The 847,620-nt window shown below is 51.5% G+C and overlaps 307 protein-coding genes across 307 annotated transcripts; 173 read left to right on the top strand and 134 right to left on the bottom strand.

Annotated features, from left to right (window-relative positions):
• Nucleotides 1-3,267: 3,267 nt before the first annotated feature.
• PtrM4_026060 (uncharacterized protein) lies at nucleotides 3,268-5,241 on the bottom strand (the record flags this gene model as incomplete). The annotated part of the gene is made up of 1 exon (XM_066103686.1): nucleotides 3,268-5,241. The coding sequence occupies one exon, from the start codon at nucleotides 5,239-5,241 to the stop codon at nucleotides 3,268-3,270; it is 1,974 nt and encodes a 657-aa protein (XP_065965888.1).
• Nucleotides 5,242-12,746: 7,505 nt separating this feature from the next.
• On the bottom strand, nucleotides 12,747-16,379 carry PtrM4_026050 (uncharacterized protein; the record flags this gene model as incomplete). Its single annotated transcript, XM_066103685.1, has 4 exons — nucleotides 12,747-13,621; nucleotides 13,674-13,850; nucleotides 14,318-16,097; nucleotides 16,149-16,379. The coding sequence occupies 4 exons, from the start codon at nucleotides 16,377-16,379 to the stop codon at nucleotides 12,747-12,749; spliced, it is 3,063 nt and encodes a 1,020-aa protein (XP_065965887.1).
• A 2,046-nt stretch (nucleotides 16,380-18,425) lies between these two features.
• Nucleotides 18,426-19,368, top strand: PtrM4_026040 (glycoside hydrolase family 61 protein; the record flags this gene model as incomplete). The annotated part of the gene is made up of 4 exons (XM_001932358.1): nucleotides 18,426-18,489; nucleotides 18,549-18,756; nucleotides 18,922-19,049; nucleotides 19,100-19,368. The coding sequence occupies 4 exons, from the start codon at nucleotides 18,426-18,428 to the stop codon at nucleotides 19,366-19,368; spliced, it is 669 nt and encodes a 222-aa protein (XP_001932393.1).
• A 1,133-nt stretch (nucleotides 19,369-20,501) lies between these two features.
• PtrM4_026030 (Protamine-P1 multi-domain protein) lies at nucleotides 20,502-20,889 on the top strand (the record flags this gene model as incomplete). The annotated part of the gene is made up of 2 exons (XM_066103684.1): nucleotides 20,502-20,745; nucleotides 20,861-20,889. The coding sequence occupies 2 exons, from the start codon at nucleotides 20,502-20,504 to the stop codon at nucleotides 20,887-20,889; spliced, it is 273 nt and encodes a 90-aa protein (XP_065965886.1).
• Nucleotides 20,890-21,140: 251 nt separating this feature from the next.
• PtrM4_026020 (uncharacterized protein) lies at nucleotides 21,141-21,575 on the top strand (the record flags this gene model as incomplete). The annotated part of the gene is made up of 1 exon (XM_001932357.2): nucleotides 21,141-21,575. The coding sequence occupies one exon, from the start codon at nucleotides 21,141-21,143 to the stop codon at nucleotides 21,573-21,575; it is 435 nt and encodes a 144-aa protein (XP_001932392.2).
• A 985-nt stretch (nucleotides 21,576-22,560) lies between these two features.
• Nucleotides 22,561-23,274, top strand: PtrM4_026010 (uncharacterized protein; the record flags this gene model as incomplete). Its single annotated transcript, XM_001932356.2, has 1 exon — nucleotides 22,561-23,274. One exon carries the CDS (start codon nucleotides 22,561-22,563, stop codon nucleotides 23,272-23,274), a length of 714 nt encoding a protein of 237 aa, XP_001932391.2.
• A 1,168-nt stretch (nucleotides 23,275-24,442) lies between these two features.
• PtrM4_026000 (YSH1, exonuclease beta-lactamase fold involved in RNA processing) lies at nucleotides 24,443-27,417 on the bottom strand (the record flags this gene model as incomplete). Its single annotated transcript, XM_001932355.1, has 2 exons — nucleotides 24,443-27,161; nucleotides 27,272-27,417. 2 exons carry the CDS (start codon nucleotides 27,415-27,417, stop codon nucleotides 24,443-24,445), a joined length of 2,865 nt encoding a protein of 954 aa, XP_001932390.1.
• A 3,615-nt stretch (nucleotides 27,418-31,032) lies between these two features.
• On the top strand, nucleotides 31,033-32,852 carry PtrM4_025990 (putative c6 transcription factor protein; the record flags this gene model as incomplete). Its single annotated transcript, XM_066103683.1, has 3 exons — nucleotides 31,033-31,468; nucleotides 31,520-31,606; nucleotides 31,669-32,852. The coding sequence occupies 3 exons, from the start codon at nucleotides 31,033-31,035 to the stop codon at nucleotides 32,850-32,852; spliced, it is 1,707 nt and encodes a 568-aa protein (XP_065965885.1).
• A 6,839-nt stretch (nucleotides 32,853-39,691) lies between these two features.
• PtrM4_025980 (CcmA, ABC-type multidrug transport system, ATPase component) lies at nucleotides 39,692-43,765 on the top strand (the record flags this gene model as incomplete). Its single annotated transcript, XM_001932351.2, has 3 exons — nucleotides 39,692-40,946; nucleotides 40,993-43,026; nucleotides 43,083-43,765. The coding sequence occupies 3 exons, from the start codon at nucleotides 39,692-39,694 to the stop codon at nucleotides 43,763-43,765; spliced, it is 3,972 nt and encodes a 1,323-aa protein (XP_001932386.2).
• Nucleotides 43,766-45,397: 1,632 nt separating this feature from the next.
• PtrM4_025970 (MdlB, ABC-type multidrug transport system, ATPase and permease component) lies at nucleotides 45,398-47,300 on the bottom strand (the record flags this gene model as incomplete). Its single annotated transcript, XM_001932349.2, has 2 exons — nucleotides 45,398-45,865; nucleotides 45,912-47,300. The coding sequence occupies 2 exons, from the start codon at nucleotides 47,298-47,300 to the stop codon at nucleotides 45,398-45,400; spliced, it is 1,857 nt and encodes a 618-aa protein (XP_001932384.2).
• A 1,151-nt stretch (nucleotides 47,301-48,451) lies between these two features.
• On the top strand, nucleotides 48,452-49,566 carry PtrM4_025960 (uncharacterized protein; the record flags this gene model as incomplete). The annotated part of the gene is made up of 2 exons (XM_066103682.1): nucleotides 48,452-49,512; nucleotides 49,560-49,566. The coding sequence occupies 2 exons, from the start codon at nucleotides 48,452-48,454 to the stop codon at nucleotides 49,564-49,566; spliced, it is 1,068 nt and encodes a 355-aa protein (XP_065965884.1).
• A 909-nt stretch (nucleotides 49,567-50,475) lies between these two features.
• PtrM4_025950 (uncharacterized protein) lies at nucleotides 50,476-51,418 on the top strand (the record flags this gene model as incomplete). The annotated part of the gene is made up of 2 exons (XM_066103681.1): nucleotides 50,476-51,353; nucleotides 51,412-51,418. 2 exons carry the CDS (start codon nucleotides 50,476-50,478, stop codon nucleotides 51,416-51,418), a joined length of 885 nt encoding a protein of 294 aa, XP_065965883.1.
• Nucleotides 51,419-51,877: 459 nt separating this feature from the next.
• Nucleotides 51,878-57,353, top strand: PtrM4_025940 (uncharacterized protein; the record flags this gene model as incomplete). The annotated part of the gene is made up of 3 exons (XM_066103680.1): nucleotides 51,878-52,309; nucleotides 52,390-53,539; nucleotides 53,692-57,353. 3 exons carry the CDS (start codon nucleotides 51,878-51,880, stop codon nucleotides 57,351-57,353), a joined length of 5,244 nt encoding a protein of 1,747 aa, XP_065965882.1.
• A 1,175-nt stretch (nucleotides 57,354-58,528) lies between these two features.
• PtrM4_025930 (ProP, Permease major facilitator superfamily) lies at nucleotides 58,529-60,331 on the bottom strand (the record flags this gene model as incomplete). Its single annotated transcript, XM_001932347.1, has 5 exons — nucleotides 58,529-58,681; nucleotides 58,738-59,199; nucleotides 59,251-59,570; nucleotides 59,622-60,121; nucleotides 60,171-60,331. The coding sequence occupies 5 exons, from the start codon at nucleotides 60,329-60,331 to the stop codon at nucleotides 58,529-58,531; spliced, it is 1,596 nt and encodes a 531-aa protein (XP_001932382.1).
• Nucleotides 60,332-62,924: 2,593 nt separating this feature from the next.
• Nucleotides 62,925-63,367, top strand: PtrM4_025920 (uncharacterized protein; the record flags this gene model as incomplete). The annotated part of the gene is made up of 2 exons (XM_001932346.1): nucleotides 62,925-63,185; nucleotides 63,245-63,367. 2 exons carry the CDS (start codon nucleotides 62,925-62,927, stop codon nucleotides 63,365-63,367), a joined length of 384 nt encoding a protein of 127 aa, XP_001932381.1.
• A 2,979-nt stretch (nucleotides 63,368-66,346) lies between these two features.
• Nucleotides 66,347-67,963, top strand: PtrM4_025910 (CypX, Cytochrome P450; the record flags this gene model as incomplete). The annotated part of the gene is made up of 1 exon (XM_001932345.2): nucleotides 66,347-67,963. One exon carries the CDS (start codon nucleotides 66,347-66,349, stop codon nucleotides 67,961-67,963), a length of 1,617 nt encoding a protein of 538 aa, XP_001932380.2.
• A 742-nt stretch (nucleotides 67,964-68,705) lies between these two features.
• PtrM4_025900 (Herpes-BLLF1 multi-domain protein) lies at nucleotides 68,706-69,664 on the bottom strand (the record flags this gene model as incomplete). The annotated part of the gene is made up of 2 exons (XM_066103679.1): nucleotides 68,706-68,720; nucleotides 68,765-69,664. The coding sequence occupies 2 exons, from the start codon at nucleotides 69,662-69,664 to the stop codon at nucleotides 68,706-68,708; spliced, it is 915 nt and encodes a 304-aa protein (XP_065965881.1).
• A 1,197-nt stretch (nucleotides 69,665-70,861) lies between these two features.
• Nucleotides 70,862-71,458, top strand: PtrM4_025890 (uncharacterized protein; the record flags this gene model as incomplete). The annotated part of the gene is made up of 1 exon (XM_001932343.1): nucleotides 70,862-71,458. The coding sequence occupies one exon, from the start codon at nucleotides 70,862-70,864 to the stop codon at nucleotides 71,456-71,458; it is 597 nt and encodes a 198-aa protein (XP_001932378.1).
• Nucleotides 71,459-71,680: 222 nt separating this feature from the next.
• Nucleotides 71,681-75,390, bottom strand: PtrM4_025880 (Superfamily I DNA and RNA helicase and helicase subunit; the record flags this gene model as incomplete). Its single annotated transcript, XM_066103678.1, has 3 exons — nucleotides 71,681-72,195; nucleotides 72,279-72,352; nucleotides 72,404-75,390. The coding sequence occupies 3 exons, from the start codon at nucleotides 75,388-75,390 to the stop codon at nucleotides 71,681-71,683; spliced, it is 3,576 nt and encodes a 1,191-aa protein (XP_065965880.1).
• Nucleotides 75,391-77,862: 2,472 nt separating this feature from the next.
• On the top strand, nucleotides 77,863-78,852 carry PtrM4_025870 (DUF3827 multi-domain protein; the record flags this gene model as incomplete). The annotated part of the gene is made up of 1 exon (XM_066103677.1): nucleotides 77,863-78,852. The coding sequence occupies one exon, from the start codon at nucleotides 77,863-77,865 to the stop codon at nucleotides 78,850-78,852; it is 990 nt and encodes a 329-aa protein (XP_065965879.1).
• Nucleotides 78,853-79,138: 286 nt separating this feature from the next.
• PtrM4_025860 (uncharacterized protein) lies at nucleotides 79,139-79,478 on the top strand (the record flags this gene model as incomplete). Its single annotated transcript, XM_066103676.1, has 2 exons — nucleotides 79,139-79,249; nucleotides 79,299-79,478. The coding sequence occupies 2 exons, from the start codon at nucleotides 79,139-79,141 to the stop codon at nucleotides 79,476-79,478; spliced, it is 291 nt and encodes a 96-aa protein (XP_065965878.1).
• Nucleotides 79,479-81,248: 1,770 nt separating this feature from the next.
• On the top strand, nucleotides 81,249-82,457 carry PtrM4_025850 (DoH domain containing protein; the record flags this gene model as incomplete). The annotated part of the gene is made up of 4 exons (XM_001932340.2): nucleotides 81,249-81,297; nucleotides 81,357-81,584; nucleotides 81,640-82,184; nucleotides 82,296-82,457. 4 exons carry the CDS (start codon nucleotides 81,249-81,251, stop codon nucleotides 82,455-82,457), a joined length of 984 nt encoding a protein of 327 aa, XP_001932375.2.
• A 732-nt stretch (nucleotides 82,458-83,189) lies between these two features.
• PtrM4_025840 (HET domain containing protein) lies at nucleotides 83,190-84,485 on the bottom strand (the record flags this gene model as incomplete). The annotated part of the gene is made up of 1 exon (XM_001932339.1): nucleotides 83,190-84,485. One exon carries the CDS (start codon nucleotides 84,483-84,485, stop codon nucleotides 83,190-83,192), a length of 1,296 nt encoding a protein of 431 aa, XP_001932374.1.
• Nucleotides 84,486-85,328: 843 nt separating this feature from the next.
• On the top strand, nucleotides 85,329-86,489 carry PtrM4_025830 (SOG2 domain containing protein; the record flags this gene model as incomplete). Its single annotated transcript, XM_001932338.1, has 2 exons — nucleotides 85,329-85,553; nucleotides 85,602-86,489. The coding sequence occupies 2 exons, from the start codon at nucleotides 85,329-85,331 to the stop codon at nucleotides 86,487-86,489; spliced, it is 1,113 nt and encodes a 370-aa protein (XP_001932373.1).
• A 1,066-nt stretch (nucleotides 86,490-87,555) lies between these two features.
• Nucleotides 87,556-88,142, top strand: PtrM4_025820 (HHT1, Histones H3 and H4; the record flags this gene model as incomplete). Its single annotated transcript, XM_001932337.2, has 3 exons — nucleotides 87,556-87,565; nucleotides 87,788-87,925; nucleotides 87,979-88,142. The coding sequence occupies 3 exons, from the start codon at nucleotides 87,556-87,558 to the stop codon at nucleotides 88,140-88,142; spliced, it is 312 nt and encodes a 103-aa protein (XP_001932372.1).
• Nucleotides 88,143-89,841: 1,699 nt separating this feature from the next.
• On the top strand, nucleotides 89,842-91,573 carry PtrM4_025810 (PotE, Amino acid transporter; the record flags this gene model as incomplete). Its single annotated transcript, XM_001932335.1, has 5 exons — nucleotides 89,842-89,926; nucleotides 89,976-90,168; nucleotides 90,216-90,302; nucleotides 90,355-91,205; nucleotides 91,254-91,573. The coding sequence occupies 5 exons, from the start codon at nucleotides 89,842-89,844 to the stop codon at nucleotides 91,571-91,573; spliced, it is 1,536 nt and encodes a 511-aa protein (XP_001932370.1).
• Nucleotides 91,574-91,870: 297 nt separating this feature from the next.
• Nucleotides 91,871-92,648, top strand: PtrM4_025800 (uncharacterized protein; the record flags this gene model as incomplete). Its single annotated transcript, XM_066103675.1, has 2 exons — nucleotides 91,871-92,569; nucleotides 92,646-92,648. 2 exons carry the CDS (start codon nucleotides 91,871-91,873, stop codon nucleotides 92,646-92,648), a joined length of 702 nt encoding a protein of 233 aa, XP_065965877.1.
• A 593-nt stretch (nucleotides 92,649-93,241) lies between these two features.
• On the top strand, nucleotides 93,242-95,473 carry PtrM4_025790 (Tymo-45kd-70kd multi-domain protein; the record flags this gene model as incomplete). Its single annotated transcript, XM_001932333.2, has 1 exon — nucleotides 93,242-95,473. The coding sequence occupies one exon, from the start codon at nucleotides 93,242-93,244 to the stop codon at nucleotides 95,471-95,473; it is 2,232 nt and encodes a 743-aa protein (XP_001932368.2).
• Nucleotides 95,474-97,414: 1,941 nt separating this feature from the next.
• On the bottom strand, nucleotides 97,415-97,591 carry PtrM4_025780 (uncharacterized protein; the record flags this gene model as incomplete). The annotated part of the gene is made up of 1 exon (XM_001932332.2): nucleotides 97,415-97,591. The coding sequence occupies one exon, from the start codon at nucleotides 97,589-97,591 to the stop codon at nucleotides 97,415-97,417; it is 177 nt and encodes a 58-aa protein (XP_001932367.2).
• A 2,147-nt stretch (nucleotides 97,592-99,738) lies between these two features.
• On the top strand, nucleotides 99,739-100,599 carry PtrM4_025770 (Glutenin-hmw multi-domain protein; the record flags this gene model as incomplete). The annotated part of the gene is made up of 3 exons (XM_066103674.1): nucleotides 99,739-99,867; nucleotides 99,921-99,965; nucleotides 100,021-100,599. 3 exons carry the CDS (start codon nucleotides 99,739-99,741, stop codon nucleotides 100,597-100,599), a joined length of 753 nt encoding a protein of 250 aa, XP_065965876.1.
• Nucleotides 100,600-102,260: 1,661 nt separating this feature from the next.
• On the top strand, nucleotides 102,261-104,092 carry PtrM4_025760 (FAP multi-domain protein; the record flags this gene model as incomplete). Its single annotated transcript, XM_001932330.1, has 4 exons — nucleotides 102,261-102,586; nucleotides 102,640-103,300; nucleotides 103,365-103,933; nucleotides 104,005-104,092. 4 exons carry the CDS (start codon nucleotides 102,261-102,263, stop codon nucleotides 104,090-104,092), a joined length of 1,644 nt encoding a protein of 547 aa, XP_001932365.1.
• Nucleotides 104,093-104,358: 266 nt separating this feature from the next.
• PtrM4_025750 (IMS multi-domain protein) lies at nucleotides 104,359-106,503 on the bottom strand (the record flags this gene model as incomplete). The annotated part of the gene is made up of 1 exon (XM_001932329.1): nucleotides 104,359-106,503. The coding sequence occupies one exon, from the start codon at nucleotides 106,501-106,503 to the stop codon at nucleotides 104,359-104,361; it is 2,145 nt and encodes a 714-aa protein (XP_001932364.1).
• A 1,012-nt stretch (nucleotides 106,504-107,515) lies between these two features.
• On the bottom strand, nucleotides 107,516-114,716 carry PtrM4_025740 (AAA-27 multi-domain protein; the record flags this gene model as incomplete). The annotated part of the gene is made up of 3 exons (XM_066103673.1): nucleotides 107,516-110,851; nucleotides 110,942-114,572; nucleotides 114,628-114,716. 3 exons carry the CDS (start codon nucleotides 114,714-114,716, stop codon nucleotides 107,516-107,518), a joined length of 7,056 nt encoding a protein of 2,351 aa, XP_065965875.1.
• Nucleotides 114,717-116,318: 1,602 nt separating this feature from the next.
• On the top strand, nucleotides 116,319-116,556 carry PtrM4_025730 (uncharacterized protein; the record flags this gene model as incomplete). Its single annotated transcript, XM_066103672.1, has 2 exons — nucleotides 116,319-116,328; nucleotides 116,378-116,556. The coding sequence occupies 2 exons, from the start codon at nucleotides 116,319-116,321 to the stop codon at nucleotides 116,554-116,556; spliced, it is 189 nt and encodes a 62-aa protein (XP_065965874.1).
• Nucleotides 116,557-117,218: 662 nt separating this feature from the next.
• Nucleotides 117,219-117,997, top strand: PtrM4_025720 (uncharacterized protein; the record flags this gene model as incomplete). The annotated part of the gene is made up of 2 exons (XM_001932327.2): nucleotides 117,219-117,280; nucleotides 117,325-117,997. The coding sequence occupies 2 exons, from the start codon at nucleotides 117,219-117,221 to the stop codon at nucleotides 117,995-117,997; spliced, it is 735 nt and encodes a 244-aa protein (XP_001932362.2).
• Nucleotides 117,998-119,754: 1,757 nt separating this feature from the next.
• Nucleotides 119,755-120,396, top strand: PtrM4_025710 (uncharacterized protein; the record flags this gene model as incomplete). Its single annotated transcript, XM_001932326.2, has 2 exons — nucleotides 119,755-120,026; nucleotides 120,126-120,396. The coding sequence occupies 2 exons, from the start codon at nucleotides 119,755-119,757 to the stop codon at nucleotides 120,394-120,396; spliced, it is 543 nt and encodes a 180-aa protein (XP_001932361.1).
• Nucleotides 120,397-124,707: 4,311 nt separating this feature from the next.
• Nucleotides 124,708-126,066, top strand: PtrM4_025700 (cAMP-independent regulatory protein pac2; the record flags this gene model as incomplete). Its single annotated transcript, XM_066103671.1, has 2 exons — nucleotides 124,708-125,731; nucleotides 125,807-126,066. The coding sequence occupies 2 exons, from the start codon at nucleotides 124,708-124,710 to the stop codon at nucleotides 126,064-126,066; spliced, it is 1,284 nt and encodes a 427-aa protein (XP_065965873.1).
• Nucleotides 126,067-126,965: 899 nt separating this feature from the next.
• On the top strand, nucleotides 126,966-128,949 carry PtrM4_025690 (UhpC, Sugar phosphate permease; the record flags this gene model as incomplete). The annotated part of the gene is made up of 7 exons (XM_001932323.1): nucleotides 126,966-127,208; nucleotides 127,259-127,292; nucleotides 127,346-127,534; nucleotides 127,586-128,119; nucleotides 128,179-128,556; nucleotides 128,646-128,826; nucleotides 128,898-128,949. 7 exons carry the CDS (start codon nucleotides 126,966-126,968, stop codon nucleotides 128,947-128,949), a joined length of 1,611 nt encoding a protein of 536 aa, XP_001932358.1.
• A 326-nt stretch (nucleotides 128,950-129,275) lies between these two features.
• PtrM4_025680 (DUF1524 multi-domain protein) lies at nucleotides 129,276-129,982 on the bottom strand (the record flags this gene model as incomplete). Its single annotated transcript, XM_001932322.1, has 2 exons — nucleotides 129,276-129,533; nucleotides 129,605-129,982. The coding sequence occupies 2 exons, from the start codon at nucleotides 129,980-129,982 to the stop codon at nucleotides 129,276-129,278; spliced, it is 636 nt and encodes a 211-aa protein (XP_001932357.1).
• A 1,851-nt stretch (nucleotides 129,983-131,833) lies between these two features.
• On the top strand, nucleotides 131,834-133,021 carry PtrM4_025670 (SPS1, Serine-threonine protein kinase; the record flags this gene model as incomplete). The annotated part of the gene is made up of 5 exons (XM_066103670.1): nucleotides 131,834-131,958; nucleotides 132,011-132,315; nucleotides 132,365-132,442; nucleotides 132,488-132,603; nucleotides 132,653-133,021. The coding sequence occupies 5 exons, from the start codon at nucleotides 131,834-131,836 to the stop codon at nucleotides 133,019-133,021; spliced, it is 993 nt and encodes a 330-aa protein (XP_065965872.1).
• Nucleotides 133,022-136,351: 3,330 nt separating this feature from the next.
• Nucleotides 136,352-138,028, bottom strand: PtrM4_025660 (CwfJ domain containing protein; the record flags this gene model as incomplete). Its single annotated transcript, XM_001932320.2, has 2 exons — nucleotides 136,352-137,957; nucleotides 138,015-138,028. The coding sequence occupies 2 exons, from the start codon at nucleotides 138,026-138,028 to the stop codon at nucleotides 136,352-136,354; spliced, it is 1,620 nt and encodes a 539-aa protein (XP_001932355.1).
• A 176-nt stretch (nucleotides 138,029-138,204) lies between these two features.
• On the top strand, nucleotides 138,205-143,727 carry PtrM4_025650 (uncharacterized protein; the record flags this gene model as incomplete). The annotated part of the gene is made up of 2 exons (XM_001932319.2): nucleotides 138,205-139,595; nucleotides 139,647-143,727. 2 exons carry the CDS (start codon nucleotides 138,205-138,207, stop codon nucleotides 143,725-143,727), a joined length of 5,472 nt encoding a protein of 1,823 aa, XP_001932354.2.
• Nucleotides 143,728-147,158: 3,431 nt separating this feature from the next.
• On the bottom strand, nucleotides 147,159-147,892 carry PtrM4_025640 (uncharacterized protein; the record flags this gene model as incomplete). Its single annotated transcript, XM_066103669.1, has 5 exons — nucleotides 147,159-147,259; nucleotides 147,325-147,452; nucleotides 147,528-147,584; nucleotides 147,636-147,659; nucleotides 147,753-147,892. 5 exons carry the CDS (start codon nucleotides 147,890-147,892, stop codon nucleotides 147,159-147,161), a joined length of 450 nt encoding a protein of 149 aa, XP_065965871.1.
• Nucleotides 147,893-148,960: 1,068 nt separating this feature from the next.
• Nucleotides 148,961-150,334, top strand: PtrM4_025630 (TNG2, Chromatin remodeling protein, contains PhD zinc finger; the record flags this gene model as incomplete). The annotated part of the gene is made up of 1 exon (XM_066103668.1): nucleotides 148,961-150,334. One exon carries the CDS (start codon nucleotides 148,961-148,963, stop codon nucleotides 150,332-150,334), a length of 1,374 nt encoding a protein of 457 aa, XP_065965870.1.
• Nucleotides 150,335-150,423: 89 nt separating this feature from the next.
• On the top strand, nucleotides 150,424-152,352 carry PtrM4_025620 (uncharacterized protein; the record flags this gene model as incomplete). The annotated part of the gene is made up of 1 exon (XM_001932316.2): nucleotides 150,424-152,352. One exon carries the CDS (start codon nucleotides 150,424-150,426, stop codon nucleotides 152,350-152,352), a length of 1,929 nt encoding a protein of 642 aa, XP_001932351.2.
• Nucleotides 152,353-154,106: 1,754 nt separating this feature from the next.
• Nucleotides 154,107-155,131, bottom strand: PtrM4_025610 (PRE1, 20S proteasome; the record flags this gene model as incomplete). Its single annotated transcript, XM_001932315.2, has 4 exons — nucleotides 154,107-154,463; nucleotides 154,521-154,661; nucleotides 154,720-154,941; nucleotides 155,000-155,131. The coding sequence occupies 4 exons, from the start codon at nucleotides 155,129-155,131 to the stop codon at nucleotides 154,107-154,109; spliced, it is 852 nt and encodes a 283-aa protein (XP_001932350.1).
• Nucleotides 155,132-158,259: 3,128 nt separating this feature from the next.
• Nucleotides 158,260-160,539, bottom strand: PtrM4_025600 (Atrophin-1 domain containing protein; the record flags this gene model as incomplete). The annotated part of the gene is made up of 1 exon (XM_001932314.2): nucleotides 158,260-160,539. One exon carries the CDS (start codon nucleotides 160,537-160,539, stop codon nucleotides 158,260-158,262), a length of 2,280 nt encoding a protein of 759 aa, XP_001932349.1.
• A 934-nt stretch (nucleotides 160,540-161,473) lies between these two features.
• On the top strand, nucleotides 161,474-163,661 carry PtrM4_025590 (uncharacterized protein; the record flags this gene model as incomplete). The annotated part of the gene is made up of 3 exons (XM_066103667.1): nucleotides 161,474-161,489; nucleotides 161,804-163,335; nucleotides 163,392-163,661. The coding sequence occupies 3 exons, from the start codon at nucleotides 161,474-161,476 to the stop codon at nucleotides 163,659-163,661; spliced, it is 1,818 nt and encodes a 605-aa protein (XP_065965869.1).
• Nucleotides 163,662-165,656: 1,995 nt separating this feature from the next.
• Nucleotides 165,657-166,467, top strand: PtrM4_025580 (Cupin-1 multi-domain protein; the record flags this gene model as incomplete). Its single annotated transcript, XM_001932312.1, has 2 exons — nucleotides 165,657-166,128; nucleotides 166,247-166,467. The coding sequence occupies 2 exons, from the start codon at nucleotides 165,657-165,659 to the stop codon at nucleotides 166,465-166,467; spliced, it is 693 nt and encodes a 230-aa protein (XP_001932347.1).
• Nucleotides 166,468-167,351: 884 nt separating this feature from the next.
• Nucleotides 167,352-169,407, bottom strand: PtrM4_025570 (Zn-clus domain containing protein; the record flags this gene model as incomplete). Its single annotated transcript, XM_066103666.1, has 6 exons — nucleotides 167,352-168,281; nucleotides 168,369-168,506; nucleotides 168,555-169,042; nucleotides 169,091-169,237; nucleotides 169,296-169,304; nucleotides 169,353-169,407. 6 exons carry the CDS (start codon nucleotides 169,405-169,407, stop codon nucleotides 167,352-167,354), a joined length of 1,767 nt encoding a protein of 588 aa, XP_065965868.1.
• A 1,487-nt stretch (nucleotides 169,408-170,894) lies between these two features.
• On the bottom strand, nucleotides 170,895-172,446 carry PtrM4_025560 (Nfo, Endonuclease IV; the record flags this gene model as incomplete). The annotated part of the gene is made up of 3 exons (XM_066103665.1): nucleotides 170,895-171,888; nucleotides 171,936-171,972; nucleotides 172,047-172,446. 3 exons carry the CDS (start codon nucleotides 172,444-172,446, stop codon nucleotides 170,895-170,897), a joined length of 1,431 nt encoding a protein of 476 aa, XP_065965867.1.
• An 800-nt stretch (nucleotides 172,447-173,246) lies between these two features.
• PtrM4_025550 (KsgA, Dimethyladenosine transferase (rRNA methylation)) lies at nucleotides 173,247-174,273 on the top strand (the record flags this gene model as incomplete). Its single annotated transcript, XM_066103664.1, has 2 exons — nucleotides 173,247-174,187; nucleotides 174,267-174,273. The coding sequence occupies 2 exons, from the start codon at nucleotides 173,247-173,249 to the stop codon at nucleotides 174,271-174,273; spliced, it is 948 nt and encodes a 315-aa protein (XP_065965866.1).
• Nucleotides 174,274-174,645: 372 nt separating this feature from the next.
• On the bottom strand, nucleotides 174,646-175,359 carry PtrM4_025540 (uncharacterized protein; the record flags this gene model as incomplete). Its single annotated transcript, XM_066103663.1, has 1 exon — nucleotides 174,646-175,359. One exon carries the CDS (start codon nucleotides 175,357-175,359, stop codon nucleotides 174,646-174,648), a length of 714 nt encoding a protein of 237 aa, XP_065965865.1.
• An 815-nt stretch (nucleotides 175,360-176,174) lies between these two features.
• PtrM4_025530 (Exo-endo-phos domain containing protein) lies at nucleotides 176,175-177,636 on the top strand (the record flags this gene model as incomplete). The annotated part of the gene is made up of 2 exons (XM_066103662.1): nucleotides 176,175-176,606; nucleotides 176,650-177,636. The coding sequence occupies 2 exons, from the start codon at nucleotides 176,175-176,177 to the stop codon at nucleotides 177,634-177,636; spliced, it is 1,419 nt and encodes a 472-aa protein (XP_065965864.1).
• Nucleotides 177,637-178,165: 529 nt separating this feature from the next.
• PtrM4_025520 (TAF61, Transcription initiation factor TFIID) lies at nucleotides 178,166-180,166 on the top strand (the record flags this gene model as incomplete). The annotated part of the gene is made up of 3 exons (XM_066103661.1): nucleotides 178,166-178,934; nucleotides 179,277-179,839; nucleotides 179,909-180,166. The coding sequence occupies 3 exons, from the start codon at nucleotides 178,166-178,168 to the stop codon at nucleotides 180,164-180,166; spliced, it is 1,590 nt and encodes a 529-aa protein (XP_065965863.1).
• A 1,739-nt stretch (nucleotides 180,167-181,905) lies between these two features.
• Nucleotides 181,906-183,264, top strand: PtrM4_025510 (uncharacterized protein; the record flags this gene model as incomplete). The annotated part of the gene is made up of 1 exon (XM_066103660.1): nucleotides 181,906-183,264. One exon carries the CDS (start codon nucleotides 181,906-181,908, stop codon nucleotides 183,262-183,264), a length of 1,359 nt encoding a protein of 452 aa, XP_065965862.1.
• A 542-nt stretch (nucleotides 183,265-183,806) lies between these two features.
• On the top strand, nucleotides 183,807-184,493 carry PtrM4_025500 (uncharacterized protein; the record flags this gene model as incomplete). The annotated part of the gene is made up of 1 exon (XM_066103659.1): nucleotides 183,807-184,493. One exon carries the CDS (start codon nucleotides 183,807-183,809, stop codon nucleotides 184,491-184,493), a length of 687 nt encoding a protein of 228 aa, XP_065965861.1.
• A 962-nt stretch (nucleotides 184,494-185,455) lies between these two features.
• Nucleotides 185,456-187,915, bottom strand: PtrM4_025490 (uncharacterized protein; the record flags this gene model as incomplete). The annotated part of the gene is made up of 6 exons (XM_066103658.1): nucleotides 185,456-185,515; nucleotides 185,572-186,988; nucleotides 187,086-187,582; nucleotides 187,618-187,634; nucleotides 187,700-187,816; nucleotides 187,882-187,915. The coding sequence occupies 6 exons, from the start codon at nucleotides 187,913-187,915 to the stop codon at nucleotides 185,456-185,458; spliced, it is 2,142 nt and encodes a 713-aa protein (XP_065965860.1).
• A 77-nt stretch (nucleotides 187,916-187,992) lies between these two features.
• Nucleotides 187,993-189,564, bottom strand: PtrM4_025480 (uncharacterized protein; the record flags this gene model as incomplete). The annotated part of the gene is made up of 4 exons (XM_066103657.1): nucleotides 187,993-188,862; nucleotides 188,911-188,988; nucleotides 189,039-189,464; nucleotides 189,514-189,564. 4 exons carry the CDS (start codon nucleotides 189,562-189,564, stop codon nucleotides 187,993-187,995), a joined length of 1,425 nt encoding a protein of 474 aa, XP_065965859.1.
• Nucleotides 189,565-190,064: 500 nt separating this feature from the next.
• PtrM4_025470 (GTPase SAR1 and related small G protein) lies at nucleotides 190,065-191,181 on the top strand (the record flags this gene model as incomplete). The annotated part of the gene is made up of 6 exons (XM_001932303.2): nucleotides 190,065-190,114; nucleotides 190,291-190,363; nucleotides 190,448-190,467; nucleotides 190,595-190,657; nucleotides 190,789-190,860; nucleotides 190,908-191,181. The coding sequence occupies 6 exons, from the start codon at nucleotides 190,065-190,067 to the stop codon at nucleotides 191,179-191,181; spliced, it is 552 nt and encodes a 183-aa protein (XP_001932338.1).
• A 1,960-nt stretch (nucleotides 191,182-193,141) lies between these two features.
• Nucleotides 193,142-193,911, top strand: PtrM4_025460 (RCR multi-domain protein; the record flags this gene model as incomplete). The annotated part of the gene is made up of 3 exons (XM_001932302.1): nucleotides 193,142-193,191; nucleotides 193,443-193,562; nucleotides 193,617-193,911. The coding sequence occupies 3 exons, from the start codon at nucleotides 193,142-193,144 to the stop codon at nucleotides 193,909-193,911; spliced, it is 465 nt and encodes a 154-aa protein (XP_001932337.1).
• A 552-nt stretch (nucleotides 193,912-194,463) lies between these two features.
• PtrM4_025450 (TyrS, Tyrosyl-tRNA synthetase) lies at nucleotides 194,464-195,880 on the bottom strand (the record flags this gene model as incomplete). The annotated part of the gene is made up of 2 exons (XM_001932301.1): nucleotides 194,464-195,528; nucleotides 195,584-195,880. 2 exons carry the CDS (start codon nucleotides 195,878-195,880, stop codon nucleotides 194,464-194,466), a joined length of 1,362 nt encoding a protein of 453 aa, XP_001932336.1.
• Nucleotides 195,881-196,611: 731 nt separating this feature from the next.
• PtrM4_025440 (Cupin-1 domain containing protein) lies at nucleotides 196,612-197,491 on the bottom strand (the record flags this gene model as incomplete). The annotated part of the gene is made up of 2 exons (XM_001932300.1): nucleotides 196,612-197,109; nucleotides 197,162-197,491. 2 exons carry the CDS (start codon nucleotides 197,489-197,491, stop codon nucleotides 196,612-196,614), a joined length of 828 nt encoding a protein of 275 aa, XP_001932335.1.
• Nucleotides 197,492-198,516: 1,025 nt separating this feature from the next.
• Nucleotides 198,517-199,437, bottom strand: PtrM4_025430 (Nucleo-P87 domain containing protein; the record flags this gene model as incomplete). Its single annotated transcript, XM_001932299.1, has 1 exon — nucleotides 198,517-199,437. One exon carries the CDS (start codon nucleotides 199,435-199,437, stop codon nucleotides 198,517-198,519), a length of 921 nt encoding a protein of 306 aa, XP_001932334.1.
• An 877-nt stretch (nucleotides 199,438-200,314) lies between these two features.
• Nucleotides 200,315-204,651, top strand: PtrM4_025420 (coatomer subunit alpha; the record flags this gene model as incomplete). The annotated part of the gene is made up of 8 exons (XM_066103656.1): nucleotides 200,315-200,344; nucleotides 200,741-200,790; nucleotides 200,841-200,937; nucleotides 200,995-201,261; nucleotides 201,311-201,707; nucleotides 201,840-204,040; nucleotides 204,090-204,591; nucleotides 204,647-204,651. 8 exons carry the CDS (start codon nucleotides 200,315-200,317, stop codon nucleotides 204,649-204,651), a joined length of 3,549 nt encoding a protein of 1,182 aa, XP_065965858.1.
• Nucleotides 204,652-205,157: 506 nt separating this feature from the next.
• PtrM4_025410 (Phospholipid:diacylglycerol acyltransferase) lies at nucleotides 205,158-207,227 on the bottom strand (the record flags this gene model as incomplete). The annotated part of the gene is made up of 3 exons (XM_001932297.1): nucleotides 205,158-205,306; nucleotides 205,395-206,799; nucleotides 206,886-207,227. 3 exons carry the CDS (start codon nucleotides 207,225-207,227, stop codon nucleotides 205,158-205,160), a joined length of 1,896 nt encoding a protein of 631 aa, XP_001932332.1.
• A 500-nt stretch (nucleotides 207,228-207,727) lies between these two features.
• PtrM4_025400 (ARE1, Acyl-CoA cholesterol acyltransferase) lies at nucleotides 207,728-209,825 on the top strand (the record flags this gene model as incomplete). The annotated part of the gene is made up of 3 exons (XM_066103655.1): nucleotides 207,728-208,643; nucleotides 208,691-209,296; nucleotides 209,353-209,825. The coding sequence occupies 3 exons, from the start codon at nucleotides 207,728-207,730 to the stop codon at nucleotides 209,823-209,825; spliced, it is 1,995 nt and encodes a 664-aa protein (XP_065965857.1).
• A 1,622-nt stretch (nucleotides 209,826-211,447) lies between these two features.
• On the top strand, nucleotides 211,448-213,179 carry PtrM4_025390 (CaiC, Acyl-CoA synthetase (AMP-forming)-AMP-acid ligase II; the record flags this gene model as incomplete). Its single annotated transcript, XM_001932294.1, has 2 exons — nucleotides 211,448-211,484; nucleotides 211,534-213,179. The coding sequence occupies 2 exons, from the start codon at nucleotides 211,448-211,450 to the stop codon at nucleotides 213,177-213,179; spliced, it is 1,683 nt and encodes a 560-aa protein (XP_001932329.1).
• A 362-nt stretch (nucleotides 213,180-213,541) lies between these two features.
• PtrM4_025380 (WD40 repeat protein) lies at nucleotides 213,542-215,080 on the top strand (the record flags this gene model as incomplete). Its single annotated transcript, XM_001932293.1, has 1 exon — nucleotides 213,542-215,080. One exon carries the CDS (start codon nucleotides 213,542-213,544, stop codon nucleotides 215,078-215,080), a length of 1,539 nt encoding a protein of 512 aa, XP_001932328.1.
• A 3,239-nt stretch (nucleotides 215,081-218,319) lies between these two features.
• On the bottom strand, nucleotides 218,320-219,306 carry PtrM4_025370 (bZIP transcription factor (Atf21); the record flags this gene model as incomplete). The annotated part of the gene is made up of 1 exon (XM_001932292.1): nucleotides 218,320-219,306. One exon carries the CDS (start codon nucleotides 219,304-219,306, stop codon nucleotides 218,320-218,322), a length of 987 nt encoding a protein of 328 aa, XP_001932327.1.
• A 2,969-nt stretch (nucleotides 219,307-222,275) lies between these two features.
• On the top strand, nucleotides 222,276-225,973 carry PtrM4_025360 (Smc, Chromosome segregation ATPase; the record flags this gene model as incomplete). The annotated part of the gene is made up of 2 exons (XM_066103654.1): nucleotides 222,276-225,143; nucleotides 225,194-225,973. The coding sequence occupies 2 exons, from the start codon at nucleotides 222,276-222,278 to the stop codon at nucleotides 225,971-225,973; spliced, it is 3,648 nt and encodes a 1,215-aa protein (XP_065965856.1).
• Nucleotides 225,974-227,123: 1,150 nt separating this feature from the next.
• On the bottom strand, nucleotides 227,124-230,153 carry PtrM4_025350 (uncharacterized protein; the record flags this gene model as incomplete). The annotated part of the gene is made up of 1 exon (XM_066103653.1): nucleotides 227,124-230,153. One exon carries the CDS (start codon nucleotides 230,151-230,153, stop codon nucleotides 227,124-227,126), a length of 3,030 nt encoding a protein of 1,009 aa, XP_065965855.1.
• A 316-nt stretch (nucleotides 230,154-230,469) lies between these two features.
• On the bottom strand, nucleotides 230,470-232,096 carry PtrM4_025340 (uncharacterized protein; the record flags this gene model as incomplete). The annotated part of the gene is made up of 2 exons (XM_066103652.1): nucleotides 230,470-230,775; nucleotides 230,840-232,096. 2 exons carry the CDS (start codon nucleotides 232,094-232,096, stop codon nucleotides 230,470-230,472), a joined length of 1,563 nt encoding a protein of 520 aa, XP_065965854.1.
• Nucleotides 232,097-232,121: 25 nt separating this feature from the next.
• On the bottom strand, nucleotides 232,122-232,352 carry PtrM4_025330 (uncharacterized protein; the record flags this gene model as incomplete). Its single annotated transcript, XM_066103651.1, has 1 exon — nucleotides 232,122-232,352. The coding sequence occupies one exon, from the start codon at nucleotides 232,350-232,352 to the stop codon at nucleotides 232,122-232,124; it is 231 nt and encodes a 76-aa protein (XP_065965853.1).
• A 5,001-nt stretch (nucleotides 232,353-237,353) lies between these two features.
• PtrM4_025320 (uncharacterized protein) lies at nucleotides 237,354-238,864 on the top strand (the record flags this gene model as incomplete). The annotated part of the gene is made up of 3 exons (XM_001932289.2): nucleotides 237,354-237,449; nucleotides 237,525-238,313; nucleotides 238,370-238,864. 3 exons carry the CDS (start codon nucleotides 237,354-237,356, stop codon nucleotides 238,862-238,864), a joined length of 1,380 nt encoding a protein of 459 aa, XP_001932324.2.
• Nucleotides 238,865-241,259: 2,395 nt separating this feature from the next.
• On the bottom strand, nucleotides 241,260-243,325 carry PtrM4_025310 (Metallophos domain containing protein; the record flags this gene model as incomplete). The annotated part of the gene is made up of 4 exons (XM_001932288.1): nucleotides 241,260-242,398; nucleotides 242,448-242,759; nucleotides 242,813-243,077; nucleotides 243,137-243,325. 4 exons carry the CDS (start codon nucleotides 243,323-243,325, stop codon nucleotides 241,260-241,262), a joined length of 1,905 nt encoding a protein of 634 aa, XP_001932323.1.
• A 2,598-nt stretch (nucleotides 243,326-245,923) lies between these two features.
• PtrM4_025300 (clathrin light chain) lies at nucleotides 245,924-246,898 on the bottom strand (the record flags this gene model as incomplete). The annotated part of the gene is made up of 3 exons (XM_001932286.2): nucleotides 245,924-246,388; nucleotides 246,544-246,800; nucleotides 246,859-246,898. 3 exons carry the CDS (start codon nucleotides 246,896-246,898, stop codon nucleotides 245,924-245,926), a joined length of 762 nt encoding a protein of 253 aa, XP_001932321.1.
• A 424-nt stretch (nucleotides 246,899-247,322) lies between these two features.
• On the top strand, nucleotides 247,323-248,795 carry PtrM4_025290 (CTD-bind domain containing protein; the record flags this gene model as incomplete). Its single annotated transcript, XM_001932285.1, has 2 exons — nucleotides 247,323-247,420; nucleotides 247,550-248,795. The coding sequence occupies 2 exons, from the start codon at nucleotides 247,323-247,325 to the stop codon at nucleotides 248,793-248,795; spliced, it is 1,344 nt and encodes a 447-aa protein (XP_001932320.1).
• A 270-nt stretch (nucleotides 248,796-249,065) lies between these two features.
• On the bottom strand, nucleotides 249,066-250,667 carry PtrM4_025280 (Hsp90 co-chaperone Cdc37; the record flags this gene model as incomplete). Its single annotated transcript, XM_001932284.2, has 2 exons — nucleotides 249,066-250,589; nucleotides 250,644-250,667. The coding sequence occupies 2 exons, from the start codon at nucleotides 250,665-250,667 to the stop codon at nucleotides 249,066-249,068; spliced, it is 1,548 nt and encodes a 515-aa protein (XP_001932319.1).
• A 1,602-nt stretch (nucleotides 250,668-252,269) lies between these two features.
• On the top strand, nucleotides 252,270-253,113 carry PtrM4_025270 (Glyco-hydro-61 domain containing protein; the record flags this gene model as incomplete). Its single annotated transcript, XM_001932283.1, has 3 exons — nucleotides 252,270-252,652; nucleotides 252,703-253,013; nucleotides 253,070-253,113. 3 exons carry the CDS (start codon nucleotides 252,270-252,272, stop codon nucleotides 253,111-253,113), a joined length of 738 nt encoding a protein of 245 aa, XP_001932318.1.
• Nucleotides 253,114-255,107: 1,994 nt separating this feature from the next.
• PtrM4_025260 (uncharacterized protein) lies at nucleotides 255,108-255,353 on the top strand (the record flags this gene model as incomplete). Its single annotated transcript, XM_066103650.1, has 1 exon — nucleotides 255,108-255,353. The coding sequence occupies one exon, from the start codon at nucleotides 255,108-255,110 to the stop codon at nucleotides 255,351-255,353; it is 246 nt and encodes an 81-aa protein (XP_065965852.1).
• A 1,415-nt stretch (nucleotides 255,354-256,768) lies between these two features.
• PtrM4_025250 (PotE, Amino acid transporter) lies at nucleotides 256,769-258,805 on the top strand (the record flags this gene model as incomplete). The annotated part of the gene is made up of 8 exons (XM_001932282.1): nucleotides 256,769-256,957; nucleotides 257,007-257,181; nucleotides 257,229-257,451; nucleotides 257,503-257,618; nucleotides 257,665-257,794; nucleotides 257,845-257,892; nucleotides 257,947-258,261; nucleotides 258,313-258,805. The coding sequence occupies 8 exons, from the start codon at nucleotides 256,769-256,771 to the stop codon at nucleotides 258,803-258,805; spliced, it is 1,689 nt and encodes a 562-aa protein (XP_001932317.1).
• Nucleotides 258,806-261,860: 3,055 nt separating this feature from the next.
• PtrM4_025240 (uncharacterized protein) lies at nucleotides 261,861-262,183 on the bottom strand (the record flags this gene model as incomplete). Its single annotated transcript, XM_001932281.1, has 2 exons — nucleotides 261,861-262,072; nucleotides 262,156-262,183. The coding sequence occupies 2 exons, from the start codon at nucleotides 262,181-262,183 to the stop codon at nucleotides 261,861-261,863; spliced, it is 240 nt and encodes a 79-aa protein (XP_001932316.1).
• A 1,002-nt stretch (nucleotides 262,184-263,185) lies between these two features.
• PtrM4_025230 (glycosyltransferase family 20 protein) lies at nucleotides 263,186-266,180 on the bottom strand (the record flags this gene model as incomplete). Its single annotated transcript, XM_066103649.1, has 3 exons — nucleotides 263,186-263,412; nucleotides 263,462-263,743; nucleotides 263,795-266,180. 3 exons carry the CDS (start codon nucleotides 266,178-266,180, stop codon nucleotides 263,186-263,188), a joined length of 2,895 nt encoding a protein of 964 aa, XP_065965851.1.
• A 963-nt stretch (nucleotides 266,181-267,143) lies between these two features.
• Nucleotides 267,144-269,190, top strand: PtrM4_025220 (TRF4, DNA polymerase sigma; the record flags this gene model as incomplete). The annotated part of the gene is made up of 3 exons (XM_001932279.2): nucleotides 267,144-267,745; nucleotides 267,801-268,542; nucleotides 268,594-269,190. The coding sequence occupies 3 exons, from the start codon at nucleotides 267,144-267,146 to the stop codon at nucleotides 269,188-269,190; spliced, it is 1,941 nt and encodes a 646-aa protein (XP_001932314.2).
• A 409-nt stretch (nucleotides 269,191-269,599) lies between these two features.
• On the bottom strand, nucleotides 269,600-270,418 carry PtrM4_025210 (Ubiquitin-protein ligase; the record flags this gene model as incomplete). The annotated part of the gene is made up of 5 exons (XM_001932278.2): nucleotides 269,600-269,739; nucleotides 269,794-269,977; nucleotides 270,047-270,076; nucleotides 270,178-270,223; nucleotides 270,375-270,418. The coding sequence occupies 5 exons, from the start codon at nucleotides 270,416-270,418 to the stop codon at nucleotides 269,600-269,602; spliced, it is 444 nt and encodes a 147-aa protein (XP_001932313.1).
• A 762-nt stretch (nucleotides 270,419-271,180) lies between these two features.
• Nucleotides 271,181-272,304, bottom strand: PtrM4_025200 (CaiA, Acyl-CoA dehydrogenase; the record flags this gene model as incomplete). The annotated part of the gene is made up of 3 exons (XM_001932277.2): nucleotides 271,181-271,227; nucleotides 271,275-271,384; nucleotides 271,433-272,304. The coding sequence occupies 3 exons, from the start codon at nucleotides 272,302-272,304 to the stop codon at nucleotides 271,181-271,183; spliced, it is 1,029 nt and encodes a 342-aa protein (XP_001932312.2).
• A 758-nt stretch (nucleotides 272,305-273,062) lies between these two features.
• On the top strand, nucleotides 273,063-274,398 carry PtrM4_025190 (Exo, 5'-3' exonuclease (including N-terminal domain PolI); the record flags this gene model as incomplete). Its single annotated transcript, XM_066103648.1, has 4 exons — nucleotides 273,063-273,161; nucleotides 273,211-273,225; nucleotides 273,261-273,827; nucleotides 273,877-274,398. 4 exons carry the CDS (start codon nucleotides 273,063-273,065, stop codon nucleotides 274,396-274,398), a joined length of 1,203 nt encoding a protein of 400 aa, XP_065965850.1.
• A 2,087-nt stretch (nucleotides 274,399-276,485) lies between these two features.
• On the bottom strand, nucleotides 276,486-277,635 carry PtrM4_025180 (uncharacterized protein; the record flags this gene model as incomplete). Its single annotated transcript, XM_066103647.1, has 3 exons — nucleotides 276,486-276,621; nucleotides 276,735-277,038; nucleotides 277,092-277,635. The coding sequence occupies 3 exons, from the start codon at nucleotides 277,633-277,635 to the stop codon at nucleotides 276,486-276,488; spliced, it is 984 nt and encodes a 327-aa protein (XP_065965849.1).
• Nucleotides 277,636-278,764: 1,129 nt separating this feature from the next.
• On the bottom strand, nucleotides 278,765-280,179 carry PtrM4_025170 (Tymo-45kd-70kd domain containing protein; the record flags this gene model as incomplete). The annotated part of the gene is made up of 2 exons (XM_001932274.1): nucleotides 278,765-279,529; nucleotides 279,586-280,179. 2 exons carry the CDS (start codon nucleotides 280,177-280,179, stop codon nucleotides 278,765-278,767), a joined length of 1,359 nt encoding a protein of 452 aa, XP_001932309.1.
• Nucleotides 280,180-282,368: 2,189 nt separating this feature from the next.
• PtrM4_025160 (uncharacterized protein) lies at nucleotides 282,369-282,596 on the top strand (the record flags this gene model as incomplete). The annotated part of the gene is made up of 1 exon (XM_001932273.2): nucleotides 282,369-282,596. The coding sequence occupies one exon, from the start codon at nucleotides 282,369-282,371 to the stop codon at nucleotides 282,594-282,596; it is 228 nt and encodes a 75-aa protein (XP_001932308.2).
• A 792-nt stretch (nucleotides 282,597-283,388) lies between these two features.
• Nucleotides 283,389-284,611, top strand: PtrM4_025150 (epimerase, PhzC-PhzF protein; the record flags this gene model as incomplete). Its single annotated transcript, XM_066103646.1, has 4 exons — nucleotides 283,389-283,413; nucleotides 283,452-283,823; nucleotides 283,887-283,929; nucleotides 284,065-284,611. 4 exons carry the CDS (start codon nucleotides 283,389-283,391, stop codon nucleotides 284,609-284,611), a joined length of 987 nt encoding a protein of 328 aa, XP_065965848.1.
• A 1,561-nt stretch (nucleotides 284,612-286,172) lies between these two features.
• PtrM4_025140 (Gag-spuma domain containing protein) lies at nucleotides 286,173-287,351 on the top strand (the record flags this gene model as incomplete). Its single annotated transcript, XM_001932271.2, has 3 exons — nucleotides 286,173-286,471; nucleotides 286,525-286,610; nucleotides 286,663-287,351. 3 exons carry the CDS (start codon nucleotides 286,173-286,175, stop codon nucleotides 287,349-287,351), a joined length of 1,074 nt encoding a protein of 357 aa, XP_001932306.2.
• A 906-nt stretch (nucleotides 287,352-288,257) lies between these two features.
• Nucleotides 288,258-288,530, top strand: PtrM4_025130 (F-box multi-domain protein; the record flags this gene model as incomplete). Its single annotated transcript, XM_066103645.1, has 1 exon — nucleotides 288,258-288,530. One exon carries the CDS (start codon nucleotides 288,258-288,260, stop codon nucleotides 288,528-288,530), a length of 273 nt encoding a protein of 90 aa, XP_065965847.1.
• A 494-nt stretch (nucleotides 288,531-289,024) lies between these two features.
• PtrM4_025120 (uncharacterized protein) lies at nucleotides 289,025-289,307 on the bottom strand (the record flags this gene model as incomplete). Its single annotated transcript, XM_066103644.1, has 3 exons — nucleotides 289,025-289,114; nucleotides 289,172-289,252; nucleotides 289,305-289,307. The coding sequence occupies 3 exons, from the start codon at nucleotides 289,305-289,307 to the stop codon at nucleotides 289,025-289,027; spliced, it is 174 nt and encodes a 57-aa protein (XP_065965846.1).
• Nucleotides 289,308-289,615: 308 nt separating this feature from the next.
• PtrM4_025110 (clathrin binding protein) lies at nucleotides 289,616-292,094 on the top strand (the record flags this gene model as incomplete). Its single annotated transcript, XM_001932269.2, has 6 exons — nucleotides 289,616-289,692; nucleotides 289,747-289,767; nucleotides 289,824-289,955; nucleotides 290,007-290,644; nucleotides 290,693-291,261; nucleotides 291,312-292,094. 6 exons carry the CDS (start codon nucleotides 289,616-289,618, stop codon nucleotides 292,092-292,094), a joined length of 2,220 nt encoding a protein of 739 aa, XP_001932304.2.
• A 1,125-nt stretch (nucleotides 292,095-293,219) lies between these two features.
• Nucleotides 293,220-294,710, bottom strand: PtrM4_025100 (PgpB, Membrane-associated phospholipid phosphatase; the record flags this gene model as incomplete). Its single annotated transcript, XM_001932268.1, has 3 exons — nucleotides 293,220-293,533; nucleotides 293,582-294,177; nucleotides 294,274-294,710. 3 exons carry the CDS (start codon nucleotides 294,708-294,710, stop codon nucleotides 293,220-293,222), a joined length of 1,347 nt encoding a protein of 448 aa, XP_001932303.1.
• Nucleotides 294,711-296,948: 2,238 nt separating this feature from the next.
• PtrM4_025090 (Atrophin-1 multi-domain protein) lies at nucleotides 296,949-298,853 on the bottom strand (the record flags this gene model as incomplete). The annotated part of the gene is made up of 1 exon (XM_001932267.2): nucleotides 296,949-298,853. The coding sequence occupies one exon, from the start codon at nucleotides 298,851-298,853 to the stop codon at nucleotides 296,949-296,951; it is 1,905 nt and encodes a 634-aa protein (XP_001932302.1).
• A 326-nt stretch (nucleotides 298,854-299,179) lies between these two features.
• Nucleotides 299,180-300,385, bottom strand: PtrM4_025080 (uncharacterized protein; the record flags this gene model as incomplete). Its single annotated transcript, XM_066103643.1, has 1 exon — nucleotides 299,180-300,385. One exon carries the CDS (start codon nucleotides 300,383-300,385, stop codon nucleotides 299,180-299,182), a length of 1,206 nt encoding a protein of 401 aa, XP_065965845.1.
• Nucleotides 300,386-300,433: 48 nt separating this feature from the next.
• PtrM4_025070 (acetyltransferase) lies at nucleotides 300,434-301,679 on the bottom strand (the record flags this gene model as incomplete). The annotated part of the gene is made up of 3 exons (XM_001932266.2): nucleotides 300,434-300,872; nucleotides 300,995-301,410; nucleotides 301,474-301,679. Coding segments are annotated over 3 exons (1,061 nt in total), but the record flags the coding sequence as incomplete, so codon positions are not given.
• Nucleotides 301,680-302,303: 624 nt separating this feature from the next.
• PtrM4_025060 (uncharacterized protein) lies at nucleotides 302,304-303,611 on the top strand (the record flags this gene model as incomplete). Its single annotated transcript, XM_066103642.1, has 1 exon — nucleotides 302,304-303,611. The coding sequence occupies one exon, from the start codon at nucleotides 302,304-302,306 to the stop codon at nucleotides 303,609-303,611; it is 1,308 nt and encodes a 435-aa protein (XP_065965844.1).
• Nucleotides 303,612-303,720: 109 nt separating this feature from the next.
• Nucleotides 303,721-305,367, top strand: PtrM4_025050 (Membrane-bound metallopeptidase; the record flags this gene model as incomplete). Its single annotated transcript, XM_066103641.1, has 1 exon — nucleotides 303,721-305,367. The coding sequence occupies one exon, from the start codon at nucleotides 303,721-303,723 to the stop codon at nucleotides 305,365-305,367; it is 1,647 nt and encodes a 548-aa protein (XP_065965843.1).
• A 242-nt stretch (nucleotides 305,368-305,609) lies between these two features.
• On the top strand, nucleotides 305,610-306,642 carry PtrM4_025040 (solute carrier family 25 protein; the record flags this gene model as incomplete). The annotated part of the gene is made up of 3 exons (XM_001932264.2): nucleotides 305,610-305,796; nucleotides 305,875-306,199; nucleotides 306,258-306,642. The coding sequence occupies 3 exons, from the start codon at nucleotides 305,610-305,612 to the stop codon at nucleotides 306,640-306,642; spliced, it is 897 nt and encodes a 298-aa protein (XP_001932299.1).
• Nucleotides 306,643-306,978: 336 nt separating this feature from the next.
• Nucleotides 306,979-308,651, bottom strand: PtrM4_025030 (RNA-binding protein (RRM domain); the record flags this gene model as incomplete). Its single annotated transcript, XM_066103640.1, has 5 exons — nucleotides 306,979-307,112; nucleotides 307,163-307,811; nucleotides 307,875-307,918; nucleotides 308,178-308,252; nucleotides 308,303-308,651. The coding sequence occupies 5 exons, from the start codon at nucleotides 308,649-308,651 to the stop codon at nucleotides 306,979-306,981; spliced, it is 1,251 nt and encodes a 416-aa protein (XP_065965842.1).
• A 2,320-nt stretch (nucleotides 308,652-310,971) lies between these two features.
• PtrM4_025020 (CaiC, Acyl-CoA synthetase (AMP-forming)-AMP-acid ligase II) lies at nucleotides 310,972-312,677 on the top strand (the record flags this gene model as incomplete). Its single annotated transcript, XM_001932262.2, has 2 exons — nucleotides 310,972-311,997; nucleotides 312,057-312,677. The coding sequence occupies 2 exons, from the start codon at nucleotides 310,972-310,974 to the stop codon at nucleotides 312,675-312,677; spliced, it is 1,647 nt and encodes a 548-aa protein (XP_001932297.2).
• An 899-nt stretch (nucleotides 312,678-313,576) lies between these two features.
• Nucleotides 313,577-315,630, bottom strand: PtrM4_025010 (YTH1, Cleavage and polyadenylation specificity factor (CPSF) Zn-finger protein; the record flags this gene model as incomplete). Its single annotated transcript, XM_001932261.1, has 3 exons — nucleotides 313,577-315,097; nucleotides 315,147-315,268; nucleotides 315,318-315,630. 3 exons carry the CDS (start codon nucleotides 315,628-315,630, stop codon nucleotides 313,577-313,579), a joined length of 1,956 nt encoding a protein of 651 aa, XP_001932296.1.
• A 783-nt stretch (nucleotides 315,631-316,413) lies between these two features.
• PtrM4_025000 (uncharacterized protein) lies at nucleotides 316,414-317,082 on the bottom strand (the record flags this gene model as incomplete). Its single annotated transcript, XM_001932260.1, has 1 exon — nucleotides 316,414-317,082. One exon carries the CDS (start codon nucleotides 317,080-317,082, stop codon nucleotides 316,414-316,416), a length of 669 nt encoding a protein of 222 aa, XP_001932295.1.
• Nucleotides 317,083-317,353: 271 nt separating this feature from the next.
• On the top strand, nucleotides 317,354-318,184 carry PtrM4_024990 (uncharacterized protein; the record flags this gene model as incomplete). The annotated part of the gene is made up of 2 exons (XM_066103639.1): nucleotides 317,354-317,650; nucleotides 317,690-318,184. The coding sequence occupies 2 exons, from the start codon at nucleotides 317,354-317,356 to the stop codon at nucleotides 318,182-318,184; spliced, it is 792 nt and encodes a 263-aa protein (XP_065965841.1).
• Nucleotides 318,185-318,837: 653 nt separating this feature from the next.
• On the bottom strand, nucleotides 318,838-319,365 carry PtrM4_024980 (uncharacterized protein; the record flags this gene model as incomplete). Its single annotated transcript, XM_066103638.1, has 1 exon — nucleotides 318,838-319,365. The coding sequence occupies one exon, from the start codon at nucleotides 319,363-319,365 to the stop codon at nucleotides 318,838-318,840; it is 528 nt and encodes a 175-aa protein (XP_065965840.1).
• A 1,028-nt stretch (nucleotides 319,366-320,393) lies between these two features.
• PtrM4_024970 (uncharacterized protein) lies at nucleotides 320,394-322,413 on the bottom strand (the record flags this gene model as incomplete). Its single annotated transcript, XM_001932257.2, has 2 exons — nucleotides 320,394-321,431; nucleotides 321,478-322,413. The coding sequence occupies 2 exons, from the start codon at nucleotides 322,411-322,413 to the stop codon at nucleotides 320,394-320,396; spliced, it is 1,974 nt and encodes a 657-aa protein (XP_001932292.2).
• Nucleotides 322,414-322,588: 175 nt separating this feature from the next.
• Nucleotides 322,589-324,445, top strand: PtrM4_024960 (uncharacterized protein; the record flags this gene model as incomplete). Its single annotated transcript, XM_066103637.1, has 1 exon — nucleotides 322,589-324,445. One exon carries the CDS (start codon nucleotides 322,589-322,591, stop codon nucleotides 324,443-324,445), a length of 1,857 nt encoding a protein of 618 aa, XP_065965839.1.
• A 777-nt stretch (nucleotides 324,446-325,222) lies between these two features.
• PtrM4_024950 (uncharacterized protein) lies at nucleotides 325,223-325,811 on the top strand (the record flags this gene model as incomplete). Its single annotated transcript, XM_001932256.1, has 2 exons — nucleotides 325,223-325,696; nucleotides 325,749-325,811. 2 exons carry the CDS (start codon nucleotides 325,223-325,225, stop codon nucleotides 325,809-325,811), a joined length of 537 nt encoding a protein of 178 aa, XP_001932291.1.
• Nucleotides 325,812-326,092: 281 nt separating this feature from the next.
• On the bottom strand, nucleotides 326,093-327,419 carry PtrM4_024940 (uncharacterized protein; the record flags this gene model as incomplete). Its single annotated transcript, XM_066103636.1, has 3 exons — nucleotides 326,093-326,197; nucleotides 326,253-326,630; nucleotides 326,670-327,419. 3 exons carry the CDS (start codon nucleotides 327,417-327,419, stop codon nucleotides 326,093-326,095), a joined length of 1,233 nt encoding a protein of 410 aa, XP_065965838.1.
• A 1,467-nt stretch (nucleotides 327,420-328,886) lies between these two features.
• Nucleotides 328,887-329,474, bottom strand: PtrM4_024930 (uncharacterized protein; the record flags this gene model as incomplete). Its single annotated transcript, XM_001932254.2, has 1 exon — nucleotides 328,887-329,474. The coding sequence occupies one exon, from the start codon at nucleotides 329,472-329,474 to the stop codon at nucleotides 328,887-328,889; it is 588 nt and encodes a 195-aa protein (XP_001932289.2).
• Nucleotides 329,475-331,152: 1,678 nt separating this feature from the next.
• Nucleotides 331,153-331,924, top strand: PtrM4_024920 (uncharacterized protein; the record flags this gene model as incomplete). The annotated part of the gene is made up of 2 exons (XM_066103635.1): nucleotides 331,153-331,214; nucleotides 331,276-331,924. 2 exons carry the CDS (start codon nucleotides 331,153-331,155, stop codon nucleotides 331,922-331,924), a joined length of 711 nt encoding a protein of 236 aa, XP_065965837.1.
• An 88-nt stretch (nucleotides 331,925-332,012) lies between these two features.
• PtrM4_024910 (uncharacterized protein) lies at nucleotides 332,013-332,699 on the top strand (the record flags this gene model as incomplete). Its single annotated transcript, XM_001932253.2, has 1 exon — nucleotides 332,013-332,699. One exon carries the CDS (start codon nucleotides 332,013-332,015, stop codon nucleotides 332,697-332,699), a length of 687 nt encoding a protein of 228 aa, XP_001932288.2.
• A 672-nt stretch (nucleotides 332,700-333,371) lies between these two features.
• On the bottom strand, nucleotides 333,372-334,400 carry PtrM4_024900 (uncharacterized protein; the record flags this gene model as incomplete). Its single annotated transcript, XM_001932252.2, has 4 exons — nucleotides 333,372-333,401; nucleotides 333,857-333,946; nucleotides 334,029-334,142; nucleotides 334,209-334,400. The coding sequence occupies 4 exons, from the start codon at nucleotides 334,398-334,400 to the stop codon at nucleotides 333,372-333,374; spliced, it is 426 nt and encodes a 141-aa protein (XP_001932287.2).
• A 407-nt stretch (nucleotides 334,401-334,807) lies between these two features.
• Nucleotides 334,808-335,872, bottom strand: PtrM4_024890 (uncharacterized protein; the record flags this gene model as incomplete). Its single annotated transcript, XM_001932251.2, has 3 exons — nucleotides 334,808-335,536; nucleotides 335,583-335,731; nucleotides 335,788-335,872. 3 exons carry the CDS (start codon nucleotides 335,870-335,872, stop codon nucleotides 334,808-334,810), a joined length of 963 nt encoding a protein of 320 aa, XP_001932286.2.
• A 3,083-nt stretch (nucleotides 335,873-338,955) lies between these two features.
• On the top strand, nucleotides 338,956-339,915 carry PtrM4_024880 (uncharacterized protein; the record flags this gene model as incomplete). The annotated part of the gene is made up of 2 exons (XM_066103634.1): nucleotides 338,956-339,880; nucleotides 339,911-339,915. 2 exons carry the CDS (start codon nucleotides 338,956-338,958, stop codon nucleotides 339,913-339,915), a joined length of 930 nt encoding a protein of 309 aa, XP_065965836.1.
• Nucleotides 339,916-341,863: 1,948 nt separating this feature from the next.
• Nucleotides 341,864-342,714, top strand: PtrM4_024870 (uncharacterized protein; the record flags this gene model as incomplete). The annotated part of the gene is made up of 2 exons (XM_001932248.1): nucleotides 341,864-342,027; nucleotides 342,078-342,714. The coding sequence occupies 2 exons, from the start codon at nucleotides 341,864-341,866 to the stop codon at nucleotides 342,712-342,714; spliced, it is 801 nt and encodes a 266-aa protein (XP_001932283.1).
• A 1,329-nt stretch (nucleotides 342,715-344,043) lies between these two features.
• Nucleotides 344,044-344,425, bottom strand: PtrM4_024860 (zf-met2 multi-domain protein; the record flags this gene model as incomplete). The annotated part of the gene is made up of 3 exons (XM_001932247.2): nucleotides 344,044-344,193; nucleotides 344,284-344,350; nucleotides 344,409-344,425. The coding sequence occupies 3 exons, from the start codon at nucleotides 344,423-344,425 to the stop codon at nucleotides 344,044-344,046; spliced, it is 234 nt and encodes a 77-aa protein (XP_001932282.2).
• Nucleotides 344,426-345,224: 799 nt separating this feature from the next.
• PtrM4_024850 (Arabinose efflux permease) lies at nucleotides 345,225-346,358 on the top strand (the record flags this gene model as incomplete). The annotated part of the gene is made up of 2 exons (XM_001932246.2): nucleotides 345,225-345,332; nucleotides 345,420-346,358. 2 exons carry the CDS (start codon nucleotides 345,225-345,227, stop codon nucleotides 346,356-346,358), a joined length of 1,047 nt encoding a protein of 348 aa, XP_001932281.1.
• A 329-nt stretch (nucleotides 346,359-346,687) lies between these two features.
• Nucleotides 346,688-347,857, top strand: PtrM4_024840 (ECM4, glutathione S-transferase; the record flags this gene model as incomplete). Its single annotated transcript, XM_001932245.2, has 3 exons — nucleotides 346,688-346,793; nucleotides 346,899-347,650; nucleotides 347,705-347,857. The coding sequence occupies 3 exons, from the start codon at nucleotides 346,688-346,690 to the stop codon at nucleotides 347,855-347,857; spliced, it is 1,011 nt and encodes a 336-aa protein (XP_001932280.2).
• A 237-nt stretch (nucleotides 347,858-348,094) lies between these two features.
• On the bottom strand, nucleotides 348,095-349,727 carry PtrM4_024830 (DDOST-48kD multi-domain protein; the record flags this gene model as incomplete). The annotated part of the gene is made up of 3 exons (XM_001932244.2): nucleotides 348,095-348,514; nucleotides 348,565-349,397; nucleotides 349,583-349,727. The coding sequence occupies 3 exons, from the start codon at nucleotides 349,725-349,727 to the stop codon at nucleotides 348,095-348,097; spliced, it is 1,398 nt and encodes a 465-aa protein (XP_001932279.2).
• Nucleotides 349,728-350,048: 321 nt separating this feature from the next.
• Nucleotides 350,049-350,444, top strand: PtrM4_024820 (uncharacterized protein; the record flags this gene model as incomplete). The annotated part of the gene is made up of 2 exons (XM_001932243.2): nucleotides 350,049-350,241; nucleotides 350,398-350,444. 2 exons carry the CDS (start codon nucleotides 350,049-350,051, stop codon nucleotides 350,442-350,444), a joined length of 240 nt encoding a protein of 79 aa, XP_001932278.1.
• A 329-nt stretch (nucleotides 350,445-350,773) lies between these two features.
• On the bottom strand, nucleotides 350,774-352,172 carry PtrM4_024810 (uncharacterized protein; the record flags this gene model as incomplete). The annotated part of the gene is made up of 2 exons (XM_001932242.1): nucleotides 350,774-351,880; nucleotides 351,945-352,172. 2 exons carry the CDS (start codon nucleotides 352,170-352,172, stop codon nucleotides 350,774-350,776), a joined length of 1,335 nt encoding a protein of 444 aa, XP_001932277.1.
• Nucleotides 352,173-352,984: 812 nt separating this feature from the next.
• Nucleotides 352,985-354,049, bottom strand: PtrM4_024800 (RTA1 domain containing protein; the record flags this gene model as incomplete). Its single annotated transcript, XM_001932241.1, has 2 exons — nucleotides 352,985-353,725; nucleotides 353,786-354,049. 2 exons carry the CDS (start codon nucleotides 354,047-354,049, stop codon nucleotides 352,985-352,987), a joined length of 1,005 nt encoding a protein of 334 aa, XP_001932276.1.
• A 1,645-nt stretch (nucleotides 354,050-355,694) lies between these two features.
• PtrM4_024790 (uncharacterized protein) lies at nucleotides 355,695-355,958 on the bottom strand (the record flags this gene model as incomplete). The annotated part of the gene is made up of 2 exons (XM_066103633.1): nucleotides 355,695-355,817; nucleotides 355,884-355,958. The coding sequence occupies 2 exons, from the start codon at nucleotides 355,956-355,958 to the stop codon at nucleotides 355,695-355,697; spliced, it is 198 nt and encodes a 65-aa protein (XP_065965835.1).
• A 1,407-nt stretch (nucleotides 355,959-357,365) lies between these two features.
• Nucleotides 357,366-358,337, top strand: PtrM4_024780 (uncharacterized protein; the record flags this gene model as incomplete). Its single annotated transcript, XM_001932239.2, has 2 exons — nucleotides 357,366-357,384; nucleotides 357,529-358,337. The coding sequence occupies 2 exons, from the start codon at nucleotides 357,366-357,368 to the stop codon at nucleotides 358,335-358,337; spliced, it is 828 nt and encodes a 275-aa protein (XP_001932274.2).
• Nucleotides 358,338-358,684: 347 nt separating this feature from the next.
• PtrM4_024770 (uncharacterized protein) lies at nucleotides 358,685-359,308 on the top strand (the record flags this gene model as incomplete). The annotated part of the gene is made up of 1 exon (XM_066103632.1): nucleotides 358,685-359,308. One exon carries the CDS (start codon nucleotides 358,685-358,687, stop codon nucleotides 359,306-359,308), a length of 624 nt encoding a protein of 207 aa, XP_065965834.1.
• An 824-nt stretch (nucleotides 359,309-360,132) lies between these two features.
• On the bottom strand, nucleotides 360,133-362,231 carry PtrM4_024760 (ArgS, Arginyl-tRNA synthetase; the record flags this gene model as incomplete). The annotated part of the gene is made up of 4 exons (XM_001932238.1): nucleotides 360,133-360,752; nucleotides 360,812-360,939; nucleotides 360,991-361,274; nucleotides 361,323-362,231. The coding sequence occupies 4 exons, from the start codon at nucleotides 362,229-362,231 to the stop codon at nucleotides 360,133-360,135; spliced, it is 1,941 nt and encodes a 646-aa protein (XP_001932273.1).
• A 776-nt stretch (nucleotides 362,232-363,007) lies between these two features.
• PtrM4_024750 (CAP10 domain containing protein) lies at nucleotides 363,008-364,882 on the bottom strand (the record flags this gene model as incomplete). Its single annotated transcript, XM_001932237.1, has 1 exon — nucleotides 363,008-364,882. The coding sequence occupies one exon, from the start codon at nucleotides 364,880-364,882 to the stop codon at nucleotides 363,008-363,010; it is 1,875 nt and encodes a 624-aa protein (XP_001932272.1).
• A 5,345-nt stretch (nucleotides 364,883-370,227) lies between these two features.
• PtrM4_024740 (Velvet domain containing protein) lies at nucleotides 370,228-370,813 on the top strand (the record flags this gene model as incomplete). The annotated part of the gene is made up of 2 exons (XM_066103631.1): nucleotides 370,228-370,672; nucleotides 370,740-370,813. 2 exons carry the CDS (start codon nucleotides 370,228-370,230, stop codon nucleotides 370,811-370,813), a joined length of 519 nt encoding a protein of 172 aa, XP_065965833.1.
• Nucleotides 370,814-372,822: 2,009 nt separating this feature from the next.
• On the top strand, nucleotides 372,823-373,615 carry PtrM4_024730 (DUF4360 domain containing protein; the record flags this gene model as incomplete). The annotated part of the gene is made up of 2 exons (XM_001932235.2): nucleotides 372,823-372,999; nucleotides 373,082-373,615. The coding sequence occupies 2 exons, from the start codon at nucleotides 372,823-372,825 to the stop codon at nucleotides 373,613-373,615; spliced, it is 711 nt and encodes a 236-aa protein (XP_001932270.1).
• Nucleotides 373,616-376,622: 3,007 nt separating this feature from the next.
• On the top strand, nucleotides 376,623-378,428 carry PtrM4_024720 (uncharacterized protein; the record flags this gene model as incomplete). Its single annotated transcript, XM_066103630.1, has 2 exons — nucleotides 376,623-376,971; nucleotides 377,275-378,428. 2 exons carry the CDS (start codon nucleotides 376,623-376,625, stop codon nucleotides 378,426-378,428), a joined length of 1,503 nt encoding a protein of 500 aa, XP_065965832.1.
• A 1,017-nt stretch (nucleotides 378,429-379,445) lies between these two features.
• Nucleotides 379,446-383,241, top strand: PtrM4_024710 (PntB, NAD-NADP transhydrogenase beta subunit; the record flags this gene model as incomplete). The annotated part of the gene is made up of 6 exons (XM_001932233.1): nucleotides 379,446-380,191; nucleotides 380,240-380,333; nucleotides 380,380-380,442; nucleotides 380,657-382,799; nucleotides 382,849-383,151; nucleotides 383,201-383,241. The coding sequence occupies 6 exons, from the start codon at nucleotides 379,446-379,448 to the stop codon at nucleotides 383,239-383,241; spliced, it is 3,390 nt and encodes a 1,129-aa protein (XP_001932268.1).
• A 436-nt stretch (nucleotides 383,242-383,677) lies between these two features.
• On the top strand, nucleotides 383,678-384,120 carry PtrM4_024700 (uncharacterized protein; the record flags this gene model as incomplete). The annotated part of the gene is made up of 2 exons (XM_001932232.2): nucleotides 383,678-383,819; nucleotides 383,918-384,120. 2 exons carry the CDS (start codon nucleotides 383,678-383,680, stop codon nucleotides 384,118-384,120), a joined length of 345 nt encoding a protein of 114 aa, XP_001932267.1.
• Nucleotides 384,121-384,558: 438 nt separating this feature from the next.
• Nucleotides 384,559-386,509, bottom strand: PtrM4_024690 (PHD-finger motif containing protein; the record flags this gene model as incomplete). The annotated part of the gene is made up of 4 exons (XM_001932231.1): nucleotides 384,559-385,187; nucleotides 385,234-385,463; nucleotides 385,521-385,802; nucleotides 385,947-386,509. 4 exons carry the CDS (start codon nucleotides 386,507-386,509, stop codon nucleotides 384,559-384,561), a joined length of 1,704 nt encoding a protein of 567 aa, XP_001932266.1.
• A 1,317-nt stretch (nucleotides 386,510-387,826) lies between these two features.
• PtrM4_024680 (KatE, Catalase) lies at nucleotides 387,827-389,817 on the bottom strand (the record flags this gene model as incomplete). Its single annotated transcript, XM_066103629.1, has 5 exons — nucleotides 387,827-388,870; nucleotides 388,924-389,010; nucleotides 389,066-389,143; nucleotides 389,224-389,482; nucleotides 389,531-389,817. The coding sequence occupies 5 exons, from the start codon at nucleotides 389,815-389,817 to the stop codon at nucleotides 387,827-387,829; spliced, it is 1,755 nt and encodes a 584-aa protein (XP_065965831.1).
• Nucleotides 389,818-392,168: 2,351 nt separating this feature from the next.
• On the top strand, nucleotides 392,169-392,696 carry PtrM4_024670 (uncharacterized protein; the record flags this gene model as incomplete). The annotated part of the gene is made up of 2 exons (XM_066103628.1): nucleotides 392,169-392,177; nucleotides 392,223-392,696. The coding sequence occupies 2 exons, from the start codon at nucleotides 392,169-392,171 to the stop codon at nucleotides 392,694-392,696; spliced, it is 483 nt and encodes a 160-aa protein (XP_065965830.1).
• Nucleotides 392,697-393,612: 916 nt separating this feature from the next.
• PtrM4_024660 (Nexin-C domain containing protein) lies at nucleotides 393,613-394,128 on the bottom strand (the record flags this gene model as incomplete). Its single annotated transcript, XM_066103627.1, has 1 exon — nucleotides 393,613-394,128. The coding sequence occupies one exon, from the start codon at nucleotides 394,126-394,128 to the stop codon at nucleotides 393,613-393,615; it is 516 nt and encodes a 171-aa protein (XP_065965829.1).
• Nucleotides 394,129-394,285: 157 nt separating this feature from the next.
• Nucleotides 394,286-396,860, bottom strand: PtrM4_024650 (PX domain-containing protein; the record flags this gene model as incomplete). Its single annotated transcript, XM_001932228.2, has 2 exons — nucleotides 394,286-396,248; nucleotides 396,295-396,860. 2 exons carry the CDS (start codon nucleotides 396,858-396,860, stop codon nucleotides 394,286-394,288), a joined length of 2,529 nt encoding a protein of 842 aa, XP_001932263.2.
• Nucleotides 396,861-397,145: 285 nt separating this feature from the next.
• On the top strand, nucleotides 397,146-397,604 carry PtrM4_024640 (thioesterase family protein; the record flags this gene model as incomplete). Its single annotated transcript, XM_001932227.2, has 1 exon — nucleotides 397,146-397,604. One exon carries the CDS (start codon nucleotides 397,146-397,148, stop codon nucleotides 397,602-397,604), a length of 459 nt encoding a protein of 152 aa, XP_001932262.1.
• A 1,963-nt stretch (nucleotides 397,605-399,567) lies between these two features.
• PtrM4_024630 (dynein) lies at nucleotides 399,568-401,300 on the bottom strand (the record flags this gene model as incomplete). The annotated part of the gene is made up of 4 exons (XM_001932226.1): nucleotides 399,568-399,708; nucleotides 399,759-400,882; nucleotides 400,933-401,088; nucleotides 401,141-401,300. The coding sequence occupies 4 exons, from the start codon at nucleotides 401,298-401,300 to the stop codon at nucleotides 399,568-399,570; spliced, it is 1,581 nt and encodes a 526-aa protein (XP_001932261.1).
• Nucleotides 401,301-401,922: 622 nt separating this feature from the next.
• On the top strand, nucleotides 401,923-402,575 carry PtrM4_024620 (RNA-binding protein (RRM domain); the record flags this gene model as incomplete). Its single annotated transcript, XM_066103626.1, has 2 exons — nucleotides 401,923-402,498; nucleotides 402,570-402,575. The coding sequence occupies 2 exons, from the start codon at nucleotides 401,923-401,925 to the stop codon at nucleotides 402,573-402,575; spliced, it is 582 nt and encodes a 193-aa protein (XP_065965828.1).
• Nucleotides 402,576-403,005: 430 nt separating this feature from the next.
• PtrM4_024610 (uncharacterized protein) lies at nucleotides 403,006-404,148 on the bottom strand (the record flags this gene model as incomplete). The annotated part of the gene is made up of 1 exon (XM_001932224.1): nucleotides 403,006-404,148. One exon carries the CDS (start codon nucleotides 404,146-404,148, stop codon nucleotides 403,006-403,008), a length of 1,143 nt encoding a protein of 380 aa, XP_001932259.1.
• An 804-nt stretch (nucleotides 404,149-404,952) lies between these two features.
• PtrM4_024600 (uncharacterized protein) lies at nucleotides 404,953-406,729 on the top strand (the record flags this gene model as incomplete). Its single annotated transcript, XM_001932223.2, has 2 exons — nucleotides 404,953-404,979; nucleotides 405,032-406,729. The coding sequence occupies 2 exons, from the start codon at nucleotides 404,953-404,955 to the stop codon at nucleotides 406,727-406,729; spliced, it is 1,725 nt and encodes a 574-aa protein (XP_001932258.2).
• Nucleotides 406,730-407,818: 1,089 nt separating this feature from the next.
• Nucleotides 407,819-408,306, top strand: PtrM4_024590 (uncharacterized protein; the record flags this gene model as incomplete). Its single annotated transcript, XM_001932222.2, has 2 exons — nucleotides 407,819-407,902; nucleotides 407,962-408,306. The coding sequence occupies 2 exons, from the start codon at nucleotides 407,819-407,821 to the stop codon at nucleotides 408,304-408,306; spliced, it is 429 nt and encodes a 142-aa protein (XP_001932257.1).
• A 1,675-nt stretch (nucleotides 408,307-409,981) lies between these two features.
• PtrM4_024580 (uncharacterized protein) lies at nucleotides 409,982-410,284 on the bottom strand (the record flags this gene model as incomplete). Its single annotated transcript, XM_001932221.2, has 2 exons — nucleotides 409,982-410,071; nucleotides 410,162-410,284. The coding sequence occupies 2 exons, from the start codon at nucleotides 410,282-410,284 to the stop codon at nucleotides 409,982-409,984; spliced, it is 213 nt and encodes a 70-aa protein (XP_001932256.2).
• A 2,082-nt stretch (nucleotides 410,285-412,366) lies between these two features.
• On the top strand, nucleotides 412,367-414,649 carry PtrM4_024570 (Fungal-trans multi-domain protein; the record flags this gene model as incomplete). Its single annotated transcript, XM_001932220.1, has 4 exons — nucleotides 412,367-413,228; nucleotides 413,286-413,415; nucleotides 413,543-414,061; nucleotides 414,109-414,649. 4 exons carry the CDS (start codon nucleotides 412,367-412,369, stop codon nucleotides 414,647-414,649), a joined length of 2,052 nt encoding a protein of 683 aa, XP_001932255.1.
• A 54-nt stretch (nucleotides 414,650-414,703) lies between these two features.
• Nucleotides 414,704-416,015, bottom strand: PtrM4_024560 (indoleamine 2,3-dioxygenase family protein; the record flags this gene model as incomplete). Its single annotated transcript, XM_001932219.1, has 2 exons — nucleotides 414,704-415,654; nucleotides 415,707-416,015. The coding sequence occupies 2 exons, from the start codon at nucleotides 416,013-416,015 to the stop codon at nucleotides 414,704-414,706; spliced, it is 1,260 nt and encodes a 419-aa protein (XP_001932254.1).
• Nucleotides 416,016-416,362: 347 nt separating this feature from the next.
• On the top strand, nucleotides 416,363-417,832 carry PtrM4_024550 (Kynureninase; the record flags this gene model as incomplete). The annotated part of the gene is made up of 1 exon (XM_001932218.2): nucleotides 416,363-417,832. The coding sequence occupies one exon, from the start codon at nucleotides 416,363-416,365 to the stop codon at nucleotides 417,830-417,832; it is 1,470 nt and encodes a 489-aa protein (XP_001932253.1).
• Nucleotides 417,833-418,601: 769 nt separating this feature from the next.
• Nucleotides 418,602-418,907, bottom strand: PtrM4_024540 (uncharacterized protein; the record flags this gene model as incomplete). The annotated part of the gene is made up of 1 exon (XM_001932217.2): nucleotides 418,602-418,907. The coding sequence occupies one exon, from the start codon at nucleotides 418,905-418,907 to the stop codon at nucleotides 418,602-418,604; it is 306 nt and encodes a 101-aa protein (XP_001932252.2).
• An 838-nt stretch (nucleotides 418,908-419,745) lies between these two features.
• On the bottom strand, nucleotides 419,746-419,901 carry PtrM4_024530 (uncharacterized protein; the record flags this gene model as incomplete). The annotated part of the gene is made up of 1 exon (XM_066103625.1): nucleotides 419,746-419,901. The coding sequence occupies one exon, from the start codon at nucleotides 419,899-419,901 to the stop codon at nucleotides 419,746-419,748; it is 156 nt and encodes a 51-aa protein (XP_065965827.1).
• Nucleotides 419,902-420,677: 776 nt separating this feature from the next.
• PtrM4_024520 (Mito-carr domain containing protein) lies at nucleotides 420,678-422,250 on the top strand (the record flags this gene model as incomplete). The annotated part of the gene is made up of 2 exons (XM_001932216.2): nucleotides 420,678-420,731; nucleotides 420,781-422,250. The coding sequence occupies 2 exons, from the start codon at nucleotides 420,678-420,680 to the stop codon at nucleotides 422,248-422,250; spliced, it is 1,524 nt and encodes a 507-aa protein (XP_001932251.2).
• An 831-nt stretch (nucleotides 422,251-423,081) lies between these two features.
• Nucleotides 423,082-424,717, top strand: PtrM4_024510 (uncharacterized protein; the record flags this gene model as incomplete). Its single annotated transcript, XM_066103624.1, has 3 exons — nucleotides 423,082-423,318; nucleotides 423,384-424,439; nucleotides 424,496-424,717. 3 exons carry the CDS (start codon nucleotides 423,082-423,084, stop codon nucleotides 424,715-424,717), a joined length of 1,515 nt encoding a protein of 504 aa, XP_065965826.1.
• Nucleotides 424,718-427,027: 2,310 nt separating this feature from the next.
• Nucleotides 427,028-434,171, top strand: PtrM4_024500 (AccC, Biotin carboxylase; the record flags this gene model as incomplete). The annotated part of the gene is made up of 6 exons (XM_001932213.2): nucleotides 427,028-427,204; nucleotides 427,279-427,449; nucleotides 427,518-427,612; nucleotides 427,674-432,535; nucleotides 432,586-432,743; nucleotides 432,795-434,171. 6 exons carry the CDS (start codon nucleotides 427,028-427,030, stop codon nucleotides 434,169-434,171), a joined length of 6,840 nt encoding a protein of 2,279 aa, XP_001932248.1.
• A 643-nt stretch (nucleotides 434,172-434,814) lies between these two features.
• On the top strand, nucleotides 434,815-435,435 carry PtrM4_024490 (ABM domain containing protein; the record flags this gene model as incomplete). The annotated part of the gene is made up of 2 exons (XM_001932212.2): nucleotides 434,815-435,003; nucleotides 435,238-435,435. 2 exons carry the CDS (start codon nucleotides 434,815-434,817, stop codon nucleotides 435,433-435,435), a joined length of 387 nt encoding a protein of 128 aa, XP_001932247.1.
• A 319-nt stretch (nucleotides 435,436-435,754) lies between these two features.
• PtrM4_024480 (uncharacterized protein) lies at nucleotides 435,755-436,438 on the bottom strand (the record flags this gene model as incomplete). The annotated part of the gene is made up of 1 exon (XM_001932211.1): nucleotides 435,755-436,438. One exon carries the CDS (start codon nucleotides 436,436-436,438, stop codon nucleotides 435,755-435,757), a length of 684 nt encoding a protein of 227 aa, XP_001932246.1.
• A 1,326-nt stretch (nucleotides 436,439-437,764) lies between these two features.
• On the top strand, nucleotides 437,765-438,301 carry PtrM4_024470 (uncharacterized protein; the record flags this gene model as incomplete). Its single annotated transcript, XM_066103623.1, has 2 exons — nucleotides 437,765-438,119; nucleotides 438,171-438,301. 2 exons carry the CDS (start codon nucleotides 437,765-437,767, stop codon nucleotides 438,299-438,301), a joined length of 486 nt encoding a protein of 161 aa, XP_065965825.1.
• Nucleotides 438,302-438,453: 152 nt separating this feature from the next.
• PtrM4_024460 (uncharacterized protein) lies at nucleotides 438,454-438,819 on the top strand (the record flags this gene model as incomplete). The annotated part of the gene is made up of 1 exon (XM_066103622.1): nucleotides 438,454-438,819. The coding sequence occupies one exon, from the start codon at nucleotides 438,454-438,456 to the stop codon at nucleotides 438,817-438,819; it is 366 nt and encodes a 121-aa protein (XP_065965824.1).
• A 2,475-nt stretch (nucleotides 438,820-441,294) lies between these two features.
• On the top strand, nucleotides 441,295-442,161 carry PtrM4_024450 (uncharacterized protein; the record flags this gene model as incomplete). The annotated part of the gene is made up of 1 exon (XM_066103621.1): nucleotides 441,295-442,161. The coding sequence occupies one exon, from the start codon at nucleotides 441,295-441,297 to the stop codon at nucleotides 442,159-442,161; it is 867 nt and encodes a 288-aa protein (XP_065965823.1).
• A 29-nt stretch (nucleotides 442,162-442,190) lies between these two features.
• Nucleotides 442,191-444,233, top strand: PtrM4_024440 (uncharacterized protein; the record flags this gene model as incomplete). The annotated part of the gene is made up of 1 exon (XM_066103620.1): nucleotides 442,191-444,233. The coding sequence occupies one exon, from the start codon at nucleotides 442,191-442,193 to the stop codon at nucleotides 444,231-444,233; it is 2,043 nt and encodes a 680-aa protein (XP_065965822.1).
• A 749-nt stretch (nucleotides 444,234-444,982) lies between these two features.
• PtrM4_024430 (uncharacterized protein) lies at nucleotides 444,983-445,558 on the top strand (the record flags this gene model as incomplete). Its single annotated transcript, XM_066103619.1, has 1 exon — nucleotides 444,983-445,558. The coding sequence occupies one exon, from the start codon at nucleotides 444,983-444,985 to the stop codon at nucleotides 445,556-445,558; it is 576 nt and encodes a 191-aa protein (XP_065965821.1).
• Nucleotides 445,559-446,576: 1,018 nt separating this feature from the next.
• On the top strand, nucleotides 446,577-447,445 carry PtrM4_024420 (BTB domain containing protein; the record flags this gene model as incomplete). Its single annotated transcript, XM_066103618.1, has 3 exons — nucleotides 446,577-446,620; nucleotides 446,674-446,800; nucleotides 446,855-447,445. 3 exons carry the CDS (start codon nucleotides 446,577-446,579, stop codon nucleotides 447,443-447,445), a joined length of 762 nt encoding a protein of 253 aa, XP_065965820.1.
• Nucleotides 447,446-448,380: 935 nt separating this feature from the next.
• PtrM4_024410 (uncharacterized protein) lies at nucleotides 448,381-451,491 on the top strand (the record flags this gene model as incomplete). Its single annotated transcript, XM_066103617.1, has 1 exon — nucleotides 448,381-451,491. One exon carries the CDS (start codon nucleotides 448,381-448,383, stop codon nucleotides 451,489-451,491), a length of 3,111 nt encoding a protein of 1,036 aa, XP_065965819.1.
• A 107-nt stretch (nucleotides 451,492-451,598) lies between these two features.
• Nucleotides 451,599-453,530, top strand: PtrM4_024400 (uncharacterized protein; the record flags this gene model as incomplete). The annotated part of the gene is made up of 1 exon (XM_066103616.1): nucleotides 451,599-453,530. One exon carries the CDS (start codon nucleotides 451,599-451,601, stop codon nucleotides 453,528-453,530), a length of 1,932 nt encoding a protein of 643 aa, XP_065965818.1.
• An 835-nt stretch (nucleotides 453,531-454,365) lies between these two features.
• PtrM4_024390 (uncharacterized protein) lies at nucleotides 454,366-456,246 on the bottom strand (the record flags this gene model as incomplete). Its single annotated transcript, XM_066103615.1, has 1 exon — nucleotides 454,366-456,246. The coding sequence occupies one exon, from the start codon at nucleotides 456,244-456,246 to the stop codon at nucleotides 454,366-454,368; it is 1,881 nt and encodes a 626-aa protein (XP_065965817.1).
• A 191-nt stretch (nucleotides 456,247-456,437) lies between these two features.
• On the bottom strand, nucleotides 456,438-457,265 carry PtrM4_024380 (uncharacterized protein; the record flags this gene model as incomplete). Its single annotated transcript, XM_066103614.1, has 1 exon — nucleotides 456,438-457,265. The coding sequence occupies one exon, from the start codon at nucleotides 457,263-457,265 to the stop codon at nucleotides 456,438-456,440; it is 828 nt and encodes a 275-aa protein (XP_065965816.1).
• A 155-nt stretch (nucleotides 457,266-457,420) lies between these two features.
• Nucleotides 457,421-459,514, bottom strand: PtrM4_024370 (uncharacterized protein; the record flags this gene model as incomplete). The annotated part of the gene is made up of 1 exon (XM_066103613.1): nucleotides 457,421-459,514. One exon carries the CDS (start codon nucleotides 459,512-459,514, stop codon nucleotides 457,421-457,423), a length of 2,094 nt encoding a protein of 697 aa, XP_065965815.1.
• Nucleotides 459,515-460,449: 935 nt separating this feature from the next.
• PtrM4_024360 (BTB domain containing protein) lies at nucleotides 460,450-461,318 on the bottom strand (the record flags this gene model as incomplete). The annotated part of the gene is made up of 3 exons (XM_001932208.1): nucleotides 460,450-461,040; nucleotides 461,095-461,221; nucleotides 461,275-461,318. The coding sequence occupies 3 exons, from the start codon at nucleotides 461,316-461,318 to the stop codon at nucleotides 460,450-460,452; spliced, it is 762 nt and encodes a 253-aa protein (XP_001932243.1).
• Nucleotides 461,319-462,335: 1,017 nt separating this feature from the next.
• On the bottom strand, nucleotides 462,336-462,911 carry PtrM4_024350 (uncharacterized protein; the record flags this gene model as incomplete). Its single annotated transcript, XM_001932209.2, has 1 exon — nucleotides 462,336-462,911. The coding sequence occupies one exon, from the start codon at nucleotides 462,909-462,911 to the stop codon at nucleotides 462,336-462,338; it is 576 nt and encodes a 191-aa protein (XP_001932244.2).
• Nucleotides 462,912-463,660: 749 nt separating this feature from the next.
• PtrM4_024340 (uncharacterized protein) lies at nucleotides 463,661-468,811 on the bottom strand (the record flags this gene model as incomplete). The annotated part of the gene is made up of 1 exon (XM_066103612.1): nucleotides 463,661-468,811. The coding sequence occupies one exon, from the start codon at nucleotides 468,809-468,811 to the stop codon at nucleotides 463,661-463,663; it is 5,151 nt and encodes a 1,716-aa protein (XP_065965814.1).
• A 992-nt stretch (nucleotides 468,812-469,803) lies between these two features.
• Nucleotides 469,804-470,734, top strand: PtrM4_024330 (BTB domain containing protein; the record flags this gene model as incomplete). Its single annotated transcript, XM_066103611.1, has 3 exons — nucleotides 469,804-469,847; nucleotides 469,910-470,036; nucleotides 470,090-470,734. 3 exons carry the CDS (start codon nucleotides 469,804-469,806, stop codon nucleotides 470,732-470,734), a joined length of 816 nt encoding a protein of 271 aa, XP_065965813.1.
• Nucleotides 470,735-471,625: 891 nt separating this feature from the next.
• On the bottom strand, nucleotides 471,626-472,617 carry PtrM4_024320 (uncharacterized protein; the record flags this gene model as incomplete). The annotated part of the gene is made up of 5 exons (XM_066103610.1): nucleotides 471,626-472,120; nucleotides 472,183-472,194; nucleotides 472,272-472,334; nucleotides 472,390-472,424; nucleotides 472,485-472,617. 5 exons carry the CDS (start codon nucleotides 472,615-472,617, stop codon nucleotides 471,626-471,628), a joined length of 738 nt encoding a protein of 245 aa, XP_065965812.1.
• Nucleotides 472,618-473,517: 900 nt separating this feature from the next.
• On the bottom strand, nucleotides 473,518-479,584 carry PtrM4_024310 (BaeS, Signal transduction histidine kinase; the record flags this gene model as incomplete). Its single annotated transcript, XM_066103609.1, has 3 exons — nucleotides 473,518-473,781; nucleotides 473,832-473,945; nucleotides 473,996-479,584. 3 exons carry the CDS (start codon nucleotides 479,582-479,584, stop codon nucleotides 473,518-473,520), a joined length of 5,967 nt encoding a protein of 1,988 aa, XP_065965811.1.
• A 964-nt stretch (nucleotides 479,585-480,548) lies between these two features.
• Nucleotides 480,549-482,473, bottom strand: PtrM4_024300 (uncharacterized protein; the record flags this gene model as incomplete). Its single annotated transcript, XM_066103608.1, has 2 exons — nucleotides 480,549-480,721; nucleotides 481,714-482,473. The coding sequence occupies 2 exons, from the start codon at nucleotides 482,471-482,473 to the stop codon at nucleotides 480,549-480,551; spliced, it is 933 nt and encodes a 310-aa protein (XP_065965810.1).
• A 750-nt stretch (nucleotides 482,474-483,223) lies between these two features.
• On the bottom strand, nucleotides 483,224-488,019 carry PtrM4_024290 (CcmA, ABC-type multidrug transport system, ATPase component; the record flags this gene model as incomplete). The annotated part of the gene is made up of 9 exons (XM_066103607.1): nucleotides 483,224-484,012; nucleotides 484,069-485,689; nucleotides 485,779-486,092; nucleotides 486,146-486,772; nucleotides 486,829-486,952; nucleotides 487,004-487,015; nucleotides 487,069-487,202; nucleotides 487,253-487,520; nucleotides 487,571-488,019. 9 exons carry the CDS (start codon nucleotides 488,017-488,019, stop codon nucleotides 483,224-483,226), a joined length of 4,338 nt encoding a protein of 1,445 aa, XP_065965809.1.
• A 578-nt stretch (nucleotides 488,020-488,597) lies between these two features.
• Nucleotides 488,598-490,902, top strand: PtrM4_024280 (Fungal-trans domain containing protein; the record flags this gene model as incomplete). The annotated part of the gene is made up of 5 exons (XM_066103606.1): nucleotides 488,598-488,609; nucleotides 488,675-488,698; nucleotides 488,894-490,199; nucleotides 490,257-490,413; nucleotides 490,461-490,902. The coding sequence occupies 5 exons, from the start codon at nucleotides 488,598-488,600 to the stop codon at nucleotides 490,900-490,902; spliced, it is 1,941 nt and encodes a 646-aa protein (XP_065965808.1).
• A 440-nt stretch (nucleotides 490,903-491,342) lies between these two features.
• On the top strand, nucleotides 491,343-493,019 carry PtrM4_024270 (AtoA, Acyl CoA:acetate-3-ketoacid CoA transferase, beta subunit; the record flags this gene model as incomplete). Its single annotated transcript, XM_066103605.1, has 4 exons — nucleotides 491,343-491,402; nucleotides 491,458-492,123; nucleotides 492,226-492,822; nucleotides 492,888-493,019. 4 exons carry the CDS (start codon nucleotides 491,343-491,345, stop codon nucleotides 493,017-493,019), a joined length of 1,455 nt encoding a protein of 484 aa, XP_065965807.1.
• A 311-nt stretch (nucleotides 493,020-493,330) lies between these two features.
• Nucleotides 493,331-495,025, bottom strand: PtrM4_024260 (FK506-binding protein 2 precursor; the record flags this gene model as incomplete). The annotated part of the gene is made up of 3 exons (XM_001932200.1): nucleotides 493,331-493,963; nucleotides 494,023-494,615; nucleotides 494,668-495,025. 3 exons carry the CDS (start codon nucleotides 495,023-495,025, stop codon nucleotides 493,331-493,333), a joined length of 1,584 nt encoding a protein of 527 aa, XP_001932235.1.
• A 645-nt stretch (nucleotides 495,026-495,670) lies between these two features.
• On the bottom strand, nucleotides 495,671-497,367 carry PtrM4_024250 (RhaT, Permease drug-metabolite transporter (DMT) superfamily; the record flags this gene model as incomplete). Its single annotated transcript, XM_066103604.1, has 3 exons — nucleotides 495,671-496,512; nucleotides 496,560-496,912; nucleotides 496,961-497,367. The coding sequence occupies 3 exons, from the start codon at nucleotides 497,365-497,367 to the stop codon at nucleotides 495,671-495,673; spliced, it is 1,602 nt and encodes a 533-aa protein (XP_065965806.1).
• Nucleotides 497,368-498,310: 943 nt separating this feature from the next.
• Nucleotides 498,311-499,436, bottom strand: PtrM4_024240 (Mo25 domain containing protein; the record flags this gene model as incomplete). The annotated part of the gene is made up of 3 exons (XM_066103603.1): nucleotides 498,311-498,514; nucleotides 498,562-498,834; nucleotides 498,885-499,436. The coding sequence occupies 3 exons, from the start codon at nucleotides 499,434-499,436 to the stop codon at nucleotides 498,311-498,313; spliced, it is 1,029 nt and encodes a 342-aa protein (XP_065965805.1).
• Nucleotides 499,437-500,173: 737 nt separating this feature from the next.
• On the bottom strand, nucleotides 500,174-501,472 carry PtrM4_024230 (SPS1, Serine-threonine protein kinase; the record flags this gene model as incomplete). Its single annotated transcript, XM_066103602.1, has 5 exons — nucleotides 500,174-500,203; nucleotides 500,258-500,413; nucleotides 500,461-501,231; nucleotides 501,267-501,356; nucleotides 501,407-501,472. 5 exons carry the CDS (start codon nucleotides 501,470-501,472, stop codon nucleotides 500,174-500,176), a joined length of 1,113 nt encoding a protein of 370 aa, XP_065965804.1.
• A 700-nt stretch (nucleotides 501,473-502,172) lies between these two features.
• PtrM4_024220 (fes-CIP4 proteiny domain-containing protein) lies at nucleotides 502,173-505,084 on the top strand (the record flags this gene model as incomplete). The annotated part of the gene is made up of 6 exons (XM_001932197.2): nucleotides 502,173-502,208; nucleotides 502,261-502,353; nucleotides 502,406-502,491; nucleotides 502,541-503,695; nucleotides 503,744-503,864; nucleotides 503,912-505,084. The coding sequence occupies 6 exons, from the start codon at nucleotides 502,173-502,175 to the stop codon at nucleotides 505,082-505,084; spliced, it is 2,664 nt and encodes an 887-aa protein (XP_001932232.1).
• A 2,233-nt stretch (nucleotides 505,085-507,317) lies between these two features.
• Nucleotides 507,318-508,607, top strand: PtrM4_024210 (uncharacterized protein; the record flags this gene model as incomplete). Its single annotated transcript, XM_001932196.1, has 1 exon — nucleotides 507,318-508,607. The coding sequence occupies one exon, from the start codon at nucleotides 507,318-507,320 to the stop codon at nucleotides 508,605-508,607; it is 1,290 nt and encodes a 429-aa protein (XP_001932231.1).
• Nucleotides 508,608-510,340: 1,733 nt separating this feature from the next.
• On the bottom strand, nucleotides 510,341-511,885 carry PtrM4_024200 (PRP3 multi-domain protein; the record flags this gene model as incomplete). Its single annotated transcript, XM_001932195.1, has 1 exon — nucleotides 510,341-511,885. The coding sequence occupies one exon, from the start codon at nucleotides 511,883-511,885 to the stop codon at nucleotides 510,341-510,343; it is 1,545 nt and encodes a 514-aa protein (XP_001932230.1).
• A 390-nt stretch (nucleotides 511,886-512,275) lies between these two features.
• On the top strand, nucleotides 512,276-512,461 carry PtrM4_024190 (uncharacterized protein; the record flags this gene model as incomplete). Its single annotated transcript, XM_001932194.2, has 1 exon — nucleotides 512,276-512,461. The coding sequence occupies one exon, from the start codon at nucleotides 512,276-512,278 to the stop codon at nucleotides 512,459-512,461; it is 186 nt and encodes a 61-aa protein (XP_001932229.2).
• A 401-nt stretch (nucleotides 512,462-512,862) lies between these two features.
• PtrM4_024180 (uncharacterized protein) lies at nucleotides 512,863-515,832 on the top strand (the record flags this gene model as incomplete). The annotated part of the gene is made up of 1 exon (XM_066103601.1): nucleotides 512,863-515,832. One exon carries the CDS (start codon nucleotides 512,863-512,865, stop codon nucleotides 515,830-515,832), a length of 2,970 nt encoding a protein of 989 aa, XP_065965803.1.
• Nucleotides 515,833-518,419: 2,587 nt separating this feature from the next.
• PtrM4_024170 (uncharacterized protein) lies at nucleotides 518,420-519,642 on the bottom strand (the record flags this gene model as incomplete). The annotated part of the gene is made up of 2 exons (XM_066103600.1): nucleotides 518,420-518,838; nucleotides 519,132-519,642. The coding sequence occupies 2 exons, from the start codon at nucleotides 519,640-519,642 to the stop codon at nucleotides 518,420-518,422; spliced, it is 930 nt and encodes a 309-aa protein (XP_065965802.1).
• Nucleotides 519,643-522,280: 2,638 nt separating this feature from the next.
• PtrM4_024160 (uncharacterized protein) lies at nucleotides 522,281-523,252 on the top strand (the record flags this gene model as incomplete). The annotated part of the gene is made up of 2 exons (XM_001932191.2): nucleotides 522,281-522,370; nucleotides 522,794-523,252. 2 exons carry the CDS (start codon nucleotides 522,281-522,283, stop codon nucleotides 523,250-523,252), a joined length of 549 nt encoding a protein of 182 aa, XP_001932226.1.
• A 751-nt stretch (nucleotides 523,253-524,003) lies between these two features.
• Nucleotides 524,004-524,655, bottom strand: PtrM4_024150 (60S ribosomal protein eL27; the record flags this gene model as incomplete). The annotated part of the gene is made up of 4 exons (XM_001932190.2): nucleotides 524,004-524,185; nucleotides 524,234-524,429; nucleotides 524,484-524,505; nucleotides 524,648-524,655. 4 exons carry the CDS (start codon nucleotides 524,653-524,655, stop codon nucleotides 524,004-524,006), a joined length of 408 nt encoding a protein of 135 aa, XP_001932225.1.
• Nucleotides 524,656-524,888: 233 nt separating this feature from the next.
• PtrM4_024140 (WD40 repeat protein) lies at nucleotides 524,889-526,335 on the top strand (the record flags this gene model as incomplete). Its single annotated transcript, XM_001932189.2, has 3 exons — nucleotides 524,889-525,473; nucleotides 525,524-525,775; nucleotides 525,832-526,335. 3 exons carry the CDS (start codon nucleotides 524,889-524,891, stop codon nucleotides 526,333-526,335), a joined length of 1,341 nt encoding a protein of 446 aa, XP_001932224.1.
• A 360-nt stretch (nucleotides 526,336-526,695) lies between these two features.
• Nucleotides 526,696-528,004, top strand: PtrM4_024130 (MhpC, hydrolase or acyltransferase (alpha-beta hydrolase superfamily); the record flags this gene model as incomplete). The annotated part of the gene is made up of 4 exons (XM_066103599.1): nucleotides 526,696-526,868; nucleotides 526,924-527,206; nucleotides 527,268-527,598; nucleotides 527,997-528,004. The coding sequence occupies 4 exons, from the start codon at nucleotides 526,696-526,698 to the stop codon at nucleotides 528,002-528,004; spliced, it is 795 nt and encodes a 264-aa protein (XP_065965801.1).
• Nucleotides 528,005-533,059: 5,055 nt separating this feature from the next.
• PtrM4_024120 (GlcD, FAD-FMN-containing dehydrogenase) lies at nucleotides 533,060-534,662 on the top strand (the record flags this gene model as incomplete). The annotated part of the gene is made up of 3 exons (XM_001932186.2): nucleotides 533,060-533,519; nucleotides 533,577-533,974; nucleotides 534,024-534,662. The coding sequence occupies 3 exons, from the start codon at nucleotides 533,060-533,062 to the stop codon at nucleotides 534,660-534,662; spliced, it is 1,497 nt and encodes a 498-aa protein (XP_001932221.1).
• Nucleotides 534,663-535,610: 948 nt separating this feature from the next.
• Nucleotides 535,611-536,671, bottom strand: PtrM4_024110 (uncharacterized protein; the record flags this gene model as incomplete). Its single annotated transcript, XM_066103598.1, has 2 exons — nucleotides 535,611-535,623; nucleotides 535,668-536,671. 2 exons carry the CDS (start codon nucleotides 536,669-536,671, stop codon nucleotides 535,611-535,613), a joined length of 1,017 nt encoding a protein of 338 aa, XP_065965800.1.
• Nucleotides 536,672-537,180: 509 nt separating this feature from the next.
• Nucleotides 537,181-537,657, bottom strand: PtrM4_024100 (uncharacterized protein; the record flags this gene model as incomplete). The annotated part of the gene is made up of 1 exon (XM_066103597.1): nucleotides 537,181-537,657. The coding sequence occupies one exon, from the start codon at nucleotides 537,655-537,657 to the stop codon at nucleotides 537,181-537,183; it is 477 nt and encodes a 158-aa protein (XP_065965799.1).
• A 27-nt stretch (nucleotides 537,658-537,684) lies between these two features.
• On the bottom strand, nucleotides 537,685-538,220 carry PtrM4_024090 (uncharacterized protein; the record flags this gene model as incomplete). The annotated part of the gene is made up of 2 exons (XM_066103596.1): nucleotides 537,685-537,893; nucleotides 537,947-538,220. The coding sequence occupies 2 exons, from the start codon at nucleotides 538,218-538,220 to the stop codon at nucleotides 537,685-537,687; spliced, it is 483 nt and encodes a 160-aa protein (XP_065965798.1).
• A 551-nt stretch (nucleotides 538,221-538,771) lies between these two features.
• On the bottom strand, nucleotides 538,772-540,032 carry PtrM4_024080 (uncharacterized protein; the record flags this gene model as incomplete). The annotated part of the gene is made up of 2 exons (XM_066103595.1): nucleotides 538,772-539,305; nucleotides 539,388-540,032. 2 exons carry the CDS (start codon nucleotides 540,030-540,032, stop codon nucleotides 538,772-538,774), a joined length of 1,179 nt encoding a protein of 392 aa, XP_065965797.1.
• Nucleotides 540,033-549,313: 9,281 nt separating this feature from the next.
• On the top strand, nucleotides 549,314-551,386 carry PtrM4_024070 (KilA-N multi-domain protein; the record flags this gene model as incomplete). The annotated part of the gene is made up of 4 exons (XM_001932181.2): nucleotides 549,314-549,575; nucleotides 549,622-549,810; nucleotides 549,862-549,994; nucleotides 550,042-551,386. 4 exons carry the CDS (start codon nucleotides 549,314-549,316, stop codon nucleotides 551,384-551,386), a joined length of 1,929 nt encoding a protein of 642 aa, XP_001932216.2.
• A 1,519-nt stretch (nucleotides 551,387-552,905) lies between these two features.
• PtrM4_024060 (SAC6, Ca2+-binding actin-bundling protein fimbrin-plastin (EF-Hand superfamily)) lies at nucleotides 552,906-554,763 on the top strand (the record flags this gene model as incomplete). The annotated part of the gene is made up of 4 exons (XM_001932179.2): nucleotides 552,906-552,928; nucleotides 553,001-553,211; nucleotides 553,260-553,687; nucleotides 553,743-554,763. The coding sequence occupies 4 exons, from the start codon at nucleotides 552,906-552,908 to the stop codon at nucleotides 554,761-554,763; spliced, it is 1,683 nt and encodes a 560-aa protein (XP_001932214.2).
• Nucleotides 554,764-555,697: 934 nt separating this feature from the next.
• Nucleotides 555,698-556,629, bottom strand: PtrM4_024050 (uncharacterized protein; the record flags this gene model as incomplete). Its single annotated transcript, XM_066103594.1, has 3 exons — nucleotides 555,698-555,754; nucleotides 555,801-556,133; nucleotides 556,192-556,629. The coding sequence occupies 3 exons, from the start codon at nucleotides 556,627-556,629 to the stop codon at nucleotides 555,698-555,700; spliced, it is 828 nt and encodes a 275-aa protein (XP_065965796.1).
• Nucleotides 556,630-557,209: 580 nt separating this feature from the next.
• PtrM4_024040 (uncharacterized protein) lies at nucleotides 557,210-557,662 on the bottom strand (the record flags this gene model as incomplete). The annotated part of the gene is made up of 1 exon (XM_066103593.1): nucleotides 557,210-557,662. The coding sequence occupies one exon, from the start codon at nucleotides 557,660-557,662 to the stop codon at nucleotides 557,210-557,212; it is 453 nt and encodes a 150-aa protein (XP_065965795.1).
• Nucleotides 557,663-561,793: 4,131 nt separating this feature from the next.
• PtrM4_024030 (ChiA, Chitinase) lies at nucleotides 561,794-563,952 on the top strand (the record flags this gene model as incomplete). The annotated part of the gene is made up of 2 exons (XM_001932176.1): nucleotides 561,794-561,876; nucleotides 561,924-563,952. The coding sequence occupies 2 exons, from the start codon at nucleotides 561,794-561,796 to the stop codon at nucleotides 563,950-563,952; spliced, it is 2,112 nt and encodes a 703-aa protein (XP_001932211.1).
• Nucleotides 563,953-564,317: 365 nt separating this feature from the next.
• Nucleotides 564,318-565,760, bottom strand: PtrM4_024020 (DUF1682 domain-containing protein; the record flags this gene model as incomplete). Its single annotated transcript, XM_001932175.1, has 3 exons — nucleotides 564,318-564,684; nucleotides 564,741-565,596; nucleotides 565,691-565,760. 3 exons carry the CDS (start codon nucleotides 565,758-565,760, stop codon nucleotides 564,318-564,320), a joined length of 1,293 nt encoding a protein of 430 aa, XP_001932210.1.
• Nucleotides 565,761-567,279: 1,519 nt separating this feature from the next.
• PtrM4_024010 (uncharacterized protein) lies at nucleotides 567,280-568,122 on the bottom strand (the record flags this gene model as incomplete). The annotated part of the gene is made up of 1 exon (XM_001932174.2): nucleotides 567,280-568,122. The coding sequence occupies one exon, from the start codon at nucleotides 568,120-568,122 to the stop codon at nucleotides 567,280-567,282; it is 843 nt and encodes a 280-aa protein (XP_001932209.2).
• A 1,593-nt stretch (nucleotides 568,123-569,715) lies between these two features.
• On the top strand, nucleotides 569,716-570,714 carry PtrM4_024000 (Lipoprotein-2 multi-domain protein; the record flags this gene model as incomplete). The annotated part of the gene is made up of 2 exons (XM_066103592.1): nucleotides 569,716-570,526; nucleotides 570,584-570,714. The coding sequence occupies 2 exons, from the start codon at nucleotides 569,716-569,718 to the stop codon at nucleotides 570,712-570,714; spliced, it is 942 nt and encodes a 313-aa protein (XP_065965794.1).
• A 3,070-nt stretch (nucleotides 570,715-573,784) lies between these two features.
• On the top strand, nucleotides 573,785-575,695 carry PtrM4_023990 (Tymo-45kd-70kd domain containing protein; the record flags this gene model as incomplete). The annotated part of the gene is made up of 1 exon (XM_001932172.1): nucleotides 573,785-575,695. One exon carries the CDS (start codon nucleotides 573,785-573,787, stop codon nucleotides 575,693-575,695), a length of 1,911 nt encoding a protein of 636 aa, XP_001932207.1.
• Nucleotides 575,696-578,662: 2,967 nt separating this feature from the next.
• Nucleotides 578,663-579,529, top strand: PtrM4_023980 (uncharacterized protein; the record flags this gene model as incomplete). Its single annotated transcript, XM_066103591.1, has 1 exon — nucleotides 578,663-579,529. The coding sequence occupies one exon, from the start codon at nucleotides 578,663-578,665 to the stop codon at nucleotides 579,527-579,529; it is 867 nt and encodes a 288-aa protein (XP_065965793.1).
• Nucleotides 579,530-580,053: 524 nt separating this feature from the next.
• On the bottom strand, nucleotides 580,054-581,571 carry PtrM4_023970 (Band-7 multi-domain protein; the record flags this gene model as incomplete). The annotated part of the gene is made up of 1 exon (XM_001932169.1): nucleotides 580,054-581,571. One exon carries the CDS (start codon nucleotides 581,569-581,571, stop codon nucleotides 580,054-580,056), a length of 1,518 nt encoding a protein of 505 aa, XP_001932204.1.
• Nucleotides 581,572-582,748: 1,177 nt separating this feature from the next.
• PtrM4_023960 (uncharacterized protein) lies at nucleotides 582,749-583,459 on the top strand (the record flags this gene model as incomplete). The annotated part of the gene is made up of 1 exon (XM_001932168.1): nucleotides 582,749-583,459. One exon carries the CDS (start codon nucleotides 582,749-582,751, stop codon nucleotides 583,457-583,459), a length of 711 nt encoding a protein of 236 aa, XP_001932203.1.
• Nucleotides 583,460-584,282: 823 nt separating this feature from the next.
• Nucleotides 584,283-585,505, bottom strand: PtrM4_023950 (NGG1p interacting factor 3; the record flags this gene model as incomplete). Its single annotated transcript, XM_001932167.1, has 2 exons — nucleotides 584,283-585,342; nucleotides 585,444-585,505. The coding sequence occupies 2 exons, from the start codon at nucleotides 585,503-585,505 to the stop codon at nucleotides 584,283-584,285; spliced, it is 1,122 nt and encodes a 373-aa protein (XP_001932202.1).
• A 241-nt stretch (nucleotides 585,506-585,746) lies between these two features.
• Nucleotides 585,747-586,222, top strand: PtrM4_023940 (BolA, Stress-induced morphogen; the record flags this gene model as incomplete). Its single annotated transcript, XM_001932166.2, has 2 exons — nucleotides 585,747-585,942; nucleotides 586,047-586,222. The coding sequence occupies 2 exons, from the start codon at nucleotides 585,747-585,749 to the stop codon at nucleotides 586,220-586,222; spliced, it is 372 nt and encodes a 123-aa protein (XP_001932201.1).
• Nucleotides 586,223-586,367: 145 nt separating this feature from the next.
• On the bottom strand, nucleotides 586,368-588,497 carry PtrM4_023930 (component oligomeric golgi complex 6; the record flags this gene model as incomplete). The annotated part of the gene is made up of 2 exons (XM_001932165.1): nucleotides 586,368-588,158; nucleotides 588,207-588,497. 2 exons carry the CDS (start codon nucleotides 588,495-588,497, stop codon nucleotides 586,368-586,370), a joined length of 2,082 nt encoding a protein of 693 aa, XP_001932200.1.
• Nucleotides 588,498-588,857: 360 nt separating this feature from the next.
• PtrM4_023920 (APG9 domain containing protein) lies at nucleotides 588,858-591,622 on the top strand (the record flags this gene model as incomplete). The annotated part of the gene is made up of 2 exons (XM_001932164.2): nucleotides 588,858-589,660; nucleotides 589,708-591,622. The coding sequence occupies 2 exons, from the start codon at nucleotides 588,858-588,860 to the stop codon at nucleotides 591,620-591,622; spliced, it is 2,718 nt and encodes a 905-aa protein (XP_001932199.2).
• A 433-nt stretch (nucleotides 591,623-592,055) lies between these two features.
• Nucleotides 592,056-592,831, bottom strand: PtrM4_023910 (60S ribosomal protein uL16; the record flags this gene model as incomplete). Its single annotated transcript, XM_001932163.2, has 3 exons — nucleotides 592,056-592,247; nucleotides 592,302-592,727; nucleotides 592,784-592,831. 3 exons carry the CDS (start codon nucleotides 592,829-592,831, stop codon nucleotides 592,056-592,058), a joined length of 666 nt encoding a protein of 221 aa, XP_001932198.1.
• Nucleotides 592,832-593,736: 905 nt separating this feature from the next.
• Nucleotides 593,737-594,388, bottom strand: PtrM4_023900 (60S ribosomal protein eL30; the record flags this gene model as incomplete). The annotated part of the gene is made up of 4 exons (XM_001932162.2): nucleotides 593,737-593,774; nucleotides 593,828-593,891; nucleotides 594,104-594,153; nucleotides 594,208-594,388. 4 exons carry the CDS (start codon nucleotides 594,386-594,388, stop codon nucleotides 593,737-593,739), a joined length of 333 nt encoding a protein of 110 aa, XP_001932197.1.
• Nucleotides 594,389-594,826: 438 nt separating this feature from the next.
• PtrM4_023890 (MCM2, ATPase involved in replication control, Cdc46-Mcm family) lies at nucleotides 594,827-597,496 on the bottom strand (the record flags this gene model as incomplete). Its single annotated transcript, XM_001932161.1, has 3 exons — nucleotides 594,827-595,069; nucleotides 595,117-597,344; nucleotides 597,394-597,496. The coding sequence occupies 3 exons, from the start codon at nucleotides 597,494-597,496 to the stop codon at nucleotides 594,827-594,829; spliced, it is 2,574 nt and encodes an 857-aa protein (XP_001932196.1).
• A 442-nt stretch (nucleotides 597,497-597,938) lies between these two features.
• Nucleotides 597,939-599,750, top strand: PtrM4_023880 (zinc finger protein Mlo2; the record flags this gene model as incomplete). Its single annotated transcript, XM_066103590.1, has 3 exons — nucleotides 597,939-598,027; nucleotides 598,080-598,134; nucleotides 598,182-599,750. The coding sequence occupies 3 exons, from the start codon at nucleotides 597,939-597,941 to the stop codon at nucleotides 599,748-599,750; spliced, it is 1,713 nt and encodes a 570-aa protein (XP_065965792.1).
• Nucleotides 599,751-600,432: 682 nt separating this feature from the next.
• On the top strand, nucleotides 600,433-600,867 carry PtrM4_023870 (uncharacterized protein; the record flags this gene model as incomplete). The annotated part of the gene is made up of 1 exon (XM_066103589.1): nucleotides 600,433-600,867. The coding sequence occupies one exon, from the start codon at nucleotides 600,433-600,435 to the stop codon at nucleotides 600,865-600,867; it is 435 nt and encodes a 144-aa protein (XP_065965791.1).
• Nucleotides 600,868-602,827: 1,960 nt separating this feature from the next.
• Nucleotides 602,828-603,550, top strand: PtrM4_023860 (uncharacterized protein; the record flags this gene model as incomplete). Its single annotated transcript, XM_001932158.2, has 2 exons — nucleotides 602,828-603,038; nucleotides 603,093-603,550. 2 exons carry the CDS (start codon nucleotides 602,828-602,830, stop codon nucleotides 603,548-603,550), a joined length of 669 nt encoding a protein of 222 aa, XP_001932193.2.
• Nucleotides 603,551-605,629: 2,079 nt separating this feature from the next.
• PtrM4_023850 (Phosphoketolase) lies at nucleotides 605,630-608,307 on the bottom strand (the record flags this gene model as incomplete). The annotated part of the gene is made up of 5 exons (XM_001932157.1): nucleotides 605,630-606,378; nucleotides 606,431-606,647; nucleotides 606,694-607,476; nucleotides 607,528-607,947; nucleotides 608,008-608,307. The coding sequence occupies 5 exons, from the start codon at nucleotides 608,305-608,307 to the stop codon at nucleotides 605,630-605,632; spliced, it is 2,469 nt and encodes an 822-aa protein (XP_001932192.1).
• Nucleotides 608,308-609,137: 830 nt separating this feature from the next.
• PtrM4_023840 (DesA, Fatty acid desaturase) lies at nucleotides 609,138-610,894 on the bottom strand (the record flags this gene model as incomplete). Its single annotated transcript, XM_001932156.1, has 2 exons — nucleotides 609,138-610,650; nucleotides 610,701-610,894. The coding sequence occupies 2 exons, from the start codon at nucleotides 610,892-610,894 to the stop codon at nucleotides 609,138-609,140; spliced, it is 1,707 nt and encodes a 568-aa protein (XP_001932191.1).
• A 567-nt stretch (nucleotides 610,895-611,461) lies between these two features.
• PtrM4_023830 (Phosphomannomutase) lies at nucleotides 611,462-613,219 on the top strand (the record flags this gene model as incomplete). The annotated part of the gene is made up of 1 exon (XM_001932155.2): nucleotides 611,462-613,219. The coding sequence occupies one exon, from the start codon at nucleotides 611,462-611,464 to the stop codon at nucleotides 613,217-613,219; it is 1,758 nt and encodes a 585-aa protein (XP_001932190.1).
• Nucleotides 613,220-613,401: 182 nt separating this feature from the next.
• PtrM4_023820 (uncharacterized protein) lies at nucleotides 613,402-614,295 on the top strand (the record flags this gene model as incomplete). The annotated part of the gene is made up of 1 exon (XM_066103588.1): nucleotides 613,402-614,295. One exon carries the CDS (start codon nucleotides 613,402-613,404, stop codon nucleotides 614,293-614,295), a length of 894 nt encoding a protein of 297 aa, XP_065965790.1.
• Nucleotides 614,296-615,450: 1,155 nt separating this feature from the next.
• On the top strand, nucleotides 615,451-618,834 carry PtrM4_023810 (uncharacterized protein; the record flags this gene model as incomplete). The annotated part of the gene is made up of 2 exons (XM_066103587.1): nucleotides 615,451-618,709; nucleotides 618,830-618,834. The coding sequence occupies 2 exons, from the start codon at nucleotides 615,451-615,453 to the stop codon at nucleotides 618,832-618,834; spliced, it is 3,264 nt and encodes a 1,087-aa protein (XP_065965789.1).
• A 2,517-nt stretch (nucleotides 618,835-621,351) lies between these two features.
• Nucleotides 621,352-622,364, bottom strand: PtrM4_023800 (ProP, Permease major facilitator superfamily; the record flags this gene model as incomplete). Its single annotated transcript, XM_001932152.1, has 2 exons — nucleotides 621,352-621,845; nucleotides 621,932-622,364. 2 exons carry the CDS (start codon nucleotides 622,362-622,364, stop codon nucleotides 621,352-621,354), a joined length of 927 nt encoding a protein of 308 aa, XP_001932187.1.
• A 2,305-nt stretch (nucleotides 622,365-624,669) lies between these two features.
• Nucleotides 624,670-625,117, top strand: PtrM4_023790 (uncharacterized protein; the record flags this gene model as incomplete). The annotated part of the gene is made up of 3 exons (XM_001932151.2): nucleotides 624,670-624,816; nucleotides 624,875-624,982; nucleotides 625,049-625,117. The coding sequence occupies 3 exons, from the start codon at nucleotides 624,670-624,672 to the stop codon at nucleotides 625,115-625,117; spliced, it is 324 nt and encodes a 107-aa protein (XP_001932186.1).
• A 387-nt stretch (nucleotides 625,118-625,504) lies between these two features.
• Nucleotides 625,505-627,612, top strand: PtrM4_023780 (SWI-SNF-Ssr4 multi-domain protein; the record flags this gene model as incomplete). Its single annotated transcript, XM_066103586.1, has 3 exons — nucleotides 625,505-625,567; nucleotides 625,620-625,883; nucleotides 625,933-627,612. The coding sequence occupies 3 exons, from the start codon at nucleotides 625,505-625,507 to the stop codon at nucleotides 627,610-627,612; spliced, it is 2,007 nt and encodes a 668-aa protein (XP_065965788.1).
• Nucleotides 627,613-629,375: 1,763 nt separating this feature from the next.
• Nucleotides 629,376-630,746, top strand: PtrM4_023770 (HflC, Membrane protease subunit, stomatin-prohibitin protein; the record flags this gene model as incomplete). Its single annotated transcript, XM_001932149.2, has 3 exons — nucleotides 629,376-629,666; nucleotides 629,785-630,392; nucleotides 630,458-630,746. The coding sequence occupies 3 exons, from the start codon at nucleotides 629,376-629,378 to the stop codon at nucleotides 630,744-630,746; spliced, it is 1,188 nt and encodes a 395-aa protein (XP_001932184.2).
• An 898-nt stretch (nucleotides 630,747-631,644) lies between these two features.
• PtrM4_023760 (Acyl-transf-3 multi-domain protein) lies at nucleotides 631,645-632,978 on the bottom strand (the record flags this gene model as incomplete). Its single annotated transcript, XM_001932147.2, has 2 exons — nucleotides 631,645-632,327; nucleotides 632,384-632,978. The coding sequence occupies 2 exons, from the start codon at nucleotides 632,976-632,978 to the stop codon at nucleotides 631,645-631,647; spliced, it is 1,278 nt and encodes a 425-aa protein (XP_001932182.2).
• Nucleotides 632,979-634,772: 1,794 nt separating this feature from the next.
• Nucleotides 634,773-635,216, bottom strand: PtrM4_023750 (uncharacterized protein; the record flags this gene model as incomplete). The annotated part of the gene is made up of 1 exon (XM_066103585.1): nucleotides 634,773-635,216. The coding sequence occupies one exon, from the start codon at nucleotides 635,214-635,216 to the stop codon at nucleotides 634,773-634,775; it is 444 nt and encodes a 147-aa protein (XP_065965787.1).
• A 190-nt stretch (nucleotides 635,217-635,406) lies between these two features.
• On the bottom strand, nucleotides 635,407-636,892 carry PtrM4_023740 (Myosin-tail-1 multi-domain protein; the record flags this gene model as incomplete). The annotated part of the gene is made up of 3 exons (XM_066103584.1): nucleotides 635,407-635,413; nucleotides 635,443-636,515; nucleotides 636,563-636,892. The coding sequence occupies 3 exons, from the start codon at nucleotides 636,890-636,892 to the stop codon at nucleotides 635,407-635,409; spliced, it is 1,410 nt and encodes a 469-aa protein (XP_065965786.1).
• Nucleotides 636,893-637,412: 520 nt separating this feature from the next.
• PtrM4_023730 (OST3-OST6 domain containing protein) lies at nucleotides 637,413-638,487 on the top strand (the record flags this gene model as incomplete). Its single annotated transcript, XM_001932145.2, has 2 exons — nucleotides 637,413-637,763; nucleotides 637,846-638,487. 2 exons carry the CDS (start codon nucleotides 637,413-637,415, stop codon nucleotides 638,485-638,487), a joined length of 993 nt encoding a protein of 330 aa, XP_001932180.1.
• Nucleotides 638,488-638,981: 494 nt separating this feature from the next.
• Nucleotides 638,982-641,311, bottom strand: PtrM4_023720 (uncharacterized protein; the record flags this gene model as incomplete). Its single annotated transcript, XM_001932144.1, has 3 exons — nucleotides 638,982-640,780; nucleotides 640,829-641,189; nucleotides 641,246-641,311. 3 exons carry the CDS (start codon nucleotides 641,309-641,311, stop codon nucleotides 638,982-638,984), a joined length of 2,226 nt encoding a protein of 741 aa, XP_001932179.1.
• A 2,560-nt stretch (nucleotides 641,312-643,871) lies between these two features.
• PtrM4_023710 (SfcA, Malic enzyme) lies at nucleotides 643,872-645,751 on the top strand (the record flags this gene model as incomplete). Its single annotated transcript, XM_001932142.2, has 4 exons — nucleotides 643,872-644,025; nucleotides 644,074-644,186; nucleotides 644,241-644,665; nucleotides 644,716-645,751. 4 exons carry the CDS (start codon nucleotides 643,872-643,874, stop codon nucleotides 645,749-645,751), a joined length of 1,728 nt encoding a protein of 575 aa, XP_001932177.1.
• Nucleotides 645,752-647,795: 2,044 nt separating this feature from the next.
• PtrM4_023700 (Metaviral-G domain containing protein) lies at nucleotides 647,796-648,437 on the top strand (the record flags this gene model as incomplete). Its single annotated transcript, XM_001932141.2, has 3 exons — nucleotides 647,796-647,861; nucleotides 647,911-647,964; nucleotides 648,021-648,437. The coding sequence occupies 3 exons, from the start codon at nucleotides 647,796-647,798 to the stop codon at nucleotides 648,435-648,437; spliced, it is 537 nt and encodes a 178-aa protein (XP_001932176.2).
• Nucleotides 648,438-648,954: 517 nt separating this feature from the next.
• On the top strand, nucleotides 648,955-649,500 carry PtrM4_023690 (HMG17 domain containing protein; the record flags this gene model as incomplete). The annotated part of the gene is made up of 3 exons (XM_001932140.1): nucleotides 648,955-648,990; nucleotides 649,042-649,095; nucleotides 649,153-649,500. The coding sequence occupies 3 exons, from the start codon at nucleotides 648,955-648,957 to the stop codon at nucleotides 649,498-649,500; spliced, it is 438 nt and encodes a 145-aa protein (XP_001932175.1).
• Nucleotides 649,501-651,032: 1,532 nt separating this feature from the next.
• PtrM4_023680 (Patatin) lies at nucleotides 651,033-652,824 on the bottom strand (the record flags this gene model as incomplete). The annotated part of the gene is made up of 2 exons (XM_001932138.2): nucleotides 651,033-652,248; nucleotides 652,298-652,824. 2 exons carry the CDS (start codon nucleotides 652,822-652,824, stop codon nucleotides 651,033-651,035), a joined length of 1,743 nt encoding a protein of 580 aa, XP_001932173.2.
• A 1,273-nt stretch (nucleotides 652,825-654,097) lies between these two features.
• On the bottom strand, nucleotides 654,098-655,240 carry PtrM4_023670 (ApbA, Ketopantoate reductase; the record flags this gene model as incomplete). Its single annotated transcript, XM_001932137.2, has 3 exons — nucleotides 654,098-654,265; nucleotides 654,312-654,979; nucleotides 655,045-655,240. The coding sequence occupies 3 exons, from the start codon at nucleotides 655,238-655,240 to the stop codon at nucleotides 654,098-654,100; spliced, it is 1,032 nt and encodes a 343-aa protein (XP_001932172.2).
• Nucleotides 655,241-655,697: 457 nt separating this feature from the next.
• PtrM4_023660 (60S ribosomal protein eL42) lies at nucleotides 655,698-657,424 on the bottom strand (the record flags this gene model as incomplete). Its single annotated transcript, XM_001932136.2, has 6 exons — nucleotides 655,698-655,772; nucleotides 655,822-655,887; nucleotides 655,938-656,038; nucleotides 656,089-656,164; nucleotides 656,668-656,767; nucleotides 657,054-657,424. 6 exons carry the CDS (start codon nucleotides 657,422-657,424, stop codon nucleotides 655,698-655,700), a joined length of 789 nt encoding a protein of 262 aa, XP_001932171.2.
• Nucleotides 657,425-657,676: 252 nt separating this feature from the next.
• PtrM4_023650 (uncharacterized protein) lies at nucleotides 657,677-657,790 on the bottom strand (the record flags this gene model as incomplete). The annotated part of the gene is made up of 1 exon (XM_066103583.1): nucleotides 657,677-657,790. One exon carries the CDS (start codon nucleotides 657,788-657,790, stop codon nucleotides 657,677-657,679), a length of 114 nt encoding a protein of 37 aa, XP_065965785.1.
• Nucleotides 657,791-659,395: 1,605 nt separating this feature from the next.
• On the top strand, nucleotides 659,396-659,563 carry PtrM4_023640 (uncharacterized protein; the record flags this gene model as incomplete). The annotated part of the gene is made up of 1 exon (XM_066103582.1): nucleotides 659,396-659,563. The coding sequence occupies one exon, from the start codon at nucleotides 659,396-659,398 to the stop codon at nucleotides 659,561-659,563; it is 168 nt and encodes a 55-aa protein (XP_065965784.1).
• Nucleotides 659,564-661,195: 1,632 nt separating this feature from the next.
• PtrM4_023630 (uncharacterized protein) lies at nucleotides 661,196-662,134 on the top strand (the record flags this gene model as incomplete). The annotated part of the gene is made up of 4 exons (XM_001932133.1): nucleotides 661,196-661,247; nucleotides 661,296-661,379; nucleotides 661,435-661,774; nucleotides 661,828-662,134. 4 exons carry the CDS (start codon nucleotides 661,196-661,198, stop codon nucleotides 662,132-662,134), a joined length of 783 nt encoding a protein of 260 aa, XP_001932168.1.
• A 2,047-nt stretch (nucleotides 662,135-664,181) lies between these two features.
• On the top strand, nucleotides 664,182-664,363 carry PtrM4_023620 (uncharacterized protein; the record flags this gene model as incomplete). Its single annotated transcript, XM_066103581.1, has 2 exons — nucleotides 664,182-664,274; nucleotides 664,328-664,363. The coding sequence occupies 2 exons, from the start codon at nucleotides 664,182-664,184 to the stop codon at nucleotides 664,361-664,363; spliced, it is 129 nt and encodes a 42-aa protein (XP_065965783.1).
• Nucleotides 664,364-665,005: 642 nt separating this feature from the next.
• Nucleotides 665,006-666,748, top strand: PtrM4_023610 (UBN2 multi-domain protein; the record flags this gene model as incomplete). The annotated part of the gene is made up of 1 exon (XM_066103580.1): nucleotides 665,006-666,748. One exon carries the CDS (start codon nucleotides 665,006-665,008, stop codon nucleotides 666,746-666,748), a length of 1,743 nt encoding a protein of 580 aa, XP_065965782.1.
• Nucleotides 666,749-666,969: 221 nt separating this feature from the next.
• Nucleotides 666,970-669,501, top strand: PtrM4_023600 (Dimer-Tnp-hAT domain containing protein; the record flags this gene model as incomplete). Its single annotated transcript, XM_066103579.1, has 1 exon — nucleotides 666,970-669,501. One exon carries the CDS (start codon nucleotides 666,970-666,972, stop codon nucleotides 669,499-669,501), a length of 2,532 nt encoding a protein of 843 aa, XP_065965781.1.
• A 282-nt stretch (nucleotides 669,502-669,783) lies between these two features.
• On the top strand, nucleotides 669,784-672,707 carry PtrM4_023590 (uncharacterized protein; the record flags this gene model as incomplete). The annotated part of the gene is made up of 2 exons (XM_066103578.1): nucleotides 669,784-669,933; nucleotides 669,954-672,707. 2 exons carry the CDS (start codon nucleotides 669,784-669,786, stop codon nucleotides 672,705-672,707), a joined length of 2,904 nt encoding a protein of 967 aa, XP_065965780.1.
• A 541-nt stretch (nucleotides 672,708-673,248) lies between these two features.
• PtrM4_023580 (Patatin) lies at nucleotides 673,249-675,326 on the bottom strand (the record flags this gene model as incomplete). Its single annotated transcript, XM_066103577.1, has 3 exons — nucleotides 673,249-673,263; nucleotides 673,368-674,212; nucleotides 674,321-675,326. 3 exons carry the CDS (start codon nucleotides 675,324-675,326, stop codon nucleotides 673,249-673,251), a joined length of 1,866 nt encoding a protein of 621 aa, XP_065965779.1.
• A 1,213-nt stretch (nucleotides 675,327-676,539) lies between these two features.
• Nucleotides 676,540-677,541, bottom strand: PtrM4_023570 (Tymo-45kd-70kd multi-domain protein; the record flags this gene model as incomplete). Its single annotated transcript, XM_001932130.2, has 1 exon — nucleotides 676,540-677,541. The coding sequence occupies one exon, from the start codon at nucleotides 677,539-677,541 to the stop codon at nucleotides 676,540-676,542; it is 1,002 nt and encodes a 333-aa protein (XP_001932165.2).
• Nucleotides 677,542-678,741: 1,200 nt separating this feature from the next.
• PtrM4_023560 (Inp1 multi-domain protein) lies at nucleotides 678,742-680,558 on the bottom strand (the record flags this gene model as incomplete). Its single annotated transcript, XM_001932129.2, has 2 exons — nucleotides 678,742-680,225; nucleotides 680,282-680,558. The coding sequence occupies 2 exons, from the start codon at nucleotides 680,556-680,558 to the stop codon at nucleotides 678,742-678,744; spliced, it is 1,761 nt and encodes a 586-aa protein (XP_001932164.2).
• Nucleotides 680,559-681,215: 657 nt separating this feature from the next.
• Nucleotides 681,216-682,560, top strand: PtrM4_023550 (EI24 domain containing protein; the record flags this gene model as incomplete). Its single annotated transcript, XM_001932128.2, has 5 exons — nucleotides 681,216-681,303; nucleotides 681,374-681,480; nucleotides 681,528-681,700; nucleotides 681,747-682,146; nucleotides 682,198-682,560. The coding sequence occupies 5 exons, from the start codon at nucleotides 681,216-681,218 to the stop codon at nucleotides 682,558-682,560; spliced, it is 1,131 nt and encodes a 376-aa protein (XP_001932163.2).
• A 529-nt stretch (nucleotides 682,561-683,089) lies between these two features.
• PtrM4_023540 (acetamidase-formamidase) lies at nucleotides 683,090-683,877 on the top strand (the record flags this gene model as incomplete). The annotated part of the gene is made up of 3 exons (XM_066103576.1): nucleotides 683,090-683,164; nucleotides 683,223-683,530; nucleotides 683,589-683,877. The coding sequence occupies 3 exons, from the start codon at nucleotides 683,090-683,092 to the stop codon at nucleotides 683,875-683,877; spliced, it is 672 nt and encodes a 223-aa protein (XP_065965778.1).
• Nucleotides 683,878-684,076: 199 nt separating this feature from the next.
• On the top strand, nucleotides 684,077-684,623 carry PtrM4_023530 (acetamidase-formamidase; the record flags this gene model as incomplete). The annotated part of the gene is made up of 2 exons (XM_066103575.1): nucleotides 684,077-684,308; nucleotides 684,430-684,623. 2 exons carry the CDS (start codon nucleotides 684,077-684,079, stop codon nucleotides 684,621-684,623), a joined length of 426 nt encoding a protein of 141 aa, XP_065965777.1.
• Nucleotides 684,624-687,667: 3,044 nt separating this feature from the next.
• On the bottom strand, nucleotides 687,668-688,484 carry PtrM4_023520 (Redoxin multi-domain protein; the record flags this gene model as incomplete). The annotated part of the gene is made up of 5 exons (XM_001932126.2): nucleotides 687,668-687,699; nucleotides 687,754-687,919; nucleotides 687,972-688,017; nucleotides 688,137-688,254; nucleotides 688,304-688,484. The coding sequence occupies 5 exons, from the start codon at nucleotides 688,482-688,484 to the stop codon at nucleotides 687,668-687,670; spliced, it is 543 nt and encodes a 180-aa protein (XP_001932161.1).
• A 1,101-nt stretch (nucleotides 688,485-689,585) lies between these two features.
• On the top strand, nucleotides 689,586-691,740 carry PtrM4_023510 (HSF1, Heat shock transcription factor; the record flags this gene model as incomplete). Its single annotated transcript, XM_066103574.1, has 6 exons — nucleotides 689,586-689,653; nucleotides 689,708-689,780; nucleotides 689,836-689,979; nucleotides 690,051-690,944; nucleotides 690,993-691,182; nucleotides 691,229-691,740. 6 exons carry the CDS (start codon nucleotides 689,586-689,588, stop codon nucleotides 691,738-691,740), a joined length of 1,881 nt encoding a protein of 626 aa, XP_065965776.1.
• Nucleotides 691,741-692,605: 865 nt separating this feature from the next.
• PtrM4_023500 (GCD1, Nucleoside-diphosphate-sugar pyrophosphorylase) lies at nucleotides 692,606-694,863 on the top strand (the record flags this gene model as incomplete). The annotated part of the gene is made up of 4 exons (XM_001932124.2): nucleotides 692,606-692,683; nucleotides 692,731-692,787; nucleotides 692,835-694,143; nucleotides 694,190-694,863. The coding sequence occupies 4 exons, from the start codon at nucleotides 692,606-692,608 to the stop codon at nucleotides 694,861-694,863; spliced, it is 2,118 nt and encodes a 705-aa protein (XP_001932159.1).
• Nucleotides 694,864-695,217: 354 nt separating this feature from the next.
• On the top strand, nucleotides 695,218-697,344 carry PtrM4_023490 (ankyrin repeat and IBR domain containing protein 1; the record flags this gene model as incomplete). Its single annotated transcript, XM_066103573.1, has 5 exons — nucleotides 695,218-695,235; nucleotides 695,403-695,673; nucleotides 695,722-696,262; nucleotides 696,311-697,197; nucleotides 697,313-697,344. 5 exons carry the CDS (start codon nucleotides 695,218-695,220, stop codon nucleotides 697,342-697,344), a joined length of 1,749 nt encoding a protein of 582 aa, XP_065965775.1.
• Nucleotides 697,345-701,358: 4,014 nt separating this feature from the next.
• Nucleotides 701,359-701,769, top strand: PtrM4_023480 (uncharacterized protein; the record flags this gene model as incomplete). The annotated part of the gene is made up of 1 exon (XM_001932122.1): nucleotides 701,359-701,769. The coding sequence occupies one exon, from the start codon at nucleotides 701,359-701,361 to the stop codon at nucleotides 701,767-701,769; it is 411 nt and encodes a 136-aa protein (XP_001932157.1).
• Nucleotides 701,770-702,902: 1,133 nt separating this feature from the next.
• Nucleotides 702,903-703,239, top strand: PtrM4_023470 (uncharacterized protein; the record flags this gene model as incomplete). Its single annotated transcript, XM_066103572.1, has 2 exons — nucleotides 702,903-702,992; nucleotides 703,048-703,239. The coding sequence occupies 2 exons, from the start codon at nucleotides 702,903-702,905 to the stop codon at nucleotides 703,237-703,239; spliced, it is 282 nt and encodes a 93-aa protein (XP_065965774.1).
• Nucleotides 703,240-703,623: 384 nt separating this feature from the next.
• Nucleotides 703,624-708,177, bottom strand: PtrM4_023460 (UBN2 multi-domain protein; the record flags this gene model as incomplete). Its single annotated transcript, XM_066103571.1, has 1 exon — nucleotides 703,624-708,177. The coding sequence occupies one exon, from the start codon at nucleotides 708,175-708,177 to the stop codon at nucleotides 703,624-703,626; it is 4,554 nt and encodes a 1,517-aa protein (XP_065965773.1).
• Nucleotides 708,178-709,253: 1,076 nt separating this feature from the next.
• PtrM4_023450 (uncharacterized protein) lies at nucleotides 709,254-709,699 on the top strand (the record flags this gene model as incomplete). The annotated part of the gene is made up of 3 exons (XM_066103570.1): nucleotides 709,254-709,364; nucleotides 709,419-709,488; nucleotides 709,536-709,699. The coding sequence occupies 3 exons, from the start codon at nucleotides 709,254-709,256 to the stop codon at nucleotides 709,697-709,699; spliced, it is 345 nt and encodes a 114-aa protein (XP_065965772.1).
• Nucleotides 709,700-710,334: 635 nt separating this feature from the next.
• Nucleotides 710,335-710,598, bottom strand: PtrM4_023440 (uncharacterized protein; the record flags this gene model as incomplete). The annotated part of the gene is made up of 1 exon (XM_001932120.2): nucleotides 710,335-710,598. One exon carries the CDS (start codon nucleotides 710,596-710,598, stop codon nucleotides 710,335-710,337), a length of 264 nt encoding a protein of 87 aa, XP_001932155.2.
• Nucleotides 710,599-712,540: 1,942 nt separating this feature from the next.
• Nucleotides 712,541-713,480, top strand: PtrM4_023430 (BTB domain containing protein; the record flags this gene model as incomplete). Its single annotated transcript, XM_066103569.1, has 3 exons — nucleotides 712,541-712,584; nucleotides 712,650-712,779; nucleotides 712,839-713,480. 3 exons carry the CDS (start codon nucleotides 712,541-712,543, stop codon nucleotides 713,478-713,480), a joined length of 816 nt encoding a protein of 271 aa, XP_065965771.1.
• A 1,097-nt stretch (nucleotides 713,481-714,577) lies between these two features.
• On the top strand, nucleotides 714,578-714,745 carry PtrM4_023420 (uncharacterized protein; the record flags this gene model as incomplete). The annotated part of the gene is made up of 1 exon (XM_001932118.2): nucleotides 714,578-714,745. One exon carries the CDS (start codon nucleotides 714,578-714,580, stop codon nucleotides 714,743-714,745), a length of 168 nt encoding a protein of 55 aa, XP_001932153.2.
• A 636-nt stretch (nucleotides 714,746-715,381) lies between these two features.
• Nucleotides 715,382-717,187, bottom strand: PtrM4_023410 (subtilase-type proteinase psp3 precursor; the record flags this gene model as incomplete). Its single annotated transcript, XM_001932117.2, has 2 exons — nucleotides 715,382-716,614; nucleotides 716,825-717,187. 2 exons carry the CDS (start codon nucleotides 717,185-717,187, stop codon nucleotides 715,382-715,384), a joined length of 1,596 nt encoding a protein of 531 aa, XP_001932152.2.
• Nucleotides 717,188-718,160: 973 nt separating this feature from the next.
• PtrM4_023400 (beige-BEACH domain-containing protein) lies at nucleotides 718,161-726,206 on the top strand (the record flags this gene model as incomplete). Its single annotated transcript, XM_066103568.1, has 5 exons — nucleotides 718,161-720,771; nucleotides 720,819-721,724; nucleotides 721,771-725,873; nucleotides 725,931-726,116; nucleotides 726,174-726,206. 5 exons carry the CDS (start codon nucleotides 718,161-718,163, stop codon nucleotides 726,204-726,206), a joined length of 7,839 nt encoding a protein of 2,612 aa, XP_065965770.1.
• A 1,457-nt stretch (nucleotides 726,207-727,663) lies between these two features.
• Nucleotides 727,664-729,765, top strand: PtrM4_023390 (Fungal-trans domain containing protein; the record flags this gene model as incomplete). Its single annotated transcript, XM_066103567.1, has 3 exons — nucleotides 727,664-727,794; nucleotides 727,843-728,625; nucleotides 728,679-729,765. The coding sequence occupies 3 exons, from the start codon at nucleotides 727,664-727,666 to the stop codon at nucleotides 729,763-729,765; spliced, it is 2,001 nt and encodes a 666-aa protein (XP_065965769.1).
• A 2,662-nt stretch (nucleotides 729,766-732,427) lies between these two features.
• Nucleotides 732,428-733,624, bottom strand: PtrM4_023380 (uncharacterized protein; the record flags this gene model as incomplete). Its single annotated transcript, XM_066103566.1, has 1 exon — nucleotides 732,428-733,624. One exon carries the CDS (start codon nucleotides 733,622-733,624, stop codon nucleotides 732,428-732,430), a length of 1,197 nt encoding a protein of 398 aa, XP_065965768.1.
• Nucleotides 733,625-736,230: 2,606 nt separating this feature from the next.
• Nucleotides 736,231-737,898, bottom strand: PtrM4_023370 (uncharacterized protein; the record flags this gene model as incomplete). The annotated part of the gene is made up of 2 exons (XM_066103565.1): nucleotides 736,231-737,163; nucleotides 737,467-737,898. 2 exons carry the CDS (start codon nucleotides 737,896-737,898, stop codon nucleotides 736,231-736,233), a joined length of 1,365 nt encoding a protein of 454 aa, XP_065965767.1.
• A 570-nt stretch (nucleotides 737,899-738,468) lies between these two features.
• On the bottom strand, nucleotides 738,469-739,515 carry PtrM4_023360 (uncharacterized protein; the record flags this gene model as incomplete). The annotated part of the gene is made up of 3 exons (XM_066103564.1): nucleotides 738,469-738,775; nucleotides 738,823-739,271; nucleotides 739,330-739,515. 3 exons carry the CDS (start codon nucleotides 739,513-739,515, stop codon nucleotides 738,469-738,471), a joined length of 942 nt encoding a protein of 313 aa, XP_065965766.1.
• Nucleotides 739,516-741,844: 2,329 nt separating this feature from the next.
• On the top strand, nucleotides 741,845-742,096 carry PtrM4_023350 (uncharacterized protein; the record flags this gene model as incomplete). The annotated part of the gene is made up of 1 exon (XM_066103563.1): nucleotides 741,845-742,096. The coding sequence occupies one exon, from the start codon at nucleotides 741,845-741,847 to the stop codon at nucleotides 742,094-742,096; it is 252 nt and encodes an 83-aa protein (XP_065965765.1).
• Nucleotides 742,097-742,299: 203 nt separating this feature from the next.
• Nucleotides 742,300-744,231, top strand: PtrM4_023340 (metal-dependent hydrolase protein; the record flags this gene model as incomplete). The annotated part of the gene is made up of 1 exon (XM_001932114.1): nucleotides 742,300-744,231. The coding sequence occupies one exon, from the start codon at nucleotides 742,300-742,302 to the stop codon at nucleotides 744,229-744,231; it is 1,932 nt and encodes a 643-aa protein (XP_001932149.1).
• A 2,246-nt stretch (nucleotides 744,232-746,477) lies between these two features.
• Nucleotides 746,478-747,684, top strand: PtrM4_023330 (BTB-POZ domain protein; the record flags this gene model as incomplete). Its single annotated transcript, XM_066103562.1, has 4 exons — nucleotides 746,478-746,590; nucleotides 746,637-746,772; nucleotides 746,830-747,307; nucleotides 747,677-747,684. The coding sequence occupies 4 exons, from the start codon at nucleotides 746,478-746,480 to the stop codon at nucleotides 747,682-747,684; spliced, it is 735 nt and encodes a 244-aa protein (XP_065965764.1).
• Nucleotides 747,685-748,183: 499 nt separating this feature from the next.
• Nucleotides 748,184-749,184, top strand: PtrM4_023320 (WD40 repeat protein; the record flags this gene model as incomplete). The annotated part of the gene is made up of 2 exons (XM_001932112.1): nucleotides 748,184-748,440; nucleotides 748,488-749,184. The coding sequence occupies 2 exons, from the start codon at nucleotides 748,184-748,186 to the stop codon at nucleotides 749,182-749,184; spliced, it is 954 nt and encodes a 317-aa protein (XP_001932147.1).
• Nucleotides 749,185-749,734: 550 nt separating this feature from the next.
• On the top strand, nucleotides 749,735-751,314 carry PtrM4_023310 (ProP, Permease major facilitator superfamily; the record flags this gene model as incomplete). The annotated part of the gene is made up of 2 exons (XM_001932111.2): nucleotides 749,735-749,926; nucleotides 749,983-751,314. 2 exons carry the CDS (start codon nucleotides 749,735-749,737, stop codon nucleotides 751,312-751,314), a joined length of 1,524 nt encoding a protein of 507 aa, XP_001932146.1.
• A 1,427-nt stretch (nucleotides 751,315-752,741) lies between these two features.
• Nucleotides 752,742-752,906, bottom strand: PtrM4_023300 (uncharacterized protein; the record flags this gene model as incomplete). The annotated part of the gene is made up of 2 exons (XM_066103561.1): nucleotides 752,742-752,805; nucleotides 752,860-752,906. The coding sequence occupies 2 exons, from the start codon at nucleotides 752,904-752,906 to the stop codon at nucleotides 752,742-752,744; spliced, it is 111 nt and encodes a 36-aa protein (XP_065965763.1).
• Nucleotides 752,907-754,846: 1,940 nt separating this feature from the next.
• On the top strand, nucleotides 754,847-755,882 carry PtrM4_023290 (uncharacterized protein; the record flags this gene model as incomplete). The annotated part of the gene is made up of 3 exons (XM_066103560.1): nucleotides 754,847-754,880; nucleotides 754,904-755,084; nucleotides 755,132-755,882. The coding sequence occupies 3 exons, from the start codon at nucleotides 754,847-754,849 to the stop codon at nucleotides 755,880-755,882; spliced, it is 966 nt and encodes a 321-aa protein (XP_065965762.1).
• A 696-nt stretch (nucleotides 755,883-756,578) lies between these two features.
• On the top strand, nucleotides 756,579-757,364 carry PtrM4_023280 (Herpes-BLLF1 multi-domain protein; the record flags this gene model as incomplete). Its single annotated transcript, XM_066103559.1, has 2 exons — nucleotides 756,579-756,705; nucleotides 756,754-757,364. 2 exons carry the CDS (start codon nucleotides 756,579-756,581, stop codon nucleotides 757,362-757,364), a joined length of 738 nt encoding a protein of 245 aa, XP_065965761.1.
• Nucleotides 757,365-757,639: 275 nt separating this feature from the next.
• PtrM4_023270 (DUF3984 multi-domain protein) lies at nucleotides 757,640-758,480 on the bottom strand (the record flags this gene model as incomplete). The annotated part of the gene is made up of 2 exons (XM_001932108.2): nucleotides 757,640-758,286; nucleotides 758,393-758,480. The coding sequence occupies 2 exons, from the start codon at nucleotides 758,478-758,480 to the stop codon at nucleotides 757,640-757,642; spliced, it is 735 nt and encodes a 244-aa protein (XP_001932143.1).
• Nucleotides 758,481-759,644: 1,164 nt separating this feature from the next.
• Nucleotides 759,645-760,451, top strand: PtrM4_023260 (uncharacterized protein; the record flags this gene model as incomplete). Its single annotated transcript, XM_001932107.1, has 1 exon — nucleotides 759,645-760,451. The coding sequence occupies one exon, from the start codon at nucleotides 759,645-759,647 to the stop codon at nucleotides 760,449-760,451; it is 807 nt and encodes a 268-aa protein (XP_001932142.1).
• Nucleotides 760,452-760,772: 321 nt separating this feature from the next.
• Nucleotides 760,773-761,409, top strand: PtrM4_023250 (Filament-head multi-domain protein; the record flags this gene model as incomplete). Its single annotated transcript, XM_001932106.2, has 2 exons — nucleotides 760,773-761,215; nucleotides 761,274-761,409. The coding sequence occupies 2 exons, from the start codon at nucleotides 760,773-760,775 to the stop codon at nucleotides 761,407-761,409; spliced, it is 579 nt and encodes a 192-aa protein (XP_001932141.1).
• Nucleotides 761,410-763,839: 2,430 nt separating this feature from the next.
• Nucleotides 763,840-766,590, top strand: PtrM4_023240 (uncharacterized protein; the record flags this gene model as incomplete). The annotated part of the gene is made up of 1 exon (XM_066103558.1): nucleotides 763,840-766,590. The coding sequence occupies one exon, from the start codon at nucleotides 763,840-763,842 to the stop codon at nucleotides 766,588-766,590; it is 2,751 nt and encodes a 916-aa protein (XP_065965760.1).
• A 194-nt stretch (nucleotides 766,591-766,784) lies between these two features.
• PtrM4_023230 (uncharacterized protein) lies at nucleotides 766,785-767,681 on the top strand (the record flags this gene model as incomplete). Its single annotated transcript, XM_066103557.1, has 1 exon — nucleotides 766,785-767,681. The coding sequence occupies one exon, from the start codon at nucleotides 766,785-766,787 to the stop codon at nucleotides 767,679-767,681; it is 897 nt and encodes a 298-aa protein (XP_065965759.1).
• Nucleotides 767,682-767,886: 205 nt separating this feature from the next.
• PtrM4_023220 (uncharacterized protein) lies at nucleotides 767,887-768,834 on the top strand (the record flags this gene model as incomplete). Its single annotated transcript, XM_066103556.1, has 1 exon — nucleotides 767,887-768,834. One exon carries the CDS (start codon nucleotides 767,887-767,889, stop codon nucleotides 768,832-768,834), a length of 948 nt encoding a protein of 315 aa, XP_065965758.1.
• A 273-nt stretch (nucleotides 768,835-769,107) lies between these two features.
• PtrM4_023210 (F-box multi-domain protein) lies at nucleotides 769,108-769,968 on the bottom strand (the record flags this gene model as incomplete). The annotated part of the gene is made up of 1 exon (XM_001932105.2): nucleotides 769,108-769,968. One exon carries the CDS (start codon nucleotides 769,966-769,968, stop codon nucleotides 769,108-769,110), a length of 861 nt encoding a protein of 286 aa, XP_001932140.2.
• A 345-nt stretch (nucleotides 769,969-770,313) lies between these two features.
• PtrM4_023200 (uncharacterized protein) lies at nucleotides 770,314-772,433 on the bottom strand (the record flags this gene model as incomplete). The annotated part of the gene is made up of 2 exons (XM_001932104.1): nucleotides 770,314-770,681; nucleotides 770,732-772,433. The coding sequence occupies 2 exons, from the start codon at nucleotides 772,431-772,433 to the stop codon at nucleotides 770,314-770,316; spliced, it is 2,070 nt and encodes a 689-aa protein (XP_001932139.1).
• A 779-nt stretch (nucleotides 772,434-773,212) lies between these two features.
• Nucleotides 773,213-774,791, bottom strand: PtrM4_023190 (CypX, Cytochrome P450; the record flags this gene model as incomplete). The annotated part of the gene is made up of 2 exons (XM_001932103.1): nucleotides 773,213-773,827; nucleotides 773,883-774,791. The coding sequence occupies 2 exons, from the start codon at nucleotides 774,789-774,791 to the stop codon at nucleotides 773,213-773,215; spliced, it is 1,524 nt and encodes a 507-aa protein (XP_001932138.1).
• A 651-nt stretch (nucleotides 774,792-775,442) lies between these two features.
• PtrM4_023180 (uncharacterized protein) lies at nucleotides 775,443-775,961 on the bottom strand (the record flags this gene model as incomplete). The annotated part of the gene is made up of 1 exon (XM_001932102.1): nucleotides 775,443-775,961. One exon carries the CDS (start codon nucleotides 775,959-775,961, stop codon nucleotides 775,443-775,445), a length of 519 nt encoding a protein of 172 aa, XP_001932137.1.
• Nucleotides 775,962-780,171: 4,210 nt separating this feature from the next.
• Nucleotides 780,172-780,789, bottom strand: PtrM4_023170 (BYS1 domain protein; the record flags this gene model as incomplete). The annotated part of the gene is made up of 2 exons (XM_001932101.2): nucleotides 780,172-780,257; nucleotides 780,312-780,789. 2 exons carry the CDS (start codon nucleotides 780,787-780,789, stop codon nucleotides 780,172-780,174), a joined length of 564 nt encoding a protein of 187 aa, XP_001932136.1.
• Nucleotides 780,790-783,087: 2,298 nt separating this feature from the next.
• On the top strand, nucleotides 783,088-784,197 carry PtrM4_023160 (TehA, Tellurite resistance protein and related permease; the record flags this gene model as incomplete). The annotated part of the gene is made up of 1 exon (XM_001932100.1): nucleotides 783,088-784,197. One exon carries the CDS (start codon nucleotides 783,088-783,090, stop codon nucleotides 784,195-784,197), a length of 1,110 nt encoding a protein of 369 aa, XP_001932135.1.
• Nucleotides 784,198-784,595: 398 nt separating this feature from the next.
• On the top strand, nucleotides 784,596-784,843 carry PtrM4_023150 (Protamine-P1 domain containing protein; the record flags this gene model as incomplete). The annotated part of the gene is made up of 2 exons (XM_001932099.2): nucleotides 784,596-784,792; nucleotides 784,840-784,843. 2 exons carry the CDS (start codon nucleotides 784,596-784,598, stop codon nucleotides 784,841-784,843), a joined length of 201 nt encoding a protein of 66 aa, XP_001932134.2.
• Nucleotides 784,844-785,112: 269 nt separating this feature from the next.
• Nucleotides 785,113-807,142, bottom strand: PtrM4_023140 (EntF, Non-ribosomal peptide synthetase module protein; the record flags this gene model as incomplete). The annotated part of the gene is made up of 7 exons (XM_066103555.1): nucleotides 785,113-794,996; nucleotides 795,048-802,524; nucleotides 802,580-804,011; nucleotides 804,066-805,537; nucleotides 805,590-805,780; nucleotides 805,920-806,549; nucleotides 806,665-807,142. The coding sequence occupies 7 exons, from the start codon at nucleotides 807,140-807,142 to the stop codon at nucleotides 785,113-785,115; spliced, it is 21,564 nt and encodes a 7,187-aa protein (XP_065965757.1).
• A 4,087-nt stretch (nucleotides 807,143-811,229) lies between these two features.
• Nucleotides 811,230-816,186, top strand: PtrM4_023130 (MdlB, ABC-type multidrug transport system, ATPase and permease component; the record flags this gene model as incomplete). Its single annotated transcript, XM_001932097.2, has 10 exons — nucleotides 811,230-811,454; nucleotides 811,507-812,035; nucleotides 812,093-812,319; nucleotides 812,377-812,656; nucleotides 812,708-812,941; nucleotides 812,992-813,779; nucleotides 813,844-814,556; nucleotides 814,609-814,724; nucleotides 814,780-815,398; nucleotides 815,448-816,186. 10 exons carry the CDS (start codon nucleotides 811,230-811,232, stop codon nucleotides 816,184-816,186), a joined length of 4,470 nt encoding a protein of 1,489 aa, XP_001932132.1.
• A 681-nt stretch (nucleotides 816,187-816,867) lies between these two features.
• Nucleotides 816,868-818,031, bottom strand: PtrM4_023120 (uncharacterized protein; the record flags this gene model as incomplete). Its single annotated transcript, XM_001932096.2, has 3 exons — nucleotides 816,868-817,652; nucleotides 817,717-817,911; nucleotides 817,965-818,031. The coding sequence occupies 3 exons, from the start codon at nucleotides 818,029-818,031 to the stop codon at nucleotides 816,868-816,870; spliced, it is 1,047 nt and encodes a 348-aa protein (XP_001932131.2).
• Nucleotides 818,032-818,658: 627 nt separating this feature from the next.
• Nucleotides 818,659-819,492, bottom strand: PtrM4_023110 (uncharacterized protein; the record flags this gene model as incomplete). Its single annotated transcript, XM_066103554.1, has 1 exon — nucleotides 818,659-819,492. One exon carries the CDS (start codon nucleotides 819,490-819,492, stop codon nucleotides 818,659-818,661), a length of 834 nt encoding a protein of 277 aa, XP_065965756.1.
• A 1,192-nt stretch (nucleotides 819,493-820,684) lies between these two features.
• Nucleotides 820,685-822,355, top strand: PtrM4_023100 (ProP, Permease major facilitator superfamily; the record flags this gene model as incomplete). The annotated part of the gene is made up of 2 exons (XM_001932095.1): nucleotides 820,685-821,168; nucleotides 821,220-822,355. The coding sequence occupies 2 exons, from the start codon at nucleotides 820,685-820,687 to the stop codon at nucleotides 822,353-822,355; spliced, it is 1,620 nt and encodes a 539-aa protein (XP_001932130.1).
• Nucleotides 822,356-822,725: 370 nt separating this feature from the next.
• PtrM4_023090 (uncharacterized protein) lies at nucleotides 822,726-826,538 on the top strand (the record flags this gene model as incomplete). The annotated part of the gene is made up of 2 exons (XM_066103553.1): nucleotides 822,726-823,407; nucleotides 823,660-826,538. The coding sequence occupies 2 exons, from the start codon at nucleotides 822,726-822,728 to the stop codon at nucleotides 826,536-826,538; spliced, it is 3,561 nt and encodes a 1,186-aa protein (XP_065965755.1).
• A 597-nt stretch (nucleotides 826,539-827,135) lies between these two features.
• On the top strand, nucleotides 827,136-829,397 carry PtrM4_023080 (SGA1, Glucoamylase and related glycosyl hydrolase; the record flags this gene model as incomplete). The annotated part of the gene is made up of 2 exons (XM_001932093.1): nucleotides 827,136-829,133; nucleotides 829,191-829,397. 2 exons carry the CDS (start codon nucleotides 827,136-827,138, stop codon nucleotides 829,395-829,397), a joined length of 2,205 nt encoding a protein of 734 aa, XP_001932128.1.
• Nucleotides 829,398-830,082: 685 nt separating this feature from the next.
• PtrM4_023070 (uncharacterized protein) lies at nucleotides 830,083-830,409 on the top strand (the record flags this gene model as incomplete). The annotated part of the gene is made up of 1 exon (XM_001932092.2): nucleotides 830,083-830,409. The coding sequence occupies one exon, from the start codon at nucleotides 830,083-830,085 to the stop codon at nucleotides 830,407-830,409; it is 327 nt and encodes a 108-aa protein (XP_001932127.1).
• Nucleotides 830,410-831,325: 916 nt separating this feature from the next.
• Nucleotides 831,326-832,441, top strand: PtrM4_023060 (AdhP, Zn-dependent alcohol dehydrogenase; the record flags this gene model as incomplete). The annotated part of the gene is made up of 2 exons (XM_001932091.1): nucleotides 831,326-832,232; nucleotides 832,287-832,441. The coding sequence occupies 2 exons, from the start codon at nucleotides 831,326-831,328 to the stop codon at nucleotides 832,439-832,441; spliced, it is 1,062 nt and encodes a 353-aa protein (XP_001932126.1).
• A 317-nt stretch (nucleotides 832,442-832,758) lies between these two features.
• On the top strand, nucleotides 832,759-833,748 carry PtrM4_023050 (mitotic spindle checkpoint component mad3; the record flags this gene model as incomplete). The annotated part of the gene is made up of 1 exon (XM_066103552.1): nucleotides 832,759-833,748. One exon carries the CDS (start codon nucleotides 832,759-832,761, stop codon nucleotides 833,746-833,748), a length of 990 nt encoding a protein of 329 aa, XP_065965754.1.
• Nucleotides 833,749-833,961: 213 nt separating this feature from the next.
• On the top strand, nucleotides 833,962-836,686 carry PtrM4_023040 (SPS1, Serine-threonine protein kinase; the record flags this gene model as incomplete). Its single annotated transcript, XM_066103551.1, has 3 exons — nucleotides 833,962-834,340; nucleotides 834,390-834,661; nucleotides 834,917-836,686. 3 exons carry the CDS (start codon nucleotides 833,962-833,964, stop codon nucleotides 836,684-836,686), a joined length of 2,421 nt encoding a protein of 806 aa, XP_065965753.1.
• Nucleotides 836,687-837,158: 472 nt separating this feature from the next.
• Nucleotides 837,159-838,876, top strand: PtrM4_023030 (PAM multi-domain protein; the record flags this gene model as incomplete). Its single annotated transcript, XM_066103550.1, has 5 exons — nucleotides 837,159-837,332; nucleotides 837,380-837,610; nucleotides 837,665-838,123; nucleotides 838,171-838,326; nucleotides 838,394-838,876. 5 exons carry the CDS (start codon nucleotides 837,159-837,161, stop codon nucleotides 838,874-838,876), a joined length of 1,503 nt encoding a protein of 500 aa, XP_065965752.1.
• A 1,849-nt stretch (nucleotides 838,877-840,725) lies between these two features.
• On the top strand, nucleotides 840,726-845,061 carry PtrM4_023020 (MIT multi-domain protein; the record flags this gene model as incomplete). The annotated part of the gene is made up of 4 exons (XM_066103549.1): nucleotides 840,726-841,050; nucleotides 841,158-842,062; nucleotides 842,129-844,799; nucleotides 844,874-845,061. The coding sequence occupies 4 exons, from the start codon at nucleotides 840,726-840,728 to the stop codon at nucleotides 845,059-845,061; spliced, it is 4,089 nt and encodes a 1,362-aa protein (XP_065965751.1).
• A 1,178-nt stretch (nucleotides 845,062-846,239) lies between these two features.
• On the bottom strand, nucleotides 846,240-846,764 carry PtrM4_023010 (uncharacterized protein; the record flags this gene model as incomplete). The annotated part of the gene is made up of 1 exon (XM_066103548.1): nucleotides 846,240-846,764. The coding sequence occupies one exon, from the start codon at nucleotides 846,762-846,764 to the stop codon at nucleotides 846,240-846,242; it is 525 nt and encodes a 174-aa protein (XP_065965750.1).
• Nucleotides 846,765-846,964: 200 nt separating this feature from the next.
• Nucleotides 846,965-847,252, bottom strand: PtrM4_023000 (uncharacterized protein; the record flags this gene model as incomplete). Its single annotated transcript, XM_001932087.2, has 1 exon — nucleotides 846,965-847,252. The coding sequence occupies one exon, from the start codon at nucleotides 847,250-847,252 to the stop codon at nucleotides 846,965-846,967; it is 288 nt and encodes a 95-aa protein (XP_001932122.2).
• Between the last annotated feature and the right edge of the window lie 368 nt (nucleotides 847,253-847,620).

Raw genomic sequence — 847,620 nt, 5'->3', positions numbered from 1 at the left:
ACCTCTTCTGAGATACCCAGGCCCTTTGGCTCTTCTGCAACAGCCTTGTCCTCCCTGGTTGGAGGGGCCCGTGTTGTCGCTGTAGGTGACATCGAAGGGAGAGCGAACGAAGGCTTCCCATCATCAGTGAAGAGCGAAGTGCGGGGAGTGACTTCCTCCTGCTGTACGGCGGGAGCTTTCTTAGTCTCAGCCACAGACGTACTGGAGGCTGAAGGGAACGAGAAAGGCTTTCCCTCGTCAGTGAAGAATGCAGTCTGCGGAGTAATGGAAGAGCTTCGGTGGGTAGCATCAGGGACTTCCTTGCTGGGAACAGCAGCATTCTTCTCTGTCTCAACCTGCAATTGCGGCTTAGCCTGCGCATCTTGAGAGTCCGGAACAGGCGAAGCAAGCCGAGCTTCCACCTTGGAACTCTTCCTCGAAGACACAGGAGAAATGGATTGTCTTCGCTTGGCAGCCTCTTCCCTGGCAGCTGCCAACGCGGCAAGGACTACAGACTGGGGTTTGGGTGAGGTAGGGGGCGAGGGTGTTGGCGAAGGCGCTATCTTCTTGCCCCAACCGAGTTTGCCCCATATACCAGAGCCCCAGCTCGGTGACGCCGAGTCAGATTCGGCTGCAGAAGATCGACGTCCTTCGTCGCCAATGCTTCGGGGTGCCCCTGAGGCACCGGCTGTGCTGGGACGATCATCTGTTGTTGGCTTGGCTGATCGTAGGGCAGGCTCAGCCGGGCTCTTTGCCTTGGGTTCCTCAGCAGTGGCGACGGGCACGTCTGTCCTGGTCTCCTCCACCTTGGCAATTGGCACGCTCGCCTTCGTTTCCTCGACAGGCACATCGGTCTTGGTCTCCTCAAGAAGCGCAATAGGAACGTCCGTCTTGGTATCCTCAACGGGCGCAACTGGCACATCCACCTTGGTCTTCTCGACAGGCACATCCGTCTTGCTCTCCTTGCTCTCCTCAACACCCGCAACCGGCACCTCCACCTTAGCTTCTTCAACAGCCTTAGAAGTAGTAGGCTCAGCCACAGTTTCCCGTGGTACCTCAGCAGGAGCTGCTGGCGCATCTTCCTGGACTAAGAAATCCATGACATTGACCCTGTCTTTCTCGCCAGCATCGTTGAATGCCGGCTCGAGGACTTTGCGCGTAATGGTGTCTTGCTGTGATTCTGACTCTGGCAGGATCCGGTCTTCTTGCAAGTGGATAGGGACTTGGGGTTGTGGCTCTCGTGCAGACAAGATCTTGTCGTCCCGCAAGTGGGCAGGGATTTCGGCTTCGGGCAGAGATGCTGGCTCAGGCTCAACTTGTTGACTGGCTCGTTTTCCCTTCTTGCTCTTCTTCGCCTTCTTCGCCTTGGGTGTGACAGCGACGTCTTCTTCAGTGACTGGCTCGACAATCGTTTCCAGATGAGGCTCAATCAAGTCCTCCAAGTCCCTGGGTGCCTCGGCAGCAAGGTCTACTACCTGCTCGGGATCTTGCTTTCGCTCTACGACAGGTTCCGCTGTTCGCAAAGTCTTCTCTGGAACGTCCTCGAAGACAGCACGCCTGACCTCAGTATCTTGGTCTCGCTGGGGGGCGGTGCTGTCGAGGACCTTCTGTCGAAATTGCTTGGCATCAGAAGGGCCAGCAGCAGATGAACCAACAAGCGTAGTCGCATCGGTGACGCAAGAATCAGCAACAGACTGGCGTCGGTTGTTCGTCCACTCGTCGTCATCGATCAAGGTTGGAGAACTTTGGACAGGCACTGCCTCCTCTTCAACTAGAGAAGATGCCAGAGTCCCGGAGATGCTAGTCTTCCTGCTCTTCTTGTTCTTCTTGGTCTTACCCTTGCCCTTGCCCTTTGGCTCAGGTACAGGCTCAGCCTCAGCTGCGATTTCAATAGGCTCGGGTGCAGGCTGCTTCTCCTGGATGGTTGGCTCTGGCACAGACTCAGGCTGTTTCTCCTCAACAGCCGGTCGAACCTCCTTAACAACATCCCTAGACTTGCGTGGAGGCGAAGAGGGGCGTGATAGAAGAACAGTAGCAGCGGCAGCAGTCAATCCGCCAACCACTGCACCAAGAGCAGCGTCCTGAAGTCTCGACGAACTCGACGGGGGAGAGTCTCCACGGCGAGGCGTACTGATATCCCGCATCATGCTGTCATCAAGAGGAGCACTGGTCTCCAAAGGCGTTGAATTTTGCGGAGACGTTAATGTTGACATGAAGTCGTCAGTGGAGGACTCATACTGCTCAGCTCTGGCGGTTTCCAAGGCGGCAGTGAGAGAGTCATAGTTTGGACCGACTTTCTGCGTTTGCGGTGCACCCGCAAAATAATCAGACGCCTTTGGTGTAGCTTGACCAGATTCCTCGATTTCTTGGATTTCGCGGTTGGCGAGTTCGGGGTGTTGAAGCTCCGGTCCATATCGGGGTGAGATGAGGTCTGATACGACACTCAAAGGATCGAGATGTTGCTCATTGGAGAAGGGGTCAGGTCGCTCATCGGGCGATTCCTGGGCAGACTCAAACTCTCCATCTGACTCAGTGCCCGATGCCACTGATGGAGTGGTGCTGGGTGGTAGAGGCGGTAGCGCTTCCTGAAAATCTCCGGACTTGCGGTTGCGTTCCACAAGATACAATGGTCGAAACTCACGCGACGACTTGAATTCGGTGGAGTGAGACTTTGCATGCCGATGAGCACGTGTCGGTGATGGGACGGGAATAGGGCTTGTCACTTGAGGAGCCTCGCCGGAGAAGTCGCGCTGGCTGACAGAGGGACCACTGGGTTTTCGAAAGCGAATGGGGACAGCAGTGGATGACAGTCTTCTTTTGGCCAAGTCTGCTATAGGGCGACTGAATTCGGGTGATCGGGTTGGAGAGCTTGGCCGTGACAACGGTAGAGGTGGAAGCTCATCCGGGAAGGCTTCTAACAGCCAAGGCTGTAGACCTGTGAGACGAGTCAGTAGCGCGCGGCTGTCTTCGAAAGACAACTCAGGTGTCTTGGGCCGGTCAGCGTCAGCGGAGGCCTCAGCGGAGGCGGTGACGCGGGTGTTGTCGGATGTCGTAAGCGGGGATTCGGGCCGACCTCCCGGGATGATGCCACTACCCTTTTGAGCCTCAAGGACAGGCTCACTTGCGGGCAGTGGACTTGGAGCGGCTGCGGCCACTGCCCGATCGTCTAAAAAAGACGGTTGGTCTTGTTCTAGTTGTTCATCGGCATGCGAGGGCGGGGTTCGAGCGTTTGAACGATCCTAATACACAACATCAACATTCATTCTAATTACATTGCGAACAACGATGCTATCGCACATAGGAAGAGCGATGTACCTTGTCATCATACGCATCCTCCCTGTCTCCATCTCCTCTTTCACTGCGACTGCGACTACTCCTCTTCTCGCGTCGACTACTGCTAGAGATCGTGGAGCGCATATCATCATCGTCTGAGCCGTACGTAGAAGCGCGATCTGACCGATGCTTCCGTCTACGATGTTTGCGTTCCTCATCGTCGTCGTCCCTCGATTTCGATGACTTGCTGGCTGCCTCAGCCAGGTTTTCCCTTGACTTGCTGCTGAAGAGACCCAGCAAACCACTTGGTCGCTTCTCCCTCTCCTTCTCTTTCTTTGGACTGCGCTCCTCGTCGTAACCTGCGATTGAGGATACTACGGACTTGTTGTCGTCAATATCGTGCTTCGAACGTCTCCGAGAATGCTTGTGCTCGTCATAGCCATCACCATGTTCAGATGCTGCAGATGAGCGGGACCTGTGCTTCTTCTCTGACGGCGAAGCATCCCTCTCGCTCTCTCGTCTTCTGTGTTTACGCCGGCGCTCACCGTTAGCGTCAGAGCGAGCTTCAGAGTATGTAGATCGCGTGTCCCAGTCATCCCCAGCGTCCTCGTCTTCATGGCGACGATGTCTTCGCCTACGTTCGCCGCCCTCTTCGCCATAACCGCGGTCATGGCTCTTCTCACGGGTCTCAGATCTGGCTTCTCGGCGTCTGCGACGTCGCTCCTCGCGGTCAGGGTCGTCGTATTTGAAGCTCAAGGAAGCGATTGAGCCTACGTCGTCGTCATCAGCAATGCTGCGCATAATGTAGTCCTGCTCGTCGTCGGATTTGCTTCGGACATAGGAGTCGTCTTTGGCGCGGGTGTTTGAATCGCGTGGTCGGGTCCTTTCGTCTGAGCCTGCTGAGTGAGATCCATCCGAGTCTTTCTCAGAGGCATCCTTGCGTGCAATGTCGTCAGGAGCGTAATAGCCAGAATCGGCTATGCTGCGAGAGGCGGTAAGCTCGGAGGTTGTGAACGGAGGAACGGTCGTGAACGGAGACGCAGTAGGCACCTTCGGGGCTTCGACGAATGGCTGATAGGTGGAAGCATCAGATTGCGAACGAGTGGTACGAGCGTTCATGTAGTCATCGGATTTCACCTCGGTCCTGAGGGGAGATCCAATCGTTGGAGACCATTTGCCACTGCTATGCCTCTTCTGGTTCTTCGGTCTAGGTGTCTTGTCGGCCAACTCCTCAATACCCTCGAATGCATAGCTAGGGATTGTCACGTTCTTCTCGTGCTCTTTGAGTGCGCGAGAGCCATTGGCTGGGGGAGGGGCAGGCTTCTCTACAGACGCCAGATTCTGTCTAGCACGTTCGAGGTCAGAAGTCATCCTGGCTTGGTCCTGGCTCATCGTGGTGCCCATTAGTGCAGCAAATCCACCTGTCATGGCGGCAGTGACGGCCTTAATAGCACTGCTTTCCTTGTCTTGTGATGTGCTTCTTGCCGGGGTGTGGTCCCGAGCTTGATCTACAGATCGCGAAGGCTCAGAAGACCGGCTTGGCTCGGCGTATCGTGAAGGATCTGGGACACGAGTGGGTTCTGCAGAGCGGGAAGGTTGAGTAGAACGAGATGCGTCGGTGGAACGAGTCGATTCGGGGGAGCGCTGAGAGTCGGAGTAACGAGTTGATTCAGGAGATCGTTGCATATCGGAATAGCGAGATGACTCCGGGGAGCGCTGCGAATCAGACCAGCGAGTGGACTCAGGAGAGCGTTGAAGTTCGGCAAAGCGCGACGGCTCACCATTTCGTGAAGGCTCACTCGGTCGAGGTAGTTCGATATCCCTGGGATCGCGTTCGATGGACCGCGACGGTTCAATGTCTCTCGGGTCGCGTTCGATGGATCGCGATGGTTCAATGTCCCTGGGGTCACGTTCGATAGCTCGTGATGGCTCAATGTCTCGGGGATCGCGCTCGATGATGGGGCTGTGAGGTGGGCTGATGTCGCTCATCTCCCAGGTATCCACACTAGCTCGCTTTGACTTGGAGGATGACGACTTCTTCTTCTTCTTGTCCTTTTTCTCCCTCTTGCTGACCTTGAGCTCGGACTCAGACTCCCTGCTCTTCTCCTTGCCCCTCTCTGAAACTACGGCAGGTTCCGGCTCGCCCCGTCGTGTGACTACAGTCTCGTTAGTACCCTTTGCCTTCTCCTTACCCTTCTGCTCCTTCGCCGCTGAAGAAGCTGAGGCCTCTTCAGCAGGCAGCTCAGATATTGGCTCGTCATCAAAGCTACCGGGGATGTGCATTGGCAAATCCTCCTCAAGCTCGCCTTCAATAAAGCCAGGTCCGACTGCGCTTTGCTCTGGTATCCTCCACATCTCGTGTACTGGTCCAGGCTGATAATATGCCGTCTGCACGCTGCTTACTGAGCGCGCAGGCTCAGGCTGGTAGTAGGCAGTTTGGACACTGCTAGACGATGGTGCAGCAGAGTAGGCAGTCTGGACACTGTTGGTTGATGGCGCGGCAGAAATGGTTGATGCGGCAATTGTGGAAGGCGCCTTGTTGGTGTCGGAGAACGGGTTGCTAAGAGTAGAGGGAGTAATAGGATCACCATGCCTGTAGTCAGCTTCATCAGGCTTCTCTCGCGAAAGAACAGCTGCAGAGGTCAAAGCCGCGGCTGCAGTAGCTGCTGCTGCAGTGGCCGCTGCGGCGGCGGCCTTCTCCTGCTTCCTCTTCTCCTTCTTGCTGCTCTTCTTTGATGCGGCACCTGCGACACTGTCCCATGTCGAATCATCCTCTTCGCGGATGTACTGCGTGCTCGGGGCGATTTCCTTTGGCTGAGGAGCTGTAGGCGCCTCCGGGGGGTAAGGCATGTACGTAGGTGGTGCTTGTTCGGACTTGGGTGGTTCACGTTGGATAGTGGCTACGTCAGGCGAGTAATTGGACTCTGCACGCCTGAGATCGCCATCCGAGACAAATTGTTCGCGATAAGACTCAGGAGTTGGCACATCGAAGTGATGAAACTGGTTCTCACCCCAGCTCACCCGAGACCTGGCGCGATTGAAGTCAGGCTCTTCTTCAGTCTCTCGGATACGCTGAATAGGTGGTGCTGGGGAGACAGACGCACTGCGCACAGATGGCGCACGGCTACCTGGAGGCGTGGGCATGATGAGGTTCAATGTCGGTACAGGGGGCGGTTGTTGTCTGGCAGACCGACCGTCTTTTGTAGCAGTGAAGGCATATGAAGGTGGATATGGCGGGACTATGGGCTGGCTCGTAGGGTAGTCTTCGTGCGCATAGTAGGTGTGTAGGTCCGGAGCTCCCTCGTTGGGATTCGGAGCGTGAACTTTGGGCAAGTTGTCGTTGTGTAGTAGTTCGGCTGGTGCAAAGAACTCGGCCTGAGAGATTGGCTTTGCGGAGTATCTATCCTCCCAGTCGCGTAATACTTCATTTACAGCCTCGCGAGGTGGTTCCTTGAACATGTCGGGGTTGAAAATGTCGTCATCGAATATGTCTTGTTCGACCTTGCTGGGCTCGATGGTCTTCACATTGGCCGCCTCGAGCTTCTTTGCAGACTTGGATCCGCTTGTCTTTGAAGAGCTCGTCTTGGAAGAGCTGGCCTTTGAGGAACTACTCTTTGAAGATGACGATTCGCGCTTCCAGCCACGCTCACGTTCTTTCTCGCGCTTCCGTTCACGCTCCTTCTCCTTTTCCTTCTCTTTCCTCTCCTTCTCCTTGTCTTTGTAGGAAGAGATGGCTGCTGTCGCGATAGCAGCAGCGGCACCGGCAGCTACAGCACCAGCGATAGAAGACTTCTTGGTGTCTGGTTGGAAGACCTCCCGTTCGCGCTCCTGCAATTCCTGCTCCTTACGCTGCACGACGGTGGCAGTCGAGGCGATTGAGCTTCCAGTGGGTTGTGATTCAAGCTTCCGTGCTCGGTCGCTTTCGTATCTGCTGGAATACTCCTGTGCTTCATGTTCCCGGCGTCGACGCTCCAGGTCCTCTTGGATCTCGGCCTCGCGCCTCGCGGCCTCGGCGAGCTCAGCCTCTTGTTGCTGAGATTCGCGACGTTCTCTCCGCTTTCGCTCCGCCTCAGATGCCTCAATGGCAAGCTGACGCTGGTGCTCCAGGTGTGCCAGATGTTCCGCGCGCCTTTGACGCTCCCGCTCTTCGGCTTCTCGAGCTGCACGCCCATGTAAGTCATTCTGTTCACGACGACGCTCTTGTTCAAGCTTAGCTAGGCGTTCGATCTCCATAAACTTGCGTGCCTCTTCTTGTTGACGTTGCAGTTCACGGCGTCGTCGCTCGTCTTCCTCGCGTGCCGTGTCTTCGAGGCGAAGGAGAGTTAGACGACGGTCTTCTTCAACCTTGCGGGCCTCCTCCTCTCGAAGTTGCTGCTCGATTCGCAGACGCTCTTCTTCCTCCCGTCGGACAGCTTCTTCTCGCCGTGCCAGCTCTTCACGTCGCAACGCCTCTTCTCGTCGAGTCAGTTCTTCTCGTCGCAGAGCGTCTTCTCGACGTGCCTCTTCATCGCGTCGTTGCTGTTCTCGTCGGATGCGTTCATCCTCCTCTCGTCGTGCCTCATCCTCTCTTCGCTGCTGCTCGCGGCGACGGTTGGCTTCTTCTTCGAGCCTATCTTGCTCCTTGCGTCGCTCGCGTAGCTCTTTTTCAGCTTGCTCCTGAGTTAAATTGAAGCGTACATTGCTCGATGCGCTAGGCGGACGGCTAGGCGGACGATCAGCGTGCTTGAGTGCGGAGACTGCTGCGGCACCAGCAGTTGCGGCAAGGCCAGCGAGAGCCGCATCTCGTTTCCAAGATGTTGTTTGAATGGGCGAAGAATTAGCTCGGCGAAATGTGGGGTGTTGAGGACTTTGGATGATGATGTTCTGGACTTGGGATTGTGCTGGATAGGGAGGTGGGAAAGGCGATGTAGAGAAGACAGGTGGACCTGCTGGGGCGGTATAGCCTGTTTGAGGGGGTGCTTGCGTGGAGTAGATAGTTCCGGGAATCTGATGCATTGGCTGCGGCTGCTGGATGCTGATGGGAGCGGGCCCTGAGGTCGCCAGAGGCTGCGAAGTCGAGATTGAGCTTGTGCGTCGTGCATCGAATGATGCATTAGGATCGATGGGTGCGACAGGATAGACTGATTGCAACGTCTGGGCGCTGCTCGACTCGCTGTCATGGTGTGTATGGCTCGTACTAGTTACAACTGTCGCGCTTGTCAATGCACCTGCGGCACCAGCTGCAGTGGGTCCGATGAGAGAGGTACTGGCAATGTTGTCGTAGAGATTGTTGGAAGACCTCCTCTTCTTATTGCCGAAACCCCAACGCCATCCCCACTTCTTCGTACCCGAGTCATCAGACGCAATTGACTCTTGGCTCTTGGTCTTCTTCAAGGTGTAGTCACCGTACACAAGACCGCCATCGCTGGCGGAATCGGAGGTACCATCGTCGGGCAGGTCCTCCCACTCATCGTCGCCGAATCGCGAACCAGGCCGAGAAGAAACGCTACCCTTGCGGCTGAGGCGGTTCTCCTTGACTGTAACCACCTCGTTGCGTTTGCTCTTGCCAGCTTTGGCTGCGGTGATAGCTGCTGCAGTGGCGCCAAGCCCAATGAGCGAAGCCTTCAAGCGGTCATCAGAGTTGCGTCTCTTGACTGATGATCGCCTGCGCCTCCTGACATAACCAGTGCCGAACGCCATCTCAGAGTCAGACGAGGACGCTGAGCCATTGCCGAAGTTGAAGAACCCCTTCTTCTTCTTCTTGAGGCTGTTTTCCTTGGAGCGCTTCTCTTTCGGGGGAGGCGCGGCGAAGAAGCCTCCCAGGAAGCCACCTTGAGATTCGTGAGTATCGCCAATCTCGATGACGGAGGCGCCAGAAGTCGAGCTGCGTGATACTTTGCGTCGGAGTTGCTGGGACCTTCTCCTCTTGCGCTCATCATCACTGCTATCTCGGCGGGGGTGAAGCACTTGGACTCTCTTGGGGGACTTGGAGCGGCTCGGTTGCTTCTTCGTGGCCGCTCCGAAAGCAGCACTCGCCAGGCCTGCACCGATAGCAGCACCAATCAAGCCAGACTTCCCGTGCCCTGAGTTAGAGCTGGAGCTGGAGTTTGATCGCGAATGTCGGCGACGAACCTTGTGGTCCCGGCGGTCCTTCTTGTCATTTGTAATACCGACGGACATTTGGGACATGCGATCGGCAGAGCGACTTCGATGACGGATCGCAGCTTGGCCATAGCTATAGCTCTTGCGTTCGGCTGATCGGCTGCGGCTGCGGCGCGATACGCGAGAACGTCCAGACTTGATGCTGTACGTGTCATCGAAATCGTCACGGCCCGCGGTTAGCACGGCCTTACCAACCTTTGCGAGGCCGATGCCCCCAAGGCCAGCAGCTACCCATCCTGCCGCACTGGTGGAGTTCTTCTTGCGTCTCTCCTCACCCGAGGAGATAGAATTGTAAGACTTCTTCTCTTTCAGGTTGTAACGAGATTGTTTCTCGATGCCGCCCGAGAGACGCATGTGCTCGTTGGAACGCCTCTTGTAGTAGTGGTGCTTTCGCGGAGCATCAAGCACAGAGGAACGAGGGTCAAAACAGCCCCTGCAGACTCCAATGTACTCTGTGTACTCCTCCATCTTTTGCACATCCTCGTAGTCCTTCCACCAATCGACAAATTTGGAGACAGGGCCAGTGTGTTGATGATGCTGGGCCATGCCGCCTGAGATGTACGGGCTTGGCGTAAGACCGTTGTGTTGCCCAGGTATGGTTCCATTTGCCGAAGAGTGGTTGTGCGACGTACTGTGCACATGGGAATGTGAGTGCGACTGGGAGTGGGAGTGGGAGTTATGGTGATGTAAGCCATAGGCCGCCAGTCCGGCAGCACCAGCAGCATACAGCCCGGCAGCGCTGCCAGACGAGTGCTTCTCGGGCTTGCCTGGCCGAGGTGGCTTAGGTGGAGGCACGTCGTCGTCGCCATAAGGAGGCTCGACGTAGGGAGGGAATTGGGCGCTACCGTTTGTAGCAGTATTAGAAGCATTATGACCTTGCCCGTACATGCTGTAAGATGATGTAGGACCAGCCGGGGTATTATTAGGGTGTGATGAGTATGAGGTAGAAGGGCGAACATTCGACGTGCTGCTATAGCTGGTAGAGTGTTCATGATTAGAAGAGCTGTGGCCCATAGCATATCCAAAGGCGGCCCCGCCAGCCATGGAAGCAGCAGAGCCATAGGTGCTAGACTTGTTAGGCCTCGAGGAGGATGCAGGTCGCGGTGGCTTCTGGGGCGCAGCCGTGTCGTCGACAAAGGCGCCAGGCATGGATGAGCTTGAGGGTCGTGGGGGCCTGGATGAAGGAGGGTCCATGCTGGAGGTGTAGAAGTCTGCTGCAGCGCCAGATCCAGTGTCGGGGACAGGATTGGCATGCGCAGAGGCGGCGATGAGATGGGGAGTATTGTGGTTTATAAGAGGACCTTGCTGGGGTCTAATACCAGGCTGGTCATGCACAGACTGGCCTTGGTCTCTATAGTAGTCGGAAGCCTCTCCATATGGCTGGCCACCCGGTAGAGCACCAGACGCATAGTGCACCGGGTCCTGGCCAGGGAATTGGCTCTGCACGTGGCTCGACATTCCTTCGGTATGGTGTGGGACGCTGCTTCCCACTGGCAGAGCGCCAGACATCATGGGCGCTCCTGCCTGGCCAGGAAACTGCGAGAAGCCGTCGCTGCCAGTCTGGCCGCTGAAGCTGCGTTGGGTGCCCGAGCGGGGGCTGTCACCAGTGTCGCCCCTGTAACTGCTCGACTGCGACAGGCTGCCGGAGCGTTCGGAGCGCGTCGTTGAGCGTCGCTTCTCCACCTTCCTGTCCTTGGCCTTCTTTCGGTCTTTGTCGTCGCCGCGCATGGTCGAGGTGGTGGATTCGGCGTAGCTGCTTCGGCGGTCGTCGCGACGTCGGTCATAGTTCTCTGGGTCGTCGTAGAGGTCGCTGTTCGTGTTTGTGTTTGGGTTCGTGTTTGTTGTTGCCCGTGAGCGCGGCATCTCATCAAAAGCTGTCGCAAACGACACTATCGATGAACCCGCCGTTTCGCGTCGTGTGCTAGGAGGCTTGCGGGTCGACGTGGAGGAAACTACAGACCTAGCCTCACCCGTCTCCCGATCGCGCTTCGAACGCGTGGAGTCGCTAGTGCGGCGGCGGCGACTTTCTTCGTCCTTGGAGCTGTTGGAGGCAGCAGAACTGCCCGTTAACCTGCTCCACATGATGAAGAATCAATCGCAGCGGTGGTGGTGCGTTGGAATTAGGGTGCACTGCTGGCAATGGGTTGGGCGCAAATGAGGCCAATGTGGTCGAGGTATGCTGGGTATATCGCTGTAGCCGCTGGCAAGTGATAGAGAATCGTTTAAATCGTCATGTCGTGATGATATAATACAGAAACCCGATGCTGAGAAGCCAGACACGCATGCGCTCAATGCCAACAAACAATAAAAGGCAGCCTCTCGCCGACTGAATCGCGAACGATGGTGTGGTGGAGGGCAGCTGAGGTGCTCGGCTTGAGCGTAAGCCCCAGCAGCCGAATGAGCTGGCGGCAAGGGTTAGCTCGGTGCACAAGGCCTAGAAACGAGGCTGGTCCAATGGTAGGCTATGAGCAAATGCTCCATCGGGCGGATCTACTGGGGCCCTTTTGCACCCACATCCATGCACTGTCCTTCTGTTCGTCTCGTCGTTCATGGCGTGGAGTCTTTGGTGTAAGCTAGCTAGCTTACCCTCTAGCAACAGGCCACCTAGCTACGGTACGATGACCTGCACAGAGAAATGTGCCAAGCGATCGTCGCACAATGTCCTCTTTGGCCGCCATACATATGCAAAGATTGATTTCTGTCCATCACATGCATCTCGTGCATTATCATGGTTGTGAGTGTGTGTGCGCTAAGCCCACGGAATTTCGCCGACCCTGTTCCTTGCACGATGACATTCAAAATAAATAATCCTAGTTGTTTGACCCACCGTGAAGAATACCTACTGCATCCAACAAAGGTGCTCACATCACAAAAATAACTAGGCGACTCGATGATGCACATTTTCATAATTCAACACTTGTGCGGTAGTAAAACCCTATCTGTCTATGGCTCACCTATCCATTAGCACTATTCCTAGCCCGTCGGTGGAGACTACTCCCCACTCTTTCTTCGGACCTCGTCGGAAGGATGCCTTCAATCCGTTTGTCCACCTGATTTTTCCCCAAGTCTTCCTCCGAACAGTCGCCAAATATAAGGGGCCCTGGGAACGCAACCCCGAATTTACTGAAACAACTGAATAGTTAATCCCAATTCGAGCCTTGACGCTCTTGATCCTTGTGTTGCATAACCTGCAGAATGCTCCCAATGACAAGGTCGAAATGTACAATGTTCTTTCCCGCCTAGAACAACTTACAGAGTAATTTCTGCATACTCAATACCGAAATTATGTGCTCTCACAACTATGCTTCCTAACTTTCCAAGAATGAGAAGAACATAGTTATTTGGGGGCTCAACTAGGGCCGGCCACCTGCCATAATCGCTTGCCGAATGGCAATGATCTGATTGCGGTACTCTGGGGTCAATGCGTCGATTTGCTGCTGCGTCAAGGCCATGACTTGAGCATATATAGCTTGTTGTTCCATGGCAGGTGCTTGTTGTTGTTGTGGAGGCTGCGTGTATGGCTGGGGGGCTTGAGGTTGTGGGGGAGTAGGCGCGACTTGTGGTGGGTACCCAGCGTAGGGCATCGGTGGTCGCGTAACTTGTGGTGGAGGCTGCTGGACTTGCTGAACTGGTGGGGCGGGCGCGACTGGAGCTGGCGCAGCCGAAGTCTCGACGAGCGACGTCAAAATTGCCGGATCAACCAACTGCAGCAGAAGAAGCGACTGGAAGATGGCATAGGCTAGCTGAGGCGCCTGCCGCAGTAGCTCCGTCGCCTTGGCCGGGTCCGTCATGACGAGGCCCTTCATCTGCGAGAGGATGTCGAGTAGCTGATCGGGAGGCAGTGTAGAGAGGGTGCGCGAGATGGCATCGGGGCAGGTGAGGTTCGGTGGCAGCTCAACGCCCGGTGGGAGAGGGCCGAGTGCGCTTGAAGGTTGCGCCGCTGCTGGTGCTGCCTGTTGTCCGTTCATGGCTGGCGGCGCGCCCTGGTCGCGATTCGAAGGCGCGTTGTCGCCAGAGCCGCTCTCGTTGGACCAGTCCACCCTCAGCTTCCTTCCCATGAGATCGTAGTCGTTGAGGTTGCGCACGGCTGATGCTGCCGCGTCGGCGTCGGCGAACTCTGCAAAGCCAAAACCCTTTGGTCGACCTGTTTCCTTATCATAGACCAAGCGGAAGTTGTTGACCTGTCCGACGCGCCCGAGTGTCTCGATAATAAGTTCCTCTGTACCGCCTGTTTGCTTTGTTAGCAATGCGGCCACGCGTGAGACATGGGGACAGCCTACCATAGGGAATATTGCCTATGAATACCACCCGGCCCGCTTTATCGTTGGGTGCCATGGCGTTGTGAGTGTCGAAGATAGAAGCGTCTGGATTTGGTGTGAACGTTGCTCTAATGTTCGAGAGTTGGAGGAGAGTGATCTTTGAGTGTTTCTTCAATGCGTCGATGCTTCCTACCTTAGCTGGTAAGTTAGCGCGGAGGGTCCGGGCGCGTGCACTACCGGTACGCCCTTGCCATTTCGGGAACTTCTACCAACATTCACCACAGTACACCAGACTCAGAATTGTTGACTTGTCAAAGCATACCCAAGATTTGAACTGGTTCGATTTGTTAGGCATGTTTGGCGACTATAGTGACCTTTTTACACTGGAACGTCAATATGTGCAACAACCGTCGCAGCAGCACCCGGCGCCCACGTAGTTGGTAATGATGTAGAACTTGAGTAGGTTTGAGTGACATGGTGGAGATTCAGAAGGAGCATTGATCCGTTTTACACACTGTCTGATTATCTTCTACCTATGTGTTCATATTTATCTTGTATTTCTGTTTATACAAAATTCGTACTTCAATCAAGAGTCTTGCTCTATATATCGCTTACATATCCAATACGTGCTTACAGCTTCGCCGTCTTCGGTGCACAACACTGACCATTCTCACCAACAGTTGCAGTAACGCTGGGCTGTTGGTGCTGCTCGCTCAGCAGGTTGCTCTTGTTAAATGCTTGTTCGCTGGGTGGGACATCGAGAGCGGGGTTCTTATCGAAGAAGTTGACTGGCTTCAGATGAATACTAAGCACCTCACAGGGCATAACCGGGAAGTCCTCGACCCTGGGAATGTGGTTGATGCCGGCTTGCACATACACGACCAGATCCGTGTCCTTGACATTCTCGTTCCGCTCCGCCCATGATCGGACACCAGTTCCGCCACGTGATTGGTTCGTGTACAAACCACCTGCGTACAGCTCTCCATCCTTGTGCTTGACGACGTAGATGTTGTGGTCAGAGAATTCAGCTCGTTTGTAGTTGAAGCTGTCCTTGTCTGACAGGATCTTCTGGAAGGGTGGAGCTTGGATCTTGTAGGCGACTGCCTTGCCGTTGACGGGGTTTCGACTGTTAGGGTTGCAAATCTTGAATGAGCGGTTGTTGTCGTAGTCAATATCATAACCACCTGATTTCTCAACAACAGTCTCTTTGACGTAGTAGCCGGTACCATGTGGGTTCCACTCTGATCGTGGCATGGCAAATGCCTCGTCGTATACAAGGCGGTTATCGTAGCCGTCGATCATGGGGTCGATTCTTAGCGAGAAGATGTGCTGATGATGCGGCGCAAGTGTGCCGGGATGAACGACCGTGCCGAAGGGTACCTCAACACCTTCATCAATGGGCTGCGTCGACAATATGCCGGTGGCCCTGATTTCATATTCCAGCTCTCCTGCCTGGTTGAAGATGAAAGCCAGAATGTATTCGTAGTTGCTCACGGTGATGATGCTTTGAAGGACCAGTTCCCGGCTGCGCGCGACTACTGCGCGGCCCGTGCGGTAGTTGGTGTGCTTGAACCCGATGCCAGCATCCTGCTCGTGGATGCATACAACGTTGGGCATATCCAGTACTCCACCCTTATCGTCGGATAGCACAGAGCTAAGATAGTAGATGGAGCCCAGGCAGTCGCATCCCAATTTGAGATTGTTCGCCATGATACCGGCACCAGCATCGCCCAAGTCGAAGGCGCTTTTCTTGAAGTATGGATGACGCGGGTCCGCATACGGAATGTTCATATCGCTCAAGCTCAGTCGGTAGAATAGATTACGGTTGTCGTATCTGACATCGTACAACACCATACCCTCACGTTGGTTGAAACCGACCCGGAAAGTCCACTTTTGCCATGAGATAACGTTCGATGTACCCTGTTGTTGAACTTGGAAGCTGGCACCTTCCGGCTGAACTACGTTCAATGGCTTAAGATCGGTTCGTAGCTTTTGTGCCTCGGGTATGTATTCGTTGGGAGGCTGGATCTTGTACTTTCCAACCGGTTTGATAGTGTTGTCGGCGCCAGTCGGTAGTATATCGACACGGATGACCTTCATGGTCGCGGTGCTTACAACTGGAGAAATTGGCAGTGGCATGGCGTAGTGGTTTGAGTCGGCTTCTGAGGGGTTCATTGGGTCCCTGAGGTACAGGAAGCACTGGTATAGCCTTTCTTCGTCTCCAATGCCATCTGATCCATAGATCCATGGGTCGCTGATGACTACTGTACCTTTGGGAAGTTCAAGCTTGGCAATTTCTGCTTTCACCTTTTCGTCTTCGAGAGCAACTTTTTCGATAGCTATGATTTCTTCACCATCTCCGTTTGCATGTATGAAAGGTCCCAGAAGAACATTGCGGTCCACGCGCCCAGAGGTCAGATCTACGATGGCCTCGTGGAATTTGTTCTGAGCGCATTAGCCGGATATCATTCCAAGCACTGCTGAATTTTGACGTACAGTGTTCCGAATGTAGTAGTTGATGAAAGCCTTGCGTGAGATAGCAGGCAATGGTTTGCCATTATGTTCTGCCTCCAGATACTTCAGCACCTCGGTCTTCGGTGGTTCTTGTAGCGTGATGGCTTTATAGTACAGTTCTGTGTGAGCTGGCCATGAAGCCTTGATGATCGCCGCCGCATTTTTTATCTCTGATGCCGACAGCGGGGCGAGAGGGTGCGAAGATGCAGACATTTGGTTCCGCGGCACTGGATTGGTTGCGATTGGTGTAGATATGGATATCACCGAGATGCGCAGAACGGAGCGTATTCTGTTCTGAAGGTTGACAAGCTTAAGAAGAGCAAAGCTTATCAGAAATCATTTATACTGCTACGATGCTGTGACGCCCCAGCGCTCCAACCTAATACAGCATTCTTTGTGATAAGAAGTGGATCTGGCATATCTTCGGATACGGATATTCGCATGGACCTACTGAGTTGGTGCTAGATATTTGGAGACGGTCCACAGGTCTGACGCGAAGTGGGACTATGTCACGTGAGCTACCCCGCTCTCCAGTGCGCTTGCGGCTGGGATACCAAGTGGGGTTCACGTGGCGAGCTGCCAACGCCTCCACGTGCTGTTCGTGTACATGCTCGCAATCTTCATCGACCAAAGGCTTTTCTACACGCGATGCGAAGATGATGATTGTACAACGACTGTCTGGTTTTCAGTAGCACCACTTTGTGTAGGTAAAAACTTACTTCACCATACTTTACAATCACAACTTGACAACAATGCAACTTACTTATTCTTAGGGTACCGCGCCAGTATCGAAAGCCTACCTGGATGGTAACGGGGGGTCGGATGATCCGCTCGCGCTCCTCAATCAACCGAAGCTACGTCTACGACAACATAGCAAAACGTAAAACATTCAAAAGCCTATCGCTTATCGATGACACCTGGGCGACCCACGATGTTTGACACTCATGGAGATTTGCGCGCTATGATGCTCCGCAACAGAATCGCCGTCCAATTCTGAGAAAAGTCGCGCATTTTGGCCGCATTAGTCAGCCTTTGCAGTTGTGATGAGCAGGTAGAAAGACCCGGATTCATTGCTATGTCGCATACACTGGTCCGAACTGATCATAGTGTTCGGTCAATCGACCATCGTCGCACTTCCGGGTTATCTAGGACATCCACCACCGTCATTCTGGAGCACGAGAGAGTCAACCAAGGACAACTGCCCAGTAGAACAATATGAAAAGGATGAAAGGAAGATGATGATGAGCATGAAACAATGGAGAATTTGTCAGGACACAGTGCAACGGTGAAGAGAGTCATATGTTTTGAGTCGTGGAGCCTCATGGGAATTGCAGGATCCTACAACTTTAAGTAATGAGCATCTTCGTGGGTACAATCAACACAGACTTTCACATCCCTTTGTACATGGTTGTTCGAGCGCATGACTCGGCCTGAAACACCCACTCCGCGGCGGCTCCTCAACCAGTGACCACCACCTTCTGGAACACTCGCGACAAGCCTCATGTTCTATTGTAGTACATGCGCAACCAAGGCTCTGGTGGATTTGACAATCGGTCCATCTTTCCTTTTTATCATCGATCGCTTAGACTTACGCCCTAGCTTGGCCCACGTCAATATAAACATATTACCGCCCATATTAATCAATTCTAAGCGTCCAGCGTTGTACTGATCCATCGTGCGGGCCAATCCAATCCTGCAACCCGGTAGATCCACAAACGACTCTCGCCTCCACCCTTCTCATTCGCTCGAGATTTTGCTTTGCTGCATGCAAGACCCAGAGCCGACAGTAGTGGACGGCAGACACTTCCTATGCGATATTACCTGCCATACCATCGCACATAGCCTTGCTTGCTTTGTCATAAGGCGACGCCTCTAGGAGGAGATTTAATGAACAGCCACCGGAAACAAGTATGCACAGTCTGCATATCGACTCATGATCCGGGTTCGTTGCAGACACACTGTACCCCGGAGTACCAGTCCTGTGACGCTTCTTCATTTCGAGTTTCACACTTGACCCAATCACGACTGGGCGTCTACCCAAACGTGGAAATCAGGACGGAGCACTATAGAACTGAATGCTCTAGTGCGGGATGTCAAGAACGACGCAATATGGAATTGGGAGCCGCCTGAGTCCTTGGTTCCTTGTAGAGGAATATATAAGGTCAAGAGGAGATTCTCTGGTAACCTCACAACACTCATCGGCTTCTCTCATTATCATCTGCCAACTACAATCAGTCTCTCATTCAACAATCTACAGACATGAAGTGCTTTGCCGTTGCCACCGTTGCTCTCGCGGCTCTCACCGAGGTCGCCTCAGCTCATTGTAGGCTCCACCTCCAAAAGAAATCCAAAAATTGCGATGAAAATGCTGACATACTCAAGATATCTTCCAGTACCTTACTGCCAACGGTGCTAAGGGTGGTCTGTTCCAGAACATTAGGCCTGTCCCAAACAACAGCCCCGTTACAAGCCTCTCTAGCAACGACCTCCGCTGCAATGTAGGCGGAGGCAGCGGCAGCAGTACCACCACAGTATCAGTAGCTGCTGGATCTTCCGTCTCTTTCACGGCAGACCAGGCGGTATATCATCAGTCGGTTCCCCCTCTCATTGTTCCTGTTGTCGTAGAAACCTGATACTGTTCGCGCACGGGCCACAATAGCGCAAAATCGAGGGCAGCCGGGCGTCAGGTTTCCTATGATATCCTCCGTGCTATTAAGATGTAGAGCTGATACTAACATCATCTTTCTTCGTTTAGGGGACCCACATCCTTCTACATGACCAAGGTCAATTCCGCAGCTTCCGCAGACGGTTCAAGCGACTGGTTCAAGATCAAGGAGATTGGACCTACTTTCTCCGGAGGCCAGGCCACCTGGGATCTTTCGAGTAAGTCGAGCACTTGGATTCGATCTGAATTATCACTAACATGATCACAGCCACCTACTCCGCCACCATCCCTTCCCAGCTCCCCGCTGGAGAGTACCTCCTCCGCATCGAGCAGCTCGCTATCCACAATCCTGGGTCGACACCACAGTTCTACATCTCGTGCGCACAGGTCAAGGTCACTGGCAGTGGCTCTGGCAAGCCCTCGCAGGTCGTAAAAATTCCCGGGCATATCAAGGCCACCGACCCCGGCTACACTGCCAACATCTACAGCAACTTCAACAGCTACACTGTGCCAGGACCCAAGGTCGCCACCTACTAGGTGCGCTTTGAGCTCAAGTATAGTGGTTGACAAGAACCTCCCGAGGTCAGTGTCGACACTGAGCTCCTTGTCAACCGCAGCTTGTTGGACTGCGAAGCCTGTGGCTTTGTTTCACTTCGATGTATATAGATCATTCCCCTTCAGATCATTGAGCTGAATTACATACCATTTTCATATCCTACTATGAGCTTTTTCGTCCTCTCACTTTTTTGCTTTGATCTGCTCTCGTTGTGACCTGAGGCAGCAGATACACTCGCTTGTGAATTTCCACCAGTCAAACGACTCAGTCGCATCCAACCATCCATTACTGCATTTTTCACCACTTTTTTCCGCTCACTTCGTCCACTCGCTACCTCACTGTTTGTTGATACCGACAGCAGTTCTTCACCATGCGCACAGTCGTGAAGCTCTGTTAGGTGACGATATCAAAATCGTTCCCTATCATCGTTTGGTAGGTATCGTCTGGGAGCGGTGATTTTGGGGGTCGTGTGAGTCGTTGGGAAGTAAGGTATCTTCTCCTTCTGATGATCGCTGCTGCTTCATCCACAACATTCACCATCATGGAGCCCAGCGAGGTTATCCCAACGCTTAGCGGTCCAGCGCTAGCAAACGGCATAGCCATTCGTCCTTTCACAGACTCATACGCGCTCCCTCGACTGATTGAACGCTTGAAACACGCGTGCCTTAAGCCCACGGCCGGCGTCAAAGAAGAACGACTGCAACTCATCGAGTGCGCAGTCGTGAATACCCACCGAAACTTTGATGACAAGTCAACGATCAAGCACTGTTTGCGCAAAAACGATACATGCAGCGGTGGTTGACGTGTTCACTTGTCAAACATGTCGCTTGTTCATCACGCCCATCTTCACGGATCATCTCGTTGTCCATCGCCATCCTCAGCAGCGGCTCACACATATAAATGGCTGCCCCAGCACCCCCTCTGCTAATAATTATCTTACACACATCTTCCATTCTCACTGCATCCGGCTATCAAGACAACTTTCCATAGCCTCTACTTCCCCCCAGTGCCTCTCTACCAGTCTACCTACCCCTATCTTTTCAACCCCCCCCTTCCTTTTCCCTCTCCCCTCTCCCTCTCTCCCTTCCTAAATTCACCCCCCTCCCCCGCTCCAATGGCTGCCGGTCCTCCCCTAGGCAACCCCTGGAACGTCAATGTCGGGAACAATCCCAACATCAACCGCGAGCCCCCTCCTCCCCCCATCGGTGCTCCCGCTCCTCAAGTAGCACCTCCCGCCGCCGCAGCTGCCGGCGGCGCTCAAGTAATCGTCGAGCAGCAGCAAGCCCCGATTTACGGGCCTCCCCTTCAAATCGGCATCGGTGGACCCGGCTTCGGTGTTGCCCCGGGCATGGGATTAGGTGTGTTCCCACCCTTCCCCCAGCACCCCATCGGCATGATGGACCCTTTTCTGTTTCCCGGCTTCGTCGGCGCAGGTCCCGGGGGTGGTCCTTTGGCTCCGATCCGCGCTGGCAGTTTTCTACCAGGAGCTCACGCTGGGATAGGGTTCGGTATACACAACGCCGGGATTCCCTTCCCACCGCCGCCGCCGGGCGCTATCGCGGGTATCGTGCCGCCATTTGCTCCTGCGGCGCCGCTATGGGCTGGTGGTGGTTTGGCATTTGGAAATGTGCCTGCTGTTGGGGGTGTGGGTGTTGGTATGGGTGTTGTGCCCGGGATGATGGGGGGTGTGGGTATGGGAGGTATGGGTATGATGGGTTTTGGAGGTGAACACCAACACTTCCGCCCTGCTCCCATGTTCCACGATGGCAACCGTGGGTACCCAGCCCAGCCCGCTCAAGAAGATGTGGGTCAGATTCCTGGGGGCATACCGCCTGGAGTCATGCTCTGCGAGTCTGCCGAGCACACCATCTTCATCCGCATCACGGGCAATATCTGTCCGTGGTTGTCTCCTGGTACGACGCTCGCGTTTGAGCCTCTTGCTGCCGGGAGTGCTACCGGTCTGAATCGAGTGATTCAGATCTGTAATGACGGTGTTTCTGAGGATGAGTTGGAAAATTGCGCGGTGACGGAGTGCATTGAGTTGGGGAGCGGGCTCTGGGAGAAGGGGCAGACATTTAAGTATAACGATGCGGTTTCTAGGGTGCTGACAATGAAGGATGCTGGGTGGGATAATACGAGGAACAGGAGTGGTGGAAACACGCTCCATCTCTGGGGGCATAGGGTTTAGATGGGGTATTTGGGCGTTTGGGTGTTTGGCTGTATGATAGTGTGACTTCCGACAGTCCGGTCTCACTTACGTTTTCCTTTTTCTCTTTTCGTGTTTGTTGGATACATGTACTTTTTTATTTTGCTTTCTATCTTGAATTCCTGGTCTTTGGTACCCGACAGTTAGGTCCAGCCTTGCGTGTATCTCTCTCACTAGTCAGGATGTAGAATACATGCACAGTTCTAGTCTTATATCTCTTACCTGGGAACCATGGTGTTTGGCAACCAGATATCTTAACCTCAACACGAAAAAATATACAAACAACCCAAAAAAAGAAGAGCATTTGTCTACTACCTTCGGGCTCGGGCTTATAGCCCGACATGCGGGCGAGCGAGGCAGCACAGGAGTACCTATCTATCAGTTCATATCACGGTGCATCAATTCATTCGTTTCATGATCTTTGATGAAGCTGTCAAAGCCCATGAAGCAAGCGAACTGCATTTGGATGTTGCCTCTCTCCGCTTCGCGCGGACTGTATTGATACCCTGTTTTGAAAGATAGCATACGTGTTGCAATTCATCAAATTGGACGCAGGGGAATGTTGTTTGGTGTTGGGCCCACGCCGTGAACAACAAACTTGACCCGACTGACAAGCAAACCGCATCCATTCACATACAGAGACTTACTCGTCAACTCATCCATTCACCACACCCACCAGCTCACCTACTAACCCCCTATGCGCGCAAAATACTCAACGATTTACCTGCCAGCCTTTCTTGCATACGAACTGTATCTACTAACTCACCTGCTAACCCTCTTATACGTAAACCTATCTACTAGCTCATCTGCTATATCTGCGAATCTAATACTGGATCTATTCATATGTCGCATTTATTCAAATATCTGCTGATATATAAGCCTGCTTGCTGATCTCCCTATTGACTTATCTACTAGTATCTCTATCAGTACATCCATCAACATAACCACTACCAATACTATACCAACCATGTCTTCATATGTCCCCACCGACAACCCCCAGCCTTTGGCTTTTCGGCTTCCCACCCAAGCCCACATTAAAGCCTATCGAGCGCATGGGCCGCCTCCAAGCGGTTATTATATGAGACGCCTCCCGGGGAGACAGGGAATGTTCTATAACGCGGACGAGTCTGTCACCACCAACCAGGGTGGTATGAGCGACCTCCACCCATGCTCACATACTCGCATGAACGCCAATCCGGACCAAAAGTTCAACCCTGAGCCGAGCTTCCCTTGTGTACGCGCAACTGGGTTCTTCCATCCACCGTGGACTTATGAAGCGGGGCAAGTCCGATGGAATTACCATAAAAATGGCTGGGCACCGGCACTGGCGGAGGCTCTGGTCAGCAAGGGTATCAAGACAACAGCAGCCAAGCTCGAACAGATATACGAGGGTTTGAAGGATAGTAGTATCTACAAACACGAATCATCATACGTTCTTCATCAGCCCGCCGATAGGGACACAGCGATCTTTCAAAATGAGTGGGCTGCATCTATGGTAGCTAGATGGGGTCTTGAGAGGCCCTTCAGCATGATTACCGTGTGTCCCCTTGTCCGTGCGGATGGCATCGGTTGGGGTCGCATTTACGATACGCATAATCGACCACCGGTCTATACGCGATGGTCTACTGGCGAACAAGGTACTTGCGAACCCCCTGATATTAGGGTGTCTACCTCGGCATGAGACCACGAAGGGTCGAGAATCATACCTCAAAATCGCAGATTGGTATAGCTTGGAAACGACATCACAGAATCCAACCTTTCGCCGAATGTGGGATGATCTATGGAAAACGTAAGTTACCACTTTCTCTATCATACGCCAAGATAATACAGTAGCTTACATACTTTATAGTTACGGTACGGACGAGATCGTCGAACTCATAAGAGGCTGTCAGTTCAGCCCAGGAGAGAAAGTCACATCGGTCTTTCTCTGGTGCCTTGTTCGACTTCATCGGAGAATTGCTCTGGGTAATCAGATTTCCGACGCGAACCTCGGGTCTTGGATCAAGCAATACGGAAATCATCTTTCGAGATGCGGCACACCCTACAATCCTGCAGGTCGCACGTTCGCCTTCGATCCAAGCAAACCATACAACGGTATGAGCTTCACATACAACACCTTGACCGCATGGCTCTTGAACCCGCGGTTTGGTGACGATCGGAGGAAGTCTCAGTTCGTGAAAGAATGGGACGATGAAAACAAAGATAAGGCGTGGTTTACTTTCCGAGAGCGGATGAAGGCAGCCTCGAAACCTTTTTTTTGAGCTCTATGTATACCATAGGAAAAGCGGGGGGGGGGAGGGTCGTGGGTGCACAGGTAGGTAGGACTCTATGGGACGGGATGATATCCTCGTGGTCTTGTATCATACCTAGGTAGTTTCAGATAGCCCAATGAGAAGAACATAACATTGTGATTTCTCAATCATGGAATAATGACAACTAAGCATAAAAAACACATGGTGAATGGTGGTGGCGTCTGGACCAAGATCTTCTGGCTATGGTAGTCGTACACAGTATGGATGACATTGGCACAGGCTGACTCCTTAGCTTGAGCTCTTGGTATTTGGTTGGTATGGTAAATGTGTTTGACGTCCGACAGTTTGGTTTGGTTTTGTTTGTATCACCCTCTTGTGACGGTTGACGGATACATACACGGTTCTAGTTCGGTCTTTCTTACTATCGACTCGTGGTATGCGCCAGCCATCTCACATACAACCATAGAATTCTCATCTGGGCACTATCAAGTATTGTCATTTCACAAGAGCTCATGGGAAGTTGGAAGGGGACATCAAATCAAATGATCATATTCCTTGATTAGACAGGAAAACCCCTCCTACACCCATACCACACACCTAACCCCCAGCCACCACAGCCAAGCCCTCATAAATCTGTCTCCTGACCCTCAAAAAAGTAGCAGCATCATTATTCCTCGGATCCAAGTTTCCATACGCCCCACCATCAATCTCAATCTGGCCCGTCGCTGTCTTGCGTACGGCAACACTGCCATTGATAACTAGAATACCATCACCCCGATACTCCGCTTGCATTCCATTCGCCGTCATCAGGCGTCTCAAATCTGCAAGCCTGAGATCACCAACGTGAAACGGCTGAGCCACTGATCGTACCGCCGTAGCCATATTAGTAGGCACGACATCCAAAACAGGGGTGTTGTCGTTTTTATCGCTGGAGACGGGTATGGCCGGAGCGTCTAGTCTAGCCTTCTTTTTCGCGGGCGTGTCAGCCTCTTCCGTGGTGGTGGAGGAGGAGTGGGGTTCTAGTCTTGCGGCTGCAAGACGGCCGGTGATGGCTACAACGCCCATGCCACGGACGTTTTGCCAGCGGAGGTTGCGGACCATGTTGCGGCTGAGCTTGACGGTCCAGGCGTTTGTGTCGACGCTGGCGTCTACAAGGGTGCCGATGGTGGGTGTGAAGATGTCGATGGCGTTGGCCGAGTCGTTGTTTGCGTTGAGTGCTAGACGGCTGATTTCTGCCAGCTCGAGTGTTTCGCTGGCTTCGCCGCCGATGAAGATGAGCTTGCGTGGACGGATGAGTGGGATTAGTGATTGAATGGTGCGGCGGTCGTGGAGGCCGGAGAAGTCGACAAAAGCGATTCGGCACCGGATTTCCAGGGTTGAAGATTCGATGATGACTTTGGCTGGGCCTTCGACCTTGTCTGGGCCGTCTTCCGGTTCGCTGTCTGACTCACTCTCCTCGCCTTCTCCCCCTTCGTGGTCTTTTCGCCTTTTTTGGTTGGCAGTCGCCTTGGTGTTGTCGGCAGTGTTGACGAGGTCGTCCCATCTTCTCTTGAGACCGACGGCATTCTCCTTCTTAGTGCCATCACCACGAAGAGCCTCACCTGCTGCATTGTCCCGTTCCTCAGCGCGCGCAAAGTCTTCTGGGCGAATAAGATCACCAAAGTCATCTGTACGGCGCTTCTTCGCCTGGAATGGGAACATCCTCTCCTTGCCCTTCTTCCCCTGTACTTCGTAGTCGTAAACATTTTTGCGGCGAATGAGCACATTGACGCCCAGCTCTGCATCCGTCATACCAAGCTTATTGCGGGCATGTTGGAGGGCAACAGTTGCGTTCAAAGCTTTGCCTCGATATCCGTCCCCTGAACCCTCCGAACTCTCTGATTCGGTAGACGACCGGTCGTCAACAACATCCGCAGAGGTTTCAAGCATTGCTGCATTGTCACCGCCCATGGTAGTCTGCCGTTGCCTCTGACTTGCGAGAAATTGCTGGTAGAGTGGGACCTCATCACCTTGAAGGGCGACAGTTCGTACCGTGTCTAACGGAGCCTGGTTGCCAGACGCATCAATCACGGTAGTAGAAGGCGCGTCTTCTCCCGGCGATGCATTGCGCTGATTCCATAGATCCCAAAGATACCTGCCAAGTCCCTTCTTCTGAGAGCCCAGTTCGCCTGATCGCTCTGTAAGGATAACCAGGTTCTTCTCGTCAGATGCTAAGCTTCGGATAGCATCCTTTGAGAAACCCCACTCAAGTGTTGCGTCGCTTGCAAGGATCACACGCGGTCCAGCACCCGCAAGCATACGAGCTACTCGTGTCTTGCGCTCCAGAAGTGTTATGTGTCGGAAATCGAACGGGACCTTGGCTACTCGCTCCTCCTCTTGCCCTTCTTTGGTTCGTCGGTCCTGGTCGGCTGCACTGGCCTCGAACTCTTTCACGATGCCCTCCTCCATCCACTCCAACATACTTCGTACATATCGCATTGTCGCTCCTCCTGTCCGACTAGCAAGGTAAAGTTTTGTGGTACTCAGTGGACCGCTACCATCCCCTTCAGTTACTTCGCGCTCCCAAGTATCTTCGAGAAGGTATGCCAATTCCAAGATACGGGCACTTGAGTCCGAAGGAATCAAAACAGTTCCTCCATTGCTGATCGTATTTCGTATCATCTCAAGAAGAGCCTCGTCTCGCTCGTTGGGCGACCTAGCTTTCTTGACCATACCTGTGTTTTTAGTACTGCAGATCAAGGCAGTTGGGTGGCGCAACTGTTCCAGAACCTCCGAGCCACCGGTACCAGGACCTCCAAGCCAAGCAGCACCAGAAAGGACATGCTCTCTAGCTTGGTTCCAGTCGACGGCGTAGACGACCGACTCCATGCCATGTTGTATATGCCATATTGAGCCCCCCAATGTATGTCCAGCACTGTATGCAGTAATGGTAAGGCCGTTGAGAGGAGGCGAGTGTGGCGATGGAATAGGCTCGTGTGGTTGTGAGTACCGCAGAGGGTTTATACGGGCGAAGTAGTCGGCGATCTCTTGCGATGTCGGCGCCTGCAGAAGAATGTTTGGGTTATTCCCACCTTTGAGAGCTGAAGAGAATGAGTATGCAGACTCATTGAGAGCTTCAGTTGGTATTATCGAAGATGCAAGAGGCGTGGATTCGTAGAGGTCCTGTAGGAGCGTTCGGCCGAGCGATATGACGGGGTTTGTAGCGTATACGGGTATTCGCGTGAATAAAGGAAAGTTCTTGCAGCAGTGGACGTAGGCGCCGAGATGCGCAGTTGTTGCGTGGGTGAGCAGGATGAAGGAGATGGTGGGGACATGTCTGGAGGTGAGGATTAGTTGTATTCTACGTATAAAGTGCTTCTACGGAGGATCATGCATGCGCATGTAAAGCGAAGAGCCAATATTGTCCATGCCCAAACTAAGACCTACCTCTCAATCTCCTTTAGTTTCTCTACGTTGAACTGCTCATCCCACCCGACATCTATGAGGATCTGTATGCCACCATCGAACTCCAATAGTGACTGCGACGCGGGCGAGGAGCTCTGCGCGCCCAGAAGAGGTGTGAAGTTGAACATTGCGACAGTTGCTAGTTGTGGTGTAGGTGACTCTTACCCTCGGAGTGCATACTGATTACTTGGTGTTCATCTTCTTTGATGCTCAACATGCGGAAGCGTGACCTGACGCGTCAAAGCGCGACCTCGGCCGGAGAAAGGTTAGTCCGATACCTTCACTAACTCCCTAAAAGTCCACCGGAGCGCCGCACACAACAAAAGCCCGCAGTCCGAAAGTGATTAGAGAGATCATCGTCTCGCTTCACGGATCTTCTTTGTTCGGGCTTTTTGGTAATATAAAGTTAGTCGTAAAGTATCGCGGTGCTGCATCGGACATACGCAGCCGTCCAGCACGGAGAAGACAGCACATGTCGCGAAATCCACCACAGGCAGATTACTGACGTTGATTACTGGGATTGTGTGATGACAGCAACAATGCCATGTCTTCTCTTTACCTAGGTAGTCGATCATCCGCGCGTGCATCTGGTGGGAAAGCTAGAGCACGACGGCTTTCGCAATCCACGGACAACAACAGGGATCGACGGCCAACAACACAGCCGGTGGATTGCATGGTCCTCCCAGACGTGCCTATCACACGACGTTGTTCCAGGCAAAACCACCCTTGAACAGTTTCGTCGCATGCAGCAGTCGAGGGACAATGAGGTGTTGGCATCCAAGGCGGGTCGTCGGAACATGGCCGGCTGCACAAGTACCCAACCCGCTGCAAACATGTAGCACTCGCACAACGCATTCAACAAACCTCATCCCCGGCCGTGCAGCAGCACGCTCTGATATACCCAGTTCCCACTTGGTATTAACTAGTTCCTATTAACTAGTTGTTAGCAACTTGAGTAGTAGACACGACAACGACGTCATGACGGCTCTTAGGCCCGCCAGTGGTTCGCCCTGAGACAACGTTGCCAGATGCTAGCTTTGCAGCCAGCCCTGCGCCAGACGCCAGAAGTCTCTGGAGCAACGATAGCTCGTCGACTACTACCAATGCAGCCATTTGCAGCCATATGCAGCTCTCGTCTGCGTCGCCACAGCTGGCGAATGAGACACCTTGGCGATCCAAGGTGACCCCGCAGCTAAGACAAGCCCGCTAGTTGCTGCAAGTCATTCGTATCGTCCCCCTTCGGATGCATGTGGCCGTCCTTTTTCCTTACCCAGCTCTGCAAGAACAGTCTAATACGCGTCGGCCGTGCTCGTCGCCGCTATCAATACGCAGGGACACACGATTGTCTCCTTGGCCCAGCTTCATCTGATCATGCTGGGGACGGTCACAATACTTTGCGGTAGGGATGATACGTCATGCTACTCGTCACCCGCGCCCAAAACAACGACTTATTTCAAATTGGAAACGGCAAGATCGCGCTGCTGTGGGCCGCCAGGCTCCACAACGCGATGACACGGCGGAACCTAGACATGATACCGTATGCCGAATCATGCTGGGCAATTGGCCTTCTGGGCCTGATTCACGGATATGAATCGGTCCGGACGCTTCAAAAATTCCTCCCACCATCAACGAGGCATGGGATGATGCCCGAGTGTCCGTCGACTGCTAGAGGATGAGCCTAATCACACACACAATGCAAAAGGTTTGCGCAAGGAGAGTCGGGACGTGATCGCGCTCAGCTCAAGCTCAAGCTCTGTCAATGCTCTCGGCTGGGTCCGAGGTCAGGGTACTGCAGAAACCCGTATGGAGCCAGTGCTGAGAGCGTGCCATTTTGTGCCCGTCGCCGTCGTCCCGCTCCGGCCGCAAAGTAACCACAGATCTTCCAGCACGCAGGGAACGGGCATTGCATCGCGCCAGCTTGACAATCTTGAAAATGACAAAAGCATAAAAGTACAAAATCAAACGCTATGCCTGACGGACCTGCGTATCGGTAGAGGCAGGTACATGGTTCGCCAACCAGCCCGAAACAGTGGATAGTTTACTGACTGTACAGTCATGTTTCCCTGGCCTCGTGCTGACAGGCGTAGAAATTGCGGGGAGTGTGCATGCGAGCTTACAACAAACTTTGTCTGCCCGTTGCTCACTCAACCTACCAGGGCGGCTGACAAGGTGAGCATCGCCATGGCTCACCATCCCTGTCTTGTGTGGCTTTTGCTGGTCGGGTTCGCGGCATGTTATGATCGGCTTTTTCAGGTTGCCCTCAAGAACGCTCTAGAGCGGCCGCTATCGCGTCTGATTCGAGCGGACTGCAAGTGTGGAGAAGTAGTGTCGTCAGGTCACACACCCAAGACATAGCGGACATGTAGCACCATGTCCTGGGCGTCTGAAAGTGGGGCTGATTGTCGACTAGGGACGCCTCAAGTGTCGCATACTCACTAACCACTTGTGTGCGCGGCCGTGAATTGATGGCGTTTTCAAGCTTGTATGGTGACCATAAGCAGCAGATCGGGGAGGCCAAAAGCATGGCGAATCGTGTAGGCAAGACAGTTTGGGTGATGCTTGCAACAAGAGAGGCAAGAATACAGCCTTCAAGCACAGCCTGCAGCATTCCCCGCCGTAAAACCTGCATCACCACTACCAGCTTCGACGCTGCCATCGGGGCAGCCAACGAGAAGCACGGAGCGGCTAGCAGGCGTCCCAAGATATGAAGCCGCTCGAAAGCGATTCATGCACCATTCGACACACACACTAGCAACATCACGTTTCAATGCTCCATGAAGTTTACCATCTCCCGACCAACTAGCGCCCCCATCGGCTCCTGTTAATGAAGCCACTTGCAGCGCTCGCTACGTCTGAAGCTGTCGTCAACACTGTTCTCTGCATGCCCGGTGCTCGACAACCTCGTTCGGTCTACTCACTGGATTCAGTCGTCGGCGGCCCAGAATAATGGTTACAGCGGGACCAGTGGATTACTTCTAGGATTATCCTCCATTACCAGTATTAGAGGCGAATTGGTGCTGCTGCTGCAACGCTACTTTAACTCACTATATCCTCTCGCCTCTACCTGGCTCCGCAACCTTGCTGCGAAGCTACCCGGCCTGCACTTTAATACCTAGTCGATAAATCCCACCCGTTGGAGCAGATCCCTTCGCACACCTTTCATCGCCCTCTCCGCACCCCTAGGCTGCCCATCTCCTGCTTGGCCTTTTTTTGACATCGACATCCACTGGCTCTCTCTCCCACACTCACTGTCCACCATCAACACCCAGCACACCAAACAGGTCGTTTCGCCTATCCCTGCCTCCGCGGTGTCTGTGTTCAGCTCAGCCGTTCATCTCGGAACCACGCAGTTTTGCCGTTAGTTCGATCCGAATCTTATTGGACGTCCCGCAGCGCCCACGACTCGCTAACGACGCATTCCCCCGCTCTCACGCAACCTACCGTGCGATCACTCGAGCCATCAGGAGCGGACCGCTTGGACCCTTCTGCGACACGCTCGAAGACTTTCGCTGGAACGGCTTCCGCGTCGTCCCACATCTTGCACGTCCTGCTTAGCATTGACAGGCGGGAGTACAAGATAGCCCCTGCTTGCCACTTCCTGCATTAGACCGTGCCGAGCTCAGACACAGCCAAAGGAGCATACCTCTTTCGTACCACCATCAAGCGCTGAACACTCGAAACTTCGTTCAATGCGCGCCTCTCCCTTCCAATAGTCCTCCACAACAAAACACACTCTGGACCGAATGGTCTCGCCCGTTTCTTTCGGCCCTTCGCCGCCAGGCGCGCACACCCGCTTGAGCACAAGCTCATCGCCACAGCCCTCCATGTCGTCCGCTAGCGACTCCCCATTTACCACTCCCAACTTCGACTCCAGCATATTCAACCCCTCCGACACACAATCTGAAGAGCGGACAGAGAGACGGACGGCTTCGCTCGAGGTCGTGCCCAAGCTTGAAGAGACCGAACTTCAATTGGCCGATGTGAAAGAGGAGCCCTCCCCGGAAGATACGCCCATCTCCCCCACCGAACCCGTGCGGATACGTCGTGCCCGTGGCAGGCCCAGGATACACCCTCCTCGCTCGCCCACTACTCTTGCAAAGCAGGCCAAGGCGCGATCGAAAACGGGGTGCACGACATGTCGGAAACGGAAGAAGAAGTGTGACGAAACCAAGCCATTCTGTAATTCTGCCCCCCGTCTGTCCGCATCAAGTAAGAGCTAACGGTGATCAGGCTTGTCATGTCAAAAGAACAACATCCACTGCGAGGGTTACAAGCCCGTTGAGATATGGAAGAGTGGAAAGGAACGGGCCGCAGAAGGTGTGTGGTTCTGCTCCGCCAGTTTGCTTTTTTGTATGTGGGCCAAGCTAACAATCCAACAGCCCGGAAGCGAAGTCTCGACGTCAAGTTCGAGCTTCCGCCGCTCATGGAAGGCGTAGAGAACGACCTCGACCGTGACCTCCTTCAGCACTTTGTTAGCCGAGCCAGCGCCGTCCTCAGCTTACACGGCGACAAAGCAACCAACCCATTTACCAAGATTTTGCTACCCATGGCACTCCAGCACGAAGGTCTAATGCATTCAGTACTGTGCCTGTCAGCTTCGCACATGTATTCTGTCAGCCCCTCACAGGAATACGAGGACAGACAGGCCTTCCACCGAGGCAAAGCACTACAGCTTCTCAAGCACGATCTCGAGCGACAAAAGGCCGGCGAGGGAGGTGTAATGGTCTATGAGGACTCTAACGTGGCTCAGATACTACTGCATCTTCTGCATTCAATATGCGACGGCAACACTTCGGGCGAGTATCGTATGCACATGATCGCCGCAAAGCAGATCGCGATGAACCAAAAGTCATCCAATCCAGAGTTCCAGACCCTCTTTGACGAATTTTTCTACTACCACTGGATAGCAAGTCAGATCACTTCCCTGGATGGCACAGAGGTTCCCATGATGGATGACTTCAACCTTCCTTTTAAGATCAGCCCGGAGACGGCCGGACTAATCGGCATATCGGACGGCCTCTTTGGTTTCATCTCGAAGATCAGCAACCTGCGACGCAAGATACGCTCTCGTATTGATGAAAAGCAGGAACCGATCATGGACTACGAGGCCTTGCTTTCTGCTCATGCCATCGACACTGGTCTTCGCGGATGGGTATGCCCTCACACACCTGGATCCCCTCTATACACAATCTCGATGCTCTACCGCCAAGCGACGTGGGTCTACCTTTACCGAACGACCAAGGACTCGAAGCCCCACCCTTTCATCAAGAGTGCAGTCGATGACGGCATTCGATACATCAACGAATTACCCGCAGAAGGCTGGGTGCAAAGTAACGTTTTACTACCCTTGTTTCTTATTGGGTGCGCCGCATTTGAGGAAGAGCAGCGCGTCGAGATCAATCGCGCATTCAGCGGTCTCATTGCCTGCACCGGTCTAGGCAACATCGGCTTCGCAAAAGAGGTGGTTGACGAAGTATGGGTCAAGATGAATAACAACGACCCCGACTCGTGGGATTGGGAAAAAATTATCAATGCGCGTGGATGGGACTTCCTGGCCACATGATGTAATGGTCTCACCTTCTCGGATATCTTTCCATTACTCAGTCAGAACGATGGCGAAATACCTTCGCGTTTGGGCCTGAGTATGGGGCGCCCTGTCATCACGTCGGACGCCGCCGAGCACATCAGGGTCGGGGTAGGGGTCGCGGCAAAGAGGGTCTTGTCTTGGGTGCACAGCTCTTATGACGAGTACAAACTGTCGGCAAGAGGCTGAAAGTGCGCAACGCACCACTTCGGCATTACACTCGGCATTAAGGCTACTTATTCAAACAGTGTTATAACGGGCGCAAAAAGGAGTCATGAATCTTTGGTGGGTCGGCGGATGGATCTAAGGCTCGGACCGGCAACGACGCACTACGGCCTTATGATCAGGCTACAATATTTCGGTTGGGGAGCTTTCCCCTATAACACAGTTATTGTGTTGGGTTAGGATTATGGGAAGTTATGGTTACTGGAAAAGGGTGCTATTCATCTCTGGCTTGTTCTTCACTTTAGTGTTTTTGTTTACTAGGGCTTGTATATTTTTTTTCGTCTCATGTTGTCATTGCAGGTGGTTTATTCTTGCAATGGGCTGGCAAGCAACTGGGCTTTTCTGGGGACACAATGCGCGTCGGTGCAAGGTTACGCATCTCAACCCTGCATCTACGAGGGTGATGGGTGAGGCATAATCGTCGTACACATGGCCTCCCAGCACTTGTTGAATTAGGACCGACTGCGGGCAGGCATAGTTTTTCTTTCGGCTGCGATGACGACACGTATGTATGCATAGCAGGGGGGAGGGTTCACGGCGGCGCGGGAAATGCAAGCCTGAAGGCATGTCCGTCTCCACTCTTGTTCACTTAATTCTGAACGGCTCCGCAATTGCACGCAATCAACCACGATAGGTAACAGTACTGGGACAGTACCTCGGTCTGATAGCGGCTGAGGCACAGTTTACGCTTACTGTTTACTGTTGTTTATTATACGAACCCCCGTTACGCACTGTGCCACACGACAGCGTCTAGACTCTGTACGACAAGTATTGTTCCTCCAATCCGATCAAAAGCGGCGTGCGTGTTCGCGTGGAAATGCAGCTCTGTCCCGCTTGCCGTAAAGCAAGGAAACATGTTTTTAAATTTGGTTGTTCTCGCAGATAGCAACAACCGTGGGCAAGGACGAACACGGCGTCTTACAGCAAAACAGACAACAACAAAAACATGCAGCCACCGCTCAAACAAGCAGCGTGCATTTACCCGGCTCGACTGTCCCGGCGATCAAGGCTCCTGCCCTCCAGTCAATCAATCCCGTTGAGCGACGCCGCAGGAAAGTCGGGGCGGAAATGTCCCAGTCCCTTTCTTCCCAACGTCTTGCGCACGTTTTACTCTTAGCCACGAGCGTCTTTTTGTTGGTCGTTTGTTCTCGCTCACTCGAATCAGAAATGCACCGCACGCGAGAAAGAGGCCGCACAAGGGCGCACAAGGCAGATCTGCCCAGGGAACTAGGGTCCATCATCGGCATTGGCGTGGGATGTTGTGACGATTGTGTTGCTGCGCGTTCCAACCACAACACACGACTCAGTGCAGGCGGAGCAGAGCAGGGGGGTAAGGCGCAAAAGCTGCAAGGGAGGGGGCATGCGAGCGAACGAACCAACGACAACATGGGGCGCCGCTTTTCTTGTGGTTGCGGGTAACCTTGTCCGTCGCATCCGATTGCGTCCGGTATACTTTCCCTGGACAGAAGAGCGAGATGACGAAGCCGGCTGTGTGTGTCCCGGGTGCCCGAATCGCACCTCTCCCCCGCTATGCGATGATACGTGAAAGAGCAGATTGGCAACGGGCGTTTAAGTCGGGCCTTTTGCGCGTATGTGATCATCTTTGCTTTGCATGTGTCTGTGATATGTGTGTATGTCGGCCGTTTTTTCTACCCCCCCACGCGTGTTACTTGAAAGGGAGGATATGGGATTTATGACAGAGGGGGTTCGGTCTTGATCCGGTGGGTATGGGCATTTTGTTCAGTTGTTGTTTGGCTTTGCTATTCAGGGAACATTTCTTAATCTTACACATCAAAGGATCCTTTCCTTTAGCGACTCGGGTTAAGCGATTCATCGCTCCCGATACTTCATTCTTATCTTTTATTTGCTTTTGCCGACCGTTCAGGTACCTGGCACTAAAAGATCTCCAAACGTTGTGTAACTATTGGACCCCCCTTCCTTCTTTCCCCTAGAAAAAAAAATTAATCCTTGTTGTTATCATCTTCGCAACATTCACTATGTCCCCGGGTATCGAGCGCCACGACCATCTCGGAGACTTTTTTTCTTGTTAAAGATTTTTCGAGGGGCCTGTGATGTGACAGACCCTACCTGTGTCACACATAACAAGCATTTCCTTTTATGAAAAGGAAAAAGAAATCTCGATCCGTTAATGAACCTTGCACATACCCTGTAGCCGTTGTGACATAACACAGCATGCAATATAGGTAAGTAGACAAGACCCATGCTGCGCATCGAATATCACCCAGGAAAGGAAAGTAGAATCAGGGAAAATTAGTCGCGCGAGAGTTGACGTTAAGCCATCTGTGGTGATTCCGGCGACCACGAACGAGAGATGATGCCGAACGACGAACGACGTCAAGATATTGTGAAAGCATCACCGCAAGGCGAATACAAAAAATCATTTAATGCCCCGACGCGTGACCCAGTTTTCCCAGTTCCGTCCCCCACAACGCAGCGCCGTCTTAATATTCCTTCCCCCAATCTCGATTTCCCCCGGACCAAGCCTCCCGATGCGGTATCATGCCATCACGTTCTCTCACATGGGCAGTCGTAACGAGAGCACGCCTTGCCGATGTGAACAAGATTAAAAAAAGAATCGTGTATTACTGATCAATCTCGGCCGCTCCAAAGGGTCAAAATCTTCTTATTCCCGCTTGGCAAGCCACAAACTAACCTATCAACGTTACACACAGACCCCTGTCCCCTTGATTTCAGAAAAAAGAGCGATACACCTTCCTCACACTTCTCAGCCCCACGAATCGCGTATTATTGCCCGTGGCGGGGACTGCGTGCTCGATACGGGGGTGGGTATGCCGCAATCTAAGCCTGGAGATACCCAAGGTTGAGGGCGAGACGGGAGATGCTTTGGTGGCGCGGGGGCTGGATGAGGCTATTTGTGTGCGCCGATGGTGAGGGACATACGGTATACCACGGGATAAGATCTATGGTGCAGACGTTGCAAAGCAGCGCAGAGTCGAGACCTCTGAGCCCGCGATCATGGACTGGGGGCTCGGACGCACGGTGCCTGCATACATGCATACGTGCATGAAGAGCATGAATAGGTAGGTACGGCAGGCCAGGTCTTTTCGTCACGATCTTGCTGCGGGCGTTGTGATGCTGTGAGCAGGATGCACGATAGGGTTTTGTGACAGGGCTAGCATATTGGCATTTCGGTTTTAAGCAAAGGCGAGTAGTTGAGAAATGAATAAAGGTAGTAGATGGCGTAAGCGCAGGATGAGAAAATGGCCATGGAAAGGGTCCCATTGGCTCGTGAAGTTTGGATATGGATTATTGAAAAATGTGTCTCACATCGGTGTAAGCAGGGCTGCTGGGTGAAAAAGGGTTGCCACAAAACTCACACATCCAGACCGCGAGGCAACCCATGGACAGGGCAACGCGTGGCCATATCTACGTACGCAAGCCTCGATTGCTTGCGTCTTGCGTCTTGCCATGGCCATCTAGGTGGTCGGTGTGGGAAAACGTGATTGATTCTCCATGCGAACTAGATGCGAGCGATTATGGTTCTGCTTGTGGTTGGCTGTAGGCCAGGGTCTGGAGGGCATATTGGGGCGCACCTGCAGCTGACAGGTGGATGACACAACATGTGGTGATCAAGCTATCAATTACCCATGGAAGACAACGATGAATGGTCGGCTGTCAGCATTCCATGCATTAGGCAGTCGCGTGGCTTTCGGTTGGGGTCTCCGTACGCGATGCTTGGCCGTTGTTCAACGGTGAAAAGAGGGTGTAGGGCTGACACAATCCTCCAGCTCAGGTGACACTTGTTCAGACGCGCCTTCGTTGACCGGCGTGCTTGGCTGCAAGCGAGCGAGGCTGGCGGAACGCATGGTGTGGATAAGTTTGTCGCGGACAATTAACTGCAATCGCGTAAGATATCGTACATTACCTGTCGGCCGTGCAAAACCCACGTATAGGATGATACCCGGGCCTGAGAATCCAAGAATCGCCAAACCCCGATCATGACATGGGTGCGAGATATCTGACCGGCAAAGATTGAGAAAAAGCAGGAGCCGCAAAACAGGAACTGTGCGACCATCACCAGCCCCACTGCCACAACCCCCCCCCCAAGGCGGAGACATTACCCCTTGAGAATTATACACATCAAACTATGCTTTCAAGTCTCGTCTGTATTGCAATCGTAAAGTGGAGGCGGAGAGAGGGGGGTCAGAAATCGCATTGACAGGCTGGAAATCGGACCCGCAAGACCCCTCTCAATCATCCACACCCAAAACTCGGGGTCTCCTTCTTGCGCAAAGGCCAGCAGCCGAAACGATATTGATCCTTCCCCAAGATACCGGTGTGCCTGGCCCTATACCTGGTTGGCATAAAATCTACTATCGGTCATGCACGGCCAAGGCAGCGCAGATGCGGCTGGTACTTGTGGCTTTTGAGACAGCATGGCATTTCAACATGCACATGTTTAGCCTACCATGGGAACTTAATCTTTTTTTCTCTTCTAGAACCGTTTCCGTTCGGCTCCTGGTGCCGTGGCGAATTGGGCCAACGAGGTGGGATGAATGTCACCTCTGCAGCGGTACATCATCCCGCGTGGTTTGTCCCTCCCTTCCACCCGCAAATACGAACGTCGCGGGATTAGGAAACTGGGGACACGTCGACCAGGTACTCTTCGGCCCTTTTATTATGTCGTGTCGTCAACCAAGAGGGACGCAAAATCGGGAAATTTCCCCGGCTGCGAATCATCGACCTGGTGGGACCTGGGTTGTCAATGTGAAAATACTGGACTCTATTATGTCCGTTGCTATCACCTTGACTGGAGAGCGGAATGAATCTCCCACCCAATGAGATGAAATGTCACGGAGAAAAGGGTGAAATGGGGCACGCCTTGACTTTTGAAATGCAGGGGGATGGGGATAGGCCAAGCCAGACGAGGCCGCCAGTCAGCCAGCCGTTTATCGATCAAAAACCAAAGAAATCTGCCGAGGCTGTTTGGCGTGAGGTGGATTGTGGATATTACCACCCATCAAGGCAAGAGAAAACCTTGTTGGAATCCTCCCGCTGCCGCCATGGTTTCCCTTAACGAATGACGGCAAACCATGTTGCGCCCCACTGTTGTCGTTCCAGGAAGGGCCACAAGATCTCGGAAGCCATGTGGGGGGGCCCGGATGTCGTTGGTGCATGATCGAAAGCTTAAGTGGGATGGCTTGCGTGTTCGTGCGTTCCGAGAAATACTCGTAGGGAAGGCCTGGCCCAGAGAATGGTACGGGAGTGTCTTATGAAAGATGGGGGGCCCGCTAGTTGAACTGGCTGGTGGGCTGTGTTCGCTTGCATCCATGCGGCGCATGCGCTAGTGATGCAACATGATGGAGGCGCATGCGCGCTTGTGGATGAAGCTACTCTCCTGCTGCTGGAATTACCTACATTTTTCGGGAGAAACTTGATAGATGCCTGCTTCGAGTCTCCAGTGTAAAATTTGCTTGCGGGTACTTAGACGCCCTTATCATGTCGCACATGTCCTTCTTGCTGCTCGAGCAGACTTCGGATACTCCCCTTCCCGATGCAAGTTTGCGGCACGGTATCGCTCCACTCATTCATTGCGTTGCTTCATCGATGGGTACCGTAGGTACAGTAGCACCCGGGTGTCGTAAGATACTAAACATACTAGTGTAAAAAGGCCACTGTAGTCGCCAGGCATGCCTACTAGGCGCTTACCAACACTGTCAAGTATGTTATGACACCCAGGTGGTAGTGTCAGGCTTTGTTCACCGGATTACTAATGCATCACCAATGCCTAGCTTTTGACACATTGGACCCTTTGTCTTCACCTTCTCTTGTCGTTTCGGTCCCTTCCGGACTTCATGAATCGTTCAATCCGGGGTTGATACAACTAAAGCCTCAGAAACAGTGCGCCATGGGAAAAAGAGTCTGGTCTGCTGCACAGGATATTGCGCAGGAGTGCGCGCTATCCCGAATGGGCAGAACGTACATGGTGTGGCTGGAACGTGCTTCCTGTTCCACTGCCAGAAAGTTTGGATTTTCAACGGCATTCAACGGTTTAATTGAGTTGAAGCCACTACAAGGCTGCTAAAGTAAACTGCGTAGTATCATGTGAACTGCAGTTTCATTAGAGTCCAGACGTCTTTCTGATCTTTTGTTGGGATGCCAGTGTCTACACCAACTTGAGACTTGCACGATTCGGGCACCTGGCCAAGCCCCACATGCACTTCGGTTCGCAACCGAGGCAAGCAGTTACTGGGTTGCAGTCCGTGTCGTCCATAGAGCTAATATAACCATAGCCTAATAGCAGATTGACACTCGAGATCAGTAAAAGAAAGCTACCATATTCTTTTTGTCTCTAAAACCGCTGAAATCATAAACTTTAAAAGATGAAAAGATAAGCAATGTACATGTTCGATAGTCCAACAAAGACTAGGTCACCCTGTATAGTGATTGCTTGTTTTAAACATCGACATATTAGTACTAGCCGAATATCCTGCGGTGGCGGGTGAAAGGATCTAGGCGCGTTCAGCTGGTGGGTAACTTTCCGTCTCTTACTGCTTCGCGCTTTCCTTGTTGATTATGTGCTGTTAAGGTTGAAGCTGCAGACGCTCACCATGGGGCCGCTAGCAAAGAGTGAGACGGATGTAAAAGACCCGAGTAAGAATGAGGAATTGCAAGTGGAGGCGTCGCCCAACCCGGAACCTAGAGAAGAGGAGGCGACACGTGCAGCGCCACTCCACCGCGGCTCCACGAACATATCAACAAACGACGATCACGGCCTTTCCCTACGCGAAGTAGACCCTGTGGCTGTCCGACTCGAACATCTCTCAGTATCTGTTGATGAATCGCCAAATGCGCTATCGCGGATATTCTCAAAGCAAAAAACGCCACCCAGCCACAGCCATGTCAAAACTATACTCAATGACATATGTGCAGATATGCCAGCCGGGAGTCTTACCGCCATCATAGGAGGAAGTGGCAGTGGGAAAACATCCTTGCTGAATTCTATGAGCGGTCGCATCCAAAGCAACAATCGGCTCATCACATCGGGTCGGACATTGTTCAATGGAAGCGAAGATGGATCACAAGTGCGAACCGCGTATGTTATACAACAGGATATCCTGTTGCACACTCTCACTGTTAGAGAAACTTTGACATATGCTGCGCAACTCCGACTTCCATCAACTGTCAGCGCGAAGGAGAAGAAGCAGTTGGTTGAAGACGTCATCTTGGAATTGGGGTTGAAAGAGGCAGCAGACACGAGGATCGGAAACAACGAGCATAAAGGGTGTTCTGGAGGAGAGAAGCGGAGAACGAGTATTGGCGTCCAATTGCTGTCGAACCCTTCTCTCCTTTGGCTGGACGAACCAACTAGTGGTCTGGACTCTACGAGTGCCTTCCAGGTGGTTAAAACATTGCAAACCCTAGCTAGGCAAGGGAGAACAATCATAGTCACAATTCACCAGCCACGCTCGGAGATTTGGGACCTTTTTGACAATGTCATTCTCCTATCGAGAGGAAAGCCCGCGTATGCCGGTAACGCGAAAGAGTGCCTGCCATACTTCGCAAAACTCGGGCATGAGATGCCGCCCTTCACAAATCCAGCAGAGTACTTAATCGACGTCGTCAGTGTCGACAATCGGAGTGCGGAGGCAGAAATGGCTGCTCAACAACGCGTCGGTCGGGTGATCGAAGCTTGGAGAGCAAATCCCCAAAGCGGCTTCAATGAGAAGGATGGTTCAAGGGCTCCGAGTACCGCTCTCACCAAGTCCCAAAGAAAGGAAAGGCGGGCCAACCATACCTCATTCATACAGCAGACCCGGGTGCTCACTGTGCGAACTTGGACTGTGACGATTCGCGATCCTATGGGTAAGACAAATACGACCGTAGTTGAACTAGATACTGACCACATCAGGCATGTTTGGTAGTCTTTTTGAGGCCGTTAGCATGGCAGTTATCACAGGATGGATCTTCCTACAGCTCGACGGCTCACTCTCTGGCATACGATCCCGACAAGGAGCACTGTACAACGCAGCTGCGCTCCAAGGCTACCTGATCCTTCTCTACGAGACATACCGACTGACCACCGACATCCAACTTTTTGACGAAGAAGCGCGACAGGGTGTTGTCAGCATACCAGCATTTCTCATCTCCAGGAGACTGGCTCGAATCCTCATTGAAGATATCCCAGTCCCTCTGGTTTTCTCACTAATCTACTATTTCTTCTGTGGCTTTCGTGCAGACGGAGCCCAGTTTCTCACTTTCTTCAGCATCATATTGTTGCATCATTATATCGCTGTTGCCTATGCTATGCTATGCGTTGCAGTCTCAAGAAACTTTGCCGGCGCCAGTCTGGTTGCTAATCTGGGGTATACCCTGCAGTCGATGGCTTGTGGCTACTTCATCCAGTCGAACACAATACCAATTTACGTTAGATGGACCAAGTGGATTGCGTACGTCTTTTACGCTTTCGGGGCTCTTTGTGCCAATGAGTTCACTGGTGCGTTCTACGACTGTCCGTACGAGGGTGGACGATCAAACCTTGCTTGCAAAGAGTACGATGGAGATTTCATCATGCAGTCTCTGGGCTTCCCGAAGAATTGGATCTGGAGGCCCATTATGGCGCTTCTCGGTTTCGCCATTACCTTCTACATTGGCGCTGGTCTGCTGCTGAAATTCTGGAACGCAGAAATCGCAATGGCGCGTGCCAGGCCATCGACTGTGGACGCTTCTGCTGGCAAGGAGAAGATGAGCGAGCGACCTGCCGAAAACGTTAGGACCATCGACATTCGCTTGAATGGGTATGCGATGGACGTGGAAAAGCGGTCGTTGCGGAAACGATGGACGAAGCCTATCCTCAAGCCGCTCACTGCGGACTTCCAACCTGGATCCTTGAATGTAATCATGGGGCCTTCGGGTTCTGGAAAAACATCACTGCTCAACAGCATGGCAATGCGGCTCAAAGACGACACATGGACGCGGTACAAGCTATTTGGTTCTATGACCTACAACGGGTTGATACCCGCGCGAGAAGTCGTACATTCAATTTCTTGTTATGTTACTCAAGATGATGACGCCCTTCTCGCATCCCTAACAGTACGCGAAACGCTCCGCTACGCAGCCGGCCTACGTCTACCAAAATGGATGACGAAGGAACAGAAGACCCAGAAAGCTGAGGAGGTTCTCCTGAAGATGGGTCTCAAAGACTGTGCAGACAATCTCATCGGAAACGATATCATCAAGGGCATCAGCGGTGGCGAGAAACGTCGCGTCACCATCGCCGTCCAGATCCTCACCGAACCACGCGTACTCCTCCTCGACGAGCCGCTGTCAGGACTCGATGCCTTCACAGCGCTGTCTATAATGGATGTGCTGCGCGGTTTAGCACAAGAAGGCCGCACGCTCATCATCACAATCCACCAGCCACGAAGCGACCTCTTCAGTCACTTTGGCAACATTCTACTTCTCGCTCGCGGCGGCCACCCCGTCTACGCCGGCCCAGCCAAGGACATGCTACCCCATTTCGCCAGTCTGGGCCACGAATGTCCACGACACGTTAACCCCGCTGACTTCGCCCTCGACCTCATCACCGTTGATCTCCAGCATGCAGCCCGCGAGAGGATCAGTAGACAAAAAGTCCGCAGTCTAATTGAGTCATGGAATGCGGATCGGTTCCCCATCGCGCGCACTGGCTCAATTACTACGCCTGCAGAGCTAGGAAGTATGGCACGCGAACCATCGTCCTTTGCTACAGCTTATTCCATCCTAATCCGGCGTGCGATCAAGAACATGTTCCGCCAGCCCGAGATCCTCATTGCGCGTATTATGCAAGTAGTAGGCTTAGGACTCGTTCTCGCACTCTACTTTTCACCGCTCAAGACGGATTATTTCTCCATCCAGAACAGGATGGGTTTCTTGGTAGAAATCGCGCCTTTGTACTTTGTTGGCAGTAAGTTTATGCCTGAAGACGTGTTATTTCCAGATGTACTGACTGACTCGAAACAGTGCTTAACAATGTCTCTATCTACCCCATCGACCGCGACGTCTTCTACCGCGACTATGATGACGGTATCTACGGCGTCGACGCTTTCTTCCTCACCTACATCTCCCTCACCACGCCCTTTGAAATAATAAGCTGCCTCATCTTCTCCGTACTCGCTGTCTTCGCCGTCGGCCTAGAACGCAATGTACAAACGTATTTCATCATCAGCTTCAACGCCTTCTGCATCACCAGCTGCGGTGAAAGTCTCGGTATTGCATTCAACACCTTCTTCACGCATACCGGATTTTCCGTAAACTGCATGGCCGTCTTCCTCAGCGTCGCGCAGATCATGGGCGGTGTCTTGTCGCTCGATGTACCCCCGTTCTTGCAGGCGTGGAACCATCTCTCGCCTGTGAGGTGGGCGATTGGCAATATGGCGCCGTTTACGCTGCGTGGTTTGAAATTCACATGCGAGGACTGGCAGAGGATCAATGGACAGTGTCCCATACAGACCGGGGAGCAAGTGCTTGATCTGTACAACTTGGACAAGAACCCGGAGATGAATCTCATGGCGCTTGGTATATGCGCAGTCGTGTATAGGTTTTTGGCGTATGTTGTTTTGAAGATGGTTAAGGAGCGGTGGGTTGGGAAGGCGTGGAAGAAATGTGGAGGGTGGCGGAAGAAGAAGAATCCAATTGAGATGTAAAAAGTGACTGGCTTTGTAGATAGAGGGGGTTTCCATGTTGACATGGTCCACGGAAGGAAATATGACAAACTACGGTTTCTCATGCGTATCGAACCAAGCCTAGTACATTAAATTCATGGCATTGAACTTACATAGAGCTGGCGTCATGGAGTAATTGCAAGTATCTATCTTGACAGTATATATCAAAAGGTAAAACCACACGTAAAGTCCCGTACTCGTCCTTGATACCCTAAGAAGAACAAAAGCTTCGGGTCACACGTATCGGATTGTCTGAAACTATTTCAACCACTTCACTGACATCACTTCCATCCAAACCCGACATCAACCCAACTCTGCTCATTCATACTTTCCACTCTCCTTAACCAAACCATCCTTCTCATTCTCACTCTTCCCCCTCCCCGCCCACTCAGGCGCCTCATCAACCCCATCTTCCTCAGCCTTATCCCCCTCCTCCTTAGTCTTATGCACGCTACTCGGCAGATGCTCCGCGGGGCTATACACGGTAATCAACTCGAGCGGCTCCTCGCCCTGAGTCACAAATTGGTGCTGCGTCCCCGCCGGCACAACAACAACGTCGCCGGCTTTTACTTGTTGGTTTTTTCCCGCGACGGTGGCCAGGCCGCGGCCCGATGTGAAGAGCAGGATTTGATCGACCGTGTGGACTTCGTCGCCGATTTCGCCGTGAGGTGGGATTTCCATGGCTACGAGCTGGCCTGGGGGGTGGGTGTTAGAGTCGTAAGGGAAAGGGAAGGGGATGGAGGGCAACGCACTGTATAGCCCGGTGTGTAGGACTGTTCTGAAATCTCCAAAACTCCTCTTTTCACTCAGGAGACCTGCGAAGTGTACCATTTCGTGCTTTGGTGGTGCATCTTCCCTGTTTCCGACTTTCTTGTACGCGTCCATTTTCGGGTTTGCTGCTGCTAATCTACCAGTGCTGCTGCTGAAGCTGCGGAGTGGAAATGCTAGGCGTTTGGAGCTCAATTGCAGGAGGCAAGATATGGTTTTAAGCATTGAGTATTTTATGAATCAGCTGTAGGCTTTTGGGGAGCGGGGAAGGTAATATAGATATGAGGTTTGCTTGTTATGCTATGCAGCGTCAGCATAGAGTGCGTGAGGTTCTAGACGCATGACGTCACCATCGCGTTCATCGCGATGCTTTGCATGTGTTGTTTAGGCTTAGTTGTCATTATGTCATGATTGTAACCACTACGTATGGCGTGGCTTCCATCTTGTATAATTGGGACAAAGAACATTGTTGAGGGGGGAAGAACATTCGATTATGGGTGTTAAACGCTTGCAAAGCGCCTGACCCTTGGATAAAATACAGAGTTTCAATGCTGTGTGATGCCGTAACTAGCTACGGCAAGCCGACTGAGAGTTCAAGCTCATACCTTCAGCGGATTGTTCTATGAACATTCCATGCCACCACACATCCATTCTAACATGAGATATTGCTGGTTTGGAAACGCAGCATGGTTCTATACCAAACATATGCTGGACTCAGCCGCTATCTGGTAACAGTGGGGTTGCATACACAGTATCCAGTAGCTCCGTTCGTTAAGGCACGGAAGCCCGCCCTATATCGCCAATACGACTTTTCTGGTATAACAAGTAAAAAATATCGGCGTTTATCTAGCCACGATTGCGGGCCGCAACCTCGTCCTTCTCTTCATCGAGCTCTCGTTGGATGTCCTCCTCATCAGTGGGCTGCGGCGCCTTGACATCCTTTGCAGGAACATCGCCTCCGCTCATTTGCCACTCCATAAGCTTGTTGAAGGCGCCCTCTGGGTTGGAGCTGAGCTGCTCGTAGGTGCCTTCCTCGGCTACTCTGCCATCAGAGTCGATGCAAATGATGCGATCGGAGCGCTTGATGGTCGACAGACGATGGGCAATGCTAATAGTAGTGTTGTTTTCCTGGAGAAGCTTATTCAGAGCTTGGTTGACAAGAGTCTCGGACTCTGCGTCAAGGGCACTGGTAGCTTCGTCGAGGATGAGAATATCGGGCTTTTTGATCAGTGCTCGTGCAATAGCAATGCGTTGCTTTTGTCCACCGGAGAGTTGTGTACCCCGTGCACCAGCGTGGGTCTCAAGGCCGTCGGGCTACACTCGTTAGCGACATACTACCTATACAGAAGCTGATACTTACGAAGTCGCTGATGAACTGGCAGTTAGCCTTTCGCGCAGCAGCCACTATCTCGGCGCGAGTGGCGTTGGGTACACCATATGCGATGTTTTCTGCGATGGTTCCGGAGAACAACACAGGCTCCTGACCGACATAACCGATCTTTCTCCTCAATTGCTTCGCGTTCAAGGTGGTAATATCTCTCCCATCAATCGTAATGGTACCTGTGTTCGGAACGTAGAAGCGCAAAAGCAGGCTGGCGACTGTAGACTTTCCAGCTCCGCTAGGGGCTACAATAGCGACATTGGTACCCTGTTCGATCTTGAAGTTCAGGTCCTTGAAAATCGTAACAGCTGGTCTGGTGGGATAGCTGAAGGATACGTTCTTGAACTCAATTGGGCCGCGTGCCGACTTGACTGGTAGACCCTTGGTCGGCGAGATAGTCGGATTGCGATCTTGAAGCTCAAAGAGACGACTGGCAGCTCCGACGCCCTTCATCATTTCACCGTAGAAACCAGACAAACCAACCATACTTGAACCGGCGTAAACGGTGTACATCAAGAACGATGAAAGCTCACCAATAGAGATGACACCGTTCTTAACCATGTTGCTACCAACGTAAAGGATAGAAATGATTGTCAAGTTACCCATGAGTCCTGTACTGCCGTAGAAAGTGGCAGCTACTACAGCTTCTTTCTTTCCTAGGGCGAATATCCTCTTGATCTGACGATTATAACGCGACGCTTCTTGAACCTCACCAGCAAAGGCTTGACTGGTCCTGACGTTGCCCAATCGCTCTTCAGCGATCTTGGTCAGGGTTCCCAGGTTCTTTTGAATCTTTCGACTGAGGTTCCGTAAAGATCGACCCGAGAAGAAGGCGACGAGTGCTACAGGTGGAGCGATCAAAGCGAGAATACCGGTAAGCTTGAGACTGACGAAACCCATCATGGCGAAACCAGCTGCACCGCTGACTAGCGCACGCAGCCCATCCGACAAGTTCTGTGTAATGCTCTTTCCAACAATAATAGTATCGGAACCAAGGCGGGAGATGAGGTCTCCAACCCTGTTTGCGTCAAAGAACTCGGCGTTTTGGACAAAGGTTTTGCGGTACAGCTGCGATCGTAGACGTGCAACGATACGCTCTCCGACGATTCGTAAAATGATGATACGACCAAAGTTGAAAGCAGCGCCTGTTGTCAGGACACCGGCTAGAGCGAAGTAGAAGACAGCGGGGGTCATTCCGAAGAGCAGTCCGTCGGTATTCTCGGTCGAAGTTGCGGCGTCCAGGATTTTACCAATTGAGAAGGGTACAGATAGAGAGATACCAGATCCGATAATCAAGAATAGGAATGCCCAAGAGAGCGTCCCCAATTCGGGACGGGCGATCTTGATCAACCTCCAAATTTCCTTCATACCACCCGGTGTGCCTCCCGAGCCCGAGCCATCCTTACTGAGCTTCGCACTTAGGTTGACTTGTTTTGCTTGTGTTGCCTTTTCCGACTTTGCGAAGCCTTGTTCCTCGGCCTCGGCCTCGCCATCGTGCTCTTCCACGTCCACAATGCCCTTTTCCTTGATCTCATCCCTGTAAGACTTGCGCTGTCTTAAAGGTTTTGTATTGCTAGTAACCTCGGCCAATAACCGCGACACGGTGAACATTCGAATTGATTGTTGTATGCCATGGTGGCGGATAGTGCCCGCAGTTGCGGATCCGAGTATTGACGGCGGGGGGAAAATATATGCTGCGGCGGTATTTGGCGACCCTCTATATAACGAGGGCTTGGATATCGGACTTGAAGCGAACGATCTCGATGTCGCTGGAGTAATCGTCGAGATGCGCGACAGTATTTGGGAAAACAGAGCTCCGTTTCCCGGCCCATGCCAGGCCTTTCCGGAGAAAGCCAGCGGCGTGCGCATGGCTTAAAAAAGGTAGACGACGACGGCTACCGGGTTCCAAGGGTCGATTGGGCCGTTATTGAGTCATTCGACATGGCGAGAGGTGGGTTGGCGCGAGAGAAGACGACGTCGGAGATGTGATCAAAAGTTCGGCTTCGCTGATGACGACAGAAACGCCGCGTTAATCTGGCGCCGACACGTGCCGCGGCAATTCCGACACCTTAGGATACTCCGGAGAAGGCGTAACTTCAACACGCTTTGAGCCTTGCGCGGTGTCAATTACTGTCAAACGTCGTTTGTGTTTGGTTATGTTTGCAATGCACGACGTCATCAATTCGGGGGTTGCCGCAGCACATTGCTCTTGCGGTGCCGACACTTGTTTCCCCTCTCTGACCAATGCACTAGTTAATACGACACAACACATGCAATAGACAAACAACTGTTATATGCCATGCCATTCCATATAGATCAATTTTTCGGAATAGAGTCAGACAGTATGCGATATCCAACACAGCCACAGCGATGACGGGTATGCGATTGAGTCATCCTTACTCACGCGATTGGAGTCATCGCACTTGTCCTGCGTTTTATTTACAAGAGCTGTAGTTTTGCGCATGTTTCGGGAAATACTACCAACCATCTATTATAGGACCGTAGGACTATTTACTACCATGTCATCAGCCCCCTCCCCAATCCATCTGGATGGGACCACGCTCGAAGGTGGCGGCCAACTCCTCCGCATAGCCATCGGTCTCTCAGCCCTCACTAAAAAGGCCATCGCCATCACGTCCATCCGCGGCAAGCGTCACGGCGGCGGCGGCCTCAAAGCCCAACACCTAACCAGCGTCCAGTGGCTCAGTTTAGCCAGCAACGCGCAAACTATTGGCGCAGAACTAAAGAGCAAGGAATTAACTTTCACCCCCAATGCCCTCCACACCCCCAATGCACAATCTCAAGCACACATCCAAATTCCTCAAACCACTCCCGGAAGCATAACCCTCATCTTACAAGCCATTCTCCCCTATATCCTCTTCTCCTCCTACCACTCCTCCCCAGTCTACATCACAATAACCGGCGGCACAAACGTCTCAAATTCGCCGTCCATAGACTACACAACCCAAGTCCTGCTTCCCATGCTCAAACTCATTGGCATTCCACCCATCTCAACCCAGCTCCACTCCCGCGGCTGGTCCCAAGGTGCCCCCGTACTCGGCAGCGTGACCTTCACCATCACCCCCCTCCAAGCCCCTCTCCCTGCCTTCGACCTCACCACCCGCGGCGCCATCATCTCCATAAAAGCAACGATACTCGCTCCAGCATCCAGCGAACAGAATTTCCGCGATGAACTAGGCCTCATGTTCGAGAAGCGTGGATCCCATTTCTTCGACACTGAACAAACCCCAAATATCGAAATATCCTTCCAAGACTCCCACCACGAGAAACGTTTCTATATTCTCCTCGTAGCCAAAATGTCCTCTGGCATAAAACTAGGCCGCGACTGGTTGTATGACCGTCGCGTCCCCTCTTCCTCCTCCTTCTCACACATCCCCGCCATGATAGCAAAAGTCTCGTCGGACCTACTCGCGGAAATCGAACATGGCGGCTGTGCGGATGAGTGGATGAGAGACCAATTAGTCGTTTTTCAGGCGCTGGCCAAGGGGGAGAGTAGGGTGGATGGCGGATATAGGGGTGCGGAGAGGGTGGAGATGAGTCTGCATGCGAGGACTGCAGTGTGGGTTGCGGGAGAGGTGGCGGGGGTGCGGTTTGATGAGGAGGGAGGGTGTAGGAGCGTGGGATTTTATGGTGGGGTGGTTGAGGAGGAGGAGGTTGATGGGGATGGGAAGGGGAATAGGGATGATGATGAGGGTGGGTTGGTGGAGAAGATGAGGAAGTTAGCGGTCTCTAAGGAGGATGTTTAAGCTGCTATGTTTGGGGGCATTTGTGGCATGTAGGATTCTTTGAATCGGTGTAGGAAGCCGTTTTTGGTATGATGATATAACTAGATTACCATCTTACCCAAAACTAACCCCCCTCCCTTCTTTACTCACTCTTGTATACACTATCCAGTATCTACTTAGCAGGACTACAGATGATTAAGAATTTCTCATCTGAAGTAGCCCATCAGCAGCTCAGCGAGAGCTGGGTTACTCGCTTCATCAACCGACACGAGATCCATCTTATCTCAAAGTAGACCACCGCCATAGATCGTACGCGCCACCTGGCTGATTCTGAGTCGAAATACCGTCTCTACTTCGAGCTACTGCATCGAAAGATCACTGAATACCACCTTGAGGCTCGAGATATATACAATATGGATGAGAAGGGCTTCTTAATTGGCTTAATAGGTAGAAGCAAGAGGATCTTTAGCAAACGCTAATGGGATAAGAAAGAGGTTAGAGCATCTCTCCAGGATAGATCACGCGAGTTTCTGACACTCCTGGCCTGCTGCTGCACCGATGAGAGCTCATTACCTCCAGCCATCATCTACGCAGCTGCAAAAGGAGCTATACGATCAAGTTAGGTAGAGGATATTAAGGTAGGAGAGCATAAGGTCTTTATCTCATCATCTCTAACAGGCTAGTCAAACGATAACGTAGGCCTAGCTTAGCTTGAGCAGGTGTTTGATCGCTGTACAAAGCAACGATTAGGTAGATAGAGATTGCTTATCCTTAATGGCCATGGATCTCACCTCACGATGGAGTTTATTAAGTACTGCGATCGCCATAGGATCTTCCTTATAATCCTTCCTCCCCATTCGACTCATACGCTCCAGCCGCTAGATGTAGTGCTGTTCAAGCCACTCTCTCAAGCCTACTCTAACGAGCTCACCAACTATCTACATAAGGCTCAAGGCCTCGTTCCAATTAAGAAAGGAGACTTTTTCCCGCTCTTCTGGAGCGCCTGGAGATCCTCCTTCGTGGATAACCTTATATTGAAGGCCTTCGAAGCTACTAGGATCTGGCCAATAGATGCTAACGTTATCCTTCGTAGATTTACCAGCACACCAGAAGCTGAGAGAAGCTCATTATCAGGGCTCTCTAACAATGATTGGAGAAAGCTTAATCAGTTAGTCCGAGCTGCTGTGAAGGATACCCAACAAACGGAGTTTAAAAAGCTGCGTTTAAGCGTTCACCATCTCTCTGTACAGAATGAGCTTTTAAAGCATAAGAATGAGGGCTTAAAGGAGGCTCTTCAGCACAAGCAGAAGCATAAGAAGAAGAGTAAAGTCCTTGACCTTCAGCAGCGCCAGGAGTATCACGGTGGCTCTGTCTTCTGGTCTCGCAAGTTGCGTGAGGCTCGAGCTAGAGAAGCAGTACGGGAGCGAGATGAGATAGAGGAGAAACTCCAAAAAGCACATGCCAAGAAGCAGCGTGAGGAGGCTCAACTGCAGCGTCAAGTTGAGCTCGAGCAGAAGCGTGTGGAGAGAGAGAGACTCAAGGAGGTAAGGGAGAAGGAGAGAGCCGAGAAGGCAGCTGAACGCCAACGCCAGAAGGATGAGAGAGACCGTGCTAAAGCTCTACAATCATCCCAAAAGGGAAAAAAAAAAGAGAGCCTCGCAAGGAGCCTCATCAAGTATCAAGCGTCAAAAAGAGATTTGAATGAGCCAGCTGGTGCTCAGCCTCGTGAGGAGCCATTAGCTGCTCCACCAAAGTTCACCTTGCCTCTTGTTACTTTTTCGTTTCTCTCTCTAAAAAGCAGTTACTGTACTGCATCGATCAAAGGCGCAAGCCACGAAATACTAGAATATTGTAGGAAAACGGCTTCAAATGGCGGGAGTCCTTTTCACGAACATGTATATAGGCAGGACATCACTCCCCTTAGATACAAAACACCTAGGAATAGGTTCCACGAGGCAAGTGCGACAACACTATAAGACCACGGCGGGACCCGCCCGAATACCCTATGGGAGGTTACAGATAGGGCGTTAAACCACAATCAACATCAACATCAACCAAAGTTCACCTCACCGAACACCAACTTTTAAGGAATTTGGGACCCTTATAAAATTATACGATTTTTACATCATTTTAACGGCACGGCGGCCTGTAACTACCTCAGCTAAATAACCGCTTTCTGCTCTCGCGGAGGTGGTTAGAATGGCTAATGTAGAAACTCCAGAGAGGGCGCCACGGAGTGCCCAACCCCCCCATACACGATCAGAGGAGCCTGAGAGCCCTATTAATACTGACCTGCGCGGCAACAAGAGGAGGCAGCGAGCACATACTCGTGCTGAACCTTCTATCGGTAGCACTGCGCCCACCTCCTACAATCAAGCTGTCTCTGAAGCGGTCCGCCAGCGGATTCAGGCAGCCCAAAAAGCTACAAACCTCCACCACTCCATCATAACGGATCTAGCGACAGCTGTCGACAGATGCCTTGGGAAGTACACCGACCCAGACGGAGCCCGTGTGGCTAAGGACCTTCAACAGAAGGTGCTAAGGGCTATTAACACCTCCCTAATCACGCCCCTAATCACGCCCCCAAACTCAGGGAGCGACTCTGACACTACGCACCGCTCCTGGGCGGACGTAGCTAGGACCCTGAAAAATCCAACCCCCCAGCAAGGGGGGCCGCTACGACGAAAGCGGCCACGGCTGCCCCAAAGCAGCTAGCTCAAACTCCTAGGCGACCTCTAAACACTGACAACCGTATCCTTATAGCGGTTGGAGCGGAGGCTCGGCTCCAACGGGCATCACCATTTGCGGCCCGCATGGCTATTGTAAAGGCGATTAAGGAAATTACCCCCTCCGACATACCTACGGCAAAACATATCAAGACTGGCTGGGCGATTACGCCCCGCAACGACAAAATCAAGGCCCTGCTTATGGGGCAGGAGAATCGCGAACTCATGATCCGAGCGGTAGAGGGCGAGAGCGCAAGACTACCTGAACGATGGGTGAACTATGCAGTCCAGGGCGTAGAAAGCTCATACCGCACTATCACAGGGGAAAGTATACCCACCACAATAGACGATATAGTCAGCGAAGCTCTGTCCCAGACAGGGATCGAACCGGCGAGCTGCCGGCCCTCCAGACATGGACCCACGGAGGGAAGGACAACCTGGATTATATCTTTCACCAGACCCGTACGATCGTTTCGCCTATTTGGGACGGGCGACTACGCGCACGAGATAAAGAAGAACTCACCTGCAATGCTGCACGACCCAGGCTGCCTAGGGTACTGCAAAACCAGCCGCTGCACAAGGCCAGCCCGCTGCACGACATGCAGCAAAACAACGGCAACTCACCAGGGACCACACGGAGAACAATGCAAAGACACACCAAAGTGCGCCAACTGCCACGGCCCATTTCCAGCAACCCACGACAAGTGCCCAGCAGCCCCAACGAGGGCGAACGGCCGACTCATCCAACCCACAAAGGGGGAACTAAAAGTCATTAGGGAGGCGGGTGACCGTGCTTCTGAGGCAATGCAGCCAGCTAGAGGAAGACAGACAGGCAGCACGGTCGAAACCTCCATTGAAATCACGGACGGCGACATAGCTAATACTACTGAGCCTGTGGGAACACCTACGGACGCAAGTAAAAGAAGCCGACAAGACGTAAACAACCTAAACACAGCCACTGTTAGAGAGCCCGCAACCACCCTAGGGACTAGGAGGTCTAAGAGAACAGCTGCAACTACGCAAGACCTCAACCTAGCGCGAATGTCTGCTAGAAGCGTGCAGCCTAGCACCGCTGACCAAGACCCTAATACGTCATCGTCTGAGCACGCTGACACTGAAATGAGCCTCGGATCTAGTGCGTAATGAGGGCACAACCCGCAAATTCACCCGGCGAAACCACGCCACACCGACACAGACAAATGCAGGTATGCTGGGTGAATGTGGCCAGAAGCTCGCCTTGCCACATTACAGCCTTAGAACGTGCATGGGAAGCAGACATAGACATAGTATGCATCCAAGAACCCTTTACTCTCACTGGAACCCGGACCTCTACACACCCAGGATTCCATATGATATCGCCAGTGATAAGCTGGAACAACCCCACAACGTGGGGAACTGACCGACCACGGGTGCTCACCTATACCCGTAAGAGCCCAAATATAAGGGCTACTCTTATACACCCACGCATCAGCCGGGATGTGCTATGGATCGAGGCCAACGGCTACCGCATATTGAATGTTTATAGGCAGCCACAGAATGACTCGACATTTCAATACCTCACAGCTTTAACGCCACCCCGTAACTGCCTTATAGGGGGTGACTTAAACGCCCGCCATGAACTTTTTGAGCCCGGCTCCACGTCGGCCAATAGGGGGGCAGAGATCGCCCGCTGGGCCACTCAGAACGACATACCCTACATCGGCGAGGCAGGTAACCCAACACATCGGGCGGGACACGTGCTAGACGTATCCTTCTCAAATATACCCTTCGCTAGAACGACAGTCCGCGAAGATATGTATACAGGGTCAGACCATTTCACCCTAGTGACTGTCCTTCCAAGCCGAGGGAGAGCGGTGCTAGAACAGCATCACTACCGGGTCCACGAGAGAAACATAGATAGGTTTGCCGGGCTAGTTCAACTCTACACAGTAGGCGTACAGCCAATTAGCAATAGCGCCCCAGCGGACGTAATCGACGCAAGCATAGCTAGAATCACCCAAGCTATAGGAGATGCAATGCACGCGGCGGGAACACCAAATAGAGAAAAAGGCCACTCCGCCCCATGGTGGACAGAGGACTGTAGAGTGGCGTATAAGCGGCATATCCAGGAAAAGTCGGACTATGGCCAATCCCCCTCAGAAGCCACCCGTGCGTTCCTAGCTACGGTACGAAAAGCCAAGAGAACGTACTGGCAGCAGCGCATAGACGGCTGTAATAACGACAAAGATCTATACAAGCTAGTAGGCTGGCATAAACTATCATTCGACCAACGGGACACCCCACTTGTAATCGAAGGTAGGACAATCACAGCACCACTCGAGAAAGCTGAGGCACTTAGAGAGGCAATCCTCGACCGTTTTTCGGCGGAGGACGACCTCCTAGAACCACCGCCTCTTGACAACGACCCGCAAACCACGCCACTACCATGGGACACATACATATCGATGGAGGAGACTGAACGCTACGTGATTGGAGTATCTAGCACCTCCCCAGGACCCGATCAGGTGACCGTCCGACTCCTAAAGGCATGCTGGGAACACATTAGACACCTAGTGCTAGGCATCTACCGGGCGTGCATGGAACAAGGCCACTACCCAGCCGCCTGGAAGACGGTAGAAGTGGCCATGATACCCAAAGTCGGGAAGAAGGATAAGTCCTCACCCAGATCAATGAGACCAATTGCCCTATCGTCCTGTCTAGGGAAGGGACTCGAGCGTATCATAGCAAGGCGCATAGCACACACAGCTATGGCTTTTGACATCCTAAGCCCACAGCACGGTGGAGCGCTGCCAAAACGCTCTGCGATGGACCTGGCGACCGCATTCACACACGACGTGGAGATGGCTTGGTCAAGACACGAGCATGTCTCTATGCTCACGTTAGACGTCCAAGGGGCGTTTGACGCGCTACTGAAAAACAGGCTACTACACCGAATGCGGCAACAAGGGTGGCCACCCCTACTCCGGAAATTTATCCAGAACTTCCTGTCGGAAAGGAGGGTGCGAGTACGCCTAGGCAATGTCACTACACCTGTACATCGAGTGGCCTGCGGCACCCCGCAGGGATCGCCGCTATCACCGGTCCTATACACCCTATACCTAGCTGAACTACTCAACCAGGACCGAAAACTCCGGTTCGGGTATGCCGACGACATCAACCTATACCGGGTCTCCCACTCTTTAGACGAGAACGTCGCACTGCTAGCAGAGGACCTCAAATCTATCAATGAATGGGGAGCTGCGAACAAGATCACGTTTGCACCAGAGAAACGGGAGCTGATCCACCTCACGCGCCAGAAAGGACTACATGCGCCGCCAATCCAATTGGAAGATCAAACAATTCACCCTATAGCCCCTGCGCAGGGGGGAAGCCAGACAGCGCTGCGCTGGCTTGGGGTGTGGTTTGATAGGGGACTAACTTTCAAGAAGCACGTCGCAGAAAGGGCGGCGCAAGCTAGGAAAGTAGCGAACCATCTCCGGAGCCTCGCCAACACAGCCCACGGCCCTCCAGCAGGATCGCTACGCAAGGCAGCCATAACATGTATCCTGCCCATACTACTATACGGAGCCGAAACATGGTACGAGGGCAGGACGAAGAACCCACGAATTGCAAGGGTTTCCCGTAAACCCACGGTCAGCACTAGGGTAGGCTGGCACCTAACCACGATAGATCAGGCACTAATAGCAGCCACGAAGGCAATCCTCCCTGCGTGGAGGACAACACCAAACGCAGTACTGCTAAGAGAAGCTGCGATGCCGTCGGCACAGGTGGCGCTAGAGGAGGCCAAGCTCCGCTTTGCAGTTCACCTACGCACAATAGACGACAAGCACCCACTTACTAATAGAACTACACTGCCACTAGTCATACGAGGACGCGCAGCGGGCAACCGACGGATACCAAGATCGAAGGTTCAGCGCGTAGCACAACTGCTACCCGCCACACCCCGAAACGTCCTAGCCAGCCCTCACTTTTCAGACGGGTCGAGGCAGGATCCAACGCAAGGGCAAGGAAAGGACATTGCTGCCCAGAATTTCACCATCTGGTGGGAGTCTCTTGGACAAGAGACAATCACTGTCTTCTCAGACGGGTCTGAACAACAAATCAACGGTACAAGGGTGGTCACTTACGGGTACGCTATATACCAGGGCCAGGCCGCCGTGGCGACTGGACAAGGCTCACTAAATGCCCTTAGCCACGTCTTCGATGCGGAGGCTATAGGCGCGTGCAGAGGACTCAAACACGCACTACAACTCTCACTGCCTAGCCAGAGGGAGATCGTACTTTGCATAGACAGCACTTCGGTAATATGGGGCATACGCGGAACCGCCCCTACCTCCTCCCAATGGGCGTTCCTCCAAATCCATGGAGCTATGGAGGCCTACAACGTGAAAACGCGGTGGGCGCCGGGACACATGAAGATTGTTGGAAACGAGCTCGCCGACCAGCTGGCTGACAGCGAGGCCAAAGACCCGCACCAGCCATACGGCATGGCCGCCTCCCCCACAAGATCCGGTATACGAACAGTAGGCCGCCGCCTCCTCGAACATACAAGGGACACTTGGTGGCAGGATAAGAGCAGTAGGCTATCAGCATGGTACACGCAATGGCAGCTGCCATACGATACTAGGCGCACGCCCGCAGCGCTATGGCTACCCCGAAGGATACTCGCGAAAGTCCTTATGATACGCTCAACGCATGGCGACTTTGAATGGTACCACCGAAAATTCAACCACGAGGATACCTCGAAATGCCTATGCGGCAGGCCCAAGACGCCAGAACACCTAGTGTTCTGCAAGAGAGCCACAACACACTTCAAGAAGTGGCCTCTACGCCCCATCGTGCCCCCTCGCACAAGACAGGAAGGCCTAGCGTACCTCGCGCAATTAATAGACCAGCCACAAGAGTTCGAGACCTTCGTTAAGGTAACGAACTCCTTCTATAACGAGTGATTTCTATTTTTGAATTTCACAAAGACCCGCTGAATTCCTTGGCATTATTCAGTGTAGGATTCGCGGCAAAACGCCGCATAGATGCCACAACCCACACGCTCTCTTTTAAAACTTTCATTGTATCTTAAATTGCCTCTTGTTACTTTTTCGTTTCTCTCTCTAAAAAGCAGTTATTGTACTGCATCGATCAAAGGCGCAAGCCACGAAATACTAGAATATTGTAGGAAAACGGCTTCAAATGGCGGGAGTCCTTTTCACGAACATGTATATAGGCAGGACATCACTCCCCTTAGATACAAAACACCTAGGAATAGGTTCCACGAGGCAAGTGCGACAGCACTATAAGACCACGGCGGGACCCGCCCGAATACCCTATGGGAGGTTACAGATAGGGCGTTAAACCATAATCAACATCAACAACATCAACAACCAAAGTTCACCTCACGAGGCCGTAACGTTAAGCTTCCGAGTAAATATAAGTAGTACAGATTAATCGCAAGCATCTAATTACTACTCTTCTGCAGTGTCTCACAATAATAGCTATTGTACGTGGCTTAATAGCCTTAATTTTGAAGTAGTGGATATGGTGTTCGGCGATCGTTGCGCGAATCCGATCGTTCCGCGCACGGGCACGTTAGTTAGACCAAGCTTCCCGCTCAGCTCGCACCCGTACATAGGAAGATCTCTCCACCCAGCTCTTGCTCACTACTAATCAAATATCATATACTTTGTTCGTTACAACGACAGTGATATTCGACACCTTTGCCGTGTCAACAGTTTCCTAATGTGTTTTTTTACTATCTGTTGAAACAAAGACGGTGAGTGAGTACACGAGAAAAGTAACGGATAAGTGGGGCGGCTACTTCCTTCTGTCATGTAAGCGTTCGCTCAGAGCTAAAGTCATGGGTTGTACCATAACACACGCGATATACTATGAATCTTGGGTGCACGGCTGACACAAAAGAATGTTCAAGTGTGTTGTTGGGGCGTAGAAAACGCTACAACACAGTGGGTGTTATGCCCAAATGGATTCCATAAAAAGGATGATCGCAACTCGAATCATCACTCGGCGTGAATAGATCTCTCTAAATTAATGCGTCTTTTATCTACCACAATAAATATCTGATTTGGAGTCTACCAGACAGCGAATAAGAGCTAGGGTATACATATATAGCTTAAACCTCAGTCCTCTCCACGCGCGGACCCTTGTCGTCGCCAAAGTTGTCAAGGCGGTCCTCGATGATACCTTTCTCAATAGCGTGCACATCGACATGCGCAACAGCATCATCGCCGTCAAAGATACGCGAGATCTCCTCGAGTGTGGGTCCCTGGAAGCAAAAAAGGTTAGCGGATACATAAGTGTACTCTGTGCATGTTTACGTACCATAGTCTCAGGGTAGACAAAGTAGACAAAGACGAGCTCGACAGCGACCCAGAGGGTGTAGAAGAGAGCCAAGTTCCAGTGCTTGGGCAGGTTCTCCCATGCAATGGGGTTGGTCTGGGAGCCGACGGCGAGGGCAGCCTGGACGGTGATGTTCATGATCATGAGACCCTTTGCACGGAGAGCATATGGTAGAATCTCAATGGCGTAGGCGACGAGAAGACCAGACCAGGCTAGGGCATAACAGACACCGAAGAGCCAGACAAAGGGGATCTGGGCGTAACCTGCAGAGGAGTTTGTGTTGTTGGAGTTCTCGTAGATGGCGCAGGTGATGGTCCAGCACACGAATGAGACGAGCATGCCGATGGTGGCGCCGAGGAAGAGTGGACGACGACCGACTTTGTCGATCAGGGTGGCTGCGTAGACGGATACGATGAGGTACAACAGGCGTTCACCGCCAGAGAGCTATTCGTAATGTTAGCAATGTTCTATGAGAAATACGGACTGGTATCTTACAGCCATCTTCTGGTCTTGACTTGTGATGCCGGCGCCGGTGTAGACCAAGTTGATGTAGTTGGAGAAGAGCGCATTGCCAGAGTACTGCGAGATGATACCGAGGGAGATGAGGATGGCCAATCGCCATCGATTACCCTTGGTCCTGAAGAAGTCCATGTAGCTGCTGTTGGTGTTGGCATCGACTTCCAGACGGATCGTGTCCCTCATCTCTGTAAATTCGAACTGAACCGTAACGTTGTTTCGGTCTCCACCGGCATGGTAATAAGCGAGAGTTTCCAAAGCCTCCTCGTAGCGTTCCTTGGAAATCAACCAACGTGGACCTAAATTTCTTATCAATTTAAAGGCTCGGCAATTGTTTTGAGGTTACTCACTTTCAGGGACCCAGAAGATAAATATCAGCTGGAGAAAAGATGGCAGTCCCTGCATGAGGGTGATGGACCTCCAAGACCACTCGTTGTCGGCCTGAGACGTGCCCCATGCCACCCATGCCACAAAGACAGCTCCCAAATTCCAGAGACAATTGTATACGGCTGTAAACATGGCACGATGTTGCGGATGGCAGATCTCAGTGAGCAAAATTGGCGAACACATTTGTGCAAATGAGTTACCGAAACCGAGGATAAAACGACCGACCATGTAAAGTTTCCATTCGGTAGAAAAGGTCGAAACGAGAGCACCGGCGATCATAATTAGACATCCAGTTGCAATGGGAATCTTGCGTCCGAGCCATTGGGTGTAGAAGGGGACCAAGAAGAAGCTGACAATGGAACCAATGTTGTACATGTTGTTCATGATACCGAGGCGACCCCCGGTAGGCTTGTCGAAGTAGTTCTCCCACCGAGCCATTTGCTGCGACGAGTTCATCATCATACTACACAATCATCAGCATCTTCTACCGCTGTCAGGATGTAGTCACCTACCCATCGTAACCAGTAGTGGCAGAGGCGATACACAGGACACAGGAGTGCCAAAACAGCTTGCGCATGTTGGGGTCCCTGTACCAGATGACCTTCTCAAACTCGGGCGCGTCATCGCGGACAGCGTTGTTGCCCTTGGGGGCACCGACAGCCATACCAACCATGTCGAATGATAGGCAGGTTCAAACAAAGTAGGACTTGGATCGACCGGGTAGCGGCGACGGTCAGTTTCGCACGAACTGACAATGAACGTGTGGTCTTGGAACAATGCACGCCCGGCGCCCTGTATTTATACTCAACCCACTTTGTTAGATGCGGCACTAAGTATCAAGCACATCAGAACGGCCATCATACCCCGGACAACTCGACAGACATGGGTGCAGCGACGTGCAGGACCCACGTCGGAGAGCGGGTGTGAAAAGCACCAGTAAAATCGTGGTTGGATTTCTCCACCAAGCCGCCCGTTGGCACAAGGCCCGAAGCACCGCTGGAGTTGCATGTGCTAGACGGTAATCTCCTGCATTATCAGCACTAGCGGTTGGTGGTCAAAGCTGATACTTCGACCACTGATATCCCCATGGGGCAGTCGTGGCATTCTTCCAGAAGCTCGCACGGGTCCACTGAGGCATGTCTCACTCTAAATCCTGGAGCTCATCGTGTACCAAGACTGCCCTGAATTCTGGGAGATTCTCCATGTGCAAGCTGAAGATGAGTAGACTCCAAAGTCGAATATTTCGAGAGTAGCATCATGCCTAAGCAAGGCGACCGGTTTATGTTGAGACATAAGCTCGCAAACGTCTGATTGGTTAGACGGCGCCCACGTACATTACTGCCGCAGAAGAAAACACAGAAGAAGACCGTCCCAGCAAAGGGCGGCTCACAACAATTCATTGGTCGCTGTCCCACCGAGCCTGTTCATAAGGCTGGTACGTCCTGTAGTTTGGTTCGGATTCGTTTCTCCTTGGTCTTTTCCCATAACAGGCGACTCGTCCCGCGGGTGATCTTCTTTTGCACCAGGTATGCCTCGACTTCGTGTTCAGTCATTCGGAGGACCAACCGCAACCCAGACTTGCAGTAGTTTAACCTTTTACGATGCTACCAGATGCCAAGTTGGATAAATGGGCCTGTATTCCGGACCTGACACCTGGTGACGCAAGCACCAATAGGCGCCATCAGCAACATCGAACCTGGACTGGATTTCGGCATCGACGAGCGTCTAGAAGATGTAAGCGATGTTCAATACGAGTCCGAATGCCCGCGAGGGGCGTGATAGACAAGCGACGATCGCCACACGAGGTTGATGCGTTCAACCGACTTGGCAGCAGGTTTGAGTGCTGACAGCTGCCACCAGCGTGAGGTCGGTACAGTACTTTCTTTCTCTTGAGGGCAGCATTTCAACTGAAAATCTTCAGAGATATAGATCCTTAGACAAAGGCAATACCGATCTCGGTATGCGCGGATGTTCGGGGTTTAAGTTAATATGGATACGCGCGGAAAGGAGTCGTCTAGTGGGGCTGTAGACGCTAGGCCACAAATTGTCGCAAGACCTTCCGCCTTTTCTAATCTCGTAGCGATCTCAGTGTTGGTACTCATATCATCATGCCCTTGCCATACTGCATCAATGGTGTTCTGAAGCAAAGCCGATGGAAAAAGACCAGACGGCAAAGACGGATATCACCAAGAGTCTCCAAGAGTCTTCCGGTTTGAGGGTGTGCCACATGCTTGGCTGCGCGCCGAAATACACACAAGCGACGTCGGGCTGAAAACGTCTTTGGTGTGAGCATGGCGAGACTAGCAGAATGTCCCATATACGGCGATTCGTTATATTAGCCGGCAAATGGCTGACAAGATGGCTTGGTGTGGTCAGATGACAAGGACGTCGTCAAGCTTTGTGGGGATGTGTAAGCCGGAAAGACGGTGCGTGGGTGAATGAGGGCACGAATAGGACCGATCAGCCTCTTCAATCTGGAACTCCCGTGTATCACCTGCTCTATCAGTATCCGCTAGGACTCCTTGCAAGATGCGGCACGGTGCGTCTTGGTGTGAGACTCTTGTTGGACTACTACGAGAAGAGTGGGTGCAACTTGAACTGTGGCGATGTTGAATCCCATGGAGTAATCCCAACTACCGGCAACGTTCCCGACATGCTCAGACACATGATTGTTGGATCACATATTTCAGTGTTCTAGTGCAATCAACAGCGCATTCGCCGCATCAGGATAACGTCCGTGGTAATGCAGCAGCGCCGACAGTGGTGCATCAACTATTTTCCGGTGTGAGATAGATATAAGGACAAACCAATCGGCCAATTAGTTCTCTCGACGATCGTACAGCGCGAGTTTTCCAAGGTCGGATGATCCCTAGTGTACACAGGGGTGATGCTGCACCGAATATTGCACCCGGAACGTTGACAAGTACATTTTGCGTACGGTGAGGCCAATGTTTTAGTGTTATCCGGTTGATTTCCCTCAAAAAGGTCCTGTCAGCTTCGGAACGCGGTGGCCCACTAACTTGTTGTTGACGGACCGGCATATTCGTATTCCTGTTCCATCAACGCATACCGAGAGATTCGGCCCGAGGAAGCCGAAAGCTTAACCATAGTAGATAAGGTAGCGGTACAGAGGTGCCTTTCAAAAGTTCTTGCTAGCGCCACGCTGGCAGCTGGTCTATTGGCCCGACTTTCTTGGCAAGAATCGGATTTTTTTTTAAGCTGGAGATGGCCAGTATACTCGTTCTCTTGGTGTTTCTAGATATATCATGGCTCCAAACACAGAGCTCTCTACTCGTGCCTTAATTGTCACTTTAAAGTCACCTTTTGGTGGCAAATCAACCACCCAAATCAGCGCAATTACAGAAATTTCACCACGTACAATTGACGCAATCTATGGTAGAGCCTGCCAGCGAGGCTTTGAGCCAAATGCACCTATGATTAAGCTCCTCTCAGAGCACCTTGAAGACGCTCCTCGTGCTGGTCGCCCTCGAAAGCAAGAAGCTGTCCACAAAGCTGCCATTGAGAAAGTACGCCGCGATAGGTATGGACGAGAGAAGAGCTGTGCTGATATAGCTGGTGATCTTAGTGTTCACGGCTACAACGTGTCCTCCACTACAGTGTGGCGAGTCCTCAAAGCAGCCGGTTACAAGAAGACGAAGCCAACAAGGAAGCCTGGGTCGACGAAGAAGATGAAGCAGGAGAGGCTTAATCAGTGTCTTGCCCACAGAGACTAGACTCTAGATGATTGGAAGAACGTTATCTGGTCTGACGAGACCTCTGTTGTGCTTAATCACCGTCGTAGTGGCTATCGCGTCTGGAGAAAAGCAGATGAGGCATTTACAAAATCTGTAATTCGGGAGAGGTGGAAAGGGTACTCTGAGTTTATGTTCTGGGGCTGTTTTTCTTATGATCATAAGGGCCCCTGTTATGTCTGGAGACCTGAGACAGCTTAGGAGAAGTGTCAGATATTCACTCTTATCTGGAATACTGATAAAAATTGGTAATAATGATGATGGGTAGTGATGATTGATTGTGTTGTTGTTCTGTCTACGGTTGTGGGCTCACCTAGGGGGTGCCAAGCCTTCCTGTGATCCGATTGGCTCTCACAGATGCTGGGTCGCACTAGTCAGACCTGGCGTCTGTACGCTCTCATCTTCAACAGTGCTATTATCTGACAAGAAGAGAGAGGTAGCTCTTCAGATTACAAAGATGAATGAGGTCTTAGAGCTAATTATGAGAGAGGAGTGAGAGCTTATAACAGGCGTAAAGAGGATAGGATTAAGAAATAAGCCTGGCAGATCTCCTCAATGGAGATGGATAAAAGAGACTGGCAAGCTGACTCGTGATGGCGGTAGTAGTGGATTGACTGGTGGCGTTACCAGACTCAAGTTCTTATCCCAAAGCTTCTCCCCTTTGCTAAGGAGTGCCAGAGAGAGAGACCAGGTACTCTTGTTCAAGAAGACAAGGCTCCTTCACATGCTCACTATGCCCAACGTCTAGTATACGAAAGGGAGAGCGTGGAGAAGCTCCTCTGGTGTGGCAATTCACCAGATCTTAACGCTATTGAGCCAGCCTGGTCATAGTTGAAAAGGAGAACAACAAGGAAAGGTGCTCCAAAAAACAGAGCAGAGGCATCAAAGATATGGCAGGAGGCTTGGAGAGATCTCGCACAACCACAAATACAAGCTTGGATAGAGAGGATTCCATTTCATATTCAAGAAATAATCAAACTTGATGGTGGCAATGAGTATAAGGAGGGTAGGAGGGACAGATCTGTCGAGGTTTCGGCATTACTTCGGTAGTAGTCAAGACATCCCTGTCAGCAAGAACTTTTGAAAGGCACCTCTGTACGGACGCTTGTCTAAGTCGAATCAATAATCACAGGTTGGAAATGTCGCTGTTGACGCGACCGTAGGTCCTTGCATCCGTCGGCTTCGCCTACCGACGAGACTCGCTACACACGTTAGCGTCTGACCTCAATAGCATTCCAGTTGCTGGCGTCATCATCGTGTTTCATGTAGGTTACCGTTTACCCAAGCTCAAAAGGGTTTCCGGCTTCCTATTCCGATCAACGGACATCAAACAACAGCCGCTAGAATCTACTTATGTCGTTCAGACTCGTATCGTAAATGGGGACCACGACCACCACCCGTCCTAAAGAAGTATATGCCCTTGAGCACAGAGTCCTTTATGATTCTGAGTGTTGTCGGAGACCTGATTTCTGAAGGCTGAAAGATTCTTTCTCAGGCCGTTCAAGAAACACTGAGTTCACAACGCCATCTTCGATGGCATAGTGGAGGAAGGCAACACCGCTATTGAGTTTTTTGTGAGCCTGTTGAACATTTCTTCCTCTTCATTTTTCCAATCTATTGTAGCATCAACATGTATCTCTTTCAAGTCTGGGCTGGAAACCGTTGGGGATCCCGGCCCGTGTTCAGATGTCAGTTGCTCCTGGGTGGCTTTACTTCAGCCCGTATCTGTGAAAGGAAGGCCTTGCAGAGTCAGGAGTGTCTGACACATTATTAATAGCGACTTACTAGTGACTATCATAGCGCGTATTATGCAGGATCAGAGCTTAGATGTAGAGTATAGGATGGATAGTCGCCATTTTTTGCTAGGCAATTGTGTGTCGTCTGAGTACAAGGTTGATCAAAACGTCTCAAAGAGGTTTAGACAATGGAAAGGACTCAGAAGTTCCATAGAAGCCGCCGAGAATAGATTGATCACAGGTAGTTGAATCGAGATCTTTCGAACCGGGGCCTCCGACAAGCTTTCTCTTGGTGTCGAACGATCTCCCGTTGGAGTAAAGTGGCGATCTTCAGAACCCATGGCCCTAGTTACTATGATCCTTGAGGTCTATTGAGATGACCTGAAAAGTGCTGCAAGTGTTCATGTCCGTAAAAATCCGAACAACAGACTTGTCGTTGGCAATCCGCAAGGCATAGACATGTTATGATATGACTGTGCCAATGCGCGTAAGCTTTTGTAATATAAGAAAAAGGATAATGATACAATCAAGCGGAGCCAAAGGGATATATGGTAAACGAGTCTGTTCTCTAGTTACCCGAAGAGAAAGTGCACCAGGCGCTTAAACACAATATGCCGCCTGGAGGCGCAGTGCAACTACCCGTTATCGATATGATTAGTAAATTAATACACAATATTTCTTGCTGGCTCTGGAAGTCTGGAGTTCGATGTGTAGTGTACTGGATTGCAAAGATGTAGCGAGTATCGGTGCTTGTCTGTAAGTGTAGGGTTTGACGGATACGTCATTCAAACTTCCCCAAACTCGAAGTTTCCCCACATGGCGCTAGTCCGGGTAAATTGCTTAGGTACCCCAAGCCCTCCTCCTCGCCAGCCGTTACATCAGCCACCAAGTTATCTCACGATGGATGTGCTGGCTAATCTCCGGGGCTGTTTTTTGGGGGTCGAATACCACATGATGGAGAAGATAGGGAGTCCGTAGGCGGTGGTGTGGAATTAGCATGGCGGACGAACAAATGGGACCCCGCAAGCTCCTCCCGCAGTCCACCTGCATCTCGGAACGACACCAGCGAACAAGTTCAATTGCCGAACGTCACGTTTGGTGCTGTAGGATCGCCTATATCCGGTATTGGTAGGTGTATATCGCCCTCTTAGACCCTCACCAGCCTCAGCATTTTCGTCTCTGTTAAGCAGCTTTGTTGACATGGCACTAGAATCCATCCATCCCCTACCGTCCTATGTACCGCTTTTGGCTGTCATCGCCGCAATCTTCTTAGGGATTATTCAAGATATTTGGCTATGGCTACGAATGCCTCCAGGTCCGATGCCGCTTCCGTTCCTCGGCAATAAGCTGCACCTTCCCAAGTCGAAGCCATGGATCAAATTCCAGGAATGGTCCAAGACATATGGTCCCATCTTTACGATATGGATCGGGCGCAAACCAACAGTCGTCATATCGGACCCGAACGTCGCTGCTGAGCTGATGGAGAAGCGGAGTGCAAAGTACTCGTCGCGCCCGCCTATGATAGCAATGGGAGAAATCCTATGGGACAATGCAAGCATACTGGTCCAGCCATATGGCAAGGAATGGAGTGTGAGGAGAAAGCTACTCCACCAGGCCGTGACACCTAGTGCACTGAGATTATACAAGCCCGTACAAACAGCAGAGGCATCGCGACTATGTTGTCAGCTACTGGAAAGCCCGGAGAACTGGGAGAAGCTCCTCGAACGTTTCACCTCCAGCATTGTCTTCTGTGTCGCATATGGCCATCGCATAGACTCTTTGAACGCCGAGGTTATACGCCAACGCTTCGAGTTCATGCATGTAGCGGCATCGCTCAATGTACCTGGCAAATACCTTGTTGAGTCGTTCCCCATCTTGAAGCACGTTCCAGACGTTCTAGCTCCATGGAAAGCAGACATCAAAGCCAAAGGTAGAAAAGAAGCTGCTGCAAATATGGCTCTCGTGGATCTGGTGCGGTCTGACCTTACACGAGCAAAGAGCCAAGGCGATGATATCCCCGACTCGCTGTGCAAGCTATTGTTGGAGTTGCGGGAGAAGGAACATATTCCGTTGTCAGACCGCGACTTTTCTTACATTCCCGCATCGCTCTTCGGCGCAGGATCAGACACTACAGCCTCAACACTCTGCACTGCCTTTCTAGCGCTAGTCACGCATCCAGAGACCCTCCACGCCGCGCACAACGAACTCGACGCCGTCGTCGGCCCCGACCGTAGCCCCGACTTCACTGACGAATCGCATCTTCCGTACATCCGCGCTCTGGTCAAAGAAGTTCTACGTTGGCGTCCCGTCGCCGTTCTCGGAGGTACACCGCACGCCTCCACCGAAGACGACCACTACGAAGGCTACTACATACCCAACGGAACCACCATCCTGGGAAACTCCTGGGCCATCAACCTAAATGAGGAATACTACCCCAACGCCCACCACTTCGACCCCACCCGTTTCCTAGACGACGCACTAGCCCAACGCTCAAAAGCCCCAACGCCGCTGACAGGGAAACCCCATCCTTCGAAATCAGGTCACTCGTCGTTTGGATGGGGTCGACGTATTTGCCCTGGGGCTAACCTAGCGGAGAATAGCCTTTACATTGCACTGGCGAAGACGCTTTGGGCATTCGATATCCAGCCTAGGAAAGGTGTTGACTACGATACTTTTGCGTATACTGAGGGCTTCAATATTCGGCCGCAGAAGTTTGTCTGCGATATCAAGGTTAGGAGTGAGGCACATAGACGGGTTTTGCTGAGTGAGTTGGAAGATGCTGAGGCTGTGTTGGGGAAGTTTACGCCGTTTGAATAGTAAGAAAAGCAACTTGGCTGAGAACTGTCAGCAATAAGAATTCATTTCCTCAAGACTGTCGCCCAAGTCGTTCTTTTTGCCTTGCCAACATCGTTCAAGACTTCCAAGAAAGCCCTCTTAATATCAACCTATCCGACAAAAACAGGCCTTAGTACTGAAATTAATCAAGCCTTTGACAGCATGAAGGATCATGCTTGTCGAACGAATCTATATATCGACCCCGTGTTTCTATGATTAGCGTACCAGAGGAAGTAGCAAGTATTTATTGCAGGGACAGGTGGTCATGCACTGCAGATAGATCTACCGATCTTCCGATCTTCGTGCTGCGTGTGGAGTGATGTTTGCAACGGTTCTTGTAGAGTTTTGTAGGTTCAGAATCTTCTCGTTATATTCTCGTCTCGTGTCGTGTCGTGTCAAGCTGTCGATGTGACTGTGACTATGCTATGGTATGCTATGTGTCCAGACGTAACCAGACGTAGTAGGTAGTTCAGCGAAGGCCTTCGCTTTGCCCAAGGGAATCCTGTATCCCGAACGCCCAAAATCACAAGCCGATATCCAAAGGCCGTGACCAAAAACGCCATCGCAATGCAAAAACAAAAAAGTCCAATGCTGTCCTCATCGTGATGCTCACGCCCCAAAAGCAACAGCAACACCCACCGCCAACACCACCGCCAGTAAACTCCCCCTCTCCTTCGCACCCCCACCCGTACTCTGTCTCAACGGCTGCGCACTAACACTCTTCCTACCCACGGCGCTCCTGACCCCATTAACACGATCCACACTCTCAATCGCCGGTCCCACGTTGAAGAAGTCCACCAGCACAAAGTTCGCCGGCTTGCCATACACACCCGTACACTCGCCCAGCGCATCACCCAAGCTGCCAAAGCCAGTCGCAGCATTCGTAACATTGACATAAGTCTCATTGGGCGACTGAATGCCAAACAACTGAGTACTGTACAAAAAGTGGTTTTGCAAGAACATGCGACCGGAAGACTGAGCAGCAGAGGGCGTACCAAGGTTGGTAGGACGATCTGGGTTACAAGAGTAATTCGAGGGATTCGTATTTTCAAACTCGTTTTCGAACACGAACGTGAATTCATCCATAAGATAAGGATATTGAGTTGATGGTTGCGACAACGACGCCACAAACGTCATGAGTCTTGTATTATTGCCGATGAGGGCGTCGAGCGTAGGCCATGTTTGAGGTAGAGTGGTAGTGGACGGCGGTGTGTAAGCTAGTTTATCGATACCAGAGTCCCGGAATATAGGACCGAGGTCGTTGGGAGTGGCGTTGTCGGAGTTTACAAGAAGCACGGTTACGATGTCGCGCGGGTTGGCGTCCATCCAGGTTTTTATCTCCGTCAGCCAGGAGCCTAGGCTGCCGGCGTCGAGCAGGTTGCAGCTGCTGTGGCAGAGGTGCCATGCTTCGGCGCCGCTTTCGTTGGTCTTGTGGACTTGGGCGGAGAGCAGGCGCACGCCCGAGTCGAGTTGTACGGTGGTGTTGTAGTAGTGGTTTCCGGATGTGGAGAAGGAGGTTTCTTCGTTGCGGAGGAAGGGTGAGTCGTGGGCGCCGAGGTAGGTGATGTTGTTGTATGCGCGATTGCATAGGTCGGGCGAGTTATTGCAGGCGTTTTGTGCGGAGGTGAATGTGGAGAGGAAGGGTAGGAGTGCAGTGGCACGGAGTAGGTTTCTTGAAAACATGGTTGTTGTGTAGTGTGATGTGATGTGATGTGTGGGTAAAGTGTTTTCTTTTTCGTGACGTTGCCGTTCAGTCAAGGACTGTTGTAGTCGTAATCGTTACTGTCGTGAAGTTCGTCTACCAGAGGAAATAAAAAAGACCAAGCAAGCCACAGTCTTTCTATCCAAAACGTCGAGATTATGGTTTGTGATATAGTAGAATTACCAAGAAAAACTGCAAAGAATAAAAGCACTGTAAACATTCTTAACAGGCTGGGAGCCACCTGGACTATTATACTACCACGCAACACGTCTCAGCCTTGTGTCTCCCCAAGCCGGCATATCGTAATCAATGGCAGTAAGCTGGGCAAAAAGTGGCGCCAGGACGCCTCCACAGTGTGCCCAGTTCGCCCTTTGTGCGTGCTGGGAGTGGAGCCTGCAAATGGGTCTCGTTCAGCACAGCCCACCAGGCCGCGCAGCAAAGAGTAGAAGCGCAAAGAGTTTCAGGTGTCGTCAGCACCCCGGCTGAGGCAAAGCTGCCCAGACGCCACCGAAACAAGGGCTGCTGCACAACTGATGAATAGCCTGAAGACTGGCATCTAAGAGGGCTGAATGTTTTTTAACGAGTCGTCTCCAAGAACCCCCAAGACACGACTGAGTGACGCGTCTAGCGGCGGGATCTTGCATGGTGATGTCAGGTGGTCGATAGTCTTGTGGACCCTGTGTGGTTGCTGAGCCGCGAAGGACGTCTATGTTTAGGAGTGGCGGCGCGACGGACGGCTTGGCCTGTGCGTACATCGTACATCTCGGCTGGGTTGGCTCCCGGCAGCGGTAGCGGCGATCTTCCACATGTCAGCCCTGTCGCCTACATGACTGTTAACGGGGACGGAACTGTAACATGGATCAAATGCCATTGTACCTACATGCCGTTATGAAGCATGTAGCGCCTTTTGTCATCCCTCAACGGGAGGGAGCAAAAGAAGTCCGAGGCTGCAAAGACTGCCCAATGTTCTGATCGGCGTTTCTCCAGCCACAAATTACCATCAGGTCCAAGGTTGCCCTACCAACCTCACAAAACAGAGATCGACAAATCATCATCGTCAGCCTCCTTACCCACATATCCTCCCCATCTTCCACGCGTCTTCCTCCACAGTTATTGCAAAACCCCAGCCAACAATCAGACCACACGCACAACCTCAACAGCCATCCCATATCCTCGCCATGGCAACCCTCCGCGCACCCTCGTCCCTCCCCACGACCGCCGCCTCACCATCCCTCACACCGCCCCTCCTATCATGGCTGTCCGGCGTCTGGAACGTGACGCACTCGACGCTCCCCATGTGGAAAAAGTCGCGCAACGTGCAAATCACGTACAACGCCATACCCTCGACGTCACCTGCGCAAATCGACGACCTAGTCACGTATCAGAATTTGACTTCTGACAAGGTCAAAACTGTAAAGGGCGTTGATAAGCCGTTCGAAGTGCCGAACACCGAGGCTGCGGGAGAGGCTGACGGGAGTGAGAAGGCGAGCTTGGGCTACAACTGGAGGGGCAAGGGCTTGCTCATGATTGCGACGAGCAAGTGGGAGATTCTGGGTTATGGCGATGAGGAAGGCACGGGGAATAGCTGGGTTGTGACATATTTTGCCAAGACCTTGTTTACGCCCGCCGGTATAGACTTTTATTCGCGCAAAGGTGCTTTGGCGCCGCAGACGATTGAAGACATCAAGACCGGACTCAAGGGCCTGGGTGGTGACCTTGCCAACTTGGCGGAGAACATTTTTGAGGTCAAGATGGATGAGGCTAGGACGGGATGAACGTACCAGAACGGACATGGTACAAGAAACACCTGAAATAAGTTTGCACGTTGAGCGAGATATACCCTGGGACATGGTTTTTATTGGAGTTGACTTCGAATGGTTCGCCAATCTACCTTGTATTCGTTGCTTAACGCCACCATTTGATCTCCCCAAGTTCCAACCTTATATCATTTCATGTGATGGACTCTACTCATCACCCACCTTGCACCCATCGCCCGACTAGTCAAGGAGATTGATGTAGGTGCTCTTAGCGACGTTCGACACCGCAGGATCCGCAGACGAGCGACGCACATCGTGACGTTCCTGTACGGGCAGAGGCTCGAAGTCGAGATCAAGCAGCAAGTTGGTGTTCTTGGATACAGTTGCCTTCTTCTCCGGAGATATTTGAATAAGCTGTTCGCCTGCAGAAGAAGGTCCAGCTGCTGGGGTAGAAGACCGAATCTGTGCACGGTAACGCGCTTCTTGCTCTTTCCTCATCTCGAAGACTCGCTGATCATCTTCTTGAGCACCTCCGTTTACGTACGGCTCCCATTGCTCTGTGACACGGTCTACCAGTGGTCCAGATGCCATGCGCGGCGTGCGTGCATCCGTGACGGGCGCAGATGGTCCGGGCCTCAAAACCATGTCTTCGAGCACAGCATTACGCGTATTAGAGCGCGGGGCGCGAAACGATGTCGCTCCATTCTTTGCTGGTTTCAGAGTTGACTTCACGCCGCCGCTGCGACGCTCGCAGACTGTGCATTTACATGGGTCACAACATTCCGCTATAAAATATCAGCAAAGTCATCATCTGTGCTTAGCCCAACTGGATACGTACCAACACAAGGATGACCGCAAGCTTCCACACGCTTGGAGCATTTTTGTGTACAGTTGATCATGTCATGCTCAAACCTAGCATGACGTTAGCTTCGTAGCTCAAAAGTATCTGATGAGCAAACTTACGGATGGCACGTAAATGGACACCGATGTCCGCACGGAAGCGATCCTTCACACTTCTTGTCACAGCCACCTTTGATAAGGTCGAAGTCTGATGGATATTCACACCATATCTTTTGTCCGTGGTTGCTGCATACGAGCGGCAACCGGTACCCTAGGCGTCTCTCTTGGCCCGTCGTCACTGGAGACTTCTTGTTTCTGTACATGATGTCAACGACGGAGGCCCAAGTGCCGCTCTCGCATGCAAGAAGCTCTGCGTTTCCGAAGATGTAGAAGCCTCGTTTGGCTCGAGAAAGGGCCACACAGGCGCGATTTTCAGAACTCAGAAAGCCAATCGAATGGTTGCGGTTCGAGCGTACCAAAGAAAGCAGCACAATGTCGTTTTCTTCTCCCTGATAGCTGTCGACCGTAACGACCTGTATACCCGCGACTGTTCGCAAATCGGGCAGCTTCCTCAGCTCCCGGTTTATGTGTTTGCGCTGACCGTTGTAGAATGTCAGAACTGTGATCTTGGTCGCATCGACACCGTTCAGCACCAAGTAGTTGAGAAATTGAACTAGCATCTGAGCCTCCATAGTGTTCACTGCCGACATGTTGGCGTCCCGGGACTCTGGCCATTCGTGACAGAAGAAGAAGCTGTTGTTTCCACCCATACCTTCGACAGGTGGGCGATTGCTAACATCCTTCACCATCTTATGATCCTTCAATGTATCCTCATAGATCGGGTACAAGAGACGACGTATCTCGGGTATCATACGGCGCTGTCGTGTCAACGTATCAAAGGCAACGTCGTTCGAGACAAGGCGCTCGAAAAGTGATAAGTTCAAGAAGTACGGCTCGTCTTCAAAGGCGCGCACTTGAGTGTGCGGTCGCAGCTGCTGATGGTCGCCAACCAAGACAAGATGCTCGAGAGTAGGAAGGCAAGCGACAGTAATCGGTGCTTCAAGAGTCTCGGCTGCTTCCTCCACAACACAGATACGCGGGCGAAGACCTGAGAGCAAAGCGCGGTATTTTGCAAGACCGGTAGTTGTGCAGCCAATGATGCGTGCCTTGCGCAAAACGCAAACATCTTCTTCCCACTGGCCAACCTTGCGCTGGTCAACGGTATCTTGGTACTGCTTGCAGATCCCGCGGACTGCAGCCGTAATTTTCTTCTTGACTTCCCGCTTGAAATAGTTGTATACGGCACCGCGGCTGACTACTGGAATCGTGTACATATCGTCACTCTTGCGCAACATGTCTTGTATGTCAGCGTTGCTCAAACCTTTGCCGGTACCTCTGTAGTTGTCGCTGAGGAGGGTGACCTGACCGCGAAGCGCCTCGATGTCGTCGTCGTCCTGTGCAACTGCTTCTGCTTCCAGCTCCTTGAGTTGTTCCACTTCGAAGTCCTCCTCCTCCTCATAGCCCCAATCGAACTGATCCGGTCCGATGGGTCGATCACAAGGTGCTATGCATCTGCCTAGCCATTGCTCCATCAGGATTCCAGGGTTTTCGGTAGCAGATATACCCATGGTGCACTGTGACTCCATCTCGAGCGATGCTGCTTGCTCCTCCGTAATTAGATTGAGACTCAACAAGAGCTTATGATCAAGTGGGCCCTTGTTTGCCTCTAGCGGTGCGAGCAGCAGCTGACATTGAGCTGTAAGCTTCCTCATGGCTATATTAGCTTGCACCTTCAGACTGCCCGGCTGCTTTTGCTGAGATATTGCCGAGCGGACCTCGAACAGTGTTCGCTTCTTGATTTCTTTGTCCTTGCTTCTTCCTCCCAGTCGGATGTAGTTTGGCTCGAACTGTGATGTATGGCGAAGCAGCTGATCCAGTGCGTGGTTTGTTTGAGCCGTCACGATGACAGGCGAATCCTCTTTGCGTAAGTTGTCCCGGATAATCTGCAGCGCAACAACAGACACGAATGTCTTTCCGGTTCCAGGGGGGCCTTGGACGATGGCCAACTCGCTTGTCAACATACGCTTCAGAGCTTTGCTCTGCGATCGGTCGAGCGAGTGCGAGGACATGGTTGGCCAGTCCTCCAAGACGTTCACATTCTCATATTCTGCGCTTTCCTCCATGCTCACGAGGGAGCTCAGATTGACATACGGGTTGTGTTTGATATATGCCGGGGGCTCAACCTCCTTCTGAGCATACACGAGATACTTGGACAGTGGAAATGTCTCTCGCATCATGTGCTGAAGAGCTAATAGCGTATGTCGGCTCGCCTCGAAGAAGCTTGTGCGACACTCCACCATCATATATTTGCGCATGGGATCAATTTCTTGGTCCTCGGGACGAGCAAAGAAGAGATCAATCTCGGGTGGATTTTGCTCAAGCGCGGATAGAGGGCGTGCTGCAACGATGGCAAGAGCGCACTGGGTCTGAAAGGCATTATCGGTAGGCGATAGCGCGACGAGTGTGCCTGTGACTAATCTCTTCGACTGCTCCCATCGAACGTGCTTTTTGACGCGGCCAAGCGAGAACGCGACGCGTGTTGCCAGGCCTCGCGGCGAGAAAACAACCGAGGTGATGTATACTGGATCGTATACGCCGATGCCTTGGTTGTTGTATTCGGCCTCGTCCTTGAATGGGTCTGCGCGGAACTCATCTAGAGCCTCTCGCAGTGGACGGATCGCATCTTCGCGTAGAAGCTCGTATGTTGTTCTGAGGTAGTCTTCTTTGTTCTCGTAAGCACCTTCGATCTTGTGCGGGCGGATATTCTCTTCAATCTCGATCAGATTTTGCTCGCTGTTGCTAAAGTCGGACTTTACACATAAGACTTCTGAAGATGTCGGGATCTCGGGTTTTCTAAGCCAAGCACCACTAATGACAGGCTTCTTTGCCAGTTGTAGATAGTCGCGGATGTCCTGGTTTGGGCGCACAGGTTCAGACGCAGGGACATTGTCGTTGGGAACTGAACTGCCCGTGAAGGGAGTGGCGCGACAGAATCGCTCGCTCAGGTCTGCATTGACCTCACCACCTACTATATCATTAGAACTGCGCATATTGAGGGTATCCAGAAATAAGCTGTGTCCAGTGCTTGTCAACGTATTGCATGAGGTATTTGCAGCGTCGGTGGCAGCGGAGGAGCTCCTTTCATGCCGATAGAGGGCAGGGCTAACCATGATGCTCGGTGTCTTGCAAGCTTGCGTACAAGTTACGAGATGTCGCTTGTGGCCTAACTCGCGGGTCTCTGGAGGCAGCCGTGCCGTTGCTGCGACCGCCCGATCGATTGGCCTTGTTTGACCTTCGACCGCGACCCATGAAAATTGGCTCACAGTTGTCTGATTGCTGAGACAAAGTGAGTGTGTTAGTGTGGAACAAGCAGAGATAGACGATATCCTTAAAGAATGTCGAAGCTGTTGTCGTGGTTGTTCAGCGCGACACTGGTTGTCGTGGTCAAGCATAAACAAGCGGTCACACAAGCTACGGGCTAGGGCAAGTGCGGGCCAACAACAAACGGGCCAATGGACAATCGGAGTAAGTAAGCATGAATTGGACGGAAACTTCCAAGACAGTCATGATTGTGATAGACAGCATGCAAGTATTTGTTGATGCAGAAACATTGCCGTGCAAGCCCGTACAAGCAGCCGACAGGACAAGAAGCCATACATAGGCGACAATAGCGAAATGACATGCAGAAGGGAAAATAGCTGTAGGGATACATTGAGATGAGATAAGAGACACTGGGTTTGGACAAACAACTCGTTCATGTCTGAGCGAGCCGTAACAGCATAATGTTAGCGTTCAAAGCAAGTGTGCCGTGTCATCAGGTAATATAAAATCAACAGTAGCGGCGAGTAAAAGCAGAGGGGGACTAATTCTAAGACTTGAATGAAGACTGGACAGATGTAAGAGATTAGTTACACGTACTGCTTGTTGCATTTAAACACACAAACACATGGATGCAAGCTCCAGAGGAAGGAGCAGAAGACATGTCGTGTCTCAGACCAAGACAACGATGTTCTACATATTTAGTGTTGATTCACTACGGTGGCTGCACACGAGATGTTCTCCGCATCTATACATCAATTGTATTCCCCATATCATACGATCTCAGTCTACCCAGGGAGATGTCGTGCAGGCAACTACCTAGGTACTCATGTGGATACGTGTAGTTGGCTCGGGAAGTGTGGATCTAACTATTCTTAGCGTATTCCAATAGTCGCATGTTACATGTTACAATCCAGGTAGAAACGTGAAGAAGGTACTAGGCTGTCTTTGCAGCATGGTTCGGTACTTGCCAACCCTGGGCGATTGCGCCATCCGCACCCCGAGTCTTCCTTCCCTCCACACTTGACTTGCGGTAGATAGTACGACTCGGAGGGTTTTACTGCGGGGCGTGCTTTGTTGGTTTTCTCAGAGCCAGTCCGTGCCGGGAAAATTGCAGTCTGAGGGAATATGCCCAACGACGTCATCATGCAGGGAAGACTGGGCGAGGTAAAGCGCACCGGGGGTGGCCGGTCTGGAAATCAAGTCAACGGCCTTGTAGGTAGCTAGGTATACCATGGCTGTCATATACTGTGCAATGTGAAAAGGAAGTCCCAAGAGACGGAAGTCGCGCCGAGGAAGCAAAACTTGATATGTAGTTGCAAAGCGGGCCGTCTCGCACATGGCATGGCGAACAGTTGGGCTCGAAGATCTGGTGAGGAGACCAACAGCAGAGCCTCGAGGCTGCAGATCAGGCCGCTGTCTCTCCAGTCAGTAGAGTTGGGCCCATTTTTCCACAGTGGTAGTCTACCCGAACCCGTCGTTTGGTCAGGTAGCGACTACTGTACGTGTAATGACTGTAGTGCGTGCGTAGTGGCTGAAGCTACCGAGTTTCTATGCTACAACACAACACACGTAGAGTTGCAGCCTGGGAAAAGAACAATTAAGCTTCGAGTGACATGCTGTGGCATGAGGGCTTGCAGAGTCAGTGGTTCTAGCCCCACGATGCGCCCGTGAAAGTGGTGCTGAGCGTGACAAATGACACATGACAAAAACTCAGGTCGGGACGACACATGTCTGCCCTCTGTGACGGGTGCAGCAAGCAAAACGCTCCTGTTCACGTTCACCCCCGGCGATTTAGGGCCTGGCAGCTTCTGCGAACTGGGCCAAAAGGCGCAGCGGCTTCTGCGGCCATTGGGCAGGAGGCCTCCTGGTGATCTGGGTCGTGGTTCTAGTGCAGCGGTGCAGCATGCAACTACGTCATGGCAAAAGCGCGAGACTGTGCCCGACCTTGGTCTTGCTACCCACCCCACTACACACACCGGGCATTCGACTGGGCGGGCCTTGTTGATAACGTCAGGCCACACGGCACAGAGTTATTCTTCTTTTACCCTCAGTTACCCTCCTCCTCCCTTCTTCCACTACTGCTTGCCCGTGCCCCTTCCTTCACCCACCCGCCATATCTGCTGAGCCTTCTGCTGAGAGCGGTACATTAATCACCACCACTACTCTCCCCAGCACGCCTTTACTTGTTGCTGTCAAGCACAATGTCGTCGCGGCGCTATCCCACTGCTGAGCTCTATGAGGAGCGTGAGCGCGATTTCTATCGCAACGGAAACCGCAGCGAGCGCAACTACGAGGAACTTGACCTCGAGCTGCGCCGTGGCTCTGGTCCGGATCCTCGCCGCAGCGCCCCAGACTTCTTCCGCGAGGACTACAGCCGCCCAACCGCTGGAGCGCTTGCACTGCGGCCCCGCGACGAAGACAACTTGTCCAGGGCAGGACCCCGCAGTAGCCGCACTTTCGACGATGACGTACGCTCCGTTCGCAGCCGACCCCCACCCCCACCCCCTGCGTCCACTGTCCGGGATGTAGAGCGCGACGACATCACAATTAGACGTCGTGAGCAGTCGCGAGGCCCTCCTGCTCGTGAAGTCGAGCGCGAACGCGAAGACATCATCTTCCGTCGTGGTGATGGCCCCCCGGTCCGATCAGTCAGCCGACCCGCCCCTCGTCAGGTGGACGACGACGACGTACGCTTCCGGGGTCGTGGAGGCGACATCGACTTCCACGCTTCTCGCAGTGAGGTCAGCCGCCACGGTAGGGACGTGTCTGCTGAGAGGGGCTCAATCCGCTTCCAAGAGCACGACGGCAACTTTGAACTTCATGCAAAGCGCCGAGAATACAGCCGCGATGGCAGAGACTCGAGCAGAGAAAGGAGTTCCCTGACGATTAGAGGTCGTGACAGGAGCCTTCCACCCCCATCCCGTCACCGCGGAGACCTGGTAGCCAGGGAGCGTGAGGAGTTTGTCATCCGCCGTCCGCGCGCCGAGTCCCCGCCCCAGAACAACCGCGAAGTCGTAAGAGACGAAATCATCATCAGACGCAAGGAGGAGCGAGCCCCTTCTCCCTCTCCATCTCCATCCCCGCCGCCTCCACCACCGCCGCAGGTGCCAGAACCAGAAATCCGCCCTCCTATTATCCAGGAGATCATCACCCACCACAGGCACATCGATCATGGTGAGTCCCGTCACTGACCAAATTCAAGCTCAATTCAATCCTAACTGTTGTGCAGGTGTCGTTAGGGCCCGTACTCCCACCCCGCCTCCCCACCAGCGCCACCATCTCCTCCCCCGCCACTAAATGAAACTCTCGAAATTGAGATCAACCGCAGAGAGTAAGTTTGCGCACCTCATGCTATGAGCCTCCGCTAATAACTCTAGAAGTCACAGCCGTGGACGTGGAAGAAGCAATTTCGATGAACTCGATATTGATATCAACTTCAACCGTGACCAGGGATCGGTGAAGCACCGGAAGAAGGACATGTGGACCGAGATCACAAAGGACCTGGTAATCCGCGAAGCCATTGACTCGATGGGCTACGCATGTGAAGAGACAGATGACTTTTTCTACGTGATGGAGTATCTGCAATACGTAAGTTGCCCAAGCTACGTCCGCTAGGCAGTGTACTAACTATCCACAGGAGGATGTATTGCACCTTGTGGAGATCTCTGATGAGATTCGCCGAAAGCGCAAGAGCCGAATCCGGGAGATTGAGGTTGAGCGCAAGTCGATCCATAACTCTCGCCCCCAATCAGCTTACGATGACCGTTACTACGAGCACGAAGTATCTTTCGACAGCCGTCGCAGTCGGTACCGTTAGTGCGCTTTAAGCAACCTTTTCGCCCGGCTTCGTTTGACGCTGGAGTTACACATCAATACTGGAGAGACAGAGAGTCCCGCATTGATGCTGCGTCTGCGACAACCCAGTGCGTTTGTCTCGGCGAGCGAATCCTTCAATCCGACCAGCGCACTTTGCAATGTCTCTGCATGTCCGACAAACGTTTACCGTCTTCCAGCGCGCTTGTCGGGAAAAGTCTCAATTTGACACCAAACGACTCAGAAGATTTCTACATTCTACAACGAGGACACGGCCTGTATGCACTAATGAATATGATGATTACGACTAGCATACCCCCGAGGGAGGACGAAAGAGGTGGTTTGTGTTTTCTTTGAGTTGCCTTTGAATTCTCGGTGGAACACGATTCTTAAAGGGATCGATGGGATCTCGATCCGAGTGCGATGGTGGCGTGGGGAGGGAGGTACATGATTCTTTTTCTTTACTTTTTTTCCACAATCGAATACAATCAATTATTGGCGTTACCGTGCGAAAATCTATGCCGTGTGTATGTGTTTTCCTGTTTTGGTATATAACTATCAATAGAAAAAGGCTGTGAACTTATGATGACGTTTGTTGGGTGATGGTGGGGTTTGCAAACTGCTTTTGGTGTGGGGGCAGTGTGCATGCAGCGAACGCGAAGCAAGGGTGGCACCAAAGACCAAAGTCTCAACGATCAGACCACAAGTTCATTGGCATCACTCCCTTTTTTGGCTCATTTTACCGCCCAGCCCCAGCCCCAGCCCATTATGCGCTTTCGGCATATACTCCAGTTGCAGTGCAGTCCAGCCCAGCCACGCCGCAGCGCAGTCCCGCGACCGGAACACGATAGTCTCCGGTTGGTCTATGTGGGCTGGAATTGGTTTGGGGCTGAGAAAAGGGCAAAGCGCATTACACACATGGGGCGCATCCTGTGCCCAAAAATACACTCGCTCTCTTGAAGCGAACGCGAACAAAAGTCCCGCTTACCCCGCTTGGCATGTTCCCCCTGGCTTGTCACTGGATTGGACTTTGCATTGCATCTGTCAGACTGTCGGACTGGGGGGGGGGCAATCATGCAAATGATTCGGGGGCGAAAGATGAAACGTAGTGTGCGAGTGGTGTTAAGCGCCCTTGGGTTACGGTCGCTTGACTGGCTAGACAGCAAAGTATTGGTAACGTACAGTAGGTAGGTAAATGGGGAGATGCGAAGGGAAATAGGAAAGGCGTAATGGGGGCAAGCGCCCGCCCCGCTTGTCGTTTGTTAGCGAGCGAAGTTGCTAGGTAGAGGATGTGAGTCGGCGTTTTGTTTCGTGTCGTTCGGGGAGGTGAGAAGTGAGGTGAGTGGCTTTGATGGGGCGACCGGCCCTGCTGTTACTAGGGTGCTGAGATGTGTGTGTGGATGGGTGGGTTTGGTTATAAGGTTAGGATGCTGCGCGTCAGATGGCGAGGGAGGCGGTTGCGTGTGGGTAATACAGTTTTAAACTCGATAACGTTGTACCCTCTTTTGGAGCCTCTTTTTTTAGGCTTTCTCGCTTCTCGCTTCTAGTCTTGTCTGAGATTCTGTTTTCGTTGCTTTTGTGTTGGTTTTCCCTGTTTTTCTGCTTTCCTGATTTCCTCTGGCTGGGTTTTGAGGTCGTACGCAATCTGGGGTGAAAGCCACTCCCGTCCTGCTTACTTTCAAATCTTGATTCCTTTCCGCTCTCAACTCACGGCGAGAAATTGGTTTACTATATGCGCTGAGTCTACCTGTTGTTTGCTTTCATTTTACAAACCATGAGCTTGCTGCGACAAAGAGTTGGGGGTCTGGTTGCGCTGCTAGGATGTAAGATTTCAGGAGAATATACTGTACTTGCTTTTTGTTTGAACTGACGGTTTCAACAGTCTTCGCAACGCTCGTCAGTGCACAGAATATCACTACCAACAACACTGCCGCATCGACTTTTTACCTTGCCAAGACGGAGACGCAGTTCTCCGTTAACGTTGCTGATGACTCGGATGATGTCTTCATTTACTTTGCCAGTCCAGCGTATTCATGGGTTGGGGTGGGGTTTGGAGGGAAGATGGAGGATAGTTTGATGGTGATCATGTATCAGAATGCTGACGGTAACAGTATGTCATTTAACAGGAACTTCAGGAGAGAAACGCATCATTAACATTCCACCAGACGTAACAGTGTCGCCACGAATCGGCTCAAAAGCCTCAGAACCATCTTTCAACTCCTCAATCAACTTGACTATTCTGCCTGGTACAACCGTCACCAACGACTCCATGCTCGTCCTCCGCGCAAAGTGCTCAAACTGCCGCTCCTATATCGACACAGAGTCCACAGCGCAGCCCATGATCTATGCATTCGGAAAAGCTCAAAACCTCAGGTCCAACTCGCCTTCAGCCCATCTCCAGCGACACATCCAATACGGCCATTTTACCATGGATATGACAGCTGCCACGGGCGCAGGTGGCGTACCAGCACAAAGCAACGCGCTCAACGGCGTAGGCGCAATGAGCGGCATGGTTCGTGACCACGACCGCGCCAATCTCGCACACACCATCCTAGGCTGCTTGGCTATATTTTTGCTTTGGCCGCTCAACGTGCTGGTGGTGGCGTTTTTCAAAAACATCAAGATTCATATTGTGCTCAGTGTGCTTATTGTGGTTTTTCTGCTCGTCAGTTTTGTGCTGGGTGGTGTGACTAGCAGTCAGTATACGAATGTAAGTGGGAAGAACAAACTTCATGTATCCCTCTTCCTCCATCTCGAGGCGAACCATCTCTCTCTCAAAAACAAAACAAAAAATGCAGATAACTAACAAAACTCCCCACAGTCCAAAGCCTTCAACACCCCCCACCAAATCTTCGCCATCCTATCCCTAATCCCCCTCCTCGGAACCACCCTCCTCCCCACCCTCACTCGCCTCTCCCCCCAAGAACCTGCGCCCTCTCCACGCCCCCCCTCGCATCCGCCTCTTTCCTCCTACTCGTCCTAACCGGCGGCCTCGGTCTCCACCTCTCCGCGCAACCCACCGCCATAATCCTCGTCTACACCGCCATATCCCTCGCCGTCGCCGTCTTCCTCTTCATCCTCCAATCCTGCATCCGCAAGCGGGGTTCCGCCCACGCCCGCGCGCTACGCCGTCGAAAACCCGAGCTGAGCACCGAAAGCGACCGCGTAGTTATGCTGGGTGCGATGGAAGAGCGCGGTGGTGGTGCAAGTGGGCATGCGAGCGCGGCTAGTTTGAGTAAACCGGCGGCGTTCTTTGGAGCGCCTGTTTCGTATAGTTATAGTGTTGTTAGTCATGCGGGTCAGGACCAAAGTGCGGAGTTTGGGGCGCATGGGCAGAGGAGTCCAAAAGGCTCCTCGCATCATCATTATGGGGGTGGGACTATGCCTGGTCCGCAGTATTTGCTTAATATGCATCCTGGGGTGCCGGTGCAGGTTAGTCGGATGTGAGAAAGAGATGGACAAGGTTGGGCGGGATTTGGGTCATGATGTTATGATTAGCATTGGTGTTTTGAGGAGTTTGACTGTGCTGGGTTTTATTGTGTTTGTGTTGGAGATTGCCTTTGAGATTCGAGAGATACCAGAGATACCATGAGTGCATTGGGTTGGAGTTTGGGGGATATTGACAGCAATGTATGAGCAAAGACTTGATATGAAGCTATGTCGTTGGCCTTGTTACGCCGCATGTTCATGTCCAAGCAGAGCCTGAATAGAGCTACTATGTCTTTGGCACTTGGGCCCAACCGGGGATCTTCTTTCGAAGATAAACGGTTTGCAACGTATCCTCCTCCGTGAATAGTACGCGACTTTCGATCCCCTTATTGCGCAGGGCCCCGTAAGTCTCTCGATTGGTCGTTGTGAAAACGACCCCCGCGTTTGAGATACGCGCATACTCTGGTCTGGGTGGCGAGATTTGTACGAGGAAGATACCAGGGCGACATCGTTTAAAGGCTGGATCAGGTCCATCGTACTGGCATCCGAGCATGGCTACAAACGTCTTCCCTTGATAATCATGTCCCCATATAGTCCCATACCACGGATGGTCATAACGCTTCAAACGCAGCTTGATGTGAACGCCCAGATTTGTGAGAGCATACGACTCCCTTGCATAATCTTCATCGAGCCTACGCTTGTTCCATATGCGTGAGGTGTCAAACTGTCGAGGCCAGGCTGCGAATATTGAGGACAACTCCGGTGCAGGCCGGGAGCGGTCATCGGGGCGCCGCAAAGTATTCCAGACGAAAAGGCTATTGTCCGCGCTATCCTTCATGATCTCCTCTTGAAGTCGAACAAAGGCCTTGTCTCCTTCGCCATAGAGAAGTGGCATGTTGACATCAAAGATTCCCATCAAGGAGTAGGCCATATCTTCAGGTCGCGTGGTTTTACGGTGAGTCATCCAGCTCATCCGCTTGGCTATGCTTTCGTCCTCCATATTGCCAGTCCGAAGCACATCTGCGCTAATGCCGGTGATACCTTCTATGGTCCTGCACAACTGCATCTTGGTACCAATGTACCTCCAGGTATCATCATAAAATCGGATCTTGTTTGGTGCAAGGAGCTCCTGTAGCGTCCACCCGCGCTTGAACCATCGCGACTTAGCCACCAACGTCCTATTCATCTCTGCGTACTTCTGCGAATCTTCGTCCTCGGTTGGATGGGAATACCCAATTACGTCGGCAAGATACGCATAGCACACCCATGCCTCTTTGTACCAGCGAAACATACTGTTGATTGCTTCGCTCAGCTCTGAAGAAGACGTCTTGTCGATGCAACAAGTATCCACCCAGACGTATTTTAGATTATCTTTCACCGCTTGTTCGCATGCCTTTTTGATTTTCCAGTAGCCGGATCCGATTTCCATAGAGGTGTCTTTAGCTCCCAAGGATGGATCTGCAAACTCCTGCAGACTAACTTCGGTCGGGCCCCATGTGTGCGATAGAATGGCATATGCCGGTACGTCATCGTCAAACACAGCGGTACGAAGTTTAAGTGAAGCAGCCTCGATCAATCTCATTGTTTCGAATAGCACTATGCGCACGATAGCAGTCTAGCTATGGCATAAGGCAGTCGTCTGGTGGGGTTTCGATCGATTCTCCAGGCGGGGGCTGCCTAGTCAGCTCGCTGTGAGATCCCGGGTTGTCATTCAGGCGCCACATGTTCCAGAACAGGAATGTCGGCCTATCCCGTTACAGCTGACACAGTAAGGCATACCAAACGATGCTATTGCCTGTGCAGAGAGAAGTGAGATGCAACAAACGAAATCGATTCTGTTTTGTACTTGCAGACACCGGAGAACAATGCCGCCTGAAGCTTTTGACATTGTTATATCATGGAACCGTGTCAATAGCAACAATATTTGGTGCAACGGGCGCATATAGGGGTATAAGGCTTTGAGTGTAAAACTTAATGTTTACTTAACTATGTGTTTCTTGAACATTCGTTGACGAGAATAGACACGAGATCTCCCGCAAAAGGTCCGAGTGTGCCCCCTCATGTCAGACTCGGGGTCAGACGTTCGCGACAGCTACCTGCGCCTGCTGGAGCAATGCGAAAGATGCGCAGACGTTACATGGCAAAAAAAATGTGTGTGCTTTGAAGAGTATGGTAGTGATGTCCCGTTGAATCAACGCGCAAATCTCCGTCTGGTTCATCGAGCGTTTCATACGCCGCACGATGCATTGATGGTTCAGGGTCCAACCACGCACACGTGACAGATGACGCGGCGGCAATCGTATTAGTCCAGGCTGAGGCACTGCCTCTTTGTTTCCAGACTTCCCTCTCACTTTGTTTCTACCACATCTCTTCGTCTTTCATCGACCTGATTTCGACCTGTTTTTCCCTGCACACTCTCTCTATCATGTCTCTTACCAAGCTGGGCGTTTTCGCAAACCTGGCGCTGGCCGCCAGCGCCATGCTTATCCCCTCGACCATGACTGCGGAGGATCTTGGCGATGATCATGCTTTCGAAACACTTGCCATCAACCCACCGCAGCGGTCCGTAGCGTTAGAGTGTCCTGGCTGTGCTTTTGCGACTCGAGAAGGAGACTCTCTCAAGTGGAAGGCTAACGCTGGCAATGCATTCGTAAGTTCTCCCTATATACACTACAGCCGCGTATGCTAACATGTGCAGCGCCTGGATTTTGACGTCGGAGCTGATCAACATTCTATTAAACTCGACAACTACCAACTTTTCCCGCCTTCGTTCCGCCTTCCTTTCCAGCCCTATCACGTTACTCAAGTCGGCCCTGGCTCCGAAGAGGGTCTGCGCCTGAGTGTCACCGGCTATGAGTTCCGCTTCGACGGTTCAGAGACCATCTCGGAAGCGGGTACTGAGCTCCTCCCCATGTTGTTCCAAATCACATCCGTTGAGGGCACACCTGTCAACCCTCCAGCGCTCCAGATCAATGTGCTAAAGGACTTGGACGGCCGTCTCATGATTGCATCCTTCAACGAGGCTCAGATTCAGCCTAGCCAGGCCACACCAACGGAAAATAACAAGGAGTGCAAGGAGTGGCCGCTCTACTGCAAATGGAAGAGCATTATGGAGGACCGCATCCAGCAGCTCAAGCACATGGGTAGGCCCAAGCCCGGCTGCCACAAGCGACCACACCATCCCGCACCTCATCCCGGCAAGCCCATGGAGCACGATTCCCCTGTTGGCAAGCCGCCGCACCGATTCTCCCGCCCCGGTAAGCCTTACCACGGGGGTCAGAGCCATCACGGTCATGTCCACTTCTCCACGGCCGCTCACCGTGCCTTCTTCACCGTCTTCGTTCCCATTCTCATCGGTATCTTCGCCGGTACTCTCACATACCTCGTCGGCATGGCTCTGGGATGCCTCATCGCTATTACTGTTGCCAAGGTCCGCGGTCAAAGCTACCAGCCTGTCGCCCTTGACGAGGAGTATGCTGAAGATGTCGAGGCAGCAGAAGACAGCGACGAGAAGGAGCCGCTTCCAGTCTACGAGGCTCCCCCAGTCTACGAAGAGGCTGCTGTCAAGGACGATGAGACAAAGTAGAGTGTATTGTAAATTGTAGTGTGAAGATGATTTCCTTAGAGTTGCCAGTTAGATTACAACATGACTTTTGTTCATAGTTTAAGCAGTCGTTGAGATGGCTAGCACGTAAGATGTATTTTTTATGTAGATAACATGACCAAACTGATTTGATACCCCTTAAGATGATCAATCTTTCGCTGTGCAGACTGAATTGTGACTTGGCGGCTGTTTGACATTGCTGTCATCTGAAAAGCAAAAGCTTAGCGGTAACAAGCTTTTCTTCTTTTCTCATACGCTTCCTAGGCTTTAAGTAGCAGTATTCGTCAATCCTGATGTATAGACTTCAATGAATAGCCACATTGAACAGCCGGCAATAGCATGTAGGACAAAGCAGGTGGTCCCTCCCTGAAGATTTGAATAATCAATCATTCCCATATCGATAGCGAGAGTGATTTACATCATGGATGAAGCGACAGTAGTCGATATGAGTTGTCAGACTACGCAAAAGGCCATGTTGCGGTGAACGCGTCGTAAAGGCGGGGCGGGAGTGTTGGGCAGTTCGATTCGCGATGCCGAGTATATGGAATGATTTGATTATATGAATCCTTGGGATATACATTTAACCCTCTGAAAGTCAATAAGCGCAACGCACAGCATGCCAGCGCCACTGACGAGCATGCACGCGAAAGTTGACGTTGGTGTTCTGGTCGCGTAGGATTCCAAAGTTCCGCGCACGGGCCACGGCTGACACAGTCGCAATTGCCCGCAGCCCAGCTTGCCTCCAAGCTCAGGGCTGGTTTGGAAGTGCTGCTTTCCAGGCTTTTGATTTTCCGCGCAATTGTGAAGCGCCATCGCCTTTGATTTCATGTTCCTGCCCGCCCCAACCCGGCTAGCGCCACCTGTGTGATCTCGCGCCCGCTCCCTCGTCTATATAACTGGCCCTCCCGCGCCTTTGGAGTTTTCACTTTCTTCTCTTTTCGCAACCCCCAGCTTTAACCCAAATCTCACCCACTTTTTGCTGCAATCAACGCTCAACTGCGTTGCTTACTCCACACCCACAAACACACCCCACTAACACTTTAGCAACATGACTGGACGTAAGTACTTCTTTCTTTCTTCCTTGTTCTTGTTGCTGCGCTCGCGTTGCTGTCGTCGATGCAGCTGCATGTGGCGATTAGGCGCGCTTGGTGTTGAGGCTCAACGCGTCGCCCCACTAATGCGCCGCGTATCACCACCAAGCCTCCCGCCAGCACACCATTACGATGGTTACACTGCATCGTCTCATCACGTCGTCACAATATGCTAACGTCTCTATCTAGGCGGCAAAGGTGGCAAGGGTCTCGGCAAAGGCGGTGCCAAGCGTCATCGCAAGATCCTCCGTGACAACATCCAGGGTATCACCAAGCCCGCCATTCGACGTCTCGCTCGTCGTGGTGGTGTCAAGCGTATTTCAGCTAGTAAGATGCTCCCTTCACATTGTCGCATCAAACCAAGACTAACATGCCCGCAGTGATCTACGAAGAGACCCGTGGTGTCCTCAAGACCTTCCTCGAGAGCGTTATCCGTGACGCTGTTACGTACACTGAGCACGCTAAGCGCAAGACCGTCACCTCCCTCGATGTCGTCTACGCCCTCAAGCGCCAGGGCCGTACCCTCTACGGTTTCGGTGGTTAAATATCTCGTCTTCTCATCACCACGCATGGACGCCCGGCACCGACGGCTTCTTCGGGATTCTTGGTCAAGGGTGGCCAGCATGGTCGCACATTGTTTATGGATATGATTTGGTCACGGCTATCGGTCTTCACGGCGTTATGTTTGGGTGGTGTGGAAATGATCAATATGAAGCTTGAATCTTCACTTGGCTAGTCAAAGTCAATACATACACGTTCTGTGCTATCATCACGCTGATGTTCACCATACTTTATTGTCATATACCCGTGGCTGTCTTCAATGTAACTGCTCGTCATCATCCTCCCATCTTCCCTTCGCTATGCCAAATCCCCATGTCCTATCCAACTCCCAACTGCCTCTTCTACATCCTTACAATTCCCAACAACACCAAACAACCCCCCTTCAACCTTGACACTCTCCAAACTCCACCTCTTCAACTCATCACTAACACTCTCCACCCCATCCTCCAGCACCAAAACATCATACCCGCGATCACTCGCCTCCCTTACCGTACTACTCACACACGCATCAGCCGTAACCCCACAAACAACCAGATTCCTCGCCCCCTTGGCCCTCAACACCAAATCCAACTCCGTATGCGTAAACGCGCCTCGCCCCGGTTTATCAATCACTACTTCACCCGCCAAGGGCTTCAGTTCAGGGACAATATCATGCCCCTCATGACCCCTCACTAGCAACCGGCCCAGCGGACCCAAACTTCCTATATCGGCCCCGTTTATCCGGCTACGGTGCGCTTCCCGGCTGCTAACTGTTGCCAGCGAAGCGTCATGGCCTTCGCGCGTGTGCACGACGGTGAAGCCTGCGTAGCGGAAAGTAGAGAGGAGGGATGTGAGACGCGGGATTAGAGGGGCGAAGCGTGTGGTGCTGTAGCCTTGGGAGGAGAGGTAGCCGCCGGGGGAGAGGAAGTCGCGTTGCATGTCTATTATTATGAGGGCGGTTGTGGAGGGGTGGAGGGTCGAGTTGTGTGGCCAGGCGTAGGGGGTTGTGGTGGGGATTTGGGTTGTCATTGTTAGTGGTGGATGGGAGGGGAGGGGAGATGGAGTGAGGTTTTTTTATTGTATCGTTTGATTTAATTTTGAAGTGTTTTTTGGCGTTGAGTAGAAATTAGTAGTTAGTAAAAGTGGTTACCCAACTGTTGGTTGATTAAAGGTGTTCAGGTGTCCCGGCCGAGTCTGTGGTTCATTGTCGAGATCGGCAAGTACGATTCTCTACTTCTTCGGAAGTTTTCCCTCAGCACACTGTCATCTCTTTTACATCAACACCTCCTCGTACACGCATTCTCAACTTACCCCGCTGACCTCATTCTACCAACGAAGAAATGTTCAAAGCCCTTGAACCTGAAGATGCCGCTTATCTCCATTGCCGAACCCCACTTCTACGCAACCCCGGTCTCTTTCCTTCCTATCTTGACCAATGCCCTCCACACACTCGTATTCCGATAAGAACTGCTGAATTATCTGCGGAACCGGCACCATGACAAGTATAGCTGGAACGACCAGTTTTGTTATCAGTTATGGTGCAGGGCCCGCTCCGGCCGGCAATGGTGTATGGAGGGTCCACGGCTCTGGGCGATAGATCGACAGTATGAAATAGTCCTCTCCCCGGCTTTCTGGGTTCTTTGGTGCCCTCAAGTATCGTCGGTCCATTTTCCATTCGATATCTCGAGTGCCAGTTGGTAAATATGGCATCTAGTCCGGTGGAAAAGAAGGTGCTGGACGAAAGTAATAGCGACGATGATGTGCTTGCGCAGTTGGGTTATACCCAGGGTAGGTTTGACCCAAGTGTTCTGTAAATAACATGCTGATGGCTTTGTAGAGTTGAAGCGTAGCTTCAGTCTTCTGGGAATGGTCGGCTTCTCTTTCAGTATTGTCACATCTTGGACGGCTCTCTCGGGTGTTCTTATCATTGGCGTTGAATCTGGAGGCCCGCCGGTCATGATATGGGGTTGGCTCTGTGTCTGTTTAGTTACGCTTGCGGTCGCCTATTCTATGGCTGAGATGTGTAGCGCGTAAGATTCCTTTTCTCATATTTGGTACTGTATACTGACTGTTCAAGGTATCCGGTTGCTGGCGGACAGTATAGTTGGGTAGCTATTCTGGCTCCTACTCGCTGGGCCCGATCGATGAGCTATCTCTGTGGCTGGTGAGTATAAACTGGTCGCATACTTTTTTTCATGTTGTACTTACTTCGCAAGGTTCATGTTGATCGGCATCATATGCATGGGCGCTGTGAACAACTTTGTCGCAACAAACTTCATCCTAGGTATCGCGCAATTGAACTACGGTTTCACCATAGAGCGCTGGCACACGGTCCTAGTTGCTTACCTCATCACTTTCCTGGCAGCGATGTCGAATATTTACCTACCGCATATTCTCAACAAGCTTTCCAAGGCCATCTTTGTCTGGAACCTGCTCTCGTTTGCGGTATGTCTAGTTACTATACTGGCTACAAACGACCACAAACAGTCTGCGAGCTACGTGTTCAGCGATTTCCAAAACTTCACTGGATGGAATGCGCCGTATGCAACTTGTTTGGGACTTTTGCAGTCGGCTTTTGGCATGTGCTGCTACGATGCTCCATCGCACATGACGGAAGAGATTAAGAATGCTCGGAAACAAGCACCGCGAGCCATAGTCATGGCAGTGTACATTGGCTTTTTCACCGGTACCGTTTGGTTAATCGCACTTTGTTTCTGTATCGGCGACCTCGAAGCGACAGGCTCTACTGCGACCGGAGTCCCCGTCATCGAGATCATCTTCAACTCGACTGGTAATGTAGCGGGCACGTCTACGTTGGCATCCATGATCGCCATCATTGCCACTGTTTGCGCCAATTCGCTCATGGCAGAGGGATCAAGAGCTGTATATGCATTTGCTCGCGACAACGGGCTCCCCTTCTCCGAGGTGTTGAGCAAGGTGTCCTCGCGATCCGTACCTGTATACGCTGTCATCTTGACAGCGGTCGTGCAGATGGCGTTCAATTCGATTTACTTTGGTACCACGACTGGTTTCAATACCATTATTGCTATCGCTACACAAGGATTCTGTAAGCGGAGACTCTCTCACATCTAGTTGATGAAACTGACATACAAAGATCTCTCTTACCTCATGCCTCTTCTTTCCCGCATCCTAGCTCACTTCTCCGGAAAGAAAACACGCCTTGAGGGTCCCTATTCGCTCGGCCGCTGGGGTATCGTACTCAACATTATCGGATTTCTGTATCTGGCGTTCATCTGCGTTGTATCCAACCTTCCGAGTGTCACGCCTGTGACCAGCGAGAACATGAATTATACTTCAGCGGCAACGGGAGTTGTTATGTTGATTAGTTTGATTTTCTGGATCATGACTGGGCGCAAGAAGTTCACTGGGCCCGCGGATGGGAATTTGCTGGATGTGGGGACACATGTGGCGTAGGGAAGATGAAGACTTCGATCCTATGTGATTACGGAGTGAGATATACAATATTCTTTGCAAGTTTTATACGGAATTTGGGAGTGGGAATGTTGAGTAGCTTGGGCCGGTGATGTCATTACTGCCTGAAGAAGTTGTGGATTCGCTGCCATACTACGATAGCGCAGGGGTCATGGCCGTTTACTACAGAATTCCGAAACCTAATTTTGTGCTATCGATTAACTACCGCACAATCTCACATACCGTTACCAGCTCCGCTCTCCGATTCTGCGGCAAGGCCACACTCACCAATACGCCGCGATGTCAAGCAAAATTGCACAAAAACGCGCAAAACAGCGGCGTCGAGATTTGATGAAACAGAAGTCACGCATATACAATCAAGTCGAGCCTCGTATATTAAGACCATCAGCTAAGAAACGGCTAAAGCTCGAGCGCTCTCGCAGGCAATGGATCTTCCCGTGGATGATAAATCCAGACTATCGTCTCGGACAGACGTACCCTGCAGCCAGCCTACTAGGTCTCCCCACGGAGTTGCGGCAGAGGATATTTCACGAAGCATTTGACATGAAGGAGCTGAGTACACGTGCGCGCGCGATATGTCCGACGCAGGTACCCATAAAGAGCATACGAAAGTCACAAGAAGCTAAGCTACTGGAGACAAAGGACCCAAATAAGGGCTTGGAGGTTCACCAAGCCAAATACACCATGGCGATTCGTCTGCGCGTTGGGGAGTTCAGCTGTGTGTCGGCTCTGATCCGTCGGGATATGGAGTACGTGAAGCGGATATGGCTGCGGGATTTAGAAGGCTATTTCAGGCTGAAAGACGTGAGAAGCAAGTATGAAGCAAGCTTGGACGCATGGCTGGACAAAGTTAACCATAGAAGCCTGAATGTGAAGGGCAAGGAAGTCACAGTGATTAAGGCTAAGGACCAGAGAGCGTCGGTCATACGGCCTCAGAAGTGCTGGAAATGCACGGAACGGCACGTGAGATACGATGCGGTATGCCCGATGACCAGACACGATCCAGAAAGATGGAAGAAGTTAACCAAGAAGATGGCAGGCTGGAGGCCCTTAGTAAGTGACACTTCTCTGTTCGAGGGCACGAGGATAGTGTTTGGCGACGACTATGAGTCCTGGATACGTAGTTTTGAGGTTTTACACAGCATCATGATAGTTACATGATGGCCTATTAATGTAGATACCATGCTGCTCAATCCATGTATCCTATCTGATGTAGTGTACTTGAACGAGCCTCTTTCACCTAGTGAAAGTGAGTGTGTGTCTGTACTAACCAAAGTGGAGCCTATTCTGCCTAATGTACAATAGCTGCATAGTTACAGAGTGTAAGTGAGTCTTCCTATTCAACAGTAGCATTTCACTGGCAGTTGCAGGTTCTTGGGTAGTACTTCTTGATGCTCCGTTCTGCCTTTCCTCTTCTCTCTCTTCAGAATTATTCACACCAATTCAACTTTTGCCCCCTTACCAAATTCCAACCAACGACATACCCAGGCCTATCCGACTTGGAGAGGGTTCAGCCTTTTCCTTCGGGATGGATGTGCCATCCAACCCCTTGCCCGTGGGAGAGGGTGGTGCTGGCGCCGCTCTCTCTCTGAGCGCGGACGTCTTCCCGCCCCCGCCCGAGCCTAGCGCCGGAAGCGGCCTCTTGGCGCAATGGGCAGCGGCCGCGGCGGCGCCAACAAAGAAGTTGTCCGCAACTTTGGAGGAGGCTCGTCTCTCCAAGGTGAGCAAACACCAACCCCCATGGAGGATGACAATTGGGATCGTGCAGTTGCGCTTGAAAGCGACAACAAAGATCTCAGCCGAAAAAATGTTGCACTCAAGAACGAAAATGCTAATTTGGAAAAGGAGCTACGGGAGACCAAGCACCAGCTCCAGCAGAGCGACGACCAGCTCAGCCAGCTGAGGGCAAAGCTCGAGGTCCTTGAGGTCCAACACAAGAGGACGGTTGAGGACCTGTCTGACGAGAAAGCCGCTCATGTGGACGCCAACACCACCATCGACCGCCTCTTCGCTGAGAACGAGCGAGCACAAGCCGCTCGCCAGAGCGCCATCAAGGAGCGAGATGACGCGCTTTCACAAAGCCTTACCCTCCACCAGCAGCTCGGAGACATCACAGCACAGTGGCAGGACCTGGACGAGAAGAACAACCAGCTGATGGAAGAACTGGAAGCTACGCAAGAAATCGCAGATTCGGCTGCCGAGCTCGAGCACGACCTGAAGAAGCTGCGCGAGGAACACATTGACCAGGATCGCGAGATTCTTGTCAAGAATGAGCGCATCGAGAACCTCGAGCAGCAGATCCAGAAGGCGAACAAGCGTCTCTTGGAGATGGCGGATGAAAAAGCTCGCGCTGCTGCTGCCTCTCCCACCGACGACAACCGCCATATCGGCTCCCTTGGCGACTCTCTCGAAGACGAGCTGTCCGGTCTAGACAGCGAGTCGTACTACGAGCCTGAGTTCAACGAGTACTCCGCTATCACCGAGATCAGCACCCAGCCCATTGAGCCCGCTCGCGCTCCGCCCTCGTCCATCCACACACAAGAAGCCTCCAGCGTTGCGCCTGTCGCTGCACCTGCACCCACACTGACTGTCTACGTCGGGGATGCCGCCAACACTCAGCCCATCCAGCCCACTCGCGCCCCAGCTTCCACCGTCCACGTACAGGAGGTTGCCAACTATGCGCCCGTCGAGCCCGCACGCGCTCCAGCCTCCGCGATTACAGAGTACGAGTCGATCAGCGTTGCGCCTGTTGCTGCACGCATTCCCACACAGAGCGTACACTACAACGATGCTGCGAGTACCACACCCATCGAACCTACTCGCGCTCCCTCTACCATCTTCGAGCAAGAGGTTGCCAGCTTTGCACCCGTCGAGCCTGACCGCGTTCCCTCTGCAGTCACCGAATACGAGGTTGCTAGCTTCGCGCCTGTCGAACCCACGCGTGCACTCTCCACCGTCACCGAGCACGAGATTGCCAACTTTGCGCCCATTGAACCCACGCGCATACTCTCTACCATCACCGAACAAGAGGTTTTCAGCTTTGCGCCTATTGAGTCTCCTCGCGTTCTCTCTACCATTGCTGAGTACGCGGGTGCCAGTACTGAGCCTGTAGAGCCTGCCCGCGCTCACTCCACCTTTACCCAACAAGAGGTCGTTAGCGTTGCGCCGGTGCAACCCAGCCTTCCGACGCTCTCATTGAGTATCGCGGAAGCTGCTAACACAAGTCCGAGGGTTCGCCAGATCACGACAACAGACTTGTCTACCCAGACCGTTGAGCCTCAACAAACGCCTGTTAGTACGCGAGGCACCCAGACTAGGTCCATCACACCTTCGGTGCCCAACAACTACATCGATTCCGTCATGATCACTCATGAGATCGAGCCTGTCGCACAGTCGGTTATAACGTCCTCGCCTACAGCTAGCACTAGCGTTCAGACCGAGCAGACGGACACACAGTCGGTTGTAACGTCCTCGCCTACCACTAGCATTGGCGTTCAGACCACCGGGGAGTCGGACACCGAGGAGACGGTCATTATCGAGAATCCAGTCGTCACTTCTCCCACCACGGTCAAATTGGGTAAGAAGCGCAGCTCCCTCGTCTGGTTCTTCGGAGTGCTTGACGTTATCCTCAGCATCTACTGCTTTTACATCTTTTCCGAATTGGCCTACTGGAAGAACGCAAACGGTTATGGCTTCGGCGACGGCTACGGCAATGTGGCTAGCCGCAGCGGCGCTTTCGGAAACGGCCGTCATCTCTTTGGCATCCCCCTGGGCATGACCGTCGGCAACTCGTGGATCTCGGAATCTGTCGCCAGACACATGTCAGCTGCCATCTCTCGCATCGAAGACTGGGCTGGTATCGCGTATGAACCTCACTACTGAGTTGAGTTCACCGCCCTCCCCCCGTCTTCCCGACATTACGATTTACGTCCTCAACGCTATGAACGCACCAACCAACCACATCCAGATTGGCCACTACTACCCTTACTATTGCCTTTTAATCATTCCAATCCCCTTTCTGTCTACAAAATTGCATGGTCACTTGGGAAAGCATCATCACGGTGTTTGCTTTGATCCATCCCTCCTGTTTTGCTTGCTTGCTTCTTTCCTAGTTCACGATATAGACTGATTTGCCGCTTACCGCCATACACGTATGAGTGGGAAAGGCCTCTTGTTCTTTTTTACGATATGAAACAAAAAACGGTGGCGTCCTTTTTTTTTCTCACTCTGAAAGCTTCGGCTGTTCATGTTTACGATTACACACACACACACACACAGAAACTGGTTAACGAGATTTATATACCCTTTGTCCCCTTTATACCCCAAAATACCCGATTGAGATTTATTTTTGTTCTTGCGCGTCTGCGAGCGTGCCTGCGTTGCGTGCGAGCAAGCGGTCACAGGCTATGAGAAATGGCTGATGTGTCATGATAGAACGGATTGATGTTCTTTCTTTCTTTTTGTGGTTTGGTTGAGATGGTTGTGTCTTTTCTGGTCGAGTAGGTTGGGTACTTGGGATATCGGCTTGGACAGGGACATTTACTTGATCATGTACCTCCAGCTGCCTTTGCTCACTGACGGGCCTGATGGTGGAAAGACGGATATGCATTGTCCTTTTTTTTCTTCTCACGAAATCGCACATGAATGGGTGGATGGATACTTTTAGATAGACTCTTCAGTATGATGATGATTTATTGCCCCCACGCTCAACGTTCAGATGGTACATATCTTGACTTGACTCCTTTCTTCCCACGTGATAAGATGCGTACGTGCGGGCGTGATTACATACGAGATATCATCGACGTCACCAACAACCTTTCTTGCATATCACCGAGTAAGCAGTCTTGGATCAAAGCGAAGCAGTCATGTTGAGACGTCACTAACAGCCTTTTGCATATCACCGAGTAAGCAGTCTTGAATCACAGCATGCGGAGAGTTATATCGGGACGATAATGCAACCATGTTTAATTCGTTCATCTTCAGGTACCATGTATCCGTTCCGCGCAACACGCGGCATCCGTCCATGACCGTATCCCCATCCATGTCGTTTGCCATGGCCTCAGGCATGCATCCGAAACACACCTGACTGATGCCTCAGGCCGCATGAATCGTGTATGTGTGTGAGACGCGTGTTGCCTCTCTTCCGAGCCAAGTCAGACGTCACGAGATGGCCGAGGTAAAGACACGTGGGAGGATATCGACGAGGGAATAGTATGCAGCGGGTTGCACTCGTCCGGGACTATGGTTGATGCAGGGACAGCGCGTGCCGCCTCTACGGCAAGGTAAGTGTGCAGCCCAGTCCCCTTTTGCTTTTTCCGACGCACTGCCCAATCCTTCGTATCCTGTGTTGATACCTGGGCATCGTGTCCGGAGCTTTGAGCCCGTCGAGTCGTTGCGGAGCCGCCCATGGTCCTTGAGCATCATTTGCGGCCAGCGTTGCGGATATCCGTTGCAGCAGCCGTTGGATAAATCACGACGTCTAAACTAAGCCTCTACTACGTCAGCGTGTCAGCATACTGGACGATCTTGTGGGTGTAGTCGCCATAGGCTGGGGGCGGTGTCATGTCACGGCAGTAACTTGAAGGGTCAGCGATCGTCGGTTGGGCAGCCGATGCTGGGGAAACTCCAGCTAGCAATGCTTTGGCGTCCGAGGTATTTAGTACCTCGCCCGTCTCTTGACATTGAGTGCGCGCATCTATTAGCGAAGCTCTGCTACTCTTGTAGTGCTGACCAGAGTCGCACATGGCAGGTAGGGTCGACACATGTCGGCAGCTTGGGCAGCCGATGACCAAGAGATATACAGGTCACCCCACCCCCTCATATCTAAAAAGCGGTCACCGGGAGCATTCGGGCCGCTCGCGATGCAACGGAAGCATCAGTGCCCAAGTAGGTAGTCGTGACGGCCCTGCAGCGGCAGACTAGATCCTTACGCGCGAACTGGCGGAAGAATGCTCGGGCGACAAAAGTACCGCGGTAGAGGTGGGAGACGGTCTTGAACATAAGGTTCCCCAGTGCGTGGGTCGATATAAGGATCGGAAGGTGGGTCCTGCACATGACGAGGTGGTTGGAGTGATGAACCTTGTGTACGCCTCAAGCGCGGGTGTTAGTTCCACAAGTCGTGGTTGAGATGGACAACGAGTGGAAGAAGGGAGCGGACGACAGAGCTGGCTTAGGCGTAATATGGGCTGCAGGTCTGGCCGGGCCCAGAAAGGCGTTGTTGTACGATAGTGATAGTGATAGTGATAGGAGAGGCCGCCGGGCTTGGGCTGATAGCTGTGCCGATGCTCCTTCTCTTTTTGCCCCAGCTACAGCAACTCCATGGTTCAGAGGGCGAGTTAGTAGGATGGACATGATTAGTAGTAGTGAGCAAGAGTAAGAGGCGATCAAGTACTTGTGTCAGATGCTGGCAGCAATAGCAGGTTTGGTGGTAGGTAGGGAACCCTGGGGTAGGACCCTGTGGGTGTTGTCAGACATGGGCGTCCTGACTTGGGCAGCACGGCAGCTGCGCGTCATCGTCGCTGCGGCTGCGGATCAGGTGCGGTGACACGAAAACACGTGCTGGTGTCGCTGGGCCCACGGGTGCCTGACGACGATTGCGGTGCAAGATGCGGGCGGTAGTATGGGCAGCCAACTAATGAGAAGCAGCCACGAGGGGGAGCAGAAGCAACTGTCTTTTAGGCCGGGGCAGAGGGAGAGGTTCCCATAGGCAGAGAGACATGAAGAGGCAAGAAGATTTTGCACGCTTCGAGCATAGGGTGTGTACGGCTGTTGCCATCTGAGGAGGTCTGTTCGTTGTATGAGATGGCATGCTGGTGTCGCAGGCTGGGGGGGGGGGAATAGAGAGTCGGTGAAGGGCGTCTGACGTTCAGCCGGTCAGCTCTGGCCACACAAACGTCATGGCTGGCCGAGATGGCCGACCAGGGAGAAGCTTGGTTGTTGTTGGGTTTTGGCGATGCAGGCCTCACCGGAGGCGTGGGAGCAGCTATCGACAGTTTGCAACGCGGTGAAAAATTGTCCTCGGCTAGGCCCGACAAGGCCCTGGAGCCCGCCTACAGATACAGCCCCTCCCCACGACGCCACACTGACAGACGCCTGCGCGATGATGGCGGGAAGCAAAGTCGCCAGCCATGTCGCAATGCCGTCGTCCGCCCTTGTTAGAGGTCTTGGCTACCAACAGCATCAGTAGCAGGAGCATCATGGCCATGATGATCCATGACCGACGCCCGCTTGCGACTCGTTCGCTGCATCAGTCAGGCAGGCCTTGGGCGCGCGCGGTTGATGCCCAAGCGGCGCCACCAGCGAGGGCTGTCCCCACACACTCGCATCGCCCACTTGTGCGCTTGCTACCCAAATCGCGCCAGAAGCTCGAGCTGGCCTTTTTCTATGGGGTCCCAATGCGCTTCCGAATAACTAGATCGGCTGCCGTCGGTACGCTGCTTGTTTTCGTCTGATCTTTTCTCCCTCCGCCGCCGCTGCTCCATCCCTCCCATCCAGCTGTCTATATCGCTCTCGCCATTCCCATCCATTCCCGTGAAACCAGCGTCAAGCGTCACTACTGTCAGCCCTCGCGTGCTTTGCTGCCCGACACCAACGGATTGACGTGCATCCAGCCTGCCGCTGCCCTGCCTGTCACTCGTCCGCCAATCAGCTCCCCGCACCCACTGCAGCCATACTTCAGCTTCAGACACTGAGACGAGTCTTCAACAAGTACTCATCCCTTCGTCCGTCCCCCAGACATCTATCTGCAGAGAAGCGCACATAGTGTCTCCAGCATAGTCCTGTATACCTCCAGGTACCTGTCGTGAAGCGCGATAGAGATTACACCCCCACCAGGAAGCTGCATCCCATCAGCTACCACATCCCAAAAAGGGTCGCCGGCAGCCACGCCGTCAAGGTCCACTCTCTGTCACAGGCCGCACGCCCCAGTGCCCGTATATTGGTCAATACCCCGCCCCAGTCTTGCCTCTCTTCCACCTTCCTCCTGGATCTCCTTGGACACCATAGCCCCAGGACACACAGACGCCTGCACTGTTTCCCGGACCGTAATCTTGGTGCTTGTCTTAGCTTCCCTAGCTTGGCCCGTTTTTTGGCATTAACATAAGCCGCATTTTTTATTTACTGTCTCCCTCATATCCCTCTCTGTAGCCATGTCGCGCGCAAATCAGTGGTTCGTGCCCGGCGACGGTATTGCGAGAGAAGTAATCACGGCCGACATCCAGCGCTATTTGGGCCCAGATGCGCTCGTCAGGCCTGGCACCGGCACCGGAGAGTACCAGGTCCGCACATCTTTCCTTGATGCCACACGTACGGAATACTAACTCGCGCGCAGGGCCAACCAGGCTACTGGATAACAGCATACCGCACTCTGACTTCGGTAGGTGGCGAGTCTCGCAAGTAGCTCGCGCAACACGCTAACCAAACTCCCGCAGCAAATGATTCAGGACTTGAAGATGGATTCGCAACGTTGGCAGCAGGAGCGCCAGCCTGGCGAGACGGGACGTGGAGGTAGCCATAGTCCTCAAGTCCGCACTACTAAGGTATCAGGGGGCCCTAACGCTTCATTAGTCGCTTACCAGGACTCGCGCACACATGCTGCTCGCCAGCATTGGGGTCCAACAAAACCGTATGAACACGGCGCGCCGCATGCGGCCGCGGATCCCTATGATCAGCCTCCTCGTCAGTCGTCGACGTCGTCTAGAGCGACGACGTATTCGTCTTCTGGCTATGCTAGCAGTGACCCCCACTACACCACCACCCCAACCACGTATGGAGCTTCACATCCGGGCTACCAGGCCGCATCCGCTGCACCCAGGACTCAGCCAGCGGACCCATACTCATCTTCTTACCAGCAACCCAGTGGAAGGGAATACCCCGCCCAGGCTGGCTACTCTTCTTACCCCGCGCAGACCACAGATCCCTACGGACGACAGACGGCACCTCCCACGCCCCAATATGCTGCTCCAAGGTATTTTGGTTACTATGACGAACCCTATTTGGTCTATCGCTAAGCCCCAGTAGTACTCCGGCAGCCGCCCCAGGCTACTACATTGCTTCGGATGGTCGTCGTAAGTGCATTGCGTCGTCCCGGCATCCTACAACTGACACTCACCCCCCCAGAATATCCATTATCGCAACAGCCGCAATCGTCGCGCAATCAACCCTCGGGCACCTCTAGGTACAGTACCAGATAGAGAGCCTATCAATCTTACCAAAACCTCATTGTTCCTGCGTCGATGTATCGAGCCCAGAGATACCCTTTCCTTCCCTGTCTGGATGGAGCTCTGGAGTCTGGCCACCCTAATATTGTAATGGACCATCTTCTTCCTTCCGGGGCCCGTAGGCAGTTTACCTTTACCAAAAGCATCCGGATAGAGTCCTTTCCCTCGGATCTCAAACACGGACCACAAATTCCAGCCTGGTTGTACCCAAGGAGCATTGACTATCCGGGTTTTTTCTCTTTTTCTTTTTTCCTTTTTTTTGCTCACTGCTCATGTACGTTATTCTGCAAGATTGGGTCTCATTTCTTGTTTCTACCGGATCTATGCTTGTCATATGCGAGCCATTTCTGCCATGGACATTATCGCCCTGACCAGGACTGATACCACTGGTGGTCATCACAATGCTTTTGCATCAATTTCCGGAAACTGCTTTTCTTGCAATGTATATACCTGCGACACTGGGTCGTTGCTTCACGAAGCCATGTTTATGAATCAACGGTTATCTGCGCATGCACAGCGTGCGTGGGAAAGGAAAATGCCAATACTATCTGTGCAATATCAACTTCTCTGTCGCAACTAGATTGTGCAATCCTCTTTGCTTTCCTAGTCATCATCAAGGTACTCGCCACAGCGTACGAAACATACTGACTCGACAATGTTTCTACCCGCCGATCGACACGACCGCTACGGTTGATCATCTTGCGCCATTTTTTCTCCGATAACGTCGCCGATCGTATGCCGATGTTCGAGCTGTGCCTCATGTAATGTTATCAGTCTGTTTCATTGTGAGTGAAACGGCTTGCAGCATTGACGATGGATCGAGTTCGTTGAATACAAGGTGGAAAGCGGCTATATTGCATATGCGCGTGAAACCATGGCTCTGCTAGTCATGTGCTTCAAGGAACATGGAAGATGGTGAAGTCAAGTGAGTGATTAAGATCTGCATGATGAAGCTTGTGGCATTTCTGCTATCACGGCAGGTGTAGCGGCTCGGCCCTTCCAGAAGCGACTTGTGTTCGCGCGAGTGGAGTTGGTCGCAGGACGGGCTGCTTCTAAGGGACTTTAAGCTCTGCACACTGCATCATCAGGGACATTTAGTGGTGGACAGTTGGTCATGTTATCTGTCACCGCTAATCCTCACGAGTCAGTATGTCACTTTGCCCTCGGATGTGTAGTCCCGCAGCATTCTTCCATTAGCGGCCTTTACCCGGGCCATAAACTCTAGAACTAGGCCGTACTTGCCATCAACGGGCAAGTTGTTTATCTACCTCGCCCTATTATCTACCGAACCCCTCAACTTCAGCAACTTCAAGTAACGCTCCGGACATACTCCCGTATTGTTGCGCTTGGCCGCGCTGTAGACCCGTGCCGCGTGACCAAATAAACATGGTAGATGTCGCTGCCATGTCGTGTGCGAAATTCTGCACTTTCCACTCGTTGCGACGTTCGGTATGATTGCTTTCGCGAGGTTTTGGGTCGCTGCGACGTTGTTGGCGCAGCATGTGTGCACGGGCCGGACTGTGTTTGGACGTAATGCGACCGAAACATTCGCAGATGGGTTGCTGCGCGAGTCAATGGATTGGATGGATATGTACTATGACAGCGAAAGAGGATATCTATACAGTCTGGAGGCCAAGGCACTGACGCATGAGACGAGGGCCAGTGTGTGGTATGCAGCGGGTTTACTGGCCAGAAACGAAAACGACGATGTTGAGCAAGCGGTCAAGATTGTGAAGAATGTTATCGGAGGCCAGTTCAAAAATGAGAGCCAGCAGTGGTATGTTTTGTAGTGCCACAGGCTGCTGGTGTTGATGCTGACACCACATCGAGGTTTGGCAACTACCAAATTTATCCCGAGGAGCCTACGGTCGGCAGCGAAGCCTACCCTGCCAAGATGTACAACTCTTGGGATCCCAATTGGCGCGGCTTCGTGGGCACGACTTTTGTCTTGATGTTAGAAGAGTTTCCGCATCTTCTTCCCAAGGATGTGCAAGATTACATGGTGGAAAGTCTGTTCAACACCACCATTGGCGATAGCTACCGCGTTGGCGGCGTAGATGGCGATAACTTGTATCCCGCATACAGCAACCCATCCATTATGCGCGCCTTTGTCTCTGGCTACGTAGGCCGCCGCGTAAACGACTCAAACATGACTACGGCCGGTGAAGCCTACGCCAAACAAGTCATTGATCTGTTTACCCGCGACGACACATTGTCTGAATTCAATTCTGGCACCTACGCAGGAGTGTCTCTTTGGGCACTTACGCTCTGGGCGAAATACATGCCACGGGATAGTCTAATGGGCGAATACGGACCACAAATGATACGCTCCACATGGACAAGTCTAGGCCAGCTATACAACGCCAACCTGAAAAACGTAGCCGGGCCCTGGGACCGCGCCTACGGCTTCGACATGAACCGTTATCTCAGCATCCTCGCACTACAAATGTGGACAATTGTCGGCAAGGAAGCGTCGCCCATGCATCCCAAAGTAAGTTATTCCTCTTCCAACACAAACATGGAGAAAATCTGATTGAACTAATACTTCCATCCAGCCTTACGCAATGGGCCACAAAGATGACTTCGCAATCGGCCCCCTCATCGCTATCTTAGCACCATACCACAATACCCTCGTCCCCGACGAAACACTCTCCGCTCTCACAACCTTCCCCGGCACCCACACCGTCCACACAACCGCCTTCTCACCCCCCTTCGACACCTATCCCCGCAACATAACCGCCTACCTCTCCCCCAGCCTCACAATCGGCGCAGAATCCTTCTCCGAAAACGTCATTGGCGGACCCGCCAAGAACCCCAATTCCTTCAACCCGGCCGTTGTGCAGTGGAGTCGTAAAGATGGAACTGTCGGCTGGATGAGCTTGTACGCGCAGGTTTACGCACTGGATGTGGTTGTTGGGGAGGGCAGTTTGGAGTTGAGTTATCCGCAGGGGAATGAGACGAGTGCGTTTTCCTTCCTCGTGGGGACGAATGGGTGGGGTGGGAAGAGGGATGTTGGTGGTTGGGCGGATGTCGAGGGTGTGAGGGTTAATGTTAGTGGGTCGGTGGATTTGGAGTATGGGGTTGGGTTTAATGGCATGTTTGGGGGGGAGGGAGAGGTGATTAAGTAAGTTTTGAGTTTCTTTTTTTCTTTTTACGACCGACAGAGAAGGAGAGATTTGCTAACATCTGGACTAGTGACTTCGAGTTTTGGAACTTCACATATAAGATGCTGGCAGGGAGTAAGGAGGTGCCGAGGGTGAGGTTGGAATTTGAGGTTGTGTAAATCTGTGGGCTGGGGAATAAGGAACGAGAGAAGGTATAGATGAGGGTATGTATATATAACGATTACGATATACCGACATCTAAGCTTGTATGAATCAGGCCTAAACAAAGATTGTGCGGTCCTTGTTAGATGCCCTAAACTACCTCCACGTAAGTCCTATCATCTACACGAACATAAATCCATATCGACATTCATACATAAATTTCATAATAGCGATAAGTACTCATTCTAACATAAACATGAACATAAATATGAATATACAAACCTCATCCCCCCCTTCCAAACGCCAACCTAGCCTGTCCCTTCTCCACCCCACTCGCACCCCCAGGCGGCCTCCCCCTACCCCTCGATCGCTTCCCCGCACCACCCCCCTTTCTCGCAGACTGCGGAGGCTGAGCAGGAGTAGTCCGTTCTTCCTGGCGCATCTCCCTCGACAGATCGAGCGCGAAGTGATAGTCGTCATGTTCTGGTTTCTCAACTGGGGGGAGGTGGATGTTGCATCTTGGGCAGAAGAATGTTGGTGCGGAAACTGGCTGTGGCTGTGGTGGTGGGGGCGGGATGTTTGATGTACGGTGAAGTTGACCTGAGGGAGGTGTATCCACGGTATTGTCTCCGTCACTGCAATGCTTTCGTAACGGCGGTGGTGGTGTAATCGGTCTCTCCACACCATCAAAATCATACCGCTGTTCCTGAAACCCCTCCTCCCCCTCCCCCTGTTCATCTTCCTCCATCTCGCCCCCGCTTTCCTCGCGCGTAGACTCGCTGTGCGCTTTCAGTAGTACCGCTCTCGCAGCATCAAAGTCTTTCTTCTTATCATCTCTCGGACCGAAGAAATTCGCAATGTTGCCTTTTGTTCTGCGTTTCTTGGCCGGTGGCTCGCCGCCGCTACTTGCACTTCGCCCTATCGCCGTCATCATCGTCGACGACATCATAGCTTTTGCCTCTTCGCCGCGGACGAGGAAGCCGCCGATGCCCTTGTTACCCGTGATGCCGTCTTCGAAGCCGCCGACACTGAGGGAGAGGTTCGAGCAAGGCCAAGCGCGGCCGTCGACAACGACTTGGGCTAAGAGGTTCTTTGCAAGGTCGAAAAGTATGGTTTCGGAGAGCGGTTTGCCTTGTGGTATGGGAGCCTGACGACTCCTTGTTTGAGCACCCTGTCGGTGGTGCAGGTTTATGCTTTTGGGACGGCGCTTGTTTTCCAAGACGCCTTCTTCGACGCAGCGGGAGAAGATGTCTGCGACGAAGATGCGGAGCCAGCGGACGCCTTGCTCGAAGGAGTGGATAGCCGGGCGGAACGACTTTGCCGAGAGCATGCTTTTGATTTGGGTACGTGGGTTCACTTCGCTGTTGTCTTCGCCGCGGATGATGGAGTGGATCCATGTGCCGGTGTCGTCGCCTAGTCTCTTGAGTTGGTCCAGTGGTTGTTCGACGAGATCTCTGACTTTGTCTGTGCCGAACATGGCAACCACTTCATCACCTAGTTTGCCGCCCAGCATACGGATCTTGGTAAACTTCATATCGGAGAGGAAGTGCTTGACTGCGCGGTTCCGGATCACGGTCTGTTGGTTGGGTTTCTTGTATCCAGAACCTAGTTTCGATAACATCTTGTTTCGTGCAATGCCCCCGGAGCATGTATATCCCAGTGTATCTTTGATATGCTTTCGTACGTCTCGCACAATTTCAGACGCAATCACCATGCACACATCATCCCAATCTGGATCTCTATCCTCTCCGTCTTCCTCGCCCGTCTCCACAAGCGCATCAGCCGCCCAATCCAAAACCGTTGTAGGCACCTTTGGCAACCGCTCCGTCGGATCATCATACGGCGCCGGCCCTCTCAACTCGGGATATCTCTCCAACAATATCGTATGCACCTGCGCACTAAGATCCATAAAAACCTCATCAATACTCGCCTTCTCAACCCGTTGATCCTTATCCGGCAAAATCTCCTTTATACACTTCAAAATTTTGCGACTCTCCTGGCGATACGGGTCCAAGCTAACTTTATGCGTCGCCATGTCCTTGAAGCTATTCTCGTGGTACGCCCATGTCTCATCGCCCTCCTTCCACGTCGCAACATGTTGTAGAATCAGCTCGGGACATTGCTTCAACGCCTCGGTAGACGTGACATGGCGGCTGAGGCCGAATGCGCGCGCGGGGTAATTTATAGCGATTAAGCCCTGCCATTGTTGGACTGCGAGGGGCTTTGATGGATCGATGCCGAGGCGGACGGTTTCGCACTGCGCGTAGAAAGCATCGAGGTCGACGTGTGCGATTACGCGGAGGGGCGTCTGCGGACTGCAAGTTTTGAGCTGGTGGAGTTGTTTGTAGGTGAAGTTTGATTTGGGGATGCGGCGCGGGGACGTGATGGAGAATTGCGACGAGTCGAAGTTGGGGGATGACGACGGCATGATGCGTGTTTAGTCATACGATGTCATGATCAAATAGCATAACAAGTACAGTAGGTTGATTAACGTGCTATATGCGATATCACATCGTGGAAACAGACACGCCATACAAGCGCGACCTGGCGCGTGTTCCCGCGATCCCGTGCATGCGCGTCATTCATCTTTATGATCGCGCTAGCCGAATGTAGGTAAGCAGATCTAGAGACTACTAAATCTTTTGTATCCAAAAGTCGCCAAGTGTAGAAGAAAAACTATTAATTGTTATACACCACTAACAATGATTGCTATACACATTAGACATACCTAATAAGGGGCTGACACTGATTGTTATACTCAAGTTACTCCTAAAGAACCTGAGCTGATACGCATAAAAAACGTTGACACCATCCCTCCTCAACCACCATTATCTCACCTGGGGCCACGCCCTAGTACTCCTGTGTGGGGACACCGCTTAGCACATACAACCACGGCAGGACATCACATCAGAAAAACAAACATGCAAAGGAAAACGCAAGTCAACATCATGAACGAAAGAGATTTGTTATTACACTCATATACTGAGCGTCCTCTGTACAGGCTTACGGCCGTAATAAACAGGGACATGAGAAGTAGCCGCTTTACGCCAGCGACCAATTGAATCGAGATCCAGGCCCAAACGCCAAACAAGACAAAAAAAGACACCCGTCGGGGAATGTAACGTCCAGACGCCCCCATATCCAACCGATAATCGTGACACTCATTCATACCCGTCTTCGCCATTCATTACCCGTCCTCGTTCACGCCATTCAGTCATCATTTGTAGGCCAAAGCCAAATCAACTCCGTCATGTGTGCAAACCACCGATCATGTGTCATGGTCCATTTGCTCCTGCCCTTGTCAAGCTCGACGACGTATTCATCAGCGATGCCAACTCTTAAACCCCAGAGGGGGCGAGTCAAAGCTTCAAACCGACAGATGCGGAGCGAGACAAAGAGCATAAGCGTTGTACATAACACTAGACACAACCGAGTGATGTCTAGCCAACAGTGCTTGCCTCCTCCTCAGCTGCGCGTCGGAAGTAGTCGGCGTCCACCAAAGCACTGTTGCCGAGGTCGGCAGTAGGCAGGTCGATACCAAGGCCCGAATCGCTAGGTGGAGCATAGCTGTCCTTCATCTCTTCCCTGACAGCGTCGACCGCGCGAACGATATCTGATTCTGTTGGTAGGTCGACCTCGCTGTCTGCAGTAGCGGTCGAGATCTCGGACGCATTGACATCAGATGGCTCAATGATAGCTGTAGGCTCCTCATCTTCAGAGTACTCGGAGCCTTCGTCAATGGGCTCTTCACCTCGAGCGGCGGATTGGGTAGAGCGGGCGCCATATGAAGTGCGGCGGTCGTGATCAATATCGCTGCCGGTCATGTAAGAGGAGCCAGAAGCGTAGGTGTATTCACTGCCAGTGCCACCGTAGCTGGAACGCCCGTCATAGCCGGGTGTCTCGCCGTCGGCGTCGTTCTCATCGTAGCGGCTGCCAATGCTATAGCGGCGCTCGGTACCGGTCTCACTCTGTATATCTTCCTCGATGATAGAGTGCGAGAGAGGTGCTGAAGCTTCATGTTCGTCTTCTTCGGGAAGCACATCATTCTCCTTGTTGGCAGCAGCGGCATTAGGTCGAGTACCCCAAGAACCCTTTCGCGAGTAGTTGCTTGTCTTCACCGAATGGCTGCGCTTGATTGCGTTATTGCCGTTGGTCGCGGTATGGGTAGTAGGGTATGCCTGGGCTCCAGTGGGTGCGTTGCCGCTGATCTGACTGAGCGACAGGATACGACGTTGTGCAGGGTTGGCGGGTGCACCGGGGCGACGGATAGCAGGACGAGGTTTGAGCGCGAGAGACAGACCATTCGCTGCGGTACTTGGAGGTGGCATCGCCTTGCTGTCCTCGTCTGCAGCGTCTGCGTTCATACGCTTCTTGAGCTTCGACCCGCCCTTCGTCATCATAAGAGCGCGGGAATGATCCATGATACCGTTCAGGATGCGACGCTCTAGTGCATCCGCTTTGGTATCCATAAAGTGCAGCTCTTCTCGACGGATTTCAAGCGCGGTATGGAGAGAGGAGACTTCGCCTGTGAGTCGAACCTTTTGGTTGGCCAGGTTTTCGCGTTCCGCTTGAAGGCTAGCGACAGCAGCCAAAAGCTGGTCCTTCTCTTCCTTGAGCTCAAGCATGGTACGCTCCTTCTCTTCTTGCAACTCAGCCATGACACGTTCCTTCTCTTCCTTCAGCTCTTGTACAACTCGGTCCTTCTCAGCCTTCATTTCCTGAAGATCTGTGAAGAGTTGCTCCTTCTGGGTAGCCTTCTCTGCCCGAAGGCTCTCCAGGTCAACTTCTAGCTGTTCTTTCTGAGTCGTCCTGCGCTCAATGAGCAGGGCAAGCTCCTCGGCCTCGCGTTCCTTGGCGTCGTTACCGTCGGTGATGAACTGTGTCTGTTTTGCGACGAATTCGCTCAGCTCAGTCGCAGTCACCTTGACTTGAGCATGGATCTCATCCAGCTTCTCGAGGTTACCGATCGCCTTACCCGCCTCATCAGCATGGCCCAGGAGCTTGTCAAGCTTCTCATGAACAGCACCATCGTCGTAGTTGGGCGCTGGTTCGATGGCAAGCAGCTTGTCGAGTTTCTCCTGCACAGCGCCATCGTCATAGCTGGGCGGTGCTTCAATCGCGAGCAGCTTGTCAAGCTTCTCCTGAACGGGCGCGTCATCGTACTTCTCTGGCAGCTCGATCGCCGGTGGGGGAGCAGGCAGAAGCTTGGGCAGATTCTCAAAGTGGGCTTGCAGCTCTTCGGAACGAGCCTTGGCCTCCTCAGTCCATGCTCGAGCGTTCTCATCCGCCTCTTCCTTGGACTTTTGAGCGTGTTCATAGTGAGCCTTGACGAGAGCTTCGATTTCGTGTAATGCCACCATGAACTTGGGGTGATACTCCGTGACGTTGTCCTGGAGACTGGTAAAGATGGTCTCGATGTTCTTGATCTCGTCACGTGTGTGTGAGTGCTCACCCTTGTCGTCCAGCTTCTGCTCTTCAAACTTGGCAATTGTTTCGAGCTTCTGCTCCTCGAGTTTGGCGATGGTCTCAAGCTTCTGCTCTTCAAGCTTTTCCAGCGTTGCAAGCTTCTGCTCTTCGAACTTTGTCAGAGTCTCGTCGACCTTGCCGATGACGGTAGTGGAGTCGGTAGAGAACTGAGTGGTAACACCCTCGAATCGATCGTTCATACCGGCTATCGTAGCACCAAGTGTGTCGATGGTCAAGCGAAGTTCGTCGGCCGTAGTCTTGGTGTTCTCGAGCATCTTCTCCTGCTCCTCAGCCTTCTCTTTCATGACCTTGGCAAGCTCATCCGCCAAAAGTTGAGCATCGTCGTACTTGGCCATGAGCGTGTTGAACTTATCCTCCAAGCGTTCTGTAAAGTCCGCAACGATTGCATCCTTGACCTCGTCATGCTTTTCAAGGTACAATGCAGACTTCTCTGAATGCTCGTTCTGCATGCCTGCGATAGATCCGTGGGCACGCTCGAACTCCCTTGTGAGAATCTCCATCAACTCCTTCACATCAGCAGTAACGTTGCTTGCACCAATGGTTTCCTCTAGTGCCTTGAAGGAAGCTTGAAGGTTCTCGATCGGCCCACCTTCGATGAGGTTGGTCTTGATTTCGTCCCTCATCTCGTCCAAAGCCGTCTTGACACCAGTGATGTCCTCCACGATCTGGGTAGCCTCCGCTTTGCGTGCATCAAAGTTACCTGCCGTTCTGAGAATGTCTGCTTCGTAGGTGTCCTTCATTTTCTCATGGCTATCGCGGAAGTCGTGGATCAAGCCAGTGAGCTGTTCCATTTCAGCCTTTGAGGCAAGCTCCTCAGGATCTGGGATCTTCAAATCATCCAGCTTGACCTTGAGATCGTCCACAAGCAGAGTCACAGCATCGATGTCTGCCTTGGTCGCCTGTGGGTTGGCCTCATCTTCCGGTTTGGCAGCCTTCATCTCGTCTAGAGCAAGCTTGATGTCGTCCGCAATCACCTGGATGACTGTAACGTCGGCCTTGGTTGCACCTTCGTCTTCGAACTTCTTGGCGAGTGCCTCCAGAGCCTCGGACGTAGTCCTAACAACGAGCTCAACATCTTCTAGGTTCTCCTTGGTGACAGCAGTTGCAGGATCCGGTAGGACTAGTTCCTCAATCTTGGCCTTTGTGTTCGCAAGGAGTGTCTCGATGGCGTCAGTATCCTCCTTCTTGGCAAAGCCTTCCAGAGCAGGTGGCGAAGTCTCACGGTCCTGCATAAGCAGCACGGCGGCTTGAACATCCTTCAGAAGCTCTTCGATAGCAACGAGATCTTCCTTCATCGCTGATCCTGTGGCAGCGACGGCTTCTGACGGCGCGGCAGCGGCAGCGGTAGAGGTTTGCATGTTGGCGTCCATGGCATCCACCTTCTCCTGGATCTGAGTCAAGATGAGCTCCATCTTGGCCAGATCAGCAGATTGTGCTGGTTGCAGTTGTGGCGGCTCCTCTTGCGATGCTTCTTCAATAACCTCCCGCGATGTAGATTCTTCACTGTCCGGAACTCCCGCTAGAGCAACTTCGTTACCTGCTGGAGCGCCATCCTCCTCGACAGCCACCTCCTGCCTAGTGCCTTTGAGCATGTCAATATCCTCACGCAGGGCGTTCAGACCTTCTTTGAGGGTCTCTAAGATCTCGTGTGACACGCTCATGTCGACAGGCTTCTCGGCCATCTTGACGACATCGGCTCGAAGCCCTTCGATTCCTTCGTTCATCGCGTCGATGATTTCACCAGTAGCAGACATTTGGCGATCAGGGTTGGTCTCGAGCTTCTTGTCAAGATGTGATTGCAAGTCATCAAGACCAAGTTTCAGAGCCTCCAGGACTTCTTCCGTGTCAGCGCGTGAGTGTTGTCGGGTCAGGTCATCAGAATGGCGCAGCTGCTCTAACTCGCCACGGAAGGCCTCTAGGATTTCTTCGTTGAGGCCAGCGGATGTGAGGTTAGCCTTGATCTCATCGAGAGCAGTCTTCATGACCATAACCATCTCGGTCTTGTCCTTGTCGCCGGCAGGCACAAGAGCATTACCGAACGATTCCCTCAACGACTCAAGCTCTGTACGAATTAAAGCAAGATTGTCCTTTGAAGTAGCCTCTTGTGAGGTGTTCAAGCCTTCGAGTAGCTCTCGCACAGCGTCAACGATGCTGTCTTTGTCGGCTGTAGCACCTGACTGAACGAGGGAGCCACTCAGGCTCTCTTTGAGGTTTTCGAATTCCTCCTTCAGCGAAGCGAGCATGGCGTCGTTGGGTGTGTTTGCAGACTCCTTCTCAGCGATGAGAGTATGTAGACCGTCGAAGCCGGCTTGAAGTTTTTCAAGGATATCATTCTTGTTGCTAGAAGTGTCACCAAGGACAACCTCCTTGAGCTGATCGAACTCATGTTTAATAGCTTCGCTGATATCATCGGTGGAGTCGGTATCATCCTCGGCTCGGAGCGCAACTTGCGATTTCATCTCCTCAAAGCCAGCGGTGAGGGCAGCCAGGATCTCTTCGTTGCCCTTGGCAGACGGCAAGAATTGAGTGCTCAACTTTTCGTGAAGGTTCTCGAATTCCGACTTGAGGTATGCGACCATGTCACCGCGGCTCCAGGCCTGGTCACCACGTGGACCCTCAGCAACATAGCCCTGAACATCTTCGCGTAGCTTATCAAGCTCGGTCTTGATGTGATCAATCATCTCGCCGTCTTGCGTGATCTCCCGAGGTTGATTGACTGACCCTTGGAGTTCAGTTCGAAGACTTTCCAGTCCTTCGCGAAGTGCTGTGAGAACCTGCTCGGTATCCTGTCCACGATCGGAGGAGATGCCTTCGAACCTGGCGTGGGTGTCATCAAGTATCGACTGTAGACGCTGCATGACTGCTTCGTTGTGGGATTCAGTCGCTGCTCGAACAGCATCTCCGATGGTCTCTGGGGGAAGCTCGAGGTTTACGGGTGCGGAACCGTGTTCAGAAAGCGCGTTGCGAATGACCTCCTCCAGCAGTTCTCTGGAAAGAGCATCAGCCGGTGGCTGAGTGCTAAGAGCAGGCTTCAGCTCCTCCAAAGAATCTCGAACAGCCATAAGAATCTCTTCGCGAATCTCATGAACTTCGTTGATTGGAGGCGGTAGTTGAATCTTCTCTAGGGACTCGTGTAACATGGTTTCGATTTCCTCCTTTGTGACAGCACCAGAGCCGTTGAAGTCTTGGAGGCCTTCGCGGAGACATTGCAAGATTTCGTCACTGCCGAGACCAACCTGCTGTACTTCGATACTCGGGTTCAACTCAACGCCGTCGTAAGCTTCACGCACTGCGCTGATGATTGCCTCCTTGTCCAGTGCAGCTTGAGCAGATGGTTGGTCCAGACCGCGCTCCGCTAGTGCCTGCTTGACAACGTCGTAGACCTCGTTGTTATCGACAGTGTTGCGAGTCACAACAGAAGACATGGACTGTCGTCTTCGCTCGCGCATGACCTTGTCCATGTGCTCCTTCAGGTTCGCAAGACCCTCCTGGACGATGGCGTTGATGTCCGCGGTGGCCTGACCAGACTCAGCTTCGGTTGCCCTAGCCTGTTCGGCCTCCTCAACCTTGCGGGCAAGTTCACGGCCCATGCCTAGAACCTCGTCCCTCAGTTCTTGGACAAGCGTCTTGGTGGCCATGGTAACACATCCGGACTCGGCGACACTGTCCTTGATCTTCCGTAGGAACTTCAACATCTCCTCGCTCACGAAATCGGCAGCCTTGGGGCTGGCATAAGCCGCCTTGCTGTCAGCCGATAGAGTTCGTGTGAGCGCGCCCGATCCTGGCGATGGCTGAAAAGATGCCGATCCGGGTGGGTGCACCATTGAGCCCTGCTTGACGAACTCGGCCAGTTCAGCCACCTTCTTGGCTGTCTCTCCAGTGGCCTTGTCGACCAGCTTTTGTAGACTCGCAACCAAACGCTCCTGGCCATCCTTTGTCACCATCTCGCGGATGATCTTCTCCAACATGGCGACACTAGCGGCGCCCTCGACTGAGTATGGGTTCGGGCTGCCAATTCGTTCATCCGCCCAAGGACTAGTAGATGTCATTCTGGGGAAGGTGAACTGCTTTGTCGGGGTCATGTGGGGATCTTGGAGATTGAGGCTGCTAGACCGGGAGGTGTCTGCGTTGATGGCGGCGTTGGCGGCTGCTTGCTGCTTTTGTGACATAGTGGATAGGAGGTCCTTGAGTGACTTCCGAATGTCCTCATCGCGTGTGTTGGTGGCTTCCTTCAGGCTGATCAAATCAGTTGCATTGTCCTTACTCCGCCGGCTCAACTGTGACATGTCTTTCTGCAGACTGGACACGATGTTGTTGATGCTGAGAAGCTGGCTGGAGATGTTATCGAACGAGTGCGGTGGTGGCGGCCCGTGAACTGGCGCGGAAGCTGGTGTGGGCACCGGCGGCGACCGTGGTGGTGTTCGTGCCGTATCTTTTGTGACGTTGGACAATGGCGGATCAAGAAGGTGCTGAGGAATGGACATGGTCTGTAGGGCCATCATGGTTGCAGACGGCGGTGTGTTCTCGCCCAAGATGGCCCTGTTGCTGGGCCTTAGGGCAGGTGTGTCTTTGATCTCGAATCGCGGAGCCGGTGAAGGCGTAGTATCTTTTCCGAAGTAGTCCCTCTCGAAGTCGCGCGAGATGGGTCGCCCTCCCCTACTCGACGGCCGGTCACGGTCTGGTGAGCGCTCGGGCGACCGATCCAGGAAGGGCCGCTCAGGCGAGCGGTTGTCGAGATAGCTGCGTAGATCGCGAACGCTGCCTGGCTGTAGTGACTGCATGCGCTTGTGTGTTGTGCCTTTGATCAGAGACCGCTCGGTCGATGTGAGCTTCTGTGGCATAGGATTAGTAGTGTATGAGCTTGCAGGTAAGCTCTCTCGCGCCTTCTCCTCAAGCGCCTTCGCCGCCTGCATGATGGCTGCGGATGTGTTGGGACGTGTTGTCAGGTTTGGCGAGCCTGGATTGATAGGCAATGGCGGAGGCGCCCGGTCAGGATCAGCACTATCCCACCTGAAGCTATGTCAGTCACATATGGCTATATATTTTACGGTGGGGAAAGACAAACATTGGAATCATCCGGTCAGACGAGAATGAGTGCGAGTGCCGGACGAGCTCCCGGTCGCGCGAGACTTCTCGGGACTCTGACGAAGACATTGTGATGTGGTGGTGGTGGAGAGGATGTGGTCAGACCAGTTTGTGTATCTCGGGTGGAGTGGGGTGCCTGGTGGGAGGATGGGAGAGCGGGAAAGTGCCCAAGGCAGGTGGAGGGCGGGAGATAATTTCGAGTGCACAGCTGAGGCTATCTTGGACGCGAAATGCTTCAGCGATCCAGCGCAGGGTATATAATACTTCGTGATATTCGTGAGGGTAGAATGCGTGCGAAACTGAGCTTGGTGGGCGGCTGCCGTGTTGATCAATAGTGTTGGGATTTGTTTACGTGCACTGACCAATAGGCGATGACGATGGCGGCGCGACTGCCAACACAGCCGTCGCTGGGGCAGCGACGGCGCGAACGGGATGGACCCAGTTGTAGGATTGCGCCAATTAGATGCGAACATGCCATTCGCAGCGGTGTAGGACGAATAATGCCGCGGTCAAGCAAAGGTCCTGAACCACAACAGGGCAATAACTTCCTGTCGCCCTGCTGTCGTTCCTGCAGGTCCAGTAGTCATGTGTCCTGAACCAGCGGGAAAAGTACAATGCGCAACCACAGTATCATCGCTAGTTATACAAAGACACGTCCAGTTTGGGAAGAGCATATCCTACAGAGTCGATGCTTGCGTCAATTGGGGCTGGAATACACAGGGCAACAGTGTCCCGGGCCCTACCGCAAGCTGTTTGTACATCAACACCAAAACTACACGCCATATCATGCTGAAGGGAGAGTCTATGAATAACATCTGGGTACATGGATAGACCAGGGGGACACGCATCCCGTTCGGCGCGACACTTACGCGGATCTAGACACTATAGTTTCGTTGTTAAGACATGATCGTGGGCAGTAATCAGTCGCGATACACAGACGACCTGATATGAACCATCGACATCAACTCTGCGACGCAGCACAAAGAGGTGACAATCGGCCTAAACAGAAGGAAAAGGCGCAACCCAGGTAAGAGATATAGGGTTGCTGCTGTGTTCACGATGGAAACCCAAGGTCCAGGGACAACCTTGGGAAAACAGAGTATTGAAGCAATTGAAAGATGGTAGCGAGTACGCTGCCAAAGAAAAGGCGAAAGGTTGTGGAACGACAACAAGAGACTGAAAGATCACATCTGCGGGCGTGACCCTCAGAGGAATGAGGGCGCGACAGATGTAATTCGATGACTGATACCACAGTAGGCCATAGTGGTAGGTGAGAACGAGTGCCTTCGAGCTATATAGATAGTGTCTTTGCTGTATCTTTCGAAAAGGAGACATGAGGGTGTGGGACCTCCACGATACGAGGCGTTGATGATATGTGGGGTAGATAATGCAGGGGCGACAATTTCTACAGCAGAGATCTTCACTTTTCAAATTGCGCAGCACGTGGTTACACTGCAACGCCAATGGGCCGACGAAAACTCTTCGTGAGCTTGTCCATGCTCTCTTGAGGAGATGTCTCTTTGACATTGAAACTGAGCTTCTTACTGAATACGACCAAGGCTATGCGGCGATTATCAATTGGTGGAGTGGCTTGATCTTTTCGATACAATCAAAACCTCATCATAATACTAGGTATCAACAAGGTGGGGTATCAATGACATTCAATTGCGCATGGACCTGTGTACGTACGCGTCCATGCTCCCATGACTGCTAACAGCTGTTTGTTTCAGACCTTACGCTTCCCGGAGCTGTCGTCATCCCTAGTGTCGACGATCGCAACGCTGTTATCGAAGTTGAAAGCTTTGAGGCTAGGAACCTCATAGGGAAAGTGAAAGACCAGCGTCATAATACGAAGCTTGCATTCGACCAGAGCTCACCCACGGAACACGCTGTGTCTCATCCATGGTGATCACCTCCACTTCAAGTGTTTTCTAACGGTACACGAGCCGAAGTACGAAGATGCACGTACTAGAGAACATGACCAAGCTTCTACGGCAAGTCCCTGACCACGTGCTTACCAAATTAAGGTTATGACGTCGGATGCCATTATTGGCGCCATGTCCAAATCAGACAATACACGAACTCCCTCTTGAGCTTTATTTCCCCTTTTCACACGTCTCCATCCACCCAGCGAAAAAACTTCATATCTTGCTGGCGCATATTTCAACACCAACGATAAATGTGAAGTGATAGGCATGCGTTTGATGAGATTTCCCCACTCATCGACCAACAGCGCTCATGTACGGAGCCTTGATGGCCGATCAGCTCTGAACTCGTGCTGACAGCTGCCCTGACTCTCGGCTAACAATCCCGTTCGTCGCGATCGACTGTAGGTAACGGCAGTGAGACGGAGATTTTCAAAACCTCAAGGAAGGAGAGATCTACCATGCCCCTGATAATCGCTTCATCCAGAAAGTGCTTATATTCAGCCTCACAGCGCTCTCACCAGTTGGACACGAGTTCAGTCATTCGCTCATTCACTCATTCAATCTTCTTCTAATATCTCAATCTATACCGATCCATTACAGCAAACGACTTCGAAATCGCAAGCTATTACACTCTTTTACAATCATGAGATTCATTCAGACACTCGGTTTCGTCTCTTGCGCTTTCGCAGCTGCTCTTCCAGTCGAGTAAGTTTTCTTTCTCACCATCACTGCATTTCTAATATTTGTAGCTTTGAGAGGCGCGATGTTGCAGGCCAAGATGTCGCAGGAACAGTTGGCAAGGTCGTTACTGTTCCCGGTGCGGTTGTCAATGGAGCATCCGGTGTGCTTCAGCGCGATGCGCCAATTGTAGGCGATGTCCCAACCGCTGCTGAGAAGGTCGGTGGTGTTCCCGGAAAGGTCGTCGGCACTGCTGGCAACGTGATTTCACGCGACCTCCCCGTTGTTGGCGACACTCTCTCCAGCGTGGAGACGGTCCCCGGCTCTGTCGTTGGTGGCGCTGGCAACATTGTTAAGCGCGACCTCCCCGTTGTTGGCGACACTCTCTCCAGCGTGGAGACGGTCCCCGGCTCTGTCGTTGGTGGCGCTGGCAACATTGTTAAGCGCGACCTCCCCGTTGTTGGCGACACTCTCTCCAGCGTGGAGACGGTCCCCGGCTCTGTCGTTGGTGGCGCTGGCAACATTGTTAAGCGTGACCTCCCCGTTGTTGGCGACACTCTCTCCAGCGTAGAGACGGTCCCCGGCTCTGTCGTTGGTGGCGCTGGCAACATTGTTAAGCGTGACCTCCCCGTTGTTGGCGACACTCTCTCCAGCGTAGAGACGGTCCCCGGCTCTGTCGTTGGTGGCGCTGGCAACATTGTTAAGCGTGACCTCCCGTTGTTGGCGACACTCTCTCCAGCGTAGAGACGGTCCCCGGCTCTGTCGTTGGTGGCGCTGGCAACATTGTTAAGCGTGACCTCCCCGTTGTTGGCAACACTCTCTCCAGCGTGGAGACGGTCCCCGGCTCTGTCGTTGGTGGCGCTGGCAACGTTGTTAAGCGCGGTATCGACAGCATTCCAGTTGCTCCCCAAGTCATCGACGGCGTTGTCGCGCCAGTTGTAGCAGCACCTGGCACCACCCTCGCCGACGCGATCCCCCAGTAGAAGTAAGTCTACCCTTCAACTACAAGCGATACTCAGCTAACAATGGCCTTTAGGAAACGTCAATTGATCCTGACCAAGATCACTATGTCCTGGAACCACCCAGTACAAGGCTGTATGATTCCCCGAGATGATACGAGACAAGCGACGCCCTACAAGATTCCTCGATGACCTGTGTCTGGGATATGTGGGGGATTCTATTCGTCCAGGTGATAGGAGATGTTCTTCCATAGCCCACCGTGTTCAACGCCGCTGTCCTGATAGCGCATCTCTTAATAGCACTATTTCATTCTGCATGTTTTGACTGTTACTCCACTTGTGGCTGTGCTGCTATATATTTCCATCTTCCTCTTCGTACCTGAACATTGACCCTGCCCTTACTATGCAATTATTGCTCTTTGACTCTGCCTTTGTTCCAACACTGATGCCGACTCAGCTCCCTGTGCCATCTGATAGACTAACAATGGCCTGAATTAAGCCAAATAGGCTTTCCCAAGTTTTGAGTAGATCCCAGATGTAGAAAAATGCAAGAAACTGTTGTAGTTTACTATGCTTATCGTACCCCAATTACAACTTTCCTCAGTGGTCCGATTCCACATATCCACCTCCTATAAACACTCTACGGTCCTATTCCAACAAAAAAAAAGCATCATCCTGATCCTCATCGTCGATCGTGACTAGCTCTAACTATGCCCCGCCTTTGACACCTCACATCTGTCCATCCCCCAATGATGCCTGCGAACAAATCCGTCTTCCCACATGGAAAGAAAAACCATGTAGTTCGGGTACATATATGTAGGTGCCGACAAGTTAGGAAGTAGTATTGCAAAACAAGTATAATCGAAGCCATGTCAAACAGCGAAGACGCGACAATTCTGCCTGTCGCTCCATGACGTTGAGAAAAAGCAATTCTCCCGCCCAAAAGACGATAGCGTACAACCCACCAAAACCCCATATCCCAAACTACCACCACCTCTGCAGATCGCATCGCGTCACCCATCACCACGACAACCGCAAGCTGAGCACCGTACTTACGTATTCGGACCTACCACCCAGGTACAGTAAGCCTGATATATACCCCGAGCCCACATTAATATCCCGATCACGATCACTCGATTACACCCGTAAACCACCACAGCTTGCGATCGAAGTCGAGATATCTCGGCGGTATGACGTGAGATGTATGCCGGAGTGTAACCGATGGGATTTCATTTTCGTTCGGGTAGAAAGTGAAGCAAGGGAGGGAGGGTTCGGTGTGCGTGAGTGCTGTTGAAGAAGAAGGAGACGGAGGATGTGGGGTTTGGGTGAGACTGGGTGTGGACGGGGGTAATATGCCGTGGAGTAAGGATGACAGATAGTGTTGAGGGGTGGGTTTCCCATGTCCGGTCTGGGGAAAGAAAAAAGGTCGGATGTATAAACCGACACCACTAAGCATCCGGAGCATACTTGGGATGGAAAAGCTACAATAAAGCTATACAACCCTCCCCATCCCATGACAAACCAAACGCACACATATCTACAATGAAGTTCTTCAACCAACTGCCCGAACTAGGCTCAGCCCTATCCCTCTTCGGCGAAGCAACCACAACACCATCTACCAGCTTATTCAACATCACAGCCCTAACAGCCGCAAACAACGCCTCACGCCTCGAATGCTGGCAGCTAACCGCCGCGCCCGTCCTAGGAGGCGGCGGTGTAAACTACGCCCTCGGCGACGCCTTCACCCAAGCGAGATTAGGGATAATTCCGCCGAACACGACGACAGGGACGCTATCTAATGCGCCCAGAATACAGTACGTGTCTGTGATTTCTCCCATTCCTCCACGCCTCATTTCTCTGCCCAACCCATCTTGAAATGAGGACGGCCATGAAAACAATCTAAACCAACCAAGATACACAATCTTCCTCTCCGGCCTCGCCTACGTTCGCACCCCCGACTCGGGTCTGCCGAACCATCTGAACGAAGTCTACATCACGGGCGGCCGCTACGGCATGCTCCTTGCAGCCGACGTCAAACAAGTCGCGCACAAGGGCCACGTCACCACGTTTCCGGGCCTGCAACGCACGCTTATTGCGCAGTTTCCCGTGGCGGGCAACAAGGTGCCTGAGCATACTTTGGTGCACGAGGGGCCTTGTACGGATGCGGATCTTGCGGATCTGTAGATACGGATGTTGGAGGCAGTGAGGGAATAGAGAGAGAGGATAAGCATCAGGGACGGGGACGCCGGATGAGAAGGGATTGATCGGGTAGATTGAATTTTGAGGTCGCACGGGTTAGATTGGGTTCCAAGAGTTCCGTCTAAGAGATTGGCGAGAGATCTTGGTGTGGAGGGAGAGCTTGGGGGTCCCGGGTCGGATTATTCTCCGTCCTGGCATCATTATCCCTTTTTCTTGTTGGTTAAAGCAAAGGGAGACATCTGCTTGGAAGGCTTGGTATTTGCCTGTGTCATACTTAGATACAGACCGAGCGAGATGATGCTTGCGAGTTTGGTAATAGCGCGTCGCAAGTATGGCTCGGATAGAGCTTTGATATATGACGCAAATGACGGCAGAATGCTGTGACTACAGCAGCACATACGCGCGTCTGGAAGTGCAGTCACCGATTCCAACGCACATGATACAAGACAGCCGTCCCCATGGGGATACGTGCGGAGAGTGATACGCAAGCCACGTACGAAACAGCCGACGTCAACTACCGTATAGCATGATCACGTGCACATTACTCGCAAACATATCCAGGCGGAGCGGTGTTGTTCATCGAGCATGTTTCAGGCTCTCCGCCCTCCGCCCATGGTTCCGCCAAATGCCGTCAGAATATGAAACGTGGTCCGCTGATGATGTGCTCAAGGACTGATCGACGAGTCAAACAGGCTTGGTTTCGGCGCAAGGGTTGTCAGCATGCGGAGCGGGAATACGGACTGTCGGAGTATCATAAGTACGAAAGAATTGAGCTTATGCACGCGCGCGAGTTTCCTGGTTACAGCAGTCAGAATGGAATCGGCAGATTGCTGCCTGCTGGGTGAGCTGGTCGGGAAGTTTGGCTGAGGTGAGCCGTGAGCTGGTTGGAACAAACAATACATGCGCGGAGTAAATTCTAGTGGGAGACCCTGGTATACGACATACTTTGCAGATCATGCGAAACGCCGGTCCGTAAAGCTTATGTGGCGCATGCAGGGCCTATCTGGTATCTGGTACTGCAGAGCCTCTCTCTATCGGCGACGTCCCTGCTTACGGATGTCGGAGGGTGTTTAATGCAGGCAGGTGTTGAGGTGTGATCCATATTACTACTGCATGGTTGGGGGGCGAAGAAGAAGAAGAAGAAGAAGAAGAAGAAGAAGAAGAAGAAGAAGAAGAAGAAGAAGAAGAAGAACAGATAGCTTATCAGCCTGTGCCGCAAGCCTCATCAATTCACTATAGGAGGCTTGGCGCGTTGAGAGGCGGAGAGCTTGGTATACACCCACAACGGTCGGTGCTGCAAATTAGCGATCGGCGCCAATCAAACAGCCTTGGTGACCACAACGCGAGTCCGCATCTCGGCACTACAATGGACATGTGTTGCATAGGGAAAAGGCAGCACTCTGGGCTATACGGATAAATTGAGCCGTCAGGAGGAGTTGAGAGGAATTGTCGGCTCATCGAGGATACTATGCTAGTACGATCGGGCGCTATCGGGCCAACGCCATTGCTTGGCCTACCTTAATTTTTCCATCGGTTCCGGGCAACCCCTCAAGTTGGGGGGCTAGGGGCTTGCTATGGCACGGTGCGGCAATCCGATGGCGTAGTTCTGGACTGGTGGTACACAGCACGTGGACCTAATACTAGCCCATGACCTTCGCATTCGCAACGGCAGATGGCATCAGGCACAAAGAGGCAGTAGCAGGCGAAAGTCGCAAGGGGACACATTGCATCGCCACCTAGTGGATGTAGTGTGGACTTGCTGTTGCGTGCTTACTACCTAGGTTGTCGACCAGCTGATCATTGCTGGTTTGGGAGGGTGCGGTTGGCCAAATCCCAGGGTTGAGCGGCGGGTCAGAAATTATGCTTAAGTGTTGCGCCAACCTTATCTTCCACCTTGCAGATGTAAGTGAGTCGACTGGAAAGCTCGTGTTGATACCTACCTACACGGCGTACTGTGCATTCAGCGACAACGGAGAGCGGCAGTTGTCGGGCAGAAGCGTGATACCAAGTGTGCTAAGAGGGTCAAGAAGTAGGCGTGTTGTGGAACGGGTGAAATCCTGATTTCCTAATGCGAAACATGCGGATTGGAGTGTGGAGAAGCCAACGCTGGGCGGACATGACAAGTCGGATGACGCGGCTTTGGACCGAATTTGCTGATAAGAGAAGAAGCGGCCGTTGCCATGAGCGTGGAGCTGGACAAGACTTGGCTAGTTCTCAAAACAGATGCTCTTTACTGCTTGGCAGGACTGAAAATGACCTGCGCCAATCATGTCCGACTCGGCCCTTTGTCTCTCTCGGGCAGCTAGGAGAGCAAGGATGCCTGGACCGGTGCCATGTTACAGAAGGTAAAGTGCCGTAGTCTGCTGGCTTTGGCAGTGTGCGGTTCCTAGACACAAATGGTTTGGTGGACGGGTCCGGCGGGTACAATGATGTGCTGCCTAGTTTTTCCTGGTGGGACAAACATGTTTGTAACCTTGGCAATGTCTCATGGCGGGTTGCAACCAGGTGAGCTGGCAAGTTGGCGGCTGGCGGAACGCTGCGGACGAAAACAAAGGGTGAGCTTGGAAGCGGGAATCGTGACGAGCTCCGACGGCCACTTCTCCTTGGTGGAGGCGGGTGTGCCACGGTCTTGTGATACCATCGGCCTGGATAGCTCGGATCGCCGTAGTACGCACGGAGGTAAGCTTAAACGATTGACACCAGGCTTAATCAAAACTCGTGGCCGAGCGGCTAGGCGAATGGGCTGAGAAGTAGCAAGCACTGAATTACGTTGCTGTGGAGCTGAGCAGACGCCTGTTGCACAAGCTGAGCGCCAGGGCTGGCTAGCTGTTTGCAGCTGTCTTGGAGGGTGAAGACACGACTACCGTGTTATTCTTACCCGGAACCGAGGAAGCTCCTTTCTTCCGCAGCCGTCAGCTCCAGGACTGGGAATTGGGGCCAAACGAAATGCCCGTCTCCAAGGCCGCCGAGAGGGGCAGTAGCGTGGACAAGTATTGTGTAGAGACTTGGGCCAGGGGCCAAGTATGCCATGACTGCGGTAGAGTGGTGCAGGAGGGCTCCGCGCCCACACGGACTTTTTGCTACGCCTTGGCTCTGCTTGGTACAATGAATGTAGAGGCGCCAGCGACAGCCAAGCAGGACAACTGACGGACGGGCTGTACCACATAGCGAAGCCTTGGGAGGTGTCAGAGCTGGGGTGCAAGTGGGCCCGCCAAGGCATCGAAGGCTTGTCGAAAATAAAGATTTGTTTAGAGTTGTCCGGCACACAAAGCTTGGCTGATGGCGACCAACGCCGCTGGGCGCTGCGGCGTACTGGGCATGCCGCTAATCATCACGATTGCAACTCAGGTGGGCAAGGCACAACGTACAACGTAGCATGTCCAGGTGGGGAGTCTGTATCTTGGCAGTCACTGCTACCGAGAAATTCTATGGCTATGTCCGTCCATGCAGCGTATAGGCCGTCGACGGCGGCACCGCTGGAACGGACGGCCAGTGAGCAGCTACAGCGAGCCGGGGTCGGTACAAAGCTTGTCGCGGCTGCTTGTGGGCCTTATTTCGCTATCAGACGCCACTCCACGTCTCGGCGGCGATCAAGAAGCACCACCCCAGCGCCGAGAAAGGGCCAAAAGACATTCCTGGAAATCCTGGGTCCCAAGCCTGCACCGCCCGCCCGAGTACATGAGGGCAGATGACTGCTCATGCCTTTTGTAAACTTTTGCGCCCCGAACCATCCTTCCCGGCCACCATCCCCAGCGCTGCCCACCGCCTTGCTTTCCTTATAGGAACACTCGCTCGAGTCTGCCTAACTTACTACACCCCACATATACCCGTCGTGTTTGCTTGCATCGACCCATCTCGTCACAGTCACACATCCTCTCGTGAGTTGCCTTTATTTCTGTTTGTGTCTCCGACTCGCTTTCCTCGTGTCATCACCGGCCTGCCGTTCGGTCGTATGCCATGCTCAGCCAACATCATGCGCACTCTTACTTTTCCGAGCTTGCCGGAAACCCCTGCATACATGTCATCCTTCTCGGCGACTACGACAGTCGCGCAGCACGCTTTGTAAGATTATTATAACAGCACAATTTTCTTGTCCCCACAAGGAGGTCACAACAATTGCTTTTCTTTGGCGCCCGCCCCGCCGCACCATAATGTGGATATGCTTCGGCTAACACAAGCCTTAGACACCCAATGAGGCATTGACCTTGTAATCTCCTTACGCTACCAAAACCAAATACTACGGTTGCTGCTATTACTACAACCGTCACCCATCTTCTACACATGAGCCCTATCACAATGGAGACCTACCACGGACACGTTCGCACGCCCAATGATGCCATCATTCTGTTCGAGGCCTGCCGTATTGGAATATTACCGCGAGTTCAGCGTCGCCTGTCAGAGAAAGAGCGCCAGCAAATCAAGTCTGGCTCAGTATTCGTATGGGACGAGCGCGAGGCTGGCATGAGGCGGTGGACTGACGGAAAGTCATGGAGTGCGAGTCGCGTATCAGGTAGCTTCCTCACGTACCGAGAGATGGAAGGCAAGAGGGGAGGAAGCGCAGTACCGGCAGCTCCGGTAGCCAAGAGGGCGTCAGGAAAGTCACCCGACGGCTCATCAAACGGAGACTCAGAAGGCGAGGGACCAGATGGATACAGGTACAAGCCAGACGGCCTGATGAAGCAGTCTTTCAGCATCACCACACAGAGCGGACAGCACCTCCACCTCATCAGCTACTACTCGCGATCAAATTCCAACAACCTCCCGCAACCGGCCAACGACGCGCAACTGCGACACATCCGCCCACCAAAGAACATGTATCCAGAGTCAGCAGTCAACGAGACCCAGACCGTGCCTGCCGTCACCCGCGGCCCAATGCCTGGTTCACCATACAGCGCACCTGGACACAGCATGCCACCGTCTTCACCATATACGCGCGGCGGACCCGTTGCGCCAATGTACGCCGTCCCTGTATACCCACCGACTCCGCCCAACGGCACCTCACCGCTGCATCCGTACTATCCGCAACATCCCTACTTCTACCCCGGCCTCATCTATGCACAGCCTCAATATCATCCACAAGCGCACGTCTACGATCGCCCACCGCAACATCCTCACGCCCCCCAAGCCCATCACCCAATGCTGATGCAGCACCCTGCCTACGCCGCGCATGCTGCCCACGCTGCACACGCGGCGGCTCAACAGTACATGGCGCCTTCAACACGCGCTCCATCTACTGCTGAACAAGCGCAACATTCACATCTCCAGCGTGCTAGTGTAGTCGCGCCTCCCCCAGCACCCGCACAAGCAATTCCTGAGCAAGGTCCACAACTCCCGGCCATCAACGGTGCTGCTGCTGCTGCTGCTGCAGGAAATCCAAACAAGCCACCGACGCCAGAGCCTTCCGACAAGTCAGAATCTCGCGCGCCCGAGTCAAATGGCCCGGCAGCACAGCGCCCCCTCCCGACACTCGGTTCGTTGTTGAACGGTGACAGCCAGGACAAGGACAACCAGACCGGCAGCCGTTCTGGCAGTCGCAGTCCGAATACTGCAACGAGATTCCCTCGCGATCTTGCACCGGAGAGACTTGCCAAGAACAGCACTGCTGCTGACAGCAGCGCGCTTAACAAGCTCAATAGCGTATTCGTCCGGTCATAGTAATCTGATTGCGATGGCATCGACCGACTTGCGCATTCTGTTTTCTTCATTCCTCTTCTGATGCATAACCCCTTCTTCTCCTCTGCTCTTTTTCTTTCGAGTATGTGAGCGTTATTGGAAGCATTTACGAACTGCATATGTACGGAGTTTAGGTACCATTGGGATATGGGCATCATGAGGAGCCCCGGGATGGTTCACAGCATTGGCCGAGATCCGGCCTGGAGTTTTACGGCACCTGTACAGCTGTGTCATCATGGACCTATAGGGTATAACGCTAGTATCTAGTCCAGTATTTGCCATGAAAAATCATACCCTAATTTCATATCATGCGGTTGGTTCTGTGTCCATCACTTTAAACTTTTAGAGTTGGTTTCATGCTTAATGTCTAATCGTACCGTGCGCGATAAGCTCAACCAAGCTTTGACATCATCATCACCAACATCGCTTTGCCCCCATCCATCCACTTCCACTCAACAAGCATAGCCAAGACTGACTCCTCGGTTGCTTTTGTTGCGCATCGTGACAGCCGTATCTCATCACCGCATATCTCCGATCTTTCGGAACCAAACGTGCCACAGACACTGCAATGCAGCTTCCTATTGCGGAAGTCTCACTGCCTATCGTGCTACCCCGTTGGCCTATCTTCTCCTGCCGCGGATCAATGCGAACTGTACCCCGCAGGGTGCAGGTGGTATCGCACACGGACAGGGTTCTTATCAACTAGCACGTCAATGGCGTGTGACGGTTATGATGCCGGCTTTCCACTTTTGACGTTTTTGACATTAGACTTGGTTCTGTGGAGGCTATATGAAAGCCATTGGCAACTTGGCGCAGGTCTACTGCTACTCTCTCATAGATTTGCCATTGTGATAGACTGGTGGTGACGCTATTGAAACGCTATGGCTTCTGCTACTGAGCGACCGAGTCCATTGACGGACGTTGAGAAAGAGACGGTGGTTGAGAACAACAGCGCGGGCATCAAGAAAGTTATGCCGAAAGGTCTTGAGGAGAAACTCCTGAAGCATTCGCACGATGCAGATGCGGCGATGAAGGCGTATGAGGGCATGGAAGGCCAGGTCATTGAGTTGACCGAGGAGAAGAACCGAGCGCTTTTGAGGAAGATTGACATGCATTTGATGCCTGTGAGTCTGGAATACCCTAGATATCAAACACCTGTCTGACCAAAGTCCAGATCATGTGCATTGTATATGGCTTGAATTATCTTGGTATGACATATCTCAGCTTTCATATTAAACATCCACTTACTATGTTGCCCAAGACAAAACGACCCTTTCCTACGCCAGTATCATGGGACTCCGACTCCCTCCCTCCGAAAACAAACTAGCATCTGGAATTGGCCTCAAGGGAGACGAGTACTCTTGGCTCGGAAGCATGTTCTACTTTGGATACATTGCGTGGGAATACCCTACAACGCGATTACTCCAAGTTCTCCCGCTAGGGAAATACTGTAAGCTATTCCTTGCTTTTGTAAAGACTGGCACCCACTGATGCACCAAAGCCGCCTTTAACATCATAATGTGGGGTCTCGTACTCTCCTGCTTCGCAGCCGTGGAAAACTACGCCGGCGCAATCGCCATCCGCTTCTTCCTCGGTGTCTTCGAAGCAGCAGTTACCCCTGGCTTCGCCCTGTTCACTTCGCAATGGTACACGAAGAAAGAGCAGGGTTCCCGCACAGGCATCTGGTTCAGTTTCAACGGGTTCGCGCAAATCTTCGGTGGCTGCATCGCCTACGGCATTGCTGTCGGATGCCGAAAGACTGGCACTACGCTTGAGCCGTGGAAAATCATCTTCCTCGTTACTGGGCTGCTAACAACGTGTCTTGGATTCTTGTTCCTCTGGATTGTGCCGGACAACCAGTTGAACTGCAGGTGGCTGAGTAAAGAGGATCGGCTGCTGGCTATCGAGCGCATCCGAGTTAATGCGCAGGGTGTGGGTAATAAACACTTCAAGTGGTATCAACTAAAGGAGGCGCTGATTGACCCATTGAGTTGGGCATTCTTCTTCTACGCCCTTATCGCTGATATACCAAATGGTGAGAACCCTTTTACCCTCGCTTCTTACCCCCAGCAAAACAACTGACAACAAGCAAAGGTGGCATATCAAACTTCTTCTCTCAACTTATCGTTGGCTTCGGCTACACTCCCGAGCAATCCCTTCTCTACGGCACCCCCGGCGGAGCCGTCGAAGTCGTCTTCCTCATCGCCTGCGGCTATGCAGGCGACAAGTATGGATATCGCATCCTGATTTCCATGATTGGTCTCTGCACTGCTATGATCGGTATGATCCTCATCGTTGCACTTCCCCTAACAAACAACTCTGGTCGTCTGGCTGGGTACTATCTCACACAGGCTAGCCCAACGCCGTTTGTCGCGCTGCTGAGTTTGATCTCGAGTAATGTGGCGGGGTACACGAAGAAGACGACTGTTGCGGCTATGTATTTGATTGGGTATTGTGTGGGGAATATTATTGGTATGTGTTTCTCTCAAGATTCCCTCTCCATCTTTTGTCGTTTTTTCCTTTGGTTGGAGGAGTGGAAAGCTGACACTCAAGAAAACCAGGTCCCCAAACCTTCCGCCCATCAGACGCCCCGCGCTACGTCCCCGCAGAAGTCACAATCATCGTCTGCTGGGGCGTTTGTCTCGGTATCCTCGCCTTTATCCACTTCTACTGCGTCTGGCAGAATAAGAAGAAGGCGCAGATTCGTGAGAGCCCCGAGTATGTGAGACTGGAGAACCAAGAGTGAGTCTTACTTTGTTTTGCGAGTTCTGCTTGCCGTGTGTAGATGATGGAAGCTAATGGTGTTGTTACAGGTGGCTTGATCTTACGGATAAGGAGAACCCGGAGTTCATCTATACGTTGTAGATTGGGAGGATGTATATATTATTAGGTGGTGGTGGTGGTGGTGTTGTTGCATTTGCGTGGAGGTCTTTTGCGAATCTAGAGGTGGTGCTGTGAGGAATGATACCCTGTGGATGTGTGTGTATGGACAGGTCAATAGAGAGTTAATTGTAGCTCCTTTTCGCCGATTGTACACGTGATTTTGCATGTTGAAGCCATTGCACTATGCTTTCCTTTCAATCACCCTACAAAACACGCTCACTGGAACCATGACATACATTAAAAACGTCAGCATATTCGTTTACATATTTGCTAACCTAAACAACCCCAACCTCCATCATTCACACAAACTACGACGAGCACGTTGCCAACATACTAGTCAACGCACTCTTCTCCGCACTCGTAATCGTCAAAGAATACACGCTCTTCACTTTAATCCACGCCTTACTGTAAGTGCAGTAGTAGCTCGTTAGCGGCGGCTTCCAGTCCTCAGGACCCTTGTCGCCCTTGGCCTGGTTCACATTGTCGGTTACAGCAAGCAGTTGGGGGTTAGTGAGGTCGTTTGCGAAAGCTTGACGGCGGGCTGTTGTCCATGCTGCGGCACCGGACTAGGGGGGTTTTGTTAGTTGGGGTTTTTACTTGAATGGGAGAGCGTGGTGGTAGGAATGGGAAAACATACCTTCCAAGCATTGCTCAACGGCACCATATGATCGATATCAACATCGCTGGCGGCAGTCCAAGAACCGCCGTCGTAGGGACTAAGCCAGTTTCCAGAGGTAGAAGCGCAAGCATCGTTTGTAACGACGTTTGTTCCGTCGCGCTTTAGCACCGTCTCGCGCGTGTTGCAGGTGCCGGATTGGGTGATCCAGTGAGGGAAAAGATCGCGGGAGTAACCATCTTGGGGACCTTGAGCGGCAACGGTGAGGCCGGCGAGGAGCGTGGTAGCGGTTGCTTTGGTGGGGATGTTTGGAGGGGCGCGGGCTTCGAGGCTGACGGGTGCAGGGGCGGCCGAGACGAGAGCGGCCGAGGCAACGGCGATGAAGATTGATGTCTTCATGATAGCGAATGTATGTGATAGTAGGTAAACTGTAAATGTGATGATGCTCTGGCCGTATCCTCTCTTTTACTCGACTGGCGTTTGCACTGCTTATGTACCTTACCTAGGTACTCACGTTCCTTCTCCCTTCGGCCTCTTTCACAGCCCTCTCACAGTCCAAACACCAATAATACGCACCACGCGCCCTTCATCTCTCCGCTGCTCCATTGTCCATTACCCCAATTACCCACCAAGTGCTCATGTCCGGCCACCATCGCGCTTCACGACCCCGAAACAGGCAGGTCAAGAAATAAGCCAAGTAAGTGACACCACGCCCATCCACTCATACCCAGTCCGGGCATTAACAGTGCTGCGGTAGTACCTGATCGGCAGCGTTTACACTTGCCAGCAAACCCCAACATGTGGTATATGCCTTCCTTTCGTGGGCGACGGGGCCGACCTATCTGCATGAGCGTAGAGAGATGACATGCAATGGCACTGGGAACTAGGAAGCTAGTAGGAGGCGTAAATTACTTTTTGTTACAAACAGAGTAGCTTCATGCTCGCAGGTGCTCTTATCTCGGCGTCTGATAGGGTGCGGGGTGAGATTGGCCTAATACGACGATCATCTTAATCGGGCTGGTAAGACATGAAACCCCCAATGGGCGATTTTTGTTCCCTTGCGGTCCGCTTGAAGCGTCGGAGATCCTTCCACAGATGAGGGATGAAGCGATAGGCGAATGATGGATGCGAGATGGCCAACGTGAAGATTGCGGTCATGGGTGGAGACAGCTGATAGTTGGTTAGTCTTGGTGGTCAAGCTGCCGAACTAGCTTCCGGCCAGCGCATCGCAACTTCGTTTTCCATCAGCCCGCCTTCTTCTCAACGCTCCGCTATATCATACTCTTCGGTAGTATTTGTAATCGTGGCTCTAGATGAAGCTTTCAACGCTCAGGTTTGAGCTGTACCTTAGAGCGTTGATATTATGCTGTAGTTGTGCGATCTCCGCTGAAGCTTGGATGGCATGCATCACTCTCTTTGCGACTCCCTGTGGGCTTCCAACTTACCTAGGTACTTGCACATAAATTAGTCCACGCGAACTCCAATAGACAAACGGTCGGATAGTGATGGTGATGCGCACACTTCCGAGCCTCAACCAAGGAAGGATTAGAAGCGGCCTACCGCAAGCGTCACGCCATATGCATTCTGTTGGCATCGCGTTATACTTTGAGCATAAGGAATGGGAAGTACTTGTAATACGACACCGTACAGTAGGACTGGTCCCCGCCGGTACATTTGCGCGGGCTGTGATTTATCGTTGTAACCATTCGTTCTGTACATGCACAAATAGTTACCTTCCGTCCTCCGAAACCGCCTCCCGTTCAAAACCAAAGAGTAATCCAGTCAGAACGCCTTCCAGGAAAAGGAAAATAATTGATACAGTCTTCGTTAGCAGTTTCAAGCGAGAGTTAGGTAAGCTCTCTAGCACTAACTATGAGTAGCTAACGTTTTCGCAGATGGAGCGACCCTTGGTAGGTAGTTAGTCACTGATACCCAGGTAGTAAAAGATCCATGCATACAAATGATACAACTAAATATCCTCAGGTAACGATTCTTGGGAGTACGTGCTCTGTCTCCAGACTGTCCCACGTTATGAGTGAAGTGGCGTGGTGTAGATCACAACATCGGCGACACGTTGGCTCCAATGTTTGTCTGCCAAGCCAACTGAATCAGGTTAGCTGCGCGGAGAACATGACTGTTAGAAAACAAGGGAAAGCACATAAATGCCAGACTGACAAATGACCTTTCTCACAGCACCCTAGGGTTTTGCATGTAGATGAACCTTTGTTTCCCTCTTCTAATCTCACGATCATGGCTCTACGCGTCGGACAAATTCTCAAAGGAGCGAGAGGAGTGTATGAGTTGCTGTATCCGATGAAGGGCTCGACTGTCTTCAAGGCTAAAGTGCTATCCAGCTCTTCACTACATGCAGACTGGTAGGGCTAAAAAGTGCTATCAGATCGTAGTAGTCGCTCACCGTCCTCTCAGGGCTGTTGTAAAGACCGCAAACACCGATCTGGAGAAAATGTGCCTCAAACGCGAGCACCGCAATTACAGGATTCCCGCAATTGCATCAAGCCCACATATCCGAGCGATGTACGACACCATACACTCAGAAGAAGAACATCATCAAGATGAAGAGCCATCATGCCTTGTGTTTGAATGGATGAACCAAGACTTGCATTCCGTGCCACCGCCTGAGTTTCGAAGTAATCCAAAGCTGCCTAAAGTTGTATCCAAGGCGGTTCTGTCGGCTCTTGATGTTTTCAAAACACTGAATGCCGTTCACACAGGTAAAACTGCCTCATACTGGCGTCACAAATAGTTACTGATTTCAATCAGATATTAGCCCAAACAACATCTACCTTAGCGACGCCCATGGCGTTTCTCCGGTGGCTAAGCTGGGGGACTTGGGAAACCGTAAGTGTAAACCGCATCTCTGCAATCGGATCTAATATTCTCTAGTGATTAGAGATGGATCGGTAACGCAGCGTACCCAGTGCCTACCGTGTCGAGCGCCAGAGGTTTGGCAAGGTCATTCGTGTCGACATACCTCAGATGTTTGGTCACTCGGAGTCACAGTCAGTACAGACAGTCTGCATCTCAAAAAACGATGCTAATCCAGTACAGTTGACAACCAAATCATCACCAGAAATTCTTTTCGGCGCAGCTGATAAAATGATACTAGACCACACCGAGGCGTGGTGCATTGCAAAGATGATACGTCTCATGGGCGGCCCCATAGGCCAACCTATCGATAATGAGACCTACCAGGATGAGTTTGCGCTTGCGGAACAGCTAGCCATCATGGATCATCCGAGTGATGGCACGAACCTCATCAGTAGAGACTATTGGCGTAAGGAACTGGAGAATATTCCGGACCCCCCTGTCCCACGGGACCTGCTGGACTTTATCGAATCTATACTGGTAATCGACTCGGAGAAGAGACCTACGGCTGCAGAAGCATTGATGCACCCATACTTGCGGACTGAAGTCTAGGGGAAGCATTGCTCTTGCTAGACACCATTGCCACTTGAGCAAATGGCAAGATGGAGACGTCCAATTCATGGCCATCCACAGGGCCTCTCATTCAGAGAGTATCATATTTGTATATTATGTAGTGATATGAGATGATTAACTCTTCTCTAGAATAGAACAACAGACTTTTGTAGTGTTGAGTCAGCCTTAGTTTCATCAAGTTACATTGTGATTGCGTTTAACAGAGTTGTGTTACCACCAGCGCTGCTTGCTTGATGACATACACGATACAGAGATAAGATGATCATTTTGTATCATTATCACAGTTATAACATCTAATCCAATTGTGATTGCATCATAACATCACTCATTGGTGGAAATTGACTTATACGGAATCCGTGTATCAAACATGTCGATCATAGTTCTAAATTAGTAGGATTGGTTATCACTACATAAGATGGGTCACCACAAGACCGATTTATACAAAAAGCCCCTGGAGTGGCTCCTCCTTCGCCAGCTGAATTCAGGTTAGCTTACTCGTGTCATGCTTTTTCTTTGGAGCTCACCTGTTGCTTATCCGGGTCTTCAGTAACATGCCCTACGGCTATGTGATTTCCTGCACTATCATGCACAAGAACTGTGCTGTGCATATTTTTATCATCACTTATGTGAGGCATGGATCTGTCTTGATCAGGAAATGAAGTTATACATGGTTGTAGTATACTCACGTAACAATAATTTCATGGGCCGCGCTTGCATGGCTTGATGAGAGGAGTGTGTTGTTTCTCAAAGCCATTTCCACCTTGTCTATTGTCGCTTTAAGCAGCTTCGGCTCAATTGCACTGACTACACGTTGATATCCAGCATTTTCATTTTTCTCAGGAATGTAGATAAAGTATGATTTGCTGCCGGATTGGACCTCCCTCTGGAAGAGTTTTTGAGTAATTCTAGCTACGGCTGTAGTTCGGTTCATTGTAGCTCGGTTCAGGGATATGAAGGCTGTCTGAATGAGTTGTGACAGGAATGGCTGAATATGAGGTGAATGACTTGAATAGGACAAGAGTTTGTGAAAATAACTTGAAGCTCAGCTGTTTGGTTACTAAAACTGGTCGAGGACATCGCCAATTTGTAGTTGCTACACCCACTGCATACATACTGCGTCATAAACACTCCACGAAGTCATCAGGCTTGATCAGCATGTGTAGTGTACATGTCTGTGTTGACTCATTTGGGGGATAGTTGGAAACTTTGCGTATCTACTTAGATAGGTAGTCAACCTTGAAATCGTCAACTATGACTTGACGTTGTGTGTGTCGCACAGGGCAGCGTTCGCCCATAAATTGTTACATACCCTCGTAGATCAACCTTCTCAAACGTATGACTTGTACTATTGCTGGACGCTCGAAGTTACTCCTGCGCCAGCCAAACAATCTAGGCCCGTATACCAGTGCACCGGAGTAACGATCCACTTTCACCTCCCCGGCATTCTTATGCCACTGCCATCACATTAGCGGCAATAAGCTGTTGATCGTTGAGGAGGCGTACAGATCGCAAAATAACAAAATCCATGCTGATCTAAAACTGGGGCCGTATGTTGGTTTCAGGAGACAGTACTAAGCTCAAGAGGATGCACTGTAAGTACCTCTTTGGTCAAAACAATCAGAATCGTGGGGCTCTGAGTCTTCTTTGAGGTGTTCTAGACTTGCAAGGTGACGCGGAACGCACCCGAGACAGCTTCCAGTGCGAAATCCAGATAAGTGACAGTAAGACCGGATCAGGGTAGATCCGTCAGCGCTCCTTTCTCTTAGACGATGAGCGTAATTTCCAGTAGAAGTTCAGTAGACAAGGCCTGCTAATGAAGAAGGCCAACTGTTAGGGTAGTACGTAGACTTATTTCTACGAAGTTAGAGCTTCGCTGTAGTCGTTTCAAAACGATGGTTTTAGGTGACTCATTAACTCGGCTGTGTAATGAAACTTCAAGTCGGTATCAGATTCAGTGTGCGCCATGTGTGTCACTAGAGAGATTTTCTTTGACACAAGATATCGTAAGCCTTTTTTTAATCCTTGCTCGGTGTTGGACAAGGCCTGTTCTTAGACAAGGCTGTTGTTGGAGTTGGTGGACAAGGCCCTTTCTTGGACAAAGCTGTTGTTGGAGTCTTTAGATAAGAATTGTTGTTAGTCGAAGCTTCTCCTTAGTCAAAACTGTTGTTAGTCAATGCCTGTTGTTGATGGTGTCGGCTCAGAACTGCGACAGCCAAGTGAGTATCTGCCGTTGTTCTGTCAACTTCGCCAGAGGCCATTGCTCTCACTTCTAGCCCTTCCGCGATATATAAACGGGCAACATAGTGAATGCATTTGCGGAAGCTCGATAGTGCATGTGCGTTCCTACAATACGTGACAAACATACATAGGTAGGAGGGGAATTTGCGTATGGTATCGCGTGATTCATCCAATCTCCCTTCCAAAAACTCAAACTTCAGTGTCAATACTAAAAATAAAATGCGCTATAAACGGTCGATTTCGCTGTTTTGCTGAATTTCAATGGAGTCTGCGAGGACAAGCAAGGCTTTGCAAGCGACAGTGTCCTATTAATAGAGTTAGGCGAAGACGTAGAATCTTGTTAGAAGACCGTTCCAAAAACTTTAGTGTATTGCAATAACAATTTGGCGAGAAGAAGTCGGTAGATTGCAGAATACTAGCTATAGGTCATAATATAGATAACAGACTGAAGCTCGATGCGTTATATAAGAGTCTATCGTGAGATACAAACCTGCGAACTTAATATGGTAATTTTGGGCCTGCGGAAGCTCATACAGAGCTGTGGACGTCGTGATTCTCTCTCTTGCGAATGTAGCTTCTTCATGTAAGTTGACAATCTCATCAATCCCCGAATATAGAATACTAAGAGGAAATAACAGGCAGTCACATCGATGATGACGAAAAGGGAATACAGATAACGATCCAGGTCTTGGCAATTTGGAGTTAAGCTTCTCCAACTCAAAGCTTGGTATGCCAACCCTTTAGTGCCGTCATGGACACTTTGAACAAAAACTACCGTTTCGAGTAAATCCGCCCCAATTTCGGAGTCTTGGAACCTTGGCTGAAGGGCTCCTCGGAGTCACAGCGACGCTTCATTGGATGTGGCAAAGTATAGGCGAGGTGTCAAATATTTCTCGGGGTACAAGACTGGGTATATGTTGACGATATGGATATGTCATGCTAGCTCTAAACCCGGTATATACTTTCTCAGTACGAATGTGGTACATGTCGTACATGCGGTATTGGTAGTTGAAGAGAAACTGGCTATTGTAAATTTTGCGGCAAGCCGGTCGCGGTTCAAGATAGCGGGTATTATGCGGCAAAGTCGAAATCCTTGAACGCCTCTTTGAACTTTTCAACATCCTGCTCTTCCTGAGCTTGCGTTTGTCCACAATCTTTCCAATCAACGCGGCGATCGAGCCTCAGCAGCTTTGCCAATACCTCCCGTCCAAACTGGTTATGGAACCGTATCTCCTCATTGAAGCGCATGACGTAGCTTGTTTGTTTATCGGGATCATCATTCGGGTTCCACACCAAAACCCTGAAGAAGTCGCTCGTCTCCTCGAAGCCGTCACCGACATCCTCCTTTTGAAACTTTGGCCAATGTAGATTTTCCGCTAATGCCTTGAAAGCGGCTTCCACCAACCCCTTGCTGATCAGATCTGCGTTCACTGGGAGGTATTGCCAGTGCGTATGCGGTAAACTGGATTTACTGACTTCCCAGGTGACAGACCCATATTCCTTGTCTGCCACAGAGTTCAGCATGCTGTTCATTGAGCGTCGGTATTTTTGCATTTCAGCGTAAGTCGCACGGCGTTCTTCTTCTTCCATCGAACCTAGCGTCGGCTGATGCGTAAAAGGAATAATGAGCATATGACAAGGGAAGCCAAGTTTGGCAAAGGTTTGTGGTGTCGGTAGAGGGCCCTTTGCCGTGGTCAGGTATGAGTTTTCGCCGATAGAGGTCACGAGATGAGTGGCAATGTTCTCGTTTGCCAAACAGAAGAAGCACTCTGACGCCGTAATGGGTCCGCGAGGCTCACCCTTGCGCCTCTTGTTGCCTCTTCGACCGCGATTACCATCGTCATATACTAGATGCTGCTCACGATGCTCCGGTGCTGCCCGCTTTTTCTCTGAGAGCGTCACCGGGCAAGCCGTCGAGCCTGCTGGTGGTGAGACTGGATGGCTCGCTGAAGGCTCAAGCGAAAAGGCATAAATCCACTTCTGCTTGTTAGGGTTACCGTAGGAGGCCAAGCTAATGAAGCGCGTTACCGGATAGAGGTTATCAGTCCCATCACTTGGCGCATGGAAGAATGGCTCTCGCTCGTAAAAGGTGCCCCCAGAAGTCGAGAAATGGTACTTGGGCTTTAGTATTACATCCAAGTCCGCGATGCATTGCTGTGTTGTTGGCTCTACGTCAGGGTTGAATTCGACTTTGGAGCGTTTTCGTATATCTTCTGGCCATTCGTTGGTGATGAGAATGTCCGCTGTAGTGGCTCCTCTCAGAATCTTGGCATCAGTCTCGCTGTAGAAGGGCGGGTACTTGTCCTTGGACTGGCCGGCCACAATCTTTGGATCTAGCCGTCCTCCTAGTGCAACTATGCGAATCCCTTCTGACGTCTTCATAGTCGTCCGCTTACCAAGGAAGAAAAGATTGTGACACAGCTCATCGCTCGATGATTCTAACTTTTCAACGACTGCTGGTGGAAGAGGATGGTTGCCAAGAGCGAAGTATGTCGGAAGTGGTACATCGATTTTGCCGTCAATGAGCGACTGCACATCATCGGCGCCCTCGGCCTCATGTGAGGGCGCAAACAAATCACCTGCAACAAGTGCGAAAGCAAAGTTGTTCTTTGCTTGCAATGCACCCAGCTTCTGGAAGACGGCCTTGAAATGACCACTGACGTCACCAACGACCACGCTGAACGCGTCAGTATTATACAAATCAAATAACTTTCAATTGTATGTCGTCACTTACATTTTGGAAGCCATGCTGAGAGATAACGTTGATGTTGTGAGCTATGCAGACGCGTGGTGGTGAGGATGATTGATAGGCGCGTCGGAGACCTCGGTGGTGCCAGGGTCCAACTTTTTTGTTAGCGCGTGAATTTCTAGTGGAACATCGAGTGAAGATGCAACCACCGCAGGCTTCAACACCACTACACACTATGGCCGCCATGTCACGAGGCACTACCACAAAGGCCGCTACAAAGCCGAATTCTAAAGTAACAAAGTCGATGCGCCCACAGAAACGAGTCAAGGGCGGTACCGAATCGACGAAAAACCATGTCTTCAAAGGCTTCACCCAGCGCATTGCGCAGCTCAAGATCGAACCCGTCCGCCGCGGTCGCAGCACCATTCTCGACGATTCCGAGCTCGAATCGACCTTTTCGTACTTTCGCGACTCATTCATGGAATGGAGAGAACTCAACATGTCCGAAGCCTTCACTACCTTTGCCCGCAAAGTTGCGCCACTCTGTGATAGCCTCCCCCAGGTGCTCCACCACAGCGATCGCATATTCGAATTGTTGGTGGAATACATAGAGAAGGGCGAGAAATTCAGTCAGGAACCTCTGCTAAGCCTTATGGCGCATCTTGCACACGACCTGGGCGAGAGGTTCGAGAAGCATTTTGAGAAAGCAGTCAAGACGGTGTCACATCTGGCAGCGACACATGCCGATGTTGAGGTCATTGAGTGGGCTTTTGGCTGCTTGGCATGGTTGTTCAAGTACCTTTCGAGGCTGTTAGTACCCAACCTACGGCCCGTTTTCGATCTCATGTCGCCTTTACTGGGTAAAGAGCGCCAGAAAGCTTTTGTATCTCGATTTGCGGCCGAGTCGCTCAGCTTCCTGGTCCGTAAAGCGGGTGCTGGCTACCACAGAGACAAGACGCCACTCAGGTCAATAATCAAGCATATATCAGATCAGCTGAAGGACCAGCAAGAGTCTGCGAAAGACTACGCCTTCCAACAGGGTCTGATGTATCTCTTGACTGATTCGCTAAAGGGCGTGGGGCGTGGGTTTCACTCGAGCGCTACAGCAATCCTACAAGAGCTCTTGTTAGAGACAACAAACGAGGAGCATCTACAGTTCCGGATCCCGCCTCTCGAGCCAGTCCTTGTTGGAGTTCTCACGGCCGCTATACACCACACGGATGCAGAGAATTTCGAACCCCTTTTGGAGGTATTTCTTGCCGAGATAGAGAAGGTGTCATCCGATATGCGCTATGCAGGCTTATCATCTCGCCTGCTATTAGTTGTTTGCGGTGTGCGTCAGGGTGACCGTATAGACGACTGGAGGCCCGTCCTGAATACCATCAGTCATTTAGTTGGCTCCACGAAGACTACAACCAATCTCGATCCTGTTGATGCGTGGGAGTTGCTCTCCGTCACATCCGTTGTCTTCCAGTATTGCACACTGGATGCAGCAATTCCTCATGAAAAGTTGCTCAAAGACCTCACTCGGAGTCAATGGGAGCCTTACTTTCTACCATTTTGCAATCTGTTTGCTGGGCTAGGGGTAGATAGGTTTAGGACACTGCTACTCATGCACTTCAAGAGGTGCGATTTTACACGCCCTCTAATTTTGTTTATATGCTGATGTTTCTCTAGCTTCGTCGCTCAAAAAGCCCACGAGTACGGCTCTCAATTCTGCGCTATCCTTCCTCAGCTCTACCAAAGCGGTGCACTTGCCAGTGGTACTTTACAGCCTTCCGACCGCTGGCAAACAACCTTGACTGAGCCCTTCGACAAGCTCGTTGAACCAGGACACGGTGACTTGGATCACGAGACTTTCTATTGCAACGCTCTACTGGACACCATAGAGACGCTACGCATAGCTGACGATAAGACGCATGGGATCTGGGATGACTTGGCAAAGCTTCTAAAGAATGCCGTCGAGATCGACAAAGGAAACCCTCTGTACACTGTGGATAGGTTCGCCACCGGAAGTGGTTTTCAGTTCCTCGTCAAGAAATGCGACAATAGCGACTTGTTGATCAGTCTCTGGCCTACTCTATGCGAAACTTCCGCTATCTATGGCCACTCCATTTCCTATTGGCACGCGCTACTGGATTTGTTGAAACGGGAAAAGGCGAAGCTCGATATCACAGGAGCACACATGGAGCCTCTCAAGCGAACTCTCATGCGCTGCTTGGCGTCCCCATCGCATGATCTCAGACTCACAGCTATATACGCGCTGCAGCTCGTTGCGGGGCAAGAGGAGGAGCTGCAGGACATATTGTCTGTTGCAATGTTGATCGAGCAAACACCACCAAACCTCGAAACACAACGATCCATCGCCATGCGTGTTGGACAACTCGCGAAGCTGTATCCGAATGTATGCTCCAACGAGTGGATAGGTGAGGCCACCCCCACTTTCTGCATGGGACTTCTGCATGTACGCCTAGCTTCAGTATGGGACGACAGTTGCGCGGCATTGAAAGCCATGTGTGACACAAAAGAGGGAGAAGGTTTTGTCACGCAAATCGTGTTCGAGTGCTTGACTGCTGTCAACACCGATGAGAGCGCAGACACCGGAGCGCAAGCCGCTTCCTCACAACGACCTTACGCTACCGAATTCGAATGTACCAACCTCATGCAGCTACAAGAGCATGTAGCCAACATCCAAGCACAGTCCGAAAACATAGAGGAGCAGCTGGAGGTCATATTCAAGGAGAGACATGCCGATGTGCCTTTCCACAACCCTTTCAGTAGGACCCAAGCCCTAAAGGTATTGGGATTTCTACCACATATCGCGGAAAAACGCTCGCGACTCCTGGTTCCAGTACTACTCATGTGGGCTTTGGACCGCCCTACAACGGATAATGTCGGTTCAGAAGAGGAAGAGTCTGTCACATCACAAGGTCGATGGTCAAGGAAAGATCAAAAGGCAATGCTTTCGATCTTTGCAAAGTTCAACAATCCCAAGGTTCTCTATCGAACGGATGAGGTCCGCGAGGCCTTGCTTGTGTTGTTGAGCAATGGAGACGTCGAGATTCAAAAGGCAGCACTAAAGGCTTTGCTCACTTGGAAAGATCCTACAATCGCTACATACCAGGAACAGCTACTAAACTTGCTCGATGACGAGCGGTTCCGAGACGAGCTTCCCATCTTTCTCAGCGAAGGAAAGCTTCACGATTCTGACGTTGGGCAAGTACTGCCCCTCATTCTGCGGCTATTGTATGGCAAGATTATAGCTGGGAAACGGGGTCTTGAGTCGAAGAGGAAGGCCGTCTTCGTCGGACTGAAAAACAGATTTGGCGACGATGCCATACACCAGTTCTTGCAAATCGCCTTCGGACGTTTGAGCCGTATTTCGGTCTTGAAGGACTCTGCACTGGATCAGGAATTGCTGGAGAAAGATCTAGTCGACGCACGCAAGCAGGTCGGAATGCTGAACCTGTTGGATGACTTACTCACCACCTTCGCAACTACCTTCGCTCCATTCACCACAACCGTCGTGGACCCCATCTTGTACTGCGCGATCAAGGCCTCACGTGACCTCTCAACCTCAAGCGACCGCGAAGGCGACGAAACCCGAACGATGCAAACGTCGCTGCTCAAGACTATACGGCAGCGAGCTATCCAAATTCTGGGTAGGTTGTTTGAGAATTGCCCGGAATTTCATTGGAAGCCATACGTTGGGATCCTCGTCCAAGAACTGGTTGAACCCAGGCTTGAACAGTTACCTATTGAAACAGCCCAGTCCGCCTCCGCTCTTCTACGGCTCCTTGCATCATGGTCGAAATCGTCTCTCACAGCTCCCTTCTTGGTCGAGTTCAACCCAGCGATCTTGTCCAAGGTCATTGAGTGTTTGGAAGTGCCGTCCGCTAAAGACGAGGTAAAATGTTTCGTTCTAGACAACATTATACGAAGCATAGTATCTCTTGTTGTGGTAGAAGATGAGACCCCGACAACAGAGTCCAAACTTCTCAAGAACCGCATCCATACGGATATTATTCAGCCATACTCGACTGCTATCATCCATCAAGTCGGCCAATTACTTCGGCAGAGCCCTGGAAAGGAGCTACTCGAATCTGGAGTTCAGACGGTTGCAGACTTGGCTCCCCATGTGGTGGGTGCTACAGAATCGCGCAGCATGATCGAGATTGCCACTTTCTTGTTACGCCAGCCTTCGAAACGTGTGAACCCACGCACAAAGCTGGGCTTGCTCAAAATTCTCCACGAGTTCATCCAGCGCTGTGATGATGAGAGCTTGAGCCAGCTGTTCGAAACAGTCTATGATGCTGTTTGCCCGATGTACTCGTTTGTTCAGGATCGGACAGCCAGAGATTTACTCTCTGATGTTCTCCAAGCTCTTGCAGACACCAACAGCGAACTCATGGTCGTTGTCAGACTCTGCCGCGATCTTAACTCCTTCGCCAAGGGGCGTCTCGATGAGCCGGACTTTGAAAAGCGGTCGCAAGCATTCAACAACATCAACGAAGAGGGCTATCGATCCTACACTCTCATGCAGTGGAAACCATTGGTTTACAATATGCTCTATCTCATCAAAGACAACGATGAGCTTAGCATCAGAGTGAACGCATCCTTTTCTTTGCGCCGCTTCAGCGAAGTCTCGTTGAGCGATGAGTTCAAGACTTTTGTCTCGACAGCCGTCCTACCTGGAATCCAGACAGGTATGCGGGAGACATCAGAGCTTGTGCGGGTCGAGTACCTTGCAGTTCTTGAACATATCGTCAAGACACACTCTGAGTGGGCCCCCATAGCGGATTTGCATGTTCTTCTATCAGAGGACGATGAAGCGTCGTTCTTCGGCAATATTTTGCACATTCAGGGCCATCGCCGTCTGAGAGCGTTACGTCGTTTGGCTGCTCATGCTACCCATCTGCGAGGTACGAACGTCTATCAGATCTTGATACCGCTTCTCGAACACTTCGTCTTCAACAAAGGCGATGATGAGGCCGCGGATAGCCTTCTAGGAGAGACGATCAAAACGCTCACAGCGTTGACCGAGCGCTTGGAGTGGCCACAATTCCGTTCTTTGCTGAAACGGTACATTGGCTATCTGGCCACCAAAGAAGACCTCCAAAAGCCAATCATCAGGTTGATTGCAGGCTCTATGGATGGATTAAATAGAGCGGGACGCGCCAAGGGTTATATCGCTGCCGTTCAAGCTGAGCAAGACAGTCACAGCACTTCAGAGCCTGTTGAAGCTTCAGATGCTATGGATATTGACGAGCCTCTATCAACTTTGGCAAAGACCCTTCCACAACAGGAAAAGCTCAGCAACGATCTCATCAACAACTTCCTGCCGGACTTGACCAGCTTCTTACACAAGAAAGACGAAGCGACGGTCAGCCTACGAGTGCCTATTGCGATCGCGATTGCCAAAGTCCTTCTCGTGCTCCCACCACTGGAGATTGAAAACCGCCTACCTGGAGTCCTTCTTGACATCTGCTACATCCTGAAGAGCCGCGCTCAGGAAGCTCGCGACATGTCAAGAAACACGTTGAGTGAGATTGCTATGCTCATGGGGCCTGGCTACCTTGGGTTTATTCTAAAGGCGTTGCGAACTGCTCTTCAACGAGGTTACCAACTCCACGTTCTCTCATTCACGCTCCATACTATCCTGGTCAAGCTTTCCGAGCAGACGAAGCCAGGTGATCTCGACTACTGTCTCGCAGAGGTTGTGGACGTCGTAAGTAGCGCTATTGTATTAGCAGTTTGACGAATGTATACTGACCTTTCCCAGATCATGGACGACACTTTCGGCGCAACAGGCCAGGAGAAAGACGCAGAGGAATACATTTCCAAGATGAAGGAAGTGAAGAGCAGCAAGAGTTTTGACTCCATGGACATCATAGCAAGATCGGCTACACCCGCGCACATCATCAAGCTTGTTCTTCCGATCAGGTCGCTCTTGATTGAAAAGCTCAACGCAAGGATGGTTCAGAAGATCGATGAACTCCTGCGACGTATCGGGTTGGGCGTCCTCCAGAACCCTACAGTCAACAACAGAGATATACTGGTCTTCTGCTACGAGCTCATTCAGGAGGTCTACGCGGCGAATACGTCTACCGAGAAGAAAGCGAAGATCGATCCCAAGAACAAGCGCTACCTGATCAACAACAAGGGTGCGGCCAAGTCCGGAGCCAGACTGAGCACCTCCTCCTATCTCTACAAGATGATCCGCTTTGGTATGGATATCCTTCGAACCGTGATGCGCAAGCATGAAGAGCTCCAGACCCCACAGAACTTGGCTGGCTTCCTGCCGATTATCGGTGATGCCATGGTGCAAGGACAGGAAGAGGTTCAGGTCTCGGCTGTTCGTCTCCTCACAACCATCATTAAGGTTCCAATGACCGAGTTGGACACCAACTGCCCCGTCTATATTGATGAGGCGATGCGCGCTATCAAGGGCGCCATGTCGTCCAACACCGAGCTCGCACAAGCATCGCTGAAGTTGGTCTCGGCGGTTTTACGCGAGCGACCAAATGTCCAAGTCAAGGAACGCGACATTGGCAATCTTCTCAAACGTATGATGCCTGACTTGGACGAACCGGACCGTTCCGGAGTCACGTTTGGGTTCCTCAAAGCTGTCATGAACCGGAACTTTGAGGTGCCTGAGATATACGAGGCCATGGACAAGGTTGCCGAGATGATGGTCACGAACCAGACAAGATCTGCGCGTGACGTTGCTCGCACTCACTACTTTCAGTTCCTGACATCTTACACACAAAGTGAGAAGCGCTTCAAGAAGCAGATTGAATTTCTTCTCAAGAACTTGCGATACGAGCATGTCGAGGGTAGACAATCCGTCATGGAAGCTCTGGATCTCATCATCGGCAAGGCCCTACCCCGGTTCCCGGAGAAGGCACAGTACGAATACCACGGGCTCATGTTCCTGCCACTCATCAATACTGTAGCCAACGACGATTCGGGCAAATGCCGGGAGATGGCCAGTCTGCTTGTCAAGAGGTTATTCCAACATGCCAGCGACAAGCGACTGCAAAGCTTCGCGGCTGATCTCAAGAGTTGGCTGGAACAAGACGACAACGTAGGCCTGAAACGACTTGGCATCCAGTGCTGGGGCTTCTACTTTGAGGCTATGGAGGACGATGAAGAGCCGAAAGAACTCTCATATGTCCTTAACCGAATAGACGCGATCATTGACGAATGCCTCAGTCGACGGGACGACGACGACTGGGAATTGTTGTACTACTCCCTCATCCTGTTGTCTAAAGTGTGCAAGAAGTACGCAGACACAATGTTCTCTTCGAGCAAAGACAGCCTCTGGACTGCAGTCCAGGCTAGCACAACCTACCCGCACATGTGGGTTAAGCTCAAAGCTGCAGAGTTGTTGGGCACGTACTTTTCTCATCTCGGCATATCGAACAAGGACACCGGTCTCGAAGCTCTTCCATTGGAAGGTTCTGGTGGCTTGCAGCTCGCGGAACAGAACATGACGCAGCTATGCAATGCTTTCTTGCGAAACCTGCTCAACCCAGAGGTCTCGGAACAACTTTGTACGCAGAGTGTCAAGAACATTGCCTTCCTCGCTCGCTGTCTAGCCGTCAACGGGGCAAAGTGGCACTGGCAAAAGACGGGTGACGACGACGATGACGAAGAGGTGGAAGGTACCGTGGCAGCAACAGCCGACGCAGGCGAAGCCTCAGATGCCGAACAAGAAGAAGACTTCGCCGGCTTCTCACCTCCCCCCCAACGCACCAAACCCCAAGCCCCCACCTCCGCCACCCCGCCAACAGCCATCCACCGCCTAACCATTCGCCTCTCCGGCATCCTCCGCAAAGACAAATCCACCATGCCCGCCAAAACATCCATCCTATCCCTCTTCGACACGCTCTCCGCAAAATCCCCCCTCGACCCCTTCGCCTCCTCGCTTCCCCATCTCCTCACCACGCTCTCCACGCTCGCTACCACAAACGCCACAGCACCCCGCTCAGACGCGCACAGGGCCCTTGGCGACAAAGCCACAGAAGTCATGAATACGCTGCAGAAACGACTGGGTACGCAGGAGTATCTGAAGATTATGGCGGAGGTAACGAAGGGCTTGAGGGAGAGAAGGGAGGAGAGGCGGAGGAAGAGGAAGGTTGAGGCTGTTGTTGATCCGGTTAAATGGGGCATGGAGAAGAGAAGACGGCATGATGTTAAGAGGGTTAATCGGAAGGAGAAGGGGAGAGAAGAGAGGGGGAAGAGGAGGGGGTGGTAGATGCATGTGGTATGCATTTTGTGGCGTTCAAGGCGTTTGTGTGAGAGAAAAGTTCAATTAGTATGGTTGTTCAGCTGGGAGACGAAGTATTCTCTAGACTTCGTAGTATGTCGTAGTGTAAATTGATGAACTTATGATATAATTATCCGCGACACACGATATTTATCCCTAGTATTTCTGTGCATACATCACGGGCATGAATGGTTACAGGGAGGTAGGCTGTGTCGGTGGCGTAAGTAGGGCGATCACGGAAGGACTTCGGGCCTAGAGAGACAGAGGTACGTAAGGCCTTTTAGAGAGCAAGTGAGCTGTCTCTCTCCGCAAAATAAGCCGCGTAAGCCATCTCAAAGCTGTGCTGTTTGTTGTTCAGATACATCATGCAAAGCTTCAGATATAATTGAGAGAAGAGAGAAATCATCTTTGATATTCCTCGTCGGCGCTTAAAGTTGCTTTCCGACAGTTTCCAAAGTGTGTCTGTTTAGATGAACGAGATAAAACCCAGGGGCCTTTGATGCAATCTGATTAAACGACCATAACGTCCTTATGTGGGCAAAACCAGTTTCAATCCTCGGGCTTGAAAAAAAGAGTAAAGCAAGCTGGGCCCAAGAAAATGTGCAGCAAAAAAACCCTCATCGTTCGTAAACGGGTCATGACCTCTTAACGCCGTGTGCCGACTTCCATATGCCCTTGAGCGATTGCTTGACACCACGCCAGTCGCAACTGCGGCAGGAGGCGGTGGCTGTAGTAGTCATCGGGGAAGGGGTGCCGGTCTTTTCCGCTGAAATCGAATTGGTCGTCGTCGAGGAGCGCGTGTCGCCGCCGCGGCTCGAAGAGCGTCGGGAAATCACGCTATCCGTCTTGAGGCCCACAGGAGTCTTGTCATTGCTTCGCTCGCGCGATGTCACCTGTTCCTGAGGCCTCTCGCACCCCTAATCAATGCCATGTTGTTTTTTGAGTTTTTCTAAGTTTTCTTGGCGTTCGGCGAGATCACTCGCGGCCTTGAGCATCTTATCTGGCTGGTGATATAATACTGCGATAACACAGTCAGCGAATGATGCTACACGACATGGGTAGCGGGTGACATGGTGCACGTACCGACGAGATACCTATTCTGGAAGTTAAAGCCGTTCAGCTTGTCGCACGCCGACTTTGCGTCCATTACGTCTTCATAGACAACGAAGGCTGTGCCCTTTGTGTTGTTGGCGATGCCCTGGCGGATTTGGCTGCAGTGTTGTTAGTGGCTGAGGTGACAGCAGAGGCGCGCATGCGCTGGCGCATGGGAGGAGAAGACGACATACCGGACTGGGCCGAACTTGCCAAAGAGATCGAAGAGTTCAGCTGGGGTGACGTTGAAGCTGGCGGGTTGTTAGAAGAGATTCGCGACGTGATGTTGACGTGCCACTGACCTCAGGTTCTTCACGAAGAGAGCTCTACAAATGTCATGTTAGCGCATGGGTCGTGTGAGTTTGGCCGTCATAGCCTTGCCCTGGCTGGGCACGCGATGCGGAGAAGGACGGACGCACCGGTTAACTTCCGGGGCCAATTTTCCTCCTCGACTCATACTTTGGCGACTGTAGTGGACGGTAAAGGACGGGCTGCTGGGGTTGAAGTCGACGGGCGGCGTGGGGGGAGAGTGGAAAGTGAGCGTGTCGACGGTGAACATGCGGCATCTACCTATCCACGAACGGCGATGGGGGGTCCGAGCGTCGGAGCCACGTGATGGCAGCAAGAGCGACGTTGGCCGCACCTCGAGCCGGGAGTAGTTGCTGAAAAAGGGAGGCATGAGTGTAGACAGTGGAGGAAGACGAAGAAGACGAAGAGAACAGCAAGCCGGCCACGGTGCGTGAGGCGGCCATGGTGGCTTCTATGTAGTATCTTGACTTTCCAAATCATTACAGTAGAGCGCTCGAATCGGAGACGCGGGCTTGCAGCGAATGAAGGCGCTCAACCCTCCACAGGGCTCCCCCAAGCACCAGCATTGCCCACAGTCTGTATTTGCGCCTGAGGCTCTGTTTCACACCATCGCAACTCTTCTCTTATTCTTGCATGGTGCGCTGTGGCTGAGGTGTTCGCGCTGGTGTCCCCGAGCCGGCTTGTTGGACGGTGATTGATTGTCTGCGGCCGCGACATTGGGAACATTCCCTATACAATTCCCCGCGACATCTCCTCGACCATCCACCACCACACTCCCTCGACACTCGTTCGCTGTCCACGGCGCCACTGTCGCTCCGACGCAGGATATGCTCGCACCCGCCTGCTCCTCCGCCCGTCTCTCCGCTGTCTCTCAAGCCGCCCCATAGCCGCGCTGCGAACGACGCCAGCCAGAGCCAGAGTACCTCGCACCCCCGAGGCCCCAACTGCATCCACGTCCGCAGCCACCACCACCATGAGACGAGTTACATCTTTCAAGCACGAGTACCGGCAAGCTTCGGCGCGCGCCGCCACCCCGCCGCCGCCCATCTACGAGCCTCTGTCCCCAGTCCTGCAACCGACGGAGCCCTCGAGGGCGCACCCCGCCGGCACAGCCAATACTCGCACCGCGTCGCTATCACGCCCCGGCAATGGCAATGGCCCTCCAGTTGCGCCGTCTGCTCTCGGGAAGAGCACGCGCACAGCTGGCGGACAGCCAACGCCGCCGGTGACGTATGAGCCAGCTTTGCGCTCCGCACAACCTCCGCCGCACTTTTCCCTGGCGCAGCCATCGCCCATTGAAGCTCTGGCAGACGTCGCCATGATATCGCAGCATACAAGTCCGGCCTATGTTGGCCTCTCGCGCCCTGCCAACCAGCTGCCGACGTCGCCCATAGCCGGCTCCCTCCCCATCGGCGAACGCGCCCCAACGCAAGCCTTTGCGAGAGACCCTACATATCCTTACACCGACCGGCCTGCAAAGAGGGCACGCTCCGAGGTCTACGGCTCTCCCCAGTACGGCCAGGCCCACTCGAGACCGGCCACTAGTCACATCTCAAACCGACCCTACAACGTCGAGCAGATGGTAGATAGCGGCAGCCGCATGCACCAAAACACCGGCGACCCTAGCGACCGCCTATCTGATGCCCAGCTCCTGCTAGACTTCTTCAACGTCTCGACCCAGACGGCACACTCACCACCTTCGACGGCAAAGCGGTGGAGCGTGTCCCAATCAGCCCCAGCAGAACAACAATCTCAGCAAACACCACAAATGCGCGACCCTACAAGCCCGTATCCAGCACCTTTGCCACCGTCTGATACCAATGTCCAGCATACCCTGTCCGCCGCTGCAGAGATGAAACTCCCTTTAGAGACATCGCCTGACGTAGCTCCGACCGACCCGACCGCGCAAACACAGACACCTTCCGACGAAGCAACACACACAGCTGCACCGCCGGCAATGCAATCTTCTGCTCCACCAGAAGAGCCAAAGGCAAAAAAGCAGCAGGGCTGGCCAAAAGGAAAGGCGCGGGGAGCTCGTAACTCCACTGCAGCCGCAACGTCGAGCAGACGAAAGAAGACGACACCCAAGCCAAAAAACACGCCTTCTGCAAGCACCGCTGGCGCCTCAGACCAAACCCAATCGCCCTTGAGCCTCCCCACCGAGCAGTCGGCAACAGTCCCACCGCAAAGCTCACTCGCCCCAGCCACCCTTGCCGAATACGCGCATACCTCACCCACACAAGCCCGTCGCCACTCCTTCTCATCACCCAATCTACCACTCCCGAACAACCAATCACCGCCGATGGATTCGCGTGCCAAATCACTTCCTCTTGGTGCGCAAGCAGTTCCATCTGCGTCCGTCAATACAGTCAGCCAGCCAGCGAACGCTACAACCGAACCAGAACTCATCTGCGCCGCCTGTAATTCCTCCGAATCAGAAATCAAAGTCGGTGATGGCGAGCAGTGGATCGGATGTGATGGCTGCAAAGAATGGTACCACTACCCTTGCGCTGGTTTCAACAGCGAGCGAGAGGTGCGGGAGGTAAACAAATTCTACTGCGAACCGTGTAGACCCAAGTTTGGTGAAACAACGAGTAGGTCTACCGACGCACATTGGGCTTATAGTTCTAACATGGTCCAGAGGTTCGTAAATCCGTCAGAGCCCACACAACTGTTGACTACGCTGGTCTAAACGAAGGCGTGTTGAAGACGTCGGACGATAACCCTGAACACCATTACATCTCGGCGTTCAAGAATGGGGATATCGAATTTACTCCCGAGATGTTTGCGCGCGTGCCGGCCGAGCTCATCACCGGCGATTTTCTCGAGAAGATGAATGGGTTTAAAGAACCTATCGTAATACCTGGCGACATGAATCCTCGGCTTGGGACGTTGGCTGAGGATCAAGTGATGGACGACTTTGTGGAGGACAACGACCAACAGTCAGAGGGTTCAAAACTACAATTCGAATACGAGACGGTTGCGGACGATGGCCAGGACAGCCTCGACATGGTTATACCCCAGGGATTGACCGTCCGGCGCGTGGCAGAACTATATGGCCCAAACGAAACTGTGCCTGTCATCGATGTCAAGGCTCAGGAGGGCGAAGGCAAGAAATGGACAATGAATAAATGGGCCGACTACTACGAACAACAAGGCGAAAAGCCCGTGCGAAACGTCATCAGTCTGGAGGTGTCCCGGAGCCGGTTAGGGAAGCTCATTCGACGGCCCAAAGCCGTTCGCGAAATGGATCTCCAAGACTCTGTATGGCGGGAAGACGACAAGTTTGCTCCACCACCAGTACAGTTCTACTGCTTGATGTCCGTCGCCGACTGCTTCACCGACTTCCACATCGACTTTGGTGGTTCTTCAGTCTACTACCACATTGTAAAGGGCAAGAAGGTCTTCTTCTTCATACCGCCTACAAAGCAGAATCTCAAGAAGTACGAGGACTGGTGTCTTTCGCCGAATCAAGGTCACGACTGGCTCGGCAAACAAGTCAAAGAGTGCTACAGAGTCGACCTGTACCCTGGAGATACGATGCTGATCCCCTCTGGTTGGATTCATGCTGTCTGGACACCCGAAGACAGTCTCGTCATTGGAGGCAACTTCCTGACCCGCATACACTATGGCATGCAGATCAAGATCTTAGAGATTGAGAAGAACACCAAAGTCGCTTTGCAGTTTCGATATCCTTACTTCCAGAAGATCATGTGGCTGACAGTCATCAAATACCTGGAAGAGGATCCCGTTCCTGGTCCGGTTCAAGAGCTCCTGCAGAGTGGCGAGCAGTTCAAGCGGTCCATTCCCATCTACTGCGAACCTGATAGATTTGGGCACAACTCACATCTCGGCACACAGAACTACAACAGGCGATACTACTCCAAACATGAGCTAGAGGGGCTCACCGACCTTGTTAACTACATCTGGAGAACTGTTCTCATCGTCGAGGGCAAAATCGACGTCCCACAGAAGACCCGGACTGCTGTCAATAAGTCAATACCGAAAGGCCACGGCGAGCCTCTTGTACTAGCTCGACAATTTGCAATGTGGATTGCTTGGAAGCGTGGGAACGAGACCATTCTCACCTGGGCCTTTTCCGATGCTTCTCTTCCGGAAGTAACGGAGACTACCGAGAAGAAGCTTAGTGCTGCTCAGGTGAAGAGACTGGAGCGAGAGTCGATTCATGAAGCCCTCCGAGGAACAGCCGAGCGGTCTTCAGCTCGTATCAAGGCGTCTGATGTGGTCCCAGAGCCTTCGCCTCCTGTGGAGGTGGAGAACTTCAACAACTTCGACATGGTACCTGTCACTTCTGGTCCACTGACCGGATTTCTCCGCCCGTCAGCAAACAACCCACACATCACAACACCGAAGACGTCACAGCTTGGGCCAAAACGTGTTGCTTGTGACGCCTGTAGGAAGCGGCGGATACGATGCAAGCACAAAGATGAGCTCATTGACACATCGAAGCCAGGCATGCACACCATCGACCTTTCTGGCTCATATGGTATATCTGTTAAACGTCGACTGAGTGATCATTCGATCGCGGACAGCCTATCAAATGTTGCCAGCGGGCCGGTGAACGGTGGTCCTATCATGGCCGACGTAAACGGAGACCCATATGCGCTCAAATCTGGGAGAGTCAAGGCTTGTGCTGACTGCCGGAAGAGCAAGGTAAGAATGACCATATTGAATGAAGACAATGGCTAACCATCGTAGCGTCGTTGTATACATGACGAATACGGCAACGTCGATCCAATCAAAGCCAACGAGATCCCTATTCCGAGAGGATCAGCCTCCAAGAAGCGACGTGTCAGCGACGAGGACTCTGGGACAGGGTCGAAACGGATGAGACACGAATCTTCATACGACGATGAATACTTGAACGGCGACATGCACGGACGTCATTCTCTTCCAAACCAGTTTAGTGGTGGCTCTTCTTTCCTCCAGGATATCGCCTATTCCGCCCAGCAAGCACTCGATCAAAGCCCCGAGAACGAGGATCTAGTACCCGTCGACCCTGCCCTCCAAGCATATACAAATGGGGACTACAACAACATGGATATGGCACACTCCTATCAAGGAAATGGGGACTCCGTCATGTCGTCAGTCGAGTATCCGCCAACCGATCCCATGCTCATGGAAGGCATTGAGCACACAGGACACAATGGCGCAGCACACGGTCCCAGCGTGGAGGCCATTACTCCTGGCCCCCCACCCCACAATAACACTTCACACCACACAAACGGCTTCGCATCAAAGCCCACAGCAGAAAACCACGCCGTCCGCCATCCTTCTTCACCAGTTTCACCCCGACAAATCTCAGCTGCCACCCCAACCACAACCACAACTACCCACAACAATAACAGTCCCTACATAACCTCGCCCGCAACAAACAATTACAACAACTTTACCACAAACTCTGACTTCCCTCCTCCGCCCATCACACCTACCCTATCCTCCTACAAAGCCCGCGCCCAGCAACAACAACAAAACTCGTCTTCGGCCCGCAAAGCCAGCCGCACCCCTTCCCGCGGCGGCCGCAACAGCAAAACCCCAAAATCAACGCCCGGTGGCCGACGCCCCGATAGCAACGGTATCAAACTCGAACACGGCATGAGTATGGGCACGGGCGTGGGCATCAATATGGGTATGTTGGGTATGATTGATCCGAATCTCGATCAAGCGAGTTTCGACCTCATCAAGCAACTTCAACAAGAGGATCTGGGTTTGAGGAGAAGGAGTCGGTGATGATCGTTGTCATTGTCCCCGTCGTCTGCCACTGTCCTCCTTTGGGCTTACAGCTCTTTTCTTTTATATGTGGACTTCTTACCTACCATTCATGGCTAAAGGGCGTTTTGTTCTTGTTTCTTTATTTTTTCCACTACAAAATCTTTTCAATCTTTATCGGTATCTTCTTCTTCATTTCACTACAGCCAGCGCATGGGGGGGGGGGGGGGGTTCCGCGCGGCGTTTTTCTTTTTTAACACTTAAATAATCCGGAAGGGGAATGGGGACCTTGCTTGCTTATACCCAAGTTTGGCAGGCAGACGGGCACGTATGCACGCACGCAACACTGGGAGTAGTGTAAATGTCACACATCTTTTTATTTCCTTTCACATCATCTTTGCGGGGGTTCGTCTTTTACAGGATGGGGGTGAGCTGGCGTTTGCATGTGTGTGCCAGCATGGACTGCGCACATGCAGTTGTTGATATTTCTTGCATGTGTTTTAAGTTTCTCAGGGTGCCAGTCGGGGGGTTATAGTGCTGCTGTGATAATGCAAGCAAGCAAATGAAGATATTGTTCAAAAATTCACTAGCCATCTCATATGCAGATTCGAAAAGGTTGACATGTATGTGTTGGGTCATTTCATTGAAGCGTGTCTATTCATTCATGACTGGTAGAGTAGCATATGTCCACTGCATGTCTCACTGAGCAAGTCTTTCTCCAATCCATCACACACCTAATCCAAGGCGCTAGTAACGTTTGAGAACTCGCCCTTATTAAGCTTGGTATCCCAGAAGATGGGGTTCGTGTCATTGAAGCCATGCTTGACCCAACCATCCTCCTTGACATGGTACAAGTTGATGAAACCACCCGAATAGGCATCTCTGTGAGTAGCAGCCAAGATACTCCTTCGGCCAAGCTCGAGCGCCTCGTCGTCTTCAAGTTCGTACTTGTAGGATGCATCAAGCACACCGTATGCGAATGTCTGACCGGAGCCGACACAGAAAAGGTTGCCAGCGAGACGTGTGCCGTCGCTGTCGATGTAGTAGAGAGCGGGGCCTTCTTGCGGGGTTACACCAGCGCACATGGTTCCCTGGGGTTTAGCATGTTAGTGAAAAAGCTCAAATGGGATAGAGGACGAAGAACTCACCATACTCAGGCCCATGCCCTTGTACGAGTAGACCAGGTTGGCTAGGATCTTGGACGCCGCAGCGACGGAGATACGGCGCTTGTGTCGGAGCTCGTGAAGGCGACATTGCATTCCTAGGTATGCGAGCCAGTACTGACAGTCCTGTTATATGTCAATACATATCCTTCTCGCTTTGTAGTATAATCTTGTATATACGTACAGCAGCGCCACCAGCCATGGTCCCCAACAAGCAGTTGTTGATCTCAATGACCTTCTTGACCGTCTGACTCGCTATCCAGTTTCCAGCCGTGGCTCGCGAATCCGTGGCTACGATGATGCCGCCCTTGAAACGGAACGCGAGCGTTGTGGTACCGTGGGCAATCTTGATGGGGCAGTTGGGATTGGAGTAGTCGTCCGTCATTGCGCGTAGCCATGATGCTGACTGTCGTTCTTATTAGTATCCAAAATTATCCCAACTACACAGAGCGTATAGGGCGTACCTGGGCGACTGGTGGGAGGGCAAACTTGAGGGATAGCTCTGGGGTGCCGCTGTGGAGCTGCAGTTGCTCATCCTCTGATGGGCCTTCCTCCGTGTACGCGGGCCGGCTGTACTGCGAGACTAATGAATCCATGGCTGCGACTGTGTGTTGTTGGCGGTGGCTCAGAACGTCTCGAATTGAAGCAGTCGCCGTGGGGTCGTGTTGGTGGTCTAGAGTGGTGATGTGAGCTCCAAGCTCCGGCGTTGTCGGTAATGCCAAGCCCAGCCGCGTCCTAGCTGTTGCCTTCACCTGTCGCTGTCCTTGAAGGCACTAACGCTAACAGCACTACAACTCTACAAATCTGTAAATGGTCTTTTGACTATCAACCCTGATATGATGTTGAATACAGCTTCTTCGGGTCGTGTTGGAAGTATGTTTACGTCTGCCTTGTTTAGTGTTACTCTCCCCGCCTTCGTCATGCGTGAAGGGACAGTCTGATCCAAGACTGCACGTTTTCATACATATCACTGCTTGTCGCATTAATTACAGATATCATCACAAGAAAGAGAAGGGAAAACGGTATCTTATTGACTATAGAAGGACAAAAGTCTTTGTATACACTCCTGCACCGCCATGGTCCTCCGGGATAACACAAAAACCACTGTGACGTGGGCGCATCGTACAAGAAAAACAAGAGAGGAAAGACTTACGGACGGCTCTATTACGTCCCTACATACGTCACCAGATCCTTTACATTCCTTCCTCGTAAGATGAAAAACAGGTGTTGCGGCTGAAAGCGTCACATGGCCGCCGTTGAAACTCAAGGTCATTCAAGACATCGCGCCTGCCCACGCGCATCTCCACACCTCACCAGCCTCCGTCACTCGACCTGACGGACCCTAAGAAAAGTGTGCATCACCTATATGCAGGCACCAGCACAATCATGCAGGCACCGCTCTCACCCACCCTGTCTCATTTGTCCATTTCTCTATATGTACAGGTGCGGCCCGCGTGCAGTACCGGCGCTGCGTGCGTGATGGTAGCGAATGACTGCGGAGGGCGCAGAGGGCTCTCTCGGGGGCGGTGGTATATACGTCCAAGGACGCCATGATAAGATGGAGCTGAGAGAGGGCCCTTGATCATACGTACACTGTGTTTCTGTTTGGGTTAAGTATCTGCCCGTGCCTCGTAGTCATTGTCTGGTCTTCTTTCACATACATCTGAATGCCCCGTCACGAATCTTCTCATTCATATTATCACCCCTCACGACCACCCTCAAGTTACACCCCCGCCTTCTCTCGGTCTGCGTACCACCGTATAGCTCCACCAGCACGCCTCAGTCCCCTCCCAACCCGCATCGACTCTGGCGTCGCAATCACGCCCCCGCGTAGTAGTCATGTGCTGGTTCACCCTCACGCCCGCCAAAGGGAAGCGACAAGCTCATCGTACCTCAAATTCTTCATGTGTGGAGGACATCGTGCGCGTGCATCGTAGCCCAACCTCCCCTCGTTTCACCGACACACGTGTCAGGATGCCCAACATGTCACTCGACATACAAGACAACCACGCGCTTCTACACCCCCATCTCCAACATCAACACCGCCACCCACACATCCATCCATTGCTTTCCCATCCCATCCATGGACACCACCACCACCATCCACACCTACACGGTCACAACGCCCTAGGCTTTGACTTTGAGAACGTAACGGAAATCAAACTTGGCGGCCCAGGACGTAGGAGATCCTCTTCTCCACCACCCATGTCCCTCCAGCCTCGCGAACCTACCAGGTCTCCACTGTCGTCACCTCCGCCTACATTACCAACCCAGGAACCAACCTACCACACCCAGGTTGTTATGCCTTCGCCTCCTCTTCCTGGCGCCAGACAAACCACACGTGCAGTCCTTCACAGACAACACCAGAGCCGTGCTAGACTGCGCAGGGTAGCCGGTTACGAAGTTCTCGGTAAACAGGTGCCATGGGATTGGGACTGTGTCAGTAGTACGGTCGGTAGCAGTGCGGCGCCAGGGGGAGGGCGATGGGTTAGGAACAGAGCGAGCAATCTGAAGTATCCACCCTTTGGCAGTATGGAACGTTGGCTTTGAGGCTTTTAGGTTACATTTCTTGTGGCGTTGATCGGCGTGGTTGGGCGTTTGTTTATCACGGCGTTGGTTTGGGTAACCACAGATTGATTCTCATTCATTGCTTTATGTTTGTCTTGTTTTATTGTGTTTTTCACGCGTATATCCGGTATGCAGGCGTCGTTGTTCTTTGCAATATGGTAGGTAGTCAGACTGTATCTTTCCTTGGTATCTACCTTTAGCTGAGCTTAGTTTGATTCGCGTTTGGATTCACCAACGGTAGCGTAATGATCCGGTAGATTAATGTTTCTCTACCAAGAACACACTAGGTTCCCATTTCTGTTTCCCCCGCTAATTTCCCATCGGAGTTCATGCCTTAACATACTCATCTCATCTCATCTCGGCTTCCAACCCGTCAGCTCGGATCCCAGAAACACATTGTCCCCCTACCCGTGCGTTCCTCCCGATACCCGGCCTTTCAGGCGAACATTCAGGCACCTACCATGCTCAACTTCTCACACACAAGCTCGCCATGCAAGTAGTGTTGCTGTTGCAACCTGGACCTCCTTTGCCACCAACGAAGCCTGAGGTGCTGCAGATTTGTCACCCCCATTCTGGGGGGCTTACCCGGTTTCATGCCTCTTTCTGCCTCAGGGTGAGGCGGCGGTGGTTTTGTCAGCGCATGATTGCTCGACAGCCAAGGCTCATGAGATGGTCGTGCGATGATGACATTCTTCAGGCGTATGCGGTCACCAAGGAGAAGAAAATGGGGATGATGATGTAAGGTGTATCTCTGTCAAATTCTGGTGCTATGGTATCAAAGATTGAAGGGGTATTTCTGCTACTACTACAGTGTAAAAAAGGACAACTACATACAGCAACTGGCGTCTGCGTTCTGTGACATGGAAATATAGTGTACAAGGCGATGATGCTAAAAAAAATACCATAAAAAGCTCGCTCTCTCGGGGCTCGCCCCAGTGAAAAAGTTCGGCATCAAGGTTTTGTGCTACAAAACCAAAAAAAGTGTGGTGGTAAAAACACAAAAAGAGAATGGATGGTCCCGCGGAATACTTCCTGCCATCGCTGTGTGATGTCTGTAATGATCGTAAATGTAAAATGAAAAAAAAAGAACGCCGGGGTAGTCTCATTATTGATCCTTTCTAGTCGTAAGGTCTTCTCGCTTCTTCCCCGTCTATCATCAAAATTTTCCTCCGTTGGGTTGTAGTGGTGCTGGTGGCATGGGTGGTGGTACCCAGGAGGAGGGCTGTCTTGTACCTTCTCGCGGGAACAGGCCGTATGTGTTTGCGACTTCTGCAGTGGTGCCGCCGTTTGGCCAGTTGCCGATGCTGCTGACTCGTTCTCTCCGGGATGGTTGTCGGCTCAGGTTTCCGAATGAATCTTTCCTGTTGCCCAAGCTGCCGAACCGAAGAACTTCAGGACGGTCAAGATCAAACGGATCAGATTGCCGAACTGTTCGGTAGGTGCCCGTGACTGGCGTGTACATGTTCGTGCCACGTCTGCTGGGCCCAGGCTCACCGAAATACATGTCGGAATCCCGCGACGCGAAAGTCGACATCGCGTCAAAGCCAGGCACTGCCATGGAAGAGCGATTGCGAGTATGTCTCGATAAGACCGCCTGTGTGGGTAGCGGTGGTACCTTGGATAGTTCCCGGAACGGGTCGTAAGTGCCGTACAACGATTGTGCAGCATTAGAGCTTAGTGTAGAGAATGAGCTCATTGTGCGTTGATGGCTGTGATTTGACACTCCTACCCATGCCGGTTGCGCTCCCGGTGGGTCAAGGATAGACGCAAACGGATCCCTGGCTTCCGGCTCGACAGTAGGCGGAGGAACGCGTGGTGTAACAGGCGCACTGCGCGGGTCTGGGTTGAGTACCAAAAGCGTGTTTGGATTCGGATCGGCGAATGGATTGGGTGAACCCGTGTCCTCCTGAATTCCAGGGAATCGGAAACCTGAGAGACTGCTTGGCTTCTTGCGTTGGCCATTTTCCTCATTTCTCTCCGACCCTGCACGGTTGAAAAAGCCTTGTGGTTCGCTGATCGATCGCGCGCGACCATTGGATTCTCTGGAGTATAACGAGCCAACACTGTTGTGTACCTGATGTCGTTGATAGGGATTGCTCATCGGTCCAGCCTGGTTTCCCTTCATCCTCGCAAAAATCGATGTCACTCCAGTGGGTATCGCCTTCAGCTTTGTCACAAGCTTTGGGCCCTCTTGCCTCTTTTCATTCCATCTTACTGGCTTCGGCTTTCGTTTCCGCAAACAAAAGAACAGTAGGGTACTAATCAAAGCCAAAACAGCTAAGCCACCGAAAACACCCCCAATGATTCCTCCTGCATTTGCACCGCCACTTAACGTCAGGGGGCCGTCGTAACTGGATCCCTGATCAGGTGCAATTAAACCTCCAGCTACGCCCCCTGAGGGTGTGGGTGTGGGTTTGGGGTTTGATCTAAACCGGGAGGAGGATGACTGGTCTGGGTCTGCCAGGGCAGGCGAGTTTGTAATCGATGTTTGTGGTATTGGTCCAGTTACGGCAGGGAGTGCAGCATTCGATTGTACTGATGACGGAGCATTGGATACTGCCGGTGGTGTAAAGAGAGCTGGCGGACTCAAGCTCGCCAGGAGTGAAGTGGGGTCCGCTACTGGTATTATGTCAGAGCTGATTGCTACTGCTGCTGGTGCTACAATAGTGGGGATAGGTGGGGGCTGCGAAGTCTCCACCGATGGCACAGCAGCAGCCGTCACTTTGGCTTCTGGTATCCGTTGCAGAGACGTCGTTATAGGGCTTGAAGACGCCGGCGCAGCAACTAGAGCAGCAACTACTGGGTCGGAAGACGTCGCTGCTGCGTCTGGAGACGTTGCTGCTCGGTCCAGAGACGCTGCTGCTGGAACTGGAGACACTACTGCTGGCACTGAAGACACTGCTGCTTCCACCGCTGCTGCTGGAGACACTGCTACTACTGGAACGGGGGACGGCGCTTCTGGGCTTAGAGAAGCCGCTGCTGGGCTGGGGGAAGCAAAAGCAAGCGGTGTTATCCGCGATAGGGGTGTAGGAACCGAAATTATCGTACCTGTCACCGAAGTTGCCACTACATCTGTTGTCGACGGTAATGGTGATGGTGGAGGCGGTGCAGGTACAGCGCTAGATGGCTGTGCTGGTGGTGCTACTACTGCCGCCGGTTGCGTGGTTGTTGAAGATTCGGCTGGTGGGAGAGGAGGTGGGGGAGACGGCGGCGGTGGAGAGGAGGATGCTGCCGCAGTCGTGGTTTGTTGTTGTTGTTGTGGTGGTGGTTGCTCAGCAGACGCAGATGAAGTGGCTTCGGTAGGATTCACGGCCGCTGGCTCTTGTGTAGTCGAAGTGGATATAGTTGTTGATGTGGATATGACCGCAGTTCGAGCGCGGGAACGAGTACATCGTCTCCCGCTTACGGTCGTGATGGAATCTGGCGGGGAGGCCATACAAGCAACGGCTTATGGAGAGAAAGGCCGTCAAAGGCTCGAAAAAAGACACGAAGAGAAGAGACACCAAGCGCCGTGAGCGCTTTGAGCATATTAAACTGGGAAACTGAACACAGCGATAACGCGATGCTGAATGAAAGAATATCGAAGAGAAATGTTAGCAGATGTTCGAAGACCGACCGGGAGGTGGTCAACCGTTGGCAGCGTGTGGTGCGCTTGTATTCCTCTGAAACGTGGGCGGCTTCATGTTGCGCTTCGAGCAACACACATGAAGCGTAGTAGGCCTCGCAGTCTAGGGCAGCAGCGGCAGGGCCGTCTCATCCGAGAAGCGTGGTAACGGACAGGCCAGGTTATTGGCCATTGTGGTAATCATCGCGATGTTTACATTAGTGCGAGTGATGACTGTCGGGCGGTGCCGTGAGGGATGAGGCTTCTAGAGGCTTAGCAGCCAAGGTGCGAGGCAGGACTGAGGCACGTGATGCAGCTCCGACGTCTCGAACACGGAGCGCTTTCGAGCGCTTTGGGCCTCACATATCTGTACAGGTATCAGTGAAGCACATCCCCAGCCCTGATGCGATTCAGTTGATGGATTCGAGTGAAGCTAGCTGCACCTGACAGTTGTCAGGGGGCTAGCGCATGGAGAGGCTGAGTCTGCCGAACAGCCTACGCTGAGTCTATCTTCAGCATAGCAGCTGTCAAAGGTTTCAATTCGATTGTCAGTTGGAGTCGACCCTTATGCAGCGCAGCGCTACCGCGCGCTCGTCGACGGTCATGGCAGAGAGGAGCTGGCGCCGTGTGGAGACGCTGCTACGCTGGGTGCGCACGTCCAGTCTGGCTATCCGCAACCTATCTCGCTCGACCTCCTCGACTCTGCATCGTCGATTCGCACACCTTGCCCGGGTCCTTGCAACGCCTGTAGCACAAGCAAGCAGTCATGTTTAGTTTCAGCGGTAAGTGTCCTCTTCGCTCGCTCTCCATCTCCCTCTTCCATCGTGAGCCCCGCCATGTCGTATGCCGAGGTCATGATTGCGCGTTTCAAGTCACCTTCTATCGCCTTCCGCATTGCGAGAACACCCCGACCATATATGCATTATGTTTCAATGCTGTTCCCTCCCAACGGCTTATACTACGCCGTGAACTCCTGTGCAGAACGGGGGTTCGTCGAGTTTTCCTCTGGCCTGTTCGTGGACATTCCACACGTGTTTCGTCTGAGACATGTGTGCACGTGCAATATAGTCGCTGATATAGGGCTATCCGGCCATAGGAAACCTACTTGCGGGGCAACATGATACGCAGAAACAAAGGACGCCGCCGTCGAAACCCACGCCAATCAAGTTTCCCGTTCTCCAGCCGCCCGAGCCGTCAAACTCCAAACCGCCAGATTCATGGACCCAGCCAGGTGTCAGCATCTCTCGGCACTTTCTACGCTTGAGAAAGCCATCTGATGTCGATAAAGACACATTGGCATTACTCAATGTCACGTTTCAGCCCGAATGCGATATCGAAACCTTGTTATCGTCGTTGCCACACGGCAAAGATGCGTTTCTGCCCCCAACGTCTTGGTTAGAGTCCCCTGAAACTGTGCCCGGTCCTCCAGAGTCCATGGCTACGCTTCTATGCAATGGGAGAAAGTTACCCGATCAAAGAGAATTCCATGCTCGCGCAAGAGAATTGCTGTTTACGAATACCGATGCATTTACCTCACTTACACGTAAAAGCAATACAGGCCAAACGCCGCTCCGGCTGGCACACTTTCGAAAATTCTGGGAAGGCCTGGATAACTTGGCGTATTATTGGGACACTTCTTTAGATGAATATCTTCCACCCGTCCCAGAGGCTGCCAATGAATGTGAGGAAACATCTTCAAGGTCCTTGCCTGATCCCACCCAAGACCAGGGCCAGGAAGCTGAACGAGATACCGGTGACGAGCCCCGCAAAAAGGCCAAAACCGCAGAGACTGCCAAAGAAGAAACCTCAGTTCAGGCCCAAAACATTAATGGCCCCAGTAATACATCACCAAATGCAGACAAGCTGCCGACTGTCCAGAGTCGGGTGATTCCGGCTAGGGCTGCACCACCCAAGACCCCCTGGGCTGCAAACATGGAGTCTCAGGGTAAGCCACTTGATCTTTCAAACGGCTCTTACCGTGGATACCGGATCGGCAATGGTGCTGAAATGCCCGACCAGTATCGTATCGACTGCGTGCGGGCTTTCGTGGAGCCCATTGCGTGGGCGTTTGGTGTAACATTGTCACCACATCGCCGACCTCCCGTCCTTACTATCGAGCGGGTTCGGTTTCCTGTACGTATGAGCTCTGTGGCCTGGCGACAGCCTCAGGACCGGACGAAAGCAAGACAGGGCTGCATGGAAGGCCCAGTACTGGGTGTACAGTGCAGAGCAGACGTCAACTTTGGGGCAACGGGAAGGCTAGACGCCCAGTCTACGCTTGATGCTGTGCGAGAACTGGGTGGGCTGTTGTTACTGGCACAAGAAAGAGCTAGAGAAGGAAAGACAGAACGAAGAGGTGGCGAAGGCAAATGGTGGACAGCAAAAGAGCGTTGGGGTGGAGGCCCCGGTGGGGAAGTCGGTGAAGCTACTGGGGCCACGGAGCTAGCAAAGGAAGTAGCATCCAAATTAGAAGAGAAGCCTGTTGAGAGAAACCGAGACGGATCTAAAGCTCGTCGCAGGCCAACACCATCTGAAGTCTGGAAGACGCTTCGGCCGGGCAACCCACTTTGGGACCCAAAGGTTACATACGAAGCTGTCGGGAAAGATAGAAGTGTTGCGTGGGACAACGTAAGGCTCCGTACAACAGTTTTAAAAAACGTAGATGCGCTGATCCGTCACTGCAGGTCTTCATGGTCTCGTCATTGAACCACCACATTAGCCTGTTAAAACTCTGCATACATCCGGCCTATCTGGACTACATCACCGAAGGAAAACTCCCTGAACATAGCCCATCAGACCCTGACTGGTGCTCCCCGAAGCTATCGAGAACGAGATGGTTTGACTTATTCAACGTCGACGACCGTGTCGAAGCTATGAGAGGACTGTGGGGCATCATATCTTATCTCATGCGTGCGGATGACAAGGGTCATAAAGACACTGCAATGAACGAATGATGAAAGAGCATTTTCGTTTTGCTTTCTTCCACTCGGAGGCGGCCAGTCAGGGCTACAGTGCGGTTTCAAAGGACATCAACCTCGAACACTGCATTTCAGAGACCACTTCGGATTGTCGGGCTTGTCAGGCCATCAGAGCTGGACTACAATTTGATGATAATCGAAACCCGGCCACTTCCACTCGCCAAACTATCCCATTTGTCAATACCTATGATTCATGTATATGCGACGCTGGGCTAGAATTATCAGGACTAAACAGTTCCATGTCACGTTCGTTTCGAAGACGAATGCCGGGCTGCGCCCGCATTGACTAACCCGAACAGAACTTTATCTGCGACTACGACTCCGCAAGAATTCCTTTATTTAGCGTAGGTCGATTTACCTCATGTACGTATATGTGCACCAACACACACAGGATATTGCGCGACAATGCAAACGTTTTCTTCTCGCGTTGGCGTCTGGCCAACCAACCCTGAGACACCGATGCACAGTGGCCCAAAAAGGCAAAGCTTCTGAAACGGGGCGACAACGTGACCATTGGGCCCTGGATGCACGCACATCTGTGCCGCCCTTGGCCGGCACTCAATGCCGGCACCAATTGCGCAGTCTTTTAGTGCAACAGTATCACTAAGAATATAAACATCTCTCCACCAACAGGCTTTGTTATGCTTCGCCTCGTTCAGTATAACTGTGGCGCTTTTAGTCAGTCTGTACCTAAGGGGCGCCTGACGCAACGACGTAAGGCGTCTGCCAAACTATCAATGCTCCTAGCTGCTTGACGGTAGGTTGGAAACTCGCGGGCAGCACAGATTACGACTGAAGTCATTGCACAATCTCATATCGTGGGTACACTCGAATCGATAGCAACCATAGGACCATCAGGCAGTACTCACAGGCACCATGCCGTGGCACAAGATGGGATCTTCTTCGGAGTATCTACTTGGAATAGTTGAGGTGGAACTTTCATCACATATTTATGACCCCTCTTCGTTACAAGTATCTTCGCACGAACAATGACACGGACCGATGGACGTTGCAGAATACTACACAGCAATCAATCACGGCTGGTTTGAGTGTGCTTGTGCTCTGCTCGCTTGTCCCCAATTCCTGGTCTGGTCCTGATGCTCGCATGGTATGGAGTGCGCGCGTCGATCCGCAGACCGGGTTTGCGAATAGATCAAAAGTACCAAGGTACCTAGGTACATGCGTAAGAGCAGGAACACTCGGCATTGGAATGATTTCACAATAATACTCCCGTTTGTTTGTTGAGGTATGTATAGCTAGATGCTTTAAGAAGCGACAGTACAAGTCCAGGTTCCCATTATCAACGAGAACACGTCGAAAACATGTCACAGCACAAGAACGGGGCATATTGAATAGAGCCCGATAACACCGCCCCAATGACCGATGAGCCCTTCCTAACGACGCCTTCAACGGAGCCAGAGTAACAGTGGCTTGAAACTGCGACGAGCAAACGACGGGAGAGCGGTCAGCAGCCCAACCCTCTTCACACCCCATTTCTCATTCCTATACTACTTTGAGCCTCAGCCTCTCCTGCAGCCCAGACCTATATAAGCATGATCGGATGCGTGGCTTGCATCAAAGGGCATCGAAATTCGATAAATCTTCATTTGCTTACTATCCAGATCCACAACTACGCCGCTTACTACTACTTGCTACTTCCATACATTAACTCACACCTTTCTACAACTCCGCCCCCACAAAAAGTCAGGAAGCCTTAAATTCGGCTCCGCCTTGCAGATACGATCGCTTATTTTCCCCGATTCCTGAGATCTATCGTGGGCTTCTTTGGGACATTGCGTCGAAGCCGCTTGCTCTGCCAGCACACTTCTCTCGTCAACTACACGTGTACTGCTTGACTATATATTGAGCTTCTGTTCCCCCCGTTCAAAACAACATCTCATACAAGATCAACTCGCCTTCATTCCCACTCCCTTCTCTACCATCTTGACTCCAACCAACCCAACCACAACCATGATCTCCCCCATCATCATCCTCACTACCTTCCTCCCCTCCCTCCTCGTTGCCGCCAACTCTGCAGCCTCTAAGTCACGCACCCTCAACCCAGAACTCAACGCCGCTCTCAAGAACGCCGCCACAACCTATGACCGCAACGCCCTTCTCTCCGCCCCCGAAGATTGGTACTACGACTTCAACCAACACCCCAACTTCAACAGCCCCACGGGCGCCGTCATAAACGCTGATGCCGCCACCTTCCCCGCCGTCACGGGTCTGGGGTCCAGCGTCGCTCTGCTCAAACTGGCGCCGTGCGGCATGTTGCCGCCGCACTTGCACCCGCGCGCCACTAACATGGTAACTGCGATTACGGGAAACACGACGACGTACATGATTGGTGAGAATGGCGTTACTATGCGCAAGGTAGATTTGACGCCCTTGATGGTTACCTTGTTTCCCCAGGGTAGCCTGCATATGATGCAGAACAATGGTACGTTTTGACCCTGTTTTCTCTGCTCTTTCTCCCTCAACAAATGTCCCTCACTATTTACTTCAAGTCAAAACTTGGTTAGTCGGTTGTTATACACATATTGACCAACACGATATAGATTGCGAACCCTCCCTCCTTCTCAGCTCCCTCAACAGTGATGACAGTGGTACACTGAACATCCTGCCCAGCCTCTGGATGGTGCCTCAGGACATCATCGATGCAGCTTTCGGTGATGCTTCCATGGACAAGGATAATATGGGCAAGGGTATCCCCGCTGTCGGCACCGGTGCTATCATCGGTAGTGCAGAGTGCAAGAAGAGGTGTGGAATCTCGAACTGAGTGGGGACTTGAGATGGCATGAGGCTGTGCTGTAGTAGTGTGGCGTGGCTCTGGGCAAGGGGGAAAATAACTGCCAACGGCTGTGTTATTCTTTCTTTGTTACGGGCAGTGCTTCTATTTTGCTTTTTGCTTCTTCCCTTCTTTCTATTTCTGTCGTTTAACCCATGCGTTGGGTTTTTCCTGCTTTTCTCCCTTTCTTGCTTTCTACCATGAACGCACGCACGCACGCACGGGAAGAAAACTTGTTTTTTGTTGGAGTCGTTGAACATTTTTTATTACGCGGCATATGTAGGTATCCAACACGGAGAGAAGGAAAAAAGAACGAGAATGAAAAAAAAGCCGAGGATGACCTTGCTTTACAAATCTTTTTCTCCGTAATCTTCTCCTTTCTGGAATAATCTTGCATCCATTGTGCGTCCCACCTCACCTCACAAGGACTACGCCCCGGGCCGCCTGTCCGCCTGATGGTGGGGCGAGACCGCCTCGGCAGCGTGGTAGAGTTGATGCGTAATACATCCACAGTAAGCAAGTTGCCTAATTCAGACAATGTTTTGCACGCCCTTTGTAGTGAAGATGGTGGGGCAAGAAGGAGAAGGTCTTGTAGAATAAGCGCTGTGGCTTGCCCTACCCCGACGGATTGGTCGTAACGTGGAGAAAATGGTCAGCCTCTATACCACAACATGGAAGCCATGTGGTCTTCGCCCCCACGGTACACACATGGCCATGACGCCTATATTGTAGCCGCATGCAAGTAAGACATATTTCCGCTGCGTACCGACATGCTTGATCCGCCACGGCTTCCATACGCCCTTTGGTGTTGGAATCTCGCACGAGTGGTCGTAAGGGCGCTGGTTGCCTTGATGGATCCTTCTGCTATACCGCGTTCAGCGCGCATCTTCGGAGACTCTGACATGTGGGAAAGTAAGATCGGGCCCCTCACCCGCCAGCTTGGATGACATGTGGGCGATGACTTCGTCCGACCATCGGAACGCATCGACCTGATGATAGTCCAGAAGAGAATTCAAGCCTCTTACTATCCACTCTTTTATCTCGGGCGTGCAGAATTCGTATGCGACAACGAAGCTCAAGCCCGTGTGAAATGCGCCTATTGGCCTGCTATCCCAAGCATCCTCCCATGTTTTACATATTTCGAGAGCCATCGATCGACATTCAGATTGTAGGTCGTAAATTGTGGGGTCGAATGGCGGAAGCAGTCGCATGAGGACTTTGTTGGTCAAAATGATGACGGACCAGAAACAGTTGTATGCAGTCATGTCGCGCCAGTTTTTGAAATGGTAAGATGTCCGCAGAGGACTATCTCTTTCTCTTGCCAGGGTCTTGGTGACAGTGGTTCCGTTGTTGAGCTTCGCATTCAAGTGATCACCCAGATTGCATAGTGCCTCCTTGAGGTTCTGAACCTTGCATAGCAGGAGTGTCCGTGCAGTGACCCGTGGGCAGGTAAATGAATTCGTGTGGAGCGGGTATGAGGTCTCGATGGGCTGTAGGTCGTCTGCAAAGTCGACGTCATCGTAGGATCCAGTGGAGTAGTCAAGGGATGGCGGAGTGTGGGACGTCTCTCTGAAAACTTCGCCGCTGGAACCCATGTCGAAAGTTGTCGATTGCAGAGGCCCGAATTTATGTTGGTCGCCCAAGTCTTTCAGTTCGTTGAAGATACCCGGCAACTCAGCCATGTATTGCATCAAGTCGGTGTTCAAGCAGTCGTCGAAGCTAAGCCCGGTCTTGTCGAAAGCAATCTCTTGCCATCCAGGGGAAACAAGGAAACACGGTTTGCGCTCGTATATGCACGTAATAATCTATCACTATGTTAGTCAAGCACTCCGTTGCCACTTGAGTGCAATGGACGATGACGAAAATCTTGTTGCCCATGGGTGGGTACTTACTATGCCACCTCTATTGAAGCGCAAGATCTCTTTCGTGAACGCGTCTCGGTACTGCCCAGGACCTTGTATCTCCATCAATCGACCTGCGCCACCTACGTGGGTCAGATACCGGTTGCCAGTCCTTGGGCCAGCGAATGCCTATTCGTATAAGCAGTTGTCGCGATTGAAACGTCATCAAATACCCACCTCGACTAGTCCGAGAAGTACTGACGCGCAGAGCGTGTTGGCGGACATGCCCACTTGGGGGTCTTCGAGGCATGATTGCAGTGTCTTGATGGCGCGAATGTACAATTCGGGCGAAACAATTTCGTTTGCTGTTTTCTTGTAGATCAGCGAAGTGTGTACGTTCACAAGTACGGCTACGGCTGCGTCAAGGGCTGAGTTATGGCCGATCCTTGCCGGCACTTCCTGGATGAAAGGGCCAAATACGGACATACGATGACCCGTACCGCCAGTTGTAGTTGCTGCTATCAAGGCGCGAGCCAGTTGATGATGCTGCGAGGGCGTTGGATACCTCAGGAAAGGGGATCTCGGTGGACTCAAGCTTGCTGATGTTGCTCTTGGGGATTTTTTGCGCGGCACTGCCGCCCCGTGTGAGATCCTGAACTTGTGAACGACCGACCCATTTTCAGCGAATTTCTCATTCAGTTGTGTTAGTTGTCTATCTCGTTGATCTGCCACTTGAGTCAGTACCAAGTTGCCTATACCTGAAGGTGGCTTACCAGGTGGTGTGGTGACGTCTTCTACGACGGCATTCGGGGCGCCAGCATTCAATCTGGGCCCGAGGTCTCTGAAAGTGTGTCGCGCTGGAGGACCCGGGCAGGACTTGCCGTTCTTTTGGCAGTTCAAGCAGTTTGGCCAAGTTTCGTCTTGTTCGTCATTAGTCAGGACGTTCGAGTCGTTCCGATTATGTGGAGCTAGCCTTACCGCACTCTTCTAACAGTTAGGATATGTTCACACGAGAATCAGAGGCGGTGTACTCACTAATTTTCCGTTTCCGGCAAATGAAGCACCCAGTACTCTTTGGGACACCGACCATACTTCGATGGTACCGCACTTATCTGAAGGTTGTTCTACGCAAGATCGACGATGTGGTATATGTTGGGTAGAAATTGTGGAAACAGGCACACCATAAGGAGCTGACGTCAAAGCCTTCACTTTTTACGTACGTCAGTTGCTATGTAACATTTTGTTGTACGTTGCCATGTGTGAAGTATGTAGGATTCCCGCCTGCGCTACGCTCCTTGGGTAGGATCCCATAACGTGGCTGCGGACAAGGCTTAGGCCGAGAGAAACTTGTCCCTGGCGCCGCCAGACCGGCGGTGGGCGTCTGGCTCCCTGTGAATCTCGTCAACTCACGTGTTCGCGGCATACAACCGAATCAGGCTAATGTGTGCGCACGTATGTGGTGTAGACGATTGGTCAGAGCCCCATATGAGGTCGACATGGTAATAGTATTTCTCGGAAGGTGTTTACGCTCCAAACAGAAGCCGCCTTGCTTTCTATGTATGTTGCATATGCCGTCAGATCGTATATGCAACGTGTGTGTAAGAGCGATTTGGAAAGGCAGAAAGGGTGACAAGGGACTGCCAAGCTACAAATAACGCGAGGCGCCGCTTCCCTAGAGATGCGTCAAACCGTCTACCAACGCCCAATATCCATCGTGTCTCCCATAAGTCGACAGCAGCGCTGACTCCGTATGCTTACTGTTCCCTTCTGATGTTGCAGTTTTGAGCATGCGACATTGAGCGCAAGCGATATTCTCGTGTATTTTCACTGTATTTTCCTCCACACATGAACAGTCATACAGTCACACGAAGCATTAAACTCGACACGGTGGCAGACGCTGCTCTGCTCACCGCTTACTCCGAGACATTTGGAATTACAAATGAGTGGTTTGTTGGCCGGATTTTAGCATTCTGTACGCTATCAACTACTGTACAGCCCCGAAACTCTACGGCTGTAGCTCCAACGGTATGAGGATGCAGCCTTGACTATCTCCTAGGGCTGATTGAAACATGGACGATGACTGGTTTCTTGATGAGCCACCTACGTCTTCTAGACCCAAATGGATCATAGCTGCGGATATGGCGGAAGCCTACCGCTTGCTGGAAATGTTATTTCCCATGTCATCTCTCAATACCATTTCCCATATACGGCATCTAGCCCCTGTTAGCCTGCAAGCCTGCAAACACCATCGCTGGGTGAAGCTAGTACAAGGCGGAATCCGTCCACCTTATTCTCAAGCCCGATTGTTAGCGCACTTTGTCATCAAATAGATACTGCATTGTTTATAGCTAAACTTTTGTGATTGGACCGGAGGCATATAGCTCCCATGAATATGTCTACAGGTGATGCCTCTCAGATGATGGACGTGGGGTATCATATGCAAGGCCCGTATGCAAAGCCGAATGCCGTGCCGTACTAAGAACTGCAGGAAGAAAAGATGCCGAAATCTTCGGCAAAGAAAGAGATACCAGAATGAACCGACACCCGCTTGAACCGCGTTGCCCTGCCGCTGAACCCTTATTCCTCATCGCCATCTTCCTCGCTCTCCACCTTCTTCTTGCTTGCCTTCTTGGTGGCTCTCTTGGGCTTGGCGTCCTTGATAGCTTTCCTGTTGACCTGATCTCCAATGCGCTCGCGCTCAGTCGCGCCTTCCTGCTGAAGACGTGTATCGAGCGCCTTAAACTCATCTGATTCAATGTCCATACCCACGAGGCTCTCGAGCATCTTTATCTCTCGTGCCCAGCTGCCCTTGTCCTCCACTTTCTTGCCATCAGCATCCAGTGTGTCACAGGGTGTCTCGAGGACCATGGGGAGACCATGGAAGCGCTCGTCGTTCATCAGGTTGTGGAAAGCCTGAAGACCCAAATAACCGGTGCCGATGCGGGCGTGGACATCGCGGTGGCTGGAGAATGGAGCCTTACTGTCGTTGACATGGAAGGCCTTGAGGTACTCGAGGCCGATCTCCTTGTCGAACTTGTCTATTGTCTTCGCGTAGGCCTCTGGGGTGCGCAAGTCGTAACCAGCTGCGAATACGTGGCACGTGTCCAGGCAAACTCCAACGCGGCTCTTGTCATTGACAAGCCTGATGATGGCAGCGATGTCTGTAAAGTTACCACCGATGGTGTTACCTAGGCTCGCCATGGTTTCCAAAACGGTCACGACCTTGCCAGACGCCGGATCTGCATGAGCTTGGTTGATGTTTTCTGAGATGGTGATGATCCCCTCCTCGCGAGTTGTAGCGTTGGAGTTTCCGGGGTGAAAGTTGTAGAGTCGGATGCCTAGCCTGTGGCAGCGAGACAAGTCGTTGAGGAAGGAGTCATATGATTGCTTCTTGTGTGCTGGGTCAGGGTGTGCTAGGTTGACGAGATATGAACCATGTGGCAGGCAACACTCTGCAGCATTGATCTTGTGATCTTCGCACCACTTGACAAAGAAATCGACGTGCTCTTGGTCGATGTCTTTTGACTCCCACTTGCGCTGATTTTTCATGAACATGGCAAAGGCGTTGGCACTGGTAAGGTCAGTTTTGGCCACTAGAGGGAGTGTTAGAGGACTTACCCGATGTATATGGTGTTGATGATGGCATTGTGTACGCCTAATTTGCCATTGTCGACACCATGTTAGCCAGGGTTCCATACAATAGATTAATCGGGCTAAGATGATGCTTACCACCTGCGATGCTGACATGAGCGCCAATGCGGTGCTTGGTGTTCTGCGTGCGTTGCTCAAGCGGCGGCAGGATCTTCGCATGTTTCGTCGCGGTGGAAGAGGCCTTCTTCGCCCTAGTGGTCTTTGCCTTGGCCTTGACTTTGTCTTCGACGACTTCGTCTGCGACCTCGTCCTCCTCAACAGCTGGTTTCTTGGCTGCGGCACGCTTTGGACGCGCAGTTGTTGAGAGAGACGAGGTCTCTTCCACCTTGACCTTCTTGTCTTGCACGGCGGGCTTTGCGCCCGCCTTGCGCTTCCTGCCGCCGCCCGTGCTTGGCTCCGGCGCTGTCTCAGCAACCGGAGCCGATGTGGTGTTGTCCGAAGACATAGCTGCGCGAGAGCTAGAGAGCTTCTTGGCCATCGTGTGCATAGTCAGTGTGTCGTTGGTTGGCGAGTTTGCGGGCGAGGTCGATGATGGCGTACGGAATCGTGTGGAAAGGTGACGGAGGAATCGAGGCGAGGGACCGCTTATATAGGCAACAAGAGAGTTTGCACACGGGTATCCGCGGTGTGCTTCAGTTGGGTGGGGTACTATGAAGTGAAAGATAGTCGAGGTGCTCGTCTTAGCGGGGTTTGTCGATGACGTGCAGACTGGTGAGGCCAGGCACGACGAGGTAATGTTCTGGTACAATTGCGCGGTAACTGAGGGATCAGGGGCAGTGGAGCATGATGTGGTTGTATGAGGGCGGTGACGGTGCGGGCGTTTGCTCCTACTGTTCAGTGTGGAATGGGAACGCGTTGTCGATGGCAAATGTATCAGGGAGAAACGAGGATATGTAACATCCAAAAAAGAACGACTGAGCGACAAAAGCAAACTATGAAGAGAAATATTAACAAGTGGTCGGCCCATACAGCAAACTGGAAGAAATCGAACGGTGAAGGAGGATGTATGATGAAGGTCGCAAGGACGTCATTTACAGTAGCGCTGGACGCGAAGTCGCGAGCTCACATGTCCCCGCGATAAATCCGCAACACCAAAAAATTATTCCCCACATCCTACAGCCTGCGCGAACCAGGCGCAACTTCACAACACCTTCGCACGCCACAACAATTGCGTATCCAGCCCATTCAAACTTCTCCGAAAATAGCCTTCTCTCCTGACACCCATCCGGACTCCTGACTTTACTACACCAGAGCCCATAAGCTCCCCATCCTCGCACGATGCCAAAAGCAAAGCAAAAGCGCACCAAAGGCGCCGATAAAGATGCCTCGCCTTACGCACGCCCGACGTCTGCCAAAGCCTCAGCCGCACACTCAATCTTCAAGATGGACAAAGACCTCGGTCAACATATCCTTAAAAACCCTGGTGTCGCAACCGCCATTGTGCAAAAAGCGCACCTCAAGCAAAGCGACCACGTCCTTGAAGTCGGACCAGGAACCGGCAACTTGACAGTATTGATCCTCAAAGCAGCGAAGCAAGTCACAGCCGTGGAAATGGACCCTCGAATGGCGGCCGAACTCACAAAGCGAGTGCAAGGCAGCCCAGAAGAAAAGCGTCTCACAATCCGCCTAGGCGACGTGATAAAAGCCGAACTCCCACGCTTCGACGTCTGCATAAGCAATACGCCGTACCAAATCAGTTCGCCTCTGGTCTTCAAGCTCCTCGCTCTGCAACACCCCCCGCGCTGCTGCATACTCATGTTCCAGCGCGAATTCGCCATGCGCCTCTTCGCACGCCCCGGCGAAAAACTCTACTCCAGACTCTCTGTAAACGTGCAGATGTGGTCCAAAGTCAGCCACGTCATGAAAGTCGGTCGTAACAACTTCAATCCGCCTCCTCAGGTCGAATCGAACGTCGTGCGCATCGAGCCCAAGAATCCAAGGCCGCAGATAGCATATGAAGAGTGGGATGGCTTGTTACGCATCTGCTTTGTGCGTAAGAACAGGACGCTTCGTGCGTCGTTTTTGGGTACGGCGGCTGTGTTGGAACTCCTGGCGAGTAACTACCGGTTGTTTTGCGCGCAGAATGATATCCCGGTTGACGATACGCCGCTTGATCCGAGTGAGATGGTGGAGCCGGAGACTATGGAGGTGGATGACGAGTTCAATGGCTTCTCGGATCCAGATGACCCAGATGATGAGTTGCCTGACTTCTTCAAGCAGTTGCAGGCGGAGAAGAGCAAGAGTAAGAATGGAGTAAATAGGAAGAGGAAGGGTAGGGTTAGTGAGCTGGTGAGGGAGAAAGTGAGGAAGGTGCTTGAGGATGATACGCAGTTGGCGGATAAGCGGGCAAGGTTATGTGACGAAGGTGACTTTTTGAAGTTGCTGTACGCGTTTAACCAAGAGGGCATACATTTCAGCTAGGCTAAAGGATAGGAGAAACGGGATATTGCATTTACGATGGCGTTTGGGGATACTTTTACACGAGCATGACGGAGTTGGGGTATACCAAAAAGGGCATGCCATTGGGTTTCATTCAATACTGGCATATAGCGATACACTATCAAAGCGAGAAAAACAATAAGATGCTAACGCTGGGTATCTAAAACTACATCACATCTGATGTCCTCTCTACCAGCGAGACATCTAGTCTCTCTGATGTCCTCTCACCGTGAGACCTCTAGTCTTCAGCAAAAGGGTTAGGCGGAAGAGTTTCAGCATCATAGCCATTGGTTTCCCCTTCCGCGATGCCGTTTGGGACTTCGCTTTCATGTCCATTCTCCTCCCCGTTTACCTTGGGCTCTTTCGGTCTCCACAGCCTGACTGTGCGATCCAAGCCCGCACTGGCAATCAAGCGCTCGGTCGGGTGCGTGTCTACGCTCAGGACAGCTTCGGTATGCCCCTCGAGCCGTTGTAGGATGTTCTTGCTACTCACATCCCATATCACGACCTGATTGTCCTCACTTCCCGACGCTATGAAAGCGTGCTTCTGTCCTGGAACATCGCCATACGTGCCAAAAGCACCGGACAGTGAGTAGCTCTTGTTCACATGTCCTTGATATGTCTTGACGCATTTGCCCTTTCCATCAATGTAGTTCCATAGCCGCATGCAGGAGTCTAAGGTCCAGGCCAAGACGTACTTTCCGTTGGGACTAAAGACGACCGAGGAGACGGAGGCATTGTCTTCGTGGACGAGGGTGCGTAGACATTGGCCTGTGGCTGTGTCCCAGACACGGATTAGGCCGTCGTGTGAGCAGGAAACAATCAAGGTGCCGTCGCGGACAAAGTCGACGCCACCGACTGGGTCGCTGTGAGCGGGTAGGGAGCGCATTACTCTAGCGGCGCGTACGTCCCAAAGGTAGACTGCTTCATCGTAGGACCCAGAGACAAGCATATTGCCCTTGGGACTGAAGGCTATGCTGTAGACATAATTATGGTGTCCAATGAATGGCGTTGGATGTGCGAGCCCGGTATGTGGATCCCAGAGCCGTATGCTCTTGTCGTCTGAGCCGCTCGCCAAGATCTTCGAGTCGGGAGACCAGGATATTGTGCTGATTCCGGCGAGGTGGCCTTCGAGCGTGTGTTCGAGAGCGCCTGTTATGGCATCCCATATCTTGATTGTGCAATCGGCGGATGCAGAGGCGATGTAACGTCCGTCGGGGGAGAACTTGATGCAGGAGACGGCCTTCTTATGGCCGCGCAAAATGAGCGTAGGTGCATAATGAAGCGAAGTGGGTTTCTTGTGTTGATGTCGCCGGGAAGAGGGCGGGGAGCTTGAGCGACGTGAACGTGATCTTGACCTTGATCTTGAGTAGGAGCGTCGTCTTTCTTCATAGTCCCGTCGGCCATCCTCGCTGTCGTCTCTGCTGTACCGGCGCGCGGGCCGTTCCGCTATTCTATAACTTGGGGACACATTGAGAGGGCTACGAGATGCTGATCGTTTGTGTGGTCGTTCATCATCGTATTCGTCATCGTCGTCGCGTCGTCGTTTGGGAGAGGTGGGTTGTATGTCGTCCATATGTATGTCGTCCATAATTCAATGTAGGGATGTATCGTGTTTGCGTAATGCACCAGGAAAACGCGACGAATCGGCAATACGAAAGTTAGCGTGCAGGCGGTGAGAGCACCCCTGTAGCATCCCAGGTACTATTTCCCTAGTTGCATCATCCCTACTCTACGTATTCACTCGATCTTGAATTAACTCTCACAATGGTTTTAGAGGCCTCTCAATCTCCCTCTAGTTTGAGGGTCATATCTCTCAATTGCTGGGGTCTCAAGTTCATCTCTACCCTCCGCAACGAACGTCTCACAGAAATTGGAGTTCAGATCGCCGCTGCAAGCCCCCGGCCAGACATTGTCGGCTTGCAGGAATGTTGGACACAACAAGACTACAATGTTATTCGGGAAAAGACACAACACATACTGCCCTACGGAAAGTTCTACCACAGCGGAATCTTCGGCGGTGGGCTTGTTATACTATCACGATGGCCAATTATCGAAAGCAACATGGTGCGGTATCCACTAAATGGCCGGCCTGCTGCATTCTACCGTGGAGATTGGTTTGTAGGTAAGGGCGTCGCATGCGCGAGGATACAAATGGGGCCTTCGCCGAGAGATATTGCTGAAGTGTTTTGCACACATGTATGTTCCTCCTCCCCTATATGGTTCCGTGCTGACTGGATAGCTCCACGCCCCATACGAAGCAGAACCGCACGACTCCTACATATGTCACCGGACAGCACAAGCATGGGAGATTACCAAGCTTATGCGAGGAGCAGCCGAGCGGGGACATCTCGTCATTGGCATGGGCGACTTCAACATGGTGCCCCTATCTCTCGCGCACCGCATCATCGAAACGCATTCACCTGTCCGAGACGTATGGCGCATACTCCACCCCGAGTCCTCGATTGGCGCCGCCAAGGATAAAGTCGAACAATTACGCGGCGTACCGATGCCATCTGCGCAGTTCAACATGACCGTAAATGGAGCGACGTGCGATAGCGAACTGAACTCGTGGCGGTGGAACAAGCAACAGCAGAAGCGTCTTACCAAAGGTGAGAATGTGCAAATAGATCCTGCCGTGCCAGACCCGAACGCGAAGCGACTTGATTATGTCTTCTTTAGCAGCGGAAGATACCACAATCCAGAGACAAAGGAGGAGACTGCAGAGTGGGAGCTCAAGGAAGCAAACGTAGGTATGGAGATGCGCCATCCCACGCTACACTGCTCGCTCAGCGATCATTTCTCCGTGGAGGCAACCTTGACGAGGAGTGTTGTTGCGCCCTCCGCCGTTGAACTGCCTCCTTCGGCACTACCTGAACGCTACCTGCCCATTGAGATCTACGACGAGATTTTGGCGACGACACTCAAGTACCAAGTTCGGGAACGTATACAGCGTAAGCTACGCATAGGCCACTTCTTCTACCAGCTATCCGTTTCCATCGGGTGTCTCATCGGCGTATGGTGGGCACCGAGGAACTACGTTGCCTTCATACTGATGCTGTTGAGCACTGTCGGGCTCAGCGTAGGCGTCATTGATGGATTGATGGGCTTCTTGTTTGTTGGTAGTGAGATCAGAGCACTCAAAGAGTTTGAGTGGGAGGTCAGGAATACCAGAGAGCGGGCACTGGCAAAGGCAAAGGCGGCAAAGACGAGCTCGGAGGGGAGATGAATGACTGTGATTAACAATAGATAGATATAGGAACAGGCGCAGTATAGCCTGTCTTTAAATCATTATATCACTTCTTCCATTCCACTGTGTGACAGCGGATTCCAGGGTATATGAGAGGACCGGAGGGGACTTGTCTCTTACTTATCCAATATGTGTTGGCTAAGCTGTCCAGCAGCACAATGGTGACAATTAAAAGATAATCTCAATTTTTTATCTTGTCACTGTTGGCATATTCCGATTTCCGGGCTCGGGCAAACAGAGTGGCTTCAATGTTTGGTTGGAGGACGCGTGCACGTGCTGGGTACCGGAACGAACGCGACCTTTGAGGGTTGTAGAAGGCTTGGCCCGTCCAAACCTCATCCTTCTGCTCATCACACCTCACGCGCGGAACCCTCCGCCCCTGCACGCCTCTTGCTTCGATTATACCAAGTACGCGACTCGAAGGCCACCATATATTTGCCAAATTTCGCATATAGGCCGAATACCCTAAGTCGCACGGCTCGGAAACCCGCAGCCTGCAGCCGTCACCATGGCCGATTCGCAGCCACAGCAGGCCAGCGGCGGCCAGCAAGCCCAACAGCTGCTACGACCCGACGATATACTCAAGCTGCAGTGCCTTCCCGATGACGAGAAGCAAAAGTACCGCTTGATTATGCAGAACTTTTGGACCATCTGCAACCAACACCAGCAAGGCAGCCCCGAGAACACCAATGCACGCCAGAAGCTGGCAGAATGGTCGCAGAAATTCATCACGCGCGAACGTTCATTCCGCGCCAAGATGAAAGCACAGCAACAACAGCGAAACCAAAACCAAGGACAGGCCGGCCAATCGAATGCGACGGGCCAACAGAATCAGAACGCTGCTAAGCAGGAAGGCGCACAGGCTCTTAACAGAGGTGCTGATGGCGTCGCAGGACCGGCTAACCAACAAAACCAAGGACAACAGCCTCCTGCCCAAGGCCAGAACCCAGGCCGCGGCCAAGTCGATCCTGCCATCATCAAGCACGTTCAGGAATTCCCCATGCAGGGGCCCATGAATGGACCTGCGCCCGGGACACCCGAGTACGAGGCCAAGATAAAAGAATACAGGACTGGCTATCTCAACATGCTGGCTAAGCAGGCCTCTTTGGGCGATAACAGGCGCAAGCTTCTCCAACAGCTGAGTGACCGGCAGGCCAAAGGAGAAGAGATACCCCAGGAACTGCTTTTGATGAGGGCTAAGTTCGAGAAGGAGCATGCTACTATGGCGAGCCAGATTGAAAAGTTTAGGAGCATGCAGAAGTCATGGAAGGAGGAGCGTGAAGCCGGAGGCCAGGGACAGGCGCAACCTCAAGGCCCGAATTCTGCCCAATCACCACCACAGCAACAGCAGCAAACGCCGCAGCAGCAACAACCGCAACCACTCCAAAGGCAGATGTCGCAGCCTGGGCAACCGCAAGTGAAAGAGGAGCCGCAAATCAAGATTGAAGGCGGACTTGCACCGCAACCTCAATTCAACATTGGAAACCAACAGCAGGCGCCACCTCAACAACACAATCAGCAACTCCCACCTTCACTCCCGCAGCAGCAACAGCAACAGCAGCAGCAGCAGCAACTACAGCAACAGCAACAACAACAAGCACAAACACGACCCCCGCCAGCGCCTCACTCGCAAACGATGCCTGCCAACCAGATGCCGCAGTTTGCACAAGGACAACAGCAGCAGAACTTTCACCAGCAACAGCGCCCTCAGATCAATCCCATGCAAGCCAATCAACACCAGCAGAGCCACTCGCCGCATCCCCAATCGGCCACATCGAACGCGCCAGGTCCGCCAGTACCGCTGTCTCACCAAGCCGCTGTGAGCGCCGCGAACCGATCGTACACCGACCCTCAGCGCACAAATACACCTATGCAGCAAGGCGGACAAGGCGGCAACTTTGGCAACCGTGAGCGTGAGCAGCTCAACAACCCCAAGATGCCTATTCCGCGCCATCTGAACGTGGCTCAACCGCTACCTGTGCATATGGGCCAGGCTCGACCAACCATGGGCGGTCCCACCAACGGCGCACCAGGACCAATGGGTCAGCCCGTCATCCCGCGTCCTCCACCCTTCCAGCTCGAAGGTGAAGGCGACCGCGTGCTCAGCAAGCGCAAGCTAGACGAGCTCGTTCGCCAAGTCACAGGCGGCTCAGAGGAAGCCCTAACCCCAGAAGCCGAAGAAGTAAGTTTCTCCAGTCCTAATCATCCAATTCGCCGCTCTTTTTCTAACCATACATTTCCTCTTTTCCAGGCTGTCCTCCAACTCGCAGACGACTTCGTCGACAATCTCATTAGCAACGCTTGCAAGTTGTCTAAACTCCGTGACTCGCCTCAACTTGACATCCGCGATATTCAGGTCATCCTCGAGCGCAACTATAATATTCGTATTCCCGGTTATGCGTCGGATGAAGTGAGGACTGTGCGCAAGATTGTGCCGGCACAGGGTTGGGCTGCTAAGATGAACGCAGTCAATGCTGCCAAGGTCATGGGTGGGAAGACGGACTTCTAGGCTGGATTCCCGGGGTGATGTGTGGGGGGAGGTTGGGAAGGGAAGGAAGTCGGCTTATGGCACTGATGGCATGTGCGGGTAGCTTGAACTATGCAGGTATTGAACGTAACAAGTCAACATGTCTAGTCTGGCTAGCTCTAATGATGGAATTGGCGAATCTAAGGAGTGTCGGGGTGGATGGTATGGGGATACGATGGCGGAGCGCATTATTCAGTTCTTCTCTTTGTGGCATTACACTCTATTTATTCCATCGAATGATTAAATGTGAGAGTGACTTTCTTCTTAGACTTGTTTCTTTCTGACTTTTCTTTCCATATGTTTTTTGGGGACTCGGTGTCTTTGACTTGCTTGTATTTGTTAAACATGGATAATGGATATCACAGTTGATGACTAGGGGGGATGAAGGGTTGTTGTGATGTCATAGCAAAGTATATGTTTGAAGACGACACTGCATAGAATCTGTCCAGGTTTCTCGATAATTGCGTGGGCTTTATTACTACATTCCGTGGGCTTTATTACTACATTCCGTGGGCTTTATTACTACATTCCGTGCAGTTTCTCTATGTTTTGAGTCTATCGGGTGAGCTTAGTGGCTACTGGGTGTTGGAGACGGGGGGGGGGGGGGGGGGGGCTGTGCTGGAACTGTGCTGTCGTGTGTCTAAGAAGGAGTTTATGATACTCCGGACTTATGCTTTGTGTGTTGTGTAGACGGAATATCCTGTTGGTAGGTTCACGTCTCTCTGTCTTACATTGTTCTACGCCGTAGAGTCATGTCCGTGTAGGTTTTAGTCTACTGTATACAGATATTAGCCTGACAGCAACTAGCGTTGCGGCCTGTAGGAGACATACTCACTTGGAGGGTAGAGGCTCTGCCTTAATGGATCAATGTCTTATTGTTCTGTTTCAGTGGAGAGACGGTAGAAGACAGTCATAGTTTCATACTGTCTTCTACCTACTCGAGCTATATTGCCGTGAAGGGGGTCTCGTGCATGTCTCGTCGCACTTTTTGTCGGGTTGATGGGCATTCACGTTCACGGTTGTTCATTGCGTATAGCTTATCAGGCCGCTACGAACGTGTAGTAGTGTGTCGAACCGTCTTTCATCTTCTTGTCTAGCCCCTCTAATGCGAGAAATATTATGAATGTCCTAGACTGTTGTCTTTGCATTGTCTTGATCAGCCGTGAATTTTTGCCCTATAGCGGTTATAATGGGCCTTGGAATTTCCCCTCATATGTCATCTTTACATTCGGTCATCGAGCAAATCAACTTCACACCACTACAACACGCACTACTTTACACTTTAAAACTACCATGACGTCCCAAAGGCCAAAGAGATCGAGAACGCAATACTTTTGGAAGAAGACCAGTTCGTAGAACATCACGCTACCGAATCCGGTCTGCAAATGCCCGTGGTGGAGAGTTTGAGGCATTTTACGGTGGTTACGCAAAGCAAGTCCAAACAAGTGACGTCTCGCACGAGACAGCAGAGATTAAATTCCCAAAATGGGATTCTTCAGCTCTCTGATAGGCATGCAGAAACCCTGCCCAGAAAACGAGTAAGGACGGCGGCGAAGACAAGCAATCCTGAGCCATCAAATCACCAAATACATCAAGCTACATACTCCGATGAAGATACGGAGAAACCGCTCACCAAACAATTAAAGACTACGGTTGAGAAGCCTAAGTACAAAAGTTTTTCTAAGACGGGTGAGGTTGTTCCCACCTTTGAACCTCCTATCATGGATTCCGGTGTCGACGCTGTTACTGTTGGAGAACCTTTAAGTTATTCTGCCCGCTCCAAAGAAGTGTTTAGCGGATCCAAGATCAAAAATTTCTGCGCAAGTACACCAGGAGCCTTTCGAGCGGCTGAACGCCTTAACTGTACACTGAGACTTTGCGTTCTCTTGTGCGAAGATCATGTGAAAATCTGTGCTTCATACCAACAAGATCTTGATGAAGCGATGAGACTCTTGGATCCTTACGTCGAAGACCTTGAGGTCACCGACTCTGCTGATGTCCATCAACATCGCGTAATGTGCTACACGAAGGCTCGGTGCCTGCGACCTGGCCATCCAGCCAAGGCTGATGATTACGCAAAAATAAGCTATTACTTCGACTGTATGAGCTATCTCGAAGAGACGAAACCTCCAGGTCATCCTAAGACTCCTAATGATACCAGAGTCATTGCTCACTGGCATCTTCCTGGGGAGAAAGATGTAACTCAACCCAAAGAGCATGATACTGCAAGCTACGCCAAGTACCTCCACGAATCCAAGAGATTTCCTAGCGATGAAATGGTCGTTGAGACCAAAGAGCAATTCTCAGATTTCCACCACAACAAGGCAGGTCTATACGGTCCAGATGATTTCTGTATTTACTGCCAGACTTGTCATTCAAAGCCTACTTTCTGGCATGGAGGCAAGAAGTTCCAGTTATGCTACCATATCTCTTTCACGAGTGGGGGGCAAGCGAAATGCAAATACCTGAAATGGACAAATTTTGTGGAGGTGTTAGAGGAAGACAGTACCATCAAGTTCGATTTGACCGAACCCGAAAACTGTCTCGCAAGGATGTGCATCTATTGTCATACTCTAAAGCCCCCAGAACATTGGAAAGGTAAAGACAAAATGTGTCAAACCGGGCTGGATAGGGGCTACCGATGGAAGCATGGCCTCGGAGCAGAGACTAAGAAGGTGATTCGTTGCGACCACTGCAATAAAGAATTTGAGGAAGAGATTTTCGACAAATACCACTCAGACGGTTTGGAACAGCATGAACGTTGCCCGCGTTGTCACTTTCTCTACCTGAAAATTCACACAGACTATCACCATGGTGACACGCAATGCTACGATGTAATTTCGGCACCAGAAGAATCTCGCATTGTCTTGAAGGCTCGACGTGTTCCATGTTACAAGTGCGGCAAGGGAACTCTGGATTTCGAAAAGCATTTGGAGGTGTGCGACAAGAAGTATTGCAACAGATGCGATGAACATAACATCAGCCCAGAGGATTACGACTTGAGACACGGTCATCGCTGCGACAGGCATCATGCCCTGAATGCCATAAGTCCAACCTTAGTTCAGCTGAGTTTGAGATGAGTCACGGCAGAAATTGCCACAAGAGAATTTGCCACGGTTGCAATTACAGTTTCCCACTCGAAGACATATTAGAGCACAGTGAAAGTTGCGAGTATTGCAAATGCCGAACATGCAACCGCAGATTCCTCTTAACTGATATTGAAGACCACAATTTTCCATGCCAAGAAGCTCTTAACCGCGCGAGAGCTGAACTGGAGGGTCAGGGAATGTGCGCCTGGTTACCTACCTTGAACGCAACTCGCTGTACAAGCCGCCCTTGGGAAGGCAAACCATATGCTCCTAGTTCAGTTCATGGGGGTGCGAACAAGGATTTCGGCTTTGGAATGTCTGAGAACTACCCACCTGAAAGATCAACATTACGAAACGTCTTTAGTGAGAAGCTCCCAAACCGACTGCGGGAAACGTGTCTCCAAGGTGAACATCCGGTCATCGATAAGCTGGCCTATAACTGGATTCACCATTCTGAAAGGGTCGCAATCGCAGACATAGAGTGTGGAGATATCTCTAAACCATGGGGGTCGACCTAAACGTATCAGGTATGCATGAAGAATGCCTTAGGTGAATTCATTATCGAACCGACAACCATAACGCATGAAGGGATTTCAAAATCCACTCTGTTCTATGAGCTGAACCAAAGGGCTGCCAACAACAAGTCATTCAATGTCTTCAATCATTTCGCTAAGTTCTATGGCCCACCAGACAGCTCAGCTATCGGAATCCATGGGAAATGCGGCACATGGAATGATGTTGTCGCAGATTTCGAGAAGTACGTTGAGAAGCTCAAAGGTCCTAAAGAAATGTTTGACTTTCACGAACATTCATCGAATGACATAGACGGCTTGGGCATCCTCGCTGGCTTTGAGTCGGTTGGCAAGGGTGAGCTTTTAAACTTTCTTCCCGATCGATACAGAGGCGTACCTAAGGGTTGTTCGGCAGCCTTCGGCCTCAAAGACGAATGCAGGTCTCTGATGTGGTGGCGATGGGTCAGAAAAGTTTTGAAACTTGACGGATCTACGCCTGATCAACCAAAATTGCATTGCAAGTTGACAAATCTCTTCCAAATTTTCTATGAAAATTTGCAGCACTTGGTTCATACAGCACATACGGCGGGTTCCGACACAGAGATAGCCAGGCTTGTGCTCGACATCTTCTTCCGTGCTTGGCTAGGCATGCCGATGTTTGTCCAGGCAGACGACAAAGAGAAGGAGGTCAGGGAGCGGGGCGGATGAGTCTACATGCAGGATGGTCTGGGGAAAGAGGGTTCGAGAAAGTGTGGTCGGAGGAGAAAATATGCTAGGCAGATGAGTCTAGTCAATGAATTCATGGGTCATGGCAAAAGTCGGACAATAACTATGCACGTGAATGTGAAGGTTCTGTTTATCTGATTGGAAACATGAGACAACATATCACTTCCTCTGGGGTCAGATTTGGACCGCAGAGACACAATGTGCAGCGTATGGAATGACTAAGTCCAGCCCGTTTGGGAAATTTCACATACCCAGCTCTTCAATTTTGCCCTTGCTACCTGACTGGACAATTTCTTAAAAGAGAACTCTAGGTTTAACTAGCCGGTGACCTGATTTTGAAAGAAAACCTCAATCAAGGCCCCATAATTCCCGAAAGACGTAACAACGGGGGAGAAAGATGAGTTCGTAAGGCGATGGTGACATAGGTTGACGCATACATGGATAATAGCGAATGCATAAGGTCAATTTTCACGTAGATATGAGGATTGTGAACGGGACATACTAGATGACTGATATGCGAGAAGATGCTAGATGCGCGACAGTTGCAAGGTGCCAAGGCAACACCCATCTTTGACGTATGCATAGAATATACCAGGTCCGCCTTATCGCTCTACAAACGAGTGTGAGTGCTATCAAAAGCCAACTAACAAACCCGGCAGAGTACACGCAAGACAGTGTCAACGTCACACAACAAGCCGCTAGAAATTTGCCAAAAGGGCAAAAAGTGCTGGCCACGTACACAAAGAGTCGTAACAAAGAGGTGATGTGGGCATACAAGATCTTGATTTTGGGCTGCATCCACGCCCCATACGCCAGTCAATGCTTGCTAAAACTACAAATTTTTCACCACACATGAACGCCGAACCGATGCGCAAACGTTACCATTGTAAACTCCATGACTCAATCATGTCATGCACTCCACGAAGGAGTATATAGAAACCATTCTACGGGCTCACGTTGAACTTCATCCTGATGCCCATCGAACTCAGCTCTACGTCCAAGTACTGCAGTAGTAAGTTAGTAATTGTCTCACATGCAAGTTGGAGAATGGGAAACATACCTTGAGCACACCAGGTACCGCGACAACCGCGACATCATCACCCCCTACATACCGCATCCCCTGTGCGTCCATCCATACGTCGGCCTTGCTGGTCACCGCATCAGCCAGCTTGGCACACCTCCTGCAGCGAATCGTGATGTCCTTGCCACCCTTGTCCTTCTTACGGCTATACTCGCTGACCGTCGGTGTCGTGCTAAGGAATGAGCCGCAGCTGCGGCAGATGGCAGCTTTTGTGTAATCGGAGCAATTCATCATGCGGTCTTGGAGGAGGAAAGCTGTGCCGTGCGCAATCAACGCATCGCGCTCCATTTCACCAACTCGTATACCACCACCCTTCTTACGTCCCTTGACCGGTTGGCCTGTAGTAGGGTTGACCGGTCCAGTAGTACGGACTTGGAACTTGTCGTTGATCATGTGCCTTAAACGTTGGTAGTAGACTACGCCAATGTAGATATCTGCGTGCAATTCCTCGCCAGTAAACCCCGAATACATGGGTTCATTTCCGTAATAATTATAACCGGCTTTCATGAGCTGTTGACCAAAGTGATCCACTGCCGTGTTCTGCTCATCGAATTGGAAGGGCGTCGCGTCTTGAGCCATGCCGTGGAGTGCTCCAGACTTTCCGGCTAGCGACTCGATGAACATGCCAATCGTCATTCGTGAGGGAAAAGCGTGGGGGTTGATTATAACGTCGGGTTGGATACCAGTCTCTGAGAAAGGCATATCGGCCACAGAAAACTTCTGCGAAACGACTCCTTTTTGGCCGTGTCGAGACGAAAACTTGTCGCCAACAATGGGAGAACGTGGGATCCTGAGCTTGATAGATAGCTTCTGGCAGGGCTGTGTTCCATCCTCGGAGCCGATGATGCGGACTTGTTCAACATAAGCAACTTCGTCCTCTTTGTACTTGAAGAACTGCGTCTGTCCATCTTTGTTGGTGTAGTCATCCATGGCTGTGTCGTACGAAACGGTGTGCCAGGCTGCGATAACATCACCAGACCGTAACATCGTTCCAACACGAGGCAAACCATCTGCGTCGAGAGTTTCTTTGGGCTTAGATTCCACTAGACTGTCAGGGGCGAACCCAAAAAGTTTGGTCACCGTCCGTTTCGACCGGTTTTTTCGGCTTCCTTCCTCTAAATCGAGGATCTTGGTTTTGTAGACTGTTCCATGGCCGAAGCCCCTTTCGTGGGCCCCGCGAGACAACACAAACCCGTCGTCCATGTCGTATCCTGTGTAGGATATGACAGCTACAACAGCATTCATGCCATTTGGGAAGTTGTCCAAACCATATTTGTTATGCAGGGGAGGACGGGCAATCGGGGTCTGACCAGTTTGTAACCGGTAGGCTTTGTTATCTGTCCGGTAGTCCAAAGAAGTGGCGGGCGTACCCATCGACTGCTTACCCATTTGACACCTATATGCTGTTAGTCTGTACCTAGATTTCAGTTTTCTATGCAACTCAACTCTGCTAGCAGTCAGTATATTATATAACGCGCAGGGAAGGGTATAACGAACGGTATAAGTTTCTGGGGGATTGGTTGTAGTCCGAGAAGGGCGTCTGATTGCTCACAATCGACAAGATATTCGTTGGGTCAAATTCAACATGTGTTGAGTCGCCAGATACGATCTCGGCATCTGTGCACGATATGGACATGTAGGGCTGCTCAAACGGACCTACGTAGTCCAGCTTGTTGAGAGGTAGGTACTTGACAGGTCGATACATCCTTGCGCTTTGCGAGAACATGTAGACACCTGGGTATTGTCCGTTGTTTGAGTTGGGAACATAACCAATCTCCAGTTCCAGGGGTACACCGTGCGAGCCTTCTACTTTCCAGTAGCGGAGCGTATCGCTGACGACCTTGGCTTGCTTAGGCGAGCAGAAGCCCAGGACTCTGCCGTCCAGCTGTACGACTACGCTTTCATCAAGAGAGGCGGAGGAGTCACGTGAGACGCCCAATTTCGCAACAAGCTTGGGAATCGCCGAAACATCAACATTTGATGTAGCAATCTTGCATTTATGAGCAAAGTGATTCAGCAGCCCACAGGGTGACCCATCGGGGCTGTGAACGGGGCAAACGTGAGGGACGTTAGTATAATGGTGGTTCCGGGGAAGGAAATAACATACTGAACCCCCAAGACTCGGGTAAAAGTTTTCTGACCGTGGTTGTCTTGAGCTGAGCAAAGAAGGCACCTCTGTGTACCATACGGAAGTGGGAAATAAACCTATAGAAGTTAATGCGTTCTATAAAAGTCAGTACAAGTCAAGCGAGGACATGGTGGTGGCGAAAGAAGCATTCGAACACATACCAGCGACCACGGTATATCCGCTTGTTTGTTGCATGTCCAGGCCACTAGGCGACACTAGATTGCCAGTACTATCCTGTCAGCGAATAGTCAGTAGTCAGTAGTGTAAATGGCTCACCTTAGAAAGTAAGACATTGCATCGCCAATGTTGTTCTTTGTTCGACGGAGTATTTTTGAGGTCCAGTCCCGTCTAAAGTCGTCCGAGACAATGGGCTTGTACTCTGTTTTCCGGCCCCATTCACGCAGAGCCAACTGGAAGCTGTTGAGCCATTCCTCTAGTCTCTCCTTTAAGATCATGCCGTACAATTGTCCGCCTAGTAGAATCTCCTGGCTCTGGACAGCATCCGGGTTGTCGACAGTGCACTCTCCTTCGACCAAAGAGTAGAGCTTCCTGGTCATGAAGAGGAGCATTCGAAACTTGTCGGCATCCTGGGCGGGGGTAACCGCTACGCAACCAAGATGAGGCAGTACAATTTTCCGAAGAAATTCCGTACCACCGTCAAAGTCGCTAATATCTGGAGGTAGCTGGAGGACAACTTTGAACTTTTGGCCCAAGAAAGCTCGAGTCTTTGCCTTTGTGTGTAGACCATAGACTTTGAAGGTACGTAGCAATAGTTCGACACGATCTGAGACGAATTGCTTCTCTCGAAGACCTTTTGAGCCAGCTGCGCCCACAAGGCCCTCGAAAATCTCCCGATCGTTGGTCTCGACAAGGGCTTTCATGATCATGACCAGGGGGACTAGGTACTCTGACTTGCGCCACGAGAAGCGGAAGTTTACGTTGCCATCATCAAGGTAGTGTAAAGCGTTCGTTTGCGATGTTTGGTCGGGTCGCATCGATCTGATTTGTATACCGTATTGAGTGTAACCGGGACCGCGGTTTGTGAAGGCACCGCGCTTGATAGCCATTGGGTAATTGCGGCGGTTTACCTGCAAAGGGCGGATCATTTTTTCGTTTCCGTTGACGATAAAGTATCCTCCACACTTGTTGAAGTTAGTCTCTCGTCATCTATAAGTTCATAAGTGGCATACCTCTTCACTTTCCTCCTTTGACTTGACCAGTGCGGCGGGGGATAAGCCTTCAAGATGGCATCGGTTGGATCTCAACATCTGCGGAGAGTTAGTTATGCAGGCCACCACTGGTACTAGAACCAACTAACAATTGGTACGGATCCCAAGTCAGCCATTTCTTCCTGCCAGTCGCCCTGGTTGATCCTCCACTGGAGTCGCGCGCGCATCTTGCCGCGGTAGGTAGCATGTCGTTCTCGTGCCTCTGAGGGTAGGATGTTGCGGTTCTTGAGAGCGACCTTGTTGGTGGATGGCAGGGCTGGCTTGTCGAGGAAAACATCCTGTATACGCAGAGAGAGTCGGTTGCGTGCGCCTGCCTCTTCGGGTGCTGCGTATGGGTTGCCGTCGAGAAAGATCTTGGTGCCAATATCCTTGATACCCTCGCTCAGCTGGCCGCCGGCACAGAAGATGGCGTTGAAGGATTCGGTATGGGGCGCGACGGCTTCAGCTAGCATGGGAAAGGCGGTCTCGTCTCTGGGTGGGTTTCGGAAAAGCTCATGCCGGCGCAGGGTATCAAACTGGAGCGGATATTAGAGGTTGCAAGAGCAAGATGCAGAAGGAGCCTACTTTGGTCGACCACTGCGGCCGTGGCTGAGTTGCTACTGTGGAAGGCGCCATGGTTGCCGTTTGCGACTTGAGGTGCAATTCGGAAACGGAAGGCGCAGCGCACACGGGTACGCGCAATATAAAAGTGCAGCGTGCGAGGTTTCACGGTGGGCAGGCGGCGGCGCGATTGTAGAGTTGCGATCAAAGCCAATCTCGAACTTTTTCGTTAGACCTAGGCCGATAGCCCACCCCTGTCTAGCGCCCTGGCCAAAGTCACACGCCGCCGCGGCTCCATCACTGTGCTGCAGCGTGAACCACTCCTGGCTTTCGTTAGGGCGGCACAGCTCTGCTTCTTTACTTCCTCACGGCATTGCCAGCACCTTTTGCATCTGCTTTTACTGTTGAGCGTTGTCATTTTGCTGTTGTTGCTACCAAGCCTACGGCGATCACGCCTATTACATGCCCCGCAGCAAGGATCAAGGTTCCCAGACTTCCCTCCATCGCTCATCCATCGCCAGCCCTCACGACCAGACAACACCAGCACCGAGTCAGCATCTACTGCGACCACGGCCATGGCGAATCTCTTCCGCCGCATCTACGACTGGCTGCTCCGCCTGTTCTGGTACGCCTACCTGTCTACCTATTCCTTTGTCAAATGCGCATGACCTGATGCCTGCTGCGCTACTTGATACCTCTCTTGTATCCTGTTTTCGTCACCGAAAAAGCAAAGTCACGGGCGACGGCGGCGACGACGACTACGATGACCAGAGATGGATGCTGACTGCTCTCACTCTACAGGGCGACCGAGATGGACATCACCATGATCGGTTTGCAGAATGCTGGCAAGACTTCACTCCTCCGAGTTCTGGCGGTGAGTCCCTTCTCGATGCGGAAAGACCGTCCTGTGTCGACATGCTTGATCCGGATCAAAACAAGCTGACGGATTGCCACCTAGGGAGGAGAGTTCACGGTCGAGTAAGTCTACGTCGGTGCCGAGTTGCGCAAGCCAACGGCGACGTTGTTTCATCCGTGTCCCGATGCTACTGCTTCGCGCAACCATGAGACCATGATAGCGGGGTCCATGCGCTGACATTGGTCCTAGCTCCATCCCCACCGTGGGCTTCAATATGAAGCGCGTCCAGAAAGGTCATGTAACCTTGAAGTGGTGAGTACTTTTGATGTTCTCCCTGGTCACGCATGTCCGCCTCTTGCAGCGCCAAGCCGTTTGGAGCCCGCCTTGCGGGGTGCAGCGTCATCTACTAGGCCCAAGGCGCATCTGCTGACCAGCGGCAACAGTTGGGATCTCGGGGGCCAGCCTAGGTTTCGTTCCATGTGGGAGCGGTACTGCCGTGGTGTAAATGCCATTGTGTAGGTTTCGCTTGCACGTCCTGGCTGCCCGTCGCTCATTGCAATAGGTTCATCGTCGACTCGGCCGACAAGGAGGCCTTGCCAGTCGCTGGCGAGGAGCTGAAGCTGCTCTTGGAGAAACCTGCCTTGGAAGGCATCCCTCTTCTCGTGCTGGGCAACAAGTCAGACTTGCCCAACAAGCTTTCCGTCGACGAGCTGATCGAGGCCCTGGACCTGAAGTCGGTGTCCCACCGAGAGGTGAGCTGCTACGGCATCAGCGCAAAGGAAGAGACCAACCTCGACGCTGTTCTCCAGTGGTTGATTGCCCGTGCCAGCAAGTAAGATGTTGTGGTGTTCGTATTTCGATCCGTCGATAACGTGACTGGCGAGCTCTCGTCGACCACGTGTCGCGCGCGACCTCGATTTGGTGTTTTCCGCAAATTCACGACGCCGATGTGCCTACGTTCTCACGAATAACGGTCGTCAGCCTTCTACGACATCTTTAATGATTCTTACGACTTGATGGAAGAAAAGACGGGCAGATCGCTCTGCAGGCTAGCGATGGCCATTCCAGTTCCCCAGCTCGACACGTTTACTCCCTTTCATATCTTTATTACGGCGAGGGCCCATGTCCCTATCATGTATCATCCTCTTTGTTTCATATTCCAGCCAAGATGTAGCAGTTAAGAAAAGACGAGAAAGGGCGGGTCCAGGAATGAATTGATATGTTTGGTTGCGCATGCTTGGTCTCTTGTCTGGCTCCATTGGGAGTAACCTGAGGTTCGCAGCGACACAATGCCATATTTATGTTTGTCTTGTCTTGTTGACTAGTGCGGGTTTGGTCCTCGTGACGTTGAAGCGCCTCATGTGCAGGTGCGCCTTCTAGTCAGTCGTCGCTTGACCGCTGCTGACGGGCTCGAGTGCAATTGCGCGCAGGCGCTGCCGTGGTTGCGGGTTGTGTGCCAAAACCGAGTCCTCGTCGCGTTCTGGTGTAGAAATCCCGTGTCGCACAGATGCCAGTGCGGATTGAGATGGCGGCGCGGCAGCAGCAGCATGCGCCAGATTCGGCCACGGAAATGACGGCGTTTCGAGCGGAGAGAAAGGGGAGGAACGATCAATGCACACAAAAGAAAAGCGACGAGGACAAATAACTAACATTTTGCAATCCGCTGGCAGCAGTGGTGGGACCCAAGCAAATCCATGCCATCAACAATTGAACAACTCATCCTGCATTAGCGTCTCCCAGGGAATCATGAACACGAGCGTGTTGATTGGCCATATGTGTGCTTCGCGATCCACCCCCCTGTTCGTCGAAGGATGCTGGAAGGGCAGCCGATGCAGGAAGAGCTGGAGGGGTCAAGCGGCAAGGCGAGGAATTCACGATTGCGGTGGTCGTGGCCGGGGAGAGGGGAACTTGTGGCGCACCAGTCTAGCTATGTGGCTTGAGTGGAGGTTTCGACCGTAGTAGAGCATCTCTCGCATGAGTAAGTACCTCAACCCATCGTCGTAACATGTCTACAATCACATGCTGGCCGTTCATATCCACCACTGCTCTAGAACAACAACTCACTCGACGGTCCTCTATCGATAATATTGCCTACGTATCCTGAACCAAATGTCTTGTGTAGATCTCATGACCCAGAGGCTGAGGATCACCTGGGTTTCATGAAATACTTAACATACTACGTCTATCAAGGCCACTGTAGTCGCCAAACACGCCTATTAGATGCTTCCCTATAATGCTAATAGGCATGTTTAGCAACTATAGTGGCCTTTTTACACGAGTATATCAAGTATCTTATGACACTCGGGTGGTTGACGAGTGCGATGGGCGCAGCACAAGGCACCGGACCGGCTTCCTCAATGATGACGCCGAGCATTCCTTCTGATTGACCTGATCACGTCGCTTACTCATGAAGCGGCGAAATTCTCTCATCCGCGCATACCCCATGTAGACCAGCGCAAACACTCTCGGTACCGGTACAGGTACCGCGTTGGCCATCGTGGCTGCGCCTCCCCAGCGCATCCGCAGTGAACCTAGAAGTTTCGCGTCTCTCCTCTCAGCCCAGGATATAAGGAAGCCACCGGTCGCCATCATTCCTGCACTCCGCTTTATCCGTCCAAGCCCTGCATTTCTTGGCTGTGGCTCAGCTCGCAACACATCCTTCCCCTCTCAAGCCTATCTCGTCATAACAGTTCTCCGCGTGTCCCACATCGATCCTCTTCCCTCTCAGCTCGCCTTCTCACTCGCGAATTCATCGATTTGGTCACCCACTTGCATCAGTAATTGGTGTTCAACAAAATGCATCTGCAGGCTAGACAGTACTACGGCGATTATTATGACGATGACAGGTATGTATGTTGTGGGTTGCAGTTTCATTGTTCTGTTTCTGCGCGTGGCGGTGTTGGTAGCCCGGTTGTTTGCGACAGTCGACGTCACAACGTCACTGGGGCTGCGCATCAATCGGCATCTTTCGATACGCTGCTTTTGTATTTGGTCGCACTGTTCCTTCACCAAACAACTTGTCTTAGCGCTTTCCTCTTTGATTCAACTTTCCCACAATTATCAACCATCACCCACGATTCTAACACACTATGGCTAGGTGCTACATTGACAGAAATGGCTATGAACGCTGCCGTAACTCCACATGGAACAACTGGGCTCGATGGGTTGTTCTCGTCATTGTCGTAGTCGGCTTCTTGCTCCTCTTCGTTCTTTGCTCGTAAGTCACCTCTGCGCATCCGTTCGCGATGCATCGTCTAACCTTCACCAACAGCTGCCTGACCGCTCGTCGTCGTCGCAAGGCCGGCCGCCAGCCTTTCTACGGCACAGGCTGGGCTGCGCGCCCCGGCGCCTACAACAACCACCAGAACGCTCAACCTTACTACAACCCCAACCACCAGCCCGCCCCGCCTTACTCGGCTACCCCGAACAACAACTACTACGGCGGTGGCGCAAATCAGGGCTACTACGGTCAGCAGAATGGCGTTGAGCTTCAGCAACCGCAGCCGACATACGGTGGCCAACCAGAGTATGCACCACCACCTGGCCCACCCCCAGCCAAGGTCTAGGTCGTCCTCCAGAAAGACTCGTTGCCAAACGACGACGACGACTTCGAAACGAGTATCCTCATGGCTGGACTCGATCAAACTGGAACAGCGTTGGACTTTTTTTACTTGGCGTTGATAATCGTAAGCAGGGATTTCCTTGGGCACGCGCGATACCTCTTCATGTTTATGTTTTTCACGTACATGCTTCATGTGAAGCATTTTTAGTCTACGACGATATCTTTAGCTGGTAATCAAAACTTGTTGATTAGCAATCGTTGTGTTGTTGTTCACTGTGTGCCTGTGATGATACCTGTGTTTCGAGAGTGACGTTATTCTAAGGCGAGAGTGAATGACGGGGATCCTGGCATATGCATTAACATATAAGTGGGTTAGCAACTGGAAATAATATGGCACGTGCTTGTCTGGTGGCTCTGTCAGCGATGACTTAATGGCAGTTTCTTATTCATGTTTGTTTAAAACATCCATGCATGAAATGCTTCAAGACATGATCTTCTTGCTACAATTCGTCTACTTCAGGCGAAACATGGTCTATCTCTGACCAATGCGACTCATCTACTTCTTCTCTTCCAAACTCAAGTTCTCAATCGCCTTCTCACCGCCCTCTGTCCCCACATCCACCATGGCTTTATCCTCGCCCTCTACATGCCCATCAGGCTTCGCCTCTACATTCCGCTTTGGGTGGAAGGTGCCCTTGTCCTTGACCTTCTTCTGTTTCTTGACAACTGGTGGTGGGGGGTAAGCCTTTTGCTCAATCTCCTTCCACTCCGGGTTCGCCTGGAACTCCTTTTGTACGGGGTCGAGTAGGGTAATGAGTGCTTCTGTGACGGCGGGCTTGAGGTCTTGTGGTGTGAGGATGTCGTTTCGGTAGTCTTCTTGCATCTGTTTGATGTCGGTGTAGGTGAGGGGTTCGGCGTCGCGGCGCTTGACGACGAATTTGGGTTCGCCGTGGATAAGATGGCCGGCGGGGAGGAGGACGTATTCGACGAAGCTGAGTACACCGTTTTCTTCCACGACTTTGGGCGCTGCCTGGGCCTTCTTGAGTTTGCGCTTGACTATATCTGCATCGTCTAGTACGTCGATCTTGGAGTCAGGGTCGGAAGCGCTCATCTTTCCACCTTGCAGACCGGGAACCATGGGGTTCATCAAGTGTGCTCGCTCCTTGTAGCCGATCTTAGGTAGGACATCCTTTGCGAGCGCGAAGATCTTGCGCTGATCCACGCCACCGAATTGTACGTCTACATCGAGGTACTGCTCGTCGAGGGCTTGCATGAGCGGGTAGATTAGTCCACTCAAAGGCGCGTTCTCCGTCTGCTTGACGACTTCCGCGCCTGCCTTCTTCGCGGCAGCCTCACTTGTTATACTTGCCAACCTCAGCAAATCCATGGTGTAGTCGGCGTTTAATTCGTAGCTTGAACCCAGCACAAACTCCAGCTTGTCAATGGGAACCTTGACAGCCTTGAGGAGTGCGGTAATGGTGAATCGGTAGTATTCGGCGCGGAACTTGACGAGCTCAATCGGCGCTTTCAGGTTGTCGAGAAAGCCGTGAATATCAGCGAGCAGAATCTTGACGTGACATCCTGCGGCGAGGAACTGTGCGAGCTTGAGAATAGGTACGAACTATGAGAGCACGATTAGTGGTGCACGCGAGTGTATCCCAATTGTAGTTACATACGTAACCGCAGTGTGGCCGTCCTGTCGTAGCAGTTCCCCAGTAGACTTTCAAATGACCCTTTTTTTTTAATGCCTCGTCCATGATTTCTGGGTTCAAGACCTCGGCGAGGTTGACCTTGATCAGGGCCATCTTCTCCTCTGCCGACATGTTCGCGCCAGGTTGGACGAATGATGCATCTTGGGCTTTTCGTAATCTTGCTTTCGCGTCCTTGAGCTGTGTTTGTGCCTCTTCAACTCTCTTCTCAATCGCGGCGATTTCCTCCTGGATTGCGACGGGGTCCGCTGTTGTGTCGGCCATGGTGGGGTACAGAGGGCCAGATGTAATATCAATTGGCCGCAAAAGACACACCAGGTGTAAACTGAAGTCGCAAAATGAAGGGAAAAAGCAGGGATAGCGAGTTATATCCGTTTCAAGCCCAGTGGGATTGCGAGCCTTTTATGTGGCGCGCGAGTTGAATGTGTCGAATGCGGGGCCGGAACAGTCACCAAAAACAATTGCCAGGGTCCAGTGCCTGCCGCGCCACACCTTGTGGCTAGTGACACCCTCCTTCTACCTGCACATCAATTCAGCCCAATGCTCTGATCAAGTACATGCATAATGAATTGTATGTACTGGGTACTTTATCTCCACCAGGGCGTTCATCTCTTACATCTTCCCAAATGCATCTCTGGGACATGTCCCTTCATCATCATGGCAACGATGTGCAGGAGGTAACTTGCGTAGGCATAACTGAGGAGACATGCACTGGAGGTAATCGTGCGGTCCTCTATGATCACTGATAGTAGTGGAGAGTGAGACGATGTGAGATAGCACACAATAATGACGAAAAAGCAGTGTTTTCTGTCGCATCTAACGAATGTATAAACCAGAAGCAAGAAAGTCTAACGAAAGTGTTCAAAGAACCAAATCAGTAATCAAAGTGAACCAAGCACACAGAGAATGTAAGAAACGCCGTCGCTATGTCCCGAACCGAATATGCCATGTCTTCATACCATCACTTATCTCCGCCCAATGATGTTGTCATCAGATTAGTACTGCGAGTCCTTGGACTTGCACTTGGACATGCAAGCGTCCATACCGCTAGCCAAGTTGGCGGGGATGTACTTGCGGAACTCCTCAATGTTGAGACCATTAATGGAGCTGGGAAAGCCGAGAGTAGCGTTGACGACATCCTTGTTGAGAGCAAAGAAGTTCTGTGCGACCTGGCTAGTACCTGGGTCCTCGGAGTTCAATGTAGCGACGAAAACAGCATTTTCGCAGTTGTTGTTGAACTGAAAGTGGATTGAACCTTGGGGAAAGACGGTGCCCTGGAATTTGTTTAGGTAGCCGGAAATTTCGGGGTTCTGGTTGGGCTGGACGAGGTTGTTTTCTAGAACGTAGCCGAATTCGAGATTGCTGCCTTCTACTAGCGTGAGGAACTCAGTGGCGCGGGGGTGGACGTGAGGTGTGTTGATGCTGCAGGGACTGAGGAATCCAACAGTAGTGCTGATACCAAGATCGGTGAGGATGGGAAAGCTCTCAATGTTCTGGAAAGTACATTAGTCGAAGTTGGGAGCTTTGCAGTTTGCGCTGACTTACGGCTGCAACAAGAGCTCCATTTTTCGGGCTGTTGGCTGACGGAGCGCCACTTTCGAATGGAAAGACAACCATCTTCCTCAACGCATCACCTGTGAACAGGGTTTGTCCTCCATTTGTGAGAAGCCTTTGGAAACGCTTGATTGCTGTAGGCGCTGTAAAGAGATCCCTGAAAAGCTGGGCTTGGTCGTTCGAGGACGTTTCAGCGGGTGGAGCACTGGAAGTGGTAGTGGCATATGCGTCAGAAACTGAATGGGAGGCCTTGGCTTGGGGAAGGGCTTGGACGGTTCCGAGAGCAAGAGCAGCGACGACGATGTTGGTGATGGTGAACATGTTTACTGATTAAGACGTGAAAGCTTGAAGTATTATGAAGCAAGGAGATAATGGAAATAGTAGAGGGAAAGATGAGACTGTAGTATGGTTTACTGATTGTGAGTAAGGAGATGGTTTCTTCAATCATGCTCATCGACTGCATACTTATACCGCTGTTCTTCTATGCTTTCTCTCTCATGTCAGCCTGGATACCTGTTCCAGGCGGTAAGTGTACGATCCGATCATGGCTGTACAATCCTAGTCTGCTGCCGACTAACATTATTCTTATTTTGGCAAAGGATGCTCTCTGATTAGATGTCGCAGAGCTGAGAATACACAATGACCAAAATCGCGTCTTTGTTCCAGGCCTCCAGCCCCACGGTAGGCGTCGTGGGTGGCTGTGTGACTCAACACTCCTGGGAAGAACACAGGCCGTTCAACTGACGGTAATTACTGGTTTCTTCTTGCATATGCTGATGATACTCAAACGAATAGCCCGAATTTCGTTTGCCCGCGATAACCTGTCGATGCTTGCTTACCTGAATGACATAAGTTTCTCGGGATGTTCGTCTTGCACGAAGGTCAGACTGTTTGGTGGGCACGTGGGCTATCAGCGAGGCGCAAGATGCGGATAACAACCATCCGCGGCGGAGGCCTGTCCTTCCGCAACCTATGTTGGCACCATGTGGAGTTGGTAGCGCGTGCTTGGTAGTGAGCGTTGAGATGCTGATGACGCCTGGGCCTTCTGCTTAGCGAAGAGACTCCAAAAATAGCCCTGAAAGCCAGCACGAAATTACCGCCCTTGAACAAACAAGCGCCAGCATGTTTTGGACGCGCAGACGATCAGGTTCACCAATAGAGTGATCATGTTACGTTTCGTTAGACGCTGAGCAATATGAGTGTAAAAACAGATCGATTAACAATCCAAGACACGCCATGCTAAAACAAACAACATAATTACAAAAACCCTCGCTGATGAACGCCATTAACAAAGATTATGCAAACCCAAATTGAGACAGGACGCGTCTTAAGAACAATATACGCGTCTATTCCGACTCGTACTCAATGTCCATGTCATCATGTCCTCTCCAGAACGGCAGCTCGTCGAGAGTGAAGGCATCATCGCTAGGGATGGACGGCGGGCCTTTCGAGTGCAACACAATTCCTTCGTCAGGCTCCTCCACTTCCGCAATGTTGTTGGTGTTGGAGAAGCCTCGATCCTCAAAGATGAGTGACTCTCTTCTCGGGCCACGCACGCGGCGTCGAAGTCGTCGAGCATTTTGGTCAATATCGTCCAAAGGATCGTTGTCGGAGTAGCTGCTGTCACCTTCAACACTTTGGCTATGGCTGCGCTTGAAGATTCCTGCACTCCATCGCTTCTTCTTTCGTAGGTATATACGCGCTCTTTCCTCGTCCTCGGAAGAGTCTTCTTCTAGTTGCAACTCGTTCATTCTGGCTAGCACTTCTGCCTTTGCGCCACTCTTGTCACTTTTTGCATCCTCGCAATGGTCTGGCCGTAGGATCTCTACATCGCAATCGTAGCCTGGGTCGCTGTCCAGTTCTTCGAGTATGAACTGAGCTCTTTCTACCCGGCGTACAGGCCTCTTATCTTCTTGTTCGCTTTCTTCGCCGGACTCGTTTTCATCATCGGAATCACACTCGGATTCGGTCACGGACTCAGTCCCCTGACGAGTTGTGGCTGCGTACGCTCGCTCCGAATCTGACGATGGATGCGAAATTGGCTCGCATGATTGTGGGCGGGTGAAGTTAAAGTGGTGGTTGTATCCAGTTGGTTCGATGAACTCCAATGGCGGTGTCTGTACGAACCTACCCATGCGCTTGTATACGGGTGAGGTCTGGTGTGTTTGCGGCGGGCAGAAAGTGCGTGTGCGAGAAGTGGGCGTCATGGGCGGTGACTGCAGGTGGTCGATGACAACGTCGACCGGCGACTGGGGGTGCGTTGCCATAGCCAGGAGGGTGTTGTGGTGATTTTACGGGGGAAGTGCGTCAGGCTTGGTTGCAGCCAATTGCGAAGGCGTACGTATCAGTGGCCCTCTCTGTAATGTGGTGCTGATATCTCGATATCTCAGGGAATCAAAGTCCGACGGACGTGTCTAATCTTTGAAATGCGGAAGAAGAGTTGCGTCGACTGTATCATTCTGGAGGTGGCCCGAGAGTGTTTTACTGGGATATCTGAGCGGCGAGCTCGAGCGGAAGGGTGGAGAGTTTTAACAAGTCGGACCCTGCAACGCCTTGGCTTATCGTGCAGGTGGAATTGGAGTACTATAGGCAGCAATGCAGGAAATGTAGCTTGCAGATCGGTCAAAGCCACCAAGCGCAGTCAGTTCGGGTGCAATGCGTATGTGGTGATCGAATAGGGATGTGGAAGGAGAAGAAGAGTACTGGAGGAGGTATGAATTCCCTGCAAAGTGAGAAATGTGCGCGGGACAGTCGCCAATTATCACCTGCGTTTCAGCAATGAGCTGTCCGGCCACGGAGCGGGTCTGCAGCGTTGCTGCCTTTCCATGTGCAGCATCGCGTTCCCTCCATGACTCCGATGCTGGCTACGATATGTGGTCGCGAACGATTAGTCGCGACAAAGACTCGGGCAATCTACCTTGCGTCAGGCTGGACAGTTGCCCAATAGGGACGGCGCTCAAAATTATCCTGCACAGGGCGGGTAGGGTAGTGTTGGCACTACGACGGCCAGCTGGCACGGAGTCGCATTGGTGACTCCTGCGGGGCATCGTTGCAGCACGCCAGACCGGGGCAGCCGAGCCCACGCAGCGGAGGCAAATTTCAACTCATGCGGCCTCGGAGGAGCAGGAGGCTCTGTTGGCGACAATGTTTGCGGGAAAATGCGAGGTTTCTGAAGTGAAACATTGGCGTCGTCCGCCCTGGAATAGGTACCAGGTGTTATGGAGGAGTTGATGTCTCGTCGTTCTCACGTGATCATAGTGGGGAGTTGACGCTAGCGGCCCGATGTGGATAGGCGTGCCCTGAGCTTAATCCGAATTGATGTTGCGTGGCATATCGAACATTGGACAGAGCAGCAGTACCGCAGACAGTTAGTAGTCAACACCGTGTTTCGTGCCTCCCTACCTTCGCCCGGATATTTCTGCCTGCGCTGTTCTAGTATTGAGGCCACGCTAGACGATTGTGAAGCTGCGGCTTCGTCCTCAATTCCGCAATGGCGTCGTCTCCCTCCATGTTGACCAAGGCAAGCACCTGCCTAGCAATGCGCCTCCACCACCAGCTAACAGCGGGTAGTTTGAGAGCAAGAGTTCACGAGCCAAAGGCATAGCTTTCCATCCCAAGAGGTACCTACACTCTTCCGGTTGTTGCTCCTTCCCTCGCTGACCGCCTTCAGACCATGGATCCTTGTGTCGCTGCACTCTTCGACTATCCAACTATGGGACTACCGCATGGGCACATTGATAGATCGCTTTGAAGAGCACGATGGTCCGGTAATATTACAGTCGCGCCCACCTAGTTGGGGATAATCGCTAACGGAATTGGCCCAGGTTCGCGCGGTGGACTTCCACAAAACTCAACCTCTATTCGTATCCGGCGGCGACGACTATAAGATCAAGGTCTGGTCTTACCAGACTCGGCGATGCCTCTTCACACTCAATGGCCATCTGGATTATGTCCGCACGGCCTACTTTCATCACGAGCTACCTTGGATATTGAGTTGCTCGGATGATCAAACCATCCGCATATGGAATTGGCAGAACAGGTCACTTATCTGTACCATGACGGGCCATAATCACTACGTGATGGCAGCATCAGTACGTAAATCCTTTTCCAGAGGTCGAGGTCGCTGCTAACATATTTTAGTTCCATCCGAAAGAGGACCTCGTGGTTTCCGCCTCACTCGACCAGTCGGTTCGCGTTTGGGACATATCTGGCCTACGAAAGAAGCACTCGGCGCCACAAGCAATGTCGTTTGAGGATCAGATGGCACGCGCCAACCAGAACCAGGCAGACATGTTCGGAAACACGGATGCCGTGGTCAAATTTGTTCTTGAGGGACACGACCGTGGTGTGAACTTTGTCGCATTCCATCCCACACTGCCATTGATCGTCTCCGCCGGCGATGACCGCCTCGTGAAACTGTGGAGAATGTCAGAGACAAAGGCTTGGGAGGTGGACACATGTCGCGGTCACTTCCAGAACGCGTCGGCATGTCTGTTCCACCCGCACCAGGATTTGATACTCTCTGTGGGAGAGGACAGTAAGTCTTCCAGCCAGTGTATGTCAGGCAATAGCTAACAACTTGCGGAAACCATCCGTGTTTGGGATCTCAATCGCCGAACCGCTGTCCAGTCTTTCAAGCGTGAGAATGACCGGTTCTGGACAATCGCAGCGCATCCCGAAATCAACCTCTTCGCCGCTGGTCACGACAACGGAGTCATGGTATTCAAGCTGGAGCGCGAGCGACCCGCATCTGCCGTCTACCAGAACAACCTATTCTATATCAACAAAGAAAAGCACGTACGGTCGTACGACTTCCAGAAGAACATTGAGGCTCCGTCTATGCTGTCTTTGAAGAAGTTGGGAAGCGCTTGGGTACCTCCACGAACACTATCATACAACCCGGCAGAGAGATCCATTCTCGTTACGAGCCCGGCTGACGGCGGAACATATGAGCTGATTAACCTTCCACGCGACGCTTCTGGTGCGGTAGAACCAACGGACACCAAACGTGGATCGGGTAACTCCGCTGTATTCGTCGCTAGGAACCGATTTGCAGTCTTCAATCAGTCCAACCAGCAGATCGATATCAAGGACCTCAGCAACTCCACTACGAAGACTATCAAGCCTCCCACTGGAACCACCGATATCTACTTCGGTGGTACTGGCAACCTGCTTTTGATTACACCTACCACCGTTGTGCTATATGATATCCAGGCCAAGAAGAATCTGGCAGAGTTGAGCATCAACGGCGTCAAATATGTTGTGTGGTCATCAGATGGATTACATGTCGCGCTCCTGAGTAAACACAACGTCACTATTGCGACAAAGAGCCTCGAGCAGGTCAGTACTTTACACGAGACTATCCGCATCAAGAGCGCAGTCTTTGACGATACCGGCGTTCTGCTTTACTCAACCCTCAACCACATCAAGTACAGCTTGATGAACGGCGACAACGGAATCGTTAGGACTCTCGAGCAAACTGTTTACCTTGTGAGGGTCAAGGGCCGCAACGTATACTGCTTGGACCGCGCAGCGAAGCCGAAGATTCTCCAAATCGATCCCACTGAATACCGATTCAAGCTGGCTCTTGTTAAGCGCAACTACGATGAGATGCTGAACATAATCAAGACTTCGAGCTTGGTTGGACAGAGCATCATTTCTTATCTTCAGAAGAAAGGATATCCCGAGATTGCTCTTCAATTCGTCCAGGATCCTCAGACGCGGTTCGAGCTGGCTATTGAATGCGGTAACCTCGAGGTTGCTGTTGAGATGGCCAAGCAGCTTGACCGACCAAAGCTCTGGCAGCGACTGAGTACGGAGGCGCTTGCACATGGTAACCACCAAACAGTGGAAATGACCTACCAGAAGCTTCGGAACTTCGACAAGCTGTCTTTCTTGTATCTCACAACAGGTGATCAGGACAAGTTGAAGCGTATGGCTAAGATCGCGGAGCACCGCGGAGACATGACGGCTCGATTCCAGAACGCACTCTACTTAGGTGATGTGCAGAACCGGATAGAGATGTTCCAGGAGCTTGATTTGTACCCACTCGCCTACGCCACTGCCAAAGCCCATGGACTCGATGAACAAGCTCAGTCGATCCTGGAAGCTGCCGGTGTTTCTGAAGAACAAATCAACCTGCCCTCCATAGGTAGTCCTCTCGCACCCCCTAAGCCCATTGTACCGACCCACAAGGCGAATTGGCCAACACGTGCAGCTTCTTCAACTGTATTTGAGAAGGCTCTCCAGGGAGAGGTTGAGGGCGTTGGGTCCGAGGAACCAGCAGCTAATGGCTACGGCGATGAAGACCTAATGGGCGAGCCAGAAGCCAACCATGCTGTAGCTGATCTCGGTGGCGACGAGGAAGACGACGTTGGCGGATGGGATATGGGCGACGATGGTGATGTAGAAGCCGAGGATGATTTCGTTGAAGTTGAGGGAGCCGAAGCCGGTGCTGGTAGCAGCGAAGCCGATCTCTGGGCACGTAACTCACCCTTGGCGGCAGATCACGTCGCTGCAGGCTCATTTGATACTGCCATGCAGTTACTGAACCGGCAAGTTGGTGCTGTCAACTTCGCGCCTCTCGAGGAACGCTTCCAAGAAATCTATCAAGCGACGCGAACATTCCTACCGGCCACACCAAACATGCCATCGTTGGTCAACTATGTCCGGAGAACAGTGGATGAAACCGACTCACGCAAGATTCTGCCGATTATACCGCGCGACTTGGAGTCTATCCTCGCCACCGACCTAGCGGCTGGCAAGCAGTGGCTGCTCAAGAACAAGTTGGAGGATGGTGTTGCCGCTCTCAAGAAGTTATTGCAGCTTCTCATGGTCAACGTCGTCTCCTCGCAGGCGGAATTGTCTGATGTAAGCTCTAGATGCCATTCCGTCGACGTATCACTAACATGTCATCCAGGCTAAGAAGGCGATCAATACTGCTACTCAATACATATTGGCAATGTCTATCGAGCTTGAGCGCCGCAAACTTCTAAATGGCGCCACGGACATTTCTGGTCTATCTGACGCGGACAAGAAGCGCGCCCTCGAACTCTCTGCCTACTTCACCGTTCCTGAGCTGGAAGGCCCTCACAACTCGATCCCGCTTTCAGCGGCCATGACATTTGCCCAAAAGAACAAGCAGCTCAACACGGCTCTTAACTTCGCCAACGCTCTCCTCGATCGCACTGGCAACGCAAAAATGAAGGAGCAGGCCAAGCGCGTCAAGACTATTGCCGAGAGGAACCCGTCCGACGTTATTGAGATCGACTTTGACCAATTCGCCGACTTTGACATTTGCGCTGCCAGCTACACACCCATCTACAGCGGCATGCCATCGGTTACGAGTCCGTATAGCGGTGCCAAGTACCACGCAAGATACAAGGGCACGGTGTGCAGGATCGATGGCATCACGCAGATTGGTGCGCCGGCTAGTGGGTTGCGGCTTGTTGGTTGAGGTGTGGTTGAGGAAGGTAGATTGAGGAAATTGGTAGTATGGCGGGAATCAGGTGCATGCTTAGCGATTGGTAGCTTTATCAGCGTTGGGTCGGGACAACTCTTACAGGAAAAGAAGGGAAAAGTGGGCCGGCGCTTGGTGGAGGAGAAGAAGAAGTGTATGCAGCTTTGTCAGACACAGCGAAAGAACCGGAAATACGATAACGAGTTATAATTTGTTCATTCGCGGATTCTATCTATATTATGTCACCGAGGTGATGTTGCTGTAGAAGACGGTTGATCTTGAGGATGAGAAGATGAGAGAAGGTTAAGCAAAGCCAGTCAGCAACCCCCGTTGGTCTATGGTATCATTCCACCCTTCCCAAAAAAGATATTCCTAAGCCACCGAAAAAGCCCAAACCCGTCTCGTTTATCATAGGTATACGTGTATTTATGCGTGTCCATTCTGCAAGCGCCGCTGCTAACAATAGTTTTCGTGTGTGTGTCTAGGGTGTTCCGAGCAGCGGTGTTCCAACCTGCTACTACCAGTGAATCACTCTTCTTCCTCGTATATCTTGACTTTCTCGGCATACTCGCGGATGTTGGAGTGGATTGTTTCTTGGATCAACTCGCCTCTACCGCCGGCGACTTGCAAGATGAGGTCGTTGAGGGACATGCGGCCGAGGATGTCTACGTGATCCGCTGGGTCGGTTTTAGTATGACATGATCTATGCACGCATGTGGCTGCTAGATGGCTAGAGGAGAATTAAAAGGAGAAGGAAGGACATACCAGTATTAGGACCGCCCCTAGGACTGAACCTATCAGGTTCATGTTTCATCTCAAACGTAGTCACTTTCACGCCGGCGGGATTGTAACGCTTCATTTTCCAGCCTTTTGCGCACATGTAGCCTGAGCTGAGGAGGTTGACGGTACCATCGCCTTCGCCCATAACGACGCCGTGGTCGACATTTCCTTGGGTGTACATTGTGTCGAGGGTGACGTTTAAGCCGCTGAGGGGATCATCGTCTGAGCGGTAGTAATACGCACGTTCTGTATCCTTGCCGATGCCGTAGAAGCAGTAGATCTTTAGACTGGGAGCCAGCGGGAGACGCGACTCTAGCGGGTTTGCCCACTTGGCGGGAATGAGTTGGTTGTCTTCGACTTGCTTGGTTGTGTGCGCTACGCCGTGGGAGTAGGAGGTTTGTATCATTTTCTTGAACCAGGGCTCGGTGTTTCGGAATAGGAAGGGCAGGCTCTCTTCGACGGTAACGTTCTTCTGCGTAAGCGTCGAGTTTGAATTGCGGAAGCGGATGAAGGGGCCAAAGGTGATGTTTTGTCCTGGTAGGTCATCAGGGGCGCCGTTCTCGTCGCCCCAGACGGCGTTTCCGCCCATAGGGAGCATAGAGGAGAGACCTGGCATGGCGCGGAATATCTCAGCGCGCTCGTACCGACTAAGGAAACGCTCGAGACCGTAGACCGCAAAGGCGTTGAGTTGAGCAGTATCTTTCATCTCGCCAGACAAAACGGCGGGCATGTCTTTCAATGCACCGAGCATGCAGCCTGAGATGTTGATCCAACTCTCCACATGGTCTTCCACCCAGCTTGAACCGCCATTGCCGTATCCCTCTGCTTCCACCCAGTGAAGGAAGTAGTATAGCACTTGTGAGCCCATGGAGTGCGAGAGGAGGACGACTTTCTTATCCGAAACGCGAACGGCGACTTCGATATGCGACTTGAGACGGGTAAAGTATTGGTCGCGAATCTCGTAGTTCATGTACGACATGCGCCAGTCGTAGGCCGCTGTGAAGGCGTTTCCGGGATCGTAGCCTATGGTAGCGAGGTTCTCAAGAATCTTGTTCCATATCCAGTAGCCCGTTATGAAGAAGTCTGCTGCGTCGAATCCTTGCGCCGCTCTCAACTTGACGCCAGGTGGATCAAGACCAGTGTCCTTGTCAAGCATGATGTGTCGCTTCCATTGGACCTTGTCAAGCACCAAGGCGCGCATCATGGTCCAGGAACCCCATAGCCGCTTGCGGAAGTATGGTCGCGACAGTTCTTCGGTGCCCCAGGACTCGAGACCTGTGGAGATGACGCCGGGGATCATGATGACGGGGTGTTTGGCCTTGATACCCTGTTTCTGGGCATGTAGACCGACGGCGAAGGAATCATAGTTTACGGCGTCTCGTTCTGTTTTCTACAGAGTTGGCGACGTCAGCCCTCATTCCTCTACTTTCTTTTTCTAGGTGCGCATTGCCAGCGCTTTAGCCATAGGTAGCATACCTGCAATTGCTGTGCGCTCTTAACGAAGTTATCGGGCAGAGCCTCCATAATGCTCTCCAGATTCATGTTCTCCAGACCAGTCAGATCGATCATATCATTACTGCTGGCGAAGAAGCCCGCGAGCAGCAGGCCAAACAGGCCACCCAGCCCAAACACCCACACATTTCTCCTCTTCTTGTGCTTTCCCTTTTGCTTGAGCGTCTGCAGTTGCTCAGTCGTAATCAGCCTCACATTGGGCGGACGTTTTCCGTCCGGTCCGGGCGAAGGTTCGCGGGAGAGGTCGGGCGTGGTATCGTCACCTCCGCTGCCTCCGCCGCCAAAGCGACGTCTGAGAAACGACATGTGCAGCGTTTCGGACGATCAGGGTAGGTCTGCTGCTGTGGTAGCTGAGTGCCGGCGTGCCACGACAGAATTCCTGTTATCTCCAAAGTCTCAGCGGACCCTACATGTGACGGAGCGATCGGCACAGGGATACTGCGAAAGGCGTTGCTGCGCTGTGAATGGTGCCAAGCCGGGGGTCCTTCTCCTCCGCAACCCTACGGAAATCGCATCGCGCCCTGCGTCCCATCCTGGACCGGCCAGGGCAAGCAAAAGATATGTCGGCTCGATCGAGGCGTGTCGGCTCTCCCGGATGCCGACCGGATGTGTGTGCTGACTATATCTTCACGGCTCATAAGGCCCGAACATGCACAAGTCATCTGCGTATTTAGAGGCCGTGAGTTCCGATACTTCCGTTGTCATCGTTAGTTAAGTAAGACGTTCAAGGCGCCCACCAACGCCACCAGTTCGCTGCATAAGCCAACCGTCCAGACCGACATCATCCGCGCTTGCAAATACCGACCATGGCATGCGACACCCGCCCTGAGCTGCAGACTGAAAAGACCGAGCTGACGTCATTGGACGTCGAAAAGTCGGTCTTGTCACACGCGCTCCAGGGGCTCTCGACGCGACCGCCACTAACCACGCAAGAAACCTGGACACCACATGCTTCGCCGGGGTCCCTGGATGTAGACGGTGCAACTGCACTGAAGCCCCAGGAAAAGGAACACGTGGAAGATTCGCCGAGCCGGAGCACGACAGCTATACCATCCGAAGATAGCGGCTCAGAAACACAGTTGGATGTTCCAGCTGAAGACCGTAGAAAGAGCATTCAAATTGTCCTCGAGCAGTCAGGAAAGAGAGGAGAGTACGTTTTCACATCTAAAGATCCAGTCTTTCAGGATGCGCTGCAATCTGGCATTCGGCAAGAGGCCGAGAAGCTCCTGGGAAACGAGAAAATCAAGAATAAGCCAAGAGACTTGATCTTCACGCAGCAGTTTACGACTTTCGACCGCCAGAATTCATCTGCTGCTCACTCTCCTTTTCGTGGCTTTTTCACGCTCTTCTGGATCGCCATGGGCTTCATCCTTACACGAGTTGCAGCAGGAAACTACCGGACCAAAGGCTCCATCTTTGGAGATGCTGAGATCCTGCACTTGATGGTTGACAGAGATCTCTTTGTCATGTTGACCACGGATGTTGCAATGTGTGCGGCCAGCAGCTTCGGCTTTTTTCTGCACAAAGCCATCGCTAAGGATTACTTGACATGGAATGGTTCAGGCTGGCTGATACAATCTCTATGGCAAACCTTCTTTACACTGATCATCATTTGGGTCACGTTTTGGCGACATTGGCCTTGGACTCATACTGTATTTATCGTCTTGCATGTCTTCGTTTTGTTGATGAAGCAGCATGCCTATTCATTTTACAATGGCTACTGTAAGATCCCAGCACCTACGATGACGAATCGAACTGACTGTTAGTAGTATCACAAGTGTATAGGAGAAGGAATATACTGAAAAGCAAATTGGATCAGCTAGATGCTACCAGTGCGCAAGAAATGACCGACCAGGCATCGCCCACCGCCGAAACGCTGACTGCAACTGGTATCGACAATCCCAACGAGGGCGACTTGACCCGACGAGTAAGCTCAGGCCCCAAGTATTCAACCAACCTCTCGAAAGAAAAGTCCGAGATTGCCTCTATCGGCCAAGCCATCGAGGCCGGAAAGCCACTTGACGAAGAACAAATTGACGCCTTCCGACGTGTCTTGAACACCGAAATCACCATTCTCGACGAAGAGCTCCGCGGAAAATGCACGACAACAGATAACGTCTACCCCAACAACCTGACAATGGCCAATTTTATTGAATGGACATGTCTCCCTACACTCGTCTACGACCAGGAATACCCTCGCCAAGAACGAGTCAATTGGTGGTATGTTGCCGAAAAGTCGGTCGCTACTTTGGGAGTTATCTGGGTCATGATCATCATCTCGCAAGCGTACATCTACCCAGTCGTTGTAGAAACTGTGAGGCAAAGGGATGCTGGCATGTCCCTTGAAATGCGATGGAAAGAATTCCCATGGGTTGGTAAGAATTACTCCTCTCCCTCAACCGAATGCTTGACTAACAACTCTGCTTAACAGTTTCCGATATGCTATTCCCGATGCTTCTCGAACAGCTACTCAGCTGGTACGTCATCTGGGAGTGTCTTCTCAATGTGCTTGCCGAAGTCACGCGCTTTGGCGACCGCGGTTTCTACGGCGCCTGGTGGAACAGCGTATCGTTTGATCAATACGCGCGCGACTGGAACCGCCCTGTACACAACTTCCTGCTGCGCCACGTCTACCATTCGTCAATATCATTTTTTCACCTGTCTAAGATGCAGGCGACGTTCTTCACCTTCTTTCTCAGCGCGGTGGTGCATGAGATTCTCATGTTTTGTCTATTCAAGAAGGTTAGAGGCTACTTGTTTGTGTTTCAGCTCTTGCAACTCCCGCTGGCGGCGTTTAGTAAGACCAAGTTCATGAGGGGTAGAGATACCCTGGGGAATATTTTGTTCTGGTTTGGTATGTTTATTGGACCTAGTGTTATCACTAGTTTGTATCTTATTGTGTAGAACCATCCAGTGTATTTATCTTTGGATATAGGCGGTCGGTCAGTTGGAATTACATAGTATCGCAAACGATTTAATGATATCAGGTATACAACCCATCCCAACTATTCAATTACTATGCTTGACTATGCTCTTTACCCTCCTTTTCTTCTCTCAGAACTTCCAACACCCTCCTCGTAACCCTATCCCTCTCCCCCACATCAACCCTCCCATACGCCTCCTTCGCCTGTCTAAAAACTTCCTCCTCCCACCCAGCCCCAACCTCAACTTTCCCAGTATCCGCCCAACACTCCTGCACCGTACCCCCAATATTCTTGAAAAAGCCCTCTAAACCACCCTCCCCACCTCCAGCATGATAACTCTTAAACGGCCCCGCCACCGCCCACCTCGGCCCCATACTACTCTCCACAATAGCATCCAGCTCACGCACATCTACAACGCCCTCATCGACCAGATGAATCGCCTCGCGCAGCAGTGCAAACGCCAAACGATTCGCCACGAACCCCGTAGTTTCCTTTTTGAGATGAATAGGGACTCTACCACAGGCTTCCCAAAACGCGCGCGTTCGCTGGATAACCTGCGCAGAAGTATGAGGCGAAGGAACAAGTTCGAGCAGCGGCATCACATGCGGTGGATTATACGGATGAACAACAAGCACCCGCGACTTATCAACCATATCCTTCGCTTGCGCCGAGGCGAGGATACCGGATGTAGAACTCCATAACAACGCATCTTTTAGCGCGTGTTCTTCGATTTCAGCCCATAATTTGCTTTTGAAGGCGAGGTTTTCTGGCCCGGATTCTTGGATTATGTGTGCGTTTTGGACGGCGGCGGGGAGGGTGGTGGCGATGTAGATGGAGGAGATGGTGGAGGCGGGGGCGGAAGGGGGAAGGTATTGCGGGAGGGTATTGGATATGTAGGTGGAGAGGTTTGGGCGCACGTCGTAGATTGTTAGTTGTGAGGGGGAGGGGAGGTGGGTGAGGTGGAAGGCGGCGAAGGAGAGGCCGATTGTGCCGGTGCCGATGAGGGTTATACGTAGGTCTTTATTGGAAGGGAGGGGAGGAATTGTGTCTTTGGGGGGGTTTTCGGAGTCGGACATGTTGGTTTGTTCGTCTTTTGGTATCTTGTCTTGGTGAGACATGCGATGCTCCGCGATTGCTGTCTGGACTTCCATTACCTAGGATTCCTGAACAACTTCACGGTGATATATAAACTCTTTCTATGAATCGATCTACCTTGTGATAAAGAAGCGGCTCTTACATACCCCTGTTCAAACGTCTAGATGTTATCCAGAAAAAGACGTTAGAAGGCGTGGCGATCTTGTCTATTTTGGAGAGCTCGGTAGTTAGCTCTGTCAACCCCGCCTTGCCATTGCTTCCCCGCCCCAAGATCTACCGAGTATAGCGAATCCGATTAACATGGAGATGGGCGCGCCGAGGAAGGACGTTAGCGCATGCTTCATAGTACTTGCGGTGCCGCTTCTTTTGACGATCAATCCTTTTCTACATCATATCCTCGCGTTTTGCACTGTTGATTGTGAATCAACTTCATCTCAATCTCAACTTCATCTTGTAGGTGGTACAGTCGGATAACCACATCCGAGCAATTGGCGCATTGGCTTCAAGATGGTTATTTTCAAGTCGCGACAACCACCCATTGACTGTTCGTCTCCCTCTTACGCAGCTGAAAGAGGTGTAGCTGACCACCATAGTACCAACCGACCTCACGGACTGGGATTGGCTTTTCGACTCACTTTACTCACCCATCAATAGAAATCCAGCAAACGAGCTTGCGGGTTTTCAAAATGCCCTTACAAAAGAGCGTGTGGATTGGGCCGATGTAAAGAAATACTCCACATTCATTTCCACCGCCTTAGTCAAGAAGTATGGGCTCAAAGAGGGAGAAACTGTTGCGCTGTTTAGCCAAAACACAGTATGGTACCCGGTAGCCATGTTTGCGGGCCTACGTGCGGGAGCGAAAATCAGCGGTGCGAGTCCAGCGTACAATGTTGAAGAGATGACTTTTGCGCTCAAGACGGCGGATGCAAAGTTTTTAATGACTACACCTGGAAGCATGGAAATTGCGGCGGCAAGCGCAAAAGCTGCTGGGTTGCCACAGTCCAACGTGTTTTTGCTCGAGGGCGAACTACCAGGCTACACCACAGTACAAGATTTGATCCGCATGGGCGAGTCATATGGCGAGCCCGGGCAGTCACCTGCCTTCAAGCTTCCACCAGGCAAAACCAACAAGGATGTCTGCGCCTTTCTTTCCTTTTCCTCAGGCACGACTGGACTACCGAAAGCTGTCATGATAAGCCATCAGAACGTTATAGCGCAATGCCTTCAGGTACAGCAGATCACGCCAAAAACGCTGAAGAAGGTAATGGCTGTGCTACCACTGTTCCACATTACTGGCCTGATCCATCAAATGCATCTTCCAATTCTGCTCAACGCCGAAGTCGTCATGCTCCCGCAGTTCTCAATGGAGAAGATGCTAAACGCCGTTGTCGAATACAAGCTCACTGAGTTACTCTTGGTTCCTCCAATTATCATCAGACTCGTGCGCGACCCGTTAGTCGACAAGTACGATCTCAGCCACATCGAACGATTTTCCTCTGGCGCGGCTCCATTGTCTGAAGAGATTCTTCAGCAGCTCCAGAAGAAGTTTCCGCATACTGGTTTCAAACAGGGGTATGGGATGACGGAGTCGAGTTCTTGCATCACTGCGCATCCACCAGAAAAGTACTCCTACAAATACGCCCATTCTGGTGGTGCCATTGTAGCTTCCACTGAGGTCAAAATCATCAAAGACGATGGTACTGAAGGCGATGTTGGTGAAGATGGCGAAGTGCTCGCTCGCGGACCACAAGTTGTGATGGGATACCTTAATAACGAGAAGGCTACATCAGAAACCTTTGACGCAGAGGGCTTCCTTCACACTGGCGACCGCGGCTCCATCGACGAAGACAACATGATCCACATCACCGACCGCATCAAGGAGCTTATCAAAGTCAAAGGGATTGGTGTTGCGCCAGCCGAACTGGAAGACTTGCTTCTAGGGCATCCAAAGGTCGAAGATGTGGCTGTTATGAGTGTTAAAGACGATTACTCTGGAGAGCTACCCAAGGCTTACGTTGTGGTCAAGCCTGGTTTGCAGGAGAGTACGTCTTTGGGCAAGGAGATTATTGCGTATGTCAAGGAGAAGAAGGTTAGATACAAGTGGGTCAAGGAAGTGGAGTTTATCAATGAGATACCGAAGAGTCCGTCAGGTAAGATTCTGAGAAGAATCCTGCGTGACAAGGAGAAGAGTGGCAAGTTCGGACTTGTTGTCAAGGATGAGGTGAAGGCAAAGCTATAGATATCGAAGAGTCACGTGGTAAAGTATGAGAATTGACAAGCTTCTGCATACAATGATTTATGGTTCAACTACAAGTAGCATCCAGAGATTAGTCATGTAATGAAACGACCGAAATGGAAGCTTCCATGTAAAGAGATGATACTCTCGTGTTCCAGCGTGGATTACAAATGACGTGTGTGTGGGGTCGGCGCTGTGCCCCTCCGACAGGGTCCCGAACAAAAAAGTTCCTCGTCGAAGTTCTAGTTTGGCATTTCTAAGCACAGCAGAGACTCATAAACGATCGCGCGGGCAGCAGATCGTATCTTTCACACTTTTCTCCATATACCACCCACTACGCGAATCAAATCCCAAACGCGCACAAGATGGCCATTCCCAACCCCACTTCGAACCAGCCCCAGCACGACGAAGACGACATCGATGTGCATGATGTGGACAACACACTAGACGCCGAGGAAGCAGACGAGATTGTAGAGGACGATGGCGACGTGCCAATGGACTCAGACGACGAGGGCGACGAAGGCGGTCAGGAGATGGAGATGGAAATCAACCTGCAAAACGACTCGGTTGCGCATTTCGACGAGCACAAGAGCAGCATCTTTTGCATAGCGCAGCATCCAGTTCACCAAGAAATTATCGCGACGGGAGGTGGTGACGACGTCGGTTATGTCGTTGATGTTTCAGCAGCAGCCGCGGCGCAACCGAGCAGTGACGGACAACCCACCGAGCGCGCGGGACTGAAGAGTATATTCACACTAGACGGGCACGAAGACTCTGTGAATGCCATCACTTTCACTCAGCCAAAGGGCCAATTTGTCGCAACAGCTGGTTTGGACGGCAAACTACGCGTCTGGCAGGGCGTGCCCGATGGCAAGAAGTGGAAGTTTTTGGCAGAGGCACAAGAGGTAGAGGAGATCAACTGGATCGCCTCTAACCCGTCGCCTGATCACCCCAATGTCGTCGCACTCGGCGCAAACGATGGCTCAGTGTGGGTTTACCAGATCAATACAGAAAAGGGCAACGAACTGCAGGTCCTACAGGCATACTACCTTCACACTGAGACCTGTACAGCCGGTATATGGACGCCCGACGGTTCGCTGTTGGCTACCATTTCCGAAGACTCAAGTCTGTACGTCTGGGACGTTTTCGGCGACGCAGCATCCCAGGGCCTTACGGCGACAACTGATTCACAAGCCGTCGTTGGCCTTACGGGTCATGATGAGCGTTTCCGCGTCGAAGGTGGACTATACTCTGTCGGTATCCCACCATCAGGTGCCTTTATTGCAGTCGGTGGCCCAGAAGGCCAAATTCGCATCGTCGGTCTGCCCCGTCTCTCTCTCACTGCACCTGCACAAGCATCGACATCCTCGAGTGGTGGAGGCGCAAAGAACAAAGCTGGTGGTGGAAAGCAAGCCGGTGCAAAGGGAGGCGCATCTTCAGCTGGTCAAGCTGGACAGATCCTAGCAAGTCTGCAGGCAGGAAGCGACAACGTTGAATGCCTCAGCTTCTCCTCCTTACCCCTTACCCTCATGGCGGCCGGCAACGTTGACGGCTCCATCACCCTCTTCGACACCGCACATCGCTTCGCCGTCCGAAGACGGATAGACGATGCACACGCAGACGAAGAGTCACCACAGGCTGTTGTCAAGCTCGACTTTGTCGCGAGAGAAGGCCCAGGCGGTTGGTTACTGACAAGCGCTGGTTACGATGGTGTTCTGAAGCGGTGGGATACACGGGGCGGAACAGCTGCGGCCGGCAAAGGCCTCGTCGGCGAGTGGAAGGGACACCGAGGTGGCGGCGAGGGAGGAGGCATCATGGCCTTTGTGCAAGGAAATGGCGAGGCGGTCGTCACGGCTGGTGATGACTATGTTGCGCTCGTCTTCAAGACGCCCATCTCACAGTAGACACAGTGGACAAAACTATCTAGCTCCTTTTGAAGAAAATATATACCCTTTCACGAACATCATCGTCTCTTCTTTTTCTTTCTCGTCATTTCAGCTTTCCAATGTTTGTCACCCTCTTTTCCAGCTAAGCATGGATCCTCCTGTGGCTATCTTGTCACCCTACCCCGGTCTGCAAGGAAAACATGGTACAACCCACGGGTAAGATAAGCACCCGTTCGGTCTTCTCAAAAAGCAAAACAGTGCATGCCTGTCCATTGAGTACAGGGCAGCCCCTTTTACAGACATCGACACTTTTTCTTCACCAAAACATTACTGTTTTGGGTCGTCTTGGCAGACTGCATTGTGTGGTTGAGCTATTTGAATTGGAAAGTGGTACATGGTAGACTTTTGTGCGTGCATGCGTGCGGGGTTATGTGAGGGGGGAGTTAAGGGATTGGACTATGTGCTACCACAGAACCAGCTGGTGGGTAAGCGGGGGTTGTGTGTTTGTTTGTTCATCATTTTGTATTGCTACGGTTGTTGACGTTGTTAGACGGCAAGGGCAATAAAACACAGGCGGGGTAGAAGGTTCCTCTCTCCAATTTTGGAGTCATACAGTTTTCTCCTTTGGGGGAAGAGAAAAGTACATGGCCAAGGGAGTGTGTTGCATCGCATTTGCGCGTGGGTTGCGCAAAGACCCTGCAACGGGGGGAGGAGTAAAACACCGTCATCGCAGAACCGCCACTCCCCCTGCTCCCAATCCACTCTCCAAATTCTCTGCTTGATGAGTTGCAAGGATACGCCGAACGAAGGAATGGGATTACGAGAAAGCGGGAAACGCGCTTGAACCATAATTGCCAAAGGAATAAGGCTGTCGTCGTCTGCTGCTGCTATTGTGGCTATTCCTATCTTGGCACAATCAGAAAGCATCTCCGTATCTGCATGTGAACGAAGAAAAAGATAAACCCAACACTATGGGTCTGTACCACACCCGCGCACATCATTGCCTGTCTTGAATGCCACGACCTGAGATGTTGATGTTTGCGTTCCTCAGCCGTTCGCGAGAGATGATTGGAACGCGGGAATGGTCTCCGGATATGGTTCCCTTGCTCCACGCGAAGGTGCAAACATGGCGCGCCTTGCATAGGAGGCTGGCCGTGGTCGTCGTGAAGTTGAGGCATCCGATTGAATGTTTGATAGACCATGTCGTGGCGGATCGTGCATAGTTCCAGGCTAGATTCATGCAACTGTAGCGTTGGCGTTGGCGGTTGTTTAGTGGGTGAGGGGGTGTGGGAGCGTAACTATTTCCCCGTTCCCCCTCCCCTGGATTCCCCGCTTATTCCGAGTCCTTTGCTTGGCTACAGAGGATGCGTTATGACGAAGGATGCTCGCTTTTTTTCTGGTAAACCGGTATCGCGATCTGCAATCTACAATCTGCTACCACGGTCTTGCTTACTGACTAGGCGACGTTTTTCTGCGCCCCGCTGTTGGGAGTCGGGGAGTGGGAGGCGTGTCTCGAACCCTACTCGCAAACGGGAAGTGATGACTACTACAGTGGCTAAAGAGCGAGGTGACGGGACCGTTGCTGAACTTTATTCTGGCTGCAGTTGTGGCTTGCAAGAAGGTTTTCAGGGGTTCTACTTTGGCGAATCTTTCCGGGGCCAATCGGATTGTACGAGGCGCAGGTGTCGAAGGATTGTATTTGCATCGGAGAGGATCGAGAATAGATCGAGTGAGTAGTGGCCATGGGGATCGCTCGGAGTTTTGACATGGGTGACGGTGATTATTGTTCGTATTGCCCCTTCAGGCCCTCTGGTCGCAGTGGGGTTGCCAATCTAGAAGAATGATGCAGAATAGGGCCGTTTCTGCCATGACGATTTACATCACTCCCGTCGACTATCGTATGACTTGCATGATGACGCTTGCCTAAGCCGGGTCGAGCGTGATTCAGGTTTAGAGGCTACACCTCGGCCTTTCTGCGATCAGCCATTTCTCTCCCAACACATGTACTTTGGCGGGTGGAGTTCAGTGCAGGAATTTTCTCTTGATTACGCGGCTCGATACCATGGTTATTTATCACATGTAGATGGGGTTAAGCCTGGCCGCTTGCTTCAGATTACATCTCGTATATGTACAAGGAGGAAACTTCCAGCAGCAGTGACGCAAATGGCGGACTAGAACGCGGGGGAAGAATAAACTCTCCGCAATCCATGTATCTCCATGCGCAAGGGGGCTGTATTCCCGTTGGCAATAGACGATTCAACAATTTTATTGGGGTTTAGAGCGGCTGACATGTGGAGAAGGACTATTATGTCAGCTGTAGTCAGTCAGGGTGGCTGATGGATTGAATGCCTAACGATAGACTATGCAAGTCTCCCATCAAAGGCGGCTGAATTTCTTTAGTCGACTTAACTAAATCGGACGTGTTTCCCTGAGTCCAATGAAAAGAGCGGAGTCTCACGTCACATCTGTCATCGGTAAACTTGACATGGTGAGATGTGGGGACGCGCAAGTATGTAGGCGAGGGATTCACACAGCAACCCCCGCGAGCATGCGTATATATGCCCTGCATACTAGAGATTTGGGAAATGAGTGGGGTTGAGCATGAGCTGCGATAGGGACACTTGCATCAACGAAACATGGGGAAAGCTCTGTGTTGGAAGGCCTTGTACGATCGTACGGTGAATAACAGTAGCTAAGGTAATCTTGTGTATTGGTATTCTGGTGTATGATGATTCTACGAATGTGGGGGCTACGAAGGTATACATAGCGTTGGGTCCGAGTTGGGCCGAAGTAGGATCGAGGCGGTACATTGGGCCTTATTAGGCGACACACCGTGTGTATGCCGACACTCTGAAAATTATTGGTTTGATATGATGAAATATCTGAAAACTCATGCATGTTGTAATCATTTTTTCGGATCGCATACGTGTACCTGAACTGTACATTTTTATCACCGTGAACTTCTGTTCCACGGTGTCGCTCAAACGCCAAATCATCAAGGTCGTGGCCACTGCGGTGGACATTACCAGCCCAGACCGGTCATTGCAGCAAGAGGGAAGAGAAGAAATTGGGGAAAAAAAAGTTTTTTGGTAGCTCGAAGTGCAGCAAAGCTCCCGGGGTATCGTAGAATCATTGGAAGAAAAGGAGCAAACGACCGCATAGTTGATCTGACCCTAATCAAGGCCTAGTCAAAACCAAAGCGGTGGTATGAATCATAATAGGAAAGCCTTGATCGCAAGGATGTTCAAGTTGGCTTCCTATGCCTCCAAGTCGTCCATGTCTTCGTCAGTGAAGTCCTTGAGAAGCTCTAGACCTCCAAAGTCGTCGCCATCTGCAGAGCTCAGGGAACCCATGCTAGGCTCGCGTGTCTGCTGGGTGTTGTTGAATTGGGTGTTGTGGTTGATACTGTTGTTGCGCGACGATGACGCGTTACGCATGCCCGGTGGAGGAGCTTCCATGCCAAGAAGATTTCCCGCACAACGAGCCAGGTATTCGTCAACGGCCCAGAAGCCACAGCCGGCGTGGAGCAGCACTTCGTTCTTGAGGCTGAGGACTTCCTCACGCAAGACGGCAACATTCTCCTTGAGCATCTTGTTCTTGGACGAGAACTCGCGAGCGCGGTCTTCAAGGCTGTTGATGTACTCCTTCTTTCGCTGCCTGCACTTGTGGGCGGCGACGCGGTTCTTCTCGAGGTGAGTCTGGCGGGCGGATGAGACTTGGAAGGGATAACCGTCAGCGGTGTATGCTTGAACCATCTGAGGCTGCGACTTGGGCCTACCCCGCTTGCGCTTGGGTGGCTGAGGGTTGGTGTCAGCGTTGTCTTCTTGTAGTGAAAGGGCAACACTTGATAGGGAACTCTGATTGGTTGAGGTGCGGCTAGTGCGCTGTCGCTTCGGGGAAGGCTCCTCAGGCGCCGCCGCCACTTGGCGCGGAGAGGCGGTTTGCTTGGACCAGGGTGATGTCTCATTTCGGAGCTGGTCAACGGGGATCGAGGCTTCGCGGTCGTTGCGGACAGGGTGTTGTGGCGACAACTCTTCAGGCGGGGTGACTTGGCCAAATCGCTCCATGCTGCCATTGGTAAGAAGAGATGGCGGAATGGCAAAGGCCTGCGAGTTTGAGCCAGAGGACGGATTGCTCAAGGCCGCCGCCCACTTGTCCTGAAGCTGGTTGATGCTGGGGTGCTGCATAGCAGTGAAGGCCTCGCCAGCCCAGTCGAACAAGGGATGGTGCTGAATATCCGTCATGGTGGGCAACCAGGTCTTGTTTTTAGCAATTGCAAGGCGAGTGAGGTTGATGTGGTGGGGAGAGGTGGTGTGAGAAGCTGAGGTGGCTGAGAGCAAGCAGTTTGTTATATGGGTGTGGGAGCGACAAGGGTGGAGCAGATGTCCGTCGGATCGGAGCAAAGTTCCGGAGTGTAGAAAGAAGAGCGAGGGGTTTAAAGCAGGTAAGAGGGAAGGTGGGCTAAACATGGGAATTCAAACATTGGGGCCCTCGGGCAACATGCGGAACTTGGGAAAGCGATTGCAATGGACGTGGACAGGGATTGACTCGGGCGGGCCGACGTCTGGTTGGCGGACCGTTCACCGGGTGACGTAGCGCGACTGCTGCATCGGCGATGAGGGCTGCAATCACCTTCCAGGCCAGGTAGCCATGGCCGAACGCCATCGTTTGCCTGCAAGTTTACGATCTTGATGACGCACCGTGCTGCGACACTTGGCTAGCCCGCTTTGGTACCCGCCGCCGTCGCTGCTCCTCCTCGGCAGCCTGCTCGGCTCTCTGATCCTGCGCCTGGCCAAACAATACCCTGCGCATCACCAGCTGTCGCCTCCACCTCCGCCCTGGCAGCTGGCCTAAACAGCGACCAGCCTTCTTCCGAAGACTACATGTCGTTGTGGTTGCTGTGACAGACGCCAAACTGTAATCCCCTAAAAGGGAACACTAGACGTAATTTGCGCCCAGTGAATATGACGCACTAGAGTGGCTACTCCGCGGCACCGTTGGCGCCATGCCTAACCACCCACATCCCTGTCACATTCCTCACAGCCATGGCGACAGGAACCTCGGGAGCGCCGTGACAGATGCCCCCGACAGATGCGATGCGCATGCGCCCCATCAGATGGCCGTTGTCGTTGACGCCCAAGGGCAGCTGTTACCATACCATCGGCGCCATCCAATTGCCTCGCATCATCACTTGTCGTCCTGAACCCCATCCAAGCTTTACCTTATACTTGCCCGTGCTGCGACTATGACCTCCAATCCGCTTGACCCCATTGCGAAAACCGATGCTTCTGCCACACAAATAGCGCACGCCAACAGCAAGCCCATCATGCTCCACTATCATGGAGAGCGCAGAAAATGCTGGTATTGGTATTGCGCTTGTCGATCACTAGATATTAGCCTATGTGGACGAGACCCCACGACAGGCCTAGGTAATGCTGAAATCGAGAGGGGCTGATCCGAAAATCACCTGGTCGCATCGGAAAGTTGAAAGAATCCCATGTTTCTGCTTAGAAATCCGATCAAAATCCCCCAACTCTCATCTGCCGCTTCCTTGCTAGCTTGCGTCGTTGCACCTTGGGCCGCCGCCCATGTCAAGGAATGAGGCCCGAATCGCCCTCCCACTCCTATCACCTAACAGTGCGCTGGTCGTGATGCTGATCACCCGAACCCAAAGCTTCTTTTCCAAAATCATCATATTGCAGTCTTCACTTCTACCGTATGGCGCAGCCTGCGACAAAATAAAAGCGGGGACATGACTTAGCATTACTCCAGAACCACGCAAAAGCAACGTGAGAATATACTAACTTATTACTATGCGACTCCTTCATACTTTTACTGTGGCTTACCATTTTACCCCAAAGCCATCACCTAGCTATGCTGCTGCGAGAGCACCTGCACTTTGGCAGGGCTAGCAGCCGCATCGCCAAGAAAGTCCTTACCCTTACTTGCCCGGGGAACATTTCCACAAAGTGGCGAACAATCCTTCCAAACCATTGCCGTATTGCTATCTTCACGGTACGAGCCAGCCCATAGTTATGGGCCCAGGGTTGGACTGCACTCCTTACTTCTTTTGTTCACTACGGCTGCATACTTGCTGCCAACGTCGACGTGCAGGTCGAGACGGTGCGCACTGCCTCGTATGCATCGCTACCACTCCTACACCGCAGCCCGTGTCTGTCTGCGAATTGCCGGTACATGCATGCTTCAGCCATGGGCTTCAGTCTCTCGTGGAGGATTGGCTAGAACTAGATCCGTGACTAATGAATTGATTGATCAGCGGGGTTGGTGAAAACACCGAGAAGTGCTTTGCGTACTTTTAGTTCGGCTTAACTATGTCACGAACCGAAAACACCATCTGAATACGACACGGGAAATAGTCAGGCTGGGCTAAGGAATTGAAACCTGGCCCAAGTAAACTTCTAGACAATTGTTTTTGGGGAAGCCAAGCTTGACTGGGCATTGTCATGATGCAAACATCACACTGCGAAGCTCATAGTTTTTCAAGTCAGAGTCTTGCGAACACGAGCCTCATTGCACTCGCCAACTGTTTAGGAAGCATTTCGCATGAATCCGCAATATCACAATTTCGTTTCTCTTCACCCGCGCAGAGGCTTTTGTCGTTTCTGCATCTTAGTCGAAGCCGAGGCAAATATTCGATACGTGATTTGCATGACATTGATCATATCTTGGTTTGTGGAACGGGTACCCGAGCTGGGGTGGCGGGGTAGGTAAAGACATGTGCTCCGATATCTCATCATTGTTCCGTTGGAAGAACAGCAGTACAATAATGCCATTATAGCCATATTTTGACATGGAAGATGCAATATATGACTGGAAGATGCATCTCTCAGATGCGCAAGATAAGGAGAGACGAGCAAACATAGCATTGAGGGTCAGCGTAACTGTGACTAGGACGATGAGATACATCGTACGGGTGTAAAGCAGAAGAATAGCTCGCGACGTCATGCCCCAGCATTCGACGTAGACATGTTGGAGAGGCGGCTTGGTCTGAGCGTCAGGCTTGGCGGGAAAGCGCGACGCGCACCGCGTCGTTGGTGCAACCAGTGGGTAGACGCATCCCCATCTACGCCTTCGACCACAAGCCCCCCGCCATGTGCTGATAAGCACTATCGCGATCGCATTCACATTCTACGCGCGACCGCAAACAGTAATCCGTCAATCCTACCCGCTACAATCGCTCGAAACCGCCGCGATGGGATACATCAAGCAGATCACGATCCAGGGCTTCAAGAGCTACAAGGAGCAGTTGCAAATCGAGCCTTTCTCACCCAACTGCAATGTAGTCGTCGGTCGCAATGGTTCCGGAAAGAGTAACTTCTTCGCCGCTGTACGTTTCGTACTGGGCGATGACTACCACAACTTGGGCCGCGAAGAGCGGCAGGCCCTGCTACACGAGGGTTCTGGCTCGGCTGTCATGTCAGCATATGTCGAGGTGTGCTTCGACAACACAGAGGACCGCTTCCAGACGGGCAAGCCAGAATTCTACTTGCGCCGGACGATTGGCGCAAAGAAGGACGAGTACTCAGTCAACCGCAAGAACGCTACCAAATCCGAAGTTATGCAGATCCTCGAATCTGCCGGTTTCTCGCGATCAAACCCCTACTACATTGTACCCCAAGGTCGTGTGACGGCACTTACCAACATGAAGGACTCTGAGCGATTGAAGCTGCTGAAGGAGATATCCGGTTCCAATGTGTACGAAGAGCGCCGCGCAAATAGTTTGAAGCTGCTCGCCGATACCGACAACAAGTGCGCCAACATTGACGGCGTGGTAACCACAATCAACGAGCGTTTGGACGAATTGGAGGGCGAGAAGGAGGAGCTGGAGGCATGGAGCCGGAACGACAAGGAACGCCGGTCGTTGATGTACACATTGAAGTCACGCGAGGAGGCCGATCTCGAGGCCGCTATTGAGAATATCGACCAGCTTGAGAGTCACGGCCGTGAGATGAAGGAAAACAACGAGGCGGCCTTTGTGCAGACCGAGGCAGAAATTGCACAGATCGACACGGATATCAATAAGCGGAGAGGTGACTTGGATGTTCTCCGGGAGGACCGTGTGCAGTCGGAACAGGAACGCAAGTCGGCAACACTGGAGAAGGCGAAGATCGAGCTCGAGCTCAAGGCGCTGCAGGACAACCAGTCGGTCGCCCAGCGAACGAAGAAGACGCGCGATACACAAATAAAGTCGCTCCAGCAGCAGATACGAGCACGAGAGGCAGAGCTGAAGCAACTGCTACCCGAATACAACGCAAAGAAGGAGGAGGAGGAAGCCGTCAGATCACAATTGTTAGAAGCTGAAGGCCAACAGAAGCGGCTCGAGGAGAAGCAGGGTCGTACTGCTTTCTACACCACCAAAAGGCAGCGAGACGAAGCATTGCGCGCCCAGATAGAGGAAGCAAATGACGACCTTAGCCGCCGCAAGGCTGTTCTCATGCAGACTAGCGAAGAGATCACTCAACTGGAAAGCGACATCGAGCGTATTGAGGGTGAGATTGCCCATCTCAGATCAACCATCGAGAGTGAAGGTGATGCCAGCGTTAATCTCGCGGCCAAGGTCGAGCAAGCCAAGGACGCCTACAAGGCTGTACATGACGAGCAGACAAACCTCTACCGCGAGGAAAACAGGGTCAACACTCAACTTACAAACTCCCAAGCCGAGCTCCGAAAGGCGGAAAGTACATTTTCTCGGCTGCTCGACCATGGCACCAGTCGTGGACTTGAGTCATTACGTCGCTACCAGAAAGAAGGAGATCTGGAGGGAGTTCATGGCACTATCGCCGACCTACTGGAAGTTAATAATGACTATCGGTCTGTCACAGAAGCTGCTGCTGAGGGTGCTCTGTTCAACGTGGTCGTAGACAACGACGAAGTGTCCAGTAAACTCATCGACAGACTGATCAAAGACAAGGGCGGACGTATCACTTTTATTCCCCTCAATCGTATTCGGGGACATGATATGAATCTACCTGCCACGGGCGATATGCAACCACTGTTGCCGAAATTGAGGTATGACCAACGATTCGAAAATGCCTTCAGCCATGTCTTCGGTAAGATCGTTGTCTGCCCTGATTTGACTGCTTGCAAGAAGAACGCGAAGCAGTACAACGTTCGCGCGTATACTCTGGATGGAGATAATGCTTCGCGAAAGGGCCAGTACCGAGGAGGTTACCACGATCCGTCCAAGTCCAAGATCAGGGCTTATCAAGCTCTCGCCGAAATACGCACGCAATACGACGAATTACTGCAACGTAAGCGCGAAATTGCAACAGAACTTGAACAGAAGCGTCAGCAACTCACTGCAGCTCTAAGTGAGGTCCGTAGGCGGGAGCACGAGAAGGACAAGGGAGAAAACAGCTATGCACCCATGCGTGAAGAATTGCGGCTCAAGCAGAGGACCCTCCGAGAAATTCAGGAGAGCCTTGCAAGGAAGCGAATGACCGCTTCGACACTGCAGTCGGCAATCAATCAGCTTGGGGCACAGCAGAGTGATTGGGAGGCGGAGGTGGCTTCCAAGTTCGAGAAAGCGCTATCGAACGACGAGGAGCAAATGCTCACTACATTGCGGAGCACTGTTCAAGATCTGAAGCGACAATTTGCACGTGCAAAGGAGGAGCGAGCTGCCCTGGAAACTCGCAAAGTCGAGGCTGAGCTTGATCTCAACGAGAACCTACAGCCAGAACTCGATAACATCCAGGCACAACAAGGGGGTGTGGGTGGCTCGACTAGCCAGTCCGCGCGTTTACGCGAGTATGAGCGCGCACTAGACGATGTGAATCAGACGATTACAAATCTCGACCTACAGATCCAGGAGACTGATGCTCAGATTGAAGAAATACGGGCTCAGTTGGGCGAGCTGGAAAACTTAAGAAACGAGAAGGAGGCTACCAATCGGCAGCTCGCTAGGATGATGGCAAAGCAAGAGCAATCCATGTCCAAGAAAGACTCAGATCGCAGTCGTCTCACCGATAGGCTGGCTGAGGTAAAACGAGACATTCGAGACCTGGGGACTCTTCCAGAAGACGTGGATCGAAAGTACACCAAATGGGACACCACAAAGGTAAGTTTCATATGGTTATGATGACAGTGCGCATACTGACATACCTAAAGGTGACCAAAGAGCTTACCAAAGCCAACCAAGCCCTCAAGAGCTTCGCCCACGTCAACAAGAAGGCGTTTGAACAATACGAAAACTTTACACGCCAACGCCGCACCCTCACCGAACGCCGCGCCGAACTAGATACCTCGCGGAAGTCGATCGAAAACCTCATCGACGTGCTGGACCAGCGCAAGGATGAAGCCATTGCCCGTACCTTCAAGCAAGTTGCCTCGGCCTTTGGCGAAGTCTTCCAACAACTCGTACCCATCGGTCGCGGCCGTCTCATTATCAACCGAAAGTCCGACCGCGACGCCCGCCGCGGCGGTGGCGACGACGCCTCCTCGGACGAAGAAGAAGAAGCGACACAAGGCAAGAAGAGCAAGGTGGAAGAATACACGGGCGTCTCCATCGCCGTATCCTTCAACAGCAAGCACGACGAGCAGCAAAAAATCGGCCAACTCTCCGGTGGCCAAAAGTCTCTCTGCGCCCTCGCCCTCATCTTTGCTATTCAAAAATGCGACCCCGCGCCTTTCTACCTCTTCGACGAAATCGACGCCAACCTCGATGCGCAGTACCGTACCGCTGTCGCGCAGATGCTCGAGAAACTCAGCGGCCAGGGTGGCAAGAACAAAGACGGTGGTGGCCAGTTCATCTGCACAACTTTTAGACCTGAGATGGTGTATGTGGCTGATCGCTGCTATGGAGTCAGCTACTCGAATAAGACGAGTAGTATTGATGTTGTGCAGAGGGAGGATGCACTCAAGTTTGTGGAGGGAATGCAGAAAACTTAGATGTGAAGGGGAGCTGTCTGTCTGTGGGAATGAATGAAAGGGATATAGGATGATATACAATGCCTGATCTTCGTGGGAGGAATGGTATTGATGGTTGTATAGCTACTGAATGGGAATTACCGGAGTTTTCTCTTACGAATGAAATCATTCTTGTTTCTGTCTTATTCAGTGTCACTGTTGGTTGTGTTATGATATTTCAGTGAATACTGGGCGAGAGTGTGCTGACCGAGGGGTCTCCTGGTGCCAGGAATATTGGGCTTTGGATGAATGTTATGCAATGGCGTTTCATCCTGGATTCCTATCATCCATAGTGCTTTACTGCAGCGTCGTTGTAGTAATATATACAAGTCCCAAAGTAAACGCTCATTTCCCTCACCAGAAGTTTCCTTCAGTTGACTCAGCACATATCCACGGTAAACATGATATGATATAGCCAATGGCGGTTCTTACTATTTTTAAACCTTAGTGGCCTTGCACTGAGTACGTTGAGAGTCTCAGAGTCATCGTTATGTCGCATACGATGATCTGAAGCGATCATGGTGTGGTATGATATATATACTGCGAACCACAACACAGTACCAAGAACCTCCCGCAACAAGTACTTTTCAACCTTACAATTGCTTCATGATCACGGAGAGGGAAGAGGCTGTTCACCCTTTTCAAGATGATGTAACTCTGAAAACGTATCTCACCAATGAACCTATGCTTTCACAAACAGCTCTCCAGGCTATCTAGTGTACTTGCACGCAGGGGGGAATAGAGTCGATCGACCAGCTTGGACATGAAATGTTTTGGGCTGCAACCCGTGTTCGAGTGAAAGGCTAATCAAACTATCTAGAAGCTGATCCCCGCCAAAGTTGCCCTCGGGATAGTAGTAATGTTGGAAGGTCTATAGCACTAGTGCTGAAAGGAAATAACGATAACTAGGAATGCATTCTGTTCGGTGATGGTGATTTATTACGAACACAGCTGCTACGAAGGTATACCTAAGCTCTGCGCAAGGTGGGCCGAAGTCGGGCCGAAGTGTCCAGCAGCCGACGTCTCTACCGATACTCACGATCCGACACTGGAAGTCTTTTCTTTCTGGGTAGCTAGTAACTCTGCTTGTATCGGTAGTGACAGTATGTGTTGATGGTAACTGTGTGTAGCATCAACCATCAAAGCTTGTCGGCCTCTGCACCCATCCCTCTACTCGGACTGTCAGCTTATTGCCGTCAATAAAGCGTTCAAGAGCGCGGTTTGGCGATGCCTTGGTGAAGGCGTCTGCAGGATTGTCTTCACCATTGATCCAGCGGATCTCCGTGATCTCGCGACGCTCATATGATTGGCGCAGCGCCATGATGTCGATCATGAGACGCTTTTCCTTCGTCGTCCCAAGCTTTACTAGGCACTCGTACAAGGAGTACGAGTCTGTACAAATAACCAAGGGAATTGCAGGTAGTCTAAGTCGTTCTGTAACTATCCTCAGCGTGGTTGCAACTGCAATGCCTATGTCAAAGCCGTTGACCATGCCGTAGATCTCTGAGGCCAGTACGCTCCGTGTGATGCGCTTGCATTTTGTAGAGCTGTAGTGGATCACGTTGCCCTGTATTGTGAAGGTGTTGACGTCAATAGACTCGTTGACGAGCATAAGGACAAAGCCTAGCTGTGAGCTGAGGTCCTTGTTGTTGGCAAAGGAGCCATCCACAAAGACCATCAACTTGGCCTCCATAAGATTGACAGTGACGTAGCGCAGGCCACGATCGAGATTCTCCATCTGCCATTTCAGGCGTTTGTTGAGTGCCTTGATGTCCTCGTCTGATGGTTGCTGAGCTTGAGCAGCGACGGACAGGTCAAATGACGCCTCTGGTTGGCATGTTGATGCGATGTACGCTCCGCGGGCGCGCTGCTCGGTGTACTGTTGCGCGCGGTCGGGTGCCCTGATATCCACAAGCCTGATCCTTCCTCCTTGTCCTTTCTGCCTAAGGGTCAAGACTCTGCTGGCGTCCATCGTGAGTGTACATCCATTGAAGTCTAACTGCACTTCTGGTGTCAGCCTTGCTTTTGGCTTTGACCTGAACTCTGCCTTCTGGATCTTCTTCTCTTCACGTGACGAGAACGCTGGTGTCCCGAGCATGAGAGTGTCGTCTGTCTGCATGCCAACGATGCCGAAGATGCCTGCGTCGTCTCTGTTCGTGATCAATAGGCATGGGTCGTACGTCGATGTTGCCATGTCCAGTTCCTTGCAATGGTGTCCGTGATACGTTGTCCACCAGTGGACTCCTGCCTCAGCGATTCCATACAGCGGCTTGATCACATGGAGTAGCGTGCCTTCTGGATATCGATGGACTAGCTCAGTAGGAAGATGTGCGAGTATCGTCCTCTTCAGGGCTGTCTGCGCCTGGGGATACGCCTGCGTAATGTCACGGAGCTCGATGTTCATTCCGCGTTGTACCATCTCGGGCGCCAGCGACATAATCAGGCGCTGGCTACATCGCTGTATGGTTGGAGATTGCGTCAGAATAGTCTCCTTGCCGTGGTCCTGGTAGCCTTGGATAACTAGGCGGGATTTCTCATAGGGCTTGGTTGTCTTTCCCTTGACCTCACGTACTAGGCGTGACTTGAAGATCCGGATCTTGCTGTGTAGCCTCTCGTCGTATTGCTCAAATTTAAAGACTCCACGACCTACGAGGTCGCTGATCTCTTGGTCATCAGACGCTTCAAAGGGGGCGCCTGAGGTTGTGATCACTCCATCGTTACGTAGCTTGATAGCTAGCTCAAGATCGTCCTGCTCCTTCTTGGTGATGTACGCGTGCGCCTTCCGCTTGTTCTTTGACCCTGGAGGGCGGCCTCTCCTGCGTGGTTGCACTGCCGGTGGTACTGCTACCGGCTCATGCGGCTCATTCGGCGCGTGTGGCGCATCGGGGTCGCTCCAAAGGTGGTCCGGTCTGTAGTATGGCTTGACGACAGTGGATCTGAATGTCGTTGGACCATTGACCATGTCAACAGTGACGTTGTGGCCATCTGTACTGGCGATCTTGTACGGGCCATTCCAGCCATCACTCTCTCTCCATACTAAGACTTCGCTCTGGAGTGGGAGCGCGAGCATGTCTGCAGTGGCTGGTCCATTGCGGGTGTTCAAGGCGTCTGCAACTTGGTGCTCTGCCGTGATCTTGCGTAGGGCTTTCGTCGCCTTTTGAATAGCCTCGCTGCGCTTGACCATTGACGGGGATGGCGGTGACTCTGCAGTCATTCGTGGGTACGCTCCAAAGACCAGTAGCGTCGGGACTAGTCCATCGGGGCCAGCAGTATCGTTGACAGCCTTCACAGCCATCTGGAGAATCGCGTCGTCGGACATAGTGTCAGTGAGTTCTGCATAGAGTATGTCCCATGCGCGGCGTAGAGGTGCATGGTACCTCTCAGTTTTGCCGATAGACCAGTGCGCCTCCGTAGGTATTTGCTTGCATGTGACTCCCATGATCTTTGCTTCTGCGCGGAACTCTGTGCTTGCAAAGTTAGTGCCTGCGTCATGCGTGATAATGTCTGGTGGTCCTTGATACGTGTCGATCCATAGTATCCGCAGTGCTTGCCATGTTTCTTTAGCTGAGATAGCGCTAAGGAACCTCGCGCCTTGAAACGCTGTTGAGGAATCGACCACATGCAGTACAGGTTTGTTGCTCAGGTACATCACATCCACCAGGATCTCATAGTTGAAGTGGTGATCATCCTTGAGAGTGAATTTGAATCGGCGCGGTGCGGAGCTGTGGAGCTGGCAGTGGTGGCAGAACTTAGTGACTTCTTCTAGGGTTCTTTCTTCGAAGTCGTTATGGCCAGCATCCTTTAAGAGCTTAACAAGTCGCGTGACAGCTGGGTGTCCAAATCGTCGATGGAGCCGTCGCAACTCTGTCTCTGTCAGGAACACAGTTGCTCTCTCTCTTTTGTTCAGATGGAACCAAGGATGTCCCCATTTGCGAATTACAGGGATGTGTACGTCACCCTGGACTAGCTCATCTGTGGTGTTGTTAAAGTAGACCTTTAACCTGTCCATGTCTGCAAGGCACAATAAGAATGGTGTAGGTGCGTCAAGCACCTCAAAGTTGATCGTCCCAATGTCTGTAGAGACCTGTGCAGTGCCAATAGATGATGTAGCCTCGCCCTTGCCGAATTTGATAGATGCCTTTCCTGCTGTAGACGTATCCATCCTAACTGTAGGATCTTCCCTTGTGAGTGCAAGGTACTGCTCCTTGCCAACTGTGGATACGTTGGCAGCGCCTGTATCCGGTAGGATCCCTTGGTACACAGATCTTGTGTAGCGGTCTTCAAGCAGGAACTGTGACGCTGGCGCTGATGGCGCGTCTTGGCGGTATACGTCGTCGCCAGAGATGTGGTGCAAGAACGCCTGATCTGCAAGGCATTGCTCCGTGAAAAACTGCTGTTCAAGGTATGCTTCCGCGACGTCGTCATCGTCGTCATCCTCGCAGTCTTCCTCCTCTCTCCATCCTCTCTGATTGTACTGGCTAGTGTGCTCGATCCCTTCGTATTCTGCAAGATGTACGGAGAAGTCCTTGGGGGCTGTGTACCTGTAAAGTATAGCGTAGAGAAGAACTGTGTACGGGCAGCCTTGCGCTCTTCGTCTGTGTGGTTGGTAGACCAGCATCCTTCCTTCTGGCAAACAAAGCATTTCTTCCTCCAGCGAGGCTTAAATCCTCGTCCGTTGTCGTCGCGCTGCTCGCCTCCTCGATATGCTCCTCTAGATCCGCCTCTGAATCCTCCTCCACCTCGAGATCTACCTCGGATTCTTCCATTGCCGTTGTATCGGCGATCTAAGTAGTATTGGTCCTCTGTGACCATCTGGGTAGTGTGTTGCCGTGCAAGGTGTGTCTCAACTGCAGAACGTAGGTCTGAGAAGAGTCCTTCACAGATTGTGGCTGGTTTGAACAGTGCCATCTCAAGCTCTGGTACTCCTCGGCAGGCATTGATGACAGTGGTACGTAGGGCATCCTCGCCCTCAAAGTTCTTGCCAAGGGCACGCTGGCATAGCTGCAGCTTGTCAAGCAGGATCTGCAGAACCTCGTGTAGTCCCTTGTCGGGGTTCTCTGTGCGGGTGCGAGCGAAGGTTGTAGTCGTCCAGTCTGTGTAGTAGTGCTGGTGATGGACGTCATGGTCGAAGTGGTTTTTGATTGCCATGTACGCATCAGCAAAGCTGTCATCTCTCTCTACAACCTGTATGTAGAATGTCTCTGCACGTCCGGTAAGGATACGGGGAAACACTGCGTGAAACTGCTCTTCTTGGATATCTACCTGCCAGCAGATGCTGAAGAAGATCTTGATCTTATCGTCTAGGAGATCGTACGCATTCCCTGTATACTTGTTGCTATTGTCCCATAGCTTAGAGAACTGCGTGATCGTATTAGCGTCGAGTCGATCGTTGCGGGACCATCGCGGCGGTAGCGTCTTGTACGGGTCGTATGGTAGTTCGGGTGGTCTGTTAGGGACGCGGTTCGTTGGCTGTTGCGGAAATGGCGTGACTTCGCGATATGCAGTCGCTGGCGGCCGTGTCTGTAGTTGCGCACGCCCTTGTTGCGGCTGCGCGGCCTGCTCCCACAGTTGTCGATGCTGAGGCCCTTCTAGCGTACCGCTCATGTGTAGCGGCTGTTGTGGCTCTATTGTTTGGGAACGGCTCTGGACGCCTTGTCTCACTCTATACTGCTCTTGTTGCTCGCCCTGCGACGGTCGTTGTAATTGCGACGGCTGTGGTACTTGCGGTGGCTGTTGTAATTGCGGCGGTTGTTGTAATTGCGGCAGTTGTTGTACTTGCGGTGGTTGTTGTACAGCTGGATAGACTGTGTGCTGAGTGTCCTGTTGGCGTTTATTGCTCTGCTGGCGCTGGTACGCTTCGGACTGTTGGTCGAATTTCATGGCTCGAAACTCTGCTGGTTCCCATTCAAGAGTATTCTCTATACCTAGAATGTTGTAGAGAGAGTCCGCCACCCTGGCGTGATTGTTGCCAGTGTATACTCCCCGGTGTCGTAGCACACTCTTAAGAGACCTTAGTGTACCACGCTCAACCTTGCTAAATAGCTCCTTCGTCCATCCTTCAAAGTCCCATTTGTAGTCAATGAAGAGGTCATCGTCCCAGGCCATTGACACATTGTAGTCGTGGATAGCTTTAGCGACCCACGTTGTTGCGTGTCTCATTTGCGTCCGCCGGTGCGGGTACACCCCAGAGAGCTGTATTGATGACCTTGAGTGCAACTGTGTATGGACAGTTTTCCATAAGTTGTTCCGCGGTAAATTTGGCCCATGGTGAGTCTGAGAGGTGTTCTGATTGCTCATTCTGTAGTTGATTCTGAGCTTCAGCAGAGTCTGCAGAGCTTATTTCGCTTTGGTTATCCGCCATCTTGCTAGCGGGTGTTGACGCGTTGTCGGTGTTGTTGTCTCGCTGGTTGGTCGTGCCAGCGCTTGTTGTTGTACGTGATCGGATCGTCCGGAGACGCTCGTACGGTTGAGTTGTATTGCGTTGCTGACGCGCTCTGTGTTCGCGGATTAAGCTAAACCAGCAGCTGTAGAGGGAGGTTAAGAGTGCTTTGTGTTATCTCTGCCTCGCTCTGTTCTTAGCACAGAATCTTCTCCCGGGAGTATAACGTCGTGCGTCAGGGAGTTCGTCGAAGATGCGGTCTGTCTCTTCTACCTTGCTGTCTGTGATCGCCTTAAGCAATCACTGATCAGTGTTGGAAGGTCTATAGCACTAGTGCTGAAAGGAAATAACGATAACTAGGAATGCATTCTGTTCGGTGATGGTGATTTATTACGAACACAGCTGCTACGAAGGTATACCTAAGCTCTGCGCAAGGTGGGCCGAAGTCGGGCCGAAGTGTCCAGCAGCCGACGTCTCTACCGATACTCACGATCCGACAAGTAACGTATTTAGTCTTATGCCACTCGTATCCCTACATTTCGGCGAAAGACCAAGCCATCTAACAGTCTAGTTTCCGGAATCGCAGTTCATTGTGGGTCGCCATCATTTCTCTCGCCGACCAAAACACTGAGATGGAGAGGGAGGGACCAGCAAGACGACGAGCTGAGGAAACGAAAGAAAAGAAAAAAAACTTACACGCTGCACCTGACGAGCAAACAATGTTCCAAGCACGCAGACTTTTTGTGACGTGGACTCAAGAATCCAAAGCTAACCCCGGAGTCGTTAACGGTTATTAGGCACGTTTACCTGCATTGATAGCATTGCTACTTGAACCGTTACCCTAACCAAGATTATCGTAGTCGTGACTTGACATCGAGATGGCAGCTAATATGAACAGAGATCAAACAGCTCGATGCAGCAAAGCACATGTTAGTCACCAACAAAAGCTTCCGGGGCTGAAGCTCATCCGACCTTATCCGTGGTCAGCGCTTGTAAGCAACAAGAATACTAGGTGATTTTTGGGTGAATAAGCGCCTGCAGTTACTTGCCAAGAGCTAAGAACAAGAGCTATCCTTTGGCCTAGGCCCTTGAAAATCACATGGTCGATAAGTCAGGTGGCAGTCGACATGGTGTTGCACAGTCATTCACCAACGTCAGCGCAGCTCCTTCTTTTGCAAAGGGATGGATCTTGTACCTTGCAACAAATTTCGTGACGATCGAGCTTGCTGCCGTGCATCGTGTTATGCAGTGTAACTTCAGCAGGTTTGGTGAGATTGCAAAATGGAGCAATTCGTGTCGAGGATCGGATGTTACTATTATGAATCGTTTGGGCATTATTTATGCTAGTCCGGATAGATCACTAGTGGTAACGTCGCTTCCAATAGTCCAGGTAGCCACCCGAGGAGCAGGCCCCACATGCACTATGTCCACGTTGACTCCAGAAATGCTTGTGAGTGTGTTCGACAATAGCGCATCTCCCTCATCGAGATCTCTACTGTTTGGGAATGAACAGAGCAACACTAGCATCGGGATTCGGTAGTGAGCGGTAAACCTCCGATGTTCGATGGCGATACATTGATTCCAATACAAGTGCGCTATTTCCCGACAGGGTTTTGGTGTTCCAGCGCTCGAAGCATGCCGTGGCTTGCCTCTGCTGGCTCGATCGGGGGCAATGCAGCGCAACCAACAGTAAAGGTGCAGCCATGCGCATATATGCGCAACCCATTGTGTGTATTTTCAGATACTGTGAGGCTTGCAATATAGTCCCATCCTGTGGTACTGCGATGCCAAGTATTATGCGAGCTGCACTGAAGTATGCAACGGTAAAGGCGTCGCGGAAATGCATGGCGCCCGAAGCGTCTTCCTAGACGAGGAATATGTCCGCAAGCGCAGCCTCCTCTGTATATTCAAGCCAAAGTGACTCAACGTCCATCTTGATGATCGTGTATGCATTATGATTAAGATGTTGTTCTGCCACGCCATGTTTGTGCGCAAAATAGACTTCGGCCAATGTTGAGATGTAGCCCATAAGCCTCTGAAACATAGGCAGCTGAACGTACTCCAATGTTCCATACAAAATCCGCTTCGCTTCGACGGGAGTCTCCTTCCCGTGACCCGCTAAATGGAGAAGCAAGAGTTGTGTCCGTAGATGGTAAAATAACTGGCACAGGACACCATGTGCACCGTAACTTCATGTTTAGATCGCGGGCGTGAAAGAAAATGACTGTACTTTCGGAGAGCTTGCCCATATAGCTTCAAGAAATGCTGCTTTATTGCTATATCGGCAGCCTCAACTGCACAAAACGCGTATGCTGTGGCCTGTATCGCTAGCGTGAGGGCCTCGTTGGTGCCATCTGCTGACAGAACGGGTAGGCTATACAACCAGGTTTTTCGATTTCGTACATCTCTCTCCTCGCCATCGGAAGTAAAGTAGGCCAAAAAGCGTTCGTAGAGTGACTCCATCACCGTTGCTCGTGGAGAGATCCGGTGGATTAGCAGGCTGTTCGGATACGCACAGTCCTGCGTAAGAAATGCTCTGATCTCATGCGAAGGGTTCGATTTGCGCTTCTGCATACCGTACTTTGCAATGTTTGTCATATCTACAAACAAGGGTCCATCCGACAGTCCAAGTCCAAGATTCCCGGCCGGTGCGGATGCACATGAGGCATTGCGGAAGCGTTGCGACGCATTTTATGCGTTTCTTTCGACATTCTGCGCAGGACTTTATCCTTGTAAGCATTTAGACAGTGTGATGGGGCAGTGTTGGAAGACAACGCATGATGAAGATGGAATGTGATCGTGATGTCGTGATGAGAAGGAAGCCTCGGAAGTCCGGAAATGGAAAATTCCGCGCGGATCGCTAGCCTAACGCGGCGAGCTAGCAGTAATTTCCGTTCATGGTAAAGCGTGCTTCCAGGTTGACCCTTCTGCCAGAGCAGAGCGTACATCCATCATCGCCAACGCCCAGTTTTGGTGGACGAAAATTGGTCTTCGCGGTTGTTGCAGTGTAGGAATAAGTTGCAAGCGTATGGGCTCTTTCTATCCAAGGGGCAGGGAACGGGTAGTGCCCTAGGCTACGGGCAAGGCCGACATTTTGTGACGCCATTGCCCGCTAGTTATGAGCAGAGTCGCTGACTTAAATAAGTCCCCTTCAGGAAACAATCGTCTCTAAACCAGTCAGCGCGCGTCATTCCGACCCGCAGAGCTGGTATTCTAACCACGTAGTTCGCTTCTAGCTCCATGTTCTGCTCTAGGTAGCTAGGAAGCTCATCGAGTGTCGCTCTTCGTTGTAGATCTACGAGTGTCGTAACGAGTATGTACAGACACAGTATGTGCTTCCGCAAGATAGGTCAAGAGATGGTTAGTGAAGATTTTAACATGTTCAAAGGCCAGCAAAAAGGTACGTCTACACTGTAAAACCCTTGGTCATAGAGTGCCGTGGATTACGAACATCGGCATACACGAAACGTGCATGGAACTGTGGGGGGGTTGTTGAAGGATGACGTTGTGCGATTAGAAAATACCAAAAAGCCCCAGCCGTATGCTTTGTGCATAAGCGGCTTCTGTCACTCTCGATGGATGAAACTAGGCAAATGATATCAATCGAGTCGCGTAGTAAGGAATCGTCATGTTGAAGAGTATGATGAGTCCCAAAGCGACATAGTAAAGTAAATTATGACGTGGGCGCGCGCACCTACCCAGTCATAGCAAGAAGTAGGACGACACTTTGGCTACGCCTTCAAATAGTGCATCGCCCAAGAATTGCCGCATATATGCTGAAGATTTAGTACTCTGTGTTTTATCTTTCTTTTCGTCTGTACATTGTGTGCTGCCATGTCTCGGAGCCGGAGGCGTCGCCTCGCAGCCGTCTTCCGCGGGGCTCCTCGCCGCCCTGTCTTGGATCGCGATCCCGACGGAAAAAACCTGATCAAGAAGCGCCGGGTAGTCGTATGGAGGGGGTTTGCTGGTGCCCTGTCGATGTAGAAACCTCGAGACGATGCCGTCCTTGATTACGAAGGAGCTTGTACTTGTTGAGTGTTGCTCTAAAGATTCGGGTACGCGCGTTTGCAAACAACAGCGGCATATCTCAATTGTTTCAAGGCAAAATACTGTACATACATTTAGCGTACTGTGTACTAAATTGTCAGACAAGGTAAAAAACCCGACCTCGTTCGTGGTGATGAATTGAACAGCAACGGCGCGGACGATCTGATTGGCGCGTGTATATCCGCCTATCAATTGTTTGACAGGCGGTACCCTCTCTGTTCATCCTCCAACAGTACTAAGGGTTCAAGCGACAGCTAGTCTTCTGTTTGCCGCCTGTGGATCTGCTCCGACTCGTTTGAACATAGTCTCCCGGCACCATTGTTGGCCTGTCTTCCCTGCATCAACAGTCTGATCGCATCAGAGGGTCTCAGCACACCCTTTCCGCCTCGTACACCCTCCAAAGAGGCCTACCCATCCTCAGCACATGAACGGATCGATCTCTTGGGGACGGCTTTCCGCGCGAGCTGCATCTGCACTGGCTGTGCGGGTCTCCAACTGGCTTCCAATCACAGCCAGCCTTCACTATGCAGCAAAGTACGCCTGAACCTTCCAGTCATGGACAGGCTAGAAAGATCGCGATCCAGAATCTGGCGCCGCATAAAAGTACCGAATTGTCAGAAAGATACGATAAAGAGGAACGCGTGTCAGTGTTCTCTCACCCCACACTAGTCGGCACCTGGGCATGCTAACATCTCTGCTTAGAGCGAGAGCCTGCAAAACCTGTCGCAAGCGGAGTATACCGCCCTTTAATTTTTGTACCCGATCATTCTTGTTAATGTCTTCCAGAAGTCAGGTGTTCAGGTGGCACGCCGCGTTGCGCCAATTGCGAACGAAGCAATCTAGTCTGTGTGTACGATCCAGCACGGAGAGATCGTCTTGGAGAGTAGGCACCCAAAAGCCCATCCTCTTCAGCTTACAATCTAATATTATAGGGCAATGCGACTAAATGAGAACCTCGTTAGCTTGCTCAAAGACCTTGAGGGCCGCGTTGACGAGGCGGACAAGAAGATCATCAACGAAGCATTACAAGACGTGCGTACCCCTTGCTCACCTGCCACCCTCAATGCATGGCACAGAAATAATCAACTAACTTTGGCTCTGGTATAGGTAGAGGAGGATCTAGTCTCTGTCGGATCCGTCCATTCTGTCAGGACCCTCGGAAAGAGACTGCGTGAGCAATCTTCAGTTGGGAAAGAGCCAGAGAACGCTGATCATGGAGAGGCTTTTGTGACCGCATCTGTCGGGTCCAACGAAGATCTTGACATTCTCGACGAGGACCTGATGCGAAACCGTGAAGCTAGAGAGACCGGCTATATTGGCCAAAATTCCGAGGTCCAGTGGCTGCGAAGCGTCCAACGCCAGGTAGAGCGTGGTAATACGGACCCTCATGGTCAGCGGCGCGGTCCGCCTGGTGCGAGTCTGGGAGCTATTAATGAAAGATCCGACGCTTTACATGAACGGAGACAAAACTCTAGACCAGGATCCATGCGCCACGTCACAGATGCAACCTTTTATCTGGACAGCGACGACATTGAAATCGACATCGCCGTGGACCCATACGAGATGCCAAATCCGGGCACTGCCGAGAAGCTCTTCAACTGCTACAACGATACCGTACATGGCACCTTCCCACTCATGCCCGCCAATTTCGAGGATCAGTTTTGCCGTTACATCCAATCTATACGGAATCAGCGCCCATACCATGTTCCGCCCAAGTGGCGTGCGACAATGAACCTGCTATTTGCGATTGGCGCGAAATACTCTCACCTTACCGGCGCCGAATGGAGAGGTGATGAGCGAGACCATTTAATTTATATGACGCGGGCCGTTCAGCTCCTCGGATTGAAAGATACCATGGCCTTCATTGCAGCTCCCAATTTGGACCGGGTTCAAGCCGTAAGTCTCTGGTACTCCTTGATATTCTTTCACGTACCTGACACAACAAACTTCAGACAGGTACATTAGCGTTCTACTTTCTGGTTATTGGCCACGTGAGTAGAGCTTGGATCATGATCGGGATTTCCATCAGACTCGCTCTGGCGCTTGGCCTACATCTGCGTAACGAAGATCCATCGTTGGATGAAGCAAAGCGAGAGCCGTTGGTGAAGCTTTGGTGGTGTTTACACTCAATAGAGTGTCTCGTATCCTCCATAACAGGCCGCCCCCCTGTCATCGCAAACGAAGATTGTACAGTATCTCATCCACAGACCACGGGTAGGGCACCAGATCAAGACAGTAGTGCTTCCCGACAAGCTTCCCGCATTCGTACGAGCTATAGTCCGCCACGAACAAATGCGAGCAGCAGTACTTTTGAGTCTGGCAGGCAGAGTACTGGTGAAAGCCACTACTTCGTTACCTACATCGACCTGACGCTCATCTCACAAAAGGTTCTTCTCAACCTTTACTCGCCGCGAACTGCTATCCAATCTTGGGAGGTACATATATAGGGCTTCTTTTATCAACTTTGTTGCTTCGCTTAAGTTTCCGGTGACTATAAGGACTCGCTGACTCTATCATCAATAGCACATCCAGACAAAAATCACGCAGCTGCTCAAGGAGCTTGAAGAATGGTCAAAGTCTGCCTTACCACCCGAGGATCACCGTACCAGTAGCTGGTCTCACAGACCCGACCTCCATCGCGAACGCTTCCTGCTCAAGATGTACTATTGGAGTACAATGATTCTCATAACCCGACCATGTCTTTGCCGAATTGAGCGACGCATAGCATCAGAGAGTGAGAGATCCGTTAACTTCAATGCAAAGATGGCTGAAACTTGCGTTTATGCCGCTCGACAGATGGTAAGGCTGCTGCCTGATCAACCGGATACTGGCTTCATATACTCACAAGGACCGTGGTGGGACGTGGTTCATAATAGTAAGTGGCAATATCTGAACGATAAGCAAGTCTGGGGTAACAAAAAGTCCACTAGTCATGCAAACTATGGCCGTACTGTTGCTTGAGATGGCCTACGAGGGCAAGCATCTAGCAGAAGAAAAAGCTGATATCATCACGTCTATTAAGAAGATGATACGTTGGCTCAGAGCGATGCGAGTCAATGACCCTGTCGCTTCTCGGGCTTACGACGTTGTTTACAAGATCCTAAACACATGTGCACCAGCTCTACGAGAGCAGGTCAAGGAGCTCGTTGCTGATGACCAAGATCAAGCTCCTCAGCCTCCACATTCTGCACACTTGCGAAACTCCACGCTACGGTCGCAACCAGATCTGTGGAATACACCTGATGTCACTGATTTTCTACAGGAAGCGTCGCAAGGTCTAGCGCTGCCGCCTTTCCAGCAGCAGTTTGCTGGCCCCCTGTACCCCTATCATTGGTCTGAACATCAGTCGACGTCTTTCGCTTTCGGTAACCCCTTCGTCACCAGCTTCGACCAGGGTACTCCTCTCGTCGATATGCAGAATTTATGGTGGCATTCTGCATCCCCAGCTAATCTGGGATTGGACCCTTCCGAGTTGGTCCTCTCTCAGCAACAGCAGATGCAACAGCAGATGCAGCAACAGATGCAACAAACCGAATTTGCAGAACGACTGGACAGAAATGGGGAATTCGAACAAGCACCTCAATAGGAGCGGTAGACACGGTCTTCTGTTTGTGAGTGCTTTGCGGTTTCGGTAGTCAAAATCGATGGTTTGGTTTCAACAAGACGCCTACCCATATACCTCGCGTTTCTTTTCTCTTGGCGGACACTCGCTGTCGCTTGTTGTGTGAGCGGAGCAATTGTATGACATGTGTTCGCAATGTCTAGTGTAGACTAGAATTTCCGAAAAGGCCCCGATGACAACTAGATAGCATAACGTTTCCCTAAACTCGGCCTACTGCCTAAACTCCCAGAATGCAAACTTTTACTCTGTCCCCCCAAACCACTACTCTAGCATGCTCTCAAATGATGGTCTGCCGAAGCTCGACACCGACTATATGTTGTGTCAGTTCTCGGCGTCGTTGGCTTCTAGATATGGCAAAGGCCAAGGACTTACTTCATTGGACGACATAGTCTTGTAGAAGATAAAACCTCGATACGCGGGATCATCCTACAAACTTCATCTCAAACGGCCTGTCCGATTCCAAGACCATGGGCAGTATTTACGTACGTTTGTGGGACATCCAGAGCTCAACACACGCGCCAAGTTGCGATATAGCGCCACGGCGCCTTCCCATATCGATGCCATGATGCTTGTTGCTGATCGCTGGGTTGTTTGATATGAACCAGTCCGCGGATAACGATCTTAATAAGAAGACTATGGAGACAAGCGTTGCAGGTTAGGTTGCAGAACGTAGGAAGATCATTCTGGGGTATCCCTCTCGGTGTTGTACATGTTGACGCTGATGAGGTCAGACTGAAGTAACATTGAAAGGATTCAGGAAGGGGCGCGGAGGATAGAACTGCGACCAATCAACTGGCCGCAGGGCGCCTAAGTGTGGCAGCGTGATGGTCAGTGCATTACACCTTGTTGTGTTCCTATCAGGTTAATTTCCGGCGGTTTGGTATCGGTGCGAATGGTGGGGTTGGCGACTGGCGGGGGTTTCGTGTGCGTGGTGGGTTCTGCGGTATGCGGCCAAGGAAGCTAAATCTGGCTAATTTTCTTTAATCTGACTTCTCTTGGACCTTTTGTTCACGCCTGGGCGATAGATATACAATCTTCTTCATGGGTTCTTTGATGATATACCTTGTGGGTGGCCCACCGCTATCAGACTCTTGCCTAAGTCTCGCCAGTACGCACATTCGGCCAACATACCGTAAAATGGCCACATCACACTAATTGCACACGCAAAGAAAAGTAAGAGTAATGTGATAAATTACTTCTAAAAGCTAGTGAATGAGCCACTACGAAGTGCCAATACCTTTCCCTACCGGACAGTTCGGTACATCTGCTTGCCAGGCGATTTTTGCATATGCTGGCAGGTAACTGTTAGTGGTAAAGCTCTTATCCATATAGTAGGACACCTGCCCTAGTGAGAAATCGCCGCCAACATCGGGTGTGTTTAGAGCATTGACAATGTAACTCGCAATGAAGTCCAGGAACACAAGGTCAACCGTCTTTGGCATGGACCCATCAAGCGGGAAAGAGGCGTTTGCCTGGAGGTCGTTTGGTTGCGAGTAGTTTGGAATGGGGGAGTGCACCGTGTCGTCGCCATCAGTACCGAAGTCGTCTTGGGTGATGTGGCCTGGGTTTGGAGCAGTAGATTGGCGACGGATGAGACGGCCACCTTGTTTCGAGCGGCGGGTCATTCCATCATAATGGTGTGTAAGTAGAGGATCAATACAAGTATCTCGGTCTGCGAGGATGGGGCTGAAACCGAAATCGGCGGTGCTGATATCTCTCTTCTTCTTTTGGAAGGGGCCCGCGTTTAGTATGGCAAGAACTTTCGAAGCCTGCTCATAAGGCACGTCTGGAATAAACTGAAACGCGTCTTTGAACGGAGAGACAATGAATGAGTCGTCATAGGTGAAAGGTCCCTGGGCAAGATCGAAGCGGACACTGCCCGTGTTTATAATGATGAGTCGTGGAGTGTCCTTGCGGGTCTCATTCACAGCAACCGTAGCTAGTGCAGTTTGTAAAAGTCCAAATATGTTGCCTTCAGCCATGAATGGCTTGCAGTATTGGCAATATGTTGCTGGCGCACAACCGTAGAGATCGGTCAGGTTGAGCTTGGCGCGCTCTGAGGTAATCTGAGAGCTCACGCTGAGGCCTTTTGAAGTATCTAAGTCAGTGTAACGCTGGCTGCCAACAGCATGATAGGCGAAAGTGTTCCGGTTCCAGTCAAGGTATCGACGCGCATAGCGCATTGTGGATTTTGAGGTAGACATTGGCAAAGATGCGTTAGCGGACACAGTACCAGTGCTAACAGGTGCTACCGCGCTACGTGTGGGATTAGGGACGCCCTTGGGGTTGTGGGGTGCTTTACAAGTGCTTGAATTGATTCCAGACATTGCGAGCCAGCCAAGAGTCTCGCAATAACGACCTATGTCATTGTCAGTTATGCAAAAAACGACAAGGTCACGATTACTCACCAGATTCAAGCCCAGTGGCTTTATTGTCATATACTGTAAAATCTCGGATGTGTGTGTGTCCACCAAATGCTTGGATAGGCACGTCTGGCCTCATGCTTCGAATGGCCTTGAACACGGTGCCCATAGTGCTAGTGGCTGCAGCCGTTCGCACAGGGTTGTGTCCTGTGATCAAGAATAGGTCGATCGACTTTGTGTAGTTCACGGCTTGTTGAAACCATGGCTGCTGGATCATATCGGCGGCTTTAGTGACTTTGGAGACGTTACTGTTGCCGGCGAAGTCAAACAAAACACCAAAGGCCATGATGCGGAGGCCTTATCGCTGTTAGTGACATGTCATATATATAAGAGAAGTATGCTCTGTATACCTTGTTCAGTAGTAAAGTAACGGTAGTGATGTCCGATATACTCAAACTGACCCGTAGCTGGATTAATGATCTGCACATTGCTAGTGAGGTACTTCTCTCCGTAGACTTTGGAGAAGTTGCTAAAAGTCTCGTAGGCAATCTCAGTAACGTATAGCTCATGGTTTCCAATAGTCAATATATCGTAGTCGATGTTCTCAAAAACGGCATTAGAGATATTGCCGTTGGGAGTGGATGCATCACTCAGTCCGGCGCCATCATGCAGATCCTATCGCCGGGTTAGTGAGCTTGTTATTTCGGAGTCGAACATTAACGGTAACCACTCACACCTGTATCAACCAAAAGTAAGTCAACGCCGAGCTTTCGCGCCTTCTGCTTCATATGTTTTGTGAAACTGACGTAGTCCCCCCAGTCGGCGCCATAGTTCTGTTCCTTGATATGCCCTTCTAGCCACCCGTGGGTATCAGTGGTGTGCAAGAAATTAATCTGACCCCATTCAAGGGGACCTTTAGGCATTGTAGTCGCGTTTTGCGCATCAGGTTGCATCCTTCGAACGTTCCTCGTAAGTACTATGTCGTCCTTGAGCGGTCCATAGCAGCTGTCGTCGCCTCCACATGCCGAGGCCGACGCCAGTATTGACGCAAATGCACTGAACCTGAAGAGCTGCATCGTCAGAAAAAGAATTAAAGAACAACTATCCATGAACCGTAACTAAAGTGAATGGTTAAGTTCTTATACAGCCCCGAGATGCAGGTACGCGTACGACTACGTACTCGGTTGCGCCACCAACCTAGACCGTGTCAGACGGAGATAAACATATGGGGATGGGCAAGATGGCACGTGTGACCGTCATTGGAGAAGAAGATAAGCTTTGTACAAGATCGCTGTCAAGTCTCTCGTGCCAGTGGCCAAAAGCTTGTTCGAGGGCATCTCCTTCCTGATGGGTGACAAGCGCGCCTACTAGCGTTCCGGAAATCCGGCCAGGGCGCCATCGCACCTCTCCGATAGATTCTTCGAGAACCTCCTGCATTTCAAAGGCCCTATTCGCCAACTTTTCCGGGCTGCTGCTTGTGGTGTATTTGTGCGTGTGCGGACGGGTTCCTTTCAGCACTGGGGACCATGGGGAAATCGACATGTTACGTACGTACAAACCCAAGATACTACCGATAAATGCGATCTTCGGCGAAGACTACGTCATTACATCACAGCCTCTTTGCTACTAAAGAACATCTCAATTTATGTTACGGAAAGCCTGTACCTACACCTTCGGAATTGCGAAACATCTACACTGAATCAAATCACTACCACATGATTCCGTATATCTATGGCGAAGTGTACGCCTCCTTAACAATATCGCAACGTTTGAGCATCTCATCAGTTTAAGACATCTGGTCCTATCAGAGCAAGGTCGGAAGATCTAATACTATGGTACGGGATGCTACGCGAGATCAGTGCCACGCAAGTGTCCTCCTATGTAAATGCAATGCTCGCTATTGAGCCTATGATAGGTTGCAGTATTGACATCTGGTAGAGTAATGTTCACTTTAACCATGGGAATTTTACATATTTCGTATACGGCGGACCTTTGGTTTTCTTTTGAGTCTGTTTATCTTGGGAATTTCAATAAAAATCTCACAACAAAAGCAAGCATTTCTAGGTCGGCTGTCGAATATATCATCGACCACCACATCTCAACGATTCACCAGACTGTATAACTCAACATACCTATGGCCATGCCAGGTGAAGAACGCACCGGTCCAAATGATGCCGTTATCAGGACTAGACTACAACCCTTCTCAAACGCCATGTGGTACAGGAACCCACACCCCTCTAACCTCGTCATCCGTTACGGCACTTATGGTGAGATGGAATTCAGGGGCCACCAACTCATCCTCTGTTCCGCAAGCAAACGGTTTATGAACGCGTCTCAGGACTGGAAGGAATATAGAGAACAAACTATTGTGCTCTCCAGCGACAGCCCCGACAGCCTTGGAGTACTATTTGAGCATGCCTACACACAACAATATAAGAAACAACAGAAGGAAGAGGCATTCCGAGCCGCAGTGAGAAACAGTTTTCCCAGCATATGCGCGTCTTTGCCATAGCGGACAAGTACCAGGCAGGAAGCTTAGAAGCATATGCTTTTAGGAACCTAGAAGACGTTGTGGACGATTTTACGCTAATGCATCGTCATATTGGGGAAACTGGCGAATTCGTTGCCCCTGTGTTCTACAGGTGGATGGACAAGGAGATATACTACTATGCGGACGATTACTTTCCAGCGTTGTACGAAGCATGTCCACCATCAGCTGTCGATGAGAAAGCAGAAGGAGCCGCGGGCAGCCCATCATCAGTTCGTAACCCTGTCCAGATATCTTCTTCTCCGGACGTGGAAGAGGAAGAGGAAGAGGAAAAGAAGAAAAAAGTAGGGATACTTGACCCAAGCCACCCTGTCGACCGTACCAAGAGTCTCCTGATACAAGCAGCTGTCAGAGTCTGGGCTGGTGATGAGAGTCCGCTTGAACGTCAAGATCTCATAACTATAGCAGGGGAGATTCTGGAGGTTGACAGGGATCTGTCCGTTGCAGCATTACAATCATTATCGCTGTTGCCTGTTAGGGAGGACGAAATTGAAGTGGAAGGTTGATGGTCGTGTATTTTCCTTTCTGGGTAGATTACTCGGTGTATGATACAGGCAATAATTCACTGGGCTATTGGTCACAGATGTTCATATCGTGGAGTAGTACCTGTGAAGCATAACTAATATCTTCTGGAAGACATTGGTAGCATTCGTGATGTTGTGCTGCATAACCACTACGCAAGCTGTGAAAATGCACCATCAAGGCATGCTCTCAACAGCCTCCGCAACTCCGTTGGTAAAGTCAGAGTCTACATGAACATTGACAACCTTCTCAAGGCGCCCTAATACAAAAGAGGCATGAGGGCCCAATGTAAATCGAGTGGTATAAACGCCATCCTTGTATTAACAAAGCTGCATGAAGTAACGTGCAACCTATCCATGAACTCCGAGCCACGGCCAGCGACGTTGGAATATGCCAAAATCATCCCCTGAGCCCCGTACAGATCATGAAGTGCCCGTCATGTGTAGCCACCCTAGTAGCCAGTTGCACCGGGTGCCTTTTCGTCCTTCTTCAGACTGAGCAGGAGCTCCCTGAACCTCGCCTTCTCGCTGCCTGAGGCTCCGCCCTTGGTGCCCTTTCCACTCAGATCAACGAGCTTTGCGATGCGCTCCCAGCTCGTACCGCCAGCAGTAGTGTCGTCCCGGTTTGCGAGGAACTCCTCAGCCTCTTGCCGTGTCTTTGCAATCTCCTTGTCCTTCTTGTTGTTGTAGTTCTCGTAGAAGTCGTCAATGTTCTGCTGTGCCTCTTGGATGGTCCTCTGCTTGCGCTCGGCCGAAACTTGATCGCGGTGTTGAATCTGGAGGTCACGGCGTTCGCGCCATTCCCGGATAACGTCAGGCTCTGGTGAGTCTGATCGCTGGGGGGTGAATGAAGGTGCGGGTTGGCCGGGAAGGAAAGGCAGACTTGATCCTGTGATGGTGCCACCTGGAGCCATGTGCTGTTCAAGTCAGTACGCTGCGGATATTCATTTCCTTCATGATGCAAAGCTCGCAATCGCAATTCGTGCGCCTCCGGATTGCATATACAGTGATTCCCAGCGCAAGCCTCATTTCACAACACGTGTAACGATCAAGAAAGCAGTGCAGTGCTTACATCATTGGTCGTGTCAATGGCAGGGAAGGAGCTCTCAAAGCCGCTCATCTCCTGGCTGCCAATGTTGGCCTGGCTGAAGTCTCCACCCAACAGGTCGTCGTCACCGTCCTCGACAGTAGCCACCCTGTCGTTTTCTGAAGCAAACTGGTCCGCATCGTCGCCGAGAAGAGCGCGCTCACGTGAGAGGAAATCGTCGGCATCGTTTGAGTCGCCTACAAGTTCGAAGCCGGCTGCATCACCGCGCGCCTCGGTTTGACCTGGCTATGTTTAGTATTGCATGCGGAGATGCTTCGGGCATGCAGCTGTTGCGCTTACCAGCGTCAATTTCGTCTAATGACGGGAATCGGTCGGCCATTGTGTATCTTGGTGTGTATGTGAGATGAAGTTGGGGGGGGGCAGAGATTAATAGCAGCGACAATGGTTTGCTTTATAAGTGTCTTGTTGCGTCGAGCATAGTCAACATGTGTGACGGCCAGGAGCTGTCTTGGCGCGCGCCGAGCCACGTTTAGCGTACGGCTCTTAGCGTCCCCGGCTGAGCTCTCTCTATGGACCTAATCTTGGAACCCACCTCCGACTCTCTTTCTCTTTCTTCCCTTCACTTCAGCAATCCAAGTCATCTCTCCACTATATTTGCAAGCGCTGGTCTAGTCAGGTGCACCCTGGAAACGCGAATCTCACCTTGTTCTGCTAGAATTACTGCTGCACGTTGAATGTTCATACTGGTCGCGTGCGACAACCATCTGCATTAGCTATCACAATTATTCGTGAAGAACGTGAGAATGGCTTTTACAGAGGACAGCCTCAAGGCGAAGCTCTCGTCACTCAATGAGACGCAAGAGGCCATCTCCACTGTAGGCCAGTGGATCCTCTTTCACAGGTAATACTCCCCATCCTTTGTCTAGGCCCAGTTGTGAAGATTGCGCCTGCTTGTACAGCATGTTGCTTGACCGACGCAAACTGCATTTCGCGCGCTTTGTGATTGCACACTAACTTTCTACGCGTATAGACGACATGCCGAGCGCATCGCCCACGTATGGCTTCAGCGCATGAAAGAATCGACGCCGAACAAGAAGCTTGTCCTGATCTACCTCGCCAATGAAATCTGCCAAACCTCCAAGATGCGCAAGAAGGACGAGTTTCTGCGAGCCTACGAACCCATCCTCGCCGAGGCGACCACGGTAGCCTACAAAGGCTCTCCCCACGAGATACAGAACAAGATTCGAAGGGTCGTCGAAGTCTGGCGCTCGCGACAAATCTTCAACCAAGCCGTGCAGCAAGCCGTCGAAAAGTCGATTGACGAAGTAGACCGCTCCAAATCGTCTACGCGCAAGCCGGCTCTTGGTGGTTCGCTCTTTTCAGCTTCAACTGTCCCTCCTGAGCTCACTCCAGTCGCGCCTCTCGCAACCACTCTGCAAAAGGCTGATGTCGCGGCCAAGCCCGCCATCACGACCGCAAACCAGGACTACGAGAAGCTGACGAACCCAAATGCCGCCATTCCGTCCCCTCCTATGCATGCCGCCGGTCTCGCTGCACTTTGCAAAAAGCTTGCCGTGGCTGAAGGCGCCGTCGCACAAAGCATCCAGGCCCGCAAGGCGCTCATCACTGGCCTCGAACAACTCCTGCAGACGAACAAGTTGAAGTTGGAACAAGAAGAGGCGCAAGCTGCTGATCTAAAGACGCGCAAAGATGCCATAGAGAGCCGGAAGCGCGCAGTAGAAGAAGCCATTCTCAAGGGCTTGTCAGCGGCTGAGCAGAATAGGATCTCAACTGCGCCTTTGCCTGTCGCTACAACTTCGCCAGTTGCTGCGACATTTGCGCCTGCCCAAGGACGGCCCGAAGTCGAGGAACTCACGCCTCCGCCCATGGAATCCTTTACCCCCACCGGATCACCACAACAAACAGCGGCAGTCAGAAACAATCCCGTGCCTGATATTGGCAATGATGTCATGCCTGAGCCCGCAGCCCATACTGTCGTACCAGAGACAGCCCCTGCTCCGGCACACCATACCACGCAACCAGAATTCGCAACCGCAATCGGAGAGCCGAACCAGCACATAGCCGCAGACCTCCTCAAGAGCCTACAGCATGCGCGACCTGGAGCGGACGGAGGAGTATATGGACAACAGCACGCGTACGATGGCGCACATAAGAAGAGGAAGATGAGCAGGACTGCAACAGATGACGATTTCGCGGCGTTTGCGGGCGATAGGGATATGGCAGGTATTGACGACAACTTTGCAGAGTTGATCTAAAGAGGGGTGGCTTTACTGGTTGTACATGGTTTTTATCGTTAGCCTATGTCATGCACTCTAGGGATCAGTTGCATACGATAGATGGATATGTTCACGGCTTGTTCGGAGTTTCCATCACACCTGTTGGACAAAAGGAGACGTTTGTACGATATTAGAATCTTGGTCGTTCCAAGATACCATTAGGCATAATTTACATTTGCAGCTTTCATCTCATACGGTTCTGCCGTTGCCCGTCCTACATTTTAGTTTCATCTGAGACAGACATGCAGCTCACTGCTGACTCGGCATCTTCCTGTTCTTCTCAATTTCCGCCATGACGCTCTGGCCCTCCTCTGTTGTCGCATCAATAACACCCTCCTCTAGACTTAACATGCCTCCTTGACCCAATTTCTCCACTACCTCCTCAGCTTCATCTACACTCATCTTAGCCAGCACCTTGTTCACCTCGTCCAGCTTCCCACTCTCGAGCGCCCTCTGCAGCCCTGGTGGGAACGACTCAAAGATCTGTCTCGCCTGCTCTATTGCCGCCTTCTCCTCGGGGTCCGTGGCATCACACTCTTTGGGTGGGACAGAGATGTTGATCTGGGTATTGGGGTCTACGGCGTGGAGTTGGATCTGCTCTACGCCCGCGCCTTCGGATTGCGGGTTCTCAGCGCGTTCCTTGAGGATCTCGGCAGCGCGCGTCTTGATGCGGTGATATGTCGAGTCAACGTCGTCGTTGAACATCTTGCCTGCTTGGTGGTCCTTCATTTGAATGCGCTTGAAGAAGAGCTCGACACCCTGTCTGCCGCCCAATTGCCTGCAGTACTGCAGTAACAGGCCCTGGTGTACGCATTGCCGAGCGTGTTTAGGCTTGCCGTCCAGTTCAGAGTTGAATGCTTCTACAAGGAGGCCGTCTGTTTCCTTCTCGGATAGGATCTCAGGGTGTGCCATGAGGAACTGCAGGCAGGCGTACCAATCCCCAACTTTTATCTTGGCGAAAGACTGTGCGAGTGGGGATGCAGAGATGTCTTCGTCATTGTCGTCAGCTGCGGCTCCTGTGGCGCTTCCTTCCTCTACGTCGGCATCGGCGCCTGAGGACTGGCCTGTGTCTGATCCGGTGGCTGCGGGCCTCTGCGGGTTGTTGAGTAATTCGACGGTGGATTCCTTCTTGCTAGATGACGGAGCTGCTGCCTTTTTCTGCTCTTCTTCTGCTTTCTTGACATTAGAGTAACTGAAACCGTCGTGTATGTCATCACTAGTGATGTGCTTCTTGTCTTCCTTCTCTAGTTCCGCCAGCTTTGCCAGTAACTGCTGCTGGAGATCTTGTATGCGCGCCTTTTCCTTCTCCAGTCCTTGTATGAATAGGTTGTACCGCGGCTCCTCGCTCTTCTGCTCGTCAATATCCTTCTTCACCGCGTCCACTAAACTCGCCATCATCTGCGGGTATGTAGGCTTATCCTTGATATGCTCATGCACACCCTCTGGTGGTGGCGGCGGTCTGTCTGAGCCTCCGTCTTTGTCGACCTTCATGTCCATCATGCTCTCCATCATCGCCTGGAATACGAGCTGGTCGTCGTTTGCGCCATTGCCCTCGGCCTGCTTGTCCTTGTGCGACTTGAGCGCTGTTAGGAGACGGTCGACGCGCTCTGTGAGCCCATCGTTGATGATGCGCTCGTACTTGAGTGTCTTTATCTGGTGGCGGCGCTGGTCGCGCTCTTGGTGGATCTGGGCTTGTTTGGCGCGAATGAAAGATTTCTTGTCGACATTTGGGTGTACTTCAATGTCGCTATCGTCTGATAGCTCGAGGGCGTCCTTTGGGCAAGTTAGATGCTGTTGTAGCTACTTGGGGTTGCAAAGTCAACTTACCCATTTGCTGTAATTGATCACCATTTTGTTGGAGAGCGGTTCATGTGCTAGAGGTCAATGTTTGTGTTGTTATTCGAGCTTGCACTATGTTTGGCTTGATTGCGGGGCTCCAACGTGAAAGTGGCATGTCGCGTTGGGTCCACCGCGTCATCGAGAAGATTCGACCAACTTCATCTTCACTCCACCTTCACTCCACCATCTTCGGACCAGCTGAACTACCTATCCAATCCCCATACGGGGCTCCTACGATAGCTGTCGCATTGCACCTCTCTGGCTAGCCCTTATCCCTTCTCTGGCATTGCTCGCTAGTCAAGAAAGGCGCCTAATCTTGTGGCGCGGTCAATTCACTCCCCCCATCGATAAGTCACTTTCATATTCTCACTGTATCCCATACTTGTTGAGCATTATCCGTCAGTGCAGCCATGGTCACGGTCACGATCGCTTTGCTACTTCTATAACTATCGTGACAGCCGCATCTTACCTGTACACATTGCCGGAAAGTAGGCATCTCGGATTGTCGCAGTAAAAGGTGGGCTTTCGGAAAGGCAGGAAATATGACATACAAGTGCGGGTGGCGCGAATGCAACGCTGAGCCAGACTTGTGCAAGAGGTAGAGGTTGCGACTGCCCTCATTTGGAGAACGGTGGACAACATCCGATTCCCGGCACCTCTGCCATACCCACATGATCCTCCGGCTTCTGAGTAATGCTGGTACGGACGAAGGACACAACGGTACCCGTTCTTGATTCCCGATGAGAGACATCTCCCGCTTGGAAGCCTATGCTTGCCTGTGGAGCTAAGGTCTTGTCCAGCGCATCGCAATCTAAAGTCGCGCCTCGCCGCACCATCTTCTGCAGTTATATGATCAAGCATTTGACCTCGTGGTCTCTGTGCTATAAACATGAGCGGCAACCCGGCTTCCCTCTATATGACCTACAAATTAATTTCTCCGATGATACAGGATTAAACTGCCCGTGATAGCAAAAGCGATCACGTGTGGTGGCAAAGACAAACGGCCTCGGGAGAACCAAGCGCGTTCGTGGTGTATTGATTGCAAGGAGTGTCTTGCGCCATGTTTCGAGCTACCACCATGACGTCTCGTCGACGCTTTCGATTCATCCAATATTCATGGGCCACCTGCTCCGACCAAATGACGTCTGCCAGGAGTGTTTACCATATGCTCTCATTTCGCTTACTTCAGATACTTCCCTCACGGGGATGTCGGCATCCTGATTGATCCCCAACCTGACACAATGCGCAAACAGTGGGGTTCCCAAGAACATCATGTCCGTTAGCGCCATGTTTAATCTACGCGCCCTCCTTTCATAGTCATGTTCTGGACCAGGCAGCCATGGCATGTTTCAAGCCTGTTCTATTGTACGTGCAGCACAGCATGCCTGTATCATGGAGTAATTGCGACCGAGGACGCGTAGGTATTTGTGTACTATAAGACCTGCAGCCTCGCGCAATCTATTCCGGCATCCAGGTCACTCAGTACCGATCGCACCAAATCCAGCTACATTTTGTCTAACTTATATTCGTTCATTTCTCCAACTCAATACTCTCATTACGCAGGATCGTATCTGTCAAACAGTCTTTTACCTGCCCAATCAAACATTCACAACAATGAAGTACATTGCCTCCGTCTTCGCGTTCGCTACCGCCGTTGCTGGCCATGGATATGTGGATAATGCCACAATCAGCGGAATAGACTATACTTTCTACCAGCCATACACAGACCCCTACACTACCGGAGTAAAGCGTATCTCGCGTCCCATCCAGGGCAACGGACCTGTCCAGGACGTAAGCATCTCTGATATCCAATGCGGTGGGTATGCTACTGGTGGCATCAATGGCTCGAAGCCTGCTGCTCTCCACGCTGAAGCTGCTGCTGGCTCCAACGTCAAGCTTTACTGGACGCTTTGGCCTGACAGCCATATGGGTCCTACGATTACCTATATGGCAAAGTGCCCTGATACCGGCTGCCAAGACTACATGCCAGAGTCCTCGTATGTCACACAAGCTCCTCATGTCATGTTTGTAACTAACGCTCTGTCAGTGCTGTCTGGTTCAAGATCCAAGAAGAAGGGCGTCAAGGTACCTCAAACGTCTGGGGTTCTGACGCCCTTAAGAAGGTTGGCGGCTCTGTCACCTACACCATCCCGAAGTGCATATCTTCGGGTTACTACCTCGTCCGCCACGAGATCTTAGCATTGCACGCTGCATACCAGTACCCTGGTGCTCAATTTTACCCAGGCTGCCACCAGCTTAAAGTTACTGGCGGTGGCAGCACCAAACCCACTGGCCTCGTTTCGTTCCCTGGTGCTTACAAGGGTTCGGATGCCGGTGTCACTTATGATGCTTACAAAGGTAAGAGCCTTCTTCTCTTGCCCATGTCTTTGAGAATGTTACTAACGTATGATCAGCTCAAACCTACACCATTCCAGGCCCCAAGAAATTTACTTGCTAGATGAGTGAATGGTTGGCTGACTGCGCCGCTCGAGCGAAACATTTCGTTGTATATATTTGATTTGTATATGTATTTTAACATGAATAGACGTCTGCATCACTCATTAGTCCCCACATTCCCCTATCCGTATCCGTATTTTCCGATCCCCAATCGCGCATGCATGAGTACGTAGAACACGAGGTTGTGATGTTGGGGTTCCTCAGATGACCCTGCTCAAAGCGATATCGGGATGTAGTCCTCGAGCGGTATGAAGTGCCGATTTGCTTTGCACATGTGCCCATAAACAGGGCTGAAGGGCGAGTTGCGCATTGACTGCGCAAAGTATCTGATAACGATGATATCTGCACAACATCTCATGTAAATGGAAATGGAACAGCAATCATCGAAGAATTGGTGCCTAACAAATCACCGAGAAACGCCAATCTGCACCTATCACGTGTCTATTTTAAGCCAAGCTTTGCTTGTTAGCTCCATGTCAAGATACCAACATACGCTTACGGATATCTTCCACCTCGCCGGCTCCCACTTCCCCATCCACCGCTTCTACTCGGCGTCGTCGAGGCATGAGTCCAGATGTAGTAATTCTTTACGATTCTCTTATAGATGATGCACGTGCCTGGTTGTCTACTGCTATGTATTTGGTGGACTATTGTCGGTAGTTCCATGCCGATTTCGGGCCTTCTCTCTTTCATTCTTTCCTTTTATACGCTTAGGAAGGAACAAGCGGATCAGCAAGCCCGCGGTGCTTGTGCGTTAAAGTGGCGCGTGCATGCAGATTTTGGGGTATAGTATCTGCGATCTTCCCACTGTAACGCTCATGTGATTCGGATATTTCTCCGCGTCCCCCAGAAGCTTGCTCATCACGGTTCTTGTTATTGTTGCAGTGTCTGCGAATATTGGGGCTGCACACCGCGTAATTGACGTCGGGCGTAAGCTACCATGGCTTAGGGCTAGCTCGAGTGTGGTGTCTTTTCTGTTCTGATTGGTAGTAATGGATTGATTAGCAACCGTTGGGGTTCGTCAGTGATGGAAAGGTGCATGAGGCCCGCCTTGCAAGCTTCTATTCCACGATCGGTAGCCAACCCCGTGCCTATCAGATGCCATCAACTATTCTTCTGGTGTATGCGGCAAGAACCATTTCCGGTCAGTTGAAATAATTGCTATTGCGTCTCGAGTAGTAGTACATACGGTACACCGCATGGAGGTGGAAGAAGTAGACCATTGGGCGACGCACCAATGTCACGCTGATCGGCAGGTCTAGCGGACGGGTCCGCAACATGGTCTCGGCACTATTGTGAAACCACCGAATGCCAGAGGCATCTTCTGGAAGATCCTTTGGAGTAGTTCCGCGAGTCAGTGCAGCACCCCAGTACCAAGCGAAGGGCGCGTGTGGCTTGGGGGCCGGGCTTGCTGGGATCCCAATCCCGTAATAACGTCGGCGGTATTTTAATGGAGCATGGCTAGTCAGCCCGCGATTAGAACTTCGCACTTTGTGATGTGAAGAGGGAGCGGTGCAATGGAGTCGGGCGCTGCAGCTAGTAATGCGATGATGCCCACAGTGGGCCACTAATATTTGGTTCTGGTCCTCTTCCGACTCCACCTCTGAGCTGCAAACTGACAATATGAGTACTAACATGACCGACCAGAGGCATCATGATAAGCGTAAGCTGTCCATGTCTTCGAAAGTGTTGCTTTAAGCGATGTTGGGGGAAGTCGATGCATGCAAGGATGACCATGCCTTGACGCAAGATGGCCTTCCGTTATACCCGAGGAAGTTCGATGAAGATTGGGGACCCAATTCTCCTAGAGTTGGTCCAACGGCTACCGGGCATATCCAACTCTGTGTCAGGGCAGGCTTACTCAATTAGGACGAGGCTAGGAATGAGGTCATTCTTGGATAGCCGCACGCTTCCACCGCTCTTTTGGATGTTGCCAACACTCACGATATCCGGCGAGGGGTTGACCTTGTCTGACTCTCATCGACAGCGGCCAAGATGGTCATCTGGGCAGCTGCATTACTAGGCGGCGGCGCTGTAGCGGAGCAACCGCCCCCCCCCCCCCCGTGGCAGATCACGGAGACATGGAGCCGTGCTAGGTACTGTATAGAAAGGATCAGAGACGTGTGGCGCGCATCAAAAGCCTCAGACTGGCTGGCTGCTACTTGTGACGTGGGAAAAGGCGCCAGAAGAATGGTAGAAGAGGAGGCGCCCCGTCAAGGAGAGTCGTCGGGATCGTGTTGAACGTGCATTGGCTGTTAGGGTACCGGTACAAGCAAAATGCATGTGTGTGGTGGTGCCATTGCAGGCATCTTGTTCGCTTGCGCTACTTGACTAGGAAATATAACGCCGTGCGCCTCTTACTACGATAAGCTGCTCGTGCTCGTGTTGGTGGGTGTCCTTCTTTGCACGACCGACAACGGCATCGAGGCGCACGTCTTGCCCATGCTTCAGTTCATCACGATTGCCGTTTCAGGCAAGGCCATTTCCAATACTCATGGCGTCCCGGCCGAGACCAGCCGTTGCGACGCGAGGAGCCGCACCCAGACTCGGGTGCGGTAAGGGGCCTGCTAGAGAGTAGCGAAATTCCTGATATCATACTCCCAGACAGAAGCCTCACTCCTCGGCCAGTATCACAGTAGCCGCGCCGGCCAATCAAGCTCGTGGTCCTCACCGCCTGGACGAAGTTTTTCTTACGAACAGTCAGGGGGAAGCGGTTGCAGCCAGGAGGCCCGTAGTCACGCCCGAGTCGTATCGCTCAAAAGCTCACGCAAGGCAAGCCGCAGCTCTCATTCATGTGCGTCATAGCTTCCGACGATACGAAGCCCTGGACGGACACGACAGCAATGTGCCATCTGCATGGCGGGCTGTCTCAATCGAGGGCGTAAAACAGCTCGGCATCCAAGCCATCGCACCATTGCTGCTGCTGCTGTGTTGCAATTGTAGTTGTGGCTGATGAGACTATTTCCAGCGCCGTGCACCTACCCCCCCCCCCCCCCAGTCCAAGCAAATGCGAGGTAGGTAAACGGCCCGCCACTCTGGGTCACCGAAGCGGCATCATTCCTGCATGGCTCGAGCACTCTAATCCCTTCACACGTTCGGCACCAGCAGTCGGGCGCAAATGACAGTACCGCAAATCCGCGATCGCTGCCTCGCCTCTGGGATCTGCCGGTCTAGGAACTGAGGCTGATTGCTCTTCATTCGCTGCATATCCGCTCTCGTCCCACTCCTTGCTTGCCTTTTCCCACGTTCACGCCTCCAGCAAGCACACTCCGCACGTGTCATCATGGCCACACATCTCAAATTACTACCCTGACAAGTAGGTCGCATCTCGCATCTCGCAACTTGATATTACTGGGTCGTCTTGCCATTGCCCTTTGCAGGGTTGCCAATTATTGAGCGAGGACATGATAAAGATCACTTCATGTCACCCGTGCTTCTTCCCCAATTCACCCGACCACACATCCCTTCCATTCTAAGTATCCGCTCCCCGGTACCTGGGTTTGTGGGTCTACGCCGTTGCTGTCAATCCTCCTAGTGTGTCTCCGACGGCGGCCCACCACCGCCTTGTACATCCTTCTATTTCCCTCGTACATCTCCGTTGCGAGGACCCTTTTTGTTTCTTCTCTTCCCTCATGCTCACCTGATCATCATTGACCATGGTTATCAGTTCAGACTCCAAAAACGCCGGTTTGAGTGCCACGTCCGTAGACGGGAGCGCACTCCAACCTTCCATCTCCAGTCGATCCAAGGCAGCAGAGGCAGCTGGCTACAATCAGAACCAAACCATCATGGCAACAATCGCAGATGACGATGACCGCCTACTCGTGCGCATTGGATACACACCTGTAAGTTCCTTTGCCTCACTACCCAGACCTTGTCCAACACCATCTCCAGGTTCTGCAAAGACACTTCTCAAGATGGTCTACCGTCTCCTACGCCATCTCTATCCTGGGTGTCTTAGGCTCAGTTCCCGCTACTTTTGGAGCTCCCATGAGCTCTGGAGGCCCAGCCACAGCAGTATGGGCCTGGTTCATTGGTAGCGTCATGGCATACTGCATAGCCAGTTCAGGTACGTGCTCTAAGTCGATGTATACCGACTCGGCTAACACTCCACAGTCGCGGAGTTGGTTTCCGCATATCCCACAGCTGGAGGCATGTACTATGTTACAAAACACGTCGTGCCACCCGAACACGTTGCACCTTGGGCCTGGATCATTGGATGGTGCAACTTCCTAGGCCAAGCAGCTGGTGTTGCTAGTCTGGCGTATACAATCTCCCAAATGATATTGGCAACTGCAGTCATGCACACCCTAGACGATGGGGTATCAACTTTCGAGCCGTAAGAGCCATTGTACTTACCTAACCTGCACTCACTTACCGATCAATGCAGGAAAGCGTACCAGACGGTTCTTCTCGCTATCTTTGTGCTATGCATGTTTGGCACCATTTGCTCTTTCCCAACAAATTGGCTTCATCGCATCATCCTATGGTTTGCACCTATCAACAGTATGTACAACGCGACTCGTTTCGAACATATTCTGACAGCCAGCAGTCATTGCATCAATCTGCATTTGTATCGCTCTACTCATTCTCACACCCAACAAACAAAGTGCACAATGGGTCTTCACAACAGTCACGGATGGTTCTGGCTGGCAAAGCAAGGGCTTCTCATTCCTTCTCGGGTTCGTGTAACTCAGCACGTGTATGCCGACCAGTTACTAATCATAACTAGCTTCCTGTCTGTCGCGTGGACCATGACCGATTACGACGGCACAACTCAGTAAGTCAGCCTTACAGTCTTACATAGGATTCAACCCTAACCGACGTTACACAGCATGTCGGAAGAGACCCACGATGCGGCCATTCGTGGCCCAGTAGCGATCCGAGCGGCGATCCTTGTTTCCGGTATCGTTGGCTGGATGCTGACAATAACTTTCTGCTTTTGCATGACAGACCCCGACGCGATCATGGCTACGCCGACCGGTCTTCCGGTTGCCCAGATCTTCTTCAATGCTGGCGGCAGGACGGGTGGGACCATCATGTGGTTCTTTGTCATGCTAGTTCAGTTCTTCACCGGTTGCTCAGCCATGTTGGCAAATGCGAGAATGGCCTGGGCTTTTGCTCGTGATGCAGCTTTTCCATTTTCGGGGTGAGTTACTCGGTCTAAGTAACGCTAGTGGAGTGAGCTGACAATGCATAGTTTCTGGAGCAAGGTCAACGGATTCACGCAAACCCCAGTAAATGCAGTGTGGCTCGTCGTAGTCTTTTGCAGCTGCCTCGATCTCATCGGCATTGGAAGCACTCTAACGATCACGGCCATATTCAACATCACCGCACCCGCCCTGGACATTAGTTATATCGCAGTCATCATTGCACACCGATGGTATGAAGGCACTGTGGTCTTTCACCCTGGACCATACACGATGGGCAGATGGAGCAAACCGGTCAACGCGATTGCAGTAACATGGGTCATCTTCATCAGTGTCGTCCTCTTCTTCCCGACTGTCAAGCCAGTAAGACTAGACAACATGAACTACGCCATCTGTGTGGCTGCCTTTATCGGTCTTTTCAGCACAGTGTGGTGGTATGCAGGAGCGAGGAAAAAGTACACCGGCCCCCGCACAAGCGACACTATCGACATGCTTCCACCCGAGGATCCGGAGGACATTCTTAGCGATTACGACCGCCCTTAGTGCAACGACGCAGCGTCAAGGTTGCAACCTTGCATGTATGCACTTGCGACACAAACACAAAATACAACGACTTTTACGAACTCAACCACCTAGGGGCATAATATTGATAGACGGCGTTCGGTCGTCAAGGCGTTTACAGAAGATGGTCATTTGTAACATTTTTTTCTTTACAGAATTGCCTACTGTTCGATATTTTGCTCATCCAAGGCCGTGGCCATGGCAGCTGACCAAAATGGAATTTCGAGACGAGCTTTACCTTTTTCTGCGCAGAGATACCTATAGATCGAGAGATACCCAATCGAAAGATACCCGCAGATTACCCAATACATGGCTTTAACTTTGCGTCTTCGATTTCCAGCCTATCACCCCTCATATTCTCGGTCTTGTGCTTGTAATAGGAAGCCTCCCCCGCTCCCCACTGCTAGCAGCGCATACTCATGGCGGTAGTCCACTAGCGTGTTGTATGCAATGCGGGTGAGATCTGGGCCGCATGCGCGTACGTAGTTGCCTCGCGGCGACTCTCCAATCGCCAGTTACATGGCTGCGTTCACCTTTTTACAAATTGATCGGCGTTATCACCAGCCCATTGCCAGTCTCTACTACACAATTTCCAGCATCCCTACGCTTGCAATGACACTTCATACTTGCAGAAGTTAGTGATGTAACTCGAGGCGGCATCTTGAGCCGTACGTCACTCAAGTTTAGCCTAGTAGGAAGTCGCGCTTGTACCCGAAAAGTAGTAGTAAGTAAGGCCGAGCAAGTGGCAAAAGTGAGACTGACTGTGATCTGCATCATCCTTCGAACACGTCGCACAGCCAAGCAAATAGAGCAAAGGGCGGAGTTCCTTGCCTAAGGGGTGAGTAAGATAATCTACAGCAGTATACAAGTTTCTGGCGGAGATACCGAAGGGACCGCCATAGCCGCACTTGATTGATCGCCCTTGGCTCTTGTTGCCCCCTGGTCAATTCAAACCTGGTATATCGCCTCACTGGGTGACAGTCGGTGCCAACGCAGAGGGAAGCAAGCGGGCAGGCTGGATACGCAATACTTGATCGAACTGCATTGTTTCCTTCTCCCCGATAGCCGCCACCTACAGCATTGCGTATGAGTAGATGGAAAGGTGAACTGGGGGCGGAGAAAGAGAAGCAGGATATGCGGCCAATAGCAGTGGAGGCCCCCCAGGTTCAGATTAAACATATCCACGTCCACGGTAGAGGATACAGAGACACGTGTTTAAGAACGACGAAGTCGGATATATTCCCCGTCGATCAGGAAGAAGAGATGATGTGGGCAGCCACATTTGATTATGCAGTAGACGCTTCGCTGATGGATATGAAGTCACAAGAGTGGAGAGTACCGAAATTAATAGTGTGCCTGCTGTATGTATGGCGACTCAGCGATCTGCGCTTATCAAGGGAAAGAGCGTAAATGCCACATCTCACAACTTCCACGCTGGCATCCTTCCTAATCTGTGATATGGAAATAGTGACGGTGAGGTTGTTCACTAAGACCGGGCCGGTGGAATGCAGGTGCCGGTGAGTGATGCCCAACGCTCAGGTACGTATGCAGTCTAAGACTATAAGAAGAGGAAAGAGCGGTGGTAGGTTCTTTCACTTACAGCATGGCTCCTTCCTGCTTCTTTCATGTTTTCATGATATCAACAGCGACAACAACGAGAAGAAGCCTCCATCTTTAGCGTAACCACGATAACGCACTACAATCATGCCCATACTCCAAGCAACTTAGACAATAAACATTATAGAACACAGGGAAGAGACAGTGTACCGTGGATCGAGTTTTCCATGTTCTCTTGAAGTGGAGAAGGCGTGAAGACCTGGCCACATTGCAGTATTGGAACAGGAAGGTACGGTACAGGATGCCAGCTAAAGCACGAGCCGTAGTCGCGACAAGCATATACAGTGTTATACGCATGGGACCCACCCTGGACTCGACCACGCTTTTCTCTCCCGCATTTCCAAGAGGATGGTCGGTAATTACCTCTTCTCCTTGTCCTCATTCTACAACCATCCCTCGACTTCCCACGTGAGAAACGACGGAAACACCGTGCGTTGTATACATAATTAATGCTCACACAGTCCGGGAGCGATACGACATACGTGCAACGCGACTTGTAAATCTGGACGATCAAGTCACATGCGGGCATGAGATGCACACATGTTATGTCACGTTATACTGAGAACTTGTGCAAGCTTATAGCAATACTAACGTAGATATCCATTAGCGCAACCAGACCATCTCTACGCTTAGTCTACGCTTGGCATACGTCAATCCATAGAAGCGCACATGACGGCATAAGCTCCGATCAGTAGATCCGCTTTGCATCAGGCAGAAGGCGCTGAGCGTGCACATTACGTACAAGACGAAAAGAGGTGAGCTACATAGTGAGCAAGCACCAGCACCAGCAAATCGAAGCATCAAGAACGGTGTTGTAGTTTTACAAGTTTTTATTCAATATGTAGATTCGTGTAGACTGCTGAACTACGATGACTAGCATCTCAGCCTGAGTAGAAAAAGCAAAAGCAAAAAAACAAGGGTATTCTCGATAGTTGCGCAACATGCCATGAATACATGTTCATCCAGGAAAGGAAAGTGTCGAAAGATAATAATAAGAAATAGTTAAGCTTGTATGTCAAGTGTGTAAAAACATATCGACGTCAAAGTCAAAAGTTCTTGTCCCCTTTACGACCGTTCCCTTTGTTTTCGGTATGCGTCGTTAATGGTATGTTTCTGCCGTAAATGTCGTTGCGTTGGTGATTTGTTTTGTTTTTGTGCACGGCCTGGGCTAGTTATAGTGGTGAGGCTGGGTTATTTTGCCTCATTCCACTCCTAACATGCGCCCAACTTTTGTTGTGTGCGACCTCGAGTAGCAGAAACATGGCGTGTAGCGCATCATCGGTCGTACAATGTGTCTCCTGTATTGGACACTCCCGGCTCCGGCGTTTTGTTGTTCTCAAGCCGGTCACCCCTGGACCAGACAACCATTTATTGTTGATGGTTACAGCGCAACAGCCTTCAGCTCATTCAAACAGGTAGTCTATGACCGCCCAGTGCCGGTGCGCGCCAGCTCCTTTATACGTATCGAAGGCATGACACTGAAGCGCTTGCTACCGGCCGAGTTGGTAGACTTTGCCGAAGGAGGCGCAGAACCATAGATGTATTCGCCGTCGACGTAGTGGGCAGCGCTGATGAACGTCGTGCGCTTTTCGCGGCGAGTGTAGCGCTGTTCGAGACGGTAGAGCTCTAGGCCTAGAGAAAAGCAATTATGTCAATTGATGATCACAGGGCAGTAAGGCACCAGGGCCAGGGTGATGAAGCGAGGTAGGACCTACGAGCTTGCATTTTCTCAATGAGACCCATGGTGTCTTGTGTAAAGTTGGTTTGGGTAGGATGAGCCGCGTGCCGAGAATTTTTCGTGTAATGTTGGAGTAGTACCAAGCGGCGAGGTGTCTCGTAGATATGGCACAAGTGTAATGTCGCAATGTGTGAAAAAGCTAGGTCCCTGTACGGATGATGCAGATGAGGTATCGGGTTGTAAATAGATACACGCAATGTATTCGCGTCCTTATTAAGCGCTTCACTTGAGTAAGATTGCTTTTTCCAGATGTTTTGCTTCTGAGAGTAGTTTGAAAACGAGTGTAATGGTTCCAGCGCGGGAGGGGAAGGGGATAGGTAGAAAGGAGCGGAATGGCTGGTAAAAGACGGGTCCAACGACAGCGGTAGTAGTTCCGGTCCAGAGCGAAGGAAAACCCCCGGGTACCGTCGTTGGGGCGGGACAAATGCTAGGCGTTACAGGTTTCATCTGCATTGGCAGTTCTCGAAGCCTAGGTCGTATCAAAAGAGTCTAGTTAATCCGATAGGCTCAAACGGACCAAACCTAGAAGAGTTATACTGCCGGTGTCGCGGAATCGTCGTACTGGTACTGTTATTATTCCCTAGCTTGCTAGCTAGACCTCTGCTGCGGGAATTAGATAACCTTCCCGCTTCTCCAAGAATCGCTGCGAACCAGTGGACATGAAATATTACGCAATGTTTCTGACGTCCCGTATTCCCAAGACGCTGGTGTCAACTTAGGAAGGTCATCCGGCTACCGAGTCATTTGCTCACGTGGTGCAGGGATGTCAGGCTCAAAGCCCAAAATGTGCCGACTCCACTAGCTTGGCAACGAAGCTCGCTCCAGGGGCAACTTGTGATATTTGAGATAAAGCAACATCACAAACTGAAAGACATAGACATTGCCATTTGGAAAAGAAGATTGTGCTTTATGGAGGGCCAATGGCTTTCCTGAGCTAAACATTGGATTTAATATAGGGACTTGATCGTTAGAAAGCATCCATCATGTTACATGTCAGCGTCGTACATCTACTGGCCTGCCACTAGCCGAGACTCAGGAACGGTCCCGTCGACGACTGCAATTGCACCAACATTACCTGCATCAGCTGAACCATTCAGCAATGAAATCACAGAGATAACATCCGAAGGTTCGACTAGATGCCAGCTTGCCAATGTTTGTTTCGAGCTGGCGCCAACAGTGACCGAGAAGACATGATCTGTCGGTAGTTTGGACTGTCGCAGCGAGCGGAACATGTCTGCAAATGATTAGCGAGTGAACTGAAGATTTGGAAGTGAGACACTAACCTTCATCTGTAAAGTCATCGCCCATGCAAAGCACAAACTCGGGTGCGTTACCAGTACCTTCGCCATATTCCTGTACAAGCCTCTTTGCAATCTCGCCCTTGTTGACAAACCTTGGGCGCACCTCAAGGTTGGCTTTGCCAGTCATGACCTCAACATCGTGTTTCTTAGCGACAGTCCTCTCGAGCTGCTTTTGACATTCTCGCGCTTGAAAGGCGCCATACTCGGGATCAGCTCGCCGGTAGTGCCAGGTCAATGCGATCTTCTTGCGCTCGACAAAGGAGCCTATATACTTGTTAGCATTATTTCCTTGGAGTGGGGTTGGCTCCAGCTTACCTTGAGTCCTCTCTGTGTAATGTTGGAAAACGTCAAGAACTTCGCTCTGCCAGCTCATATCGGTTGTCTCAGTCAGGTTCTCCCAGTCCTGACTGCGCGGATGCCGCATAAAGCTGCCATGCTCAGCACTAAGGCCAAGCTCAGGAATGTGGCCCATCCATTCGTCTAAGAAAGCCTGATCTCTACCACTGATAATCCATACGGCATTGGTAGGGTCTGCTGCTAGAGTCTTGAGAGTTCGAATGACTCGGTCAGACGGGATCGCTGCCGAAGGATCTTTGACGATTGGTGTTAGAGTGCCGTCATAGTCGAACATGAATAGTCGCTTGGTAGCCTGCCGATATTGGAAGAGGAGCTTAGCCCGGTCCAGAGCTGGTGTAGCAAACGACTGGTCAAAGGATGCTAGATTCGTCATCAGGCTCTTCAGGTAGTTGTTCGTCCAAGCCTGTACATTGTTCTCTACAACATGCTTGTAAAGTTCTGCGTGGTACTTTGCGCGTTCTTCGTCACTCTGATTCAGAGCATCGTGAATCGCATCAGCCACTCCACCCATATCCCAGGGGTTGATGTGCCTGGCACTGCCTAGAGAGCTCGATGTACCGGAGAATTCGGAGAGAATGAGTGGGCCGTGATTATCCTTCTGGCAAATGATGTATTCCATACTTGTCGTGTTCATACCGTCACGTACACTGGTAATGAGTCCGATGTCTGCAATCCGAAGTAAGGCAAAGTACTCTTCGCGAGAAAGGTACTGGGGAAAGTGGCGAACAGGTGTAAAGTCCAGTGTACCATAAGTGCCGTTGATCTTCGCCGCTAGATCCGAGATCTTGTTGACCACCTTTTCTTGCGCACCATCGCTTCTATCGGTGTGAACGCCGCTAGGACTGGTAACTTGAATGAGAACAACTTTTCCGTGCCACTCTGGGTACTTCTCAAGAAACAGCTGGAACGCCTGGAGTTTCTGGACAACTCCACGAACAGCATCTAACCTGTCGCGACCCACGATGAGCTTCTTGCCTGCGTACATCTCTCGGATTCCTTTGAGTTTCTCGTCGATTTCTGGGTCGCCAAAGGCCTGTCGTTGCGTTGATACAGCGTTGATGCCGATGGGAAAGACATCAACAGCTACGTGGGCACCATAGGCATCGACGCCTTCCGAAGAGGAGTCAAAGCCCAATATTCGAGTGCAACAAGATGAGAAGTGTCGCGAGTAGCTGTATGACTGGAAACCAATCATATTGGCACCCAGTACGCCCTCGAGAATCTCTTTTCGTCTGCTCAGGCATCTGTAGAACTCGCTGCTGGGAAATGGGATATGAAGGTAGAAACCGATATAGATGTTTGGAAGGCGTTGGCGGAGTAAACTTGGCAGTAGCATCAGGTAGAAGTCGTGGACCATAACAATGTCACCGGGGTTGTAGATTTCGAGGATCCTATCCGCGAATAGCTTGTTCATACGGTAATAGTCTGCCCACGACTTCCGTGCAGCGCGGCCATCGGCTGGTTCGTTCTGCTTGTAGTGGAAGAGAGTGTAGAGCTCGTGTTCAGCGTATGTCCGCCAGTGACTTTGGTTCTTCAATATGTATTCATCTTTCCCATCATCCACCTCATCGACCAGCCAAACTGGTACGATCTTGCCACCGTGGTCACGTTCGAGCTGTTTCTCTAATCGTGCTCGATCCTGGGGGCCGATACGGAAGCCATTGGGAGCCTGCGCTGCCTGGGCCGGACGCTTGGGATCCACAGGAATAGGCGCTGCAGCCTTGTTCATAGGCGCCTGTGTAGCCGCTACAACTGAGGCAGTCTTTGCATGTGAGATCTCGCCCGTCCAGCCTACAAGGGTATGATTCCATGGAGACGAGCTCGAGGCTAGGTAAGAGAAGGAATCAAACAAAGCAGAAGTCCCTCGTCGCGGATCCAGCTCCCAGTCGTTGCCTGGCGAGTAGCCGATGGTGTAGGGAATAGCGAAAGTTGCGCTGATGACACGGCCACTCAGATTGAGCCCAGGATGCGCGGCGCGCGGGTCCAAGTCTGCTAGATCATGCGTGCCGTCAAGGCCTTGAGTGTTCTTCAACTTACCATGGGCTTCCTCGCCGCTCTGCGCACCTGCTGCCTGCTCAGTGGACGCGCTTGCATGATCGGCTCTCTGTTGGTTCGAGAAATACGAGTTAGCGCTCCACGAGGGCCCAGGTGTGGCAGTCTCTGGATCAAAGGGTAGGTTGTTGGTGTTCTTTGTGTTTTTCTCGTCGAAGTAGGCCGTCTTGCCTGAGAGGTGGACGCCGGGCGTGACGGGTACATTGGTCACATCGGGATGAAGGGCAGGATGTGCGCTGATGCGGGATTCGAGTTGAGGCCTTTCGGTTTTGTCATCCGTAGGAGGGGCCATGGCTCACGCAGGCTAAGTGTATGCGTCGCACTACATGAACGCGTTAGATACTTGTAGGCGAAGAGAATAGAATGGCAGTCAAAGGCATGGAAGGTTAGGTGGTTGGAAAATAGCGCATCACTATGTGTAGGCACAGACCAGTATAGAGTGAGTGTCGAATCTCACTTGGTAGGTAGAGCTGCTGCTGCTGCTGCTGCTCTCTTGTTGGAGGGTGCTGGAGAAGGAGCTACAGGCAGGGGCAGTACGTACCAAGCGTCTTGCGCTAAGCTGTCACAAAAGCTGGAGGAATTGTAGCTGCCTAAAACGAAGGGTGTAGGCTCAAAGAGAAGACTGAGAAGACGGGATGTGTGTCAAGAAGCTCATAGAAGCCCAAGGAGGGCAATGGGGGAAGAAAAGCTGGCCGTGTGGTGGGATAGTTCATGCCCCACTAAGCATTGCTGTGACGTTGGGAACCGAACAGCAACAGCTCGGGCTTTCTGCAACAAGGTTGGCAGCTGGCTAGCAGCGCCGCCTACAATCTCGTCGACCTTCCACGCGCTTCGCTCACTGACCGCTCTGCGAAGTTTTGTTGAGACTGTCAACATGATGTCAGCCGACTCTCATATCGGACGAGCGTGTGGGCCTCTTGAGCATGTGCCGCAAGTGGACCGACGTGGACGGCCTCTGGCGCCTAGGCCTGCCGCAACATAAAGTTCGCAATTTGGCGTTTTCACACATGCCATTTCACATTGAGACAGCGCATCTGACGTTCCAACATTAGCATATGCCAAAGGCGGGCCCGCCAGTAGAGCAATTGGCAGTTCAGCATGGCCGCGGGGGTCTCTCTTTTCTCCGCTGTAGCTCAAAGTAGACTAGATGCTTGGCACTTTATATCGCGAAGAACCATGCATGCATGCATGCACAGTGAGCAAAACCACCACCACCTGGATTGTGTCGCGAGTTGTCGCCATTACAGGCGTCCTCATGCAACCCTCCCATACGCGCCTAATATGTCGCGCCCATAACCGCTATGCCCCGTCGGCTGTGTTATGGCATCACTTCGTCCTCTCCAGCTTGCCGACCACCCCTCGTCAACGTCTGCTTTCCACAGTGACAGAAGCAGCACAAGCTGGCACCAGTGCCAATTTCGATGATGCAAATACCAAGGAAACGCTCATAGAGCCCGGAGGGACCAATGGCTCCCAACAAGCAAACAATGAGGGCGGACATGTCGCCGTACAACCAAGCGGGGAGCCAGCAGAAAACCCGAGTACGAAGCCAGCAAAGGGAACGAGCACAACGTCACCAAAGAAACTGCCGGTGAGGAGGATGACCACAGTCAAAGGCCGATTCCTAGGCTCCAAGCAGGAAGCATCGGTCGCGAAAAACAGTCGTGCGCAGAAGGACAATCGAGAACAGTCGCTTACTGGTCCAGAGAAGCTGCTGGCCAAGACGAGGCGGGCGTTCAGTGAGTCCAAGGAGTACGAGGGTGTTGCCGTGATGCCCATAGTACCGACTACGCTCATCAAGGAGAGCTGCTTGCCGTGGTGCGTAGATCGGGAAAGGGTCACTTCAGGCATGAATAGGTACTTACAATTCAGACCATTTGGACCGAAGTCGCACACTAACAAGATCTGCTAGACTTGACATGGAAATCGATAAATTCTACAAATACTCTAGACCAACTCAACACGAACAGAATGCTCGAAAACACGTCATCGACCAAGTGCGAAATCACGTACTAGAACGAGTACCCAAGCATCACATAGATGTCTTCGGGTCACAAACAACTGGCCTCGCTCTTCCTACATCAGACATCGACTTCCGGTTGCGCAGCCAACGCCAGGTAGAGGACCCTAAGCTAGCGATATGGCCACCCCCGGAAGACGAGAGGAGAAAATGTGTAGCGACGCTAAGGGATTTGTTCTACAAAGTTTTCAAGAAAAAAGGATACTACATTCTAACTGCGCTCCGTCACGCTCGATACCCCCTCATCGTCGCGCAAGACCAACGATCAGGCCTCGATGTCCAGATTGTTTTGGCAAACGATACGTGGTTATCGAGAGAGATAATGGCAAAGTACATGCAGGAGATACCCTACCTACAGAAGCTGTTTTGTGTCATCAAGACCATTCTCAACGTTCGCGGTCTGTCGGACGTCTTTCGGGGAGGCTTTGGATCATACTCGCTGTTCATGATGGTAGTGGCCAGTATCAAGCATATGCCGCATCCGCGGAATGATGCTGCTGGGGCTCTCATGAACTTCCTCGAGTTCTGGGCTAAGTTTGACACGAAAACAAAGGGTGTCTCACTTAAACCTGTCGAATACTTCGACAAGATAGCGTACCCTGTACGCACCGATACAGCCAACGTCCAGATCAAGGTAAATTGACCTAATGACAGTCATGTTTTCAGTTTGCTAACATTCGCTCAGAATGGAGAGATAAAGCCCCTCCCCGATTACATGCTCTGCCTCCGCGATCCTGCCGACCCAACGAACGATCTCGGCCGTAAAGGCATAGCCATCAAGCACGTCCAAGCCACGTTTGCGCATCTACATAGAACTCTGGCACAAGATGTGAAGCAGAATACACGCATCTCCCTGCTCACACCTCTCGTCGGCACCTCGTATATGCTCAACCTTCGGCGTCGCGAAAAACTCGAAAACTACGGTCAGCACCTGTCTAAGCAAACGCGGGTATCACTTGCTCAGACAGCAAAAGCGATTAGGGAAGCGGATCGGGTTGTAGAAAAGAAGCAGGAAGTCGCTGTACATACTGAGGATAAAAAAATGCCTCAAACAATGGCAAGGGAGGGACAAAATGAAGGACCCCAGGAGCCTGCGAAGGTGATGGAAGAAGTCTTGCAAACAGAGGCACAAAAGACGACGTTGTCCGAGGAGAAGGCTACCATACCGCCTTCTTCAGACGTGTCTGCAGTCAGAGCAGTAGCAGATGGTAGTCAGCAACCAGGGCAGGGCTCCGCTGAGAATGCCACAGCTCAAGCAGAAAACAATGTAGAGAGACCATGATCTCTTCTCGCCACGGCAAAAAGCTATAACAAGCCACGACATGTAACAATATCACCTTGTAAAGCACATGGTATGCCATAGAGTCGCATCTCCTCATTGATCGAATGTAATTACATATGGACTCGAAAACTCTTGACGTATGCAGGGATGTGTGACTTGTTGGTTAGCTGATGGCAACCATTGCAGTCAAGAATAAGGACAGGAAGAGAAATAAGCCTGTTCTGCTAAGAGTGATGATAGCAAGTACTATAGAACCCCTCCAGCATGCATGCTGTAGTGTAGAAAACTCCCATCATCCATCATACCGTCAAAGGTATGCTCTTGATAACCGACCGCCCTCACACATTCTTCTTGTCGTCTGTCGCATCCTAACGAAACCATGCCCTGTCGCTTTCTCACGTATGCTTGTCTAGATGGCGTACTTCCGGGTCCACTCGCGGGCCGTCGATTCGTAGCGGGACCGGTCGGTCTTGTAGACATGTGCAATCTCGGGAACCAGCGGGTCATCAGGGTTCGGGTCTGTCAGCATCGAGCAAATACTCAAAAGCACTGTAGGAGCGTCAGCAACAGGCCTAGCACACTTGGTATTCAGGAGAGTCGTACCCTTCGAGATGGTCAGAGCAGGGCTCCACTGGTCTCGCAAAATGTCCAAGCAGATGCTACCGTTGGAGTTGATGTTTGGGTGGTAAATGCGGGTGGTGAAGTTGACCTTCGGGGGCTTGAAGGGGTAGTCGGTGGGGAAATGGATCGCTAGGAAGAATACACCGCCGGAATATGGTGAGTCGCCCTGCGCATGTTAGTTATTGGCACGGTGTAGAGGTTTTCCCAGGATGAAAGTGCGGGTGTGCACACGTACAGGGCCCATGATGGTTGCTTGCCAGTGAAACTACCGCAAAGTCAGCATGTTTGGTTCGTGTGTTTTCTTCACCTGTAGCCATATCGGCAACAAAGCCTCAGCCGCAGGCGTCTGGGACAAGGGTGACGTACTAAATCATCTCCGATAGGGCCAGCCGAGCAAGAAGAGGGAGGATCACTGCAGGTGCCATGTCAGCCATATATTTCCCTCGTCATGGTGTTATGAGTCTTGGGCGTTGGGCGTCCACGTTGTAGCGCCCCGCAACCGGTCGCTGTCATGCGAGCAAAAGAACGAGTCTCGCAGTTGGTAGGGCAGATATATCACATACCGACCGAGATCAGTAAGCTCCTTGTTGATGCGCTTGAGAGCCATGGCTACTGTGTGGGAGTGTGGGTATTGTGTGCTTCGGGGTCGCGGTTGTTGCGGTAGAGAGAGTTGGTGTTGAAGAGTTGAAGTGGGATGTCTGCACAGGCAAGGCGGTTAGTTAGTTAGCGGGGGGTCCAAAGAAAGCAAGTGCGGCGTATCAGCGGATGGCGCCTCCGCCACGCTTCACATACCTCTGACGACGGGTGAGAGACGGTAAAGCGGTAAAGCTGGGTGTGAAGGAGCGGTCCAGGGCAGTGCAGGGGCGAACCCATTTATCATGTGTCGGGTCCAACCGCAAGAGGCGAAAACAATCGCTGGCCACAAAATTCACCGAGCGTTTCTTACTCAGGTGCCCAGAAGCCGCGGCCGGTGGCAACCTACAACACGACTAGGGGACATGCGTCAAGGCTGACATTCACAGCTGCCGTGTCCTTCTACATGGTCACCAATACATTGGTCAGTACACTGACGTCCGTAAGGGTGGCGGCGGGTAAGGTGCTTGGGCAATCAGACGTGACACTTGCCGCGTTCGAGACAGCCTGAAAGGCGTGCATCGGCCTTCACGGTTTGATATGCATATGCATTTGCTTCTAAAAAAACATCGCCTGTCCATGAGGCTTGCAGGCGCCTACAGCGTACGGGCTTACTATGATTGGATGACGTCGCTAGATACTTTTGTTGGTAGTACAGCAACAGCAACTCATGATAGCTTCCTCACCAGGCGGACCGACCTCACAGTGACTCTCACCTTAAGACCTTTTGTAGCAATCAGCAGAAGGCCTGTAGGCCTGTGATTGCCCGGCCAAGGATCAACGCTATAGTGTGTTAGTGGAGCCCGTCATAATAACGTACTCAGACTCACAGTGGATGTCGCTCTGGCCTTCGTACGTCTGCGTCACAAACAGATTCGCGACATGTCTACCGATGCCATACTCATCCGAGACCGCGTTGCCGCCAAACACTTCCTGCAGTCTATTCATAGTCAGTATCGTCCTGAGCAAACGGCTTGCCACAACCTACGTTCTGGCGTTGATCAAGGCTCGATCACAGTTCTGCCTCTTGATCATGGAGATCATCTCTGGGGCAGCCTTGCCCTCATCCTTGAGCCGTCCGACTTGGTGGGCTGCTAGAATACCATACGCAGCGTCTGTTGTAGCGTCTGCCAGCTTTTTCTGCACAAGCTGATACTTGGCAATCGGGTTGTTCTTGAACTGTCTACGCTCCAACGCATACTCGCGCGTTCTTGCAATACAGTCTTCGAGTGCGCCAATTGTACCCCAAGCAATGCCATATCTTGCCGAATTTAAACAGCTGAAAGGTCCCTTCAAACCCTCAACATCAGGAAACATGTTGGCCTCTGAAACAGGACATTCATCCAGCTGGATCATGCCCGTGATCGACGCTCGAAGACCGTTCTTGTGCTTGATTGGTGGGGTTTCAAGAGTACCCGGAGGGCACTGGTCACGCTCAACAATGAAGCCCCGGATCTTGCCTGTGCTCTCTAGCTTTGCCCATACAAGGAGAACATCAGCAATGGGTGAATTGGTGATCCATGTCTTTGATCCAGAAAGCGAATAGTACCCCTTCCTTGTGGGATGCGGCTTTGCGACTGTCTCCATGGAGCCTGGGTCTGATCCGTGATTCGGCTCAGTAAGACCGAAGCAACCTAACAGTTTGCCCTTGGCCATCTTCGGGAGAAGACGTTCCTTGAGCTCCTGGGATCCAAACTCCTCAATGCCTCCCATGGCGAGCGAGCTTTGCACAGAGTACCCAGAACGATAACCCGAATCGACTCGCTCCACGGCCCTGGTGATCAACCCAGCTGCGACACTGCTGACGCCGGCACACTCATAGCCCTGTATCGTGGCGCCTAGAAGGCCTAGCTCGCCCATCTCTTCAATGATTTTTCTGTCAAAGTTCTCATTGCGATATGCCTCTGCAAACGTCAGCTGGCTGCACAGAGCAGTCACAGTGTGTTACGTGCCCAAGACTCTTGGAAGCATCCTTTCCTGACAATATGATTCGGCTGTTTCCGAGATGGCCAACTCTTCCTCTGTGAATAAGTTGCTTGCATTCAACGGGTCCTTCCAGTCAAAGGACACAGGAGCATGCAAGTATCGCTTTCCGATAGCCGCGAATCGAACTGGAGTGTGTGATTGCCTTGAGGCATGTCTGGATACTGATCGGAGCATGTTGAATATGGTGAATAGATGCACAAGTTCTTGGAAAACTGGGGATTGTTATATCCGGAGAGAAGGAGAAGATATCCGTAATTGGACGATGTTGGCCTCGGAACCCCCACCATAAGTTAGTGACAACCGCGGCTCCGAGGTGGCAATAAGTCAAACATGATCACGTAAAGTATGCGACAAGTGCTCATCTATGATGAGATGTGGGGTATCCCAACTACGCCTGGCACCCATCTGGAAGGCCCTTGCAGCCTGCAGAGCCTCAATAAGCGATCATAGGGAATGTGTGGGGTAGAGGTGCCAAGAAATGCAGGATCGTGATTACGCGCGACGCGTCGTGACGATCACTGCCGTCACTTTCTCCAGCCTCCACGCGATTGCCTTTCTTCTACGCTCCACGCTCCAGACGCCTAAACAAGCCCGAGAATCATCCCATAAGCAGCGCAACAAAGAAAGCCAAGATGGGTATCAAGCACTTGTATCAGCTCATTGAGGAGCACACGCCCGAGGCCGTCAAGAAGGGAGAGATCAAGAACCAATTCGGTCGCAAAGTTGCTATAGTATGTCCAATATGTTTCGCCGTGTTGTATCGATTACTAACATACATAGGATGCGTATGCACATGTTTTACCCGCCGTCGTTCCTTAGCCCTAACACAGTGTAGATCTATGAGCATCTACAGCTTTCTCATTGCAGTCCGATCCGATGGCCAACAACTCATGAGCGAAACGGGTGAAACGACATCACATCTCATGGGTCTCTTCTACCGCACCATGCGCATGGTCGACAATGGAATCAAGCCCCTATACGTCTTCGATGGCGCGCCGCCCAAGCTCAAATCTGGTGAGCTTGCGAAGCGATTCCAGCGCAAGACTGAAGCACACGCTGCGGCCGAGGAAGCAAAGGAGACGGGTACAGCAGAAGATGTTGAGAAGTTCTCGCGGCGGACAGTCAGGGTGACGAGAGAGCACAACGAGGAGTGCCAGCGCTTGCTTAAGCTCATGGGCATCCCATACATTGTCGCGCCAACTGAAGCTGAGGCGCAGTGCGCCGCGCTGGCAAGGGGAGGAAAAGTCTATGCTGCGGCATCAGAGGATATGGACACTTTGACCTTTGATACGCCAATTCTGCTAAGGCATCTGACCTTCAGTGAGCAGCGCAAAGAGCCCATCCTGGAAATACACTTGGACAAGGTGCTTGAAGGCTTGCAGATGGAGCGGAAGCAGGTACGACAAATCAGTACTCACGAACCCATGCCATGCTAACTCTATTCAGTTCATCGATCTCTGCATTCTCCTCGGTTGCGATTACCTTGATCCCATCAAGGGCATTGGCCCCAGTACCGCTCTAAAACTTATCCGCGAGCACAATGATCTGGAAGGAGTTGTCGAACACATCAAGTCCCAATCGTCCAAGAAACTCACCATCCCTGATGACTGGCCTTTTGCCGATGCGCGCCTCCTCTTCTTGGAACCAGATGTTCGCCCTGCCGATGACCCAGAATGCGACTTCAAGTGGGAAGCCCCAGATGTTGAAGGACTGGTCAAATTCCTTGTCGAAGAGAAGCACTTCAATGAAGACAGGGTGCGCAATGGAGCAGCCAAGTTGCAAAAGAACATGAAGACGGCACAACAGAGCAGGCTGGAGGGCTTCTTCAAGCCGATTGAGAAGACGGCTGAACAAAAGGCAACATTGAAGCGCAAGGCAGATGAGAAGCTCGAAGAGAAAAAGAAGAAGCAAAAGGTAGATGCAAAGGCCAAGAAGCAGGCCAAGGCCAAACCGAGGACTGCTGGTTAGATGCGGTCGCAAATAATGAGTACATATCAAGCTTCGGGAGCGCACAATGGCGTTTATGGGGACAGTGATACCAGTCACTTATGGCGTTTGGGGCGTGTTCGCATGTGAATGGTGCTCTATATGGAGGACACATCACAAGGTTGAAACTGTGTCGCTACATAGGGGAGGTTATTGTTCTTTCCACAGAAACGTACATGAATTTCCATGAAGAGTTTTAGAAAATAACAATTTACTCTACTAATTAGCTGATTGACTTGCGTTGACCGCCTTTGCCCTTACCTCTGATGCCCATCTCCACACATATGGCCATTTCTTCTCCGAGAAGAAACACGATCCTCAACCATAGGAATTTTGCAAACCACCATTCCAGCCTCGCCAAGCCATATTAGTGCCAAGCAAATGGAAATCAAATACTGAAATCTCAAAACACCCATCGAAAAATCCTGTGATACCTTTGTCGCGAACTTTGAGATAGCCCACGTTTCCGGAGAAAGCCGATAACCGTTACGTTCCCCTTTTGCGGAGAAGGGCGAAAACGACGATGCGAACCAAAAATAACGAAAGCGAAAACCATCAAACCACCACTGACATATAAACTCCTAAACTCAACTTTTAATATGTAAATTCCCACATGCGGGTGGGGGCAACGCGAGTCGCCGTCGCGGCTGATGTACATCCCGCCCGCCAACGGAGACAGAAGCCGCAGTTCTGTTATGGTTTTGCCATTGGCATTGGTATTACTTTGCATTACACAGGCACACAGGCACACGCACAGAATCTCGTGGCTGGAAATACAGAGGGACGGACCCAAGGTCAGAACCGGAGCCGGATCTAGAACTGTTGATAGAGTTTGGAAGACTTTGTGCGTGTGTGGATGTGAGTGACGCCACCTACCTTGCTTGACCCTAGCTAGCAAGGTTGATATTCCTTCATCCTACCAGTTGTTGCATCGGCATGACATTCAGGCAGGCAGCCAACTTGCCGCGGCCATGCCGAGGTGTAGCCGCGGGGGAAGTGATTACCAAGGTCATGTAAGCAGCATCACAAAGTTCAAAAAGGGATCCCTTGAGAACGGATTGCGCCATTTGTGCAAAGACCATGGAATGCGGAAGTCCCCGCGCACGGAAAACAAGCTAGCACGTGTGGAACTTTAGCGGTTCCCATCTTTCACTTTCCTACTACCTATTTAGGTAGGTACTGTAGGTGGTGCCTGGCATGTACATATGCCCTACTGTACCTCCTCCACACACGCTCACGTGGGCGCCTCGGCCTCGTGCGAACCAAACTTGAGGCACAACAGGCAAGGGAAACAGATGCCCTTTTTGGCCGATGGGCGCATTTTTACGCTGTTAGGCTGGGGATTTAATCCAAGTAGTCTGTCTTGTTTACCTGGTTCCGCTTCTCCCTCAGCTTGCGTGTAAGAGAAATGCTGGTCATGGCGTCCCATACTTTCTGCAAGTTCCTCACACAAGCGCAAACGCTAGAAGAAACATGGCATGCTAGCACCGTCGACGTTGCTCTCTGCGGGGGATTTATCGGCTGTTTTGTTGGTTATTGCTGGGACAATCCAGGAACACACTACGAGACAGAGAGGGAAAAGGATGCAAACATTTATGGCTTGGTACTTAAACAATGGTTGATACTACATCATCTACTAAGCAACACGGGAGATGGAGATAGGTTATGGCGTGAGGGAGGCGGATTGATTAGTATCCGCAGTCGCGCCATTTAAAGTTTGCGTAGTCGCATCAGGGTCCAGACGTGAGCTCGCTGATCAGGTTTGGGGGCCCGTCGCAAACTATGAACCCTTTATTCCTGATCCCTTCCCCGCGCGCTGAGCCCGCTGAACCATGGTTTCATCTGCAGTAGAGGGATAGACCTAGTTTCGTGATGCTGCACATCTCGGTCGATATTCTGCCAAGGGCTGGGGATTTGGACAACGTACGTTTTTTAAAACTTCAGGAACAGCTCATCTTCTTCGCTTTCGTCTTAGGCGTGTTGCTGTCCCCGCCGACGTCGGTGGCGTGGGGTTTCAGCTGGTGGTGATGTCGTAGGATGTTAGAAGGTATTGCGAATGGAACCTTGCTTTATCCTTGCTCTTTGTTAGAAGGAACACCACCGCGCATCATGCCTGCAATGCTGTTTTGGCCTTTCGGTGTGAGCCTCAGTGGCGAGTACCGCGATTCAGTGAGGCGTCGTCCTGCCTTGATACTGTCCAGGACCCTGCATATGTCAGTAACAACGTCACGGCCGGTGTTGTGCATAGATTCCGACATGGGCTGGCTGCAAGTCCAAGTAGTTACCAATACGAAACACTAAAGGCACGCAAAACTTACCATTCTGCGTTGATGAACTTGACAGCCTTGCCACCTGACCTAGCAATCTCCTTTTGCATTTTAGTGGCAGCCAAACCACCATCTGCACCGCCGTTTCCGGTTACCGTCCCGAGTATGACATGCGTCACGGTTCGTCGTCCCAAAGCGATAGAGTGTCTGGCACCGTGTGCTGCTAACAGTTGCTTGAGTTTGTGATCCGAGACTAGGGGCGCCGTCGAGCCGTTGATATAGAAGCAGAGGCCTGTAAATATCTGCTTCTCCACGATTCCTGATGCGGCTACTGAGATACTAACTTGAGATCCTGCTGTGCACTGTTATTATTGTTGTTGCGTCTGTGCAGTGAGGTTGCAGATATACCTTGCTCGTCAGTATGGTCGTCGTTTGATAATGGTTGCTCATGTTGCATTTCAGTAGTCTCGACGTGACTATCCTGTGGCAGGTTCCAGCTCGCCTTGTTGTTGGAAGCCCATGCTTCTGCAAGGCTCTGTTGGCCCCCTGTCCTGAGGCTCTTTGCATCCTTCGCCCAAGTACCATTGACGTTGCGGCCATGCTTGGCAGAGTCGTCACTCCCTGCGCCCACGGTGTCGGCCACCCTCTTACCCCCGTCTATACCGGCCCTGAATTGCTCTACAAGCTTGAGATTGCGCGAGGTGCGCCACTCGGTAGAGCCAGAAAGGCGATTTTCCGCGCGTTGATGGCCTGTACCAGAGCTGTTCCAAGGGTCGAAGAAGGTACGTCTGGGCGGTGCCGCGGCAGATGGGGCCGTCTGACGGGGGTTGGCGAACTTGGGCTCACATGTCGAAGATGGGGGTACTTCGGACGGGGGTGGTGTGGGTGATCGGCTTCCAGTAACGCGCGCATCGCGTGGAGCTTCCTTGGGGTTCGGTTTGCTACAATCCATCTTGCACTCGCACGCTTGGTGAAGATGCAGCAGGTATTGCTTCGAGGTTAGTCTCGGGCGTCGCTGCAGGTGTGATCCGACAGAGAGCTGCAGTTTGCGCGTGCTCGCCTACGTGCTCGCCTACGTGCAGGCTGGTGACTGATTCATTGTCCATTGACGTTGCAACGGGCAGCAGACGGTGACGCCCCAAACGGCAAGGTGTAGCGGGGGTCGACTTACCCTCGTGTCGTGGTGCAGATGCATGTGGTAACAGGAGCGCGTTCGGTTGACAAAGTGATTAAAAACAAAGTTTGCGTCTGCCAGGGTTGCTGATTCATTCTCACTCGACTCTCAAAGAAAACAAACTTTCGCATCGATAAAGCACTGCAACATCGATGTGAAGAGAGCTGTCGTTTGCGCAAAATGCACCCTCGATTGGATGTCAAAGCACTCGGTACTGCTTGCCACCCGCTTTGCGGGTGATCACCACTGTGGCGACGCCGCCAATACCAGTCTACGCAACTCTGCAAGATACTGAAACGCATGTGTGATTGTGATATTGATTTTGATTATCCATTACTCGTCGAAGAACGGCCAAAACTTCCGACGTAGAAGCGTATCCCGAACCAAGCCAGGCTGCCCGTGCCCACGAATATGTACAGAATACGAAAACAAAGAAAAAGAAAAAGAAAAGGAATATGCCTCCCAAAATAGTCGTATACTACGCCATGGCCCATGCTCCTGTTCCTGAACACCATGCTTTGCTTGTCATGAACCACATAAACAGCGTGAAAAAATGGAGAATTTTGACCTAGAAGGTAATTACTTCGAATAACGCCCGCTAAAGTGGAGAAGCTATACAATGACAGCGGCGGCTAGAAAGTCGGCCTGTCCTCGTAGCCTGGAAGAGAAAAAAAAAGATGGGTATTTCAATGAATCAGAGACAATGTTAGGCGTGCAAGGTTTCGCTGCATGCCTGGTCCTCGTCGATTGCGTATCACGTGCCGCATCGGCCCGAAACCCGCTTCTGGACTTTCCTTCCGGGTCAGCATCGGAGATGCACCATGCATGTGATATGCTTGGTGGACGTGGGTAAAAGGCGCAACTTGTCGGGATGTGGTGGAACAGTCATCGAGAGCTCATGGGCTACTCATGTTTGGGCGCTGGTGTTGCGGCTGTGTGAAGACTCGTACATCAGGCGATGCTTCTTCATCTGGTCGGCGTCAAAGGCCGCGTCGCTGGCCTTCCGGCTGGCGAGGGATGCTGAGCTGCCGTTGCCAAACTTGATACTGGCTAATGATCGGGCCTTCTTAAGCGATTTCTTTCCCGCCGGCTCGCTTGGGTGAGGGTTGAATTGCGTAATCTCTTCAACTTCTGGTCGGGGCTTGACCCGCATGCGCTTGAACTCGCGGGTGATCCTCTCCAGCTTGCTGAGGCCCTTGGTCGATGGTGCGTAGTGCTGCATGGGCTCAGGTGCTTGCTTCTCATGGACACTGGCGACTAGGCTGGGCCTACGTTCGGAGCCAAAACTGACACCAGAGTCGTGCTTCTTGTCTTTTCCTAGGCCGTTCATGTAGCGGTCGAATGACTCCGGTCCGTGGGTCGACATGCAGTCTTGAATCATGTTCTGTGCAACGCGGAGATACTTGTCGACGATACGCTGGACAGATGGCCATCCGGTCCGATCCTCTGGGCGCTTGTCCCGGTTGATCAAGGGTAGTAGGACATCTGGCCCCTTCTTCTGCACTTGGCTGATCATGTCAAAGAAGATCTGACGTTCTTCCTTCAGAGCTTCATGGTTCAAGTACTGCGAGGGAAGCTGAGTTTGGCCATGGACGGGGGGAAACAGAGTGTTGAGGTAGCTGATGCAGTTGAGCTTGTTGAACTCGTCGTCTGAGAGGTGGTTGATCATGATCTGTCGAGTGCTGTTAGTCCATGTCGACCGTTAATAGTGGAGAAGAGAGAGCTTACCCAACGGCGAAGCCCCACCCAAATCTGCGCGTAATACGATTCAGCTTTTCGGTTCTTGCCCTCAAGGTTGTTGATCCAAAGAGCGATGCCGGGTGCCTTTTCCGCCACACAGGCCATGTCAGCATCCCAGGTGTCCCTGTGCACGTCGAGCGCCTCAAATGCTGTAGCCATCTCCCGACGCCTCCGCGTCTCCAGATCCTTGAGATAGTCTAGTGCGGTGAGGGCTTGGCTCCAGTCGACGTCGGCGGGCTCGGGCATGAAGGTGCGGGTGACAAAGTTGACGATGAAGGCGGGTGGGAGCGCGCTAGTTCGCGTGGGCAGCGCCTTTAATTGGTTCATGAGAGACGATGTGAAGCTCATGGTGGCGGCTTCGGTGCTGCTCCATGCGAATGATCCGGTAATGGGCGAGCCGCTAGGCGACTTGCTGAGGCCTTTGGGGAAGGGCTGGGCGCGGTCGACACGGTTGAGCTCGTACATGGTCTTGAGCGGGATGTCGTAGCTGCCGGGATACTGCAGCACGTGCTCGAGGATGTAGGCCATGGACGAGCTGGTCGACTCATCCGACGAGCTGCGAGAATGATTTGAGGGGGTCATGATGGTGGCTGCTGTGGGGGGATGGCGTCGCGGGTCGACGAGATGATGGACACGTCTCGATGAGCCAATCGACTCCCGCGCGAGGTGGTCGAAGGCTTAGCGGTTGATACGGGCGTCAAAGTCGAATGCGGGCTGGGTCCAAGCGTTGTAGAAGATGAAAGCAGGTCAGGTAGAGGAGCTGGCGGGCGAGCGAAAGTGTCGAGGTGGCTGAGGGCAGTGGGCAGGTGTATGTAGTAGTGCAGTGTAGTCCGGGTGGTGGGGGGTGGGCAAAACAAATGAAGGACAAACGCGACCGTGCAGTGTCGAGTAGCTGGTTATCGACTGGGGAATTGTGAAGGAGCCGCGGGCTGGAACGGGCAGACAACGGGTAGGTATACAGAAAGGGTTTTGCGTTTCCTCTAGCTAACGCTTCTTCTCAGCATCCCTGCACCAGGCCCGTGATGGCCGGCTACGCACTTGCATAAGTGGCGTCAGTGACAGGGGTTTCCATCTTCCCCGAGCGCCAGTGACCAAGCCAGCCTAGGCGGGCGTCGACTTTCTGCGGCCTGGCAAGGAGCGCGCGAGAGGGCGCGAGAGGTCGCAGACACTTGCACGCTTGCACTTGCGCTCGAGTTCGTCGACTGATGCCCACACTGCCTCTTGCGTCCAGCTCCACGCCGACCCCGCCCCGGTCTTCCCACAAGGCCTCTCCCTGCACTGTACCCTCCTCTGCCCTGGACCAATGTTGCACGTACATGATGCTGCTCACTGCAACTACGTAGGTAAGACGCAATTCGTAGCTGGATTACACACTTCGCCCTGTTCACGCCTCACGGTGCCGACGAGCAGCCATGGCTGCCGGACCCTGAGACGTCACCCTTCACTGCGGCCCAAGCGACACCCTCACGGCCAAACATGGGGGGGGGGAGGGCCAGCGGCGCATGTGGCACGAGCTAGAGGCTGCGGAAGCCCGTCGTCGTTCCGGGAGCCTCCTTCACTGAGTCGTGAGTCGTGCCTCGATGTAGGTAAGTTATTGTTTGGCCCAGTCGACGCCCCCCCTTACCCCCCTCCCAAAGTGTCCCACCTAGCTGCGAACTCCACATGGATACTCAACTGCAGCAATGCTGGGCCCGTTCTTCCGCACTGCCAATAGGACCTCTGCGATAGCTGCACCTGCGAACACGCCAGGGTGAGCCTGTACTCCCTGAACACCACGCCCGTCACCTTCAGAAATAAGGGGCTGCCTCGATGCTGATCCTTGATGACGCTGCAAAAACTCTATTGGCTTGCAAACATTGCTGCCACTGGCCAACTCTACCCCCAAATTCTCTCCGTATTCAGCACGTCGACGACGTACGTGTAGAAATCACTAGCGAATCACGTCGAGGCCCGCCGTTGATCATGAAACCTCACAGAGTTGGCTCTCGCAGCCTAGACTTTCTGCACACGACGAGCTGCAGTCGTGCGAAACCCATCACTGCCAGCACGCTGCCCTCGTCCAGGCGCGCTGCGAGACGCATGTCCTGCGCCTGCCGCTTACGACACGGCTGTCAATCTCACTCTACACGAGAAAAAGCATGAGGAAACCGCGCCACGCCCCTGGCATGTTGACCACTGACTACTGCTGCATTTCACCGTTAAGACCCGTCGGCGGCGATGGGCGCATCGTCGGACCGAGTCCGATAGGATTCATTGACTTTGCTAAGGCTCGGCCCAAACTCTTCCACGCTGCACGGCAAATAAGTACACTTGTTGCTGCATCATGGAGCGCATGACGGAAACCACTTGACAGAGACTACGCAGACGATCGGTCTTGTAGTTTGCTTAGCACATCCTTCTCTTGGCCTGAAAATCACGCACCCGAGATTGTCTCATTTCATCGATCCAAGTGTGCGATCCTGTTGCGAATCATCAGATAAACGAGTCTTTGGGTCCAGCAAGTACTGGCCGGAGCCTCTCCATCCCATCTCGCCTAAGCTCGTCGCCGTCGCATGGCCGACCTGTACCTGCGTTGTACCTGCGCCTCGGAGAAAGCCTTTGTCAATAGCAAGGCCGCCTGCCGGCGACGGGCACCAGTGCATGTAAGACCATTCAATATCACACACGCAGAAGCCCACCTAAGAAACGCTGTGTGCGCATATGATTCAATAGAGCCCGTTAGAATAATCTCCGTGGCGATCTGCTTGGACCTGGCAGCCAGACCGGCTAACATGCTCGTCGTCTCCACACCCAAACGTCCCGGCTGGACTGTTCTGACTCGTCGCAGCCCAAAAGCCTACTCCTTGGGGGGCAACATGATCCTTGCAACGGGAATCATGCGCATTGTAGGAAACGTTGCGCCACCCGAGCTGACCCTGCCCTCATGCGAACAGAGGTACATATTGCCTTGGTCGCTCGCCAAACTCATGACACCGCGCGATAGCATCGAGCTGTCTTAGTCGCTTTCGCTTTCGCAAGGGCTGGACAAATGCCCCTCACAATCGTACTAACTTTAGGTTGCAGACATTTGTCGTGATTACGTAGCCATTGTGTGCCAAGCTTTCCATTTGATCTGGCCTTCTCCGCAGTGGGAGAACTGCCAGCTTACAGCCGCTGGACCTGATTTTCTGGCGAGTCTGTCCTGTTCGGGCATTAGCAGCCGTGGGTCAGCCTTGTTGCTACGATAATCCTTGGTCTACACACGTCTCCTGAAGACTACATGACAATACAGCCATTATACGAGGGATAGCGTCATTGCTGACCTTGAAGCCAAGCCGCGTGTATGTACTCGGTCAAGCCGATGTCCAACGACACGTCTTGTCGAGCTAATAGCTCTTGGCGTCTCGCGAATGCCGACCACGAGCTGAACAGAATCTGATGAGAAATCTGGGCATGAAATTTGTTGCGAAACACGACAAGGCCGGTGTGGGATAGTTGAGACAAAGTTTCGTTTGCGGCCTTGCTCCTATCACCCGTGGTTTCTGGGGTTGCCCGACTTCCATGTTATTAAACATGCAAACCCAGCGCATGGCTCGAAACTCCTACCAACCCTTACCTTCAGCCCTACTGAAAGGCGAGCTGATACAGTAACGCGAGTGTCAATCTAGCTGCAAGGTGCAAGGCCTTGAAGCGAGAACACGAGTCTAAATTTCATGTACTATCTGTCATGGCGGGGTAGCAACAACCTCCAGCGTCGGATAACTATGCCATCTTTGATGAGTCATCAGGGTCATGCGTCTACAAACCAAATAATGTCGGACAAGCTATGCTTGCCCGGTAAGTCACCCAAGAGCGATTCTACTACAATCCCTTAGCCATGACATCATCTTCCAAGCTGGAGTTTGTGACCCTGGACGTGTTCACGGCCAAGCCGTATGAAGGAAATCCACTGGCTATTGTGCGAATCCCGAATGGCCACATTCTCAGCCAGGATCAAAAGCAGACAGTCGCAAGAGAATTCAACCTCTCAGAGACAACATTCTTACACGAGAAAACTACAGCCACCGAAGACGATGAATGGACAGTCGATATCTTCATGACGACCAAAGAACTTCCCTTCGCGGGTCATCCGACAGTAGGCACAGCATGTTATGTTCTCGGAAGAACTGCTCGGGAGCGCGGTATTGAAAGTGGCACGATGAATGCACAGTTCAACTTAAAAGCTGGGAAGGTAGATCTGGAATACGGTTCGTGACTGCCAACTATGATCGAAGACGGGACCTGTGCTGACTTGTTACGCCAACGCAAAGACGTGGCGAAGATGACGGTAAAGGCAGCGATACCCCATGACGTGTATGTTGATCTATTCGAATTCCGTTCGTGTAATTGTGGTTTACTGGTGGAAGATTGCGTCAGACTGATGACTACGATCTGCTGTCTGTATTAGCAACGTTGAATTCAACAACCTAATCAAGCTGACGACTATAGCCATGTTCACAAGAAGAGATGCAGCAAGAATGAGATTTTGGCGTGGCAGCCTCAACTGGCAGAAGCTTACCAACAAGGCAAGACCCAGGCTCACAACGACTTTCCAGTTGTCTCGATTGTCAAAGGCATGACCTTTGTTCTAGTCGAACTAGAAAATGAAGAGGCGCTGAGCATGGTATCGCTGGCTGGACAAGCTCTGGTAGTCGACGGCTTGAATCCGGATTGGTGCGACGTGTTGACCGGAACGTACTTTTTCGTGCGAACGGGGAAGGGCGAGGACGGAACAATAAGACTGAGGACAAGAATGATCGAGGGGGCTTTGGAAGATCCAGCGACCGGAAGCGCCGCTAGCGACCTGGCAGCTTATCTCTCGTTAACAGAAGGTGGGAGCAGTGAGACGTTGAGATACGAGATAACACAAGGTGTGGAAATGGGACGACGGAGCGAAATCTTAATCGAGATCGACTTAACACAGGATCGGAACATCTCTAAGCTTTATCTCAAAGGCGGTGCCGTGGAGGTGATGGAAGGGCGACTGACCATCTAAATTTGAAACTGATGGATGTGGGTCGATCCGAGCGAACGCGTGTCTACATTTCATATCACAGTCACAATTCGAAATCATATTGTACTATACTTACTCCTGCCGGCCAGCCTCTCTGATTACTGTCTGGGAAGTGGAACTCGAGAAGTTTCCGCGGATGTTGGTTACAGATGTAGATCACTGCGCCTGACGACGCACCTTGCCTCAGGCAAGTCGTTGTACCGAGCCGTATGGGGAAATTCTGATTCAGTAATCATGTAATCATCTGGGATGCCGGCGTGCCGAACGAGTAGCGGGGTTTGACGTGAGGTGTCTCAGGCTGCTATTACCGAGGGCACGTTCTTACAACGTGTAGTGAAAGGGGCATATGCACTCGGCCGACGAGGCAAGAGATACCATACGGATACACGGCCGTTTCGCGGGCGCCCTAGATGGGGTCAACTGTGTAGTGGCGGCAGATTCGCAGGCATCCACTACGGAACCCGCAAGGTGTCGTGAAGGAGTGTCCAAGATGGCACGTGGGCAGACACAAGCATTTCCAAGACCTCAGTCCCAGGTATCCCATACCGTAGATCGGTGGGGATCCGGAGTGAAGAGTGCCGTCATGCGATTGTCTGCGTGACAAGCGTATCTCGGGCCACATAGAGCGACGCACCAGTGTAAGGCAGCACGCAAGTTTGGTGGTTAACGGCCCTTCCGTGCTTGTCATCTGTGACACCCGTCAGGTCGAGACAATGACAGCATGAACTAGCCGATTTGGGTGCCCAGAGAGGGCTTTCCAAAGTCGATTCAGTGAGGCTCTTGAGGGGGGGGCGTGGGTCACAGAGTGGGCCACCTATAGTTTCCCAATTTCCCCGCTGGTAGGGTGTGTTGGTGACCGGGTAGATCGGGTCAAATCGCACATTCCTGCCGTGCATTCGGTCGCTGCATGGCGCATAGTAAGGCATCATGAGGGTTTGAGTAACCAATCCTCAAAATTTAGGACGATCCCCGAAAGTGACAGCCACGAGGCGGCCGCTAACTGCATTGGACTATGGCGTGTCCGGTTGCGGCTAGCACGAACGGTTTTCGCGGCACTCTTTGCTTTACAACCCCAGACCTCACACACCAACTGTTTCTTGGATCTCCTTCTCAATGCTTCACATACTGGCATTCCCAAGAGTATTCCATGAGAGCCTCAGTCAATAGTTGAGCGCCAATTGATGCGCGCGCTCCGTGCGTACTACCAGCCATGCCGGTACTGGCAGGCTTGAGACGTCTCTGCCTTCATCGCCGGTTTCATGCCCAAGGAACCACCGGCCGCGTTGCCAAGTAGAGATTTTGCCTCTCCAATCGCCAAGGACTTAAGGCAATGTATTTCCTCCAGATAGTTTTTTTCTCACTATCATCAGTCGCTTGTTCCATCACACACCGGGTCTCCAGTTTTGGGTTACATTCCTTTCTCTTTCCTCTAATTCTTCATTCAGATTACGTTGAACGTATCTGACCTTTTTTTTGTAATCCACCGCCAGCCGGAAGTCACTCTTTTTTACAACCCCATAACTATCTATTCTAAGACTTCAACATGCGCTTCTCAACTATCCTCCCTATGCTGCTTGCAGCCGGTATCGCCAATGCCCAGGTCAACGGACAGAACAATGGTCAAAACAACGGCCAGAACAACGGCCAGAACAACGGCCAGAACAACGGTCAGAACAACGGACAGAACAATGGACAAAACAACGGTCAGAACAATGGTCAAAACAACGGCCAGAACAACGGACAGAACAACGCTCTGTGCCTCAACCCCAACAATGTCCAGGCGAACAGCAACTCTGACGGTCTCGGAGACAACGCAGAAGCAGGCCAGGCTGCTTCCGCTACGTAAGTTACCAACATGTCTTTACGTCTAGTACTATCACTAACTACTTGATCAGGGACCCTGCCAACTTCATCAACTTCTGCACGGGCAAGACACTGACCAACGGTCTTCAAGTCAGGGCGGGTTCTTGTAACTCCATTGGTAATTTTAGCCTCAATATTGCTATCGAGATCATTTGCTAATCAATTCACAGTCATGGGAGATATTCCTGCTGTCGGCAACATGGTGTCTACCATTTTCACCAACCCCAAGAACGGTGACACCGTCGGTGAAAACTCAGCCATTACCTTCTCTGTCAAGATCAACAACTTGGTGGCTGGGTCCTTCACCAACCCCGACAACACTTACTACGCCGCTCCCCAGGCTCTGTCGGGCGGCAATGTCGTCGGTCACACCCATATCACCGTTCAGGACATGGGTGGCAATGAAAACCCGCAAAACCCCCTTGATGCCCAGACTTTTGCTTTCTTCAAGGGTATCAACGATGCTGGTCAGAATGGCGTTCTCTCTGCCGATCTCGCTGCCGGTCTCCCTGCAGGTGTCTACCGTGCCTGCACTATCACTTCTGCTTCCAACCATCAAAACGTAATCATGCCCGTTGCTCAGCGTGGTCCCCAGGATGACTGTATCCGATTCACTGTTGGTAACGCCAACAACGGTCAGAACAATGGTCAGAACAACGGTCAAAACAATGGTCAGAACAACGGTCAAAACAACGGACAGAACAACGGACAGAACAACGGTCAGAACAACGGCGGCCAGAAGGGCGCACCCGGCGGAAGGCCCCAAGGTCAGAGGCAGAAGGGACGCTCGCCCGGCTTCGGTGGACGCCGTGGACGCTTTGGACGCCGCAGCTTCGCCGAGCGTGAGTTTGTTGCTTAAACTTTTCAATGACGCATGGAGGATATATGGGTTGGCTTGAGGTTTCGAGGTGATGCATGCTGTAATGGTACTTTCCTCTTTGATGACAACATGGCCTTGTGGGTAGCATAGAACGTTCTTCTGTCCCTAGAAGGGAATGGAGGGTCACTCTACGGAGGGTTGAAGCGGAGCGCTTCACTGGACTGGTTTCTGAGGGCGCTATTTCTTTTTTTCTTCTCAAAGTGCTCAGGTACAATTCACACATTGTAAAATTATTATGTTTATGAACCGCATCATTTTGTGCCACGCAATGAATTTCCAAATACCTTTTTCGCTCAGAGCTGTTGCCGTGATTGTTGTTCCTCGCTCAGCCTTGGGCGCCGTCACGCATTGATGCATTGAAGGCACCGAAACACAGATGTCTCAGGAACCCATGTGACGATCAGGCACCCATATGTAACAGCCTGGTATCGGGTGCCGTTGTCGGTAAGACGCAAGATACGGAAATCCTGCCTTTCCGGCCTTGGCCCGTCGTCACCAGTGTGTGTAATTGCATAGGCATGATGACAAGGGGTATATGTGCGGTAAGTAGTGCGATGACCAGCCGTGCGCTTTAACTCAAGAATCTTGGAAAACCAAGCGCATCCAGGACACGTCAGAAGCCGCTAGTAGCACCATTTGGCAACGCAAGTTCTTGATACAAGTGCAAGTGCAAGTCAAAGGCTTAGGCGTGGCGTACGATTCGATCTTTATCATGATAGCGTCAAGCTGGTCCATGCATCTGTGCATCTGACCACGCTATGAACGAGGCCGCCCATGATGACTCATCTATCATCGGAAGCTGAAGTCGTCCATGATACAGTCTATGAGTTCACAAGAGAATGAAAAGGCTCGCAACAGCACGACGGTGATAATTCCATATTCACCATGGACGCACGGAATGACAAGCACGACTTCACCACCACGCAGTCAACAGCGCCGACACTTCCCACCGAACTGTGGTTGCAAATTCTGGAACAAGCGGATACGCATGATCTCTGGGTGAGTGTGCGCCAAACTTCGCGAGCGTTCAAAGACTACGTAGAGCGGATATTTGTATCGATGCATCTTCCTGAACTATCAAACTCGCTAGCACTTCCACGTCGCGACCCGATAACGGGTGAGCTTAGATGGCCTGGCGAGGCCATACCCCGGGGTTAAATAGTCTTCTCGTTCGATAAACTGGCTACCAATCCACAGTATGCAGTTTTGAAGTCGCCAGAGTCAGTCAGGAAGGGAGAGGATATGAAAAGTGTCGACGAGCTTTATCGTACCGGTGTGCTGCCAAAGGAACGGCTAGAGGAAGCGCCGCAGTGGATCAAGATTGGCCGGAACCACATGAAAGGCTCCTCCTGGTTTGGGGTGGGAAGATTCGAATGGGATGAGGAACGGAAAATTTGGACGTGGGAGGTGAATTGGAGGAAGCAGTTGACGCAATTCTTCCAAGCGAAGGGTGTTGTAAGACTGAAGAGGGGGTCGAGGTGGGATAGAAGTGCGTGACATATTCGGATGCAACGGGCCGGATGTCTAGATTCGCGATGTGCTAAAGTTTTTGAGATGGTTTCTCTTGGGAAGAGAAGCAAGAAGTAAGAAGCTTGGTAGCATTCGTTCCACTACACATTGGCAACTGATGTTTCGTGTCATGGTGGCTTATTTCATGAACCGATGGCCTTTGCAGAAGTCATACGTTGCGCTATCAGACTAAAGGCAGCAATGGATGATATGAAGATGGCAAGGTTGTAGAACTGTGGCTTTGTCAACTCGGAGTTCTCCTTGGGTTGCGCCTAGGTGTAAGAACATACAGCCTTCCTTGAGTAGGCACTCTCTTCTGCCTCACTGCGCGCTTCCACAAACAGCCGGCGAAGATTCGGTAGATTGGACGGCTATTATTTTGTGTAAGCATATCAAGCCAAAATGACCATTTCTCGAACTCACCATGTTGAGCTATGTGCAACGCCAGGGCGAGGGGTGGAACCGGCGAAGCATTGGGCTAGATGTATACGGCGCACGGACCGCCATCATCAAGGTGGCAGTCGCGAAGCTCCGAACATCGACGTGTCCAGCGTATTACTCTGAACGCCGTCGCTTGACTTTTTACAAAGACAGCAATTCCCCAATTTTTGCCTAAATATCGCCGAGACACTGCAATACCATCGTACCGAACCGACCGAGGACGTACCTCACACCTCGCAAGCCGGAGTAAGAGGGGTTTGGCTGAGTAGTCGGCCTACGGGGTTCCCACAACCATGGCCGTCAACAGGATAAGAGGCGCATTTGCGCCACCGCGCAAAGGAGAGACATTTGAATTGAGGGCAGGTCTGGTGTATGATTGGCCCCGAGAAGCAGTATAGCAGTACACGACTAACCGTCTTCCCAGGTCTCAATATGCTTACGAACGGTGAGCGCACACAACCATGCGATGATGCACTTTCGGAGATGCTAAGACTGCGGTAGGAAAGAAGCCATTCAGAAGACCATCATGTCCATGACGCTGGGCAAAGATGTGTCGGCACTGTTTCCTGATGTACTCAAGAACATTGCAACCGCCGACTTGGATCAGAAAAAGCTCGTATATCTATACCTCATGTACGTATATTGCGCACTGTTTCGAGACTAGAGACTGATTGCATGCACCAGGAACTATGCAAAATCGCATCCCGACCTCTGTATCCTCGCCGTAAATACTTTTGTACAAGACTCGGAAGACCCAAATCCCCTTATACGAGCATTGGCGATTCGGACAATGGGCTGCATTCGTGTGGATAAGATGACCGACTATATGGAGGAGCCTCTGCGGAAAACGTTGAGAGACGAGTCGCCATATGTCAGGAAAACAGCGGCCTTGTGCGTAGCTAAACTCTTCGATCTCGCGCCCGCCATGTGCTTGGAGAACGGCTTCCTCGAACAGTTGCAGGAACTAGTTGGCGACCCAAATCCCATGGTAGTCGCAAACTCGGTCACAGCCCTGGTCGAGATTCAAGAAGCAGCCCCGGAAACAAAGGCCCTCGTCATTACGTCGCAACAGCTCAAGAAGATGCTTTTGGCGCTGAACGAGTGTACAGAATGGGGTAGGGTGACTTTGCTCACCACTCTGGCCGACTACAAGGCAGTAGATATCAAAGAGGCAGAGCACATTTGCGAACGAGTCGTTCCACAGTTCCAGCACGTCAACCCCAGTGTGGTTCTTGCAGCCGTCAAGGTCGTCTTTCTACACATGCGAAACATCTCTCCCGAGATGATGAAGTCGTACACGAAGAAGATGGCACCGCCGCTAGGTAGGTGTTTTGCTTTCCAATATGCAAATTATTGCTGATCCAGTACAGTTACACTCGTTTCGTCTGCACCAGAAGTACAGTATGTCGCGCTACGGAATATCGACCTACTCCTCCAAAAGCAACCCGATATCCTTAGCAAAGAAATGCGCGTCTTCTTCTGCAAATACAACGATCCACCATATCTCAAGATGACGAAACTGGAGATCATGGTACGGATAGCCAACGACAAAAACGTAGATCAGCTACTAGCAGAACTGAAGGAGTACGCTATGGAGGTAGACATGGACTTTGTGCGACGTGCCGTCAAAGCCATTGGACAAGTTGCGATCAAGATCGAAAGCGCGAGCGAGAAGTGTGTCAACACACTGCTTGACCTCATCAACACCAAGGTCAACTACGTCGTCCAGGAAGCGATCGTGGTCATCAAAGACATCTTCCGAAAATACCCCGGTTACGAAGGCATAATACCGACACTGTGCCAGTGCATAGATGAGCTGGATGAGCCCAATGCGAGAGCATCCCTTATATGGATTGTTGGAGAATACGCAGAGAAGATCAACAACGCCGGCGAGATATTGTCAAATTTCGTGGACACCTTTGCCGAAGAATTCACTCAGGTAAGCATGCAACTCCAAGAGACTGATCAACATGCGCTAACTAATGATAGACACAACTCCAAATCCTCACAGCTGTTGTCAAGCTTTTCCTAAAGAAACCAGATCAAGCCCAAGGCTTAGTGACCAAAGTCTTGCAAGCTGCTACTGCAGACAATGACAACCCGGATATCCGAGACCGAGCTTATGTCTACTGGCGACTGCTTTCCAGCGACCCACAGATTACCAAGGACATTGTACTTTCCGACAAACCACCAATCACATCCACAATACGCTCACTACCCCCTCAATTGTTGGAGAGTCTGCTCACAGAACTATCAACACTGGCATCAGTCTACCACAAGCCACCAGAGGCCTTCCTCGGACAAGGCCGATTCGGCGCAGAGGCAATGCAACGGGCTGCGATCGAGGAGCAACAAGAAGAGGCACGAGAAAACCCGATCGCTGCAGCCGCAGCAGCAGCTGGCGGACAAGCGCCAACAAACATGGAGAATCTCTTGGACATTGACTTCGATGGCTCGGCTCCTGCTTCGATGCAAAAGCAACCTGGCTTTGGAGCTTCCGGTTTGGAGGGCCTTGCAGGTACCCCACAACGTGTTGGATCCCCGGCTGTCAATGCGCCTGCGCCGGCACAATCAAACATGGATGATTTGATGGGTCTGTTCGGTGACGGAGGAGGAGCGGCCCCTGCTCCAAGCGCACAGATGGGCAACGACGATATCATGAACGGGTTTGCAAGCATGAGCATGGACACCAACCAACCTCCACCAGCGACGCAGCAATTAGGCGGAGATCAAAGCAAGAAGAGCAACCAGGATCTACTGGACTTGTTTTGATTGGTGATTGGCATGGGCGGTGGCATGATGATTTGAGTAGTGTCTGATAGGCAAAAGTATACTCTAGGTGAGTTTATGCTGGCGCTGAAAGAAGGACGTGTGGGTATGATAGCAAGCATGTATACCAATTGAAAGCTAGACCAAGGGTTTGGATGAACAAGCACATGATGGAACTAAGCTGGATTGAGGCTCGTATTTCAGCTCTTGAGACTAGCCAAATAGGATGATGATAACCATGGGATGATTCCGATTAAAGCGGCCAGTCTCGGTCTGAGTAAGCCGGGCTAATAAGCAAGCACTTGCATGAGCACGCCTGAGTGCCATGTCAGCACCAACAACATCAGCCGCAGCAGTATGACATGCATTAGTGGTAAAGGCTAGCATAGGACGCAGTCACAAGCCACAGCGGGTAACATGTTCAAGAGCTATTTCGATAGATTACTTCATTCAAGCATTTCCATTCCATTAAGCATTACACTAGTAATAATATATCCCTTTCCAGTGGTGGCAGGCCTCCAAGGAGAAAAAAAAAGAAGAGCAAGTTTGGGGCCACTGATCCACCATAAACATTTCCCAATCAGCCCGAGTCATGCAAGTGATACACATTTCATCCCAACCCATATCACAAGAGGTCATGAGACTCCCAAAACAAAACGTCTCCTCTATGCAGAAAGCATTCAGCCGCCTATTACAAGTGCGACAGGTTTGAGAGGAAGAAAAAAAAAGGCGGCTGAGCGCGGGAAGCGAATGTATACAACACAAATGGTACTTTTGCAAGTTGCCAGAATGGGCCAAAGTAAGAGCGATCGACTTGGGTATCAAAATAAGAGAGAGGGGGTTACAATAAACCACGCCGGTAAAGCGCTACGAAGGAGGTCCACGAGGATATAATGGTTGGTGGGTCCTGAAGGTGGTGACGATGCATGTATCGTCTGATGCACTCTGTGCCGATGCCAGGGCTCTATGCCGTGAAATCCATGGCCGATTGATGGATCGCTGAAATGCTTCGCAAACAAAAACTCCGTTCCAATGCAGGGGTCGTAAAGGCCGTCACCTGGGGGTGAGAGGTGAAGTGCGAGTTTAGGAATGAGTATGGATGAGGCGGAGATATAGATAGTGTAGGTCTTAATCCTTGCGGACCGTGTGTTCCGTATCGGACCCAACGGTGTCGCCTTCCCAGAGGCTTTGGCTGTCGTCGGTGGGCGATCGAGCGCCGACCGGGCTTCGTCCACCAGTGGAGTAGGATGACGATGAGCCACTGGCCCAGTCGTCCGAATCCGAGTGAGGCTGGAATTCCTCGTAGATGTCGAGCATGTTGTAGCCAGCACCGTCCATGGGGTCGCCGACCTCGACGTAGTCGTAGTCCCAACGGAACTCTTTGTCAGATTGCGGGCGGGGGAGAAACTTGGCTCGGCCGAAGAAGTAGCAGATACCGGCAACTGATGGATGTTAGCTGAGACTTGTGGAAAGAGGAGATGGAGACATACGCAGACTGCCAGCGACCAGGTCAACGGCGTAGTGGTGGGAAAAGTACATGGTCGACCACCACAGCCACATGGTGTAGCCAACGTAGACGGGGAACAGCTTGGGGAAAACGTGTCCCATAAACAACGTCTCGAGAGTGGCCCATCCTGAGTGCAGGGAGGGGAAAGCGCCAAAGACCATGGGCGAGGCGAGGAAGGTCGAGGTGTAGATGTCGATGCCAGTGAGCTTGTCAATGGCCTTGAGACCTGCAGCATCTCCGGGAATGCTGTAGTTGGCGGGGGCCAATCCGTACGAGTTCTCGTACCATGGCGGGGAGCATGGGAAGACGATCTGAATCAGCACAGCTGTGATGTTCATGTAGCCGAAAGCACGAGCCCAGATGGGAAGGGTGCCAGGAGGACCCCAAATGAACATGCATGCGCTGACGATAACAGGCGAGACATAATGTACGACACCGTAAGGCAACCAGGCAAGAATGTCAAGAACGGTGTGCTTATGGGCGGACAAGATGTTGCTCAGGTTGGCACCGTAGAGGATGTTCTCGAGGGCGGGAAGCACGCGAACCCAGATAGCAGGGCGGTAGTCTGCGGAAATGTATCTAGGGTGGAATTAGCACTAGCTCGTGGTACCGTGTCGCAGCCCGTCTGAACATTTTCAGATGAAACAATCGTGCAGACAGCCGAACTATACGTACTTGCAGCTAGAGAAGAGAAATAGCCAGGTAAGTGTGGGAAGCAATGGGAGCAAGAATTGGCGGGTGATGGGCAGGCAGAGGCCAGTCATAAGCAGCGTCGCGATAAACGTCTTTGCAAACGGGCCCGGCGCCTCGCTCACGGAGAGGGAGAAGATGGCGACAATAGCCAGAAACAGGTACTGAGCATCGTATATTGACCACGAATGGGTGCGCAGCGAGCGCAGCGTGTCCGAGGGGGAAAAGGACGTCTCGAGCGAGGCAATGGATGATGTTGGCGTCTGGCGACTGCGTATACGCGACTTGGTGGCCCTCCACTTGCGGCGGACGCGGTGGGGAATAAGACTGGGCAAGGCCGACAGGCCCGGGACATTTGAGCGTGAGAGCATATCGGAAGCGGCGCCGTTGTCGAGAAAGGCGAGGTAACTCTTGTTCGTCATGGTGAATAGGATAGGGCGAGGCTTTGGCGGCGTGTCGGGGGGATCGTCTGTGGCGTAGGGGCGTTGGGGGGGGCAAGGGCGATAGACACACGACCAAGAAGCAGCTGGAAGCGGACGTGGTCTTGTCTATCAGAGAAACCAGCAGACGGTGGGCGAGGCGGACAAAAGAGAAAAAGACGAGCGGAAGAGGACGGTGGACAAGAGATTATGAAAGAGCGCCGTACATGATGGAAGCTCCGGATGGCTGAGGCTTGCACAGCGCCGTGGCCGGGGGGTCAAGTTAGTTAGGCCCGCGACGTGAGCGGCTATGACGGGGCGGGTTACGCTCAATCTCGTTTGCAGTACCACCCGGACGCATCAAATGTTTCCGCCTCGCCAAAATATCAAATATCCAATATCCATGGATGCGATGCTATAACTAGATATGGCACTGGCACTGACTATACCTACTTTGCACTCATGCTGAGCAAACACTGCTCTAATATGTAGCACGACATTCTGCTTCCATGTATCACAAAGACGACACCCTTGACCATCGGTATGCCGGGGCCCTACCGTAAAGGCCTAAACCCTCTCTTTTACGCGACCCATATCTGCAAAACCGGTCATGAACGAACCAAGTGCAAGAGTGATGCAGCAGCAGTGCGTTAGCTGCTTTTTAGCCCGCCATGACATCAACATACCGCTGGCCGCATCGCGCCGTCAGGCGACTCCCAGCGACACGTCGGTATTGCACCCCTGCCGATGATGAGTACGCGATACGGGCATCAGATGCCTGAGCCTCATTGCTGTGTGTCCTGCCGACAAACCAAGTCTCACCGAACTAGCCCCAGCCTCAAGGTACACGGAACATGCGACACCACCTGCACCTTTTTGCTCGTCTGCCTTGGCTTGGCTAAACTCTCTTACCCCCAATTACCAATCACGCCCCATTACACCGCACCCAAACAGAGCCCTCCCACCGCTGACTGTGTCGTTATCATATCCTCCGCATCCGCTTCCGCTCACATTCATGTCCCTTGTAGTCTGAATAGGCGCCCTCGGCATCTCCAAGCATCCGCTCGCCGGTCGCCGTGGGTCGCGCCCCCTCGCTCTCGCACGACTTCTACTCCGGTTCCCACACGGACGCCGTCTGGGTTTTTTCTTTCTTTCCACACTGCCAATGGGTAATTTCCTTTTTACTGCTCCATTACACACCACCGTTCCACCCCCGTCCATGCAGCTCGCGGCTTTCGGCCTTGAAAAAACGGACCATCGGACGAACCTAGCCTCCACGCCCTGCCCTGCGCTTGAACACCACAGCTGCCCTCTTCACATGCAGCTTAGTCGCCTGTAACATGGCATTTCAAGCGTTTGCCTAAGCGCTAACACGGAAATCTCGGTGTGACCAGAAATTCAATAGAAAAATTTCCTTTGCAGCTTCTACTAGCCGGGAACCCGCTTCTGCCCCCAAGAGTCGCGAAGACGTGAACATCGCAATTTCTTTACTCCTATCCTGACTCTGCTCGCCGCATGAGGTGTAGGGCGAGAGATGCCATGTGCAAATCCCGCTCACCATGCCCTTTCCATGCGAGAAAGCTGGCCCCCCAGCAACAACCTTGCTTTGTCCCCCCAACAACGTGCTGAAAGGACCTGGTCGTCGGCCGTTGCCTGTCACACTTGAATAATACACGACTGCAAGCCCATGTTTCACACACTCAGGAACCGTTCCACCTAGACTAAGCTTCGCCATGCCTCGTCCCACATGCCCAGTCTAGACAACTCTCTTCCTCCGTCTCCGTCTTACTGCCCCCGCTCCGCAAATTTACTCTCAACCCTCATCCGGGCCCGAGCGCGAAGCTTGCACACGCGGGAGTCGGCTACTTTGTTTTGTTTGCGGTTGTCACTGTTAGTATCGCTACCACTGTCACGCGAGGTTAGATTTGCCGATCATGATATGTCCCTGACACTCCCTAAAACCCATCTCGGGCACCTCGGAGTCGGTGGGAAACTCCGTCCAACAACGCATGATATTCTTCGTCTTCTGATGCCGACTTTCTAAAACTTGGCCTGCAAACAATTCTCTGACTACCGTACTGCTCACCACCCATGCCCGGCTAAATGCCGTTATCAAGTCCAAACAAACATAACTTGTGGAAGCGAACAAAACTTCTTCATGCATGCTTCACATCACACTAAGCACTAACGTCCACACCGCATATCTTCATTCGATACATTCAGCCATGCATATCCATCATCCTATGGCGTGTCAATGAGATCTTCCAGGAATTGATCCAGTCCGATAATCGTGAACTGTTCCGCCCATTTGGCTCTGAACTGCCTCTTCCTGTATCCGCTATTGATCTGCTGTCCCCAGCTGATCAGTTCGACTTTCCAGCCCCGCTTCAACGCACGCTCAACATGTGCAAGGAAGCCATCCGACATTTCCGCCACCGCTCCATCGCCCGTTGCCAATACCATGGTGCTGGGCACTTCGCAATCAATAATGCTTTGGCACATCTTCAAGTGAAGAATCTCGTCAACACCTTGCTCAACCCATTTCGGGGCTGATGGTGTCTTCGGAGTCGGCGCTCCCGTTTCAGAGTCGCTGCCGCTGCCGCTGCGTAATTGAGTAGCTCTGTGCCAGCCCATCTTCTTGACGTCGTTGAAGAATTTCTTCTTCTCTGAATCTTCGCGGACAATCAGCACTTGCTCTTGCATAACACTGTCGTAACCGACTGCTTTCGATGTCTCAACAAGCTTCGCTACATGTGGAAGGGGGTTAGCTTCGCGGTGTGAGCCAGCAAAGAACCGCTTTGCAACAGGTCGACGCCGCTCCATCAACAACGCAAGGCTGTCAAAAGACATGTCATAAGAGTTGTGCTGCAGCCCATGGTACCGAAGCATATCTTTGAGGCCAATTATGATATTAGAGGCGTCAACGAATACATGCAGCCCATGACTAGACGATCGCTCGTTGAGGAGCTGCATCGGCGCCAGCAACCACTTTCGATCCTCAGGGAACGTGTTCAACAGCTTGTGAAGCAAATTGAAATGACGGTCTACTTGAGATCTAATCGTGACTGGTGGTCGCCTTCCGCTAAATGAAACAACATTCGGAGTTAGTGTAGTAGGTAGCTGTACAGCCAGTGCAGGCTGAGAAACGGTCCTGGGTAAAGTAACAGGTCGAACAGTTCGCGGCACAAGTCCATGGTGTATTGGTGTAGTATACTGAACCGGCTGTTGCAGTTCGGCCAGTACGTATTGAGGCGGTGCTAGAGTGCCAAATGTCGTGTACTGGGGGTGGTTTGGTGCTGGAGCAGTAGATGGGACGACAACGGGCACTTTCTGGGGTTGCTGAGGAGTCTCGGGCTGTGGTGCGGAAGGTCGCTTCAGTATGCTCGGGCGAGCTGTAGGTGTCTTGGGTTGCAGAGCCTCAACTTGCAGTGCACAAGGTCGCTTCAGTATGCTTATACGAGCGTCGGTCGTCTTGGGATGCTGCGGCTGATCACGATAAGCATCGGTCGAGTCTGATTCTAGCGCCAGACTAGGAGTCGTGGGCTTGAGTTTTGCGCCTACGTTGGATCGTGAATGTGCTCGGGATGTCTTGCATGGTGTTTCTGGCGCATCGATGTCTGTCTTTGGGGTGTTGACAAGCTCGCTCAGCTGCTTCCGCATTGAAGCGCGTTGCGCTTGGCGGTCTATCTGCTCCCGATCCTCCGCAAGCTGATCCAAAGTCTCTTGTATAACCCGTTGGCGAGCTAATTCTGCTTCTATTTCTTTCTCGGCGCGTCTGCGGGCCTTCTTGCGCTGAGTCTTTGTCAAACCCGTGTTGTTGGTTGCCTGTTCTTCCACCTCCGGTTCATGCTTGGCAGGGGTACGCGGAGGCTGGAGGACTGGAGACGGCAGTAAGACATCGTCCGAGTTACTCAGTTCGGAGTCGGGGTCGAGTGGTGGTAGTGGAGCTGGAGCGTCATCCGTAAAGCCAAGGCTCTCGAACAGCTTGGAGAAGCTTCCTAGCCGTACTCCTCCGTCTTGCGATGCGGAAGTCTCGGCTGGTGCCGCAGGCCGAAGTGCCGGGGAGCTGGTGTCATGGGCGCCCGAGTCGATCAGATCGATAACGGAGCTAAAGTCCCAGCCGGTGTCGAGAGACTGCAAAGGCATTGGAAATATGAAACTCGTGAGGTGGCAAAGTTGCCTGTCGTGTGTAGAATGGTCGTAGGAAGCCGAAAGATGCTAATTTTCTGGAGCAACTGAGAGGTATTAGTAACTGCGCTATGATTTGGGGCCAGATACCGAAGCGCCTCGTGAGATAGCCTTATGGGACTATGCGAGGCGGAATAGGAGCGCTGGCAAGACAAGCAGGAAGCCAAACATACCGTGTAACGTGGTTCACAAGCGAGTGGCCACCCCAACACCAGCGCAGCGCACGCGCGGCGACATAGCGCAACACCACAACAAATTACTGTACTATACGCAATAGGATATTATTATTCAGAAGCATCACTACTATCTTCATCCTCTATCTCTACCTTGCAGGTGCGGGAATTATGCCCAATCTCGCTGCAACGGCCGCAGCGCCTCTCTGCGCGCACCCTCTTCGCAGGCGTCTCGCCATCCTCACGACTACCACCCTCCTTTGCAGCAATTAGGTCAGATACCTCACCAACTTTCAGAGTCTCCTCTACACGTACATACCGCCTTTTACGGGTCTTACGCTTTGTAAGCGTGTCAACAGCGTCTCGCAGGCGGCCCATTTCCTCCTGCACCAACACCATATTATGAGCTATCTGCTGAGCGCCTTTGCTTAGCTGCTTAACCTGCTCATCTAATGAACTTGCTGGTGAGCCCCGATAGTTTTGTATGCGATTTCGAATCAGCGTAGATTGCGCCTCTATCTCGCGGGCGTTGCGCGGTGTTTGCGCCTCCCAGGCGACAGTACCTGGTGCAGGTGGCGTTGGCATACGCAGCTGTACATCAAGCTTTGATAACACAGCGTCTGGGTTAAAAGGGACTAGCCCAGCACCTCGAAACCCTGCGCAGACATTCTCTGGTGTAAGTGTCTTCTCAAAAGCCGTTTTAAAGGCTGGTAGGAAGGTTTCTTTGTTGATATGGTGGATGCGGCTGCGTGCTAAGAGCGAGATCCCGTCGCCATAGTGGCGCTTTAACAGCGAGTAGGGGACTACGTCAAGAGGCTGCAGGAGGTGCGACGAATGAGGTGGCATGCAGAGGGCGATAATCTTGTTCTCCTTGCAGTAGTCCTGGAATTCTATCGAGCAGTGGCTCTCATGGCCGTCAATGATGAGCAGCCTGTATGCCCCAGCAGAGAACGCCTTCGTATGGGCGTCGAAGTGCTTAAGCCACGCCAGCGCGAGGTCGTTGTTGATCCAGCCAGTAGGAGAAACGTCAATAACCCAGTTGCGAGGTAGATCAGTGTACCAGGTAGAGATAAGGACCTTGCCCACGAAGATGAGGAAAGGTGGGATAACACGCCCCGTCGCAGCGACGCCTTGTACCAGGGTAACCCACTCGCGATCGCCAGGTTGTAGTTTCTTCTGTTTCCCAGGTTTCTCTGAGCCTGTAACAACAAGCTGAGAGGATATCTTGCCCATCATGAAGCCAGACTCATCAAAGTTCCAGGTGTCTTCATCCAAATACCGTACTTCGCCTTTACCGATTGAACCAGGCTGAACCATGGCCGGATAATCGCTGGGTCTTCGCAGGCAGCTCGCTGGCAATCATACGGACGGCTCCATCGCGTTTGCAGCTCTGGTGTACGCTTGATGAAGTTATCAACCCAGTTCTTGCCTGTAGGCTTCCCACCACGCTCCCTTAGCAGTCTATCCGCCATATCTTGTACATGCGCCTTTGAGGGCGGTATTCCACGTGAACTCTCTTCAAGTACACGCTGCACAATTGCCTCCTCCTCTAGTTTTGTAAGGCGCTTTGAGTTCGGCTCGCAGTCGCGTCGAGAGCGTTGTCCGGCGCGTCGCCGGCGTACGGTCGTTCGGGGGACGTTGTAGATTGCTGCAGCACGTTTTACACTTGGAACCTGGTTCGATGTAATATCAGAGATCGCTAGGATTATATCTCCTTCAGTATAAGCTTGTTGTACGTTGCGTTGTTGAGACATAAGATAATATTGCTGCGCGTGCGCTGCGCTGGTGTTGGGGTGGCCACTCGCTTGTAGTGGTCACTCGCTTGTGAACCACGTTATAGGTTATTTGTGCAGAGCTGCAACCTCAGGTACAGCATATCGTCATTCGAACTGGCATGCGTTAGGCGACCAATTTCCCACTACGGACCCTTATCTTCGACCAGATCTTTCGTCATGTGCAGAATCCTAATACTCTCCCCGTTAGGACAGCTAACTACATCCTCTCTGCCGCTCCTGGCATATCCACACTTTTCGTAAAGCGCCACCCCACTCAGCGTAGCACCCATCTCCAGTCTCGTAAACCCTGCCGTCTCGCCCTTTTTACCCTCTTTGGCGCGCGCCTCGCAGTACCGCATCATCATGGTCCCCAGCCCGCGGCGCGCGAACGAGGGAGAAGTGAAGATGGCGCGGATGCTGGCACGGTCACAGGCCGGGTTGCGCTTCTCTGGCATACGCAGGGGCGAGGGCGCAGAGTCGCCGCCGTACAGCGTTTTTCTAAATGACCATCCACCGCATGCACATATTGTCTCAGGCTGTGCGACTGGGTGGAGGATGAAGTATGTTCTTTTGCGGAAGTTTTCAGTTCAGGTGTTGCTTTGGTGGGGGGTGGTAGACGCCTTAACTTACTGGTCATGGATTAACACGGAGTCGGGGCCGAAGAGATAGCCTATTGAGCCGTCGAGCTCGGCTTGTGTGTAGTACCCTTTTCCTAGTGCGCGCAACGAGTCTCCGATCATTTGTTGGAGGGAAGGTATGTCGGCTGGTGTTGCGATGCGGAACGTGTATTGTTGAGTTGCTTCTTGGGCTTTTGCGTCGGCTATTGGGTCGTGCATTGTGTGAGAAGGGGTGGAAATTGAATTGACAGTGAGGTTTCAAGGTGTATGTTGATCATGGATACTCTGTAGTTGCAATGGTGGAATCTTTGGAAACTTGGATGTTCTACGACTAGACCGATATCGCGGTGTTCTTTCCGGACCTACCTATCGGCTATCGTAACAACTCAGCTTACCCGTCGGAAACCACATCATCTACGGAGGTGCCTTTTAAAAGTTTTGTCCCACGCTAATCTCGGTGCTTCGGCTCAACTCTTCTTGGCATAAATCTGACCTCCAACAAGCTGAATAGCTATACGATTACTCTGTATCTGTTGGTTGGCTTTGCACTAAGTGCGTAAAGGGAAATAACGATAACTAGGAATGCATTCTGTTCGGTGGTTCTGATTGATTGTCTACGAACATAGCTGCTACGAAGGTATACCTAAGCTCTGCGCAAGGTGGGCCGAAGTCGGGCCGAAGTGTCAAGCAGCCGACGTCTCTACGGAGGTGCCTTTCAAAAGTTATTGCTAGCGCGGTAGATCTATCGGCCCGATATTTCTTGGCACAGTCAGAGTTTTTGAAGCTGAAGATAGCAGTATCTTCGCTTTCTTTGGTGTTTCTCAAAGGTTAGTTATACTAGTAATGGCTCCTCGTTCTCACACAGACTCATTCACACGTGCTATAATTGTTACTTTAAAGTCCCGCTTTGTGGGCAAATCAACGAGCCAGATCAGCGAGATCCTGGGTATTTCCCCACGCACTATCGACGCTATCTTCAGCCGAGCCTGCCTTCGAGGCTTTGAGCCAAATGGACCAACCCTAAAGGTTCTTCCTGAACACCTTGAAGATGCTCCTCGCTCAGGCCGCCCACGTAAACAAGAGGCTATCCATGAACCTACTGTTGACAAAGTACGCCGTGACCGTTATGGACGAGAGAAGAGCTGTGCTGACATAGCTGGTGATCTTAGTCTCTACGGTTACGACGTCTCTCCTACCACGGTGTGGAGAGTCCTCAAGGCAGCAGGATACAAGAAGACGAAGCCGACGAGGAAGCCTGGGTTGACGAAGAAGATGAGACAAGATAGACTTACCTGGTGTCTCGCTCGTCAGCACTGGACTCTTGAGGACTGGAAGAACGTTATCTGGTCAGATGAGACCTCTGTCGTACTGAACCACCGCCGTGGTGGGTATCGGGTGTGGAGAAAGGCAGATGAGGCTCTTACAAGATCTGTGATACGAGAGAGGTGGAAGGGATACTCTGAGTTTATGTTCTGGGGCTGCTTCACGTATAATTACAAAGGTCCCTTTCATGTATGGAGGCCAGAGACAGCCCAAGAGAAGAGAGAAGCAGCTCTTAAGATTGAAGAGATGAATAAGATCCTAGAGCCTATTATGAGAGAGGAGTGGGAGCTTACTATAGGCATGAAGAGGATAGGCTTAAGGAATAAGCCTGGTAGAGCTCCTCAATGGAGATGGACTAAGGAGAATGGGAAGCTCACTCGTGGTAATGATAAAGGTGGCATTGATTGGTGGCGGTATCAGACTGAGGTTCTTCTCCCGAAGCTTATCCCCTTTGCTAAGGAGTGTATGAGAGAGAGGCCAGGTACTCTTGTTCAAGAAGATAAGGCTCCCTCTCATGCTCACCAGGCCCAGAATATTATCTATCAACGAGAGAGTGTGGAGAAGCTCTTCTGGTGTGGTAACTCACCTGATCTCAACGCTATTGAGCCAGCCTGGCCATGGTTAAAGAGAAGAACTACCAAGAAAGGAGCTCCAAAGAGTAGAGGAGAGGCCACAAAAGCATGGGAGCAGGCCTGGAGTGATCTCCCACAGTCACAGATTCAGGCATGGATAGAGAGAATTCCTATCCATGTTCAAAAGATTATTGAACTTGAAGGTGGGAATGAGTACAAGGAAGGCAGAGGCCTGCCAAGAGTTCGTGGAGACTGATCTGTCTGTATTTCGGTAGTTTCTCGGTCAAATAGGAGACCCCCCTGTCAGCAATAACTTTTGAAAGGCACCTCTGTACCGATACTCACGATCCGACAGTATCGTTACTATGTCTCCTAATACTGATTCTTACACCCGTGTCTTAATTGTGACGTTAAAGTCACCTCCTGTACGCAAGTCTACGTCACAGATCTCAGAGCTGACTGGTGTTCATCCTCGTACGGTCATCTCAAAGTGGACCAGCGCCATGGATCGTACGCGCCACCTGGCTGATTCTGAGTCAAAGTATAGACTCTACTTCGAGCTGCTGCATCGAAAGATCACCGAATACCACCTTGAGGCTCGAGATATATACAATATGGATGAGAAGGGCTTCTTGATTGGCTTGATAGGCAGAAGCAAGAGAATATTCAGCAGGCGTCAATGGGAGAAGAAGGAGGTTCGAGCATCTCTCCAGGATGGATCACGCGAGTTTCTGACAGTCCTGGCCTGCTGCTGCGCCGATGGGAGCTCGCTGCCCCCAAGCCTCATCTACGCATCTGCGAAAGGAGCTATACGATCAAGTTGGGTAGAGGATATCAAGGCAGGAGAACATGATATCTTTGTCTCATCATCTCCAACAGGCTGGTCAAACAATAACATTGGTCTAGCTTGGCTTGAGCAGGTGTTTGATCGCTGTACAAAGCAGCGATCAGGGAGATGGAGATTACTCATCCTTGATGGCCATGGATCTCATGTCACGATGGAGTTTATCAAGTACTGCGATCGCCATAGCATTCTCCTCATGATCCTTCCTCCCCATTCGACTCACACGCTCCAGCCGCTCGATGTAGTGCTATTTAAGCCACTCTCTCAAGCCTACTTCAACGAGCTCACCAATCATCTCCATAAGGCTCAAGGCCTCGTCCCAATCAAGAAAGGAGACTTCTTCCCACTCTTCTGGAGCGCATGGATATCCTCCTTCACAGAGAACCTTATATTGAAGGCCTTCGAAGCTACTGGGATCTGGCCGATAGATGCCAACGTTATCCTTCGTAGATTTGCCAGCACGCCAGAAGCTGAGAGAAGCTCATCGTCAGGGCTCTCTGATCATGATTGGAGAAAGATAGATCGATTAGTTCGAGCTGCTGTCACTGATAGCCATCAGTATGAGGCAAGAAAGCTGCGTTCAAGCGTCCACCATCTCTCTGTTCAGAATGAGCTTTTAAAGCATGAGAATGAGGGCTTAAAGGAGGCTCTTCAACACAAAAAGAAGCACAGGAAGAAGGGCAAAGCTCTTGACCTTCAACAGCGCCAGGAGTATCACGGTGGCTCTGTCTTCTGGTCTCCTCGCAAGTTGCGTGAGGCTCGAGCTAGAAAAGCAGTACGGGAGCGAGATGAGACGGAGGAGAAACTCCAAAAAGCATGGGCCAAGAAGCAGCGTAAGGAGGCTCAACTGCAGCGTCAAGTTGAGCTCGAGGAGAAGCGTGTAGAGAGGCAGAGGCTCAAAGAGATGAGGGAGGTTGAGCGAGCTGAGAAAGCAGCTGAACGCGCGCGCAAAGTTGAAGCTCAACACCAGAAAAAATATATCCAACAAGCTCAACAACGCAAGCGTAAAGCCTCACAAGTACTCTCACCAAGTAACAAGCGTCAAAAACGCGCTGGCGCTGCTCACGCTGGTGTTCAAGCTGGAGATGAGCTATCTGCTACTCCAGCCAAAGTCACATCACGTGGCCGCAACGTCAACTCCCACAAAAATATAGATAGTACAAGTTGATCGCAAGCATCTGATTACTGCTATACTACGTTTTTATTAATATTGAGCTATTATGTGGCGTTGTACAGCCTCATTTTTGAGATCGCTAAGATAGTGTTCGGCGTGCACGAGATGAATCCGTGCACGAGGTGCACGGACACGTTAATTCAAACCTCGGCTGTCCATCCCTCGACTACCCTTACAATCCCAAACCAACAATGTAGCCCCTCGACCCCCATCCCACCTAGCCTCTCCAAATCATCATGTCCGCCGATTTCTGGGCAGGCTATGTATCCGGCGCCGCTGGAATAATAATTGGCAACCCACTTGACCTCATAAAAACGCGACTCCAAGCCGGCAAGGCCGCCCAAACCCTCGAAGCTACATCCCCCCTCCCTTCCCCAACATCCTTCAAAGGGAACTTTGAAAATGCCGGATCCCTAGTGCGAGGTAAGAATCGACCAAAGCGATGAAGAGGGAAAAAAAGGGAAACTACAAGAAGCTAACGAGCAAACCGGTTCAGTATAGGCGCAACAGCACCGATACTCACCTACGGCGCGCTCAATGCCCTCCTCTTCGTAACATATAACCGCACACTCTCCCTACTCCACGAGAACCCCTCGTCGCCGACCAACTTTTCAAAGGTCTTTCTCGCTGGCGCAACGGGCGGTCTTGCGTCCTTTGTCGTCAGCGCGCCTACTGAGCTTGTAAAGTGTCGGGCGCAGGTCTCTACCCATGCGGCAACAACGTCTTGGACTATAGCGAGAGATGTGTGGAGATCGGAGGGAATCAGGGGGTTATACTATGGTGGTGGTATAACTAGTGTGAGGGATGCGGTGGGCTATGGATTCTAGTGAGTCTGCGAAGATGGGAGTTGGAGAATGAAGAATCGGACCGCTGACGAGGGATAGTTTCTGGTCCTATGAGCTGTCCAAACAGGCCTGGAGTTCGCCAAATGACTCGGATAGAGAAACGGCTATGAAAGTGCTGTTGTGTGGTGGTCTGGCCGGGGTGATTACCTGGGCCTCTATCTTTCCGTTGGATGTCATCAAGACGAGGGTGCAGACTCAAATTCTACACGCACCGGCAGCACAGAGTGAACAGGGCCTGCTATTGCCAACAGAGACGCAATGGAAGCGATTGAGTTCAGTCGAAATCGCAAGTTTAGCATACCGGACAGAGGGTATGGGCGTATTCTTTAGAGGTCTTGGGATATGTAGTGTACGAGCTTTCGTTGTCAATGCCGTACAATGGGCCGTATATGAATGGACGATGAAGCTACTGCAGCAGCCATAAAGCTTCTCACGTCCTTCAATATTCAAAATGCACGAACATAATCACGATATCAGAAGGACCGGTTGTGAACCCATGAGATCTCCATGCGATCTGAAGCTACCTCTTGACAGCTAGCCATTTTCCCTAGACAATGAAATTTTGTTCCGCAGTATCCCCGTTGATCAGAAAGCTTGAGCAAATTATTCTCAACCCTCTTCTCCGAGGAGAGACTCGAAACATGAGATCAAAGAACCTCGTAACATGACGGCGCTCATAAGCGGAACACACATATAGTTCGCATGAACGAACTAGCAAATATTTGCCACGTCAAGGAAACTCCGTATACCCGAGACCGGATTACATGATTTGATCCTGAGTCAAGCCACCTGTGTGCTCAGTACCCTCCATGGCGTCGCCGTTACCCAGATTAGTGTACTTGACATAGGCCAGGCCCAGGGGTCTGCCACCGTACTGATAACCGGTGAACTTGGCTGGGAGTTTGTTAGCATATGCATAGTATTTGGGGTGGCAGAAATCTTACCAATAGAGGTTTCTGCGTCTGCAGCCTTCTCAAATTCGACAACACCAGTTCCACGAGAGCGGCCGTTGGGCTCATACTGAATCTCAGCGCGCTCGACCTTGCCGATAGTAGTGAAGAGCTCGACGAGATCCTCGTTGCTAGTCGACCAGGGAAGGTTACGGACGTAGATGGTGTTACTAGGCTCTCCACCTGCGGTAGCATAGTCTGTGAACGGGTTCGGTGCAGCAGGAGCAGCATTGGGGTCGAAGGCAGGGCCGCCAGGAGCACCACCACCGTATCCAGCACCACCGCCATAGCCTCCACGACCGCCGAAGCCGCCACCGAAGCCACCACGGGCACCAAAACCACCACGTCCAAAGCCTCCACCAAAGCCTCCACGACCGCCAGCAAATCCGCCACGGCCGCCGAAACCACCCTGAGCACCGGCGAAACGGTCCTCACGAACCTCTAGGTTTCGGCCCTGCCAGTCATAGCCGTTGAACTGGGTAATGGCATTGCGTGCGTCCTCGGGTGTCTCGAATGCAACGATGCCGGAGCCCTTAGGACGGCCGTCAGGCGCGGTGTGGACGTCAGCGCGAAGCACTTGACCGTTGTTGGCAGCCTGACGAAAGAGGTCTTTCAAGTCTTGCCAGCCTACGTTATAGGGAAGCTATATAAACATGTTAGTAAACGTGACCAAATACTAGAAAAGGTTAGAAAACGGGGTACAAACGTTGGCAACATAGACCTGTCGTCCAGCACCGGCGCCACCAGCAGCTGGGTGACCGCCAAAACCACCTCCATAGCCGCCGCGTGGGCCCATTCCACCGCCAAAGTCTCCGCGACCGCCGCCGCCGGGGGCGCTGAATCGAGGCTCGGCCTCTCGGTCTTCGCGAACGTATACGAGGCGGCCCATTAGGTTCTGGTTGCTGAGCGATGCAACGGCGTTCTGCGCCTGCTCCCGGGTCGCATATTCCACGATACCACAGCCCTACACCCAAGCACGGGCCAGTCAACCTCCATCCTTCTCACGAACAAGACAAGCCATCTTTTGTTACCTTTGACATTCCGTTGGGAAGCAGCAAGACATCTGCAAAGAGGACTTCACCAGCTGTTTTCCACGTTAGCCCAACTCTTGACGCGGCGCAATGGATGCCGTACCTTGACGCATGAAATCCTTCAGGTGGTGCCACTTGACATCGTATGATAAGTTTCCCACATAGACGCGACGGTCTTGTTGCGAAGAATCCCTAATACTTTGCATCATCTCGCCCTTGTTCTCGACAGGTCGCGATGAGCCTCCTCGACCGGCACCGTAAGACTGATAACCACCTGCCGCAGCTTGGGCGCCACTGTTTGGAGAGCGCGAGCGACGTTCTGTGCGACGGTAATCCTCACGGCTGCGCGAGCGGCTGCGGGGCGAGTAAGAGCGTCTGGAGCGTCGCGGTGAGCGAGATCGACGACGAGGTGAGCGGTCGCGCTGGTCATAGTTGTCAGTTTCGTACGACATGATTGCAAATGTAACAGAGGCAATCGGCCGAGACGATGAGGCTGATTGAGGTAGTCGTATGGAGATGCGAGCTGTTGGGGCTCGCGCGTTGATGAGGTTTGAGAGAGGATGCGCGAGTGGACGAGTAAGTAGCAGCTCGGAGCTGGGAACAACACGCCGCCGCACGGCAGTTGCCGCCCTCACGTGACCTGGTCGCACCCACGACCCTGTGAAGGTTCGAGTGTGAAGGGAATTATTGCCCAAGGTTTTCAAGCGTAGGCAGCATCAAAGACGGAAATCGATGATCCCGCCCTATGCCCGTATACCGATCTAGGCGCCAGGATCCAGCCTCACTACTCGCTCCCCACAGCCCACTACTCACTTGACGGCGGCTCCGATGCGTATGACAGAAGAAGAAGGGACGGCAGTACTTACTCGGTCACTTGGACGATATGTATCCCCTGTAGAGTCTGGTGGGCAAGTGTCAGCGAGCAAGGAGAGTCGGGTGCAAGATGTGAGGTGAAAAAAAGCAGGACCGTGATGGCGCGCGGAAGACGGATGGCGACTTGGGGGAGGGGGAGTCGGGGGGCACTTACCCATCCTGTGGATTAGAAGTAGCTACCGGTGACACTTGCTTAAGGCCGGCTTCCCTGCCAGCTGAGACGGCCTGTAGGACCCAGTTGTGGTGCAGATTATCACGCTGCAGAGAAATTACCCTTCTTCCGCACACACCTAGACGATGACGCCGTATGGGTCCTCGAAAGTCCAAGCCTCCCCACGGCACAGCACTCGGCAGCCAATGGCGATGCAGAAGCGGACACGGCGAGCTGGAGGGACGACCCAGCTGTCCGGGTGGTCAACGGAGGTCGAGGTTGCAAGACCGATTGGGAGTGCGTACGGTAAGCCCCTGGGTCGACTTGGTGCTGTCGTGAGATACAATAACGGCTCTAGAAGCGGTGATAGCCTGGCACACTCCGCGGTAATTTCGTAGCCAAGTGCGGTCAGGGAGAGTAGCGGCAACCGGCAAAAAACCTCTCTTTCCAAGTGAGCACCCGGATGGGGTGAGCAGGATGATAATAGATGGTGGGTCTTCTCGCACGCAGTCGCAGTTCGCGCCTTCCATGTTCCCACCCTTCCGGTAGGCCGTGCGCCCGTGCGGGAACGGTTCCCTTAGCCGCGCCACCCCCCAAGCAATTGCGCTGCCCTGTGAGGTGCTTTACTGTATCATGCACTTTGATATCCGCTTGCATATGAATGCAAATTTCTCCGTACCCAGAGCCGCTTCGGAACGGATAGGTGAATTGACCCACGGCCCGATCACGCAGCCTCGACATCGACGTGCAAATGGCGTGTGGGGCCCCAGTCTTGGGTACTGTACTGCTCCATCGTCAGATCGCCATCATCGATCCGAAACTGTGCCCAGCCGAAGCCGTATAACCACTACGCAGGCCACGACACCCGTCTTGTATGACCGGTTCACCCGGAACATTGCTCTGGCTCGACTGTGTAGCGTGAGCCGATCAAGATCAACCCGTGCTCTTCGCTTTTCGCGGTCGTAGACACGTTTCTCCAACGCGTGTCCACCTTTCGCATCTCCCGATCGGTTGACACACACTGGCTGAATGCACGTGGGGGTAAGCATCATCAGCAGACTTCTTATCACCCCTTCAGCTTTGTTCGATATCACAGGCATGATATTCAAGCGAACAAGAAAAGAGACTGTCATTCATCAGGACTTCGTAAGCACTAAAGGATTCCGATGGCCTGATCACGTGAAATATTCACTCGCGCCTTGCGTGTTTGAAAACACGATATGAGAGGAGAAATTCTAGTAATTGAGTAGAAACAATTTTTACTAATTACTTTTCAGTCAGTTTCCATCATGAGCTTGCGAGCACGCCTACATGTAGTTGCTGCTGGAAGCCGAGGTATGTGACGCATCAGAGGCGACTAATCCAAAGCTTGGCTACCTGCCTCTTTGGGACAACGACCACAGTTTATCCCAACTAAGCATCTACGATGATATCATACTTCGACAGTTACTCTTTTCTCTTTCACGGAACGCCTATATTCCGTCTACAATAAAATCAAAAGTCAAATCCGAGCAAGCAGTCTTTCGCCGAGGCTTCTCCGTGCATCGGGCCTACTACCATACGCCGAGGTACCCCGCAATAAGCTGACTAGCTCCCGCTACACTACGTACGCCTCCTTCCAACTATCGACCATCTCCTTTCGCTACCACGTGCAGTACTATATAGCTGCCCAATCATATTGAACCATCTCCGAACTTTTTTGCACCTTTTCATTTGCCTGCCCGTCACATATAGCATACAAGTACAAGATGCCTACCAAGTCGCCTTATCCTGACGTGGAGATTCCCGATGTGGACCTCTGGGGTCTGACGTTCGATCGCAAGGATCGCGAATTTTCCGATGACAAAGTCATATACCGTGCGGTCAAATCAGACCGCAATTACACCTTCTCGGACGTAAAGAAGGCCGCAACACAGTTTGGCATTGGGTTACGGGATCTCTGGGATTGGCAGAAAAATGATATACTGGCATTGTATACACCAAACGACATCGACGTCCCACCAGTCATCTTCGGAACTTTCTACGCAGGTGGCATTGTTACACCTGCCAACCCCGGATACTCCAAGGATGAATTGGTTTACCAACTTAAGAACTCAGGGGCCAAAGCACTTGTTACCACTATGGCGTTTCTCGACACCGCGGTCCAGGCAGCGAAGGAAGTCGGTATTCCGGATGAACGTCTGATCCTGCTAGGTCCTGAGAAGCACAGTGCAAACAGGTACAAGCACTGGACTGCCATTGTGAAATCGTTTGGAACGCCAAACTATCGCAGAAGAAAGGCCGACCCTCAAGACCTCGCATTCCTAGCATACAGCTCTGGAACTACCGGACTGCCAAAAGGTGTCATGCTCAGCCACCGCAACATGGTATCTGACCTCCTTCTTGCAAAAGGAGCGATCGGGAAATGGTACTCGTCAGAAGACAAATTCATAGGCGTGCTTCCGTTCTTTCACATCTACGGGCTCATGGCGCTAGTGCTACAAACGATACACCGGGGTATTGAGCTCGTTGTTATGCCAGGCTTCGACATGAAGACGTTTTTGGAAACAATTCAGAACCAGAAGATCACCTTTGTATACGTCGCGCCCCCCATCATCGTGCGCTTGTCCCGCGACGCAATGGTGGAAAAGTACGATCTCTCGTCCATAAAGATGATGACAAGCGGTGCCGCTCCTCTCACAAAAGAGCTCGTCGAATCCGTGCACAAGAGACTGAACATCAAGATTACCCAAGCATACGGTCTCAGCGAAACAAGCCCCATGACACATGGCCAGGTACGCAACCACCACATCTACCCCTTCTCTACAATTCACTAACCCACCTCACCCTCCAGCCCTGGGACGAATGGTACTCCTCCGTCGGCAGCGTCGGCAAGCTCCTCCCCAACATGCACGCCAAATACATTGCCGCAGACGGCACAGAGCTAGGTCCCGGCCAAGTCGGCGAGCTCTGGATGTCCGGCCCCAACATCTTCAAGGGCTACTGGAAGAACGAAGCGGCGACAAAAGACGCAATTACCCCCGACGGCTACTTCAAAACCGGCGACATTGGCTTCCAAGACGAAAAACACAACTTTTACATCACCGATCGCGTCAAGGAACTCATCAAATACAAGGGCTTCCAGGTTCCGCCTGCAGAGCTCGAGGGCAAACTCATGGAGAGCGACTTGATCGACGATGTAGCCGTCATTGGCGTCAATGATGAACAGCAGCATACAGAGATTCCTAGGGCGTATATTGTCGCATCCAAGCGTGCAGGAGCGGGCGAGAAAGAAGCGCGGGCGATAGTCGAATGGATGAATAAGAAAGTGGCGAATCACAAGAGGCTGAGAGGCGGCGTTGTGTTTGTGGATGAGGTGCCCAAGAGTGCGAGTGGCAAGATTTTGAGAAGGTTGTTGAAGGAGAGGAGTAAGACGGATGTGCCAATGGGTGTTTCGGCAAAGGCGAAGTTGTAAGATTACAAGGCCAGTTTTAGAGGTTCCTTGGGTCCGAAAGTGTGAGGTGTAGATAGTAGTAGTAGATCTCGTTGTCTTGATAGAATCTAGAAGCGCGACACTTGATAAAGGAAAGATACGCTACATCTATAATCTTCTGTACGGACCCTACACCCAGGTGTTATAAAATACTGGACATAGCAGTGTCAAAAAGCCACTGTAGTCGTCAGACTCATCTATTGGGTGCTTACCCACACTGTCCAGTATTTTATGTCACCCAAAACATTGGTTCAAGTTCGCATTGATCATTCACACCACAAACAGCAAACACCACTAATACTCACATCTACGCTTGGCTCTTGTAATCACTCAAGATGTTTTGTAAGTATCAAGTATATATGTACAGTAAACTAAACTACTAATCTTCATTTCATATCCATCGTAAATGCTCATGATAAGGAAAATGTTTCGATCCACGTAGATCTGGAGAAGGCCCTATCGCGAAAACATGTCGCTGACTTGATGTATGTGTGCAGTTGAACTCCGTTGTCCGTAGATTGTTAAAAAAAAAGAAGGAACGCACAACTCCTTTGAAAATGGTGCAGGGATAGATGGAAAAGAAAAAGGGCGAGCAGCACATCGCGTACGATGTGCCTAGTCGTGCCCGCTTGAATATCCGAAGCCGAAGCCTAAAGACTTTTTTGTATATGCCGAGCATCAAATGTTGCTTGAAAAATTATGAAAATTATGGGTCCACGTAAAAGAGTGAATGGCCCGTATGCAAGTCGCCAGAAACGCTAAAGATTTCCACCCGATTTTGAACATGTGAGAAAGCCACGTTTTCGACTTACGGCTTTACCGCGGGTAAGAGACATTGGTATCGCAGAGAGCCGCAAATAGATAGGCTTAGTTGTGTAGACTTAAGCGTTGTTGCTCCAAGGTCCTGATTCTTTTCCGAGACCTGAGGTACCATTGGCGCGATGGCTGCCAACAGGTGCGAGGTTGGGGCTGCCCTTACCGCCCCCACTACCCCAAGACAAGCCACTCAAGCGCTTGTTGCTTGTGCTTGAAGTAGTAGATGCGCCGTCTCTGCTCTTGTTGAGGTCTTCTTCTTCTTCCATACTGAACAAGCCCTGCTCTTCTTCAATCCTCTCACGATTAATGCTGCTGCTGCTAACAGCACGATCCATTCCAAGACGTCCGCTCGAACTGCCGATACTAGAGGCAGAGGTGACGCGGTTGATGCCTGGATGAACGGGGTTGCTGGTAATGCTGGGCGGCTCATTGGATAGACGGGTACGCTGCAATTGCTGACTGATCATGCTCATTGACGCTTGGCGGGGAGGGGAAGCGAGGTAGGAACTTGTATCACCAGTTTGGGGACGGTTCATAGCGCGCAGTGAGGGACTGGCTCCAGGGTGGAGGGTCGAATTACGAAGTGGTGAGCCAACATGCCCGAAAGCCGACTGCCCGGGCAAAGAACCAGATTCAAATCCGGAGTCGTACGTGGGTCCTCGTGGCTTAGCCCACATGGACTGGAAACGTGATGGCGAAGCGGTAGCTCCGGACGGTGATCCATATTTGAGGTCTGATGCCGTCGGAGAGACACCAAGCCTGGATTGCGAAGCACGGTGTGAAAGCGAGCTCTCATGTTCGCCTTGGTCGCGCGAGAAGCGGCGCATCTTTTCCTGGGGTGTAAGTAAATCGCTGAGCGAGTTCGGCAGAAGATCCTCTTCGAATTTGCCAATCATGTCTGTCTCGTCCCATTCCTCGTCCTTGTATGTTGGTCGTGCACCTACACTCGATGACATGAGACCGCGGGAGCGGTTCGCAGCAAGTTCAGAGTGCAGCATCCTCCTTCCATTGGGTTGCTCTACAGATTCCGGGGGGGATGAGCCCAGGGCTCCAATTCCTCTCCGCAGACCATCACCAAATGCGGAGTCGTGGAGGTTCCGCAGTGCGGGAGAATCGGCTTGGTATGAGGATGGCGGGGAGTTTGCGAGGAACTTGGCTGGCACAGACGAGGCCATGGGACCATAGCGCGCCATGGTGGAGATACCTTGGCTGTCAAAAGAAGCCGGAAGCTGGACATCCATGACACTGAGACCCTTGTGTGTCGGCGATATAGGCAGGCGGCCGTTTTCATTAGGCGGTGAGCCGTAGTTGGAAGCGGGATGGGATGAAAAGGTGGTGTCGATGGTTGGGATCATATCATACTGGTTCTTTTGGTTCACGTACTCGTCCTGCATGGCGTAAGGATAGCCTGGCTGCATGCCGCCCATATGTGCCTGCATGGTGAGTAGCGAGCTATTCATGGGAATTTCTTGGTGATGGGGAACGTTCATTCGGCTGAAGTGGCCACCAGCATTCCCGCGGTTTACGACGTGACCATTGGGAAGAATATGAGCCAGAGCGCATTTCTGGCCAAATTTGCAATTTCCCTGAGCATGTGATGAGTGAGATTTCTCATGGTGCTAGCGTGCATCTCACCTTTGTGAAGTACTTGCAAGGCGCGCGCTCCGTCAGCGGTTCATCTGAGTGGAGGAATGGACAGGCCTTTCCAGCCTGGCAGGCGCCTTGTCGGTAGAACTTGCAAGGTACATGAGACGTATCTGGTCAAGTCAGCATACGGCGGTGCAGTATTTGCACACCTGGGCCTACTCTTGTTGTTTGGCGGACTGCGCGGGCCGGCGAAACCCATGTCGCGCAAGTTTGCTCTATGTTCGTTGACGCGTCCACCTGGCACTGCCATGGGCCCATGGCCGTTTGCGCCTGCCATTGCGCCGCTGGAGAGTTGATGACGGAGATCGCGTGAGGTGCGGCGTGAGAGTTGGGGCGAATTTGTGGGAAAAGGCGCGGTTGGCGGGTTTAGCTGGTGGGAGAAAGGTCCGTGTTGGAGATGTGGTGGTGGGGGCTCTTGGTGGGGTTTCTCTACGACGTCTGAGGGAAATTTCGAGGGCGCAAAGGCAGCCATGGCTCTGCACAAGTAGGCGCGGGCCTCTCGACCTTAGTCAGCGGCCTTCCCTCGGCCGCAGTGAGAGAATTCTCTCTGAAACTGGAGAAGCCGAAAGAGACTGCTATCACCCGTGAGTATGGCAAGCTTGCAGGTGAAGACGCTAGGCCGAGTGCGGTAAAGACTAGAGTCGGCCAGGCAGAGAAAGTCCGGGTCGCTTATGGCGGGCTACAGGACAAGGACATGGAATTCAACGAAAACTGAGTGGTTGCAAGGCGAATAAGACGTGCAGCTGGGACTGGGAAACGAGAAGAGGGAAATCAAAATGCAAGAAATGGCGCCGAATAAGAGGCTGCCTATATTCCAGTGCTGCTGCTGCCTCAGCGGTTCCCGCGTGATGAATGGTCTTGGCCGCGTGACGCCATAAACCGGACCCTGGATCAAGCTCGCAGCACCCAAGTCGCCATACACGCACGCTACGCGTCCTGCCTTCCTATCTCCCCCGCCCTCTTGGCCTCCTCGGGTCACATGCCACCTTGACGGGTGAAACACCAGCCGGTCCACCACTGCCGTCACTACTATGTTGCCCAATCAACTCCTCACTCCTCGTTGTCATTCTCGGGCCTAGCCGTCACCGCTCATTAGTCGAGTCACCGGGGACTACCATCATGGTCATCTGCAGGTACTCTCGATAACCAGTATTTCCATTCTAGACATGTTGTGCTGTTACTATGAAATACTATACTAAATCCCATATCACCCACTCTTGCCAATCACAAACTTCCATGTCCATTCCTCGACACTCTAGCTATGTCCAATGCGCAGTATGCCCGCCGAGCATGTGTTGTTGTACCACTCCATCTGCAGATTGTCCATCATGTGCACCTGCGGTATATTCAGGTTGTATGTGTACGCCTTGAACTGGATGCCCGAGAGTGCCTGGAACTGGTCGCTGAAGATGATCTGCGTCAGCCGACAGTTGATGTAGCCCCAACATGCTGGAAGTGTTGCATTCTGTTCTGCAACAAGGACCTCCCTCTGAAGTGTCGAGTCATAGCGATAGCCTGAAATCCGTAGCGTGCAAGGTGTGAGACCATTCAAAGCACATCCGAAATATGCAGAGTACGCGTTGAACCAGTACGCGTTCACTGGAGCCCGTGGTCCAGCACCGAGCTCGCCTGGCAGCAGCGTGCCTGCAAATGGAGTGTTGGGAAGGAGAGTTCCGGTCAAAGGCAAGAACATGGCGATGTTGGGCTGCGAAATAGAAGCATATGGCTCCCACATATCGGGTATGTATGTGTATCCGTTGGCGTAGAAGAGGTGATGATAGGGGTTGTGCATGCCATTGGCGACAAGTAGGACTTGATCGTCATCGCCGACAACTGTGTCGTCAAAAGTGAGTGTGAAATTGCCGGACTCACCGCAGGATGAAGGCCCAGGTGCACTTGGAAGTGCCACTCTTGATGTCGCCATTCCTGTATTCTGTGTCTGTGTCGGCCTTAAGAGCGTGGGAATGATTTGGCGCTTCGCTAATTCTGTCTCTGTATGGATGCCTCCGTTGGAAATTGGACTCGCCGCCTTCTTTGGAAATCCCGATCTTGGGGAAACAAGTTGAACTGACGTCAAAGTTGACAGTGGCGTTTGTCGTTCAGTCCGTGTCGTCAGTGATAAAGTCGCAAGATCGGATGGCAATGGCCCAGTCACAGTGGGGTAGGTACCTGTCCAATACGATACTGTCGTCAAGATGGTGGGCGACGGGAAAACGAAGCTGATTGCAGTATCTCCGTACGAGATTACCTTTGTCATGACACGAACCAGAGCCAAGGACGTCCCGTTTGAGCCCGAAGGGGTTGTTGATGGGAATGACGGTGAAACAGACAAGGGTGATGTCAATGTCGAATCCAGGGTGCTTGAAGATAGAATCATAAAGTTGGGCAAAGAACTAGTCGCTACCATGTCTGATGAAGAAGAAACGTTCGCGCTGGGTATGAGAGTGGCGAATGTGGCCGAGGAACTAGGAATGGTGGCGCTGCTCGAAGGCGTAATCAAAGAACTTGACGACGTAATTGAGGAACTGTAGATACTTGAGTTCCGGCTTGGAGAACTCAAACTAGTCGACAGATTTCCCGCAAAGGACGACCCTGAACTCGGCAAAGGCGTCAGCAGAGGCAGGGTAGCCGTCAAGCTAGGAGATATGGATATTGAGGTGGAAGGCTCCATGAGCGATGTAGATGGACTGCTCAGCAAGCCACTCATCGAACTAGAAGCCTCTTCGGAAGTCGTTGGCAAGACGTCTGATGTTGGCGGCGGAATGCTCAGACTATCAGACAAGGATGTCAGAGTGGGCGTTTCCAGGTCTGCTGTAGATGTATCTATCGCACTTGATATGGGTATTCCGGCTAGATCTGAAGATGAGATTGGCGAGATAGGACTCTCAGATGGTGTCAGACCCGGTGATTGCTCTGTTGATATGCCCGACACGCTCAGACTACCAGGCTCTGTAGAAGGCCTCTCCAACGAGATTGTAAACTCATCGGTTCGCGTGGGCGTGAGAGAAGTAACAGTCGTTGACTGATTTGAGAAAAAAGAGCTCCAAGACAATAGAGGTGTTGTACTTGGCTCTTCAATCTCGTCTGAACTAGTGTCGATTGTCGGAATTGAGGTGGTGGGTAGGATAGGATTGGACGTCAACTCGACAGGAGAGGATAACGGATCATTCACGGTGATTGAGGTACTAGTAAGTGCCGTAGATGAGTCGTCGGGTACAGTTGACGTGAACGTTAAAGGGACGCTTGACGTGCCTAACACATCAGTTTCGGTGGGTAGTCCGGGAGACAAGGCAGAAGATACTGTGGGAAGCGCTTCGTTGACCGAACTTGTCGAATCGTAAGGTGGGATACTTGTAATTGCGGTCGGCAAATCCAAAGACGATTCTGAAGCAAAACTGCGCGTGATACTGGGTAGAACTTCGGAAGAGATATCAGAAATCGTGGGTGAGGAGATCGAAGCAGAACTGATCGGGCCACTCGGAAGTTCGGGAACCACGGATGCACTTGAATCAAAGCTCAAAAAGACCGAGGTTGATACAGTGGACGTCAACAATGTAGACACTGAGCCAGAAAACACACTGCTGATTACGCCGGTGGACGGAGGATACGGTGGGTAGGGTCTCTGCGGCTAATTGAAAAGTCAACGTAAGCTCGAGACCAACAGTGGTGGCGTGACAGGCTACAGCAAACTTACAGATGATGGACTCAACGAAGGAAGGGGGACAGTAGTATCAGGTCTGCTCATGCTGAGTGAAACCATGGTAGAGCCGGAGATTAGCGGCACTGTCAATGATGACGAAAGTCCCGGTATAGACAAGTCAGGTGAGGTGTAGATTTCCGTCGAGGATACAGAAGATTCGCCTGGAAATGATGATCCTGTTGCCGATAACGAAGAGACAATAGGGGTTATCTCTGGTGTTCGCGTGATGAGAGTACTGAAACGACTGGGTGGGGCGATGCTGTTTAGCCAACGTGTTGTACTGTTGACGACAGAGAAGTAGTAAGTACCTCGAGCTGGGTTCGTAGGAGAAGCAGCGACAAGTGAGACGGTGATGATGGGTCCAGGGACAGTAACGTAGACGACACTGCAGTTGCCATCAAAGGCCTGGGCGACAACACCGGGCAAGGCCTTGAGCACGAATTCGAGTGCAATATAGCCTGCGAAGATAGTTGCGATGAAGAAGATGACTGTGACGACAAGATCCATGGAAGTACGCGAGTTGTTCCAGCTGTGCCGTACTAGCTGAACAGTTGTACGGCATGGCCACGAGCTCAGCCAGCAGTTCCAGCAGTTCCGTGCTAGCTGAACAATTGGAAGGCATGGCCACGAGCTCAGGACCCTGGAAAACGAAGTAGCAGTGCCTTCCCAAGCACTGGAAATGAAGGAAATCCACTTGTTTCTCGTGGGTGGTATTTGTAATGTAGATGGCCTTCCGTCTTCCCTGAGGCATGGATGCATCGGAAAGTTGACCGTGATAAAATCCGTTGTAGGGAGCCATGCAGCAAGCGAATTGCCAGATGTAGGGAACCAATAGTCAAGCGAAATGCCAGACGCAGAAGGAGCTGATGTGGATGGCGTATTGCTTGTCTTTGGAGGGGCCGACCGTACGAACGTCTTGCGAGACTTGGCCTCGATTAACGTCGATCTAGAAGGGTCGTCAGCATCAGAACCGTTGTTTGTAGAAGTGTTGTGGGGTTTTGACCTGTCCCTGTTTCGCATCCTGTTGGCCATCCCGATGAAGAGAAGATGTTGGTATACTATTATATAGCGTCGAATATATGGGTGGTAGGCTGTTGTGCAAAGATCGTAGTTTGCGATGTGTCCAAAAGTGGTGTTGTTGTTGTTGTTGTGATGAGAGAAGAACAGCTGCAAAGATGGGACTTTTATTTCTCCAAGTGATAAGAGTGCACTTGCCATGGCTGAAGTGGTAAACAAAGTGAGCATAGACAATCGATCAGAAGGGTGGGAGCAACGTGACATGTTTGCACAAAACGGGAAAGAAAGGTATGCTTCGTCGTCCATGCATTCTCTCTCGGGAAGTCGCAGTCATGGCCGCAGCAAGTACGGACCCGTGGCTTGCACTTGAGAATGGCAAGCTTTTGGAAGCACAGTAAGAGACCGAATATTGAAAAACTTCACAAGTTGAACAGAAAAGGGTAGAGGGCAGCTCTGTATATCAAAGCCTGAGCCTGGTGTAGATAATATTGTTTAGTCGCTTCCCGTCAGTTCCAGTTCTATGCCCGTATCTCCCACATCCTGATATGACCGGCTTCGTTGGCGACAGCTAATTGCGCTAGACTGCCCTCTCTTTCTTCCTCTTCGCTTGGTCTCCCCCACGCCACCGCTGTAATTCTTCCAAGGGACGTTTTTTGAGTTGGCCAATTCTTGAAGACGGTGGCCGAAGGTAAATGAACGAGCCTCATTGCGTTATTCTTCCACCGACTCGCCATCGCCAGGACCTGGCCATCTGCTGTGAAAGCAAGATGTGAAATCGGTGTCGTCAGATTTTGTAGGTCCCTTAGTGGTTTTGGTGCTTTCGGAATGCCGCCGTTTGAGTCTGCCTGGGAGCCATCGATGGAAGGATTGTTTTCGCACCATGCCCTGCGATCATAGACGTTGACCACACCGCTTGAGCTCCCGATAGCCACCCATCGATCGCCACCTATCCAGTTCTCACGCCCACTCCTGCCACCAAGCGCGATGACGGTAGTGCCAACGGCGCCATCATCAGTCCATCTTCCCACGATACCGTCTTCGATACTCCACTCGGTGACTTCTCCGTTCTTGCCCACAATGCTCATACCTTTCCCGTCACCCCACCACGCAAAGTCTGCCACACCGCCTCTCGACTCGATCCGGACCTGTGACGTCCACTGCAGCGTTTTGGCATCCAATATGTTGATCACTCCGCCACCTTTTCTAGAAGACCCACGAAGGGCCATGTAACTACCGTTTGGTGATAGTGAGAAATACTCCATTGTCCGTTGTTCGTGTTGATGACCATATACACGCGCAACCTTCTCTACTCTGCCCGTTGTGATATTCCAGACATGGAAGTAGCGGCGTCGAGCGCCGAGGAAAATGCGCGAGTCAGATGCAGAGGGATGGAAAGCGGTTGTGATGAGAGGAGTGCGCTTGATATGCAGTGAAGTAAGAAGAGGGTTTGGGTTCGGCGGGTTAGGGTTGACATGATGAAGATACAGCGTGGAGCTGGGGCCGGAGGAGAGGAGTAGCGGGTAGGTTGGATGAAAGGATAGAGAGGTAATAGCCGACTAAAGTTTGTTAGCTAAGCAATGATTGATGTCTCGTATTACTTACTGGCCCAGCTTTCGCGACGTCCTTGAGTCGCTGGATGTTGATGGAGCCTGCCTGGAGCTTCCTCCGCTTCGCTGTGCCTCTGGAGGTACGGGACAGGATATCCGCATCCTTGAGAAGTCTGGCAAGCGGTTGAGTAGACAAGTCCTCATCTACATCCATATCGCTCGCGGACTCATCATCGCTTTCATCCTCATTCATTGTTCGTCGTCGCTTCTTGTTTGTCATGCCTGTCGCATGTACCGCCCAGTCCGGCGTCGGGTATAGCCTCTCGTACTGCTTTCGCAGTCTTCGCGCGTATTCCTTGCCGTTAACCATGTCGTCATCTGTCGTTTCGCGTAGTTTTTTCAATTGAGGCACCGAAGCCAAGCTGACCACGAGCCTCTCGTCATCGCTGTCTTCCCAAGCGGGTTTGCTGTCTTCATCATCTGATTCAGTCGCCTTGACGGCAGCCACAGAGCCTGCGGGCGCAGCAACTGGACCTGAATCGAAGAAGAATATGTCTTGATCCGCCACATTATCGAGTTCTTCAGCTCCGGAGTCTTCTGATACATCGCCATATGCGCCGGACGTAGGATCGAGCGAGAACTTCTCTAAGCCTTCTCTAAACCCGTCCGAGTCGCCAAAAATCATGCGCTCAAGCTCTTCTTCTTCGGCGTCTTTGGGCAAAACAGGCTTTTCTTTTGGCTTCTGTTCCAGCTGAATGTCCATGCTGTCTGAATCGCTCTCTTGCTGAGCCTCGCCATTCACGTGCTCCTCATCATCTGTACCGAAACCTTCGAAATCATCCTGTGCTTCCTCGACCTGCTGCAGTGCGCCTGCCTCTGCATCGCTGTTTCCGGCCTCGAGATCCGCCTGATGCTTTTCCGCGCCGTTCGTTTTGACCGTGTATCGCTGATGGCCACCAGACTTATGTGGAACTGTTGTGACGGGCGCCATTGTGGTAAGTCGTGAATCTGAAGAGGTGCAGGCGGGTCGTCGCAAAACTAATGTCAAGAAAATTGTTGCAGGGATTAACGTGTCCGTGCGCGTGATGCGCGGATTCGCGTGATGCGCGGGGAACACCAAAACACGTCAAACCCCTTCACCTTCAACACACGTTAACTCCACCAATATGGACCCAATTCAAGCTGCGATTGAAGATATTGAAAATCTAGAGCCAGGAGAACAGTTCTCGTATACTAAAATTGCTGCTAAGCATGGTGTTGTGAGATCTACGTTGACCCGAAGGCACCAGGGCCAGACAAGCTCAGAAAGAGACAAGAACTTCAACCAGCAGAAACTCAACCCACAACAAGAGCTAGAGCTTGTGAGATATATCGAAAAGCTCACAAAGCGAGGCATTCCTCCTACACGAGAGATGATCAGGAATTTCTCATCAGAAGTAGCCCATCAGCAGCTCAGCGAGAGCTGGGTTACTCGCTTCATCAACCGACACGAGATCCATCTCATCTCAAAGTGGACCAGCGCCATGGATCGTACGCGCCACCTGGCTGATTCTGAGTCAAAGTATAGACTCTACTTCGAGCTGCTGCATCGAAAGATCACCGAATATCACCTAGAGGCTCGAGATATATACAATATGGATGAGAAGGGCTTCTTAATTGGCTTGATAGGCAGAAGTAAGAGGATATTCAGCAGGCGTCAATGGGAGAAGAAGGAGGTTCGAGCATCTCTCCAGGATGGATCACGCGAGTTTCTGACAGTCCTGGCCTGCTGCTGCGCTGATGGGAGCTCGCTGCCTCCAGCCCTTATCTACGCAGCTAAAAATGGAGCTATACGATCGAGTTGGGTAGAAGATATCAAGGCAGGAGAACATGAGGTCTTTGTCTCATCATCTCCAACAGGCTGGTCAAATGATAACGTAGGCCTAGCTTGGCTGGAGCAGGTGTTTGATCGCTCTACAAAGCAACGATCAGGTAGATGGAGATTGCTCATCCTTGATGGCCATGGATCTCACCTCACGATGGAGTTTATTAAGTACTGCGATCGCCATAGGATCCTCCTCATGATCCTTCCTCCCCATTCGACCCATACGCTCCAGCCGCTAGATGTAGTGCTGTTCAAGCCACTCTCTCAAGCCTACTCTAACGAGCTCACTAACCATCTCCATAAGGCTCAAGGCCTTATTCCAATCAAGAAAGGGGACTTCTTCCCGCTCTTCTGGAGCGCCTGGATATCCTCCTTCACAGAGAGCCTCATATTGAAGGCCTTCGAAGCCACTGGGATCTGGCCGATGGATGCCAACGTTATCCTTCGTAGATTTGCTAGCACGCCAGAAGCTGAGAGAAGCTCATCGTCAGGGCTCTCTGATCATGACTGGAGAAAGCTCGATCGGCTAGTACGAGCTGCTGTTAATGATAGCCATCAGTATGAGGCAAGAAAGCTGCGCTCAAGCGTTCACCATCTCTCTGTGCAGTATGAGCTTTTAAAGCATGAGAACGAGGGCTTAAAGGAGGCTCTTCAACATAAAAAGAAGCACAGGAAGAAGGGCAAAGCTCTTGACCTTCAACAGCGCCAGGAGTATCACGGTGGCTCTGTCTTCTGGTCTCCTCGCAAGCTGCGTGAGGCTCGAGCTAGAGAAGCAGTACGGGAGCGAGATGAGACGGAGGAGAAACTCCAAAAAGCACGGTCCAAGAAGCAGCGCGAGGAGGCTCGACTGCAGCGTCAAGATGAGCTCGAGGAGAGGCGTGTGGAGAGGCAGAGACTCAAGGAGATGAGGGAGCTTGAGCGAGCTGAGAAAGCAGCTGAACGCGCGCGCCAGAAGGAGGAGAGAGACGCTGCTAAAGCTATACAACTACCCCAAAAGGGAAAGAGGAGAGCTTCAGCAGCTACCTCATCGAACAACAAGCGTCAAAAACGCGTTGAGGCTGCTCGCGCTGGTGCTCAAGTTCAAGAAGAGCCTCCAGCTCCTCCATCAAAGCTCACATCACGTGGCCGCAACGTCAACCTCCCATCAAAATATAGATAGTACAAGTTGATCGCAAGCATCTAATTACTCCCCCTCTATAAATTCGTATAATAACAGCTTATATACGTGGCTTAATAGCTTCATTTTTGAAGTAGTGGATATGGTGTTCCCCGCGCATCACGCGAATCCGCGCATCACGCGCACGGACACGTTAGGTACCCGGCCGCGGCAACGGGCCTAGCGAGGCCGCCATCATCACCTCCTCTATCACCTCCTAGCAACTATCCCCTGCTTCAGCCCGGGCCGGTAAAATCTGTCCCAATTTGTCTCCATTTTGTTGTTTAGAAATAGCATAGTTTCCTCCCGCCCGGTGTCCAGTCAAGATTCGTCCAGAGTGTAATTAGTCCTGCAGCAAAGCCACCTCGTTTGCTGCAGGGCCCCCAGCTTGTACTTAAATGTACTGCTATGTCGCGCTCTAGCCGCGACAAATTGGTGCCCTACGAGGAGCGCCCTTTTACTGGGGAGCGTATGTGAGAAGGGCACGTGATCCTATGCTGGAGATCACACCCTCTCTACAAGGGTATCTTCTCCACGCTGCCATTGACCTCAACTCCGATTCCGATTCCGATTCCGATGCGGCAAGGCTGGCTATGACTGTTCCCCAAACGATTGTGGATACATAAGTGCACCCAGCGTCTTTTGGATAAATTTGCAGCATAGTCAGTCACACAGCATTGATGGTGTACTGACAATCAGCAAACGCGTTTGCTTGCTTCCTTTTCCGCATCTACTCCTGCACGCAGTATTAAGCACTTCTTTCGTCGTATTACCAGGAAGATGCCTGACCCGAATCTCCAGATCTCGCTCCTCAAGCCTGAGGAAGCGGAGCAATATATGTGTTTACGGCACGAAGTCTTTCGCCCGACAGTCAACAAGATTCTTTACGCTCGCGGCGAGCCTTCTCAAAAGACGCTCGATGCTGTGACTGAAGACATCCGTGAGGGTATCGTCAACAGAGGAATCCTCTACCTCAAGTGCATCGATACCTCAACTGGCGAGATGATTGCTGGTGCCCGTTGGCGTTATGTCAAGCCCACAGAAGAGGGCGCCAAAGAACGGACTTGGGAGGAAGTTGATGCTGGGTTAACCGTCCCTGAGCCATATGCCGAGAGCGATCCTGAAATGTTCAAGGCTTTATTCGCATTGTTCAACGCAAACAAGCGGGAGATACTTGGGAGACAGCCATACTACGTTCTTGATACGCTGGTCACACTCGAGAGACATATGAGGCGGGGAGCAGGTAGCATGCTCGTGCGTTGGGGTTGCGAGAAAGCGGACGAAGCACACGTGAAATCTTTTCTAGAAGCCAGTCCCATGGGAGCACCGATGTATGCGCGTCACGGCTTTGAACCAGTCAAAAAAGTAGATTTGGACTTGACCAAGTGGGGAGGCAGAGAAAAAATGAGTTTCATTGTGAGTCATTCAATCAAAATAACGCTCGACATGCTAGCTAATGTGAGTACAGCTTATGGTGAGACCTGCAAAATAAGAACTCTAACAGAGAGCAAACACGGATATCGATTTGAAGTAGAGCAACCAAAATACACGAGCCTACGCTTTTTAACCTATCATGTATCACAGTCCGTATGGAAGTATTCGCCAATGCCATGGATTGCATGTTGTGATAGATGTTGTCGCAGCCTGAGTTCAATTCGCCGCATTGTTGACACTCGAGGGAATACACAACCCAACCAGCTCATTCATGCCATCCTCGTGACCGTCATGGAAGATACGCAACGTTACATGACCATTCTTCAGGTGCGTCCGCCTCCAACACTTGCATCTCACCCCTCCAGACCGCAGTTACCTGGACACCAACTTCATTGGCGTCATGCACGAAGCCGATAGGAAGTGCCGGTTGAAGATCATCTCGAAATATCAACGTGACCTTTTCCAGACTCGGCAGAGCATATTCGTCTTGAGCTGCTTGCGAAAAGCCCGCTTGTAGCCAATCACATACTTCTACATCCACTTGTGTGATACAGAGTTCCTGCAGTGACCGGGGTAGAAAGGTGACAGCTTGTCTCTTGTCCTCGTTCTCGTCATAGTCTTCTGCGTATGGATTGGCGATAATCGCAATCTTTGGAAGAAGAAGAGACCGCAGTCGACTGAAAGGTTTGAGATTCCACATAGGTCTGACGCCCATGCCAGCAGAGGCATACCAGTTGGCTGGCAAGGAAAGCTTCTGTAACTTGTCTTTCACCGGCTAAAGTGCACTGCGCACCTCATTCAGGAAGTATTGATCGATTAGTCTCATTCCAAATGTCTCATTGACATCCTGGGGATCACGATCCATTCTAGGCTCTGGAATCATTGCGCCCCATCGATCAAAACGAGGAGCACATTCCGGATCTGTACCTTTGCAGGGTTCTATGGCAATTGTCGCGATGTTCGGTACCATGAATTTCAAGAACGACCGCGGACCAGCCAATGTTCGTGTCGCAGTACCGAAGTGCATATCCCGTAGTAGTGGAACGTTCAACTCAACGATCAGGGTGCGCACGTTTGGTAGAACCGAACTGGTTGCCAACCAATCATCCCTGGCTGCAAAGAACATTATGTCTAAAGTCAGCTCAGTTAACGACGCCGATGGCAGCATAGTAAGCGGTATGCGGGAAGTGACGTAGATTGACTTGATCGAGTCGGTGATGCTGAGAGCCATATCAAATGCAGCATAGTTGGGTTTTTCATTCGGTGATCGATGTCGGCCACGCGGGTCCAGGTCCTCAAACTCCGCATATGGAGACATAAGCTCCAGTGATTCAAGTCGCGGTATCAGACAGAGAAGAAAGGCGCTTAGATCGACTTCTTGATAGCGCTCTAGCTCTCTACCCCAGAATGTCCGACCAAGCAAAGGCAAATTAGATCGGTAGACTTGGTCAGATGCTATCTTGAACACATCATAATAAGGATTCTCCGGGTGCAGGTTGGGCTCATTTGCTGTCCAGACCAACCTTCTATCCGGGATCCACATTCTCAGGGACTTTATGCGAGCTGCGAGATCCGGCCGGTGAATGAGAGTACGAGTCAGCCGCGCCGTGGAAGATGTAGGATATTGGAAGAAACCGATAACCTTGTGTAGTGATGGAGTCGGAAGAGATATGTCGCGGTATAGCACGCGTTCGACGATCGAACTGAAGCGTCGGCAAACGAGAGCAAGGTTTAACAATGCAGAAAACTCCCGAAGATACTTAATATGAGGCCAGCTCTGCAACATGTAGCGACCATTTCGCGTGCCTTGACGGACTAGGGAGCTGTAGCGACCTACGGATGTACCTTCGAGTGTGTGCACTACTGTCGAAGGTACTAGGTGTGAGGCTATAGTTTCAAGCAACTCATTTGGAAGTTGCAGCATTTCTGGCGCTTGAGAGATAGCGGGATGGTATTTGATGCCTTCCATTTCATTGACGGGAGAACTTGATTTGACGATTTCCAGCAAGGAGGACTCCGGTATATCGCTCCTACGGTTTCTAGACCTAGAGGGCGCCATAGTTGGGCTGTTGTGTTGCGCTATGGTCGAGGTGATTCATAGTAGGTACGCAAGAAATACGTTGCGGTTCAGCGACCAACCCAAATGAGCTAATTCACTCACAAGCGAAGAGATCAAAACATCACCTGTGATCCAGCTGGCCTGTCACGCGTACCCTGGATCGCGCCAAATCTTTCACTTATGACCAACTGTCCGTGATTTACTATCTTCGTTTCTTCCACCCAAAGAGCCACCCGCCCAAAACTACCGCACCTAACAATCCTTCAAACATCTATAGTGACCCATCAACTTCGGTGTCGCAAGTCTACTCGGACCCTGGGTTCTTCGAATTAAGATGATGTTGTTACACTGTACGTCGCTCCCATACCTATAGAAGCTTGTTTGATCTACATTGAGCCAACGAACAACCAGTGATTAGTACTCAGACATAATAATGCGGATAGAAGGATACCTTCTACCTATCAACACTTTTTCTGTCTCTTCGCAGTTGTGGTATTGGTATCTACGCGCATTCTGTCGCTTGCAATCTTCTTGACAAACAAAATAATAAACAAATTTCCTCTAAAATGCTTACACCACTGAGGGCTGCCCTGGAAATCGAAATATCGAGTTATAATACAATATATTTAATGGTCGAGTCTCTCTGTATAGTCGTCGACAGTTCTGTTTCAGTAAGTCGGCCCTCTGATTACAAGCACTTGTCAGATCACTTTAGCAATTGAGAAATGAGACTTATGATGGAATCAAGTAAGGTGTTTCACTATTAAAGATATATGCAAGAAGTACCATTTATTAATAGCAGGCTCTTCCACCGCAGTGCTTTTTCTAATATCAAAACAGGAATGAGTCAAGATGCTAGGATATCACCTTGTACTCATGATCTCCTTCATAGCCTCTTTTTGCTATGCCTTACTAAAGCCGTAGTAGCATACAGATTATCTCTCGCTCGAGCTATTGCATCCCTTCTGCACCATCTACTCTCACATCCTTGAACAAATACCACCCGGTGCAAATAAGGAAGCCACCCAATTGTAGGATGATTCCTAGCATGATGCCGAATCGGATGGGGAGAACAGTGGTCCAGTCTACTGAATCGGGGTTCATCCGATGCAGACTCATTGCATGAGCGATGATGAGCAGGGTGAAAATAACTAGACATAGGCCAAACACGCGAGCATGGCGCCATGGATAGCGTCGAACAATGCTTCGAAGGGCCCTCTCCTCGCTGGTGATTCTGAAGACATCCGTCGAGATCGGATGCGCTCCCTTTGAACGCCCAGAATGCTCGTCCTTGTGGAAGTACCAGGCTATGCATATGACAAGGCCAATTTCGACTAGGAAGGAACCCAACAGAAAGGCGAAAACGTCCGAGCAGGCGACGGCCCAGCCTGGAAAGGGATCCATCCATACATAATCGAATGCGTGAGAGAGGGTGAGGCCGCCACAAAGAATTAAATATAGGCCAGGTATGTAAATGAAGCGCCACGGGATGCGATTGAGGACCTGCGGTAACACATTGTTTGTTGATGTGCCGTTCATCTTCGGATGCGCAGCAAATGTTTGTATGCTGTCCAGCTTGTCACCATGGTAGTTGTTTTAAGCACCAAGAAGACCCTAAGCTTCGTAGTAGGGATCTTGATTTGCACAAGGCAGAAACGCTAGGACACCGAGACATGCGCATTAGGCCAACTAACTACGTCATCTGTAGCCGGGGAAAATGTGGATACACGGCAAGTACGGCAATGGTACATGTCATAACGGGTCAACGGGTAGAGCGGCATACTGCATTCCCGAGACTCTATCACTCGCATACGAAGGATTTACACTTAAAATAAGAGATGCCAAGCTATGCAGTATGTGCCGCCTCTCGGTGATGGAGATGCTGATTTTAGCGTTGCCTGGGTATGCTCGACATGAACTACATACCTCCTACGTATAGTCACCTAACAATGACAATCGCACAAGGCAGCGGCCCTATAGCTGAAGGCGACGATTCTCTATGCCTCCAAGTAAACTCAGCCAGTTATTGAGATCAACGAATGGGTGATCATTCATCCGAACCATCAACATTAGGCCCCCATGACTGCACCATGTCAAACTTAATACACCCAACCTGTGCCCCTATCATACTACGCGCCGGATAAGTAGAGCGCGATGTTGGACGCCATGTGGGTCGTTCTGCCCACAGCATTCATCAACACTCTACTACTTTATCCCTATTTGCTCACGACATCGCACTTTTTTCCAGAAGCTTGGCTAAACAAAAAGCAAGGCTAGAGACCGAGGGATAAGATTGTAGGCTCTAAAGCTTGAACGACCTAGCCGATACCAACCTTGGAAGCCAAGACTGCAAGTGAAGAACGATACTGGAGCAACAGGCACGCGGGTAGTAAGACATGCACACTATGCTAGTTTTCTGCGCAGATTGATTGTCAGAGCTTGGGCCGATGGACGGTGGGGTGAAGAAACTAGGGCGGGGCGTATATGTTGAGTGCAAGCCTTGGCATCAACTGGATCGCGACTTTGGGGGCCAGGGCGTAAGGTACCTCATCTAGAGCATGTAATTTTGTGGGGAGATATGAATGAATCCATCGTATAGTCGCCATAACAATCAGTCTACTGAGACACTAAGGCCGTCTACCTCTTCCTACTGGGCACTCTCTACGTAGGTAGCTGGTGCATCACACGATCGCGATTGTGCCTCACAGGGGCGACTACCTAAGTAGGGGCTGGTATGTATGTTCTATCCTCAACCTCGTGGGGACACGGCTATGCGGGTGGTGAAGGTTGCATCGCGCTCGTTGCCTTAGACGTCATAGCGAGGGATACGCGAGTCGCCGCAGTGAGTTTGCAGTTGGAAGGAGTAAGGAGGCGTCCTTTACTGAACAGAATCTACAGTAATCGCAACAGAGACGGATACGCGGATGGCTAAAGTGGGGTTGTGGTCGTGAAGGAGCAAGGAAAGGCTTCCTCACTGATCGAGAAACACCAATTACTGCAACAGACTGCATGTGAATCAGGCCTCCACGGCTGTGTTGGTATCTGATGGCTACAGAGAGGCATAGCTGTGGTACATGGGAGACAAGAGGGGGATATCAGACAGACGCCTTTGAGAGGTATAAAGTTAGCACTGTGCCCTCAATACATCGCCATCACAACAACCTTAGAGCCTTACCAACAAACAAGAAAAACTACAGCTCTTCAGGCGTCTTCCAAGATGCAACTCTTTCTACCCTTTCTGTTAGCTGCCAACACAGCCCAGGCAGTCAAATTATCATGGTCAGTAATGTTTAACCCCAAATTGCCTATGAAACACAGACTGACTTCACACCGGTGTTAGGTACATAAGCAATGGTTGCCACGGAGAACGTCTTACGACTGAAAGACACTATTCGGCTACAGAGTGTATGACGCTCGACTATACTCGAGACATGGCCCGGTCCGTGACGACGGCATTCAACAATCCCGAAGACGACATTTTGCAGGTCGAACTCTACAAGGACAATGCTTGTACCGAGCTGTACGAACTGCAAAGTCAGCTCACCTGCATTGCAAACGACGACAACAATTTCAACAGTTATCGGGTCACCTTCCGCGGAGTCGTAGCCGCCAAACGCAGCCCCCAGCAAATTCAACGAGAGATTGATGAGATGATGGGATCGGAAGTCAGCCTCGAGGCAAGAGCCGACGACGAGTACTTGGGACCTCCTAAAAAGTACGACATCTCGTTGGCCAATACCTCGGATGTTCAGATAGCCGCTATCCCCTACAACCACCCCTACATTGCCGCTAGTTATTGGACAGTCACCCATGGTCTATCCTATTTTTCCCTCGTAAAGGGGTGTCAAGGTCAGAGATGTCAACAAGCAAGTCAAGCTGGCTTGATTCTTATCGATTGCAGATCACAGACCATTCTCTGGGACGTGCCACTGTGCACGAGCCTCTATATTGTCTGTGATCTGCAATCGATAAGAATCAAGCCAGCTTGACTTGCTTGTTGACATCTCTGGTCAAGGTGTAGGAGGAGCTGGTCCTTGGAGCCAGGCCACCTGCGCAGCATCCATAACCGTCACTGCGATGTCCTTTATTGCATCCACGTTCAGCATCTACCAGGGCTACAGACACCGCATGGCCACATTCCGTGGAAGACAGGTTGAATTGGGTATGCGCCCAGGGGTGGCGCGAGGTCTGGATGGAGGAGACAAGACAATATTGCTCTCGCATGAGGAGTATATGGAGTCTGTTTTACATAGTTATGGGGTTACAGGCAAACATGTTGGGCTTCATAAGCGTGGCGAGAACGCTCACACGGAGATGCCGGCTTACCAATTCACCGGTCCTGACGGCAATGACTTCATTTACACCATCCATGGCGACGACAACGGCGAGGTTAGGCACACACTTTCTTTCGCATCAGACGCCAAAATCGTCAAGCGCGAGCCCGGCTACGAAGGTGTTGTAGTCGACGGCGGGCTCGATATTCAGGCATGCCAAAGGACAGGATCCAACAAACAATGGTCGGATATTCAGAAGTCGGGCGCATACTTGTACGACTTCTTTTATGACGACTTCACTTGTCTTATCGACCCCAACGAGCTTCTTTCCGGCAACTATGTTTCTGTCGATCTCATGGACGACCATGGCAACTCGCTCATCACGGTTGGTATGTCGCCGTTCAAATCGAGCACCGATGAATACAACGCGGATGAAAGACGAGCCTGCGACAATGATCCATTTCATTTCTCGAGCTCATGCGTATACTGACGACTTTCACTGTTGCTTCTGATGCTGGATCAATGTATACGGATGGGGACTTTGCTGCAGCCTGTGGCCACGGGGTCAGATACGAGATGGGTGGGAAGATATAGAACAACTTTACACTCTTTCAATGTTGTTGAATTAGGAGGAAGGCTTATATTATACGCATTTTCGAGGACAGTTGTCGTTTGAGCAGGTAGCTGTGTCGTGTTGGAAGATCTTAATCGGAAGCCATGACATGACATTATTTTGCGCCAATGTGAATGATGATGATGATGATGATGATGATGAAGAAACTGCACTCCTGTGATCATAACTGGAAAGTGTATCTTATGCGAAAAGAGCATGTAGTATGAATGAGAAGTACGAGGCTTGTGTCTTTTGCGACAAACGTGCGGATCTAGATGCGATTGTTACCAGTAATTGTTAGCAATCAAGAGGATGCGTCGTTTGAACACCCTTCGGTCATTTCCTATCGTCTAAATGTTCTCTAGTTCTTGCGTCTTTTCCTGAATCGTATAAAATCCCGATTTGCAAGCCTTCTAGCAGATGAAGAATATGAGGGGCGGAGGCGGAGGAGATTACGACCGTTAACCCACCGTTACCCTCTCGGACCCCGGGCCAATAAGCTTGCCCGTTAGGGTCCAGTTTCCAGAAATACCGTTTTCCACGGTTTTCTCAAACCTGCCGGATGCGGTATATTGGCCCCTATCCAGTTAGCATTGGCTTTTAGGTCAGCACGCTTGCGAGCCGCGTTCGATGGTATTTATCTTTCTACCCGATGCGGCATGTTGAGCTTAGCCAATAAGCAGCTCACCATTTTTAGGTTACAGTTTGCAGCATTTTGCAAGGTGCGCCGTCGAACAGTATCTTGCTTCCCATAATTCATCCGCTGTTGAACTTTATCCATTCATCCACTAATACAAGACAATGCACTGCGACAGAAAACACGCCTAGCCCACTGCCACCGCACTCATACCCATCTTATATACCCCGAGAATGAAACCAAAAACACTGTTACTGAGACCGAGCTATTTGCCGTCTTCTGCGTCATCATATTCTGCTTTTACAGACTCTTCGTCTGCTTTCGCTTCCTCATCTTCCTCCTTGTCTCCTGCCTCGTCGCTCCTCGCACTTGGCTCAACGTCATAATCCGGTCTCACCATTTCAATGTCCTTTTTCTTTAAGGTGGCTTCGATGAGTGGCGCGGCAGCGAGAAGAGTGTTGTATTGGTCGATCGTGAGAGATATACCCTATAACGTTTCATCAGTCAAGTTCGGTGTATATATGTGTGTGTGCGAACGGGGTGTACTGTGGCGAGTGCAAACCACATACCTTTTTCCCTGGCCTCATCTCCCCGGAATCAGTACTGTAGTACTCCCGTATACTAACAAGAGTGTTTTTGTTGAAATCGCTGACCGTGAGGCGTCGCTTGCCGCTTGTGTTGAGCTGTCACTTCTTTGTAAGCCCCTTCTTGTCTTCGCTCTAAGCTCGGCCATTGTGAGGGCGGCTTACAGCGACATATACATCTCCGTTATCATCAGTCTCGAGTTTGGGTATCACAAGAGTAGAATCGTCCTCCTCGTCGCCCTTTGCTTTCTTGCTCGCGCGCGGCGCGCTATCATCTTCGTCTGGAGAGGAGCGTTTCTTTGCGAAGCCTTTTTTGAAGCCACCGCCTCGGGCACCACCGCGTTTGAAGCCTGCCATGGTTGGAAAGATGGACGGGAAGAGGGTAGGTCGATATTGGGCGAAAAGTGTCAATTGCAACGATGACGCAGGGCGGCCGTATCACGCTAGAGAAACGCGCTAGGAACGCAGTCACCTGATCAGATAGCGAACGCGATTTTGGGAAATCACGAACATCTGCGCACCAAAGTTGGTTTGCTTGTGTCGTTTATTTTCTACGTAGTATACAGTGTTGTAAAGCGAGTGACTGCGTTGTAATAGTGTAATAATAATTGAACGGTAATAAGTTCTAAACAGCGTGTCCTATCTCCCTCTTCGCATCGAGAGAAGGTACTTCGCTGAGTTCGCTCCATGGCCTAGAAGGTCGCCACTGTTGCGCTTTCTCTGGCCGCTCTAGAGTCAAGGGCACTGACATTTCCTTATCATCCTCAAAGGAAATTCTGCCTTCCTGACTGACGACTGTGTCCGAGCGTCCCATCTCCCACAGTTGTCAACAAGCAAGTCAAGCCGACTTGATTGTTATCGATAGTGGCAAACAGACCATAGGGATAACCGTGCACGAGGACACGTCCCATAGGATGGTCTGATCCCTTATCGATAGAGACTTGATTGAGACTTGACTTGCTTGTTGACAACTGTGCCATCTCCAGGTTCCTACCCACCGAGTCTCGCCTTTGCTGCCTCTTTGGCATTTTCTCGGTTTTCTCTGTCAGATCATTTGGTACGTACATGGTTGGTACGCGACTGCGCGACTGAGGTGGTAGCACGGCCGCGTACCCGTAGCCCATACCAAGTGCTGATGCCGTTGGTTCAAAAGAGCAGCTCTCCCTTTCTTGGAGACGGCAGCATGCGGCAATCACTGCCGTGATGGATGTCACTAGGAGCAGAAACCATCCGGCTCCGGCTCCAATAGCGTGACCACGGCTGAGATCCACAAGCACTGCCCACCTCAACAGGTCGGGCTGGCCTCCTGCCTCAAGACGCGTCTTGGTGAAAGCGTCAAGGTCCATGGTAAAGCTCAGGGAAACTCCGAGCGCAGCACCCATAGCACACATACACAGGAACTCGAGGGGGATGAGCACGGCCGAGGGTATGCGCTGGCGATTGGACATGGTTGCCAAGACAATGATGATACCTCCCAGCGAAGCAAAGGCAGCCTGTACTGTTAGCGCTATAAGCTGGACAGATAACTCAAAAACATACCGTTGCAATCGATATCCATAACCTTATGATGCCCTTTACTGATAGAACGAAGAACTTTTCCCACATGCGCCCCATCCTCTCTGATTCCGGATGAACCGTCTCAATGACTGCGGTACTGCGAGCCCTAATGTCACGAGTAATGACAATTGCTATATCACGTTGTCAGTAACTTCGGTCTCAAAGGTCAAACATTCGGAGTACTTACACCATGCGCCCAGCCCAACAGTTGCCAAAGCCACAAGAAGGGCGAAACCCCTTATAAATAACAGTGTCCATCTTCCACATCCCATAATGAATCACGAAGCATACAAAAATACAAATTTGAACGTAGGGAGCGTTTAGTACAAGCACAGTCCTGCTGGCAGCAGCTTCCAGAGCGCTAGAATAGAAGTAATGGAAGTTTCAACGAGTGAAGAGCAACAGAGGCTCAAGAGCGGTAGAGCATCCTAGGTCGACGTCACGATGTACTTGAGTACGGCACCTCGGAGCCCGCATGTCTTGCTCTGATTACTTGTGCAGGACAAGTGGGGTGGAAACAACTGGGTGGCTGGGTGTGCCTGAGCAGGTAGGCAGTAATGATTCAAGGGAGCGGGCATGTAAGCGCCACACCTCTTCCGCGCAGTTTCCTGTTCGCAAGTACGTATGTATAGAGATGTAAAACAGCAGATCAGCCTCTCTTTGATACCCCCTCGCTCATCTCGTGGCATATTATTCAGGCGTTCGAGCAAGTGAAGCCTGATAATTGGCTAGCAAGACCGAGGATTATCCCCGGAATTCTGTCATCCCGGCTTGTTATCAGGCATTGACAGTTTTGACGTCCCTAAAAACTGGGAATTGCCGGGGAATGTCAATCTCTCCACGTGGGACTTGGCCATGAGACGGACCTGAAGCACCAGGATCATGAGGCTGAAACAGCGGTCAGACAAGGCCAGGCTTTCAGGCTTCCGGAACATTCCGCCTTGTGATAGCTAGTATCAGCGATATGAGAATTATATAAGCTCGTGAGGCTGAATGCCAGCAAGGTCTTCTTGGACATCATGCGCTGTCTTGTATGCATAGAGGTTTCTTGTGAGTAAGTTTCTGGAGCCGGGGCCGACAAAGGAATGTGGAGACAATATAACCCTACGCGCATACGGTAATACGAACAGTACGTACACGCAACATCATCATTGGCATTTGATGCTAGAACCGTTGCTGCGTATGTGTGATGTGCATGCAAAGCGTGGCGAGGGGTACAGAAACTGTCCTTGGAAAGCCAGATCCAGACAAGTGTCAGCGGAGCGCGCCACTGCATGTTTGGTTCGGCAGTCTAGAACGAGCAGCTCGGAAAAGAAAGAGACAGGTATCGCGTGCGCTTCAAGGAACAAACTTCTTACAGGAGGATGCCGAGTGTCAGGGAGCGAAGGAACTCGTACGAGACCCTACGTACCTGAGTAGCTAGACTCTTGGCAAGCGCCCATGGATCCATCTGCCTCTACCCTGCCCAACGCATACGTAAGGTTAGTTCCCACTAACGTAATCATTTCACGCACCAGCGACTTGCCGTAAACCATTGTTATGCATACGCTCCGTTCTTCCGGCTGCGTCTCACAGCTTCTGGCTCTTCCCGAGGTCGCCTATTACTTATCAGCCGCGCGGTTTGTTAGACCCTGGTCACCACCCCACCGTACGCAGCTGTTCTCACATGTGCACTATGACCGCCACGATGCAGCTAAAAGATTGGCTGAATGAATGGCTTTCAGCTCCGAAATACTTTGGCTGGCCGAACAATGTTCAGCTGTAAACGTGACCGCTCTTGCAAATCTACTCGCTCGTGAGTGTTGATCAGTGTGAGTGAGCACAAAACGCCTTGACACTGTGCCCGAACCTCGTTGTCCAACCTTTTGAGTCGCTGTCCCCAATACCCCCTCGTCTCTTGAAATATACGAAAAGCTCTCGAATCTGACACTGTCCCTTGAAATCCAAGACGATAGGCTTAACGCGTACGCCCCCAGTCGAGAACACTGTGCAAGCTGACTTGGTGCAAGCTACGATGCCTCGATCATTATCGCCGTTCAGTCGTCTTCCTAACGAACTGATGTTACAGATATGCGATCATCTCGAGCCATGCGACTTATGGTTCAGCGTACGGCCCATATCCCGCTTGTTTGCCACATGCGCCAACGAAATCTTGGTACGAAAGACGTTTGCTCAAGACCACATACACTTCTCATGGTGCTGCTTTTGGTGCAGTCTTGGGCCCTTGTCGCTAGACACGGTACTCAAAGACGTCATTCCACTTTTCAGTGACAAAGCGAAAGTGCACATGAGCTGCATGGGCGATAAAAGCGTCATTGCCAAGCTGGTTCTGGGGCATATGTCTGGTATGGTTCTGCACTGCGAGCAGAAGATCCGTTTCCGCATCGGGCAGGAGGGCGAGGTTGAAATGGGTGCCCAGGAGCTACAGAAGGGCGTGCAGCTTCTATCTCGCGACCTACAGCTGCGTCAATATAAATCTATGGCTGTGTATTTCACGAGGCTGGAGAAGGAAAAGAGAAGATGGCGTGTTGCTGCAAATGTCTCGTTCTTTACGCACGTCCTAGGCATCACTGTGACTGTGGCTGCTCTTCTGCTTGCCATTGTTGCCGTGCTGGTTGTCTTTTGTCCCATTTTTGAAGCATGGAGAATGGGGAAGGCGTTATGCAGCATGGCCATCAGCCTGGTACGAGCTTTTTTGTGGAAGGGGCCGATGACTGGACAAAGAGATGGAAAGACACGTTGATGCGGTTGTGCACCCTTACCCCCTTGCCCCTGATTGTGGAAGAAGTTCCGGACGTCGAACAAAAAAGCAAGCCCAATTTCTGCTAGGACTCACTTTGGAAGATGGTTATGTCAACTCTAAGAACCGTGCGAGTCCAACTTTCGCTGTGGAACACGGGCCAGAAACGCATTAGTTGAATGCTGCCCCATGGGAAATTGCACAATGCTGTCTAATCACGGGAGTCATCAAAACAAGCTCTCTGACCACAACGCACTTTTCTGGTTGCCATGCAGGGCTGGATGTTTTGGTTGTTCCAGAGGGTCCAGCCTACGGCTAGATGGACAAGAACATGGTACCGTCCCCATTTCAAGCAGCCAAACAACGGTTATCTGCAATGCACTTCCGAGTTACCCAATATTCCATATAATCATCACAATCACTATCGGCTCCTCTTGAAGTGCGAAACGGTACGACGTTTCCACGCAAATATACCTGCGTCTTTGTCAGTTTTTATTTGATTAAACGAGCATTTCCAACACCAGTCTCTGTTATCTTCATTTGTCTCATATCCTCAAAGCCTTCATCAAAACAAACCCCGAAACAATCAATCTGTAACGCTACATTATCGCGGACATGGCAATCTCCAAGCGCGAATCCCGTCTCCGGCGGTGGACAAAGAAACTCGGCGGCTGCCTTCGACACTGGGAACCTTACCTCATATACAAATCCAACTGCCTAGAGATCGAGAAGACTAGCCCTCAGCCTTCATACCGAGCCAAAAGCCAGAATTCCCCCCGCAGCGTTCTTTTCGGTCGACGAGAACAGCCTCCCAGGAAATCAAAAAGCGAGGGCTCGACAGTGCAGGACATAAGTACAATGCGGGCTTTACCTTCTATAGGGAGACTCGGAAGGAGCGCACCACCAGATGTTCCCGGTAATCGAACTATTCGGGTTGTCGATCCGAGTAAGAGCTCATTGCTGCTAGGACGTGCCTCGTATAACAATACTGTCGAATCAACACATCAGCAGACAGGAATACTGCAAAAGCAGCCACACGGCGTACTGCCATGGAAGGAGTCTTTCCAGATCCAAAAGGCAATCAATCGAACAATGCCTCAACACCCCACACATAAGCACGACTCGGCAACTGATTTAAGCCTCCGACCATTCCAGACCAGTCCACGCGAGGCACGAAAATGTCATGGGCCTCCGAAGCCTCCACCCAAGCCTGCTACTGGCGCCCGAATCTGCCACCGACGACCGATCAAACCCCAAACCGCGTTCACTTCATCCAGTACCATTACTGGATGGGACCAAGATTGGGAAAAACCGCTTCATCATCGCATCGGCGACACCAAAGCGATATGGAAGACTGGATCGCACCGCGTTATGGTCAGGAATAAGGACAGTATACGACGTTTGGAGTCAGACAAGACAACACGAGGAAAGGTGAAGGGGAGAATGGTATCGGATAAGAGGCAAGCGTCACAAGTGAGAAGCATAGAAAGTATCGAAGAGATGGCGGAAGAGGATAGGCTAGCATACGAAGAGTGGTCTGGTGAGTATATAAGGTTCCTGACTCTCTTAGAGTAGGAGCGCTGATATCGGTCGCGCAGGTATCGCGACACAGATTGCTGCCGAAGGTCCAGATATCCAGGAAGTGCGATCTGTCTCGTACTGTCACAGATAGCAACCGCTTGCTAGGCCACTGATAATGGATAATTGCCTGTATATAACTTGCTTGTAAGGTGGTCTGATAGTTATGATTTCAATGTTTTTACGCATGTCTCTCAATGTTACGTTTTGCGCTGTTTCAATCAGCTTTTAGGGAAATTCTTGGTTGACGACACATTCGAGATGGCATTTACAGGACGCCTATGACGCCATAAGTGGTGACTAGGCGACCACACTGAGGTTTCGAACGGCATTGCAGCGGCATTTCCTTCCGTCCTTCTTTTCCGCGTGTGGTCTATGAGAAACCTACAACCGATAACCTTGTACTTAGTAGTTCAGCATCAGTCCACAGGTAGTCAGACATACTTTTTCCCGGAAGCCGCGAATGGAAAACACTCGGTGGGTCTCCCGGACCACAGTATTTGCTTCTTTTGGAGAAGTTGGGGCAGCGCTAGTTTTGATGGGACCTAGAAGCTCCAAAAGCAACAAGCTTAATGCTTTATACGGATGTCCGCGCACGGCCAGGCCAGTCCCTGCCTTAGAGCCCGGAAGTTGCACCGATCAAGGCGATACTGCCACGTACTGTCGTGTTGGTGTGAGGGGGAGAGGACGCACGTATCGGGTGGCGGCCAAATCAACGAAGCATTGTAATGTTGGTGGATGTGGGACCTGTAGTAGAACCGAGAAACATGCAGAGCCTTGCATCTGTTGACTTACCTGGGCTCTATTATTGTTGACAACTACCCCGCGTATCTGAAATATATCTTTTCTTTCATTCACTCTCGCGTTTGATTAGCACGAATATGCTGGGAAAGTCATTATTGAGGCTTTTTTGTCTCCCAAGGTCCGACGAAAAGCCCCCTAGTCGCTTCTACCATGAGGATCAGCCAACCATATCAGACGAGGCTGATGCTTCGCAATCCAGCGCGATAAATTCCCACCAACATCCCATGCGATACCTGCCTCATACAGTAATCAGATCTGACCTGGGCTACCGAGATCACAGATTCACACTTCAGTTCAATCGATTCCTTGCTGAGGACCCATCTATCGCCGTGTTCTCGATCGATCAAGAAGCTCCCGTCTCAAGTACCTGGCGCGATGAACGATCCCGCAACCACTGCCGCCTTAACTCCAAATACGGTCGGGCACGCCTCCTCTTAACTGGACGTTCACACTGCAATGCCACAATCACCGTTGGGAACGGATGGCCATTTGGGGTATCTATGAAGGGAATTCGGTATTGGAATGTTGAAGATGGGGTTCTACTGGTGGATTGGAGTCAATTATACGCAGGTTACTTTGCGCAAACAGAGAAGAGGTCGACCAGGAAGAAAGACGCGAAAGGCGTAGAAATTGATCGGGGTATGGAAAGAAACACATTGGAGTCTGATTCGGAAGGAACTCGGAACATCTGTGGTGGAATCGTTCCAACAACACATGAAGAAGTGGTCATGGCCCATAAGCACACCGGGAAAGATAGCCACAGTAGTTTGCGTTGGAAAAGGGTACAACAGGAGTCGAAAGATGCAACCGGTGTGGTCAAGAGACAGGTAGACGAAAGGTGGAAGATACACAAACGGGTGGAGTCCTTCGTGTGCTCGCCCGGTCCAATATGGAGGACTTCTGGTTATCAGCAGCTGGGATAACAATATTTTTAAACCCCAAACGAATCAAATCAAGTCAATTTGGAACTGAGGAAGTTGTTGCCACTCTTATGATGACGTACGTGTAAAGTCCGACGCGTGACGCGTGCAACGTTCGCTCCTCCCATTTAGCGACAAAAAAGTCCAAACCCCCGCCATAGCCCCGCCAAAACTTTCGCGCGCACATTTCCTCGCTCAATCTATATACCAAAGTCGCCAACATGTCCGGCTGTGTTGTTTGCAACAAGCCCCTTGAGGTAGAAGTAGAGCGGGACGAAGACGATGAGTATGAGGGAGGAGCGTCATCATCTGGCAAAGGCCCTGCAGCAGCAGCAGAAACCTACCCAGACGATGTTCAACTCATCTGCGGTTGTCACTTTCACTGGTATGCTACTCGCTATAACAACTGAATCTGTAGCTAATTGCACACACCAGGGATTGTCTCCTCTCAGCGTACGAGATAACGTCGTGTCCCAATTGCTCCAAGGAAATTTCTACCATGGGCGATGGCGTACAAAAGGTTCTGTGCAGGCTGAACAACGAGGGCGGAATCCAAGAGAACCTCGACATCCTACCTCTCCTCACCGAAGAATCGTACCTCAAAGCATACCCCGAAGATCGAAAAGCGCGCGCATTCCTCGAGTTCTGCCGTGAAGGCGACTACAAAGCCGTGATTGATATGCTGCTCGATGACGATATGGAGGAAGACGAAGAAGGAGATGTGGAGATGGGCACAACCGACCACCCGGAGAAGGAAGTCGGTATCGATAGGCTGCTGAGATACCAGGACCCAATTGGCGACATGCAGTCCGGGCTACATGCCGCGGTACATGCGCAGAGCAGGGAAGTCGCTTGGTTGTTGCTGCTGCTAGCAAGCAACTATCCTCTGCTTGAGTTCCCTCCACAGGTCTTCCAAGAGGCTGAGGCTATGGGTATCATGAGGGGACTGACAGAGGACAAGGTCGATATCAGGAGCTTGAGGGATGCGAACGGCAAGACTGCTGAGGACATCGCCAAGGAGGTGGGTGGAGTATGGGTGGGATGGACAGGCAACAACCGATTGGCGATTTGAACATGATGAAGGCTCAAGCTATGCGCTGCGGCAACCTCTGGCTCTTGCCTTTCGCTATAAAGCCTGAACAAATCCCTGTCAGCGACATGAGGAGTGTGTTCGGGAGATAGCTGGAGCCTTTATATGCTATGTCACGACATGCAGGTACTCACAACCAAAAAGTTCTTGGAAATCAAGAGTAGTCAATACCCAATGTAGTCATCAAGGCTGCACTACCTTTCAATGTACAGATTTCTTATTCATGCACAGATGCAGTAGACTAGTCTGTGAACGCCTTTCATGGTGTTTCCTCTGCGTTGAAAAAAAGTAACTAGCGGTCGTGTAACGATCGAGACTGCACCATTAAATAAAGATGGACGATAATGGCCTAGCAAAAATAGCTTATGAATGTCTTCCAAAACAGCAAAAAGAATAGTTCGAAGAATCCTGAGCAAGCTCAGGCACGTTGTCCCCTTCGTGGATCGAACACGATACCTCCAGATTTAATGACCGAAGACTTCAGTCTGGCGCTCTCCCAATTGAGCTAAGGAGACGATTGTAATGGGCTTTGATAAAAGAACACGAAGTAATTACGTATATAAAGGTACATAATCCACGGAGAGCAGGCTAGCAGTAGTCTGGAAAGTCAGGAATACCAATACGAAAGGAAATGGCGCCGTGTGAAAACCCTGTTGCGTGGTGGATAGACATAGTGGGGGAAGCGGGGTTCAGGTGGATTACGGAATTGCCGAAGTTTGGCGGGTCGGAGAAACGCAGGTAGCACAGGGGTCTCACCGAACTCTACACCGTAGTCACACGAACCTAATTACCATTTGTGATGTTGGTGTTGACCAAGTACAGAATACGATTTTATGGTGGGATAGCCGTGTCTGCGTCATGTGCAAGTACTCGAGCCAGCCCTACATGATCGCCAAGATATAGACACAACCAGTAGTTACCCGGATACTTTGGAATTAAATTGAAAGTGTAACCAGCGAGCACGAAAAAGTTGTCTTGGCCGTGGGGTTGGTACTCGACTGTGATACATGTCAGGCCGTGGAGGACCATGCGGTGACGCGAAAACAAACACCCAATGAGTACGACATGGATCACCAATAAAACGGAAGCAGTCAAAGTAGACTTGGATTCTTCGATTGCTACTCCATGCGCCTAAATATTACACCATATCCACATCGTCGTAGACAGTCGTCCCCATCGTGAACTCCCCGCTCCCCTCGCGCCTTCCGATTATGGTATCTCGTGCTCGTGTAAAAAACCAAACTTCGCCGTTGAAATTGTTGTTCGCTCAGAGATTTGGTCTCTCCGTCGTCTGCGCAAAAGATCGATTGCTTATTTGACAACACCTTCGTCGGCGTTGAAGCAGACACTAAAGTCTTTGCTGTGCTTGTTGGTGGCGTGGTCGGTGAGCATCTTGCGGCTGGTGGTGCCCTGGAAGGTCTGGAAGCAGGTCTTGCACTTGATCGTTTGTGCGGCCGCGTTCTAGATTCACATCAGTAATTTGGCCCAAGACTGAGAAGGGCTCCTGGAACGCGAAGTTGCCAGATCGCCCAGATAAGAATATTGACATACGGCTTTCAGCTGACTCTTTGCCTCCTTAGGACCTGCGTCTCCCTTACGATCCCGTTTCTGTTGTGCTCTGTTTTTTTAAGTTAGTGTATACTCCTCTGTGACGGTGTAGCAAGGCCGTGGCATACTTGGCTCCGTTACCCATCTTGTAAGTTGGTGATAGTCGGTCGCTGAGAGTTTTAGTGATCGGATACGTGTACTGGAATCGAGAGCGATTAGATTGCAAAGGAAACTTGTGTAAACGCCGCAAGATTATTTCGGAGGGGGTCTGGTCCAGGCCGCCCGTAAAGGCGGTCAGGTGACCGTTACTCCGATACTAGTCCATAGTCGGTTAGACCTCCGCGCTATCATGTGAAGATTATCTTCGAAGCGCGACTACTGTTACACCCCAACTCCATCACTGGAAGGCCATCTCGCACCTGCTCCGACAGTGTCACTTCAATCTTGTATCACGTTACTTCCGGTAATCTGTGTATGTGATGGTAGTGACTATCCGCGATGACTATCCACCTAGGTACTGTTGCAGGTTTGAGGCAGACGGGACCAGGTAGCGTCTCACTAGCCAGTCTGGCAAGGGTAGTCTGGCAATCTGGTCTGTCATCGAGATGAACCATTCCTATGGAATGCCGCAGTATATCTTGATGGTAGTGTTTGTTGCTCATATTCAAGGATCATCGCTTTGCGCGTTTCTCTGTCAACATATTTCTTCATCACTCGGTACTGTACAACAAGCTTGTATTCGTGGTGTCAGCATTTACTTCGAAAGCTTTTCTTCTTTCATATTCGCTTTTCTAAGTTACAGCAATAAACCTCTAACCCATTCTTTCTGCAATTCTGCAATAATTCATTCTCCCAAAATCATGGCCTACATCCACAACGAGCCAGGCCAAGGCCATGATCATGCCCACGAACATAACCATAGTCGCTTTCAGGTCAGCCGGAAGATGCGTCTTCGAGCTGTCATCGCCATTTCGTTTTGCTTCTTCGCAGCTGAGATCTCCGTTGGCTTCTACACAAAGTCTTTGGCACTTGTCGCTGATGCCTTCCACTATGTGTGTATTTGCCCTGGCAGTAGTTGGACAGCATGGATCTCCTACCAATGCTGTACACCTTGTTCACCTTACTGACGCTAGTTTCAGCTCAACGATCTAATTGGCTTTATCGTCGCCTTGGTAGCCGTTCAACTGACGGAACGCGAGAATTCACCAGCAGATCTTTCTTTCGGATGGCAGCGCGCTTCGCTTCTCGGTGCTTTCTTCAACGGCTCCTTCCTAATCGCTTTGGGCGTTAGTATCGCTTTACAGGCCATCGAACGCTTCATCTCGATCGAACACGTCCAGAATCCGAAATTAGTGCTAATCGTTGGATGCGTCGGGCTGGCCCTCAATGTCATCAGTGCCTTGTTTTTGCATGAGCATGATCACGATCACGGATCCAGCGACAGTGGCGATGAGGAGACCCTATCATCCTCATCTACACATGCGAACCACCTGCATATAGGCACAAAGCCCAGGAAACATGGCATGGATCTTGGGATTCTCGGTGTTCTTATTCATGTCATTGGCGACGCCATCAACAACATCGGTGTCATCATCTCCGCTGTAATTATCTGGTTCGTCAAGTCACCAAACCGCTTCTACGCCGATCCGGCAGTCAGCATGTGGATTGCCATTATGATCCTGCTCTCTGCCATCCCGCTCACGAAGAACAGCGGCAAAATCTTGCTGCAGTCCGCCCCAATAGGTGTCAAGATTGACGATATCAAGCACGATCTGGAAGCCATCCCAGGTATTATGAGCGTGCACGATCTGCATGTGTGGCGTCTGGACCAGAAGAAGGCAGTTGCGTCTGCGCACATTGTGGTCAACGACCCGGACATTGCAAGCTTCATGAAGAACGCTAAGATTTGCACTGAATGCCTGCATGCCTATGGTATCCATTCTGTGACACTTCAGCCTGAGCTTCCGGTACCTTCGGGGGATGTCGAAGAGAACACGTCTACTACTTCAGCTACGAGTACGGAGAAGTGCGGGGTACCATGTGGGGAGCTTTGCGAAGAGTTCAAGTGTTGTGCTTGAACTCGATAATCCCATGAAGAAAGTAATGAGTAATGTCAAATAGGCAGAGTTTCCAGTATCCAAGCAAAGCACCAAGTGACTTTAGATGTGATTCCGCAGTGATTGCACAGACTTACCAATGGCAGCTAGAGAAGCTCCGCAGCAGCAACACCCCACCTCGGCCCTCAGCTGAGCTCCACAGTCCGAATGTCCGTGTAATGTTAATACATACCAATCGTTACAAGACTGGGTTTAATCACTCTTTCTCTACCCCTCGTCTTGTGTCTCGGTTTGTACAGCGCGCCTTTTCTCTTTCTCGGTGGTCTCTTTCATCCCACTACAAGTTCAACATGCCGCAAGAAGTTCACAAGTACGGAACAGATGATGGCTGGCACGGCATCATTCAAGAAGGCGGAGAGTTTCCACCAGAAAAAGACAGATACCACCTCTACATAGGTACTTTTTCCAATCCGCCTCTGTCTTACCCAGCACCATAACTCTCTACCATTCTCACCCATCCATCCCCTCTAGTAACCCAAACTAACTCTCCCTACCACAAAGGCCTCTTTTGTCCCTTCGCCCACCGCGTAAACCTCGTCCGTCTTCTCAAAAACCAATCCCCCTACCTACCCATATCCATCGTCCGACCCTATCCCAAAGGCGAGCCCGGCTGGCGCTTCGACGACGGCGCCTACCCTGCCGCAACACCCGACCACCTATTCAACAGCCAATTCATGCACCAAATCTACTTCCGCGACGACCCCGCCTACAAGGGGAAATATAGCGTACCGCTCCTCTGGGACAAGAAAGCCAGTAGAATAGTAAACAACGAGAGTGCGGAGATGTTGCGGTGGCTACCACAGGCGTTTGATTCCTTGCAGAGACAAGAAGAGGGGGGTGGTAAGGAAACAACCAGTCTATCTTTCTATCCACAGAGTCTAAAAGAGAAGATCGATGAGGTGTATCCCTGGCTTACAGACCACATCTGCAGCGGCGTGTACAAGACTGGTTTCGCACCGAATCAGGAAGTGTATGAGAAACATGTTGTTCCGCTCTTCGCGGCACTCAACAAACTCGAGGCGCTCATACATGAGAACGGTGGCCCATATATCCTCGGCAGCGAAATTACGGAACTAGACCTCCTGGCTTATCCGACCATTGTCCGCTTCGATACAGTGTATGCGCAGCATTTCAAGACGAATCTGGGGAGCATACGGCATGATTACCCGGTGCTGAACAACTGGCTAAAGGGGCTGTATTGGTGTGTGCCTGGTTTCAAAGAATCGACGGATTTTAAGCATATCAAGGAGAATGTGAGTGTATATGGGGTTGAGAGTCGATGGAAAGCCTGCTAACGGTGGTGATAGTACACAAAGAGTCATGGCGAGATCAACCCGCTGAGTATCACGCCGTTGGGGCCGTGGCCTGATGTTGAAGAAGGGTATGAGGTAGATTGGAGTAAGTTGAAGCCTGGGAAAGTAGGACACCCGCAGGTGCTAGATGCGCAAAGCAAGTTGTGAGGAGGCGAAGGGAATGGCTTTGCTTTGTTACTGATGCGGATGAGCAAGCCCGGAAAGTGAAGTTATTATGGCGAAACTATCAAAGATATCATTTTGATAAAAGCTTTTGGGTTCTTCCCATGTCCTAACTCCATAGTATACATACCACGCATCGCCCATGGGGGTATTCCGGCTTGCATGCTGCAGGCCAACATCGAAGCTATCATCCTGCGAATCGTACAATTAACCATCATTCCTTTACTGTGTCTTCTTGACAGACTTGACACTAGGCGCGCTGTACAACCAGAGCGCTACAAACGCCAACCAACCCAGCACTGTGACCCAAATACCGCCGATCCAGACCCACGCACCGCTAATCTCGAAACTCCTTGGGTATTCATCGTGCGCAAAGTGCCTGACAGTGACCTGTCTCTTCTCATCAATGTTGGTGACAAAGGGGCGGCGGTAGTTGACGCGGAAGTTGAAGATTCCGTGCTGGTCGGGTGTCCTGAACGCGACGCCATAGATAGTCGCGTTTGCGGTTTGCGCAACAGGAGAGAGGTTGAGGCGTTGGAACGGCGAGAGCATGCTGAACTCGAGCTGGATGTTGTCCTTCTCGACGGGCTCGAAGGGGACGAGGCGGTCGTTTTCGTATTCGGAGATTTCGACTTGGAAGTGCTAAATATTGTCAGTAGTTACGCTGCATGGGCTGATGGGTGTCAACTTACAACATCTGTCTTGATGCGATAGATGGTGGGGTTGTTCTCCGGGATAGCAGTGCTAGTGTTCAGCTTCTTGCTCTCACCGTCGTCTTGGTAGTGGAGGAATTTGCCAATCTTGAGCACACCCGCCTCCTTGAAGGTCCAAGCAGACAGCTTGTGCGCAAATTCGCGGTTGCCAGTAGTAATGGCCTTGTCGCCCAACTTGGCCTTCTCAGCGAACCACTTGTTCTGCAACATCTCAGCTGAACCAACAACCGTCAAGCGCGCTGCGTTGTTCGCCTGCATTGAGGAGACGAGGTTCAGTTGCTCACCGACCGCAAATGGGTCTTCTACGCCATCAGCCTCGTCCTTGGGGTTGTAGCTGTATGCGGTGCGGGGAGCGCGGAGAATGGGCGCAACGAGGGGCGACTCGTTTCCGAGAGCCTGACCGACGGCGCTTGGTACCGCAATGTATCCATCACCAGCGAAGTAGTTCTTGACGTCGGGTCTGAGTGCCTTAGGGAATGGAAGCAAGAGCACATTATGCTCTTCCTCTGCTGATGCCGAATCGTAGTTGAAGTGGTCGACTACCAATGCGCCCTTGTCGGATGGGATGCTGATGTCGAGCTCGAGGAGCATTGCAGTGACGGCAGTAGGAGTGGCGTGTTCGCTGGAAAGGGCAACCATGATGTTTCCCTCGTGCTTCATGAATTCGAGCAGGTTGTTCGCGGTGAGGGCAGGGCCGAGGCCTTTGGACTTTGCGGGTAGGAGGAGGACATGGTCGTATGCTCGCTCGCCGTGCTTCAGAAGGGATAGTTTGCTCTCTTTTGGCGATTCGATTGTTGTTGTAAATCCCCGGGCTGCAGGTAGTTGTTAGTGTTGTTCAATGCGAAGGTTGGATCGATCAAGCGTCATCTCGTATGTAAGACCAAGTTGCAAGTTCATGACTTCGCATCTCTCCCAGCAACTCATTCTTGAACCAATGCCTCCAATTGCAACCGAAACATGCTTCCCCTCAGAATCCGAAAGAAATGTATCAACTTACACGTCAAGTCCTCGAGAAACACACTATACTTCTCCCTCTCAGCCTGCTCCTCCAGCACAACCAGCAACCGGTTGCCCGTGAAGCTCTTGGCCTGCACCACCACCGACCAAACAAAGGCGACAGTAATAGAAAGTAACCACCTCATCTTGTCAAGGATTCAAAGTTGGACCGGTTAAGCTATCGGGTGTTCTTACGGGGAGGACACCATACGTATGCATTTGCCAAGACCATCGGGCCCGGAAAATCGCTGCACGCCGATTGGAGTGGAGTAGGTAAGCTGCCGACCAGCTACCTCACCCCATACCCTCCTCCGGCCGTGAACTTGCGATTGCGACGCTAGACCGAGGCATTGAGCCCCAACAACACCGTACCCAGTATCCCGCCGAAGAGGATAACAAACGTACGCGCAAATTCGACACCGCTACTGACACCCACCCGCTCACAAACTCGCAGCAACACCGCCATCATGTCTGTTCCTCCCTCCCCGCTCTTCTTCAAACAGCCAGTACGCTACCTCAAATGGGCCTCTATCCACAAGCCGGCATACTTCTACTCCATCATCATCGGCTGCGCGGGTCCGGTCATGATGGTTACGGTTCCGCCGATTCGGAGATATATGGGCGAGGAGCAGATTGCCAAGATTCCTATGACATACCCAGGTACGTTGGATAGTAGGCGCAATTGGTATGGATGAGAGCAGGAATTTGGGAGCGCGATTTGGATTCAGATGCGAGAAAAAGGGGGGATGGAGGGTGGACGTATGCGATGCATGGCTAGAGGGGTATAGCGGAAGAGCTTTTACTGACTTTGTATAGTACCCAAGGGACCAAGGCCGAGACCAACAGGATTTGACGACGAGTAGGGGAAGCTGGAGGCGGATTCAGGAGAACAGATGATACTTTTACGATACAAGGAGAAGCGGAGTAAAGGTAGCAATAGGTGCCAAGTCAAAGCATCATGTATAGAGCACATTTTCTTTCTGTCAATACACCACACATCATCGTATCCGTCAGACTATATCGAAGAGATGGAATTTTATCTACCAAACATGACCCTGGATGCCTTCAAACTATTTCCGGGGCAGTATTCATCAGACTATCAGATACCCAGAAGTGCCTCAACACCTTTTGCCCCAGCCCAAGTCAGTATATCCGAGTACCGCCGGACAACTACTGAGATGCCCAGTGACACCTAGTCAGACCTCCTACGCTTGTGGGTGCCGACATCAACGTCATCACCGTCGCTGTCATACATGCCCTCGGCCATCCTCTCCTGACTCACCCTAGCTGTGTTGAGGTTCGACCTCGCGACATCGTTGCCACCAGGCTTGTACACACGCTTCTGCGGCTTCACCGTGGGACCCTCCATCTCTTTCACCCACGGACAGTCGGCCTTTGGGAACTCGATGCACGTAAGATACGTGACTGGGAACCGATGAATATCCAACTGGCAATTAGATTTGAGAATCTTATGCTGGTCCACCAAATCCTTCATGCATTCCTTGATCTCGAGCAGATGGTTTTCCAGCACGTTCATTGCCTTTTTGGTCATTGGAAAGCGCGTGTGGAATTGGTTGGTGACTGACTTGTCCATGTAGGCGTCACCGGCTGCGCCGATCTGCTTGTAGAGTCCGTATCCCAAGTCGTCGCCGGTGATACCGCCTCCCATAAGGAGACGCTGACCCACCCAGTGCCGGAAGAAGGTCAGTGCCATCCAGACGAGGATGTCTTTGGCGTAGGCCTCGCGCTTGATAGGCAGCTCGTCCACAGGAAGACGGATGTGGCCGGGGTAGTGTGACATGATGCCTAGCTCCAGTGTCCTGCACTTGTCAATCAACACAGAGTGGTACTTCTCGATGAGCGGGCGTAGACCAGGAACAACAGTCAGGTACGGGTGCGTGGTGTCATCTTTTTCGTAGGTCTTCCAGTTACCGACGAGATGGATCATGCATTCCCGGAAGATCAGCTCGCTGCGGATGCGGTACCCCATCTCCACCCATGCGTAGGGGGCGCTTTGGATGGCCCGGAAAAGTTCCTGTCCGTGCTTGAGAAGTGCGACTTCGATCGGGTTGCGGATCAGTCCTGTGCAGCCCAGGTAGTCACCGATCTGGAGCAGTTGGTAGCAGTCGGAGAGGGCGGCAGACATGTCGGAGTCGTCGATAGAGAGCTCCTTGTTGTAGAAGGCGTAGAAGATTGATTCATAGTAGGTGAAGATCTTGTGCGCCTGTGGGACACGTCCGTTTTCGTTGACAATGAGACCGTTCCTGTTGTCGGCTCGTTCGCCATGTTGGGTCAGTTCCTATTCACGCGTCAGTGCTTTGCTTCTCATGTTGGCATAAGAAGGCGAATGCGCAGCTGCTTACCACAAGCTCGAGACAGCCAGCAGGACACTGCTGGGAAGGTAGAGCCTTGAGTTCGATCATCCAGCGTATCTTGACGCCAGCGTTTCTCGCACGATTGCTGAGCTTGGCGGCGTTGGGCTCGGTCAACATGTCTGCAAAAAGAGTAGAGTTGCGCGCCAAAGTCCCAGAGTGGAACTTGTAGCGACGGTTATGGCCAATGATGACCTCTACATCTTCTGCTTGGTTCATGTTGAGGTGCGATATAGGCAAGGTATAACAGTGTGTTGTTGGCTACCGAGAGTGTTGGCGCGACAAAGTGTGCTTACTTGAATAGATCGAGTGAGGTGGTAAAGGGTTGGAAGAAGTAGGTGGAGTGGAAGAGTAGAGGGTTGGAGGAAGTAAGTGGAATGGAAAGCTTACATACCCGATGGAGCGTAATAAAGGCCTTGAGTTGATTAGGCAACTCTGTTCGGGAGAGCGGCCTGTAGGCGGAGGTAAAGGCACCCCAAACAGCACGTGGCTAGCGTCACCTGGGAGTCACACGAACACCGGATAACCCTGAACATCAAAGCGAGAGACATTTAAGTACTTGAATTCGATAGGAGCCCCCATGACTATCGAGCCGTTGGCAAACGTAGCACCGAAGTCCTTCACGTGTGTAGTTGCCGCTCAGAATACGACCTGGCACGAATGATGTAGACGGCATAGGAATTGCAGTACTCAAATGATCTTTTTATAATGTTGTAGTATAGATAGACTTTAAACAATTTCTAGTACAAGGGCAATGTTTGACACTTCGTCAGGAGTGTGAACATTCAAGCTAGTCCGCTTGGATTTCGTATCTGCACCCACAAGATTGCACCAAGTTTAGTGATCATTGTCCGATCAAAATGAGATACATTGAAAATGTCTAGAAGAAAAAGGACAGTATACAGAACAAAGTATATAGCGGGTATAATGTAATATGCATATCAGCTGATGTCTTGAGCAGGAGCTACACTAGCCGTGTTGCTCACTGACTCTTCTCGACTTTCACCTCCAGCACCAAATTCCGGGTATCATCACGCTCTATACTTTCCGTCTCTGTTGTTGAACCCAACCAATTCAGTGTGACTCTCATCTCCACCATGAAGTACCATGCCAGCATTCCTCGTTTTGCCATACCACGTCCTCTGGCTCGGTTGCACAACCCTCGCATCAATAGCATCCTTGAAGCACATATCCGGATGGCACAAGTTCAGGAGGAGTACCGACGCGACAATGACTGCACCCTCAAGTCCAATGAAGTACTTCTGTGAAGTGGCAAGATAACCCTCCCAGCCCTCGCTTAATTCGGCGACACGGAACACGCATCTTGTGAAAATGCAAAGAGTGGAGATTGTTAGGGCAATAAGGAAGGCGTTAAACGGCCAGGAGCGGCGAAGCCTCGCCTGCTGCTGATTCGGGGGAATCTGTCCAAGGTGGGTACGACCGCTGTAAGTGCGCCAGGCGAAATCGACAGCAATTATGATGAAGAGGAGCAGTGTTACAACTTGGAAGCTTAGACCGGCGATCATTATGCGATTGCCCGTTATCGGATTTTCCCCGTTGTGTGTTGCGACACTAGCCATACCCCCACCCGAAGCTTGCAGTATGAGAGAGATCACGTCGCAGGGAATGAAGATCCGCGGATATGAAAGGGGCTTGATGCGCGAGTGTTCAGGGCCAACGGTAGTGACGATGCGCGCAAGGCACAGATAGATACCGGCAGCGAGGAAGGCCGGACCGATGGTCAGACATATGATCTGAATGAGAAATGCGTTCTAGCTGAGGTCAGCTTGTCCATGCTAATCGTCGTAACTTTAGTCCTGTCTTGCACACACCTCGTCAAACATATCTTGACTTGCTAGTATGCGTCCAATATAGCCGACAACCTCGAGAGCGCAACCCGAAATCATTGCGATGCTGAATCCCATCCATCTCCTTCCTATAATGCCCTGTACCAGGAAGAGAAGCATAGATAGGCCAAAGAGCGCAGTAAAGGTGACATTGGTGCTGAATGAAGGTCGGTAGCGCCAGTACGAATACTCTATCGGGCAGTCCCACGATGGAAGGTAGCATGGAGCATCGATGAAACCGTAAATCATGGTCGGCAATGGTATGCAGTATCCGAATGTATCCGAGGGTTATTAAGATGTTTTGTGTGAAAGTAAGGAGGCGATTATTGTATGCCTAATGTCGATGCTATGCGATTCGGTAGTGCGACCACAGGTGAATGACGGTAGCGAATCGACCCTTGGCCAAACACCTGCGATGCTGACGCAATAATGAGAAAAAAACCAAGAGACTTTGAGTGGGGTTTTGGAGATTAGTTACTGTTAACCAAGGGTCCATGCGAAGGTGTCGCGGCCTGAGTGAGACAGAGGGGCTTGCGCGGGTCAAAACCCGAATGTAAACAAAGAAAGTTAATGTACGAGCTCTTGCATGGGCAATCTAGGAACGAGATTTGCATCCGTGATCAAAGGTGTACGGCTCCACTGACCTTGAACCCATTCCCCCTCAAGGGTTGGGGCACACTAGTATCTGAGCCACCGTAGTAAGGGTCCAGAGTCTCGAATGATAACTCATTTCGTAAGGCGTGTTGCAGATATGAATTCCCCAAAGAGAACGGGCCTCTGAATGATCCAATTCACGAGAAATACTATCTCTTTTGGTGAATTAGATCCGCACTAACAGCTAAAAGACTCCAGTTTTCAAAAGAAACGAGCATTTGCATGGAGCGTTTTAGAGTGCACAGACGTCCTCTTCTCACACTTTCTTTTCCAGCTTAGCGTATCGTCATGATCCATGGATGCGGGTGTGGACGGTAGGGCCAGTCCCAATAGCTGGCGCATGCTGATCGACTAGATGCGGTAAGGACTACAAAGCGCACCGCCAACGCGGCGCAGCGAATACCCGGGGAGCTAATCGAAAGGGATGTAATGGGCGTTGTTGAGAAACCAAGCAAGCATAGGGGAATCTCTTCATGCTCTAACAAGTGAAGACATTCTATCGTTACCTTGATCTGGTCACTACAAGCAAGAAGCGGAGACAAGAATTTAGTAATCTGCAGAACGTCAGTTACGAGAAACGAAGGATTTATCGCTGATAGTGGAACGGGGGACTGCCCTTGGTAGTGCAGGAAGAAAGTACTTAGGGCTCGGAACCCCAGAAATGTCCGTCACCCCTGCAGGACATAAAACGCCCTCTCAACGCACTGCTGACTCAAACGATCCCGCAAGCTACCGCCCGTTCTCTTCCCGGCCGAAATAATGGTACATAAACGCCAAAGAATCCAGAAACAGTTCAAATGCCCTGTGTATTAGTCGGACATAGACCTCATTTCATGATGCGGCCGAGCAATTAGTAGTTGGAGAAGGTGGTGGTGGTGGCCCGAGTCGTGTATTCTCAGCTACAATGCGAGCAAAAGCGATGCCTACGCCTTCGATCACGGCAAGAAGAACGGCGCACCCGATAGCATTATTGCGGATAGCTCTTGCACCGCCTCGTACGGCAAGAGCTCCACCAGTCAAGAAACCTCCGAGAATGGGATTCCAAGGATCGTCCTTTTTTCTAGCAGGGTATCAGCAAACATTGGATAACTATATAGCGTTCAACCCCGAAAAGACTTGTACGAAGAGTCTCCACACCTGATGCCTTTTACAGTACAGTCAAAGGTGCTGAAGAGCCCACCCCAGACTCCAAAGTTGCCGCCGAGGACAGGCGCTCGCGTTTTGAGGGCGACGATGGCACTTATGCGTCGTTGGCCATGCGGAGAGTTCCTGTAAAAGTTATGAGAGTGCTTTCAGTTTCAGGAGTACCGAGGCTGGCGTACCGGAAAGCCTTGACGGTATGCCAGAGAGCTCCTCCAATTGCCTACACGTCGTTAGCTGCATGAATGACGTAGCAGCGGTCAGCAATCGATTAGAAGCGACGACGTACCCCCATGCAGAAAGCGCCTCCAAAGTCCCTAAGCGCGACCCATGGGCAAGGGTCCCGGGTGTGGTCCATGGACATTACAGAGTGTCATGTCATGAAGCTTAAAGAAGTGCATCGATGTTGTGCAAGTGTATGCGGGGTCAGGAGCTCTCACAAATGCAGGTACGAGCTGGGATGCCGGAGCATGGCAGATCCCATCACCAAGCCCATGCTGCGGCGTTCTTGGTGCCTGGACGGGCTGCAATGCTTTTTCTGTGCGCGAGCTTCTAGTCTAATACTTGCAGGCTTCACTGAATCTTAACACGTCTGTCAAGTCTTTGTTACACGTACTTTACTGCCACGCATCGCTCCCGTTCCTGACCAATATGGGACATCGGTATGGTGGTACCGGCTTCCGCGCTGAGGCTATATCTCCAATATACTTCTCCAAGGTCAAAAGATACGGAATATACCGCAACTTGCTTCGGAAGAGAGGTCCGTAGGTTCCATGGCGAGACTTGCAAATATCGGCAAGATCCTGATGCCACGGAGAAGTAGTCACACATGGCCTCTGCTTATCGTGTTGAAGCATGGCCAGTGCCAGTGCAGACGGATCTCTCCGGGGGCTCCGATGTCGACACGACACACCGAAAGACTCGGCCTCTTGAAGCGAATGAAGTCTGAGAAGGTGGAGAGTTCCAAGAAGCTTGAGACGAAGAATGCCAAAGAACAAGGCGGGAGAATAGCAGGCTGCGTTGCCATTTGCTGACATGGCCAAAGCCATTACCAATCCCCTGTCGGATCTAGCGCCACTCAGCACGTGCTGCCCGGGCGGCCATTGCACCGCGCATATCGACGACGACCTCGGTGACAAGTGTGCATCTACTCACTCATGTGCATCGTTGTTTCTCTCTGCCTTGTTGTTTTTCAAGATATCGTGTTTACAACTTGGTCTGCTTGGTTATAGAAACTAGGCCAAGTCACTTCTTTGGCGAGCTTCAAGGCCACATCACTGTGCCCAAAGTACGTGTGTGGTCTTAGCGCGGGTGAACCCCAATCCCACGACATCTTCGGCATTGACGCATCCATCATCAGCGTATACACTGCTTGCGACCACTCGCCAGGTTTATTCTTCCACAGTCTCCGTCTTGTTGGAACATTAATCTTGGACCCGTTGCTAGCTATATCTTGTTAGTGTCGATTCCGAGGAGCAATAGAGGGGTCTTCCGCTAACTGGCCACCAGTACCCCGTCCCTCACACAAACCCGCTCGAAAAAGGTGCGTAGGGTTTCCGATACCGCAACACCACATTTGGACGCGAGATCAGCGCGGAAATTTGTCCTGGCCAGCAGCCCGACGTTTGCGGTAAACTCTGTGCACGCGCAAGTACTAACGCGGCTACGACAGGCACGGCAGAAGACCAGCTTGGCTACAGTTGGAGTGTTAGGGGAGTCACTACCCCTCGCACTGTCTTGGAGATAGGAGGTTGGAGGAAGAACTGCCACTATGGCAGCGGCGACTGCGGGTAAGTAAGGGAAGTCGTCGTGGCTTGTCCACGGTGCTCTTCACCCATTTCCTTTTTGGCACCACAGGACCAGTTCCGACATGTTTCGCATGAGCTTGCTCCCTGCACTCTCCATATATCTGACATCGCTTCTTCCCTTTGCAGGCTACGAGTGGAACCGCTCTTCGCCGCTGCGCTCTTCACCCGACACGTCGTCCTCCATGTACCCCGACCGGCCCATTCGTCCTCTGCCCACCCGTTCTCTGCGCGCGCGGCTCTCTCCCGAGCAGGCTGAGACGATAGTGTATCCGCACAACCCTCCCCCAGCCGTCCCGCTCTTCAACTACCCCTACACGGCCGAGGAGCGCGTTCGCCCCCATCGCACGGGGGCCAACGACCACCATGCTTGCCACTGCGGACACACACATTCCGAGGTGGAGAGCGAGGAGGAAGAGGACGAACGGAATGGGCCGATGCCTTCGTCGCCGAGCTACCAGTACAGCAGACACGCGTCTGGCAAGCCGGCGGCGGGCGTGACGGGTGCCTATCGCAAGCCAGGTTCGCCTTCGTCTTCGGTAGATGGCTATGAGTCATTCGAGAACACAAACAACAAGAAGAAGCGCAAGATCCCGAACATGGGCAGCAACGGCTCACACCACGCCAGTCTCTCAGCGGACCTGGCAAGCGTGGGTGTCGCACACGCTCACGAGACAAGCGCCATGGACGAGGCGGACGGCGCTGGGCGGTATTGCGGCTCAGCGCCCTCGACACCGCAGCACAACAGCACAACCCCTTCCGGAACAGGCATCTCGGGCGCAGGCAGAGGGCGTTTCGGCCGCCCTGGCTCGGGACGGCCAGAGAGGCGAGTATTGGCCAATTCGACCAATCTCGCCAACGCCCAGGCAAACAGCAAACGTACGGTGGCACCTCGGGAAATCATACGTCTTTTTGCTAAAAATGAGTCCGTGCGCTGACTATTTGTTTTCTAGGACCCCCGGAGCAAAGCGGCATCATCTCGACTGCCATTGCCAACGCCCAAGCCACCCCGCCACCCCACGGTAACGAGAACGTGAGCCTGCTGCAACAGGAAGCCGCAAAGCAGAGCGCGAACAAGACACAATTTACCTTTACCTGCGGCTCTGATTCGGCCAACAAGATGGTCTGGCCGGGCCAGGAAAATGGCCAGTATCCCCATCCCCCAGGCGCCTACCCCAGCACTGCAGCTGCTCCTGCGCCACACGCCCAGCCTGCTCGCGCCCGCCCTCCCGTCCGCCCAGATGCTCCAATGGTGTCTACTCAGGGCACCCAGACCAGCCCAATCATGAATGGTGCAGGAGCATACCCTCCCCCGCCCCTTCCCAATGGCACTGCACGTCGGCCAACGGGCCCCCCACCACCACAACAGGTTCCCCCGCCGCGGAAGCCACGTCGTAGTGCGACCAAATTGTACGAGTACGCCGCCCGCAAACGTCGTATCCAGCAAGAGTACGCCAATTTTCACAACCCACCAAGCCAGCCATGGATCTGCGAGTTCTGCGAATACGAAGACATCTTCGGTCATCCCCCGATGGCTCTGATTCGACAGTATGAGATCAAGGACAGGAAGGAACGCAAGCGTCTGGCCGAGAAGCGACGTCTGCTGGAGAAGGCCAGGATGAAGGGACGCAAGGGCAAGAAGGCGAGCAAAAAGGCGCAGAACAATGCCAACAACGCTCAGCACAACCAGAACCCCCCTCCTGGTGGCTACGACCGCCGCGACGACGAAGGTTCATTAGACCCTCAAGACGAGTATTACGATGACGATTACGACGACCAATCCATCACTACTTGTCCCCACGGCTGCCAGCACCATGTGCACCCCTCCCATCCACCTCCGCAGAAGGTGCCGGGATTGCCTCCGGGCGATCCCCGAGTGGGAGGGCCGCCCGTGACCAATGGCGCCTAACAAGTGGACGAGATGGGGTGGGCCGTCTGCGTTCTTGCATTATCTCTTCTAGTATTGTCCTTTCGCGTCGCTTTCATGGTTGGGCTTGTTGCAGCTGTTGGTCGTATCTCGAGGCGCGGGTTCAAGAGAATAATCGAGGTTAAGAGAAGCAAGCAGATGTAATGCTTGTAGTTACGACACTATCTCTTCTCTCGTCCTACAACCTAGCGCCACGGCCGGTCGCATTTCGATGATCCAGTTACGATGAGTTTTTCCTATGTTTTCCCAGCGTTCTAGCATTTTTTTCAGCATTGTCCCGGAGCCCCTGTACATTCGGTTGTTTTCAACCAAACGATACGATCATGACTCATCCGAACCCCCTCGAACGAAATACCACCAACCCCAAATATCAACAAGACAACCCCACTCTAAAAGAAAAACAAATCCTCTGCTCAAACACCTGCCAAAATTGTACATCAAAGTACACGACACACGGTACAGTCAGTGTGGAGAGACGAGACGATATTAGGATCACCCCCTGATCTGAATACTTGAGTCGTTGTAGTATTCAAATAGTTGCGCAAAAACTCTGTTTGGAGACTACAATGAGCCAAATATGCTGCTATACCAGGGCAAAAATCATCTGACTAGCATCACACAACACGGTTTTGGTAGCTCAGACTATATACATATATACGTAGTATAAGAAAATGGACGAAGCTTTCGTCTCATCTCGACTGTTTGCTATATGTTTATTCATCGTGTATCATGTGGGTATACGCCATCACTACACATTTTTCCCGTACCAGTCATGCAGAAAACCCCATGTTATCGCGCCGGGCCCCTTACATTCTCTCCACCGGGCTCAACCCAAGCACCTTCATACCATTATACAACACCTGTCTGGCAGCCACATACAGCGCCAACCTAGCAACCAAGACGTTCTTCTCACTGCCCACAACCTGCAAGTGATCATAGCTGCTGCTAAGCGCGTGCGCCATCTTAAACAGGTACGTAAGCACAGTTGTCGGTTCCTGCGTCTTGAGCGTATTGACAAAGGTATCTGGCCACGACGCCAACTGGCGGACCAACTCGACAGCCTTGTCTTCCTTTAGCAGACTGAGATCAGCAGCGGAAGCGAGATCGATTTCCTCAAGCGAGCGATCTGCGTCGACGGCTTTGCGGTAGATGGAGCAGAGACGGGCGTGGGCGTATTGTAGGTATGGACCTGTGTCGCCTTCAAATGATGTCATACGGTCCATGTCGAAGGTATAGTTGTTGATGCGCTTGCCCTTCATATCTTGCACCATGACGGCTGAGATACCCAGTGTGTCGGCAGTCTTTTCCGGATCCCTGACTTGGGCGTATTTTGTCTCGTTTGTTCGCATCACTTCGTGCATTTTGTCGCCTACGTCGCGGAGGATGTCGTCGAGGAATTTGGCGGTGCCTTTTCGGGTTGACATGCCTGTGGTCAAGGAGTTAGCAACAGTTCAGATAGAGAGAAGGGTAGCTGGGTGGACGAACCGAGAACCATGCCGAAGTTGATGTGTTGGCACTTTTCGGAAATGTCCTTTCGGCCCATGAGCTCTTCGATCTTGAAGAGTTGGGCGAGATGCAGATCTTGTTGTGAGGCGACGACGTAGATCATTTTACTGGAGGTAGATTAGCTTGTGTTTCTACGAATGCGTGGACGTGATTCATACTCGAAGTGGTACTTTTCGACACGCTCAATTGCAGCGCCGATATCTCGGGTCAGGTACAATGAAGTTCCGTCCTTCTTCTTGATAACTGCTTTACCCAACTTCTTGGAGTGCGGTGTCAGATCGACAATGACGGCACCTTCAGAGTCTTGACAGACACCCTTCTCCCACATAATCTTTGCGGCAAGCTCCATGCTCTCGTCTTTGACTTGTGATTCTCCGCTGTAGTCATCATAGTGAATATTCAATCGAGCGTACGTCTGCTTGTACTTTTCGATCGAAAGGTCCTACGCAAGTCAGTCTACAACTTCTACGTGTATGTTTGATCTACTCACCCTGAAGCGCTTCCAGATACCGAGTGCCTTGGGCTCGCCATCGACCATACCCTTGAAGTATTTCCTGGCCTGCTCATCGATGCCCTCGGCCTCAATCTTCTTGATTTTGTTCTCCTGCTCGGACGCATCCTTGCCCTCCTCCTTTAGCTTCGCAGCCTCTTCCTTAAGCGCCTTCATCTCTTCGGCCTCCTGATGCTGTACATTGCTGACCTTGACGTAGATGTCGTATAGATGCCCGATAGGGTTCTTTACGAGCTCTTCCTCGTTGCCGTATAGGTCGAAGCCAATAGCAAGCACGCCATATTGCTTTCCCCAGTCTCCGAGGTAGTTCATGCGAACGACATCCCATCCTGCACGCTCATATATATTTGCAAGGAAACCACCGATGATTGTACTTCGCAAGTGGCCGGCATGGAAGGGCTTTGCGATGTTTGGGGAACTGAATTCGACGATCATCGTCTTTGCGCCGGAGGAGGGGTCGACAGGGTTCTTGAGCCCAAAGTTCTTGTTGAAGCCGTAGTCGTCCTTGGACTTGATAACCATGGGTACAACAAGAGAGGTGAGAGTTTCAGGCTTGAAGAAGAAACCAATCGAGGTGTTTGTGACAATTGGCTTGTTTACCAGCGGCGACTCCGGGAATGCGTCTGCCAGCTCTTGTGCATATGCCTTCATGTCCTTCTTCTTCTGTCGAAGCGCTGGGACCGCCAGCTGCAGGTCACCATGTTCTGGCTTTGCCGTCCATGCCAGTGTAGGGTATATTATGTGCTTGTCCACGCCTGATACTTGCGACAACAGCTCCGTGATGTGCGATCTGTAGATATCGAACGGGTTCAGCGTGGGGTATGTGTTAGGTTCTTGCGGGACCTTGTCAAGGCCGAGCGTAGCCAGAGTGTTTGTGAGGTCCTCCATGCTGGTTGCTGAGCGCGCCGACGCGTCGAGGCTTCGGAAGGGCGATGAGTTAATCTGGGAGAAATGCCGGAGCGACTGGAGGCTTGATGTGACCTTCGCACTACTACACTCGTGTATCACAGGGTGAATAGATTTATATGACCGCTGCTGTAAGTGTGGGCGCAATTTGCAGGGGGGTTTATGAAGGGTAGACACTTGTGGGGTGTACTTAGAGGTAGCGTATGACTGTGTGACGCCACTACAAGGGAGTCTCTGAGTCAAAGGAAAAGTATGAGTCGCCAGCGGTCTCGACAAACAAGCGTTAGTAGAATTGATAAGTCTGGCGCGACAAATATTTACCAGGCCTTGCTGCATACCAAATGTGGGGTAGCTGCGATGCGTCAAATGGTTCGGGAGTGATGCTTTCAAACCGCGCTAGTACTAAAAATTTGGAGGGGCAGTCAAAGGGACCGTTGCTCTCCGTCTTTCACTCCGAGGATGAACCGTATACCTCATGCAATCCATCACGACCAAGGTGTCACGGCATCAAGCATGAGGCTCGTATCGGCACACCCCGCCTAGCTCGAGTCTTGTCCTTCTAGATTTTGATACATGCATATTATATCGTACAGGGCAAGCAGATGCTCGTGCTGACTTGGCTGCACGTCGCCGCCAGTTATGCAGTACGACATATGCTCGCAGGTAGGACCGTGTACAGGCCGAGTCAGATGCATCATTGTACATGTGTGAAGACTAGTCGGGCTTGCACCTACTACAAATTCTTGTCGCCATTTGAGCTATGCTCTCAAGTCCTCCACGAAGCCCAGTCGTTCTCTGTTGTCATCGCAAAGCCTTGCATACTCCAAAAGTAGGCGAAACGTGTATACATGCATATCCTCTTTGCGTAGTACCTTGTTCGCCCATTCCTGGCCCCGAAGCGCTATCTTCTTAGCTGCTTCATCGTGGGCGCCGTTGGATACCACCATGTGGCTGTCTCCAGTGCCTAAGAAGTAGTCTAGTATGCCGTAAACATCAACGTATGAGTTATCCATCGGTACAAAGTGCAGCCATGGTATGATACGGTCGTCGTGCCACTCAGAGTAGATGGTCGCTTTGATTGGTACTGACGTCGAACGGAGATATGCAAGGTAGCGTCCCGAGAAAGAGTTGCCGTCAATGTCTGGAAGAAGCTTGTACTTGTACTGTTCTGACATGGGGACCTTGTCGACAATTTTGAGATAGGGATTCGTGTAATCGCAGTTAGGCTTGTCGGTCCGTGGCCAGCAGAGCATGTCTGTGAAACCAACATTGGCAATTTGATTGAGCCAGCGGCCTAGATTCATGTGTTTTGTTGCACTGAGTTGATAGGTCGCGTATGATTGCAGATTGAATGTTCGACCTTTTGCCACGGCATCGGAATCTGTTTCGACTTTATCCACATAAGTTCCATTCAACATGGTAACGAAGCGGTGTCGATGGAAGCGAGTCCAGTTTTCTTCCTTGTTACGACCTCCGCTGGCAACACCTCGCCACACAGTACCCGATACCTTGGCTGACCACTCGCCGCCATGCGTTTGTGAGTCAGAGTAGTCTCCCCCACTAAAATTCTCGGATAGGTAGGCAGCTGCTGGTATAAGAATATCTGAGTTGAGCTGCAATTTTGATTCACCGAAAATGGGAACCAAAGAGCGCGTTGTCGATATCGATATCGGTTCAATGAATGTGCCATGTGACTCTTGCAGATGTTTTTGCTGACAAGGGTCTCTGGCATGAGTCCAGTTTTGAATATAGCCCCGATATAAGTGAGCTGGGTAAGCTGATTGTATTGGTGGAGGCCCGGTGAAGTTCGTGGAAGCTGCTTGATAGCGGGCTGGTGAGTCGGGTGCGCATGCGATCCGCGCCATGTCCCAATAAGGTTCTTCTTCTGGCCCTAACCATTCCACATGAGACAGCCTAGACACTTGATTTGAGGCGTTCATGCTGCTATATCGTGAAGAGACCTTGTCATAGGCAAGGAGCTTCTTTGTTTGGCGTTCGCTTTGGAGGTATCTGCTAGCATCTTCCCAGGGTACGACCACGCGACTCTCGTCCATGATATTCATAGCCATGTCCAAATCCGGAAGTAGGTGCGCGATGCTCTCGATCATCTCTAGCCATGCATCCATGCGTCCTGTTGCAGTCCCCTGGTCGTGTTTCTGAGTCATGTAGGCCGACCCGTTTCTTATAGAAATCCGATGTTCAAATTGCCTTGCAAAATCCCGCATACTGCTTGCAGGCGCTCCCCAGAATGGGGCCAGATCAACGTGGATCTGATCAAACAGCTCTTCAATGACGAGCGCGCCATTTTCCTGGGCATATTGGAACCAGAGATCGAAACCCGGCGGCGGGTGGCGACCACGCTTTTGTCGATACGCTTTTGTCGCCGACACCAGATCATGCGTATACCCTGACATCAGCTCATTAAAGCTACTCTCTGCTTCCGCTATCAGTCTGTGAATGGGGTGGCTGCGCCCTGACTCAGGAACGCTTAGCGCGGTGCGATGTGAGGGCTGCAAGGGAGTGCGGATCTGCCAGAGCGTCACCATGCCATTACAAAGAAGTAATACACCCAAGCCGAACACAATGTAGGCAGCATTGCGATGACCCATGTATTGAGCGCATCTTCGGAACATGCTGGTATGTGGATTCATATAACGATTGAAAGAGTGCAAGCTGCGTGGCTACAAAAGAAGAACCCTGGCGTGATTACGGTGAATACATTTCTGATTTCAGTCGATATTGTGTGAGAAGTGACGTTCTGCTAAGCTAGAGCTCCCGGAGATCCTAGAGGGATGCAACTGCTCTAGTCACGCGACGCAAACGCCGGGTTTGTCATCAACCCACGGGGAAAGATCCACCAGCATTACGTTCAGTACAGTCCAGAATTAGAATAACCCAACAGTATACTACAGCTGGACCTCATCTTGGTAGATAGAGCTTCGAATTATATAGATGGTTATTTTGCTTTCGATCCCCAAGATTGACGCTTCTCGCATGTCCTGCTGAAGTTATTGCTTGATAGCCTCCGAGATGCATCCGGCACTATGGAGAACAGGAGTACGCACGAGGTGAGAGGGATAACAAGTGGCCATCTATACGTGCCCCCAGCAGCTCGGCAGATCGTCCATACGCATGTAGCCCAAAAGGATTCCAAGTACAAGCTTCTTCCGTGTAGCACTCAACACGCGCGGTCAGATCCCTGTGTTGTGTATGACGACCCTTCTACTGAGCTCCTTTCGATAGACTCGCCGTGTGTCAGAGCGCGTTGCTGTGTACCGCCGTCTCTCGGCGAACGTGATACCCACAAGCCATAGGAAGCCTCTCAATACTCACGCCCTCGTGCTGCCATGCACGTTAGTCCTTGCGCTAACCGAAACATGTTGGCGGACAATTACAAATCACAAGTACTATAGTCAGACGGGTATATGCGTGTAAGTACTCCTCAGCTCGCATGCGAATGCGAACATGTAGCGTCGTCCGATTTGGGGGTTGTGTTCAAAAAGAGCCCAAGAGTGTATGCGCAAGCAGAGCGGTGACCACTAGACTCAGATTCGTGGATGGAGACGCCTCTCTGATCAAAAAGACTAGGTCGAGTCGTCCGCAAATATCAGGCTTTCCACATAATCTACTCAAGATCGCTATAGTATCACTCATATTCACGTATGTTGCGCGATTCCCTTCATTATGTTTCGAGACACGCTATCACAACCAAACAGCTTCTTCAAAGATGCGATGCGTGTTCTTCATTTGAGAGCCTCACGAATTATGGATCAGATTCTCACGACCGTTTGAACAACTTGTCTAGACAGTACGCCACGACTATGATGATTCAAGGCGTCTTAAAGTTACAAACCTCAAAAGCGAAGCGAAAAGTGAAGTAATAAATAGTGTTGTAGATTTTAACAAGAACTAGCTGCTTTGGCTGAGAAGGTTACCGGGTGTTGCGAGTGCCGGGTCTGGATACTGTCCGAGATGCGGCCTCTTTCGTTTTGGGAGCTTGCGCATGGCGAAAGTTAGTGGCGAGATCGGACACATACGCAGTTGGATATCGGCCGGTCAGACCACCCTGGTACCTGAGATTGGTTCCCTGTTTGAATGACCTACCTAGGCGAATGGCAGGGTCCAAATGGTACTAGAACAGCGGCGGTGTGTGCAACGCCGTGTAACCCATTCATTTCCGCACCCACTACGATTCGAGACATGTGCACATGGAGAGCCCGAAGTTGTGTTCATTGTAGCGTCACCTCGCTCCCAGTACCGTGGTTCAACATATGCAAGAGTGTTTAGGCAGATCTGACGCGGGTCAAGTCTAGTATCCTTGCTGCATATGAGACAATTATCCAGATGCAGACAACGTGGGAACCGTGTTCTTGACGGTAATGAGTGATCGACCGGTTCGGCCTCGGCAGAAGTCGCGTTGTAACTGACTCGTTTGACAGCTGCCTTGCTCAAAAGCCCACTTTGTACGAAACGCTTGCTGGAAACGCTTAACAGCTTCACTGCCGAAGAATGAATCTGATGCCGTAATGTATTCGAAAGTGGCAATGAAGCCATGGGACATTTGTGAAAGGCCAGACAAGAGGCGGCTGATGTAATCTAGAACCTGGAAAAGGATGAGACGGAAGTAAAGTAGACGCAGGTATCTGGAAGAAGGAGAACAAAAGTGGGACATGGGAGATGTTCAGTAATTTTCCGCACCACGAGTATACCGGCAATCATAGATCGCCGGTTCCCGTGATGGAGATGCAGCCCCATTGTGTGGTTTCGGCCGCCGCATGCCGCTTCCGCAAAAGCGTCCACCCTCTTGGGCAAGTTGATATGACAGGTCATTTCTTCAACAGGAACCATTGCAGCGATGAGCTGGGAATATCCATGTCGACATGCCACTTCGAAAAGCCACAGATGTGGGTCCTACCAGATTTAGCAACCAAGAGGCGTGCACGACTTGGGTGGCTTTCACTGAGGGGCTGGGTAACCTCGAGCCTAAGCCGGTGCGCTGAATGGCCTGTGGGCCCTTTTTTTTTGCCGCCAAATACTTGATAGAAGAATTGAGTAAGGCCCGGTTTCATGGACATATTGGTAAGATGGAGCACTGGGAGTTATGGAGGCGAGCGAGATCGGAACTATACCCGAAGAGGCAGTCCGAAGATCAAAATGTTCCCGGAATGGTCGCGTCAGACCTTGTGCCAGGAACTCGGAACTTCAACGGCTCATGTCAGGTCTTGTGGTGAAAACATGCAGAACCAGTGCGCGTAACAACGTTCGGAAACTTGGACCGGGGAGGCTGCAGAATCTGGCGTACAGAGTGGCTCGCAATATCCATGGAGCGAGTCAGCCGAACAAGTGTCCAAGGCTTGCTGGCAGCTGACTGATGTCATTTCCGTTGGAATGCCGTATACACTGTGCACGCAGCCGTCGGTCGAGCTAGGATCGGCTCGCACATAACTTACCGCAACTTTGCCAGAGATTGGTTTGCGGAGAAGTTCGGTGAGTGCGAGCTGGGGCACTGGGGAAACAGATGGCCTCAACACAGATGGGAGTTCCTGTGATCCGAGGTGGCTTTGACAGGGCGTTGTAGAGGCGTTGGCTCAGCTGTCTTTGTGTGTTCCTGATGTAAGATGTGCTTTCGTTTTCTTTTTCTGCGTCGAGGGGGACGCCGTCAGAGGCAGCGGCAAATGTGGTACAAGTCAATCCAGGGCCACGGCTCGGTAATTGGCCGTCTCGCCGCCCACGCTGCGATACCATGATGTTGGGTATGTGGTCGTGCCTCGGATCGGCAATCGGGACGATACTAGGCGCATAGAGCATCAGACGCTACTGGCTGGAAAGGGTGAAGCCCAAGACCGCCATGCTCGACGGGCGACATGTCCATGGCGGCTGCACTAAGTCGGTGCACGCATCGACCAGCACAAGGCCGGTCTGAATCACCGGGCTGCTGGAAATGATGAAAGTAGGTGGAAGCGCGTTCAGAATGGGCAAGACAGCGCTCAAGCCAATAGCGGAGGGCGGCAGGCCCTGGGAGGCAGCTGCATCCCACTCCAAGAGGCAAGAGCGCTTTGGAAGCCTGCAATGTAGGGACTTTGTATAAGACGGCTTCCTCACCGTCTCCAGTGTTTGGCCAGTTGACTGCATGAAGCAGACAGCCGCTCACAACCACACAGCATTGGTTTGCGACTCCTCTGCCGTCTGAGACAGTGACCATATCCTCTCATCATCCACATCCAACGTCGACGGCGTTCCGGGACCGCACATCAGGCTTGCTTCGACCCGTGTGCATTGTATTGATAGCGCCTGATATCGACACGGCAGCCAGAAAAGGTACGTCGCATCAACTTGGCCGCGTCCAGAACGTATGGTCCACGCAGGATGAGGGTCCATTGGCGGTACTCGGTCAATGCAATCACAGTGATGGGTGGTGGGTTGGGGAGGGCATACGTCGCTTCACTGTGGGGAAAGCATGGCTAATATACAAAAGCAGCATAGGAAAGTCACGTCACGAAACCTTTGTGACAAACCGAACGCCTTCCAGAGCGTCTTGAAGGGGGGGCCCTCGCTGCCGATAATTGTTTGCTGCAACACGGCATCACTGCGGTTGTTACGAGACACACGTATCGCGGGCATTGCCGCCGTCCAACTTTGCACCACTACATCCCAAAAAGCGGTACACCGGCATAGCGTGAAGCCGACTCAGAGAAGCAAGAGCAAAAGGATATCCAAGCATTTTCGGCACACGTTGCAAGCAAGGCAAGCGGGTGTGTGACTGAGGCAGAAGGTGAGCAGTTCATTTCGCTTGGTTGCTCGTTCCATTCCATCCTTAATCAGCATCCCTGTCGCCACATGGCCCACCGGGTTCCTGTGACGCATCACTTTGCTCATATCAACCTGCAACACCATGTGCTGCATCATTCCCACACGTTCCGCGCTGTCTATCCTCTTTCTGCCGTTTGTCATGGAACTTTGTCTCCATTGCTCTTGTGTACCGCATGTTCCGCATGTTCCGCATGTTCCGCGCATGGACGAGGGCTCCTTCGTTACCCCAAGGCCACCAATCATACGCCCTGACGCCCGCATCTCCACCGAACTCGCGGGCGTGTGGGGCCCGGCCAAGGGTCCGAGGGATACCTTCAAACCTCACCTCTACCTATATCCTTCACAATATTACTCGTTGCCGCCTTCGCGCTCAGTACCGTACAGCCCATGAGAGATTAAAGGGCCCGAGTATTGGGCTCAACCGCCCCAAAGAGACCATCCTCATCCTGATCGAGCGGCCGCGGTATGCGCAACACGAGGAGCCTTTGACGACAAGTCTGACTCGTGGCTTGGGTTCATTTCCTATATCTTCGCTATCCAACATCGCCTGATTATAACCTCATGGCGTCACTACATACTGCCGTCTACGCAACTTCCTTTACTTTTCATCCTTGACTTCATCCACACCTTATCTATCTTCTCCTCGTCTCCAATTCAAGTCTTTGCACTCATTCCACATAACTGCCCGGCCGAAACTGGCTCAACTAACACTCTTTTATGAAACTTTGCTAAGAGAAACAGGTTCAGCCTTCCTCAGATGCGAAGGGGCTCACGCCAAGGACGAGGTAGAGATCACCATCGCAATCGAAGCGCATCGTCTAGGAACAGCACGACAAACACACCTTCAGCATCGCGAGCTCGATCAATATCGCGCCGCACTTCATCCCAAAACACCCAAAGGCACGTGTCACTCAGAAGGTCCGCCCGGATCGCAGAGTTACATAACGGAGAAACAGGCTGCCAACTAGCCGACACCATACCCTCGATGGCTGACGTTGCAAGGCCGAGGGCGCTAGGAAGTAGGTCCGTTCGCTCACGGCATCATTCTGGAAACTCCCGCAATTCAGGACGGTCAAGATCAGGCCAGCACTCTCTATCGCCTGAGGATATACGGTACGTCATGGACATCGTGGTGCAGCCGCCCCGGACCGCTCGGGTCGGCCAAACTATGCCTGGATCTATCGTCGTGCGATTGCGAACCATCAACGCCGATACCGACGACGCTGTTGCAGACTCAACCAACCTTGTCGCAGTCGCAGCCTTGGTTCCTGGTCCTAACTCTGCAGTACCAGCAGACCCCAACGCTCTCAACACTCTGCTTACAGGTAGAGTTTTCGACTCAATTCATCCCTTCAACGACGACGAAGCTGATGGATTCATCGCCTCAATGGACATGGCCGACCCACAGGGCGTGGGCTACATGCGCTTTCCGGACCTAGTCATCCGCCAGGCTGGTACCTATCGAATACGCATTACCCTCATCCGAATCCGTAACTCGGCCTCAGATCCTCCAGTTACATCCGCGGGCAATGGTCTGGCTGTACATGTTGTCGACAGTAATCCGATTGTTGTCAATGGGGGCGGGTCAGGTTCGAATATGGCTGTATACAATGGTAAGTACATGGTGGCAACTTATTGATATTCTTCAGCTTCCTGATACTCTCTTTTCTTGAGTCACAGGGGACGGCGATATTGACGACGGAGGATGGCTAGAGGTCCTACGTTCTCTCCAGGATCGCCGCAGGTCGCGGTAATTCCATGTTCCACGTCTCAGCGTGGGTGGTACTCTGTACAATGGATGTTTTATTTTGTCGGAAGTCATGGCAAATATGCAGTTGTTTTGGTTGCATGTGGGTGTACCACGTTGTAGTATTAGTGGACAGTGTTGGACTGAAGTTGGAGTTTGGTTGCACATGGGCTGCATGGATCTGCAGGCGTGATGCGAGGGACACATGTTGTACCACTCTGGATCTACTATTGTTAGCTATTTATGTCTAGCGCGAGTGGGAAACTATAGAGGCATTGGTACTCGCACCGTTTTCAGTTATACAAGAATGCCTGCATTGCACTGGTTCAGCATCACTGGATCCGAGGCTTTTTTTGCTGATCCCCCTCAGGTCTATCTAGACTCTTTCCGTTCTAGGAAAATATCCTTCGCCTACCGTTCTCAGTCTCATGCCGTCACCGTCTTCTTCCAATGTGAAAGCTTAGGGTTGCAATTCGTCTCTACGATGATTACATTCAACGCGATATATTTCGGAGAGCAATGTGAGGGTCTCCTGGTAAGTATGTATTATAGAAGAAAAACGACATTGGCGCTGGCCAGAAAAGGACATCGTCTCTAAGATGGCAGTACAAAGACGAAATGAGCGGTTATCTGTATACCTTGCTTACGATAGAAACTACAGACAGTATACACCGTACGGTTGTATTCGGGTGGCTCTTTCGCGGCCACATCCATATAGCTCAGGCCACGATTCAGATACTCGTAACGCCTCTTCTTCCTGCCAAGAGAGCAGAAGCAATCTGCGAGTGGAAAACAATAAAGACAGCTGACCGGTTGTATGTATGACGGCAACATGAAGCACCATGACTTCGTATATTACATTATCCGGGAGCAAGACCCCTACTAAAACCCGAACCCTAGGGTGAAGCGAAACGAACTATGGATGGATTAATGTACCCTGAAATTGCAGAGAAATTGATGATACACACGACGAGTGGAGCATTCTCGGTTTTACACTCTATATACTTTGCTCCTCAAGCATGGAGGCTTAGATCACCGTCTGGCTGATGATCCCGGCTAAACCCTGTAGACTGATCCGAACATGGCGAACGCGGGTTCGTCAAACGTATATTACCCAATTAAGCGACCCATGCACCGAATTCCCATATTGCGGAGTAAATTACAACACACTAGTCTCGACCATGTTCTGTAAGCAACAAGATCCTGATTCTCCATGTTTTGATAGGTCGCTTTCTAACACACGTGTTGGTTTGCAGTACAATTTGGTTACCGCCTATTTAATCACCTGATCCGCACTCACATCTGCTTCCTAGTACCGCTTTATTGCATCGGCCTTGCTGAGAGCTATTTTGAGCATGGCAAACGGCGGAACAGCGCTCTCATGCAGGTCCAGAGCCTCTTTGCGGGGCATAATGACTTGATACCAATATACATCGTACAGAAACTTTTCGTATTCTCACTATAATGCTTCTGTCTCGCCTTGGCCGGACGTCGCATTAACGCCACTACGGAAAAGTGAAGAGCGGGTACCATTTTACATATGATGCTTGAATGTTGATCACCATGCGCGCATGGCGCTCATATCCTACAGATGCAGTTGCTCTTTGTCATGAGCTCGTATTCTGGGTAACTTCCAGGCCACGTCTGCGGCTCGGATCAGGTCGCTTCATCTAATCAACTACCACGTAACCCAGTTCAATATTTAAATATCGTGGTCTTAATACACAGGGCATTTTCGTAGAGCTAAAATTGGAAGACGACCTTACTGCTTTAGTGACTATGTTGCCTCCAGACTACTACCTCGAGGATGCCGATGTAGGAGCGAGACTGAGTAGCAGGGTGCGGAAAGGCACGGGAATATACAACAGGCAGATTGCATAGAATTGTTGGGACTTGAAAGTATGGGTATAAAGATGATGTGATTTCCCTCATGCTGCTAATCATCCCAGATCAGCAGCCTTGACTTTCAACCCTCACTTCGGCACCACAAGAAAAATCTTTGTCTAAGCAGCAAATATGCACTCCAAACTCATTACCTTCCTCCTTCCGGTCCTTGCTGCGGCGAACCCTGTGCCTGCAAGCGTTTCGGCCAGTGCTCCTTCTCCGGATCAAATCACTATTGTAGACACGAGCTACTCTGGTAACGGCTGCCCTCAAGGCTCAGTGTCTACAAGTACATCTACCGACAAGACTGTAAGTCTAAATTTTGTTATTTCATCTCAAGCAACACACTCACTCTCAATCCAAATCCACTCAACTCACTTATATCCACCAGGTCGTAACCTACGGCTTCGACCAATTCCAAACCTACATCGGCCCCGGCACCACGCCCGCCGACCGCTCCAAGAACTGCCAACTCCACCTCAACCTCAAGTATCCCGGCGGCTTCCAATATGCCGTCGTTGACGCCACCTACCACGGCTGGGCACGCCTCGACGAAGGCGTAACCGGCTCTTTCATCACCACTTACTACTTCTCGCAAGATGCAGGCACCACGCAAACTACGCGCATGTCTGCCGTCGGCGGCGGCGCCCTCGTCAACGGCCAAGTCTACACCAAGACAGATAGCGTGGAGACGACGGCGACTATCTGGTCGCCCTGCGGCCAGAATGGCATCCTTAACATCAACAACAGGATCTCGCTGACTAACAAGAAGAGCACCCAGGCGGGCGAAATGAGCAATGATGATGCGACTGTGGCGTTTACTCAGCAGTTGCATGTTGCCTGGAGGGCTTGCACACCTACTTCAGGCTCAGGCTCAGGCACGATTGGCATTGGGCACTTGGACTCTGCGCTCAATTTCGAGTAAACTGAGACGACTAAGGAATAGTGTATGTGGCTGGTGGGGATGGTAGCGATATTTTTTTTCTTGTCCCGATGGTGGAGGGTGGTGCTGGGGACGGTACGGGGGTGGCTTGGCGGGTATAAGTAGTTTTTATGAAATACTTTTTTTCCCTCGCGTCGGCCCTTTTTCGCACGTGGACACTTGTTACTGGTGTTGGTACTTTGTGTTTGTTTGATTAATATGTATGCGCCTTTGTCCGTTGAAGTTTACTTGCTGTGGCAATATAACTTGCAGCCTTCATAGTCGCTCTTAGCTTCTTGTGTGCGCATGTGTCGGCCGAAGGTAATTCGTACTTTTCCCACGAAAGTTTGATGGCACATTTACTGTGGCAATGTAACAGTGGGTTGATACTCGTTGTTAGAAGACTTAATCTGTCACTCCGGGCTCCACTTTGATCATAGGGCTTTTGATCCTAGTGTTATTCACACGTGGATGTACTTATTTATTTCGGCACTTAAGCACCCCGGGTTACCAGCACTAATACATCTAACATACTATGTATGATAGTGTGTACTTTTGCGCAAATCTCAAACGACCCCTCACTAATCATGTACAGTCAACAGTGAGGTCATACAGCGTCAGTCGCCATGAGCGCTACAGTTACTATCTCCACATATGATGCGCATGTTGCAAAAGTCTACAAGTTATTTAGATCGAATCTTGACTCACTGTTTCCACCTACTAGCGTATCTTGCAACCCCTTTCAATCGACAAAGCGGAATGTGGGGGGTTCGGAATGTCCAAGTCATTGCTCCTCAAGTTACTTGGCTATCGGTATATACTCGTATCTATCAGAAGACAGTCGGAAGACTGCAACCTAGGCTCCCTGTCACCAACAAACCTTGCTATTGTTAGTTGATATTGGCGAACTCCTCTGTTTCGGACAGGAACCCTGCTACCATCCAAGCGGAACTCGGCCCTATCGGCACCGTACACTCGCCCGGATATAGTGACCGGGAAGGTCGAAGTGTGTCTACTGGCGGAGCTATTCTTAATTCCCACCTGTATTGGTAATAGGAGTGGCTGCATACAGTATGGTATTTGCCCCAGAAATTCAGGAACGCGCATCCGATCCAGTCTAAGCGATGCGTTACACGACTCGTGAAAACAACACGACACAAGCGCATCTTCCCAATTTCATCCGGCGCACGCTGTGTCCTGCAAAAGTATGATCTAGCTACAGTCTTTGGTAGATCGTGAATGCATGTCGACATCAGAAGGAAGACTGATGATTACCAAGAATGAAACAAAATACGAACAAGTAACATTGTTACAGAACTGACACATGGGAAATACTTTTGCTAAGCTTGGTGACAGAGGACAGCCGCTGACAGAACAGTAGTAGTTGAAGGGGCGATCAACCTGAAGCATACTAGACAAACCTTGCGTCACTAGCGTGGATCGACCGAGCCGTTTAGTGTCCACCTTCTGGGCTTCGGTACGACCCACACCAGGTCTTGTTTTCCGTTTCTCCTGGCTGCGGAGCGGACACAACCGACAAAACTTGCTCTGCTTGCCGGTGGTTCCGCAAATGCACGATGATGCCACCTCAGAAACGAGGCTCACAGACGATGCAAGTAACTAACTAAACGACTCCCGGACGCCTCAGTCCACACCCGTAGTTAGATTTCAGCACGGAGTCGGCATCGGCAGGCACGTGGGCAACACACCACTATCGACTGCTTTTTGAAGCATGGTCAAATTCGGCCTGACACCGCAAACCATAAGCTTCTCGCGGGCTGAGAAGAGCCGTATGCGCATCGCGTACTTGTGTGGACGTACGAGATCCTCGGAGAAAAAAGGCTGGTACGGGACCCTGGCATGAGGGCGCCCATGGTACGCAGTCATGCCCTGCAGGACCTCTGTGACGTCCGTTGCCCATACTGCAGCGTAGAGCACATGTTTGCCATCCTTCACGGTCCCAAATGCGCATGTCAGCCCAATCATGTAGCTACAGACCTTGTGAATTCATTCTGCCGGCTGCACCTTCTCCTCGGTCTTGCATGGCATCGACACAAATCGGGATTTAGTCTAGCACCCGCAAATAAAGCGTTATGGCTTGTTCTGGCGTGAGGCATTCCCTCATTATCACCCCATGTGGTATCCATGTCCAGTTCAACCAAGGCTCGAATGCGCATCAACTCCGCTTGGTCGAGCCTCGAAGGTTCAACGCTGTTCGAACGTTCGCGTATACATCGTACCCTAACGAGCAGATCTGTACCTCTCCAAGTATAGATCTTTTTTCCCCTGAGGAAAACTATTGATACGACAAACAGCCGGCGACGAACTAAGAGTATTAGTGGCGCTTTAGAACACCAGCGTGTGGTCCACAGTCAGCTAAGCTTTCGCTTACCGAGCCGCCCCTAGCCATAATGCAAGGTCCCAGAACAAGACTTTCAGGGTTGCATGGACAATTTTGGATGATCTACACACCATCTAGGTACCATTTCTTTGTATCATGGAAGACTTGATGGTATTGCCGTTACCGGACTGACTTCTAGACATTCATGGTCAGCACATCGTCTGCGGTCCGCTATCGCTATACGACAGCGCATCACGAACTATACCCGGTTAATACTATCTTGCGCCAGATCGGGAAAGCCAATGACCTCGAATCAGTGCTAGTCTTGCTGTACCTGCAGGTGTTATGCACGTTCCGGGCGTTGGCGAGGGTGACAGTTCGTCCGGAGCTAGGGTAAAACTTGGTGGACTATTGTTTCCAGGTACACAGCCGCCGACTCTAGTCATGCAGACGGTTCGAAGATACCGCCGATGATTTCGTCTCCACATGGCAGCACGATCTCAAATCTTCGCCTAACGCCGAGGCGAGTAGGGCCAGGCTGTGCGAGGCCTGTTGTATATAAGAGTCTTTGGCCAACTGCTCAGTAACTCATCATCACACTCGGTCTTTACCACTCGGTATCTAATACTCACAGTCGCTTCATTCTAATTTCTACACAATCTTTTGATAATGCGTTCCTTCATCATCATCGGAGCTGCTGCTCTCGCCGCAGCGTCTCCCGCACCACAAGGCATCGACTTCAACCAACTCAATGCCATCGTCAACAATGGCCCCAAGGGTCCCCCAATGGGTGTAGTTAGCCAGTCGGCTTACCACCAGGCCGAGGCTCAGAACAAAGCCGCTTCCGCCGTCACTGGTGTTGCTACTGCTAAGCAGGCCAAGAGGGATACTTCTGCCAACCTCGAGTCTCGCAGCCCTACCTTCTGGGGATTGTTCGGCTCTCCCTCTTCTGGAGGTTACGGTTCTTCAAACGGAGGCTACGGAAACACACCTCCCCCTCCCCCTCCAGCTGGAAACGGTGGCTATGGCAACACACCTCCTCCTCCCCCTCCTCCTCCAGCTGGAAACGGTGGATACGGAAACACACCTCCCCCACCTCCCCCTCCTCCAGCTGGAAACGGTGGATACGGAAACACACCTCCCCCACCTCCCCCTCCTCCAGCTGGAAACGGTGGATACGGAAACACACCTCCCCCACCTCCACCTCCTCCAGCTGGAAACGGTGGCTACGGAAGCCCTGCTCCTGGTCCTGCTCCTGGTGGTCAAGGTCCTGCTCCCGGTCCAGGTCCCGCTCCTGGCCCAGTTCCTGCTCCCACCCAAGGCTCAGGCCCTGGTTACGGCTATGGAAGTGGTTACGGAAGTGGTTACGGAGGTGGTAACTCTACCGCCCCTACAAACACCGTTGTAGTCCCAGCTCAGACTCCTTCCCCAACACCAACACCAACACCCGCTGCTACTACCCGAACCTTCAGCGCGGGCGAGAGCACCAACTTGGCTCCTTCATCCTGCACACCAGTCAGCTGGACAAACACTTTCGCTTTCACCTCCGCCCCAGCATGCGCTACAGCGATCGAGGTCGGTACTTTCTGTGGATTTATCAACCCCGAAGACCCATGCGCTGCTCAGCCCAACGCCTACGGCCCATCTCAAAACTCCCCCGATACCGCCGAGGCTTTCAAGAGCAACTCTGTCTACCATGAGCTCGCGACTTCTGCCAAGACTCCTTCCGGTTACGAGCAGGCTTTCTCAGACTTGAGCGCCTCCGTTTCTGGCAGCGGCTACCTTGGATACTACGAGCTTGAGAGCTACGACACTGCTGCGTGCGCTGCCAAGTGCGAGAGCACTGCCACCTGCACTGGTTTCGACCTCTTCATTGAGCGTGACCCTAAGTGGAACCCGCGCCAGTGCTCTTGCACCAAGCCCGACTCTGTCACCCGCTTCAAGTGCACTCTCTGGGGTCAGGATGTTACCAAGGCGTCTGCTACCAACAACGGTCAGGACCAGGACGGCTTCGAGGTTGTCATTGTCGGTTCCAACGGATACAACAAGAAGACCTACACTCCTCCTACTCCTCCTTCTTGCAGCAAGCCTCAGTCGTGCGGACACAAGCTTCACAACCAGCAGCCATACTGCATGGGTCAGAGCACCTTCCCCGGTCCTTTCGACCCTTCGCTCTGCGCGGCATATGCCCAGAAGCAGAACTCTGTCAACCGCAAGGGTGGCATCATTGGCGCCTTCCTTTCCATGTTCGGCATGAACAAGGGTGGCTGCGTCCAGTTCCAGGCTGCTTACCTCGAGAAGGACGGTGTCGGTTTCGGTACCCACTGCCGTCTTTTCACCAAGAAGTTCGTCGCCGCACAGGCCAACCTCGAGATCAACACTGCTGGATGGGGATGCCAGAAGTCCTTCACCTTTGACCTTGACGTCAACGCCAGCTTCAACTGGGGCGGATTCTCCCTGAAGCGCGAAGAGTAAGCTTTGGCTACTCGCATCTCCATGACTCTTTTCTTCGATGATGTTGCATGGTATCGCAGACCTTTCTGCATTTCTTCATTACATAACATTTTCTTGGCTTTACTTTGGGCACCAAAAGCTCGCTGCAGAGTCACTCCTTAGCACATTTTAGCATACCATTAGACATAATGTAACGATCTTTGACTTCAACTTATTTGCCACGTGTGCGATATGAACTACTTGACTTGGTTCTTGAGATGCCCCTGGCTAAGCCAACTAACTAAGCAGAGTTAGTGGACGGAATTCCAGCATTCCACGCGGCCTCAATAAGGAAGGAGATTGTGCAGGTGGGGTCCACCGGTTGCCCCGCAGCCCGTGATCATCGAAAGCGGGCCAGGGAACCACGCATTGATCACATGTGATGCTATCTAGATAATTATTACCTTGGTGGTAGTTATAGCTATATACTTCTAGTCAAAGACTCTAAACTGTATTTTGTCGCCACGGTTAAACCACCAAGATGGCTTGTGTACACAGATATTCTGATGAGGGGGTGGAACCAAAGTTCGCGTGGGTGTTAAGGTTGTCGATAAACTCAAGTCATTATCTCATCCGCGTGCTGGTTGAAGTCGAGCGAGGATGTCATACTATTACTGCGTCTGTTACGGTCCAGACAGGGACTATAGCTACTAGTTTTACAAAATATCTGCACATCATCCGTTACACCACCTGAAGGCTTCATCACAAACCGGAAGCACGGGAGCAGTTTCCAGGGTCAAGAAACGTGGGGTAGCATCAAGTGCGGGGAAGTTGACGCCCATGCCCTTCATTCGGTAATGACGGGAGCATGCGGCCCAAAGGTACCGCAATATGTACCACCAATGCCTCACATCCCGTGGCATTTTGTGGTGCTCCCTCACACAGCGTTGAACTTTCACCAGCTCGCCACCTATAACTTCTTTTGTCAAATATCATTAATCGCCAGCAGATGCGGGTGCTTGGCATCTTCCCTCTTTGCCCGCCCTCCTTTGAGACAGCATGAGTACTCCAGCCAACTGTCTCGGCGGCTACAGGGCGCTTGCCGCTCGACCGTTGCGGGGCAGTTTCTTTGCTCACCTAAGGCCACTGTGTGCTTTCACATCTGTGTCGAGGTTGACGACTCTCTGTGACGATCGCTCGAGGCATAACAAACCTCATGAACGCACTACAGTTGTTCGGAACATTACCCGCACGCACCCGCCGCTGCTGTCCCTGCAGCCGCATGTCTCGCAGGTCACCGCTGTTGCGCGTTACGCAACCCATGCATCAGCTTCGGAGCCGCACGACGAGGAGCTACCTAGCACACCGCCGTTTACGGCTGGCCCCTACGCAAACCTGACCATTGGTGTCCCCAAAGAGAGCTACCCGGGCGAGAGACGAGTTGCCATTACGCCAACCAATGTCAAGTTGCTGCTCAAGAAAGGCTTCTCGCGTATCTTGATTGAACGGGGAGCTGGCGCCGAGGCTTCCTTTTCTGATGAGGCTTATGAGCAGGCGGGCGCCACCACTGTTGATCGCAGAAATGTTTTCAAGGAGAGCGACATTTTGCTCAAGGTTCGAGCTCTTAGTACCGAAGGAGAGGATAGCGAGGTGGATGCTATTCGAGAGGGCGCCACTATCATTTCCATGCTGTACCCGATGCAGAACAAGCCAACAGTGGAGCGTATTGCTTCCCGTAAGGCCACTGCATTCGCAATGGACATGATCCCTCGCATAAGCCGCGCCCAAGTTTTTGATGCGCTGAGGTATGTTGATTCCCGCGGCTTTGCGAAAAGCATGACTGATGAAACCAGCTCCATGGCGAATATCGCTGGTTATAAGGCTGTCTTGGAAGCATCGAACCACTTCGGCCGCTTTTTAACTGGTCAAGTTACTGCTGCCGGAAAGGTAAAAGATACTTATTACAATTCAGATACTGTGCTGATTTACATAGATTCCACCCTGTAAAGTCCTTGTCATTGGAGCTGGTGTTGCGGGCTTGAGTGCTATCGCTACTGTAAGTGTCTCCCTCTCAATCTATGGCCGAGAAACATTGAGCAAAATGTGTCCTGGCGGACGTCATCCAATTACGAGGCTACTCCTTACAGCCCTGGTACATGTACTTTGAAGATCACCTGACTTTTTTGATTGATGGAGCTCTGCCTAGAGATACGTCTCAGCAATCTCAAGCACCCTACATATTCCAAGCATATATCCTAACATTGAAATAGGCTCGTCGCATGGGCGCAATAGTTCGTGGTTTTGACACTCGCTCCGCCGCACGTGAGCAGGTACAATCTCTTGGCGCTGAATTTATCGAAGTCGAAATCGCAGAAGATGGTTCCGGAGCCGGTGGTTACGCTAAAGTCATGTCTAAGGAATTTATCGAGGCAGAGATGAAGCTCTTCTACGAACAGTGTCGAGAGGTCGACATTGTGATTACCACCGCTCTCATCCCTGGTCAACCTGCCCCGAAATTGATCACCAAAGCCATGCTTGGTGCTATGAAACCTGGCTCGGTTGTTGTGGATCTTGCAGCCGAGGCAGGAGGGAACTGCGAAGCTACTGTCCCGGGGAAACTGAACAAATACGAAGGGGTGTCAGTAATTGGCTATACTGACCTGCCTTCGCGTTTGCCCACTCAGTCTTCCACGCTTTACTCGAATAACGTCACCAAGTTTCTACTTTCCCTGACTCCCAAGGACAAGAGAGAAAAGTACTACGACGTCGACCTCACAGATGAAGTTACTCGCGGTGCCATCGTTACCTACGATGGCAAGATACTACCTCCTGCTCCTCGACCTGCTCCGCCTCCAGCGCAAGCCAAGGCTGCACCATCGTCTGCCGATCAAGTCGCCAACGTTGTCGCCCTAACACCATGGCAGACACAGTCTCGGCAGGTCGGAGGCGTCACAGCCGCCATGTCTACCGCACTAGCTCTCGGAAAGTTCACTGGACCACTGTTCATGAGCAATGCATTTACCTTCGCCTTGGCCAGTCTGATCGGATACAGAGTCGTATGGGGCGTTGCACCTGCTCTCCACTCTCCACTGATGAGCGTGACAAATGCCATCTCTGGTATGGTCGGTATCGGTGGTCTGTACGTTATGGGTGGTGGCTACTTCCCCGAAACTATCCCGCAAACGCTTGGTGCTCTGTCGGTTTTGCTCGCCTTCGTCAATGTATCGGGTGGCTTTGTCATCTCTAAGCGAATGCTGGATATGTTCCGCAGACCTACAGATCCTGAGGAATATCCATGGCTTTATGCTGTCCCCGCGGTTCTGTTTGGTGGTGGCTTCGTTGCGGCAGCCTCAACTGGCATGGCTGGTTTGGTCCAAGCAGGCTACTTGGTGAGCAGCGTACTTTGCATGACTAGTTTGTCTGGTCTTGCATCCCAGGCTACTGCTCGGCGTGGAAACTTCTTGGGTATACTCGGTGTCTTCTCTGGTATTCTTGCTTCTTTGGCTGCCGTTGGCTTTTCTCCCGAAGTCCTCACGCAATTCACAGCGCTGTCAACTGTCGGAGTTGTGGCTGGACTAATGATTGGAAGAAGGATTACACCAACTTCCCTGCCACAGACAGTCGCAGCACTACACTCTGTCGTCGGCCTAGCCGCGGTGTTGACGTCTATCGGTTCCGTTCTCGGCCACACTGGCGATATCTCGACTCTTCACATGGTATCCGCCTACCTCGGTGTTCTCATTGGAGGCGTGACATTCACTGGATCCATCGTCGCTTTCTTGAAGTTGGCCGCGAAGATGAGCTCGAAGCCTTTGGTTCTACCTGGTCGTCATCTTATCAACAGTACACTCCTCGGTGCGAATGTTGCAACTATGGCAACATTCCTCGCGTATGCCCCCGGCGCTCCTATGATCGGTGCCGCATGCCTTGTAGGCAACGCAGCTCTCTCTTTTGTCAAAGGTTATACTACCACTGCTGCTATTGGCGGAGCAGACATGCCTGTCGTCATCACTGTCTTGAACGCATACTCTGGATTTGCACTGGTTGCCGAAGGCTTCATGCTGGACAATCCGCTACTGACCACCATTGGAGCTCTTATTGGAGTATCGGGATCCATTCTCTCGCATATTATGTGCGTGGCAATGAATCGATCAATCACTAATGTGCTGTTTGGCGGCATAGGCGGTCCAGCCGTAGAGCAATCCAAGATCGAAGGCGAGATTACAAAAACTACATCTGAGGAGACTGCCGAAGCGCTGTTCAATGCTGAGAACGTCATTATCGTAGTTGGATATGGCATGGCAGTGTCGAAGGCGCAGTACAACATCGCCGACTTTGTCAACCAACTTCGCTCCAAGGGTGTCAACGTCCGCTTTGCTATTCATCCGGTCGCAGGAAGAATGCCAGGACAACGTAAGCAACTTTTCTCTTATACCACTGCACGTCAACTAACGTATTATAGTCAACGTGTTGCTAGCTGAAGCTTCCGTGCCGTACGATATCGTCCTCGAGATGGATGAAATCAACGACGATTTCCCAGATACTGACGTAACGCTCGTAATCGGAGCAAACGATACTGTCAATCCCATCGCCATGGAGCCTGGCAGTGCGATCGCAGGTATGCCAGTTTTGCACGCCTGGAAGAGCAAACAGGTGGTTATCATGAAGCGCGGAATGGCGAGCGGCTATGCCGACGTACCGAACCCCATGTTCTTCATGGAGAACACCAAGATGCTATTCGGCGATGCTAACGAGAGCTGCAACGGTAAGTTGGTCCCGCAAACGGAACGAATGTGCACTGACGAATACATTAGCTATCAAACGTGCGCTAGAGGAGAAGATCAAGGGATTGTAGTTGGTAAGTTGGGTTGACAGTGTTGTATATCTCGCACATTCCGTAGAGCCTGATCATATACGGTGCCTTCAAAGTGCTTTCAAAGAAGGCCCAAACTTCATGAATGTTCGTAAATGCGAATCACGTGTTTTCCTCCCATGCAAATTAAAACCCCTCGCGAAATAAAAAAGCGGGGCAAGCTAAAGGCAACGCGCAACGCGTTCCCGTCCGATCCTAGTGCCGATGACGTACATTGCAATACCTAAGCCAACCCCCCCATGTGCGGCAGGACAAGGTCTGCGCAAAAAGCCTGGAAACTTGGAATAACGGCTATACAGACATCTCTAGCTCCTCTTTCCCTTACTATACACTATACGAAACTCACGTTCAGAGAATATAATTCAACATCGTCGTCGATCAACAGTGGAAAGCAGTAACACTACCAATATCATCAACCATGTCTCTTCCCCTCCTCTTCACTCTCCCACCCTCCAATCGCCACGAGTTCCTCCTTCTAGACACCACTACTAAACCCACGCTCAAATCGCTGAACGCGCAAATCACTTCCATAGCGGCGTCGAGTCCGAATTGCGCTGAATGTACGCCTGTCCATCCCCTTCTGCTATCCCTTTTTCTACAAGCCCCTCGCCTACCCTCTCTCCTCCAGCAAAGAATGCAAACTTATGACCAAACACAGTCATGGCCAAGCACAAAGCTGCCGATGGTCCCAAGGAGATAATCCACGAGTTCAAGATTCACTGGGACACCAAGACGCGCGACGCAAAGATATGGCCCGAGTACACGGTGCTGACGGATGAGAATCTCGGTGCAGTATCAGAGTTGCTGAAGACGAACCCCGTCATGGGTGTGTTGGAGATTAAGATGGGCAAGGCTGAGTAGGGAATGGCACAAAACAGGATAATGTAATGATGTGTTTCCAACGAATATAGTATTGGAGAAACCTAGCTTCTTACGTGGTTGATCCCAGCGAATATCAGCTTCATAACATCCGATCTTTTGGTATACATTGACACGTTGTGTGTTTGTTGCAGACCGCGAGCAAGTTTGCTTCAGCGGCCATGAGGAGTCATTTTAGACTTGAAGCCCTACGTACAGTTACATATGAAAATATCCAAGACCAAAGTCGTCGAGGGGGACATGAAGGTGAAGTATGCTCAAGATGGAGCAAAACGAAGTGGAGGGTATCCGTGCCGCAGAAAACAAGTAAAAAATCCCGAGTAACGCCGTCCCAAAGAGAAATACTGCCAGTATGGATCATGGAGGTTCCAGTACGCCGTGTTTGTAGTAGAGAGTATGAGCAAAATTGCACGGCCAGAGTCACTTCGGCGACTTCTCAGTCGGCTCGGATATAAGCTTTTGCCAGTGCGCTAGATCCCGGCTCAATGAATCCATCATCTGAGTTGTGCTTAAATTCTTGAAAGATGCCAGATCCGTGTCGTCTTCTTTAGACTGCTCTTGGTTTGAGTCTCCGTTGGCCATAGTCGTAGCAGGTTGTACAGCAAGAGCAAGAGTTGTGTGCTTCACACCTGAAGCCATCTCGACTTGCCGTTGCGCTATGTAGCTCTGCATAGCTCCGGCCGGGCGTCTTATATCGTTCCACGAGAGCTTCTGTAGCCGCCAATTCTTCTTGGCAGGCTTATACCCAGCCGTCCCGTCGCTACTGTCGTGATGACCGTTTGTGGCGCCATTGGTGGTGGTCGCTTGTGGTGACTGCGCAGCATCGTTCTTGGGCAAGGTACCATTGGTTGCGGGTACGGTGTCCCTCGAGTATTGGTTTCGTCCAAGCCGACCACGTGCCTTCTGCGGTGGACGCCCTCCTCTTCGTGGTGCAGGCGCAGGCTTGAGATCTGCGGTGGGCGGCTCGGGCACCGTGGTTTCGGTCGCTAACGGAGCCATGGGGGGCTCTTCTATGGTGGCTGCAGGCGTGGGTTCGGCTTCTTCTGGATCTATGAATTGTCAGATATGGCTCTCCAATGGTGTCTGGCAGCTTACCGTCTCCCTTTCTCCGCTCGGCGCGCCCTTTTCGTCGCGATGCAGCTTCGTTCCTGTGGCTCTCGCGCTCCTTTTCACGTTGTTCCTTTTCCCGCTGGCTTTTCGCCGCAGCGCCACGTGGCTTTTGTTTTGGAGCAGATGCTTTTGTGCTGTCGTCCTCTGATTCAATGACTGGCGAACCACTGGGGGACCTAGAGCCAGTACGCTGTCGTTTGATCTCTGGTTTTGTCCTTTGCAAAGTTTGTCAGTTGACTGTCAAGCGGCGTGGAGGACAGACAGAGACTCACTCTTCGCTATCGTCGCGACTCCGCTTCTTCCGGTTGCCGTTCTCAGAAGCAGGGGCACCTTGATGCTTGCTCTCTTCGATGACTTTCCGTAGCACTTCATCTTCGTCGTAGGCAGCACGACTGTTCATAGTCGATCGACGCTTGCCGAATGAGTCCACGCTCGCCCTGTTGTTGCGATCCTTGTCCTTGCTCGAGTGTCCATCAGATTCTCTGGAAATGGACGATTTTCGGTTCTTTCCCTGTTGTTGATCGTATACAGGTAGGTAACGGGAGTACTTTTGACTGTTGCGATGAACTCGTTAGCCACCAATGACTTGCAATTAACAGGAGTATGCAACTCCCAGAGTGCAACCGTGTTCTCCATGGGGTAGATGAAAGGCGCGGGGTAGCGCGCTCTGAATATGAAACCGACGCTTGACTACGTACCCTTTAGGACTCGTTGTGACCTTGTGTAGGTCTTTCCTGCACTCCTCGCAAAAGTACTCGTCAGGGCTGGCGGCTTCGTCCATGATGCCCACGCATCCACCGTGCTGCCAGACCTTGCAGACATCGCATTGAATGAACAGACCACCGAGTTCGTCAGTTTGAGTATCTGGATCTACCAGAGCTGAACCAGGCTTGCCAGCGTCTGATGGTGGTCCCGGGTACTCTTGGTAGCCACACACGCATCGGGTGATCTCGTCTTCTTCTGCGATGTCTTCGTCCAACTCGTCATCGAGCTTCGCGGACTCATCTTCGTCATTGTCGTGCTCGCGTGTTCGTCGGCGTGTCAGCGGTGGCTCAGGCTGCGCACCGTGAGGTGGTTCTTCGGGCTCCTCCGAGGAGAGCGAGTGTGGGGTGGACGACTTGGGTGGTGATGTCTGTTTGGCGTTGACTCTCGACGCACGATCCGTACGCGCTGATGAGACAGACGATGACGAGTTACTGTGCGTTGCGACGCTGGGTGGGGGCTGCGTAGTACGAGCCCGCGATGAGCGTCGCGGCGACATTGTTCCTATTGCTATCGCGTCTTTGTGACTATGAATAGTAGCTAAGCGGTATGTGAGGAGGAGTGAAGTTCGCGAGGTCGATGGTGTCGGGTGCGCTTGGAAGGGCGTGCGGTCGTGCGTGGTGCGAAGCGGGAAGAAGGACCAAGTGGAGTTGGCAGTGTATTGTTCTGAGAGTGAGATAATCGCAGTCAATGGCAGTACGGCTGGTATCGCGCAACAGCAGCTCTTTGGTGAGCGAAGCCGGCGTGTCCTTGGGCGCAGCGGCGACGCAACAGGTGCGGAGAGAGAGCGGGCCAAAAGCTACGAGCTTTAAAGAGCGACGACGGGATGGATTGACGATTGGAAAAGAATGCCCAGGTGCGACAGGAACATGATCTGACTTCGAGTGGGCGACGGGAAGGTTGTAACGGGACAATGTTATGGGAGTGACGGAGCTGCCAGGACTCGATTAAAATCACTCCTCACGCCTAGCGGGCAACGCGATTTGGGGAACGAAACGCCAGCCGTAATCCACGTCACGTGACATGATTGCATCCGGGGCCTTGTACCCTCCCATGGCGACTGTGCGTGCGAAGAGGCTGTCGGCAAGTCGAAAAGATATAAACTCAAGAAAGAATAAACTCCAAAATTCATCAATAAGGTCCCTTGGGCGTCCTGAGCAGAGATTCGGTGAGGGGCACAAGGTGCTGGATGGTGACAGAAGTTGCGATCCGTTGCCGATGAGGCAGGCGCGCTAGCTCGGGAGGGGTCCCCCCGTCACCAATGGCCCCTGTTTCATTTCCATCGCAGGCACAACAAACAGCAACCGGTATATATACAGGCATTTTCTCATTTCATCCAGTGTAGATAACAGTCGAGCCAGCACCGAAGTACTGCTGATGATCCGAACATCCTACTAGTCAAGTTCGTATCCGTGTCGCCAAGCAATCGGTCCTCGTGACCCATCGCAGGGACATGGATCGAGGCAAACCCCTCACGGCAAGAAAGTGCTATACCCTCTGAGTACTAGAGGTATATCGGCTGTTTATGTGGTTGTGTAATGTAGAAACGACAGTGCGTGGATAACGCCGACTTTTCCTATGACGAGGTCAATAAGTGGCTGGGATGTGGGGGCGGAGTCAACAAGTGTCAGCGCAAGAGCCACATGGTGATAGGACCGAAGTAAACTAGGTATTGTCACTACCCTGAAGCGTCAGACTTGTAATTATGCGTACAATCCACAAGAAACTTTGTCCGGAGTCTTAGTTACCGTCATGATCATTATTACGTACATTCGCTAATTGAACAAGCAATCACCTATATCTACTACCATTAACCCTAAGCTTTTCCCTCAATGATCTCCTTGTGTGTACCCGCAACAGGTGCACCATTGGTTTTGTTCTTCGCAGCGTACTTTGCAGATATGCCAGTCATACCATTAGCGACCTTGTTGTCATCAGACTTGGCCATGCCGTTGTGTGTGCCGTTGAAGCGTAGCTCAGCGATGCCCGGGTAGCCCTTGACGCCAGTAGCCTTCTCCATACGGGAAGCAATATCTTCAGATACCTCTCGGTAGATGGCGATCTGGCGTTTGATGATTTCCTTGTCTGTAACAGTCGACATGTGGCCAGAGATGTTCTTGATCCATCGTTCACGGGCCGGCTCATCGAAGACCTTCTCCCATAACGCGCGGGGTGCGTTAAAGTCCTCGGGGTGGATGCTTGACAAGAAAGTAATCGCTTCTCCTGTGAAGTCTCCGTGAAGCTTGTCGAGATCGACGGTTCTCTCCTTGAAGGAGATGGGCTGAATTGAAGAGAGATAGTTGGGACGCGAGCCCTGGTTGTAGAACGCCATGTTGCCGTCCCGCTGGAAGTTGCCCATGCGGTAGGCAGTTCTGGGGGCATTGATTGGCAATTGTTGGTAGTTGGCGCCAATACGGTGGCGATGGGTATCAGGGTACGAAAACAAACGAGACTGTAGGAGGGGATCTGCACTTGGCTCGATACCTGGAACCAGATGCGCTGGGTTGAAGGCAATTTGCTCAACCTCGGCGAAGTAGTTTTGTGGGTTCTCGTTCAAGAAAAACTCTCCGACCTTACGGAGTGGGAACTGAGATTGAGGCCAGACGTGTGTCATGTCGAATACGTTAAGCTTCTGCTTCTCCCAGACTTCCTCGGCCTCCTTTGCGGTCATGGTCTGGAACATGACATCCCATCCCGGGAAGTCACCCTTCTCAATGGCCTCGTAGAGGTCCTTTGTCGCGTAGTCCGGGCCGTAGTTGAAAGAGTCCTCTTGGGTGACAAAGTCGGTACCCTGCTTGCTCTTGAAGTGGAGCTGAGCGTATACCCAGTCTCCATTCTTGTTCTGAAGTTTATGGGTGTGCTGTAGAGGTGTTAGCTGACTGAGGGGAAAAAGTTGAATATCTCTGTACGTACACCCCAGTATCCGTGCATGAATCGGCTGCTCTTCGGGATTCCCCTGTCTCCGAAAAGGATCATGAACTGATGGGCACTCTCTGGGTTCTGGTGGGGCAGAAGGTTAGTAGGTCGACAGCACACAACTGGCACTGACGCTTACCTGCGACGCAAAGTCCCAGAAGTTTGTGGCATCATCCGCGTGTGTAAGATGGGTTGCTGGGTGTCGCTTCTGAGTATGCTGCGATAATGTTAGTATATGTCGTGTATTGGGATGGAGTTGGACTCGTGTTGAGGAATACGCGTGCTGGTAATACGTACAATGAAATGAGGAAATTTCGCCGGGTCTCGCATAAAGAAAGTGGGGGTGTTGTTTGCCACAACATCCCAGTTGCCTTCTTCAGTGCGGAACTTGACTGAGAAGCCCCTGGGATCGCGAGCCATGTCGTGCGAGCCAGTTTCACCACCAACCGTCGAAAACCTGACGGAGATAGGGCAACTCTTTCCGGCCTTGAAGATATCTGCCATGCAAAGGTCCTCCAACGATTCTGTAGTCTTATACGTCCCGTGTGCACCGTGTCTACGTTTTGTGAGTTCAAGTCATGACTTGATGGAGTGATGTGCGTACCCATTTGCATGCACTACACGCTCTGGGATACGTTCACGGTCGAAATGTGAAAGGAGATCAATAAGGTGGTGATCTTGAAGCAACAGTGGGCCGTTTTCGCCCACTCTCTGGGACTCGTATGGATGAGGGTATGGAACACCATTCGCGGTAGTGTAGATGACCTCCTCGGAAGATGCATTGCGGTCATCAGCATAGCTGCGGAACTGGTCGCCAGTCTTCTCTCCAGTGGGGGCGTGCTGACCACCGCCGTTCTGGTGGCCATTCGTTCCGTTGGTGTTTCCGCTCATGTTGAATTTATATAAGATGGGTATTGTAAAGAAAAGAGATATATGTGAACAATTTCCAGAGGCATGGAAACAAGTCTTATATGAATCCACACGGCTACCACTCTGCAGTGACTTCGATGCTGGAACGCATCATCAACTTACTAGCTAGGCATAGCATGCTCAAATGACGCTTAGAGATTTGGCAATCCAGGCCTACACTCCGACGCTTCTCGGGCTAGCCTAGGTCTCCCGTTGCTTAACCGCAAAACTGGACCTGTGTGCCGCCAAACTTCGTCAGTGGCGACGTTGGACGACATTGACAATGACATGGTGGTGATTGGCTCAGTTCGCCGATTTGATCTGTTATCATCGGTCGGTACGCCGTTTTTCAGATCCTGATGTAAGCAGTCCATGCGTGGCCAGACGCAAGCTATTTCCAAGGCAAAAACTACCAGTAACGCAACGCGACTGTGACGCGTTGTGGATGTTGTAGCAGTTGATGCAGCCAATGGACTTTTGTCTTGCTATCGGGCCTTTTCTGATGGTCCCAGTCCCATTGTTTGTGGATGACATCACCTGGCAGAGTTTATCCTCAGAACCATCGGCACTCAAGCTTTTACAAATCCTGGGGAACATCGGCAGTACCAATTTGAATCATAGACCTTCCTCTTGTAATCATCTGACGTAATCCCGTGCGTTAGCATACTGCATAGACCGAGGCGCCAGTTTTCTTTGAGCCTCATCGCGATCTGAAATCGGAGGCGGATGGGATTTCCGGACTAGGCCTTTCACAGCTGAGCGGTGGCGCCCACACATGCGCGACGCAGGATTCGCATACAGCGCATGAGCACAAGTGCATCCACAGTAGCATGCGAATTAAACATTAAACAAGCGGGCACCTGTTGTGGCGAATATTTCCAAAAGTCCCTCACCTCCCGAGGTCCTCATCAGAATACATAGGCCTTTCAGTATCCAAAAACTTCCGAACAATCCTGCTCAGAGATTTCATTTAGCGGCGTGGTCAGCTATACTAGACAAGTTAAAACGTGGTTATGATCACAGGTACGACACGATGAGGGTGCAGGTGTGCTACAGTTGCGCATGTTGCTACGAACTTTGAGTGGTGGGGGCAGCTTCTTCAACCAGACCTCGGGACATAGGAACAATTCACAAACACCATCTCAGCAACCAAGCATTGTCTCTCGCCCTACTACCCATCAATAACACCATTGCGTGGCCATTTGCGATGTTTTTCGATTTCCGGAAAAGATCGTCGCACCGTCCTTTCCAAGCGTTTTGTCCAGATGGCTTGCTGCAACCATCAGCGACGCTCTTAAGCAGTCTGCTGACGCCTTCCTAGCACGCATCGCGGGCATTACCCCACAAACTCCCCCGAGGCCCTACGAATGAATCGTACCGGCTTCTCTCGTTCCACGAGTGCGCATCGTCGGTATTGAAAGCAATATCGGCAAGTCTTATAATCCCGGGTCATCCGCAGCTACGGTTAATATGGCCTTTATCAGCCATTGGCTCTTATCACGGACTTATATGAGGACACGGTTCTTGCACTCTTGAATGCCGGAACCTAGGCGATTTTCTTCCTGGGCTTTAACCCTGATGTGCATGTGCCCATGACTAGTTTGGCTGATGGCCGCTCCCGGTGGTCGGATTGCGGAGTGCATATATACAGCGGCGGTCGGGAATGGTGATGTGTTTATTTCTGTGAGCTTTTGGTCTTCCCTATCGAATAAAATTAACATAGAAGATCCGCACGTCAAGGCTTCTGTCGAATCGATCCCGTGGTAGACTTTCATTTTGGCATAGCATCTTCAAGATGTTCGTTACACCAGTCTTTGTCAATCGGAACGTGTCAGTATTTCCGTTGCAGACCAACCATCGCTATTGCTCACCAACTCAGACTCGATCCCTCAGTTTACCGCTCAAAACGCGATAGTGTGCTTTCTATAGTGTCGACGGCATCGTCCGAGGCATCATTTGGCTGTCTTGACCGGACTTGTTCCACCAGTTCGAACGCCTCCGTATCCACAGCAGCCTCCTCTAGACCTGCGTCAAGTGATATCCCACGTCCTAAACATCGAAAGACATTTTCGACTAGTTCGATAGGTCGGCGATTTCTGCAGAAAAGTAAACCGCAAGAAAATAAACGCAAAAGCGAACCAGCCCCGACCTCGGTTCCAGTAGAAGTCCCTACAGTCCCTGTATCTGTTCGTATTGAGAGTTCTCCATCGTCGCCTACTACAGAAGGGCCATGCTCGGACCTTGTTGTGCGTTGCAAAAGCGACGTGTATCACGTTGACCGGGTGATCATGTGCTACCATTCGCGCTGGTTTGCGAGAGTTTGCGCAGTCGTCATGTCTCCAGTAAGTTCGTTCAATCCCTTCCACCAACTACACTAACACCCGCAGAAATCGCCAAAAGGTATCATTGATCTGAGTGCAGACGACACCTCAGCCGTCTCAGCACTGATGCAGTACTGCTATCAACTCGACTACACAGACCACCTTGTAAGCCTAGACAACGATGTACCCGAGGAGGTTACCCTACGTTCTCACGTCGACGTATTCATGCTCGCAGAACGCTACGGCGTTTCCGGCCTGAAGAAGATTGCACTCCAGAAATTCGAGGACTTTGCGACCATGGTGCTGATGGTTGATGGAAATGAAGAGCAGATGCGACATGCGATTCGTGCAATGTATTCGCCCAGTCGGAGAGCGAATGTGGACGATCTCAGGAAGGTTGCTGTCAAGCTTTGTGCGAATCACGTGCAGGCGTTCATACACGGCACTGGCAAGACCATGGCTTTGGTGTACGAACTTATGGATGAAATGCCGGAGTTTAGAGCGGAACTTTTTGAAGAGATGGCGTTGCGTTGGAGATGATGGATGAATGTGCGAGGGGCTGCTTCGACCCTACTTCCATTATCAGTGTACACGCAGGCAGTGAGAGCCACATGGTGACCCCGACAGCCCATACACCAAGGATCGAATTCCTCGGTACTATCGTGAATCTACACCCATATGAGGCTTTAAAGACACTGAATTGCCCGAGATATGGGAATAATGCGCGAGTACTTACAGCCAAGGTGGCAACCGGATGCCCGTTTTCACAATCATCGCCCTCATCAGGCAGCCGTCTGCGTCATTCAAAGGACCAGATCACAATTAACATCTCCAAATCCACCAGCGGCGTCCAGAACAACCGAGTTCCCCCACGACAGCCCGAGTTCGTGAATGAGCCACCAAGTCACCGAGATTTCGCAACCATCCAACATAACCGCGGTACCCCTCCGTGGAAGAATGTTTCACACTACTTCATCACACATTCTAGCCTCGGCGTGGGTGGTCCCAACCTCGACATAAACACCACGGACGGCAAATATATCGACTTATATGCCGCCAGCTTCGAAGGGGGGAGAGGAAAAACATGGCCGTAACTCTACGAGACTGTTGTGTTAGCTGTATGGGATGTTGTTGGATGTTGTGAAAGAAGTGTAGGGTACAATGCCAGACGGGTCGATGGGCTGTATGCGGCAGTTAAAAAGCTGGTTTAGAACCGGTTGAATATGCTGCGTCATCTCCACAACCTGCAGGCGTTGATGAGAGGACTACTGTACCAGTGATGATGTACACCATCTTCGCAGTACAGGACGGAGACTGGTTGGAAGTGAAGTGTGGGGACACGACAGACAGATGTGTGAAAAGGAGAATAAAACGCAAAATACCGAGCACACAATACGGACAGAAAATAATCTTGATATTATTCATCACAAATACAAACAAAATCTAGTATTTTCACTTATTGCGTAATAGCCCTCAATCCCTGAAGCACAAGACCAAACACCACACCCCTCGCAACCCTCGTATCCTGCAAACAATCAAACACCTTGCCCAGCGCCTCACCGCTAGCAGCCTGCCCCATGACACTGGTAAGTGCCTGAGGCATACCGCGTTCTATTAACAACTTCCTAGCTTTAACTCGTAACTTCTCTTTCTCGTCTTCCGGCATCTCCTTTGGCCAGCTCTTTAATTCTTCCTCTGTTGGGAGGCCCGAGGCGCGGATCTTGCGGATATGATATGCGAGACCAGCGTCGGAAGTGTTGTCATCGAGTACGGTCGTTTGCATGAGTGATGTGATGGAGGAGAGTTGCGGGTTTCCTGGGCGGAGGAGGTAGGTTTTTGCTGCGTTGAGAAGGGTGCGGCGGAGGGTCCAGGCGGAGGATAAGGTGTAGAGTTCGTTTATGACGGCAAAGATTAATTCGATTAGGACAGTGGTTTCGGGCTCGGAAAGCGGTGTGTGGGTGACGATTGACATGCGGTTCTTGGGCGGAGATTTTATGGGCGAAGACGTGATTGAGGTGGCTGATGTACGACGGGGAAGAGATGGCACAGAGTCTGTTGATGTGCGAGACGGCTTTTGGGCCTGTATTGTGTCGGGGACGCTGCGAGGAGCGCCGTAGTCGTCGGAAATTTCACTGGGCATGGGGGGGTAGATTGAGGATCTGATCACCACCCATCATCGGACTGAGTTCTTCGATCTTTTCCCGTGTTCCTGGTGCGCGACTGTTACTCCGTGAGCCATATCTGGAAGACACACTAGATCGCTTGCCATCGCCGTCGGGGTTATATGAGGGTCGGCGCTCCATTGGAGCCTCGCGGCCCGGTTGCTGATCTATGACAGGTGAGTGAGGATCGCGTAATGATTCTATCGACGTCCGTTTGCTCGCTAAATTTGTTACTAGAGATACGGTGCTCGGGGAGCGGATGTGTGTGGGTAGCTCGGAAACAGTCGACTCTGCTCTGCTCTGTCGTGTGGTTGTGCGGCTTAGGGGAGGACTTGATGTGTTAGTAACACTGGTGATAGAGTCGCGCTGCTTCCTTCCTCCTAACGGTGCTACTACGCTTCCTATCGCACTCGAGACACCACCGAATAGTGCTTTGCCACCACCAGCCACTTCTTTGGGTGCCTTTGAAAGCGCGCCCAACATACCTTTGCCTACGGTATCAAATGTCTGACCAGCCCATCCGATACCTGGGAAGCCGCTGTTCGGGGTCTTTCCAGAACCAAGCTCTTTGTCCAGGAAGCGCTTCATGCCTTCGCTTTCAGCAAGAGGCTGGTACTGCACTGCGTCATTGAGGTATCTTTCGAGCTCTCCGCGAAGAGATGCTTTAGTGTGGCCTTTCCATGAGGGCAATGTAGCGTGAGCTTCACTGAAGGCGGCACTACCGGTAATGGCTGCTATCCGACGGATGACTTCATGCAACGTTTCAAACTCAGTGTACTTGCGCGCTGTCATCCAACCAGGATGATGACTCGACTTGGGCTCAATCTGTATGAGGTATTCTGCCATTGGCTTGCTTTTGATAGTGCCCTTCTCTCCGGGCATGCTATCATCGAAGATGGACATTGTGGCGTTGTGCAGGGTCAATGGTGGTGGTTTCTCGGCAGGACTCGGGTTGTCCATCAACGCAGTAGGTGGTTGTGGTAGCACGAGCTGATCAAAGCTGGTGAATGCCTTTTTAGCTTCTTCCTTTGGTGGCTCCTCGGACGCTCTTGTTGGAGATGTTGGGCCAGCCTCTGACATGGATTGTCTTGAAAGGACCGAATTTCCCATATCTGTGTCGCCATGTGCTTCACTGCCCGAGGAAGATGGCGTGACGATGCCTTGGGTGGTGCTTTCCGACTGATCGTCGTTTAAAGTCAACGTAGACGAACTTTGCTTCTGCTCCTCCTTCAAACGCTTTGCATCTTCCTCGGCTATCATTTGGCTCAACAGCTGGGCTTCGCGCATTGCATCATCCATCGCCTCTTGAGCTTTGCTCATGACACGCTTGTGTTCCCTTCTCTCAGCTGCGTTCGCCCCCTCTGAGCCTTCGGGGAAATCTACGCTCTTCCTCGCGTTCCGTATTTGCCCACCCTCAACGCCAGCATCGATGGCACTCAGCAACTCTGGTTCGCCGTCTTCCAAAAGTTGCACAATCAACCCGTTGATGAACTCAGGCTTGGAGCAGCTCACAACGATCATTTCGAGTACCAGCTTGGCTACTACCTGGTGTAGAAACGTCCTGGCTGGTATGCAGTTGTACGTCTTCGGGTCCAGATAGTTCTGCAGAATGTCCTCCGCTGCCACACTGAATTGCTTCATCTGGTAGTCTGGGTCAAGGATGTTGGCCAGAGTGCTGTCGCGCTTCATCTTGAGATATATATCCACCGCCTCGGTAGGGGCATCACCCGGAGAGGCTTGTATAGCGGTCGCAATCTCCTGCAGCAGTATGATCATGAAAGATGACGAGCGCGTCACGAAGTCAAGGAAGTTATCGGCTGGTCGCTTGCGGGAGAGGTGAGCAGATATGGAGAGGATGAAAGCGGTAAAGGTCTGGCGGCACGAGTCTGGAAAGGTATGGTCGGTAGGTAGTAGGGGGGCGTACCACCACCTGCATTGTATTAGATAAGTATCTAGACACTGTGTGGAGGACATACTTGACATAGTCACGCATGACTGCGTCCGTCAGCTCATTCAACGCCGCCGCCGTCTCGGTCTTGAACTCGGAGTAATCGAGCTTCTTGCCTGAATACAGCTGGAGGTTGAGGTCGAAGCTGTCATCTTCCTGACTATTCTTCTCTTGTGCCTTGGTGTTGCGCCAGTCGAGCACTCTCTGCGCAATATCGGCGGCTAACTCTCGCTTCTTGCTCTCGCCCGCTCCTGTCGTCTCCTTCTCGCCACCATGGTATCCTTCCCATGTGGCATGGAGTACCACGCCGCCCACAACGCCTATAAGGACCAGCCCTACGCGTCCGAGAATGAGATATGTGCCTGCGCCCAGTCCGGCGAGACAGGCCCCAAGTGTCTCATTGCTCGCTGTCGCCAAAAAGTGGAGGGTGCGATCTGTGAGGGCCTTGATGTCGAGTGAAGGCGCATTCGCGTCGGTCTTGAATGGATCCGGGGACACGAAACTACCACGGTCATCGCTATCGCGTCGCGCGTCATGATCTTTGTATGTTGCGGAGTCGCGCGGACTCGGGGGTGCCTGCACAGGGTCGCTCATGGTGGTTGTATGTACGCCAACATTGGGGTTTGCAGCACTGGAATAGGTCCTGAACTGCTGTGAAGCATGTTCCAGCGTGACAGTGGATATGTGGCGTCTATGTGTGCTGACACTGGCGTAATGGCCGTTTCACAGGTGCCGCTTGCTGATCGCAGAGGCCGCGGAATAGTAGCGCCGATCCCGCGGTGAGGCTCTAGATAGACCCTTCTCCACACTAAGCCCGACTTTTTCATCCCGTCCAAGTTCGCACTCAACACTCGCTACCACCACCCCGCTCTACTCATCATGGCCAGTGACGCTCCCAACGACCCTGAAATCCTCACTTATGTCGAAAACTATTGGCTAAGCCGCAAGCCTAGCAGCCCCATCTACCAATTTCTGCTCGACGATATCAAGCTGACGTACGCCTCCAAGGGGGTTGTGCGTGCACAGCTACTCCTTACTAAAAACCATGTCAACACACATGGTAGTATACATGGCTCCGTCTCTGCGACGCTGATTGATTGGGTTGGTGGCGTGGCTATTGCCGCGTGGGAAAATCGGTCCAAGACTGGGGTTTCCACGGATATCCACATCTCATATGTGAGCGGCGCGAAAGTTGGTGATACTATAGAGATTGAGGGCAAGGCTGGCAAGGTGGGTGGTACCCTTGCGTTCACAACGGCGACGATATGGAAGCTCGAAGATGGCAAGCCTGGTCCTATTGTCGCAACGGGTTCTCACACCAAGTTCATCAAGATATGAGCTGTCTTTTGTTTTTCTCCAACGCCATCTTCTTTGAGGTCTCGTCCCGCTCTCCATGGACGATCGAACTCCACTCGGATCGCGGAAATTGACTGACCCTTCTGCTCCCCTTCCGTGTCTAGCCTTTCGGCGACGACAGCATGGAGATGTGGGAGGGTCTTACATATCACATAGACGATCAATATGATAGTTTAGGCATCACACTTTTATCAAGCTTCCCATGCCAAGCAGTCGTGTGTTGTATTTCTATTTTTGGTTTCACGCCGTTGCCAAGCCCCTTGTATAGACTACGCGTTCGGGCTGGAGCATCTCTTGCCGCGAGTTTGTACTATCATTTGCGAGCGGCGCTTATGGGTTCCTGAGCGTCGGAGTTTGTGTCAATGCAATACCGATCATCTGCATTGTCGCCTTGCAACCCAGACTCAAATCTATGAAACCGAACACGGTTCCGGACGATCAACGGTATCAAATACCTTGGCACCCAACGTAGAGACTCAAATTTAGCAACAAGGCTACACGAGCTACTCTAGATGCGTTTGAGGCAAAGATAGATCGACAGTGTTGTAAAGGAAATCTTCAATTGTACTGCACCGACTGTCCGGTAGTGTCACACCAACCACAAATCCCTCAGTGTAGACCCATACACGATGTGACAGAGACAGTATAAGAGATTGAGTCCCGAACAACCTCAGGCTTCCAACTCACAACTCACAACCCACAAACCCTTTCTCTCCAGCAGTCAAAGCAGCCACTCGCTTCATCGTCTACCCAACCTCTACACTCGTTCTATCTCAAGCAACAACGCTGCTTCCAATCCTTCTCTACCAGTCCTCCAAAAACGCCAATACCCTTTATCAAAAAGCTTTGAACCAAACCAAACCTCCCCACAATCACAACCTTCACAACCACACAAAACAATGGGCTGCGCCCCCTCTCAAATGCGCCGCTTCGACGGCACAGGCGTCACCTGGGAAGAAACACCAAAAACAATCCGCCCCGTTCGCATAACACAACAACCTGCCCAACACCCCGCCATCTCAGTCAACCCAATCCGCCCTTTACATCAAAGACAACGCCAAGATAGTGCATATAGCGACATGGACGGCAGCACAAAAGTAGGCAGTTTACGCCGGTGTGAGAGTTGTGAGGGGAGTGTTAGTGGGGGTGAGGTGGGAAAGATGGGCATGGCGGGAAGGGCAAGTACTACGACTATTAGTGCGAATTTGCAGATTGTTAGGAATAAAGCTGGATGATAGAGGGGGTTAGGCGTTGGAGTTTCGGGGTCTATTGAAGTTCTTTGTGAATATTGGAGGGTTTGGCAATGAATAACGAGTGAGCTTTCAGAAGTTGCGGTGTGTGTTGATATAGTATGAAACGCTTTTACTTCATACCCTGAAACCCATGCTACTCACTTCAAGTACTTGTCGATACTGTGAATTAGCTCTGCCGTACGTGGAAAGAGGAAGGAAACGTGTGAAGCGTATGTTATGTGGAGTGGGTTATGCGTTTGAGTAAGATTGATTGACTACAAATTCATTCAAAAAGTTAAGAATAAAGGTGAAGACTTACACCATATAAGCATATGAAGAACATGTGTCGAAAGGTAGGATGAGGTGACAAGAATATGGTATCAACTTCATACAAGACAGCATCCGTCCTCGACCACAAAAGCCCACATCACAAGAAATAGAAAAAGCATGTCATACAAACATGCACAATATTAGGTCGAACGTGAAAAAATTGTATTGTAGACCGAAATACACAGTGGGTATAGAGCCATGCTGATGACGACGATCACTGGACCAATAAAGGGTAATTCTTTCTGCCACCACGAGCGGTCTCGGCAAAAACAGTTGAATGAACAATGGGAAGATATTTGCGTGGGTGGGAAGAATAAAAGAATGCCACCCAGATACAAAGATACAAACCCGGAAAGGGGCAAGTTCAGGTTGGCGACTTTTATTCAACCCCGTGGAGTGCTTGAAGGTGTCTTGTTGACTAGACTTGAGAAGAACGACCGAAGTTTCTCGTTGTCGTTGATGTTGGTATCTTGCGCTTTCGCGGGTGGAGTCTCTGGCTCGTCTTGTCGGTTTGTTTGTCGGTCCTGGATAGATGTTAGTAATGTGGTGGTAGTAAGATGGTCATCTAACGTACCTGCAGCCTCTTCACCATTTCATCGGCATTTACTTGAATACCACCCATGTTGAACTGAATAGGTCCAATGTGCTCTTCGACCACCCCTGAAGCTTCTTCGGTCCAGGTCCTGCTAGTTGACGCATCTTGTTCTTTGCGCGCAGCTTTCAGGGCAGCTTCGTTTTCATCTTCTCGTCTCAGATGTTCCAGGACATTGACCTGCTCAGCGAGGAAGGCTTGTGGATCTTTGCTTGTCACCTCGAGTCCATTGGCTTGTTTCGACAGGCTAGACAGGGCGTAGTCGGATTCCGGGTTACGTATCGTTTGTTCGTAGTATGCAGTTGCTGAAGATTCGTCCTCCTCTTCTGCAACAGGTGTTGTTGCGCCATTTGTCTGAGCTTCATCTTCTACAGGCGCTGGTGACTGGGCAGTGGTTGGTCGCAGATGCTGAGGAATATCAATATCGACGCTCCACTTCTCGCTGATGCCTTCGACATCGAATCCTTCTCGCAGGATACGAATTTTGGCCCATGAATCCCAGTTGGGGGGTACCAGTACCCGATCGCGATCTGTCACGTTGTGTCGCAGTTGCTCTTGCTGGAGTAACGACTTGATGCCAAGGGTGGAATGAATGAGGGTCCGTAATGAGCCTGGTGCTGTGGGCATAGTATATACCAAGCTTGAACCGTGCTTGAGAAGGATAGTACGCATATACTGGAGTATGAAATCAAACTCCTCCTCTTTCCATCCCCGCTCCTTCTCAAGCGTCTCAATCTTGTCGGCGTTCTGACAGACAACACACAGGGGCACACCAAGTGGTTCGTCCCATTCTCCAGGTCCTAGCGGTATCTTCACATTCTCCATGCTGCTCCCTTCGGTTGTCAGGTTGCGCCCTTTGTCTTGTAATGTTTGAATATTCTCCTCCAGGGCCACCTTGGAAGCGTCATCGAGTGAGACAATAAGCGATCGCAGCACACGGATCCAATCGCGAAGTTGGCGGATCCATAGCCATGGGTGGTTCCAGTCCAGTAGTATGACGATGAGCATGTGCGGCAGGGTTCGGGGGTTTAGGTAGGGCTTGATGAGCGGGGTGAAGGAGGGCGAGGGGTTTGCCAGCAGATAGAGCGAAAGGCGAGCAAGTGTATCTTATCCTGTTAGCGACCACCACGGAGCATAGCAGATTGACAATACACACCCTCATGATCCGTATCCAGGACATCTTGATACGTGTATCCTAGGGCAAACTGATTGGCAATTGGCGGCTTCCGGCCTCGGTCTGGCGGTCTCCGGTTGTTTGCCGTGTCCGTCGATACTGACTCAAGAAACTCTCGCTGTGTTTCTGGTGTTCCGCCTGCCCTCGGCCGTTAGCTTGACTACCCTTGTAACCCCTGTTGCGGCCTTACCCAGTACTAGGAGGCTTTTCTCTGGTAGTCGCTTTCCGCTCGAGATGTTGTCCAGCATGGGCTTCCATATCTCCTCTCTATCTGCATCTCTGCTGCCTGGTCGGTCGTGGCCGCCTGGTGTGCGCGTGGGGAAGTTGGGTGTTCGACGCGTGTTGGCCATTGCGGAGAAGATGCCGAGTTTTGATTGTCGCGTGTGATGCGGCGCGCTCTCGCTTGGGTGACGGTGTCGTGAGGATATGCAAACAATGTGCGACGGCAGAGGGAGGCGCAAGGCGGCGCCGAGTGAATGGCTAGTAGTGGGGTTGCGGTGTGCTTGTTTGGTCCTCACACGTCTTCGCTGGTACCTTTTCTGCAGGGATCTTGCTCCTGGCCAAGCCCGAGCTTCAAAAGTTCCAGTGCGACTGCGATGTCAGTCTTCACCTCCGAGCACACGACGCCTACAGACGATACGACGAGCCTCAGATCGGTACTAATCGGGCAGATGACTGTACCTATACACTTGCCCATCAGCAGCCTTTGTAGCCTACAGTCAACGGCGTCACATAGTTACGAACATATCGATATCAAGAACAGACACGAGGACCATATCATTACATCACGAGATTACCATTCCTCAGGTTCCATTTTAACAAGTACATAAGTCGCAAAAGCCCCACGCTGAAGCAACCAACACCATGCAAGGCTAGAGCTTGCCAAGCCACCACCCAGACGTGCCTTCTTGACGTCTCGTACGCGCCTTCCTCACATCTCTCACTCCACCAACCTACTCAACACACACCACCATGAATTCGATCCGCGCCATCCAGCAGCTGAACAAGCGCGAACTTGAAGCCGGGATAAATCCAGAAGGCTCATGGCATACCGACTACCGCGACACAGCCTTCATCTACATCGGCGGCCTTCCTTTTGAACTTTCCGAGGGTGACATCATTACCATTTTCTCCCAGTATGGCGAGCCAGTTTGGATCAAACTTGCGCGTGACAGGGAAACAGGAAAGTCGCGAGGGTTTGCATGGATCAAATACGAGGATCAGAGGAGCTGCGACTTGGCTGTTGACAACCTGGGTGGAGCGAACATTATGGATCGCATAATCAGGGTGGACCATGCGCGCTACAAGCCCAAGGACGACGAAGACATGAGGGACAACACCATGGGCGAGCCCGAACTCCTCGACCAAGGCGACGAGTCTGATGGCGAGAGAAAGAAACGGAGAAAGACCGAGAGTGACAGCGATGAGGACGACCGACCGTTGCTTCCTGAAGAGATTGAACTCGGCAAGCTTATGGACAAGTTGGACGAGGACGATCCTATGCGTGACTCTATAATCAAGCGCCAGCAGGAGAAAGTGGACGAAGCCGTTAGGAAATTGAAGAAGCAAAAGCAAAAGGAGAAGGAGAGGGTAAAGCGGAAGGATAGACACAGCCGGAGAGATAGGTCAAGAGATCGGGATCGGCACAGGGACAAGGACAGGAAGAGAATCAAGGAGGGGGAAGAATACAGAGATCGCCGCCACCGCTCAGATAGAACTCGGGATAGGAGCGAAGACTCTAGAGATAGGCGCGACCGGCATCGAAAGCGTGAACGAAGGCGATCACACTCAGATGAGGACACAAAGCCCTCGCGTGCAAAGGGCTCGCGTTCGCCGCTTCCTTATCGGGCTCGTTCACCTTAAAGCTGTAGATTCTCAGGTATAATTACCTTTTCATATAAAGCACTTCGTGAGGTCAGACGAATAATCCAGAATACATTGAAAGCAGTCATGTATTCTTTAACGCTAAGTCAAGTAATGTACAAGCATGGCTAATAAGCTTTTGTGTACGTATAGTACTCCTACCACATCTTCCGAGCGCTGAAAACCCTCACTCTACTCGGTTTTCTCTGTCTGGCCCTCTCCAGCCTTCTTCTCCTCCTCAACCACAACTTTCTTTCCTACCGTCATGTGGTGAAAAACCCGCCATCGCTTGTGAACATACACATTAACCTCCCTACCCCTCGCTCTGTATCCCCGAACCAACCACTTTGCAAACTCATCCATACACTCCAGTGTCCTCTCCTCCTCGTCCCGCGGGTAAACCCTCTCCAGATACACGTTCTTCATCGACTCATGCTCCAGCATCGGCCGGAAATGAAAGAAATCCAGAAAGTCCTCTAGCTCCCTCGGCTGCCTTGTATCAAAGTCCTTGACTAGCCGACGCCAGTGAAAAGACATTGCTATCGTATCCAACTGTCCACACTCGAGCATCAAACAGATGTCTGGGTTCTTCTCATCGACGACCGGGCCGACGCAATGCTCATGGTATCTGCTCGCATGGGGGAAGTCTAGCTTCCTGATCACCGCGAAACCCTCTGTCGTCTCCAAACCGTTAGCTACAATGCGCGGAAACGTCGCCAAGCAGTTTGCGAACCAAGTTACAATCTTAAATAGCTTGGCTTCCTCATATTTGAAGATAAACCACTCTGTTGACTGCAGCATACAGATTGTCACTTCGCCCAGCACCTGCTTGTTGGTGAATGCAAGTACAGGGAGCCACGGTGCGTATTTGGCGGTCGGGAGCTCGCTCTCGGACTTGCGGTCGCAGATGGTGAGCTCAGACGGCCACGTCCACATGCAACAGGCCTTCCCAAAGTGGTCGGTGTGTAAATGCTTCTTGAGTTTGCCCTCTATACTTGCGGCTTTGAGGTACTCGGTGTACATCTTGAGGCGCAGTTCCGCAGGGAGGAGCAGGAACTTGCGGAAGCTGACGGTGCGCTGGTAGGTGAAAGTTATAGCTTCAAAGGCGTTAGTGGCGAGGTGGAGGAAGGCGAGGAGCGTTTCGTCGTACACGGGGTACACGGCTTGCGTTGTCATGAAGCCGAGCCCCGATGCGAAGATATCTCGGACGGGGAGGAAGTCTATGGGTATGACCTCCGGGGTCCAGTCGTCTTTGTAGTCGGAGACAGCGAGGGACTCGTAGTCGGGGTTGCAGGCCCAATCGGGCTCAAAGTCGTCAGAGGTCCAGCCCGACATCTTAAGTGACTGCTAGAAACGCTCAAAGTTTTGGGTGCTTCTGCTTTTATTACGATGGAATGCGATTGCTGACAGCCTTCAGCTCAGAAGAAACGTGATAGCTGAGTAGGGACTCAGGTGCAGAAACGAAGTAGAGAACCAGTCCAGCACTTGTTTATGTTTGTGCAGGCAAGCGTTACGTTGCCGCTAGCACCAAAGCGCACTAACCAGGAAGTTGACTTAGTGTAATTCACTCGGCCACTTCTTGACAGTGTACGCAAAGACGAAAGCGTAGACCCGCTCTCCTCACTCAAATATGGCGCACTATCCTCTTCTCCCTTTAAAGCAAGTGAAATTATAGTGCACTAAATGACTCTTGAGAGTCATTTAGGCAGGCAGTAAGCCCTTGATCTTTCCAAAGAGAGTACAATACTACGCGCCCCAAAAGAGCGATCATACGCGCACCAAAAGAGCGATCATACGCGCACTAATGGAAGGACTGAGCTGCTAGCGTTTTTTTTTTCGGGCTAGCGGTTCTCCTAGATTACAAATTTGCTGCGTTGATGTAATAATCATTTGAGGTCTTTTGGGTGCGGTGGTTTGGGGTGCCTCGTCAACTGAACTATGGTACCACAGGAGTTTTACCATATTAGCGTCGTTTTCACGAATGTCTAAAGAACCTATTTCTATAGGGATATCTTTCTTTGCTACTATCATCAAATCCCTGGTTCATCCCTACTAGTATACCGAACAACTTTTTCATTAAACAACCTTGTCATTAAGTAGCCTTGTTATCGAGAGTAATTGAAAACATCTACCGCTACAATGAAGGTTATCAGGCATACAGCTTGCGTAAGTATTTCTTGTTTCTATTGGTGATTTCTTCAAGACTAACATGTTCTAGGCGGAGACCAAGAAGACAGCCGTTAGTTCTTTCTGCGAAAACGACTGCGTTTCTGTTACGGCTACCGTACACGACCCAGTTCAAGATGCTATCCTTCAGGCTGCGTTTCAAGAACTCTCCGACATCGCTAGTGAATATATCACTTACAGCAATGATTATGGGTCAGTGTCAGACTGGGATACTCCTGTCGAAGACACCCTCCGGAACCTAAGGAACGCATACACAGCTTCCGTTCACAAGACCCCAGAGGATACAGTGTTCTTCAGCATGATGAGGGGCAATCTAAGGGGTATGCGACATGCCTACAACCCTTCTCCATTAGATCCTCGTGAGCATCAGTACATCCCCGGTGTTCTCCAAGGCGTGTATGGTTACATGGGATATCAATCGATCGAGAAAATTGCATTTGAGAGCATGAGTAAAGCTTTTGTGAATACATACGGTCTCTTCCAGCACCAGCGTGGCCGTTGCCCGTACTTGGATGACAAAGAGGAACAGTGCACATGCGAGTGGACTTACAACTCGGATATGCCTGTCATGGACATTTTGGAGTGCCGTGACATCCCGAGGGCTGTTATCTTCATGCACGAAGCAAAGAATTACGCGCCGATTGACAAGGTTGTATTCTGGGACTTGATGGACATGGTGGAGGAGTATTCCACATACAGCAACGACTTTGACAACTGGAACGATCCAGAGGTCGCGGCGTTCCGGGAATTCTCCGAGGTGGTCAACTACATATCATACGTATGTCCTGACTGGTTTCCAAAGTTTACCCAGCTCCCTACTGAACTTCGTGAACTCGTTATCCACGAGTATGCCCTTCTCGAGCAAGGTGCTGGTCGCTTGAGAAAACACCGGCACCACAACGGCTTTCGCAACCCGTGCTGTATGTGGCAGTACCCATATGAACTCATCGCGTGCGACAACCAGGAAACCTCTGTGTTCTCCAAGCCAGAGGCTGGACGCTGTCCGCAGGGCTGGTTGCCAAACCTTGCGTCTGTAAGTCACCAGATGCACGAAGAGGTTTTAGTGCTCATGCTTCAGCGCACTAAGCGTTACGACTTGAGGTATCACCACATGAACAAAGACTTTAACATGGCGACTTGGTTTCGCCAGTTCCTCGATGCGATCCCGGGTGGTCGTGGAAAGTTCGCCGTCAAGCACCTAAACTTCCCGCATATGCACTGGTTTAATCACCAACAGGGAACTCACACCTTAAGCAATTCGAGCTTCGAGTTAGCTGTCGCCTGCAAGAACCTTCGACAGCTCGATATGACCTTCCATGTTGACAAGATCTCTATTTGTAACCAGTCGACCCAGTTTGTTCGTCACTCTCGTCCTCTTGCATCAATCATTAACAAATTCATGCTGGAGACGTTGTTTGGTTGCGAAAATCTGGCGGAGATCTACATCGACGGCATCTATAGGCAACCATATTACGGAGGTAAGCCAGCTCATCTGAACGTGCTAGAGGATCTCGGCAAGTGGCTCATGAAGGGCTTCCTTGTCCAGCGCAGCCCTCGACGCGGAATTCGAGTTGAGCTCGTCCGTCGGTGGGGCTATTGGATGGGCCGTGTCAACGGTGATCAGGTTACACTAAATGCTAAGGACATGGCAGAGGCGGACGCACGCATCCGGTTCAGGAAGGCTTACATTGCATCTCTTACATTGCCTGGATCAGCTGCGATAATCTAGATGGCTCTGAATGTTACGGTTTCTGGAATATTAGGGATGAATTATCTGGTCTAGGTTCCGTGGGCATGTACATGCGCTGTAATGGAAACGGACTTTTTGTCTATCTGAATGTTGTTTTAACTAAGACTTTTCAGTCATAGTTATATACCTATATAGCGAGGAACTCTTATATATGATTTGTTTTCCAACGCGCCTTCAAGGTTAAGTACGAGCTTACCGTTGCACCTGGGTGTCATAAAATACATGACATATTAGTGCACGAAGGCCACTGTAGTCGCCCAACACGACTATTTAAGTGTCAAGCTACAATGCTAATAGGCGTGTTTGGCGACTACAGGACCTCGGGAGCCTTTATACACTAGTACGTTGAGTATTTCATGATACCCAGGTGGATATATTCTCTTGGTGACGTCATCGACTGCAAACTACTTGTTAGTGAGAGCTGTTGTAGACCTCGGGATGTATTCATGAGGTTATGTGTTCCGATGTCCAAATTGAGTACGGCTCAGTTACAATCACATGGTGAGAAGAGGATCTTGGATCGCCGCCATTAGAGTGGATTTTGGGGGTCTTAGAAAGATAGCTCAACAAAGAAGCGCAGAAAAAGCAAAGACTAGGAAAATGCCCATACCCTAATGACGCGACGAGATGGGAAAACAGCCGCCGAGTTACAAATTTCTATGCAGTGAAGGGGGCTTACAGGATAGGCTTAAGAACGACAACTCGAGATGGCTGTCGAAGTGTCTAGAGGCTCGCGTTATCGTGTTTGAAGTTGGAGCCCTTGACCAATTAGCGTCGCGATAATGAAGCTGACACCATCACTAGCGGCATCATCCCTGCAAACCTGGGGTAGTTCGAAAGCGGCCATTGAAGTGCATAAGAGCTTGCGCAAGCCAACAAGCTGATACACCGCTTTATCACTAGTGATACCCCTCTTCGCGTCTTCCCAACTCGTTGTCTTTGTCACAAACACCCAAATATACCAAATACCAACTTCAAATCCCACTCCATCACCAACACCCAACCATATACCAACCCAACTTCATATTTCATCAACAACATACCATACCAACCTCATATTACATCAACATGGCATGCCCTGTCATTGGCTCGACGAACAGCACTCTCCCACCTAACCATCCCTCTGTGGATCTCACAAAGGATGGGCAAATTGTACGTATACGAGTGAATGATGAAAACACATCAAGTATCACTAACAGCTATACGAACAGTGCCCAATAGTTGGTGCACGGTCGGAACATCATCATGACCTTCACGCACATCCTCCTGTGCCTACCAAAGATACCACGGCCACGTCGTGCCCCGCGCTCAAGAACACCCTGAACGAGCCGAAAGCAAAGGAGATGGACGACGTCGTTTGCCCGATAGTCGGTACCGCCACAAAAGTTCTCCCACCCGATCACCCTGATATGCTGAAGGCGAATGCCGGTGATGTTTGCCCGGTAACGAAAGCTACTGTAGGACATCATAAAGACAAGGTTCAGGTACATCCGAGTGTAGCGGGTGCTTCGGAAGGGGCTGTTTGCCCGGTTACAGGAAAGCAGCAGCTTGCATAGGGTATTGATTCGAATCAATTCGATGTCATGTCTCTTCCAGGTGCACATGAAGATTATGTCCTATGTTTATGATCATCTTGATATCCTCATACATACACTCCACCAGGTACTCTTGTGGATCACCGGGGTGTCATGAAATACTTGATATACTAGTATAAAAATCCCACTGTAGTCGCCAGACACACCTATTAGGCGCTTACCCACACTGTCAAGTATTTCATGACACCCAGGTAGGATGATGACGAACTCGCGCCACGGCCAAAGAAGCTAGGTCGATCCTCTTCTTCCTCTTTCTTCCCCGCTGGCGCTACCACACGCTTCCGGCGCGGTTTATTCTCGGGTTGCGGTATTGTCGCCACCGGAGCCAACATTTCCTGGTATTTTGCCAGGTCATCGGCGTATGTGGCCGATTGTTATTAGAACTAGCATCATCGTTAATGATAAGATACTGTCCAATCGAGCATTGGGGAGGGATAGTAGCGTATAGATCTAAAATCCCAGGTACAAAGCGTGGATACATATAGTACTGATGGGATGGTGTCCTGCATTGGTTCCTGGGGCCACTCTGATTGAGACTTTCACTCGCCCAGTACTATGCTAAGATATGATATAGGATTCGAGAATATCCTTTAATGTGCCATTAAATTCATTTAGAGGTGGAATAGCATGCACTAGTCTCGTAACAGCCCCTTTGGCCAGCCAGTCCTCTACGGCACTGAGACACAGGCATATCACTGGCTCGACAGATCCCAATGCTTTCCTCGCGACCAAAAATTTTGGCTCGTCGGCTATAGACTAGGGGTGGAACTGCGCATACCAATCTGGTCACTAGTGAATTATTCATGCCTAAGTCCTCCCGATCTTTATTTTGAATCTATACAACAGATTACAGATTTTATATTTTGCAGAACCACGTCGAACTTACTCCTAGAAAACAAACATCGCCCCGCCTTAAATACCGCGGTCTCACAGACGGGTCACAAGCTTTTGTATATTAGCAAGAGATTTATCGCAATAAGGAACATACATCTCTCGGCCGGGTAGCAAAAGCGGCACTGGTCGACCGACATCTCTTTCTACAGCCGAGGAAGTACAAGCACGTCGTAGAGGAATCATCAGTACGCGTCGAATAGGAAAGGTGGGCCGCACGATCACATACTGGCGATGGAACACATAGCCAGGATTTACATACGTACATACGTATATACCTGGAACCTGAATTTATGCCTATGAGCCACTGGAGCTATGCAAGACACATGATGACACTGATAACATGACGAACGGCAGTGCGTTGTTACTTCGCAGCTAACGTATATTTCTCAATAATAAATAGATAGTTTAGCATTAAACACTATGATGATATACCCTACCAATATTCCTTTACAATGGATAGGTTTTGGGGGGTATGCCGCACTCAAGGACCTATACTAAAGACAGTGCTAGGTGTACAAGATTGTATTCGATAGAGAGCTAAGCTCTAAGTCCCATGGCTATCTATATACTTGGAGTGAAGAAACAATATTGCGATTGTCTGATTGGCAAGTAGCTCGGGTAAGGGGAAACCAAGGTCATAGAAGAGGATAAAGGAGCAAAGGGCTCTAGTCTATCCACCGAAGGTCTCTATTCAGATCTTGAGCACTGGATGAACTCTGTTAGCACTAGAAGCGTAGTAACTCTATTGAAGTGAGGTACATACGCAGTAGATCTTGTCCTTTTCCGATTTCAAAGAGCAGTCGTTTCCTGCTGGCCCAGCGTCCGTCGTACACTTTAGAGCAGTTAGCAAGATGGAGCGCTACTAGAATCGCATGCTGTATCATTGCGAAGTACTGGTATGTAAATTTAAGAAGATACGTACCCTCCATACCCAAGGCTCATCTTGGTTTGGGTCACAAATATATCCGTTGATGCCGTCATTTTTACAACTCGCGGTCACGACGACAGCGAATGTAGATAGAATTGCGATTGAAAGAATCTTCATGGCGTAGATATGGAAGCAAGTGTGTCCCTTGATAAAACAATGCTGGAATGAAAAATGCTGAGGTATTTGGAAGATAGAAAGTTGCTTGTAGCAATTGCATATAGTTATACCTCCGCGCGCTTTCTTCGGGTCTATTCACGCACTACTAAGCGAGGTTTCGAGTATAGCGCTGCGTAATCAATCAGGGTAAGTAGAGCGCGTGTTTATGCTGAGTCAGATCCATCTTTAGTATAGCTCCTCAAGCCCTTCACCGCGTCAGCGGTGAGAGCATAGTGACACGTAATCAATCAGATTAGATCGCGCGTTCATAATAACCAGATTCATCTTAGGAGATCTCCCTTTGTCAGACGTCTCTCCACCACCCAACCGACAGACAGACATGTGTCTTCAAGAACGAGCCGGGGTGTCGCCGAATTGCCAATTACTGCTCGGGATCGTGTCTGGAACAAGCGAGATCGTCCCCCGATGCTGGAACACTTGACAAAAAGTCCTCAACTGACCCGCTCTCGTTGCTTCTCTCCCGAAATATCACCCGAAATGTCAGAAAAAACAAACCCCGCAAAGTCCGTTAGTATACTATATTGCCTGCTCCTGCACAAAAAGGTATGTGAGACCGTTACATGACGTTACAAGTATTGATATTCTAGACAGAACGGACGCCAATTGGAGAGCATTTGAGGTAAAAGAGCTTGCTGCTTACGCATGGCCATAGCTGTGATAGGGGGATCATTCTAGTACGCCAGGTAGGGAAGCATAGGAAGGTCTGTTGGGAGAATTTGGTGCCGAAGAAGCTTTAATCTCGCACTGCTACATAACCGATTCCCATGAATGGATTTAGTCTGGTTAATCTAGTTTGAGTTGAATTTAAAGTATGCCTTCCCTATCAACGTAGGTTGATGTCGACTAACTCCCGTTCTCCACTGTAACATTAGGCACAAGCCAACAACACTTCAATGTCATTGAAAATCTCCGGGTCAACCATCTCATCTATGCCACCATCGCCATCTGGCGTGAAACCAAGCAGGTTCTCGGGCACTATCCATGTGTAAGCACAGTCTGGCCATGCTTTGTAGGATCTACAGAGGGGTGGTTAGGTGGAGTTATTAGTTCTGGTTATTAGATACAAAACCGAAATGTTGATGGAATATGAAGTTGGGTTGGGATGTTTTCGAGTATCGGCATAACTACATCACTTTGCACTCTCAGCCCTGAGATTCACTTCTGTAGGCCTCCGCCGTGGTGGCGGCCCCTACTATCCTAGTTGGCTCAGAGAGCTTTGTCGCGTAAACTAGGCTACACGTATTGACGTATCATTCTTCTTACTCCGCACTGTGGAGTTCACAATCCTCTACCCAGATCAGGTTACCAAGTTTATCATATCTCTGAAAAGTCTTGGACACAATCACGCATTTGCAGCAATACGGCGACTGGATTTCTTTCTCTTTGAAAGGCACTAGACGGATGCTGCGAACGGAAACACATGTGATCTTTAGCATGCTGATTCAGGCGAAGTTACGTCGTGACGCGTTCGTATTCATAGCCGTGCTGTTGATGTAAAGTCCCCCACGTCACAAGCCATGTCATTAGCCCACCACATATCAGAATGTCGGGAACTCCTGGGTGACATGAAATACTTGACATCCTAGTTTACAAGAGCTACTGTGGGCGCTAAATGAGCCTATCATGAATGAAACAGTGGGGGTTATCCACACTGTCGTTTTCATTCCATGGCATCCCGATGGGAGCATGATTGCGAAGTGACTGATAATTGACAGTCCTTAGGCAAGACGTGTATTTTGCAGGTACAGCTTCCAAGGTGATAATGACGACGCGAGGTTCCAATTTGCTGTGGCGTCCATCGCCGTGGTGAATATACCGCACATGTCAGGTGTACGTCATACATGTGCTGTACTGAAAATTAATGTGTCAGGCCACGACGGATGTCGGCTGCGGAAGAAAAAGGATCGCGATGACCGTTGACGCCGAGGCTGAGCAAATGCCAAGCCTACTGCCAACCGCTGCGCCTTCCGTCGGATCGGAAAAGCAACACGGAACTGCCAACCACCACACCTGAATCTTGAGATGCCCGAGCCGGAAGCACGATCGGAAAAACGTCGCCGCATTGATCGCGTTACAGCAGCTTGTGATCTTTGCAAAAAGAGAAAGGTCAAATGCGATGGAGAGCAACCATGCGCGTATTGCACACGGAAGGATCGCGCGTCTACGTGTGTGTTTAGTGGTCCAACGCGCCTTCCTAATGAGCAGCGCACACCTCGATCCCGTGTTCCTTCAGTGGGCCGAACACCAAACCTTCGCGAAAATATCGAAGAGGAAGATGGAAATGGTACCTCGCTTTCTCCCACTTTAAGTAGAGAAGATCAACAAGGAGATACAGCAGTGCCTTTGGAAGGCCGCATACTGCGTGACGCTCAGGGAAAACTCATCTTTATTGGCGACTGCGCTCCACTGTCCTTCTTGCAAACAGTAAGGCATCTCATCACGTCTGAAGTTGACTCAGGGGTTGCTGTCCAAGCTGCGCGAGACCCCATCATCGAAATAACCCGACCGGAATCTACAGATCCACAGCAGTGTCCCTCGATCGACCCAGATGAAGTGGATATGCTAGTCAAGGAATATGTTACTGCCACTGGCGGCCTCGTTCAATTGTTCCAACCCGAGGACTTGGCACCCGAGTTGAAGAGTTGGGCAAATGGCCGTCGGTTAAGCTCAGATGATGCTGCATCAGCCGTTTTCTATCTTGTACTTTCTATTGGCGCACAAGAGCAGTTCGAAGACAAGGCAGAAGCTTGGTTCAGACGTGCTCGGGACCTGCTCCTAAAGTACATGTGTAGCAGCATGAACGTTTCAACCGTTCAGGGGTTTACACTCGTCGCGGTCTTCATGCTCAGAGCATCACAGCCGAATGGCGCGTATTTATACTTTTGTATGTCATTCTTAGCATTGGACTATTTGCTGGCCCTCACTGACGATTGAGGCATAGCTTTGGCTGCGCGTGCCGCGTATGCGATTGGTATTCACCGAACAGAAGTTAACGCTTCTTTTGGTGGAAATATCAAAGTAGTGAGAGATCGCATCTGGAAAAGTCTACGAGTTGTGGATCAGCTTATAAGGTAAGTTGATGCCAGATAGAGGTTGCGACGCATCAAACCACCAGTTTCTCTAAAATGGTGCTCTCATAGTGCCTCAACTTGATGTCGTTTGAGGATATACACTAACTACCTTGGCCTAATCATATAGTAACGTTCTAGGTCGACCTCCTTCAACGTCCGATGTTGATTGCACCGTCAAATATAACGCCCCAGAAGAGCCGCTAGTCGACTTTAGCGCAAATGTGCTGGATGCTAGCGTTCAGATCTTCATGATCATCGAACGCGTAGTCGTCGAGGTGTATTCTCGCAAGCGCATATCCTTACGGATCGCCGATTATGTCTCGAGGCAGCTGAAGAACTGGGCGTCGAAATGGCTACGAAAGCTTTCGGATATCACCAACAAGCAAGACGCCCGTGAGGCTGCAGTTGGTGCTTGTTCCACACTGTGCTCTTATTACTACGGAATCATGTTACTTACCCGACCCTTCCTCATATACGAGCTATACGAGTACATAGGAACTTCTTTAAGAAGCGGGGGAACACAGGCTGACCATCAGGAGAAGCGCAAGTATGCAGACGCGGCACTCGATGCTGCTGCGACACTCGTGGATACTTTGCTGGTACTGATCAATGCAGACCAGTTGCCTCGCAAGATGCCCCTGATAGTGTAAGTTGAGCTGCACTTCACAATCAAACAGGGCTGATTAGTAATAGATCCTGGCTTTTTACTGCTACACTCGTTCTGACGGTGGGGATCATGGGCAACTCCGGCCTCACGTTAGAGGATAGTTGCAAGGATGCAATTACCTGCATGGACTATTTTGGTAGGGTTGACCCTCACGCCCGTCAATATTCGCAGGTTGCCCAATCTCTACTCAAGATCACCACTGCGCATGCAAAGAAAAGAGCACTGCACCTGCGCCGAAAACGAAAGGAAGCTTCCTCGGAGCTTTTTGGTTTATTGTCATCTGATCAAGCTCTTAGAGCATCTACGGCAAATGGCGGCCAACTACGGCGGAGTTCTGAGACCTTAGGCACCCGGGACTCTGCCCAGCGCAACCTCCCCGCTTCGGCGTCACTTGATTGGACTATCTACGATGCGGACTTTTTCGCCTTGCCGTGGGCGAATGAAAACGACCAAGGCCTCCAAGATTTCCTCCAGCCGGGCACCCATAACCTTGAGGGCGCATCAGTGGCCGACATACCTCTGTTTCCCATCTATGACCAACATACGGGGAGCGGCTTGTTCCCGTAGTCCCATGACAGGTGTAGAAAAGTTCTAAACTCTATCCTAAAATTCTCTCCCCATTCAATGTACGACTTTCGTTTCGCTGGTCTCGTCCCGAGAAGTTCTTAGGAAGGGGATAAGCTTGGTTCCACCAGTCCCAACCAATTCTTGTGTCTTTGGCTTCTCGGCGACCATCTTAGTGGAGGCGGATGCGATGTCCCTTCTCTTTATCGCAGTAGTTGGCTTTCCCATGCGGCTTGGTATGATGATGTACCTGGTTACTAGTGCGATGTGTTTGTCGCGGAAAGCGCTAAGTGCCGCGATTGCTTCATTGAAAGCCGAAAGGAGGTCCCTGTTCTCTGGATGGCAATCCACGTAGTTGCGAATATTTGCAATCGCCTGCACGTCGTCGAGGAATCTAGCGTGGGGCCCTGGCATATAGCCACGCATCTCTGCATGGAAGCCACCGCTTCTGGAGTGATCCACCGATAGAACGGCATCGAAGAATTGTAGTAATGACGACTGACCATTGGAGCCACCTCGATACATCCGCCACGAACCTTTTCCGTCGCCTTCATCGTAGAACACCCCATTTGGTAGTCCTGCAGCACTCATGTTCATGCTGCCACTAAGAAAGGGACGAATCTCATGGTAGAATACTTGTGCGTCGCATCGCTCGTCCATGCGTTCCAGAAGCTGACCAATACTCTTCATGCCACTTTCGAAGTACTGCAGAGCACGAATAACAGTCTCAGCGTCGTTGAGCTCAGCCGCTTCCATAGCACCAAGCATGGCTTCAATCAATGGCCCGGCCCTTGCCTCCATGGCATTGGAGATTATAAAGAACCACGATTCGTCATCACTGCCGGTTGCAGTGTGCAATGCGATCATGTTTTCTGGTTGCGTCAAGTCGGCGTCGTCGCTAAGCGGTGTCCAGTTCCATAAGTTTAGTGCTGCGTATGTGGCGACTGGGTGGACCTCGAGACGCTCAGCAGTCTGGAGGAAAGGCACAGAGATTGCAGGAGGTAGTCGCTGCAGCTTCTGTCAGCATCCGTGATGGTAGTACTTGAGTACGGTCACGTACTTGTGATGGCTCGGGGCCAGTCCAAATATATCCCTGAGCTATAACCGCCAATAGCGAATGGGCTCTTTGCCACTCTGCTTCGCTAGAAAGATGCGAGGTTTCGAGGACTGGCAGCTCGTCTACCCATTCTCTTATCTGCTGCCTCTCGATAAGTACTGGGAGATGTTCAACGATCCTCTCCCAGGGTCGGTAATAGCCATGCGGTAATTGGCGTAAAGGTGGCTCAGCAGGTAAGAATCCGTTCTTTGAGATACCATACTGATGGAGTGCGTCGCGTGAGGGAAGGACTGGAATTCTATGAGGACTCATCGTGAAGGATGTACCAAGGAGGCTCTCTGGGGTTTACGCCTTGTTTTGATATGGCGAAACCCGCATTTATGCGCCGATAGCAGTGACCCACTTTCATGTGGTACCTATAACAATCACAAGGTTGACGGATAGTTGTCGGATCGACCCGACGGAACTTCGTCCGTTGGGCCGAAAGCTTGGTGATTTAGCGCGTTCCGTTCCGTCGGATGGATATTTTGAGTGTCAACGCGTCATTCGAAGTGCAATTTATATATCTTAGTCTCCCAACGTGTCCTTGGAAATTTGATTAAGAATCTCGACCAAAACTTGTCAAAACACCATCTACATCAACTCATTTCATATTACCAATGGACCTGACCAAGGCTGTCGAACAGCTCCGGCAAGGGCAAAAGCCGCAATGGCCGGCGACCTGCGAGTCATTGGAGTTTGCGCAATCTCTCGATGCGAGTAAGGGAATTTCGTCAACTCTCCGCCAGAACTTCATTGTACCGAGCAAAGCGCAAATTCGGCGGAAAACTCTCAAGGACGACACTCAAACGGCGCATCCAGCATCAAATTCAGAGGATGAGGCGATCTACTTCTGCGGCAATTCTCTAGGTCTGCAACCAAGAGCTGTGGGCGAGCACCTGAACGCATATCTCAAAACATGGGGTTCAATCGTCGTTGGTGGTCACTTTACCGCCCTTGAAGACTCCCCTCTCACACCCTTCCAAGACATGGCGGCTGCGTGCTCAAGCAAGATGGCAGACATTGTAGGTGCTTCGCCCTCGGAAATTGTCGCAATGAACACTTTGACCATCAACCTGCATTTGATGATGGCAGCCTTTTACAAACCAATGGAGAAGAAGCACAAGATCATGTGCGAGTGGCGGCCTTTTCCCAGTGACTGGTACGCCATCGAGTCACAGATTGAATGGCATGGTCTTGACCCAAAGAAGAGTATGCTGCTAGTGGAACCGGACGATGGGCATATCATTACAACAGACAACATCCTCAGACTCATTACCGATAATGCCGATGAACTTGCTCTCATCATGTTGCCCGGTATCCAATACTACAGTGGCCAGCTTCTCGACATCCCTACCATCACCGCACATGCACGCAAACACAACATCACCATCGGATGGGATCTAGCACACGCCGCCGGTAACGTCGAACTCAAGCTCCACGACTGGGACGTTGATTTTGCCTGCTGGTGTACATACAAGTATATGAACGCTGGTGCCGGTGCTATCGCGGGTGCTTTCATCCACGAAAAGCATGGCAACAATGACCACTACAAGGGGCTAAAGGGCTGGTACGGCCACGACAAGTCCTCTCGTTTCTTGATGGACAACAAATTCGTCCCCACACCTGGCGCGCAAGGCTTCCAATGCTCCAACCCCTCAATCGTCGATCTCACATGCCTGGCCGGCGCCCTCAGCGTCTTCGAGAAGACCTCAATGGCCGATCTTCGCTCAAGATCACTACTCCTGACCGCATATGCTGAGCATCTTCTTTCCCAAATAGCCGCACGCAACTCAACAGACGGTGCTTCTCCCTTCCAAATCATCACACCCTCAGATCCTCGTTTCCGCGGCGCACAGCTTAGTGTTCTATTACCAGAAGATATCTTCGATGATGCGAGTGCGGCGTTGGTTGAGAATGGTGTTGTCTGTGATAAGAGGAAACCTGGTATCATCCGTGTAGCACCTGTGCCATTGTACAATACATTTGGCGATGTGTGGAGGTTTATGCGGGTATTTGAAGAGGCGATACGGGAGAAGAGGCAGGAGAGACATTCACAAACGATGCCGGCGGTTGAGGCGCGGCTATAAGTTATGCTATTTGGCTTGGGTTTGAGCAGTTGTTCGAGTAGAATTGTATAGTCATTCTGAATTCATTTTCATGAGTACAAAGAAGCGTTGTGCAAGAGGACGGAAACGCCTAGGTGACATGGATAATTGACAGTGAAAGTGTGGGTAAGCCCTTTTATCCCTAATACTATGGGTATATCTGGAGCCTACTTACAGGGGCTTTTATACACTTGCACGTCAAGTATTCCATGTAATTCAGGTGCGAGCAAGGACTTTCTCCGTTGTTTGTGTCAGCTAACCTTTTGAGCTGGCCTTTGCGGTCTAGCTCGGTAACACAAAATTAGAGTTGAGTGCTTGTGTCTAGGAACGAGATTTTGGAAGAGTTGAAAGAGGGAGAGGTGCAGGAATGGGGCCAGATACAGGGATAGGAGAAGAATCGAGTGTATTGAAAACGTATAAATGGGAGCATACGATATCAGCATCCAGAAAATGATTTATTTTGTATTGGCTACCGTGATTGCAAGTTCTCATCCCAATTTAAAGCGATGTAGTCATCGTGGACGAAAAGTCTACATCGACAATCTATGTGCCGGCTCAATTTTAGCAAAGCTGCAAAGTCCAGAAGAGCATCCCTATTTCACAGCCAGCATTCATACAAAGGAACTTTTAACTCTCAAGGTCGTATTATACAGACCTGAATGTTGAACATGGAGAATAATTCTGTTCCGGGAGGGTATACGGAAGGCCGGGCACTAGACTTGGGTCTCATCAAAGCATCTCTTCAACTATTTCAGAAGTTGACAACGAGGAAGTGCCAGGAACACCAGTATGTCCCCCGCAGTCCTTCAGCCGCTCGCATCAAGTCTTTCTCTACGAAATTCTGAAAGCGGTTGCGGTTGGTCGGGACTCCCTTGCGAAGGAAGTAGAACTTGATGCTGGTGTTGCCAACACTCCACTTCGTAACCACGTTGGTTATGGTTCCCTTTAGCTCATTGTCGTTGTTGATGTCTTGGAGACAAAGGAGGAGGAGAGAACGGACGCAGAGATGAATTTCGACAAGAGGGTTGGAATCTTGCTGTTGGAAGTAAGTGTGCATGTCGTGCACACACTGTGGGGGGGAGTTGGTCACGCGGAAGGTAGATACGCAGGATGTGTACTTCTCCTTGGAAAATGGCAATGGGGTCCTGAGTCTCCTTCGTGGTCTGTCTACCACTTGCGTCGGTTGAAATGGCAATGTAAACAAGAGCGGTACCAGGTGGCGCTGTTTCTTGGGCTTGAGTCTGCGGAAGGAGTTAGGTTGATAGGCGATGCGGGTAGAGTACCGGGACCGAGTGGATTAGACAAGGATGGGGTTGCAGGTGCGTTCGAAGAGGAGGTGGGAGCATCAAGGTCAGTCCGCAGGCTCCCAAAGCCCCATGTTGGTTCGGAATTGGTACTTGAGGTGGAGTTCATGGATGCCCAGAATGAAGCCATTGCTTTAATCAATGACTATTTTGTCATTTTCTATGGCTGAGTTATTAGCAATTTTTAGGGGCTGGTGAGCGTGAGGTGGGTGGGCGTAGTAGAGACAGATTGCCTCAATAAGGTAGTGGGGGGCGCGCACGGTCGCTTTTTCGTAGATGAAAGTGAAAGTGAAAATGGAATTAATAATGAAATACAGAGAGCGGAGTACCACGTCTGACGTTCACCAACGCGCTAAAGGCTTAATACAAAGTGATGTCGCACAGTTGCTATCGACCCAGTGGGGCATGATTAAGCGGGACTTAATTGATACGTAGTCTGCTTGCTACGTCACTGGTACTATGGTTCAGTCGACCCGAGGCACCCAAAACTACCCCGTCCAAAAGTCCTCAGAAGATTACATCGACGCAGCAAATTTGCGATCCAAGCTGTCTGCTTACTACAAGAAGAGCGTGAGAGTGAGCACCAGCACGCTATTGGAACATATGACTGAAGCTGAATTGATAGTTCCTACCCCAAACCTTGATAACACAACAAAATTGTTGAGCGAGTTCTGCGAGGATAACGAGAAGTATCCAGAGTAATACAACGAATATAGACAATAACAAGATGGACTGGTTTCCGCTCATGTTTTTGTTCGTTGCCTGGCTGAAAAATAAGGAAGCTGTCAATTGCGCAAACGTGAGCTTATTGACCCAAATCCACGTGTCAGAAGATCGGGTCTAATAGAATGGCATGGCACTGATGTGCAACCATTTGCATATCACAAGCCATTTCTCTAGTTTACTTTTCGAATGTAGCCAGCGTGTGAATCGATGGAGATCCTTCTCGCAAGCGAGTCTTCCTACGTCTTATCAAAAACTGGCTATGATTCTTCTCGGAGGATACTTTGAACTGCGATCAATACCCATGATAGATTCTCGCAGTCCCTTTGAGTACTCCTTTTGCTACAAATATTGCCGTGACGCGTGCCGTCTCTGAATGCAGTGAATCGAGCTCGCCGGCGTCGTTTCGTGCACCGCGTCGCTCGCTCGGTACATCGCGTGTGCGCAGAACTAATGCGATACTCAATACGAGGTATCGCGGGCGGCGACGACAGTCGGATGCAACTACGGGCTCTCCCGAGCGGGTTGAGGTGGTGGGGAGTGTGCTCCAGGTGGTGTGGTTGGGAAAAGGTAGGGAAAGGCATCTTCACAAGCGAAAGCTGTGGGCATGTTAGCTCGGCTATCCACTGGAGCTCTGGCCTCATCCGAGCGCCCCAAATGACGTCTGGCACTGGTAACACAAGGAGCCCGCAGTACATCCGCCTCCGCAGGCCATGAGTGCCTTCCCCGCGTTTGGAATGCTTATATACTACTACTATTTCCTTGCATCTTAAGGCGTTTCTTTTCCATTATTATCAACCATGGCTTCTAACGGCAGTTCCGACAAGATGAACTACATCTATAACTCGCAGCTCGTAAGCTACTGACATGCGATCGACATCTCTATACTAACTCCGCGTCTAGGATGCCTTCACGCTCTACCACATATCGCACGAGAAAGACCATCACAGCGCAGTCGGTCCTGCACTCCCAGCGCTTGGCCATGCGACATCAGGTGCTCTAGGAACGGCGATATCGAAGCTCATAACATACCCTCTCGACGTCGTCATCACGCGCCTACAGGTCCAGCGACAACTACATCACGATGATAAGCACCCACACTACAACGGACTCTTGGACGCCATCGAGAAGATATACGAGAGGGAAGGCGGCCCAAAGGCTTTCTACAGTGGTGTGTTACAGGAGACACTCAAGGGCGTCGCAGACAGCTTCCTGTTCTTTCTTGCATACTCCTATGTGCGACAGAAGAGACTTGATGCACGCGACAATGGACGAAGTCTGCCAGCGCTGGAGGAGATCGGTATTGGTGTAGTCGCAGGCGCTTTCTCCAAGCTCTTCACTACACCGATTCAGCAGATTGTCACCAGGAAGCAGACAGCAGCAATGATGACGCAGGACTCAGCAACCGACATACCACCCCTGTCAAGTACAAGAGATATTGCAGCAGAGATCAGGCGCGAAAAGGGCATACAAGGCTTCTGGTCAGGATACTCTGCCAGCTTGATCCTGACTTTGAATCCTTCGATTACGATGCTGCTGCACAAGGCCCTGCTACGTCTGTTGGTACCAAGGGCCAAGCGCGACAATCCTGGAGCACGGGTTACCTTTTTCCTGGCAGCCATTAGCAAAGTTCTGGCCTCGACCGCCACTTATCCCTTCTCGCTCGCAAAGACGCGTGCGCAAGTGTCTTTACAGAAGCCCACATCTGGCACTGGGGAGACGTCGGACAAAGAGAAGTCGGGGGATGCGCTGAAGTCAAAGGCTTTGCAAGCTAGACAACGAACTGTCTTCAGTACCATCTTGCGCATTGCACAGACGGAGGGAATGTGGGCTCTTTACGAGGGGTTGGGAGCTGAAGTGTTGAAAGGCTTTTTCTCTCATGGTATCACCATGTTGATGAAGGACCGCATTCATGCTGTCATCATTAGTCTGTACTACATGGTGCAAAAGGCGTTGGAAATGTACCCTGGGCCCAAAGAAATGGTGAAAAAGGCAGCGGACGATGTGCAGAGTAGCGACGCTTATGGGAAGAGCATCGAAGTGGTCGGAAATGCAACCGAGTCGGTCAAGAATGTTGTAGCAGAGGGCTCACAGCAGGCGCAGGATCTGGTAGAGAAGAGCAAAGACGCTGCTGGTGATGCATACTCAAAAAGTGCACAGACCGTAGAGACGGCAGCAGAGACGGCGTCGTCGACAGCCCAGGATATGTACAACAAGGGTAAACAAATGTTTACCCAGAGCCAGGATGCTGCTGGTGAAGCCATGGAGAATGCCAAGACTGCAGCGAGCGATGCGTCACAGCAGGCTAGGGATGCCGTAGTGGATGCCAAGGTCAGAGATATCAACGGCCCTGATAGCGGCATCAAAGAGTAGGAGTAATATTTAGTAATAATCTGGTTGGACAAAAATTGTACATATACCCCTTTATCTGAAATACAAATGCCGTTCATCTGGATGTAATTACCTCGGTGGAATCTGAAACGCTGTACACGTGGTGTTGGGCATTTTGCGGGATGGTTTCTTTTTGGCAGTATTTTGAGGGGAAAATGAGTCAATAGACGAGTCTGTGCCCAGTAAACAAGGCAGTGTCGTCATGTTTGTATATCTGGTGGCTGAGCAAAGAGGCTATTCACCATCAAGGTTTGCTTGTGTGGGTGCGCTGTCTCTCTCTGCGCTGGCGTTTGTGGGGATGTCTGGCTGCGGCACGTTCCATGTGTCACACTCGGTGGCTGGAGGCACCTGCCCGCGTCGACCTGGTTGCCCTGGAGAGTCAGTGCGCTAGCCATCGGGCTCCGCGCCCGCAGTGCCTCCATCAACAACCACTGCTGGCGACACACAACACTGCACGCCGCAGTCCCGCGGCCTACTGACTACTAACCATCATAGGGACAGGCCGTATATTTATAAGCCTACAAGAAGCGCGCGCAGAGGCGGCCGGCAACTCTGAACTGGCTTGGGCGCATCCATTTGTCGACAACACACCGCATACGACAAAGTGGAAATTGTCAACCTCCGACAAGCACAGCAGGAGCAATCCGCGCGCCGCCCAGCAGTTATCGCATTCGGTGCGGTAGGCGCTGGTGACGATTCCACGACAGCGCTTTCTTTCGCAGTATCATTCCGACGCCTCGTCACGACACCCCGCCTGGTCCAATCCCCCCCTGATCATCAGGAGCGATTCACCGTCGCGACCACGGACCCACCATGGCAGCCGACGACAGTCACCCCTCGCCGGCTCGTTCAGGATGGGCCAGTCTAGAGGAGGAGCTGGCCTATTATAAGTCGCAATATGAGACGTTGGAAGTGGAGCTGCAGGAGTTCCAGGCATCCAGCAAGGAACTCGAGGCCGAGCTAGAGCGCGATGTCGAAGAGAGCGAAAAGCGGGAGCGGAAATTGCAGGAGAAGGCAGAGAAGTTGGGATTTGAGGTGGAGGAGTGGAAGGTTTGTGGCCCCCGACACGTTGGCGCGTATCTGCGCCTCTAGAACAGCCACTAACAAAGTCGCAGACCAAGTACAAGCAAAGCAAGACGGAAGCCAACAATGCGCAGAACACTCTGCAGAAAGAGATTACCAGCATGCGCGAGAGCCAGCGCGCTCTTCAAATGCGCCTACGGGACATTGAAGTACAGAGCGATGATTTCGAGCGCCAGGCACGCCACCAAACATCCTCCCTAGAGGACGTCGAGTCAAAGTACAATGTGGCGATTGAGCGGACGGTAATGCTGGAGGAGGAGATCAAAATCGGCGAACAGGAGCGAGAAGCGTTGCGGATAGAGACACAGCGACTTCGAGATGAACTGTCAGATTTGCGGATAGAGGCGGAAATTGTGCAGGAGAAGCTGCGCATAGCAGAGGAGACGATTGAGGGCCACCACCAGCGCAAGGTATCTAATCATGTCTCTGGTGATGCCCTGAGACCACGCTCTCCCGTCTCCGAGGCTTCAACCTCAGCTACTAATCTTTCTTCGCCAACGGCCGCCTCTACCCCGCCGCACTCGAAACCAGACGTCCCGCACCCAGACACAACGCCTCCTTCTCCACCCCTGTCTGATGCACCCATCACAACAAGACATGTGCCCTCTACGCCCATGTCTAGGCGCAAAAACTCGGTTCCCCCATTGGATCCCGGAACCACACCTCGCGCCGGTCTGTATCAGCGCGCCCCGCGCCATTCGCGAGGTCCCAGCGTGTCGGGGGTATCGAGACCAGGTACCAGTGCCAGTGGGCGGGCAACGCCTTCTATACGGACGTCTGCTCTAGCTTCACGAGGGCCAAGGCCAAGCTTTGGGGCTGCCGCACCACCGGCGACTCTGCCAAGATCCGGATCACTTTACCAGATTCGCGGGCTAATTGGCAAGATGCAGAAGCTTGAAGAGCGGGTCCACTCGGCGCGATCCAAGCTTCCTGCACCGACGAATACACCGCCGAAAGCCAGTCCACGGAATGGTAGCGCCATGGGACATCACGGTGGTGTACCGAGCACGGTTACCGTGAGAAGCGGCAGAAAGCGCAGCTCGCATGCATCGGCGGCTTCGTCCGTTAGTGGTGCTTACGAGTCCGGTGTAAGCCGGCTGTCATTCGGTCGGTCAACTTCTTCACGAGAGCCTACCAATAGCAGGCCAAGCAGTCGAGCATCAATGTCGTCGCAATCGACACCAGCAAGACCAGGGAGCAGAGGCAGCAACCGGACGCCCCTTGGTCATTATCAGTCTTCGTCAATCAGTGGGATGGATCCCCGGATGCCGAGGTCACGCAGCTCCATGAGCGGACAATCAGGCGGACATGGTCACTCGCAGTCCTTTTCAAAGTCGCTACGAGAAAGCGACACTGGAAACCATAGCGACGGAAGCGGCGCTACTACTCCATTGGCTCGTCGACTCACCATGGAAAAGTCAGGGATCCCTATGCTGAGCGGAATTCCGAGGCGACAGAGCGCATCGCGGAGGCCAAGCGCCAACTACGACGGCGGAGAAATGGGTCCCCCTGCAAGGCCACGCAAAATGTCAACGCAGCCTGAAGAAGAATCTTACTAAGGCTGTGGCGGCGCCGTGCGAGGGCCTGGGTGGAAGAAGCTGCAGAGGCTTGTGCATGCACTTTTCGTCGTTTCTGGTATATGATTTTACGGCATTATACCTCATGCATTCTGGAGTTTGGTGCGCCATGGACGCAGGCACTGTGTTCAGCCTACTGATTTGATTGTGATTGGAATTCAAGGATGGGCATGCAGTTTGGAGCACCTTTGCACATAGTTAGAGGCCGGATGGCGTGGGGAGGGCAAACCCTTTGGGGTACTTACATACAGTATTACTGATAGCTTTTTTTTTCCTTTGTTAATGAATATACCCCGATCACACGATGTCAACGGCTCGTTTGTTCCTGCACCTTCAACGTCTGGGTTGCCCTTTGCGGACCAACTTCTGCTTTCGGTATGCATTTCGAGAATCTGGGGTAAAGTGCATTGGCGTGGGCGTGGTGTTGTCGCGCAAGAAAATCATCGTACGATTCTGATGTCAAAACTGCGGGACTGGCCGCACACGCAGCAGTGCACGCACGCGAGACCCTGGATCTCGGAATGCACGTCGGAATCTTAGCTCGCACCCATTCTCTGGGGAAGGGGTTTGCTTGTCAGTTCAGTAACTTCAACAACGTCGCTGTCTCGCATTGCACCTGACCCGCCATAAGCAAAGGCGCTAAACAAAATGGAAGCTTCTCGAAATACACACCGCCAAGGCGCACATCGGCACAAGACGAATGGAATCCGCCGCTACTCAAGACGGTAGTTTATTCAGGCGTCAGACATGTTGCAATGTTGCTACTCCGAGACGCTCGATATACTCCGACAGCGGCCGCATTTGATGGTGATTGGGTGGCCGCGACGGACTCCGAGGTCTGACCTCGGGGGCGGAGACCCGGCCATCATCGATTTTTGGGTGACATTGTCAATTTTGCGACAGTGAGACAGTGGCTGCCATCCATCTAGTGCTGGTGTGTATCATAGTGTCCGTGTTGGTGGGTAAAGAGGCCACTCATGATGGGCGGTGGGGAGATGGACGGTGCGAGGCAGAGAGGCTAGGGCCTTGTAGAGGCTGAAGTGCACGAGGTGGACGAGAGGGGTCAAGATGGTATTGCCAGGCTGAAGCGCAAAGATGCGTGGGATTATTGTATTCTAACGGATCAACGGCAATGCAAAGTTCTTGACCTGCTTTTGCTGAGAGATAGCGGGAGCTCAACGCTCACCTACATGCGTTCGGGTGTCCCGCGGGAGGGGACTAATGCGGAATTGCTCCCAACAGGCCTTTTGTAGACATCGCGGTGACGAACGCGGCCCACCATCTCTTACGCGTTCACTTGGGATGAACAGTTTGAGTGAACACGGTGTTTGTGAGCATGAGTCGGCTCGATGCTCAAATGGGCCTGAGAATCGATCGTGTATAGACAATCGGGTTCCGAGCGGCTTTCCGATCTTCGTGTCCAGGTACCGGTGGCTTCGACTCGGACAAACAGGGGAACGGTGGTGCAGGGACTCTACCCTCATCGGCACATTGGCGGTGCACAACTTCGGCTCAGCTCAACAGCTCTTCGGGAAGTGCATTGGGGCGTTCCGCAAGGTTCTTGATAAAGATTTTAATACATACTCCCGACCGCTAGGCTCCAGGCTGCTTGTAATCTCTCCTTCCCTCCCACCTCGACCGCTTATACCTGCCATCATTCCCACATAAGCATTGGGGGTCGTATCTCACATACGCACTCTAATCTCGTCTCGAACATTCCATCTGTTTTTGCTGTGTTTCCTCCCGACACCGCAACAAACCTTTGGACACGGGTACTCACTGAGCATTGCTTTTGAGCAGGCTGCTACACCGGAACTACAACTCTAATCGACTAATTCTCCTCGGATCCTCCCACCGATAGAGACGCGAGAGAAGCAAGTCAAAGCGCTGCAAAAAGTACGCAAAGTTTTGCAGAGCACCGACCGTCGTCAGGGACATACAAAGATCTACGTCCACACTAGAGGCCGAGCTCCATCTTGCCCTTACCAGTGGAAAATTGACCGATCTCCCACCGAACCACAACCCAACTTTCCCCTCTTCCTCTCCCTTTTTCTCTCCACAACTTGATCCCCTGGTGCATGGGACTTCCAGTAAACACAATGGCCGGAGCTGCAACCAACGGAGTCAATGGGGATGACAATGGCGCCCCGAGCTCATACGCAGCCAAGTACGATCTTGCTCCGCATTTCATCGGCGGCAACAACCTCCGCGTAGCATCACCAGGCAAGGTCAAGGACTTTGTCGCCGCGCACGATGGGCACACGGTCATTACAAATGTAAGAGAAACCTGCCAGCGCCCGAATTGGGGCGTGGCGACGGCGCGCAGGCTGAAGCTAACTATGTTCCCTAGGTTCTTATTGCGAACAACGGTATCGCCGCCGTCAAGGAAATCCGCTCTGTGCGAAAATGGGCATATGAGACTTTTGGCGATGAACGGGCGATTCAGTTCACCGTCATGGCCACGCCTGAGGATTTGCAGGCGAACGCCGAGTACATCCGCATGGCGGACCAATACGTTGAGGTGCGTCTTTGCTCATGAAGCCTAACTTGGGCCACGGACCGCAGAGTTAACTAACGCACGTTATGCAGGTACCCGGCGGTACCAACAACAACAACTACGCCAACGTGGAGCTTATTGTCGATGTAGCCGAGCGGATGAACGTGCACGCTGTGTGGGCAGGATGGTACGTACACATCGCAATTGGAACGTATAGGCAACGACCAATGGCTAATCTTCGCATGTAGGGGACACGCCTCGGAAAACCCAAAGCTGCCCGAATCGCTCGCCGCCTCGCCCAAAAAGATCGTCTTCATTGGTCCCCCGGGATCTGCCATGCGCTCGCTTGGTGACAAGATCTCGTCCACAATCGTCGCACAACACGCAAAGGTGCCATGTATTCCATGGTCAGGAACAGGCGTCGACGAGGTGCAGGTTGACTCCAACGGCATCGTCACAGTCGAAGACCACATCTACGAGAAGGGCTGCACAAAGTCATGGCAGGAGGGTCTCGAGAAGGCCAAGGCTATTGGCTTCCCCGTCATGGTCAAGGCCTCAGAAGGTGGTGGTGGCAAGGGTATCCGAAAAGTCGAGCGCGAGGAGGACTTTGAGCAGCTGTACAAGGCCGCTGCCTCGGAAATCCCTGGATCGCCCATCTTCATCATGAAGCTTGCAGGCAGCGCCCGCCATCTGGAAGTCCAGCTGCTGGCTGACCAGTACGGCAACAACATCTCCCTGTTCGGACGTGACTGTTCGGTACAGCGTCGTCACCAGAAGATCATTGAAGAGGCACCGGTAACAGTTGCTGGCTCAAAGATCTTCCAGGAGATGGAGAAGGCTGCCGTCTCGCTCGGACGGCTAGTCGGATACGTCTCTGCCGGTACCGTTGAGTACCTTTACTCGCACTCTGACGACAAGTTCTACTTCCTCGAGTTGAACCCTCGTCTCCAGGTCGAGCATCCCACCACGGAAATGGTAACGGGCGTGAACCTCCCAGCCGCCCAACTCCAGATTGCCATGGGTCTCCCATTGCACCGTGTGCGCGATATTCGACTACTATACGGCGCCGACCCCCACGCCAGCTCTGTGATTGACTTCGACTTCTCCACCGAAGGCAGCGCCAAGAGCCAGCGTCGCCCTACTCCCAAGGGCCACTGCACAGCCTGCCGTATCACCTCAGAAGATCCCGATGAGGGCTTCAAGCCTTCCGGTGGTACCATTCACGACCTCAACTTCAGGAGTAGCTCCAACGTTTGGGGTTACTTCTCCGTCAGCTCCGCTGGTGGTATCCATTCCTTCTCGGATTCTCAGTTCGGCCACATTTTCGCTTATGGCGAGAACCGCCAGGCATCACGGAAACACATGGTTGTCGCGCTCAAGGAACTGAGCATTCGTGGTGACTTCCGAACAACCGTCGAATACCTCATCAAGCTGCTCGAGACACCTGCTTTTGAGGACAACACCATCACAACTGGCTGGCTCGACGAGCTCATCTCCAAGAAGCTGACTGCCGAGCGACCGGATACCATGATTGCCGTCATTTGCGGTGCCGTTACCAAGGCTCATGTCGCAAGTGAAGCATGCATTGGCGAGTACAAGGCAGGTCTGGAGAAGGGTCAGGTTCCATCGAAAGATGTGCTCAAAACCCAGTTCCCCATTGACTTCATCTACGATGGTTTCCGATACAAGTTTACCGCTACCAAATCGACCATCGACAGCTTCACACTCTTCATCAACGGAACCAAGTGTTCCGTCGGTGTTAGGGCGCTTGCCGATGGTGGTCTTCTGATCCTGCTCAGCGGCAAATCTCACAACGTCTACTGGAAGGAAGAAGTTGGCGCTACTCGTCTCTCTGTTGATGGCAAGACATGTCTTCTCGAACAAGAGAACGATCCTACTCAACTCCGAACGCCATCCCCCGGTAAGCTTGTACGTTTCTTGGTCGAGAACGGCGAGCACGTCGACAAGGGTCAGCCCTTTGCCGAGGTTGAGGTCATGAAGATGTACATGCCTTTGATCGCTCAGGAAGCAGGTATGGTCAACCTTATCAAGCAGCCAGGAGCCACTCTCGAAGCTGGTGACATCCTCGGTGTCCTAGCCTTGGACGATCCTTCCAAGGTCAAGTCAGCTCAAAACTTTACTGGCCAACTTCCCGACTTGGGTGCCCCGCAAGTACCAGGAGCCAAGCCACCGCAGAGGTTCGTCTACTTGTACTACATTCTCCAGAACATCTTCCAGGGTTTCGACAACCAAGTCATTATGCAGAGCACTCTCAAGGAGTTGGTCGACGTCCTCCGGGATCCCGAGCTGCCTTACGGCGAGTGGAATGCCCAGGCTTCTGCCCTTCACGCACGTATGCCGCAGAAGCTTGATGCAACTTTCTCTCAGATTGTCGACAAGGCTCACAGCCGTAACCTAGAGTTCCCTGGCAAGGCCCTCAACAAGGCCTTCCAGAAGTTTGTTGAGGAGAATGTAGCCAAGGGTGATGTTGCAATCCTCAAGGCTGCATTGGAGCCCCTTTCCGATGTCATCAACCGTTACTCTGAGGGCCTCAAGGCACACGAGTACAGTGTCATGATCAAGCTTCTGGAGATGTACTGGGCCGTTGAGTCGCTCTTTTCGTCTCGCACTTCGCGTGACGAGGAGGTCATCCTCAAGCTCCGTGACGAGAACCGCGACAACATTATGAGCGTTGTCCAGACTGTACTTTCCCACACCAAGGTCGGCGCCAAGAACAACCTAGTCATTGCTATCCTGGACCTCTACCGACCCAATAAGCCTGGTGTTGGAAACATCGCCAAGTACTTCAAAGAGACCCTCAAGAAGCTCACCGAGCTTGAGTCTAGGCAGACCGCCAAGGTCTCGCTCAAGGCCCGTGAGGTCCTCATTCAATGTGCCATGCCTTCGCTTGAGGAGCGTACCTCGCAGATGGAGCACATCTTGCGCTCTTCTGTCGTTGAGTCCCGCTATGGCGAGAGCGGTTGGGACCATCGTGAGCCCAACTTCGACGTCATCAAGGAGGTCGTGGACTCTAGGTACACTGTCTTCGATGTGTTGACTCAGTTCTTCGTCCACACTGACCCATACGTCGCCCTTGCTGCTCTTGAGGTGTACACTCGCCGAGCCTACCGTGCGTACCATGTCCAGAACATCAACTACCACAACGAAGGCGAGCAGCAGTGCTTCCTCTCTTGGGACTTCATCCTCCGCAAAGTCGGCGAGGCAGAATACGGCCTTGCTGTCGAGCCCTCAGAGCCTGGTACCCCCAGCACCCCAGGATTTGAACGCCCTCCTCGCATTCAGTCACTCAGTGATATGACTGCTTGGAACAACCGTTTCGAGGGCGAGCCTTCTCGTAAGGGCGTTGTTGTTCCTGTTGAGTACCTCGATGATGCGGACGAGCTTATCAGCAAAGCCTTGGACATCTTCCCCAACGTCGGCAAGGAGAGGAAGGGCGGTATTGGACTGAGGGAAGGCCTTACTCTGAAGCGCACTCCCACCACCGGTGCAAACGAGCCCAAGCACACCGACGAGCTTACTGGTGTCATCAACGTTGCTGTTCGCGACATTGAGGGCAACGATGACAAGGAAATCCTTGAGCGCATCCTGCCCATCGTCGAGGACTACAAGACCGAGCTTCTTTCTCGCCGCATTCGCCGTATTTCTTTCATTTGCGGTCACAAGGATGGAACTTACCCCGGATACTACACCTTCCGCGGACCCAACTACGAAGAAGACGCTAGTATTCGTCACGTCGAGCCTGCTCTTGCCTTCCAGCTTGAGCTTGGCAGACTTTCCAAGTTCGACATCAAGCCCGTGTTCACAGAGAACCGCAACATCCACATCTACGAGGCTGTGGGCAAGGGCGCCGAGAGCGACAAGCGCTACTTCTTGAGGGCTGTTGTCCGATCGGGTCGCCTTCGGGAGGAAATCCCTACCGCCGAGTACATGGTGTCGGAGACTGATAGGTTGATGACTGATATTCTAGATGCTCTGGAGATTGTTGGCACTTCGCAGGCTGACATGAACCACATCTTCATCAACTTCTCGCACATCTTCCCTCTTAGCCCTACGGAGGTTGAGGAGGCTATTGGTGGATTCTTGGAGCGCTTTGGTCGACGACTCTGGCGTCTTCGTGTCACCGGCGCTGAGATTCGCATCATCGTCACTGACCCCGCCACTGGCATCCCCTACCCTCTTCGTGTCATCATCACCAACACCTCTGGATACGTCATCCAGGTTGAGATGTACGCTGAGCGCAAGTCCGAGAAGGGTGGCAAGTGGCTCTTCCACAGCATTGGTGGAACCACCAAGATTGGTGCATTACACCTCCAGCCAGTTTCCACTCCTTACCCTACCAAGGGTGCTCTCCAACCCAAGAGGTACAAGGCTCATCTCATGGGTACTCAATACGTCTACGACTTCCCTGAGCTCTTCCGACAGGCGACAGAGAACAGCTGGATCCAGGCTATTCAGAAGCATTCCCACCTTCGCGACAAGCAGCCTGCAAAGGGAGAGTGTCTGGAGTACTACGAGTTGGTGCTTGACGACACTGACAACCTGGCTGAAGTAAACCGTGACCCTGGTCAAAACAACATTGGCATGGTCGGTTGGATGGTCACTGCTAAGACACCCGAATACCCTCGTGGCCGCCGCTTCATCATCATCGCCAACGATATCACCTACAAGATTGGTTCGTTCGGACCTGCGGAAGACAACTTCTTCCACAAGTGCTCAGAGCTTGCACGTAAGCTCGGCATCCCACGAATTTACCTTTCGGCCAACTCTGGTGCTCGCATTGGTCTGGCTGAGGAGCTCATTCCCCACTTTTCCGTTGCATGGAAGGATGCCAGCAAGCCCGAGGCAGGTTTCGAATACCTGTACCTCACACCTGAGAAGTACGGGCACTTCGTCGATGGAAAGCGCAACGATGTCATTTGCGAGAAGGTCGAGCAGGATGACGAGACGCGCTACAAGATCACCACTATCATCGGTGCTGAAGATGGTCTAGGTGTTGAGTCGCTTCGTGGCTCTGGTCTCATTGCTGGTGAGACGTCGCGGGCTTATGAGGACATTTTCACCATCACCTTGGTCACTTGTCGCTCAGTCGGTATGCATTGCATTCTCAAATTCTACAGCCTATATACTAACAGTTGCTAGGTATCGGTGCCTACCTTGTCCGTCTCGGCCAGCGTGCCATTCAGATTGAGGGTCAGCCGATCATTCTCACTGGTGCACAGGCCATCAACAAGCTTCTCGGTCGTGAGGTGTACACCTCTAACCTCCAGCTTGGAGGAACTCAGATCATGGCCAAAAATGTCCAGTAGTCCTTTAAACTTGGTTTAGATTCTTAGCTAATATTTTTTTAGGGTGTTTCGCATTCTACTGCTGATGACGACTTTGAGGGTGTCTCCAAGATCGTCCAGTGGATGTCATATGTACCCGACAAGAAGGGCAGTCCTGTTCCGATCTCGCCGTCGGCCGACAACTGGGACCGAGACATCACCTACTACCCCCCTGGCAAGTCTGCCTATGACGTCAGACATCTCATTGCCGGAAAGGATGATGAGGATGGCTTCCAGTCTGGTCTCTTCGATCGCGGTTCGTTTGTGGAGACTCTTGGTGGCTGGGCTAAGACTGTCGTCGTCGGCCGTGCTCGTCTTGGTGGCATCCCTATCGGTGTCATTGGCGTTGAAACCCGCTCGGTTGAGAACGTCACCCCTGCTGATCCCGCCAACCCCGACTCCATCGAACAAGTCACATCCGAAGCTGGTGGTGTGTGGTACCCCAACTCTGCTTTCAAGACTGCACAGGCAATCAAGGATTTCAACAATGGTGAGCAACTGCCGCTAATGATCCTTGCCAACTGGCGTGGTTTCTCTGGTGGTCAGCGCGACATGTACAACGAAGTCCTCAAGTACGGTTCGTACATTGTCGATGCTCTTGTCAAGTTCGAGCAGCCCATCTTCATTTACATCCCCCCCTACGGCGAACTTCGTGGTGGATCATGGGTCGTTGTCGATCCTACCATCAACCCGCAATTCATGGAGATGTATGCTGATGAGGAATCGCGTGGTGGTGTCCTTGAACCCGAAGGTATCGTGGGCATCAAGTACCGTAGAGAGCGTCAACTCGACACCATGGCTCGCAACGACCCCACCTACGCTGAGCTCAAGCGCAAGCTGAACGATAAGACCACACCTGAAGCCGAACTTCAGGGCATCAAGGCTGAGATGACTGAGCGCGAGAAGAAGCTTCTGCCCATCTACGGCCAGATTGCCATTCAATTCGCCGATCTGCATGACCGCGCCGGACGTATGCAAGCCAAGGGCGTCATTCGCCAAGCTCTTCAATGGCAAAACGCTCGCCGCTTCTTCTACTGGCGTCTTCGCCGCCGTCTCAATGAGGAGTACATCCTCAAGAAGTTTGCCGCGGCCGCCTCGCCAACGCATGACAACCCCATGGCCAACCCGCTTACCCGTAGCCGTGGCTTCGAGATGTTGAAGCACCTCGCCAATGTCCCCAACTGGGAGACTGACGATATGGCCGTTGCTACCTGGTATGAGGACAACAGGCCGCTTGTTACCGAGAAGATTGAGCAACTCAAGACTGATGGAATTGCGACGGAAATTGCGCAACTCATGCGCAAGGACCGCGAAGGTGGATTGAAGGGTGTAATGAGCTTGCTCAGCACACTGCCTACCACCGAGAAGGAGGAGGTACTCAAGATGCTCAGCCGGGCATAGTGTATGTGTATATGCTTTCATTCGCTTATGACATGACATGACATGATATGGCATGTATCTTGGTGGTGTTTATTGGGAAGACAGTGTAATTTTAGCGTGTGGTTTGAGGCGGTTTTATATTTCCCCTTTATAGTCAGAGACAGAGAGTAGTAGCATTGATGAGGGATCAGAGAGGTTGTTGGGAGGCACCTCTTTAGATCTTTTCGATATGTTCAACGAAATATACAAGTTCACAATCATTCCATGGCTTATCATTTCATTATTTCATTGTGTGGGGTGAGCAGAGGGTCAGTAAGATATATACGACGGAGCACACAGTCATCGGCACTACCTCGTTCCTTGCAGTGGTGAGTAAGCCGGCCTATCCTTATTCCGGTTTAACAATGTCCGTCGACAGGGAAGCGTGCGCATCTGCGAGCTCCACCCCACTAGCCACCACCAGCTGCGGGGTTCTACGTCACTAGACCGCAAAAAAAGTATCATCAGCCGCAAACTTTGACCTCACGTCTCTTTATCTTGTTCCTTTTACACATCCCATTCGATCCTATCTCGCAGAATTCTAACATCTACACATCCCACCTTCCACACCACACACGACCAACTCAGATAAAAGAAAGAAAACAGAAGCCAAGAAAAATTCAAAATGGTCTACACAATTGTCGTCCACCTCGTCGCTAAGGCGGACCAGGAGAGCATCGATAAGCTGGCCGCGAAACTTAAGGAAGCGAGCCAGGTGTATAGTCAAGATAAAGAGACGTTGAGTTGGTTTGTTATGCAGGATACGAAGGAACCGAGGAAGTTTTGTATTGTGGAGAGGTATTTGAAGGAATCGGTGAGTTTAATCATTTCTCTTTTTGGGTGGAGAAGACGGCGAGCGAAACGAGAAGAGAAGAGAAGAGAAGAGAAGGATTTTTGTTATAGAAGGACATTCTGGGGAGACGAGAAGGGAAGGATGCTGTCTTAAATGTGCATGCCTACATCCTCTCTTTGCTTCCTCCACAGCGACTTGTCTCTGTCTTGGTTTGTGTTGTTTCAGGTCTAGCAAACTAATAATAACCCCTCGCAGTCTCAGGAATACCACCTCAACAACCCCTACTGGAAGACTTTCGACCCGTATGTCATTCCGCTGCTAGATCAGCCAATGGACTTGAGGCGCTTTGAGGAATTGGATACGAGTGTTCCGGGTGCGGGTGCGCATTACCATGAGGATGCTGTTAAGACAGAGACGAGCTTGGGGGATATGTATAAGGGAACCGATGCTTAGATGATGGTGGGGTTAAGAGGGTCAACCCCTATTTTGAGATTGCACGCCGGCTCCACCTCGCTCGGATCTGACATATTACCCATTATTTGAATCACTTTCAATTAACCTGTTCCAAAAATTTGACTTATCTAATTCCCTCTTATGGCCACAAGCACGATCACTTGCATTGTGGGTAAGCACCTAATAGGCGTGTTTGACGAATACACCGGCATTTGTCTAAGAGTATGTCAAGTATTTTATAACACCCAGATGCGATTCCGGTTGGCGTACTAAACTAGAAGTCCATCGATGACATGGTTTAAACCTTCCCCCCCCCCCTTTACTTCTTCACCCGTATATCTATGCCAGCGTTGTACAGCGCAAATCCAATCTTACGCATCTCATCATCGTAGTCTGAGGCTACATCAGGAGTGCCATCACTAAGGTCCATCTCAACCAGCTTGACATTGGGTAGCAAATCACGGTACCTCAGAATATCACCTAGCCACGCAATGATATGGTAGCTCGGGTGAGACATGCAGAGATACTCCAGAGTTGGCGGTAGAACATCCAGCGGGCTGGATGCAATGCGGTAGATGTGAAAGGGTTCCCCATATGTCCTAAGAGTGAAAGCCCCCTGTGGAATACAGAGACGCTTCAACTGAGTGAACTGTTGCAATGTCCGCAGCGGAGCACGAAAACTAGGGTGACCACTATGTTCAGTGCCTGGGCAGACCAACTCCAGGTACTCGAGTTGAGGGGCTATTGTTATCAGCTCGTCGGTAAAGTGGGAGAAATGTATACCCGGACCACGTATCATGCCCTTCTTTTCCATCTTGAAGATCCCGGTGTATTGCTGGTTGCAAGGGTCTCGCTCCACCCAAACAGCTTCTTCACTCCATGGGGTGTATTTGACGACTAAGCTCTTGACATTGGGAAACTGTCCAAGCAATGAAGAAAGAGGGTCGAAGTAGCCAAGATGATCCTTGAGCTTTGTCGTACAACGGATCGTCAGGGATTTCATGTTATGAGTGGGTGTATCAGGGGCGAGTTGACGTATGTCGCGGGTGCAATCGATATCTAGGTGTTGGAGCTTAGGTAGAAAAAACCAGGACTTGTCTAGATGGATCATTGGAATAGACAGCGAAGTGAGCTCCGGGAGAAGTATACGATGAAATACGTTAGGCAAAGTCTCCGGTAGAAGTATACAATGAGGTGTGAGGTAGAAACATGTTGGAGAAGTTGATCGTCGGTCGACACAGCCAAACCCATAAATCATGGACGATGGACAAGTGTCGAAGCATTGGCGCCATGAAGAGCAGCAGACCCATGCAAGCACGCCCGTGTTGCTCCATATATTCGCCAAGTTCAATGCTCTGGACCTGGAGCATGAGAGCTGGCCGACGAGTTAGAGTAGATAGAATCGAGGGGAGAGAGTGGGGCGAGTATTTCGATGAAGAACCTCCTGGGCAGGTCCACGTAGTCGTCGCGCAGTCAAAAACAAGCACTTGTTATCTAGTGAGCCGAGATACGAAGCGATTTGGAGTAGCAACTCATCCGGGCAGTCCATGAGTCGAGCCATGGCTGCGCAATATCCAAGACTGTTCGAGTTGTCCGAGTTCCGAGTTGACTGAGTGGAGGTTGTGTGGAGAAGGTCGGTATCGTGGGAGAGGACGAGGTTGCGAGGTGAAGTTGTGTGGAGGAGTTGAGTACGGTGGGGAGAGAATGAAGTTGCGCTAATATGCAAGCAGGAGGAAGCGGCGCTTCTAGGTGAACGAGACAGAAGACTCACGTGAGTCGCAGATCTGCAGACGCTTAGACCCTCTATACCTTCACACTGTATGGATAACTGTTAGCTTTCACATATGACCTGTCTACAGTTGTGCAATGTTTTTTTGAGAGTGAGATTGTCTTAACTTGACAGGTAGATGATGATTGATATAGTATCTAAACAGCTAAATCTGTCGGCCATAGGGCTTATCCCTTGGCTCCTCCTTAGGCAACCAGGCAGCCACCCATTTACCCGCTAGTACCTTTACGGCCTAGCTCCTTCACTCCCTCTTCCCACTGCGTATATAGACCTCTTTCCGATAGCTCTAATACGACATGATTCTCCCCAACCTTGACGCTTGACAAAATCTAGTGGATTGGCACAGGAGCAGCCAACGTCTGTCATTGTGCAAGGTCTTGTCTGTGAAAGTACACTTTCACAAAATTTCCTGCCGTGGCATTATACACAAACGATCGAAAGCCCCCGGAAGCTTATAATCGCCCATATTTTTCCTCAGAATGTCTTCAAACCACCCGAACAACCAAGGGAACAACCCGGACTTCGAAAATACAGAGCAAAATGTCGATTTCTCTCAAGGAGAACCGGCACGAAACCCTTACAGCTGCCCAGAAGGAGACACTCGAAGAACTTCGCGAGACTAGTGTTCCACGATACCTTTTTCGTGGTTGGCACTACGGCAGTGGTGGTGGGCCCAAAGAGACCATCAACAGTACCGAAGAGATCATCCCACATGGATCAATGAACGATCGGGAGGGTCATGACTTCTACGAACTGCAGGAGTCCGAGCTGAAGAGCATGTTGGAGTGCCATTACGATGGTAAGACAGACATTCCTTCCGAGATCAGCTCATGGGCAGCGTCGCTCATGATGATTATATTTTTCGCAAAGCGACAGCAGAACCTAGGATACAAAGGTGTGCACATTGCTCTCATTGATACACACCAGTTGGCTAACGATGTCCTAGTATGGCACGCACCACACCTGAACCAGGAGTTCGAAGGATGCATCCATGAGTACTTCGCACATGGTCCGATCCGTGGTCCAGGGTACAAGGCGGTACCATATGACCTCTTGGAAGAGCGAGGAGTGGAGTAACTGTTTCCCGAGCTGTTGGAGGTTCAAGACGACGACATGTGGGGAGACGACAACCGCTCCGCCATGTTTTCCGAGGACTGCACAGGCTCTCTCTCACGAAAAGCGACAAGGACTCGCTCCACTCAATCGCCGAACTCTTCGAACTTTTCGAAATGCCAGTCGCTACTGCACTCGCATGCGCACGACCACGGCCATGGTGCTACGTCAACATGCCTGCACGACTGGATGCTGCTTCCCGCAAGGCGTTGGAAAGAGAGGCTGTGTATTTAAATATACATTACCCTCAGCCTGCCGATGCTCACACTGCACACTGGCTTCTTAGGGGATCCGTCTTGACAGGGCCTACACCCGATCAGGATTTCCCAGATGTGCGGCAGTGGATCGACCTGCTTCGAGTCATGGCCAAGAAAGTCCATGAGCGAGAGGTAAAGGCGACGATGCGCGGGAAGAAGCGGAAGGAGATGGAGGATGAAGAGGATTGGCGTCCCGCTCGAAGAAGGAAGACGCGAGCCAAGTGATCAGAGTACTGTGCATGTGCACGACTGCCTGGGTTCTGTTAGCTAGGATATCTCACTGCTGGTTTCTGTATTCGACTACTGCTTTGTTGTTTTGTTAATGAAAAAATCAATTCAAACTGTTTTGTAAACATATTGTTGCTGCTGCTGATAATACGTACGTGAGGATATATAACTTCTAGGTGATGATTTTCAGCGCCCTAGCGCTGACCATAGTGAATGTGACGCGTATATATTTGAAGATGCTCTATACTCAAAAGGAAAGATAAGTTCCCTTTTGTATCTAGGTCTATCAAATAACGTCTCAAAAATAAAGTTTGATGTTTAGAGTTTGCCAGATAGGTTCCAGTTGCATGTTTGAGTTTTTCGCAAAGGTTCCAGTTGCTTGTCTAACGATGAGACATCGCCCTTGGATTTCCAGATGGTTCAATCGGACGTTGTTGTGATGGCAGATAAAAGATTCATCTGCGTCGGGTAAGGCGATTGACACGATGAGTCTGGGAGTAACTAGTTTAATCCTAATACAGAAGTTAATAGGCACAGCCTTACACAACGTTACATGCGGAAACAGCATCTCGTTTCCCTCAAAAGACCATGTCATCAACTAATAGCTTTTCTTTTTTAAACCATCAACCATTTTGACGAGCATAATGAACATGCTATCGAATCAACTGGTGTAGCGATTACAGCAGAGGAGCCCCTGCTGCAGAGGGGATCCTCATGCATGTTACGTGACCGCAGGAATGTTGAATGCGATGGGTATCCAGGAGGATATAGGTATTTTACGAAAGATCGGTTAGTGTGTGTCTACAAAGCCCCATCTACTCCACGGAGAAGGAAGAAGGGGCGCGATAATGTGACCACAAGGCTATGCATATATTGAGATGCACTTCTGCAGTTGGAAATAGACTCAGATGTCTGGGCAAGTAGGATTATGCGTAAAGTACACGTAATCAGGAAAGGTAGATCAGTGGATGAAGTGATACACGTTGGAAGAGTTGCAAGGTTCGATGTGGCCAGTCAACTCGAATTTCCAATGTAACACATTCATCTATTCGATTGCTGAACTCTATTACCGAAATGAAGACGAGAAGTCTGAACAAGCTTGGCTTGAAGTTGGAAAGAGTTACGCTTCTCACCTAACCTTTGGCAAAGATTTCTCGACGCGAGCCATACCTATTGCTGTGAACAACTTGACGCCCAAATTCTGGGACGTATACGTAGTAGCCTGGAGTCTTTCATCTAGAGTTGAGCCGCAATGCATAAAAATCATAATTCAAAGCTCTCTGCAAAGCCGTGGAAGATATACAGGTGCAGCGGAGCCATATTGCAATACTAATACAGCTCCACAGCTCCCGGTCCACGACAATCAACGCGAAGACAATTACAACCGGTTCTTGCACGGGGTAGATGACGCCTGATGCATATGATCGATCTGGTACCAGCCAACTTGAAATTAACTACTTAGGTTGCTTTGCGATTAAGTTTGAACAAACTTCTTCATACGCTAAAAGCAGCTCTGCCCTTGTTTATTGATGGAGAACAGTGTATAAGGGTAGTATCTTGACTACTTATATTGTCATTGTGATTGTAAAACAGCATTATGAATATCGTCTAGAAAGCCTTTATATTACTTATATATACCTCCATACATTTGATTTAACTGCAGTTGATTTTAGCCTAGGTGTAGCAAATCATGTGCCTGATTTGGCGTCATCTGAATTCTTCTGCCAAGATGGCGTGATCGACACTGGATGGTCTCTGAGTGGGTTCTCACAGTATTGGTGGCTTTATTAAGGAAATATATATCCCTCATACCGCTATGAAATGGTGCTGGCGCCTGAGTTAGGATGTTGTTGTGGAACTGCCGCGGTCGGCCTTTCACCTTCACCTGTCATCGGCTTTCCGGCACTGTGTATGTCGGCATACACACGGTGTGTCGCCTAATAAGGCCCAATGTACCGCCTCGATCCTACTTCGGCCCAACTCGGACCCAACGCTATGTATACCTTCGTAGCCCCCACATTCGTAGAATCATCAGACACCAGAATACCAATACACAAGATTACCTTAGCTACTGTTATTCACCGTACGATCGTACAAGGCCTTCCAACACTGATCAGTGTTTGCACGGCAGTCACAGACAGTTAGGTTAAGAAGAGATAGATTCTTTACCCCGCGCGTTCCCTAGATTGCCTATATCAGCAAGGCGGAGTTATCTATGCTAAGCTCACTGTTAGCTATATCAGGCGTCGTTCGTGGCTAGCGACCGACCGTTACAGCCGTATCAGAAGCGTTCCAAGACGCCGTCTATACACGCGCCAACCGACCGGTTGAGATTTGACCCGTGTACAACCCACGACCACCGACGCATCTCTAGCGAACGCAGCTAGCGCAACAAGCGTCAACAAGAACACAATAGCAGGAGAGAGAACATCATCGGAAAGAGCACCGGTAGCCAGGACACCGGCAGTAGGAATGGCGAGCAGTAGTAGAAGAGTGGTACCCACACTAGAGGCGCTACTAGGGACCACAAACATAAAACCAAGAGAATGGCATCACATCGATCCAGAGATTTGGGAGGACAACGTTGAAGCTCCAGACGATGAGGTAGGGATTACTACAGCAACAACGTACATTGCGCGTGCGATTGCGGACTATACAGATCGACCAACAGCAGATGAAGAACTCTTTTGGGAGTTCCGTCAGGACTTTGAAGGATGGACAGAGGCAATGTTCCTACGTGCCCAGCCAATATACACAAAGGAACTAAAGCGGATCCTCCGCTTTAAGGGAGTGTATACTGGCCGTATTAATATGGCACCTAGTGAGTCTCTAGCTAGGTTATTACGCATGGAGGAGTACCTAGAATGGCCTCAGGACGTATTCCAGTCGGCTGTGTTTGACACACGATCAGCTGCGCACATGTTGCAAGAGCGGGCACTACGGCAACAACGCAGTGAAGGATCAGTACAGTCCACAGATAGGAGATTATCAAGCCAGGCCCAGAGCCGAACCCAAACGCCTGTAAGGACAAGAGGCCGAGACGTAGACAGTCGGCAAACCCGCGATCAAGACCAGACCCACGCCCGTGTGCAAGGACGACAGGAGACCGTTGAGGAAGAACAACAGATTCAGGACCAGCTGGCAAAAACGATTGAGAAAGCCCAAAACCAACCAATCCGAAGCCAGCCTATAGAGACAACTGAATCCGCACCGCAGCCAGCCTATCAGCGCGTCCAAAGTCAGCAACCTCCCCTCACCTACAACAACTTCGACCGATTCCGCGAGTATACACCAGCATACCCCGGATATCCATGGATTCACCACCATCTCCCTCGATAACCCATCGCGCGGAGGCAATCCAGAAAGCGATGAGGGCGCTGCGGAAGGCTGCAGCGGAACATGCGGTGAGCAACGCACTTGGTACCAGGAATGGGCCTACTACAGACGGGGTACTGTCACTGCCTCTTCAGAGTGAGGTGATGGTATGGCGCGAGAAGAATGGATGGCAAGGGCCGTATAGAGTCATCGATATGAAGGACCACGATGTTACTGTAGACATGATCAACGGCCCAACGACGTTCCGATCCACTGTCGTAAAACCGTACTATCGCGATCTGACTACAGCGATAGACGGCGCAGATCAAGGCACAGGTGGATCTCCGACCACAGACGAAGCGATTGCTGATGAACCGCCACTACCGGTACCACCGGCGGAAGCCACCCAAGCGGCTCAGCCGCGCAAGCGGGGCCGCCCACCTGGATCAAAGAACAAGCCCAAGGTGCAGTACCTGTCGGAGAAGGAGGAGGACGATTACGCCCTGGCCGTCAAGCTACGCAATGACGGCGTGATTAACGTCCCGGGCGCTCCATTCGAAGCATCCGATCAGAAGGAGATCGACGACCTCGTCGGCCGTGGAGTATTCAGTTTTGAGCTGTTTGATCCAACTCTACACGGCGGGTATCGTATCTTCAAATCGCGCATGGTCCGCGAAGTCAAAGGCAAGACCATGGTCCCGTACGAGAAATCACGCCTCGTTGTTCAAGGTTACAATGACGAGGGCAAACACGAGATCCTGACGCAGTCGCCAACCATCCAACGAGCCAGCCAGCGCCTGATTCTAGCCCTAGCGCCTGCATTACTCGATGAGGGCATGGTTGTGGAACTACGAGATATCACGCAAGCGTACCCACAGGCACAAACAGAGCTATTCCGCACGGTTTTAGCGCACCTCCCAAAGGAGCTTATAACAAAGTATCCCAAGGGAACAATTATTCGCGTAATCAAGCCACTCTATGGAATCGCGGAAGCAGGAGTCCACTGGTTTGCTACGTACCAAGGACACCACTGCAAGGAGCTCGACATGGCTACATCAACGTATGACCCGTGCCTCCTGATCACGAACGGGAGACGGGAAGCGTTTGGAATAGTGGGCCTGCAGACAGACGATACTCTCGCGATTGGGACGCCTGCATTCTCTGGTGCAGAAGACGCTGCGCTCCAGAAAGCCAATTTTCGAGCTAAGCCCAAGGAGAGACTGTCCAAAGAAGTATCACTCGAGTTCAACGGATGTACTCTAACGTTGCGCGGAGACACGATTCTACTTACGCAGAAGGGACAAGGTGCCAAGATCGAAATCATTGATCCGAAGGCAGCAAACCGAGCACAGAAGTACATGGAGCAGCGCGCGCGTGGCGCGTACATTGCGTCGATATGCCAACCTGAAGCATCGTTCGATCTTTCCGCGGCTGCGCAAATACAACAACCTAAGGACACAGAATACGTGAAGCTTAACCGCCGGCTGCAGTGGCAATCTGAGAGCATACAACGAGGCCTGCGATACGTCCCTCTCGACCTCGCTACAGCAAAGCTGGTAGTGTTCACAGACGGATCCTTCGCGAACAACCAAGACCTTAGCTCACAGCTAGGGTACCTACTTATCCTTGCGAATGAGTCGAGTCGACAAGACAGCACGTTTGATATTCGTGGTAACGTAATCCATTGGAGTTCGACCAAATGCAAACGCGTTACCCGGAGCGTTCTTGCCTCAGAAACGTACGGCATGGTTAGCGGTGTCGACATCGCTATCGCTATCCTAACAACCCTCAAGATAATTACAGGACGCCTAGGTCTACCACCGATCCCACTTATTGTGTGTACGGATTCATACTCCTTGTATGAATGCCTCGTCAAACTCGGAACAACTGCTGAGAAGCGACTGATGATCGACATCATGGCGCTTCGGCAGTCATACGAGCGTCGCGAGATCACTGAGATCCGCTGGATCAACGGAGAGGACAACCCCGCGGACGCATTCACGAAAGCAACACCAAATCGCGCGTTAGAACGTTTCATCGAAAGCAACAAGCTGTCAATCCGAGTAGAGGGATCTGTGCAGCGACCTACGGAGTAGGCACATATGCCTATTTGGAATCCCTCTCATTGTGCCCTTTTTAGAAGACCCGTTTTTCCTTACATCAGTCGTTACAATAAGAAAAGATTGCCAGTGTCGGCATACACACGGTGTGTCGCCTAATAAGGCCCAATGTACCGCCTCGATCCTACTTCGGCCCAACTCGGACCCAACGCTATGTATACCTTCGTAGCCCCCACATTCGTAGAATCATCAGACACCAGAATACCAATACACAAGATTACCTTAGCTACTGTTATTCACCGTACGATCGTACAAGGCCTTCCAACAGTGTAACACCGGCACAAAGATTTTTCCGGTAAACGTAGCAAACTTTTCACCTGTTTCTCGACTACGACTTGCATTGATCATTTCATACGCGTTTGACAACACCCACGTGCAATCATGGCACAAGCTATGCAGCGCACCGAATTGATGGAGAGGCAAGTCGATGAGATTACCTGCGACACGATTGAATGAGCTGACCATATCTCTAGCTTCCTCACTTCAGGCGATTACTCAGATCTTGTCATAAAATGCGGGAATGAAACTTTCAACGTCCATAAGGTCATTGTGTGTACGCAAGTCGAATTTTTCGCCCGCGCGATAAAGTTCGGTGGCAAAGTATGACGAATCTTTCATGAACTATATGAAGCTATCCTAAATCGAAACAGGAGACACAAGAGAATGTTATCGACCTTCCGGACGACGATCCCTAGGTGATCCATTTTCTCGTTCGATACCTGTACATGGGCCAGTACGACAACCAACTGTCAGATCCTCCAAGTTCTACGCCTGATGCACCACTCAAGCACCCGAAGCTTGCCATGGTATTCAGCGATATCCACAACGAAAATCTTGACCGCAAGTACACGTACGAATTTCCGCACACCTGCGAGCGAGATCACACGGGTAATTGTGCGACGATTTTGCTGTGCCCACACCACCTTTGCGACTACCACTGCAGAAATGACTGCCAAGGGTTTATCTGCAATCTTTGTTACATCCCGGAACCTGTTGCGCTAAACTGTCTCATTCACTCCAAAATGCATACGATCGCCGACAAGTATGACGTCGTTGGTCTGAAAGAGCTTTCACGAAAGCTCTTCACGCTCTCGTGCAAAGCTATTTGGAACGATGATGCCTTTCTCAGCGCTATCAGCCATGCATTTTCCACAACATTCTGTGAAGATCTAGGCCTTAGAGATCCTATTATGGAGGTCATCTCTAAACATATGGAGCTTATGCATAAGCCGGAAATGCAGGCCTTGATGCTGGAGCACGGAGATCTTGCGATTGGTGTCTTGCTTAAGAACACGGAATAGTTTGCACCAAAGGCCGAGGAAGAGGAGAAAACTGGGGGGGGGGGGGGGAGGAGGGGGAGGAATAAGAGTAGGAGGAGGATACAGCAAGTTGTATCGCAGTGCATGGCTTTCCGGCATGATCTCGCTCAAGTACTAGCCTTGACACAGAAGAGTGACGATGGAGGAATACAAAACGGCTTTGGCGAAGAGTGAATTGCAGGAGACTGGCAGCCTATGATGTTCCAAATGAAATGAGATAATATCCCACATTGTCCTTTCGCATTGTGAGTTTGTAGTCTCGGTGACAGAACCCCCGTCGAAGTGAGCCTTCTCAACTGCGCAGCGTGTCCTATGTGTTCAAATGCAGCAATGGATAGTTATATAAAAGTTGGCTTCCAGGTAAAGTTCTACGTTGGGGAAGGTGGAAACCAATGGGCCTGCACCACATGCAAGAGCAGCCTAGTCCCGCTTCCACGCCACCTTGTGGCACCATGCCAAGCCAAACACCTCGAAAGTATCACGACACAGAATTTTGCTAGGAGGATCACATCCATTCTCATGAAAGTTATATGCGTCATACGACCTTGGAAAACCCGTGAACTGGAGATCTTGGTTGCATGAGCCACGTAATTCTTCAGTGAGTAACTTCAATGTTCCAAGGCTAAGTAGACTGCTTCTCAATCACCATAAGCTACCCCGCAGTAGTTATCCCCGTATGTGAAGCTAATTCATTTTTGAACTCTAGTAGTTGAGACTGTCGTTTCCCAATCGCGAATAAGCTAAGCTGCTTGTCTTGTACAACTGGCGCTAATCAAACTCGGGGTACATTTCGCTGCCTTCTTCTACGTCGTCGCGTAGCGACATCAGCATCCGGCCTGATTTGAAAGTCCTCGTGGAAGTGATATCACCCTCGCTTTGTCCCCCGACCCACGGAGACTCGGAGTAGCCAGTAACTACCGGTACCGCCCCGTCGTGAGAATAGTCGTCGCATGCTTCTCTACCACACTACCAGATACAGATATTCCACCCGACCGCCAAAATGGCTGAAGCTGCACGCGAACAGCTCCTCGCGAGTTTGAAAGGGTAAGAGTCATTCATGGCTTTGCGCTGAAGAGCAGTTGGCTAATGGAATCTAGCTTGCTCGCTTCAGGTGCGCATTCCGATTTTACTATAACCTGCGGTTCGGACTCGCACAAGGTTCACAAGAACATTGTTTGCTGGCGTGCGGACTTCTTTGCTCGGGCTATCAAGTTTGGGGGCAAGGTAAGCACTTATAACTAGCTTCGCGCGGGCACAGACTAATCTGGATCCTTAAAGGAAACCCAGGGAAGCAATGTCGATTTACCTGAAGATGAGCCAGCCATCGTCAAGCTCTTACTCCAATACATTTACGAAGGCGAATACGATCCTTTTCTTTTGGACAAGGATACAGATCTTGCTGCTGCTTTATACTCTCCGTCAATGTCTCCTACATGGGGCAAGACACAGAGACGAAAGGAAAAGCTGATCGTGGAGCGAAATCTACGTGCAGAGCAACTTGCAGGGCTCCATACCGCGCCAACAGACTCTTCCACTCCTACAACTGGTTCCGAGCAGTTACTCACTCATGCCAAGATGTACGAGATCGCCGAAAAGTACGATGTCGTGGGCTTAAAAGACCTTGTTAAGGAGAAGTACGACAGGGCATGCTCAAAGTATTGGAACGCGCCTTCTTTTGCCGCCTCGGCGTATCACGTTTTCTCAACCACGCTAGAGCACGACAAAGGCCTGCGCGACATCGTGTTCAAGACTATCGCCACACACATGCAAACACTCGTTAAGAAGCCGGAGGTCGAAACCTTGCTCACTGAATTCAACGGGCTGGCATTTGGTTTGCTCAAGATGAAAATTGACGAGGGTTGGAATTGATTCATTGTTCGGATGTTTGAGCGCCGTAAGGAGGGCGAAATGATGGATAGCAGAACAGTTGCATAAACTGTAATTGACAGTTCCTCGCTGTAGACAAGCAATTGTCTGAAACAAGAGACGATAGCTTACATCTACACTTCTTTCTAAATGACTACCTTATGCATATTTGATATCACAAGTGAAGCATCTTCTAGCTGCCGTGGCCAGGAAAAGATGATATTGAGCAGATCGTTCTGTCGAAGCAAATATAAAGAAATAGACCAGCGATTACCTTACCTTTAACTAAGCAAACGGGATATTAGGCAAATAAGAAAGAAAGCACTAGGGATAGTAATGAATAAACAATAAATAGTAGACAACAAATAATAAGCCATAGTGTCGGCATACACACGGTGTGTCGCCTAATAAGGCCCAATGTACCGCCTCGATCCTACTTCGGCCCAACTCGGACCCAACGCTATGTATACCTTCGTAGCCCCCACATTCGTAGAATCATCAGACACCAGAATACCAATACACAAGATTACCTTAGCTACTGTTATTCACCGTACGATCGTACAAGGCCTTCCAACACTGATCAGTGTTTGCACGGCAGTCACAGACAGTTAGGTTAAGAAGAGATAGATTCTTTACCCGCGCGTTCCCTAGATTGCCTATATCAGCAAGGCGGAGTTATCTATGCTAAGCTCACTGTTAGCTATATCAGGCGTCGTTCGTGGCTAGCGACCGACCGTTACAGCCGTATCAGAAGCGTTCCAAGACGCCGTCTATACACGCGCCAACCGACCGGTTGAGATTTGACCCGTGTACAACCCACGACCACCGACGCATCTCTAGCGAACGCAGCTAGCGCAACAAGCGTCAACAAGAACACAATAGCAGGAGAGAGAACATCATCGGAAAGAGCACCGGTAGCCAGGACACCGGCAGTAGGAATGGCGAGCAGTAGTAGAAGAGTGGTACCCACACTAGAGGCGCTACTAGGGACCACAAACATAAAACCAAGAGAATGGCATCACATCGATCCAGAGATTTGGGAGGACAACGTTGAAGCTCCAGACGATGAGGTAGGGATTACTACAGCAACAACGTACATTGCGCGTGCGATTGCGGACTATACAGATCGACCAACAGCAGATGAAGAACTCTTTTGGGAGTTCCGTCAGGACTTTGAAGGATGGACAGAGGCAATGTTCCTACGTGCCCAGCCAATATACACAAAGGAACTAAAGCGGATCCTCCGCTTTAAGGGAGTGTATACTGGCCGTATTAATATGGCACCTAGTGAGTCTCTAGCTAGGTTATTACGCATGGAGGAGTACCTAGAATGGCCTCAGGACGTATTCCAGTCGGCTGTGTTTGACACACGATCAGCTGCGCACATGTTGCAAGAGCGGGCACTACGGCAACAACGCAGTGAAGGATCAGTACAGTCCACAGACAGGAGATTATCAAGCCAGGCCCAGAGCCGAACCCAAACGCCTGTAAGGACAAGAGGCCGAGACGTAGACAGTCGGCAAACCCGCGATCAAGACCAGACCCACGCCCGTGTGCAAGGACGACAGGAGACCGTTGAGGAAGAACAACAGATTCAGGACCAGCTAGCAAAAACGATTGAGAAAGCCCAAAACCAACCAATCCGAAGCCAGCCTGTAGAGACAACTGAATCCGCACCGCAGCCAGCCTATCAGCGCGTCCAAAGTCAGCAACCTCCCCTCACCTACAACAACTTCGACCGATTCCGCGAGTATACACCAGCATACCCGCAACGTCCGAAGGGACTGAGCGTTCCCCCAATTGTGCCCTCTGGTGAAACAGACCCGTACAAGGCAGTTCCACCAATCGAGTTTGGCAATGAGAAACTGGATCCTAAGACGATCAATGTCTTCGTGAAAATGTGGGACCGAGACAAAAAGTATACGGGAAAGCCGTACGACCTCCTAGACGATAAATTGAAGATCTTCTACAGCATCTGTTATCACGCAGACATCGAGCCAGGGCAGTTCCATGCAGTCTTTCCACGGATTCTCGACGGCCGCGCAGAGGAGTATTACCTCCACTTCGTCGATCAGCGGATGGATACGTTCTTGACTGCCTACACAAAGCTCAAGAACCACTTCGACACAGACGTCAACCACGGCCATTACTACGCGGACTGGACGACGACATCGTTTGTCAAAGTCCGCAGGGAGAACCCCGAAAAGAACCTCCACGAGGTCCTTGACATCATGCTGGACAAGCTCCAATTGTGTCAAAGAGCACTTGGACAGCAGTACATGGGAGAATACGCGCTCCGAACGACTGTAATCACAGCATGCCGAGGCGTGAAGGAGCTCGAGATGGCACTCTACAAGCCGTCTCTAGAATGCGAGGTTCTGTTTGGAGATCTGCGATCGTCAATCGAAAACTCACTCGCCATGACCGTCTCCGTCAACTTCACTGAGGCGGATACGGATAGCCAGTACTACTTGGATCGTCGGTACAACAACAACAGCTCTGGAAGATTGCGAGGGAATTACAACCCTCGCGGTGGACGCAGCGGATTCACCCGCGGACGCGGTGGGCTTCAGCACCGCTCTGGAGTCAACACACAAATCGACAAGAAATGTTACGTCTGCGGCAAGACAGGCTGTTGGTCCACAAACCACACGCTTGAAGAAAGAAAACGCTCAAAAGCGCAGTACATCACACACTGCGCGATTACGGGAGAGCAAATGGAGTTTAGCACATTTCTCGTCGCGTACGAGGGGGAAGAAGTCGACCAGTTCTTCCTAGAGGAGCAAGACGAAGATGATGAGGACCAAAGATTGGCAGTTAAGTACCTCACAGATCAGGCCTTTTTGCACCACGTGACTGGAGAAGACGTCTACAGGTGCAAGGAGCCTATTACGCCCGCAACGCAGTTCCTTATCGAGGATCGATACTCGCGAATCACGTACCAAGGCATTCTTCCTGACACTGGTGCCTCAAATGTATCGACAGCCGGAAAGGAGCAGTTCTGGGCGCTCCAAACTGAGGACCCCACCGTAACTCTAGATACGTCTACTGCTGGAAACGCATCTGTGCAATTTGGCAAAGGAAGCGTCACTACTTCGATTGGAACCGCACATGTATCGACACAGATTGGAAAGATCAAATTTGAGGTCTTGAACGCACCCACCCCGTTTCTCCTCTGTCTGAAAGACATGGACCGGCTCCACGTGTACTTCAACAATACTACGGACCAGCTGGTACAAGGAAAAGCTACCTTTCCAGTGATTCGCAAATGGGGACACCCGTGGTTCCACCTAAGCAAGGCAGAGCGCGCGCGCGTATTCCTTACGGAGACTGAGCTCCGACGCTTACACCGGAGGTTCGGGCATCCAGCCGTCGAACGGCTGATACGATTGCTCAAACGCGCAGGACACGAGGACGTGGATGAACGGCTGCTCCGAGAGATCCAAACGTTCTGCCATCACTGCCAAGCGCATGATCCAGCGCCGCGCCGATTCAAGTTTAGGCTGAAAGATGATCGGGAATTCAACTTCGAGATCCTCGTAGATGTGATGTATCTGAGTGGGAAACCAGTGCTTCACGTGATCGATTCGGCTACAACATTCAACGGCGCGCGATTTCTACCGTCTATGAGCGCGAAAGACACCTGGGAAGCACTCCGCCTGCTCTGGATTGATACATACCAAGGGCCGCCAGATATCGTCACCCACGACGCCGGCACCAACTTCGCGTCAGTCGAATTCAGATCAGAGGCGAAGATCATGGGAATCACATGTAAACAAGTGCCAACCGAGGCCCATTGGTCTATCGGCAAGGTAGAAAGATACCACGCACCGCTCAGACGCGTGTACGAGATCCTGAGGACAGAGCTTGACACTGGCACCAGCGACGCCGCAGTGTTGCAGATGGCAGTCAAGGCCGTCAACGACACCGCAGGCCCAGACGGGCTCGTACCCACGCTGCTCGTCTTCGGTGCATACCCCCGGATATCCATGGATTCACCACCATCTCCCTCGATAACCCATCGCGCGAGGCAATCCAGAAAGCGATGAGGGCGCTGCGGAAGGCCTCAGCGGAACATGCGGTGAGCAACGCACTTGGTACCAGGAATGGGCCTACTACAGACGGGGTACTGTCACTGCCTCTTCAGAGTGAGGTGATGGTATGGCGCGAGAAGAATGGATGGCAAGGGCCGTATAGAGTCATCGATATGAAGGACCACGATGTTACTGTAGACATGATCAACGGCCCAACGACGTTCCGATCCACTGTCGTAAAACCGTACTATCGCGATCTGACTACAGCGATAGACGGCGCAGATCAAGGCACAGGTGGATCTCCGACCACAGACGAAGCGATTGCTGATGAACCGCCACTACCGGTACCACCGGCGGAAGCCAACCAAGCGGCTCAGCCGCGCAAGCGGGGCCGCCCACCTGGATCAAAGAACAAGCCCAAGGTGCAGTACCTGTCGAAGAAGGAGGAGGACGATTACGCCCTGGCCGTCAAGCTACGCAATGACGGCGTGATTAACGTCCCGGGCGCTCCATTCGAAGCATCCGATCAGAAGGAGATCGACGACCTCGTCGGCCGTGGAGTATTCAGTTTTGAGCTGTTTGATCCAACTCTACACGGCGGGTATCGTATCTTCAAATCGCGCATGGTCCGCGAAGTCAAAGGCAAGACCATGGTCCCGTACGAGAAATCACGCCTCGTTGTTCAAGGTTACAATGACGAGGGCAAACACGAGATCCTGACGCAGTCGCCAACCATCCAACGAGCCAGCCAGCGCCTGATTCTAGCCCTAGCGCCTGCATTACTCGATGAGGGCATGGTTGTGGAACTACGAGATATCACGCAAGCGTACCCACAGGCACAAACAGAGCTATTCCGCACGGTTTTAGCGCACCTCCCAAAGGAGCTTATAACAAAGTATCCCAAGGGAACAATTATTCGCGTAATCAAGCCACTCTATGGAATCGCGGAAGCAGGAGTCCACTGGTTTGCTACGTACCAAGGACACCACTGCAAGGAGCTCGACATGGCTACATCAACGTATGACCCGTGCCTCCTGATCACGAACGGGAGACGGGAAGCGTTTGGAATAGTGGGCCTGCAGACAGACGATACTCTCGCGATTGGGACGCCTGCATTCTCTGGTGCAGAAGACGCTGCGCTCCAGAAAGCCAATTTTCGAGCTAAGCCCAAGGAGAGACTGTCCAAAGAAGTATCACTCGAGTTCAACGGATGTACTCTAACGTTGCGCGGAGACACGATTCTACTTACGCAGAAGGGACAAGGTGCCAAGATCGAAATCATTGATCCGAAGGCAGCAAACCGAGCACAGAAGTACATGGAGCAGCGCGCGCGTGGCGCGTACATTGCGTCGATATGCCAACCTGAAGCATCGTTCGATCTTTCCGCGGCTGCGCAAATACAACAACCTAAGGACACAGAATACGTGAAGCTTAACCGCCGGCTGCAGTGGCAATCTGAGAGCATACAACGAGGCCTGCGATACGTCCCTCTCGACCTCGCTACAGCAAAGCTGGTAGTGTTCACAGACGGATCCTTCGCGAACAACCAAGACCTTAGCTCACAGCTAGGGTACCTACTTATCCTTGCGAATGAGTCGAGTCGACAAGACAGCACGTTTGATATTCGTGGTAACGTAATCCATTGGAGTTCGACCAAATGCAAACGCGTTACCCGGAGCGTTCTTGCCTCAGAAACGTACGGCATGGTTAGCGGTGTCGACATCGCTATCGCTATCCTAACAACCCTCAAGATAATTACAGGACGCCTAGGTCTACCACCGATCCCACTTATTGTGTGTACGGATTCATACTCCTTGTATGAATGCCTCGTCAAACTCGGAACAACTGCTGAGAAGCGACTGATGATCGACATCATGGCGCTTCGGCAGTCATACGAGCGTCGCGAGATCACTGAGATCCGCTGGATCAACGGAGAGGACAACCCCGCGGACGCATTCACGAAAGCAACACCAAATCGCGCGTTAGAACGTTTCATCGAAAGCAACAAGCTGTCAATCCGAGTAGAGGGATCTGTGCAGCGACCTACGGAGTAGGCACATATGCCTATTTGGAATCCCTCTCATTGTGCCCTTTTTAGAAGACCCGTTTTTCCTTACATCAGTCGTTACAATAAGAAAAGATTGCCAGTGTCGGCATACACACGGTGTGTCGCCTAATAAGGCCCAATGTACCGCCTCGATCCTACTTCGGCCCAACTCGGACCCAACGCTATGTATACCTTCGTAGCCCCCACATTCGTAGAATCATCAGACACCAGAATACCAATACACAAGATTACCTTAGCTACTGTTATTCACCGTACGATCGTACAAGGCCTTCCAACACATAGTTAAATAATAAATTATAATTAGCAAAGTGTTGGAAGGCCTTGTACGATCGTACGGTGAATAACAGTAGCTAAGGTAATTGTCAGATATTCACTCTCATCTGGAATACTGATGAAATAGGTAATAATGGTGATGATATTGATTGTTGATTGTTTGTTGGTTCTGTCTACGGTTGTGGGCACACCTGGGGGGTGCCAAGCCTTCCTGTGATCCGATTGGCTCTCTCAGATGCCGGGTCGCGCTAGTCTAACCCAGCGTCTGTACGCTCTCATCTTCAACAGTGCTATTATCTGACAGTAATCTTGTGTATTGGTATTCTGGTGTATGATGATTCTACGAATGTGGGGGCTACGAAGGTATACATAGCGTTGGGTCCGAGTTGGGCCGAAGTAGGATCGAGGCGGTACATTGGGCCTTATTAGGCGACACACCGTGTGTATGCCGACACTGGCAATCTTTTCTTATTGTAACGACTGATGTAAGGAAAAACGGGTCTTCTAAAAAGGGCACAATGAGAGGGATTCCAAATAGGCATATGTGCCTACTCCGTAGGTCGCTGCACAGATCCCTCTACTCGGATTGACAGCTTGTTGCTTTCGATGAAACGTTCTAACGCGCGATTTGGTGTTGCTTTCGTGAATGCGTCCGCGGGGTTGTCCTCTCCGTTGATCCAGCGGATCTCAGTGATCTCGCGACGCTCGTATGACTGCCGAAGCGCCATGATGTCGATCATCAGTCGCTTCTCAGCAGTTGTTCCGAGTTTGACGAGGCATTCATACAAGGAGTATGAATCCGTACACACAATAAGTGGGATCGGTGGTAGACCTAGGCGTCCTGTAATTATCTTGAGGGTTGTTAGGATAGCGATAGCGATGTCGACACCGCTAACCATGCCGTACGTTTCTGAGGCAAGAACGCTCCGGGTAACGCGTTTGCATTTGGTCGAACTCCAATGGATTACGTTACCACGAATATCAAACGTGCTGTCTTGTCGACTCGACTCATTCGCAAGGATAAGTAGGTACCCTAGCTGTGAGCTAAGGTCTTGGTTGTTCGCGAAGGATCCGTCTGTGAACACTACCAGCTTTGCTGTAGCGAGGTCGAGAGGGACGTATCGCAGGCCTCGTTGTATGCTCTCAGATTGCCACTGCAGCCGGCGGTTAAGCTTCACGTATTCTGTGTCCTTAGGTTGTTGTATTTGCGCAGCCGCGGAAAGATCGAACGATGCTTCAGGTTGGCATATCGACGCAATGTACGCGCCACGCGCGCGCTGCTCCATGTACTTCTGTGCTCGGTTTGCTGCCTTCGGATCAATGATTTCGATCTTGGCACCTTGTCCCTTCTGCGTAAGTAGAATCGTGTCTCCGCGCAACGTTAGAGTACATCCGTTGAACTCGAGTGATACTTCTTTGGACAGTCTCTCCTTGGGCTTAGCTCGAAAATTGGCTTTCTGGAGCGCAGCGTCTTCTGCACCAGAGAATGCAGGCGTCCCAATCGCGAGAGTATCGTCTGTCTGCAGGCCCACTATTCCAAACGCTTCCCGTCTCCCGTTCGTGATCAGGAGGCACGGGTCATACGTTGATGTAGCCATGTCGAGCTCCTTGCAGTGGTGTCCTTGGTACGTAGCAAACCAGTGGACTCCTGCTTCCGCGATTCCATAGAGTGGCTTGATTACGCGAATAATTGTTCCCTTGGGATACTTTGTTATAAGCTCCTTTGGGAGGTGCGCTAAAACCGTGCGGAATAGCTCTGTTTGTGCCTGTGGGTACGCTTGCGTGATATCTCGTAGTTCCACAACCATGCCCTCATCGAGTAATGCAGGCGCTAGGGCTAGAATCAGGCGCTGGCTGGCTCGTTGGATGGTTGGCGACTGCGTCAGGATCTCGTGTTTGCCCTCGTCATTGTAACCTTGAACAACGAGGCGTGATTTCTCGTACGGGACCATGGTCTTGCCTTTGACTTCGCGGACCATGCGCGATTTGAAGATACGATACCCGCCGTGTAGAGTTGGATCAAACAGCTCAAAACTGAATACTCCACGGCCGACGAGGTCGTCGATCTCCTTCTGATCGGATGCTTCGAATGGAGCGCCCGGGACGTTAATCACGCCGTCATTGCGTAGCTTGACGGCCAGGGCGTAATCGTCCTCCTCCTTCTTCGACAGGTACTGCACCTTGGGCTTGTTCTTTGATCCAGGTGGGCGGCCCCGCTTGCGCGGCTGAGCCGCTTGGTTGGCTTCCGCCGGTGGTACCGGTAGTGGCGGTTCATCAGCAATCGCTTCGTCTGTGGTCGGAGATCCACCTGTGCCTTGATCTGCGCCGTCTATCGCTGTAGTCAGATCGCGATAGTACGGTTTTACGACAGTGGATCGGAACGTCGTTGGGCCGTTGATCATGTCTACAGTAACATCGTGGTCCTTCATATCGATGACTCTATACGGCCCTTGCCATCCATTCTTCTCGCGCCATACCATCACCTCACTCTGAAGAGGCAGTGACAGTACCCCGTCTGTAGTAGGCCCATTCCTGGTACCAAGTGCGTTGCTCACCGCATGTTCCGCTGAGGCCTTCCGCAGCGCCCTCATCGCTTTCTGGATTGCCTCCGCGCGATGGGTTATCGAGGGAGATGGTGGTGAATCCATGGATATCCGGGGTATGCACCGAAGACGAGCAGCGTGGGTACGAGCCCGTCTGGGCCTGCGGTGTCGTTGACGGCCTTGACTGCCATCTGCAACACTGCGGCGTCGCTGGTGCCAGTGTCAAGCTCTGTCCTCAGGATCTCGTACACGCGTCTGAGCGGTGCGTGGTATCTTTCTACCTTGCCGATAGACCAATGGGCCTCGGTTGGCACTTGTTTACATGTGATTCCCATGATCTTCGCCTCTGATCTGAATTCGACTGACGCGAAGTTGGTGCCGGCGTCGTGGGTGACGATATCTGGCGGCCCTTGGTATGTATCAATCCAGAGCAGGCGGAGTGCTTCCCAGGTGTCTTTCGCGCTCATAGACGGTAGAAATCGCGCGCCGTTGAATGTTGTAGCCGAATCGATCACGTGAAGCACTGGTTTCCCACTCAGATACATCACATCTACGAGGATCTCGAAGTTGAATTCCCGATCATCTTTCAGCCTAAACTTGAATCGGCGCGGCGCTGGATCATGCGCTTGGCAGTGATGGCAGAACGTTTGGATCTCTCGGAGCAGCCGTTCATCCACGTCCTCGTGTCCTGCGCGTTTGAGCAATCGTATCAGCCGTTCGACGGCTGGATGCCCGAACCTCCGGTGTAAGCGTCGGAGCTCAGTCTCCGTAAGGAATACGCGCGCGCGCTCTGCCTTGCTTAGGTGGAACCACGGGTGTCCCCATTTGCGAATCACTGGAAAGGTAGCTTTTCCTTGTACCAGCTGGTCCGTAGTATTGTTGAAGTACACGTGGAGCCGGTCCATGTCTTTCAGACAGAGGAGAAACGGGGTGGGTGCGTTCAAGACCTCAAATTTGATCTTTCCAATCTGTGTCGATACATGTGCGGTTCCAATCGAAGTAGTGACGCTTCCTTTGCCAAATTGCACAGATGCGTTTCCAGCAGTAGACGTATCTAGAGTTACGGTGGGTCCTCAGTTTGGAGCGCCCAGAACTGCTCCTTTCCGGCTGTCGATACATTTGAGGCACCAGTGTCAGGAAGAATGCCTTGGTACGTGATTCGCGAGTATCGATCCTCGATAAGGAACTGCGTTGCGGGCGTAATAGGCTCCTTGCACCTGTAGACGTCTTCTCCAGTCACGTGGTGCAAAAAGGCCTGATCTGTGAGGTACTTAACTGCCAATCTTTGGTCCTCATCATCTTCGTCTTGCTCCTCTAGGAAGAACTGGTCGACTTCTTCCCCCTCGTACGCGACGAGAAATGTGCTAAACTCCATTTGCTCTCCCGTAATCGCGCAGTGTGTGATGTACTGCGCTTTTGAGCGTTTTCTTTCTTCAAGCGTGTGGTTTGTGGACCAACAGCCTGTCTTGCCGCAGACGTAACATTTCTTGTCGATTTGTGTGTTGACTCCAGAGCGGTGCTGAAGCCCACCGCGTCCGCGGGTGAATCCGCTGCGTCCACCGCGAGGGTTGTAATTCCCTCGCAATCTTCCAGAGCTGTTGTTGTTGTACCGACGATCCAAGTAGTACTGGCTATCCGTATCCGCCTCAGTGAAGTTGACGGAGACGGTCATGGCGAGTGAGTTTTCGATTGACGATCGCAGATCTCCAAACAGAACCTCGCATTCTAGAGACGGCTTGTAGAGTGCCATCTCGAGCTCCTTCACGCCTCGGCATGCTGTGATTACAGTCGTTCGGAGCGCGTATTCTCCCATGTACTGCTGTCCAAGTGCTCTTTGACACAATTGGAGCTTGTCCAGCATGATGTCAAGGACCTCGTGGAGGTTCTTTTCGGGGTTCTCCCTGCGGACTTTGACAAACGATGTCGTCGTCCAGTCCGCGTAGTAATGGCCGTGGTTGACGTCTGTGTCGAAGTGGTTCTTGAGCTTTGTGTAGGCAGTCAAGAACGTATCCATCCGCTGATCGACGAAGTGGAGGTAATACTCCTCTGCGCGGCCGTCGAGAATCCGTGGAAAGACTGCATGGAACTGCCCTGGCTCGATGTCTGCGTGATAACAGATGCTGTAGAAGATCTTCAATTTATCGTCTAGGAGGTCGTACGGCTTTCCCGTATACTTTTTGTCTCGGTCCCACATTTTCACGAAGACATTGATCGTCTTAGGATCCAGTTTCTCATTGCCAAACTCGATTGGTGGAACTGCCTTGTACGGGTCTGTTTCACCAGAGGGCACAATTGGGGGAACGCTCAGTCCCTTCGGACGTTGCGGGTATGCTGGTGTATACTCGCGGAATCGGTCGAAGTTGTTGTAGGTGAGGGGAGGTTGCTGACTTTGGACGCGCTGATAGGCTGGCTGCGGTGCGGATTCAGTTGTCTCTACAGGCTGGCTTCGGATTGGTTGGTTTTGGGCTTTCTCAATCGTTTTTGCTAGCTGGTCCTGAATCTGTTGTTCTTCCTCAACGGTCTCCTGTCGTCCTTGCACACGGGCGTGGGTCTGGTCTTGATCGCGGGTTTGCCGACTGTCTACGTCTCGGCCTCTTGTCCTTACAGGCGTTTGGGTTCGGCTCTGGGCCTGGCTTGATAATCTCCTGTCTGTGGACTGTACTGATCCTTCACTGCGTTGTTGCCGTAGTGCCCGCTCTTGCAACATGTGCGCAGCTGATCGTGTGTCAAACACAGCCGACTGGAATACGTCCTGAGGCCATTCTAGGTACTCCTCCATGCGTAATAACCTAGCTAGAGACTCACTAGGTGCCATATTAATACGGCCAGTATACACTCCCTTAAAGCGGAGGATCCGCTTTAGTTCCTTTGTGTATATTGGCTGGGCACGTAGGAACATTGCCTCTGTCCATCCTTCAAAGTCCTGACGGAACTCCCAAAAGAGTTCTTCATCTGCTGTTGGTCGATCTGTATAGTCCGCAATCGCACGCGCAATGTACGTTGTTGCTGTAGTAATCCCTACCTCATCGTCTGGAGCTTCAACGTTGTCCTCCCAAATCTCTGGATCGATGTGATGCCATTCTCTTGGTTTTATGTTTGTGGTCCCTAGTAGCGCCTCTAGTGTGGGTACCACTCTTCTACTACTGCTCGCCATTCCTACTGCCGGTGTCCTGGCTACCGGTGCTCTTTCCGATGATGTTCTCTCTCCTGCTATTGTGTTCTTGTTGACGCTTGTTGCGCTAGCTGCGTTCGCTAGAGATGCGTCGGTGGTCGTGGGTTGTACACGGGTCAAATCTCAACCGGTCGGTTGGCGCGTGTATAGACGGCGTCTTGGAACGCTTCTGATACGGCTGTAACGGTCGGTCGCTAGCCACGAACGACGCCTGATATAGCTAACAGTGAGCTTAGCATAGATAACTCCGCCTTGCTGATATAGGCAATCTAGGGAACGCGCGGGGTAAAGAATCTATCTCTTCTTAACCTAACTGTCTGTGACTGCCGTGCAAACACTGATCAGTGTTGGAAGGCCTTGTACGATCGTACGGTGAATAACAGTAGCTAAGGTAATCTTGTGTATTGGTATTCTGGTGTCTGATGATTCTACGAATGTGGGGCTACGAAGGTATACATAGCGTTGGGTCCGAGTTGGGCCGAAGTAGGATCGAGGCGGTACATTGGGCCTTATTAGGCGACACACCGTGTGTATGCCGACACTATGGCTTATTATTTGTTGTCTACTATTTATTGTTTATTCATTACTATCCCTAGTGCTTTCTTTCTTATTTGCCTAATATCCCGTTTGCTTAGTTAAAGGTAAGGTAATCGCTGGTCTATTTCTTTATATTTGCTTCGACAGAACGATCTGCTCAATATCATCTTTTCCTGGCCACGGCAGCTAGAAGATGCTTCACTTGTGATATCAAATATGCATAAGGTAGTCATTTAGAAAGAAGTGTAGATGTAAGCTATCGTCTCTTGTTTCAGACAATTGCTTGTCTACAGCGAGGAACTGTCAATTACAGTTTATGCAACTGTTCTGCTATCCATCATTTCGCCCTCCTTACGGCGCTCAAACATCCGAACAATGAATCAATTCCAACCCTCGTCAATTTTCATCTTGAGCAAACCAAATGCCAGCCCGTTGAATTCAGTGAGCAAGGTTTCGACCTCCGGCTTCTTAACGAGTGTTTGCATGTGTGTGGCGATAGTCTTGAACACGATGTCGCGCAGGCCTTTGTCGTGCTCTAGCGTGGTTGAGAAAACGTGATACGCCGAGGCGGCAAAAGAAGGCGCGTTCCAATACTTTGAGCATGCCCTGTCGTACTTCTCCTTAACAAGGTCTTTTAAGCCCACGACATCGTACTTTTCGGCGATCTCGTACATCTTGGCATGAGTGAGTAACTGCTCGGAACCAGTTGTAGGAGTGGAAGAGTCTGTTGGCGCGGTATGGAGCCCTGCAAGTTGCTCTGCACGTAGATTTCGCTCCACGATCAGCTTTTCCTTTCGTCTCTGTGTCTTGCCCCATGTAGGAGACATTGACGGAGAGTATAAAGCAGCAGCAAGATCTGTATCCTTGTCCAAAAGAAAAGGATCGTATTCGCCTTCGTAAATGTATTGGAGTAAGAGCTTGACGATGGCTGGCTCATCTTCAGGTAAATCGACATTGCTTCCCTGGGTTTCCTTTAAGGATCCAGATTAGTCTGTGCCCGCGCGAAGCTAGTTATAAGTGCTTACCTTGCCCCCAAACTTGATAGCCCGAGCAAAGAAGTCCGCACGCCAGCAAACAATGTTCTTGTGAACCTTGTGCGAGTCCGAACCGCAGGTTATAGTAAAATCGGAATGCGCACCTGAAGCGAGCAAGCTAGATTCCATTAGCCAACTGCTCTTCAGCGCAAAGCCATGAATGACTCTTACCCTTTCAAACTCGCGAGGAGCTGTTCGCGTGCAGCTTCAGCCATTTTGGCGGTCGGGTGGAATATCTGTATCTGGTAGTGTGGTAGAGAAGCATGCGACGACTATTCTCACGACGGGGCGGTACCGGTAGTTACTGGCTACTCCGAGTCTCCGTGGGTCGGGGGACAAAGCGAGGGTGATATCACTTCCACGAGGACTTTCAAATCAGGCCGGATGCTGATGTCGCTACGCGACGACGTAGAAGAAGGCAGCGAAATGTACCCCGAGTTTGATTAGCGCCAGTTGTACAAGACAAGCAGCTTAGCTTATTCGCGATTGGGAAACGACAGTCTCAACTACTAGAGTTCAAAAATGAATTAGCTTCACATACGGGGATAACTACTGCGGGGTAGCTTATGGTGATTGAGAAGCAGTCTACTTAGCCTTGGAACATTGAAGTTACTCACTGAAGAATTACGTGGCTCATGCAACCAAGATCTCCAGTTCACGGGTTTTCCAAGGTCGTATGACGCATATAACTTTCATGAGAATGGATGTGATCCTCCTAGCAAAATTCTGTGTCGTGATACTTTCGAGGTGTTTGGCTTGGCATGGTGCCACAAGGTGGCGTGGAAGCGGACTAGGCTGCTCTTGCATGTGGTGCAGGCCCATTGGTTTCCACCTTCCCCAACGTAGAACTTTACCTGGAAGCCAACTTTTATATAACTATCCATTGCTGCATTTGAACACATAGGACACGCTGCGCAGTTGAGAAGGCTCACTTCGACGGGGGTTCTGTCACCGAGACTACAAACTCACAATGCGAAAGGACAATGTGGGATATTATCTCATTTCATTTGGAACATCATAGGCTGCCAGTCTCCTGCAATTCACTCTTCGCCAAAGCCGTTTTGTATTCCTCCATCGTCACTCTTCTGTGTCAAGGCTAGTACTTGAGCGAGATCATGCCGGAAAGCCATGCACTGCGATACAACTTGCTGTATCCTCCTCCTACTCTTATTCCTCCCCCTCCTCCCCCCCCCCCCCCCAGTTTTCTCCTCTTCCTCGGCCTTTGGTGCAAACTATTCCGTGTTCTTAAGCAAGACACCAATCGCAAGATCTCCGTGCTCCAGCATCAAGGCCTGCATTTCCGGCTTATGCATAAGCTCCATATGTTTAGAGATGACCTCCATAATAGGATCTCTAAGGCCTAGATCTTCACAGAATGTTGTGGAAAATGCATGGCTGATAGCGCTGAGAAAGGCATCATCGTTCCAAATAGCTTTGCACGAGAGCGTGAAGAGCTTTCGTGAAAGCTCTTTCAGACCAACGACGTCATACTTGTCGGCGATCGTATGCATTTTGGAGTGAATGAGACAGTTTAGCGCAACAGGTTCCGGGATGTAACAAAGATTGCAGATAAACCCTTGGCAGTCATTTCTGCAGTGGTAGTCGCAAAGGTGGTGTGGGCACAGCAAAATCGTCGCACAATTACCCGTGTGATCTCGCTCGCAGGTGTGCGGAAATTCGTACGTGTACTTGCGGTCAAGATTTTCGTTGTGGATATCGCTGAATACCATGGCAAGCTTCGGGTGCTTGAGTGGTGCATCAGGCGTAGAACTTGGAGGATCTGACAGTTGGTTGTCGTACTGGCCCATGTACAGGTATCGAACGAGAAAATGGATCACCTAGGGATCGTCGTCCGGAAGGTCGATAACATTCTCTTGTGTCTCCTGTTTCGATTTAGGATAGCTTCATATAGTTCATGAAAGATTCGTCATACTTTGCCACCGAACTTTATCGCGCGGGCGAAAAATTCGACTTGCGTACACACAATGACCTTATGGACGTTGAAAGTTTCATTCCCGCATTTTATGACAAGATCTGAGTAATCGCCTGAAGTGAGGAAGCTAGAGATATGGTCAGCTCATTCAATCGTGTCGCAGGTAATCTCATCGACTTGCCTCTCCATCAATTCGGTGCGCTGCATAGCTTGTGCCATGATTGCACGTGGGTGTTGTCAAACGCGTATGAAATGATCAATGCAAGTCGTAGTCGAGAAACAGGTGAAAAGTTTGCTACGTTTACCGGAAAAATCTTTGTGCCGGTGTTACACTGTTGGAAGGCCTTGTACGATCGTACGGTGAATAACAGTAGCTAAGGTAATCTTGTGTATTGGTATTCTGGTGTCTGATGATTCTACGAATGTGGGGGCTACGAAGGTATACATAGCGTTGGGTCCGAGTTGGGCCGAAGTAGGATCGAGGCGGTACATTGGGCCTTATTAGGCGACACACCGTGTGTATGCCGACACTGGCAATCTTTTCTTATTGTAACGACTGATGTAAGGAAAAACGGGTCTTCTAAAAAGGGCACAATGAGAGGGATTCCAAATAGGCATATGTGCCTACTCCGTAGGTCGCTGCACAGATCCCTCTACTCGGATTGACAGCTTGTTGCTTTCGATGAAACGTTCTAACGCGCGATTTGGTGTTGCTTTCGTGAATGCGTCCGCGGGGTTGTCCTCTCCGTTGATCCAGCGGATCTCAGTGATCTCGCGACGCTCGTATGACTGCCGAAGCGCCATGATGTCGATCATCAGTCGCTTCTCAGCAGTTGTTCCGAGTTTGACGAGGCATTCATACAAGGAGTATGAATCCGTACACACAATAAGTGGGATCGGTGGTAGACCTAGGCGTCCTGTAATTATCTTGAGGGTTGTTAGGATAGCGATAGCGATGTCGACACCGCTAACCATGCCGTACGTTTCTGAGGCAAGAACGCTCCGGGTAACGCGTTTGCATTTGGTCGAACTCCAATGGATTACGTTACCACGAATATCAAACGTGCTGTCTTGTCGACTCGACTCATTCGCAAGGATAAGTAGGTACCCTAGCTGTGAGCTAAGGTCTTGGTTGTTCGCGAAGGATCCGTCTGTGAACACTACCAGCTTTGCTGTAGCGAGGTCGAGAGGGACGTATCGCAGGCCTCGTTGTATGCTCTCAGATTGCCACTGCAGCCGGCGGTTAAGCTTCACGTATTCTGTGTCCTTAGGTTGTTGTATTTGCGCAGCCGCGGAAAGATCGAACGATGCTTCAGGTTGGCATATCGACGCAATGTACGCGCCACGCGCGCGCTGCTCCATGTACTTCTGTGCTCGGTTTGCTGCCTTCGGATCAATGATTTCGATCTTGGCACCTTGTCCCTTCTGCGTAAGTAGAATCGTGTCTCCGCGCAACGTTAGAGTACATCCGTTGAACTCGAGTGATACTTCTTTGGACAGTCTCTCCTTGGGCTTAGCTCGAAAATTGGCTTTCTGGAGCGCAGCGTCTTCTGCACCAGAGAATGCAGGCGTCCCAATCGCGAGAGTATCGTCTGTCTGCAGGCCCACTATTCCAAACGCTTCCCGTCTCCCGTTCGTGATCAGGAGGCACGGGTCATACGTTGATGTAGCCATGTCGAGCTCCTTGCAGTGGTGTCCTTGGTACGTAGCAAACCAGTGGACTCCTGCTTCCGCGATTCCATAGAGTGGCTTGATTACGCGAATAATTGTTCCCTTGGGATACTTTGTTATAAGCTCCTTTGGGAGGTGCGCTAAAACCGTGCGGAATAGCTCTGTTTGTGCCTGTGGGTACGCTTGCGTGATATCTCGTAGTTCCACAACCATGCCCTCATCGAGTAATGCAGGCGCTAGGGCTAGAATCAGGCGCTGGCTGGCTCGTTGGATGGTTGGCGACTGCGTCAGGATCTCGTGTTTGCCCTCGTCATTGTAACCTTGAACAACGAGGCGTGATTTCTCGTACGGGACCATGGTCTTGCCTTTGACTTCGCGGACCATGCGCGATTTGAAGATACGATACCCGCCGTGTAGAGTTGGATCAAACAGCTCAAAACTGAATACTCCACGGCCGACGAGGTCGTCGATCTCCTTCTGATCGGATGCTTCGAATGGAGCGCCCGGGACGTTAATCACGCCGTCATTGCGTAGCTTGACGGCCAGGGCGTAATCGTCCTCCTCCTTCTTCGACAGGTACTGCACCTTGGGCTTGTTCTTTGATCCAGGTGGGCGGCCCCGCTTGCGCGGCTGAGCCGCTTGGTTGGCTTCCGCCGGTGGTACCGGTAGTGGCGGTTCATCAGCAATCGCTTCGTCTGTGGTCGGAGATCCACCTGTGCCTTGATCTGCGCCGTCTATCGCTGTAGTCAGATCGCGATAGTACGGTTTTACGACAGTGGATCGGAACGTCGTTGGGCCGTTGATCATGTCTACAGTAACATCGTGGTCCTTCATATCGATGACTCTATACGGCCCTTGCCATCCATTCTTCTCGCGCCATACCATCACCTCACTCTGAAGAGGCAGTGACAGTACCCCGTCTGTAGTAGGCCCATTCCTGGTACCAAGTGCGTTGCTCACCGCATGTTCCGCTGAGGCCTTCCGCAGCGCCCTCATCGCTTTCTGGATTGCCTCCGCGCGATGGGTTATCGAGGGAGATGGTGGTGAATCCATGGATATCCGGGGGTATGCACCGAAGACGAGCAGCGTGGGTACGAGCCCGTCTGGGCCTGCGGTGTCGTTGACGGCCTTGACTGCCATCTGCAACACTGCGGCGTCGCTGGTGCCAGTGTCAAGCTCTGTCCTCAGGATCTCGTACACGCGTCTGAGCGGTGCGTGGTATCTTTCTACCTTGCCGATAGACCAATGGGCCTCGGTTGGCACTTGTTTACATGTGATTCCCATGATCTTCGCCTCTGATCTGAATTCGACTGACGCGAAGTTGGTGCCGGCGTCGTGGGTGACGATATCTGGCGGCCCTTGGTATGTATCAATCCAGAGCAGGCGGAGTGCTTCCCAGGTGTCTTTCGCGCTCATAGACGGTAGAAATCGCGCGCCGTTGAATGTTGTAGCCGAATCGATCACGTGAAGCACTGGTTTCCCACTCAGATACATCACATCTACGAGGATCTCGAAGTTGAATTCCCGATCATCTTTCAGCCTAAACTTGAATCGGCGCGGCGCTGGATCATGCGCTTGGCAGTGATGGCAGAACGTTTGGATCTCTCGGAGCAGCCGTTCATCCACGTCCTCGTGTCCTGCGCGTTTGAGCAATCGTATCAGCCGTTCGACGGCTGGATGCCCGAACCTCCGGTGTAAGCGTCGGAGCTCAGTCTCCGTAAGGAATACGCGCGCGCGCTCTGCCTTGCTTAGGTGGAACCACGGGTGTCCCCATTTGCGAATCACTGGAAAGGTAGCTTTTCCTTGTACCAGCTGGTCCGTAGTATTGTTGAAGTACACGTGGAGCCGGTCCATGTCTTTCAGACAGAGGAGAAACGGGGTGGGTGCGTTCAAGACCTCAAATTTGATCTTTCCAATCTGTGTCGATACATGTGCGGTTCCAATCGAAGTAGTGACGCTTCCTTTGCCAAATTGCACAGATGCGTTTCCAGCAGTAGACGTATCTAGAGTTACGGTGGGGTCCTCAGTTTGGAGCGCCCAGAACTGCTCCTTTCCGGCTGTCGATACATTTGAGGCACCAGTGTCAGGAAGAATGCCTTGGTACGTGATTCGCGAGTATCGATCCTCGATAAGGAACTGCGTTGCGGGCGTAATAGGCTCCTTGCACCTGTAGACGTCTTCTCCAGTCACGTGGTGCAAAAAGGCCTGATCTGTGAGGTACTTAACTGCCAATCTTTGGTCCTCATCATCTTCGTCTTGCTCCTCTAGGAAGAACTGGTCGACTTCTTCCCCCTCGTACGCGACGAGAAATGTGCTAAACTCCATTTGCTCTCCCGTAATCGCGCAGTGTGTGATGTACTGCGCTTTTGAGCGTTTTCTTTCTTCAAGCGTGTGGTTTGTGGACCAACAGCCTGTCTTGCCGCAGACGTAACATTTCTTGTCGATTTGTGTGTTGACTCCAGAGCGGTGCTGAAGCCCACCGCGTCCGCGGGTGAATCCGCTGCGTCCACCGCGAGGGTTGTAATTCCCTCGCAATCTTCCAGAGCTGTTGTTGTTGTACCGACGATCCAAGTAGTACTGGCTATCCGTATCCGCCTCAGTGAAGTTGACGGAGACGGTCATGGCGAGTGAGTTTTCGATTGACGATCGCAGATCTCCAAACAGAACCTCGCATTCTAGAGACGGCTTGTAGAGTGCCATCTCGAGCTCCTTCACGCCTCGGCATGCTGTGATTACAGTCGTTCGGAGCGCGTATTCTCCCATGTACTGCTGTCCAAGTGCTCTTTGACACAATTGGAGCTTGTCCAGCATGATGTCAAGGACCTCGTGGAGGTTCTTTTCGGGGTTCTCCCTGCGGACTTTGACAAACGATGTCGTCGTCCAGTCCGCGTAGTAATGGCCGTGGTTGACGTCTGTGTCGAAGTGGTTCTTGAGCTTTGTGTAGGCAGTCAAGAACGTATCCATCCGCTGATCGACGAAGTGGAGGTAATACTCCTCTGCGCGGCCGTCGAGAATCCGTGGAAAGACTGCATGGAACTGCCCTGGCTCGATGTCTGCGTGATAACAGATGCTGTAGAAGATCTTCAATTTATCGTCTAGGAGGTCGTACGGCTTTCCCGTATACTTTTTGTCTCGGTCCCACATTTTCACGAAGACATTGATCGTCTTAGGATCCAGTTTCTCATTGCCAAACTCGATTGGTGGAACTGCCTTGTACGGGTCTGTTTCACCAGAGGGCACAATTGGGGGAACGCTCAGTCCCTTCGGACGTTGCGGGTATGCTGGTGTATACTCGCGGAATCGGTCGAAGTTGTTGTAGGTGAGGGGAGGTTGCTGACTTTGGACGCGCTGATAGGCTGGCTGCGGTGCGGATTCAGTTGTCTCTACAGGCTGGCTTCGGATTGGTTGGTTTTGGGCTTTCTCAATCGTTTTTGCTAGCTGGTCCTGAATCTGTTGTTCTTCCTCAACGGTCTCCTGTCGTCCTTGCACACGGGCGTGGGTCTGGTCTTGATCGCGGGTTTGCCGACTGTCTACGTCTCGGCCTCTTGTCCTTACAGGCGTTTGGGTTCGGCTCTGGGCCTGGCTTGATAATCTCCTGTCTGTGGACTGTACTGATCCTTCACTGCGTTGTTGCCGTAGTGCCCGCTCTTGCAACATGTGCGCAGCTGATCGTGTGTCAAACACAGCCGACTGGAATACGTCCTGAGGCCATTCTAGGTACTCCTCCATGCGTAATAACCTAGCTAGAGACTCACTAGGTGCCATATTAATACGGCCAGTATACACTCCCTTAAAGCGGAGGATCCGCTTTAGTTCCTTTGTGTATATTGGCTGGGCACGTAGGAACATTGCCTCTGTCCATCCTTCAAAGTCCTGACGGAACTCCCAAAAGAGTTCTTCATCTGCTGTTGGTCGATCTGTATAGTCCGCAATCGCACGCGCAATGTACGTTGTTGCTGTAGTAATCCCTACCTCATCGTCTGGAGCTTCAACGTTGTCCTCCCAAATCTCTGGATCGATGTGATGCCATTCTCTTGGTTTTATGTTTGTGGTCCCTAGTAGCGCCTCTAGTGTGGGTACCACTCTTCTACTACTGCTCGCCATTCCTACTGCCGGTGTCCTGGCTACCGGTGCTCTTTCCGATGATGTTCTCTCTCCTGCTATTGTGTTCTTGTTGACGCTTGTTGCGCTAGCTGCGTTCGCTAGAGATGCGTCGGTGGTCGTGGGTTGTACACGGGTCAAATCTCAACCGGTCGGTTGGCGCGTGTATAGACGGCGTCTTGGAACGCTTCTGATACGGCTGTAACGGTCGGCAGACTCCGCAACAATCAATCGATTGACATGATTGATTCCTATATAGGTTAAAGAATTACTTCATTAGGCAGCCTTTAACCTAGATAGGAATCAATCATGCCGATCCGATTGATTGTTGCGGAGTCTGACGGTCGGTCGCTAGCCACGAACGACGCCTGATATAGCTAACAGTGAGCTTAGCATAGATAACTCCGCCTTGCTGATATAGGCAATCTAGGGAACGCGCGGGGTAAAGAATCTATCTCTTCTTAACCTAACTGTCTGTGACTGCCGTGCAATCACTGATCAGTGTTGGAAGGCCTTGTACGATCGTACGGTGAATAACAGTAGCTAAGGTAATCTTGTGTATTGGTATTCTGGTGTATGATGATTCTACGAATGTGGGGGCTACGAAGGTATACATAGCGTTGGGTCCGAGTTGGGCCGAAGTAGGATCGAGGCGGTACATTGGGCCTTATTAGGCGACACACCGTGTGTATGCCGACACAAAGCTTATTATTTTATATAGTTATGTTGATAGCTATACATTTTAAGTGATTCAGGTCTAATAATATATTAGGAAGTACACTACCTAGTTGTAATATAGCCTTGTTTTCTTGAACTGATAATGAATCTATCCCTTTCCTTGGTTCTTCTTTCACCCTCTCCACGCTATCGTCTTGGCGTGCAGCGCCCCGGAAAAACTCCTGCCGCTCTACCCCCCACCTACTATTTATGGTGCCCTTTCTCTTCCTCTTCCTCTTTCTCGTTGTCGCACGCAGCAAAAGCGCTCGTCAGACAACATGGCGGAAGCTTCTAAACAACAGGTCTTGACCACAGTCAAAGGGTATGCTCATCTCTCCAATGCTTGTTTCTATTCTATGAAATCGCTCGCTAATCATCGAACAGCCTCCTCGAGTCTGGGGCTTACTCGGATTTCGTCATCACATGTGGGGCCGACACACACAAGGTTCACAAGGCCATTGTTTGCACTCAAGTAGACTTTTTTGCACATGCACTTGAGTTTGGTGGAAAGGTACGTGTTGGAAATAGTGCGGACGAGAAGGATTATGACTCATTCGACGAAAGGAATCAACACTTCACAAAGTTGATCTACCCAGGGACGATCCGGAAGCTGTGAAGCAAATGATTCAGTACCTGTACAAGGGCGAGTACGATCCGGTCCTGCCTGATACGGAGTCAACAAAAACCGAACGATTTCCTATGGACGAGACAAAGAGTATGACATATCACTTCTCAGGAAATACCTTTACCTATGCATTTCCGCATACTTGTACGTCCGTTTGGGGTACGGATGTCTATGTGTGTTCGCATCACACCTGTGGCTCAGCCCCGAAGACAGACTTTGTTTGCGAAGAATGCGATCCATCACTGGCCTATGTTCCTCTCAATGGCACCTCCGACCAGCTTCTTCTTCATGCGAAGATGTACGAAATCACAGACAAATATAATGTCGTCGGTCTCAAAGATCTAGTCGTAGAGAAGTTTAGCCGGGCATGCAAGAACTTCTGGGACGATGACAACTTCCCCGTTGCGGCACATCATGCCTTTTCTACCGCTCCCGAGGACGACATGGATCTGCGCAGCATTGTCAGCGCAACCATCGATGCCCATATAGAGCTGGTCGACAAATTCGCTGTTATTGACCTTATGCTTGATTTCAGCGAACTTGGCGTGGGAGTTCTCCGGAAGAAGGTTAAAGACCATGGTTAGGGCAAGAGGGGGTATTCAAGTTCAGTTGGGTAGGCATGGATGCGGACATAGCTTGTCCTATGATCTAGTTCTGAGAAGATGTGTAAAAAATCTGGATGAAGATCTACGGCTAGACTAAAGATGCTTGTATAGCTAGGGTACAATGCTCAGTTGCAGCTTAGCAACGTGACATGCAGTTCTCTGCTCAAGGCTTTGAATAAAAGAGTCACACATCTATTCACCTATTCCACCTTCCTCTACCTAGCCTTCTAGTTAATACAACAAACCACCTTGGAATACCACCCACAAACATGAATAAACAAATACAGTGACATCTCAGCTTCAAAATCACTAGCCTACTGCCTGTCGTAGCTTGTAACACATCTTCCATCAAGTCTTGTATTTTTCCTGTCTTCTGAATAAACAAGACTTGAACAAGAAATTACAACATAGCAACCAGTGAAAAAGGGACTAAAGTTATTCTTTCCTACTATACTCGTAGATAAGAAGGTTACTTACACAAGCAGGAAACAAAGCCATCATGGATGTATTAGTAAAGCTTGAAAACACTGAGGGTGTGACATGCCTGTTCTCTTGAAGATGACATGGGGAAAGAAAGAGCTGAAAGATTAAAAGGCTCAAATCACGTCGACATACGCAGGCCAACAAGAGGAAACGCTCACTAAAACGCATTAGTTTAGAGTTCGATATGGTAAAGTGGAGCAGGGAATAGCTGAAGTTATTGAGGTAGCGTCAAAACATGTCTGTCATTACTGTATCAACATCACAAACGCCATAAGAGCGGAATGCCATCTACAAAAAGCCCCCCACGCAATTGCCCTATCCTATTTTACCCACCCTTCTTCCGTCATCCACTCGTCCTCTCACACCACACTCCAATCCCACAACCCCTCAAGCCCTTCCAATCCCAAACTTGCTCAACCGAATCCTCGGCACAACACCTACCAGCACCAACACACTAGCGACGATAACCGCCCAATGCTGAATATGCGCCACATACAAACTATACGTAGTCCACGACGACGCGCAGATAGTAGCCAAGCCAAGTGTCGCAATAATATAACCGCCCATCCGATGATACTTGTAGATGCTCTTCGCCTTGTCCACACTACCATACAACTGCGGCACATAATACTGCGTAAAGCCCACAATAGCCTGAATATACACCAACACGTAAAACGCGAGACCCAGACGCGCGTGCGCAGAAGCAAAGTGTTCGTGACCGGGACCCGCCTTGTTAATCTCGATGATGATAAGGCCGGCCGTAAGGGCCGAGGCGCCCACGACGTGGAAGAGGAAGTGGGCAATGGTGCCGGAGCGCTTTTGTTCGGGGGTATGCGTCGGTTGCAGGATGAGGGCTGCTTGGATGGCGAGGAGGAAGCCGGCCTAATAGGGTATCAATGATACGGTTGTCGCGAGGGGAACTCTAGGGTACTGTTTTGGCTTACGGAGTTGAGGAGCTGTGGCCAAGGCAAAATACGCGGTTAGCGGGTGTGGTCGTCACAGGGGGGTATCAAGGGGTGGGGATGAGGCTTACGGGATGCCAGGAGAAGAAGATGAGCTTATGGGAGAGAATTGCTCCCCAGACTATGGCTGCGAGCTGGGTGACAAGTTAGTATGGGCTGTGGTGTTGGCAATCGGGGGATTGCGCTTACGATCCATATTCCTGCCTGCGCAATGGGAGCAGTGCCTATAGAGGGTGTTAACTTCGTTCTGTCATATTCTCCTCCCGAAGCTTAATATTACACACCAATCCACAGGTTGTGGTAGAGAGGCTGTCCCTCCACCTGGCTGGCATCTCCTCTTCTGCCTAGGAGCGGTTCCTCTTCACTCTGGCCGCGCGCCGCAGTGGCATTTGGTGGTATTCCTGTCGCAGAAGCCATGGTCGAGGCGCAGTTTGTGACGCGGCAACAGATGTGGCGGGTGTAAAGACAGTGACAGACAGTGAAAGACACAGTGTCAGCGCGCGCCTGGTGTCAGAGGAGGTGTTTCGGGGTGGCCCGGACTTTAGGTTATTGTGAAGCTTAGGCCGACGATGACGACAATTAGACCCTTGTACATATCCGCCAATCAGCATCCACGCGCATGTCAGATGAGGGCTGAGAGCAGCCCCGCGGAGGAAGTGGTGATGTTTGCATCGTGTGTTTCCGAAGTGGAGAAGACGCTTTTCGACATGCCATGCCTGTCTAGCGCACCCATATCGGCTATGTGAAGCCATCTTTACGTCGATACTCTTTTCTCGCATTACTCGGTCTTAGTAGGGTGAGTATCAATAGGAATTGCTAGACTTAAACTGTGATATACATTCGTCTCATCTGCACATCTATCGTACAATCCTGCGTTCGCGATCATCACCTCCAGCCCCACATGCAGCGGATATATCCAATGTTTGTAGTGCTGCCCCACCCGTCATCCCCGTAATCCCATGGTGAAGTACCTAATTATTTCATAGCAGCAAAAGGGGAATCATTTCTTCGCTCGTCCCCACCTATCCGTACGCCTTCAAAATGCCCAATGCGTTCATCCCAAAATAAAAATATTACATCTCGCCAGACAGCTTAGATGTGATTCAAAGAAAAAGAATAAAGAACCCTGAATATCCTGTGGTAGCGACGCCCCCGTCTAGTGTATCCATAGTGATACGTGGATAACGACCCTGCCCAGACTGCCCAGAAGCATGTGTCGTGTCTCTAACTGCGCCGTTCGCTGATGCAAGTAGGAGCAAAATCGGGGGCCATGCCTCGATATAATGTACGTGTGCGTGAAGATAAAACCGACTCCTCTCACTTCTTCTTCATGAGAGCAGGCTGCTTCGATGGATCATCCGGGTCCAGGAATTTGGTCATGGCAAGAGAGAGTTCCTTGAACTCCACCGGCTTAGTGACATAAGAGTTGAAGCCCGCTTCCACACACTTTGCGTACACGTCCCCGAGGACGTTGGCAGAGAGCGCGATGATCGGGTGGCGACGGTACCCATGCTTCTTTTCCCATCGCCGGATCTCTTTGCAGGCTTGATACCCATCTTTGTTGGGCATATGCAAATCGCACTGGGATTGTTAGTATGAAACACGTGAAGCAAATGCCACCAGATACTTACAAGTACGATTGAATAGTAGCCCGGCGGTTTGGAGAAGATGGTTTCAGTAGCTTGAACACCATCGAGTACAGTCTCTGTTTCGATGTCGATCCTAGCAAGGAACTTTAGGATCACCTAAGAGAAGTCAATATCGGAAGATACGTGGAGATGACTGCCAATCTTACAGTTTGGTTGATCTTATTGTCTTCGACGAGGAGAACTTTGTGGTTCTTGCCACCGACCCGACGCTTGAGCTCCTCAAATACAAGCTTTTGGCTGACCACAACTTGCTGCGCACTATCCTGGTTGCGATCTGTACTGGACTCACGCTCCTTCTGGGGGTCGAATATGATGGCGAATTTGGACGGCTTCAGTGGTCGGTAGATAAATTGCAGACGACGATCGATGTGGAGCTGATCATAGTCGTAGTGCGGAGCATCCCTCATGAGTTCTTTCTTCTGCGATGGATCTGATACAACGACTACGGATGTATTGCCATATGAAGTAGAGCTGAAAATCTGATCCATAATCGCATGTACTTCGGCCGTATCATGCAGCACCAGAACAACGTGAGTGAACAATACCGGGTTATCACCACCCATCATTCTTTGCGCTTCAATGTTGCTTGACTGCCCGGTTACCTGATGAGGTATGCCTTGGGGAAGCGTGTTTTTGATGTGTCTGATTGTAGCTTCCCTACTATGCTCCAGTGGACACACCACAAGAATAGAGTACATCGGAGGCTGCAGGGCACTACCGAGTGGTGAAAGACTGCGGTGCGGTGAAGATTGGCGGGCCGTCTGTTCCGATTCAGTAGACCCTGTAGAGTAGCCGGAGGGATGTTGCCTTTCGCTATCCGGTCGCTTGGGAGGCAGTTCCAGGTTGATATTGGCGTCCGGGGAGGCTTTGACCTGTTGCATATATGATGACGCTGATGATCTTTCTGATCGCACACTTGATTGTCCAGTGAGTGCAGCACTAGTTAGTGAATGGTCAGAGCTTCCAGAGGACAGCGAAGGCGAGTCACGTGAGCGCTCAGAGGCCGACGAACTGTGAATCGGAGATTTGACAGGCTCGCTCTTTTCAGATGACAGGCTCGATACGCGTTTGAGTTGCGTGTACCCAGGCGTCTGTGATTGAACAAACTTCTGTAGAGCCGATGGCTGCGGAGGTTGTGGTGGTGCTGATGGAGTAATGAGTGGAGTCTCAAACGCTGGCGTTCCTGGCGTCGACACAAGCGGCTTGGGATAGTCTTCAGCAGTGGGGAGTCCGAACTTGATCGTGAAGAAGAAGGTTGAGCCTTTGCCTGGCGCGCTTCTAGCGTCCATCCTGCCTCCATGTAGTTCGACAAATTGCATGGAAATGGCCAAGCCAAGGCCTGTACCACCATGTTGTCTAGTACTGCTGGCATCAATCTGGCTAAACCTTTTGAAGAGGTACTTAGCCTCAGCATCAGTAAAGCCCTGTCCTGTGTCAATGACTTCGAATCGAACCATCGTCTCGTTCTCCTTCAAAGGCGGAGAACGATCCGGTGGCTGAACCTTGCAGCGTATGAAGATCTCCCCACGCTCTGTGAACTTGATTGCATTGCCCACCACGTTGAGAAGCACCTGCCGAATGCGGAACTTGTCGCCCTTGACCTCTGCTGGCACACCTTCCTCAACGAGATAATTAAGCTCAAGACCTTTCTGAATGGCAAGTCCCATGTTCAGGTCGTTGACTTCCTCAAGCAAAGACGGTAAATGAAGCCATTCCATCGAAAGCTTGATCATACCCGCTTCGACCTTGCTCAGGTCGAGAATATCGTTGATGAGATTGAGCAAGCTATCGGTACTAGCCTTGATGATGTTGACGTGCTCTAGTTGCTCGGCGTTGAGAACGCTATCGAGAAGGAAGTTGACCATGCCAGAGATACCGTTCAGTGGGGTTCGGATTTCGTGGGACATGTTGCTCAAAAACTTGGATTTCGCGTCCATGGTCTCCTTCAGAGTTTGCTCGAGTAATTTGTGGTCGTTGATGTCTGTAGCCGAGCCATACCATGTTTCCTCGTTGTTGTTCTCAGCCAGCGACTTCTCCAACAGAACCCTTACCAGGTGCCACCTGTAATCACCATCTTTATTGCGAAGTCGGACTTCGGTAGAGTAAGACGGGCGTCCATGAGCGTCCTTGACGACCCTTAGTATTCCCGTGCTTGCCAGTTTCGAGAGCTTGGCCTGTGGCATATCCATCCTGTCTGGTGCCGAGCCACTAGGACTAGTTATGGTTCTCTCTGTCTCTGATGAAGCATCAGAAGAACTGGAGTCGTGTTGCCCGTGGTCAGATGGTAACGTCGTGGGTACGTTCGCTACACCATGTTCGTCTAGCTCCGGAAGCTTGCACTTGATGACATCGTCAGGGTGCACGTGTTCCAAGAAGCCGTTACCCAGGGCATTAGCCTCACTTTGGCCAGAGAAGGAGATCCACTGGGAGTTGCAAAAGGTCAGGCCTCTACGGTCGGAGACGACGAAAACGATCTGAGGGCTTGAGTTCGCCAGTGCGCGATACTTGGCTTCAGAAGCCGCCGTCTCCTGTTGACGGGCCGAGTTCTGTTCAGCGAGATGTTGCTCATGGAAATCCATGTTAGTCCCAATCCAGTGAACTATCTGTTGGCGTTTGTTCTTGAGTGGTGCAACGCGAACATAGAACCACCGATAGCATTGATCAAACCGTTGGAGCCTAACTTTCTTCTGGAGCTGTTGGCCTGTCCTCAAGGATCGACTCCATTCCTCCAGATAAGATCCACGGTCCTCTGGGTGCATGGCATCCCACGGGTTTTGCAGGACTTGGCCAGAAGTCTGACCTCGATATATCAAGAACTTGGAGTTCACCCAGGTTATGACGCCAGTGGTTGGTGCGGCAGTAAATATCTGCACGGGCAATGAGTCGATGATGGTCCGAAGCAAGCTTTCAGAAGGAGGTGGCATATCGACATCGCTGATAGAAGAGCGTCTGGCATGCGTCTGGGAAGCTTGAGGTCGTCCTCCTGGCGTTGTCGCAGCCGGTAACGATTGGAAGGATGAAGTAAAATCCGCCCCGTACGAGTGTAAGTAGGAATGGTTACGGCTAGAAGGGTCTTGCAGTGGAACGCGGCGTGCGCTCAACGTATCTTCCTTTTCATTACGTGACTTGGAAGTATCCTCGCCAACTTGCTCAGCTACAGGGTTCATAGTGACGCGTTTTGTGGGCCGTTTGTCTGTCTTCCGTGCACATTGGTCTTGTGCGGACTGAGTTAGTGACTTGGTATATTGTTTTCTGGCATCAAAGTAGCTCTCGACCGCTTCACTGCCGGCAAGATGCCCAGGCGTGCTACTAACGGATTGCTTGCTAGAGAACCCCAGCGAAGTAGCGTCCCATCCGGGTGTCCCTGCAATAGAACCGCCCGGGCTATGCTTGGAACGGCCAGAGTAGTCGGAGGGACTAGTGACGCTCCCCGCTGCAGAGTTTGTTATATCTTCAAGATCAAGATGAAGCAAGTCGTCAAGACTATCGGAATCTGAGGGCATATTGATACCTCCTGTCGTGCCGGTAGTCATACGTCGCTGTCGTATAGAGGCGACCTGGGCTTGTGCATTGCTGAAATGCCAGGCATTGGAAAAGGACGTTGCCAGATGAGGTCCAAGATGCTTGAGCGAGTTGGTCAAGTTACGTGGATATGGCACAATGGGCGACAGGATGGAAAGAATTGCAATGGGCGCTTTTCTCACAAAATCCTCTCTGTAGGACGACGAAGCGCCCATAGACTGTTCAGATTGTCTCCTGGTCATAGAGGGGGTTTGGGAAGGAGTGGATACATCTGGCGACGACATTACCTGCGACAGGGTGGGGTGTATCAGCGGTATGTGTGTGACGGTGCTAGCCTTATCAATGCCGATGGCTTCGACCATGCCATAATTTGTGTAATCCTGCGGAGAGCGGGATGGATTGAACGTGTCTTCGTCAACGCTGCCGGTCGTAAAGAAGGGGTTGGCGTCAGCATCGTTTTGGATAGCTGGCGAAGGGGCAGGTGATTGTGCCCATGGCGAACTTGGATACTGTTCATACTCTTCATAGTGCTGAGGTAGTCGAGGGTCACCGAAGCCAAGATTACGACCACGAGCATTTGTTGCTTTTTGAGCTTCCTGTGCCTGGGTTCCGGCAGACTTGGGCTGGTCTGACTTGTCCTTGGATAAGTCTTCTTTGGAGGTGACCATTGAAGTCGAGTAGTCTCTAGTCAACGTAACCAGACGTCCCCTCTCCAGAACACGGTTAACTCCAGTGTTGTCTATCAACGCGTCCGGTTCGTGGTCGAGAGCACGGAGTATGTGGTACACGGCACTGGGCGGTGAAGGGTCACCAATACTGGAAAATTCTGGGTCACTGAAAGACGGACCTCCGGTTGGAGTCGACTCTGCAAGATTGGGTGAACTGCCGTCAAATGAGGCCTGTGAGACTTGTCTCAATGGGTGTTCTGGCCTTGAGCTGGTGTGAGGGGCGTGGCTTGCAGCCCTCATTGGGCCTCTTGGTCGAATTGGCTGCGAGGGCGTCGGGGTGTCTGGCGACATGGGCTTCTGGCGTTCATGGCCAGCAAAGGAATGGTGCGAGAACAGCTTCGGTCTCCGTTCCGGGATCACTGTCGATGGTGGGGTATCGAAAGACATGTTTTCCCGCAGACCTGGCGTCTCGGACTGTGGGTTCCTCGATTGGCCCATTGCTTCCTGGTAGGTGGCAGCATGTGGACTGCCATCACTCGCCGTCGCAGTGAAGGTGGTCTTCTGGCCCCAGGGCACATTCTCAATGTCGGATGCGTCCGCTGGTACTGCTAAGGTGGCGCGCTCTGCTCCGTAGTGATCGCGCATTATCGAAGTGACGGTCGTCCACCATGCTGCAAGGCCAGGCTCGGCGCCCAAATGCAATACAATGTCGTAGAGATTGGGACTGGGGAATCGTGGGTCTTCGGCATCAGGGCTCTGGTAATTGCGGCCTGCGGGGGCAAAGGGTGTGCTTGATGCCGCAGGCGTGCTGCTCTCGGAGACGATGCGCTCTTTCGGCATTGCGTACTCTCTCGGCTGGCCTCCCATGACGGTGGGCGACAGGCTGGTGAAGGGCATGTGGAAAGCCGAAGCCCATCGCGGTGTGTTTGGCACAGTGGGGAACGGGTAGGAAGGCGTGCGGACGGCGTGGGCGGCAGGTGTGGGCGGCATGCTTCCGCGGATGGTCCTCGCGGATTCAGTCGACTCAGTCGAATTAGTAAAGTTGGTCGGCAGTGGATGTGGACTGGGGCTGGGACTGCTAAAGGCACCCTCAAGCGTGGGTGAAATGCCTGGCAGCGGCTCTTCCTTTATGGGCGAAATGCGACGAGAGCCCAGAGCGGCAACTGTGGGCGTGTTGGACGAAGTTCGCATGCGCGCGCGCTGCTGTTGCTGCAGCATCTTCAATTGTAGGCCGCGCAGGCGCTCCACCTCCATCTCATCAGGCGAGGCTTTGCCCAGTGGCGCATCGTCGCGGCTCTCCCTGCGTGGTCGGCCAGCCCCGTCCCCGTCAGCGGGCTGGCTCCCTTGGTCGCTCATTTCGGTATCCGTGGCTTCATCGTCGGTGGTGTGGGCGGCGTCTGGTGCGCGGGGCTCGGGGTGCTGGGTGTGCGACTGGTATGTTTTTGCATCGCTGGCGGCAAGTCTCTGCAGTGGCGGGCGCGCCGTGGGTGGCGGCGCACTATCGTCTCTCTTGGAAGTAGGAGAGGGGAGCGGGGCCTTTGTCATTATTGCATTCCCCAGTTCTCCTACAGAAAGCGCAGGTAGTATCGTGTTGGGCTCTCGGCACTATGGTGCATAGATGGACAACAGAGGCTATGACGTCGCAGTCGGTGCTCCTAACAGGAATGGACGGTGAAGAGGCCCTCGCACCATGAACAATGGACAAGTCAACAACACGCTTTAGTTACGACGGATGGGATTTGAGGCTATCCAGGTGCCAGTGCCAGCAAAGGCCGAATCCCCCCGTGCGCAGTCGACACAAGCTGGGAGGGCTTGGTGAGTAAGAATCAGATGGTGGGCTCATGCCAGGATTCAGGATCAGGATCAGGATGGGCCCTCGTCCTTGACCACCATGCAGACCGGCCTGGATAGACTTACAAGAAGTTGGAGGAGCACACACCCACACGCAAAAGACAGTAGCCGCTGCGACAGGTGATTTGGATGGCGTGTGAAGCTTACTGGCGCCGGAATCCGTCTTGCTCCTGTCTCATTAGAGCATCCCGCCCTGGGCGAAATTGACTGTTGGCGAACCGGCGGCTTCGCTATGACGCCTCTTGGCGCCGACGTCATTCCAGGGACTTCGCGTAGTGCGTAGCCAGCCGCACCTTCGGGAGCCTAAGCCGAGAGCGCCATGGGCGATCAATCCTCACTCAACCCAAGCACCTAACACATGACCCGGCCATGCACCCATCGCCCCATCAAGCCTACCCAACTACCAAAAATACTGCTTCGACTTTCATTCCTTGCTTGCGACACTGCACCTGCACTGCTTCTTCTGCCTCGCTAATGTCAAGCGGGATGCCACGTTGTCCCGATTGGCTGGGCACCCCTACCTAAGTTAGCGCGGCGGGTTTGCTATACCCTCTCGATCCGGCTAGCCTCAAACTCCTTCTTCTGGCAACCACGACAGAGGGAAGCTTTCCAAGACTACCGCATTGGCCAGCTACACTAAAGAGCCTCACTAATGCCATTACACTTGTCGTTGTCGACATTGACATTTCGCATACCGCTTCATGCCCATTAGCCTGTTCTGCCATGTCCCGGTCCGATTCCAATCCCACAACTGCCATGGAACTATTTCTCGTGCGATCATGCTGGCAAGCGTACCCCCTGGTTGGATCTTGCGGCTTCCGCGCTTCTGCTCTAGCAGCTGTCAGCCCGCCGCTGCAGGGCGCTCTTCCAAGAAAACGTGGTGCGTTTTTTTTTTCAACACAACGTGCTGCGGCGCCTCCCAGTGACATGCCATAGTACCGACCACTCAAAATGTAAAACTAAAAAATCCCAGCACACATGTCAACGTTCAACAATATCAGCGCACGCACGTGGGAACATGACATGTAACCCCACCATCCGAACACCCCACCCACGTCAACTTACGTGCTTCGACTACTAAGTCTGGGTTACTCGTGTTCTGCCTTGTAATTCGCACGTCACACGGGATCACTAGTCATTATGATGTACGATATATTCCCGAGGGCGGCAGGACGATCCGTGGCGATCACCATTGGCTGCATCTAATCAGGTACCATGGCCTATCACGAATACACCTCGATCCACAGATAGACCGGAGTTTACGCGCCCCAGGTTGGAGGGAAAAACAAAATCCCTCTTCTTGGGAACTGGTGGTGTGGGCGGCTGCTTCTTCGAAAGAATATTCCGGATCGCCGATGGCATGGGCCGTATCGGATGTTATCTGGAAAACACGCCACTTTCCATGCTACGCAGTGCGGCTGCAGACACCAGCCTTACCCCTCGCAGAAAAGCAATCAGCCGCGGCGTATGCGCAAAACTGTTTACCGACAACGTCATGGTATGTGAGACATTATCTTGATCGACTGATATATGGTATCATGGGTTTCACGATAATGTAAGCAACAAGGTGAAGCTTGTACAAGGTCGAACAGACTAACCAAATGACCCCCACGCCAAACATGAAATCTAAGTCCAAACCGACACACATACACATAGCTATTCATAAACACGCTAACCACTCACACCACACAAGCTCCATACCATATTTCCCCTAAACCCACCCGTACAAACCTTACTCGGCTCTCCCTCCCTTGTCCTATCAAACATATACATATCCGCACACTTCCCCTCGCACTTGAACCCTTCACACGTCACATTCGCACCTTCACTCGGCTCAAATTCGAGCACCATTCCCCTCCGATATCCCGGACACCACTCAGTCTTGCGACGATAGTCCTCCTCCGTAGCAGTCAAATCTGTGCCGTTGAAATCAGAACGTTGCCCGCAGTCCACCTCCGATACATCACACCAGGTTAGCGCCTTATCCGGCTCCACTGCAGCCTCAATAGTCCGGGCGTATTCAAGCTGCGATATGTTGCCTACATATGGACCGTTTGTCCACCCGAGCTTCATTGATATGCCCTGACCGAAGAGCTTATCGGTGGCAGGGTCGTAGCCTGGCTTCTCATCGGCAGCAATATAGGTATTGCGAAAGGCTTCAGTGTAATTCTCGCCCGGTGCGATGTGGTGCTGGATTAACTCTTCTTTGGCACCATATCCAGTCGAGTCATTACGGGGGCCACTGAGACGCCATCCACCAACGGATGTGAGGATGAATGTCTCATTACATTTGTTGACGATAACTACGTTGCCCCATTTCCACCCATCATCGAGGACAGGCGGATCGAAGTCGTAGCTTGACGTCTGAGGAGGAAGGTCGCGCCCGGAAATAGGTTGCTGGTACCCGTACGACTCATATTGGGGTATATAGTTATCAGAAGATGTTTGATCGAGTGTGTTGGGTGCATGTACCGGTGATGCGTGGATTTCTTGGACTTTCTCCGAGATTTGTATGCCAAAGAGAAGAAACAAGCATAAGAACAAGGTCCTAGCATTTTCGAGTGAATTGAACGCGGCAGACATTGTGAACGCTGTAGATTCTGATATGCGTGGCTATGTGGTAAATCGATGTGCTGTCATCCTCGTTAGAATCAATCATCCACCGTACGAACGTCAAACACTCACAAGAAGCAATAGTCCACGTAGCACCGTCTTTCTATTCTGTACTCGGCAAAATACACAAGAGTGTAAGAGAAACATATTCATAATCTTCGTGTTAAATACTCCCCATGACCACCGGAATGAGTCTTCTACAGGTATGACTTGTAGAGACTCACAACATGGTGACGCTCGGTGTGAAAATTGACTCGCATCGCCAACAGTGACACATGTTGACTCGGAGTCGTGGCGGGTATACCATGTATTCTCTGTGAATCCTCGCCAGGTTGCTGTCTGTGCGGAAGAGTCACATCGTCATCTCATCTCTCGAAATAAGTCCGGATGGTATTTTGGCTGAAGGTGTACCTGCGAGAAAGAGAAGTCGTTGGAGGAGGTGCGGGATGAGTAGCGAACTGCTCGGTAATATCAAATTTCCTAACATTCATCACACAGCAGTAATTTCAGATGCAAAACATGGGGTTGGTTTGACTTGGGAAATGAACAAAGTAATCGTTTGCCTAGACTGAAATATGCTTCGACGGGAGACGAAGGGATTATTGAAATATTTTGAAGAAAATGGGTCGATTAACCACCCTAATTAAACTACACTAACATGCAACCATGATCGCGAGTTGAACTCACGTCACGTTTTATTATCACCCCACCGTAGCCACTCTACGCCTTCTTCGCCTTCTTGCCCTTCGGAACACGCGCAAGCCAGTATAAGAAAATGGCCGCGGCAATGTTGACAACACTGTACACCCAAAGCAAACCAAAGTCCCTCCAGCGAGTATTCCAATCGACGTTGAAGCTCTCCAAGAACTGATTCGTATTGTCCATGGGGCAAAAGTCGCATGTGGCCGTCGCTTGTGCATCACGAAGGTACCCGCCATTCCCGTTTATGTACTCCTGCATGTACACACCGCAGGTCTGTCCCTGGGGTGGTAGAAAACGCTGAAACTCAGTTTCAGTGCAGGTCATCCCTGCCTGGCCCAATGTCGCGCTCAAAAAGCTCGAAACGAGGTAAGTGAAGGGATCAACGCGATACATGAAGATCCAAAACTTTGGCATCTCGTCGCGTTTAACGAGGATACCGCAGAATGCATAAAGCATAACGGACATGATGGTAGCTGTGACGCTGGCTATCGACTCGTCTGGCGCTGCGGCGATCAAGAGGTGGGCAAAGGTGCTTGCGAAGATGAAAACGGCGACGACTAGGAGGAGGGTGTGGAAACCGCGAATGGAGACGCTGTCGGTGACTTCGGCGTTGCGAAAGTAGCCAGCGGGGTAGTACCAGACGAGGAAGCAGGGTAAAGCCACGGCGGCGTTCCATGCCAGTTCAATCAAAATGTTCGAAAGAACAAATGCCTGCCAGGCGTACGTCTTGGATTGTCGTTCGCGTGCTTCGTAGAGGGTTCGCTGGGAGATCCACATGGGCAGGATTTGGAAGATGAGCTGAGTGACCTAGAAGTTTTATTAGCATACGTCTTTCGAGTTGAGAGGGCTGGGGTTATACTGACCACGAACAAGAAGATGAAGACGCCAAACAGTTGGTTCTGGAGGCCTTGGATTGTGTTTTCGCTGTTGAACAAGGACATGCCGATCAGAAGTGAGCATCCGACAGTGAGGACTGCTTTGGAAAAGATGTAGCTTGGTGTGCGCCAGTACTGCTGACCACATCGTAGTGCGACGGCCATCAGTTGATCCTTGAAAGATGCAGCAAATTCCCGATGGCTGACATTGTCCGCGACTGCAGAGGGCTGGTTGGCGAGTTCCCTCAGTCTGGCCAGCTCCGTCTGAACGTTGGCATATTCCGGGCTGCTCTTCCAAACAGAAGGCCAGTCAATCTCAGCCTTCGTACCAGGCGCTGCACCAATGGCCCCCAGCATGTACTCGGCAGGGTTGGTGCCAGGGGGGCATTCTGGTGCGCCGGCGCGGGAAAAATACCCCAGAAGTGTCTCGGAATTGGCACCAATGTCCCCAAAATAGACAACCTTTCCTCCCCTCGCGAGCAAAAGGAGACGGTCAAATCGTTGGAAGAGGAGCGATGATGGCTGGTGGACCGTGCATAAGATGGCTTGGCCATCTTTAGTGAGCTTCTCCATAAGATCGCAGATAGACCAGGAGGTTTGACTGTCGAGACCGGAAGTAGGTTCGTCAAGGAAGAGGAGTAATCTTGGACGAGCGGCAAGTTCGACTCCTATAGTGAGCCGTTTACGCTGTTCGACATTGAGCCCGGACCCGGGAATACCGACAACCGCGTCAGCGTACGGCTCCATATCCAGTAGTTGAATGACATGGTCTACATAAGCCAATCGCTCTTCGCGCTTGTACTCTGGTGGCTGCCTCATCAAGGCGGAAAACTCCAAGGCTTCTCGTACAGTAGACGTTTCGAGGTGGATGTCTTGTTGCATGCAATAGCCTGTCTGTCGCTGGAATGACTCATCTCTCTCGCGACCATCAACCAGCATATTGCCGCCAATGACACCCATGGTAGTGCGGCTTGCGAGGACATCGAGAAGTGTGGTCTTGCCTGCGCCTGAAACACCCATAAGAGCCGTCAGGGTGCCTGGTTTGATAAACCCATCAACGTCGTCGAGAATAGTACGAGTTTCACTCCCAATCTGGACTTCGTATCTGACTTTCTCCCAGTGGAAAACCGAGACCTGCTTCTGTTCTCCTTGATCCGACTTGGTAGTTGAAGTGATTTTCTCGCCTTCGTGAGCAGTCGCACCACCTCCCTCTGCATCTATGCCCTTGCGCTTGGCCATGGCCTTCATCTTGGAACGGCGGAAGATGAGAACCTCGCCTTTAGAGCGCTCAGATGCAACCAGTTCGGTCATGAGCAAGTGAGCAAGGAATAGGAAGGTGGTGATTGCCAGGATGAGGCCGTAGTTTGACCAACGTCGACCGTACGAGTATTGAAAGGAAGTCTCGACGTATGCAGTTCCATCAACGAAGTCGAGCCCAGGTCTCGAGCCCTTCGTAGCGCATACGCGCTGCTCTGGAGCGACATTGTCGTATGAAGGCCCAGAGGGAATGAAAGTCGAGCAGGGGAATGATCGGTCATTGAACTCATTGACCATAATGTTTTGGAACCCATAGAACACCGGGTTGATATATCTAAACCAGGCAATCCATCTAAGATTGTTAGCCGGAACTCACGTGGTAGCGGCCACATTGCGCAATAGCCAATAGGAGAAAAAATATGGGAACTAGGGAGAACTTACCCACGCATGTACTGCACTGGGATGGCAAAGCCGGTGTAAAGGGCGATACCAACCAAGAAGACGGAGCTGGGCGCAAGCGCCTGTGCCATGGTCTTTGACATTGAACCGAAAAGGCGGAAGAACATGCTCATTGACATGCCCGTTGTGAATCCAACCAGTAGGAAGTAGAAATAGGGCCCAGGCTCTCGACGCAAGTTGGCCATAAAATACATAGTGGTATTGACGAGAATCGAGTTCGCAATCTTGTAAGGCATGTCGACAATCATGGAGCTCATCGCCTCGGCGCTGGGATGGTAAAGGGCATAACGGTTGTGCTGTACCAGTTGTCAGCTTCAATTTTCCAGGTTACGGACTGGAAAGAACTCACCTTCTCGACAATGGTCCGCTTCGCGTACAGAGTCATAATCTCCATCAAGCTGCCAAGAGCGTTGATTAGAATGACTATGAACAAGACTGACCCTCGACGAAAGAATGAATCTGTGTTCTCGGGCAGATTGAAGAAGATACTGGCCACGATGAGGGCCTCGAAGAAATTGAGGATCAGCATCGTCAAAGGGATGCTAGGGTCGCCCTTGAGCCTCTGGATGTCTCTCCACATGCAGAGGCGCGTCTGCGCCATGTAAGAGAGAGTGAATGGAGATTTCTGACGTTGGTTTTTCGACTTTTCCAGGCTCCTTGAGAGAGCAAATTGCTTGTAGGTTTCACCCTTGAGCGGGTAGGCCTGGTGGTAGTCGTCGATTGCACGCAGGAGCTGTGCCCTTTCAGTGCTCTCCTTCCAGCAGCGAGCGAAATCGTCTGATGTTCGGGGCGTCTTGTTCTCATAGCCCGGTCTGATCCGACGCTCGGCAGCTGATGTCATTGAGGTGAGAAAGTCTGGGGTCGTCTGGTTGGGAGGACATTCGAATCCAAGGCGCTGGAAGTATTCGCGTGCTTCTTGCGTAGGTCCAAAGTATATTTGTCGGCCTTCGTACAAGACGGTTACCTTGTCAAACAGCTTTTGAAAGTTAGCCATATTCTCAAGCCAAGTGATTGACATGTCTGGAGACTAACCTCGTAAGCAGCTTGTGGGGCTTGATAGATGGCAACAAAAGTAGTTGCACCAAACACATCACACTGTGTTCGAAGGGTCTTGCAAAACCCAATTGCGTTCGCAGAGTCTAACCCACGAGTTGAGCTTTCATCTGGTCAGCTGCAGTACATCTTGTATGTTCAGTTCTCAACTCACTTGTCCCATGCCCTAATTCATCTTGTTAGCATTGTTCGTTGTCTTGTTTTGCTGTCTTGACTTACTGCAGGGATGCAAAGCTCAGAGTAGCTTCAGCGATGGTGACCCTCTTGCGCTCGCCGCCACTAACTCCGCGTACGAAATCATCGCCAACACGCGTGTTGTTTGTGTGGGAAATGCCGTACATTTTCATCACAACCTATGCGAAACGTCAGCGTGTGCCATGCGACATGAATTTGACAAACTGACATCGCGGAGGTGTTCAGCATAACGCTTTGAAGTGACACCACCGGGTATAGACCGTGGTGCGCGAGCTTGAGCTGCGAAGTAAAGTGTATCACCAACACTTAGTTGGGGGAAATGTGCGTCAACCTCTGCGGTGTAAATGGCTTCTCCTCGAAACGAAGTGTGCATGTCTTTTGGAGGTATGCCCTGGTAGTTGAGATAGGATTCTGGACTAATTTCGAAGCCATGAGTTTCGCCCATAATAGCCTTGAGAAACGTAGAGCAGCCGGAACTAGTTCAGGTAAGTCGAATGCTGCAGTGTTGAGTGGGAATGACACTTACCCAGGCGGTCCGAGGACGCAAAGTTGCTCTCCTGGAAGGACAAGGCCGTCTAGATCTCGTAGAATATCAATCTTTTGCTGACCCCTGCCAAATAATGAAGGAAGCTTCAAGAAGATGTTGCCTACTGTCGACTGGAAATCGGTGGGCGATCCCTTACCCCACACATTGAGGCCTTTGAAGGCAACACCAGCGACGCGAGCAGCCGTGTCATCGCTACTATACCGTAGGTCGTAAAACGATTTAGCCCAGGCTCTCGCAGAAAATGTCTCGCTAGCAGGATCTAAGAGATGATTCCGGTCTTCAGCAAAAGGGGATCCAATGTTGTGTTGCTCAGATTGTTCTGTGAATATGCGAGCGAGATGATGAACCTCACGGTCCTGCTGTGTTTCATCTTGGAATTCGTCTTTGATCTCGTCGTTGGTGCCAGATTGGAAACTCTGGGCTGACATGGCTCTCAATAATGTGGATGTCTGAAGATGCTGTAGGCTGTTTTTCGACTTGGAGAACGCTTCTGAGAACGAAGACTAGGATTTGAAGAAATTAAATTTATAAGATATAAGCGCAGAGAACTCAGCGAACATTATCTGTTGAACATTATGGCCGTTTCAAACAACGGCGCGTGCGTTGTTGCTGTAGGGGTTGAAAGCCCGAAAATCCATCATCGTAAGCCATCATAACTCCGTGGTGGACACTCCAGACCCCTCCCAAGAACTATATGTGCTGTTGAATAACACTGGACAGCCGAGGATGCGACAGTGAGACCGAGGATGAGACAGTAAGCAGGAAGTGCGCAAACAAAAAGCTGTCCGAACATCCGGCGAGTCAAAGCGTCCGGTGTTTCGGCGAAAACCTCAGGGTCCGGCTTGCCCCCAACTTGGTCACAGCATTCACCGCAGGAACGCATACGCATCTGGGGTTATACAGTCTAGGATTTGCAGATAGTTTCCCCGGATTCTTGGTGGTGCATAACGTTATCTATTCTTGCTGAACCTTTCCCGCTTTGGGCTGGATTCGCACAGGGATCGATATGAAGCTTGCCGTAAGTGGATGTCCGCGATAACGATAACTACCTAGATAGTACCTACATGCTAACATCACTCGCAGTGCACTCGCTGCAAGCGCAAGAAGGTATGCGCATGTCTTTTTGTAACAATCCTCCGTCGCCTACAGAGTAGCACGAGTGGCTTAAATGCGCCTCTGTTGAGCTAGCTACGTTGCATGAACATGGTGTGAAGACATCTAGGCTACCCGAACGCAACCACACCTTGTTACCGCGGTTGTTATGCTCGTTTTCATGAGCTACATTATTGACATACGTGGCAGATCAAGTGTGGTAGGAACGAACCAATATGTCAACAATGCATTGCAGCGAATGCAGAATGCCAATATGTGGAACGACGCCCAAGACCCCGAGGATTGGGGAAACACAGAAACGCTATCGAGCATCTACAACAGCGACTAGAGCTACTCGAAAAGCAGACCAGCAGCACGAGTGACGAAGACACTCCCTCTGTCTCAACGTCAGAGCCAAGACCAGGAACTGCTCAAAGCAATGCACTCCCACCATGGCCAGAGACGTCATCAGGTGTAGATGATGGGCAGGAGTCATGGGTTTATCGACTAGCTTCAGCAACGAGACGGCACTTCCAAACTCAAGCAACTCCAGCTGCGACGCCGGGCCAGACGCCTCGAAGCGATCAGGCCCGTGACCGCATCGATAGCTCCCTGGTGTTGCTGAACGAGGCTCTTGATGACCTGGGCAATCTGAGACTTCGCACAGAGGCGCATAATGTAGTACTTGATCTATCTCCTACAGAGGCACGAGCGTATATTGACTCATTTGGAAATCTCAAGGATGCCATGGCCGTGCCAGGCGTCTTTGCATTCTCCACGATTGACATCAAATTTCTTCGAGCGCTTCCAGAGATGATAGATTCACCCCATATCGTCGTAAAGTCAGGAACGCGCGTCATGTACTACAACGCATTGTACTACGGGCTTCTTGAAGAACTTGGCCCAGGACATTCCCTAACAACGAAAGCGTACATGAAAGTCCTTGAGAGCGTACCAGCCTGGCTCGAAGACACCGATATGACAGACCTGGACGGGAATACTGCTGCCCTGACTGCATGGACCGCGATTAACAATCACGACTATCAGCTGGCATGGAAGTTTCATTGTAAAAGCATATTTTATCTTCGAGCCAGAGGTATAGATCAGCTCGACGTCACGCCGACGAGGAGTTTTGAGGAAGAAGCTGAGAGAGTTGCGCACCGGTATCTTTACTGGCACATCTTATCCATTGACATGATGTTTCAGTTGTTTTTTGGGAAGCCCGCTATGATGCGGTGGTCGCCTAACAATGTCCGGCCACCGGATTTCTATCGTGATACAGACGCCTCAGCGGCGAAAATCACCACGACTATTGTCTGGATACGGATCACACGTCTAGCCACAGAAACGCTTAATCTTGCCAGTAACACAAAGGACAATATTGAAGGTGTTGCCCTTGAGGTTGACAAACTCTGTCTTCAACTCGAAGGCATTATGGCCGAGTGGAAACTAGAAAGGCTTATGGACGACGAAGACATATCAAACGACTACCGCTGTCTCATTATAGATGCTGTTAGTATGTGTTATCTGTTTTTGTTCTTGCCATTATACACACGGCTAACGTTGATTCAAGTGACTATATACGCTATCATCATCGGTATGCAGAGACTAGTCCAGAAGACCAGACCAGGAGCTAGAACACTCCACGCTGCTCGACGAATTGTGACTCTTATCATCGAGTTCTATGCGAGCCCGACCCTGACCAACAGGTCTAGGACTGTTTGCACCCAGTAAGGCGATTGGAAATTTATCAGTACAATTGCTAACAGCGAGCCAGTTTTATGACATTTTTCCCCTTCTGTGCCATCTTCACTCTATACGAGCACATCATTGCCTGCCTTGAGCCCGAAGAATGTGATAGCGACATCCAGGCCCTAGAAAACATGGGGCTTGCCATGGCGCAGATTTCGACTGAACGCCCTGGCTTTGTGCCATTTGCGAAAACAATTGATGCATTGAATAAAGTATCGCGCATTCTACTGGAGGAGAGACGCTTGGCAAGAACGACGGATGTAGTAAGACAAGTCGACTCTGGCGCTATGGAGGGCGTGGATCTCCCTTGGGCAGGATTTGATGCTTTTCAAAATCTTGTCGCAACCGAGTTACCAGACTTTGATCTATCGACTTTCCCACCGCTCCCAGACTACTCCATGGATGTGGAAGGAGATTTCTATCCCTCTGGCTTTTTTAGAGCCTTGGAGAATGATTTTATGAGATAAATTTGGTAGTTTGTATTATTAGAAACTGGGTTGTTTTATGGGAAGGACTAAGATAGGTTGTAGCAATCAAGCCCATGGACGTGTTCCGGGGCCGACGAGGATAACAATTCCGTCACTTGCCTGAGTCAGCCTCGCTACCCAATCACCATGCGCTTCCAACGGCCTGGCCCGTGCGCGAGCCAGCGTTCTCCGCAATTCAGGCGCTCCAAATTCCTCCACATTCCGCGCCGGCGCAGTTCCGTTCGCCGTCCATACGTGCCGATGCAAACCATACTAACGTATCCCGAGGTCGCGCTGCCCAGTGTTTGGGATACAGATAATACGGAGGACCTCCACATCTCTGTTCTTATAATTCTTTGGGCCCCTTCTCTTTGGTCTCTGTAAAGACGACATTGCATTGTTTGTGTTCTACTACAGGTTCTTGATATACTTCGCCCAAGATGCCGTCGATATCCCTCACCCTCCGCACAGCGCGTACTTTTTCGCGAAGCACCACAAAAGTACTATCCACTCCAGACTTCTTGAGGCTTCTTGGGCAAACATTGACCCTGTTAGACATATCTTAACCTCTCTCGCTCCTTCTCGTCATCGCTTCGTCGCAATGAGATCAACAAGGTGTACCCAAGCGCTGCAGCCGCAATTGAAGACATGTCTTCCGACAGCACGCTTCTGTGCGGTGGTTTCGGACTCTCAGGTGTCCCAGATACGCTTATCGAACAAGTAAAAAACACCCCACACATTACCGGCCTAACCGCCGTATCCAACAACGCCGGCGTTGTGGGAGGAGGTCTGGGTTTACTACTAGAAAGCAAACAAGTCAAGAAGATGATTGCAAGCTACGTAGGCGAGAACAAGGTTCTCGAGCAAATGTACCTCACAGGAGAACTAGAGTTGGAACTCACACCCCAGGGAACACTAGCAGAAAGATGTAGAGCAGGCGGTGCCGGCATCCCCGCATTCTACACACCCGCCGCCTTTGGCACCGTCGTCCAAACAGGAGAACTAGCACTCAAGCATAACGGCGATGGCACCGTCGCCCAATACTCGACACCCCGCGACGTCAAAGTCTTCGCGGGCAAGAGCTACATAATGGAAGAAAGCATAAAAGGCGACTACGCCTTCATCAAAGCCTACAAAGCCGACCGCCTAGGAAACGTGCAATTCCGCTTCTCCGCCCAAAACTTCAACGGCGCCATGGCCCGCAATGCCAAAATCACAATCGTAGAAGCCGAACACATCGTCCCCGTCGGCGATATCCTCCCCAACGCCGTCCACGTCCCCGGCATCTACATCGACCGCGTCATCCAATCGACCGCAGAGAAGAAGATTGAAAAAGTAGTAAACGCAAAAGACCCAAACGAAGCCCTCGCTGCCGACCTCGGCAAAGGCGACACGGCATCGAAACGCGAACGCATCGTCCGTCGCGCCGCTAAGGAATTCAAAAACGGCATGTATGCAAACCTAGGTATCGGCATGCCCATGCTCGCCCCTTCCTTCGTAGACCCCTCAGTAGAAGTCCAATTGCAGTCTGAAAATGGTATCTTGGGTCTAGGCCCTTACCCGCAAAAAGGAACAGAAGACCCAGACCTCATCAACGCGGGTAAGGAGACGGTTACTTTACTCCCCGGTGCTTCGTGCTTTGGGTCTGAAGAGTCGTTCGGCATGATCCGTGCTGGTAAAATCAATCTCACTATCCTCGGTGCGATGCAAGTTTCCGCACATGGCGATTTGGCGAATTGGATGTTGCCCGGCAAAGTCAAGGGGTTTGGAGGCGCCATGGATCTGGTTAGTAATCCGCAGATGACCAAGGTGGTGGTTACTATGGAGCATACGGATAAGAAGGGGAGGCCGAAGATTTTGAAACAGTGTGAGTTTCCGCTTACGGGCAAGGCGTGTGTTAGTCGGATTATCACGGATTTGGTATGTTGCTTCTCTCTTTCGTTGTCATTTTGTTTGGGTTCGCTCAGGGACTAACGCGTTTGCAGTGTGTATTCGACGTCGATTTTACTCAGGGTCTGACGCTCATTGAGCTCGCGGATGGTGTTACCGTGGATGAAGTGCGGTCCAAGACGGGTGCGACGTTCAAGGAAGCGGCTGAGATTAAGCCCATGTTGTAGAACGTGGATGTGAATATGAATATGACGCAGATTCCCCAGTTAGACAAAAGAAGAATTCACTACATTGAATTCGAACGTTATAAGCGCACCACAGGAATCTATCAATAACAGGAGTTTTGTAGGTAAGCGGTAAAAGCATGTATGTATATCCATGTTCTATACACAAAAACAGGTGGCGCGCCGACCCAACACAAGGACACTCTCATGAACGCCTCTACCAATCTATGCCTACTGCAATGATGACAACAACAACAACAACAAACACTAAAATACCTCAACTCCCCGAAAGAAGAAGAATCCATGCCCCCAATCTACTCCGTCCGCGTCTTACTCCCGACCCCATCAACAGCCGGATCATACTCTGCGCCCCTCTGACTCTTAACACTACTCCTCTTGGGCAAGATTGAAGGATTAGCCTCCTTAAGCGGGGCCACCTCGGAAGCCTCAATATCAACATCACTCTCATCGTCATCAATACCCGCCTCCCTCCTCCTACGCTGTCTCTCCAACCAGTCCTCATTGTCCTCGTCCTCACTGTCGTCTTCGCCAACAACACCGTACCGTCCTTCACCCTCACCAGACCCATGCTCAGGATCCTTGATGAAGTTGTCGATGATCCAGTACTGCAAACCATTCATGACGAGCGGGAAGATGAACATGACGAAAGTGATTTGCAACGCAGTGTTACCCTCTGTCCAGCGGAGTGCCCAGTCGCCGACCCACGCGATCCAGGGCAAGAGGGCGAAGATGGCCAAAACGCAGAGTTTCATGCCAATGAGGCCAAGGAAGTAGATGACTGATTGTTTGAGCCACCAGGTTGCGCGGGGCGGGACACCGTAGTTTCCTGAACGAATTGATTCGGGGGGGTTAGCGAGGGGCGTGTGGGCGAAGGCCGCGTGGAGGATTTTAAGGAGCAGGACGAGGATGGGGATGCCGAGAGTGGTCTGTGAATCATAGTTAGCATATCATTCTTAGCCATTTGGAGAGAGACGTGTTGACGTACATCGATAGCCAGGTTCAGCAGATAGAAGGAGCAGGGGTTTGGCTGCTTGCCTTGCTCGTCTGTTACGGTGTACTGTGGAGACGTGCTCGAAGTAGTTGCTACGTCGAATTTACCAGAAGACAGCATGGACATGAGCACGTTTGCGAGATGCAAGAGCACGGAGCCAAAGACCTGCTTGGATACATCGAAGAACCAGATCTTCATCGGGCGGCGAGGTGACTCTCGTAGTCGCTTGACCGCGAGAGATGAGACGGCAAGGAGCCCAAGCGCACCCTGTACGAAGAGCGCAAAGTCTCCAAGCAAGTTGCACTCGCCTTTGCCGTCCTCGCCGTCCAAAGGGCTTCCCTGAGTGACCGCTGAGCCAGTATGGTCAGGCTCAGCCTTGGTAGCTTGGGTCTCTTGCTGAGCAGCTGGCGAGGACGATGTAGGGCTAGGTCTATCTACGTTATCAGGCGCGGCTTCCTCGTTGGCGGCATTCACGTTATCGTCTGTAACCGACGGGGTTGGAGTCGCCTGCGCAGTCGGTGTAGATACCACGGGTTTCGCAGGTTCTGCCTTGACACCGGCGATGCCCAAAAGCTCCGTCTCGAATACTGCCATATGTCGTCAGATAAGGATTCAGCACATTGCCACACTCATACATACCCAGTGTCGACCCAGCAGGTATTTTAGTTCCCCTAGCTGTGTCTCCATACGCCAATTCCGGTGGTATAATCAGCTTCCTGCCCTCTCCAATGCACATGTCCAATAGACCCTTATCCCATCCAGCGATGACCTGGCCGGCGCCAAGTTTAAACTTGAACGGTGAGCCGCGATCATAGCTAGAGTCAAACTTGCTTCCATCCAGCAGCGTGCCCTTGTAGTGCATCGACAGCAAATCGCCATTTTTCGACTTGCGCGTGCACTCGACAGCTTTGGTGACCTGGATGTCGACGTCTGCTGCAAAGGCCAACGAAGGGAGCAGCGCCAGCGGGAGCGCCAGCAGCGTAGTGAGGGGCCGCATGGCGGCAAGTGGGCGACTCGACGGGACGATGTGTAGGTTGGTGGGTGGAAGTGAAGGCGAAGTTGGAGATGTCTCACCAGGCAGGCAGCGATATGGTACACGAGGGGCGACTCGTGCTACTTAAGCCACGATCAGGCTTGTGGCCGCAGCACGTTCGGACAGGCGTGAAACACCAGGGGTGTGAAGGCGAAGGCACTGGCACGCTTGTGCGAGCCGGGTGATTCTCTAAAATAGTGCAACTCTTGTCAAGGAATGACGGCAAAGCGATTGATGGAGAACTGACGGTCAACGCCAGTGTTGTAGCTGCAGAGTGGCAGCTGTCCAACCCAGGTGCATGGGGGATGGCGGCCAAGTTGCCCATCTCCCGCTTCCCTGTGCCGATCACTCACCCTGATAGCCAAGACGATTTATTTCACCGTGTAATAACCGCATCAGAAATAAAATGCACTACCATTTGCTGCGCCTATTTGTACGCGTTTCCACAAATCGTGGAAACTACGAAGTTGCAAAATAAATTTCTGGTAATACAAAGCGAGTGTCTCGCATTCTGTCATCAAAATGCCTCCAAACGCCACTGATGCTACAAATTGCGGGAAGATAGCCAAACCGCACGCTGGCTTCACAACTATGCTAGACACATGCACGCTATTCATGGTCTTCTGGTCTCTTCAACGGACTCGTTCGAGCCGGACTTTCGATGACCGAAGCTCCAGCTAGTCCAGGTGCGAGTTGGAGACTATGCCGTACGATGCCTTGTCCTGGTCGTACTACAATGCTGCCTCTCCTATCGCGTTCCAACGGATCCACGGTACGGACGGGTGCATACTCTTCCTGATTCTGGAGATGCGCATTCATCCGTGCCTCCTCCCTCATCTTCTTAATCTTCATGTAATTGTATGCCGCGATACTTCCAATCGTGACGACGAGCCCAGTCAGGTTGATGGGCGTAAGCGGATCTTCGAAAACGAGGTTCGCGGTTCCAATGGTAACCACCTCCTTGAAAATGCCGCAGATGCTAAGGGTGACGACCGACGTCCGCTTCAACAGAGCGAACTCGGATGCCGTCATAAGGAAGGCTAGGACGCCTGGGAACAAGAGAATGCCAATGCCGAGACCAGTGCCCTTTGATTCGAAAAGTTGTGAAAGGCCTTCCAAAAGCGCGGAGAAGCCTTCCACGGGTATCGCGAGAATGAATATGCTGATAAACATGACAGGAGCGAGGAAGAAGATGGAGGAAAACGGGTTTGCGGTTGCAGGGTTACGGAGGAGCAGAATTTGGGTCAGGGACCATCGGAAGCCGGATGAGCATGCCGAGACCATGACAAGAATAAAGCCGAGCGTGTGAAAGGCCGTCTCGCCGGCGACCATCATGACGACACCGGCCGTCATTATGAGGATGATGAAGACGAGCCTCCATGAGGGTTGCTCGAGACGGAAGAGGAATGCGAATATGAGCACGAAGCCGAGGGCAGACGATTTGCACATTGCTGTTCATGTTAGCCAAGGTAGCGTTTTGCTGTAGATTAACCCTTACTGAAAAATGTCAACGAGATGAACTTTAGACTCGTGTTGCCCAGGCCGATATCCATACCCGTGGCTGCACCACACGGCCCGAGTCTGCTAAAGTAGAACCACTTGGTCATAAGTGGCTTTTTGGGGTCTATCGGCTCTGCACGTGCGCCAGGGGCGTGTGGGTTGAGGGAGTCGTGTCGCGGTCGCAAGGAGGGTATGAGGAATAGGACCAGCGATGCGAGCGTAAACTGAACGATCATGTGTAGACATGTTGTGAAGAGCGGAAAGGGGAAGATGTTTTTGGCCTCGCCGTCATCCTTGGCCTCCTTGAACATCCATTTGTTGTAGACTGAAATTGAGATGGAGAAGAGATACCTGAGTGTGTGAGTAGGTGGCCAGTAAGGGGTAATTTATATATCTTACCACAAACTAATCAGCACCGAGTTGACCAGCATCGACCTGATGAGGTTCTGGTCGGCCAGTTTCTTCTCCTCCTTTGTGTAGCTGTCATCGGGCACGATCCGCTGGTCCAATAAGGTGTTCCTCCTCTTTCTCCGTCTCCGTCTTCTTCGGTCTCGCTTGGTGAGGCCCGTCTCCTCGTCATCCTCGAGGCCGTCGGCACTCATGTCGTCAAGTTCAAGGTCGTCGCTGTCGCTGCGCGAGTCGGAATCGGAATGGTCAGTGTCCTCTGAGGAGCCGTCTTCGCCCTCTTCGGCAATATGATCCGAAGGACGTTTCCGGTGCTTCTTCTTCAGGTCGTTTTTGGTGGGTAGAGTGGCGCCAGCGAGGGAGGTGGATCTTCGTCGAGCAGCCGGGTGCTCCTCCGTCATTGTAGGGTTGGGCGGGTGGATGAGTTTGGCGAAGTCAGGGCGGAGCGAGACTCGAGGGCCCTCGGTGCTGTCGTGGTTGTCGTCGTCTTCGCCGTCGCCGTCGTCGTCGTCGTCGTCGTCTATGTCGGAGAGAGAGCTGTCAGACGGAAGTGACGGCAGAGTACGAAGAGGAAATTCATTCCCCGGACTAAGCAGCGGGCCTTGTTGTGTAGCGGTGTCTTGCAAATGCAGCCAGCGAGCTATCCGGGCCTCCTCTGAGCCCGTCATGCTCCTCGACGGCGTGCACCTGATTCGTTCTAGCGTGACCGCCAAGGGCAGATGTCGGCCGGTTTCCTGCTTCTCCTTGCAATCTAGCAGCGGGCTAGCATCAGGGGCTTAGCGGGACGGTGCGTCAAGGGGATGCTTCGTTGCGATGATAATGCAGGTACAAAGTCCGCAAGATGTGACGATGCTGTCCTTCTGCCTAAAGGTACGAGCCGAACAATGTTACGCATTGCAACCTGCGACACTTGCCCTGCCTAACCTGCCTGGCCCTGCCACACGTCGTCCCACTGCCCAATCACCACCACGTGTCAATCAAAAGCCACTGAAGCGGGGAAAAGCACCGCGGGAGGGAGATCCACCTCGTGATCGTGATGGCCGACCGTGGCGACAGGTCTAGACGTCCCCACTCTGCTCTGACTCTGCCCCTACTGCACGCGAGCATCGCACATGTAGCGTCATAGTCATTAGGACATCAAGGCATGGCACACTGGTTTCGCCCAGTTTGAACATGTTTCAATTCGCGCTCCACAAAGCGCCGCCGTGAATGCCCAGGATCCATGTCCTACCTCTAAACCTTATCATCAAAATCTGCGCCTACTACGGGGAATACGCCCTGAGAAGCCCCAAATAGAAACGCCGTGTTATGCAACAAGAATAAAAAACAATCCGCATTACGTGCCTACATCGATACCGCTTTTTGCGGCGCCACAGGTGCTGTCGGCAGCAACTCAATCTGCCGAATCAAAAAGGCCTTTTCGTCTATAAACTGCTCGTCTTCTGTTCGGTCGTCGAGAAACGCAGGCAGGAAGCGAAGCAGTCTTTCGCGATTACTAATCAGAATACGTTGCACTGCGACTGATTTATTCGGGTTGGCGACAAAGACCTGCTCGTGTCAGCTTGGTTTGGGCAGGCGCCAGCACAACCACTCACCTTGAAGACGTGAAAGCCTTCGTAGTTGATCATCTTCCTATCATCTCGAAGTAGTTTCATGATAATCTTGAGGTTTTCGCCAGAGTCCACATAAGCCGTCATGACGTTGTAGTTGGCCCGATCGAGTAGTATTTCTCCCAGGAGCTTAATAGACTGTCGCTTAGTCACATAGCTTTCTGACTGCACCAACATCGTGTTGTACTTTGTAAAAAAAGCATCGAAGTTGGTTTGTAGGAACGTGGCCACGAGTGGCTTGTGCCTTGTCAGAATCTCCTGTAAATATGTCAGCCAGGCCCTGACTGGTCTGAAACCAAACATCCTACTCTGAACGTGTTGAACGCATCTGCGCTAACCTCAAAGGCGCCCTTGTCTATCCATCCAAAGAATTTCCAGAACACGCCGTTTCCCGACGCAGGTAGGTCCGGATTCACGCTGCCTAGGTCCAGAGTCTGGCCATCCTCCATGGGCTCGTCGTAGAGAAGCAGCGCGGCGATTGCATCAAACTTGAGCGCCTCGCGCAGGATGCCGCCACATGGCATGGCACTCTCCCGCCGGTCGTAGCCTCTGCATAGCGCAATGATTATGTCTGGCCGGAACGCGACGACATGCTCCAGGACCTGGGGGGTTGCCTGCCCGGCGGCCTTGTACCGGAAAGCCGTCGAGAAGATTACTTGGGCGTCCTTTCGCGATTCGAACGGCAGCTTGTGGATGTTGATGGCCAGGGCGTAGAGTAGGTCTTCGTTCAATATGTTGGTCAGAAGTTGGAACACAGCCTCGGGATTCACTTCTGTGTCTTGGGGGGCATCAGCGCTGTGAACAGGGTGCGCTGAAGAAGCGTCAACAGTACCGGGTGTGCCCTGAAGCCTAATCTTCATTTGCTGTAGGTCTATCGCAAGCCCTTCCTCCACCTGTCACATGTCAGCCATGTCTCCCAGCTGCCTCGTCGTGGTGATTGTGCAGCCGCACCTTGGGGTTGGCCTTGTCTTCTTGTCCGAGCCGCAAGGTGAGCTCTTTAATGGACCGCGTGAGCTCAAGATTATTCTTTTGCTTATTCCGAAAGAGAAACGCCATGGTGTGTCGATTGGCTTATTTGCTGGGGCGGTGATCAATGTGGGACGGCCGTGGTAGGAGGGGCTATAGGTAACTAGAGGCCGGGGCCGGGAAACTGCTATCTGGACGGCGGCGACATGCACGCGACCGCAAGTGGGATATATCCGGGAATCGATGGCCTGTTGAGCGTTTACAGGGGTCAATGCCGTTTGTTGTCCAGCGTGCTTTGCTATGGTGATGCCATTGCTCGTCGGTTACGGAGGGTCAACCCTGCATCACTAGTTCCTGCCCGCCGGCCTTGCTTCCACTTCCACTCGCCCATGAGAATTCCTGACGGATCTACAGAACCTGTATGGCTACGGATAAACGCCTTCACTCTGATAATTGATTTGGATCTGTTTATGTCTTCTCTGCCTAACAATCTTGGAATATCTACTGGGTACAAAACTCGATGCATTCTCTGCAGGCGTCCAATACGCCGCACTCCGGCCACAGAACCATGGAAAGCACCATATTGATGCATGTAAGACCATAATCGGAAATCACCTTCTAACTTTCACCCTTATTGAGCGAAGTAGGCGTGCTCGAGAACCTGGCGTTACTGTTAGCTATGTTTTCGTGTCGGAGATATTGGCTATCACGTTACCCTGGCTGCACTCATTCTCGCACCGCTTTCGTACTTGACCAAGCTGCCAACGAGATCGCGCTCTACTTCAGACAACTTTGGCAGCAACACGGCCCAGTCCTGTGGCGGATACTCGTGGAACTGCACCTTTCCCCAATCGCGGAATCCTGCTGCTTCCTACTCCGGTCAGCAAAATACAGACGTGCCCAAGCTGTACAACTTACCGGCCAAACATCTAGGTTCGGCGTGCCAAGTTTCTTGAACACACTTTGTATCAAGGCCAAATCACTTCCAAGTTCACCAGAATCAAACAGCGTCTCGTGTTCGGGGTTCAGTGCTTCAGCAGCTGTGCACCCGGCAGCCCACATGTCTAAACTGCAGCCGTATTTCTGATTACCAAACAGCAGCTCGGGTGGCCTGTAGCAGGTAGTACCAACATCGGTAATCTTCGAGTCTGCTGGTTCTGAGCCAGTCGTCTCCGATGCCCATGCAATGCCGAAATCCGAGAGATATGCGGGTCCCTCTAGCGACTTGAGAAGAATGTTGGAAGGCTTGATATCCCGATGGATGATTCCTTTACTGTGAATGTAGGCCAGGCCAGTGAACAGGTCTTTCAAGCACGTCTTGATCTGAGCCTTTGACAATTTCTTGTCCCGTAACAAATCACTAAAGTCGTAGCGCAGGAAAGGAAACACCAAGACAAAGTGACTCCCGTCTTCTCGGAAAGTGTCCAGAAGAGGAATTATACGGTCTGACGCTGCGAGGCTGAGAATCTTGGCTTCCCGCTTGGAGTCGTGTGGCGGCTCCATTACCGACGGTGTGGTGATCTTCAGAGCAACCAGCTTACTCTTTGCCGGGGACTCTGCGGGAAAGTAGCCATCATGACCTAGCGCAGGTGCTTTGTAGACGACAGAGAAGAGGCCCTCGCGGTGGTAGACGGCATTGTGGTATTTCCCAATGGGCTTTCCTGCTGGCGTGGGAACATAGTCCTCATCCTAGGGCGGAGGTCAGTGGGCGTCAACTGACGTACGGCGTATTCTCTGACCTCTGACGTGGGGAATTCGAGTGAAGGCCTGGGAAAGCTCCATGTCTTCTCATTGCAAAGTCTCTCGTAATCTCCCTGCACACTTGTTATGCCTGCGGGTTGACATTGTTGGAGCCGGTGTTTACCAGAGATTGGGCTTCGCCGTAAATGGCTGCCTCAGCTTTAGTAGCCTCAATTCGAGCATCGGTCATGGACAACGATGGGTCCGCTGACTGGTAGGCTGAAGTTCTGCCACGCGGTTAGACTAGCAAAAATCAAGAATGTTTCAGCCACTGGTATGAATTCAAGCTTCTTACCAGGTGTTCCTAGAACGGCAATGTAGATAGTACGGTACTTGCATTTGAGAGACGGCCGACAGGCGCGCAGAGAAGGCGAGGCTCGACCGCCAATCCGAGGAGGCCATGTTGCAATTCACTTGGATGCAGCTTTTCAGAATAGGGATCACGCATCAGAGGTGTTGGGCATCGGGGCGTGCACGTGGTGTCGAGACCGTGTGAGCACGTGAGTGAGCCCGAATCAGGTACCGACACTACCCAAGTCCAGTCCCCCGGTACCGGCAGTGGACATGCAGGCTATCCTGCTCAAGCTAAAATATTCGTATTCATGCGATCGCTTGAGGCGTTCTGACGTGTCTCAAGGGCTTCTCCCAAGCTTCCAGCAGGGCCAGGGATGTGGTCTCGGGCGTGAATCGTTACCAAGGTTACGTCAGTCCCGGGCACAACCGCCGCGTTGTCCTAGGCCGCTTTGGAAGACACCCAAGCCACCACTGACAGCGCAGTCACGACCGACAAGCTCCACGACACTTGACACGCCCGCTGAGCATCCGCTCTGTATGTGAATATTACAAAATAGCCACGCTGAGGCTGTGCGCCTGCCTACCAAATCCACGCCATGGAGCTCCAACGCAAAGAATACCCGGCAATGCTGGTGAGGCTTGTCCAACCTGAATGTCTCTGCCGTCCACTCACTCCGATTACAGACGTCGCTCTCTCCCGGCCAGGCCGTGACAGTGCTCGACAGTCGCATGCGACATGTCGGCCAGCTAAACAACCACATTGCCGACTGGTTGCAGGTCCGTCCATGGCAGCGAGTGCGCATTCATATCGAGGCTCACCAATGCGCAGGAACGCCGTCGCGTAGAAGAACAATATGTCGCCGGTCTACGAAAGCTCGCAAACAAACACCCACCGGACGAATCCTCCGATCTCGGGTACATGTCATCCCATGGTTTTTCAGGCGCATTGACTGACTTGGGGCAGCATATTCACCACGCCGTGGCAGAAGATCGTCAGCGCAACCGAGGCCGTCGCCCACTCGCATGCGCACCTCGCATCCCGGATAGAAGCCGACGTCGAACGCCCGCTGCGCGACTTCGCCGTGAACAACCGCGAAATACAGGCCATGGGAAACATTCAAGGAAACCTTACGGCAATTGCAAAGGACATAGACAATGCGCAGAAGAAGCAAGCCAAACTTCGGGATAAGGGATCGAAGGCCAAAGCGTCTGCCGTAGCCGATGCCGTTCAGGACATAGAAAAGGCCGAGCTTCAATGGGACTCGCAAGCACCCTACGTATTTGAACAACTCCAAGCCATTGACGAGACCCGGCTCAACCACCTCCGCGACGTACTCACTCAATTACAAACACTCGAAGTAGACCAGGTAGAGCGCAGTCGGGCCACGACCGAGGACGCGCTGAACGCTATGCTCAACATCGAAACCGCCGACGAGATACAGACGTGGTCACTGAGGATGCGGAGTGGGGAAGCTCCTCCACCCTCGCGGAAGCTGAGCAGCACTGGTACCACTCCTTCGAGAGGTCTGGCCCCGCCACCGATACCAGGTCCAGGCTCGCCTACTGCACCAGATGATAATGGGAGTCTGAAGAGCGCAAACGTGCCGGAGAAACATAGCTCGAACCCCCTCAAGCGACTTGGGACGGTATTAGGTCGACGGAAAAGCGCGCACCCTTACGGACGGACCGCATCTCCGGAACGAACCTCGTCGTCAAACTTGGGGTCGGCTTTCGGTGGTTTTGGCAAGGGCAAGTCCAAGGATCGCGAAAACCAAACCTCATCCCTGAGTTCCACCGCAGAACGCCCGACTTCACCTCTGAGACGCCTTTCCCAACGACCCAGTATTTCTCAGAGATCAGACTCCCCGAGCCTCACTCGCCAGCCCAGCACAGATGGCGGCCCAAATGGTACCATACCTGAGTCTTCTACCGAGACAGAGACTCCAAACCCTGTAAATGGAACCGCACCCGTGCAAGAATCAATACCTGAACTCAAAGAGTCCTTGTCTCCACCCCCGATTGTGGAGACGCAACCAGAACCCGAAAAGGATGCCGAGGGCTTTTCTGTACCACCATCTGCGATTGATGCTATTACAGAAGCGGAAAGAGAGGCAGGATAGTAAGGGTCCCTTGCGCCTGTAAACTTTGACTTGCTAACCAGGAGTAGCGCAAATAGCGAGGGAGGTTCACAGCCTCAGTTCAAGCTTGACATTCGAAATGCACCTATCCAGGAAGAGGATGGTGATGCCGACGCGGCTACCGCCAACCTGGTCAACACTCTGCGCGCAGTATGTTGTACGCAACCCCAAGATACACAGATGCTAACTGAGAACAGCAAGCTGCACAGCCCAAGCGTTCGAGTACGTTGCGTGGTCGCCGCGATGTTCGTAACACGATATTCGTGCCAAACCCCGCAATGCCAGACCTCCAAAGTATTGGGGAAGTGCCTCCACTTCCAACCGATGAATCCGGCCTAGCCTCTGGTCCTGGATCCGCAACTTTCCCTACACCTGTACCTGCCCTGCCTCAGCAACCTGTCTCTCCCGCTTACAAGCCTCCACATCGATCATTATTGTCAGAAGACCATGCTACGTCAGACACACAATCGATCCGGTCGGGCCGATCGCTAAGTAGCTCCGCTAGCACTACGGTTAAGCATCCGGACCTGCATGAACCAGGGCTCAACGCGTCACTAGTGGAGACTGTCAGCGCTTGGTTCGAACAGGGCAACGTCACAAAAGCAATGGTTATCGGTCAAGTTGCGCTTGCATACAATCCTATCGACATCTCTGCCCCCTTTGGCACAGAAAGTATACGCCTGGAGAACTTTTCCGTTCTCGAAAAGGTAGCACCCAACCCGGCCTTCATTGAACAGTCGGCAGACAGCCCAGGTACCTACACTGTGGACCTGTCCAAGATTATGAAGACATCGGTCGCCTTCCATTACCAGCTGCACATTGAAGACAGCAACATAGGTTCCCTTCCACCCATCATCCTGGCACCAGCATGGAAGTCGGAACCCACACAAACCTCTGCCATCCTCCACTACTCACTCAACCCCCGATTCGAACTTGGTGGCGCAACAAGCATCACCATTCGCAACCTTGTTCTCGTCATCCGCCTGGAACCAGGATCAAAAGCATTATCCTGCCAGTCCAAGCCCACTGGCACCTTCTCCCGCGACAAGGGCCTCATCTACTGGCGCCTCGGCGACGTAACCCTCTTTAAAGACTCAGCTCCTCAGACCCTCCGCGCCCGCTTCGTAACTGACGGCCAGGCTAACCCCGGAAACACGGAAGCGCGGTGGGAGATTAGTGACGAGCAATCTCTGTCGCTGGGCAGTGGTCTCGGCGTGAGCATGAGCACGTCACTCACCGCCAAGAAAGATGAAGTAGAAGATGACCCCTTTGCTGACATTGACGAGACGGCACCGCCCACCCCGACTATTGGCTGGAAGCCTGTGGCTGCTGTGAAGAAGATATCCAGTGGGACGTATCTGGGTGTTTGATAATGTCTAGTTGAGGAGTCTTCGTAGCAACCAACCAACCAACCTTTTTTTGGATACAAGGGGGAAGTTGTTGCGGCCACGGTGGAAGTTGATGGATTTATCAAAGATGGCTTGATATCTTAATTACTTACCTACCTATCTCTCCTATATATCGATTTTCATGTGTGTTGTCTGTCTATCTTCTATGTTTGTGGGACGGGTTTCTCTTTTTTCTTTCCCTTGTTGACATAGCTTAATATCAAACCAGGTTTCTTGTAAACCTGTGTGATTCCCCCACTTTTGGTTCTGTTTGTTGTTGTTCGCTTTGTATATAGCATAGCTCTTTGTAGTTGAATGAAGATGTGTGTGCCTTCTTTTGGGGTACACACCGAGCATGGCTATGTTGTACTGGAACTAGGTGATGTTAAGACGCTTTTGAACTGTACCATGGTAGTTGCCAGGGTGCCACGTTGCATGCGCGTTTTCAAGTGTGAGAACCTTTGTAGTTCTCAGGATAGGTAGTAGGATACCTTCAGAGCATTGTCATGGTAGTTATCAGGGTGTCACTTTGCACTTACATATGCAGAATGCCAGTACCCCTGTAGTTGTCAGGGTGAGCGCGGGGACAGGTTCATAATGGCACCGTGGTATTTCAAGGTGTCACTTTGGACAACTGGTCAAAGAATTCCAATGCTGTGAGGATGTTTACGGTAGTTGCCTGGCCATCACTTTGCATGCGCATCCGCAGGGTTACAGGACCACTGTAGCTGCCAGGATAGGCGCTGGGATATCTTCAGAACGGCATCATGGTAGTTGTCAGGCTATCACTTTGAGCGGCTGGTCCAAGGAGATCAATACGTAAGAATACTGACGGTAGTTGTCAGGCCAATACTTTGCATACGTATTCGTAAGATCCAGTACCTTGGTAGCTGCCAGGGCGAGTACTAGGACACCTTCAGAACGATCTTATCGTAGTTGCCAGACCATCACTTCACACTCGCATACGCAAGAAAACAGTACTACTGTAGTTGCCCGGCTCAACATGCTACCCATTCCCAGGCGGTACTTCGGGTGCCATCCCGGGACATTCTCGGATGTGGGGCTATGAGATAATGCGTTCAGGGAAGGAAGTCGCCGCGTAAGTCCGAAAGGCCGTGATCAAGGCAGTCACTGCGCCTTTCCAAGTGCTCGGTCAGGAGGTGCCGATGTCTGTGTGGTAGTCGCCGTAAATTTTGGGACAATGGTACTGCAGTCCTCACGGTACAACTTCGGGCGCCTGTTTGGGGGGAGTACGATGTGGTGAGGGTAGTTGCAGTTCGGTTGGGGTATGTGCTGTGGAATGATTGTGCTGGTGCTGTGGACATGACGCCATCATACTCACACGTCATGGATAGGGTGAGGAAGTGGCTGGGGCTTGGTATACGCCAGAGTGGGTCGTGAGGTGTGAGGTTGGAAGGCAAGGGCGGTGTGAAGGTAGCCGCGGTGTGTAATTTCACATCTTCATTGTAGCCATCATAGTCGAACTCAAGGTATATTTTTAGACGTCCCTTGGTCGCTGTATTCGCTAGGGTGTGTTAAGGGCTTTACATTCTAGGAGGTAGTAATCCTATAAGGGGCGTTATAATATGTACTATCATCTCAAGTGTAGCCATTATAGTCACACTTTGGGATGCATGTTTGGAAGTCGCTGGGTCAATGTATCTACCATAGTGTGTCAAGAGATATGTGTTTAGAAGTGGCTGCGGTAATGTATCTATCATAGTGTGTCAACAGGTATGTGTTCGGAAGTCACTGGGTTGATGTATCCACTATAGTGTGTCAACAGGTACGTGTTTGGAAGATAACGACGCTTTGAAGGATGTCACACTTCTCTCACTATGTGGGTGTTCTTTCCACTGTAGTGAATGAGCAGGAACATAGTACTAGCGTAGAATGTAAGGGTATAGTATATATAGCATGCGTAGGCCCATTTCTATGGTATTATTTACTTTCACTTAAGACTAATATGCTTACTTACACCCAACACATCGTTTTTTGGGGGGTGAGTTTTGGGGGGTCGGTTCGCTTCCCGTACGGTCACTACATCATAGCGATCACCTCACTTCGCTACCCAGTACCACAACAACCAATACTTGGATTATATAAAAAGCGGACCTCACCAGCGGCTACGAATACATATCCTCGTCTTCCACCGCAGCTGCCTTCCAGTCCATACCCTCTCGTCTTCCACATCAACTACCTTGCAGTCACGACAATGAACATAGCCATGTTACCACCAACACAATTTTATCCATCGTCAGACTTCGTACACAACTACTGGCAAGTACCATACAATATCTTGTGGCTGCTTTGGCATTTGTGGCTCCAGTTGCCAGACCTTCACATCATCGCGCTCCTTTGCCTTCCACCTTTGCTCTTCTGGGTTTTTATAAGTCCGCTTCAATGTGGTTTCCCCCAAGCTTACGCATCATGCGACTGGCGATACTGGTCAGACTCCTCTGAGGCACGAAACGTGTCGTCTTCCTGTCCGATCGACAAACATCTTTTCGAGACACCTACACAGCCTGTATGCCTGATGGCATACGCCATCTTGAGCCTTGTCTTGGTTTTCTCTCTCATCGCATGCCGCAGTTGTCCACGAAGTCTCCTAAAAGTATCGTTCTGGCTTCAGTTCCTCGTCACCGTCGCCATCCGTTGCCTTTCCAGCTTTTCCGGTCTCACTACACAGCTTGGCTGGTCAGCTCTGATCTGGAATTCCAACTCTATAGGCAAATTTGTCTGGCTATGGATAATGGTTGAAGCCCCCTTTTGGAATTGGACGTACCTAGGCTTCTACGAAGACTACTACTTCCAGGAAGGCACTCGCACAGTGTATGATCAAGTCGGACGACCGGTCTGGATCTTTATATCGGAAAAGACTGGCAAGAAGAACGAAGACACTTCGTACCACCCTTACGGGTCCATCTTCCGCCTGTGGCGCGATATCGCCGTTAGACTGTCCTACTACCATGTCATCGACAACACCATCCATGTGCTTTGGTTTCGATACTTCAACACCGAGGCCCCATACACAACGTATCTCAACAACTCAGAGCTCCTGACCATGGTTCTCCTCACAACATTAGTCACATACACATACGCACGTATGCACACGCATGTTCATTTCGACCATGATGATGAGGAAAGCGGCCTTCTCGTCGACATTAAAAGCTCGATCCCTTCACCCATACATTTGGCTTTGCGCGACCTCTTTAGCTCTGTGCCATGGCAGCATGACTTCCGCGCTCCCTCAGCGGTACGCTATGGGTGCATGGTTGTTTTCGGTGTGTTGGCAACAGGTGCCACTGCGACCTGGCATATCCCAGATTTCCCAATGTACTGGTCAGTTCTCGCAGAATTTATGTTTGTTGGTTGGTTACGTTCGTTTCGACATGTAGAAGCAGGGATGAAAAGGGTGCGTGAAGAAAAACATCGGAGGAAAGCAGGGGGCATATGCGAGGAAAAGGGTCAGCAGAGGGCGACACCACCAGATGAATCATGGTAGCTATGAAGCACTGATATGGGCGTCTGTTTGAAGACTTTCCGATATGCCTCTTCAAGGCGGTACTTAGGTAAAATCCTAAGACAGGCTGGCATACATAGCGAGGAGCCAATGGGCCCCGTATGTAGCTTAGTCACCTCCTTCTAGGTATTCAGTTCAAGGAGAGTAACCATCTTCAATGACTTTAGCATTCCATAACAAACTGAATCATGACTTCCTTCTTGTGCTCTTCCCTGAGAAATTTTCGAGTAAATCTCATCCGAAACACCCAAGTTATCCAGTGGTTATGTCACCACTATTCCAGCAACCTTGGATACCTCCACCCTCAGACCCAAGAAGCTCAACCATATGCTCCATCGCTCAACTCCACATTCACTCAACTATCACACTCTAATCCCATAGACGTCTGAGGCCAACAAATCTTATGCTATCACTGCATAGCATATACGTTCTAGTGCACCCAACCTCCTAAAACCATACAGAACAGCATGCTAGTATCCATGGACTATTACCTCATACCTTCTGTGGCCCAATATCTTGTGAATGAGCACGATCCATGGGTTGTGGGGCGAGGTACGTAAGGCAAGGTAGTGATTGGCTGAGAAAGTAAAGTAGGGAACAAGTTCGGTAGAGAAGAAAATAGGTCAATAATCGCTCGGTAAGGATTGCGTCAGATTGGGTTGTCGTGGTTATTGAACTCGGTACGCTAAACTTGGACACTGAGGACACAGGATATCCCCACGCATATGAAATGGATGTATTGGAAGTTGCTGATGAATATAGGGATAGATTTGATGGTTCATAGTGGAGAGTGGGTAGAGAAGGTTTTTTAGTTCGAGGATTACACACAACGTCGAGCACACTTTGGGAATGTGATAATGCGCATGCTAGGGCGGGATTAGAGTGATTTGCAAAATCACTAATTAACACACATCAATTCATAAGTTTGAGATAAATTAGATGCAAGGTAGCAAATTCAAACTGTATTATTGTATCACTGCACACTGTGACTTGTACCTGAACCCTGTCAAAAATCGTGCGGTCAAAACATGGTACCGACTTTGGTGCCATGGTAGACTCGACCTGAGGCACCCAAAACTACCACACCCAAAAACTTCCAAAACATTACATCGACGCAGCAAGTTCGCGATCGAAGAGAACCCCTAGCCTGAAGCCCTTCAACTATGTCATACCATGTATCACGGCACTACTGTTCTTGAATGCAGACTACGAGCTTCACGAGACCGGGCACATGCACGATGAATCACTCTAGAGAGAAGGGTTGCGAAGAAAAAGAGACGAGGACCTTGGAGATGGAAATTTTGACTGGAGAAAACTGACAGCAGAATGAAACACACGCAGAGATATACCTACGCTCATGCATGGGCATGTACCATGGAAAATGCTACGCAAATCGCAGTGGACATCTTACCGATTCTTCTGAGCAGCGAGAGGTTGACAAGGAAACAAGCTGAGATAAGGTCTGTAGTGAGGAGCGCACGGCAATCCTGCGACGAGAACTTCGAACTTGCTGAAACATCATGACTGCACGGCTGGAACAAAGAAGTTGTGTATTAATACGTATATTCCAAAAGCTATGGTGTTATGAGTAAACTTACATTGAACATGAAAAGAAGTCCATCCCAGGCTCGCTATTTCCAAAGGCACTCAAAGAGCATATATCCAGTGAATAGTGAGTGAGCAAAGAAGGTTGTCGAATCCGCAAACTGGTCTCTCTACTCATACTCCTTGCTCTTTGCAAGCGCCCATAAGCTGTCAAGCTTGGCTCGGCCAAGAGTCTCGCGGGCTTCGCCAGCAGTCTCGCAAACTCTCGAACCCCACTTTCGGAAAGAGCGTTCTTTGATTTCGCCCTCGAAGATGAGGATACACTTGTTGGATGAATGGTCTTTCACATCTCCAGTGTCAGTGACTGGCCTCAGCCATTGAGGGTCTGAAGCTTGCTTCTCGGCCTGACTCTCAGTAGGCGGGCCATTCTCATGCCACTTGATCCGGTGGAGCATGAGCTTCTTGTATTTGTTGATTGCGTATGCACCTCCCTCCACCAAAACTAGATTGAGTGTTGGATTAAAGAGTGTGATACCGGTAAGAGCATGCTCCTTTGCGTTGTTGTCAATCTGGAAGCGATGTTTGCCGTAAGCAAGTGTGTTGATTTTGAACACACACATGTAGAGACCCTTCTGTGCGTCTTTCTCCTGATTGGCAGCAAGTTTGGCTTGTTTCTCTTCTTTAGTCAACTTCCGTTCCTCGTTCGCATTGACATGGTCATCATGACGCTGCTGGATCTGTCCCTCGACAAGCATCTCCACGGCGGTAGGATCTGCGATGGCTTGTTCACCCATGACACGCATCATGTTTCCGCGCTTGACCTTGGGTGGCGGAGGTGGCTCGAGACCGAGACGGATCTTGGCTTGGTGCTCCTTGAGGTCGGCCGCGCGGCGCATCCTTCGCAACTTCTGCTGTTCCTTGGTAGTGAGGTACATGGGCTTGACTTGGACTAGGCGCTGGTCTTGAGGTGCTTTGAGCAGAGGCGGATGCTGGACGTAGAGAGTGATGATGGAATCGTCAGTCTCGATCTTGACCTTGGAGGGGTCATCCATGCAATTGTAGTTGGGCTCAGCCAGTATTCCCTCATCCCACCACTCAATCTCCGGAGGTGCCTGTACTAAGAAACCACGTTCGCTGTTCTCATCGAGACCGGCACGGCGGGCCTGGATGGCAAGCGTCTTCTTGATTTGTTCTAGTCGGCGTTGGGCGCGCAACTTGGAGGCCTGGTCGAGGTATTTTCCGTGCTCGTTAAAGGCCAGAACGCGGGGTCCTCTCTTCTTAGCAAGAGCGGCGGTCTTTGGGTCGAAGTAGGGATTCTCAATCTCCTCGTCGTTTTGCTTCTGCTTGAGTGTGGCGTCTTTGGGCTTCGTATCGACTATAGGCGTCTCGGAACGGCGATTACCCAGCGTTGTCGCGAAGCGTGGGCCGGTGGAATCAGGAGTTGGAGCTTTGGCGGCGCCTGCCGAGTTCGCCTTCATGGCCTCAATCTTAGCCTTCATAGCCGCCATCCGGTCTTGGACAGAGCTGCTCGCGCCAGCTGGCGGCAGAGTGGGCGTCGCAGGGGCTGTCGGTTTCGCGAAACGAGCTGCGATCTCAGCGGCCTTTGCCTTTGCTTTGGCCTTTGCTGCTTCAACGGCATCTGATGCCTTCGGGCGCTTGGCATCCCCGTTTGGGCCCTGCCCCTCTGGATAAGGACGCTTCTCCGCCATGGTCATGATGAGTTGCGGTGGTGTCGTTGTCGGCCGGTCGTGTGATGCGGGTTTGGGTGCGGGAGTCCGAAATGAGGATACGTTGGCGCAATGGCGTCGTAGAATCTCCTCGCAAGCCTGGTCCACTTGACTGTATGCGCTTCGAAGTAACGGCGCCCGTAGATATGCGCAATGTCGAGTTGAGTGGGGTGTGGTGATGATGAAAGCGAGAGTAACGCGAAATCCACGCTGCTGCCTGTCTAGCGGCTTGGCGCATGCCGGCTAAACCCTGGTAGAACTTTTTTGGTCCCGAAAAAACTCCCCGCAAGATCTCGCGCTGTTACTGCGAAAACATCTAAACGCCTTTGCGCGCGGATTGCTTCGGAAAAAAGGCGCAACAGTCCAGCAGGCGTCACTATGAACACTCATCAGCCAACATCCTCGGCCATTAATGGCGTCGAGTTTGGCTTTCTCACCACAAAAGACATCAAGGCGCTCTCGGTGAAGCGTATATCGATCCCGACCACATTCGATAGCATCAATCACCCAGTGCCTGGTGGTTTACACGACCCTGCTCTGGGCGCATTCCTGGACAATCCGTGAGCTTAATCGAGGCATGAAAGCGCCCATGACTCTGCTGACCAACTTCAAGATGCGCAACATGCGGCCTCACCACCTTCTTAGGTTGTCCTGGCCACTGCGGTCATATCGAGCTTCCTGTACCCGTATACCACCTCACCTTTATGGACCAACTGTTGCGACTACTCCGCGGTACATGCGCATACTGCCATCACACCAAGCTTGCCCGCACAACCATTAACGAGTTCGTCTCAAAGCTGCGCCTCATAAGATGTGGCCTCGTACAGGAAGCAAACGACATGCACCTGCATATCACCCACGGGAAGGGCAAGACGAACGACTTAGATGCCCCCGAATCAGACGACGAAGATGATGACGACAATGACGACATCATCACACAGCGTAACAACTATGTGAAACGGTGTATGAAGTACGCGGGCATCTCAAAGCATGAGGCAAGAACAGCACGTGAAAAGAATGAGACTATTTCCGACGCGCGGCGGCAAGTGGTCAAGGATTTCTACGCAGAGCTGGTCAAGCACAAGAGCTGCAGAAACTGCCAGGGCATCAGTCCATCGTACCGAAAGGATCGCGGAATCAAGATTTTCCGGAAAGCCTTGAGCCAGAAAGATAAAGCGAAAATGGCCCAGGCGGAGAAGCGCATCCAGAGCCCTCTGGATATTCTCGCTCGTCGGGAGGCAAAAGCAAAGAAGCAGCACGTACATGCTGATGAGGGTGTGGCAGACCTCGATCCCGTCTCGGAAGAGGATGAAGACATGGATATAGATATGCAGCAAGCCGATGGGTCACTCGTTGCAACTGAGTCGCGTATGGCACGAAGGACGAAGCCCGCAACCGAAGAATCGGAAAATGCACAGGAGTACGTGAGCGCAGCAGAAGTAAAGGCAACCATGACATTGCTCTTCGAGAACGAGTCTGAGATGATGCGAATGCTTTACAGCCCCTACGGGTCAAAGTCCCTTGTCGATGTGAGCCCCGATATGTTCTTCACTCAGGCCATCATTGTTCCGCCCAACAAGTACAGGCCAGAAGACGGGACAGGCGAAACCATTACCGAATCCCCCAAGAACAAGCCCTACAAGAGCATTATCGAAGCCTGCGAGACCATCAACCAGATCAGCCACGAAATGCGGGGTCGGCCTAATGAAACTGGCTACCGGCAACGGAACTTTGACGATATGCAGACCCAGTTTGTGAACCTACAGGGAGTTGTCAATGCGCTTATCGACTGCGACGCCAACCCTGTCCAAGGTCGCGCTGGAGCCGTGAATACGGATGGTATCAAGCAGGCTCTCGAGAAGAAGGAGGGATTGTTCCGTAAAAACATGATGGGAAAGCGAGTCAACTTCGCCGCGCGCAGTGTCATTTCGCCTGACCCAAACATCGAGACCAACGAGATCGGTGTCCCTCCTGTATTCGCCAAGAAACTGACGTATCCCGAGCCTGTTACGAACCACAACTTTTACGACCTCAAAGAAGCTGTCCTCAATGGTCCCGACAAATGGCCCGGTGCGCATGCCATCGAGAACGAATTTGGGCAGATCATTGCACTAAGGAAGAAGACCTACGATGAGCGACTAGCCTTGGCCAACCAGCTGCTGGCACCCACCAATTCATACTCAAACGGGGCCAGGAACAAGAAGGTGCATCGTCACCTAAACAATGGCGATGTTGTAATCATGAATCGACAACCGACACTGCATAAGCCGTCCATGATGGCGCATCGAGCTCGTGTCCTACCCGGAGAGAAGACCATTCGCATGCATTACGCCAACTGTAATACCTACAACGCTGACTTTGATGGAGACGAGATGAACATGCATTTCCCCCAGAACGAGCTTGCCCGGGCTGAGGCCATGACTATAGCCGATACTGACCATCAGTACTTGTCTGCAACTGCTGGAAAGCCCTTGCGTGGTCTCATTCAGGATCATATTTCCATGGGAGTCTCGATCTCGAACAAGGATACCTTCTTCACTAGGGAAGAGTACCATCAGCTACTCTACTCTTCTTTACGACCTGAGGAGGGACACACAACTTCGGGCAGACTAGAGACTGTCAGCCCCGCTGTGTTGAAGCCTCGGCCGATGTGGACGGGTAAACAGATCATTACCACCATTCTGAAGAACATCAAACCTGCAGAATATCAAGGATTAACACTCACATCCAAGTCATCTACAAATGGAAAACTCTGGGGTGTGCACAGCGAAGAGCAAATTGTCATCGTCAAAGATGGCCATCTACTATCCGGTATCATGGACAAGGGCCAGATCGGACCTGCCGCCGGTGGTTTGATCAACGGCATTTATGAGGCTTACGGTGAGACCATAGCTGGTCGCGCTCTCAGTATCATCGGGCGTTTGCTTACCAAGATGCTCCATATGCGTGCCTTTTCTTGTGGAGTTGAGGATCTCATCCTTACTGAAGAGGGCGACAGGGCAAGACTGGAAGAGCTTCGAAAAGCGGAAAAGCTTGGCTTCGAAATCGCCTCCAAGTATGTCACTCTGGACGCGGAGAAAATCGATCCTACCAACCCGGAACTTCGGCGACGACTTGAAGCGGTCTTGCGTGACGACACCAAGCAGCATGGTCTCGATCTGCTCACGAATACTGCGAACAGCAAGATCTCTTCAGCAGTTACAGCAGCCGTACTTCCCGACAAGCTCATCAAAAAATTCCCGAAGAACCAAATGCAGGCCATGACAGGTTCTGGTGCAAAGGGTAGTATGGTTAACGCCAATCAAATCTCATGTAACCTTGGTCAGCAAGTTCTGGAAGGACGAAGAGTTCCGGTCATGATTAGCGGTAAAACATTGCCTTGCTTCAAGCCCTTCGAAACGAGTGTACGAGCTGGTGGCTACATCGTAAACCGTTTCTTGACCGGTATCCGACCCCAGGAGTACTACTTTCATATGATGGCTGGTAGAGAAGGTCTCATTGACACCGCTGTCAAGACTTCGCGCTCCGGTTACTTGCAGAGATGTATAATCAAGGGCATGGAGGGTCTTCGCGTCGAGTACGATACGTCTGTCCGAGATGCCGATGGGACTATGGTCCAGTTCCTCTACGGTGAGGACGGCCTCGATACGACAAAGCAGAAGTACCTCAATGACTTCAAGTTTCAAGCGCAGAACTTCTATTCACTGGCTCAAACTCTCCACACGGCAGAAGCCTACCCACGGGTCGCTAGCGCTGAAGCCGTGGAACACAACAAGAAGGCGGCAAAGAAGGCTAGGAAAGGGGATGTCACGTCCATGGATCCTGCTACAGCGGTGTACACACCTTCGCGGCACAGCGGTAGTACATCCGAATTGTTCTTGCAAGCCAAGCGCGAGGTAAGTCTCTTGGTCCTCCGACTATTTTCAACGTGCTAATCGTTCGTAGTACTGCGACACAAACCCCGATAAGCTGCTCAAGCTCAAGAAACAAGATCCAGAAGGAGAGATTCTCAAGCGAACTTTCGAACAGATGCTGGATCTCAAGTATCTCCGATCTCTTGTGGAGCCCGGTGAAGCTGTCGGTGTCGTAGCTGGCCAATCTATTGGTGAGCCCTCAACACAGATGACACTCAACACCTTCCATTTGGCTGGTCATTCGGCAAAGAACGTCACACTTGGTATTCCACGTCTGCGAGAAATTGTTATGACTGCTAGTGCAAACATCTCCACTCCGTCGATGCAATTGTACCCACATCCCGAGCTATCCAAGGAGGAGTGCGAGAAGTTCGCCAAGAGTATCACACGCCTGCCGCTCTCAGCTGTGCTAGATAAGGTCACTGTCACGGAAACTTTCGGCACGGGCACCCATTATTCACAGGCGAGAAGCTACAAGATTCGTCTTGATTTCTATCCGATGAATGAATACACTAAGGAGTACGCCATCAAAGTCCGCGATGTCGCCGAGTCGATTGAGAAGAAGTTCTGCCCACGCTTGCACAAGGAGATCCGTAAGGACCTGAAGAAGAAAGGTGAAAACAAATCGTTATCTACGGCGAACTCAGCTAGTGTACCCAACATTGGCCAGACCGCCGGTAGGAGCGGTGAGCAGACAGTCGACGAAGATGAGGATAGTTTCCCAGCTGGTCTAGAAGGCGGCTCTGCAGATGAGGACAGCGACGATGGTGAAGGCGATAACGACACCACTCAGGCCAAGGCCCGAAATAGACGAGGGGACAGTGTATCCTATGAAGAGCCAGAGGAGGAGGAACAGGCTGCCACCGCCGAGCTCGACAAGGAAGATCAAATCAGTGAAGACGAGACCTACGGCGGCAGCCCCAAACCTTCACGCGCCACTTCACCCAACACAGATGCAGACGATGACGACGAGGATGAGGACGATGACGAACAAATGGTCGACCCCACCAACGAACCCTCCGAAATCCGACATGAACGCATCTGCAAAGACAACGCCGACATCTTCGGCTTCAAGTTCGACGACCGCAAGGGTGCTTTCTGCGAGATCACCTTTGAATTCTCCGCCGCCAAACCCAAGCTGCTCATGCTTCACCACGTCGAAGAGGCCGCAAACTTCGCCACTATCCATGTCATCCCCGGCATCACAGCCGCCCAATTCTCGGCAAAGTCCAAGGATGTGCCCGAAAACGTTATCAACACCGAGGGCTCCAACCTCATCGCCATGCGCGAATACGGTCACATCATCGACGTGAATCGCACCCTCACCAACGACATCGCAGCCATGCTCAGAATCTACGGTGTAGAAGCCGGTCGTGCAACTATCGTCCGCGAAATGCACAACGTCTTCTCTGGTCACGGTATCAGCGTCGACCACCGCCATCTCAACCTCATTGCCGATACTATGACAAAGGGTGGTGGTTTCACGCCTTTCAGCCGCATCGGTCTCAAGGGTAACGTCAGTCCGTTTATGAAGATGAGTTTCGAGACTACGGTTGGTTTCCTAAAGGATGCAGTCCTCGAGCGCGATTGGGATGAGCTTAAGAACCCCAGTGCGCGTATTGTGGTGGGTAGATTGGGTGGTATTGGTACGGGTGCGTTTGACGTGCTTGCACCTGTCAAGATTAGGGATCCGCTCAAGGAGCAGGTCGAGGAGGTCGAACGTGTGGTTGTTGGTGATCTAGGTGGAAAGCGTGACTCCGACTCTGAGTCTGAGTCTGAACCTGAAGAAGAGGAGGAAGAGGAAGAGGGTGGAGACGAAGATATTCAGATGCAGGATGTAGATATGGAGGATGCGGATGCGGGGGCTGAGGAGGAACCTGAACCAGTGCAGGAGCTGCCGCCGCCGAAGAAGAAGAAGAGCAAGAAGCACGGTCGCTAATCGTTCTCGTCCAGCTCGCTGATATCGCGCGCTAATAAGTGGTGTTTGGGGCGTTCAAAAAAGAAGGCATTGTGGTCGTATAGTAATGTATGTAGTTTAGCAATTGACAATTTCGAACGAATTTTTTTTCAGATTGTTATAGCAAGTAGATTCATTGATGTTCTTTCCATACGTGCCTCGTGTGTGGCCAGCTTCGTGATCTATGAGGAGGAAAGAAAAGGTTCTGCGAGAACGACATGTAGTGATTAACATGAACACCAGCAGTACCAAGTGGAAAAAGCTCATATGAGCAGCTAGGATCTGCGGGACGATATGAGGTGACTTGTTGTTGAAACAATGCAGGGTGTCCAAATCCAGCGATGACCTGATACTTGAAGTAAGGTAGGTAGACATTGAGAGTTGATTCCCAAATTTCCAAGCCGCGGGATCAGAGACAAGCAATCGGTCCTCAGATGAGGTTTTGCCGGTTTCGAAATGAGAGAACCTGGGCGAGGGTAATTCAATCCATCTTATCGTGATGACATCCAGGCGCGTGCGACTTCCTTATCGGAAAGATGTGGTTCCGATTCGGACTCTCGGTCATGTAGAAACATATGGAGTTATGAGTTTATTTCTCGTGCTAAGAATGCGGTGATACTATTTCTAAGAGATAGGCGTGGTATGTCGCGATCAGATGATGGTGATAACTTGTCGTTCTAAGTTATCAAAGTCGAAGTCGTCAAACTCTGGGTACAAGGAAATTTCCTCTGGAGTGCGATGCTCTCCCCACGGGTGGTTAAACGTACCCACTCTCCGATACGTACCTTGCTCATCCGAGACTGCCTCAAGTATAAGCCCTCGGACGTATCCAGTGTGGAAGCTTGTCTGATTATCCATCGAGAATGAGAGTGGGTCATCATATTTGGATGAAAGTAAGTATCGCCCTTGTTGTAGCAGTTCTGGGGATTGGTTCATGTGTGTATCATACCAATCACTTATGAACGGAACATCCTTCGAGCGCGGACGCCTATCCTTGCCGGAATGAGGACGCATGTAGCCAGAAAGATGGAAATAACCACCTGTGACCTGTTCCATCGGGTTATGTCTGGCTAAGGTTGTTGATGCATCCAGAAGAGTCACCAAGGTCGCAGGTTCAGCGATGAAAGGATGCATATAAGAAACACTGCCTTTCACTGAAGCCCAAGACCACGACGGTGCTTCTCAATGCATTAGGCGGCTCTCTAACAGCATTGGATTTCATATGATTACTGACCTTGATAATTACAGGGGCAAGTACCCCCATGAAATAATTGCCAGAGTAGTCCATCAGGAAGGCAGCCTTTCCACAAGCCTGCAAGGTAGACGTCAACTAACAGTTTCCCAAACTGATGCGCTAACCTACATATGGCTGGCAACACATCTGATTCGAAGGTGAGCTTGCAGTCTGAGTACGATTGTACAAGTTCAGCCCAACGTTTGTAGAGAGTGAACTGATCACGATCGCGTCCAAATGAGTAGTCCACGAGTTCAAAATTCCCTTCTTTGAACTGATCGGTATCTAACAGGCGTCTTAACTTGTAAGGCGTGTCGTATCCCCATGTGGGTTGAAGCTCGTACGGCATACCATCCGGGAAAAGCTCGTTGGTGTAAATTTCTGTGCATTCCCAGCTCAATTGACTTCCGAAATAGATGGAACGTGGGCTCAAAAGTCGCTCTTGAAGTACCCAGCCTCGCTTCATCAAAGGCTCATTATTGAGTTGGTTGCGGAAGTTTTCTGGAATACCATAGCAGGGAAAGGTTAGACCTTGACGTTGTACGTCCACAGGAAAGACTGTGTAGGGCATAGTATTACTCTCAGTGAAGAAGCCGACTGGCGATTTGGCAGCCGCTGTAGCACTGATATGGCAGTACATATTTGCATAAATAGCCCCCATTTTTTGGATTTCGCTTTTGCAGTCTGCATCATCATCCTGGATAAAACAAAGTGCATCGATCCAGAGGTAGCTCAATTCCAGTCTCCTACAAAAATCAATCGCGTCTCGAAAACTAGTGGAAGTGATTTCATTACGATTCCAGACTTCATGGGTTCAAAGTTTTCTTGCAACAGCTTAAGCATGCGTGAATCTCCCCATCTGTGGCTAAGGGTAGCATATACCATTGAGGAGATTGGAATGTCGTTCCTGAGAACCAGTTTTGGCCGTCCAGGTGAGGTTACATTGATCAAACGATTGGGAAACGAGTCGGGTCCTTCCTCTGGTCTTGGTTGATGACATTGCGAGTGGTTTCCTACACAAGTTTGAATCCAGTTTTTGATTAATCTTAAACGCGCGGATGCACTAGAATTGCTTTCCAGGGGGGTGGTGTTGATAGGGAGGGAACGTGGCTTGTCGTTGCGTAGTCGTCCCGAAGAGTAGTACGTTTGTACCGATAGTTTATGATGCGACTGCAGTTCAAAACATCATCTCGTGGTCGTAACCTAGCTATGTGCTTGGTTCGCAGTGGCATATTTTGACCGATTGCTAAATTCATGTCCTCAACAGAGGATTCGGATATGGGACAGTCCTTAAGATATGCATTTTCCTGACAGAGCATAGTAGTAGGAGTAAGGCGCAGTGGATTACTGTCACTTGTTTGAACTTCATCAGGAGTGTGTTGAGAACATTCCCAGGCCAGTCGACAAATTGGACATCCATCGGCTTTGCCTTTAGCAAGGTCTTCTTCTAGAACAGGTATTTGGATTTGATCCACAGCGCCATGAAAATCAAATTCTTGAGTTGGACGTATGAGAAAACTGCGGCAATTACTGCGTAGCGAGAAATCTAATTCGTCGGACCGTCTGGTCGACATCGAGCAGGGAGAAATAAGTGTGAAATTACAGTGAACGTGAATGAGTATGGATGATTGACTCCACTCGCATCGGCCTCATTGGTGTTTACGGATGTTGTAGACGAGTGAGGGCAATCCGGCAAACTCAGGAAGCAACAGCCAACTAAGTCGTCGTACGGGCAAAGAGCTGAACCTAGTTGCGATATCGGCTGGCCTTGTCTGAGATGTGTACAGCGCGAGGAGAGTGGGTATCATGGGGCTGAACTGCTACGCAACGTCTGCAACTGCCATCAGCATTTGCTCATGTACTCGCGCCGTGCTACTAGGAAACGGGTGCGGCGTTCTCCTCTTTCACAAGAAGGTATGTCGTCGAACTAGTCTCAACAAACGACGGTGATCATCGATGGCAGCCGTCCTCGCTTAGCCCAGAGCCTGTCAATCAGCCACCATGCATGGGCACGTGAAAGCAGCCGTTCTCGTGAAAGTGGCGTGCACATCGTTTATCGCATCCTTCCCGGCGTTTCCGCCCGGTCGAGAAGACATGCCGATTACCGAGACTTCGTTACGAGCACATGCCGCGGTTGCAAAGGAGGCTCGGTGGCAGCTGATCGTGGTCATGGCCACTTGTGAAAGCCGAGCTATGGAACACTGATGAATAGGAAATTGCTTTTTGGGAGCTTGAGCCGCAACACCAAAACCACCGAGCCCCAAACCAGTAGGCGCGATGAGTAAGCTCGTTCGTGCATTCCACCAAGGCGCCCAGACATCGTCATCTCGAATACCCGAACGATGAGACCCCACTTTCACATGTGATGCCAGGCATGAAGATTCTGTATGCCCTCCACCTAGGAGACTTGCTATCGACGCGCGCCGTCCTGCACTCTTGCTGCACGGTAGGCGTACGGGTGCGGCACGTACGACGGAGCAAATGCCCGCAGCCGTTAAATGGAAGCATCGAGACTGAAGACGTGATAAGGAATCCCAATCGAGACGAAAGAGCGCAGAAAGACTGGCTCAAAGGGCAGTACCGCTTACGCAGGGTAGGTTTCATACAAGCAATTAGATCACGACATGGCGGTGCACAAATGAAATCAAGGCTCGGTACGAGACGACACAAAATACCGGCACATCCGTATCTCGCACACCATGGATCAGCAAGTTTTGGAACACGGCCTTTACCAACGAGAGCGACATGGGCTGACCTTATCTGAGGTTGCTGCTCCTGACTGGCCAAAGCGTCAGCTCTATCACATGCCAGGCGTATACAACCAGGTTCCGAACGCCTTGTCCAGTGTCGCAACGTCTCTCTGTACGCGGCAGATAGAGTGTAAGACGCGGGGCTCGCATGGAAGATAACGTGTTGTGTAATACATGGCTTGCAGCTACTCCGCACTATTAATCTCAACATTCGAGACGAAGCGCTGCGAGCATCGGACCGACGTGATGACGTTTTGGTAGGTTCCGCCTTGTCGAAAATACGGTTATCGATAAGCTCTTTCACATGTCACTGCATCAGTTTCACCCCAGCCACTGGGACCACGCCGTTTTCAGCAAGGCTCCCAACCAAATACAGTCACATCATAGCGTCTCGCCATATAATAAGGTGGACTAGAACTTCTCCCCTCTCTCTACGTTACTGTTACTCCTCCACCACCGTTCAATTCAACATTTCTCAACCTCTACTAGAGTAATCAGTCAAACACTGCATATTTACTACTGCAATTCATGGCACCGCACGCTACAGACGACGGCAACATGAGCAACAACTCGGCCCCCATGACCAATGGCGAGACGCCTAGCTCCAAAATCTTATCGGTATGTACTACTCTTTTCTCCCGCTCTTCAGTGCGATTCCAAACGCTTCAATCCTTCTCCGCCGTCAATCTGGAAATCGATGAAAGGTATCGCAACGCCACATTAGGGTCTAGCGCCATTTTGCATCGTTATCAGGAGACCTCACACCTCTCTTCCCCAGTCGCGGGGTCTCGAGCCTACGAACCGGAATTTGCTTGGGCCAGTAACACGATGCAAGCGCGGAGGTTATCCCGGCCAATCAGTCGGTCGAGTCTAGACCCTCCAATATGCAAGACAAGCCCAGTCTTATAGTAACGGATGTCGGGAACAACATCCTGAAAACCTTCAGCGCGCCGCCGCTTACTGGATCTTCGAGCAGTTGGCCGCCACACCCACAGCCGTTACAATCTAGATTTTGGAAACCAGAGCTAACACAACCATCAGCATCTCAACTCCTACCCAGCCATCCATGATGGCGTCGAGACGTTCAAGTCCAACCCCTACGGCTCCCGTGCCCTGACTCTCGCCAGCAACACCTACAACAACGTCGTTGCACCCCTTCACCCATATCTGCGCACACCCTACTCCTACCTCTCGCCCTACCTCGAGCGCGCAGACCAGCTCGGCGACAGCGGCCTCTCAACACTCGAGACGCACCTCCCCATCGTCAAGGAAGATACGTCGAAACTCAAGGAGTACGCCTTCTCGCCCGTGTCATATGTACAGGGCGCATGGCAAGACGAGTACAACAAGACGCACTACAACAACGGCGTCGTGAAGATGGGTGTTGCGGCCGTCAGCTTTGAGCTGAGGATGATCAGCGATGCCTGCGACGTTGTGCTGGGCTACCTAAACAAGGGCAAGGAGGAGACGAAGAAGAAGGTCGATGAGATCAACCAGTAGGGTGGCGTACTGGGTAAGGATCTATGATGGTGTGGATGCGCAGCCATGCGCCGTTGAAGTCGTGCTAGACCGTCTAGACTGTATGCTGCCTAGACTTGTACTACGAGAGACTACGGAGCCGTATAGGCTCGTGTCATCGGAAAAGTGAAAGCGAGGTTAATGGGGAGTTTTCTTGTGCCCTGCCTGGGCATACTTCATCATGCCGACGGCATGGGTGGTTAGTTTTAGACTGAGTAATGACAATGATATCCCGTGCAAACTATTACATTGCTCTACATCATGTCATGTCGTCGGCGTAACAATTTCTCACGCTATACCGTCCATGCTAATATATGCGCAACCGATCGTCCGTCAAAAGTAAGATTAACGACTTCTGTGCCAGGGTGGTCCATCAGGCGACTCGGTCCAGTTAGTAATCCTGCCTGCTAGGATAATTCAGCGGTTCGCGTTACCAGCTCAATCGACGATGGATGAACGCAGCGCTGGGTCCTGTTAATATCACATGCCAATCACACTCGTCACCCGGTGGTGTGCACGAAAGCCAACGTGAAAATCATGTGCATTTCATGAAGGTCGTGGATTGAGCCGAATGCCGGATTTTTCATGCTTTGATTATCAAGCCGAAATACACGCCTGGATGACAGGCCGGGTTGGAGGTCCTGTCCGCCCTATGATATCCACCGACATGCTCATGCAGGATCTTCCGTGTCAAATCATGCCCATCTGCGCCCAGCCGTAACCAAAGGAAAGCTTAGAACTGTAAGGGAGTGAAGAACCATCGGTTCTTTCCGGACTGGTATCGCTCCTCGAATGCCTTCTTCACCGTCTTCTTGGCCTCCTCCCGTTGCGAAACCTCCTTGAATGTGTCGGCGGAGATGACGCCCTTCAGGTTCTCGAGCTCAATGGTGTAGCGGGTAGGCATGATGTGAGTGTCTGCTTATGTCAGTAACTTTTCCTCCCACCACACTAGCTTCCACGTACAGTTGACCTGCTTGACGAAAGGCTTGACCTTGCTCTTCTTGGCCTGCTTGTTCTTTGACATGCGGCGGGTGACCTTGGAGGGGTAGGTCTCGATACCGGCAACGAGAGCGTGGGGGAAGGGATGCGACTTGGTGCCGTTGTCAAGTGGTGAGATGATCACGCACTTCTTGCCGGCATAGCGGCCCCGGGTGATGATCTAGGCGGACTGTGAGTGGATGCGAAAGAGCGGTTTCGAGCGGTTTGAACGTACGACAACGCGTCCGACCTTGAGGCTGCAAAATTATATTAGCAGCTGTTCTGTCGCATGTTGTCGGTAGGTGCAGGTGCAGAATTGACGTTCCGCGAGCAAATCAGGAAATTGCATCGTCTCAAATTGTATGCAAAAGCACTCATGAGGGATACGGAGGTACTCACAACTTCATTTTGGCTGTCGTCCGGGTTAGTAGATGGGTTACTGGGTCGTGTCGTGAAGAGGTTCGTGGTAGCAATATTGGTGTGCGCGCTAGGTGTTTTCGCTGGCGCCACAACGCTAAGATTGTTTACGGTTAGCGCAGTCTAGAATCGGCTAGCGCTGCCGCTGACTCTGGAAATCTTGCGCCAAAAGTTCGCGATGTCTTCCAAGGAAGGTTGAAGAGCTGGACATTTACGACACACTATGAAGATCAAGGCCCTCAGCCGCTCGACGGCCTCTACGCAGGCGCCTGGCTCCAGTATCGCGAAAGTCACGAGAAACCTAGACCCGAACCTCCACCCCTTCGAACGAGCGCGAGAATACACCAGAGCCCTCAATGCGACAAAAGTTGAGCGCATGTTTGCACAGCCATTTCTCGGCGACTTCGAGCCCGGGCATGTTGATGGTGTTTATTCCTTCGCGAAGGATCCCAACTCGCTCGAGTGTTTTGCTAGCGGCAGTGGCGACGGTGTCGTGAAGGTGTGGGACTTGACAAGCAGGGAGGAGAAATGGCAGGCTCAAGCGCACGAGAACCTGGTCAAGGGCATGTGTTGGACTCAGGACCAGAAGCTCATTACCTGCGGGTCCGACCGCCAAATCCAAATGTTTGAGCCATACACCCAACCCTCCAAGTCCCCTCCAAAAGCGACCTGGCATGGCAACGCAGCCTTTACGTCCGTTTCGCACCACCGTTCCCTACCAACCTTTGCTGCTGGTTCCAGCGTAATTTCCATATACGACACGTCAAGAACATCGGGAGCCCCGGTTTCGAGTCTCGTATGGCCTTCGGTAAGCATCCCCACCAACTACGCTTGAAGTATGTACTGACTTGGTGACAGGCTATCGACACCATCACAGACGTCAAGTTCAACCAAGTCGAGACTTCCATACTGGCATCATGCGCAACCGATCGAGCTGTCATCTTGTACGATGCCCGCACAAACTCTCCTCTACATCGCACAGTCCTCAACTTTGCGGCAAACTGCCTTGCATGGAACCCAATGGAAGCCTACAACTTTGCCGTCGCGTCTGAGGATCACAATGGATACATATTTGATATGCGCAATATGAATCGAGCGTTGCAGGTCTTGGTAAGCTTTCACGTACACAAACACTTCATGCTTAAAGCAGTACTAATGTACAACAGAAAGGTCACGTTGCGGCGGTCATGTCAATTGAGTTCTCACCAACTGGAGAAGAGCTCATTACAGGCTCCTACGACCGCTCCATACGATTATGGGAGCGACAAAAGGGTCACTCTCGAGATGTCTACCACACCAAGCGGATGCAACGTGTGTTCTCGGTCGCCTGGAGCCCCGACAACAAGTACGTGCTCAGCGGGTCAGACGATGGCAACGTTCGTCTATGGAGAGCTAGAGCATCCGAGAGGTCTGGTATCAAGTCATTCGCGCTACGACAGAAGTTGGCATATGATGAAGCAGTCAAGGAACGGTACAAGCACATGCCTGAGATCAAGCGCATCGACAGGCACAGACACCTCCCCAAGACTGTCAAGAAGGCCGGTGAGATCAAAGCTGAGGAGATCAAGTCTATTAAGCGGAAGGAAGAGAATGTCAGGGCTCATTCGAAGAAGGGTTCCGTCAAGCGGAAGGCGGAGCGCGAGAAAATGATATTGGCGAGAGAACAATGAAGTACGAAGAGGAGGAGGTTTCATGGTTTTTTCCTGCATAGCAATGGCGTTTTCTGGTGTCTGACCTTTTATGACGAGAATTTACGGACTCTGTATGTTTGGTAAAAAGTATGTAAGGTCAACGGGGGCTTTCAAGTATGGTTGTTAAGCTCATATTGGGCTTTCTACACGTGACGTTATTCGATTGCGTCATACCGAGGTTTCCCGAGCCCCACCTTTCGTTTCGTGCTGTAGAGGGGAAAGTTGCATGTCCATACAATTGAGGCTGGAAAACTGTTCGATCATCTCTGTATTCGTGTGCCCTACAAAAAGCTCAACACACAAGACCAAGTCCCAAATTGAAGAACCCCCACCACAGCCATGTCATCCACATCCGCCATCGACATCCAAAACGCCAAATTCAACACTCTCGGTCTAACAAAAAGTATCACAGCCAAAGGGAAAATATGCTGCTACACCCGCTCTTTGGAATCCTCCTCGAGCAAGAACCCAATCCTCGTGCTCATCCATGGCTACCCACAGTCAGCATACATGTAAACCCCTCCCCTAATCGCCAACCAAAGACTCCATATCTTACCAAGTGATCAGGTGGCGTCACGTGATCCCCCTTCTACCACCCAACGCTCCCTTATTTGTACCCGACCTACCTGGCTACGGCGCCAGCGCTCCAATCGAAAAGAACGATAAACTCAGCGTAGGTACCGCAGCACTCGAAGCTCTGAAAGAACAAGTCCAGAAAGCCGATGGGAAAGACTCCGGAAACGTGGAGGTCGTTTTGATCGGACATGACCGTGGAGCTAGAGTAGCCCATCGCCTTAGCGTAAGCGGTGTATGTGGGATACAAATCCTAGGTGTCTGTTTAATCGACATTGTACGTTTGCCCAGTTTCATGTATGTTGTCTGAGATACAAGACGTGAACTAAATATCCCAGGTCCCCACCTCAACGCAATGGCAGCACTTTGCCTCCCCCGCTGCTGCAGCAAAAGAAGTAACAGGCTACTTCCACTGGCCCCTTCTCGCAAACACCGATCTCGCAACCCGCATGATCACCGCTTTTGGTCCGTCGAACTGGTGCCAGGAAATGATACTGCGCTGGTCTGGGGAAAACTTTGCTGGGACTGACAATTTGAAGGCTGATAACGCGTTGAAGGTGTATGGGGATTTCTTTGCGCAGGAGCATACTCTCAAGGCGAGTTGCGAAGATTATAGAGAGGGGGCTACCACAGATGTGGAGAGGGAGGAGAGGGATCAGAAGGAAGGAAGTAAGATTGATGTACCAGTGTTGTTGCTGTATAGTGAGGCGGGGATTGGGAGTCGGTTTGATTTTCCGGATGTTTGGAAAGAATGGATTGGGGAGGGTGTAGAGATTGAGAGTCATGGGTTGGGGGGAGGTGTTGGTCATTTTGGAGCTGAAGAAGCGCCTGGGGAGTGTGTACAGGTGATTCAGGGATGGCTTGGGAAATTTGTTGGATATTATTATTATTATTATTATATTTCCATTAGAGTCCTGTATCAGTCGGTGACTATGTAGGACTTTGGCTAAGCCGTTCTATGTATGTTGTTCAATATGGAGTTTCTATAGGTCTTGTACAATTTGGAGGATAGTTGCGTAGTCCAATTTCCGAGCTAGTCTTCCATTGGCGCGGGTGCTAAAGAGCAGTGTGGTGAACAGAAAGAGATGTAACAGCGAGCTCTTTGCGAAAAGAAATATTGTTTGTAGTTTTATACAGTGTCTGTCTGTTGTTTTGTGTAGGCGTCTGTATATAGGGATCTACAAGACAGAATAGATCTATACAGCTATTACCTAGTCGATGTTTTGGGCGTTTTGGTGTAGGCGTCTGTATACAGGAATCTATTATAACCTAACAATAATAGACCTATACAGCTATTGCCTAGTCGATGTTTTGCTCGTGCGTGTGCTAGTGAAAGCAGGTGCTAGAGCGGTTCGGTATATGGGGTCGGTATATCGAGTCGGTTTAGGGCGTTCGGTGGAGAGGGTATTTGGTGTAGGCGTCTGTATATAGGGATCTACAAGAGAGAGAATAGATCTATACATCTAGTGCCTGGTCGGTGTTTTGCTCGTGCGTGTGCTAGTGAAAGCAGGTGCTAGAGCGGTTCGGTATATGGGGTCGGTATATCGAGTCGGTTTAGGTCGTTCGGTGGAGAGGGCTTTTGGTGTAGGCGTCTGTATATAGGGATCTACAAGAGAGATAATAGATCTATACATCTAGTGCCTGGTCGGTGTTTTGCTCGTGAGTGTGCTGGTGACAGCAGGTGCTGGAGCGGTTCGGTATATGGGGTCGGTATATCGAGTTGGTTTAGGGCGTTCGGGTATAGGTAGCATCTAGATATATAGGCCTATTACTTTGCAGCAATAGAGATATATACCTAAGGAAGAGCCGTTGCTCTGTCGGTTTCGTAGAGGGTGCCTTCGATCGAACATCTAAAATCAGTTGGCGCACGGGCCATTTGCAGAGATTTCTCTCAACTAAGGCCAGGTAACAACTCTGTCAAAGTTGCAGCGGCCAGCGCGCCCGCCACAACGCCTGCACGCAAAAGCAGACGTTGGAAACTGATTCTAGGAAGGCATTTCAATGGAATTGAGATGAAAAAAGGGTAATCCAGGACCTTTTTGTCATCTCGAAAAGTTGGTGTTCGATGAATTTGTTGGATAGTGTGTATTGTATAGTTAAGTTCTGGTACCATGAAGCAGTCTACACAATTTTGATGGTTTGAAGATCCAGGTTGTCAATTTCAAAATCCGCAAATTCGGTGTGGTCGTCAGGGCAGAGTGCGTATGAGCCTCATGCGGCGATAGTTGTCTGGTTCTGTCTAGTATCAATCCCCGTACTGTCGGGAAACCGCCCTGTCTTGATTCCAGACTTGTCAACAATCAATCGATCGACATGATTGATTCCTATATGGGTTAAAGAATTACTTCATTAGGCAGCCTTTAACCTAGATAGGAATCAATCATGCCGATCTGATTGATTGTTGACAAGTCTGCTTGATTCCCACACTCTTACTTTGGGCAGATGTGACAACACAAAGAAGAATGTGTCTTTTCTTGAGTGGTATGCATCTTCACTATAACCGTGATTATATGATTTGAAGAGTGCCTCCTGAATTCCCAGTCCTTCTTCTCATGACTTGCACCTTTGCACTCCAAGGTTAGGCCGCAAACACCCGGATTCTGAGTGAAACCATCTCAGATCTGGCCCATCGGGTCTGAGCTAGTTAGTGTAACACTGTCGTTTTCTATATTAACAATGAAATTTTCTTGACATTTGTCATTCAATATAACATGTTGATAAAGTATCTTCGACCCAGCCGGAGTGATATCAGTTGCTAGGAAATCATGTGCGACCCAGGACTATAAAGGGGCTATGACCGAAGCAGCCCACAGATCATGTCGCTTTATCATAGTCCAGCGAGGTATTCATCATTGAGTACATCTCTAAAGTGATAAGTAAGGCAAGACATAGCTAGGAGTTGGTCGCTAGAACATAACATATCGTACCTCCTATATCTCCACCAGGTAGTGCCAACTCTCATAAGTCTGGTTCGTCAATAAGTTATTGAACATGGGAGTTTATCCCGTTTTCCATAGCCCAACAAGCGTTATTAGACGAAACAGCGGTTCCGTAGATTCTTTAAGGAGTGACTTATCTGTAACTCAGGTTATTAGTTATGAGGAACACGGAATGGTTTGTAATCGAATTCAGATATGTTCGTTTTTTGCTAACCCCAAGGCCCTACAATGACTAGCTGGCGCAACAAATGATACCAATACTACCAGACTGAAGACCCCTTGATCACATGATTTGAAGAGCAATCTACTAAGAGTTTCGGCCTTATCTCAGCAGCTGGCGCGACACAGGATACCAACACTACTAAAAGAATTATGCCCTCAGCACCACCCTATCTGCTATCGCGTATGACCGAGAGCCGAAGACTTTCAACAAGCGCCGCAAGCGATGTGAAACGCAGAGGTGTCCTTGTCGAAGCAGCTGGCGTGCCTGTTGTGCTTCCGGCACAGGCAGTCGAAGCAACTGTTGAGAATACCATGTGTCCGTAGCCTGGCACTTTTGCGAACCAGAATAGTAATCAGAGTGACCTATTTGATCACATGCTGTTTGTGTGGCAACTGCGTCGACTGCATTGTTATTGCCAGTATCGATGCAAAAGCAATAAGAGAACGGTGTCTCAGCGAGGACAGTTTTTAGCATAAGCTGAGCGCCTAGTACGGCTATAAGAGGCGTAAGAAGGTACTTAGATTAATTTTACTTGCATTTTTGTTGAACTGAAGTATGCGTCGAAACGAGGCAATGACTTTGAAGCTGAAATCCACTAGAGAGTGTTGTTAGGCAAATTCTGCAATAATGAAGGGAAATTAGCTAAATTAATGTATCGGATAACTAGTAGAGGTGGTTTGTTAGAGGAGTAAAGAGCGGGAAAGGGACCTTTAATATATAGACTAGTAACAGAAGTCACGTGCTATTATATCGTAAGCTAACTTCGAATATGCAGCTTACGATGTCATAATATCGTATCTGCAGTTTATAGATGTATTTAGATACCTTGCTTAAAGGTTTTTGTCCCTTACTTAGCCTCATCTTATCTCTGCTTAGCGTTGATCTAGCTTACCTACCTTAGATTGGTAGGTATGATCAAATCCTTCTTAGAAAGCGCTAGGCACCTACTGGTAGGGGAGAGGCTGTATACACGATGACTCGTATCCTTTACGATGTGTCACCACTCTTCTCACATCAATTCCTCGTGTCCCCTTTCGTTGTTGAATCCCAAACTAAAAAGTTCGTAGTGTTTTGGAACGGAATTGGAACATGCTTGTTTGCCCTGAACTCTTAAGTCCAAGCAGAGGCTCGTGTCGAACAAATTACGCTGACCATAGCGAATGCGGAAAGGCGTAGTACGACCGCTGATGGTTGTTCGGCTTATCAAAATGAGGTATGGTTTTGAATTCTCGATTCCTAAAGAATCTCAGGGCCTGGGATAGATCCAGGTGTGCTTCCCTTGCTACTGCAGTAGCTCCAAAGTTGCAATAAGCATTTTGGTACACCTTCCCCATCAAAGATGATTCTTTACGCCAATCCTCGTCATCATCTTGGATAATGCACAGCGCATCAATTCAAATGTAGAAGATACCGAACTGTTTCGCCATAAACAATGTATCGCGGAAGACTGTGGACAGAGTGGCAGAGTCGATATGTTGCTTCAAAGCCTCGATATTTGAATGGAGCAGCTTGATAGTGCAGCCTTGAGTCCATCGGTGGCTAAGGGTCACGTTTCTGCTATTTTCTTCTTCCAAATCGTAGTGTGCGGTCTCTATCAATTTTGGTTGGCCGTTCAAGTCGATCAAGCGAGTGGGCATTTCACAGGCACGGTGGCTTGTTGAAGCCCTGTGACAAGTTGGATGATCATTTTCGCATTTTCGCAGCCAACCGAACAATTGCTCGATGCAGGATTGATCCGCAGTGTTTTTCGTGAACGTTGGTACAATCCTCATTGGATACCTTGGTTTCGTATCGGCGGTCGTCCAGGCGCCAAAGCTGGCCACGTCCATTGATAGTTCTTGTGTATTGTCTGCGACTCGGAAGAAACAAGCAGTTGGTTTTCCGTCTGCCAGCAAGTTAAAAAATTACCAAATCCCCAGAGCTTGAGGTCTAAGCTAACCCGACACTGGACTGCTCGCCACCAAAATTCGCATACGAAACACTGTCGCGTTTCACCAACTGTCACTTCCTTTTCAAGATTGACTTCCGAAATTCCATAGTCGTATTTCAGGCCTCAGGAACAATTTCTGGCATCTTGAGCAAACCCGGGCGCGGGGTGACGTTCCTGTGAACGGGTTTTGCCTACCTAGGTAATGATAGCCCCTGCACGAGTAGTAGAGGCGTTTTTGAGGGCAGATTAAGTTAACGATTCCCGTGATCCGGTCATGGTTAGGATTTTGACGTATTTCCACCTCTATAGCAGCTTCAGAAGGCAAACGACCATGCCAGTGCTCAGGCGGGGTTGTTAAAAATGCTGTGCCTCACAACTACATCGGCTCGTGTGGGAAATGGTGTATCTATATACTATATCGTCGCTAGCGGTCATCAGTTCGTATCCTTATGGGTTATCGATCGCTAACCCGACGATGGACACATGCAGTTGTTGTTGATGGAATTTTTACTTGTATAGCAGAGGAACCTTAGAAGTCACTCGGGGGTCGGGTACCCGAAGTGCGGGATGTGTGCCACCCGTAGCGCCTTGGCCGAGACATGGGGAGGCGCCATGCCCTCTCATACATTCAATGTCTAACTAGCACTAACTATACTTTCAACGATTCGAGAATATCGATCGGATGATCTAGCCTTGTTTGAAATTATGATTCAAAGCTTGTAACTACATGACCCGACGTCTGTCCGGGCATTCCGAAAAAAGCATACCATCCACTCTGCACCTTCCAGCCGAGTCAACAAGCTAGATCACTAGTGATGTTTCTACGCTGTCGGCTGAAGTATACATGTATGGGGCCGACGTGCATGCGTGTAGCACAGGAAAGATACTGCAGATGCACGCCACTCCTGACATGTAATCGTGTGAAGCTGGTCAATAAAAGGAGCTTGTCACCCTGTCAGGTCTCTCTTATCTTTTGCGATCCTTCTCTCTGATCATCCATATCCTGAATACTGGACACGTCTGGAGAGCCCCGTCACCATGCTCGTTCGTACCATTGTAACAGGACTGCTGTGTATCATCCGTTGCTCATCCGCATTCGAGCAAAAGGATCTAAAGCATGCCGTCTCCGCACTGAGCGCTCAACTTTCCGATGAAGCCACTATCACATTCCCGGGAGGAGCCGAATGGGATATATTGCAGTTGCGCGCCTCGTCACCGCGTGTATCTCCTCATTACAGCGTCATTGTCCAAGTAGCGACCGAGTCCGATGTACAAGCGACAGTCACCTTGGCTAATCGTTTCAACATTCCTTTCCTGGCTATCTCAGGTGCTCATGGATGGACAAAGTCGCTCAACAAACTGCCATATGGCATTCAGATCAATATGCGGAAGCTCAATACTACGACACTGAGCCAAGATGGAAAGACTGCCATGGTTGGGGGCGGTACGTTGCAATACGAGATCACCCGCGCACTGTTTGCCAAGGGAAAGTATGCTGGTGAGTCAAATTCTACTACTTTTCGTATTGAAATTAGGCTGATTATCTATGTCCCAGTCACCGGACTTTCAGAATGTGTTTCTGTCGCAGGTCCCCTCTTGGGAGGTGGCCACAGCTTGCTACAAGGCCAATACGGCTATTCTCTCGACGGACTTGTCTCCGCACGCTTAGTGATCGCCAGTGGCAAAATAGTCGAAGCATCTCGCACGAGGAATGCTGATCTCTTCTGGGCCTTACAAGGAGCCGGTCATAATTTTGGCATCGTGACCAGCCTTGAAGTCAAGACCCATGATATACCATCTAACTGGACAGTATACTCGTTGATATACCCAGCTGAGAAGATTGAGTCGCTATTCAGTCTTCTCAATGATTTTGAAGGCCCATCAATGAAGCGGCCAGCGAAATTGGCACTCACTGGAGTGTTCGCGAAGCTTCCTGGTGTTGATCCAGTCAATGTAGGTAGCCCCTCACTCATATTTGCACCTAAATCTAATTCCAAAATAGCCCGTAGTAGCATACACCGTCGCATACGAAGGGTCACAAGCAGAAGCAGAGCCATACGCAGCCTACTTCAAAGCTCTCGGCCCCATCTCAATCACAGTCTCAACCAACGTCAACTATGTTGAACTATACACAGTAACTGGAAACAACATCGACAGCCATGTCTGCGCAAAGAATGAGAACATCGCTGGAGCCGGCGTCACACTGCCTACCTGGGACATTGAAGGTCTCCGCAAAGCTTTCACGGTTTTCGCAAACGTGACGGCAGATCCTCGGTTCAGCACCGCCATCATTCTCTTGGAAAATTACGGTATGCAGGGTGTGAGGGCTGTTGATCCAGCATCCACTGCTCTAGCACTGGAGGAGCGCGAGAATCCTATCCTTGCAAGTCCGGTCTTGTGGTGGAAGGGCGACGATGAGCAGACGAATAAAGACGCGTATGCATACACGCGCGCAATTCGTGATGCGCTATATACGGGGCTTGATAAGAGCGATGGGAAGCGGCATTGCTATGTTAATTATGCCAATGGAGAGGAACCAAAGGCTGAGTTGTATGGGTACGATGCCAGGCTTGCGAAGTTGACCAAACTGAAGAATGATTGGGATCCGAAGAACAGTTTCAAGTACTACAATCCGATATGATAAACATCGGAACGTTGCAGAAAAAGTCAAGACGTAGTTCATGTCAACTACATTCTGTCACTAGTATTTGTGAGAAAATCGATGACGATGGTACAGGCAGTTCAAATCCACAGGAAGTCCACAAAGACGTTTGTAACAGTATGTCGCATTTGTATGACATCAATACTGAGTACTCTATGTTACATATGATTGAAATCGTCGAGGCAGTCTTAAAAGTATGCGCCGTCGCCGCCATGATCCGATAGTGTTGGAATCATCACACAAACTTTGAACATAGACCTGTTACACTCGACCTCCTCCTTGACAGTGGATAATACCCGCCGGCTTCAACCAGTCCATTCTTCCCTCCACGCCAGCTTCTCTTGTACAATCTCTATACACACATCGATGTTCTTAGACCCCAGGAAGATCGCACGATCTTGCTTGAAAAATTCTCTCCAACGCGTATTGTCGCAGTACCACGCATGGATACGGTAACAATGGTCGCAGCCTTCCTCACTCTCGCAGTCGACCTCGCAGTGGTACTCGCACTCGCACTCGCACTCGTGATCAGAATCGTACTTGCACCTGCACTCGCCCTTGCAGCCGCAGAGATAGTAAAAGGCTTCAGAGACATCGTCTTCATCATACATTTGAGGGTGGATGTTGTTGTATAGTCCTGGATTGTCCTGCCCCGTTTCTAACTTGATTGACGTCAAACTCGGCCACTGTCCTTGGTCGCTTAGGATATATCTGATAAATTGATATGTCCCATATGTTGCACTGATTATTCCAATACTTTCGATGGTTGAAGGTATAACGCACGTCTCAAATCCGCCCGGAAAGAAAAAGGCCTCTTCTGGGGCTGTGATGCTGCGAAGCTTCGGTAACCTTCTGAGTGAGGTCATCGGTCGTATTACTTCGAAGGGAGTCTCGCCGCTCTCGTAGAACCAGGCTTTTCCAACGTCTTCAACATCCAGAGCTAAATGTGTCAAACTGAGGCTCTCTATCTCTGAAGTTACATACTCAAATGATGCTTCTGACAAGTCGCCCTGGCGTGGGTCGAATCGTTTTCCCCATTCGGACCCAAATTGTAGAAATAGATATTCCAGGACCGTAAGATTCTTGATTATATCATTCAGGCGTCGATAGACGCCACGTACTAGAATGGCTCGATCGGAGTAGAGTGCGAGCTTGTCCAATCGTACAGTCAGGTGAGTCATCGTCATGGAAAGAGCTGTGCCGGTCGAGAGTAAAGGTCTGAGGCCTCGATCTTGGTTCCAGTGGTCGTTGAGAAGGCCTATTTCCAACCCTTTCAGTTGAGGTAGGCTTATCAATTTGGACGGAGGACAAGTGTTGGTGATAAGCCGCGTAAGTTTCGCGAAGCCTTTGATGTGCTCGATAGAAAACGCTGGGGACTGAGTTACGCTTCCGAAGAGGTCATCGAGACTGAAGTGCTCAAATGCGATAGGTTTTGTGTAAAAACCAGAAGACTCCATTTTCTGCTTGCGGTAATCCAACGTCAGGCTTTCGAGGTGCGGCGTGAGACATAGGATGAGGCCGACCATAGCTAACTGAAGCCCGGCCTGTATATTGGACGCCCAGTCATGGTTGTAGAGACGGGAGCCATTGTTTGCCCTGATATTACCGATGGTTTCGATACAGAGAGAGAGAACTGGTTTGAAACCACAAGTGCAACCTTCATATTCAGTATACATCAGCTCCAAACAATCCTTCGAGTGCATAATGGGATTGCCGATGATCCTTAGATTGAGCTTGTTGACTTTCACCGCAAGACCTGGCCGCTGTACAAGGGTTTGTACGAGGCATGTGAGACTATTTGGGCCTCGTAATGACTGGGTTCTGCAGATAGCGACGTCCATATAGAGGACCTCCTGCGCGATAGGTCGCAGTCGTCGGCAAGACAGCGCCAGAGATCTTAGACTGCGGTAGGCGTTTCTTATGTCGCCTTGCATCTCGTTGGCAATTGCAAGCAAGAGTTCGTCCGGTAGAGACAAAAGCTCCGCCATGTCGGTGAGTGTGTGAGGACTTTGCAGGTGTGTCGGTTGAAGTAAACAAACAGTGTGGGAGTCGCTGCGTGTTAGGCAATGACGATTAAGCTCTAGTCTCGACTAGGCAAGGCCGTCAACACGCTCTCATGTGACTTTACCTTCACTCGCTTCGATGTTGCCAAGCTCGCTGCAAGAGACGCACCTCAGATCTTAGATCTTCAAGCATTCTTTCTTCTCTTCTCGGATTTCTTACTCACCCCCAACCTATCATTTCAACATCGTTGAGCGTTGCCGTGAAAGGCCAGGTCGGTGGGGAGGCTACGTCATCATCATAATGGCTCGCACACCAGAATGAGGTGTCGCGACACAATTGAGAGTAAGGTAGCCCATGAGCCTTTGGCTACGGAGCTTGACATATTGAGTGGGTTCAGAGTATCGAATATGCGCTTATTACCATACCAATCTGAGTCTTTGAGTCTGTGTTTGAGTTTGAAGAAAGCTCACTTATTCATACGTGCAGAGAGCTCTCAAAGCTCAACAGCTGGTGAGGTCCACATCAGATCCAGCCTATCATCCCGGCGAAACATACTCCGAAGCCTTTCTTTCGCGATTTCCCTCGTCGCTGGGGCCGTCTTCATCCTAGCATCATCACGTCCGCGCATTTCTTCAGCGCTGAGTGGAGTATCAACAAACCTCCAGGTGTCCGTCACTACAACATATTCCAACTTGTCAGCGGTTCCATGAGGAGCCCATTTTTCCCCACCTAGCTTGCTCGTGCCCTTCCACGTCCACTCCTTCAGCTCAGTGCCCTCTGCGCTCAGATGACCCTCCATGTCGGCTTCTTGGTACGACTCAGCTTCCCTTCGCACAGGAAGCTTCCACTTCTTGTTTCGTTGAACGATGCGCATCATCTCCTCTTTCTTCCGACTGAGAGTCTCATACTCAACTTGAAGTACGCGCAGCCCTGGGCTGCCCATGAAGAATTGTAGCCAGTGCTCTCCCATTCGAAGCGGGTAGTCGTGCTCCCAATGCTACCAATCAGAGTATCGAATCGTGATCGTGAGTTGAGTAGGGCGGAATTGCGGTAACGAGAAAAGATAGTACGTGTTGTGGCCATTTTCGAGCCAATACATTTGCGTGAAGAAGCGGACCTTCTGAAGCGCTTGGGAGGCTTGTGGTGTGAGATCCCAGAAGAAGTTTTCGCATGCGCTGTTGCCCGAACGGCCTTCTGGTCCTCGGTCTAAAACATGCATGTTAGCATCCGCTGCGACGCCAAGGTTCAAAGCAACATACCGAACCAAAAAGCAGTTTCCAGCTCCCTCAAGAATACTTTCTGTCCTTCTCTATACGCCATTCTGCATGTGCGCAGAAGCGCACTGCTACCCTTGAGTGGCCCTGAGAAGCCCGGTCTATACCAGTATGAATCTTCTGGGTATGCCTCTTCTTCGTCTTCATCTTGCATGAGGGCCAGCTCGAAGATGTTGTTGCGGATCTCTCCAGGTAGTATACCAAAGAGAGGGCTTTGCAGTTGGAGATTGGAGGGCGGAGTTGCAAGGCTAGACGTCATTTTCAAGGCAGAATTTCACAAATTTAAGTGTTTCGTGAGTGATTTGGTGCAAATATGGACGACCTTGGGAACTTAAGTACCCGATTTCAGAAGTTGTGGTGTTGGCCTAGGCTGGTCGTTGCATGTGTAGTGAGGCTGATCTGGTTAGCGGCCTCTTGCGTGGAGTCGACGACCAATGGGAACACACATTGATAGCTGCAGACCCACAGGTGGCATCATGCGGCGGAACTCTACCTGGGCAGATACGTGGCTGAGTAGCTATGAAGAAAAGAACAGACGTCGATTTGGAAAGGGGTTGTGTGTACATGTGTGCAGTCGCCTGATGTGACGAACGTGGGGGAGTAGCTACCTAGCCTTGTGCGGCAATGATGATGCGGTACCACCCAAAAGCCTGACGCCGAACTTGACAATAAAGTCCGTCTTGATTCTCATACAGGGATATGCCTGATACTGCATAATCATGGTCAATCAATCTCGATAAAATGCAGCAATGCGTTGTGGCTGTGTCGATGAGGCTTAGATGCCTCAGAGTCAGTGCATTAGCTGAAGTCTCAGCGCTGCAAGATTCTCAACTCCAACTTCTCTGGCTGTCTTACGTGCAACAACAGCGGCTCCGCATGCGAGTCTCTCAAGACGCTCATGATGTTATCCTTCCCTCCTTGTCCAACAGCTTCCACTCTGACCCTCCGCAGCACGCTGCTCAGAGCCCCGCAAAACTCCACCTGACTAAACTTCATGCCAGGACACACCCTAGGTCCAGTGCCCCAAGCGAAAAATCCACTACCACTACCAGGGTGCTTCAATTCCTCCGCTGTAAGGCCAGCGGCAGAGACAGGTCCATTGGAGTTTACACCATGAGTTTGGATCCAGCGTTTGGGGTCCCAGACAAGAGGATCGCAGAAGTGTGCAGGGGAGGTGTGCGAAGCCCAAGAATTTAGCATGAGCTGAGTATTTGGTGGAAGTGTGAAGTGTGTGGTACTCCCTTCGGACTTTGGAACCGATACAGGGATCACTTGGTTGGAGTTTTCGGGAAAGGGCGATCGCGGTATAGGTGGGGAAGGGCCGTAGAGGCGAAGTGTTTCATACTTGCGGCCCACTGTTAGTATTATACACCTCGCAAGACAGCATACGCTTGAATTATCACTGCTGGAACGATCAAGTACGTACCATAACAGCCATTGTTCTTTTCAGGCGTGGGAACGCTGTCGCATAGTCCATATCTCCGTCCGGGCAATCCTTGACAACTTCATCCAGCTCTTCCACAAGCCATGTCTGAACTTCCGGATGTACAGCCAGCAGGGCCAGCGCATATGAAAGGGTATTAGACGTTGATTCAAGTCCACCAACTGTGAAGATGAAGATGTTTCCTCTAAGCTCTCCGTTTGAAAGACGGCTCTTCGGCTTCCCAGCTTCAGTCTTTACTTCATCATTGGCGTTGACGAGTGAGCTGATCAGATTCGGACCCTTTGTACCCTCAGTACGTGGTCTCTTTTTCTCCTTTGCAACGATCTCGTCCATGTACTGTCTGAATTCCGTCATGGCTACTAGTAGTTGTTTGACACTTTTGGGGAGGAATGTCTCTAGTGGAGGAAGCCTGAGCAATGGTATGATGCCTTCCATCGCTGGTGAGATTGAGGTACTCATGACCGTTACTAGAGCATCTCGGAGAGATAGGGTGTGGCCTGAGGTGGGTTTGTTGACCTCGTTATTCTCGAATGCGACCGAAGATATGACATTCAACGCTAGGGTGCTGGTATCCTGGATCATACTGTTTTGTTTCTCACCCGCTGATAAGAGCCATTGATCTAGCATGGCATTCGATTGTTGCAATGCTTCCCTCCATACTGTGGCAGAAGCGCGCTCATTGAAGCAAGGTGCCGTGAGCTTTCGATGGCGAATCCAATCATCACCATTTGACTGCAAGTGTCAGATTGCGCATTAATAAATTTAAACGAAGCAAATATAAAGAATAAACTGTGCTGTCTAGACTTCTGGTTACGTACCGTGTCGACATTTTGGCCGAAAGTACCCAATATCTCTGCACTTCGCAATCAGATCTTGCAAATGCTGAACCGCCCATTGGAGCATACTCACCATTAACGTTATCGGGCTTCACAAAATCCCTCCACTTCTTAAGTACATGATCGATTGACCGCGGGTCACTCGTGCACAGCACATTATGTCCCGGAGACACAACGATAAAGCAAAGACCCAGCTCTTGGTGCAAAGCGTCGTTATCGTGCCAGCAGCATGTCCAATCAATAGCTCTAAACCATTGCCACTGCTGTAGCAGCGGCCTGAACAAGTGGGCAGCTAGTTGCCACTGGAAGGAAAATGGGGGGAAGGGGCTGACTATGATGCGTAAGCCCGACTTCTGTGCAGTAGTGTAGTTGCAGAAGAGTTTGAATAGGGGCTGTATGACGAGGAAGGGTATGGAGATGAGGGATATGATGAGTACGATGGCCATTGTAGTATAATTCGAGCTCAATTACATGCACACAAACGAAGTAAGTAATACGGGATACGTTGCCATGCCCTCATTGCAAATCATGGCGGGGCTACACAGTCAGCATGCTCACTTGAGAAGACACATCTTGAACAAAGCTGCGAACCCCGCAAGCTCAAGCAAAGCAAACTACAGGCCGGAAATCATACGGCATTGCTTTCTAATGCTTCTCAGTATTCGCGATGATACGTATGCTGCTGATAGAGATGATGTGATGTTGTACATTGCCCACACTCAGCTGACTCGTGTGCCATCTGACTGACAGTCATCAGATCTATGATTTGACCGGCCTCCCTTCCCCAAACGACGACAGAGCTAACGAGAGTCATGAGCTTGCCAGGCGCATTGCTTCACTAGGTGTTTGATAGGTAGACGAGGGGCACGTGATATGGCCAGTTTCTACATGCGAGTCTGTCCGAATCCCCGCAGCATCTGAGACAAAACGAGCTTCCAGCATGCGCATGCACGCACGCAGCACGCACGCAGCACGCCTCTCTGCAATGCAGGGTCACACATACCGAACGTGTCAAGACTTGCAGAGACGGCCCGCGACGCACGTCAATTACTCGACAGATGGATACGTCCTGCCCGGGTTTCATACAACATCGTGGAGTTGCGACGCAGAGTGTTTCATCTACAACATGTGTTCGCAGAAGATTGCAGATGATAGAAATGTGGGCTCTACCTTGGATAGAGACATTTGTGTTTCAGGGTCTAGCTCGGCTTGTTTCATGGGATGGGAACCAGGGGGCCTAGTGATTCGGAGTGAATCCGGGAGGGAAGCCGGCCATGGGGATGATGATGTCGCCATGATACCTGGAAAGATGAGCAAGGAGCAAGGAACAAGGTTGAGTTTGACTGGTGTGTGATCGACCACACAAAGAGGAAGCGGAGATCCCACTGACGATACTTTTGATGTCAATGTGCTGAACCTTGGTGAGGTCAACAACGAAGACTGGGACCGAACTGCATGCAGAAGTACTACTACCTTTGCCGGAGTACTATTCGTAGGCTGAGCGAGCGCCGGCCGTCAACAGCCGACGACCGTCGTGTTCAATGCGGGGTCCGGATACACAGGCGTAGATTTGGTGGTGGCGTCGTATCCCGATATGAAGACGTGATACGCTTTTGGAGGTATACTACGTTTAGCACGGTGCTATGGTGTTTGCAACCATGGTTCGCATACTGCGAACGCAGCCACTCAGCAGTCAAAGACAGGATGACATGACTTCACTAAATCCGCTAAATGGCCGTTGGCCGCGATACGTCCCAGGCGCAACTTCTCTCGGCCCGCAATGCATGCAGAGATTTTCGTAAACGATCAGCCAGCCCAGAACTTCCCAACCACCCCAGCATTCTCTAGGATAGCTGGTCGAGCACGTTTGCTTCGGTTTCTTCGGATAGCGATGGAGTAGGCGGAGAATCTTACGTACGGGCCATGGTTGACGCGTCTCTTAGGCTAGCATGAGTTATGCATGCGTAGAGTACTGGTCTGGGCGTCATAGTGCATTGGATTCGGTATCTAGTCCGATCGCATAGCCACGGTCAATGAATCCTCCAGAAACCATCTCGGCCTTTGAACTGAACTTTCTCTCTTCTTCTGGGCCTGCGAATACGAATCCGGTCCAGCTATAGTAGTCTAGCCCATGTTTTGAATCAAACTAAGTCGCTACCCACAGGGAAAAGCGGATAACGAGCGGATTATCGCGTGATAGGCAGTTCGGCGGGAAGAGTCTCGGACGGAACATGTACAGTATTATGTCACTGATTGTTCTGAGGTAAATTGCCAGTATAGCATAAGCGACGGTTGCTCTTTATCCAACCGCCGCCTGTTACCGATGTACCGGGTATGAAGACTCTTTTGCGAACCCGGCGTCATTGAAAGGATTTCAGGTAAATGGAGTGTCATTAGCAGATAGCGCAATGGCGCTTGCATCCGTCGTCTCGTGCCTGCTCCATAATCAGCGGCATTATGCTTTCTGGCTAAACATGAGTCGGCTTGTAGAAGACCGTAGTTGTTGTCGACGTTCGAGCACCCAGTCGTGTGAACCTGCATAGTGCCGCTTTCCGCAGTCGCATGCCGGGTCGATATCCGTCCGGACAGCTGGGTTTGACTGTCCATGCCTTCCTGGGAGAAGTCGCGGCAGGCTGATGGCGCTTCTGCAAATCCATCACGGTCCATGCATAACTGCGCTGAGACCCTTCTTAGAACACATGCTCTTGGAACTGGAGGACTTGACTGATGTAGAACAAATGTGCTGAGGTACTATGATTCAGTAGCAAATGCCCAGCCACATAGGGCAAAAGCTATGGTGGATAGCGGCAATGCCACTCCACGCCATCAGACTGCAGTGTACCCCGGAGGCCAACCGAGACATGCAAATGACGCACATAAGTATGTCGTGCGGATCATGCGCCTCAACGACAAGCGGCTCTGCTGCTGCTGCTGCGAGATGGCAACCTGCGCTTTGGCTGCTGTATGAGATGCTGCACTGAAGCGGGAGTCGACAGACGTGCCCGCCACTGCTTGACTCAAGCCTAGCAGTCTGACATTTGCTGCCGGCACTTGGATCGTATCACAGGCAAGATGGGAGAGCACTGAAGGTGCGGCGCAGTGGGGGAGCATAGCCGCGACCTAGATCCCAGCTCGTCATCAAGCGTTTAAATTGCTTCATCCCTACTTTCCAAATCGCATGGCCAAGTATAGAAGAGCGGTGAGGGGTGCATTCATGGCGCAGCGAAGATGTCAGTTGCCGGTAAAACGGGTAGTGGTTTCAACCATACAATGAACCCCTCACTTGGATTGTTTATTGCTGAAGTTTGTTGAGGACATCGAAGAGCATCTGGAGTGCACGCAAAAGGACGCTAGAGAATGTTGCAAGTTGCAACAAGCGAGTCGTCTACGAAGCATGACAAGAAAGTGGGGCGCAGACTTGTGGAGCAAAACCGGTGAGCCTTCCCACCTGCCAATCATGGGCTGCATCCACACCCCACGAGCTGCAAGGAGCGGTCGTGGCTTGCGTCCTCCGTCGATACCCCGATAACGGCTCTAATGGCTCCTGACGTGGCCGGACTTGATTGGTAGCCGAACGCCTATCTGGAGTCTTGAACGGGGATGTGATGCTGATCAATATGAATTCGAAGAACGGACGTGATCAGAAAGGATGATAGCTCAACGTGATATCAATGACGATTGCTATACAGTACGCTCGCTGGGCTATCAAGCGAAGGCGAGGGCGCCAAGGCGTCGGTGCAACCACTTGTTCTGACCTTTGCTCTCACCAGTTCGATCGGGCCATCATCGGATCTTAGACGAAAGAGGGGCATGGGCATGGCTCACACCAGACAGGGATATCCTATATCACATGCATATGCAAGTGCGGCTTGCTGCATACCACTTCCGTCCAATGGCAGCATGGGCGCTCCAGGCGGGGACGCATCGCGGGATAGCCTCAGGCTGCAGGAACGCTGGTGCAGATGTTTCGACGATGGAGTGGCGCCCGTCTCCGCCATGGGCCTTTGACGTTGTCTGGACGCTGGCCGTATTCTTCTTTCACTGGCAATTGTCCACGCAAGGTGCGAGTTTGGCAGAGTCGGATGACCGGAAACACGAATAGCCGAGTTTGCAGTACGGAAACCGAGTCCAGATTGCGCTTTATTGCCAGTTGGACGAGAATGGACACAGACCCCACTGCGTGGCCACTACACGAGAACACGATGCTTGAGGAGGAGCAAAGGCTGATACAACAGGAGTCGCCCTTGCCCTGAACCCTGTCGTCGGGTTTGAGAATAGAATGATCGTCATGTGGTGACAGACGGTGATGACGGCACACCTGGGCGTAGCCACTTCGATCGGTCAACCGTGTCTATTCTAGCAAGGCTGATGTTAGCACTTCTCAAGTCCTAGGCTGGTGTGGTGGGCAAGCAAGTAAGTAAGGCATGACGGGCGCGGGTCTTTCTCCACGATCCGCTCCCACATCGCGCCGGCTGCGCTGCACTGCACGCTTATTTCCACCTGTGCATATCTGCTAGACACGGTAGTCCACGCGACGATGGTGTGACTGCGCCTCGGTGAGAAGACAGTGGGCAGAGGTGGTTGAGGGCAGACTTGCACATGGTAATACGGCGCGGGTCGCTTGAGCCCTCTGTCCTACCTATTGCGTCTGGTGTAGTTAATATTGATACGCTAGCGACCTGTCCTACCGGACTGTAATCGAGTTCCTGGCATGGTCTGTCCATGCTCGGCTAGCAGGGACTGATGATGCGTTTTGCTCCGACGACCCTCATCTGATGCCGTCAGTCGTGGTACAGGTGCGCTCAAGTTGGCCGCATCGCGACCAGAGTTTCCCGACACATGCTGCAAGATAACGTAGAGGCAGGATTGGTTGTGAGAGCACAATGGTACACTCCGCGGCTAGCAGGGGAGGCAATGGATGCGAACACTTGGTTTGGCGCCAGCGGCGATAAGCTGACCTGGAGAGGTGCCAACTGTCAAGTGGCTGGCTTGCTTTTGTGCCAGCGTCGAGGCTGTCACCGTTCGCATGGCCTGGTACAGGGATGGAGGCGGACTCTCCCGTGCGCCGTGCTACGAGTCCCGTGATGCTCACATCTCCCCAAGGGCGGGCGCAGTCAAAGGTCGTCGGCGCGTGGCGGTACTGCGCATGTTTCAGCAAGCCGAAAGGAATGCCTTTGTAGTACCACACTACGCCCCGTCCAAGCCGCTGGGAGGTGCGATTCCGAGGGCGAGACACGACGAGGGAATCTGGAGTCGCACTTCTGCGTGCGTGTTGCGGGTGGCGGTTGCGGGCAAAGTCAGAAAGCGTGACCAGGACTTGGCGGAGCCGGCTCGGGCTAGCGTCGCCAGCGCATCTCTTCACCGCAACTAGCGGACGTCCTATCAAAGTTTGCGGCGTCCACATTGACCGTCAAGGCCGTGTTACCGTCGGCACGTTTGTCAATCGACGTGCACCGTGGAAGGCCTTCAGCTGTTGGTGTGTGTGGCTCGTCATGGGCGGCCGGACTCTCTCGAGTCTCCACGTTGCACCTGCGTCACATGCTTCACATGCTCGCTTTCATGTCTTGCATATTGAGCGTGTGTGGTAGCAACGTCGTCGACTACCCGCCCAATCAGACGTCGCCTGACCCAGCGCCCAGTACAGTATGGGTATGGGGGCAGAGGGCTGGCTTTGCACTTGCACGGCCTACCGTCCGTCTGTCCCGCTCGCTCTTAGGCACATGGATCCCTGCGACAGTTGGAGCGAGGGCACGCATTTAGCCTGAGCAGGGAAACCGATCCGCCTAGTGTACATAGTGTATGTAGTGTAGGAGATGTATCGTTATCGGTAGAAGAAGAAATGGCCTCAGGGTATACTCTTACTCGCTTTCGCGCATCATGGCCCAAAGTAACCTGTCCCGTTGTGAAAGCGGCAAAGATGACGACCATCAGCAGCAAAGACAGGCGTGCCGCGGCAGTTGGTCTGTTTCAGAATCAGCGTGGCTATCTGGCATTGCCAAGTGCTACATTGTGTCTGTCTGCTTTTTCGTCTCAAAGCCATTGCGAAGCGTCCCGCTCTGACTCGCAGCAGCGCACATCATCGCGCCTGCCGGTCCACTCAGCACCGCAATCCGACTTGTCCGTACGAATGGACCCAGACGTTGGACCAGCGCCTTTGCGATCGCTTGTTGGGATCAGACGTGTTCCGGCGCAGCTTAGTCAAAGCCTGCAAGCCCTTGCGCCTGTTCCCTATCAATCCACACAGAGGCCACAGAGTCTGTCCGCAATGCGCAGCAAATATCTCCGGCTGCGCTGACTGGCCCCGTCTATTCAGCCGTCTTATCCCCATCGGGAAGCCAGCCGATGCCTCAGGACGCGGCACATTTGTGTGGTAAAAAAAAGTAGGTAGGCGCCCGCTAGTCTGACCCGGGAGGAGGAGCCCACCACCCTGGCCGGCTCAGTGCCAGAATAGAAAGAGAAGAGGGGAAGAGGGCAGAAGGTGACGCGCAGACAGGCAGGCAGAGGAAGGCCAGACGTTAGCAGGCCCGGTATGGAGAAGAGCACTCGGTCCGCGCCCTGCGTACTGTACATACGGCCCCCCCTCCCCCCTGGTGGCAGCAAACTCGTCAGGCAAGTTATCTGCTGTGCCTCGGTGCTGTCGTGCCCGGCGTGGTTTCGCTCGTCAGGGTGGTGGCTGGTAGCGGTAGCAGAGTCCTACGCTCGCTTGCGTGCATAGCGTACATACACTGAGCAGTCGTCGCGGTAGCCTTCTCCTTACCCTGTCCCTGCCAGCACAGTGTCCATGCAGCGCCCTTGTCAACCGCATCGTCGGCGGATCAGCCCAGTCAGCATGCTGCATGGCGGAGCCTGTGCGTCTCGAGCGAAACGGCCTGCCTTTCACGGGATTGCAGCTCGCGGGCCCAGGCTGCGTGTGCAAGCCGGGCCACCCCCATGCCCATGGTGCGCTCACGCTCCCTCCCCACCAAGCCCGATGCGAATTTAGATTGTGTGCTCGCGGCGGCTCGTGTGTGTGCTGCTGCTGAGTCCCCAGAAGATCTCCACCACCCGTCTCTAGGTACAGCACAGAGCCTGCATCTTGCACGCACCCGTCTCTGGCTTCAGGCGCTGCTGCGGCTTCATCTCTACCGCATCGCCAGCTCTTGAGCCGCTCCTGCAAATTCGCGTCGGCCCGTCCGCGCAGCTACAGCTCGTCTCGCGCTCCCACGGAACAACTTGCCAGCGACGCCCACGGCGCACTGACAGTGTAGAAGCATTGGACACGCCGTCGCTGCAAAGAAGCGGCCACTTGGATCAGACTGCGGGGCGGGGCGTGCGTTGCTCGCCTGGCTCGGTCAGCCCTCTTAGCTGCGGCCTGCCTGCTGTCGAGCGCTGCAGAGAATCCTGCAGCATTGCCGACGAGAACGACTTCCTTCTCCACACGCAGCATTACCCTCCACCGTCCTTGTCGTTGTCGCTGTCGCTGTCGCTGTTGCTGTCGTTGTTGTCGCGCCCTCTTCGCCGTCGCTTGTTCGCTCGTTCGGTACCTGTTTGGTGAGTAGGAAGGCCCGCCTCGCTACCCCATCTTTTCATCTGCTTTCTGGTTCTGGTTTCCATTCTTTGGTCTCGAGCACTGCCAGCCGGACGAGTCGCCGCCTGTGTCCTCGCTTGTTTGTCGCCTTGTCTGGTTGGTCCAGCGCTAGCATCAATGTCACATCCCAACCACCTCTCCGCCTCTAAACCTCCGCCTCCCCACCGTAGGCTGCGAGAAGCCGCCTCTGGTTCTTTTGTTTACCTCTGATTTCCCGACTCATGTTGCCTCAGCCAGCGCCGCTTTGCACTCTTCTTTTGTATACAAAGCGAGTACTAACGCGTTGTGCACCTAGTCTTTTATTGCAGGTGCAGCGGCTATCAGTATCCCTACAGCTCGGCCCGCATTAACGAAGCGCGACGACGTTACGACCATTTACGACGACACTGCACCCCGACCTCCCCAAGCCCCTGCTATACGCCTTAGAGACACCCTCTAGCTATTCTTCCAGGCCGGCTTTCGTCAATTCGTCTTTTTGCGTGTTTTGCAGCCAACCGCCAAAAGCATTGCCTACCCCCAGCTATCCCCTCCCTCACGACTGCAACGACGTAACGATTAGCTTTTTGAATCCCCAGCATTGTTTGCAGCGTTCAAATTCATCCAGCAGCTTTCGACCGCGCATTGAGCCTTTTGTCGCCTGTCCAATTAGGAACCACTTCAGTTAGTCTCCCATTCTCACTTCTGCGACCCCCACCGTACCTTGATTTCCTCGTTCCTCACTACTACCACTGTCTCCTCCTCTTTCCGTGTATAGCCTTGCCTCAACCCTGTTACCACGCTTTTCACGCAGCGACTCCCAAAGTGCTGTCTAAATTACTATTGTTTGCATACGTGTCTGCCCGCGTCTCGTTAGCCCCGCTGCAGTTGACCGATCTCACCTCTGGGAAGCAAACAACTAACTTGCGGTGAAGGTTATTCGCCTCGTCAATCATCTACCGCATACTATAACATAACCCCGCGATCGTCTTATCGGATACGTGCGCAGATACTGCAATCTACTGTCGTGAACGTCGACCGCTTATCCCTCCACACGAACGCGCTCGGTTATCTATAGAGCTGACTCGAGTTTCTTCGCGAAGACTTCTCGACGTCCCACAAGAACACACACCCAAAACCACATCAATACCGTAAAGCTGGAGCTCCCATCGATCTCGTCGGTCCACGCCCGCGGCCCCGTCGACACTTGGTACCAATCCCACTACACACCCAAGCCCACAGTGTCGAGCGAGCGTCTACCAGCACTACCCCAGATTCAGTCGCACCAAAGTGCTTCGTCAAACTCTTCCTCGCCGCGAGGTGGTTCCATCAGTTCGAGTTCTGTCGGTGGTGGAAGCATTGGTTCCAACACATCGTACGCTGCGTCGGTACACGGTCAACATACCGGCTACAAAACTCCTTCGCCCGAACAGACTCATCAGTCTCTTAGTCGCGACGCGCAGCCCATCCAAAGCTCTCCATTCGGAACTCAGGACGGATACGGCTTTGTTTCCAACGGATACAACAGCATGAACCAGATGCAATCATATGCTGATGTGCATCAACCCCACATGGCTACCGCTACTCACGCACCAGCATCGGCTCCTCCGACAGGGCTTCCACATTACTCTTATCCCTCGCAGCAGCCCCCGATGATGCAGCCTCAGCACCAGTATGCCCAAGGCCCACCTGGATATCCCCCGTACGGATACCCAGGCGGTGTTCCTTCACAGATCCCTGCTACCTCATCGATGAACCCTACTATGGTACCTTCAACACTCCAGCTCCCTGGTAAGCCCTACGTTCTTCTCAACTTAGCTCAGACTAACCTTTGTAGCCATGTCGTCAGGTGCCCCTGCATCTTCACTCTCAGGCGCGCCAAACTACCAGACCCAGTCGTTCGATCACACCGGCCAGGTTGCCCCACCGGGCATGAAGCCCCGTGTGACTGCCACGCTCTGGGAAGATGAGGGCAGTCTCTGCTTTCAAGTCGAGGCCAAAGGCGTTTGCGTCGCTCGTCGTGAAGGTGAGCTTTGTCCGACAAACTCAATGAAGAATCACAAGCTAACAGCCATAGATAATCACATGATCAACGGTACCAAGCTACTGAACGTCGCAGGTATGACGCGAGGCCGAAGGGACGGTATCCTGAAGAGCGAAAAGACGCGTCACGTCGTCAAGATCGGTCCAATGCACCTCAAGGGTGTTTGGTAAGCTCGACCCTAGTCTTTGTCCTTACAAGGCTGACATGATACAGGATTCCTTTTGAGCGGGCTCTCGAGTTTGCCAACAAGGAGAAGATCACCGAGCAGCTGTATCCTCTGTTTGTTCACGACATTGGAGCACTGCTTTATCATCCCTCGAACCAGACGAGGGCAAGTGTAGGAAGCGCTGCCATGGCTGTAGACCGGAATCGAAGACCTGACCCTATGCAGACGCGATACATGACCGGTCCACCGGCATCCCAGCCCCCATCGCTTCACCACCATCACTCGATGAGTAATCCTATCGGTGCTGCAATGTCGCAACCCCCGCACGCTATCCAGCCGCACCCATCATCAGGTCGTCCAGGTCTTGATCGAGCTCATACATTCCCGACTCCTCCTACCAGCGCGTCCAGCATCATGGGCATGGGCAACCAGGGCAGTTCGTACGAGTGGAGCGGTGCCAACGTTCAGAATACCCAGGGTGGCCAGCCGCTATCCATTGACACTGGACTGAGCAACACACGCTCTGTGCCTACAACTCCAGCAAGCACACCCCCAGGAGCTGTCCAACAGGGCATGTCCTACGGTGCGGCTCAGAGCTTTGATGGCAACAGGCCTCTGTACTCTGGGCCACCTTCTCAGCCTGGCCAATACTCTCAGGGCCAGCCCATGATGGGATACCGACAAGACGGTGCTTATCCCAAGACCGAGATGGCACCCCCATCTCGTATCACTGATGTGCCAGACGAAGGCGAAGTCAAACAAGCCGATGGTATGATGCCACAAGGCAACGACCAGGTTGCCGCGCCTCCCGCTGGTAATGAGAATGAGCATGACCACGAGAATGAATACACACATTCCAACGCTCCATACAACGGCAACAGAGGCCCGTATGGATACAGCACCAACGGCCCAACCGGAGCTATGCACCCTGATCACGCACACCTGTCTCCAGAGATGACGGGATCCCCCCACCAAAATGGCTCTGGGCGTGGCACTCCTCGATCAGCCGCTACAGGTCAACAGCAGTGGAACTCCGGCTACGCAGCCCCGCAGCGCCAGGCTCCTTCCAGCAACCTGTACAACGTAATGAGCGATACGCGTGGTGCATCTAATGGTAATGCACCTCACGATACGTACCAGGCTCCTGGTGCTGTGTCACAGTATGCCCCTCAAGGATATGCTCCTAACAACGGAGTGAACAACTCGGGTAAACGCGGTCGTGACGATGAAGACCAAGACCCGTACCGCCCTGATAGTGTCCAAGGAGATGATATGAGCGGTCTCAAGAGGCGCAAGACCTTGGAGGGAGGTGCAGTCGGCGGAAACTACGCCGATCCAAACCCTGGACTTCAGCGTGCGCATACCATGGCAGCCCAACGTGCTAGACGGTAATGGAAGCTATCTGCGCTCTTATCCGGGTGGTCAGTTCTCGATCCATATAGAAGGCGGTTTGGCCTCCATCTCTGGCACTTTTGCGGCATCGAGCGAACGGTCCTTTCGGAAACAGCACAACAAAACATCCTATCACGACATCTGTCTATCACACGTCTTCAGTCCAAACGAAAGGATTTGGAACGAAGTACACCCCCAGCTATTCGCTCCCTCATCTTTTCTTTTGTCCATACCTCCTTCTAGCTATGTCTCTTGTCTACATTTCTGCACCTGGCATTCACGACTTTAACGACCATTTGCTTCATGGAACACCTCTGTTCCGTTACACCGTGTCTTGGGCATAGAACTCCCACGGCATTTGACTCTTGCATGTGGGTGGCATGTGCACATGCAAATCTTGTACATTCTAAAAACCTCTTTTCTTTCTTTTCTGCCGGCTTGGGGGGGTATGGGACGCTCACGTGGGTCCATTGCACTGTCACTTCAATAATGCTCGCTCGACAAGAGCCGACTCGTTTGCGGTTAATACGGCAAAACTCATGGCAGCACGGTGGACAAAATGGGTGATAAAGGCCCATGACTCTCCCTGGCCCTGAAATCAGCGGCACGCCATGTTTAACGAAAATGCAGGCGTACACGAAATGATGGATCTTCACGCAGTCATGATGTGTATTTGGTGGGGGACGCGGTGCTCCGAGAGAGAGGTCATCATCTTGATGTTTTCAGTTAGGCGGTCCGGTCAGGTGAAGATATACAAGAACCGTCGGATCTGTTTGATATTCTGGTTGGAGATGGGAAGGCCGGCATTAGTGTTTATTTTGCTTGACGATCCGGCGACTGGGACCTTATGATGTTAATGAGGAATCAAAAGCTCTTTTTTCACTGATGAGTTGTGCGTTTGATATGTTGGTGTGAAGGGTGATTTGGGTCTCAGAGTGGGTCGAAGGAAGGAAAAGTGCCATGTTGTACAGCATTCAGTCGGGTCCATGGCACAAACTGTTGGCGTTGTGTTCTGGATTTGTGCATGTACAAACTAATGACAGCTCTAGTGGCCGGTGATGTGGCAATGAAAGTCACCGCTACCCAAGCTGGGGACCCATGGAGTGGGTTGGGCGTTGTCGCTTCGGGCACGTTGGCGACGCAATTAGAGGCCATTGCGCTCCCAAGGAAACCAGTACGGGCAAGAGGTTACTTGGTACTCGAGAATACGCCCTGGGAGTGCAGAAGAAGACAACAGCAGTGAAGGCAGCCTAATGCAGGGAGCGGATGTGACGTGCGTACGTAATCCGGGAGCAAGTGGTAGGCGGCAGAGTGCAGGTTGCAGGTTGTAACTGCCCCTCGACTGGCCCGTCTTGGCAACCGCCCCACGTCGTCATCGGGTAAGCAAAACAGAGGCACGAAGCCGTCGAACGCGCAACCCAAGAACGAGGCTGAGCCAGGCAGTCGTTTTGCCGCTTAGCATATCCTTTTTCTTTGTACTCGCTCCCGCCTGTTCCTGTCTTGAGCAGAATTCGCCAACATGAACATCATCAAGCTGCAAAAGTACGTATGGCCTGTGGCTCTTCTATCCACATCCTCGCGGTTCCACGGAAGCTAACCGCGCATTACGAACAGGAAATACCCTCAATTCGAGCAGGGTGAGATTTTCGGCCTGCAGGATGCCTTCCGTAGGCTCGACGTCGACGACAAGGGCTACCTCGACGAGAGCACCGTCATCAAGGCTGCGCAGCAGTCGGAGCACCAGCCGTACGATGTCGTGCGACAAGCCCTGAAAGAGGTCGAGCTCGACAGTTCACGGAGAGTAGAGCTGGACGATTATGTCGATGTGCGTATCACCCGGCTTGGGCTGACCGGACGAAACTGACAGCAACAGCTCATTTCCAAACTGCGTGTCTCGTCCCCCGCTCAGCAGCGCATGTCTACGGGCCCAACCCGCCCCCGAGCCGGCACCGCTTCCAGCGTCAACTCGCCATCAAATCCTGGACACTCCTCCAAGAACAGCATTGGTGGTGGTGGCAGGATTCAAGTCCAGGGCTCTTCTGCAAACGTTACCCACACTATCAACGAAGATGAGCGAACAGAGTTTACCCGCCATATCAATGCTGTCCTCGCTGGCGACCCAGACATTGGTGATCGTCTGCCCTTCCCTACCGACACATTCGAGATGTTCAAGCTACATCCTGAGCTCTACAGGCTACTCCTAGACGACGAGACATTGGAGCAGTTCCTGCGCCTGCCCCCGGAGCAGATCCTGCTGAGGTGGTTCAATTACCACCTGAAGAACGCCAAGTGGCACAGGACGTATGTTAACCCACCAGTACTTCTTCAGGGAACTGGAAATAGCTAACATGTACAGTGTCTCCAACTTCTCAACAGATGTCAAAGACGGCGAGAACTACACTGTCCTCCTTAATCAGCTAGCACCCGAAACCTGCTCTCGTTCCCCGCTCCAGCAAACTGATCTCCTCCAACGCGCTGAGATGGTCCTACAAAACGCCGATGCCCTCGACTGCCGCAAGTTCCTCACGCCCTCATCACTCGTAGCCGGCAACCCGAAGCTCAACTTGGCCTTCGTCGCCAACCTGTTCAACACACACCCATGCCTTGATCCCATTACCGAAGAGGAGAAGGCCGAGATCGACGACTTTGATGCGGCAGGAGAGCGCGAAGCCCGTGTCTTTACCCTGTGGCTCAACTCTCTCGATGTTAAGCCGGTTGTGCAAACTTTCTACGAAGATCTTAAGGATGGTACCGTCATTCTGCAAGCATATGACAAGGTCATCCCAGGCAGTGTGAACTGGCGACACGTGAACAAGCCACGGGACGGCCAGGAGCTGATGCGCTTCAAGGCTCTCGAGAACACCAACTACGCCGTTGAACTCGGCAAGCAGGTCCAGTTCTCGTTACCCGGTATCCAGGGAGCTGATATCACTGACGGCCAGCGCACACTTACTCTTGGTCTCGTATGGCAACTGATGCGCAAAGACATTGTCTCTACACTCAATGGTCTTGCCCAGCGTCTCGGCAAGCGCGAAATCTCCGATGCGGATATGATCAAGTGGGCAAACGACATGGCACGCAAGGGCGGTCAGGGCAGCCAGATTCGATCCTTCAAGGATTCTTCTCTCAGCAATGCCATCTTCCTGCTCGATGTTCTGGCTGGCATGAAGCCCGCATATGTCGACTACGACCTCGTCGCTCCTGGTCGCAATGACGACGAGTGCTACCAGAACGCTAAGCTGGCTATCAGTATTGCGCGAAAGATGGGCGCGACAATTTGGCTTGTGCCAGATGACATTGTTGCAGTACAGAGTAGGCTTATCACCACCTTTATCGGTAGTTTGATGAGCACGGGTGAGAAATTGGCGGGGCAGTAGGTTGTCGTCCGCCAATTTGTTCTGACTGAGCGACTTGTGAACCTTTAGGTTGTGTAGTGCCCGATGGGCAAAGCGTATCAAACTTTGTGAAAAAAAACAGCCATTATTCTAGTTATATGAAAACAGTCTTATTGTTCGTGTGCATTGCCGTGTATAGATCTTGTGCTTGTTATGGGATGTGCTCAATGTTTTGCATCCAGTGCTTAAGTACCATGACGACTGTTGTTGAACGCTTAGTGCTATGTATTCCACCTCGATCAAGGATGACATGAGAGAATGCGGGAGGCCATGCGGCGATAATGAGTTTGCGAGGTTGAGGACATGGAAAAATTGGTGGGTTCAGGGGGCGATAATGGTGTCAAATGTGAGTCGAAAGATGGGTTATCTAGTTGAGTTTGGTAGGAATTTTGCATCCAGTGCTCAAGACCATGAGAACTTTTGTTGAATATTGAGAGTGGTATATGGCTGTTCGACAAAGTATGAGGTGAAACGTTTGGTATTTTTGACTTGAATCTATACGGTCACTAACACGACAACCTGAGAGACAACCAAGAACAATGGCGGCGTAACACACTGAAAATACGAAGTAATACTACCAGCCCATCCATCACTCAAGTCCTCATCCCCCCACTCCTCATACTACTCCTCTCAGTCCCGTTACTCTTCTCCCACCCATCCTTCTCCCTCCGCCCCAATGCCCTCCTTAATATCCACTCCTTGGCCGTAACCTCCTCCTCTTCCTCCACACCCACCACCAACCCCCTCAACAAAACCTCATCCTCGGGCCGACAAAAGTACACCAAACTATACCTCTCCACGGCCCCCTGTTCCCCAGGCGGCGCCACAACACGATGAACATTACTCCTGAACCCACCGTTTGAAAACTTGACCAACGCATCACCTAGATTGACTATACAATGGCCCGCTAGCGGTCTCACATACGCCCATCCATCTTCACAAAGTCTCCTCTCGACCTCCGTCGGCGGCGGCTCTGTTGATAAAGGTAGATTGGGCGCTATCGACGCAGGTAGACGAACTTGTAAACCACCTAACTGGTTGAACAACACAGTCACACTACCGAAATCTGTGTGTTCGCCCAGTGCTACGCCCTTGACGGAGACTTCCTGCGGCGGCGCGCGCACGAAGCGGATTTGGTCCCCGGAACGGGCGCGCAGACGGTGCAGTGCTGGTAATCCGCCGGCTTTGCGCGCGGCGTCTGTGAGGGGGAGGCGTGAGGAGAGGAGGGAGGCGATGAGCATGCATATAGCGTGGGAAGTTTGGATGTAGGATTTGTAGAGGGGGCGGTGGGCGCTAACGGTTGCGTGGGCGGGGAGGGGTTCGCTGAGGGAGAGGATGTCGTCTTTTGAGATCTGGGAGGTGGTGATTAGTGAGAGAAATGGATGCGACATTGGGAGCAAGTGGGCATACGTTGTAGAATTCATTTCTGTCTTTTGTCCCTTTTGCGTCCATGATGCCTTCGCCGTAGCCTTTGTAGCCAAAGTATGTGCCTTGTGCTTTGAAGTCGTATCTTGTCTTTTCTTGCACGTCTAGGCTGCAGAACTCTTTCATGACTGAGAAGAGGTTGTCGACATCTTGGAGTAGTGCGTCGCCGTCGATGGCTTGCTCAGACTCGTTCTCGTCGCCATTGGTGCTTCTAGGCGGTGTGTTCGCATTGCGCACATCGAGGTAGAAGAAACCCAGTTCGCAACAAGCTTTCCAACACCGGTTCTGTTCTTCTTCGTCGTGTTGGAGGAGCTTCTGGAGCGATATGCGGAGAAGTGGTGCGGTGGGGACGTTGTCTGGGAAGGGCGGAAGGCCCCGGAAGGTATCGCGTGTTGGAGACGGGGAGCGATCTGAGTGAGGCATGGCAAGTAGCTGTCAACGTTTTATGCTATACTAGTAATGCAAGGAGGCGCGAACTATACATACATGAGACGAACGACAGGGAACGGATATAACAGGGCCTCCAGTACTAGAGTGGAGAGACGTGGAGAAGGCGGGGTAGGCTCGGGTGGTAGCGGCAACGATGGGTCTGGGACTTAGCGAGATACATGGTCATGAGAGGATAGGTACAACGAGGAACGTATACGAAGACACAAGACACGATCACAGTTGAGCACAGGCATGAGCATGAGATGAAGGAGACGCAATTCATTAACTATCCACAGATGTAGCTCCGATATTTCCATCACTCCGACAAGTAGACCGCGCGACACCATGAACACCAGAAGCGAGTAAACGCCTACCAATGAGCAAGGAGAAGCTCAATGCTACCAGCCTAGTGACCATGCAAAAGTTATGAACACAGTTGATAAGATGAGTGGCCGTGGGTAAGCAAACGCCTGAGAGTTTTGATTATCGTACGTTTGAATGAGACCTGGACATTGTTAGATGATGTCCGACGACAAGGCGATGATGGGTATTGCTTACCGTTGACATGAGGTTTCTACAACCTGGAACCGTGGACGACCTTGTAGTCGACAGCCATCTCCATACCGTCATCCTCGATGACGAGGATGCGGACACTGCCTCGGCCGTTGTCGAAAGACTCGCTGAGGCGGGTGTGGAGACCGCTCTGGTCAAGGACGGGAAGGCCCTGCTTGACATCGCCAGACTCGGTCATGGCGACGACGCGACCGTCCTCACGGATGTCGAGAACACGGTACTGCTTGAAGACAGGACCAAGCATGTTCTGGACAACAACGGAGGGGGCCGGGTTGGAGATGAAGCTAGACTCCTCATGGAGCTGCTTGGTGAAGAGGTCAACACCGAGGTAGCGGTGCTGGCCAGTCTGGGAGGAGGTGGTGATGCGGATGACCTGGCAAGGGCGGCCCTGAAGGATCAGGAGATCGCCAATGCGGATGTGGTGGCAGGGGATAGTGATAGTCTTGGAAGCCATCTTGCGTACGGGGCGAGCGGGAGCTGCTGAGGGTGCGATAGAGGCAGAAGTGGGGGCTTTGGTAGGAGCGGGAGCGTGAGCTGATGCGCGAGAAGCAGCAGGAGCAGGAGCAGGAGCAGGAGCAGATGCGACAGAGACTGACGATCTAGCTGGGGCTGAGGGGGCTGAAGGGGAAGAGTGGATGCGAACGACCCTTTCGACAGGAGCACCTGATTGAACGGGACGGCTGGGGGCGACGGAAGGAGTAGCGGTAGTGTACTTCTCCTTAACGACTATCTCTTCGCGCTGGTCGTCGTACTGAGCACCGGCAAAGGACTTGTGGTGAGAGTGTTGGTGGCGGTGAGGGTGGATGGGGTGTTGGACGCGGTCTGCTACCTTGTGGGCGGCTTTGGAGATTCCTTGACGTAGACTGTGGTATTGGCCTTCGTTGTCGTAATATCCCATATCACGCTTGAACTTCTTGGGGGCTTGCGCAGTGGAACGAGCAGATTGTTCTACTCGGACCTCGGCTGGGTAGTTCTTGTCAACACTGTCAACCGCCCTATTGTTAGGGTAGGTGTTGTGCTTGGTGATGAAGGTCTCCTTGGGATAACCAGCACCGGCGACGATGGGACGAGTGCGTTCGCGAAACTGATGTTCAGTAACGTCGATTTGAGTAGGTGCGTAGTCGGTGGCAGGGCCGTGGACTGTGTCGAAGTGTCTATCGTAGGTTCGGTCTTGAACCTCGACTTGAGTGTGAGATGAGGAGGGTTGGGGTTGATAACTGAAGGGAGAAGGAAGGTCAGCTTGGGGTCGGGCAAGGAAGAGCTTAGAGGAGGTGAGAGAAAAGTGGAGACTGCATGTCGCTAGGACAACAACAAATGAAAGGGGCTAGCGCCTAGCGCGTGGCTGGCATGCGCTAAAGTCAGGGGGTTGGGGATGGGTCTGTTTAGTTGATCCGTGCGAATGTGCTGGCAAAAAACAATGGAGCGGACTTACCGGTCGTGGGATCGTTCAAACTCTACGCGGTCAGTTACGCGGTCAGTACGCTGAGCGTGGTGAGAGTGAGGCTGGGCCGGCTGGGGGAGAGGCTGGGCTCCCTGAGGTTGTCTGTACCGGGTTTCTTCGTGGATGCGGATTTCCTCACGCTGCTGCTGGGGCTGCTGGTGCTGCTGAGGCTGCCTGTAGCGAGTTTCCTCGTGAATATGGATTTCTTCACGCTGTTGCTGAGGAGAGGCTTGCTGAGGCTGTCTGTAGCGAGTTTCCTCGTGAATATGGATCTCTTCACGGTGCTGCTGAGGAGTAGCTTGTTGAGGATGTCTGTAGCTAGTGTGCTCGTGGACACGGACTTCTTCACGGTGTTGAGAGGGCTTTGGAGAGGGCCTTGGAGAAAGTTGCTGAGGAAGCTGGGGAGTCTTCTGGTACTGGGAGCCGTGCTGGGAACCACCTAGGCGCTCTTCTTCGTGGATGTGAACCTCTTCCTTGATGTGAACGTCGTGGTGCTGTTCCTGTTGAGGCGTAGGTGGAGGGGGTTGCTGGACGGTAGCAGAAAAGGATTCGTGGACCTCTTCGTGACCTTCCCGTCCGTGTAAAGCCTGATGTTCAAAATGCGCTTCGTTTTCTACTACTTGAACACTGGCAGAGTCCTTCAATTCCGCGTTCCGATACGCAGACGGGAAGACACTGAAGGGGATCGGAACCTGTTCATATCAGCACAAATTACTTATTCACAGCCCTACAAGTCAAGACTTACTCGTGCTTCAAAATCCAGTTTGGCGGAGTCGGGTCGCTCTTTCTCGAAAACCCTTCGAACTGTTTAAAACAATTCGAAAGGAATCAAGAAAAGAACTTCTTGGCTCCTTTAGGGTCTCACGTGGAGATAATTGGAGTTGAAGATCTACTGAAGAGTCGCCAGCTTTTTGGTGTTGAAGTGCGGCAAGTGATTATGCGCAATTGGACGTAGTAGCGGGGTGTATCGGTGGAGGAGTGAGGTAGTTCACGATGACCGAAGAGGGGGCTGAAGTAGATTGGCGGTCTGTGGGATCACTGTTGTGTCGGCGTTTGCCTGATCGCAGGGTTCTGAAGGCTGGGAAGCTTTGGCAGAGCTGTCCAGGCGGGGTCTAGCGTTATTGACATGGAGCAGTAGCGCGTATCACTTTCTCCTTTCAGTTTGCGCCACGGACGGACACACCCCAGCCAACTCCGCATGTCACGTCGTATTTCGCGCCGAGGCAACTTATTGACGCGCAATTGGGCTCAGGACGGCTGTTGACCCGACGATGGCAGTCATTCCGTGTCGCAATCGCCTCACAAATCAGATCGAAGCTTCTCACGCCTGCCGGGGAGCCTGACCCGAGCTAGCTGCAGCTCGACGACCTTTTTACAGGGAGAGTCGTCCGACTCGTCCGACTCTGGCTTGCGTGGAAGGTTGCAATTGGAGTAGGCCAGCTCTTGCATGCATTATGCGGTAGTTGGTATGTCGTCAAGAGGCATTTTCAGCTGAGCTTATCCATGCATCCCTCGGCGAAGCGGTTGATAGCTTGGAGAGCTCCCCAGTTTTTACCCAGCCACCTAATTTAACCTGCGCCATGATTGGCCAATGCTCCATATTGCTGCCGCCCGAAAAAGCCATGGCGCCGGTGGGCTGATGATGATCACGGATCCGCCGGACTATCACGTGCTAGCCGCTTTCTCCATCGCGTCCCACCGGTGCATGGAGCGTGCATTGGGCGCGCCTGCCCATGTTGTTGTTGTTGCTTGTTGTTGGCTGTTGGGCTCGTCAATGGACTTCTCGCCTGGGAACCGTGGTTCCCAACGGCCGCATTATCGCCCGTCCCCACGAGTCCGCGTCTGATATGCAGTTCGTGCTGCAGCTGCAGTTTCGTGATTGTGGAGAGCTTGATGATTGGCATTGCTCCACTGCCCTCCAATATGCCTTCTTCCACCCTTGCATTGCCCTAAGGAAAGTAATCCGTGTAGCGTGTTGGAAGAATGTGAGACACACCTTGCGTCAATCAACGTCTTCTGAGTGCCTAGGTGACCATCACGTCACGTGACCTTTGGCCTTATTGTCATGTACATATATCCATCTCTCCCCCCCTACATTGACTCCTCTTTTCGTCTATTCCATTCTGTTTGCGGTCGTATGTGTGTGATGTACCCATTACATTGGGCTTTGAATGGTGATGCGTATCCCTGAAGAGTAGTGGAAGTGACGTGGACTGCAGGACGACTGGCCTAGAATCGCACAAGAGCCGGAGACGTTTAAAGTTGGAGGCGTCACAACCGGTGAACCGTAGGAAAGAACGGATGTGGCTGCCCAAAATGCGATCAACACTTTCCCTAGGAGTGGTGTGGTGTGTCGCGGCTGCTGAAGGCGGGAAAGAGCAATTACAGCACCTCAGGAGCGCGCCTCCCCTCTTCGACTGCCGAAGCCTGGACGAATTTCAAATATCTTTGTCTGCTTTCCACCATCAGTCTCTTTCGTTGTCAGTCACATCCATCTCTTCAGGCCAGAATCATATCCAGCGCCAGCATCTACACGCACAAGAACAAGGTGGAGAAAAGGGGGAGGAGTAGCATTGGCCGGCCTTGATCTTATTTCTAGACCTGGCACGGAAAGAGCTCCCTGGGCTGTCATCTCGTATGGCTGTATGGATGGACATACGCAAGCATCTGATGTTGCACAAGTTTGTCCAGAACTGCGGAAAGCCCTCTTGCATACATAAAACAATCGCAAAAGAGGCGACATGCGCCCTTTTATGGCCTTATCGTAGTCTTGTGGTCGTCGTGACAGCACATTCCTGAGGTCACGCGGAATCATCAATACATTTCTTTCACCCCTACACCAGACCACTATCCCTTATCGGAACGACATCTGTCAGTCAAACATATGTCTCAGTTGGACATACGTAGTTACTATATTAGAGAATTGGTACGTCATTACATTGCTCAGTCGGAAGCTCCAGGGTCCATGATTTGATCAGGGATTTTGGTAATTGGTTGCGCTCGCTTTCATTCCAGTGCGTCACGCAAGGCACACTGCCCACGTGCTTGCTACCCGTTGTATGTTTTGCTTGTTTTCACAATCTAGACTCTTTCTCCTACACCTCTACTTGCCCCTCCACTCCTTCAGAAGCAACTGTCCCAAACATGCGTTTCTTTTCAACGGCGCTTCTCGCACTTGCCACCCTCGCTACAACAGCAAGTGCTCGGCTCGTGGTATACGCAGACGAGTAAGTAATCAGCTCTTTCCAAAACAAATCACTACTGACACGAACAGGTGGCACCCAACACGTCCCACTGAACCACAAGTCCGAGCTGGTGTCGATCATGTCGTTGTCGCTTTCGCTATGGCCAACGCAACGGCTGGTTTCCAACCCAAAGTCCCCATCTCAACGCTTCGGTCTGAGTTCCCTGGCGCGAAGATGATGATGGCTGTTGGCGGATGGGGTGATGATGTCGGCTTCGCGCAAGTGTCCAGCAGCGATGCGGCAATCCAGACGTTCGCAGCAGATGTTGCCGCAATGTTGAAGAACACTGGCGCTGACGGTGTCGACATCGATTGGGAGTACCCAGGAGGAAACGGTGCCAATTACAAGAAAGTCCCTAACAGCGACAAGCTCTACCAAATCACTGCTTTCCCAAAGGTTCTGGAGGCTATCCGCACAGCCATCGGCGACAAATTGCTCTCAATCGCTGTACCAGGAAAGAGCGAGGACATGATCGCTTACACAAGTACGACTGGTCCTCTAATTTGGCCGTCTGTCGATTACATCAACGTCATGAGTTACGATCTGATGAACCGCCGTGACAGCGTAACTCATCATCACACCTCCGTAGCCGAGTCAGAACAGACGATTAGAAACTACCTTGCCATAGGTGCTCCACCCCAGAAGATCAACCTCGGGTTCGCGTACTACGCAAAGTACTTCACTACCCAAGGCGACTGCAGTGCCCACCCCCTCGGCTGCCCCATTGCCCTGGCCGAAGACCCCGTCACTGGCAAAGATTTACTCACCTCAGGCGCCTACACCTTCGAACCCGCTCACATGGAACCCGTCAATCTCTCCTCAATCACCATATCCTACGATGGCACCTGTGGTCCCGAGAAGAACACTAAATGCGCCACAGGCTGCTGCTCGCAGTACGGGAACTGCGGCACTTCTCCAGAACACTGCAGTGGCGGTTGCCAGCACGCCTTTGGTACAGGCTGCACTGACGCCGACGTAGCTGGGTCCTGGCAGCGCGCTGTTAAGAATGGTGTTACTGATCAGCAAGCTGGTGGACAATACTACTTTGATGCTGAGAACCGGTTATTTTGGACCTGGGATACGCCGGACCTCATCTCGAGGAAGTTCGAGGATATTGTCAAGAAGTATCGTCTCGGTGGTGTTATGGCGTGGAGTCTGGGTGAGGATAGTGCGGGTTGGACACATTTGACGCGTATGGCTCAGGAGGTTGCAAAGCTTCAGCGTACCACTGGCAATTTGCCTTCTGGTGTAACTCCCGATTCGACAATGACGGGAAATACACCACAAGAAACAGGCCTCCGATACTCGTCACCACCTTCCGGATCAACATCTTCTGAGGGCCCGTCGACCGCTGCTCAATCCTCAGATGGCCCTTACAGTATTGTCTGGGTAGACGGCACACCAAACGGGCCTGCGGGTGACTACGTCACTACTCCGGGTTCTCCTCCTGACTGCAATGGCGACGAACCGGTAGATGTACAGCCCGAGGATGTTGGTCTATCATCCACTACTACAGCACTCGTTATGACCAACACCATGGCCATCGCAGTAAGCTTCGAGGTTGCTATCCCGACTACCACTATCATCCAATCTCCAGCTCTCGAAATCATCTCGATCGCCATCTCGACACCTACCGCGGTTACTACTCAACCCTCCCCCAACTCCCCGTTTGACGCCACTTTCAAACCCGACCCCGGGTATGTGAACCCAAACTGGTCTGTGAAAGAGTCTTCCGTACCGGCACCAAATGGACAACAGCCTGGAGCTGCTGCTGCATCGTCGCAATACTTGGAGCCTACTACCTCGCAGTCCTTGGAGCCTTTTGCCTCGCAGTCACTGGAACCTACTACCTCACAGTCCACAAGCAATTCCACCGCCCAACCGCACCGGGCTCCGTACTCCTCGCAGCCTATGCAGCCAGTAGGCGCTCCCCCTAGGGTAGTAGTAGCTGCTGCGTCCTCTTCGTCTGTCACCACCGTTCCAGAGGCTTTAGAGACTGCGGCGTATACCGGTGGCTCATGTCGGTTGCGTTGGCGGAAAAAGGCATATGATGTGTAGAGCCACCTTTGGTCCCTTCTCTTCTGGAAGAAGAGGCTGGGTAGTTCCCAACACTTGACGTTATCAGTCATTAGTAGGCGCTGGATGTTGTAATGTTTGTGTCAAGGGAAAGACTTTGAGGTTCACGATGATAATTGCAGAGACGGCTGAGCCGATTGTTGGCATGAACTAAGGTAAAGCTCAAACGTAGCATATGAAATGATGAATTAACACTAATTTCCTACATGTCCCCTTTCGTCTCTTGTTATATTGTACAATCATGCAGCGTGCACTATCGTAAAACACCGAGAAGACCAACCCATTATGATCCAATCCAACCCTCCAATCCTCGATCCGTCCCAAGTCCATCCAATTCGTACATCTGCCTACGCCTTGACAGTACTCCTCTTCATGCCCTTGCGTGCGTTCTTCTCGCGCTCCTTTTCCAAAAACTTGCGCTGCTCTTCCGCACTCAGTCTGCCCAACTTTGCATCCCTCTGCTCCTTCTTCAATTTGTCTGCTGCCAGCTTCCTTTCCTCGGCCTTCTCCTCGTCTTCTGCCTTGCGGATCTTAGCAATCTGCTCATCGCGCGTCTGCTTGATGCGGCGGAGGGCTTCAGGACGGAAATGTCCCGCGGAAGCGAGTTGGTCGGGGAGGCGGAGGAAGTACTGGAAGATGGGGAGGGTAGCGGAGTAGTCTGAGGCGAACTTCAGGGAAAGGCTGAGACGCTTGCGAGGCTTGGTTTCGTCAAGACTGAAGGCTGTTAGCAGGGCTCACATATAATTTATCCAGATTATTGTTGAACTTACGTCTTGGGCGCGTTCATCGGCTGGTCGCTAACAATGATGGCCTCGAAGTTGTCACCAGCGTCATTAACAGCCTTGATGAGCTCAGGGGTAAGGAGCATGTCGGTGACCTCTGCGCTCTCGCTCATAACCGTAGTCCAGACAGGCAACTTGGCGTGGTCGCGAGTTGTAGTCAGAGACAGATCGTAGCGCTCATCGCGCATGCGCTTCATGATATCCTTGTGTACAACAGCGAAAACGAATCCATCGTAAGCGCTGTTGGCGACCTTCTTCGCGTCGCCCTGGCCATACGCAGGCGCAAACTTAGTCTCACGACCATCGAAAGCGTATGCGGTAGCCTCGATGCGCTCCGTGGGGGGAGCGAAGCTCTCGAAGAACAGGGGAAGCATGGCTTCGCTCAACCACATAAAGGGACTGAAGCGCTTGTAAAGAGTCAACTTGACGTCGACAAAGGCGACGTTCTGGCGTCCGGTCGCATATGTCTGGAATTCGTCGGGCTTCTTCTCCTTGATCATACTGTCCACAGAAGGAGTCACGCCCTCTCGCGGAACCGTATAGCCGACTTGAACAAACTCGTTGCCGAGGACGGGCGCGTGGGCCTTCATCCATGACTTGGCCTTCTTGCGGTTGGTCTTGGTGCCCCAGACGTGAACGACGACGAGAAGGAAGAGGAAGGGCAAGATGTACATCTCCAGCTTGAAGTCATCTACCGTTGTGCGCTCCCATATACGGTACCATGCCGTGTACGGTCGGCTGGTGCCCATGGCCGTAGGAGCCGCCTGTGCCGCGCCGGTGACAGCAGTGAAGTCTGGGTTGGCAGCCGGCGTGGGCTGAGGAGCACCCGCATAGTCGGCGAAGTCTGATGGTGTTGTTAGCAAGGGCACGCGATTATTTTGGACAACGCCGCAATCGCCGGAGTTGCCAATCGCACGTCCATTGCGGTGGCTACGTACCGTCATCGCCTGCAACTGGAGCCTGTATAGGCTTCTGCGCACCGAAGAGACCCTTGACGAAGTCTGCCATTGCGTCGATAGCTCACAATGAACAGGTGTACGTGGAGATTTGGCAGGCGCGGGAGGAGGTTTGGAGACGCATCTCGGCTCGGCTCCTACGTTGGCACTGACCTCATTTTCTGGACTAGCACGCATGTGGCGGGGCAGAACTTCGAGAACTACCCCAGACCAACAATATTTGTTTTGTACGCCACGTTAGGTATTCTCTATTTGTCAATGGATGCACAGAAAACAGTCAGCGGACCGCCATGATGCACAAATTGTGGCGGCAAGGTTAGTAGGTTGATTATACTTCTGTCATGCAGCAACCTGCGCAAACAACCACAAGAGGCACTGCACGTTCAATGTATACGCCCTACTAAAAACTAGACTATCCGTCATACTCCGTCATATGTGCAGCTCTAAAGCGTCGGGTCACGTGAAAATACGAGCCGATGTTGATACATGTAGCAGTGCCGACATTCACTCCCAGCGCACGTACACCCACGATACACACATAACACAGAAGCGGATGCAAAAAGCCTACTGAGCGAACAAGGCCGTCAATCCATAAGAATAAAATCTCAGTACTTAACGAAGAGTCATGAGGAGAAAAGCTACTGAGTCAACATGACACCGGCTAAGCCCTCGAGTTCCAGAAGCGTTTGATAGCCCTCCCCTCGCAATCCTCCGCATCCATCTCGGCCCACGACATCACATAAAAAAACAATATACACAGTGGATTATAGCCAGCTCTTAGGTTTGAGCCTGAGGTAAAGGTCCGCTCGGCCTCAGGTATGAGTCAAGTCGAATGGAGACAGTGTTTCGGCAGCCTGAAAGCTCCAAGTTTCGGTACCGGAAAGTTGCCTGAGACTAAGATCGTATCTCTGTCAGCAGATGATCGGCAAGGTAATGATTTGATATAGCCGAGATCTAGGTAGCATCTCAGATGTTTGCTACGAGATGTCACTGTACGAGGCCTTGGCATCTTGTTCGCTGTCAAAGCCGCAGACATACTCCACACGTGAGACAGTGCAGCAACAACCGCGCGGTTAACCCCCCCAAAAACAATCCCACGCCCCATGGCACACCGTCTACCGTCATTTCAGTACCGTACGAACGGCGAACCTAGCCCCCGCGTGTCGAAACTGTGTGATCTACATCCCGCACACCGGAGATCAGTTCGAGATAGAGTAAGTAACCAGTTTCCAAATTAGTAAACAAGCAGTCCCGAAGACCCAGTCAGATATACCACAAGGGTACGCCCTTTCCCAAACCTCCCACGTATTACATATTTATACATCTATATCCCACTCAGTACTAAGATCAGCCTCGCTCGTGTCCAGCACGGTTCAATCACGGGAACCAGGGCCTCTCTACCGTACGGAACATGTAGCGCATCTGGGGTGGAGGGACATAAGCGGCCAGTGCCTTGGATTATTAGAGTAAGTGATATATACATATTTATAAGCGATCGAAACTGGGTATCAGAGAGGGCTATGTAACATGAAAGAATGGAAGAAAAAAAACACTGCTCCTCCTCACCATCGTTATTGCATAACAACTGTCCTTGATCTTCCTGCATATTCCGTCCATGCGGCTAGCCCGTGGTCTACTGTGGCCCAGTAGTCGCGCGTCTTCTTGTACAAGGCCATACGCTCGGCGTGGCTTGATACCGCCATGATTTCTTTGAAAGGAACTGGTCGTTCCTTGACAGGTACGTCTCTGAAGTCAATGGCGGTGCCAGAGTCAGCGCGGTGCTGGCGGGCAGGGGGCTGAGCAGGGCGTGCGTTTACATCCTGCGACTGGCTTTTGAAAGGTAAAGAAGGCCGTCTTTGAACAAGAGGCTTTCGTGGAGGCGAAGCACTGGTGCTGGCTGACCGCACATCCTTGATAGGGGTGTAAACAGGCAAGGCAGTAAGATGAGCTGGTTCATTCCAGTCTTGTCGCAGCGGAGCGTACATCTGTGTCGCTTCAGGTTTGAGAGATGGCTCTGGAGAGGGCGTCTTGACAGTGTCATACGATTCTAGTCCGACTCTTTGTCGTAGTCGGGACATACTCGACTTCATTCTTAAAGACCTATGAACGCTCTCGCTATCGGACTTTTCTGTTTCGTCTGGTTGACGTACGGAAGACTGGCGGCCTAGCATGGAAAAACTTGCTTTGAAGTGAAGGCTGGGTCGGCGTATCGGACTGTTCATCGTATCTGATCGTTTCGGTACTTCTATTTTCCCAGATGTAGCAAACGCATGCGAGGGTCGTTCATCTTGCTGTATCGTAGCATTATTGAAGTAATGACTAAAGCCCGAGGAGCCGTTGCCCAATAAATTGACACCGCCGACATGTCTGGCGTCCATTGGACCAGATATCACGATAGCCTTTGTCTTGGGCATGATTACGAATTTGCCGAATTTTGCAATATGGAGTTGGCGACGAGGTCTGGGCCGGGAGATGTCTGGGCAAAGCAGATTCGCGGGTAACGTAGTAGGTTTCGAGTAGCTGTAATCCTTCCCGAGTAAAAGGTATGGGTGCGGAGCATGCAACACTCTTGGAGATTCAGTGGCAAGCTTTGAGAGGCAGTAAAGTTGATAAATGTCACATTAGAAATCGTGGATGGTAGAGAGCTGTCATCTACAACACGAGTAGAAGACGTCTTATCTGACATCCAGAGGAGACTACATACGCAATAACAACTCTGGAACTTGATATGGCCCCTGTAGTCGTCCCGGGCCTCGTTGGATGTGTGACTAAGTCATGGAGACAAAACTTTCGCACTGGATTGTGCTGTATGAGACGCCTGCCGTCTGTGTGCGGAAACCGTTTGACCCGTGAGCAGTACAAGATTACGCAGGGGTTCCCATAGCGCTACGCACATGACCGACCGCTCTTCAAGTTCCAATCCTTCTTGTTAGGGTATAGTCGCGCTACCCATCACTAGTCGGAACCATCAAGTTCCGCATATCAAGGCATCGCGCTCGGTGATTGACCGTACCTGGGTGTCGATAGCCGGTCTATAATCATCTCATAGCATTCTTGCTTATTGGAACAGCGCTCCTATGATACACAGAGCGCGTCTGCCGTGATATTTGCAGTGCTATGCCGCAAACAAGAGAACGAAGATCAGCGTCCTGGATGTGCCACAATGTATCGTACCTTGAGCTTGTAGATGAAGCTGAAGGAGGCGGAAACGTCTCCATGTATGGCAAGAGGTCATTCCAAATCAACTAGTCTTGTTTACAACACAGCGCATGTCGAAAGAAGAGCAAAGGATGGCATTGTACTCGTTTGGCGTTTGACGGCCGTCTTCCTTGGCTCTCTCATGTCACCTGCCCGTATGGCGGCGTGAGCTACACGCGATCTTGGAAACGCCGATCGACTCGGTCAGGATAATAGCTCAATGGGATATCGTTCTAGAAGATTGATGCGCAGTTTTTGCAGCGCGGGAAGTCGAGCTGAAGCACGTCGCATCGTGAAGCAAAACATGTCTCCGGAGTGTGGCCGATTGCTCGACGGTGTCTCAGGAAGGCAACTGCGATCCTTAGCGTGCCTAGACCAACCACATCCGCTCTCTAACCGAGCCCATCGTTCCTCACGTGGCCAGGGAGCCGCTGCCAGCCTCGCGAGGCTGCAGAGCAACACCTTGACATGACGTCCACCTTCCAGGGGCTGCCTTCATGCGCCTCAGTCTCCACATATGCTCAGAACTTCGGCGGCTCCCGCAGTGCAGGCACGTTTGGCAGGTTGAAGACGTGCCTGACATGTGTCAGGCTAGAAGCTCTGCAGACTGAAAGCAAAGTTAGGTTGTATATAAGGCCTACTTGCCTGCGCTGCCTTGAAGAATATCATCAACTTCATCCATAAGCCTTTCGCTCATTGTCCATATACCTTCTTTTCATCGTTCCTGGAGAATCGATAGGCCGGCCCATTAACACACTTCATACCGTCTTTTAACCTTTATTTTATTCACCACCACTTCAACTTTCATCATGAAGACTTCATTCATCGCCATTACCCTCATTGGTGCCGCGGCTGCCGCCCCATTCAAGACCATCGCCAAGCGTGAGGTTCCCCAGGAGCATGCCCACGAGAACGTCCTCCGTGCTGTCCAGACCTCGTTGGAGTTGGACAACCCCGACAAGATTACGAACACTGTCTTCGGTCTTCTCGGCGCTAAGGCAGCTGCAGAGGGTGCTGGAAACATCAAGGATACCGACTGTCTCCAGCAAGCCATTGCTGATCAGGCTTTCACCAACGCAAAGGCGGCTAACGATGTTGAGGGTATGACCATGGCTTTGGTTTACCGTGCCCTGGAACGCAACACTGGCTCTGTCGGTCTTGCCTCTGCCGCTTGCGAGTCCATCAAGGCCGTCAACCCCGAGATCGCTGCCCTCCAACAGCATCAGGACCCTGCTTCCGACGGAGCTGCGGCACTCAACAAGCAAATTGCTACCACTCTTGGAGAACAGATCGCTGCCATCGGCGGTGACGTTACGATGGCCAACGAGGCTTCAACCTTCGCCCCTGGCGAGATCGGTGACCCTACTGGTGCCGGTAACACCTGCGATGACGCCGACGATGCTGCTGGATGTATCAATACTCTCAAGCTTCGTGTAGATGATCTTTCCGCAGACGAGCTTGCGGCTATATCAGCCGGTGGTGCCGCTGCTGCTGGTGCAGCCAACAACACTGCAGACGCTGCCGCAAAGGGTGCCAACAACAAGGGCAACGCTGAGGATGCTGCCGCTGGGGATGCTGCTGCTGCTGAGGATGCTGGCGCACAGGATGCCGCCGCTCAGTGTGCCGCTGATCCTGCCGCCGCCAACGCCTCCAACGCCAATGCCGCCGCCGAGGCAGCAGCAAAGGCTGCACAAAAGGCCGATGGTGCAAACGCTGGCGCCAAAGCTTCGGCCGACGGAATCTCTAAACTTCTTGCCAGCGCAGGAGTTTCGGATGCGGATGTTGCCAAGGCCCTTGGTCTTAACTAATACGCTGCGACTTGAAGAAACTAGACACGAGTTTTAGGCTTGAGAGATTAGAGTGGGATTCTAGATATGCGAGACTCGATATGGGAGTCGATTTGAAAAGGATTGGACATGAGTTGTAGGATAGAGAGACTTGGGATTAGTTGGGATTGATCAGTATTGATTGTCACGACCTGAATGAACAATACCATATGACGAGCAACAAGCGTTCACCCACCTTTTTGACCCTCTTTGCTTCAAGTGACATGTTTTGTAGTCCTTTGTGTAGGTTGAGAACGTGCATATAGCGACCGGCCGGGACGAGCAGGAGAGTCGGAGGACAGTGGTAGACTTGATCATCTGGTTAGAGTACTAACAGATTTAGTAAGAACCTTGTTGTGCAAACATGTCAGGTGACGAACTTGGACAGCTGTCGCAGTTCAACAGATCAACAGAGGAGACAAGCTAGAAGGCCGTAATACTTTCCCGCAGCTATGGTCGACATCATGCAGCCAGAGGTGACGACGTACGATCTAGCTTGGAATCGGAAGGGGCGGAAGTACTATCAGTCGGGTTGGAGACCCGCGATCGTGGACGACACACGCCAGTCCCCATGCGTATTTAGGACCTTGTATTCTACCAGCTGGTGTCAATGTGTTGTTCGCGCATTAATCACCTTTCTGCCAACCAAAAAAGAAAAGTGGATCTGATTCAGGCGTAGAAGGTCCAGATCGCGGTGTAGGAGAAAACGTACGTCATAGCTGGACGGTCTACCAATCTACCAGGGAACTTAGTTCAGCAACGTCGAGGTATCGCTGAGAGAAGGTCTAGTACGTGAAGTACTCGGAGAAGGTGATGATGCGGCAGCCGCCATACAGGTCTAATGCAGCATAGTATGTGCAGTATTCGGCCAGCGCGGATGCGCAGGTAAGGGATGCGAGGTGTGCATCGGCAGTGGCTTGAAGCTGCATCAGGTCCCCCACATAACGCCAGCGAACCTCTTGCGCCTGTCAAAATATCAAGCCAATGCTAAAGTATCGCGATAGAGGTTTTGTTCCTATCTGTGTTGGCGAGCATGTGTAGTCATCGAATGAGGCTTAGTCGGAGGCGTATGTGTGCTGTGCTGTGACCAAAGTGTATTGATTCTCCGGCTATGGGCTATTAAAGATGCTCAGAGTAGGAGGCGGAGCTTCCGGTCTTTCTAGAACAGGCGGCAAAGTTAGGCCTCGTGCTGGTGTTCAGACCACATTGAGTCATCAGCTTCAGGAAAGTGAAATGCGGCCAATCAAAAAATGAGGGCCGGAACATGCACTACCGAATTCGGCGAGACACATGTAACCTGGATACTATTGGTGCGTGATGAGGTGCAGCTGATCCAGGCCGTCCTGGCAGCCAAGCGCGGATACAACTAACGGCTGGAAACTCTAACCGCCTGACGGGTGGGAAATGCGGTCTCGCTTGCCAACGTCGAGGTAGAATTCGAATGCAGGCCAATGAAGCGGTCATGGACGTTGATGGTTGACAACGAGGAACACGTACTACAGAACCATGACATGAGCAAGATTTTAGCATTAGGAAAAAGCGACTCGTGTAGCGAATGCCGTGTTGAAGAGTGCAGTAGGCTGAGCCCCACTGTGGAGCATGGTGTAGAGTGGCAGCGAATGGAAGTAGTGCAGCGTAGTAATGGTCGAGTGTGATGCACGCCTGGCGAGTTGTTCACAGCTGTTGGCCACTCGCCTCATCGGCAGCGTGCGTGGCTTGTTGAGCAGAGAAATGCATACAAGGTGGTATGCAGAAATGATGAAAACCCAAAAGCAAATGAGCGGGAACCGGCCGTTATGCACTGCCAAAGAGTGGCAGCGGGACACTGGATGGAAAAGTGGTGACAGGTGTTCGTACTTGCAGAAAACAAGGCGTGTATGCAGGGGCCGGCCAGGTAGGCCGGCACGGGCCCAGTGGGCTTCGGATCGGGCCTAGAGCGAAAACGAGCGCGTTGGAACGCGTCAGTTTCGTTATCGACTGTTTGGCTGCACGTGCTGGACGGGCGCACAAGACAGGAATGCGATACAAACAGATGCGGTCGAGGCAAAAAAAGGGCTGTAGATAGCTCGTGGGCGAGTACAGGACGACGCCGTGCTCACTGGGTTGCTTTTTGAACGGGTCCCTTGGTTTGGTGCGCCCGCTGAAGTTCTACTGTACTATCGACCATCTTGCCCTAGCCCATCCTGCTGTCCACTCTCGCTAGCGGGCAGCCAGCCGTGCCGACTCGATTTTACGACCCCCAAACCTCCGCACATCACCTTTACACTTTCACGACTCACGATAATCCCGAGCCGATCTCGCCCGTCGCACTCCTGTGCGCACCGAGACAAGGCGCCTTCTCGACGACCGTTTCCTTGAGTTTTCTTCGGACCTTCGCTTTGTTTTGCGCGCCCCATGGACGCGGAGTAAAGCGCTCACTTCCTTTCCGCCCACGTACCCGGACCTTTCGCCGCGACCCGCGACTCCCACATCTCGCCAAAAACTACCCACTACTACCAGCCTCGTCGACAGTCACGCGTATCCAGACTTGCTTCCAATTGCCCACCTTCTGGAACATCTTCATCTGTCAATCGCGACTGCCATAGTGTCGCGACCTCGTGCTTCGCACCTGCCAGTCACGCGCCGTCCCCCACGGATCCATCTCGCCACGCGTTGTCCTTGCTTGTAGAGCCTCTGCGCCCGCAACAACGCCAGCACGCCGCGCATCCAAGAGTGCATTCCGCTCTTGCACCAGTTTGCACCCTCTCCCAAGGGCGCAACTGCTCTGATCGCACCTGTAACTGCCCTGCAGCCGCACAGTCGCGTTCGCACATTACCAAACACCTGTTGGGACCCGACCATCTCAACCTACCGCCCTGCATAATCAAAGTCGACGCAGTTTCGTCCTGACCACTCTTGCACTGTATGCATCCGTCGCTTGTGGCGCCTGACAGCCCTTGCCCTCCTTGCAGTGTCGTCGAGATTGACCTCTAAGCCCTATTAGGTCAGCGTCAAAGACTACAGTACCCTGAAACTCGCGGCCTGTCCACTTGATACTCTGGTACCCAGCATCATGGACTCTGAACGCCCCCACCAGTCCATTACTCTACCACGGAACTTTCAGTTCCATTACCGTGACGGCCCAGCTCCACAAACACCTGAGCCTGAGCCGCAGCCTGAGCAACTGCAACCACCACCACCTCCTCCGCGCCAGGTGCTCAAAGTTCGTCGCCGCCGCACCACCATGGTCATGAACCCTGATGACATGGATGCCATCATGGACCAGCGGCCAATCCCTACCATCGAGGCCCCTGAGATCGTGTCGGAGCCATCGAGTGAGCTTCCTTCCTACTCACTTCCCCAAGACGACGCCTTTCTGTCTCCAGGCTTTGGCTACACTCGCATGCTACCTCCACCCAAGACTCCCGTTGCACAGATGAGGACCATCGACCACTACGACGGGCACCAGGACTGGTCTGATATCCCGCATGTCAGTCAAAGTGAATCCTCCAGCAGGCCCACGTCTTCTTCTGGTTTCTCAGACTCTTCGATATCTTCTTGCGATAGCATTGGCTCCTTCCTGTCTCGGGGAGGCAGCTGCACAAGCCCTGAAGAGGAATCTTTCGACCCTTTCTTTGGCCCATCCACAAGCAAGGCCCAACGCCCTACCTCTCCTTCCATGTCTTTTCAACCACAACGTACTGCTAAGAAAATAAAGTCAAGAGCCACTTTTACCGAGGAAATGGATTACCACCTCTGGATGACTTACATGAAGTACTTACAAGATCCCACGGTGACTCCCTTCAAGGCGCTCCCAAGCACTGCGCCGCCGAATGGAGCATGCCACCGCGTGGCGAGGATGGCTCGGAAAACCTGGAAAGACCCCAAGCCCGCCCGCGCTGGTGCCAGTCGTGCGAGTGCACGCTACGCTGCTCATGTACTCACGCCCGCCACGACCAGTCCGATCCAGGGTAGCAGCAGCGCCTCTACCAGACCGAACAAGTCTTACATGCGGTTCCCTACCGAGAAGCAGTGCAGAAAGCGCCTGAGAGACTTGGCCAAGTCGAAACCTACCTTGTCTGCTCACTACCAGCGCCTTCTCCGCCGATCGCCTTCGCCACTGCAATCCTCTCCGCCACCGGAGGACCCACCCCAACAGCAATCCCAATGCCAACCAGTGCAACAACCGCTACCCCAGCAACAGTCATTGTCTTCGCCGTTTGGGCAAGGGTCCGCCAGCTTTTCGACGAGGGATATGAACGTTTCGCTAGCCACAAGTACCGCGCCGTCAATGCAGATGGGCAATCCACTGTCCCAACTGGCAAGTGGTGTCACACCCCGGCCGCCGGCGAGGACATGGTCCAGTGCGCGGTCTTCTGCCCACCAGAAGTCGCAGTCGCTTCACATCAACTTGGGGCTGGGCAACGTACTTGGCTCCCCATTCCACGCTAAGCCCGAGGCAAGCAACGTTAGCACTAACCAAAGGAACGTACGAACCTGGCACGCGCCAGCATCCACATCGCAGTCGCCACGTCTGGGCTCGCCTTTCCAGTTGCATGCTCCCCGACCAAAGTCAAGAGTGTTCAAGCGACGTGCTCTTCATAACAATAGCTTTGAAGGATCGAGAATCAACGAGCTGTTTGGAGCACCAGCTGAGTCTAGCCATCGTCGCGTCAGGAGCCGGGGCTTTAGCTTGGGAGACATGATGGAGGGCGCCCGACGCCTGCCCCTACCCAATGATCCGTTGGGGTTCAACCCATTCGCAAGCTCAGGCCCAGTCTCTGCCATGCCGAGTCCGGCCCAGCACTCGCCAGCAGTGGCAGCTGAGATCCAGGGACAGGCCAACGTCCGCCTAGGCTCACCTTTCGTTGGCCGCTCTAGCAACACGTTCCCTCGGGAGGCGATGTCGCACAGCTTCGAGCCTCCGGCGTCCTTCGAGCAACGTTTCGCGGCAATGCGTGACGACTCCCATTACTTACACTAGTGGTTGAGCTCACTCGCCATTTTCCGGATCGACAAACGCATCTAGTTCTGCATCATCGGCGTTTCGACAGGCAGTCTCTAGTGCTGTCTTGCATATACTTGCCATCTGCCATGGAGTCATCCATTGGCTTCACATGAAAAGCGTCTCCTATGTTTTGTTTATACCAACTCTTACTTTCTTCATCTCGACATTCCACTATCGGCTGTGGTATCCGGGTCACGGTCCGCATTCGATGGCTTCGGGATCGGATGTCTTTCTCTGCCTCTCCTTTTTGTTATTTCCTCCGGGCTCACGACTTACACATGACCATCTGTCTTCGATCTACTTCCATAATTCGAGAGCGGGATTTGGCGAGGCTGCCGAAAACTCCTTGTGGATACCGTTACGGCCCTATCGACAACAGGGCTGTACCATGGTACAGTTTCCTTGGTCGTACCCGCTCTTTTTGTATATTCAGGCAATCTTGCCCGACTACCTCACACTCTCTGCTAGCCCTCGACATTGTGTGGCTCTGTTTTTTTCCTTGTGTTCATGCCTCCCAGCTTTGTTATCACGACGGCCACGATGAACGTTACGATGGATCGACGATGAATGGGTGCGATAGGGTATGAAGTCTTCACGAATCTCAACGACTGTCTCGAACCGTGAACGACTAATACCCAAACTTTTCTCTTTCGGTGGAGTCTGCTTCGGTGCAGTTTCGTTCTAGATGAGAGGGTCGACTGGATGGGTGGTACAGGCTTCGACGATGAGCGAGGTGATGATGAGCCTGTACACTTTGATAGATTAGTCTGTCCTTTCTGATGAGGTGAAGAAGTCTGAAGTAGATGAGCTAGTAATGAATGAATTGGATAAATAGAATTGAGAAGAGTGACAGGCTGTGACTGTGCGTTCCACATTAGCCCCTCTTCGTGCACTGGGCTCCGTGTTGCCGTGCCGTCAATAGTTCCGTAACGTGTGCTGAGCACAGGCGTCATCATGGATCCATGGTAATCATCTAGCCCTAAGCCACGAGATGAAGGATCGTCCGGAGCCGGTGCTGACACCTCAAACCCAATACCATGCTGTTGTGGCAATACATACCCAATATAACAAACCAAGTTTGGGGAGAAGAAAGGATTGAATCCTTTCAACTATCGACCAGCCAGTGAAAAATGACCTCACTGAGACGAGAGCGAGGAGAAGAAAAAAAAAGTATGAAAAACATGGCAGAATGTGGATATGCAAGCAGCCCACCTCAGCTTTGCACAAACACTCTACCACGCCATATACGGTCGACCGGCCACTGAAGAAGGAAGGGAGCCCACACACACACAACAAACCCCAGCAAGCAAAAGGCAGTCTAGGCAATTTAACGCCGAAGTCCTAACGCACAACCAACTTCTTTCCAACGGGTTTTCCTTTGGCAGCCTCTTTGCACACGCAGCTGCCGTGCCATTTTGGCCCTATCCCACCAGTCAGCGCGCCCACATATGAGCAAATCGGCTCCACTTGGGCTGCAAAAATGGGGTGGAGAAGAAAAAGGCTTGTTTTTCGTGTCCGCGAACGGAATCCGTGTCGCGCTAGGTGCTGCAGTTTTGCCCGGTTCGTTGGTGCGACGCGTGAGAGGCTTGTAAGTAAGTACATATGCACATCATGTGTTTGCGCGTCGTCACGCGTAAACTTGTTTGGCTGATGGTAATCATGATACCGCATGGGGTAAATTTTGGCGGACGAACAGGGTGCAAGATCCTAGGTAAGGGTAATGTTGTGGTCTTTTTCTTTGTTTGTATTCTGGATAATCAGCTTAGTGCTGAGGTTTGAGGCGGGCTTTTCTTTGTGTTGTGCTTTTTTGCCGCTGTACGAGCATCTTGGCCGCCTTGGAGGACTACAGTGGTGGGCTGATTTCTGTGTGCATTTCCGTTGCCCTGTGCTGAATTGCAGCATGTTTTTCATGCCCGTGTCTTACAAATGCTTTGTCCACGGGTGTGTGCGTGTTGTGTATGATTGTGTATGTTGGCATTGGGTGGGCTTAGTAGAGCCCGTTATCGGTGGGCAGGTTTGTCTGACGCATAGCAGCGCCGCCGTACGACATGGTTTCCTGCAGCTTTTTACGCGTCCTCGCGGGGCTACACCATCACCATCACGATACTGACGACACGCGCCGGTTTCGGCTGAAGGCGCTACAGGTTTCAATTAAGCAAGAGGGCGGGGTTCCTCGCGCGTTTGTGTGTGTGTGGAGAAAGGGCTAACACGGGAAGGTTAAACGGGTGCTGCTGAGAAGAGAGATACGGTACTCGGGTCATTGTCGTCATTTTCAATAAATCACCACAGCAACGGAAGCATGCCCTAAGGCGACGGGCTCGAGCTTGCAATATCGAAGGCTCAGCTAGATTCTTACCACACTTTGATCATTACTGCTTTTGGGTATCCCGTCCAAAGGGCGTGCAAGCGAGGTGCGGATGCGAAACATCCGACGGCCTGCCGAGCATGTGCATGTCCTTCTCGCGTGGTCACTGGAGAACTCTGTATATTAGAGGCGTTGCTCCCTTGCAAGTGGCACAATGGATCGTCTGTTGCTATCGTGTTCTGGGTGAGCTCTGCATGCCTTAACCAGGTCCTGCCCTGCCGGTGTCCTCACCACTTCTCTGGGCAGGTTGGCCTGATAACTGCCGGCCGTGGAAAGCCCTGTACACAAGACACAATTGTCTCATGAATCATTTTCCCTCCACGTCGAGCGTAATTCCAGTAGAATGATGTTTGCTGGTTGAATGATGCATGGCTTTTCGCGATGTAGACTGTACGGTACCGAGGCTTGGAACCACGAAATCATCAAGGGAACGATAGAACCATGGATGCAGGAAATATTTCCTACAAGCTCTACAAAAATGGTATCTCACAACTTCTGTTTCCTGTCATCGCCATACTCGACTTGAGAACTCTACAATTCACAGTGCTATAGTTAAGGCCTTCCACTACCAACCCGACATGGCAGCCCCTTCCCCCGAACGTACATCCCGAGGTCCCCAAGACCAAGTCGCACCCTACAGCCCAAAATCTCGTTTCTTCGACCTCCCAGCTGAAATCCGCAACGAAATCTACAGCTATGTCTTCACTTTCAGTGACGGCGTACGCGTTTCCTCCAGTCTCAAGTTCTGCCTGCTCGATCTCCAACCAGGTGCAATAGAGTCTGGCGGAGCCCACCTCGTTGAAGCCAACGCGCTCAACTACACATGCCGTCAGCTCCACTTTGAGACAAAATCTCTCCTCCCAAAATACACCACCTCCTTCACCTTCAAGCCCTCCGCTGGGGATGAAGACGGTCTAAAGACATTCCTCGCCTTCGCTCGTGTACTTAGGAGTGAAACACCCATACGCAGAAGCATGCACATATACCCGCGGCACCACTGTCTAACCAGCGAACCGTACCGTTCCCCCTTCGTGGCTCTAATGATGATGATCGGAACCGGGGACTTCAACGACCTGGCTTTTTTTTGCCATCAAAATCCCAGCATTGCTGTTCTGCTTCACTATCCAGCTCCCATCTTGCGGTTAGAGATTCTACGCATTGAATTCTTTAGACTGGACCGGATCATGCATATACTGCGCACCTGCTTGTTATCTGCTTTACAGGGTTCACTGGAGTGGCAGGTGAAGCATGTCAGGAGTCAGGGGCCGCAGTTGCCGCTCACTCGCATAAAGGTGCCTTTGAATCTACGTGTTACGCTGGATTTGGAACAGGGGTTTACGGCGGCATGCGTGACTTGTACGGATCTTGGGATGCCGTGGTCAGAATGTGAGTGTGCAGCTGAGACTGCTGCGTTGGTAGAATGGTACAAGGATAGGAATTGGTGAGTGAGTTCTGCGAGGATGAATGGTGAAGTATCTGGGGTGATATACCGAATGAGACAACTCTCTCCATGTCGCGATCGATTTGCGTAATATGAATTAGCTTTTGGAGCCTGCGCTGGACTTGGCAGCCCAGGCCCCGTGGTATAAGGATGGGTGTAACTCGGATCATATTGGCACATGGGTATGTGGGGTGGGGTGTTTCTGTCTGTACGGTTAAATACAGGTGCTGGACTTGGGTTGAACTGTACTCTGGAGATATCTGGTAGGCCAGGACTTCATGCAACATCCTTACCACGTTGGGTATTATTGGAAAATAATGGATTCATTTTTTTGGTCTAAGGTTATATGAAGTTATAGCGGGTAAGGAAAAAGTGGACAAGGTAGTCCAAGGTATTCAAAAACGCCCAGCCATGCCTTCGACTCCAGGGTATAGCCTCCGACAAAGAAAACAACTAATTTATAATCAAAAAATCCTAATTAGAAGCTATATCCATCAACTACGCCTGACAACCCCAACTCTGGCTAGTCTACGAGTCGATGTCACTGCCGTTCCTCAAGTGCATCTTGCTCTTGTCGCCGTTTTGCTGCGGCATCTGCGCCAACCAGCTGGGCGGTGACATACCCGTCTGATCATGGATAGTGCTGAGAAGAGGTGGCAAACTCTGGAAGAGGTTGCGAATAGGAGCCGAAGGATCCGCCATGCCATCAGCGCCCTGACTACCCGTGTTCCAGACGTTGATCTTGGGCTGGAGACCCTGGATAGCGTTACCGTTGGCGACCGCGAGCTTCTCGTAGGTACCGTTGGTAATCATGAGGTACTGCATGAGACCCTGAGGTCCACCGAGGACATTAGCCATGTCACCGTAGGCCTTGGCCATTGCGGAGAGACCCTCAGCTTCACGCTGTTGGGTGATGAGTTGAGCTTGGGCGGCGCGCTCCTGGGCAAAGTACTCGGCTTCCGCACGACGCTTGCTGACAATGAAGTTGGCCTCGGCTTCGCGCTCCTTGGCCTGGAAGTCTGCCTCTGCATTGCGAAGAAGACGGAATGCGGCGGCTTCGGCTTCGGCTTGCTCAGTGTACTTGTTACCCTCTGCTGCCTTCTCTTGGGCATACAGCTCCGCATCGGCCTTCTGCTGCGAGGACTCCTTCTCAATCTTGGCTTGTACAACCTTGGTGGCTCTGAGACGCTCAAGCTCCATAAGTGCCCTCTTCTTCTCGACCTCCATCTGGAGCTCGGCATCACGACGTTCGGCCTCACGCTTGGCGTTGATCCTAGCTACGTTAAGGTCACGACCGATTTCAATCTCCTTGTCGGTGAATTTGGCGTCCGCAGTGGCCTTCTCGGCTTTGCGTTCGGTCTCGAGAACGGCGGTTTGGGCGTGAATCTTGGCGACTTCCTGTTTGGTCTTTCCCTGCTTCTCTGCTTCTCCCACCTCACCTTGCATACGAGCGTGAGCAACATCGACCTTGGCTTGGTTGAGTGCGCCCTCGTGTGCCTTGCGGGAGAGGAAGGCAAAGTACTCTGATCCCGGAGTATCCTGCAGCTCCTTGACGTTGGCGTTGTAGATGCAAAGTCCAAACTGGTCAAGCTCCGACTGGACTTGCTGAATGACCTTTTCCTTGAAGATCTTGCGCTCCCGGAAGAGCTCCTCCATGGTCATGGTGGAGACGATGCTGCGGGTCTCACCCTCAATGATACCTTTGACAATGTCTTGAACATGGCTGCGACCCTCTCCAACACTGACAACTCCCTTTGCTGCAGTTTGAGTCGGCCTACCGTCGCTTTCACCTGTGAGCAGTACAGCGTACTTCTCGAGAGCTTCGGGGTTATCAGCGGGACCGATCGTGAAGACTGCTGGTAGTGAAAACTTGAGCTTCTCAATGGTCATAGCCTGGAGGGCCATGGAGAAGTCGAAAGGCGTAATCGAGATCTTGGAAACCTTTTGCAAAGGGTATACGAATGCCTTCTTCTTGATTAAGACCTTCTGAATGCCTACACCCGTGATGACGAGGTAGGCATTTGGTTCGGCCACATGATACCACATGTTGAAGGTAGATGAAGATGACTTTGATGTTGCGGTAACTGGGGGTTTGGCGAAGCTGGGTTCCTGTCGAAGTAAAGTCGAAGGAAGTTGGAAGTAGTGATTGTTGCAGCTTTGGTGGATAGGTATGTCTTATATAGTATAGAAGGTGCAAACCCGGTAAGATAGTATGTGTGTAAGAAGATTGAAACTAGGTAAATGTAATGCGAAGGTGCAACTTGCTCGTGAGCACCAAAGTTGTGGTTGTGCTGTACCGCACCAAAGTTGAGGCAGTTCCGATAGATATGTTCGGGTAGACCAGGCAGAAGGGCCACACCTCAGCTCCTTTATATACCATCGAATTGGATCAGTCTCCTGCAGTGTTTGTTGCCATCGCGAAACTCAGCCTGTAGTGTCACCCGGTGAGCCTATCCGGATGAAGTTCCACCATGGAAGGCCTAAGGACGGGCACTAAGCCAAAATAGGTATAGACACAATACAGTGCATGTGGATTCAGCCTTGGACACAGCCACGCTCCCATGGATGGTTGCCTTGGGCATAGTGAATTTCGCCTTCTAGAAACCATCTTCTGTGAACTATTCAGGCTGGTCGACTTCCTAAGTAGGCGCCTTCCGTCTTCCATAGCCCATTAGGCAGTCCACTAGGCCAGACGCACTCACAGTTACCTAGTCTAAAAACGACATCACATAACTTCCAGAGCATAACTTAAAATTTGTCTGACCACCAGAGTGTACCATTTGCAAACTGCCAAGGCGCTCGGCCCGCGCTGTGCGGTGGCACTGCATCAACACATCCATGATTCGCTTGAATACGTGCATGATTCACAGTACCACTTAGTCCCAGGGCTCAGAATATCATGAGACATCGTATGGATACTGGTATTCGCTAATTGTGACTATAAGTGATACGGGGCCGAGATATCTAGGCAGACTTCTGAGGTGTATCTAGGTACGACCGGATACTACTTGCCGACCTCGCCACCGGGAACAACGACAGACTCTGGTAACGAGAGCAAGTAACCAACCAGAGAACATAATCTCGGAAATACCACGACCAAGACCAATTTTCATTTCTGCTCGGGCATTTTGCAATCAATAGCGCCTCGACACGGACACGTTTACTCTGGCCACCACCATCACCTCCCAAAACACCAAGGTCTTGCGAAACAACACCATCAACGATGTATTCCACAGAAAAAGACTCGGATGCTCCTCCACCATACTCGGAACAAACGTATTCCTCCTCTTCCCGCAGTCACACAATCCTCAACCAACTAAGCAGCATCCGCACCCGCCAAATCCACTCGGTCCTCAACGCACACATCATTCCCCTCATCGAAGAACGCGCCACCTACGGTATCGCACAAACAACCATCGCCCTTCTTCCCTCAGACATCCCTCTACCTGAAGTCCCTGAAAAATCAGAGTTCAGCTTCGACGACACCTCCAGCGATTCCGCACCCGTACAAGTCATCGGCTTCGCCTCTGAAGATGAGCCACGTGTCGTGCGCCTGGACGGCCACATGAACCGAACGGAGTTCTGGCGACTTCCGGCTGTAATTGAGGAGTTGGAGCAGGTACTGAGTCAGAGTTTGAATGCGAGTCCGGTTTTGACGGGTGCGGCGCCAGTGCAAGAGAGAGCAGAGGAGATTACACCGACAAGACAGTCGTCGAGGAGGACGTTACTAAGCAGGGTTATGCCTAGTTTGGGACCAGAGTTGCGTTCTCCAAGTGGGAATCCAGAAGTTGGTGTTAGGCGACAGAATTGTGCGGGTACGGTTGTGGTCAGGGCTCGACTTGAGGAGATTTGCCTGAGGACTGTGAGCGAGTTTGGCTTGTATGATACCATGTCAAAGCAGTGTGTCATTGTTAGGGTCGATGCGCGGTGCTGAAGTGAAAATGACAGAGCTACACTGAATCTATAGTAATTTCCAAAGTTACTTGTTACTTGAGGCCCTGTACGATAGATTGTTTTTTTATCTGTGTAATGATCGATTGCGTGTCGAATATGAGCTTTTCAAGATTAGCCGCCATTAAATATTAGTTTTAGTTCCAATAACCACATCCGAATGTCAAATATCAGCAATAGCACTTCTTAACCACAACAATACTACTAGACTAACCTCCACGACTTACTAAAATAAACCCGTTCTACATAAGGCAAAAAAAGACTGCTTAGCTGTGGTGTAGTTCCTACTCACAGCCTGACTATTTAACCCTATCAGATCAGGCTGACTGTCGGAGCAAAAAAAGAAACTCCCCCGGAAAGGCTCGAACTTTCAACCTCCTGATAAGCCACTTTAATAGTAACAGTCAGACGCGCTAGCCAATTGCGCCACGGAGGAGGTTTATAGAGATGAAAACGCGGAATCGCGCTTCGGTTTCGAGTTTCGATGGAAGAAAACCCATTAGTTTTATTTATATACATAGATTTGTTACGGGTGGTAGGCTTAGTGCAAGGTAAGCGGGCGCGAGTGGATAATTTGGTTCAGGGCTTGTGGGCCGGTGTTCGGCTAAGCGTTTCAGGCCATCTTACTGTGGGACGGAACTTTGGAATGTGGGGGTATGCCTGCAACATGTGCGGGCGTGGCATCTTCACGCCAAAGTCTGGCTTTCACGGTTTGAGATTCTTCTCTGCTCATAATCGTGGTTTTTTTGCATTGTAGAATTTTTTTATCCCACAGTCATTGTCGTTGTTCTACCGCGGAAAATCATCTAAGCTTCGCTTTTCAGCACCACAATGCCATACGGATCCCTGTCAGTCTCGCTGACCACAATATCGAAATCATACTCCTCCAATGCCTCCTTGAGCTGCTCATTGTCCTTCTCCTCTTCTCTGACCTTTGTCCACTCCTCTTGTACAGCATCTTCTAGCTGGCTTAGTAGCACCTCTGATAGGAAGCCGCGCTCAGAGTTACTGTGGAACAAACTGATGACGACTCGTCCCTGTTCGATCGCCGCAAGCGCTGCGTGATGATCCATCTCGCCCGTGAACAGTAGATCAACGTCTAGGCCGCTGAGCAAGGTTGAGCCTGAGCCTGCGCAGATGCCCACGCTGCGAACCTCAATGTCGGCGATTGATTTGCCTTGCGGTATGGCTATTGGGAAACCCTTGGGGTTGTGAAGTCCCTTTCCGATACGATCGAGCAGCATTGGAAGTGGCTGCGGGTCTTTGAACTTTACAATGCGACCCATGCCTGCATTGGGATGCGATGGGAGTTCTGGCGATTGCGGTTTGATGGCTGAACGCTCATGCGGGGCAGTGACCGGGTCGGTGGGGGAAGGTATGCCAAAGCGTAGGAGAGGTTGGCTGGGGTGGTGATTCAAGGTGAAAATTGGGCGCTTCTTCTCGACGAAGGGGTCATCGTTGTTCTCTTCATTCCTAGGACCTGGAGACTCCGCTTGCACAACTGGACTCGGCAAGTCACTTCCTATCTTCGTCCCCGTAACAATGTCTGCTAGCCAATCTCCAAGCCCTCCTGGTGCTGAGTCAAAAGCTGTGTGTGGGCTGTACACGCTGATGCCATGGCTAGCGAGCCGTAACAGTGATTGCTGTTGTGTGTCGGCAAGTGTCAAAGACTTCAAGCCTCTAAATATAATCGGATGGTATGCGATGATTATCGAAGAGTTGAGCGCAATTGCCTCATCGGCGACGGCTTTTGTAAGATCAATGGTGAGGAGGACGGTGTTCGACTGGCGACGAGAGGAGTTGAAAGGCGCTTCCAACAGCAAGCCGGTGTTATCCCAAGAGTTATCCGCGAGCTCTCGTGGATATCTTGGTAATTGTTAGTACTGCGCAGTGATGTCTTATGTACAGTCTGCTGTGTATGTTTTTGTCGTGCAGAACATGTCCAGCGCAAAAGAGCAGCGACTTACAATTTCCGTATGGCTCTCACAACAGCCTTGGAAAACGGCGCAGATGTGGTAGTCGCACTCATTGCGAATCGTCTTGCCGTAGACGCAAACATGCAGCTTAGGGTAGAACAATTGCAGGACAAATACACGCGTGCTGCTTCCGACTCAACGCGCCAATGAACCCTGATCTTGCTGCTTACCGGTAGAAGGTGCGTCATCGCCCGGGCGCGCCCCTCCTCATGCTAAAGCCGACCTTGCTCTATTCGGTAACCACATCTTATCAGATCCGAAGATAGGAACACCATCAATATCACATCATTGCCCATGGATCCCCGTCACAAACTCCACAAGACACTCGATAATCTTGCCATCGACCAGAAAACCACAGCCACTATGAGTGCCAGAACAGATGGAGAGGCGGCGGATGTACAGGCTACCTCTGGCGTGACCATGGAGGGGCTTAAGAAGAAGTTGGAGCAAGGGCTGGGAGCAACATATGTTGAAATCGAGGATTTAAGCGGTATGTAATGAAGATTTCTAAGAGAAAACAGAGCTCTATCGCGAAATTTTCAGCATGTCTACACGAGCGAGGGGTCATGGGAGTCTGCTAATATTCGGACATAGGCGGATGCGGACAAATGTACGAAGCTATTATCGTATCACCACAGTTCGCAAAGAAGACTACATTGGCACGGCACAGGCTAGTCAATACAACCTTGAAAGAGGAAATTGCTGCGATACATGCCTGGACCCCGAAGTGTCACACACCGGAAGAGTGGGAGAAGAAAAAGCCACAGTGAAGGACAACGACGACTGCGTGGATAGGCGATTTGAGTAACCTATCAAGTATGACGAAGTAGCATGCACCAAAAATCATGGTCATGGCTGCAGTAAATTGTGGTTTTTTCTTTCTACAACACGTACATACTCGCTATACCAAGCGCTCTAGCTGAGCAGCACCCGTATCTCACCACTGGTACGGGGAAACATATCTCTCAACCCGGGCTCCTGATCCTCGTCTTCTTTCTCTTCGTCATACGTCAAATCGTCGGCAGCTATCATCTTTGCCTCCACAAGTTCAAAGTCCTCGCAGAATTTGCTAGCCGCTGCTTCTGTGATATCTTGTATCATCTGCCTGTTACGCAGCCGTTTGATGTTCTCGGATGCGTCGATGAGTGCAGATGGAAGGAATTCATCCAATTGTTGGCTGACAGCAACAAGTGCATCCGGCTTAAAAGCATCCAGTTCTGGTATCGTCTTGAGGCTCTCGGGAGTGTCGGTGATGGTTGCGAGTGCGTCGAGAAGAGTGGCCAGGCCCGACTCTTGGATCAAGTACTGGTGTTGATAGGCCGTCAATTTGGCGACATTTTCATCAATTGTGTCGTCCATCTCGCTAACCCGCTCTTCAGCAAAGGCATATTGTGCAAGGACTTCCTTTGCCGCGAAGAGGCAATTAATAGCAAATATGGCGCTGTCGGGCTCTTTCATTCCTTTTTGTAGCTTCTCGCAACCATCCAAGAAGGGGTCTAATGCTTCTGCAAGCACAGTCTGAAATCCTTCGCCGTTATCATCCGTTGCAGCAACTGATGTATCGTAGCTCTTTGCAAGTACTCTCAGCATCCGGAGCGCACCTTCCAGAAATTCCGGCGGAGACAGGTCAGTTGGTGCTATGACAACATCGCTTTGTACGTTAACGACATAGTCTCTCATGTTGGCACGGAACTGCCGCATTGCGGAAGATTCCAATGTATCGAACAGATCTAAGACGTCAGAGTCTGCTCCGACCAGCTTTGTGAAGGTTCCCTTGTAGAAGGCAACCAAGTTTGCGATTTTGTAAGCAAGTGTCGCGTCGTCGTGACTTTGAACAACCTGCTCAGTCCGCTGTCTCAGCAGACGAGCCACTCCTGTGAGGTCACGGCTGACGAGTTGGTTCAAGGCCTTTCGGCCATCGAAAACCTCTGCATCTTCGTCACCTCTTAGCCAGGGTTCGCTTTCAAGACCAGCCTGGATCGAACGCTTGATCTCATCACCATCCGAGATGAAGAGGTTCTCAAGTGCTTCTCTTTCGGAAACAGTTGCAGAGTGTGCCCATGCTAGCATGTCTCCGATATAGCGTAATGGGTCATGAGCATGGAACTCGATGGGCTTAGTCGCTATATGCTCTTCTGACGTTGATCCGGTCAATGCAGCATGGAAAGAGTCGGACAGAATAGACTCTCGCGCTTCGGCAAACGAGTCGAGGCAGCTCTGGAACAAGGTAGGTCGCTCGGCCAGCACACGCAGAGATCGTCGCACAGATGCGCTTATTTGTGGGTTCTCCAGATCCAGCGTCTTAAACTCTCGCTGGATCCATCGATAGAGCTTTTGGAAAGCAGCATTCAGCTGTTTTGAACTCTGCTCTAGTACCTCCAAGCCCAGTCGTTGATCTTCTGTGCCCAGTAATACCTGGGAGTCATGGTGTATCTTTTTGACTCGGGTTAACACCTGGAAGAACTCTTCATTGACAGGCTCAGCAGTAGAAGTCAAGACTGTGGCGTCTTCTTCGGATATCAGGAAATGAGAAGTGAAGGCGTTCAAGATTTGCTGTTTGGATTCCACCTGCTGCCTCTGGCTAATTAAACTCGTGGCTTCTTCCAAGACGGGCCCAGTTTCCTGGTTGGCGGCTGCAATATGGCCGCGCATATCCGCACAGTAGCTGTTCAGGCTACTAATAGCCGTCCCAATCCGTTTTAGTTGCTAGTGAGGTTCAGTTTGATATCCCCCCATTCTCGTGTTCCAACATACCTCCGCAACCTGGCCAAAATCTTTGATAATTTCCCCATTACACTGAATGACCTCTTTTTGCACTTCAAGACGAAGCTGGCGTCTGGTCTCTGCAGTGTTCTGCACTCCACGTGCATCCAAGGTCTCCAGGGCATCGCGGATTTCTAGGTCTGCATATGACGCAGAGAGCACATTTGTAATTCGAGTCGAGAGGGCATTTGTGCCTCGCGAGGCAGCTCCTACAGACGGAGTAGACGGGGAAAGGCCATTTTGAGTAGCATTTTCTCGGTCCTGGAAATAGCTCACCGACATGGTTGGATAGGTGTTGTGACTTGGGGCGCCCGAAAGGTGTCATATCGGGCGGGCAGGCGGCAAGTGCAGCCGAGCTTAACGTTATCGTTATCGGGCGCGTCACCTGCATTGGAGCGCACCTGCATGTCAAAGAGGCGCATCATCGTAGCTGCAACCTTGGAACTGTATTCAGACAAATACATCACGCTGATACATACCATGGTCACTGGATAGGTTTATTCCGGTGCTCATGGAGGCTCGTCTTATATTTTGGGGATCACGCTGCCGGTCCTCTGATCACACTATTACTCAAACGCTCCCTCGCCGTGCTGCACGGCCACGCGCCCCGCCGTTGCCTGAGTCTATCACGACACTTCGACCATGATGGCGTCAAACTTGCTGTCTAGACTTCTCCCTTCGGCTTCAGACGAGCCATACGAAGACGAGCCACTAAATCCCCACCACCGCCGCGACTCCGCCTCGACCGATGAGCAGCACGAGATGGACATAGACGAGGAGAACTTTGGCGCGCGCTTTGAGGAGCAAGACCTGGCACACTTGCTCGAGGAAGCATCGTCAAGTCAGATGAACCCTGAAAGCCGCGCCGTCTCCCCAGACGTCAAGCGCAACGCACCACCAGGCCACCATACTGCCGGTCGCATACCAGCATGGAGACAGCCTGCTCCAGCCCGCACCGTGCCTTTAGACGATGACGATGATGTCCCACAGTCTTTGCTTCTCGAAGCTGGACATGAACCCGGTCCAAGCTCAAACCAACGCAATGAAGGTCTCCCTATGCCAGTGCCAGGCCCGACAACGCGACAGACACGGGCACAATGGGAAGCCACACGGACCCAGCAGCGACTTCACGTTGAGGATAGGAGTGGTGGGCCTTCACGGCCCTGGGGACATACCAGTAGGCCCGGGCATTTTGCAGCAGACCCCAAAGAGAAGGCCATGTGGTTGTGGGTGAACCAGACGGATCTAGACAGCTACATGACTGAGGTGTACGAATACTACGTTGGATGCGGCATATATTCCATCCTCCTACGCAGGCTTTTGACACTCGCCCAAACAGCCTTCGTTGTGGGATTCATGACCTTCCTCGGATGGTGCATCGATTACTCCAAGTTGCCCTCGAGCAACAAGATGAGTCAGGTCCTGGTGCCCAAATGCGCTGCAAGGTAACTCTCCCAAGACTACTAGCAAGGCCAAAACTGACTGTTCCAAGGATACATGGCTTTTGGATTTTAGCCCTGTGGTTCTTCATCATTTATTGGCTCTACTCTTTTTACAACATGGTCACAGACATACCCCGGCTTCGAGCCATGCACGACTTCTACCACCACCTACTCGATATTCCCGACCGCGACATTCAAACAATACAGTGGCAGCAGATTGTCACATGGATAATGGCGTTGCGAGATCTAAACCTGGCGACTGCTTCAAATCTATCCCCAGAAACGCGTAAGTTGCTTGACTCCAAGAGTAGGCAGCGCTTGGATGCCATCGACATCGCAGGCCGTCTGATGCGACGCGACAATTACCTGATTGCCCTCTTCAATAAGGAGATACTGGATGTTACAGTCCCTCTACCATTCTTGGGCAACCGCTACATCTTCTCCGAGACCACCAGATGGCACGTCAACCTTGCCATCATGGACTTTGTGTTTAGTGGACCGAATGGCCAATTCAACCCGGATTTCCTCAAAGAGCGAAATAGACGCGAGCTGGTTAAGAGGCTCAGGACTCGCTTCTTCTGGACCGGTATCATCAGTATTATCTGTGCGCCTTTTGCGGTAGTATTTGTGTTGGCTTCGTACATGTTCAAATACTTCACAGAGTACCACAAGGATCCCGGCCAACTCTCTAACCGAGACTTCACGACCTTTGCCCAATGGAAATTCCGCGAATTCAACGAGCTTCCTCATTATTTCGCTCGCCGCCGTAACATGGCATATCCATATGCAAATCTCTACCTCGCCCAGTTCCCCAAGGATAAGACTGAACAGGTTTCCTCCTTCGTTGCATTCGTTGCTGGAGCATTTGCATTCGTTCTTGTAGTATTCACACTTCTCGATTCCGAACTATTCCTCAACTTCGAAATCACGCCCGGCAAGACAGCCATCTTCTGGATAGGAATTCTTACTACGGTTTACCGTGTCGCACGTGGAAGCAGTCCGCAGGATGATCAGGTTACTGACCCGTCCTACTACCTCAACCATGTCATCTACCACACTCGCTATGAGCCGGAATCTTGGCGTGATAGGCTACACACCGACGAAGTCCGCGCCGAGTTCACCGAGCTATACCAACCCAAGATCCTCATATTTGCAGAGGAGATACTAAGCATGGTTATCACACCATTCCTACTCATATTCCGCCTCCCAAAGTGCAGTGAACGCATCGTCGACTTCTTCCGCGAGTTCTCCATCGTCGTAGACGGCCTGGGCGTAACATGCTCGTACTCCATGTTCCCTTCTACAAAAACCACGCGAAATGCTAATAACATCCCTGCAAACGCACCCGGGGCTCGTAGAGAGGATCCCGATCTCCGCGAGGACTACTTCATGGCAAAGGACAACAAGATGATGGCTTCGTACTACGGCTTCCTGGACACCTACCAGACCCCTGCACGCGGCTCCAATGGCCGTCTCCAAGGCCGCAGCAACTTCCACCCTCCACCACAATTCCCCAATACCTTTGGCACAATGTCGCAGACTGCTCAACCTGTAGATGTGGCCACAGCGAGGGGCACAAGCAGAGGTCCAGCAACCGGTCGACAGCCCAGTTTCCAGAACAAGCCACCGCGACATAGACCAGGCGCTAGAGATGACTCCTTCAACTCCGTCCTACTTGATCCACATCACCAGCCTTCTTCAGCATCGATACTACGTGGCTCTCCACGCCAGGCGGCGAACAACAGATATCGCACGCCCCTCCAGCCAGTGTCTGATGCACCGGGACCGTCAAATACGCGTATCGAAGAGGAGAGTACGCTCGGCGACTCGTGGCGAACGAGTCGTCTTGCACAGGACGAGGAGGAGGAAGAAGCACCGCGAAATAATCGTGGGGGAGTCCTGCAGCTCTTGCAACAGTTTTCGAGGGCGCAGGCTGAAGGTAGGGGCGCTGGTGTTGGTGTTTGAAAGAGAGACTTGTTCGTGTTCTATTGCATTCGCATATGGGGTTGGTAGGCGTTTATTGATTAGGAAATATACCACTCAGCATTTGTACATAGCAAGGACGATTAGCTTATCCCAATACTATCTTGGATAACTTGCATGGCTCTAGTAATCTGAGTATAAGTACTACATCGGTTCGATGCTTGGCTCCCCTGCTAGACATCGTCTCAGAATCAACTGTGCACACGTCAATTGCGCAAACAGGGTCATTGACAGTACAGCTGTTTTTGTATCATTTGTTATTGTCGGGCTGTTTTGGTAGCTCTCTACAGTTACATGCCGCAGATATTCACCCCCAGCCTTCATCCATAACTGAAAGAAAGCAAATCACGCCGTAACCGAATTCCCATTGGACCCATGATTATCATGCACACCAACTCGTCTCCTCGAACCGAACTTAAGCAGCGTTCTCGAAAGCGGTAGGGAAACGCTTGATGTTGTTGGCGAGGTTACCCTTGTTGCGGAGGAACTGAACGTAGGCACCGTCGATCTTGACCTTTCCAGCCTGGCGCTGCTCGACGTACTCGTCACGCTTGAGAGGAGTGAAACCCCAGTTCTTGGAGACGATGATCTTTTGGCGACCGGGGAACTATCATGTGTAAGTTTTGGAACATTTGTCATCAGGCCTTTTCTTTCAACGTACCTTGTACTGGCATCGCCTGAGAGCCTCAAGAGCGATGGCGCGGTTAGAGTCACGAGTCCGGACGGACATGAGAATCTGACCGATGTTGACACGAGCGACAAGACCGTTGGGCTTGCCGAAAGCACCACGCATACCCGTCTGCAATCTATCGGCACCAGCGCACGACAACATCTTGTTGATACGGACGACGTGGTAGGGGTGGACACGGACACGGAGATGGAAGGATTCCTTTCCACCGCTCTTTACGAGGTACTTGTTGGCGCAAATACGGGCGGCCTCAAGAGCCTCAGAGGACAGCTGCTCGTACTCGTTGGAGACCAAGTGGATGCAGAGCGGGAAGTCGTCTACGTTGGCCTTCTTGCGACCGAGGTCGAAGATGCGGATCTTGGCATCGGGTACACCACGGTTGAACCTGCTCTTGGGGTACTGCAACCCAGTCAGTCTGCTATTCCTTCTCTCGCGATATCCCCAGTATGACGTACGGGCTTGTTCTTGCAGTAGCGGTAGCAACGGGCGGGACGGCGGGCCATTGTGACGGTTGTTCCTGCTTTGAAATCAATGAGCGGGTGTCCGGAGGTTGTGGCGAGAGAGTGTGGGCGTGCAAACTGATGCAGCTGTCAGTAAAACGTCTACGAGCAGAGAGATATGCGACAGCCGTACCTTACCCTGTATTTAAGTGTTAGTGGGGAGGTTGTCGAAGGCGAGTGCGAGGAAAGTCGTCGTCGCGGCTTAGCAATCCAATTTCGACTCGTCCACGCCAAGCACCTAAGCGAGTGATTTCAAAGCAACTGCGCCACATTGATTGCGGGGAGCCGCCACACATGCAACCGGCGACATGTGCCTATGAGCTCATGTTGGCCGTTTCATAGCCTGTCAACCTTGATTATGCACAAGAGGTTTTGGTTTTCACAGTTTAGTCTGTCAACCATTATCACACCGCCCTGGTTGGTAATCAGGGAATTTGCTACTGTTGCCGTTTCAACAACATCACCATGTCGTTGCCTTGAGGATAAGACTGAAACCACCTGGATTAGGCCTACTCGCATAATGTATTCAATCCTCCGATACTACATGTTCCAGGGGTCTGGGAAATATGCGAAGGTGAATGTGCAGTCCGGCGCAGTCCGGAGTCATCAATACCTGGCTATGAGAACGAGTCAAGGGATGCAGATGTTGAGCATTTTGATTTCGCCCAACGTGAGCTAACTATAGAATCAAGCCATCAACAGAACCAACCTCACATCATACCCCCTTTGCTGCGAAGAGCCACGCAACGCTAATACTGAAAAAGACAAGCATGATATACGGTGAAGTGCATGGGCAAAAAAGCATTGGTGGCTCGTGAATCTTTTCATTGGATATCATCATGAACACGGTGTGGTACCATGCCTTGGTATCTTGTCTAATTGCCTTCCACCTTATATACGATGCGAATCTAGTTCTCGGTGTTGGTGCTGAGGATATCAGAGTCACCTAAAAGACTGTTAGCGGCCTGTGTCATTTGTAAAAAAAAGTTGATAACATACCAGCATCGAGGATCGACATAACGGAGCAACGGAAAAGCTTTCCGCAGGCGGTACCAAGCTCAATCTTCAAGGGGTTAGTTGAAAGCTCTCCGAAGCCATGTTCAGACCTCTTCTCAGAGCCAGCCCTCGGAGAAAACCCGATACGAAGGAGTTCGTCATTTTCCAGGGTTGACACTCAATTCAAAGGTCATTGCACCAAGTAATTCAAGAACAAACTCCCTCGTATATAGGATATCTCGTCGTTAGGCAATGAGAGTGGACGTGGGGTGTACATACGTTGTTTCCGGAGAAGTGGTGGACGGAGGTCTTGGAAAGCATGGCGTAGTCTGGTCCATCGTTAGCACATACTCTCATCGAATTGGTTAAACAGCAATGCTTACACTCGAGCTCGGACTTCCTGAGGGGAGGAGTGTTTCCGGCAATGATGACGAGCTTGGCCTTGCCAGTTCGCAGGCTCTTGAGGGTGGACTTGTAGCCGAGAGTGACCTTACCGGACTTCATCACAAGCGCCAGGCGCGAGTTGATGGAGTCGGCGGTTCTCTTGTTCTTCTTGGGGGCCATCGTTGCACGTAGGAAGTCGTCTGTGGTATTCCTAAGGGTGGTTGGTGTGCTCCGGTCGGTGAGTTTAGGATGATGAATGGGTAGCGCAATTGCAAAAATTCTGTGGGCGAGCCGACGCCAAGATTTACCCTAAGCTAGCACGCTGACTCAGCGGATCCACCCTTACGCGGATGGCCATGGGAATATCGACATTAAATCTCGATGTAATGACAGGAAACTCTCAGATTCATGTACAAGCTTTGTATTGAATTGGAAAAAAAGATAAACACCAATCACCCAGTGACTACATAAACAAAATCTAGCTACCCACATAACGCTCCCGCAGATGGTATCATTGCACCTCATATCATCAACATCCAAGACGCACTGCGTGTCCTGCCTCTTGACATATCCGTCATACTTGAAACAAAGTCACATCTTCAACGGAAAGAAAATTGCTCATGCTGCCGTCCTTTGCGCCCGCCCTCCTCGTGCAGGGGCTTGAACAGCGCCAGGTCTATTAAGGGTGTACTTGGCGAAAGCCCTTGCCAATGCCTTCTTTGCGCTGACCTTTTGAGAGCCAACAAACGAGTCAACGGCAACAGCAATAGCGCGATCAATGTCCACTGATGCACAATAATCGGATAGGCGCATCTTACAGAAAGATTCAGCGATACGCAAGATGGCCTCAAGATGACGAACCTATCCGTGTTAGCTAGAATTCCGCAAATAAAGGCAGTTGTGCTTACTGTAATGGGGTAAGCTCCAGTTGCCATGGATTCTCGTCGCATATCTGCGAAGAGACGAGCGATCTTGTCTTGCTCGATTTGGTACAGCTTGGGCCTGCACTTCTCTCTAGCATAGAGGATATACTTCCTTAGAAGTTCCTGTGGAATCTCGGTCTCCTTTTTCGGGGCTTCTCCGTCGACTTCCATCTGGTCATCGCCGTTTTCGCCATTCTTCGCCTTATCAGAGTAGCCGTATGCTGAGTTGACAAGCGGATGCGCTCGACCGTGAGAGTGCACGACGAACTTGGCTAGGCGCTCATCCTCCGTTGGATCGACAGTATCGCGTACAACACAGAGAATATCAAATCGAGACAAGATAGGCTCGGTAAGCTCAACATTCTGAGAGAAGGGAATGGTGGAGTTGTAGCGACCGCCGATGGGGTTGGCAGCAGCCACGATTGAACAGCGCGCCTGGAGCGTTGTAACAATACCAGCTTTAGATATAGAGATAGTTTGTTGCTCCATAGCCTCGTGAATGGATGTTCGGTCCTGATCGTTCATCTTGTCGAACTCATCGATGAGACAGGTGCCTTTGTCCGCAAGCACTAATGCACCTCCCTCAAGGGTCCACTCGCTCGTCATGGGGTCACGACGGACAGAAGCTGTAAGACCAACCGCGGAAGCACCCTGACCAGTAGCAAAGACTGCGCGATGGGCGGTCTTCTCAACGTACTTCAAGATCTGAGACTTGGCAGTACCGGGATCTCCAAGGAGCAGAACGTTGATATCACCACGGATAGAATGACGACCAGGTGCCTCCTTGCTAACACCCCCGAAGAGTGAAAGCGCCACGGCAGTCTTGATGTCGGTATGTCCGTAGATGCTAGGGGCGATCGAGTTGATGATTTTGTCTACAATGCGAGGGTCCTTTGACAACCGTCTGATTTCCTTCTCGTCATCCTCTGTCAAACGGAAGCCCGCCAGCTGATCGTGCGACTTGACAATGTAGTTTGCCTCAAGGATGGTTGCAAAGACAGGAAATCCGTTCTTGTTGTTCAAGGCAGCATCGTAGTTGTTACGGTAAATACCGGTGACCTCAATCTCCTCACCGGGTTTCGCCGAATCGATGAGATCCCATAGAAGAATGACCTCGCGATGACGAGGCAACCGACCGGCCGGGACAGTACCTGGAGATTCTTGTAGCGTGAGTTTTTGGTAATTGCGGTACACTGTCCGCTCAGAGTTGACTGTGAAGGGACCGCGCGACTGGCAGTTCTGACAGAAGGAGATTTTCACCTCAACATTGGAATCCTGGTGGAATGGGCCAAGAGTGACACCGCACTTGGTACAGTCGAATTTGACGTACTTGAGTTGAGGGAAGACTCCACTACGGCGGGTAACGACTCCACTAACGCGGACCAGACTGTTCAGATGCGTCTGACGAAGCTGACGGAGGGTGTATTGAACAGGTACATCGGTGATGCGGACGTGGATTTCGGAATGAATACGCTCATAGTCGGGGTAATGAAGCAGGGCAACTTCCATAGCCACCTGGTCGAAGATCTTCAGCATCTCAGTTGGGGTGTTGGCTAGCCAGTATGCTAGCGTGGCTTTCTGTTCGGCAAGATGGTCGAACGAGACCTCTAAAGACTCGGCGTTTATCTCACCCAATGTTCGAATACGGGCTCCGTACACTGAGTGTCCTTGCTCATCTGTGTATTCGGTCAAGAAAGATTTGAATTCTCGCGCAATTGTCCTGGCGACTTGCGGTTGAGCAACCCAATCGGTCAATGTGTTGGCTTTTACGTCGGTGAGCGCCTCAAGTGTCAATTCCTCGTTCATGATATCATCGCCCATGTCCATGTCATCTTCCTCGTCGTATCGATGTCTCCGGACACGGCGGCGTCCCATTAGGCCTGCCAACCCATCTTGCTCATCTTCATCTGGCAAAAAGGCAGCCGGCATACGGCGTCTTGCTTCCCTATCACGGGCGTTGAGACGTGCATCGAGCTCTCGCCTTTGCGCAAGACTCATTTCTTCGTAATCGCCTTCATCGTCGATGCCCTGGCCTTCGTAGGCATCGTTCTCACGTGATGCATAGTCGTTCTCGAAGTTGTCTGCAAAGAGGTCGATGCCCTCAGCCTCTTCGGCGTCTTCGTCCAAATCGTCTACATCGCGAATGACGTCGTCTTCGTCGAGCATGTCTGCATCTTCGTCTTGGGGAAGCATAGGAGGCGACGAGGCCATTGCTATGCATTATTAGTCGTTTGTTGTGGCCGATGTTTTCGTCGCACTTACGGCTGGATGGCGGACGCGCCGCCGGGGAAGAGATGTCTTCATCATCTCTCGCACGCTTATTGTTCCTGTTGCTAGGACCAGCACCACGATTTGCGGACGACATGTTGGAACGAAGTGGTGAGCTGTGTGTTTATTAGTATTGAGTTGGTGGTGGAGAGGGGCAGGGGTCGGTGCTCAGTCTAGGGGACCTGTGTATTTGGGGAGCATACCTCATGCTGGTTCAATTCAAACCTCCTGCATGCAATACGAGGATACTTTAGAAGGAATGGGGCAGTGATGCGGGGTTAACAGTGTTAGAGAAGGGGCAGAAGATGGAGAACACGACCGCGTCGCGCTTTCACTTTTCCACGCGTAAAGTGGTATCGCTCTAGCCAATCAGCGACCGGGCGCATCAGGCTTCCCCACGCTCACCATAGGTTGTTGTCTTACCAACACCACGTTTTGTTTTCGCTGTTGGCTTCCAAGGAACCTGGATTCATAAATCATCATCCTAAGCCTCTCGACGTATATTGCTAAAGGTTATCGTTGCGCGTTATTCCACGGCAATGGCAGATTCACAGTCAGCGACAACGGCCTCCAAGGCGCGCACCAGCAGCATGTCGCAAGCATCAGAGACCTCTCAGACAGCAGCAGAGTATGTGATTAAGAGGCTTATCATTTTGCAGCAACTGACCAGAATCCAATAGCTTCATAAAAGAGCAACTCAATCTCGAGAAAGAAGCACGCGAAGCGCTCCCATATGTCAGTACATTTGCCATACCGTATGCGCATTGACTCACAACACACAGCAATTCGATACTTGCACACGCGATCTTGGACCTCTTCGACAAAGTCTCTACGCATGCCTCACCTGCAACCCGGCGCCCGCCTCGTCTGCACAACAGTATACCCCAGCAGGCGTCTGCTACTCGTGCTCCATATCCTGCCATGGCGAACACATACTCGTCGAACTGTTTAGTAAGCGGAACTTCATATGCGACTGCGGTACCACAAGAATACCCGATATGACGCCATGTACGCTTCGTATCAACGCAGAGACGGGCCGGAAAGGCGATGTGACTGGGGAAGAGCCAGCGAAAACTAACGAATACAACCAAAACTTTAGGAATAAGTTCTGTGGCTGTAGTCAAGAATACGATCCCGACCAAGAGAAGGGCACCATGTTCCAATGTCTGGGCCTTGGGAGTTGCAATGATGGTGGCTGTGGTGAGGATTGGTGGCATCCCGAGTGTTTGGTTGGCTTCACGCGGGAGGAGTTTAGCAAGATGATCGAGAAGCCCAAGGCTAAAGAGTCGAACGGCGCAACCGATGCGATGGATGTGGATAAGCCTGCTACGGAAAAAACGAAGGTTGAAGAAAACCAAGAAGCAATGGCACCACCAGGTCAAACATCTATCACAGCTGCAGTTGAAAACGGCAACGGTGTCGATGGGAATGACCTTGCAGCAGATGGCGTCGAAGAAGAAGATGACGACCCGCCACTACCTCCAGGTTTCCCTGCTGAAGAAGACTTTGACCACTTCATCTGTTACAAGTGCGTTGCGGCAAATCCATGGATCAAGAAGTACGCCGGCTCAACAGGATTCCTCCCGCCCATCTACCACTCCTCAGCCTGGGCCGTTGCACAAGCAGCAAAACCCATTACTTTAGACCCCGAGCCCACAACCAGCGACTCCAAGAAACGCAAAGCCACTGACGAAGACGAAACTCAGCAAACACCCTCAACCCTTGCAGCCCCAGCACCGGCTAAGCGACAAAGGTCCGAAGACCCCAGTGGTGCTCTAAATAACATCCCAGAGAGCGCAACCGCAACCCCGAACAAACCGGAGGAAACCCCAGAACCCCCAAACACACCACCCTCCCTCCCTCCCCCACAAGCCCACACAACCCCCTTCTCCCTCTTCCTTAAACCCTCCTTCCGCAACCATCTCTGCCACTGTAACACATGCTACCCCCTTCTAAAACCGCACACCCAACTCCTCGAAGAAGAAGAAACCTACGAGCCCCCCGTCTCCGCCTCTGGCGACGACAACAACGACGCCGAAGGCGCCCAATCCGTCGGCACAGGCAGTATCTTAGACCGTGGCGAAGCAGCTTTCAATAATATGGATCGCGTGCGCGCTATCCAGGGCGCCATGGCGTATGCGCATTTGAAGGACAAGGTGGCGGCGTTTTTGAAGCCGTTTGCGGAGAGTGGGACGCCCGTTGGGGCCGAGGATGTCAAGGCGTATTTTGAGAAGTTGAGGGGCGATGAGAAGGGGATTGCGGAGGCGAAGGGGGGTGCGAGGAGGGAGGGTGATGGTGGTGGTGGTGGGGAGGATGGAGAGGGCGGGAGGAAGGAGCAGAGCGGATATTGAGGTGATGAGGACGTGGTGGGTGTGTATGAAATAGCGAGTTCTAGCGGTATATACAGACGTGGAAAATGTGCACGTTTCGCTTTGTAGGTATATAGTAAAGTGTAATGTTAATTCCTCTCACTCACTCAATCGCTCTGTTTACCATCTACTCCACACAACAACAACAACAAATCGAAGCGCTACTAAAAAAATAACAAAGTTAAACAAAAGAAATCTTTAAACAACAATCTTGGGTATCAAACACAACAGTCTTTTTATTCTTCCCACCTCCTCTCATGCCTCCTTCACATTACCCACCACCCCATTTCCCCCTTCATCTTCTCACTTCGCAGTAACAGTAGCAGTGACCGTCTCTTTCTCCGTCTCCGTCACAGTCGCAGTAGCCGTTACCGTGAAAATTTGACTAGGCGGTATCGGCGTAATAATCAGCGGGCCTTCCGATGTCATCGATGATGAAGAAGGGGTTGGCGATGGGGTTGGGGTTGAAGAGATACTCGTAGAGGCTGGTGATGGGGGTGGTTGGGGTGTTGTTGACGCTGATGCTGAAGATGAGGGGGCTGGTGATTGGGGAGGTTGGGGTGTTGTCGATGCCGACGCCAACGCCGAAGATGAGGGGGCTGGGGGTGGTGCCATGGATGCTGAGGGCTGGGCGGAATAACCCGGTGCAGGAGGTGGTGACGATATGGAAGAGGAAGGTTGTGCGGAGACGGTTGGTGGGGGTGGCATCGGTGAAGATGGGGCGACTTGCATGGAACTCTCGGGTGTCGGTGTTGTCGTGGCTAGTGCAGTAGACGAGGGTGCCACGGGAGGTGTTGATGTGGGTTCGAGGGTTGCGGACGCCGAAGATGGGGCTGCAGGTGGCGTTGGCTCTGAAGCACTTAGAGATGGACTCGTATATGCGGATGACGGGGCTGCAGAGCTAGGTACAACTGGTGCGGGAGCTGCAGATGCAGCGGGCACTTCTGGTGTTGGCGATGGCATAACTGTAGTGAACGATGTGACGATTATCACGGGAGGAATTTGTAGTGATGCCGATGGCGACATCTCAGATGAGCTAGATGAAGCAGACACACTAGCCATGTCCAAAGTCGACGAAGCCAGAGAAGGAGACTCCTGAGCCTCGGATGCTGAGGGTGTTGCGTAGACGGTTGTATACTGTGTCACAACAACACGCGATGCTATGTCCACAGTCTGTGAAGCTGAAGGGAGGGCCACTACAGGCGACGTACTCGAGGTAGAAATTATTATAGGGGAGCTGTCAAAGCTTGCAGATGATGGAGCCTGTATGACAGGAGATGGGGTACTCGCAGTGATTACGCTGGTAGTAGTATTAGCTGCTTGTGGGCTCCTAGATGCTGAGCCAGGATGTTGGAAGCCAGATAGTCCGCCAGATGTGGGTGCTGGGGTTGCACTGGTTAGAGACACCGTGGGAGAAGCAGGGGCCTTGGAGGTCTCATCTTCTGCGGGCGAGTAGGTGAACACGGGCACCTTTTTACTCGACTGGTTTGTTGTGCTATTGTCTGCTACTGCTACCGTGCTCGAGGGGGCTGCAGATACTACGGCCGAGGAAGAAGGTGTCACATAGCTCTCCACAGGTTTCGGTTCAGGGGTTGATGTAAGAAGTGCGCTTGTGCTCTTCTGCGTTGTTGGTGCAGGTGACGGCGTAATAAAGGAAGTGGATAAGAAAGTCCGTGGGTCTAGAGTAGCAAGTGGCTTTCCACCAGGATTGACAAATGTGACGGCTGGTGCTATCGATGTGAAAACTGTTGGCTTAATCGGCTCTATCACGATTGCAGTATCCGCTTGCACATCAGTTGCGGGAGCAACTGTCGAAGAAGTGTTTGAAAAGCTCGCAAAGCTTTATCAGTTAGTTAAATTCTTTTAGAAGATTCACTGTGGATCTTACAGCTGTCTTTGATGAAGTTTTGGGACCGGGCCAGCCGTTGTGATGTTGGAGCAGGCTGCCAGCAGCAGAACTACGAAAAAGAAAGCCATGAGAAAGACGATTAGAGTATCGAAACGAAAAGTTGACCAACGAAAAGGACGGCGCTTGCAAGAAAGAGTGGGAAAACGACAGACTGAGGGAAGATATGAGAAAGTGCACGATTGATAGAAACGATGGACAAGTGAGAACAGACCCCAGGGTAAGACAGCAAGGAAAGAAACAATATCGTTCGTCTCAAGCAAGCCACTGTCTACTCGTTCAGATGGCTACCGTGAGGGTATCATGGTGTCCTGGGCAGCCAGCGGGTTTTGAGGCTGCATTAGCCGCCTTGAGCACGGTTTGAGCACAGAATAGAACAGGTCGTTGTACTGGACCAGCATTGTCGCCGGGCCCTGTAATGTGGACATTTCGCCCTTTCCCTATAAGAAAATACAGTGTGCAAGTACAGGACTGGATGTGGTGCTCTGATGCGCTGGGTTGATGTTTCATGCCATGGCCAATGAGATGGCGTCTGGGGATAGTTGAGCCACCTCCACCAGGCGCTTCGCCGAACGGGTCTGCTTCCCGTGCAAGGTACCGACACGCCATAAATAGCTCCACATCGCGAGCTGCGAGACCTGTTGGCGCCATCCGATGCAGTGGCTTTCTCAGACAACACTACCGTACAGTCTGCTGCAGTCTCAGATTCAGACTCATCCAGACTTTCCTCTACGAGTCAGTGCACCAGAGACGTCAGAGACGCAGGCGGTACCGGGACCGCACCGCACACGGGAAGCCAAGTCGGAAGAAGAAAAAGACCACATAGGTACCTGTGGCCAGCCGTGATCAACCGTTATCGACGATAGTGATGTGGATCGAGATGGCGGTGATGTGTTAATGGGGTCTGCACGTGTCTCTTGTTCTTTCGCTCAGGCGGTGACGGGTTGCTGAGGTAACTAGCGAAACGAACAAGGAAAGTACATGGGACCAGCTGCGTTAGGCCTGGCGTTTCAAAGTATCGCGAGCTTAGACTCCAGACGTGCGCCGCACGCCGCAGGGTAGGTGCAGCATTCTTTTCACTGGAGATTGGGGGTATTTCTCACTGATATTCCGTGGTCAACCCTTTCCTTTCTCCTTTGGCCACGACACCACCATGAGCGTACGCGTTGTTGCGAGGATTCGTCCTCTGTTGAAGCAGGAAATCGACAAGGACACCATTGTCACGGCCGAGACGCTCGACGGCGAGACAACACCCTCGGTTGTGCGCATCCCCAGTCCCAAGAACGAGGCCGAGTCCTTCAGCTTCCAGTTCAGCTCTGTATACGAACAGGACGCGTCGCAGCAGCAATTGTTCGATGCTGAGAGTGAGTAACGCGCCCGGCTCCCAGCCACCAGGATTGAAGCTGACCGCAAGCTAGTTGCGCCTACGGTAAAGCATTTGTTCAATGGCTTTGACCTATCTATATTCGCCCATGGCTGCACTGGTACCGGAAAAACGCACACGATGCGGGGTGGAAAGTCCTTGGCCGAGCGAGGTGTCATCCCCCGCCTACTGAGCGCCATCTACCGACGAAGTAAGAAGATCGAAAAGGATTCAGAAGGTGCCGTTCAAGTCGAAGTTGCTCTGGAGTACTTTGAAATCTACTGCGACCGCGTATACGATCTCTTCGAACCGCCAGAGAAGCGCACCCCATCCGGCCTGCCAATTCGTGACAACAAAGGCAAGACGGTTGTCGTCGGCCTGACTGAGAAGCCATGCCCCACATTGAAAGAGTTCGAGCAGCTCTATGACCAGGCAAACATGAACAGGTCAACATCTTCTACCAAGGTCAGTATCTACGGGCTACTGGCGGGAATTTTACTAATACCCCTATAGCTCAACGCCCATTCTTCCAGGTCACACGCTGTGCTTTGCGTCAAGATTACCCAAACAACCGAGGAAACTGTCCGCGTCAGTCGTGTATCCTGCATTGATCTTGCAGGATCGGAAGACAACCGTCGAACTGAAAACAACAAGGAGCGCCTCGTCGAGAGCTCTGCTATCAACAAATCGCTATTCGTACTCGCACAATGTGTCGAAGCCATGAACAAGAAGGCCAGCCGGATACCCTACCGTGAATCCAAGATGACACGAATCTTGTCGCTAGGGCAGAACAAGGGCCTCACTGTCATGATTCTCAACCTCGCTCCCGTTCGCGCATACCACCTCGACACAATAAGTTCCTTGAACTTTGCAAGCCGGACCAAGAAGATTGAGATTGCAGAGGTGGAGAATGATCCAATGTACAGGACGGCGGTCAAGCCTTTGGCAGCAACGAGCAGCGTTGGTGGAGCGACTATGGCGCGACAACCACTACGACCCCTGGCGGCGGTCGCCAATGCCAATCTCGCCGATGCAGAGAAGAAGAAGGGGGAAAAGCCCGTTAAGGCTTTCTCCGTATATTCTGATACTCGCAAACCTGCTCCTCGTGTTCCTAATACTACACAGAACACGGGCATTCGACGGGCGGAACCTCCTAAACGGGCAGCTGAACCCAGTAGTAGCACATTCGGGTTACGGCCGACCAAAACGTATCGAGCGGCGGATAACACCTCGCGGATACCGGGACGAGAGCCAGTTTTGACAAAAGCGTCAATCGAAGCCCTTATTGCACAAAAGGTGGACGAGAGACTTGCGGAAAAGGCGCTGCAAGATGCTGGTAATACTGCTCCAGCACTACCAGCCGAGTTGCAGAAGCGATTAGACGAGCTCGAGCATCGTATTAACGCCACAGAGGAGGATGGCAAGTCGCAAGGCCTGCAATTCTTACTAATGGCAAAGCAACATCACATCCGTGGTGAGGACGCAAGTGCACTGAGAATGTACCAACTAGCGCAGCCATTCTTCCCGGACAACGCAAAGCTGGAATCCAAGATGAAAACTCTTGGAGAGCGGGTACGAGCAAAGAGGGAGGAAAACACGACTGCCACCAGGCACGTCTCAGCCCCCGTCTCAGCCTCTGTTCCAGCCGCCGACCCCGTAGACCTACCGTCCCACACCATCGCACCAACATCGAGCCTCCTCATGGCCCCTTTGAAGGCGCCAAAACCCAAGCCCAAGCCCAAGCCGAAGTGGGCCACCAAGACCGAAGCCAAAGACGACTCCGAAGACGACGAAGAATTCGCCCCGCCCCCGCCCTCCGACCACGAAGACGACTACGCCTCCGACGATAGCATCCAATACAAGCCCAAGGCCGCCGCCCGCAAACCCAAGAAGACCACCAAGAAACTGCCCATCTTCCGTGACGCCGCCACCACGCCTACCAAGACTACCGCTACTACGACCGTTAACCCCGCCGAACAAACTCCCCGAACGTCCCAGCTCCTCAAGATTATCAACTCCCGCGATGTCATCAAGATCAAGGCGCTCAAAGGTGTCGGTGCGAAGAAGGCTGATAGTATTGTAAACTGCCTCATGGAAATGGACGACGCTGAGATCATGGACTTGGAATCGTTGGCTATGCTCAAGGGTGTTGGAGGCAAGACAGTGGAGAATATGCGGTTGGGGTTAGGGTTGGGGTTGGGGTTGAGTGTTGATTATGACTTTTGAGTAGCTGTGAGTATTGTTGCTGTTCGATTTTCCGCAGAAGCAAAGCATGGTGTTTGGCATGGGGGCGTTTACGGTAAAAGTTCGTCGAACCGAGAGGTTGGCGACTTCTGTCTGTTTTTTTGCATAGCATGGGCGTTTTCTTTTTGGGTAATTCTTGACTACCTTGCCGCGGCACATACATTGTCTGCGATGCATAACTTATTACTTTTAGTCGGCCTGTTGTATTCGCCTATATTATTCGCTGTCCAGGCTTGAGGCAAAAAAATTATATCTCATCATTACATTACATTCACTGCCATCGTTCATTGCATCTGTGGGTGGTACTACTCCCTTTCTCACCGAAACAGCCTCACCTCATCCAAGGACCTAGAAAGGCCAAACCCACTCCTCCGTCCATGACGGATCAATACCCTCATGATATGCATAATTCTTCGCCTTGATCTGCTCATCCAGCAGCTTCTCCCTCGTCGCCGCACCCCTATTGCCCAGATTCCTGATCTTATCCAGCGCATCAATCGCCAGACTAAAGCGATCAGTGCCGTTCCGAATAGCCAGCTCAAGCGGTGTATCGATGTTACCCTTCTCCCTGTAACCGCGGACGAGCAAGTTCTGCTGGCCCTTACGGCCGTAGGTAAGGCGGTGAACCAACCAGGGGTACGAATGGAAGTTGAAGATACAGGGTACGTCGTCTGTGAAGATGGCCTTGTACTCGTGCGCCTTGAGGCCGTGGGGGTGCTGGCCATCGTCGATGAGCTTGAACAAGTCGACTACGTTCACGAAGCGGATCTTTAGGTCGGGGAGGTGTGTGCGGAGGAGTGCGGTGGCAGCCAGGGATTCATGCGTGGACACGTCACCACAAGATGCCATGACGATGTCTGGTTCTGCACCGCTGTCGTTGCTGGCCCACTCCCAAATGCCGACACCTTTTGTGCAGTGGGCAATGGCCTGTTCCATGGTGAGGAACTGGAGGTGTTCTTGCTTGTCAGCTACGATTACATTGACGTAGTTTTCGCTGCGGAGACAGTGGTTCATGGTTGAGAGGAGGCAGTTGGCGTCGGGTGGAAGGTAGATGCGGACGACCTCGGGGCTCTTGTTGGCTACGACGTCGAGGAAACCTGGGTATGCATTAGAGAATGTGCTGGCAAGATTGAAGTGGGTCCTCCTTACCAGGATCCTGATGGGTGAAACCGTTGTGGTCTTGACGCCATACGGTCGATGTGAGTAGGATGTTGAGCGAAGCAATCTTCTGCCTCCACTCCACTTCGAGACACTTTTCGATCCACTTGCAGTGCTGGTTGACCATGGAGTCGATGATGTGAATGAAAGGCTCGTAGCTGTTCAGCAAGCCGTGTCGTCCAGATAGAATGTAGCCTTCTAGCCATCCCTATTAAAGTTAGCAATATGTCTTCGGAATTTGATTGCCTACTCACCTCTACCGTATGCTCGGACAGCATTTCCATCACACGTCCATCGTGAACCAGATTACCGCCATCCTTGTCTTCTTCAAAGTAGTCAGCCAGCCAGACTTTCTTTCCCGCTTCGTAGACCTTGTCTAGCTTGTTGGACTGAGTCTCATCAGGACCAAAGAGGCGGAAATCCTTCGGGTTGTCCCTGATCACATCACGCAGGAAGGCAGCGAAGTTTGCCATGCTACCCATCTTTGCAACACCTCCCTTCGTGACCTCGACAGAGTAATTACGGAAGTCAGGAACATGGAGCTTGCGTCGGATCGCGCCACCGTTTGTAACTGGGTTAGCGCTCATCCTCCTGTTACCGGTCGGTGCCAACTCTCGAAGCTCGGGAATGAGCTTGCCGTTCTCGTCAAAGTGCTTGTCGGGCCCATATCCACGCATCCACTCCTCGAGGAGCTTGAGCTGCGACTTGTCTTTGAGGACATTGGTGAGAGGAACCTGATGTGCACGCCAGAAGCCCTCCAAGAAATGATCTCCGTCAACCTTGCGGGGTCCAGTCCATCCCTTAGGTGTACGGAGGATGATCATAGGCCAACGAGGCCGGAAAGCTTTGCCCGAATCCCGCGCCTCTTTCTGGTACTCCCTGATCTTGGTAACACATCGCTCCATAGTGGCAGCCATGGCTTGATGCATGGAGGGAATGTCGCTTCCTTCAACAAAGTAGGGCGTCCATCCGTATCCAATGAACAGTGCTTCGAGCTCCTTGTGGCTTACACGAGCGAGAACAGTCGGATTGTTGATCTAACTGCGGTGAGTAAAGTGAACATGAATTACTGTATCATGACAACATACCTTGTAGCCGTTCAAGTGAAGAATGGGTAAAACAGCACCGTCAGTAATCGGATTGAGGAACTTTGTGGAATGCCAGCTTGTAGCCAGCGGGCCAGTCTCTGATTCGCCGTCGCCAACCATTGTGAGTGCAATCAAATCTGGGTGATCGAATACTGCGCCGAAAGCGTGGGAGATGGAATAACCGAGTTCACCACCCTCGTGTAAGCTACCGGGCGTCTCAGGCGTAGCATGGGATCCAATTCCACCAGGGAATGAGAAGGATCTGAAGAAGCGTTTCATACCCTCTTCATCCTCGCTCTTTTCAGGATACACCTCTGAGTAGACGCCCTCCAAAAAGCTGTTGGAGAGGACTGCAGGCGCACCATGACCAGGACCAGAGATGAAGATGGCGTCGAGATCATACTTTTTGATCAGGCGGTTCTATTTGGAGAATTCTGTTAGTGTATGGTTCCAGGTCTTGTCGTTTACGTGCGCCCATACCATGTGAATATACGTAAAGCTCTGTCCAGCATCTGAGCCCCAATGTCCCAATAGTCGTCGCTTGATGTGATCTAGGGTAAGAGGTTCGCGCAATAGAGGATTCCGACGGAGGTAAATCATGCCTAGGCACATGTATAGCGACGCATGGAAGTAGTCTGTCATCTTTCGCACCTCATCATCGCTGAGTGGATGTTCGGTGATTGACGCCCTTGCTGGACCATAGGCAGAAAGACTCAGGTGTTCAACATCCTCAGAAACGGTCTCTGGGTCCGCCGGGGCTTTTGCTGCCATGGCATCCATATTCGCGTTGTACTGAGAAACCGGTGATGTTGAGCTTTGAATGGGGGTTCAGGTTAACTTGGGCTTGGTGACGCGATTAGGTGTCACCGGCGCTACTCGTGTTGAAAAGCGCAGTATGAAGAAGAAAGATTCTTTGATTGATAAGTAAGTTCACCGGAAAATCAGGGATAGAGTGGCTTTAAGCAGGTGCGAATTAACAGGCGTGCTTGAAAAACTTGCAGCCTGAAAGTTGGAGCTTTCTATGTTCCATTGAGGCAATGCCATTGGCTCTAATGTAGTACGATACATCGATGTCATACCAACGACTTTCCTTTTGGCGCATTCGAGCTCCGTTTGTTAGCATAACTACGTCAGGTACGTCATGGTGTGATGTATGTGGGGTTGCCCTCAAACCCGCGCTAGTATGAACGCGTCCCTGTCAATCGTCTAACATCAGCCATGGGGTGAGATCTTTCAATGTTGGATTGTTAGATTACATCTGTCGACCATAAGGCTGGTATGATGTGATATCTACATGCAACGGCTTCTATGTTGGTGATATGGTTAGAAATCAAGTCAGAAGGTTTGTCTGCCGGCCGGAACACGGCGGACAAAGTAGTGGACCCTTTGCCTTCGTATCGGAAACTGATCCGAACGGTTAGGGATCTAGGCATCTTACGGTTATGCATGAAGATCCATTGCGAAGCAAGTATTTTCTAGCGTCGACGTTGCACGACTATGAGTACTCGAAGAAGACAAACCACTGAACGCTACTCACGGAGATCATGATAATCATCTAGCCTATAATTTTGTATATCTACTGCTAAATCAATCATGGACTGAAATATGTCTCAATGTATTCCATAATCACCTTCTGCAACTATCGTCCGCTGGCACTGGGCGAAGATGGCGGCCTGCCTTGCTACATCAGCCAGCCGCCCTACGACCAGCTTATTGCCATCTACAAAGCCATATAACGCATATGGTATGTTGACCTCGTTACAGAAGTCTTGCACCAACTTCTGTGTCTTGCGTAGATTGTGCCTGGGGATGCGAGGATACAGATGATGAATGGCTTGAAATTGCAAGCCACCATGGAAGAAGTCAAGCCATTGCGGGCAGTCGACATCCATGGTCGTTCGTAGCATCTTCTGGGCAAAAGACTCGTGGATTCCTAGATCTGCTGTGCTCATTGCGAAGTGAGACAGGGTAATCTGTATGTGAAGCGGCGAGGTCAGTGCATGCACAATCAGCACGAACCAGATGCGACTGCTGTTGTCTGGTATAGACTTGTATACGACCCCATAGCCGAACCAAGTCCAAAAGACAACCATGCCGACGATCTCGAAGTAGCGATGCCACCAAGCGGGGCCTTTCTTAGGGCCTTTACCAAGGAGCAGATACATCCATGATAACCTGTAAAGGTTGAAGCGTGCGAACAGCATGATTGGGTAATACGTATAGTGCTGGACCCGAATCATGACTTTTGCAAAGGCATCGTACTCCATGACCCATTCGTAGAAGGTCGTTGTGAGACTCTCCATGAATCGATGGGTGATTGAGAAGAAAGGAATGTACTGAATGTCAGGATCGTGTTCGGGATGATTCGTGACGAGGTGGTGTACATTGTGGTTGTACTTCCACCAACAAGCGCTGAGACCGCCCATGTACGAGGCGATAAACATTGCGATAGTTGAGTCGGTCGTAAAGTCGTGGGTAATGCCCATGTGTCCAGCATCATGGACGGTGAATGTGAGCTGGTGCCAAAGACACGCAAGTGGAATAGCACTAGTGATGTACCAACCCGACCGCAGAAGGAATAGGAATGCGCACAAAAAAGATGCATAGCGTAAGCATTCAATGCCATACGCGGTATAGTTGCAATCATAGAGTCCCTCCCGCTTTATCCGTACTTGTAGCTCTCGGTATTTTTGCGTGATGGCGTCTTGGGTGGCAGGGTCTAGGGACGGGTATTTGGCCTTGTCGAAGTCCAGCTCTTCTTGTGTTCGCCTGTCGAGCACTGACATCTTTGGGACAATCTTTTCTTGGTCGAGCTCGACCGAAGAAACACTGGAGATCGAAGAAGCTCTGCCAATGCCGTCCCCGTTGCGTTTACGAATCGACGCAGAAGACTTGTCGGCCGGTTCGAAAAGCGGGCTGTTATCCGCAGAAGAGGCCGAGCTAACTGTCTCTTGCTCAGACCAGGAGTATGATTCCGCATATTCTTCGTCTGATAGTCTATCCAGTTCTTCTTGTGTCCTAAACTTTCCTCCTTGGATCGGCGGCAAGAAGTTCTTCCAGCGTCCTTCGATGCGGCCAATCTGGTAGCGGTTCATGGACTCGAGCGTTTGCGCAGAGTGAAATCTGGGGTATATTGTCAATTTAAAACTCATCTGAGCCATGAATGCACGTACCGAGTGACCTCGTCCGTTGCGTCGCGTCCAACCATGTGAAGTATTGCTTTGTCACCGCCTGGATGATATGGCAACCATGCGTCGACCTTCAAGACCTTGTTGTCTACTATCACTATAGAGCGTCCATTGGCAATCTGGGCCTCAATCTCCCGCCGACTGAGCACTTTGGACTTTCGGTCTACCCGAGTAGCCATTATCGACACGAGGCGGTGGTACACAGAGTGAACGGACTCGGCTTCCGCGAATATGAGGCTCAATTGATGCACAATTTAGAGACCAAAAAGATCAGATGATAGCTCCTATAAAGAAAACAGTAAGGCGACCTCGCGGAGAGCTGTGCCGGAGCCAGCCAGTGAAAAGGAAGCCGGTGAGGTGATAAAGTTGTATGGCTGCTTGGGACCCTTGCGCCTTTGCACCGCCTGCCCCCACGTTGCGCGCCAACACTCGCCACAAGCGCACCAGAGAAAGCCATCAGGTCCATCACATTCCAGGCCTCTTACGACGCCGGGACACTATCTGTAGCAGTCGCGTAAGTATCAGCTCATTACTCTTGTGTCTAGACTGGGAACTCTTCCAGGACAGAAGTTGGCAGGTGCCCACCGAGACACGTTGTTGCGCGCTTTCCTTCGGCCAACTCCGCCGTCACCAGATTGGCAAGTCCTGACTACAGCCGAGCTTTCTATAAACTTCTCGAATAAACGTCTGGTGACTCTTCATCTCCCATTCCCTGTGAACTCGCATTTGACTTTACGGCATCCATAATGGCCAAGGATATTAAAGAGCTGGCGAAAGAGTGGCTGGAGCTTGATGAAGACGAGACAACGAGGGACGAAATCTACAAACTTCTGGTCAATGGCGACAATGATGAGCTCGAAAGACGGCTACGACACCGCATCGCTTTTGGCACAGCTGGACTCAGAGGACCTATGCAGGGTGGTTTCGCTTGTATGAACTCACTAACAGTCATCCAAGCCTCACAGGGGCTGGCCGCATACCTCTTGAAGACCGAAAAGAACGTAAAGAGGAGGGGAGTCGTCATCGGTCGGGATGCGCGACACAATTCAGAGAAGTTTGCCATGCTCACTGCGGCCGCGTTCGTAGCCAAGGACATCAAGGTGTGGTGGTATGAGGAGCCGAGTCATACACCCATGGTCCCTTTTGGTGTGCGAGAGCTTGAGGCTGTTGCTGGTATCATGATCACTGCAAGCCATAACCCAGCCAAGGACAACGGATACAAAGTGTACTGGTCAAACGGTTGTCAAATCATTCCCCCGCACGATAGCGGGATCGCCGAATCCATACTGGAAAACCTGAAGCCCGTCACTTGGGATACATCGGTGGTGGAAGACGGCGCATCGCTTCTTGTGGAGGGAAGCTTAGGTCTTGTCCAAGACAAGTACCACAAAGCCATCCTCTTCGCAGCGCAGCCTGAGCATGCCACCGTCAAAATGGACAAAGAGCTTAGGTTTGTTTATACTCCCATGCATGGTGTCGGGCTTCCGGCGATGCAGCGATGCACAGAGACACTCGGAATTGCTTCTCAGATGACCGTCGTGGAAGCCCAAGCACAACCAGACCCCGACTTTCCTACAGTAAAATTCCCCAACCCTGAAGAAAAGGGGGCGCTCGATCTCGCAATCGAGACGGCAGAGAAGTCGTTGATACCTCTGATCCTCGCTAGCGACCCTGACGCAGATCGACTTGCAGCTGCAGAGAAAGTAGGAGACAAATGGCACATCTTCACTGGGAATCAACTTGGCATGCTTCTCGGCTCTTATCTCTTCGAACGCTATCCAAAGGATAGGCCGCGAGAGAAGCTTGCGATGTTGGCATCCACAGTCAGTTCCAGGATGCTTGCAGCTCTAGCGAAGAAGGAAGGGTTTAAGTTTACTGAAACCTTGACTGGCTTCAAATGGCTAGGCAACGTAGCTCGCCAGCTTGATAGCCAAGGCTACGACGTCTTGTTCGCCTTCGAAGAGGCCTTGGGCTACATGATTCCTCAGACGGTACACGACAAGGACTCGATCAGCGCAGCAGCAGTCTTCCTCATAGCTGCGTCACAATGGTCTAAGCAGGGTCTTACTCCGTATGCCAAGCTACAGGAACTTTACAAGTATCTTGGTTACTTCGAAGACGCAAACACATACCTTGTATCGCCTTCGCCGTCCGTTACCACGGCCGTGTTCACTGCGATCCGTGCATTGGGCGACCCGCACCCTACCACCATCGGGAACCGCAAGATCGTCCGTTGGCGCGATCTGACCCTGGGCTATGACTCAAAGAGCAAGGACCACAAACCAGATCTTCCGGTAGATGTGAGTAGTCAGATGATCACGTGTGAGCTGGATGATGGGGCCGTGTTCACAGTCAGAGGAAGTGGGACGGAACCGAAGATCAAGCTTTACATTGAGTGCCAGGGAAAAAACAGCCATGAGGCCAAAGAAGGCGCCATGGGCATCTTGGACGATTTGCTCAAGGAATGGTTCAAGCCCGAAGAGAATGGATTGCGGCTGGCTTAGAGTAAGTTGACGTATAGACCATGCTATGAGTGTGGTAGTCGTAGTCACTTTGGAATATTTGCACAGACGACGTAAACAGTGCAGCCGTGCGACTCACCTTCACTTTCACTTTTTGAAAATTTCGCACAAAGTAAATTTCCTGCCTTCCACTGTCTCATCCTCTAGCCACCAACTTCGCTACAATGGCACCCATCATGCTCAAGAAGATCATAATCAAGAAGAACCTGATTGAGGAGCTCTTTGCCTCATGGACTGACCTCGAGGAAGTCGTTGACATCGAAATGTGCGCTAACCCGAATATCAAACCGTTCACCAAAGCCTGCACCAAGCTCCACTACACCACCCATGACCTGCCCCCGATTGCATGTCTTCGCCTCCCGGCCGCTCGTATCCCCGAGGCTATTGTCAAGATCAATGCCTCGCGCAACAACCCAGAGCTTTTCGAGTACTTCATCAACAACGACCCATACTTGCTCGCCCAGCGCGTTCTCCTCCAGGCGCAGTTTGAGTCCCATGTCCGCGTCAGCAAATACCAGACCTATCTGTTTGCGGAAGAAGGAGAGCCTATTGTGCAGGTCAACGGCAGGCCCTTGACGGACATTGAGCGCGCCCAGCTTGAGTTCAATCCTAGGGCTGTGGACTTGCGCAAAACTTTGCCTGTGGACAAGCAGATGAAGAAGGGCGTTGAGATGATTCTTCCAGAGTATACGCTTTACTCCATCATGGCTAAGGAGGACTCGCTGGTCACTACGGGCTGCATTCTTCCAAGCAAAGGCCAGGGTACGTCTGAGGATAGTAGTGACGATGTCAACACTTCAACTAAAACTTCTTTGAGGAGCAGCTTGAGTTCTGCGTTAGATCTTCGGGTCGAGGGCAAGACGGAGGTCGCTGATATCGACAAGCCTGGTACTGAAAGCATCAACAAGGAACGACAATTTGGAGATGGACTGGAGCTATGCATCTTTGCATTCGAACTAAAAGAGAAGGCGGAGAATGTCTTGATGATGACACTTTCTGGTAATGGCAGGAGCGTTGCAACCGCATTTGTTCTGGGCATACACTTGATACGCTCATAGTAGTTACGCTGGATACGCTAATGCAAACACGACCGTGGGTCAATAACCGCCAGCCTTGTTACACTGTGTTACATGATTTCCACGTCTCCATTGCAGTGTCACACCAGACGGACAAGACGGATCACGAGGGTACGTAACATGCTTCGTACATAGCCTTACTAGCGGCTCAGTTAGGTGACGCATCATGCATGCAGGCAAGATAAGCAACATGCGCCCTGATAGTCACAATCACAATGGCTGACAAGACAAGCTATCGGCGACAATGGTACATCACGTCCTCGTGTGTATTTCCAAGGTTTGCGAATCCGCATATCGGCGCCGTATAGACGTAGTGCTGACGAGTTGTTGTCGCATTGTTTCTGCCTGACAAGGACATGCGCACCTCCAAGGCCGATGTCTGGGTCCAAAAGTTGTCGCCATACGCAAGTACCCATGGTCGAGCCTGTTGGACGTGCAGATGAGATGCAGATGCGGACGGTCCTCATCGAGCAATGGCCAATGATATGCGTCCCGCATCGATTAGGAAGGCGCGAGGTATAGCTATTGTTGCCTTGACAAATGGCAGTGGGTATCACGATTGAAGAGGTTGCAGTAAATCGCTTTTTGCTAATCTCTACCAGGGCCTCGCTGGTGTTTTTGTTTTTCCCAGCCCGCTGAGGCGTTGCTCTGCGCGCTCGATTCGATGCACGTCCAGCGGCAGGGATAAGTCGACTTCGTCTCAGCTAAGCAGGGAGCCCGGAATTTTGCATGGCTTGAACCTATCATAACAGACGTGTAGTATCGATAGCTGATCCCGCGCGTATCCAGACTCCGGGGAAGCGTTTGAGGCGCCGTTCACTAGCCGTTGCGGGCGGCATGCGTTTGTGCTAGAGAGTCACGGCCCAAAAGTAATTGACGGCCTCATCCCCCTCCACATGCGCCCACCAGTTCCGTCGCGTCCCTCGATTGCGCGCTACTGGCATATAAAGGGCCGTCGCACCCCCCTCGAGGAGACGTGGTTTTCGCAAAGCACTCGCACAATCCTCGGTATGCGCTCGGCCCCGACCCCCCGTCTCAGATGTGCTGCTAACGGGGCGAAGGTCGCCATAGTAACAGAGCAATGTCTCTTTCCTAGACCGATCGCGACCGCCGTGGGATGCTCACCCATCCAATTCAATGGCGGGGTTCGGGGACCCAAACACGAGTATTGCGCAGCCGTACACTATTGCACCTCCACAGCCAGCAGCGCCCTCGAGACGATCGCTTCCAAATGGACCATGCAACTTTCGCGACGCGACCGTAGGACAATGTGGGTGTGATCAGTTCTGGGACAAGCTCAGCGCCGAGCTTCACGATGAGATTGCAGCGCCTGGGACAAGCAGTGAGCGCTCTACCTGGTGTGTCTGTGGACACCATGCTTGCTTCCATTTGAAGGCATCGCGTGCGCCCGAACGACGTGTGCCCTCAATAGACATTCCGCGACGGCCATTACATGCGACCTGTAACGGCCAAGGTCAATTGGCCTCTGGAGCGCAATGCGATGCGCATCCTGCTATTAGACACGCAGACGAGAACCGTTCGCCTGGAGATCAGGCCATACGCAACGAGCGCATCCTCTCGGAGCCCAGTTTCGGCGCGCGATATCTACAGCAGACCTCACAAGCCTTTGGGTCTGGCCGCATTGCACAAAGTCAGGACACTCCATCGCAGATCAGCACGACTGGTCTCCCTGGAATCCCTTCAGTGTGCTTGCTATCTCGTGACCAGCGTCCAGCGACTAACAATGAAGCTAGGCAGGGCGCAAACCAGTCGCGCCAAACGCTCGCAGGCCTCGGTCTGTCCATGATGCATTTAGAGAGTATGGGCCAGATTAACTGTCAGCAGCAGTCGCCTACATCGACCGTACCAGACGATTTCAACGTCGCGCAGGCTCCGCAAAGACCCTGCAGTGCGCCCGGGGGCTCGACCAGAGCAAACTCGGTCCACAACGAAGCGAACGTAAACAGTCCATCGCGTGGCATTCTCGAGCATGTTTACGAGTTCAATCGCCAAATACACCTTGATGTACCGGGCGATACAATCCCAAATACATACAATCCTGAATACGTACAAAGTGTTACCGAAGCCGCTACTCCAAGCGCTGGGAACACTCCGGACCTGAATGCTGCCGATCGCGCGGTGCAAGAGGGGAAGGACTTCATTGACCAACTTGCACGCATGACTTCAAACCTGCAGGAGCAGTCGAATGATGAACCAGATCGGCCAACCTATGCCACAGTTCCTACACAGCTCTTGCTGACAAACCCTCCTACAGCGCCACAAGAGCAACTACAGCAAATGTTGCAGTCAGCTCCGCCGCAAGGTCTCCAAAAGCTCGTCTCCTATCTCGCTCCACTGCACAATCTCTTAAACTCTATCCCCAATGTAGCCAAAACCATGCAGGAACTCGGTAGCCGCCTGGACATGTTAGAGAATGGATCTTTCAATTATGTTCAGCCAGAGGATCTCAACCAAACTTTGGAAATGTATGAAGGCAGGCTCATCGATGTAGAACAGCGCACAGGCGAACACGACAGGTTGCTTCAGGCCCTAGATGACCACGGTAGCAGCACCTCCTTCAGTCGCCGACGCATTGGCAACGTTACAGCGTCTTTTGGCTCCAACTACTCTGGGGAGTCCACAACCTCCTCGGCGCTGATACTCGCGGCCATGGATCGCCAAGAGACAGAGATGGAGATTGAAAACATCAAAGAGAGGTTGGAAGTGTTGGAGGCGGCTGCACCACCCACATCACTAAGCCCCTGGGAAGTCGAGGTTGTACTCTTGCCATGGGGACCTGAATTGCGAGGTATCTGGTTCTCGCCTGAAGAGTCGATGCACGACGCTGTCAACTCCACAACTCAGAGTTCCGAGGAATGGACTCAAGCTCGCACTTCAAAATCTGGTAAAAGTCTTCCTTTCTCTGAAGCTCTTGGACGAGACACAGATTCAAGTCCCTATCGGCCTGCTCACACCCCAGTCAAGGGGCCGTTGCTCAACCCTACCGGAGGAGGATGGAGTAGCCAGGATATTAGTAATTGGGCTTCTGGCCCGACGGATGACTGGCTGTTTCCAAAGGCCTGTGGAAGCAACAATCTAGTCTACAAGCGACTTCAAAGCAGGGGGTTTGTCCGGAACGTTACGTTCAGAGGCGCCAGCGCCAAAGACATACAGGACGCATTGTCGCATGCCTTCTGCGACGTGTTCGACTACCTCCAGTACGACGACAGCGACGAGAATCCCATGATCGCTGAATATCCAGGTCTGCGGGCTCCGTATATCCCATTGCGCAAGGTACTCAAAGAGACGCGACTGCGTTTCCTTACACCTGCCGAAATGTCCAGCTCGGCACTCTGGTCTGCTCAGTTCCTCGCAGCTGGGGTCATGATGCGCGTGTCTGGTGGCAAGAAGAGGTTGTATGTAACCGTTCGTGAAGCCTATACTCAGCAGATCGACCGCAACGAATTCGTCATAATGGAGCAGTCGTGGCCTGAGTTGAGACAGCTCCCTCGCTATCAGCCTGATCAAGACTCGAAGATGGATGGTAACGATGAACATTGCCAAACTCATGTTCCGGAAGCAGATGCAAAGGAAGCATGCTGGCAATTTGTCGAGGCATACGATGCTCCACCTGCTAGCGTCCATTCTTCGTTTGGCAGCGCTCAATCTCTACAGCTGTCGATGCGACCAGCTGATCGACAATGGCGAAGGTCAATCACTCCAAACTCCATCTTGAAAAAACGGCAGTTGAGGCCCATCTCTCCCGTGAGCGAGAATCTACGACGTCCATCTTATTGCCGCGACCGTACGGTATCTACATCCGTTGTAGAGACATTTCCACCTGGATCATCAAAGCGTCGATACAATTCGTCTCCTGTAAAGCAGTCCTTTGCTCCACAGCATGTATCACGTACGCCAAGCCTGTCGATGGTACGGCCCAAGCGACGCAGGGTAGCGAGCTCCTCTTCCCCACAGCTAAACCAAGATGCTGTAGTGGATCCACAAGTGCCAATTTGGAACGCAACTCCTCGACGCTCGCGAGAACCACCTTCGCCATTCTTCTCCTCGCAACCTCCACTACAGAGGTCAACATCAGAAGTTACCAGCAGGCCAAGTCAGCGCTCTGTCGCCGTGGCAGGCAAATCGACACCTTTTGCGTACGCCACGCCACATTCAGGGCCCGTTTTAGGTGGACCTGCCTTTGATGCCTACAATAACGGTGGCGATACTGAGCCCGATGATGACGACAACGATGCGTATGATGGTGACGACGGTGAACAGAGCTGGCATGGTGTCACGGACGGCGACAACGACAGTGTCTCCGACTCAGCCCGCGATGCTGGCGCTGGCGCGCAAGAGGCAGGAAGCTTCTCAGGCGACGACAGTGGTTTTGATAGTGACAACAGCGATGCGCAATCAGACGAGGAGGCCGAGGCACATGCGCAACGCCCACAAGACGAAGAAGAAGACGAGGATGAAGAAGATGTTTTCGACTCCCTATTGAGTGTTATCGAAGACTAGATACACAATTGAAAATTGAATTAGTGAAAAGAGTAAGGCGCATATATGGGATTTTACCTGGGGATTCAGCGATTTTGTACTATTACACTAGTCTGCTCGTATCGCTGCGACATGGTTATTGGTGGGTTTTCGCGGAGTCTACAATGCAGGATTTGTATATTAACAAAATTGGTTGAGAAAGGGTTTAGGATGGGTATGTAGCGTTCTCTAGGATGGTTAGATCGCTCTCTCCCCTTATGGTGGTGGGCTCGAAAATTCATCTTATTATACATGTTTGTTCTATGATATGATAGGTGAAGTGAATGGGAGGCAGTTTGATGTCTAGGGATTTACTGTTTATGCGTTTGTTTACTGCCTCTCTTATGCAGGAAGAAATGACGATGTCGCCAGGAAAACCACGTATAAAGGAGCTGCTGCTTTAAGTAAAACTTTCCGCATACCAACAGTTTCAAGACACGGGATGGCTGAGCCTTGTGGAGAGATGACAATAACATTGGTGTCGAAGAGGGGCGGGTTGTGTTCAAGTGGTTTAATGGTCGTTAGCGTCGACCGTCAGATGAAGATAGACTCACTGATATCCGCGGCTGGTAAGTACCTCCTCGAAAAGAGCACCCAAGTGTCACAAAATACTTGACAGTGTGGGTAAGCACCCAATAGGCGTGTTTGGCGACTACAGTGGCCTTGATACACTAGTATGTCAAGTATTTTATGACACCCAAGTGGGACACATTTCACTGACACATTCTCAGGCCCGTCCCCTTCTCCACACGAAAAGACTGGCCCAATACTCCCGGCATCAACAACACAAACATCACCATGTCAGGCCCGCTCATGACATCCGCCATTGCCATGTTCGGAGAAGCATCATCTTTTGCTTTCCTTAACACTTCGACGAATACAACAGCGTCGTTCGCTTTAACACAAGCCTGCCAACACAATCTCATCCCCTTCTCCGCCTTTGATGTGAAATCCCACACGGAAGCATGCGAAGCCGCCGGAAGCGACGATTTTCGACTCTCGCTCGTCACAAAGAAATTTTTGGATAAAACCTTCTTCGACACTGAAGATAGTATCAGACACCTATCCGCAAGCATGTACGTCCCCTCCCCCCTTCTTCCTCTCCCACTAACACACACAGCGCCCAAACCCACAACCTCCTCCTCCACACCACACTCCAAAAAACCCACTCCTACACTGCCCGACCCATCTACACATCTCCCGCCCCCCTCCCCCCCCTCACCAAACCACGCCTCTCTCTCGCCAGCCTCATCGTAATCTCCCTGCTCATCCTCATCCAAGCCCTCGGCCTCGCATACCTCGCATACTACATCTACCAAGTACCCACATGGACAGACATGCTCGATGCAATGGCTGTAGCGCGTATAGCGAATAGTCTGGATAAGGCGGATATTCCGGCGCTGGGGTTGGTGGATAGACGCGACTTGGAGGGGTTGAGGGGGATTAGTGCGTTGGTTGGTGTAGGCAGGGGAGCGAGGAAGGGGAGTCGTTCGGCTAGGTGGATTATTGTGGTAAGTGTGGTAGACGCTCGTGGCTGTTAGAACACTATTGTCGTCGTCAAACAGTTTTTAGAGTGGCGCAAATACGTTTCGTCAAAACTTTGAAGTCGCAAACTTGCTTCACGACCAAAAAGAGTCCTACACTATCACCCTATCCCACCATCGAATATCATTTCAATCCCGTCGTAAATAGCCACAGGCACAGCGTAAGAACATTTTGATGTTCGTTGAGTCGCATATGCCAGGTCTGCGCAAAAAGTAGCGGTGTGGTGGGCGATCGTTCACCGCACTCACACCACAACCACCCATTACTCCACCACCACGTCTCCCGCAGGAAGCAAAAAGATGGACTTGCAGGGAATCGAACCCTGGACCACTCCCATGCTAAGGGAGTATTATACCACTAAACCACAAGCCCGAATCGTTGCTTATTGCAGATTTATGGAAGATTTACTATTTTTGTAAGATATATTGGCTAAATTAAAATTCTACAGCAAAGGCGGACGGTTGAACACAAGGCACTCACAAGTGCGAGACAAGATGGTCTGGTGGAGCCGACCGGTCTTACTCATGGTCTTACTTACTATTGTGGGTACACCAGGGGAAAAAAGGCGAACCAAGCGATTTTCCTGGTCCCGAACTTTGATAAGCGGGTGTGGCGTCGATACTGCGAACATGATAACTTTACTCTTCTACTTGAGACTGTGTAGCATGTCGCATAATACCTCCCATATTCCTGCGTCTAGCAAAGCTGTCCTAGGCATACTGGCAGCAGACTAACATTCGACTCACTAACGAAACTAAACAACAGTACAAAAACGATCAAAAGTCCCATATTGGACAAATCCGAGATAAGAATATCCGGAAGCCAAAAACCCAGCGCCGAGACAGCGCACAAAAATAAAGAGATGATCATAATGTTATACCTGCCCAACCAATCCCTCACAACGTGCGCAACCAACCGCCCAACACAAGACGCACCATTCAACACAGCAAGTAACTAATATGTAAACGCCGCCTCCCCCGTCAACGCCATCCCACTACCTAAACCCTGCCGCGCAAAATAATACCCCGGCACATATGTAACCGGAATAAAATACGCCAAATCCGTCAACACGATGCCCACCGTTGTCACCGCCATCGCACCCGTTCCATCCCAAGAACTGCGATGACTAGATAATGTATCGCGCCACGTCGTTGCAGCACCGTTACGAGGCGGGAGTCGACTCCGACACAGGACGACGCTGGTGTCGCAGAGGAGGAGTAGGATAAGTCCGAGTACGCGGAGGGACCAAGGACAAGCGATTTTCGGGATGAGGGATTGGAGTAGGAGGGGGAAGATGACGCCGCCGAAGCTACCGCCGACGAAGGCTGCGCCGCTGGCGAGACCGCGGCAGGTGTTGAACCAGTGGGCTACTGAGGCGTTTGCGGGGGTAACGAGGAGGGAGGAGCCGGTTGCGTTTAAGATTGAGAAGGCGAGGGCTTGGTAGTATTCTGATATCATGTTAAAAACTTGTATCCTCAAAGATCACATACCTTTAGGTACAATGGACGGATATTTGGAACGCCGCAAAACTCACCCGTACATCTACTCAACGCAAAAATCCCCCAAAGCGTACACACTCTCTCCGCCACCATCAGCGCCGTCGGTCTAATCTGTACGCCTAGGAACCATGTCACAAAGGTGTAGATGCCGAAGATCCAGCCGATGCTGGTTTTTGACAAGTCTGGGAGGAGTTCCGTGGACACGTAGGCTTCGAAGATTCCGGACGAGTTGTAGATGCCGATTGAGGCGCTGATACCTGAGAAGGCGCCGAGGACGACGGACCATGCTAAGAGACCGCCTTCGGGGTAGGTGGGTTCGGGGGTATTGGAAAGAGGCGGCGGTGCTTTGTTCTGTGATGATGGATTTTGGTTGTAGGGGGAGTGGTGTGTTTGAGAGAGATGCCCCTTTTCTTCATATAGGAGTGGAACATCTGTGCTTGAGATACTGAGTTGAGGAATTGAGGCCATGATTGTCTATCTCTGTCGTTTTAAGACTGTTGGTACAGTTTCCGGCCAGTCCTTACAAGGCGAAGAAAGAGGACGCAGTGTAGCCTGGCAGCGATATGGAAAAGAAACGACATTGAGGCACGCCAAATATATATATATATACAAATTCAAGTACTGTCAATGACGGTCTCTTGATAAGTAGAACAGCCATATGATGATGGTGCTCACGTAATTGATCAGTCCAACATCACGTTGATACTTTTCACGTGATTGGTCAATTCAAGATCACTACTGCTTGCTGACAAACTCAGATAGTACATCTGCGCCCTATGGTCATGTCTAATCCAGATAATGGATAGGATGCGGTGGTAGTACTGGAGATCATGTGTAGGGGTTGTTAAATAGATGCGGTGTAGTAGAGTACTTCTTACCTAGGTAGGTGCATGATTTGTCAGCAGGTGGATATTCACAACTCCGACCATGGGGTAACTATGTGAAAATTGAACAGTATCTATGTGCGTGTAGTTTGGGTGAGGAGTATGTATTCACTGGAAGTTTTGTGTAGGCAGATAAAAGTGATGTTGCTTCTTTCGGTTCGTCTATGAGCGTTGCTTCCAAGTTTGTATAGCTTCAGATGTCTAACAGAAGCATATGCAGTATCCCCCGGTTTCAAAGAGCTGTCTCATTTGATCAAGCTCCTTGCATGTCATCTGTTCGTGAGATTGAGCTGGGAAGGTTTTGACGTCGACGTCGCTTGCTTTTCCAGTTGGAACCAAAATGGGAGGAGCCATTCGAGCCACCACTTCCATTGACTACCTAGAGACTGAATAATTATAGCAAGTCCTTCAAAACTGCTTGCATGCATTCTTGTTGCGATGTCTTCTGTGCTCTGATTACACGATCTTCATTCCTCCAACACTTGCGTACCCGGGCAGCATTTCATCGTACATTGGCTTGTAGTCTTCAACTCCGCGACCAAAGTATATACATTGGAAATCTAATTACCGGGCAAAGATTTCTGTAGTTTTGTCAGTGGTGGAACAAAACAAAACTGATCTTACCACTTGCGCGCAGTTCCTTCCACGTTTGGAACGAATACGAAGACTGATCCGTAATATAGGTACCCAACTAATATCTCCCCTCATCATTGCAACTTAGAGCCATAGAGTCCTGTCTGCAGTAAAATTCCTCACTCGTTTTCAAGAGTCTTCTAAGCATTGTCTAAGCATTGTCTTAGCAAACTTGTCGCCATTCGGATACAGCCACCCGCTACGAACAAGAATTATACCGCAGCCCTTAAGATCTGGCTGCAAACAAGGGCAGTAGCGGATATGTACAGGACCCCAATATTTCCGGTGGTCACCCAAACAGCCCGAGTGGTTGTTTGTGCAAGGCAGACCGAACCAACTCCACTTGATCTAGGTACCTCTGTAGCTACGTCCTGATCGGCCGAACCGGTACCACTTTCGGAGTTCCGCGGGTGACACGGGGTAAGATGTTATAGGTTTCGTGAGGTCTGGTCTTTCGCCTTGGTCTTCCGCGACACTACGATAGCTTATTGCATGGGTATCACAGAACGAATACGAATTCCCCGCCACTCTAGATGTCGTTGGTGGCTTAAATCTATCGAGCCCAAGGCCGTGAAACCTTGAGTGCGGATGTTCCGGATCTATGAACTAACCACTTTTGTTGTACGATAAGTTGTGTTTGGCGCAGAAGTTATGCTTGTGCAAAAGAGCTCGTATGTTTCAAGTCTTGGGTGTTCACCGAGATTACTGTAGCCCATGAAACACCATAGATTGGGAAATACGAGGTTTTCAACGGATAAGATCGAAACACAACTGAACACTCATCTTGATGTAACAGTGATTCTCTAAGCTAAATGTAATTGGGCTGATCCCTCCATGAACGTGTATTTTCTCATTAGTGCTTTAATGTTTTCTTCGTCCCGGTTGAATCCGCTGTCATAGCTCGCGCTTTTATCCTAGAAACTCCGGAAAGAACTCTGGGGTAGGAATACGAGTGTCGAATTGCAGGACACCGGCACGGTCCCAGTGCCGGTCGACTACACATACCTACCCAGGTATAGCTCATCACATCCAGGACCATTACAGGAAGTCAGCGCTATATGTCAGTACTTGATGCTAAGCCACACGGTGTGAGGCGTCGAGGCTTAGCTTTGCTTGTGCATCATGAAGTGTAGAAACCTCAGTATATAAGGTATCCATCCAGGCCTTCCAACTGATCACCACTCACCGGTTTTACCATTAATTCACTCATACTTCTCAATTCCTACCAAACCAAACCGAACCAACTCAACGCAATCATGAAGAACTCCATCTTTGCACTCGTCGCCTCTCTAGCCGTGGCCAGCGCTATGCCGAACTTGAACCCAATGTCGAAGAACAACCCCCACAACTACGAGCTCTCTAATGCCTGTACCGGCAAACAGGCTGGCGACGAATGCCTCTACGTATGTCTTCCACACATTCCGTAACTTCCATCTGCTGCCTTTACTAACTATTCTACAGGATTTCACCTGGTACTACACAAACTACGGTTGGCCCATCATCGATATTGCGCATATCTGCAATGGCACATCGAATTGCTTCACGCAGTCTGACCCAGAACACCCCCTTGTAAGTAGATGATCTATGCCCGTGTCTTGTTTCGTCTTGAGATACACATGGCTAACGCCTCAGCAGGTATGCAGGCCACCAACTACACCGGGAGCTTGCCATGATGTTCAGACGCCGCACGTTATGGGCTCTTGAATGATATCTGGAAATACATTGTCTTGTATATAGTTTGAAGTACTGTGAATAGATTGTACTTGCACCATGTCTGCTGTTCTATGTGATATTTTCGTTGAGCAAAAACGAATGAATTTGAAACTTATTTGATGAGCGAGCAAGCTTCTCAGATGTGATCAAAGTATCCGCGCGCCGTGTTGTTCATGTTCATTGTCAGACCACGGGAGCTTGGTTGATGGGCGATCAGACGCTCCAGACGCTAACTGCATGTGGCATGGTTCTTGGCAGTCGCGCGGTGGTTCAACGCGCCAAAGATTCCAGACATCAACCCCAGCTTTCGCGCCCACTGCATCACCACCCAACCCAGATTGATCGACGCGGCTTTGCTGTCGCATTAATTCACCCACCATGTACGGCATGAATCAAGCGTACCAGGCGCCTGACCCGAGTGCGCAGGTGCCGAATCAACTTGTGCGAGCGCCTATAGACCCCCAATGTTGCTCGCAGCTAATAAACAGTATAGCTTCCTCATGTGCATCTGATATCCTCATACCGTTTTCCTACCCAGCCTGGCCTACAAGCCCCCCAGGCTCTCGAGTATCTCATCAAGGGTCCCCAAATCGTGCGCGACACCTCACCCGTCGCCTGGACCTTTCTGTCAGCCCCTCCCCCAGATGGCACTGTTATCCTCACATGGCAGTCCCCGCGCATGGGCAACAATTTCGCCTCAGATGGTATGGTGTGGGCTGATGCCGAGAACGTGTATGATATGAATATTCGCGGATATGTATGTGTTGGCAAGCCATATTGATCCGCCAGCCTCTAACACCATAAAGACTCTCCAGGTCCTTGTCCACAACAGCGGATACCACTACCCACACGAGCCATATGCCATGCATGCGCGCCATCGTTACCGAATCGCTGCTGGGCCTGGTACCATTGACCCGAACCTCTGGTTGGTGCACTACAAGCCAGCAGATCCGCAGAGCAGAATCCCCGCCTCCCAGATTCCAATCACACGAGAAGTACATGGCATGCTTCAGATGCGCGCTCAATTACAGCAAGCTGGGCCATTGATGCGCAAGGAGTTTATGCTAGTCGACCAAGCCAACTGGCCCAAGGTTGAATTTGGACAGCAGGCCATGAGAGGCCCGCAGCCTTACTACAACCCGATGCAACCAGGCCGGCCATATGCTGCGCAACCTCCTCCGGCCAAGCGTCAGCGCCTACCCGCTCAGGCACAACCTCGCCAACCTCCTGTCGGCGCGATTATACCAGACAATTCCCTGGAAGAGGAAGAGAATGCGACACAAGATGCATTCGACTTCCTAACTCCGCGCGAAATAAGCTTGTCGCGCTACAAGCAGCATCACGAATGGATGGAGGAGATATTCTCGTCGCCTTATGCCGTCGGGAAGATTGCGCCTATCGATCTGGGTTTGGGCCTGATGGGTGAGCTTGCTCCGCTTACTGCAGGTATTCTAGACGTTCCTGGAGCGGAAAATGTGGAGCCAGGAAAGGATAGCTACCAAATCAAGAACTACTACAAGCTGGAGCCGGAGCAACTAAAGGAATTCGAAAAGCGCGTCTCAGAGTACACGACAAATGAGCAAGCTGAGATTGATAAGATGAAGGCCGAGCACGCAAAGAAGATGGTACAGTTGAAGCGCACGCGAACGTACATCAAAGCCGAACGAAGATTACGGGATCTTCTACGCTCATCCGAGAGTGACGGTGACAACGCGGATCCTGTGGAGGAAGTTGTACAAGACCTAGAAAAGTCACTGGGGGTTAAATTCGATGAAAAGAAGGCTATTGTCTGTGTGGACAAGGGAGGATTCATTGAACCACAGGCACCATCTCCGAAAGCCCAAGTCAACGGCGACGGAGCTCAGCAAAACACAAACGGCACATCAAGTGGTATGAACAACGACGCGTCCATGGAAGATAATTCTGCTGCAAACCTACTGGATCAATACGGTAATGGTTCGCTTTCAGGTACACCTGTCGGGAACATCTCATTGCCTAGACTATCACAGCCTCCAAGCCAGTCGCACTCCACCACTGGCACACCCAACGTACCCAACAACCCAAACCAGACAGCGACATTCGACCAACAAGACACAAACCTGGATGTAGGTGCCGATCTTCTGGACTTGGATGTGGAAATGTCTGGCATGGCGGCTGCAGGAGAGAAGGACTGGGTCATGGTGAACGAGCAATCAGGAAATGCACAACAGCCAGGTAGTGGCCAACAACCCACTATGAACAACAATCAGCCAACGACCAATGCAGGTGTCATGCCCTCTTCCAACATCGAAGCTGATGCAGGCAGTATGTTCGATACTGCCGACTTTGGAAGCTTCGACAACCTCGATAGCGCTGGAGATGCGTTGGCAGACTATGGCCATGATGATAACCTGGGCTTGGATCTGGTTGATGATTCAGCATTTGGAGATGCTTTCCATGGAACGGAGATGCACCACGATGAAACTGGTGAGGGTGACCATGCATAGTATGCGTTGGGGCCGTGAACTTGCATTTGATCGGTGCCTTGGCGTGTTGGTGTTTATCTTGAAATGTATTATTACATTCTGTATGGGGCTAAGGGGTTGTTGCTATCACTGGCATTATTTTTGGTCTATATATGATGGTCAAGCTCTGTTATGCCGGATTTCGTACAACAACGCCTGTTCTTCCAACCATGATTGCTGGCTAGTGTGTATACGAGTCTTGGCTCTATGTTCCCACTGCTCACTGTAGTCTGACATCCAAGCCTGCTAAAATATAGTTTTCTATCAGCGATAAAGCAATCCACTGAAGCTTTCATGGTACTAAATGCATCACAAGAAAGTCCACGATCCATGTCACTGCCGAAAGAAGCACCGAGACAGGTCAACAAATAGGCCAGGCACACAATCTCCAGGCGCTTAAGTACCTGGAAAACCCACGTGTGGCGTCAAGCACGGTTATAAGCTTGCGGCGTAGTCAAGCCCAGATAGGACTACGCCAACTGCGCCGTATCACGGCGAACAAACATGGCAACCGCAGCATATACCAACAAACACGTCTCTGCCACCCCGTAAGCTGACTAGCAAAGGATCCGTTAGATTCGAATTAGGCCACCTGAAGAGGCATTGTCGAGATGGAAGGCGAAGCTGGTCTCTGACCAAATTTGCCTCCACCGGTGAGTGAAAAGAGGGAGGAAAGAAGATGTATCCAAGACACCCAAGAATCGTGTATGTGGGGATAACCGGCGAGGAAGAATGGCGCAGCAGGACATGCATTTCGTATGCGGACCCGAGTACCATGGGTAGAACGTATGCAGGTGCGTGAATATGTGCCTGGCCTACACATTGAGCACCCAGTGAACAATTAAACCCGCCATCAACATTATCCAATACGGGCAACATACAACTGTACCAGCCTCCAACACACAATTGCCTCAGGACACTTTTCCGTTGCTACTAGCAGCGCGCCTAAGTAACGGAAATAAACAGGGCGAACAAAGCTAAGAATCACCCACCAGCCTTGCTCTGACAGACCTAGTAGCCCACCATATCCGCAGCGGAAGCTCAGATGCATTCGCCACAAAAGGACTCCACCTACAAGGCTGATTCCAATCAAACGGCACGCCTTACCTATTGCAACCACAATGAACATGGGGGCACAAGCGCGTGATTTGTGCTGCCGAGAAATTGGCTGTAGTGTGTGGTGTATAGGCTCAATTAGATGGGTGGGAAAACGCTGACGTCGGATATGTGAGGGAGTGTGATCTGTATGGTTCGGTTGTGTTCAGATGTGAAAGTGCGAGTGTGCCTTGGGGGGTTTTTGCACGTCACGAGTGGGCAAGTGCCACCGACTTAGCCGAGTAATCCCATACGGGAGGCCTTGAAGATGGGTGGTGGTCTGGTGCACCTTTGCGCAACTAGAATCGGGAGGTTTGACACAGCTAACATAATGCTGAGAGAATATGCGCGTAGAGTGTAGGGAATTGTGAAGAGGTGAACAAGATAGAGGCTGTACCGGTAGGATGAGGCTGCGCATCGTGTAATATCGGAATGCACATTCCTTCCTGTTGTCATGATTACCCTCTCGTTAATGAGGTTTCCATGGTAAAAGTAGCACAGCCCCAGTAGGGTGGCCACAACAGGCCACAGTAGCTAAGCTAGCGCAATCGAAGCTAACCTTGTACGCTAGCTTCCCCGCTCCAAGATGCCGTGAATGCGACGTGCCCCAGGATAACATATAAGCTCACGACTACCCTGCACATGAACAAATGGCTACCTTACACGGCTCCTCTAACAACAATACCGCCGAATCTATTACTTCTTCTAATCAGCCATTTCTCCACGACACCGGTTCTGTTAATTACGCACACACTGCAGCTACTATGAGCGACATCAACGGCAAGGCTCCAGTCAATGGCGCTGGCAGCGCTGCTTCTCGTACTGATGAGCCTGTTATCAAGGTGCAGCCGCCGCGACGAGAGGACCTTCAGCCCAGCTATGCTAGGGTTATCCAGCCAGATGATGCGGATGCTGACACCAATGGGTGGTACGGTGCTATGGTAAGTTTGATCCCATCATTGATAGTTATCAAAGTACTGCACATGACGTGCAAGACAAGATATCCAAAATCTATGATATCAACACCTTCCGAAATCGCCACTCTAACACGCAATTCAGATCAACTCACTAGGCAGCTGCATCGGCACCCTTGGAGCCATCCCATGCTGCCTCGTATGCCCCAACCCCTACAAGCCCGTGAGCCAAGGAAACGTAGGTCTCGTGACCAAGTTCGGACGCTTCGCTCGTGCCGTTGACCCAGGTCTCGTCTACGTGAACCCGCTCTCCGAGCAACTCGTTCAAGTCGACATCAAGATCCAAATCGTCGAAGTGCCCAAGCAAGTCTGCATGACAAAGGACAATGTCTCCCTACAGTTGACATCCGTCATCTACTACCGCATCACCTCTCCACACAAGGCAGCTTTCAGCATCAGCAACATCCGCCAGGCTCTCGTGGAACGCACACAGACGACTCTCCGCCACGTCGTTGGTGCCCGCGTCCTCCAGGATGTGATTGAGCGCCGCGAGGAAATCGCACAGTCGATCCGCGAGATCATCGAGGAAACGGCACTGGGATGGGGTGTAGAAGTCGAATCCATGCTCGTAAAGGACATCATCTTTTCCCAGGATCTCCAAGACTCACTTTCCATGGCCGCTCAGAGCAAGCGCACTGGTGAGGCTAAAGTCATCGCTGCTCGCGCTGAAGTCGAGGCTGCGAAACTTATGCGGTAAGTCTCCCTATTTTTCACTTACACTCCTTTTTTCCCACACCAATGCTAATTCAACCAAACAGCCAAGCCGCAGACATCCTCTCCTCGGCTCCCGCCATGCAAATCAGATACCTCGAAGCCATGCAAGCAATGGCCAAATCCGCAAACTCAAAGGTCATCTTCCTCCCTGCTCAGAACCAAACTGTTCAGAGTGCGCTCGCTCAGGCGGATGCTCATGGCGAGGGTCCTAGCTCTTATGGCGCTGGCGGTGCAAACTCGATGGGTGTGCAGAGTTCGGCGGCGCAGGAGTACGGCGGCAACAACCAGGGATTCCAGAGTGCGATTAACTCGCATGTTATCGAGAATATGTAGGGGGTTCCATGACGAGGAGGTGATGGTGTGGATGGGGTATAATGCATGAAGGTAGGAGAGGGCAAGATTGACGATGGGATGATTTATATGTTTTGGTTTGGTTTGGGTTCTGCTCTGCGATTGTGGTTTTCTTTTTGATACCCGATGCATTATTCCCCCACTCGCTTTTTTCTCTTGGATTAGACGGCCCGGTTACAAATAATGAATAATACATATGGTCTATTAGTTCCTAACAATCCCCATTTTGTCCCATATCAAGTTGGCTGTGATGACAAGAAGATATTCAAACTTTTACAAACTTTTAGCTACAATTGCAGTTCCCCTCTCCCTATAATGATATAACGAATTTCACTAAACTAACAAGGAGAGCAATAATATCACAAAACACTAAACTGCACATATTTTGAAATGTTTTTCTTCATTCAGCTTCAACCACTTCTACTACTACTCTCTCTCTCACTCTAGCTTGTATGCACAACCCCACACATACCCATCTAGAGAAAGAAACCTTCCTCTCACAGCTTGTGAGCATTTCATATAATATAATTTGCCCCCTTCAGCCTACACCTTTTCATTCTCCAAAACTCCCTCGCCAAATGATAAATGACAAAAAACGGACTTCGATGATGCCGCTTGCTCTCGTGGGGTAAACAAAGAATAGAGAGAAAGCCACAGACATACTTAGAGAATATGCTAAAGACGTTGATATGCGGATGCAACCCAAGATGACAACAGAAGGAGAAAAAAAAGGAATGCAAGAAATTACGTTCAGAGGAAAGAAAGAATCCCAGAGCGATGATGATGATGATGATGATGATGCCAGAATTGTGTATCACATACACAAGAAGATGCAGCTCCGTACGGCAAAAGAAAAAGGAAATTTAAACATAAGAAAACTTCATGAAGGCAACAACACATTTTTGTCCGCCGCGCCATTTTCCAGAATCGGCCGAGTCTCCTTCTGTTGCATGGGTTCCCCATACGCCCACTTGGTCGCCGCATTGACGAGATTCGCACAAACAGGGTCCACGTATTTGACCCATAGCGCAGCGGAGCGATACAAGATGTAGTAAAACATGGCAATAGCAACGAGCATGTGAGGGATCGAGGCACGCTGCAGATCCATCTGCTCGCCCTTTTCATTCACCGGCGGATTCATGGCCGAGGGGAGGTAGATCATCCACGTAAGCACCGTTTTGATAAACGTGTTGTGGAGCAGGTAGACCGGAAAGCTGACGCGGCCGAGGAAGTTGAAGACGGGCGAGGAGAGGATCTTGCGCGCGTTGCGGGAGAAGAAGATGCCGAGGAGGACGGTGGCGGCGCCGAGGTGGTCCCAGTAGCGGCGGATGTCGGTTTTTTCGGCGGTGAGGCTCTTCATTATCATCGCCATGGTGTGGGACCAGCGGGCGTTGGCGAAGGAGTCTTGCGGGAAACCTGCCATGAACATGCCGCAGAGAATCATGATCGTGGGTATGGGGGCGGGGAGGACCGTTGTGGCGGCGTCTTTGTAGTGGTTGTGGAGTTCGGCTACGAACATGCCTGTGACGATGTTGAGGCCTTTGATGGAGCCGACGGTGAGTTCTGTGTTTGTTAGCGATTTATGCGCCATGTGACGCGGACAGAATGCGCTTTCTTACCCTTGCCAACTTGCCAGAAGTAGATGTACATGACTGCGTAGACGACGAATCGGGCCTTTGGCTTCACCAGAACGGTGGCGAGCATCGTGGTGTATACCAGAAAAGCGCCTTCTAGAAACAAATGCAGTGTCCATTGTGTACCGTCGTACTCATCCCAACCCGTTGTCCACGTTTCCGTTTGGGCCTTGAAGAGCGAACAGAAAGCCTGCCATAGCGTAGGCTCCTGTCGATGCCAGCCCTGTCGTATCCACTGCGCATCAACGTGCTTGGTCATATGGTATGCGTTTGTATTCGCCATGAACCAGGTAATAAAAGTTGCCGCCATGGTGGGGAGAATGAGCCTTCCCGAGCGCGCGAGAGCGCTCCGCGCAATGCCGTAAAAGGCAGCATCGTGGTTGCCAGCACGCGACTTTCCAATAGGGCCTATCGAGTTTACGTATCCTGTGACGAGGAAGAAGAGAGCGACGGCGCTGCGGCCACCGACGGCGAGGCGGAAGTAGGGAAGTTGGAAGAGGTGCGGTGCAGTCTTAGCATTCTGGGCAGGCTGGTGTAGCCATGGCACAAAGGCAGTACAGAGATGACCGCATACAACCATGAAAGAAGCTACGCCTCGAAGGCCCTATAGGACGAACATGTTAGCCCCAGTCACACAAAGAGACGGTAATCGAGCGGGTGCAACTTGCATCTATCCAGTTTGCGTCGCGGGGAGGCATTGCGCAATAGTCTCTGGACCAAAAGAAGAAAAAAGTCTAGGTGGTAATCAAGGAATGTGGGGGACTTTAAAAGTAAGAGTGTATGTGCTCAGTGCATTGCTGATACTAGGAAGAGGAGTGGTGCTGGCAGGCAGAAGATTCGTAATCGCGCTATGTCCGATGAGCAGTCAGGAACGTTTCGACAAACGACGGGCGCGCACGTAAGAATAATGGCGGGTATTGGAGGTAAGAAAGCACAAAAAGGTGCCAGGCTTTGAGAAGTAAAGGGAGGTAGAAGTGGACGTGTGTGTGTGTGTGTGCGGGAAAACCGACGTGATGATAGATTCATGGGCCTTTTGCGAAAGACAAGCAGACCAACAGCACCCTAGCCTTGCAGTGGGGTCCCTACTACCTTTCCAGGAACGCATGCTCCAGAAAAGCGCGGCTCGCTGGGCAATGAGAGCGGGCGGCATGTCGATGCCAAGACAGGCCGTCGGGAAGCATCTTTTGCAAACCGGGCGGCCCCTGGGAAACCATGGCGAAATGGCCCACTTGCATCGCCCCTGAGGCGTCACAGACGGTCTGTAGGTCGTCGCATGCATGAGGCGTGAGGGCAAACTGCCATTCCGCGCCAAACTACCCACTACCCAACTCTCCCTATCTTGGACTATCTTGGCTCAGTACCAACACCCGTCATTGTCGTTCCCTCTTGTACTCTACTCGCTAGTACCTGTCAATTCCGCTTCCCTGCATGTGCTTACGCCATTGCTACCACAAACCTCCTCCGCTCTCTCCTTCGGACTATGCCCATGTCCGTCCGTATATGATAGCCGCATTTCCGTTCTAGCCAGCTTCTTCATCCGCATGCAATGCCGACATGAGCCACACAGGAGCCAGATCCGCAGCCAATCCCCGCGTATTCGGATCAAAAAGGCCGAAAAAGGCGCTCGACTAGGCCACGCCACACCAAAAACAAGCAAAGCGGGAAATCCTCTGTCTGTCTTGGCTAGCTTACGTGTAGGCGCCGCTTTAGCCGGACCCCTGAGCAAGCGCAAGCAGCAAAGTCACACGTGTAACAATCTGAATCTTGCCAGATCGTGGGTTCGGTTTTCGATAGATTTACCGTGCTGTTTCATCCATATACGTCGACACGTCGAGTGGCTGTGTTGATGCCTGAGTGGCCAGCGTACTTGTACATGCTGAAGCAGGCCAAGTGGTTTGTATTAAACCGCACAACTTCCACCAGCCTATCAATTGCATCTTGCATCATGGAATATAGGCACACGTTATGAAAATCTTCTCCGCCATGCAAATATCACCTGCCTTTCTCAACGGCTTGAAACCACGGTGGAGGAATATGTTCCATGCTGATGTGGCGCTTTGATTGGAGTGGTTCCAGTTCGGTTAGATGAGTATGCATTGCTCATCAGCATAAAAGCCTCCACAAACCCGCCAGCTAAGTCATCACGAAATTTGTTGAATCGTATATGCACAGCACCGTATTTCAAAGTTGCAATAGTAGACTTTTAACATATCCAATTCATAACTCCCAATATCAATGCCGATATAGATCTAGGTAAAACGCCTTAAAGATGCTAAGAATCCCTCCGTGAACTCCAACGCCTGTAGACTAGAGGAAAAAAAATCTAGCCATAAAAAACCACACCACCTTGGGACGTCAAACCCGTATTGCGGGTTTATTTTAGGATACTCGCGCCTCGCCGGTCCTTCTTTAGTGGCGAAAAGGTAAAAGCTTCTTCACTCATCATATTGAATCCGCCGGATATCGGGCGCTGCTGTCCCTGTTTGCCGAGCACACTCTTGCCAAGCGCCCTCGCTGCGAATAGTCCCTTGCTGATGCCCACGGGCTTCAGAGATGGAATATCTTCGGCGTCCTCCGCATCGAAGAGTGTCTTACCAGCACTAGCACCCAATTTGCGCTTCTTTTTCTTCTCTACAGCAGGTTCCTCGACGAAGGTGGCAAACGACATGAGAGATTTGCGAGGCTTGACTTTGGGCGCACCATTGCTGGACTTCTTGGATGGACCGTCGTTGTCCTTGAGCGGAACCGAGACGGGCGCGTTTTCAGAGTCTTCCTTGGATGTGTTGTGAGAAACCTCGGATACCTCCTCAGTGACCATATCTAGCGCAGGAGCGGCCTTCTTCTTGCGTGGCTTTGCGTTGGCCTTGCTAGATGCCGCGGGAGCTAGTGCTTTGACCTTTGGTTGGGCGGCCTTCTTGGAGGCTTTCTTGGGAGGGGCTGTAGGTGTGCTTTGTTCCGGGATGGCTTCCTGTTCCTCCTGCTCTTCTTCCTCTTCTTCAACGATTGGACTAGCAGCTGTTACATTGCCGGTTCGATTGAGGAACGGGGTCAAGGAGAAGGTTGATGTATCCCCAACTGCGGATACAGATGTACCACGCTTCGTCTTCTTCGCTGGGAAACCGTCTCCGGGAGTTCCTAGCATCGTCTCGGGCTCCACGGTAGCAGCAACACGCTTCCTGGAATTCTTAGCGGGCTTCGCTGCAGCTGTCGACGAGCTCTTAGCAGGTGGTGCTGTCTCCGCCCTATCCGCCCTCTCAAGCTTAGCCTCCTTCTCCTTGAGTTTCTCCTTGGTAGTCCGCAGCTTCTCGCGGAAGGCACTCAGTTTATCATCGAGAATGGTGTTGCGTCCCTGAAGTTCCGCCAGCGTCTTGGTGAACTCCTTCTCCTGCTTCTTCCGTTCACGCCTCTCCTCTTCCAATTCCTTCCTGACAGCTTCCACCTGGTCATCTGTCTGCTGGGTACCCTTCTTGGACGTCTTTTCAACCTTTTGGCGCTCGCGCTTCTCCTGCTCCAGTTCTTGACGGAGTTGCGCAATTTCCGCATCACGGGCGCTAATATCCCTGCTGGCCTTCTCTGCTTGTAAGCGCGCGGCCTTCTCTTGCTCTAGCTCCTGGCGAAGCTCCTCGATGGCGGCATCGTGAGCCTTTTCGCGCTTGGTAGCTTTCCCTGCTTGCTTCTTGGTGACGTTTTCAACCTCTGCCTGTAGACGTTCGATGGTTTGGTCTCGCGAGTTGAGGGCGACCTGAATGCTCTCCGCTCCCTGCTTTGCTTCTGTGAGCCCAGCCTCAACTTTCATCCGGTCTCTCTTTTCTGTGGCGAGCTGCTTGCGTACTTCATCCAGCTCGTTGCGGAGTTCCTCATCCTGCTCCATCTTCTTCCCTTGCTTCGCTAGTGTACGTGCGGCGGTACGCTTTTCGTTCTCGAGCTCGACCTGCAATGTTGCCAGTTGGCGTTGTAGTGCTAGCTTCTCAGTGAGCAGTCCAGTGTTGGCTTCAACCTGGGCGCGCAAGTGTTCGACCTCGGGCCGTAATGATGAGATTTCACGTGATAGAGCGAGTTTGTCAGAGAGAATCTTGTTGGAGTCGGACGTGACGTTCTCCATAGCCTTGAGCTCGGCCTATATAGCGTTAGTTGTGCTTTGCTCAACAAGCTGAACGTGCCTACCCGGAGGTTCGCGATTTCCCGCGCTTGAGTGCGGATCGTGTTTTGCGCCGTCTCGCCCTCTGCGTGTCGCTCGTCCAGCTGTGTAAGCGCCTCGTCGAGTGCGCTTTCCAACTCGTCGGATCGCGCCTGCTCCTCTTCGAGTTGTTCGTGGAGGTCGCTGTTATCGTCCTGTAAGAGACACTGTGCAACTCGTAACTTCCGTATCTCTTCGTCCTTGGCAACAACCTCTACCGAGTGTTTGCTGCGCTCGAGATTGAGTTCGAGAGTCGCGTTGCGCAACGAGTGTTGGAGCTGGGAAAGGGTTAGTGGGAAGGCGTTGACGATGGCCATGGTGCGGCTCAACAGGGTCCAGCGCGCTGTCACTCACGTCTTTCATCTCGTAATTAGTGTCTAAATCTGTTTCCATGGAGGCGACCATGGTACAATATCTGCTCAAGGATGCGCAAAGGTATACGTTAGGTGTAGGATGGATCGAATGTGGTGGGGCTTAGAATAGACGCGACTGGGGTAAACAAACAGAGCGCGGACGATGTTAGAGGAGCCAGCCGCCACAACACAGTGAAAGCGACGTTTTTGTACAGATCAGGAAATAGCGAAACAAGGGCTAATTCATACTTCAAGTAGTCCCTTCAAGAAACCACAAATCGTCGAGATCTTGTAATGAAAAACCGTCTATCCCCCATAAGTCCTCTCGCCTCAGCGCATCAACAGCACCCCTGTCGCTCTTAGCGGCATTACGCACGCCGCCGCATCTCCGAGCTCTCAAGGCCACGTTCCCAAGGCAAGCGTTACGTCCACCAAGTCACCGCAACACCCAAACCCACCACGCACCCGCCCAGCAAACGACGCAATGCGGTGGCTACAATTCCTCACTGCCTCGCTGCTCCCCTTCACAGCTCTAGCAGCCAAGAAACCTACCGGCGACCGCTTCAATGACGCCCGCGCCAAGGCTCTCTCGCAAGGCCAGCCCATCAAGCTCGACGACGTCAGCTACTCGAAACTAACAAAAGCCCCGCGCGACTACGGCGTCACGGTTCTGTTGACGGCATTGGAAACGAGGTTCGGATGTACGCTCTGTCGCGAATTTCAGCCAGAGTGGAATCTGCTAGGCAAGAGCTGGTTGAAGGGTGATAAAGATGGTCAGACGAGGACAGTGTTTGGGACTTTGGATTTTGTGGATGGGAAAGCTACTTTCCAATCGGTATGTTTGAATCCTATTCATCCCATCTATGCAATTCACGCTGCTGCCAATATTCCGTAAGTACTAACAACCCGCCCAATAGCTGATGCTCCAAACCGCACCCGTCATCCTGTACTTCCCCCCCACCCTCGGCCCCAACGCAAAACCCGACGCCCAACCCGTCCGCTTCGACTTCACCGCCGGCCCGCAAACCGCCGAACAAATTCACGCTTGGGTCGCGCGCCAGGTCAAAACTGATGCTCCCATCCCTTCCGTGTCCCGCCCTATCAACTGGGTCAAGATCATCACCGTGACTGTCAGCGTGCTCGGCGGCATCACCGCTATCGCGGTTGCCTCGCCTTACATCGTGCCTATTCTGCAGAACCGCAACCTCTGGGCTGCCATCAGTCTCATCCTCGTCTTGCTCTTTACTAGCGGCCACATGTTCAACCACATCAGGAAGACGCCGTACGTGTCTGGAGACGGCAAGGGCGGTCTCAGCTACTTTGCTGGCGGCTTCAGCAGCCAGTATGGTCTTGAGTCGCAGATTGTGGCTGCTATTTATGGTGTCCTTTCTTTTGCGGCAATCTCTTTGGCGCTCAAGGTGCCCCGCATCAAGGACCCCCGCGCTCAGTCTTTTGCCGTCTTCTTATGGAGTGGCGTGCTGTTCGGTATGTACAGCTTCTTGCTCAGCGTCTTCCGCATCAAGAACGGTGGATATCCCTTCTGGCTACCTCCGTTCTAGAGGGTAGGTGGACAATAGTGTTTCGTAGACTTGCTGGGCTATCTAGCTTTAGGCAGTAAGCGAGAGTTTGGAAGAAAGGCATTCGAGCTCACGGCTTGAGCTGGGTGTAACCCTGTATCAACAATACATTTACTCAAACGGGCGTTTCAATGGACAGACCTAGAGAGTAAGAAGCTGGATTTGGTGCTCAAATTCAACATTTTTGGTTTTGTGGTGCCGGTTTTTTTTTCTGCAAAGAGCTATCAAAGTACCACCCAAAATGTTCTGATCAAAGTGAAAACTCCTCATTAGAGAAAAACTATAAACTACAATCTGGAATATCGTATACATCCATGAAATCGTATCATCCCGTATCAGACTACAAGAGAGAAATTCCTTTTTGCCCAGACTATCCGTCATGAAACCCATCGCCTTTACCCATTAGTCCCATACCGAGAAGGTAACCCCTTGCTATCCGCGAAAAAAACATACAAAGAAAGCAAGCAAGCTCATACTCAACCCATGGTCCTGGCGTGCAAGTCGAAAACATCGTTCCTCCAGCCGCCCTCATCCCAGTCATCAATGCGCTCTTCCGCACGCCTGCCTTCTTCCTCCCAAAGCTTGACCACACTGCCAGGTGCATATTTGCCTGCAAACACACCCTTGCCAGGTGCCCCAACACCAACCCTCGTGTAAAGATCGGGGTCATCGGCAGGTGTCAAACGCGTGATGACAGCCTTGACAAACGTCTTGAGATCCTCTGGGTCAGAGATCCTGGTCGCGCGGAGCCTCTCACGAGCAAATATGAGCTCGCGGTTAGCAGCGTGGATAGCATCTGCGATACCCTTTGCCATTTGCTTCTCTATGACCTTGCGGATAACGGGGCGGAGGAAGGGCTTGAGGATCCAACCGATGAGGCTAAACTTTGACTTGCGAAGGGTGTAGGAAAGCTTGTGGATGTGTACGCGGACAGCCTTGAGAGTGAGGATCTGTTCGAGCTTCTCCTTGCCGACTTCAACGTCCAAGTGAATGTCAATGCCGCGCTCATCGAGCTGGAAAGATGCGATACCTTCATCTGCGAGACGAAGGAGACCTGAGTGAGCGCGGAGGAGGAAGCCAACTTCATCTGCACTGAATGAAAGGCCGTCAATCTTGACGGTGAATTTCGAAGTGGCCTTGGATGCTACACGGAAGCGCGCCTTGCGGAGTTCAAAGTCGTTATAGGTTTCTACCTTGAAGCGGAAGGGAAGGAAGGAGGTATGGTTGACAGTTTTTCCCGGTTCGATGATCAGGTTCTCTAGCAACATGTCGACTTCTGGTGTGGAGACCTCTAGTCGAGGAATGGGAATGTACTGAATTGCCTGGATGCCGAGAGGAACGAAGACGTTGATGGCATCTTGGATCAGCTCGCTATTGGTGTTCGTGTGCATAGGTGACAATATGTTCCAGAGCTTCATCGTCGTGTTAATCATCTTTGCGATATCCTGATCTTGCGTGACTGCCATAAAGGTTCTCTGAGATTGCTCGAAGAACACATCAACATCCTGGCGAAGCGACGATTCGGTGCCGACACCCCTGGCCTTCTTGCGGAGCTCCTGGAACTTTTCGTCGACATGGTCGAAGAAGTCGGGGTCGGTCAGGAGCTTCTGCAGGGAGTTGCCAATGTCTGTGAGCAAGTCTTCGAACTCGGGATCTTTACGAGAGTGCTCCAAAACCTTGTGGAAAGCATCTTCGAGCTTATTCCATTCTTGCTTGTCCCCGAAAGAGCTTAAGAAAGTCCAGAAGTTCTTGACAGCCTTTTCCATCTCCCGGTTCGGTGTAACATCGGTTTCGAGCGTGCCCATGGCATCCTCCACTGTACGGGAGTATGCCATAGCATAGCGTTTCAGGAGCATGGCCAACACTGAGACTGAGTCGTTGTAGTCCCTCTTTTGCCTCAGGTTTGTGACTGTCTTCTTGAGGCGGTACAGCAGAGAATCGCCCTCGTCGCCTTGTAGCTTCTCGGCCAAGCTTATATCTGCGCCCTTGGCAACCTGGGCGACGCCATTTCCAACTACTTTGGCGACCTCAGCGACCTCGCCACCCAGATCTTCAGCCGAATGTGCTTGACCCTCGTCTGCGCCAGGTTCCTTGAGTGCCTTTTGTTCCTCCTGTGTAGGCTCAATCTTCTTTCCAGCCTCTTTCGCCACTTTGGACAAGGTGAAGGCAGTGTCTTTGAATACTTCGCGGCCCACGGTGTTGAGATCGGAGAGGAAGATACGGAAGTCGGAGTTGGTGAGAAGCAGAGAGCCAACGGTTTGCAGGCTGTGGTATGCTTTGGGCGTGTAAGAATATACTAATACAATGAATCAAGCAAACGTACCTGCAGTGGCATCTGCCTTTGCTTTCGACCTAGTTGTTCGTCGTACCATGTCACCCATATCTACAGAAACCCTCGACTTGGACAGATACCAGAGAAAGTCCTGGATCTGGTCTTCGCTGTTCTTGTGGTTCATTGTGTCGATGAACTGATGAAGCCATTGTTTGGTGAACTTGACCAGCAGACGGCCGGAGTCGCTCAGGTCTGGGTTCTCTGGGTTCAAAACATCTGCAGATAGCAAACTTCGCAGGTTGACGATGAGTTGTTCGTTGGATGGCATGAAACCCTTGGAAAGGGCCCTCCACATCTGGTACGAGTGGAGCTTCTGATGTACCTCTCTCTGCAGTGTCGTATCATCTCGATACTGGTAAATGCGGTCAGCGTGTTCATCTCGCGTTAACAAACTACGGCTGGACGTACCTGGGGCAACAACGGACGATGGTCCTCATCACGTTTGCGCGAGCCAAAGCACGACGAGAGAGACATTGTGATGCTACTTGTCGTTCTTCTGGTTGAGAAAGTTCAATTGAGGTAAACAAGACACGGAGGAAGCTCTGCTGGGGCGCACTGCCCGCTTCTAGGCAATCAGACGCGTTGGTCAAGATGACGAGGGAGCTAGGCATGCGACGTCATGCCGCTCGTCGATCCGCGGCTCCACATATGCGCCAAGACCATCACCCCAAGCCTATGGTTCGTGCATCGCATCGCAACTTCCTTGTGTGCTATATGATGCTGCTCTGACGAGGGGATAAATACTTTTGAAGTGCAGCGCGTAAAGAAGACATAGGGACAGTTCTGAAGCTTAGAGCTATACGCTCTTGGTTCGACTTCCTTACGATAAGCTTATGATAAGAAAATCTGAACTAGGAGAGCAATCCATAGCGCCAATCGATAAGGTCAACAAGCCAAGGCAGCATCGTGAATTATAGCGTAGTGGTTTCGTCCAAGAAGTTCTGTGTTCATAGCTCAGGCTGTTAAAAACAGGTTCTTAGCAAGCTAGGTGATATAGACATAACCACCGGAGCTCTCTCCGCAGCTGGGCAAGGCTGTGAATCAGTCGAGCGACCGCAGATTCGCATATAAGTCTCCTTTCCAGTTTTTGAACTTTAGCTGGTGCAGCACATGACGCTGACACGGTGTGAAGTATGCGGAAGTCCCTACATACAGGTATCGGAATTCGGGACATAGGAGGCTGACATTGGAAGTTGTATCCTTGACGATTTCGTAAGCTTCGGGGAAGCGACATACCTGACACACATGATGAGCTCCGAAGGAACCCTCTGTACCATTCCTGCCGATGCATGTTTGCTTTGACCACGTCGCATCATGCAAGCCCAGGCATCCAGAACCAAGGCCTACTTGACTCGTCGGCCAAGCCTGTCACGGGACCTGACAGCTGCATACAGATGCAGTTACAGCTCTGCTGCAGGCTAGAGCGTCGCGTTCAGCATTCGAAATCCCATCGATGGTTGATGCTTGCGCACTAAGTGTGTATCGACATGATGATACGCGTCGGACAAATGATGGGTTGCAACAAAGTCCGTATCCTCCCGTGGTGTCGCGGACTGTGGGGTCGCGTGTCCCAATACCCGGAAGAGGAGAACTGGACGCGGCGGTTGTCTTGCCTAAGCCATCAAGCTTCCCCCACAACCACGGGTGATCCACTGTAGCTGCATCTGCAGCTGTTGGCCGGCGGTTTCCCCACGGTAGTGCCAAGGGGCATCGAAGACGATGGCTACTCAGACGTGAACCGTGAAGACGGGACCAGCCTTTGCGGGTGCACATGCTCAGGCACTCTAGCATGTCTAGGGTGGCCTAATTACTTTGTTACAGGTTCAGGCGAAGAAAGATGGGAGTTGCGCACGCCCGCGTCCTGCACGTCTGCACGCCCCAACGGTCCGTTAGCAAGGGGCCAGGGGGGATGCGCAATGTTGCCGTTGGTTTAAAAAAAAAAGTTGCGCCCGCGGCTCCGCTGCGGTAAAAAGGTAGAAAGCAACACACACCGCCCCTGTTGATTAGCAAGCCGCTGGGTCGGGGTGCATCTTTGGAGCCGAATGCGGACCCGCGAGAGGAGACGGTGTAGACTTGGACTATTGAACTGGGTAACGCAAAGGTTTCCAGGCATCTTGGTGGCGAAGGGAGTGAGACGACTGCCGTAAGATCAACGTGCTTATTAATAAACATGGTGTTGCAGACGGGTGGTGCGCATTGACAAAAAGAAATGAAATGCCTCGATGCCCGACCCGACAAGTGCTCGTAACGAGCAGGACGAAGTCGGAGGGCAAAAGTTTAGTACTTTCCGAATAGAATGGACAGCACATGTGCAGTACGTACAACAGAAGCCGATGGTGGCTCAGCGCCAATCGGCTGCTGTCTAATCGTTTGCCATCATCATCAACAAGAATATAGACATGGGGACGCATATGCATATTGAGTTGAAGCCAGTGCGATGGGTCCCAGCAGCCGTTCCGAATGCTCCCGAAGATATGCACGGTCAGTCGTGGCCCCTGGTCCCTTGCTATCCGGCCGCTGTGGCTGTGACAGGGCAACTCGTCCATCGGCAATCTACCCAGGTCTCACAGGACAAATTCTGGAACAGGTGCGGATAGACGGCAGGGGCTTGCAAAGAAGACGTGCTTGAAGTGAAGGAGATGAACAGCTCTCCAAGAAGCCTGTGATGCGAATAAAAACGTGGTAGACGGGCAAATAGTATCCCCGCGCAGGGCAGTTCGCGTAAATGTCACCATCTTGGGCGGGTCCATGCTTCCTCTACAGGCACACTTTGACGGCGAGAACGGATCTCCTCACAGATGACTGTTGCGGAACCTAGACCCCTCCCGATAGGCTCCTGGTTATGTAGGCCCCTTCTCCGCGCGCCCTAGGCGGGCTGTCTTCCAATTCCTTTTCAATTGCCGAAGCGTGGTTTCAGCTCATTTCAATGCACCGATTCAGACCGCTTATAAAAGTCACGGCGCCCGCCCAAGGCCTTCGCTTTCAAACCCAAAAACCCAACCTTCGTTATATGGCCACAGTATCAACACAGAATATGCCCTCAGCCATTCGACCAGCCATGCCTCGCCAATTGAGTACCACGTCCGGAGACTACGATCTTTCCTACACGCCCGATGTCCGCAGGAGCCTGGGCACATACGGACTCACACCGCCGGCGGTGGAGAGTTACGACACCCAGACCGACCGATGTGAGTACTTCTGGTATTGCTAGATTGACCCCAGCTGACCCTGTATAGGCCTTAAACTCCTGGCTATGAAGTCGGCGCCCATTGAGAAGTTCCAGTACCTCACCCACCTCAAGGCCACCAACCCACATCTCTTCTACAGGCTGCTGTCAGAGAACATCAAGGTATGCAGTGGCGACTGAGACTCTGCAATAAGCACGTAGCTTACCCGTCCACAGGAAATCACTCCCCTCATCTACACCCCCACCGTCGGCGAGGCCTGCGTACGATGGCACGAGATCTGGACACAACCCGAGGGCATGTACCTCTCGTGGAGCGACCGAGGCAACCTCCGCAGGATCCTCGACAACTGGCCTCACGAGGTTGACATCACTGTCCTCACAGATGGTTCCCGTATCCTGGGTCTCGGTGATCTTGGTGTGAACGGCATGGGTATTCCTGTCGGCAAGTTGGCTCTGTACACTGCCTGCGCTGGTATCAAGCCGGACAGCACCCTGCCCCTCACCCTTGATTTGGGAACTAGCAACGAGAAACTCCGCAACGACCCTCTGTACATGGGTTCAAGGATGCCCAAGGTCACCGCTGCCCAGGAGAAGGAGTTCCTCGACGAGCTCATGGCCGCCCTTACCGACAAATGGCCAAGGTACGTAATACGCACTCTTCATGCTCTTCTAGCCGCTAACTGCCCAACAGCATTGTCATCCAATTCGAGGATTTCAAGAACCCCTTCCCCGCCCTAGAGCGCTACCAGAACCAGTACGCCATGTTCAACGACGACGTCCAGGGAACTGGTGCCGTCATTGTCGGTGGCTTCATCAACGCCATCAGGGCGTCTGGTGTCCCGGCCAAGGACCACAGGGCTATTTTCCTTGGTGCTGGTAGTGCCGGTGTTGGTGTTGCCAAGCAGATTGTCGAATACTTCATCAAGGAGGGTTTGACAGAGGATGAGGCCCGCCACAAGTTCTGGTTCGTCGACTCCAACGGTCTCGTCACACTTGACCGTGGCGACAGGCTGGCTGAGCACAAGGTCTACTTTGCCCGTGACGATAACCAGGGCCGCCAGTACCAGTCGCTCGCCCGTATTATCGACTACGTTCAGCCTACCATTCTCATGGGTCTGTCAACCATTGGTGGCGCTTTCAACTCTGACATTCTCACCCGCATGGCCAAGCTGAACAACCGACCCATCATCTTCCCCCTCTCCAACCCCTCCAGCAAATCCGAGTGCACATTCGAGGAGGCTGTCATCGCTACCGAGGGCCGCTGCCTGTTCGCTTCCGGTTCTCCCTTCCCGTCACTGGAGTGGGAGGGCAAGCTGCTTACCCCCGGTCAGGGAAACAACATGTATGTGTTCCCTGGTATCGGCCTCGGTGCCATCGTCTGCAAAGCTGTGTCCATCACTCAAGACATGATCTACGCCTCCGCCGAATCACTATCAACCTCTCTGAACAAGCAGGAGGTTGCCGATGGCTGGCTATACCCCGACATCCGCCGTATCCGCGAGGTCTCCGTCGTTGTGACCCGTGGTGTCATCCGTGCGGCCCAGAAGAACGGTGTTGACCGTGCCGTTGAGCTACGAGGCCTCACAGATGCTCAACTTGATGCCCACATCAAGAAGAGCATGTACGACCCCTACACTGAGGGTCAGTACTTTGACAAGAAGCTCGTTCACTTGAACGGCAAGCCCAACGGCCACTCCTCCAACATCAGCGAGCACTCTCAGTTGTAGTTATTCTTCTCTTCCACACGTCCTCGGCGTCTGAACAGAGATACCGAGGATATTCATTTTCCCCTTTTCAATCATCACGTCATTTAGATTCAGCAACGGACCAAAAGATTTTCTTTCTGTGGGAGGACTGGATGGTTGCGATACCCTACTACACTACCGCTCCTCACATGACACTTGTAGTACCTACGGCTGACCTCCAAACATGGTGCAACTGGGCGTACCTTTTTACCTGTTAGGGTTTGACAATTCAATTTGTTATAGATGAACTCCCTTTCTGCCTTTGATGCCTCGATAATATGAGTTTCATGTCTTTGGAAATTTGACTTGCCCACTTGCTGCCTGTGACTCTGTGACTTCCTTCCTTCCGACAGGTCCGTTCAATCCCATGTCGACATGTCGATCCCCCCATATCGGCTATACTATCTACACCGCCACGCCACCGCCACCACCACATGTCTCATCATGTACCCCCTCCGCCTCACAAAACGAAACTCCGTGTCCCGTATCGGCACCCCCTCCCTTATCCGAAAAATACTGTCAGTCCACAATCAACAATCAGCCTGTGCCATATCTCAGCCATAATGTTTCATGATATATCCCGTCGGTTATCACATCCTCTCCATATGCGACGATGAAATCAAGTCAAGTCCGTATGCAGTCATGTCCACCCCCACCCCACACACGCACATATATTAACCAACCCCCCCCCCCCCCCCACGCCAATGCAATGCGCAAAAGTGACAGCCTGACAGCCAGCACTGGCGTCCCGGGTTCCGTTCAAGGTACCGTACTGGCGTGCTGTGCGTGCTGCGGGAGCTCCCGCTTACTTAGTAGGGGACCCACTTCCACCGGTCACCCACCCATGGGGGTCAATTGACCGGGGTTTGCAGCTCAAATCCGGGGTGTATATGCGATTCCGGGGTTCGGAAGTGCAAGGGAGGGTACTTAAGTGGGAATCGGGGTTGGGGTGGTCGGAGGTCGGATGTCGGGGTGTTTATCGGGTGGTTTGGTACGGGGGATTGGTAGTAGATCAGGATGGGGACTAGGTTGAGATGGGATTGGAAGGGGTCAAGGGGTTTTCGTGGATAGGTATATAGGGCTGGTGTTGTTTGATCTTGTCTAGGAGTGGGTGGGTGGGTGTGGGTGTGGTAATGTGCCGAGATATTCGCCGAGGCTGTGAAGGTGGGTGTTTTGGGGGATGGGTGTGGGTAGTGTACTGTTGCACTGTCTTTCTTTGCATACCTAAAATTCATTTCGATACATCCTTCAAATTCTCATGGTCTTTTCATCTTGCTTTGGGTGTTTGGTTCGTTGAGTTCACTGTTGTGGTATTTCGCTACATACCTAGGTACGTACATAACACATGCACTATCACGATGATCGATTCAGATCATCGCATGCGATATAGCGATGATCGATTCGGATAGTTGAATGCGACATAAAGATGATTAGATTCACTGTACGGGCTCCTTACAATTGTATCAAACTGTCAAATTCATAACATGCGCCGCTGGTTGTTTAAGCAAGCTTTTGAGGCAATTGTTTGTGTTCAAGATGTGCATATGATAGGAATCGTTTCTTAGTGACTTAAAAAAAGGTCAATAGGCCTGGTGTGTGACAAGTTGCAGACGGCTCTTAGCATGCTGTCAGTCAAAGCTGCGCACTAGGATCGACCATGTACGCTTACACAATACAGACATTGCGCGTCATCGAAATCAAATCTACCTGGATGTATCTAGAGCATATAGATTTTCGTGTTGAAGCCCCACTCTGTTGCTGTGCAGCGACATCGTTGCCAAGACATTAAGATTCACCTACACTGCGCATGCTGCCTGTTAGCCAGTGAACCACGCGTGCAATCTCATCGTGAGAAGTTTCGCTTCTGCCTTAAGCGAGCCCCACATAGTATCACTTACAGTCCTGGAGTGCTAAACCTAACATCGAGCTCTCATCTCCACTGCTTCCTCTTATCTTGTCTGTTTCCTCTGACGTCGGTGGATCGCCCTCGCTTGCTGCTCTGACTTCTGCTCTCACGACCAGCATCATGTCTGAAACCGACGGCAAGGCCAAGGCAGTGGCTGGCAAGGCAGGTTGGACTGATCACGAAGTCGTATGTTCATCACGAGCTCTTCTACTGCGATAACACTAACATTCATCAGCTCGTATACCTCTTCAGCGCCATGGACACTGCCGACTGGACAATTGATTACAACGTAAGTTGCCTACATCTCTCGACAGATACAAAGTATCCCAAGCTAACATGTCACAGACTGCGCCTATTCCTGAGGGTCGCAACGTCAGTGGCTGCCGTCAGAAGATCAACAGGATCAAGGTCGCCCTAAAGCCCGAGATCGACGCCCTCAAGGCCGGTGTGGCCTTTGATGGTCCCGACTCTACTGCTGTGACTACGACTCCAGCCAAGAAGCCTGCGACCCCTCGTAAACGCAAGGCCAAGACTGATGAGAACGACACCGATAACGAGGTTACCCCCAAGACCACCCCCAAGAAGTCCCGCGGTAGATCCAAGAAGCAGTCAGCGACCCCAAAAGACGATGAAATTGACAACACTACCGTCAAGGTCGACCCTGAGGACAACTCTGAGGACAACTTTGAGGACAACTTTGAGGACAACTTTGAGGACAACTTTGAGGACAACTTTGAGGACAACTTTGAGGATGAAATCTAAGTGCTTTGAGAATTTTACGAAACGATCAGACAACTCTTCGAAGATTTATGTCATGAAGAATTGGTGCTGATGGGTATTTCGGAGTTTGGAAATGGGTAGCAGGCTCTGAGTTTTCCGGCACGATAAATAGCTACATCTTCTTGCCCAGCACAAAGGCCTTTACAGTTCAAAAATTGAATAGGGCGGTGCACTTAGCAGAGAGCGCATGGATGCACAGCCAACTACACATAAATCTACTCTCGTACTTGCACTTGCCCTGAGACTACGTGACTCATGTGTGACCAAGTCGCCTTCACCCCATCTCCTCCCCCGCTCTCACAGTCGTCTCGACAACCAGACCAATCCCAACTAGTGGCATCACACATAGCCCCACCATATAAGTCTGGAATACCTCAACCTCTTACCCTCTTACCTTCCTCCACCATACCTCCACTTGCTAGCTTACCACCATCACAGCACCCAACCTCAAGCCCCATCTACAGAACACACCAGCAACATCAACAAGACATAGAAAAGAATGTCTTCACAAGCAGCTTGGACTGACAAGGAGCGCGTACGTACTCACTTCGTCAAGCTTTCCTCCTACTCTCTAACCTCCCATCAGCTGACCTACCTCTTCGCTCTGATCGAGAAGTCCAACGTCAAGTTCGACTACAACGTAAGTCGCCACTGTGTCTACCCAAATGACGTTCCTCCCACTGATAGTCGGCTCCAGGCTACTCCACGTCCTGAAGGTCGCACCGTCGTCGCGTGCCAGCGCATGATGGAGCGCCTGAAGTCGACTCTCAAGAATGAGCTGGAGGCGTTGTACGAAGGCAGGCCCATCGAGGAGCGCACGCCAAAGAAGGCTATTCCTACTAGTACTCCACGCAAGCGCAAGGCCAAGGCTGCCGATGCAGACGCTGAGTCTCCCACTACTCCTTCCAAGCGCGGCCGCAAGAACAAGAACAAGTCCGAAGCCGTTGTCGAGGAGGATGCTGCCGCCGATGCCGATGACGAGAGGAAGGAAGCTGGTGTCAAGCATGAGCCTAAGAACGATGACGAAGATGAGGAGGAAATCTAACTCCTTGGTCTACTGCTACTCCGGCTCCATCTTTCATAGTTTGGCGATTTCGTACGAACGCATGGGGCTTTAGCGATCTACTTCAGAGTTTGCTTAGCATAGTTGCTCAGCATGATCGGCGAACTTTGGCAAGATGCTCAAAAGGGTATCTTGAAGCATAGTTCTTGAAAGACGTGCGAATCAGGAAAACATCAGAATCATACTCTTGTCCATCATCTTACTTCTGTCCATCATGCTCCTCTTGACCCCACGTGCAAAAATCTACTTACTCACTTCCATTGCACCCTGGTACAACCGAACTTTATGACTAAAATTACAAGTATCATCGCACTCACTTTCACCTGGTGTAATTTGCACGCGCCACAAGACACACTCTCACCACTCACACCCCCATCTTAGTCCACAGCTACCTTCATAAGAACCCTCTCACCCCACCTTCCCACTATCTCTTCTTCTTCTCCCCCAGCGACAAACCTTTTCTTACTCGCACCAACCCCACAAACACACTTTTCAACATCTAGCTTCCAGCTCCCATCACCAACAACACCAACACCACAACCCACAATGTCAGACACCGAAAAAGCCTCCACCACCCCCAACGGTAAAGGATGGACCGATCGCCAGCGCGTACGTCTCACCCCCACTAACCCCTCCTTCACAATAAACATGTACTAACTCTACAACCAAAGCTTGCATACTACTTCTCCTTCGTCGAACACTCGAATGTGAAACTTGACTTCTTGGTACGTACCCTCCCATCTCCATCTCCCCTCCTCCCTTCTCCCTCTACCCTCCCTCCCCACACCACCACTAACGCCCAACCAGACCGCCCCCCGCCCCGCTGGAAAATCCGTTGGCGCATGCCGCATCATGGTCGACCGACTCAAGGGAACGCTGAAAGCCGACCTCGCCGCTCTACGCGGTGAAGACGAAGCCGAGGGCGAAGACGGAGACGGAAATGAGACCAAGACCAAGGTTAAGAAGCCTATTACACCGTGTAAGCGGAAGAGCAAGGGTGATGCTGCTGGCGAAAGAGACGGTACGCCTACGAAAAGGGGGCGGAAGAAGAAGAAGAGTGAGGAGAAGGAGGTTGTTGTTGCTGATGAGGAGGAGTGAGGTCTGTCAGTATTGGTTGCTCAGCATGATTGATACGTACGATGCGGATGTATGTGCGTGTGAGCGAAGCTGAGCCAACACAAGACGACACTGCACTGCACAGCACTGCACTGCACAGCACTGCACAGCTCTGTGGAGCATGGAAATGGGAGTTAGTTCTTTTGGAAACGAGGGGAGATTGAGAACAAATGCGATGCAGACTCGACAGAATCAGTAATAAAAACATTGAATGGGTATCTAAACTATCTCATCAAGCCGTCCAATTTCCTTGAATCAGCCGTGTGTTCAACAAGTCGTTATTATCAATCTTCATAAGAAAAAGTGAGGTTCATCAACGACATCCAGCCACCTCTTCGAACGCAAAAATCCTTGCCGAAGCAAATATATACAACTTCCATACCCTACTTTCCGCATCATCAACGAGTATAATCCGGTTTCGTAGCTTTATTAACAATCGGCGGCGGGCCATCAGTATCCGGGTATGGCAATGGCGCTCCAGGCGGCGGTCTAGAAAACGCCGATCCAGCAGGCGGCGATAAGCGACCAAGGGGTGACAAAGGTCGTGGCCTAAGATCATCTTGTAGGGGAGTCTTTGGAGGTCTGGGTGGTGCGTTTGATAACCGGTCGTCCCAGCTAGTTGCAGAGCTGAGCATGGATATCGGTCTTCCGGCTGAGAATTGCTCGTCTGAGCGACGGCCAGGGGAGATAAGCTCGCCGGAATGTCGGGGTAGGAGGTCAGTCCAGCCGTCTGTGCTTGCGGAGTGAGGATACTCTTCTGAGGTTACTACTAGGTACTTGTCGCTATCGGACGGTCGGCGGTCGTCTGGCGGGGGCCGGAAGGCGGGATGTATGTTTGTGTAATACTCTGGTGCAAGTTCTTCGGCGGGTAGTTCCACTGCCATGGGCGCTGGATCGGGAACGCCTGGAAGAGGCTTGTTTGGCGCCTGAGCACCGGCTGAGTATGGTGACTCTCCCTTCGCAGCGCGCTCCCATCGCACTTTGGCGAAGTGTATCCTCGCTATTTTTGCTGCAGCGTCCAGGGTCATGCCCTGTACAGTCTTCTCTGCCAAATACATGCGGGTGTTGGTGCTGATTTCTGCCAAGGCGTTCCACTCGTTCATTCCGAATTCACCAACACCAACATTTACATTCAGGCGGTAGTAGTTTTCCGGATTCACATGCCGTTTCGCGAGGTGATCCTTCATCTCCTTGTGTGTTCTTTCGCAGTCTTCGATCTTTAGGATGAGTTTCCTCCTCGCCTCGGCAAAATCGCCCATGCCACCTGCAATGAAGCTCTCCCACCACAAGTGCTGTTGAGCATTTGTGCCCTCTGGTCGTTTTCCGGTACCGATGCTTACGAAAACACCAACGTCACGCCCGGGCCATTCATTACAGACGGCTTCGTCAAGAGCCATTGGGGCTGGGTTGTACTTTCCAGAGCCTTCATCAAGAAAAACGGACTGGCCAATCTGGATGGGCTTAAAAGCCAACGCAGTTGCGGAAGTAGCTCGGCCGGCTTGCCATATTGTCGCGTTGGGTTCGATGGGGGGCTCTTTGCGTGAGTCGTAAGAGCGTAGGAGGATCTGGCCACCGCCAGACTTTCTCGTGCCTTTGTAGACGGCTGTTACGGCACTGCACATAGTCAGTTCTCTGTTAGACGAAGATTAGACACTTCACTCACGTTTTGGTGCGCTCCTCACGGTTGTCGTAGAGCAGAGCATGGGGGTTCCCCCATTTCATGGCAGCTATCCGCATGCTCACGGGCGTCATACCAATCTGGCTGTAGTTGCTGGCATTACTAGCGCTCCTTTGCATACGGCCAGATATGGCACTTCCGGGGGTCATGGGTGGTGCGTCACGTCCATCGTGATTGTCGTTACCCTCGTCATCGTAGATGGTGTGTTCCCGTACACATTGCATGATAGCCTCCTCCAGTTTCGAAGCCTTGAACAGTGTTGACCGATATGGTATGCCAGCAAATGTCTTGTCTGTCTCAAACACTCTTCTTGTCATGCGGACGTAGACGTCTTTGCACGTTTCGACGTCCATCCTTAGGCGGCCCAGCATTATGGCGATCAGACCGCCAGTGCCAGTGCCTACTATGAGGTCGAAATGTTCGCATGGTTTTGGTACTTCGTTTCGTTTTGGGGCTCGGCCTTCTGTCTCGACAAAAGTTCGGTGCATCAATTCTTGTAGAATGATGAGCATGGAATATCCCCGCACGCCTCCGCCATCTGTCACGCGCGTTAGCACCTGTCGTATCGAAGCCGTGATGTCGCCGACGTACCTAATGAAAGAATGCGCAACGGCGGACCCTTTGTTGTGTCTTTCCGGCGCACTCCGTTTAACGCCATATCCGAGGTAGTTTGCGCGCTGGTTGTGGGAGAGCAGGGTATTCGCAGGGCCAAGGTTGGGTGCTGCCTTTGCGATGCGTGTGCGAGCGAGTGTTGGATGCGTATATGTGATTAAAAGCACACTTGAAGAGTCGGTGAGTCTGATTCTTCGTCGGCTGAGGTTGTCTGACTGCCCAGATGCGTGGCTTTCAGTGAACTTCCAAGGTTGCCGTGATACCAAGTAGCTGAGCGAATCGTGGCTGAGTGGATTCCAAGCCCTAGGCGCATGCGCTTTGAAGCGCTCAAAGATGGTTATATTGGGTAGGCTTCTGGAATAGAAGCATGCGACGCGGGAAAGAGTCACAAGAAAGATAGCAGCTAGCAAACGTTCACGTGGATTAGTTTAAGAAGATTCCTGACTCTGGTAGCTTTGCGGCACCCACCAGCTGGTTCACAGCAGCGTCATTCGTCATTCGCCAAGCATGACCTAAGCCGAACGGCTGCACCGCCACCATGGCCCTGGTCAGCAACAGCTCGGTGCGCATCAAAACTTGGTTCATCCCAGCTTCGCACGCCCCTCGATGCCCAAATCCTCCCGTATCCTACCGGTTTTCTTCGGTGATAGATCATCAGCCCCTGCAGCGGCAGCGTGTTGACCCGCTTTGCCATCAGGAACTCCCCTCCACTGTTACTAGACGAACCCATGACCGCCCAATCACGACCCCTACAACGCTGCTTCGGATGGTCATGCTTCCTGAACATCTCGCTCTCTCCGAACAAATAGCGATGTGGGCCGCGTTGTGATCGCGATACGAGCGAGACTCGGCATTGTCTTATTTGACTTCTATTCGACTGCTGTGTGGCTTATCCAAGGACATATACTGTAGACCTCATATCAGAACACACGCCCACTCGATGCCGCTAGGATTGTACATGCAATATTAATGGACTTATGACGCGGGGAAAGACATTATGTTAATGTGAGCAAATCTTTATATAGTCATGGGGACGCGACAGCAGAGAATGGACCAGCAGCGTTGTAAACATGTACAACTTTTAGTACTACGGAATGAGGATGCAGTCTACTTCTACAATTGACCAAGCTGCTGTTAGTGGTAGTAAGCTCAGCAGTATGTATTTGATGAGTATCACGACTTCGCCATCGGCACAGTAACAAGCCCTCTCGCCTCCTTAGTCCGCCATTGTATAGCCTTAGAGAGCTGATACAATACCTCGAGGGTCGGCATTGGAACACCAGCATTCTTGCCCTCTTTCAAAGGCTCACCCAACAGGTTTTCGAACTCGATAAAGTTGCCCTGAAATCGTCAGTCGTAGATCAGCGACACTGTCAAGCAAACGTACCTTCTCTAGATCTTGCTGCATACTCGGCTTCAAGTAGCTCTCCAAGGGGTCAACATGGATCGTCTCTTCGACCACACCCTCCGTGAGCTCCACACCACAAACTGCTTTTGCTGCTGCGACAATCTCTCGCATCGCAGGCCTGACCAAGCCGTCCAACGCTCCGTCAGCGAGTCGTAGGCGTCCATCATCCAGACCTGTAATGGCACAAATCGGGTTCAGACAGGCATTGAACACGAGCTTCTTCCAGCGATCATGTAGAACGTTTGGTGAATACTGGCAGTTGGTCTTCCCACCTTTACTATAAATTTCAACAAACTCCTCTGCTCTTCGTTCTGGTACAGCGGGATTGATGTTTGATGTAGGGAAGGCACCGACGAGCAGCCTATCCGCTTCATCTTGTACGATGTGGCCAGGCAAAGATTCCTCGCTACCAATCATCGAGATACCAGAGAGGATCGGGATGGTGGGATGCGGGCGCAAGAAAGGCTTTTCAATGTTCAATCCGTTTTGTAAGAGAAGAAGAGTAGTTTTGTTGCTGTTCTTGGGCAGTGCTGGTGTGATAAGATCGACTGCTGTTGGCGAAACATCGGGAACATTCTTGGTGCACAAGACGACGTAGTCGTATGGTTCAAGGTTTTCTTCGATGAGGTTGGGAACAGTGTTGCGAACTTGATCATGTTAACTTATCCAACTCTTGCGGGACTGGGAAGACGGTCGATAGGGTCCAACATACCAACACTAGGTCTCCAACCATTCAGGTTGCCATGGTCGCAACTCTTGATCGTGTAACCTTCATCTTTGACGACATTATAGTTGGACCGTAGTACGACAGTAACTGTTGCAAGTCCACCAACCTCGAGATTGACTGCTGCAATTGCACCGACTGCGCCGCCACCAACGATGAGAACAGTCTTTTTGTTTTCAGCCATCGTGTAGAGCTCGGGATGAATAATCGTATAAACTTACATTGAAGAAGTAGCGCTGGGCTTCGTTGATATACCGAGGACGCGACACGTTAGTGGGGGTGGAGGGGTCGCCGTTACTCTCGCAGATGACTCCGTCTAACACCGACCTCGGGAGCCGCGTCGGTTGTACCTGCTGTATCTGGACAATTTCACGTGGAACAGATTGATGGTATCACTAATTTGAAATAAGAATTTTGTTTTGCGGTCCCTTCAATCGAGCTCCATTTGATGCATATGTAGGTTACAGTCCGTAAATTCGTGGCTGGTGACCTTGTGTCGCCAAATCTTCCGCCTCACACGTCTTCATTCGTGTCGCGCTCATGGTTGATGCATTGCTTGATTCGAAGGAAGAGCCGTCCATTCCATCCGCCCGAAGACTACGCCGAGAGCCCAGCAAAAGAGATAGAAAGAAGGTGCACGCTTAGAAGACGAGAGCAGCACCCTTGGTCTTCTTGTCACCACCAAGCTCGAAGTGCTTGCATCGCTTGAGGGCGAGCTGTATGCGGATTAGCATTTTGCAGTAGAATAAAGGCGATGAAGTTTACCTGAGCCTTTGTCTTGCATGCGGTGCACTCTAAGCGGAGCACGACCTTCTTGGTGGTCTTCGCCCTCTATACGTTTGTTAGTATATATTCCGTAGGCTGGATGCGGGCAATCGTACCTTGTGGAAGACGGGCTTGGTCTGACCTCCGTAACCGGACTGCTTGCGATCATAACGACGCTTTCCCTGGGCGAAAAGCGAGGCCTTTCCTGCCTTGTATTCTGCAAAGTCTCAGTATACCAGTAGAGGAAAGCGAAAGCGGACCACTAACGGGTGACCTTGTGCTGGGTGTGCTTCTTGCAGTCCTTGCCCTTGCAGTAGGTTCGGCGGGTCTTGGGAACGTTGACCTGAGATTAGTCAGTATCAATATCCTGGTAGTATTTCCATTCCTTCATGACGCTTAACAGTTGCGACACCAGCGAGCGATATTAATGTGTCGGACTAAAGCGAAGGCTTCAATTATGGGGCGAGGCGATCGAACGAGACACCCGACTGACGAGGATTCCGGCTGTTTCTAGGCGATTGTAGGCAGATGTGGACGAGGTTGTTCGTGATGTAGCGCGGTATTGATGAGCGCGACATTTCGTGCTTTGCCGGTCATCGTCTCTTTCCAGCTCAAAGACACCCCCGATATCACCTTATAATTGTCGTATAATGCAAGACGTTTTTGGGATACCCCCTACACAGAATATGTACCCCTTCTAAGCTCATCGTCTGTGTAAAGCGCTGTCGGGTGTAGAGTCGTCGGGTCGGGTGTTCGTCATCGTCATCGGACAGCCGTAGATTCGCTCTCTCGTGTCGCAGGTGTCGCATCTTTCGCAGAAAAGGTTGCAACAAATAATTTACTCACCATTTTGACGGTATTTGCTCTGTGGTTAGTAGGAGCGAAAGGTTGGCGGTGTTGCTGGAGTTGTTTGGTCGCTGGGCCGATATTGCTAGCGTTGTGTGGGCTTCGGCTAGGTTAGTAAGCCGATACTCATGCGCCACCCACTAGCCACCGCCAAGACGTTATGATCACAGTAATGTATTCCAGCAGTCGAGTCGAAGTGGCTCGGTCAGAGGCATTTGCATAGAATAAGATAAAATAGTCATCATGGTATCATGCAAGGTATTAAAACTTCAAATCCCCACCCGCTCGTTACACCCAATGATGCTCGCCATTCATGAAGCTAGTCCATACAGCAGAAGATACCTGCAAATCGTGAAAGCTAATAAATCGGGCGTCCCTCTTCCCACTTCTTCACTTCTTTTGCAACCCTATTTCCAGAAGGAGGGCTGCTGCCTGTACCAAGACTAAAGCGGCCACTCTCGCGCCTGCCATCTTCCAGTCGTTTCACGGGACCTATCCATTCCCACATGCGAGCAACATCCCCGGTGGCTGTTGTACGGACACCTGCACGGATATTACTGTTTCGTTCGACCTTCGCCTGAACCCTTGTCCATAACCTCTGTCGTCGGGAGGCGTTGAACTCGGTGCGTAGGACGTCATCACGTAGCTGTGTCATGCTGATACCCTTTTCTGCGCCAGGCTCCAAAAAGCTCAGTGCAGCTTGATCTTGAAGCCTGTCATACGCATCGGCTGCAAGCTGCGCCGCGCGAGCTTCCATGGATTTGTTGTGGGTGTATGAGTATTTGCCATACAAACTAAGGAAAGCAAATAAAAATGCACCTATAATTTTGAGAAGATGTCGTTCAAAAGACTGTCGGAGGTATCTTCGGGTACTGCAGACGAGGGAGAGCTTGGCGAGAGAGGTTGATGCGAGTCGCCGTCCACTGGTTGTTCTGTGTCCAAGGAAGAGTGACTGATTAGTACAATTCCACGTCAGATATATCGCGTAATGGATTGGAAAGGAGAACACTCACCCATTGGTAGTTTCGACAACTTCCTCCCGCATAAGTACCTCGGGAAAGGCTCTGTCCCAGAGCTCACTGAACTCCTGATCCGTCAGGCTCTTGCTTTTCCGAGAAGCCATGTCTTGTTTCAGGTCTTTTTCGCTCACTTCTGGGCTTTCTACTAGATTCCCTTGCGCGTCTGGCTCACCACACTCGTACTGGGCTTTGCGTTTCCGTAGTACCTCCACTGCTTTGTTGGCTATACCATTGACTTTGCGCGTCTTTTCGCTATCAGGCTCGCATGTCGGTGGGAGAGGGACCAGGCCACCGAGCGATAGTGGATGATCCTTCTCGATGAAATCAGGGTCACACTTTATCTTTAGTCCTCGGTAGCATTGCGCATGTGGCGGACACGGCTCGCAGTGCGGGAGTATTTGGCCAGCCCAGCTTGGAATGTCTACGCCAGCTAGTGCTGTAGCATCGCGCCCAACGCCACAGAATCCAACGTCGATTTTTTCTTGCCGCCAGACACCAGCAAAGACTGTAACCGCAGTAAGAAGAATGGTCCCAGCCCCTGCCTTGATCCTGCCAGTAGCCTTGGCTTTCTGCCGCCGTCTGCGGGGAGGGAGGATATCCACTTCTCCTGACTTTGCGCGCTCGCGCACTAGGTCCAGCTGTTCTTCTGGGGTGAATTCTTCGCCTGCATCTACAATATCTTCCTCCTCGTCCTCCTCCTGCTTCACACGCGGGTCTGCCACGTCGAATGTCCGACGCGTAGGTACGCTAATACCCTCGTCTAGCTGCTGGCTGCTGGGCTGGTATGTCTGCCGGCGGTGGGCGTCGCTCCTGCGCCTCTCGCGTCCGTAGCCTGTTGTCCGCCTACGCCGGTCACGTGCGGTAGTATCTGGTACTGCGGGCGAAGAGGCTCCCGTCTGGAATACATTCTCCTGGGTAAAGGGACTAGCCGCGTCATTGCGATGCCACGCCACTGGGTCGGGCGAAGGCTCTTTTACGGCAGGCGTGACGCTCTTGCGCGTGCGTCTAGCTGCAGGCCGTTCGTCCACGTCGGGCTCGAGAGCTCTACTATGTTTGGCGGGTACCGCGCGAGAGGGCGTCTTGGCGCGTGGTGCAGGCACATCTACGTCCTCCGTCCCGCCACGCGTTGTTCTCCGCGATATCCGTCTCGTCGCTGGTGTAGGAGCCACGAGGGTTTCGTCTTCGGTTTCGTCGGTATCCGCAGTGCTGGCTGAACTGGAGGGGACGTCCACGATACCCCGCGTCGATCGCTTGGTTTGTGCCAGCATCCTTTGTACTTTTGATTTTTGAGGCAGAACAGCATCTATAAAGAGACCGACCAGAAATGCCTTCTTTGCTGAGGATGGATAGGTTACTCCATGCCGAAGTAGAATGCTCCGTAGTTCTGGAACTGTGATCTTGTTCGGATCAACACCGTCCTCGTAGTACCAGTATTCTCCGCGCGCATCAGCCATGTCGTCGGAACCGTGATGTTATCGCCGTGTCGATCTAATTTTGTCGTGTATAGGTTTGGCGACAGCGATGGTGTTGTTGCAAGGCGTGTGACACTTCTGGGCTGGCTCGAATGATTGGGAGGTGAAGTTGGGAAGTCTGTGTCGCTTGTTTGTGATGTCACCAAGGCAACAATCACCGGCGGACCCGCTTTAATCTCTTTCAAGTTATAATAGCACCGAACGCCACGTTGACCCAAAGCATCGTCGCACACCACAATGGACCAAAGAAACATGACGCATCCGGCGTGCACTCTGCGTTTCTTTATCTTTGTGCTCAACACCAAGCATGCAAGAGATTTATTATTCGAGAACAATACACCAGCCAGAAAGATCTACGGTTTCATCCAGTCAACAAGACCAAAGCCTTCAGGCTCACAACACTGATGTCGATCAGGCCACTCGAATCACATGTCTCAACTATTGAACGACGTTTTCATCACATTGTTGCTGTAAGGCTTCTGATACTTCTAAAGCAAGATTACTTGAGCGTGATACGTAGACTACCTAGGTAGCAATCATTGATATTCATCTTTGTTGTGCCCCGTACCCTATCGATATAATACTAAACGAGCTAGATCTGACATATACCTTCTCACTTCTCCAATTATCACATCGCCCGAATCCCCTTTACATGCCCTTGTCCATCCAATTATAAAGCACTGGTACTTAGTGAGGTATGGCGTCCTGAGTCTTGGCCGCATCTAGTCACCAGCAGTTTATCACGTCGGGTTCTTTCTTCCTCCATTCCTTTAACAACTTTGATACCAGCGAATGAATACCACTGAATTACTCGATCCCTTCTCGCGTTGGCTTTACAGGCGACCAGAGATGGTGTATGGGCTCACCTTGTAGCAGATCTGAATACGCGGCTGCTAACAAAAAGGCTTTAGCCAGCCCATTTCCGCCCATGTTGAGATAGATAATAGTGTACTGGTAGGCAGTCGAGAGGCCGTACTCGACCTTGATGTGCGGGAGCATCTTACAGACATTCGCGAGTCGAACCATGTCTATCAACGAGCTGGTCATGGGGAGGTGAGCTTCGCGCCACTCATCCTCATTTTCAGATGTAAGGGAGAGAATAGCGGAGTAGTGAACGGCTATCTTGAGCAAACCCTGCTGCTGTCAGTTGAGGGATGTAGAACCCACTTTGATGCTCAACTGGAGTTATTGGAAACTTTCAGTAATAAAATCTCCGGCCTGCAGCTTTATCTGGCAATTGCTCTTGGTGATTCCATTAGATTGGGTTAGCGAAAGTCTTGGTCTCTTGATGAGCTCTGGCACCACGATAGTTTGGCGTTGGCAAAGTGTAAGATTACAGTGGTGCCAGTGCAGATTCGGTGGTCGCGCACTGCATTTCTTTCCCTACTGTATGTCACTACTATTAAAACCAAAATTGCCCAGCCAGACATTCAATTCTACTGCTTTCGTATCCGAGATCGCGAAAACTCGTAATGTGCGTTCCCAAAGCTCATTCATCAAGCTTCGTGATCTAATCCCGAAGAGGTAAGCGCCGCTTTAATGTAGTTTAATCTCCAGGGCTTCACCAGCATGTCATCAACATCAATTCGTCTATACACACACGCTTTCCCCCATTTCTATGGTGTAATTAGATCGCCGGTATTGAGCCATGTGCCGTTATCCCCGCAACGAATTCCGGGTCGTCGCTTTGGTATTTTGAGTTGCGAGGGAAATGCAAAGTACCCCGGACCGTGCGGCCGCCACTAGTCGCACATCACCACCGGAAATGCCACCGGCTACATATATATTAATTGAGGAGAATGGTCACGTTGCACGTATTTAGTAGGTACACGAGAACGAGGACACCCCGTAGTTGTTTCCTGGATATTGATGTGCAGAGCTCCGAACATGGATCGGTGCTTCGCCTGGATTCTCGGCTCGATGTCTTTAGAGTGTGGCTTGAGAACGGCCTTTATATAGCCTAGTAAATGTCTGCTATTTCAATCGCAAGCAACAAGCTTTTGCTCCACAGATACCTGTATCTTCTTTACCACCAAGATGTTTGGACAGACTACTATTATCGGTGCGCTCATCAGCGCCGTCTCCGCGGGTTTGTTTACTCACATCGAGCAGTTTGAGTATCGCTAACATGATCTAGGTACTATCCTGTGGGACGGTCGCTTCAATGACATGACTTCAAGCGCAGACTTGGACAAGTGGTCGTGGGCAAATCAAGTTGGCAGTAAGCCCGCGTTTTCATTGCACTAGGGAATTTTGAACCTGACGGTATTTCCTAGACTACCAATACTACATCCACGGATCAGGTGCCACCTCCAAATACGTCAATCTGTCGCCAAATTACAAGAACCCCGGAGATACCGGCAGCAAGCAAGGTGCCAGGATCACCATCGACAGCACAGCCAAGTGGAACAGCGACATGTGGAGGACAGAGCTGATTCCCCAGACCAAGGCTGCTATCAACCAAGGAACAGTCTACTACCACTACTCCATCAAGAGGTCTTCCACCAACGTCCCAAGTGCGACCAACGAGCACCAAATCTGCTTCTTCGAGAGCCACTTCACCGAGCTCAAGTACGGCTGGATCAGCGGAGAATCCGGCACAAGCAACACCAACCTGTAAGCAAAAAGTTCACACAACACATCCGAAAATTTGCTAATTCCTATCACAGGCAGTGGATGGTCAGCGGACAGAGTAAGTGGAAGACTGAGCTCAAGGCCGACGAATGGCATAACGTCGTATACGAGATCAACTTTTCTTCCAAGCAAGTCAGCTTCTGGCATTCGACCGGCAACAACACGCTCGTCAAGACTGCAGGACCTTTCTCCACTAGCACATCTTCCAACGGTGCTGATTGGCATCTTGGTGTTCTTCGTCTGCCCCGCCAGGGTAACGATGGCAGTGGCGCTGAGGACTGGTACTTTAGCGGTGTTTACGTTGAGAGTGGCTCGCTTACTACTTCAGTGGCTAGTCCTTGAATGAAAAATATTGTGTTACATCTTACAATTTGTGGAGAAATTAGTGTTTGAGTTTATTGTTATGTATATAGTTTACCATGGTGTTCGCCCGTTGCACTGCGGGACTTCTCGCTGACTCGTATTCCCGTGCGCGCGACTGGTATACGCCTTACCCAAGCCAACTCATTAAGAATGCAAGTGCTCCATAAACTCTATCCAAAATCTGTTCTCATCAATCAGCACTCGTTTTTTTCATTCCTCCTTTGTTTAATCTTGTAGGGGTTTCCGCCTAAGCCAAGCACCTATTCCGGCAAGTATTGTCGACACAACAATGATAGCTCCGTATCCTAATATTAGGAGACTAAGCCTAACGCTTTTCGTCATTCCAACCAGAAAGCTCACCAACATCAATCCCCAAGTTAAGAAACAGAAAATTAGACCAACAGATTTGATGAAAGGGTAAATCTGTTTACGAAATAGGGCATTATCCTTTGCCTTTACCTGCAAGTACTTGGATCGTGCATACAATAGTGATAAGAAAGAGAACCCCATTACCATAGTGCCGAGTAGAATGATTACGCCAAAAAAGTCGTATAGCAATAATTGGAGATCTGCAACGCGGGTTTGCATACTGAGTAGACCAGTGGCCAGGGAAGCGGGAGGAATCCACTGGCCAGAAGACCCAGTTTCCACACGTTTAGTGGCTCTTTAAACCCACACAGCAGCTCGGTCAAGCGGAGATGACTCTCCAGTCGAGCACAAAGTTTGTTTGAGGTTCTAATCAAGTCTGAGCATATCGCGCGCGTTTCGGTGGCGAGATAACTAAAATCCGACTGGACTGCGAAATCTATATCGAATAGCTCGAGCAAATCTTTTGTAGCTGAAGTGAGATCCAACACACAGTTTTGGAGTTGTTCGTAGAAACAAGCATCGCTTCTAGCGTCCTGGAGGGAGGACAGGTGTATCGAATGACGGCGTGGATCCGTGTCAATATCTCGCCATGGTGCTATTGTAATGTACAGAACTACCTAAAAGCGTATAGGGTATCAAAAAGACAAAAAAGCCGATACCATCCTCAACGCCATGGTGCATACGAGAATTGAACGCTATCGACGAAATTTGATAGCTGAACAAGGCTACACTGACGGAAATGAGGGGCAGCAGTTCTATCGGAGTGTGAATAGGGTTGGTTTTCCCTGGTAAACCATGGAGAGGGTTCGACGCAAGTTGTGTCATGAAAGATGCACAAACTTTACCAAGGTGTAGACGGATGTCCTCTTGGGCGGGGCGAGCATGGGCGAGCATGGGCGACGCCTTCATCACCCAAACGATCGTCAAGAAATTAGGGCGGATTTACCAGCTCAGAATTGTTCGAAACAAAGACTAGAAATGATTAGTGAACAGTTTCTATGTTTTTGTATTACTTACATGAGATACACCCACGATTGTCTTGGAAAGCACGAACTGATTTCGAGAAGCGCATCAGATAACTCGAGAACTCGGAAGGGGAACGTGGTGGAAAGTAGCTTTTTAGATCATACAATCTCGAGAGCCAAGCTGCTGAGCCGTTGGGGTGAAGCCATTGTGACCCCAGGCTGGTGAAGGAAGATGAACTCAGATGTGTGCTCCGACCATCAAATATCCACAGATCCTAGTTTTCATTCATTGGTATTGGTATCTGTCGGCCATAGGGCTTATCCCTTGGCTCCTCCTTGGGCAACCAGGCAGCCACCCATTTACCCGCTAGTACCTTTACGGCCTAGCTCCTTCACTCCCTCTTCCTACTGCGTATATAGACCTCTTTCCCATACAGCTCTAATACAACATGATTCTGATGAAGGTGGAGAAACGTGCGTCAACTTGTTGTATTGGAGCTACGGGAGAAGGGAGAATATCTATGGTGCGCGCACGGAGCAGCTGACTAATCAGTGCCTGGCCAATCAGAGCACGGGAAGCCTGATTCACCGTGAATACTAGTGAAGGCTCTCACCGCGTCTCGACAAAAACACCTACCACGTTACCATACCAACCGCAAACGGCTACCACACTCTCCACCTTCAATCCTACCATGAAGCTCATCGCCATCGGATTATGTCTTCTAGGCATCATCTCCCGAGTCACCGCTGAATACGTAATAGGCATGGACCCCGGTATTGGCGATGTAAGACCCGCGCACCTAACGACAATTACCTACGCTAATCCGTACTTCTTTAGATCTGCAGTGAAAATCCTAAGAACTGCAAGTTGTAAGGGGCTATAGTTAAGGGCTAATACGTGTGGGGTTTTTAGGCCGAACCTGTTAAGAATATGTTAGGTTCAGTCCAGGTCGGCGAGGTGAGGTTCGTGGAGTAAGCCCGAGCAGAAGGACCGACGCGGAATGATGATCTGTCATGTACGTCCTAAGATCATCATAACAACAAGTAGATAGAACAATAGCTCTTAGTGAAGTTCAATCCAATACAGGGTTACCTTTCGTACCTCTACTCGGTCGCCTATGGTAGTCATACCACCAGAGGAGACCTTGTTCTAACAGGTTATGAGCCCGGTTGCCTAACCCAACGTTATTGTTTTCAAACACCTACCCGAGTCACGAAGGACTCAGATTCAAGAAGGAATCAAAACATCCACCCAAGTCACGAAGGACTTAGATTCAAGAAGGAATCAGAAAAGAAAAGAAGTCGTGTACAACGCGGTTAACACGCAATCACACTTAAATACACCGTCTCTACACCCGAGAACCGATAACGACTGCACCGCCCGCAGAATATCACCCGGATCGCCCGGATCGCCCGCATCGCCTGTATCGCCCGCATCGCCCGCATCACCTACACTCTTAGCATCATACCACGTACCTTGCTCGCATAATAGTCTCACCAACTCAAAACACACAAGATGGCTGTAGAGAAGGAAGAATGGAAGATTCCCCAACTTACAGCTGAAAACCACGATACTTGGTTCCGCCGAAACAAGGTCAAGCTTAAGGGGAAGAAAGTCTTCTATGTCTGCGAGAAAAACCTGGTACAGCACTGCCAAATAGCAATAGCCGGTGAACTAACGGAGGCTATGGAAGAGTTGGAAATTGCTGAAGCAGACAAGCATACTAAGATCCGCGTCAACATTGAAAAAAGAGACAAGTACCTAGAAGATGAAGCCACTGCAATCGATCTCTTGTTTCGGTCGCTTACTGAAGATGACCAAGCCCTTATTGACGAATACGACACTGCCTTCCAGTTCTGGGCCTACCTACAAAAGAAGTACACCCAAACTGACGCCACAACCGCCAACATTTACATGACCAGAATTCAAACGTTCACATTCAATCCTGGGAACACAATTGTTGGATCATGGGAAAAGCTAAAGGAATACCGACGCAAACTCGTAGCAGCAGACGCTGACACCAACGGAGCTTACAAGGACTCTGCACTACTACTCGTTCTTATTAGATCACTCCCGAAAGAATTTAAGACTACGATTGACACCTTAAACGCCCAACTTAACCTTACGGTTGAACAGAAACTTAAGTTTCTGGAAGAGAAGGAGGTTCGAGACCAGCAAGACGCCGACGAAAAAGCTCTCCCAGCATTCCGGAAGACGGAGAAGTATGTTCCGCCTTACAAGCGCCGAAATCACAAGAGCTCACCACTATCGTCTGACTCCGAATCTGGTACTAAGTTTATGGTCCAATGCTTCCTTTGTGACGGAGCCCATGGCGTACGAGACTGTCCAAGACGTGAGAGAGCTCGAAAGCTCCTTAAGGAATACGACGCTAAGAAATCATCTAAGCCGCCTATTAAGACACTCAAGCAAAGGAATTCTCACAAAAAGACTGGCAAAGCATATGGAGCCGAAGAAGTCAATTCAGAGTCAGATGAATTATCCGAGACCTCAGACTCTGAACCCGAGGAAATTGAGACATGCCGTCTCTCAAAAGACATTGTCGGTAAGGCCTCTCCATCTACTTGGGCTGCCGACACTGGCGCCTCCTCCCACATGTCTGACCAACCCTCATTGTTTAGACGAATGATCAAGATCAAGCGAAGACTAGTTCGGGTTGGAGGGGGAGAATTATATGCAGACTGGAAAGGAGAAGCTCAAGTGGTGTGTAAAGACGGATCGTCGACATGGTTGTCAGAAGTACTGCTTGTACCTAACCTTGGAGTCAATTTGTTATCAGGGAGAAGAATTTGCGCAGCAGGCCTGAAGGGTCGTTTCAATTCACACGTACTATGCTTCAAACTAGGAAAGGAGATCATTATTAAAGCAACTATGGACGACGGCCTCTACGTAGTGTCACACATTGCCGATGGATACCACGAGACAGCATTCCTAGGCACGGAACCCCATACACCAGTTAAGAGCGAGCTTAAGGTTAATGAAAAGGAGAGATACCTGCTGTATCACAGACGTTTCGCACACCTAGGACCTACCATACTTGTCAACGAGCGAGCCGGCTCGCTCAGCTCGCTCGGCTTGGACGTTTTGACCAAGCCGAATGAGCTGAGCGCGCAGTGCGCGCTTGCAAGCCGAGCGAGCTTAGGGATAGGCGCTCGCTCAGTCAGCTTGCTTAGCTTGGTTGGATGGGGCGGTTGGAAACTTGGGGCTGAAGGACTTGGTGGAGGGGCAATCTCACGATGATTTTTAGGTGTAGTGCGTAAGTTCGAAACCTAGTTATAACCTAAAATACACTCTTTTTTGCTATATTTCTAGCAAATAAGCTACTAAATTTCCGGCTAACGGCCTGGCAACAATATTCTCCTTCTGCGACACTTCACTTACTACTTATCACCCACCACACTCACCTATACTCCATCAACGCGTCTCTATTTGCAGCTATTATCTACCTCGCCGTTGCTATAATGCCAGCAAAAAGAACACGCGTTAATGCTCTAGAAATCGCGACAACTTCGAAGCGCCCTAGAGTCGCAGCGCGTCATCGCGGGACTGCCAGCCAACCTGTGCTAGTCGATACTCGGCCATTCTCACCATCTCCACCTCCTCCACCGCTGTCGCCGCGTCAAGCTCTCGTCGCCGCGCCACAAGCACCAAATTTTGAAGCGACCCTCCGAGAGTCGCGCGCCGAAGAGACAATCATCCCACCACCTGAGGGCAGCGAGCATGCCACTGTTGCAGCTTCAGGAGCAGCTAGCGAGGCTGTCGACGAGGGTTTCGTATGGGTAGAGGACAAATACGACGGCTTTAATTGGAGTCGCTACCCAAAGCACTGCAAGCCGCCCACATCACTTTCGAACCGAGCAAGCTGGGTATACAGCCATAGCTATCGCATCGCCTTGCGCAGCAACGTCGCAAAAGTCACGTGGATCTGCCACTATTGCTATAAGCACAAGTTCACTACTGTTGGCCGTGGCATACATGACGTCTCGCAGTCTCCATCAGCGCCAGCACGTCATCTCGGAGAAGACAAGAAAGGTCATGGCTTGAAGCCTCCAAGTAAGCGCACTACCGTCGCTCCTCGGAAAGAAACTCTCCTCGAACGCGCCCTTCAGAAGGGCTGCTCTCAGGCTGTTGCCAACGAGCTTACCAACTTCAATATACAAGAGTTTAGGCTTGCGGCCGTCACCTGGCTCGTCGAAAACAACCTCCCACTCTCACAATTCGAATCATCGTCTTTTCGCAATATGATACAATTAGCTAGCGTAGAGGCAGAACGAGCCCTGTGGGCATCTCATAACAGCGTCTCACGATACGTTATACGCCTGTACAACTACCTGTTACCAAAGGTTGTCGCAAGCCTTTCAGAATCAATGAGCAAAGTCCATATAAGCTTTGACGGATGGACGACAAAAGGTGGCAAGCGCGGTTACTTAGGTATCGTCGCCCACTACGTTGATAGCTCTGGCGAGCTCAGGGACTTGCCTATTGCGCTCCCACAACTGACAGGTGCCCACACCGGCGAGGCCATGGCTGAGGTCGTGATGGCAATATTCAAGCAGTTCGAAATCACTGTGGGCAAGCTCGGTTACTTCGTCCTCGACAACGCACATAACAACAACACCACGATCAACACTCTCGCCTTGCAGATGGGCTTCAGCGCTACCGAGCGTCGCCTTCGCTGCGGTCCTCATACGCTTAATCTCATTGGCCAGATGCTACTCTGGGGTGAGGAGAAAGAGTCCTACGACAACGAGGAGACTGAGCGCGTGAACGAAGCTGAGAACATGGCTACTTGGCGAGGCGATGGACCATTAGGAGTGCTTCTCGCGGTTATCAACTACATCAAAACACCACAACAGTACGCTCTTTTTGAGAAGTATCAGAAGCTCGCTATTAGGGACCAGCCTGTCAACGCGCCAACAGAACAGCACAAAATCAAGGAGCCCGTCAAGCCAGTTGTTACTCGCTGGAACTCTTACGTTTCGTGTTTTGAGCGCGCTGTTGAGTTGCAATTAGCGGTTAATGGGTACGCCAACTACCATATTCAGAAGATTGAAACTGAAGACGCGTACGCCCGAAGTCGTAACAACAAGCTGCCTGCAGCGCCGGATTGGATGAGGTCTGATGGGATCAATGCCCATGACTGGCAGGTGATTGCTGAGTATATTGATGTGCTCAGGCCACTGAAACAAGCTACAAAACGGCTTGAAGGCCGCGGCAAAAGCGGTGCTTTTGGAGCAATCGCTGAGGTTATTCCAGTATTTGAATACTTACTTGGAGTCTATGAGGACCGCTTGCAAAGCTATGAAGACGTCATTCACGATGAGCATACAGAGTCACCCGAAGACCACCTTGCTATCAACCTCCGCGCTGCCCTAGTTAAAGCCCGCGAGTACTACAACAAGCTCGACCTCTCGCCAGCTTACTATGCTGCTACAATCCTTCATCCTCGCTACAAAAGCTACCTTGACGCAGCGTGGGCGGATAAGCCTGATTGGCTAGAGAGCAGCAACCGCAAGTTTCAACATTTGTGGGCGGAGTACAAAAGCTTACCGAAGCTGCGCTTACGCCCCAAAGTCAGGCACAATGATATAGACGACGCTATCAACAGCTTTATTGAGCCTGCAGGGCTTACGGAGAACGAGGAGGATGAATATGAGGCTTGGAAACGCAGCGAACCGATCGCTAGCGAGGGCGTCGACCCTATAAAATACTGGGTAGGACTCCGCGATCGCTACCCCAGCCTTAGCAAATTTGCTATCGACATGCTATCAATCCCAGGCTCAAGCTGTGAGTGTGAGCGCTTATTCAGCGAGCTGGGTGACCTCCTCGAGCCCCGTCGGCGCAGCATTTCTCCGCAACTTCTAGCAGCAATACAGTGCGATCGACGATGGATAAGAGCTGGATTTGGCAGTGGTGAGGTGCCTGTAAAGGAGGCTATCAGCGATGAGGAGATGGACGCGAAATACGGTGTACATAAGTGGGATATTAGCTGAGAAACTCAACACCAAGGTTTCTATATAACTTTCCTAATCGGGACTGAGCCCATCAAGCCGAGCGAGCTGACAGCCCTGTTTCAGCCAATCCGAGCGAGCCGAGCGAGCTGCTGGCCTCCGCTCAATTGGCTGAGCAAGCCAATTGGCTGAGCTCGCTCAGCTTGCTCATTGACATCTGTGGGACCTACAAAGATTGCCAAACTCCACGAAGTTACAACTCTCCAGAAGAAGATTCAAGTTCCAGAGAAGATTGAAATCTGCGAAGTGTGTTCCCTGACAAAGATGAAGAACAGCATCCCTAAGCAGCTAAGAGAGCACAAGGCCACGAAGCTAGCCTTAGTACAGTTTGACATTGCTGGACCCTTTCCAACATCTCTACGAGGAAACAGGTGGTTCCTCCAAATTATTGATAGCTACACGCGGAAAAACTGGGTTATCCGCTGAAGAAAAAGGGAGACGCACAACGGGAACTCCGAATCTGGAAGACCTTTGTAGAACATCAAACTGGCGAGAAAGTCAAAGCTGCTGGAACCGACAATGCACCAGAACTTCTACAGCAAGCTGAGGAATGGAGAGTTACACAAGGCGTGGAAATTCAGCCTACAACAATTGCTTCCTCACACCAGAATGGACCAGCCGAGCGAAACATCCAAACTGCTGAAGCTGATATGAGAGCAATGTTGAAAGACGCTGGTTTACCAATTGAGTTTTGGGATGAAGCTGTCGAAGCAGACGCATACCTACGCAACCGTACAAACACAGGACCTATGATCAATGGAAAGCAAGTCAGTCCTGAAGAGGCATTCACAGGAACGAAACCATCCATTGACCACATCCGTGTATGGGGGAGCAAATGCTATTCGTACATCAACCCTAAAACGATTCCAGCAGACCAACGACATGACAAGCTCGTGGACCGTGGCAGAATTGGAGTATTTATGGGATATTCTGAGACAACAAATAAGCAGTTCAAGTTCTATTCGCCAGAGCTTGGATACACCTCAAGGACAAGCCGATTGTCAGTGGACGAATACACCCCTGGAGGGAAAGTTGAACTACGACTGCGAAACATACCAGCTGGACCACAAGGAACGCAGAATACGATGCCAGACCGAAAACCAAGAGGAAGACCTAGGAAGGATCTAGAATTATCTCCTGCCGAACGAATGGAACCAACTCCTACCGAACGAATGGAACCATCTCCTGCAGAACCAATGGAACCATCTCCTACCGAACCAATGGAACCATCTCCTGCAGAACCAATAGAACCAGTTTCCGAGAACCTAATGGAACCATCTTCGGCAGAGCTAACTCATGAACCAGTGAAGCGTCACAGAGGAAGACCAAGGAGGCTAACTACTATTCCTCCTACTGCACCATCTGATGAGCGGGTTCCTAATCTTGTGAACGAAGAGGGGCCCGAAGAACCGTGTACCCAGTCTGTACGAGAAAAGGAGATTCCACGATACTTCACTAGACAAGCCAAACGGAAGAGGTCTAACGAAGAGATTGTTGAGGACGAGAGATTTAGCAAGATCGTTAAAGCTATGCTAGCCCAAGTTGGCCTTACAGAAGAGCAAACACGACTATCTGAGAAGGCTTTCGCAGCAACCGAGATCGCAGGAATCCAGATCCCCCAGACACACGAGCAAGCTATCAACGACCCAAAGTATGGAAAGCAATGGAAAGCAGCAATACTTGAAGAGATAATCGCGTTAATAGAGAATCGAACCTGGGAGGAAGTTCCAAAGCCAAAAGACGCGAACATGGTTGATTCAAAGTGGGTTTTTACAGTCAAAACGAATCTCGACGGGACTGTTGAGAGGTTTAAGGCACGCCTTGTGGCAAGAGGTTTTACGCAAGCACACGGAACAGACTACAACGAGACTTTTGCCCCGACAGTCCGCATGGACACCTTACGTCTGTTTATGGCCACTGTCGCAGCGGAAAACCTGGAATGTTTCCACTTTGACATTAAGAATGCATTCACAGAGTCGCACTTGAAGGAAGAGATCTTTCTTAAGCAACCCCAAGGAGTAGAAGTCAAAAAAGGATACGTCCTTAGAGTTCTCCGCAGCTTATACGGACTCAAACAGGCTGCTCGCGACTGGAACTTGTTGATAAAGAAAGAACTTCTGGCATGGGGATTCGTACAAAGCCTCGCAGACCCGTGCATGTTTATCCACAAAGAAAAACAACTCCGTATCCTCGTCTACGTTGATGACATTGCTGCTGCTGCAAAAGATCGAGCTCAAATTGATTGGTTCTACGAGAAGCTTTCTGGAAGATTCAACACCAAGAACCTGGGGGAGATTCATAAGATCCTTGGAGTACGAGTTACGCGAGACAGAAAGCGCCGCACAATCTACCTCGATCAAGAGCAGTACCTACACGCAGTACTTGACAAGTTTGGAATGTCTAGCAAACAACACAGAGACAAGAAGATTCCATCTGCAGATTACACTTCATTTAGGCCAGCCACTGACAACGACACCCGAATCGACATCACTGAATACCAGCAAGTGATAGGGAGCCTTATGTTTGCTATGGTTCTTACACGTCCAGACATTGCATTCACCCTCGGAAAGCTAAGCCAATACATGAGCGATCCAGCAGAACACCATGGCCATGCGTTGAAGAACCTGCTACGATATCTAAGGTCGACAGTGACATTGAAGCTACGCTACGGACCAGGGGGAGTACACTCGCAATTTGTCATCTACTCTGATGCTGACTGGGCAAGCGACATGGTAGACCGAAAGAGCGTTTCAGGGAGCACTGCAATGTTCTACGGAGGTCCAATATCATGGTCTAGCAAGAAGCAACGGTCTGTTGCAACGTCAAGCTGCGAATCTGAATACATCGCACTATCAACATGCTGCAAGCAAGGCCAGTGGATTGCTCAAATGTTTAGAGATCTTGGGTTCCCAAAGTACATTGGAAAAGACACCAACAAGGTCCAGATGCTAGGAGACAACCAGGGTGCCATTGCACTTACAAAGAACCCTCACCTTCACGAAAGATCAAAGCACATCGACGTCTGTTATCATTTTATCCGAGACCTAGCAGAACAAGGCAAACTCGATGTGGCCTACGTTCCAACTGCAGACATGGTGGCTGATGGAATGACAAAGCCATTGCAGCGAGTCGCATTCGAGAGATTCAAGAACCAATTAGGAGTTGTCCTTGGACCGGACCTGCCCTGAGGGGGAGTGTTAAGAATATGTTAGGTTCAGTCCAGGTCGGCGAGGTGAGGTTCGTGGAGTAAGCCCGAGCAGAAGGACCGACGCGGAATGATGATCTGTCATGTACGTCCTAAGATCATCATAACAACAAGTAGATAGAACAATAGCTCTTAGTGAAGTTCAATCCAATACAGGGTTACCTTTCGTACCTCTACTCGGTCGCCTATGGTAGTCATACCACCAGAGGAGACCTTGTTCTAACAGAACCTTTATTTTGTGTTTTGCCGCTGTCTAAAACTGCACAAAAGCACGATGTGGCGCGTTCGGCAAGCGTAGACATTATGTGTGATAGGAGTATAGCTTAGGGCGAAGATTAGGGGCAATGTAAGGATGTTGTTAAGAAGGATGCAATTTACATGTCGTGCCTGCCTGCCTGCCCGTCTGTTTACTATATTTCCGTACCCAGAACGCCCAATGCTAAACCCACAGAAACATGGAATCATACACAAAGCCCAACCTATCTCATCTCTATACCCCCCTCTCAACCATCGTCTCTCACCCCTCAAGTCACGGAGCCCTCGGACTCCCCACCCTCCCCACCTCCCCAAACACCGGCTCCAACCTCACACCTCCAAAACTCCACCCACCCACAAACACCCCCTCCTCAAATTTCTTACTAACAATAAACCCCAACGAACCATCCAGTCCCACATCAACGGGTACATCACCCTCGACCTCCATCCACCCCTTCCCTTTACCCTCTGCATACCTCTTGCCTCCAACCCTCACCCTTACGGCATCAGGATGCAACAGCACCGACCCGACATCCGGTGTAATCTTAACATCGACAAACCGTTTTATAAAAGTACGTGCATCAAACGGTTTACCCACGCTAAAGACAACGTCTTTGGGGTTTGCAGTGCCGGCGGAAAGCTCGTGGAAAGCAACGATAAACTGGACTTTATATTTGCCCTGCGGAATCCCCGTTTTGATAGTGCGGAGACAGACGTTGTCCGCGCGAACGCATTGATATACAGTCGCCTCTTCGCGCCGACCATCATGGTCCAAGTCCTCCGCCACAGGGTAAACTTTCTTCAACCGACCCGTTGTCGCATCGATAGCGAGGCCGCCTTCACCCGACGGCGACGTGGTGCGGAACGCAGACATGCGGGGAACATCGTCAAGCAACGGTGCGATACCCAGCGGCAGTCCCGTTTTGAAATCGACTTGTTGGAGGGAAAACGACGAGTCGAGGAGGCCGTGACCGGTGATGCCGAGGCGGAAATGTGTGGCGCCGATTTCGAAGCGAGGGGGTAGGGCGGAGAGTTTGGCCATGCGTTCGCCAAAGTCGCGGGCGAGTCGAATTTGGAGAGTGTCGGACATATATTGTTCGGTTAAAGAGGCCATTTCGTCTTCTTTCATCCATTGCTCGAGGCTGACGTCGGCGAGGCCACGGTCTACGTCGAAGCGGTAGTAGCGGGTGTCTGAGTTGTTGTACATGCGCTTCATTTCGTTGTCGACGCGAGCTGTGGAGGTTGCCATGCCGGTGAGGGCGCTGGCGATGGAGATGTCGGTGCCGAGGCCGAAGGGGAGCCAGGATGCCATTTTCTTGACGCTGGGGATGCTTTGGAGACCGGTGCCGACAGAAACTATGACGCCGATTGAGCGGCCTTCCCAGAGCGCTTTGGCGGCGTAGTCGACTTCTGCGCACGGGTTGTTGAAGCCGACGCCGCCGTCGAGGTAGGTGACTTTGGGGGTGCCGAATTGCATTTCTTCGAAGAATGTGGGGGCTGCTGAAGTGGCGCGGAGTGCTTCCCAAATTCGGGTTGTTCGGTCGTTGGGATCATATGTAGATAGAATCCTGGGGAGTCCGAGGGCGTTCTTGAGTGATGTGAGTACGAAACCCCGGCAGCCCTTTGCATTCGCTTTTCGGTGCACTGATTGACGGTGATGAAGTTTCCAAGTAGACCTACGCTCCGGTGCCTTGATGGTAGGATGGAATGGGCTATCACTGTACAATGTCGAAGGAGCCTTTGAGCTGTCGATGCTATCCGCTGGACCCGATTCCAGTGAGTATTGCGAGTTTTTCATCGTATTCACTGGACTTTCTGTCACCATCATCTCAGGCAGAGCATCAGCCCAGATGCTGTCTCTGGGCAAATCGTTCGCATCATCCACCTCTTCAAACAGTGCTTCATCCCACATGAGTTCGTCAGGGTCAAAATTCAAGTCCTTGAGCGCTGTCTTGATAGCGTTGGCCAGAACAACACCGGAGAATCGACTCGCTCCTGTAGGTATTTTCATTCCAAATGCTTTGAAAGACCTGTCATGCTTGAATATCTGCTCGGCCAGCTTGCTGTACACATCTATACACTGCTTGCAGTCGAGCCGTAACCGCGAGAGCATAATGGCTATGATGCCGCCTGTTGATGTGCCACCAATAAGATCGAAGTAGTCACATGGTTTCAGCGGCTCGTGATTGTTCATAGCTCTTCTCCCTAGTCTCTTCTCTTCCAAAGCTATATTCTCCATGAGGGTTTGCAGCACAAGCAGCGACGACAAGCCGCGTACACCCCCTCCATCCAGTGACAGCAGGCGCAGCGGCGCATTTGGATTTCTTTCCGAGTTTGAAGGCTCCATGCTGTTGTTTCCCAGATGGGCGAGATTTTTTGGTGTTGTATGTGATTTCGTAGTTGTAAATAGCGTAGTCTAGCCGGCTTCGTGGGTGACTTGGGGTGTAGGTCGCGTGGTGAAAGTTGCGGGAATCAAATCACGTCCACCTCCTCCCACTCATATACATCAACAGTCACGGGGCCTCCCCTAAAGTTACTTATTGCAGTGGCGATTCGTTGTGAGTCAGGTGCGAGTCCTCTTGTATCGATGTTGCCTACCAGGCTGCGCGATCCACAAAAAAAGCAGCAGATGGAACCGGGTGCCGATGACGTCCAGGACTTGGATCTACAAAGTGACCTCGCGGCCACAAAGCCGGGACCGGCATGCTATAAATCTTCTGCAGCACACCCCACACATGCAGCGCGGTGTGCTGTACTTGAAGCTTTTGGGGCCATAATATTACGCGCCTGCTTAGCTTGGTAAGGCTAGTTGGGTCCACCTTCTCACAAGATAGGCAACGCGCTGCGCCACGACGGCTATGCGGCGCAGGCGCCCTACATATAGCACAAATAATGTTCCGTATACGCCAGAGGATGACAGTTAGTCGCAGCCATTTGCCCAATAGAGCAGTCTGGAATACCGAAAAGTTGGTAGTGGTCGAGTACCGGGGATAAGGCAGTCTGTGTCCCGGCTAATGGCTAATCGTTAGCCGTGTGCCGTGTGACTGCGCCTCGACCTGTATCGATGATGTAGGTCAGCAGGCAGCGGGGCTGATATAAGCTTTGCATGAACGCCCAAAGGAGGCTCTGCGGAGGCCATGTGCCTCCACCGATGGTTGTGACACGTCCACAGAAGAAGTAGAAACAACATAAGGCGCAAAGGCCCTGTGATCGATTAGATTACATGTGTAAAATCTTGCTACCGTATAGTGAGGTGAAAGAGCCGATGCGAAGCGCTAAAATATTCAAACCCTGGGTATTATAATCGACTACCATAACACCGTAGATATCTCCCATTCCCAGTCGTTGTAATCATAAATCATAAGGTTGTGCTTGCAGATGTGATCTGCATTGATCACCTGTGTACGGTCAGGAACCGAGTACACGTGGTGTGCGCAGTGAAGACTAACAAGTCTCTCTTCTAGTGTCTTCTTCTGGGTATCGTGTGCCGTCTTAATCTCTATGGCAATATCGTGGCAAAAATGGCGCGGTCATGGCCGGACTTCAAAGGCTGCCGAGACTTAGTTCGTGAATGCTTCGAAACCTGTCCATGCCAGGTAGGCTGAGGTGCGCTGACCGTATACTCGCTCAAGACATGCGTCCGACTCTTTGGCGCGAAGAGTCCTCAGCGTCTCGAATCGCGGGCTATCCTTCCTCCTCAACTTGTTTCTGGGGATGTAGACTGGGGAAGGCGACGTCTTGAAGTTCCACGTGGTTGCGGTGAAGTAGCACACCTGTGGTTGGGTGCCGGACTTTGGGGTACTGGGCGGCGACGTGGCAGGCGTTGAGGGTGTCGATGCAGAAAAGCTGGCAGAGTCTGCTGTGGAGAAGACAGAGGGTGTTGGCGATGAAACTGCGGAGCTAGTGTGAGAGATGGCAGGCGATAGAACGATTGGAGATACGGGCTGCATGGGCGCGATGTGGGCAGCCCCTCCGGATTGGCGCAAACTGCCTTTACCAGAAAGTGGAGACGGTCTTTTTGGAGCAGTAGGAACGCTGGACGCTCGTGCCGGGAAAGAGCGTCGCTTGCTGGTGTTCGAGTCCTTGGATGACAAGTCGGCTGGTGACGTGTGTTTCGTGGGCGCGAAGTGGGTCGGACCGGTTGAGTGTGCATCCTCTCTGCGCGACAAGGGCGAGGGCTTTCTTTCGGCGGCAGCGGCGCGAGAAATCCTCGATGGCAGCGTGTTCCTCCTACTGAACAGAGGTGAGGGGCTTTTGACAATGTCTGCGTTGAATTGAAATGGCTCGGATGGTCGCACAGGTAGCGATGGTCGTGTTGCGCGCGACGGTAGACTGTTGCTTCTGCTGAACAACGGCTTGGGGACCAGTTCACCAGCGGGGGCGGCGGCCGGCGCTCTGAACTGGAACATTGGCTGGCCCACCATTTCCATCTCAGGCTTTGAGGGCGTCACAGGAAGAGATTTCCGGTACTGGTAGAACTCGCGGTATGGGTGGCGTCGGGGTACGGGCGGGGTTTTGCAGAGCGTCAACGTCTCGTCCATCAAGACGTCAAGGTCGGCCATCTTTCTTTTCATAATAAAAGGCGTGCAGTCGTAAGCAGATGCCAGGCCTGGCGCAGCGAAGCCAAGGTGGTTGCGTAAGTGCGTATGTATGTGGGAGCGGGGAAGCGAGACGGGTGTCCAAGCCCTGACACGAAGATGAGAGTAGGGAATATTAAGCAGCGAGAAGTGGGATCGTTGCGATCACCCGCCTCCTCCAGAAACTTATTAGTCGGTGTCGTCCTTGTTGACGTGCGTTCGCACGCGAGGAAGGCCTAGGCGTCATTGGCTCCAGGGCCGGCGCTGAACTTGCGGTAAAGCCTGGTGGGCGCGGTCCAAGTTTGCCAGCGTGGCTGGGCCCCATAACCCTGCATTGTCATTTTACCTGACCCACGATAGAGGCCATCATTTAGCACTTGTTCGCCTGTATTCTGTTCAGGTGAGAGGGTGCATATGTAGACATGATGTGCGTTTCTCGCCTTGGCGCTGATGGGCTGGGTGCAATGGGATGAGCAGGCGTCGTGTGCAGCTGTGAAGACACCCTCAAGACTCGTCACGTTGGCTCGTCATCGCGACTCGTCATCGCGGATCGTGACAAGCTTGCCCAGTCGTGCTGCTTGTTGTGCTTGGGAAGAGGCGGCCAACCATAGCACGGGACTGAGTCGGGAGCTAACGTGCGGCACCGTTTGCCCTTGCCTCTACGCTGCACCTCGATCAAGTTTGCATCGCTCTTCCAGCACCAGCCCAGTATGTCATGCAGCCTAGATGCATCGAGCAAAGTGAGTGATGCCAGGGCGTTGGCCTTGACGTCGTACAGAAAGGACTTGGAATGCCAGTTGCAACCCTTTCGCGGCAGAAGCAACTGCTGAGTCGTGTCACCACACTCTTCTCTAGCCTAAAGTTGGCCTGGGGTTGGGGGTTTCAGCTCGCCCGTAAGGTTGTTGCTCCAAGCAAAGACGGTGTGTAAATGTGTAAAAGGTGTATACTCTTCATCCGAACTCTGCACACCACCCACGTCTATAATATACTACACACCCTGTAAGAAATTAATTACATGTCATACCATATTACAATCGTGTAGTTCGCCAAGAGAAAAAAGCCTCCATCGTGGACCAAGAAAAAAGCATGCCTTGCGCCTTCCATGCAGCCATAAAAGATACTAGCACTTGGTATCATCGTGCATATGCAACAGTAGGAAAAGCAGCCCCCTACAGTTCAACGCCCCTAGTCAAGCTCACCCGAAAAGGTCCGCCGGCGAAGCGCTGCGTCTCTAATGTTGCCGAGTGGAATCCCAAAGTCATCCTCTTCAGCCCAGTCAGCTTCATCATCCGACTCCCATGAACACGGGATCTTTTCAGCTCGACGCATGCGGTAATTGCTGAAGCCAAAACCATTGGAGATGCTCGTAGCGATGCGCAGCATGATAGAGACGAGGTGTGCGGGCGGTCCGAGAACGATTTCGCACGTCTTACGCACCAATGCGTTTGTAAAGTCGCGTCCAGGGTGTTGTTTGGGCGGGCAGAACAGGTTGTGCGCGTGAGGCATGGGTGAGAAGGCTCGTCGCTGCGACGCTCCTGTGAGTCTCTTCATCCGGATCGAATCAGGAGGTGTGGCGAGATCCAAGCTGGCACGCTCAAAGCTGTCATCATCCGAGTCGTTGATAAGCGGTGGTGTTGAGGGGGCTGAAGATGGCCGTACATTGATCGAGGGAGTTGAGCTCGAATAGTATGGCATTGTGGGTGTCACTGGAGCGGAAGGTCCGGTGCCCTCGGTCGAGGGAGCGCGGACAGTAATCTCTGACATGTCACGGCGATGGATTGAACGTCCCCTTGGCTCGTCTTGTTCCTTTGAAAAGGCGGCTGCCCAAGGGTTCACGAGATCACCTTCTGCATCAAGGAACTTGGGTGATGGACTTCTTGGCGTGACAGTGTCCAAGGAGTAGAAGGAGTCGGCGCTTGAGGCCAGACTGACGGCATCAGAAACTTGGCGCTCAAGCACCGGCTTCTCGACTTCGCTGCGTTGTGGTTGTGGTTCCGTTGGGGACTCGACTATACGCTTCATGGCAGACACTGACCCTGTCCTGTGTGTCCTCACCGGTGCTGTGACAGAGCGCTGGCCGAAGATGCTCGCGCGTTCGGCCACTGACGGTCGGCGAGGGAGAGCAGTTGATGCGAGTGACCTGGGTAGGTCTCTCACAAAGGGAGTCTCGGGAGCCTCGGGTACGGCCTCGCTGCTATCAGTAATGACGCTCGACCGATCGTCCTCGTCGTTGGAAGAAGTCACACTAGACGCCGAGCGTTCAGTACCAGAGGTCGAAGGTCTTGAGCCGTATTGCTGTGGTACCCAGGTCTTATCCATTACCCACTTCTTCGCCTGCCCCGAGGGCTTCCTCTTTACTACTCTCCGCGGTGGACTCTTCGGACGCTCCAGCTCTTCCGCGACGAAGCCTCTAGCAAACGGGCACTGAGTCCTCTCATACTGCATCACCTGCGACAAGACCAACTTGAACTGTTCAATCTTCTCCCTGTCCTCATCCGTCTCGAAGGGGAGCTCCATCCGATAGTACGAGTCTTGCCGCACGCGCAGTACAAATACCGACTGGTTATCGACACACCAGATCTGGCTGCGAGGGAAGATTGTGTGGAGGAGGTTGCCGCTGTTGAGGAAGGAGACGTTGGAGGCTGTCACGCGATAGATGCGTAAGACACCTGTGCAGACGTTAATAAGCGGATTGACATGACATGTCCTACATGGGACGACATACCGACTGCGAGGGTGCGCTCCGTGGGTGTCTTCCATTGTATCGGATGCGACGTGTCACCCGATCGGCTAGGTGAGAGTCGGCGGGCGGGACCAGCTGTTGTGAAGGAGACGATCTTGGAGTTTGAACACACAAACAGCGTTTCGATTCCGTCTACGCTGTTTGAGGGCGGAGGGACAGATGTGGGCCTCTTTGCCTTTGCGGGGAGGGTGAAGCTGCGTCTGACACTGGTAGCCGGCGCGTGCTCGGGATGTTGCTGTGATGAAGCCGGCGTCGACATGATGGGCGTGCTATGTTTGCATTGCCGTACCGCGGATTTTGAGGTCGAGTTTCCCCTGTTTCCTGTCTTTTTCCAGCGTCCGGCGCTTGCGAGATGGTACTAAGATGGTGACTGGTGGGAGGTTTTGGTTCGCGTTCGGTGCTAGTGGGAGGCTGAAGGGAGTCCCTGACTACGTATGCGCTTTGACCACGGAGATCATGTCGAGTTTCAACTCATCCGAACCTCTGACCCCGCGTGTCAGAACGCCACTTGTAGTGTCTTCCGTCAGGCTTCGAGAACAAAAGTGCGTGAAAATGCTGCTGTGCGAGTCTGGCACATTCAACGCATCCCTTTGTTCGCGACATGTGCCAGCTGCATACAGATGGGTCCGCCAGCCGCGCGGATCGTAGGTACGTCATTGCTCCGCCAGTTCGCAGTGTGTTCGCACGCACACGCTTCATGCATCCACTTGGCCGCGGCCAGAGCAGACTGAGTGCTGGCAAACACCAAGAAGCTTTCTGTGCTCTCTGGTTCTCTCAAACTCTCCCCATATAATCTATCCGAGCTCGTCCTTTTATCAGAGCCAGTATACGAGGCCGTCGTGTCAGCACCTGCTTTGCCGTGCAGCACCATTACACAGACCGCCACGCTGCCTGACAGTCGAGTGACGCAGTAAACATGGACAAGTTGGATGTTTCGCAGTTTGACATATCCAACTTTGATCTCAATGCTATCCTGCGTGGAGCGCAGCTGACTCTAGTTGGTGGTGAGTACTTACTTGGCTCTGGCCATCATGGTATCGCAAGCGACGGCCTTTCTCTGACACACTCCCGTAGTGAACCGAGCGCTTCAGAACCCAGGCCTCTTCACTTCAGACCACTATCGCCAAGCTGTGATAGCTGTAGTTGCTGGCATCGCCATCCGAGTCATTGTCGCCATACCCGTACGTTCCGCTACCCACCACTGTATACTCTGTTCTGACATGTCCAGATTGTCGGTGTACGCGTGCTACTATGGATCGTCTCTCTCTTCGTCAACATGGACCACACGCACTTGGACGAAAGTGTCGTGAACGGGCTACACTTCCTTGAGCACACGGTGCTCCAAGTACCATTCTTCCTCATGACGATGATGCGCTACGTCACGCCTACTCTGGATCATATGTAAGGATATCTGCTCGTCGTATATGCCTCGCTAACAATCTCCCAGGTTCATGGACTCCCTGCGTTGGGTCGATGAAACCTATGTACAGAAGCACAAGACCGAAGACCCGCACAACCTCCGCGCCATGTACTACCCAAACCTCGAAAAGTACCCCGAACACGCACCGAAACCAGACAAGGAGAAGATGCCAATAAGGCAGGCTGTTATGCTGTATACCATGAAGCAGGGCAAGAAGGCTGCCATTTCCCTGGGAGTTCTTGCACTATCCTATGCTCCCTACGTAGGCCGCTTCGTGCTTCCAGCCGCCAGTTTCTACACTTTCAAGAAGTCAGTAGGAACTCAGCCAGCAGCCGCTATATTTGCTGGCTCTCTGTTATTCCCGCGCAGATATCTAGTCAGCTTCCTACAGGCTTACTTTTCGTCCCGCACTCTTATGCGTGAGCTGGTACGTATGGACTTCAACATATGCCCGATCCCTTCAACTAACCTCCTGTAGCTCGAGCCTTACTTTGCACGCGTGCGCTACACTCCAGAACAGAAGAAGCTTTGGTTCAGGGATCGAGCAGGCGTGCTTTTCGGTTTCGGTCTCGGCTTCTACATCTTCGTCAAGATCCCACTCGTCGGCGTCCTCATCTACGGCCTCGCAGAAGCCTCGACAGCATACCTCATTACTAAGATTACAGAGCCACCGCTTCCCCCGACCGAAGCCGACAAGTTCAAGGAAGAGTCGCTTCGTTGGAAAAACAAGCACGAGTTCTTAAACCTGCCCTGGCAACACATGGACGAATACAACCTTGCAATGCACAAGCCTGCGGTCCAGTCTGAAGTGCGCCAGACACCACGAAAGACTTTCAGTTAGATGAACCAGGCATTGAAGGGCTGCGTCACAAGTTACGTACGAGCAGAGAAACGCCGCTCGGTACGTCGAAAACGCGTTTCCTTGGTAGCCAGTCGCGAACAGTCCCACTCGCGCCGTCGGCAAGAAAGTACATATAACTGTGACGCTATCTGGTAATGACGATGATCGCGTCGTTTGTGGTATACCCCGCAGTGGGGTCAACGCGTCCCATTGGGGTAGGTAGCTTAGAGCTCCAAGTAACGTAACAGCTCCAAATCATATTATCATCGTGCTTATCATCCGCCTTGTACCGTTGGTTGGTGAACATGGATCTGTGCCGTCTTTTCGGCAGCTGGAAGCATCAGAGATAACAATCGGAAGGAGGGAGTGCGCTTTCCCTTCGCCCGTTGACTTCATAGACGCGTTTTCCCCTCCATTGCAACGGAGTGTTCTCCTCTTCACTCCTCTTTCCCCTCGTCTCTTATCGTACTCACAATATTAGAAATAACTTTCTTTCCTGAACCATCTTCCTCTTCTCTAGAATTGCAAGATGGGTAAAGAAGGCCTCAGATACGCTGCGAAAGTATCTCTAGACAAGCCAGCATCAGAGCAAAAGTGTCTCCATGTCTGTACCCTATACCTATTGGATTAGTTCTTATGAATCTTTCTGAACGTATTTCTAGAACCGCTGGCATCCCGAAAATCCCTCCTATGGCACCATCAAACCCGGCGAGGCAGTTAAGATCGAATGTGTAGACTGGACTGGTGGCCAAATCGGCAACAACGATTCTGCAGATGATGTACGCGACGTAGATCTAACCAAGATTCACTACCTCACCGGTCCCTTTGATATCGAGACTGCGGAGCCTGGTGATGTGCTTCTTGTCGAGATCCAAGATGTGCAACCGTTAGATGAACAGCCATGGGGATTTACCGGTATCTTCTCAAAGGAAAACGGAGGAGGTTTCTTGGATGAAATCTACCCAGAGCCGTACGTCTCGACTATCGTAAACACAAAAGAGTAAGAAAGACGAACTAACAAACCCCAGAGCAAAAGCCATCTGGGACTTTGAAGGCATCTTCTGCAGCTCCCGCCACATCCCCGGCGTCCGTTTCGCAGGCCTCATCCACCCAGGCAGTATGCACTCCCTCCATCCCTACTGTATACCACATCTAACCCATCCGCCCCAGTCCTCGGTTGTGCCCCCCTCGGCCGAAGTCCTAGAAACCTGGAACACGCGCGAAGCCGAACTGATAACCACGCACACCCACCTCAACCGCACCGTGGCCGAACCCCCCTCAACCCACCAACGTCCACGCCGGCTCTGCACCAGCTGACCTCCTCCAAAAGATTGGAAAAGAAGGCGCGCGCACCATCCCCGGCCGCCCCGAACATGGCGGAAACTGCGACATCAAAAACCTCTCCCGCGGCTCAAAAGTCTACCTCCCTGTCCATGTGCCTGGCGCTAAATTCAGCGTTGGTGACTTGCATTTCAGCCAAGGTGATGGCGAAATCAGCTTCTGCGGCGCGATTGAAATGGCGGGTGTGATTACGCTGAAGTTCAGCGTTATGAAAGGTGGTATGAAACAGCTGGATATGAAGAGTCCGATCTACATCCCTGGCCCCGTAGAACCGCAGTTTGGGTCCGGACGGTATATTTATTTCGAGGGGTTTAGTGTTGATGAGAAGGGCAAGCAGCATTATCTCGATGCAACGGTTGCGTATAGGCAGAGTTGTTTGAGGGTTGTGGAGTATTTGAGGAGGTTTGGTATGTCGTGTTCCCTTTTCATTTCTGTCTTCTTCCTACTCTATCCCTCCTATTACTTTTATTGCTTGTCTGTCTGCTATTTTGTGAGATTGAGGGCTTTTACTAACGACGTTCTGTCTAGGTTACAACGACTACCAAATCTACCTTCTCCTCTCGTGTGCCCCTGTCCAGGGCCACATTGCCGGTATCGTGGATATCCCCAATGCCTGCACGACGATTGGGCTGCCGATGGATATCTTCGATTTCGATATCGCGCCTCATGTTGTGCCTGAGAAGAAACAACTTGGTGCTTGTGCGTTTGCGGGGAAGAAGTGAGTGGGGTGTTGAACATGAGGAGTTGGAGATGTAGTGCGTAGGGCTGGACTTGGTTCGGGGTATGCATTACTTAATTCGAACGTCATTTCCCTTGCAATTTTTTTTGGAACAAACTGTCTCGTTCGCTCACTCATATAGTATCTGATAACAACTAACACACGGTTACCCAACACTGGAATTACTTTTTTTCCGTGTACGCACAACTTTTCTTACTCCTAAAAGACTACAGTATGTCACCGATGTTATTTTAACCTTTTCCCTTTTCATCCCTAGCATACAGGTTCCTAGGCTAAAGTGGTTTAGTCTAAATATAGGAACTTGTACCTTATCTCCACATGTGACTGCTATAGGCAGGCAGGCCGTTGCACCGCAACGCAGAAGCAGGGCGGAAATACGGGGGAGAGTGGGTACTAGATTGCTATGAATAGCGGATGTGAGTTTGGTTTGGTTGCGGGTATGTATGTGTAAGTAGTGCAGGGTACGTAAACGGTGGTACAGATTAAGGGTTTGCTTGGGGTTGTTTGGGTAGAGTGGGATGTAAGGGGCAAGGAGTTTGGTCTGGTTGCGGGTATGTACGTGTAATGTGTATGTAGGGTAAACGGTGGTGCAGGGTGCAGATTGAGTGTTTGTCTGGGCAGGCTGGGTAACGACGTACGTAAATGAGTGTTTACTGCTACGTCTGTTGCCACGCTGGTTGCCACGTTGGTTGCCACGCATCTGTTTGTTTGCTTACTAAACACCTTACACTTCAGACTTCATATTTTGTGTGTCCAATGTTCGGAATCAAGACTCTTTTCAACAGCACTTGGCACATAGCCCGAATTTCTACGCACACGGAGTATCAGATTCTGCATTCGCTTTCCAAGTTATTACTAACTTTTCAATCCCTTATTCAACACCCATTTAGTAAGTCATAAACGTGGCTGATTCAAGGACGTACAAGAGTATGGAGGAGATTGAAGATTTGGAGTGTACAAGTAGCGTTTACTAACCATGTTCAAGGGGAGTGTAGGGTGAGTGAACGATGGTAAAACTAAGGACACGTAGCATTACGCGGGTATAGAAGGGGTGGTGGGGTATCATATATTGTCATTTTTTTTGGTTTGTTTCGTTGACCGGGTAGGGGTAGTAGATAAGAGGTTGCAAATTAATCTTGGGATTCATGATGGGGAGGTCGATAGTATAGCTGGATGTATTATTTTATATCAACAAATTGCCTATAGCAGTGGCTTAGCATGCCTCCACCAATTTTCTAGCCCTTTCTTATATTCTTTTTAAGTACACTAAGACCGAGACTTATGTGTCTTGAATCATCGATCCCATTGAAGTATGTCCGTATCAACCTAGTTTCCCAAGTCATGTTGTTGCTGTGGTTACCAAGCCAAAGTTTTGTTTGTTTGACACCATGCTGTCCACTGAGTTTGTAAGCAGTTGGTCACTGAAATGCACCGGCTCTGATTCCCCTCTTCCAGCTACCAAGTCAAGCTCTTCATCTGCTGGAGGTGACTTCTGGCTGATTTGCAGAGAACAAGTCACTCACTACCACTACTTCTCATGGAAGTAGGTAATCACAGTGAGCGACTCTAAGATCACAAACTCGCACAATCCTGGTGGGATGAGTGTCGCTTTAGAGGCGGGCTGATATATCCAATCTCTCGGCTTTTGCCGTTGCTCCGCGGAGCTATGGGACCCCAATCTTAATCGGGTGTAAGAGCCCATGGTTCCCTTGCTCTTCCTGCTGCGCAACCAAATCCATGAGGTAAGCTGTGCCAGTATTGTTCATATCAGGTTTCCAGGAGCTAGATTCGTTCAGATTCCATACTGCGACTTCAACACAAGCGCGTGGTGTCTTGATATTTCTACACAATCCCTTCGGTAGAAGATTTCTGGTAGTTGTCTTGTAGCTCGCTTTCCAATGTGATTAGTGAGAGCTTTGCGTAATAAATTTCATGCTCAATTTTCACAATGGAAATCCATTTGATCCAGGGGTTTGCCGTTTGCGCTATATAAGGCAGAGAAGTCGCGCGACTCTTATGAATAGACACAAGCGCGGATGGAATTGAAACCCCAGAGCTAGATGCGATATTCGAAATTGTATGCTGGAGAAGAGGCCTCCTTATATACCACAAATATTTCTGCGGATCTCCGCACAGCCGATCCCACTGTCGGCAAGACTCTCGCTGTGAATATTTTTCTAAGCACCCGACCATTGCACCAGTCTATCCTCAACACCAACAACATGGAACAAAGATTACGAGTGCATTGTCGAGCCGTGGACGCAGGTAAAAATTGAAGGATTGAGTAAAGCAGGGAGAGCTTGTTCTAATGGAGGCGGTGGAGCGGACCCGAAGAAATGCGGCGAGGGTGTTGCGACGCGAGCGGAGGTAAGCGGAAGCGCAGCTGATGTTGGATATTTAGGAAGGATTTGGAAAACGCTGTTCGTCACCGTGGAAATTTGGGGTCCGCAGCTCTTTTACAGGTAGCCAAGGAAAACAGGATATGGCTCGAGAACACCATAACACAAGAGCATCGACAGCGTTGGTTGTGTTATAAGTGGAGGCACCACCAAACTACACAAGCTATGATCAAACGATGCGAAATGGAAGTATAACCATGGTATCTGTGCTGGTAGAGGAATGCCGAGATTATGAAGTACGTAAGCTCTACCAAAGTACTAACATAGCTACATTGGCCTCCCGGACAACCAACGAGTTATCAGGTAAAAAAACCGATTCAGCGAAGAACATGTGGAAGTCTAGTGAATGGCATCACAGACCATACAGACCATACAGGAACAGCTTAGCAAACGCAGGGCAAATGTAGAGTGATGCATTGAGCCAATTACGATAACTCACAGTCTCTCGATGGCCGGTGGTCTCTCACCCGAGGAGCAGACATGCCATGGTGGTTGCGGCGAATTGATTCCTCCATCAAACGTACTTGTCGAAAGTGTTACGCAGCTTCGGCATAATCTTCGGTCTTGGGAGGCATCAATGTTTGATCATCGTGCCTCACTCCGCACACGTATTTGCAGTGTAGATCTTCTACTTGTACAGAACCTTGTCGGCAGCAGAGACTAACCATGTTAGTAACGTGGTAGTTGGGGGAGTCAATCAGCAAGACTACAAACCGTTTAAGCCCGTGTTGTCGGGTTCGACGTGCGCTGCCTTTACGGCACCGTTTTCAATGACGAGGGCGTATCGCTTTGAACGGTCGCCGCCAAAGATGGAGGCGCCGTCAAAGGAGAGGTCGAGGGCTCTTGTGAAGCTGAGACTGGGATCACCCAGGAAGCGGATCTTGCGGACTATCAATATGACAACATTGCACGACTTGCACAGGGACACTCACGCCGCTGGAACCCGAAGGATCGAGGATTTTGCCCCAAGCTTTCATGCTGCACGTGGTCAGTGAGGGTCGCATGCAGTTGTGTATCCTCAGCTGGTGATGCACAAGTCTAATGGAACGTGCACGACACCAGTCCATGGGATTTAGGTAATTGTGGGCTGAACCTACACAAAGGGGTCGTTCACCGACACGACGAAGACATTGCCGGCATCCTTGAGCTTAGGTGAGTTGATGTAGCCGGGGACATGGCTCTCCGAGCAAGAGGGTGAAAAGGCGGCCGGGACGCCTGGGGGGCTGTTAGGTGCAGAAGATTGGGGTAGGTGGTGTGGACTCACCGATGATTAAACCTTTGCCGGTCAACTCCTTGGCGAGATTGACTTTGTTACCAGGCGAGCCCTCGACTAGGTCGACATCAGGCAGCTTGTCTCCTACTTTAACAAAGGCAGGAGCAGAGGCGTGGAACAAACGTCGGGTCGCAGTTGGGCGGACCAGACAAAGGCGGCGAGCAGCGAACATGATAAGGGTCCTGTGGGCTGTTCGGTGTGGGAGGTGTTGGATTGGCTTGGTGGTGGTGCAGTGCGTTGAGGTATGGGCGGGGTGTGGTGGTTGACAGGGACAGTAGGCGCACTACGGTACTAGGTGCTACGCTCAACACGGTCGGTGGCGCCTGCCTCAGCAAAATGGGGTTGCTACCAACTGCCACCATCAGTCTGGTCGGTCCTCGGCGGGCACCATGACCATATTTTACCATACATCTGACTCGAGTGGGCTCGCAGGCATGGCAGCGGCAGCAAATAAGGTGGATAATGAGCGACCCACATGCAATTCGCAGGCTTGTCCTGCGCTATGCCGATCGTGCCTTAAGCCGGTGATGAATCGTCAACGGCGCATCTGGCGGAGACATGCGTCACGTCCACGGAGACAGCCACGATTGAACAACTTTGTCGTCACAGCAAAAGGGCGGTTGGGGGTAATGGGCATGTATGGTAGCTGGAAATGAGGGTGCAGTTCTACATGTGTCATGGCCAGGAAATGCAAAAGGCGAAACACGCGTATAAAACGCCAATTGCCAGCCTCGCCTGGGGCAGGCCGCACTCAGTTGTTCGTATCCGTCCATGCCACTATGCCACCATCCCTGCCCTCTCCTCGGCAAGACTCCCCTAGCGCCCTACAGCTCAACTGCATTCCTCTCAAGCCCAGTGTTAACCTGCTTTAGGCCCGTTTAGCTCGCAAGTGCGTGCCGTGCAGAAGCCACGAGCGAGTGTGCCCATGTCTCCCTGTCTCTTACACCTGAAGGCCCAGATTCCGTCCATCATCCTCCGACCGCCTCGAAGAAGGCGTCCCCGTTTTGGCATATTTCGTCATCGCCCATCCAGGACCGATCGCTTGGCCAGGCAAAACTCTAAGCGCATCCAACACGGCTACGGATCTCTGCGCGCCATCCGTCGCTGTCGCCATTGCGGCCACTTGCGATTCCCTGGAGCCTGTGACGGGACTTTTTGCGAGACCTGTGGGATTTCGCCCTGACGCGAGCTTTCGGTAGCTGTCGCGCATCTCGAGGACTGAGAGAGAGGGAGGGCTTCCACGCCAGACAGCAATCGCTATTCAACCGCCATCATGGACCCCAACCAAGCTGGCGGAGGCGGGTCCAACAACTCGAGCGACTTTGTGCGCAAGCTTTACAAGTACGTCGACGCGCCTGACCAAGCGCCGTCGTCGTTGTGCTGATGGCCATCTAGGATGTTGGAGAACCCGAGCGACGAGAGTGTGGTCCGGTGGGGGAATGATGGCGACAGCTTCGTCGTCCTAGAAGTATGCGCCTTTCGGCCCTATGCCCATCAACTTCGTCCTGTTAACACTCAACCAGAACGAAAAATTCACAAAACATATACTTCCCAAGCACTTCAAACACAGCAATTTTGCTAGCTTTGTCCGCCAACTCAATAAATACGATTTCCACAAAGTCCGTCACAACAACGAAGAGAATGGCCAGTCGCCTTATGGACCCGGGGTATGTTCATATCCAGTGCCATGTAGTCTCGCACGCGCACATTCCTAGCTGTTTGACTGACCACTCCGCAGGCCTGGGAATTTAAACACCCCGATTTTAAAATGAACAACAAGGATGCGCTCGATAATATCCGACGAAAGGCGCCAGCGCCTCGAAAACCGAACCAGGCGTCCAATGAAGAGTTCGCGCCGTCTCAACAGATGGATATGGTTAGCGGACAGCTCATGGCAACCCAAGCCCAATTACATCAGCTCGAGGGTCGCTACAATGAACTGAGTATCCATCACTCCATGCTCTTGCAGGAAGTAATTGGGTTGCAAAAGACCGTGGTCAATCACGAGCATGTCATGCAACAAATAATGACGTTTTTGCACGGGGTTGACGCGACCCAGAGAAGGAACAGCAAACTCATCTTCGGAAACGCCACTTCTGAATCCCAGAACGGAGGCATTGAGACCACCCAGGCGACCGATGATGACAACCCAGCCTCGCCCTTGCAGCATGCTTCCAAGCTCCTTAGTGAGACAAACGCCGACGCCATGCTGAACCCTCGCAACTTGGAGCATATGAACGAGATCACCATGAGGATGAACGGCACATTGACAACACCACCCCCGGATTTTGCGGCTCGTGCGGCGGTACGACCTACAAGTCGTGGCCCGCCATCAGCAACTTCAACAGGATCGATGCGTTTAGAAAATCTCGATAACCTTGTGTATCCGGTTGGTTCGTCAAATGGCATTGACCCTATGTATAGTGAGCACATTAACAACATTCCATACGCAGCTCCACCAAAAGCCGTAGACCCAGCCGAGCCAAAATTCCAAGAAGGGAGGAAGAAGAGCACGATTCCCGACCCAGGCTGGATTCGCCCCCCACAGATCTTGCTTGTCGAAGACGACCCTACGTGCCGTCGTATCGGAAGCAAGTTCTTGTATGCCTTCCACTGCTCGATTGATAGTGCGGTAAGTTGTGTAGTCATGTGTTGAGAAGCACCCACTAATTGAAACCAGCTCGATGGTCTAGAGGCAGTCAACAAGATGAACAACGGTTCAAAGTACGACTTGGTTCTGATGGATATCATCATGCCGAACCTTGATGGTGTTTCGGCATGCCATTTGATCCGACAATTCGATACAACACCGATTGTCGCCATGACTTCGAACATTCGAAGTGACGACATCTCCATGTACTTCCAACACGGTAAGGCAGGCTGATCCTGATTCTAATCATACACTAACAATTCCAGGCATGAACGATGTTCTTCCCAAGCCATTCACCAAGGAAGGTCTCTTGCACATGCTGGAGAAGCACCTTGTCCACCTCAAGAAGCCGTCGGCCCAAGGCGATGGCACCATGGTAGCACCACAGCCTGTACAGATAGCACGACAGCCCTTTCTGAAGGAAGAGGATTCCCCAGCAAAATCACCACAAGCTGTTAGCAACTGGAACTCGCCTAACCAGATGCCAGGCGTCTCTCCTGTTGGTACAACGGTCCCGGATGACTTTGCGCAGGCTATGCGAGGGCAACCAGTGCAGCACCCAAGTGCTTATGGTGTTAGCGCTTTGCAAAGTAACATGGGGTACAGTAGTTCGCCACATATGCAGATGCCGCAGCAAGCGCAGCTACCCCCGGCTCATCGTCGGCAGGTCTCGGAGATTTCGGGAGGTGATGATCTCAACAACCCGGCCAAGCGCCAACAAATGTACCCTCCCCAGATGCAACAGCCGATGGGTTCCATGCAGCCTCGTCCACGTTGATATGTAAAGGACTAGACTACTCGTCGGGGGAAAATGGAATCAAGGACGAGGACGTTGAAGAATGACGGTCGGCTCAGGCCAAAAGACGTCGAGTACAGCCTTGGGGACCAGTCGTGGCAGCTGTCAGATGCTGGCCATGGATCACACAGCGCAAACCCCCCATTGTCGTGGCCGGCCCATGTACGCTATAGAAAAAAGTACAGGTATACGATGGCCCAAAATTGGCTGTCCAGGGAGTGCATGGAGGACTTTGCGAGCGGGTTCTTGGCGTTCAAGGCACTCCATGCGTTTGGTCTCGGGCTGGCTATCTGCTAGGAAATACCCTATCTGCTAGACAAATAAATATGTTCTGTTGTCCGTCCTGCTTCTGTTACCCTCTCGTATTGGTATGGTGCGGCCCGGCATTGGATGATTCCAAATGGCTTCGTAGCGGATTCGCATTTGCTGCAGCCACAAACTCTGTACGGCAGTCGTGTAAGATGGATCGTATTCTTTCTTCGGTGACGCCGGAACCAGCCCCTTTCGGCTAGGAGTGTCGTCGCAATAAGCATTTTCCAGACGATGGTGTTCTCGCGGTCCAGACCTTTACGGCCAGGCCAGAAAGCCGCGCACGAGCACGTTCGAGACTTTTGAGACTCATGCAGCGGCTTACCCGCAGAGCCACCCCGCTAAACAGATCCGAGACGTGACGGGACCCGGGGTGCTGGTTTTGTGTGGTGGTCCCTGGTTTGGTGCCGCTTGTGACTCAGCGGTGGTGGTGGGTAGATTGAAGCTTTTCGGAATACACTGCGGAACCCACCCACCAGCCGAGCACGACCGCCACGCCGCCTCTTGCAACACACTAACAAATCTCAACACGCCCACCATGCCTCCCAAAGCCACAAAAGGCCAGCAAAAGGGCAAGTCGGGCGAGGAGGAGCGCGACGAGCCGCTGCAGGCTGTGGTAAGCTCCGCCATGCGCCTCGCCGCGAAGTTTGCTAAATTCGTCAGATACTCGCGGATCCCTTTGAGACACGCTTCAGTCCCTTCACGCTCGAGCGACCGAGAGTACGCATACCCAATACATACGCCGGTTGCATGCTGACACCTGCTAGTGTCTTCTGCCCCTCGCGAATACCCCGCTCATCGAGTACACGTTCGAATTTCTCGCCAACGCCGGTGTCGAAGAGGTCTTTGTCTACTGCGGCGCACACAGGGAGCAGGTTGAGGAATATATAAAGAAGTCTAGATGGTCAGCCAAGTCGTCGCCGTTTTCGAGGTTGGAGCTCATCCAGTCGACCTCACACTCCATTGGCGATGCGATGCGTGATCTAGACAGCAGGGGCCTGCTAGTTGGCGACTTCCTACTGGTCTATGGCGATGTGGTCAGTAACTTGCCGTTAGAGTCTGCACTTGCAGCGCATAGGGCGCGGAGGGTGAAGGACAAGAATGCCATCATGACCATGGTGCTGCGTGAGGCAGGCGCGAACCACAGGACCAAGGCTCAGGGTACAAGCCCAGTCTTTGTAATCGACCCACAAAAAGACAGATGTCTACACTTTGAACAGATGCCGAACCGCGACCAGACGCACTACCTCTCCATCGATCCCGAGTTGCTGTCGACCCACCAAGAGCTCGAGGTGCGCCAGGACCTTATCGACTGCGGCATCGACATTTGCACACCCGACGTACTAGCGTTATGGAGCGACAACTTCGATTTCCAGGCGCCCCGAAAAGGCTTCCTACACAGCGTGCTGAAGGACTACGAACTAAATGGCAAGACTTTCCACACACACATCATTGCGGACCACTACGCGGCAAGAGTACGGAATCTCCACGCATACGACGCCGTCAGCAAGGACATCATCTCGCGATGGGCATATCCATTGTGCCCGGACAGTAACCTGGTCCAGGGACAGTCGTACCGGCTGCAAAAGGGCAATACGTACAAAGAGGAGGGTGTCATTCTTGCGCGCGACTGTATCATCGGGCCCAAAGCAGTCATCGGGCGAGGGACCAGCATTGGCGAGAAGAGTGTCGTAACAAACAGCATCATCGGAAGGCATTGCCAGATTGGTCGCAACGTCAAGATTGACGGGGCATACATCTGGGATTATGCCAGTATAGGCGATGGTAGCACTGTGAGCAAATCCGTCATCGCAAACGAAGCAGCCATCGGACGAAAGTGCACAATCGAAGCTGGTGCGCTGATATCGTACGGTGTCAGCATCGGCGAAGGGATGACGATACAAGGCGATCATAGGATCACAAGAGCAAAGCGGAGACGGGAGCAAGGTGAAGAAGTCGTTAGGGGCGACTCGAATCCTGCCATAGTTGGTCCCAAGGGCGACGGCTTTGAATTCCACGACTCGGACGAGGAGGATGAAGACGAGCTCGTTGACGGCCTTGTCACCGGAGCGCCTCGTAAGTCAAATCCCATCTCACATCATACCCATGCTAACGAACACAGTGTACAACTTTTCAAACGAGTCAATTTCTACCCTCAATTCGGAGTCGGAAGCGGATGAGTTCGATATAGAACGACATGACAGATCAGCAGCGAGCAGTTTCCTCTCCGTTGGCTCCGCAGACAGTCAGCACGCGGCAAACTTTGATCACGACGCGTCGACCAGTATCTACGATTCGCTAGTCGAAGGCCACGAATCGGCAAACATTCAGCTAGAACTCACAGCGCTCCGCATGAGTACCAACGCCTCTGACCATCAGGTCCGGCGTGCGGTTGTTTCTTCCTTTGTCAAGCGCGTCACACAGCTGACAAAGTCCGGGGAGCCTATCAAGAGCGCTGTTGCGCAGGTGTTTGGCCAGCACAAGGAACTCATCGATCGGTCCATCTTTGACAAGAATGATGATAGCAAGGTCGACCAGGTTGACTTTATGCTATTGCTGCAAGCAGATCTGAGTCACAAGGACAATGGCGATGCCATTTTACTGAGCGCAGCGACCAAGCTTGTGGAGTTGGACTCTATCGAGGAGGATGGCATGATTCAGTGGTGGGATGATGAAAAGAGTACGGAGAACGCGGAGATGGAGAAGGTGAGGGAGAAGACCAAGTCGCTGATTGACTTTTTGCAGCAGGAGAGTGAGGACGAAAGCGAGGAAGAGAGTGAAGAGGAAGATGATTAGCGGGTTTCAGTAGTGATGAAATGCATTATATCCGTGCTACAATCTATGGTTCAAGAATACAGTGGATATGATAGTCGTGATAGGAAGGCGGTTTGCTTTGGCCGATTCTACTCCGCAAGTTGCCTTCGGATCAGACGTGTTTCGTTGAAGCGCTACGAGGTTTGACACGCCGCAGTTGCCTCTCGCATGCAGACGATGATTGCGTATTGGAGGCGAGTGGTTGCGCATCCATGTTCGCGCGGTTCGTTTCGAAAATATGTACCGATCATTCACACAGCTGGTGAAGTCAGGTCAGTGGGGACCGGATGGTTTGGGCATTTACGTCAGCCTAATCCCTGAGCTAGGGCCGGGCGCATGAGGTCCCGCATCGAGGTGCGCCGACAGCGTTCGACCACGACCAACTTGTGACTCCTCTTTCCTGCACTGCACCACTAGCCAATACCCTTCATTCCCTGCCCACCTGTACCTCCGCTGTAAACGCGCGCTTTAGCCCTTATCAGCCTTCTCTACACCCGCCAGCCTTTCGCCGCCTAACCTAGCCTCCGCGTTCCGTCATCAGGCGGAACTTGACCTCCACCACGACGCCTTCTACTACCGCTCACAAGCGGAAGGCAGACGAGGCAGACAACTACCTCAGTCCTGCAGAAGAGCCACCGCTGAAGAAGAAGTTGCCGCTGCCTTCTGCGAACAAACTCCCCGACACCCCCGCCACCAAGACCGCCGACAAGATGGATTCCGACGACGAGTTCAACAGCTCCATGAGCGGCGATGAATTTGACGACCAGGACAGCGATATGGGTCTGGAAGAGGGTACGTATGCTGTCCTATTCACTGTTGTGCTGTATTGACATCACCTAGACTCCGACTTTGACATGGACCAAGACGATGTGGGCTTCGAAACACAGGACAAGGACATCAAGCCTGTCAAGCAGGCCTACGAGGTGGAATTCAAAGTCTTCGACCCCGCACAAATTCAGTCACAACAGGACAAGCAAATCGACGAGGTGTCGAGCATCCTCGGCCAACCGCCCGAAGCCGCCGCAATACTTCTTCGCCACTCGCGATGGAATAAGGAACGTTTGATCGATCAATACATGGAGCGGATGGAACAGGTCTTGGAGACAGCTGGACTAGGTCAGGACTCTACAACCAACCCACCAAAACTCGAAAAGGTCCCCGGCTTTGTCTGCGACATATGCTGCGACGACGACATCAACATGCAGACCTTTGCCATGAAGTGCGGGCACCGCTTCTGCCTGGATTGCTACAGACAGTATCTCGGCACCAAGATTCAGGACGAAGGAGAAGCGGCCAGGATACGTTGTCCTGGAGAAGGCTGCACACGCATAGTAGACTCCAAATCGCTAGACCTGCTTGTTACGGAAGAGCTACACGATAGGTGCGTAACCGACATGATCCATACCTTTTTAGCCACTAACATGAGTAGATATCATACCCTCCTCACCCGGACCTACGTCGACGACAAAGAAAACCTCAAATGGTGCCCGGCACCCGATTGTAAATACGCCGTAGAATGTGGAGTGAAGAGCAAGGATCTCTCAAGAATTGTACCCACGGTACACTGCGAGTGTGGTCACGACTTTTGTTTTGGATGCACATTGAACAACCACCAGCCGGCGCCATGTTCTCTAGTCAAGAAGTGGGTCAAGAAATGCGAGGATGACTCGGAGACCGCCAACTGGATATCGGCCAACACTAAGGAATGCCCGAACTGCAACTCCACCATCGAGAAGAACGGAGGCTGCAACCACATGACATGCAGGAAGTGCCGTAACGAGTTCTGCTGGATGTGTATGGGCAAGTGGTCGGAACACGGCACGAGCTGGTACAACTGCAACCGATTTGAGGAGAAGAGTGGATCCGAGGCGCGCGATGCACAGGCCAAGTCACGGCAGTCGCTCGAACGATATCTTCATTACTACAACCGCTTCGCAAACCACGAACAATCGGCCAAGTTAGACAAGGACCTATACCTGAAGACGGAAAAGAAGATGCAGCAGCTACAAAATTCCTCGGGCATGTCGTGGATCGAAGTACAATTTCTGGACCAGGCCTCACATGCCCTCCAACAATGTCGACAGGTACTTAAGTGGACCTACGCATTTGCATACTACCTCGCCCGCAACAACCTCACCGAGATCTTTGAGGACAACCAAAAGGATCTCGAGATGGCGGTGGAGAATCTTAGTGAAATGTTCGAGAAGCCTATCGATCAGCTGAAGGACCTGAAAGTGGACATCCTCGACAAGACATCATACTGCACAAAGAGGAGAATTATTCTCCTCAACGACACTGCGGAAAATTTGAAGCGAGGTACGTGGTAGTGGTTTTCCGACTCTTTTTCCTTTCACTCGAATTGCGGTTGTTGTGGTTTGATATTTCCCTAAACACGTTTTTGGAAGATCTGAAATGCTGACTTGACTAATAGGTAACTGGAAGTTCAATGTGGATCTGGTGTAGTACATCCCCTTTTTACCAGTAACAGAAATTATCACCTTTAAGTTTATGGCAGGAGTAGAATGAGCAGTGCGATGTGGTGCGTGTGCGTATGCATGTCTAAGCTCAAAATCACTTGCAAAGATCATGCGTGTACGGCCTTTTGTTCATTTCTCTTTCACCCCATGTGTATGTTGGCTTTTATAGACTTTTTTTTTCTGTCGTTCTTTTTAGTATTCGGTATCTGGAGACTGGCGCTTTGGAAGATGGTGGGTGGCGGATGCATGGGGTTGATGGGTGGGTGTTGGAGGATTGATGGGAGTGAAGGAATGGATGGAGAAAGGGGGTTGGGGGTCACATCATCTACATGGCGTTTGCCTTTTTTTTGTTCAGAGACTTTTGCCTGGTATGTAGCGTTTTTAGCGAGATGGGTGAATGGAATGGAATAGTGACTTTATCTGTGGTAATGTGTGTGTGTTGATTAAGTGACTAAGGTTGTACCCATACTCGGTTTGTTGTGTCTATCTTATCTTCCACTTTAGTAGCTATCTTCTATCCCACCCATAATTCCCCCCCTCCCCCCCAGCACCACCAGCACTACCAGCTCTCTTACCACCCTGTCCATCCCCCTCAACCCGCACCTCGTCCCGCACCCCTTCCCGCACCACCACCACGCCCACCTATCTTCAATCCCCCCAGCAAATAATCCTGCCTCACCCTCTTATCCGTCGGCGCTCTACGTGGCGCAGACGCAGGATGTGGCATCGGCCCCAGATTACTCGTAGAAGTTGGACCAGATCCTCTGCGTACCTGGAGTGAAGGAGGGGGTGCGGCTAGTGGCGGTGATGTAGTTGGTCTAGCAGAAGGAGAAGGAGAAGGGGTTAATCTGGGATGGGGAGGTGGAGGGAGATGTGGTAAAGCGCTTGGTTTAGGTGATGGGGTTGATCTGGTATGCGAAGGGGGACGTAGTAGTGCGGCAGCGAGAGGGGAGGTAGAAGATGGACCGGAGATGCTGCGTGTTTGTAAGGAGTGAGACAGAGAAGCTGGTGGTGGTGGTGCGGTTCGCATAAAGGAAGCGAAAGAAGGGGCTTTGGGGGAGTGTGGGCGTGGTGGAAGTGAGAGCTTTCCCTTTGCCTTTTGGGAGAGAGTCTGCGTGGGCTGGTGGTGGAGGTGGTGACGATGGTATCGGTGCTGCGCCTCTCACAAAAGTAGCGAAATCGGGGGGCTTTGTGTGGGTTTGTTGTACTAGAAGCGGGAGTTCTACCTTTTTCGAGAGATAGTGATGGTGGTGTGCTGGGCGAGAAAGAGGAGGCCTTGGAAAGTTTGGGTACATTGGTATATTTTGAACTACTCGAGCGTTCTCGTTGAGCGGGTGTGCGCCGGAGTGGCCTGGATGGTTCGGGTACATGAAACCTAGGTGTGATAGTCGGTTCGTGATACACTGAAGTGCTCGGTGTACGATTGACTGTGGCGGATAGTTTGATAGAGGATGAAGTGGAAACTGGGGCTTTTGCTGCTGCTGACTTATCGAGTAAAGTTTGCGACGTCTCGCGGGCCCGATGGCTCAATGACGACCGGGTAAGGTTTCCAGTAGGAGCAGCCTGAGGGATGACAGAAAGGGGTCTGGAACTTGAGCTCGCGTAATAACGAGGTTTAGATTGGTAGGGGGCGGTCTGGAGTTGCGCAGGAGGGGGATGGTAACTTGGACTTGAACTTTGCGGATAATGAGGTTGGGGTTGAGAGTGAGTGGGCGTCGTATCTTTAGTTTGTGATAGGTTTCTTCGGAACTCTTCGTGGCGTCCTGCGTCGTAATCGCCTTTTGCCTCTCCGTCACTGCCAACAGGGGGAGACGTCGTATTTATCCTCCCTCTTGTAGGGCATGGTGTATGGTATTGTTGAAGTTTACGCGTCGTAAGGGTGACAGTTGTAGCGGTATTCAAGGTCGGAGTCGTTTGGATAGCAGTCGTATTCGTCGTACAAGTCAACTTGGAGACGGAGCCTGCGGCGAGATGGTAGCGATAATGTGTATTTTCTCGACGTCTAGGGCGATGGTGTTAGGTTTTCTGTAGGGCTTAACGAAGAAGTGGTGTGAAATTTATATCCAGAAAATATGTGATGTGGGAATGTGACAGAAAAATGCGATGGGAAGGGGAGAGTATGTGATGGTGTCGGCTTTTGATGAAACGTCCATGTGATGTGGTATGCTGTGATGTAGAGCGAAGTGGTCTGACGGTCGGACTTGGAAGGAGAGATGTACGTTGAACTTCACGAACTAACGCTCAGGTAAAAGAATGCTTCTACTTACAGTCTTTAGTTCTCCACCCATATCTTCACAAGCATAGAGCTCTTCTCTAGTATGTTTAGGTAAAAAGAGTTCAAAAAATTTAGTCAGTAGGTTTTTGAAGAATCCTAAGATAGACATGATTTCTATCAGGATTAAGGAAGATTTTCGTTGAACTGGTGGATATGCGTAAGTCAGCTACTGGATAAATGGAAACAAAAGAGGAAAATTGAAAGGAGGTTGTGATTGTATGTAGTATTGGTGTATATCCGAACCATGGATCACGAGTTTGTATGCCTGCAATTTCGTGTAGAACCATGGATCGTAATGTGGGTCTACTTGCGCCCTAGATTGTATTGTAAGTATAGATGCACAGGAATTCTTGAATCTCTTGAATCTCAGCGCTTGTCAATTTGATTTTCGAAGAGATTTGTCAGAAAACGCATTTCCTACCATGCCGGCGTCTACGATACCCGGACTCGCAGGGACTCAACTGGAGAATCCCACAGGCCTTCTCGCACTCTCGGCGGAATTAAGAAATACCATCTACTACTATGTACTATCACATCCACATGCTCTCCTCGCCTCTTGTTTCAGCGTACCCGCGCAGCCCAATCTGACTCCAGTCCCAAAGCTCTACCTCCGGTACCAAAGCATTGAAGACCAAACTAGCAACCACATCCAAACCTTCCAATCAGAAGCCAACCAGCTAAGATATGTCTGCCGCCAACTATACCATGAAACGCGCGCCCTAAGTCTACACTACAACGACATCGTGATCTGGCACGATGGCACAGCCACAGCACTAGCGACATGCAATACCTTCCTCTCTCTCGTCTCCTCGTCCCACCAAAAGCGCATGCGTAAAGTTATCGTTGTCGAGGCGCTTCCGGACCCAGGTGCCATTCTCATGTCAAACATTCGAAGATGGCAGCAAATCGGGCAAACCCTGACCGGAACTCTGCATCCTTGCTTGTACGAATTCTGCCGGAACAACAGGACATCAACGCTTATTCTGCGGATGGATATTTATAGTTTGAGAGAGATAACTGAAAGTTGGAGCGTTGCGCATGAATGCTTTCAGATGCATAGGGTGTTGCGCTTGCTGCTGCGTGGTCCGGAAAGTCTGCATCATGAGCATGAAGAAGATATCCCAGGTCTGCTGCAACGGAGAAATATACTGGAGATGATTTTGTGGCCAAGAGACGGGAGCGGCGGGTTGGTGAGTAGATTACCAATGTTGGATAACTTTAGGATGACAGTGACTAGAGGGTTTGGGCCTCCTGTGTGGTCGTTTGTGGGATCGTACAATCATGCTCTTCTGAAAGAATATGAGAATGAATTCAAGCGAGGATATTGAGGAGTAAGGCTTTGCTATCATGGGACTGGGAGTGCAGGGTGAGTCGTATGGTAGGACCACTGATGTTGGGCACGTCGGTGGGTTCCAAGGTTAAGTAGAGGGAAAAGTCTGACACCCAACAGTCTGAAACAATATCATGCGACATATCGACTGGCTTTGCAGTACCTAGAATGAGGAATTCACTTACAAAAGGTCCATATAACTCTTAGCATCTTACTAGGTAGTGCTACGATGACTCGATGAGACAGCAGTCCATCTAGTTGGAATGTCTCGACACACTTCCACGATCTCCCTGTAAATCGCAGCCATGTCTCAAACGCTGTCTACTTTCGAAAATATAAATAACGGAGTCACTCACAAGTTTCAATGACCAACTACTTGATCCGCTTCGCTCATCATGCGCCGAGTCCCCACGCGCCGTCAGTGGCCACCAAGGACCCCAACACTACAGTATGAGCTCAAAGAGCCAGAACAACTAGACGTGTCTACCTTTTACTCCCAACGTCAAACAATGCAAGAGTGGCTTTTCGCATCCATGTCTACCTACCGTTCCCCCTCCACACTTCCCACACTGCACCGCTGCGTACTGATCTATGGACTAGCCAGCCTCCAACAGCGCATCACCGGCCTTATCAATTTAGATCTACAACTCTACCACAAGTACTATAGCCTGCTCACTGACAATGAGATTGCCGAGCAGACTTATGCATATACAGGGTTGCCGTGGGAGGCTGCTATTGACGGGAAGTTGGAGCTGATGAACAGGGAGCATTTGGAGTGGTTGTTGGGAAGATACAAAAATTTATGATAAAATGACACGCAGTGTGAGGGAGTGGAAGAGAAGGGTGGATGGAAGGATCGGGGCGGTGTGGGGTAGGCGACGGGGGAGAGGGAGACCCTGGGAACTTTGATGATAGTGAGAACTTAGGGCTGAGTAGAAGGTACACTTGGACAAATGCTTATTTTTATGCACGCACTTCTTGAGCAGACTTGAATGAGAGTGCTTCGTCAGATGTTATCATTATCGCCCGAGATCACATGGATGTTTTTCTTTCGTTTCTCTCTTTCGGATTATCTGGTGAGGGGAATTATGTATTTGAAGGGGTGTATCTTTGTTGACAAAGGAACCAGTCTATCAATCCGTACACGAAGTGCAGGTATGATACCGGAGATTGTTCCGACCAGTATAGTCAGCTTACGGGACCGCATTGACCCCTAGGCGGGCCAGACTGTAGCACACTTCAGTTGTATTTGCGACTGCGGCTCTACATAGAAGATTTTCGCGCTTGACTTTGAGATGTACTTGGAGAGCAGAACCATGACCAAAACAAGCCTAGCCCTGAGCGGAAGAATCGAGCAGTTAATTTGAAAAACGTTAACAGAAAAACCCTCGCAAGTGGAGTGCATATCAAGATTTCCGGCTCGGTGCTTACTTCTCGAGTAGCTACTAAGCCTATAGCTCGACTATGCTTGTTCAAGTAAAGAGCTAGCTGGAAGAAGAGCCTGATCAGTTGCACAACTTTTCGAATTTGTATGCGCCGATAAGCTGCAAGTGTACCGTAATTGATGCACTCCTATCACCAATGGAATTAAATGCTCTTACGTATCAGAATGTGATAAAGTCGCATTCCCACTGCCTATGAACTTAGCGCATCTCTTCAGTCTTTTCAGCAAATAATACCAGTGTTGGTTGGCTTTGCACTAAGTGCGGAAAGGGAAATAACGATAACTAGGAATGCATTCTGTTCGGTGGTTGTTCTTGATTGATTGTCTACGAACATAGCTGCTACGAAGGTATACCTAAGCTCTGCGCAAGGTGGGCCGAAGTCGGGCCGAAGTGTCCAGCAGCCGACGTCTCTACCGATACTCACGATCCGACAACCAGGGACTTTGTCAGCAAACACTTTTTCTCAAAATTGAACTTTACTACTCTTTCACACTATGCAATTCCCACTACCCGTCTCAGTTCTCGTATCCCTGCTGGGGGAAAGCTCTCTTGTGCTTGGTATTGGCATGGGCTGTGTCTGCATGGTAAGATTCAATCGAAAAGCCGAGAGTCGAGTGACACAAAACTAACAAAGCGCAGCAAGGATCGGGCAGGAACTATAAACAAAACAAGGGTTTCACCCTTGCATGCTGCGGTGAACAATCAGATAAAACAGACTTTTATGACTGTTATAGGATGGAAACTAACCCACCCCAGGAACTAGATGGCCAGCAGATACGGGTTCTTTCTATGGCCGAGGCGACGTCTACTGCTATTTCGGACGTTCTATAAGCCCACATGAATGGGATAACTGCTGCAATAAGCTTGGGAATACCCCAGATTCCCGTGGCTATTGCAACGCCGCTACCAGATCAGACAAGCCCAACAACGGCATGTGAGCTTTCGAACCTGCAGTCGAGCTTTTTAATAGTTTTGTTAGAACAAGGTCTCCTCTGGTGGTATGACTACCATAGGCGACCGAGTAGAGGTACGAAAGGTAACCCTGTATTGGATTGAACTTCACTAAGAGCTATTGTTCTATCTACTTGTTGTTATGATGATCTTAGGACGTACATGACAGATCATCATTCCGCGTCGGTCCTTCTGCTCGGGCTTACTCCACGAACCTCACCTCGCCGACCTGGACTGAACCTAACATATTCTTAACACTCCCCCTCAGGGCAGGTCCGGTCCAAGGACAACTCCTAATTGGTTCTTGAATCTCTCGAATGCGACTCGCTGCAATGGCTTTGTCATTCCATCAGCCACCATGTCTGCAGTTGGAACGTAGGCCACATCGAGTTTGCCTTGTTCTGCTAGGTCTCGGATAAAATGATAACAGACGTCGATGTGCTTTGATCTTTCGTGAAGGTGAGGGTTCTTTGTAAGTGCAATGGCACCCTGGTTGTCTCCTAGCATCTGGACCTTGTTGGTGTCTTTTCCAATGTACTTTGGGAACCCAAGATCTCTAAACATTTGAGCAATCCACTGGCCTTGCTTGCAGCATGTTGATAGTGCGATGTATTCAGATTCGCAGCTTGACGTTGCAACAGACCGTTGCTTCTTGCTAGACCATGATATTGGACCTCCGTAGAACATTGCAGTGCTCCCTGAAACGCTCTTTCGGTCTACCATGTCGCTTGCCCAGTCAGCATCAGAGTAGATGACAAATTGCGAGTGTACTCCCCCTGGTCCGTAGCGTAGCTTCAATGTCACTGTCGACCTTAGATATCGTAGCAGGTTCTTCAACGCATGGCCATGGTGTTCTGCTGGATCGCTCATGTATTGGCTTAGCTTTCCGAGGGTGAATGCAATGTCTGGACGTGTAAGAACCATAGCAAACATAAGGCTCCCTATCACTTGCTGGTATTCAGTGATGTCGATTCGGGTGTCGTTGTCAGTGGCTGGCCTAAATGAAGTGTAATCTGCAGATGGAATCTTCTTGTCTCTGTGTTGTTTGCTAGACATTCCAAACTTGTCAAGTACTGCGTGTAGGTACTGCTCTTGATCGAGGTAGATTGTGCGGCGCTTTCTGTCTCGCGTAACTCGTACTCCAAGGATCTTATGAATCTCCCCCAGGTTCTTGGTGTTGAATCTTCCAGAAAGCTTCTCGTAGAACCAATCAATTTGAGCTCGATCTTTTGCAGCAGCAGCAATGTCATCAACGTAGACGAGGATACGGAGTTGTTTTTCTTTGTGGATAAACATGCACGGGTCTGCGAGGCTTTGTACGAATCCCCATGCCAGAAGTTCTTTCTTTATCAACAAGTTCCAGTCGCGAGCAGCCTGTTTGAGTCCGTATAAGCTGCGGAGAACTCTAAGGACGTATCCTTTTTTGACTTCTACTCCTTGGGGTTGCTTAAGAAAGATCTCTTCCTTCAAGTGCGACTCTGTGAATGCATTCTTAATGTCAAAGTGGAAACATTCCAGGTTTTCCGCTGCGACAGTGGCCATAAACAGACGTAAGGTGTCCATGCGGACTGTCGGGGCAAAAGTCTCGTTGTAGTCTGTTCCGTGTGCTTGCGTAAAACCTCTTGCCACAAGGCGTGCCTTAAACCTCTCAACAGTCCCGTCGAGATTCGTTTTGACTGTAAAAACCCACTTTGAATCAACCATGTTCGCGTCTTTTGGCTTTGGAACTTCCTCCCAGGTTCGATTCTCTATTAACGCGATTATCTCTTCAAGTATTGCTGCTTTCCATTGCTTTCCATACTTTGGGTCGTTGATAGCTTGCTCGTGTGTCTGGGGGATCTGGATTCCTGCGATCTCGGTTGCTGCGAAAGCCTTCTCAGATAGTCGTGTTTGCTCTTCTGTAAGGCCAACTTGGGCTAGCATAGCTTTAACGATCTTGCTAAATCTCTCGTCCTCAACAATCTCTTCGTTAGACCTCTTCCGTTTGGCTTGTCTAGTGAAGTATCGTGGAATCTCCTTTTCTCGTACAGACTGGGTACACGGTTCTTCGGGCCCCTCTTCGTTCACAAGATTAGGAACCCGCTCATCAGATGGTGCAGTAGGAGGAATAGTAGTTAGCCTCCTTGGTCTTCCTCTGTGACGCTTCACTGGTTCATGAGTTAGCTCTGCCGAAGATGGTTCCATTAGGTTCTCGGAAACTGGTTCTATTGGTTCTGCAGGAGATGGTTCCATTGGTTCGGTAGGAGATGGTTCCATTGGTTCTGCAGGAGATGGTTCCATTCGTTCGGTAGGAGTTGGTTCCATTCGTTCGGCAGGAGATAATTCTAGATCCTTCCTAGGTCTTCCTCTTGGTTTTCGGTCTGGCATCGTATTCTGCGTTCCTTGTGGTCCAGCTGGTATGTTTCGCAGTCGTAGTTCAACTTTCCCTCCAGGGGTGTATTCGTCCACTGACAATCGGCTTGTCCTTGAGGTGTATCCAAGCTCTGGCGAATAGAACTTGAACTGCTTATTTGTTGTCTCAGAATATCCCATAAATACTCCAATTCTGCCACGGTCCACGAGCTTGTCATGTCGTTGGTCTGCTGGAATCGTTTTAGGGTTGATGTACGAATAGCATTTGCTCCCCCATACACGGATGTGGTCAATGGATGGTTTCGTTCCTGTGAATGCCTCTTCAGGACTGACTTGCTTTCCATTGATCATAGGTCCTGTGTTTGTACGGTTGCGTAGGTATGCGTCTGCTTCGACAGCTTCATCCCAAAACTCAATTGGTAAACCAGCGTCTTTCAACATTGCTCTCATATCAGCTTCAGCAGTTTGGATGTTTCGCTCGGCTGGTCCATTCTGGTGTGAGGAAGCAATTGTTGTAGGCTGAATTTCCACGCCTTGTGTAACTCTCCATTCCTCAGCTTGCTGTAGAAGTTCTGGTGCATTGTCGGTTCCAGCAGCTTTGACTTTCTCGCCAGTTTGATGTTCTACAAAGGTCTTCCAGATTCGGAGTTCCCGTTGTGCGTCTCCCTTTTTCTTCAGCGGGATAACCCAGTTTTTCCGCGTGTAGCTATCAATAATTTGGAGGAACCACCTGTTTCCTCGTAGAGATGTTGGAAAGGGTCCAGCAATGTCAAACTGTACTAAGGCTAGCTTCGTGGCCTTGTGCTCTCTTAGCTGCTTAGGGATGCTGTTCTTCATCTTTGTCAGGGAACACACTTCGCAGATTTCAATCTTCTCTGGAACTTGAATCTTCTTCTGGAGAGTTGTAACTTCGTGGAGTTTGGCAATCTTTGTAGGTCCTAGGTGTGCGAAACGTCTGTGATACAGCAGGTATCTCTCCTTTTCATTAACCTTAAGCTCGCTCTTAACTGGTGTATGGGGTTCCGTGCCTAGGAATGCTGTCTCGTGGTATCCATCGGCAATGTGTGACACTACGTAGAGGCCGTCGTCCATAGTTGCTTTAATAATGATCTCCTTTCCTAGTTTGAAGCATAGTACGTGTGAATTGAAACGACCCTTCAGGCCTGCTGCGCAAATTCTTCTCCCTGATAACAAATTGACTCCAAGGTTAGGTACAAGCAGTACTTCTGACAACCATGTCGACGATCCGTCTTTACACACCACTTGAGCTTCTCCTTTCCAGTCTGCATATAATTCTCCCCCTCCAACCCGAACTAGTCTTCGCTTGATCTTGATCATTCGTCTAAACAATGAGGGTTGGTCAGACATGTGGGAGGAGGCGCCAGTGTCGGCAGCCCAAGTAGATGGAGAGGCCTTACCGACAATGTCTTTTGAGAGACGGCATGTCTCAATTTCCTCGGGTTCAGAGTCTGAGGTCTCGGATAATTCATCTGACTCTGAATTGACTTCTTCGGCTCCATATGCTTTGCCAGTCTTTTTGTGAGAATTCCTTTGCTTGAGTGTCTTAATAGGCGGCTTAGATGATTTCTTAGCGTCGTATTCCTTAAGGAGCTTTCGAGCTCTCTCACGTCTTGGACAGTCTCGTACGCCATGGGCTCCGTCACAAAGGAAGCATTGGACCATAAACTTAGTACCAGATTCGGAGTCAGACGATAGTGGTGAGCTCTTGTGATTTCGGCGCTTGTAAGGCGGAACATACTTCTCCGTCTTCCGGAATGCTGGGAGAGCTTTTTCGTCGGCGTCTTGCTGGTCTCGAACCTCCTTCTCTTCCAGAAACTTAAGTTTCTGTTCAACCGTAAGGTTAAGTTGGGCGTTTAAGGTGTCAATCGTAGTCTTAAATTCTTTCGGGAGTGATCTAATAAGAACGAGTAGTAGTGCAGAGTCCTTGTAAGCTCCGTTGGTGTCAGCGTCTGCTGCTACGAGTTTGCGTCGGTATTCCTTTAGCTTTTCCCATGATCCAACAATTGTGTTCCCAGGATTGAATGTGAACGTTTGAATTCTGGTCATGTAAATGTTGGCGGTTGTGGCGTCAGTTTGGGTGTACTTCTTTTGTAGGTAGGCCCAGAACTGGAAGGCAGTGTCGTATTCGTCAATAAGGGCTTGGTCATCTTCAGTAAGCGACCGAAACAAGAGATCGATTGCAGTGGCTTCATCTTCTAGGTACTTGTCTCTTTTTTCAATGTTGACGCGGATCTTAGTATGCTTGTCTGCTTCAGCAATTTCCAACTCTTCCATAGCCTCCGTTAGTTCACCGGCTATTGCTATTTGGCAGTGCTGTACCAGGTTTTTCTCGCAGACATAGAAGACTTTCTTCCCCTTAAGCTTGACCTTGTTTCGGCGGAACCAAGTATCGTGGTTTTCAGCTGTAAGTTGGGGAATCTTCCATTCTTCCTTCTCTACAGCCATCTTGTGTGTTTTGAGTTGGTGAGACTATTATGCGAGCAAGGTACGTGGTATGATGCTAAGAGTGTAGGTGATGCGGGCGATGCGGGCGATACAGGCGATGCGGGCGATCCGGGCGATCCGGGTGATATTCTGCGGGCGGTGCAGTCGTTATCGGTTCTCGGGTGTAGAGACGGTGTATTTAAGTGTGATTGCGTGTTAACCGCGTTGTACACGACTTCTTTTCTTTTCTGATTCCTTCTTGAATCTAAGTCCTTCGTGACTTGGGTGGATGTTTTGATTCCTTCTTGAATCTGAGTCCTTCGTGACTCGGGTAGGTGTTTGAAAACAATAACGTTGGGTTAGGCAACCGGGCTCATAACCTGTTAGAACAAGGTCTCCTCTGGTGGTATGACTACCATAGGCGACCGAGTAGAGGTACGAAAGGTAACCCTGTATTGGATTGAACTTCACTAAGAGCTATTGTTCTATCTACTTGTTGTTATGATGATCTTAGGACGTACATGACAGATCATCATTCCGCGTCGGTCCTTCTGCTCGGGCTTACTCCACGAACCTCACCTCGCCGACCTGGACTGAACCTAACATATTCTTAACAAGTTTAGTATTATTCTTAAGGAATGATTCTAGATACTCGTCTTAACTCAGTTAATTGTGGCGCGGTACAAACTTCCAAAACTTTAGAACCATCGATTGCATGATTTTAATCAGAGCTCTGCCTAGCGTTTTCTCACTTGCCTCACTTGCCTTACTAGTGCCCCCATCTTAATCTTTCTTATGCGCCGTCAGGATGTAGATCCCGAGGATATACCGGAACTGCCTAGGTACACCGTGATTACGATGCACTCTCATCAGTGCTTAACGAAGGATTCAATCTATGCGGAGACCCTCATCTTGAGTGTAATATTCTATAATAAAGTGGCCTCTCTGTTGCTGATTTTCTCCAATCATTTCAATCCCTTCATCGAACAATACCAGAAATTTCAGCAACAAGTCAAAACACAACCCCGCACGATCGCAGACCCTCTGCTAGCGAACGCTTCTTCTCACAGTTGAGAATCTCGCTTCTTCTCGCCATTATGCGATTTTCGCTACTCGCGCCACTCCTAGTATTGCTGCTGGGAGAAGGCTCTCTCGCGAAAGAAGAGTACACTGCGGCGGTCATACCGGGTACAGGCTGTATCTGCATGGTAAGATTAAGCCAAAAGCAAAGAGTCGCGTGGCATGAAGTTAAGAAACCACAGTCACAAGCTCCTAATGGTCGTTCCACCGAAATCCACGAGCGCACCGAGACATGCTGCAAGGTTAAAAAAGGTAAGAAAGAAAGATTCTCGACTGCTGTAAGGACTAACCAGCCGTAGGCTTAATGCGCGGGACTGTGGACTTTTGGGGCAGAACCAAAAATTACTGCCATTTCGAAGATTTTTTCAGCCCACAGGATTGGGATCAGGATTGCTGTCGCCGTATTTTCCACAACGACGAGTCTGGTATATCTTCCGGTTATTGCAACGCCGCAACGATATAGACGAGGTTATAACATTCCTACCTAGAAGTCTGTCTTTGTAATAATTTGGTATTGTTTTGGGGCGATATTTCCGGATCCTTCTGTCGACTCAGTTAATTGTTGCGTCATACAAACTTCTACGCGTGCACACGTGAATTTTCACAGCTGAAGCGAAGAAAATAATCCTCCCTAGTGCATAGAAGTAATTTGAAGTTGTTTTCCATAGCCCTATCTGATGTCTTCCATACTTGGAACGTAAGGGGTTTAAGTCTACTGTGATATCCTATGACTATTTTATCTCTCGGCTAGCTCCTACATGTTGAGAGGCTAGAGTGCCCCTAGAAGACTTTGTGCATGTGTGTCTTTCCTACCCTGACCAGTGATACAGAAGCACCTAAACTGTTAGTTTCAACTAATGATTCCATTGTCACATGCTCACTTACTGATATGATGAGAGGTACGATGCCAAAGGCGATGAACGACCAGAAGAAGAAGATACCCCGGCTTTTACGTATTGATCCCATGTAGACACTGATAGAGCAACCTAGTGGCGAAGTTAAGAGGTAAAAGCCAAAGGACGGCATCCAAACCTCATTCGCAACGGCCAGTACGACAAAAAAGCATGTCGCGGAGATTGACCACTTGTTACCTTTGATCTAGTTTAGGAAGGTCCACTTTTCTGTGCTGTCTCCGTTGGGAAGTAGTGGCGTCAAATAGGAGATAGACCCACCCTGTAGGTCCTTCTTGATTCGGTCGCTCAAAACGGATTCAGTGATGGTAGAGTCATCCTCGCCCTCTTCTCTGGTATGCTCGCTCAACTGCCTCCGCATCGTGTAAGAAAGCTCCAGAATGGCTTTGTTTTCGCCTGCAACTTCCTTCCTGGCCCGTCTCTTTACAGTAGACTGCGATCTGCGCCACATGACGAGGATTCCTATTGTCCAAATAATCAAGATGATGACCATCATGAATAGCTGAATGAATGAGAACCCCCACTGGTAGTCCTACTGAATTTAGTAATGTACAAAACTCTTTGGAAACTTGTTGCGCACTAGTACAGCCTGGCATCTGCCTCTTTGTTCCAGGTCTTCCCACTTATAAGTGCTGTTTCCGTACGCCCATCGCATATCGTCTTTGGATTTTTCGTAGTACGTGATTTTCCGGGTCACGGATTTTTTTGCAAGTTGATAGTTTAGATAGAAAGTCGAAATGTTTACGACCGGCGGTGGGAGCTCTTGTCCCATGAAGACGGAGGGATTTGCAACTTTGCCGTCAAGGCCATACCGTCTCACATCTAGTCATGTATTAACAAAAGGACGTCTTCAACCAGTCGTTTCACTCACAGTCTGCAACACTAAATAGTAACTTGCAATGAGCTTCACTGTCGGATCACAGATATCAACGATATCTCAGCCACGCGATCGGCCGCACTAATCTCGGTCACGCGAGCAGGCGCACTGATATCAGTCACGCGGACAGGCCCACTGATCGCGGCGTCCGAGCAGCGCTCAGACCAGACCTCCTATATCTAGCTCTTCCATAGTTCTCCTTCGCAAATCAATCAGATCAATCACCGAACAAAATGCATTCCTAGTTATCGTTATTTCTCTTTACGCACTTAGTGCAAAGCCAACCAACATTCACCTCTATTTTTTGAGTTGGAGTTGCAATAAGTAGGCTGATACTCTGATCGAATTATGGGCAATGAGCCTAGGTAACATTATATTAGAACAGATTGAGAGAACTTCGGTACCATTTCTTACCTTTACCACCATAAGAGTCAATCACGATGTGTTCTCCCTCTCTGTCAATTCTCCACCCATCATGAATGACATATAATGCATAGTAGAAGGACCCAAAGGGTACGTAGTTGCTATCCGTCGCATTGACAAATGGTTCAACGTTGCCGTTGTAACCAGTCATTGCGCTAGTAAAGGTCGGGAACACCAGGGTGAAGGCCATAGTAAAGATCATGAAGCACATTGCAATCTTGGAATGCAGGCCGTGGCGAAAAGAGAAGTCGCGAGTCATGCGTAGGGTATCAACGAGGAGAGAGCCACCGGGCAGGAATATCGTGCGATAGGTTTTGAAAGTAATGGGAGCGACTTCCATCGACGTCGTGACATAGTTTGTGAATGTTCGTCATGAGATGTACGCAATCAAGGCTTGGCCACCGCGACCGACTAGCTTAATAAAAGTCGGCTTTTTATTCCGGGTCCCAAAGGAAACACACTGATATGTCCTACGACTTACAACGTCCCAGGCGACGTCTATAGCTTTCGCCTGCGTGAAGTTCATTTTCCCAAAGCCCAATGTAATCTGGAAGAATTCTGAGCTAGAGAAGAATCTAAACTCAGAGGGATCAATCCCGAAAAATCCGTCTGGCATACAGGGCCCGCGATCTGATCCAATGAACGGTACTTGACCCCACCTCAGCATTTCAATAAAGAGGAAGGACAAAAGTGCAAGCCAAAATCCGATCAGAAACCAGAGTCCGCAATCACGCCATCTAGTGCGGACGTCTTTGGCAGCCTGGCGGCGACCTTCCCACAATGCCAGCGCAACGCGGGAAAGTGATGCACTGGAAGCGGAAATGATAGTGGAGGCTCTGTGTTCCATGCTAGGCGAGGATCTTGAGAGCCGCGTGGAGAGGAAAGGAATGTATGAGGCGGTATACTTATTATGTGTACCCCCAGGGCTTGACTTATTTTGACTAGACGTAGCTGCCTACCTAGGTAGCTGTCATGGCTGTGCGTTAACCGATTCGGGACTAGCGCCTCGACAATATCACGGCCTGTTGGATACACTGGATAACATTGCGGGGTGGCACTTGCCAAAGCGTTCGACAATCCCTCTACTACCGTTATGGCGGAGCTCGCACGCGAAGATCTTAACGCAAAGGTCCAAAGGTAAGCATACAGTGTTACACTCAAGGCTTCTTCGCTGCGCTAGGTGCTGACCCAAGTTCCGGCAGCTTACTCATAACAGGCGATTATTCCGACTTCGTCATCACATGTGGCGTAGATATCTACAACGTTCACAAGGCCATTGTATGCACCCAGTCTGGGTTTTTCCAAAGGGCTGAGAGGTTCCCTGCAGGCAAAGTAAGTAGACAGAACAACCGATTTACGTTTGTAAAGCATGGAAGAATCGCTAACGGAAGTTGCCTTTGAAGGAGGCTGCCGAAGACAGAGTCAATCTTCCGGAAGATCATCCTGCCATTATCAAGCTCCTCGTCCAGTTCCTCTACGAGGGTGAGTACGAACCTAAGTTGCTGAAAGAGATTGCAGGCCGGATCCCATTGATCGTGCCGGCTGTAAAGGATTTTCACTACGTGTTTCCTCACACTTGTGAACAGCTCGGAAGATGCCGAGCTTCGAAATGGGGAGTTTGCCATCACCACGACTGCAACCCCGATACATGTGGCAATGCCTGTCGAGGCTTTATCTGCAAAGAATGCACTGGCGTCTCCGACAACAGCTCACCTGATGACCTGATTCTACACGCCAAAATGTACCAAGCCGGCGACAAGTACGACGTGCCAGGCCTAAAGATGCTTTCGCGCGAAAAGTTCAGTCGCTTATGCGTTAAATACTGGGACCACGAACTCTTCCCAACAGCTTGCGGTTATGCGCTCTCGTCTACACCGGACGAAGATCAAGGTCTACGCAAGATCCTATGCGAAACGATCCTAGCTCACACAAAGCTCCTGAAGATGGAAGTCATGGAGGAAGCTCTTGGGAAGCACATCGAATTCGTTTACCAGGTCACCAAGCGACTGGTTGAGATGCGGGAAGAAAAGTGAACTGTTGCGTGGTGCAAATAACAGTCCGTTGTAGGGGTGTTAAGCCAGAATGCTGGAGTACAAAGAAGCTATGGGCCGCGATATGTCAAAAGGTAGGGAGATGAACCCTAAAAAGCAGTTTTCATGGAAGTGCGGCTCAGAAGATGAAGGCATTTGATGTCGAGGTGGAGTTGAGTCGTAACTGGAATTGTTTCTTGCCTTATGAAGCAAAAGCTCTGCGTCACTTCTATACTATGCTATGAAGTGCTCATCGGCAGAATATCATCGATCATGTTCTTTCTCACTTCGATGCGCTCTAAATGCGCCACTAAGTCTGGTTCCATGATACAGCTCACCGGTTGACGACCCAATAAACCAATCAAAATTACCGCTTCTGAACGATTACAGCCAAATTCCTTTGCGATCGCAAGGCCAATCACTCCCTTCCGATGACTATGGATGTGGGGCGGAATACATGTTAAATTGGTAGACTAATGGATTTAATGTATTCAGCAAGCGTATTAATATTCCGGTTCTCTACTGACATCCTCTACTCTCGCCTGCACCTCCGACGACAGCTTCGATCATGGCGCTTACTCACGAGATGCAACTATGGCAACTGCCAAAGAGCAATATTTCCCCAATATATCAGTGACTACCTTGTTAATTCCAACGCAGTCTTCTCGCATCAGGAAACTACTCAGACCTTACCATCACATGCGGCGACGACACGTGCGCCGTCCACAAGGCAATAGTATGCAGCCGCAGTGGATTCTTTGCCCAATCTGAGAGCGTTGCTGCTGAAGGGGTAAGATAAGCTCTTAGTAAAACCTACAAAATATCTAGTGATGCTAAAATATCTCTATAACGCAACCTGGCCAGCAGTAAACCTCCTAATAGACGATCCAGCGATCATCAAGTTGATAATCCAATTCATTTACGAAGGAGACTATGGGGTAGAACTTCCCGTCATGACACCACCAGCACAATTCGCCGTATCCACCCCTACATGTACTACAAAATCATCCCCTGATGCAGCTACAAGCCCATAGCAGCACAACGCCATACGTATACCTTTCCGTACTACAACTACCAGTTTCGAAGAACACTACAATGAAATGCGCATCGCAGAACGTCGAGAACTTCCACCACGCTACGACGCTTCCCAGCTGCTCATCCATGCTAAGATATACATGGCGGCCGATAGATACGATGTACCTGGCCTCAAGGACCTGTCAAATGACAAGTTCAAGACTGCATGCGACATCTTCTGGGCTGACAGGTAATTCTTTGTTGCTACCAAATATGTCTATACCACGACGTCAGATGAAGAGGAAGGATCAGGTTATGTGGGAGCGAGCGATAGTTTCGGGTGATTTCCAGGCCACAACTTCAACTTGTAATACAATGTAAAAATACGACATTTTCTCATCTAAGTTAAGTGATGTAGTCGTGAAGATGAGTGCGGGGAATTAGGTTTGACCAAGGTGGAGGAGCCATTCGTGGAGGATAATGCTATCACTTTCGGTTTGGTAAAGCTGCCGGCATGGAGATTGGGTCGGATTGAATCTTCTGGATAGACGTACCGCATGCGTATGCAATAAGCCGCTAGCTAGACAACATCAATACAATGTGCACCTCGCGTATCACAAACTTCTGCAGGGAATAATTTGGTAGAGGAAGATAGATTCATTCCAGACATCTAATCTAGCTCGCTTTGCGTTTCATCACGAGTAAACCGAGTAGCGTACATTGCATCAACTTGTGCCAAATGAGATAAAGAAACATGCACCCTGATGAGATCCTAACGCCTGTTCCAGACCGATCCCTTACAATAAAGTTATAGACCCGCTTGGGACATTGAGTGACAAACCCTCTTGGGTTATATTAAATGTTCATGAAAACGTTTACGCTCGAAACCTTTACTGGCTGGCGACGCGCTCCTTGACCTTCTCGAACATGTGCTCCATCTCCTCCGCGATAAAGTCCTCAATCTCAGCCTCGAGGTGCTGGAGCTTGCCACCAACGTGGTGGGCCTTGCGGCCAGCAGACTCCTTGGCCTTCGCGAAGTCATCCTCGATCTCAGTGAGGGAGGGGAGAGAGACGTGGAACTCAGACTCATCCTTCTCGGCAGCCTTCTTGACAGTGTAGCCACCCTTCTCGACAATCTCGGTGTAGTTGGCAGAGCCACCACCGTTCCAGGCGAGGATGTTCTTGGTGTTGCTGGGAACATCAGAGAGAGCACCAACGGTAGCGACAGAGATCAAGTTAGCCTTGAGCTTCTTGGGGGAGATGTCGGCGACAGCGTAGGCGGAATCCTTGGCAGGCTGAAGAGACAGCATGTAGGCAAGGAGACCAGCAATGTGAGGAGAGGCCATGGAAGTACCAGAGATGGTGTTGGTGGCGTGCTCAGAGCCGATCCAGGTGGACAGGATGTTGAGACCAGGGGCAAAGATGTCGTTGCACTTTCCGTAGTTGGAGAAGTACGCACGCTCATCAAGAAGGGTGGAGGCACCGACAGTGACGGCGTTCTCAGCCGCAGCTGGGGAGTAGTTGCAGGAGTCTGCGTTGTCGTTACCGGCGGCAACGGCAAAGTGGATACCGGCATCAACAGCGGCGTTGACAGCAAGGTCGAGGGTGGTGGACTTGCCACCTCCCAAGCTCATGTTGGCAGCGCTACCCTTGAAACCCTTCTTCTTGCCGTCCTTAGCGGCCTTGATGGTCTCAGTGTGCGACTTAGCCGCCCACTCAACACCCTTGACGACATCGGACATGGTGCCGGAGCCGTTGGAGCGGAGCACCTTGACGGCGTAGACGTGCGCCTTCTTGGCGACACCGTACTTCTTACCAGCGACAGTACCCGAGCAGTGGGTGCCGTGGCCGTTGCCATCCTCATCAGCATCGCCGTTGGGGATGGTCTTGCCCCACTTGGCACGACCCTCAAAGTCGACGTGCTTGGTGTTTGTGCCGGTGTCGATGACGTAAACGTCAACACCCTCACCGCCGTCGGCAGCGTAGAGGTACTTGTTCCAGGTGCCGAAGCTCAAAGAGTCGCGGTGCGAGATACGGGCGAGACCCCAGGGGGAGTTCTTCTCAACCTCAGGCTCGTCGCTGCCTAGCGTGTGGACCTCGGAGTCGCGCTCGATGTAGTCGACCTATCAAACTGTTAGCGCCAAGTCTTATGCAGGTACCAAGTACCTAGATGGTGTCACGTGAAATTGCGCTTGATTGCGCGGCCCGGGTCGGCTTTATCGCCATAGGCAGCCCCGGACTCATTCGACGCCACGCAGTGGCCAGAACCAGCGCGTAACTATGCGGGACTGTGCGGGATTTGTGTAGCTGGAAACTGCTTGGGGCTTACTTACATCAGGGTGGTTTCGGATGGCCTCGATGGTCGCGTCATCAAAGTGACCAGAGTAGCCCTTCATGCCAGCGAGCTCGTATGTGTGCTTCAGACCCTCAAAGACATTTGATGTGACGGGGAACTGAGAGCGCTTTCGCAACTCCATACGGTCCTCGTTGTTCTTGGTGTGGATGCTCTGGACCCAGTCATGGTGCTTTGAGGCATCCTTGACGTGCTTCTTGAACACGACCATGTAGCTGTTGGGCACCTCCTTGGCCGTGGTAGATGAAAGCACTGGGGCTGCATCCTTGTGGACCGTCTCTACCTGGAAGGTAGGCGACGCGGCGGCGAATGCCAGTTGCGCGGCGATCAGGCTGTATCTCATGATGGCGGTTGCTCGCACAGCGAGTTCTTAGACAAACAGACGGGAAAGTAGTGAAAGACGGGTGATGAGATGAAGAAGCGATGGAGATAGAGAGAGGGAGGGAGGTGTGATGTGGAGGAGGGTTGAGGACACAGCTGGGGCGGGATAGCTATAGCTCTTATCAGACGCCGAGGTGTGCACTGACCCGCGCCGGGGATGACGCAGGTGACCTTGGGGCACGGAGGAGTGAGGCTGGGGACCTGGAATACGCCAGCGCTAGACCTAATTCGGAGTCAATGCACGCGCCCGTCTAGACGCTAGGAGTATCAGATGGATGGACTGTTCTCCCCTGTGCCTGAGCCCGCCAAAAGAGTTGCGTGGCTGTCAGATACGTGGAGATATGGCAGGTGAATACGGTTTAACACATGCAGACGGTGTGTAGATAAGCTGCATGGCGGGTGCAAAGGCCGCTGTGCAAGACGGCTCCGCTTACTGCACTCCTCACCAGAGCACAACCATTCATGATGCATCCATGTTGCTGCCTACCTCGTGAACACCTCTACCGACCACACTCGCCACAACTTCCGTCTGGACTGGGGTTAATATATTGGACTTGGACGCACCATTCCTAGTGCCACTTCCCCCTTCTGTAGCCTGATTAGCGGTGCCGCGGCCTGGAGGCATTTCCAAGCTTCGCAGTATCCTGGGAAACGGTGGCTCGGAGCTCAAACGCCACTCTAACAGCACAAGTGGGGCCCAAGCTCAACTACCAGTTTAGTTAGACACCACCAGTATCAAGCGATCAGCCCTCAGGTTACGCCCAATTCACGACGCACTTGTTCACGCACCCACCCTTCATGTGCGGGCACGGATTCTAGGAGACATGGTTGTGCTTTCTGCCCCACGATTCCCTCCAAGCTCCCGCACTGGCCTAGACTGAATGGCGACCACCCGGCCTCACAGGTCCTCCACGGCCGCCTCGAGACTTCCGCCTATGAACAATCAGATAGCCGAGCTCCGCAGCCTCGCAGATGAATTGATCAAAGCCTCCGATACGTCTCCGCCCACTTCAAATGTCCTCCAGACCCAGAGCAACGCGCTCCGCCGCATGCGCCAGCTGCTGATAGAGTCCAACGACCAAACCCACACCAAGGATGCCTTCCGCCATGTGCGGGGCTTCGAGACGCTACTCGTCACCCTCCGCTCTCTCTCCGGTTTCTACAAGCCGGCTGAGCTGTCTACTCCCGACCGCATTGACTTCTTCGAGGTGATCAAGGCAACGCTCGATGTCTTATCAGACGCCCTGAACGAACACGCTGGTAACAGGCGCTTCTTTGCAAAGCGGGTCGAGGATGGTGGCTGGAGTGCGCTGGAACAAGCCCTGGGTAGCACAGGCATATTTGGTGGACAGTCCCAGAGCAAGCGCGACGATGCGGGGCAGGAACAGCTTTTTGGCACTCTGTTCGCCTTTGCGTTGGGGGAAGAGGCCATGACACGCATATTTCGGGACGTTGAGAAGAAGCTCGACGAAGCACGAGCAAAGCACGAGGCTGCACTAACAGCCGACGGCGATTCGCAGACCGCCGAATTGGTCATCTCAAGCCCGCGCTCCGTGTATAGCGACACCGACATAGACATTGAGCCTATGCGCGGCCAGGTACGGGCCATCTTTAGCGGCAATGAGATATTGCAGAATCCAGACATCATCCCAACCATCTTCCACTTTTGGCGGGGTCTGTCTGGTGAAGATGTCCCGGGCACCCACTCCAAGGCTCTCTCCATCTCGGTGCTGCTAGCCATGCTCGAGATTACCACAATCTCTACATACAACAAGGCTGCGCTCCATGTCACTGGCGTCCTGAGCTCTGTTTTGCCTTTGCTTTTTGAAGACCAATGCGCTCCTGTAGAAGCCGGCTTGCTGCAAGAGTTGGCCGACGACCTAGTCCAGTATGGCATCAACAAGCTCGACGATGCGTACTACCTCTTCCGCAAAGCAGCATCCTCGAAAAAGGCCGCAGAGTTCCTCCTCCGTGGCATGCGCTCGTCCCGCAACCCGCCCTTTATACAATTCGATCTATCTTTACATGGCTTCAGCGCCATCGAGCTTCCAGACATTGGTCGCCCCTTCCCTCCTGTCTCCCCAGGGGGTGGCTATACATTTGCTGCCTGGATACGCGTTGACAAATTTGACAATGACTGTCACACTACGCTCTTCGGGGCCTATGACGACACACAGACGTGTTTCCTCATGGCATACCTAGAAAGGGATACCCGATGTTTTATTCTACAGACTTATATGGGTCACTCGACTGGCGTTGTTCCTAGTGTGCGATTCAAGAAAGCTCCTCGCTTCGAGTCCAACAGGTGGTATCACATCGCTATTGTTCACCGTAGAGCAAAGGCTATCGGTATGGGGACTGCCAAGGCATCTCTTTTCGTAGATGGTGAGTTCACCGAGACTATGAAAGCCCACTATCCGTCACATCCCCCGGTGTTAGATAGTAGCCAGGACAGCTTCACTTCCATGACTTCTAGCGTGTCCAAGCACCATATACTCGCGTTCCTGGGAACACCGCGAAACCTGGCACCTCGACTAGGCAGAAACGTCATTTCTTCGAAGCTCTCAGTGGCTTCATTCCACCTCTTTTCTGAGCCACTGTCAGATGAGCTGATAGCTGTGTATCATAAACTTGGTCCACGCTACTGTGGAAATTTTCAGGATAGGCTCGGGTCGTTCCAAACCTATCGAACGTCTGCTGAGCTTCACGTTCACAACGAAATATTGCATCCCGGGAGAGAAGAGCGATCAGATATTGTGACAGCAATTCGGACGAGTGCAAGCCATCTGCTACCCGAATCGAAGATACTCCTGAGTTTCTCTCCTAGCTCCGTCATGGACGATGATGATAGAAACACTATCGATGAGTCTCAGTTGATTCGGTCCTTGTCACGAGAATCAGCCAAGACTCTTCATAAGTATACCAGGATGCATAGTACGCCGATCATCATCAATGCCGCGGTGCCCTCGGTGAATGATGCATTGTCCCAGCCACGTGGGTTTGGACGACTATCTGGTGATCCTGTCGTTGTGGTTCCTCAATCACTGGACGATGCCATCTGGCGGGTCGGCGGGTGTGTTGCTGTCGGCTTAAAGCTGGTGCAATCTGCTCAGACTTTGGACAGCATGCTTCGTGCTGTGAACATACTGCTTGAAGCTGTCGGAGGCAATTGGCGCAACTGTGAGGCCATGGAGCAGCGCAATGGCTTCGCCGTTCTAGCTGAAGTCCTACGCCAAAAGATTGGATATGCCATGGGTGGATTGGTGGCGCGCAATCCTTCGTCGCTTGATGTCACGCAGGAAGACTGTGAAACTTTTGTCTTGCAATTGCTGAGGATAATTCTCCGCTTCGTCGGGTATGATGAGCGCCAGCCAACGGAGTCTCTCATCATCAATCCTCTTGCGTACAGAGTCCTTCTGGTAGATCTAGAAATTTGGCGTAGAGCCAACTCGATGGACACCCAAAAGTTGTATTACCTCCAATTCGTCCAATTCGCCAGGGGTAGTAAGCACCATCATTATAACGCCAAGCGTTTTCATAGGATCCGTACGTATTGACACGCGATGCTCTCGGATTCAGCTAACAAATCCAAGGAGTCGTCAAGCGTCTTACAGATGCCCTCAAGGGGGAAAACTTCACCCCGAAGACTTTCAAATTGTTCCTCGATGCGTTCAAAGCCCTACTGGTGATCAATTTCAACGGAGAGAATGCGAGGTCGCTCTCTCTATTTGTTACTTACGCACTGCATGACAGCCGCGCAACTTATGCCAAACGAGCGCTTCGACCAAAAGCGAGTTTCGCCCGATTGCGGAAGGGCGGACCATCTGGTCTAAGTCCAGGAAAATCATCAGGAACAACGTCACGCTCGCATAGCCCAGTCCAAAACGGAGCAGATACCCAGCCATTGTCTCTTCCGGATTTGGGTATTGCCATTCTCAATCTTCTGGCAGAGCTGCTTTGCGACCCCCAAAACCCACAAGAAGTGGTCCGCTTCGCAAAGAATGTCACTGGAAAGTGGCTTCTTTACCTACTCGCTGAACCGGAGCAACGCGTCGTTGTACTTGGTGCAAAAATTCTGGCTCGGTTGCTTGTGCTAAATGGAATGCATTACGTGAAAAAGTTCGCGGACAAGACCGGGGGCTTTATCCTCATGAAGAACCGATTACGCAATTGGTGGAACACACCGGGCATTTGGACTATCTGCTTTGCCATACTCTTTGGTCGCGATGTCGCAAGTATAGATTTCGAGCGCGATTTTGATGTCTTCAATCTGGTTGATGTCTTCATTGCACATTCGCCGCAGTCTAAGCTTAGGATCTGCTACCCGGAAGTGTTTCCAGTAATCACTGCGATGTTAGAAACAGGCCTGCGGACAATTGTCCGAGACCGGGACCTCAGCCGAACGGAAAGTGGCCCTTCGAAGCAGGAGAATAGCGAGGGCACAGTCACTCGGGGTCGTCGCAGAACAATGTCATTGAACGCTAAGCAGCCGATAATTGGTATGTATACCTCATCGGAAATGGACCCATACGTTAACGATCTTAGATACACGAGCGCCCCAGACGGATCGCCTCAACAACTTTGCCGTTGTCCTGAACTCTGCTATCCAGTTCTTGTCCGAACTGCACTCTCGCTCGGAGGGTTTCCGCGACTACACCAACTCTTCCAATTACGTCCAAGAATTGCTTTTCGTCCTCTACCCCGTTATAGTCACGTCCGATAGCGTTAGCGCAGAGACTGAGCTTCTTTCCAGAGGATCTGCGTTGACATTCGAAGGCCAAGATGTCGTGATACAACCGATTTCTCAAACCAACGGACAAGAAACTCCTGTGATTCGAACAAGCAACGTTACCGGACCGCCTGCTCCTTCTTCCAGGCGCGTCCTACCTTTCCGCAGGGCGTCTTCTTTCGTTCTAGTGTCAGCGGATAAAAAGAAGGTTACTCAACAGCCATCATTGAACCCAATTCTTTCTGCCAAACACGCTGCTCCTGTAGCGCTCAAAGTAGGTAGCTCTGTGGTCGAAGCTATGCTAGAAGTCGTCCTCGACGTCTTCAAAGACCAAATATTCACACGCAAAGACTTTCCTGGTTTAGGCTTGTTTATGAAAACGCCACCCGGATTTCAGGAGCATCAGGCGTACTTTGAATCATACATCCTACGACAGACACTCTCATCGGTAAAGAATGCGCTTCAGCTGGATCAACAGCTGCTACATGAACCGAGGGTTCTCACTAACCTCTCACGCTTTGTAACTCACATATCGGAGGCGGTCTTTGAAGGTTGGTTTCTGGAAGGTGCAGAGCCACTGCTTGACTTCGCTGGCTTTCTTTTGGAATATCTGGAGCGTCCGGACATTTCAGCGATCAAGTCCGTTAGGCTATGCACACAAGCTATTCAATTGGTTCGGAGCACTTTCCTTAGAGTTGCTCTTCTTCGTTTGGCGGAACCCGATGAGACCGATGGTGGAGCGGCCACTACAGCAGTCATTGAGAAGATGGTCTACTGGCAGCCGATCATCCTCTCGTCCGCCAATAATGAGACATCTTCATTGAAGATGATCTGTTATCTCCTGTACACGCAACTTACATCAGATCACACAACTGTGCGCCTCGCAGCGGCAAACTTTTGGCGGCTGCTGATGGTGCAAAAACCACATGAGACATCCATGATTTTGGCCGACGCTATCCACGGAGACACGAAAGACCTCTACGACGGTTTCCAGAAGCTTGTTGAGCTCGACAATGAAACTTTTCTAGAATGGCTAGACACCAACAAGAAGGAGATGGACAGGTTCTTTTACGGCTCAATGACAAAGCCGTGGGAGGACTTTGCCCAAAGCCAGAACAAGAAGACCGAAGAGACATCTCAAAGGCGCATCGCAAAGAGGAAAGAGAAGCTGAAGCAATGGCAATCAGAGGAGCTTATTGCTGAAAACGTTTGGAATCATCATGAAAACTCAACGAACCATTGGAGATCCAATATCCATGCTTCGGAGCGGATCAAGCACCAACGTGTCATACAAGATCACCAGGACAATGCGACTTACATGGCGACAGTCTTAGCTAAACTGGATCACCAGCTGAAGGGCCCGTGCGGTTTGTTTGAAGATAGCCCGCCGGCCCAATGGCGACTAGACGAAACTGAGGGTCGTGATCGAAAGCGTCTGCGCATCATCGTTGACAATACAAGCCGCGAGCAGACCTATCAACCGAAGCGCAAAGACACAGACTCCAAAGACAGACCCAAACTGGACACCACTATGCCTTCGATATCCGCTAAAGAAGCTGTTGGTATAACACCAGTCGCTGGACCTTCAGCGAGAGCGGTATCCGTGACAAGCACATTGGGGGACCCGGCAGCAGAAGCTGAGTCTGGCAGTGAGGATGATTTTGAGATGGTTGAAGCAATGTATGAGGATGAAGACGGCTTCGAAGACAAGAACCGGAAAGTCATGCGCAGTCTCAACCGTGGCGATCAGGTCCAATATGTCTGCAACATCTCCCGGGTGGTAGGTCTCGAAGCTATAGAAGGTCTTTTGATTGTAGGGAAAGACTGCCTGTATTTGCTCGACGATTTCTTCCAGAGGTCTGACGGCGAGATTGTGCGTGTATGGCAAGCACCGCCTGATGAGCGCGACCCGTATGTACAGGTCATTGCAGGCAAAGAGGCAGTCACCAATCGCCGACCACCGCCTAGGAGCCATGAGGATGCGGTAAGGGATTGGAAATGGACCGAAGTTATCAGCATCTCGAAACGGCGCTTCCTTCACAGGGATGTTGGTATCGAGATTTTCTTCGATGACGGACGCAGCTATCTACTCACGGCCATTTCAGCACAGGCTCGAAACGACATTCATTCTCGAGTCCTTCAGCGAGCTTCGCATGTTGCGAACCCGGAAAAGTCCGCCAACTCCGAGATTTCTTGGCGCCTGGACTCCTTGCGGAATCCAGAGGAGGCACCTCAGACGTTAGGATCACGTTTTGCATCAGCCTTCGGTTCTGCATCATCTCACCCGGCGACTAAGAAGTGGCTAAAAGGAGAGATGTCCAACTTTCACTATCTGATGTTCGTCAACACGCTTGCAGGAAGGACTTTCAACGACCTCACCCAATACCCAGTCTTCCCATGGGTCATATCAAACTACCATAGTGAAGAACTGGATTTGAATGACCCAAGCAACTTCCGCGATCTCCAGAAACCCATCGGTATCCAGGATCCTAAACAAGAGCATCTCATCAGAGAAAGATTCAGTTCGTTTGCAGAAATGGGTGATGCCAGCCATGCCTTCCATTATGGTACTCACTACTCATCTGCTATGACCGTGGCATCGTATCTCATGCGCCTCCAGCCGTTTAGTGCAGCATTTTTCCTGATCCAGGGTGGTACCTGGGACCATGCCGATCGCATGTTCTATTCAATTCAGAATGTATGGGATTCGGTGTCTGCTAAGAACATGGCCGATGTGCGCGAGCTTACACCAGAATTCTATTTCCTTCCTGACTTCCTGACTAACGTCAATGGATACAACTTTGGGCTGAGGTCCGACGGTTCGACAATTGACAATGTCCAGCTGCCTCCCTGGGCCAAGGGAGATCCAGCCATCTTCATCGCTAAACAACGAGAAGCGCTGGAAAGTCCCCACGTTAGTCAGAATCTCCATCACTGGATTGATCTCATCTTTGGCTACAAACAGCGTGGTGAAGCAGCCATCGAGGCTGCGAACGTCTTTCACTACATGACCTACCAGGGAGCGATCGACCTCGACTCTATCATGGATGAGAAGGAACGCGCGCAGAAGATAAGTGTTATCAACAACTTCGGGCAGACGCCTCCACAGGTCTTCCAACGACCACATCCACAGCGGGAGAATGTTACCAAGCCCACGAAGCTAGATACGTCGGCTGAGAGCTTACATCGTGTGCCGGGCACGCTACTCGAAGCCCAGGACCGCATCTCGTTCTTGAACTACAGCAACAAGAGCGAGAAGTTACTATGCTCAGGGCCGTTCCGCCACAACATACCTCCACATCACGACAGGTACATGGAGTGGGGGTTCACTGATGGTAGCGTTCGCTTCTACGAATCGCACTCCAAAAAGCTTATCGGGCTGTTTGAGCATCTACACTCTGGCCAGCTAACAACATCGCTATTCGTTGACGGCAGAACACTGATCACTGCAGGAACCGACTGCACGCTTGCGATCTGGAACGTATGTAAAGGCGAACGAGGTTACATCGACCTCCAAAATGTCACCACGCTCTTCGGTCACAAGTCACCCGTCATCACGCTTGCTGCTAGTCGCGCATTCTCTGCCTTCCTCTCAGCCTCGCTCGATGGGCGAGTATTTCTCTGGGATCTCAATCGCGACGAATTCGTTCGTGAGATAGACCTTGGCGCACGTCAAAAGCGACACCCTGTGCCGGTCCAAGCGGCTAAAATCAACAGCGTCACAGGAAATATCATACTTGCGTGTGGAAGCCGGCTCATCGTAACGACACTGAACGGCGCGATACTACTAGACGAAGATATATGCGATAGTGAAGACGATGCGGATAGCATTACAGCAGTGGCCGTCTACGAAGGCGTGGGCAACGAGTGGTGTGAGCGGGAACTCGTCTTCACCGGCCACCGGAGAGGAATCGTCAAGGTATCTAGTTCCTTCGACTGCTCTGTAGGTTTAACATATACTAACACCTCATTGCAGATCTTTCACATCACTCCAACACCATCAACCATCACTTCCTCTTTCTCCACGCCCAACAAGTGGTCTGCTACTCTCATCAACGTGCTCAACCACAGCGACCCCAGCTATCCATCCCAGGCAGCTCCTATCACGTGTATATTGCCTATGCCTCACAATGTCTACACCGGCGATGAGGATGGTCGAGTAGTACGTCGAACCCCGTTTCTTACTTCTCCCCTTAGATATCAACTAATGCCTGTACAGTATGAATGGGATTGCGTGCATCGTCACCATTGATGATGTCTTTCTCTACACCATTTATGTCAACGACACACACATCGCGTATTGGAGTCAATGGAACAATCTTTCAGCATTAGCATTTGGGCGTTTTGAAAATGTAGCAACTTCGCGTACAGCTTATACTTGCTATCAGGCGTCCCTCCTGGATAGATTAGAAATTTGCATCTTTGCACCAAACATGAGGAGCTATGCGAAGTGCTATCTAAGAGCGGTCCAATATATCACTTTTCACGAACATGTCTCCGCCGGACGTGCTTCCGAGGGCTAGGGCACTGCTAGAATGAGAGCCGAGGATGGCCGGTGTACCGTGATGATGCTTGGCGCAGAACAATATGAAAGACGGCTGTTGGAAGCAGCCATGTGCGAATGGTTATCTCATGTTTGATATTTGAAGGGTTTTGGTTGAGGTCATGCAGCGTAAGCAGAGCGCGTTCGAGGCTAGCTGCGCGCCACATCGCGTGATGTTAAGGTTCAGTTGTGGGCTCATTGTGCTGCACCTTGGTCATGACATGATTTCCTCCTGGTACTTAAGAGAGGAGCAGCGAGATAGTTGTTGAGTTAGTTTAAACATGCACATCCATCTTTATGCCCTATCCACCTGTGACCGGAGTTCGGACGGCTTTCCCACATGTAGCTAGCGCCCGTGGAAAGCGCAGCCGCCAATCAGACGCGAACAACCCATAGCCCCGCCTAACTTCGTGCCAAGAGGTCCCTTGTGAGCCAATCCGGGCCTTTCAGCACGTCATTTCCTGCCTTAAGTCGGGACCCTTTGTCCGCTTGTTGTCTTTCGCGATCCCCAGCTTTTGAGAGAAGCGACAGTCCGAGCGACAAACCGAACGATCCATGGAGTCGCCGGAAACGCCCGTGTTGTCTGAGAGCGTTCCTAAGAAGCGCAGAAGACCCGTTAATGGTATGTAAAATGGCGTCTTTGTGTCGCCAGGCCGAGACTAACAGCATTGGGACAGCCTGTGGCACTTGCCGTGCAAGAAAGGTAAGCTCTCGATATATTTGTCACGTTCAAGTTGTACTCCAGTGACCGTGGTATGAGAAGCGCATCACGCAAGCCGCCATACACAGCTGATGTGATGGTAGATCCGGCAACGCAGTCTCGGGATATCCAGTACATGGGCAATACCGGGCTGAACAAGGCTGACAATTGAAAGGTTAAATGCGATGAGCGACCAAACGGCTGTCTGAACTGCGAGAGGCTTCAGCTGGACTGTGTACAGAATGGTGGCGTTGCGACCGCAGCGAAGAGGTCAAACACGACATACGAACCAGTCGTCGGCATTAAGCGGAAGCGAACATTCCGGTCTTGCGTTCCCTGTCGAGACTCGAAAGTAAAATGCTCTGGCGAACGACCGAATTGCACGAGATGCCAGCAGCGTAGGACTACGTGTGTTTATGACGGAGACCAGAATGAGCCGGCGTGGGTGCAGAGCATTGTGACGCCAATGTCGGATGCACAAGGCGATTCGGTGATGATACCTCCACACGCTCGTCAGAACTCAACACCTCACGGCATACCTGGTTCGCTTTCTAGTGGCGATCCTATTACATCAGGCTGTCCGCCTGGATTATTGTGGTATGCAGCAAAATACATCAGGGTAGCTTTGCGCTGACAAAAAAACAGGTTGTACACTCAGCAGCTCCCACCTAGACAGAAACTCCATGCCTTGCTTGATGCTTATTTCAACAATGTCCACCCTATTCGCGTATTTGCTTTCGAGCATAAGCCCTCATTCATTCGGATGCTAGACGAAGGCCAGCTAGTGGATTCATCCGATCAGGCTCTTTTACATATCATGTGTGCACTAGGTGCTCGCTTTTACGCGCTGGACTACAGTGAGTCGTTTTCACCCCTAAGCAAACACCTAATACAGTCAGCCGGGAGCCAATGGGCAAAGGTGGCCGAAGAGATGTTCTTCGCGGATTACAGCACCATATCTATTACCAAACTCAAGGTTCTAGTGTTGCTTCATGATCAGGAGGCGAGGAATGGTAATTACGCTGGCTCCTTCCTTCTCACCGGCCTAGTCATCAGGATGGCACATGCTTTACAACTGAACAATGAAGTAGCACCAGACATACTTTGCAAGGAAGTAGGGGGAAGTCCGAACGAGGTATCTGTAAGAGAGTCGCGACGAAGGTTGATGTGGGCGTGTTATATGATCGATGTTTGGGCTGGTAGCGGCGTCGATCATCTCACTATACTCAATGAAAGAGACCTCAAGATCCAACTTCCTTGCAACGAGCGACAATTCTCACTACAGATACCCTGCGTTACCGAGCGGCTGCAAAAAGGCACGCTCCTGGAGTTTCTGCCAGCTGAGGATATACCGGAGAAGCCAGCAGATAATCTGGGCATGACAGCATACTACGTGCGTATAGTTAGTATATGGCGCCGTGTTTTACGGTAAGTCAATGCGAATTCGGACTTCACGACACTTGAGTACTGACATATATTAGTTTTGTCAAGCATATGGACGAAGAGCAACCGCCTTGGTTACCAGGCTCGGGGTTTGCGATTCTTATTGAGGATATACAAGCATGGAAGCAAAGTCTACCGTCTTGGCTAGACTTTTCAGCGGATAACATCTACATCCGACGGGAAACCCATCAGCTAGGTGCCCTCCTTCTTATCCATTGCATGTACCATCATGTAATGTGCGATGTCCATAGGATCGCTCTCCCTGACCTCTTCAAGAATCAGGAACCCTTCGCCTTCCCACCGGATCGCCAGGCGTTCGTGGGCCACTTGCAAGACGTCTGCTTCGAGCACGCGCAACGCATGTCAGTGCTAGTCTCACATATCCTCCAGCACGGCGTCAAGCACTTTGCAGACTCCATCCTCCCATCTTTTGTCTACAACAGCAGCCGCATCATGCTCTATTACATCGCCAGGATCCTCGACGTAACCAAAGCAGACGCCGGAACCGTAATCGGCCGCACAGTCGAGCTAGTTCAGTACAACAACCAAGCTCTCCGCGATATGGCGCTCATGTACCCCCTCGCTGAATCGCTCTGCATCACCTCCGAGCGCTGGCTAGAAACCGTACGCGATAGTCTCGCCCGTGGGCACTCAGCCGATTATATCGCACCGCAAGACCCCTCTGAAAACGAAGCTAGACGTATCGTCGGCGCCCCTGTCCCAACAGTCGGTGCCGGCACCCCGCGCCAACGCAACTCCGCTCTCTCAGTCATACCCCCGGTTGAAGAAATCCTCTCCGCAACCTCGCCCTCCACACTCCGCACAGCAACAACCCGCTACCCCTTCTCCGCGCCGTCGTCTGATAAAACAACGTCTAATACCTTGACTGCGACTGCTCCAGACCCCAATCATCTAGCGTCGGCCTCAGCGACGTCTTCGGAACACGCGATTGGGCCCATGTACTCGTCGCCTAGTACGACAGCGGGTCTCGAGCAGCCCATGTTTAACCTCGATGATTTGCAGAATTTCTTTGGTTGGGAGGCTAGTGATGATGAGAATGCGCAGTCGACCGGGTTTGAGGGGTTTGGGCCGTTGGGGTGGGCGAATAACTTTTCCATCATGTGAGAGGTGGTAATACTATGGTGGTGTGAGATGTGAGGGTACAGGAAATTTGTGAAAGAGAAGGGGTGGTGTCTGGGCGTGGTGTTTAGGTACTAAGGTGGTGATAGGGGTGTATGTGGAGTCTTTTCTTGTCTTGTTCATGATTGATAGGGGGTTTTACGACTTCAGATGGATACCAAGATATTTTCGAAAAAATTTTCGGTGTTGGTGCTGTTAGAATGGTAGTTCGATACTGGAATGAGAAGATTTCATGCACAGAAACGCTAACTATATGGATCCAAAAATTTGCTCTCGCTCACATTACCTACGTACAGTGATTTCATTCCGATGATCCAGCCGAGCACGCTAGCTGTGATCAGGCGGTGAGTAGGTCGCTGTGGGGTTAGGGCTTGAGATATCAATTAGGAGATGAATTAGGAGTGAGTCGCGAAATTAGGTATTTGTCATGATGAGCAAACCACTATAGTATAAAGGAAAGTTCTTCGGCAAGATATCCTTAGCCTACAAAGAACGCGTAACCCACGTTCTCCACCTACACATAGCTGAGATTCGGGTGTAGGTAGGCTTGCGAGCGCGAGATCAGTTCATCATCGTGATGATTTGAAGTCATGTGGGTACCATGGGCCACAAGAGTGGGGGTACGATACTCGGTAGGCTACGATTATGCTTGGGAGATAGATTTGGAGGAAATAGCGAGAACGAATCTCTGTCATGATTAGCAATCCACCGGTGTAGCAATGCGAAATATTTTCTAGAGAGATATTATTAGCACACAGAAAGAACGCGTGAATACACGTATCACATCTTCATATTACCAGAAATGTACAAAGGCGCAACAGGTTGATGAGGATGTCAGTCTAACAAGGGCGTAAACACCGAAACTAACCATCTGTCATCATTAGCAATCCACCGGTGAAGCAAAAGCAAAGGCAAAACTATCGCTTGTAAGTAAACAAGAACCAAGTACCCTGTGGCGGTGATCTGAGGCGCAGTGCCAGTGCAGGCACAGATATTGGTACGTGTGGTCTTGGAACGGTGGATACGCCGAACCGCGGATGTATTCTGGTGTTGAGTGTAGTGGGTCTGATCACCCTGCAATGATGGCAGTCAGGCCGGGCGGTCGGACCCAAGACGGATAGGGGAGGTCACAAGGCTGTACCTGATCACGCAACCTTGTGCATATCTCGCGCATATTGAGTCGTTGTAGACTAGTCGGCGCAGACAGGGTACGTAACTCTGTTCGCTTAAACACTTCCTGGGGAAGCCGACGGTACGCAAGGATCATGCTAGAGCAGTGATCCCTCAGCCTCCTTCGTACGGGAGGACGGCCACCCGGCTTTAGCGCATCTAGTCGGCCTAGGTAAAGTAAGGCATGTCTATCCAGTTGTGCACTTCCTGGGGAAGCCAAATGTGTAGGGTCGTACCATGCAAGAGCAGTGTATTCTCAGCCTCAGGCTCTTTCGTTCGGAAGGGCGGCTACCCTGACACATGAATCATCTCAAGTCGGACGAATGAATCATTCGAGCTGAGCTGTCACTGACGATGGAACACGTCCAATCTTCGACCTTTTCGCCTTGAGTGGCTGGGCACCTAGGTACGTAGTCACGCCACAAGGAGCTGGCTTGATGCGGAAATCGGTAGTCGGGTAGCTACCAAGCCACTAAGGTGTCCGTGCACGCAATGCCCGGATCGGAGTAATGCACACCCCATCAACACTAAAACTTTAGAAAAATGAGGTTGTAGAGCCACCGACAATAGCTATTATCGCGAGATATCATAGATTTGAAGTAATTAGATGCTTGCGATTAACTTGCGCTACTTGTATCTATCTGGAAGGTTGACGTTGCGGCCGCGGCGGGTGGTTTGAGCTGGGGCAGCTGGTTGATGTTGATGTTGATTGTGGTTTAACGCCCTATCTGTAACCTCCCATAGGGTATTCGGGCGGGTCCCGCCGTGGTCTTATAGTGTTGTCGCACTTGCCTCGTGGAACCTATTCCTAGGTGTTTTGTATCTAAGGGGAGTGATGTCCTGCCTATATACATGTTCGTGAAAAGGACTCCCGCCATTTGAAGCCGTTTTCCTACAATATTCTAGTATTTCGTGGCTTGCGCCTTTGATCGATGCAGTACAATAACTGCTTTTTAGAGAGAGAAACGAAAAAGTAACAAGAGGCAATTTAAGATACAATGAAAGTTTTAAAAGAGAGCGTGTGGGTTGTGGCATCTATGCGTGGGGCAGCTGGTTGATGTTGATGTTGATTATGGTTTAACGCCCTATCTGTAACCTCCCATAGGGTATTCGGGCGGGTCCCGCCGTGGTCTTATAGTGCTGTCGCACTTGCCTCGTGGAACCTATTCCTAGGTGTTTTGTATCTAAGGGGAGTGATGTCCTGCCTATATACATGTTCGTGAAAAGGACTCCCGCCATTTGAAGCCGTTTTCCTACAATATTCTAGTATTTCGTGGCTTGCGCCTTTGATCGATGCAGTACAATGACTGCTTTTTAGAGAGAGAAACGAAAAAGTAACAAGAGGCAGTTTGAGATATAATGAAAAGTTTGAAAGAGAGCGTGTGGGTTGTGGCATCTATGCGGCGTTCTGCCGCGAATCCTACACTGAATAATGCCAAGGAATTCAGCGGGTCTTTGTGAAATTCAAAAATAGAAATCACTCGTTATAGAAGGAGTTCGTTACCTTAACGAAGGTCTCGAACTCTTGTGGCTGGTCTATTAATTGCGCGAGGTACGCTAGGCCTTCCTGTCTTGTGCGAGGGGGCACGATGGGGCGTAGAGGCCACTTCTTGAAGTGTGTTGTGGCTCTCTTGCAGAACACTAGGTGTTCTGGCGTCTTGGGCCTGCCGCATAGGCATTTCGAGGTATCCTCGTGGTTGAATTTTCGGTGGTACCATTCAAAGTCGCCATGCGTTGAGCGTATCATAAGGACTTTCGCGAGTATCCTTCGGGGTAGCCATAGCGCTGCGGGCGTGCGCCTAGTATCGTATGGCAGCTGCCATTGCGTGTACCATGCTGATAGCCTACTGCTCTTATCCTGCCACCAAGTGTCCCTTGTATGTTCGAGGAGGCGGCGGCCTACTGTTCGTATACCGGATCTTGTGGGGGAGGCGGCCATGCCGTATGGCTGGTGCGGGTCTTTGGCCTCGCTGTCAGCCAGCTGGTCGGCGAGCTCGTTTCCAACAATCTTCATGTGTCCCGGCGCCCACCGCGTTTTCACGTTGTAGGCCTCCATAGCTCCATGGATTTGGAGGAACGCCCATTGGGAGGAGGTAGGGGCGGTTCCGCGTATGCCCCATATTACCGAAGTGCTGTCTATGCAAAGTACGATCTCCCTCTGGCTAGGCAGTGAGAGTTGTAGTGCGTGTTTGAGTCCTCTGCACGCGCCTATAGCCTCCGCATCGAAGACGTGGCTAAGGGCATTTAGTGAGCCTTGTCCAGTCGCCACGGCGGCCTGGCCCTGGTATATAGCGTACCCGTAAGTGACCACCCTTGTACCGTTGATTTGTTGTTCAGACCCGTCTGAGAAGACAGTGATTGTCTCTTGTCCAAGAGACTCCCACCAGATGGTGAAATTCTGGGCAGCAATGTCCTTTCCTTGCCCTTGCGTTGGATCCTGCCTCGACCCGTCTGAAAAGTGAGGGCTGGCTAGGACGTTTCGGGGTGTGGCGGGTAGCAGTTGTGCTACGCGCTGAACCTTCGATCTTGGTATCCGTCGGTTGCCCGCTGCGCGTCCTCGTATGACTAGTGGCAGTGTAGTTCTATTAGTAAGTGGGTGCTTGTCGTCTATCGTGCGTAGGTGAACTGCAAAGCGGAGCTTGGCCTCCTCTAGCGCCACCTGTGCCGACGGCATCGCAGCTTCTCTTAGCAGTACTGCGTTTGGTGTTGTCCTCCACGCAGGGAGGATTGCCTTCGTGGCTGCTATTAGTGCCTGATCTATCGTGGTTAGGTGCCAGCCTACCCTAGTGCTGACCGTGGGTTTACGGGAAACCCTTGCAATTCGTGGGTTCTTCGTCCTGCCCTCGTACCATGTTTCGGCTCCGTATAGTAGTATGGGCAGGATACATGTTATGGCTGCCTTGCGTAGCGATCCTGCTGGAGGGCCGTGGGCTGTGTTGGCGAGGCTCCGGAGATGGTTCGCTACTTTCCTAGCTTGCGCCGCCCTTTCTGCGACGTGCTTCTTGAAAGTTAGTCCCCTATCAAACCACACCCCAAGCCAGCGCAGCGCTGTCTGGCTTCCCCCTGCGCAGGGGCTATAGGGTGAATTGTTTGATCTTCCAATTGGATTGGCGGCGCATGTAGTCCTTTCTGGCGCGTGAGGTGGATCAGCTCCCGTTTCTCTGGTGCAAACGTGATCTTGTTCGCAGCTCCCCATTCATTGATAGATTTGAGGTCCTCTGCTAGCAGTGCGACGTTCTCGTCTAAAGAGTGGGAGACCCGGTATAGGTTGATGTCGTCGGCATACCCGAACCGGAGTTTTCGGTCCTGGTTGAGTAGTTCAGCTAGGTATAGGGTGTATAGGACCGGTGATAGCGGCGATCCCTGCGGGGTGCCGCAGGCCACTCGATGTACAGGTGTAGTGACATTGCCTAGGCGTACTCGCACCCTCCTTTCCGACAGGAAGTTCTGGATAAATTTCCGGAGTAGGGGTGGCCACCCTTGTTGCCGCATTCGGTGTAGTAGCCTGTTTTTCAGTAGCGCGTCAAACGCCCCTTGGACGTCTAACGTGAGCATAGAGACATGCTCGTGTCTTGACCAAGCCATCTCCACGTCGTGTGTGAATGCGGTCGCCAGGTCCATCGCAGAGCGTTTTGGCAGCGCTCCACCGTGCTGTGGGCTTAGGATGTCAAAAGCCATAGCTGTGTGTGCTATGCGCCTTGCTATGATACGCTCGAGTCCCTTCCCTAGACAGGACGATAGGGCAATTGGTCTCATTGATCTGGGTGAGGACTTATCCTTCTTCCCGACTTTGGGTATCATGGCCACTTCTACCGTCTTCCAGGCGGCTGGGTAGTGGCCTTGTTCCATGCACGCCCGGTAGATGCCTAGCACTAGGTGTCTAATGTGTTCCCAGCATGCCTTTAGGAGTCGGACGGTCACCTGATCGGGTCCTGGGGAGGTGCTAGATACTCCAATCACGTAGCGTTCAGTCTCCTCCATCGATATGTATGTGTCCCATGGTAGTGGCGTGGTTTGCGGGTCGTTGTCAAGAGGCGGTGGTTCTAGGAGGTCGTCCTCCGCCGAAAAACGGTCGAGGATTGCCTCTCTAAGTGCCTCAGCTTTCTCGAGTGGTGCTGTGATTGTCCTACCTTCGATTACAAGTGGGGTGTCCCGTTGGTCGAATGATAGTTTATGCCAGCCTACTAGCTTGTATAGATCTTTGTCGTTATTACAGCCGTCTATGCGCTGCTGCCAGTACGTTCTCTTGGCTTTTCGTACCGTAGCTAGGAACGCACGGGTGGCTTCTGAGGGGGATTGGCCATAGTCCGACTTTTCCTGGATATGCCGCTTATACGCCACTCTACAGTCCTCTGTCCACCATGGGGCGGAGTGGCCTTTTTCTCTATTTGGTGTTCCGCCGCGTGCATTGCATCTCCTATAGCTTGGGTGATTCTAGCTATGCTTGCGTCGATTACGTCCGCTGGGGCGCTATTGCTAATTGGCTGTACGCCTACTGTGTAGAGTTGAACTAGCCCGGCAAACCTATCTATGTTTCTCTCGTGGACCCGGTAGTGATGCTGTTCTAGCACCGCTCTCCCTCGGCTTGGAAGGACAGTCACTAGGGTGAAATGGTCTGACCCTGTATACATATCTTCGCGGACTGTCGTTCTAGCGAAGGGTATATTTGAGAAGGATACGTCTAGCACGTGTCCCGCCCGATGTGTTGGGTTACCTGCCTCGCCGATGTAGGGTATGTCGTTCTGAGTGGCCCAGCGGGCGATCTCTGCCCCCTATTGGCCGACGTGGAGCCGGGCTCAAAAAGTTCATGGCGGGCGTTTAAGTCACCCCCTATAAGGCAGTTACGGGGTGGCGTTAAAGCTGTGAGGTATTGAAATGTCGAGTCATTCTGTGGCTGCCTATAAACATTCAATATGCGGTAGCCGTTGGCCTCGATCCATAGCACATCCCGGCTGATGCGTGGGTGTATAAGAGTAGCCCTTATATTTGGGCTCTTACGGGTATAGGTGAGCACCCGTGGTCGGTCAGTTCCCCACGTTGTGGGGTTGTTCCAGCTTATCACTGGCGATATCATATGGAATCCTGGGTGTGTAGAGGTCCGGGTTCCAGTGAGAGTAAAGGGTTCTTGGATGCATACTATGTCTATGTCTGCTTCCCATGCACGTTCTAAGGCTGTAATGTGGCAAGGCGAGCTTCTGGCCACATTCACCCAGCATACCTGCATTTGTCTGTGTCGGTGTGGCGTGGTTTCGCCGGGTGAATTTGCGGGTTGTGCCCTCATTACGCACTAGATCCGAGGCTCATTTCAGTGTCAGCGTGCTCAGACGATGACGTATTAGGGTCTTGGTCAGCGGTGCTAGGCTGCACGCTTCTAGCAGACATTCGCGCTAGGTTGAGGTCTTGCGTAGTTGCAGCTGTTCTCTTAGACCTCCTAGTCCCTAGGGTGGTTGCGGGCTCTCTAACAGTGGCTGTGTTTAGGTTGTTTACGTCTTGTCGGCTTCTTTTACTTGCGTCCGTAGGTGTTCCCACAGGCTCAGTAGTATTAGCTATGTCGCCGTCCGTGATTTCAATGGAGGTTTCGACCGTGCTGCCTGTCTGTCTTCCTCTAGCTGGCTGCATTGCCTCAGAAGCACGGTCACCCGCCTCCCTAATGACTTTTAGTTCCCCCTTTGTGGGTTGGATGAGTCGGCCGTTCGCCCTCGTTGGGGCTGCTGGGCACTTGTCGTGGGTTGCTGGAAATGGGCCGTGGCAGTTGGCGCACTTTGGTGTATCTTTGCATTGTTCTCCGTGTGGTCCCTGGTGAGTTGCCGTTGTTTTGCTGCATGTCGTGCAGCGGGCTGGCCTTGTGCAGCGGCTGGTTTTGCAGTACCCTAGGCAGCCTGGGTCGTGCAGCATTGCAGGTGAGTTCTTCTTTATCTCGTGCGCGTAGTCGCCCGTCCCAAATAGGCGAAACGATCGTACGGGTCTGGTGAAAGATATAATCCAGGTTGTCCTTCCCTCCGTGGGTCCATGTCTGGAGGGCCGGCAGCTCGCCGGTTCGATCCCTGTCTGGGACAGAGCTTCGCTGACTATATCGTCTATTGTGGTGGGTATACTTTCCCCTGTGATAGTGCGGTATGAGCTTTCTACGCCCTGGACTGCATAGTTCACCCATCGTTCAGGTAGTCTTGCGCTCTCGCCCTCTACCGCTCGGATCATGAGTTCGCGATTCTCCTGCCCATAAGCAGGGCCTTGATTTTGTCGTTGCGGGGCGTAATCGCCCAGCCAGTCTTGATATGTTTTGCCGTAGGTATGTCGGAGGGGTAATTTCCTTAATCGCCTTTACAATAGCCATGCGGGCCGCAAATGGTGATGCCCGTTGGAGCCGAGCCTCCGCTCCAACCGCTATAAGGATACGGTTGTCAGTGTTTAGAGGTCGCCTAGGAGTTTGAGCTAGCTGCTTTGGGGCAGCCGTGGCCGCTTTCGTCGTAGCGGCCCCCCTTGCTGGGGGGTTGGATTTTTCAGGGTCCTAGCTACGTCCGCCCAGGAGCGGTGCGTAGTGTCAGAGTCGCTCCCTGAGTTTGGGGGCGTGATTAGGGGCGTGATTAGGGAGGTGTTAATAGCCCTTAGCACCTTCTGTTGAAGGTCCTTAGCCACACGGGCTCCGTCTGGGTCGGTGTACTTCCCAAGGCATCTGTCGACAGCTGTCGCTAGATCCGTTATGATGGAGTGGTGGAGGTTTGTAGCTTTTTGGGCTGCCTGAATCCGCTGGCGGACCGCTTCAGAGACAGCTTGATTGTAGGAGGTGGGCGCAGTGCTACCGATAGAAGGTTCAGCACGAGTATGTGCTCGCTGCCTCCTCTTGTTGCCGCGCAGGTCAGTATTAATAGGGCTCTCAGGCTCCTCTGATCGTGTATGGGGGGGTTGGGCACTCCGTGGCGCCCTCTCTGGAGTTTCTACATTAGCCATTCTAACCACCTCCGCGAGAGCAGAAAGCGGTTATTTAGCTGAGGTAGTTACAGGCCGCCGTGCCGTTAAAATGATGTAAAAATCGTATAATTTTATAAGGGTCCCAAATTCCTTAAAAGTTGGTGTTCGGTGTGTGTGTGTGTGGGGCAGCTGGTTGTTGATGTTGATTGTGGTTTAACGCCCTATCTGTAACCTCCCATAGGGTATTCGGGCGGGTCCCGCCGTGGTCTTATAGTGTTGTCGCACTTGCCTCGTGGAACCTATTCCTAGGTGTTTTGTATCTAAGGGGAGTGATGTCCTGCCTATATACATGTTCGTGAAAAGGACTCCCGCCATTTGAAGCCGTTTTCCTACAATATTCTAGTATTTCGTGGCTTGCGCCTTTGATCGATGCAGTACAGTAACTGCTTTTTAGAGAGAGAAACGAAAAAGTAACAAGAGGCAATTTGAGATATAATAAAAGGTTTGAGAGAGAGCGTGTGGGTTGTGGCATCTATGCGGCGTTTTGCCGCGAATCCTACACTGAATGCCAAGGAATTCAGCGGGTCTTGTGAAATTCAAGAATAGAAATCACTCGTCATAGAAGGAGTTCGTTACCTTCACGAAGGTCTCGAACTCTTGTGGCTGGTCTATTAATTGCGCGAGGTACGCTAGGCCTTCCTGTCTTGTGCGAGGGGGCACGATGGGGCGTAGAGGCCACTTCTTGAAGTGTGTTGTGGCTCTCTTGCAGAACACTAGGTGTTCTGGCGTCTTGGGCCTGCCGCATAGGCATTTCGAGGTATCCTCGTGGTTGAATTTTCGGTGGTACCATTCAAAGTCGCCATGCGTTGAGCGTATCATAAGGACTTTCGCGAGTATCCTTCGGGTAGCCATAGCGCTGCGGGCGTGCGCCTAGTATCGTATGGCAGCTGCCATTGCGTGTACCATGCTGATAGCCTACTGCTCTTATCCTGCCACCAAGTGTCCCTTGTATGTTCGAGGAGGCGGCGGCCTACTGTTCGTATACCGGATCTTGTGGGGGAGGCGGCCATGCCGTATGGCTGGTGCGGGTCTTTGGCCTCGCTGTCAGCCAGCTGGTCGGCGAGCTCGTTTCCAACAATCTTCATGTGTCCCGGCGCCCACCGCGTTTTCACGTTGTAGGCCTCCATAGCTCCATGGATTTGGAGGAACGCCCATTGGGAGGAGGTAGGGGCGGTTCCGCGTATGCCCCATATTACCGAAGTGCTGTCTATGCAAAGTACGATCTCCCTCTGGCTAGGCAGTGAGAGTTGTAGTGCGTGTTTGAGTCCTCTGCACGCGCCTATAGCCTCCGCATCGAAGACGTGGCTAAGGGCATTTAGTGAGCCTTGTCCAGTCGCCACGGCGGCCTGGCCCTGGTATATAGCGTACCCGTAAGTGACCACCCTTGTACCGTTGATTTGTTGTTCAGACCCGTCTGAGAAGTGGGGCAGCTGGTGCAGCCCCTGAGGACTCCTTAGCACCTGTAGCAGCAACAACGCGTTTCTGACGCTTCTGCTTTTGAGTAGAGCTTTGTGAGGCCTTGCGCTTACTCTTTTGGGCTTGTTGAATAGCCTTTTGTGAGTCGCGAGCTGCTTTTTCACGTGCCCGTTCAGCCATCTTTTCAGCCTTCTCCTTCTCGCGCACCTCCTTGAGTCTCTCCCGCTCCACACGCTTCTCCTGAGCTACTTGAAGTTTGTATAACCTAGCCTGCTCTTTCAATTCTAATCTACGAGCTTTTTGGAGTTGTAACTCGTCTTTCTCACGTTCTTCTACTACCCTACGTTCCCGGGCTTGGCGAAGTTTCCTTGGCGACCAGAAAACAGCTCCTCCATGATACCCATCCTGATTAGTTTGAAGATCTAAGGAGTAGCTCTTCTTTTTCTGCTTCTTCTTGGTACTCAGGGCCTCCTTTAGTCCCTTTATCTCATGGCGGAGTAGCTCGTTTTGGGTTGAGATGTGATGGAGTGATCTGTGTAGTTTCTTCACCTCCTTACTTGTTCTATCAGCTGCTGTTTGATTAACTAGAGCCTTAATTTTACGCCAGTCTGATCCACTGAGTACAGAAGCTGAGCTCTCATCTGAGCTTGATACCTCAGGGGTGTTGCGGTTGAATCTTTTAAGTATAGGGGTTGGATCGGGCGGCCAGATCCCTGTGGCCATGAAGGACTTTTGGATAGTGTTTTTCTTAAAGGAGGACACCCAGGCTCTCCAGAAAAGGGGGAAGAAGTCTCCTTTCTCAACTGATAGAAGCCCCTGGCTGTTGTGAAGGTAGTTGGATAGCTCCTTTGAGTACGCAGTTGAGAGAGGTTTGAACATTACAACATCTAATGGCTGAAGGGTATGGGTTGAATGGGGGGGAAAGATAGCCACAAGAATCTTGTTTTGATCGCAGAATTCAAGAAACTCCTGAGTTACATGAGATCCATGGCCATCTAGGAGTAGCAATCGGTAGGAGGAGTAGCTCTTGGATTTGGTGAATCGATCAAACACCTGTTTGAGCCAGGCGACCCCTATCTCGTTGTTTGTCCAGCCTGATGGAGATGAAGTAATGAAGGCTGAGTGTTCTCCTTCACTGATATCCTGTACCCAGCTTGATTGAAGCCCCCCTGAGGTACTCTGGTAGATAAGGCCTGGGGGTAGTGCTAATCCATCGGCGCAAATACAAGCTAGGAGGGTTACCCATTCACGCAAGCCATCTTGAAGAGCTGTAGTAACCTCCTTTTTCTCCCACATTCGTCTGCTGAATATCCTTTTTGATCTACCAGTAACTCCAGCTAGAAAGCCCTTCTCATCCATATTGTAGATATCCCATGGCTTGATCTTATATTCCTCTATCTTCTGGTGCAAAAGATCGAAGTATAGGCTATATTTAGCCCCTGAATCAGCCTGGTGGCGCTGGCGATCCATGCCGGATTGCCAACGTGAGATTAGATGGGGGGAGTTTCTGTCAAGAAACGAGGATACCCAGGTATCACTAACCCCTTTTCCAGCTATAGTACTTGCGAAATTCTTAATCATCTCTCGCGTAGGTGGTGTAAGACGTGCTGTAAGCCCCTGAATATACTCTACAAGCTCCTTCTCTTGTTGTGGGTGAAGGATTTGATGTGCAATTGAGCGGGGCTGGCATTTGCCCTGATGTCTTCTAGCCAGCGTTGATCGCTCAACACTGAGCCTTTTTGCAATTTCCGAGTATGTAAAATGCTCTCCGGAAGCACGCAATTCGATTGCATTAATTGCATCCTGGATTGGATCCATATTGGTGGAGTTATGTGGTGTTGAAGGTGGGTTGGGTGTGAAGGTGGGGTGTGCATTACTCCGATCCGGGCATTGCGTGCACGGACACCTTATGTAAACGTATCGGCGCTTTTACCGTTTAGGCGAGGCTACGGAACACCGTTGTAGCGTGGCGCAACGGTACGCGGGATACACTGTGGCAGTGTCAACCGTTACCGGCGGACGAAGTCGGAATCGAGATTGGGGCTGCGCCGGATGCACGGGTGCATACGTGCGTAGATACGTACCTCCAAGGCGAAGGAGGTCCGGAAAGCTGGGGAATGTAAAAGACGATTTTTTGAGGCATTTCCTGCTTTACCAAGCAAATCTAATCAGAAAGCCAAGCTCGAAGTAGCTTTGCAAAAAAGGAAATGCATGGTAAGTAAGCCCGTAGGGCTGGTGTTGTCGGGGGTCATTGGCTTGGCCGGTCAAAATTACTCTATTTTTTCTAAATGAGGAAATCTTTCGTTCTCATTGCGGTACAGTGACATGCTCTCAGCATGCACTAATATGGGTATGAGTCCAAAGTCGGTTGAACACGCTCGTCAACATCCCTGGATTGCTGGGGGAATAGTCATTAGTGACAAATTGCGGCTGAAAAACTCCAAGCGAAGTGTCAGACTAAACCTATTGCGGCATTCACACGCGAGATATAGAGGTGCATGTTTTTGTTATGGTTTTCGTTTCCCTGGGTTTCACATCAACACCGACCACCCCGGCTGCGGCGGGAGCTAGGATATGGCGGGCGCTACCGGTGTGGCGGTGCGCGGTTAGTATCCCGGGTCATTACTCAATGTCGGCTGCAGCATGGCCATGCCTGCTCGGAATCGCATGCCCGACCGCGTGGGGGTTTAGCGCCATTTTTGGCGACGTCTGCGCAGTAGAGTGCTGGCACAACGCACAGAATGCTCAGAATGGGTGTTGATAGCGTTGAGAATTGGCGGCTTGGTAGAGTAGCCTGAGAAGATGTATAAGTTCAACATGATTTCCCAAGTTAGAGGAGCATCATCTGCATCTAGCTCTCTCATCCTCACTCTTCTTGTCTACTCTACTCTCTTCGTCTTTCTGGCTAATTGAGTTTGTTCTTTGGTTTCCACATCATCCGTTTGCGCTTCTTTCTTCATCAATATGTCTTCTGTTAAAGGTCTTCTGCTCGCCAGTTTGGCAGGCTCGACTTTGGGCAGTGCGGTTTCTCGCGCTGCACCAGAGCCTTTCGCCGACACAGTGTTCGTTAATGGAACGATCCACACACTGGACGCTCAATCAACCACCGTCACTGGGGGATCTTTGTCCATTACCAACGGTGTAATCACATGTGTTGGTCAAGAGCAGGATTGCAAGCCTCTTATCGGGAACTCCACCAAGGTGGTGGACTTGAACGGCAAGGCAATGATACCTGGTCTGATCGATGCTCACATCCATCCTCTCGATGCTGGACGAGCTATGCTTGGATGTACTATGCGCTTCCAACAGCTCACTCAGGCTGCTCTTCGCCAGAACATCCAGGCCTGCCTCGACGCGGAACCCGGAAAGACTGGTCTTTTGACAGTTACTGAGTTCGACCGCGAAGGATTCACCACTATCAACGGACCTGCACACAGGTCTATGCTCGACTCTCTCCGAACCACTCGCCCGATTGCTATCATCGCTACTAGCCAACACAACATCTTTGTCAATACCAAGGCTCTCGAGGCCGTCAACATCACTCGCAGCTCGCCCAACCCTCCTGGTGGCAGGCTCGGACGCGATGCCAACGGTGACCTTACTGGTGTGCTCGAGGAGAATGCTGTTGTTCCCATCCGAGCGCTTATGGGCGACCGTGGCATTTCCCAGCTCGATGCCGCCACTGTTGCACTATCACAGTTGCGCCAGAAGGGTATCACTAGTTTCCTGGACGCACTCCAGACTCCTCACACAGCCTGGTCTAGCCTCAAGGCATCCAACGAGCTTACCGCTCGTGTCTTCAACAACTTTGGAATCTTCGGCAGCACTGATTTCCCAACCATCATCTCCCAAGCGGTGGCGAGCAAGAATCAGCTCGACGAAGGCGACCTGGTAGCATCTCCCGGTCAACAATGGCGCAACGTCAAGTTCTTCGTCGATGGCATTCTACCTTCATCCTCCGAGTCCAGCTGGCTGCTAAGCCCCTACATGGTGCAAGATGCCCAGGGCAAATGGGTCAAAGGCAACAACTTCGGACTTCCCAACACAAACCAGACCCAACTCCAGGACCTCCTCACCCGCACCCTCGATGCCGGTATGGGCCTCCACGTCCACGCCAGCGGCGATCAAGCCGTCCGCACTATCCTCGACGTTGCCACCGCCATGAACCGCACCTTCGCCCCCTCCGACATTGGCATCGCCCACGCCGAGCTCGTCGCTGTCGAAGACCGCAACCGCTTTGGCGAACTCGGCATTCCAATCATCGCCTCCTACCAATGGGCACAGAAATCAACCTACTGGGCCGGTGACAACTCACAGGTTCTCGGTGCCGAGCGCATGGCACTGTGTCAAGGAAGCGGCCACCTCAACAACGCAGGCGCTCTCATCGCATACGGATCCGACTGGCCCGTCGACCCACTCGACCCTTTCCTTGCTCTTGCCATCGGTGTCACTCGCTCCGGTGACCCCTTGAACAAGAACGCGCACGCTAGCTTCGGTGCCCAGTTTGTCGGTCGCCTGGACCAGCAGCCTGGACTCTCTCGTGAGGCTTCGCTCAGGGGAATGACGACTGCGGCTGCCATTTACCTCAACGCTTCGTCTAGCATTGGATCGCTTGAGAAGGGCAAATTTGCTGATCTCTTGATCTTGGACAAGGACTACTTTGACGAGAAGGCTGTTCCTGATGAGCAGCTGGCTAGGAACAAGGTGCTTTTGACTATGGTTGGTGGACGTGCTGTCTTTGCTGATAAGGCTGCTACTTTCCTGCCCAGCGAGTGGCATGCCGAGTCGCAGAAGCTTGAGAGCAACCAGGTTGTTCAGCGCATGAAGCCGGGTAACATTCTTAGCCGCGCTATTACTGGCCGCGCTTGCGGGTCGCATTCTGGACACGAGCACTAGAAGGGAGTTTTGTGTTTTCTCTATGACTTTAGCGATTGAGCGACTTGGATTATTGTATATAGCTGTCCTAGATCTTCCTCTTTCTCTTTTGAGGCATGGTACTGGCGTTTGCGATTGGATTGTACATAAATTCTGTTTTCTGTTTAGATTTCGTTAATTTTTAGATTATGGGAGTAGAAAATATAAATGATTGTTTAGTCGCACCGAAATATCATCTTTTGCCTTCTGATCTTACCCACGACAAGCAAACGACCCTAAATAACGAAGTGGGCTATACGCCGACTAAATTCTATTGTATTCGACAACTCCAACTTCATACACTAACTCGCTCTGTTAAAATATGACTATATAGCAAGATTAATTGGCGCGTTTGCTTGTGAGTCTTGGGTGATCTAGAGTCATTCAGTGGGAAAGTGTTAAGTCTAATGATCTCGGGATGAAGAAGTTGCGGCGTCTCTGTCATCGTATAAATCGGTCAGGGTGCGGTAGTTATGAGCGGCTCACAGGAGCGACTGTACCATGGTACTAGAGTCGGTACCACCTTCTGAGCGCACACTGAGAGCCACTAGAACTTCTTTCCACTCCACGAGGCGCCCAAAGCTACTGTCCCCCAAAAGACTTGAACCGACTAGAACGACGCAGCAAATTCGCGATCGCGAAAGAAGACCCATAGCCTGTGATCATCTTATTTTGCAGCACCATCCTCATCGCCATCACATCATCATTACATGCTCCTCGATAAAAATTAGCATCCAAGAACGCCCCTACACTAGAACAGCAACACCGCCCGACGTTCCCCAAACCACCCTCTGATTTTCTCCTACAACACCACTCAAAATGCCACAGTCCGTCCTCCTTACTCTCTACATACAATTCCAATAATCCTAACTAAACCATTAGAGCCCCAGCCCACTCCAATGTCCACCATCTCATCGCCCGCGGATGCAAATCAACAGGGCCGGGATTTTTGTCGAGTTTCGCGAGCCAGAACAACTGCGTTCAGGTTGGCCTTCTCACAGCATCAATCATGGTGTCCATCTTTCTCGGGTTTGGTATTGGGTACTTCTTAGCGCGGCGGCATTTAAAGTCAAAAAGTAATAGTTAGTTGTGTGTTATGGTGTAGGTATGTGTCACTTGTCACGTGACGAGGGGGGGTTCTTGTACGGGTACTCCTCGGATGTACCGGACGTTCAAGTGTATAAGCTCTGAGTTGCAGTTTATAGATATCCCTCCCTTGACAAAATAGACAAGACCTAAATGTCGTCTCTTGGAAAAGTACTCCTTCGCACTACCGTAGCTCGCTTTCCGCCCGTGTTTCCCCCACCCAATGCCGAGCTACCTCTCGCTCTCTCTATTCTCCTCTCGATATCCTCATAGTATCATGAAGTTTTTCATCTTCCAGTTTCTGCGGTTTGCCCCCACATACGCAAGCGTCACGCTGCCACCATCAAGCGTACAATGCAATGATGTGACCAGCTCCTAAATTCAGCGCTTCGAGCTTTGGAAATATAAATAAGATCAAAGCGAGGAGAGCATTTTAGTGAATCGCTCGAAGTGCTTCCAGCCATGTGCGCCGGTTGTTGTTGCTGACTTCAACCTCGTTGATGATTTTGATACACTGCTCTCGGAACGCATCGTCCATCTCAATCGCAACTTGGCGCAACGACATGTTCGACTGGCGATCTGAGGCCCGATACGATAGTGCTTAGGCTCGCAACTTCTGTCAGAATGCTGCGCTCACGAACGTTGCGCATTGGCATGTCCACGCAGCGGTCTTGACGCCCACCATAGTTATGTTTCGGCGCCTCAGGAGATCCGTAGTTTGTAATCTTGGTAGACTCCCGCTTATTGGCCCATCAAGGTACTCGTTCAGCGTTCGGGATGGCGCAAAAGTCTTTGAAAGTGGAATGCTAAACTGTAAGTCGTGCATGCTACGATACGATTTACCTGTAGTATTGGGGGAACACATGATGGAACTACTGACTCGGTCTTGGCTGGGATGGAAGAGTTTCTTGCGTATAGTCAATCGGTGGCGTTTCAAAATGGAGTTGCTCAGATAGGAGTAGTGTCAAAGGTGCAGCAAACAGACTGAGTGAATCAGACAGGCAACAGAGTGACGACCATTGCCCAGACAACATGCAGTGATTGACCCGTGACCATAGTGGTCTGAGCGAACTCACCATCCAGGCGTTAAAAGAGTACACTGCGGAACAAACACACTCTCCCCACCAGTTCAACAACACAAAATGTCAACTCCAAGTTCTGCGCACCTCGACGACTCATCTGACGACTTTTCGATGCATTCCGACGAGGAGGCCCCTGTGCTCACTTGCACAGATCCATCCTTGGGCTATCAAAAGTAAGCTTGTGTGCCGACTAGCCTGAAAGATACTTACGATTACTAGGTACTTCAACTGCAAGAAGCTGTCCGACGTCATCATCAAGTATGGATCGCAAGGCGAACACACCTTTCACGGCCATAGGGTCTTGTTGGCAACTCAGTCCCAGTACTTCGATAAGCTTTTCAACAAGGTGTTCACGGTAAGTTCAATGAGAAGAAAAAACAACCTATTTGCCCAGCTGCTAACAATAGCACAGGATGTAAAAGAGGTTGTGTTGGAAGAAGATGATCCCGAGATGGTGGAAGTCATCCTAAAGCTAGCATATGGTCACCAACCGCAATCTCCCACGCTCGAAGGAACGCTCGAGAATGTCCTTTTTGTCATTCATCTTTTCGAGATTTCCACAAAGTACGAATTTTCGGAGTTTGAAGAGTTGGCTGTCATCGGGTTTACCGTCTCTCTAAACAGATTCATCAACCAGACCGCAAACGGACAAGGCCCTACATTCGTTGAGCTGACGACGATTATCGAGTCTGTATACGAGATTCAGGCTGGGCGATTAATTGAGTCTCTCATACAGATCCTAACCACGAACCCGCACGTCTGTGCCTTCAGGACATGGGACAGTCTCTCGCTTCTGGTCTTGAGCGTTGCACGGCAAGAGTCACGTTTCGAGGGCAGTCTTCGCGAGGAGTTCCGGAAGGTTAGGCCGTCAGAACATGAGGCTCTAGATGGTACGGTCCTCACAAAAAATTGCACTGCTTGCGATGTGGCATCGATAAAGCCCAGCGGCATGGGAGAAGGTGGGATTTGTCTGACTTGCGGCGCCTTGTTCAGTGCACGGTACCGGGCATGAACAAGGGTGTGCTCTCAAGGTGCCTTGCATCTCTTGTTCGCGATATGGCCAACTTGAATGCTACAAGTCCATCATCTTAGACAAGAAACTACACGGTACGGTTAACCTGATTGAGACGCGTCGGTCTAGAGCTCAGCCCGCACATGGATTAGTGGAAACGTAGGGTGTTAGCAGCACTTAGCGCGTGGTCTACTGGCATACCCAGCAGATCTGGGGCAGGCTTTGCTGACGATGTGTTAGCGAAGAGTTACATAGTCTATACGACATGTTCCTTCGATGTGAGGTATAGAATTTGTAGAGGCATAGAGTGAAGTTCGTGGTGTGGTTTTGCAGCGAGGTGCAGGTACCTGGCTAGCACTAATGCGGCAAGCCTCGGTAGCGGAGATGTCCGGCACTAGCTAGCACTGAGAAGCGGCCGTTTCAACTTTCCCCTCGAGTTGGTGACAATCAAGTTGCGACTCCTCACGCATGCAAACCACTTTCACGACGTTACGATCCCTTGACGACTCTCTTGTATACTCTGCTCTCTTTTTGTGTTATTGAACTACTAGAACCACACCCGCCCGGCCATTCCAGGCTCGAATACCCCTTACGACATCCTACGAACCAGACACCAAGCTGTTGTTCCTCCATCACCAGCTCTCTTACTTGTAGCTTCACTGCCCGTCGGGTTAGATCCGAGAATTGTATAGTCTAGACGATATTGCCGCAGCAATCGCTCCTTACTACGGCTTTACACCCTTCTTTATACAAAATGCCTGAGACGACCAAGGTGGTGCCCCTCACCTGCCATGGACACTCGAGACCCGTTCCACATATACACTTCTCATCCCTGCAAGAGGACGACCAATACTACATCATCTCAGCATGCAAGGACAACAACCCCATGCTCCGCGATGGAGTCACGGGCGATTGGATTGGAACCTTTCTAGGCCACAAGGGCGCTGTGTGGCAAGCGCGTCTGTCTTCAGACGCATCCATGGCAGCCACGGCTTCAGCGGATTTCTCAGCGTATGTAAAATGGGCTATTTGACCAAGTACTCGCTGACAACCCGTAGCAAGGTCTGGGATACACATACTGGAGAAGCTCTGCATACCCTCGCACACAACCACATCGTACGCGCTGTCGCATTCCCCAATCAGCCACACCCACAGATTCTCGCGACAGGCGGTATGGAAAAGAAGCTGCGTATATACGACCTCTCGCGTAGCGACGCGACGAGCTTTGAGATTGGCGCAGGTGTCCACACGGGAACCATCAAGTCCATAGTATGGACTTCTGACCCAAACGTCATCATTACCGCAGCAGAGGACAAGAAGGTGCGGTGGTGGGATCTGCGACAAGAGGCTACTATTGGAGAGTACGCGGTTGAAGGTACTGTAGGCTCCTGTGAGCTGGATAACACCTCCTCAGATGGAGTCTTGAGCGTAGCTGCTGGAAACAGCGCCTACTTCTTCAACAGCTCATCACCCGGGTCACTTCTCAAGAGCATCAAAACACCTTATGAGATCGCCAGTGTTGCATTCCACAACGGAGAGCGCAAATTTGTCACTGGCGGTAGCAACCAAAACGATACATGGGTTAGGGTCTGGGATTTCGAGGAGGAGAAGGAATTGGAGACGAACAAGGGCCACCACGGCCCAATTTGGTCAGCAAGCTTCTCTCCCGACGGCAAACTTTATGCGACTGGCAGTGAGGATGGTACAGTCAAGCTCTGGAAGTTCACATCTGGCCCTTACGGTCTGTGGAAGTAGGACGTCTCGCCGTGGCCGATACACAGTGTGTAACCTGTTGCGACATGGCTGTGTCGTTCCTGAGTATAGCCAGTGCCAACCTGCCAATACTGGGAGAAGATTAGATATTATACAAGTAACATTCATGCAAGCCAAGCTACGAGTGACGTTTTCGTACCTTGACACGCGCTGACAAACATTACAACATCAAGTTCGATAGCATCTGAAGTATCTGTAGCTATACTCTTTTAGGAAACTGTACCCGGAATTACCCGATTCAACATGCCGATAGATCGGCAACACCAATAGCAACTGCAGCGACCTGCATGATGCTACGACGGATGCGCAAGGCTTAACACGGCGATAAGGACGGTTTAGTAAGGCTGCTATGATAGCTGCGATTACGGCCGTCGCCAAGGGTGGGAGTTATCATCGCTAGAAAGTATAAGGCTACCAGATGCGGTCAGTGATGTAGTGAACCAGACTTCTGTGCAAGAACTCGCCTTGATGTTTGCTTGTAGTAACATCGGCTTCTCAATATCCCGATTCATACAAGCTGTCAATAGTCAAGATGGGCGAGAAAGAGCAGGAAATCTCGCCAGCGCGAGAGCCTAGCGTTGATGAAGGGCAAATCGCTGCTGAGAAGCAGATGCGCGACATTGGTGCGGATTTGTATCTTGAAGTCCAGCAGTACTCAAGAGAAGAGCTGGAGGCGGAGCGGAAGATTGTGCTTCGCAAGATTGACTGGGTAATCATGCCAATGGTACGTTTTTCTATCTCACTATCAATCGTATCCACGATTAGCTAACAGAAACCCAGATTTGCATGACCTACACAATCCAATTCCTCGACAAACTCAGCCTCAACTACGCAAATGCGTATTCTCTAACCCCTGATCTCGGTCTCGAAGGCGACCGCTACAGCTGGGTAGCCGCCATTTTCAACTTCGGTTACCTCTTCTGGGCGCTCCCAGCAAACTACCTTATCCAACGGCTCCCCGTATCAAAATATACAGGTTCCATGATTCTCCTCTGGTCCATCCTACTCTGCTGTCACGTGGCGGCCAAGAACTACGCTGGAATGCTCGCCCTCCGGTTCCTACTCGGAATGTTCGAAGCCAGCATTAGTCCAGCCATCATGAACATCGTAAGCATGTTTTACACGCGCGACGAACAACCGCTTCGCATGTGCGTTTTCTTGGCTTTCAACGGCGTCGCCACTATGGTCGGCGCTCTGCTGGGGTACGGCCTCGGTCACGCGCACTCATCTCACATCAAGACGTGGCAGCTTATTTTCCTCGTCATCGGCCTGTTGAACTTTGTCTGGGCGTGGGTGTTTCTCTGGGTGATGCCAGATAGCCCTTCAACAGCGAAGTTTCTCACGCACAAACAACGCATCGTAGCCATCGACCGCATTGCCACCAACAACATCGGTGTGAAAACTAAACACTTCCAAGCGCACCAAGCTCTCGAAGCTGTACTGGATTTCAAGGTCCTCTGTATTAGTCTCATCGGCCTCTGCTGCGGTGTAATCAACGGCGGTGTATCGAATTTCTCGTCTTCTCTACTCCGGGGCTTTGGTTTCTCAGGCATTTACGCTACGCTCCTCCAGCTCCCCACAGGCGCTATAGAATTCCTCGTCGTACCACTTTGCGGTCTCGCAGCCGGCTACTTCAAGAACACGCGCTGCCTCATCCTCGCTGTCGTGTGTCTGCCGCCGCTAGCAGGTCTTCTGGGCATCCGCCTTATCTCGCTATCCCACCGTTGGAGTCTCGTAGGCTGCACGTGGCTGCAGTATATCGTCGGCGCCCCAGTCATTCTGTCTTGGAATCTACTTACTACCAACATCGCGGGTCACACTAAGCGCAGTACGGCGAATGGCATGTGGTTTGTCTTTTACGCTGCGGGTAACATCGCGGGCGCGAATATCTTCTTTGCGCGGGAGAAGCCAAGGTATTACTCTGCGCTCACGGGACTCATTGTGTGTTACTGCGCCATGGTAGTGCTAGGAGGCGTACTGGCGGTGTGGATGGGGTGGCAGAATAAGAGGAGAGATAGGCTTTGGGGTAAGGGACAGGATGAGCAGGCGATTCGGGATGGGTTTAGTGACTTAACAGATATGCAGGCAAAGCATTTTAGGTATGCTTTGTGAGGCGATGTTATATATTCTGGGGTTTGCTTGAGTTGGAAAGACCTCTTTTAGCAGCCTAGTCCTGATAAGTAGGATAAACAATGCAGAAACTGATATATCACCTCACGGTTGCATTGATTTTAAGCATCCATGACTGAATCTTTCACCGCAATCTGAGCAAACCGCTTTATTGCATTATTAGATCAGCGACAGCACAGGAAAACCTAAGAGAGCAAGCATGCAAGAAAAATTCGGGACAAAGATAAGTCTTTGCGGTAAATATCCCGCAAGTACAAGAGATAAAACAACGTTTGTTAGAGTGGGACAGAGCTGCTACATATTATACAGGGTGATAAATTACATCTCTTGCCTGTTTATCATCCTCACCGCGAAATTGAGGATGCAATTTACACGGTCGAATAAATCCTTTTCTTCACATCTGGCCGCAGTCTTTGCCGCCATCCAACATGCAGGACTGAGAAAACACAGAAATTATTGCTCGAGACAATGCAACTACGACTCAAGGAGCTCAAGGATTTGGGACGACACATTAGATATGGTCGCAAATATGGAATTGGTGCTTTTCTGTCCTGGGCTGCTTGTATGAACCTGACATTCCTAGTTGCCTATGTATGACGGCAGAGAAACATGCCACATAGCAAACTTTTAGGTAGTTACAGCCATGACGTAGTAGGTGTGTCTAAGCACATCCTCCATTGCTGCAATGAGCAGTGTTTCCCGACTGGAATCTTACTTCTCCTTTTCAGGCACCAAAGTATCTGCGTGCACCCATTTGACCCGGCCTACACTCGCCAACGTGCAAACAATACTGTCTTTGGTGTCCAGCACAGCATTTTTGTCGAAGACATCGAACAGCTCGAGCCGCAAGCCGATGCACTCTCGACCACGGAGACGAAGTCCATTGACCGTGTCGAGTAGTGTGATCGGTGTCCGCGAATCAGCCTCTGGGTGTTCAAGTTCGAAACCCCTATAGATGTTATTTCAGAGAGTACGAGGTGCTATATGAATCGTCCGTAGGCTAGGGAACAAGCGCCGGACTGAATTTTGATGGTAGAATCCAACTAAGTGGTGGACGTAATGACCACATGTAGTCTGGTCATGTTTGAAGTAGCTGATGGAAATATCCGTGATAGCTTGACGTTGGCGAGAGCTGAGCTGAGTGCTGAAGAATTCGAGGTCCTCCTGCTCATCGAAATGGAAGCAGTTGCTTTTGTATTGGAGAAGTGAGGTCTCAGTACGGGTTTGCTGGCAGACCAAATGGAACACGAAGAGAGGATACACTTTCTCGCCATCGCTTGCATACCGGCCGTTCATCCTCTCGTTAGGTTCATGAGCTCTAGCAGTGAAAAGACCGTTACGCAGCCTCATTTCACCTATCAACTCAGTCTCAATGAGGATGGTATGACCTCTGACAGCATATTTGTAGATCATGAGGCGATTTCAGTTGGGAGACGATGTAGGAAAGGCGACTCGGCCATGTTGCGGTTGGTACTGCGCATGTTAGCAACTCTGAAAATAGTCGAATACTTGAATTTGTTTACTCACATCAAGGCAGCCTGCTTGGCAGTCCGAGGCCCGGGGCTGGGGGCCATCTTGTCGTTGCTGTCGTGCTGGAAAAGCTGCAGCTGTAGGTGAGACTCAAATGTGGGGTGTGAGTGGGAAGGAAAGAAGAAAGTGCGTGCGCCAACGAGACTGTTGTTTGCTTGCGACGCTAAGACTCAGCGCTAAGCCTAGTCGGGAGTAACTGTGAAGTCGAGCCCGCCAGAGAATGTGCAACAACTCCAACGCTTCGCAATTAGCAATACGTTTTGCGCTAAGCTATATCCTCCTTGTCAAATCCCGACCATATTAGTTACTGCATTTATGATCTTAGTTCAGCAGATACATGCTTATATATCCACCTAACAAGATGAATACTGTATTTTAACTAGTATAAAATACAGGTATAGTACCTTAACTGCTTACTTATTTGTTGTAACAACAAAACTGCGTTGTGAAAATCTGCTCTTAAGTATCAACACCACTTACGTATACAATTATCCATCTACTAAGCTCCCGTCTTCAGATGCTCTTTGACGTACCAACTCGAAAAGAAAACTAAAAATACATAACTAATGGGTCGTTCTACCTACCCTGAAAATACTATAACCTCTATCTCTCATCTTCCTTCTCCCCTAAAACCAACCTAATCCTTCTTCAGTTCACCCCAGCGAGAGGAATTTTGACCCTCTTTCTGATTAATAACCCCCGAATATTACGTATAACATCCTAGGCTGTACGCTGCAGCTCTGCATGTTTCAGCAGGTACTCGTAGACAAAAAGAATCGTTACAAGCTTGTCGTGTGCTTCGTGGTAGTACTCTGCTGCCTCTTTGAAGCGCTGCACGCATAAGGCTTGCAGGTCGGGGGTGCTGTACTTCCCTACTAGTTCCCAGACTTGTAGGTGTAGAGCATGTGGGCTGGTGTAAGTTCGCGATCGTCTCTCTGCCAGCACAAGCCTTGGCATACGTCATGATCCTCCCACCACGTTTCCGTCAGCGTCTCCTGGGCACACGTCTGCGCCAACCCATATACACCGCGAGCACTACGTACTCTCCTTTGATGATGAATGTAATGGTAGAACACAGTCTCTCTAACCTTTACAACTGCTTTGCTATCAATGCGCACTACGACTACATATCACACCCGGATGCTATCTGTGCTCAGAAAAGAAAAGAAAGCTCCGCGCCCATCGTTCAATGGTCGTAGCGACACATGGCAGCTGAGAGAAACGTCCCGACGTCAGCAATGACAACACCGAAGCCGTTCCGTCGCACCAATGTTTCGCCCAATCAGCGAAAGCGGATGCGCATGCCGACTCGATGCGAGCACCATCGTCAGGGCGCGTCAATCAAAGTTTTCTCACATATTTCTGTTCGATTGGAAGACCCGCAGCGGCATAGGTGGCTTTTCGGTTGTGGTTTCGGGGCGTATATGGCTGACGTGTGAGATGAGCATATAGCACCCAGACATATGGTTCTCGGTCGCGTGCCGGGACATTCCAGCTCCAGTCTGTGGGGTAGCGTGCTCGGCTCCGCATCCTTCAAGCTACTCACTACGGCGTGCATTCAAGTTTTTCTTCTGGCGGGTTTCGTTCCGGCGGTCTTCTTCACGTCCTCCCCGCCGCTTCCGCTTCCCATGCAACCATGCATCGTACTCCGTTCGCGTCTGATGCGCTCTAAGACTCCTTTATGGGCGGAGAGATCGCTGCACCTCCAGGCTTTGCACCTTGGGGTCCGTTTGTTCGCGACAACTATCAGATCTTACATGTAACTACCTCCGACTTGATCATTGCAGGAACGGCTTTCGGTGTGGCCAATCTTTTCGCTTTAACTGCAGCTTTTATCGCTGTCCGGCAGACGAAGTCATGTCGAAACCCCCTGAAGAGCACTTACATCTGGATGATATGGCTTGAGCTGGCCTCATCAGTAGCTCTTTCTATCATCTGCTTGCTTTATCTATTGAGGATCATAAGGCCAAGCTTTTACTTCTTCATGGCCATCTGCAAGTATGACGCAGCATTTGTACGTCTGCTTGGCTGACATCTACAGTGGTATGCTGGGTCTTCCAAATCCAATTACTGCCTCAAATCATCATCAATCGCATTCGAATCATCCTCCAAGACAAGAAACGAGGACGGCGCCTCACTGTGATAACCGCAATCATCATCACATTGATCAATATCAGCGTGTTCTGTATCTGGATACCAGCACGCCTCCAGATAAGTGACAGGTAAGCGCTGTGTACTGAATCTAGCACTAGTCTCTAACCCAGCTCAGATGGATACACATCAACTCTATCTGGGATCGAACAGAGAAGGTACTGTTCTTGCTCCTCGACGGCTACCTAAACTACTACTTCATACGCGTGGTGAACGCAGACCTAGTGAGAAACGGCTTGACCAAATACAATCGTCTAGTCCGCTTCAACAAGCGTATAATTGTAGTTTCTCTTTCTCTAGACGTCATGATCATCGGAGCAATGAGCATTCCTAATGGATTCGTTTACGCAATGTTTCATCCGCTGGCCTACATAGTCAAGCTCAACATTGAGATGTCAATGGCCCATCTCATCAAGACGATTGTGCTGGACAACCGACATACAGTCTGCGATCCGCATCTGTTGTTGACATACAAATCATCTCCGGAATCGGACGTACTCAACACCAATCTATTCGCGGAAGTGCCCAGGCATCGACTGTCACTTATTCGGGGACTCTTTGGTGGAGAACATGTCGTATTCCCACAAGAAGATGTTCGAGCTAGGGAACTGCAAGATGTCTCTATACAGACCACATCGATACCCGATTCTGAAACGCCGCTCCGTAAACATGTGGCCAAAAAAGAAGCTGGAACAAGTTCCGGTGACAATCTGAGTATCTATGATGCCCAAGGAAACAGGAATGATGATGTGGAGAACGTCACTGGGAATGACGAGAACATGGATGGAATTGAGATGTTGGGAGGAATACCACCGATAACTCTGCCGGAGCCCGTCCTGTTACCCGCTCGTATGTCGGACGCAGATTGAATCACTCAATCATTCCATGGATTTCACCCTTATTGACGGCTCATTTCATGCCATCGCTCAAAGGACAGCGCATGTTCCCATCGGAAACGCAATCACACCTCCGGCGTCTAGACACCATCCTTGCGTTACTGATTCGTGGCGAATGCGCACCACGCTTACGACAAGCAATTATTCGGGCACACCAGTCTCGGATATGAGCATTGCTCCGCAGCTGCACAAGGACTATTGCTTCGATTAGCAACAGTGGTCACGTACTCCGGTGCGTTGTCACTAAAGCTGTTCCTCTACGCCGGACCAATCAAACCCGATACCAAAGTTCGATCAGTTGCGCGACCACGGTAGCGGCACATGTTTCTTACACAAGCGCCTCGGTTCATTTAATGCCGTGTAACAGATGTGCCGGTACAGGAATCGCTCACTTGGTGTCTGCATCCAACAGACCAAGCATCACGAGCCAAATGAAGTTGCTCCCCCAGCTTGTACAATTCCCACTACCGGACTGCCGGCGTAGTGGAGATGAGAGACGCACAAGATGACATGGTGGGATGGGGTGATGTGTTGGCCATCTGTCATGTATAAACAGTGATCTGACTCCTAGATACTTGCCGGCTTCATCTTGAACATACCCGGGAAGTCTTTCTTGGTGTTGAAAAGCCCACAACTGCATATCGCATCGTTAAACACCAGTTCTTTGAAATGAAGGGTGTATTCGCCTTTGCTAGCTTCGTCGCTATTGCTATCGCGGCAGATCCCAAGCTATCTAAAGCTAAACCCTCCATCTCGTTGAACCCCCTCGCAAGGCGTAACTACGCTGCCACATACTGTACGTTGCACTCAAACCCAAAAGGATCCATCCATACTAATAAGCCAGACTCTACTCCTCCCGAGCCCACGGACAGCTACCCGGTGTCCTCCGTCATTGAAATTCCTCCTCCACAGCCCACCGAATGCTTAGATACAGACCCAGACCCATGCTCGACAGTATTGATCACCGTCACCTCTATCCACACCATCTCCGTCAGCCACGTCCCTTCAAGCCTCATCAGTGAACCACCCACCACCAGCGATCAGAGCTCTGCCACTGTTCCCCCGGAGTCGGCCCCTGCGACCGAGACAGAGAAGAGCAGCACCGCCGCGCCGGAGGAATCCACGGTTGGGACGACAACCGATATCCAGACTGAAACGTCGCTGGAGCCGGGTACGCCTATCGCTACGGCTACGGAGACAGCGACGGAAAGCGAACTGAGCACTAGTCTTCCATCTGACATTACACTTTCAATATCGATTATTGAAGGGAGCAGTGTTGCGCCACCTGAGGCACCGTTTCCTACTGCTACTGATGAGCCGACGCAGACTTCTGCTACTGGGACTGGATCGTATACGGCATCCCCTACGCTACCGGAGTTCACTGCTGCAGCGGATGCAGTCAGGGTCCCGGCTGTTGTTGTTGGTGTTCTTGGATGGGCTGCTTTGATGATGTAAGAACAGAGGCAGTAGTAGTGTATCAGATGATTTGGCACGTTTATTTGTATGGAGGTATATTTAAATTTGAGAGATGGCGTGTGAAAGCTGGCGACATGCGTAATATGGTAATTGGCTTGGAGGCGCGACCTGAGTAACAGTGACTGTGTATATCCATAATAGAGTGGTCAGACGGACGAGTCAGCATCACAGCCTCTCTCTCTCTCTACATGCATGCCTCGTTTACCAAATACTCGTGTCCACAAGAATCATTTTTCACACCAGTACGACGCCGCTTACCACAAGTGGAAAGCAGCGGCGCCTACCAGCGCAAGTAGCGCAGAGCCTTCGATACCGTACCTGGTAGCGGCACCAGTGCTCTCCGGGGTAGACGACGAGCTACTCTGGGTAGCAGAGGCGCTTGAAGCAGAAGCCATACCCGTCGGCGACATGGACGCACTAGGCGTCATCGAACCCGTACTCATGGCGCTCTTCACCGAAGCAGAAGTAGTCGTAGCCGCCGCAACAGCAGGCGAAGCGGTACTCTGTGGCGCGGCACTAGCTCTGGTGCTCGTTGCGCTGCCACTCCCGCTGCCACTCAGCAAACTCTGGCCCTCAACCACGGTGGCCGTGAGAAACTTGACGTCTTCCTTTTGCAGAGTCGCGGTAACGGCCTTGCCGCCAGTGTCATCGTTTCCGCCCTTTTGGTTCACCGTGCACGTCATCTGGATTTTCTTTGTGTTGTAGTCGCAGCCCAGGCTCATGCTTACGCCCTCGGTGGACATTTCGGCCTGGAAGCGCGTTTGGCTGAGGATTGTCACGTCGAGACCGGGGCCCCAGCCACACTCCATTGTCTTGGGCCCGGTGGGGCAGGCGATGTGGAATTCGGTTGTCTTGGGGTTTGCGACATTGATTGTTGCGACGGGGTCGACGCCATCGTAGCCTGTTGGAGGGTTGGTTGTTAGTTTAGGTTATCGGAAGGGACGTGTTCGCTGTGGCGCTTTTATTTGGTGGGGGTATACGAGGGAGGAAGGGAGAGAGGCGCGTACCACCCGGGAAGAAGAAGCTGACGACATCATCTTGAGCACAAGCCGTGGTGGCTAGTAGCAGAGTGAGTGTAGCAATTGATTGACGCATCCTTCGTGTTCGTTGCTTAGTGTGGGGTCGGGTGAAGGACAGGGATTAAATTATCGAATAAGAGAAAGTATATTTATGTGAGCGGTCTCTCGTACAGGAGGCTATAAAAATGAGTGACTAGAGAACAGAGACGGAGCGCAGCCGCAGAAAAAGAGTGTAATGCACGTCGCGAAGACGAGGTAGGTGGGCAGCAAACGGCGGAGGATGAGTTGTACAAGACTGTTCCAGGGCCCGGGTATATGAGGCGCAGCATCTTCAGTCTCTGGATTCTCATTTCCCCCTGCGCTGGGGGGACTAGGAAGCTTGTTTGGCTAGTCGCCGTGTGGGTCGGTGTTAGCCGTATGAGCGTCCGCCGCGTGAAATGATACCAAGCCTTCTAGACAAACTATCGCGCCAATCACATGCGACGGCCCATATGCGGATGACAGGCTTGAGTCGTGCTGGCAGTTGGTAGAGGCACAAGCCGGCATCGAACGACACGTGAACTGCTGCTAAAACCGTTCGTCTCGGGATATATAGTGATAGTGTAGCCAATGTCCGAATCTTGCGGGCCGGCCGAGATGAAGACTACAGATGGAGGCTAGTCGTCTCGAAAGTCTGTTCAGTCTCTTCAGCAACGAGCGCACAAATGCAGTCACTCTTGTTTGAGGCGGTGTACATGACGCCGCGAAACACACGGCATAATGTACCCAAGTCGTTTTGTACCTGTTGCATGCTTAATAGCTGTCTGCTATTGCGCAAACCCGGGGGCTGAAACAATCGAGTACCCGACCATGACATGACTGACATGCGGATTGAGGCGCGAACTCCCGGCTCATAGGCGAGATTACCGGATATTAAGTTTATATCGCAATTCGTTTCCTTTATCGTGACAACACTGAAGTTAGTCCGTCTGGGCAGCTCGGAGGTGTACGGGAGAGTGACACTTGCTCGTGCGGAGAGATGCAGGAACGACCGTCGACCCCGCTTACCCATTCATCATGACGTCTCGCAAAGTCAAATGCCTCCCACCCTCTCACTCTCAAGCCGTGCTTCTTAGCTGTCGATTAGATTGCCAGACTCATAAACAGCCTTTGACATCACTTGCACTATCCTTGGAGGCATCGGCTCAAAGTCCGTGAGATCGTCACCATAGACCCTGCAGCCAATCTTCACCCGCACGGCATGTGTTCAACCTTCTCAGGACGCGGTGAACTAATCTTGTGGGGATCTGTCGATCCAGCTTTGGTCGATGAGGAGGCTCTGAACGACTGGTGGACAAATGAACACCTCCCCGAGCGCCTCCGGCTACCGGGCTTTCAACTCGCGCGTCGCTACCGTGGATTTGAGCCAAAACATGGACAGCACGAATATCTTGCACTGTACGAAGTATCAAGTGTACAAGATCTAGCATCAACAGAGTACATGCACGCACTCAATCATCCCACTGATCGGACGGTACAGTATATGCCGTGTCTCGCGAAGATGAACCGCTTTGCATGTGGAAACATGTATGAGCACCAAACACCATACTCAGTAGCAGGAACAAGGCACATGTGCGACGAGTATCTCCTCATGGTCGTGTGTAAGCTTGGAGAAGAGGCCACAAGATTTGGACCTAATCCTCTCGATATCCAGCGAGTTTTCAAACACATCAGCCACAACGAGCATGCTCCATCGGCTGATATACGGCGTGTGCGTGTCTCATCAGTAAGCCCATACATCACCGCTCAAGGAAGTGCAAGCAAGTCTTACGACGGCGTTGGATTCAATACTCGACCAGATAACGCACCACAACCCCTAGACAGACCCAATACATTGATCTTACTATTCGACCTCTACTCCACCACAACACCCACATCCCTCTCCACCAGCACATGGTTCACCAAGCTCGAATCCAAGTTGGAGGAATCAAACCTGCGCATATCATACAAAAACATGTACTCACTCATAGCGACACTCGTCAAAGACGCCATCGAGGCTGAGGCCTAACGCCCTGGCCGCCTTACCACATCTCAGACATATCGGGTAACGCGCGCCCCGATTCCAGGCACCAGCGCCCAATCGCCACCAGCCGCGCGACAAAGAAAATAAATCACATATGCACTCGGGTATAGGAAAGATGCCAAAAATGGTTTTGAGGCGTGGACATTGCAGGGGTACAAATCCTGTGTTGTTTTCACCAGGCAAGACCGGTCAAGACAGCGGTTGTGCGATATAAGATCTGGCGCAGCCCACGAGAAAACTCGTACGCTCCTCTAGGTATATTCCTGGGCTCCTGAAAGTGACGCCTTTGTCTAGCATACTCACACAATGCCGTCCCTCGCGAATCCCTTTGTGCGCCCCGCAACCACTTCGCCCCGCCTGCACATCCTCCAAGTCAGCCAGCTCTCCATTGCAGCACTCAGCCTCATCGCCTTCGTCATCACCCTCGTGCTCCCGCTCAACCACAAGCTCTTCACCCTTAGCCTCCTCTACACTCCGCTTCTCACCTCCATCACCACCGTATACCTCGTCCGTCGCGAGAAGAGACGCGCAGCAGATGGCACGCTGTCCAAGCAGAAATATGTGAAATACCAGCTATTCAAGATGGTGGCGGCGATTGGCTTGTCCGTTGTGGGCTTCATTGGTCACTTGGCTAGTGCGCCTCACAGTGCTGGTCAAGGGCAGAAGACAGGGGAGAGGGGTATGTGGATTAATGGGGTGAGGATCAACACGTGGATGGGGTTGATGCTTTGGATCAACTTCTTCAACTGGTAGGTTTGATCTATTTTTATGTCGTCCTACGAGGGACTTTGCTAATATGTGTAAAAGGCTGTTTTTGTGGGCAAGCTTGTGCTACTCGTGCTGCATGACAGGGAACAAGCAGGGGCCTATTGCTCTTGCGGGCGAGGAGGCGCATATTGGTCTTGCTGATGAGACGTATGAGGATGAGGATGTTCGCGTCTAAGTCTCAGTCTGGGGTTTTCATGGTTAGGCAGCTGCATATGCAGTACGGCATGCGTGTCACGTTATATCTCGTGTACCTATGGCAACCGGTCTCGCAGCTTTGGAGATCACTAGATCATAATGAGGAAAGTCAAGAATTTCTGAAACGAAAATGCTTCAGTTTATTGCTAGAGTCACAAACAAAACTATGATGAGTTTGGGAAAAGCTTTGAGCATGACTACACACGGTCATGCCCAAATCCCTCTAACCATACACCTATCCAATGATCGCGTGGAGACCTCCATCACCGCCTGTGACGAAAATCTTGACGCCCGCCCGCACAGCCACCCCTTGAGTGTAGCCCCATGTGTAATCATGGTCACAACCAGGGTTGAGCTGGCGCCCATACTACACCCTTCCACATACGACGGAACATACCAGGGCTCCTTGTTCGGAATCTCTAAGCTTAATTTGTATATAAAATACAGCTTTTCGTTGCACAAAAGCTTTATTATATGCAGATAAATCCAGCTAACAACCATCTCGTTTTTTGCAAGAAACACTAAATTTAATGCTTTAAATTTAAATAACCCAACACCATAAAATACTACAATAAGACAGAGAAAACCGATAAAAGAAGATAAAAGAGGGCTTTCGAATGATATATACAAAGGAGGGACATTTTGGGCGTAATATTGGGTTATTTTGCATTACACCTTCCTGCGGACCCCTGTCATGTTCCGTCTTATGTGACGAGACGCGGTACACGTCGATACGATTCAACGCCTACGGGAGCGTCCGCTTGTCAGGGTGATAGTAGCAGGCGTATCGGTGAATATTTGAGACTTGGTGACCTCGGTTATGTGCTTCATGAACAAACCCATAGCCAGCACCGAGATGTCGATCGAATTGACCAAGGCAGTCAGATCATGCACATCCATGTCACCGGTTAAGCTGATCGACCTACCTTCCCAGATCCACACATACAGACTACCCACCAGCCTCGCAAGCCCGGGGCGCTCCACTATCGTGCAAAGGAAACACGCCAAAGGCGATGGCGTTGGCTTCTCAGACGAGCCAACGCCGCGTGGTAGAATCAGGGAGACGTCACGGTACAAGAAATCCTGAGCAATTGGCGCAAGCGCCTTGCACGTCAGGCTCAAGTGGAGAAGATTCTTGAATCTAGTTACCTCCAAACACGCTTTTTGTCCTATTTTAAATTGGAGGCAGGCTCTTTGTCCCGCTCTAGAGCGAGAGACAGGATGCGCACCGATCACAATAGTGAAGACTGTTCTAGTCATAGATGAAGTGTTGCCGGTTAGAGGATCAATCCTATGCAAAAGTACGCATCGCGACTTTCGAAGTGAGCCACACTATACCGGATTGGGACTAGACCGGAACAGACGGGGAAGGAACAGTGACGTTTCATATCAGATTTTAATCTTTGATGGCTGTGAAAATCAACAGAATGGGCACATACATTGGGAAGTTCATCTTACTAGCACAACACTTGAAGAATGCTTTATGAAACATTCTCTTGCCATGTATCGCCTTGAGAATAAGCTCTCAACTATTACTCCAACAAATCAGATGCCATGTTTGGGTGTAATGTGTTCCTATTGTAAAGTCTACCTAGACAAGCAATCCCGGTGGGAGTAGTTATGTACTTGAGGTCTGTCCACAAGATGCTATGTGATCATGTGACAGCAGATCTCCAATGACCTTAAGCTGGAACTGTTGCCTGTGATACTCCAATGTGCTCTCATTCAGTGGTAATGAAGCTCTCCAGTCTACGTCATAACTGCATCTCCGTCCCTGTCCCACTCTGTCTCAAGCGGTGGATAATTACGTACTAAATTTTCCAGGTCGCCTGGCTCGAACCTGACATGCGAACCCTCCGGATATTGCCGAAGTGCCAGAAGCTCGGCTACTGGCAACAATCCTTCTTCTTGCAAACTCCACGGAGTACCACCAATTTCCCACGTCTCGAGCATCCACCACCTGGGAAAGTACAAGTATAGCTCCAGCTCGGCAGCCCGAAATATCCGTCGTAAGAACTTGATTAACAGCAGTGATAGCTTTTCCCCCTTCCAAATCTGGTCGTTTGACGTGTCCATGTAGTAGACTTCCACGCGGCGAAGAGAAGGAAAGTGGCCGCTTATCTTGGCTGCACAGAGATCTTTGAGAAAACAGGCGGTGAAGGTTGTCTGTTGCACGCTAGCAGGGCTATCCCTACACTCTCTCATTCCTCACATATATATAGCTTCCCTCGTTCATAGCTATACAATCAACTCAGTCCTTCATCTCTTCTTCCATATCACATACGTGAGAGTTATGAGCCCGGATTTGCCTACTGCAATCTTTTAACCACTGAAGTTCACTCAACTGCCATCTCTTTGGCATCTATCTCCCGACAACCTATCCCAACTTTGCGATACTCTGCTATCTAGAATGGCATCAGTTGAAACCCAGAGGTCTACTAAGACCGTTGTCATCCTGACAAAACCAGAGGACTGGTCCCTTTGGCTCTTTCAACACAAGGATAAGGCAGTGTCACATGGAGTATGGGAGTACTGTAATCCAGCAGTCTCTACACCACCCACTCTTACGCCAAAACCTGAACGCCCTATACTCCCAGATGGAGACCTTACGGCCGAAGTTCTTCAAGTACAGCGAATGAAGCTCAGCGAGTGGGAATGGAAGTACAAGGAGTGGCACCAGAAAGACAAAGCTCTCAAGGAGATCTGCACTGACGTGACATCAACAATCTCCACTTCTTTGATTCCTCTCATCCAGAATGACGCAACTGCACACGCACGACTAGCCAAGCTCAGAGCCCACATAGCCCCATCCGACCCTACCCGAAGAAGAGAGCTTAGGGTGAAATACGACGCTCTACGATCACCTAAACCGCGCAACACAAGCGTGGACAAATGGCTAGACGAATGGATACGCGTCACTGACCTCATGGCTATGCTTGACATGCCTGAGATGAAAGGAGGACAAGTTCAAGAAGAATTCCTTGTCACAGCCAACAAGCTACATGAGACCTGGGCTACAGCTGAGCTCCGCAAGCTTTTGGATCTACAGGAAAACCCAGCGGTAAAAGACTTAGATCTACCGACAATCAATACCCTAGTTGCTAGCTTCCGTCAATTTCTCCGCATTATAAAACCCCAAGGATCGACCTTTGGAACATTCGGCGCCTCTCTCGGCATCGCTGACAGCAGCGGGTCTACCAAGGCCAATACTACCGAAGAAGGACCTAGCCAGAATCAGAAACCTCAAGCGAAGCATAATCATCCACCAGGCAAATGCATCTGTTTAGAAGAACATTGGTATTCAAACTGTCCCTACATCAATCCTGCAGTTCGCCGAGCAGGATGGACACTAGACCCAGAGATTGAAGCCAAGTTTAAAAAGGCTAAGAAGAATCCAAGAATTGCCAAGCAGCTTCAGAGAGCTGCGGAAAGGCAAAACGCGAAGGCTACATCCGAACCAACCACAACGCCTATTGCCTTTGATGCCCAAGCCTATGGCGATCATCAACCCCACAGCATGGCTTGTTCTTTTCAGGCCTTCTCTACCAATCATGTATCCAACCCACCTTACATCAACCGATGGATCATGGATCCTGGATCAAATGTTCACGTCATCAACTCCAAATCATGGAGATGGACCCACACTCGGTACAGTACAGCTGACGAAGCTTTGTACGCTGGCTCACAGTCAGTCTCTATCAGCGAATGGGGAAATGTTATCATTCCAGTCAGGACACCAAATGGTATACAGGACATCCAGCTTACCCACGTTGCCCTAGTGGAGGGTTTCTTTGCCAACATCCTCAGCCTCTCACGCTGCAAGGACATGAAGATTCATTTTGATTCTGGAAAGAATCACCTATACCAAGCGACTCCAAACAACGTTGTTGCTCTCCTAGACTACCACGCAGGTCACTGGCTCATAGACGCGGATGATGGGAAACGTCCAAACGCCAACTCACTGCAATCCATGGCTGCATTTAGGCCATCACATGATCCAAAGCCTCATCTTAAGGCTACTGCTACTGAAGCACATCACATCTGGGCCCACCCAGGGCCAGATACCATCCGCCATCTTGAAGCAGCTGTTCGAGGCTTCAAACTCCAAGGCAGTGATCCTCCACAATCCTGGAAGGAATGCGAAGACTGCATTCTTACAAAGATGAACAAACAGATCTCACGGCGTACACCAGACACGGTCTCTACTCGGCCATTCGAACGCATCGCTATTGACCTGGTATACCTAGTCCCTCAAGGAGAAGAATGCTACAACGGCGACAAATACGCTCTACACGCTGTCTGCCAATTCTCTAAGTGGCATGAGATCTCTTGCCTTCCAAATCGACTTAAAACCACTCTTATTCCCGCTGTCTTCAATCTCATTGAGAAGATCCAGCGACAGCTTGGCTACAAGTACGTTGTCATCATCATTAGATCTGACAACGAGAAAGGACTTGGTCGCGACTTTGCTGCAGCGTGCAAGAGCATTGGAATCAAGATTGAAACAACGGCTGAGAACACTGATGAGCAAAAAGGTCTCCAAGAGGCAGCAGGCAGGACTATTATGCAGCGCACTCGCGCTCTGCGCATTTCATCAGGACTGCCAAAAGACCTCACTAATGAGCTCGCTGTCGCAGCAGTACAGCTGCTCAACACTACACCAGTCCATTCACTTGGATGGAAGACATCTCATGAAGTTGTTTTCAATACAAAGCCCTCGGTAGCTCACTACTCACCTATTGGGTGCAGAGCCTATGTCTATCGCAGAGACATCAAAGCTGCTGACAAGACTGAGCCACGAGCTCACATCGGATACCTCGTTGGATACGACTCATCAAACATCTACAGAGTCTGGATACCGACACTCGACCGCGTAATTAGGACTAGAGACGTTATCTTTAAGTGGCAATTCTCTTATAAGGACGATAAACTCAACAACATCACTACAAACAAGATCACTGAACAAGAGGTAGAGACTCTAGATCTCGAACAACCTCATTTCACTGCTACTGCTAAAGATCTCTACACCACTGAGCAACTGGACCAGCATCTTGAAGAAATAGAGATTTCCGCCGCATATTCGGACAGAAGCCCAATGGACTTAACTAAAGGAACCATGAGTCCTTCACGCTCACCATCACAGTCCGCAACAATCAATTAAGTGGGTCCTAGAAGGTTCAGATTGGATTGATTGATTACCGCTTTAAGCCTAGTAGTTACCTATAGGAGTTTAAGCCCTACCTAGATAGGTAAGTGGGTCTAGGAGAGTGACCGGATTGAATTGATTGTTGCGGAGTCTACTCACCATCACCAACCAACTCAACAATAGCTGTCCTACAGCGCCCAACTCCATCAATGGAATCTCGCCATGCATACGACATACCTGGCTATCTCCCAGATCGGCACAACAACAATGCACCACAAGCTTTGCATCCAGACATTGGAGATTACAATGTAATTACTGGAAGCAGACGCAGCCGCGCTAAGAAGGGACAAGACAGAGTTTCATCAAACTTCTTTACCTACTATGGAACCTTTGCAACTTCCCTTCACCCAACACTCTATGAGAAGATTACAGCCATTACTCCAAAGACTAGGCTTCATCGAGATCAGATGCCTGAACCACCTAAGCGGTTCAAAGACGTCGTTTCTCATCCCCAGGCCGATTTGTACTGGAACGCCATGAAAAAGGAGATGGACGACTGTTGGAAGAAAGGTTGCTTCGAGAACACCAAAGTAACTCCATTCACTGCTGATGCAGAGACTCTGCCCCTCATGTGGGTATACACTAACAAGTTTGACGAAGATGGCTACTTCTTGAAAGCTAAAGCGCGACTTGTGGTCAGAGGTGATCTCCAAACACAATGGGGTGACACCTACGCTGCTACACTAGCAGCTAAAACCTTTCGAGCTCTCATCGCAATGTCAACTAAGTTTGGACTACTTATGTTCCAATACGATGCCATGAACGCATTTCTCAATGCTCGGGTACCTAGGAAACTGTACTGCAACACACCTGAAGGCTTCACAACTCAATTTGGAGCTCTGCTTCTCCTCCGCCGAGCCTTATATGGCCTAAAGGAAGCACCTCTACTATGGTACCAGGACCTGGCCAACACACTCCAAGATCTTGGCCTCAAACAAATCCCAAATACGCCATGTCTCTTTGCCAACAACAGTCTTATTGTCTTCTTCTATGTTGATGATATAGTTGTCCTCACAGTTGTCAACAAGCAAGTCAAGCCGACTTGATTGTTATCGATAGTGGCAAACAGACCATAGGGATAACCGTGCACGAGGACACGTCCCATAGGATGGTCTGATCCCTTATCGATAGAGACTTGATTGAGACTTGACTTGCTTGTTGACAACTGTGGTTGTCCTAGTACATCCATCGAAGCTGGACATCCACAAGGAATTCCAGGACAAGCTCTTCAAGAAGTATGAGCTTAGATCGATGGGTCAACTCAACTGGTTCCTCGGTATACGCGTAGTTCGCGATATCTCTCAACAATCAACTTGGCTGATTCAAGACGCCTTTATTGATAAGGTAGCACATAAGTACAACTTGATGGAAGGAGCAACTACCTTACCTGATTTTCCAATGGCTGAAACCAACCTTGAGCCAAACACTGTGGTAGACAAAGCACTAAAGAAAAGATACCAGCAATTAGTTGGCTCCTTAGCCTACATCTCAGTGTTCACAAGACCTGACATCTCACTCACCCACTCAATTCTCTCCCGGTATCTCAACAATCCTGGAGAACAACACCTACGCGCTGCAATTCATGCCTGGCGCTTCTTGGTCAAGACACGCAATTTCGCCTTAAAAGCCTCAGCACTCACTCCTGACAACACTGGTTACTCAATCCCCGGGACTGCTTTTAACCCTGAGCCTATCTTCTTTGGAGCTGCAGACGCTTCATTTGCAGACGATCTGTCTACTAGACGTAGCTCAGATGGCTATCTATTCAAGCTCTTTGGAATGCCAATTGACTGGAAAGCTACGAAACAACGGTCTGTTACAAAGTCAACTACAGAAGCCGAACTCTACGCTCTCAGCCGTGCTGCGTCAGAGTTCATTTGGTGGAACAATCTCTTTGATCAGCTTAATTTCAAAACAGACATCACCCCAGTCATCTATTGTGATAACAAGCAGACAGTGGGAATTGTGACAAAGGCCACAGAAAGACTTCAAACCAAGCTCAAACACGTCGATATTCACCAACTCTGGCTACGTCAAGCAGTTGAGAGAGGAGAGGTGAATGTACAATGGATTTCTACTGCCCAAATGCCTGCAGACGGTCTTACAAAGGCACTACCAAAGCAAAAGCACGTTAACTTCACACGTCAACTAGGACTTGAGGATATCACTAAACGTCTCCTCAGTCTTCACAACAACTAAAACTCCTGAACTACCCAGCAATACAGCGGGCTGGTTCTAATACATGGACTTTATTCACTCCTTTTCACCTTTAAACTGGAGACAGCTACCTTAGTCTCTACACTACAGCCTTACGCTTCACTACAGTCTGGGGGGGGTGTGTTGCACGCTAGCAGGGCTATCCCTACACTCTCTCATTCCTCACATATATATAGCTTCCCTCGTTCATAGCTATACAATCAACTCAGTCCTTCATCTCTTCTTCCATATCACATACGTGAGATTGTCGCTTCGCTAATCCTGAGGACTTTGATCGTTGGGGGGGAAAATCTTGCGTGGGTCTGGTGACTCTCCAAGAATCTCATAATCGTGCAAAAGCGCTTCCATGGTGATGCCGACTTCTGCCAGATGCTGGAAAGGTCGCAAATCAAATACAGTCGATGTGCCAGGAAACTCGAGAGTTCTCATATCCGCAGGGACCTCCAGAACTGTCAAACGTGAATATAGCAGATCAAGCGGACCAGCGAGAAAGCTATACATCCACGTCTTGGGGATAGGTTGGACTTGAGTAGCGAGCATGTTACTGAACATGGGGAAGTCCATCAACCAGCCCTGACCTAGCCTCAGTTCCTTGAGATTGGGTAGCGTGCAGATAAGGATACCAAAAAGGGCGGGTATGACATCCTCATCTAATGCTCGCATCCACATGTCCCGATCCTTCTCGTTACGCGCAAAACGCTTCACAATGGCCCTACATTGTGTCATGCATTCGAACGCTGAGGTCATCTCCTCGGGTGCTTTGACGGGGTTGTATCCCAGTAGCATTGGTGGAGAATCCTCATCATCGTACGCTATGCGACCTTGGCTCGTGCTCCAGATCTCCATACTCTTCACTCGCTGTATTAACTTCGGTCTACGACTCAACTCACACATGTACTCGTAGATATATGTGATGTTGAAGCGTGGTTCCTTAACTAGCCATTCTTGTGCAACCATGCGCCATCTCGGTGATACAAGCGCAAGGTTCACGAGGTCGATCTCCCGACTCAAGCCGGTAAACTGAGCGCCGATATGGAGAAGAATTTCGTCTGGAAGGTCGTTCAGGGTGGTGCCAGCGTCCACAGCGGCAACGGTACTTGAAGGCTGTCGGAACATGGTATGCGGGCTGCAGTAGGATTGCGGGTTTGTGAAAAGGCAAGGCTGCTTATGTACGATTGGCGCTGATGGGTAAACATTTACGTCATTACGTCATTTGTAGGCGCGTAAGTAGCACGTTATCACGTGCGAGACGCCACTCACTCAATTTATTGTGCAGCATAATGAGCTTGATAAATGCAGTATTATTACAGTTCTACAAATCAACAAGACTGTGAAATTATAGAGCTCTATCAGGTGTTTGAAAACCACAGGGAGATACGGCTTAGACTTATTCTGTAAGATATACCCTTCCCCCCTTTCTAGTGCCATTCCCCCGCTTTGCTACAGCCTCGCCAAGTCATGTCACATCTTCAGAGCCTTGAATTCCAGCAGAGACTTCCACTCAATGTGAATCCAATCGACAATCCGGAAACTGGAGTCAGTCGTGGTCGTTTCATGCGAGAGGTTGCTTCGACCAGGTCCTACTCGCAGCCGCGTCATGGGATCCATCAAGCTTTTCACATAATTTTCCCCTCCAGATGCCTGCGTTCCTTGGTAGGCTTTCTTGAATCCTTCTGTACTTTCTTGGGTCTTTGTGCTCAATCTTCTCTCGACTTGTTGCGTGCGAGCGTTCTCTGGGAACGTGAAAGTCGCACCTAAGAATGAGATCTCCTTAGGCAGTTGGGTGCAATCGTTTGAAACCCGGAAGCAGAAGTCGAAGGTATCCAAATCTATGAATCAGTTAGTTATGTAACCATACTTCACTACCAATGAGGCTTACTACGCAGCGCCGGGAAACTCCTAGTGATCCAAGCCTTCACAAATTTCCCTCGGGAACCAACCAAGCGGACCTTTGCTTTGCAATCCTGCAATTGAGGGTCCCATCTAGTGTTTTTGACACCATGGAAGAACGCGCCCTGTATCCACGATGTTGCTTCGAAAGTAGGGCTGTTGAAAAGTTGGAAGTGGTGACCCACATGTCGTAGGAAGAGACGGCTAGCGATGGTAGAAGAGCGGCGTTTCACACTACATTGGCGGTTCAACGCTGTGAAAGGTACACGCGACAAGGCAAACCGCCAGAGCTCCATTGGCGAGATGGCGGATAGTGTCAAGAGCTCTTGAAGCATATCAAGAGGTACCTCTTCCGGACCAGTGTAGAAGCTGATCTTGATACCCTTGCGAGCGAGTTCCATCAGTACCCGACTGTAGCTAAATCGGCCCTCATCCACGATCGTACACTGCGCGACAATTTGTTGAGGTCCTATATTGAAGAAAAGCTCAATATGCTTAAGCTTGAAATCTTCTACAGGAACACTGTTGATACTCTGAAGGAATGCGAATGTCCACTTGCCACAGGATCGTAAATGTAAGTATCTGATAGTAAGTGGTATGACCTTTGTTCTTGACACTTGCGACATGTTGATTTTGCGGACTGAGCTTGGGCTTGCTGCATCGGCTGCTTTATCCCGCATCGTATCAGTCGGTCGGGTTGGGTCGAGGAATACGATGGATTGCGGTCTTCCCAAAGCGCTCATGGGTACATCCAAGCGTTTTAGTTTGGAGAAACCGGCTAGGGTAATGGTATGGGTGCCCATATTCCTCCACGTGAGATCTTGTGCCTCTAAGATCTCCACAGTAGCAGGGCCTTTCCATCTAGTGTTTTCTGCAATCGTAAGGACTTCGAGCCGTTGTTGCATTATCCTGAGTGCCGGACCTTGAAACGGAGCGACGGGTAGAAATTCTGGATTGGGAGAAGGTAGGCTATAGGGAGCCAAATGGATAGGGCGTGGCGGTTGACTTGAAGTAAACACGCTGGCTTCTGGGAGCTCAATCTTGACGGACTTGATATTCGGGCAAAGTGATGCTAGCACGTTAATGAAGAAAGCTTGGGGTGCGCGCCATACACCCCCAGAACTTCGCTTTTCTTCTCGAATATGATTCCACTTCACCAAATTATTGGTGTTTGCGGCTATTGCCCTGCCGATCACTTCCAGGACTTGCTTGTCGAGACTAGGTTTACCTAGACAGAGGCACTTTTGATGGTGAATACACCCAAAGTCGCCTAGATCAACATGGGAAACTTTGTCGATGAGTTCTGGATGATTCCCGAGCATTCCGATAAACGCTCTTATCTTCCTCGATACAATAAGCTTTCGCGCGGTGGCCTGGCGGACGACTCCATGTATTCGACGGTTGACAAGCCCAAATTCAATGACAGATTGGGTTCCGCAGAGCTCAAGAGCTATCGCCTCCAGTATCTCGCATGGTAGATCGAGAAGACCGATACGCTGTCTATGTTGACGGGTTTGCTCGTCTTTTTCTGGATAGGCCTTCAAACGATGTTGTGTTGCAGCGGGCAAGCCCATGAGGGAAGATTCCGGTATTGTTGTTTCGCGTGGGAGGTGAAGATTGGCGATACCCAAACCAGGACTCGCTACACGCCTCTTCCTAACACTAGAATTGAGTGGCGTTGATGGTGCCATCGCGGCAAGGGACGAGGTTGAGTTCCTTCGGGGCGTTGAGGCGGGGTGTTAGTGTTGGAACGGGTGGGCACCCAGCACAACAAGTAGGAGGTAATGCGCACTTGACTCGCTTGAAGGTCGCAACTGTGGCAATCGCGGTCCCTGCAGATGACCAACACACGGTGACGTAATAGGGTGAATGTAGTGGGGCGTCGCGTGTGAAGCTTTTGGACTCTTTAGAAAGCCTGCAGCGGTTGCGTGCTCTGGAGGGGCTCGGATATGTGACGATGCATGCCTATGCTGGTAGGGATGCTCGTTGATTGCATAGTGGGAGGAGTGACACGTCTATGCCAAGACGCTAGCCTGCGATCAGGAACCACCCGACCTCTTTGACTTCTACACATGCACTGCTGCCCCACAAATCGATTCCATCGCTCTAGCTTCATTAGTTCACAGATCTACTAATCTTACCAATATAGAAGTTTCGGAGGAACTATCTAGGTCGACCATCAATTGTATTGTCGATGAGTCATTCATTCTACCGGTAACGCCCTACCGCACATTTCACGACCACACAATCCCATCAGCCCTTTAAATGTCCTCAGCGGCACCCTCCGCCCTTTATCCCACAAAATTTTACTAGACAACCCTATCTTTTGACTCCGTTGTCGCGCCCTAAACCCACCAATTTCTCAATATCCTCAACCTCGCAAACCTCGTTGTCGCCGCACATTCTCTAAGAACGGTAACTTCTGAATTCCTAGATCACGTCCAGGTATCTTATCATTCAATAAGATCTGCTACTTCTCCCTCGGTGTCACTCTAATAAAATGTGAAAGTGCTGGCTTGGATGGAAAATGGTCATTGACGTTGATAGCCGGGGGTGTAGTGACCTTGTTACCTTGTTTATCCTCAAGATCAAAGTTGAAGTTGGTCACAAAGAACGCGGTGATGAGATTTTGCTCTAGTTTGGCAAAGCGCATGCCTAGGCAAGGGTGTCGTCCTGAACCCCAACCAACGAAGTCATGGGCTTTAGTGTCTTGTGCGTGCTCCGGCAGGTAACGGGACGGATCCCACTTGTACGGATCAGGATAGACTTCATGGTCGAAATGAATATCGCCTACAGGATAGACCGCAACTGCCCCTGGTGGAATCACCTCGTTATTGTTGCCTGTGGGTATAGGTTTTCCGCTTATGTTCCGCCTAAATAAGTTGCTGGATATTCCGAGACGCATAGAATCGCGTAGGCACATTTCGATGATGGGGAACTCCGACTCCCACGCTTCCAAGGGAACGTCTTCAAGCTGCCTGACCAACGGCATATTCGGATCCTTGGCGTATTTTGCAGCAACCCCACATACTTCATCCCTCACCTTTTTCTGCCACTCTGGTGAGGTTGCAAGATAGATGAGAACCTATACAGAAGTCAGTACATGTACAATTCAAGTATGCAAACGTAGTTGTACTAACCCACGCGGCGTTAATGCCACTGTTGAGTACTCCAGCGAACAAGGCCGCAAGGATGAACCGGACTATATCGAGAGTGCTACTACCCTGATCCTGCAGGAACTGCAAAGCATCATCGTACTTCTTTCCAGTTGTCTCACGCGTCTTGATAATTTTTGCCACAATCGAAAATAGTTGCGCTCCCGCAAAGTACCGCTTAAGAAGGGACGGCGAGGGAAACTTAGGGAAGCAGATCGTTGTAGCATTCGAACTCTTGTCGATTATTCCGAAATTCTTTGCAAACGCTTCTAGCAAACCCTCATTCTCAACAATCTCGTTTGCACCTAGCGTACGGATGGTAAGACGAAAGACGATGTTATAAATACTCGTAAACGGATCAGTACAGCCACTTGGATCTTGCTTAATGGCTTCGATACCGTCTTTGGTATCAGATATGAGGGTAGCTAATCTTTTTTGAAGATGATCGCTTTTCAAGAGGTTTACTATCTGACGATTGAACCACGGTGTCAAGTCAGGATCAGACCGGATCTGGGCACGGGTGCTGGAATTCGGACCGCCTCCAAACAAGACATCGTAGCCTTTAGTGAAGGACAGACCCTTGGACTCAAAGAAAGTTCGCCGTCCATTTTCACCACAAAGCCCGATGACCAATCTTGATCCCGCATGGAAGGAGAAGTTGCCGGTCTTTGACCGATCGCGTTTTTCCTGGCACCAATCCCATCGTCGAGTAAACCAGCCAGATGCACCGGTTATGGGGAGGTCGTCGTCGACTTGAGGGGGCGAATTTGCGGGGATTTTGTGAGCGTAGGACTGATATAGTATGGCGCAGGTGTATAGAACTACGAATGAAAGGAGGAAGAGAAGTAGCGTTTTTGGTTCAGCGAAGTCCCCAATCACGCCGGGAAGCGCCATAATGCGTGAATCTGGTGCTGCTGTTGATGCGGCAGAAATGCGACAAGGAATGGGAAGCAAGCTTAAGTACGCAGAAGCGGCCCAGCAAAGACCGGTCGGACTAGGCTAGCACCTTGGCCGGGCCGATTGAGACGAGAAGGCGGGAAGCGGGTGCCAGATATACATACTTAGACCTCTTTCAAGCTTTCCCCAGGTATACCGCAGCCGTGATTGTTGTTTCTTACCGAAGCTCTTTCGCAACTCGGGTACCTGAAATGAAGCATTTATTCAGTGAATGCGCAGAATCGGCAATTGATAGTCTGAGTACTGCGACATGTTACTTGTAGCATTCCCCACGTATGCACATGTCTTGGGCACCCGAATTCGCATCGGTCCAACTTGTATACGCAACCACTCAGAGCCCAGGTAAAAACCATTGTTGGCCGTGATTCGGCCCGAGATACGGACGTAATACGCAGCAACGCATCCGTAATGATCCGCTCAGGGGGAGCACGTGCACAAGATCTCCCAGATGAGAATCATAACAAGAACAAGCGCATATATTATTCTTTCACCATAGTTGTAAGAGATAGATATCTTGTCAAGATCGTCACTTCGCTCTATGCATCTTAAAAAAACTTCAAAACATCGAAATGATTACATAGACTTCCTTCATACCGATCGTCGCGACAGGGGACTCCATAATCCAGATTCAGCGAGAAAACGTTCCATTGGTGCCACTCCATTGTATGCATCTTCCACATATCTTTCCAACTTCAGCTCCTCTGTGTTGTTGGCTTGTGCGTTGTAGCCTCCCCTAGATGCCGCAAAATCTTCCTGTCCTATTCTACCTGTACCACCTGCAAAGGCACCGATTCCTAGCAATTCCTCCTTGTTCTTGCAAGCATTTGCTCCCAACATGGGCTTCGATGGTTCGGAAGGGATGGGCAAAACCACCGGCTTCTTTTGCAAATGTCGCTCTGGTGTGAGCGTTGGGAGGCTTTTTCGGTAGCTAGGACATTCAACGATGACACCATCGGGGCGCTCAATGACTCGAAACGTCCTCTTTCGTCGTTTGGACTGGTTGACACCTGTCACTGTAACTCTAAGGTCCGCAGTAGAAGGGATAGCAATGTTGGCCTGGACGTCTTTCTGGGCTGTATCCACAGGAAGTTCTTGAGATGACCGCATCTTTTATTGTTGACAAAGATAGATGAGAAGATGTTGCTTTGATCGGCGTGTAATTGATGGAGGTGGATGTATATCACGGTCATTTGCATCCAGATATATATATGCTCACCTTCGCATCGCTACAACAATCATACGTAGCCTGTCGCCAGTATACAGAGTCCAGAACTTTCTCATCGAGATCCCAAACTCTCCACATTTGCCTATTGACCTCCTCTTGCACGACCAGCGCAATACGAAACAGCTGCCTCGCGCGCGCATCAGGCCTGATCTACTTCCAAGCAGACCATAACTACATCATGTCTTGGGGTTGCAGCCACAGTATCGGCGGTCTAGACCCTCAGCGCGTCCTGGGGTCGTCTGTAGCCCTATGACGGGTAAATTGCCGAGAGCACAATTAACCTTCCCCATGCCTTCTCTATATTGAGACCGTTGGACTACCGCGAGTCCGTGGTCTAGATCTCTGGATGGATCGTCGCATCGAAAAGCCTCGTCGCACGTCGCGGTGGTGGGCGGGTACGCATCAGCTGCAGGCGCATCCGCAGTCAGCACAGCCCTCGCGCAGCATCGCGACAATGATGTCATGTACCAGGCTGGCAGCTTGCAAGGGCTCACTGTACGTTCTCGCGGTCTTCGGAATTGGGGGCGTAGATAGGCAAAGGTCTAGATTCCTGAAGTCGTGGGGTAAGAAAGCTGAAGGATGGAAGGCAAGAAGGGGTAGGGAGCAAGTGGGGCAGGCGATGATGTCATCCGGGCCTTTGGCTAAGACAACGAGAAGCATCACTCCTTCACACCATAGCATCGCTTGTTCAACCCCGAGGTACCATTCTGATAGCCTCTAAACCGCTTCAATACCTTCGCATCATTATTAGATTTAGAGGTCGAGAGACAAAGTTTCTGTTAGTGGTTGACTGGAAAACTCATTGACTGATCTTGGAAGAACAGTACCGCTCGATTGTATGTAGTCGGACTTCAAGGCGTTGAGGGAACACTGCTATCGCAGAATCAAGGCCACGCTCGTGCATCGGCTAGCCTTGTTTCTCGTTCTCCTTAGTCCGGTGTCTAGAGCAACGACTACAACGACTCCGTTCAAGTAGAAGTCGCCCTTCCTGATCCTTACTCTCCCATTTACTGATTGCTGCCTAATGCTTCCTGGAGAAAAAAATAAATCTAATCTGCTTGTAGCATGCGCCATGATTCTCTCGGGTCTTGTGAGAGATAGAGATCTTTCCCAATTTGCGGCCCATTCCCGCGGTGGAAGCCAAAATGCGAAAATGAGTAACACTTGGCAATGGCCGTTCTCCATGTCTAGGTAATTTACTTTCTTCTAAGAACGATACAAATAAGGAATGAATGCTTTGGCCTCCAGGTGAGCGATAGGACGAGACTAGTCAGCTACAGGATTTGCGAAATTCTTATACTTGCACTAGCATTCAGGGTGCTCTTGGCAGGTCATATGCTTGGCTCGTGCTTATGATTCACTATCGATACTTCCGGACTCGCTTGTAATGATAAATACCGCCCCTCCCCACTAGGCTCGCCACGCCACTTCTGCTCACCTACCAGTCTACCTCAATCTCGACGCCTATCTCCAGATGCAGATGCACGATGGCGATGACATACCGTACAAAGCACTCTTCCCGTACATTCACCCGCTTCGGGGAAGCGACCGACGAATCAGTTCTCGCAGCGTTGGGCAGCTTCTGACACCTCTGTCAGGACCCGAAAACGTATCTGCTACAGATCCTTGGCCACTCCAGAATACTTGATCAACCGGATGAGATACTTCTACAGATCGCACTTTCTCTTGATGATTCTACTCGCAACCGGGATCTCTACCACTTAGCGCTCACATGCCGCCGCTTTAGAAACATCGCAAACGATGCGCTTGTGTGTAACGCGGTTGTAATCCCGAAATGCCTGCCCGGTTATCTATCCGCTCTGTTCCAATACCCCCTGCGCCTTGCGAGGACTGCTTCCCGTTTGAACTTGTATGATGTCGACTACGACAAATACAAAAAAGGGTTCCTCAACAGTACTATTCCCTCAAACTAGTTGCAACAAATGTATTTAGAGAAGCAGTTCGACATTTGGCTCCACAAGCAGTCTTCCGCGCTCATTGCAGAATTACATGCATGGAACTTAACGCCTGGATGGAGTACACCGCTGGACATTGCCCACCCGGATATGTCTGCTTATGTGGCAATACTAATGCTTGTGTTATGTCAGCCTGGCACCTCGGTTCACCTGGTACACTGTGAACTGTATCTCACGTGACTCCTCGTCACCTGCTTACTCATCTTAGTTGTGTATATAATCGCTCTGTGTAGCTCACTCAATACTACAACCTTCTGCCTCTTTTCTGCTCTGTTCTCCCACATACAACATGTTACCTAAGATCGAGGAACTCTCTCTAACAGATTCACTCATACGAGTCATCCCAGCCTTTCATGACTCTATGATGCAGGACGTGGATCGGGGTCGGGGAAGTTGGTCCCCCCGGCACGATAGTCTTACCCCTACTTCCGGATCGACATTGGTATTCCAAAGGTTCCTAGCTAAAATAACAACTCTGAACGTATTTCCGTTCAATGAGTTATTGTTACGACCGCCATATCTCAAGTTCACCGACTTTTCCGGCCTGGAGCATCTCGCAGTTCCAGCCATCAGTATGGCCTCTGCAATCTCGAGCCCAGCGTCTTCTCTTCCACCAAGTTTGAAGTCACTTCGTCTATTTGTGAAAAGATTCGAATTTGTCACCCAATTCACCACCCGGACTTGGCTAGCCGACCTTGTGGCGAGTAGAGATGAGTTTCCCGTCCTTGGGTGTGTTCAGTTGTACATCAAAGAAAAACTGGCAAAATCACTAGGCGTTGGAATCCGTACACAACGAAGTAGCTTCGGGATCTTGAAAGACTTCGAGACTAGCAGCGTGAGTATAGAGCACTATTTCCTCAAACCCGAGACGGAGACGGTGCATATGAACGATTATGCGTCATCGTCACGGGACCGGATTGACAATAAGAACCTGATCAGCTACCGCCAAGTCTGCCACAAGCACGGAATGTTAGACTCCGCAACAATCAATTCAATCCGGTCACTCTCCTAGACCCACTTACCTATCTAGGTAGGGCTTAAACTCCTATAGGTAACTACTAGGCTTAAAGCGGTAATCAATCAATCCAATCTGAACCTTCTAGGACCCACTTAATTGATTGTTGCGGACTGTGCGGAATGTTCACTAAGTATAATCTGGACGACAAATATTGTAACATGCTCTCCTCTGCATGTTGCAAGCCGGCAAATACAACTTTGTATATATGTCACTTGGCCCTGGAATGGTTATGAGAACGAACAAAGAGATGAATCCTAACACCGTTTTCCAACAATATCATGGACGAGCCAACAAGACCCCTGTCACATGTTCTTTCAACGGTACAGAAACTACTTCTTCATCCTGGTTAGCCGGGCGGACCTTACTGAACAAGACTGCTGGATCTGTCGAAGCACATACTTTACATGGAGAGGAGACGGCGACGATGGTACTAGAACATGCTCATGCACTAGAATATGCCCATGCGTTCCAACCAAGTTATCTTGTACACATGTCGTCGGTCAACCCTGCTTTGATATATACCCGAAAGTCACGCGCGACATCGAATGGTCCCCAATGTTTCGGCAAAACCTCCCTTCCCCCGTGTTCAAAAACCGGTATTCATTCATTTTCGAATCGATATGCCGTACGCGGTTGTTCTCCTGGCACGAACGCAAACTTTTATGAACACACCAATCAACAACATACTTGTCATACTGGGAGCTGAGCATGGTTTTCCGTATGGAGTCATAGTATACTTGAGTTCTTGGGATTTCATTTCTTTATTGGTTGGGGGGCGTTGGACGCACTTGCACACTTGATGGCGTCTGCGTTCGTTGTCTTAACAGCATATGAGCAAGCGATATGGCAACTCGATCTCAAGGGGAGACATGGAAATGACTGGCGATGAATTTAAGGTTTGAATCTAAACAGGTCTCACGAACCAGACAAGCAAACTCCCCTAAAATGTTCTATATTAAGTGATGTCCTATACTAGCACAACCGCTAACCCCGCCTCTAACCCGAACACCCATCCAACCATTCCCCTGACTATCGAACCAGTATCCCCAAAGCAGTAACATATCCAGTGCCTTAGCGTATTGATATCTGTGTGACGTATTAAGGTGCAGCGACACAGTGGTGACTACCAATGCAGTGCGTGCAGCAAGTCCTAGAATCACCAGGGGCAGCATTGCCGCAAGGAGCTAAACATTCGCCATTAGCAAATCTCTTACATCATTCAGTTGAGTAACACTTACACCAACTTGGCAGGCAGTGGTTTGTGCAAAAGGTCAGCTCCAAATCCGTGCTGGCATCGCAGTTCTTGATCTGGCTGCCACCAGTAGGCTTTCCACCATACCAATTGATGCTCGGGCAGGCAGGGTCCTTGGGCTTGAGTGTCATAGTTCTGCCTGCAAAGCCGTCGCCGAAGATGTCGCTCATGTCGTACCAGATCTGATTGGCGTCGAGGTTGTAGGCAAAGATGGTTTGACTGACGTTGGGCTTGAAGATGCCGCCTTCGACGGCGGTCATCTTGAGGGCAATACCACCGGACTTGGGGTCTTTGGTGAAGGTCTCGCTGTAGGATTGGTCCTTGGTAATAACTTTCTGCTCGCCGATGCTGCCACCAACGGACCAGAGGTAGATGGGCGCATCACATTGGTTGGTAACGATAGCGCGACCGACAGCCTGGGCGCCGGCGATGAGAGAGACGAGTGTGATGGCGTTGAGGAGCATATTGAATATTGTTTGAAGTGAATGTTATCGAAGAAGATAGCTTTCGTGTTTGTGTTCTGATGCCTCCTTTCCTGTGCGATCATGGCCATCTTTATATCTCGTCTCATGCTCGCCAATTCTCGAGTCTCAGTTCCAGGCTCCTGGCGCCCAGCTCTACGGCGTGAGCGATTCGTATCCAGAGCTGTCACCTCACCGCTCGTGAGAATTGTCTTGGATACTGTGATGGCATGATGTAACCTGAAGAGCGCACGGAGTAACGAGACTCGAGGCGCATCTTTCAGGGATGACGAGGCTGATAGGGCGGTATTTTCAGCCGCAATAACGCAGCGCGGGGTATACGAACACCCAATTACCCGGTCCTACATCTGACATGACGCTTATTGGCACTTTGCGATCAGCTGGTTCCATGACATGTGGTGGAGTTACACGCGAGGTTCCTAATGGATATCGAATAGCGATGCAGACCTCGATTGGCGGCGACATGTGGTTAGTGACAGCAAGTAATGAAGGCGCATAGCGCAAGAAAGCATCTATATCAGGTAACAGAAATACGAGGACCGTATTCTTAGCGAGGGGGTTTGAGACTGAAGTTGAGAAAACAAGATTTGGAAAGAGACGGAAAGACAGAACCTATCAGCCGTCAGTGCCGCGACCGCCACACCAGCCACGATGAAGTAAGCCGATACAGCTATCTTACGCCAGAGACTCTCCAAACCCAGACATACAGCTCAGCCTCAACATCTCCCCGTGATCTAGTGGAACCACGTTCGCGAGATCCCTACCAAGCCATGCGGTGAGTATAATTTTCCGTAGATTTTAATGCTTGGCAGACCATGTCGGTTGGTTCTCATAGGAGAAGAGAGTATATATACGATGTATAATAATAATCCTGAGGTTGCATTGGAAATCGGTTGCTGGAGCAGGCCAGCATGGTGATGGTCACATGGCCAGCTGCACTTTTGGAGTATCTCAAGTTGTGGATCAGCGTCCGTCTTCTCAGTTTTGCCGATACTGAGGCTATGGAAAACCATCTGCATCGCTCGAGGGAGTCGCAATACATTGCATTGAAGAACTAGCGATGATGATCAAAAGTCGTTGTCGTGATCTCATCCCAAAGTGTCTTAGGTCGATGGTAAGGTTTTTACCTGGCTTACGGACGGAGTGAAAGCCCCTCTTTCCTAAGAAGCTAAGCTTATCTTGGTAATGCGCTAGCCTCTTTTCACAGGTGCTGGAAGACAGGATCACCCCAGATACACGGCCAACTTCATTCAAAATTCTCTACTTCCTGTATCTAAACAGAAATATGTCACGAGGAAATCATATGGGTAGCGATCAACGTAATGTTGATATGTCTTCTTCATCGTCTACTCTTCATTCGACACTGTCCCACTCTAGCCAGGGAGCAAGGTGCCGAAGGAGGCACACACTTTTTCCAGTTGCACGCGCATAGCAAACATTTCAACAAGACAGCACGTACATACTCAGAGCGCAGCGCTAAGTGATGATCCGTACTGGGGTCGTGTTCCCTTCCCTCAACCATGCCACGTGCGCCAGCTTTAGCGGCGACGTCATACCTACATCACCCTCCGCGGGATACTTCTCTTCTCCCTTCGCGCCCAGCATCGTCCCAGGATGAGGCTCCGAGCTGTTTCAGGGGCAGCCGGGTGCGCCTTTCTGTACGCTTGTGATGGATATTGCCTGGGTGTTGCTTGATGGTTGTAGTCCGCCCTCCAGCTACTCCATCAACTGCGCTACTAACTACAGCACTTGTAACTACCGAAACCTTTTTACCCCAGGCAATTAACAAAGATCACTATGGTGGGAAAAAGCCAAAGAGAGAATAGCGCGTTGCACACCGATCGCGTGAGGCTCAACTATCGACGGCACAATGTTCGATGTGTTTAACGTGCACCCCGATCGACCTGCATACACACCGTTTCGGGACACCTCCCATGCTGGGCATGACACCTTGACTTTTTTCACCTGTCTTGGCCCTACGTATGGATGAAATGCCAATTTGACGTCAAGCAATCTGGGATTTGCTTCGCCCTGACTGTCGGAAATCACGCGCAAATAAAATCAACAATGCCCTCGTCACCGCCAGCACCTGTTTCCCGCTCGGAATCGACGAATTCTTTGATGCTTGGCTCCTCTTCTTCTACCGACAGTAATATGTCTTCGCGCGCCCGACCGATCAAACGGCGCCCTCGGCCCGCACAGAGAGAGGACTACAATCCTACGTATCTACCATGGAAACAGCGCTTGGACCACTTCACCTGGTCGTGGTTTGAGTGCACCATGTCGACGGGCGCAATCGCAACGCTTCTTGGTCAACAACCATACAGCTTCCATGGACTGAAGACGATTGGAAAGATCTTCTTCATTCTCGACATCGTCCTATTCCTCGCATTCAGCGCCTGCATCACCTACCGCTTTATACACAATCGGGGCTCGTTAACGCTCAGTCTACACCACCCTCACGAGAGCTTCTTCTTCGGCGCCTTCTTTGTCAGCATCGCGCTCATAATATACTGCATCGAGTTGTATGGCGTCCCAGCGTGTGGACCATGGCTCATCAAAACGTTGGAAATTCTGTTCTGGCTGTACGCGGCCATTGTGATTTTGGTCGCGGTATTCCAATATCACGTCATCTTTGATCGAAGAGAGCTGCCAGTCACCGGCGCTATGCCCGCATGGATCTTGCCCGTGTACCCGTTTCTTGTTCTTGGTGTCTTGGGAGGAACGTTGTTGAAGAGTCAGCCACCCGGGCCTGGATTCAACATCTTCATTGGCAGCGTCACATTCCAGGGCCTAGGCTGGACTATTGCGTTCTTGATGCTTACGCTGTACTTCACACGTTTAGTCAACAGTAAGCTCCCCGAGATACCTAAGCGACCAGGAATGTACGTCGCTGTAGGTCCAGCGGCATATACAGCGAACGCATTCATCTCGCTTGGCATGCAGGCGCCCAAACACGTCCCCGAAGACTTATTCGGCATCACATCATTCCCCGTAGGCGACGCGTTCAAGGCCTTCGGACTCATCGCTGGCATCTTTCTGTGGTTCATATCCTTTTGGTTCAGCGCCATCGCAACCGTGAGCATCATCATCAGCGCCAAGGAGTCGCACTTCACGCTGAACCACTGGGGCTTCATCTTCCCCAACGCTGGAATGACCATCGCTCTCATCTACATTGCCAAAGCTTTAGACAGCCCAGGCATCAAGGGTGTCTGCAGTGCAGCCACCATCGTCCTTGTCATGCTCTGGATCTGGGTCGCCATCCTCAACGTGAAGGGTGTGATCCAAAAGAAGGTCCTCTGGCCAGGCATGGATGAAGACATGGAGGATATTGAAGGCCACGGTCACAAACCCGGTGAAGAGCAGGAAGACAGCGATGGACAGGTGTAAAACAACAATGCTGCTTACTTTCGTTCCCCTTGCACGATACCCCCTCTATACCATCTACACAATGACTTCACGACTACACACACATGATCAATTAAATCATCATATGCGACATAGCGATGACCCCAGCACTCAACGTACCTATCATTACAATTCCATTTTCTTTTTTCCAAATTTCTAAGAAGCGCCATTGGCTCACAATGTCGCGTTCCATGGCAAGTGTTCTATCAGAACCATGGTAGACTTCACGCACCCTTAAACGTAGATTTTGCATACATAATGTTTCAATTGAATTTCGCTATACGCTTACAGCGATGCACTGCAAAATGCTAGAAAGTTTTATTTATATATGCCACATAGTCAACATTATTTCACCACTCATCTCGAAAACTCTCTACAACATGTCTTACTACAATGTCTACCCGAACCCAACCATCGACTACGTCGTTTGCAGCGACTGCGACGCCGCCACCTTCGCCTGGCTAGCAGACGTGTTCCCATGTGTCGAATGCGGCAGCGAGAACTTTGAGTTGCCTGAGTCCACATTAGCAGCGGAGGACAACAAGGAGACGGAGGATGGTGCTAGGAAGCGAAAGCGGTCAGAGAAAGATGATCGTCATCGTGGAGGAAAGCACGGTTGAGAAGGTGAGACAATCAACTTGGTGTACATATAGATTGCTAAGAAGATGACTTTTCTTTTGTAGCTGCGATACATGCGAATATATTTTAAAAGAATCGCCAGACGTCTGCATGCCAGCGACGCCTTCCCAGTACCCAACGCGATGAAACAAGTGACAAATGAAAACAGGTGTTAAACCAGATAAAGTGGTATAGACCATGTGCCTGCAACCGCGGCGGTAGTCAAACAACAGTAGAAACTCCATCAACTACCCTTCCATAACAAAGCTTTACTGCCCATTATGATCTCAGACTCTCTCGCTTCTTGAATCCAATCTTCTTTGCTAGATTACCAAATGCGCCACTCTTCTTGTTATTAGCTTTCTCCTCGGCCTTCATCTTGCCCTTGTCGCCCCAAGGGTTCTGCAATTCCTTCTCAATCTGCTTCTTGCGCGCGACAGCCAGGATGCCGACCTGATCCGCGAACACGGACTGATCGAGCAAGTCCTCGACCCTAACTTTCAAACCATCTTGGTCGAGGATGGAAGCGACCTGAGCTAAGCCCATAATGTCGCCTCCGAGCTGGAAGAAGTCGGAGCTGAGTTCTATGTGGGTAGGGGTACCATGATCGTCGTACAGGATTTGCTCCCATGCCGAGCGTAGTGTAAGAGCGAGACTATTGATGTCGTTGCTTGAGAGACCCGTGTCAATGGGCAGGGCGACAGGCATCTTCTCTGTAGACTTCTTGCGTATCTTCTCCGAGCTGATAGTGGTCGAGCTCTGGGAGCTGATTTCGGACGGAGATGGTAGGAGAGTATGAGGATCTTCCGAGAACGCCACGACATTGACACAGAGCATGTCAAATACATGCTGTGCAAACTCCGCAGTAATGGTGCTGTTGGGAGCGTATGTAAGGGTGACTTCCATGTGGCTGCCACCATGGGATGTGGTGTGTATGGAGAAATCCGCAAAGTCTTCCTGCGAGCCAATGGCGCCAACTTTGTACTCGATGCCACCCAGTTGCATGGTGGGGTTGTCGTCTTGAATGTTCTGGTCGTGCTGCAAGACGCTGGAGAAGTTCGTCCAGTCAGGCCATTCGGTACAGTGTCGGGTAATCTCGCGGAAGCCGAGTGACTCGTATGGCATATTGGCAGTCTGCTGGTCTTGAATGTATTTGAGCAGGTCGAGAACAGTCCATTCAGGACGGTATACGACGCGAACAGGCACCATGTTCAAGCAGGGTCCAACGATACTCTCAACGTTGGCAACACCGCCGTTGCGACCTGAGATAACATGACCGAAGACAATATCTGCTTTACTGGCTATACGAGCGAGTGTCGATGCCCAGGCGGCTTTGGCGATAGTAGCACTCGTGATGTTGACGCCCTTCAATCTGGGTGCAAATACCCTCTTCTCGAGCGTTATTGAATGGCCGGCAGAGCGCTGGTAATTGGGTCCAAAGCGGTTAACGATTTCGGTCATCTTGGAGCCCCGAAGCACCTCTCTCCAGTGATCGTGTGCACCTGCAATGGTTTTGGCAGTTTCGCGAACGAAGTTACCAAAGCTTGGTGCAGACGAGACGGGAAGGCCGTTGTATCCATCTTGAAGAGCGCCGAGGATCTTGGACATGCAGACTCCGTCATACTGCGCGTGCGAAAGTCGCATGAAGATGCGATGGCGTCCAGTTTGTTTCTGGTTTGCGACAACGAACTGAATAAAGGCTTCGCCAAGACGGGGACCGTTTTCACGGTCTTTTTGTCGTAGCTCCGTCGTGAAGGTTTCGAGATCATCGTCCGTTTGGTGACAGATGAACTCTGGTTGAAGTTTTCGTAGTACAACTTGCAGGAAGCGGTCACCGTACGGCACGAACACAGTGCGGAGAATATCGAATGCTTGTACCATACGATAAGCAGCCTGCTTCAACTTGCGAAGATCCAGGGGCCCTTCGCCGTCCAGGTAGAAATAGTTGAGCATCCACTTGGATTCCATGAGCGTACCGGTGATGGCAAGCGCCTGGAAATCGGTCACCGGGAAGATATCGGAAATACCACCCTTGAAGACTTGCACTTTGGAGATGACACTGTCAACGTTCGGATCTCCTAGCAATGAGACAGATCGGTGTCCAGAAATCTCCACTGCCTCCGGAATCGTGTGCGGTGCCGACCTCCGGTTGACGTTCCTTGCATCTGATGGTTTCGGTTGGCTAGTCGTCAAGCCTTGCCATCGCTTGAACTTCGCGTCGTTCTTGCTGTCTTCGGGCTCGATAGGCGTTTCACTGACAGCCATGCCTTTCTCGGCATTGTACTCCGATACGATAGAGTGGATGTCGCTCCAGATTGATGGTGCCCGTTCGCGGAGTCGAGCCTTGGAAGGTCCTCCGGTAGTACTTATGCCAGCCACTGAATCTCCGCCAGCTCTGGACATGACTTCATCGATGACTTCGCCCGCAACGCGTACAACCCGGGCCATATCGGCAAATGTGGGGTTCTTGAACACATCGGCCACTGTCATAGACAGCCCCTCCTCCCTCGCAGCACCAACTAAGCGCATGGCGATGATGCTATCGCCTCCGAGTTGGAAGAAGCTGTCGTCTTGTTCAATCGTTTCCTCCACCATCTCAAGCAGCTCGCTCCACAGATTGAGTAGTTTCTTCTCCACAAAATCGGGGGTCACCTTGCTGGAAGTCTCGGTCGCGAGAACGCCAATAGTGGCTACCATATCAGCAGCTGTTTGAATTCTGCTTTCGGCGTTACTCGCGACGCTCATTCTTCGGGAGCGAATAGATGCCGCTCGTGTTGATCCTGCTCTTGTAGAGCCCCCGTCAATGCTTTGCCGACCACGTTGGGAGGTCCTCCTGTTGATCATGCCAGCCATCTGGCTAGTGACCTGGTTGATTGCTGCAGTGGTTGTCTCGGCTGGAAGCTTATTCTGTGCCACGATCTGATTGACGATCTGAGGTACCATCTCGCTAACAATAGATCGGATAAGACTACTCAAGTCTGGGGTGTCGACTGGCAATGAAGAGGGAGGGGCCAGATCCGGGAACGTAATCCGTGGTGTACGAGGTGGCGAAGTTGATGAGCTGGACATACTTGAACCAGACCTGAGGATCGAGGGGCGAGGCTTTGGCAGCGCAAGAGTCGCAGCAGAAGTTATCTTGGGTCTGTGCGTGAGGATACTATCGAGATCTGTGACAGTCTGCGCGGCGTTGTTCAGAGCCGCTGCTAAGACCTTCGCCATGAGAGTGGAAACGTTCCTCGCTTCACCATCATTGATAGCATCGCTCCAGTAAGTGAAACGTATGCCTTCATCGTCTCGTGTGGCATCTATGTTCACCGTGATGGCAAATTCGCTTGGATCGTGACCATCCAATTGCTCGAACTCGATTCCAGAACTGTCCAGTGCTGGTTCCTCGGTACTGGAGCGCTTCTGAATAGAAACGGCCGTGTTGAAGAGCGACTTTCCAGATAGCCCAAGGTCATGCTGGAATTGTGCAAGCGAGCAATGCTGATGAGGCATGGAGTCGATGAAGTCAGATTGCACATTCTGAATGAGCTCGAGAAGAGAAGAGGAAGGAGCCAGTTCGACACGGGATACTAGCATGTTGATGAATGCTCCGACCGCATTTTCAATGTCATCAATCGGTACGTTCCTTCCCGAGGTGAGATAGCCGTAGCATACATCTGAAGATTTTGTATATGATCTCAGCACCAGTGTCCACGCTGTCAACAGGATGTTGGCAAACGTAACGTTGTTGTTCTCCGCAAATGTGTGTAGCTCCGCAAAGCGAGTGAATCGCATGTCCAGAGATCGTAGCTGCCGCTGCTTGGCTGGATCGCGAGGTGTTGTCGGAAAGTAGCATTGACTAACTCCCTGGAGTTTCGTCTTCCAGTACGTAATCGCTCCTTCAGAGGAGATCCCGCGCAAGTATTTGATGTAATTGCTATACAAAGGTCCTTGGTCGGATAGACGCCCCTCGTATGCTTCTCGGAGATCATTTCCGATGATTCCCAATGACCCTCCATCGATTACGGCGTGGTTGACGATGACCTTGACAACGACCTTCCCGGAAGTTGTCTGAATAACGGCGGCTTGGTGCGGAAGATTTGGTCTCTTCTTACCATTGAGAGAGCTGTATTTGATGGATTCCAGAAGGGCAGGTAGCTCGGAGTCATCGCAAGTCCGACTAACGATACCAGAGTCAGGATTCTTGACGACGACCTGATCGAAAACGCCTCCCTTGCAGACACTGTCTATGAAGACAGTCCGCAACGCAGGGTGCCGAGCAACAACTTGTTCCCATCCCTCCACTATCTTCCCAACATCGACCGAAGCCCGCTTGGATCTGACCTCGAAAGTGGTGGAAGACCAGTACGACTCAGGAGACTTGATTTGACTGAGTATCATGCCGTCTTGAATTGGGGAGCAAGAGTACATGTCCTCTACCTGATCGAATGACATGATACCGACTGCTGGCAATGTCTTCACAACGCGATCGAGGCGACTGTACGATTCCAAGGGTAGCAAAGGAAGGTCGGCCATGGTAGGTTGCACTGTATCCATCCCAGCAAGCTCGGTAGCAATTTCCTCTAGGGTGCGTTCGCATTCGGCTATCCACCTGCGGATACCTTTTTGATTCTTCGAGTAACGATTGTACATGAAGCTGAGCTGAATGCTACCTTCTGAAACAGATGCGGAAATCTCAAAAAGTGCCATGCGAGCTGTCTTGAGGCCCACGTCAGAAGTCTGATCATCTTCATCGCCATCCAGCTGCATGGGCTGGATTGGAGCATCAACTTGGCCAGATTGACTCTGACGGCCAAGATAGTTGAACAAGACTTCCATGGGCTCATGGTCCGAAAAGCGTTGTTTTCCATCTTCAGTCAGGAAGCGATGTGCAAAGTATGGACGCCCGTTACTGTCGATCTTTCTGCGCGTATCTTTGACTTGGCGCAGAGTGTGTATGACGTTGTCCTCTTCCTCGCCAATAGGAACAATGACTGGATACAGCGTCGTAAACCAACCAACAGTTCTGGAAAGATCTATTCTGCTCGAATCCCATGTCTCACGGCCATGAGACTCGTTGAATATAGTGGGAGCCTTGCGATTGATGAAGACCCGAGAGAAAGAGTGCAGGACTGCGGCTAGGAGAATGTCGACCATGTCGGTTCTTAACACATAGTGATTGTCGAGAACCATGGATGAGATGTCTTTGTTGATGATGAAATCATCTCTCTCCACGTCACCATAAACATTCGGCCGAGCATGCATACCCCAGTAAGCCAGGTTTGTGGGCTGGACCACGAGGGGCTGCTTTCGAACATGTTCTTGTTGAGAAGCCTCGAGTGCATTGGCATTTTGTATCTCACACCAGTTCCTGAAGGGTAGTCCTTTCTGTAGTACCGTCCTTGACCCAGGTCCAAGTAGTTCTTCCAGATCGCCCAACAAGATACCCCAGCTGACTACGTCGATGACGAGGTGGTGTGCAGCCAGGAATAAAATCTGCTCACCCTGTATGTCGAACAGATTGACGGCAAACACTGGTCCCTCCTGGATGTTGAGGCTCTTCTGCGTATCTGACACAATGGATACGGCGGCAGAAGTGGTGGGCAGAGTGTGTGTTCCGAATGTGTAGGAATCGAAAGTTCCTGGCTTGACAAACTGCTGCCACTGCCCTGTGGTGCTCTTGCAAAAGCGAGCACGAAGCATAGAGTGAGTCTCAACAATGGAGTCAAAGGCGCGCTTGAAGATAGCCGGATCCATGTAATGAGATATCCGCAATGTGGAAGACTGATTGAAGTGCGTGTTGTCTTCAACACCTTCGGTCCTGAAGTAAAGGCGCTGAATAGGCGAGAGGTCGAAGGGCTGATCAGTCTGTTCTTTGACAGAATCAAGAGACATCGAGGGTTTGACACTCTCAGCTAGATGAGCAAGGGATTTTGCGCGCAAAACATGGTTCAGAGTCAGGTTGATACCTTCACTTCTGCACTTTGCTAGCAGCTTCATCGCACTGATAGAGTCCCCACCAAGTGATAACCATGATTTGTTCAGCTTGACATCCTCAATAGAGCAGTTCAGTACCTTTGCCCATATCTGGCGAAGGATAATAACAGGACTGTCAGCAGGCTGCTCCGCTTCCTCCTCCAGTTCTGACTGGAGAAGTCGCTGGAATGTGGTCTCGTCGATGTTGTCTAACCACAGCCCAACTTGCTTCTTATCAAGCTTGGCCGAGGTCAGAGTCGGGATCTCAGGTACTGCAATCCAAATGGTAGGCACCATGTACGGGGGGACAAGATCCATCAACCTCTCTCTTGCAATATCGATGCGTGAGAGTGTTTCCTTGTCTACAAGCATCGTAGGCCATTGTTGTTGGACATTGCTGGCAGATCGTCCGGGAAAGCTCACGACCGCTGTGAGCTTCTTGCAGCAAGGGCCGCGCTTGGGCAGCCGCACAACCGCTTGGCGGATATTGTCGTCAACTCTCAGGAAGTGCTCGACCTCATCTAGTTCTATCCGTTGACCAGCGAGCTTGATTTGGTTGTCTTTCCGACCGATGTATTGGATAGAACCATCAGCAGCATATTGAACAAGGTCTCCAGTAACATAGATCCTAGATTCATTCGCGGTGGAAAATGCCTTCATGAATGTGGGGTTGTCGATGAACACCTCAGCGGTGCGTCCGGGGTTGTGAAGGTATCCACGTGCCAGGAGTGGTCCTTCTAGACACAACTCGGCTGTTGCGCCAACTGGTGCCAGTTGGTCGGGATTGTTCGGGTTCGTCAGCCAAGCTCGGCCGCTGCGAAGCATTCTCCCGATATTGGAAGCATTTCGCTGAATAGAGACCTGGTCATTTGCGACCGCGAATACCGTACCCTCTGTCGGACCATAGCCGTTCTGGAGACGCACCCCCGAGGCCCATTTGTTAATCACGTCAGGCGTCATTGCCTCGCCACCTACGACCAGCGTCTCCAAGGTTGGCACCGCTTTAGGGCCATCGAGTGTACTAGCCACTGACGGTGTCAAGAATGCCCAATTAGACTTCAGCGTAGTTATGGCTGATGCGAGGTCGGAAGTGCGCTGTTCATCCGAGGGCACACAAATTGTCGCGCCGCGAATGAGAACAGCAAGAGTCTCGCCAACGGAGACATCAAACGCAAAAGAGCAAAACTGAAAAACTCGAGATGTAGGCGTGATATGAAGTCCCTCACAAATCGCGGCTGAGCTAGAAGCGATGCTCTTGTGTTCAATGACTACACCTTTCGGCACTCCTGTGCTGCCTGAAGTGAAGATGACATAGCAGATGTTGTTGCTTCGGGCACGCTGCTGGATTGGGGTTGAGCAGAGAGGTAATTTTCGAACTGCGGTCTCGCTGACAGTGAAGACGTGGTTGACCATTTCCACAAAGCGATGTGCGTACGATGGAGAGCAAAGAACAATAGACGCTTTGCAGGCCTCGACGACCTGCAATTGTCGCGATGCAGGATCTACTGGCGACATTGGTACGTAACCAGCGCCTGCGATGAGAACAGCCATGATGGCGACAATGGCCCAACGAGACTTGTCGAGGCATATGGGAATGAGCTGCTCTGGACCAGCCCCAAGTTTTATCAATTCCTGTGCCAGCTGGGAAGCTAGTTTGCTCAGCTCAGCATATGTGAGCTCACCGTCAAAGGCTGCGATGGCCACGGAATTGGGCTGGAGCGCTACTCTCTTGTAGAAAAGCGAAGGTACAGTGTCCGCGATCTCGATTGGTTCGTATCCATTCCAGTTCCGAACGAGTTGCGCGTCGTGCTCACTGAAGACAGTCACTTCACGAATGTACGTGACGGTTTGTAGTTGAGTCAAGGCCGAGTCAAACTGAGAGACGATTTGCTGAACATTCCAGGCGGAGATGGCGTTGGCATCAAAATGCGCTAATACTTCCATGCCGGATGGTCGCATTTTGCATTCGATGACCAAAGGATAGGTGAAGAAGCTGCTTGGCTCGCCATTGTCGTGGACTGACCACATAGAGTCGGTCAGATCTTCGCTCTCTGTCTGCACTACTAGCAGGTTCTGGAAGTTGCAGGCGGCTGCCATGTCCTCGCCAATGGCTTTGATGGCAGATATGCCGTGGTGTTGGTGAGGTATACGGTCCGTGACACTCGTGGATATCTTCTTCAAGAAGTCGCTGACAGTCGCTCCACTATCCACTTGCACTCTCGTAGGAATTGTCGTCAATGTTGGGCCACATACGTCCATGATACCAGCCACAGCAATATCTCGCCCGGAAAGAGTTTCCCCGAAGACCACATCAACAGAGCCTGTGTATGCCGCCAGTACTAAAGCCCAGGCAGCTCTGATGACATTGGATGGCGTTACATCGGTATGCTTATGAGGGGAAAGTTTGATGATGTGTTGAATTGTCTGTCCATCCAGACCAGCGTTCGAATGGGCCTGGGTTGAGTGAGGGAAATGAGTCGCATTGCTTCCACTCAGAGCATCCTTCCAGTATCGGCTTGAAGCTTCGGCATCTGCATTGGTAAGGTAGTTGATGAACTTGCTGTAAGGCGTTTGCGGTATGGATGATGTTCCAGCCAGGTAGATCTGTTGCACTCGTTGAAGCATTAGGTGGATACTCCAGCCGTCGTAGACCGCATGATGTATCGTCCACACGAGGTATCGCTCTTTGGACGCGGAAGTGACGAGCGCGTATGATGCAAGGCGACCACCAAGCTGTGAGGGTATCTTGAGAGCTTCCTTCTCCGTATCTTTGAGCGATGTTGCCTCCATCCAGTTCAAACGGTCTTCTGCAAGGACGGCTTGCACAAACTCTCCGGACGGTAGCTGAATGATACGAGTCCGCAAAATGTCGATCTCTTGAATCGCTCTTGCCCAGGCGGCCTTGAACTTGGCCATGTCAACAGAGCGTGGAAGCGCCAAGACATGCTGTGCAACATACGCGCCGGGTTGCTTTATGGAGAGGGTAAGCAGTGCATCCTGAAGTGAGCTGGTGGGGTATAGGTCCTGAATGTTCTTCGTTGAAACTTGACATTGCTGAGCAACCTCACCAAGGACGTCCTTGAGTACAAAAGGATTGCGGATCAGTTCGAAAGGCTGCATGAGCTTTTCGGGCTGACTCAGTTTACCGGCACGTTCGCCAATCTTGGCTAGATCAGCGAGCTTGGGATTTTTGAAGACATCGATGAAAGACAACTCTAGGTGCTCTGCGCGGGCCTTTTCGATAAGGCGCATGGATGATATGGAGTCACCGCCAAGGCGCACAAAGCTGTCGTCAATACCTACGGAGGAGGATGGGAGATTTAGGACCAAGCAAACAGCCTTGTGAATCTTTTTTTCCGCTTCAGTCGTTGGCTGCCTCTTGTTTGCCATGCTGGTGAGTCGGTACATCGCCATCGTCTCGCGACTCAGGTTTTGTACCAAGGTTCGTAGGCGGTTTCGGTCTAGCTTGCCGGCCGACGTCCAGGGCATCTTTGTGACAGGTATGAAGATGGAGGGAATCATGTATGAAGGGAGAGAGCCAGCGAGACCGTTCTCAGTATTTTTGCACATGTCGCGCAATTCGTCTCTCATTGGAAGAAGCAATTCGTCGGCAGCCGGTAGGTCGGTCGAAAGGGGCTGCACAAGCTCTCCATTGGAAGCTGAAAGATCCTGACTAACGGCGAAGAATACAGCTAGCGCTTTCGCAGAGCTGCGATTGGAAGGAGCGACTAGTTCCACCGCAGATTGGACGCTGTCTGCAAAGTTCTTCCCGACATGGAACTCGATCTCACCCAACTCGATTCTCTGGCCATTGAGCTTGATCTGAGTGTCCTTCCGACCAATATAGCTGACTGATCCATCTGTGTTGTATCGAACCAGATCACCAGTCTTGTACATCCGGGCCGTTGGAAAGATGCCACTGTCGCAAGAAAGGGTCGCAGTCCAGGCAGGGTTGGTGATGAAAGCCTTCGCGGTCTTGGCCTCATCGTTGAGATATCCACGGGCAACAGTCGGCCCTTCGATAACGAGCTCGCCGACACTGCCTACAGGCATGAGCTTGTCGTGGTTTCGCGGGTGTACTATCCATAGTCTGCATCCGCTTCCTGTACCGATGGTGCCTGGCTCGGACTCGATGAGCTTGTGATCGAGTGTGGACTTGTAGGCAGTGGCAGCTACTACTGAACACTCTGTAGGACCGTATGCTATTGATCTGTCAGCAAAAGCTCTGTGTAAGTGAACGCACACATGCTTACCGTTGATGAAGCAAGTGCTGTTACCCCATTTCTTCAAAATAGGACCCGGAAGCGCTTCACCTCCAGATACCAGGGTCTTCAAGCCAGGGACACGCTCTGGCTCAATCGTTCCAAGTACAGAAGGCGTTAAAAGTGACCAGTTCACTCTGAGTTTGCGAATCGCACCAGCAGCGTTGTTCATTCTGTCTTCTTCTGTTGGGACGCACACAGTGGCACCCACAGTTAGGGCAGACAGAATTTCGATGCAGCTTGCGTCGAAGGTGTATGAAGCAAACTGAAAAGTGCGCGAAGTCGCATTGATGTTCATGCGACGCGTAAATGCTGCAGCACTCGTGCAGAACGCCTGGTGTGGGATGATGGTTCCTTTCGGCTTTCCGGTAGTACCTGAAGTGAACAAGCAATATGCCGCATTGTCTGGGGTCGCCGTAGACTGTGGCTTGCTCGTGGATGGCATGGCCAGCTTCTTGAAAGACCTTTGGTCGACTATCAATGCTGTTTTTGCGACCTCGCTCGCTTTCGCGTGGTATTGACGTGAGCATATTACCACAGCAGCACCAATATCTGCGATGAGTTCCTGAAGTCGAGTTTGCGGATGCTTGGGGTCAAGCGGCACGTATGCGCCACCCGCCTTCATAATCGCAATCATGCTGACGATGGCCCAAGACGATTTCTCGAATAAGATCGGAACGAAGGTCTCGGTGGTAACACCAAGGGCCTGTAGGTGGACTGCTAGTTGGTCGGTTATCTTGTCGAACTCTTGGTAGGTAAACGATCCGTCCCAGCCTTCCACTGCCTTTGTTGTTCGTGGTCTTGTGAGCGCTTGTTCGTGAACAACTTCGTGCACGCAACGGCGAATGGGTGGCGGGAGCTGCGTGTTCCAGTCCATGATTTGTCCAAGGCTGCCCGCTGTGAACGTGTCCAACTTTCCGACTGTCATTTCACTGGGACTGCTTGCGACAATGCCTTTCAGTATCATTTTGAATGTATCAGCCATGTTGCGTGCTTGTGCTGGGAGAATCTTATCCTTGGAGTAGCCAAAGTCGACCGATATGCTGTCTTCAGTGACATCGGCATTGACTGTTACAGCGTATTCACCGGCATCATCGGCTTCCATGTTATTGTAAAGAAGTGCCATCTCATCTGGGTCGCTCGAAAGACTGCGCCTCTGGAAAGTGAACGCTGTGTTGAATAACGCGGGAAGCTGCAGCTCGTGTTGCACATCAGCAAGAGAGCAGGTCTGATGTGACATGGCATCTGTCGAGCTGGTTTGAAGAGCCTCCAGGAGCTGGGCAATTGTCGTATCGTCCGAGAACGTAAGGCGGGAAACAAGCATATTGACAAAACAACCTACGGCTTCATCGATGTTGCTCACGGGGATGTCGCGACCAGACGCCACCAAGCCGAAGGAAACGTCGAAGGTACCAACGTAAAAGTGAAGAGTGAGAGCCCATGTAAGCTGGAGCACATTTGAGAGAGTGACCCCGTTCTGCTTGCAGAACGATTGGACGTCGTCCGTGCTGCCCAACTCAATATCGACTGAGCCAGGTTCGCGAAGGCTCGACTTCCCATCATTGAGAGATGGAAAAAAGCATGGCTCGATGCCCGCAAGATACATCTTCCAGTAGGCGAGATCGGCGTCTCTGGATCTAGAGAGGATATACTCGATGTAGTTCGAGTAGAGAGGTCCCGCATCAGCTCGTGTGAGCTTTCTGGAGTATGCGCGAGCGATATCAGTGAGTAGGTTGGAGACTGAAGTACCGTCGTTGATAGCATGGCTCAACTCAAGCTTGATCCATACTTGGCTTGCTTTAGTCTTGCAGATGGTCAGGCGATGGGGCGGGACTGCTTCGCGGCAATCGATCGGGGACTGGTCACGCAGCATATTCGACACAGTGCCGTCGTCGCAGTCAGCAAGCAATTGGACTCTCCCGGCCTTTTCTTTCACCACAAGCTGATCCTTTGAGCCGTTCTTCGCAAGGCTGTCGATAAAGATGGTGCGCAAAGCTTGATGGCGATGTACCACAACCTGCCAAGCTTCAGCAAGACGGCGAGGGTCCACCGGTTTTCCATCTGTCGACTGCACCTTCGAAATGACGTGGTAGGTGTACAGTTCAGGATTGCGCGACTGCGTGATGAGCAGGCCTTGTTGCATAGGCGATGCTGGATAAACATCCTCGATGTCCGCAATAAATAGGCCAGTGGGGAGAGCCTCTGTGAGCCTGGAAAATCCGTTGTAGAGTAGGGGCAGATGTTTGAAGCTGTTGAGGCTTTGCTCTTGCCGCACCTGTAATAGCTCATCGACGGCGTCAATGAGTGTTTGGCGACACTGCTTAACCCATGCGCGAATGTCCGACTGGCGTCTCATGTTGCGATTCCATCCAAAAGATAGTTTGATGGCTCCTTGCGATATCGCTGCAGTGATATCGAAGAGTGCAAGGCGGGGAACGTCGACCCCAACCTCGCGAGAATCAACATCAGGTAGAGCGGTGAATAGGCCGTCCGTGCGATCTTGATGTTGAACCCTACCGACGTAGTTGAAGATTGCTTCTGCTGGCCAATGGCTGGCAAAACGAGTATTGCCTTCTTCAGTGAGGTTCCGGTATGCAAAATACGGGCGGCCTTTGCCGGGTGTCCGATTCCTCAAGTCTCGAACCCACTCGATGGTACTCACAATGTCCGTCGATTCACTCGCAGGCACTGGGAGGGGTATGGGTGTAATCGTGGAGAACCAGCCAACCGTACGCGACAGGTCTTGGCGCGCGCTGAAAGTTTCCCGACCGTGACCCTCATTGTGTATCGTGATAGTTGACCTGTCGGAGAAGACTGTGCGGAAGGATTCGAGGAGAGCAGCGACCAGAATGTCCAGTATCTCCGTGGCCAAAGCATCTTGTGCTCCAAGAAGCAGCATCGTGTCTCTCGTGGTAAGTTGGATGTCCTCCTCAGTCAGGTCTTCACTGAGGTTTGGTCTTCCTTCCATTCCCCAGTAGTCGAACCTCGCTGGCATAAGCTCTTCCAAAGGCATAACCCTTCTAGCACTCTCTTGCTTAGACTGGATAGACTGCTGCTGCAACCATGTGTAATAAGGTGTGCTTTGGGGCGGCGGCTGAACACCACTGAGTAGACCCTGGAGATCTTCAAGAAGAACACCCCAAGAGACGACGTCGATGATGAGATGGTGTGCCACAATCGCCATAGCTTGGGAAAATGTATCATCGATATCGAAGACATCGATGGCGAATGTTGGGCCATTGCTTACGTCCAATGAAGCTTGGCTCTCATCAACAATGCTTTGTAAATCAGGACCTTGAGCTGATGGAATGCGATGGTGGCGCAATCTAAACGAGTTCACAGTATCTCTCTCGATACATTGTTTCCATGTGCCTGTCTCGTTCTTGAAGAAGCGTCCGCGAAGCATAGGATGTGTTTGAACCAGAGCTGCCAATGCGTTTCGAATCTCGTCGACGTCGAAATTGCGTGTTAGACGGAAAACCTCGGTCTGGTTGAAGTGACTGTGTGAGTCTCCTACTGTCTGGAAGAACAACTTCTGAATGGGAGATAAATCGAAAGGCAGGTGGTACTCGATAGCCTCAGGTGCAGCGCGTATGCCTTCAGATAGATCGATGGTTGATGCCAGAGCAGTGATGGACTTGGATCGGATGATGTCCTGTACACTTACAGGAAGGCCCTGCGCTCGACACTGCGAAGACACCTGCATAGCGGCAATGGAGTCGCCTCCTAGGTGCAGGAAGGACTGATTGAGACGGATCTCATCGGCAGGTAAGTTGAGGACTTTGGCAAAGATCGCCTGTATCTTCTGCTCGGTACCACTTGCGTTACCAGCCTGCGAGTTTTGAAGCCCCATGGTTGAGATGACACGGTAAGTCGCTGGGTCCATCTGGTCCAGCCACTGTGTAATGCGCCTCCGGTCCATCTTTCCAGACGGCATCAGCGGAAATCGCTCGATTACGACCCATAGCGATGGGATCATGTATGATGGTAGCCTCTCACAAAGGCTGTCTCGAATGCTTGCAATATTTAACGACGCGTTTTCATGAGACAAAAGCTGCATCTGCTCCCCTGAATGTGCTGTAGTAACTGGCATGTTTTGAAGCGAGATGATCGCGACCAGTCTCTTGGCGCAAAGACCAGTCGTGGGCACTGAGGCAAGGGCGCTTTGTACCATGTGGTCGTCCATGAGTTTGTGCTCAACCTCAGACAGCTCCAGTCGTTGGCCGCGGACCTTGGTCTGCGAGTCTTTACGGCCAAGATATAGCATAGTGCCATCCTCGTTGTACTTCACCAAGTCTCCAGTCTTGTAGATCCGGCAAGATGCAGAACCGTTATCACCCAGTAGTCCTGTACGCCAGCTGACATGCCCAATAAATGCATCAGCTGTCTTCGCAGGATTGTTAAGATACCCCATGCCAACTGCACCGCCTTCGAGCAGAAGTTCACCGACTGCACCAACTGGCGACAGTGCATGATGATTGTTCTTGGAAACAATCCAACCTCGAGCGGTAACAGCTCGCCCGAGGTTGTTAGGCTTCATATGAGTTGTCATGATGTTGGTAGTCGCAACACAGGCGCACTCAGTTGGCCCATAGCCGTTTCCGAGGGTGACTTTGTCGGCCCAGGTTGAGAGGTCTTGCTGCGACATTGCCTCACCGACGAGGAAAAGCGTCTCGAGTCGCGGCACTTGGGAGGGCACCATCATTCGCACGACTGATGGTGTCAATGCAGCCCAGTTGACATTGAACTTGTTGATGACGCCGACGAGATCATTCGTTCGCGAAGCCTGATCTGGAACGCAAATAGTGCCGCCACACATGAGAGTGCTGAAGATCTCGATCAAGCAAGCATCGAAAGTGTACGAGGCAAACTGTAGCACCCTAGACGATTTGGAGATCTTCCAGCCCGGAGAGAATGCGGAAGAACTCGTGACCCAATGATGGTGGTTTATGACGGCACCTTTCGGTTTTCCGGTTGACCCGGAAGTGTAGAATGCGTACGCTGGTGAGTTGCTCGGTACTTGGGGAAGGCGCTGTGACGGAGCTCGACTCTTCTCACTGGTGGATCGATCTACAACCAGAGTGCCACAAGGTATCGACTGGCATAACGCTTCATATTGCGGAGCGCACAACAACAAGTCTGCATGAACGTCGGTAACTATCTCACGCAGGCGGAGGACAGGAGTCTCAAAGTCCAAAGGGACGAAAGCAGCTCCAACTTTGAGTACAGCCAATATAGCTACAATTGTCCAACCTGACTTGTCGAAGCAAAGTGGAATGAACTGTCTGGGCTTCACTCCAAGCAGCAACAACTGTTGGGCAAGGGTAGTGGCCCGCTCGTCAAGCTCGTGATATGTCATGACACCAGTATCCCATGCGTCGATGGCAGGTGCTTCAGGCCTGACAGCGGTCTGGTCTTCAGCGATGACGCGATGAATGCAACGGTTGATGATGTCCACTGGCTTGCTATTCCAGGAACTAATCAAGCTTCTGTCCGCAGCGTTGAGTAGATTGATTTCATTCAATGTCTTGGAGATGCTCTCCGCGGCGTTGAATTGACTCATGATGAAATCGAACTGTTGGACGATGCGCTGAGCAAGCCATCTCTCAACAACACGATCATCGAATAGAGCTTCCACATGAACTCCACTCGGGTCCACCTTGCAGTTGAAGACGAAGGCATAGCTAAAGAAGTCAGTACCAATGGTATTGGCACCCTCCATGTTCCATAGCGGGCTCTCAGCGTCAAAGTCATCCCCGGCCTCAATACCCAGGAAACTCTGAAAGTCACAAGCTACTGCCGTCTCAGAACTGAGTTTTTGGATGTGCTGCAAACCCGCAAATTGATAGGGTAATGAGGTGGAAGACTGGCGCTGCGTCTCTTTGAGATAGTCGTGAACCATGAGACTACGATTGAGCCGAAGACGGACGGGGGCAGTCGTGATCGTGGGGCCGATGATAGACTCGATTCCAGGGATTGAGGCTTCTCGCCCACTGTTCGTTTCTCCCCACAACACGTCGTCCGAGCCTGAGTAGGTTGCAAGGAGAAAACCCCATGCGGCACGAATCATCGATGGGACTGTAACCTCTAGGCTAGAGTTACGTGTGAGCTCCACGCGATGTAGCAGTTGACCGTTCGCTTCGACGCGATGATCCGGGGACGGCAGCTGAGGGAATTGCGCAGCTGTGATGTTGTCGAGCTGCCCAAGCCAGAATTCATCGGACTGCTTCTGATCGAGGTTCGAGAGGTATTTGATGAAGCGAGAATAAGGAACAGTGGCCGGAATCTCCCCAGCGTCATTGCGATAATGGGCTTCGACCTTTCGAAACAAGGCCGTCCAACTCCATCCGTCATATACAGCATGATGGGCAGTCCAGACGAAGAAGGGCGTGGTCGTGTCTTCTCCTACGAGAGTGAAGGTAGTCAAGGGAGCACCGTTCTTGGCAGGAAGTTGGCGGGTGGCTTCATTGATATCTTCGACTGCCGGAAGTGATAACCACTGGAGCTCTTCGCGTAGCACGACCTGCAAGAAGCCATGCTCCTCAGAATAGATAATTCGGGTTCGCAGAGCGGCTTCAGCTGCGGCAACAGCTTTCCAAGCTTTCTTGAAGCGTGGTAGATCAATATCAGCCGGCAAGCGGTAGATGGGCTGGACGACGTAGGTGCCCGGGTCTTTGTTGGTGAGCATGATAAGCCCTTCCTGGAGTTTGCTGCATGGGTAGATGTCTTCGATAACATCCGGAAATACACCGCATTCTGATGCCGCCAATGCCCTGATGACTTGACAGGACGAGTTTGGAAGCAGCTCAAAGGGGACCATATCTGGCTCTGGTGAGCTGACGTGGTCGGAAGACAGAATCGAGGCAGTTGCGGCCATATCGAGAAGTTTTGGATACGTAAAGACATTTGCAACGTTCAGGACAACCCCATGCTTCCTTGCTGCTGTGACCAGCTTCATGGCGCTGATGGAGTCGCCGCCCAGACGGAAGAAAGAGTCTTCAGCACCCACAGCATCGGCATCCAGCTTCAGTACATCTGCCCACAGACGAGCCAAGGCAACTTCGGCTTGGCCGGTAGGCGCGCGGCCGCTCTTGCCTGCAAGGCGGAAAGGCGTGAGCTGCGACTCGGGAACTGCTGCAGCAAGCGCACGTAGCACCTTCCTGTCGAGCTTACCCGATGTCGTCATGGGCATGCTCGTGACAGGCATGAACATGGAAGGCACGTAGTAGACAGGCAGGGCACTGGCAAGCGCCATCTCGACTTGCTTTGCTACTGCCCGCACCGCCTCAGTCATCTCAGTAATGGCAGCCGGTCCTTCACTCTCAGACAGGCACATGAAAGCTACCAGCGCCTTGGTTCCCATGCTGTCGTTAAACTTGACGAGCTCCACGGCAGATTTGGCACCAGACGGTAGGTTCAGTTTGAGGTGATGCTCAATCTCGCCCAACTCAATGCGCTGTCCGTGCAGCTGTGATTTGTTAGTCAATGAAACGTGTGAATACGGATAGCTGTCGAGGACTCACTTTAACCTGGGAATCTTTCCTCCCCAAGTACATCATGTCGCCGTCAGACGTGTACTGAACGAGATCGCCCGTGCAATAGAACCTCCGGCCAGTCGGTCCAGCGGTGCGCGCCCACTCAGGGTCAAAAATGAAAGCTGCTTGCGTCTTCTCGGCATCATTTAGATAGCCACGGCTGAGAATCGGTCCCTCAAGCAACAGTTCCCCTTTGCAGCCAATTGGCACCAACCGATCCCGATTCTCGGCGTCAACAACCCAGGAGACGCAGCCAGTAGCTTTACCGATGTTGGTTGCTTCACCACGACCATCGCTAAAGTCCTTGAAGGCCGAGTTGATGGATGCTTCGCTGGGTCCATACTGCCCGACAACAGGCATATGCTGACTCCAAAGTTCAATTAGTGCTTTGGTAAGAGGTTCCGCTCCGAGACACATCTGCTTGAGTGTGGGAACCTCTAAAGGATTGAGCAGCGCAGCAACGGTAGGTGTCAGGTCCACCATGGTAGCCCTGAGCCTAGTGATGGCCCCTGAAAGATCGTTGACGCGATCGGCTTCAGAAGGAACACATACGCAGCCTCCTCTCTGAAGCGTGGTGAACATCTCCTCCAGCGAGTTGTCAAACGTATATGAAGCGAATTGAAGCATGCGCGTATCCCGGTTGAGACCAATCTTCGTGCCATGGGCCTCTGCACTCGTGACAATTGCCAAATGATCGAGCACAACTCCCTTAGGCCGACCAGTACTTCCACTCGTGAAGATCACGAAAACCGCGTTGTTGGGCTGTACGCTAGTGCAGGCGGGGCCTTTCGTCACGGGCAAATTATCCAGAAATGCAGCGTCTATGGTGAGCACGCTGGAAACTAGACCATCCAGTTTTTCTGCGCGTGCCGCAGTGGTTAGGACAATGTGCGCGTTCGCGTCTTCAAGGCGAGTCTGAAGCGCAGGCTTGGGGTGTGTTGCGTCGAGTGGAACAGCGGCACCACCTGCTTTCAGAACCGAGAGCATAGCAACAACTGCAAACATACTCTTGTCGAAGCAAGTAGGGACGAAGATATCAGGCCCAACTCCCAACTGGACAAGATGATGTGCCAACCGATCGGTAACCGCATCCAGCTCAGCATAAGTGTACTCGCCGTCATGCGCGCAGATTGCCGGTGCCTCAGGCTGACTGATAGCCCACCGAGTGAATCGATCGTGTACGCACTCATTGATCTTTGCTGGCATGACATTCCAGTCATGTATCTGCTGAAGATGGCGCGGGCTGACATAATCCAAGGTTGAGATGCGACGCTTGGCATTGAAGACGATGTTCTCCAGAGCCCGGACAAACGTGCTAGCGACGTTCCTTGCTTGTACCGCGGTCAAGTGGTCAGTCCAGTAATCAAGATCAACTGCTGCCGCGTCGTCTCCAACTTCGATGTTGACGCTAACCGGGTACCTATTGATCTTGTCAGTTGGTTACTTTATAGGGGTATTAACTATAAGCACATACTCGGTCGGATCATAGATAGGGCGAACCTCCAAAATCTGGAAGCCCTCTCCAACATCTGGTTGCTCCTGAGAAAGACGGCGGTATGATAGCGCTGTGTTGAAAAGGCTTGCTCCAGAAAGCTCAAGAACGTGCTGAACATCAGCCAGCGCTATGTGGCGATGTGGTATGGCTTCCATGTAGTCTCTCTGTACATCCTGAAGAACGTCTAGGAGGCAGCGCGAGCCATCCGAGAGATCCACACGGCATACCAGTGTATTGATGAGTGGGCCAACAATTTCTTCCACGCCGCGAACTTCTTCCGAGTCGCGAGCCGAGGTGAGGTATCCAAAGGTGACGTCTTTGCTTCCAACGTAACAGCCGAGAGTCAGTGCCCAGGCGGTGTGAAAAACGTTGGAGAGCGTAATGCCGTTGGTGTTGCAGAAGGCTTGCAAATCGGGAAGACCGATGCTGGCTAAGTCCATGCGGATAGTGACGAGTTCCTTTTCTACGGTATGACCCAGCCCGTCGTCAAGAACTGGGAAAGAACAGACCTCACTACCACCTAGATAAGACTTCCAGAACTCAATGCTAGCTTCCTGTGGCTGTCTGATAAGCCATGCGATGTACTTGCTGTACGGAGTAGCTTCGATAGCAAGACGGCTCTCGCACGCTAACTTGAGCTCATTGGCCAACAGGCTCATCGAGTGACCGTCCATGATCGCGTGACTGATGTCCAAAGAACAGAAAACCCGCTTATCACCTGTGGTACAGATGGTAAAGCGATGGTTTGGGCATTGCCCGGAGTTGTAGCCGATAGTTCGCTGCAGCTCGATCAATCTGATGGCGTCTGCCTCATCAGATGCCTCGATATGAACAATATGAGCGACAATGTCTTTGAGGACGACCTGATTGTAGAGACCCTTTGCGCCCAAGTTCTCAATGAAGACAGTGCGTAGTGCTGGATGACGTCTGACCACCTGTTGCCAAGCATCAGCAACCTCCTGCCATGAGAGTTTCCCAGTGGGTGCTTTGATCTCATGGAGAGTTGCAGCTGCATAGAAACCAGCATCTTTGGTCTGTGAAAGTAGGAGACCTTCCTGCATACTTGAACAGGGGTATACGTCTTCTACATCGACATCCCGGATACCCATGGCTGAGAATATATCAAGCATCGAGTAGAAGCTAGCCTCATCGAGTGATAGCAGAGGAAAATCGCTGACTGTTGGCTTCGGGTCAAGAATGGTGAGTTCCTGAATCATTTTGGAAATGGTTATTTGGCATTCGGTTATCCATTTATGAATAAGTGCCTGGTGGTGCATGTGCCGGTTGAATGTGAAAGCGACCTTGAGATGGCCTTTGAAAGCAAAGGCGGAGATCTCAAAAAGGCCCCATCTACAGGTCTGGTGGCCGAAGTCGGACGTACCACCAGCTTTGCCAGTCTCTCCGGCCATTGTGCCCAATGGCTGAAGTAGAGCATCTGTCCTCTCGAGTTGCTGAAAAATATGTCAGTAGGCTGCCTATTAACAAGTATTGAGAGATCCGTACCTGATATTGACCGAGGTAGTTGAACAGGATCTCCATTGGCCAATGTGTCTTGAAGCTCTCGCGTCCCTCCTCAGTGAGACATCGCCGAGCAAAGTACGGTCGTCCATTTCCAGGGATCCGGCGCTTGAAGTCCTTGATCTTGCGAACAGTGTCGGTAGCGTTATCCGATGGTGCTACAAGGATTGGAGATACTAGAGATACATTAGCCAAAGCTCCTTGTATTAAAGACGAGCTGAAACGCCTTGATCGTGGTGCGGTCCTTCGGACTACACAGTGGGCCGCTTATGACCGTAATTTTCCGTCACAAACGCAGAGAGAAGGGAGGCCTACAAGCTGTGAACCATCCGACAGTGCGGGTGATATCGATGTCTGAGTCCCACGGCTCCCGGCCGTGCCCCTCATTGAAGATGGCAGGAACAGGCCTGTCAGTGAACACATTGGACCAGGACTGTATCAAAGACGCAAGCAAGACTTCAACTGGCTCAGTCTTGTAGGCAGTATGACAACTGGTCAGGAAAGCGGAGCTGAGTTCTTTTTCAAGCTCAAAGCTTGCATGACTAGCATTGCCATAGGTGTTATCTTGGTGCTGAATGCCCCAGTATGTGAAGTCCATTGGAGGGACGTCAACAACAGGGAGGACCTCATCTAGCTCAAGAGTCTCAGCGTGTTCACGCTGCAACTCTGCCCATTTCTGAAATGGTAGCGCAGGTGTGAGAAGCTGACTGCCCTTGAGAATCTCCTCGAGCTCTTCCAACAGAAGTCTCCAAGTGACCAAGTCAACGACCAGGTGGTGACCAGTAAGAAAAGCATACTGCTCAGTGCCAATATCAAAGAAATCAGCTGCAAATAAGGGTCCAACAGCATGGTCGAAGCATTGCTGAGAATCCTCGATTAGCGCATCAATCTCAGCCTGCGATGTCACAGCAGAATGACGAAAGCGATACGAGCCAGCGATATCGTCTGGAGTAATAGTCAGTCACGTGCGTACGATTTGTGAATGTTGCTTTCTATGTGAGCACGTGACACCATGCGCACAGCAATATAAGTAACACCGGTTTCATGTGGGCCAACTTACTGGTGAGACGCTGTTGCCATCCACTCTCTTCTGAAAAGGAAAACCGTGCCCGCAACATGGAGTGTCGAGATATGAGCTGCTCCACTGCTGCATGAAATTCGCCAGCCTCGGTCTTGCGCGTCACACGGAGGTAGAACGACTGATTGAAGTGGCCCTGGGTGTTGGGTCGTTTGAAATATAGAGACTGAATAGGAGAGAGATCAAACTCCTCGTCGAAGTATTCCTGGTGGTCGTATGACGAGCTTTCAACCTCCTTGACAGCCAACGCCAATTGAACGATGGATCGGCTTCGCAAGACTTCTTGTACGCCAAGGCTCATGCCTTCCTTTCGGCATTGCCCAACAACCTGCATTGCGGAGATGGAATCTCCGCCTACCGAAAGAAACGACTGGTCGAGAGGGACCTCTGGTAAGTTGAGGACATGAGCCCACACAGACTGGAGGCTCTGCTCCACGGGACTGGCGAGATTGGATGCCATGTTGAGATGATTCTTCGACGTCTGGCGGAAGGTGAGTGTGAGTGAAAGCGCGTGGTGATGCGGGCGTGACGCGTGGTGGCGCGTGGTGGTGCGTGGAAAGGCAGTACCAACAGTTCGACACGTTACAGCAGGGCAATACGAGGTCTTTCGGTTGTAACAAAAAAGTTTCGAAGAAGAGAAGACAAGCACGTACCAGGGTCGACGATGCTGGTCTATGATCGAGCAAGATTGCACTACAGTTTACGCACGGAGTGATTATGCCGAGGGAAAATCGAGAAGGGATAAATTTGGCAAAAATTTCGCCATGTAGCTATTAGGGCAATTCGAATAACGGTCGGAAACAATCAAAATCAATCACGTCGAAGTATCTGGAATTGCACCAAAAAGAAAGAGATCAGCTCAGGGTAGAAACCTTAGTTCCAGGCAGATCTTCGACCCCTGGCATTTTCCCTCGGTCTCGGCGAGGCATTCTGAATATCCGTCCGCCACCCAATGCAGCGCGTCAACTTGTAATGAGGTCATTGTTATGCTGAGTGTTCTCGTCTGTCCGGGGCCACATATGCTAGAAAGGCATGGATTGCGAGGGCCTTCAACCGGTGCTTGCCGTCTACACGATCTTCTTGCATCCATAATTGCTCGCCTCGAGAATGCGCATGCGGCCAGGCCATGTGAGAATGTCCTAGGATCGGCGATGGGGGGCACCTAGTCAGTGAAGCTTGGGGTGTACTCTACATTGTGGATTGGAGGACCAAGAGGCTCATTGCTTCTGAGCAAACGGGGTCCACAGGAAGTAGCGCGCACCGGATTCGCCATGGGGCAAAAGCAACATTGCTGTTTCGCGGAATACCGATGGAGCCTGGGGCGCAACGCGCTGCACGAGGCTGGCTGCGAACATCCTGAGGCTGGCATTCCATCTGCAAAATGAGGTGATTGAGTGGGCCACGCTGTATATTGCATCCATATTGTGGCGTCGCTGTACGCAGGCGGTATAGCACGACAGCTCGTGTTGCGGTGGGGGGAGGCGAAGGAGAAAGCGTGAGGTTTGGACGGTGTCGATGAGCCCCGGTTTTCTCGACAAGGGTAAGGTGCACGAAAACCGTGTCGCATTCGGGTCCGCTTATGTAAGTAGAGCTCCATGTGGCTCACCAAAATTAGACAGACGCCTAACCACCCAGGGCCGGACGCTCATGTCCGCCTATCCGGGCTGCCACGCTTCCACATCCGCTTTGCTTTCACAAGCGTTGTCTGAGTTGACGAGCGTTGGGGCCGCTGGGCTGCCTGTCAGCTGCTGGCGAGAAACTTGCTTTGCGCCATCAAACGTCGTCAGCCTGCCCCAAGTAAGCCACCGCCCATCATCACTCACGCCCCACTTACAATCGCCAATCATTCGCCTTGTCACCCCTCTATCATGTTCTTTTGCGCCACTGACATCCGCAATTGAGTCTTTTTATCCTACTACGCAACCCATTCGGGATTGCTGTTGGATCCCTCGTTCCCTAGTTGTGACAGATCCCGCCAACCTGTTCCCCAATGCATATTACAGCAATCGTCGTGAGTGTGGTGTGTCCACAGCGTGTAGGCGGCACTCCCGGTTGCCGTCTGCAATTAGTATAGGGCGTCCCATCCGACCTTGCACGGTGGATAGTGCCCCATCGAGGCATTGGCGACCATCGGGCTTATGCCGCTACGAACCAAAGCACCGGAATCCCGGGTCCAATATCTCTGCCAGCTCATCTGCTAGAGAGCCCTCGTTTCGACGCATCACGCCTCGCCTAGTCATTCATCAGGCACAGGTTGCACCATCGTAGCCTCTTTGTGATCTGCTTTTCTTGGGCCGTTGGCTGCCAACGCGACACAAGATGCATACGTGTCGCAAAGTCTAGATTTCTAGCTGCTCGGACAACGCTCTTTAATCCATCTAGTTCACTCGTTCAGCTCGCCATGTTGGATCTGCAGGAATTGTTCGCCGAAAGCGGATCGTCATTGTGGGGTAACCAGCTTTTCCAAGCAGCTAGCAACATGACTGCAGGTACCCCGGAAATCTCAACATTACCCGTACGGACCGCACAAATGACGGTTTTCATATTCGCAATATTGGCAGGTTAGAGCTAGTGTGCGGCCCTGTTCCCTCCACCATGTCTCTGCAGTCTTCACTACGGGTTACCGTCCAAATCGATTTTGATCGGCAGCCGGCGTCGTGGCTTCTGTGCAGCATGCATGGCCATGTATACTAAATCCCGAAAGTCACTCCCTTGACACTATCTTGTGGGTCTCCAAGGCTCACGGGACGGCCCAGCGCCATCGCCCCCATTCACTGACACGCCTCTGCATTCGGCGACAAGAGCGAAGTATGACTACCGACATGCTCTTCACGCCGCTGGACGCCTCACCAAGACAATCCGGTCAACGACGCGGGGACAATCTGCCGACAAAATGATGAAAAATGGAACGGATATGGAGTCGAGTCCCGTGGATGTCTCTCTTTGGACAGGTCGTCTGCCCTCCGTTAATCTACATACCTGTTTGTACAGTATTCACCGAGGCGGTCCACTTACCGGAGACCGCAACATTAGGCTATTCGGCACTGGAAATTGCTCAAAATACTGCCCTCACAGTCTGTTCACAATTGTTGGACTCGTCGTTCAGTGGTATCACTCTGAATTGCTAGCCGGTGTGAGGAGTACGGGCATGTCCGATGAACACATCATGCTTGCCCACCGCCATAGTCTACGCATCATCACGGAGTTTGCGATGCAGACACAGTGACACTCGTATCCAAATTCATGTGGGACACAGCTGCGCCCGGGACAGCCATTGTTGCACATGACCGGTATCCAAGAACCAGTGGACCTAGGACACCACCTCAAGAGAATAGACCGCCGGTCACTGTGCGGCTTTTAAACAATTAGGTCCGTGCGAACTGCAAGCGACTCATTGTTTCTTCGGCTGTGTCAAGAACACGTCTCAGTTACCAGGATTTTACGGTAGCGAACGAACCTGCCGAGCAGTTTGTCAAGCAGTCCATCTTTCAGCTGCCAAAATACCATGCCTCCCTCAGGCGTCCTGGGTAGCAAGCCGATGAAGGGCCGTAAGCGCTGTCCTTGTTCTTTTTCACGGCAAGATCAACTAGTCTCCGCACCTTACTCTAGTCCAGCTTTAGCAGTTCAAGCAGCCAAACCAAGGCAAACAGCCTCCAGGCAGGTGGAACTCCGTCGTGGTAAACAGGCTTAGTCAAGAGTATGACGGGAAATAGACGTGCAGTCGCATGGAACGTCAGAGCACATCCAGCCGCGATCGTCAATGTGACCGCGTTGATCTAGCGGTCGTAAGCCACAGGCGCCCCTTATGCTGGTGCCAAGCTGACAGCGTGGTCGCGCAATTAAGGTTGGAGGATCCCTTTCCCGGGCCGCCGTCACCCGATGTTAGGCTGCAGGGTGATGGCAGCGGCGCGAATCGTTACTCAAAATTCACATAGTACTACGGCTAAACCAAATACAAGCGTCGCATGCACGACCCTTACCCCTTCATACATCCTTCCAACGCATGCAACCTGCATGCACTGATTTTGCACCAGGTTTCGAAAACTTCGTGTGCGCCTCTAACTACCGGAGGCCCATAAATGGAAATTGATTACTGTCCGAGTTTACCTGTCACCCGCATTGGGCTGTTATGCCGAAGATCACAGCGCTAACTCATTTCCATCCGGCGAACATGGCAATCCCAAGGCGTGACTATCTGACAGTGACTACGTAAAACACATGCTACCAGTCTTGGTGGGATTGAATAAGTCTGTGCGTCGATGGGGTGCAATGGAGCCGCATTGCGCAGCTTTGTTCTCATAGGATCGCCTACACATGCTACCGCAGTGTCCAAGCCTTTGAGCAAGTGCTCGGGCACCTGGATGCCGCTGAAGCATGTAAAGAAAAAATTATCATTCTGCCACCGGCCCAGCAGTGATCGGCGTGATTTCTGACATCCTAAACGTCTTAGGGGTTGCCAGTGTATGAACCCCCGCATCCCAGCTATGTTACCTTTGATGAACCGCCGACAACACTGAGAAACCTCTGCCCGTTGACCTAAGTTTGCAATGGCTACAACACCGGACCAACACTGTGCTGCCGTTGACGATACATTCGGTCCCTATGCTGGCCCTCACTGCCGTGGAGGGTTCGATTTTACTCTTCTCTTTTCTGAGATCTTCCTCTCCATAATACCTATTTCGTTATTAATTAGCATTATACCCTTCGTCGCATTCCGTCTTTTAAGAACACCAACCAAAGTTTCAAGATCTTCTTTACTATACACAAAACTGGTATGAGTCTCTTCCCACCGTAGCCTTCGCTTGTCTAATAAGTTCGTTGCAGATAGCATGGGCTGTATTCGCTGGCTTCGAGCTTGCCCTTCTTGTTGTATGGACAGGTCGGCATAGAACGAATCATCGTGCCGAGTTAGCCTCTGCTGCCCTCAGCTTCGTCGGTGCAGTCCTCTTCGGAGTCTTCTCCTTCTTCGAGCATCTGCGCTCGATACGCCCGTCATTTTTGTTGACCGTATACCTCCTGTTCACCTCCGTCTTCGATATCCAACGCTCCCGTAGCTACGCACTCTCCCCCGATTTGGACCTCGTAGCAACAGTTTTTGCTTCGCGACTTGGTGTGAAAGTGTTCTTGGCAATAGTCGAGGCTCGGGACAAGCGACGTCTTCTGCTCCCAGAGTTCGCCGACTGCCCACCAGAGGCCACAAGCGGTGTGTACAGGCGTACCACTTTCTGGTGGCTCAATGACCTGTTCAAGAGTGGCTTTTCCAAAGCGCTGGCAGTGGAAGATCTCTTTCAGTTGGATAAGCATCTACGAACCGACTATCTACATGAACTTCTAGGTTCAGCATGGGATAAAAGTAAGTTGAAGGACTGCGTACTTATCCGACATGCCAGCTAACAACATGTTCTCACAGAGACCATTGTCGGACCTCATTCACTTTTTGCAACAACATTGCAGAACCTCAAATGGCCCATACTTGCCGTCGTCCCGCCTCGACTATGCCTGATTGGCTTCAATTTCTGCCAGCCTTTCCTCATCAACCGAGCTGTCAAATTTTCTCAAGATCCTGCGACGGCACAAACCAAGAATATCGGCTATGGGCTGATTGGCGCATACATCCTTGTCTTCATTGGCATCGCGGTAAGTGGATTAGTGAGATCGCAGATCATAGAAGGATTCAGCTGATGTTTTGCAAAGATTTCCACCGGCCAGTACATGCATCTCACATTCCGGTTCATTACACAGATGCGAGGCGGTCTTATTGCCATGTTGTACGGCAAAGCGACGGATATTGCGTTGACTGATGTGGATACTGCTTCCTCCCTCACGCTTATGAGCGCTGATGTTGAGCGCATCGTGACTGGTATGGAGACTGGCCACGAGATATGGTCAAATGCACTCGAAATTGCATTGGCAATGTACCTCCTACAGCAGCAGTTGGGTGCGGCGTGTGCGATCCCTATAGGTGTTGCCGTTCGTGAGTAGCTCTTGACGAAATTGCCCATGTTTGCGCTAATCTCTACAACAGTATCTCTTCTTGGTTCTATCGCCGTCACGAGCCTGATCATGGAACGCCAAGCGCTCTGGCTCGAAGGCATAGAGCGTCGCATTGCAGCTACAAACGGAATGCTCAACTCCATGAAGGGTGTGAAGATGGGTGGTCTTACCGAAGTGCTGCGAGAAGACCTCCAAAGACTGAGAGTGGATGAACTGAACATATCCAAGAAGTTCAGAAAACTCCTCATTTGGACCATGGGCTTCTGTAAGTTATTACCTTCCAGTACTCGGATGCTTCGATCTAACTTACAGCAGCCTACATATCTCCGATAGTGTCACCAATCTTGGCTTTCGCAGTGTTCTCAATCATTGCCAAGAACAAGGATGGCGGGGGCAGTCTGGATACCGCGACAGTCTTCACGTCGCTCTCTCTTTTCACACTGCTCACAGAACCCCTCGGCTCGCTTATCATGGCGCTTTCGTCGCTCATGGGAGGTGTAGGGTCATTCCAAAGAATACAAGAATTTCTTACGATAGCTCCGCGAGATGAAAAACGGAAGTTTCCTTCCTATCGTGGTGGAAGCCTTACTTTGGTTTCGGAGTTAGAAAGCGGTTCGGACAAAGGCTCTGAGTCTTCTCAGAAGAGCCGCTGCTCTGTTGAGTTCAAGGAGCCCAGTTCTCTTGGCTCCCAAGCCATCGTTATCGAGAACGGGTACTTCGGATGGGACCCGATCAAGCAGCCTGCTGGTACCTTGCAGGATATCGACATGATCGTCCCGCGAGGGAAGATTACCATGGTCGTGGGTCCTGTCGGTTGCGGCAAGTCAACCCTGCTCAAGGCAGCGTTGGGTGAGCTGCCGGTTATGGGGGGCACCCTGCAGGTCTCTTCCTTGCGGATCGCCCTGTGTGACCAAAGTGCATGGCACGTGAACGGCACAGTGCAGGAGAGCATTATCGGTGTTTCAGAGTTTGATCAGCGATGGTATTCGTCGGTTGTACGAAGCTGCGCGTTAGATGAAGATCTACGGCAGCTACCTCAGGGTGATCAAACTCAGATCGGCAGCAAGGGTATTGCATTGAGCGGAGGTCAGAGCCAGCGCATTGTAAGGCACCCCACCACCATTCCCGCCTTCCACACCCTCAAGTTACTGACTATGCTTTTTTCAGGCTCTTGCGCGAGCAGTGTATGCACAGAAGGATATCATCATCCTTGATGACTGCCTTAGCGGCCTTGACGGTCAGACTGAGACTCGCATCTGGCACAGTCTCTTTGGCAACGAGGGACTGTTGAAGCGTTGCAGGACGACTGTTCTTATCGCATCATCGTCAGCAAAGCGAGTGCCATATGCCGACCACATTGTCTCTCTCGACAAGAACGGCAAGATTGCAGAACAAGGCTCATTCGAAAATCTCAACACCTCAGGCGGTTACGTGTCAGGTTTTGATCTCGCACTCGCCGACTGGAACTACCGGCCTGGGAAGCATGATTACGAGGCTCCACCTCGCTACACTGAGCGTCAAATCGACAACAGCAATCGCACTGAAGACGATGTTCAAGCAGAGGCAAACCGCCGCACAGGAGATACTGCTATCTACTTCTACTACATCAACTCGGTGGGCTGGATACCGACAATCATCTTCATGGGTTCCATTATCATCTTCATCTTTGGCATCTCATTTCCGTCGATATGGGTGAAGATGTGGGCGGAATACAATGATTCTCACCCAAATGAACGACTCGGATACTGGTTGGGCATCTACGCCATGTTTGGCGGGTTAGCGCTCTTCTTCCTCATTGTCAGTTGCTGGCAGCTCATCATCACGATGGTTCCCCGTTCCGGCGTCGCATTCCACAAGAAGCTTCTGGATACGGTTCTTGGGTAAGTTGCAGGTGATACAATTGATAATACCCCACATACTAACAAAGAAAAGATCGCCCATGTCCTTTTTCTCCACTACCGACACAGGAGTCACACTCAACCGTTTCAGCCAAGATCTCATGCTCATTGACATGGAATTGCCGGTGGCGGCGCTGAACACCTTTGCCAGTAAGTTGTCCTTCCGCTCCAGATTCCAATGGACAATGTACTAATGGCGTCGCAGCATTCGTCATGTGCATTGGTCAGATGGCTATCATCGCCGTTGCCTCGCCTTACGCTGCCGTCTCTTTCCCTGTTGTGGGAATCAGTGTCTACTTCATTCAAAAGTTCTACCTTCGCACGTCGCGCCAACTTCGTTTCCTGGATCTGGAGGCCAAGTCGCCGCTCTACACTCAGTTCACTGAGATACTAGAGGGACTGGCTACGATTCGCGCATTTGGATGGCAAAGCTTTGTCGAGGAGAAGGCGAAGGCATTGCTTGATCTCAGCCAGCGCCCCTTCTACCTTCTCTTCGCTGTCCAGCGTTGGTTGACACTCGTGCTTGACTTGGTTGTTGCAGCGGTGGCCACCATACTCATCGTGCTTGTCGTTACACTTCGTGGAAAGTTGAGCGCAGGATACGTCGGAGTCGCCTTACTCAACGTCGTCCTCTTCTCGCAGAGCATTAAATTACTCATCTCTTTCTGGACTCAACTCGAGACGCACATTGGTAGTGTCGCAAGGATCAAGAACTTCACCACCGAATCCCTCGCTGAAGACCATGACGACGAAGATTGCATTCCCCCATCCAACTGGCCGAGCGCTGGGAAGATCGAGTTCCAGAGCATTGAAGCATGTCACCGGTAAGTTCGGTTCCTACTATCAGCCCAGCTCTGTCGCTAACATTCATAGACCCGGTGAGCCAGTCATCTCCGACTTCTCCCTGTCTATCAAGCCCGGGGAGAAAGTAGCCATCGTCGGTCGCACCGGCAGCGGCAAGTCCTCGCTTGTCCTCTCCCTTTTCCGAATGATCGAGCTCTCATCGGGCAACATTACTCTCGATTCGCTCCCTCTCACGCGCATCCCGCGCCAAACAATCCGCAGCCGGCTCATCGGCCTGCCACAAGATGCGTACCTGCTTCCGGGCTCCATCCGTCTCAATGCCGACCCTTTGAAGCAGTCCAGCGACAAAGCCATCATGGCCGTGCTCAAGGATGTGCTGCTCTGGGACATTATCGTCGCAAAGGGTGACGTCGACAAGTACGCGCACCCCCTTGACGTCGAAGTTGAGGACCTGCATTTCTCGCATGGCCAGCGTCAGCTCTTCTGCCTCGCGCGCGCCATGTTGCGCAAGGACAAGGCTACTGTCGTCATCATGGATGAGGCTACTAGTAACCTCGATGCCACGACCGATGCACATGTCCAGCGTCTTCTCCGCTCAAACTTCCCCCACCATACACTCATATCCGTTGCGCACAAGCTTGACACCATCCTTGACTTTGACAAGGTCGTCGTCATGAACAAGGGTCAGCTTGTTGAGTACGGTGCGCCGTACAAGTTGCTGGAGCGCCAAGGGAGCTGGTTCAAGAGTCTGTATGAGGATGTTGCTAGGAGGGAGGAGGCGGAGGATGGTCTGGAAATTGTGAATTGATGAACACATGTATGTGACAAAAAGGGAAAAATATCAAATACTTTAATGTATGTTATGATTCTTATTTACACGCAGCATTTTGGTAACGAATTTCTTTTGGTTTCAGACTTAGAGTTGAGTGCACGTGAACTTCTACATCACGCACGTGATCACATGCGCGGACATTTGTTTTGTCATCTCGTCTTTTGGTGGTGTGTATCGTGGTATATCAGAAAATCATTCAAGTTTCAGTTTTACATAGTTCTACTTGGATGTCCTTAATGTATACAGTATCTCCCATCTTGTGTCTAATATTTCTGCTGATGCCCTTAACCTCATTCTGTAAGGGTGAGGCAGGCGTCACGCACAGAGAGACATTCTGGTTGAACAAGCTCGGTTCAGAAATGGAAAAAATAGCAGACAGCCTCTCTAATAGAGAGAGAGAGAGCCTATTCTAAGTATATAGTGCAGGGAGAAGATTGGGTTAGGCCGAAAGAGGACTAGTACGTAAGGAAGAGCTCCGTCCTTACACTCCTCAAGCGGCATGTGAGACCGTCACAAATACCGTCTGCCCCTGACGGCTCTCGAACTCTGTGGCCAACCAGTTCCGCATGGAGGCAAGGAGATTCTCCGGGTTGCTGCTTGGAGTATGAAAGGTAATGATGTCGGACCTGATGTCACGAGAGGCAACGAGCAGTAATCTCAGAACTTATGAAGAAGTTTGATTTGTGTGCTACGTACAGCACTCAAGTGTAAATACAAGACGTTGCGTGAAGAAAAGAAGTGGAGAGTTCCACCCAAGAAAGATACATAGCGGAAGAAAGCTCGTGTGATGTCATACGGTTGTCGAGGCAGTGGCATACTGTCGAGGATAGTACATTGCACTGTTGCGATAGGAGCGTGCGGATTGGAGACAGGAGCGTACGGGTTAAGAGCAGGAGCGCATGGGTCAGAGGCAGGAGTGTCAAGGGGACCACGGTGGTTACCGTGACACCTGATATACACGATACGGATGTGCTGAAGGTTGGTGCATCTGAAAATCCTCTCAAGACCGTACTTGGTGCATACATGTCGTAGAGACAGTACCCTCCTTTCTCTGGCGCACACAGGGTCGGTCGCCTCCAACTCAATCATCTGCCTGTCACCCCACATCGAGGCCGTGATGCTGCCAATATGCATAGTGAAAGTGACCTCCCTGAGTGAAGGAAGCATTGACGCCAGGTCCAAGAAAAGGTTAGATCTGCGGCTGCCGGTGACCCCAGAGAACCAATGGAAGCCTGTCAATTCTAGTTTCACGATGTTTTCATGGAGTCCTGGAATGTCTGGGGATTGCAATAGTTGGCCCATGTAGAAAACGTCAGTTGTGGATGGAACCCTAAAGAACAGTTCCTTCAGATAGGGAAGAATAGTTTGCTGCCACTGTCTACTCTGGCTGGGGTCAGCTTGGGGAGCCTCCCGTTCAGCAGTTATGTCGGCCATAAAGGATCCTTAATATCTCTTGTGTTAGCTGATGAACGTATATTTCACATATTTGATTTTCAAGTTACATACCGGTACATAGTCTGCTCCAAATGGCAGCATCTGCGCCAGCGGGAACAGGAAGAGACGGTTGAGTGGTGCCGCCATTCTGAAGTGGTCGGGCAGTGTTGCCATTCTGAGGCGCTGAAGCAGCCACCATAGACCCCTGCTGTGGATTTTGAAGATTACCTGTCGGATCGAAGGCGTCTGCGGAACCATTCAATTGGTCTGGAGCTGATGTCAGTATGCATTCAGATACATCAGGGAGGGCATAGACTTACATCCATAGGTTCTTGATGCAGAACTTGGGAGATTACCAGAAGTATTATTATTGACAATTCCCGGCATTTCGGATTCGATAATAGGTTTTCTATACTGGTATTTGCGGTGAGTGTTGAGAGATATTGGCCAGTGTTAAGCTGTGGATGTCGAGTATGTAGAAAGAGTTCGAGTCTGGGGCGGAAGAAGGGGCTTATATATCGTGAGAATTGGTCACCAAGATATCCCACTCTTGTCTGCCATTTTCTGCGCGCAAACTTGGTGTTTGCTCAAGTTCAGAAAGAAATCAAGTGGGACAGGGGTTATGTGAAAGACAGACTGCCAAGGCTATTGGCGGTGCAAGAGCTTCAGCTATGCGCAAGAGACACGGAAGCAGCGGGATAGTATTGGTTGATTCTCTACCATCGTGTGATTCATACAATCTCGGGGTCTTGGTTGCGAACGTAACATTCACGCGACGCGGTCAGGACACTGCATTAGGACATTGGGAACAACGGTCATGTGGGGGTAGTTCTCATTGTTGTGTGTAACCCCTCAATTTTCTCATACACACGGGGTCCTCAGACGCTACCGACATAGGCGGTGTGGAAATCTGAGTGTTGGTATCAACCACTGACCATAGCAAACGCGCGGTAAGAGCGCTAAGCTTACTGAACTCCTTGTTTCGGAGAGTGAACTGAGGTGACGATTCCGCTACTATTTGCGCACAATAGTCCATGACCATACTGCCAATTCGATATGACCAGTAGCTCCCGTGAAATTCACATGCTGCTGCCTCACCGCCCTCTCCTCGGGCTTCCCGTTTTCTAGTAGCACAACATCGCTGCAGAAATGCAGATTGATCCAGTGCGCAATGTCCTCAAATGCATCATATGTCACCGCCTGGCCGGGTCGGATTTCGCAACGCATCATGAACTTTTTGAGTTTTGAAAGACGCTTGAGCGTTGGTAGTCCCCATTGCCACATTACAGTCACCTTGCCGTTCGGATAACCATCTGTTGTTCCCGTGGGAGGTTCTTCGAAAAAGGGCATAACAGCGTCTGAGTCAACTGTTATGCTCAGCTCACGGAGATTCCTGCAGGTTTGGAACAGGCTAGGCTGCACGAAGGACGAGTTTTGGACTGGGCGAGTGATCTGGGGGAAAGCAAGAGACTTGACACACTTGCGGGTCTTCGAGTATTCTAGGAACCAGTTTAGTATATCGGCATCTGCGTCAGACTGCAGGATGAATCGTGTGTTGGCAACGAGTATAGGTACCAGCTCTGCATAGACTTGCTTGTTGGCGAAAGTGATGCCAGGGAAGCAATTTGCTATTGGTATGCAATGGAGGCAAGGTTGCTCAGTGTTGAGTGTGTTACCGATGGCCCGGATGCTGTGGGTACGGGCTTTATCAACATCGATCTCTTGGGAAAAAGAGACTGCAATGTAAGCATAGATCGCATTGCGGATTTCCCCGGGCAAATTAAGGAATAGATGTTTGTGTTTAGGACGAACGGAGAGTTGAGTGAGGGAGAACGCAAGTGATTCCATCGCTGGACTGGTTGAGTCGGTTGAGTCGGTTGAGCTGTAGAATGGTTCTCTAGTGGAAGTTCCTGTAGACTAGTGTAAGCTAATATATGAGGTAGCGAAGTGCTTGCTCTTGCGTAAATTGCTGTTAGTAAGTAACGTGATAGCTGCGCTATCCCTCCAAGCACTGACGTCGTGTTTCATAGTATAGTCAGCTGAGTGACCGTTCCCGAATGATTATGTCGACCTTCCTGGGCAACTTGCGATCGCAAGCCTATTACCTCTGGAACTGTGGCGATTGCAATTTGCGATTTCACTCAACTACTTACACATAGTCTATAATTCACTTGGTTCCTATACTACAGCTATAGCAATACTAATATTACACGACGAAAAGTAGGTAATCTTGCGAGCCAGAAGTTGTCGCATCAACACCGAAAAGTGTTTTGCTGTCAGCTTTAACAAACAAGGAATTAGTTAGTAAACATAGAGAACTCAATTTCAATGCTACTGTCACTACATCTACTCCAACCCAGGTTGACCGCAAATATGAGGATACAGGCTAAGCTGATTCTACTGACTACTACTGAGTCTATTTCCAGCCCGAACTGATCTCAAAATGAGCATTCAGGCTATCCTTTTTCCCCTGAGGGAACTGTGTTGAGGTAGAACTTTGGTTGTAGTGGATACAATGCCAGGCTGCCGTGATTCTACTGAAAGAACTATGTTGTTCATGTCCACTGACTGTGTAAATATAGCCAAATGAGCAAATGGCCCCATTATATCCTGATCAATCAGACGACTCTTTCTGCGCCAAGCGCTCTGAAGGGCGAAATATTTTGACTGGCAGGATTGGGGCTGAGGCTGAGGTGGGGTTGTGTCGGACGATGTCGTGAAGCATAAACTGAGGCGGAAGATGCTTACGTAAACAAGGCCGCCGACGCGACACCTGGCGTTCCACGCCTGGACTCGATATCAATATGGGCGTTTCACAGCCCTTACGACATCGCCTGCATTATGGAATGGCTTGCGTACTATATGTACAGACCTCGTCTTCTTCTTGATTCTGGCTAATAACAGCGACTAACTCACATGCCTATGTGCCGCTTTCGGCAACCTGATCGGCCGTCTTACACATCTACTCGGGATTATTCGTGTCTGCAATATCCCCTTTCTCCCCATCGCTCCTCACACCGTATTAGTGGAAGCCGTTGCAATGGCTGTGCCTTTGGAATCGCCGCGCAACTCTATCGAGTACTGCGAGACATTCGCAGAAGGAGAGACGCTTCTCCCACCCCTAGAACCGGTCCACAGCCCGCCGCCAGTCGCTCGCAAGAAGCCATGGGCGCTATTTGCATTCCTTATTTGCGCCATGATCACCGTCGTTGATATGGGTGTCTTCATCGCCAACCCGCCTCAGACGCGTATATTCGAAGCGAACATATGTCTCAAGTACTACCGCGAAGCCGACCCTTCCGTGATACCCGCGGATGGAATCATACCTGAGAAGCTCTGCAAAGTAGATAGGGTACAGCAGCGACTGGCCAGCATCTTCGGCTGGCAGGACATGTTTGATGCTCTGCCAGGCATATTCTTAGCAGTACCTTACGGGGCCTTGGCTGATCGGGTGGGCAGGAAGTGGGTCTTCATAGCCAGTCTGGCGGGCTTACTGCTGAGTTTTGCCTGGGGACTGATGATTTGTGAGTAGGCCGAGGAGATGGGCATAGGATTCAGTACTGACACACAAGCAGGCTATTTCACCTCTCTTCCCTTGCAATTGACCTGGTTCTCGAGCGCCTTCCTTGTCATCGGCGGCGGCCCCATGGTAGCCATAGCGATCGGTATCACCATGATGTCCGACATCGCGCCCCCCGAAAAGCGAACTACCATCTTCCTATACGTGACAGCCTGCGTTCTTGTCTCAGAGATGGTGGCACCCATTTTGGCTGCGCGACTGATGGAGAGTGGGGATTGGCTGCCACTTATGCTGGCTATGGGAATACAGGTCTCTGGTGCAATGATCGCATTGTTCTTACCGGAAACATTGCACCTGCGCGATCTCCCGGAGCCCAAAGATAGAGATTTGCAAACTTTTGAGCTCCAGCCGACAACCAGCGACTTTCACTGGCGCTCGCAGATACGCAACTTCCAAGCCACGGTCCACTTCCTTAGAGATGATTGGACAGTAGCACTGGTCGTTTTCACATTCTTGATTCATAGACTGGGCAGACAAGCCATGGGTCTCCTCGTTCGCTACGCCTCGAAACGCTACACCTGGGAGATCAAGAAGGCGGCGTACCTGACCTCGTTTCGTGCAGGTACAAATCTTGTTGTAGTGGCAACCATTCTTCCACTGGTCAACTACATCCTCTTGAAAAGACTCCGGCTTCCGAGCCACTGGGCCGACTGTTATCTTGCACGTGGCTCCATCATTTTGACCACTATTTCCTTCTTGATCATGGGTGTTGCCGCACAGCCTGGTCTTCTGATCATTGGCCTTCTTGTCTTTAACATGGGTACCGGTTATAGTGCCGCTATGCGCTCTGTTTCCATTCACGTCATTGGCGGTCAATCGAGCCCAAACGTGGGTAAGCTGATGAGCACACTTGCCATGGCTGAGGCCATTGGCTCAATGGTTGCTGGACCGCTGTTGAACGAGCTCTTCGAGATTGGTATGGACATGGGCAGTGCATGGCTTGGGCTGCCTTTCCTGGGTTCTGTTGTTGTATTCGCCTTCATGACTGTGGCGACATTTGCCATCGACGTGAAGGACAAGGAGCCTGCTTACATTGAAGTGCACAGTGAGGACGATGATATTTTCGATGAGGAAAGGCCGACAGCTATGCTCGAGCGTGAGGATATCACTAGAAGCAGAAATCCCCTGTGATAGAATAGTTGAACTGCAATTACATGCCCCAATAACTTATCATAACATCAATACTCCAACGTTGGCTATACTTCAGGCGAAGTGCAGGAGCGTTGCGGGCGACCATGGGTGCGTCTTGCCGCACATAAGCGAACAGTCACTGTAAAGCCTCAAGAGCGAAGAAGGCGGCTCAAGCAATGCGACAGCCGCTTAGAGCGGTGGCTTTTGCTCGACATCTTTGCCATTTGACTACAACCATACCGCAGGCCGTGCTTCACTGCCGCTGCTTTTGCTACATGCCGTCAACAAGTCTTTAGCACTGCTATGCTAAGTTGGTCCCACCCTCTTACCACTCTACTTCTGCAATCGATAGTTTTATTCTGCCGTCACGATGCTTGCCCGTGCGAATAGCGACGCAGGTACTCGTCTTCGTCGCTCCAAATCTACATCGACGGTCCACAAGCGTCCTACATCTGTCACTGACTCCTTGGATCTGGATGCAGTCAAGCAGCAAGCCTTGGCTGCTGCTACAGCTGCTTTCGCACGAGCACAACTCCAAGATGTAGCAGACCACAGCGGGAAACGTAACTCTGAAGTCTCCAGATCCAAGAGCAATACCAGCCGCAAGTCTCTCATGTCGCAAGGTAGCCACTTTCCACCGCGCGAGTCAAGTTTGCGTTCCACGCAGCGACCAAAGGTTCAAGAGAATACACGCAGTCAATTTCGGTCACAGGCTTCAGAAGCGGATACGGAACAGAACACCGAGCAGTTTCCGCCCTTCTATCCTACTCCTACCGTCGAGGGGTCATCTCCACCACCCCGGCAATTATCTACACAGCCTTCCATCACCTTTAGCGAAAGTGCCAGGCCCAGCTCCCAGCCAAAACCTCTTCGGCCGAATGCTTCAACCTCGATCACCTCGCAGCAGATACGGAAGGCACGATCCATGTATTATGCAAGCAGTGTGCAGACAGGATCGCCTATAGCACGGCCGCCCGCGAAGTATCTTACCACACCACCTACAGTCGGGATCATTCCAATATCGGAACCATCGCCTGTATATGTACCGAATCGTACTCTTGGGCCGTCCCCCCTGGCCGGTCCGCGCCTACCTGTCACCGTTGGACTCGACGCTACATTAGATAAGGCGCGAGATGACTACCTGCAAGGTTTCCAACAGAAGGCGATCAAGCATAAACCTTCAATGTTCTTAGCACCCTTCAAGAAGAGACAGGACAAGGGGAAGGAAAAGGGAAAGCGGACCTTATCCGGCGCGCAATCTATCTGTGCGAGCAGTCAGCACACGCCTGACGATTCAACGACAGACCTCACATTGAACGACTTCGTCCCACCGCAGGACATCAAAGAGAAGCGGTCATTTTCTGGATCTTTGAAGAGCAAAATTCGGAAAGTTTTCCGGCGAACGTCAGCGAAGTCGGCCAATCTTCCTGTTCAACAGATCGATGCCAGTCGAGACTACTTCCACACTGCACGTATCGGACCACCATCAGTGGATGAGACATATGCTATACCGCCACCTGATCAGGAGACATTGCAGCGCATCCGCGCCCGTACTCCATCTAGTGAAGGGAATCGCCCCGTCTATCTACGATCTGGATCTCGAAGCAACAGCACTGGAAGTGGACGCAGTAACCGTAGTCTTCATAGTGAAGTACACGTACCGCATGTACCCACATCTCGGGTGACGAGCTGGGGAACTTCTTCAACCGAAGATACACTGACGCAAAGAGCCATGAAGCGGATGACTGTCATCCACGAATCCAAAGACAGTATCGGTAGCGAAGCAGACCGTATCGCCTCTGCGATAGCAGTAAGGAGGAAGTCTATGCCTCTTCCACCACTCGCTTCTTTCCGTGATCCCATGCCCATGGAAAGCCTTGTGGAAGAGGTACCTACACCCATCGACGCCAAACGCGTCTTCTCTGCGTTGATGCGAGAAATGGGAACATCCAAGCCATCTCAAACATCAGCAGGCCTCATCGAAGGAACACCAGGCGCGGAAAGCGATGTCTTTGAGTCGAGTACGACAAAACTTCAGGTTCAGACGCGAGAACTACACTCCAGTTGCAGTCGCCATCTTCGAAGCAGTACCGAACTAGAACAGCGACCACCATCTCGCCGACCCGCTACAGCTCAAAGTACTCAAAGTAAGACCAGCACAATCAAGTCTCTTGGCAGGGCGATAAGGTCCACCATTCGCACCGTGACACCCAGACAACACTCGTCTCCTGATCCTGATGTCACCGCGAATGTAGACGACGCCAATAACATCAACAAACATGATGAAAATACTCCTTCGAATGTGGCTACATCTGACTCTGAGGACGGCGGCGATACAAGTGATGATGCTGATAAGGATCATACAACTCAAATATTCACTCCCTCGGCTTCGCAGATTGAAAAGCGCGTTGAGAGGGCAAAAGATCGCTGGAACAACTCTCTTGATGAGGCCGAGCACCTCCAGTTCCCCCGTGAGACAAGTAAAATTTACGACATCACAACTTTTGATCAGCAAACTCGAAAAACACAGCAATCTAGCGTTGAAGGGAGCCAAGCAGCATCATTAGATACCGGTACGGTGCAGACTCAAATTGCTCACGGATTACCAGAATCACCGAAAGTCCAGGGGTCGCCAGTTCCTCAAGCTTCGATGACACCAATGTCACCCAGCATATATTCGCGCAACACCGATGGCGTCAGTATACTTCCCAACGACAGCGTCATGTCTTTTAATGGCCCAAACGATCTGGATAGATCGCATGATGGCGGCTCGGCTGTGATTCTCACATCCCATTCTGTACGAAGCTACGTGGTAGGAACCCCCTCGCCGCGTCAACGTGGGCCAGATTGTGCTAGTCGTGATTGGAGGGCTTGGCTTTCCCATGAAATTTCAGGTATGGAACTCACCAGTCAGGAGGATCTCCGGATCGATGATCAATACACAACACCCTCGAAGAGAGGTCAAGACTCCGCAGGCACTTCATTTACTGAGCAGGATGACACGACTGTAGTTCTGCAAGCATCTCACAACACCAATACACCCAGAGCAGATATTGAACCAATAGCGAGTATCAAAGTGCCTCATGTGGACGATGATCAGCCAGATCTGGACCACCAACCCCAAAACGGTGCCTTGGGAGGGACACCGGTCTCCAAGGGACACAAACCGCGCATTGATAGTTTAAAGGAAGACGCTGTCAGCTACAGCCCCACAGTGAGAGCATACGGAAGTATTGAGTCGCGCAGAAAATCTCAAATAGGCTCCGCACGGCTTTCCAATGCAGAGTCTTCGCCTTCAATATCGAGATGCCGCGTTTCCACTTCGCGTTTAGGCTTTGAGACGCCAAAATCTCCCGCAATGAATGATCGTTTTCCTTTTCTAGACACTGGTCGACGCTCAAGTAGCAACAGCTTATGTTCCCGAAATTCGAAATCGGCCACTGAAAGCGTCGCTTCCTTGAAATCTTTGAAATCTTTCAAGTCAACGCCCGGCGCAAGGCTCAACGCCGACATCTCAGCTCCTTCAACGGATGAAACGTCGAGACGCGCTCCCACAACAGCGTTGAAGAGAAGTGACGCGCAGCTAAAGAGGAAGGAGAACATCACACCACCGATTTCGCGCGATCAGAGGCAGCCTGCCGCATCACCTCTGGGTGTTACACCTCGAACAAATTCGCAGCAGCTATTATGCTCGTCACCCTTGAACCGCAATTCATCATACGCCGACCAGAACATCGCGAAGACACCTGAGATGAACGCTACAAAATTGCAACAAGATCCAAATGCGACACCACTACGTCCGCGAGTACGCGTGAAAATGCGGCCCGTTTCTCCCGAGAAGCTCGCCCGACGACCAAGAAGCGCTTTTGACTTGCGCGGTACGAATGGTCTCGGAGGACTCAATGCAGCACCGCAACATGCTAGTGCAGGCGTGCGACAGCCAACATTGCATGTCAAAACCTCGTCAAGTTCTCTAGCCATGACTAAAGAACCAATTCCAGATGCGTTGGAAAGAGTCATCGACAGTGTGATTGATGGCGATCGTAGCGGGAGCGTTACCCCAGGACAGCGAATGGCCGACCGCTTTCTGAAGGAGCGGGAGAAAACACCTGTGCCGGAAGGCAGTGTTGGGAAGAGAGGCGGGCTGGTTTTGGTAAGGGAAGATACGCCTGCGTTCTTGTGATATCGAAGCTTAGTTTAAGTGGGGATACAGTACGAAGATTGATTTCTGGTATGAATATCGAGACATGAGGTTAACGTCTTGTTGGTGGGAGTGGTTCCCACACCGGATATTGGAAGTATGGGTTGCTTGGATATCACGTTTGTTTCTGTTCTGGATGACTACTTGGTACAGTATATGGCCCGTATTGTAGCTGCGTAGTATCAATCTGAACAACGTATTCTTATATGGTCAGGAGTCACATCAAGCAATAGTGTGACCGATCCACGAAGGCATGCTCGCAACTATATACACACAATATTTGCAAACCATAACAATCTACTCAATGCTTTTCGCAAGTGTAAGTTCCTGAATGAAATCTCGTCAAACTTGTTCATTTCATTGACCCTCAATTTATTTGGGAAGCAAAAGGCGATCTCAGAGTGCGAGGTGAAGGATCCGGAAGATAAACCCGGCTGACGTCACATCTGGTCACTGTTGGATCTCCGATTGCACAACATCACCATGATTCATACAGTACAACTGATCGGCCCGCATCTTCCATCCGCTTCCAGCATCCTTCCCAAAGATCCGGCTATTCCGGGCTAGCGCATAGCCAGCATGGCAACGCATATCGATGACAAGACGTCACCTGGCGCAAAGCTTCTCCAAGACATCGTCAACACACACGCATCCTGTACACCTTTGCCCTTGGGACGAGATAGCGGTACCGAAATATACAGACAGCGCAGTCAAGAACAAGAGAAGATGCAGAATCCAACCTTGAAGAGATGGGCATCCGGCACCCACGCATCCAACCCAAGGCGAACGTCAAATGGGTACATGTCGATCGAGGAATATGGGCTGATTGGAAACATGAGAACATGTGCAATGGTTGCAACAGATGGAGGTATCGACTACATGTGTTGGCCGCACTTCGACTCGCCCTCGGTGTTTTGCCGGATCCTGGACAAGAATAAGGGTGGGCATTTTACTATAGGCCCCACAAGCGACGAGCTTTGTACCACCAAACAGCACTATCTGCCCGCAAGCAACATCCTCCAAACACGTTACCTGAAAGAAGATGGTGTCATGAACGTCGTGGACTTCTTTCCCCGGCCAAACAACAAGACCTATGATGTGTCATACCATACCAACGTAATCGCAAGCAATCATACTGGAAATGTACCCGAACGTCCGGACTTGCACAAGTGGTTAGTCAGGCGAGTGGAATGTATGCGGGGCATAGTTGATGTGAATGTGGAAGTATTCCCTGCATTCAACTATGCACAAGACAACCATACTACCGAGATTTGCGTCTTGGACAAGGCTGCAGGGGGCAGTTGCCTGCAACGGGTGAGTTTCACATCCAAAGACCTTGCTCTGGAATTGAATGCAACAATCGACTGCGGGGACGAACAAGAAAGTGCTTGCCCAAATGTGGTTTTCGAGAAGACGCCACAGTCACAGGGCTTGGGTGATGGGGTCACGGCGTCCTTTACGTTGTATGAAGGCCAGGCCGTGTCGTTCATCCTGCGCGATGCAGCTGATCACAGCCCGGATATCATTGAATCTGCACAAGTCAACGAGTTGCAATTGAACACCCAGAAATTCTGGGCTAGGTGGATTCAACAGAGTAAATACAAGGGCCGATGGGAAGAAGTAGTGACGAGGAGTTTGCTGATTCTCAAGATGTTGACCTTTGAGCCTAGTGGAGCAATCGTTGCTGCGCCAACTTTCTCTCTCCCAGAAGCATTTGGCGGAGCGAGGAACTGGGATTATAGGTACTCATGGGTACGAGATGCGTCTTTTACCATCTACATTCTGTTACGCATGGGCTTCAGTCATGAAGCTGAGGCGTACATTAGCTATATCTTCCAACGCGTCAAGGAAGCCAAAGAACGGGGCGGTCAACTTCCCATCATGTTCAGTATAACCGGAAACCACGATTTACCCGAGATCGAGCTTCCACTGGAGGGTTACAGAGGAAGTAAACCCGTCCGTATTGGCAACGGTGCTGCATTGCACACCCAGCTCGACATCTACGGAGAATTGATGGACGGTATCTACCTGGCAAACAGGTTCGGCCGACCCGTCTCATACGACCATTGGCTTTCGGTCCGTGAGATAGCGGATTATGTCTGCACTATTTGGGATCAACCGGACCAATCGATTTGGGAAGTGCGGAACAAGCAGCAGAATTTTGTTTACAGCAAAATAATGTTGTGGGTAGCGCTCGACCGTGCATTGCGCCTTGCAGACAAGCGGAGTTTCCCATGCCCAAACCGAGCAGAGTGGTATCGCGTCCGCGACATAATCTACGAAGAAGTCATGGAAAAGGGGTACAACTCGGAACTCGAGTGTTTCGTGCAAAGCTACGAATCAAATGATGTGCTGGATTCGGCTGTGCTAATTGCACCGCTGGTCTTTTTCATCTCTCCGACAGACCCTCGGTTCCTGAAGACGCTCGACCGCATCCTGAAGCCGCCTGAGAAAGGCGGTCTGACAAGCACGGGCTTGGTGTACAGGTACAATCACACCAAGAGTGACGACGGCGTAGGAGGATTGGAAGGGGCCTTTTCAATGTGCACCTTTTGGTTGGTAGAAGCGTTGACCAGGGTATGCGCTAATGTCTCCAAACTATTGTTTTTCTATTGCTTTTGCTAACGTTCGCAGGCCGGCGCGTATGATGACAAGTATCTGATACAGGCCGTGACGATCTTTGAGAATATGTTGAGCTTTGGGAATCACCTGCATATTTTCTCAGAAGAGATTGCGCGCTCTGGTGAGCAACTGGGCAACACACCTCAGGCTTTCAGTCATCTGGCGCTGATCTCGGCGGCGTTCAATCTCGACAAGACGTTGAGTCAGCGGCGGTCGTGAAGCGTATCGCGAGTATGAAGGATATCGGCGATGGAAGCACAAAGACCCCGCACCCCCCCTTCTCGGGACAAAAAGGAGCACTGGCGCCTATGCGATGTTTATAACAGTATAGCACCTGTGCCGGTCCAAAATGAACACGTGCATGCGATATGAAGCATCCGACACGAAAACTTTATTCATGCACCAGGGCTTTTTTTTTTCTGCGTGGTGGGTGTGAAGGGCGCGTCAGCTATAGATATCACGTTAGCAGGAGAATAAAAGGATGCGACGTGTTCTAGAAGTGCAGGCTAGGCCAAAGACGCAGTGAAGATCATCAACTAACAACGTCATTACAAGTATTCCCCAGCTTCAAAACTGCTAGCCAGGGTTCAAGCGACGCCTGGAATGCGTGGCGCTACGGAACGCCCCTGACGACGACGACGCGCACTGACTGGGTAATCTCCCTCTTTCTGCGCAACTTCCAAGACTGGCCCATCTCCTGTCGACAGCACACCCCAACCATTGCCAGCGGGCATGACATAGCACACCTCACCTTTATCCACTCCCTACAGTCTACTGCTTGTTTTGTTTCCGCTCGTCCCGCATCATCTCCCGCGCTACATCAGATTACACTACGAATAACGTCATTGAGCAATTCCTTCATCAGCGCATCGCAAACCACGAATCTCTGCCAACAATCACAAACATGTCGCTCACTCCTTCCTCATCCTGCTCCCGCGCATCGAGCCTTTCAGTCATTGACGAGAACCATGAAATGACTTTCCCTCCTGCTGAGCTCCTAGTCCGCGACTTTGGCTGGCCAGCCGTCTCACCTCGCTATCGCGGCGACCACACACCTGAAAGCAACCCCGACTGGGACCACGACCCGTTGGAGTGCGAAGAAGCCAAAGCAGAGGCATTCGAGAAGATGGAGAAGAGCTACGCGCTATACATGGCCAACCTAGGGAAACGTGTACCTACGCAGAAGAAGAAGGCGGCTCCTTGGGCACGTTTTCTACCTTGGACGCGTTGAACGCCTTCACCCACACGACTGCCCAATCGAAACATACAATGTCGACATAGGCAGTGGTGCGAGGAAGCGGGGAAGAGAGATGTGTGTGCGACAAAAACGTTGCACTGCATTGTGCATTAACGCCCATCTCGAAGAGTTTGATTTATCCGTTTGAAAAGCACAAAGCAAAAAAGATACACAAGATACCCATTTATTATGAAGGAAAGAAAATGTAGGAAGGAGTGGAATAGGAACAGGAAAAGCTGCAGCAACAGGGCCATCTTACCTGCCGCATGACCCTGGTCCCGCGCCCGATTTGGCATTGCGGGATTCCAGATCCGACATAGCCGAGCGAGCCACGGGGACGAAGGAAGGTGCGGGGCTTGATGCATGGTCGCCTGTCTGCCAAAACCCAACCCAACTTTGATACCCGATCTTTGTCGGTTTCCTATGTTTTTCTTGAAGAAAAGCTTTGCGCTTGTTTTGATGCTCTTTCCGCGCGAATATCTCGTTTGGCCTTATCTTGTTATTTGTATACCCCAGTTTAGATTCCAATCAGTTCACGCTCGAGCGACAAGTAATAATTACTAATACATCTTTGACTTTCTGTATATGAACAATGGGGGCCGTCTAACGTAAGTGGCCTGCGGTGGGGTTGCGGCGCAGTTTCCATGTCTCGGGAATCTTGATCCTGTCGCCTGGCATGCATCGGTTGAGTATTGCCGAGTATTGAAGAGGCAGGTACCAACGACAAGATGCGTTTATGGATCCGTTTTGACAATCGCCTGTAGCCATGGTTTGTCGTGCCTTCCCGCTCCTCTTTCCCTTTTTGGGTCGCAGCTACCTACTTAACGGTTGAAGAGAATCTTCTGTATACCTCCGTGATACGCACTTGCTCTTACCTCTACTCTTCTGTTCCTTTCACAATACCCTCACCATGACAACCCAAAAGACGATGCGGGCGCAGCAATATGACGCAAGAGACAACAAACTCCACCTCAATGAAGTATCCATTCCCCGGCCCCGCGAGCACGAGATTCTGGTCAAGATTGGATGTGCCTCTCTCTGCCACTCAGATGTCATGCACTTTGAGCCCAACGACCAGGGTCTCATTCTCGGCAAGAACCCCGTTACCATTGGGCACGAAGGCACGGGCAGGGTGGTTGCAACAGGATCTGGGGATATAGCCAAGAATTTCAAAGAAGGCGATGCAGTAGGGTTTCTCTGCGCGGTCGACTGTTGCTTCGAGTGCTACGCTTGCAAGAACGTTCACAATTCATGGTGTGTGACAGGGCAGACAAACATGCAGGGCTTCAGTGCGGATGGGTATTTCGCAGAGTATGCGGTTGTGGATGCCAGGGAGGCTATGGTGTTGCCTGACGAATTGGACCCGAGAGAATCAGCGCCTCTTTTCTGCGCGGGTGTAACAGCCTACCACAGCATAGCAGACTGCGAACTGCCTCCCAGCTCCTGGGTTGCGGTCATTGGATGTGGCGGCCTCGGACATATGGGCATCCAATACGCAAAGGCTATGGGCTACAAGGTCATCGGCATCGACATTACAGACGGAGCGATTGAAGAAGCCAAGAGCTGTGGCGCAGATTACACCTTCAACTCCATGACTGACAAGGAGTATAAGAAGAAGATCAACGAACTGACTGGTGGCGGTGTCCATGCAGCCGTCAACTTCACGGCATCCAAGAAATCCTACGATGACTGTCCTGCGATTGTCAAGGCTGGTGAGGGTATCATCATGGTTGTGGGGATTCCGCAGCAGCCGCTCGAGTTCAACGGGCTGGATCTTGCGTTGGGAAAGTACAAAATTAAGGGATCGAACAATGGAAGTAAGTACCGATATTTTGTCAGACGATGAGCTTGAGACTAATGGTCGTGTTCAGCATGCTACAATATGAGGGAGGCTATCGAGTTCTCGGCCAAGCACGGGATCAAGCCGCATATGACCAAGTTTGAGCTGGAGGATGTGCCGAAGATGGTGGAGCTTATGAAAGGTCACAAGGCGAAGGGACGGATGGGTGTCGTTTTTGATGATTAGGTAGATTCGCGGTTGGAAGGACGAGCATGGAGATAGTTTTATGTAAGCCAAGGCTAAACTCGTTCTTGACGGACTTCGGCACCGTTGCAGACATGCAGCCCAAGTAGGAGCCAGCCCTATCTGCGGGTTGTCAGGGCAACGCATCTGGATAGGGTCATCGCGCTCTAGCGTCCCCTTACACGTGCAAGCCCCGCCGACGCTCAAACACACCCACTTTCAGCATCAACGACAACAGGTGGGACAATTCCTTGTCTGTCTGCGATTTCGATACCCAACTTTTTCTTCTTTCTTTGTGATACCCCAATTTACCCGCAGCCATGGGTTCCGACGACCTCATCGACTTCGAGGTTATCGAAAACCAAAAGGAAAACATCCAGTCCCTCCCCAGCGGACGCTCCGCCAGAGCACTCGCACAGCTGTACACGCCGCCATTGACTTCCGCCCCTGGTCAAACGGCATCGCCGTCGCAAATGGAGGATGCGAACAGCGCGGCCCGCCTAAAGTTTGAGAAGGAGCTCATGGCCATTGACGACTCCGACGACCCCCTCGATGTCTACGACCGCTACGTCAAGTGGACGCTAGATGCATACCCCTCGGCACAAAACACGCCCCAGTCAAAACTCTGTCCGCTGCTCGAGCGCGCTACGAAGGCGTTTCAGTCATCGCCACAGTACAAGAACGACGCGCGCTACCTCAAGCTATGGCTGCACTACATCCACCTCTTCTCCGATGCGCCGCGCGAGACATTTGCATACCTCGCACGACACAACATTGGCGAGCAACTTGCGCTATTCTATGAGGAGTTCGCCGCTTGGCTAGAAGGAGCCGGTCGCTTTACACAGGCAGAGGAGATATACAACTTGGGAATTGAGCGCCAGGCCCGCCCAGTCGAGCGCTTGATCCGCAAATATGGCGAATTCCAGCACCGCTTCGAGAGCCGTCCGCAACAGGTGCCTGAGCCGACCAGCCCCGCATTGCCTGCTGTTCGGCCAGCCCTTGCGGCCAAGACGGATCCGTTCGCGGCTGCTTCAACAAGCCCAGCACCACAAGCGCAAGCTCAGCCAAAACCTGCTGCGGGCGCATCTCGTTCCGGCAAGGCGAAGCTGGCCATCTTCTCTGACGGCGACGATGCGGCGACACCCAGCTCCAAGGGCAGCATTGAGGGGTGGGACAACATTGGATCGCTCGCAGACCGCAAGAAGGAAAACACCACGGAGGCGCGGCCTTGGGCTGGCGAGACTCTCAAGGTTGGCAAGAAGAACACGGGCGTTCCGAAGATGCAAATCTTCAAGGATGAGGTGAGTTGAGCTCCCACTATCAGCCCCTCCGTATATTTACGATCACAGGACTAATTGGTGGGCGTTTGCCATTCATGTATTCAGACCAAATCAAAACTCAATGACCAAAGTGTCAGCCCCCATCCGTTGCGTGAACATCAACAAGCTGTCAACCCAAGAACAGGCAGAATCGAAAGAGTGTTTGTTGATCTAGAAAGTGTCTATCCTAATCATGAAGATCCCATGTCTGAAGAATACTCATTTGAAGAGCTACGCGCTAAATACAGGGGCTGGATGGACTATGACTGGGTTGCCATCCGCCGTAAAGAACAGGAAGAGGCTAGGAAGGTAGCAGAGGCTGCAGTCGCTGCTAAACAACCTAAGTCTAAGCCCGCGCCTTTAGCGCCCAAACAAGAGCCCGAGCAGCTCCCTAAGCCCAAGACCGTGCCTTTGAAGGGCAGTGTGGACGATGACATGGGCAACGACGAGAACGCGCCACCTTCACAGGCTGATGTGGATAAAGCAAAGGCTGCGAAGAGGGCCAGACGTGAGGAACGTGCCAACAGGACGAGGAAGATCAAGGTCATGGAAGTCAAAGAGGTCCGCGGGGAGACACAGACGAGTAAGCACTGGTTTGAACATTTTGCAAGCTGTATGCTGACACACTGTAGTTCAAGCGAACTTAGATTCTCCTGCAAAACCAAAGATACGGAGAAAGAAGACTGGTCCAGAACAAACCATGACTCTGCATACCAAGGAAGCTATGGATGAGATCTACGATATCTTCAACGAGCCACTGAAGAACGCAGACGAAAACGTATCGGAAGTTCAGAGTGGTGAGGAGAGTACTGAAGACGATGAAGACGACTATACGAGTGAGGCTGAAAGTACGGCTACTGGCCGCATGTCTTGCGCTGGGAGCGAGTTCGGTGACGAGACCACGGTTGGTGGTGACTTCACGCTTGGGACCAGAGTGCTCAATACCGAAGATGACGATGACGATGACGATGACGATGACGATGAAGATGAGGAAGAAGACGAGAACGATAACAACAACGATAATGAAGACGCTAGTAGTGGGGATGACACTGACGTCAAGAGTGCTTCTGCATGGTCTGACTTTACTGAGAGCAAACATGTACCAAGAGATGAACAAGATGGATCAGGCGACGAGTCGGAGCATTCTAATCAATCTCAGGATGAGTCTTTTGACGAAATATCACTTGCAGATATTCATTCGGACGAGCAGCAAGATCGGGAAGTGGTCACTCCTACATCGCCCTCAGGACCAACCTCGTTACCCACTCGCTTTGTTCCTGTTCCGCCCGAGGACTACAATCCAGCCATGCGGCCCTATAGAGACCCAGTCCAAGCTGCAAACAATCGACTGCCTTTCATGACACCTATTGTAGAGAAGACCGAGTCGTCATTAGGAATCGCCACTGGTCATACACAAAAGGACTACTGCCCAGCGAAGACACCTTCTCGGTCAAAAGGTACGCTTGCCATCCTTGAGGATGATGACGAGACTTGCAGCAGTCCTTTTGCAGACCTCCTGTCACAAGTTATTGACGGTCCAGGGAAAGTCGCAAAGTTGGCTTTGACTGAATCGAAACCCGTAGCGCAAGACCCCAAGACCGAGCCGCAACGGAAAGTATTAGCCACCAAAGACGTCCCAGCCAAAGTGCAAAAGCTCGATGGCCCGATCATCAAGGATACGCAGTGCAATCCTGTAGATGAAAGTATTCGTAAGATCATCCTACAAGAGATTCAACCACCGCTCGACAGCTACGATGGCTATTATGCGGACACTGAGGAGTGCTATGGAAAGGGCGCCGATATCCGCAAATACACGAAATCGGTTAAGGGCAAGAGTGCGACCGAAAAGACTATGGCAAATCCTTGCTGTTGTCCTACACTGAAATTTCCTGGCACAGACCGAACGTATACTATCAAACGAGAGCTCGGCAAAGGGGCTTTTGCTCCGGTGTATCTCGTCGAAAGCAAGGATACTGATGATGAGGATGAAAACAAGCCTTCGCAGATGGGGAAAGGCGAGTTTGGTCTGAAGCGCAAGGATCTAGAGGCGATCAAGATGGAAGATCCGCCAACACCATGGGAGTTTTACATCATGCGACAAGCCAAGCGACGACTAGGTGTCTCTCGAGCAGCTGACTCTATTGTTCACGCATATGAGATGCACGTGTTCAAAGACGAGTGTTACCTGGTTGAGGAATTCCGGGATCAAGGCACACTCCTCGACTTGGTGAACCTCGCACGAGCAGAGAACGGGGTGATGGACGAGCAGCTTGCCATGTTCTTTACCATCGAGCTATTCCGCACAGTCGAGGCGCTGCACGCCAAGGGCGTAATACACGGTGATCTCAAGTCAGACAACATTCTCGTCCGTTTCGACAGTCTACAAAAAGACGAACACTGGGACTCTGAGTACAAGCGCGATGGACGCGACGGTTGGTCTGCCAAAGGTATCTCGCTCATCGACTTTGGCCGCGGCATCGACATGAAAGCGTTCAAGCCCGACGTGCAGTTCATTGCTGACTGGCCCACGACCGAAGCCGACTGCGCGGAGATGCGCGAGCTGCGTCCCTGGACTTACCAGATCGACTACTATGGCCTCGCCGGCATAGTCCACAACCTCTTGTTCGGCAAGTATATTTCTACAGTCGCTGAGCGCGGCGCGACTCTCGGTGCGGGTGCGACCAAGACGTACAAGATTAAGGAGAGCCTGAAGAGATACTGGCAAACTGAGATTTGGCACGAGTGTCTGGATCTGCTGCTGAATCCGCTGATGCATCTTGAGGGCGAGGAAGAGGGGAAGCTGCCCGTGTTGAAGGGGATGAGGGAGGTGAGGGAGAAGATGGAGACGTGGCTTGAGGGTAATTGTGAGAAGGGTGTTGGTCTCAAAGCGCTCGTTAGGAGGATGGAGGAGGCCGTGAAGCGGAGATGAAGATGAGGTCTTTAATGTGTGCGTGCAGGTTGAGCTGCATTAGGAGGAGTTATTGGAGGCTGGACTTGAGATACTTTTTATGTGCTATGATACTTGTTGTTTTGATACCCATTGTTTTGATAGCTGTGTTTTCCTAATATGGCAAGTCCGACATGATGTAACGCACCGCCGCAGTGTTTATGGCGGGGTGCGTCCGTGCGTAGTAGTTAGGTGCCTGCCTAGGTTGAACTCGCGGCGAGCTTAATCACCTCCGCCGCTACCTACGTAGGTACCGGGTAATTGCTTTGCTCTTACTCGTCTTCTTTTCCGGTTGTTTGTTTGCGCTGCATTCTTCTTGTAGCCCCCACAATCCTACTACAACCAAGGCCAGTATTCAGAGACAAGGCAGACGACTGCAACCAAATACCCCACATCACCGCCCTCGGCGTTAGCTCTCTGATTCAATCTACTGGTCATCTCCACAGACACAACCATGTCGGCCGGACTTCTCTCTCAACTGCTGAGCTCCCCCTTACAGTTAAGTGCACCTGAGGCAGAGACGAGGCGTGAATACGATGCAAATGCCCGCACTTTCGCCACACAACTTGCCAACGTGCCTACAGCACAGTGGTTGAAGGGAGCAGACACAGATCAAGATGTGCTCGTAGTAAGTCGACCTCGGCACAATATAGCAGGATTTCACTAATCATATAGTTAATTGACCCCGCGGTCAACTCAATAGGATACGCCTATGCTCTTCGCCACCGCATCGGCACCTTATTCGACAGAAGGAATATGCCCGAGGCGCTGCAGCCTGGAGGTGCAGTGTGGAACAAACTAGTACTGTTCTTGGAGACGGCAGATCCTGTGCAGCTGCGATATGTTGGAAGGGAGTGGAGAACATTGGTCGAGTTCACAGAGCAGATTGCGCGCGCGTGTGGATCAGTACGTTGAGGGCATTGTATCACGACGCTAGGGAAACCATACTGACAACCACAGCCTGGCCTCGCGATTGCACCGATACGCTCAGCCATGACACGACTTGATCCTACCACCGGCACCTTCACCTTGTTCCACCTCAGCTTCATCCAGCTGTGCATGGAGACGCGATCGTACGCGGCCGCCGAACCGATACTCGATAATCACATCCATACTTTGCCTACGAAGATCCCTATCGTGGTCCGCGAGGGTCTCGAATACTCTGTTCCATGCGCAGATGTCACAAGCAGCGGGGAGTACATCCACTTGAGTTCTGGCCACACTGATAAGATCACTTTGGCGGAAATTCAGGAGTACTATGTACTGGGGGCCATGGCATATCTCGCATTACGTCGTTTCAAGAAAGCACAGCACTTCCTGGAGCACGTGCTTGTGGTTCCTTCGACTAATACTGCAAACGGTTTTATGTTGGAGGCGTATAAGAAGTGGGTGCTGGTGAGCTGTCTAGTCCAGGGACGGGTATGTAAACCTCGAGTGTGAGCATTTGGATTGAGCTAACAGGGTAGATGGGCACGATTCCGCGGACAGCCAACGGTAATGCCATCAAGGCGGTTAAGGCAGCGTCAAAAGCGTACGAGGCGCTTGCGGAAGCGTACGGAGAGCTGGACAACATGTCCAAGCTGAAGGCTCAGACGCAAGCTGGTGCTGAGATTTGGGCAGAGGTATGATAATGAAACGCTATGCGAAGCATGCCAGATTTGTTTCATCAAGCGCTGACAGCTCGGGTAGGACGGGAATAGTGGCCTCGTCACGGAACTCAGCAACAGTCAGACGCGGACCTATGTTTCGCGGCTGTCACGGACTTACTCGGCGATACCAGTCTCAAACATTGCCACCCACCTGGGCGCTACGACGGACGAGATGGTGCTGTATGTCGAGAGTCTGATCAAGGATGGCCATCTGAACGCGTGCTTGGAAGAGACGGACTTGTCGGATATAGGCGTGGTACTACGTTTCTACCTGGATCCGACGCAGGGACCATTGGCCAAGAGCGAGAAGCAGCAGCAACAGGCGCTGTTTGAGCAAACGATGCGGACAAATAGGCTTGCGGAACAAGTCAAGGACGCCGACTACCGCCTGACATTGACCAAGGAGTACATTGAGAACCAGAAACGCGTGACCAAGAGGTCGGGACCGCACGGCGATGTTATGGACACTGCATGGGATGACAGCATTGACGCAGAAGAGGACATAATGATTGACATGCACTGAATGGTGAGGGCGACAAGTCATGATAAGCAATTGGAACATGCATGTGATTTGGATGCATTACGAGGTCATTAGACATGTTTGCGGGATTGGTAGCGGTTAGTGCTACTGGAGTAGAGTGTTTGGGGATGCGAGGCATCCATGGCGCGATAATGGCAATGCATGAAACGCTTGCAGTGAAGAGCACAGGCGAGCATGGTGTAACCATGGACGGGTGCGAGGACACATGGTGGACAGAGGGACGAATAGGGCGATGCAGACAAATAGGGAGCATTGCAAATAGAGCAATACATGTCACGTTGGCCGTCGGAAGTGGAGGGAAAAGAAAGCGAAGCCATGCATGCCCAATGAGGTAGGCAGACGAAGTTTTGCACGTGTTGTTTGCTTGTTCAGATGCTTGTTCGCAGTCTAGATGCTTTTCGTGTCAGACGTCGCGTATACGCACAGCACAGGAGGTTAATGTGTGGGGCGAAGAAGGGGCAGGTGAGGATTTCGGGCGAACAGCGGAGAGGAATTCGGTAGTTTGGGGCGAAAGATGATGGTGGTGAGTGGTGATGATTAGAGAGGATCGACCATGGTGCTGGTAGGGCAATTTGGTAATTTGGTAGTCAGGCATGGCAGGCGGCAGGCGGCAGGCAGCAGGCAGCCGGCAGCAGGCAGCCTGGTACCAAAATGAAAAGGTCCAAGGGAGAGTCGGAAAGCCGGAACCATGCAGCGCGCGTGGGAACGGGCCGACTCACGAATGATGATGGACGCAGACGCTCCGTCGTCGGGCTGGCCGTCGACAGAAAAGGGTATCGCGTCGCCTTACTTTGCATGCAGGAACAGCCAAGGCGTGCAATCAGCGGGGAACACTGGCGGGACGAGGGCGCAGGCTGCCTGTGCTGCCCAGTCTGCAGTCTTAGTTTTTCGCACCCGCACAAGTGGTGCAAAGGGTTCGAAAAAGTAAGGCAACATGGCAGAGTAGGCATGGCAGCCATGGCAGCCATGGCAATTTGGACGCGGCAATGGGAAAGTCAGCACGGCAATTGGGCGTGCATGGACTAGGGGCACAAGTGCGTGTGGACGACAGCCACTTTTCTGCTTGCTTTTGGTAGCCTGTGCGGCCAAGTTGGGGAAGACCGGCAAAGACATGTGCTGCAAAGAAAGCATGGTACGGTATGGTACCATGGTCGCACTGTCAGTGTCGGGCGCGCGCATACATACGGACCGGCGACGGCCTTCTGGACTGCAGTAGACGCATGGTAATATCAGTCAGCGAGTCAATTGGAAGAGGGGAATACGGGGTTGTAAGGCGCAGGAAATGAGACGGGAGGATAGGGAGCTGGTTTACGGGCTTGGGAGAGAGGGGCGGGTGTTCGGGGGGGAGGGGGGGGGTAGGGGGGCAATTGCGTGCAGTGTCGTTCACTTTTGGGCAGGGCAGATTGAGCCCCCTGCACCACTTGCACCGTCCAGGGCGTCCTGGGCTTGGGGCTTGGTTTGGTTTGGGCTAGGCTGGTGTTGGCCGTGGTGAGGGCGCGGGCAGCTCCAGGGCTCCACATTGCGTCCAGCATCTTTCGTCTGCGTCTCTCTTTACTAGTCTAGGGGTCTGGAGTACTACATGCTACTACTGCGAGCACATAGACAGGCACAGCACCACGCCCGCCCGTCGACCGCCTTTGCTGCCAGGCCGCTGTCCGCCGTCCGCCCACCGCCCACCGCCCACCGCCCACGCTCCACTGCATCTTTCGGCCGCCCTGCCTGAGCGCGTTCCTGCTTCGGCAACCATGCCTGCATGCGCATTGCATTAACCGCTGGCTTGGCCTGAGACACGCAGCCTACACCAGTCTGTGTGGGTGCCAAAAAAGACACGATGAATCCCCAGAGCGACCTGCTGCCGCCCCACGCCCACGGCCGCAAGTCGTCGCGCAGCGGCTCCATCTCGTCGTCGTCGGTCGTCACGGTCAAGCGGTCAGCCTCGCTATCGCTGGCGGCACCGGACGCGCACCTCCCGGACCCATCCACCAAACCCCACCCGCGAGCCACACCGCCGCCAGCCCAGGCACGACGGCGGAGCAGCGCAGCCAACGGCGCAGCAGAAGGCATTGGAGCAGAGAGGGATCACCAAGCATCGGGCACCTTGTCCACCACAAACGGCAACGTGAACCGCTGGTCCCAGAGCACCGCGGGCAGCACCCGTGAGCCCGACCAGCAACACTACCACCACCACCACCACCACCAACAACAACAACACCACTATCAGCACCAGTACAGCTTCTCGCGCAAGCTGAGCCTCACCTCCCAGAGCCTCGTCAATGGAGCTGCACCGCACCCCGTCTCGCCCCCCCCGCACCGCCTCTAGGACGCAGGCCGCTTCTCGCTCGCCCACGAGTTCCCCCCCGCGCGCGCCCGCGATCCCCCGTATACGATTCTTCTTCTTCTTCCTCACTCCAGGCGGTGACGGCAGCACCCGCCCCCAGGAAACCCTCGCTGGGCCCAGTGCTGCTGCCCTCGTCCGTCTACGACCCAAATACCCCGACGAGCGCCTCGACGACCAACTCGCCCTCGGCATCCAGTCTCTTCACCCCGACGCTAATCACCGGTTACCAGCAGCGGGATTATTTCAACTCCAAACCCGCCCCTGTGCCTCAGCCGCAGACGCAGCGCCCGCCCTCGCGCACCCACGTGGACAAGGTGCTGGGCAAGTCTCCCCTCGGGTCGCCAGGCCCGCACGACGCCGACGCAAGGTACGAGGTAACTCCGGGCTCAGCTCGGCCCTCTACAGTACGACCGCCTTCGGTCGCTGCAGCGGCAACTCGAGATTCCGCCCAAAAGCCCCCACCCACTGTAGGCCACAGGCAGATCGCCTCCCGCGACCATTCCCGGACGCAGAGCAGAGAGCAGTTCCGCAGCGCTAGTCGCACCCAGGCCCGTAGCCCTACCAGAGAACACCTGCGCACCGAAAGCAACGCCAGCGCCAGACTGGAGGACGGCTACCAGGGCACTCCCCCTCGCACCCGCGAGCGGCGGGAAAAGGACAAGAAGACAATGTTGTCCCGGGCCCTGCAAAAGGCAAACACGGCCGTCCTGCTCGACAATGCACAGAACTTCGAGGGTGCCATGGAGGCGTACGAGGATGCGTGCAAACTACTGCAGCAGGTCATGATTCGCAGCTCACAGGAGGAGGACCGCCGGAAACTGGATGCTATTGTAAGTGTCATCCTCGGTCGCCATTGGCCGCTATAGGTCCGACATTATACTAATCCAACAAATTAGCGGGTTACATACACCAACAGAATAGAAGAGCTACGCCGTCTAGACCCTAGCTATACCAACAACAGCGGCAAGTCATTACCTGCTCGCCCCATGAGCGGGGAGTCGCTGGACGAACACCGCTCAATGCTTATGCTCGACGACGACGAGCCCGCAGTGATCCACACTGCTTCTGTATCCCGTATAGTCAACGACCCCTCTGTATACGACAACCCCGAGCCCGAGAAGCGGGCCCCCTCACAACAATCACTGCAATCACAACAACTACCCTTCCGCAAGGGCCTCGAAAGTCCTCGTGAGTCAGTCATATCGACCGCCATTCGGGATGTGCAGAGAGGCCTCCAAACTCCACAATTCAATTTACAGCCTCCACCTGGCCGACTGGCCCCTTCCGCATCCTCTGCGCGCTCCTCCGCTGCAGAGTCGGCAATGGACCGCATGTACATGCCTCCGCCGCTGTCGCCAAACCGGTCAAAATCACCACTCCTCACTTCCAAATCGGATCACGAATCAAACGAGCCCAGTCGGTTACTACAACCCGAGCAGGCGGCTCAGGGGACCCACCGACGAGTGCAGAGCAACGAATCAACATCATGGCTGGACACCATAGACGAATCCGGGGGATCATCGTGCTCGTCCTCGGTACATTCATTGTCACCAGAAGGAGTGCGCCGGAAACACCTACGAAACCCAAGCGGAGGGACCGAAGCAGAATTTGACGCCGCGCTCGATGCTGCCGTCGAAGCTGCGTATGATGATGGCTACGAACCTTACGATGACGATTTATCAACGCCAGGCGATTTGATAGCGACTAAACTGCGAAATGTCGAACTAGCAAAGGAACGCGTACGTGAAGCAGAACGAGAAGAGGCTATTTTGGCGGCCAGATATCGCTACAAGGAGACACAGCTCCGGAACGATGCGTTACCCCACGTACGCGAAAGTGCCGAGATGAGGTTCAATGACGAGGCGGACGAGGAAGAGCGGTTACTAGATGAGATGACTAGGGAGTACATGCTAGATGGCTTTGACTTTGACCTACAGACCAAGTCATCATTACCCCGCCAGTCTGACTCGAGTGGCTTTTCTGGAAGCACGTACAACAGCTCAGTGTCCTCGCACAGGACGACGGGTGGAACGTCGCTCTCCACGGTTGCAGAAGTGATACACCCGCCATCAAAGCAGCCTCCCGTACATTCCCCTCCCGCAATTCCTGCTCCATTAGGCGCCTTGCCTGCCTTGCCCCCGGTCCCGGAGACACAAGCAGCGCAAACGATAGACACTGCAGAAATTACCCCACGGCCCACTACCGCAACCAAGGACAGTGCCTCGGTACGGAGTCGCAGACTATCAGGACAAAACGCCAAACAATTAAAGATCGAGACATCTGTACAACCAGTCCCACCCGCGCCGCATACCGAGAAACCCCCGGTACCACCCAAGGAGGTCCCAACAGACCTTCCGCCCCAACCCAAGTCTGCTGCCGCATCTTTCAACACTACCAAGCCAATACTGCCTGCGCTATCGCAAGTCTCCCAGCAAGCCGGTCTCTCGGCCCCATCACCGCAACCTACCCTCTATAGTCCCGCAGAGACTATTGCCACTGTGTCACCAGCTACGCCAGCGCTCAGCTACGCCGCTTCCAACGACCCCGGCCTTGTGCCAGGTTCGCCCAAGACCGGAAAGACGTCAGCGCTAGGAATCAGGAAGAACAAGTCTTCTCTTAGTCTAAAGCAGCGTAATCTGTCAATATCCAGTCCCGATGGCTCGGATGTGTCCATCGGTACGCCGCTCAGCACTACCTTTTCCATTACAGGACGGAAACCAAGCAATGCCGGTCTACCGCTGCCGACCCCGAGTCTCCCCACATTCAACGTCGATGGACTACCGAGCGGAGGGATGCACCTGTTCGAGAGCGATATCCACTCGCCTTTCTCACCTGGGTCGCCAAGTCCAGCAATCACAAACGCACCGATACCTCTTGAGCCGTGCCCAGATTCGTACCTCCTCCGACCGTTCTGGCTAATGCGGTGCTTCTACCAGACGATTGCGCATCCCCGTGGTGGATACCTTTCGACCAAGCTCTTCATTCCCCGCGATGTCTGGCGAGTCAAGGGCGTCAAGTTAAAGAACGTCGAAGACAAGATTGCCAACTGCGACATGCTGACAGCTGCTCTGCAGAAGCTAGCTGCTGTAGACATGAACGACGCAGATGCCGTCTTGGACGAAATGAACTCTCTGGAGACGATACTCGACCAAATACAGACTGTGCTCGCAAAGAAGCTCGGCAACGAAGTCGGCCTACAATCAGTCACTGCCCTTTTCAAAGACGCAACTACCGTCGGCGAAGGGGCCGCATCTACGGACGGCTTCGGCAAGGGCTCGCATGGGTCGCAGGAGGCACCCAGGGGCGCCGTGGCACAGGGCAAGTCTTATCTCGCTTCCTGGCGCAAACTCCGTTCCAAGAACTCTGGCGTCAATCTCGCGGGTATGGCGGGCGGTGCAAAAAATCCCGAGGTGCCCAAAGATACGCTCGTCATGGCAACGCTGCCTATGACCAATCTACCTACGATCCGCTTCGCTAAGAGAGACATTTCTGGTGTCGTGTTTGAGGGCCCGAATGCGGGCTACATGGGTTCCTTGGCGCGCTTGTTTGATGCAGTCCAAGTACTGGGTAAGTTTTTCTCCTTCTTCCCTTTCGTTTGATAGGTGAGGATATTTTATGTTAACATATCACGTGCTTTTCAGATCAAATCGCCCGCCAAGTCGAAGACCCAGGCCTCAAACACTCATCCCCCACACACGTCGGTCTCGAACTGTCTGCCCGCCATGCCGCAGAATTCTTCGGCTTCTACATCTGTCGCTTCGTCCTTACCGACGTAATGCTCATGCTGGATAAATTTATCAAAAGGGGCAGTGAGTGGGTTCTGGTTTAAAACCGGAAAGGAAAGAAAACACATTTTATATCCTCCAAAAGATTGAATCAGAAGACACTTTTGCTGCTGTTGCGAGCGAAAGACAAGACAAAAAAGAAGCGAGAAGAAAGAAGAAGCAAGAAAGAAAAGAGAGAGGGCTTGAGTGTTGATGGATTGTATGTGTGTAAATGTACGTATGTACGTTGTAATGAGAGGCTTGAGCGTTTCTCTTTGTATTCTGTTGTTTACCAAGCCCTCTTTTTATCCTCTTTTAGTAGGGTGAGCGGATATACCCCCCTTTAGTCTTCTGCCTCGCACTCTCTCATCCTTCTTTTCGCTTCTGTGGCTTTGCAGCGAGCAAATGTACCTGCTGGTTCTTTTTATACCTATTTCATCCATGCATCGCCATGGTTTTGGTCGCTTGGATTTTCGAGCGAGGAAGGAAAGAGATGAGGGTGTGTTCTACGGACGGGTTAGGGGATAAAGGAGCAATCAAGGGCAAGGCAAAATGGGACAAAGGGTTGTCGGGGTGGTCGATCTTGCTTTGGTTTGTCGGTTGCTGGTTGCTGGTTGCTGGTTGTTGGTTGTGTCACGAGGTCATGCATGGGGGGTTTTGTTGTTTTTTTCTCTCTCTATCTCTTTGCGCATGTCCCTCGTCTTTTTCCCCCTGGGTTTGGTTGGATTTTGGGGGGGGAGGAGGGGAGATCGATCTGGTGTTTTTGTCAATCGCGTTGCATATACTCTCTTGTCTTGAAGATATCCCCACATTCATCTTAGCTTAGCTGTTTATTCTTATCAAAGCATCGTCGTTATTCGTCTGCAACAGATTGGGCTGGTGTGGTAGCAAAGAGCGTGTGATGTATTATAGGATGGTATATGTAAGTGATGTCGATGCTGAGTAGCAGATTTTCATAACGCAGTTTTGCTGTAACAACAATATAAGTAAGCAGTTAAAACACTATCCCTGTACCTTGTACTTAGTAAAATACAGTACTCGCCCAGTGAATGTGTGATGTATTATGTATCTTGACTCGAACCGCTACGCATTAATACGCGATCTGAACAGGATGGGGTGAAGTCTTGGTGTGGAAAAGCCTCCAGGGCATTGCGATTTCATATCTATGTAAATTATGTACAAGAGTAAAAGGTATAGTTCGATAACGCAAGGGAAAAAGGTAAACGAGCAAAGTAAGTAAGGCTCAGACGACAAACGGTCTGCCAACCCGAGCATTCTTAGCAGACTGCTGCGTATATGTGTCTTGCTCTTCCACTTGCACAACAACGCCACTCACCCCGGTGCTACCTTGAGTTGACTGCTCCGTCTGCACCACCGATCTATTCCAAAGCTCCTGATGCGTATAAAATTGACCATCCTTCGGCGGTGGCCTCCTCCAACCAACAGCCCGTTTCCCTGTCAACCCCCCAGCACCCAAGGGCGCCGTTGGCTCCGCAGCATCTGCATCGCTGCTCCCGCCACCAGGCAGATTGAGGAAACGCGACCAAGCGATCTGAGCATTCGCCAAGCTACCACTCGCCCTAATAGTGCGTATAACGGCCTGAGCGGAGATGAGGTTGTCCTCGAGGAGTGTGGTTTGGAAAGTAGTGAGACTTTGTTCTAGGCCGGCGATGGCGTCGCTGACGGGTGCGTTCATCTCGCGGTGGAAGCTGCGGCCGAGGGTTATGAGACTGGTGCTCAGGTCGGGAATGGATTTCACGTAGGCCATGTATGGCTCGGTGAGGTTTATGGTGAGGTTTTCGAGCGTGGGGATCGTGGTGGGGAGGATTGTGGGTTGGGCTAGGCTGGCTGTTATGGGGAGCGTGGGGTTGAGTTGGATGGGGTTTGTGGTCTTATTGACGGAGGGGGAGGGGAGATCGAGCCATGTGGTCTGTTGTTCGTTCATGTTAGTGTGGATATTGAAAAAGTTTAATACTGAGAGAGATAGAAGGATGGGGGACAGATTTGAGACCATACCTTGTTTGTATCGAATTGAAACTTTCCCCTCAGGATAGAATTGGTGATGTTATTGACGAGATCAGCAGTGCCCATCTGGCCACTGCCGCCCAAGAGATTGAAGCCAAAGCCACGGTTGGGATTGTTCGGGTCCCCGATCGAACTCGCCGCCGCATCGATGACGCTCTGCAGATCGGCGAGGTCGTGTACGGCTGGCGTGGCCATGGCTGCCGGGGCGAGGATGATGCCGGTGATAAGCATGATTTTGAGAGAGCAGGTTCTGTGTAGAGCCGTAAACATGCTAGAACTGACAATGTGGCGAGCAGGTGTCGCGTGGTTTGGGCTTGTTAGGTGAGAGAAGGTGGTATTTGCAGAGGGTCAAGGTATGCTACTGGAAGCTAAGGTTGTTCTGAGTATGTTGTTCGTGGATAAGGGGAGGAGGTGTGAGATGGCATGGTTTGTATAGGCGGCATCTTGGTGCGTGCTGAGCGCTAGAGGCGAAGGAAGTCACGATAGACTGTGGTTGTTTATTGTTGTAGGACATTGGCTAGTAGAAGATAGAGCGGTTGTCAGCTTCGCGGAAGGTTCGCGAGACCCTCCTTCTGGTAATATGGACAGGCGAACATGCG

Source organism: Pyrenophora tritici-repentis, chromosome 1 (genome assembly GCF_003171515.1).
Source record: "Pyrenophora tritici-repentis strain M4 chromosome 1, whole genome shotgun sequence".
Taxonomy (NCBI): domain Eukaryota; kingdom Fungi; phylum Ascomycota; class Dothideomycetes; order Pleosporales; family Pleosporaceae; genus Pyrenophora; species Pyrenophora tritici-repentis.
Note: the sequence above shows the minus strand (reverse complement) of the source record. Positions and strands in the feature narration are given on the sequence as shown.